The 1,153,433-nt window shown below is 43.6% G+C and overlaps 1 protein-coding gene across 1 annotated transcript; it reads right to left on the bottom strand.

Moving 5' to 3' along the window:
- Nucleotides 1-266,452: 266,452 nt before the first annotated feature.
- On the bottom strand, nucleotides 266,453-1,063,789 carry AGBL1 (AGBL carboxypeptidase 1). The gene is made up of 23 exons (XM_077262682.1): nucleotides 1,062,656-1,063,789; nucleotides 992,072-992,135; nucleotides 987,988-988,134; nucleotides 985,850-985,981; nucleotides 958,499-958,592; nucleotides 937,452-937,489; nucleotides 875,514-875,722; nucleotides 872,176-872,344; nucleotides 867,039-867,103; nucleotides 864,229-864,342; nucleotides 859,503-860,068; nucleotides 853,217-853,300; nucleotides 851,246-851,335; nucleotides 847,979-848,127; nucleotides 831,971-832,058; nucleotides 820,017-820,152; nucleotides 808,951-809,104; nucleotides 609,748-609,928; nucleotides 454,487-454,616; nucleotides 427,124-427,255; nucleotides 418,114-418,290; nucleotides 266,541-266,701; nucleotides 266,453-266,456 (listed from the first exon to the last, which is right to left on the bottom strand). Exons 1-23 carry the CDS (start codon nucleotides 1,063,787-1,063,789, stop codon nucleotides 266,453-266,455), a joined length of 4,218 nt encoding a protein of 1,405 aa, XP_077118797.1.
- Nucleotides 1,063,790-1,153,433: the final 89,644 nt, after the last annotated feature.

The following is a 1,153,433-nucleotide window of genomic DNA, read 5'->3' as shown; positions in this document are numbered from 1 at the left end:
TTCCAAAAGCCAAAAAGGGCGCTCCCAAGACTTGCAGTGCCTGGTCCTTTTTTGACACAGTTGCAGATGACATTTGCTATGTCAGATGCAAGGTGTGTCATCAAAAAGTCAAAAGAGGGAAAAATGTCAGCAACCTCAATACCTCCAACATGTGGAAACATGTGCGCAACAGGCACCCGGCGGAGTTAGAAAAACACACTGAAGAGCTAGGCCAACCAACAGCGGCAGCTACCACCTCTTCAGCTCGTGTTGCCTCTTCCTCTAGCTCACACGCAGCTGGTTCGGCTTCCTCCCAGGATCGCCGTGGAAGAACCTCTGGCCCTGTTGTCCAGAGACCCGCTGTAATTCCACCCGCAGCACCACTTTCCCAGTCATCCACACACTCCCAGCCCAGTCTACAGCCATCGGTAGTACAGGTATGGGAGAAAAGGTGGCCTTTCTCGTCAAACCACCCACGAGCACAGGCTCTGACTGCAGGCATTGCCAAACTTCTGTCACTGGAAATGCTGTCATTCAGGCTGGTGGAGACTGACAGCTTCCGTGACTTGATGTCATTGGCAGTCCCACAGTACAATGTGCCCAGCCGCTTTTACTTCAGCAGGCAAGCCGTCCCTGCCCTGCACAAGCATGTGGAGGGACACATAAAACACGCGCTACTGAACGCCGTCAGTAGCAAGGTCCACCTCACCACCGATGTGTGGACTAGTCAACATGGACAGGGGCGATACCTTTCCCTCACTGCCCATTGGGTTAATGTCGTTGAGCCGGGTACAGACCGTGCGAGTGGCGCAGGACGTGTCCTGCCCACTCCAAGGATTGCAGGAATCCATTCTGTACGCATTGACTCCTCCTCTTACACCAGTTCCTCAGAATCATCGCTGCAGGAGCCGTCACAGTCCACCTCCACATGGACCCGTGATGAACGTGTACCTGTTACGACCGACATGAGCACAGCCGTGGCCAAACGTCAACAGGCCGTCTTGAAATTAATTTTTTTGGGGAATCGTAGCCACACAACGCAGGAGCTCTGGAATGCCATCAAGCAGGAGAGCGATGTGTGGTTTGTGCCAGCGAATCTCCAGCCAGGCATGGTAGTGTGTGATAATGGCCGAAATCTGGTGGCAGCTCTGGGCCTCGGCAACCTCACTCACATCCCATGTCTGACACATGTGCTCAATTTGGTCGTGCAGAGCTTTTTGAGGGACTATCCGGATCTTGATGCACTGCTGCACAAGGTCCGCCTAGAGTGTGCTCACTTGCGGCGTTACAGCACGGCAAAAGCGCGCATTGCGGCTCTGAAGCGCCGACACCGCCTGCCGGAACATCGCATCATATGTGACCTACCTACCAGGTGGAATTCCACGTTACATATGTTGGAGCGGTTGTGTGAGCAGCAGCAAGCTGTAATGGAGTACCAGCTGCTTCAGGCGCAAAGAAGTCGCACTCAGCGCCGTACAGACTTCACAACCACAGAGTGGGCCACTATGAAGGACGTCTGCCAGGTTTTGCGTCCCTTCGATTATTCCACGCGGATGGCGAGTGCAGATGATGCACTAGTCAGCATGACTGTCCCCCTTATCTGCCTGCTTGAAAAATCACTGCAAGCGCTAAGGGATGATGTTGTGGAAGAGGTGGAGGATGAGGATTCACCATTTCCATCATCTTCTGGACAGTCAGCGCCACGTGGTTCCTCACAAACGCGTAGGCAGGGGACAGTTTGTGAGGAGGATGAGGAGTCAATGGAGGAGGAAGACATCGGTCCAGAGGAGGGAGTTACCGAATTGTCCAGTACTCAGTGTGTACAGCGAGGGTGGGGTGATGACGAGCGGGCAGAGATCACGCCTCCAGCAGGGGACAGCGTTTCTTGGGCAGTTGGCAGTCTGCAGCACATGGTGGATTACATGCTGCAGTGCCTGAGAAACGACCGCCGCATCGCCCACATTCTCAACATGTCTGATTATTGGGTGTTCACCCTCCTCGATCCTCGCTACCGGGACAACGTAGAAAGCCTCATCACACCGTTGAACCGGGAGCGAAAAATGCGGGAGTACCAAGACACACTGGTCAATTCCATCATCTTCTCCATTCCAACTGAGAGAAGTGCTGCTAGTGCATTCCAAAGCAGCTCAGTGCATCCAGGCAGTGGTGGAGGCTCTGCACAAAGAGGGAGCAGAAGCAGTGCCTCTGCCCAAGGCAAGACCAGTATGGCCCAACTGTGGCACAGTTTTCTGTGCCCCCCACAAAAGTCTACACCATCACAGACGGCTCCAGTCAGCAGGAGGCAACGGTTCCGTCAGATGGTGACAGACTACATGTCTTGCCCTCTTGCTGTACTCCCAGACCGCTCTTCCCCTTTCAAGTTTTGGGTCTCAAAGCTGGATACATGGCCAGAGCTAAGCCAGTATGCATTGGAGGTGCTGTCTTGCCCTGCGGCCAGTGTATTATCGGAACGTGTATTTAGTGCTGCAGGTGGTGTACTAACTGACCGTCGCATGCGACTATCCTCCGATAACGTTGACCGGCTTACTTTCCTGAAAATGAACAAGGCCTGGATCTCGCAGGAATTTGCCACTCCTCCTCCTGATTAAATAATTAGGTCACTGTATACATTATCCAGGTCTCCTGTTGTGTTCATCTTTCTACCACCTGAACTTAAATTCCTGGGCTCCAACACCACCAGTTGAGGCTCAGAAGTGTCGTCTGCACAGTCAAAACATACGACCCAGTGTTATTGGGTTTTAGTAACGTCAGCTGATCCCCAGCTGTGTAGCCGGCAATGTGTCATGCGACCGCCACGCTGACACAACAACTGAAATGTAAGGGAATCTGTCCCCCCCCCAAGGCGTTTGTTACTTAAAGAGCCTCCTTGTGCAGCAGTAATGCTGCACAAGGAAAAGGTAGCTATTTTGGTTTAGCTCCTTGCACACGCAGAACTTAACACTTATAAAATGTGTCCACTGATACCGTAAAACCGTCCTGGAGGTGGGACTTTCCTTCGTAATATGATGCAGCACAGCCGTCATTCCTCCCCCCCCCGGCGCCGCGCCCCGGCTCCTCAGCGTTGTTTGATTCCGTCCCGGAGCCTGCGCTGTTATGTTATCCCGTGGCCAGGCACACTTAGCGCTGCCCGTCTTCTGGCATCATTTGGTGTCAGGATGGCTGCGCCTGTGCGGCCGCGCTGGCCGAGGGCCCGCCTCGCAGTGTCTTCTGATTTAATCCCACTGGGGGCCTGGGATCCATGGACATGCGCAGTGCATATCTGAACCTCCACCTCTCACTCATCTCCCTACGGCTTCTTCAGACTGTTCGGTGTCAGCTGGTCCCTAATAGCATGCCACGGCCGTGACACCGCACAGTCTTAAGAAGCCGTAGGGAGGGGAGTGAGAGGCGAGGATATGCACTGCGCATGGCCATGGATCCCAGGCCCCCAGTGGGATAAAATCAGAAGACACTGCGAGGCGGGCTCTCGGCCAGCGCGGCCGCACAGGCGAAGCCAGCCTGACACCAAATGATGTCAGAAGATGGGCAGCGCTAAGTGTGCCTGGCCAAGGGATAACATAACAGCGCAGGCTCCGGGACGGAATCAAACTACGCTGAGGAGCCGGGGCGCGGCGCCCGGGGGGAGGAATGACGGCTGTGCTGCGTCATATTACGAAGGAAAGTCCCACCTCCGGGACGGTTTCACGGTTTCAGGGGACACATTTTATAAGTGTTTAGTTCTGTGTTTGCAAGGAGCATGATGAAAAGAGCCACCTTTTCCTTTTGCATCTTTTGTGCTGCACAAGCTGGCTCTTTCAGCTACAAACGCCTTGGGGGGGGTTAAAGGTTCCCTTTCGACTTTCTCAGGCTTTGGCCTACATTGTGTTCCTCTGCTTTTCCACCTGTCCCTGGGCTCCAACACCGCCAGTTGCCGTCCAGAAGTGCTGTACGCACAGTCAACAGTCCCTCCTCTGTTATTGGGGTTCAGTAACGTCAGCTGTTCCCCTGCTGTGTGTGTGGCAATCCCTCCTACCTCCTCCTACCTCCTCCTCCTCCACCTGTCCCTGGGCTCCAACACCGCCAGTTGCCGTCCAGAAGTGCTGTACGCACCGTCAACAGTCCCTCCTCTGTTATTGGGGTTCAGTAACGTCAGCTGTTCCCCTGCTGTGTGTGTGGCAATCCCTCCTACCTCCTCCTACCTCCTCCTCCTCCACCTGTCCCTGGGCTCCAACACCGCTAGTTGTTGCCTGGTAGTGCTGTACGCACAGTCCCGACAGTCCCTCCTCTGTTATTGGGGTACAGTAACGTCAGCTGTTCCCCTGCTGTGTGTGTGGCAATCCCTCCTATCTCCTCCACCTCCTCCTCCACCTGTCCCTGGGCTCCAACACCGCCAGTTGCCGTCCAGAAGTGCTGTACGCACAGTCAACAGTCCCTCCTCTGTTATTGGGGTTCAGTAACGTCAGCTGTTCCCCTGCTGTGTGTGTGGCAATCCCTCCTACCTCCTCCTACCTCCTCCTCCTCCACCTGTCCCTGGGCTCCAACACCGCTAGTTGTTGCCTGGTAGTGCTGTACGCACAGTCCCGACAGTCCCTCCTCTGTTATTGGGGTACAGTAACGTCAGCTGTTCCCCTGCTGTGTGTGTGGCAATCCCTCCTATCTCCTCCTCCTCCTCCTCCACCTGTCCCTGGGCTCCAACACCGCCAGTTGCCGTCCAGAAGTGCTGTACGCACAGTCAACAGTCCCTCCTCTGTTATTGGGGTTCAGTAACGTCAGCTGTTCCCCTGCTGTGTGTGTGGCAATCCCTCCTACCTCCTCCTACCTCCTCCTCCTCCACCTGTCCCTGGGCTCCAACACCGCCAGTTGCCGTCCAGAAGTGCTGTACGCACAGTCAACAGTCCCTCCTCTGTTATTGGGGTTCAGTAACGTCAGCTGTTCCCCTGCTGTGTGTGTGGCAATCCCTCCTACCTCCTCCTACCTCCTCCTCCTCCACCTGTCCCTGGGCTCCAACACCGCTAGTTGTTGCCTGGTAGTGCTGTACGCACAGTCCCGACAGTCCCTCCTCTGTTATTGGGGTACAGTAACGTCAGCTGTTCCCCTGCTGTGTGTGTGGCAATCCCTCCTATCTCCTCCTCCTCCTCCTCCACCTGTCCCTGGGCTCCAACACCGCCAGTTGCCGTCCAGAAGTGCTGTACGCACAGTCAACAGTCCCTCCTCTGTTATTGGGGTTCAGTAACGTCAGCTGTTCCCCTGCTGTGTGTGTGGCAATCCCTCCTACCTCCTCCTACCTCCTCCTCCTCCACCTGTCCCTGGGCTCCAACACCGCTAGTTGTTGCCTGGTAGTGCTGTACGCACAGTCCCGACAGTCCCTCCTCTGTTATTGGGGTACAGTAACGTCAGCTGTTCCCCTGCTGTGTGTGTGGCAATCCCTCCTATCTCCTCCTCCTCCACCTGTCCCTGGGCTCCAACACCGCCAGTTGCCATCCAGAAGTGCTGTACGCACAGTCAACAGTCCCTCCTCTGTTATTGGGGTTCAGTAACGTCAGCTGTTCCCCTGCTGTGTGTGTGGCAATCCCTCCTACCTCCTCCTACCTCCTCCTCCTCCACCTGTCCCTGGGCTCCAACACCGCCAGTTGCCGTCCAGAAGTGCTGTACGCACAGTCAACAGTCCCTCCTCTGTTATTGGGGTTCAGTAACATCAGCTGTTCCCCTGCTGTGTGTGTGGCAATCCCTCCTACCTCCTCCTACCTCCTCCTCCTCCACCTGTCCCTGGGCTCCAACACCGCTAGTTGTTGCCTGGTAGTGCTGTACGCACAGTCCCGACAGTCCCTCCTCTGTTATTGGGGTACAGTAACGTCAGCTGTTCCCCTGCTGTGTGTGTGGCAATCCCTCCTACCTCCTCCTACCTCCTCCTCCTCCACCTGTCCCTGGGCTCCAACACCGCCAGTTGCCGTCCAGAAGTGCTGTCCGCACAGAGCCAAACACCTCGCCAATGTGTTAGTGGGGTTCAGCACCGCCAGCTGTTCCCCTGCTGTGCAGCCGGCAACGTGTACTGCGACCGCCACGCAGGCACAACAAGTTAAATTTAAGGGAACCTGCCCCCCCCCCCAGGCGTTTGTTACTGAAGGAGCAACCTTGTGCAGCAGTAATGATGCAAAGGGAAAAAGTGCCTCTTTTCGTGGTGCTCCTTGCACATGCTGATCCTAACACTTATGGAAAGTGTCCCCTCCTACCGTGATACCGTACGGTTGGTGGAACTTTCCTTTGTGATGTGACGCAGCACAGCCGTCATTCTTACCCCCTTGGAGCCGTGCTCCGCCTCCTCAGCGTTGTTTGAATCAGTCCCGGAGCCTGCGCTGTTAGGTTAGCCCTTGGCCATGCACACATTTTGCGCTGCCCGTCTTCTGACATCATTTGGTGTCAGGCTGGCTGCGCCTGTGCGGCCGCGCTGGCCGAGAGCCCGCCTCGTACTGTCTTCTGATTTAATCCTACTGGGGGCCTGAGATCCATGGACATGCGCAGTGCATATCTGAACCTCCACCTCTCACTCATCTCCCTATGGCTTCTTCAGACTGTTCGGTGTCAGCTGGTCCCTAATAGCATGCCACGGCCGTGACACCGCACAGTCAGAAGAAGCCGTAGGGAGATGAGTGAGAGGTGGAGGTTCAGATATGCACTGCGCATGTCCATGGATCTCAGGCCCCCAGTGGGATTAAATCAGAAGACAGTACGAGGCGGGCTCTCGGCCAGCGCAGCCGCACAGGCGCAGCCAGCCTGACACCAAATGATGTCAGAAGACGGGCAGCGCAAAATGTGTGCATGGCCAAGGGCTAACCTAACAGCGCAGGCTCCGGGACTGATTCAAACAACGCTGAGGAGGCGGCGCACGGCGCCAAGGGGGTAAGAATGACGGCTGTGCTGCGTCACATCACAAAGGAAAGTTCCACCTACCGGACGGTATCACGGTAGGAGGGGACACTTTTTATAAGTGTTAGGTTCAGCATGTGCAAGGACCATAATTAAAAGAGCTAAGTTTACCTTTTCCAGCATTAGTGCTGTACACGATGGCTCTTTCAGCTACAAACGCCTGGGGGGGGGGTTAAAGTTTCCCTTTCAACTTGCTCCAGTGCAGGCTTCGGCCTACACTCTGCTCCCTCTCCTCCTCCTGCTGACCCTGGGCTCTAACACCGCCAGTTGGGGCCCAGATGTGCTAGCTGCACAGAGCCAAACACCAGCCAATGTGTCAGTGGGGTTCAGCACCGCCAGCTGTTCCCCTGCTGTGTAGCCGGCAACGTGTCCTGCAACAGCCACGCAGACACAAGAACTGAAATTGAAGGAAACCTGTCCCCCCTCCCCCAGGCGTTTTTACGTTTTACAGCCACCTTGTACGACAGTAATGCTGCATGTGTGCAAGGTGGCTCAGAAACTTAATCTCCTTGCCCATGTTGAAGTGAACACGTCTAAAAATGAGTCCTCTGCGACCATTAAAATGTCCCTCAGGTGTGATTTTCCTTAGTATTGACACGCAACAAGCTCCTTGGTAGCGCTGCCCGTATTCTGGCATCATTGTTTGGCTGCCTGCGCCTCTGCGGCCGCCCTGACCCACACAACGCCCCTCGGTGTCTTATTTATTGGGACTGTGAGGGTGTGATTGATGGGCATGAGCAGTGCATATCTTCGCCTGTTGTCACTCATCTCCTTCCGCCTTCTTCAGACTGTGCGGCTTCATGGCCGTGGCATGCGATAAGGGATCAGCTGACGCCGCACAGTCTGAAGCGGGTGTAAGGACCCGAGTGCGAGAGGCGAACATATGTGCTGCGCCAGGCCATGAATCCCAGCCCCGCAGTGTTTTAACAATGTTAAGACACTGCGGGGCTGGGATTGATGGTCATCGCCAACCGCACCGGCCGACATTACATGAGGTCAGAAGATGGGCAGCGCTAACAGCGCTAGGCCGGGGGATAACACGACAGCGCAGACTCCTGTACAGCAAATAACAACGCTCAGGAGGCTGCACCCAGCACCAAGGTGGGATTCTTGACATCTGTGCTGCGTCTCATTACGAAGGGAACTCGCGCCTCCAACACAGTTTGACTGTATAAAGGGCTAAATGTTATACGTGTTTCATTCGGCGTGTGCAAGGAGAAAAATTAAAAGAGCAACCTTTGACTTGTGCAGCACTACTGCTGCATAAGCTGTGGCTCTTCTAGTTTGTAACCCCTGAGGGGGGGTTAAAGGTTACCTTTGAAATCGGTTCAATTAGGCTTCGGCCTACACTCTGCTCCACTGGCAGAGCCCGGGCTCCAACAACGCTAGTTGCTGTCCGGAAGTGCTGGCTGCACAGAGCCAAACACCTCGCAATGTGTCAGTGGGGTTCAGCACCGCCAGCTGTTCCCCTGCTGTGTAGCCTGCAACGTGTCCTGCGACCGCCACGCAGGCACAACAGACCCAAAGCTGCCGCCAGTGCAGGCTTCGGCCTACACTCCCCTCCCCCTTGCTCCTCCTCCTGCTCCTCCTCCTGCTGACCCTGGGCTCTAACACCGCCAGTTGGGGCCCGGTACTGCTAGCTGCACAGAGAAAAACACCAGCCAATGTGTCAGTGGGGTCCAGCACCGCCAGCTGTTCCCCTGCTGTGTAGCCGGCAACGTGTCCTGCGACAGCCACGCAGACACAAGAACTGAAATTGAAGGGAACCTGTCCCCCCTCCCCCAGGTGTTTCTATGTTTTACAGCCACCTCGTACAGCGGTAATGCTGCATGTGTGCAAGGTGGCTCATAAACGTATTCTCCTCGCACATGTGGAACTGAAAACACGTCTAAAATGTGTCCTCTGTGTGACCATTTAACCGTCACGGTGGTGTGACTTTCCTTTGTAATGACACGCTGCAACCCCCTTGGTAGCGCTGCCCGTCTTCTGGCATCATTGTTTGGCTGCCTGCGCCTCTGCGGCCGCCCTGACCCACACAACGCCCCTCGGTGTCTTATTTATTGGGACTGTGAGGGTGTGATTGATGGGCATGAGCAGTGCATATCTTCGCCTGTTGTCACTCATCTCCTTCCGCCTTCTTCAGACTGTGCGGCTTCATGGCCGTGGCATGCGATAAGGGATCAGCTGACGCCGCACAGTCTGAAGCGGGTGTAAGGACCCGAGTGCGAGAGGCGAACATATGTGCTGCGCCAGGCCATGAATCCCAGCCCCGCAGTGTTTTAACAATGTTAAGACACTGCGGGGCTGGGATTGATGGTCATCGCCAACCGCACCGGCCGACATTACATGAGGTCAGAAGATGGGCAGCGCTAACAGCGCTAGGCCGGGGGATAACACGACAGCGCAGACTCCTGTACAGCAAATAACAACGCTCAGGAGGCTGCACCCAGCACCAAGGTGGGATTCTTGACATCTGTGCTGCGTCTCATTACGAAGGGAACTCGCGCCTCCAACACAGTTTGACTGTATAAAGGGCTAAATGTTATACGTGTTTCATTCGGCGTGTGCAAGGAGAAAAATTAAAAGAGCAACCTTTGACTTGTGCGGCACTACTGCTGCATAAGCTGTGGCTCTTCTAGTTTGTAACCCCTGAGGGGGGGTTAAAGGTTACCTTTGAAATTGGTTCAAGTAGGCTTCGGCCTACACTCTGCTCCCCCTGCAGAGCCCGGGCTCCAACACCGCCAGTTGGGGCCCGGTACTGCTAGCTGCACAGAGCCAAACACCAGCCAATGTGTCAGTGGGGTTCAGCACCGCCAGCTGTTCCCCTGCTGTGTAGCCGGCAACGTGTCCTGCGATCGCCACGCAGGCACAACAGACCCAAAGCTGCCGCCAGTGCAGGCTTCGGCCTACACTCCACTCCCCCTTGCTCCTCCTCCTGCTCCTCCTCCTGCTGACCCTGGGCTCTAACACCGCCAGTTGGGGCCTGGTACTGCTAGCTGCACAGAGAAAAACACCAGCCAATGTGTCAGTGGGGTCCAGCACCGCCAGCTGTTCCCCTGCTGTGTAGCCGGCAACGTGTCCTGCGACTGCCACGCAGGCACAACAGACCCAAAGCTGCCGCCAGTGCAGGCTTCGGCCTACACTCCCCTCCCCCTTGCTCCTCCTCCTGCTCCTCCTCCTGCTGACCCTGGGCTCTAACACAGCCAGTTGGGGCCCGGTACTGCTAGCTGCACAGAGAAAAACACCAGCCAATGTGTCAGTGGGGTCCAGCACCGCCAGCTGTTCCCCTGCTGTGTAGCCGGCAACGTGTCCTGCGACAGCCACGCAGACACAAGAACTGAAATTGAAGGGAACCTGTCCCCCCTCCCCCAGGTGTTTCTATGTTTTACAGCCACCTCGTACAGCGGTAATGCTGCATGTGTGCAAGGTGGCTCATAAACGTATTCTCCTCGCACATGTGGAACTGAAAACACGTCTAAAATGTGTCCTCTGTGTGACCATTTAACCGTCACGGTGGTGTGACTTTCCTTTGTAATGACACGCTGCAACCCCCTTGGTAGCGCTGCCCATCTTCTGGCATCATTGTTTGGCTGCCTGCGCCTCTGCGGCCGCCCTGACCCACACAACGCCCCTCGGTGTCTTATTTCTTGGGACTGCGAGGGTGTGATTGATGGGCATGAGCGGTGCATCACTTCGCCTGTCCCTCATCTCCTTCCGCCTTCTTCAGACTGTGCGGCTTCATGGCCGTGGCATGCGATAAGGGATCAGCTGACGCCGCACAGTCTGAAGCGGGTGTAAGGACCCGAGTGCGAGAGGCGAACATATGTGCTGCGCCAGGCCATGAATCCCAGCCCCGCAGTGTTTTAACAATGTTAAGACACTGCGGGGCTGGGATTGATGGTCATCGCCAACCGCACCGGCCGACATTACATGAGGTCAGAAGATGGGCAGCGCTAACAGTGCTAGGCCGGGGGATAACACGACAGCGCAGACTCCTGTACAGCAAATAACAACGCTCAGGAGGCTGCACCCAGCACCAAGGTGGGATTCTTGACATCTGTGCTGCGTCTCATTACGAAGGGAACTCGCGCCTCCAACACAGTTTGACTGTATAAAGGGCTAAATGTTATACGTGTTTCATTCGGCGTGTGCAAGGAGAAAAATTAAAAGAGCAACCTTTGACTTGTGCGGCACTACTGCTGCATAAGCTGTGGCTCTTCTAGTTTGTAACCCCTGAGGGGGGGTTAAAGGTTACCTTTGAAATTGGTTCAAGTAGGCTTCGGCCTACACTCTGCTCCCCCTGCAGAGCCCGGGCTCCAACACCGCCAGTTGGGGCCCGGTTCTGCTAGCTGCACAGAGCCAAACACCAGCCAATGTGTCAGTGGGGTTCAGCACTGCCAGCTGTTCCCCTGCTGTGCAGCCGGCAACGTGTCCTGCAACTGCCACGCAGGCACAACAGACCCAAAGCTGCCGCCAGTGCAGGCTTCGGCCTACACTCTGCTCCATCTCCTCCTCCTGCTGACCCCGGGCTCTAACACCGCCAGTTTGGGCCCGGTACTGCTAGCTGCACAGAGAAAAACACCAGCCAATGTGTCAGTGGGGTTTAGCACTGCCAGCTGTTCCCCTGCTGTGCAGCCGGCATCGTGTCCTGCAAAAGCCACGCAGACACTTGCTCTTGTACCTTCTGCTCCCCATCCTGGTTCCAGTACCGTCAGCTGGTTCTGGGCAGAGCCTTTGGCTTAGGTGCCTCCCTCTGGGTATCAGAGTTCCACCAACGTCAGGTGGTCCTTGGTAGTGCTTTCAGGCACGGGTACCTCCTGCTTAGTAACCGGGTTCCAGTAACGTCAGCTGGTCCTCGGTAGTTCCATTGGCTCTTGGACCTTCGGCTACCCATCCGGGTTCCAGCACCGTCAGCTGGTTCTCGGCAGTGTCTTTTGCTCTTGTACCTTCTGCTCCCCATCCTGGTTCCAGTACCGTCAGCTGGTTCCGGGCAGAGCCTTTGGCTTAGGTGCCTCCCTCTGGGTATCCGAGTTCCACCAACGTCAGGTGGTCCTTGGTAGTGCTTTCAGGCACGGGTACCTCCTGCTTAGTAACCGGGTTCCAGTAACGTCAGCTGGTCCTCGGTAGTTCCATTGGCTCTTGGACCTTCGGCTACCCATCCGGGTTCCAGCACCGTCAGCTGGTTCTCGGCAGTGTCTTTTGCTCTTGTACCTTCTGCTCCCCATCCTGGTTCCAGTACCGTCAGCTGGTTCCGGGCAGAGCCTTTGGCTTAGGTGCCTCCCTCTGGGTATCCGAGTTCCACCAACGTCAGGTGGTCCTTGGTAGTGCTTTCAGGCACGGGTACCTCCTGCTTAGTAACCGGGTTCCAGTAACGTCAGCTGGTCCTCGGCAGTTCCATTGGCTCTTGGACCTTCGGGTAGCCATCCGAGTTCCAGTTCCATCAGCTGGTTCTCGGCATTTTCTCAGCCTTTTTGTACCTTCTGCTACATTTCCAAGTTCAAGAGACTAAACACGATGACCCGGAAGACCACCCCTAAGATGACGACGACACCAGAGACGACAACCACCGTGATGACGACGACCCTGGAGACGATGACCCTGAAGACCACCCCGATGACGACGACCCCGGAGACGACGACCCTGGAGACGACGACGACCTGGAAGACCGAGAAGCAGAAGAACAAGAGGCTGCAGAACAAAGAGCAGAAGAACATTAAGCATAACACTAAATATCAGAGCAAAAAATATTATCTAAATTATAAGCAGAAGAAGACTAAGCAGTGTATGGGGGTGAGTCCGTTCCTCCTCGTGGTGCCCCTGGATAAAGCCTGATGCTGCAGGCCAAACTGAACGCGGACAAATGTAACTCTTTTGTGACAGGCAGAACGGAAGGTGAAATCTTCAAACTTTTATAGATAACAACTACGGGAATGCCTGTCACAAATAAGAATATGATGAAGAAGTAGAATATGATGAAGATAATAGTAAAATAAAAAGAATATGAACAATGTAACCAAAAAAATAATAGGTAGAAGATGAAGAAGAAGATGAATAAGGTGAAGAAGTTGATGTCAAAGAAGCTGATGATGAGGATAATGAAGAAGAAAGTGTGGGAGAAGTAAAAAAGAAGGTGAAGGGCGTGGAAGTAGTGAAACATCAATATCTGACAAAATAAAAAAAAAATTAACATAGTCAAAATCTTTCTACCGCCGAACGTCATAAAAAAAAACAAAATCCTGCTATTCTATTACATTGGGCTAAACCTCTGTGCCTTTAATGTCTCCGCCACGTCCCCCAATACATCCTACATTATTCTTAGTTGTTTTCCTTCATGTAGAATTAACCTACAAGGAAAGAAAGGGTTTATTTTAATTCCGATATTTTCGTCCCATTGACTTGCATTGGGATCGGGTATCGGTATCGGATTAGATCCGATATTTTGACGGTATCGGCCGATACTTTCCGATACCGATACTTTCCGATATCGGAAAGTATCGCTCAACACTAGTTACGACCTTTAAATTGGGACCAAAGTTGTGATTACACTCCTGTGCACAGAGATATAGTAATTGCCAACATTATAGACTAATTTTATATGTCCTTCTTAAACATATCTTTATGCCTAACATATCTTAAGTTGTGTGGTTAAGATATTAGAACAAACTTAAAAAGAAAGAAACACACATAGCTGATTAGTCTAACAGGGCAGATTCCTGATAAAACCATGTTGAATATGGGTTATGACTGAGTCTATTCTTGTTGGGATATTTCAGAATAGCATCTCTTAGAAAGCCTTAAGGATTTTACCCACAGTAGAGGTAAAATTTACCAGCCTATAATCTCAAATCTCAATCTCAAATGTCACCTTTTTGAATATTGGCATTACGTTTGCCAGACCCTGTTATTAAGGGAGGGGCAGCAGTGAGGAGCAGCTGCAGCATCACATGCAGTTTACCTGGTAGTGTGAGGGTGTAAAACAGCACTATTCATATTATCCTAGTAGTTTATGAAGGCATGGCCATTACAATAATCGTTTACATCCTCAAAATACCCCTTTCATAGACAATTATATGATGTAGACAAGAACATGTTTAGTAGATTAGTTTTTAAAACATCTTCTTCCACCATTTCTCCCAGATAATTTTGAGCCATCATCATAATTTTTCAATAATAAGCTTAGAGAAGCCCCTGGAGAAGTTGGTAGCAAAACGCACGTCGGGGTGAGGGTACGCCAGGAGCATTTCTGCATACAGGTATATAACTATATGTTGATATTCACTTGTACTTTGATTAGGGACTTTACTGTGTCCCCTCTTGAATCTGGGCTAGATTGGTCATTAAGCACCGTTTTTCTCTAGACTTATTATAACCTAGGGCATCGTATATAAGTCTATGTCATTACACTGTTTTCATGATTTTATAATAGATGGTATAGCCCAGTATGTGCTATCTATCCTGTTAAGGGATCATTTTGTTATTTTTCTAGGGCACTTTTGTCAGCATTGTATACAGCACTATTTATTAAGATACACTTTTGTCTAAATAGCTATTTTAGCCACATCCTCTGGTGTTTTCTCTATGCTGCTGTGTTTTAGCCCTCTCCATATTTTGTTTGGCGTCCCCTATTACGGTTTTTCTTGGTTATTTTTAACTGTGTCTATTTTTATTTATTGTTAATAAAATTCTTGTTTTTAATTTCAAGCTATTTGTGGGATCTCTTCTTTGTCACATATGGACATATATGGGACTGGTTTTGCATTTGATATTTAAAGTACCCTGCTGACATTTGGACATTTATTGATTTATCAGTATTTGTAAGTCAAAACCAGGAGTGGGTGATAAATGCAGAAGTGGTGATGTGTTTCTGTTATACTTTTCCTCTGATTGTTTCACTTCTGGTTTTGGCTTAAAAATACTAATGTAAAATACTGACCAAATACTGAACATATGAACATGGCCTTACGAGGATACTTTTTGCTGGCTGCTTCCCTTATAGTTGGGGACGGATCATAGTAGTAGTAGTTTGTCATACTTTCTCCCTCTCCTTACTTCATGGGTGAAAATATCTGAACTATGCCTTGATGCCATCTTGCTATAGAGAGAATATAAGCTTAAATTCTCCATGCACCAGCTTATTTCTATTTCTATTACCCCTTTCCTAGGCTATAAATATCTGCCCCCAGCAGTAGGCATTACCTCTTCTGGTTTAGAAAATTATGCGAGAGCCCAAGCTATTTTTTTTTCAGAAAAAAAAAATATTTTAATAATTTAATACATATACTGTAAGCTGCACACACACACTGTACTAATTGTATATGTGACTGACAGCTACATATATATTTATGTGTATATGCTGTATATAATCCATCTATTCTTTCCTGAGAGGTTCCGCTGTGATTTTACTGAACGCAGCTGCTGAATTGTTGCGTGAAAAAAATCAGAAAGTACTCGCATGGTCTGAGTGCATTGTGATTTTTTTCTCGCACCCATTAACTCTTATTGCAGAATGCGATCTGATTTCCGATTACAATGGCAGCATGCTGCAATTTTTTTCCAGTTCGTTATTGATCTGATTAGAGCTGGGAAAAAAAACGCAGATAAACAATGATAGAAGAACTTTAGTACGAATGCAATCTGATTAAAAATTAGCACAATTGAGAATGAGCCCTAAGAATGCTCTTACTGGAAGGATATAGCACAAGTAGGGCAGACAGGTATGATATTAATGCTATTTACCGGAAAATTCACCATACATCTGCAGGTAAGAGGCAGTTATGGACATGACAGTAATGACAGAGTCCCGCAAGGTTCAGTCCAAGGGCCTCTGCTCTTCTCCATTTACACCTTTGGCCTGGGACAGCTCATAGAATGTCAGTATCACCTCTATGCTGATGACACACAGATCTACCTATCTGGACCAAATATCACCACCCTACTAACCAGAATCCCACAATGTCTGTCCGCTATTTCATTCTTCTTCTCCACTAGATTTCTAAAATTAATATGGACAAAACAGAGTTCATCATCTTTCCCCCATCTCAATCAACCCACCAAAGAATGGACCTATCCAGTAAAGTAAATGGCTGCTCACACTCTCCAGTCCCACAAGCTTGCTGCCTTAGGGTAATCCTTGATTCTGAACTCTCCTTCAACCCACATATCAAAGCCCTTTCCACTTCCTGCAAATTTCAGCTCAAAAATATTTACCGGATCCGTACATTCCTCAACCAAGAACCTGCAAAACCCCTAGTCCATGCCCTCATCATCTTCCACCTTGCCTACTGCAACCTTCTGCTCTGTGGCCTCCCCTCTAACACTCTCGCACTCCTCCAATCTATCATAAACTCTGCTGCCTGACTAATCCACCTGTCCCCTCTCTATTCCCCGGCCTCTCCCCTCTGTCAATCCCTGCACTGGCTCCCCATTACCCATAGACTCCAGTTCAAAACCCTAACCATGGCATACAAAGCCATCCACAACCTGTCTCCTCCATACATCTGTGACCTCATCTCCCGGTACTTACCTGCACGCAACCTCCGATCCTCACAAGATCTTTTTCAATATTCCCCTCTTATCTCCTCTTCCCACAATTGCAAACAAGATTTCTCCCATGCATTCCCCCTACTCTGGAACTCTCTACCACAACATATCAGACCCTCGCCTGCCATGGAAACCTTCAAAAGGAACCTGAAGACCTACCTCTTCTGACAAGCCTACAACCTGCAGTAACGACCAAACCGCTGCACAACCGGCTCTACCCTCACCTACTGTATCCTCACCCATCCCTTGCAGATTGTGAGCCCTCGCGGGCAGGGTCCTCTCTCCTCCTGTACCAGTCTTGACTTGTATTGTTTAAGATTACTGTACTTGTTTTTTATTTTGTATACCCCTCCTCACATGTAGAGAGACATGGAATAAATGGTGCAATAACAATAAATAATAATAGTAATGACAGGTTGCTTTAAAGCGATACTGTCAGCACAAAATGACTGTTCAAACCAAGTACAGGCGTGTAGTGCATCATGACATGGACAAACATTTAAGTGCACCTTCCAACCCATTTCTTTTCCTCTGTCACCAACCCCCTCCTTTGACTGACAGCACTGGTTTCATAGATCAAGAGAAAGACATAGAACACAAAAAAGTAGACAAGTGTACTTAAATATATAAATGTTTGGCCATGTCCATAGTGCACTCAGCACCAGTACTTGGTTTTAACAGTAATTCTATGCTGACGGAGTCCCCTTAACCCCTTTACCTCCAAGGTGGTTTGCACATTAACGACCAGGCCAATTTTTACAAATCTTACAAGTGTTAATTTATGAGGTAATAACTCTGGAACGCTTCAGCGGATCCCACTGACTCTGAGATTGGTTTTTCGTGACATTGTACTTCATGATAGTGGTAAAATTTAGTCAATATGACTTTTGTTTTTTGTGAAAAAAATTGAAATTTGGCAAAAATTGGGAAAATTTAGCTATTTTAAAACTTTGAATTCTTATGCCCTTAAATCAAAGAAATATATCACACAAAATAGTTAAAAAATAGCATTTCCCACATGTTTACTTTACATTAGCACAAACGATGAAACTTTTTTTTTCTTAGTTATAAAGTTATAATGGTTATTTAACCATTGACTAGCGATTTCTAGTTTTTCCAACAAAATTTGCAAAACCTTTTTTTAGGGACCTCATTACATTTGAAATGACTTTGAGGTGTCTATATGACATAAAGAACCCAAAGGTGACACTATTTTAAAAACTGCAGCCCTAAAGTTGTTAAAAACCACATTCAAGAAGTTTATTAATCCTTCAGGTGCTTCACAGGAATTTTTGAAATGTGGAAGGAAAAGTGAACATTTAACTTTTTAAAAAAAAATAATTTAATTTAGACCAATTTTTTTTTTATTTTCACAAGGATAACTTGGCTTCCTGCTGCCATTATCTCTATTGTCTTAGGGTACTGTCACACAGTGGCACTTTTGTCGCTACGACGGTACGATCCGTGACGTTCCAGCGATATCCATACGATATCGCTGTGTCTGACACGCAGCAGCGATCAGGGACCCTGCTGAGAATCGTACGTCGTAGCAGATCGTTTGGAACTTTCTTTCGTCGCTGGATCTCCCGCTGTCATCGTTGGATCGGTGTGTGTGACAGCGATCCAACGATGCGTTCGCTTGTAACCAGGGTAAACATCGGGTTACTAAGCACAGGGCCGCTCATCAGGGAATGCTGGCCATCAAGATAGGCCCTATCCTATCTTGATGGCCAGCATTCACTGATGAACCCCCGCTATTCCCACGGGGGGGGGAGGACGCGTCAAATATAATCTGGGATGTCGTTCTTATGGTGGCTTACCGATGACTCAGTGTGACAGCGACCCTTTACATCATAGCACAGATGAATATATGGCTATTATGCATGATATGTGGCATAAGTTGATGAACGCTATCAGCCTCAACTGTGTACACTGTGATAATGTTTTAACCCTATTAAGGGGAGTATATGACTCATGAGGTGTCGCTTGATGGTGCTATTATGAACTATTATGTTTGAAGGTGGCCTTTTATTTTACTTATGTGGAGTCTGACCGGTGGCCCAATCTGGATAGCAAACTCCGTTTTTCGTACCATTAGATATTATTGACCAGCTGTAATAGACTCTATATAAACAAACATCATGGTATTTGCTGGTCATTTAGGATGAAAAAAGTGATATAGAATGCCGATTGCCGAGCGTTTGCTTCCTTTTAGCAATACTGCAGAACAAATGAGACAAGTATATAATCTCACACTGTATTTGCCTATAGAGTGATATGGACACTTTTCTATAAAGGGGATATTATTTCCCATTTTCCCATTTGGGGGTAAATCAGAGTGTTAATTATTAGGGTAAATACCCTCTCTATTTATTATTTCATTTTTTTCATTTTTTCTATTTTTCTTTTTAAGTTTTTTTGTGTTTTTTTCACATGGGCAATGGGTGTATTGGGACATATTTGTATTTGATCATAGGGATTTATAGGGACAGGAGGGCGAGCCGCCGCGGAGTGTTGGTGCCTACCACTGAAACTTAGCCAACCTCCACTGTTAGGTGGGGGTCATTCTAGTATATCTATAGGGCCCAATAGGACACATTATTGATATTTATATTATTCCCTATGATATCTATATATTTAAACTATTGTTACTTGTCTCCAATTTTGGAATACTCTTTTAAACTTTGTACATTAAAAGTTATATTTTAGGGATCCTTGTGTTTCTTTATTGGTTTTCCATGGTACGTGCACTCAGCAAACTATATTGACTTAATTGATTGTTATTTTATTATTTACGGCTGTATTGTTATGACCTTATGATAACTTTTTGGTGTTTACATTATTCATGCATATTGCACTTCCATTATGAGCGCCTATGTTGCTACGGTATCATGTCCTAGGGTCACATAGATGTATTATAGTACATGGATGGGGGTGTTACCATTGTTTTTTTAAATGTTTTTAATCAAGCTTGTGCTTTGGTGACAAAGTAGTTTTTGATATCTTCTGTACCTCAGATGTGCACTTTCTACATATGCATTAGTCTTTCCTCCAGTTATTGCTCCTGTTCCAAACTTGATGCCTCAAGGTGACTATTTTTATTTGATTAAAAACAATTTGATCAAATGTTAATTTTAAAGATTATTGCAGCAAACACCTTACCTATTTCTGGGGTAGTATCCTCCAATTAAAACCATGCAGTCCATGGTAATTTTGTTTGGACAGTCCTGCAAACCGGTCAGTAAAAACCCTAAAGTTTTTGCCAATTTTCACCACAGCCCCAGCTTGATGGGCTTAAAATGTTAGTAAGAAGATGATGGGTTTATAGACAGCTGTAGTGTAAAATACATCAGATATTTTATTTTTTTTATTTTAGTTTTTCATAAAATAAATCAGCCAAATTGCTTTTCCATGTTGTCCTTTCTTTCCTCTGTTTAATGCAGATTAACTGCTTTTTATTTTAGAGATAAATTAATTACTTTTGCTGAGTTTTCTGCTTCCTGCTTATTCTGGCACTTAAAGCAAATCCGTGGTTAGAATAAATATGCTGATGAATTAAATTATTCATTTACCAGGTCTGACTTTTCAAAGACTAGATAAAGATTGTCAATTATCACACAATAAAAGTAAAGCAGAGCTCAGTTTTATTATGTTTCTGGAGATGGCCTTTGTGAAAAGAATTATAGATACTCATGTTTCTCTTCCTGTCCGACTTCCAACAACAGACAAACGTTACACCCCCGCCACCAGATCACAGGTCTGCATACAACATGCTCCAAGCACTTTCAAAGATAAACTTTTCTTTTATAAAGCAGTCAACTTAATTTTACGTCTTGACTCGTCAATATCTCTTGCTAACAGTTAACATTTTATTGAGGTTCATTTGTATTTCACTTGGCTTTTCCTTATCCTTTTTAATAAAATTGTTTCAATAAGGGCTCATTTCCACATGCGAGTCACACGTCCGTATCTCGCATGTGGAAACCAAGCTGTGGAGCCGGCACTCAGGAGCGGAGCTGTGCGGCCGCATAGGAACACATGGAGCTGCACAGCTCTGCTCCTGAGTGCCGACTCCACAGCTTGGTTTCCACATGCGAGATACAGACGTGTGCCTCGCATGTGGAAATGAGCCCTAAATTTGATTTTTATACTTATATGAATTATTTTTCTGGTGCTAGAGTCCAACATCATCCTCTCTATTCCCCACTATTTTATTGATGCCACCCTGTAGAGTAGACACAATTCAGACTGACCTTCCTTATAATATTCTACCAAATGAGACCATCCTTTTCTGTTAATGGGAACATATTGTCAGAATATTACTGATTGTTTATACCTCTATGATAAATCACTTTTTTGTTTCATGCTAATGTCATGCTAAAAAATCTAGAAATTATTCAGTTTTTCAGAAGGACCACCAAGATTGTTCTGTAAATATCACTCCTCAGTACTCATCTCACTATAATTCCAGGGATGATTATAATGAAATGTATCATATGTGTATATATATAGTGAGACAGTGACCGGTGTTGTTGTGAATGAACGGTATGTGTCGCAGAGGTGGAGGTCCTCTGCGCTGTAAGCCTGGAATGTTGCTCTGGGACCTGTAGTTCCACAAGCCTTGTTTAGCTTATAAAGGGCTGGGCTTTCAGGGTTGGCCAGAGGGCTGGGCAGGTCTGGCTAATCACACACCTCCCATCAAGGGGTGGGTCTCATAGGATATAATGAGACTGTTTGGTCACATGGAGAGCACATGGTGAGGCCATGTACCTGGATGGTCTGTGTTGGAAGGTCCTGCAAGAGGACAGACTTCCTGAATAGCATGGGCGTGAGACCATGAACCTGCAGAGCCTGTTACTGCTAACTGCATTGGGGAAGCTATTGACCTTCTGAGGGTCTGGAAATGTTGGGTGGGACTTTGCTGAGCAAGTCATCATACAGGATAGTGATCCTAGTAAGGCTAGGATCACACATACGCGAGATACGGCCGAGTCTCGCAGGTGAAAACCCAGTTCTGGCGCCAGCACTCCAGAGCGAAGCGTGCAGCTCCATGTATTGCTGTGCAGCTGCACGCTCCACTCTGGAGTGCTGGCGGCAGAGCTGGGTTTTCACATGCGAGACTCGGCCGTATCTCGCGTATGTGTAATCCCGGCCTAAGACAGCTTCCCTGGAAGCCAGGACTGACAAGGAGTCAGCGTGTGGAGGAGAGCTCCAGGAAGGGAACCTTAGACAAGGTGGTAGTAAGAAACAGCAGAGAGTTTTATCTGCCCCAAGAACAGACTGGTGGTCATGATATGTTTGTGGATGTAATGAAATGGACTTTAAGTCATGCTGTTTATGCTGAGTAAATAAGCCAAATAGACTGTTTTTGTGAGAAACCGTTCCTGTGTGCCTCAATCTCGTTGCCAAGTGAGTGTCTCCCAACACACTCAGAGAGCGCTAGCTCACTATATATATATATATACACTCACCGGCCACTTTATTAGGTACACCATGCTAGTAACGGGTTGGACCCCTTTTGCCTTCAGAACTGCCTCAATTCTTCGTGGCATAGATTCAACAAGGTGCTGGAAGCATTCCTCAGAGATTTTGGTCCATATTGACATGATGGCATCACACAGTTGCCGCAGATTTGTCGGCTGCACATCCCAAAGATGCTCCATACAAGGCAGGATGGATCCATGCTTTCATGTTGTTTACGCCAAATTCTGACCCTACCATCCGAATGTCGCAGCAGAAATCGAGACTCATCAGACCAAGCAACGTTTTTCCAATCTTCTACTGTCCAATTTCGATGAGCTTGTACAAATTGTAGCCTCAGTTTCCTGTTCTTAGCTGAAAGGAGTGGTACCCAGTGTGGTCTTCTGCTGCTGTAGCCCATCTGCCTCAAAGTTCGACGCACTGTGCGTTCAGAGATGCTCTTAGGCCTACCTTGGTTGTAACGGGTGGCGATTTGAGTCACTGTTGCCTTTCTATCAGCTCGAACCAGTCTGCCCATTCTCCTCTGACCTCTGGCATCAACAAGGCATTTCCGCCCACAGAACTGCCGCTCACTGGATTTTTTTTCTTTTTCGGACCATTCTCTGTAAACCCTAGAGATGGTTGTGCGTGAAAATCCCAGTAGATCAGCAGTTTCTGAAATACTCAGACCAGCCCTTCTGGCACCAACAACCATGCCACGTTCAAAGGCACTTTTTCTAGGTTCTCCTGTAAACTACCCAGTAAAGGCTAAGCAAACAGCTGTGAGCTGATATTAATAGCCTGGGAACCTTTATGGCTATTGGTTCCATTCCAAAATATTAACATTAACCTTCAGCCGTCAGCTTTCCCTATGCTGGTTATGAAAATTACACAGGAGCCCATGTAATATTTTTTCATGTTTTTTTTTCTTTAAATTAAGAGTTGCTGTTTGGTTACAGCCTATGTAGGTTCATTCTGTTAACGCTCCTAGATAGGTTGGTGACAATGTGTGTGTGTTTATGTGTGTTTTTATGTTTGTGTTTACTTACCGATTTAGTAATGAGTGTGTCAGGCTGACAGCTTTTCATTCCTAAACCTAGGGCTTGGTGTCAATCACTGCTGCTGACATCAAGCCCTAATCCCATTACCCTCATGCTACTGCATCAGAATGAAAAGTGGGGTTGAACCAAGAAATTACATCAGAAAACTTTTTTTCAAATGTTTATTTAGCTCAAAAAAGCCTTCATTGCTGTGCAAAAATGGTTGCAAAAAATGCATTAGAAAATGCATACAAAGCCGCAAGAAAAATGTTTTTGCTGTCAAGAAAAGCAGAAGCTTTGCAGAAATTTCTGCAAGCAAATACTCTATTTCTGCCCCAGCAATGGACAAGAAGGTTTGGCTAAAGGATAAATATGAGCTGTTTGTAAGTTTTTACAGGAGACATTTTAACACTCATCCCCTTTATAAAGTGTGTAATGTATATATAGTAGCATCTAAAATGGCTTTATGTCTACAGCTGTCCTTTTTGAACGAGGCTGAAGATAGAAAAAAACTGTACATTATGCTCAGCTAGAACTCAAGGTTATCATTTCTAAGTTTCTTCTTATCATGTTATGTTTTAGTGTTATAGATACCATGTGCAAAACACTTCCCAATACTTCATAAAAAGGCTTTCCTGATCTATTTATAAGATTGCCTCACCATATATCGGAAAATGAAAACTGATACTAAGTGAATAAGAATCTTATTATATACAATATGTTTAATAGATAAAAGAACAGGGGTTAATAGAAACAAGGGGAAATTAGAAGAGCTGCATCTCAGAGGAACACTTTCAACATCTCCCTTTAAGGTCCTCTTCACACGTCTGTATAAAAGATATGTGAAAAAATGGTACCGGTGTCATCAGTGTTGTCCATTATCGTGTCACCATTGTGTCGTCAGAGTTTATGTTTTTACCATAATTGTGTCGACAGTATTATTTATCCATGTGTCATCCGTGTGCTGTCAGTATTGTCCATCCATGTGTCATCATAGTGTCATCAGTGTTGTCCTTCCATGTGTCATCCTTGTGCCATCAGTATTGTCCATCCATGTGTCAACATTATGTCATCAGTATTGTCCATCTATGTGTCATCATTGTGCTGTCAGTGTTGTCCATCCATGTGTCATCATTGTGCCGTCAGTATCGTCCATCCATGTGTCATCATTGTGCCGTCAGTGTTGTCCATCCAAGTGTCATCATTGTGCTGTCAGTATTATCCATCCATGTGTCATCATTGTGCCGTCAGTGTTTTCCATCCATGTGTCATCATTGTGCCGTCAGTATTATCCATCCATGTGTCATCATTGTGCCGTCAGTGTTGTCCATCCATGTGTCATCATTGTGCCTTCAGTATTTTCCATCCATGTGTCATCATTGTGCCGTCAGTATTGTCCATCCATGTGTCATCATTGTGTCATCAGTATTGTCCATCCACGTGTCATTATTATGCCGTCAGTATTGTCCATCTGTGTGTCATCATTGTGTCGTCAGTGTTGTCCATCCATGTGTCATCATTATGCCATCAGTATTGTCCATCTGTGTGTCATCATTATGCCGTCAGTATTATCCATCCATGTGTCATCATTATGCCATCAATATTGTCCATCCATGTGTCATCATTGTGCCGTCAGTATTATCCATCCATGTGTCATCATTATGCTATCAGTATTGTCCATCTGTGTGTCATCATTGTGTCGTCAGTGTTGTCCATCCATGTGTCATCATTGTGTCATCAGTATTGTCCATCTGTGTGTCATCATTGTGCCGTCAGTATTGTCCATCCATGTGTCATCATTGTGTCATCAGTGTTGTCCATCCATGTGTCATCATTGTGTCATCAGTGTTGTCCATCTATGTGTCATTCATGTGTCATCATTGTATCATCAGTGTTGTCCATCCATGTGTCATCCATGAGTCATCCATGAGTCATCCATGAGTCATCCATGAGTCATCCATGAGTCATCCATGTGTCATCCATGAGTCATCCATGTGTCTGTTTTTACCTTCACTGTGTCATCAGTGTTTTTCTTTTATGGATGAAGAAATAAATAAATGAGAAAGCTTCCCCTATACTTTGCAATGTTAAACACGGTCGGCACATGGACTGGACACTGATGCCATCCATGTGCTGTACATGTTTTTCGTGGATCCATAGGGTTGTACTGGCCATTGTCATCTGTGCTGGTGTAAAAAAAATGGACATGTCTCTGTGTGTGTTGCATGAACACACGGTCGATGTGAAAACAAAGACATGTAAAGAGCGCCATAGGCTATAATGGGTACGCATGGTATCCTTGAAAAAAAACGGATACCACACATCCTGGAAACATGGAAAGCTGATCTTTTTGCTAAGTAAATTAAATTGTTCATAAGAAAGCTTATTAATTATTAAACTATGCCTTGCACCTATCTGCTTCCATCAAAATGTCCCATAAAATTGTCCACCCAATATCATTATGCTATTAATTTACCAACTGAAAGGGATACTGAAACTAGCTCCACCTCACGAAAGCACAACAAAGTGAGGTTTGGGGCGCTAATTCATTACAGACTAGAGACTAGACCACCAAACCAATACATAATAAAGAACTGAACTACTGTTAAAGGGAATTTATCATCAGGTTTTTACCATCTAATCTGATGGCAGAATTATGTAGCAGTAAAGACCCTGATTTCAGTGATGTGTCACTGATTGGGCTGCGTGATGTAGTTTTGATAAAATCCCTTTTTTCAGTAGGAGATTATCACTTGAAGCCTAGTGAACCTGCTCTTATGTAGTTCTCTATATTCATCCATCACTAATTGGCAGCTTTTTGCCTATGCACAGTATACACAGAAAGCTGCCAATTAATGGTGTGGGCAGTCCAGTAAATGATCCATCCATCCATCCATCGTCCTTGAGGCCTCTATGGTTGTTGATGCCGGATTGCTATGAGCGCCACCCTGTGGTCAGCGCTCATAGCAATGCAGTAATTCTGCTACATATAGGTGATCTGAGCTTCGCTCCTATGTAGCAGAGCTGATCAAGTTGTGGCAGCTTCTAGCCTCCCATGGAGACTATTGAAGGATGGCAAAAATAAAAAAAAAATAGTTTTAAAAATATTAAAAAAATTAAAAAAATATAAAAGTTTAAATCACCCCAATTTCGCCCCATTCAAAATAAAACAATAAAAAAACAAACATACACATATTTGGTATTGCCGCATTCAGAATCGCCCGATCTATCAATAAAAAAAATGGATTAACCTGATTGCTAAATGGCGTAGAGAGAAAAAAAATCGAAACACCAGAATTATGTTTTTTGGTTGCCATGACATTGCTTTTAAATGCAATAGCAGGCGATCAAAAGAATGCATCAGCACAAAAGTGGTATCATGGAAAACAGCTCAGTATGCAAAAAATAAGCCCTCATCCAACTCCAGATCACGAAAAATGGAGATGCAACAGGTCGCGGAAAATGGCGCAATTTTTATTAGCAAACTTTCAAATTGTTTTCACCACTTAGATAAAAAAGAATCTAGACATGTTTGGTGTCTATGAACTCATAATGACCTGGAGAATCATAATGGCAGGTCAGTTTTAACCTATTTAGTGAACCTAGCAAAAAAGACAAACAAAAAACAAGTGTGAGATAGACTTTTTCTTGCAATTTCCCTGCACTTGGAATTATTTTCCCATTTTCGGGTACACGACATGGTACAACCAATAATGTCGTTCAACAGTACAACTCATCCCTCCAAAAAAAAGCCCTCACATGGCCATATTGACGAAAAAATAAAAAAGTTATGGCTCTGGGAAGGAAGGGAGCGAAAAACAAAAACGCAAAACAGAAAAAGCTCCAGTTATGAAGGGGTTAAACAATTAATTCCTGGACGTGAGATGCTTTGGCTTGAAATCACAAATACATCCCTGGAAAATGACTGTGCTCTTTAAAGTGCAGTAAAGGTGGCACATATTTATTATATATATATATATATATATATATATCTATCTCACCCTTCCAGTGCGCTGCTATGTAACACAAAGAGGAGTATATTCGATATATTTTGCTATAGATTTAAAATGAAGCAAACTCGGTAATTCATTTTCCATAATGTCACTGTTGTAAATAATGAAGGCATTTATTAAAACAGGCCACAAATCTCATTCCATAAATGCCTTTGTACTCTAGGAATAACTTTCCATAGGTTTTGTGTCCATTCTTCTGAAGGGCTATATAAGCAGCGACACAGCTGTATAGGAGCAAGAATGTGAGAAATTAACAACCCTCAGCCATTTTCTTCTTCCATTACAGCTCAACGGTCCTTGCACTTATCCTCAGGCATCACCAACTGTGCTTGTTTAGTGGCGTTCTTCCCAAATGAACACACTGGCTGGATCAGTGATTGACAGAACACCCGAACATGCTAATATTGGTGAGGCCTGAGGACAAAAATTGGGAACCAGCAGCATAATTAATTATATCCATTGATTAAAGTAAAGCTGCAAAACTCCAGACCTTGAGTGGACACAGCGGGTCAGATTTCATGGTTAGTAGAGATTAATTACAGCTGTCAAATAAAATAAAGAAGCTGACATATTAGCTACATTTTTCCTGTGTCAGAGCCTGCCAGCTGCAGGGAATGCTTACAAGGGATATCTGCAGTGTATCGTATGCTGCTATGGCGTTATACCACATCGTACCTGACAATGTACAAATATGTTATTTAATAAATGGTATAGAATAAAGCAATCTGGAATAAATGTATAAAATGTATACGGCAATCTGCTTAGAACTATTGCTAGCTGTGAATGGTTAGGCTCTGCACACATGGCAAAGCAATGCATTTGGGAGCCGTGATGGAATATCTGACATTTTTTACAGATTTTATATATATTTAAAAGAAAAAATGCCACAAAATACATAATAGGGAATAAGAACGCTATTGTAATACTCAGATTCATAATATAGATATATGAAAGTGATTAGAAAGGGTATCTGTCAGCAAGATTTCACCCCCCAAGTATATACATGCGCATGTAGCTCTTTCAAAAACCCGTCCAGCAATACCTTTTAATGCTCAGTCTGTTCCTCCATTGCTCAGAAATCAGTGAATTTGTATGCAATTGGAGCTGAAGAGCTATCACAGATCTGAAGCCTTTGTCACTCCAGCTCTATTCTCAACCCAGCGCCACCTCATCCAGTTTGACAGCTCCTTTCCCTGAAGTCATACAGTAAAGAAGCTGACAGTAAAGCAGGAGGATATAATGCTGGGCAAGGAATAGAGTTGGAGTGACAGAGGCTTCAGATCTTCCATAACCCTTCATTTGTGATTTCTAAGCAATGGGGAAATGGACTGATCATGCAAATCTATTGCTGAACTTATCTTTAAAAGAGCTGCATGTGCACATACTGTAAAAAGTTTGAGCTGTGAAATCCTGCTGACAGATTCCCTCTAAATAAAAGTTCTCCAATACAGAGATGATGAAAAATTAGTTAAGGATTTGCGTTTGCTAATACTATAATCTGTTTTAAAGGTTAGAAAACAAGATAAAGACAAATTAAATGCTCAAATGCCACATTTTGTTATTTTCACTCTAGTTTTTCTTAATTAATGTTTCTCTTAATATACTGCATGTTCATAACACAAACATAAGCTAAACCTTTTATTTTGTTTTATTATTAAATAAAATAAAAATATAAGACACTAAGATATTGTAGAATGTTTGAAAATAGGCTGCGTGATCTAAATGTAAAACTAAAGAAATAAAACATTTATTATTTTTAACTAAGGCTACTTTCACACTAGTGTCGTGCACTGCAAGTCGCTATGCGTCGTTTTGTAGAAAAAACGAATCCTGCAAAAGTGCTTACAGGATGCGTTTTTTCTCTATAGACTTGCATTAGCGACGGAGTGCGACGCATTGCCACACGTTGCAACCGTCATGCGACGGTTGCGTCGGTCCGTTGCCAACAAAAAATGTTGCATGTAACGTTTTTTGGTGCGTCGAGACCGTCTTTTTCGACCGCGCATGCTCGGCCGGAACTCCGCCCCCGCCTCCCCGCACCTCACAATGGGGCAGCGGATGCATTGAAAAACAGCATCCGCTGCCCCCGTTGTGCGGCGCTTTCACTGCTTGCGTCAGTACATCGCAACAACGCAATTCGTTGTGCGTCGTACGACGCTAGTGTGAAAGTAGCCTAAGGTCTCATGCATGTAACCTTTAGGTGCTCGAGTTGCCATCAACAATTAAGGGCACATTGAGAAAACTCAAGCAAATAAAAGAAAAACATACATTGTCTCTTTGGATGTCTTTAGTCTTGGCTCTGCCACCCATGGCTTCTTTTCCATTCTATATATACTGTAAAATAGTGGCAGCTTCCAAGTGGAAATCACCAGACTGAAACAGTCACTTCTTTAAGCTGCCTCATTGCTTTCAAAGCCAGAAGTGGTTAACAAAAGTGACAAAAGATGGAACATATGCCACAGCAAGTCATTTTTGACAATGCTGTGCATTTATTAATTCGTTTTTATTTTTTTTAGCACGTTTTCTGGTGGCTTCCATTTGGAATACATTGTATTTTTGGATTATAAGACGCACCTTTTCCCCAAAATTTTTTGGAGAAAAATAGGGGAGAGGGGGTCTTATAGTCCGAATGCAGGCTTATGGGGGGAATTGTGGCAGTGGTGGAGCAGGGTTCCTTTCTCATGTAGCTGGTGGCAGCAGAAGTGTGGCGATGCTGTGGCCCGGTGTCAGCTGTGAGCAGAGCAGAGTACATCATTGGTTTCCCGGCAGCCATTTTCCTGAAGACTTGGGACGCCAGAGGTGGTGCGTGCACAGATTGGGATTTCGGCCCAGCTGCGATCTCAATCTGAACACATATTGCCTCCAGTGGCCATTTTCCTGAGGCTGTGGGTTTCAGGGAAATGGCCCACGAAGGCGGTCCACAGCTTTAGGAAAATGGCCACCGAGAAAACAATGATGCACTCCGCTCTGTTCACTGCCGACATCGGGCCGCAGCATCACCATACTTCTGCCACCACTGGTTCCTTGAGGAAGGGTCCCTGCTCCATGCAATGCACTCTACTATGCCTCACTGCCGACACCGGACCCGCAGCATTGCACCGCTTTGATACTCCCTGCCCTCACACAGGGCCGGCAGCATTGCCCAGAGGACCATTCCTCCTGTAACCCCACTGCACCTCCACTTGCCCCCAGGTAAGGTACGATATATTTGGACTGTAAGTTGGACCCCCATCTTATAAAATTCGTATTGTTTCCTATTATCATCCCAAAATTTGGGGTGCGTCTTATGGTCCAGTGCTTCTTATTGTCTGAAAAAATATGGTACCTGAAAAAGACATTGTTTGCACATACCCAAACTCCATTTACAAGTTCCCCCTAGTTGGATTCAGATCCATGGCTCCAGTGCTATAAGTCAAAAGTAAGAACATGGAGCCAATATGTGCATTTTTCTATTAGTTTGGGTTTGTTTTTTGGAAAACCCATTCCTACTTCATCATCAAATGTTAGATGACAATAAGACAAAGGTCCAACAGTAGTGAAAAATTAGCCCTTTCTTTTCTTTAGTAATGCAGGCAACAAGTAATGATCAGTAACTAACTAAGCTAATTTCCATTCATGAAATATTAAGGAAACTTCAAATTTAAAAATAATAATTTTATTATATACAGTACTTTTTTGGATCTATTTTGGATAATATAGTACGTTTTCCAATCACTTGAAGATTATTATTATTATTATCATTATTTCATATATTAATTTGAATATGGTATTTATATTTTTTTTAATAAAATTGTTAGCCAGCCCAATTATTCAAACCAATTCTCCCACCTCAAGAAAAACACAGTCAATACGGTGGATTTGTTTTCATTTCATTTTCTTCCAATTGTTAATGCAGTTTCCATCATTTCATGATTTGGCTACATTGTCTACAATCACAAACATATTTATAACCCACACAGAGTCTTGTGTTTTTGTCTCTCTCCTCACTGTGGCTCTTTGACATTTTGTATCCTTTCTCCAGCTTGAGATGTCTTTTAGATGCTGTGAAAGAGTACAGTAATTAACTGCAAAGACTTTCTTCCACATACTATTCAGAGTCCCGGAGTTTATTTGCTGCTGTCCTCTGACCCCCTCTCACAAGTCTGGATTAAGTCCTAACATTTATGATTCTCTTGAGATCATTTACAAGCTTGTTTACAATATATTCCATTTTGTCTTTGAGATATTGGTAGCGATTATTGACTGTTTTTCACCTTAATAACCTAGGTAAGGACCATGTCAGTTATCTGCAAAAATTTTACTGTTCATAATAATGAGGTGACAACCCAGTAGGAGACCATGAATTTTCATGCTTAAGACCCCGAGTATTACTGACATTTTTAGCGATAACAAATCAAAATTTAATATATTGTGTAAAGTTGATGCAGCCTTCTAATGGATCACCATCAATTGAATTATGTCAAAGATAATCCATGGAGCCTTTGTCTACTTGCAATGACTTTAAATTAGAATGCAAAGGATTTTTCCATTGCTGAAATTTCTCAAATGCTAAAACATTTTTCACTTGCAGTTAATGACAGTAGTGTTTCCTTGCTACTTCAGTCCATAGCCTGTAGACAAATCTTGCTCAGAAGTATCATATAGTTTAATGCTGCTGTAAGGACCATGAAAAAATTGAATTTAATTTTCAAATAAAAATTATAATACTTAATAACTAACATTTCTAGAAATAGTATTTCATATTATCCCGCTAGGTATCAAGTAGCCATTTTAATTTGTTCGTACATAAAACCCTTCCGCTCTCCTTTTACAGAGTTTCTAGCTTTGGTCCACTGGATACAATGCCCCACAGCTTGACTTCTTCTAAAACTATTTTCCTTTTAAAAAGGTAAATGCTCCATTAATTTCACACAGGCGACAGAAGATAAATCAAGAACTCACCAAAAGCCAAGATTCCCAGTTACAAGAACAAATAGAGTGTGGTGATTAGGTGTGAGGTCACTTTACCCTTAGCTGGCTTTACCTGGAAAATCTCTACGTGGAACGCTGATCAGTCCAACTTTTCCATAGTACCCCCACAATCTTTTCCCATAGAATTGATGTAAATGGAAGGAAAAACGCAGAAGCCTAGGTATTCTGTCACATTTAAAGTTGTTGTTTTTTTAAGACAAGTCAATCAATTAAGAATTGTAGGTGCCCAGCTCTTGATTAATGTACTAATTCAGACTACAAAGACTTGTTCCCCTATGGAAGTTCAAGTTGTCCACTACTTGGACAACTCCTTGTTATACCCCACGCATGGCTCTGCTAAAATAAAAAAGCTCATAGTCACGTCACATGCCACCACTCATGCCCCCAGAGCTTCCAAATGGATGTTGTGACACGTGACCCTGATGCCCAATCAACGCTGTACAGTGTCCCCACCTTTGGACAAATAGAACACGAAGAGGATGTCCGAGCTGCAGATGATCTGACTTCTTGATCAAGTTGTCCGAAGGAAGGGAACAGTGATGCCCCAGCGCTGATTGGGCGCCGTAGTCACAACCACTGCATGAAAGCCCTGAGGAGAGGGAGTGCTGACATTGCGGGAACAGCGCCAGTATGAGAGGCGAGTATCGGGACCAAGCGTGGGGTATAAGAAAATACACAAGTATTGAGAGCCTTCCGAAGTTCTATAACTCGTAAAGATTTCAATATATAATGACCCGATCAATATGTCTTTAACGGTTATTGAGAGTTATGACATAAGAAAATAATTTTTGCTTATCTTAGTGGCTATCTTTAATTAATAACATTATAATCTACATGCAGAAGGACTTCACTACTGACTATAATGTAAAATAGTAAATAGTTATTCACTGGATATTGAATAGGGGGCTCTCAGAAGAGTAAAACATAACTTTTATTAATAGTTTAATTAAAACAACTTTGCAGGATGAAAATAGTAGCATGCATTAAATATTTAAATAAAAACAAATGGGACAGTAGTATGTAAGCTAGTTTGGCTATAGCTCCCTCTGATAACTGTAGATATAGGAGATACTGTTCCTGTTCCTATTGATAAGCTAACTAATGTAATTAGTAACAGCAGCTGCAGGAATTGATAAACTCTATAGCTAGATAGCAAAATAGAGAAAGGCTTGTAATAATCTTGCCACTGTCTGCAAATCACTGTACTTACATACTGTCATATTGCCTTTTTGCTTGTTCTTCCTTTATGATGAAATGCGCAGGGATATCTGTAAAGGTAGATAGTTGGATCTATTGTAGCTAGCTTAGTGTATTTACATATCTTTCTGTAGCTCTTTTCTATTAGTTTTTCCTCTCTTTTTACTATCTAGCTATTCCATTGGCTGCTAATGCTGACTAATTAGATTGTCAATAGATTTATATATCTGGAATTATGAGAAGGAGCTATATCTACACTAGCATACATACATACTCCTCTTCCATTTGTTTCCATTTAAACATTTAATGCATTTAAATATTGTCATACTAATAGGTTTTTTATTAGATTAATAATAAAGTATATATTTACTCTCTTGAGAGACCCCAACTCATTATATTGGGAATAGCAATGAATGTTCCTTTAAGAGTTTTCTTACTCCCTGTTTCGCAGTTTGCAGCCTTACCAAGTTTCAGATTTTTCTTTTGTCGGAATAATGCACCTAAGAAATACAGGCTGGGGGTGAAGTCTGTGTGTATCCAGGGTACTGCTGTCTTTATTATCTCATACATCAGCACAGTTTCTGTACTGCACTTATTTCCTGTTCATGCATTTTCCCTCTGATCTGCAGCTGCCTGTTTTTTCTATTATCCCTGAGACTGTAGATACTTTCTCCCCTCTCCACTGAAATCTGTGTACAACATTTCTGCACAGCATTCTTTTTTAGACAAATGATTTACAGATATTCTGCAGCAGCAAAGTGGTTGAAAAAGTTTAATAAATACTATTTGGAAAGTTGCTTAACTTTGCATCCAGAAAGCAAATGAGCAATAAAAAAAATTGGCGCAATATTATACATAGACTTTAATGTCTGGTTAATATAATGAAAAAAGTTAAAAAGGGAAAAAGTTTTTGAAGAAACACAAATATTTTGCTTTCAAATTAATTTTAGAACATGCGCATATAAAAAAATTAAAAGTTTCATATAGATTAGACATAGCTTGTTTGATCAACTGAATAAGTTTAATTAAAATGGTCTAAATTACTCATTAGTATTTACAAAATTACTAAAAGAACAGTTTTATAATTTTTATATCGATAGTCTTAAGACTAGTGTTGAGCGATACCGTCCGATATTTCAAAGTATCGGTATCGGATTGGATTGGCCGATATAAAAAAAATATCGGATATCGCCGATACCGATACCCGATGCCAATAGAAGTCAATGGGACACAAATATCGGAAGGTATCCTGGATGGTTCCCAGGGTCTGAAGGAGATGAAGCTCTCCTTCAGGCCCTGGGATCCATATTCATGTAAAAAATAAAGAATAAAAATAAAAAATATGGATATACTCACCCCTCCGGCGGACCCTGGACCTTAGCGGTGTAACCGGCAGCCTCCGTTCCTAAGAATGCAGTGAGTGAAGGATCTTCGATGACGTAGCAGTCACATGAGCGGTCACGCGACCAATCACAAGACCGCGACATCATCGCAGGTCCTGTACACTCACTGCATTCTTAGGAACGGAGGCTGCCGGTTACACCGCTAAGGTCCAGGGTCCGCCGGAGGGGTGAGTATATCCATATTTTTTTTTTTTATTCTTTATTTTTTAAATGAATATGGATCCCAGGGCCTGAAGGAGAGTTTCCTTTCCTCCAGACCCTGGGAACCACACACTGGGAACTTCCGATTCAGATTTCCGATATCACAAAAATATCGGAACTCGGTATCGGAATTCCGATACAGCGAATATCGGTCGATACCCGATATTTGCAGTATCGGAATGCTCAACACTACTTATGACTACACAGCATTGAATGCATTTAGAAAAAGGTGGGATGTTCATAAAAACAGTTCATAAAACCACAAAAATACATGGAGCATAATAGGTAAGCAACTTTATGAACCACCCAAGCAGTAATTTAATTGAAATAGTATAACCTCTAGTAAAACTGTATGTAAAATATATTGGGGAACTACTTAATGCTTAGAGGGATAGCAAAATGGATAGACTCAAAAAAGATTTATTCAGTTCGTAGTCAAAAAAGAAGAATATGAGGTAAAACAAACTGCTAGTACAATTGGAAGGATCAATTTCCTATCATTAAGAAAATTGTGGTTCGTGTCAAAGGTCATTCTTTAGCAGAAATTTTGCATAAAAATAATCTTACTTTGAAGAACCCGTGCCAACAAGTGCGCCTGTTACATCCTACAATTACTTTATAACTATTTTATTTTAAGCATCGCATACAATATCATATGGTATCTTCTGAAAGCAACTATAGTGCAATAAATTATATATACATATATATATACAGTATCAACACAAAGTTACAAAGTAGCAAATATTTGTGAAGTGTAAAGGAGATGGGAAATGAGCCATGTTTTTCTAAATATTTTAAAAATATAAATATGACAAAATTTCCAACTTCTATAAGTTTTTTTTTTCCTGGATTACCCTGTATTTATCTCGATCCATCTTCCCATCAGCTATGAAAAGCTTCTTGGTCCCTACTAAGGAACAGCATTCCCACATCATGATGCTGCCAACACCATGTTTAATGGTTAGGATGGTGTTTTCAGGGTGATGCACAGTGTGTTAGGGGCTGGCAGAATGCACCGAGTAAATGGTGAGATGATATTTGGTGTGTTCGCAGCCCGGGGTCCACCGTGCAGGAGAAAACCTGCTGCTGGTAAATGGCGGCACTCTATGGTGGTATAAATGAACTCTGTTACTTCACAGAGTCGCCTATAAAGAAAGCACTGTGTCCTGTTTAGCTGACAGGAGAACACAGCAACTGCCGAGCAGATAGCAGTCTGTGGTCATGCAGTCAAAGAGGCAATCATACAATCTCCTCACCGGAGGAGCCAGTATTCTAGTGGCTTATTTCAGCTGGGGCCCTGAATACACACATGTATGACCACATTGGCGCAAACTCATGCCATGAATTGATACTAGAGCATGGCCGTGCGGTCATGCGAAGCTTTTATAGCTGCAGCAACTTCAGGACCTTCCCAGAAGGACCAATGGAAAGCTGCCACAGAACTTGAACAGGTTCAGGACCTTCCTAGAGGACCAATGGGAGTTGCTGCAGTACCTGAGCATGTGACCCTTGATCTCCAATGAGAGATCTTACCCTGGGCATACTCAGAAGGGGAAAAGCAGGACTTAGTCGCAAAGATGTCTGCTCGCCGCTGACCAGTACTGGCTACAATGGCAGAACCTGGAAAGGCAGCAGTAACCCAAGCACAGTATCAGGCTGAGCGAGACGCTGGGACCGACGTCTCCGCTGAGCAGGCTTCACTGTGGCAGGAGAAGAATAGGAGACCGCAGTGGAGATCGTCCGAGATTCCCCCTGTGCAGAGGTGGGAACTCGACCCCTAACACAGTGTTTGTTTACCACCATACATAGAATTTTGCATTTAGCAATAGGAAAAGTTCTACTTTAGTCTCATCTGACCATAGCACTGCTTCCATATGCTAGCTGTGCCTCCTACATGGCTTTTTGCAAACAGGACTTCTTATGGCTTGCTTTAAAAATGGCTCTCTTCTTGTCACTCTTCCCTAAAGGCCAGATTTGTGGAGTATATGACTAATACTGTAGTTGTCCTGTGTAGAGATTCTTCCACCTGAGTTGTGGATCTCTGCAGCGCCTCCAGAGTGACCAAGAGCCTCTTAGCTGCTTCTATAAGTGCTATACTTGCTTGGCATGTCAGTTTAGGTGGACGGTCATGTCCTGTTAGGTTTGCAGTTGTGTCATACTCCTTCCATTTTCATATGATGGATTGAACAGTGCTATGTGAGATGTTCTGAGCTTGTGCTTTTTTTTTTTTTTTTGTGTATAACTTCACCCTGCTTTAATGTTGTCCACAACGTTATCCCTGACCTGTCTGGTGTGTTCCTTAGTTTCCATGATGCTATTTGATCTCTAATATTTTCAAACAATCCTCTGAGTCTTTCACAGAGCAACTGTATATATACTGAGGTTAAATTATGAACAGCAGGACTGAATTTACTAATTTGTGACTTCTTGGGGCAATTGGCCACTCAGGATTTTATTTTGAGGTATCACACTACAGATGGTTAAGTACATATACACATCACAATTTTCAGATTTATATTTATTAAATAATTTTAAAAAAGTGTATCATTTCCTTTACATTTTATAGAATCTTGCTACTTTGTGTTGGTATATCACATAAAATCTTTAAAAAAATACATCTACATTTGTGGGTGTAACGTGAAAAAACATGGAAAATTTAATGTGGTTTGAATACTTTTTCAAGGCACTGTATCATATAGGCACATACTGTAGTATCCAGCAGTTGCTCTTGTCCAATCTTTTCTCTCTCCCTGTACTTGTACACTATAAAAAACGCTGCTTCTTAATATCGAATAGGTTACAGTAGTGAATATTATAACGTTAGTAGTGGATTGGATCCCTGAGAAACATTGACTTATTTGTAAAGGATCATCTACAGAGATATGGAGTTGATATATTCTTGCTTCATTAGAACACTCTGTTGTCTCAATTGCCCAAAGTTAAAACCATACTCACAGACACAACGAAAAATATTCATAATGCCTATGATAGAAACTAGAAAAATATTTAGAATTGAGAGTCCTCAGTGGTTTAGACCTTTTAATGGCTAACTGAAAAGATGATAAATTGCAAACTTTTGAGACTACTCAGGTCATACGGTCGTAACTGTTAGGAAATGTATCTTTACTGCATAAGATCAAATATACTACAGCACAATGCCTGTGGTTCTGGATCATCTATATCAATTCCTCTCTCATTTCAACCTTTAATTATTTTGTATTATAAATAATTACAAGATTTTTCAATATCATCTATTAATTTGTTTGCTCATCTTGTTCTATGCTCCAGCTACATCATGTTCTATATCCTGTGGTTTGTTTATTTTCTATTCATTTGAATATCATATTACGGTACATAATCTAAGAAAAGTAATGCTTGCAAATGCTTTCTATTATTTTTGGTCTTTTTTTCTATGACTATGGCCCTAATTCATGTGTCTTTCCATGTGGCTGTGTAACTAACATGGGCAGTTCTAGCAGAGCGCACACAGAAGCATACGGTCTCCATCTGTACCAATCTGGAATGACCATTGCTCACTTGGCTGGGGAGAGCACAGCCTGCAGCTCAAAACAAATCAGACCTAAATTGTATCTGTATGATGCTGTTCTATGGATTAACATCCTCAGCCATGCAGAGCCATATTTCCCAATAAATGTGGACAGTGTCGGACTGGGGTGCCTAGGGCCCCACACTACAGCTGGACCATACAATACAAGCAACCGTCCACCATTCACGTCTCCCCTATTTCCTCATAGATTGTAAGCTTCCGAACAGGGCCCTCATTCCTCTTGGTATCTGTTGATTTATGTGATTATTGTTATTCTGTAATGTCTTTTATTGTCTGGACAAGTCCCTTCTAAAATGTAAAGCGCTACGGAATATGTTGGCGCTATAGAAATAAAATGATTAAAAAAATAATTCTAGGTGTTATCCCCATTAGACTGGAGTGTCGACTAAGATACAGCTGGCTCCTGCACATCTACTGGGCCCATGCCATACCTGTGATGTGCACTTATTGCAGTAAATGCATGAAAGTGGTGCTTCAGCGATAACTTATTGAATGGTGGTGGTTTGACTACTGCGATCTTCACTGAACTGAAGAACGGGGAACTTTTATCACCAATTAGACACTGTTATCCTGGGTTTCAAAATAGAATGGCAGGTGAGATGTCTGATCCCCAATCTATTTATCTTCTATGGGGCTGTCAGAAAAATCCAAATATAGCACTCAGCAGCAAATAAGAAATGAATGGAGAGATGGTCGAACATGCAGCTCTATTCGAACAGATATAAAAGTGCTGGTCCCAGCAGTGACAACCGCACTAATCAATAAGTTAGAACTTATTCTATGCATAGGTGATAACTTTATCTGATAATGTAACCAGGACGGACAGGATCCTCTACCTTCTGTACCTGTCTGTCACAATTAGATTGTTCGCTGTAATTTATATTTGTATCTTGTATGTAACCTCTCATATACAGCACCATAGAATCAACAATTATCTGAAAATAAATAATAACTTGTTTTCACTGGATTCTAGTGTATATCTGCCACTGTGTAAAAGTAGGTCGCAGAATAAAGAAGAGTTAAACTTTCAAGTATTTATTCCCTAATGGAACTAATGAATCTTCTTATTAATAGCAGAAAAAAAAACAAGTGAGCTCCATACATAGCAGTCTATTATACTGAGACCAATATATCAATAATTCTGCATACAAGACATAAATGCTGTCACCATGACCGGTCACATATTACCACCATGTAGTGACCGCATAATGTCACATACAACAGACAATTACCACCACACCATGACCGAACCACATATTACCACCACATAGTGACTAAAGAGTACCACACACAAAGGACAAATAGCATCACACTACAACCAGACCACATACGGTATTACCACCACATAGTGAGCGAATAATACCAACATACTGATCATTAACAAAAACCACAGAAGTAACAGTAATATTCTCACCAGAAACAGTTCCTTTTGTGTCCCAAAAATTAGTAATATATAAGGTCCCAATGGGTGCATTATTAATGAATGCGGCTGCAAGGGGGTCATTGTTAATATATGGGGTAACAATTAGGGCATCGTTAATGTAAGGTGGCCACAATGATGGCATTGATAATGTCCTTGATTGCGGTCTCATATGTTAATTAAGTCCCCCCATATAGTGTAATGTTTATAATATAAATAATAAGTTTAATTATGGTCTCCAATATAGAAAGAACATTCCAGTCTGTCACCTCTATACAGTATACTGTCTCCCTCTATGGTCCCTCTCCTTTGCCCACGTATAGTATACTGTCCCGCTCTTTGGCCCTCATATAGTACATTGTCCCATTGTTTTGCCCCTATACTGTATAATGTCCCCCCTCTATGAACCCCCTACTGGATAATGTTGAACCTTTGACCCCCATGCAGTATATTGTTCTCCTTTTTGTCCCCCATACTGAATCATGTCAATTCTCATTGGCTACCATATGTTATAATATCTCTCTTTGGCCTGCAAAAAATATGATACTATTTTCTACAGCCCCCATTTAGTAGAATGTCCCTCTCCCTTGCTTCCATCTAGTATAATGCCAGCTTATTTGGCCTATATTGTATATAATGTCTCCCTCTTTGGCCCCCATTTTATATAATATCTTACTTTTTTGCCCCTATTTAGCTTAATACTTCTCTTTTGGACTCCCCTTTAGTATAATGACCCTCTTTTATGCCCTGATTTAGTATAGTCAAGCAACAAAAATTAAAACAAAGAGCCTCACATTGTAATCTTATAAGAAACGTGTGTGAATCCAGAGACTGCTGACAAACAGTAAACGGCATTGCAAAAAGAGAAAAATGGATTGACACATTAAAATATAAAAATCTTTAAACTTTATTCCATTAGATTAAAAAAAGAGTATCCATTATTACAGTAAGTAAACCATACTTTAACGCGTTTCTGACTCTGCCGGCCTTAGGTCACAGTATACCTGAGAATCATGGGATATTGCAAATAAAAAATTGAACAACCAATCGTGTGAAACATACCTCTGAATAGTATAAATGTCATAGCAAACAATACAAAAAATAGCACATAACAATGGAATACATATAGAAGATAGAATATTAATAGATTAGAATAGTACCATTTCTATAGTTCATACCTTTTAGCTGTTTGGTATCTAACCTAAAGATAAAGAAAGCTTCTCTCAGACAGAGCATTTTCTGTCAATTCCCTCTTCTTACTGACTCAGATAGAGGAGGGGGAAACTAACAGAGGCACTGGCGGGACCCCCTCCGCCCTGGTTGCCGGTGCACCATCTGTGACCGCAACTGTTATTGCCCCTACTATTATCTGTAGCTTGCACCTTTTTGGGTGGATTTAACCCGTTCATTAAGTTCCAACATTGAGAAATTTGGTGCTTTTTTGATGCTATCATGTATTTTTGCTCCTCAAAAATGCAGCATATTACAGTTCCAACAAAATTGATGGGATCTTTGTAAATCTCATGCCCAATGTCCTTTTTTATGTTGTGGGAACTGAAATGCAGAGCTATTTTGATATCTGCAACATGTCATTTTCTTTTGTGTTAAATATGGTTTTTATTTGCAGATTTTTCCCATAGGCTTGAATGAGGTGAGGAAAATCCATAGATAAAAAGCACAAAAGCGATTTTATTGCATTTCCACAGACTAAACACACTATAGATGCATGTACTCCACACATGACCTGATCAATCAAGTTTTATGGGGAAAAAAAGGAAAGCTAAGTAACAGAAAGTATCCTAACAAAGCAGTTTATTTATAATATGACAAACCAGACAGAGGCAAAAACCTGAGTAGGAAAAAAGCATGTAAAAATGGACACAAAAAAGCAATTAAAATATGTAAGGATCCTAATTTATCTAATTGGTAAAGAAAATCAGTAATATCAAAAAGGCACCAAAAACTCATTGTGGGAACTCAGCATAAATCTGCAGGATAAAGCACTTGCCTATCAGTGGTATGTTCCTTTGGTTTGGGAGATGGATGAGGTCCGCAATAAATAACACTAAGAAAAATGCATAAATAAATGTGGAAAATGTACAGATATTGTGGAGTTAGGATGCAGAAACACTGCAGATTTCAGTTTACAAATCTGCACAATGCACATAAAACCTGTAACAAATATACACTGCTCAAAAAAATAAAGGGAACACTAAAACAATAGAATATAACTCCAAGTAAATCAAACTTCTGTGAAATCAAACTGTCCACTTAGGAAGCAACACTGTTTGACAATCAATTTCACATGCTGTTGTGCTAATGGAATAGACAACAGATGAAAATTATTGGCAATTATCAAGACACACTCAATAAAGGAGTGGTTCTGCAGGTGGGGACTACAGACCACATCTCAGTACCAATGCTTTCTGGCTGATGTTTTGGTCACTTTTGAATGTTGGTTGTGCTTTTACACTCGTGGTAGCAAGAGACTGACTCTACAATCCACACAAGTGGCTAGCTAGGTAGTGCAGCTCATCCAGGATGGCACATCAATGTGAGCTGTGGCAAGAAGGTTTGCTGTGTCTGTCAGTGTAGTGTCCAGAGGCTGGAGGCGCTACAAGGAGACAGGCCAGTATACCAGGAGACGTGGAGGGGGCCGTAGGAGGGTAGGAACCCAGCAGCAAGACCGCTACCTCAGCCTTTGTGCAAGGACGAAGAGGAGGAGCACTGCCAGTGCACTGCAAAATGACCTCCAGCAGGCCACAAATGTGCATGTGTCTGCACAAAGGGTTAGAAACCGACTCCATGAGGTTGGTCTGAGTGCCCGCCCTCCACAGATGGGGATTGTGCTCACAGCCCAACACCGTGCAGGATGCTTGGCATTTGCCACAGAACACCAGGACTGGCAAATTTGCCACTGACGCCCTGTGCTCTTCACAGATGAAAGCAGCTTCACACTGAGCACATGTGACAGACGTGACAGAGTCTGGAGACACCATGGAGAGCGATCTGCTGCCTGCAACATCCTTCAGCATGACCAGTTTGGCAGTGGGTCAGTAATGATGTGGGGTGGCATTTCTTTGAAGGGCCACACAGCCCTCCGTATGCTGGTGCGGTAGGCCCTGGGTTCCTCCTAATGCAGGACAATGCCAGACCTCGTGTGGCTGGAGTGTGTCAGCAGTTCCTGCAAGATGAAGGCATTGAAGCTATAGACTTGCCTGCCCGTTCCCCAGACCTGAATCCAAATGAACACATCTGGGACATCATGTCTCGCACCATCCACCAATGTCACGTTGCACTACAGACTGTCCAGGAGTTGGTGGATGCTTTAGTCCAGGTCTGGGAGGATATCCCTCAGGAGACAATCTGCTGCCTCATCAGGAGCATGCTCAGGTGTTGTATGGAGGTTATACAGGCACATGGAGGCCACACACACTACTGAGTATCATTTTCTTGTCTTCAGGCATTTCCACTGAAGTTGGATCAGCCTGGAACTTCATTTTCCACTTTGATTTAGAGCATCATTCCAACTCCAGACCTCCGTGGGATATTAGTTGTGATTTACGTTGATCATTTTTAGGGTTCATCGTTTTCAACACATTACACTATGTAAGGAATAAAGATTTACAACTGGAATATTTTATTCAGTGATATCTAGGATGTGGGATCTTAGTGTTCCCTTTATTTTTTTGAGCAGTGTATATTGTTTATTGCATGCAATGTTTTCTATGATTTTTTTTAATGCACTTGTTTCTCTTTTTTGGGGGGGTTTAGAAAAGCATAAAACACCAAACGTAGAGCATGCTTCATTTCGAATGAAAAATGTCAAAAAATCAAAAGTGTGAAAAAACAGCCTTGGTTTTCTTTATTTTTCAGTTGGCTCACAGTCAACATTTGGCCACAATACCACAAAAAAAGTCACAAAAAAGTAAATTTTCCCACAACATTTTGTACGTGAAAATATTCCAAAGAAAGGCATTGTGAAGAATGGAATATCTATTGCTTATATCAATGTATAGTTGTTAACATTTCTGGGGTATTTAGTTCCTTTCCCGGTACCTTCTTAAACCCGCGTTTTGGGGTACGTATGCAGCACCCATAGCCGGGCGCACAGAATTCTTGAACCCACGTTTTGAGGTATGTATGCAGCACCCATAGCCGGGCGCACAGAATTCTTGAACCCACGTTTTGAGGTACGTATGCAGCACCCATAGCCGGGTGCACGGAATTCTTGAACCCACGTTTTGGGGTATGTATGCAGCGCCCATAACCGGGAGCACGGAATTCTTGAACCCACGTTTTGGGGTACGTATGCAGCACCCATAGCCGGGTGCACAGAATTCTTGAACCCACGTTTTGGGGTACGTATGCAGCACCCATAGCCGGGTGCACAGAATTCTACAACCAGACAAGGTTGTTGGCCTTTCTAGGTTTATAATTCGGAGCCCAGACCACAATGTGGATAATTCTATTACAATTTGTTGTCCTAATCATCAGTTCAAATAAAATGAAATACAGAGGGTCTTATATTTTTTGCTGTTAAAACTACAAAGGAACATACTGTTTTCATTAGATGGTCAGTAAAATTAAATCACATTCATCAATAGGAAAGTTTTCCCGCTTTTGTAAGCGATATTGTTTGCTTCTCTGGATGGATCTTTTGCACTGGAGGAAATATACGTTTGTTACCTGTATAATTATACTCTGGGCTGCAGTTCAGTAGGAAATCATGAAGTTCCCAAGCGCAAAGTTATTATTATTCTTTCTGCCGCCGCATATTTAATAGTAATGTGTTGAGGAGGACCCACCATGTAGTAGCCGCCTTTTGCTATTTAAAATCAGATTTCATTCTGGAATGCCTCTGTGTACATGAACCTGGTCATCAAAATTTAGATATAGCATTGATGTAGTAAGGGATAAAAGTCTAGAATGTCTACCAGCCACAAAGTGTCACTGATCATGGGCAGGCTTTCACTGTATCTGGGGTTTACACCATCAAACCACAGACCGGTGAATCACTTTACAGGACTTTTACAGGTAATTTGTCACCAGGTTTTTGTTATCCCATCTGAGAGAAGCATAATGAAGGGAGGGGCAGAGACCCTGATTCCAGGCACGTGTCGCTTATCTGAATGCTGGTATTTTGATACAATCCTTATGTTATTTGCTGCAGATCTAGCAGCTCTTTGAACGTTGAGCTCTCTATAAATCCAACCACACCACTGATTGGCAGCTTCTGTCCAAGTACAGTGTACACAGTGGTGGGGGTTTGGTTTATACAGAGCCCATAAATATAGAGGACTATCTGGCAGCAGGTTTACTAGTCCTCCAATTATAATCTCCTGCTGATAAAACAGTGATGTCATCAAAACGACACTAAACAGCCCAGTAAGTGACACTGCTGGAATCTGGGTCTCTGCCCCTACATTATGCTGCTCTCAAAATAGATTGCAAAAACCTGGTGACAGATTCCCTATAATTTTGTAATTAGTTTTTTCTGATATTTTGGGGAAAATGTTGGAAACTGCTAATAAATAAAATTTGAATCTTCAAATATGATTTCTGCAAAATAATATGAAACTCGACAAAACATTTAAACTCAAGAATATCAATATAAAGAAATTGACTATTTTCAATAAGCATTTTTTATGAAAAAAATACATATTTCAGTTGAACACAAATATTTATACTTTACCCACGTTTATCAGCAGGGTGCAGAGCGTCTCAGTATAATGATTTATTGAGTATCTGGAATTCTCATTTATTGGGAACATGAAACTCGTTAATGAACATGCAAACTGATCTGACAGCAAAACCGAACAACGCAGAAACTGAACAGACTGATCCATATCCTTAGTAATTAAAATCCCTGCTGGGATTCTGGAATAAATAGACAAGTGGGCGGTCCTACTCAGTGGTTCACAGCTTTATCTACACTCACACTTATACAACAAGGACTGTGAGTCTATCCATTGCAGCTAATCTCAGAATCAGCAAGAATTTAATTTAATTATTATTATTATTATATAAATACTGAATCTTCTCCCACACACCTATTAGATTGCCCACAATTTCCAAGCTGTCAGGTTCCTTTTAATTTTCAATTACTCCGCTGCTTGAAGTATGGAAAAAAAAAATTCTGCGTCCTTTATGTTCTACCCAATTATGTAAAAATGTTTTTATATTGATTTGTGAGCTTTCTAATAATAATAATAATAATCTTTATTTGAATATAGCGCTAACATTCTGCAGTGCTTTATAGTTTGCACACATTCTGTGTTTAATCTGGATTTGTCCCTGATCCAGATTTGGCATAATTTTGGATTACAATAGCAGGTATTTTATCATTTGAATTCTTCTATTATTTCTATCTGGTAAAATGGAAACAATGTGCATGACATTGAAAAATGCTTCGGTGTCGATATCTTCATTTACTAACATAAACCCCATCATCTACCAATAGCGGAAAAAATACAGCCATGAAATACTGTATGCTTCTGTGCTATTATGAAGGCTAGGCGAGCAGCAGGATGAATTTCCAGGGTGGCTATAGGTAACATCTGGTCAAATGTCAAGAGCAAGAATGTTACTTGGGTCTTCTAATAGAGGGCGGCTTTAAGAGTGTGCGACCCTCCCAGATTATAGCGTTTATTATGAGGCAGTTAGAAATATTCATTCTCATAAATTTAAGTGTAACTTCGATTGCAAATACAGCTTGCTCTCCTCTAGTGAAATCGAGCCAGCGACCTAAGTCCCCATGCTATCATCTGAAAGTGTTTCCGGGATTTATTCCCACAAGCTATAGAGCTGTTTAATCTGCAAAGACGATAACACCGAATTCCTTCCCACGTTTAATAACCTCCGGGAGCTCCTGGCAGGTCTGTAGAGTTATTCATTTTCAACACATGGGTGACTAGGTTTGGACTTTTATCTACACTGGACACAAATCATGTACCGCTACAAATTGTACAATAAATCCAGAGGCCATGGGGAGTTTTCATCCCTTAGGTAGCCTTAAAATAGTACAAGAAAAAAAAAATAGAAGTAATCTTAATTGGATTTCTATATTGCAATGTGAATTGATCGAAGGCTCTAAGGGGGGGGGAATAGTAAAAAAGTGATTTTTTTTTTTTGTATATAGGTCTGTGGGTGAGCACGTCTTTGCACTTAGCAAATATACAAGTGTACAATATCAAAGACCTTAAGGGTAGGTTCACACGCAGCTTTTTTTTTGCAATGTGGGTTTTGATGTATTCAAAAAGAATTTGAAACATTTTTTTATGCATACTTTGAAGTGGGTTTGCTTCAAAAAACACATAGAAAACACATACAATTAGGGCACATGCATGTGATGTCTTATATTATATATAATGGCGTACCAGCAACCGTTATGAAGCAAAAGACGCTCCAGGAAAATGACGGAGTTGTTTCTCCTGAAGCCTCTTCTAAGTCATCTTTTTTTGTCATTTTTTCAGTGACTTTAATACTAGTATTAAAAAAATAAATTATACATAAAATTGTGGTGGCTTTAAAAGCCGCCTTAAGAATGGTGACTTTTTTTTAGATGCCTGTAGTGGTAAAAAAAAAGTTAAAAATGAAATTTTTAGTGCTCATTAAGCACTTTTTTAGGAGGATTCCATGTTCTATTGGCCTGAAAAAGGAGAGAGCACATACACTTACATTTCAGTATTGTTCTTGTAGTTTATGCAACTTTTTTGCTGCTTTTATCCGAGTTTTGTTGTAATGTTACTTTCATGACGATAGATTACAACAAGTTTATTTCTTCTGTTTATTTACATAAATATCTCTATAGGACTTGAAAAAAGTTACAAAAAAAATGCATCTCTGAAACGCAAAGAAAAAAATGTCACCAAAAACATTATAAAAGTGGTATAATTCATGGAACTTTTTTAGTCTCTTAGAAAAGCTGACAAAAATAATACCTTAAAGAGGTTTTAAGGCAATTGTTGAATGTCCCAAATGAGTGACTCTCTTCTTGCACAGTAGCTTCCAAATGCATTTTTGGATAACTATTATCCATTGATCTTAATAAGAATCCAAACACTTGTATCTACCTGCAGCCATTGAAACAATCTGCAGGTAAATACCATTGTAAACATGTTCGGCAGCCTAATTCTCCGGCTGCAGAGAGAAAACAAAGTTATATTCTCACTGACACCTCTCGCATCCAGTCATCGGGTCAACACTACATAGTGAGAGTGTAGTAATCACACTCATCGTTTCTTGATTGTCATCGTCCAGGACGTTAGTCAATGAATGGTGATTGTGGTTATAGCACTCATGCTGACTGATCACTGTTGTGGAATAGCCTTGAAAAAGCAGAAAGAAAGAGGCTGAAAGGAGAATATAACTTTTTTTTCTCCCTGCAGCCACACTTCCAATTAGACTGCCACATGTGTGGCATTTACCTGCAGATTACACTATGGTTACAGGAGCAGTATATACTGCTTTATGCTGACAGGTTCTTTTTAAATGAGCGCATTATAATGCTTTATTTCCATGGTTATGCTATAGAAAAATTTATCATTTTCACTACAAATAACTGATCACTGTGGACCTAGTACGGAGACTCTGTAATGAGCATAACATTAGCTGTCGCTTCTAACATTGAACGACCATTTTAAACTCATTAGCTGTTTTATGTCAATTTCAATGTAAGCAAATTCCAATTTGCATGCCATTTTCAATGCTTTTTATGAAAATAAGGAATTAATAAATGCTAAAAAGTTTTATGATTGAAAAAACATTTTCTTTTATCAAACTTATCAGTGCCTAAGCCTGATACCGCATTCTCGGAAAATATCAGACAGAGCCAATGAAGAGGAGTAGAACAAGACTCCAATACCAGGCATCAATGTCAGCTCTTGGCGCAAGTGTTTGCACCGACACTTTATTTGGAACATATATTGCACATCTTTAGTTAGATACAATATAGGTATAACCATCTACCATGTCACCAACCTAGAGCTTTTTTATCAATATTTATAAATACATATGTAAAGTCATTTTACGGGAATCTTATACTTTTCATACTTAAAGACCATCTTGTTTTCCAAGAACCACAGAATGTTTTACAGTGGGTTTTCCTTTAAGTTTTGCAAGAAGTTTATTAATCATTCACTGTGTAACTACAAAAGAGGCAAAAATGTAGTAATATGGAGCTTTCAGTCAGAACAACCTCTCATCTGAAGCGCCATATCATTAATACAAGTGCACTGGACTGTCAGCTGGCTGGGTCAGCATTCTTTAGAGTCATGTATCATTTTTTACATGAAATCGTTAGGCAGTAACTCATGAAGGAACCAGATATCTGGGTGCCGGGATGTAGCTTTTTAAATAACTGTTATCTTGTCAGTGTGCCTATGAACCATGACACTCTATGATACAGTAGCTTTAGTCATTACATTTAAGAGGGCCGTTTGCAGCAGCGTAGCAATTGATATTAATTAATAAAGTTACTGGAAGCCAATTTATTTCTTATTAGACCATTGGTATAATATTACGACGGAATGTTGTTTGGATATGGCAAACACAGTGTAATACATTGTATGTTCTGTTTACTGACAGGTTTCTTAGATGCCCATTTTAAAAATGTCTGGAATTTTAAAAAGTTCCCCAAAAGCAGTTTTCCTTCCTAGGCAACTTTTTTATTAACAAAGTTTATTTTCTCCTGGCAGCCAGGTTTTGAGGAAGTCGGATGAACAGCATTGAAATATTTGTTAGGCTCACCAGGTGAGATGGATCCTCTCAGCTTTAGGGCATTGATACAACAGACAGTAATGCACATGAACAGCGAGGACTAGCTAATTAACTCAAGTAATTTTGCCTGCTTTGATGAATATCTGAGATACGGTAGGATATGGTACTTTAAAATTGGCCAGAGCAGGTCTGCCACTAGGAGTTTTGGGGCCCCATACTGGTAAAATTTTTGGGCCCCCTTGAGACTCCACCCAGGCTCCACCCCAGCTCCACCTCCATCGCTCAAACCTTCCACAGTCCCATTGCCCGCTCTTGGAAAAACTTCACTTCTGCACCACGTCCTTACCAATCACTCATTAATAGTTCCCATAGAACACCAGATCATATACATAGCCAGCAGTTTTTGTTTTGGAAAAAATATTTTTTTAACCCTTCACCATGACAAAGTAGACACTTTTAGCCGGGCCCTACTCTACCCTATTAAACATTTCTTGAAATATATAATACTCTTGTTAGATACATTTTTCTTTATTTTTCTTTAAGGGAATGTGTCACATACATTTTTAGCACCATGGCCGAATCACATATTACCATCACATAGCATCTGAATAATACCATATACAAGGAACAAATACTGCCACACCATGGCCAGACCACATATTACCACCACATAGTAACCGAATACTACTACAATACTGATCATTAAAAAAACACACTAATATTACCATAATTGACATTATACACAGTATATAGTATATAGTGTCAGTGCACAGGTAATACAGGGATCACCAGTGATATTATACACAGGAGCTCTGTACATAGTGTATAGTGTACAGGTAATTCTGTGATCACCAGTGACATTATACACAGGAGCTCTGTATATAGTGTATAGTGTACAGGTAATACAGTGATCAAGGGTGACATTATACAAGGAAGCACCGTATATAGTGCCAGTGCACAGGTAAAACAGGGATCACCAGTGATATTATACACAGGAGCTCTGTACATAGTGTATAGTGTACAGATAGTACTGTGATGACCAGTGACATTATACACAGGAGGTCTGTATATAGTGTACAGGTAATACAGTAATCAATGGTGACATTATACACGGAAGCACCGTATATAGTGTTAGTGCACAGGTAAAACAGGGATCACCAGTGACATTATACACAGGAGCTCTGTATATAGTGTATAGTGTACAGGTAATACAGTGATCAAGGGTGACATTATGCAAGGAAGCACCGTATATAGTGCCAGTGCACAGGTAAAACAGGGATCACCAGTGATATTATACACAGGAGCTCTGTACATAGTGTATAGTGTACAGGTAGTACTGTGATGACCAGTGACATTATACACAGGAGGTCTGTATATAGTGTACAGGTAATACAGTAATCAATGGTGACATTATACACGGAAGCACTGTATATAGTGTTAGTGCACAGGTAAAACAGGGATCACCAGTGACATTATGCACAGGAGCTCTGTATACAGTGTATAATATGCAGGTAATACAGTGATCCCCAGAGACATAATACACAGGAGCTCTGTATATAATGTCAGTGTACAGATAATAAAGGGATCAGCAAAGACATTACACATAGGAGCTCTGTATATAGTGTCAGTGACAGGTAATACAGTGATGATCACCAGTGACATTTTACACGGGAACTTTGGCCCCATGTTTCCTCCCATCCTGCCTCCTCATAAATCTTCATTCTGCCCTCAATATGTCCTCCCATCCTGGCCCCATGTGTCTCCATTATGCTTCCATATATGTCCTCCCATCCTGGCCCCATGTGTCCTCCCATCATGGTCCCATATATGTCTCAATCCTGCCAATATATATGTCCTCTCATCCTGACCACCATATGTCTCCATCCTGCCCCCATATATGTCCTCTCATCCTGGCCCCATATGTCTTCATCTAGCCCCTATATATGTCCTCTTATCTTGGCCACATATGTTTTCATTCTGCCCTATATATGTCCTATCATCCTGCCCCGATATATGTCCTCTCTATCCTGCCCCCATGTCTCCATCCTGCCCCATATATGTCTCCATCCTGCCACCCATGTCGCCATCCTGCCCCATGCATGTCTCCATCCTGCCCCATATGTCTCCATCCAGCCCACCATATGTCTCCATCCTGTCCCCATATGTCTCCATCCTGCCCCCATATATGTCTCCATCCTGCCCCCATATGTCTCCATCCTGCCCACATATGTCTCCATCCTGCCCCCATATATGTCTTTATCCTGCCTCATTTATCTTCATCCCAAGACCAATATGTCTCCATCCTGCCCTATATATGTCCTCTCACCCTACCCCCCATGTCTTTGCATAATGCAGATTTCAGGGAGAAAAAAAGTTCTCCTTACCTGACCATGGTCCAGCGGTGTATTCTTCCTCAACCATTTGAGGCACTGGCACATGACAGTGGCACTATATGCCGGCGACATGAGCTGCCGGCCTCTAAGGGTACGTGATCAAGAATTGCTGCGGTTTTGATACTGCGTATTTATGCTGCTTCAAAACTGCAGTGGTCAGATGTTACAGCATAGTGGATGAAATTTCCAAAATCCCATGTCCACTATGTTTGCATGCGCGCTTGCAGATTACCTGCAGACACTGACATGCAGAGCTGATTTATGAGCTGCAGCATGCCTCCTCATCACTACCGGAGATACCGCCACACCAACACCGGAGCTCCTGCAACCCTCAACCTACTGTCTCCTTCCCCACCATCCTGTAGAATGTAAGCCCACAAGGGCAGGGTCCTCGCCCCTCTGTATCAGTAAGTAATTGTTAGTTTGTTTACTGTAAGTGATATCTGTAACTTGTATATAACCCATTCTCATGTACAGCACCATGGAATCAATGGTGCTATATAAATAAATAATAATGTCAATTTCTCTTGCGGTGATGCTAGAAATTTCAACAATAGAAATATATTTGGATTCAGTAAATCTGCACGGCTCAGTGAACATATACGGATTTACCTGCGTGATTAGAATGCAGCGCCTTAGATGCAGCAAAAATACACTGTGTGCAAAGTGCTGCTACTTCCTGATCGTGGGAACGTAGCCTAAATGGCTGGTGGCTCCTATTGCCGAGCAGGAAGGGATACTGCACAACAATAGATTTCAACTGAATGTGCTGAATCCTGTCACTGAGGCATGGTGAGTAAAGGAGACTTGAGCGGTGAGTTGGGCATGGACTGAGGATGCACATTCAGTTATTTGCAAATGGCAGAATGCCGCTTCTGGGGCCCAGAGAGGAGGGGGGCCTGGACTGGTGAGGAGAGGGGCCCGGACTGAGGAAGCACATTCAGTTAAAATAGCCGACACACAGAACCGGATTGGGGAGTCGGCTGTAATTTGAACAATTGGTGCCCCCGAACAGACGAATCCCACCCCTGGTTGTGTCCTTTTCTGACAGCCTATCCCATCATAGGCTACAGCCAATAGAAAAGGGACACAAAATAATGCATTGAATTTATCATAAATGACAAGCAGTACTGTCATGTGCTGCCAATATACTGCAGCCAGACAAGAGAGAGGACAGTGCAGGAAAAAGGGATAAGTCAGGGAGCCAGTGTCTTATATTCAAGCCCCCTCACCTGTCTCTCTTGTGTCTCATTCCTCTCTTGTCTTCTGCCTCTATCTTTGCTATCTCCTGACTCTCTCTCTCGACACTTCTTCCATCTTTTCTATACCCTGCTCTTTTCTTTCTCTAGTTCTGCCAGTGCCTCCTTTGCCTTGGTTGTCTGTGGCTCCACCATTTAGCCCTGCCACTCCAAGTTGTACCACTGCCACATAGCTGTGACACTGCTGAAGGGGAGGGATCTGCTGCCGGCTACTGGCTGTGCTGCTGCCTGCAGGCTGGGGTGATTGATTAGACTCTGTGTCAGAACTGCTCCTGACCAGCCTGCACTGCAACTCAGAGTGCTATCTCTCGGGGGCGACACAGAGCTGCTGCTGCAGGAGGATTGTGCCACCCCCTGAGAGACACCTCAAAACGCAGATGCCAACATTAGAACCGAACCAGAGCACTTTTTCTTGCCGGTTCTGCAACTGGTTCTGCAGAAGCATCTGAGTTCCACCCCTGATTACAAATAAAGTGTATTTTAAACTGCATGGTGAGCAGAAGCAAAAGAAGGGGGCAGCATGTCTCAGCCAGTACGGACCCCTCCTCTTTGCTTCTACTCAGTGGGTCCCGTACACAAGTAAGGATAGTAATGCCCTGATGGCGGCCCTGGGCTGGAGCTGGGAGCTAATAACTTCAGCTGGATGCACAAATACCCGTACTGCCAGACTGAATGGCACTACAGGTCCTAGCCACTCTAACCTTAGCGGCTGGACAGAGCCTTCCATCCTCAGCTTCTAGTTCTGACATTTCTATTACCAGCGCCACCCGCAGAGTGAATGCGGCAGCACCTCATGACAGAGGCAGAAGTCAAAAAGGCAGGTTTTGCTGGAGATGTGACAAATATTTATTTGCAGGTTAGCCCTATACCTGTAGGGACATTCCAGACTCCCTTTTATTCATGGATAACACTGTTATGTTTCCAAATGAAATTTTGCTCATTTAGTTCTATTTACTGCCACATTTGTTAGGTAGTACAATATATCTGACTTCCTGTTAGCCTACTTCTATAAGCAATCCTAGATCTGCATTTCTATTAGCAGATGTAGTCAGCTTATTTTCTTTTTTTACCAATGTGTAATATTATTGTGAAAAGGTGATAGCTTTCTGATTGCAAGGGTTCCACCACTGAGACCCCGCATATATCTCATAAACACTTTAGAGTCCTCACTGAATAAAGTGACGGTAACGTATTGTATGTACATCACTGCAACATTAATTAACTAAAGGTATGGGGTCTGCTGGAGATAGTCAAGCACGAATGAAGTAGTGAAGCACATGCTAATCCTCCTCCAATCATGCTGGGCTCCTCCAGTGATCAGCAAATTATCTTGTTGATAGGGGATCTTTTTTTTAACCTGGTTACTTTAATTGCTTGATTTGTTCCAAAATTCATTTGTTTGTTCTTCTTGCCATTCATGATATGGATACCATCACTCAAAGCAAGGAAAAGCAAGCTACATATTGCCTACTTTGGACACATCATATGGAGAGAACAATCACTGGAGAAGGACATCATAGCAGGAAGAATGAACAAAGCAAAGAGGAAGACCAGCAACCCGATGGCTTGCTACAAGCAAGAAAACAGTGGAGAAGACCCTGGTGGACCTACTGTATCTAGGCTTTCACAAATTTGATTTATCTACAGAACGTTCATCCATCAAAGCTCAAAAATTCGAGATTGGGCTGAAGGCTTTTAAATAAAAACAAAAACTCTTTAACTGCACTCTTTATTTACCGCAATGCACTGGTCCTGGAGGGTCCAGAAGACCAGGAAAACTCACAAATCAAAATGCATGATTGCTGTCAAAGTTCAAGAAGAGCGCACGACGCTATGCATCAGTCACATTTTTAGTTTTGACACGAGATTCGCTTTAAGTTTATGAAGTTTTGTTACCAATTTTGAAAAATAATTTTCAGCCATAAATAATTTATTTTATTGAAGTGTCTCCAGCTGTGAAAAACAAAACAGAACATGCTCTCTGCAGATCTTAGTTAATTTTACCCATCAAATGCTAATTGCTGTGTTGATTATTTTAATTAACAGGAATACATGTATGACCAAATTCACAATTCTTCTTATTTATTCATATTAGTTTTAGATATTAGAGATCTTGATGTATCAAATTATTTCCAAGCTAAGTAGTAAGTTTGGGTCACATGACAATGAAACAGAAAAACATCATTAGTAGGAGAACCATGATCAATGTTATATGTTAATTTATATGCAGAGATTCAGAAAATCTGACAAATCTGAGTTTAACAAGGCAGGAGAGAAAATAAATTATGTTACCATTTCACAGCTATTATACAGAATAAATTTTAAGCAGCAGGTCCTCTGTATTCAAAAGGTCAGCCTTGTGACAATTAAAACACGATTGTCCCCAAAGTACCAATAGATTTCTGAACATTTTCATCTTGCTTTGAAGATCATTATTAACAAGTGATCATAAGAAATGACAGCTTTATATATTTCATTTGTTTGGTTTGATATTAATTGTTTAATATTACAATTAATATATCTATGGCTGTTGTATGCCCCCTTAATAGCCATTTATTTGAATTGATCATTTTATTTGCTTAGCAAATATTGATAAATGATTTCAATTTAACAACACTGCTCTTTCACAAAAATTTAATAATAATAAAAAAAAGTCAAGAGATGCAGAAATGGTGCAGAAATGTTTGCACCAAATACTTAACAGTGCTTATATTCTACTAGATGGTGGCCCGATTCTAACGCATCGGGTATTCTAGAATATGCATGTCCACGTAGTATATTGCACAACCCACGTAGTATATTGCCCAGCCACGTAGTATATTGCCCAGCCACGTAGTATATTGCCCAGCCATGTAGTATATTGCCCAGCCACGTAGTATATTGCCCAGCCACGTAGTATATTGCCCAGTGATGTAGTATATTGCCCAGCCACGTAGTATATTGCCCAGTGACATAGTATATTGCCCAGCCATGTAGTATATTGCACAGCGACGTAGTATATTGCACAGCGACGTAGTATACAGCACAGAGCCACGTAGTATACAGCACAGACACGTAGTATACTGCCCAGTCACGTAGTATATTGCCCAGTCACGTAATATATTGCCCAGCCACGTAGTATGTAGTATATTGGTCAGCCACGTAGTATATAGCAGAGCCACGTAGTATATTGGACAGTCACGTTGTATATTGCACAGTCACGTTGGACTTAAAAAAAAAAATAAACATATATTCACCTTCCGAAGGCCCCTTGAAGTCCTGGCGCCTGTGTGCGGTGCACGTGGCAGCTTCTGGTCCCAGGGTTGGTATGAGCGCAGGACCTGTGATGACGTCACGGTCACATGACCATGACGTCATGGCAGGTCCTTCTCGCATAGCATCCTTGGCACCGGAACCTGCCGCTTGCACTGCCGACGGAGGGTGAGAATATCCTTTTTATTATTATTATTATTATTATTATTATTATTATTATTATTATTTGTAACATTAGATCTTTTTACTATTGATGATGCATACACAGCATCAATAGTAAAAAGTTGGTCACATAGGGTTAATAGCTGCGTTACCACGCTCCGGTAATGCTGGCATTAACCCCGTGTGAGGGCTGACTGGAGGGGAGTATGGAGCGGGCATTGACTGCGGGGAGGAAAGAGCGGCCATTTTGCCGCCGAACTGTGCCCATCGCTGATTGGTCGTGGCAATGGTCGTGGTCATTTTGCCACGACCAATCAGCGACTTGGATTTCCATGACAGACAGAGGTCGCGACCAATGAATATTCCTGATACACAGACAGATGGAAGTGACCCTTAGACAATTATATAGTAGATTTTTGATGGGGCAGTGCAGCCATGAGTAATTTGAATTCACTTATCCTACCTTACTCTGCCATGCAAATTTAATCTCTTTAAAATTATATAAGAAAATTGCTCATAGGATCATATTCTAATATAATTTTTAATGTGGATATAACATAAGACTAACTCTTTAACTGCTTAATACAAAAAATGCACAATTTCTAAATGAGTGAAATATGTGTAACCAAATGAATATACACCAGTGGTATTTTATGCAGTATGACATTGCTCTAGATGAGCAGCGTAGTTCTATTGCTAATAATATTAATAAGGGGCATGACCCTTAGCACCTCTGTCTTGCAGTATTGAATTCCTCTCTCTCCCCCTGTACAGTATAAGAGGTCAGGCTCCTGCTTATGAATAATTACAGCATTGCTTACATCTGACTGCCAGGCACCATCATTTTAATAGGATAATGCTTGTGCTAATGAGAGAGATCCCATTAAAGCCTATCAGGTCATTAATTCTCAGACTTGCCGGACATTATCCTGCAAAAGGTCTGCTTACAACTTAATCAAAAATGTAAAATGTTTCAATTTCCTGATGTTCATCTCCCCCCCACATTCCAGTTGAAATAATGTTGGTCTAAGCAATATATAGCAGATTTACTGTTTGTTCAGTGTATACTAAATAAATGCCGCTTGATGCTATTGATTTATCGTCCATTGAAGCCATTTCACTTGTTGCTAAGGAACGCCTCTGAGCGCAACAAAGGAACAGGTTACACGGCACAGCTATTCCCTTTGAATTCTTAATGCATGTACGATTTCATCACGAGAGGGTCACATGAGGGAGTTTATTGATGCGTAAAGTGATTATCTTTAGCATATTATAATTGTCATTTTGCATAGTAATCACCATACAATGAGATCATAATGGGAAATAAGAAAAGTCATTTCTTATGATGAACTGCACAATTTCACTAAGATGGAGACAATGGAGCTTATAGTGATGGTCTGAATAGGGATGGGAGAACCCGAGCGGTAAAGTTCGGGGTCTGTACCAAACACCTAGTGTCCGTGCAAGAGCCCTGAAAACAGACTTCTACGTGAAGTCCGTGTAACTGTTCAAACAGCCCGAACATCCGGGGTTTCCCATGCTGTCATCTGTGTGACAGCGCAAGAAACATAGGCTCTGATCGGCGGTAACCTTTCCAGTTAAAAGCGTTGCAGTTCCCATGCGGTCAAACAGATGACAGAGTGTAAGCCAGCAGCCGTGACCAGCGGTAAGAAGTTTCCTGCAAGTCACAGGCTGATAGCAGCGATAGCAGGCGTACGATAATGAGATTGTTCATCAGTGGGCACCTGTGCAATAAAGGAATTAACAAAATTAAGTGGTGTCCCCTCTATTTTTGCTAGCCAGCGCAGGCACAAGCAACAGCTGCGGGTAACTCTTCCCACTTGCCCTAGTGCGGCGGCAGTGGGGTAATATTTTTGGGGTTGATGTAAGCTTTATAATGTCAGCTGACATCAAGCGCACAGGTTAGTAGTGGAGAGGCGTCTATAAGACACCCCATTACTAACCACAGTCATATTGTAATAAAGAAGACACAGTCAGAATACAGTCTTTTGTTTGAAATAAAACTCCCCACCCTCTTTTACCCATTTATTTTCAAAAATTAAAATAAAAAAAAAACATGTTCCTCACCTGTCCGAGAATATTCCATATGCCCCATGAAGCGCTCTAATTCTGCTACATCTGGATTTCATGGCTGAGCAGTGGCATGATGCATCTTCTCAGCTATGAAATCAGGAGATCACTGAGCTAAACCACTAAGAGGAGGAAGTGCCTGGACCTCCACGAAAGAGTATAATCCTTTAATCCTTTAAAAATACAATTTTTGTTAAATATATCACTTAAAATAGACAAATGCTGGCGGGACATCTTGGTTACCGTGTTCAATCCAGTAAGTTAATTTACTTCACTCTGTACTTGTGTTATGATTGGCTTGTTCATAGCCATATCTTATCTATAGGATTATATGCTATATCTGGCTAGCACTTTGCACTTTTTTCTGTGCTGCTAACAGTATATATTATTGGCACTGTCATTGACACATATAGCTCTTGCAAAAATTAAGAGACCACTGCAAAATGTTCAGTTTGTCTGATTTTTCTATTTATAGGTATATTTTTGAGTAAAATGTAAATTGTTCTTTTATGCTATAAACTTCTGACATGTCTTTGAATTTCCAAGCAATACATTTTTTTTTCCGACAAAGAAAAATGGTCAAAATTGTAAAAAAACCCCCAGTGCTTTCAGACCTCAAACAATGCAAAAAAAACAAGTTCATAATCATTTAGAAACAACAATACTAATGTTTTAACTCAGCAAGAGTTCAGAAATCAATATTTTGTGGAATAACCATGATTTTTAATCACAGCTTTCATGCATCTTGGCATGCTTTCCACCGGTCTTTCACACTGCTTCTGGTGCAAAAATGTAAGCAGTTCTTCTTTGTTTGATGGCCTGGGACTATTCATCATCCTCTTGATTACATTCCAGAGGTTTTCAATGGGGTCAGGTCTGGAGATTGGGCTGCCCATCACAGGGTTTTGATTTGGTGGTCTCTTAATTTTTGCCAGAGCTGTATATTTATTTATTTTTTAGCAATTTTCTATATATTTTGCTACTTTGGTTTGCTCCATTAGCATTATGTGGTTAGACACCTGCTCTCTGCCATCCATGTTTATTTCCTGCCGGCATTTGCACATTGCACTCTTCACATTTTACTGCTAATTCATCTGATTTTTGTTTGCACTTCTATGTACTAACTTATCTGTCCATCCATTGAATGTGTTTATGCAATTTGCATTTTATTGGTAACCTCTTGCCCCTGCGTGTTGTTCAGCAGTTTTCATTCTTCATTTGTCCATTTTAATTGATATATTTAATAAAAATTGAATTATTAACGGATTATAATCTTTTGTGTTGATCCAGTCACTTCCTCATCGTAGTGGTTTAATGCATTTATGAGTTCTTTGTCCTTATTATGTAATCTGGGATCTATGTGCTAAATACTGATAACTGAGCTAAGCCTGAAAACTCAGCTATAGCCCAGAGTAGTGACATCAATAAAGTGAGCGAAGTTCATAGTCAACAAACTCAGGTGATCTCACTGGCGTCAGCGCTGGCTATATGAAAACTCTCTCATGAGTTCTGATGTCAGTGAGGTCACCGGAGTTCATCAACTATGAACTCTGCTCACATTTTAACTACATCGTTCAGTGCTGCAGCTGAATTGTCAGGCTCAGCTCACTGTTCTCCTGGATTCACAGCTGAGCTGTTACATTATGCCACTGCTCAGCCATGAAATCCAAATGTAGCAGAGTTGGAGCGCATCATGGGACATATGGACTATTGTCAGACAGGTGTGGAATATGGTGGTTTTTTGTTTTCAATTTTTAAAAATTAAATGGGTAAAAGAAGGTTAAGAGTTTTACTTCAAATAAAAGACTTTATTCTGGCTGTGTCTTTTGTACAATCTGAATATGTGTTTAGTAATAGGGGCATCTTATAAGACGCCTCATCATTACTAACTCATGGGCTTGATGTCAGCCGCCATAAAATAGCTGACATCAAACTCAAACCTATTATTTACTTGCCACCAAACCACAGCAAGTGGGAAGAGTGAACCCTAAGCACTACAATTTGTGCATTTTGTGGATATGACATTTATGGTGCAGCTGGGAGCTGATGTTATTAGTCTTGGAGGGGACCAATATCATTGTTCCTTCCTAGGCTATTAATATAAGCCGACAGCTGTCTGTTTAGCCTTTGCTGGTTATTGAACATAGGGAACCACATCATTTTTTTGGTAGTCTCTCCTATAATTACCAGTAAAACCTAAGCACATAGCTGTAAGCTGATATTAATAGCCTGGGAACCTTTATGGATGTTGGCCTGTTCTTAGAATATTAACATCAGCCCTGAGCCGGCGGCTTTCCCTCAGCTGGTTATTAAAAATAGTGGGGACCCCACTTATTTTTTTCCATTTTGTTTATATTCGTAATAAATAAATGAAAAAACATTGTTGGTTCCCCCTATTTTTAATAACCAGCTAAGGGAAAGCAGACAGCTGAGGGCTGCATCCCCAGCTGTCTTTCCCTTGGTTGGTTAACACCCCTCCCTTATCTATCCAACTATCATCTATTCCACTGATTGTTTAGGCAAATGACTTAAAATAACAAGGACAAAAAATAAAATAAACAAAATATAAAAAATTGAACCACGATGCAGAAGTTTAAGTCGAGGTTGATGTGGTGGTGTATGTGGAAAAAAATAATAAACATAAAAGTAACAAGTAACAACAATTAAAAATATAGAACTATGAGGCAGATGTTCAAGTGAAGGAGGGGTGGGGGTGACATGGTGGTGAATGATGAAGAGCAGTGCAACACTGTTTTTGTTTCGTTTAAATTTTGGAACTCAAAAAAATGAAGCAAATTCAAAATACAATTTAACAATGGCTGGGTGTCGTTGGTATAATTTTCTAGTCAGCCAAAGGCACAGTCATGTCCTTTGTGATCCATGCCTTGTTCATTTTTTGGAATATTTTTTTCCCCACATTGTCTGTGGAAAGGTAGATGCACCTGCCTGTGATGCAGGACAGACTAGCTCATCCAAGGCAAACAGGGAAAGCTCTGGCTATATGTCCAATTTTGACACCCAATAGTTAAATGGAGCATTTCCATCAGTTAATACATGGATATGTGTGGACACCTACTCTTCCACCATGTTTTGTAGTTGCTTCCTCCTGCTGTTATGGGCAGTATCGCATGGTGGTGCAGTATGTTGTGACGTGTTCATGAAATTTTGCCACATTGTGGAAATGCTAACCTTGCATTTCAAAGTGGAAGTGGTGACAGAGTTGTGTGGGCTACTTCCTCCTTCATCTCTGCCTTGTTGTTCCACTGAGCCATCGCTGTCATGTGGAAAAGCCAGCATTAGTGACTGTACCAGCGCCTGCTTGTATTAACGCATTTTTCAATCCCACTCCACTGATGGAAGCAATGATGGTACATTGTCCTTGTGGCAGGGATCCAGCAGAGTGGCCACCCAGTAATCTGTAGTTGTGACACTACAGGCAACTATGCTGTCATGGAGCAGGCATGGCAGCATGTATTAGCTCATGTGTGCCAGGCTGCCCAGAGGCAACAACAGGCTGTCCTTAATGGGAGCTGTATCTTCTGTGTCCTCATTATCCCCCCATCCATGCTCCAGTGATGACTATGAGCAGCTCTGAGAGCCACCGTGCTGTGAATATGGCTATTGTTCCTTCTCCTCATACACCTCATTCCTTAAAACTGTCCACTGGCTGTGTACTTGTGTTGACGACAGGTGTTATGACCCCAATGGCGAGGGTCTCAGAGGAACGTGGAAGTCTGCAGAATACAAAAATCCAGCTCATAGGGCAGTGGTAACTGGGTTGACCATATATCTACTCCTAACGCCAACACTAGAAGTAGCCGGGGATCATTCCTACGTTGATTCTAGATGACACGCGCCAGCCGGAGAATCTAGCTACCCCTAGTAGAGGAAAACAAAGACCTTTCTTGCCTCCAGAGAAGGGGACCCCAAAGCTGGATAGAAGCCCCCCACAAATAATGACGGTGAGGTAAGAGGAAATGACAAACACAGAAATGAACCAGGTTTAGCACAGAGAGGCCCGTTTACTGATAGCAGAATAAAGAAAGGTAACTTATATGGTCAACAAAAACCCTATCAAAATCCACACTGGAAATTCAAGAACCCCCGAACCGTCTAACGGTCCGGGGGGAGAACACCAGCCCCCTAGAGCTTCCAGCAAAGGTCAGGATATAGATTTGGAACAAGCTGGACAAAAATACAAAACCAAAACAAATAGCAAAAAGCAAAAGGCAGACTTAGCTGATATAACTGGAACCAGGATCAGTAGACAAGAGCACAGCAGACTAGCTCTGATAACTACGTTGCCAGGCATTGAACTGAAGGTCCAGGGAGCTTATATAGCAACACCCCTAACTAACGACCCAGGTGCGGATAAAAGGAATGACAGAAAAACCAGAGTCAAAAAACTAGTAACCACTAGAGGGAGCAAAAAGCAAATTCACAACAGTACCCCCCCCCTTAGTGAGGGGTCACCGAACCCTCACCACGACCACCAGGGCGATCAGGATGAGCGGCATGAAAGGCACGAACTAAATCGGCCGCATGAACATCAGAGGCGACCACCCAGGAATTATCCTCCTGACCATAGCCCTTCCACTTGACCAGGTACTGAAGCCTCCGCCTGGAGAGGCGAGAATCCAAGATCTTCTCCACCACGTACTCCAACTCGCCCTCAACCAACACCGGAGCAGGAGGCTCAGCAGAAGGAACTACAGGCACAATGTACCGCCGCAACAAGGACCTATGAAATACATTGTGAATAGCAAACGACACAGGAAGATCCAGACGAAAAGATACAGGATTAAGGATTTCCAATATCTTGTAAGGCCCAATAAAACGAGGTTTAAATTTGGGAGAGGAGACCTTCATAGGAACAAAGCGGGAAGAAAGCCACACCAAATCCCCAACGCGTAGTCGGGGACCCACACCGCGGCGGCGGTTGGCAAAGCGCTGAGCCTTCTCCTGTGACAACTTCAAGTTGTCCACCACATGATTCCAGATCTGCTGCAACCTATCCACCACAGAATCCACCCCAGGACAGTCAGAAGGCTCCACATGACCCGAAGAAAAGCGAGGATGGAAACCAGAGTTGCAGAAAAAAGGCGAAACCAAGGTGGCGGAACTAGCCCGATTATTAAGGGCAAACTCAGCCAACGGCAAGAATGTCACCCAATCGTCCTGATCAGCAGAGACAAAACACCTCAAATAAGCCTCCAAAGTCTGATTGGTTCGCTCCGTCTGTCCATTAGTCTGAGGATGGAAAGCAGACGAAAACGACAAATAAATGCCCATCCTACTACAAAAGGATCGCCAGAACCTGGAAACGAACTGGGATCCTCTGTCTGACACAATATTCTCAGGGATGCCGTGCAAACGAACCACGTTCTGGAAAAACACAGGAACCAGATCGGAAGAGGAAGGCAGCTTAGGCAAAGGAACCAAATGGACCATCTTGGAGAAGCGATCACATATCACCCAGATAACGGACATGCCCTGAGATAGCGGAAGATCAGAAATGAAATCCATGGAGATATGTGTCCAAGGTCTCTTCGGGACAGGCAAGGGCAAGAGCAAACCGCTGGCACGAGAACAGCAAGGCTTAGCTCGAGCACAAGTCCCACAGGACTGCACAAATGACCGCACATCCCTTGACAAGGAAGGCCACCAAAAGGACCTGGCCACCAGATCTCTGGTGCCAAAAATTCCCGGGTGACCTGCCAACACCGAGGAATGAACCTCGGAAATGACTCTGCTGGTCCACTTATCCGGGACAAACAGTCTGTCAGGTGGACAAGACTCAGGCCTATCAGCCTGAAATCTCTGCAACACACGTCGCAGATCCGGAGAAATAGCTGACAAGATAACTCCATCTTTAAGAATACCAACAGGATCAGCGACTCCAGGAGCATCAGGCACAAAGCTCCTAGAAAGAGCATCGGCCTTCACATTCTTTGAACCTGGTAAATACGAGACAACAAAATCAAAGCGGGAGAAAAACAATGACCAGCGGGCCTGTCTCGGATTAAGGCGTTTAGCAGACTCGAGATACATCAGATTTTTGTGATCAGTCAAGACCACCACACGATGCTTAGCACCCTCGAGCCAATGACGCCACTCCTCAAATGCCCATTTCATGGCCAACAACTCCCGATTGCCCACATCATAATTTCGCTCGGCAGGCGAAAATTTCCTAGAGAAAAAGGCACAAGGCTTCATAACAGAGCAACCAGGGCCTCTCTGCGACAAAACGGCCCCTGCCCCAATCTCCGAAGCATCCACCTCAACCTGAAAGGGAAGTGAGACGTCAGGCTGGCACAAAACAGGCGCCGAAGTAAACCGGCGTTTCAACTCCTGGAAAGCCTCCACGGCAGCAAGAGCCCAGTTAGCTACATCGGAGCCCTTCTTGGTCATATCCGTCAAAGGTTTCACAATGCTAGAAAAATTAGCGATAAAACGACGGTAGAAGTTAGCGAAGCCCAAGAACTTCTGAAGACTCTTAACTGACGAGGGCTGAGTCCAATCAAGAATAGCTCGGACCTTGACTGGGTCCATCTCCACAGCAGAAGGGGAAAAAATGAACCCCAAAAAGGGAACCTTCTGTACACCAAAGAGACACTTTGAGCCCTTGACAAACAAAGAATTTTCACGCAAAATTTTAAAGACCAACCTGACCTGCTCCACATGCGAATCCCAATTATCAGAAAAAACCAAAATATCATCCAGATAAACAATCAAAAATTTATCCAGATACTTCCGGAAAATGTCATGCATAAAGGACTGAAAAACTGAAGGCGCATTGGAGAGCCCAAAAGGCATCACCAAGTACTCAAAATGACCTTCGGGCGTATTGAATGCGGTTTTCCATTCATCACCTTGCTTAATGCGCACAAGGTTGTACGCACCACGAAGGTCTATCTTGGTGAACCACTTGGCACCCTTAATCCGGGCAAACAAGTCAGACAACAGCGGTAAAGGATACTGAAATTTGACAGTGATCTTATTTAAAAGCCGATAATCAATACAAGGTCTCAAAGATCCGTCCTTTTTTGCCACAAAAAAGAATCCCGCACCAAGAGGGGAAGAAGACGGACGAATATGTCCTTTTTCCAGAGACTCCTTGATATATGAACGCATAGCGGTATGTTCAGGTACCGACAGATTAAACAGTCTTCCCTTAGGAAATTTACTGCCTGGGATCAAATCTATAGCACAGTCACAGTCCCTATGAGGAGGCAGTGCACTGGACTCAGACTCACTGAAGACATCCTGATAATCAGACAAATACTCCGGAACTTCCGAAGGCGTAGAAGAAGCAATAGACACAGGCAGGGAATCCTCATGAATACCACGACAGCCCCAACTTGAGACTGACATAGCCTTCCATTCCAGGACTGGATTATGGGTCTGTAACCATGGCAGCCCTAAAACGACCAAATCATGCATTTTATGTAAAACCAGGAAACGTATCACCTCGCGGTGTTCAGGAGTCATGCACATGGTAACCTGAGTCCAATACTGCGGTTTATTTGCTGCCAATGGTGTAGCATCAATACCCCTAAGAGGAATAGGATTTTCTAATGGTTCAAGAGTAAATCCACAGCGCTTAGCAAATGAGAGATCCATGAGACTCAGGGCAGCACCTGAATCTACAAACGCCATGACAGGATAAGATGACAGTGAGCAAATCAAAGTTACAGACAGAATAAATTTAGGTTGCAAATTACCAACGGTGACAGGACTAACAACCTTAGCTATACGTTTAGAGCATGCTGAGATAACATGTGTAGAATCACCACAGTAGTAGCACAAGCCATTCCGGCGTCTATGAATTTTCCGCTCATTTCTAGTCAGGATTCTATCACATTGCATTAAATCAGGTGTCTGTTCAGACAACACCATGAGGGAATTTGCGGTTTTTCTATCACATTGCACCGAATTAGGTGTCTGTTCAGACAACACCATGAGGGAATTTGCGGTTTTGCGCTCCCGCAACCGCCGGTCAATTTGAATAGCCAGTGCCATAGTATCATTCAGACCTGTGGGAATGGGAAAACCCACCATAACATTCTTAATGGCTTCAGAAAGGCCATTTCTAAAATTAGCGGCCAGTGCACACTCGTTCCAATGTGTCAGCACGGACCATTTCCGAAATTTTTGGCAATACACTTCAGCCTCGTCCTGCCCCTGAGACATAGACAGCAAGGCCTTTTCTGCCTGAATCTCAAGATTGGGTTCCTCATAAAGTAAACCGAGCGCCAGAAAAAACGCATCAAGATCAGCCAATGCCGGATCTCCTGGCGCCAGCGAAAAAGCCCAATCCTGAGGGTCGCCCCGTAAGAACGAAATAACAATTTTTACTTGCTGAGCAGAATCTCCTGATGAACAGGGTCTCAGGGACAAAAACAATTTACAATTATTCACGAAATTCCTAAACTTAAACCTGTCTCCGGAAAACAGTTCAGGAATCGGTATTTTAGGTTCTGACCTAGGATTTCTGATAACATAGTCTTGTATGCCCTGCACACGAGTAGCCAGCTGGTCCACACTTGTAATCAAGGTCTGGACATTCATGTCTGCAGCAAGCATAGCCACTCTGAGGTAAAGGGGAAGGAGAAAAAAAAAACTCAGAATCTTCTTTCTTATAATCCCTCTTCTGCAATGCATTAAACATTTAATACTGGCCTGGCAAACTGTTATGACCCCAATGGCGAGGGTCTCAGAGGAACGTGGAAGTCTGCAGAATACAAAAATCCAGCTCATAGGGCAGTGGTAACTGGGTTGACCATATATCTACTCCTAACGCCAACACTAGAAGTAGCCGGGGATCATTCCTACGTTGATTCTAGATGACACGCGCCAGCCGGAGAATCTAGCTACCCCTAGTAGAGGAAAACAAAGACCTTTCTTGCCTCCAGAGAAGGGGACCCCAAAGCTGGATAGAAGCCCCCCACAAATAATGACGGTGAGGTAAGAGGAAATGACAAACACAGAAATGAACCAGGTTTAGCACAGAGAGGCCCGTTTACTGATAGCAGAATAAAGAAAGGTAACTTATATGGTCAACAAAAACCCTATCAAAATCCACACTGGAAATTCAAGAACCCCCGAACCGTCTAACGGTCCGGGGGGAGAACACCAGCCCCCTAGAGCTTCCAGCAAAGGTCAGGATATAGATTTGGAACAAGCTGGACAAAAATACAAAACCAAAACAAATAGCAAAAAGCAAAAGGCAGACTTAGCTGATATAACTGGAACCAGGATCAGTAGACAAGAGCACAGCAGACTAGCTCTGATAACTACGTTGCCAGGCATTGAACTGAAGGTCCAGGGAGCTTATATAGCAACACCCCTAACTAACGACCCAGGTGCGGATAAAAGGAATGACAGAAAAACCAGAGTCAAAAAACTAGTAACCACTAGAGGGAGCAAAAAGCAAATTCACAACAGACAGGCCTGATAACGTTGCAAATCGTCTTTGTTCCTCTGGCTCTTCTTCCTGCTCTTCCACTTGCTCATGCATCATTGCCTGTAGTGTTGTTTCCAGCAGACAAACAATTGGTATTGTTACACTGATGATCGTATCTTTAGTGCTTGCCATGTTTCTGGAATATTCAAAGCAGCACGACGCGGCACAATCGACTCGCATGGAGGCCCAGTCATTTTTTGGTGAAGTGTGGTTGTTCTGAAGAGTGAGTCATGTGTGCATGCTGCAGCTGAAATTCTACAAATGCATGCTGCTGCTCACATAACCTCTCCAGCATATGCAGGGTGGAGTTCATCGCATATGAGGAGGTGAGCAGAAAGAGAGAAATGACATTGCAAGACAGGCATCCAAGCAGCAGCAGGGTGAGAAAACTTTCACCAGCAGATCAGACATAATTGGGGAAATTTATGAGGAAACTCTGCACGATCAAATTAAAAACATGCACCAGGCAAGTGATGTGTGTAAACTTGGCTTGGACCAGAGCTGCTACCAGATTTCACCCGTTACTACACACCACCAGGCCAGGCTTGAAGTGCAGCAACACCAACCACTCATCTGTCTGCTTTTTTATCTCAGTCCACAGTTCCTCTGCGGTGTGAGATCTGTCCTCCAAACAGATCAATTTCAGAACCTGCTGCTGCAATTTCCCCTTGGCTGACTTAATTTGGTGGTGCATGTCTTACTGTGAGTGGGTGATAAGGTAGTGGAGGAAGTTGCAACCTGTCCAAAAGAACATACAACAATCTGCGGTCTTGGTAGGACATCCACTAGAATGCCTTCTACCTCTGGTCCAGCTATCACTACATTTATCCAGTGGGCAGTTAGGGGTAATGTAATGTCCCTGGCCATGCCAACTGGTCCACATATCAATCGTTATGTGGCTCTTGCCACTGATGGAGTTGCGCAGTAAACACCTGATTTTCTCTGCCACAAGCATGTGCAGTGCAGGGATGGCCTGCCTGGTGAAGTAGTAGCAGCTGGAAACATTGTACTGTGGGACAGCCACCACTATCAGATTTTTGAAACTGTCCATCTCAATGAAGCATGTGTCTGACTTTTATTTGTTCATTTTCATAGATTTTTTATTTATTATTACTTTTGTCCAATTCAAGATATTTCTGTGACCATTGTGAGTTTTTCTGCCATTAAACGAGGGGTAACAACAATTTTTACCATGTGTGTATGTGGTCCTGAGGTTTCCCATGGCAATTCATGGCCAAATAGCGGCCTTAGAGTCTCCTGGTTACAGTGGCCTATTCCGAAGTTCATTTCATTTCTGTCATGCCACTGTACATTAATTCCTGAAAATCACCTGAAGGGTTAATAATCTACCAGACAGCAGTTTTCAATATGTTGAGGGGTGCAGTTTTTAAAATGGTATCAATTTTGGGGGTTTTCCAATATATAGGATCCTCAAAGTCACTTCAAACCTGTATAGGTCCCTAAAAAAATACATTCTGTACATTTCCTTGAAAAAATTTAAATTACAGCTACGTTTTTAAACCTCCTAAAATGCAAACAAAATAAAATAACATTTTACATACTTTATGGTGCGGATGTAAAGCAGACATGTGGGAAATGTTATTTATTAATGTTTTTCTGTGGTATGACTATCTTGATTAACCCTTTAATGACCCGAGGTCTTTTTGTTTTTGCGTTTCGCTCCCCTCTTTCCCAGAGCCATAACTTTTTTATTTTTCCATCAATTTGGCCACGTGAGGGCTTATTTTTTGCGGGACAAGATGTTCTTTTGAACAACTCCATTAGTTTTACCATGTCGTGTACTAGAAAAGGGAAAAAAATTCCAAGTGCAGTGAAATTGCAAAAAAAAGTGCAATCACACACTTGTTTTTTGTTTGTCTTTTTTGCTAGGTTCATTAAATGCTAAAACTGACCTGCCACTATGATTCTCCAGGTCATTACGAGTTCATAGACACCAAATATGTCCAGGTTCTTTTTTAACCCCTTTACCCCCAAGGGTGGTTTGCACGTTAATGACCAGGCCAATTTTTACCATTCTGACCACTGTTCTTTATGAGGTTATAACTCTGGAACGCTTCAACGGATCCCAGTGATTCTGACAAAGTTTTCTCGCGACATATTGTTCTTCATGATAGTGGTAAAATTTCTTTGATATTACCTGCATTTATTTGTGAAAAAATTGAAATTTGGCAAAAATTTTGAAAATTTCGCAATTTTCCAACTTTTAATTTTTATGCCCTTAAATCACAGAGTTATGTCACACAAAATACTTAATAAGTAACATTTCCCACATGTCTACTTTACATTAGCACAATATTGGAACCAAATTTGTTTTTTTGAGGGAGTTATAAGGGTTAAAAGTTGACCAGCAATTTCTAATTTTTACAACACCATTTTTTTTAGGGACTACATCACATTTGAAGTCACTTTGAGGGGTCTATATGATAGAAAATACCAAAGTGTGACACCATTCTAAAAACTGCAACGGTGCTCAAAACCACATTCAAGAAGTTTATCAACCCTTCAGGTATTTCACAAGAATTTTTGGAATGTTTAAAAAAAAAATGAACATTTAACCTTTTTTCACCAAAAATGTATTTTAGCTCCAATTTGTTTTATTTTACCAAGGGTAACAGGAGAAATTGGACCCCTAAAGTTGTTGTACAATTTGTTCTGAGTATGCTGATACCCCATATGTGGGGGTGAACCACTATTTGGAGCATGGCAGAGCTCGGAAGGAAAGGAGCGCCATTTGACTTTTCAATGCAAAATTGACTGGAATTGAGATGGACGCCATGTCGCGTTTGGAGAACCCCTGATGTACCTAAACATTGAAACCCCCCACAAGTGACATTATTTTGGAAAGTAAACCCCCTAAGGAACTTATCTAAATGTGTGGTGACCACTTTGATCCCCAAAGTGTTTAACTACAGTTTATAACGCAGAGCCGTGAAAATAAAAATTATTTTTTTTCCACAAAAATTATGTTTTAGTCCCCCTGTTTTGTATTTTCCCAAGGGTAGCAGGAGAAATTGCACCCCAAAAGTTGTTGTCCCATTTGTCCTGAGTACGCTGATACCCCATATGTGGGAGAAAACTACTGTTTGGGCGCATGGCAGAGCTCGGAAGGGAAGGAGCGCTGTTTGGAATGCAGACTTAGATGGAATGGTCTGCAGGCATCACATTGCGTTTGCAGAGGCCCTGATGTACCTAACAGTAGAAACCCCCCACAAGTGACACTATTTTGGAAAGTAGACACCCTAACGAACTTATCTAGATGTGTTGTGAGAACTTTGAACCTCCAAGTGTTTCACTGCAGTTTATTACGTAGAGCCGTTAAATTAAAAATTATTTTTTTCCCACAAAAATTATTTTTTTATCCCCCAGTTTTGTATTTTTCCAAGGGTAACAGGAGAAATTAGACCACAAACGTTGTTGTCCAATTTTTCCTGAGTATGCTGATACCCCATATGTAGGGGGGAGCCACCATTTGGGCGCATGGCAGAGCTCGGAAGGGAAGGAGCGCTGTTTGGAATGCAGACTTAGATGGAATGGTCTGTAAGCGTCACATTGCATTTGCAGAGCCCCTGCTGTACCTAAACAGTATAAACCCCCACAAGTGACCCCATATTGGAAACTAGACCCCCCAAGGAACTTATCTAGATGTGTTGTGAGAACTTTGAACCCCCAAGTGTTTCACTACAGATTATAACGCAGAGCCATGAAAATAAAAAATCATTTTCCCAAAAAATTATTTTTTATCCCCCAAAATTTTTATTTTCCCAAGGGTAACAAGAGAAATTGGACCACAAAAGTTGTTGCCAAATTTGTCCTGAGTACGCTGATTCCCCATATGTTGGGGTAAACCTCTGTTTGGGCGCACGGGAGAGCTCGGAAGGGAAGGAGCACTGTTTTATTTTTTCAACACAGAATTGGCTGGAATTGAGATTTGACGTCATGTCGCGTTTGGAGAGCCTCTGATGTGCCTAAACAGTGGAAACCCCCCAATTCTAACTGAAACTCTAACCCAAACACACCCCTAACCCTAATCCCAACCCTAACCATAACCCTAACCACACCACTAACCCGAACATGCCCCAAACCCTAATCCCAACCACACCCCTAACTCCAACACACCCTTAACCCTAATCCCAACCCTAACCACACCCCTAACTCCAACACGCCCCTAACCCTAATCCCAACCATAACATTAACCACACCCCTAACCCTGACACACCCCAATCCCAACCCTAATCCCAATCGTAAATGTAATCCAAACCCTAACCCTAACTTTTTCCCAACCCTAACTTTAGCCCCAACCCTAACTTTAGCCCCAACCCTAACCCTAACTTTAACCCCAACCCTAACTTTAGCCCCAAGCCTAACCCTAACTTTAGCCCCAACCCTAACTTTAGCCTGAACCCTAACTGTATCCCTAACCCTAACTTTAGCCCCAACCCTAACCCCAACTTTAACCCCAATCCTAACCCTAACTTTAGCCCCAACCCTAACTCTTACTTTAGCCCCAACCCTAACCCTAACTTTAGTCCCAACACCAACCCTAAATGTAGCCATAACCCTAACTGTAGACCCAACCCTAACCCTAACTGTAGTCCCAACCCTAACTGTAGCCCCAACCCTAACTGTAGCCCTAACCCTAACTTTAGCCCCAACCCTAACCCTAACTGTAGCCCCAACCCTAACTGAAGATCTAACCCTAACATTAGCCCCAACCCTAACTGTAGCCCCAACTTTAACTGTAGCCCTAACCCTAACTTTAGCCCCAACCCTAACCCTAACTTTAGCGCCAACCCTAACCCTAATGGGAAAATGGAAATATGTACATGTTTTAAATTTTATTATATTTCCCTAACTAAGGGGGTGATGAAGAGGGTTTGATTTACTTTTATAGCAGGTTTTTTAGTGGATGTTTATGATTGGCAGCTGTCACACACTAAAAGACGCTTTTTATTGCAAAAAAATAGTTTTTGCGTCTCCACATTTTGAGGGCTATAATTTTTCCATATTTTGGTCCACAGAGTCATGTGAGATTTTGTTTTTTGCGGGACGAGTTGACGTTTTTATTGGTAACATTTTTGGGCACGTGACTAGTGTTGAGCGATACCGTCCGATACTTGAAAGTATCGGTATCGGAAAGTATCGGCCGATACCGGCAAAGTATCGGATCTAATCCGATACCGATACCCGATACCAATACAAGTCAATGGGACTCATGTATAGGACGGTATTCCTGATGGTTCCCAGGGTCTGAAGGAGAGGAAACTCTCCTTCAGGCCCTGGGAACCATATTAATGTGTAAAATAAAGAATTAAAATAAAAAATATTGCTATACTCACCTCTCCGACGCAGCCTGCACCTCCGCGAGGGAACCGGCAGCGTTGTTTGCTTAAAATTCGCGCGTTTACTTCCTTACTTGAAGTCCCGGCTTGTGATTGGTCGTGTGCCGCCCATGTGGCCGCGACGCGACCAATCACAGCAAGCCGTGACGTAATTTTAGGTCCTTCAGGATTTTAAAATTACGTTCTGGCTTGTGATTGGTCGCGTCGCGGTCACATGGGCGACGCGACCAATCACAAGCCGTGACATCACGGGAGGCTGGACACGCGCGCATTTTAAAATGCGCGCTTGTCCTGCCTCCCGTGACGTCACGGCTTGTGATTGGTCGCATCGCGTCGCGACCAATCACAAGCCAGAACGTAATTTTAAAATCCTGAAGGACCTAAAATTACGTCACGGCTTGCTGTGATTGGTCGCGTCGCGGCCACATGGGCGACGCGACCAATCACAAGCCGGGACGTCACGGGAGGCAGGACAAGCGCGCATTTTAAAATGCGCGCGTGTCCAGCCTCCCGTGACGTCACGGCTTGTGATTGGTCGCGTCGCCCATGTGACCGCGACGCGACCAATCACAAGCCAGAACGTAATTTTAAAATCCTGAAGGACCTAAAATTATGTCACGGCTTGCTGTGATTGGTCGCGTCGCGGCCACATGGGCGGCACGCGACCAATCACAAGCCGGGACTTCAAGTAAGGAAGTAAACGTGCGAATTTTAAGCAAACAACGCTGCCGGTTCCCTCGCGGAGGTGCAGGCTGCGTCGGAGAGGTGAGTATAGCAATATTTTTTATTTTAATTCTTAATTTTACACATTAATGTTGTTTCGATACCGATACCCGATACCACAAAAGTATCGGATCTCGGTATCGGAATTCCGATACCCGCAAGTATCGGCCGATACCCGATACTTGCGGTATCGGAATGCTCAACACTACACGTGACATTTTTTGATCGCTTTTTATTCTGAGTTTTGTAAGGCAGAATGAACAAAAATCAGCAATTCATAAATTTCTTTTGGGGGGCGTTTATACCGTTTCACGTTTGATAAAATTGATAAAGCAGTTTTATTCTTCGGGTCAGTACAATTACTGCGATAGCTCTTTTATATTTTTTTATGTTTTGGTGCTTTTATACGATAAAATCTATTTTATATAAAAATAATTATTTTTGCATCGCTTTATTCTGAGGACTATAACTTTTTTATTTTTTTTCCTGATGATGCTGTATGGTGGCTCATTTTTTGAGGGACAAGATGACGTTTTCAGCGGTACCATGTTTATTTATATCCATCTTTTTGATCGCATGTTATTCCACTTTTTGGTTGGCGGTATGATCATAAAGCGTTGTTTTTTGCCTCATTTTTTATTTACGGTGATCACTGAAGGAGTTAACTAGTGGGACAGTTTTATAGGTTGGGTCGTTACAGACGCGGCAATACTAAATATGTGTACTTTAATTGTTTTTTTTTTTATTTAGATAAAGAAATTAAATTTAGTGAAAATTTTTTTTTCTTTATTTAGGAATTTTTATTTTATTTTTTTTTTGCACATGTAAATATATATTTTTTAACTTTATAACATTGCCCCAGAAGGGGACATCATGTTATAGTGTCAGATTGGTGATCTGACACTTTGCACAGCACTGTGTCAGATCAGCGACAGGCACTACAGGATGCTTGCCGGCACCTGCTCTCAGCAGGCGCTTGCAAGCCACCTCCCTACAGGACACAGAAGGAGCCCTGCGGCCATTTTGGATCTGGGGTCTGCAGGGAGGAGCAGGTAGGAGACCCTCGGAGCAACATTATCACATCGCGTTGCTCCGAGGGTCTCAGGGAAGCACGCAGGGAGCCCCCTTCCTGGGCGATGGTTCCCTATGCTTCCAGAACACTGCGATCATGTTTGATCGCAGTGATCCGAGGGTTAACCCCTTCACCCCCAAGGGTGGTTTGCACGTTAATGACCGGGCCAATTTTTACAATTCTGACCACTGTCCTTTATGAGGTTATAACTCTGGAACGCTTCAACGGATCCCAGTGATTCTGACACTGTTATCTCATGACATATTGTACTTCATGATAGTGGTAAAAATTCTGTGATAGTACCTGCGTTTATTTGTGAAAAAAAATGGAAATTTGGCGAAAATTTCGCAATTTTCCAACTTTGAATTTTTATGCAATTAAATCACAGAGATATGTCACACAAAATACTTAATAAGTAACATTTCCACATGTCTACTTTACATCAGCACAATTTTGGAACCAAAATTTTTTTTTGTTAGGGAGTTATAAGAGTTAAAAGTTGACCAGCAATTTCTAATTTTTACAACACCATTTTTTTTAGGGACCACATCTCATTTGAAGTCATTTTGAGGGGTCTATATGATAGAAAATACCCAAGTGTGACACCATTCTAAAAACTGCACCCCTCAAGGTGCTCAAAACCATATTCAAGCAGTTTATTAACCCTTCTGGTGCTTCACAGGAATTTTTGGAATGTTTAAATAAAAATGAACATTTAACTTTTTTTCACAAAAAATTTACTTCAGCTCCAATTTGTTTTATTTTACCAAGGGTAACAGGAGAAAATGGACCCCAAAAGTTGTTGTACAATTTGTCCTGAGTACGCTGATACCCCATATGTGGGGGTAAACCACTGTTTGGGCGCATGGGAGACCTCGGAAGGGAAGGAGCGCCGTTTGACTTTTCAATGCAAAATTGACAGGAATTGAGATGGGACGCCATGTTGCGTTTGGAGAGCCACTGATGTGCCTAAACATTGAAACCCCCCACAAGTGACACCATTTTGGAAAGTAGACCCCCTAAGGAACTTATCTAGATGTGTTTTGAGCGCTTTGACCCACCAAGGGCTTCACAGAAGTTTATAATGCAGAGCCGTAAAAATAAAACAAAAATTTTTTCCCACAAAAATTATTTTTTAGCCCCCAGTTTTGTATTTTCCCGAAGGTAACAGGAGAAATTGGACCACAAAAGTTGTTGTCCAATTTGTCCTGAGTGCGCTGATACCCCATATGTGGGGGGGAACCACCGTTTGGACGCATGGAAGGGCTCGGAAGGGAAGGAGCGCCATTTGGAATGCAGACTTAGATGGAATGGTCTGCAGGCGTCACATTGCGTTTGCAGAGCCCCTAATGTACCTAAATAGTAGAAACCCCCCACAAGTGACACCATGTTGGAAAGTAGACCCCCTAAGGAACTTATCTAGATGTGTGGTGAGCGCTTTGACCCACCAAGGGCTTCACAGAAGTTTATAATGCAGAGCCGTAAAAATAAAACAAAAATTATTTTTTAGCCCCCAGTTTTGTATTTTCCCGAGGGTATCAGGAGAAATTGGACCCCAAAAGTTGTTGTCCAATTTGTACTGAGTGCGCTGATACCCCATATGTGGGGGGGAACCACCGTTTGGACGCATGGAAGGGCTCGGAAGGGAAGGAGCGCCATTTGGAATGCAGACTTAGATGGAATGGTCTGCAGGCGTCACATTGCGTTTGCAGAGCCCCTAATGTACCTAAACAGTAGAAGCCCCGCACAAGTGACCCCATTTTGGAAACTAGACCCCACAAGGAACTTATCTAGATGTGTTGTAAGAACTTTGAACCCCCAAGTGTTTCACTACAGTTTATAATGCAGAGCCGTGAAAATATAAAATCTTTTTTTTTTCCCACAAAAATTATTTTTTAGCCTCCAGTTTTGTATTTTCCCAGGGGTAACAGGAGAAATTGGACCCCAAAGGTTGTTGTCCTATTTGTCCTGAGTACGCTGATACCCCATATGTTGGGGTAAACCCCTGTTTGGGCACACGGGAGAGCTCGGAAGGGAAGGAGCACTGTTTTACTTTTTCAACGCAGAATTGGCTGGAATTGAGATCGGACGCCATGTCGCGTTTGGAGAGCCCCTGATGTGCCGAAACAGTGGAAAACCCCCAATTATAACTTAAACCCTAATCCAAACACACCCCTAACCCTAATCCCAACAGTAACCCTAACCACACCTCTAACCCTGACACACCCCTAACCCTAATCCCAACCGTATTCCCAACCGTAAATGTAATCTAAACCCTAACCGTAACTTTAGCCCCAACCCTAACCCTAACTTTAGCCCCAACCCTAACTGTAGCCTTAACCCTAGCCCCAACCCTTGCCCTAACCCTAGCCCTAACCCTAGCCCCAACCCTAGCCCCAACCCTAGCCCTAACCCTAGACCTAGCCCTAACCTTAGCCCTAACCCTAGCCCTAACCCTAGCCCTAACCCTAGACCTAACCCTAGACCTAACCCTAGCCCTAACCCTAGCCCCAACCCTAACCCTAACCCTAACCCTAGCCCTAATGGGAAAATGGAAATAAATACATTTTTTTTATTTTTCCCTAACTAAGGGGGTGATGAAGGGGGGTTTGATTTACTTTTATAGCGAGTTTTTTAGCGGATTTTTATGATTGGCAGCCGTCACACACTGAAAGACGCTTTTTATTGCAAAAAATATTTTTTGCATTACCACATTTTGAGAGCTACAAATTTTCCATATTTTGGTCCACAGAGTCATGTGAGGTCCTGTTTTTTGCGGGACGAGTTGACGTTTTTATTGGTAACATTTTTGGGCACGTCACATTTTTTGATCGCTTTTTATTCCGATTTTTGAGAGGCAGAATGACCAAAAACCAGCTATTCATGAATTTCTTTTGGGGGAGGCGTTTATACCATTCCGCGTTTGGTAAAATTGATAAAGCAGTTTTATTCTTCGGGTCAGTACGATTACAGCGATACCTCATTTATATTATTTTTTTATGTTTGGCGCTTTTATACGATAAAAACTATTTTATGGAAAAAATAATTATTTTTGCATCGCTTTATTCTCAGGACTATAACTTTTTTATTTTTTTGCTGATCATGCTGTATGGCAGCTCGTTATTTGCGGGACAAGATGACGCTTTCAGCGGTACCATGGTTATTTATATCTGTCTTTTTGATCGCGTGTTATTCCACTTTTTGTTCGGCGGTATGATAATAAAGCGTTGTTTTTTTGCCTCGTTTTTTTTTTTTTTTTCTTACAGTGTTTACTGAAGGGGTTAACTAGTGGGCCAGTTTTATAGGTCGGGTTGTTACGGACGCGGCGATACTAAATATGTGTACTTTTATTGTTTTTTTTTTATTATTTAGATAAAGAAATGTATTTATGGGAATAATATATATATCTTTTTTTTCATTATTTTGGAATATTTTTTTTTATTTTTTTTTACACTTTTGGAAATTTTTTTTTTTACTTTTTTACTTTGCCCCAGGGCGGGACAATACAGATCGGTGATCTGCCAGTTTGCATAGCACTCTGACAGATCACCGATGTGAGAGAAGTGCAGGCTGCTTCACAGTGCCTGCTCTGAGCAGGCTTCTGTGAAGCCACCTCCCTCCCTGCAGGACCCGGATCCGCGGCCATCTTGGATCCGGGTCTGGAGCAGGCAGGGAGGGAGGTAAGACCCTCGCAGCAACGCGATCACATCGCGTTGCTGCGGGGGGCTCAGGGAAGCCCGCAGGGAGCTCCCTCCCTGCGCGATGCTTCCCTGCACCGCCGGCACATCGCGATCATGTTTTATCGCGGTGTGCCGGGGGTTAATGTGCCGGGAGCGGTCCGTGACCGCTCCTGGCACATAGTGCCGGATGTCAGCTGCGATAGGCAGCTGACACCCGGCTGCGATCGGCCGCGCTCCCCCCGTGAGCGCCGCCGATTGCGCTGGACGTACTATCCCGTCCGTGGTCATGGGGGCCCACCCCACCTCGACGGGATAGTACGTCCGATGTCAGAAAGGGGTTAACTAAGTGATGAAAAAAAATGCCAATCTTTGCGAAAAAAAATGTGCAATTTTCCAATACCCGTAGCGCCTCTATTTTTCGTGATCTCTGGTTGGGTGAGGGCTTATTTTTTGCGTGCCGAGCTGATGTTTTTAATTATACCATCTTGGTGCAAATACGTTCTTTTGATCTCCCATTATTGCATTTTAATGCAATGTTGTGGCGACCAAAAAACTTAATTCTGGGGTTCTGAATGTTTTTTATCACTAATCCATTTAGTGATCAGGTTAATCCTTTTTTTATTAATAGATTGGGAGATTCTGAACACTGTGATACTAAATATGTGTATGTTTAATTTTTTTATTGTTTTATTTTGAATGAGGTGACGGGGGGTGATTTAAGCTTTTACATTTTTTTGTTTTTGTTTCATATTTTTAAAAACTTTTTTTAAATTATGGCATGATTCAATAGCCTCCATGGGAGGCTAGAAGCTGCTACAACTTGATCGGCTCTGCTACATAGAGGCAATGTTCAGATCCCCCTATGTAGCAGAATTACTGCATTGCTATGAGCGCCGACCACAGGGTGATCTGGCATCAACAACTATAGAGGTCTCAAGGAAGGAGACCTCTGGTTGTTATGCCGATGCACAGATGACTCTCAATCACGGCGACAGTGGACACCGATGCATGCATTTCTGGCCAGATGGCCGGAAGCACTTGTTAAATGCCGCTGTCAGAGTTTGACAGCGGAATTTAACTAGTTAATAGGCACGGGCGGATCGCGATTCCACCCGCACCTATTGCAGGCACATGTCAGCTGTTCAAAACAGTTGACATGTCCCGGCTTTGATGCGAGCTCACCACTGGAGCCCTCATCAATGTGAGGGTTCTGCCCTTGGATGCACTATTCCGTCTGGGAGCAGAAAGGGATTTAAAGGGATAATCAAAGTTTGAAAATTGCCAATTTTTTTTCATTTTTGTCAAATTTTTTATATTTTTTATGCATAAATGCAAAACTTATTGACCTAATTTTACAGTTACCATAAATTATAATGTGCCAAGAAAAAAACAATCTCAAAATCACTGGGATTTGAAGAATTCCAGAGTTATTACCTCATAAAGTGACACTGGTCAGATTTCAAAAAGTTGACCCAGTTACTAAGGGGATATACAACACTGGATCTTCACTATTTACTAGGCTGCTCCAGCATTATTAATCAGGCTATAAAGAGTAGATAGGACTGTATGCATTAGACTGTAAGTGCATTCTTTTTTCCTGTCCGACAGCGCTGAAAATGGCGTTGCAGCATGCAATCCAGCCTTCATACAGTTTTGGTGATTGGCTGTGATGGACGGGATAGTATGTCCAATGGCAGTACCCCGCTTTGATGTGGGCTCTGGGAGTGAGCCTGCATCAAAGCCGGGACATTTCAGCTGTTTTGAACAGCTGACATGTGGCTGCAAAAGGCGTGGGTGGAATTGTGATCCACCTGCACCTATTAACTTTAACAGCGGCATTTAACGTGCGCTTCTGGCCATCGGGCCGGAAATGCGTGCACCGCTGACCCCCTTCACATGATCGGGGGTTATCGGTTCATCTGCATAGCAACCAGAGGTCTCCTCGAGACCTCTATGGTTGTTGATGCCAGATTGCTATGAGTGCCACCCTGCGGTCGGCGATCATAGCAATGCTGTAATTCTGCTACATAGCGGTGATCTTAGCATCACCTCTATGTAGCAGAGCCGATCAAGATGTGGCAGCTTTTAGCCTCCCATGGAGGCTATTGAAGCATGCCAAAACTTAAAGAAAAATAGTTTTAAAAATATAAAAAAATAAAAAAATAATAATTTAAATCACCCCCCCTTTTGCCCCATTCAAAATAAAACAATATAAAAAAATCAAACATGCACATATTTGTTATCGCCGTGTTAAGAATCACCCGATCTATCAATAAAAAAAAAAACATTAACCTGATCGATAAATGGTGTAGCGAGAAAAAAATAGAAACGCATTACTTACTTTTTTTGGTGGCTGCGACATTGCATTAAAATGCAATAACGGGTGATCAAAAGAACGTGTCTGCATAAAAGTGGTATCATTAAAAAGGTCAGCTTGGCCCACAAAAAATAAGCCCTCACCCAGCCCGAGATCACGAAAAATGGAGACGCTATGGGTATTGGAAAATGGAGCAATTTTTTTTTAGCAAAGTTTGGAATTTTTTTCACCACTTAGATTGAAAAGAACCTACACATGTTTGGTGTCTATGAACTCATAATTACCTGTAGAATCTAATGGCCGGTCAGTTTTAGCATTTAGTGAGCCTAGCAAAAAAGCCAAACAAAAAACAAGTGTGGGTTTGCACTTTTTTTGCAATTTCACCACACTTGGAATTTTTTCCCGTTTTCGAGTACACGACATAACTAAAACCAAAGATGTCGTTCAAAAGTACAACTCGTCCCACAAAAAATAAGCCCCCACATGGCTATATTGACAGAAAAATAAAAAGTTATGGCTCTGGAAAAAAGGGGAGCGAAAAATGAAAAAGCAAAACCGAAGAAAGCTCCAGTCATGAAGGGGTTAAATAAAATCCAAAAAAGATAATGTTGTATATATAAGTCATATAAGTACTTTAATACCTCTGCTTGGCTTGCAACACATTAAGTATCTAAATTTAAATAATACACAAGGCATACTTAATAGAGATAAGGAGAAGATAAGGCAAAATGTGAATTTTCCTGTTTATGTGGATTTTTCCAGAAAATTCGACTTACAGAGAAGCTATATTCCACACATTAGAGAATAAAAAATGTAAGATGTAAAAAAATCCTTATACTAACAGCACCGCTCACCTCTACAGCCCTTTCACTCCTCACCATCACCCATCCTCCCCACATCTTCTGATCAACGCTCTAAAATTCTATGGCCTCTCGCACTAGACCACGATGAGGCCCAAAAGGGGTCTGTGCAAGTGTGCAGATGCTCATGACTTCATGACATGCACTGTGCCTTTATGCACGCATGCCCAGAACTGTCCTGGGCCTTATCAGAGCCGGATGTTCTGGCCTAGCGTTATGGGCCTGGGAATTTCAGTGAGAGCAGCGGCGATCAGAAGATGCGATGAAGACTTAATGGGTGACTGTGAGGAGTAGAAGGGTCGGAGAGGGGAGTGGTAAGGTGAATATAAGGATTTTTAAAAGTTTTAACAATTTAATGGACCTTTAGGGTATGTCTCCACGTTCAGGATTGCATCAGGATTTGGTCAGGATTTTCCATCAGTATTTGTAAGCCAAAACCAGGAGTGGATGATAAATGCAGAAGTGGTGCATATGTTTCTATGATACTTTTCCTCTAATTGTTCCACTCCTGGTTTTGGCTTACAAATACTGATAGAAAATCCTGACCAAATCCTGATGCAATCCTGAACGTGGACACATACCCTAAGGGTATGTGTCCATATTCAGGATTGCTTCAGGATTTGGTCAGGATTTTATGCAGGTAAGATCCTGACCAAATCTGCACCTGAGGTCACTGGAAGGTCACCTGCGTTGTCCTTGAGTTTTTTCTGCAATGTAAGGACATGCTGCGTTCTTAAAAGACGCGCTGCATGTGAGTTTTCTCGGGTGTGCTGCATGCGTCTTTTACTGCATAGTGGAGACAGGATTTCATGAAATCCCCTCCACTATGCTGTAACATCTGGACGCTGCGTTTTTATGCATGCTGCTAAACGCTGTGTCAAAAACGCAGCATTTCCTGAACGTGGACACATACCCTAAGGGTTCAGCCAGCAGCCACCAGTTTGCTTAATCCTTGCAGAAGTGAATTAAAAAAAATAAGCACTTTGGCGAATGCAGATTTTGTAAATTTCAAGTAGAATTCAATTCTACTCCAATAAATCAATGTCTTAGACAATAACTAAAATTCCATCCTACATTTACTCTAACTCAAAACTATTGCAATCTCAAACATGAAGAATTGATAAGCACAGGTTTAGATTTTTATATGTAAATTCTCCAAACATGTTAACTATACCATCACACAGAAAACTAACTTGTTGCTGAAACTTGTAATTGGACACTTAATACATCTAAAGTCAATCAACATGTCAAGTTAGGTGTCAAATAATGCATTTCTGCATCAGGGTACCTCGCTGCATAGTGATATGTGCCATGTGTTTGGAAATGCTTCATCTCTAGGAGAGAAAATTTGTAGCAGATAAAGGGAAACTCTTTCATTGTGGCATAAAATACTGTATGCTAAATTAAAAAGTTAATGGGAACCTGTCACTCCCAAAATGGAAGTTGAGCTAAGCCCACCGGCATCAGGGGCTTATCTACTGCATTCTGTAATGCTGTAGATAAGCCCCAGATGTAACCTGAAAGATGAGAAAAAGAGGTTAGATTACACTCACCCAGGGGCGGTCCCGCTGCGGTGGGCGTCGCGGTCCGGTCCGGGGCCTCCCATCTTCTTACGATCACGTCCTCTTCTTGTCTTCACGCCGCAGCTCCGGTGCAGGCGTACTTTGTCTGCCCTGTTGAGGGCAAAGCAAAGTACTGCAGTGCGCAGGCACCTGGAAAGGTCAGAGAGGCCCTTCGCCTGCAGTACTGACAAAGTACACCTGCGCCGGAGCCGCAGCGTGAAGACAAGAAGAGGACGTCATCCTATGAAGATGGGAGGCCCCGGACCGGACCGCGACACCCATTGGACCAGGCCGCAGACCGCAGCGGGAACGCCCCTGGGTGAGTATAATATAACTTATTTTTCTCATCTTTCAGGATGGATACATCAGGGGCTTATCTACAGCATTCCAGAATGCTGTAGATAAGCCTCTGATGACGATGGGCTTAGCTAAACTTCAATTTTGGGGGTGACAGGTTCCCATTAAAGAAATCAATCACAATACTTTGCATTTTTCAAACATGAGAGGTCATAACAATAAAATTTTATTGAAAATTAAAGCTACATTCCATTTTGTAGAGTTTTTTCTGAGCACCATTTTGAGTACTAACTTATCTAGAAGGGTTTCCTTGTGAATACTTCACTTTACATCTATGAGTTTTCAAAGGTTGCCCAGAACAGGAGGAGAGAATAAATTAATTTTTATAAGAAAATAAAGATAAAAAGTGAGACTGCCATTTCGTAGTTGAATGCCATAGCCCATGTAAGATCGATGAGAGATTTAATGAGGATTTTAGAACTTTGTCCTGAAAGCTAGCTTTAATGAAAAAAAGGAGAAAAAGTGAAACTGTTCAAAGTGCAATACGAGTAAATGGCACGGGTTACACCAAGGTAGAAAATAGAATCATTACATTTTTGAACAAAAGATATATATATAATATATATATATATTTTTTTTTTTAAGAAAAGAGATATTGTCATGATATGAAAAGAACATTTGTATTCTTAAACTGTGTAAAAATAAAACCCTTAATTACAGAGATCTGCTTACTCCAAGATTTTGCCTCTTTGGTGGTGAATTTGTATTTGAAAAATAAATTACTAAAAGTTTTGTGTTATATGGTAAAATGTATACAATCATTGTTCCTACTAAACAAAATAATAGGGTAAACAAAAATGATTTCTTCTTGGGCTTTGTATGCTATTCCATACAAATTCAAATCCACCTAACCTACAGATCATTGGAAAAAGAGGATGCCTTTTTCATGAGGCAGAACTTTATATTTGAATTATAAAACATGAAATCTCATGCACACAACCATGATATACTGTAGCTCCATACAAACACCAATTGTGCATCCATAGGGGCCTCATACACACAGATTTGCCATGTTCATAATCACTAATGGTCTTCTATTAAAGTTATTTACCCAAACATGTCATAATAATTGATCAGCAGCTAAAAGTCCAAGGAACCAATCTCGTATGCTTCAAAGTGAAGGAAAGATAACCTTCCCTGTAAGAAGCAAGTGTAGATTAAAGAAAAAGAAAACAATGTGGAGCTTTGCTTTAAGGTGGTACAATGAAGGCCACAGTTCCCTCACATGAAACAACAACTATACTCACCTCTGGTGTGATTAGCATTTCAGTGATGTCGGTGTCTCCTCTCCCGGGACTAGCATCACTGTTATGATCCGGTGACCTTGGAGCCGCATGAAACTTTCTCTGGAGTAGGTGGAAACTATACTGACCGCAGATCCTGAACTAACACCGCAACTAGAAGTAGCCGTGGGGTGTGCCTAACAAACCCTAGACACCTCGACACAGCCGGAGGACTAAATACCCCTATAGATGGAAATAGGAATACTACCTTGCCTCAGAGCAGAACCCCAAAGGAAAGGCAGCCCCCACGAATATTGACTGTGAGTAGGAGAAGAAAATACACACGCAGGCAGAAAACAAGATTTAGCAAAAGAGGCCACTCTAGCTAAATAGGAAAGGATAGGACTGAATACTAAGCGGTCAGTATTAAAACCCTTCCAAAAATATCCACAGCAGATAATACAAAAAGTTCCACAATCTAACTAAAGACATGGAATGTATATCTGCCACTCCAGAGAATCCAACAAGACTGAGAAAATACTGACACAATCTAAGCTGGACAAGAAAACACAAAAGAATAGCACTGAATCATGAAGCACATAGCATGTGTGCCACAGAAAAAAAACCCAGACACTTATCTTTGCTGATTTGGCAGAAAGGCAGGAGGAACCAGGCAGAGGTCCAACACCTCCCAACAACAATTGACAACTGGCAAGGACTAATGGATCCTGCACACCTAAATACCCCAGTCAGAACTGTAATCAGCAGAAACACCTGACCAGGACTGCAACTCAGGGACAACTGCATTACCACCTACCACCACCGGAGGGAACCCAAAAGCAGAATTCACAACACATCACATAACAATGGAGAAAGAATGGTTTCAATTTCGTGAGAAGGAAGTAGAGGAAAGTGGACACTGATAGGCTGCAGGGCTCGTGTGGCATAGCAATGCCATGTGCACCCCGGGAGAGCAGGTGCCAGCATCACTGCAACAGCAACCCCACCGAAGGGGAGCATAACTGCCATTATTTTACATGTAGGAACTATGGTGATTGAGAAAGGGTTTTCAGAGTAGCGGTTAATCCCTTTAAGACATGGCTGGAAAGGAGACTCATCCAGTTAATAAGAAACGTTTAGTGATATAGCATCGTGGACCCTCTTAACACCTTTGAATTTCTCATACGTGTCTTACCCATGTTTAGACACAGAGCATGTACCCTTTATAGTCTATGATAATGTTCACATGTGTTTTTTTGTATGTTTTTTTTTTTTGAAGATACATTTTTCGTAACAGGATAAAAAAATGGAGACATGTCTAGTTTTGATCAAATTCAAAGATCAAATGCACCCATTCAAGTCTATTACACAGTGTAAAAAGAAACACGCTCCGATGGCATCCTAGTTGCATCCTAGTTCTGTCTGTATTTTTAGACTCTTAGCCAAGAGAAGCTTGAGGAACTTCCATCTGCTTTTATTTTGGTATTTTTGCATGTGAGAAAAATTGATGACACACTTATGGTCAAACTGACACTGATCAAAAACTGATAAAAATATGATACAGAAAACTGGTGAAATAAATCCGTTTGTCAAGTCCTCAAAAAAGTGTGAAACGTATGGATCAGAGGAATATTAGTAACTGAGATTGGATTTTCATGTACTCAAGTATCCGTAAAAAAAATATAAAACTACAACTAAAAAAGTGCATTAGAAAACATCAATGTAAATTTAGCTTTAATGGGCAAACAGTGAGTTATAAAACAGTAAGATTCTATGAGACAAGACAAGAAAACAATTTGAAGTTTTAAAGAAGATTAAGAATATAAGAAGACTTTGATTAAGACACAGATTTAGAGCAAATGAACTAGCTGGCCTTTTTCAGATCATTACAATCTCTAGATAGTCTGAAAATACTATGTTCTTGCTCTTTAGGAACGTCACTGCCTGAATTTTCCATATTTTTAACATTTTTTACAATTCTAATCAATGCTGATTTTTAGGAAGTCTGTTTTACTGGCCACCTTTGTGTATTAGTAACTAATGTGGTAACATAAAATACATAAAAATCAAGCACCAGTTGATTTGTGTGATGACTGAAGAACCTGTAGGATAAATCTTTTACGTGTGTTTTGGGTTTATTTTAGAACAAATAATTATTTATATAAAAAAAAATAAACTTAAAAGCATTGAATTGCCATTACTCAGAAGATGAATATTTTCTGCAACAAAACTTGTAAATAAGAAAGAAGCCTTTGGTCACTAAAGGATGGACACTGATTACGTTTTAATGAGCTAGTGGTTGATTAAAGCATTCTTTTGCTGCCAGCCTGCAGACATTTTCAACTTGATTTGTGTAAAAGGTCCATGATGAATGGGCAGATTATTTCTTGTTTAATAACCACATTAACAATCCATTAGTTCAAAGACCCAAACAAAACACTATTTCTTACAACAAAGTGCGCATGTAATTTAACTGCTTACTGAGTGACACATATGGCACCAATGCAGATATCCCACATATTCAGAGATGTAGCTAAAGGTTCAATGGCCGTTGTGAAAAAGTTTCTCTCTGGCTCTAACTCTTGTCTGCATCATGTACTACCAAATTCTTATTCTGTAGACATTTTGTATCCAGTAAATGAGTAAGGGCTCACACACTGACTTATTATGGCTTATCCGTTTTTTTCAAGATATAATATTGAACTTTTGGGATCCATTTAATTCTGTGTGACTCCAATTTTATATGTAATCATAAAGGTTTTATTTATATATCTCATTCTAAACTAATCTTGAAAATCCTCTATAATATAATGATGTATGTGTATCAAAAATTCTAAGGCTGTTCTTGAAGTTCTACCATTCTGCAGTGTCTTTATTTCTCTGTGATTTTAACAAATTCTAACAATGGGCAGCATGGTGGCTCAGTGGTTAGCAATGTTGCTTTGCAGCACTGGTATAGGAAATTTAAATTGTAAGCCCCAATGTGGACAGTGATAATAATGTCTGTAAAGCACTGTGGATAGGAAGCGCTATATAGGCAATGTATACTAAATGAAAAATAATTAATATCTATATAATTCTAGAACCCTAAACCCTTCTCTTAACACCCCCAAAAAGATCAAGACTCCTACATTATCTTACTACTCCTGACTCGAGGTCAAGTCGTCTTCAAGTCCTTGGAACAAGACATCCTGTTCGGTCTTTTTTTGTTGTGACTCTCACAACTTTCAAATAATCCCACCGTGTTTCTATCATGTCCAAAAAGTGTATTATTTTTATTGGGGAGTTTGAAAGTGTTTCAGTTTGTAAGAGTTGTATTTCATGTGTAAAACATACCAATGATGATGATTTTGATGATTATAGGTTATAGGTTACATTGAGTCGACTTTATTGTGGTGGGACATTCAACTATTGGCAGCCATTATAATGTGCTATTTTTGTCCTAGAAACAACAATGCAAATTTATGCTGACTATAGCAGATGTCTGTGCCCCCTTCTAACCTTCATGCCCCCTCTCCCAAGCCAAAATCCACTGTGTCTCATCAAGTATGCACCTTTTTGTCAGTTCACCGTGCCCTCAATTACATCAATGGACCTAAAGCCACTAAACAAAGTTTTAGTTAATTTAAAACAGTGTAAATGCAGAGTTGTCATTATATAATGCATCAACACACGGCCAATTTATATCCATTAAATTACTAAGTCTTTTTACTTGATGCATTTTGTGCACAAAGTAGCAAAACTATTCAACAAATTATGGGTTTATATTTATCTAAATTGCTTCACTACATCAGACGTACTTTAACCCAAAAGATTTTAATTGCAAAGGAAGTTATGAGAAAAAAAGGAAATTGGATTTCAACAAATAATTTAAATGTAACAATTTTAGCTATTTAACTTTTTTACCTGCAATTTACCTGTGTTACGAAATTTAGAAATGTAAATTATGTCAATAAGAATATATTATACCGTATATACTCGAGTATAAGCCGAGATTTTCAGCCCACTTTTTTGGGCTGAAATTGCCCCTCTCGGCTTATACTCGAGTCATACCGGGGGTCGGCAGGGGAGGGGGAGCGGGGGCTGTCTAAAAATACTCACCTAGTCCAGGTGCGGTCCCTGCTTCCCCGGCGCCGGCAGCAGCAGCTTCAGCTTCTTCCTGTACTCAGCGGTCACATGGTCCCGCTCATTACAGTAAATGAATATTTGGCTCCACCTCCCATAAGGGTGGAGCCGCATATTCATTACTGTAATCAGCGGTACCATGTGACCGCTGAGTACAGGATGAAGCGCTGCTGCGTCGGGGAAGCAGGATCTACACAGCGGCAGGACCAAGTGAGTATAGGGGGAGGGGAGCGCAGCGCTGCGCGATAGTCACCTGCTCCTCGTTCCGGGCGCCGATCTGTCTCCAGCAGTGACGCTGAGGTCAGAGGGCGCGGTGACGTGGTCAGTGCGCGCCCTCTGCTGAACGTCAGTGCTGGAGACAGATCGGCGCCGGAACGAGGAGCAGGTGACTATTGAAAGTGCCGGGGGCCTGAGCGATGGAGAGGTGAGTATGTGATTTATTTATTTTTATCGCAGCAAATGGGGCAAGTGTCTGTATGGAGCATCTATGGGGCCATAACGTTCCTGCAGCACTATATGGGGCCATAATATTCCTGCAGCACTATATGGGGCCATAACATTCCTGGAGCAATATATGGGGCCATAATATTCCAGCAGCACTATATGGGGCCATAACATTCCTGCAGCACTATATGGGGCCATAACATTCCTGCAGCACTATATGGGGCCATAACATTCCTGCAGCACTATATGGGGCCATAACATTCCTGCAGCACTATATGGGACCATAACGTTTCTGCAGCACTATATGGGGCCATAACGTTTCTGCAGCACTATATGGGGCCATAACGTTTCTGCAGCACTATATAGGGGCATAATGTTTGTGCAGCACTATATGGGGCAAGTGTCTGTATGGGGCCATAATTAACGTTTGTAGGGCACTACGGCATATGGGGCAAGTGTCTGTATGGAACATCTTATGGGGCCATAATCAGCATTTGTGCAGCATTATATTGGGCAAATGTGTCTATGGAGCATCTTATGGGGCCTTTATTAACCTTTATGCAGGATTATATGGGGCATATTTTAATATGGAACATCTTATGGGGCCATAATGAACAGTATGGAGCATTATATGGGGCTCCTGATTCAATATGGATATTCAAAGACACTTAACCTACTGATGTCTCAATTAATTTTACTTTTATTGGTATCTATTATTACTTTGGACATTTACCGGTAGCTGCTGCATTTTCCCCCCTAGGCTTATACTCGAGTCAATAAGTTTTCCCAGTTTTTTGTGGCAAAATTAGGGGGGTCGGCTTATACTCGGGTCAGCTTATACTCGAGTATATACGGTATATGTTTTTTTATATATATATTTTGTCTTATCTTTCCTAAAACAAGTAAGGAAGACGGTGGAATTGAAACTTTAGGGTGCACATCACGTTCATGGCAATAGTGGCAAAAATATGAACAGACAGCAACCCATGAATATAATCTACAGTGTCAATATAAGTTAAAAAGATTTAAGGTAAAGATGAGTGGACTGATCAGTAGATGGTCAAGTTGGACTTGAAATTCCTAAATTTTGCGGTTTTATGGAAATTCAAATATTTTAAAGGGGGTTGTCCAGTCCAAATTGACAAGTTTGCAGTGACTCTGTGTTATTAATCACCCCAGCACATGCACTGTGTTGCAGGGTTCACTGATTTCTCATTGTTATGCACTATACTTATTTCTAGGGCAGCACGGTGGCTCAGTGGTTAGCACAGCAGCCCTGCAGCGCTGGGGTTCTGGGTTCTAATCCCACCTTGGACAACATCTGCAAGGAGTTTGTATGTTCTTCCCGTATTTGCATGGGTTTCCTCCAGGTTCTCCGGTTTCCTCCCACATTCCAAAGACATACTGATAGGGATTCTAGATTGTGAGCCCCATCGGGGACAGCGATGATAATGTGTGCAAACTGTAAAGTGCTGCAAAATATGTTAGTGCTATATAAAAATAAAGATTATTATTTCCAGCCAGGGCCTCTCTTCTGAATACACTAGTATCGAGCGAGGCCTCACCCTATCAAGTAGCCTCAAGTATGTACAACCTCCAGTCCCGGATCAGAAAACCGTAAATCCCCACAGTGCACATTGCGTGTTCTGGGGGAAAAAAAAGTCTGCAGTCACACAGAGTGTAAGTTTCAATTAAAAAAGAAAAGTTTTTGCAGAAGCATCAAAGGGCAGGCTAACATAATTTTGCACTGCCACGCAGGACTCACCATGATGCTCTAAAGCAATGACATTGTATGGATAATCATAATGTACAGTACCTAGGCCATCACAGATTACCAGTTCCCAGTGGAGCATATTTTGTTATGCACGTTTTTCATCTCTAGAGTCACAGGATAAGCCTTTCTCTTCTGTAAATATAAGATCTTATAATCAGCAGTATCTACTCTCTCCTATGGTATGTAAGCTTTTATGGTCAGTGGGATCCTCTCTATTTCTCTAGCCTGTTGTTCTCTTCTGTAATTTGTATGCCCTTTTTTTGCCTGTTGAGTTTAAGCTCTTATAGCCAGTGGGTCCTCTCTCTCACCTGTAAAGTGTAAGCTCTTCTAGTCAGCAGGGTTCTCTCTCTGCTCTTCCCTGTGTATATTTTCTGAGCAATTTAACCCCTTCATGACCCAGCCTATTCTGACCTTAATGACCTGGCCATTTTTTGCAATTCTGACCAATGTCCCTTTATGAGGTAATAACTCAGGAACGCTTCAACGGAGCCTCAAGATGCTCAAAACCACATTCAATAAGTTTATTAACCCTTCAGGTGCTTCACAGCAGTAGAAGCAACATGGAAGGAAAAAATGAACATTTAACTTTTTAGTCACAAAAATGATCTTTTAGCAACATTTTTTTTATTTTCTCAAGGGTAAAAAGAGAAACTGGACCACAAACATTATTGTACAATTTGTCCTGAGTACGCCAATACCCCATATGTGGGGGGAACCACTGTTTGGGCGCACGACAGGGCTCGGAAGGGCAGGAGCGCCATTTGACTTTTTCAATGAAAAATTGGCTCCAATCTTTAGCGGACACTATGTCGCGTTTGGAGAGCCCCTGTGTGCCTAAACATTGGAGCTCCCCCACAAGTGACCCCATTTTGGAAACTAGACCCCCAGGGAGATTATCTAGATGCATAATGAGCACTTTGAACCCCCAGGTGCTTCACAAATTGATCCGTAAAAATGAAAAAGTACTTTTTTTTCACAAAAAAATTCTTTTAGCCTCAATTTTTTCATTTTCACATGGGCAACAGAATAAAATGGATCCTAAAATTTATTGGGCAATTTCTCCTGAGTACACTGATATCTCACATGTGGGGGTAAACCACTGTTTGGGCACACGACAGAGCTCGGAAGGGAGCGCCATTTGACTTTTTGAATGAAAAATTAGCTCCAATCGTTAGAGGACACCATGTTGGGTTTGGAGAGCCCCTGTGTGCCTAAACATTGAAGCTCCCCCACATGTGACCCTATTTTGGAAACTAGACCTCCCGTGGAACTAATCTAGATGTGCGGTGACCACTTTAAACCCCCAAGTGCTTCACAGAAGTTTATAACGCAGAGCCGTGAAAATAAAAAATCATTTTTCTTTAATCAAAAATTATATTTTAGCCCACAATTTTTTATTTTCACAAGAGTAACAGGAGAAATTGGACCGCAAAAGTTGTTGTCAAGTTTGTCCTGAGTACGCTGATACCCCATATGTGGGGGGAACCACTGTTTGGGCACACGTCGGGGCTCAGAAGGGAAGTAGTGACGTTTTGGAATGCAGACTTTGATGGAATGGTCTGCGGGCATCACGTTGCATTTGCAGAGCCCCTGATGTGCCTAAACAGTAGAAACACCCCACAAGTGACCCCATTTTGGAAACTAGACCCCCCAAGGAACTTATCTTGATGTGTGGTGAGCACTTTGAACCCCCAAGTGCTTCACAGAAGTTTATAACGCAGAGCTGTTTAAATAAAAAATCATTTTTTCTTCCCTCAAAAATTATGTTTTAGCAAGCATTTTTTTAATTTTCACAAAGGTAACAGGAGAAATTGGACCCAAATAATTGCTGCCCAGTTTATCTTGAGTATGCTGGTACCCCATATGTGGGGGTAAACCACTGTTTGGGCGCACGTCAGGGCTCGGAAGGGAGTGAGCACCATTTGACTTTTTGAATGCCAGATTGTCTGGAATCAATGGCGGCGCCATGTTGCGCTTGGAGACCCCTGATGTGCCTAAACAGTGGAAACCCCTCAATTCTAACTCCAACACTAACCCCAACACACCCCTAACCCTAATCCCAACTCTAGCCATAACCCTAATCACAACCCTAACCCCAACACACCCCTAACCACAACTCTAACCCTGACACACCACTAACCCTAATCTCAACCCTAACCCTAATCCCAACTCTAATCCCAACCCTAACCACAACCCTAACCCCAACACACCCCTAACCCTAACCATAACCCTAACCACAAGCCACAGCCAAAACCACACCGTGAGTGAATATTATTGAGGAAAAACTGAGCTTTTTTGAATATACCAAATGGCTGCAATGAAACAAAGAGTGAAAAATGTAAAGCAGTCTGAATACTTTCCAAACCCACTGTAGGGCTTGTTTACATGGGCTATTTTTTACACAAACTTCATATCTGTTTAAAAAAATTCAGCTTTTACTAATTTGGTCTAAAGTACAATCGAGATTAGAACATGTAGATAGCTGGCCGTTCCTGTGCCCCTCTGCTTTGCAGATGGGTAATCAGGGTTACCCACAAAGCCAGTCATGTCCACAATTTGTGATGTGACAGGAAAAAGAAATGTTCCCCATATGAATTTTTTTTTCAGATCCACTCAACATCATAAATACCATACACTATAATAAACTTGTGTTCTGTCCATGAAAAACATGTGAAAGAATATATATATATATGGAAAATATAATATCTGAATAAAGCTTAATACAGAGATTTAAACTTTCTCCATTATTCATGAAAATGTATGAGATTGCTATGTACTGAGTTTAGGAAGTGGAGTCAAAGATTATACTACTTTTATATGACAATGTCTCTTCACATGACTTTGTATTTTCTGCTGGAAAGTCAGTACTGTGGAATTTTGAAGCTCCTGATCTACAGAGATCTATTATTAAAATGTTTAATTTACCCGTTTAACATGATTGCACACACAGGGTTTTAAACAAGCTCCTCCATGGACTATTTCTTGCCCTCTGCCATCTCCTCCAGGATCCAGTGCCATTCTGCTTCTTTTCTAGACTGTCTGGCTCACTCTACACCCTATGCGTAAGTATGAAGTCTCTTTTACAAAATAACTCTATTGAGTCTCATCTCGTACTAACATTGTAAAAGTCACTTATGGGTCACAAAGAGCAGAGTGTGACCTTGAGACTCTGAAGAGTGATGTCGTTACTTAGAAGAAAAGCAGAATGGTGCTTAATCCTGAAGAAGATGGCATTTGATGAGTATGTTAATATACTGCCACTACAATGCGTACACATACTCAACGGTTTACGAGGAAAAATGTTCATGGGAGGGCTTCTTTAAGGAAAAGCACTATATTATTTTGCAGCATTTTTTTGCCGGGAAAAAAAACACTGAAGACATATGTTTTATTTTTAAGCTAGTATAAAAATATGAAATACACTATATAGACCATGCTCTGAGTATTTTCTTTTATGTATTTTCATACAGGCTTCTTTATAGGCTTATAGGGGAAAAAAACCCATAAATGAATGTGATCAAAAGAGCCATAAAAATTCTTGTAAAAAAGCATGAATTTCACAGTGTTTATGTAAAAAACAAACAAACCTTGATGTGTTTGAAGGAAGCATAGCTCACTACTGATTTTTGGAACTCTATGGCTCTGCAGGTTCTTACAAGAAAAACTATAGGGAACTACAGTGAAATTAAAATAATCATATTTCTATCCTCTCTCAACATTTTGTATGCTTCCTTATTATAATTTTTAAACATAAGATTTGTGTGTTTAAACATAGAGACCCTTTTATTGAAGAGTCATAGAATCACTTAAGGTGCATTGAGTTGAATAGAAAATATATTTCAAGGATTTATTTAACATCATCAGCTATGTAATTATTATGTGCATACAGGTAATATGATAAATACATTTCAGAGATTGGAAAAACATTGCCTAAGAAGACCTCATACTCATCTGATAAACCTGCAGCAGCTCCAGAATAACCGCTCTGGTGCTCCCTGTTTCCTTTACTTTCTCTGCTGCAGTCTGAATGTGCTCTTTCTAACTACATGTCCACTGTAGCCAGTATATAGCTTTGGCAGAGTTTAGAAAAAAACTAATAAGGCCAGTGATTGGCTGCAGCGCTCACTTCATTGTAAAATGTAGTATTTACTCAGCCACCAATTGTGCAAGTTCTCCCACTTAAAAAGGGGAGAAAGGCCTGTAATTGACATCATAGATAGACCACAACTATGAGAGTCAAAATGAGAAAACAAATCCAGAAAATCACCTTGACTGATTTGGCAAGATTTATTTTGCAAATTATGGTGGAAAATAAGTATTTGGTCACCTAAAAACATGTAACTTCTTCTTTCAGAGGCTCCTCTGTCCTCTTCTCATTACCTGTAGCAATGTAGCATCTCTTTTAACTTGTTATCAGTATAAAAGACACCTGTCCACAACCTCAAACAGTCACACTCCAAACTCCACTATGGTGAAGACCAAAGAGCTGTCGAAGGACACCAGAAACAAAATTGTAGCCCTGCACCAGGCTGGGAAGACAATCTCCAATAGGCAAGCTTGGCATGATGAAATCAACTGTGGGAGCAATAATAAGAAAATGGAAGACATACAAGGCCACTGATAATCTCCCTCGATCTGGGGCTCCATACAAGATCTCACCCCGTGGGGTCAAAATTATCACAAGAACTATGAGCAGAAATCCCAGAACCACACTGGGAACCAAGTGAATAACCTGCAGAAAGCTGGGACCACAGTAACAAAGGCTACCATCAGTAAAACAACACACCACCAGAGACTCAGATCCTGCAGGACCAGATGTGTCCCCTTGATTAAGCCAGTACATGTCCAGGCCCATCTGAAGTTTGCTAGAGAGCATTTGGATTATTCAGAAGAGTATTAGGAGAATGTCATATTGGCTGATGAAACCAAAGTAAACTGTTTGGTAGAAACAAAACTCACCATGTTTGGAGGAGACAGAATGCTGAATTGCACTCAAAGAACACCATACCTACTGTGAAGCATGGGGGTGGCAATATCATTCTTTGGGGCTGTTTCTCTGCAAAGGTACCAGGACGGCTGATCCGTGTACATGAAAGAATGAATGGGGCAAACTTCTTTCCATCATCAAGGGCATTGAAGATGAAACGTGGATGGGTCTTTCAACATGATAACGATCACAAACACACCACCAGGGCGACGAAGGAGTGGCTTCGTAAGAAGTATATGAATGTCCTGAAGTTTCCTAGCCAGCCTCCAGATCTCAACCCCATAGAAAACCTTTGGAGGGAGTTGAAAGTCCATGTTGTCCAGCGACAAGCCCAAAACATCACTGCTCTAGAGGAGATCTGCATGGAGGAATGGGCCAACATACCACCAACAGTGTGTGCCAACCTTGTGAAGACTTACAGAAAACATTTGACCTCTGTCATTGCCAACAAAGGATATATAACAAAATATTGAGATGAACTTTTGATAATGACCAAATACTTATTTTCCATCATAATTTGCAAAATAAATCTTGTCAAACCAAACAAGGTGATTTTCTTTATTTGTTTTCTCATTTTGACTCTCATAGTTGTGGTCAACTCATGGTGTCAATTACAGGCCTCTCTCACCTTTTTAAGTGGGAGAGCTTGCACAATTGGTGGCTGACTAAATATGTTTTCCCCACTGTAGATAGCTTATTGTTTTGTTAAAAGATAACACATTTTTATCAACCATTGGTTGAGAGGGATAATAGATGGAATCAAAAGTCAGTTTTCATGATGTACGAGAAATATTGATGTAGAATCACAAGTATACTAAAGTTCAGATCTTTTGTTGGTTGATTATTCCATGCTCAAACCTCTATAGCACTGATGCCTTGTTAGAATCAAAGAATGTCAACTCTACTGGAACAATATTTTCAATCTTGTTTATTTGTTCTCTTCTACAATCGAGGCGCGGATGCTTGAGTACACTGGGCCTACAAAAGAATCTGATACAGATGGAGTGATTAGACTTCCTGAATATTAAACAATGGCTTGCTAAGTGGTATTGAAACAGGGGAAACAAAGTATGTCTTCTGCTGAATTGATTTCGCTAGCTCCACATGTCTTCAAAAATAAAAATAAACAATCTCCTCATTCTGTTCCAAAGTCATTATTCAGAGACTGGTAAACTAAGGACTGTAAGAATGAAAGGATATTGAAATTTGCTTTGGGAACAGTAGATTCCTCAGAGCTTTCAGCCTGAGTTTTATTGAAATTATATTTTATTTCCATGACTACTGTGCTATGTTTATTTCCCTTTAGTGCCTTTCGCGTTGTTGTTTCTTTGTAAAGCCAAAAACATCATGCTTATCACTGCAACACTGGATCCTAATTAAATGAATGCCCGGATTAGGAAAATCCCTATATACAATGCCAACAGAAGCCTTAAAGTAAGGAATAGAAACTGCTATTTAATAGTGTATCTACTTTCCATCTTTTCTTTTCAGATTTCGTTAGAAGATTGAGTAGACATATCCATCTTGGCAAATCATATACATTTCCTTGCTAATAGGTTATTATGATTGCTTTCATTTGGAATACCTTACAGGCTTGGATTTAGACACTGTTACTAAAGCTGAAAACATCTTGACTTATGTCCTGGGAAATGTGAAATGGACTGAAACATTGAGGGCTGTCTGGAAAGATGGGCACCTCCAGTAGAATGTCTATTTTATTTATACTATTAAGTTATTTTTTATATATTTATAAATTATTTATGTTTTTACGATATCCAAGTATTTTTTACTCTGTTTTTTGCAGATTCAGATTTAATTTTGTTCAAAATATGTACAAATAATCTATTATACAACTGTATGATTAAAGGGCCCAGCCACTTTGTCTTTTAAGAGGTTGTCTACTACAATGTGTAGAGGGTAGATTGATCTCAACCTTGGAAATAAGGCTTTGTTCAAACACCTTATGTTTCCAAATGTGCCTGTGTCCGACGCTATCACTGTCCGCTCATCCCCATTACGTGACCCCTGGCTGCAGCTGCCTCTGATGTCGGGTGATATGTCAACTTTCGGAATTGGAAGCTGACCTGGCATCACCAAGGCAGAACCCAGTCTTTATGAGTAACTGGGCTGTGGGCGGAGCTTCACTGCACGTCACGGCCCAGCATCGCGCTGGCTTGTGGCCCTCTGTTAATGAAAGCCGCACAGGAGACCACCTGCATGATGCTGGGCTGTGAAGGCATAAACTCATAGGAACCCTAGCATGGGAATTTTTCTAAATATTTTCCCATGCTAGAGTTCACATGAGTTTATGCCACCAGGGGGCGCATCACCGCAAGTCTACAAAGCTACCTTCCACTTCATTCCATTCATTCCCCAGTTTTTACAGCTGGGGCGACTGCATTAGCAGGCTCTTGGTTGTAAAATTATTTAACCCCTTCAGATGGATTTACATTGTGGGACATGACTGTACGGCAGACAGGTATGGGATATTGTTGCTTTTTATTTTCCCTTTTTTTCAGAAGGGTTCTCAGTTGGATTGAGCATACAATAAAGATGTTAAAACCCATGTGTATTTATTTCATTAAAACACTTTATTCATAATGTGTGTGTTTTTTTAACCCTTTATTACTATTGGATTAATAATGCATAGTTGTCTTATTGACATCTCTCCATTATTAACCAGGCTTAATGTCACTTTACATTAGCAAGGTGACATTAACCCTTTATTACCCCATATCCCACCGCTACAGGGGAGTGGGAAGAGAGAGGTTAAGTGCCGGAATAGGTGCATCTTACAGATGCACCTTTTCTGGGGTAGCTGGAGGCAGATGTTTTTAGCCAGGGGGGCAATAACCATGGTCCCTCTCTAGGCTATTAATATCTGCCCTCAGTCACTGGCTTTCCCACTCTAGCAGAGAAAATAGCACGGCAGCCCACGCCAGTTTTTTCCGTGATTTAACCCTTCATTTTAACAACTAGGGCTCCCAAATTTTGCACGCAGACACTTCTTACATTATTAGTGAGGAATATGTAAAACAATAAGGGATATGAAATGGTGTACTGTACTGTATGTAAACCATGTCTCATATCCTGTTGGGTTTGATAAGGAGATAGCAAAATCCGGCAATTGAATTACCGGCTTTTCTGCTATCTAGCTCTGTATTATATATATATATGTATATATATATATATATATATATATATATATATACATATAATGTGTGTCAATTATATATATATATATATATATATATATATATATATATATATATATATATATATATATATATATATATATATACCTATTGTATGTGTAGACATTTACAGTTGTGGCCAAAAGTATTGACACCCCTGCAATTCTGTCAGATAATAATCAGTTTCTTCCTGAAATTGATTGCAAACACAAATTCTTTGGTATTATTATCTTCATTTAATTTGTCTTAAATGAAAAAAAGCACAAAAAGAATTGTCCTAAAGCCAAATTGGATATAATTCCACACCAAACATAAAAAAGGGGGTGGACAAAAGTATTGGCAATGTTCGAAAAATCATGTGATGCTTCTCTAATTTGTGTAATTAACAGCACTTACCTGTGGCACCTAACAGGTGTTGGCAATAACTAAATCTCACTTGCAGCCAGTTGACATGGATTAAAGTTGATTCAGCCTCTGTCCTGTGTCCTTGTGTGTACCACATTGAGCACGGAGAAAAGAAATAAGACCAAAGAACTGTCTGAGGACTTGAGAAACCAAATTGTGAGGAAGCATGAGCAATCTCAAAGCTACAAGTCCATCTCCAAAGACCTTAATGTTCCTGTGTCTACCGTGCGCAGTGTAATCAAGAAGTTTAAAGCCCATGGCACTGTGGCTAACCTCCCTAGATGTGGATGGAAAAGAAAAATTGACAAGAGATTTCAATGCAAGATTGTGCAGATGTTGGATAAAGAACCTCGACTAGCATCCAAACAAGTTCAAGCTGACCTGCAGTCCGAGGGTACAACAATGTCAACCCGTACTATCCGTCGGCGTCTGAATGAAAAGGGACTGTATGGTAGGAGACCCAGGAAGACCCCACTTCTTACCCCGAGACATAAAAAAGCCAGGCTGGAGTTTGCCAAAACTTACCTGAAAAAGCCTAAAACGTTTTGGAAGAATGTTCTCTGGTCAGATGAGACAAAAGTAGAGCTTTGGGCAAAGGCATCAACATAGAGTTTACAGGAGAAATAAAAGAGGCATTCAAAGAAAAGAACACGTCCCTACAGTCAAACATGGCAGAGGTTCCCTGATTTTTTAGGGTTGCTTTGCTGCCTCTGGCACTGGACTGCTTGACCGTGTGCATGGCACTATGAAGTCTGAAGACTACCAACAAATTTTGCAGCATAATGTAGGGCCCAGTGTGAGAAAGCTGGGTCTCCCTCAGAGGTCATGGGTCTTCCAGCAGGACAATGACCCAAAACACACTTCAAAAAGCACTAGAAAATGGTTTGAGAGAAAGCACTGGAGACTTCTAAGGTGGCCAGCAATGAGTCCAGACCTGAATCCCACAGAACACCTGTGGAGAGATCTAAAAATGGCAGTTTGGAGAAGGCACCCTTCAAATATCAGGGACCTGGAGCAGTTTGCCAAAGAAGAATGGTCTAAAATTCCAGCAGAGCATTGTAAGAAACTCACTGATGGTTACCGGAAGCGGTTGGTCGCAGTTATTTTGGCTAAAGGTTGTGCAACCAAGTATTAGGCTGAGGGTGCCAATACTTTTGTCTGGCCCATTTTTAGAGTTTTGTGTGAAATGATCAATGTTTTGCTTTTTGCTTCATTCTCTTTTGTGTTTTTTCATTTAAGACAAATTAAATGAAGATAATAATACCAAAGAAATTGTGTTTGCAATCATTTTCAGGAAGAAACTGAGTATTATCTGAAACTTTTCTGTCCACATAACCATATGAGGGCTTGTTTTTTTAGGACAAGATGTCCTTTTGAATGACACCATTCATTTTATCATGTGATGCACTGTAAAGCGGGAAAAAAATTCTAACTGTGTTGAATTAGCAAAAAAAAGTTTTTCTTTTTACCATATTAAATAAAAACTGTAAAACTGACCCGGCAATATGATTCTCCAGATCAGGAGATCAGTTATGCAGACAACAAATATGTATTGTTTTTTTTATTATTATTTAAGAGAAAAAAATTGGAAAATTTGTAAAAAAAAAAATAAGTTTGCTTGTGTTTCCATTTTCTGAGACCTGTAATGTTTATAATTTTCATGATATGGGTCTGTGTAAGGGCTTCTTTTTTTGCGCCTTTAGCTGATAATTTTATTAACTCCTTAACGACCGCTGATGCCTCTTAACGGCAGCAGTTAAGGGTACTTAAACCACAGCGCCGTTTTTTAACATAAGTGTACAGCACCTCCCCAGAGTTGGAATTTCTCCGGGGTCTCAGCTACTAGGGGTAGCTGAGACCTCAGAGAACATGAATCTGGTCGGTTTTTACCGACCTCGGTGTTGTGATCACCATTATTAATGGTATCACGGCCACTGCAAAAAAAAAGTCAGATTTTCCTTTTAATTTCTCTCTCCTCTGATGTGATTGCACATCAAAGGAGAGAGAAATAGTCCTCCAATACTCCTCCTGGTACCTCCAGAGTCCCTGCATCCCCCGTGATGTCCCCTGGGCCGCCATCATCTTCTTCCGGGAGAAAATGGCAGGCACATGCGCAGAGCCATCCGGCACCCAGCAACAATAGAGATAGACCCTATCACAGTGATCAAAATTAAAAAAAAGTAAATCAAACCCCCCTTTATCATCCTCTTAGCTAAAAATAATAAAATAAAAAAATATGTATTTCCATTTTCCCATTAGGGTTAGAGTTGGGCTAAAGTGGGTTGGGCTAAAGTGAGGTGATCTAAAGTTAGGGTTAAGTTTGTCGTTAGGGTTATGGTTGGGATTATGGTTAAGGGTGTGCGGGGTTTAGGTTTGTGGTTAGGGTTGGGATTAGGGTTAGTTGTGTGATGGTGTTAGGTTTGTGGTTAGGGTTATGGTTAGGATTGGGATTAGGGTTAGGGGTGTGTTGGGGTTAGGGTTGGAGTTTGAACTGGGGGGTTTCAATTGTTTAAGTACATAAGGGGGTCTTCAAACGCGACATGGCGCCACCATTGATTCCATCCAATTTTGCATTCAAAAATTTGTACATTTCTGACCACTAATATCATTTTGTGGTTTGTAAACATATATTCCCTTAAAAATCACATTAGATAGCAAGATAGGGGTTACTAGGACTATTTTGATTTTGATTGGTAAAACTATGTTATCTGTATATTTTTTAGTGGTTTTACTCACCCTATATAAGGACACAATTGTTCTTTAGGTGAAGAACCTCTATTTGACTATTGTAGGTTACACTAAGAATAGGTGTTTTCAGTCTTTATTAAAAAATAAAAATTGATTTTTAAAGGAATATATGTTCACAAATGTTAATTTACTCTAGCTTATTTAACAAATTACACTAAATACCATTTTGGGGTAGATACAATGTTTTCATCGCTGCGGCGGCCAAAAAAAACTTAGTGATATTTAAGTTTTTCTTCTCATTACACGGTTTACGGATCAGATTAAATTATTTTAGAATTTGATAGATTGGACTTTTACAAATTCAGTGATACCAAATATGTGTATTTTTCATGTCTTTTTGAATTGTCTAATATTTATTAGGGCAAAAGGGTGGTCATTTGAATTTATGTTTTGGTTTTTTTCACACTTTTTTTTTAATGTAACTTTTTACAGTATTAAATAGACCCCTTAGGGTAGTTGAACCTGCAAGAACCTGCAACCTTGTACTATACATTAAAGTGCATTAGCATTTCTGTGTATATCGAAAATCACAGTCTACTTTGAACACCAGCTAAATATTGGCTTTTACAGGAGACCCTTCATGACAAGCATGGAAGCCTTCAGCAAACCACTGGATGTCATGGCAACTTATCTGCGCACTTTAATCACGTCACTGTTGTGTCAATGGGGACTTGAAATGCCTCCCCACAAGCGCATGTTAAATTTAGCTGTCAGAGGCTGACTGCCACATTAAACATATTAACAACCACAAGTGGAGCTCTGCTCCACCCACAGGATTTTGAGGCAGATGATGGATAAATAATTCAGCCATCATCTGTCAGGAAAGATGTGGGCTTGACTTGTCAGGGACCTGACTGTAGGTCGTATGTCAGGAAGAGGTAAATATCAGATTTATAAAACTGACCTTACAGGTTCTCGTTTTGCACTTGTTACTGCTGCTTTACTAACAGACTTTATGCCTGCTCTCAAAACAAATGCTGATGGAGGAGCATAAAGTAGACCTTTCCATCAGCCTCTATTCTATGACTAAGGGTTTGGAAGTCTGAAACACATTAGATAGTATGTGTAGTTTGCATTACAATATTAAAGTATCACAATTAACATTGAAATTTTAAGTACTATAAGTGTCTATTTTTGTTATTCATCAGCCTATTCCAATTGAAAGACATCAAAAGGGGAAGACGACTTTATAATTGGAGGATACTGATAGACAGGTATAGACTAGTGATAAGTAGTGTTGAGCGATACCTTCCGATATGCAAAGGTATCGGTATCGGATTGCATCGGCCAATACCCAAAAGGTATCGGATATCGCCGATACCGATACCCGATACCAATGCATATCAATAGGACACAAAACATCGGAATGGTTCCCAGGGTCTGAAGGAGAGGAAACTCTCCTTCAGGCCCCGGGATCCATATTCATGTATAAAATAAAGAATTAAAAAAAAAATATTGCTATACTCACCCCTCGGACGGCCCCTGGCTCTCACTGGTCCAAGCGTCTGCCTCCGTTCCTAAGAATGCTGAGTAAAGGACCTTCGATGACGTCGCGGCTTGTGATTGGTCGCGTGACCGCTCATGTGACCGCTCACGCGACCAATCACAAGCCGCGACGTCATCGCAGGTCCTAAACTCACTGCATTCTTAGGAACGGAGGCTGCCGGTTACATCGCTAAGGTCCAGGCTCCGCCGGAGGGGTGAGTATATCCATATTTTTTATTTTTATTCTTTATTTTTTACATGAATATGGATCCCAGGGCCTGAAGGAGAGTCTCCTCTCCTCCAGACCCTGGGAACCATACACTGGGAACTTCCGATTTCCGATATCACAAAAATATCGGAACTCGGTATCGGAATTCCGATACCGCAAATATCAGCCGATACCTGATACTTGCGGTATCGGAATGCTCAACACTAGTGATAAGTGAATGTGCTCAGATAAGGCGTTTCCTAGCATGCTCATGTGCTAACTGAGTCTCTTCATCGTGTTCAAAAAATATGTTCGAGTCCCGGCAGCTGTATATCTCGCAGCTGTTAGACAGACATAACACATGCATGGATTGCCTAACAGCCGCAAGACATGCAGCCGCGGTGACTAGAACATATTTTTCGAGCATGCCAAAGACACTCTGCTAGCACATGAGAATGTTTGCATAGCACCTTTTCCGAGCATGTTTGTTCATCTCTAGTCTATACACATGCTACTCAATCAGCAGCCATTTTGAGAAGAGGAGAGCTTTGTAGTATGTTGGGAAGGCTGCACTAAGAAACTGGCGATGCTTCACAAAGGAGGCGATGAGTGACACAAAACCATATCCCTAACACATGTATTTAAAAAAAAAGATAAAGTGGACAACCCCTTTGACAAGCTTTTAATGTGCTTTTATGCTAGATACTTCCAAATAATGCCTGCCTGGTCATAAGTCACAATTAGGCAATACAATAAACAAATGGTAAATGAGTTAAAGCACATTTATTATATATTTTATATATATTTTTATGGCCCTGTTTAAATAAAGACTGTCATTGGAGTGCAAGCTGATCATTAAATAAATCTGTGGTTATCTTCCTGAAGACCATTTCCTCCACTTCCCTCTTTTCACTTTAAAATTGTTTTGTCCTTATATTATTTTACAGTATGAAAGTTTATTTGTAAAAGTTTGATGTTGTTAAAAAAATGTGATATCTTGTAAAATTATTCATGTCTTTTCCCCCAAAATATGATGGGCTACAATTTTAACCCCTTAAGCCCCGAGGGTGGTTTGCACGTTAATGACCGGGCCAATTTTTACAATTCTGACCACTGTCCCTTTATGAGGTTATAACTCTGGAACGCTTCAACGGATCTTGGCGATTCTGACATTGTTTTCTCGAGACATATTGTACTTCATGTTAGTGGTAAAATTTCTTCGATATAACTTGCGTTTATTTGTGAAAAAAACGAATATTTGGCGAAAATTTTGAAAATTTTGCAATTTTCCAACTTTGAATTTTTATGCCCTTAAATCACAGACATATGTCACACAAAATACTTAATAAATAACATTTCTCACATGTCTACTTTACATCAGCACAATTTTGGAACCAAAATTTTTTTTTGTGACGGAGTTATAAGGGTTAAAAGTTGACCAGCAATTTCTCATTTTTACAACACCATTTTTTTTTAGGGACCACATCTCATTTGAAGTCATTTTGACGGGTCTATATGATAGAAAATACCCAAGTGTGACACCATTCTAAAAACTGCACCCCTCAAGGTACTCAAAACCACTTTCAAGAAGTTTATTAACCCTTCAGGTGTTTCACAGGAATTTTTGGAATGTTTAAATAAAAATGAACATTTAACTTTTTTTCACACAAAATTTATTTCAGCTCCAATTTGTTTTATTTTACCAAGGGTAACAGGAGAAAATAGACCCCAAAAGTTGTTGTACAATTTGTCCTGAGTACGCTGATACCCCATATGTGGGGGTAAACCACAGTTTGGGCGCATGGCAGAGCTTGGAAGCAAAGGAGCGCCATTTGACTTTTCAATGCAAAATTGACTGGAATTGAGATGGGACGCCATGTTGCATTTGGAGAGCCCCTGATGTGCCTAAACATTGAAACCCCCCACAAGTGACACCATTTTGGAAAGTAGACCCCCTAAGGAACTTATCTAGATGTGTGGTGAGCACTTTGACCCAACAAGTGCTTTACAGAAGTTTATAATGCAGAGCCGTAAAAATAAAAAATCATATTTTTTCACAAAAATTATCTTTTCACCCCCAATTTTTTATTTTCCCAAGGGTGAGTGAAGAAATTGGACCCCAAAAATTGTTGTGCAATTTGTCCTGAGTACGCTGATACCCCATATGGGGGTGTAAACCATTGTTTGGGCGCAGGGCAGAGCTCGGAAGGGAAGGAGCGCCATTTGACTTTTCAATGCAAAATTGACTGGAATTGAGATGGGACGCCATGTTGCATTTAGAGAGCCCTTGATGTGCCTAAACATTGAAACCCCTAACAAGTGACACCATTTTGGAAAGTAGACCCCCTAAGGAACTTATCTAGATGTGTGGTGAGCACTTTGACCCAACAAGTGCTTTACAGAAGTTTATAATGCAGAGCCGTAAAAATAAAAAATCATATTTTTTCACAAAGATGATCTTTTCACCCCCAATTTTTTATTTTCCCAAGGGTAAGAGAAGAAATTGGACCCCAAAAATTGTTGTGCAATTTGTCCTGAGTACACTGATACCCCATATGTGGGTGTAAACCATTGTTTGGGCGCAGGGCAGAGCTCAGAAGGGAAGGAGCGCCATTTGACTTTTCAATGCAAAATTGACTGGAATTGAGATGGGACGCCATGTTGCGTTTGGAGAGCCCCTAATGTGCCTAAACATTGAAACCCCCCACGAGTGACACCATTTTGGAAAGTAGACCCCTTAAGGAACTTATCTAGATGTGTGTTGAGCACTTTGACCCAACAAGTGCTTCACAGAAGTTTATAATGCAGAGCCGTAAAAATAAAAAATCATATTTTTTCACAAAAATGATCTTTTCACCCCCATTTTTTTATTTCCCCAAGGGTAAGAGAAGAAATTAGACCACAAAAGTTGTTGTGCAATTTGTCCTGAGTACGACGATACCCCATATGTGGGTGTAAACCATTGTTTGGGCGCATAGCAGAGCTCAGAAGGGAAGAAGCGCTATTTTACTTTTCAATGCAAAATTGACTGGAATTAAGATGGGATGCCATGTTGCGTTTGGAGAGCCCCTGATGTGCCTAACCATTAAACCCCCCCACAAGTGACACCATTTTGGAAAGTAGACCCCCTAAGGAACTTATCTAGATGTGTTTTGAGAGCTTTGAACCCCCAAGTGTTTCACTACAGTTTATAACGCAGAGCCGTGAAAATAAAAATTATTTTTCTTTTTCACAAAAATGATTTTTTAGCCCCCAGTTTTGTATTTTCACAAGGGTATCAGGATAAATTGGACCCTAAAAGTTGTTGTCCAATTTGTCCTGAGTACGCTGATACCCCCTATGTGGGGGGGAACCACTGTTTGGGCGCATGACAGAGCTCGGAAGGGAAGGAGCGCCATTTGGAATGCAGACTTAAATGGATTGGTCTGCAGGCGTCACGTTGCATTTGCAGAGCCCCTGATGTACCCAAACAGTACAAACCCCCCACAAGTGACCCCATATTGGAAACTAGACCTCCCAAGGAACTTATCTAGATGTGTTGTGAGAACTTTGAACCCCCAAGTGTTTCACTACAGTTTACAACGCAGAGCCGTGAAAATAAAACATATTTTTTTTCCCACAAAAATGATTTTTAGCCCCCCAAATTTTTATTTTCCCAAGGATAACAAGAGAACTTGGACCCCAGAAGTTGTTGTTCAATTTGTCCCTAGTACGCTGATACCCCATATGTTGGGGTAAACCCCTTTTTGGACGCACGGGAGAGCTCGGAAGGGAAGGAGCACTGTTTTACTTTTTCAACGCAGAATTGGCTGGAATTGAGATTGGACGCCATGTCGCGTTTGGAGAGCCCCTGATGTGCCTGAACAGTGGAAACTCCCCAATTCTACCTGAAACCCTACCCCTAACCGTTTACTGAACATTTTCTGACAGTCATAAGTGCCACGTATATAAGTGCCACGTATATAAGTGCCACGTATATAAGTGCCACGTATATAAGTGCCACGTATTTAAGTGCCACGTATTTAAGTGCCACGTATTTAAGTGCCACGTATTTAAGTGCCACTTATTTAAGTGCCACGTATTTAAGTGCCACGATATTTCAGTGCCACGTATTTCAGTGCCACGTATTTCAGTGCCACGTATTTCAGTGCCACGTATTTCAGTGCCACGTATTTCAGGCACTGAAAAATACGTGGCACGTAAATACGTGGCACGTAAATACGTGGCACTTAAATACGTGGCACTTAAATACGTGGCACTTAAATACGTGGCACTTAAATACGTGGCACTTAAATACGTGGCACTTATATACGTGGCCACTGAAATATCGTGGCACTTATATACGTATATACGTATATAAACGTATATTTCAGTGCCACGTATTTCAGTGCCACGTATTTCAGTGCCACGTATTTCAGGCACTGAAAAATACGTGGCACGTAAATACTTCAGTGCCACGATATTTCAGTGCCACGATATTTCAGTGCCACGATATTTCAGTGCCACGTATTTCAGGCACTGAAAAATACGTGGCACTGAAATACGTGGCACTGAAATACGTGGCACTGAAATACGTGGCACTGAAATACGTGGCACTTAAATACGTGGCACTTAAATACGTGGCACTTAAATACGTGGCACTTAAATACGTGGCACTTGTATACGTGGCCACTGAAATATCATGGCACTTATATACGTATATACGTATATAAACGTATATTTCGGTGCCACGTATTTCAGGCACTGAAAAATACGTGGCACGTAAATACGTGGCATGTAAATACGTGGCACGTAAATACGTGGCACTGAAATACGTGGCACTTAAATACGTGGCACTTAAATACGTGGCACTTAAATACGTGGCACTTATATACGTGGCCACTGAAATATCGTGGCACTTATATACGTATATACGTATATAAACGTATATTTCAGTGCCACGTATTTCAGTGCCACGTATTTCAGTGCCACGTATTTCAGGCACTGAAAAATACGTGGCACGTAAATACTTCAGTGCCACGATATTTCAGTGCCACGATATTTCAGTGCCACGATATTTCAGTGCCACGTATTTCAGGCACTGAAAAATACGTGGCACTGAAATACGTGGCACTGAAATACGTGGCACTTAAATACGTGGCACTTAAATACGTGGCACTTAAATACGTGGCACTTGTATACGTGGCCACTGAAATATCGTGGCACTTATATACGTATATACGTATATAAACGTATATTTCAGTGCCACGTATTTCAGGCACTGAAAAATACGTGGCACATAAATACGTGGCACGTAAATACGTGGCACTGAAATACGTGGCACTGAAATACGTGGCACTTAAATACGTGGCACTTAAATACGTGGCACTTAAATACGTGGCACTTAAATACGTGGCACTTAAATACGTGGCACTTGTATACGTGGCCACTGAAATATCGTGGCACTTATATACGTATATACGTATATAAACGTATATTTCAGTGCCACGTATTTCAGTGCCACGTATTTCAGGTTAGGGGTAGGGTTAGGGGTAGGGTTAGGGTTTTTTGTTTTTTTCTTGTTTTCTTGTGTTTTTCTATAAAAACGCATGCGTTTTACCGCGTTTACATGCATTTTTTCACACATGCGGTTTTTTTAAAAAACGCATGCAGATAAAAACGCAAGTGTGAAACCAGACTAAAAGACGCTTTTTATAGCAAAAAAGTTTTTGCGTCTCCACATTTTGAGACCTATAATTTTTCCACATTTTGGTCCACAGAGTCATGTGAGGTCTTGTTTTTTGCAGGACGAGTTGACGTTTTTATTGGTAACATTTTCGGATACGTGACCATTTTTTATCACTTTTTATTCCGATTTTTGTGAGGCAGAATAACCAAAAACCAGCTATTCATGAATTTCTTTTGGGAGAGGCGTTTATACCGTTCTGCGCTTGGTAAAATTGATAAAGCAGTTTTATTCTTCGGGTCAGTACGATTACAGCGATACCTCATTTATATCATTTTTTTATGTTTTGACGCTTTTATACGATAAAAACTATTTTATAGAAAAAATAATTATTTTGGCATCGCTTTATTCTGAGGACTATAACTTTTTTATTTTTTTGCTGATGATGCTGCATGGCGGCTCGTTTTTTGCGGGACAAGATGACGTTTTCAGCGGTAACATGGTTATTTATATCCGTCTTTTTGATCGCGTGTTATTCCACTTTTTGTTCGGCGGTATGGTAATAAAGCGTTGTTTTTTGCCTCGTTTTTTTTTTTTTTTTCTTACGGTGTTTACTGAAGGGGTTAACTAGTGGGCCAGTTTTATAGGTTGGGTCGTTACGGACGCGGCGATACTAAATATGTGTACTTTTATTGTTTTTGTTTGTTTTTTTTAGATAAAGAAATGTATTTATGGGAATAATATTTTTTTTTTTTATTATTATTTATTTAGGAATTATTATTTTTTTTTTTTACACATGTAGAAATTTTTTTTTTTACTTTTTTACTTTGTCCCAGGGGGGGACATCACAGATCGCAGATCTGATAGTGTGCACAGCACTCTATTAGATCCGCGATCATACTTTCATCGGAGCAGGCTGCAGCTTTCATCTGCAGCCTGCTCCGACCCGGAAGTGCTCCCTGCAGGACCCGGATACAGCCCCTCGGCCATTTTGGATCCGGGGCCTGCAGGGAGAAGACGTTCGGTACGAGGTGAGTACATCACCTTGTACCGATCGTCTCAGGGAAGCCCGCAGGGAGCCCGCTCCCTGCGCGATGCTTCCCTGTACCGCCGGTACACCGCGATCATGTTTGATCGCGGTGTGCCGGGGGTTAATGTGCCGGGGGCGGTCCGTGACCGCTCCTGGCACATAGTGCCGGATGTCAGCTGCGATATGCAGCCGACACCCGGCCGCGATCGGCCGCGCTCCCCCCGTGAGCGCGGCCGATCGCGTATGACGTACTATACCGTCACCGGGAATTAAGGCCCACCCCACCTCGACGGTATAGTACGTCATATGGGATTAAGGGGTTAATGAAAACGAAATGTATTCTAGCGTAAATTTGATACCGTACTGAGTGCTGAAATTTGATTCCCTAAAACTAATAGTAACAAGCAAAGTTGCAGGTAAAGCACAGTATGTCATCATGGTATTTGCCACTATGCACATGAGGGGGAAGCCTAGGACAGCAGAATTTCCCTGAAAGATATGTTTAACACTCTATGGTCTCCTAAACCCTTTCAATCATTTTATCTCATATACAGATTTGGTTATCTGATTGTGGCCTTGCCATAGGAAAAGATGGTAACTCGCCAGTAACCAAAGGGCCCCGTTTAATAACACAGTGCAATAACAGATTTGTCATGTTTTCTAAAGTTAAAAACCAGTCCAAAAATTATTTCTCTATCATTTTTAATCAAGCAGACCATTCTTGCAGAACACTGACTTAAACTGATCGTAACACTGCTAGAGGTCATATACTGCTGTGGTTGAGATGAGTAGTGTGTTATACAGAAGAATAAAAAAAGTTCTGTAAGTGATGACATGACTCTCACAGAGTTCTGATCTCACCATCGAGGCTGTCTGAGATGACATAATGAGTAGTGATGAGCGAATATACTCGTTACTCGAGATTATCCGAGCACGCTCAGGTGACCTCCGAGCATTTGTTAGGGTTCGGAGATTTACTTTTCATCACGGCAGCTGAATAATTTACAGCTATTAGCCAGACTGAGTACATGTGGGGGTTGCCTTGTTGCTAGGTAATCCCCACATGTAATCAAGCTGGCTAATAGCTGTAAATCATTCAGCTGCTGAGGTGATGAAAACTTAATCTCCGAGCACTAACAAATACTCGGAGACCACCCGAGCAACAAGTACACTTGCTTATCACTAATAATGAGATAAAAGACTTTGCACAAGCCTACATACACACATCAGGGATAAGTTCTTCAAGATGTTTGGAACAATCTTCTTGTCGAGTTCATGCCAAAACTTTGCGCAAGTGTAGCTAAAAGAATTGGTGATGTTTTGAAGGCAAAAGGCGGTCACACCAAAAATTGCTTTTGATCTCTTTTGTGAATTCACTTTGCATAGTTAATTGATAAAAATAAACTATTAACGCTTCAATTTTTTTAAATAATTTCTTCTTTGCAGCATTTTTTCCACATCTGTCTAAAGTTTTTGCATAATATTGTATTTACACACAACATAAAAAAATGGGATGTAGCAAAGAACAAACATTTTTAGAAATGATAAGCTAGATTAAATCTAAATTACGATTTATAACATCAGCTATCAACAAGTGAAAAGCAAAGTCCTGTAGCCTTGAGTAATTTGAGAAAATTACTAGGAGACATTTTTATTTTTTTATTGAAGATGAAATAATTTCACATTTAGTGGACAATGAGAGCTGCAGCAGAGCCGCTAATGTTTTTAGTTGTGAGAAGTTCTCTCCTTTGCAGGGATCAAAATGTCCATGGAGTGTGATATATGAGGATATAGCGAGCTTTGAAAATATAATAAAACCGTGGACTGAACTCTCTAAACATTCTTGTAAGGATGTTACGCTTTTGGCATCAAATAATTGCCGTTTTTATCTTTGTCTGACAGCAATGGACAAATTATTACAGTGGTCCCTCAAGTTACAATATTACATTTTTTTAGGATGACTGTTGAAAGTTGAAAAAATTGTAACTTGAAATCATACAGTAATTCTATGGAAACCTGGTAAGTAGCTTGGAAGCTCCGAAATCTCAACCTAAAATAACAAAACTAATAACATTTAAATCAAATTGATAGACAACTAAGGCTACTTTCACACTAGCATTTTTCGGCGGACGTCACAATGCGTCGTTTAGGAGACGGTTGCGTCATGTTTTAGCCGACCGCCAGCACAAAAAAAGTTACATGTAACTTTTTTTGTGTGTCTAGTCCGCCATTTTTGCGTGGCCGAAAGTCCGCCCCCTCCTCCACGGACCTCACAATGGGGCAGCGGAAGCATTGTAAGGCTGCTTCCGCTGCCCCCGTTGTGCATTTCTTTCACAGCATGCGTCGGTACGTCGGCCCGACACACTGCGCCGGGCCCATACCGATGCTAGTGTGAAAGCAGCCTAATGCAAAAATCGGAGGTACTGAAAGTTGTAAACTACTGTATTTTTTTACTATTAGATATACCGTATTTTATGGATTATAAGATGCTCCGGATTATAAGACGCACCACAAATTTTGAGGAGAAAAATAGGAAAACTATTTTTTTTAATAAAATGGTGGTGCTTCTTATAATCCATGTGTCTTTTTGCTTTCTGAGGTGGTGGATGCGGTGAAGCGGGGTGCCAGGGTTGCTGCTGGAGGAGGCAGGAGTGAGGTGATGCTGCAGGCTGGGATGAAGGGGTGTTCCGATGTGTGTCATGCTGCTGCGGGTGTTCGGTGCTGCTGCAGGTGTCTCAGCTGAGATCTCATTTCCTGAGAACTTGGTGCCGAGATTTCCATCTGCGCATCTGTGGCCATTTTTCCGGAGTCCACTGCACAGGAAGCCATGGAACTGCGGGGGCTCTCGCCTTTCAAAAAATGTCACCAGAGCCCCCACAGCATCGGAGACACCCGCAGCAGAATTCGAGACACCGTCATCCCTGCCAGAGACACCCGCTGCACTGCTGGACACCCCTGCAGCACCGCTGGGCACCCACAACACTGCCAGACAGCCCCTCATCCCTGCCTGTGGCCTGCAGCAATGGTACCTGCTAGGTATATCTGCATTATAAGATGCACCCAAATTTTCCCTTCAAATTTGGGGGAAAAAATGCACCTTATAATCCGAAAAATACGGTACTTGTTAGGAAAAAAAAATCTTGCTACAAAGGGTGTTTCTTATAGTCTGGAAGCAGCTTCCTATGATTGAAGAGCAGACTGACACAGCATTCTTCCTGATCACTGAGAGAAGTGTGCAGCAGCAGAGTATTCTCTTGTAATACCTTACACTGATCTGTCTGTTTGGTGCAGGGCAAGAAAGAATGCTACCAGCAGCTGCACATCAACTCCTGATTAGTTCAAAGACCTTTCAGTTCATGTGATGTATCACATGCTTGAAGGGAATTTCAAAATGTGGTACCATATACTCTTCACATAAAATCAATGTGCATGTGTTTCTGTAGGTGTTGCTGAACTGTGTGTGTTTAATTAGGAGAGGTGTGTTTATTGCACAACTTTGCATATATGGTCCAGAGCTGTGTGTGTATATGTATGTATGTATGTAGCAGTATGTGTATCAAGGAGTGCTGTGTGTATGTAGCAGAGTTGTGTATATAGAAGAATGGTGTGTGTATATGTGACAGTTGTGTATGTATACAGAGCAGAACTGATCCTGCATTTACAATGTGTGCAACAAGCTTGTGTATATGTTTGTGCTGCAGAAAATGTACCTACAGTGGAATGTGAAAGTTTGGGCTCCCTTGGTCAAAATTATGGTTAATGTAAACAGTTAAGCAAGTTGAAGATAAAATCGTCCCTGAAAGGCCAAAAGATAAAGATGATACTTTTTTTTGCCTAAAATACAAAGGAAATGCATGTTAGCATTTTTTATTAGGACCCAGTAGCATCCCTTTTGCAAAAATCACAGCTTGTAAACACTTTTTATAGCCAGCTAAGAGTCTTTCAATTCTTGTTTGAGGGATCTTCATCCATTCTTCCTTGGCAAAATTCTTCCAGCTCTGTGAGATTCCTGGGTCCTCGTGCATGCACTGCTATTTTGAGGTCTAGTCACAGATTTTCAATGATGTTCAGATCAGGAGACCATGAGGGCCATTGTAAAACCTTCAGATTGTGCCTTTTGAGGTAGTCTACTGTGGATTTTGACTTGTGTTTAGGATCATTATCCATTTGTAGAAGCCATCCTCTTTCAACTTCAGCTTTTTTTAACAGATGGTGTTATGTTTGCATCAAGAATTTGTTAAAATTTAGTTAATCCATTCTTCCCTCTACCCGTGAAATGTTCCTCATGCCATTGTCTTCAACATAACACTAAACCATGATTGATCTATCCCCATGCTTGGAGAGATTTCTTTTCTTGAAATTCTGTGTCGTTTTTTCTCCACACGTCTTCATTGTGGCCAAAGAGTTCTATTTTAATGTCATCAACCCACAGGACATGTTTAAAAAATGCATCAGGCTTGTTAAGTTGTTCTAATGCATACTTCTGACACTGAATTTTATGGTGAGTATGCAGGAGAGATTTTCTTCTGATGACTCTTCCATGAAGGCCATATTTGTGCAGCTGTCTCTGAACATTAGAACAATGTACCACAATTCCAGAGTCTGCTAAATCTTTCTGAAGGTTTTTTACAGTCAAGTGGGGGTACTGATATGCCTCTTTAGGAATCCTACGAGCAGCTCTCACTGAAATTTTGCTTGGTCTTCCAGACCTTATCTTGACCACAGAACATGCAGTACTGTACTGTAACCAGGTGCTCCTATACCACCAGTCAATGCAGGCACTTCAGTAATATAAGTGACTTACGAACGATATTCCTATTCCGATTGGCAAATGTGATTTGCAGGAACATCCACACAAACATCTGGCTCTGGCATTGCACATTATGTAGAATATTGGTTTAAGTTACAATTGCCCAGGAGAAAACAATCCATCCTAAAAGCACTACAACCAGTATGGATTATGAGTGGAGGGAGCACTTCACTAACATTACCATATGATAGAGCGTTACTACCACATCCAAGGATCTTAAGTATTTTAGTGTGTCTGAATTTTTCTAAAATTGTACTCAACCATTGCATTTACAATCCATAGACTGAAAGTCCTGTCAATGCCAAGAGAAGACTAAGCTTTAATTAGCTTTATTTTCTGGGCTGCTGTCAAATCATTAATGGATTGGATGCATTATTGCAATTTCCAGTAATAAATACGACTTGTTACGCTGTACGTCTCACATTAGGGTCACAATTTATGACCATGTATTACTGTAATGAAAATATTGGAGGAGTTGGGTAATGATTTGTAATTGGTGCATTTCTGTGTTCCCTTACTATTATGCCAGGTTTTACTTAATTGAAATAAATAGGAATTATACTAGCTGACTAATTTCCCTGTGTTATTGTGTGCCGGATGTTGTGCTTTTTCACTTGATTACTGTTTATGTGGCTTAGGTACAGAAGCTGTGGCCATTCAATTTCAATGGAGAACTAACCACTCAGTAGTGAAATAGAGGTCACGCCACTTTAGCTTTAGGTCATGCCTATATGCAGTCTATATATCTGAAGAAGGTCTAGTTTATAGATTGAAACATTATATATTACATTGAAAATAAACATAACCCCTATTTCACTACCTAGTGCCTAGTTCTTTATAGCTGCTATAACGGGAAGGATTCTACTAGTGCGCCACTGTCTTGAAGTCCCTTGCAATTCAATTTGGATGGGTGGCCCACTATGCCAATAGTTTTGTCGTGCCATGTGCTGACATTTGTATAAATTACAACTTACATAAAAAGTCACAAAAAAGTTCCATGGAAAATGATGTGCATCTCTATTCCACTGGACTAGAAAAAGTGCCACAATATTAGCCAAAGTGAAAATTAATGGCAGTGACTAGAGATGGACAAAGTAATGCAATTTGACTGAAACTGAACAGTACTCGAATTTTACAAGAATACACTATTATGTAGAGTTCAGAATTTTTTGTAATTGATTATGTAATTCACTCCACCCGAATTCAGCAAAGTGTCCAAAGGTTGCGGCCCCCTTCTTGCTAAATAGTAGAGAGCAGGCAAAAATTTAAAACAAAAAAAAAAAGGTACTCACCTTCTGGCTACCCCCGCTTCTCCTTGCCCACTTCTTGGTTATCCATGCCTCTGTCCCTCTGCATCTCCAGCCTGGTATTTACTGTAAGTTGTTGTTTAGGCCCTAACCAGGCCCCAGTATTCATGGCACATGAATAGTAATCTTCAGCAACTGTTTGAGGCCTGAATCCCAGACTCAGAGTGAAGCCCCGGGCAGCATGGTGGGTTAGTGGTTAGCACTGCAGCCTTGCAGCGCTGGAGTCCTGGGTTCAAACCTCACCAAGGACAACATCTGCAAGATGTTTGTATTTTCTGTCCATGTTTGCATGGGTTTCCTCCGGGTACTCCGGTTTCCTCCCACATTTCAAAGACATAATGATAGAGAATTTAGGTTGTGAGCCCCATCGGGGACAGCGATGATAATGTGTGCAAACTGTAAAGCGCTGTGGAATATGTTAGCGCTATATAAAAATAAAGATTATAAAAAATAAAGATTAATATAGGCCTTGAGATGCAGTGCTAAGGCAGAAAGCAGTGGTGAGGGAAGTATGATTTTAATTTATCTTTTTATATGTTACATTTATTAAGCTCCAGGACCAGGATCTGAAGAGAATCCAGAACATAACAGGGAACATTTTTAGCTGCAAATCAAGTTTCCTGGTAAAATCTGTGTAATTTGCCAACCTAAAATTTCCTCAGATCCACTCATCTTATAACAGTGATGAATGCTTAGACAGATTTTCACACTCTCAGTAAATATGGACTTTTTTCTTTAAATGATCATTAACATACAGTGATAACTGGATAACATTTTGTGTTGTTATACAATTGTGTTTCAGGTGGCAGTATATAGAGGCAGCAAGGATTATAAAAGATGAATTATCTGATCTGTATCAGATAAAGTATAAGTAGCAGGAAAAGGCCATGTGAGGAGTAATGCAGTGTCATAAACTAGTCCAGGATGCTCATGTCATCACTACACAAATAATCTCATCGTCCAGTCTTTTTAATGGAAAACTATGTAAAGAAAGAAACCACGAGTCAAGACACATAACATCTCTGTCAGATGGTAAAGTCTATGGTTCAGAAGACACCACCAGTCACAATCAACGTACTCCTCATCTGACGTTTTCTCCTGTTATTTTGAAAGAAAGAAATATTAATTATGCTTCATCTAACAGGCTTTGCTTCCATTAGCTGGGACCCTGAGCAGATTTGAATTCATGAATTGTGCTTTGGGCACATACTGTATACTATTTCTTGAACTCTTTTGGAATAACTCAATAACAGTATCAAAACCTGATTAAAAAAAACCTCTGGAGATATACAATAAATAAACAAACATTTACCGTATTTTCTGGTGTATAAGACGACCCCCAACTTTTCCATATAAAATATGGAATTTGGGATATGCCCGCTGTATAAGACTGGGGTCATCTTATACGCCCAGTCATCTTATACGGCATGTGGTTCCCAGGGTCTGAAGGAGAGGAGACTCTCCTTCAGGCCCTAGGATCCATATTCATGTTAAAAATAAAGAATAAAAATAAAAAATATGTACAGTGCCTACAAGTAGTATTCAACCCCCTGCAGATTTAGCAGGTTTACACATTTGGAATTAACTTGGCATTGTGACATTTGGCCTGTAGATCAGCCTGGAAGTGTGAAATGCACTGCAGCAAAAAAGAATGTTATTTCTTTGCTTATTTTTTTTTTAAATTGTGAAAAGTCTTTTCAGAGGGTCATTTATTATTCAACCCCTCAACCCACCAGAATTCTGTTTGGTTCCCCTAAAGTATTAAGAAGTAGTTCAGGCACAAAGAACAATGAGCTTCACATGTTTGGATTAATTATCTCTTTTTCTAGCCTTTTCTGACTATTTAAGACCCTCCCCAAACTTGTGAACAGCACTCATACATGGTCAACATGGGAAAGACAAAGGAGCATTCCAAGGCCATCAGAGACAAGATCGTGGAGGGTCACAAGGCTGGCAAGGGGTACAAAACCCTTTCCAAGGAGTTGGGCCTACCTGTCTCCACTGTTGGGAGCATCATCCGGAAGTGGAAGGCTTATGGAACTACTGTTAGCCTTCCACGGCCTGGACAGCCTTTGAAAGTTTCCTCCTGTGCCGAGGCCAGGCTTGTCCGAAGAGTCAAGGCTAACCCAAGGACAACAAGGAAGGAGCTCCGGGAAGATCTCATGGCAGTGGGGACATTGGTTTCAGTCAATACCATAAGTAACGTACTCCACCGCAATGGTCTCCGTTCCAGACGAGCCCGTAAGGTACCTTTACTTTCAAAGCGTCATGTCAAGGCTCGTCTACAGTTTGGTCATGATCACTTGGAGGACTCTGAGACTGACTGGTTCAAGGTTCTCTGGTCTGATGAGACCAAGATCGAGATCTTTGGTGCCAACCACACACGTGACGTTTGGAGACTGGATGGCACTGCATATGACCCCAAGAATACCATCCCTACTGTCAAGCATGGTGGTGGCAGCATCATGCTGTGGGGCTGTTTCTCAGCCAAGGGGCCTGGCCATCTGGTCCGCATCCATGGGAAGATGGATAGCACGGCCTACCTGGAGATTTTGGCCAAGAACCTCCGCTCCTCCATCAAGGATCTTAAGATGGGTCGTCATTTCATCTTCCAACAAGACAACGACCCAAAGCACACAGCCAAGAAAACCAAGGCCTGGTTCAAGAGGCAAAAAATCAAGGTGTTGCGGTGGCCTAGTCAGTTTCCTGACCTTAACCCAATTGAAAACTTGTGGAAGGAGCTCAAGATTAAAGTCCACATGAGACACCCAAAGAACCTAGATAACTTGGAGAAGATCTGCATGGAGGAGTGGGCCAAGATAACTCCAGAGACCTGTGCCGGCCTGATCAGGTCTTATAAAAGACGATTATTAGCTGTAATTGCAAACAAAGGTTATTCCACAAAATATTAAACCTAGGGGTTGAATAATAATTGACCCACACTTTTATGTTTAAAATTTATAAAAATTTAACTGAGCAACAAAACTTTTTGGTTTGTAAGATTTATGCATCTGTTAATAAATCCTGCTCTTGTTTGAAGTTTGAAGGCTCTAACTTATTTGCATCTTATTAAACCTGCTAAATCTGCAGGGGGTTGAATACTACTTGTAGGCACTGTATATACTCACCCTTCCGAGAAGCCTGGCTCTCACCGGTGTAAGCGTCTGCCTCCGTTCCTAAGAATTGCAGCATGAAGGACCCTCGATGATGTCACGGTCAGGTGACTGGCCTGTGATTGGTCCGTGACCGCTCATGTGACCAGTCACCTGACCGTGACGTCATCGAAGGTCCTTCACGCTCTGAAATTCTTAGGAACGGAGGCAGACGCTTACACCGGTGACAGCCAGGCTTCTCGGAGGGGTGAGTATATACATATTTTTTATTTTTATTCTTTATTTTTAACATGAATATGGATCCCAGGGCCTGAAGGAGAGTCTCCTCTCCTTCAGACCCTGGGAACATCCAGGATCGCTCCCTGCACACACCGTACCCGGCGTATAAGACGACCCCCGACTTTTGGGACAATTTTTAGGGGTTAAAAAGTCGTCTTATACGCCGGAAAATACGGTAATCCCCAGAAGTGAATCATAAATCTTAAAGGGAATCTGTCAGCAGGTTTTTGCTATTTAATCTGAGGACAGCATGAGGTAGGGGTTAAAACACTGAATTCAGCCATGTGTCACTTATCAGGCTGTGTAATGATGTTTACAGACAATGAAGGTTTACTTGGATGTTATCAGTGCTGTTGCTAGCTGCCACGTGCCAGGTTGTCTGACTCTGCCCTTTCCTGTGATAAGCAGCTCATCATCAATAGAAAATGGACTTTCACTTCCTGGTGTGGGTGGGGTTTGCTTCCTCAGCTCTGCTTCATTCCAGATCTAAAAGCTCTGATTGTGTCATAACTACTGCACCCAGTAAACCAAGTGATACCTCATTGGATTCAGGGTCTCTTTGCCTGCATCATGCTCCTTTTAGATGAGGTAGCAAAAAACTGCTGACAGATTCCCTTTAAAAGGGCTGTCCAGGAAAAATCTAAATTTCCCCAAGCACTTAGATCTCTCAAAAAATAACCAAAATTCAACTACTCTCACCCACCTGGATCCATTGTTATCCATTTTATGGTCTAAAGAAGCACGTGAACTGAATACATCAAAGTTCCACCAGCCACAGGATGACCATGGTCTGTGACTGGCTGCAGTGATCAGGTGATTTCAGCAGGATGTTTTTTCTGATGACATGCTGTTTAAACTCACCTGACAATTGCAGAAAACCATAGGCTGCAGCGTTTCTTCACCTGCTGGAAAGCAGACACTTTTTTTTGCTGACGCAGACCATGAAGTGGCCCACACTAGTTCCAGGTAGGTGCCAGTAGGTTGGCATTAGTGAACTTATTTTTTTTACAGATCTAAGCCCCTTGAAGAACTTTTACTGCATATTCAACAGCTTTATTGATTGGTCTATGCAGCGCCCCAGAGTCCTGGTCGTTGCAGTACTGTGGCTCCGCCACTAAGGGGAGCTATGGTACGTCTGATGGCACTGAAGGAGTTCATCTGATCAGGTATCACAGACACCAATACATTTCACAGTCGGGCCTCCGGGGGGAGCTAAGGGTTCTATTCACTAGGCCACTCCCCACCATAGTGGGTAAACTGGGGGTCAGGCAGGAAGTTAGATCAGAAAGCTGACTGGGTTGGAACCAGGCAACACCTTGTAGCAGAGGGTGTTGTAGGGGAAGATACAGTAGGGTCTCTGTCAGGGGTGGGATCCTGACAGAGGCTTGGCAACTTGAACAAACGTAACGGGACCGTGCCTGCTCCGGGTAGCGGCGGTGCCCAAGGAAGGATTAGAAGAGAGATAGATTATGCTGAGTGAGAAACGAGATCACGCAAAAGGAGAAGTACCAGTAGGAGTCGTGCTGTAAGACCGAAGCAACATCCTACTGAGGCGCACTACCGGTGGCCGGAACGCCGAGGGAGTATCATAACATTCAGCTTCAAGCAATACTCCAAACAGCGGCAGGACAGTCAGTTTAAGGCGGGCTGTCTAACTTAAATCACCTATGCAGTCTTGGGGGGCAACCTGTGGAGAGGGGCGACTCTAGGGTCCCGGAAGATCTCCGAGCCTACCCGTCAAACGGGTGCCGTTCCAACCAGAACATCAGGGAGGGACGGAGGATTAGCAGAACATCATCTAATCGAGTTGTGAGGGAACTTAAGAGACAGACACAACAGTTGTGGGGACTTTCTGTAAGCACAGCAGGGAAGGACCGCAACACATAGCGCAAGTAGGAAGGCACAGATTTCCACCTGTGAAGAGGACTCTGGAGGTGCCATTGGACCGGCCGGACTTGCGCAGCCTGGTGAACCGTGTTCTGGACTGAGGACCCAGAGATCTTCAGTAAAGAGGTAAAGAGACTGCAACCTGGTGTCCTCGTTATTTACTGCACTGCACTACTACAGCACCACCACCCCATCCGTCACAGCATCTATCCACCTCATTTACTGTGCGCCCCTCGGCAGGGTCACGGACCGGGGCCTAGCCACCGTGACAACCCCAGAGCAGAGACTCAGAGGCCCGGTACCGGGTACCCGTCGGCCCTGCGGCAGTGGGGGGCGCTACAATTTGGCATCACGAACAGGATCTACTTAAGCCTGAAGAATCAGGTCATGTGTGCCTTGGAACTGTGATTTGTTGTGCTTGGACTGTACTCTATTGCAAAAGACTGTGTGCTGCGCCATTTACCGCCAAAATCCGCCGCCATTACAGCGCTGAGGAGAGCGCAGGAGAAGAGGAGGGGCGTGGAGTAGGCGTAGGCAAGCTGGAGAGCGCGAACAACAATGGCCGCCCAGTCTAAATATTTCTGTGTCCTGAGGACGTGTCCGTCAACAGCCGAGGTCCGCCTCCTGATCCTGTTTGGAGGGTGGAGACCATGGAGACGGGGCCGCCCACGAAAGAGACCGTGGGAAGAAGACACTGGAGAGGAGATAAAGATGGCGACGCCGGGAGCACCGCGTGGGGATAACCTGACTCGGCATGGAGCCGCATCACCAGACACAGCCTCGGAGACGCCATCGTTGCGGGGACTGGCCCTTATGGAACCACCGATGGGTCGACCCAACTGGCAGATGTCCAAGGAGTGTGTGGCCGCAGCCGAGGCCCGACAAATAGCACACCGCTTGGAGGCTGATGCCCACGTGCTCGCTCGGCTGGGCCAGCCCACGGAGATCCGTCTATCTCCGGTGTCCCCGACTCCTCCCAACCCGGCCGCGGCTGAAGGTACGCTGCAAACACAGGGCATGAGGATCTTGCCAGAGGCCGAACACCTGCGGCACCTGATGACGGCGTGGCGGAGCCGGCCCCAGCCTGCAGCTCAGATTGATCTGACCAGCGTTGCAGAGGTCCCATCGTCCCACTGGGGTGTAGTGGTCTCCTTTAACCCCCGACATGGAAGAGGGGTTATACAGGAGATCGGGGGGCCGCTACAAGTCCACATGGACCGAGAGGAGGTGGAACCCTGCGGTGGAAGGTTCGCTCGCGACCTGGAGCCAGGTGATGCCGTAACCTACACCAGGTGGAGGAGAGCAACAGGCGAAGCTGGCTGGATGGCGCGGGGTGTCCAGCGGTGCGTCGCGCTCCAGGCCGCCGCTGCAACCTCCGAAGATGAACCTCCCGCCGAAAAGGCAATGGAACCTGACCCTGTGGAGCAGCGGGGAACCCGGACCCACCATGTACCTTGGGGGCATGCAGGATCCTCGGTGAAAAGAACATCCCGGCGAGGGATCCTGTCGTTGTTGGGGCGGGACCCGCTCCTTGAACCAGGAGGACGACCCGTTGGTCTGGTGAGGCCCGGGAGGAAACCACCTTCTTCCCCGAAAAATGAGTAAGCATGACTGCTTTAAATATGTAAATAGTTCTTTGACTGTTTGTTCGTTTCCTGTTTTGCTGCTAGACCCGTCCAGGGTTAACTCTTAAAGGGATCCTTTTGTTGACCTGGGATCCCTATTGTTTTGTTTATTTTTCTAAAGTTTTGCACAAAGTTTCCAGAACTGCCGCAATCATGAACAGTGCATGATACAAACTTTTTGTACATAGTTTGCACCTTATTAAAGGTGCTCCCTACTGGTTTTACTTAAAGAAGGACTCTTTGTGAAGATACCACACTGGAACCTTTGCTGAGTATGGACTGGTAGCTTGAGAAGACGTGCTACCTTATAGAGACTTGGTCCCCTCTTAAAGGGGATGTTCAACTGTCGCACTTAAACAGTGATATTGCTTTAAGACAGGTAGCAATAATGTTCTGACAAAAGAAAGTGATGATAATGTTTACATGGGAAAGTTATATGTATTCAACTAGTTAATTGTAAAGAAATGCTGATGATGTTCTCTGACAGAAAATGAAAGCTAGAAGAAGGATGCAGTGGGCCCGTAGGAGTAGACGTGGTGTCCAGCGTGCATATTAGTGAGGAAGAAAATGAGAAGAATTAATGTTCGATAAAAGAAACCGTTTTTGATAATGTTGATAGATAGTGGGGATAGAAGGTGAACCCTGAATCCTCAGTCCTCATAGGAGTCATGTAGAGATGGCTCAGTGCTCTTAAACTGAAAGTAATGTTATGTTCTATACTGTGTATAGTAGTTGAAAAGGCAGTAGGCCCGGGCTGAACGGGGCGGTCCTGCATAGAAGGGAGAGGCAGTAGGTCTGGTGCCGTTAGGACAGGCGGTCCTGCAGATTTAAAGTAGGAGAATGAAAAAGTTAAATTACCTTATAATGTGATTATAAGAAGGTCTTTAGTGGATTCAGAGTGTAGGTCCTTAAAGGCAATGTTAAATTATTGTTCAACAATTTTGCACTTAGTAGAATACCCGGTTGGGTAGAAGCAAGTTATTTATAGCATGTTGCTATGATATTTAACCATGTTTGTAACGTTCAAGTGTTCTCACCTCCCATAAAGGGAAGCCTGTTTAAATATGCTTATTGTTATTGCACTCAACAAAACTGTATGTCTTTTTGCTAACTTGTATTGTTGTTTTCTTCCCAGTCCCGGAGTACTGTGTTTAACCAGGGGGGAGTGCAGCGCCCCAGAGTCCTGGTTATTGCAGTACTGTGGCTCCGCCACTAAGGGGAGCTATGGTACGTCTGATGGCACTGAAGGAGTTCATCTGATCAGGTATCACAGACACCAATACATTTCACAGTCGGGCCTCCGGGGGGAGCTAAGGGTTCTATTCACTAGGCCACTCCCCACCATAGTGGGTAAACTGGGGGTCAGGCAGGAAGTTAGATCAGAAAGCTGACTGGGTTGGAACCAGGCAACACCTTGTTGCAGAGGGTGTTGTAGGGGAAGATACAGTAGGGTCTCTGTCAGGGGTGGGATCCTGACAGAGGCTTGGCAACTTGAACGAACGTAACGGGACCGTGCCTGCTCCGGGTAGCGGCGGTGCCCAAGGAAGGATTAGAAGAGAGATAGATTATGCTGAGTGAGAAACGAGATCACGCAAAAGGAGAAGTACCAGTAGGAGTCGTGCTGTAAGACCGAAGCAACATCCTACTGAGGCGCACTACCGGTGGCCGGAACGCCGAGGGAGTATCATAACATTCAGCTTCAAGCAATACTCCAAACAGCGGCAGGACAGTCAGTTTAAGGCGGGCTGTCTAAGTTAAATCACCTATGCAGTCTTGGGGGGCAATCTGTGGAGAGGGGCGACTCTAGGGTCCCGGAAGAGCTCCGAGCCTACCCGTCAAACGGGTGCCGTTCCAACCAGAACATCAGGGAGGGACGGAGGATTAGCAGAACATCATCTAATCGAGTTGTGAGGGAACTTAAGAGACAGACACAACAGTTGTGGGGACTTTCTGTAAGCACAGCAGGGAAGGACCGCAACACATAGCGCAAGTAGGAAGGCACAGATTTCCACCTGTGAAGAGGACTCTGGAGGTGCCATTGGACCGGCCGGACTTGCGCAGCCTGGTGAACCGTGTTCTGGACTGAGGACCCAGAGATCTTCAGTAAAGAGGTAAAGAGACTGCAACCTGGTGTCCTCGTTATTTACTGCACTGCACTACTACAGCACCACCACCCCATCCGTCACAGCATCTATCCACCTCATTTACTGTGCGCCCCTCGGCAGGGTCACGGACCGGGGCCTAGCCACCGTGACAACCCCAGAGCAGAGACTCAGAGGCCCGGTACCGGGTACCCCTCGGCCCTGCGGCAGTGGGGAGCGCTACATCTACATGTGGTGATATTTCTTCTGTACACCTGCAGCAAAATCCTTATGTCTTACTCATGGTTTTTTCTTTGTATACACTATAGATTTTACAGTAGATTTCAGCCTCCGGTGGGTAGAAATGGTGAAAATCTGCACCAGAATTTGACATATTGCAGATTTTAAATTCTCATTACTTTAATTTGTGCAAGGAAAAGTCTACATCATGTGTCTACTTAATCTGTTATGGCATTGTCAATAGCGACCATGACATAGCTGTGATTCACAAAGGGAGAGTATTACCAAAAATCTCACACTAGAAGAGAAATTGAAAAGCTTAAAAATGGCAAATTTTTCTAAACTTTTGATGAATTTTAGCATTATATGTATAATGCTACATACAAAGGTGCTGATTCATGAAGACTGGCATAGAGTAATCTCGCAATATATCAGTCATGACAGAGTGCATGGCCATGAACTCATTAAGAGGTGCACTGCGCCAGAAATGTTACTCCAGTATGGAGTAGCATTTTTTGTGTAGAAAATCCTGGCAGATTGAAAGAGTTTGATGGGAATCGTAGCCATTCCCCTGCCCCAGCTTTTACCCAGCTCCGCCTATTCCAGGAGAGCTGATCCAAAATGGCATTGCACAAAAATGTTTCAACTTGTCAAAGCTTTTAGTTAACGTTTGTGGTGTAAAAGCTTTGATGAATCGACCTCAAGATGTGTTTTAAGGTTACAGAAGTAATAATTGTGATTGCTGTGGGGACTGTTCCTGTTCATAGCCCCTTTCCACTACTACTTTCTTGATTTCAGTATGATCTTTTTATTGTGCCTAATAACACTGCTGATATACAGGGTGGGCCATGTATATGGATACACCTAAATAAAATGGGAATGGTTGGTGATATCAACTTACTGTTTGTGGCACATTAGTATATGGGAGGGGGAAAACTTTTCAAGATGGGTGGAGACCATGTCAGCCATTTTGAAGTTGGACATTTTGGATCCAACTTAATTTTTTCCAATAGGAAGAGTGTCATGTGACACATCAAATTTATTGAAAATTTCACAAGAAAAACAATGGTGTGCTTCGCTTTAACGCAACTTTATTCTTTCATGAGTTATTTGCAAGTTTCTCTTTGTTTACAGCTATTGACATGTCACAGAGGTTAATATGTGAGGAGCGGATAGAGATTGTGTTGATGTCTGGTGAACACAGTACCCAGGTCATTGCAGCAGATTTCAATGCAAGACACCCTACACAAGAAAACAGTCACAATTCCCATGTTATTTAGGTGTATCCATAAAAATGGCCTACCCAAAAAAGTTTGCCTCATCACTGAACATAATGTTCTGTGTAAACTGAGGGTCCTGTTCCAATTTTTGTTTTGCCCATTCTGCAAATTCAGCGCTCCAATCTGCATCAGTCGAACATCCCTTCGGCGGATATTAGCTACTCACAAATGGCACCCTTACAAAATCCAGCTGCTGCAGCATCTCATCGAGGATGACCCAGATCAGCATGCTGAATGTGCAGATTGGGCAAAACAAAAATTTGAACAGGACCCTCGGTTTACACAGAACATTATGTTCAATGACAAACATTTTTGGGTGGCCCATTTATACTGATACACCTAAATAACATGGGAATAATGACAGAAATCTGCTGCAATGACCCGGGTACTGCGTTCACCAGACATTAGCACAATTTCTATCTACTCCTCACGTGTTAACCTCTGCAACATGTCAATGGCTGTAAACAAAGAGAAACTTGTAAATAACTAATGAAAGAATAATGTTATGTTAAAATCAAGCACATCATTGTTTTTCTTGTGAAATTCTCGATAAGTTTGATGTGTCACATGACCCTCTTCCTATTGGAAAAAAAAGTTGAATCCAAAATGGCCGACTTCAAAATGGCCGCCATGGTCACCACCCATCTTAAAAAGTTTTCCCCCTCCCATATACTAATATACTAATGTGCCACAAACAGTAAGTTGATATCACCACCCATTCCCATTTTATTTAGGTGTATCCATATACATGGCCCATCCTGTATTTTTGGTTGGGGTTTGGCCTTGTTTACTGTAATTTATATTATTAGTGTGTGTGCTCACTCTTACTGGTCATATTTCATCACACTCCACATTGTCAGTGTTTTGGTGTCTATTCAATGCTTGTATGGCTCAATATGGGCTTCTTATTAAGATTTTCTCTTATGTGTGCTTTTAGATGATTTTAGGTAACTGATGTCTGTGTGTCTTTAACTTAATAACAAATAATTTTTAGTTATTCTTTCTACATCTTTGTGCACAGCCTTTTTGTCATAAAGTGCAATGTAATCAGTTGTCACGCACCCACTTCTCAGCACGTGACTTGGGGTTGCGCCTGCAAGGGTTAATCTATCTCCCTTCTCTCAGTCCAGCATTCAACCTCTGTCCTATGCTGTAATGGGAGCATAAATTACACACCGATCCAGGCCACACACCTGCTCATACACTCTGCCACCACTCACCGAACACACGGGAGATGAGTCCCAGAAATATTACTACTACTGTTCGCCAATCATAAGGCTCACACACCTTAAGGCTATGGATTCCTTACTGCCCTCACTAAAGACTCTAATGACCTACTAACAGCTAAATCTAATGGTCACTACTCAATGCTAATTCTCTTGGATCTCTCCGCAGCATTCGACACTGTGGATCATCAGCTCCTCCTCTCTATGTTCCGCTCCATCGGCCTCAAGGACACCGTTCTCTCCTGGTTCTCCTCCTCTCTCTGACCGCTCCTTCACTGTATCTTTTGCTGGTTCCTCCTCCTCTCACCTTACCCTTACTGTTGGGGTTCCTTAAGGATCAGTCCTAGGCCCCCTCCTCTTCTCTTTGTATACTGCCCCTATTGGACAAACAATCAGTAGATTTGGTTTTCAGTACCATCTCTATGCTGACGACACCCAATTATACACTTCTTCTCCTGTTATCACGCCAACCTTTTTAGAAAACACCAGTGATTGTCTTACCGCTGTCTCTAACATCATGTCCTCCCTCTATCTGAAACTGAACCTGTCAAAAACTGAACTCCTCGTGTTCTCTCCCTCTACTAACCTACCTTTGCCTGACATTGCCATCTCCGTGTGCGGTTCCACCATTACTACAAAGCAACATGCCCGCTACCTTGGGGTCATACTTGATTCTGAGCTTTCATTCACCCCCCACATCGGATCAATGGCTCCCTCTTCTTATCTGCATCTCAAAAACATTTCTAGAATTCGCCCTTTTCTTACTTTAGACTCTGCAAAAACTCTTACTGTTTCACTTATTCATTCTTGTCTGGACTATTGTAACTCTCTACTAATCGGCCTCCCTCTTACCAAACTCTCCCCTCTCCAATCTGTACTGAATGCTGCAGCCAGGATCATATTCCTCACCAGCCGTTACACCGATGCCTCTACCTTGTGCCAGTCATTACACTGGCTACCCATCCACTCCAGAATCCAGTACAAAACTACTACCCTCATCCACAAAGCACTCCATGGCTCAGCACCACCCTACACCTCCTCTCTGGTCTCAGTCTACCACCCTACCCGTGCCCTCCACTCTGCTAATGACCTCAGTTTAGCATCCTCAATAATCAGAACCTCCCACTCCCGTCTCCAAGACTTTACACGTGCTGCGCCGAGTCTTTGGAATGCACTACCCAGGTTAATACGATTAATCCTCAATCCCCACACTTTTAAGCGTGCCCTAAAAACTCATTTGTTCAGATTGGCCTACCGCCTCAACGCATTAACCTAACTATACCTGTGTGGCCCATTAAAAAAAACAAAAAAAAACAAAAAAATAAATAAGAAAAAAATAAATAAAGCAATTGTTACCATCCACCTCTTGTGTCTCCCCTTTTCCTCATAGTTTGTAAGCTTGCGAGCAGGGCTCTCACTCCTCTTGGTATCTATTTTGAACTGTGATTTCTGTTATGCTGTAAAGTCTATTTTCTGTACAAGTCCCCTCTATAATTTGTAAAGCGCTGCAGAATATGTTGGCGCTATATAAATAAAATTATTATTATTATTCCTTAGAACATGGAAGGTTCAACTTGTTAAAGTTTTATGCTTGAATATAAAAGGTACAGTGCTTACAATAAAAGGGTATAAAAATATGGTAATAAGACATACACATATGCAAAACAGTTATAAAAATAAACTGGAGAAAACTTACAGAAAATATCTAACTTTGTAGTCTGCTTTCTGCTCCCTGAGGGGAGGATGAATATGGACTGGAGCACATCAGCTTGGCTGCCCCTCAATCTGTGAACCACTTTGTATGCATACAGGCCTAATTTATAGAGTTAACTTGGAGGTCAAATTTCTAGACCAGCCTCTCATGTTAACATTTATAATTGCTCGTTTGTGATTGGACCGTGGCCACTCCGCCAATTAATATATTATTTCCTCTGAAATTCTCTGTGTAAGTTTCTCACAGATAGATAGTGTCAGGCTGTAATTGACATCTCCCTTCAAAAGAGTCGAAGATGTGAAATGTTTCCCCTTCCTGGTTCTTAGCAAGATCACCTGGCGAGATTGGAGACAGTAGACTGCTTTCTCAGGATAACTTATGGTATCACCTTGGTGAGACTTGCAGCCTTCAGGACAGTTAAATTACTGCTAGTCACACAATCATATCTATATATATATATATATATATATATATACAGTTAGGTCCATATATATTTGGACAGAGACAACATTTTTCTAATTTTGGTTATAGACATTACCACAATTAATTTTAAGCAAAACAATTTAGATGCAGTTGAAGTTCAGGCTTTCAGCTTTCATTTGAGGGTACCCACATTAAAATTGGATGAAGGGTTTAGAAGTTTCAGCTCCTTAACATGTGCCACCCTGTTTTTAAAAGGACCAAAAGTAATTGGACTGATTCAATAATTTTAAATAAAATATTCATTTTTAGTACTTGGTTGAAAACCCTTTGTTGGCAATGACTGCCTGAAGTCTTGAACTCATGGACATTGCCAGACGCTGTGTTTCTTCCTTTTTGATCCTCTGCCAGGCCTTCACTCCGGTGGTTTTCAGTTGCTGTTTGTTTGTGGGCCTTTTTGTCTGAAGTTTAGTCTTTAACAAGTGAAATGCTGCTCAATTTGGTTGAGATCAGGTGACTGACTTGGCCATTCAGGAATATTCCACTTCTTTGCTTTAATAAACTCCTGGGTTGCTTTGGGCTTATGTTTTGGGTCATTGTCCATCTGTAGAATGAACCGATGACCAATCAGTTTTGCTGCATTTGGCTGGATCTGAGCACACAGTATGTCTCTGAATACCTCAGAATTCATTCGGCTGCTTCTGTCCTGTGTCACATCATCAATAAACACTAGCGACCCAGTGCCACTGGCAGCCATGCATGCCCAAGCCATGACACTGCCTCCGCCGTGTTTTACACATGATGTGGTATTCTTTGGATCATGAGCTGTACCACGCCTTCGCCATACTTTTCTCTTTCCATCATTCTGGTAGAGGTTGATCTTGGTTTCATCTGTCCAAAGAATGTTCTTCCAGAACTGTGCTGGCTTTTTTAGATGTTTTTTAGCAAAGTCCAGTCTAGCCTTTTTCTTCTTGATGCTTAGGAGTGGCTTGCACCGTGCAGTGAACCCTCTGTAGTTACTTTCATGCAGTCTTCTCTTTATGGTAGGTTAGGATATTGATACGCCGACCTCCTGGAGAGTGTTGCTCACTTGGTTGGCTGTTGTGAAGGGGTTTCTCTTCACCATGGAGATTATTCTGTGATCATCCACCATTGTTGTCTTCCGTGGGCGCCCAGGTCTTTTTGCATTGATGAGTTCACCACTGCTTTCTTTCTCAGGATGTACCAAAACTGTAGATTTTGCCACTCCTAATATTGTAGCAATTTCTCGGATGGGTTTTTTTCTGTTTTCGCAGCTTAAGGATGGCTTGTTTCACCTGCATGGAGAGCTCCTTTGACCGCATGTTTACTTCACAGCAAAACCTTCCAAATGCAAGCACCGCACCTCAAATCAACTCCAGGCCTTTTATCTGCTTAATTGAGAATGACATAACGAAGGGATTGCCCACACCTGTCCATGAAATAGCCTTGGAGTCAACTGTCCAATTACTTTTGGTCCCTTTAAAAACAGGGTGGCACATGTTAAGGAGCTGAAACTCCTAAACCCTTCATCCAATTTTAATGTGGATACCCTCAAATGAAAGCTGAAAGTCTGAACTTCAACTGCATCTGAATTGTTTTGTTTAAAATTCATTGTGGTAATGTCTATAACCAAAATTAGAAAAATGTTGTCCCTGTCCAAATATATATGGACCTAACTGTATATATATATATATATATATATTTCACTACACCTCCCTCCTTATCAACGTGCATGGGGTTGACTTACAGGTCAGCTCCCGAGCGTGTATCTGGTTCTTACCCACCATGGCAAGATAGGTCATCAACATTGCCATGATCGATTCCTTTCTTATGGTGAATTGTAAAATCATATTGCTGTAGTATCAGACTCCATCTAAGCAATTTCCTGTTGTCCCCCACTACTCTGTTGAGCCAACTCAATGGGTAATGATCTGTTATCATGGTGAAGTTGCACCCATAGAGGTATGGTTGCAGCTTCTGCAGAGCCCACGCAATTGCCAAACATTCCTTCTTAATGGTGGCATAAGCCACTTCTCTGGGCAGGAGTTTCCTGCTTAGGTAAATAATTGGGTGCTCCTCACCTTGCTGGTTCAGCATCTCCTCTACCTGTTCTTTCATGTGCGCCTTCACCTCTGCCAATACCCGGTATGCAGACTGCCGTACCGGTGGATTAGTACCAGTGTCCACCTGGTGAGTTGCTAAGTGCATCCTCCCAGGCTCACCTGTGAAGACTTCAGAGAACTCGCTGAGCACCCCCATCAGCTCAGACCTCTGACTGTGGGATAGCTCAAGGTTAAACTCTGCTGACTCCAGGGACTCCATGTACTGACTCCCAGCCCCCACATCTAGTAACAGATCAGCCTCCCCCTCTTCAGGCAGGGTACAGACTGGTGAGACACAGGTCTCCCTGTCATGACGAGCCTTCAACATATTTACATGAAATACTTTCTGACATTTTTCATGCTCATCTAGGGTCACCACATAATTAACATCATTTAGCTGCTTGTGTACAGTGTATGGTCCCTCCCATGTGGCCTGTAATTTATTCTGTAACATAGGTACCAACACTCAAACCTTCTGCCCCTCCTCATAGGCCCACAGTCTGGCATTATGGATGTACCAGACCATCTGGTTGATTTGTGCCTGGGTTATGTTCTCATGGGCCAGGTTGCTCAGTTTTTGCATTCTTTCTCTGAGCCGCAGTACATATTCGACCACTGAGACTCCCGTAGTTTTGGGGTCATCCACCCAGCAGTCCTTAATCAAATCAAGTGGCCCCCTGACCCTCCTCTCATAAACCTGTTCAAAGGGGGAGAATCCTATAGATGCTTGGGGTACCTCTGTACGCAAACAACAGATGGGGGAGGTACTGCTCAACCTCTGCCTTCAGTCTCCACCAGCATTTTTTAGCATTTGCTTTAAAGGGAACCTGTCACCCCCAAAATCGAAGGTGAGCTAAGCCCACCAGCATCAGGGGCTTATCTACAGCATTCTGGAATGCTGTAGATAAGCCCCGATATATCCTGAAATATGAGAAAAAGAGGTTAGATTATACTCACCCAGGGGCTGTATATCAAAACCATTCTAACCTTATTAATATTACTTGCACTCCCTCATCTCTCTCTCTTTGAATTGTGCCCTTTGAAATCCACGGTCTGTATGTAACAAGCTTCCTGTCCTGCACAACTACTTTCTGAACAACTCTCTAAATCTGTTGGCCCTCACTGAAACCTGGATCCAAGACTCTGACACGGTCTCCTCTGCTGCCATTTCTCATGGTGGCTTACAATTCTCTCATTCCCCGAGACCCACAAACAGACCTGGTGGTGGAGTCGGCATACTCCTGTTCCTACAATGCACCTTCCAGGTCATCCCCCCAGTTCCATCACGCTCATTCCCTTCTTTTGAGGTCCACAATATCAGGCTCTTTTGTCCCCTCTCCCTCAGAGTAGCCGTCATATATCGGCCCCCAGGCTCACCAACTCACTTCCTGGACCACTTCGCAGCCTGGTTGCAGCACTTCATGTCCTCAGAACTCTCAACCCTTATCCTGGGAGACTTCAACATCCCCATTAACAGCCCCATTTCCACATCTGCATCCCAGCTTCTATCACTAACCACTTCTCTTGGCCTCTCACAGCCCTCAACCTCTGAGACACACAAGGACGGTAGCTGTTATGACCTGGTGGTAACGGAGAAGCACTGATATGACCTGGTGGGTAAAATGAATCATGGGACAAGCTCTGAGGAGGTGGTAGCTTTACTGACCGCAGTTCCTAATCCTAACACCAACACTAGAAATAGCCGTTCAGTGTTCCTGACTCTCCCTAGACACCTCGTCACAGCCTAAGAACTAACTACCCTTAAGATGGAAACAGAAAACTATCTTGCCTCAGAGAAATTCCCAAAAGGAAAGATAGCCCCCCACAAATATTAACTGTGAGTAGAGAGGGAAATGACATACACAGAAATGAAAACAGATTTTAGCAAAGGAGGCCAATTTGAATCTAGATAGACAGAAATAGAAAAGGATACTGTGCGGTCAGTATTAAAAACTAAAAATCCACGCAGAGTTTACAAAAATGATCTCCACACCGACTCACGGTGTGGAGGGGCAAATCTGCTTCCCCAGAGCTTCCAGCTAGCCTGAATATTTCATAATGACAAGCTGGACAAAAAGAAACATAATAAACTGAGCAGTAAAGTCCAAAGCAAATGGACAACCAAAGAACTAGCAAGAACTTATCTTATGCTGAAATGGACAGGCCATCAGAGAAATCCAAGGAGAGATCTGAATCCAACCCAGAGAACATTGACAGCTGGCATGAACTACAGACCAGAGCCAGGTTAAATAGCAAGGCCAGGGGAGCCGATTAGTGAAAGCAGCTGCTACGGCTAAACTCAAGGAGCAGCAGTTCCACTCGAAACCACCAGAGGGAGCCCAAGGGCAGAACTCACAAAAGTACCATTCATAACCACAGGAGGGAGCCCAAGAACGGAATTCACAACAGTAACCCCCCCTTGAGGAGGGGTCACCGAACCCTCACCAGAGCCCCCAGGCCGATCAGGACGAGCCAAATGAAAAGCACGAACCAAATCGGCAGCATGGACATCGGAGGCAAAAACCCAAGAATTATCCTCCTGGCCATAACCCTTCCACTTGACCAGATACTGAAGCTTCCGCCTCGAAAGACGAGAATCCAAAATCTTCTCCACCACATATTCCAACTCCCCCTCAACCAATACCGGAGCAGGAGGGTCAACGGAGGGGACCATGGGCACCACATATCTCCGCAACAAAGATCTATGGAACACATTGTGAATGGAAAAAGAAGCTGGAAGGGCCAAACGAAAAGACAACGGATTGATAATTTCAGAAATCTTATAAGGACCAATAAAGCGGGGCTTGAACTTAGGGGAAGAAACCATCATAGGAACATGACGAGAAGACAACCAGACCAAATCCCCAACACGAAGCCGGGGACCAACGCACCGACGACGGTTAGCAAAACATTGAGCCTTTTCCTGAGACAACGTTAAATTGTCCACCACATGAGTCCAAATCCACTGCAACCTGTCCACCACAGAATCCACACCAGGACAGTCCGAAGGCTCAACCTACCCCGAAGAAAAATGAGGATGAAAACCGAAGTTACAAAAGAAAGGCGAAACCAAGGTAGCCGAACTAGCCCGATTATTAAGGGCAAACTCGGCCAACGGCAAGAAGGTCACCCAATCATCCTGATCAGCAGACACAAAGCATCTCATATAGGTCTCCAAGGTCTGATTGGTTCGCTCCATTTGGCCATTTGTATGAGGATGAAATGCTGACGAAAAAGACAAATCAATGCCCATTCTAGCACAAAAGGACCGCCAAAACCTAGAAACAAACTGGGAACCTCTGTCAGACACAATATTCTCCGGAATGCCATGCAAACGAACCACATGCTGAAAGAATAATGGAACCAAATCAGAGGAGGAAGGCAACTTAGGCAAAGGTACCAAATGGACCATCTTAGAAAACCGGTCACAAACCACCCAGATGACAGACATCTTCTGAGAAACAGGAAGCTCAGAAATAAAATCCATGGAAATATGCGTCCAGGGCCTCCCAGGGACCGGCAAAGGCAAAAGCAACCCACTAGCACGGGAACAGCAGGGCTTGGCCCGGGCACAGGTCCCACAGGACTGCACGAAAGAACGCACATCCCGCGACAAGGAAGGCCACCAAAAGGACCTGGCAACCAAATCTCTGGTACCAAAAATCCCAGGATGACCAGCCAATACAGAGCAATGAATCTCAGAAATTACCTTATTAGTCCATCTATCAGGAACAAACAGTTTCCCCACTGGACAGCGGTCAGGTTTATCAGCCTGAAACTCCTGAAGCACCAGCCGCAATCAGGGGAGATGGCAGAAAGAATCACCTCCTCCTTGAGAATACCAGCCGGCTCAAGGACTCCCGGAGAATCAGGCAAAAAACTCCTAGAAAGGGCATCAGCCTTCACATTCTTAGATCCTGGAAGATACGAGACCACAAAATCAAAACGGGAGAAAAACAGAGACCATCGAGCTTGTCCAGGATTCAACCGCTTGGCAGACTCGAGGTAAATCAGATTCTTATGATCGGTCAAGACCACAACGCGATGCTTAGCTCCCTCAAGCCAATGTCGCCACTCCTCAAATGCCCACTTCATAGCCAACAATTCCCGATTCCCGACATCATAATTACGCTCAGTGTTATGACCCCAATGGCGAAGGTCTCAGAGATATCAGCAAGTCTGCGAAGTACAAAAATCCAGCTCATAGGGCAGTGGTAACTGGGTTGACCATATATCTACTCCTAACGCCAACACTAGAAGTAGCCGGGGAACATGCCTACGTTGGTCGCTAGATGTCTCGCGCCAGCCGGAGGACTAACTACCCCTAGAAGAGGAAAACAAAGACCTCTCTTGCCTCCAGAGAATAGACCCCAAAAGTTGGATACAAGCCCCCCACAAATAATAACGGTGAGGTAAGAGGAAATGACAAACACAGAGATGAACTAGGTTTAGCAAAGAGAAGCCCACTCACTAATAGCAGAATGTAGTAAGATAACTTATATGGTCAACAAAAACCCTAACAAAAATCCACACTGGAGATTCAAGAACCCCCGAACCGTCTAACGGCCCGGGGGGAGAACTCCAGCCTCCCTAGAGCTTCATGCAAGGATAGGATACAGATAATGTACAAGCTGGACAAAAATGCAAACAAAAACAATAGCAAAAAGCAAGAAAGCAGACTTAGCTTAATCAAGCAGGAACCAGGATCAGTAGACAAGAGCACTACAGATTAGCTCTGATATCAACGTTGCCAGGCATTGAACTGAAGGTCCAGGGAGCTAATATAGCAACACCCCTGACCTAACGACCCAGGTGAGCATACAAGGGATGATAGACATACCCAGAGTAAAAACACTAGTAGCCACTAGAGGGAGCCAAAAGGTAAATTCACAACAGTACCCCCCCCTTAGTGAGGGGTCACCGAACCCTCACCAAGACCACCAGGGCGATCAGGATGAGCGGCGTGAAAGGCGCGAACTAAATCGGCCGCATGCACATCAGAGGCGACCACCCAGGAATTATCCTCCTGACCATAGCCCTTCCACTTGACCAGGTACTGAAGCCTCCGCCTGGAGAGACGAGAATCTAAGATCTTCTCCACCACGTACTCCAACTCGCCCTCAACCAACACCGGAGCAGGAGGCTCAGCAGAAGGAACCACAGGCACAAATTACCGCCGCAACAAGGACCTATGAAATACGTTGTGAATGGCAAACGACACCGGAAGATCCAGGCGAAAGGATACAGGATTAAGGATCTCCAATATCTTGTAAGGACCAATGAATCGAGGCTTAAATTTGGGAGAGGAGACCTTCATAGGAACAAATCGAGAAGACAGCCATACCAAATCCCCAACACGAAGTCGGGGACCCACACCGCGGCGGCGATTGGCAAAACGCTGAGCCTTCTCCTGTGACAACTTCAAGTTGTCCACCACATGATTCCAGATCCGCTGCAACCTATCCACCACAGAATCCACTCCAGGACAGTCAGAAGGCTCCACATGTCCCGAGGAAAAACGAGGATGGAAACCGGAGTTGCAGAAAAATGGCGAAACCAAGGTGGCAGAACTAGCCCGATTATTAAGGGCAAATTCAGCCAACGGCAAGAAGGTCACCCAATCATCCTGATCAGAAGAGACAAAACACCTCAAATACGCCTCCAGAGTCTGATTAGTTTGTTCCGTTTGTCCGTTAGTCTGTGGATGAAAAGCGGACGAAAACGACAAATCAATGCCCATCCTACCACAAAAGGATCGCCAGAACCTGGAAACAAACTGGGATCCTCTGTCCGACACAATATTCTCAGGAATGCCGTGCAAACGAACCACGTTCTGGAAGAACACAGGAACCAGATCAGCAGAGGAAGGCAGCTTAGGCAAAGGAACCAGATGGACCATCTTGGAGAAACAATCACATATCACCCAGATGACAGACATGCCTTTAGACACCGGGAGATCCGAAATGAAATCCATAGAGATGTGTGTCCAAGGTCTCTTCGGGACAGGCAAGGGCAAGAGCAACCCGCTGGCACGAGAACAGCAAGGCTTAGCTCGAGCACAAGTACCGCAGGACTCCACAAATGACCGCACATCCCTTGACAAGGAAGGCCACCAAAAGGACCTGGCCACCAGATCTCTGGTGCCAAAAATTCCCGGGTGCCCTGCCAACACTGAGGAATGAACCTCGGAAATGACTCTGCTGGTCCATTTAGCAGGCACAAACAATCTGTCAGGTGGACAAGAGTCAGGCCTACCAGCCTGAAATCTCTGCAACACACGTCGCAGATCTGGAGAAATCGCTGACAAGATAACTCCTTCCTTAAGAATACCCTCAGGTTCAGCGACTCCAGGAGCATCAGGCACAAAGCTCCTAGACAGAGCATCGGCCTTCACATTCTTAGAACCTGGTAAATACGAGACCACAAAGTCAAAACGGGAGAAAAACAATGACCAGCGGGCCTGTCTAGGATTCAGGCGTTTAGCAGACTCGAGATACATCAAATTTTTGTGATCAGTCAAGACCACCACCCGATGCTTAGCACCCTCGAGCCAATGACGCCACTCCTCAAATGCCCACTTCATGGCCAACAACTCCCGATTGCCCACATCATAATTTCGCTCTGCCGGTGAAAACTTCCTAGAGAAAAAGGCACAAGGTCTCATAGTAGAGCAACAAGGGCCTCTCTGCGACAAAACGGCCCCTGCCCCAATCTCCGAAGCATCCACCTCAACCTGAAAGGGAAGTGAGACGTCAGGCTGGCACAAAACAGGCGCCGAAGTAAACCGGCGTTTCAGCTCCTGGAAAGCCTCCACGGCAGCAGGAGCCCAGTTAGCTACATCAGAGCCTTTCTTGGTCATATCCGTCAGCGGTTTAACAACGCTAGAGAAATTTGCGATAAAACGACGGTAGAAGTTAGCAAAACCCAAGAACTTCTGAAGACTCTTAACTGACGAGGGTTGAGTCCAATCATGAATAGCTCGGACCTTGACTGGATCCATCTCCACAGCAGAAGGGTAAAAAATGAACCCCAAAAAGGGAACCTTCTGTACACCAAAGAGACACTTTGAGCCTTTTACAAACAAAGAATTTTCACGCAAAATCTCAAAAACCCCTCAATATTAATAAATACCGCGCTCCAAGGGTTTAAAATTAGTTGGAAATAAACCAAAAGTTAGATGCTGATTCACTTTGGAACGGTAAATTTAGCAGCATATAGGGGGAGTGTACAGCACTATTGTCAAAACAGCCGTTGGCTACAACCAATATAACCAACAGTTTGAAGTAGCTTACAGTTAATACGTGCCTTAAATACAATTAGAATAATCGGCTGATAACCCACATACCATACTGGTTTCGCTGCTTGCTTAAGGTGAAAAATGGTCCCAGATGTGTAAGGTGCTCTACCGCGGTGGACCGAGGGAGGTGGTCCTTTGGGAGCGGTGGCGATAAGCAGGAAGCACGCCGATACCGCTTATCCAGCGAGAAGACCGGGTACCGCTGCACAGTACAGAGCCAGGAACCGTCCCGGCCGGAGACGATCACAGGCCTACGGAGTCTCGTTTGGGACACAAAGCAATCCAACGCGTTTCGGAGTGTACCGCACTCCTTCCCTGAGGAAGGAGTGCGGTACACTCCGAAACGCGTTGTTTTGCTTTGTGTCCCAAACGAGACTCCGTAGGCCTGTGACGTCACACGCTGCCTAGCAGCGCCGGCCATTATTCCAGTACAACCAGGATCGTCTCCGGCCGGGACGGTTCCTGGCTCTGTACTGTGCAGCGGTACCCGGTCTTCTCGCTGGATAAGCGGTATCGGCGTGCTTCCTGCTTATCGCCACCGCTCCCAAAGGACCACCTCCCTCGGTCCACCGCGGTAGAGCACCTTACACATCTGGGACCATTTTTCACCTTAAGCAAGCAGCGAAACCAGTATGGTATGTGGGTTATCAGCCGATTATTCTAATTGTATTTAAGGCACGTATTAACTGTAAGCTACTTCAAACTGTTGGTTATATTGGTTGTAGCCAACGGCTGTTTTGACAATAGTGCTGTACACTCCCCCTATATGCTGCTAAATTTACCGGTCCAAAGTGAATCAGCATCTAACTTTTGGTTTATTTCCAACTATTTTTAAACCCTTGGAGCGCGGTATTTATTAATATTGAGTGATTTATTTGCTGTGGCAGAGTGTGCACAGATCTGCCTTAATACCTGCAGCACTTGGGTTGGTCTTCTTAGTAGCGCCAGTGTGCTTTATTGTTGTAAATCTCAAAAACCATCCTGACCTGCTCCACATGCGAGTCCCAATCATCAGAAAAAAACAGAATATCATCCAGATAAACAATCAAAAATTTATCCAGATACTTCCGGAAAATGTCATGCATGAAGGACTGAAAAACTGAAGGTGCATTAGAGAGCCCAAATGGCAACACCAAGTACTCAAAATGACCTTCGGGCGTATTGAATGCGGTTTTCCATTCATCGCCCTGCCTAATGCGCACAAGGTTGTACGCACCACGAAGGTCTATCTTGGTGAACCACTTGGCACCTTTAATCCGGGCAAACAAATCTGACAACAACGGCAAAGGATACTGAAATTTGACAGTGATCTTATTTAAAAGCCGATAGTCAATACAAGGCCTCAAAGATCCGTCCTTTTTGGCCACAAAAAAGAATCCCGCACCAAGAGGGGAAGAAGAAGGACGGATATGCCCCTTCTCAAGAGACTCCTTGATATATGAACGCATCGCGGTATGTTCAGGTACCGACAGATTAAACAGTCTCCCCTTAGGAAACTTACTGCCAGGGATCAAATCTATTGCACAGTCACATTCCCTATGAGGAGGCAGTGCACTGGACTTAGACTCGCTGAAGACATCCTGATAATCAGACAAATACGCCGGAACTTCCGAAGGCGTAGAAGAAGCAATAGACAAGGGCAGGGAATCTCCATGAATTCCATGGCAGCCTCAACTTGACACTGACATAGCCTTCCAGTCCAAGACTGGATTATGGGTCTGTAACCATGGCAAACCCAAAACAACCAAATCATGCATTTTATGCAGAACAAGAAAACGTATTACCTCCCGATGTTCGGGAGTCATGCACATGGTAACCTGTGTCCAAAACTGCGGTTTATTTTTTGCCAATGGCGTAGAATCAATACCCCTAAGAGGGATAGGATTTTCCAATGGCTCAAGAACAAATCCGCAGCGCTTGGCAAATGACAGATCCATAAGGCTCAGGGCCGCACCTGAGTCCACAAACGCCATGACAGGATACGATGACAGTGAGCAAATCAAAGTTACAGATAGAATAAATTTAGGTTGCAAATTACCAATGACGACCGGACTAACAACCTTAGTAAGACGTTTAGAGCATGCTGAGATAACATGTGTAGAATCACCACAGTAGTAACACAAGCCATTCTGGCGTCTATGAATTTTCCGCTCATTTCTAGTCAGGATTCTATCACATTGCATTAATTCAGGTGCCTGTTCAGACAACACCATGAGGGAATTTGCGGTTTTGCGCTCCCGCAACCGCCGGTCGATTTGAATAGCAAGGTGCCATAGAATCATTCAGACCTGTGGGAATGGGAAAACCCACCATCACATTCTTAATGGCTTCAGAAAGACCATTTCTAAAATTTGCAGCCAATGCACACTCGTTCCACTGGGTCAGCACGGACCATTTCCAAAATTTTTGGCAATACACTTCAGCCTCGTCCTGGCCCTGAGACATAGCCAGCAAGGCTTTTTCTGCCTGAATCTCAAGATTGGGTTCCTCATAAAGCAAACCGAGCGCCAGAAAAAACGCATCAATATCAGCCAATGCCGGATCTCCTGGCGCCAGCGAGAAAGCCCAATCCTGAGGGTCGCCCCGTAAAAAAGAAATAACAATTTTCACTTGCTGAGCGGAGTCTCCAGAGGAACAGGGTCTCAGGGACAAAAACAATTTACAATTATTCCTGAAATTTCTAAACTTAAATCGGTCTCCGGAAAACAGTTCAGGAATCGGTATCTTAGGTTCTGACATAGGATTTCTGGTAACATAATCTTGTATGCCCTGCACACGAGCAGCAAGCTGGTCCACACTTGTAATCAAGGTCTGGACATTCATGTCTGCAGCAATCACAAGCCACTCAGAGGTAAAGGGGAAAAGAAAAAAAAATGAGAGAGAGAAAAAAAAACTCAGAACTTTCTTTCTTATAATCCCACTTCTGCAATGCATATAACATTTAATACTGGCCTGGCAAACTGTTATGACCCCAATGGCGAGGGTCTCAGAGATATCAGCAAGTCTGCGAAGTACAAAAATCCAGCTCATAGGGCAGTGGTAACTGGGTTGACCATATATCTACTCCTAACGCCAACACTAGAAGTAGCCGGGGAACATGCCTACGTTGGTCGCTAGATGTCTCGCGCCAGCCGGAGGACTAACTACCCCTAGAAGAGGAAAACAAAGACCTCTCTTGCCTCCAGAGAATAGACCCCAAAAGTTGGATACAAGCCCCCCACAAATAATAACGGTGAGGTAAGAGGAAATGACAAACACAGAGATGAACTAGGTTTAGCAAAGAGAGGCCCACTCACTAATAGCAGAATGTAGTAAGATAACTTATATGGTCAACAAAAACCCTAACAAAAATCCACACTGGAGATTCAAGAACCCCCGAACCGTCTAACGGCCCGGGGGGAGAACTCCAGCCTCCCTAGAGCTTCCAGCAAGGATAGGATACAGATAATGTACAAGCTGGACAAAAATGCAAACAAAAACAATAGCAAAAAGCAAGAAAGCAGACTTAGCTTAATCAAGCAGGAACCAGGATCAGTAGACAAGAGCACTACAGATTAGCTCTGATATCAACGTTGCCAGGCATTGAACTGAAGGTCCAGGGAGCTAATATAGCAACACCCCTGACCTAACGACCCAGGTGAGCATACAAGGGATGATAGACATACCCAGAGTAAAAAACACTAGTAGCCACTAGAGGGAGCCAAAAGGTAAGTTCACAACAGCTCAGCAGGCGAAAACTTTCTGGAGAAGAAAGCACACGGTTTCATCAAAGAGCCATCAGAACTTCTCTGAGACAAAACGGCCCCTGCCCCAATCTCAGAAGCGTCAACCTCAACCTGAAAAGGGAGAGAAACATCTGGCTGACGCAGCACAGGGGCAGAAGTAAAACGACGTTTAAGCTCCTGAAAGGCCTCCACAGCCGCAGAGGACCAATTCACCACATCAGCACCTTTCTTCGTCAAATCGGTCAGAAAAATTAGCAATGAAGCGGCGATAAAAATTAGCAAAGCCCAAAAATTTCTGAAGGCTCTTCACAGATGTGGGTTGAGTCCAATCATGAATGGCCTGGACCTTAACAGGGTCCATTTCAATAGCCGAGGGAGAAAAAATGAAACCCAAAAAAGAAACCTTCTGAACTCCAAAAAGGCACTTAGACCCCTTCACAAACAATGCATTAGCACGAAGGATCTGAAATACCATCCTGACCTGCTTCACATGAGACTCCCAATCATTGGAAAAAACCAAAATATCATCCAAATATACAATCATGAATTTATCCAGATAATCCCGGAAAATATCATGCATAAAGGACTGAAACACAGATGGAGCATTAGAGAGCCCGAAAGGCATCACAAGATATTCAAAATGGCCTTCGGGCGTATTAAATGCTGTTTTCCATTCATCACCCTGTTTAATACGAACAAGATTATACGCCCCTCGAAGGTCGATCTTGGTAAACCAGCTAGCCCCCTTAATCCGAGCAAACAAATCAGAAAGCAAAGGTAAAGGGTACTGGAATTTGACCGTGATCTTATTGAGAAGGCGATAATCTATACAGGGCCTCAAGGAGCCATCTTTCTTGGCAACAAAAAAAAACCCCGCTCCCAACGGTGACGAAGACGGGTGAATATGCCCCTTCTCTAAGGACTCCTTTACATAACTCCGCATAGCGGCATGCTCTGGCACAGACAGATTGAAGAGTCGACCCTTGGGGAACTTACAGCCAGGAATCAAGTTAATAGCACAATTACAGACCCTATGAGGAGGTAGGGAACTGGACTTGGGCTCATCAAAAATATCCTGGAAATCCGACAAAAACTCAGGAACTTCAGAAGAGGGGGAAGAGGAAATTGACACCAAAGGAATATCACAATGCATCCCTTGGCAACCCCAACTAGTCACAGACATAGATTTCCAATCCAGCACCGGATTATGTAGCTGTAACCATGGAAAACCCAGCACAACATCATGCAAATTATGCAACACCAAAAAGCGAATATTTTCCTGATGTGCTGGAGCCATGTACATGGTCAACTGTGTCCAGTACTGAGGTTTATTTTTGGCCAATGGCGTAGCATCTATCCCCCTCAAGGGAATAGGGCTCTGCAAAGGCTCCAAGGAAAAACCACAGCGTTTGGCAAATTCTAAGTCCATTAAGTTCAGGGCAGCACCAGAATCCACAAATGCCATTACAGAAAAGGATGACAATGAGCAAATCAGGGTAACAGACAAGAGAAATTTAGGCTGTACAGTACTAATGGTAACAGACCTAGCGACTCTCTTAGTATGCTTCGGGCAATCAGAAATAGCATGAGTAGAGTCACCACAGTAATAACACAGCCCATTCTGACGTCTGAATTCCTGCCGTTCTGCTCTAGTCAAAATCCTATCATATTGCATAGGCTCAGGACTCAGCCCAGAGGACACCGCCATATGGTGCACCACCTTACGCTCGCGCAGGCGCCGATCAATCTGAATGGCCAGAGACATTCATTCGTTCAAACCAGCAGGTGTGGGGAACCCCACCATAACATCTTTAAGGGCTTCAGAAAGACCCTTTCTGAAAATAGCTGCTAGGGCATCCTCATTCCATTTTGTGAGCACAGACCACTTTCTAAATTTCTGGCAGTATACTTCTGCTGCTTCCTGACCCTGACACAGAGCCAGCAAGATTTTTTCTGCCTGATCCACAGAATTAGGTTCGTCATACAGCAGTCCGAGTGCTTGAAAAAATGCGTCTACATTGAGCAATGCAGGATTCCCTGGCTCAAGGGAGAATGCCCAATCCTGCGGGTCCCCACGCAGCAGAGAAATGACAATCTTCACCTGCTGAATGGGGTCACCAGAGGAACGGGGTTTCAGAGCAAAAAACAATCTGCAATTATTTTTAAAGTTAAAAAATTTAGATCTATCCCCAGAAAACAAATCGGGAATAGGAATTCTAGGCTCAGAAACCGGAGTCTGAACAACATAATCTTGGATACTCTGTACCCTTGCAGCGAGATGATCGACACGCGAGGACAGACCCTGAACCTCCATATCAGCACCAGAATCCTGAACCACCCAAAGACTAAGGGGAAAAAAAAGACACAACAAGCTGCAAAGGAAAAAAAATGGCTCAGAACTTTCTTTTCCCTCTTTTGAGATGCATTTAACACATTGTGGGCCAGCTGTACTGTTATGACCTGGTGGTTATGGAGAAGCACTGATATGACCTGGTGGGTAAAATGAATCATGGGACAAGCTCTGAGGAGGTGGTAGCTTTACTGACCGCAGTTCCTAATCCTAACACCAACACTAGAAATAGCCGTGGAGTGTTCCTGACTCTCCCTAGACACCTCGTCACAGCCTAAGAACTAACTACCCCTAAAGATGGAAACAGAAAACTATCTTGCCTCAGAGAAATTCCCAAAAGGAAAGATAGCCCCCCACAAATATTAACTGTGAGTAGAGAGGGAAATGACATACACAGAAATGAAAACAGATTTTAGCAAAGGAGGCCAATTCGAATCTAGATAGACAGAAATAGAAAAGGATACTGTGCGGTCAGTATTAAAAACTAAAAATCCACGCAGAGTTTACAAAAATGATCTCCACACCGACTCACGGTGTGGAGGGGCAAATCTGCTTCCCCAGAGCTTCCAGCTAGCCTGAATATTTCATAATGACAAGCTGGACAAAAAGAAACATAACAAACTGAGCAGTAAAGTCCAAAGCAAATGGACAACCAAAGAACTAGCAAGAACTTATCTTATGCTGAAATGGACAGGCCATCAGAGAAATCCAAGGAGAGATCTGAATCCAACCCAGAGAACATTGACAGCTGGCATGAACTACAGACCAGAGCCAAGTTAAATAGCAAGGCCAGGGGAGCCGATTAGTGAAAGCAGCTGCTACGGCTAAACTCAAGGAGCAGCAGTTCCACTCGAAACCACCAGAGGGAGCCCAAGGGCAGAACTCACAAAAGTACCATTCATAACCACAGGAGGGAGCCCAAGAACGGAATTCACAACAGGTAGCACCCTTGACCTGGTCTTTGTCCGGCTCTGTTCAATCTCCTACCTAAACAACTCACTGCTTCCCCTCTCTGACCACAACATTCTCTCCTTCATGCTCACAAATACTTGCTCACCCCAGCACACTCCTACCTGCCATTCAGTCAGAAATCGACATGCTATTAACCCTCATACACTTTCAGACTCCTTACACTCATAACTGTCCCAAATCTCCTCTTTCCTGTGCTGATCTGGCTGTACATCTCTATAATGACACTCTTAGAAACACCCTGGACCAAGTAGCGTCTCTCACCCTCAGAACCTCCAAACACAGAGTAAAACAGCCCTGGCTCACATTGCAAACTTGGCTTCTCCAGCGATGCTCTAGAAGTGCTGAACGCTTATGGAGGAAAACTCGCACACCAGAAAACTTCATCCACTTCAAATTTATGTTAAAAACCTATAACTCTGCCCTTCGCCTCGCCAAACAGACCTGATCTCCTCACTATCCAACAACCCCAAGAAACTTTTTGACACCTTTCACTCTGTAATAATTATAGGTAATAACTCAGGAGACTCTTTGCGTGGAACAAGACAACTGCAGGACACAGTTTTATAAGTGGTAAAGTCTATGTTATCACACAGTGATTGAAACAGGTGCAGAGAGAAACTCAAGTCCACAACACTTGGTGCAAATAATAAACGCAGCTTAGCAGTCTATAGGAAACTTCAGAGGAAAATGCAATCAAGCAGAAAGTCTATGAAGCACAGTTATTCTTGAGGATACTTGACACGAATAAATCCTTGTCTTAGTCCAGGCACTGATAGATATGCTTATTAGGCAGTTCAAATCATATCTTAGCTCAACCAGGGAGGCCTGGTTAATAGTCTCAGGTTATTGCAAAGCAGAAACAGCTTACATGTCCAGCAAATGCAGATGGAAGTAAACACGAACAGCAGATGAAGGAGGATTACTGGAAACTTGTGTATGCAGCATGAACTCAGAGCTGAGTAGCAGGATCACCACACAGGTTCACAGGAGCAGGTGTATAGACAGGGAGTAATCAGAGGTCAGGAGCTGGATGCAAGGCAGAATACTCTAGCACAGACTGAAGGCTGGGGTGGAGTTTTATAGCAGTAAGACACAGTGCACATGAGACCAAAGATGCCATCTTGGAAAAGGGCAGTAATGCACAAAAGGTAAAAAAATGTTCAGAGTCCTGACATTACTCCCTCCTTAGAAGCGGCCTCAGGACAATCCTGGACCTGGTTTCTCAGGGAATCTCTGATGAAAACGAGAAATCTTCTTTTGGGCATTGATGTTTTCCACAGGTTCCCAAGAGTCTTCCTCAGGGGGATATCCCTGCCATCTTATCAGATATTGGAGCCGATTCCTGCGAATCCTGGAATCAATAATTTCCTCCACCATGAATTGTTCTTGCCCATCAATTACCACAGGCTGCGGAGGTGGCACAACACGTCCCTGGAAGTTATTAGGAGATATAGGCTTTAGTAAAGATACATGAAAAACTGGGTGTACCTTCATTGTCCTAGGCAGCTTCAGCCGGCAGGCCACAGAGCTCACAATACCGTTGATCTTAAAAGGGCCAATGAATTTCTGTCCAAGTTTTTGTGAAGGAACGTTTAACTGCAGATTCTTAGTTGCTAACCACACGGAATCTCCTACCTTGAACATGGGTGCAGGTTTACGGAATCTATCAGCCAATCTCTTATAACGTTCTTGAGCTGTGGTCAGGGATTCCATCAGAACCTCCAGATTCTGTCTCATCGCAGTCAGCCTTTCCTCTACTGCCGGAACCGGAGAATTAATTGGACACCTAGGTAAAATACACGGATGATAACCCAGATTGGCAAAGAAAGGTGTAAATTTAGTGGAGGCGCTCTGAGAATTATTATATGAAAATTCGGCTAATGGCAACAACTCCAACCAATCATCCTGGAGATGGCTGACATAACATCTTAGATATTGTTCCAGCATCTGGTTGGTACGCTCAGTCTGACCATTTGTCTGGGGATGGTAAGCAGAAGAGAGACAGACATTAATATTGAGTGCAGAGCAAAACCCCTTCCAGAATCTTGAAGTGAACTGTAGTCCACGGTCAGAGATGATCTCATCTGGAACCCCGTGCAACCAAAAGACATTCTGTATAACCAAGTTCACTGTATCTTTAGCTGAGGGGAGGCCGGTGCACGGAACAAAATGAGCAGCTTTAGTCAGGCGATCAACTACCACCATGATTGTATTCATGCCCCCCGATGTAGGCAGCTCCACAATAAAGTCCTTTGATATAGACCCCCAAGGGCGGGACGGAACAGGTAATGGTTGTAGAAGGCCCGTAGTTGCCACATGAGGAGTCTTGTAATGGGCACATACCTCGCAAGAGAGAACATAGTCCTTGGTATCCTTCAGGCAAGTTGGCCACCAGAAGAATCGGCTCAGGAACTCTTGTGTCTTCTGTACCCCCCTGTGACCAGCCAACTTGGCGTCATGTACCAACTTGAGGATCTGCAGACGGACGACCTCCAGGACATATATACGTCGATCTCTGAACCACATGCCACCCTTAAAGACAAGATTAATATCCACAGGTGGGTTGGCCAGAAATACATCACCTCCATAGGCCTCCCTGCACTACTTCCACAAGTCCTGATTGTGGATAACTCCGATGAAATTGGCATCAGATAGAATGGTCTTGGACGGGGCTTCAGGTACGGAATCCGCAGCATGGATTCGGGATAAAGCATCAGCCTTCCCATTACGAGAATCTGGACGATACGAGGTAACAAAGTTAAATTGATTTAAAAATAAGTTCCAATGAGCCTGACGAGGAGAAAGACATCTAGCGGATCTAAGGAACTCTAGATGCGATGGTCAGTTAGCACTATGATCTGTTGTGCAGCTCCTTGCAGATGATGCCTCCATTCTTTGAAAGCTGCAATAATAGCCAGCAATTCCTTGTCTCCCACGTCGTAATTCTTCTCTGCTGAGGTTAGTCTTAAGCCGATCAAAAGCTTCTTGAGCCTGTGATGATCACTTAAAGGGCTTTTCCTTCTTTGTCAAGGAAGTAATGGGATGGACAATATCAGAAACATTTTGAATGAAGCGTCTGTAGAAATTTGCAAAACCAATAAAATGTTGGACCTCCTTAATGTTCTTGGGTACCGGCCAGTCAAGGATAGCCTGAATCTTACCAGATTCCATGTTCAGCCCCTGGGGAGAGATGATATAACCTAAGAACTGTATCTCAGAATGATGGAACTCGCATTTCTCCGGCTTAATATACAGATGGTTCTCTTTCAGACGTCTTAAAACAGTTTTGACATGTTCTTCATGTTCCTGTAGAGAGTCAGAAAAAGATTAGTATATTGTCCAAATAGATCATTACAAACTGGTCCAACAAATCTCTGAAAATGTCATTAGCAAGGTGTTGAAATGTTGCAGGTGCGTTACAAAGCGCGAAGGGCATCACAAGAGATCCAAAATGTCCATACCGGCATCTGAATGCCGTCTTCCACTCATCTCCTGGACGAATACGCACCAAATTATAAGCCCCACGAAGATCCAGTTTAGAGAACACCTTAGCATGACAGACTCTTTCCAGTAATTTGGGAATCAGAGGCAAAGGGTAACGGTTTCGTACAGTTACCTTATTGAGTTCTCGATAGTCAACACAGGGTCTCAGGCACAGACTGAAGGCTGGGGTGGAGTTTTATAGCAGGAAGTCACGGTGCACATGAGACCAAAGACGCCATCTTGTAATGGTTGTAGAAGGCCCGTAGTTGCCACATGAGGAGTCTTGTAATGGGCAAATACCTCGCAAGAGAGAACATAGTCCTTGGTATCCTTCAGGCAAGTTGGCCACCAGAAGAATCGGCTCAGGAACTCTTGTGTCTTCTGTACCCCCCTGTGACCAGCCAACTTGGTGTCATGTACCAACTTGAGGATCTGCAGACGGACGACCTCTGGGACATAGATACGTCGATCTCTGAACCACATGCCACCCTTAAAGACAAGATTAATATCCACAGGTGGGTTGGCCAGAAATACATCACCTTCATAGGCCTCCCTGCACTACTTCCACAAGTCCTGATTGTGGATAACTCCGATGAAATTGGCATCAGATAGAATGGTCTTGGACGGGGCTTCAGGTACAGAATCCGCAGCATAGATTCGGGATAAAGCATCAGCCTTCCCATTACGAGAACCTGGACAGTACGAGATAACAAAGTTAAATTGATTTAAATATAAGTTCCAACGAGCCTGACGAGGAGAAAGACATCTAGTGGATCTAAGGAACTCTAGATGCGATGGTCAGTTAGCACTATGATCTGTTGTGCAGCTCCTTGCAGATGATGAGTCCATTCTTTGAAAGCTGCAATAATAGCCAGCAATTCCTTGTCTCCCACGTCGTAATTCTTCTCTGCTGAGGTTAGTCTTAAGCCGATCAAAAGCTTCTTGAGCCTGTGATGACCACTTAAAGGGCTTTTCCTTCTTTGTCAAGGAAGTAATGGGACGGACAATATCAGAAAAATTTTGAATGAAGCGTCTGTAGAAATTTGCAAAACCAATAAAACGTTGGACCTCCTTAATGTTCTTGGGTACCGGCCAGTCAAGAATAGCCTGAATCTTACCAGATTCCATGTTCAGCCCCTGGGGAGAGATGATATAACCTAAGAACTGTATCTCAGAATGATGGAGCTCGCATTTCTCCGGCTTAATATACATATGGTTCTCTTTCAGACATCTTAAAACAGTTTTGACATGTTCTTCATGTTCCTGTAGAGAGTCAGAAAAAGATTAGTATATTGTCCAAATAGATCATTACAAACTGGTCCAACAAATCTCTGAAAATGTCATTAGCAAGGTGTTGAAATGTTGCAGGGGCGTTACAAAGCGCGAAGGGCATTACAAGAGATCCAAAATGTCCATACCGGCATCTGAATGCTGTCTTCCACTCATCCCCTGGACGAATACGCACCAAATTATAAGCCCCACAAAGATCCAGTTTAGAGAACACCTTAGCATGACAGACTCTTTCCAGTAATTTGGGAATCAGAGGCAAAGGGTAACGGTTTCGTACGGTTACCTTATTGAGTTCTCGATAGTTAACACAGGGTCTCAGGCACAGACTGAAGGCTGGGGTGGAGTTCTATAGCAGGAAGACACGGTGCACATGAGACGCCATCTTGGAAAAGGGCAGTAATGCACAAAAGGTAAAAAATGTTCAGAGTCCTGACACACTCCCTCCTTAGACCCAAAGCACAAGCCCCTATCACAGACATTTGTGCTGATTACCTGGCCTCCCACTATATAGAGAAAATGGAAATCCGTCAGGAAATCTGCTCCCAGCCACCAAGTGCAGTGACTCCCATCCCTCCCTGTATTTCCCCTGGCTCACTCTCCACATTCGATCCCATCACAGAAGAAGTCTCCAAGCTCCTCTCCTTCTCGTCTGACTACATGCACTACTGACCCCATTCCCTCTCATCTCCTCCAGTCTCTCTCTCCAGTCATCACAACTCACCTAACTACAATCTTTAATCTCTCCATCTCCTCAGGCATTTTCCCATCCTCCTTCAAACACTATCATTACTCCACTATTAAAGAAACCAGCCCTTGACCCATCCTGCACAAATAACTACAGACCGGTCTCCAACCTCCCCTTCATCTCTAAACTCTTGGAGCGCCTGGTCTACTCCCGCCTTACCCATTACCTCTCCACTCACTCCCTCCTAGACCCTTCACAGTCCGGTTTCCGCCCCCTACATTCGACAGAAACTGCACTCATCAAAGTGACCAATGACCTTCTGACAGCAAAATGTAACTGTGACCACTCTCTGCTCATTCTTCTTGACCTTTCTGCAGCTTTCAACACTGTTGACCACCCTCTTCTACTCTCTAGACTCCAGTCACTAGGCATTAAGGACACTGCTCTCTCCTGGTTCTCTTCCTATCTTTCTGACCGCTTCTTCAGTGTTTTGTTTGCTGGCTCCACTTCGTCTCCTCTTCCTCTCACTGTCAGGGTACCTCAGGGCTCAGTCCTCAGCCCCTTCTCTTCTCTCTCTACATGGCTCCAATTGGACAGACCATCAGCAGATTTGGCTTTCAGTACCATCTTTATGCTGATGACACACATCTATACATGTCATGCCCTGACCTTACCCCCGCTGTACTACAGAACACCAGTGACTGTCTGTCTGCAGTCTCCAACATCATGTTCGCTCTCTATCTGAAACTCAACGTCTCCAAAACTGTTCTTCTTCTGCTCCTGCCATCTACTAACCTCCCTAAATCTGACATCTCCCTTTCCATGGGTGGCACCATAATACCCTGGCAGCAGGCGTGCTGTCTGGGTTGTTGTGAAATTGGATTTTGGGCTCCCCCGGTGGCCACTGGTGGAATTGAACTGGTGTGCATCATCCTCTCTGTTCACCTGTTTCCATCAGGATGTGGGAGTCGCTATTTAGCCTTGCTCCTCTGTCACTTCCATGCCGGTCATCATTGTAATCAGAAGCCTTTCTGTGCATGTTCCTGCTGCTAGACAACTCCCAGCTAAGTTGGACTTAGTCCTTGTTTGTTTTTGCATTTTGTTCCAGTTCACAGCTGTAGTTTCGTTTCTGTGTCTGGCAAGCTCTTGTGATCTGAAATTGCCACTCTGATGTTATGAGTTAATACTAGAGTCTTAAAGTAATTTCAGGATGGTATTTTGATAGGGTTTTCAGCTGACCATGAAAGTGCCCTTTCTGTCTTCCTGCTATCTAGTAAGCGGACCTCAATTTTGCTAAACCTATTTTCATACTACGTTTGTTATTTCATCTAAAATCACCGCCAATATTTGTGGGGGCCTCTGTCTGCCTTTCGGGGAAATTTCTCTAGAGGTGAGCCAGGACTATATTTTCCTCTGCCAGGATTAGTTAGTCCTCCGGCCGGTGCTGGGCGTCTAGGGATAAAACGCAGGCTACGCTACCCGGCTACTGTTAGTTGTGCGGCAGGTTTAGTTCATGGTCAGTTTAGTTTCCATCCTTCCAAGAGCTAGTTCGTATGTTTGCTGGGCTATGTTCTCTTGCCATTGAGAACCATAACAGTTTGACCGGCCAAAAGGGTTAAATTAATTGACAGAGAAAGGAGAGAAAAGAGAAGTCTGCTGAAGATTTTTTTTTTTTTTTTTTTTTTCTCAGTTCTGAGTGTGCTTTTAATTGAATCTCTTGCAAGTCTGCCTATATTGCAGCCTTTCTCTCTCTCTCTCCTTCTAATCCTGGAATGGCTCTGTGTTCACCTGTTTAAAATGGATATTCAGAGTTTAGCTGCAGGTTTGAATAATCTCACCACGAAAGTTCAAAACTTACAAGATTTTGTTGTTCATGTTCCTATATCTGAACCTAGAATTCCTTTGCCTGAATTTTTCTCGGGAAATAGATCTTGCTTTCAAAATTTCAAAAATAATTGCAAGTTGTTTTTGTCCCTGAAATCTCGCTCTGCTGGAGATCCTGCTCAGCAGGTCAGGATTGTGATTTCTTTGCTCCGGGGCGACCCTCAGGATTGGGCTTTTGCATTGGCTCCAGGGGATCCTGCGTTGCTCAATGTGGATGCGTTTTTTCTGGCCTTGGGGTTGCTTTATGAGGAACCTCAGTTAGAACTTCAGGCGGAAAAGGCCTTGATGTCCCTATCTCAGGGGCAAGACGAAGCTGAAATATACTGCCAGAAATTCCGTAAATGGGCTGTGCTTACTCAGTGGAATGAGTGCGCCCTGGCGGCGAATTTCAGAGAGGGTCTCTCTGATGCCATTAAGGATGTTATGGTGGGGTTCCCTGTGCCTGCGGGTCTGAATGAGTCCATGACAATGGCTATCCAGATCGATAGGCGTCTGCGGGAGCGCAAACCTGTGCACCATTTGGCGGTGTCTACTGAGAAGACGCCAGAGAATATGCAATGTGATAGAATTCTGTCCAGAAGTGAACGGCAGAATTTTAGACGAAAAAATGGGTTGTGCTTCTATTGCGGTGATTCAACTCATGTTATATCAGCATGCTCTAAGCGTACTAAGAAGCTTGATAAGTCTGTTTCAATTGGCACTTTACAGTCTAAGTTTATTCTATCTGTGACCCTGATTTGTTCTTTATCATCTATTACCGCGGATGCCTATGTCGACTCTGGCGCCGCTTTGAGTCTTATGGATTGGTCCTTTGCCAAACGCTGTGGGTATGATTTGGAGCCTCTTGAAACTCCTATACCCCTGAAGGGGATTGACTCCACCCCATTGGCTAGCAATAAACCACAATACTGGACACAAGTAACTATGCGGGTTAATCCGGATCACCAGGAGATTATTCGCTTTCTTGTGCTGTATAACCTACATGATGTGTTGGTGCTTGGATTGCCATGGCTGCAATCTCATAACCCAGTCCTTGACTGGAAAGCTATGTCTGTGCTGGGCTGGGGATGTAAGGGGACGCATGGGGACGTACCTGTGGTTTCCATTTCGTCATCTATTCCCTCTGAGATTCCTGAATTCTTGACTGAATATCGTGACGTTTTTGAAGAACCTAAGCTTGGTTCATTACCTCCGCACCGGGAGTGCGATTGTGCCATAGATTTGATTCCGGGTAGTAAATACCCTAAGGGTCGTTTATTTAATCTGTCTGTGCCTGAACATGCTGCTATGCGAGAATATATAAAGGAGTCCTTGGAAAAGGGACATATTCGTCCTTCGTCATCTCCCTTAGGAGCCGGTTTTTTCTTTGTGGCTAAGAAAGATGGCTCTTTGAGGCCGTGCATTGATTATCGGCTTTTGAATAAAATCACGGTTAAATATCAATATCCGTTGCCACTGCTGACTGATTTGTTTGCTCGCATAAAGGGGGCCAAGTGGTTCTCTAAGATAGATCTTCGTGGGGCGTATAATTTGGTGCGAATTAAGCAGGGGGATGAGTGGAAAACCGCATTTAATACGCCCGAGGGCCACTTTGAGTATTTGGTGATGCCTTTTGGTCTTTCAAATGCCCCTTCAGTCTTTCAGTCCTTTATGCATGACATTTTCCGTGATTATTTGGATAAATTTATGATTGTGTATCTGGATGATATTTTGATTTTTTCGGGTGACTGGGACTCTCATGTCCAGCAGGTCAGGAGGGTTTTTCAGGTTTTGCGGTCTAATTCCTTGTGTGTGAAGGGTTCTAAGTGCGTTTTTGGGGTTCAAAAGATTTCCTTTTTGGGATATATTTTTTCCCCCTCTTCCATCGAGATGGATCCTGTCAAGGTTCAGGCTATTTGTGATTGGACGCAACCCTCTTCTCTTAAGAGTCTTCAGAAATTTTTGGGCTTTGCTAACTTTTATCGTCGATTTATTGCTGGTTTTTCTGATGTTGTTAAACCATTGACTGATTTGACTAAGAAGGGTGCTGATGTTGCTGATTGGTCCCCTGCTGCTGTGGAGGCCTTTCGGGAGCTTAAGCGCCGCTTTTCTTCCGCCCCTGTGTTGCGTCAGCCTGATGTTGCTCTTCCTTTTCAGGTTGAGGTCGACGCTTCTGAAATCGGAGCTGGGGCGGTTTTGTCGCAGAGAAGTTCCGATTGCTCCGTGATGAGACCTTGTGCTTTTTTCTCGCGTAAATTTTCGCCCGCCGAGCGGAATTATGATGTTGGGAATCGGGAGCTTTTGGCCATGAAGTGGGCTTTTGAGGAGTGGCGTCATTGGCTTGAGGGGGCTAGACATCAGGTGGTGGTATTGACTGACCACAAAAATCTAATTTATCTTGAGTCCGCCAGACGCCTGAATCCTAGACAGGCGCGCTGGTTGTTGTTTTTCTCTCGGTTTAATTTTGTGGTATCCTACCTGCTGGGTTCTAAGAATGTTAAGGCGGATGCCCTTTCTAGGAGTTTTGAGCCTGACTCCCCTGGTAATTCTGAACCTACAGGTATCCTTAAGGATGGAGTGATATTGTCTGCCGTTTCTCCAGACCTGCGGCGGGCCTTGCAGGAGTTTCAGGCGGATAGACCTGATCGTTGCCCACCTGGTAGACTGTTTGTTCCTGATGATTGGACCAGTAAAGTCATTTCTGAGGTTCATTCTTCTGCGTTGGCAGGTCATCCTGGAATCTTTGGTACCAGGGATTTGGTGGCAAGGTCCTTCTGGTGGCCTTCCCTGTCTCGAGATGTGCGAGGCTTTGTGCAGTCTTGTGACGTTTGTGCTCGGGCCAAGCCTTGTTGTTCTCGGGCTAGTGGATTGTTGTTGCCCTTGCCTATCCCGAAGAGGCCCTGGACGCACATCTCGATGGATTTTATTTCGGATCTTCCTGTTTCTCAGAAGATGTCTGTCATCTGGGTGGTGTGTGATCGTTTCTCTAAGATGGTCCATTTGGTTCCCCTGCCTAAGTTGCCTTCTTCTTCCGAGTTGGTTCCTCTGTTTTTTCAAAATGTGGTCCGTTTGCATGGTATTCCGGAGAATATCGTTTCTGACAGAGGTACCCAATTCGTGTCTAGATTTTGGCGAGCATTCTGTGCTAGGATGGGCATAGATTTGTCTTTCTCGTCTGCTTTCCATCCTCAGACTAATGGCCAGACCAAGCGGACGAATCAGACCTTGGAGACATATTTGAGGTGTTTTGTGTCTGCAGATCAGGATGATTGGGTTGCTTTTTTGCCTTTAGCGGAGTTTGCCCTCAATAATCGGGCCAGTTCTGCCACCTTGGTGTCTCCCTTTTTCTGTAATTCGGGGTTTCATCCTCGATTTTCTTCTGGTCAGGTGGAATCTTCGGATTGTCCTGGAGTGGATGCTGTGGTGGAGAGGTTGCATCAGATTTGGGGGCAGGTAGTGGACAATTTGAAGTTGTCCCAGGAGAAGACTCAGCTTTTTGCCAACCGCCGGCGTCGGGTTGGTCCTCGGCTTTGTGTTGGGGACTTGGTGTGGTTGTCTTCTCGTTTTTTCCCTATGAGGGTTTCTTCTCCCAAGTTTAAGCCTCGGTTCATCGGCCCGTACAAGATATTGGAGATTCTTAACCCTGTGTCCTTCCGTTTGGACCTCCCTGCATCTTTTTCTATTCATAATGTTTTTCATCGGTCATTATTGCGCAGGTATGAGGTACCGGTTGTGCCTTCCGTTGAGCCTCCTGCTCCGGTGTTGGTTGAGGGCGAGTTGGAGTACGTTGTGGAAAAAATCTTGGACTCCCGTGTTTCCAGACGGAGACTCCAGTATCTGGTCAAATGGAAGGGATACGGTCAGGAGGATAATTCTTGGGTGACTGCCTCTGATGTTCATGCCTCCGATTTGGTCCGTGCCTTTCATAGGGCTCATCCTGATCGCCCTGGTGGTTCTGGTGAGGGTTCGGTGCCCCCTCCTTGAGGGGGGGGGTACTGTTGTGAAATTGGATTTTGGGCTCCCCCGGTGGCCACTGGTGGAATTGAACTGGTGTGCATCATCCTCTCTGTTCACCTGTTTCCATCAGGATGTGGGAGTCGCTATTTAGCCTTGCTCCTCTGTCACTTCCATGCCGGTCATCATTGTAATCAGAAGCCTTTCTGTGCATGTTCCTGCTGCTAGACAACTCCCAGCTAAGTTGGACTTAGTCCTTGTTTGTTTTTGCATTTTGTTCCAGTTCACAGCTGTAGTTTCGTTTCTGTGTCTGGCAAGCTCTTGTGATCTGAAATTGCCACTCTGATGTTATGAGTTAATACTAGAGTCTTAAAGTAATTTCAGGATGGTATTTTGATAGGGTTTTCAGCTGACCATGAAAGTGCCCTTTCTGTCTTCCTGCTATCTAGTAAGCGGACCTCAATTTTGCTAAACCTATTTTCATACTACGTTTGTTATTTCATCTAAAATCACTGCCAATATTTGTGGGGGCCTCTGTCTGCCTTTCGGGGAAATTTCTCTAGAGGTGAGCCAGGACTATATTTTCCTCTGCCAGGATTAGTTAGTCCTCCGGCCGGCGCTGGGCGTCTAGGGATAAAACGCAGGCTACGCTACCCGGCTACTGTTAGTTGTGCGGCAGGTTTAGTTCATGGTCAGTTTAGTTTCCATCCTTCCAAGAGCTAGTTCGTATGTTTGCTGGGCTATGTTCTCTTGCCATTGAGAACCATAACACTGGGTGTTATGTTTGACTCCGATCTCTCCTTCACATCCCATATACAATCTCTTGCCCACTCTTGCCGCTTACACCTAAAGAACATCTCTAGAATCCGCCCTTTTCTCACCATGGAAACAACAAGAACCCTCACTGTCGCCCTGATCCACTCCCACCTTGATTACTGCAATGCTCTACTAATTGGCCTCACTCTCACTCAACTATCCCCTCTCCAGGCGTAATGCAGAAGCTAGGGTTGTCCATCTAGCCAATCGGTACTTGGACGTGTCCGCTTTTCGCCAGTCATTACACTGGCTGTCCATTCATTACAGGATACAATTCAAAGTACTTTTTCTCACCCACCAAGCTCTCCATAGTGCGGCACCCCCTTACATCTCCTCCCTCATTTCGATCTATCGGCCTAACCGACCACTGCGCTCTGCAAACGACTTTTGACTAACCTCTGCACTAATCCATACCTCCCACTTCCGACTCCAAGACTTCTCCCATGCTGCGCCAATCCTCTGGAATGCTCTACCCCAAGATGTTAGGACCATCCACAATTTGCATAGTTTTAAGCGTTTCCTCAAAACACATTTGTTCAGAACGGCCTATCATGTTCCCTAATCAAAGTCATTTTATGTTTGTGTGTGTAGCCCATTCACTACTTCCATCTATCCCCCACCGCCTGAAGATGGCTGGACCATCATTGTAAATACATCATTGTAAATACACACCTGTACTTTGTATCTCCCCCACCTCATTGTAGATTGTAAGCTCTCACGAGCAGGGTCGTCTTATTTTGCTTTAATTGTATTGTTAACATTGTTACTTATGACTGTTGTGTTTGAAACTGTTAAACTGTAAAGCGCTGCGGAATATGTTGGTGCTATATAAATAAAGATTATTATTATTATTATTATTAAATGGCTAAAAGGCTTTTTAAAATATCCCATATAAAGTCTCACATGTCTTATTTGAAAAAAAAGGAACGGTGTCAATTTTAAAAGTGGCTTTCACAGTAAGCAGTGGATGATAAAATAGTCATGAGGGTTTTGGCCCTTTTTCAGAGTTTAACACATGCTTGCGGTTTTCTTGATGAAGAAGTGAGAACACTTACAAACTCATCGTTAATAAATTACAACTGCACTGCTACCTTTTACATCATATTGGATTCTTTTGTGGACATACTACCAGCAGCGTGGGTACTTGCCATTACCGAATACCTAAATTTCTTAAAAAGAGCCCAAAAAGACTCTAAAACAGAAGGAGACACCAACATGTGTTCATATTGTAAACGGACACTGAATACACCTCATAAGTGGCTGAAAGATATACTGTATTTTAACCTAAGCTCATCATGAAACTGAGTTATATCAATGAGTGCTATTGCATCATGACTAGTGTTGAGCATTCCGATGCTGCAAGTATCGGGTATCGGCCGATACTTGCTGTATCGGAATTCCGATACCGGGATTCCGATACTCTTGTGGTATCGGGTATCGGGTATCGCAACAACATTAATGTTAAAATGTGTAAAAGAGAGAATTAAAATAAAAAATATCGCTATACTCACCTCTCCGACGCAGCCGGGACTTCAGCGAGGGAACCGGCAGCGTTGTTTGTTTAAAATTCGCGCTATTACTTGGTTACGTGAATTCCCGGCTTGTGATTGGTCAGGTCGGCCACGTTGCCGGGACGCGGACCAATCACAGCAAGCCGTGACGAAATTACGTCACGGCTTGCTGTGATTGGTCCGCGTCCCGGCAATATGGCCGCCCTGACCAATCACAAGCCGTGACGTCACGGGAGGCTGGACACGCGCCCATTTTAAAATGAGCGCGTCCAGCCTCCCGGCTTGTGATTGGTTGACCGCGGCGCAACCAATCACAAGCCGTGACGTCACGGGAGGCTGGACACGCGCCCATTTTAAAATGAGCGCGTCCAGCCTCCCGGCTTGTGATTGGTTGACCGCGGCGCAACCAATCACAAGCCGTGACGTCACGGGAGGCTGGACACGCGCCCATTTTAAAATGAGCGCGTCCAGCCTCCCGGCTTGTGATTGGTTGCGCCGCGGTCAACCAATCACAAGCCGTGACGTCACGGGAGGCTGGACACGCGCCCATTTTAAAATGAGCGCGTCCAGCCTCCCGGCTTGTGATTGGTTGACCGCGGCGCAACCAATCACAAGCCGTGACGTCACGGGAGGCTGGACACGCGCCCATTTTAAAATGAGCGCGTGTCCAGCCTCCCGTGACGTCACGGCTTGTGATTGGTCAGGGCGGCCATATTGCCGGGACGCGGACCAATCACAGCAAGCCGTGACGTAATTTCGTCACGGCTTGCTGTGATTGGTCCGCGTCCCGGCAACATGGCCGACCTGACCAATCACAAGCCGGGAATTCACGTAACCAAGTAATAGCGCGAATTTTAAACAAACAACGCTGCCGGTTCCCTCGCTGAAGTCCCGGCTGCGTCGGACAGGTGAGTATAGCGATATTTTTTATTTTAATTCTTTCTTTTACACATTTATATGGTTCCCAGGGCCTGAAGGAGAGTTTCCTCTCCTTCAGACCCTGGGAACCATCAGGAATACCGTCCGATACATGAGTCCCATTGACTTGTATTGGTATCGGGTATCGGTATCGGATTGGATCCGATATTTTGCCGGTATCGGCCGATACTTTCCGATACCGATACTTTCAAGTATCGGACGGTATCGCTCAACACTAATCATGACCAAAGGTCTTTAATCAGCTACAGTTTTCCAGCCGGTAAGAACTGAAAGTATAAAGACTACGTAGAAATCTATGAAATCCTTCTGCAAGGAAATAATGATGCTCACTAGAACTATCAAATAAATATTCTTTCCAAATCGAATTGTTATGACTCCTCTTTATTCCCTATGTGAGTGGTTGATCACGAAGACCTTAATATGCAATTTGCATACTTCTGGTCATTTGTTGCCTAGACTCGCTTGGTTTCTCTTAATGAACGAGAAATGAGAGAAGTTGAATGAGACTAGTCAACAAGTGACCGCAAGCATGCAAATTGCATATTAATGGTCTCGTGATCAACCACCCACATCTATATATATAATTGTCTAAGGGTTTTTCCGTCTGTCTGTCTGTCTGTCTGTCTGTCTGTCCTGGAAATCCCGCGTCTCTGATTGGTCGAGGCCGCCAGGCCTCGACCAATCAGCGACGGGCACAGCATGGTGACGATGATGTCATAATGGAAATCCCGCGTCTCTGATTGGTCGAGGCCGCCAGGCCTCGACCAATCAGCGACAGGCACAGTATCGACGTAGATGTCATAAAGGTTGCCATGGCGACGATGATGTCATAAAGGTTTCCTCGACCAATCAGCGTCGGGCTCAGTCTGCCGCGAATTCTGGAATCATCATTGTCCATATACTACGGGGACATGCATATTCTAGAATACCCGATGCGTTAGAATCGGGCCACAATCTAGTAGGGAATAAAGGGCTATCATGAAAGTGCATCATAATCTTTCCCAATTGGGCAGTCTGCAGTCAGGGTAACTGCAGACTTTTCAATATAGCCCTGACAATCCCTTTAATAATAGCTATAGCTGAAGGTATAACATTTGTCTCTACATGCAACAAATACAAGACCACGCTCAATCTAAGCAAAATATTGATATTTTTTTCCACTTTTCAATTTCCATTAAATTGCAGTACTTTGTACTGTAGTTTAACAATTCCCTGATAATTCTTTGCTCAAAACAAATCTTTTAGTTGGATTAACGATAATTTAGTGATGTAATATAGTGAAAATCAGCCTAATTGTCTAAACTCAATATCATGTGAATGCAATTATATTACAGTGTTTCCCTTTCTAAAATCAATCTGCACAAATGGAAATGTACAAGAGAAAACAAATGCTCTTCCACATACAGGAGTACTGCTTATACATGGGACAATAAAGGGAATAGACACACTGCACATTATAGCATTGCACCACGTGCATCTTTAAAAGTGAAAACTGAACTGAATATTAAAGTAGCACTCCAGCAAAATATTGTGTCTGTTTAATAATAGCCAATGCTTTATTAAGGAATTCCCAAGCTTGTTTATACCTTTGCCTATCTTTAGTAGAGACATCTATCTGAGATGGTTTAATGAATCCTGCATTGAGCAGGGGGTTGGACACTGTGACTCAGGAGCTCCCTTCCAACTCTAACATTCTATGATTCCATTTTGATTTATTCTTCCCCTCTAATTTATTTTAACTAGTGCAGAATACATTTCCCAACATGCTTCTGAATGGCAGAAGCAGAGAGGACAGAGTTTCATTACTCTAAACGTACTCTTCCAAAGTGCTTCGTTATCTGTTAGGCCTTATTCAGGAGTCAGTTTTTCTCCTGCAAGTGGTATTCGTGTTTTCCACATATCGCAATCATACTTGGAATAGTGTATGGGGCCATTTAGTTGTCCAATATTTTCTGCCGTCCATGGAAAATCACGGAGACACGTTCAAGGGTCGGATCAAAATCAGCAATGCAAGTCTATGAGTCTGTGAAAAAAACGGATCACACTCTGATGACATCCGATGATGGTAAGATTTTTCTTGGACTGTTAGAAAGGAAGTGGGGGAGAAACTTTTTTTTTTCTTTAAAACTGACGACACCTGGACCAAACGCTGATCAAACTCTCAGGAGGGTCTGATCAAAATAGCTGGTCCATTTTTCTCATATGTGAGAAAAATGGATGCCTTAATTTAGCCTTACAATTATTTAAATAATTTAAACTTCATTTTCCCAATATTTTGTTATCCCCTTTTTTTTTCTTACTATGGCAACACTACCTCCAGAATTCCAGTAAAGACTGCTGCAGTGTATAAACTTGAAAGAAAAGCAATGTTTAATGGATGGAATACAGATACCAGTGAAAACACTGATGGAACATGGAGTTGTGAGCCCCTTCTTCCATCATTGAGCCTATACATGTGAGATCACAGCAGCAGGTGCAACAACATCACCACATTGAGCTCGCTATGCTTCAGCATACAGCACAGACCAGAGCTATAGGGGAATTGGGTTAGCGGATTTGCTTTAATTATTTTTTTTAATTGACAGTACATTGAGGGAAACTGAAGAGACATCATACCATGTAAGTGGGCTGTGTGGGGACATAATTCGGTGTGGGGGGCTGTCTGGGGACATCATACTGTACAGAAATAGGGGGACTTCGTGGGGACATTATACTAAGTATGGAGGTTGCTTGGGGATATCATACTGTTTAAGGGGGCAGTGTGGGGCCATCATAGTGTGCAGGGGCTCTGTGGTAACATACTGTGTGAGGGGACATCATATTGTGTGAGGCTCTTTGTGGGGACATTTTACTCTGGAGGTGGGCTATGTGGAGACATCATACTGTGTGGTGGGCTCTTTGGTGACAGTGTGTGAGGGGACATTATAATGTGTGAGGGGCTTTGTGGTGACATTATACTTTGGAGGTGGGCTATGTGGAGACATCATACTGTGTGGTGGACTCTGTGGTGACATACTGTGTGACGGGACATCATAGCAGTAAATTATATTATTTTGAGTATATGCCGTATATCACAAAGCAAGTATAATAGTGAAAATACAGGAAAATGTTATTGAAGACAATGGTATCTGCAAATATTCCTGATATTGTTACAGAACAGGATTAAAAAACAGTGATTTCACACTTATGGTTCATGATCCACAGATCTGTTACAACACAGGGGTATGCTGTGTGATCCAGGGTCCCAGAGGTCAGGCAGAGTCACAATAAAAGGTTTAGCATAGAGTTGTCTACTAATCTCCCAGTTTTTAAAACCTATTTAGTGAGTAATATCTCATATATTGGGTTCCCTTTCTTTACTGAATTCATGTATCTGGTCACACCTATCTGTGAATACCTATTTTGACCCTAAGTATTTATTATGCTTATACTGGTTATTTATCAGTGGTGCTTTTGATTATAGCATTTTCTTGCAGGTTCCATTGTAATGTTTTCAAGCTGTCAAGATGGCTGTAAAAGTGATGAAATGAAGGTATTGTTTTTACTAGAGTTTTCCTTTTTTTATACATTGAACCCCTCAGGTTACTTGATTCTTGTTGATGTTTTTTAGTAAATCAATTAAACAAGAACAATGTAACTAGCTCAACAAAATTATTATAATAAGGCGTTTCTCTAAATTAAACACAAAATGCTACTTTTCATGATTACCTCAGTCCTATAATTATTCACCCCTTTCATGATTAGTACTTAGAACACCTTTCGCTGCCATGAAAACCTAATGCATAGCCAGACACCAGCTTTGGCAGTGTCCCTGAGGAATCATAGCTAGTGATTAGCAAATGTACTCAATGTAAATTGAAATTGTCTTGAATTTTACAAAAAAAGTACCGTAAATTGTAATGTTAGATTTTCCTGCATATTCAATAAAATGGTGGCCACCACCATGCTTAACTTTATACAAGATTTTTTTCAGCATATGCTTCATTCTTCCTTTCAGATATACCACTGATCTATAGGCATGACATTTTTCAGTTTTGTCATATCACTTCACAAAATCAAACCTTGGGATTCTCTGGTTTATTATTATGTTCTTGTGCATTTGAGTCATCAGAGGTGAACACTTAGATTTTACCATTGAGATCTTTATCATTAAATCTTACTGTTCAAACTGAAATCAACGTACCAACTGCCATTGAATCTTGCTGCAGGCTATCTGCAGTTATCTGGTGGCAGCCAGTGACAGCTTATTTCAGCAATTAATGTAACCAATCAGGCACATATTTGCCACTGCAGGTCAGAGTGTCCCTGCATTCCTTAGTATTAGGGCTCATACTCACTTGCGAGCAACTCAGATCGGAGCATGTGGCCGAATAGGAATACAGAGTAATTAAAGGAGTAGCTCACTGTTATAATTACAGGTGCTCTGGAGAAATATAAACAGTCTCAAGAAAAAATCCGGCACATAATTCCAACGTTTCGGCTATTACATAAGCCTTTATCAAGTGATACCTAAATTTAGGTATCACTTGATAAAGGCTTATGTAATAGCCGAAACGTTGGAATTATGATACCCACATTATGCACCCTAATGGTCCTTTGTTGTGCGAAATTGATTTGAATATGAAATGAAGAAACAAATATTTCAGAAAGAATAAAATTTATTTCATTTTTGACTTGAAGTTCAGTGTGCCGCATAGGAATACATGCAGCCGCACGCTCCGCTCCTGAGTGCCGGGTGCAGTGCCGGGTATTGCCGTGCGAGACTCATCCGAGCTGCTCGCAAGTGAGTATGAGCACTTAGTGTCTTTATGTCACTAATACAGATCACCAAATCACACGTCAGAGTAGCGCAATGAGTTTACCTCATCATGCTGCCGACGTTAGCGCAGACTGCCACAGAGGAGGAGAAATCTCTGGAGGCAGGAGCAAGTAAACACTCATTTAGTTGAAGATCCAGGGGGCAGCCTTGAGTGGGTTGCTCAGTGTACAGAAGTGGTAGCCCAATATGGAAAAGGGAGCAGCATGTGTTGGGTTGCTTATGAAAAAGCGGGATGCATGGGGTGAGATGCCTATGGAATAAGGGACTTGTAAGGGGTGGGATCACAATGGAAAAGTGGGCAGGATAGGGAGGGATGTCTGTAAAAAAGGGGTCCACATGGGGTGTAATGCCTATGAAAAAGAGGGTCCTCATGGGGTGGGATCACTAAGGAAAAGGGTGCAGAATGGGGTGGGATGCCTAATAGGAACAGCAGCATAGGATGAGATGCTTATAAAAATGTGGGCCGCACGGGGTGGAATGCCTATAGAAAAATGGTCAGCGTGTGGTGGGATCACTATAAAAAAGGGGACAACCTAGCATGGGATCACTAGGAAGAAAGGGAAGTGTGGCATCACTATGGAGAAGGGGCAACGTGGGGGTGGGATGATTGAAAAAGGTACAGTGTGTGGTGGGATCACTATGGCAAATAGGCAGCATGTGATGGGATCTCTATGAAGAAGGGGAAGCATAGAGTAGGATCACTGTGCAAAGGGGGCAACATGGCGTGAGATCACTATGGAAAAGGGCAGCGTGGCATCACTATGGAGAAGGGACAGCGTGGGATGGAATGACTGAAAAAGGGACAGTGTGGACTGGGATCACTATGAAAAAGGGCAGCTTGGCATCACTATGGAGAAGGGGTAGTGTGGGGTGGGATGCCTGAAAAGGGGCAGCGTGTGGTGGGATCACTATGAAACAGGGACAGCGTGGGGGTGGGATCACTATGAAAAAAGGGGAGAGTAGTGTGGGATAACTATAAAAAAAGTCAGCGTGGTATGGAATCACTATGGAAAAGATGTGAGGTGGGAGAACTTTGGAAAAGGAGCAGTGTGTGGTCATTTTTTGCACACAGATAACGGCAAGGGGCAGTTATTTATTTGGGTTCACAGCGTTACGTATTTAAGACACAACATAGGTGGTTCTTTTTATTCGGGAACATAATGACACTGTTATTTTTAAGAGTGTCAGAATGTACTGAAGAAGTCTGGAGAAGATGGAGAAGATGGAGATCTGCAGAGATGAGCTGTGGATTAGAATAGTCATCATCGCAGCAGGACCGTACAAAGTCCAGGCCAAGGAGGAAAAAATAGGTGGCACTCCATGATGCAGTAAAACAATCCTTTCTTTATTCAATGCAAATAGTACATGGATGCAGAGGAGCATGAGTAGTGGAGGACGACGGCTGCTTCACGTCGATCAGATGCTTCAACGGGTCCCGGTATGATATGTTGCCAAAACTGGACCTGTGGAAGCATCTGATCAACACAAAATGAGAACGCGGGACACACAACCGCTGCTGGCCACAGCCAAAGTTGTGGTTGAGGATGCAGTGTACAACACAGTTCAGTCCGTTGGGCCTAGGGTATCTAAATCTCATCAGGATCACCTCCATCCCCAGGGGTTAACGTCTGGTGACGAAAGTCTGGATTCTGCTCGATCCCTACTTTGTCCAGCCCCGGAACCAACTGAAGAGCAGTCCTCTGATGCCCATGAAATAGAATTTGTGAATAGCTCTGCAGACTCGCCGATCTGTGGTTCCACACAGTAAGTTGAGTGGTTGGAGAGTTTTGACATGGGGGAAAAAAAGGTTAATTGGAGTGCCACCTCTGAAGACTGCACGGTGTACGATGTTAAATTGGAGGAAAAATAAAAGAGGTCACTTGATGCAACATTTGCCATCCAAAGGAGCAAATGCTCTTTCTGGCCCTCATCTACAAGGCATAGATGAGGGCATCCTGAAAGCTTGCTTCATCTGGGTAACCCTGAACTCTGATCTGTCCTTCAAAACACATATCTATGCAGTTTCCACTTCCTGCTGACTTCAACTCAAAAATTTTTCCCAGATTCGTTGCTTCCGTAATCAAGAATCTATGAAAACCCTAGTCCATGCACTCATCATCTCCCACCTCGACTACTGCAACCTCCTGCTTTGTGGCCTTTCTTCTAACAGTTATGCACCCCTCCAATCTATCCTAAATTCTGCTGCCTGACTAATCCACCTATTCCCCGCTATTCCCTGGTCTCTGCTTTCTGTCAATCCTTTCACTGGCTCCCCATTACCCAGAGACTCTAGTTCAAAAGCCTAACCATGGCATACAAAGCCATCCACAACTTGCACGCAACCTTCGATCCTCACAAGATCTCCTTCTCTACTCTCCTCTTATCTCCTTTTCCCAAAATCACATACAAGATTTCTCCCCTGCATCCTCTCTACTCAGGAACTATCTACACCAACATAATAGACTCTCAGCTACCATGGAAACCTTTAAAAGGCACCTGAAGAACCACCTCTTCCAACAAGCCTAACACCTACAGTAACCATCATTCCACCATAACGCTGCACGACCAGCTCAACCCTCACCTTTTGTGCCCTCACCCATCCCTTGTAGACTGTGAGCCCTCATGGACAGGGCCCTCTATCCTCCTGTACCAGTCGGTGACTTGTATTGTTAAAGATTATTGTACTCGTTTATATTATTTATACCCTTTTTCACATGTAAAGCACCATGGAATAAATGGTGCTATAACAATAAACAATAATAATACTGCTTTGCTGCTGCCAAAAAAGGGAGTCAACTAGCATGACCAGTAACAGAAGTTGTCAAAATGCTGCTCAATGATACTATTTCTACTCTTGGGAAATTGATGCACTTTAGTGGTGTGTGGCAATAATTTTTGAAAATGTTTGAACTCCAAGTTTGGTCTCCTTCATGTGTTTTGCCTTAATTTGGCAAATCTCTCAGAGCACCAGGCCTCCACCTGTCACTCATCCACCTGTTACTGATCAATGTTTAAACTAGAAATGCTTGTCCCAAGCCTTGTCCCATGCATCCATGATGCACAATTATACTATTTGTACTCTGGGCCAATTGATGCCACATTTCCTGGTGTCTGCCTCTAGTTTGAGCTGTTTTGGCAGAATTGTGACCCCCCTGAAGGTTTTGTCTATGCGTTTGCCTTTACCTCGCATTGAATTCAATGGAGTTTGAATATGTTCGTTGAACTGTTTGGCGGCATTTGCCAATCCAAACTTTTAAAGATTTTCTTATCTCTACTGGATGTATTCATGTGCGGATAGTGAATTTGTTAATGTACTGATGGTGGTTCTGGTGATGTATTTATGTGCTGAAAATGGTAGTGGTAATGTAGTTGTGTGTTGATGTTGGTTCTGGGAATTGTCAATGTAGATGTTGTAATATTTAATATATTAGACATGATACTTGATCATTATAGATTCATAGGAACAGACATCTCTGGATGTTTATCATGAGAACATAAGGATCTTTAGCCCTAAATCAGCCATGCTGGATCCTTATCTCCCTGGACATCATCAGTCAGGAGCACCCATACACATTAGACTGTCAGCAGAACCTGTCGATATGGGTAGATTTGGACAATTTTAATCTGTGTATGGGAGGGCTTAACTACTATCTAATCCATATCAGGTGCACAATGTTTTTTAGGCTTCTGCAAATGTATTATGTTTTTAAGGCAGAAGACGCTTCAAGATACGTCATTTGCTCTTAAGCTACTTTTTTTTTCTTCAGTCATCTTTTCCATCTTTTGGGAACATTTTTAAATTTAATTGTATTAAATAACTAGTGAGCAGCTTCCATGTTTAAGCCATCTGAGGAACGGTTGGGTCTATTCGTTCAAACACTTTGCAGCTTTGGAAACCTGAAGAGGTTAAAAGTAGCTTAAAAGACAACATATGATCAGTAAGTACTTTTTACATTGCAGTGAATATATTCAGTCTTTATAGTTTATTTTGTGCTTTTTCAGGTGGGTAATGAAGCGAAACCACCTGAAAAAGATGTTGTGTGCACATACCCTTTTGTCTGACTTACCAGAACTGGGCATGACGACTTAATATGTCTAGGGCAGCATGAACACCAAATACAGCTCTATCATCAGTGTTCCTTCAACTTTGAACTTGTGAACTATACATCCAACTGTATCTTTAGGAAATTCAAAACATGTGCTATCTTTTTGACTTTGTTTCCTTGTTTGTGAAACTCAATGATTTTTTTTTTACTTTTTAAACCATTCTTGATAACCGATGAATATTTGAAAACTAGAGGCCATTTTTGCCCTTGAGGAATATGATAAGATTAAATTAGATATGTCATTTGCAGCAGGTCACAATAGGCAAAGGTTGTTCTCCTAAATACTAGAGACACTTGTAGTGAAGGGTTTGAACGATTCTCAGACTGAAAGAATTATTAATAGTATTTTGTTGAATTTGGACAAATCACTTTTTTATATTAGTTATGTTGGGGTATTAACATTGTTCTTAAGTGATTGTTTTTTGCCAACTGACGATACTTTGTAAATTTTGATAATAGACTTAATTTTCAAAAGGGATTGAATAATTTTGATCATAACTGTATAAAGTTGTGACACTCATCACTGTTTGCAAAACTTTGTCCATATGCTGTACAGAGGAATCCATAGCATCATGAATAAACAATACCAGCATTAATGTTCTCAGACAGAAGTAAGACATTTGGCTTTATTTAGTTTTTTATTTCCCATGGTATCAAGCGCTTTTGAATTAGATGCTAGCTGGGACAGTGCCTTTGATGTAGCAACCTGTGACTTCTTATGATGACTTTGCTGTCAACTCTATGCAAAGAAAGTTACATTGCCAAGAACTGATAAAATATCATGGCACACACTGAAATATATTATCTCATTCCTTAGGAAAAAAGACAGTAAATGTAGCAATGCTCTTGCCTGAAATAATATAAATTATTATTATTATTATTATTATTTATTGTTATAGCGCCATTTATTCCATGGCGCTTTACAAGTGAGGAGGGGTATACATAATAAAAACAAGTACAATAATCTTGAACAATACAAGTCATAACTGGTACAGGAGGAGTGAGGACCCTGCCCGCGAGGGCTCACAATCTACAAATTAACATAATATTAACATTTCTTCACTGGTTGAATCATATTGATGAAAAGAACAGCCACAAAAACTATATTTTACGATATTTATGTTGGACTGGACTAAGAGAAACCAGTATACAAATCCACACAACTACACCACTGCATATATGGCCTCAGTTATTGTCTGTAGATGTCTGTTGGGAAATATTCATAGTGCTGTAGGAATGCAAGGAGGACAAACTAAAGTGACAGAGGGCAGTATATCATTGCAGAATCAAGTCAATTCTTCGGAATCTTTATAGGATTGTCTGGGACTTTTATATTGATAGCCTTTGCTTTGGATTGGTCATCAATATTTGATCATGGAGGTGTGACACCCATGACACCCGCCGATCAGCTGTTCGCAGTGCCGCTGCTGGTTGGAAGTGCTCAGTTACCAAGCTGCTGATCACAGCTTCGTCAATTATGTAGAGGCTGTGGCCGGGCACTACACATCCACCCCCTATTAATTAGACATGAACTGATTAAAAATAATAAACAGAGGCATGTTTACCTACCAGCATTTCTGTGGATCCGATATAGCCTATTCTGAAGGTTTCTGCCAGCTCCTGGAATAGTGCCTGTCCTGTGAATTATAGCACTGTTGAATCCTGTGATTGGCTGCAGTGGTTAATTTACTAGAAGAGTACACCATCAGTGAAACATCTGATACTGCACTGTTCAAGACACCTGACTGCTGAAACAGAGAATACAGTAGTGGGGCAGACACCTCTTCTAGATCTGGAAGAGACCTCTGAGGCAAGCTGCGCTGGATCTGTTGGTATGCTGGAAGGCGAGTATGCCTGTTTATTTTTTTTATCAATCCATGGTTGAAAAAAAATCTTGCCATAGGATAATCCTGTTAAGCATCTTCAGTAACTCAGCATAGGAACCTGACATGTATAATGTACAGTATATTCATTCTATCACTGTATGTTTTTATATGGAAGCATAATCTCAAAGACAATGAGTCTTGTGTACAAAACAGTTATAATTAATAAAGTGTCAGTGTTTTCTAAGACAATCAATAAAATAATTTGTATTTTCTTGATTGCTGTGAATAATTTTGATCTTATTGGAAAATCAGATGAGCGAAAAAATGAGTAGAAAATAATAAAAGTGACCTACATGCAGTAGATGCCACTCTGCTGGTCCTTACTTACTTTGTGTAGCAATGATGGACCATCCATGCACCATGAGTGCTGCCAGGGGTGGACATGTCAGTGGTGCACAGGGTCCAAGATGTAAGGAGGTCCATTTCTACCTCCAAAGCAAGTGGAATTGTTCATTATGAGCTATTGGATTGCAAAGGTCCCATGTATTGTTCTTGCACAGGGGCCCTCTTCTGTCTGTGTCCACCAGTGAGTGCTGTAATCAATCATTTTAAAAAGGGGTGAAACTGGCTTGTACAGGACATGATGGTTGAGGCCAATGATTGACTGCAGCAGTTATGTGTGCATAGATAAAGCGTTGTCACCTTGACACTGGGCATGTATACCATAGGATCCTTTTTTATTTACTACCAATTCTTTCTTGTAAAAACTATTTAATTAAAAATACATTTAAAAAAAAGAAGACATTTTTCTATATACCATATTTCCTCCATCCCACATGATACTTCCATTGAACATCATTTTTTAAGAGGAAAATATAATCTTGCATGCTTGATTTCTTTACTCACAAAAACATGGTTGCTTCCATACAAAGTCCAATATTATTTGCATGGAACTGTGTTATGCTCTTGTGTATGATGTATTACAAGGAAGTGACTTCAGTAATCGTTGCATGTAGAGTTGAGCAGATCTGGCAAAATTCCAATTTGCCAGATCACATGGATTTTAATAGGGAAATTTGATCCTCAGTTATTCAATGTAAACTGAATATCCATTATTATACTCTGGGGTCTCTTTATACTCTAGAGCATAATAAACCAAAGATGTGGAAAATAAAAATAAATACTTATACTCACACTACCTTTTGCCTCACCTCTACTCTTCATCATCCTCCGTCTGGTCCTCCGCACATCTTCTCATCATGGTAGACCTGGACCTCCAACTCGGATTAGTCTTCTTGAGACATTTCTGTTCAGGCACTTATAGATCATAATGTCATGACAACACAACATATGCCATGACCTTGCACATACATGGAAACATCTCTGGCCTCTCATGCTAGGCCGGGAATTCCAGGGGTTTTAGCGGTCAGTGGCAGTGATAAGAAGAATAATCGGGGACCGTATGGGTGACAGTGAAGAGCGGAGCGACCAAAGTGATGAATGGTAAAGGGAGGATGCTTTAAGTCATTTTGTACATTTCGGAACCTTTGAATGGCCTTCTACGGTTCAGGAAAATGGCAGCCAAGGGTTAAGTGAATTATAAAAATCAGCAATTTTGCGAACGTGGATTTTTCTAGTATTTGAGTAGAATTCAATTACACTTATATATTCCCTCATCTCCAATTGCATGACATTCATTTATTTGTACATGTAACATGTAACATTCAACCTCATTAAAATGACTGGTTTTGTACATCATACTGCCGCATTTGGTCAACCGGATACTCATTTATTGCCTCGCCAGACTGTTATGTTGACGTTCACTTAAATCATCCAAACCACTTTGCTTGTTTTTGTGGCATTTTGTTGATTATTCTTATTCTTGCAGGCTCTGTATGATGCTGCATACAAATGTCACAAGACAGATTAGAGTCGAGTAGACTGTGGTTTTCAGCATTGTCTTAATGCCTGCCTGGGCCACAGTCATTTATTTTTCTCTTGCTTCTGGGAGATCATTTAAAACATGTTAATAGTTTAGTAAGGAGCAAGTGATTTTCATGATGAATGAGTGGATTACAGAGTGACTAATAAGCAGTTAATAATTCCTTTCAAGCTGGAATTAAAGATTGCACAGCGCACCATTACAGAATATTTGATTGCTGTGCTGAGTTTTGATATAATTGCCAATCCAGTCCTTCCCTATCAGTAGCTACGGATAATAAATCCTGAATGTAACTCAGACACCCAGGAACATTTATCCATAAAAACTACTAGACGATACCTTTTTATATTCAAAGAAAACCAATGTGTTTTTTTAAATTGCAATCATTTAATCGAAATTTAATTTTAGGTTATTAAAAATTCCTTTTTTTCAAGATAAAACAAGAGCAACAGAAAAAGGGAATGGGGATGACCTATAATACAATACACCACCCATGACACTGCACCGATCCTGGAAAAAAAGCAAATACTATGACTTAGTTTTAGACAATCCCTTTAAGGACAGGCTTCCAAATCTGTGAAGTGGCTAAGAGAAATGAACAGTTCATTCTTATACCGGCTTGTGCTTATACAGTATATGGAATTGTTTTAAATAAATGCAGATGCCGCAAGAGCTATTCAGGAAAAACAACAGCATTGCTTTACTGAAGTGTCTTCTGCTTACAAAATAATGTAAGTACACCTGTATCTAAAAAGTGATGTGTACACATACCTTAATGCTGCATGCTTTTGGCGATTGCCACAATTATTTGTAGGATTTCACAGCGGTAAAATATGGATTTCTATTTGAGTCTATTCAGATGATTCCCAAATGTTGCCTAATGCATGTGGCTGCTGCAGCTGCTGCAGATGTGGTTCAGAACATCCATGATATACAAATATCAAAAGACTGACCGTCACCTCCAAACAGAAATCAGGTGTAAACAGGTGCTTACTAAGAGTAGCCATCTCCATATATAATCAGCAAATAAAGTAGGACTTTGTAGTATGCAAGCATGAAATATGAAATTTGAATTGCATTACTGCTCTAGAAAATATGAAAAATAGAGAACACACACACGTGGTCAAAATTGTTGGTACCCCTCGCTTAATGACTGAAAAACCCACAATGGTCACAGAAATAACTTGAATCTGCCAAAAGTAATAATAAATAAAAGATCTATGAAAATGAACAAATGAAAGTCAGACATTGCTTTTCAGCCATGCTTCCACAGAATTTTGTAAAAAATAAAACTCATGAAATAGGCCTGGACAGAAATGATGACACACTTAACTTAATATTTTGTTGCACAACCTTTTGAGGCAATCACTGCAATCAAACGATTCCTGTAACTGTCAATGAGACTTCTGCACCTCTCGACAGGTATTTTGGCCCACTCCTCCAGATAAAACTGCTCCAGTTGTCTCCTGTTTGAAGGTTGCCTTTTCCAGACGGCATGTTTCAGCTCTTACCAAAGATGCTCAATAGGATTTAGGTCAGGGCTCATAGAAGGCCACTTCAGAAGAGTCCAATGGTTTTCCTCTTAGCCATTCTTGGGTGTTTTTAACTGTGTGTTTTGGGTCATTACCTTGTTGTAAGACCCATGACCTAAGACTGAAACCAAGCTTTCTGACACCGGGCAGCACATTTCTCTCTAGAAACCCTTGAAAGTCTTGAAATTTCATTGTACCCTGCACAGATTCTAGACACCCTGTGCCAGACGCAGCAAAGCAGCCACAGAACATAACAGAGCCTCCTACAGAGCCTCACAGTAGGGACAGTGTTCTTTTCTTGATGTGCTTCATTTTTCCGTTTGTGAACATAGAGCTGATGTGCCTTGCCAAAAAGTTCCATTTTTGTCTCATCTGTCCATAGGACATTCTCCCAGAAGCTTTTGTGGCTTGTCAACATGTAGTTTGGCAAATTCCAGTCTGGCTTTTTTAGGATTTTTTTTCTAACAATGGTGTCCTCCTTGGTCATCTCCAATGAAGCCCACTTTGGCTCATACAATGACGGGTGGTACAATCTGACACTGATGTTCCTTGAGTTTGAAGTTCACCTTTAATCTGTTTAGAAGTTATTCTGGGCTCTTTTGTTACCATTCGTATTATCTTTCTCTTTGATTTGTCATCAATGTTCCTCCTGTGGCCACGTCCCGGGAGGTTGCCTACAGTCCCGTGGATCTTAAATTTCTGAATAATGTGTGCAACTGTAGTCACAGGAACATCAAGCTGCTTGGAGATGGTCTTATAACTTTTACCTTTAACATGTTTTTCAATAATTTTCTTTCTAATCTCTTGAGACAACTCTTTCATTCGCTTCCTCTGGTCAATGTTAAGTGTGATACACACCATGTCACCAAACAGCACAGTGAGTATATGTAGCCCTATATACAGGCCCACTCATTGATTCCAAGATTGTAGACACCTGTGATGCTAGTTAGCCAATTCATGTGTACCTGGCAGCCACGATAAGGCTACTTCATTTGTTGGGAACCTCCAAGATTCAAAACCACAAAAATTTGATAGCTCATTGGGAGGTGAAATGTGCATCTCCAATGGATGGTGTCCTGGTGTATTTGAATGAGCTACCTTTGGCCCCGATTCAGCAAAGCATTTATGCCAGAAAACTGGTGTAAAGCACTTTGCGTTGCGTACAAAATGTTGCTATATTGCAAAGTTTAAAAATGTTGTAATTCTTGCTGTTTTCACAACAGTTTTTGGCAGCACCACCAAAATGGGCAGAGCTGTGGAGGATCTGGAGTGAGTGAGGCATGCTACCACTGTCCTTCAAATTATTCGAAACTTGCTGCTTTTCTCACACCAGAAATTTTCTTCCAGTCTCTCTAGAGTAACGCTTCTACATCTATCAGTAGCGATAGGTCAGTTCTAGAGTTTTTGTGCATGACTGATTTTCTCGTATGAGTTTTATCTGTGGTTTTCACACATAGCACTGATACCTATGGTATTCTATGGAGCCTTTGTTGTTCCTCTGATATTCGAGAATTGGATCAAAATCAATAATGCAAATCTACAGGTCCAATAAAAATAAAAAGAAAATCAGACAAGCACTCGAATGCCATAGATGATATTCATGGACTGAAAGAAAAGAGAAGGTGGAGAAATGTTTTTTCTCTCCATGTCTGAGAAAAACTGATGCTACTCTGATCAAACTCTAATCAAAGTCTAATCAAGATCTGATCAATGTCTGATAAGAATAATCAGACTGGTTTTCTTGAATGTGGACAGATAGGTTGTGTGAACCTACCTATATAATGATCATTGTCACTGGACTCCTGTAATGCCACAATATTGATTATCCAGTTTCTCCTTGTGACTATACTATGTTTTGTTGGGTTTGCTGTAAACTTTATATATATGCCTGTAGGACCATCTGTATTTTTTCTTGCTGTGAGGACTCAGTGTGTATGTATTTTATACTATTTGCTTGATATGGGTTTACTGATAAATATGTGATACTTTCTGTTCAGCATTTGTAATTTTTTTGATGGTTGTAGTGATCTGATATAATGTGTGGACTTTCTTTACTGTATAGTTGAGGATTTGAAATCATTAATGTTTTTCTATTTTTTAAATTATTCAAATAAGCAAACATAAAAGCTTGTTTTTAGAAACTTTCACAGCACATTGACCTATTTTTCCCCCTTTGTACAGCACTGTGGTTTATATTTTATAAGACTGACATGATGTGTTCAGATCTGTATGCACATAATTCACATATATATTTACATGCTGATCTTCTGTATAGTTTATTATGAGGAGCTGTTGTTTTTTCCACTCTCAACGCCTATAATAGTGAATCATTGTAAGCCTGATCCGGCAATCCTTTATCTTCTTTTTCTATATAAGGCACTAGAGAAGGAACACTTCATTTTGTAGAAATATTTCCCTGTCTTGTATCTCCTCCCAAGACAGATATACGGATGATGCAATTTCCCCAGCCATCATTCTGGAGTGATGGGCTTTTGATAAATCTCTACAAACTACACAGAGAATCATGTTTCCCCAATCTGAGCTGATTTCGGTTCTTTTGCCTTCTCTTTTTGTATATTCTTGAAATGTGAACAAGCCAAAAAAAAACATGTTTCAAGAAATCATTTGTATTTTAGGAGAGATGAAATGGAAAATGTTACCTGAAAAGCGACATTGCAAGAATGAAACTGAAGCAATATAGTAACCAGACTGAAGATGTTTACAAGCCTGGAAACCTTACATTTGTGCAAGATGAAATGTATTTATAGCTAATGTTCCATGTGGGCTTTAGGAATCACAAAATTGTCATCACCTGAATTTTATTAGCTTGACTAAAGTTGTTTTCTGCAGTTTTTATAGTTTCCATTTCTGTGTGAAGTAAAAGCGACAGTTATCTCTTTTGTGTTGTGTCTAAGGGTACTGTCACACAGTGCCATTTTGATCGCTACGACGGCACGATCCGTGACGTCGCAGCGATCGTATGATTATCGCTCCAGCGTCGTAGACTGCGGTCACACGTTGCAATCACGGCGCTGGAGCGATGCCGAAGTCCCCGGGTAACCAGGGTAAACATCGGGTTACTAAGCGCAGGGCCGCGCTTAGTAACCCGATGTTTACCCTGGTTACCAGCGTAAACGTAAAAAAAACAAACAGTACATACTCACATTCCGGTGTCTGTCCCCCGGTGTCTCAGCTTCTCTGCACTGTGTAAGCACAGCGGCCGGAAAGCAGAGCGGTGACGTCACCGCTGTGCTCGCTTTCTGGCTGGCCGGCGCTCACAGTGCAGAGAAGCTGAGACGCCGGAGGACAGACACCGGAATGTGAGTATGTACTGTTTGTTTTTTTTACTTTTACGCTGGTAACCACGGTAAACATCGGGTTACTAAGCGCGGCCCTGCGCTTAGTTACCCGATGTTTACCCTGGTTACAAGCGAACACATCGCTGGATCGCTGTCACACACAACGATCCAGCGATGTCAGCGGGTGATCAAGCGACGAAAGAAAGTTCCAAACGATCTGCTACGACGTACGATTCTCAGCAGGGTCCCTGATCGCTGCTGCGTGTCAGACACTGCGATATCGTAACGATATCGCTAGAACGTCACGAATCGTACCGTCGTAGCGATCAAAATGGCACTGTGTGACAGTACCCTAAGGCCTAAATGTCAGCTCAGTGATTGACTGCATAGATGGCTGTCCCTATATAACAAGGAACCAACACCTTACAAGTGTCAGATGCGGACATTTCGGGATCAGATTACCGAGGTCAACAGGTAGTTTCTGACAGACCGTGGATAGTCATCCTTTCCCAGTAATGTCAGATAAGTTACAGTAAAGTTAAGTGATACATGACATGGCCAGAGCTATAATGAACCTCACCTTCTGATTTTTGGGTTTAACTTACTTTATAGTCAGTGCTTGCTACACCCCACAGTCGCACAAGTGGATTTGTGGACCCACTATGCCACAGGTCTAGGCCTGCCTACAAAGGGGCGTAGTTAGGCAGCAACCTGGTGTTTACTGAAGCTCCTGATGGTGGAGATAGACTGGGCTTCAGGTAGCCGCCAGGAAATACTCCTAGGCAGATCATGGTACTACAGCTGCTGACAACAGTGGTTGAATTTGCTGACAGAGACTAGGGCTACTTTCAGACATTCTGGACTGGGAGACAATATTCAGTCCTGGATCCAGGGACAGACTGCACATGAACCGAGGGACAATATTCAGGGCTGGCTGCACTAGGACCAGGGGACTTTGGAAACAAGACTGGCCACACAGGACCAGGGGATAACATTCATAACACTGGCCTCATTTGGACCAGGAATTCGGTTCAGGACACTGGCCATACCGAGATCAGGGGAACAGCTTCAGGCTCTGGCTGCACATGGACCAGGGGAGCAAGTTCAGGCTATGGCTGCCCAGGAACCAGAGGAGAACGTTCATGCTTTGTCTGCACATGGACTAGGGGAGCAGGTTCAGAAAGCTGTCCACACCAGGGGTTCGAGGTCAGGAACCAGGGATTCAAGTTCAGGACACTGGCCTTATCGGGGCCAGTGATTCGGGTTCAGGATGCTGGCCAGACTAGAACCAGAAGACCTAACAACTCATTAGTAGGAGAAACTAACTAATGAATATTATTTATTCTGTGTCTCACTAAGGGAGAGGGAATCTTTTATTCAAGATGCCTCCAAGTTATTGGCTGGAAGCCATCATGCAGGCGTACTCTGATACTAAATGCCTCTCAGCCATTTGCACGCACAGCCCATTTAAGAACGGGGGGCACTCACGTGCACACACTAAGCATGCTGATATTCACTGTGGCATGCACAAGCAAGAGGCATGCCACAAGAAGGGGACCACACCACTGGGCTGCTGCAGTGAATATGCCAGCCTTCCTGCCTGAAGTGGGAAGGGGAACCATGTAAGGGCACTGTCAATAGTATTAAAGTGCTTACAGGTTTATACAGTGAAAAATATGACCATTCATAATCCATAAATAATTATCAGCAGATGTAAGAAGATTAATCCCATAAAAAAACATTTATCACTAATCCACAGGATAGATGACATAGTAGGTCCACACTGATGTAAAGAATGGGAGTCACAAAGTCACTTGTGTCAATATAGCACTAGTGAGCATGTGCAACCATTGCTCTGATAAATTTACATACTGAAGAAGGAGCAGTGATCGCACGTGCTCAGAAACACTTCATTCACTCAGAGAAATAAGGGACTCCTGTTCTCGTAATCAGTGAGGTTCCTGCTGTAAGACCATAGTGATTATCTATCTTGTCTGGGTTTCTGAAATTAGCCATAAATGAATATTTATATTACTGGAGAATTTTCAATGTAAGAAGGAGCTTGCTTCATGACACTCTTTAAGAGCTCAGTGTATTTGACATGACACTGCCGTAGGAGATTGTATTTCCTAGAACGAACTGCTATGTAGATGGAAGAATAAATACACTGTGATAAAGGAAAACCGACAAAGGAAAGCATAAACGAAACAACCCAAAAATGGGGAATTCTAAACAATTTTGTGCACATAACATGAACCAAGTGGAAAGCAATAGCAAGAGGGATGAACATCTCCACTCATATTACCAATAGATGGCTTTCTCAGGCCAGGATGTTAAGAATATGGACAACATGCCATTAGAGCTTTTGTACATTTTTTTTTTTTTAACATGGACTAATATAGAAAGAAACTTTTTTCGCTATATTAATGAGTGCCATATATTTATCTCTCATCTGTATAGCTATAAGTATTTGACACACAATTTTCCAACCTACAAAGAATGGAGAGGTCTGTAATTTTTATTGTAGGTACACTTCAAATGTGAGACAGAATCTTTATAAAAAAAAAAAAATTCCAGGAAATCACATTGTATGAATTTTTCATACTTAATTTGCATTTTCTTGCATGAAATGAGTACCGTATTTTTCGGATTATGAGATGCACTTTTTTCCCCCTAAATGGGGGTGTGTCTTATAATGCGAACATACCTTACCGGTATCATTGCTGCAGGCCACAGACTGGGATGAGGGGGTGTTCGGCGCTGCTGCAGGGGTGTCCGGTGCTGCTGCGGGGGTGTCCTGTGCTGCTGCGGGGGTGTCCGCTGCTGCAGGGGGCTCTGCTGACATTTTGTGAAAGGCCAGAGCCCCCCCCCCAGTTCCATGGTTTCCTGTGTGGTGGACTCCGGGAAAATGGCCACCGGGGGGTAGGCACATTCGCAGATGGAGATCTCGACACCAAGATCTCATGAGAAGAGATCTCAGTGCTGGATTTGGATTTTTTTCTTCACCACTTAACTAAAAAGTAACCTTTACATGTTTGGTATCTACGAACTTGTAATGACCTGGAGAATCATAATGGCGGGTCAGTTTTAGCATTTGGTGAAAATGGTAAAAAATAAATTTAAAAAAACTGTTGTGGAATTGCACTTTTTTTGCAATTTCATCGCACTTGGAATTTTTTTCGAAGTTTTCCTGTACACAATTTGGTTAAACCGATGTACAACTCATCCTGCAAAAGAAAAGTCCTCACATGGCCATATTCACAGAAAAATGAAAAAAATTGGCTTTGGGAAGAAGGGGAGCGAAACCCCCCCCCCCCTCAAAAACGAAAAAGGGCTGTGGCTTGTCTTTATGGACATTTATATGTGTCTGGTATAGTGCAAACTTTTTCTATATATAAATATTTCCCATAAACCTGTTAGTCATATATGTTACTTGTTAAAATGTATATGGTGGTGCATTGATATGAAAATAGTTTGGACCAACACGAAAGCCATATAATATTCCTCATAATCTCTGGAAAAAGACTCCATTTGAGTTTGCAGCACGAGAAGTGTTTTGTAGTATTAAGTAATGAAGTCGAGACCTTGAAACTATTGCAACAAAACTTTGGCCAAGCGGTGACTTGCATTATGATCATAATGTGCAGAGCAAATAGATATTGGTCTTGGGAAGGGAATAGAGTTGGCTTCATAGGAATGATGTACCATGCTACACCGTTCTGTACATTTCTCCAATCAGAGCTGAACAAATGTAAGCTTAAAGGATTACAGATGTGTATAAAAGTTAACCTGTGCATTAAATTAATATAAAAAATTGATAGCACATGATCTGAAATAATGTGAGTTTTATTTATGTGTCCATAATTATACGAAAAATCTGGAGCAAAAAAGTGGAAGTACAACAGGTCCTTTTTGGCATACATTTATATTGTACTAAAATATACAGTCCTCCTTCTACATTTACCTGATGTGATTTTCATTTTGCATTTTCCCCAGTAATGGGAGATTAGAGTGTTATCTTCTCAGTATAGAGCATATTGGTTTCTGCAAATTTCCTATACTTTTTTTTTTTTTTAAACAGTTCTTATTCCCACTAGGGATGCATTTGCATACATTGCCTTTTTGGACCCTGGTCAATGCCGTGAGTCACTTAATGCACATGGAAATATTACTTAGGAAAAAACTTCAATTAATTATTTTCACTTTGCTTAAATATGTTAAGTCTCCTAGGGAATTAAGAATGAGCTGACTGCGACATCTGTTAAAGAGGAAAAACTACTCAATTTAAAGTCTTATCTATCCTTACCAGCCACACATTTGGATGATATCAGACCCCGGTAAACTTCCAGTGTTCAGGGATATCGTGCTGCAGCATTAAATTATTACATTGTCAAACTCCTATCTTATTGAACTCAACCAAATTATTTGTATTGAAATGCAGAGGGTTTCAATTTTAATTAAACAAGCAAATGTGCCATTTCTAGCTTCCATTGAGAGACCTGCACAGTTCTCCACTGTAACTCACATACAAAGCTTTCCCCTGTGCTTCAAAGTGCAGAGCAACCGGATAACATACTGGATGCCAAGGAAAGAAAGAAAGGAAGAGAAAGTTCAGGGTAACGCTGAGTAAAATGACTTTTTCAGCTTTAAAGATTGGCAGACATATCTAAATGCAAATGCAAGTTGGCGAACTGCAATTAAATAAATGGAGTGAACAAAGCTAACGGAATAAGTGGTCCTGCCCAGACAGGTCAAGGGGCCGTACTTTGCTGTCATAAAAGAGGTTTGCTACATTATGCCTTCAAGAAAGACATTTACAGTAAAATTACAGTTTTTTCCTATGCTTTGACCAGCTGTAGCACAGAGGGTTTTTATTCTTTGATAAAAATACCATTTTTAGAAATAATTCATCATCAATTTAGTTTGGCAAAGACCATGCTACCATAGATAGCGTTGAGGCGACGGGTGGAGAGATCTCACATCTACAAACACAACCTGTAAGTTGCATTGCTCATTATGAGCCAGCTATTGATTGCTTTAATATATTATATGCACTATTGCACTTTCATTCCGAATTTGGAACTATAGCTCGCATTACTCCCCTTATTGCTAGGACTGATTAAGCCTTGTATATAAACCCACATAGGGAATGTTGCCTGCAATACCACTTTCTACCTCTTGAATTTTACCAGTCACTTATACATACCTATAACCGGGTTGTGAGCACTAACCTGAATTATTGTGATGTATGAAGCAATTTTCTAGATTAGGATTCCTAATGGGACTAATAAATATAAAATAATTCTATATATAATGCAGCCTATGATGTAATAAGTATTATCTCCTTATTATCCCGCTATTAGTGTCATTTTTTGTATTTTATGTTATTATTCAATTTTTGATGTAATAAATTTTGTTAGACATTTAAGAAACTCTCCGACCCTTTCTTGATACTTTATTGATTCATAGCAAGGGTTATATGTGGTCATTGTATATTGAGAAGTTACCTGATAAATTCTTTATATTCCGGTAGTTGGGGATTATTGATTTAAATGTAGATTGTGAAGTTACATTGAGGCAAGTTGTTTCCTCTTTTTCTTGGGCAGATAGACCTACACTAGGCTCCTCTTCTTTAGGTCAGATTTACACATCCATACTTTGCAGTCTGAGCATAATCTCCTGATCCAAACTTGTCAGCCTCTTAGAAATATATACGAGGCTGTCCATTTCAAGGCAGAAGATTCATGGCCAGTCTGTGCAATCCAGTCCATTCCTAGCCCCAAAAACATAGATATTGGGTAGCATGATGGCTCATTGATTAAAGGGACTCTGTCACCCCAAAAATCTGAGATAAGCCCACCGGCATCAGGGGCTATCTACTCACCCAGGGGTGATCCCGCTGTGGTCCGGTCCAATGGGAGTAGCGATCCAAGTCCAGCGCCTCCTATCTACATTCAATGATGTCCTCTTCTTGTCTTCACGCTCTGGCGCAGGCGTACTTTGTCTTCCCTGTTGAGGGCAGAGCAAAGTACTGCAGTGCGCAGGCACCGGGAAAGGTCAGAGAGCCCCGGCGCCTGCGCACTGCAGTACTTTTCTCTGCCCTCAGCAGGGCAGACAAAGTACACGTGCACCGGTGACGCTGCAAGAAGACAAGAGGAGGACGTCATCGAATGAAGATAGGAGGCGCTGGACCCGGATCGCGACGCCCATCGGACTGGACCACATCGTGACCGCCCCTGGGTGAGTATAATCTAACCTTTATTTCTTATTTTTCAGGTTACATCGGGGGCTTATCTACAGCACTACAGAATGCTGTAGATAAGCCCCTGATGCTGGTGGGCTTAGCTCAGATAAGATTTTTGGGAGTGACAGGTTCCCTTTAACACTATTGCTTTGCAGCGCTCGAATCCTGGGTTCAACTTCAAGCAAGGACAACATCTGCAAAGAGTTTGTTTGTTCTCCTATGTGGGTGGGTTTCCTCCGGGTACCTCAGTATCCTAACACACAGCCCTAAAGGGTAAAGTGATGATGATGTCTATAAAGTGTTGTGAAATTTATGGTATTAAATAAGTGAGTAATTAAACATCTGAATTCAGCCCTAGAAGCACTGCCCCAAAATCTTACCAATGCACAATGGGGACTGAATCTCAAACCTTTTATCTAACAAAAATAAACTGAGTTTATATATAACTGGATATTAGGATGGGTCTGCACCAGAACAAGATGAAAGCTCACTTTTAAGCTCCTTCTGTTATTTTCATTGCTATATCCTAACAGCAAGTCTTGAAAAATCATTATTAGAGATGTTAGTGATGAGTGAGCATGATCGGATAAGGTGTTACCTGAGCACTAGCGTTGAGCATTCCGATACCGCAAGTATCGGGTATCGGCCGATACTTGCGGGTATCGGAATTCCGATACCGAGATCCGATACTTTTGTGGTATCAGGTATCGGTATCGAAACAACATTAATGTGTAAAATACAACTTTAATGTGTAAAATAAAGAATTAAAATAAAAAATATTGCTATACTCACCTCTCCGACGCAGCCTGGACCTCACCGAGGGAACCGGCAGCGTTCTTTGCTTAAAATGCGCGCTTTTCCTTCCTTCCGTGACATCACGGCTTGTGATTGGTCGCGTGCCGCCCATGTGGCCGCGACGCGACCAATCACAGCAAGCCGTGACGTAATTTTCAGGTCCTTCTAGGCATTCAGTATTTTAAAATTATGTTCCGGCTTTGTGATTGGTCGCGTCGCGGTCACATGGGCGACGCGACCAATCACAAGCCGTGACGTCACGGGAGGCAGGAGACGCGCGCATTTTTAAAATTACGTCACAGCTTGTGATTGGTTGCGTGCCGCCCATGTGACCGCGACGCGACCAATCACAGCAAGCCGTGACGTAATTTCAGGTCCTGAATGCAGAAATAGGCATCAGGACCTGAAATTACGTCACGGCTTGCTGTGATTGGTCGCGTCGCGGCCACATGGGCGGCACGCGACCAATCACAAGCCGTGACGTCACGGAAGGAAGGAAAAGCGCGCATTTTAAGCAAAGAACGCTGCCGGTTCCCTCGGTGAGGTCCAGGCTGCGTCGGAGAGGTGAGTATAGCAATATTTTTTATTTTAATTCTTTATTTTACACATTAATATGGTTCCCAGGGCCTGAAGGAGAGTTTCCTCTCCTTCAGACCCTGGGAACCATCAGGGATACCGTCCGATACTTGAGTCCCATTGACTTGTATTGGTATCGGGTATCGGTATCGGATTAGATCCGATACTTTGCCGGTATCGGCCGATACTTTCCGATACCGATACTTTCAAGTATCGGACGGTATCGCTCAACACTACTGAGCACGCTTGAGTGCTAATACAGTATCTTCGTCGTGCTCTATTACTATGTTCTAGTCCCCGGCTGCATATCTCGCAGCTGGTCAACAACACGCAACACATGCAGGGATTGTCTGTTTGCCTACGTATTAAATGAATCTTGAAAGTCTTTTGTCTGTTCTCTTTGTATTGCCACCACAAAATACTTTACAAAAAAACAAACAAAAAGAAATTACACAAATGAGACAAATTTACCAAAAATGCTCCTGTAAAATGAAAGTGATGAGCCCCTTTTCCACTTTTTTTTTACTTTACAAGATTGCTATAAAAGGTAATCTGTCAATAGGTTTATGCTGCCCTATGAGGGCAGTTTGAAGTAGGGACAAGGACACTGATACCAGTGGATGGTCACTTGTAATTATGGAGTAGCTTTCTTTAATTAAATCTGTCAGCAGGATTTTGCTGTGTAATGTATGAGCAGCTTGATTTAGGGGCAGAGCGCCTGATTCCAGCGATATGTCAGTTATTGGACTGAGGATGGGTTTATTTGTAATATCAGGGTAAAATGTGCAATAAATACTGTTAGACCTTAATAGGCTCTGTAGTGCTGTTCACCTGCCTGACTGCAGAGGTTGAAACCCTAGTCAGTCGTCAACGTCACCCTAAGGTCTATGCTTAAGAAACATAGATACAATGTCTCAGTACATTCAAGAGAATCTGGCAAGAGGGTTCATCAGGAAGTCAGTGTCACCTGCAGGGGCTGGGTTCTTCTTTGTACAGAAGAAGAACAGGGAACTACGTCCATGCATAGATTACAGGGGTCTTAACGCCATCACCGCTAAGAATAAGTATCCTCTGCCCCTGATATCGGAGCTCTTTGATAGGCTTCAGGGAGCAAGGATATTCACAAGGGGGACGAATGGAAGATGGCTTTTAACACCAGGGACGGCCACTATGAATATCTGGTGATGCCCTTCGGGCTCTGTAATGCCCCAGCCGTTTTCCAAGACTTTGTTGACGATATCTTCTGGGATATGCTCTCCACCTCGGTCGTAGTCTATCTGGATGATATTCTCATCTACTTTCCAGATATTGACTCCCACCGGAGAGATGTTGGCAGAGTCTTCAACCTCTTACGGGCAAATTCCTTCTATGCAAAGTTGGAGAAGTGTATGTTTGAGAAGCAGTCTTTACCTTTCCTGGGCTATATCATCTCTGCCCAGGAATTGGCTATGGATCCTGCCAAACTACAGGCTGTGATGGACTGGCAAGAACCCCATTCTCTTAAAGCGGTGCAGTGCTTTATGGGGTTCATTAATTACTATCGCCAGTTCATTCCCCACTTCTCCACTTTGGTAGCTCCCTTGGTAGCCCTCACCAAGAAGGTAGCAAATCCCAAATTGTGGTCTGAAGAGGTCTCCAAGGCCTTCTCTTCTACTAAGTCACATTTTGCTAGCGCTCCCATCCTACATAGCCCCGATGTAGATAAGCCATTTATCATGGAGGTGGATGCCTCATCCGTTGGTGCTGGAGCAGTCCTTTTCCAAAAGGATGCTCAAGGTCGGAAGCATTCTTGCTTCTTCTTCTCCAAGACCTTCACATCGGCAGAGAGGAATTATTCCATCAGGGACAGGGAGTTGCTAGCCATGAAGTTGGCTTTCTCTGAGTCGAGACACCTCTTGGAAGGGGCTCGCTTTCCCTTTCAAGTATTCACAGACCATAAGAATTTGGTTTATTTGCAGACCGCCCAGCGGCTAAATTCTCACCAGGCAGATGGTCCTTGTTCTTCTCTCAGTTTCATTTCACCCTCCATTTTCTTTCCAGGGAGAAGAACATTCATGCCGACGCTCTCTCTCGCTCCATGGTATCATATGAGGAGGAGGAAGAGGAGCCTCGGCTTATTGTCCCTTCCGAGAGCCTGAGAACTGTGGCCCCGGTTTTGCTAGAGTCTGTGCCTCCGGGCAAGACTTTTGTACCATCCAGTTTGCGTCCAGAGGTTCTCTCTTGGGCTCACTCGTCTAGGGTGGGTGGACATTTTGGGACCAAAAGGACATCTGAGTTACTGGCGAGGACATATTGGTGGCCTCATATGGTCCGTGACATCGCAGACTATGTTCGGGCATGTGTCTCCTGCGACAAGAACAAGTCTCCTCGTCAATGGCCAGCTGGGTTGCTTCACCCTCTGCTGGTGGCAGATAGGCCCTAGGAGATGGTCGGGATGGATTTTGTGGTGGGCTTACCAAAGTCTCGTAGCTGCACCATTATTTGGGTGATCATCGACCATTTTTCCAAGATGGTGCACTTGGTGCCTCTTCCACGGCTACCTTCTGCACGGGCTCTGGCGGCGTTGTTTATCAAACACATATTTCACCTACACGGTATGCCAGACAAAACAGTGTCAGTGACCGGGGTCCCCAGTTTGCATCTCGATTCTGGAGAGAGCTTTGTCGTCTACTCAGCATTGAGTTGAAACTCTCCTCAGCATATCATCCCGAGACAGATGGGTTGGTAGAGAGGGCCAACCAGACCCTGGTCACATATCTGCGACATTTTGTCTCAGCCAGGCAGGATGACTGGGCATCCTTGCTACTGTGGGCAGAGTTTGCACTTAACAACGCTGTAGCCGACTCCACCGGTCAAACTCCTTTCCTCCTTAATTATAGTCAGCATCCGCGGGTTCCTGTGCCTATGCCCGTGTCTTCTGCTGACTCCAGGGTGGCAGACTGGGCAGTGGAGGCACGCGACATTTGGTACTGCACTCAGGATGCCATCCGGGCCTCTAATAAGAGAATGAGGTCCTCAGCCGATGCACATCGGTGCCCTGCTCCGACCTTTGCTCCTGGCGACTTAGTGTGGCTCTCCGCCCGTAACATCAGGCTGCGTGTTGAGTCCACTAAGTTTGCACTTCACTACTTGGGTCCCTTCAAGGTCCTCAAACAGGTTAACCCTGTGGTCTACCGTCTGGCCCTTCCTCCATGCTTAGGTATCATCGACACCTTTTATGTGTCCCTACTTAAGCCCGTATACATGTCCCGGTTTTCTGAGTCATCTGCCGGGACATCGGGTTCATCTACGGATGATTACATGGTGAACGCTATTTTGGGGTGCAAGGTGGTACGTGGCAAAAAAAATTTATTTGGTGGACTGGAAGGGATATGGTCCTAAGAACAGGTCATGGGAGCCTGCTGAGCACATTCAGGCTCCGCAGCTCATTGCTGCCTTCAAGCGTAGCGAGGCCCAAGGAGGGGGGGTAATTTTAGGGGTCGAGTTCCCACCTCTGCACAGGGGGAATCTCGGGCCATCTCCGCTGCGGTCTCCCATTCTTCTCCTGCCGCAGTGGAGCCTGCTCAGCAGAGACGTCAGTCCCAGCGTCTCGCTCAGTCTGACTCTGTACAAAGGGTTACTGCTGCTTTTCCAGCTTCTGCCATTGAAGCCAGTGCTAGGCAGCGGCGAGCAGATGCTTCTGGGACTAAGTCCTGCTTTTCTCGTTCTGAGCATGCCCAGAGTAAGATCTGTCAGTGGAGATCGAGGGCCACATGTTCTGATACTGCAGCTAAATTCATTGGTCCTCCAGGAAGGTCCTGAAGGTGCTCAGGCTCTGTAGCAGCCTCTCATTGGTCCTTCTAGGAAGGTCCTGTACTTGCTGCAGCTATTTAAGGCTCTCATGACCGCACGGCCATGCGCTAGTATTGAATCAGTTATGTGCATGCGCCAGTGTGGTCACATTTATGTGTGTTCAGGGACTCAGCTGAAATAAGCCCCTAGAATACTGGCTCCTCCGGTGAGGAGATTGTATATTTGTGTTGCCACACACTGCCATCAGCTCGGCAGTTGCTGGATACTCCTGTGAAGTCAACAGGTTTTCGCGTTTCTTAGTTGCCAAGGTCACAGCTGCTGACTCGGGGCGTCCTCAGGCGCAGGCTCAAAAGCCACCGAAGGTCAGAGTGAGACCTGGCACAGCGTCTCTGTGAAGTAACAGAGTTCGCTTCTGCCGCCATAAAGGGCCGCCATTTGCCAGCAGCAGGTCCTCTCCTGCATGGTGGACCCCGGGCTGCGAACGCACCAAATAATATCTCTCAATTAACTCGGTGCGTTCCGCCAGCCCTAACACCTGTGGCTGGTAGATCCTAATAGGCAGTCATCCTAACTTATAACAATGCTTCCAAAAAATGAATGTGTCAAATTAATTTATGTCTTTCTACATCAATTAAGGAATGTGCTCCTTCGCCCTTTTGGGGGCATTCTAACCCCGGACCAGTAGAGATGTTTAGGATCTAGTTTGTGTTGTATTTTCCACACTGCGGAAGCATCAGAGAACAGGATAACATCATTTTGCGTTGCCGTGTGAATGTCCCCATAATGCTCTGTAGCTATGACATCTACAGATTATCATACCTTGTACAGTAGTGGTCAGTACCTGGGTTATCACAGATCAGCAATTTCCAGTGGAGCACAGTTTGTATGGCAGAGGCGTTTTGCATCTCCAGAGTCACTGAGTAGATTCTAAGCTTCTTCTGTAGAAGGTAAGCTCTTATAGTCAGCGGGGTCCTCTCTCTCTCTCTCTCTCTCTCTCCTCTTCCCCACGTGTATTTTCTGAGCTATTACACACTTTTCAGTATTGAAATTCACACAAATGTATGCACCCGCAAGTCAAATTTTGAGAGGCTAAGTCGGTGAATTTGAAGATTTGCTCATTTCTATGGACAATACCTCAGTCAAGGGACAATAGAACTTTCAAACTTCTTATCTATAAACTGCACCAATGTTTACCGCCACAACTGTTTATCCCCTTACCATATTGATAGTCCTACTGCACATCACTTGTCTTGTTTACTGCACTTTCATGTGTCCAGTTGTGTATAAAAATGTGACTCTTTAGATTTTGTGTTATACTATGCCTGATGAAGAGACCTGAGAAGTCTCAAAAGCTTGCTATCTGCTACCAACTTTTCAGTTAGCCATTTAAGGCCAGTCTCACACGTCCAGATAATTCCGGTACCAGAGAAAACGGTACCGGAGTTATCTGTATCCGTGTGCTCACGTGGCACATCAGTGTGGCACACCTGCGGCAGCTGTGTGCCGCCCGTGTGCCGCCTGAGGACCACACGGACCATGCAGGAGAGACAGCGCTACAGTTAAGTGCTGTCCCCTGCGTGTGGTGCTGAATGCGGCATTTATCTCTTGTCCCCTACTGCGCTCGCAGGAGAGAAGAGATGAAAAATCATTTTTTTTGCTAAAAATAAAGTTTGGGGGTCACCTCCCGCCTCCCACCCCCGTCTGCCCGCCAGCTTGCAGAGAAATACTCACCCAGCTCCCGCGATGCCTCCTCTCACCGCCGGCAGCCTGTCCTGTGTGAGCGGTCATGTGGTACCGCTCATTACAGTGATGGACAGGGGCTGGCTGGCACTATTCAGCCTGGGGGGCAATCACAAGGCTGTGGCCCTCCATTTCCCTGCTTATATCTGGCCACTGCATTAAAGTAGCAGAGATAACAGGCTTTAAAAACAGGCTGGTACACAGATATGGGAACAGAACAGAGCTTGCTGCATAGATATGGTAGCAGAATCAAGCTTACTCCAGAGATATGTGAGCAGAACCGAGCTTACTACAGAGATATGGCAGCAGAACCGAGCTTACTCCAGAGATATGGGAACAGAACAGAACTTACTCTGGCGATATGGGAGCAGAACCAAGCTTACTACAGAAATAAGGGAACTGAACAGAGCTTACTATAGAGATATGGGAGCAGAACCGAGCTTACTGCAGAGATATGGGAACAGAACCGAGCTTACTGCAGAGATATGGGAACAAAACCGAGCTTACTGCAGAGATATGGCAGCAGAACCGAGCTTACTACAGAGAAATGGGAGCAGAACAGAGCTTACTGCAGAGATAAGGGAGCAGAAAGGCGCTTATTGCAGAGATATGGGAACAGAACCGAGCTTACTACAGAGATATGGGAGCAGAACCGAGCTTACTACAGAGATATGGGAGCAGAACCGAGCATACTCCAGAGATATGGGAGCAGAACCGAGCTTACTACAGAGATATGGGAGCAGAACCGAGCATACTGCAGAGATATGGGAGCAGAACCGAGCATACTCCAGAGATATGGGAGCAGAACCGAGCTTACTACAGAGATATGGGAGCAGAACCGAGCTTACTACAGAGATATGTGAGCAGAACCGAGCTTACTACAGAGATATGTGAGCAGAACCGAGCTTACTACAGAGATATGTGAGCAGAACCGAGCTTACTACAGAAATATGTGAGCAGAACCGGGCTTGCTACAGAGATATGGAAGCAGAACCGAGCTTACTACAGAGATATGGGAGCAGAACAGAGCTTACTACAGAGATATGGGAGCAGAACAGAGCTTACTACAGAGATATGTGAGCAGAACAGAGCTTACTACAGAGATATGGGAGCAGAACCGAGCTTACTACAGAGATATGGGAGCAGAACCGAGCTTACTGCAGAGATATGGCAACAGAACCGAGCTTACTCCAGAGATATGGGAGCAGAACCGAGCTTACTACAGAGATATGGGAGCAGAACTGGGCTTACTACAGAGATATGGGAGCAGAACAGAGCTTACTACAGAAATAAGGGAACTGAACCGAGCTTACTCCAGAGATATGGGAGCAGAACCGAGATTACTACAGAGATATGGAAGCAGAACCGGGCTTACTACAGAGATATGTGAGCAGAACAGAGCTTACTACAGAGATATGGGAGCAGAACCGAGCTTACTACAGAGATATGGGAGCAGAATGGAGCTTACTGCAGAGATATGGCAGCAGAACCGAGCTTACTCCAGAGATATGGGAGCAGAACGGAGCTTAATAAGTCTACTACATGGAACCAAGCCTGCTACATAGAAACTGGAGCAGAACCGAGATTACGACATACATACAGTACCATAATCTAGATTACTACATTGATACAGTACCAGAACCAAGCTTACTTAGATATGGTGCTATAACTGAGCTTACTTACAAACATACATACAACAATACAGCTACACAGTGCCTACTAATACTATCACCACTACACAGCGAATACATAATATTATAATATCACCATTACCTCTACCTACATGAAACTACACTCTATACAAAGACCAATGATGCCACCATACACTCCCTGACAGAAGTTAAGTCGCTTATCCATGTTATGTAAATAAAAGCTTATAACCTGACGTTAAGTTCATCCATTGGTTGTATAAATTATTCTTTTGAAAGCTGAAACACTCCAAAATGCAGTTTAGGTTAAGAAAATAAATTGTCATTGTTAAATATGCTTATTTTGCACATTTATTTAATCAGGACTATTCACCAGGTGCTTACTCTTAAAGAAAAATGTCATGGTATTCTCATAAAAAGTATAGTGGTTTATTGAATTGTCCACAGAAAAACCACATTGCAGCAAAACATAAAAGTAGATGAAATAGTTACGAACAGATTGTCCATGTGTAAATATCAGCACTTGTCTTGTTACTCATCTTTCCCAAAGTCCTGAATGGTAAAACCCGTCTGTGTGAACTCTGAAGTCATCATGGTTACCGGCTATTCCTTCCTTGTGTCGTGTCTTGTCTGATGTCCATGGAGAATGATGGTGAAGGCAGGAGGTGGCAGCTCCCACGTGACAAAAGCCCCCCACCCTCCTAAGAGACGTTATTGATATGTCCCACAGACCACGTGTTCCCTGTATATGGCATTGACTTATACTCTGAGCTACATACACAGAAATAGCTGTTTGTAATGTCAGCAAGAAGCAATGTGCTCAGTACAGAATGAGAATAACTCAATTAGTAATTAATATTTAACAGTCATTAATGCAGAAATATTGATCAGTTAATGGACCCAGAATGGTCAGATTTTGGCAAGACAAAAGTTTTGACGCCCACAGAAAGTAATGTGATATTCAAACAATTAACTTAAAATACAAATATACGTTGCATAACATTGGTGAATGAAGTTGTGGTGCTATTAGAGTCATATTTAATATTTTGTGTGACTTCCTTGAGCTTGAAGGACTGCATCCATGCAGTTCAACAATGATTCATACAATTTATTAATGAAGTCATCAGGAATAGCAAAGAATGCAGTCTTACATGCCTCCCAGAGTTCACCTAGATTCTTTGGTTTTGTCTTCCAAGCTTCCTCTTTCATCTTACCCCAAACATGCTCAATGATGTTCATGTCTGGTGACTGGGCTGGCCAGTCCTTGTGCACATTGATCTTTTTTGCCTGGAGGAACTTTGTTGTAGAGATGGAGCACCATCCTGCTGCAGAATTTGACCCCTTTTATGATTTGGAATATAAGAGGTAGCTAATACTTCTTGATATTTTAGGCTACTGATATTGCCTTCCACCTTGCAAATGTTTCGCACACACCCATACTGAATGTAACCCCAGACCATGATCTTTCCACCACCAAATTTAACTGTTTTCTGGGTGTATTTTGGATCCATACGGGCTCCAGTAGGTCTCCTGCAGTATTTGCAGCGGCTGTGGTGTAATTCTACTGAAGATTCATCAGAGAAATCCACCTTCTGCCCCTTTTTCAGTGTCCATCTGTTTAGCAGGCTGTGGGACTTTGCAAATGTCACACGGTTTTTTATTTGCCTTTTGTTTAGTGCTGGTTCTGGCACTGATTCGACCATGGAGGCCATTTCGAGACAGAATCCTACAAACTGTTCTAGTTGACACAGGGACTTGAGGTGATCAGGCCTGTTGGAGCTCTGCTGCAGTGGAAGAGGGGCTTGCTTTGGATTTTCTAACCAAAAAACATTCCTCCTGAGCAGTTGTCTTGCGGGGTCTGCCGGACCTGGGCTTATCAAACACATCTCCAGTCTCTTCAAATCTTTTTCTAATTCTTTGTACTTGACGCTGAGACACATTAACCCCTTAATCCCATATGACGTACTATCCCGTCAAGGTGACCTGGGACTTAATTCCCAGTGACGGGATAGTACGTCATACGCGATCGGCCGCACTCACTGGGGGAGCGCGGCCGATCGCGGCTGGGTGGCAGCTGCCTATCGCAGCTGACATCCGGCACTATGTGCCAGGAGCGGTCACGGACCGCCCCCGGCACATTAACCCCCGGCACACCGCGATCAAACATGATCGCAGTGTACCGGCGGTATAGGGAAGCATCGCGCAGGGAGGGGGCTCCCTGCGGGCTTCCCTGAGACCCCCGGAGCAAAGCGATGTGATCGCGTTTCTGCGAGGGTCTCCTACCTCCTTCCTCGCTGCAGGTCCCGAATCCAAGATGGCCGCGGCATCCGGGTCCTGCAGGGAGGGAGGTGGCTTACCGAGTGCCTGCTCAGAGCAGACGCTGGTAAGCCTGCACCGATGTAAGTGAGATCGGTGATCTGACAGAGTGGTGTGCAGACTATCAGATCATCGATCTGTAATGTCCCCCCCTGGGACAAAGTAAAAAAAAAAATTTCCACGTGACATGTGTAAAAAAAATAAAAATAAAAACAATTCCTAAATAAATAATAAAAAAAATATATATATTATTCCCATAAATACATTTCTTTATCTAAATAAAAAAAAAAAAAAAAACAATAAAAGTACACATATTTAGTATCGCCGCGTCCGAAACGACCCAACCTATAAAACTGCCCCACTAGTTAACCCCTTCAGTAAACACCGTAAGAAAAATTAAAAAAAAAACGAGGCAAAAAACAACGCTTTATTACCATACCGCCGAACAAAAAGTTGAATAACACGCGATCAAAAAGACGGATATAAATAATCATGGTACCGCTGAAAACGTCATCTTGTCCCGCAAAAAACAAGCTGCCATACAGCATCATCAGCAAAAAAATAAAAAAGTTATAGTCCTGAGAATAAAGCGATACCAAAATTATTATTTTTTCTATAAAATAGTTTTTATCGTATAAAAGCGCCAAAACATAAAAAAAGATATAAATGAGGTATCGCTGTAATCGTACTGACCCGAAGAATAGAACTGCTTTATCAATTTTACCAAACGTGGAATGGTATAAACGCCTCTCCCAAAAGAAATTCATGAATAGCAGGTTTTTGGTCATTCTGCCTCACAAAAATCGGAATAGAAAGTGATCAAAAATGGTCACGTGTCCGAAAATGTTACCAATAAAAACGTCAACTCGTCCCGCAAAAAACAAGACCTCATATGACTCTGTGGAGCAAAATGTGGAAAAATGATAGGTCTCAAAATGTGGAGACGCAAAAACTTTTTTGCTATAAAAAGCGTCTTTTAGTGTGTGACAGCTGCCAATCATAAAAATCCGATATGAAAAACGCTATAAAAGTAAATCAAACCCCCCTTCATCACCCCCTTAGGGAAAAATAATAAAATAAAAAAAATGTATTTATTTCCATTTTCCCATTAGGGCTAGGGTTAGGGTTAGGGCTAGGGTTAGGGTTAGGGCTAGGGTTAGGGTTAGGGTTGGGGCTAAAGTTAGGGTTAGGGTTAGGGCTAGGGTTGGAGGTAAAGTTAGGGTTAGGGTCGGGGCTAAAGTTAGGGTTAGGGTTTGGATTACATTTACGGTTTGGATTAGGGTTGGGATTAGAATTATGGGTGTGTCAGGGCTAGGGGTGTGGTTAGGGTTACCGTTGGGATTAGGGTTAGGGGTGTGTTTGGATTAGGGTTTCAGGTAGAATTGGGGAGTTTCCACTGTCCAGGAACATCAGGGGCTCTCCAAACGCGACATGGCGTCCAATCTCAATTCCAGCCAATTCTGCGTTGAAAAAGTAAAACAGTGCTCCTTCCCTTCCGAGCTCTCCCGTGCGCCCAAAAAGGGGTTTACCCCAACATATGGGTTATCAGCGTACTCGGGACAAATTGAACAAAAAATTCTGGGGTCCAAGTTCTCTTGTTATCCTTGGGAAAATAAAAATTTGGGGGGCTAAAAATCATTTTTGTGGGAAAAAAAAGATGTTTTATTTTCACAGCTCTGCGTTATAAACTGTAGTGAAACACTTGGGGATTCAAAGTTCTCACAACACATCTAGATAAGTTCCTTGGGAGGTCTAGTTTCCAATATGGGGTCACTTGTGGGGGGTTTGTACTGTTTGGGTACATCAGGGGCTCTGCAAATGCAACGTGACGGCTGCTGACCAATCCATTTAAGTCTGCATTCCAAATGGCGCTCCTTCCCTTCCGAGCTCTGTCATGCGCCCAAACAGTGGTTCCCCCCCACATGTGGGGTATCAGCGTACTCAGGACAAATTGGACAACAAATTTTGGGGTCCAATTTATTCTGTTACCCTTGTAAAAATACAAAGCTGGGGGCTAAAAAAATCATTTTTGTGAAAAAAATATATATATATTTTCACGGCTCTGCGTTATAATCTGTAGTGAAACACTTGTGGGTTCAAAGCTCTCAAAACACATCTAGATAAGTTCCTTAGGGGGTCTACTTTCCAAAATGGTGTCACTTGTGGGGGGTTTCAATGTTTAGGCACATCAGGGGCTCTCCAAACGCAACATGGCGTCCCACTCAATTCCAGTCAATTTTGCATTGAAAAGTCAAATGGCGCTCCTTCCCTTCCAAGCTCTGCCATGCGCCCAAACAATGGTTTACACCCACATATGGGGTATCAGCGTACTCAGGACAAATTGCACAACATTTTAAGGGATCCAATTTCTTCTCTTACCCTTGGGAAAATAAAAAATTGGGGGCGAAAAGATAATTTTTGTGAAAAAATATGATTTTTTATTTTTACGGCTCTGCATTATAAACTTCTGTGATGCACTTGGTGGGTCAAAGTGCTCACCACACATCTAGATAAGTTCCTTAGGGGGTCTACTTTCCAAAATGGTGTCACTTGTAGGGGGTTTCAGTGTTTAGGCACATCAGGGGCTCTCCAAACACAACATGGCGTCCCATCTCAATTCCAGTCAATTTTGCATTAAAAAGTCAAATGGCGCTCCTTCCCTTCCAAGCTCTGCCATGCGCCCAAACAATGGTTTACACCCACATATGGGGTATCAGCGTACTCAGGCCAAATTGTACAACAACTTTGGGGGTCCATTTTCTCCTGTTACCCTTGGTAAAATAAAACAAATTGGAGCTGAAATAAATTTTGTGTGCAAAAAAAGTTAAATGTTCATTTTTGTTTAAACATTCCAAAAATTCCTGTGAAACACCTGAAGGGTTAATAAACTTCTTGAATGTGGTTTTGAGCACCTTGAGGGGTGCAGTTTTTAGAATGGTGTCACACTTGGGTATTTTCTATCATATAGACCCCTCAAAATGACTTCAAATGAGATGTGGTCCCTAAAAAAAAAATGGTGTTGTAAAAATGAGAAATTTCTGGTCAACTTTTAACCCTTATAACTCCCTAACAAAAAAAATTTTGGTTCCAAAATTGTGCTGATGTAAAGTAGACATGTGAAAAATGTTACTTATTAAGTATTTTGCGTGACATATGTCTGTGATTTAAGGGCATAAAAATTCAAAGTTGGAAAATTGCGAAAATTTCAAAATTTTCGCCAAATTTCCATTTTTTTCACAAATAAACGCAAGTTATATCAAATAAATGTTACCACTAACATGAAGTACAATATGTAACGAGAAAACAATGTCAGAATCGCCAAGATCCGTCAAAGCGTTCCAGAGTTATAGCCTCATAAAGGGACAGTGGTCAGAATTGTAAAAATTGGCCCGGTCATTAACGTGCAAACCACCCTCGGGGCTTAAGGGGTTAAAGGTGCCCGCCACCTCTGCAGTGGATCTGGTCTCTTGATAATCCAGGCTTTGGTCGCAGGGTGGATTTTTGGCATGTTGTCAGAGCCTAAGTTGCAGTTCAAGTGAAGGTCTGGGATGCTGGGTTTCTTTTTATACACACACACTAATTAATTGATCATTTTCTGAGCACAGGTGAGGATGTAAACTAGGATTGGGCGCATTATATGACCGACAATAAAACTTTTGTCTTGCTAGAATCTGACCATTCTGTGTCCATTAACTGATCAATATTTCTGCATTGATGACAATTTATTTTCTTAACCTAAACCACATTTTGGAGGGTTTCAGCTTTCAAAAGAATAATTTATACAACCAATGGATGAATTTAACATCAGGTTATAACCTTTTATTTACATAACATGGATAAGCGACATAACTTCTGTCAGGGAGTGTACACCTTTTACAACTTGTATACTACAATACTGATCATTAATTTGAAAAAAGCACAATACTAAGTGCCATTATATACAGGAACTCTGTATTTACTGTCAGTGTAAAGATAATACAGTGATCACTGGTGACATTATACACAGGAGATCTGTATAAGGTGTCGGTGTACAGGTAATAGAGTGATCACCACTGCCAGTGACATACACAGGAGCTTTGTATATAATATACAGTGTATAGTGTCAGTGTATAGGTAATACACTGACTCACTAGTGATGTCTCTAGCTGAAGTCCTTCATCTTTGCTTTTCATTTTCATCCAGCACAGACCGCCGTCACTTCTTCCAGCCAGGACTCGTCTCTGCACAAAATAACACAGTTACCTAAAGCATGGCTTCCAGAGCACATTCCCCACTTTTTCCCTTTCTTCTACACTACACATCTGAATACAGAGGTGCACCCACAATCAATATATAATTGGTTATTATGCAACCTCATAGATTGTAAGCTTGCAAGAGGGGCCCTCATTCCTTTTGGTATCTGTTGATCTATGTGTTTATTGTTATGCTTAATGTCCATTGTCTGTACAAGTTCCCTCTAAAATGTAAAGTGTTGCAGAATATGTTGGCACTATAGAAATAAATTATAATTATTATCCCATCATTCCAAACATAAATTATAATCCACCACTGTGCACCCACTAACTATAAATAGCCACTTTCCCCATTTAATATATAAATTAATTAGCACCTGTACTCTTTCGCCCAATTCATTACCAGTCACTTCATCCTCAACGCCCCCCACTATGTACCTACCACTCTAACCCTAACCCCGATTCATTATAGTTACAAGCCCCTCCCACCCCAATTCATTGTCATGTCTTTCTCTCCCACCCTCTATTCATTATCAACTGCTCTACCCCACATTCAATACAGCATTTACTCCCCCACCCTTAAAATTCATTATTTGTTCTTCCCCTAGATCATCATTTGCTCTCCCCACTCCCTCTTCAATTGATCATTTGCTTTCCCCGCCTTCAATTAAATTGCTGTCCCGTCCCTCACACTGAATTCATCATTTGCAGTCCCCCCACTTTAATTTGAAGTCCCCTTCATTCACTGCAGACCCCTATCACCCCCTCACTTCACCTGCAGTGCCCCTTCATCATTTGCAGCCCCCTATCCCCCTTCCATTTAATCATGAGCAGTCCCACCTCAGACACACATTCATCATGTGCAGTCTTGCAGTCCCCTTCCCCCCACTTCATCATGTGCAGTCCCCATTACCCACCCACTTCATCATGTGCAGTACCCTCACCCCCCACTTCATCATGTGCAGTCACCCTTACCCCCCACTTCCTGTGCAGTCCATCTTACCCCCCACTTTATCATGAGCAGTCCCCATTACCCCCACTTCATCATGTGCAGTCCCCTTTAACCTCCAATTCATCATGTGCAGTCTCCCTTACTCCCTCCCACTTCATCATGTGTAGTCCCCCTTACCCCCCACTTCATGTGCAGCCCCATTCTCCCTTCATCATGCGCAATCTCCCTTACTCCACATCATCATGTGCGGCTCCATTCCACAATGTACAGCCCCACTCTCCCCACTTCATCATGTGCAGTCCCCCTTAACCCCCAATTCATTATATGCAGTCCCCCTTACCCCCCACTTCATGTGCAGCCCCACTCCCCCATTTCATCATGTGCAGTCCCCCTTACTTGCCCCCACTTCATCATGTGCAGTCCCCCTTACTCCCCACTTCATGTGCAGCCCCACTCTCCCTTCATCATGCGCAATCCCCCTTACCCCCAAATCATCATGTGTGGCCCCATTCCACAATGTACAGCCCCACTCTCCCCACTTCATCATGTGCAGTCTCCTTTATCTACTAAACTCCATCATGTGCAGCCCCACTCCCCCTTCATCATGTGCAGCCCCACTTACCCCCCTCACTCCATCATGTGCAGTCTCCTTTAACCCCCAAATTCCATCATGTGCAGTCTCCTTACACCCCCCACTTAATCACTTGCAGTTACCCACCATTAAATTTATTTTATGAAGAAAACAAAAAAGTTTTCATACTTACCTCACCAGTCGCTCCCCTGCAGCACCTCTCTGCTTCTAGCATTCGGGACATGTCGGTGCGTGCGTGAGGATGCCATCGCGCATGCCCGACACCTAACCTGGAAGTATAGAGAACATGAAGGAAGCAGAAGCTGTGCAGCTGTCAAGGTGATAGCCAAGCATAGCTCCCGACCCCAGCGCAGACGTGTGCGCTAACTGTGATGCGTCTGTGTCTGCTGCCGGCCGCGTCACAGTACAGCGGACATGGCTGCGCACAATTTGCTGTGTGGCTGTAGCCACCACCAGGCAGCCGGCCCTGAACAGCTGCTGGGGGAATGGCCCGGGGGGCATTTGCCTCTTTGCCACCTGGGCCAGTCAGCCCCTGGTGATGGATATGTGGCTCCACCCCTATGGGCGGTACGTGCACACGGAGGAGAGTGCACACTGTTCTCCGTGTACATGTGTGCGGGATGCTTTGCGGACCATGCTGCCGGAGAAAAACGGACATGTCTCCTTGTTTTGCACATGGACACACGGTCCATGAAAACACGCAGGCATGTGCATAGACCCATTCATTTGAATGGGTCTATGTGTGTCAGTGTCTCCGGTACATGAGAAAACTCTCACTACATGTACCGGAGCCACTGACGTGTGAAACTGGCCTAAAAGGTATCAACCATTTCTATCTGCTGGCTAACACGGTACAAAGATATATTTTTCCCATGTCAAACACTGTGAAATAAATGACTTTAGGAATTTATTAGACTTGATAAATAACAAACGTCTTCAATGTCTCTTTTGCATAAAGAATCTGAGCCTCTCCAGTTATTTTCACTGAAACAAGCTGGTGATTTCTGCATTAGAGAATATATTGTATTTGCACAAATTCTATAAAATCTATGAATTTGCTGAGCCTGGTAAAATCAAAAACTTTGTGATTAACTTTATGCATATTGCCTTAGCTCTTCACCATCATTTTAAATATTTAGATATCTTTCTTACTTTAGCCGGGGTCTGGCGGGCAGCCAGACCCGCCAGACCTGCAGCTATCACAACTCAAGATAAAGCACAGCTAATCAGAAGGACCTAAAGAGCCTCTATAAATGCAGAAGCAGGGAAGGCAGCAGCCATGTTGAAGTGAATCTGGAGAATGAGAGAATGTCACAGGTCACAGCTTATTCACAGAAATAGTGAGAGACACCATAAAACACGGAACAAGCTGTAGACTCAGTATGTGATAGTACAGCAGTGAAGAAGATTAGTGTGTGAGTAACAGGCTACTTCCAGTTACCATTTATTTACCCATAGTCAGATATGTTGAGGTCATTTTGACATTATAAAGGCTGCGTTTGTACTAAACGACTTGAAAAGAGTTGCATATAGTCAGAGGAGACCTCAGAGTTCTATACATGTCTTTTCAGTGCAATTGAAGGCTTTGCAGTAATTTTAATTTTTGGAAAATCAATTTTTCGTCAGCAAATACGATTTAACAAAGATCGGCTCATCTCTAACCGGCAGGCATACAAATTAGCATTCCAGGAGTGTCAGACAACATAAAGGACATTTTAGGCAGTCAACATTAACCTATCACTTCAGAGAATACAGAATAGTATTTCTAGTTCTGTCTTTCCGTAACATTACAATCACATCAATTAATTGATATAATTATAATATAATGATCCACATTTTATTTCACAATTATATTCAAATGAGATATAACTTGGATTATGCCTATTAAAGCATATTTCTAGCCATAGGCTTATAACGTATGGATATAATGTTTCCTAATTTCAGAAACATAAATTAACCCATTTATTCCTTAGGTGTTTAACTATGTATTGTGATCTTTTTGGCGGCACGTTTTAACAATCACAATTCCTCTTTGGAGACTGATCACTAGACTTACAATTGTGATAGAGGATGTGTCATGAAGACCTTCCAGGGGGAATTTAATTGAAGTTACAAATCACTGAAAAACATAATTTTGTTTTCAGAAACTGGTGATCTATTTCATACTCTCCCTTCGTGGGAGCATGACACAGTTTATAGACGTATAAAAAGAGATCAACAGATGTCTGCGCTTAGTGTTGGAAACCATTATAGTCTGTAACAATGTAGATATAGCCACTAATTGTAATGTATTTTTTTATCATGGCAATATCTATTCCGAATGGAATATAAAGTGATACAAACAATTGATCAGAAAGTCTTTTCAGCAGGAAAGATGCATCAGGACACATTTGAGAAGACCTAGTACAATAAATATTCCCTAGACAGTTTTGCCTTCACTGCTATTTTCAAAATGAAAAGGTCAAAGTAACATTTCAGCCTTTAATCACTCAATTTTAGATCCAAAGAGCAAAAACTAACAGAGTGCTGAAATGAAATAACACTTGTGTAATAATGTAGAGGAAGTTTTTAGGTTTGAAATTCAGTTTAACACAGGTTTCAGTGTCATTCACCTTACAGTTACAACTCAACTACTCGACTCAACTGTGTATATACTGTGTATATACTGTATATATGTATATATATATATATATATATATATACACACACACACACACACACACACACACACACTTGAAACCAGAAGTTTACATACACTATAAAAAAGACTTTAAAATGTTGACTTTGCAGTAATAAAAATGCCTTAAAACATTCTCTCATTATTTTGGCATTTGGCAAATATTGATAATCCTGATTGACCTAAAACGGGAAAACTTTATTCTGATTTCATGTCAGATATTGAGAAAGATATACATATGTGTCTTTTTTACAGTGTATGTAAATTTCTAGTTTCAACTGTATATACACTGGGCACGGAAAGTATTCAGACCCCTTTACATTTTTCACTCTTTGTTTCATTGCAGCCATTTGGTAAATTCAAAAAAGTTCATTTTTCACATTAATGTACACTGTGCACCCCATTTTGACTTAAAAGAATCAGAAATGTAGAAATGTACGCAAATTTATTAAAAAATAAAAACTGAAATATCACATGGTCATAAGTAGTGTTGAGCGATACCGTCCGATACTTGAAAGTATCGGTATCGGAAAGTATCGGCCGATACCGGCAAAGTATCGGATCTAATCCGATACCGATACCCACCAATACAAGTCAATGGGACTCAAGTATCGGACGGTATTCCTGATGGTTCCCAGGGTCTGAAGGAGAGGAAACTCTCCTTCAGGCCCTGGGATCCATACTAATGTGTAAAATAAAGAATTAAAATAAAAAATATTGCTATACTCACCTCTCCGACGCAGCCTGGACCTCACCGAGGGAACCGGCAGCGTTGTTTGCTTAAAATGCGCACTTTTACTTCCTTCCGTGACGTCACGGCTTGTGATTGGTCGCGTGCCGCCCATGTGGCCACGACGCGACCAATCACAGCAAGCCGTGACGTAATTTTCAGGTCCTCAATGCCTAATTCTAGGCATTCATGATTTTAAAATTACGTTCCGGCTTGTGATTGGTCGCGTCGCGGTCACATGGGCGACGCGACCAATCACAAGCCGTGACGTCACGGGAGGCAGGAGACGCGCGCATTTTTAAAATTACGTCACGGCTTGTGATTGGTTGCGTGCCGCCCATGTGACCGCGACGCGACCAATCACAGCAAGCCGTGACGTAATTTCAGGTCCTGAATGCAGAAATAGGCATCAGGACCTGAAATTACGTCACGGCTTGCTGTGATTGGTCGCGTCGCGGTCACATGGGCGGCACGCAACCAATCACAAGCCGTGACGTAATTTTAAAAATGCGCGCGTCTCCTGCCTCCCGTGACGTCATGGCTTGTGATTGGTCGCGTCGCCCATGTGACCGCGACGCGACCAATCACAAGCCGGAACGTAATTTTAAAATCATGAATGCCTAGAATTAGGCATTGAGGACCTGAAAATTACGTCACGGCTTGCTGTGATTGGTCGCGTCTCGGCCACATGGGCGGCACGCGACCAATCACAAGCCGTGACGTCACGGAAGGAAGTAAAAGCGCGCATTTTAAGCAAAGAACGCTGCCGGTTCCCTCGGTGAGGTCCAGGCTGCGTCGGAGAGGTGAGTATAGCAATATTTTTTATTTTAATTTTTTCTTTTACACATTAATGTTGTTTCGATACCGATACCCGATACCACAAAAGTATCGGATCTCGGTATCGGAATTCCGATACCCGCAAGTATCGGCCGATACCCGATACTTGCGGTATCGGAATGCTCAACACTAGTCATAAGCATTCAGACCATTTGCTCAGACACTCATTTAAGTCACATGCTGTCCATTTCCTTGTGATCCTCCTTGAGATGATTCTACTCCTTCATTGGAGTCCAGCTGTGTTTAGTTAAACTGATAGGACTTGATTTGGAAAGGCGCACACCTGTCTATACAAGACCTAACAGCTCACAGTATATTTCAGACCAAATAAGAATCATGAGGTCAAAGGAACTGGCCAAGGTTACAACAGAATTTCTGCAGTATGTAAGGTTCCTAAGAGCACCGTGGCCTCCATAATCCTTAAACGGAAGCAGTTTGGGACCACCAAATGTCTTCCTAGACCTGGCCGTCCAGCCAAACTGAGCAATCGTGGGAGAGGAGTGTTAGTGAGAGAGGTAAAGAAGAACCCCAAGATCACTGTGGCTGAGCTCCAGAGATGCAGAAGGGAGATGGAAGAAAGTTCCACAAAGTCAACTATCACTGCAGCCCTCCACCAGTTGGGCCTTTATGGCAAAGTGGCCAGATGGAAGCCTCTCCTCAGTGCAAGACATATGAAAGCCCACATAGAGTTTGCTAAAAACACATGAAGGACTCCCAGACTATGAGAAATAAGATTCTCTGACTGATGATAAAAAATAGACCTTTTTGATGATAATTCTAAGCAGTGTGTGTGGAGAAAATCAGGCATTGCTCTTCACCTGCCCAATGCAATCCCAAAAGTGAAACATGGTGGTGGCAACATCATGCTGTGGGTGTGTTTTTCAGCTGCAGGGACAGGGCGACTGGTTGCCATTGAATTAAACATGAATGCGGCCATATACAGAGATATCCTGGATGAAAACCTCTTCCAAAGTGCTCTGGACCTCAGATGTGGCCGAAGGTTCACCTTCCAACAAAACAATGACCCTAAGCACACAGCTAAAATAACAAAGGAGTGGCTCTGTGACCATTCTTGACTGACCCAGCCAGAGCCCTGACCTAAACCCAACTGAGCATCTCTGGAGAGACCTGAAAATGGCTGTCCACCAACTTTCACCATCCAACCTGACGGAACTGAGAGGATCTACAAGGAAAAATGGCAGAAGATCCCCAAATCCTGGTGTGAAAAACTTGTTGCATTATTCCCAAGAAGACTCATGGCTGTATTAGCGCAAAAGGGTGCTTCTACTCAATACTGAGCAAAGCGTCTGAATACTTATGACAATGTGATATTTAAGTTTTTCTTTTTTAATAAATTTTCAAAAATTACTGCATTTCTGTTTTTTTTCCAGTCAACATGGGGTGTAAAGCGTACATTAATGAGAAAAAATGAACTTTTTTGAATTTACCAAACGGCTGCAATGAAACAAAGATTGAAAATACTTTCCGTACCCACTGTTTCACAGTCAAGTCAATATACTGTATATACAGTACATATCTCACATACAGGATGTGAAATATAAATAATACCTAAAAGATGCACTTCAGAACATTTTCCACATGCAACGTCAACCAAAAATCGATTGAAATCATTTTCAGGGGGAAAATATAAATAGCAAAACTAAAATAATGTGGGTGCTTATGCATGGACACCCTTTGAATTGTGGATGTGGTTGTGTTCAGAACAGAGGCGTAACTAGGGTTTTGGTTCAGGGGGGTGAAATTTCTCAGTGGTCACCTAACCAGGTAACCTTGATTATAACTGGGTGACGCACCATAATAGTGGAGGAGAACCTCAGCAGATGATTGCGCTGTTGATGAAAATAATCTCTATATAAAGACCAATATTGATATTACCGCCATATGGTCAGTGGTAGACACCAGTCCTACAGAACATATGAGAGATCACAGCACAGTTACAGATGCTGACGTTCTTTCTGATGGAGTTGTTCACCTTCCATGCCTTTTACATCTGGCCCAGACCAACATGACAACTCCTCCAGCCAGGACTCGGCTGCACAGAATACAACAAAGACACATTTCACATCTCACATTTTCAGCACGTCACCATCTATTTCCAACCTGCATAAACTCCTCATCCTTCTGGTACCCCAATGCTGCTGCAGTATGTGTCCCTATTACTGCACCTGCTGTGTGGTTCTCTGTAGCCTCTAAATTCTAAAGCAACCTCTAGAATATAGTAATGCCAGGTGCAAATGCCCTAGAAAACAGTGCCTACATTTCGTCCCCTAAAAAGTTATATTGCCCCATGAGCCCCTTTGACAGTCACAGTAACCTGAATTCCCCTATAACAATAAGTGCCCACTTTACATTTAATAATGTCCCGAGTCTCCCCCCTGTACAGCTCCTCTATACACAATATGATGCTCTCTTATACACAGTACAATGCCCCCTCACTGTATACATACTGACCCCTTAATATACCCCAAACTTTTTAATGGCTCCAACGCTGCATAATGCCCCCCCTCACTAATCTCCACACTGTATGATGTCCCTCTGCATAGCCTCCATATAGCATAATACACCAGATAATCCTCAATATAGTATAATGCACTCCCCATAGGTCTCCATAAAGTATAATGCATTGCTTTTAGGTCTCCATATAATATAATGCACTCCCCATAGGTCCACCATCTCCATATAGTATAATGCACTCCCCATAGGCAGATTCTATATAGCATAATACACTCCCCATAGTCCTCCATATAGTATAATGCATGCCCCATAGGCCTCCTTATAGTACAATGCATGCCCCATAGGCCTCCATATTGTATAATGCACTCCCCGTAGGCAGACTCTATATAGTATAATGCACCCCTATAGGCAGCCTCTGTTGTGTAATGCTCCCCCATAGACATCCTCTATAATGAAATGCACCCTCATAGGCATCCCCTATAATGTAATGCTCCCCCATAGGCAGTCTCTGTAGTGTAATGAAGCCACATAGGCATCCTCTATAATGTAATGCACCCCACAGGCAGCATCTGTAGTGCAATGCTCCCCCATAGGCAGCCTCTATAATGTAATGCACACCCATAGCCATCCTCTGTAGTAAAATGCACTCCCATAGCCACCCTCTGTAGTGTAATGCAGCCCCATAGCAACCCTCTGTAGTGTAATGCACCCCCATAGCCAAACTCTGTAGTGTAATGTAGCCCCATAAACAAACCTCTCTTCCTCCTGGTTCCTGCACTGCTCCCTGCTCCCGCTCATCTCCGACTGCAGGCGCCGAGTACTGACATCATTGCGCCCGCTGTCAGTGTTGACATCTGTGACGTCAGACGCTGACAGGGGATGATGGGAGAGGGAGCGTAAACTTCCCTCCCTCATCACGGCAGTTAGCTGTATCGGCATCTAGCCAATACAGCTGACCCTGCGATGATGGGCGGGGGGCCCACTGCTTGCACAGGCCCCCCGCCTGCTCAGGGGCCCCATAGCGGCCGAGTGGCAATGCAGGGAGATCGTGTTTCCCTGCTCTGCCACAGAGTGTAACTGCATATGTGCGCTGTCCATGCCAATAGAGTTACAGTAGTGTAGCTCCAGGTGGGCCCCTTCAGAGCACGGAGCCCTGGGCGACCTCCCCCTCTGCCCCCCCCCCCCGGTAGCGACGCTACTGGTTCAGAATTAGCCAATCACAATTAGACTCTTGTTAAGTAGTAGTCAGCGCACAGTGTCATCCTTTACAGTGTTTCGGATTACTGATTACATACTTTCTTATTCGGATTTTACAGAAAAAGACATGGAACAAACAGTTTACAACATCAAAGGAATCTCATTGTTGAAGGTCATCAGTTAGGAGAAAGGTACCGAAAAAAATGTCAAGGCATGAGATATACCATGGAACACTGAAAACAGTCATGAAGAAGTGACTTTAATTTGGCACAACAGTGACATTATCTAGAACTGCACATCCATCACAAGTTGAAAAGACTAAAATAAAATTGATTCAGGAGGCTGCCAAGAGGCCTAGATGAATATTAAAGGAGACACAGGAATTTCTGGGAAGTACTAGTTGTGTACTGCATGTGAAAACAATGTTGCATATTCTTTATATGTATGGCTTGTGGACTATGGTAGCAAGACAGAGTCAGTTTTGTGGCTACTTCCATGCCTACAGAGTCGTGAAATGTGGACCTAAAGATCTAGGCAGTAATGTAGATACGGAAGGAGATTCAGAAAAGCAGAGGCCATAGATTTAGTGACTGTACATTACAAATGCCAAGTCACATTTATTATGGAGGGTTAAGGGTCACTTTTAAAGCCCACATTTTTTCATTGGATATTAATGGGACAAATTGTATGTTTCTATTACACTTTTTAAAGTACATGTAATGCATTGATCAGTTTATTATCATTTTTGATGAAGAGGGAACGCAAACTGTGGCTAAAACAAGTTATATTTCTATCAAAGAATAAAATTACTTATAACATAAACACTTTTTTTTAAATTAGTACAGTACAAATATATTTTAAGATGAAAATAATAATTTATTCCAAAACCCGTAACTTGTTATTCTGTATTTACTAATGGCTTGTTTTTTGCAACTTTGGTTGCAGTTTTTACTAAGGCACATTTATCCATGTGGTTTTTTTTTTAGGGCAAAATAATTTTACAAATTACATTTTTCACCAAGACACAACAACACAATTGTCATCTTCTGACATCGAACCCCCAAGAATCACGCAAACTACATATGCAACTCCAGATGGTACATTTGAGCAGAAAGAGAGCTTACATCATCCTGTAGTTATAAATGTACTGTTACAGCCTATTCCACGGAGCATATTTCTTTAGGCGATTTTTGGACACAGACCAACATAAAAGCACCAACCTAAATAGACATTGTCTTGGGTTTGACAGTGGACCATTGAGATTTCTAGAGATGACCACTGGAAGGGACTCATTGTTTATAGAGAAGGTGGCCCTGCAAATAATCAACTATACAACCTGTCAATAGTATACTGGCATTTACATTGGGTCCTTTCCTCTACTGCATAGTGTATAACCTCTTAAACAGGGCCTTATTATTCTACATTCAGTATATAGGTACTCTTATATCGATAGCGCCTTGTCTTCTAATGGGGAGAAATTAAGATTATACAGTATATCCATCCAGTATCACGGACATTGAATCTTCTCATGAAGAATCTTCCAGTTCATTAACAGAGGTTATGGGGAAATGACAGCACAATCTATACTTTACTCAGAGCAACTTTACTGCTCTGATCTCTGGTTTTAAATGTTCAATGCATTTGCAGTAGGCCACTACCTACAAAACTGACACGTCCTTGATAGATCAGCTTCTTCTTCCAATTACAAGCTGACCCAATGAATTGTGAGATTCCGGAATCATACATCCAATAGGATCCCAGCCACACCACCGACTACTGTGATGATTACTGGTTTAAGGATATGAAATAAGGTTATTGTCTTTCCCACAAACTACCGTATATACTCGAGTATAAGCTGACCCGAGTATAAGCCGAAACCCCTAATTTTGCCACAAAAAACCTGGGAAAACTTAATGACTCGAGTATAAGCCTAGGGTGGAAAATGCTACCAGTAAATGTCAAAAATAAATATAGATACCAATAAAAGTAAAATTAACTGAGACATCAGTAGGTTAAGTGTTTTTGAATATCCATATTGAATAAGGAGCCCCATATAATGCTCTATACAGTTCATGATGGCCCCATAAGATGCTCCATACAAAATACGCCCCATATCATGCTCCATACAGTTTATGAAGGGGCCCCATAATATGATCATTATTAAAATATGCCCCATATAATGCTGCACAAATGTTGATTATGACCCCATAAGATGCTCCATAGACACATTTGCCCCATATGATGCTGCACAAATGCTGATTATGGCCCCATAAGATGCTCCATAGACACATTTGCCCCATATAATGCTGCACAAATGCTGATTATGGCCAGTAAGATGCTCCAGAGACACATTTGCCCTGTATAATGCTGCACAAATGCTGATTATGGCCCCATAAGATGCTCTGTAGAGATATTTGCCCCCATATAACGCTACACATGGCCCCATAAGATGCTCCATAGAAATATTTGCCCCATATAATGCTGCACATGGCCCCATAAGATGTGCCATAGAGATATTTGCCCCATATGCTGTTGCTACGATTTAAGAAAAAGAAATCACACACTCACCTCTCATTGCTCAGGCCCCCGGCACTTGCTATATTCACCTGTCCTCCGTTCCACCACCGAGCGCCGCTGTGTCTTCCCCCTCCTCCGCATTGACTTTTCAGGCAAAGGGCAGCACGCACAATAATCGCGTCATCGCGCCCTCTGACCTGAGCGCCACTGCAGAGGATGCAAAAGACACAGCTGCACCAACGATGGAATGAGGAACAGGTGAATATAGCGCACTGCCCCACCATACTCACCTGCTCCTGGCGCGGTCCCTGGACATCCCTGGTTCTCCGGGCGCCGGCAGCTTCCTCCTCTATTGAGCGGTCACATGGTACTGCTCATTACAGTATTGAATATGCGGCTCCACTCCTATATGAGTGGAGTCGGGTCCATATTCATTACTATAATGAGCGGTACCATGTGATCGCTCAATACAGGAAGAAGCCGTCAGCGCCCGGAGAACCAGGGACGTGCAGGGACTGCGCCAGGCGGAGGTGAGTATGATTAGAAAGCTGCCACTCCCCCTCCCCTGGGAATGACTTGAGTATAAGCCGAAAGGGGCCATTTCAGCCTAAAAAAATGGGCTGAAATTCTCGGCTTATACTGGAGTATATACAGTAATATTACTCATTAAAGTTGAAAAGATTTTGACCTCTATTCTGTCAAAGCATTCAAATTTATTATTACCTCTTATTTTTATATGTAAATTACTTAATATAGTTCATTGAGCATATGCACATATGTATTTAATGCTTCTGATTTTAGATATTGATAAAGCAGTTGAAAGAATTTTGAGGTCAGGTGAAATAAGGTGGAAGTTAAATAGTCATCAAGGGTTGGTTTTAATGGCTTTGGATTGGAGTTCTGTGTTAGGGCTTCAAGTCCCATCAAGAGCAACATCTGCAAGGAGTTTGTTTGATCTTTCCATATTTGCATGGGCTTCATCTTACACTCCAAAGACATACTGATAAGGAATTTAGATTGTGAGCCCTATTGGGGACTGTAATGTTAAGGTCTCCAGCTATATAATCTAGTTAAATAAATTCAATAAATAAATGACACTTACAGCCCACCTCATATTGAGGAATGAAGCATGGCTTCATCACAATCTGAAGAGAAAAAGAGCTAACACTTAATTGCAAAACCTATTCAGCTATGACCCCTGCTGTGAACAGGTAATTAAAGTGGTCTATCTGATGGAGAGCAGACACAAAGTCTGTACAAGATGATGACAGGTGAGACTTTTAGGGTATGTGCACACGTCAGGATTTCTTGCAGAAATTTCCTGAAGAAAACCGGAAATTTTCTGCAAGAAATCCGCATTTTTTTTTTGCGATTTTTTCCCGTTTTTTTCGCTTTTTTTTAACATTTTGCAAGCGAAATTAGTTTGCAGAATGCTAAAGTTTTCCAAGCGATCTGTAGCATCGCTTGGAAAACTGACTGACAGGTTGGTCACACTTGTCAAACATACTGTTTGACAAGTGTGACCAACTTTTTACTATAGATGCTGCTTATGCAGCATCAATAGTAAAAAGATATCATGTTAAAAATAATAAAAAAATAAAAAAAATGGTTATACTCACCCTCTGCAGACAGCTGATCTCCTCAGCGGCGTTCGTTCCTATAGACGGTGTGTGCAGGACCTTCTATGACGTCGCGGTCACGTGACCGCGACATCATCGCAGGTCCTTCACACACACCATCTATAGGAACGGAAGCGGCAGCATGCACCGCTGAGAGGCGGGAAGACTCCGGGGGCCATCGAAGGTGAGTATATCACTATTTTTTTTTTTTATTCTTTTTTTTTTACCAATTATATGGTGCCCAGTCTGTGGAGGAGAGTCTCCTCTCCTCCACCCTGGGTACCAACCGCACATGATCCGCTTACTTCCCACATGGTGGGCACAGCCCCGTGCGGGAAGTAAGTAGATCAATGCATTCCTAGGTGTGCGGAATCCCCGCAATTCCGCAAATTTAATGAACATGTTGCTTTTATTTCCGCGATGCGATTTTTTCGCGGAAAAAAATGCAACATTTGCACTAGAAATGAGGAATACACTTAAAATAATGGGAGGCATATGTAAGCGTTTTTTTCAAGTTTTTATCACGTTTTTATAGAAAAAAAAACGCGAAAAAAACGCGAAAAATACTGAACGTGTGCACATGGCCATAGAGTGTCTGGAGATAAGGCTTCCTATGTTCAAAAGAACTATAAGCAGACTCTTTGTAACCAAAGTCCAGTTATGAACATTGTTTTGTTGTGACCAGCGCAGATCTTATGTTTATGGGAGACATATTTTCGGCATTGTGACGAAGTGGCAAACATAATGCATTTTCTTACATCACTGGGCAGTTTTTGCATAAGACACAAATTAATAACCGCCTGATAGATAACACTGGTCTACAAAAAAAAATACAATTCTGGCATGGACTTTAAGAACAGTTTTAGACTAATTTAAGGGTGCTGAATTCAAATCTTATCTTATCTTATCTTATAATTTCTCTATCACATCACGTTTTTGCGCTACAGCTATATAGCCTGTTTTCAAGAATTCCATGATAAATATAAAAATAAGTAGTGTATGAAAAGTGCCGGTTTATGCGGTTCACTAAGGTAAATTTAGTTTTCATTTAGTCTCCCAATAAATGTGAGAATATCTTTGCTTTCTTTGAACATGCATAATTCCCATTTGTTATGATAACACCCTTGTTTTCTGTGCTACTGGACAGTAGAGCTACAGCAGAGCGTTGGGTGAAAACTGAATGGCCTCAGCGACAGAGTTTGGCATCTAGCAATAAGAATGTCATCCATGATCCTCTAGTGGATAGGAAGGACATTGTCTTCACTCCCTTACACATAAAACTTGGATTGATGAAGCAGTTCATCAAAGCTCTCAATCACAGTGGAGAATAACTTTAACTATATATGTTCAACTTTTCCTGGTCTTAGTGAAGAGAAGAAAAAGGCTGGAATATTTGATGGACCTCAAATAAGAACACTTATGAGAGACCCAAATGTTATCACATCAATGAATGAGACAGAAGAAAGAGCTTGGAATGCATTTTGTAATGTGGTGCAGAATTTTCTAGGGAATAAGAAAGCAGACAACAGACAACAGACAACTATGAAGAGATTGTGGAAGAGCTACTAATGAGTCTGCGAAATCTTGGATGTAGAATGAGTATCAAGATTCACTATTTACACAGCCATTTGGACTTTTTTCCAGAGAACCTTGGGGATGTGAGCGAGGAACATGGGGAGCGTTTTCATCAGGACATTAAAACAATGGAAGAACGGTATCAAGGCCGGTGGGACTCACATATGATGGCTGACTATTGCTGGAGCTTGATGAGAGACAACCCAGAAGCTGTACATCACAGATCAGCCAAGAAAAGAAAGTTCAAATAACTGCCATTTGCCATTCATCTGTGTGCCATATATATGTGTTTTTATATTTTGTAGTTTAATTCTGTAAGTATATTTGATTTGCTGTACGTAGACTTTGTAATCTTTGTTATTCCTTGTTTAAAAATATACAATGTAGTATCGAAAATCATGTGTTTTTATCGTAAAACATTAGATAGGAGTAATTTTCATAAAAAATTGAAAATCTCGAAATCCTGATGTGATAGCCAAAAACGGAGTTCATATTCGTAATCAGCAGCAAAAATTGACTTAAAATATGCTTTAAAACCTTTTGCCAGAAAAATTGCGTTGACCAGTGTAATATTATATATGCCATGTTTCCTATCTATAGAGAGCTAAAATTATGACAGGAAAGGTGTAAGTGAAGCAAGCTACAGGCATCCGAGACGTCCGAGGTATGGAAAAAAGAGAGAGCAGCACTGTGCCCAGAAAAACACACCTCTTTCACTCGTCTGGCTCACCCTTGTATCCTATTATCCCCTTCTCTCCTCTCAGAGAATTGATTGCAAAATTTCAACTGAAATTCTTCAACAAATGGAACAATATAAGTGTTGTAACAAACAGCTGACTCTTGGTCTGCAGCATTCTTTCAGCTATGATCAACTATACATGTGAACAAGCTGGACATGATACAGACATACTTCCAGCTTCCGGAAGGAAACAAGAATAGTTGCATTCATTTACTTCAAACTGATATTAAAACAGTTGGGAAATTTGAATATTAATAAAATGTATTACTTTTGGAACACAGCCAAGATAACTTCATGCAGAAGGTATTCACATGCTCACTTCCATCAAATACTGCGGGGATACCTATATTATACCGGGAATAATCTTTAGTCTATAAAATTGGAAAACTCTCCTGTTTTTGATGATCTGACATTAATCTGAACACACCACTTTGTTCTGCTTCATTCTCACCAGAGCATACATCACCAATATCCAACTGTCAGCCTAGGGGTTACATGTAACCTCTTAGTATCTTACCACCGACCCTTGACCTTATCAGGTCAAGAAAAAGACATGAAAGCCCCTCTGGCAATATCAATGATATGAGGTGAATTGTTTGGAGTGAGACTTCTAAAAGAAATATAGTATATACTGTAGTGTTCTGTTTTCTCTCAATGTATGTAATATCATACAGTTGTTATCTAAAAATAGACGTGTTCATCAAGTTCATTATCATACAATGAATTATTTATGTCCTAATTAATTTTTAATCACCTACAGTAAAATTCTCATGTAATATACACTGCTTAAAAAAGTATGGCAAAACATCACATTATAACTTGTGTGATATTAACCAGTCCACTAAGAAAACATAAGTGATTATGAATCAGTTTGACCTACTTTAGTGGAAATGAAAGTGACACTAGATGGCACTGGAGAGGTCACTGCATGTCAACTCCCAAAAAGGGAATGAAGGCCACTAATTACTGTCTACTTATCCCGATTCTTCTCTAGCTTTGTGTTTTTCTAGTGTCATTAATGCAATAAATTAATATATGCATACTATATTAATATAATATATACAATATAAAACTGGTAGCATGAGATGAGACCTGCAGTTTCCACAGGTAGCACAGCTCCTCCAGGATGGCACATGCTCCTCATTAATCTTGTGCAGTGAAGGGCAGTTCAGCTAGCTTCCTTTCAGCATAACGCTACTCTGAGTTCTGTCTAGATTGGAGTTGCTCCGTGGAAGATAATGTCATGGGAAGAGGCAGAGTCTCTTTATTACAGTGCAGAGCTCATACCAGGAAGCAGTGGTGGTGTGTGTGTGTCTGCTGGTAAGTATGAGCAGCAAAGTACTGCACAATGGGGCTATATTTAGAGGGGATGAGAGAAGTGGTATATTACATATATATTGTATATATTGTATGTGGAGAGGACAAGAGAACTGATATACAGCAAGATAGGGCTGTATATAAAGGAGTTGGGCTGTGCTTGTTGCCTGCTGCTAAGAGAACAGTTATGTAAAACACCAGTTGTTTCTCTGCTGATGCATATAGCAAAAGATAATCATTTTCCATCTGCATCAATAGAGTATTGTTGAGAGAGTTGACCTTTGAGAGACACTGGCTAATAATGATATAAAAACAGACAGGCAGCTAAACTGATGTAGATGGCAGAAGATAAAATCAGTCAGAAAGGGTACTGTACAAGAGCAAAGTGCACAGAAGCATAAGGCAATTTCTACACTTAATAGACTTAAACAATCTTTATAACTCAAAGAGGTAGGAGTAATCAGTAGCACAAAGGAGATGGAGGATTTTGCAGCACTAAGAAGCAACGCTGCTGGGAAATTTAGCTTTAACAGATAAAACTCCTACCGCCCATTCAGATATGTGAAGCTGAATACAAATAGGGATAGATGTAAGTGAAACAATACACATAGGAAAAAGAAAAAAAAATGTGTTGGGCTTAGTCTGTATACACAATAAGTATGCAATTACTGTGATTTGCAAAAAATAACGCCATTTGGGAATAATCTCTTACCTTTTGTATAATACAATCCAATACTTTTGATTTGAAAGAGGGAGCTCCATCAGTCTATCCAATTTCTTGAAAACAGAAAAAAGAAACCGCACTACCAGCTGGTTCTATCACCTGAGCTATCTGCGTGTGACTCTGATACCAAGAAGCAAAAATCGGATGGCCGGTGCTCACGCTTGAAATGAGTCCAAAACACCGCTGCAAATGAGTAGAAGAAAAAGCGGGCACTCACCATCCAGGTAAAATCCAAACTTTATTCTGACAACATGTCAAATGCAGGACAGGCAGGGAAAAACGGGCTTCCACAAGACGACGGCCGTTTTGCGCAAATGCGCTTCCACGGGTATTGAGCAATTCCTCCCAAATGTGGTGATGCCCTATATGTCATCTGAAATTACTGTTAGGCCACACATCAGAGCTGAAAAAGAAGCTATTTGACTTTTGGAGCACAGATTTCGCTAGCATAGTTTTAGGGTGACATTTGCAGAGCCCCGAAGGTGCCAGAACAGCAGAAAAACCCAGAAAGTAACAGCATTGCAGAGATTGCATGTCTCATTAAATTAACCTGTAGCTGCAGTGACTATTTTGTAATATTCATGCCATATATTATGCCTCGTTTGTGCTTCAGGAGTCAGGCATGCCATAAATTTTTAATTGAACTTTCCCCCCTACAATACTGCCAAAAATGTGATCGTCTACTGCAGTTTAGGTACAGTGGGGTGCAGAAGAAGGGGGGCATTTGGATTTGGGAGAGCAGATTTCATTGTATTTTATTAGATGGGGTGGGAGACATGTTCCCTTTTCCAGAGTCTTTATTCTACCATTAAAGTGGGAACCTCTATATTTCCAGTGACATGACGGACCTAAGTTGGGGCTGGTTTTGTGCAGCATAAGTTAGCGTTTATAGTGGTAACATTTTGGGGTATATAATGTATATTATCTCTTTCATTATGTCAGGGTCTTCGTGTATATTTAACAAAAATGCGATTCAGATGAATCCCCTGACCGAGAAACTAAATGTAATGAGGCAGATGAAGACACTTTGGACTCCGGGTTGGCATCTGTTTTGGTGGTAAAATGGTGGGACACCACTGGAACAGAGGCCTGACGGAGTCCAATATGACTCCATGTGCCTCACAAGTGAGTGGTTCCATCAGAGGATCTGAATCACATTTTTTTTAAATCTACACAGAAACCCACACATAAGCGTTAAATTTGTTTCTTCATTCCTTACTCATTTTTGTATTAATCACCATTGTTGGTGATGAATACAAAAATGAGTAAGGAATGCAGAAATTTTCTGGTTGTCTGACAACTGGACATAGAATATAATATGTAACTGGCCCACAACATAGATTACGTTTTCTGCCCATGTAAAGTGTTCACAGATACCTGCCAATCGCTGGTGGGGGCGGAGTTGTACAGAGCTCATGAATATTGGGGACTACATGGCAGAAAGTTTGATTGCCCTCTAATGATAAAGTTGATTTTATTAAAACTACAGTAAGTAGCTCGGTAAGAGATAGATCACTGGAATAAGGGTCTCTTTTCCAACACTATGCTTCTCTTAAATTAGGTGGCAAAACCTGATGACCCTGTGAGCAGGTTGCGGGATGCAGTAACAGACAGGAGGCAGAGCAAGGGTTAAAGGTAACTTTACTGTAACAGGGGTATACTTCACGCAGGGAGAGGGAAAAGTATACGCAGGTGATACTAGCACAATCGGTGTGCTGGGGGAAGTAATGAGGGCAAAAGATATAATGACTTATTAAGAGTAAACTTATCAGTCCGATGTCCTCCTGCGTGCAGAATCTTTGATTTACTTGGTGGTTCCGACACGGTCAGCATGTGGGGGTCCGACGTAGACCCACAGGTGTTGACGGTCTGGTTCCTGGTGGGGAAGAAGAGTCCTCAACGTCTTGCGCGGGGTCCTGAGTCACTTAGAGAAGAGCAGTCTCCCACACAAGGGGCTTGACAAAGCTCGGCAGTAGTATGCGGTGGGTAGGGGTTTAGTTCCCTGTAAGTCACCTGGTATCTCTTAGGCGGCACTCAAGGGTTATTCACTGACCCGTGGTATTGAGTACCTTGAGCAGAAGTGGCCAACGGGTGAAATACAGTTCTGTGGTCACAGTCTTTGTAGGTGGCAGCAGGGACCAAGTAGCGCGGACCTGTGCTGTCACGGTGCTCAGAGGACGGAGCACTAAACTTCCCCCTGCTGCGCACTGCGTGTTCCCGCCAAGTCTGCTTGCTGTTTCACGCTCTCTTCCCTTCTTATCCTAGCTACGCCCCTGCTGTCGAGTGCAAAGGTCGGTCTGGGTCTCTAAGCTTTCCCCCAGATAATAAAGGTGACAGTCCCGACAGATCCGGCCCCGGCACAACAAAGTTACCCCTGGTCCGGTCTCTCTTCTTACAACCCTTTAAAATGTAAAAGTGTTCTACACAAAAAATCCTTGCACAAATTTGCCATTTTGTTTTATTTAATGTTTAACTGAACCTGCATCTGATAAACTTTATTGCTTATTGTCTGCAGGACATTTTCTGTTCGTAATGAGATGAGAAGCTGTCTGGCTCCCCAAACTGCATGCACAACATAACACAATAATCCTTGCTCCGCCACCAATGTGATTCATTCGGGCTCGCGCATTTGAGCTCTGCATGGCATTAAACCTGCTACATTATCTTCGGGTCCCTGGTGTGACTTGTTTATTACCAAGTTCATATCATTGTGCCATAAAGAAGTGCAATATACAACAGGTGTACAGCTGAATCCTTAAACCCTTTCAATCCAGAAATGTTTCTCTTGTGTAACACAGATATTTGTTTTGCGTGGGTTTTTTACAAATGAGCCTCTTTGTTAGTGGAAGCCGCTATAAAAGCGTTCGCGCTCAGTGCGATCAGACCAGATTTTGCCCTTAAACGCTCAAACTGTGAAATAAAACAAATTAAAAGAAACCATCTCAGCTTGGGTTCTGTATGCTGTATATTTTTTAAAGCTCTGTCATAGGTGCATGTGTGATATAAAAGGGAACAGCAGTTCCAAGTTACAATCCAATTTGGAGTCGAGGACTAATCCAAGGTCAAAAAGAGCAAACCTGTCCTATATATATTGTATCTCCAAGATCACAATTCTGCTCTACAAACACAGGCTTCGCTCTTCCACTTCAGCCTTTGGAGTATTAGAAAGCTTGTCTTGTTCCTTTTTCTGACTTTTAAAGGTGACAGTGACATTAAAAATTTTCAGGAGATGAAACACACATCTTAACAATAGAAGTAATACTGAATATACAGAATTGTCTAAGCCAAGACATTTATATGCAAATGTTCTTTCTTTACAAACATTGCACAAGAGGAACATTAATTATACCTTGATGCATCCATAAATGACTGTTCTTCTGCCTCTGCACTTACTCATTTTATTTGTTAATAGAATTGCAAACCTTATGGAGTATGAAAAAACCCCACAGCTTTCTTGCATAGTCCGTAATCTTTAATTCTTTAAGATATAAGCAAAAATAATTAGAAAGAATGCATCTGACATAATGACCGTCTGCCTGTAAGCTAAAGATATTTTTTGTAGGACATGGGATTGCTGAGAGCCCTTTATCCACCCATTTTATATTTCCTGTCGCACCATGTTGGTGCTCATGCATACGACAAAGAAAACAGATTTGCAGGCACTCCAGGCATTACTATATTGTGCCGCTCTGAGGATTCATGCTCTCCAGTAGAAATGGATGCTAAAATTGGGCAAGTTCATTAATAAAAACTTGAATTCTACTTGAATCTTTCAAAAATCCATACTCTCCAAAGTATGGATTTTTTTGTAGTGTGCTCCACCTGAATTCAGCAAATGGCCGACCACCATTTTTGTGAACCGTAGACGGCTGAACAAATGTTTAAAAACCAAAAGAAACCTAATACTCAACTCACTAGTCACCTCTCTGGCCACCTCTGCTGCTCACTTTCCCTTGTACAGTCCTCAGCACCTCTTCTTCTTGCTGTCATGCATTGAAACACCGGGTGTTTTCAGGTCGAAAAAGAACTACGCCCATCAAGTTCAAACTTTCTCCACCAATTGTACATTTTGATACCAATTTAACTATTAAATAAAGAACTGAACTTTCACTTGTATAGGGACAAAGTGATGAAGTGAGGAGGTCACTGTGCATGTCATGACATCACACAGTCATCGCAACCTCACAATTCTACAGAGTGTATCAAAACTAGTCGCATTATGCCCCTCCAGGTCTAGAGTGCACAACTAGGCTTGGGATAGCTCTACATATGCATGTTGTAAGGTCACTCTAATGTCGTGATGTCACGATGTGTGCTGAGACCTTACGATCTTACGATGGCCATTCAAGACCAGATCATAAACGTGCCTGCAAGGAAAAGGTGCCATGGAAGCGCTGTAAGTAGCATTTTGCTTTTTCTATTCTATATATTAAATTTATTAAGTGCTGGGTTCTACTCAGCCTTGGTCAGGCCTCATCTAGAATACTGTGTCCAGTTCTGGGTGACATATTTAAAAAAAGACTTTGAAAAAGTGGAGCAAGTTCAGAGAGGAGCTAGCAGGAAGGTGAGCGGACTGCAACTATGTCCTTCAGGGAACAAATACAGGATCTGGGAATGTTTAGCTTGCAAAAAGAAGGCTAAGAGGAGTCTTAAAAGCTGTTTGCAAATATTTGAAGGGCTATCAAATATGTAGAGGGATCATCATTATTCTCATTGCACATGGAAACACAAGAAGAAATGGGATGAACTGAAAGGTTGAAGATCCAAACTAGAAGTAAGGAATAACATTTTGACAGTTATGGTGATCAATGAGTGGAATAGGCTGCAGGTTGTGAGTTCTCTTTCAATAGAAGTCTTCAAACAGTGGCTGGACAGACATCTGTCTGAGATGGTTTAGTGAAACAGTCAATTGTCAGAGAATAAATTTGATTGAAGTCACATTTCCAAATAAAATCTGTGCAATTTGACAAATCTAAATATAGTCATGTCTGCTCAATAGTGATGAGCGAATATACTCGGTACTCGAGATTTACCGAGCACGCTCGGGTGCCCTCCGAGTATTTGTAAGTACTCGGAGAATTAGTTTTCATCACCGCAGCTGAAAGATTTACATCTGTTAGCCAGCATAAGTACATGTGGGGGTTGCCTGGTTGCTAGGGAATCCCCACATGTACTTATGCTGGCTAACAGATGTAAATCATTCAGCTTCAGCTGAGGCACTGAAAACTAATTCTCCGAGTACTTACAAATACTCGGAGGACACCCGAGCGTGTTCGGGAAATCTCAAGTACCGAATATACTTGCTCATCACTGCTGCTCATCTCTAATGGATCCCAATCAATCCAGATAATTACATTTTGGTAATGATAATGAACTCTAAGTTTCAAATATAGCGATTGCAAAGGATGGACACATGGTATAGACAGTCAGAGCTCTTTTCACATTGAGACATCTGCTTGTAATTCAGCACTAAGTTTTATCATCTATCTAGTGCAACGCATGTAGATTATGATAATTAGAATTCATATGTGAAAGGTAATTTTTGATTACATGAAAAAAAAAACTTCTGCAAAAACTACTTTTCTTAGGCTTGAGGAGGGGGTGCAGTAGATAAAATGTCCTTTCTAAATATCTATCTTTACAACCTAACCACTGTTATAATTGGCTTTATTATAAAATTCCCAAAGTTTCTTGCATCACCACACTGTAAAGACATTGTGGATACATGGTGATAAAAGCTGTGGGAGAGGTGAGTGCAGCACATTTGTCATCAAACGACAGTAATAGAAGCAGTGAGCATCACCAGCGCTGGCCCTTGATGATGATTTGGTTTAGGGTGATGCTAGAAGCTGTGGGAGAGGTGAGTGCAGCACTTGCATTCTGTTTCTACCTCCATCGCCTCTAATGACTGTGAAAGAAGACGTAATCAAGAAGTGGAGATATAAGCAGTGAGTGACAATAGCGCTGTCACACAGCTTCTACCACCGTCCTCAAACGAATGGTAATCAGGCGGGCAGTGCTGGTGTCACTCTACAGGGTGGGCCATTTATATGGATACACCTAAATAAAATAAGAATTGTTGGTGATATCAACTTCCTGTTTGTGGCACATTAGTATATGGGAGGGGGAAAACTTTTCAAGATGAGTGATGACCATGGAGGCCATTTTGGACCCAACTTTATTTTTTCCAATGGGACGTTGGTAATGTGACACATCAAACTATTATTGAGAATTTAACAAGAAATGCAATGGTGTGCTTGGTTTTAAAGTATCTTTATTCTTTCATGAGTTATTTGCAAGTTTATGACCACTTATAAAATGTGTTCAAAGTGCTGCCCAATGTGTTGGATTGTCAATGCAACCCTCTTCTCCCACTCTTGACACACTGATATGTATGCTGCAGAAGAAATACTAGCACAGGCTTGCAGTCTCCCTATCTGACCCCCTTAGACTTTTATCTTTGGGGTCATCAGAAGGCAATTGTCTATGCTGTGAAGACACAAGATGTGTGAGAAGAGGGTTGCATTGACAATTCAACACAATGGGCAGTACTTTGAACACATTTTATAAGTTGTCAAACTTGTAAATAGCTCTTGAAAAAATAAAGTTTTGTTAAAACCAAGCACATCATTGTTTTTCTTGTAAATTCTCAATAAGTTTGATGTGTCACATTACCCTCTTCCCATTGGAAAAAATAAAGTTAGATCCACCCATCTCGAAAAGTTCCTCCCCTCCCACCAACCATTCCCATTTTATTTAGGTGTGTCCATATAAATGGTCCACCCTGTACTTCTATCATTGCTCTCTGATGACTTTTAGTTTCACAGTAAGAAGATGTGGTGTCAAAGATAAAAGCAAAGAGCGCTCACCTCTCTCACAGCTTCTATCACCATGGATCCAGGATATCTTCAGAGGGCGTAAGTAACTAAGGCACTTCTCCCTGAAGAGCTCATGCTCAAGGAGGTGTGATTGACACTGCAGGGAAGCGAGTGCAGCCCCAGCCTCCTGTGACATGCGGTTGGAGTCTACCCCCAAATGAAATGTCACCAGACGGGAAGTAAAAAAAAAAACACATTTATGGATTAGCAAGATAGGAAGAACTGTATGGCATTGTATAATAAATTCAACTGCAAAAGTGGTTAGAGTGAAGACATATATATTTAGAAGAGACAATTTAGCTAACTGACCACTCTTAATGTCACTTATTGAATTTTAAATATTCTGGAGCTACATGGCAAACTTTTGCCAAAGAATGCAGCATAATGCAAAATAAATTGGGACCTATTTCCAACTTGCAAGATACCGTGACCAAGCAGGATTGGCTATACAGCCAATATCTACATAGTCTCAATACCTATTACTGTGAAATGATGCAAGATAGAGAACACTGTGCCTCAGTCTGCATTGCTATAGTCAATGACCTCATCACGGCATATGCTTGCTCGAAACCCATTTGGGGGTTTGGACGAATGCCCCGATGGAGACACTGAACGTAGAGCCAAATGCCATGTGGACCAAACCTTCCAGTGTGTGTTACCAGTAACATTACATCGAATCCACCCAGGAATCAAAAATCGTGTTCAGGTGGCGTAATCCTCACTATGTATATTTTCTATTAAGTTCCGACATCTCCTTATGGAGATACAGATGATGAAGGGACAACTAAATACTGATCGGTTTCCAAATTAGATCTTGGGCATCATGACTACAAAAAGATTCACAGATGACTGTCTGAATTGTAATAGGGTTTATAAAAATTACATACACTACTGTAATCCTTTAATATTTATTTTTTATTATTTCTATTTTACTATAGAGGAACCTCAAATAAACCAGTGCAAAAAATACATGTGATATTTACCAAGAAGAAAAACAGCTGAATAACCTGTAATCAGTAAGTAAGCAGACTTCCAGCAGCGCCCATTATATAATTGAATACAATCACTATTCTCATGAACTATTAGATGCATGTACAATTCTTCCCTATCATTTTACACCAGACTGAATGAGATATTAAAGTAATTTCTAACAATGGACACACAGACAGGACGATGAATTCTTGAATCTGACAGGAACCTAAAGCTAACAAGCACTAATCATGTTTGTCAAAAAAAAAATGAAGTTTTCCACTAAATTGTTTCCATTCCATTTTACTTTTAGTACAGACAATTTGCTGCTCGGCAACATCGTAACACTGAGTAGGTCAAATACAATTTTTCTCCAAGCAGAACTATAGAATTGATAATGACATATAGATGGCAGAGACATGATAGCTCATAAATTTTTTTTATCTGAATAAGTCATGACAAAGGAAATGCTTTCTTTCAATATGAAACTTAAAGTGTAACTATCATTTTGAAAGGTTTTATATATTTTAAGTGCTGCATTGTGTGACTGATAGATGGGGATCCAAGTCCTCAGACCACCATCGATGGCACAAAACATCCCTCTGAAGTGAGTTGCTCCTGCATGTGCTGTGAGCTCAGAGAGGTGCATGGGCTTAATAGCAAGTCTGTGTGTCTGTACATCACTCTGTGAGACCGATAGACTCTTATCCAGCCGGTACACCAGAGTCTGAAGGAAAATTGGAGAGACAATCAAAGCTCCTTAAGGTCTAATGTGAAGTATCCACAATCAGTGATGGTTTCAGGAGCCATGTCATCTGCTGGTGTAGGTCCACTGTGTTTTATCAAGACCAAAGTCAAGTGCAGTTGTCTACCAGGAAATTTTTAGAGCACTTCATGCTTCCCTCTGCCAACAAGCTTATTGGAGATGGAAACTTAATTCTCCAGCAGGACTTGGCATCTGTCCACACTGCCAAAAGTACCAATACCTGGTTTAAAAACAACAGTATCACTGTGCTTGATGGGCCACCAAAATCATCTGACCTTAATCCCATAGAGAATCTATGGAGTATTGTCAAGAGGATGATGAGAGACACCAGACACAACAATGCAGATGAGCTGAAGGCTGCTATCAAAGCTACCTGGGCTTCCATAACACCTCAGCAGTGCCATAGGCTGATAGCCTCCATGCCACGCCACATTGATGCAGTAATTGATGCAAAAGGAGTCCCGACCAAGTACTGAGTGCATTTACTGAACATACATTTCAGTAGACCAACATTTCGGATGTTAAAATTATTTTTTCAAGCTGGTGTTATAAAATATTCTAATTTACTGAAATAATGACTTTTGGTGTTTTTTTGGGCTGTAAACCATAATCATCAACATTAACAGAAATTAACACTTGACATAGATCACTATTCGCAATGACTATCTAATATATGAGCTTCACTTTTTGTATTGAAGTACTGAAATAAAATAACTTTTTGATGATATTCTAATTTTGTGAGATGCACCTGTATCATTAGTCTGTGATGAGTGGCCAAATTTAAATTCACCTGTTCATACAAATTTTTATGGGAAATTTGATAACTTCTCTATAATTCTAATGTCTCTTATCTCTACAGAACTCAGAAAATAGTAAATATAAGTTGTAAAAAAAATTCTAAAAATCCATGCAACTCACCACTCTGGCCCATTTTCTCGCCTCATTAGTGTCATGCTGGGTGAAGGAGCAACTAGGTGCACAACAAGGGGAAGAGGGTGGGGAGGCCCAAACACTAGGAAAGGGGAAGTGGAGGCCCCTAGGCAGATCTGACAACACCGTGACTCCCTTGACGTCCCTAAATAGGTTCCGCACCTATCGCTGATCAGAAGACTAATCCCTGATTGCCCCAAGCAATAGGCCCTGGATAGGGTGAGCGAAGTCAGACCCCACTATAACTAAAGACAAAATGGGTAAGCAAACGAAGGGATACACTTTGCTTGCAAAGACACAAGAGAGATCAAGCCAACAATCCTCCAAGAGCTCCAAGATGACACCATTTGACTACTAGCACTTTCAACCGGAACAGAGGAAAATAGAACTATCACCAACACCTTACTGAAGAGACTAAAGGTATTTAAACATTCCGCAATGATGTGTTAATCAGCAGCAGGTTACTTTACCACTATATCCTAGGGGAAGAAAGCTATCACTCCACAACAGAGATGCAAAGATTAATCCCTTTACCCCAAGGGTGGTTTGCATGTTAATGACCGGGCCAATTTTTACAATTCTGACCACTGTCCCTTTATGAGGTTAAAACTCTGGAACACTTCAACGGATCCAGATGATTCTGATACTGTTTTCTCAGGACATATTGTACTTCATGATAGTGGTAAAAGTTCTTCGATATGACTTGCATTTATTTGTGAAAAAAAATGGAAATTTGGTGAAAATTTAGAAAATTTTGAATTTGTCCAAATTTAATTTTCATGCCCCTTAATCAAACAGATATGTCACACAAAATACTTAATAAGCAACATATTCCACATGTCTACGTTACATCAGCACAATTTTGGAACAATTTTTTTTGTTAGGGCGTTATAACTTATAAGTGTTAAAAGTTGACCAGCGATTTCTCATTTTTACAACACCATTTGTTTAGGGACCACATCAATTTGAAGTCACTTTGAGGGGTCTATATGATAGAAAGTATCCAAAAGTGACACCATTCTAAAAACTGCACCCCTCAAGGTGCTCAAAACCACATTCAAAAAGTTTATTAACCCTTATGGTGCTTCACAGGAATTTTTGGAATGTTTAAAAAAAATGAACACAACTTTTTTTCACAAAAAATTAACTTCAGATCCAATTTGTTTTATTTTACCAATGGTAACAGGAGAAATTGGACCCTAAAAGTTGTTGTACAATATGTCCTGAGTACGCTGATATCCCATATATGGGGGTAAACCACTGTTTAGGTGCATGGCAAAGCTTTCAAGGGATGGAGAGCCGTTTGATTTTTTAATGCAAAATTGGATAGAATTGAGATCAGACGCCATGTCGCGTTTGGAGAGCCCCTGATGTGCCTAAACAGTGGAAACCCCCCAATTCTAACTCCAACCCTAACTCTAACATACCCCTAACCCAAACCTAACCCTAACTTTAGCCCCAACCCTAACCTTAACCCTAACTTTAGCCTCAACCCTAACTTTAGCCCCAACCCTAACCTTAACCCTAACTTTAGCCTCAACCCTAACTTTAGCCTTAACCCCAGCCCCAACCCTAACCCAAGCCCTAACCTTAACCCCAACCCTAATGGGAAAATGGGAATACATTTTTTTATTTCATTATTTTTCCCTAAGGGGTGATAAAAAGGGGTTTGATTTACTATTTATAGCGAGTTTTTAGGTTTGGCAGCTGTCACACACTAAAAGATGCTTTTTATTGCAAAAAATAGTTTTGCATCACCATATTTTGAGAGCTATAATTTTTCCATATTTTTGCCCACAGATTCATGTGAGGTCTTGTTTTTTGCAAAGCGAGTTGATGTTTTTATTGGTACCATTTTCGGGCACATGACATTTTTTGATCGCTTTCTATTCTTATTTTTGGGAAGCAGAATGAACAAAAACCAGCAATTCATGAATTTCTTTTGGGGGGGCGTTTACACCGTTCTGCGTGTGGTAAAATTGATAAAGCAGTTTTATTATTCGGGTCAGTACGATTACAGCGATACCTCATTTATGTTTTTTATGTTTTGGCGCTTTTATACGATAAAAACTATTTTATGTAAAAAATAATAATTTTTGCATCCCTTTATTCTAATATCTATAACTTTTTTATTTTTCTGGTGATGAAGCTATTTGGTGGCTTGTTTTTTGCGGGACAAGATGATGTTTTCAGCGGCACCACGTTTATTTATATCCGTCTTTTTCTTCGTGTGTTACTCCACTTTTTGTTTCAGCAGTATGATGATAAAGCATTGCTTTTTTGGCTTGTTTTTTTTTTTTTTAATAGTGTTCACCAAAGGGGTTAACTAGTGGGACAGGTCAACAGGTCGGGTCGTTATGGACGCGACAATTCCAATTATGTGTACTTTTATTGTACTGCAGATCTGCATGCTATAGAAGCTGTCAGCGCTGTACATTTTGCACACTGACCTTAGAGACTTCCTGACATGCACTGCGCATGACTAGAGGTCTCTTAGCTCTGGAGACCCAGATATCATCATGATGACATTGGGTTCCCATGGCAGCAATCAGGACCCCACGTCATGCTGCGGGGTCTCTGATCCAAAGGCAGAGGGGCTGTCAGCCCCTCTGCCGGCTCCAGAACACTGCGATCATGTTTGATCGCAGTGTTCCAGGGGTTAAAGTGCCGGGAGCGGTCGGTGACAGTGAGGAGCGGAGGGGCCGAAGAGGTAAGTAATGAGTGTAACATTTTATTTTTTATCCTTTTAATTGTCCTTTATGGTTCTAAGGCAGTCACTTTGGCAAATCCACGCGCTAGTGAACTAAAAAATATCTGCATTTTGGCCAATGAAAAGGTTTTAAATAGTTGAGTAGAATTCAATTCTTTACCCATCTTTATTATTGGTCATTTATTAGGGACTATTTAGATGGTCATGTGACCCCCTTGAAGCACTCTGTTTGTATTCTACTTCCGCACCCCCTGTAGGGACATGCTGGGCTGGATTTAGTTTTAGAATTACAGAATAGATGTTTTGTACAATTCATATAATATGATGCACATGCCACAAACATAGCTTTCCTGTTGCCTAAGGTAAAAAAAGATAAATAACCATAAAAGATGTCCTCTGACAGCTCCACAATGTATGTAAATGGAAACAGAAAGAATAATGAAAAATACATAGGTATTTAGCAGCGTTATTAAGTCATTACTCCATTTGAATGTACTTTCTAGTGGCGCTTTCCGTGTTCTCATGATTGATATGGATGATTTCAACAGATGCCTTGTAATAAAAGCAATTTGCATCCAATATATTCATTAAAATAAGGCATTTGTGTTATACAGATGCAAAATTCCTCTTAGGAAAAATGTTGATGTGCCAGTTTTATCTGCAACATTAATGAGTGAATGTGAAGCCAATTAGTAAGACATTTTAATATCTAATCCTGGGGGTTCATTTACAAGCAATAGAAACATTTTGCTGCACACAAATATTCACTAAATAATTGGATAATTTGGTTTATTTATGTGTCAAACCGGTGTGTAATCGCTCAGCAATCTATGCTATGAAATAAATAATAAAGGTTAAAGTGCCATTAATTGTAGGGTGCTGTACATGTCAAAACAGGGTTTAAAGGGAATCTGACAGCAGGTTTTTGCCAGCAACAGAGAACTTGATTCCAGAGATCTGTAACTTACTGGGCTGCTTAGTGTAGTTTGGATATAATAACTGGTTTATCAGCAGGAGATCATCACTAGAGGACTAGTAAACCTGCTGCCATGTAGTCATGCGTATTCATGAGTTCTGTATAACCATCCCCTCATGACTGATTGGCAGCTTCCTGCCTATGCACAGTGTACACAGAAATCCGTCAATCGGTAGAGTGGGTGGGTTATACAGAGCTCAGCATTCAGAGAAATGCTACATCTGCAGGAGATAAAACAGTAATATCAAAACGTAACAAGCAGCCCAGTAAGTGACAAATTGCTGGAATCAGGGTCTCTGCCACTACATCATTCTGTTCCATATGCATTTAGTCAATGGGTTCATTTAGGGCATGAATTCCATTTGTTTGTTCCTATACTGAAACATAAAAATTGAGTATTGAGAAGAACAAGTGAAAAGAGCCTTAGGGTATGTGCACACGTCAGGATTTCTTGCAGAAATTTTCCTGACAAAATCCAGATATTTCTACCAGAAATTTTTTTGCGTTTTTTACCCGTTTTTTTCACATTTTTGTGCGTTTTTTTGCGGATTTTATGCGGATTTTTTGCGTTTTTTTTCCTGACACTCCAATTTAATGGAAAATCCGCAAAAAATTTGCAAAAATAATGAACATGTTGCTTCTTTTTCCGGAATGCGTTTTTTTTGCGGAAAAAAAAGCAACATGCGCACAAAAAAAGCGGAATGCATTCTAAATGATAGGATGCATAATGAATGCATTTTTTATGCGGTATTATAGCGTTTTTATCGGGGAAATCCGCAAAAAAAACCGCAAAAATTCCTGAAGAAATCCTGACGTGTGCACATACCCTCACTCTTAGAGCAAACTATCGGAGGGACTGACAATAAATTACACTTTTTATGTAATAAAGCTTCCTATGACTATGACGTCCATTATCGTATGTAATAGATACCATAGTCCCTATAAACTGCATTTTTTATTACTTAGCCTATTTTTTTTTAAATCTCATATGATTGTGAAAAATAGATATAATGTAAAGATAAATATTTAATGAAAACTATTTATAATGTATGTGCAGATGCAACAGATCCTTGATTATTTGTATATTATGCACATGTTTATAATTTAAATAGTACATAGCAGAGCAGGAGCCAAGATGGTGCGCGTGAGGTCTGGAAAGATCTAGACCAGAGGTGTCAAACTGCATTCCTCGAGGGCCGCCAACAGGTCATGTTTTCAGGATTTCCTTAGCATTCCACAAGGTGCTGGAATCATTCTGTGCAGGTGATTAAATTATCACCTGTGCAATACAAGGAAATCCTGAAAACATGACCTGTTGGCGGCCCTCGAGGAATGCAGTTTGACACCTCTGGTCTAGATGACTTAGCAGCAGGCATTCTATGTGCCAGTGTATCCTGCCTTCATTTACTACTAGATCAGAAAAGTAAAACCAGACGGCATTTTGCTAGGCTAAGTTCACATTGCATTCGGCAGCCTTGTGTAGGGCTGCGTACTTTTTCCCTTCCTATCCTCACAGCTGTCAATCAAAGAGCTGTGGGGGCATCACAGGGGCAGCTCTGAGTACAGAGAGGAATGACTATAACTGCTCCTTGCATGAGCCTATGGCTGGAAGCAAATGGTTCCTCAAGCTCATTTCCTCCCGTCAGCGATGCTTTCGGCCAGGCAGCATTTTAAACCTTAGTACCTGCTGATGAACCTTGTATCTGCAGGTAAATAGTATTTCTGAAAACAAACCAAGAACATTTTTTACTTGGGATCCTAGACACCAACAAGAACCAGTAAAACAAGGATCCCTAAAATATAACTTTTATTCCATAAAGTTAAAAACAATTATTCCAATTTTGAAGACATTAATACACATAGGTTACCATATGGAAAGTAAACAATTTAGATGTGAACTATCAGGCCCTGTTCATCCCCTAATGCTGGTCCCTGCCTGACTGTGGAGGTTGGCACCCTAAGTTTCAGCTGTAGGCGCCCCCACCCAGCGGCGGCTTGCCCTGCTAACCCTAATCAGTCCCTATGGTCATAAAAGATTGTGTCCCAATACACCCATTGCCCCCCCCCCCCAAAAAAAAGTAAAAAACGAAGCAAAATTGAAGAAAAAAAATATAAAAAATTAGAAAAACCAACAAAACAAAAAACCACAAAATCTGCTTTTTTGCCCTTGGAGATCCCTAATAGGGTCCAAATATATATAAATGCATACTAGCTGGGCAAAAAAATGTGTAAATGTCTCATTTATCCAAGATATTTAAATGCAAAAACTCTGCTTCAGATAGCTTATAAATCAATCCTACCCAACACAGACGTATATCTAATTCATGATGGCCATGAATAGGGGGCAATGGGTGTATTGGGACACAATCTTTTATGACCATAGGGACCGATTAGGGTTCTAAGGGCAAGCCGCAGCTGAGTGGGGGCGCCTACCGCTGAAACTTAGGGTGCCAACCTCCACAGTCAGGCAGGGACCAGCATTAGGGGACCGACAAGGCCTGATCGTTCACATCTAAATTGCTTACTTTCCCTATGGTAACCTATGTGTATTAATGCCTTCAAATTTGGAATAATTGTTTTTAACTTTATGGATTAAAAGTTATATTTTAGGGATCCTTGTTTTTCTGGTTCTTGTAAATAGTATTTCTGCACATGACAGGAGCCCTTTAAATTATGACGAAATGTACACAAAACAGGTAGATCATTTGTTAAATGGAATCTGTCAGCAGGTTTTTGCTATGTAAGCATGAGGTAGGGATAGAGACCAACGATATGTCACTTATTTTACTGGGTGCAGCAGTTATGATAGAGTCACAGTTTTCTCTGTTGCAGATCTAGCAGAGCTCCGTTAGTGATCTGTTCACACCAGAGCTTTCTGTGCTGGATGTGTGGCTGGACTAGGATGCACCAGGCAGCTTGTCCTGCAGTGATATTCTACTAATGATACAACACTGACTGCATTGAAACAGTAGAGCTCAACCCAGTAAGTGACACCTCACAGTAATCAGAGTCTCTATTCCTAGATTATGCTGCTCTCAGAGTACATAGCAAAAACCTGCTGACAGATTTCCTTTAAGGTGTTCTATGCTTTCAGATAATTTGCTAAATGATTGCAACAAAACTTTACTCCACAGTTATCTTTTTATGTGAGCTGTTCTTTGCCTCATCCACATTCAGACTCTTGAACAATAACTCACTGTAAAATATCAACAATGAATCAGAAGTCAGAGACTCCATACCATAGCAAGACAAAAAGGAAAGAAATCTGGAACTGTTCTCATATATTCTGTTTATACTCATCTGCAATTTCTCCTTAGGGCGGCAAAGAGTAACATTGGAAAAGTATTTAATGCAGGTAACGCTGTTTCTATGTGCAGTCAAGGTGAAACAGAACACAAAGTTCTCTCACTTGCATAAGTAGTTAGAGATAAATCCATAATTCACATTTTTCATAGCTGCGAATGGAGAGAGATGACTGCAGTGACACCTTTATTTTTATTATTTTTTATCCAGAAACTGTACATTGTGCATTTCAATGAAAAACACATTTTCTCCAAGCAATAATCTCAGCACTGGAGCTGGTGGACAGCTCTTCTCCTCCAGGTTTTCCAGATTAGGTTCTATTCTGCATTAAAGGGAATCTGTCATCAGGTTTTTGCGGTCTAATCTGAGAGCACCATAATGTAGAGACAGAGAACCTGATTCCAGCAATATCTCACTTAGTAGGCTGCTTAGTCTAGTTTTTATAACATCAGTGTTTAATCGGCAAGAGATTATTATTAGAGATCTCGTAAACCTGCTGTCAGATAGTCAAGCATATTCATTAGCTCTATATAACCCTGTTCACACCACTGAGTGGCAGGTTTCTGTGCAGATTGTATATGAGCACAGAGCTGACAATCAGTGGTGTGAAGGGGATTACATAGAGCTCACTATCCAGAGAAATGGTAGATCTGCGGACAGTACAGGCATTACGAGGAGCAGCAAACTGGGCACATGCCGAGGACGCCCACTCCCTCTAAGGCCACCCATATTTACTGCAGAAACAACTGATATTGGCAGTTCTGCATTATTAATGTAGTTTATGATGTTGAGATTGCTTCAGCACATGTGGTGACATCACTGTGTGACAATGGTTCTGTACGATGCAGGTTTCTGAAAGAACTGAAAAAGAGGAAACAAACTGGTGGTAAGTATTCTACATTGAGTGTGTAGGTATGCACTGTGTGTGCAGCATGTCTCTGGAGGTATGTGCTCTGTATATGCACTATGTCTCTATGCATTTACGTTTTTCTAATGTGCATGCAGCATGTCTCTGTATATATGTATATGCTCTCTGTATGCATGTGCTCTCTGTGAGCAGTGTTCCTCTGCATCTATGTGCTCTTTGTATGCATTTGACTATGTATGTGCTTTTATTAAACATGTCTGTATGTATATGCTATGTGCATGCACCAGTTTGCATGTGTTCTGTGCAAGCAACATGTCTACACATGCATATGGTCTCTGTATGTATGTGCTCTGTGCACATATGGGTCTGTATGCATGTGCTCTCTGCAGTTTTTCTCTGCATGTATGTGCTCTTTGTATGCATTTGACTTTATGTGCTGTTTATACATGTCTCTGTATGTATGTGCTCCGTCTATGCATGCACCCTGTGAGATAGCACTACCTGAGTGGATTGGAGGACACTCGCTTGGCAGTGGGATTAAAGCATTCAGACACTGTTTCTCACAAAAACAGTCTATTTGGTTTATTTAGGCATCACAAACCACATGGTAGGTCAGGTTGCACATCACAGGCCTACACAGACCATAGCACTTTAACTTGCCAAACAGTTCATTAATGTCCACGGAACACAACAAGCACCAACAGTTTGTTCCAATGGCAGATACTTCTCTGCCCGTAACCCCCTTTATCTGGAGTTACCTTACAGGAGCTTCTGCTCCACACACTGACTCCTGTCAGTCCTGGCTCCCAGGGAAGCTGCCAAACTGATCACCATCCTTGTGACCAGGGCACTTCAGATAGTCCAGACCTGCAGATGGAACTGTAGCTTCCCCAACACAGTAGCCATCACAGACTCTGCAGATACGGTCTCTTTGTGCGCTATTCAGGAAGACCAGTCCCAGGCACTTCCAACACACAGGCCCTCAGTCCATGGCCTCCCCATGTGCTTCCAGGAATCCAGTCCACTCCAGGAGATTCCAACACAGACCATCCAGGACTTTACACAATGACCATTCCGGTCCATACACTCTGAACATGTGACCCAAACCCTGGTCACAACATGTAACTGTAAGCACCCCCATAGGTGGGAGGTGTGTGTAGTTAGCCAGACCCACCCGACTCTCCAGCTAACCTTGCAAGCCTCCCTTTTAGTAAACAAACACAAATACTTGTGGGACTATAGGTCCCCGAACCACAATACTACAGGCTTACAGCGCACACTCCCTCTGCGACCCATACCGGCCATGTACAATCCTGATGGACACTGTTTCATTATCACAACTACAGATACGCCTCCATGCGTATCCTGAGGAGCACATAAGTGCCCCCTGGCTGTAACATGGGTTACTGCATCACAACACTTGAAATAGATCACTCTGTAATGATTCTACTGTATATACTATAGGAGTTTCACTTTTTGTATTGAAGAACTGAAATAAATTATTTTTAATCAACATTGTGATGATATTCTAATTTAGTGAGAAGCACTTGTATTTCTGTACTCGGTTTATAGATGTGTGTATGCAATGTGTATATACATATGGGTGTATAACATGCAGTATGTATACGTATGCATAACATACTGTGTTTGTGTCACATACAGTTCATGTATGTAGCATCCACATGTATAAATACCATCAGCGCACGTGAGAGTTCATTGGTGTAAACATGTCAGTGATCGCCCAATGAATGAGCAAAATTATGCTCATTCATCGGGTGATTGGATTGTTTATGCCAGAACAAAAATTATAATTCTCAACAGCACATCGCCCGGTGAAAATTGCAGATGTGTGGCTTATATGATACTGTATGGGGACAGATTGATCTACTAGTAATTGTTCCGTGCCCATAATTCTTTCTCAGACGGTGTAAAAAGACCGATATATAAGCGCTGAATGACTGTCAATTGCTCTTGTTTAACGGCATGAACTCAGCCCATGTAAATGCAACCTAAATGTTTGTGTGTGAGGCAGCAATATGCCCTGTCTGCAGCAGATAAAGCAGTGATTCTTTTCAAAATGACAGCAAGCAGCTCAGTAGTAATAAATCACTGGAATCAGGGTTAATGCCCTTACATCATGCTGCTCTCTGATGGTGTAGCAAAAACTTAGTGACAGAATCCCTTTAATGAATTACTGCATTGGGTAACTGGTGTCTTTGGTATTTAATCTATTTAAATATGATATAAATTGTGATCTCTGATAAGGGATGAGTCGTCTTTTATGTACAAAGACTTGGCATGAAAACAGTAAAAACACCCTACATATTGGCATTTGTCTGTCTTTTGATGTAAGGGAAGATTAATTTTGAAATAAGAAGACAAGATTGTAGTGTTTATTTACTGTAACATTTTATCCTGCTCATCCTGTAAATGTCTCTAGTATAATCAGAAGTGGCAAAGAATGATGAGGGGTTATGAGTCACTCCTTTGCCAAGACTTCTGACAGAATATAATACAGAGGAGATGTCAGCATAGGCTGATTCTGAATATTTTATAATACTCATGTGCTAGCTTCTTCCTCAGAGCGAATCACTTTGCAAACCATTGTATTGTTAACACTTTTTTCCTCTTCTCACCTCTCACTGTCAGCTTCATAGTTTGGAATCATTTGTGTTTTAAAGTTATTGCAGTTTATTAGTCGTTTAAAAGTTCTCCATGTTAAAAATAGGTAAAGTATGCCGTAGTGCTGTGTAAAGGCCTGGTTTATTACAGTTTAGAGATTTTATATATCATAAAGCAAGTAAAGCCATTGGAACATGCAATAATATACCAAATAATTTTATGTACTCATGTACAGTGCGAAGGTAGTCACTACTCATTGGACAAGTCGTGAAGCAGGGTAGTTGGTGTCCCGGGGTCACATACCAAGAGAGCACTTAATAAACTGAAGGGAAAAGAAAAAAGTGAAGTCAAGTCATGGTCCGAGGTCAGAATACCATAAAGAGAACAGATCAGATCAAAGGGGCTAGTCAAACTGATGGTCAGAACAAGGTCCAAGATCAGGCAGCAATAGATCAAAAAACAGAGCCCAGGAAAACAAGGCAAATCGTAGAGCAAATATTATGTCTCTCAGAAATCTGGGACTGACAGCTTAGCTAAGTAGCTAAGTTATAACTTGGAACAGGGAACACCTGAAGAAAGCTCAGCACCTTCTAGTCTCAGATTGGACGACTGAGCCATCAATCAAAATATTGGCAGCTCAGCAAGTCCCTGTAGTAGATTGGACAACTGAGCAGTCATTCTCTACATCCAAGATACACTGAGCGGAGGAATTGTGACATACAGTAATTTGTTACAATAAGTCTTGGGCTTTATGGTGCTTTTGGTCACGTAGCCAGAGACCACTATGTGCCTCTTCTAAATCCCTGCGTAATGCAGGTGAATGGAGTTGCTTTGCGACTATGGATCAGCAAATATATTAGAGTGGAATTTAATTCTACTCGATATTACCAAAATCTGCATTCACCAAAATATGGATTTAATGCAAATATCTTTTTGCAAGCATTCAGCTAAATGGCAGCCATGGATTTAGCAAAATACATATACTCAACTTATACCTCACATCTCCAGCCCCCCACTCCACAATGTCCCTTGTCCAGTCCTCATTACATCTTCATATCAAAGCTCTGAGTACAGAATCCCAGGACAGTTCTGCGCACGCGCGCTATGATGTCACGAGCTTTAGTGCACTTGGGCAGAACTGACAGGGTCCCCATCATAGTCAGAAGTCCTCGCCTAGCATGAGAGATTCAACACTTGTGACACTGATAAGAAGGTGCAGCAAGAACCAGACAGGTGATGGTGAGGAGTTGAGAGGCTCGAGAGGTGAGCGGTGAGGTGAATAAGTATTTTTCTATTTTTAAGGGACATTAAATGGATTTATTCTCCGTAAAATCTAATTTCCCAGGAAAATCCATGTGAACAGGATCTCATCTCTAATTTAACCTATAGAGTTCCACAACAAGCAAGTCACAAAAAGGCAGATCCAGTCAGATTTTTTGTTTGTCGCTGTACTCTAGGGCTAATAATGTGAACACAGTAGAATCCCATTAGCTACTTTTTAACATTCAGCTTTTCCATACCAAGTGAAACAATTGAATGCTACATTATATACTGTACTTTTTTATTGCATTAGATATTCTGTTCTGTGTTTATCCATCTGAATTTTTGATCATGCAAAATTAATGTTATAACATGGGAAATGGCAAGAATTCTGGCATGGTTAGAATTTCTGCACTTGTCATAGCTTTTGCCCCATTGGGAATCAACAAGAATAATACTGATGGTCATCAGGAGTGGTAAAGGAGTTCCTAGGCCAAATTGTTCTATTATCTTAACTTGCTTTCTATCAAAGTTGCTCCAGATACTACATGGAATTAATTATTGGGAATTGTCCTTTATATTATTGAGAATATAATTGTTCGAAGTACAAAATTACAAAAATATGATAATTGTTTAAAAGCTTAGAATAATTAAAACTACTGAAGTCCTGAAGATATTTTTTGAGCTGTCTTTGGTGTGCTTTTCTGAGTGGCACGGTGGGCAGTAGCAGATGACGTATTGGCTAGGGGCCGCCCACTGTGCCTTTGCACACTACACCCTCTTTTGCTGTGCTGCTGTGGCACTGTGGCCACCTCCTCTTCCTCCGAATTGTGCACCTCATTAGGATGGCCTCCACTCCAAGTGGCATCTAGGACCTCATCATCCTCCGCATCATCTTCCACCAACTCCTCAACCTTGCCATCCTTGCCTGTCTGCACTCTGCAGAAAGATGCTGCAGTTGGCAACTGTGTTTCATCATCATCTGACATGTTCTGCGGTGGTCCACTGACCGTGTGCACTAGCCCTCCCACGTACTCATCCTCCAACATAGCAATTTCTGTATTTACCAGACCTCTATGAAACACACACTAGTCCAGATTAATTCTTTTCTTTGCCTAGAAATGGCAACAAGATGGTTGATGCCAATTACAGTTAGGTCCATATATATTTGGACAGAGACAACATTATTCTAATTTTGGTTATAGACATTACCACAATGAATTTTAAACAAAACAATTCAGATGCAGTTGAAGTTCAGACTTTCAGCTTTCATTTGAGGGTATCCACATTAAAATTGGATGAAGGGTTTAGGAGTTTCAGCTCCCTAACATGTGCTACCCTGGTTTTAAAGGGACCAAAAGTAATTGGACAATTGACTCCAAGGCTATTTCATGGACAGGTGTGGGCAATTCCTTCGTTATGTCATTCTCAATTAAGCAGATAAAAAGCCTGGAGTTGATTTGAGGTGTGGTGCTTGCCTTTGGAAGGTTTTGCTGTGAAGTAAATATGCGGTGAAAGGAGCTCTCCATGCAGGTGAAACAAGCTATCCTTAAGCTGCGAAAACAGAAAAAAAACATCCGAGAAATTGCTACAATATTAGGAGTGGCAAAATCTACAGTTTGGTACATCCTGAGAAAGAAAGAAAGCACTGGTGAACTCATCAATGCAAAAAGACCTGGGCGCCCACGGAAGACAACAGTGGTGGATGATCGCAGAATAATCTCCATGGTGAAGAGAAACCCCTTCACAACAGCCAACCAAGTGACCAACACTCTCCAGGAGGTAGGCGTATCAATATCCAAATCTACTATAAAGAGAAGACTGCATGAAAGTAAATACAGAGGGTTCACTGCATGGTGCAAGCCACTCATAAGCATCAAGAATAAAAAGGCTAGACTGGACTTTGCTAAAAAAAACATTTTAAAAAGCCAGCACAGTTCTGGAAGAGCATTATTTGGACGATGAAACCAAGATCAACCTCTACCAGAATGATGGAAAGAGAAAAGTATGGCGAAGGCGTGGTACAGCTCATGATCCAAAGCATACCACATCATCTGTAAAACACGGCGGAGGCAGTGTGATGGCTTGGGCATGCATGGCTGCCAGTGGCACTGGGTCACTAGTGTTTATTGATGATGTGACACAGGACAGAAGCAGCCGAATGAATTCTGAGGTATTCAGAGCCATGCTGTGTGCTCAGATCCAGCCAAATGCAGCCAAACTGATTGGTCGTCATTTCATACTACAGATGGACAATGACCCAAAACATAAAGCCAAAGCAACCCAGGAGTTTACTAAAGCAAAGAAGTGGAATATTCTTGAATGGCCAAGTCAGTCACCTGATCTCAACCCAATTGAGCATGCATTTCACTTGTTAAAGACTAAACTTCAGACAGAAAGGCCCACAAACAAACATCAACTGAAAACCACTACAGTGAAGGCCTGGCAGAGCATCAAAAAGGAGGAAACACAGCGTCTGGTGATGTCCATGAATTCAAGACTTCAGGCAGTCATTGCCAACAAAGGGTTTTCAACCAAGTCCTAGAAATTAACATTTTATTTAAAATGATTTATTCTGTCCAATTACTTTGGTTCCCTTTAAAAGCAGGGTGGAACATGTTAAGGAGCTGAAACTCCTAAACCCTTCATCCAATTTTAATGTGGATACCCTCAAATGAAAGCTGAAAGTCTGAACTTCAACTGCATCTGAATTGTTTTGTTTAAAATTCATTGTGGCAATGTCTATAAACAAAGTTAGAAAAATGTTGTCTCTGTCCAAATATACACTCACCGGCCACTTTATTAGGTACACCTGTCCAACTTCTTGTTAACACTTAATTTCTAATCAGCCAATCACATGGCGGCAACTCACTGCATTTAGGCATGTAGACATGGTCAAGACAATCTCCTGCAGTTCAAACCGAGCATCAGTATGGGGAAGAAAGATGATTTGAGTGCCTTTGAACGTGGCATGGTTGTTGGTGCCAGAAGGGCTGGTCTGAGTATTTCAGAAACTGCTGATCTACTGGGATTTTCACGCACAACCATCTCTAGGGTTTACAGAGAATGGTCCGAAAAAGAAAAAAAATCCAGTGAGCGGCAGTTCTGTGGGCGGAAATGCCTTGTTGATGCCAGAGGTCAGAGGAGAATGGGCAGACTTGTTCGAGCTGATAGAAAGGCAACAGTGACTCAAATCGCCACCCGTTACAACCAAGGTAGGCCTAAGAGCATCTCTGAACGCACAGTGCGTCGAACTTTGAGGCAGATGGGCTACAGCAGCAGAAGACCACACCGGGTACCACTCCTTTCAGCTAAGAACAGGAAACTGAGGCTACAATTTGTACAAGCTCATCGAAATTGGACAGTAGAAGATTGGAAAAACGTTGCTTGGTCTGATGAGTCTCGATTTCTGCTGCGACATTCGGATGGTAGGGTCAGAATTTGGCGTAAACAACATGAAAGCATGGATCCATCCTGCCTTGTATGGAGCATCTTTGGGATGTGCAGCCGACAAATCTGCGGCAACTGTGTGATGCCATCATGTCAATATGGACCAAAATATCTGAGGAATGCTTCCAGCACCTTGTTGAATCTATGCCACGAAGAATTGAGGCAGTTCTGAAGGCAAAAGGGGGTCCAACCCGTTACTAGCATGGTGTACCTAATAAAGTGGCCGGTGAGTGTATATGGACCTAACTGTATATATTTCTCAGAATATTAGAAAACGTACAGCGGCTTAAAGGACATTACCCCCCACAGGTGAGCTTAACCCCTTCACCCTGAAGCCTATTTTCACCTTCCTGACCGGGCCAATTTTTTACAATTCTGACCACTTTCACTTTATTAAGTCATAACTGGAACACTTCAATGGATCCCACTGATTCTGAGATTGTTTTCCAATGAAATATTGTACTTTATGATAGTGATAAAATTTCTTTGATATGATTTGTGTTTATTTGTGAAAAAAATTGAAATTTGGTGAAAATTTTTCAGTTTTCAAACTCTTAATTTTTATGCCCTTAAAGCAGAGAGTCATATTGCACAAAATAGTTATTAAATAACATTTCCCACATTTTTACTTTACATCCGCACAATTTTTGAAACATTATTTTTTTGTTAGAAAGTTATAAGGGTCAGCTGACCAGCGATTTCTCATTTTTACAACAAAATTTGCAAAACCATTTTTTTAGGGATCATCTCACATTTGAAGTGACTTTGAGGGGCCTATGTGACAGAAAATACCCAAAAGTAACACCATTCTAAAAACTTCACCCCTGAAGGTGCTCAAAATCACATTCAAAAAGTTTATTAACCCTTCATGTACTTCACTGGAATTTTTGGAATGTGGAAGGAAAAAATAAACATTTACTTTTCTTTCATAAAAATTTTCCTTTTGACCTATTTTTTTTACTTTCGCAAGGGGAACAGGAGGAAATTGACCATACAATTTGTTGTGCAATTTCTCCTGAGCATGCCGATATGTGGAAATTTACTGTTTGGACACACGGCAGAGCTTGAAAGGGAAAACGGTAAAAATGACTCCAAAATTGGTCCCACAATTTCGGCTGAATGTAGAAAAACCCCATATGTGGCTGCATAGTACTGCTTTGTATGGAGAGACTCGGGACGGCCTGCACACCATTTGCCTCATAGTATGCTAGAAAAGCAGAATCCTCCCTCAATTGACCCCAATTTGGGAATTTATCTACAGGTAGTGACAATTTTGACTCCATGGATGTTTGTCAGAAACAGGCAGCAGTGGATGTTGCTGAGTAAAAATTGCAAACTGCCAATGTAGTGACCAGTGCGCAGTAGTGACCAGTACGTTATGCCAAGGTCATGGTTCTGGAGACACGCACCCTGTAAAGTAGGCTGGTTCTCATCACTACAGAAATGACAAACTTGTGGGCACTAAATGTGGTTTAGGTACACTGTGGAGCTCAGAAGGGAGGGGGCTTTGGATTTGGGAGCGCAGAATTTGCTGAATTTCTTTTGGAGGATGACTGGCCATTTTGCTTTTCCAGAGCCTTTTTGCTACCAGTAATGCCCCCTATATTTCCGTTAACATAGGACAGACCTGAGTGGTGACTTGCTTTTTTCATGGATTGAGTTGAAGCTTTTATTGGGAACATTTTACATAACATTTGGGATCACATTTATCCGGCGCTCTACACTGAGTACTTACTTTGAGGTTTCCATCTAAATCTCAGAGTGATGTGATTCAAATGAACCCCCCCCCCCCCCCCCGAGGGCTCCATTCACTATAATGAGGCAGAAGAGTTACTCTGGACCCCGTCTGGTCTCTTCAGCACTGTCCTTTTCCGAAGTGTACAAAATTGTGGCTTATGGTACTTTTATGCAATCCTAAAAAGCCGGACACTGCTGGATCACAGGTCCTATGGAATCCACAGTGCCTTATTATAGGGAATCTTCCATCGAGGGGTCTATATCACGTATTTCAGAGATTACGTGGAAATCCCGATGTAAGCGCTCAGCCAAGAGTGCAGGATAAATCTGCGCCTTTCTGCGATCTTTGGGAGGCAGAATGAAAAAATCTGCAGCAAGTGAAGAGTTGGTGTTATTTATTTCTTACACCATTGCTCGTGTGGTATAAGTGATTAGGTGACTTTATTCTTCAGGTCAGTGCGATTACAGCGATACCAGATTTATATCGGGATTTTATGTTTGGCTGCTGTCACACACTAAAAAACGCTTTTTAATGCGAAAACTAATTTTTCCATCGCAGCATTTTGAGAGCTATCATTTTTCCATATTTTGCCTGACAGAATCCTGTTATAGCTTGTTTTTTGCAGAACGAGCTAATGTTTTTATTAGTACCATTTTTGGTATTTCTATTTCAATTTTTGGAAGACAGAATGAACAAAAACCAGCAATTTAGGAATTGCTTTTTGTTTTTGTTTTTTTAATACTATTCCACTTGTGGTAAAATTGGTAAGGCAGCTTTATTCTGGTCAGTAAGATTACAGAAATGCCCAATTTATATAGCTCTTTTATGTTTTGGCGCTTTTCCACAATAAAAACTATTTTATAGAAAAAATAATTATTTTTGCATCACTTTATTCTGAGAGCTATAACTTTTAGTTTTTGCAGATGGAGCTGTATGACAGCTTTTTTTTGTGGGATAAGATTGTTTTCAGTAGTTCCCTTTTTATTTATATTCGTCTTTTTGATTGCGTTTTATTGCACTTTTTGTTTGGCGGTATGATGCTAAAGCATTTTTTTTTGCCTCGTTTTTTAATTTGTTTTTTTACGGTGTTCACTGAAGGGGTTAACTAGTGGGACAGTTTTAAAGAGAGGGTCGTTACAGAAGCAGAGATTCCAAATATATGTAGTTTTATTGTTTTTTTTTTCCAGAAATGTATTTATTGGAATAATATTTATTTATTTGGGGATTTTTAAAAAATATTTCTACACTTTTTAATAATGTTTTGCTTTATTTCTTACATTGTCCCATCCTGGGATACCACTGTATAGCATCAGATTGATGCTCTGATACTCTGCACTGCAGAGCATAAGAGCAGCATCTGACAGGCAGGGAAGGAGACATGTCAGCCCCTGCGATCTACAGGCACTCACAAGCCACCTTCCCTGCAGGTTCCCGAAGGACCCCACGGCCATTTTGCGGATGGGGGTCTCCAAGGAGACCATCAGAACAATGTGATTGCACCACATTGTTCTGATGGATGCACTCAGGGAGCCCCCTCCCTATGTGCGATCTACTCAATGTCGCTATCACTATTGAGAGAAGCATCAGAGGGATTAAAAGCCCGCAATCGGTGTTAGCACCAATCGTAGGTTTTGCTGCGGGGTGTCAGCTCTTACACAGAGCTGCCACCTGCACCCAATCACCACGGCGCTTTGCAAGAAGCCGCACGATTGATGGGCAGTACTTATACTGTGGTTTGCGGGAATGCAGATCGCACACAGCAGTTCTAGTGCGGCGCATGTTGGGAATGGGTTAAAGGTCAGTACGCCCATAGATTTGGTTGCAGAGTACACACAGTGGCTTAAATAATGTTACTCCCACAGGTGGTTGGTGCTCAGTGCACACAGCAGCTTAAAGGACAGTACTCTAACTGGCAGTGGAGGGCAGAGTACAAACAGCGGCTTAAGGGACAGTACTGCCACAGATATGGGTGCAGAGTACAAACAGTGTCTTAAAGGAGAAGTACTCCTACAGATATGGGTGCAGAATACACCCAGCAGCTTTTAACACAGTATTAACACTGTACTACCACAGATATGGGTTGCAGAGTACACACAGTGTTTATTTTGCAGAGTGCACAGTCACATTCTGTTCCTCACTCCAGCTGCATTCTAACCCACCATTAATGAGAGCATAAAGGCTGCAACACTTGTGATCCAGCTTGATGCAGACCAGTTCATGAGTTGCGCCAGCCAATCACAGCCATGCCAATACTTGTCATGGCTGAGATGGCTCAGGAAGTGCCCACAGTCTAAAATCATGTTGATTGCCTATTCTGCAGCCTTTCAACAAGCTTTTTAGAATGACGAACCCGAACAAGAAACAGAGCATACAATAAAACTTTCAAATTTGGGATTCGGTAACTGATACTAGGTGTTCGGTACGAATGCCAAGCTTTCCCGTTAGGGTTCGCTCATCCTTACTAGTCAGATATTTGTAATTATCATGCGGTTATTTACTTTCTTTCCAAATCTGATCCACCATTGGCCTTTAATGTCTTTAAAGTACAGACTCTTTCTTCAGTATGTTGTGTATAAAGTATGAAATGCTGTATTAAATATTTTATGCCCCGCAGAAGTCCACACCAGTTCTCTTGATGTTTTATTGTGAAGGAGGACATTTTTTATTTCAAAGAATGTTGACAATGGAACAGTTTTGAAATGCAGATATATGAATTTACCCTTTTATGACTTAAGAAGAATGGGTGAAATCTATGTATACTGCATTCTGTATGTAAATCAGGTTGCAAATAGAGAATACATCCAAATCTTAAAGTCCTCAGTGTAACAGTTTATTGCTAAAGAGGTTGTTTGGAATTAGACAAACAAGAAACGAGTGCTGCTAATCTGGTCCATAGGCTGGATCTGGTAATGCAACTCTATATTACATCAATAGTTACAAAAGGTGATTAATATTACAACTTTAGATGAGACATTAAGCTTGTCAGTAGTCAAGTCACTCAATGTCCACTTTTTTGCTGTGAACATAGCAATTACTCCTCTGCATGCATTTGTCATATTTGACCTCTGCCTCTGTCTTATGTCCTCAAAGCACAAAGAATGTTGAAATCCACAGCTTGATCCTTTTCTTTCCTGATATTATATAGTTGACTAGAATTGGCAAAAAATTATGGGACCGACTGACATTAAAGGGAAGCTGCCATCAGTTATTTCTACGCTAAACTAATTCCATCTTTGTATGGGCACCGTAATGCTGATTATATAGTACATAGCTTTACGTTAGAAATCTTTTTTTCAGTTTCAGAAAAATGAAGTTTGAGGGCACTGCACGTACAGCACTGCTGCTTCACTTCCTTATTCTCCACTGACCACCTGTCTCTTTTGAGTCATTAGCAGGTCACTTTTCTTTCAATAACCTCATTTTCTGCTCGTACACTAGTGCAAGCACAGTCATTCCCCATGATGGTGCATGCACAGAAAGCTCCTGATGAGAAAAATTGACCACGTTCTTCACTAGGATGACCAGCACAATAGTGAGCAGGAGTGAAGATGATTAGTCTGATGAGCTGTTGACTGCACAGTAGTAATTTCTTCTTGAAAAAAATCACCAAATAGAGCAAAAATAGAATGTCAGTAGAACACAATGTTGAGTTCCAAGATGGATCAATGGCCAAGGTCCTGGAGAGCATACAATAAGTGTCACAAAGGTATCACTTTCTCCCACTTTCTCTTGGGAGATCTGGAGTTAGAAGGTCATGCCAGGTAATGAATTGCAGGTTTTTTTAGAGATAGTGTGATTTGTGTCCCATAAATGGATTTACTTTCCTCTGATGCTGAAGAAGTTAAAGACCCTTTATGTGCTGGTCAGAAACATGCAGCTACCTTTCTGCTGCTTCTGATCTGATCATTGTCTCTTCCTATGAAAACTGGTCAGACCTTTTGGTCCCTGTTGGTGAATACGTAAGCTACTTACTGGTAGCGGTGTTTTTTCAGGAGCCCATGACAGCACCACGAGAGGGGATCCTCTCTTCAGGGACAGGAAACCTCAGACATAAAAGGGCGGCACCTCACTCCCCCGTCAGTTGGTTTACAGAGTATGAAAGGACCTTCTAGGCTAGTAGCATATAAACAATTTTAAAACATGGTACAAGTCACCCAGTGAATAAACTTAGGAATTAATTAAAGGAAGTGTTGACCCTTTCAAGCAGAGAGGGTAGGGAATATAAGGGTGCTGTCATGGGCTCCTGAAAAAACACTGCTACCAGTAAGTAGCTTACGTATTTATTCAGTCGCCATGACAGCATCACGAGAGACTTTCAGAGAAGTAAAATAGACTAGGGAGGGACAACTGCTTCAAGCACCCTTCTCCCAAATGTGAGGTCGGAGGAGCCACCTAGATCTAATCTATAGTGCCTAAGAAATGTAGATGGAGAAGACCATGTGGCCGCCTTACAAATGTCTTCAATCGACACCTCTGCTCTCTCCGCCCAGGATGTGGCCACAGCACGAGTGGAGTGAGCTTTTATACCCTCTGGAATTTCCATCCCGAAGAGGTTCCCCTGTCAGGGACAGGAAACCAACTGACAGGGGAGTGAGGTGCCGCCCTTTTATGTCTGAGGTTTCCTGTCCCTGAAGGGCGAATCCCCTCTCGTGGTGCTGTCATGGCGACTGAATAAAGATTTGTCTTCCTGTGCTGTGTGCTAAAGTGGTTGTAGTAAAGTTGTTGTAGTAGTGTTTTGTGATTTGCTGTAAAGCGTGTGTGTTTTTCTCCTTGTCCCTGTTCCCATTTAGTTTAGTCCTATCTCTATCTTCCTCCTTATTGTTGATTAGTGCTTTTGTATAATACAGGTTTTCTGTTATCCCTGTTTTGTCTTTGTGTCTTGGTTACCTTACATGTCTTTCCCATGCCTTATGAGGTGGGGGAGGGGACAGGTCAGGGTTTAACAGCAGCATAGTAAGGTTGGAAACTGAGGCCTCTCTACCTTCAAGAGTACCCGTGGGACAGGGATAGTTAGGGTCCCAGTTCCAGGGACAGTTTGAGGTCCTCCTTCCTTACTGAAGATTGTCACATTGTGACAATAAGTGGTGGGAGGCAGCAGGAGGTGGCTGTAAAACTTGATCCATTTGATTTAATCTAGCCTTATGCATAAAAAAAATCTACTGCAACAAACCTTTAGTGACTTTTCTTGAATATGCAATTGGATGCGGACATTGTGAACCAGAGGATAGTGTTGTCACATGATTTTGCAAAGATGTTTGATAGTGTGGAGTAGCTTTACATCTGGACCACATTGTGGTGGTTGGAATGTGGAGATATTTATATGTCCTGGGTCCAACTGTTATTTTCTGTGCCAAAGGCTTTGTCAGGAAAGTTCTGTTTACATAGGGGCACAAGTTGCAGCTGCTCTTTCTAAAATTTAAGGGTGGGTTCGACCTAGCATATGCTGATATTGCAAATAGGTGATAATGGGGGTCTATCGGTGCCATCATCCAGCATGCAAAAGGAGGGGGATAACTATTATCTGGTCAAAAAGCCATTAGGTTTCAAGTGTCACCTGTTCGCTTCCCTAATATACTGCTCAAAAAAATAAAGGGAGCACTTAAACAACAGAACATAACTCCAAGTGAATCAATCTTCTGTGAAATCAAACTGTCCACTTAGGAAGCAACACTGTTTGACAATCAATTTCACATGCTGTTGTGCAAATGGAATAGACAACAGATGGAAATTATTGGCAATTGTCAAGACACACTCAATAAAGGAGTGGTTCTGCAGGTGGGGACCACAGACCACATCAGTACCAATGCTTTCTGGCTGATATTTTGGTCACTTTTGAATGTTGGCTGTGCTTTCACACTCATGGTAGCATGAAGCGGACTCTACAACCCACACAAGTGGTTCAAGTAGTGCAGTTCATCCAAGATGGCACATCAATGCGAGCTGTAGCAAGAAGGTTTGCTGTATCTGTCAGCGTAGTGTTCAGAGGCTGGAGGTGCTAGCAGGAGACAGGCCAGTACACCAGGAGATGTGGAGGGGCCATAGGAGGGCAACAACCCAGCAGCAGGACCGTTACCTCAGCCTTTGTGCAAGGAGGAACAGGAGGAGCACTGCTAGAACCCTGCAAAATGACCTCCAGTAGACCACAAATGTGCATGTGTCTGCACAAATGGTTAGAAACAGACTCCATGAGGATGGTCTGAGTGCCCGACGTCCACAGATGGGGGTTGTGCTCACAGCCTAACACTGTGCAGGACACTTGGCATTTGCCACAGAACACCAGGATTGGCAAATTCACCACTGGTGCCCTGTGCTCTTCACAGATGAAACAGGTTCACACTGAGCACATGTGACAGATGTGACAGAGTCTGGAGACACCGTGGAAAGCAATCTGCTGCCTGCAACATCCTTCAGCATGACCGGTTTGGCAGTGGGTCAGTATTGGTGTGGGGTGGCATTTCTTTGGAGGGCCGCACAGCCCTCCTTCTGCCAGAGGTAGCCTGACTGCCATTAGGTACCGAGATGAGATCCTCAGATCAGCCTGTAACTTCATTTTCCACTTTGATTTTGAGCATCATTCCAACTCCAGACCTCCGTGGGATATTAGTTTTGATTTACTTTGAAAATTTTTAGGTTTTATTGTTCTCAACACATTCCACTATGTAATGAATAAAGATTTACAACTGGAATATTTAATTCAGTGATATCTAGGATGTGGGATTTTAGTGTTCCATTTATTTTTTTGAGCAGTGTATTTCGCTCATGGAAAAAGCATGGAGTTAAATTAAACAACTGAAGGGCATCTCAGCTTTTACAAAATATACACCTATACAGAACAAGTAAAAAGCTCCAGAGTTCCTGTCACTAATGGGTTTGATTCAACACTTAGTAAAGAATGGTATATACAATACATTTGAACAAATAGAAGCACATTATCCATTTCCATTCAAAGTTTTAAAAATATCTGAAAGTCAGAAAGGTTAACTCTTATAAATATTTAGATCGACAACATATTAGAAAAAAAAAACAAAAAAACAGCAGGACAGCATAGAGGGTGGCAGGACTTTATGTCCCTCTTCTTTAGCATACAGGCACCTCTTCCCTATATACAAGCATGTCCCCTGAAGATTATGCTTGAATGAAACGCGTTGGGACGAAAAAACTCTAGGGAGAGTGCAGGGCATTTCTATATACAGGGGTAGCTGTGGACTGCCCTTGTAAGGGCAGGAGCATTGGGGATAGTCTACCGATAGCCCCATAGGGAATGATATAGGGACTGTCTTCCCTTCGCCTTCTGGATATCTACCTAAACAAGGGAATATCCGGTGCTCCGTTGCCCCCTTTCTTCTATGGAACCGGTAAGACCGTTCCTTTTTTTTATGCTTAGAGGAATCAGTAGGCATTTCCTATAGTGTTTGCCATTACTGTTTTTCTGTATGTTCTGTTATGCGACTGAGGGTGTGGTGCTGTATTTGTTGTAATTGTGCAAACAGCCTTACAGCCTTCGTATTTATCACACCTCAGGGGCGTATTAGTCTCCAGGGATCATTACATCCTATGGTGGAGATTTTGCCCCAATTTGTGTGTTTGTTCACGTGGGTGACTTGCCTTTTACGGTCTTTTATAACATTAAAAGTTACGTTTTATATTTCATCCCATTTTTTGCTGTATTTTTGTTTATTGTTATTGGGATTATCTGTATGATTTATACCCAAACACAGATATTGCTTTGTTCGACAACATATTAGACCTCAAGTGTATACAATGATGCAAAAGGAGGGATATCTTCAATACATAGTGGTGTATTTTGATATGGGAAAAAACGTTGTGAAATAAAAAAAATTCTATATTTAGCACAAAAAACAGATTTAAACAATAGGTGATTTTCTGATGACACAATCCCTTGACCATAACAATGCTGACAGTGTGCTGTACATGTCTCCCTCATGCCATGTACTATATAATATATAAATGTAGGCTGTATGAGGAACGGGAGCTAGCAACCCATGAACTTTCTCATGACAGACTCATTTTCGTTGAGTATAGGATCTTTGGGCAGTTTTACATTTATTAGAGGGGAGCACAGTGCTGTTGTTTTACATTTGTGTCAATGACATATAGTATCTTCTTACTGACATTGTATTGGATAATATCAGGGATTACCCAAATCTGACATACAACCAATTGACGGGGTCACCTAACTTTTGCAAAAAGTAAACAGAAGCTGGAATATCAAAAATAATCATAGGTTAAAAAATTATAATAATAATTTCATATCTATAGCGCCAACACATTCTACAACACTTTACATTTTAGAAGGGAACTTGTACAGACAATATAGACATTACAGATTAAACACATTCAACAGAAACCAAAAGGAGTCCAATCTATGGGAAAATAGGGGAGACACGAAAGGTAAAATGTAAAAAGTGTTCTTCTTATATGGTCCAGCCATCAATATAATGAATATGGTCATTAGCCAGTATGTGTACAAGTGCAGATGCAGAGGGTTATTAAGTACATGGAGCTTGTGTAAGCAGATGGTATGAGGGATCTGTTTTGGAAGAAAAGTTTGTAAGAACAAAACACAAATAATTACGTAAGTGAGATTAAATGGGTTACCTATAAAGAACATATTACCTATCCACATCACAAGGTAGGTAATAAACCCCCACAAACACAAGACTGAACAAGCCAAAGTCTCATATGTAAATGGAGTGGAAATGAGCATGTGTGACCACTGCTACATTCACTGACTATAAGAGTAGTGGTCACACATGCTCACTACCATTCGGTTCACATTATGCCCCCCACCTCAAGATCAGTGGGGGTATTATCAGCTTTGCCCCCAGCTATCATACATTATCTATCTGGAGAATAGGTGATACATTTTATTTATGGGACCACCTCTGTTAACCGATTATGTAGTAATGGTGCACAGGCAGCAACTATAACAAGCCCTTGGTACTGGAACCCAAACGCCCCTCTGCCACCTAAGAACATTTAATATTCAAATGGCTCAATGTACTAAAGATGGAGATGGGACTGTAATAGATTTTGCACTGAAACATACAACCTACAACTTACTGTTTAGTAAAGTTAGTATGACATAATAGCATCTGATCAGAAATACAAACAGACTCCGCAACCATGAATCATCGAAGGCATTGATTTTCACATGACAGGAAAATATTCAACAATCCAGCATTGGCACAATCGTTACAATAAAATATAAACTTTGTTAGCCAAACAGTTCTACTCAACCCACAGAGCTGGAAGTCGATCTACAACTCTATGACCTGGAGCACAATGTCACTCAACCTTTGTTAGCTTTTCAGGCCAGTTTAACAATGATCCAAACATCAAAGGACTATTTCTACTTCTTTTTCATTATGCTTTCTCTACATTGGTCATGTTCAGGTGTTAATACAAGGGGTCTGCAGAGTCCTAGAACACAGTAGGTGTCTCACCCCTGAAGCGGGGTTTAAAGAACACTTTGGTTGCAAAGCTTCCAGAGTGCCATGTAGTGGTTCAGGTACCTGCTAAGCTACAGGCTGATAACACTGATCTATTCAACATCAAATAGCGCACTGTATCAAAGCTTGAACTCAGTTCTGATTCCTGGCATTCCAGCCAAATAATGAAGATTAGTATTATACAAAGGCAATGGAAAAATAACACAATTGTCCAAATATTTTATAATGCATTAATATGAGCTGTTTGCCTCTAATGCATTCTCTTCTGGCATCTCCACTGACAAACTTCCACAGGATGGCAGGCACATAAATGGAAAGACAATGTAGATTTAGATGAGTTATTAATGGATCATTGATGCCTATTAAAAATACATATGGTGTAAACTCAGCAGAGATAATGCATTCTTAATAAGGATCATTTATTCTCTAGTAAGCCTCTATTAATATTACATTTTCTTTCCAGTTAAGTAAGAATATGTACCAAGCCGTGGAAGAAACCCATAACAACTCTTGGGCACCAACTAGTGCTTTGCTTTAATAATTGCATAGTCCGTAATATAACGCCATATTCACACCCAAACATGCTATATGAATATTTTTAAAAAACAAATAAGTAATATTTATTTAAGGGGTTGTACATTCTAATGCTACTAGTCTGCGGTCACTCCATGACTTCAGACGTATGAATCCTCACATCACGTGCACTGCACACAGTGAGGAAACTCTAGTGTTGGTGCCAGGAGCGATATGCATACTCTTAGTTACATCCCGACTAGACGTGTCTGACCTCGCTCAATGCAAGTGTATTGAGCAAGGCTGGAAACAGTTTAGTTTGAATGTGGCCAGAAGTATGCACATGACCATCAGTGTCAGCATCAGAGAATCTTCACAGCGCGCAGTGTGCACGATGTGAGGATTCACAAGCCTGCAGTCCCAGAATGACTACAGATTTGTAGCTCTAGACCAGACAACCCTTTTAAGTAACTTGGGCACAGCAAAAGATGTTGCTCCATTTGCCTAGTTTACAGCATGTATCGATCTTTACTATATTTCATTGTTTTTTTTCATGAAAATATTGTAGTGCTAAAAAATTTGAATACCCTTGGTAATGAAACAGTAAATTATTGGAATAACTAGCTGTGTATATATTTTATGCTTTAGGTAACATTAGTTATCAAACATGGTAATGGTTGTCAGAAATAATGGGACCACTACAAACTATACAGTATATTTACCTGTTAAATACTGGAACAAATGAGTCCATCACTACCCTTTCATTAAGAACCCAGATTTCTTATTATGCAAATTGAATACATTTTCATGACATGGCAACAAAACCATTGATGGGCAGAAATTCATGTATACAAAAAAAGAGCATGGACCACACCTCCAAAAATCATACATTGATCTCTTGCTGCTAGGCAAAAATATATATAACTGAACGTGAGGTTCTTAGCTCTTAGTGTATGAAGCCCACTGCCACGTCACGGTGAAACGTTTACTGGGTCCCTATGGCCCTAATGGAGTGAAGCTGTGCATCTATCATCGCCGTTGTGACAATGCACCAGCAGGCGGATGGCCTGGTGCCTCACAGCGACCATGCCACAAGGCAAAGTCCCCATGACTCCAGACTGCACCACCCCACCAGCACAAAACCACAGCAACAATGGCTGCCACACAGCACCACACCAAATGAAAGGAGCATTGAAACTCACCTTCCTCCAGCTCTTCAGTGAGAGCGAGAATCGGCCAGTCTCCTGCTAATTTAAAATCACCTGTGCCAAATGGGAGGAGTGATGGTCCAAGAAAAGAGAAAGAACATGCTATAGGCCAAAAAAAAAGAGGTTTTGTGCTGGTGGGTCGGCGCAGTCTGGAGCCAGTGTAGAGTCATGGGGACTTTGCATTGCAGCATGGGTGCTATGAGGCACTAGGCCATCTGCCCTGCTGGTGAATTGTTTGTTATGACCTGGTGGTTACGGAGAAGCACTGATATGAGCTGGTGGGTAAAATGAATCATGGACAAGCTCTGAGGAGGTGGTAGCTTTACTGACCGCAGTTCCTAATCCTAACACCAACACTAGAAATAGCCGTGGAGTGTTCCTGACTCTCCCTAGACACCTCGTCACAGCCTAAGAACTAACTACCCCTAAAGATGGAAACAGAAAACTATCTTGCCTCAGAGAAATTCCCAAAAGGAAAGATAGCCCCCCACAAATATTAACTGTGAGTAGAGAGGGAAATGACATACACAGAGATGAAAATAGATTTTAGCAAAGGAGGCCAATTTCTAATCTAGATAGACAGAAATAGAAAAGGATACTGTGCGGTCAGTATTAAAAACTAAAAATCCACGCAGAGTTTACAAAAATGATCTCCACACCGACTCACGGTGTGGAGGGGCAAATCTGCTTCCCCAGAGCTTCCAGCTAGCCTGAATAATTCATAATGACAAGCTGGACAAAAAGAAACATAACTTAAACTGAGCAGTAAAGTCCAAAGCAAATGGACAACCAAAGAACTAGCAAGAACTTATCTTATGCTGAAATGGACAGGCCATCAGAGAAATCCAAGGAGAGATCTGAATCCAACCCAGAGAACATTGACAGCTGGCATGGACTACAGACCAGAGCCAAGTTAAATAGCAAGGCCAGGGGAGCCGATTAGTGAAAGCAGCTGCTGCGGCTAAACTCAAGGAGCAGCAGTTCCACTTGAAACCACCAGAGGGAGCCCAAGGGCAGAACTCACAAAAGTACCATTCATAACCACAGGAGGGAGCCCAAGAACGAAATTCACAACAATTGTTGTTGCGGAGGCGGTTGGGGCACAGCTTCACTCCGCTAGGGCGATAGGGACCCACTAAGAGGTTCGCCGTGAAGTGGCAGTGGGCTTCATATAGTCTGATCAGAATGTTAAACTAAGAACCTCATGTTCAGGTATATATATTTCTGCCTAGCGGCATTAGATCAATGTATGATTTTTGGAGATGTGCTCTATGCTCGTTTTTTTTTTTGTGAAATTCATGTATGACCACTGAATGGCCACATATTGACACATACAGTAGAAACAACTCCCAACCGAGTATCAATTATTTTTCTTCCCAAAGCCAGTCGTGTTGTACTATTTACATCATGGTTTAGAATTGTAAGGAAGGGTATCCTTATACTGTCAGCCGGAGTCTCTTGGATCATACTGTGTTAAGGCGCTTCATTTTGTCATAGAAATGTAATGCAGAATTTTGTGGATGTGCTCAACCCTGAAACCAAGTCATCATAACCACAGCTAAGAACTTATAAATATTGTATCTTCTCTTCACATTACATCTTATGTGCGGAATTCTTTATTTCATCTCTAAATCCATCACAATCCAGCGGGCTGCGTGTATCACTGAGCATGTGCCATTTCTTTCTTTTATGTATTCTTATGTTACAGTCCAGAAAAGAAAAGACATATACAGCTTTTTCATATTAAATAATGCAACATCATTTCAACATCTCCAGCTCAATATATAATTTATGTAGCAGCAGTACTGGTGAGGCTCAGTTCATAGTCCGCTCTGTACCACCACTCATGTTTTTCCCTGTCTGCCTATAATACAGAATAAAACAATAGTTTAGAAGTAAAAAAAATGAAAACAGGGCAGCTCCAGGAAATATTCAAAGGGACATTTTGGGCAAAGTTTATACGCTGCATTATGTCCAACATATGGGCTGGAAGGGAGGTAAGTAACATTGGAAATTCTAGATCACCAAAGAGAGAATCCCTGCATCCTACCTCCCACTCAAGCTCCGCACTAGACACAACATAGTTATTTGTTTTGCCCTATGAGTTTCTTTAATGTCACTTTATTGGATACTTTCAACAACAAAAAAATATTTTAAAATAAATGAAATTAATGAATTTGCTATATTCTATTTCCCAGATTACAATATATTTCACAGGGTGAATAAATTGCTGCTGGCATCCTCAGATTTCAGCAACCAGTGGGTAAATGGCTGCATCCGGAAAATATAAACGTAAGCAGTACACATTGTTCCCTGCAATCAAGGTTCTGTATAAGTGACGCATCACCTGGTGCTATAGAAGAAATACAAAGAAGACAAGAGTGCCCCATACTCTAATATGTTTTTAGCTAAGAACTGGCTAAAACCAGAAAGCTGGAGACATGACTCTTAAATTCATATAGAATTTTGTTGCAGCGGGGGTCCCAGTGAACAGGTCAGCAACTTGACCAAACAAATGGCTAAGTGTGGCCCTGAATAGGAAATACATATCAAATATTAAAAAAAGGGAAAAAAAAAACTATAGTGCCCCCCAAAATGTAATGACCCCTACTACAGATACATTGGCATGATTGATTATAAGGATTTTAGCACAAAGTACACTTTAATTAATACATCTTGGAATAATAATAAGTTCCACAATTGGATGTGTTTGAAAAAATATTCTTATGCTGAGATAGTCTCATAAATGTGCCCCTGCTGTGTACTGTGTAATGGCTGTGTCTTACTAACTTATTTTCATTATTTCAAGATCTGTTAATAAAAATACACACTTTGTTAATAGGACAAGCCCTTTATAATTTGAGTAGGGTATGCCAGTCTTAATGAGGGGCGTGCAAGAAAAAAAAAGGTATCAAATTCATTAAGAGGTGACTGGAGTAATATTTCTGCCATATAAAATGAAGGCACTTTTTCTGAATTTGACATGTGAGTGTTGCCATTTAGGGGGAGCTGTTTCAAACTGGCAAAAACACCAAACGTTTCAAAATTTGTTTGACTGTTCAAAATGCTTTTTTCCAATTTTCTGACATTGTGTCTGAAGAAGAGGTTGAACATTATAAAGATTTCAGAATTTTTTTTGGACACTACAGTCTTTAAAATATAGTAGAGTAGGATCACTGGATATGGACTGTTCATCCAACTATTTATTTTTAAAGGAGTTGTCCAGGACTATTTTTTCTTTTACTATGTGCCAGTAAACTAACAGGCAGGCAGTTGCTAACAGAGGCAACTACTTGCCTGTTCTACACCGCGCCGGCTCAGAGCAGCTACCCAGCATTCCTGCCAGCAATTCAGCTGCTCCACATCAACAGAGCAGCTCTTCTTCTTCCAGGCTAGTGTGTTGACGGTACATGACTGCCGATGTCTTGCTGATTGACAGCCCGCTCCCCACAGTTAGGCAGTGGGGAACTGGCTGTCAATCAGCATGGCGTCAACAGTCATGCCCCATCGACAGAGCAGAGTGTAAGGGAAGCCCCTGTTCTGTCATTGGGGCCCCTGCTCTCTGCGGGACACTGACCCGTAGAAGTGCTATTCAGCATGAAACAGCCAGTCGTCCTCACAATCCACTGTCCTCCCCAGCTGAAGATGTAATTTTACAAGTTTGTCTAATAAAGCATGGATTTTATTTGGTGAGTGCCACCTTTTCCACTTTTTTGGCTACTGTATCATTGTTTCTTCCATGGTGAGCACCAGATTAAGATTTGGGTAATTGAACCTAAGCGGTATTGTTTTCAGCATTGTTTATTTATTTCTGACAGCCAGTGGAGGTGCTCTGCTCTCTTGAACTTTGAGAGATTCTTTACCTTTTACTGATGCAGTTCAGGTACATGTTACAGGTGGTCTTTGGAATCCAGGCAGCCTGGAAGCGATTCAAAATCCTCCTAGCCAGGTGTGGTTTGAAGCCTTTCTTACTGCGCTGTGTTCTCAGTCCCTTGCTGCCTGAGGCTTCGTACAAGGTCCTCTCTTTCTCTCTGTCCTTTTAGGTGGACATTACCCCCATGGCAGGCAACTCAAGCCTTTTTACAGGGGTCCCTCTCTCATGATGACTCCACTCTGGGCTCTATCTGCTGCTGTGCCTTTGGATGTAGTGGTGGCCAGGAGACTTGGAATCTCCTGCCTGCCGGTTTCTGCTGTGGGGCATAGGTTACCCCCCACAACTTTGGAATTCCAGCCTCCGGTTTCTTGCGCTTGATCCTGGAGGGATCCTGGAGGGAGCCCACTCACAGCTCCCCTCTGTTTTTTTTCTCCTTTCTTCTTTGCTCCTTCTACCCTCACTGTCTCCTACAGACTGCCTGACTCTCCTGTCAGATGCTGCAGAACCTCGTGTCTGCACGGCTCCAGCCCTCCTCACAGATTCCTCTACTCCTCACTCAAACTGACTACTAACTATTCCTCCACCCAGAATATATAGGGAAGCTACCCTTAAACTGGGTCTAGAGCTCCCCCTTCTGGCCTGGAGTAAGAACACTGTTGTGTGTACATGTTACCTGTTAAGGGGATCTTCCTCGCTTCTAGGCATGGCATCACCCTCCCCATGAGGCAATACCACTGTAACAACTGAATTCCTGGGGTGTTACACATCACTTATAAACATAATGGTTTATCATGGTTTTTCAGTGTGTCTGTAAAAAATATTATCTGTCCGTGATTTGTTGATAAGCCGTCCAGAAAAAAAAAAAAGAAAGTCAAGTTGGCGACCCTGCTTTACTGGCTCCTGTAAAGCTAAAGATATCAATAAAGGATGACGAAGGCAGAGATGGATGAAAAGAAAGTAGGTGGGAAGATGCACTGAACAGCTTGTCTATGCCTAGAGTGTGCCGAGTGCCTGTGCTTGGTTTGAACAGTCTTTTTCTGCTGTCAGACTCCCTCTAACTCCTCTTTGTCTGCTGCTTAACTCACATAGAAATGTAAAACTTCAACAAAATATATACAATTTTTTTTTATTTGCAACTTAAAAAACAAACAAACTATAACTGTCATTATGAACAAAAATATGTGTAAAATAATAATGTCACAAGGAGTAGCATTTTATAGTAGAATGTGCTTCAGTCAAAAGAGGGAATTAGGGTCATGTCAAGGGCACTCTGTATATACAAATCACTGCAATGCTCTTATTTCCATTTGTGCGGCATTGCTGTTAGCCGTGTTCTCCTTAAGGGAAAGCTTGTGTCTTTTTCACAGTCCCATTCACATTATTCTTGACAGTTTTACCTGACTGAAGCAGGCAGAGCATTGAGTCTGATTCGTTTGGATCATACAACAGAAACAATCAATCGCACACAACTTGACCAGCCAGTCTTGCTCAATATTCTCTTCCCTGAGGCGAAGAGTGTAAGAAAAAAACAGAAAAGCATGGAGTAGGTCGAGGAGACCCATGAAATACCAGGAGGGTGGAAGACAAGTAAAGATATAACTCCTGACAAGCGGAAATGTCTGATGTCAAAGGCACAGGCTGAAAAGCCAATTCAATGCCAACATGAGACATCTTGGCTTTAACAGAACTGTGTCAGAGACAAACTGTGTACGCATGAAACAAGCATGAGCTGTGAGGAACTGTAATAGGAGATAAAGATATTACGCACTGACACCGCCGCTCTGTAAAATGACTACAGCTTAAAGGAAAATCAAGTTACAGTTGTGAAGTTGAAATTATGCTAACAGGAAAAACATTTTCTATCAGCAACTTAAGGAGAACCTGTCAGCTCAATTTTGTAATATAAAGACTTAAAGGCATTGTAAAACTGATTACATTGATACCTTTGGTGAAGACATCTACTTCGTGGTTCTTCTTTAATCACCATTTGAAGTTTTCTGGTAATGAGATTTTGGTGCATCGGAGCCGGACTGTGCACGGGGTCTTCTCCTCCTCTTCTGTGATCCCCCGGCCTCTCCACTTGCCTCCGGTCTGTGAATGACAGGTCACTGCTTTTTCAGTAACCTATCTCCTCTATTTTCAGAGTAGATTTCAAACACAGGAGGCTGGCAGAGGGGTCAGGAAATCACAGACAGGGAGGAGGAGACCCAATGCTCAATCCGTCCCCGGTGCACCGAAATCTCATTACCAGAAAACTGCAAATGCTGATTAAAGAAGGACAACAAAGAGGATTTCTTCACTAAAGGTATAAACTTCTTCTGTATAACAGCCCCATTACAGCCATATCTTTACGTTAGAAAGTCATGCTCACAGGTTGTCTTTAAAGAATTGTCCATCTAAAAAAATTGTAAAATGTGTTCATAATATAAATATACAAAACTTACTAACACACTAGTTTCATCATAGGTGCCCATATCTCTAGACATCAGCCCTGGTCCCAGGTCCTGGAATCTCCATTTCTGGCTTATGTGTAAAGTTGAAGAGAGTTTTCTCTAAAAAGGCACATGCTGATTGGTTCATTTTAGTAGTCAAGCCAGCACTTTTCTTTGTCACAGATGATGTAGGATTGGGGCATTTTTCATGGTATAAGTAAATTGTTAAACTCTATATATTTTAAAGGGAACATAACTTCAGGATTTACCCCTAGAAGGTTTTAAGATCACTTTATCAGCTTTCTAATACCCTCTTTAATGGTGTCTGCAATATCCCTAAATGCTAAAATTAAGTGTTTAAAAAATGTTTAAACAGTTTAATCGTCCCTGTTCCTTCTGCCTGCGGTCACCAAACTAGTTTTATGAGTCTTCGGGGGAATGTTTCTCCTTGTGGAGAGTGCCAAGCCAGTGTAAGGAGACTTATAGGCCATGCAATACTTCCCAGGGAATTTAAATATGCTAATAACCTCTTCAGAGGACTAAACCGCTAGTGACACCTGTTGGATGTAGCAATCTTAAAAGTTAATATTAACTCTCTACTGAACCTTGGCATGACTTACTGTAGTCAGAAGTGTCCTAAGTCATGAGGCAAGCACATTAAAGGGTTGATATTGACTTTTAGGATTGCTACATCCAGTAGGTGGCACTAGGAAGTCAAGTTCTCTTCCTTTCTAAAAGGCCATTTGCATGTGAAACTACTGTATTTCATTGCTTTTTGCATTTTGTGTGCTGCTATGTCAACACAATGCTAGTAGTAAAATGCAAACAAGCAGTCCATTGTGTGGACAAGATGTGTAGCATTTATTTAAGATTTAACAAGTAATCGCTCCTGGGGATACAGAGTGCATGAGATTTACTGAAGTCCAATGCTTAGCAAAACATTTCATGTTCACTATCTGAGAAATCATTATTTTAATTTCATTTCTTAGTGATTGTGTGTTGACTTGTTGCAGAACTCCTTGAAGGCAAAGTCATGACATTGGAACTTCAGCTACTGGCAAATAGTGTTCTTTTCCTCTCATTTTCACCTCTTATGTTTGCTGCACAAAATTGGTATTATCTCCTCAGGAAAGTAAGGCATTTCAATAATCAGGATATTGCTAGAGATGACAAATGCACACTTCAGGGCCTGAACACTGGGCCATACACTCTAAACAGCTGTCAGTCAAACCGTCTAATTATTCCATCCCCCCTCATTTCCCTCCCCCAGAAAACCCTTTTCCTTAGACATATGCTGTTGAGGGAGAGTCAGGAAACTATCATAAACATTCAATGTGAATCCTCTTGTGCCAGAATCATCATGCTAGTCTGACATTCACATTACTTCATTAAATTTAAGGGACTCTGTCAGCACAAAATGACTGCTCAAACTAAGCACAGGCGCTCTGTACACTCTAGTAGTGGTCGAGCTCCTCAGCGCTCTTTCCCTCCAAATTGTCTTAGGCCAGTCTCACACGTCCAGATAATTCCGGTACCAGAAAAAGAAGGTACCGGAGTAATCTGTGTCCGTGTGTTCACGTGGCACATCAGTGTGGCACACGTGCGGCAGCCATGTGCTGCCCGGGTGCCGACTGAGGACCACACGGACTATGCAGGAGACAGCGCCAGAGTTAAGCGCTGTCCCCTGCTTTTGGTGCTGAAGCCGGCATTCATCCCTTCTCCCCAGCAGCATTCGCTGGAGAGAAGGAATGAAAAATCAAGGTTTTTTTTATTTTTTTGTGTTCAAAATAAAGTTCCTGGTCACCTCCCGCCTCCCACCCCCTGTGCGCTCGCCCGCTTGCATTCAAATACTCACCCAGCTCCCACGATGCTTCCTCTCAGCGCGGCAGCTTGTCCTGTGTGAGCGGTCACTTGGTACCGCTCATTACAGTGATGAATATGCGGCTCCACCCCTATGGGAGGAGGGAGGAATGCTGCTGGGGAGAAGGAATGAATGACAGCTTCAGCACCACACGCAGGGGGGACAGCGCTTACTGTAGCGCTGTTTCTCCTGCGGCAGTACGTGCACACGGAGGAGAGTGCATACTGTTCTCCGTGTGCACATGTGCGGGACGCTTTGCGGACCGTGCTGCCAGAGAAACGTAGACATGTCTCCGTGTTTTGCACACGGATACACGGTCCGGGAAAAATCAGTGACATGTGCAGAGACACATTGATTTTAATGTGTCTACGTGTGTCAGTGTCTCCGGTACATGAGGAAACTGTCACCACACGTACCGGAGCCACTGATGTGTGAAACAGGCCTTACATGTATCTTCATCCTTCTCTTACTTCTATAAAGCCAGAGCTGTCACTCAAGGGAAATTAGGGCAAAGATAGGTGGAAAACTAGTAGGTAGCAAGGTGCACTGAACTGTTCGACCAAGGTAAGGATGCGCTGAGCTCCTGTGCTTTGTTTGAAAAGTCATTTTGTGCTGACAGACTATCTTTAACAATTACAGATATAGAACCTGCAAGAAACAAAATGAACAAAAACCCTGCTGTAAAAATAAGTAAAAAGCATAAGTGCATTCAAATAAGAGTTCTTAGCAATACTCTTTTTGATCAAAAATAGCATAAAAACCATTCCACCGTCGGCACGGTAACTCTGATCGGGACGGTCCTACGCTGTTTAATATTAAAAACCTTACTATGTGTCAAAGTTGACCTCAGTGTGTGAATAAGGGCAGACAAAAGGACCGAATCCCAACCAGTGGATGACAGTCTGGGGAAGCCTTTAAATGCAATTTCCAGCTCAGGAGAGGGAGGCAACACCTAGGCTTGCACAGCAAAAATACAATGAAAACACACAAACATTTAGTTTGGTTTGAGTTGATATACATAGTGTATATGTGAATAAGGTCATTTTGTCTGCCCTTATTCACGCACTGAGGTCAACTCTGACACATGGTAAGGCTTTTAATATTAGACAGCGTAGGACCATCCTGATCAGAGTCACCTTGTCGATGGTGGGATGGCTTTTACGCCATTTTTGATCAAAAACAGTATTACTGCGAACCCTGTGTTATTTAAATGCGCTTTTGCTTTTTACTTATTTAGTTACAGTAGGGTTTTTGCTCATTTTTTTTCTTGTAGGTTTTGTATGTTTTATGGCCAATGTGAACATGCATTTATGTGCTGCATGTTTACCAACTCAAACCAAGCTCAACTTTGTGTTTTTTCAATTACAGATGTAGGAAGAAATGAAAATTCCCCTTTGGTCCCCACATACAGATGTCAGAATATGATATGGACCCAGTTACCACTGATGCCCTAACTGAAGTGATCGCACTCACTGTCTTAGTACAAAAAACCTTAGATCTCAAAAAACTTAATTGTTCAAACCAATGTAAAGTGTTAACTGTAGGAAATATTTAAGATGTCCAGAAACCACAAGAATAGTAAAATACTAATTTTAATATGTAAGATTCCTATAATCCCTTACCTGGTTCTGTGATTGTCAGCACATTCTCTCTCCGCCTCGAGCAGCGCCTCCACCTGAGGATGCAGAGCTCCAGTATAAAAAGATTTGGATAGAAGAATTATCAGTCCAAGGCAAAACTTTGCCCCCATTTCTTCTAACTCCTTTGTTCCAACCTGTAAGCCCTGTGAAGGATGCAGATGAGATGGAAATGAGGAGCGCACAATCAATCTTGGAGATAAACAGCCAGCACTGAACGTGTGCACATTAATTGACCTGAATCCCATGAAATCATTAATAACTTCTACACTTGCATTTAAATGCTCCTACGACTGTTTGCAGATGATCGACCGCCACTGTTTATCTAATTGTAAAGTTCTCTGATGCCTTAAACTTTTTTTTACCTCTTGAAACAAAGTTAAGTGAAATGGACATTGGAAAAAGAATCACCTTTAGAGGTTTTCTAAATGTGTAAAAGTTATTGCTATACTGTACTTTTATTTCCAAAGGGTTCCCAGTCTCAAGTTATTTACCTCATTCCTGGCACCTGGCAGCAGGGGTTTTACAGATTAAAAATGAAATTGTGCTTTACTCACCCTCTTTGGGTCCAGTGTGGAGTCACCACCATTGCTCGGTTGTCTGGTAGTGTTTGCATCACTAATGTCGCATTGACAGTGGCCCAGAGTGCCCCATGCCATCAGGTCACTTATTGGCTTCAACGCTGTCACTGTGACTTAATTACTGCAAACAATACCAGACACCAAGCGCAGTTGTAGAAACTTAGCGTTGGACTGGTGGAGGGTGAGTAAAGTTTCATTTTGTTTTTGTTAAAGCAAACTGCACCATTAGAGAGGTGTTTCCAAACTCCTGAAAGGGAATTTACCAGCAGGTTTTTGCTATATAATGAAGACAGCGGGAGACAGAGGCTGAAACAGATTTCAGTCATGTGTCACTTGTTAGGCTGTGTGCTGTTGTTTACTTACGATGAAGGCTTTATTACCTGAGGATTATCACTGACAGGACTCGGGCTCACATGAGTAATGGTCCATCTCTGCTCCGTCCTCTGACTCTGCTCCCTCCTCTGATGAGCAGCTCATTGTCAATATACAAAGTACATAGAGAGCTTTTGTGTGGGCGGGGGCAGCTTTCTCAGCTGTGCTTCATGTAACATGTAAAAGGCTCTGATTGTATTACAACTGCGGCACCCAGTAAACTAAGTGACACATCATTGGAATCAGGTATACTTGCCCTATATTATTCTATTCTCAGTTATAATAGTAAAAACCTGCTGACAGATTCCCTTTAAATGCAATCCACCAGAGAGCTTCCTGTGGCAGTACATCAGTGTTGAAAGTAGCCAGGCAGCCAGCCCCCCCCACATAGAGCATTGGCAATATGCTGACACCTGAAGTTCTCTCCTATGACAAACCTGAAATGGAGCTGCTGAAGCTTGCACTGCTCCAGATAGAAGAGCTAGGGTCTATTAATTAAGTACACCTTGTTGTTGGTGGATGGATGAAGCATTTTCTGATCAAAAATAGTTAGCTAAGTTAGCATACATGTTTGTATATGGGCTATGGCAAACGTGCATCTGTACATTAATTTAATACTATATGAGTGTGGATCTTGTTCATATGCGTTTTGCAGTGAGGTTGATAGCTGAAAATCAGTTCACTTTGCAAATAAACGTCAATTAATAAATTCTATATTTTCAAATATAATTTTTTGAACTATACAGCCACTTTAAATCACATTTTCACTAAATATAGTCTTAAAGGGAATCTGTCAGCAGATTTTTGCTATTTAATCTGAGAGCAGCATGAAATAGGGGCTGAGACACAGATTTAAGCAATGTGTCACTTATTAGGCTATGCACTGTTGTTGCAAAACAATGAGTGTTTTATCAGCAGAAGATTAACAAAAAGGACTGCAGCTCATGTGCTTCCTGGTCCATTTCCATCCCCTGCACTGATTAGCAGGTTACGGTCAATAGATAATGTATACTGTAAGCTTCTAAGCAGGGATGTGGGCGGGTTTAGCTTTCTGAGCTGTGCTGAATGCAACATTTAAAAACTCAGATTGTATTATAACTGCTGCACCCAGTAAACTGACATCATTGGAATCAGGGTCTCTTTTTCTAAATTAGGCTGCTCTCAGATGAGATAGCAAAAACCTGATGACAGATTACTTTTAAAGGAATTCCAACCTATTAACGACCAAGACACCAACCTATGAATGATCTCACTTTAGGATAGGGCAAAAATATCAGATTGGTGAGGCTCTGACATATGGCACACCCCAATGATCAGCTGATACCTAGAGCGATGGCCGACAGAAGCTCATAGCGCACTGAGCCAGAACACCACGGCATTGTACTTTGTCTAGTGGCTGTTCTCAGGTATTGCAGCTCAGATTACATTCACTTCAGTAGGAGCAGAGGTACAGTATCCAAAAAAGCCCACAACAAATATGGAGCTGTGGTGCTCTGGTTCTGTACACTGAATTTTCAGTGGTTAATCCTCCAGATATTAGCTGAGCTTTTGGGGTGCCGGGTGTCAGATCTTCAGTGATCCGAAACTGATGAGCTCTTACAAGAATCGATCATCAGGTTCTTAGTCCTGGACAATCCTTTTAATAGATAAAGTAAGTACAGCAGCTCACGATCTATTACCTAATATTTGAAAATCTGTACAAGACAGACAAATACACACATGGTCAAAATTGTTGGTACCTCTCGTTTAATGACAGAAAAACCCATAATGGTCACAGAAATAACTTGAATCTGACAAAAGTAATAATACATAAAAGATCTATGAAAATGAACACATTAATGTATAGAGTTAAGTCCTCTTTTTCTCAGAAGAGGCGATTTGCATATTTAATTTCCCAGAGGAGCATTGTACGGCAAATAAGCCTCCTTACCTTGACAAGCCAGCTGGTATGTCACTCTCCATAAGGAGAAACATTACCCCTTAGACCCCAGTCCAGAGCCTCTCACCTAGCCAAATCAGTTCTCATGCTTCGCACTGACGAGGGCCAACAGCCCGAAACACCGTGTCTGCGAATTGAGATACTGATTTAGCTTTTATCCTAAGTCATATCGCACGACTCGTTAGATGGTTGATTGTGACTTGTATAAATCGCTACTTCCAACAGGTGGCGCTATAGAGTTAAGTCCTCTTTTTCTCAGAAGAGGCAATTTGCATAATTAATTTCGCAGAGGAGCATTGTACGGCAAATAAGCCTCCTTACCTTGACAAGCCAGCTGGTATGTCACTCTCCATAAGGAGAAACGTTACCCCTTAGACCCCAGTCCAGAGCCTCTCACCTAGCCAAATCAGTTCTCATGCTTTGCACTGACGAGGGCCAACAGCCCGTAACACCATGTCTGCAAATTGAAATACTGATTTGGCTTTTGTCCTAAGTCATATTGCACGACTCATTAGAGGGTTGATTGTGACTTGTAGGATCGCTACTTCCAACAGGTGGCGCTATAGAGTTAAGTCCTCTTTTTCTCAGAAGAGGCAATTTTCATATTAAATTTCCCAGAGGGGCATTGTACGGCAAATAAGCCTCCTTACCTTGACAAGCCAGCTGGTATGTCACTCTCTATAAGGAGAAACGTTACCCCTTAGACCCCAGTCCAGGGCCTCTCACCTAGCCAAATCAGTTCTCATGCTTTGCACTGACGAGGGCCAACAGCCCGAAACACCATGTCTGCAAATTGAGATACTGATTTGGCTTTTATCCCAAGTCATATTGCACGACTCGTTAAAGGGTTGGTTGTGACTTGTAGGATCGCTACTTCCAACAGGTGGCCCTATAGAGTTAAGTCCTCTTTTTCTCAGAAGAGGCAATTTGCATACAAATGAATGTCAGACATTGCTTGTCAACCATTCTTCCACAGAATTTAAAGAAAAATTAAACTCATAAAGTAGGCCTGGACAGAAATGATGGCGTACTTTTCTGTTCTTTGAGGGTAGAGCAAATCCTGCAGTGCGCAGGCACTGGGCCTCTCTGACCTTTCCTTGGCGCCTGCGCACTGCAGTACTTTGCTCTGCCCTCAACAGGGCAGATAAGTATACCTGCGCAGGAGCGCGATGCCGAGGAGCCTGGGTGGATGTCGCAGTGACATGTCATCCACATGAAGCAAGCAGAGGGTGGCATCACAAGAAGATGGGAGGAGACGGACCAAGACCAGTGACACCCATCAAACCAGACCGCCCCACAGGTGAGCAGAATAAAACTTAGTTTTCTTCTCTTGCAGGTCAGATCGGGGTCTTATTATTATTATTTATTTCTATAGCACCATTGATTCCATGGTGCTGTACATGAGAATGGGATACATACAAATTACAAATATAACTTACAGTAACAAACTAACAATGACAGACTGATACAGAGGGGCAAGGACCCTGCCCTTGCGGGCTTACATTCTACAGGATTATGGGGAAAGAGACAGTAGGTTGAGGGTTGCAGGAGCTCCGGTGTTGGTGAGACGGTAGCTTCGGTAATGATGAGGAGGCAGCAGGGTCAGTGCAGGTTGTAGGCTTTCCTGAAGAGGTGGGTTTTCAGGTTCCGTCTGATGGATACGAATGTGGTTGATAGTCGGACGTGTTGCGGCAGAGAATTCCAGAGGATGGGGGATATTGTTATGATCCCAATGGCAGGGGACCTCAGAGATTACAGCAAAGTCTGCAAACATAAATACCAGCTCATAGGAAAGTGGTAACTAGGCTGACCATATACCTGATCCTAGCACAAACAATAACAATAGCCGGGGAACGTGCCTACGTTGATCCTAGACGTCTCGCGCCAGACGGAGAACTAACTAACCCTATCAGGGAAAATAAGACCTCTCTTGCCTCCAGAGAAAAGACCCCAAAGTAATACAAGCCCCCAACAAATAATAACGGTGAGGTAAGAAGAAAAGACAAACGTAAGAATGAACTAGATTTTAGCAAAGAGAGGCCCACTGACTAATAGCAGAATATAGTAAGATGACTTATATGGTCAGCAAAAAACCCTGCAAAATATCCACGCTGAATATCCAAGAACCCCCAAACCGACTAACGGTGTGGGGGGAGAATATCAGCCCCCTAGAGCTTCCAGCGATATCAGGAATCACATTTTGTACAAGCTGGACAAAAATATAAACAATGCAAATGATCAAAAATAAGAAAGCAGGACTTAGCTTATCTAGCAAAGAACCAGGACCTGAAGACAGGAGCAAAGCTTATCTTGCAAAGAACCAGGACCTGAAGACAGGAGCAAACAGAAATGAACTGATTACAACGATGCCAGGCACTGGACTGAGAATCCAGGAAGTTTAAATAGCAACACCCCAGGCCTAACGAAGCAGGTGAGTACCAACCTGGGAAAGGACAATCCAAGTGCCAAACCACTAGTGACCACAAGAGGGAGCCAAGAAGAATAGTTCACAACAGGATATTAAGCATTATAGAAGGCAGTCGATAATCCCTAAAAGGTGGTGGTCGTAACTTGTATTGGCCAAACCTGGTGACAGGTTCCCTTTAAGGGATCTGCATAATGTAAGGGTCTCTTAGTTGTAAAGCTTAATATCAGAAGGTGTTACCCAAGCATAGCGCTGGCAATTTTTACCTCGGCTGGAGAACCACTCTGTGAGTCATTTCTAAACAAGCACAATAAATACTGAGTTATCTCGGCTATAAGACGCAGACATGCAGGTGTCTTGCGGGAAGGCGATATTACAATGAGATGAAAGCAAGTCTAATTGAAGGGCTCATCACACTGTCGGTTGCTCTCTTGTACAATTCCATGTGCTGACACGAGTGTAGAGCGCAGAATACCTTAACCACTGACATATCAGGAGTACAGACTATAGCCATTTTTTATGGTAATGACATTCTTTCAGTAATAACTTCTGCTTGTACACAGAAAGCCGTAGCTGTGATAAGCCCATTGAGGTACTTTGCGAGAGGATTTAACATCTGCTTAGCAGTGTAATGCATAGGAAACATGTTTTCTAATGGTGACAGGTAGCCATCACAATGCTACGCTCAGTTCACATGGACAGACAAGAAGCAGAGCAAGGATTGCACGCGTGAATACAAAACAATGCCGTAAAAACATCTATGATTAAGAAAGCGAGTTAGACTCATCCCACGTAGGACAAAAATGAGTTATCCTTAATCATGGTGATTATACTAGTGGGCTGCTGTGTTTTCACTCAGAATACCTTAGCTTTAATGAGACTTCACATAAATGTAAAAGGAAACTGCACTTAAGAACAACCTATTTTTATTTTATAGACAATTGTAATTTTTCAAAGCAATTTATTTCAAAATGTTGATGGTTTATCAGTTGAAAAACTCTAAAGTGCTTGACCACCATGGTTGTTCTTCCTAAAAGGGAAAAATTGCAAAAACTCTTAATAAAAAGCATTCTCTCTCAAGAAAGGAGGGATTTTTCATGTTATAGTGCACAGCTCATTGACGAGTTTAATGGCCACCCTGCTGTCTCAAAGTGGCCAGTTACCTACGCAAGAAGCACGTGCCACTTGTAGACACTATGCTTAGCGCCTGCTCTCACTGCTCTGAGGCTGGTCAGATTGTTGGATCCAGCCAGCTTCAGTCTCCATTGCGCTTTTCCAATTCAACAAAGCAGCCTTTGCTAGCAACATGAGAGAGAGCTCAATGCAGATCGGTGATGCAACCAGGTCACTGGTCCGAACTGTCAATCTTCAGATGCACATCATCTCCAGCAATCAGACAGCCGGAAACAGAAGCGGTGCACTCCTGAGGATCAATCATTAAACAATCCCATTAATTTGCTACCTAAAAAAGAAAAAAATATCTGTGAGCTAATGTTTATTTCAACATTCCTGTACAATAATCTCTTAAACTGCGTCTTTTTGGCCCTATTTTGTGTCTTTACACTGATTTAGTTTTTGATGCAATATTTGCAAAATTGAGGCCCCAAAAAGACGCAGTACCAGAGCTAATTGTAATACTGGAAGATGCAGGGGAATAAAAGAGTATTCCTGAGGATGCCACAACATAGGGAGTGTAGGAAAGGCAGTGCTGCCAGTGAAGCACTGGCAGGCTTCTAGAAAGCATCCAAGCCACCTGCAGTTTGGAGAGCCTTGCAGGTTCACTGGGAAGCAACGCAGTGTAAGTAAGCATACGGCTTCAGAAAAAAACTTTAATCTTGGACAGAACATGAGGTCAAGTGAGTCTGCAGTATTTCTTCACCTTTTTTTGAAAGGTCAGTTGCCATTTAAAGTTAGTTCTATTCGTAATTCAGCAGCTGATTCTAGACTAAACAATGAAATCTGATGCTTGATTGTTACTCACATTAGCAAACTTTTCCTGATCTTGTAATTATTATTACTATGCTGGGATATCATATTCTTTAGTTAACACAGGATTCGTCATAAAAGAATGATTCCAGTTCTCAACTTTGGACTCCACAGGAGATACACACTTGGGCTCAAAGATTTGAGCTAGACTTGTTACATGGTAACATTTGAATTCACAAAGTTCGTTACATTTTTTCCCAAATCCCAATAATGTAAAGCCTCTAATTACCCTGAATATACACTCTGAAGTCTTTTAACACTGTAGTCATTCCCTTTCAAGCTCTTTAACACAAACCTACTGTAGTAATGACAAACATACCTTACTGTAGAAAGAGATTGTAGCGAGGTAGTAACCAATGGCTTATATAATGACAGTGCACTGACAGACTTTCATGTTTTTTTAATTTAGAAAAGGTCTAAAAATTATCCCTCAATCATTTCTGAGAAGACAAACCAATTTCTACAGAAATGAACCATATGGCGCTGCTTGGTTGCTCTACAGAAAACTGCCAGTATTCTTGTCAGAGGTAACATGGTGATTTGTGATATATTCCTTAATGCCATCCATTTTCTCCCCACTAATACACTTGCAAGAAACTATGATAGTCCCATCTAATTGGCTTCACTGTAACATGTGATGTGACAGCTCCAAAGCATAACAAGAAACCCTTTACTAGAGTAAGATATCTGGCATAGGGAATGCCACAGCTCATCATGAATTAGTCAAGCTTTGGTGTCCCGTCCCCACCACAAGCTGTCCCACCTTGGCTCAGTCCGTTTAGGGAGAACGGAGAAAAACTGGCATGAAAACACCAAACACCAAACGTCGCAAAATTTTAGAGTAACTCCAAGTTGGATAAAATTTTGGGTATTTTCAAGGTAGTTTATACCAGCCTTGACAAAAGATGGCATTTGTCTTCAAATTCCAGCACCAATTCTAGAAATTATGCTAATGTCCCATAGTTGCTTCACTATATAAATTATTGGCTTCAGCAATGAAATTTATATAGATGGCACGTGCCTGCTGAGGCAAGCAATTAACAGTAGAAAACATATAGAGTAACATAGTTAGGAAGGCTGAAAAAAGACATTTGTTCATCCAATTCAGCCTATATTCCGTCAGAATAAATCCCCAGATCTACGTCCTTCTAAAGAACCTAATAACTGTAAGATACAATATTGTTACGCTTCAAGAAGACAACTAGGCCTCTCTTGAACCCCTCGACTGAGTTCGCCATCACCACCTCCTCAGGCAAGGAATTCCAGATTATCACTGCTCTAACAGTAAAGAATCCTCTTCTATGTTGGTGGAAAATCTTTCTCTCCTCCAGATGCAGAGAATGCCCCCTTGTGACCGTCACCTTCCTTGGTATAAACAGAACCTCGGAGAGATATTTATATTGTCCCCTTATGTACTCATACATTGTTATAAGATCGCCCCTCAGTTGTCTCAGGTGACTCCTGTATGGGACATCATGACTAAGTATAGGAAGGAAAAATGGCAGCTGAGATGGTGAAGCAGTGGGTGTTTTAAAGGATAAAGAATGTCTCTTTATTCCACAACATTTTCTATTGCTATGTACATTTTTTTTTTTTAAATTTCAGAACACTTTTTTAAAATGTAGCTATTTGGTCTTCTAATGTACAGTTGTGCTCAAAAGTTGACACACCCCTGCTGAATTTTTATTTTCTAGGCCTTTTTTCAGAGAATATGAGTGATAGTGCAGCGCCCCAGAGTCCCGGTCGTTGCAGTACAGTGGCTCCGCCACTATGGGGAGCTATGGTGCGTCCGATGGCACTGAAGGAGTTCATCTGATCAGGTATCACAGACACCAATACATTTCACAGCCGGGCCTCCGGGGGGAGCTAAGGGTGCTATTCATTAGGCCACTCCCCACCATAGTGGGTAAACTGGGGGTCAGGCAGGAAGTTAGATCAGAAAGCTGACTGGGTTGGAACCAGGCAACACCTTGTGGCAGAGGGTGTTGTAGGGGAAGATACAGTAGGGTCTCTGTCAGGGGTGGGATCCTGACAGAGGCTTGGCAACGAGAACGAACGTAACGGGACCGTGCCTGCTCCGGGTAGCGCGGTGCCCAAGAAAGGATTAGAAGAGAGATAGATTGTGCTGAGTGAGAAACGGGATCACGCAAAGGAGAAATACCAGTAGGAGTCGTGCTGTAAGACCGAAGCAACATCCTACTGAGGCGCAATACCGGTGGCCGGAACGCCGAGGGAGTAGAACAACATTCAGCTTCAAGCAATACTCCAAACAGCGGCAGGACAGTCAGTCTCAGGCGGGCTGTCTAACTCAAATCACCTATGAAGTCTTGGGAGGCAATTGTGGGAGAGGGGCGTCTCTAGGGTCCCGGAAGAACTCCAGGCCTACCCGTCAAACGGGTGCCGTTCTTACCCGAACCTCAGGGAGGGACAGAGGATTAGCAGAACATCATCTAGTCGAGTTGTGAGGGAACATCAGAAACAGACACAACAGTTGTGGGGTACTTTCCGTAAGCACAGCAGGGAAGGACTACAACACATAGCGCTAGGGGGAAGGCACAGATTTCCTCCTGTGAAGAGAACTCTGGAAGTGTCATTGGACCGGCCGGACTTGCGCAGCCTGGTGAGCCGTATTCTGGATTGAGGACCCAGAGATCTTCAGTAAAGAGGTAAAGAGACTGCAACCTGGTGTCCTCATTATTTATCGCGACCTGCACCCCACAACTGCACCGTTACAACACCACTTATTGCACCGGACGTCCCCCACTGACAGACAGGGCCACGGACCGGGTCTAGCCACCGTGACAACCCCAGGACTGAGATCCCAGAGGCCCGGCTCCGGGTACCCCTCGGCCCTGCGGCAGTGTGGGGGCGCTCCAACTTGGCGTCACGAACAGGATCTACTTAAGCCTGAAGAATCAGGTCATGTGTGCCTTGGAACTGTGATTTGTTGTGCTTGGACTGTACTTTATTGCAAAGACTGTGCTGCGCCATTTACCGCCAAACGTTCCCGCCAAAAACCGCCGCCATTGCTATGCCAGAGAAGCAGGAGGGCGTGCCATGGGAGGGGACTACCAAAGTGGCGCCAGAAGCGGTGATCGCCCCCTGCGCCTCTTGTTGCAAAGCGATGACCTGCCTCAAAGCAGAGAACCGCCCCCTGACTTGCGATGGCGGGAACGAGGTGAAGGAGGACCTCGACCTTGGAGAAATGGCAGAGTCAGATGCATGCATTGCCGCCGAATGCCGGATAGCGACGATGAACAGCAGGTGCCCGAACAACGGCGAGGTGATCCCGGTTTGTCCTCACCCATCGGAAGAGGACTCGCGTCCACCGCCGGTGAGGGACCTGGACTCCTTGGAGACACCAGTGGAGGAGCCGAGCCTGCCTATCCTAGTCACGAAATCATGGAGGGCGGGGTTATGTCCAGAGATGACTCCGGAGGAGCCGCGGTCCGGGCTGCAGCCGATTCCAGTGTCCTTGTCAACGGACCTGAGCGACATCGGTGGAATCACATCAGGCGCAGGTATGGACGACATCCCTACTCCCCTGGCTGATTCTGCTCTCCCGACCGATCCAGCTCCCCTGATCGATCCCACTCCCGTGACCGCTCCCCACCCCGGCAATGATCGTTCCTTCTTGGTGGAGCGGGTTATCCTCACCTCCAACGCGATGGGGAAGCTAGTGCCGCCGCTACCAACCAAGATGGGAGAACCCATAGGTGTGGGCCTAGACGGGGTGATCCTTCGGTGGGACGCCCCCTGGACAGGGCCGGATGGGACCCGGGAAGATGGCCTCACCCTTGCGGTACTTACCTGGGAGCAGTATAAACAATGTCTGATCCAACACTGGAAAGATCGGGACGAGACCGAACCACCTGACACGCAACGTAAGAAGTCTGCTCCCGGCAGGAAAGACGTGGTAAAGCGGGGAACTGTACTGGCCTACCACCCGAAGAGGGGATGGGGCTCCATACAGGAACCGGGGCTACCAACTGATGTCTTTGTCACTAGCTATAATGTGAAGACCCCCTGCTGCAGTCGAAATGGTGATCCGTTACAAAGGGGGGATCAGGTGACTTACAACCGCCATCGGAGTGCACAAGGATGGTGTGCCTGGAACGTTCGACGGTGTGAGCCTGAGAGAGCGCCCCCTGTTGTCCCGATCATGACTGATCCCGATTTGCCGGACCTCGTTCCCATCACCACGGTACGTCTTGTAGCGGCTACCGAACTCGCAAGCAGGATTAGCCTTCAAATCCAGGCACCGGCTGATCTGATGGCATCTGAGAGACCAACTACCAGTACGGGTGCCACGTTGGCTGGGGGACCAAGATTACCCCCAGACTTATAAGAATAAACCTCGATACCATGAGTATGTATATAGTTACTGTTTACTGTTGCTGCTAAACCCGTTCAGGGTTAATTCCTTATGGATCCCTATTGTTTTTGGTTATTTTCTATTTTTTCTATGTTATTTAAAAACTGCTGAAATCATGAACAGTGCATGATCCGAACTTCTTGTACATAGTTTGCACCTTATTAAAGGCGCTCCCTACTGGTTTTACTTAAAGAAGGACTCTTTGCGAAGATACCGCACTGGAACCTTTGCTGAGTATGGACTGGTAGCTTGAGAAAATACGCTACCTCACAGAGACTTGGTCCTCTCTTAAAGGGGATGTTCATTTGCCGCATTTCGATAGAAATATTGCTTAAGACAAGTAGCAATAATGTTGATGAGAGAAAAGTGATGATAATGTTGTACGAGAAAGTTATATGTGTTTAATTAGTTAAATGTGAAGAAATACTGATGATGTGCTCTGAGAAGTAAAAATGTGAAAGGTAGAAGAAGGATGCAGTGGACCCGTAGGGATAGACGTGGAGTCCAGCATGCATGATAGAAAGAAAGATAATGAGAAGGCTTAATGTTCAGAAGAAAATGCTTGATAATGTTGATAGATAGTTAGGATAGAAGGTAAACCCTGAGTCCTCATAGGAGTCATGTAGAGATGGCTCAGTGCTCTTAAACTGAAAGTAATGTTATGTTCTATACTGTGTATAGTAGTTGAAAAGGCAGTAGGCCCTGGCTGAACGGGGCGGTCCTGTAACAGAAAGGAGAGGCAGTAGGTCTGGTGCCGATAGGACAGGCGGTCCTGCAGATTTAAAGAAGGAGAATGAAAAAGTTAAAATACCTTATAATGTGATTATAGGAAGGTCTTTAGTGGACTAAGAGTGTATGTCCTTAAAGGCAAGGTTAAATTATTGTTCAACAATTTTTGCACTTAGTAGAATACCCGGTTGGGTAAGGAAAGTTAATTATAGCATGTTGCTATGATATTTAACCATGTTTTGTAACGTTCAAGTGTCCTCACCTCCCATAAAGGGAAGCTTGTTCAAGTATACTTATTGTTATTGCACTCAACCAAACTGTATGTCTTTTTGCTAAACTTGTATTGTTGTTTTCTTCCCAGTCCCGGAGTACTGTATTTAACCAGGGGGGAGTGCAGCGCCCCAGAGTCCTGGTCGTTGCAGTACTGTGGCTCCGCCACTATGGGGAGCTATGGTGCATCCGATGGCACTGAAGGAGTTCATCTGATCAGGTATCACAGACACCAATACATTTCACAGCCGGGCCTCCGGGGGGAGCTAAGGGTGCTATTCATTAGGCCACTCCCCACCATAGTGGGTAAACTGGGGGTCAGGCAGGAAGTTAGATCAGAAAGCTGACTGGGTTGGAACCAGGCAACACCTTGTGGCAGAGGGTGTTGTAGGGGAAGATACAGTAGGGTCTCTGTCAGGGGTGGGATCCTGAGAGAGGCTTGGCAACGAGAACGAACGTAACGGGACCGTGCCTGCTCCGGGTAGCGGCGGTGCCCAAGAAAGGATTAGAAGAGAGATAGATTGTGCTGAGTGAGAAACGGGATCACGCAAAGGAGAAATACCAGTAGGAGTCGTGCTGTAAGACCGAAGCAACATCCTACTGAGGCGCAATACCGGTGGCCGGAACGCCGAGGGAGTAGAACAACATTCAGCTTCAAGCAATACTCCAAACAGCGGCAGGACAGTCAGTCTCAGGCGGGCTGTCTAACTCAAATCACCTATGAAGTCTTGGGAGGCAATTGTGGGAGAGGGGCGTCTCTAGGGTCCCGGAAGAACTCCAGGCCTACCCGTCAAACGGGTGATGTTCCTACCCGAACCTCAGGGAGGGACGGAGGATTAGCAGAACATCATCTAGTCGAGTTGTGAGGGAACATCAGAAACAGACACAACAGTTGTGGGGTACTTTCCGTAAGCACAGCAGGGAAGGACTACAACACATAGCGCTAGGGGGAAGGCACAGATTTCCTCCTGTGAAGAGAACTCTGGAAGTGTCATTGGACCGGCCGGACTTGCGCAGCCTGGTGAGCCGTATTCTGGATTGAGGACCCAGAGATCTTCAGTAAAGAGGTAAAGAGACTGCAACCTGGTGTCCTCATTATTTATCGCGACCTGCACCCCACAACTGCACCGTTACAACACCACTTATTGCACCGGACATCCCCCACTGACAGACAGGGCCACGGACCGGGTCTAGCCACCGTGACAACCCCAGGACTGAGATCCCAGAGGCCCGGCTCCGGGTACCCCTCGGCCCTGCGGCGGTGTGGGGGCGCTCCAATAACACCAAAACTTTTCTCCATTCATAATTAGTGGTTGGGTGAAGCCATTTATTGTCAAATTACTGTGTTTTTACTGTGTTTAAATCATAATGACAACCTGAAACATCCAAATCACCCTGTTCAAAAGATCACATACCCCATATCTTGATACCACTTTAACACACGGGCTGATGACCAGATCATGCAGCTATATGAAAATCCCTATTTATTATAATTGCCAGACCTGAAATAACAAGCACTTTTCACCTATTGTGTCCCCCCCATTTCCTTGTAGATTGTAAGCTTGCGAGCAAGGACCTCACTCCTAATGTCACTGTTTAAATTGTCTTAACTTATATTGAATTTATTGTCTGTACATGTCCCCGCTTAATTATAAAGTGCTGCGGAATATGTTGGCGGTATATAAATACAAATTATTATTATTATTATTATTATTATTATTATTATTATTATTACTACCATGTATTGCCCCCTCTAACATCAATGACAGCTTGAAGTCTTTTGTGATAGTTGTGGATGAGGTTCTTTATTTTGTCAGATGGTAAAGCTGCCCACTCTTCTTGGCAAAAAGCCTCCAGTTCCTGTAAATTTCTGGGCTGTCTAGCATGAACTGTGCTCCTGAGTCTCCCCAGAGTGGCTCAATGATATAACTTTGTTCTGCTGTAGCCAATGATAGGTTGACTTGGCCTTGTGTTTTGGATCGTTGTCATGTTTGAACGTCCAATTATGTCCCATACACAGCTTCTGGGCTGATGAGTGCAAATTTGCCTCCAGTATTTGCTGATAACTTGCTGCATTCATCTTTCCTTCAACTTTGACCAAGTCTCATATGCCTTTGTAGCTTACACATCCCCAAAACATCAGCGATCCACCTCCATGCTTTACAGTAGGAATGGTGTTCATTTCATCATAGGCCTTGTTGACCTCTCTTCAAATGTAATGTTTATGGTTGTGGCCAAAAAGTTCAATTTTCCTCTCATTACTCCAAATTACCTTGTTCCAGAAGTTTTAAGGCTTGTCCCTGTGCTGTTTTGCGTATTGTAGGTGAGATATTTGTGGCATTTACACATTAATGGCTTTCTTCTGGTGACTCAACCATGCATCCCATGTTTATTCCAAGTGCCTCCTTATTATGCATCTTGAAACAGCCACATCGCTAGTTTTCAGAGAGTCCTGTATTTCAGCTGATGTTATTTGTGGGTTTTTCTTTGCATTTCGAACAATTTTCCTGGCAGTTGTGGATGACATTTTTGTTGGTCTACATGACTGTGGTTTTGTTATTAGAGTTTCACAGAGTACCTGATTTTCCATTTGTTAATCACAGTTTGAACACTGCTGACTGGCATTATCAATTCCTTGGATATCTTTTGTATTCCTTTCCTGTTTTAAACAGTTGAACTACCATTTCCCTAGATCCATTGACAATTCTTTTGCTTTTCCCATGACTCACAATCCAGAAACGACAGTGGCTGGATGAAAGATGCAAGAGTCTGTCTGGATCCCAGAAACTCACTCAGCTTTTATGCACACATGCTGATTACAGGCAAACAGGTCACAGGTGAGGATGTTAGCTTTATTAGTCATTCAACCCATTTGTGTCAACTTCTGTGCATGTTATCAGGTCAAAATCACCTGGATATGTGAAATTTGATCAGGAACATTTGAATGTTTTGTGTTGTCATTATGATTTATAAAAGAGAAAACACAGTAGTTTGACAATAAATGGCTTCACCCAACCACTAACCTTGAATGTAGAAAAGTTTTGGTGTTATCATTCATATTCTCTGAAAAAAAGGCCAAGAAAGCAAAACTTCTGCTGGGGTATGTAAACTTTTGAGCACAACTGTTACTGTTTTAATTAGCTCTGGAATCCCTAAAATAAACTTTTCTTTTACACATAAGATAACGGTTGGTCAAACATTTATTTGGCAAACAGTTTTTTTTCTGACTCCCCCATACACAAGTGTTCAGCGCAACAGAGTACTCGTGTTTTTTATGAAGAGAGATGAGAAAAGCTACTGCCAGACTTTTTACATGGTATTTGTGTAACGTGGCATCGGACACTAGTCATGGGTGAGGTGCTAGTCTTCGATGCCCCAGCACGCTACATAAAATGGATGTCCTGGCTATGTGTGTGTTCTTCCTGTTACCTAGGTAGTACTCCTCTGCAGAGTATTTAGTAAAATAGTCATGCTAGTAATTCTATGAGTTGATAAAATTACATAGGATTATAGTAATTTTAAATGGCTACAGATATTTTTTCCTTGTAGAATTCATGCATCCATAGGTGGATTAAACTTAAGGCAATATAGGCTATCGCTCATGGCCCATGGATTTGCAATTGCAATTGAGGGACAGAGTATAGCTTGAGGAAGTCTTCTTTTTTACTTAGCCAGTGCGATGACGTTATTGCGCCGAGTCACAAGTATGGGCCCGGATGCATCACACGTCAGTGAACGAGACCTAGTTGACGATGGTTGGTTAAGACATGACAGCCAGACTATGTCTGTCAAGACCTGAGGCCTAGCCCTATGCCGGTCAAGACCCACAAGCCAGACTACACCTGTCAAGATCCAAGACCCAACCATCATCTGTCCTTGCCGCCAGATGACCTTTTCAGGTGAAGCACTGAAGACCAAGTGCAGACTCCAATCCAGAAGCAGATGTCCACTGTGGTGATCGAGATGAGTGAGCTGATCTGTTACTTTCATACCGACGTATGGTACTGGGGGTCAGTCGGGAGTGGTGCAACAGATAGGGTGGTGACCATCCAGAGAGCGAGAGGCACAAAGAGCATTTGTTAACTTAGTCAAAAGGACTTGAGACCTTGCGGGAAGATCCAGAGACCCCCTTAGGGCCTATTACATAAAAAGGTTTGTTATATTGATACCCAAGGACTGTGGAAATTGATTTTATAAGAAATGGGATATATGTTAAGTAGCGAAAGCCCTCTGCAGAAGTTATTGTGCGTTGATAACAGCTGTGATAGTATTGTATATAGAATATTGTACTTTGTAATTACCCTGTTATCCCTGAACTATTTTTGTCTGAATCGCCCTTTTCTTATATCCACACCTGGAGAATAAATAGTTACGTTGGTTACTTCCAGCTGGTCCTCTTCTAGGTTGCATAATAGTAACTTGCTTATAACCACATCATAACTTTAGGATGTCAAAGGTTTGACAAAATGGTGAAAAAACAAAGAATAAGGATTTAACCAGATGAGATGTCCTCCGTAAGTTACTAGATGCAAATATTTACCCTGCACTCTGCACCATACAAGGGTCCGTTTACACAGATGACCGCCTGCAATTAACTACAGCTAAACGGTAAACCATTAGCGATTTGCGGTCATTTAATAGCCTGTTAACACAGACAGACCAAAGGAAATGAAGAGATATGAAGTAGATTGTTCATGCACATAGTCTGCCATTGTTCTCGGCAGGGCGAGTCTTGTTTACACAGGACTATGCACCACTGAGAACGATTGTGCAGTACAATCATTTCACCCAAGCATTTTGCTCATTCATTGGATGATCAGCAGCTTGTTTTCACTAAAATGTTATATCTTATGAACATGTGCTCAACAATTACCTTTCAATGTAAGGGCAGCTTTATTTTCATAGAGATGAAAGAAATACTCTTTTGTAAATCAAAAAACAAAACCCTTCCTTATTATATAAAACCCCTTCCTTTAGCATATAGGGTTTTTTCTTGTAATGTTTAGCGCTGTCCTTTACTTTATTGCATCCCCTCTTGCTATGTACAGCGCCATCCCTTACTACACAGTATCCTGCATTGTTATGTATAGTGCTGCACAAAATGGAAAAAATGTGTCACGGCATGCTACACGTGCCGCTGTCTCTATCTCCTTACAACTACAGATGAGCACCGGGGCATCTGTATGTCCATCATGTGACCGCTAACATGTCCTTTCAAAAACATCATGTCACACAATACATCGGCTGCTGGGGGCCACACACCCTAAACTGCCTGGGACCCCCTCAACCCTTAATCCTTCCCTGCATACAACACCATGTGCTACATTATTCCAAATCACTATATATACCATTAATGTGAACATCCTACCCATGACCTGCAGACATCCAATATATATCATCCAATTAGTACATGCCTTGTTAAACACTACAAATAATGGAATCCAGCAAACCGGGAGCTGTAAACTGTGCACATCAAAACTGTTAATTATTAAACCAGCAGTAGATAATACTTGGGGAGAGATAAACAGCAGAAATGTAAATGTTAGCTGCATTTACTGGCATACAGTAGACTAAATGATTCCCTTGGTCCTCAAGAGATAAATCCCTCGGTGGGCATTCATGCATTAATAAACTGTCTGTCTCCTGCAATTAGGCCAACTGATTTCAAGCCATTGTTCACACACTGTATATTTATCACTTGAATCTGAATTGTTGAATTGCAAAAAATAACAACACTCATGATGCCTGGCACGGCTGCCTGAATTATATATGATCGCCTGCAGAAAGCATTAACAACTCCTTGGTTCTCTCAAAGCTCGTACATCAAAGCTGTTCTGTGCACCTGTTGCTCCCAAGAGTAGCGCGCGGATCAGAGACCTGTAGAAACCGCACACTAATTTATCAACAGCACACAACCGAGGAGAAATACTGCAGTAAATGAATGGTGCTCATTAAAATATCAGGCCAGTATCATTTTCTGACCTGTAAGGTTACAAGCATTTCTCCTGCTGTCTGCTGCCATACAGGCTGGATTTTGCTCAAGGAGAGAGAGGTTTTTCATTATAAACAAGGATTAGCATCAAGGCTGTTCTATTCCCACGTGTATACACGCTAGATGTACTGATATAAGGCCACAAGGACCAGTTGTGAAAGAACAATACCAGGTGTGAAGGTAAAAAGACTATGATCCCAAGTCATCTTTTACCTTTTTTTGTAAGTCACGTTCCTTGTTTGCCTTGTGGTATTAAGTGCCATTTATTGGCGTCAAATTCATCAAAATGGTTTCATAAATTTTGCATAAAGTCAAAAAAGGACTTTTTTCCCTATCTGAAACTGCTATAGGTCACTAAAACTGTGTGAAAATCATGGCAAACTAGAAAATACTTCGGAGAAGGAAAAATGGCTGGAGTAGAATTGTGCCAAATCAATAAACTCTGCCCATAAAGAATAAAAGAAGCAAAAAAAAAACAACAGGTGGACACATAAAATAGACTACAAAAATAAGTGCAAATAGAATAATGAATTGGGTGCATACAAAATAAAAAACCCATAAACACAAAACTACAAAAAACAGCTACAAAGGCAATGATCAGTGCCCAAGTGTAATTTCACATGGACCAGATAGTAGATAGAAAGGGCGACTGCAAGGACCCACACTATGGCCCTGATTCATCATTGCCTTTTGCACCTGTTTTATTGCTTGGTTTTGTATATTTTGTGTCTTTTTTTGTTCACTCCCAATTCGTTATTCTGTATATACCTTTTTTGAAGTTTATTTTATAAGTTCTCGCCTGTTTTTTTTTCTACTTTGTAATTTCACTCTGGTTCCCCTCTGGTGTGCTTTTCAGTACACCTTCAACTTGGAGCAATTTGGTGCACTATTTTTTTGTGCCAAAGGTCATAGAAGCCGTTCAAGTCGGAAAATGCCAATTATTTACTTTGCTCCAAATTTATGTGTCACATGTACCATTGAGATGAATTGCCCCCAAAAACGACCACTAATACCACCAGACAAAAAAGTTAAGTGACTAAAAATGCAGATGATGAATCAGGGCATAAATATAAGAACATATTGATCAGATGTGAGTAAAAAGGCCAAATGTAAGGATGCAGGGTACAGACGGACATTATTAAATGTAATGGCACAAAGATCAGGTGAGGAAATCAAAAGTCCAAAGCTAAGAACACAGACCAAATGTAAGAGTAAAGAGAACATAAATAAGGACACAAAGATCAGATGTGACAGTAAAAAGACCAAATCAAAGGATTCAAGGATCAGATGTGACAGTAAAAAGACCAAATCAAAGGATTCAAGGATCAAATGAGAGAAAAAAAATAAAAAAATATGAGGGTACACGGACCTAGATGAGGGGGTAATAAGATCAAATGTAAGGACATAAATATAAGATGTGAGAGTAAGAAGAAAGTAGAAAAACAATATGTAAAGATTCAAAACAAATGTAAGGACACAGGGATCAGATGTGAGGGGAAAAATAACAAATGTGGAAGAAAATGGACCAAGCAGAAGGACACAAGGGACAAATCTGATGAAAAGTTAATTAGGGCCAAAAATAAGAACACAAGATGTGACTGCAGAAATTCAGTATGATCCCAAACTGCAGAAATCTCTAAATTCAGATGTCTGTGAAATTCAGTTTAGCATAATATCTTTCCCTCTTGTGTCAGTGATTAGCCGGACGGAGAGGGACAGAAGACACAATCACTTGGCATTTTTTCAGGAATGACCTTAGAGATCCATTTATTTTAGTAGAAATTGACATAGATGACCAATGGAAATATGAGAAGTGAGAAAAGTACATACTGGAATTGTCAACCCCATCAAAGTAGTTAACGTGTCCATGTACTTATTTGGCTGTTTGGTACCTTATTGCTTATATATGAACTATAGCATGTGATCTCAGTAATACCAAGAAACATCTTTCCTAAAATGTATTTTCTGTTTGTCTCTACGGGACTTCTATTTGCAGTTCCTGCAGTTTTGACAAATTCTGTAACTTCATTAATTAGGCCAAAGGTTATAATGTGAAATAGCAGAAGCAGACAAGAATAAAGGACAAAACTAGGTATGCCGAGAACAATATGCTCCCAAAATGGAAAAGGAGAAAACATCGGGTCAGGGTTGCCAACAGTCCAGAAATCCCAGGGCATTCCATAAAAGAAGGGCACTTTGAGGCATCCGAGATTTTTTGGAAGGTGAAGAAATGTATTCAGATTATTTTGTCAGTAATTATCAGCATTTTACAATTTACAGTGGATGCAGCTGATGTCTAATATCAGCATTATGGGCAGTAGACATGTATCATTTATAATCATAATGATTAATTATGGTTTTCCAATGTGTTCATTAAAAATAACTATAACAATTATGTTCAGATGTGTGCAGGGTGGGCCTTGTATATGGATGCACCTAAATAAAATGGGAATGGTTGGTAAAATCAACTTCCTGCTTGTGGCACATTAGTATATGGGAGGGGGAAAACGTTTCAACATGGGTGGTGACCATGGCGGTCATTTTGAAGTAGGCCATTTTGGATCCAACTTTATTTTTTCCGAAGGGAAGAGGGTCACGTGACACATCAAACTTACTGAGAATTTCACAAGAAAAACAATGATGTGCTTGGTTTTAATGTAACTTTATTCTTTCATGAGTTATTTACAAATTTCTCTTTGTTTACAGCCATTGGGATGTTTCAGAGGTTAACATGTGAGGAGCGGATAGAAATTGTGTTGATGTCTGGTGAGCGCAGTACTCGGGTCATTGCAGCAGAATTCAATGCAAGACACCCTACGCAAAAAAAAACGGTCACCATTCCCATGTTATTTAGGTGTATCCATATAAATGGCCCACCCAAAAAGTTTTGTACTGAATTTGCAGAATGGGCAAAACAAAAATTGGACCCTTAGTTTACACAGAACATTATGTTCACTGATGAGGCAAACTTTTTTGGGTGGGTCATTTATATGGATACACCTAAATAACATGGGAATGGTGACCTAAATAACACGTGTTAACCTCTGAGACATGTCAATTTATTAAACTCACCTGCAGGGCGGTCTGGTCCGATGGGTGTCGCAGGTCCAGGTCCGGCGCCTCCCATCTTCTTATGATCACCACCTTCCTGCTTGCTTCATGGCTCCCCGGCATCGTGCTCCTGTGCAGGCGTACTTATCTGCCTTGTTGAGGGCAGAGGAAAGTACTGCAGTGTGCAGGTGCCGGGAAACGTCAGAGGCCCAGCGCACTGCAGATAAGTACACCTGCACAGGAGCGCGATGCTGGGGAGCCATGAAGCAAGCAGGAGGGCAGCGATCATAAGAAGATGGGAGGCGCAAGACCAGGACCTGCGACACCCATCGGACCGGACCAAATCCGGGTGAGTATAATAAAACTTATTTTTCTTATTTTTCAGGTCAGATCGGGGGTTAGGCTACATTATAGAATGTTGTATATAAGCCCTGAAAGGCGGTGGCCGTATCTTATATTGACTGGTGACAGATTCCCTTTGAGCATTGAAAATATGTTAGCACTGTGTAAATATCTAGAAATATCAATGAATAAAGACCAATGATTAATAATGTTTTAGATATTTTTATATAATATAATATGATAAAGGGGTCATCCACTACTAGGACAACCCCTTCTCGATCTGAATGCTTGCCCCCTATAAAATGGAAACTTCTATACTCACTTCCCGTGTTGGCACTCGAGGTCTCGCGGCTCAAACGAGGTTGTTATGCCATGTGAGCCCAGCTCTCACTCAGCATTGCCGTCACTGTCCACACCTTTAAACGTATAAGTAGTCAAGCAAAGTGGATGCGATTTCATAATAATAATAATTTATATTTATATAGCGCCAACATATTCTGCAGCGCTTTTCAATTAAGCGGTGAAATGTACAGACAATAAAACCAATACAAGATAAAACAGTTTAAGCAGTTACAGTACCCTGTATGGCAAGCTTCCAATCTACAAAGGCTTCATGAGAACACATTCCCATTGTGCGTCTAAATACGCTGTTGTACGGTAAATGCATGTAAAAAAGAAAGGTAAAAAAGCCTTTAAAAACAAAGCACATTTGTGTTTTAAAGGGAACCTGTCACCTGAATTTGGCGGGACCAGTTTTGGGTCATATGGGCGGGGTTTTCAGGTGTTTGATTCACCCTTTCCTTACCTGCTGGCTGCATGCTGGCCGCAATATTGGATTGAAGTTCATTCTCTGTCCTCCGGAGTACACGCCTGTGCAAGGCAATATTGCGGCCAGCATGCAGCCAGCAGGTAAGGAAAGGGTGAATCAAACACCTGAAAACCCCGCCCATATGACCCAAAACTGGTCCCGCCAAATTCAGGTGACAGGTTCCCTTTAAGTGCAAAATCAAAGCATCAAATAAATAGTAAGAAATGCACAAATCACTGCTTCAAATTTGCACCAAAAAGTTTCAGATAAAGGAGAAAATTCACCAAAAAGAATAGGCAAAAAAGTAATGATAAGAGGAGAATATAATCGCTTACTACTATGGTGCACACACCTGCAGAAAACATTCAGATTAAAAGGAGAGAAATTTAGCTTTTAAGCTACGGTCACACGTTCAGTACTTGGTCAGTATTTCACATAAGTGTTTGTAAGCCAAAACCAGGAGTGGGTGATAAATACAGAAGAGATGACGTGTCTCTGTTATACTTTTCCACTCCTGGTTTTGGCTTATAAATACTGAGGTAAAATACTGACCGAATATTGATAGTGTGAATGTGGCATTAAATTTTAACACGGCCTTAAAGGGAATCTGTCAGCAGGTATTTGCTATATAATTTGACAGCAGTATAACATATGGCAAGAAAGCCTGATTCCAGGGATGTATCACTTAGTGTACTACTTGGTGTAGTATTCATAGAATCTTTGTTTGTCTGAGGTAGATGTAGCAGATCTAAGTCTTCTGCTCCGTGTATAACCCCGCCCACATCCCTGACTGACAGCTTCCTGTGTACACTGTGAACTGTCGCAAGCTGCTAATCAGTGGTGGGGGCGGGGTTACACAGGTTTGCCTGACTGTTTTGCACAGGAGATGTAGTCCTGTAGTTTTAATATCCTGCTCATAAAATGCTGACTATATTGACTACAGCACACAGCCTAATAAGTGACACATCACTGTAATCAGGCTCTTGTGCCCTATATTGTACTGCTCTCAGATTAAATAGCAAAAGCCTACTGATATATTCTCTTTAAATAGTATCTGTCAGCAGTTTTTTTGTACCCAATCTGAGAGCAGCACAATGTAGGGGCAGAGACACTTGATTACACCATACAGAACATTGGATTAACCAAAGAAATCAATATTGTTTCTTTTGACATGCCAAGACAACTCCACATATGCAGTGAGTGAAAGGAAAGAACTGCACACCAAAAGGCACGAGATAAATGCTCTCAAAATTAGATACACGCAGCACTCACTCTACATAACATTCGGTGCTGGTTTTCCTTTTTCTCTGGTGAAGCCCACCCCAAATCTTAGACCTTTCTAATTTTGGGAGCTTATACTACAACAGACATTTGATGAAAGGTATATGCCAGAAACATTTCATTGTTGCTATAGTGATGGCGTTGTAATCTATGGATATCAGATATGCTGAATAAATCCCAATTAGGCCTGTCCAAGTGCCTTTTGGTGTGCAGCTCCTTCCTTCCATCCACTACGGATCTACGGGAGCTCAGAAGTTGATTCCAAAGGAATTAGCACCTCACACAAATTCAATCCGTCCATTAAGTGTTTGCCTCCTACCCTATTGATTATATGCTGCATATGCCTCTGCTTTGCCAATGTTTGCCTCTGTCTGCAACATATGAAGTCCCTGTGGTTCCACACTTCTGAGCCATAAGAGCTCCGAGTGTCATCATACTAACTGTATGTTCTCCCTGTGTTTGTGTGGGCTGTTGTGAATTCTGCTCTTGGGCTCCCTCCGGTGGTTGTTAGTGGTAGTGCAGTAGTCTCTGGATTATAGGCCAGGGCAGGTGTTTCTGCTTATTGCAGCTCTATTAGGTATTTAGGTTTGCAGGATCCATCAATCCCTGCCAGTTGTCCATTGTATCTTGGAGGGATTGCATCTCTGTCTGGCTCCACTGCCCTGCTGACATGTCAGCTAAGATAAGTGCCTTGTTTTGGTTCTCTGTAGCACGCATGCAGTGTGCTTTTATGTGCAGTGCAATCTATTGTGTTTTTGTCCAGCTTTGACTTGTTTGGATTTTTCTGTCATGCTGGTTTCTCTGGAGATGCAGATATACATCCTATGTCTTTAGTTAGATGTAGTATATAGTATTTTCTGCTGTGGAATTTTCTAGTGTTTTAATACTGACCGCTTAGAACTCTGTCCTATCCTTTCTATCTAGCTAGAAGGGCCTCTTTTGGTAAACTCAGTTTTTTCTGCCTGTGTACGTATTTCCTCTTAAACTCACAGTCAATATTTGTGGGGGGCTGCCTATCCTTTGGGGCTCTGCTCTGAGGCAAGATAGGATTTCCCATTTCCATCTTTAGGGGTATTTAGTCCTCCGGCTGTGTCGAGGTGTCTAGGCCTGGTTAGGTACATCCCACGGCTTCTTCTAGTTGCGGTGTCAGTATTAGGATTTCGGTCAGTACAGGTACCACCTACTCCAGAGATAGTCTCATGCGGCTCCAGGGTCACCGGATCATAACAGTGGGCTTCCTCCACGTACTCCGGTTTCCTCCCACACTCCAAAGACATACTGATCGGAAACTCAGATTGTGAGCCCCATTGGGGACAGAGATGATAATGTCTGTAAAGTGCTGCGGAATAAGATAGCGCTTTATAAGCAAAGCATAAGAAATAAATAATTAATTCTTGGGGCTTAGGAAAAAAATTCAGAATAAGCAATAAAGAGATTGCACTGCTCAAAGGGATATAAACAGACTGACTGTAGACGTGGACTGCTGAGAATGATGCAGTTGCTTCTATATTTTTAAGCCTTGTGAATGACCCATAATGACGTAGATTTTGATTTTGTAACAAATTTGCATTTAATATTCAGTAAAACCATCTGCAGCCGAGGCATTCAATACAGCTGTCTCTTCCGCATGCCTTTCTACCGCGGCTTGAGCTGCTTAAATATGCCGAGCCACTTTAACTGTGGGAATACAGATCAACAACAATGCAAAATGCTACTATTCACTGTAAGAATATGACTTGGAATTCACTCTGTGATTTAAATAATGGACATATACATGTCTAAACGAAGCTCAGGGCGGCTTATATCATAATGTGCAAGGCAAAATGATAATATGGCATGATTACTTCGGCAGCCATTTGCATATGATTACATATAATGCCTTTTACTATGGTAATCAGCATCGTTAACTCCTTTGAGAGGTATACATCACGCTAAGTATGTGTACCAGTGACTTACGTTAACAGCCTCCTGCTTCACCACCAGAAACCATTTTCAAAGACAAACACAGGTCAAGAACATCATATATTCTATTGGTCTCCCAGCAGATGTAAAATATTATTGGAAAGGATAGAGAAGGCATTTTAAGGTGTTAAATATGAAGCCGTAGCAAAATACCGACAGCGGTAATCGAAAGTGTTTTATTAGGTTGCATCTGGTAGAACTAACAGCTCATCATTACAATAATGTTATGTTATGGGTGAATTGTGAATTTATTTAATTGCTTAGAGCTAATTTGGTCTTTATTGAGGATAATAGGAGACCATTAAACTGCAGGGGGTATAATTGGCCAATTCTTGTGATATCCCGAAACTACTGCTTTGCAGCTGAGGTATTCAGTTCATTATGTTTTACCTGGAGGGGTTAAGGAGAAAAAAGGAAGCCGTGCGGTATACTTAACTTTCACGGCAGTTAGAATCCTAAACCACAGCAAAGTCATTGAACCTCAGATTGCCTAATTGTCTGAAATACATAACAAAACAAATTTAATATGAAACTACCACACTGGGAGAGGTCCAGCTCAGAGTAATTCTGCAGATGCACAAAATGGCTCATGTCCTCCATTGACTAGAGAGGACCGTCATGACTACGCTGATAACACAGCGTCTCCCAGTTCCAGCAAAGAGTATCTGCAAATAGTATTTTCATAGAGGATGAGGACTTGAACTCTAATGCCACCTATTGGATTCAGGAATCCTAAAAGTCACTATTAACCCTTTAAGGAGCCTTGCCACATGACTTAGAATAATAATAAGCCAAACCAGAAACTGCATTAAGAAGATCAGCTTCGGAGAGTTTCTGGTTTGGCTTCTTGCCCTCAACTTTAGCGACCAATTCGAAGCAGCTTCTGCCAAGGCACACAAAACAAAATGATGTTTAGTAGAGGCATAGTATTAGTATTTGTAGCACATTTAATGTGGATTTTTTATTAGACTCACACAACTTTTACATATTGAGCAATAAAATCAATAGCCTTCCATTGATTTCAACGTATAACCATGATTCTTCATTTGACAAGCCTACGAAGCTGTTGAGTTTAGGAAAGGATTGAAAAAGAGAAAAAGACCAATTCATACCAACCCAAGCTTGGTTGTTTACTTGCTACTATATGTATTTCCCTGGAGCTCCCTCTCTTTCCGTGATTGCCAATGTCGGATGTAGTGCTTATTTATAGCTGGGTAAATCTATAATTGGCTAACCAATTTGAGTTGACTTTGTACTACTAGCCATACGGACTGTTACGGTACCTTTAGTGTTGTATTATCGTCCTCCGTTTTTAATGGTGTTTTATCTCTTTTGTGTGTTTTTTGGTCGTTCCATAAAAGCACTTGTATTTTTCTTCATACTTAGGTGTGCGCAATTTTTATGCATTGGTCTTTTTCTCTTTTTTTTCCCATTTATGCACTTTACAATTCATTATGCAGCACCCTTACCTATAATATCATTACTGATTTTGTAGTGCACCTTACCCCTTGTCTGAGTTTAGGACAGGAGACTCATGGCTGGCCCGAACATTGCAGTCTTTACTCAGACCGTGAAACTGATGTATGAATGCAGCCGTGATTGGGCAAGGACATAATTGGTTGATGACATTTCTAGTCACTCTACATGTCATAAAAAAGGTGTGACCGAGAAAGATAAATATTTTAATGCCTGTTTTTTTATACTGTGCACAACATGACATTTTTTTAAGAATATTATTTTATAATGTTGATTCTTTCAATATTATGAACCTAGCAAAATACTTCTAGTTGATTTCTGAATGGTCCTTAATTGTAAGCTTCTACATATATGGGTCAAAAAAGTAACTTTTCTATTCTGATAGCATAATAAGAATCTCTTTCGCTGTAATTAAAAGTCAGTAGAAAATTTTTGGCATTGCTGCACTTGGGTGAACTTGAAAAATACATTTGATGTTAATTTTCTTTGACTGTCTTGAATATATAATGGTAATCATAGGAAAATTATGGATTCTTTTCTGTCAAATTGTTCTCAACAGGTGACATGCAATAAAAGCTTTCTATGTTAGTTTAATATGTATACACATTTCTTACTTGGCTTTAATGAGAACTTAAGAAATTGTGCGTGCTAGAAAATGATGTAGCAAAAACCATAAAAGCATAAAATAGAGCTTATTAATTCAAGTTTGAAAGAGAAAACTTCTGTTGATTCCTTCAGGACATTATTAAGCTCTTCACCACCGAGCCTGTTTTCTCTTTTATGACCAGGCCAAATTTTACAATTCTGACCAGCGTCACTTTGTGGTAATAACTATGGAACTCTTCAATGGTGTTACGCCGGGGGCGGACTGTTATGCCAGAAGCGGTGGTAGACAAGAGTGGACCCACTGGACTATGATACCGAAACCTCCTCTGAGCGAGTGAACCAGTGTAGACAACCCCTATACAGGGACAGTTAGGAAGCAAACTTGGTGGCCTCAAGTACCATGGATGCCAGGACCAGGGATCGGCTCAGGAAAGGAGGGAACGGGACGGACAGGGAGAACAAGACAGGAACGGAGCGAAAAATGTATGGGAGAGGTGAGCAAAGAAGCGGTAAACAGAGAAACCAGAAGATGCAAAGAAAAAGGTGTGTAAGGGACTAAGGAGCTTGGGAAAAAGGTAAAGGGATTGCGATCAGAGGTCTGACTAGAGACAGAAGGACGGGCCTGGAAAGAAGAGAGAAACTAGAGCAGGAACTCAGAGCTGAACTCAACAGTCAGGCACCTCCACAAGGAGAGGGTGGCCTGAAATACTAGATACTAACCCTAATTGGCCCACACAATACTGCCAGGTCAGGTCGCAGCGCAGGATAAGGAGGAGGAGTGTGTGCGCGCCCGATCTCTAAGGAGAAGATGGAAGGAGACAGAACCCATGACAGACTGCAGAGGGGATGCATGTAGAAAAGCCACGGAGACCCCATCGCGTGTTTCTCAATGCAAGCAATGAATAGCCAGGTCTTTCACCGGGAAGGAACAACCATGGGATTGCAGCATCCAATAAGGAAAACCACCTATGCCAAAACATGGTATCCATCCACAGACAGCTGTTTCGGGGTATTTGCCCGTCATCAGTGTGGAGTAGGATGCTGTCCTTCCCGTGGTTGTTCCTTCCCGGTGAAAGACCTGGCTATTCATTGCTTGCGTTGAGAAACACGTGATGGGGTCTCCGCGGCTTTTCTACATGCAGTTGCATATTTCCCTTTAGGGATGAGGGCAGTGTTCTGGATCACTGCGTTGAGAAACACGTGATGGTGTCTCTGCGGTGTTGGATGTTTTGATCTCCCCGAGGTCATTCATCCTTATGTTTATAGACTGCAGAGGGGAGGCGCCCCGACGCTCCCGAAGAGACATGCGCTGGGAAATAGACCAGGAAGAAGCGAGCAGCGGTGCAGGAGTGACGACCGAGGAGGAAGGAGGAGCAGCGAGACAGCCCCGGGACCGGCGGAGGTGAGTATAGTGGTAACAAATGGATCCCACTAATTCTGACTTTAACCAATACATTTTTATTGAGTTTTAAACCAATACAAGTCATGCAGTCAGCACAGAGATAGTAGAATCAGTAATAGGTACATTACATATGACTTGGTTCCTAGAAAAAAAGGAAGAACCAAGGAGAACAGTAGTGCAAAAAATAGTGATCATATGAACTGAGGGGGAGGGGGTGGGGAGAGAGGGAAAGGTATACATTAGTCCATGAAACTAACTGATTTTGATCATGCGGTAATTATTCAGTTTCAAATGCATCATAATATCATAAGGAGGGATATTGTGTTTAAGGTTGCGTGTGTAACTGTCATGATCTCTAAACATTAGATTAGTGTTTAGGTCAGGTGGCTGATGGTTAGATGTGGTTTAAGTAATAATGTCTGTCTGATAGCTTGCCAAGGATCCAACCTTTGTCGGGTTTTATCGGCACGTTGGCAGTGTGGAGCTAGCAAACTTTTGTATGAAATATATGAGTCTACTCTTGCCCAGATTTCCTCCATTGATGGCAGTGACGTGGATTTCCATTTTGAGGATAAACCCTGTCTGACTGCCATCAGTATTAGTGAGCAAACCCATCTTGTGCTGTAGGGGAGGTACATGACTCCGATGTTTACCAAAGCTAGAGCCGGTTTGGGGGGAGTATGAGCTTCAGTGCCGCATGAAACGGCATCAAAGATTTTTTCCCAATATTGCAATGCTAATGGACAGGACCACCACATGTGTAAAAGTGATCCCACCTCTCCGCAGCTCCTCCAGCAAAGTTGAGAACATGTGGGGAACATGTGAGCAATGTGCTTGGGAGCCAAGTACCATCTGAGATGGATTTTTTTTGATAATCTCTAAATAGTTTATGCAGGCTGAAGATTTAGTAGACCATGTTATTGCTAATTGCCATTACTCATGTGAGAATGACAAACCCAAGTCTTTCTCCCATCTAGACATGTATTGAAGTTTGATCTGGTCCGGCAAGGAGCATGTGTTGTAGGCGTTTGTGATACCTTTCTGGCATCCTTTTATCTTTAAAATGAAGGATAGGATATGAGAAGGCAGGCTTTGCGTCAAGATCTCAGGGCAGGAGGCTAGAAGACTTCGTAATTATATATACTGGAAATAGAAATGATGAGGCAGATTAAATGATTCTGATAGGTCCTCAAAGGTTCTGAGTTCTCTTCCCATAATAACTGATTGCAAATTGTGAATGCCATGATCATCCCAACATGAGAAGTAAGAGAACGGAATGATCAAGTCAATACATTTAAAAGATAATCTGGATAAGGGTATATGCACTACATTTTGGGATACAAGATCCTTCCAGACCTTCAATGTGTTGTTTATGCTTGGTAGGATATACTGTATGTGCAAGAGCTCCTACGTATATATTCTGCCTCCAATAGCAACCTAGTTGACTGCCCCTTAACTAGTGACTTTTCCATATGGACCCACCGAAGGGTAGAGTTAGGATCCCACCACTCTCTCAAAGAATCGATTATGCATGCTTTGTAGTAAAAATGCACATTCGGAAATCCCAGGCCTCCTCCCTCATTTTATAATATAACATAGAACTCTGGCCTTCTTACCTGCCCAAATTTAGTTTAACAACAGTGACTGAATTTCATCAAGGAGTTTCCTTGGTATGGAGAGTGGTATTCAGCGTAGGACATATAGAATTTTGGATAGGAAAGTAATTTTAATAGTTTGCAGGTGTGTCATCCAAGAGATGTCCAGCTTACCTACTCTACTTAGTTCTGGTCTAAGGGTGTTTAACAGGGAAGTTATATTTCTAGAGACTAGGTTTTGGGATGGGGGATGTAAGCTCTATGCCCAAATATGGAATGCTATCTTTAACCCACGTAAATTAGAATAACTTTTTGAGTTTATCGATTAAAGTTGTGGGCAAAAGATGGGAGTATCATTGATTTTGTCATGTTCAATTTATATAGTGAGATCTTAGAAAAGTTGGATAGGATGTTCATCAGGGCTTGGAGGGAATTAACAGGATCTGAGCATGAGATTATGACATTGTCAGCATATAGGCCTATGGGATGTTCGGATCCTCCTATATTTATTCCTTTTATTGCCACGCATGTATGAATTTTCTCTGCCAGTGGCTTCTGACGTTTTTTTCATGACATATTGTACTTCCTGATAGTGGTAAAATTTCTTTGATATGACTTGTGTTTATTTGTAAAAAAAACAAAAAAAAAAATGAAATTTGGTAAAAATGTTGAAAATGTTGCAATTTTCAAACTTTTAATTGTTATGCTTTTAAACTAGAGAGTTATGTCACAAAAAAAATAGATTATGAGTATCATTTCCCACATGTCTATTTTACATCAGCTCAATTTTTGAAACATTTTTTTGTGAGGAATTTAGAAGGGTTAAAAATGTTTCAGCAATTTCTCATTTATCCAACAAAATTTACAAAACCATTTTTTTAGGGACCACATCACATTTGAAGTGACTTTGAGGAGCCTATATGACAGAAAATATCCATCAAAAACGACACCATTCTAAAACCTGCACCACTCAAGGTACTATTAACCCTTCAGGTGCGTCACAGGTATTAGTGGAATGTGGAAGGAAAAAATGAGCATTTAACTTTTTTTTTCACAAAAAATGTATTTGTGCACTGCAAGGCTCGGAAGGACTTTTTGAATGCAACATTTGCTGGAGTCATTTACTGATGCTGTGTCGTGTTTAGAGAGCCCTTGATGTGTCTAAACAGTGTAAACAGCCAACAAGTGACCCCATTTTGGAAACTAGACCCATCAAGGAACTTCTCTAGATATGTGGTGATCACATTGAACCCCAGGTGCTTTACAGAAGTTTATAATGTTGAGCTGTGAAAATAAAAAATCTAATTTTCCCACACAAATGTTCATTTAGCTCCAAATTTGGCATTTTCACAAGGATAACAGGTAAAATTGCACCATAATAAAGTATTTCCTGTGCAATTTTTCCTGAGTATGCTGATACCCACATGTGAGGGAAAAAAAACTGCTTGGGCGCATGGCAGGGCTCTGAAGGGAAGGAGCGCTTTTTGACTTTTGGAGGTCAAATTGGCTGGAATCATTAGCGGATGCCATGTCGCATTTGGAGAGACCCTGATATAAGTGACCCCATTTTGGAAATTATACTCCTTTGTGATTTTATCTGCAGATGTAGTGACGATTTAGACTCAATGGGTGTTTTCGAGAAACAAGCAGCAGTGGATGTTGCTGAGTGAAAATTGGAAAGTGGTATTATTGTCCCCAGTACTTTGTAGTCACCAGTACATTATAGTGCCCAGCTCATGCTTCTGGAGACACTCACCCATAAATTAGGTGGGCTCTAGTAACTATAAAAATGCCAAACATGTGGACGCTAAATGTGGTTTAGGCACAAAGGGGCTCAGAAGGGAGGGGGCCATTTGGACTTGGGAGATCAGAATTTGCTGAATTTCTTTTGGGGGCTAGAATCCATTTCACTTTTCCAAAATCTTTGTGCACCCTGTAATGTGGAAGCCTCCTATATTTCTGCTAACAGATGATGGACCTAAGAGGGGACTTTTTTTTGGATTGATTTGAGGCTTTTGTTAGGAACATTTTACATAACATTTAGGATCACATTTAGGCCGGGGTCACACTTGCGTGTGCAATGCTAGAAACTTGCGCGAGTCTCTCGCATCAATACCCGGCACTGCCGGGTATACATGCAGCTGAATGCTCTGGTCCTGAGTGCTGGTGACAGTGCTCGGTATTAATGCATGAGTTTCTCGCATTGCACACGCAAGTGTGACCCCAGCCTTATACAGTGCTATATGCGGAGCAATTTGGGGTTTCCATTTTAATCTCCAAATTACATGATTCAGATGAAACCATCGAGCAATCAATTCACTACAATGAGGCAGCAGAGTTACTCTGGACTCAGTTTGGCCTTTGCTCAGCGTTGTCCTTTTTTTTTGAAAGGGGTACAAAACTGTGTCCGACTGTGCTTTTATGCGCATCTAAAAAGACGGAAACTTCTGGATCAAAGTCGTTCTGTATGCTACAATGCCAAATGTGTGATTTTTTTTCATAAAAATATTTACTTATGGGTATATATATATAATTATCTTCAGTATAAGCCGAGAGGGTTACTTTCAGCCCAAAAAAGTGGGCTGAAAATCTCGGCTTATACTCGAGTATATACGGTAAATCAATTATTTTGCAAATGACAGAGTGTGGCTGTTTTAACTTTAATATTTATACCTTATCTGTCGGGAACTATTTCCCAACGATGACATATATACAGAAATGTCGAGAAGGGTTTCCATAGGTTTTCTGCTGTAAAACTACAAGTATCAAGTCACTATGTGACTGCAGACTTGTGAATCCTTAAACCACGAGCACTGCGACCTGGGAGTATTCTCCGTTGTCAATGCGGAGAACAGTTGTCATGTGACCGCAAGTACTCGATAGGAATAATCTGACAACAATTTAATTGTATTGAGCGAGGCCAGGAAATTTATTATTTTGCATTTTTTTCTATATTTCACAATATTTTGAAAACTTTTTACATTTTTTATTTAGTCACTTTATGGGACTTTCACTTTCAGCAGTCTGATCGCAGTTATATAGCATAGTAATGCACGAGCATTGCTAAGCTTTATAACTGTCAGTGCTGCACTGACACAAGTTAGTTAGATTATGCCCTGCACAAGATCAAACAAGTTTGCTTTTGCCTGGAGTCCCGGATGCCATTATGACAACATCGGGTCACCATGGCAATGATCGGACCCTTGGGATGACGTCTGGGGGGCGCTGATCAAAGGGCAGAGGGGGCTCCCTCCTTCTGCCTTCCTTCTAAATGCTGTAATTGATATTTATTGCAGCATTTAATGGGATAAACTAACTGGAGTGGTGCAGACACCACTGAAGGCAGCAAGTGCTGAGTGTCAGCTGTCATATTAGCTTAAAACCCGATGGCGATTGCCCGCACACAGTCTCCTCTAAGTGGATGATTGCCATGAAGTGTATATACATCACCACCACTGCTTTAGCACACAATGGTGCTGCTACACTGGGATCCCTGGACACTATTTCCAAGCAATACCCCAGCACTCTACGCTGAATAAAACTGATGTACAGACCAGGTGGTTAACAAAGTTAAGTATAGCAATGTCTGAAAAAGACCCATACAGGGTTAAAACGTCACTCGCTACTTACTCTTTTTGCCAGTCACACAAAAAAATGTTTCTTCTTGATTGTGGTGTTAAATTCAAATAAATTACCGTATATGCCTGAGTATAAGCCGACCCGAGTATAAGCCAACCCCCCTAATTTTGCCACAAAAAAACTGGGAAAACTTAATGACTCGAGTATAAGCCTAGGGTGGAAAATGCAGCAGCTAATGGTAAATTTCAAAAATAAAAATAGATACCAATAAGGTAAAATTAATTGAGACATCAGTAGTTAAAGTGTTTTTGAATATCCATATGGAATCAGGAGCCCCATATAATGCTCCATACAGTTCATAATGGCCCCATAAGATGCTCCATAGACACCTTTGCCCCGTATAATGCTCCACAAATGTGGATTATGGCCCCATAAGATGCTCCATAGAGATATTTGTCCCATATAATGCTGCACATGGCCCCATAAGATGCCCCATAGAGATATTTGCCCCAAATAATGCTGCACATGGCCCCATACAGATATTTGCCCCATATAATGCTGCACATAGCCCCATAAGATGCTCCATACAGATATTTGCCCCATATAATGCTGCACATGGCCCTATACAGATATTTGTCCCATATAATGCTGCACATGGCCCCATAAGATGCTCCATACAGATAATTGCCCCATATAATGCTGCACATGGCCCAATAAGATGCTCCATACAGATAATTGCCCCATATAATGCTGCACATGGCCCCCATAAGATGCTCCATACAGATATTTGCCACATATAATGTTGCACATGGCCCCATACAGATATTTGCCCCATATAACGCTGCACATGGCCCCATAAGATGCTCCATACATATATTTGCCCCATATGCTGTTGCTGCGATTAAAAAAATAAAACATCACATACCCACCTCTCAGGCCCCTGGCTGTCATGATTCTCAATGGCGAGAGAACATAGCCCAGCATATATGAGAACTAGCTCTTGGAAGATGGAAACTATACTGACCATGAACTAAACCTGCCGCACAACTAGAAGTGGCCGGGTAGCATGCCTACGTTTTTTTATCCCTAGATGCCCAGCGCCAGCCGGAGAACTACCTAATCCTAGCAGAGGAAAAGACAGTCCTGGCTCACCTCTAGAGAAATTTTCCCAAAAGGCAGACAGAGGCCCCCACATATATTGGCGGTGATTTTAGATGAAATGACAAACGTAGTATGAAAATAGGTTTAGCAAAATCGAGGTCCGCTTACTAGATAGCATGAAGACAGAAAGGGCACTTTCATGGTCAGCAGAAAACCCTATCAAAACACCATCCAGAAATTACTTTAAGACTCTAGCATTAACTCATAACACCAGAGTGGCAATTTCCGCTCACAAGAGCTTTCCAGACACAGTAACGAAACAGCAGCTGTGAACAGGAACAAAATGCAAAAACACACAAGGACAAAAGTCCAACTTAGCTGGGAGTTGTCTAGTAGCAGGAACATGCACAGAAAGGCTACTGATTACATTGTTGACCGGCATGAAACTGACAGAGGAGCAAGGTTATATAGCGACTCCCACATCCTGATAGGAGCAGGTGAACAGAGGGGATGATGCACACAAGTTAAATTCCACAAGTGGCCACCGGGGGAGCCCAGAATCCAATTTCACAACAGTACCCCCCCCTCAAGGAGGGGGCACCGAACCCTCACCAGAACCACCAGGGCGATCAGGATGAGCCCTATGAAAGGCACGGACAAGATCGGAGGCATGAACATCAGAGGCAGTGACCCAAGAATTATCCTCCTGACCGTATCCCTTCCATTTGACCAGATACTGGAGTTTCCGTCTGGAAACACGAGAGTCCAAGATCTTTTCCACAACGTACTCCAACTCACCCTCAACCAACACCGGAGCAGGAGGCTCAACGGAAGGCACAGCTGGTACGTCATACCTGCGCAACAATGACCGATGAAAAACATTATGAATCGAAAAGGATGCAGGGAGGTCCAAACGGAAGGACACAGGGTTAAGAATCTCCAATATCTTGTACGGGCCGATGAACCGAGGCTTAAACTTAGGAGAAGAAACCCTCATAGGGACAAAACGAGAAGACAACCACACCAAGTCCCCAACACAAAGCCGAGGACCAACACGACGACGGCGGTTGGCAAAAAGCTGAGTCTTCTCCTGGGACAACTTCAAATTGTCCACCACCTGCCCCAAATCTGATGCAACCTCTCCACCACAGCATCCACTCCAGGACAATCCGAAGATTCCACTTGACCGGAGGAAAATCGAGGATGAAACCCCGAATTACAGAAAAACGGGGACACCAAGGTGGCAGAGCTGGCCCGATTATTGAGGGCGAACTCCGCCAAAGGCAAAAAAGCAACCCAATCATCCTGATCCGCAGACACAAAACACCTCAAATATGTCTCCAAGGTCTGATTAGTCCGCTCGGTCTGGCCATTAGTCTGAGGATGGAAAGCAGACGAAAAGGACAAATCTATGCCCATCCTAGCACAGAATGCCCGCCAAAATCTAGACACGAATTGGGTCCCTCTGTCAGAAACGATATTCTCCGGAATACCATGCAAACGAACAACATTTTGAAAAAACAGAGGAACCAACTCGGAAGAAGAAGGCAACTTAGGCAAGGGAACCAGATGGACCATCTTAGAGAAACGGTCACACACCACCCAGATGACAGACATCTTCTGAGAAACAGGCAGATCCGAAATAAAATCCATCGAGATGTGCGTCCAAGGCCTCTTCGGGATAGGCAAGGGTAACAACAATCCACTAGCCCGAGAACAACAAGGCTTGGCCCGAGCACAAACGTCACAAGACTGCACAAAGCCTCGCACATCTCGTGACAGGGAAGGCCACCAGAAGGACCTTGCCACCAAATCCCTGGTACCAAAGATTCCAGGATGACCTGCCAACGCAGAAGAATGAACCTCAGAGATGACTCTACTGGTCCAATCATCAGGAACAAACAGTCTACCAGGTGGGCAACGATCAGGTCTATCCGCCTGAAACTCCTGCAAGGCCCACCGCAGGTCTGGAGAAACGGCAGACAATATCACTCCATCTTTAAGGATACCTGTGGGCTCAGAATTACCAGGGGAGTCAGGCTCAAAACTCCTAGAAAGGGCATCCGCCTTAACATTCTTAGAACCCGGTAGGTAAGACACCACAAAATTAAACCGAGAGAAAAACAACGACCAGCGCGCTTGTCTAGGATTCAGGCGCCTGGCAGACTCAAGGTAAATTAAATTTTTGTGGTCAGTCAATACCACCACCTGATGTCTGGCCCCCTCAAGCCAGTGACGCCACTCCTCAAAAGCCCACTTCATGGCCAAAAGCTCCCGATTCCCAATATCATAATTCCGCTCGGCGGACGAAAATTTACGGGAAAAAAAAGCACAAGGTCTCATCACGGAGCAGTCGGAACTTCTCTGCGACAACACCGCCCCAGCTCCGATTTCAGAAGCGTCGACCTCAACCTGAAAAGGAAGAGCAACATCAGGCTGACGCAACACTGGGGCGGAAGAAAAGCGGCGCTTGAGCTCCCGAAAGGCCTCCACAGCATCAGGGGACCAATCAGCAACATCAGCACCCTTCTTAGTCAAATCAGTCAATGGTTTTACAACATCAGAAAAACCAGCAATAAATCGACGATAAAAGTTAGCAAAGCCCAAAAATTTCTGAAGACTCTTAAGAGAAGAGGGTTGCGTCCAATCACCAATAGCCTGAACCTTGACAGGATCCATCTCGATGGAAGAGGGGGAAAAAATGTATCCCAAGAAGGAAATCTTCTGAACCCCAAAAACACACTTAGAACCCTTCACACACAAGGAATTAGACCGCAAAACCTGAAAAACCCTCCTGACCTGCTGGACATGAGAGTCCCAGTCATCCGAAAAAATCAGAATATCATCCAGATACACAATCATAAATTTATCCAAATAATCGCGGAAAATGTCATGCATAAAGGACTGGAAGACTGAAGGGGCATTTGAAAGACCAAAAGGCATCACCAAATACTCAAAATGGCCCTCGGGCGTATTAAATGCGGTTTTCCACTCATCCCCCTGCTTGATTCGCACCAAATTATACGCCCCACGGAGATCAATCTTAGAGAACCACTTGGCCCCCTTTATACGAGCAAACAAATCAGTAAGCAGTGGTAACGGATATTGATATTTAACCGTGATTTTATTCAAAAGTCGATAATCAATACACGGCCTCAAAGAGCCGTCTTTCTTAGACACAAAGAAAAAACCGGCTCCTAAGGGAGATGACGAAGGACGAATATGTCCCTTTTCCAAGGACTCCTTTATATATTCTCGCATAGCAGCGTGTTCAGGCACAGACAGATTAAATAAACGACCCTTAGGGTATTTACTACCCGGGATCAAGTCTATGGCACAATCGCACTCCCGGTGCGGAGGTAGTGAACCAACCTTGGGTTCTTCAAAAACGTCACGAAAGTCAGACAAGAATTCAGGAATCTCAGAGGGAATAGATGATGAAATGGAAACCAAAGGTACGTCCCCATGAGTTCCTTTACATCCCCAGCTTAACACAGACATAGCTCTCCAGTCGAGGACTGGGTTATGAGATTGCAGCCATGGCAATCCCAGCACCAAAACATCATGTAGATTATACAGCACCAGAAAGCGAATAACCTCCTGGTGATCCGGATTAACACGCATAGTCACTTGTGTCCAGTATTGTGGTTTATTACTAGCCAATGGGGTGGAGTCAATCCCTTTCAGAGGTATCGGAGCCTCCAATGGCTCCAAATCATACCCACAGCGTTTGGCAAAGGACCAATCCATAAGACTCAAAGCAGCGCCAGAGTCGACATAGGCGTCCGCGGTAATAGATGACAAAGAACAAATCAGGGTCACAGATAGAATAAACTTAGACTGTAAAGTGCTAATTGAAACAGACTTGTCAGGCTTCTTAGTACGCTTAAAGCATGCTGATATAACATGAGTTGAATCACCACAATAGAAGCACAACCCATTTTTTCGTCTAAAATTCTGCCGCTCGCTTCTGGACAGAATTCTATCACATTGCATATTTTCTGGCGTTTTCTCAGTAGACACCGCCAAATGGTGCACAGGTTTGCGCTCCCGCAGACGCCTATCGATCTGAATAGCCATCGTCATGGACTCATTCAGACTCGCAGGCACAGGGAACCCCACCATAACATCCTTAATGGCATCAGAGAGACCTTCTCTGAAAATCGCCGCCAGGGCGCACTCATTCCACTGAGTAAGCACAGACCATTTGCGGAATTTTTGGCAGTATATTTCAGCTTCATCTTGCCCCTGAGACAAGGACATCAAGGCCTTTTCCGCCTGAAGCTCTAAATGAGGTTCCTCATAAAGCAACCCCAAGGCCAGAAAAAACGCATCCACATTGAGCAACGCAGGATCCCCTGGTGCCAATGCAAAAGCCCAGTCTTGAGGGTCGCCCCGGAGCAAGGAAATTACAATCCTGACCTGCTGTGCAGGGTCTCCGGCAGAGCGAGACTTCAGGGACAAAAACAATTTGCAATTATTTTTAAAATTTTGAAAGTGAGATCTATTTCCCGAGAAGAATTCAGGCAAAGGAATTCTAGGCTCAGACATAGGTGCATGAACAACAAAATCTTGCAAATTTTGTACCTTTGTGGCGAGATTATTCAAACCTGTAGCTACACTCTGAAGATCCATTTGAAACAGGTGAACACAGAGCCATTCAAGGATTAGAAGGAGAGGAAGAGAGGAAGGCTGCAGTATAGGCAGACTAGCAAGTGATTCAATTAAGAGCACACTCAGAACTAGAGGGAAAAAAAAAAAAAAAAAATTGTAACAGACTTCTTTTTTCTCTCCTTTCTCAGCCAGTAATTTAACCCTTTTTTGGGCCGGTCAAATTGTCATGATTCTCAATGGCGAGAGAACATAGCCCAGCATATATGAGAACTAGCTCTTGGAAGATGGAAACTATACTGACCATGAACTAAACCTGCCGCACAACTAGAAGTGGCCGGGTAGCATGCCTACGTTTTTTTATCCCTAGATGCCCAGCGCCAGCCGGAGAACTACCTAATCCTAGCAGAGGAAAAGACAGTCCTGGCTCACCTCTAGAGAAATTTTCCCAAAAGGCAGACAGAGGCCCCCACATATATTGGCGGTGATTTTAGATGAAATGACAAACGTAGTATGAAAATAGGTTTAGCAAAATCGAGGTCCGCTTACTAGATAGCATGAAGACAGAAAGGGCACTTTCATGGTCAGCAGAAAACCCTATCAAAACACCATCCAGAAATTACTTTAAGACTCTAGCATTAACTCATAACACCAGAGTGGCAATTTCCGCTCACAAGAGCTTTCCAGACACAGTAACGAAACAGCAGCTGTGAACAGGAACAAAATGCAAAAACACACAAGGACAAAAGTCCAACTTAGCTGGGAGTTGTCTAGTAGCAGGAACATGCACAGAAGGCTTCTGATTACATTGTTGACCGGCAAGAAACTGACAGAGGAGCAAGGTTATATAGCGACTCCCACATCCTGATAGGAGCAGGTGAACAGAGGGGATGATGCACACAAGTTAAATTCCACAAGTGGCCACCGGGGGAGCCCAGAATCCAATTTCACAACACCTGGCACTTGCTATATTCACCTGCTCCCCGTTCCACCGTCAGCGCCGCTGTGTCTTCCCCGTCCTCTGCACTGACTGTTCAGGCAGAGGACGGCGCTCACTAATCGCGTCATCGCGCCCTCTGACCTTAGCATCACTGAAGAGGATGCGGAAGACGCAGTGGCGGCAATGGTGGAACAGGGAGCAGGTGAATATAGCGTACTGCCCCGTCATACTCCCCTGCTCCTGGCGCGGTCCCTGCACGCCTTTTCCCTGGCGCCGGCAGCTTCTTCCTGTAGTGAGCGGTCACATGGTACCGCTCATTACAGTAATGAATATGCAGCTCCACCCCTATGGGAGTGGAGTCAGGTCCATATTCATTACTGTAATGAGCGGTACCATGTGACCGCTCACTACAGGAAGAAGCTGCCAGCGCCAGGGAAAAAAACGTGCAGGGACCGCGCCAGGAGCAGGTGAGTATTATTACACAGCTCCGCTCCCCCTCCCCTGCGACCCCTGGGTATGACTCGAGTATAAGCTGAGAGGGTTACTTTCAGCCCAAAAAAGTGGGCTGAAAATCTCGGCTTATACTCGAGTATATACGGTAAATCAATTATTTTGCAAATGACAGAGTGTGGCTGTTTTAACTTTAATATTTATACCTTATCTGTCGGGAACTACTTCCCAACGATGACGTATATACTGTAAATGTCGAGAAGGGTTTCCTTGGGTTGTCTGGTCTAAATCTACAAGTATCAAGTCACTATGTGACTGCAGACTTGTGAATCCTTAAACCATGAGCACTGCGACCTGGGAGTATTCTCCGTTGTCAATGCGGAGAACAGTTGTCATGTGACCGCAAGTACGCGATAGGAATAATCTGACAACAATTTAATTGTATTGAGCGAGGCCAGGAACACATTTGGCAAATCAGGATTCATTTTGTCTCCTCAGTCCCCACTTTATACTCTAAATCAATTATGCAGCAATTTTACACAGAAACTCCCCCTACACATTTCAAGTCCCTGAGATTCTGGATCAATCCAGACACTTAGACACAATTATCTCTGAATCTCACAAAACAGTAGCTTGCTTGCTTGCTTGCATAAAGCCCTTTTTTGCCAGGGTTGTAACTCCACCTGCATTTAATTAATGCAGAATCTTTGTTGGACGCTACATGTGTGCTTGTACTTTATTGATTTTCTGAGCTCATTTATCAGAACACCTCTTTCAACTCTGGCGAGCCATTGGGCCCACAAGCACAATGTAAGGATTCACAAGTGTGCAGTCACAAAAAATCGGACAACTCCTTTAACTTTATATACCCAGACACTAAAATACTCTGAACTTCATTTATTACATACTTGAATTGTGGCATAGGCACCGCTTTGTCGAATAGTGAAGTGAACATTTTCATGTGGACTTCACTTTGGAATTGCTGGGATTTACTAAAAATTTCATGCCATTTCCATGGCGAAGGGAGAAATCCTCAGCATAAAATATCAGACTGTGGATATCAAATTTACAGTGCTTCCCAATTAATGTTGCAATCTATTTCTACAACTGGGATTAGAGATGAGTTGTTCGATCTGAGGAGCATGAAATTCAGTTTGAATTTCCTGAAATACATAGTTTCACACAAATTTTGACACATTGAGATTCAACAGGATCGAAAAAAAACAAAAAAAGCCCTTGTCCAGCACCATTTCCCACACTGCTGATTAATCAGAGGGCAGGTTATTGACTTTTATATGGCCCCGCGGCCTTCCCATAATGCGCCACAGTTATAACATCATGTGGACTATCTCAGTTTGAGCTGTGTCCTTTAGGCACACACTACTTCTGTTTGCTTCCAGTAAGTCTCAAGTTAAATTGTTCAAATTGGTGTTAAGTTTGGTTAGAAATATTTGAGGTTTTGGCAGGATTGTGTCTGTCATGAAGAACTATAGCATTAAACCTCCCAATGTTATAGTATTATATTTGTGCATCCTGTATGTGAGATGATGCACAGAATATTTCCAGGTATTTAATGAATGTTCACTCAGTATTAGGGCAGGTGCAGACAACCATATAACTCAAGTGTTGTTTTGATAGCACTTGTCCCCAATGTTATTCTGTGGAGCTGTGCACAAGTCTGATTTGCCTCTGAAAACAGGATGGCACTCACCTATTCAACTCTGTGGATCAGTGGAAAAAAAATCAGATTTTTCGCTGACTGAGATTATAGAGAAGGTGGAGAAACTTATTTTTATTTCCATCTCCAAGACAATCGGATTAAACTCTGATCGGAGTTCAAAGTAATAAGAAGCGTCCCACTATTGGAGTAATATTTTTTGGGGAAGCGAATTTCAAACATTTTGCTCTCATGTATCTGGAATGCATTCTATGTCCTTCAGTTGTGTAATCTCTTTAAATCCTCTGTCAAGATTTGAATAGTTATGGATGTAAACGGAGACCTTAAAAAGTGAAAATAAAACAGGACAAGAAAACCTTTACGTTAACTTCAAATGTAATGGTAGCCCCCCCCCCCCCCCCCCGTGAAATAAAGAAATAAAAGGGGGGTCTCATGGCTGCACAGACTGCGAATAACCCTCATGGTCTTTTATTCAGCTTTTCTGTCAATTGGAGGTCAAATATGGGTCAAGTTAATACCTCTGGTTATTCCTTGAGCAGTTAAAACTGTTTTTTTTCCAGTTTTAATTGGCGCCTTTTTAACGGTTTTTCATTGGTGGTTAGTGTGTTGGTGGGCTTTTTTGAAGTTATTTAAAGCCCTGTTTTGGCTTATTTGAACCATTCTGAGGTACTTTTGAAGAAAAGAAGATCCCGCCCTCCCTCCCTTTATTTATTATTCCTTGTCGTGATGTTTTTATTTGTGGGAAAATTGGATTGGTTTATTGGTGTTTGGAGTATTTGGACATTTATCTGAATATTTTATTAGGTATTATGCTGTTTGGTTTTAAGCTACCCAAAATAAACATGGCCAATTTTCTTCCAACAAAATGTATTGTGTTTTTCTTTATTTACTGTATGAATGGGTCTTGTGTGGCCATGTATTGTAGATACTGTAATGTCCAGCGTGTTAGATGTAATTCTCTATATTTTATTACACTGCAGTTATTCTAGGCTGTGAATAAGGAAGATCTTAAGAGGATCTTAATAAGCTATAAAGAAAAGACTATCAAAAATGTAATTGAGTTGACACCAAGCCTCTCAGCACCTGTCATTAGTTAAGGTAAGGCTGCTAAATGCTTTTAATTTGACACAGCTCATGTCAGTGTAAAGCAAAGTAATGTCACTGAAAAAAATGTAATTAGATAAATGAAATGCTGGACTTCAGGAACTATAAAATTATGGATATGCCATTGAGACTCCATATTTCCATTTCTGTTGTCATGCTTTAATGTCATGTTTTAATTTTCCTTAGTAAACTTCTTTAACAGCTGCTAAATGCCAGACACTTGACATGATTCTTATGCTACGTTCACATTTGCATTGTGCGCCGCAGCGTCGGGCGCTGCAGCGGCGACGCATGCGTCATGCGCCCCTATATTTAACATGGGGGCGCATGGACATGCTTTGTCTTGCGTTTTGTGACGCATGCGTCATTTTTGGAGCAAGCGTCAGGGCGCAGAGGACGCAGCATGATGCATTTTTTGGGGGTCCAAAAATTGAACGCATGCGTCACAAAACGCAGCGTTATGCATGCGTTGTGCATGCGTTGTTCCAGCATTGTGCGTTGCATCCCCGACGCTGCGGCGCACAACGCAAATGTGAATGTAGCATTAGAAGGGCACATGTGCCATAGAGGCAGCCTACAGAATGTCTACAGGCCCGTAAGGAACTAGCTTGGTCTAGTCCCATCCTCAATTTTAATGGACTGTGTGAAGCTTTCTCAGACTTTCCATATATCCATTCACAGGAAAACATGCAAATATCTGAGCTATATAGCAAAAAAGATTATGCTCCTATAAGAGGAGAAACCTACATGGAATATGTTCAAGGCAACAGTATGCTGCATAAAATATAACTTTTATTAAATATGAAAGTTTAAAACAGTAGGAAACAAGATAATCAAAGCTGATGAGCAGAACTGCATGTGGACAACATGATACAAAAATAGAAGCTATCCAAATATGGATAATAGGCACCATATGTACTCATACAATAGTATAGACTTGATGCTTAGTAGTATGCGTAGTATCAGACGTATGTATGATGGTAAAGGGCTTAATAACAAGAATGTGAACTTTCAGCAATTAATGTAAAGGTATAAGCTTCAAGCTTAATTGTAAGATGGTAAAGGTAAGTATAATGGTGTAACAAAATATTCAAAAGTAATCCAAATATTTCAGACTGTTGGCAGTTAGCGTGAGACAAGACAAATGATAAGCGAATACAATTTAACAAGGTAAAATATCATGGAGTACAACAGTATAAATCCCACAAGTGGGAAAGGTAAGTGAGCAAAGTGGAATGATAGAGACCCACCAGTCAGTGAAAGAACTGCATTGGCGAAGCTAGGTGCGAAGCGCACGCCCGGTGCGGTTATTTCATTAACTTCGATTTTTATATCATGTTGTACACAAAGGCCTACTGTTTTAAACTTTCCTAATAATATTTAATACAAGTTATATTTTATTGAGTATACTGTTGCCTTGCACTTATCCTCTATGGGTTTCTCCTCTATTGGTTTCTCCTCTATTTCTATGTGCTAATTGTCTTGCTTACTTTGTGCTTATGATACTTATATAGGTTTATATCATCTCTCCTATAAGCAAAAGGATGAGCATTAAACTTCATGTTCACTTGCACCAGGCTGAAGGAATGTGGTGGCATGAAGTAGAATGTTTTGATCTCTTGCTACTAAAACTAGACCAGCATGGTGGCTCAGTGCTTATCACTGGGTTCAAATCCCACCAAAGGACAACATCCGTAAGCAGTTTGTAATATGTAAATTGGTATTTTTAGGGCTGACAATTTGTAATATTGTTTTGTGGTATTTGTATTTCATTCAAAGCATATGGCTACGCGTATCTCCTGAACCACTGGATGGGTTGAAAAAAAACAACCCTCATTGGTTTACAGTAAAATACTGCTAAGGGGTTAAAGACTTATACTTTCTTTAAAAATTGAATAATTATAGTAATACCAAGTTTTTTTCTGAAAGACTTTCCACCACTCTAAGTTAATTTAAAGTTACCGTCCATTTTATTCTCTCCAAATTCCAATCTTCTTGGTGTAAGGTCACTAAATCACAAATAAAAGCTCATTTTGATGGATATAATTTTAACTTCAAAATGATATGTAATTCTTTTTATGCTTTTTATGATCATTTCACTGCCATGGGCACATAAAATTGGTATATATTAATAGCTAGGGACTGAGCAAAAATGTTCATTTCTCATAACATAGAAAATTACACTATCCTTTTCTTTGGTGATATAGCGGTGAAAAATGGTGTCCAATAAGACAAGATTTAGCATTTAAGGATAAAAAATGTAGTAATTTCCCTAACAGCCAAACAGCAAAATATTCCAATCATTTATTATAGAGAGAAAAAAAAATTATATATATATATATATATACATATATATATAGACAGAGAGATAGAGAGAGAGAGAGAGAGAGAGTCCAAAAAGTCGGAGGCAGCACACCATTGCAAATGAGTTCAAAAAGTGTTCACGTTTAATAACCCATCATTGCTGCTCTCACTTTTTGCTATATATATATATACTAGATGGCAGCCCGATTCTAAAGAATCGGGAGTCTAGAATCCATATATACTTTATTTATTCAAATGTAAGAATAATACAATTAATAAATAATAGTAAGAAAGAACAAAAAATGGCTGCACTCACCAGCTCTTGACAATTCTTGTTATTTAAGGTACAGTTACACAGGATCCATGAACATGCTTATGAGGGGAGTGATGAAAGACATCAGACAACAACTTTGCGTGTTGTGGCAAATGCCACAACAACGGTTCTTTGCTTAAGAACAATAATGTAAATAATAAATAATATGTATCAATAACTATGTATATTGGTATGTTCTATGACATTTTAAAATATTTCATTATTATGTGGAAAAGCTCTTAGTACCCATACTGGCGCATACTTGTGTGCCCATCAGGTATTTTCACAGTAATTTTACATCTGATGGGTTGGTATGAAACGTTTTTAATCATCTCTTGGGCTTAGCTAAGCCTTCATTTTAAATAATTCTAATAAGTACAACAGAAATAAAAGCCTTTTTGTGTATCCAAATTTTTTGTGTTTATTTTTACAGAAGTGTAAAATTTAAGAAATCAACGTTCATAGTACACCGATGGGCTAATATAAGCATGCCCATCAACCACGTCACGGTAGCCTTTGAACTGATGGGTCCTAACTAACTGATTCCTATTTCTTAATACTCAAACCTCTTTCACATCTGCATGTTTCTGATATTTGCAGAAGTAATGTTAAAAACAATACAACTTCCACACTTGGCACCAAAGAACTGACCTACAACACACTTTCAGCAAGTGCCATGCAATGTAGATGAAGCTTGGAGTTAACTTGCAGTAAATGCGGCAAACGCGGCTTCGACAATTGCATTAAATGCAGCCACAACAAAAACACTGGTAAGTGGAGATTTTGTGGCGAAAACTGCAGAAACCACATGTGCCGCACCTGCCGCAAGTGAAGTACAAATTCCGTATACATTGCATGCAACTTACAGCAAGAGTGGCGTGGGTCAGCCCTTAGGCAGGAAGTGCAGAAATAGCCTTTTTTCCACCATAAATTCTCCAAATAGCAGAAAAATGTTGATGTCAAAATCTCTATTCTTTCCCTATCTATCTAAATATGTACCTATCTATATATCTATTTCTATGTACAGAACACACCTGGAGATAGAGATGTGTGTGAACAGCCATCCCACCCGTCTCTTACCTGTTCACAAAAACCTCACCCTTTTTAAAAACAAAATGAAATCTCTCAGCAGCTATACTGCTGGAGCTTCAAATACAGGTTCCTATCACCAAATACAGGCATTTGGATGATACACATCTTACATCTTGTACTTAATATGTGTTCTACTTACCTATAAAAATATGTATTGATATATCATATTTCTAAATTTATGTAGATATGATATAGAGTTATTAACCCTATATGCTAATGAGTACGTATGTTATATACGTATTTCCTACTTAAGTACTTAAAATCTATATGTCTATGGCTACACTAATTTTTTTTTGTTTTTGTTTTTTTTCCTTATCTCTATACATAGAATTTGCCTATTGCTGTCTATGTTATTAGAAAAACTGAATAATGAAAAAAAAGAAAAGTAACTTTAAACTAAAATATTTTTGTAGATAATATTACGTGTGAAGACTTTAGTACTATCAGCCAATAATTGTCCTTGAAGTGGTGTATTAACCACTTTAACCCTCACATTGCAACATTGCTTCACCCTGGAAAAAGCAACATACAATTGACCATGGGCAAAAGCAGGTTCTGGTAGATAAATGCCAACTCGATGGAGGGTCTGGCCTTGAGATTTATTTATGGTCATTGCAAATGCGGGCTTGATGGGAAATTGTCTCCGTCTTAATTTAAAAGGTAATCCAGTCTCTGATGGACACAAATCAATTCGTGGAATGAATACCACATTTCCTGCTGCTGACCCACTAATTACTTTAGCCAGTATGATATTGGCATGTAAGGCAGTGACAATGAGCCGCGTACCATTGCAGAGACCTTTGTTCGTGTTCAGATTACGTAATAACATGACAATGGTGCCAATTTTAAGTTTCAGCCGATGTGAAGGCATTCCAGTTGGTGTTAGTGAATTCAAAAACTCAAGTGGGTATTGATCGAGGTCATCAGCTTCATCAGGATCGATGGAATCATCACTGATATATTCAGTATAGTCACCTATCAATAAATCCATGACTTGGGAATTGACTTTCTCAACGTCCTCATTTTTTGGACATAAAATTGCATGAGATGCAGCTGTATTTATGCTTTCGGTGTCATTCACATCAATACAAAGATTATCTCCAAAAATTTCAATTATTAAAGAGCCAGTGCATACCATGTCTGGAGGAATTTCAATTACATCATCTCCAAGGTTATGTTCATTAGATAGTTCACCATTTCCCAGTTGAAGCAACCAACTGCTGTAGTGAGGATCAATGGAGCGCATGTTGTTAATAAGTGGCAGGCGAGTAAAATGTTGCCAGTGTTGTGAATATTTTATACAGCTCTCTACAACATCAGTTCTTGTCCCATGAGGGATGACAGGAAGACATTGTCTAAAGTCGCCTCCAAAAACAATCACTTTACCTCCAAACGGTGTTTTTTCTTTGTGAGCTACATTTGTTGTCATGACATCACGTAAAACTCTATCAATGACATGCAATGCATATTTGGATAGCATTGTGCACTCATCAATAATAAAAAGTTTAGTGCTGTGCAAATCTTTTGCTGCATCAGTATCATTCTTAATCCTGGAAACAGATGTTTCATTCACAGGAATTGGAATCCCATAAAGAGAATGAATGGTTCGTCCACCTTGTAGCAAGTTGGCGGCAATTCCAGTAGTGGCAGCAGGTGACACAATGTCTCCTTGTCCTCTTAGCTGATGTAGGAGTAGATGATATAGGTACGTTTTTCCGCTGCCACCAGGACCATCAAGGAAAAAACACTTTGCTGTAGAATTAGTGTCTTCTAAAGCTTGAGTGATAGCATCAAAAGCAAAAAGTTGGTCCTCATTTAGAGTAGCTTTCATTTCAGCAGCTGCTGATAACTCATAATCTTTATCATACTGTGGGAGGAGGTGTTGTTTCTTGACTGGACGTGGCAAATTAAAAATCAGTATAAGTTTTGCCATGAGCTTTAAGAACATGTTGGACATCTGTCATAGCATAGCCTTCACAATTGACACACTCCAGAGTGTCGGAGTGGTATGCATAGCAGTAGTCTTCTACAAAGTGTTCCTTAAATTCATCCCATAAGTCCCGAGGTTTAGCTGGAGGACCAAAAATACAAATGTAGGCAAACATGTCACGTAGCTGTGCTGGCATGTTGAGAATACTGGCATCAAGTAATGTATTTCTCCACAGACTATCATCAAATAGTAAGCCAAGAGCTAATGCCGCATCTTTGAAGGTTTCATGTGTGACTCCGTGTACAGTTTTTATGCTGTCAAAACTGGTTGCACCTTTGACATGTAACAATAACAATCTTAAAATAGTAGCGTTCTTGGTCTTTCACACTGACAGTATACATTCGTCCAATCACAGAACCACCTGCTCGCTTTCTAACTTCCCAAGAACCTTCTTTCCAAACATAGTTTTCGGGAATTTCACGGTATAAATAAATATGAGCATGATGGTCGTTCTGATTAAGCTTGAAGTAGGCCATAAGTGTAGAATTTTGATGGAGCTTTTGTTTGATGTTTCCAATAGAGTCATCCTCATGAAAATAGAGTGGCTGAGAATGCGGTAGATGTACAGCAAGGCGAATGATGCTATGAGATTGTTTATGCATTGGATATGAGAATATTCGCCAAGCTGCCTCTGGTGCACTGACATATCTTGAATCCATGAATTGGTGTGTTTCATCATGTTGGATGTTAGTCTGGCAGATTTCAAGATTGGCTTTATCATGTCCTTTGTAGACGTATTTAAATAAATATTTCACAGCCTGAATGGAACCACAAACTTCGACATTTATATGGCACTTGTATTTTAATAGCAGGAACGGATTATATGGAACCACCCACGAATTGTCAATCATGTTAGAATGGTGTTGAAAAGATGGGCCAAAGTGTCTGCGATAAGTAGGATAGGCGTCCTTAGCTATGATGGTTCTTCGTTGCAAATCTTTAGGGAAACCTTTTGTACACTTTCCCAGATCCATACAGGGAGAATTTGGGTTGTGTTCTCCACACGGACCATGAATCATATGTTGGAGAACAATTTTATGGAGCTGACGGTAGTGGGTAGGATTGGGAATTTCAGCCCACACTGTATTGTCTATGTCCTCCTCAGTCCTTAATTTGGAGTTGCTGTCCAGAATAATCAAAATGTGAGCGTGTGGAAGGCCACGTTTTTGAAATTCAATTACATGAACCATAGCGCAAACTTTCCCAAATAATCCGTTGTTAATGTCTTTTAAGAGTGCTTCCAGTTTTATTTTGAAAACACGTGCCACCAAATCAGGTCTATGTTCCACACGCTGCCAAGGTTCCAAATTCTCAGTAATCTCATTCCATTTCGGATTACAGGTCATGGTGATGAATAGATCAGGACGACCATATTTAGTCACAATAGCCATGGCATCCTGGTACCGCTGCTGCATATTCCTGGGACTGCCTTCAAACGAAGATGGTAAAATGACCGTTTTTCCAATGGGGATGCCCTTCTCAATGGATTTTTTCTGGAGATGTTCCTGGAGTACACAATAATCCTCTACTTTCAAATCCTTTTGGTGTTGACGGATATAATTTAGGCGATTTGCCTCGATTTTCACATAAGCATCCACTAAGTACTGCTGAGTGAGTTTGCCACCATTCAGGAGTGGATTAAACTGATTACGGACAGACAGCACATAGCAGTAATATTGCAGTTGTGTAACTCTGCGTGGACTTTTCCCTTGTTGCTTGAGGCCATCATGCCAGCCCTGGTCTCCGTAAGGGAAAAATAAAGGATAGAGTAAAGCATCTAAATTACTGTGTAGAATGCTGACCTGTTGTGTTCTTGGCGCCAAAGGATTTTTGGGGTCCGGTTGTAAATGTATTAAAATATCACGATTAAATGGTGGCTCTCCATTGTCATTTTCAAATACGACAGCAACTTCATTGACAGTTGGATTATTATATCGGCGAGGGTCTTGATTCCGATCTTGTTTAAGGGCCATGATGATATTTGGCATGAGAGTGCCATTAGCTCAGCTTTAAGATGTTCTTCATGTTCCACATCTCGTAACATTTTGTAGGCAGCAACAAAGGGATTCACATTGTCTAACTGAAGAGCAATTATACTCATCAAAGTGGGATGACATTTTTGATTTTGTTCACAGTTTAAACGTTGTTCATTCGCGGTAGCGGTATCCAAAATATACAGTTGGGCATAAGCTGGAACTTGATCATCACTGGGATGTAGGGTTCCAGTACGATGATATATTTGTCCATGTATACGGAAACAGTAAGGGCCATGTCCAGGTGGAGGGGATATATTGGCACCCATGGAGGCGAAAGCAAATGAGCTGTTAATACTACGAATATTTTCCATGAGATTCTTACTGAACTCACTCTCCCCTGTCAGCAATCGTTTAAAGACCTCGGGATATTGGGGTATAGGTATATGCACTTTACTCTTGTGACAACACAGAGTAAAATTTTTATCTGCTGGTATCTCAGCATTAAAATGTAATGCTTGACAATGTTCACATAAATAGTTCATAGGACCACAGGAGTGTTCTACTATGGTACTGTCATCATTAGTAAAACCTATAGGATGTTGAGGTACAGGTTGTGGTAACGGAGCATTGGAATGTTTCTTTAAGCCAACATATATAAAGCGTGGACCTGGTAGAGGATCTTCACTGTCCACAGATTCAATCACTGAGGAGTTGGAAGGTGTATCGTGGTCAGGGTTTATTAATATGGAGGTGCAAGCGGTTTTTTTGCGACGTTCACGGCGTGCACCAGCTGCATTTGGTAATGGTTTGTTTGTTGCCTTAGAAGAGTCAGGTGTGAAGCATGTCTTATAAGCAGACTTAACGGTGTACAGGCGACGGCGTTTATCATTTGGAGTGTAAGTAGGACAGTGTTTGCGCTTACGTGCAGATTTACCAATGGTTAAAGGAGCTTCAGGCTGCACACATTCTATGAATGGAGACAAAGAAGCTGTATTGTGGGCAGAATCTATGACTGAGGACGTGGAAATATTATGTTTGCAACGTTGAGAGCGTGCAGCAGCAGCTTTATTACTTAATCGATTAGTTTTGTCCTCAAAAGACTCATTAGTAATGCGTTTATTGCAAGTAGCATTAACAGTGTCCAAGCGCTTCTGTCTGTCCTCTGTAGTCTCGTTAGCACGCTGTTTGCGCTTACGTGCGGCATCGGCGGCTTTTCGCTCTGCGTCATTGGTATACTTATTATCAGACCTGATGTTACGTGCGCCATCAGCAGCTTTGGGCTCTGTGTCATTAGTATACTTAACAGTGTCCAGGCGCTTGCATCTATCCTCTGTACTCTTGTTAGCACGCTGTTTACGCTTACGTGCAGCAGCGGTGGCTTTTCGCTCTGCGTCATTGGTATACTTATTATCAGACCTGATGTTACGTGCGCCATCAGCAGCTTTGGGCTCTGTGTCATTAGTATACTTAACAGTGTCCAGGCGCTTGCATCTCTCCTCTGTACTCTTGTTAGCACGCTGTTTGCGCTTACGTGCAGCATCGGCGGCTTTTCGCTCTGCATCATTACCATACTTTATATCAGACCTGATCTTATGTGCGCCATCAGCAGCTTTGGACTCTGTGTCATTAGTATACTTAACAGTATCCAGGCGCTTGCATCTATCCTCTGTACTCTTGTTAACACGCTGTTTGCGCTTACGTGTGGCATCGGCGGCTTTTCGCTCTGCATCATTACCATACTTTATATCAGACCTGATCTTACGTGCGCCATCAGCAGCTTTACACTCTGTGTCATTAGTATACTTAACAGTATCCAGGTGCTTGCATCTATCCTCTGTACTCTTGTTAACACGCTGTTTGCGCTTACGTGCGGCATCGGCGGCTTTTCGCTCTGCATCATTACCATACTTTATATCACACCTGATCTTACGTGCGCCATCAGCAGCTTTGGGCTCTGTGTCATTACTATACTTAACAGTATCCAGGCACTTGCATCTATCCTCTGTACTCTTGTTAACACGCTGTTTACGCTTACGTGCGGCATCGGCGGCTTTTCGCTCTGCATCATTACCATACTTTATATCAGACCTGATCTTACGTGCGCCATCAGCAGCTTTGGACTCTGTGTCATTACTATACTTAACAGTGTCCAGGCGCTTGCATCTATCCTCTGTACTCTTGTTAGCACGCTGTTTACGCTTACGTGCGGCATCGGCGTCTTTTTGCTCTGCATTATTAGTATACTTTATATCAGACCTAATCCTACGTGCGCCATCAGCAGCTTTGGGCTCTGTGTCATTAGTATCCTTACTATTAGAGCTCATATTGGCTAAGCTAAACAGCTTTAAGCGTGGTGGTGGCAAACAACAGGTTAATAAGAGGCAGTGTCAGGTAGTAGGAAAATAGCCAGTTAATAATAGGCAATAGTTCTTTGCAGGAATACAGATATTAATAAATAGGCAGTTTATATTGCAGAGAAATTGCTGGGCAATAATGGACAATGTCTGTCATGTTCTCAATGGCAAGAGAACATAGCTTCAGCATATATAGGAACTAGCTCTTGGAAGATGGGAACTGAGCTGACCATGAACTAATCCTATCACACAACTAGCAGTGGCCGGGTAGCATGCCTACGTTGATTCTAGATGCCCAGCACCAGCCGGAGGACTAAATAATGCTAGCAGAGGAAAATATTAGTCCTAGCTCACCTCTAGAGAAATACCCCGAAAGGAGACAGAGGCCCCCCACATGTATTGGCGGTGAATTAAGATGAAATAACAAACGTAGTATGAAAATAGGTTTAGCAAATTTGAGGTCCACTTACTACATAGCAGAAGACAGAAAGGACACTTTCATGGTCAGCTGAAAACCCTATCAAAACACCATCCAGAAATTACTTTAAAACTCTGGCATTAACTCATAACACCAGAGTGGCAATTCCTGTTCACAAGAGCTTTCCAGACACAGTAACGAAACTTCAGCTGTGAACTGGAACAAAAATGCAAAAACAAACATGGACAAGAGTCCAACTTATCTAGTAGTTGTCTAGGAGCAGGAACAAGCACAGAGAGGCTTCTGATAACATTGTTGACCGGCAAGCAACTAACAGAGCAGCAAGGTTATATAGCGACTCCCACATCTTGATGGGAACAGGTGAACAGAGAAGATGAAGACACCAGTTCAATTCCACCAGTAGCCACCGGGGGAGCCAGAATCCAAATTCACAACAAATGTCCTTATGTGGCAAATAATAGAGCAATATACCCAGTGTGGCAAAGAAGAGGTTAATAAACGGCAGTCTCTCAGTATAACAGTCAGTGAATAATAGGCAGTATATGGAGAAAACACCAAACAAAAGTTCAAAATTGGTGTGAAAATGTCACTGAACCACTTCACAACTAAATATATATAGTTTTGGTAAATGGTATTATCATTTTTTTGACGAAATTCGGCAGGAGCTTGAAGAGCGACGTCACTGGGACCGCCTCCACGCAGTAAAAACTTGCTGTGAGGTAAAAATTCAAAAATCACACCAAAATGGCGGGCGGAGTGTGTCACAGTACGGCACATTTCTGATTGGTTGCTCGCGGCAGGCGGCAACCAATCAGAAAAGTGCCGCGCACCACGAAGGCATATATCTTTGTCCACCCTGAGCGGGTGTAGGACGCTGGTGACGTCACTTATCTCCGGACATTATCTCCGGACAAAGCCACGGAAGTTGGCACAAATTGCCGGAAGTAGTATTCTAGGCAATTATATATTAGATTTTAATGTTATCAGTGTTTACCTTTGAACGTTTATATTGTATTGTCCTGTCACCAGCCATGTGTACGATTATCGTCCGAAAGCCTCTCTGGAACCAATAATCACCCCATGTAAAGGTATCTTTATAAGTTAAAGATTCAGAATACTATGACTTTTATCATATCCTGAACAGTCAAGTTTTTTATGAACCGTTAAGGTTTTCTGGTTGAAGTAAAAAAAACTCTGAGTGTTTACAGTTTGAAACCATAAAATGTTGAAAAATTATGTCATTCTTGAGTATATCACTCCAATGGTGCTCATAAACGTGTCAAATTTGATCTATAATATACTTTAATATACGTTACTTTAATCTTTAATATACTTAAGAACAGGGCCCCAGACATCACACAGGGGGTCTGAAACACCGCACAGTGGTCCAAAATATCGCTGTGCTCTGCCTGGGGCCCCATATGCTGCCTGGGGCCCCTGTGCTCTGCCTGGGGCCCCATATGCTGCCTGGGGCCCCTGTGCTCTGCCTGGGGCCCCTGTGCTCTGCCTGGGGCCCCATGTTCTGCCTGGGGCCCCTGTGCTCTGCCTGGGGCCACTGTGCCCTGCCTGGGGCCCCATATGCTGCCTGGGGCCCCTGTGCTCTGCCTTGGGCCCCATATGCTGCCTGGGGCCCCTGTGCTCTGCCTGGGGCCCCATAGGCTGCCTGGGGCCCCTGTGCTCTACCTGGAGCCCCATATGCTGCCTGGGGCCCCTGTGCTCTGCCTGGGGCCACTGTGCTCTGCCTGGGGCCCCATATGCTGTCTGGGGCCCCTGTGCTCTGCCTGGGGCCCCATATGCTGCCTGGGGCCCCTGTGCTCTGCCTGGGGCCCCTGTGCTCTGCCTGGGGCCCCATGTTCTGCCTGGGGCCCCTGTGCTCTGCCTGGGGCCACTGTGCTCTGTCTGGGGCCCCATATGCTGCCTGGGGCCCCTGTGCTCTGCCTGGGGCCCCATATGCTGCCTGGGGCCCCTGTGCTTTGCCTGGGGCCCCTGTGCTCTGCCTGGGGCCCCATGTTCTGCCTGGGGCCACTGTGCTCTGCCTGGGGCCCCATAGGCTGCCTGGGGCCCCTGTGCTCTGCCTGGGACCACTGTGCTCTGCCTGGGGCCCCATATGCTGCCTGGGGCCCCTGTGCTCTGCCTGGGGCCACTGTGCTCTTCCTGGGGCCCCATATGCTGCCTGGGGCCCCTGTGCTCTGCCTGGGACCACTGTGCTCTGCCTGGGGCCCCATATGCTGCCTGGGGCCCCTGTGCACTGCCTGGGGCCCCTGTGCTCTGCCTGGGGCCCCATATGCTGCCTGCGGCCCCTGTGCTCTGCCTGGGGCCCCATATGCTGCCTGGGGCCCCTGTGCTCTGCCTGGGGCCCCTGTGCTCTGCCTGGGGCCCCATGTTCTGCCTGGGGCCCTGTGCTCTGCCTGGGGCCACTGTGCTCTGCCTGGGGCCCCATATGCTGCCTGGGGCCCCTGTGCTCTGCCTGGGGCCCCATATGCTGCCTGGGGCCCCTGTGCTCTGCCTGGGGCCCCTGTGCTCTGCCTGGGGCCCCATGTTCTGCCTGGGGCCACTGTGCTCTGCCTGGGGCCCCATAGGCTGCCTGGGGCCCCTGTGCTCTGCCTGGGGCCCCATATGCTGCCTGGGGCCCCTGTGCTCTGCCTGGGTGTAGGACACTGGTGACGTCACTTATCTCCGGACATTAGCTCCGGACATTAGCTCCGGACATTAGCTCCGGACAAAGCCACGGAAGTTGGCACAAATTGCAGGAAGTAGTATTCTAGGCAATTAATCTCCGGACATTAGCTCCGGACATTAGCTCCGGACATTAGCTCCGAACATTAGCTCCGGACATTAGCTCCGGACAAAGCCACGGAAGTTGGCACAAATTGCAGGAAGTAGTATTCTAGGCAATTATATATTACTAGATGGCAGCCCGATTCTAAAGAATCGGGAGTCTAGAATCCATATATACTTTATTTATTCAAATGTAAGAATAATACAATTAATAAATAATAGTAAGAAAGAACAAAAATTGGCTGCACTCACCAGCTCTTGACAATTCTTGACAGTATGGCACATTTCTGATTGGTCGCTCGCGGCAGGCGGCAACCAATCAGAAAAGTGCCGCGCACCACGAAGGCATATATCTTTGTCCACCCTGAGCGGGTGTAGGACGCTGGTGACGTCACTTATCTCCGGACATTATCTCCGGACAAAGCCACGGAAGTTGGCACAAATTGCCGGAAGTAGTATTCTAGGCAATTATATATTAGATTTTAATGTTATCAGTGTTTACCTTTGAACGTTTATATTGTATTGTCCTGTCACCAGCCATGTGTACGATTATCGTCCGAAAGCCTCTCTGGAACCAATAATCACCCCATGTAAAGGTATCTTTATAAGTTAAAGATTCAGAATACTATGACTTTTATCATATCCTGAACAGTCAAGTTTTTTATGAACCGTTAAGGTTTTCTGGTTGAAGTAAAAAAAACTCTGAGTGTTTACAGTTTGAAACCATAAAATGTTGAAAAATTATGTCATTCTTGAGTATATCACTCAATGGTGCTCATAAACGTGTCAAATTTGATCTATAATATACTTTAATATACGTTACTTTAATCTTTAATATACTTAAGAACAGGGCCCCAGACATCACACAGGGGGTCTGAAACACCGCACAGTGGTCCAAAATATCGCTGTGCTCTGCCTGGGGCCCCATATGCTGCCTGGGGCCCCTGTGCTCTGCCTGGGGCCCCATATGCTGCCTGGGGCCCCTGTGCTCTGCCTGGGGCCCCTGTGCTCTGCCTGGGGCCCCATGTTCTGCCTGGGGCCCCTGTGCTCTGCCTGGGGCCACTGTGCTCTGCCTAGGGCCCCATATGCTGCCTGGGGCCCCTGTGCTCTGCCTGGGGCCCCATATGCTGCCTGGGGCCCCTGTGCTCTGCCTGGGGCCCCATAGGCTGCCTGGGGCCCCTGTGCTCTACCTGGGACCACTGTGCTCTGCCTGGGGCCCCATATGCTGCCTGGGGCCCCTGTGCTCTGCCTGGGGCCCCTGTGCTCTGCCTGGGGCCACTGTGCTCTGCCTGGGGCCCCATAGGCTGCATGGGGCCCCTGTGCTCTGCCTGGGACCACTGTGCTCTGCCTGGGGCCCCATATGCTGCCTGGGGCCCCTGTGCTCTGCCTGGGGCCACTGTTCTCTGCCTGGGGCCCAATATGCTGCCTGGGGCCCCTGTGTTCTGCCTGGGACCCCTGTGCTCTGCCTGGGGCCCCATGTTCTGCCTGGGGCCCCTGTGCTCTGCCTGGGGCCACTGTGCTCTGCCTGGGGCCCCATGTTCTGCCTGGGGCCACTGTGCTCTGCCTGGGGCCCCATAAGCTGCCTGGGACCACTGTGCTCTGCCTGGGGCCCCATATGCTGCTTGGGGCCCCTGTGCTCTGCCTGGGGCCACTGTGCTCTGCCTGGGGCCCCATATGCTGCCTGGGGCCCCTGTGCTCTGCCTGGGGCCCCTGTGCTCTGCCTGGGGCCCCATGTTCTGCCTGGGGCCACTGTGCTCTGACTGGGGCCCCATAGGCTGCCTGGGGCCCCTGTGCTCTGCCTGGGACCACTGTGCTCTGCCTGGGGCCCCATATGCTGCCTGGGGCCCCTGTGCTCTGCCTGGGGCCACTGTGCTCTGCCTGGGGCCCAATATGCTGCCTGGGGCCCCTGTGCTCTGCCTGGGGCCCCTGTGCTCTGCCTGGGGCCCCATGTTCTGCCTGGGGCCACTGTGCTCTGCCTGGGGCCCCATAAGCTGCCTGGGACCACTGTGCTCTGCCTGGGGCCCCATATGCTGCCTGGGGCCACTGTGCTCTGCCTGGGGCCCCATATGCTGCCTGGGGCCACTGTGCTCTGCCTGGGGCCCCATATGCTGCCTGGGGCCACTGTGCTCTGCCTGGGGCCCCATATGCTGCCTGGGGCCCCTGTGCTCTGCCTGGGGCCCCATATGCTGCCTGGGGCCCCTGTGCTCTGCCTGGGGCCCCTGTGCTCTGCCTGGGGCCCCATGTTCTGCCTAGGGCCCCTGTGCTCTGCCTGGGGCCACTGTGCTCTGCCTGGGGCCCCATATGCTGCCTGGGGCCCCTGTGCTCTGCCTGGGGCCCCATGTTCTGCCTGGGGCCCCTGTGCTCTGCCTGGGGCCCCTGAGCTCTGCCTGGGGCCCCATGTGCTGCCTGGGGCCCCTGTGCTCTGCCTGGGGCCCCTGTGCTCTGCCTGGGGCCCCATGTTCTGCCTGTGGCCCCTGTGCTCTGCCTTGGGCCACTGTGCTCTGCCTGGGGCCCCATATGCTGCCTGGGGCCCCTGTGCTCTGCCTGGGGCCCCATATGCTGCCTGGGGCCCCTGTGCTCTGCCTGGGGCCACTGTGCTCTGCCTGGGGCCCCATAGGCTGCCTGGGGCCCCTGTGCTCTGCCTGGGACCACTGTGCTCTGCCTGGGGCCCCATATGCTGCCTGGGGCCCCTGTGCTCTGCCTGGGGCCACTGTGCTCTGCCTGGGGCCCCATATGCTGCCTGGGGCCCCTGTGCTCTTGCCTGGGTGTAGGACACTGGTGACGTCACTTATCTCCGGACATTAGCTCTGGACATTAGCTCCGGACATTAGCTCCGGACATTAGCTCCGGACAAAGCCACGGAAGTTGGCACAAATTGCAGGAAGTAGTATTCTAGGCAATTATATATTAGATATATATATATATATATATATACATATATATATATACATACATAAGTACATAGTTGTCTATTTAAGCATTTTTTATTTTAAAAGCTCCCACAAAATAAGTTGATTACAGAGAGTCTTGCTTCTCTGATCCCCAGAGGTCAGAGGTAATATGTAGAGGAACTTTTTTAGCAAGCATTCAGTTCTCTTGCCGTGCCACCACATGGAACATGAAATATTACATGATGTTCATCGAAGTCAGTGAGTTATATATGTAATGCATGAACAGGCTGAGTCCTCTAGAGAATAATTATGTTATTGCTATGTTCCAACTTATTGATAATGGTCCACTTTTCTATGAACTCAGAAATGTCATAATGATTTTTGAAAGTGGAATTTAAAAACTAGGAACTCAGAAGAATACAAGTAGCGCCCCCCCAATACAGCAGTCTGATGATTAAAGCATTACTTATTTTTGCTTTTATGTCAAATAGTAGTATATGTTGAACCACTGTCCTTTTTAAGAATGAGAAAGAAGACATTTAAGATGAGACCCACCATAGTAACTGAAAGACAGTGCATGTATTGTTACAGTTAGTCAGTGATACAATGTAATTCTAATTTTGTTGCTCTTCTTCAGGTGTAGGGAGGTTGTAGTCATTATAATACCATATACTAGAGGCAGCCAGTGTATAGGAAATTTGACAATTTAACAAGCCTTGCTACATGCCTAAGGATATTAGCCAAACTTGAGTCATGATGCAAGACTTATTAAAGGGTCAAATATATTGATTTATATGGTTGCTCCATTCAACCATGACACTAGTAAGATAGCTTTCTTAGTTTCTTAGGGATAATTTGCATACTTTTTTTTTCTAGGAATTATTGCCTGACCTGTATGACTTTGTATGCTAGTTCATGGTCTTCACAAAGAGAAACAGCATCCACCAAAAGTACTGTACAATGTGTGGTGTTTAAGTTGGTAGTTAGCACCATGGTGGACAGCACAGTGGTTCAGTGATTAGCACTATAGTGTCACAGCATGTAGGACCAGGGTTCAACTCCCACCAAGGGCAACATCTGCACTTTGTATGTTCTTCCCTTATTTGTGCCTGGGTTTCCTCCCACTGTCCAAAGACATTCCAATAGGAAGTTTAAAATAAAAGTTAAAGAATTATTTTGAAAGCAAATGTTTGTTTTCACTATGCTTAACCCGTTAAGCCCCGAGGGTGGTTTGCACGTTAATGACCGGGCCAATTTTTACAATTCTGACCACTGTCCCTTTATGAGGTTATAACTCTGGAACGCTTCAACGGATCTTGGCGATTCTGACATTGTTTTCTCGTAAGATATTGTACTTCATGTTAGTGGGAAAATTTATTCGATATAACTTGTGTTTATTTGTGAAAAAAACAGAAATTTGGCAAAAATTTTGAAAATTTCACAATTTTCCAACTTTGAATTTTTATGCCCTTAAATCACAGAGATACGTCACGCAAAATACTTAATAAGTAACATTTCCCACATGTCTACTTTACATCAGCACAATTTTGGAACCAACATTTTTTTTGTTAGGGAGTTATAAGGGTTAAAATTTGACCAGCAATTTCTCATTTTTACAACACCATTTTTTTTAGGGACCACATCTCATTTGAAGTCATTTTGAGGGGTCTATATGATAGAGAATACCCAAGTGTGACACCATTCTAAAAACTGCACCCCTCAAGGTGCTCAAAACCACATTCAAAAAGTTTATTAACCCTTCAGGTGTTTCACAGGAATTTTAGGAATGTTTAAATAAAAATGAACATTTAACTTTTTTTCACACAAAATTTATTTCAGCTCCAATTTGTTTTATTTTACCAAGGGTAACAGGAGAAAATGGACCGCAAAAGATGTTGTACAATTTATCCTGAGTACGCCGATACCCCATATGTGGGGGTAAACCACTTTTTGGGCACATGACAGAGCTCGGAAGTGAAGGAGCGCCATTTGACTTTTCAATGCAAAATTGACTGGAATTGAGATGGGATGCCATGTTGCATTTGGAGAGCCCCTGATGTGCCTAAACATTGAAACCCCCCACAAGTGACACCATTTTGGAAAGTAGACCCCTTAAGGAACTTATCTAGATGTGTGGTGAGCACTTTGACCCAACAAGTGCTACACAGAAGTTTATAATGCAGAGCCGTAAAAATACAAAATCATATTTTTTCACAAAAATGATTTTTCGCCCCCAATTTTTTATTTTCCCAAGGGTAAGAGAAGAAATTAGACCACAAAAGTTGTTGTGCAATTTGTCCTGAGTACAACGATACCCCATATGTGGGGGTAAACCACTGTTTGGGCGCATAGCAGAGCTCGGAAGGGAAGGAGCGCCATTTGACTTTTCAATGCATAATTGACTGGAATTGAGATGGGACACCATGTCGCGTTTGGAGAGCCCCTGATGTGCCTAAACATTAAAACCCCCCACAAGTGACACCATATTGGAAAGTAGACCCCCTAAGGAACTTATCTTGATGTGTTTTGAGAGCTTTGAACCCCCAAGTGTTTCACTACAGTTTATAACGCAGAGCCCTGAAAATAAAAATTCCTCTTTTTTTTTTCAGAAAAATGATTTTTTAGCCCCCAGTTTTGTATTTTCACAAGGGTTACAGGATAAATTGGACTCCAAAAGTTGTTGTCCAATTTGTCCTGAGTACGCTGATACCCCATATGTGGGGGGAACCACTGTTTGGGCGCATGGCAGACCTCGGAAGGGAAGGAGCGCCATTTGGAATGCAGACTTAGATGGATTGGTCTGCAGGCGTCACGTTGCATTTGCAGAGCCCCTGATGTACCCAAACAGTACAACCCCCCACAAGTGACCCCATATTGGAAACTAGACCTCCAGAGGAACTTATCTAGATGTGTTTTGAGAGCTTTGAACCCCCAAGTGTTTCACTACAGTTTACAATGCAGAGCCGTGAAACTAAAAATTCTTTTTTTTTTCAGAAAAATGATTTTTTAGCCCCCAGTTTTGTATTTTCACAAGGGTAACAGGATAAATTGGATCCCAAAAGTTGTTGTCCAATTTGTCCTGAGTACGCTGATACACTATATGTGGGGGGGAACCACTGTTTGGGCGCATGGCAGAGCTCGGAAGGGAAGGAGCGCCATTTGGAATGCAGACTTAGATGGATTGGTCTGCAGGCGTCATGTTGCATTTGCAGAGCCCCTGATGTACCCAAACAGTATAACTCCCCCCATAAGTGGCCCCATATTGGAAACTAGACCTCCCAAGGAACTTATCTAGATGTGTTGTGAGAACTTTGAACCCCCAACTGTTTCACTACAGTTTACAACGCAGTGCCATGAAAATAAAAAATCCTTTTTTTCCCACAAAAATGATTTTTAGCCCCCCAAATTTTTATTTTCCCAGAGATAACAAGAGAACTTGGACCCCAAAAGTTGTTGTCCAATTTGTTCTGAGTACGCTGATGCCCCATATGTTGGGGTAAACCCCTGTTTGGGCGCACGGGAGAGCTCAGAAGGGAAGGAGCACTGTTTTACTTTTTCAACGCAGAATTGTCTGGAATTGAGATTGGACGCCATGTCGCGTTTGGAGAGCCCCTGATGTGCCTGAACAGTGGAAACTCCCCAATTCTACCTGAAACTAATCCAAACACACCCCTAACCCTAATCCCAACTGTAACCCTAACAACACCCCTAACCCTGACACACCCAATTCTAATCCCAACCCTAATCCCAACCGTAAATGTAATCCAAACCCTAACCCTAACTTTAGCCCCAACCCTAACCCTAACTTTATCCCCAACCCTAACTTTAGCCCCAACCCTATCCCTAACTTTAGCCCCAACCCTAACTTTAGCTCCAACCTTAGCCCCAACCCTAGCCCTAACCCTAGCCCTAACCCTAGCCCTAACCCTAGCCCTAACCCTAGCACTAACCCTAGCCCTAACCCTAGCCCTAATGGGAAAATGGAAATAAATTTTTTTAATTTTATTATTTTTCCCTAACTAAGGGGGTGATGAAGGGGGAGTTTGATTTACTTTTATAGCATTTTTTATATCGGATTTTTATGATTGGCAGCTGTCACACACTAAAAGATGCTTTTTATAGCAAAAAAGTTTTTGCGTCTCCACATTTTGAGACCTATAATTTTTCCGTATTTTGGTCCACAGAGTCATGTGAGGTCTTGTTTTTTGCGGAACGAGTTGACATTTTTATTGGTAACATTTTCGGACATGTGACTGTTTTTGATCACTTTTTATTCTGATTTTTGTGAGGCAGAATGACCAAAAACCAGCTATTCATTAATTTCTTTTGGGGGAGGCGTTTATACCATTCCACGTTTGGTAAAATTGATAAAGCAGTTTTATTTGTTGGGTCAGTACGATTACAGCGTTATCTCATTTATATAATTTTTTTATGTTTTGGCGCTTTCATACGATAAAAGCTATTTTATAGAAAAAAATAATTATTTTGGCATCGCTTTATTCTGAGGACTATAACTTTTTTATTTTTTTGGTTATGATGCTATATTGCGGATGGTTTTTTTCGGGACAAGATGACGTTTTCAGCGGTACCATGGTTATTTATATCCGTCTTTTTGATTGCGTGTTATTTCACTTTTTGTTCGGCGGTATGATAATAAAGCGTTGTTTTTTGGCTCTTTTTTTTTTTTCTTACGGTGTTCACTGAAGGGGTTAACTAGTGGGACAGTTTTATAGGTTGCAGCAGAAGTAAAGAGGAATGTGGCAACACTCACCGGATCTGTGATGAAGACTTTTCCTTTTATTAAAGCAAACGTGAACACATCTTCACGGCACGGGGGAGACAAAAGACGAAAGAGGTGAGCGGGGAGAGGACAACGGCCGTTTCACGCCAAAACAGGCGCTTCTACGGGTCCACGATCAAACATGATCACGGTGTACCGGCGGTACAGGGAAGCATCGCGCAGGGAGGGGGCTCCCTGTGGGCTTCCCTGAGACGATCGGTACAAGGGAATGTACTCACCTTGTACCGAGCATCTCCTCCCTGCAGGCCCCGGATCCAAAATGGCCGCGGGGCTGCATACGGGTCCTGCAGGGAGTACTTCCGGGTGCCGTGCAGATGCTGGTAAGCCTGCGGCGATGTGAGTGACATCGCCGATCTGATAGAGTGCTATGCAAACAATCAGATTGGCGATCTGTGATGTCCCCCCTGGGACAAAGTAAAAAAAAAAATTTCCACGTGTGTAAAAAAAAAAAAAAAAAAAAAATTCCTAAATAAAGAAAAAAAAAAAATTCTTCCCATAAATACATTTCTTTATCTAAAAAAACAAAAAAAAAACAATAAAAGTACACATATTTATTATCGCCGCGTCCGTAACGACCCAACCTATAAAATTACGTGCTTTCCGGAAAACTAAACTAGCCAGAAGTGCAAAATGTGTAAGTCCCTGCATTTATCATAACAGAAGTTTGTGTCATCTCAGAATAAGGCCGGGGTCACACTAGGCCGTAATACAGACGAGTGCTATGCGATAAAAAATCGCATAGCACTCGGCCCAATGTTAATCTATAGTGCAGCTCCCATCATCCGATATTTTCTCCATCGTATTCAGGATCCGAGTGAAATCGCAGCAAAAGCGCCAATGCAAGTCTATGGGTGCGAAAAAAAATCGGATTACACACGGACCATGCGTGTGCATTGCGAGAAATATGCAGCGGTGTTAGAGAAAAGCCGGTAATTCAATTGCCGGCTTTTCATTTCTCCTGCCTAAACCCGACATGATATGAAACATGGTTTACATACAGTAAACCATCTCATATCCCCCTTTTTTTTGCATATTCCACACTACTAATGTTAGTAGTGTGTATGTGCAAAATTTCGGCGCTGTAGCTATTAAATTTAAGGGTTAAATGGCGGAAAAAATTGGCGTGGGCTCCCGCGCAATTTTCTCCGCCAGAGCGGTAAAGCCAGTGACTGACGGCAGATATTAATAGCCAGGAGAGGGTCCATGGTTATTGGCCCCCCCGGGCTACAAACATCTGCCCCCAGCCACCCCAGAAAAGGCACATCTGGAAGATGCGCCTATTCTGGCACTTGGCCACTCTCTTCCCACTCCCGTGTAGCGGTGGGATATGGGGTAATGAAGGGTTAATGCCACCTTGCTATTGTAAGGTGACATTAAGCCAGATTAATAATGGAGAGGCGTCAATTATGTCACCTATCCATTATTAATCCAATTGTCTGAAAGGGTTAAAAAACACACACACACATGATTAAAAAGTATTTTAATGAAATAAACACACAGGTTGTTTTAGTATTTTATTGCTCTCTCAATCCATCCGGAAGACCCTCGCTTGGCAAAATATTAAACCCACAATATACATACCATCCGAGGATCTGTCACGTCCCACGAGGTAATCCATCTGAAGGGGTTAAAATATTTTACAGGCAGGAGCCCTGCTAATGCAGCTGTGCTCGTGTCTGTAAGCCCCGGCGAATGAAGGAAATGTAGGTCAATGACCTATAGTTACCTTCAGTCGCGGTGATGCGCCCCCTGGTGGATGTCCTCATATGACCTGGAGCGTGGGAAAAAGTTCCCAGGCTGCAGTTCATGAGGACATCCACCAGGGGGCGCATCACCGCGACTGAAGGTAACTATAGGTCATTGACCTACATTTCCTTCATTCGCCAGGGCTGGGAAGAGAGTGGCCAAGTGCCAGAATAGGCGCGGGTGGGGTGGCTGGGGGAAGATGTTTGTAGCCAGGGGGGGGGGCAATAACCATGGACCCTCTCCTGGCTATTAATATCTGCCGTCAGTCACTGGCTTTACCGCTCTGGCGGAGAAAATTGCGCGGGAACCCACGCCAATTTTTTCCGCCATTTAACCCTTAAATTTAATAGCTACAGCGCCGAAATTTTGCACATACACACTACTAACATTAGTAGTGTGGAATATGCAAAAAAAGGGATATGAGATGGTTTACTGTATGTAAACCATGTCTCATATCATGTCGGGTTTGGGAAGGAGAAATGAAAAGCCGGCAATTGAATTAACGGCTTTTCACAGATATCGCGCTGAATTAAATATAAATACAGAATATATATATATGTGTCTCAATGACATATATATATATATATATATATATATATATATATATATATATATATATATATACACTGTATATATGTTTTAACGAACATTTGAGCACATAAAGCCTTTAGATGTCGGTTTTGCAAGCCTGCGAGAAAGTCTCGGCATACGGATGCCATATGGATGTCACACGGATGTCAAAAGGATCATTTGATGCGAGGAAATCGCATCCTCACACTGCACACGGATCACTGTTTGGGAAACATTTGTGCGATTCTCGTCCGTGAAAAACGGACCTTTTTTTATACGTTGTGTGTGTCCCCGGCCTAATATTCATATACAGATCACAGATTTTATTACGTGCACCACACAGGGGGTTATATATGCGATCGAGTGCCCCTGTAGAAAATTATATGTAGGGCGCACTAAACGCCCCCTTTGCAGAAGAATTAATGAGCATTTGCGCAATATAAAAAATAAATATGACGAACACCCCCTGTCCAAACACTTTGCAGCCTGCCATGGGGGATCCTTGCAAGGGGTTAAAGTAACTGGCATTAAGGTGGTGAAAAAGGATTGGCGGAATGGGGACTATCTAAAACAGATGTCTAGAGAGGAAACAAGATTGATTTTTGAACTGGACACTCTCAAACCCAAGGGGTTAAATAATGAAGTGGAACTATTTGCTTTTGATTAACAACTTACGATCTTGATACACTGAGGGTATTTAAAGCCCCATGATGCAGAGGAAGCCAACCCTGATGAAGGAATCCGTTGGCATTCCGAAACGTGTTGGTTATTGGCTCTTCTCACACGCCGTACTGCATACAGGGGCACCACGTGACCGGGCTAGTCACGCGACCCGAACGTCACGCAGGTCCTGCAATCTGCTGCTTAGTACTAGCGAAGCACCTCGAGCGCCTGTCACCGGCCGGGACAGCGCGCTCAGAAACTCTCCTGCAAGCCGACCACTCAGGACTAAGGAGATAAGTAATATTCAATTGCCTTACATTAAAAGGACATTTGCTCTCGGAAACAACGGGTACCTTAATTACAGGTACCTTGACCCAATAAGTCCTGCCGTTTTTATAGCACTAATTTAGTAGGTAAATCCTCCACTGAGGCTCCACTTATTGTGCTTGTTATTTCTTGTGCGCATCTGCAAACAGTAGAATTTTATATTAATTAAAATTATCGCATACATCCTGCTGAATAAGGGAATATACTAAATACCTTGTTTTTTACTTTAGTTGAATTCATATACTGTACATTCCCCTGAAATTGCCTTTCTGAATATACAGCATCAGTCAGCCTACTGCATACCAGCAAAAAAGGTAATTATTCATAATAACCTTTTGCATTTTGTGGTATCTTACAAGTGCATATATTTAAGCGCAGGTATTACATTATATATCTGTCTCTAGTTCATCAAAATATATAAACCTTTACATGAGTATCTAACTGTATTTAAATAAATCATTGGACGAAAGAGGTACATCAACACTATAATATATTTGTTAAAAATATCAACCCAAAATATTTTTGTACACCACATTGACTGACTGAACGTGTTCAGTAAACGTGAGTGAACTGAGCGCAGAATTATTAGGCAAGTTGTATTTTGATCACATGATACTTTTTATACATGTTGTTCTACTCCAAGCTGTTCAGGCTTGAGAGCCAACTACCAATTAAGTAAATCAGGTGATTTACATCTCTATAATGAGGAGGGGTGTTGTCTAATGACATCAAAACCCTATACAAGGTGTGCTTAATTATTAGGCAACTTCCTTGCCTTTGGCAAAATGGGTCAGAAGAGAGATTTGACGGGCTCTGAAAAGTCCAAAATTGTGAGCTGTCTTGCAGAGGGATGCAGCAGTCTTGAAGCTGCCAAACTTTTGAAGTGTGATCACTGAATAATCAAGCATTTCATGGCAAATAGCCAACAGGGTCACAAGAAGCGTGTTGGGTAAAAAAGGCACAAAATAACTGCCCAGGAATTGAGGAAAATCAAGCGTAAAGCTGCCAAGATGCCATTTTGCCACCAGTTTTGCCATATTTCAGAGCTGCAAAGTTACTGGAGGAACAAAAAGCACAGGGTGTGTGTCACGCTCGCGCCCTGACTGGTAGGCGTGAGCTCGGGGGGTTTGTGGCCCCACTGTGCCACAAACCAGACTATCCTGGAAGGGGCGTGACTATGACAGCTGCCTGGGTTTTCACTGGAGCCCCTGATGGTGAGGTCAGGCTTGTGCAGCAGGCAGCTGCCAGGTGCTACTCCAGGGCGGTGTCTGGCTGTGGCTGCTGATCCCACTTGGGAGACAGGAATACCAGGATTGGTGCGGGCATCAGGCAGGACTGGCAGAAGAGCACGGCTGAAACTCAGATGAGTAGGCTGGCACGGCTGAGACAGGGCAGGCAGAGACACAGCAGAGATCACAGGGCTGGCAGAGACACGGCAGAGAACATAGGGCTGGCAGAGATACGGCAGAGAACACAGGGCTGGCAGGAACACAGGACTGGCAGGGACACTGGATTGGCAGGAACACTGGATTGGCAGGCACGGCAGAGAACACAGGACTGGTTGATGTGGTGTAAGAAGGAACAGGTAGGGACCTGTTCACACTAGAGGTGCAGGTACGGATATGTAGTTAGGAGGAACAGGTAGGGACCTGTTCACACAGGTGGTGCGGGAACGGATATGAAATATGAAGGAACAGGAAGGACCTGTTCACACAGGAGATGTAGGTATGGAAATAAACCAGAAGGAAGGGAGAATGAAGGAACAGGTTGGGACCTGTTCACACAGGAAGAGCACCACAAGGCTGCGGATAGGAAAGGTAGAGCACCAAGAGATAGCGCAGCAATAAAAGCAAAGCAGAGCAGAACCACAAGGAATGTGGAGAAGAGCTGCAGCAAGAGATTCTTACAGCAACGGGAGCGGAGCAGAGATGAATGGAGCAGAACCGCAAGGAATGCGGAGAGGAGCTGCAGAAAGATTCTTACAGCAATGGGAGCGGAGCAGAGATGAATGGAGCAGAACCGCAAGGAATGCGGAGAGGAGCTGCAGAAAGAGATTCTTACAGCAACGGGAGCAGAGCAGAGATGAACGGAGCAGAACCGCAAGGAATGCGGAGGGGAGCTGCAGAAAGAGATTCTTACACCAACGAGAGCGGAGCAGAGAAGAACGGAGCAGAACCGCAGGAGTGCGGAGAGGAGCTGCAGAAAGAGATTCTTACAGCAATGGGAGCGGAGCAGAGATGAACGGAGCAGAACCGCAAGGAATGCGGAGGGGAGCTGCAGAAAGAGATTCTTACAGCAATGAGAGCGGAGCAGAGAAGAACGGAGCAGAACCGCAGGAGTGCGGAGGGGAGCTGCAGAAAGAGATTCTTACAGCAACGGGAGCGGAGCAGAGAAGAACGGAGCAGAACCGCAGGAGTGCGGAGGGGAGCTGCAGAAAGAGATTCTTACAGCAACGGGAGCGGAGCAGAGAAGAACGGAGCAGAACCGCAGGAGAGCGGACCAGAGGTAAAAGCCACAAAGGTACAGAGCAGGCAGAGCTGCAAGAGTGCAGAGTGTAAGCAGACTGCGAACACAAGGAAAGACACAGCAGGGAAGGAAGCCACAGACAAGGAGACAGAGATAAGACTAAGTACAGACAAGGCAATGGAACAAGATGCAAGGACAAAGACACAGGAACCAGGATATTCTGCCTCCTGGAGGGCGGACAACAAGACCAAGGCAAAAATACAGAGTAGAGCCTCCAGCGAGGGAGTAACATAGAGCAAGGCCTGGCAAACTCAGCAGCTAGACACTAAATGAGCAAACACATTGCACAGGCCCAGAACACTGGGTGGAGCTGCACTATATACGGGAGGCCTCTTGGTAATTGGTCAGGAACAGGTTAGACAGATGCACCTGATTGCTATAAGAACCAGAGAGTTCAGGCGCCGCCCCCCTATACACAAAGCCATGAAGTATGCAGAGAGCAGAGACACAGAACATGGAGCTGGCATAAAACAGAAACCACATCATGGCCTGGAGCAGTGGGTAAGATAGTGTGAGAGATGTGAGGCCATGCCGTGATGCCAGCAGCGTTGTTACAGTGTGCAATACTCAGGGTCATGGCCAAGGTAAGGAAGGCTGAAAAACGACCACCTTTGAACAAGAAACATAAGATAAAACATCAAGACTGGGCCAAGAAATATTTTAAGACTGACTTTTCAAAGGTTTTATGGACTGATGAAATGAGAGTGACTCTTGATGGGCCAGATGGATGGGCCAGAGGCTGGATCAGTAAAGGGCAGAGAGCTCCACTCCGACTCAGACACCAGCAAGGTAGAGGTGGGGTACTGGTATAGGCTGGTATCAAAGATGAACTTGTGGGACCTTTTCGGGTTGAGGATGGAGTGAAGCTCAACTCCCAGACCTACTGCCAGTTTCTGGAAGACAACTTCTTCAAGCAGTGGTACAGGAATAAATCGGTATAATTCAAGAAAAACATGATTTTCATGCAGGACAATGCTCCATCCCATGCCTCCATCTACCCCATAGCGTGGCTGGCCAGTAAAGGTCTCAAAGAAGAAAAAATAATGACATAGCCCCCTTGTTCACCTGATCAGAACCCCATAGAAAACCTGTGGTCCCTCATAAAATGTGAGATCTACAGGGAGGGAAAACAGTACACCTCTCGGAACAGTGTCTGGGAGGCTGTGGTGGCTGCTGCACGCAATGTTGATCGCAAACAGATCAAGCAACTGACAGAATCTATGGATGGAAGGCTGTTGAGTGTCATCATAAAGAAAGGTGGCTAATTTTGGGGGGTTTTGTTTTTGCATGTCAGAAATGTTTATTTTTAAATTTTGTGCAGTTATATTGGTTTACCTGGTGAAAATAAACAAGTGAGATGGGAATATATTTGGTTTTTATTAAGTTGCCTAATAATTCTGCACAGTAAGTTACCTGCACAACAGATATCCTCCTGAGATAGCCAAATCTAAAAAAAACCCACTCCAACTTCCAAAAATATTAAGCTTTGATATTTATGAGTCTTTTGGGTTGATTGAGAATGTAGTTGTTGATCAATAATAAAAATAATCCTCTAAAATACTATTTGCCTATTAATTCTGCACACAGTGTATGTCGCACTATGTCTGACAGAACTTGTTCATTAAACGTGACTGAACTACGTGGCACTGTGACTGACAGAATTTGATTAGTAAACGTGACTGAACTATGTGGCGACCAATCAGCGATGTGGGATTTCCGCTACAGACAAACAGACAGAATTAGACAATTAAATAGTAGATAACGATTACCGTATATACTTGAGTATAAGCTGACCCGAGTATAAGCCGAGGCACCTAATTTTGCACCCAAAAATTTGGTAAGCTTATTGACTCAAGTATAAACCGCGTATGCATTATCCCCTCCTCCCTATCGTGGTATGAATGGCTAGCCCATCCCTGTCATTGTATGCGTGGCTCCCCAGTCCCTGTTACTATATGCGTGGCTCCCCAGTCCCTGTCATTGTATGTGTGTCTCCCCAGTCCCTGTCATTGCATGTGTGGCTCCCCAGTCCCTGTCATTGTACGCGTGGCTCTCCAGTCCCTGTCCTGGTATGCGTGGCTCCCTAGTCCCTGTCCTGATGTGCATGGCTCCCCAGTCCATGTCCTGGTGTGCATGACTCCCCAGTCCCTGTGCTGGTGTGCATGGCTTGCCAGTCCCTGTCTGGTGTGCATGGCTCCCCAGTCCCTGTGCTGGTGTGCATGGCTCCCCAGTCCCTGTCCTGGTGTGCATGGCTCCACAGTCCTTGTCCTAATGTACATGGCTCCCCAGGCCCTTCTGGTGTGCATGGTTCCCCAGTCCCTGTCCTGGTGTACATGGCTCCCAAGTCCCTGTCCAGGTGTGCATGGCTCCCCAGTCCCTGTCCTGGTGTACATGGTTCCCCAGTCCCTGTCCTGGTGTGCATGGCTCTCCAGTCCCTGTCCTGGTATGCATGGTGCCTTATCCTCTTATCCCTATGTATGATTCCTGAACAAAAAAAGAAACATCCTATTTACCTGCGCTCTCTCGGTGGCACTGCATCTTGTTCCAGCTTCCAGCAGCTCTTCCTGCTGAGCGATCCCGTGGCCCCACTCAATAAGATAATGAATATGAGAGCCTCACCTATTGGAGTGGAGAGGTGTGCATATTCATTAACTTAATTAGCAATGCCACGTGATCACTCGGCTGGTATAGCTGCAGGCGCCGGCAGCTGGAACGAGAAGCAGTGCCAGCACTGAGGGCGCGCTGGTAGGCGAGTATGATTAGTGCTGGAAGCCGGCGGCTGCAGCTGGCACTGTGCGCTATTAGGCCATGTTCACACAATGCGTTTTTTACCGCGGAACCGCAGCGATTTTGCCGCTGCGGGTCCGCAGCTGTTTTCCATGCAGGGTACAGTACAATGTAACCCTATGGAAAACAGGAAACGCTGTGCACATGATGCAGAAATTCACTAAAAAAGCTGCGCTGAATAGCTGCGGTAAAAAAGAAGGACCATGTCACTTCTTTGTGCGGAACTGCAGCGGTTCTGCACCCATAGACCTCCATTGTGAGGTCAAACCCGCAGTAAAACCCGCAGATCAAAAATATATCTGCGGGTTTTATTGCGGTTATGGGTGGAGAAACCGCTGCAGCAGGAAGTGCGGGGAAGCGGGAGGAAGTGCGTGGGCGGAAGTGCTTGGGCGGAGTGTGTTCCTGTATCCCGAAGAGACATGGAGGCATACCGTTGCATGGGGATCGCTGTCGGCTGTTTGATAGATGTGGTATGTGTGTGTGTGTATGTGTGTGTGTGTGTTTGTGTGTGTGTATGTATGTGTGTGTGTCCCCATGCGACGCTAGTGCCACCATTGTGCTAAGTCGCCGTATGGGACTACTACTCCCATCCGGTATTAGGATGGGAGAGTTGTCCCTGTGTCCGGCGACTTAGCACAGTTGTAAAGTTACACAAAACACACACAATACACATACATGACACACAGTACATACAACATATAAGGCTACGTTCACATTTGCGTTGTGTGCCGCAGCGTCGGCGCCGCAACGCACAACGCAAACAAAAACGCGGCAAAACGCATGCACAACGCTGCGTTTTGCGCCGCATACGTCCTTTTTTCTATTGATTTTGGACGCAGCAAAAATGCGACTTGCTGCGTCCTCTGCGCCCGGACGTGTGCGCCGCAGTGACGCATGCGGCGCAAAACGCAAGTGCACCGCATGTCCATGTGCCCCCATGTTAAATATAGGGGCGCATGACGCTGCGGCGCGGACCGCAAATGTGAACGTAGCCTAATACAGTATATACTCACCAACAGCACACTGGTAGGCGAAGCCCTCGATCCCCTAGAAAAAATCCCAAAATAAAAAATCAAATTCATACTCCCTGTCCGCAGAATCCATAAAACGAGTGTCCCACGCCGATCGGCTGCTCTCCGGCGATACACTGCCAGGAGCGAAGCGTCTTATTGATGCCTCTCCATTATTAACTGGGCTTAATGCCACCTTACAATAGCAAGGTGGCATTAACCCCTCATTACCCCATATCCCACGGAATTGGCACATCATTTTGATGCGCCTTTTCTGGGGTGGCTGCGGGCTTATATTTGTAGCCAGGGGGGGCAAATATCCATGGCCCCTTTCCTAGGCTATGAATATAAGCCCACAGCTGTCTGCCTAGCCTTTCTGGCCTAAAAATATAGGGGGACCCCAACACTTTTTTGGGGGGGCTCTCCCTTTATTTCTGAGCCAGAAAGGCTACGCAGACAGCTGTGGGCTTCATATTCATGGCCTGGGAACAGCCATGGGTATTTTAACCCCTTCCCAGGCCACAAATATTGGCCCGCAGCAGTCTGCCTAGCCTTTCTGGCCTAAAAATATAGGGGGACCCTATGTAATTTTTTTTTTTGGGGGGGTCCCCCTATATTTTTTTAATCATTTTAATAGTATTAATAATGGATAGGCGTCTTATTGACGCCTCTCCGTTATTAACCGGGATTAATGCCACCTTACAATAGCAAAAATACGTGCAACTGAAATACGTGGCACTTAAATATGTGATACGTGGCACTGAAATACGTGATACGTGGCACTTAAATATGTGGCACTGAAATACGTGGCACTGAAATACGTGGCACTGAAATATGTGGCACTGAAATACGTGATACGTGGCACTTAAATACGTGGCACTGAAATACGTGATACGTGGCACTTAAATACGTGATACATGGCACTTAAATACGTGATACGTGACACTTAAATATGTGGCACTGAAATACGTGATACGTGGCACTTAAATACGTGGCACTGAAATACGTGGCACTGAAATACGTGATACGTGGCACTGAAATACGTGATACGTGACACTTAAATACGTGATACGTGGCACTTAAATACGTGATACGTGGCACTTAAATATGTGGCACTGAAATACGTGGCACTGAAATACGTGGCACTGAAATACGTGATACGTGGCACTTAAATACATGATACGTGGCACTTAAATACGTGGCACTTAAATACGTGGCACTGAAATACGTGATACGTGGCACTTAAATACGTGATACGTGGCACTTAAATACGTGATACGTGGCACTTAAATACGTGGCACTGAAATACGTGATACATGGCACTGAAATACGTGGCACTGAAATACGTGGCACTGAAATACGTGATACATGGCACTTAAATACGTGGCACTGAAATACGTGGCACTGAAGTACGTGATACGTGGCACTTAAATACGTGATACGTGGCACTTAAATACGTGATACATGGCACTTAAATACGTGATACATGGCACTTAAATACGTGATACGTGACACTTAAATATGTGGCACTGAAATACGTGATACGTGGCACTTAAATACGTGGCACTTAAATACGTGGCACTGAAATACGTGATACGTGGCACTTAAATACGTGATACGTGGCACTTAAATACGTGATACGTGGCACTTAAATACGTGATACGTGGCACTTAAATATGTGGCACTGAAATACGTGGCACTGAAATACGTGGCACTGAAATACGTGATACGTGGCACTGAAATACGTGGCACTGAAATACGTGGCACTGAAATACGTGATACGTGGCACTTAAATACATGATACGTGGCACTTAAATACGTGGCACTGAAATACGTGATACGTGGCACTTAAATACGTGATACGTGGCACTTAAATACGTGGCACTGAAATACGTGATACGTGGCACTGAAATACGTGGCACTGAAATACGTGATACGTGGCACTTAAATACGTGGCACTGAAATACGTGGCACTGAAATACGTGATACGTGGCACTTAAATACGTGATACGTGGCACCTAAATACGTGATACATGGCACTTAAATACGTGATACGTGACACTTAAATATGTGGCACTGAAATACGTGATACGTGGCACTTAAATACGTGATACGTGGCACTTAAATACGTGATACGTGACACTTAAATATGTGGCACTGAAATACGTGGCACTGAAATACGTGATACGTGGCACTTAAATACGTGGCACTGAAATACGTGGCACTGAAATACGTGATACGTGGCACTTAAATACGTGATACGTGGCACTTAAATACGTGATACGTGGCACTGAAATACGTGGCACTGAAATACGTGATACGTGGCACTGAAATACGTGGCACTGAAATACGTGGCACTGAAATACGTGATATGTGGCACTTAAATACGTGATACATGGCACTTAAATACGTGATACGTGACACTTAAATATGTGGCACTGAAATACGTGATACGTGGCACTTAAATACGTGGCACTGAAATACGTGGCACTGAAATACGTGATATGTGGCACTTAAATACGTGATACGTGGCACTTAAATACGTGATACGTGACACTTAAATATGTGGCACTGAAATACGTGGCACTGAAATACGTGATACGTGGCACTTAAATACATGATACGTGGCACTTAAATACGTGGCACTGAAATACGTGATACGTGGCACTTAAATACGTGATACGTGGCACTTAAATACGTGGCACTGAAATACGTGATACGTGGCACTGAAATACGTGGCACTGAAATACGTGGCACTGAAATACGTGATACGTGGCACTTAAATACATGGCACTGAAATACGTGGCACTGAAATACGTGATACGTGGCACTTAAATACGTGATACGTGGCACCTAAATACGTGATACATGGCACTTAAATACGTGATACGTGACACTTAAATATGTGGCACTGAAATACGTGATACGTGGCACTTAAATACGTTGCACTGAAATACGTGGCACTGAAATACGTGATACGTGGCACTTAAATACGTGATACGTGGCACTTAAATACGTGATACGTGGCACTTAAATACGTGATATGTGACACTTAAATATGTGGCACTGAAATACGTGGCACTGAAATACGTGATACGTGGCACTTAAATACGTGGCACTGAAATACGTGGCACTGAAATACGTGATACGTGGCACTTAAATACGTGATACGTGGCACTTAAATACGTGATACGTGGCACTGAAATACGTGGCACTGAAATACGTGATACGTGGCACTGAAATACGTGGCACTGAAATACGTGGCACTGAAATACGTGATATGTGGCACTTAAATACGTGATACATGGCACTTAAATACGTGATACGTGGCACTTAAATACATGATACGTGGCACTTAAATACGTGATACGTGACACTTAAATATGTGGCACTGAAATACGTGGCACTGAAATAAGTGATACGTGGCACTTAAATACGTGGCACTTAAAAACGTGGCACTGAAATACGTGGCACTGAAATACGTGGCACTGAAATACGTGATACGTGGCACTTAAAAACGTGGCACTGAAATACGTGGCACTGAAATACGTGATATGTGGCACTTAAATACGTGATACGTGGCACTTAAATACGTGATACGTGGCACTTAAATACGTGATACGTGACACTTAAATACGTGATACGTGGCACTGAAATATGTGGCACTGAAATACGTGGCACTGAAATACGTGGCACTGAAATACGTGGCACTTAAATACGTGATACGTGACACTTAAATATGTGGCACTTAAATACGTGGCACTGAAATACGTGGCACTGAAATACGTGGCACTGAAATACGTGGCACTGAAATACGTGATACATGGCACTGAAATACGTGATACGTGGCACTTAAATTCGTGATACGTGGCACTTAAATACGTGATACGTGGCACTTAAATACGTGATACGTGGCACCTAAATACATGGCACTGAAATACATGATACGTGGCACTTAAATACGTTGCACTTAGTCTACGTTGACATTTGTATTCTGCGCCGCAGAGTCGGGCGCCGCAGCGTCGCCGCATACGTCATGCGCCCCTATATTTAACATGGGGGCGCATGGACATGCGTCGCACTTGCGTTTTGCGCCGCATGCGTCACTGCGGCGCACGCGACCGGGCGCAGAGGACGCAGCAAGTTGCATTTTTGCTGCGTCCAAAATCAATCAAAAAAAGGACGCATGTGGCGCAAAACGCAGCGTTGTGCATGCGTTTTGCTGCGTTTTTGTTTGCGTTGTGCGTTGCGGCGCTGACGCTGCGGCACACAACGCAAATGTGAACGTAGCCTTAAATACGTGTCACTGAAATACGTGATACGTGGCACTTAAATACGTGGCACTTAAATAGCTGGATAGAGCTGGATCCGCAGGCTGTGATCTGGCCTACGCTCAGCACTCTGCGGAGCGCTGTCATTCAAAACACGTCCACTCATTTTGGTGTTTAGTCCCAAAATGGAGGATGGAAGAAGAAAAGGGTTGGACAAGGAAATGACATCATTTCTTTTTTTTTTTTTCCCCACTGCAGTTAAAGCTTTATTTGTGTCAAACACAGACAATCTGCAGAGAAAACTGCATAAAAAAACCGCACTAAAAACCGCATCAAAAACGCACCAAAAAACGCACCAAAAACGCACCAAAACGCACCAAAAACCGCACCTGCGTTTTCTGCCAAGAGCTGCGGTTTTTAGTGCAGAAAAAACAGCAGGGAAATCAGGAACGTGTGAACATGGCCTTACAGCAGCGGCACAGGCTTTAGCCACAGCTGCTGGCTCCAGCCCACTGCTCCACCGTTCCTCCTTCCCCACCTGCTTTCTGGGACCATGACTCATGTATAAGCCAGGGGGGCGTTTTCAGCAAAAAATAGTGCTGAAAAACTCGGCTTATACACGAGTATATACGGTAATAATAATCACTATTATAATGTTTTAATAACTGATATATTTCTATATAATTAGCAAGCTTACTGCCAAAATATGTATTGTACAGAGCCCTTTTTCAAACAAATTTGTAAAATGTACATTATTCATGAAAAGGTTCTGCGTTGTCTAAAAGACAAAGCAACACACGCAGTGTAAATATGAAATAATTTTCCTTGTACAATGTGTCAAACAAAGCTGGAAACAATCTGATTCCTGACGTATTTTTAATTTTCCGCATGCTTTCCTAGGAATTAATTTCACACACTACTACATTTTTATTAGGTGGCTACATTGTTTATTAGTGCATTTGTTGTTTAAACCATTCACATCAATTTCTATATAATTCATATACTTTATGGCATTTAAAATATCTTCTTCCACAGAGCTGGATTACCAAACCACCTTCAAAAACCTGTCTGTCTATGGTTATGTATCTGAAAATCATCATAGAGAGCCTTACAATAATATTATTATTATTATTATTATTATTATTATTATTATATGTTTCAAAGGCAAAACTGTAAAAATGCCTAATCTGTCATAATCATGATTTAGTGATTCAAATTAAAAAGTAGTTCTGTCCTGTGACCTAATTAAATTTCTTACAATAATTTACAGGGCAATGAGCAATTATATCAAATAGTAACATGAGATATTAAAGACATATAAATCCCAAGTGTAGTTTCTGTAAGTTAAGTTAAAACATTGCAGATAATTTGTTTCATGAACATTCAATTAGATCTTGTGATGTACCAACTAGTGGTATACTGAGAAAGCAGTATATATCGCACAGACAGAGGTCTGCTGCGATCTGAATTCAGGACAGGTTGCTGGGTCTTGTTGTCCCACAAACTTGAATATTAGTAAAGGGCTAGATTTAAGGGTTAACCAGAAAGTGATGGGTGGGACTGGTTAACCACATACCTCCCAGGGGGTTTGCGCCTATATGCTTCCTGGTTGCACCACATGGAGAGAAGATGGCCATGTGTGAGACTGGAGCTCGCTGGAGCTCTTGAAAGTCCAAAAAGCTGCTGAGAGTATGGACTACTGACAGGACCTATATGAAGCCAGGCTGGGTTGGGTTATCTTACTTAGTTATTTTTTCTCTAGCAGACAGTTCTTTGTAGAACATCGACAAAGTATTAACCCCTTCCTGACATGCCTGTACATACTGTATATGGCACCACGGGAGCTGCATTCCCACAAACGGCCATATAGGTACGTGATTGCTCAGGTTCCAAGATGAGAGCTATCAAGATCAGTTGCAATTGCCAGCTCTATGTTAGAGCTGACACCCTGCAACAATGCCCATGATTGGTGCTTGCACTGATCGCAGATATTTAACCCCTCTGATACCTCTGTTCATAGTAACTGTGTCATCGAGGAGCATCGCAGAGGAAGTGAGCTCCCTGTCTGCTTCTATCGGTGGCCTGTGAGTACTTGTTATAAGCAGGAGCTGACACGCCTCCTCCCGTGCCTGTCAGAAGCTGCTCTGATGGCCTGCAGTGCAGAAGCATTGCAGATTATCAGATCAGTAGTCTATTACTATATAGTAAAATCCCATCCTGGGACGATTTAATAACTTTTTAAAACTTTTTTAAAAAAAGTTTAAAAATGAAAAAAAAAAGTCCTCAATGAACAAAAAAAAGGAAAAATATTATTAAAATAAATATATTTATGTAAAAAGGACACACACACTATTTGGTATCACAGCCTCTGGAATAACCCACCCCATTCTATAAAATAGCCCCACTAGTTAAACCCTTCAGAGAACACCATAAAAAAGGTAAAAAATATGCTTTATCATCATAAAAAAGTGCAATGTAAAGCTATTAATAAGATAATTGTAAATAAAAATTGTACAGCTGAAAACATTATCCTGTCTGCAGAAAGCAAGCCAATATAAAGCTTCGCTAGCAGAAAAATAAAACTATAGTTCTCAGAATAAAGCAATGCAAAAATAATTATTTTTTCTATAAAATAGTTTTTATTCTGTATAAGCGCTAAAACATAAAAAAGATAAATGGGGTTTCACTGTAATCGTACTGACCCATAGAATAAAGCTGACATATCAATAGTTATCAATTTTACCACACGCAGAATGGTATAAAGAACAACAACAAAAACAAATTCCTGAATTTCTGGTTTTTGTTCATTCTACCTCCCAAAAATCGGAATAGGAAGCGATCAAATAATGTCATGTGCCCAAAAATGGTATCAATAAAAATGGCAAAAAAGAACCTGTCACATGAGTCTGTTGGCTAAAGTATGGAAAAATTATATCTGTCTTAATATGGTGATGTAAAAACTAGTTTTTTTATTGTGTGACAGCTGCAAAACATAAAACCCAATATAAATCTAATATCGCTGTAATCGCACCAACCCAAAGAGTAAAGTCACTGATACCGCACGAAGAACGGCGTAAAAATAAATAAAACCAATTATTCACATGATGTTGATTTGTTCACTCTGCCTCCCAAAGATCACAGTAAGGCTCGGCTCATATTAATCCTGTGCTCTGTGCTGAATGCTTACATTGGGGTTTTCATATCTCTGAAATATGTGATTCAGATGGAACCCCAAGCAGAGGATATCATGAGGCAGATGGAGGCACTGTAGATGTCATGGGACCTGTGATCTGATGGTGTCCTGGTACTTGGTATGCGGTCACCACTATTTGTGTTGCATTTCACTTTGTACCAGCACGTGTCCAAGAACATCACCCATGTCATTATCAATGCCGTTACTGTCTACTTAGCAACCGACACATGGACAAGTGATCGTGGTCAGTGACACTACATTTCATTAAAGGCATACTGGGTGAACTTTGTAAAGGCCAGGGCTGAGTTCCACCCTGGCACCGCACACGATGCCTAGGATAGATGGCCCTACTTCTGTCAGGGTTTAATCCACCTCCTACACCAGTTCCTGGTGAAACAGTTAGAAAAGAAATGTAGCTTCAGGTAGTTTACTCTAGATTTATATACCTTTGTATGTTTTTGATATCTTTAGTTGAAATTTGGAAAAAAAAATGTTTTTTGGTGTTTTCTCCAAAAACTTATAATTAAAATGTTGTGCATTATTCATATCTTATTTTGCAATTTTGAAAAAAAACTTGTAAAAAGTTATTTATGTGAGTTTCTCCATATAATTTGCACAGGGGTCTAAAAGACCCCCGTTACGTAAAAGTGTAGATTTTTTACATCACGCCTTCTAGGGTTAATAAATAGTGTATCTTTATCTAACAGTTGTGTGACTGGCGCAATTAGGGCAGAGATAAGCAAACGTCACAATTTACCAGTGGCAATAATTTTCATTTGTCCGCTGTTACAGTGTGTCAGCAAGGCGATATAAAAAAATACAAATTTTCCATTAGTTTAATAAATAGCGTATCTTTATCTTGCAGTTGTGCGACTGGCACAAAGCCTGCTGAGATATGTAAACATCACTATTTACCTGTAATTTTCATGACTTTGCTGTTGCCGTGTGAAATAAAGCTTATATCTTTAAAAAAATAGCCACAAATTCCTAGGTACAGTGAATTTGTACATAACACCTCTTTGAGGGTAGTTGTGAAAAATAAAGCCAGGATTTTTTTTTTATAAGCATAATGCATTCAATATGAGAAAGGTTGAGGTTAAGTGATATGAATGTGGTAGTGCCCGCCAAGGCCGTGTGACATATTAGAAGGTGACTATCTTGCTCTAGCTTCCTGTTAAAATTTGGTCAGTGTGCTACACTACTAACGAACCCAGACAAGTGCAAGGTTGTTGTGGGTTGGATGGCAGACAAAGACTACAGTGTGTTTACAAGCAGCACCACAAAATCTTCCACATAATCTGGTCTCAGTAACCAAGAGGCTGGGCCTCTGAATCCTCCTTCCTCCCCCCATCAAGAGTTCCAGGAGACATATGACCCCAACACTGACCACTCTGAGGAACTGTTTACGTTCCCCTGTAATTTTTCAGGCTTCTCACCATTAAAGAGGGTCATGAGGGGGTGGAGTGCAATGATGCCCAAACATTTGAGCACCCACAGCAAGGAGAAAACCCAGTTGGGGAATGTCAATTCATATCTGAAGAGGTGGAGGATAATCATGATGCACAGCTGCCATCAGGTCAGCCTAAAATCGTAATTCAAAAGGAGGATCTGATCGATGAATTGGTAGGCGATGTGGTCAATGATAAGGCCACTGATCCAACCTGGCACAGTGGCACACCCAGCGAGCACAGCAGTGCAGAAAGGGATGCATCTGTAGCATGAAAACAGTTAAGCAGAGGTACTGGTTTGACCAGAGGGAGAGCTTGGTCAACTGTTCCACAAAGCCCCCCCCCCCATTTAACTAGATAACAGGCCAAGGGTGCATTGTTCCCCTGTATGGCATTTTTTTCTGAAATTCCTTCAGATAAAACAACTGTAAATTGCAGCATCTGCCAAACCAACCTAAGAAGAGGCAAGAACACTGCCAACCTAAGCACCACCAGCATACAAAAGCACATGGCAGCCAAGCACCCCAGTAGGTGGGTGAAACACTGGGTACAAAATCTGTGTCTGAGGGTGAAACCACTGTCCTTTCCCCTGTGTTATGGCCTTCTCAATCTGTTGTCCAGGAAGTAGGTGCTGATGTCTCCGGCTCACAACGTGCAATTGTCCAGACACAAGAGTTAACAACCACGTCCAGTTCATTGTCCCAGCACAGTGTTCAGTTGTCCCTGCTTCACATGTTTAACCCCTTAACGACCGCCGATACGCCTTTTAACGGCGGCCGCTAAGGGTACTTAAACCACAGCGCCGTTAATTAACGGCGCTGTGGAAAAAGTGAATAGCGCCCCCCAGAGTCGGATTTTCTCTGGGGTCTCGGTTGCCGAGGGTAGCCGAGACCCCAGAGAACATGATTCGGGGTTTTTTTACCGACCCCCGAGTTGCGATCGCCGGTAATTAACCGTTTACCGGCGGTCGCAACAAAAAAAAAAAAAACGCGATTTGCCGTTTAATTTCTCTGTCCTCCGATGTGATCGCACATCGGAGGACAGAGAAATGTGGTCCCCGATGGCCCCCAATAGCCCCCCAATACTTACCTACCTCCCCCGGTGCTCCTCGTGTCTCCCCATGGGCGCCGCCATCTTTTTTCCGGGAAAAAATGGCGGGCGCACGCGCAGTGCGCCCGCCGCCCGGCACCCGGATGTTCTTTGGGGTCTCGGCTGCCGGGGGTAGCCGAGACCCCAAAGAACATGATCGGGGTCGATTTGCACCGACCCCTGCTTTGCGATCGCCGGTAATTAACAGTTTACCGGCGACCGCAAATAAAAAAAAAAGCGATCAGGTATTTCTCTGTCCTCTGATGTGATCGCACATCAGAGGACAGAGAAATAGGGGGATTCGGGGACCCTATCATACTCACCCGGGGTCCCTGGGTCCTCTTCTGTCTTCTCCTGCCAGCCGGCTTTTTCATCATGGCGGGCGCATGCGCAGTGCGCCCGCCATCTGCTGCCATCTGCCGGCCGGCAGGAGAAGACAAGTTGGGGCTAAAATTAGGGTTAGGGTTAGGGTTAGGGTTAGAGTTAGGGTTAGGGTTAGAGTTAGGGTTAGGGTTGGGGCTAAATTTAGGGTTAGGGCTAGGGTTAGGGTTAGGCTACTTTCACACTAGCGTTTTTTGGCTTCCGTCGCAATGCGTCGTTGGAGAAAAAACGCATCCTGCAAAAGTGCTTGCAGGATGCGTTTTTTCTCCATTGGCTTGCATTAGCGACGCATTGCGACGGATTGCCACATGTCGCATCCGTCGTGCGACGGATGCGTCGTGCTTCGGCGGACCGTCGACACAAAAAAACTACATGTAACTTTTTTGTGCGACGTGTCCCACATATTTCAGTGCCACGTATTTAAGTGACACGTGCCACGTATCAAAGTGCCACGTGCCACATATTTCAGTGCCACGTATCAAAGTGCCACGTGCCACGTATCAAAGTGCCACGTGCCACGTATCAAAGTGCCACGTGCCACGTATCAAAGTGCCACGTGCCACATATTTCAGTGCCACGTGCCACGTATCAAAGTGCCACGTGCCACGTATCAAAGTGCCACGTGCCACATCTTTCAGTGCCACGTGCCACGTATTTAAGAGACACGTGCCACGTATCAAAGTGCCACGTGCCACATATTTCAGTGCCACGTGCCACGTATTTAAGTGACACGTGCCACGTATCAAAGTGCCACGTGCCACATATTTCAGTGCCACGTATCAAAGTGCCACGTGCCACGTATCAAAGTGCCACGTGCCACGTATCAAAGTGCCACGTATCAAAGTGCCACGTGCCACATATTTCAGTGCCACGTATCAAAGTGCCACGTGCCACGTATCAAAGTGCCACGTGCCACATCTTTCAGTGCCACGTGCCACGTATTTAAGTGACACGTGCCACGTATCAAAGTGCCACGTATCACGTATTTCAGTGCCACGTATTTAAGTGACACGTATCACGTATAAGTGCCACGTGTCACGTATTTAATTGCCACATATTTAAGTGCCACGTATCAAGATTTTCCATGGAGAACAGACACATCCAGAGATATGTCTGCTCTCCACGGCTGCAGCAACACACTGACAGGAGCCATAGTTCCTGTCGGTGTGTCACTGCGCATGCGCGAGCGAGTTTACCGGCGGTCATTGACCCCGGCACTCTCGCTTAGCGGCAGTGCTGCGTGGGAAAGTTCAACGCAGCTGTACTGCTGTTAACCGAGACGCCGGAGTCATTGAACTCCGGAACAGTACGCGATACACTGCTAGGAGCTTCGCTCCTGGCAGTGTATCGCCGGAGAGCAGCCGATCGGCGTGGGACACTCGTTTTATGGATTCTGCGGACAGGGAGTATGAATTTGGTTTATTATTTTTGGATTTTTTCCTGGAGGATCGAGGGCTTCGCCTACAAGTGTTCTGTTGGTGAGTATATACTCTGTGTTATATGTTGTATGTACTGTGTGTCATGTATGTGTATTGTGTGTAGGTGTTTTGTGTAACTTTACAATTGTGCTAAGTCGCCGGACACAGTAGCCTAAGGCTTCTTTCACACTTGCGTCGGTACGGGGCGGTCGCAATGCGTCGGCCCGATGTACCGACGCACGTTGTGAAAATTGTGCACAACGTGGGCAGCGGATGCAGTTTTTCAACGCATCCGCTGCCCAGTCTATGTCCTGGGGAGGAGGGGGCAGAGTTACGGCCACGCATCCGCGGAAATGGCGGACGCGACGTACAAAAAAAAGGTTACATTGAACTTTTTTTGTGACGACGGGGGCTAAAGTTATGGTTAGGGTTGGGGCTAAAGTTAGGGTTGGGGCTAAAGTTAGGGTTAGAGTTGGGATTAGGGTTAGGGTTTGGATTAGGGTTGGGATTAGTGTTACGTTTGGGATTAGGGTTGGGATTAGGGTTAGGGTTGGGATTAGGGTTAGGGGTGTGTTGGATTTAGGGTTTTGATTAGGGTTATGGTTAGGGTTGAGATTAGGGCTGTTTTGGGGTTAGGGTTGTGATTATCGTTAGGGTTGTGATTAGGATTATGGATCGGGTTGAGATTAGGGTTAGGGCTGTGTTGGGGTTAGGGTTGGAGTTAGAATTGGGGGGTTTCCACTGTTTAGGTACATCAGGGGGTCTCCAAACACGACAGCCAATTTTGCGCTAAAAAAGTCAAATGGTACTCCCTCCCTTCTGAGCTCTGCCGTGCGCCCAAACAGTGGTTTACCCCCACATATGGGGCATCAGCGTACTCGGGATAAATTGGACAACAACTTTTGGGGTCCAATTTCTCCTGTTACCCTTGTGAAAATAAAAACTTGGGGGCTAAAAATCTTTTTTGTTGGAAAAAAATATATTTTTTTATTTTCACTACTCTGCATTATAAATTTCTGTGAAGCACTTGAGCTTTCAAAGTTCTCACCACATATCTAGATAAGTTCCTTAGGGGGTCTAGTTTCCAAAATTTGGTCACTTGTGGGGGTTTCTACTGTTTAGGTACATTAGGGGTCTGCAAACGCAACATAACGCCCGCAGACAATTCTATCAAAGTCTGCATTGCAAAATGGCGCTCCTTCCCTTCCGAGCTCTGCCGTGCGCCCAAACAGTGGTTTACCCCCACATATGGGGTACCAGCATACTCAGGACAAATTGGACAACAACTTTTGGGGTCCAATTTCTCTTGTTACCCTTGTGAAAATAAAAATTTGGGGGCTAAAAAAATCTTTTTTGTGGGAAAAAAAAATATTTTTTATTTTCACTACTCTGCATTATAAACTTCTGTGAAGCACTTGGGCATTCAAAGTTCTCACCACATATCTAGATAAGTTCCTTGGGGGGTCTATTTTCCAAAATGGGGTCACTTGTTGGGGGTTTCTACTGTTTAGGTACATTAGGGGTCTGCAAAGGCAACATAACGCCCGCAGACAATTCTATCAAAGTCTGCATTCCAAAATGGCACTCCTTCCCTTCCGAGCTCTGCCATGCGCCCAAACAGTGGTTTACCCCCACATATGGGGTACCAGCATACTCAGGACAAATTGGACAACAACTTTTGGGGTCCAATTTCTCTTGTTACCCTTGTGAAAATAAAAACTTGGGGGCTAAAAAATCTTTATTGTTAAAAAATATATATTTTTTATTTTCACGACTCTGCATTATAAACTTCTGTGATGCACTTGGGCATTCAAAGTTCTCACTACACATCTAGATAAGTTCCATGGGGGGTCTAGTTTCCAAAATGGGGTCACTTTTGGGGGGTTTCTGCTGTTTAGGCACATCAGGGGCTCTCCAAACGCGACATGGCGTCCGATCTCAATTCCAGTCAATTTTGCATTGAAAAGTCAAATGGCGCTCCTTTGCTTCCGAGCTCAGCCATGCGCCCAAACAGTGGTTTACCCCCACATATGGGGTGTCGGCGTACTCAAGACAAATTGTACAACAGCTTCTGGGGTCCATTTTCTCCGGTTACCCTTGGTAAAATAAAAATTTGGAGGCAAAAAGATCATTTTTGTAGAAAAAATGCGATTTTTTTATTTTCACGGCTCTACGTTATAAACTTCTGTGAAGCACCTGGGGGTTTAAAGTGCTCACCACACATCTAGATAAGTTCCTTAAGGGGTCTAGTTTCCAAAATGGTGTCATATGTGGGGGGTCTCTACTGTTTAGGCACATCAGCGGCTCTCCAAACGTGACATGGCGTCCGATCTCAATTCCAGCCAATTCTACATTGAAAAAGTAAAACGACACTCCTTCTCTTCCAAGCTCTGCGGTGCGCCCAAACAGTGGTTTACCCCCATATATGGGGTATCGACGTACTCAGGAGAAATTGCACAACAACTTTTGTGGTCTAATTTCTCCTGTTACCCTTGTGAAAATAAAAATTTGGGGGCAAAAAGATCATTTTTGTAGAAAAAATGAGATTTTTTATTTTCACGGCTCTACGTTATAAACTTCTGTGAAGCACTTGGGGGTTCAAAGTGCTCACCACACATCTAGATAAGTTCCTTGGGGGGTCTAGTTTCCAAAATGGTATCACTTGTGGGGGGTTTCCACTGTTTAGGCACATCAGGGACTCTCCAAACGCGACATGGCATCCGATCTCAATTCCAGCCAATTCTGCATTGAAAAAGTCAAACGGTGCTCCTTCACTTCCAAGCTCTGCGGTGCGCCCAAACAGTGGTTTACCTCCACATATGGGGTATCGACGTACTCAGGAGAAATTGCACAACAACTTTTGTGGTCTAATTTCTCCTGTTACCCTTGTGAAAATAAGAATTTGTGGGCGAAAAAATCATTTTTGTGAAAACAAATGCGATTTTTTATTTTCACGGCTCTACGTTATAAACTTCTGTGAAGCACTTGGGGGTTCAAAGTGCTCACCACACATCTAGATAAGTTCCTTGGGGGGTCTAGTTTCCAAAATGGTGTCACTTGTGGGGGGTTTCCACTGTTTAGGCACATTAGGGGCTCTCCAAACGCGACATGGCGTCCGATCTCAATTCCAGCCAATTCTGCATTGAAACAGTCAAACGGTGCTCCTTCACTTCCAAGCTCTGCGGTGAGCCCAAACAGTGGTTTACCTCCACATATGGGGTATCGGCGTACTCAGGAAAAATTGCACAACAAAATTTGTGGTTAAATTTCTGTTTTTACACTTGTGAAAATTAAAAAAAATGGTTCTGAAGTAAAATGTTTGCAAAAAAAAGTAAAATGTTCATTTTTTTCTTCCACATTGTTTTAGTTCCTGTGAAGTACGTAAAGGGTTAATAAACTTCTTGAATGTGGTTTTGAGCAGCTTGAGGGGTGCAGTTTTTAGAATGGTGTCACACTTGGTTATTTTCTATCATATAGACCCCTCAAAATCACTTCAAAGGTGATGTGGTCCCTAAAAAAAACATGGTGTTGTAAAAATGAGAAATTGCTGGTCAACTTTTAACCCTTATAACTCCCTAACAAAAAAAAAAATTGTTTCCAAAATTGTGCTGATGTAAAGTAGACATGTGAGAAATGTTATTTATTAACTATTTTTTGTGACATATCTCTCTGATTTGAGGGCATAAAAATACAAAGTTTGAAAATTGCAAAATTTTAAAAATTTTCGCCATATTTCCATTTTTTTCATAAATAATCGCAAGTAATATCGAAGAAATGTTACCACTAACTTGAAGTACAACATGTCACGAAAAAAGAATCTCAGAATCAGCGGGATCCGATAAAGCGTTCCAGAGTTATAACCTCATAAAGTGACACTGGTCAGAATTGTAAAAATTGGCTCGGTCATTAAGTACCAAATTGGCTCTGTCACTAAGGGGTTAACAGAAAGTAGAAATAGCCACCTACCCAAGTCTAAATGCTAAACACCCACAATGCCAGATTACTATGCCTGGAAATGTTGCCGTTGAATCTTTCCGCAACCTCTTGGTAGTGGCAACCCCATGGTACTCAATTACCAGCCACCAATATTTTTCCCAGCGTGCTGTCCCCGCGTTACATAAGCATATGTTACACAATATCATCCATGCTCTGGCCAACAGAGTCACAGTGAAGGTCCACATAACTACTAACACGTGGACAAGTTCTTGTGGACAAGGATGCTAAATTTTCCTTATGGCACACTGGGTTAACCGGGTGGAGTCTGGGACAGAGTCAGAAGGTTGGACATCACACATCTTACTCATACCAAGAATAGCAGGCCCAACTTCCATCAGAGTTTCAGTCTCCTCATATTCTAGTTACTGTCTCTCCTTCTCATCCTCAGCGGAACTAGCCTCCCCATCATTCCCCAGCTGGGAAGTCTGCAGCACTGCCTTGGGGAAGTAGCAGCACACTCTGTTGAAGCTCATCTGTTTAGGTGATAAAGCTCACAACCCAGACAACCTGTTGAAAGGGATAAAAGAACAGATTGATCAGTGGCTCTCCCCTCTGAATCCCCAACCAGGTCTGTTTCTGTGTGATAATGGGCGTAACTTGGTGGCGGTTTTAAAGCTTGGCAAGCTGGTCCATGTTCCATGCATGGCCCATGTGCCTAACATGGTTTACAGAAGTTTTTAAAAGCATATTCTGGCTTGCCGGACATACTTGCCAAGGTACACCGTGTCAGCGCACATTTCCGAAAGTCATCTCAGGCTTTGACCGGTCTAGCTTCGCTGCAGCAGCCCTTTAATTTGCATCACAACCGACTGATTTGTGACCTACCCACACGCTGGAATTTGAGCTTTCATACATTGTCAAGGCTTAGTGAGCAGAAGGCAGTGTCTGAATTACAGCTTTTCAATGCCTGTCACAGTAACTCTCAGCCTCCACACATAACAAACGCTGAGTGGGTGTGGATATCTGACATATGTGAGGTTCTTCAAAACTTTGAGTACTGCACCAAGATGGTGAACGCTGATGACGCTATTATCTTGCGGTCATACTTGATTCCAAGCTTCCATTCACCCCCACATCCGATCACTGGCTCGCTCTTGTTATCTGCACCTCAAAAACTTTTCTAGAATTCAACCCTTTCTTACTTTAAACTCTGCAAAAACTCTCACTGTTTCTCTTATTCATTCTAGTCTGGACTATTGGAACGCTATATAAATCGGTCTCCTTCTTACCAAATTCTCCCCTCTCCAATCTGTCTTGAATGCTACAGCAAGGATCATATTTCTCACCAATCGTTATACTGATGCCTCTACTTTGTGCCAGTCATTACACCCGATTCTTATACTATGGCTGGTCCAAACAACGAAAGCAATTGTTACCATCCATCTTTCGTGTCTCCTTTTTCCTCAGATTGTAAGCTTGCAAGCAGGGCCCTCATTTCTCTTGGGATCTGTTTTGATCTATGTGTTTGTTATGCTGTAATGTCTATTGTCTGTACAAGTCCCCTCTAAAATGTAAAGTGCTGCGGAATATGTTGGCGCTGTAAAAATAAAATTATTATTATTATTATTATTATTAGCGTAACCACCCTGTGCTCTGTTTATTAAATTGTTTGCTCCTAAATCTGAAAGAGGAAGCTTTGAATTCTGAGAAGGTGGCTATGGAGCAAGATTTTACAGTGGCTTATAGACAATGTGCTCAGGCCACATTGGCGAAGACAAGGAACAGAAGGAAGAGAAGAAGCAGGTGGAGGAACAGGATTTTTTGGTCTGCGCTTCAAAGGGGACTCCCAATCCCAGCTTCTTGCCTATCCAGCATGGATTACCTGAAAAGGAGAAAGAGGAAAAGGAGGAGGAGACGATGTGTCTTGTGGAGGAGAGGATGGTTACTGTTCTTCCTGGCAAGGACACTGAACGTTTGACTCTTTGTAGTCTGCCTCACATGGCACAGTTCATGTACATATGCCTTTCCCTAGACCCTTGCATGAAACACATTTTGTACTAATTGAAATACTGGCTGTGGACCTTTCTTGACCAACAGCACAAGGAGAATATCCACCAACTGGGCCATTTTCATGAAACTGTCACATCAGCAAGGGCTATCTGCTGGTGTAACTATGACGAGGAGGGAGAAGTTGACCAAGATGGAGAAGGACTAAAGTGACCATACCAGCGTCCTTCCTGATTCTTCAGTGCCCTTTAACTATTGGTTGTCCAAGCTGCATACCTGGCCCAACCTTTCTTTGTATGTATGCCTTAGAGGTGCTGCCATGCCCTGGCACAAGTGTGTTAACTGAGCGGGTTTTTAGTTTGGCCAGTGCAGTTATAGTGGATAGGCGCACACGGCTGTCAATGGAAAATGCAGATAGACTGACTCTTCTAAAATTGAACAAGAGCTGGATTTAGTATGACTTTGTAAGTCCTATGGATGACAACAATGTAATATAAATGCAGCCCAAATGTTTTTTTTTGCAAGTTGTCTTAACATACAACCCTTACCATACAAACCCATTTTGTTCAGGAAATCACCTATTCTTCCTCCTCCTGCAACAAATACTTAGTGGTCATCTATGTATACTCCACGTGGGGAATGTTTTTTACTTTTTCAAAACGTTGCACATTGTGCAATGGGGGAATTCGCTAACTCTTGCAATAACTGCAAAATGTATTGTGAGGTCACCATCACAGTCTCTTTCAGCCTGTATGATACAGACTACTTTGGTAATTTTTTGAAAACTTTACACATTGTGCAATGGTGAAACTTGGACTCCCTATCTGTACCTTTTGTAATAATTGTAAAATGCATTGTGAGGTCCCCAACATGGTCTATTTCAGCATGTATCTGGTAACCCAATTTTGATTTTTGTGTCTAAACTCGGATTACCCACACATTCCTTTCTAAAGGGAAATTCTACTTAATACCTCGGTTATGTTACGTTCACATTTGCGTTGTGCGCCTCAGCGGCGACGCATGCGTCATGCGCCCCTATATTTAACGTTGGGGCGCATGGACATGCATTGCGTTGCGTTTTGTGACGCCTGCGTCCTTTTTGGAGCAAGCGTCAGGGCGCAGAGGACGCAGCATGTTGCTTTTTTTGCGTTCAAAAAAAGAACGCATGCGTCACTAAACGCAGTGTTAGGCATGCGTTGTGCATGCGTTGTTCAAGTGTTGTGCGTTGCGTCGCCGACGCTGTGGCGCAAAACGCAAATGTGAACGTAGCATTAGCATACGCCATATACTGCTCATATATGCAGCATCCCACTAGGTGGGAGGGATAACTGTGTACCAAATCTGTATCTGGGGGTCAAACCACTGGTCCTTTCCCTGTGTTACGGCCTTCCCAATCTGCTGTCCAGGAAGCAGGAGCTTCCCTTGTTAGTTAGATAGGAAATACATATTTGTTAGCACTTTACATTGTCCGGTGCCAGACAAATACCACTGCTGGCTTTTCCAGACTCCTAAATGAGACTTGTGTTTCTTTATTCACCTCAGCTTTTTTCGGTTTTGCGTTTTTGTTTTTCGCTCCCCTCCTTCCCAGAGCTAAAACTTTTTTATTTTTCCGTCAATATGGCAATGTGAGGGCATGTTTTTTGCAGTATAAGTTGTACTTTTGAACGACATAATTGGTTTTAGCATGTCATGTACTAGAAAATGGGAAAAAAATTCCAAATGAAGTGAAATTGCAAAAAAGTGCAATCCCACACTAAAACTGACCTGCCATTTTGATTATCCATGCCATCATGAGTTCATAGACACCAAACATGTCTAGGTTATTTTTTATCTAAGTGGTAAAAAAATTTCAAAACTTTGCTAAAAAAAAAAAAAAGTACAATTTTCCGATACCCTTAGCATCTCCATTTTTCGTGATCTGGGGACGGGTGAGGACTTTTTGCATGCTGAGCTGATGTTTTTAATGATCCATTTTGGTGCAGATAGAGTCTTTTGATCACCTGTTAGTGCATTTTAATGCAATGTTGCAGTGACCAAAAAAACGTAATTGTGGCATTTCTAATTTTTTTCTCGCTATCTCGCTACGCCATTTAACGATCAGGTTAATCCTTTTTTATCAGGTTAATCCTTTTTTTATTGATAGATCGGGCGATTCTGAACACGGCCATACCAAATGTGCGTAGGTTTGATTTTTTTTTATTGGTTTATTTTGAATGGGGCAAAAGAGGGGTGATTTAAATTTGTATTTATTTTTTTTTATTTTTTTCATATTTTTTAAAACATTTTTTTTTTACTTTTTCAATGCTTCAATAGCCTCCATAGGAGGCTAGAAGCTGGCATAGCCTGATCGGCTCTGCTACATAGGAACGATGCTCAGATTGCTCCTATGTAGTAGAATTGCTGCACTGCTATGAGTGCCGACCACAGGGTGGCGCTCACAGCAATCTGGCATCAACAACCATAGAGGTCTTCAATAGACCTCCGGTTGTCATGCCGATGCATCGCTGACCCCTGATCACGTGACGGAGGTCAGCTATGCGCATATTTCCAGCCTGATGGCTGGAAGCGCTAGTTACATGCCACTGTCAGCGTTTGACAGCTGCATTTAACTAGTTAATAGCGGCGGGTGGATTGTGATTCCACCCGCCGCTATTGTGGGCACATGTCAGCTGTACAAAACAGCTGACATGCCCCTGGCTTTGATGCGGGCTCATCACCAGAGCCCGCATCAAAGACGAGAGTCCTGGGAGCAGGCGGCACTGACGAGTGTCCTGGGAGCAGGGGGCACCTTTACTGGCCCAAACACTAGGCAGCACGCCCTAGCTCTCCCTTTTCCCCGGGACACCAGATGGCGAAGATGCCAGGGCCTCCGCCCTTGCCTTATCTCCTAGAACAGCCCTATGTCTGTCCCCTTTCCCCACCCGGGGAAGAGAGATGCTACTGTGTACCGCAGTACACCAACCTGACCGACAGGGTGACGAAGACAGGTGTAATCTGAAAACTCCACACTCACAAAATATATACTCACATATAATAGAGGTATTCACCAGGGTGTGTAGGGAGAGGGAAGAAAGTAAGACAGGGAAGGATAATGGATTTCCAAGTGTACAAACCAGTCAACAGTCGCTAGTAAACTCCTCCAGCTCTCCTTGACAACACCAACTTCTCCCACTACAAGATCATGCAGCAAATTGCTAACACTGACGATAACTAGGTAGTCAAGCCCAGATTATATAGGGAAAAGGAGTGGCTAACCGAGCCACTAGTCCCTAGTGCATCGATAGTGATGCATTGTGCATCACTAACACATTTTTTTCATTAAAAACTGTGCTGTAATGATGTCCATAAAACACTTTATATACTTAAATAGTACCTGCTTATTTAGTCATAGGGGTGTGCTTCATTTTCTGTTCAGTTACAGGCGTCACTGCATCTTCAATTTGATTGATTTCCCTGGTTGCGCCAACATCACTGGAATTTTATGTGTCGGGCTGGCAGCCGCGCTTGCGCAGTGTGTAACATGGAGCTTGCCATGCTTGCGCAGTTTCGAGGCTCCCCATGTAAATCAACCAAATTGACTGGGTGGCGATGACCGTGACGGAACAGAAAATGAATCACACCCATATGATTAAACGAGCAGAATATAAAGTGTTTTTAGGACATCATTACAGCACCATTTTTAATGAAAAAAATGTATTAATGATGCACATTGCATCAGTAGCAACGCACTGACAGTTTAGATGCTTGAAATGACGTGACAGGTTCCCTTTAACATGTTTCCGGTATGATATCTTTCTTGACCTGACTCACATTTAATATAACTTGTCCAAAATATAGTCAAAACAGAACATTAGAATGGAAGATCGCAGATCAATGCGGCGTTTAAACAGCTGACAATTTTATGCATCTCATATTGATTTATGGGAATTTGAAATGAGTGTTTTGATGATAAATTCCTTTTGCAAGCCTTACATCATACTTGACTGTCATGATCTGAGGAATTCATTAAATTATTTTTTATTTCAAGGCAATTTTTTAAATTTTTAATTCTACCACGATTCACAATCAATCAGAAATAATGTCACTATGTAAATTAAGAGCAATCAAAATATTCACTCAAATCAGAATTTTGTAAAAGACCCAAGACTATTTATTCCACTCACTATTGTTTCCTTCTGCATTAGGTTAGAGGCTATAGGGGTTTACACTTTGTGGAAAACCTGTGTCGTAGTTTTTTTAAAATACAAACTTCTTTACTCACTGTCCCCAGGTCCAGCATTGAGTTTCCAGTGGTGCTCCCGGTGTACATTATTTTCTGCAGCGCTAATGTCATGTCACCAATGCTGCAGACAATCTCGGAGCTCAGTGAGCCTGTTTAAGTTGACGGCATGAGTCGCTCAGAGCTCACCGATCGTATGCAGCACTAGACATAATAGCCGACATAGAGCATTGATAGAGACTCCGTGCCGGACCCAGGAAGTATGAGTAAAGAACAGTTTGTTTTAAAAAGGCCATGTTCACACGTTCAGTATTCGGTCAGCATTTCACATCAGTATTTGTGAGCCAATACCAGGAGTGGGTGATAAATCCAGAAGTGGGGACGTGTTTCTATTATACTTTCCCTCTCATTTTAAGCCAAAATCAGGAGAGGAACAAATACTGATACAAAACACTCACCCAATACTGAGCGTGTGAACGTGGCCTAAAAGTTACAAGTCTGGTTTATCCTTTCCTGCACAGAATAAAGTTATAAAGAATTTATTAGAGATAAAGGTTTGCTCCCTGATTGTGCCTTCTAAAAATATACAATTCCCAACACACTCATTGAAAAAATAGATATAGTCTTCAGCCTCAATAACTCATAAAATACAACAGCCTAGATCAATAAACACTTACAGACCTTCAGTACAGCTATGCGGCCAACCACATGTTCTATTTATTTGCACTGACAACAGATTTCGCTAAATTTGGTCCTATATGCAAGGAGCATACCAGCTAAGGATAGACAAATTGATCAAAGAAACTCATGGGATCACCTTTTCTGGATTAGATGATTACAATTTACACGGTTTATCATCGAAAATTATTCTCTACCAGCTGAAATTTATCATCAAAGTCAATATCATAGCATGAAAAAAAAAAAAACCTGGGCCGTGTGGCCACTAACTAGGCATCAGCAGGTTACCTCTCCTACAGTGTACAAACTTCAGAGCCTAATACATAGCTTTTTAAAAGGAAAATGTAATACCATTTCTTATGTACATTTATCTCACCTTTTATACAAGAGCCTCCTAACGTGTACAATATAAAGCCAAATCAAGCACCGCATTAACATAGCACAATTCTAAATTATAGACGATCATCTGAAAGGATCAGATTGTTCTTTTTAATTAAACATTCCCTTTTGATTACTGCTTTGCAACAGTAAACTTCCACCAATTCCATTCCTAAGGTGGATTACATCTGGTAATTGAGTGAAAAACAAACAGCAATAGATGTCACAGTGCCATACTATGGAAGTCACCGTCAGTGTGAAATGTGAAAACAGCAATTAAGCTGTGCACTGATGACCTTACTAATTGCCCAATGAAGAAGAAAATAACTCTTTATGTACTTTTAACCCATTAAATATCACTGACTTTATTAAGGCAGGAAGCCAAAGAAATCATTGAGTTACAGTATATGTTGATCTTATCTCTATTACTTCCCTATATGGCAAAAAATATTAATATCAAAGCAAAAATTTTGAACCTTAAGTAGGATCTCCATAAGGAGAGTAAATTTTCAAAGGGGACTACATATATCATCCCACAAAGCTAAGCAGGGCCGTAGAAAGAAATCATATGGCTCTCCTTTTTTCATACTGTAATCAATAAAGGAATTTTTGAGGAGAACATCTGGTGCCTTGGACATGTTTAAAAACCGCTTGGCCTGCTGATGTTGACCAAATATTTTGGTTCCAAAAATTGACTATTGTCATCCATACAATTTAACAAGCTTTGTGTCAAATTTTGTTGGTTTTACATTTTTAAAAAAATGCTTGGCCTGCTACAGTTGTCCACATTTCTTTGCTCATTAAATTTTGTTTGTTTCAATTAATATAGGAAACTCGGTTTCTAAAGACCTAGCAATTAGAAAATGTGTAAGAAGTGTGGTAAGGGACAGGGAAGTGGAAGTCATGATGAATTTTCCAGTAAAATTTATATGACAGCATGATTCTTCAGGTCAGTACTATTATAGAGAATTAAACTTGTCCAGATTTTGGGGGGGGTTTTAGTGGTGAAAAAAAAAAAATTCTGAGATTTGTAAAACAAATATTTTTTGCTTCTTTCATTCTCTCAAATGATTTTTTTCTGTCAACATGGCTGTACAAGAGCTTATATTTTGCATGCTCAGCTTGCGTTATTTTATTGGTACCATATTGGGGTAAATACAACATTTTAGTCACTTTTTATTTATTGGTTTTATAAGTGCAATAACTGAAACAATGCAATTCTTGTGTTTAGATTATGTTTCTTTTTGGCATTAAACATATGGTCTCATTAATTTTAGATTTTGATAGACTAGACTTTTTGGGAGATGACAGTACCAAGCAAGTTTCTTTTTTTTCTTTTTCATTTTCTTTTATTTTATTAGGAAAAAAAAGTGGGCTTATCCAATACTTATGTTTTTTTTATTTTTCTTTACCTTAGGAGACTTTACATTGCAATTGCCTGATTGTTTATACTGCAATTCCACAGTATTACGCTGAAAACCTATATATGGCCAATCAAAAGTACAAGGCACTTTCAAAAACCAAGAAATACCAAATAAATGGAAAGCCACAACAGCCCACGTAAGAATAAGAAAACAAACTTTATTGAGCTAAACAACTGTAACAAAATAAGTTAAAGGGAACCGGTCAGCAAATTTTACCGTAATAAGATGCGGCCAATGCCTTTCAGGGCTTATCTACAGCATTGTATAATGTTGTAGATAAGCCTCCAATCCAACTTGCAAGAGAAGAAAAATAAGCTATATTATACTCACCCGAGGGGGCAGTCCGGTCCGATGGGTTTTGCAGGTGCGGGAACGACGCCGCCCTCCTGCTTTTTCATCGCTCCATGGCATCGACGCTCCGGCGTAGGCATACTTATTGGCCCTGTTCAGGGAAGAGTAAAGTACTGCAGTGTGCAGGTGCTGGGAAAGGTCAGAGGGGCCTTGGACAATTTTTCATACTTTCGTCCTTAGGCCTTAGGCCATGTGCACACGTTCAGTATTTTTCGTGTTTTTTTCGCATTTTTTCGCTTTAAAAATGTGATAAAAACGCGAAAAAAATGCTTACATATGCCTCCCATTATTTTCAGTGTATTCCGCATTTCTTGTGCAAATGTTGCATTTTTTTCTGCGAAACAAATCGCATCGCGGAAAAAAAAGCAACATGTTCATTAAATTTGCGGAATTGCGGGGATTCTGCACACCTAGGAATGCATTGTTCTGCTTACTTCCCGCACGGGGCTGTGCCCACAATGCGGGAAGTAAGCAGATCATGTGAGGTGAGACTCTCCTCCACGGACTGGGCACCATATAATTGGTAAAAAAAAGAATTAAAATAAAAAATAGTCATATACTCACCTTCGATGGCCCCCGGAGTCTTCCCGCCTCTCAGCGGTGCATGCTGCCGCTTCCGTTCCTACAGATGGTGTGTGTGAAGGACCTGCGATGACGTCGCGGTCACATGACCGAGATGACGTCATCGAAGGTCCTGCACACACCATCTATAGGAACGGAAGCTGCTGAGGAGATCGGCTGTCTGCAGAGGGTGAGTATAACCATTTTTTTATTTTTTTTTATTATTTTTAACATGATATCTTTTTACTATTGATGCTGCATAAGCAGCATCTATAGTAAAAGGTTGGTCACACTTGTCAAACACTATGTTTGACAAGTGTGACCAACCTGTCAGTCAGTTTTCCAAGCGATGCTACAGATCGCTTGGAAAACTTTAGCATTCTGCAAACTAATTACGCTTGCAGAATGCTAAAAAAAACGCGAAAAAAACGGAAAAAAAACGCAAAAAAAATGCGGATTACTTGCAGAATATTTCCGGTTTTCTTCAGGAAATTTCTGCAAGAAATCCTGACGTGTGCACATACCCTTAGACCCAAAAATTGTTTCAGACTTCTTATCACAGGATAAGTTGAGCACACTTTTTGTGTTGTGCATGTAATGTATCAGAACAAGCAAGGTACAAAAAATGGCATTTATTTACTTGACTAGGAAGCAGAAAAACTACACTTTTTTGTAGCCTGCTAATTTTGGCAGCTCAGATGTGGGATGTCAATATATATAGCATAAGGCCAGATACTTAGAATTACATCCAGCACAAAAGACAAGATACAGTGAAGGCCCATTTTGAGGAGTCGATATTCACCACACGAGTATTAGAACTCTTGTTTCTGACTATCGACCCTTAAAAATAAGCCACGTATCATCTGATGAATGAGCTGGCATAAAAATCATTGGTATTTGCAGCCCTTCACCCCATATAAACAGATGATGCGCTGTCATTAATATGATACTATGTAATGATAGCACTATTAACAGTCTTTCAGCTGCCATAGTTTGTTGGCCTGTATAAACAGTCCGGTAAACATGCAGTGATTGTATATAGCTGATCAGACTGTTTATAAGGGTATTAAGTGGTACAGTGCAGTATTAGATTTACACCCAGAATACACAATAAGAGACATGGTACACTGCAGTATAAATACATGCATAAGGTATTAGAACAGAACCTAAAAAATTACACCCAGTACAAAGGATAGTGGACAGGTACTGCGCAGTGAGTACTGTATATCATATAATAATATATATATATATTTACACACACAAACACACAATGAGAGCTGATATTGAGAAACAGACTTCACCCAGTATACAGGATAGGAAACGTTGTACTGTGCAGTTTACACTGTCAATTTTGCAAGTTTTCCCACCAACATACAATGGATTGGTCTGTAATTTTTATCATAGGTGCACTTCAACTGTAAGAGAAATTATCTAAAAAGAAAAAACAGAAAATCACGCTATGATTTCTTAATAATTAAATTGCATTTGATTGCATGAAATAAGTATTTGATCACCATCAGCCAGCAAGACATTTGGCTCTCACAGACCTGTTTTTCTGAAGACCTGCACATGACTGGGATGGGCTACATGACAATAGGCAAGCAGCTTGGTGAGAAGTAGTGATGGGCGAACCCCTTTTAAAAAAAAAAGCCCGATAACCCTCAGCTATCAGATTTACAGAGGATACCCACGCCGTTTTTTAAAAATCATTTAAATAAATAACTTAAAAAACGTTGGATATTGCCCCCTAGCCTAATAATAGCATGCTGCATCCACCCCAGAAAATTAGATGTGACTATTCAGGTGCTTTGCCCGGCTCTTCCCACTTGCCCTGTGGTGGCAAGTGGGGTAATATTTATGGGGTTGAAGTCAGCTGTCTTATGACTGCTGACATTAAACCCACAAGTTAGCAATGTAGAAGCCTCTATAAGACGCCTCTCCATTTCTAACCCCATTGTCAAATTGTAAATAAACACACAGCCAGAATAAAGTTCTCTATTTGAAAAAAAAACACAGTTTTACTTTTTTATTTAAAAATAAAAACAAAGTTATACTCACCTTACACCCATTCCATTGAAGCCTATCCTATCCCCATAGTAAGTTTTGAAATAAACATGCAGCCAGAGAAAGTCCTTTAATTGAAATAAATCACACAGACACCATTATTTGAAATAAAAACAAATTTATACTCACCTTATGCCCAATCCATTAAAGCCATTGTCAACTGTAAAAAAACAGAAAATAATAAACAAAAATACTTACCTTATACCTAATCCATCAATGCCTATGTCCCCTGTAAAAAAAAGAAAAAAATAATAAACCACCATAACTTCACTCTCCTGAAGTGCAGCTTATCCATACCTTTCCACAATGATTTGGATGATTTGGAGAGCAGTTTGCCATGCTGGTTATCAAAAACAGAACAGACCCCACATCATATTTTTCATTATTTTATTTCTTTAAGCATATGGGCCCAGCTGATGAATACCTCATCAGATTCACCTGCTCTCGAAGTTATCAGTGACAGCAGGCATTGGCTGATGGGAGTAGTACTCACAATTAGGCCGGCGTCACACATGCGAGTTTTACGGACGTAAGAGCGCAGAAACTACATCCGTAAAACTCGCATAACATACGGCACAATTATTCTCAATGGGGCTGCTCCTATCAGCCGTATATTACGGATCCGTAATATACGGCTTTCTACGGCCGTACAAAATCGCAGCATGCTGCGTTTGTCAGCGTATTGCGCAAAAAAATCGCCAATGAAAGTCTATGGGGGCGAGAAAAATACGGATTCCACACGGACCAGCAGTGTGACTTGCGAGAAATACGCAGCGGTGTTAGTGAAAAGTCGATAATTCAATTGCCGGCTTTTCATTTCTCCTGCACAAACCCGACAGGATATGAGACATGGTTTACATATAGTAAACCATCTCATATCCCCATTTTTTTTGCATATTCCACACTACTAATGTTAGTAGTGTGTATGTGCAAAATTTCAGCGCTGTAGCTGCTAAAATAAAGGGTTAAATGGCAGAAAAAATTGGCTTGGGCTCCCGCGCAATTTTCTCCGCCAGAGTCGTAAAGCCAGTGACTGAGGGCAGATATTAATAGCCAGGAGAGAGTCCATGGTTATTGGCCACCCCGTGGCTAAAAACATCTGCCCCCAGCCACCCCAGAAAAGGCACATCTGGAAGATGCGCCTATTCTGGCACTTGGCCACTCTCTTCCCACTCCCTGTAGCGGTGGGATATGGGGTAATGAAGGGTTAATGCCACCTTGCTATTGTAAGGTGACATTAAGCCAGATTAATAATGGAGAGGCGTCAATTATGACACCTATCCATTATTAATCCAATTGTTTGAAAGGGTTAAAAAACACACACACACATGATTTAAAAGTATTTTAATGAAATAAACACAGCGGTTGTTTTAATAATTTATTGCTCTCTCAATCCATTTGCAGGCCCTCGCTTGGCAAAATAATAAACGCACAAGATACATACCCTCAGCTGAACCGTCACGTCCCACGAGGTAATTACGGTGTTTCTCACGCTATCATGCAGGAGAGTGTGTGAAATACCAGATGTTCAGGGTGCCAAACTCAAACAGTGCCCTAACCGTAGGTGTTCGATACAGACCCCAAATTTTACTGTTCAGTTTCACCCATCACTATTGAGAAGGCAACAACTGTTGGCACAGTTATTAGAAAATGGAAGAAACACAAGATGACTCAATATTCCTTGGTCTGGGGCACCATGCAAGATCTCGCCTAGTGGGGTAATGATGACTCTGAGAAAGGTCAGAAATCAGCCCAGAATTACACGGGAGGACCTGGTCAACAACTTGAAGAGAGCTGAGACCACAGTCTCAAACATTACTGTTAGTAACATACTAAGCCATCATGGATTAAAATCCTGCAAGGCACATAAGGTCCCTCTGCTCATGCAAGCACATGTCCATGCCCATTTGAAGTTCATCAATGGTCATCTGGATGATCCGGAGGAGACTGTTGTGAATTCTGTTCTTGGGCTCCCTCCGGTGGTTATAAGTGGTAGCGCTGCTGTCTGTCCTTCACAGCAGTTATCAGGTGTGTCCACTCTGGACTGGGCTATTTAGTCTGGCTTCACCCTTTAGTCAGTGCCAGTTGTCCATTGTTTCTGGAGGATTCACATCCCTTCATGGTTTCTCCTGCTTCCTGGTCTTTTCACCAAGATAAGTTCTGCTCGTTTTGCAGCCCACATTTTGTGGGCCTCATTGTTCAGTGCATTTCATGTTTTTTCTTGTCCAGCTTAATCTGTGTAAGGATCTATGCAGTCAAGCTGGAATCTCTGGAGAGGCAGATATACCCTCCATGTCTTTAGTTAGATGTGGAGTTTTTTGTATTTTCTGTGGTGGATATTTCCTAGTATTTTAATACTGACCGCATAGTTCTCTGTCCTATCTTTCCTATTTAGCTAGATTGGCCTCCTTTGCTAAATCCTGTTTTCTGCCTGTGTATGTTTTTTCCTCTCCTCTCACAGTCAATATTTGTGGGGGGCTGCCTGTCCTTTGGGAATTTTCTCTGAGGCTAGATAGTTTTCCCTTTTCTATCTATAGGGTTAATTAGTCCTCCGGCTGTGTCGAGGTGTCTAGGATCAGTAGGTACATCCCACGGCTACTTCTAGTTGCGGTGTTAAGTTCAGGGTCCGCGGTCAGTACAGATACCACCTTCTCCAGAGTATGTCCAATGCTACTCCTAGGCCACCAGGTCATAACAGTACAACTGGCCAACAATGAGTTAACCGCATCTCAGAAGAAAGGAAAGAAAGTGCTGAGCCATTTTTTTTTTTTGTACTCTGTTGTGTTTTTTTTTCCCTCTTTACCTATGGGTGTTTAAGGAGTTTGGCGCTGACATGGATGTTCAGGGACTTGCTTCTCGTGTGGATCAACTTGCTGCTAGAGTACAGGGTATTTCTGATTATATCGTTCAGACTCCGGTTTTAGAGCCTAGAATTCCAACTCCTGATCTGTTTTTTGGGGACAGGTCTAAATTTCTGAGCTTTAAAAATAACTGTAAACTGTTTTTTGCTCTGAAGCCCCGTTCCTTTGGTGATCCCATCCAGCAGGTTAAAATTGTCATATCTCTGTTGCGTGGCGACCCCCAGGATTGGGCATTTGCCCTGGAACCTGGGAATCCGGCGTTGCTTAATGTAGACACCTTTTTTCAGGCGCTTGGGTTATTGTATGATGAACCTAACTCTGTAGAGCATGCTGAGAAAACCTTGTTGGTCCTGTGTCAGGGTCAAGAAGCGGCAGAATCATATTGCCAGAAATTTAGAAAATGGTCTGTGTTGACTAAATGGAATGAGGATGCTTTGGTGGCAATTTTCAGAAAGGGTCTTTCTGAATCCGTTAAAGATGTTATGGTGGGGTTCCCCATGCCTGCTGGTTTGAGTGATTAGGGCAATCACATGGCAGTGACGTCATCGCAGGTCCTACAGCTATTTGCTGTGCAGCAGATCCATCCTGGTGTTCTGTGGATGTCTTTTGTTCTCTGGTATCAGCCATTATATCAGACGGCCAGAGCTTACTGCGTCTGGGCAGGACACCAGTACACAGCGCAGGCGCCGGATTTGAAACGATAACAGCGCTGAGGGGGCGGCACCGAAAGCGCAGGAAGATGTGAGTGACGGCAGAGGAGCTGGCCAAGCTGGGGTGTGAGGACCCGCCTACCTGGCTAGAGACAGGAATTGTGGCTAAGTATAAAAACGTTTTATTTGGGGTATGCTTGAACCTAAAACTAAAAGAGTCACCTTGTTAGAATGCAGCATTACTGCTGCACAAGGTGGCTCTTTTAGTTTATAACGGCTGGAGGGGGGTGACAGTGGCCCTTTAAGGAGTCTTTGGAGAAGGGGCATATTCGGCCATCTTCTTCTCCATTGGGAGCAGGTTTCTTTTTTGTTGCCAAGAAGGATGGCTCCTTGAGACCCTTTATTGATTATCGCTAGGGTTGAGCGAAACGGGTCGGCAATTTTCAGAAGTCGCCGACTTTTGGCAAAGTCGGGTTTCATGAAACCCGACCCCTGTGTGGGGTCGGCCATGAAGTCGGCGATCTTCTGAATCTGGAATCGGAATTCCGATACCGATTCCCGATATGTTTAAGATATCGGGAATAGGTATCAGAATTCAGATTTAAGTGTAAAATAAAGAATTAAAATAAAAAATATCGCTATACTTACCATCTGATGCACCCTGGTACTAAGCGGGAACCTTCCTTCCTTAGAATCAGCCTTCCAGGACCTTGCGGTGACGTCGTGGTGACGTCGCGGCTTGTGATTGGTCGCGCGGCCGCCCATGTGACCGCTCGCGCGACCAATCACAAGCCGCGGCATCACCGTGACGTCACCGAGGGTCCTGGAAGGGCTGATTCTTAGGAAGGAAGGCTGTCGGAAAGAAGCAGGGCATGTCCGAGGGTGAGTATATACCTAATAGGAATATACTCACCCTCGGCTTCTTTCCGGCAGCCTTCCTTCCTAAGAATCAGCCCTTCCAGGACCCTCGGTGATGTCACGGTGACGTCGCGGCTTGTGATTGGTCGCTCGAGCGGTCACATGGGCGGCCGCGCGACCAATCACAAGCCGCGACGTCACCGCGACGTCACCGCAAGGTCCTGGAAGGCTGATTCTAAGGAAGGAAGGTTCCCGCTTAGTACCAGGGCGCATCAGATGGTAAGTATGGCGATATTTTTTATTTTAATTCTTTATTTTACACTTAAATATGGATCCCAGGGCCTGAAGGAGAGTTTCCGCTCCTTCAGACCCTGGGAACCATTGGAAACCCAATGCACTGCATTGGGTTTCGAGTTTCGGCCGACCCCGACTTTTTTATAGGATCGGCCGATTTCACTCGACTCGACTTTTGAAAAAGTCGGGTTTCGTGAAACCTGACACGATCCTATAAATGTAAAGGTCGCTCAACCCTAATTATCGCCTCTTGAATAAGATCACGGTCAAATTCCAATACCCTTTGCCTTTGCTCTCTGATTTGTTTGCCAGGATTAAGGGTGCTAGTTGGTTTACTAAGATTGACCTTCGAGGGGCATATAATCTTGTTCGTATTAAGCAGGGCGACGAATGGAAAACTGCTTTCAATACGCCCGAGGGCCATTTTGAATATCTTGTGATGCCATTCGGACTCTCTAATGCTCCATCTGTGTTTCAGTCCTTCATGCATGATATATTTCGGAATTATCTTGATAAATTCATGACTGTATATTTGGATGATATTTTGATTTTTTCGGATGATTGGGAGTCTCATGTGAAACAAGTCAGGATGGTATTTCAGATCCTTCGTGATAATGCCTTGTTTGTGAAGGGGTCTAAGTGCCTCTTTGGAGTACAGAAGGTTTCTTTTTTGGGCTTCATTTTTTCTCCCTCATCTATAGAAATGGATCCGGTTAAGGTTCAGGCCATTCATGATTGGATCCAGCCCACATCCGTGAAGAGCCTTCAGAAATTTTTGGGCTTTGATAATTTTTATCGCCGTTTCATTGCCAACTTCTCCAGTGGGGTTAAACACCTGACCGATTTGACGAAGAAAGGCGCTGATGTGACGAATTGGTCCTCTGCGGCCGTTTCTGCCTTTCAGGAGCTTAAACGCCGATTTAATTCTGCCCCTGTGTTGCGTCAGCCAGTTGTTTCTCTTCCTTTTCAGGTTGAGGTTGACGCTTCTGAGATTGGGGCAGGGGCCGTTTTGTCTCAGAGGAATTCTGATGGTTCCTTGATGAAACCGTGTGCCTTCTTCTCACGAAAGTTTTCGCCCGCGGAACGCAATTATGATGTCAGTAATCGTGAGTTGTTGGCTATGAAGTGGGCATTTGAGGAGTGGCGACATTGGCTTGAGGGGGCTAAGCACCGTATTGTGGTCTTGACCGATCATAAGAATCTGATTTACCTCGAGTCTGCCAAACGGCTGAATCCTAGACAGGCCCGATGGTCCCTGTTTTTCTCCCATTTTGATTTTGTTGTCTCGTATCTTCCGGGTTCTAAGAATATTAAGGCTGATGCCCTCTCTAGGAGTTTTTTGCCTGATTCCCCTGGGGTCCTTGAGCCGGTCGGCATTCTGAAGGAGGGGGTGAGTCTTTCTGCCATCTTCCCTGATTTACGACGGGTTCTTCAGAAACTTCAGGCTGATAAACCTGACCGCTGTCCAGTGGGCAAACTGTTTGTTCCTGATAGATGGACTAGCAAAGTGATTTCTGAAGTTAACTGTTCTGTGTTGGCTGGCCATCCTGGGATTTTTGGTACCAGAGATTTGGTTAGTAGGTCATTTTGGTGGCCTTCTTTGTCACGGGATGTGCGTTCCGTTGTGCAGTCCTGTGGGACTTGTGCGCGGGCCAAACCTTGCTGCTCACGCGCCAGTGGGTTGCTTTTACCTTTGCCGGTCCCTGAGAGGCCTTAGACGCATATTTCTATGGATTTTATTTTGGATCTTCTGGTTTCCCAGAGGATGTCGGTTATCTGGGTGGTTTGTGACCGGTTTTCTAAGATGGTTCATTTGGTACCTTTGCCTAAATTACCATCCTCTTCTGAGTTGGTTCCGTTGTTTTTTCAGCATGTGGTTCGTTTGCATGGCATTCCGGAGAATATTGTGTCCGATAGAGGTTCCCAGTTTGTTTCCAGGTTTTGGCGGGCCTTTTGTGCTAGGCTGGGCATTGATTTGTCTTTTTCTTCCGCATTTCATCCTCAGACAAATGGCCAACTGAGCGAACTAACCAGACTTTGGAAACTTATTTGAGATGCTTTGTGTCTGCCGATCAGGATGATTGGGCGGATTTCTTGCCATTGGCCGAGTTTGCCCTTAATAATCGGGCTAGTTCTGCTACCTTGGTTTCACCTTTTTTTTTTATAATTCTGGGTTTCATCCTCGTTTTTCTTCAGGGCAGGTTGAACCTTCTGATTGTCCTGGGGTGAACTCTGTGGTTGCAGCAAATTTGGGCTCATGTTGTGGACAATTTGGTCTTGTCTCAGGAGGAGGCTCAGCGTTTTGCTAACCGTCGGCGGCGTGTGGGTTCCCGGCTTCGGGTTGGGGATTTGGTCTGGTTGTCTTCCCGTCATGTTCCTATGAAGGTTTCTTCCCCTAAGTTCAAGCCTCGGTTTATTGGTCCTTATAGGATTTCTGAGATTATCAATCCAGTGTCTTTTCGTTTGGCCCTTCCAGCCTCTTTTTCCATCCACAATGTTTTTCATAGATCTTTGTTGCGGAAATATGTGGTACCCGTCGTTCCCTCTGTTGATCCTCCTGCCCCGGTGTTAATTGATGGGGAGTTGGAGTATGTTGTTGAGAAGATCTTGGATTCTCGTTTTTCAAGGCGGAGGCTTCAGTATCTTGTCAAGTGGAAGGGTTATGGCCAGGAGGATAATTCTTGGGTTGTTGCCTCTGATGTTCATGCTGACGATTTGGTTCGTGCCTTCCATTTGGCTCGTCCTGATCGGACTGGGGGCCCTGGTGAGGGTTCGGTGACCCCTCCTCAAGGGGGGGTACTGTTGTGAATTCTGTTCTTGGGCTCCCTCCGGTGGTTATAAGTGGTAGCGCTGCTGTCTGTCCTTCACAGCAGTTATCAGGTGTGTCCACTCTGGACTGGGCTATTTAGTCTGGCTTCACCCTTTAGTCAGTGCCAGTTGTCCATTGTTTCTGGAGGATTCACATCCCTTCATGGTTTCTCCTGCTTCCTGGTCTTTTCACCAAGATAAGTTCTGCTCGTTTTGCAGCCCACATTTTGTGGGCCTCATTGTTCAGTGCATTTCATGTTTTTTCTTGTCCAGCTTAATCTGTGTAAGGATTTATGCAGTCAAGCTGGAATCTCTGGAGAGGCAGATATACCCTCCATGTCTTTAGTTAGATGTGGAGTTTTTTGTATTTTCTGTGGTGGATATTTCCTAGTATTTTAATACTGACCGCATAGTTCTCTGTCCTATCTTTCCTATTTAGCTAGATTGGCCTCCTTTGCTAAATCCTGTTTTCTGCCTGTGTATGTTTTTTCCTCTCCTCTCACAGTCAATATTTGTGGGGGGCTGCCTATCCTTTGGGAATTTTCTCTGAGGCTAGATAGTTTTCCCTTTTCTATCTATAGGGTTAATTAGTCCTCCGGCTGTGTCGAGGTGTCTAGGATCAGTAGGTACATCCCATGGCTACTTCTAGTTGCGGTGTTAAGTTCAGGGTCCGCGGTCAGTACAGATACCACCTTCTCCAGAGTACATCCAATGCTACTCCTAGGCCACCAGGTCATAACAGGAGACATGGGAGAAGGTCTTGTTGTCAGATGAGACCAAAATAAAACTTTTTGGTATCAACTCCACTTGCTGTGTTTGGAGGAAGAAGAAGGATGAGTATAACCCAAAGAACACTGTCCCAGCCGTAAAGCATGGTGGGGGAAATAACTCACTTTGGGGGTGCTTTTCTGCAAAGGGTACAGGACGACTGCACCATATTTTGGGAAGGATGGATGGGGTCATGTATCTCAAGATTTTGGCCAACAACCTACTTTCCTCAGCAAGAGCATTGAAGATGGGTCGTGGCTCGGTCTTCTATCATGACAGTGACCCAAAGCACAGTCAGAGCAACTAAGAAGTGGATCCAAAAGAAGCATTTCAAGGTCCCGGAGTGACTAGCCAATCTCCAGACCTGAGACCAATAAAAATAAAAATCTGTGGAGGGAGCGGAAACTCAATGTTGCCCAGTGACAGCCTCAAAACATGAAATCTAGAAAAGATCTGTATGTAAGAGTGGGTCAAAATTCCTGCTGTAGTATGTGCAAACATGGTCAATAACTGAAGGAAACGTCTGACCTCTGTAATTGCAAACAATGGTTTCTGTACCAAATATTAAGGTGTGTTTTTCTATTGTATCAAATACTTATTCCATGCAATAAAATGCAAATTATTTATGTAAAAATCATGCAATGTGATTTTCTGTCTCTCACAGTTGAAGTGTACCTATGAGAAAAATTACAGACCTCTCTATTCTTTTAGGTAGGTAAAGTTGCAAAATCAGCAGTGTATCAAAATCTTATTTTCCCCACTGTACTGAGAATTACACCCAGGATACAGGAAAGAAGTGTTACAGTGTGCAGTGTATATATACAGAATAATAAAGATACTGAGAATTATATCCAACGTACAGGACAGGAAACATGGTACTGTGCAGTGTGTATATACAGTCATCGGTGACCACAGTCATCATGGTTGAAATATTTATTTCCTTTGTGTGTATTGGAGCAAAGAAAAGTGATAAAAAAGGCAAATTGGACATAATTTCACATATTTAAATAATTAAAAAATACAGTATGGGACCCCTCTATTCTTGATAAGCAGCCTTTTTGAAGCTGACAGCTGAGGGTTGCAGCCCCCAGCTGTGAGTGTTGCCTGGCTAGTTAGCAAAAATACAGGGGAACCCAAGCCGGGTTTTTTATTAATTATTTAAATACAGCACAGGACCGGCTGATGACTACTCCCATCCGCCGATCCTGCTCTCACTAGTATTAAGCGGTAGCAGAGGTCAGATGATGGGAGCAGTAGTTCCATCTGCTGACACCAGTGACTGGAGGTAAACTTTACACCTCCGATCACAGATGAGTGCTCACTCTGTCCTGACAGCATGGGAACAGTAGGTGTTCGGTACGGACGCTGAGCTTTACTGTTCGGGTGCACCCGTCTCTATGGACCACGGCATCATTACATTTTTGGCTTATGACCATCTTTGATTAGACCCTAGGTAGACACTAGCTGGCAAAAGACCTCTTCAATTAAAAACAGCATATCTAAAACAAGATAAGTTACACAATAATATAATATGTATAATTTCTCCTTGCGGAGATCGACATGCTAAGCATGCCAAGATGAGGAGACTTAAAACCGCAATGCTCCTCAGGGAAATATGCTAATTATGCAAATTGTCTCTTCAGAGAGGAAGACAACTAGAACTCTAGTGCCACCTATTGGAAGTAGCAATCCTACAAGTCAATGTTGACCCTTTAACGAGCCTTGTCACATGACTTAGGGTACTGTCACACAGTGCAATTTTGATCGCTACGACGGCACGATCCGTGACGTCGCAGCGTCGTATGATTATCGCTCCAGCGTCGTAGACTGCGGTCACACTTTGCAATCACGGCGCTGGAGCGATGCCGAAGTCCCCGGGTAACCAGGGTAAACATCGGGTTACTAAGCGCAGGGCCGCGCTTAGTAACCCGATGTTTACCCTGGTTACCAGCGTAAATGTAAAAAAAACAAACAGTGCATACTTACATTCCGGTGTCTGTCCCCCGGCGTTCTGCTTCTCTCCACTGTGTAAGCACCATAGCCGGAAAGCAGAGCGGTGACGTCACCGCGTCACCGCTGTGCTCGCTTTCCGGCCAGCAGGCGCTCACAGTGCAGAGAAGCTGAGACGCCGGAGGACAGACACCGGAATGTGAGTATGTACTGTTTGTTTTTTTTACGTTTACGCTGGTAACCAGGGTAAACATCGGGTTACTAAGCGCGGCCCTGCGCTTAGTTACCCGATGTTTACCCTGGTTACAAGCGAACACATCGCTGGATCGATGTCACACACAACGATCCAGCGATGTCAGCGGGTGATCAAGCGACGAAAGAAAGTTCCAAACGATCTGCTACGACGTACGATTCTCAGCAGGGTCCCTGATCGCTGCTGCGTGTCAGACACTGCGATATCGTAACGATATCGCTAGAACGTCACGAATCGTACCGTTGTAGCGATCAAAATTGCACTGTGCGACAGTACCCTTAGGATAATAGCCAAACCAGAATCTTATTTTGCAGACACTGTTTCGGGGTACTGCCCCTCGTCAGTGCAAAGTGGAGATCTGGTTTGGCTGTGTGGAGAAATGATACTTCTTGGATAACGGTCGGAAGCCTCTCACACAGCCAAACCAGATCTCCTCTTTGCAATGACGAGGAGTAGTGCCCCGAAACAGTGTCTGCAAATTGAGATTCTGGTTTGGCTATTATCCTAAGTCATGTGACAAGGCTCGTTAAAGGGACAACATTGACTTGTAGGATTGCTACCGTCCAATAGGTGGCACTAGAGTTCTAGTTCTTTTCCTCTCTGAAGAGACAATTTGCATAATTACAATAATATAATAACATACATTATACAAGTGTACAAATTCTAAACATTTTTACACCTGATGTGTGCCACTATGTTACACAGCAGTAGAAAATAACTTAATAAAAAGCTATAACACTCACAGTGCAATAATCAGAATGAAAACTGAGTAATAAATAAAGTGCAAGACTCCAAGGACAATTTTTCAGCTGTCAAATAGATTTGGATAAACAACTTCCATCCTTAGTGTGAAACATGATCAAAAGCTTATTAATACATGCCTTGTTCATACTGGAAATCTCCTGGTGTGTTATACTTATTTGGATTAGAAAAATTCCATATTGAAATGCATTTTTCCAAATCAGGTATAACAACAGCACATCTTATATTTCTTATAACGATATTTTCCACTTTAGAAAACACATTTTAACTCCTTTCTGCCATTGATAATTTTCATTGTTGTTTTTTTTGTTTTTTTTTTCTCCTTGTCCTCTAGTAGTTATAACAAATATCTTTCCTTTACAAAGCAGTATAAGGGCTTGTTTTTTGTGGAGTGAGTTGTAGTTTTGATTGATCCATTCATTTTACCCTATGTACTATACATTTACAGAAGTACAGGAAAACATTTAAGTGCAGTAAAATGGTGTTTTGGGAGAGGTGCAGCAACTAAAAAACAGCAATTCTGTGATTTTGAGGTTTTTCTTTTTGCTTTACATCTTTCTAATACAACTGACTTTTATAAATGCATATACACCAAATATGTATATTTATATACACATTTGCTTTCTTTTTAATGGATCAATAGGTTTTCATTTTATCTTTATATTTGCACCTCTATAGTTGTCATCTTTACTTGAGCCCGCTGCACCATAATAGTGCATTTGACTTGAGGACTAGACAGGTAAGCATCTTTGCCTTTTTTTGTGTGGTGTTTTCTCTATTTATGTGTAGCTTTTTTAAAAACAAGATCAGAATTTGCTTTACCTAGACAAATGTTCCTCTGTTACTGAGAAAACAGTGTTTGAGTTGATAGCAAGTGAGCTTGTAGCTTCAGTCACTCCAGCTCTATTACCTGCCCATTGTTGCATTCTCTTGCTTAACCCCTTTCTGCCATTGGACGTACTATTCCGTCCATGTGGGGTGGGCCCTAATTCCCAAGGATGGAATAGTACGTCCAGCACGATCGGCCACGCTCACGGGGGGAACGCGGCCGATCGCGGCCGGGTGTCAGCTGCCTATCGCAGCTGACATCCGGCACTATGTGCCAGGAGCGGTCACGGACCGCCCACGGCACATTAACCCCCCGGCACACCGCGATCAAACATGATCGCGGTGTGCCGGCGGTACAGGAAAGCATCGCGCAGGGAGGGGGCTCCCTGCGGGCTTCCCTGAGACCCCCGGAGCAACGCGATGTGATCGCGTTGCTGCGAGGGTCTCCTACCTCCTATCCCTGCAGGCCCCGGATCCAAAATGGCTGCGGGGCTGCATCCGGGTCCTGCAGGGATTACTTCTGGGTGCCGTGCAGGCTGCAGATGAAAGCTGCAGCCTGCACGGCTGTAAGTGAGATCGGTGATCTGACAGAGTGCTGTGCACACTGTCAGATCAATGATCTGTAATGTCCCCCCCTGGGACAAAGTAAAAAAGTTTAAAAAAAAATTCCCACATGTGTAAAAAAAAAAAGAAAAAAAAAAAATATTATTCCCATAAATACATTCCTTTATCTAAATAAAAAAAATAAAACAATAAAAGTACACATATTTAGTATTGCCGCGTCCGTAACGACCCCACCTATAAAACTATATCACTAGTTAACCCCTTCAGTGAACACCGTTAAAAAAAAAAAACGAAGCAAAAAACAACGCTTTATTCTCATACCGCCAAACAAAAAGTAGAATAACACGCGATCAAAAAGAGGATATAAATAACCATGGTACTGCTGCAAACGTCATCTTGTCCCGCAAAAAACGAGCCGCCATACAGCATCATCAGCAAAAAAATAAAAAAGTTATAGTCCTCAGAATAAAGCGATGCCAAAATAATTATTTTTTCTATAAAATAGTTTTTATCGTATAAAAGCACCAAAACATTAAAAAAATGATAGAAATGAGGTATCGCTGTAATCGTACTGACCCGAAGAATAAAACTGCTTTATCAATTTTACCAAACGCGGAACGGTATAAACGCCTCCCCCAAAAGAAATTCATGAATAGCTGGTTTTTGGTCATTCTGCCTCACAAAAATCGGAATAAAAAGCGATCAAAAAATCTCCCGTGCCCGAGCATGTTACCAATAAAAACGTCAACTCGTTCCGCAAAAAACAAGACCTCACATGACTCTGTGGACTCAAATATGGAGAAATTATAGCTCTCAAAATGTGGTAACGCAAAAAATATTTTTTGCAATAAAAAGCTTCTTTCAGTGTGTAACGGCTGCCAATCATAAAAATCAGCTAAAAAACCCGCTATAAAAGTAAATCAAACCCCCCTTCATCACCCCCTTAGTTAGGGAAAAATAAAAAAATTTAAAAAATGTATTTATTTCCATTTTACCATTAGGGTTAGGGCTAGGGTTAGGGCTAGGGTTAGGGCTAGGGTTAGGGTTGGGGCTAGGGTTAGGGCTAGGGTTAGGGCTAGGGTTGGGGCTAGGGTTAGGGTTGGGGCTAGGGTTAGGGTTGGGGCTAGGGTTAGGGTTGGGGCTAGGGTTAGGGCTAGGGTTAGGGTTAAGGCTACAGTTAGGGTTGGGGCTAAAGTTAGGGTTAGGGTTGGGGCTAATGTTAGGGTTAGGGTTTGGAATACATCTAGGGTTGGGATTAGGGTTAGGGATGTGTCTGGGTTAGAGGTGTGGTTAGGGTTACCGTTGGGATTAGGGTTAGGGGTGTGTTTGGATTAGGGTTTCAGTTATAATTGGGGGGTTTCCACTGTTTAGGCACATCAGGGGCTCTCCAAATGCGACATGGCGTCCGATCTCAATTTCAGCCAATTCTGCGTTGAAAAAGTAAAACAGTGCTCCTTCCCTTCTCGGAACACATTGGAGAACAACTTTTGGGGTCCAATTTCTCCGGTTACCCTTGGGAAAATACAAAACTGGGGGCTAAAAAATAATTTTGGGGGGACATTTTTTATTTTTTATTTTCACGGCTATGCGTTATAAACTGTAGTGAAACAGTTGAGGGTTCAAAACTCTCACAACACATCTAGATGAGTTGCTTAGGGGGTCTACTTTCCAAAATGGTGTCACTTGTGTTTTTTTTTACTGTTTAGGTACATTAGGGCTCTGCAAACGCAATGTGACGCCTGCAGACCATTCCATCTAAGTCTGCATTCAAAATGGCGCTCCATCCCTTCCGAGCCCTCCCATGCGCCTAAACAGTGGTTCCCCCCCACACATTGGGTATCAGCGTACTCATGACAAATTGGACAACAACTTTTGGGGTCCAATTTCTCCTGTTACCCTCGGGAAAATACAAAACTGGGGGCTAAAAAATAATTTTTGTGGAAAAAAATATTTTTTATTTGCATGGCTCTGCGTTATAAACTGTAGTGAAACAATTGGGGTTCAAAGCTCTCACAACACATCTAGATGAGTTCCTTAGGGGGTCTACTTTCCAAAATGGTGTCACTTGTGGGGGGTTTCTACTGTTTAGGTACATTAGGGCCTCTGCAAACGCAATGTGACGCCTGCAGACCATTCCATCTAAGTCTGCATTCCAAATGGTGCTCCTTCCCTTCCGAGCCCTCTCATGCTCCCAAACAGTAGTTCCCCCCCACATATGGGGTATCAGCGCACTCAGGACAAATTGCACAACAACTTTTGGGGTCCAATTTCTCATGTTACCCTCGGGAAAATACAAAACTGGGGGGCTAAAAAATAATTTTTGTGGGAAAAAAATGTTTGTTTTATTTTTACGGCTCTGCATTATAAACGTCTGTGAAGCAGTTAGTGGGTCAAAGTGCTCACTACACCTCTAGATAAGCTCCTTGGGGGGTCTACTTTCCAAAATGGTGTCACTTGTGGGGGGGTTTCAATGTTTAGGCACATCAGTGGCTCTCCAAACGCAACATGGCGTCCCATCTCAATTCCTGTCAATTTTGCAGTGAAAAGTCAAACGGCGCTCCTTCCCTTCCGACCTCTCCCATGCGCCCAAACAGTGGTTTACCCCCACATATGGGGTATCAGCGTACTCAGGACAAATTTTACAACAACGTTTGGGGTCCATTTTCTTCTCTTACCCTTGGGAAAATAAAAAATTGGGGGTGAAAAGATGATTTTTGTGAAAAAATATGATTTTTTATTTTTACAGTTCTGTATTATAAACTTCTGTGAAGCACTTGGTGGGTCAAAGTGCTCACCACACCTCTAGATAAGTTCCTTAGGGGGTCTACTTTCCAAAATGGTGTCACTTGTGGGAGGTTTCAATGTTTAGGCACATTAGTGGCTCTCCAAACGCAACATGGCGTCCCACCTCAATTCCTGTCAATTTTGCATTGAAAAGTCAAACGGCGCTCCTTCCCTTCGGAGCTCTCCTATGTGCCCAAACAGTGCTTTACCCCCACATATGGGGTATCGGCGTACTCAGGACAAATTGTACAACAACTTTTGGGGTCCAATTTCTTCTCTTACCCTTGGGAAAATAAAAAATTGGGGGCGAAAAGATCATTTTTGTGAAAAAATATGATTTTTTATTTTTATGGTTCTGCATTATAAACGTCTGTGAAGGTATCAGCGTACTCAGGACAAATTGTACAACAACTTTTGGGGTCCAATTTCTTCTCTTACCCTTGGGAAAATAAAAAATTGGGGGCGAAAAGATCATTTTTGTGAAAAAATATGATTTTTTATTTTTACGGTTCTGCATTATAAACTTCTGTGAAGCACTTGGTGAGTCAAAGTGCTCACCACACCTCTAGATAAGCTCCTTAGGGGGTCTACTTTCCAAAATGGTGTCACTTGTGGGGGGTTTCAATGTTTAGGCATATCAAGGGCTCTCCAAACGCAACATGGCGTCCCATCTCAATTCCAGTCAATTTTGCTTTGAAAAGTAAAATGGCGCTCCTTCGCTTCTGAGCTCTGTCATGCGCCCAAACAGTGGTTTACCCCCACATATGGGGTATCGGCGTACTCAGGACAAATTGTACAACATCTTTTGGGGTCCATTTTCTCCTGTTACACTTGGTAAAATAAAACAAATTGGAGCTGAAATAAATTTTGTGTGAAAAAAAAGTTATATGCTAATTTTTATTTAAACATTCCAAAAATTCCTGTGAACCACCTGAAGGGTTAATAAACTTCTTGAATGTGGTTTTGAGCACCTTGAAGGGTGCAGTTTTTAGAATGGTGTCATACTTGGGCATTTTCTATCATATAGACCCCTCAAAATGACTTCAAATGAGATGTGGTCCCTAAAAAAAAAATGGTGTTGTGAAAATGAGAAATTGCTGGTCAAATTTTAACCCTTATAACTCCCTAACAAAAAAAAATTTTGGTTCCAAAATTGTGCTGATGTAAAGTAGACATGTGGGAAATGTTACTTATTAAGTATTTTGCGTGACATATCACTGTGATTTAATTGCATAAAAATTCAAAGTTGGAAAATTTTCGCCAAATTTCCCTTTTTTTCACAAATAAACGCAGGTAATATCAAAGAAATTTTACCACTATCTTGAAGTACAATATGTCACGAGAAAACAATGTCAGAATCACCGGGATCCGTTGAAGCGTTCCAGAGTTATAACCTCATAAATGGACAGTGGTCAGAATTGTAAAAATTGGCCCGGTCCATAACGTGCAAACCACCCTTGGGGGTGAAGGGGTTAATGGACAGGCTGTATGCTGTGTGACGTTAGGCAAGCGAGTCGCTGGTTAAGCAGGAAAAGGCAGCACTATCCAGGGAATAGAGCTGGAGTGACAAGCTACAGGCTCACTTGCTTCAGATCTACCACAGTCATTTCCATATCAATTCAAATGCTGCTTTCTCATTAGAGGAGTAATGGACTGGACGCATGAAGGAACATGTGTATTTGAAACAGTTATATGTTTAGGGAAGAAATCCTGTAGTCAGATTACCTTTAACAGTTTAGATACACTAACAAAAAAAAATGAATAACCTTGAATCCAAGTAGAGTAGACAAAAATAATGTTGAAGGAAAAATACAGGAGGAAGAATAAAGAAGGAAGGTGTAATTAAAAAAAAACATAACAAGTAAGGTAATATAAGGGTTCTGTTATGGATTCTGGAAAATGCAATTAACGTTGAGTGTAATTAACATTTTTTCTCTTTCACCCTTTACAGCACCAGAGAAAGAATACAATAGGGACTTTAAATTCCTAAGGAGGGACCACCATTTGTAAAATTGCTGTCTCAAAATGATGATCAGCCGGAGAAGAAGCCAAGTCCAATCCATAGGCCTAGAGCAACAGTAAGAGTTTTTGAAGAGTCGAAAATAAGAAAAGGTGGAATTCTAGAAATGTTTTTGAGGTGTAGGTGACATGAGCGAATGAGTGATCGGAAGAAGGGAGTGAATGAAAGATCTGGATCAAGTATGACACTTAAGACAGTGGGCATGTTGCTGGGGAGTAATGGTAGAACCACACACCGACTGTTAGGGTTAGCAGAACGCACCAAATAATTAGAGAAAAGGAATAAGGTGCGTTCGGAGCCCGGGGTCCACCGTGCAGAGATGGAACCTGCTGCTAAGCAATGACGGACTATATGGCGGTACAATGAGGATACACACACGAGTTAGCTTCACCCTGTGTGAAAGAAGCGAACCCTGTTGCGCCACAGGGTCGCAGTACCGCACGTAATTAAACTAATAATAAAGTAGCACAAGAGCGCATGCGGTGCCGCACTGACAGATGCCACTAACCACCCTGACTTGGGTTTGGAAAGCACGGTGATAGCGCACAGCGCCGCACTGGTGGTCACAGCAATAGACGCTGTTTGTGTATTATGTTGGTAAAGTCGGGAGCTAGATTACAATCATTCTCCTTACGCGAGCATTCAAACACAAGGGAGGGGATGATTAAAGAGCGACTTTCACTCACAACACACACATAAACAAGTGTATACTAGCGCATGGCCGTGCGGCCATGAAACCTTTTATAGCTGCAGCAAGTTCAGGACCTTCCTAGAGGACCAATGAGAACTGCTACAGTAACTGAGCAACTTCAGGACCTTCTTGGAGGACCAATAGGAGCTACTGCAGTACCTGAGCATGTGATCCCAGACCTCCACTGAGAGGTCTTCCTTTGGGCATGCTCAGAAGGGGAAAAGCAGGACGCTGATCAGTACAGGCTACAATGGCAGAGCCTGGAAAGGCAGCAGTGACCCTTTGCACAGAACCAGACTGGGACCGACGTCTCTGCTGAGCAGGCTCCACTGCGGCTGATGCAGAATGAGTGCATTAAAATATTAAAATAAAAAATATTGATATACTCACCTCTCCGGAGGCCCCTGGACATCACCGCTGGTAACCGGCAGCCTTCTTTGCTTAAAATGAGCGTGTTTAGGGCCTTCCATGACGTCACGGCTTCTGATTGGTCGTGTGCCGCTCATGTAACCGCCACGCGACCAATCACAAGCCGCGACGTCATTCTCAGGTCCTAAATTCCTAGAATGAGGAGTTTAGGGCCTGAGAATGACGTCACGGCTTGTGATTGGTCGCGTGGCGGTCACATGAGCGGCACGCGACCAATCAGAAGCCGTGACATCATGGAAGGCCCTAAACGCGCTCATTTTAAGCAAAGAAGGCTGCCAGTTACCAGCGGTGATGTCCAGGGGCCTCCGGAGAGGTGAGTATATCAATATTTCTTATTTTAATTCTTTATTTTACACAGTAATATGGATCTGATGCCGATTCCTGATACCACAAAAGTATCGGATCTCGGTATCGGAATTCCGATACCACAAGTATCGGCCGATACCCGATACTTGCGGTATCGGAATGCTCAACACTAGTGACCAGGCTAATTTTGACTTTAATGGCTAAATTTTAGAAATCTGACCAGTGTCTCTTTACGTAGTAATAACTCTGGAATATTTCAAGGGATATAAGTGAATCTATGACAGTTTTTTCATGATATATTGTACTTTATGACAGTTTTAAAATTTGTTCAATAGGACTTGCTTTTAGCTGTGAAATTATTGCACTTTTGGCAAAAGTGTTGAAAAAATTACAGTTTTCAAACTTTCAATCTATATATTCTTTCCGACACGTGCCGTAATAATATGCACATGTCGGAATCTCCTTGTTTGTTGTGGGCTTCAGCACTGAATCCGCACCTTTACAAGCACATGACAGTTGATCTATACAGCTAATATGTGCCCACAACAGCCACGGGTGGAATCACAATCCAGCTGTGGCTGTTAACTAGTTAAATGCTTCTGTCAGTTTCTGACAGCAGCATTTAACTTGCGCTTACGGGAAGCAGGTTACTGGCTCCGCCCAACGATGACCCTGATGATCATGGGTTATCGATGGGTCTATCAAGAACAAAAAGGTAGGGAGCACTACTATAGGGCATATCTAAATAAAGACTACCATAAATGGTGCTGCTGCCTCATGCATGGAAAAGCTAAACATGTGAAAAAAGGGAGAAAAAAGATCCGTGCATACAAGGCACACACCAAAGATAACAAAAAAATAAATATATTGAAATTGTGTACAATATTTATTAGTAGACATAAAGAACAACAATAAAACCATTAAAAGACAAAACACATCACCAAGAGTCCCATTTGACTATGACATATAACAATACAATATCAAGGCAAAGTGCAGTGTCATGATCTCCATGGCCAGAGAACTAGCATAAGCCTCAATAGGAACAAGCTCTTGGAAGATGTAACTGTGCTGACCATGAACTAAACCTACCGCATCATCTAGAAGTAGCCAGGTAGCATGTCCTACTTTTTATCCCTATATGCCCAGCGCCGGCCGGAGAACTAAATAATGCTAGCAGAGGGAAATATAAGACCTGACTCACCTCTAGAGAAATGCCCAAAAAGGAGACAGAAGCCCCCCACATATATTGGCGGTGATATGAGATGAAACAACAAACGCAGCAGGAAAATAGTTTTAGCAAATTTGAGGTCCGCTTTCTAGATAGCAGAAGACAGAAAGCATACTTTCATGGTCAGTAGAAAACCCTAACAAAACACATCCAGAAATTACTTTAGGACTCTGGCATTAACTCATAATACCAGAGTGGCAATTCCTGATCAACAAGAGCTTTCCAGACACAGTAACGAAACTGCAGCTGTGAACTGGAACCAAAATACAAAAACAAAACATGGACGAATGTCCAACTTATCTAGTAGATGTCTGGGAGCAGGAACAAGCACAGAGAGGCTTCTGATAACATTGTTGACCGGCAAGCATCTAACAGAGAAGCCAGGTTATATAGCGACACCCAGATCTAATCAGAACAGGTGAACAGGGAAGATGATGTCACAAGTTCAATTCCACCAGTAGCCACCGGGGGAGCCCAGAATCCAAATTCACAACAGTACCCCCCCCTCAAGGAGGGGGCACCGAACCCTCACCAGAACCACCAGGGCGATCAGGATGGGCCCTATGAAAGGCACGAACCAGATCAGAGGCATGAACATCAGATGCAGTGACCCAAGAATTATCCTCCTGGCCGTATCCCTTCCACTTGACCAGATACTGGAGTCTCCGTCTGGAAACACGGGAGTCTAGGATTTTTTCCACAACGTACTCCAACTCACCCTCAACCAACACCGGAGCAGGAGGCTCAACGGAAGGCACAACCGGTGCCTCATACCTGCGCAATAACGACCGATGAAAAACGTTATGAATAGAAAAGGATGCAGGGAGGTCCAAACGGAAGGAAACAGGGTTAAGAATCTCCAATATTTTATACGGACCGATGAACCGAGGCTTAAACTTAGGAGATGAGACCTTCATAGGGACAAAACGAGAAGACAACCACACCAAATCTCCAACACAAAGCCGAGGACCAACACGACGGTGACGGTTGGCAAAAAGCTGAGTCTTCTCCTGGGACAACTTTAAATTGTCCATCACCTGCCCCCAGATATGATGCAATCTCTCCACCACCGCATCCACTCCAGGACAATCCGAGGATTCCATCTGACCGGAGGAAAATCGAGGGTGGAACCCCGAATTACAGAAAAACGGGGACACCAAAGTGGCAGAGCTGGCCCGATTATTGAGGGCGAACTCCGCCAATGGCAAAAAAGCAACCCAATCATCCTGGTCAGCAGACACAAAACACCTCAGATATGTCTCCAGGGTCTGATTAGTCCGCTCGGTCTGGCCATTAGTCTGAGGGTGAAAAGCAGACGAAAAAGACAAATCTATGCCCATCCTAGCACAGAATGCCCGCCAAAATCTAGACACAAACTGGGTTCCTCTGTCAGAAACGATATTCTCAGGAATACCATGCAAACGAACAACATTTTGAAAAAACAGGGGCACCAACTCGGAAGAAGAAGGCAATTTGGGCAGGGGAACCAAATGGACCATCTTAGAAAAACGGTCACACACCACCCAGATGACAGACATCTTCTGAGAAACAGGCAGATCTGAAATAAAATCCATCGAGATGTGTGTCCAAGGCCTCTTAGGAATAGGCAAGGGCAACAATAATCCACTAGCCCGAGAACAACAAGGCTTGGCCCGAGCACAAACGTCACAAGACTGCACAAAGCCTCGCACATCTCGTGACAGGGAAGGCCACCAGAAGGATCTTGCCACCAAATCCCTGGTACCAAAAATTCCAGGATGACCTGCCAATGCAGAAGAATGTACCTCAGAGATGACTCTACTGGTCCAATCATCAGGAACAAACAACCTATCAGGCGGACAACGATCCGGTCTATCCGCCTGAAACTCCTGCAAGGCCCGCCGCAGGTCTGGAGAAACGGCTGACAAGATAACTCCCTCCTTAAGAATACCTGTGGGGTCAGAGTTGCCGGGTGAATCAGGCTCAAAACTCCTAGAAAGGGCATCCGCCTTAACATTCTTAGAACCCGGTAGGTACGATACCACAAAATTAAACCGAGAGAAAAATAATGACCAGCGCGCCTGTCTAGGATTCAGGCGCCTGGCGGTCTCAAGATAGATCAAATTTTTGTGGTCAGTCAATACCACCACCTGATGTCTGGCCCCCTCGAGCCAATGGCGCCACTCCTCAAACGCCCACTTCATGGCCAAAAGCTCCCGATTCCCAACATCATAATTCCGCTCAGCGGGCGAAAATTTACGGGAAAAGAAGGCACAAGGCCTCATCACGGCGCAGTCAGAACTTTTCTGCGACAACACTGCCCCAGCCCCGATCTCAGAAGCGTCGACCTCAACCTGAAAAGGAAGAGTCACATCAGGCTGACGCAACACAGGGGCAGAAGAAAAACGGCGCTTAAGCTCCTGAAAGGCCTCCACAGCATCAGGGGACCAATTAGCAACATCAGCACCCTGTCTAGTCAAATCGGTCAATGGCTTAACGACATCCGAAAAACCAGAAATAAATCGACGATAAAAGTTGGCAAAGCCCAAAAATTTCTGAAGACTTTTAAGAGAAGAGGGCTGCGTCCAATCACAAATAGCTTGAACCTTGACAGGATCCATCTCAATGGAAGAGGGAGAAAAAATATATCCCAAAAAGGAAATTCTCTGAACCCCAAAAACGCACTTAGAACCCTTGACACACAGAGAATTAGACCGCAAAACCTGAAAAACCCTCTTAACTAGCCGGACATGAGAGTCCCAATCATCCGAAAAAATCAGAATATCATCCAGATACACTATCATAAATTTATCCAAAAAATCGCGGAAAATATCATGCATAAAGGACTGGGTTGTGAGACTGCAGCCATGGCAATCCTAGCACCAAATCATCATGTAGATTATACAGCACCAGAAAGCGAATAATCTCCTGGTGATCCGGATTAATACGCATAGTTACTTGTGTCCAGTATTGTGGTTTATTATTAGCCAATGGGGTGGAGTCAATCCCCTTCAGAGGAATAAGAGTCTCCAAAGGCTCTAAATCATACCCACAACGATTGGCAAAGGACCAATCCATAAGACTCAAAGCGGCGCCAGAGTCGATATAGGCGTCCGTAGTAATAGATGACAAAGAGCAAATCAGGGTGACAGACAAAATAAATTTAGACTGTAAAGTGCCAATGGGAACGGATTTATCAAGCTTTTTAGTACGCTTAGAGCATGCTGATATAACATGAGTAGAATCCCCACAATAGAAACACAACCCATTTTTCCGTCTAAAATTCTGCCGCTCGCTTCTGGACAGAATTCTATCACACTGCATGTTTTCTGGCGTCTTCTCAGTGGACACCGCCAGATGGTGCACTGGTTTGCGCTCCCGCAGACGCCTATCGATCTGAATGGCCATTGTCATGGACTCATTCAGACTTGCAGGCACAGGGAACCCCACCATAACATCCTTAATGGCATCAGAAAGACCCTCTCTGAAAGTAGCCGCCAAGGCACACTCATTCCACTGAGTAAGCACAGACCATTTACGGAATCTTTGGCAGTAAATTTCAGCTTCATCTTGCCCCTGCGATAGGGACATCAAAGTTTTTTCTGCCTGAAGTTCCAAATGAGGTTCCTCATAAAGCAAGCCCAAGGCCAGAAAAAATGCATCCACATTGCGCAACGCAGGATCCCCTGGTGCCAATGCAAAAGCCCAATCTTGAGGGTCGCCGCGGAGCAAGGAAATCACAATCCCAACCTGCTGTGCAGGGTCTCCAGCAGAACGAGATTTCAGGGACAAAAATAACTTACAATTATTTCTAAAATTCTGAAAGCTAGATCTATTCCCTGAGAAGAATTCCGGCAAAGGAATTCTCGGCTCTGATACCGGAGCATGAACAACAAAATCTTGCAAACTTTGTACTTTCGTGGCGAGATTATTCAAACCTGCAGTTACACTCTGTAGATCCATTATAGACAGGTGAACATAGAGCCATTCAAAGATTAGAAGGAGAGAGAAAAAAAAGAAAGACTGCAGCATAGACAGACTGGCAAGTGATCCAATTAAGAGCACACTAACTACTAGAGAAAAAAAAAAAAAAAAAAAAAAAATTTTCAGCAGACTTCTTATTTCTCTCCTTTCTCAGCCAAGGATTTTAACCCTTTAGTGGGCCGGTCAAACTGTCATGATCTCCATGGCCAGAGAACTAGCATAAGCCTCAATAGGAACAAGCTCTTGGAAGATGTAACTGTGCTGACCATGAACTAAACCTACCGCATCATCTAGAAGTAGCCAGGTAGCATGTCCTACTTTTTATCCCTATATGCCCAGCGCCGGCCGGAGAACTAAATAATGCTAGCAGAGGGAAATATAAGACCTGACTCACCTCTAGAGAAATGCCCAAAAAGGAGACAGAAGCCCCCCACATATATTGGCGGTGATATGAGATGAAACAACAAACGCAGCAGGAAAATAGTTTTAGCAAATTTGAGGTCCGCTTTCTAGATAGCAGAAGACAGAAAGCATACTTTCATGGTCAGTAGAAAACCCTAACAAAACACATCCAGAAATTACTTTAGGACTCTGGCATTAACTCATAATACCAGAGTGGCAATTCCTGATCAACAAGAGCTTTCCAGACACAGTAACGAAACTGCAGCTGTGAACTGGAACCAAAATACAAAAACAAAACATGGACGAATGTCCAACTTATCTAGTAGATGTCTGGGAGCAGGAACAAGCACAGAGAGGCTTCTGATAACATTGTTGACCGGCAAGCATCTAACAGAGAAGCCAGGTTATATAGCGACACCCAGATCTAATCAGAACAGGTGAACAGGGAAGATGATGTCACAAGTTCAATTCCACCAGTAGCCACCGGGGGAGCCCAGAATCCAAATTCACAACAGTGCAGCATATATATCTGTGCATCCCCAGGGAGACAAAAGAGGAAGGACCTAGTACGGGATCACAATAAATCTTGAAATAGAAGAAAAAGACCCCTCCTAACAAACAGAAAGATGAGCAGTTCTCTAATAGTGTAGAAAATGAAGGGAAGTTTGTAAACAGACAATTGCAAATAGAGAGGGGAAGAAAGAAAAGAAGGACGTCCAGGATGAAACAACCATACGATTTACCGGATGAATAGGTAAAATGGGCGTCAAGGCATGTGATCCACGGGTCAATAGCCAAGGGTCCGAGGTAGTGTTGGGAGCCCCACGCGTATCACTGCAAACAGCAGCTTCATCAGGAGAAGTGTGCTGGGGAGGGGATCAACTAACCTTAAATAGTGAGGCAATCAGGCATAACATGCGGCCGATGTGTAGAGAGCAGAGCGGTGCATAACCAGGGATGTTGCTTTAGCCCCAATTGTTTTCACTTTTGCAAAAGGTCACACTACAAATTGGACCCCACAATTTACCACTTTTTTAAGAATACAGCAATACCCCACATGTAGTCAAAAAGTTCTGTTTGGAAAAGCAGCAGGGCTCGGAAGGGATAAAGCAATATTTGAATTTTGGAAGATAAATTTGGCTAAAATAAATTGCCAGGCACAATGTCGCATGTGCAGGGCCACTTAGGTGCCCGAACAGCAGAAACCCCCCCACAACAGACCCCATTCTGGAAAATACACCCTTTGAGCATTTTATCCAGGAGTATAGTGAGCATTTTGAACCCACAGGACATACACAGAAATTAAGAACAGTGGTTTGTCATATTGAATGTTTTGTTATATCGTCATTTTTTTATTTAGCTTTTTTTTTTAAAAAAAACTAACATTCTAACCCTAAGCCTATCCCTAACCCTAAAGGCAAAGAATGAAAGAAATAAAAATTATAAAATAAACAAATATGTAAGCTCAATATTGGGATGATGTGGGGGGGATAATCAAGGAGGTGTACAAGAGAAGCATAGTCCAAGTGCTGCCATATCTACTAACTATTGGGCTTTTGATCATTGTGATAGGGTGTATCACAGTGACCAAAAGTCAGGAACCAATAGAAAAAATTCCTGCTGTTGCCGACAGATCTCAGCAAGGGCTCCGCTCATGCGCCCACTATTTTGCTTCGGGAATAGGAGGAGGAGGGCAGGGGGATTGCAGTTCCTACACTAAAGTACCGTGGTAGGCCTGGGGACACCATTTCTCTCTCCTTTCAAATGTTAGATCTTGTTAGAATATTATACAGGATCTCACTTTTTCTTTTTAGGTGATCACCGTTATTGGCGATCACATGACTGGTGACCTAAAGATCCAGCACTGGTCATGTTCTCCAGAGTCTCACTACCCCCGGTAGCTGAAACCTTTGAGATTTTATGGCTCTGGGGGACAGTATTCTCTTATTCCTATCGTCATTTTAAAATGGTGATGAGGGAATAAGGCCCTTAAGCAGCCAACATTTTTATGCATATCGGAGGTCGTTAAGGAATTAAGGACCTGGCTGTGCAGGTTGTAGCAATAACTGGTTTAAAAGTTCCAACTGAAGCCTCCCAATTTTTTTTTTTCAAAAACACATGTACAGTATTTCTAGGGATCTTTAAGCAAACCCTTTTATTCAAATGAAGCAAAGACTTCAAAGAAACTGGAGTGAATGCTATATCAATTATAGACAGTGTATCCCCAATTTGCTGAAAAAATATATTTTTATTAACTGAAATTGTTCTGAACTTGCAATGCGCCAAACAAACCAATATTATATTTTGAATGGATAAATAATCTTTTTGCTCTTCAATATTCATCATTGTCCTAACGGCTTTAATTAATTCATCTGTTTACTTCATTCCTGTTTAATAAGACAAAATTAAAATGTATGAATTGGAAATGTTCTGGGGTTACGATGCTTAAAACCACTAAACATTATAGCCTGAATGGAAATAAGACATTTTGCTCTACAATATACATGGTTGTCCTAACAGCTTTAATTAATTTATTTATATTTTCTCCAGACTTGCAAACCCTATCTCCCTCACCATCATCTGAAGTTGATGAAGGAAGCTAAATAAATTCACCATCACAAAAATCTACTTTGTCCTCTGATTCTGAAGGACAGATATAGATTGCTTGCTCAATTGAGCAGCATAGAAATCCTTGAAACAATCTACCTTTTTGAATAGAATTTTTGATTTCCATTTTAATCATAGATCTAATACCTGTTAAGGGCGGGGATTTTTTTCAAATATTTTTTTCAGCGCAAGATTGAGAACATATTTTATCATATGTTCTAACTAGTTTAATCTGACTAAGAACCCACAAGAAACAATACAAGAAAAAATATAAAAGAAGCAATTAGAAATGATGACACTTACTATGAGGTCACATATAATTTTCTATTTGTGGATAACTAGAGCACTAGGAGATTCTGGTCTTCTGATTAGTCCCTTCTGAAGGCTGTCACATCATCCAGTTTAGATGCAGATGAGAAAAAAAGAGATTGAACTTTATGGGCCTTTGATCATTTGCTAGGGCAAAAAACCCTAAAAAAAGAAAAACTGGGCAGCTTTTTAAGATGTCACAAGGATCATCCAGTATCATCGTCAAGGAATTGTAGAAATCTTCAACTTCCTAACAAGGAAGTTTAATCAAATGCGCACATACTTCCGGATGCCACTTGGAGTGATATCATCTATGCATGCCTAAACGCATATGTGGCTATGCCCATGTCAGCAGATCCAGACACAGTGGGGCTCAGGTAAGAAAGACTTAAGGCCCCGTCTCACATAGCGAGATCGCTAGCGAGATCGCTGCTGAGTCACAAGTTTTGTGACACAACAGCGACCTCAGTAGCGATCTCGCTATGTGTGACACGTACCAGCGATCAGGCCCCTGCTGTGAGATCGCTGGTCGTGTCGGAATGGCCTGGGCCGTTTTTTGCCGTTGAGGTCCCGCTGACATCGCTGAATCGGTGTGTGTGACACCGATCCAGCGATGTCTTCACTGGTAACCAGGGTAAACATCGGGTTACTAAGCGCAGGGCCGCGCTTAGTAACCCGATGTTTACCCTGGTTACCAAAAAAAACAAACAGTACATACTCACCATCTGATGTCCATCAGGTCCCTTGCCGTCTGCTTCCTGCTCTGACTGAGATCCGGCCGTACAGTGAGAGCACAGCACAGCAGTGACGTCACCGCTGCGCTCTGCTCTCACTGTACGGCGGCACTCAGTCAGAGCAGGAAGTAGACAGCAAGGGACCTGACGGACATCAGATGGTGAGTATGTACTGTTTGGTTTTTTTTACATTTACGCTGGTAACCAGGGTAAACATCGGGTTACTAAGCGCGGCCCTGCGCTTAGTAACCCGATGTTTACCCTGGTTACCCGGGTGCTGCAGGGGGACTTCGGCATCGTTGAAGACAGTTTCAACGATGCCGAAGTCGTTCCCCTGATCGTTGGTCGCTGGAGAGAGCGGTCTGTGTGACAGCTCCCCAGCGACCACACAACAACTTATCAACGAACACGGCCAGGTCGTATCGCTGGTCGTGATCGTTGGTAAATCGCTATGTGTGACGGGGCCTTTAGTTAACCTACTGCTTAAAAAGAAAATAAACAAATCTTCCCCCTTTACAACACCAGGGTACAGGGACCCTCTCTAAAAAAGGAGATCACTATTGTAAATGGAGATGCTTCATCTTTTTATTCCGAGGTTTGCTGTCCGAGGAGGTGGAACCTCTTCTCTTTCAAGTGCGGTCATTGATGAAAAAAAAAAAAATCATTGCAGTTACCTTTAGTTACTAAAATTCTGCTAAGTTTCAGCTTAAATTCCTCATTCCTCAATTTATTTTTAGACACCCTATTAAGTGGTTTAGGTTGATCAAAGTTTCAGATTTCGATCTGAAAATTTGTGATGTGATTTTGATCTTTTATAGCCTGTGTTCTCTTAGATTGAAGATACTTACTTCCCTCTCCAAGTTGGGGGAATCTTAGTGCAACCCCCTTTCAACTCTCTGAAAGGGAAAAGAGCTTAAAGGGAGAGAGAAAGAAGTGCTCAAATGTGTTAAATTATTGCAGTCCACTCAGATAGAAAAATGGTAGAAAAATGGTAGAACATATTTAATAAATACTATTTAGAAAGTATCTTAACCTTGTACTTTGGAAGAAAATGATCAACTAAAAAAGTAAATACGTGCAATGTGTTTTATAAATCTAGGGTTAACGGATCGATACATGATTATATAGTTAACAGCTCATTCTTCATGTCTGCATTGGTATATAGAATTTAATTTAAAACACCACAAGATTTTAGGTTTGTAGTAGAAGTAATCACACGTACCCTGCAAGAAATTAAATATATCTATTTTAAAGTAGAAGCTTCGTTTATTCCAGCTAGGGTAAATCTGCCTCTATCATAATTCTTTAGATTTTGATTTAGATGTTGTGCAGGCTTTACAAATTCCGACTTCTTAGGGTTCAGAGCATAACAGAATAAAATACAGACACATCCCAAAATCTCTCTTCAAACAAAAGGATCTCAGACAGATTCAAGGCCAACAAAGTAAATTTGAGCCCTGATTTGTTTTGACAGCTTGGATTTTCCATTCTGCCTTTCTGCTATTAGGTTTGATCTTTTCAAAATTGACTCCATCTAAGACACAGATAAATCAAGAGACATGAGATGCAAAGTGGCAGCAAATTCTATTGTTTCAGCCCATTGTAAAAGCATTGGTGTATTATAGACTGTTGTGCATCATATAGCTGGAATGATCGGACACTGGAAGTTAGCCTAAAATGCTTACTTGACATAGACATTTCCTCCTTGAACTAGATATTATTTAATATTTCCACAAAACCTTCCACTTGCTATATTCATTTCTTTTACAAATGGCTACTATAAAAGCCCAGCTGTTTGCCTTAAATCATACACTAAATCTCATTCTGAGTGGCTATAAAGATAGAAGTATTACTGTATGTCCTCAGTAGACATCAGCCGGGTAAGAATTTATCAAATATTGTGTGTATTCTCTAAAAAGACACAAGTGGGTGGAATAATACCAACCCAGCAGAATGTCCAGATCTTGGAGGCTTGAAGTATTGTACCATAAATTCACCTAAACTTTTTATTTTTTTGTGTTTTATTTATTTCTTTTTTAAGATGGAAATATCATTTGGAAACATTAAACCCTTTCTGACATTTGTCGTTAACAACAGGTCCCTGTGTCCTGAGCCTATCTGACCAGGGACGAAATATTACGTTATTTCGATGACGTGTGCGCGGGCAATTGCCACTGGGTGTCAGCTGATTCGGACAGCTGACACCTGACATTATGTGCCAAGAGCGGTCATGTACTGCTCCGGGCACTTTAACCCCCTAAATGCTGCTATCAAAAAAGATCACAGCATTCCTGGAGTGGGCAGAGGGTTGACAGTCCCTCTGCCTTTGGATAGGAGGCCCTGCGGCATGATGTGCAGTCTCGATCGTTATCATGGTGACCCGATGTTGTCATGATGACATCCGGGTCACCAGAGCTAGGAACCTTACAATGCATGATCAGCAAGTTTCTCTGTCAGTGCAGAACTGACCGTTTGCACAGCATGGGGATGCAGCAGCATCCTCATGCTGTTTAAACCATCAGCCTGCAAAAAATGGTAGTCCCATAGTGGGACAAAGTAAGAAAGTAAAAAAAAAATAATTAAAAAAATGTTTAAATAATTGTAAAAATATTTCAAAAAATAAAAAAAATCTAAAGATATTGTATCTATAAATATTTGAATGAATAAAATATATAAACAATAAAAGTACACATATTTGGTATTGCCACGTCCGCAACTATTTGACCTCTAAAACTGTCCCACTAGTTAACTCCTTTAGTGAATACCATAAAAAACAACGCTTCATCATCATACCACTGAACAAAAAGTGGAATAAAATGTAAAAAAAGACTTATATAAATAAACATGGTACTGCTGAAAACATCATCTTGTCCGCACAAAAACAAGCCACTGCTTAATGTTATAAGCTTCTGTGAAGCACTTGGGGGTTCAAGTTGCTCACCATGCATCTAAATAAATTCCTTGAGGGGCCTAGTTTCAAACATGGTGTCACTTGTGGGGGGGTTTCCACTGTTTAGGCACATCAGAGGCTCTCCAAATGGGACATGACTTCAGCTAATGATTCCAGGAAATTTTACATTCAAAAAGTGAAATAACGCTGCTTCCCTTCCAAACCCTACCATGAAACTAACAGTAATTTTCTCCCTCATATTGGGTATCAATGTACTCAGGAGAAATTGCGCAACAAATTGTATGGTGCAATTTCTCCTGTTACCCTTATGAAAATGCAATATTTTGTGCTAAAAACATATTTGTGGGGAAAATTAGATTTTTTTTATTTTTATGGCTCAATGTTACAAACTTTTGTGAAGCACCTGAGGGTTCAATGTGCTCACAGCACATCTAAACCAGTTCCCTGAGGGGTCTAGCTTCCAAAATTGTGGGATTTTCACTGTTTAGGCCCATCAGAGGCTCTCCAAATATGACATGGTGTCCGCCAATTGTTCCAGCAAATTTTGCATTCAAAAAGTCAAATGGCGCTCCTTCCCTTCTGAGCTCTGCCATGCGCCCAAACAGTGTTTTTTTCCCTTGTATGGGTTATCAGCATGCTCAGGAGAGATTACACAAATTTTGGGGTCCATTTTTTTCTGTTACCCTTGTTAAAATAAAAAAAATTGGATCTGAAGTAAATTTTTGGTGAAAAAAGTTAAATGGTAGTTTTTTTTATTTTTTTCATATTCCAAACATTTCTGTGAAGCATCTGAAGGGTTAATAAACTTCTCAAATGAGGTTTTGAGCACCTTGGGGGGTAGAGTTTTTAGAATGGTGTCATTTTTGGGTATATTTTATCATATAGACCCTCAAATGTTGTGTAGTCCCTAAAAAAATGTTTTTGTAAATTTTGTTGCAAAAATGAGAAATCAGTGGTCAACTTTTAACTCTTACAACTTCCTAACAAAAAAAAGTTGGTTCTAAAATTGTGTTGATGTAAAGTAGACATGTGGGAAATGTTATTTACTAACTAATATGTGTGACATATTTCTGTGATTTAAGGGCATGAAAAGTCCAAATTTGGAAAATTGTGAAATTTTCAAAATTTTCACAAAATTTAAGTTTTTTTCACAAATATTCCAAAGTCATATCAAATATATTTTACCACTATCATGAAGTACATTATGTTATGAAAAGATATTCTCATAATCAGCGGGATTCATAGAAGCATTCCAGAGTTATTAACTCATAAATTGACAGTAGTCAGAATTGTAAAAATTGGCCTGGTCATTAACATGCAAACCACCTTTGGGGGTAAAGGGGTTAAATGTAATTTTGAAGCATCATGCTACACTGGGTGTACAAATATATATGACCAGATCTTCATTTTTATTAATTTTTCCAACTTCAAGCTGTATAATCTTGTATGCTTATTGAATGAAGCAGATCAGGTGATTTGTATTTGTGTAATGAGTGACGGTGTGGCCTAATCTTGTCAAGAGAAAAACACAGTTCATCAGCTCATTGACGTAGAAGATATAGTGAAGCAGGGAGAGGTGCACGGAGGGACCAGGCTGGCTCCTGAGATGAAGCTATGTAAGAAATAGTGGAAAAATCCAGCAACTGAAAAAATATATATTTTTCATATATAAAACATCACTTTTATTTGGGTAAAGCTACAAATGAAGAATAAGTGAAGATGGTATAAAACATCATAGTGGACACCGGGTCTACGCATTTTGAGCCTTACAGGCTCTGGTCTTGACTAATATATATGTTATTAGTTTAATAACTACACAACATGACCCCCTTCCTCACTTGACCTAAACCTATTAGGAATAGTGATTAGCGAATGAACTAGTTGCTTGAGTTTTCCCGAGCCCGCTCGGGTGACCTCCGAGTATTTATGACTGTTAGGAGATTTAGTTTTCATCCCGGCGGCTGAATGATTTACAGCTACTAGCCTGCTTAATTACATGTGGGGATTCCCTAGCAACCAGGCAACCCCCACATGTACTCAGCCTGGCTACTAGCTGTAAATCATTCAGCTGCTGGGATGAAAACTAAATCTCCGAGCAGTCATAAATACTCAGAGGTCACCCGAGCATGCTCTGGAAAACCCGAGCAATAAGTACACATGCACATCACTAATTAGGAACGTATGCTTAATTAAATAGTGCAATCATATTCCACAGTGCTTTCCCACTGGGGCTCACTATCTAAGTTACCTCTCAGTATGTCTTTGGAGTGTTGGGAGAACCTGGAGAACCCAGAGGAACCCCCCCCCCCACACACACACACACACGGGAAAAACATAAAAACTCCTTTGCAGATGGGTTTTGAACCAAAGACCCCAGTGCTGCAAAGCAAAAGTGCTAACCACTTAGCCACCATGCTGCCCACTTGTGAACCCTTCTAAAAAGGAAATCCATCAATAGGAACAGAGATCCTGATTCTAGCGATGTATCACTTAGTTTACTGGGTGCTGCAGATTACATAGCAAGAAATTGGTGACAGATTCCCTTTAAATGAGAGATTTGCATCTCTCTCAATATTGTCTCTTTGGCGGTAGTTGGTGCTGACCAAAAAGTTGATCATCAACTGATTAAGAAATTGACAGATTCTATGGAAGGAAAACTTATGACTGTCACTGAAAAGAAGAGAGGCTATGTTGGTCACTGATACATTCTTTTTTAAATGCCAGAATTGTATTTAGTCAGAGAAAAGAGGGAGACACAAAAGCGCAAATAGGGTCTTCTCAAACGTTACACAAAGTTGCCCACCAAGAGAACTACTCACCTGGTGAGATTGAAGGAAGGACATATATTAATGGTGGCTGCTGCAGATCCACAGGTCAGTGCAGGACCTTATTGAAAACACACACTTAGGTAAGAAAAAAAGATCATCCCCGTGCTGCCACAAAAAGAATTCCAAAAATTTTAGAGGTTTCAACGTGGTTTATTCTACGCATTTCAGGGTTCAGGTGACCCCTTCATCAGGACATACCACAAATATCGTGGATATTTGTGGTATGTCCTGATGAAGGGGTCACCTGAACCCTGAAACGCGTAGAATAAACCATGTTGAAACCTCTACAATTTTTGAAATTCTTCTTGCGGCAGCGCGGGGATGATCCCTTTTTCCTACCTAAGTGTGAGAATTGTATTTAGTACATTTTGGATTCTTTAGTTATTATTCTCACTTTACAGATGGAAGTAAACAAATGAGATGTGAAACTTTAGATTTTTAATTTATTTGCATGATAATTCTGCACACTAATAGATTCTCAATAATTCTGAACACAGATATTCTTCTAAAAAGACAAAACCTCACTTTTACTTTCTTAAATATTCAGGATTACTAGTCTTTTGGATTGACTGACAGCCCTGCAGTTGCTCAATAATACAATGAATTATCAAATGTTCAAATTGACTCATACCTGTCACACTGTGTATGTGCATACTGTCAATCTTCTTTTAGTGTGTCAACCCCTTATAAGTAGTGTTGAGCGATACCGATACCGATACTGATACCCAATACCAATACAAGTCAATGGGACACCAAGTATCGGAAGGTATCCTATATGGTTCCCAGGGTCTGAAGGAGAGAAAACTCTCCTTCAGGCCCTGGGATCCATATTAATGTGTAAAATAAAGAATAAAAATAAAAAGTATTGATATACTCACCTCTCTGACGCAGCCTGGACCTTACCGATGTGACCGCTCACGCGACCAATCACAAACCGCGACGTCATCTAAGGTCTTTCAAGCGCTCATTCTTAGGAACGGAAGCTGCCGGTTACATCGGTAAGGTCCAGGCTGCATCGGAGAGGTGAGTATATCAATATTTTTTATTTTTATTCTTTATTTTACACATTAATATCGATCCCGATACGATTCCCGATATCACAAAAGTATCGGATCTCGGTATCGGAATTCTGATACTGCAAATATCGGCCGATACCCGATACTTGCGGTATCGGAATGCTCAACACTACTTATAAGACCATTATCCAATATAATTTCTCTCTCTAATCGTCTAGGTAATCTGTTTTGTTTGGCCAGAGAGCTCTTAGTTAGGTATATTGAATGTAATAATACAGCAATATAGACAACTCTGATGGGTTTGAGTTTATTGTGGACCATACACCAATTTCAGGATGTTAGTTTGGAAACATAATATTGTCTGCAGAGCTGAATACAATGTAGCTCTTAATTTTTACATTTCTCATATTTGTGGATATATTCGCTTGTAAAATTGTGACTTCCTGTGTAATTATATAAAATGTCGAAGTGTCTGTGATTTTCCCCCACCAATGAGTGTAACAATTCTGACCTGAGCTTGCATGGTGTCCAGCATTTTCCAGCTGAATTCATGTTCATTGCCTGTAACCACCAAGCCTCTGCGCCAATGAATTGCAACTGCCAAGGATCTGTGCTAAAAGGCTAAGCATCAAGTCTCTGTACTATTTATGTAACAATCAAATTGTTTGTAATTGCTTGGCAGTTTTGAAGCTCTTCAGGGTGGGTTCCTTGGGAGTTAGTGGTGTGGAAGTCTGTTTTTAGCCATAAAGGTGTCTCCTAGCCTGTGGTTGCAGCTGGGAATGCTGGATACTGGTTATTACGGTATATTTGTTTTGGCCTGGTTTTGGAGCTCCAAGAACCTTCTACCCTAAAGTTATTTATATCTGTTACGTTTGTTATTATGAAGGCAGATTTAGCCAATGTAATCAAAACTGGTAGTACATCTATCTATTTGGAGAAAACTGGAAATGCTGTAGATAAGCCCCCGATGTATCCTGAAAGATGAAAAAAAAGAGGTTAGATTATACTCACCTGGGTGGGCGGTCCGATCCGATGGGCGTTGCAGTCCAGTCCGGAGCCTCTCATCTTCATAGGATGACGTCCTCTTCTTGTCTTCACGCTGTGGCTCCGGCGCAGGCGTACTTTGTCTGCCCTATTGATGGCAGAGCAAAGTACTGCAGTGCGCAGGTGCCGGGAAAGGTCAGAGAGGCCTGGCGCCTGTGCATTGCAGTACTTTGCTGCCATTGGACTGGACCGGGACCGCCCCCGGGTGAGTATAATATAACCTCTTTTTCTCATCTTTCAGGATACATCGGGGGCTTATCTACAGCATTACAGAATGCTGTAGATAAGCCCCTGATGCTGGTGGGCTTAGTTCACTGTCGATTTTGGGGGTGACAGGTTCCCTTTAAAGGGGGATGCCTCTACAGTACTGCAGCCAAGTTGTTTGCTAGTTCAGTAAAGTTGTTGTGCACCAAAACTGAATGTGTGTGTATTATTGCACATAATGCATAGTACAGTGACTGGATCCAGATGTCCATAATTCAGCCCTCATCTATCGTTTCTTGTTTATTATTCTTCCACAGTCTCAGTATGTGTCAACACAAACTGAATACAGCAATATCTATATATTATAAAGTAAAGTAACAGTCAATATTATTATTATAGTTATTATTTATTTATATAGTACCATTAATTCCATGGTGCTGTACATGAGAAAGGGGTTACGTACAGGGTTATAGATAACGTTTACAGTAAACAAATTTACAATGACAGACTGGTACAGAGGGGAGAGGACCCTGTCCTTGCTTGTACGGGATAATGGGAAAGAGAGAAAAGGTCGGGGGTGTGGCAGCTTTTTTTATTTTTATGGTGAATGATACATAGGTGCTCTGTGCATGAATGATAGACCATTCGAAAATTAAAAGAAACCGAACAAGAAAACCTCGAACTTATGGTCTAAAAGGAGATACCAGGACTATCAAATATTTGAATAAAATTACCTTTATTAAACAGAAATGGTAACAGTAGTACTACATCAAAAAAATGTGCCCGTACTCAGGATATAAAATAAATAATACTAAAATATATATAGAATTAAAAAAACATACAAAAAAGGAAGAACGGCGGACCAAAAAGTATAAAAAGATAAATGATTACATATCATTTATGGCCACATGAATGAGGCCTCAAAGAAGTTAAAAGAGAGATTTTGTATAGCATTAAAAGGAGGGGCACATCCCTAAGAAAACAGATAATAATCAAGTAAATGTGCCCCAAAAGTAGCCCTGCAGTGGTGCTTAAACAAGAGAGCAATACTGAATGCAAAATATGGTGCTAATGCAACAAAAGTGTAGTTGTGGATAAAGTGCCTGTGTGCAAAAACAATGGTCCGCAGGTCCAAGTACAGCACACACCCTGACGCACGTTTCGGAATGAGTTGCTTCCTCAGGAATCGCGTTTTACATCTTTTCATTTCTTGTTTTTGTGTGATCAGAAAATAATCACCTAAGGCAAACAAATAACATTCTCGAGTCAGTACACGGTTGGTTATTGACTCACTTTCCTATTAATGGTTTGTGCTCCAAAGGGAAAAGTAGAAATAGTTTTATTGCTCTAGTGCCCTTGATGGGATTGCAGGCATTGCATAAATCCAGTCAGGGTGAACCACAAATGTCACATTAGGGCATGTGTTTCAATCTGAAAATGTGTAGTTACTCATTTTGTTAAATAATACATTTTATGCATTATCTTGTATAATGTTATTAAGCATATTTGGAAGGTCACCAATGTGCCCTGTATTGTAAAATGATCTGCAGAATATTATCGATATGCAGGGTTCAGTGGTTTAGAAGTTATTGATTGAAGCATAATATGTTTTTTCTACCTATGTACCCTGTAATTTTGAAATTAAAGAAGTTATTGAAGTAAGTTTATTACATGACCTAGCTTATATGGTAAAGATCCTTGATGTCCACCATGAACAATATCTACAAAACCGTTACCGATTATTTTCAGTGATTATATTCACTTTATACGTATTTCTAAAACTGAACATTGCCCCAAAAGTACTTTATAGAATAAATTAATCACATTTAGGATAGTTTTCCAGAACAGTTTCAAATTTTAAATTGTATGTATGAAACTTTTCTCTTAACACATACAGTGATGATCCCATAGTCTTAAATAGTTAAATATATATATATCAGAAAGTGCCCTTTTTAATTGCACTAAATGGTTTAGTTGTTAATCTTGTTAATACAGGAGGATCCTAGAAAATAATGTGTTCTCCATTATATGCAATATTTGATTTTGTACAATAAGACTTTATTGAAGATGTAACCCACTACATTCATAAGTGCTGTTTCCACATGTATGCAAAATCAATACTGGATCTATAGACTAAGACCTTGTGAGCAGAAATTTTATAACAGCATAATGTTTTGGGACCCCTATTTTTCTTTTTATCTTTTAGTCTGTTTGATGTGACATTATTAAATCACTGAAGTATAAACCAGGGGCGGAAATATCATTTGTGCAACCTGTTCCGGGGGTCAAAAGGACAGGGGGCTCATTTCTACCTCCAAAGCAGGTGTAATTATGCATTATGAGAAGCTATAGAACTGCAAAAGGCCCATATATTTTTCTTGCACAGGGGCCCTTTTCTGTCTGTGTCCGTTAGTGGTGTAAACCTTGTTTATGATCTTGAACACTTATGTTTCTGCAACAATGAATCTACATTCTGGGAAATATATTTTATGGATATGAAAATACACATTGCTGCACTGTGGTCAGCACTCATAGCAAGTGAGGTATTCTGCTACATGCAGGTAATATGCAGGGCTGTATTTAGAGTTTGTGCTGCCCTAGGCACTTTTAGTGCTGCCTCCCCCATTGGTATGACTAAGGGCTCATACTCACATACGAGAAACTCGGATTAGTGTCGCACGTCAATACCCAGCACTGAGATTGGAGCCTGTGGCGCATAGCAGTACACGCTCCGCTCCTTAGTGCCGGGTATTGATGAGCCCTAATGCAGACACTGTCGGCAGTGACTTAGGCTACTTTCACATCAGCAGCACACATACATACAGCTCCTCACACACACATACAACTCCGCACACACACACATACAGCCCCACACAAACCGCTCCACACACACATACTGCCCCGCACACACACACATACAGCCCCGCACACATACAGCTCCGCACACATACAGCTCCGCACACACACACAGCTCAGCACGCACTCAGCATGCACACAGCTCCACACACACACACATACAGCTCCACGCACACAGATCCGCCCACACACACAGCTCCGCGCACACACATACATACAGCTCCACGCACACACACACATACACAGCCCCCCATGCACATTCAGCTCCACACACACACACATACAGCTCAGAACACACACACATACAGCTCAGCGCACACACACACATATACAGCTACACACTGCTCCACACACACATATGTACAGCTCCGCACACACATATACAGCTACACACACGCAGCTCTGCACACACACACAGCTCTGCACACACAGCTCCGCACACACACAGCTCTGCACACACACACGTTCCCAGGACCCACCCCACTCACTCTATCTGGGTCCAACTCCTGGGAGAGAACAAACAAACATCAAACATTCCAGTGCACGGCTCCAGCCTCAGGCACTGTCTGCAGGCAGAAATGACACCGAGGCATCTGAGCGAAGGGGTGAGGAGAGTAAACAATGCTGTATATATATTCCGGATTTATAAATTCTATGACTGAATCTGTTGATTTTAAAGTTATGGGAATAGATTGCATATTTGACCATTTCCAAAATAGCGATTTGAGCATCACAGGTGCCAGTGCGCATGTGCAGGCACATGGAATTATGGGAAGACTTCTGACATCACAGACATGCCCAGTGGAATCATATGGACACTGTGGACATAGCATGCAGCAATATTTGGAACATGTGAGTGCTGTTCCCATTAGGATGCGACACCTGGAACCATTTAATTATTTATGTATTTTCACTTATATTGTGCACAATATTTAAAATGTATTATTGTTATTTTGATGTTTTATAAAAAAAATCACGGGTGTATGCACTAGGCACTAATTATATACTTTGTATATATTGTATACTTTTTAATAATTTGTGAATAATTGATATATCAAATTGATGAATGGAGCACCTATATATGTCTGCACTTGTAGTATATTCATTGCTTGAGAAAGGATTGCATCCGAAATGTTGCCACTCCATTTGCGCAATAAACATCACCTTTTTTTTTTCTGGAAGTCTGCTGTGCCGTTTCCCCTTTTTTTTTTTCTACTATTGCAAGGAGCCTTCTGAGATAGCTGGCTGGGGATGCGTGCACTTTGTTAAGGTACTGTATTTGGTGCTGTTCCAATTTTTTAACATTATATATATATATATATATATATATATATATATATACACTCACCGGCCACTTTATTAGGTACACCTGTCCAACTTCTTGTTAACACTTAATTTCTAATCAGCCAATCACATGGCGGCAACTCAGTGCATTTAGGCATGTAGACATGGTCAAGACAATCTCCTGCAGTTCAAACCGAGCATCAGTATGGGGAAGAAAGGTGATTTGAGTGCCTTTGAACGTGGCATGGTTGTTGGTGCCAGAAGGGCTGGTCTGAGTATTTCAGAAACTGCTGATCTACTGGGATTTTCACGCACAACCATCTCTAGGGTTTACAGAGAATGGTCCGAAAAAGAAAAAAAATCCAGTGAGCGGCAGTTCTGTGGGCGGAAATGCCTTGTTGATGCCAGAGGTCAGAGGAGAATGGGCAGACTGGTTCGAGCTGATAGAAAGGCAACAGTGACTCAAATCGCCACCCGTTACAACCAAGGTAGGCCTAAGAGCATCTCTGAACGCACAGTGCGTCGAACTTTGAGGCAGATGGGCTACAGCAGCAGAAGACCACACCGGGTACCACTCCTTTCAGCTAAGAACAGGAAACTGAGGCTACAATTTGTACAAGCTCATCGAAATTGGACAGTAGAAGATTGGAAAAACGTTGCTTGGTCTGATGAGTCTCGATTTCTGCTGCGACATTCGGATGGTAGGGTCAGAATTTGGCGTAAACAACATGAAAGCATGGATCCATCCTGCCTTGTATGGAGCATCTTTGGGATGTGCAGCCGACAAATCTGCGGCAACTGTGTGATGCCATCATGTCAATATGGACCAAAATCTCTGAGGAATGCTTCCAGCACCTTGTTGAAACTATGCCACGAAGAATTGAGGCAGTTCTGAAGGCAAAAGGGGGTCCAACCCGTTACTAGCATGGTGTACCTAATAAAGTGGCCGGTGAGTGTATATATATATATATATATATATATATATATATATATATATATATATATGTTCAAATCACCCCCCTTTCCCTCCATTCAAATAAAACAATAAAAAAATAAAATCTACACGTTTGGTATTGCCACGTTCAGAATTGTCCGTTTAATCAATATATAAAAAAATTAATCTGATTGGTAAACAGCGTAGTGAGAAAAAAATCAAAATGCCAGAATTACTGTTTTTTTTGGTTGCTGCAACATTGCAATAAAATGCAATAACAGGCGAACAAAAGATCATATACAAACCAAAATGGAATCAATGAAAATGTCAGATCGGTGCACAAAAAATAAGCCCACACCCGGCCCCTGATGCTAAGGAGATGCTACGGGTCTCAGAAAATTGCAACATTTTTTATTTATTTTTTTTACAAACTTTGCAATTTTTCTTCACCACCTAAATAAAAAAAAAACCTAGACATGTTTGGTGTCTGTGAACTCGTAATGACCTGGAGAATCACAATGGCAGGTCAGTTTTAGCACTTAGTGAACATGGTAAAAAAATCCCAAAAACAAATTGTGGAATTGCACTTTTTTTTTTGCAATTTCACCGCATTTGGATTTTTTTTCCCATTTTCCAGTACATGATATGGTAAAATCAATTGTGCCATTCAAAAGTACATCTCATCCCACAAAAACAAGCTATCACATGGCCATATTGAAGGAAAACAAAAGTTATGGCTGTGGGATGAAAGGGAGCAAAAAATGTAAACTCAAAAATGAAAATATCCCTGGTCCTTAAGGGGTTAAGTCTCTTAGCCTTCTTTTTAGCTAAACATTCCCGGATCCATTAACTGTTCCTCTTAGGACATACTTTGCAGTCCGCTCACCATCCTGGCAGGTCTTCTCTGAACTTGCTGCAGTTTTTCAATGTCTTTTTTAAAATGTGGTGCCCAAAACTTAACTCATCTTTTAACACTTCATATAAATGACTTCTCCCAGGCTCTGGGTAGGATGCTGCCTGGAAGATAACTTCAGAGATTATTATAGATGAAGGGGGAGTTACCAGTGTGAGGCAAGTAACTAACACAAAACAGATTAAATGAAATTTGTGTTCTTGCTAACATATTCTTTGCTTCTCTCTCAGCTCTGTATTGCAACAATATTACAGCCCTGTCAGCCTTTGCGCTGAAAGCTGAAGCTGTAAGGAACTTGCAGAAGTGTCCGGTTCTGCAGTAAGATCAGGAGAGCAGAAAGTGTCCATTATATGTCACACTGGTAACTCCTCCTTATATTTAAAACAAGCTCTGGAGGCAGAATGGTCTTCCAGGCAGTGCCCGCCCCAGAGCCTGGAAGACGTCATTTATATTAAGTGATAAAAGATGATTTATCAGCAACAAGGCTTTAATCCATACAATGACTCTGTTTAAAAACAGGCTTTACATTCTTTAGCACAAAAAATCTGGAGAGACCAGCTAAGACCCATTTTATGTTCCTAGTTTGGAGTCAGATTGCTCATCTAAACAAAGAGTAATTGACCTGTCTTTGGCAACTTCGGTGAATTTTCCTTTTCTCTTTCAAAGATAAATACTTAATAGACAGTTTTAGAGGAAACAAATTAACTCATATTAAAGGGTAAAGACTGTGCTCCTCCTGATTGATTACCCACATTCAAATCCAGTTATCCTTCAAAATTCAGGAGCTGAGAAAACCATTGGACTTGGAGGCTTAAGGTCAGAGGCCAAGTCAAGAGGAATGAGGTGGCAGAAAAACTTAAAAGGCATGAGGCTGTAGGCCAAGTCAAGAAGAGCAACATCAAACAACAGACCAGGCTAGGCATTAAGCTTGAGATGATAAGCATAAAGAGGATGGATATTCAGTCTGATGTACTTCTACTATTGGAAATATACATCCCGAAGGCAAACCAGATTGACATATTCTCTGCATTTCATGCTGCAGGCAGCTCAGTCTAACAAGATGTTCCATGAGAACAGCTCCCAATGCTCTTCTGTCCAATGGAGAGGAAATCCCTGAAGTAATTTTTTAAATAAATTTTGACCAATACAATGTATTTTTATGGATTTTATGTAACAAAAACATTCAAATGTCTATTTTTTCAAAATAGGTATATTTATAAAAAAATTGTCCAAATCACAAAAGCAAAATTTTGAGGAATTAATTGGAGATAATCTTATCTATTGAATTTCAAATTAACTGACTTTGTGAAAAAAATCATTTGCGACAAATACATTTGTGGTAATCTCAGCAGCACTGTAAAGCTTGTAACTGCTCGGAAAAAAACATAAGGAGACAGGAAAGAGAAAGAACCCTCTGACTGTAAGAGGTAAAACTCTACAGGAGAGATAGAGAGTACCATGTTGATCATAATAGCCTACATACTACAGAGCAGAGAAAAAAAATAGAGAAACTGCTAGTGATGGACGAACCCCCGTATGTCGGGCTCGGCGGATTCGCCCGAGTTTTTTTTTGTAAAGTTCGTGTTTGGGGCCGGAGATGACACGAACTTGCATCCGAACCCTGAACTTGGACTGTACATATATGGGATGGGACAGGGGGAGCAAGATGCTGAAGTATAAGAGCACGGACAGTGCTCAAAACGCGTCCAGCAATCTAATGGCAGTTACCATCTAAATGATGTGATTGATTGTCTGTAAGCAGTTTTCCAATTTTAATATGTTACAATAAAATTTTGATACTTTTATTCCGGAGCTGGATCTTTTTTCCTTTTTTCTGCATACAAGCTACAGCGTTGGACAGAGACGTCTTTCGTGCTCGGACTTTATTTGGACTATGAGAAATTCTTCTATATGGGTGAGCTGAAATAATCTTTTTTAGTGTTCATTTGGTGACGTCACCGCACAAACACTGCCGTTAAAAGCCGAAGACTGCCGAGTGCAGTGAATACCGGCTGAAATAAATGAGCAGCCGTGGAAGCAGATGCGGCCGGGACAGAGCAGGACGGGAGGACGCATCGCTGGACAGGTAAGTATAATTATAATGTTTATTATTAATTTTCTGCTTTTTTTTTTTTTACAGCCCAAACTGGACCTGAACTGTAACACGGATTTCCCATGGAAACCAGTGTTCAGGACCGTGTGACCGAACACTATGTGTTTGGTGCGGTTCCGAACCTTACAGTTTGGGTTCACCCCTCCCTAGAGACAACCCCCTGCCTAGAAGAGCTTATACTCTACAGGAGAGTGAGACTTACACAGTGACATTGGAGATGTAAAAGGTCTCTGCTATAGAAACTGAGTTCCAATGGGAACCACTCATCTGTGATAGCTCAGGTACTCGCCACCACTGTACGTGGTATGACAATCCATAGGATGTCATAGCTGCAGGGAATTATGGGGAGGCCCATGCTGCAATGCAAAATGATATCAGTTAATGCTTCAGAAGTGTAAGGGTACTTTCACATATCACATCATGGGTCCTGTTGAGGCATATGTCCGAACCTCGCTCTAGCAAAACGAGTTTTGGACTTAAGCGCCGGCAGGGCCAAAGACTGCAATAGTGATGACTGTGTGAATGTGCATAATTTTCAGGAGTGTACGCTTATAGGAGGCAGACACTCAGACAAAAGTCTACTACGTCTGAGTGTCCACCTCCTGTAGGCATACATTCTCAAAAATGATGTACATTACAACACATGTTCACTCTGTCTGCAACATTATAGTCTGTGGCCCTGTCGGAGCATATATCTCAACCCCATTTTGCAGGGGGATTCAGATGTATGCCCTGACAGGACCCTTGAATGCAATGTGAAAACACCCTAAGAATTTTTTTGCAATGTGAACCACAAATCAAATTTTCAAATTTGCATGAAACCATGATTTTCATGAAATTCAGCTCAAACGCAATCATCAATAGATTGATCCACCCATCGTTAGTATTAATTCCAATTTTCGAAGTATTTATATGTATTTATGACAAAGAAACACCACATACATACACTTTATGTAGCAGATTCTTTATTAAAGACTAATAAAGTGTATCTATTTCCCAAGATGTTCAGATTTCTTAATGAAAGCAGCTCCAAAAGCAATCTGGTGCACCAAGACCCCTCTGTGGTTTTTTGACATAATGGTGCAGATTTATTATTGTCAAATTTTGTACAGGTTTTGCAAGCTTGGCTTAACCAAAAATGAGATGTCGTTTAAAATGTTATATGAGGCTACAAAATGTTGCAATGTAAACCAAACAGACCATGTAAAGTAAAACAAAATTGCCAAAAGTTTCTCTAAACTTAACATCATGCGCCACTTTGATAATTGTGAAGTATTTCCAGAATACCAAGTCTCTGTTTGCATTGTCTGAATATAGAAAGATTAGTAAATATTCCCCAATGTCTGTGTACCATTATTTTATATTCCAGCCATATGCAACTAATACACAAGTATTGTAAAAGATGAAATTGTTTCCCCGATTCTTACAATCTTTTTTTTTTTTTTTTTTATAGAGGCTTGGAAGGTAAATCTCAGTAACATATTCACAGATACATTTCTTCAAAGTGCAATTAATCAAAATTCGATGTAACAATTCTGTAAGTTGAAAGTAGTGTGTTTACTAGAATATGAAGCACATCCACTCTAGGAAAACACAGTGGGAAGTGGTACTCATCTCAGAAGAGATACATATCATTGATGAAAACTATATACCACCTGCTATCAAGATGGAGATCAGGAACATTTCTAATACAAAAATATTACTTCGAGAAAGCTAAACTCTGCTGTTTAATAATGAAAGCATTGGTTGCATATCTAGGATTAAAGGACAACTATGGGCTCATCATAACAACACATTTGTTTGCATGTATGAAGAACTTACAGTAGCGCAATGTATAATAAGGCAGCACTCCAACAGATTCCATTTAAGAAAGGTGAACTTAAGTCATCTATTCATGGGTAAGTACAGTAGACTTTCCTTCACTTGAAACTGTTTGAGTGCTGCCACATTCTGCATCAGGATATATTACAATAAGACTTTTAGATATTGTCCTGAAAGGATATTTAGCACCATATATCATAAGACTGTGCTGCTATCTTCTGTGGATTGGATTACAGATGGGAGAATTGATTTGTAAGGCTATGGTCAATCAGCCAGATGATTTATCTGTGACCTCTGGACAGGATGCTGCAAATCTCCTTACTTTACGGTATTCCCTGATCTTCTTTTGAATAGTCAAGCTGATCAACCGCATACTAAGTTGTGCCAGCCCAGCTAATCAAAAGAAGAACCCAGCATTTTAGGAGATAAGGAGATTTGCAGACATCTCGTACAATAGTCACAGATTACTGACCTGGCCCATAAACTGTGGGCCTGCGAATCGATTATCCTATGCTTGGATAGCATTTATACATACATTATATTGAACCTCCTAAATTGACTGCATTGCCTCAGATAAACATTTAACAATATTTGTATTATATCTATTGTCATTAATGTACAGCAAGATAAATTACTCAATCCAATTAGTATTTCAATTGTTGTCTGTGATCATTTTTTCATCTCCCAAGTATCTCCAAATTCGAGACAAAGCTCCTCTAGAATAAAATGGTAGTGTCACTCCACTGAATTCCATACAATTTCTTCCTCACTCTACTTTGTGTTCTAGTAGGAACAGACAAAGCATGTTTTATATGGGCTACTGTAGGAGAACTCTCCTTTTTTAAGGCTTTGGTAGACCTAAACCTATATTACCTTTTTTGCAAACACCTAAGATGCAACATTTTGCTTTATCTGTTTCAGAATTACCAGACTAGTTCATAAGGACCATATTCATGAGTCTCTTGATATGTGCTACCTAATGTTAAGCACTATTTACCGTTGCTAATTTTCTAAACCCACCAGTCCTATGGCCAGTCCTTGAACACTAAGATCGCTAGTTTAGTTTGTTACTACAGTGACTTTACACAAGGCATTGGATCAGGCAAAGCATATTGCTCATGCTATAATTGTTGAAATTCCTTGGTACAATCCACTTTTTCTCCAATTATTGACGGACATCAATATTCACTATCCAGTATATCTCATTAGTTAACTCTATAAAAAAATACATAAAGTAAATGTCAAGTACAATAGCAGGTCTTCTTTAAATGCCTTCAGCTTATCATGATCTCAATGAGGAATGATCTCAATAGCATCATAGAATGTTAGAGTTGGAAGAGACCTCAAGGGTCATCGTGTCCAACCCTCTGCTCAATGCAGGATTCACTAAACCATCTCAGACAGTTGTTGGCCTTCCGTTGAAGAAGAGATGACCATCTCTCATGACAACCTGTTCCACTCATTGATCACCCTCACTGTCAAAACATTTTTTCTAATATCTAATCTGCATCGTCTCCCTGTCAGTTTAATTCCATTGATTCTCATGTTTCCATGTACAAATGAGAATAATGATGATCCCTCTACACTGACATCCCTTCAGATATTTGTAGACCGCTATTAAGTCTCCTCTTAGCTTTCTTTTTTGCAAGCAAGCTAAACATTCCCAGATCCTTTAACAAATTCTCGCAAGACATAGTTTACAGTCCGGTCACCATCCTGGTAACATGACCTCAATCATGCCTCAGCGAAACGTGATGGGTAGGTTCTCATTAAGGATGGGCATTTGTAATATTCCTTAGGTTTATCATTTAATATTACTTTATGAATATGATTATGCTTTCACTTTGTTGCTGCTGAGTTACCTAGCACTCAACTGGATATATCTTATTAGCTCTTAGCTAATACATCCTTATTCTTATTATTACTCCACTACTTTTATGAATTGATATTTATATCATTTTTTGGCTTTCCTCTGGAGGAAATATTACGGCTATCTTTATTATTACATACTATTATTCATATTATCTATTCTTGGAATATTTATCCTTGTGCACTGTGTCAGTTTGTTTGCCCTTGTTTTGACTATGTGCCTTTTTTGCCTATATTGGTACATTTAATAACAGATATGTTTTTACATGAATTTTGTGTCCGGCATCCATCCTCTTAGTTTTTTCCTTAATTATATTTGCCTTTAGAATTAGCACTTGACTATGTCCTGTAGGTTTAATATTCTTTTTGCGCAAAAGTATGGTATGCAGAAAAGATGGCTGTCTTGTTATCGTTCAACATGTGTATGGAATGTGACACCCATTCATTTTTTAATACTCGTGGGTTGAATGTCATTGCAGCTAATAAAGACAGTAATGTATTTTATGTCTACAAAAAAAAAATAGTTCAGTGTCTCTAGATAGAAAGACAAGCAAATATCACCTTCGACTGATGAAGGAATATTAGCTTAGGTCTTATTATCAGAGTTGTACAGAAAGAATGTTTATCTGCTGAAACCGCTAACAATCAACTGATATTGACGAAGGAAACTGTTGAAACTTGTGGATTTTCTAGCTAGCAGAAAGGTATCATAATGCATATTAAAATAAATAGCAATCGTGTATTTTATTCTCCCAGAGAAATAACTTTTTACATCAATTCTCTGTTCTGGCTGACAAAGGCAATCCCAAGCAGATGACCACTTCATGAAATATGCATACCTTATTAGTACGGAATTTGGATATTGGTTGTCCTTAGTGGAGTGTAAAGAAAACTAATGCTACATAGTGCAGATAAGATCTAGTGTTCAATAATACTGGAAAATACATGACAAAACAGTAACACATTTGCTAAAGGGTGCAGAAAGAGTCTAACATCTTCATCTGCACCTACTGTGTATACCAAGTGTAAAAGATCAAGCTAATAAGTATTGAATACCTTGTATGGCCCTTGATTGAATCCACAATAGGTACTCTCCATGGTGTAGCTTCTTAAGACTCGAATGTCATGCCAAACCACAACGCGGGCTGTTGATGCTCTTGCCTTTTCCACTAAAAAGCTGCTGTGTGACATTGAGAATGCAGGAGCGATTTTATCAAGAATTTTGGGTAAAGTCTAAAAGAGTAATTGACAAGGAAAAAAAAATCTTATTTGGAATTGTGAAATTCTTAATCTAGTTGTAATTTTTGCCACAGCTAAAAAACATAAAAAATATATTTACAAAACTATTGGGAGACTTACACATTACAACTAAAGCTGTAGTTTTTATGACCTCCTATTTTAAATACAAATGCATTAATACAGAGCCGTAACAGCTTCTTCCACTCTTCAGGAAAACTTTTCTACAAGATTTTTGCTTGCGTCTATTGGATTTTTTTGCCTACATACCCATGAAAGCATATTGTAAAGTCAGACACTAATATTGGATAATTTAAAAAGAGGTGTATTGTTGCCACTTACTTAAGTGGTTGCCTCAGCTGAGATTGAAATTTACCTGGGTGTAGGCTGGACACCCGACAACTGAGGGAACAGGGTGCACAACAAAAAAAATAAATCACTAATAGTCCAAAAACAGAAAAAAAAGTGACCCTCACATCCGGTAAGCCATTCCTTTATTTAGTCCATAACACGGGTACCGTGGGAGAGGAGCAGATGCCTTCTGTGAACAGCCGTTTTGCGCTAGCTGCGCTTCAACGGGTCCTATGCAGCATAGGACCCGTTGAAGGGCGGTAGTCGTCCACAAAAGGTATCCGCTCCTCTCCCACAGTACCCGTATTATAGACTAAATAAAGGAATGTTTTACCGGATGGTGAGTGCCACCTTTTTTTCTGTTTTTGGACTAATATTGGATAAGATGGCCAGGCTCTCAATGGACATTCCAGTTCATCATAAATGCCCTTTTATAGGACTTGCTTTATGTCACTGGGGCACATCCATGTTTGAACAGAAAAAGGGCCTTCCCCAAACTGTTCTTATAAAGGTGGAAGCATACAGTTTGCCAATTTAGTATGCTGAAGCATTAACATTTCCCTTCACTGAAACTAGGGCCTTTTAAGCTCTTCGTGCCTCAACACTTGGTGATTCCATTCTGTAACTTTACATGGATGACACTATATGGCTGGGTTGCTGTGGCTCGTAAATGCTTCCATTTTTCAGTAATAATTTTTTTCCTGTGGCAACTGAGTGACAAACCTAACTCAGTGACAAATGCCCCAAGACTACATTTAAAAATAAACAAATATTGGCTGATCAGAGAACATTTTATGCTAAAGAAATATATTTTCTATGTTTACAAACCACTGGCTTATAACATTTCATAAAGGCAATTCGTTTGTATGTTTGTTTATTTCTTATTATGAGATACTCTAGTGCGCCACAGGATGACTGAAGAATAACAATTCCCACTTAACTCATCGTTTATGTTTTGAATGGACATGCCCACTACTTTACATAAATTATAGAGAAATAATCTGTAAATTTGCTCATTATTCTGCCCTAGGGCTCATGCAAACAAGAGCTTTATTGATTCCAATGCAATCCAACAAAACATTGGATCGTACTTAGACCAATGTTATGTTATAGGGCCCTGTAAATGGCCAATTTTTACTTTGGACAAACCTACAGCAAGCCCAAGTTTAATCCAATTATTAGATGGCACTTGACCATGTAAGTCAATGAGTTGGTGGAAAACATCTGACCACACTCCGATGACTTTGGAGTGCAGTCCGATTTCCATGAACTAACAGAAAGGAGAAGATGGAGATTTTTCTTCATCTTCTCAGCATCTGAGAGAATTGGATCACACTGTGATGAAACTTAGATCGGCGTGTGATCAGAGTGTGATTAGTGCAGTGCCCCAGGGTCCTGGTCATTGCAGTAATATCATTCTCTAGGGGGGAGTGATGATACGTTTGGAGGCAATAAAGGAGATCTCTTTACCAGGTAACACAAGCATACAACACAATTCATACTCCAGTCCACCAGGGGGAGCTATGCTCCTATTTATTAGAGCACTCTTCACAATTAGGTAAAACTGGTGGTCTGGATAGGAAGTTAGGCAGGTACTAGCTGGGATTCGGCTCAGGCAGTTGCTGGCTGAGCTTCGGCTCAGGTAGTTGGTCCATGACAGGGGTGGGATCCTGTGAGAGGCCTAGACAGAAGGACACGGAGCTGCACCTGCCCCACGTGCAGCAGTTCCTAAGAGAGGACACGAACAGAGAACTGTATTGTAGAGAGTGAGAAGAAGTCATAGCAAAAGGAATGGAAACCAGAAGGAGTTCTGCCCTGCACAGGCTGCCTCCTTCTGAGGCGCAGGATCCGGTAGCCGGAACACTGAGGGAGCAACAGTCCTTTATGCCTTGCTCCAGAGATCGGCAGGACAGCTAATTGCAAGTTACTGATCCGCCCTATACCCAGGAGGCACGGTGGCAACTCTCGGAGGCCGGGGCGTGCTAGAATCCCTGTAAAAAACCTCAAGCCACTAGTCATACAGGTTTGTCCTATCCATCTGAGGGACAGAGAGAGACATAACATCTAGAACATCTGCAACAGTTGTGAGGACCTTATGAGAGGCTCAGCAATAAGGTACTACAACCCCTTAATACCTGGATTTGCCTCCAAACCGGCTGGATTCTGCCTGCTCTGTGATCTGGTGCTCTGGACTGTGGATGCTGAAGCCTTCCTTAAAGGTAAAGAGACTGCAACCTTGTGTCCTCGTTCTTCACTGCGCCTCACATCATCCACCATCTACACACTGGGAAGCCCTGGGGACACACTTCACCTGTGGGAAGGTATACCATATAGCTGCCATAACATCACCCCAGCGGACCCCTAAGCAGTGTCGGTCACCCTGACCGAATACCACAGGTGGCGACACGAACATTATCCCTTTAAAGACCTTTCTCTTTTACACCGGACCTCCCGAGGGCCACGGACCGGGTCAGCAACCGTGACATCCCCCTTGAGAACCGAAGGACCCGGTACCGAGTACCCCACTGCCCTTGGGGGTGTTCTATTAGCATAATCAGACCGATTCTCTCGGATGAGACAATATATGCTGCTTTGACTTTAAAAAGATGGTCCTATAGAATAAGTATATTTTTCTATGAACATAGAAATCACCAAACAGTTAATGGAGTAAGGTTTAAAAAAAAAAAAAAAAAACCTCCTTAGGGTACGTTCACACAGGACTTTTTTGCTGCTTTTTTTTATGCTAATTTTGGTGCGTTTTTTTGGTGCATTTTTGGTGCGTTTTTTGGGTACGTTCAGGGTACGTTCACACAGGACTTTTTTGCTGCAGATTTTTGCTGCAGATTTTTGCTGCTTTTTTTATGCCAATTTTCAGCTGCTAGGACACCTCACAATGGCTCTTCACACCTCACAATGGCTCTTCACACCTTACTACCAGGAACTCCCTCACAATAGATCACAATCAGGACACCTCACAATGGCTCTTCACACCTCACAATGGCTCACAATGGCTCTTCACACCTCACTAACCACACCCCTAAGCTCTTGGCTGTGAGATCCCTTCCTGCTGGCCATGATTTTCTGCACAAAAAACGCAGCAAATAATGCTACATGCGTTTTTTCGGCGTTTTTGCAGCGTTTTTTTCATCACCCATTCAAGTCAATGGGTGAAAAAACGCAGCAAAAACGCTGAAAGAAGTGACATGCCCTATGTCCAAAAAAAGCAGCAAAGCAGAAAATACTGATCAAACAAAAAACCAACGTGTGTGCATGAGATTTCTGAAATCTCATAGGCTTTACTGGTACTGTAAAAAGCAGCTGAAAATTAGCATAAAAAAAGCAGCAAAAAAAAGCAGCAAAAAAGTCCTGTGTGAACGTACCCTTAATCTATACATTACAGTTACACTTTGGCCTGTTTAAATGTGACTTATGCAAATAGACTAAGATCAATACAAACTAATTATATGAGTAACAGTTCTCACTTTGTAATGATATAAACATAATAATCTCCTTAATTAAAGAGAGTCTGTCACCAGGCTTTTTCTATCCCACCTGACAGCAGCATGATGTAGGGGCAGGGGCCGATACCAGCGATGTGTCATTTACTGGGCTGCTTGATATAGTATTCACAATAATCTGAGGAGTTTTTTTTAACTTCAAGATTTTATAATTTTTTGGAAAAGAAAAAAAACAAGCAATCGACCAATGTGGTCGACAGGTAAACAGAAATGCACAACGACTTCAATGCATATGAAATTACAGGAAATAAAATGATGAGTACTATGTAAAGGTTGCTAATTAATATAGTCTATAAATAGGTAGATTACTAGGGGAGTAGAAAAGAGTAAGAGGGTAAGAAGGAGCCAAGGTGGACCTTAAGCCAATGCCTGATAAGACCAAGATGACAATGAGAAAACACAGGACATCAATTGGCAAATGGAAAAAAATGACAATATATTGCTCTGTTAAGATGCAAAATATTAAAGAAAAAGCAATTAGTGGACGGTTTCGGCGCTGCTGAGGCGCTGAGACGTATAAGCCGGTAAAAGTTGAGAAGGTGGTGGTTTATTCGACGCGTTTTGAAGTACAGAGTTACTTCTTCCTCTGGAATGACCACATCTATAAACCTTTTTGAACTTTTACTGGGATATATGACTCAATACTTTGAGCAGTGCGGAAACTGTCCACTAATTCCTTTTTCTTTGATGTCTAATGGTCACTTACTGACCTGTGGAATCTGCTGCAGCTGACATCTAACATGACATGCCTTCCTAACGGTTTATCCAGGTTAGTTTAATCCGAGCAAAAGCTTATTGTGTCTCTCGGATAAGATCCTTTTTTTGTGTTCATTTCTGCTACAGCTCTTTTGAAGATGCAAAATAGGGACTAGTAAGGGATTATCTCAGAGTATGCTGATAGGCCAGGGAGGTGAGGAAAGCTTCCCAATGAAACTATTTGGTAGTGGTTGTAGAAATCTCTTCTCACTTTTGAGCTATCAGTTTCTCCATACTTTGAACCTCAGCAATTTCCATAAACCATTCATCTAAAGGAGGTGGGGTCCAATGATTTCTAGTGGAGGTGGATTATTGTTCTAGCTGCTTGGAGGAGATGCCTTAATAAGGATTTTTTGCAAGCCAATTTGGGCATAGAGAACATATACTATGAAACTAAACAGCTTCTGGGGATCTTGATATTGTTACCCCAGTCATCTCATGTGCAATTTTGAGAACTCCATCTCAGAAAGCGCTAAGAACTGGGCAGACCCACCATATACATGGCATCGCCCTCTCGTGTGTCCCACAATGTCCACATATATTAAAAACTTCAGGAAACCACTTATGCAGCAAAGAGGGAATGCTATCATCTTTCTTGAAACAATTTTATAACTTGTCTCCTGTGATTTAGTGACTATTACAGACATCTGAGACAAAAAGAAACATTTATCCCACTAATCTTTTGTAAATGTTAGATGAAGTTCAGACATCCAAGCTCAGCAAAATGGAGGTAGAGTGGTCAGGTCTGAATCTATCAACAATCTGTAAATACCTGAGATGGCAGGCGGGGGGCCCAAAGGGGCAACACATCACTTTTTTAAGGAGGACATAGGATGAGCAGATTCCATATGCTTATTTAGCGAAGAGCTGTGCTGTGATTGAAAATATTCAAAGTCATGTTTTGTCTTACAAGGAAGGTCACCCAAGATAGCGGAGAGGGGTAGGAGCGTACCCTGTTGGGTCACTTGGTAGCTGCATAGAGGTTTCTTTTTTTAACTAATGAGGAAGGGATTTGTGGAAAGATATGGTGGAAACAACAGGTTATTGGTTATAGGCATTAGCGGGTCATGCTGGTCAATCAGATTGCCTCTTATACAGTACTTGATGTATAAATTATTTTTAGTGTCTGCCTGATGCTACATGAAATCAGATTGTTACTTTGGGCTATAGAGGGGCAAGTCCATGGTATAGAGGCTACTAACACAGAGCAAATATTCTGTGCAATACGAATCCAAAGTTTTGACTTGGAGGAATGAATCAAGTCTAGTGTCCTCACATATGCAGCAGCTAAATAATATCGGCGTCAGTCATGTAGTTTGACACCACCAGCGTCTTTAGGGCAAGTTAGAATATTATTTTGAATCCTTGGCTGACCTGTTGACCCAACAAACTGACCAAAGATATGTTGAATTTTGACCTAGTAAGAGGAAGATGTATTGGAAAGGTTTGCAGCAAATATTACAGCCTGGGTAAGACCGTCATTTTTAGGATATTAATCCTGCCAAACCAGGAAGATTCTCTTTAATTCTAGGAACAGATATCTTCCTCTAACTTGGATAAAATTGAATGAAAGTTTAGAGAGAGCAACTTCAAAAAGTCTGAAGAGATTTGGATGCCCAAACAGCTAATATTGTTGTGTGGGGGCCACTTAAAGGGAAATTGGCTTCTAAAAAATGTGTTAATTGTTGAGAGATGGAGATATTTAACGCTTAAGATTTGTCCATGTTTATCTTGAAATTGGACTGTTTCCCAAAGAGCACCAATTCAGATCTCAAAGAAGAGATAGGTATGTGAGAGTATGTAATATATATTTGTAGTTTGTTGTCAAATGTGGAACATTTATATTCCTGACCTGCGATTTTAAGACTGCATAGGTTGGGATTGGAGAATATAGCCCCCAGAAGATGTTCCATGATTAGTATTTATAACAGGGGGAAATGGGGCAGCCCTGTTGGGTGCCATTATTTATAGAAAAAGGTTCTTATAGCGTACCATTGATTTTTTTATTTTGCCATTGGGGTTTGGTAGAAAGCATGTATTTTGGATTTGAATATTGGACCATCACCAATATGGTACAAAGTTTGAGAAAGAGAAGACCAAAAAATGTGGTCAAAAGTATATCTATGGGAAAGCAAGGTCTATTCATTTTGAGCCAAAAGTAGCCTGGCTGGGGTCATAAATATTAACAATAGTGTATAATTGGCCTTTGATGGAAAGTGAAATAATATATCTTGCCCCAGTATCAATGGTACAATCAACAGTTTGACGTGGAAATGATATATGGATTGCTATCTCCACCATTTTGAATTTGGGTTATTGGTGAAATGCAGGTTGTAAAGTGCTTGTGTTTGATATTTGGTGAGTGGAGAGATTTAAAGTATGTTTCTTGGAAACAGACTATCCTACGCTGATGGAAGTGATAGAGAATCTGTGTGTGTTTATCGGGGGTATTGAGTCTCTTTGCATTTAAAGAAGCAATATTCAGGTCTAAAGATAAAATATAGACTGACTGCATGGGAGCTGAAGGGACATTAACGTGGTCAGTTCATCAGCTTTCTGAGAATGTTGTGGATGATGTAGAGGGAAGTGGGGGTGAGTCATTCCAGGAAAAGCCTGTTGACCATCTCGCTGGAGAGTGGGCAGTTAAAGTGATGCCCCCTTGTTCCATAGAATGAGACCAATTGGGTGGATTATTTCCCCTGATAAGGGATATTTGGAACTGTGCAGTAGGTGGCCTTGTTGAAAGCCTGGATTGTGGGGACAGTACCAGGTAAGGGCAGTGAGACCCAGTAGTGTGGCCACCTAATAACAGTGCCATTTCAATGCACTACAAGGGGGATTGTTTACTCCCTTGGCAATAATGGGGATCAGTATGAGGGGGATCTCTTACCTCTATGGGGATTGTGACCTTTCCACGTGGTGATGTTTGCTTCAAGTGGCAGAAGGTAGATGTGTGCAGCTTGGAAACATGTGGCTGATGCTCTTGAACCACTTCAAATATGTGAGGAACACCATCTCGAGATGATCTGATATCCCACCTTGTTGGTGTCATTGTGGAGAGCAGAGAGCCTCTACCACAGGTCTCCTTATGCTTTCTTTCAGCAAGGGGGCCTGCTGGGGCTATTTCCCCAATTGCTTATATCGCAGAAGGATCAGAGCAGGGAGCGGTGGCCAACTAGCAGTGGAATGAGGAGCCTCTCTCACAGAGGCGACATTTATCTCTGAGGACTCTGTCCCCATGCATGACCCAGTGGGACCACCTGAGGAGATTGCCAGGAAAAGAATTCCGACCCACACAATTGGTGGTCTTGTATTTATTTCTATGTAGCTACATAGTGGGCCCCAAGAATGATTTTTTCTGATGGGCCCAAGATGCTACAGGCCGACGCTCTATACAGGGGTCCTCATTTACTAGTGAGATCCGGGTGGGATCTACATCCTGATTTATGAGTGGCAAGACCTTTGGAACCAACTCAACGGTGTCCTGTATCATAGCCAGAACAGGAGTGACATTGATGGTTTGTTCCAGTGGCATCTGGGGTGAGTGTCCCTGGTACTGCTGTTGAGGGCATGTGAAAAACTCCTCAAAATCCCTTTGAGGGATTGGAGCTCTTGATGTAGATCGAGTCCTGATCTTTTTGGTAGTGTTTTTCCCCATATTAAGTGATGGATGTCAGTGATTGTGAAAAGAAAGGCTGAGGAGCCAAAAGACATTCAGCTTTCTGTGTACACTGTACATAGGCAGAAAGCTGCCAACTAGTGATGGGGCTGCGTTATTCAGAACTCAAAAAATGAGGATTAATGGCAGAAGGTTTACTAGCCCTCTATTGATAATTACCTGTTGATAAGGCTGTGGCTCTTAAAACTACTGCAAGCACCCAATAAATGACACATTGCTGGATTTATGGTTTTTGTCTATTCATTATTCTGATTTTAGATTAGGTGGCAAAAAGCTGGCATCAGATTACCTTTAACAAAGTGAAATTCCTGATATATAAATGCATTTATAAGGAAATCTGGAATGGTATATTGCGGAGATTCTAGTATATGAAAGAAAACAAATTTTCTACTGAAAATTTTAAATTCTACAGTATATGTAAGTTATACAGTAAAAAGTTGTTGTGTGGTATGCACTCTGTAAACTACCAGCCATTGTGTTTCTCGGCACAAATACCATCCTAAAGTAATTACTTAAGCATACATACCCTGTATCCAACATCCTCCAAAAGAACAGACGAATCCACTACACATCCAGCTTGCCATAAGGTCTCCTTTATGCTGCATCCATATAAAAACACATTCTTTCTTTGCGAATGGCCATGATAATCACAGAAAACCTGCAGACAAAGATAACATTTAAATACTAAACGCACCAGCTTTTATGTGCTTTCCTAATGTTTATCATGCTTTTTTTTATTGAGAACAATTGTGCAATGGAATATTTCAGTTTTTCTTTCCTTTCAAGAAATTCATTTTTTACTCTTTTATTCAATTATAAGCTGCCTGTTTTCACGCCCGCCAGCCATAATTTAATTCGCTGTTGCTAAAGGGTAAAGGGTTCCTTTGCTGAAGGCAATAGCTGCAGGGGTGACCTGACAGGTAAGTGATGGGAGAGATCTCCCTTTTCATTAAAAGTATCAAAAACTAACAAACTATGCATAATACATAACAGAGTCATTAAAGAAGACCCATGAAGTGAATGGCGATTGCCACTAGATTAATATTTCAATTACAATCTGTGCTGTAACCGTTTCGATGAATTTCTTCAGAAAACAAAATCTGACAAACGAAAAGAAAGAAGTAATTCTCTAGAGAAAGCTGATTGCAAGTCAGTCTGTTCAACGTTCTGTTTGGCAATTCTCCATAAATCACAGTACGGAGAGGTGTTTTGTTTCTTAAAAATGATAGCCCAAAATAACGAAAAAACAAATGTTCTTATAACATTATAAATATGTTGTATGAATAATACCAGAATATTGCCATGTAATTATCTTTGTAAACGGTATATCTCATGCACCGCTCCGTAACCTGTGCTGCAAACTTTGTGCAGCCCCTCCACTGGGTTGTGAAAACGGCATGAAATCCAAAAATTCAATGCATCGGGTAATCTTTTCCAAAAACCTTTTATTGAAATCAGTGTACACAGGAAAAATATGTTTTGGCCACCCATGGCCTCTGTCAAGCCAAGAAAGAAATGCATAATCAAATACACAGAACAGGAACTATTTAAAGTAAATCAGACCACTGCTTTTAATTCATCCTATTAGTCCAACCTCAGTTACCATAGAGACACTACATACAGTCATGGCGGAAAGTGGTGGCACCCTTGAAATTGCTGTTAAAAAAAAAGGAATTTTTCCCAGAAAATGATTGCAATTAACACACGTTTTGCTATATACATGTTTATTTCCTTTTGCGTATACTGAAACAACATGAAAAAAAGAAGAAAAAGCAAATTGTACAGAATTTCCACACTAAACCCCAAAAATGGACTGAACAAAATTGTTGGCAATTAACTGCAATCAAACGCTTCCTGTAACCATCAACAAGCTTCTTGCACCTCTCAGAAGGATTTTTGGACCACTCATCTTTTGCAAACTACTCTACGTCTCTCATATTTGATGGGTGCCTTTTCCCAACAGCAATATTAAAATCTCTTCACAGGTGTTTAATGGGATTTAGATTCTGACTCATTGTTGGCCACTTCAGAACTCTCCAGCACTTTGTTTCTTTCCATTTCTGTGTGCTTCTTGCAGTAGGTTTGTGGTCACAGTCCTGCTCGGAGACCCATGACCTTGGATGCAAACCCAGCTTTCTGACTCTGGACACTACATTGCGACCCAAAATCCTTTGCTAATCATCAGATTTCATTAAGCTTTGTGCGGAGTCAAGGCACCCAGTGAAAGAGGCTACAAAACATCTTTGAACCTCCTCTATATTCGACTGTAGGTACTGTGTTCTTTTCTTTTAAGCCTCATTCCAATTTCTGTAAACAGTAGAATGATGTGCTTTTCAAAAAGCTCTATCTTATTCTCATCTGTCCACAAGACACTTTCCCAGAATAATTTAGGCTTATGTACATTTTGGAAAACTGCAGTCTGGCTTTTTATGCCACTGTGTCAGCAGTGGGGTCCTCCAGGGTCTCCTGCGACAGCGTTTCATTTCATTCAAATGCCAACAGATAGTTTGAGCTGACACTGATGTACTCTGGGCCGGAAAGAAAACTTGAATTTATGTTGAATTTGATTGGTGCTGCTTCTTCCACTGTCCACACTATCCTACGTTGCAACCTTTCATCAATTTTTCCCTGCCATCCACGTCCAAGGAGATTATCTACAATGTTATTTTCTATAAACTTCTTGATTATGTTGCGCACCGTGGACAAAGGAACATCAAGATCTCTAGAGATGGACTTGTAACCTTAAGATTGTTGAAAATCAAAATTGTTGAACAATATCAAGTATTCAGACAGTTGTCTTTTCTTTCTGTTCCCCTTGATTAATGTGGCATACAAAGACACAATGCAAAGATTAAGTCAACTTCTCCCTTTTGTGATTTTCATATTTCCCACACCTGTTACTTTCCACAGGTGAGTTTGTATGAGCATCACATGCTTGAAACAAAGTTGTGAACCCACAATTTGGGAAAGATGCCAACAATTGTGTCCCATCCATTTTGGGGGTTTTGTTTGAAATTATGTCCAATTTGACTTTTTTACCATTTTTTTTGTGTTGATCCAATACACACAAAGGAAATAAACATATGTATACAAAACATGTGTATTTGCAATAATTTTTCAGGAACAATTTCAAGGGTGCTAACACTTTCAGCCATGACTGTAAATATAACAAGAATTAATAAAAAATATAAAAAGAAGTTGTCAAGCATCGCTGATGGAATAGTTATTGATAAATATTACCACAATTGAGCATAAGAGCATTTTGTTGTTCTGTCACATATTGTTTAACATAAGTATGCAACCAGTGCCATCCTGCCCAACCTAGATGTCAGTTCAAACCTATCTATTTGCTGGGAGCACTGTCGAAAACCATTGGTTCAGACACAGAAATGTAAGTACGCCAGGGGAGGGTACATCCTGTTTACTGGAGCGTGCCAAAAATCCCTTTAGGATGTTGCATAGTAAGTGTTGCATATTGCATCTCGCCCTTTCCATACATCAAAATAGATTATACAGCTCCTTTAGACGTTTCAGTATGTCAAACCAATCATAGTGTGGTGGATCGTGATGTCATATTTACATATCATGTGATCACCAGGGTTACATGTGTGTAGACTGGCGGTCACCAGCATGTCAAAGAGATACTTACCATATTATTCCAATGCTCCAGTCACATGCTGATGGGGCAGCAGGGAAACAGAGGATGTGCCCTAGCAACCAGGTCTCTGCCAATTAGACCAATCACATTGAGGTGGATTTAAACACCATCTGTTACCAACAGTGCGTTTTATTATTATATGTAGGGTGTGTAGACAGTGAGGGCCTTTTGTGAGAGTTTACTACCTGGTACTTGCCTTTTCCTAATGGTCCAATTTTTCTCTCTTTTTTTTCTTATTTATCTTCAATTCCTCTTTTGGCTTATCTCTCCCAGCTTTCTTGTTTTTTGCCTTTTTTCCTTTTTTTGTTCTTTTAATTTTCTTTTTTTTCCTATCTCTTTTTTTGTATTTCTTCTTTCCATTCTTCTTTTCTTATTTTTCTCTTCTATTTTGTCTTTGTTTTTCTCTTTTCTTATTTTTTCCTCCCTTTTCTTCCCTGAGGTTTTTTCTTTTGTTTTTTCCTTTTTCTTTCTTCGTTTCACCCTTTTTTTCCTCCTTTTTTTACAATTCACCCTATTAATATTGAAATGTTATGAAGATTATGTAGATTGCTTCTTTTCTTATTTTTTTCTCCCTGCATTTTCTATCTTATGTAAAACAGATGACGTCTATTGCTAGGGTGTGTCCTCTGTCTTGAGCCAACACAATGCATGTGATTTGTTGACAAACCGAGACGTCTATAGGCCTGTCTCATCTATTGCAATGTATAGAAGGGGGAAGATTCTGTGAAACATCCTAAAGGCATTTTTGGCACGCTCCTGTAAACAGGATGTACCCTCACCTGGTATCCTTACATCTTTGTGCCTCAACCAATGATTTTTGACAGTACTTCCCAGCAAATAGTTATGTTTGAACCGATATATACTATAGGCTGGGCTGTGTTGCACTGGGTGTATACTTATGTTAAAGAATATGTGATAGAATAAAAACTGCACTTATGCTGAATTATACATGTGGTAATGCAAGATTGTCCCTATATCTTTCTTTAACTGGGATGTATATTTATCAATAACTATTTCATCACGACATTTGTTTTTATATCGGTTTTTAATTATTGCTTTATTTATGTAGTGTCTCTATGGTAACGGAGGTAGGACCAGAAGGAGGAATTAAGGCAAGTGGTCTAACAATGACTTACCATATTTGATTACTGTGCTGTTATGTGAATATGCACTGTTTTCTTGGCTTGAAAAAGGCCCTGCATAGCCGAAATGGCGCTACTTTTCCTGTTCCTTTTACAGTACAGACCAAAAGTTTGGACACACCTACTCATTTAAAGATTTTTCTGTATTTTCATGACTATGAAAATTGTACATTCACACTGAAGGCATCAAAACTATGAATTAACACATGTGGAATTATATACTTAAAAAAGTGTGAAACAACTGAAATTATGTCTTATATTCTAGGTTCTTCAAAGTAGCCACCTTTTGCTTTGATGACTGCTTTGCACACTCTTGGCATTCTCTTGATGAGCTTCAAGAGGTAGTCACCGGGAATGGTCTTCCAGCAATCTTGAAGGAGTTCCCAGAGTTGCTTAGCACTTGTTGGCCCTTTTGCCTTCACTCTGCAGTCCAGCTCACCCCAAACCATCTCGATTGGGTTCAGGTCTGGTGACTGTGGTGGCCAGGTCATCTGGCGTAGCACCCCATCACTCTCCTTCTTGGTCAAATAGCCCTTACACAGCCTGGAGGTGTGTTTGGGGTAATTGTTCTGTTGAAAAATAAATGATGGTCCAACTAAACGCAAACCGGATGTAGTAGCATGCCGCTGCAAGATGCTGTGGTAGCCATGCTGGTTCAGTATGCCTTCAATTTTGAATACATCCCCAACAGTGTCACCAGCAAAGCACCCCCACATCATCACACCTCCTCCTCCATGCTTCATGGTGGGAACCAGGCATGTAGAGTCTATCCGTTCACCTTTTTCTGCGTAGCACAAAGACACGGTGGTTGGAACCAAAGATCTCAAATTTGGACTCATTAGACCAGTGGAAATCTGTGCTTTAGTCTGATGTCCATTCCTTGTGTTCTTTGGCCCTAACAAGTCTCTTCTGCTTGTTGCCTGTCCTTAGCAGTGGTTTCCTAGCAGCTATTTTACCATGAAGTCCTGATGCACAAAGTCTCCTCTTAACAGTTGTTGTAGAGACGTGTCTGCTGCTAGAACTGTGTGCAGCATTGACCTGGTCTCTAATCTGAGCTGCTGTTAACCTGCGATTTCTGAGGCTGGTGACTCGGATAAATGTATCCTCAGAAGCAGAAGTGACTCTTGGTCTTCCTTTCCTGGGGCGGTCCTCATATGAGCTAGTTTCTTTGTAGCGCTTGATGTTTTTTGCCACTGCACTTGGGGACACTTTCAAAGTTTGCCTAATTTTTCGGACTGACTGACCTTCATTTCTTAAAGTATTGATGGCCACTCGTTTTTCTTTACTTAGCTGCTTTTTTCTTGCCATAATACAAATTCTAACAGTCTATTCAGTAGGACTATCAGCTGTGTATCCACAAGACTTCTGCACAACACAACTGGTGGTCCCAACCCCATTTATAAGGCAAGAAATCCCACTTATTAAACCCGACAGGGCACACCTGTGAAGTGAAAACCATTTCCGGTGACTACCTCTTGAAACTCATCAAGAGAATGCCAAGAGTGTGCAAAGCAGTCATCAAAGCAAAAGGTGGCTACTTTGAAAAACCTAGAATATAAGAAAAAGTATATAATTCCACATGTGTTAATTCATAGTATTTATGCCTTCAGTGTGAATGTACAATTTTCATAGTCATGAAAATACAGAAAAATCTTTAAATGAGGTGTGTCCAAACTTTTGGTCTGTACTGTAGGTGTCAATAAAACTTTTTTGGAAGGAGATTGCCTGGTAACTTGGGGTCTTAGACTGCGGCCAAGTAATTATCTGGCAAAATTTTAAAAAATGATGTTGAAAAAGTACTAAAAAATACGATTTAGTGTTTAGAAAGTGAGCAATTAATGCACACCTTTCTAAAACAGATATTTTATCTTTATGCTAACCATCAACAGTTGCCATGAAAAACTTCCATATATAAAAATTGTGAAACCAATTGAAGCCCAAATTGGTATAGGAAAAAAATATATCTTTGTACCGTGTTAACGAGTAGACAGAAAAAGATTAAAGTCTGAGAGTCCTCAGTGGTTGATACCTTTAATGGCTAATTGAAAAGATGGTATCAAACTTTTGAGACTATTCAGGTCTCTATTAGTGTTGAGCGATACCTTCCGATACTTGAAAGTATCGGTATCGGATAGTATCGGCCGATACCCGAAATATATCGGATATCGCCGATACCCGATACCAATACAAGTGAATGGGACACAAGTATCGGAATGTAAATCAGCCCTTTCTGTCCTTCTATATGGGGTTCTGGAGGGGGGAAGAGTGTGGGCGGTGCGTGGGCGGTGCGTGGGCGGACACTGAGTGTCTGTGTGTGCGGGCGGGGTCTGTGCGGGCCTGCCAGGGATCTCATTCTATGCGGCTGGCGCTGTATCCGGGCTGCCCAGGCTCTACGCAGCGTGCCGGGGCTTGATGCGGCGTGGGGGGTATCTCTGCGGCATGCTGAGGGGTCTCTGTGGCATGCTGGGGGGTCTCTGCGGCGTGCTGGGGGGGTCTCTGCGGCGTGGGGGGGTCTCTGCGGCGTGGGGGGGTCTCAGTGCGGGCATCGTCCGATGGGACTACAAGTCCCATCGGGCTATGCCTGCTACACTAACAGTGATTGACACATTAGCCAATGATGGGACAGTAGTAGTCCCATCATCCGGCTAATGTGTTGAATGAAAAAAAAAATACTCCATACATGCTACGTACATGCATGCTACATACATACATTCTACATACATACATACATACATACATACATGCTACATACATACATGCTACATACATACATACATGCTACATACATACATGCTACATACTACTGATAGGGAAATCAGGGACCACCTTACTTCAATCTCATAATTCATATACTTGACTCTTAGGAATATGTCCTGACATGTTTGAGAGTTTGCTAAATCATACCTGCTGACAAAGTGATTATTAATTAGACCTGCTGACTGCTGATTAATGTTATTGATGAGAGTTATGCCTAATAAAGATTAGGTCTAGGACCTTAGCCCCTTGCGTGGCTAAACTCGAGTTACCCCTTATGTAAGACTCACCTGACCAGCAAGATGACCTTATTGGGAATTAGACCTGATATCTTAAGAATGATTTCATATGTAATAAACAGCTGATTGGCGCTCGGACATAATGTATATGCCTACTGAAAAGTGTATATAACTTCATGTCTGAATAAACGGCTTATGGCAATGATCAGATACCACATCTGTCTGTGTCCATCACTCCGGAGAATCCACTCATTTGGCAGCCATCCAATATCCCTGAAGGGTCTGACTTGCAGACCACCCCAACATATTTGGCTTCCCTGGGTGGGCGGCCATAACGGCAGATCATCAATATCTGGAAGTCCGGCAAGTCGCAGAATCTGAGACCAGGACACACAGACAATCTGCGGAACACGGTAAGAACCTTTAGCTTCTTACAAAATCTCTCTCTCTGTGTCTCCATCTGTCTCATAAGCTGCAAGCCGGCCTCCGAGGTATGTTATAGCCAGAATCTGCATACACGGCCGTCCATTTTTTTTTGGCAAAGAACCATAGAATATCCACGTGATATTTAAAAGGCATATTGGATTGGTTAATTTTATGTGCTGCAATATTTGTTGTCTGTCTTGTTATATGTTTAGCATATGACTGAAGAGTGACTGAGTGCGTGCATTTGCCCGTGAGGAGACGTCCTCTCGGGACAGGTGTAATAGAGATACGGTGTAAAAGCCGGTTGAATCGCGTAAGGGTCTTTGCAGTTCCCAACAGCGACCCCAAGGGGCACTCTGGGTCAGAGACCACTGTCACGTCCGTCTGTCTGTCTTATGTGCGCATAGACACTGCCCCCCTCCCTAGATGGTGCTAGTAGATCGAGAGATAGTTTTCATCGTGTTACTCTGCCTGGTGTTAGCTAGTTATGTTCTCTGGTTAGTATTCAGGGTCTCTGTGTACGTCAAATTAAGTCAGAGACAGGTGCCCTAAGGTAGACTAGAAGGCCTGAGTTGGATTAGTGAGTGACGCTGCGGCGGTCACATAGGGCCAAATCACTAATTATTAATCCCTGCACGCCGGCATACGTTGCCAAGTAACGGAGAAGGGGGATTACGTTCTAGCACGCCAACACTGTGTGTGTAGGTTGGCTGCCAATACTGTGTGTATAGGTTAGCACGTGCTACGTGTTAGAGGCCATTAGGAGTGGGCACGTTAAGAGACTACACATGAGTAGAGTAGTTAGTTGTTAGCGTAACCAGAGAACGTAGAGTCTTCGGCTGATAACAGAGAGCAGAGGACAGGTGTAGGCAGATAACAGAGAAGCACTAGCTTATGCTGAGGTGATATCAGGCAGCAAGGAAGGGCAGGTCAGAGTACACAGATAAGGAAAGACAGTGACAGCCACTTAGCAGCTGAGTGAATAAATGTGTATGTCAGAGAGTGATTGATATATGAGACTCCTTGCTTTTTCTTGTGTATGATGAGTGTATCAATAAGGATTTACAAATAAAAATCCTGCGTGTATAAGGGAGTCCAAATTAGGTGCGGTCTTTTGGTCAATTGGTACCGGGACAAAAACATAGGAACGCTAGTAGTTAAAACACATAGTCACATGTGTATGATGAGCTGAAACCAAATATTTGTTACCTGGCTAACTGATATTTGGGGAGGCTGTAAGTGAACAATTGTGCTGAATGATCTGCAGAGTGTGTTAGAGTCTAGAGGGTCAAGTTTTTCAGACCAAGTGTGTATATGTGTTAGAGACAGAGCTCATTTCTAAACACATAGGTCCGTATATTGGTTTTGATGTTTTTTGTTGTATGGACAATAGTACCCAAGATTGTGAACATCCTTTGAGATACATTAATCTGTATTGTCCTGAAGGTTTTGCTTTTGTTTTTCTGGGACTTTTTGCATTTGTATGGTGTATAGGAATTAGGATTACTTGTAATCTTGAAAAGAACCGACCCCCAGCACAAATTTTGTGAATGTCTTGCCCTGATTGCAAAGTTGGGTTGATGCTGGCTATCTCGCCAGAAGGATGGAGAATTGTAAAAATAGTGGAACCCGGCTATAGCCAGGAGAACACTGGGTTTGGACCTCTGTCACTTAGATTCCCTGAATTTAAGTGTTTCCGTCTTAACGGCCACGGGGGAATTTTGTTTAGTCCAGGAACCTTGCAGAGTCAAATAGAGGACAATAATCTCTGGTACCCCATGCTACATGCTACATACATACATTCTACATACATACATGCTACATACATGCTACATACATACATTCTACATACATACATACATACATACATGCTATATACTACATACATACATACATACATACATGCTACATACATACATGCTACATACATACATGCTACATACATACATGCTACATACATACATTCTACATACATACATACATGCTACATACATACATGCTACATACATACATACATGCTACATACATACATGCTATATACTACATACATACATACATACATGCTACATACATACATTCTACATACATACATGCTATATACTGCATACATACATGCTACATACATACATACATGCTACATACATACATACATGCTACATACATGCTACATACATACATTCTACATACATACATACATACATGCTATATACTACATACATACATACATACTACATACATACATTCTACATACATACAGTGGGGCAAAAAAGTATTTAGTCAGTCAGCAATAGTGCAAGTTCCACCACTTAAAAAGATGAGAGGCGTCTGCAATTTACATCATAGGTAGACCTCAACTATAGGAGACAAACTGAGAAAAAAAAATCCAGAAAATCACATTGTCTTTTTTTATCATTTTATTTGCATATTATGGTGGAAAATAAGTATTTGGTCAGAAACAAAATTTCATCTCAATACTTTGTAATATATCCTTTGTTGGCAATGACAGAGGTCAAACGTTTTCTGTAAGTCTTCACAAGGTTGCCACACACTGTTGTTGGTATGTTGGCCCATTCCTCCATGCAGATCTCCTCTAGAGCTGATGTTTTTGGCTTTTTGCTTGGCAACACGGACTTTCAACTCCCTCCAAAGGTTTTCTATAGGGTTGAGATCTGGAGACTGGCTAGGCCACTCCAGGACCTTGAAATGCTTCTTACGAAGCCACTCCTTCGTTGCCCTGGCGGTGTGCTTTGGATCATTGTCATGTTGAAAGACCCAGCCACGTTTCATCTTCAATGCCCTTGCTGATGGAAGGAGGTTTGCACTCAAAATCTCACGATACATGGCCCCATTCATTCTTTCATGTACCCGGATCAGTCGTCCTGGCCCCTTTGCAGAGAAACAGCCCCAAAGCATGATGTTTCCACCACCATGCTTTACAGTAGGTATGGTGTTTGATGGATGCAACTCAGTATTCTTTTTCCTCCAAACACGACAAGTTGTGTTTCTACCAAACAGTTCCAGTTTGGTTTCATCAGACCATAGGACATTCTCCCAAAACTCCTCTGGATCTTCCAAATGCTCTCTAGCAAACTTCAGACGGGCCCGGACATGTACTGGCTTAAGCAGTGGGACACGCCTGGCACTGCAGGATCTGAGTCCATGGTGGCGTAGTGTGTTACTTATGGTAGGCCTTGTTACATTGGTCCCAGCTCTCTGCAGTTCATTCACTAGGTCCCCCCGCGTGGTTCTGGGATTTTTGCTCACCGTTCTTGTGATCATTCTGACGCCACGGGGTGGGATTTTGCTTGGAGCCCCAGATCGAGGGAGATTATCAGTGGTCTTGTATGTCTTCCATTTTCTAATTATTGCTCCCACTGTTGATTTCTTCACTCCAAGCTGGTTGGCTATTGCAGATTCAGTCTTCCCAGCCTGGTGCAGGGCTACAATTTTGTTTCTGGTGTCCTTTGACAGCTCTTTGGTCTTCACCATAGTGGAGTTTGGAGTCAGACTGTTTGAGGGTGTGCACAGGTGTCTTTTTATACTGATAACAAGTTTAAACAGGTGCCATTACTACAGGTAATGAGTGGAGGAAAGAGGAGACTCTTAAAGAAGAAGTTACAGGTCTGTGAGAGCCAGAAATCTTGATTGTTTGTTTCTGACCAAATACTTATTTTCCACCATAATATGCAAATAAAATGATAAAAAAACAGACAATGTGATTTTCTGGATTTTTTTTTCTCAGTTTGTCTCCCATAGTTGAGGTCTACCTATGATGTAAATTACAGACGCCTCTCATCTTTTTAAGTGGTGGAACTTGCACTATTGCTGACTGACTAAATACTTTTTTGCCCCACTGTACATACATGCTATATACTACATACATACATGCTACATACATGCTACATACATGCATACATACATACATGCTACCTGCTACATACATACATGCTACATACATACATTCTACATACATACATACATGCTATATACTACATACATACATGCTACATAAATGCATACATACATACATGCTACCTGCTACATACATACATGCTACATACATACATACATGCTACATACATACATGCTACATACATACATACTACATACATACATGCTACATACTACATACATGCTACATACAAACATCCATACATACTACATACATGCATACTACATACATGCTACATACATACTACATACATACATACTACATACATGCTGCATACATACTACATGCATAAATACATACATACTACATACATGCATACATACATACATACATGCTACATACATACTACATGCATACATACTGCATACATACATACAATACATACATATAGACAAACAGTACATATAACATAGAGTTCATACTCACCATTACTTGTCACTTTGCTCCCCGAAGCCAGTGTCATCTGTAAAAAATGTGAAAAAAACAAACAACCAATATACTCACTGTCCACAGAAATCCACGAGTGTCCCACGACGATCTCCTGTGGAGAGCAGCAGCATCAGATAATGTGACTGCTCTCTAGGGGCTCCAGAAACACAATGACGGGAGGAAGGTATCCTTCCGTCACTGTATTCCTCTGCCGCTGTAAAAAAAAAATCCCTAGTCTCACTTTATGGCATTGCTGTATGAGACATTTTCCCATGCAGCAATTGGCATAAAGTGACACTTTGAACTCAGGTAACCTCAGTGATACACTGCAGGAGCCATTGTCTCCTGTCAGTGTGTCACTGAGGGTCCTATAGAGCAGTGACATCACCCGATGTCACTGTTCTATAGGGGAGATCGTCGTGGGACACTCGTTATTAATTGGACTACGGCGGACAGGTAGTATGCGGTTTATTATTTTACGTTCTTTGCAGGCGCTGAAGTATGGTAAGTATGGTGAAATGAAGAATATTAAAATACTTTTCCCTAATGTGTGCGTGTTTTATTAACCCTTTTCTTACTATTGGATTAATAACGGATAGGCATCTTATTGACGCCTCTCCGTTATTAACCCGTCTTAATGTCACCTTACAATAGCAAGGTGACATTAACCCCTTATTACCCCATATCCCACCGCTACATGGGAGTGGGAAGAGAGGGGCTAAGTGCCGGAATTGGCGCATCTTATAGATGTGCCATTTCCGGGGCGGCTGCGGACTGGTATTTGTAGCCGGGGGGGGCAATATCCATGGCCCCTCTCTAGGCTATGAATATCAGCCCGCAGCTGTCTGCGTAGCCTTTCTGGCTATAAAATATAGGGGGACCCCACGTCATTTTTTGGGGGGGTCCCCCTATTTTAATAGCCAGTAAAGGCTACGCAGACAGCTGTGGGCTGATATTCATTGCAGGCTACAAATATTGGCCCCCGGCCATTGGCTTTCCCCCTCTGGCGCAGAAAATTGTGCGGGAGCCCACGCCGTTTTTTTCCGTTTTTTTTTTTTTTTAAACAACGCTCATAAAGGCCTCTTTCACTCTTGCGTCGGTACGGGCCCGTCGCTATGCGTCGGGCCGACGTACCGACGCACGTTGTGAAATTTGTACACGACGTGGGCAGCGGATGCAGTTTTTCAACGCATCCGCTGCCCATTCTGAAGTGCGGGGAGGAGGGGGCAGAGTTTCTGCTGCGCATGCGTGGTAGAAAATGGCAGACGCGACGGACAAAAAAACGTTCACTTGAATGTTTTTTGTGCCGACGGTCCGCCAAAGCACGACAGATCCATTGCAGGACGAACGCGACATATGGCCATTCGTCGCAATCCGTCGCTAATACAAGTCTATGGGGAAAAAAACGCATCCTGCGAGCACATTTGCGGGATCAGTTTTTTTCCGCCAGGTCCGTTTTTTCAGTCGGATCCGTTTTTTTCCCGCCAGATCTGTTTTTTTCCACCGGATCCGGTTTTTTCCACCAGATCCGGTTTTTTTCCACCGGATCTGTTTTTCCCTGCCGGATCCGTTTTTTTCCGCCAGATCCGTTTTTTTCTCATAGAGTTGTATTAGCGCCGGATTGCGCCTGATGGCCACACGTTTCATCCGTTTTTTGCAGGATCCGTCAAAAAAGCTGTTTCCGCCGGATGGAAAACACATAGGAACGGTTTTTGTCTGGTTTTTTCATGCATGTTTCCATTCAAATCATGCACATTTTCTGTTTATTTTCCAAAAACCTCATCAAAACCTGCATCAAAACTGCACCAAAAACTGCATGAAAAACCGCACCAAAAACCTGCAGCAAAAAAAGCACCAAAAACTGCATCAAAAACAGCATCAAAAACCTGCAGCAAAAAAAGCACCAAAAACTGCATCAAAAACAGCATCAAAAACCGCATCAAAAACAGCATCAAAACTGCACCAGTTTTTTATGCAGGTTTTGATGCAGTTTTTGGTGCGGTTTTTGATGCGGTTTTCGATGCAGTTTTTTGTGCAGGTTTTTTGTGCAGTTTTTGAGGCAGTTTTTGGTGCAGGTTTGTGGTGTAGTTTTTGATGCAGTTTTTGGCTATGTTCATACGCTGCGGTTTTTGCTGCGGATCCGCAGCGGATTTGCAGCTGCGGATCCGCAGACGTTTTCCATGCAGGGTACAGTACAATGTTACCCTATGGAAAACCAAATCCGCTGTGCCCACTTTCCTTTTTTTCGCCTGAAAATCCGCGCTGATTTTCTGCTGAAAAAAAGAAGTAGCATGTCACTTCCTTCTGCGGATTCTGCAACTGTTTTCCACCTGCACCAATAGGAAAGTGCAGTTGGAAACCCGCAGTGGAATCCGCAGGAGAAACCGCACAGAAAACCACTGGGAAATCCACCGCGGTTTTGCACTGCGGGTTTTCTCAAATCAGGACCTGAAAAATCCGCAGAAAAAAAAGGATGGTGTGAACAAGGCCTAAGGTGCTGTTTTTGATGTAGCTTTTTGGTGCGGTTTTTGATGCTGTATTTGATGCAGTTTTTGGTGCAGGTTTTTGGTGCAGTTTTTGATGCTGTTTTTGATGTAGCTTTTTGATGCGGTTTTTGATGCTGTTTTTGATGCAGTTTTTGGTGCTTTTTTTGCTGCAGGTTTTTGGTGCAGTTTTTGATGCAGTTTTTGGTGCAGGTTTTTGGTGCGGTTTTTGATGCTGTTTTTGATGCAGTTCTTGGTGCTTTTTTGCTGCAGGTTTTTGGTGCGGTTTTTGATACAGTTTTTGGTGTTTTTTGATGTAGCTTTTTGATGCGGTTTTTTATGCTGTTTTTTATGCAGGTTTTGGTGCTTTTTTGCTGCAGGTTTCTGGTGCGGTTTTGATGCAGTTTTTGGTGCGGTTTTTTATGTAGCTTTTTGATGCAGTTTTTTATGCTGTTTTTGATGCAGTTTTTGGTGCTTTTTTTGCTGCAGGTTTTTCGTGCGGTTTTTGATGCAGTTTTTGGTGTTTTTTGATGTAGCTTTTTGAGACCATGTTCACACTTTGCAGTTTTTACTGCGGAACTGCAGCGATTTTGATGCTGCGGGTCCGCAGCAGTTTCCATAGCGTTTCCACTTACATGTAAACCCTATGGAAACCGCAAACCGCTGTGCACATGCTGCGGGAAAAACCGCACAGAAACACAGCGGTTTAAAACCCACAGCATGTCACTTCTTTGGGCAGAATTGCTGTGATTCTGCACCCATAGGAATGCATTGAACCGCTTACTTCCCGCATGGGGATGTGCCCACGTTGCGGGAAGTAAGCGGTTAATGTGCGGGTGGTACCCGGGGTGGAGGAGGAGACTCTCCTCCAGGCCCTGGGAACCATATTTGGGGTAAAAAAAGAATAAAAATAAAAAATCATGTTATACTCACCTCTCAGCGCTGCACGCGGCCGGCCGGTCAGAGTTGCTGTGCGAACAGGACCTGCGGTGACATCGCGGTCACATGACCGTGATGACGCCCGGGTCACATGACCGTGACGTCACGAAGGTCCTTCTCGGCACAGCATCTTTGGAACCGGAGCGCCGCGTGCAGCGCTGAGGAGATCCGGACATCGGAGGGTGAGTATAACCAATTTTTATTATTTTTAACATTACTATTGATGCTGCATATTGCTGCATATGCAGCATCAATAGTATAGGAGTAATCCTGCAGTGGAAAATGCAAAACAAGCCGCGATAAATCTGCAGGGATAACCGCAACGGTTTTGCCCTGCAGATTTATCAATTCCGCTACGGGAGAACCCGCAGAGGGATGCCGCAAAGTGTGAACGTGGCCTGATGCTGTTTTTGATGCAGTTTTTGGTGCTTTTTTTGCTGCAGGTTTTTGATGCTGTTTTTGATGCAGTTTTTGGTGCTGTTTTTGATGTAGCTTTTTGAAGCGGTTTTTGATGCAGTTTTTGGTGCTGTTTTTGATGTAGCTTTTTGAAGCGGTTTTTGATGCTGTTTTTGGTGCTTTTTTTGCTGCAGGTTTTTGGTACGGTTTTTGATGCAGTTTTTGGTGCTGTTTTTGATGTAGCTTTTTGATGCGGTTTTTGATGCTGTTTTTGATGCAGTTTTTGGTGCTTTTTTTGCTGCAGGTTTTTGGTGCGGTTTTTCATGCAGTTTTTGGTGCAGTTTTGATGCAGGTTTTGATGAGGTTTTTGGAAAATAAATAAACGGAAAATGTGCATGATTTGAATGGAAACATGCATGAAAAAACCAGACAACAACCGTTCCTATGTGTTTTCCGTCCGGCGGAATCAGCTTTTTTGACGGATCCTGCAAAAAATGGATGAAACGTGTGGCCATCAGGCGCAATCCGGCGCTAATACAACTCTATGAGAAAAAAAACGGATCTGGCGGGAAAAAAATGGATCCGGCAGGAAAAAACGGATCCGGCGGAAAAAAACAGATCTGGCGGAAAAAAAATGGATCCAATGGAAAAAATCGGATCCTGCAAATGTGCTCGCAGGATGCATTTTTTTTCCCATAGACTTGTATTAGCGACGGATCGCGACGAATGGCCACATATCGCGTCCGTCCTGCAACAGATCCGTCGTGCTTTGGCGGACCGTCGGCACGAAAAAAATGTTCAAGTGAACGTTTTTTTGTCCGTCGCGTCCGCCATTTTCTACCGCGCATGCGCGGCAGAAACTCTGCCCCCTCCTCCCCGCACTTCAGAATGGGCAGCGGATGCGTTGAAAAACTGCATCCGCTGCCCACGTCGTGTACAAATTTCACAACATGCGTCGGTACGTCGGCCCGACGCATAGCCACGGACCCGTACCGACGCAAGGGTGAAAGAGGCCTTTATGAGCGTTGAATTTAAAAAAAAAAAACGGAAAAAAACGGTGTGGGCTCCCGCGCAATTTTCTGCGCCAGAGGGGGAAAGCCAATGGCTGGGGGCCAATATTTGTAGCCTGCTATGATTATCAGCCCGCAGCTGTCTGCGTAGCCTTTACTGGCTATTAAAATAGGGGGACCCCCAAAAAATGATGTGGGGTCCCCCTATATTTTATAGCCAGAAAGGCTACGCAGACAGCTGCGGGCTGATATTCATAGCCTAGAGAGGGGCCATGGATATTGCCCCCCCCGGCTACAAATACCAGTCCGCAGCCGCCCCGGAAATGGCGCATCTGTAAAATGCGCCAATTCCGGCACTTAGCCCCTCTCTTCCCACTCCCATGTAGCGGTGGGATATTGGGTAATAAGGGGTTAATGTCACCTTGCTATTGTAAGGTGACATTAAGCCGGGTTAATAACGGAGAGGCGTCAATAAGACGCCTATCCGTTATTGATCCAATAGTAAGAAAAGGTTTAATAAAACACGCACACATTAGGAAAAAGTATTTTAATATTCTGCATTTCACCATACTTACCATACTTCAGCGCCTGCAAAAAACGTAAAATAAACCGCATACTACCTGTCCGCCGTAGTCCAATTAATAATGAGTGTCCCACGATGATCTCCCCTATAGAACAGTGACATCGGGTGATGTCACTGCTCTATAGGACCCTCAGTGACACACTGACAGGAGACAATGGTTCCTGCAGTGCATCACTGAGGTTAGTTGAGTTCAAAGTGTCACTTTATGGCAATTGCTGCATGGGAAAATGTCTCATACAGCAATGCCATAAAGTGAGACTAGGGACTTTTTTTTTACAGCGGCGGAGGAATACAGTGGCGGAAGGATACCTTCCTCCCGTCATTGTGTTCCTGGAGCCCCTGGGGAGCAGTTGCATTATCTGATGCTGCTGCTCTCCACAGGAGATTGTCGTGGGACACTCGTGGATTTCTGCGGACAGGGAGTATATTGGTTGTTTGTTTTTTTCACATTTTTTACAGATGACACTGGCTTCGGGGAACAAAGTGACAAGTAATGGTGAGTATGTAATCTATGTTTAATGTACTGTAGGTCTATATGTATCTATTGTATGTATGTATGTAGCATGTATGCATGTAGTATGTATGCAGCATGCAGCATGCATGTAGCATGTATGTAGTATGTAGCATGTATGTAGCATGTAGTATGTATGTAGCATGTACAGTATGTATGTAGTATGTATGTAGCATGTATGTAGCATGTATTGTTGTATGTAGCATGTATGTAGCATGTATGTATGTATGGAGTATGTATGTAGCATGTATGTATGTATGTATGTATGTAGCATGTATGGAGTATTTTTTTTTTACATTCAACACATTAGCCGGATGATGGGACTACTACTGTCCCATCATTGGCTAATGTGTCAATCACTGTCAGTGTAGCAGGCATCGTCCGATGGGACTTTTAGTCCCATCGGACGATGCCTGCACAGACATAAAGACCCCCAGCAGGCCGCACAGTTCCCCCGGCAGGTCGTACAGACCCCGGAGAGGCCGCACAGACCCCCCGGCAGGTCGTACAGACCCCGGAGAGGCCGCACAGACCCCGGAGAGGCCGCACAGACCCCCTGGCAGGCACGCACACTCGCACAGACCCCGCCCGCACAGAGACACGCAGTCTCCGCCCACGCACCGCCCACTTTCCATTATAGTGATTTTTGCACTGTGGGGACTTCCGATTCTGATTTCCGATATCGCAGAAATATCGGAACTCGGTATCGGATTTCCGATACCGCAAGTATCGGCCGATACCCGATACTTGCGGTATCGGAATGCTCAACACTAGTCTCTATGCCTGAAGAGACCTCAGTAGTCTCAAAAGCTTTCTACTTGTTACCATCTTTTCAGATAGCCATTGAAGGTATCAACCACTGAGAAAGTTTAGTCTTCTGTGTTTCCCTATGCAGTAAAAAAAGGATATACTCACAGATGGCATCCCAATGGAGACCAAAAATTATTTTGGCCTCCAATAATTGAATGAAGACATTTGAATATTCTTCAGGGACAGACATACTATTGGTCCAAGCCTGTACTCCAAAGCAGGTGGAGGTGTGCATTATGATGAGATATTAAACTGCAAGGGGCTGATATATTCTTCTGTCTGTATCCATTCCTGGTATTCTGAGGAGCTTTTCCTGGCATATACCCTGTTGTAGGGGCTTAATACCTGCTGTAATTCAGTTTAACCACTTAACGCAAAATTATATATAGGTACATCATTGTTGGGATATCCCTGGTTTTGGGAGCAAAGCTCTCTCCCTATGTGGTAAATGCTGGCATCTGTGTCTAAAAATTTTGTTTCAAACTTATAAATTGTTTTTCACTACTTAAATAATGAAAAAAACATTTGCACGTTTGCCGGTATTGTAATCGTATTGACATTTTAACCACTGAATGAATGCTGTAGGAACAAATCCACAGAAAAAAACATAATGGAATAAAAAAATTTTCACCATTTCATCCCATTTACAATTTTTTTTCTTGATTCCAGAACGTTGGTAAAATGAAAAGGGTGATGAAAAACTAAAACTTGTCTCACAAAAAACCCAAACCCTGTACGGCTATGAAGACATAAAAATATAATCGTTGTAGCTATTGGAAGAATGGAAGGGATTATTTCAAGTGCAAAAATAAAAATGGACTGTGGAGGGAAGGTCTTATTAGTACACTACTCAAAATAAAAGAGAATATTTAACCAGCACCATGTAAGCCAAGTCAATTAGACTGCAGAGCTGTGTATCTGGCAAGTAAAGAAACATTAATGATTGTGAAAAGTAATGCTAGATACTTGAGTATTACAAGCATGCTCGGGTGATCTCCGAGTACTTTGGGCATGCTCCTAGATTATGTTTGTGTCCCCGCAGCTGCATGATTTGCGGCTGCTAGACAGCATGAATACATGTGGAGATTCCCTAACAAACAGGCATTGGAGGTATTAGTATAATGATGGCCCCAACAGCAGTCCTCACATAATCTGTTTATAGAGAGCATTGGGGCAGTACACTGTATATAGAGGGGCTTTGCTAGCATCAAACGGTGCATAGATAGCTGTGGGGATATAAAACTGTATATAAAGACCCGTTGGGACATTATACTGTGTCTAAGGTAGCAGTGGAGACATTATACTGTGTTTAGAGAGCTTTGGGCTTATTTTGTATATAAGGAAGCTGTGGGCCCATCATACTCTGTATAAGAGAGCTGTGTGCCCATTAAACTGTGCATAGTGAATCTGTGGGTCAATCATACCGTCTATAGGGAATCTGAGGGGATATACTGTGTACAGGAACTGTTGGCTCATCATGCTATGTATAGAGGAGCTGTGGGTAATTCATAATGTGTATTGCGGAACTGTGCATTAGGGAACTCAGGGACCAATATTAAATGTTTACTGGGCACTTAAACATTATTGTTGTTGGAGCACACTGGGTATTATGACTGTCAAAGGGGCACACAGGGGGCATTGTTACTTTATAGAGGGCAAAATGTGGACACTGTTTTCTAAGGCACTTGCACAGGGCATTGCGCAGGACAATGCACAAGGTTATGTGGTCATTGTTCTCCACAGCCCACTCCATACATCTGCTACCCACTTGCACCATTTGTTAGGAAAGAGTTTAAAAATTAAATACTAAACATCTTAAGACTTCATTCTAATTGTTAAATGTTTAAACAAAAGAACAAAAAGGTTAATTCTATTTTCATGTATTCTTTCACTGGCTTGACTAGGTACAGAACTATAATAGGTTATGTATTTCTTCTGCCCACCAGAAATAACCTTTCCAACACAGTGGAAGCTAATTAACAACAATTACAAACAGTTTAATATCATCCCATTGAAACATACAGTGGGGAAAATAAGTATTTGATACACTGCCGATTTTGCAAGTTTTCCCACCAACAAGGAATGGAAAGGTCTGTAATTTTTATCGTATGTACACCAACTGTAAAAGGCAGAATCTTAAAGAAAAAAAATCCAGAAAATCACATTGTATAATTTTTACATAATTAGTTTGCATTTTATTGCATCTAATAAGTATTTGATACATACTGTATATCCTACTCCAAAACAGTGAATAAACCAGATAACATATAAAAAATATAATAATAATAATAATAATAATCTTAATTTATATAGCACCAACATATTCCACAGCGCTTTACAGTTTAACAGTTTCAAACACAACAGTCATAAGTAACAACGTTAACAATACAATAATTAAAGCACAATAAGATGACCCTGCTCGTGAGAGCTTACAATCTACAATGAGGTGGGGGAGATACAAAGTACAGGTGTGTATTTACAATTATGTATATACAATGATGGTCCAGCCATCTTCAGGGGGTGGGGGATAGATGGTGATAGTGAATGGGCTACACACACACAAACATAAAATTACTTTGATTAGTGAACGTGGTAGGCCGCTCTGAACAAATGTGCTTTGAGCGAGCGCCTAAAACTATGCAAATTGTGGATGGTCCTAATAACTTGGGGTAGAGCATTCCAAAGGATTGGCGCAGCACGGGAGAAGTCTTGGAGTCGGGAGTGGGAGGTACGGATTAGTGCAGAGGTTAGTCGAAAGTCATGTGCAGAGCGCAGTGGTCTGTTAGGCCGATAGAAATGAGGGAGGAGATGTAAGGGGGTGCCGCACTGTGGAGAGCTTTGTGGGTGAGAACAAGTACTTTGAATTGTATCCTGTATTGAATGGGCAGCCAGTGTAACGACTAGCGAAGAGCGGACGAGTCCGAGTAACGATTAGCCAGATGAACGACCCTGGCTGCTGTATTAAGGATAGACTGGAGAGGGGAAAGTCGCGTGAGGGGGAGGCCAATTAATAGAGCATTGCAGTAGTCCAGGCGGGAGTGGATCAGGGCGACAGTGAGGGTTTTTGTTGTTTCCATGTTGAGAAAAGGGCGGATTCTAGAGATGTTCTTTAGGTGTAAGTGGCACGAGCGGGCAAGAGATTGTATATGGGAGGTGAAGGAGAGATCAGAGTTAAACATAACACCCAGACAGGGCACCTGCTGCTGGGGTGTTATTATGGTGCCACCCACGGAGAGGGAAATGTCAGATTTAGGGAGGTTAGTAGATGGCGGGAGCAGAAGAAGTTCAGTTTTGGAGAGGTTGAGTTTCAGATAGAGAGTGGACATGATGTTGGAGACTGCAGTCAGACAGTCAGTGGTGTTCTGTAGTACAGCGGTGGTAAGGTCAGGGGTTGACGTGCATAGTTGTGTGTCGTCGACATAAAGATGGTACTGAAGGCCAAATCATCTGATGGTCTGTCCAATTGGGGCTGTGTAGAGGGAGAAGAGAAGGGGGCCAAGGAGCAATGTCCTTAATGCCTAGTGACTGGAGCCTAGAGAGTAGGAGAGGGTGGTCAACAGTGTCGAAAGCTGCAGAAAGGTCGAGAAGAATGAGCAGAGAGTGGTCACTGTTATGTTTTGCTGTCAGAAGGTCATTGGTCACTTTAATGAGTGCAGTTTCTGTTGAATGTAGGGGGCGGAAACTGGACTGTGAAGGGTCTAGGAGGGAGTGAGTGGAGAGGTAACGGGTAAGGCGGGAGTAGACCAGACGCTCCAAGAGTTTAGAGATGAAGGGGAGATTGGAGACTGATCTGTAGTTGTTTGTGCAGGATGGATTAATAACTTTATTAAGTAATAATGTTAAAATATAAGAAACAATTAAAACCTCATTAGGATGGAGGTAAATCAAATGACAAAATATAAGGAGACCACTTGCACAAAAATATTAATGAAGGGCATAGTGACTAAGTAACATAGTGTTAAGGAAAACACTTCCATACAGATAGCCAATTATATGCGAAAAATGTTAAAAACATCATAAACATTAACATAATAAAGTAGACATAATGAAAAAGGAAGTGAAAATAAAATTATATATACTAATAGTCAGTACCCTGTGGCTCCTTTGACTCCAACATATGTTTCGCCTAGTGGCTTTCTCAATTAGTATGAAGGGGAAGTGAAAAGGTGGGGTTATTTATATGTTCTGCAAAACAATGAGAAAACAAGGTTCCTAGGACAAATGGTGTGATGTTAATGATTGCAACATTGCTATAAAGAACAAAAAATAATGAAAGCATGGCAAGAGTTTCTCCAAAGGAAAGTTCATAAAATGACATAAGCAAGCAATAATATTGAACAAAATGCAGAAAAAGTAGTTTGAAAGCGGTATGGCTTCCATGGTGGAGCGCACGCCACCGCGATCACCACCAGAAGCGGAAGTTTAGACACGGCCAATGCGTTCCAGCGTGGAACACATAGGAGGAGAGGATGCGGCTGAAAACCGGAAAAACCTGTCACTACACATCGCCACCAGGTGCCTTTGAGAAGGAGTTTCTCTTGCTATGACTCATGTCACATATGAGCAGTGGTTCACCACTGCGTTCCACAATAGAGCGCACGGTGCCGCGGCCACCACCGGAAGTGGAAGTCTCAGACTCGGGTGATGCATTCCAGGGTGGAATGCACAGAAAAAGGAGAAGTGGCTCAGAACAAAGGTGACGTATCGTTACACATAGCCAAAATGTAGCGCTAGAAGTAGTGTCACATATAAGCAGAGATGCGCTCCACAATGGAATGCAAGCTAAGAATATGCCGATGTTCTGGACCATGAATGGGCTGCTTCGTTAGTCCAGAGCCCCGGTACTTGCCTGGGTGCTCCAGGCAGTGACACCAGCGCAGACTCCAGGACATTGAAATGCTTTTTACAGAGCCACTGTTTATTTGTCCTGGCTGTGTGTTTCAGGTCCTTGTCATGCTGGAAGACCCAGCTACGACACATCTTCAATGCTATTACTGAAGAAAGAAGGTTGTTGGCTAAAATAGAGAGATATATAATCTCATCCATCCTCTCTCGAATATGGTGCAGTCGTTCTGTCCCCTTTTCAGAAAAGTACCATCAAAATATGAGGTTTCTCACAGCATGTTTCACAGTTGGGACATTGTTCTTGGGGTTATACTCATCCTTCTTCCTCCAATCAAGGCGAATGGAAATGATACCAAGAAGTTCTATTTTGGTCTTATTCTATTTTGCTCTCATCTGACCACATGACCTTTTCCATGCATCCTCTGGACCAACCAGATGGTCATTGGTGAACTTCAAATGGACATGTACCGGTGTGAGCAGGGGGACCTTATAAGTGCTGCAAGATTTTAATCCTTGATGGTGTAGTGTGTTACTAATGGTAATGTTTGAGAATGTGGTCCCAGCTTTTTGGGTCATTGACCAGGTCCTCCCATGTAGATCTAGGCTGATTCCTGAATTTTCTCAGAATCATCCTTACCTCACCAGGCGAGATCTTGTAGGCGCCTCAGAACAAAGAAGATTGACAGTCATCTTGTGTTTCTTCCATTTTCTAATAATTCTGCCAAAAGCTGTAGCCTTCTCTCCAAGCTGCTTGCCTACTGTCCTGTAACCTTGCGCAGGTCTCCAATTTTGCCCCTGATGTCCTTAGACAGCTCTTTGATCTTGGTTATGGTGGAGAGGTTGGAGTTTGATTCATTATGTGGACAGGTTGTCTTCTATACAGGTAATGAGTTCAAACAGCTGCAACTAATACAGGCAATGAGCACAGAGTAGGAGGGCTTCAGAAAGAAAATCTAACAGGTCTGTGAGAGACAGAATTTTTGCTGAGTGGTATGTGATCAAATACTTAGTTCATGCAATAACATGCAATTAAATTACTTAAAAATCCTACAATGTTATTTTCGGGGGTTTTTTAGATTCTGTTTCTCACAGTTGAAATGTACCTACGATAAAAATTACAGACCTCTCCATTCGGTGTAGATCGGAAAACTTGCAAAATCAGCAATGTATCAAATACTTATTTTCCAAACTGTATATGGTTTTTCATGAGATTACACACATCCAGGATGTTGGTTATCAGCAATTTACAGTAGTATTATATTTTCATGTTTAGTTGTAAAAAAAGTGGAGGTATTTTTGTACAGTTTCTATTGTAGCTACAGTTGATTGTTTTACCATTATTGCAGAACTTTTATAGAAATCGTACCATTATCACTACCAACAGCTATCTTAGCAGAATTTATAAGATATATTCTTCCATTCAGTGGATACAAAATGTGCTTGTATTCCTGATGAGCTAAAATCAATGAGTTTTTAGAGATGTAAGAAATCAGCGTTACATCGTCTTGTCATACAATGGCGGACCTAAGTCAGGAAGAACAGAGATCCATACTTTTCATACTAATTTACAAATATTGACAATTTAGCATGGATTCAGGCCAGGCGCTGCAGGTGCCTAAGAACAGAAATGCCCAGAGAAGAGGTAGCGCTGGGCTCATATCACTTGAATATTTTCCTGGCACTTACTACCTACCAGGCGTTTGCAATTGCTCTCAGCTCACATATAGGGTCCATGTGATTGCTAAAATTATACTAAGTCTAATTCAATGAATGTGTTAGAGCATGCCAGGCAGCACAGCATGGAAGACTGGAGGAAAGTGCAAAACAATCGCTGAAACATGCAGGCAATCAGAACGGCAGTGTTCCTGGCATAACCATGTTTTTTAAAGATGCAAAAGAAATAAATAAAACTATTCTTCGCTGTGAAGTTTTTGTGGTTGAAAGTAATTTCAGTGTTAGGTATATAGTATAAAGCTACAGTGTGTACCCTTGTTATCTGCTAACTTTACAGTTACTTCTTCTTAACACTAGCTAGCTGATCGCATTTACCCTCAAGAATAATGATAGTCCTATAACAATTTCTGTTACTTCGGAATGCAATAATAACCCCTACTAGCAATATGACTTTACAGTGGTGGTCACTAATCGGAACCCATCGCTTGGTTCATACTACTGAAACCATGGGCAGCATCAATTGTATCGTATGACTCCAGTAAGGCACATTTTTCTCTGTAATACTTTTGCGTTTCAAAGAAAATATCGGTAGAAATCTGGCCAGGAACCATTACCAGAAAACTAAACATTTTTGGCAGTGCCCAATTTTTTTCGGCACTGCTCCAGTGGATTGGCAGGACTCTATGTTTTCTCTGAAACACTCCTGCTGTAATCTAATCTTACAGCAAGGTCTTGATCCCTGCTGCCCATTGTTTGGCTAGTATGAAACAAGTGACAGATTCCCATTAAGAAGCCTTATTCTACTGTGCAACTTTTTTATGCTGTAAAGTAAAAGCTGCACAGAAATTTGCCAACAGAGGCAGCAAAACACCTACAAGTGAAAGTAGAAGCTAGATTTTACTTTTCTTGCACCCTGGTAAGTGTCCCTACTATTGGGAGCAACTAGAACCAGCAAAGTCTCAGTATGACTCGTTAAAGGGTTGATTGTGACTTGTAGGATCGCTACTTCCAACAGGTGGTGCTATAGAGTTAAGTCCTCCTTTTCTCAGAAGAGGCAATTTGCATAGTAAATAATCCTGTCAGTTTCTTCAAGCAATTTTGTTTTCTTCCAAAGGAACTCCTCTCTCTTGAGAAATCAGTTGTTAAAAAGAAAGGGGCCTATATACTTCTCCTCGCCATAGGGGCTGCAAAAATGTTGTTCAAAAATTTAGCAATTTTTCAAAGCATTTTACTTCATGTTTTGAATCACCTCCTAAATGTGTAGGTAATGACCAGGTGGCCAATGATTTTCTTTTGGATTGTTTGCAATACATTTTATGAACTGCATGAGAAACAAATAAAACTGGTCTGGAGTGGACTGTGCTCATGGAGTGAGCACCCTCTCTCATCAATGCAGTCAGCTGTATCGGCATGCAGCCGATAAATTTGTACTTGCGATGACATGCGGGGGGACCACTGCTCGCATCGGGCCATCCCCCCGCCTGCTCGGGGGTTACATAGCCGCCATGCAGGGAGATCAACTTTTCACTTTTTGAATTGAAGAACTGAAATAAATTAACTTTTTGATGATATTCTAATTTTGTGAGAAGCACCTGTATATTTAACTACATACTGTATACTGTATTAAATACTCTATTTAAAGACATACAATTTACACTTGATATCTACATAATAATGACACCATTAGTTGCGAGTATTTTCTTTATGTGCTGGTTTTCCAATGATTGTAGTTTATAGCTATATGAGATTATATGAGATTATATCGTACAAACACACTATATTATACATTCACTGACTCTTTACAGTTTTTATTACATTTCAATGCAGAATTCCTAGGCCATCGGTACACATTGTGTATCTGGGGAGTTGTTTACCTCAGTACTTGTAAGCCAAAGCCAGAAGAAAAAAATAACTGAAACACATCACCATTTCTGTATTTTTCTCACTCCTGTTTTTGACTTACATAATACTGATGTAAAAAAACATTTAACCTGTGAACGTGGCCTAAGTAACGATATTGCTTTTATTGTGGACCCACCAGTGGTGTTCGACCAATGCTCTTCAGGTAGTATAACAGACCCTTCACGTGGTAGATGGTTGGTTGTAGGTTGCAGTTGGGGGTTAACCATTGTCTGTTTAAATCTTCACCATTCAGGGAACACCTGTGGCTAAAACAAAAAAAGAGGAAGATGTATTGTGTTCTAGGGTAATTTAAGGATTAAGACATTTAGTGACAGAGCAAATTTGCAGCATAATGACCAGGCCAATTTTTACAATTCTGACCACTGTCAATTTCTAAGGCTATAACTCTGGAACGCTTTAATGGATCCCGCTGATTCTGAGAATGTTTTTTTGTGACATATTGTATTTTATGTTAGTGGTACAATTTCTTTGATAACACTTGCTTTTATTTATGAAAAAAATGGAAATATGGCAAAAAAAATTAAAATGTTGCAATTTTCAAGCATTGAATTTTTATGCCCTTAAAATCAGAGAGATATGTCACAAAAAATCATAATAAATAACATTTCCCATATGTCTACTTTACATCAGCAAAATTTTGGAGACAATTTTTTTTTGTTAGGAAGCTATATATATATATATATATATATATATACACAACATCATTTTTTTAGGGACCACATCACATTTTAAGTCACTTTGAGGGGTATACATGACAGAAAATACCCAAATGTGATACCATTCTAAAAACTGTACCCTGAGGGGGCTCAAAACCACATTCAAGAAGTTATTTAACCGTTTAAGTGCTTCACAGGAACTGAAGCAATGTGGAAGAAAAAATGAACATTTAACTTTTTTTCGCAAACATATTATATCAGAACCAGTTTTTTTTTATTTTCACAATTGTAAAAAGAGAAAATGAACCACAAAATTTGTTGCGCATTTTCTCCTGAATACGCAGATACTCCATATGTGGGGGCAAATCACTGTTTTGGCTCCCAGCAGAGCTCGGAAAGGAAGGAGCATCGGTTGACTTTTTCAATGCAGAACTGGCTGGAATTGAGAACGGATGCTATGTCGTGTTTGTAGAGCCCCTGATGTGCCTAAACAGTAGAAAGCTTCCACCACTGACACCATTTTGGAATCTATCCTTGGTTCCCCCGAAGGAACTTATATAGATGTGTGGTGAGCACTTTGAACCCCAAAGTGCTTCACACAAGTTTATAACGTAGAGCCATGAAAATAAAAAATAATTTTTCCCACAAAAATGATATTTTCACCTCCCATTTTTTATTTTCCCAAGGGTAACAGGAGAAATCAGACCCTCAAACTTGTTGTGCAATTTGCCCTGAATACGTCGATACCCCATATGTGGGGTAATCCACTGTTTGGGCACACGGCAGAGCTCAGAAGGGAAGAAGCACCGTTTGACTTTTTCAACGCAGAATTGAGATCGGATGCCATGTAGCGTTTGGAGAGACCATGATGTGCCTAAACACTGGAAACCCCCCACAAGTGACCCCATTTTGGAAACTAGACCACCAAGAAACTTATCTAGATGTGTGGTGATCGCTTTGAACCCCAATTGTTTCCCTAAAGTTTATAATGTAGATCCGTGAAAATAAAAAATATTTTTTTCCCACAAAAATGATCATTTAGCCCGCAATTTCTTATTTTTCCAAGGATAGAAGGAGAAATTGGACCCAAAAAGTTGTTGTCCAGAGTATGCTGATACCCCATATGTGGGAGAAAACTTCTGTTTGGGCACAAGTCGTGGCTCAGAATAGAAGTAGTGACGTTTTGGAATGCAGACTTTGATGGAATGGTCTGCGAACGTCATGTTGCTTTTGCAGAGCCCCTGATGTGCTTAAACACTAGAAATCTCCCTCAAGTGACCCCAGTTTGGAAACTAGACCCCCAAGAAACTTATCTAGATGTGTTGTGAGAACTTTGAACACCCAAGTGTTTCACTAAAGTTTATAACGCAGAGCCGTGTAAATAAAAAATATTTATTCCACAAAAATGATTTTTTAGCCCCATTTTTTAATTTTCACTAGGGTCATAGGAGACATTGGACAACAAAAGTTGTTATCCAATTTGTCCTGAGTACGCAGATACTCCATATGTGGGGGTAAACTACTGTTTTTGGGCACACGGCAGAGTTTGGAAGGGAAGGAGCACCGTTTGACTTATTCAACGCAGAATTGAGATGGGATGCCATGTCACATTTGGAGAGCCGCTGATGTGCCTAAACAGTGGAAACCCCCCAATTATAACTCCAACCCTAACCCAAGCACGCCCCTAACCCTAATCCCAACCCTAAACATAACCCTAACCACACCCCTAACTCCAACACATCCCTAACCCCAACACACCCCTAATGCTAATCCCAACCCTAACCACAACCCTAACCCCAACACACCCCTAACCATAACCCTAATCCCAACCCTAACACTAATCCCAACCTGAATCCCAAGCCTAACCCTAATCCCAATTGCAAACGTAATCCAAACCCTAAACCCAACTCTAGCCCCAACCATAACCCTAGCTTTAGCCCAATCCTAACCCTAACTTTAGCCCCAACCCTAACCCTAACTTTAGACCCAATCCTAACCCTAACTTTAGCCCAACTCACTTTAGCCCAGCTCTAACCCTAATGGAAAAATGGAAATAAATATATATTTTTATTTAATTATTTTTTCCTATCTAAGGCGGTGATAAAGGGAGGGTTCATTTACTATTTTTTTTTATTTTTATCACTGTGATAGACCCTATCACAGTGATCAAAATTAACCAATAGGAAAAAATCCATTGTTGCTGGGTGCAGGCCTGCAGATCTTGGCGGGCGCACTGCGCATGTGCCCGCCATTTTCTTACCAGAAGAAGATGCCAGCGACTGTGGGGGGAAGCAGGAGGACCCAGGGACACCGGTAAGTAGGAGGGGCATCAGAGGAACCTATTTCTCTCTCCTCTGATGTGCAATCACATCGGATGAGAGAGAAATTAAATCGCAAATCGGATTTTGCGGTTGCCGTTATACGGTTAATAACGGCGATCGCTGTGGTTTAAGTACCCTTAACTACCACCGTTAAAAGGTATCAGCGGTCATTAAGGGGTTAATAAGACTATACTGTACAACATCGAGTACAAATTGGTCAATTTCGCATTCAGCATAAGCATCTGCTGTAAGTCACAAGGTTTCAAATGGAAGTATTTTTATTACCCTGCTGATTACATAAGGGGGTAACCTTCCTAGTCATACTGATATAAAGTTTTTTTTACCATTATGTGCTTGGCGTCTCCTCTTTGTGTATAATACCAGTGACTACGCAGCTGGTGACAGCAGAGAACAACCTTGTGGAAAAGCCTTCACGGAGTGTGCTGGAGGGCTAGAAGTGGTAGTCTGTGAACACAGGGTGATGCAGGCAAAGACTGTTAGAATCTTGGACTTTTCTGGTCAGTGGTCAGTACTAGTGCGTAGGGAGAGGCCTCTTATTTCAAGTTCAGCAAAGTGTTCTTTATGCAGAAAACAAGCTGCATTTTACAGTACCAGCAAAAGCTGTGAGATTACAGAAAACTCACACACACAGGTTTTTTTCTTGTCTGGATTTGAGAACAGTAGTGCTTTTTAAATTGGCAGCATGTCACCTTCACCGCACGAACACTGCCGGAAAAAGCAGAAGACTACCAAGTGCAATGAATACCGCCAGAAGGTAATGAGTGGCTTTGGAAGCAGATGTGGCCGGGAGACAGCCGGAAGGGAGGACGCATCACTGGACAGGTAAGTATAATATTTATATTGTTTATTATTAATTGTGTGCTTTCTTTTACAGGCCAGAACTGTATCCGAACTGTAACATGGGTTTCCCATGGAAACCAGTGTTTGGGACCTTGTGACTGAACACTATGTGTTCGGTATGGGTCCTGAACTTTACAGTTCGGGTTCGCCCATCTCTATTCAAGATATTAGTAAAACACAACAAAAAGAGCTCAGGCCTATTTATATGGCACTTCCATACATAAATACAATCCTACAAATAACGGGAAGTAAATGCCAAGTAATGAAAAATATATATGTACATCTTTATTAAGTAACTAAGTAATTAAGTAATTACAGTAAATTTATTTTAAAAAGATAGTCAACAGAGGTAGAGATGCAAAATATACTGCACATTCAGGCTTGTATCTATCCTGTTAAAAAGAGTTTTGACCAAGGACAAGTCACTTTTATGTTGATTAATGCACTAAGCACTTATGTAGTACTATGTATTATATCATATATTAGCTAAAATTATCGCATTTATAGGCACTATTTGGGGAGATATATCTGTTATGTGGTCCTTCTAATTATCAGTCTATAAATAGCTTGTACTTGGTCAAAACTTAGCCCATGTGACATGTACCTGGCATTTTAAAAACACCTTGATCCACATAAGATAAAAAGTGATTGATATAAGCACTCTTTGTAACAGGATAGAAGCCGGAAGTGTGCAGTTTATTTTGCATCTGTACCTCCTTTAACTATCTTTTTAAAATAATTTTACTGTGACTACTTAATAAAGATGTACATATACTTGTCTCATTTCTTGGCATTCTCATTATTTGTAGGATTGGATTAGTAAAACACATTGTAAAGTATTGGGAGCTGTCATATTAATTTGGTAGTCTGCACTTGCAGATTCCAATAAGAAAGAGACTTATTGATTAAAATGTAACAGCCATAAAGCTCTCAGAAAAATAGCACTCATCAGATAAGTTACATGATAGGCATAATTGCACCAGTCTTTTTTAAGAAAAATAAAAAGACACTAAACAGCCCCTTCGTACGTCACATAAAACAATATTAAAAACAAAAAAACAAAAAACACAATAATAAAATTACTCACATATATATATCATATTAAAGTGCAAATCAAAATAAGACTAAGGCAAGACTAACTTTTAAGAGTTTCCTTTAAAAGTACCGTATATACTCGAGTATAAGCCGAGATTTTCAGCCCAAATTTTTGGGCTGAAAGTGCCCCCTCGGCTTATACTCGAGTCATGATCGGTGGTGGGGTCGGCGGGTGAGCACTGTCATATACTCACCTGCTTCCGGGGCTCCTGTTGCCCCCCCTGCACGTCCCACGGTCTCCGGGTGCCGCAGCCTCTTCCCCTGAGCGGTCACGTGGGACCGCTCATTAGAGAAATGAATAGGCTGCTCCACCTCCCATAGGGGCGGAGCCGCCTATTCATTTCTCTAATGAAGCGGTGCCGGTGACCGCTGATAGAGAAAGAGGCTGCGGCACCGAAGACAGGCAGGGGGAAGGAGCGGGACGCCGGGAGCAGGTAAGTATGTCATATTCGCCTGTCCTCGTTCCACACGCCGGGCGTCGCGCCATCTTCCCGGCGTCTCTCTGCACTGACTGTTCAGGCAGAGGGCGCGATGATGCATATAGTGTGCGCGCCGCCCTCTGCCTGATCAGTCAGTGCAGAGAGACGCCGGGAAGATGGCGCCGAGGAGCTGCAAGCAAGAGAGGTGAGTACGTGTTTTTTTTTTTTTTTTTTATTGCAGCAGCAGCACAGATTTATGTGGAGCATCTATGGGGCAATGGTGCAGAGCACTATATGGCAGAGCTATGGGGCAACGGTGCAGAGCACTATATGGCACAGCTATGGGGCAACGGTGCAGAGCACTATATGGCACAGCTATGGGGCAACGGTGCAGAGCACTATATGGCACAGCTATGGGGCAACGGTGCAGAGCACTATATGGCACAGCTATGGGGCAACGGTGCAGAGCACTATATGGCACAGCTATGGGGCAACGGTGCAGAGCACTATATGGCACAGCTATGGGGCAACGGTGCAGAGCACTATATGGCAGAGCTATGGGGCAACGGTGCAGAGCACTATATGGCACAGCTATGGGGCAATGGTGCAGAGCACTATATGGCACAGCTATGGGGCAACGGTGCAGAGCATTATATATATGGCACAGCATTATGTGGAGCATCTATGGGGCCATAATGAACGGTGCAGAGCATTATATATGGCACAGCTTTATGTGGAGCATCTATGGGGCCATAATGAATGGTATGGAGTATCTATTTCTAATTTTGAAATTCACCAGTAGCTGCTGCATTTTCCACCCTAGGCTTATACTCGAGTCAATAAGTTTTCCCAGTTTTTTGTGGCAAAATTAGGGGGGTCGGCTTATACTCGGGTCGGCTTATACTCGAGTATATACGGTATTTAAAACTGAAAATGTCTGTTTGGTTGGTAACGTGTGTATGATTGACAGGTTACTTTAGGTGTGTATATTCATGCATTACTGTATTAATGATGAAATAAGATGTACTTGATTATGTTGTTTTTCAAACATAAACTAATAGTTTCAATTTTTGCTTGTACACACTGGCGAGTAGCCAGCCTATATACTGTGGAGCAGTGTCGACTAGTGTTTATTTAATAATTGCTGCATGCTGTGATTGGTAGCGTATATTGGACGGAGAGCACCCTCACAAATCTATGGCCGTGTGCAAAATATCAGACTGCACTTGATGACATCCAAATGCAGTCCAATATACGCCAACTCACAGAACGGAGGTAATGAAGAAATTAAGCTTTCCATCTTCTCTGCACATATGAACCGATTCTCGCATTCAAGAGGATAGGATCACAGCTAAAGGGAGTCTGCCAGGTAATTTTTGTGTAGTATACTACTAATAGTATGTTGAAAAAGGGCTTGGGCAGCCCTTTCAAGATATGTAACTTTTATTTCTGTACATGGCCCCAATGAGTTGCTGTAACCCCTGGACAAATTTATGGTCACGTACCGACAAGTTAAGCATATGTTAATGCCATATGAATATTCATCCCTTTCCTGCCCATATTTCTGCCCACCTCTCTGCCAATGTCAGTGATTTAGTTAGACTGATCCTCGGTCTGGCTGTTTGCTCTCCTGACCTGAGAGAAAAAAAGGGAGCCAAATGTGGTTCAGGCTTGTCACGGTTGTGTGTCACATAACCTTATCAGGTTAGCATAATTTTAATTGTCATAATTATTATTCTCAGATAAGACCCTATTTGCCTTTTATTTGCTCCTAGCTTCCACTCCTGACCTGAGAGTGACAGGTACATAATATGGGATCCAGGGAGGTTATGTCAGGTGACTGGTTTGGGAGACGATCTGTACAACTCTCTTCCATGCCATCTCTAAAAGTGGGAGGTGTCATAGATGTATTTGTAAATTCATTTCTTAAGAGGGGATGTGTCACCATCATATTGAAAATATTGGATTATTACATGGGAAGTGAAGAAAAGCTTGTACTTCATTCCAATCCCTATTGAACTAGGAGCTCCTACAGTGAATAGGTAATTAAAGTAGGATATCTGTTGGAGGCCAGTCATCAAGTTTGGGATCAGTATATTCAAGGGGCTGAGAAGTGAAAAATGTATCACCTCCAGAGGTAACCCTTCCTCTCTTCAAAGTAACATTGGACAATTACAGCAGACACACTGGCTCCGGTGTCTTGTTATAAATATTGTTTTTTTTTTTTTAAAGGCATAGGTCCAATAGCTATGGAGACATTTTTTGGCACTGAGACAAAGTGGCAAATGTAACACAGCTACTAACACCACTGTCTGACCTCCTGAGCAGTCCCAAATTATTATTGGACAGAAAGTTAACATTATATATCTCATATTTCCTTTCTATCGAAAGCTAACATCATGATAGGAAATATGGCATTACTATCCCTTGCCTGAGACCTCCAAGGGCAAAAAAATCCTGAAAGTTCGGGATCCTAAAGTTTTTAACTCCATAACCCCCGGAGGTATTTTTTTTGCGTTTTATCTTTTTGCTCGTCTTCTTCCCACAAACATAACTTTTTTATTTTTTGGTCAATATGGCCATGTGAAGGGCTTGCTTTTGCAGGGCGAGTTGTACTTTTGAACAACACCATTGGTTTTAACATATCATGTAATTGAAAATAGGTATAAAATTCCAATTGCAAAAATGTTTAATCCCAAAGTTTTTTAAAAAAAATTTTAACCATGTTCACTAAATGTTAAAATTGACCTGCCATTATGATTCTCCAGGTAATTAGGAGTTCATAGACACCAAAAATGTCTAGGTTCTTTTTTATCCAAATGGTGAAAAAAATTCCAAAATTTGTTTAAAAAAATGCGCCATTTTCCGATATCCACACAGTCTCCATTTTTCGTGATCTCGGGTTAGGTGAGTGCTTATTTTTGTGTGCTGAGCTATAATTTTTAATTATACCATTTTGGTGCAGATATGATCTTTTGATCACCCGTTATTGCATTTTAATGCAATGTTGCAGCAACCAAAAAAAAGCAATTCTGGCGTTTTGACTTTTTCCCGATATGCCATTTAGTGATTGGGTTAATTTTTTTTTTAAATTGATAGATCCGGCAATTCTGAACGTGGCGATACCAAATATGTGTTTGATTTTTTTTTATTGTTTTATTTTGAATGCGCCAAAAGGGGGTGATTTGAACTTTTAGATTCCGACGCGCGTTTCGCAATGAAATGCTTCTTTTGTTATAACTTTTTATTTTATGTAATTTTATGTTATATTGTTTTGTTCCCATTTTGTAACATCTTTTGTTTATGTTTATAAACATTGCCTACTTTTGGATTAAGTATATAAAATGTGATAGCTTATTTCCTTTTGCTCTATACATCGCATCCCTGATGAATGAGTTGTGAATCAGTAAACTGGAGTCCCAGGAAGAAGTGATATATTTTGAAGTGATATTTACTGAATTAATATATGTGGAGTTTTTTTTTTAATTCATGGATTTATTCTGATTATCATGTTTGAAATTCTTTACATATCTCCACCTTTTTTTAGTATGGAATCTTTTTTGAAAGCTGCGTTGACCTAATGGACTTTATGACAGTGGGCATTGATTGCCCTCGTCATCACCAATTTAATGACAAATAAAGAATGGTAAACCAGGGAACAGCCAGTACAGTATATCTAATATATAAAGCTGAATGTGTGTATGTGTGTATGTGTGTGTGTATGTCCGGGATTGGCATCTGAACCGTCGCAGCTACAGCCACAAAATTTTGCACAGTCACACGTCTGGACCCCGAGGGCATCATAGGCTATGTTGTGAGGTGAAATTTTAACCCCGCGCTTTCCAATTCACCAAACAATTTTGCCCCTATCTACATAATGGGGAAAAAGTGAAAGGAAAAGTGTTGGAGGCAAATTAACAGCTGCCAGATGTGAACAAGGGGGACTTAAAGAATGAGAGCGATGGCGCCAAAGAGTATATACTGTACAGTTGCTAAGGTGGGGCCCCGACATGGGATAATCACACCACCACGGGGATATGAACACACACAAAATGCGCCAAACGTTACCACGTGCTCGAACACATATACCACCCTCAGCGCACATTTCACCACACATACACCAACCTCGCCACATAAAAGTCGAAACACAAAAGTCGCCGCTCAAAACTCGCCACGCGCAAAACTCTCCACATGCAAAACTCGCCACACGTGCAAAACTCACCTCATGGAAAACTCGCCACACGCAAAACTTGCACACGCGGAAAAATTGCCACATGCACAAAAGTTGCAACACATGCAAAAGTTGCCTCACACAAAACCTGCACATACTCAAAAGGCACCACACATAAAACTCGCCACGCGCAAAACTCGCCATGCGCAAAACTTGCTGCACACAACTTGCTACACTAACCTGTCACATGCAACTCGACACACAAAAAGTTGCTACACGCATGTCGCCACACAAAAATCATCTCACAAAAGTCGCTACATGCATGTCAACACACACAACTTGACACACGAAACTCGCCCTAAAACACACACAAGTCTGGTATTATCCTTCAAAAATAAAAATCTGATTAATAAGCAGACAAACTACAAGAGCAACAAATGTAACATATAGGAATCCGGCAGCTGTCAGTCACATGACCTGTCTATTATGTGTATGTGTGAGCTAATATATACTGCCAGAGGGTGGGCTTACTGTTGGCTGGGGATTTATCAGGCTGCCAATTTAGCTTACAAATACTGAGGTAAAAATACTGACCAAATAACGTGTGAACGAGGTCTAATACAGGAGGAGATGACACACAGATATATACTATATACAGGAGGAGATGACACACAGATATATACTATATACAGGAGAGATGACACACAAATATATACTATATACAGGGGAGATGACACACTGGTATATACTATATACAGGAGGAGATGACACACAGGTATATACTATATACAGGAGCAGATTACCTACAGGTATATAGTATATACAGGAGGAGATGACATACAGGTATATACTATTTACAGGGGAGATGGCACACAGGTATATACTATATACAGGAGAGATGACACACAGGTATATACTATATACAGGAGGAGATGACACACACATATATACTATATACAGGGGAGATGACACACTGGTATATACTACATACAGGGGAGATGACATACAGGTATATACTATATACAGGAGGAGATGACACACAGGTATATACTATATACAGGAGCAGATTACCTACAGGTATATAGTATATACAGGAGGAGATGACATACAGGTATATACTATTTACAGGGGAGATGGCACATAGGTATATACTATATACAGGAGAGATGACACACAGGTATATACTATATACAGGAGGAGATGACACACACATATATACTATATACAGGGGAGATGACACACTGGTATATACTACATACAGGGGAGATGACATACAGGTATATACTATATACAGGAGATGACACACAGGTATATACTATATACAGGAGCAGATTACCTACAGGTATATAGTATATACAGGAGGAGATGACATACAGGTATATACTATTTACAGGGGAGATGGCACACAGGTATATACTATATACAGGAGAGATGACACACAGGTATATACTATATACAGGAGGAGATGACACACACATATATACTATATACAGGGGAGATGACACACTGGTATATACTACATACAGGGGAGATGACATACAGGTATATACTATATACAGGAGGAGATGACACACAGGTATATACTATATACAGGAGCAGGTTACCTACAGGTATATAGTATATACAGGAGGAGATGACATACAGGTATATGCTATGTATGGGAGGAGATGACATACAGGTATATACTATATACAGGAGGAGATGACACACAGATATATACTATATATAGGTGAGATGACACACAGGTATATACTATATACAGGAGGAGATTACATACAGGTATATACTATATATAGGAGGAGATGACATACAGGTACATACTATATACAGGGGAGATGACACACAGCAGTTATATACTATATACAGGGGAGATGACATACAGGTATATACTATATGCAGGAGATGACATACAGGTGTATACTATATATAAGGGAGATGACAAACATGTATATACTGAGGTGAAAATGAGAGGTGTGAGGTGAAAATGAAAAGGTGTGAGTGCAAAATGAGAGGAGTGAGGGAAAATAGTGGAGTGATCGGAAAATGACAGATGTGAGGTCGAAATGACAAGTGTTAGGGGGGAATGAGAGGAGTGAGGGGGAAATAAGAGGAGTGAGGGGGAAAATGAGAGGTGTGAGGGAGAAAATGAGAGATGTGAGGGAGAAAATGAAAGATGTGATGGGGAAAATGAGAGGCGTGATGGGAAAATAAGAGAAGTGAGGTGCTATAACTAACCACAGATATTTACTATGCCCAGGCAACGCCGGGCTCTTCAGCTAGTAGATTATAAAGTGGATCTACAAAATACTTTTTTTTGTTATTTTAACATAGATACTCTTTATTTCTACAGGGATGGAAAAGCCCTTTAACAGCACTTGTCTTAATAACAATAAAGTGCTGGTGAGTGACTACTCTTATTTACTGTTCCTCTTATCACAGCAGATACAAACAAACACAGTTCAAGCCATTGTGAACTGCAGTCAAGGGTGAAGAAAAGAAAGATCTATTACTGATAATAAATATGAAGCAACAGGCTAGAAATGGCTTTGTCTGCAACAATTTAATGAAACTTTTTTTTTTATTTGCCCAAGAATTCTTTAGGTTGAAGTCACCAGTGTTGCTTTAATTAAAACTGGTATTAAGCAATAAAAAGCAGAAAGTGTTAACAATTTCTTTACATGAAGCACAAACCGCAGTAAGAAAAGTAATAAAAAAAATGGGCAGATTTTAAATTGTTTTTGGATAATGAGTTCAATTATTTTCTTCAGCTCACCCATGTTTTATTACTACTTTACCCATAAACATTTTAGTAACAATCTCCAGTGTACAGTAACTAGTTCATGCAAAGACTTGCATACTATAATGTATATTTTATTATTATTAAGAAAAATCCATGCATCACACAAGATATTTATATAATCTAGTAGGGAAGCAGGATAGGATACCCATGCTTATTCCAGTCTAGAACAAAAATGGAAATAATTGTACTTGAAGTATATAATTGCCATAAATAAATAAATATATATTATATATACATATATATATATATATATATATATATATATATATATATATACTGTATATATATATATATATATATATATATATATATATATATATATATATATATATATACAGTATATATATATATATATATATATACAGTGATGCAGCGATGTCCTTGCTGTCCAGTGAGTAGGCAGTGACATATAAAGTTCAAAATAAGTCTTGTTTATTTCATAGCATACTCACAAACCGAAAAATAAGCAAACAAGTCCTTCGGAATGCAGCCGGGAAAAGTAAAGACAGGCCACAATCTGTTGCCATGAACGTATTACACCACCGTGTACGCTGGGGTGTCAGGCTTTTTTGGCTCTGCCTGGCCCATGATGCTCCACACGGAAAGAGCTCCTCATAAGCCTCCTGCTAGGTCTGACTGCCAGACCAATACTGACACACCCAAACTCTCTTGCAGGGTTTTTTTTTTCTTTCCTCCAGATTCTATGGCGATGGGCCACTTTAATATCCGGGCTGGAGGAAACGGACCGGCCCCACTACCTTCCTGCAGTCCGTTTCAAAAATAAAAGCCCATACCGGGTTTTCCTGAATAATTTCTGGGTCAAATAACTTGACCCTGTTCACACTCACTTTTATTCTTCCCTGTGTCTCACAGGCAAACCTGCTGTGAGCACAGGGCACTCCAGCGGATCTAATATGCTTCTAAGCACATCCTGGGGGATACATAGCGACCCTCGCATATGACACCAGTCACTGCCTTACAAACCCCCCTCTCTGTTCAGACTTGTGGGGTTGAACATTTGTCAGCATACATGGTGCCCGTGACAGGGCATCCGCATTTCCCTGTGATTTCCCAGCCCGATGTTCCACAGAGAAGCTGAAGTTTTGTAGGGACAAGAACCATCTGGTGACTCGGGCATTCCTCTCTTTTGCATTTCTCATCCAGACGAGGGGTGAATGGTCCGTTACCAACCGAAACTGACGCCCGAGCAAATAGTAGCGTAGGGACTCCAAGGCCCATTTAATCGCCAAGCACTCCTTCTTCACTACGCTATAATTTTTCTCTGCCGGGGTCAGTTTCCTGCTTAAATAGGTGACTGGATGCTCATCCCCGTTCACCTCTTGCGACAGCACCGCTCCTAAGCCTACCTCTGAGGCATCGGTTTGCACAATAAAGGTTTTCTTGAAGTCGGGGCTGATGAGGACCGGCTGTCCACACAACGCTGACTTCAGAGACTGGAAAGCTTCCTCTGCTTGAGGATTCCACTTGACCATCACCGTTTTCTTCCCTTTTAACAGGTCCGTTAGGGAAGCCAATTTAGCAAAATTGGGTATAAATCGACGGTAATACCCAATGATGCCAAGGAATGCCCTCACTTGTTTGGTACTTAAGGGCTTGGGCCAGTTTTGAATGGCCTCAATTTTGTTCACTTGAGGTTTGATAACCCCCCGGCCGATCACGTATCCTAAGTACCGGGCTTCCGTGAGACCTATCGCGCATTTCTTTGGGTTTGCTGTTAACCCTGCGACTCTAAGAGACTCCAGCACTGCTTGTACCTGGGACAGATGGGTATCCCAGTCGGTACTAAAGATGACTATGTCATCCAAATAGGCCGATGCATTATCTCTATGTGGTGCTAACACAATGTCCATCAGCCTCTGGAATGTGTCCGGAGCCCCATGTAACCCAAAAGGTAAGACAACGTATTGATAGAGACCCTCTGGGGTTATAAAAGCAGTCTTTTCTTTTGCTGACTCTGTTAAAGGAACCTGCCAGTGACCTTTCATGAGATCCAGAATGGTGAAGTACTGGGCCTCCCCCAGTCTCTCAATTAGCTCGTCCACCCATGGCATGGGATACAGGTCAAATTTTGACACTACATTTAACTTCCTAAAGTCATTACCGAAGCATAATGACCCATCAGGTTTTGGTATTAGTACAATGGGGCTAGCCCACTCACTTCGGGACTCCCAACTGAAGCATTTGCTTTACCTCGGCCATGATGGCTTGCCTTCGGGCTTCTGGCACTCGGTACGGTTTCATCTGCACCTTTATCCGGGGCTCAGTGACAATGTCATGCTGAATCACTGAGGTTCGCCCCAGCAGTTCTGAGAATACATCCATATTCTGCTGTACCAAAGCTCGAGCCTCCCGCTGCTGCTGTTTTGTGAGGGCATCAATGACTTTCACCTCACACCCGGCTGTATCCTTGGCCAGTGCCAGAGGGACCTCCGATTGTATGACCGTAGTTGCTTCTGTGACCAAACATTCTTGGTCCTTCCAGGCCTTTAGCAGGTTTATATGGTACAGCTGCTCGGGTTTTCTTTTCCCGGGTTGGTACACTTTGTAATTCACTTCCCCCACCTTCCCCCATATCTCATAAGGCCCTTGCCACTTGGCCATGAGTTTACTCTCTGGGGTGGGTACTAGTACCAACACCCGGTCTCCTTCTTTAAAGGTCCTGACCGTGGCCCTTTTATTATATGTACGGCTCTGAGCGGCCTGGGCATCCAACAGATGCTCCTTTACTATGGGTTGCACGACCGCAATCTGATCCTGCATACTTGCCACATACTCGATAACACTCTTATGTGGAGTGGGCTCCTGTTCCCACGTCTCTTTGGCTACATCCAGCAGTCCCCTCGGGTGCCTGCCATACAATAGCTCAAATGGGGAGAACCCCGTGGACGCCTGCCTGAAACTCATATTCAGTGGCCAGTGTCAGGCAGCTGCTACAAAGGCAAATAAAATAATGGGATGTATTAAAAGAGGCATAGATGCTCATGAGGAGAACATAATTTTACCTCTATACAAGTCACTAGGTCGACCACACTTAGAATACTGTGCACAGTTCTGGTCTCCGGTGTATAAGAAAGACACAGCTGAACTGGAGCGGTTGCAGAGAAGAGCGACCAAGGTTATTAGAGGACTGGGGGGTCTGCAATACCAAGATAGGTTATTACACTTGGGGCTATTTAGTTTGGAAAAACGAAGACTAAGGGGTGATCTTATTTTAATGTATAAATATATGAGGGGACAGTACAAAGACCTTTCTGATGATCTTTTTAATCATAGACCTGAGACAGGGACAAGGGGGCATCCTCTACGTCTGGAGGAAAGAAGGTTTAAGCATAATAACAGACGCGGATTCTTTACTGTAAGAGCAGTGAGACTATGGAACTCTCTGCCGTATGATGTTGTAATGAGTGATTCATTAATTAAATTTAAGAGGGGACTGGATACCTTTCTGGAAAAGTATAATGTTACAGGGTATATACACTAGATTCCTTGATAAGGCGTTGGATCCAGGGAACTAGTCTGATTGCCGTATGTGGAGTCGGGAAGGAATTTTTTTCCCCATGGTGGAGTTACTCTTTGCCACATGGGTTTTTTTTGCCTTCCTCTGGATCAACATGTTAGGGCATGTTAGGTTAGGCTATGGGTTGAACTAGATGGACTTACAGTCTTCCTTCAACCTTAATAACTATTACTATTACTATTACCTCGCGTATGGCGAACATTAAATATGGCAATAACATATCCCAATCCTTCCCATACTTGGCGACCACCTTTTTGAGCATGGCCTTGAGGGTCTTATTAAACCTCTCGACCAACCCATCGGTTTGTGGATGGTACACTGACGTACGTAACTGTTTAATTTGGAGCAATTTACATAGCTCCCTAGTCACTTTAGACATAAAAGGGGTTCCCTGATCTGTAAGGATCTCCTTGGGTAGCCCAAGGTGACAAAACATGGCAAACAGTTCACGGGCTATTAGTTTAGCCGAAGTGTGCCGCAGCGTTATCGCCTCTGGATACCGGGTGGCGTAGTCTACGACTAATATGTGCTGGTGGCCCCGGGCGGATTTTACTATTGGTCCTACCAGATCCATCGCTATCCGCTCAAAAGGTACTTCTATGATGGGCAGAGGCACTAATGGACTCCGGTAGTTCGTGGTGGGTGAGGTTAGTTGACACTCAGGACATGTGTCACAGTACTTTGTAACCTCAGCGTAGACACCAGGCCAAAAAAATAATATGTGCTCTAATGTCTTTTTGGCCCCCAAGTGCCCCCCCCCCCCCCAACATGTGAGTGTGACCCATGTCGAGCACCGCCCGACGATAGGGTTGGGGCACTACCAGTTGTTCCACCACCTCATCCCAGATTTTATCAACCCTGTATAGTAACTCCTGGTTGATCATCATCCAGGGAAACTCCTTTTCTGCACCAGGTTGTTGTGCCACCCCATTCACCTCGATTACTCTTTCCCTTGCCCGGGTCAGAGTGGGATCCTGGAGCTGGGCAGTCCCTTACCAGGTGACACCTCCAGCTCAGGAATTGGTGGATTCTTCTCCACTTCTCCTGCCAATACCTCTAGGGGAAACCTATCAGGGATTACACACTGTCCCTATCGTGGCGACCCCTACGACAGGTGTCCCTGACTCGGGATCTTCGGGTTCTGCACCCGGAATGCTTTTTACCCTGAGAGGGTTAACTCTGGTCTCCCAGAGGGACCAGAACAAGGGCAAGTCTCTACACATCACAGTCCCATACGGAAGAGTCTTTACCCCTCCCACCACATGTTTTATCTCTCCACATGGAGTGGAGAACGTGACCTCCGCAGTCGGGTACTCTCGGAGGTCCCCATGTATGCACACTACCTCCACCTTTCATCCATTAGGACTGCCCCCTGCAACCAGGGAAATGTGTACCAGGGTCACCAAGCTCCCCGAGTCCAAGAGAGCATCCGTCTGGTACCCGTTAATGAGTACTCTGCACAGCTGAGGTTCGGTACCGGCAGGGTCTGTAGTGGCAATGCAGACTGGCTGGGCATACATAGACACCCGGCGGGTATACCCGCAGTCCATGGGTTCTGTTGTTAGGGGGCAATTAGCAACCACATGTCCAGGTTCTTGGCATCACCAACACATAATGACTGCGGCACGAGGTAACCTTGGGGCCAGTTTAGGGGACACAGGTCTGTGGTCACTCTCTTTCCGAGACAACCCCTCAGCACGAACTCGGTCTGGTTTTGTCCCAGTGGAGGGTCATGGACTTTTCTCAGACTCATGAGCTGGCGGAGTCTTACGTGACAGCCGAAGCGGAGCAGTGTCCCATATAAAGTCCTGGGTGGCCTTATATTGCTCTATCAGACCTACAACCTGGTCTAGAGTACCTGGGTCCCCTTGACCCACCCAATGCTGTATGGCTGCTGGCAGAGCCCTCACCAGTCGGTCGACCACCACCCTCTCCACTATCTGACTTGCGGTTAAAGTCTCAGGTTGGAACCACCGTTTCACAAGCTGCAGTAAGTCAAAAATCTGAGACCGGGCAGGCTGGGCTTCTAAAAAAGTCCAAGAAAACACCCGTTGAGCTCTCACATAAGTATTAACCCCCAGTTGGGCAAGGATCTCACCTTTTAGCTTGGAATAGTCCTGGGCATCCTCCCGACTGAGGTCAAAGTAGGCCTTTAGCGCATCACCCCTCACGAACGGAGCCACAACTTCAGCCCACTGTGCTGCTGGCAGATTCTCCCGCTCTGCCGTGTGCTCATAGATGGTGAGGAAAGCTTCCACATCATCTTCCGGACTCAATTTCCTCAAAGCGGAGCGGACTTTGTCTCGGGCATTGTGACGTTCCGGGGTCGGTGCTGGAGGTGCCTCACGCAGGCCTGTAATTTGCTGCAGCAACAGGTTATTAGTTTGTTGCTGTTGTTGCTGTGTGAGGACCAGCTGCCTCAGGATCTCCTCCATTTTGTCTGTAGGCCTGAATTGCAATGTAGCAGGCTTAATAATAGACATGCAAATGGTGTTGGGTATGCCTTAATTCACACTGCTCCACATTCTCCAACCATATGTGATGCAGCGATGTCCTTGCTGTGCAGTGAGTAGGCAGTGACCCATATAAAGTTCAAAATAAGTCTTGTTTATTTCATAGCATACTCACAAACCGAAAAATAAGCAAACAAGTCCTTCGGTATGCAGCCGGGAAAAGTAAAGACAGGCCACAATCTGTTGCCGTGAACGTATTACACCACCGTGTATGCTGGGGTGTCAGGCTTTTTTGGTTCTGCCTGGCCCGTGTTGCTCCACACGGAAAGAGCTCCTCATAAGCCTCCTGCTAGGTCTGACTCCCAGACCAATACTGACACACCCAAACTCTCTTGCAGGGTTTTTTTTTTCTTTCCTCCAGATTCTATGGCCATGGGCCACTATAAGATCTGGGCTGGAGAAAACGGACCGGCCCCACTACCTTCCTGCAGTCCGTTTCAAAAATAAAAGCCCATACCGGGTTTTCCTGAATAATTTCTGGGTCAAATAACTTGACCCTGTTCACACTCACTTTTATTCTTCCCTGTGTCTCACAGGCAAACCTGCTGTGAGCACAGGGCACTCCAGCGGATCTAATATGCTTCTAAGCACATCCTGGGGGATACATAGGGACCCTCGCATATGACACAGGTCACTGATATATATATATATATATATATATATATATATATATATATACATATCTGGCAAAAATTAAGAGACCGCTGCACACTTTTATAAAAATTAGCTTCTCTACATGTCTGACAGCCATTCCATTCCAGTGGCAGTTGAATTCCAACCAGAGTTGTCATTCTATTTAATGTTCTTATGATTAGGTGATCACCTGAACCAAATCTTATTTAATGAAGGAAAGTATAAAAAACACTGCTGTGGTGTTCACAATCCTCTTGCAATAGGACAAGCTGGATGGCAAAACGAGTGCTATTAATATCCCAAAAGTAATAGGAATGAGAAAATAACTTTTAACCATGCCAAAGGAGTTGAAAAGAAAAGTCTTGAGTGAGGAAAAGAAGGGCTCAATTCTGGCTTTACTAGCAGAGGAACACAGTGAGAATCATGTTGCCTCCATCCTTAAAATTTCTAAGATAGCAGTCCATTGCAACAAGGTCTGGCAGCAGACATTGGGGACAACAAAGCTACAGACCGGCAGAGGGTGAAAATGACTCTCCACTGACTGGGACGACCATCATCTTATTGGAATGTCACTCAGCAACCGCAGGATGACATCAAGTGACCTACAACAGGAATGGCACATGGCAGCTGGGGTGAAGTGCATGGCAAGAACAGTTCATAACAGGCTCCTAGAGGCAGGACTCATGTCATGTAAAGCTAGAAAAAAAAAGCCTTTCTTTAATGACAAGCAAAGGAGAGCCAGTGTTAAGTTTGCCAAAGACCATAAGGATTGGACCATAGAGGATTGAAGTAAGGAAATCTTCTCTGATGAGTCTAATTTAAGCTTTGCCCAACACCTGGTCATCTAATGGTTAGACAGACACCTGGAGAGGTGTATAAACCACAGTGTCTTGCACCCACTGTGAAATTTGGTGGAAGATCGATGATGATCTGGGGATGCGTCAGCAATGCTGGAATTGAGCAGGTTCATCTTTGTGAAGGACGTATGAATGAAGTCGCATACAAGGTTATCTTGGAAAAACAGTTGATTCCTTCTGCGCAGGCAATGTTCCCCAACTCTGAGGACTGATATTTTCTTCACCATGACAGCACCCACTGTGAGGGGATCCGCCCTAGGAACAGGAAACCTACAGAGAGATAAACGGGGCGGTCCCCCTCGCTCCCGCAGTTGGCTTTCTGTTCCTAGGGAACCTGTGGAGAGAAGAGGATACCTGGGCTGTGATGCCGCCTGTGTGGCTTCTGCAGGAACGGCAGGGGCTCCAGCACCAGAAGCAGCATTGGGGATTCCTGTGCCTGCTACCCCCTCAGCTGACAGGACACTGTGAGGCTGGGATCCGGGGAGTCACCCTGGCTCACAGAGAGAGCGCAGCGCGGCAGCATGGGTTGGCGCCTGTCCGGGGCTGCACATGAAGCTCAGGTAGAGGAAGGTAAATGGACCCCAGAGTCCCTAGATGCGTTCTCCCTCAGAAATCCTCAACTTCTGGGAGTTACCGAGGAGGCGAGAGGATGCACCTGTACAGAGCGGTGAATCTGCAGAGGCGTGAACAGTGCAGCCGTGACCCGGAAGTGGTACTTCCGGAAGGGAAAAAAATTGAAATGGAGATGAATTTCCAGCACTTAAGGGGAAAAGCCCCATAAGAACACCGGCTAGAGAGCCACCCGGGTGCAATATGGCATCCCCTGAACAGACCGCTGTACTTCCTTTGGAGAATACAGCAGCATCAGCACACAGCAGCGCAGAAGTGGCAGTGGATGCTCTAAACAGAGTGGATCCTTGACCAAGAGTGGGAAAAATAAAAAATCTGGCTGGTCCACATCGCAGCCTATGCCTTCACCACTGCAATCGGTGCCAGGTTGTGAAAACTTAACTGGGTGAGTGTTATTGTCCCACCTATTAAGTTGATAGTCCCCTTTCTTTCTGTATACCTAGGCAAAAAGCTGAAAAGTCGAAACAAACAATGCACCCTGTGTTCCCAGCCCCTTCCGGACAGCTACCCCAAAAGGATGTGCCAAATATGCATCGAACATAACCTGCAGGAAGAGTCCTCTATAAAGACAGAGGATATCAGACTGGTTATCAGGGAAGAATTGCAGGCCTTGAGGGGTTCAGGTAGTGTTACGGAAATAAGGTCCAATAAGAAATATGACTCCCCGAGATCAGAGTGTTCCTTAGATGTCGATGATAGAGGCTCCAATTCCTCCCGAGAATCTCTTTCTTCGGAAGGAGAACAAGATACATGTTTTCCAACCGAGAGTATCGACAATCTTGTCAGGTCAGTTCGAAAAACTATGGGTCTTACGGACACTAAAGATCCCAAAACCCCTCAAGACATTAGGTTTGCAGAACTTTCTAAGAGAAAGAGACGAGCATTCCCTGTGATTCCAGCAATAAAGGAGTTAATTAAAACGGAATGGGACAGGACAAAAAGGCCTTCCGTCAACTTCCAAAAGACACTATCCCTTTGATGATGAAGATCTGTCTACATGGGCAAAGCTATGAAAGTGGATGCAGCCATAGCCTCCACATCAAGATGATCCTCGTTACCAGTAGAAGACTCAGGAACCCTACAGGACCCTCTAGAACATAAAGTAGATTTGCTTCTAAAAAAATATTGGGAATCATGTACAGGAGCATTCAAGCCAGCCATCTCGACTACATGTATGGCAAGATCCATGCTAGTCTGGTTAAACGATCTAAAAAAAGACATAAAAGGCGGTCTATCCAGAGATAAATGAATGTCCTCCATCCCTCTGATCAGAGGCACGACAGACTCCTTGGTGGACACCTCAGCCGATTCTATACGGTTAGCGGCCAAGTCAGCAGGTCTGACCAATGCAGCATGTTGGGCCTTATGATTAAAAGGATGGAAGGATGATGCGCAGACCAAATCCAAGCTCTGCAGCCTACCTTGCCAGGGTGAGTATGTGTTTGGTACAGAATTGGATGAGATTCTCACCAAAGAGGGCGAAAAGAAGAAGGGGTTTCCTAATATTTATATTCCATCCTATAGGAGAGCCTTCCGAAAACCCACATTTAACAGGAGGAAGGACTATAGAAACCAGGATCACTGGCGCCACAAAGAAACCAAACAAAAGGGTACCCTGTTCGGCAGACGTCCCTTCAGAATTGAAGATAAGCCACGTTAATTCTGACCTTCCGGTGGGTGGCAGACTATCATTTTTCTGCCAACAATGGAGGGGGATAGCGTCCAACTCATGGGCCTTTAGCCTTGTAACATCTGGCTTCAAGTTAAAATTTGCCCGGGTTCCCCCAGACACCTTCCTATTAACTTCTCTAAGCTCCCAATCACTGCAGGGGGTTTTGGAGCTAGAAATAAGAAGTTTATTATCCAAACGGGTTCTAGTAGAAGTTCTGGTACACCAAAAGGGGAAAGGGTTCTACTCCCCTCTATTTCTGGTATCTAAACCAGATGGTTCATATAGGACCATAATAAACCTGAGAAAACTGATTGTCTTTTTAGAAAACCAAACTTTCAAGATGGAGTCTATCCGATCAACCATGAATCTTTTATTTCCCAGGTTGGTCCTTGACCTCAAAGATGCGTATTACCATCTACCAATATGTATCAAATATCAACAATATCTCCGCGTGGCGGTCTTGTTGGATGGTCAACTCTGTCACCTTCAATACACAGCAATGCCCTTCAGGCTGTCTGTGGCTCCCAGAGTCTTCAACAAATTGATGTCAGAGGTGATGTTGTATTTGAGATTGAAGGACACTCTTTTAATCCCATACCTAGACGACCTACTGGTAGTAGGAAATTCAGCTTCACAGTGTCAGCAATGTCTAGTTAACGTAATCTCATCTTTACAGGATTTGGGATGGTTAATCAAATGGGAAAAGTCCAGACTGTGCCCAGTAACCTGCCAAATATTCCTGGGTCTTCTTCTAGACTCCGTAAGTCAAAAATAATTTTCACAGATGCCAGTCCTACGGGATGGGGAGCGCACCTGGGAGAACAGATAGTTCAGGGGCGATGGTCTATTAGTGAAGCAAGCGACTCATCAAATGTAAAGGAGTTAAAGGCCATTTACCATGCCTTACATAAAATTTATTCCACAGTTGCGAGGGACCCACACAAGGGTACTATCAGACAACATGACATCTGTGGCGTATATAAATCATCAAGGAGGAACAAGATCAGGAGCTCTCATGTCTATTGCGGACAAAATCCTAACAATAGCCGAAAAACATCTCCTATCCTTGTCAGCCCTGCACGTCAGGGGAGTAGACCACTTCAGAAGGGATTTTCTCAGCCGCCAGACCATGCACCAAGGAGAATGGGTACTCAACAGTCGCATTTTCAAAATGATAATGGAAACGTGGGGCATTCCAGAAATAGACCTTTTTGCGACAAGAAACAGACAAGTCAAAAAGTTCGCTTCGTTATATATGACAGACAACCCAGATATTCTAGACTCCCTTCAATCCCCATGGACCTTTCATCAGGCGTATGTATTTCCTCCAATGATAATGTTGCCAGTAGTAGTGTTGAGCATTCCGATACCGCAAGTATCGGGTATCGGCCGATATTTGCGGTATCGATACTTGCCGCATATCGGATAACGGAATCGGAAGTTCTCAATTCAAACAGCACGAATTTAGCCAATGAGGACTGATTACAAGTGTGGGCACATCCTGTTCAGCATGGTGGGCATGAAACTACTGGCAAGGCTGTAATTGGCTGCTGAAATGATGTCATGCTGCAGTTTAAAAGTCGCTGGCGCCATTTTGGGCTCACTCTGCTGTGAATTCAGTTAGGCATAGGACGCTGTGTTCTGACTGAGGGCCAGTTGAGATAGCGATTTGCTTCTTTGTGCTTTTCCCAGGCTAATTTAGCAACCGCTGTGTGTTCACCTTGCTTTTGCCTTGCAGCGCTGTTTTCACAGCGATCTGCAAGGTCTCTGTGTGTGTGTGTGTGTGAGTGAGGGCAGCCCACTCTGTAGTCTGTGTGCAGCCATAGCTGGTTGTATCCAGCTCAGGGTTGTTCACTGACTCATACAGTTCTATCCATTCCATTGCCCTTTTTTGCAAATAGTGCAGGCTGCTGCACATTTTTTCAAATAATTCCTATTAGTGGCTTTCCACCCGTATCCAGCTAAATTGTGGAAAAACACTACATAGGATAACGTAGAGGAGGTTTTTGGGGCCGTACAGCGCCGTTTACGGCTGTCTGCACGGTCTCCGTGTGAGTGCAGCTCGCCCTGTAGTCTGTGTGCAGCCACAGCCGGTTGTATCCAGTTCAGGGTGGTTCACTGACTCATACAGTTCTATCCATTCCATTGTCCTTTTTTGCAAATAGTGCAGCCCGCTGCACATTTTTTCAAATAATTCCTATTAGTGGCTTTCCACCCGTATCCAGCTAAATTGTGGAAAAACACTACATAGGATAACATAGAGGAGGTTTTTGGGGCCTTGCAGCGCCGTTTACGGCTGTCTGCACGGTCTCCGTGTGAGTGCAGCTCGCCCTGTTGTCAGTTCAGCCCCCCAAAAATAAATAAATAATAAAGTTCACCAAACACACCACTTTACAGTTGTGTAGGCCACATAAGCTCATATTAAAGTCTAGTCCACACTTTAGAAAATTAGTGTTTCTTATACCTGTTAGGAGCTGTTCAGGAATAAGCACACTAAGCCGTTAGTACTTTTCTGCTTATCTTTATCAGTCAACCAAGATGAAGAAGGCAGGGAGTAAGGCACGTGGGCGTGGGCGCGGAGCAGGGCGAGGACGTGGGGATTCTGTGCCTGCTGCGGGCACCGGTGACTCATCATCACCCAGTTTCATCAGGGAACAGTCCTTCATGTGCAGCTTTGTCGGAGAGCGCCGTACACCGCTGCTGCGTGAAGACCAAATTGAAGCCGTTGTCGGATGGATGGCAGCTAACGCATCGACTTCAATTAGTGCCACATCCTCTCAGACACAGAGCACTGGAGAGCACCCATCTGTCTCTTTGCCACCTGCCAAATTGCCCAGGCAGACAGAGAGCCCAGGACAGGAGCCGTCTCTACTTCTGTTCTCTGAATCTCTTGGCTTGGAAACAGGGGGCCAGCCAAGCAGCATTGGAGAAATGGAAGAAGAGGCAGTGTGCAGTGATGCCCAACAGCTTTTTCTCTCTGAGTCTGAAGAGGCGGGTGGGCCAGTGCCTCCGGTCACCACACCACAGAACGCATCTGCTGATGACACTCAGGTGCCACTTTCTGGTGCGGGCTGTGGTGCTGAGACTACCCAGGAGGAGCAGTTGGTGGCAGAGTGTAGTGTAGATGATGAGGTCCTTGACCCATCGTGGCATGAGGGACAGGAAGGTGGTGGGAGCAGCTCTGAGGAAGAGATTCCCCGAACGGGCCAAAGAGGGAGAGGGAGGGGGAAGACTGCGGATCCTGTAGCCTCCACTTTGGCACCCGTTAGGAGCATGTCTCTTCCAAAAGCCAAAAAGGGCGCTCCCAAGACTTGCAGTGCCTGGTCCTTTTTTGACACAGTTGCAGATGACATTTGCTATGTCAAATGCAAGGTGTGTCATCATAAAATCAAAAGAGGGAAAAATGTCAGCAACCTCAATACCTCCAACATGTGGAAACATGTGCGGACCAGGCACGCGGCGGAGTTACAAAAACACACTGAAGACCTAGGCCAACCAACAGCGGCAGCTACCACCTCTTCAGCTCGTGTTGCCTCTTCCTCCAGCTCACACACAGCTGGTTCGGCTTCCTCCCAGGATCGCCATGGAAGAACCTCTGGCACTGTTGTCCAGAGACTCACTGTAATTCCACCCGCAGCACCATGTTCCCAGTCATCCTCACACTCCCAGCCCAGTCTACAGCCATCGGTAGTACAGGCATGGGAGAAAAGGCGGCCTTTTTCGGCAAACCACTCATGAGCACAGGCTCTGACTGCAGGCATTGCCAAACTTCTGTCACTTCCGTGACTTGATGTCATTGGCAGTCCCACAGAACAATGTGCCAGCCGCTTTTATTTCAGCAGGCAAGCCATCCCTGCCCTGCACAAGCATGTGGAGGGACACATAAAACACACGCTACTGAACGCCGTCAGTAGCAAGGTCCACCTCACCACCGATGCGTGGACCAGTCACCATGGACAGGGGTGATACCTTTCCCTCACTGCCCATTGGGTTAATGTTGTTGAGTCGGGTACAGATCGTGCGAGTGGCGCAGGACATGTCCTGCCCACTCCAAGGATTGCAGGAATCCAGTCTGTACGCATTGACTCCTCCTCTTACACAAGTTCCTCAGAATCATCGCTGCAGGAGCCGTCACAGTCCACCTCCACATGGACCCGTGAATGTTTACCTGTTACGACCGACATGAGCACAGCCGTGGCCAAATGTCAACAGGCCGTCTTGAAATTAATTTCTTTGGGGAATCGAAGCCACACAGCGCAGGAGCTCTGGAATGCCATCAAGCAGGAGAGCGATGTGTGGTTTGTGGCAGCGAATCTCCAGCCAGGCATGGTAGTGTGTGATAATGGCCGAAATCTGGTGGCAGCTCTGGGCCTCGGCAACCTCACTCACATCCCATGTCTGGCACATGTGCTCAACTTGGTCGTGCAGAGTTTTTTGAGGGACTATCCGGATCTTGATGCACTGCTGCACAAGGTCCGCCTAGAGTGTGCTCACTTGCGGCGTTCCAGCACGGCAAAATCGCGCATTGCGGCTCTGCAGCGCCGATTCCGCCTTCCGGAACATCACATCATATGTGACCTACCTACCAGGTGGAATTCCACGTTACATATGTTGGAGCGGTTGTGTGAGCAGCAGCAAGCAGTAATGGAGTACCAGCTGCATCAGGCGCAAAGAAGTCGCACTCCGCGCCGTTCAGACTTCACAACCACAGAGTGGGCCACTATGAAGGATGTCTGCCAGGTTTTGCGTCCCTTCGATTATTCCACGTGGATGGCGAGTGCAGATGATGCACTAGTCAGCATGACTGTCCCCCTTATCTGCCTGCTTGAAAAATCACTGCAAGCGCTAAGGGATGATGTTGTGGAAGAGGTGGAGGATGAGGATTTACCATTTCCATCATCTTCTGGACAGTCAGCGCCACGTGGTTCCTCACAAACGCGTAGGCAGGGGACACTTTGTGAGGAGGATGAGGAGGAGTCAATGGAGGAGGAAGACATCGTTCCAGAGGAGGGAGTTACACAATTGTCCAGTAGTCAGTGTGTACAGCGAGGGTGGGGTGATGACGAGCGGGCAGAGAACACGCCTCAAGCAGGGGACAGCATTTCTTGGCCAGTTGGCAGTCTGCAGCACATGGGTGATTACATGTTGCAGTGCCTGAGAAACGACCACTGCATCGCCCACATTCTCAACATGTCTGATTATTGGGTGTTCACCCTCCTCGATCCTCGCTACCGGGACAACGTAGAAAGCCTCATCAGTCATCACACCGTTGAACCGGGAGCGAAAAATGCGGGAGTACCAAGAGACACTGGTGAATTCCATCATCTTCTCCAGTCCAACTGAGAGAAGTGCTGCTAGTGCTTTACAAAGCAGCTCAGTGCGTCCAGGCAGTGGAGGAGGCTCTGCACAAAGAGGGAGCAGAAGCAGTGCCTCAAGGCAAGACCAGTATGGCCCAACTGTGGCACAGTTTTGTGTGCCCGCCACAAATGTCTACACCATCACAGACGGCTCCAGTCAGCAGGAGGCAACGGTTCCGTCAGATGGTGACAGACTACATGTCTTGCCTTCTTGCTGTACTCCCAGACAGCTCTTCCCCTTTCAAGTTTTGGGTCTCTAAGCTGGATACATGGCCAGAGCTAAGCCAATATGCATTGGAGGTGCTGGCTTGCCCTGCGGCTAGTGTATTATCGGAACGCGTCTTTAGTGCTGCAGGTGGTGTACTAACAGACCGTCACATGCGACTATCCTCCGATAACGTTGACCGGCTTACTTTCCTGAAAATGAACCAGGCCTGGATCTCGCAGGAATTTGCCACTCCTCTTCCTGATTAAATAATTGGGTGACTGTCTACAGTATCCAGGTCTCCTGTTGTGTTCATCTTTCTACCACCGGAACTGTAATTCCTGGGATCCAGCACCGCCAGTTGAGGCTCAGAAGTGCCGTCTGCACAGTCAAAACATACGACCCAGTGTTATTGGGTGTCAGTAACGTCAGCTGATCCCCAGCTGTGTAGCCGGCAATGTGTCCTGCGACCGCCACGCTGACACAACAAATGAAATTAAGGGAACCTGTCCCCCCCCAGGCGTTTGTTACTGAAATAGCCACCTTGTGCAGCAGTAATGCTGCACAAGGAAAAGGTAACTATTTTTGTTTTGCTCCTTGCACACGCAGAACTTAGCACTTTTAAAGTGTGTCCACTGATACCGTAAAACCATCCCGGAGGTGGGAACTAGGCCAGCACGGCCGCACAGGCGCAGCTAGCCTGACACCAAATGATGTCAGAAGATGGGCAGCGCTAAGTGTGCCTGGCCAAGGGATAACATAACAGCACAGGCTCCGGGACAGAATCAAACAACGCTGAGGAGGCGGCGCATGGCGCCAAGGGGGTAGGAATGACGGCTGTGCTGCGTCACATTACAAAGGAAAGTCCCACCTCCGGGACGGTTTAACGGTGTGAGGGGACACATTTCATAAGTGTGTAGTTCAGCCTTTGAAAGGAGCATAATTAAAAGAGCCACCTTTTCCTTTTGCATCATTAGTGCTGTACAAGATGGTTTTTTCAGCAACAAACGCCTGGGGTGGGGGTTAAAGGTTCCCTTTCAACTTGCTCCAGTGCAGGCTTCGGCCTACACTCTGCTTCTCCTGTTGACCCCGGGCTCTAACACCGCCAGTTGGCGCCCGGAAGTGCTGGCTGCACAGAGCCAAACACCTCGCCAATGTGTCAGTGGGGTTCAGCAACACCAGCTGTTCCCCTGCTGTGTAGCCGGCATCGTGTCCTGCAAACGCCACGCAGACACAACAGACCTATAACTGCCTCCAGTGCAGGCTTCGGCCTACACTCTGCTCCCTCTGCTCCTCCTGCTGACCCTGGGCTCTAACACTGCCAGTTGGCGCCCGGAAGTGCTAGCTGCACAGAGAAAAACACCATCCAATGTGTCAGTGGGGTTCAGCAACGCCAGATGTTCCCCTGCTGTGTAGCCGGCATCGTGTCCTGCAAACGCCACGCAGACACAAGAACTGAAATTGAAGGGAACCTGTCCCCCCCCAGGCATTGGCATGTATAACAGCCACCTTGTACTGCAGTAATGCTGCATTTGTACAAGGTGGCTCATTAAGTTACTCTCCTTGCACACGCCGACACGTCTAAAATGTGTCTCCTGAGACCATTAAACCGTCCCTGAGGTGTGACTTTCCTTTGTAATGACACGCTGCAACCCCCTTGGCAGTGCTGCCCATCTTCTGACATCATTGTTTGGCTGGCTGCGCCTCTGCGGCCGCCCTGCCCGACACAACGCCCCTCGGTGTCTTATTTTTTTTGACTGCGAGGGTGTGATTGACGGGCATGAGCAGTGCATATCTTCGCCTGTCACTCATCTCCTTCCACCTTCTTCAGACTGTGCGGCTTCATGGCCGTGGCATGCGATAAGGGATCAGCTGACGCCGCACAGTCTGTAGCTGGTGTAAGGACACGAGTGAGAGGCGAACATATTTACTGCGCAAGGCCATGAATCCCAGCCCCACAGTGTGAATTAAGGAAAAGACACTGCAGGGCTGGGATTCATGGTCAACACGAACCGCACCGGCCGACATGAAATTATGTCAGAAGACGGGCAGCGCTAACAGCGCATGGCCAAGGGATAACACGACAGCGCAGACTCCTGTACAGCTAATAACGACGCTCAGGAGGCTGCGCCCAGCACCAAGGTGGGATTTTTGACAGCTGTGCTGCGTCTCATTAAGAAGGAAAGTCACGCCTCCAAGACAGTTTGACTGTATAAGGGGCTAAATGTTATACGTGTTTCATTCAGCATCTGCAAGATTCAAAACTTAAAGAGCAACCTTTGACTTGTGCAGCATTACAGCTGCACAAGGTGTGGCTCTTCTAGTTTGTAACACCTGAGGGGGGTTAAAGGTTACCTTTAAAATTGGTTCAATTAGGCTTCGGCCTACACTCTGCTCCTTCTCCTCCTGCTGTCCCTGGGCTCTAACACCGTCAGTTGGTGCCCGGAAGTGCTGGCTGCACAGAGAAAAACACCAGCCAATGTGTCAGTGGGGTTCAGCAATGCCAGCTGTTCCCCTGCTGTGTAGCCGGCAATGTGTCCTGCAAATGCCACGCAGACACAACAGACCTCCAAATGCCTCCAGTGCAGGCTTTGGCCTACACTCTGCTCCCCCTGCTGACCCTTTGCTCCAACCCCACTAGTTGGGGCTCTAAGAAGACAAGCTTGAATAGGTCCCCATCCTGGTTCCAGTACCGTCAGCTGGTTCCGGGCAGAGCCGTTGGCTTAGGTGCCTCCCTCTGGGTATCCGAGTTCCACCAACGTCAGGTGGTCCTTGGTAGTGCTTTCAGTCACGGGCACCTCCTGCTTAGTAACCGGGTTCCAGTAACGTCAGCTGGTCCTCGGTAGTTCTATTGGCTCTTGGACCTTCGGCTACCCATCCGGGTTCCAGTACCGTCAGCTGGTTCTCGGCAGTGTCTTTTGCTCTTGTACCTTCTGCTCCCCATCCTGGTTCCAGTACCGTCAGTTGGTTCCGGGCAGAGCCTTTGGCTTATGTGCCTCCCTTTGGGTATCCGAGTTCCACCAACGTCAGGTGGTCCTTGGTAGTGCTTTCAGGCACGGGTACCTCCTGCTTAGTAACCGGGTTTCAGTAACGTCAGCTGGTCCTCGGTAGTTCCATTGGCTCTTGTACCTTCTGCTCCCCATCCTGGTTCCAGTACCATCAGCTGGTTCCGGGCAGAGCCTTTGGCTTAGGTGCCTCCCTCTGGGTATCCGAGTTCCACCAACGTCAGGTGGTCCTTGGTAGTGCTTTCAGGCATGGGTACCTCCTGCTTAGTAACCGGGTTCCAGTAACGTCAGCTGGTCCTCGGTAGTTCCATTGGCTCTTGGACCTTCGGGTAGCCATCCGAATTCCAGTTCCATCAGCTGTTTCTCGGCATTTTCTCAGCCTTCTTGTACTTTCTGCTACATTTCCAAGTTCAATACCCTAAAGATGATGACCCGGAAGACCACCCCTAAGATGACGATGACACCAGAGACGACAACCACTGAGATGACGACGACCCTGGAGATGACGACGACATGGGAGACCGAGAAGCAGAAGAACAAGAGGCTGCAGAACAAAGAGCAGAAGAACATTAAGCATAACACTAAATATCAGAGCAAAAGATATTATCTAAATTCTAAGCAGAAGAAGACTAAGCAGTGTATGGGGGTGAGTCCGTTCCTCCTCGTGGTGCCCCTGGATAAAGCCTGATGCTGCAGGCCAAACTGAACGCGGACAAATGTAACTCTTTTGTGACAGGCAGAATGGAAGGTGTAATCTTCAAACTTTTATATATAACAACTACGGGAATGCCTGTCACAAATAAGAATATGATGAAGAACTTGAATATGAAGAAGAATAATAGTTAAATAAAAAGAATATGAACAATGTAACAAAAAAAAATTATAGGTAGAAGATGAAGAAGATGAATAAGGTGAAGAAGAACTTGATGTCAAAGATGCTGATGATGATGAAGAAAGTGTGGGAGAAGTAAAAAAGGGTGAAGGGCGTGGAAGTAGTGAAACATCAATATCTGACAAAATAAAAAAAATCTTAACATAGTCAATATCTTTGTAACTCCGAACGTCTTAAAAAAAAAATTAAAATTCCTGCTATTCTATTTGATTGGGCTAAACCTCTATGCCTTTAATGTCTCCGCCACCTCCCCCAATACATCCTACATTATTCTTAGTTGTTTTCCTTCATGTAGAATGAACCTACAAGGAAAGAAAGGGTTTATTTTAATTCCAATATTTTCGTCCCATTGACTTGCATTGGTATCTGGTATCGGTATCGGCGAGATCCGATATTTTGCCTTTATCGGCCGATACTTTCCGATACCGATACTTTCCGATATCGGAAGTTATCGCTCAACACTAGCCAGTAGTCATCAGGAAGATAAGGGAGGAAGGGGCGAATGTGATTCTAATAGCCCCGTTTTGGCCCAAGAGACCATGGTTCTCCTTGCTCAGAGCCATGTCAATCTCAGACCCGTGGATTCTACCTGGGGATCGAGATCTGCTGTCCCAGGGGCCCCTCTACCACCCTTACTTGAAGGGCTTGCAGCTGATAGTCTTAGCTTGGAATTTGAGAGGCAATTACTAAGAGGTTTCTCAGAGAAACTAATTGATACCCTTTTGCAAAGCAGGAAAGCGGCCACCACAAAAATGTACGTAAGGGCATGGAGAAAATTTTCTTAGATTCCATTCAGTAGCCTTTTCCAAAGAAGTACCCATTCATGCTATTTTAGAGTTCCTGCAGAAGGAGCGTGAGTTAGGTCTTTCGGTCAACACCTTGAAAGTACAAATAACTGCTCTAGGAGCCTTATACAGTTACAATGTTGCTAAGGACAAATGGGTAGCTTGCTTCATTTCAGCGTGTCAAAGGGCAGAACTGGTGCATGTTCCCCAAATACCGCCGTGGGATCTCAACTTAGTATTAGATGCTTTGACAGTTGTCCCATTTGAACCATTACACTCAGACCCGATGAAATATGTTTCCTTTAAAAACAGCCTTATTGGTGGCTCTAGTGTCAGCAAAAAGTGTAAATGACATTCAGGCCTTGTTAATAGATCCCCCCTTTCTATCAATATTTCAAGATAGAATAGTCCTGAAAACAGACCCTTTTTACCTGCCTAAAGTATCCACTAGATTCCATAGGTCGCAAGTAGTGTTGAGCATTCCGATACCGCAAGTATCGGGTATCGGCCGATATTTGCTGTATCGGAATTCCGATACCGAGATCCGATACTTTTGTGGTATCGGGAATCGGTATCGGGATCGATATTAATGTGTAAAATAAAGAATAAAAATAAAAAATATTGATATACTCACCCTCTGACGCGCCCTGGTTGTAACCGCCAGCCTCCGTTCATAAGAATGAGCGCTTAAAAGTCCTTAGATGACGTCGCGGCCTGTGATTGGTCGCGGAGCGGTCACGTGACCGCAACGCGACCAATCACAAGCCGTGACGTCATCTAAGGTCTTTCAAGCGCTTGAAAGACCTTAGATGATGACGCGGCTTGTGATTGGTCGCGTGGCGGTCACGTGACCGCTCCGCGACCAATCACAGGCCGCAACGTCATCTAAGGACTTTCAAGCGCTCATTCTTATGAACGGAGGCTGGTGGTTACAACCAGGGCACGTCAGAGGGTGAGTATATCAATATTTTTTATTTTTATTCTTTATTTTACACATTAATATGGATGCCAGGGCCTGAAGGGGAGTTTCCTCTCCTTCAGACCCTGGGAACCATCAGGATACCTTCCGATACTTGGTGTCCCATTGACTTGCATTGGTATCGGGTATCGGTATCGGCGATATCCGATACTTTTCGGGTATCGGCCGATACTATCTGATACCGATACTTTCAAGTATCGGACGGTATCGCTAAACACTAGTCGCAAGAGATTTTTCTTCCCTCCTTTTATAATAACCCAACAAATCAGGAGGAAGAAAGATTTCATACACTCGATGTGAGAAGGACCATAACAACATATCTAGATAGGACTAGACCCTGGAGGAAGAGCAGGGCTCTCTGTCTCTTTCCAGAGCCACAAGAAGGGATCTGGAATCACAAAATGTATGCTATTCCAGTGGATTAGAGATGCAATTAGCCTGGCATACTCAACAAAAGGGGAGAATCCACCTCAAGGTGTGAAAGCACATTCTGCTCGAGCTGTAGCATCATCCTAGGCTGAAAGAGCGGATGTCCCCATCGAACTCATATGTAAGGCCGCAACTTGGTCTTCACCTTCCACCTTTTACAGTCATTACGGGCTGGACTTATCTTCCTCTACCGACTTAGTTTTTGGTAGATCAATTCTTGACATGGTGGTTCCCCCAGATGATTGTCTCTGGAAATCTCTCAGTGGGTGCTGTCGTGGCGAAGAGAAAAAAACAGATTACTTACCGGTAATACTCTTTTATAGAGTCCATGACAGCACCCACTCACTTCCTCCCTAATGGTGGTAACACATAGTTCACTTGCAGTGGTGAATGGTTATTTTACTTAGTTTGTATAAATTTCATTAAATTCAGAAAGAAATGTTTGGATCACCTATAGTGTTGAGCGATACCGTCCGATACTTGAAAGTATCGGTATCGGAAAGTATCGGCCGATACCGGCAAAGTATCGGATCTAATCCGATACCGATACCCGATACCAATACAAGTCAATGGGACTCATGTATCGGACGGTATTCCTGATGGTTCCCAGGGTCTGAAGGAGAGGAAACTCTCCTTCAGGCCTTGGGAACCATATTAATGTGTAAAATAAAGAATTAAAATAAAAAATATTGCTATACTCACCTCTCCGACGCAGCCTGGACCTCACCGAGGGAACCGGCAGCGTTCTTTGCTTAAAATGCGCGCTTTTCCTTCCTTCCGTGACGTCACGGCTTCTGATTGGTCGCATGCCGCCCATGTGGCCGCGACGCGACCAATCACAGCAAGCCGTGACGTAATTTTCAGGTCCTTCTAGGCATTCAGTATTTTAAAATTACGTTCCGGCTTTGTGATTGGTCGCGTCGCGGTCACATGGGCGACGCGACCAATCACAAGCCGTGACGTCACGGGAGGCAGGAGACGCGCGCATTTTAAAATGCGCGCGTGTCCAGCCTCCTGTGACGTCACGGCTTGTGATTGGTTGCGTCGCCCATGTGGCCGCGACGCAACCAATCACAGCAAGCCGTGACGTAATTTCAGGTCCTTCAGGATTTTAAAATTACGTTCTGGCTTGTGATTGGTCGCGTCGCGGTCACATGGGCGACGCGACCAATCACAAGCCGTGACGTCACGGGAGGCTGGACACGCGCGCATTTTAAAATGCGCGCGTCTCCTGCCTCCCGTGACGTCACGGCTTGTGATTGGTCGCGTCGCCCATGTGACCGCGACGCGACCAATCACAAAGCCGGAACGTAATTTTAAAATACTGAATGCCTAGAAGGACCTGAAAATTACGTCACGGCTTGCTGTGATTGGTCGCGTCGTGGCCACATGGGCGGCACGCGACCAATCAGAAGCCGTGATGTCACGGAAGGAAAGAAAAGCGCGCATTTTAAGCAAAGAACGCTGCCGGTGCCCTCGGTGAGGTCCAGGCTGCGTCGGAGAGGTGAGTATAGCAATATTTTTTATTTTAATTCTTTCTTTTACACATTAATGTTGTTTCGATACCGATACCCGATACCACGAAAGTATCGGATCTCGGTATCGGAATTCCGATACAGCAAATATCGGCCGATACCCGATACTTGCGGTATCGGAATGCTCAACACTAATCACCTACTAAAATTGGTGGGCAGCTCCTCTCATGCTCTGTAATCCAACTGTGGGAGTGAGGGGTTTCCACCTGTTCCTAGGGGCGGATCCCCTCTCTCAGTGGATGCTGTCGTGGACTCTTAAAAAAAGAGTATTACTGGTAACTAATCCTTTTTTTTTTTCCAGCAGGACAATGTGTCATGCCACACAGCTAGGTCAGTCAAGGTGTGGATGAAGGACCACCACATCAAATCCCTGTCATGGCAAGCCCAATCTCCAGACCTGAACCCCATTGAAAGCCTCTGGAATGTAATCAAGAGGAAGAACTGCTTAAATTTTTGTACCAGGAGTGGCATAAGGTCACAAAAAGCAGTGTGAAATACTGGTGGAAAGTATGCCAAGACGCATGAAAGTTGTGATTAAAAATCATGGTTATTCCACAAAATATTGATTTCTTTACTCTTACAGAGTTATAACATTAGTATTGTTGTTTCTAAAGGATTATGAACTTGGTTTTTTTTGCACTATTTGAGGTCTGCAAGCAATGCATTTTTTTGTCATTTTGACCATTTCTCATTTTCAGAAAATAAATGCAAAATTTATTGCTTGGAACTTCGGAGACATGTTGTCAATAGTTTATAGAATGAAAACAATTTACATTTTACTTAAAAATAAACCTATAAAATGTGACATCAGACAAACTGAAAATTTTGCAGTGGTCTCCTAATTCTTGCCAGAGCTGTGTGTGTGTGTGTGTGTGTATATATATATATATATATATATATATATATATATATATATATATATATAAACACACACATACATATATACCCACATATATAGTACAGACCAAAAGTTTGGACACACCTTCTCATTTAAAGATTTTTCTGTATATTCATGACTATGAAATTTGTATATTCACACTGAAGGCATCAAAACTATGAATTAACACGTGTGGAATTATATACTTAACAAAAAAGTGTGAAACAACTGAAATTATGTCTTATATTCTAGGTTCTTCAAAGTAGCCACCTTTTGCTTTGATGGCTGCTTTGCACACTCTTGGCATTCTCTTTATGAGATTCAAGAGGTAGTCACCGGGAATGGTTTTCACTTCCCAGGTGTGCCATCAGGTTTAATAAGTGGGATTTCTTGCCTTATAAATAGGGTTGGGACCATCAGTTGTGTTGTGCCGAAGTCTGGTGGATACACAGCTGATAGTCCTACTGAATAGACTGTTAGAATTTGTATTATGGCAAAAAAAAGCAGCTAAGTACTGAAAAACGAGTGGCCATCATTACTTTAAGAAATGAAGGTCAGTCAGTGCGAAAAATCGGGAAAACTTTGAAAGTGTCCCCAAGTGCAGTGGCAAAAACCATCAAGCACTACAAAGAAACTGCCTCATATGCAGACTGCCCCAGGAAAGGAAGACCAAGAGTCACCTCTGCTTCTAAGGATAAGTTTATCCGAGTCACCAGCCTCAGAAATCGCAGGTTAACAGCAGCTCAGATTAGAGACCAGGTCCATGCCACACAGTTCTAGCAGCAGACACATCTCTACAATAACTGTTAAGAGGAGACTTTGTGCAGCAGGCATTCATGGTAAAATAGCTGCTAGGAAACTACTGCTAAGGACAGGCAACAAGCAGAAGAGACTTGTTTGGGCTAAAGAACACAAGGAATGGACATTAGACCAGTGGAAATCTGTGCTTTGGTCTGATGAGTCCAAATTTGTGATTTTTGGTTCCAATCACTGTGTCTTGGTGCGATGCAGAAAAGGTGAACAGATGGACTCTACATGCCTGGTTCCCACAGTGAAGCATGGAAGAGGAGGTGTGATGGTGTGGGGGTGCTTTGCTGGTGACAATTTGGGGATTTATTCAAAATTGAAGGCATACTGAACCAGCAAGGCTACCACAGCATCTTGCAGTGGCATGCTATTCCATCTGGTTTGCGTTTAGTTGGACCATCTTTTATTTTTTAATTGGACAATGACCCCAAACACACCTCCAGGAGGTGTAAGGGCTGTTTGACCAAGAAGGAGAGTGATGGGTTGCTATGCCAGATGACCTGGCCTCCACAGTCACCAGACCTGAACCAAATCGAGATGGTTTGGGGTGAGCTGGATCGCAGAGTGAAGGCAAAAGGGCCAACAAGTGCTAAGCATCTCTGGGAACTCCTTCAAGATTGTTGGAAGACCATTCCCGGTGACTACCTCTTAAAGCTCATCAAGAGAATGTCAAGAGTGTGCAAAGCAGTCAAAGCAAAAGGTGGCTACTTTGAAGAACCTAGTATATAAGACATAATTTCAGTTGTTTCACACTTTTTTGTTAAGTATATGATTCCACTTGTGTTAATTCATAGTTTTGATGCCTCCAGTGTGAATGTACAATTTTCAGAGTCATGAAAACACAGAAAAATCTTTAAATGAGAGGGTGTGTCCAAACTTTTGGTCTGTACTGTATATATATATATATATATATATATATATATATATATATATATATATATACATACACACACACACAGTACAGACCAAAAGTTTGGACACACCTTCTAATTTAAAGGTTTTTCTGTATTTTTATGACTATGGATCCAAGAAGTTTCGTTTCGCCTTGCGGAGAATGACATGATAAGCATGTCGAGGTGAGGAGACTTAAAGCCGCAATGCTCCTCTGGGAAATATGCAAATTGTCTCTTCAGAGAGGAAGAGGGAGCATTGCAGCTTTAGGGTATGTGCACACGTCCGGATTTCTTGCAGTAATTTCCTGAAGAAAACCGGAAATTTTCTGTAAGAAAGCCGCATTTTTTTTTGCGTTTTTTTTTCCGTTTTTTTCACGGTTTTTTTAGCATTCTGCAAGCGTAATTAGCTTGCAGAATGCTAAAGTTTTCCAAGCGATCTGTAGCATCGCTTGGAAAACTGACTGACAGGTTGGTCACACTTGTCAAACATAGTGTTTGACAAGTGTGACCAACTTTTTACTATAGATGCTGCTTATGCAGCATCTATAGTAAAAGATAGAATGTTTAAAAATAATAAAAAAAATGGTTATACTCACCCTCTGCAGACAGCCAATCTCCTCAGTGGTGTCCGTTCCTATAGATGCCGGTGTGGTTCAGGACCTTTGATGACGTCGCGGCTTGTGATTGGTCGCGTGAGTCACATGAGCGGTCACGCGACCAATCACAAGACAGCGACGTTATCACAGGTCCTGAACCACACCATCTATAGGAACGGAAGAGAGAGCATGCACCAGAGAGGCGGGAACACTTCGGGGGCCATCAGAGGGTGAGTACGGTATATCACTATTTTTTATTTTAAATCTTTTTTTTTTACCAATTATATGGTGCCCAGTCCATGGAGGAGAGTCTCCTCTCCTCCACCCTGGGTACCAACTGCACATAATCTGCTTACTTCCCGCATGGTGGGCATAGCCCCGTGCGGGAAGTAAGCAGATCAATGCACTCCTAGGTGTGCGGAATCCCCGCAATTCTGCATTTTTAATGAACATGTTGCTTTTTTTTCCGCGATGCGATTTTTTCACGGAAAAAAATGCAACATTTGCACAAAAAATGCGGAATACCCTGTAAATAATAGGAGGCATATTTAAGCGGTTTTTTTCGCGTTTTTATCACGTTTTTATAGCAAAAAAAAACGCAAAAAATCCTGAACGTGTGCACATGGCCTTAAGTCTCCTCACCTCGACATGCTTATCATGTCACTCTCCGCAAGGAGAAATGATACTTCTTGGATCCTGGTCAGACGCCTCTCAATCAGCCAAACCAGATCTTCACTTTGCACTGATGAGGGGCAGTACCCCGTAACACAGTGTCTGCAAATTGAGATTCTGGTTTGGCTATTATCCTAAGTCATGTGACAAGGCTCATTAAAGGGTCGACATTGACTGTTAGGATTGCTACCTCCAATAGGTGGCACTAGAGTTCTAGTCCTCTTCCTCTCTGAAGAGACAATGTTCATGACTATGAAAATTGTAAATTCACACTGAAGGCTTCAAAACTATGAATTAACACATGTGGAATTATATACTTAGCAAAAAAGTGTGAAACAACTGAAAATATTTCTTACATTCTAGGTTCTTCCAAGTAGCCACCTTTCACTTTGATGAATGCTTTGCACACTCTTGGCATTCTCTTGATGAGCTTCAAGAGGTAGTCACTAGTGTTGAGCATTCCGATACCGCAAGTATCGGGTATCGGCCGATACTTGCGGGTATCGGAATTCCGATACCGAGATCCGATACTTTTGTGGTATCGGGTATCGGTATCGAAACAACATTAATGTAAAAATGTGTAAAAGAGAGAATTAAAATAAAAAATATTGCTATACTCACCTCTCCGACGCAGCCTGCACCTTACCGAGGGAAGCGGCAGCGTTCTTTGTTTAAAATTTGCGCTTTTCTTTCCTTTACGTGAAGTCCCGGCTTGTGATTGGTTGCGTCGCAGTCACATGGGCGACGCAACCAATCACAGCAAGCCGTGACGTAATTTCAGGTCCTTAAGGATTTTAAAATTACGTCCCGGCTTTGTGATTGGTTGCGTCGCAGTCACATGGGCGACGCAACCAATCACAAGCCGTGACGTCACGGGAGGCTAAACACGCGCGCATTTTATTAAAATGCGCGCTTGTCCAGCCTCCCGTGACGTCCCGGCTTGTGATTGGTTGCATCGCGGTCAACCAATCACAAGCCGGGAGGCTGGACACGCGCGCATTTTAAAATTTTAAAATGTGCGCGTGTCCAGCCTCCCGGCTTGTGATTGGTTGACCGCGACGCAACCAATCACAAGCCGGGACGTCACGGGAGGCTGGACAAGCGCGCATTTTAAAATGCGCGCGTGTCCAGCCTCCCGGCTTGTGATTGGTTGACCGCGACGCAACCAATCACAAGCCGGGACGTCACGGGAGGCTGGACAAGCGCGCATTTTAAAATGCGCGCGTGTCCAGCCTCCCGGCTTGTGATTGGTTGACCGCGACGCAACCAATCACAAGCCGGGACGTCACGGGAGGCTGGACAAGCGCGCATTTTAAAATGCGCGCGTGTCCAGCCTCCCGGCTTGTGATTGGTTGACCGCGACGCAACCAATCACAAGCCGGGACGTCACGGGAGGCTGGACAAGCGCGCATTTTAAAATGCACGCGTGTCCAGCCTCCCGTGACGTCACGGCTTGTGATTGGTTGCGTCGCCCATGTGACTGCGACGCAACCAATCACAAAGCCGGGACGTAATTTTAAAATCCTTAAGGGCCTGAAATTACGTCACGGCTTGCTGTGATTGGTTGCGTCGCCCATGTGACTGCGACGCAACCAATCACAAAGCCGGGACGTAATTTTAAAATCCTTAAGGACCTGAAATTACGTCACGGCTTGCTGTGATTGGTTGCGTCGCCCATGTGACTGCGACGCAACCAATCACAAAGCCGGGACTTCACGTAAGGAAAGAAAAGCGCGAATTTTAAGCAAACAACGCTGCCTGTTCCCTCGGAGAGGTGAGTATAGCAATATTTTTTATTTTAATTCTTTCTTTTACACATTAATATGGTTCCCAGGGCCTGAAGGAGAGTTTCCTCTCCTTCAGACCCTGGGAACCATCAGGAATACCGTCCGATACTTGAGTCCCATTGACTTGTATTGGTATCGGGTATCGGTATCGGATTGGATCCGATACTTTGCCGGTATCGGCCGATACTTTCCGATACCGATACTTTCAAGTATCGGACGGTATCGCTCAACACTAGTAGTCACCAGGAATGGTTTTCAGTTCACTTCACAGGTGTGCCCTGTCAGGTTTAATAAGTGGGATTTCTTGCCTTATAAATGGGGTTGAGACCATTAGTTGTGTTGAGCAGAAGCCTGGTGGATACACAGATGATAGTCCTACTGAATAGACTGTTAGAATTTGTATTATGGCAAGAAAAAAGCAGCTAAGTAAAGAAAAATGAGTGGCCATCATTACTTTAACCCCTTCACCCCCAAGGGTGGTTTGCACGTTAATGACCGGGCCAATTTTTACAATTCTGACCACTGTCCCTTTATGAGGTTATAACTCTGGAACGCTTCAACGGATCTTGGCGATTCTGACACTGTTTTCTCGTGACATATTGTACTTCATGATAGTGGTAAAATTTCTTTGATATTACCTGCATTTATTTGCAAAGAAAATGGAAATTTGGCGAAAATTTTGAAAATTTTGCAATTTTCCAACTTTGAATTTTTATGCCCTTAAATCACAGAGATATGTCACACAAAATACTTAATAAGTAACATTTCCCACATGTCTACTTTACATCAGCACAATTTTGGAACCAAATTTTTTTTTTGTTAGGGAGTTATAAGGGTTAAAAGTTGACCAGCAATTTCTCATTTTTACAACACCATTTTTTTTTAGGGACCACATCTCATTTGAAGTCATTTTGAGGGGTCTATATGATAGAAAATACCCAAGTGTGACACCATTCTAAAAACTGCACCCCTCAAGGTGCTCAAAACCATATTCAAGAAGTTTATTAACCCTTCTGGTGCTTCACAGGAATTTTTGGAATGTTTAAATAAAAATGAACATTTAACTTTTTTTCACAAAAAATTTACTTCAGCTCCAATTTGTTTTATTTTACCAAGGGTAACAGGAGAAAATGGACCCCAAAAGTTGTTGTACAATTTGTCTTGAGTACGCCGATACCCCATATGTGGAGGTAAACCACTGTTTGTGCGCATGACCGAGCTCGGAAGCGAAGGAGCGCCATTTGACTTTTCAATGCAAAATTGACTGGAATTGAGATGGGACGCCATGTTGCGTTTGGGGAGCCCCTGATGTGCCTAAACATTGAAACCCCCCACAAGTGACACCATTTTGGAAAGTAGACCCCCTAAGGAACTTATCTAGAGGTGTGGTGAGCACTTTGACCCACCAAGTGCTTCACAGAAGTTTATAATGCAGAACCGTAAAAATAAAAAATCACATTTTTTCACAAAAATTATTTTTCGCCCCCAATTTTTTATTTTCCCAAGGGTAAGAGAAGAAATTGGACCCCAAACGTTGTTGTACAATTCGTCCTGAGTACGCTGATACCCCATATGTGGGGATAAACCACTGTTTGGGCGCATGGGAGACCTCGGAAGGGAAGGAGCGCCGTTTGACTTTTCAATGCAAAATTGACAGGAATTGAGATGGGACGTCATGTTGCGTTTGGAGAGCCACTGATGTGCCTAAACATTGAAACCCCCCACAAGTGACACCATTTTGGAAAGTAGACCCCCTAAGGAACTTATCTAGAGGTGTGTTGAGCACTTTGACCCACCAAGTACTTCACAGAAGTTTATAATGCAGAACCGTAAAAATAAAAAATCACATTTTTTCACAAAAATAATTTTTCGCCCCCAATTTTTTATTTCCCCAAGGGTAAGAGAAGAAATTGGACCCCAAAAGTTGTTGTACAATTCGTCCTGAGTACGCTGATACCCCATAGGTAGGGATAAACCACTGTTTGGGCGCATGGGAGACCTCGGAAGGGAAGGAGCGCCGTTTGACTTTTCAATGCAAAATTGACAGGAATTGAGATGGGACATCATGTTGAGTTTGGAGAGCCACTGATGTGCCTAAACATTGAAACCCCCCACAAGTGACACCATTTTGGAAAGTAGACCCCCTAAGGAACTTATCTAGAGGTGTGGTGAGCACTTTGACCCACCAAGTGCTTCACAGAAGTTTATAATGCAGAACCGTAAAAATAAAAAATCATATTTTTTCACAAAAATTATCTTTTCACCCCCAATTTTTTATTTTCCCAAGGGTAAGAGAAGAAATTGGACCCCAAAAGTTGTTGTACAATTTGTCCTGAGTACGCTGATACCCCATATGTGGGGGTAAACCACTGTTTGGGCGCATGGGAGAGCTCAGAAGGGAAGTAGCACCGTTTGACTTTTCAATGCAAAATTGACAGGAATTGAGATGGGACGCCATGTTGCGTTTGGAGAGCCACTGATGTGCCTAAACATTGAAACCCCCCACAAGTGACACCATTTTGTAAAGTAGACCCCCTAAGGAACTTATCTAGATGTGTTTTGAGCGCTTTGACCCACCAAGGGCTTCACAGAAGTTAATAATGCAGAGCCGTAAAAATAAAACAAAAATTTTTTCCCACAAAAATTATTTTTTTAGCCCCCAGTTTTGTATTTTCCCGAGGGTAGCAGGAGAAATTGGACCCCAAAATTTGTTGTCCAAGTTGTCCTGAGTGCAATGATACCCCTTATGTGGGGGGAACCACCGTTTGGATGCATGGGAGGGCTCAGAAGGGAAGGAGCGCCATTTGGAATGCAGACTTAGATGGAATGGTCTGCAGGCGTCACATTGCGTTTGCAGAGCCCCTAATGTACCTAAACAGTAGAAACCCCCCACAAGTGACACCATGTTGGAAAGTAGACCCCCTAAGGAACTTATCTAGATGTGTGGTGAGTGCTTTGACCCACCAAGGGCTTCACAGAAGTTTATAATGCAGAGCCGTAAAAATAAAACTAAAATTTTTTCCCACAAAAATTATTTTTCAGCCCCCAGTTTTGTATTTTCCCGAGGGTAACAGGAGAAATTGGACCCCAAAAGTTGTTGTCCAATTTGTCCTGAGTGCGCTGATACCCCATATGTGGGGGGAACCACCGTTTGGATGCATGGGAGGGCTCAGAAGGGAAGGAGCGCCATTTGGAATGCAGACTTAGATGGAATGGTCTGCAGGCGTCACATTGCGTTTGCAGAGCCCCTAATGTACCTAAACAGTAGAAACCCCCCACAAGTGACACCATGTTGGAAAGTAGACCCCCTAAGGAACTTATCTTGATGTGTGGTGAGCGCTTTGACCCACCAAGGGCTTCACAGAAGTTTATAATGCAGAGCCGTAAAAATAAAACTAAAATTTTTTCCCACAAAAATTATTTTTCAGCCCCCAGTTTTGTATTTTCCCGAGGGTAACAGGAGAAATTGGACCCCAAAAGTTGTTGTCCAATTTGTCCTGAGTGCGCTGATACCCCATATGTGGGGGGAACCACCGTTTGGATGCATGGGAGGGCTCAGAAGGGAAGGAGCGCCATTTGGAATGCAGACTTAGATGGAATGGTCTGCAGGCGTCACATTGCGTTTGCAGAGCCCCTAATGTGCCTAAACAGTAGAAACCCCCCACAAGTGACACCATGTTGGAAAGTAGACCCCCTAAGGAACTTATCTAGATGTGTGGTGAGCGCTTTGACCCACCAAGGGCTTCACAGAAGTTTATAATGCAGAGCCGTAAAAATAAAACTAAAATTTTTTCCCACAAAAATTATTTTTCAGCCCCCAGTTTTGTATTTTCCCGAGGGTAACAGGAGAAATTGGACCCCAAAAGTTGTTGTCCAATTTGTCCTGAGTGCGCTGATACCCCATATGTGGGGGGAACCACCGTTTGGATGCATGGGAGGGCTCGGAAGGGAAGGAGCGCCATTTGGAATGCAGACTTAGATGGAATGGTCTGCAGGCGTCACATTGCGTTTGCAGAGCCCCTAATGTACCTAAACAGTAGAAGCCCCGCACAAGTGACCCCATTTTGGAAACTAGACCCCCCAAGGAACTTATCTAGATGTGTTGTAAGAACTTTGAACCCCCAAGTGTTTCACTACAGTTTATAACGCAGAGCCGTGAAAATAAAAAATATTTTTTTTTTCCCACAAAAATTATTTTTTAGCCCCCAGTTTTGTATTTTCCCAGGGGTAACAGGAGAAATTGGACCCCAAAGGTTGTTGTCCTATTTGTCCCGAGTACGCTGCTACCCCATATGTTGGGGTAAACCCCTGTTTGGGCACACGGGAAAGCTCGGAAGGGAAGGAGCCCTGTTTTACTTTTTCAAAGCAGAATTGGCTGGAATTGAGATCGGACGCCATGTCGCGTTTGGAGAGCCCCTGATGTGCCGAAACAGTGGAAACCCCCCAATTATAACTGAAACCCTAATCCAAACACACCCCTAACCCTAATCCCAACAGTAACCCTAACCACACCTCTAACCCTGACACACCCCTAACCCTAATCCCAACCCTATTCCCAACCGTAAATGTATTCTAAACCCTAACCCTAACTTTAGCCCCAACCCTAACTGTAGCCTTAACCCTAGCTCCAACCCTAGCCCTAATGGGAAAATGGAAATAAATACATTTTTTTTCCCTAACTAAGGGGGTGATTAAGGGGGGTTTGATTTACTTTTATAGCGAGTTTTTTAGCGGATTTTTATGATTGGCAGCCGTCACACACTGAAAGACGCTTTTCATTGCAAAAAATATTTTTTGCGTTACCACATTTTGAGAGCTATAAATTTTCCATATTTTGGTCCACAGAGTCATGTGAGGTCTTCTTTTTTGCGGGACGAGTTGACGTTTTTATTGGTAACATTTTCGGACATGTGACCGTTTTTGATCGCTTTTTATTCCAATTTTTGTGAGGCAGAATGACCAAAAACCAGCTATTCATGAATTTCTTTTGGGGGAGGCGTTTATACCGTTCCGCGTTTGGTAAAATTGATAAAGCAGTTTTATTCTTCGGGTCAGTACGATTACAGTGATACCTCATTTATATTTTTTTTTATGTTTTGGCGCTTTTATATGATAAAAACTATTTTATGGAAAAAATAATTATTTTTGCATCGCTTTATTCTCAGGACTATAACTTTTTTATTTTTTTGCTAATCATGCTGTATGGCGGCTCGTTATTTGCGGGACAAGATGACGCTTTCAGCGGTACCATGGTTATTTATATCTGTCTTTTTGATCGCGTGTTATTCCACTTTTTGTTCGGCGGTATGATAATAAAGCGTTGTTTTTTTGCCTCGTTTTTTTTTTTTTTTCTTACGGTGTTTACTGAAGGGGTTAACTAGTGGGCCAGTTTTATAGGTCGGGTCGTTACGGACGCGGCGATACTAAATACGTGTACTTTTATTGTTTTTTTTATTTTATTTAGATAAAGAAATGTATTTATGGGAATTTTTTTTTTTTTTTTTCATTATTTTGGAATTTTTTTTTTTTTTTACACATTTGGAAATTTTTTTTTTAACTTTTTTACTTTGCCCCAGTGGGGGACATCACAGATCGGTGATCTGTCAGTTTGCATAGCACTCTGACAGATCACTGATCTGAGAGAAGTGCAGGCTGCTTCACAGTGCCTGCTCTGAGCAGGCTTCTGTGAAGCCACCTCCCTCCCTGCAGGACCCGGATCCGCGGCCGTCTTGGATCCGGGTCTGGAGCAGGCAGGGAGGGAGGTAAGACCCTCGCAGCAACGCGATCACATCGCGTTGCTGCGGGGGCTCAGGGAAGCCCGCAGGGAGCCCCCTCCCTGCGCGATGCTTCCCTGCACCGCCGGCACATCGCGATCATGTTTGATCGCGGTGTGCCGGGGGTTAATGTGCCGGGAGCGGTCCGTGACCGCTCCTGGCACATAGTGCCGGATGTCAGCTGCGATAGGCAGCTGACACCCGGCCGCGATCGGCCGCGCTCCCCCCGTGAGCGCCGCCGATCGCGCTGGACGTACTATCCCGTCCGTGGTCATGGGGGCCCACCCCACCTCGACGGGATAGTACGTCCGATGTCAGGAAGGGGTTAAGTAATGAAGGTCAGTCAGTCCGAAAAATTGGGAAAACTTTGAAAGTGTCCCTAAGTGCAGTGGCAAAAACCATCAAGCGCTACAAAGAAACTGACTCACATGAGAACCGCCCCAGGAAAGGAAGACCGAGAGTCAGCTCTGCTTCGGAGGATAAATTTATCCGAGTCACCAGCCTCAGAAATTGCAGATTAACAGCCGCTCAGATTAGAGACCAGATCAATGCCACACAGGGTTCTTTCAGCAGACACATCTCTACAACAACTGTTAAAAGGAGACTTTGTGCAGCAGGTCTTCATGGTAAAATAGCTGCTAGGAAACCACTGCTAAGGACAGGCAACAAGCAGAAGAGACTTGTTTGGGCTAAAGAACATAAAGAATGGACATTAGGCCAATGGAAATCTGTGCTTTGGTCTGATGAGTCCAAATTTGAGATCTTTGGTTCCAACCACCGTGTCTTTGTGCGACACAGAAAAGGTGAACGGATGGACTCTACCTGCCTGGTTCCCACCGTGAAGCATGGAGGAGGAGGTGTGATGATGTGGGGGTGCTTTGCTGGTGACACTGTTGGGGATTTATTAAAAATTGAAGGCATACTGAACCAGCATGGCTACCACAGCATCTTGCAGCGGCATTCTATTCCATCCGGTTTGCATTTAGTTGGACCATCATTTATTTTTCAACAGGACAATTACCCCAAACACACCTCCAGGCTGTGTAAAGGCTATTTGACCAAGAAGGAGAGTGATGGGGTGCTACGCCAGATGACCTGGCCTCCACAGTCACCAGACCTGAACCCAATCCCGATGGTTTGGGGTGAGCTGGACCGCATAGTGAAGGCAAAAGGGCCAACAAGTGCCAAGCATCTCTGGGAACTCCTTCAAGATTGTTGGAAGACCATTCCCGGTGATTACCTCTTGAAGCTCATCAAGGGAATGCCAAGAGTGTGCAAAGCAGTCAAAGCAAAAGGTGGCTACTTTGAAGAACCTAGAATATAAGACATGATTTCAGTTGTTTCACACTTTTTTGTTAAGTATATAATTCCACATGTGTGTGTATATATATATATATATGAGTATGTGTGTGTATATATGTGAGTATAATCTAACCTCTTTTTCTCCTCTTTCAGGTAACATCGGGGGCTTATCTACAGCATTACATAATGCTGTAGATAAGCCCCTGATGACGGTGAGCTTACCTCATCATCGATTTTGGGGGTGACAGGTTCCCTTTAAAATAAATAATTTATTTTTGAGTTGCCATATTTTGAGAGCCATAAATTTCACAATTTTCCATCAGCAAAAACTTCATTTTTGTGTGACAAGCTTTAATTTTCATCTGTGACATTTTGTGGTACATGATTTTTTATCACTTATTAGAAAAAAAACACAGCAATGCTATATTTTGTTTATTTAAAAAAAAAAAACATTCACTTTTGGGTATAATGGTCACATTGTCTTTGTTCTGTGGGTTGATATGATCATGAAAATAAAAAATTTGTGTAGGTTTATTAGGTTTTGCGACTTCTGCTTAAGGAAGTACCATACTTTTTTTTGTTTTGTTCATAATATTCAGACACCCACAACTTTTTTTTTATTTTTATGTGGATGGAGAAAGACAATTTTTGGGGGGTTAAGTTGTAGTTTTATTTGATATGACTTTTTGGTGCATATAATTTTTTGATTACCACTTGGTTCATTTTTCTTTGTTAGTAGGCATGGACAAACACATTTAATCTGGAATAATTTTAAGGTTTTATTCTTCTGAGTTCACTGTAGGTATACATGACATGTTTACTTTAAAAAGGGTGGTCCAAAGGCCAAAGAAATGTTCATCAAAATCCCTACTTCGTGTCATAATCTAAACTAATTTCTAATATGCTTACATTAAAAATTCCCTATCGTTCCCCAACTACACTATCTAACTGTTATTGTAGTTATTTTCCTTTCCCTACTTTCTCTGTGATGACGGTTCATTTGAGAATGCCATTGCCTGCTGGGATACTCAATCGATGTGCCATTAGAGGGCAGAGGCAGCGGTCACTGTTGCAATTCCGGTCCCCTCACTGAAAAAAGCGTCATCAGTGACGCTCGTTTAATGGTCTGGGCTAGTTCCTGATTGTGCACCGTGCACTGGGTCAGGACAGGGACCAACTCCGCCCCTGAAATGAGTGTCACTGGTAATGCTTCATTTCAGACAGCGGGCAAAGGCTGTGGCAGTGAAGACACTTTGTTTGAGTATCGCAACATGTAGTGGGATTTTCAAAGTGCCATCAAACAGGAAATAGGCAAGAAATACAACAGTAGATAGATACATTGGGGTTTTTAAATTATTAGAAAAAAGTTTAGATTACAGCAATAAATAGATAGGGATTTATATGAAGATTTCTTTGTCCTTCGAACCACCTGTTTTATCACATTGATACAATTAAGGTCTATCACTATCACGATTCAACTGATGAGTGACCTGGGACAGGGGCCATCTTTCCTGGCCATAAAGCTAGGGGGTGCCCTAGCTCACCCTGTTCCCCAGGATGCTTCAGATGACAAAGATGCCGGGGCCTCTGCCCTTGTCTTATCTCCTAGAACAGCCCTACATCTGTCAACTCCCTCCACCCGGGGAAGAGAGGCCCTACTGTGTACCACAGTACACCAACCTGACAGACAGGGTGACGAGGACAAGGGTAAACTGAAAACTCCACACACAAAAAATATATACTCACATATAACAGAGGTATTCACCAGGGTGTGAAGGGAGGGAGAAGAAACTAAAACAGGGAAGGATAAGGGATTTCCAAGAGTACAAACCAGCCAACAGTCGCTAATAAACTCCTCCAGCACTCTTTCACCTCACCAGCTTCTCCCACTCCAAGATCAAGCAGCAAATTGCTAACACTGACAACGACTAGGTTATCAAGCCCAGATTTTATACGGAAAAGGGATGGCTAACCAAGCACAGCTGAATGTAGGAGATTTCCAATATGGTCGATTAACCCCTGTTCTGTTGGAAGAAATAAACACGTTTAATACACTGGAGATGTGCTTCTCTTAGGAGCGACTAGACACTGTGGTATTCTGGCTCCGCTCTGTTGAGGTAACCCCGTGACACCTTTTTTGATGTTTTATTACTTTTTAACAAGAAAAATTACTTTTTTTAAATCACATTTTGGTCACCATATTAGAAGATCCCCATCTTTTTCATTTCTCTGTTTGCAAAACTGTGAGAAAGGTTTTTTTGTTCTTTAAGATTTGCCGTTTTTATTGGCACTATTTTGGAATACATACGACTTTTTGATCTTTTTGTTTTAACCAAGATCAACAAAAAAAAAACATTTTTTTTTTATTTTAAAATGTTTACTATTCCCACAAATTGACTTGAATTTCTGCAATCTATATTATAACAGTTTATTGTCTAACCAGTCAGTGTGTGACTGACAGTTGGCATTTCAGGCCTCGCCCCCAGTTGGATCTGATTGGCTAAGATATATAGCAAATAGAGGCCATTGTCAGCCTTCCAGTTGCCACAACAACCCATCAGCACTCCATTATCGCGTTATCGCACTGCTGGGGAGACAATGGGAGGACACAGGGAACAATTTCTTTTTCTCAAACTCCTTACATGCTGCTGCCACTATTGATAGTGGCACCTGAAGAGTTGAAGTGCTGATATTGTGCTATGTCCAATCTCAGCACATGTACTGTATATAACAGCCAGCTCTTGCTTCATATGTCATGGCACAACTCCTGTGACTCTGCCATACATCAGATGTAACTCTGTTCCCAATTGCAGAAGTTTTACTGCGATCTGGGCATAAAGTTATATCTGCTTGTTTGAGGAGGTTAAGGATTTTATGAGGAATATTCTGAATGCACTTTGGAATACATATTCTCAAGATTAGTTGCTGTCTGCACCTTTTTCAACTGCCAGCCAATGAATTCCCAGATGTGCTCCATGGGGGACGAGTCTGGATATGATGCAGGCCATGGTAGAACATTCTTTTCAGGCTGTTCACAATAGTATCAGATGCATGTGGCGTGGTGTTTTTTTTGTTTTTTTAAAGACGGCTTCTGGAATACTTTAGAGAGAAGGCCGTACTTCTGGTTCCATGACTGATCTATTCTTTACTGCAAAGCAAATCAGATATCACGTACAAAGCCTAAAACACTAAACAGTGTTTAAACAGACCATCAGAAGGCATTCGCATGACATTGTGCTAAGAGTCAGACGTCCATGGACCTCACTTCACTACTTTGAAAAGGCTCTCATGATTATAATGAAAACTGGAAATATAACAAGCACAAAAGGGTCTTATCTAGGTTAAAACTAGAAAGAAAAGCAGAGATAATGTTCACCTTCAAAGGTTGTGAAAGTTACAACCCCTATAGTAGCTGAAGAAATTAGGTGCTGCAGATCCACAGAACGAAATTCCATGTTAAACAGGAGAAAAGTGGAGTTAAATCCGCAATGCCAGTAGGATAAGAAGTAGTAGGAGACTGAGGAGGTTTATGCCCTGCTTTTGTCAATGCAACACAATTATGGTTTGTCCTGAAGAAGAAGCATGTGTGCTTCGAAACACGTTGACAAATAAAAGCTGCATTTAAACCTCCTTGGTCTCCTACTGTGTCATATAATACTAGCAGCGATAATTTAACTACAGTTTTCTCCAGTTTCACGTTACACCTCAAAGGGTATCATGGTGAAGAGCAAGACAGCAATGGAGGCTGAAATGTAGGTGTATCCTCTTCAATAATGAGTCGCACGTTTCTTTTGGATGCAATGATAGCCAGATATTGGCCTTGAGAACTCTTCGACAACTCCATGAAGAGGTGGCCTTCATGAAGGAGCGTTGCATCGGTCATACTCAAGGGAGTATTATTTGGTGTAGCATAATGTACAGTAGCCAGACTCCTCTAGCCTTCATTACAGGTCATTTTTACAATGTATTTCTGGAGCCATTTTTCAACACGATAATGCCATGTCTCACGTGGCTTATACTACTGGGAAAAGACTAAACGTGCTACCATGGCTTGTAGCTTCTTTGCCTATAAGTGACTTTGCCTATAACTGTATACCATGGAATGCCTACATTTATGTAGCATGGAAAGCCTATACCTATGTAGCACAGAATGCCCATGACTCTTTAACAGGAAACGCTTACGTGTGTGTACCATGAACTGCCAACACCTATGTAGCACAGAATACCTACGCTTGTGTAGAATGTAGTACCTATTCCTGTGTAGCTGGGAATGAATGACTATAGTATGTATTTTATATGACTGTGCTGTGTGCATAAAGACCTATGAATTGCTTTACATTAAAGTCATAATTTGTCCAGATATTAATATGTTTAGAATCCTCTGTAATGATATCTATTCCAGAGATATTTTTATCTAATACAAACCACAGAAATATTTCATATAAATTGCCCATCTTACAGCCTTTCTCAAGACACATCTATAGGGGAATAAATAACACTAGACACAGGAAAGGCATAAAGTAAACAGTTATAAAGAAAATTTAAGGCCGTAGCTGGAAGGATAAACTTATTTTAAAATCTCCTGTCCATTACAGTTAAATGTCGAAACAGGACCCATCATAACTTGTGACTGATGGCTGATGTGATAATGGCGCCTTGGGCACTGTAAGTCATAAACTCTAAAGGGATGCAGAGAGCTTGATGTTTCTAGAACATCACCGCTCACTGTGCATTGTAACAGTCACAGCAAAGATGAATATTGAGGGATATTTATATATAAAAACTAGATAGAAAATATCTCAATTTTCTTATGACATTATGAATAAGCAGCAATACACCATGATGCATTCAGAATTTTTTAAGCTGCAAAATATTTTCATGCTTCTTGTTTTTTAGCCAATTCTTAGAATTCACAATACTAAAATAAAACTAGTTACTGCATACATTTAGTATAGTGAATAATTTTAGTACATGAAGTAAGAGCAGATATTCATATTGCTACTTTGTTTATTAAAAAGAATCTGAAAATGAAGAGAGTTCTACAGAAAGTGTAATAAATGCATGAGGTTTTTTCTGGAACATATTAAGGGTACCGTCACACAATGCAATTTTGATCGCTACGACGGTACGATTCGTGATGTTCTAGCGATATCGTTACGATCTCGCAGTGTCTGACACGCTACTGCGATCAGGGACCCTGCTGAGAATCGTACGTCGTAGCAGATCGTTTGAAACTTTCTTTCGTCGCTGGATCTCCCGCTGTCATCGCTGGATCGTTGTGTGTGACAGCGATCCAGCGATGCGTACGCTGGTAACCAGGGTAAACATCGGGTTACTAAGCGCAGGGCCGCGCTTAGTAACCCGATGTTTACCGTGGTTACCAGCGTAAACGTAAAAAAAAACAAACCGTACATACTCACCATCTGATGTCCGTCAGGTCCCTTGCCGTCCGCTTCCCGCTCTGACTGCCAGCCGGAAAGTGAGAGCAGATCACAGCGGTGACGTCACTGCTGTGCTGCGCTCTCACTGTACGGCGGCACTCAGTCAGAGCAGGAAGCAGACGGCAAGGGACCTGATGGACATCAGATGGTGAGTATGTACGGTTTGTTTTTTTTAACTTTTACGCTGGTAACCACGGTAAACATCGGGTTACTAAGCGCGGCCCTGCGCTTAGTAACCCGATGTTTACCCTGGTTACCTGGGGACTTCGGCATCGCTCCAGCGCCGTGATTGCACAGTGTGACCGCAGTCTACGACGCTGGAGCGATAATCATACGACGCTGCAACATCACGAATCGTGCCGTCGTAGCGATCAAAATTGCACTGTGTGACGGTACCCTAACAATTGTAGCTTTAAGTTTTCACTATTACATGTGGCAGCAGAATGGTATACCTATTCTTTTTGAAAGCAGTTATTTTCTAATTGCTTTTTTTTTCATCACATCAGCTACAAAGAGGGTTAAGTTTAAAGGGGTTTTCTGATCGAAATTCAGATAAGTCTGAAGTCACTCTGTGTGACTTCATACTTATGAATCCCCCAAGTGCACTCACTGTGTGCTGCAAAGATTCTCCGGCTTCAGAGCAGGGACTGGTGAGTACTTATGCATTATGCATACTCCCAGCCAGAGCCCTTCTAGTGGGTTTGGCATCTCTCCATACACTTGCATTGAGCAAAGCCATGACCATTAGATGGACATGTCCACTAGATGGGCTCTACCCGTGAGTTTGCATAATGCATACATCACCACCGTTCCTGGCTCAGAAACTGGTGAACCCTTGCAGTGCACAGTGCATATGAAGGGGAGATTCAGAAGTCTGCAGTTACAGAGGCTAACTGTAGACTTATGAATTTAGACTGGACAACCAATTTAAGCTCTTCGAACACATGCACGCTTTGGCGAAGGAGCATGTGTACAGGGGAGGATGGGTTGGGAGAAATTTTGGCCAAGCATCCATTTTGAAACAGCTGTCTCTAATAAATGGCCTTTCTTAGATTGACAATTTGTATGAATTGACATGTTAATGATATTTCATTTTGGGGAATAAAAACATATCTTACATGAAAACTGATTTTATATATTTCTGTTTTCCCCCAAAAGAAGACAATTAGGGATTGTGAATGTCATAACATTACAGATTCTGCACAGTCTGCCCTATGCCAGACTATGGACCATAGATGAGACACTTGAGTATTTAATACCCCAAAGATGGTGATTTACGTTAATCTTTCAATTGAGTTATATGTCCAAGAAATGTGCCTTGCTATCAGAACAGATGAACTAATTTATTGTGTCATACACTATAGGGTTAACCTCACCCAGGGCCAGCATCACCAACAGCACATCTGGGCGAGTTTCGGGGCCCTAGAAAAATGGGGGGATTCCGATACAGTTGAAAACAATGATGGGAAAACAATGATGTGCTTTGCTGTTTGTAGGCTTACAAGTTTCAGATACTGAGCGGTGCGGAGGCTGCATTTTATATGCAGGGGCTGCAGATAAGCGCATAGTTAAGCACAATATCATAGTTTGTGATAACTGTAATAGTTGTATTTGTTTGGCGAATTATCTATGTTTGTTTGTGGGTGGGTTAGAGTGGTTGGAGAAAAAAAAAATGTTCTAGTGATTGATCCATGTGATCGAGTTTCTGTGATTTAAGTGTTATGGAAGCTTCCAGCAGCTAAACCTGTGCTTTGCTGTTTGGAGGACTATAAGTTCCAGATACTTTATGCAAGGCTGCTGAGCGGTGCGAAGGGTGCGGGGGGCTTTAGATAAGTGCATAGTTAAACACAATACCATAGTTTAACATACAGTAAGATTACAGTTTGGTGTTTTACTTACTAATTTTCCATTGTTTTTCTGCTTTTGTCTGAATGGTTTATCCCCATTTACCAATTACTATCTGCTCCATGGACAATGCTACTAGGTGTGCATCTTGTGAGATGTATGCATGCCTTTAACAACTGTTTGAGGGTGAATATATATTCGACCAATGTCTGCATGGTACATGTTTAGAAGCCCAGATAATGGATCTATGTGTTCAGCTTGCAACACTCAGGAGTGTTGCAAACCTGGAGAGGAGTTTAGAGCTCACTGAGCATGTGCTGGCTGGAGTCAGTGATATGGAGGAGGGAGGAGGTGGGGAAAATCAGGACCCAGAAGTAGGCAGCTGGGTAACAGTTACAAGACATGTTAAGGGAAAAATTGCCAGGGAGCCTAGTCCTGATATGGCACAGCCTAGTAAATATGCCCATTTAGCTGATATTAGGAGTGCAAACTCAGGACTACGATCACTACAACAGGACATTGCTCCTAGCAACCAGGAAAACAATTGCTTTAGGAAGGAGGGAAATAGGAGTGCAGCAAATACCAGACAAATGTTCGGGGTAGGCGACTCTATAATTTGGAGGTTAGGAAGACAGGCACTCATCTGCTGCCAAGACTGTGAACAACAAACAGTATGTTGTCTACCTGGTTCTCAGGTTTGGCATACTGTGGATCAGATAGACAGATTGCTGGATAGGCCAGAGCAAAACCTAGAGGTCCTGGTACACATGAGCACTAATGACAAAGTTATAAATTATTACAGGGAAATAGGAGAGAAGCTGAAAGCCAGGACTTCCAACTTGGTGCTTTCAGAAATACTGTCAGTGCCACAAGCATCACTAGAAAGACAACAGGAGCATAGGGAGATACATAAGTGACTTGGAGAACTGGGCCAGCTTCACTGTCGGCTATAGGCTCTACTGTAGAGATGGGCTGCATCTCAATGGGGAGGGGTGCTGCTGTGCTTGGGGAAAAAATGGTCAGATGGATGTAGGACTCCTTCCCTGTCCCTAACACTAGGGGGCACTCTAGCTCGGCCTGCTCCCAGGGATACTTCAGATGGCAAAGATACCAGGGCCTCCGTCCTTGCCTTATCTCCTAAGTTAGCCCTTCATCTGTTCTATTCCCCATACAAAGAAGAGGGAGTGCTACTGTGCACCATAGTACACCAACCCAACAAACAGGGCAACACAGACAAGGGTTAACAGAAAACCAAGCATACAAAGGAAGCAACAGTCACTAATAACTCCTTCCACTCTCCTCAAACCAACTTCTTTCCCTCCATTAGCCATGCAGCAATAAAGCTAGCTCTGACAAGGATTAGTAACAAAGCCCAGATTATAAAGGAAAAAGGAGGGGCTAACCGAGCACAGTTGTGAGCACAGGGATTTCCAACATGGCCGATTAACCCCTGTTTTGACAGAAGAAATAAACACATTTAAAAGGATGGAGAAGTGCTTCTTCTCAGCGCCGGAGTAGGAGCAATCAGACCCTGTGGTCTTCTGGTTCCACACTGTCTTATGTTAGCCATGACTGGGTGACAAGTGTAAAGGTTTACACTACTTTTAGAAAGGACAGGAAAGGCAGAAAAAGAGTAGAGGTGTGTATTTTCATTGATTCCTACTTAAAGGGAACCTGTCACCATGTTTTTGGAAGATGGGATAAAAATAGCGTTAAATAGGGGCAGAGGTGGGCGTTACATTAGTGTGTTTGTTATGCGTTTATTACCCACCTAAGTTGCCGAAATACCTTTGCAAAGTCTCCGTTTTCGCCTGTCAATCAGGCTAGTCTGGTCAGATGGGCGTTGTCTTCCCCCAGATTTTGCGTAGTTTTCCATTGGTGGCGTAGTGGTGTGCGCATGCCCAAGGTCCCGAATCCTCTGCCAGGGGATTTCAAAGAGCGCGGTGTCCGTTATTGCATTGGTGATCGGTGGGCGCGGCCATCTTCCTTTGGCCGCGCGTGCGCAGAAGCGGCGCTCTGCTGGCCGCGGCATCAGGAAAATGGCCGCGGGATGCCGCGCGTGCGCAGATGGATATTGCGGCGGCCATTTTCCTGAAGCCGCGGCCAGCAGAGCGCCGCGGCAAGCAGAGCGCCGCTTCTGCGCACGCGCGGCCAAAGGAAGATGGCCGCGCCCACCGATCACCAATGCAATAACGGACACCGTGCTCTTTGAAATCCCCTGGCAGAGGATTCGGGACCTTGGGCATGCGCACACCACTACGCCACCAACGGAAAACTACGCAAAATCTGGGGGAAGACAACGCCCATCTGACCAGACTAGCCTGATTGACAGGTGAAAACGGAGACTTTGCAAAGGTATTTCGGCAACTTAGGTTGGTAATAAACGCATAACAAACACACTAATGTAACGCCCACCTCTGCCCCTATTTAACGCTATTTTTATCCCATCTTCCAAAAACATGGTGACAGGTTCCCTTTAAGGCCTGTCCTCTTTGGGAGCACCTGTGACAATGTAGAGTCAGTGTGGTAAATGTACATGGGGATGGCAATAATGGAAAGATTCTAACTGGAGTTTGCTACAAGCCTCCTAATATAACAAAACAGGTAGCTGAGGAAATGCTGCAACAAATTAAAATGGCAACAAATAACAATAATAGGGTCCTTATTATGGGGATTTTACCTATCCAGATATCCAATGAGACATAGAATCTTATGGTTGTGCTAAAAGCTACAAGTTGTTATCTGCAATGCAAGATAATTACCGTATATACTCAAATATAAGCCGAGATTTTCAGCCCAAAAAAATGAGCTGAAAGTGCCCCTCTCGGCTTATACTCGAGTCATGGAAGGAGGGAGGGTCGGCGGGTAAGGGGGAGCAACGCCTGTCAAATACTCACCTGCTCCCAGCACTCCTGATGTGGTCCCTGCATGTCCCACGGTCTTCAGGCACGGCAGCTTCTTCCCCTGTTCAGCGGTCACTGGTACCGCTCATTAAAGTTATGAATATGGACTCCACTCCCATAGAGGTGGAGCCGCATATTCATTACTGTAATGAGCGGTGCCACGTGACCGCTCACTACAGGAAGAAGCTGCCGCTCCTGGAAACGTGGGACATGCAGGGACCACGTCAGGAGCGCTGGGAGCAGGTGAGTATGTCATATTCACCTTTCTGCGTTCCACCGCCACCTCGTCTTCCGCGTCCTCTGCAGTGACTGTTCAAGTCAGAGGGCGCAATGACGTAATAGTGTGCGCGCCGCCCTCTGTCTGAACAGTCAGTGTGGAGAGACGGGACGCTGAGGAGCAGCGGGCAGCGACGAGAGGTGAGTATGTGATTTTTTTTAGTGCAGCAGCAGCAACATTACATGTGGCACAATGCTATATGGAGCATCTATGGGGCCATACGGAACTGCATGGAGCATTATATGGGGCATCTATAGGGCCATAACTGCATGGAACATTATGTGGGGCATCTATGGGGCCATAACTGCATGGAGCATTATATGGGGCATCTATGGGGCCATAACTGCATGGAGCATTATGTGGGGCATCTATGGGGCCATAACTGCATGGAGCATTATATGGGGCATCTATGGGGCCATAACTGCATGGAGCATTATATGGGGCATCTATGGGGCCATAAAGAACTGCATGGAGCATTATATGGGGCATCTATGGGGCCATAAAGAACTGCATGGAGCATTATAAGGGGCATCTATGGGGCCATAACTGCATGGAGCATCATATGGGGCATCTATGGGGCCATAAAGAACTGCATGGAGCATTATATGGGGCATCTATGGGGCCATAAAGATTTGCATGGAGCATTATATGGGGCATCTATGGGGCCATAAAGAACTGCATGGAGCATTATATGGAGCATCTATGGGGCCATAAAGAACTGCATGGAGTATTATATGGGGCATCTATGGGGCCATAAAGAACTGCATGGAGCATTATATGGGACGTCTATGGGGCCATAAAGAACTGCATGGAGCATTATATGGGGCATCTATGGGGCCATAACTGCATGGAGCATTATATGGGGCATCTATGGGAACATAACTGCATGGAGCATTATATGGGGCATCTATGGGGCCATAAAGAACTGCATGGAGCATTATATGGGGCATCTATGGGGCCATAACTGCATGGAGCATTATATGGGGCATCTATGGGAACATAACTGCATGGAGCATTATATGGGGCATCTATGGGGCCATAAAGAACTGCATGGAGCATTATATGGGGCATCTATGGGGCCATAACTGCATGGAGCATTATATGGGGCATCTATGGGAACATAACTGCATGGAGCATTATATGGGGCATCAATGGGGCCATAAAGAACTGCATGGAGCATTATATGGGGCATCTATGGGGCCATAAAGAACTGCATGGAGCATCTATGGGGCCATAAAGAACTGCATGGAGCATTATATGGGGCATCTATGGGGCCATAAAGAACTGCATGGAGCATTATATGGGGCATCTATGGGGCCATAAAGAACTGCATGGAGCATTATATGGGGCATCTATGGGGCCATAAAGAACTGCATGGAGCATTATATGGGGCATTTATGGGGCCATAAGGAACTACATGGAGCATTATATGGGGCACCTATGGGGCCATAAAGAACTGCATGGAGCATTATATGGGGCATCTATGGGGCCATAAAGAACTGCATGGAGCATTATATGGGGCATATTTGTATATGGAGCATCTTATGGGGCCATAATGAACTGTATGGAGCATTATATGGGGCCTGTTTTGCATGGAGCATCTTATGGGGCCCATAATGAACAGTATGGAGCATTATATGGGGCTCCTGATTCAATATGGATATTCAAAAACACTTAACCTACTGATGTCTCAATTAATTTTACTTTTATTGGTATCTATTTTTATTTTTGACATTTACCGGTAGCTGCTGCATTTTCCACCCTAAGCTCATACTCGAGTCAATAAGTTTTCCCAGTTTTTTGTTGCAAAATTAGGGGGGTCAGCTTATACTCGGGTCGGTTTATACTTGAGTATATATGGTACCTCTCAGCTGGTAAATGAACTGGCCAGGGGAGGTAATCTGCTGGATCTGGTCCTGTCAAACAGACCGGATACAATTTCAGATCTACAGGTCAGGGAGCATTTCCGATACCGTTACCATAATATGGTAAGTTTCAATGTAATTTTCAATCAAACATTCATAAGGGGAAATGCAAAAACCTGGAACTTTTGGGAAAGCCAATTTCAACAAATTAAGGGAAGAGCTTAATCTTGTAGACTGGGACCAAATCATCGTAACTGGGGATTCTGAACATAAATGAGGCATGTTCAAAGATATACTACTAGAATCCTGTAGAAAGTTTATAAACTCTGGAAATAAAGTGTCCAGGATTAAAAAGAAACCATTATGGATAAATAAGACAGTACAGGAACTAGGGGAAACTATGCAGATAGGTAAGGAATTGGCTAAAAGACAAGAAACAAAGTCATCATAAATGGTACATTCTCTAAATGGGATATAGCCAGCAGTGGGGTACCACAAGGATCAGTGCTGCTACCGATACTTTTTAACCTCTTTATTAATGACCTTGTGGATTTGATTAAGAGTCAAGTGTCAGTCTTTGTTGATGACACCAAACTGTAGGATATTAAAATCTGACCTTGACTTTACAATATTGCAAAATGATCTGGATAAGATGTCTGAATGAACTAACACATGGAAAATGAGGTTTAATGTTGATAAATGTAGAGTAATGCACCTAGGATGGAGTAATACTATTGCTCCATATACATTAAAAATGTGAGAATACTTTTGATTACAGAGCAGAAGGATTTGGGTATTCTGGTTTCAAGTAAGCTGAGCAGTAGTACTCAATATCAAGCAGCAGTCGCAAAATCAAACAAGATTTTAGGGTATACAAAAAGAGATAAAATCCTGTGATCCCAACTTATTGTATCTCTTTATAAATCACAGGTGAGGCCACATGTAGAATATGGGATCCAGTTTTGGGCTCCACAAGGATAATCATAAGTTAGAGTCAGTTCAAAGGTGGGCAACTAGATTATTGCAAGGGATGGAAGGTCTCTCATATGAGGAGAGGTTGAAAATGTTGGGCTTGTTTAGCTAACAAAAAAGACGCCTCAGAGGGGATCTCATTTACATGTATAAATATATTTGTGGTTCATACAAAGGACTGGACTATGACTTTCCTTCCAAAGACCATACCCATAACAAGTGGGCACTGGTTACGGGTGGAGGAAATGCGATTCCTGCAGCTAAATACGAAAGGGTTCTTTACAGTTGGAGCAGTCAGGCTGTGGAATACCCTACCACAAAACGTAGTAATGGCAGACACTATAACAGCATTATAAAGAGCTGGATAATTTCCTCACTATATATAACATTGCGGGTTATTGTTAATTTTGTGACAAAATGTACATTTGGTGGAGAAAGTTTGAATTTGATGAACCTAGGTCTTTTTTCAACCCATGTAACTATGGTCACTGATGCTCCATCTCCCATTATGTCCCCTCTGCATCTGATCTCTGTGACATCTCAGCACAGAAGATGCAATGACGTCACTACAATATGTCCTCTGTGCTGAGCAGTGCAGAGAGTTAGAATACAATGAGCAGACCAAAGTACCTGTGAAATGGGGAGATATGAGTATTTGATTTTAAAGGGGCACACTGAGTCTCTTTCTCCGGGGCTCACGAAAACCTGGAGCCGACCCAGACCTCATCACTTAGATGGCTGTTAGGAAATAGTATAAAGGGTTGTGCAGCCTTTGGCTATAAGTCTGCAGTCACTTAATGTTACTGCTGACTTGTGAATCCTCCAATTGTATGCACTGCACACTGAGGGCTCCAGGTGGCAGTGCAGGGAGCGGACAGTAAAGTGACTCCAAGTATGTGATATGCATTCTCCTAGCCACATTCTGACTAGATATGCCTGGCCTCACTCAATACACTTGTAATGAGCAAGGCCATAACCATCTAGTTGGTATGTGACTGCGTGTATGCAAATCATGTGCTTGTGGTCATGTGCCTGCCTCTCTCGGCGCGCCAACACTGTAGAATTCTAACAGCGCACATGATGTGAGGATTCCCAAGTCTGCTGTCACATAGCCTACAGCTGGAAAACTCAGTTAAGTGGAAACAGCTTAGTTTACAAAGAGATGCAATCATAGCTGCTAGTTTAGAGAGATTAGCAAGAGCAGCCATTGCAAGGATAGAGGGTAGTAACTTTCACACAGCAGACCAGAGATAAAGAAGAGAGAAGAGTAAGATTTCCTGACCAAATCCCCAGATGCCTCCATGGGCCATGGATGTAGATAAAACTCAAAAGGAAGCTGCCCATGGAAAACATAGGAGCCACATTATACTATATGTTCCACCCAACAAGGTAACTGGGATCTGGAGGCCCACTGGAGAAGAGAAGAGATCGATAGAGTCATTATAGGACTCCAGTATGTAATATAGAGACTAAGACCTGAATTCGAGGAACTTACTGCCTAGCAGTCCCCGCTTATTCTCAGTATGGCTGTCGCTGCTGCTGTTAACTGTCCATAAGAGATGTGCATCTGTGATAATGAGAAGTGGAACTGACAAGATTATGTGCCGCCATCTCTTGATATGAATCTGCTGCTTTAACTAAAGTTTTGACTACACTACTACTGCCTGTCTTGATCCTCTCTACATTTTCATCATGGGGTACTCCGAACATCCAACCTCATAGAAACAGTAATTGATAGTGTTATCCCTGCAAATTTATAACTTTTTGCCTAACACTGCATCAGTGTGCCCGCACTGGACATGGCCACCACCAGTGACACAAGGGATCACACCAATGTCTGATGTCTGGGTTCCGGCCCAATGCATGCATACACTTATTATTTTGACTGTAGTATGATAAGCATCCTGTATTTTTAGCAGTACAGTTTGTTACTTGAATAGAAATGGGTACTACACAAACGTTTGGTCATTGATGAAATTTGTATGGTTTGCATGCATCACTGGTAATTGCAAGAAAAAAGAAGTCACAACAAGACGTCTTATTTTTCATATGTGAGTCTGCAGGGAACAACTTTTGAGTATGGGGTTTAGGTAGTGATTAAGAGAACTGTAAATTGAAATAAGAATGAGATCAGCTGGGTATCATTTTGCCACATACTGCAAAGAAAAGGTCATTTCATCTGTCCCGGCGCTCTTCTCTATATTCTTACAGATGGGAGTTTGAGAACCATCTAGTCACATGAAAAAAAATGTGAATTTGAAGAAAGCAGAATAAATATTCTATCAATATTAAAATGAGGTAGCTGCATGAAATAATATTCACACATATATTGTAAAATGGCTTTGTGTTTAAAGTGACCCTAACAGCCAACTCAAGTCACCCGAACTTCGGGAAGCATTAATCAGGCACAGGCTAGTTCAGGCAGCATTAATCAGTTGTCAGCTTTCCCTTAAACAGAAAATAGGTTTCTGGCAAAATAAACTAAACAGTTGAAGATACAGAATACAAAATGCAGTACTTTACTAAAGTGTAAGGCCTCTTTCACACTTCCGTCTTTTCTCTCCCGTCGAAATCCGTCGAGTTTTGAAAAAACAGGATCCTGTAAATTTTTCTGCAGGATCCTGTTTTTTTCCATAGACTTGTATTAGGGAAGGATTGTAACGGATGGCTCTCTCTCTCTCTCTCCTTCCAGAATCTTATACCTGAAAATCCAGGCAGGAACTCCTTTAACGCATCCGTCATAATCATAACACTGGATGCGTTCCACACGTTTTCAGCTACTTTCAAAACATCCATCGATACGTTGCTTTACTGCAATGAGATGCACCTGCGGCGACACAAGTGTGAAAGAGGCCTTAACCAGAACGAAGTCTGCTAGCTACAGCAATAAACTAGACAGAGAGCCTAACTCCAAAAACACATCTTGTACAGAAATGTAGTCATCTTCCAACTCCCCCTCAAAAAAGGAGAACATGAATGCAGTAAAAAAATAATGAAACTGATCTAAATTACAATGCTGAAAGAGAATGGCTATGCGCGCTGTGTAAAGGATTCATCTGTGGGTGCTCAGCCAGACTAAGGATTAAACCTCTGCCTTCCAACCCCTGTAACATAAGTGGAGGCATGCAGAGTGCACAGCTGTCCTACCCAGAGTTGCTATTTTGTTTCTGGGAGAGGATTGCAGGTTGCAGCATAGGCCTAACCTAGTTCTCATGCATAAAGGGATCCCCCACATTATTATACTTTACCCCTCAATGTATGCAACCTTATTGGATGCTTAACCCCTTTCCGACATTGGGTGTAACAGTACGCCGATGCCTTGACTCCCCTCAGTGCTGGGGGTGCATCTTTCCAGGCACATGACAACTGATCCATACACCTGACAACAGCCGCAGGTGGAATATCGATCCACCTGCGACTGTTAACTAGTTAAATGCCGCTGTCAATCTCTGATAATGGCATTTAACTCATGCTTACTGGAAGCGCATTGCTAAAGCAGCACATCAGGACCCAGTCACGTGATTGCGGGTCACCAATGGGTCAGCATGACAACCAGAGGTCTCCAGCAGACCTCTATGGTTGTCATTGCAAGATCGCTATGAGCATCACCTTGTAGTTGGCACACATAGCAAGTGAATATTTCTGCTACACACAGGTGATCTGATCATCGCCTGTGTGTAGTACAGGAGATCAAAGAACTGCAGCTCCTAGTCTCCTATTGTTGCATGCAAAGAGTAAAAAAAGTTTTAAAAAAAAATTAATATAAACATTCAAATCACTCCCCTTCGCCCCATTCAAAATAAAACAATTAAAAAAAAAAACAAATATACAGTGGGGAAAAAAAAAGTATTTAGTCAGCCACCAATTGTGCAAGTTCTCCCACCTAAAAAGATGAGAGAGGCCTGTAATTGACATCATAGGTAGACCTCAACTATGAGCGTTAAAATGAGAAAACAAATCCAGAAAATCACCTTGTCTGATTTGCCAAGATTTATTTTGCAAATTATGGTGGAAAATAAGTATTTGGTCATTAACAAAAGTTCAGCTCAATATTTTGTTATATATCCTTTGCTGGCAATGACAGAGATCAAACGTTTTCTGTAAGTCTTCACAAGGTTGGCACACACTGTTAGTGGAATGTTGGCCCTTTCCTCCATGCAGATCTCCTCTAGAGCAGTGATGTTTTGGGCCTGTCGCTGGGCAAAACGGACTTTCAACTCCCTCCAAAGGTTTTCTATGGGGTTGAGATCTGGAGACTGGCTAGGCCACTCCAATGGTGTCGTTCAAAAGTACAGCCTGTCCCTCAAAAAACAAGCCCTCTCATGGCCATTTTGACCAAAAAATTAAAACTGAAATACTTCTGTTCATTTAGGGGTTAACCTCTTTCTGACCTCGGATGGGATAGTACATCCAAGGTCAGAACCCCCGCTTTGATGTGGGCTGCGGCGGTGAGCCCACATCAAAGCCGGGACATGTCAGCTGTTTTGAACAGCTGACATGTGCCCGCAATAGCGACGGGTGGAATCGCGATCCACCCGCCGCTATTAACTAGTTGAATGCTGCTGTCAAACGCTGACAGCAGCATTTAACCGGCGCTTCCGGGCCATCGGGCCGGAAATGAGCGCATCGCTGACCCTGGTCACATGATCAGGGGTCAGCGATGCATCTGTATAGTAACCATAGAGGTCCTTGAGACCTCTATGGTTGCTGATGCCGGATTGCTATGAGCGCCACACTGTGGTCAGCGCTCATAGCAATGCAGGAATTCAGCTACATAGGAGCGATCTGATGATCGCTCCCATGTAGCTGAGCCGATCGAGTTGTGCCAGCTTCTAGCCTCCCATGGAGGCTATTGAAGCATAGCAAAAGTTAAAAAAAAGTTAAAAAAATGTGAAAAAAAAAAATATATATATATATATAAAAAGTTTAATTCACCCCCCTTTTGCCCCATTCAAAATAAAACAAACAAAAAAAAATCAAACCTACACATATTTAGTATCGCCGCGTTCAGAATTGCCCGATCTATCAATTAAAAAAAAAATTAACCTGATCGCTTAATGCGTAGGGAGAAAAAATTCAAAACACCAGAATTACATATTTTTGGTCGCCGCGACATTGCATTAAAATGCAATAACGGGCGATCAAAAGAACGTATCTGCACAAAAGTGATACCATTAAAAACATCATCTTGGAACGCAAAAAATAATCCCTCAACCAACCCCAGATCATGAAAAATTGAGACGCTACGGGTATCTGAAAATGGCACAATTTTTTTTTTTTAAGCAAAGTTGGGAATTTTTTTTCACCACTTAGAGAAAAGAGAACCTAGACATGTTAGGGGTCTATGAACTCGCAATGATCTGGAGAATCATAATGACAGCTCAGTTTTAGCATTTAGTGAACCTAGTGAAAAAGCCAAACAAAAAACAAGTGTGGGATTGCACTCTTTTTGCAATTTCACCGCACTTGGAATTTTTTTCCCGTTTTCTAGCACACGACATGGTAAAATCAATGATGTTGTTCAAGAGTACAACTCGTTTTGCAAAAAATAAGCCCTCACATGGCCATATTGATGGAAAAATAAAGTTATGGCTCTGGGAAGGAGGGGAGCGAAAAACGAACACAGAAAAACGGAAAATCCCAAGGTCATGAAAGGGTTAAGTACTGTTGCAGCTGCAGGGTCACATGCTGCTCTCTAAGATAGTGGTGTTGCATATATTATTTGACCTACATTGTGCCATGGGTGTGTCAGAGTCTGCAGACAGTCGCACTGCAGAGGGTCTCATCGGTTGGCGTTGCAGACTCCTTCCTAGTATTTCTGACTTTAGAACCCAGTGGCAACCTCCCTCGGCTCTAGTTGACACATCTGGACCGGGGTGTTTATAAATCTCAGCTAGCTGCTGGGAGATGCCGGTAATATTTTAATTTCCATTTCCTTGTTGAGGCTTGGAGCTACTGTATAGAAGTCGGCTATCTTCTTCCTTGGTGCTTGGAGGACGTCTGTGTTTCTCTCTGAGTCTAATCAAGCCAAGCCCCTTTTTTGTGCATCCCATCTGTCTTTTGTGGGGATTCATAGGTGCTCATCCTGTCCTTCCCTATGCAGGGCTTATCGCCAGGTTCAGGCAGGGGTTAGGAATCCTGCTTAGTGATAGGTGCAGAACCTTTATAGGGACGCTTCATGCAGAAAGGGTGACGTTATATCTGCCTAGTGGTCTCCACTCCCCCCTTTCCTAGAGTTGGGATTCTTCCCATTATCCCTTTGTGTTGCACTTAGTCTTTCCTACTCTCTACGTGACACATTGACAATAATGAAATTGGGATTCACTTTCCCATGAAATTATGACGTTGAGACCTGTGGTACATATTCCCTGCCCTTTGTTTAAACCAATCTGAACAACTGAACATCTCTCTATCCCTGTACCTCGGATGAGATGCAAAACTCAAATGCCGCCTCCTGCTCCCGCTCAGTCAGGAGACTGTACAAGTATAGAACTTATTTCATCTCCCAGTCCTCTAAAGGGGCATGTACAACTGACATGTCTGTCCTTCCTGTATCTTAAGGGTAGGTGCACAAAGTCAGTAAAGTCTGCGGGTTGGATGCTGCGTACTTGTGCATCGTCCAACCCACAGCATCCAGATGTTACAGTGTAGTGGATGGGATTTCAAGAAATTCCATGCCCACTCTGCTTCCAGAGACGCCCTCGACTCACCCGCAGAGACAGATATGAAGTGCGTCTTTCCAGACCACAGCATGTCTATTTATCTTGCCGAGATGCTCAGTCTCCGCAAGATAAAATTTCATCCGTACAATGTATTGGAGACGTTGATTCCACGTGGTTCAATCAACACATGTAGTTTCACCTGCATTCAATACCCGGCAGTGTGTTGGGCACAGTGGACAGGTGCTGCATGCAAAGCGCTGCCAATTACTGAACATCTGCACATACGCTTAGTCTCAGCCATGAGTTTCCACTCTGCCTGTTACTCCCCAGACCCTAGTGCATAATCTAACGATCAATGAGACCTGCGAGAGCATCTGCATTTCCTGCCTGCAAAATTAGACATGAAACAATATATGACTAATTTGAAACACACCAATCATGAGGAACTGATGTTTAAAGAGAATCTGTCACTTTAATTTTTATTTCAGAAATCAATATTACACATGAAAGTAAGCAACTTTTTAAAATGTTATCAGAGACATCTGCTTCTTACTCCTCCTGAACTGATTTTTCACTGTTTATGGGAAAATCTGAATACTGATTTTACCCATCATTGAGGGGATGATAGAACATCCAAAAGATAGGTCATCAATATATTTTTACAAAACAATCCTTTTAAAAAGGGATAATCCCTAATTTGCCAGTTATCTTCTTATCTATTGAATAAAGGACAACCCCAGTGGGATCCCCAGAAATCCAGAAATTAGGGCCTACAGAGAAGAGTAGGATATCTCACCTAACACCCTGTCCTGTTACAAGTACATGAACCAGCAATGCTGCTGTTAAAGTAGCAATACATACCACAATCCTAACCATGATGCTGAACAAGCCATAACCCTAACAGGCTAATTAAGATCTGAAACCTTGGTCAAAGTTATCTGAGCACATAAATCTCTAAAGGTGCTGTGACAAAACACTCCGGGATCGCCTTTGCTGGGGTCAAAGGTCACGTGGTTTGTGCATTAAACTCTGAGGCGGACAGCAGGATTCTGAGCAGACTGACCGTAGGTCAGATTTATTAACGTGAAAGCAATCATAAAACAAAACATAAACTTAAATCCTTGCCTATCCGGCACTAACTAAACAAACACGTTCCTAACCAACAACTGGGGGGCTTCTCCCACCCAGCTAACATTACATAGATCATGAGCATAGCTCTCACTCACGTTTGTCTCACACAGACAGGCATTCTGTGTGCCCCAGGCTGACACCTGATTCCTCCAGCTGGTCATCTTTTAAACCTGCACTTATTAACCCATGAGTATGCTGAAGACACAGAGCAGCCTAACTCACATAGGACAGGTATCTAGGCGAGATATACCTGCCCCCAACTACCAGACCGACATGACTCTTACATATCCCCCCCCCTGCTCAGACCACTCCGGTCGAGCAAGGACACCCCCGAAACAGTGCACTCGGGATAGGGCATCGGCGTTTCCCATCTGCGCCCCTGGGCGATGCTCTACTGTGAAAGAGTAGGCCTGCAGGGCAAGGAACCAGCGAGTTACCCTACTATTACGGTCCTTGTGGAGGTGCATCCACTTGAGAGGGGCATGGTCCGTGACCAGCTTAAACTTCCTACCTGCCAGGTAATACTTGAGGGAGTCGAGAGCCCATTTAATGGCTAGGCACTCTTTTTCAACCACGGCATACCTCTGCTCATGTACATTTAATTTCCGGCTGAGGTAGAGGACCGGGTGTTCCACTCCGTCCTTCACCTGGGAAAGTACAGCTCCGATACCAGTATCAGAGGCATCAGTTTGCACCACAAACTCGCTGCTGAAATCGGGCATCACTAGTACGGGCTGAGAGCACAAAGCCCGTTTCAGGCTGTGGAAGGCCTCTTCGGCCGCTGAAGTCCACTTTACCATGACGGAATCCTTCCCTTTGGTAAGATCCGTCAAGGGGGTGGCAATGGCTGCAAAGTTGGGTATGAACCGGCGATAATAGCCGGCAATCCCCAGGAACGCTTGAACTTGTTTCTTGTTCACTGGCTGCGGCCAGCTCTGAATAGCCTGTATTTTGTCGATCTGGGGCTTAATCACTCCTCTGCCTATCACGTAGCCCAAATATCGGGCTTCTTCAAGCCCGATGTGACATTTCTTGGGGTTCGCAGTTAAGCCTGCTTCTCGCAGGTCATCAATCACCGCCTGTACTTTCTGGAGGTGAGTCCCCCAGTCCATGCTGTAAATTACGATGTCATCGAGGTAGGCAGAAGCGTACTGCCTGTGGGGCCTCAAGACTCGATCCATCAGTCTCTGGAACGTTGCTGGTGCTCCATGAAGTCCAAATGGCATGTAGATATACTGGAACAGACCTTCTGGTGTAGCAAATGCCGTCTTTTCTCTGGCCGCCTCGGCCAGAGGAATCTGCCAGTACCCCTTTGTTAGATCCAGGGTCGTAATGTATCGGGCTTTACCAAGCCGGTCGATCAACTCATCGACCCGGGGCATAGGATACGCATCAAATTTAGAAGCCGCATTCAGTTTCCTAAAGTCATTACAAAATCTTATGGAGCCATCCGGCTTGGGTATCAACACGATTGGACTGGACCAAGCGCTGTGCGACTCCTCAATGACTCCTAAGTCCAACATTGCCCTCACTTCCCGGGAGACGGGTTCACGGTGGGCTTCCGGAATCCGGTAAGGCTTCACATGGACTGTGACCCCGGGTTCTGTGACGATCTCATGTTTCACCAGCTTAGTCTGGCCAGGTTTTTCCGAGAAAAACTGTCGGTTCTGTAACAAAAACTGCTTCACCTCAGATTTTTGTCGTTCCGAGAGAGTCTCGGCAATCTGCACCTCCGGTACGGTAGGTGCGCAAACCAGGCGGGGTATATCCACGGCTAGGGCAGAGCGGTCTTTCCAGGGTTTTATCAGATTCACATGGTAAATCTGTTCTGGCTTTCTTTTACCAGGCTGGTATACTTTATAGTTCACTTCACCAACCCTCTCCATGACCTCAAAGGGGCCCTGCCATTTCGCCAGAAATTTACTATCCACCGTAGGGATTAGGATCAACACCCTATCCCCGGGCGCAAATGTACGGACCTTAGCACCTCTATCATAACTTTGCCTCTGGGCTCCCTGGGCCTGTAACATATGGTCCCTAACAATGGGCATGACCGCGGCAATACGGTCTTGCATTTGTGTTACATGGTCGATCACCGTTTTAAAGGGAGTGACTTGACCTTCCCAGGTTTCTTTTGCGACGTCCAACAGTCCACGGGGACGACGTGCGTATAATAGTTCAAAAGGCGAGAACCCGGTGGAAGACTGGGGAACTTCCCTAATGGCAAACAGCAAATAGGGTAACAAGTAATCCCAGTTCTTCCCGTCTTTGTCTATCGCCTTCCGTAGCATTTGTTTTAAGGTTTTATTGAACCGCTCAACCAACCCATCTGTTTGAGGGTGATAGACAGATGTACGCAATGGGTCTATTTGTAGGAGCCTACAGAGCTCCTTCATTACCCTTGACATAAAGGGAGTCCCCTGGTCGGTGAGTATCTGTTTAGGAATTCCCACCCGACTAAACACTTGTACCAACTCTTTAGCAATCGTTTTGGTAGCCGTGTTTCGTAAAGGGATGGCTTCCGGGTAGCGAGTGGCATAGTCCACGATGACGAGAATATGTTGGTGCCCACGTGCGGACCGGGGAAGGGGCCCAACCAAATCCATCCCAATTCTCTCAAATGGGACTCCAATGACAGGGAGAGGTACCAAAGGGCTACGGAACCGAGGTTTAGGCGCGGAGATCTGGCACTCTGGACAGGACTCACAATAGTTACGCACATCACTATGTAAGCCGGGCCACACAAAACAATGGGATATCCTTTCTGTGGTTTTCTGCACCCCCAGATGTCCCCCCATTATGTGTCCGTGGGCCAGGTCCAGTACCTTCCGCCGATAAGGTTTGGGTACCACTAACCGTTGCACAGTGTCCTCCCCTTTTTTCTCTACCTGGTAGAGCAAATCATTTTCAAGAACCATATACGGGTATGCTAGCCTGGTGTCAGGTTCTACGGGTACCCCATCTATTATTTTTACGTTTTTTCTAGCCGGAGCCAGAGTAGGATCTTTCATTTGCTCGCTGTGAAAGTCATCCACCTGGACTTCCAAATCTGGCAGGCAGGGGGCTGGATGGCTACCTGCCCCCGCCTGTCGCTGAGTTTCCTCAGTTTCCCCCGCCATAACTGAGAAGGGGTACTGAAGGTTAGATTCACTAATCTCCCCAGCAGCATCTTCCTGTGGGGTCTCCTCCAGGAGCTCGGGACCTCCAGATAGCATGGGAGAAGATTCACGGTTACAGCTACCGTGAAGGAGCAACTGATTCTCCCACAACTGCCAGAAATGAGGAAAATCCCTGCCCAGGATTATATCATGTAACAATGCGGGAATGAGTCCCACTTTGTGTTGCACAGACCCATAGGGAGTGGAGATACATATGACCGCTGTAGGATATGAGCAGGTGTCACCATGCACACACGTTACAGAAAATTTATCAGACGGACCAGATGGAAGTGCCACCAGACTGGCTTTCACCAGAGTCACCACACTTCCAGAGTCTAGCAATGCCACAACATTTTTCCCATCTACAGACAATTCACGCAGGTGTTTCGCTGTATCATTTTGACCCGCATTCACACTTACTAGCCGTGTAACCAAAGACATGCGTTTCTTAGAGTCCGTAACGTCGCACTGCATGGGTTCAGTGGTAACAGGACAGTTTGCAGAAACATGGCCCTTCTCATGGCAACGGAAACACCTAACAGGCCCCCTATTGAAACCAGAGTCCGACACCCTTGATCTCGGGGTGCGAGCAGTTCCGTGTTCCTCCCCCACAGTTTTTGGCAAGTTTCCTTCCCCCGCAGTCCCTGGAACAGTCTTACCGGTTCCACGAGGAGGAGGTACAGTTCGGGTAGTAGCGGTATCATCAGGAAGTCCTTCCGCTACGGAATAACGCTCCACCAAGTCCACCAATTGATCCGCTGTCGCGGGATTTCCTTGGCTCACCCACTTTTTCAGCGCCGGTGGTAGTACTCTCAGGTACTTGTCCAGAACGATCCGCTGGATTATCTCCGGAGTTGTCAGTACCTCGGGTTGCAGCCATTTCTTTATCAAGTAGATCAGGTCGAACATCTGCGATCGCGGCGGTTTATCTGGCTGATAGGTCCACTGATGTACCCTCTGTGCACGAACAGCCGTCGTCACACCCAGCCGGGCCAGGACCTCAGTTTTCAGCCTCTCAAAGTCCTGAGCGACTTCCGGGTCCAAGTCATGGTAAGCTTTTTGGGCCTCACCGGAGAGAAACGGAGCAATTAGATCGGCCCATCGTTCCTTCGGCCACTTCTCTCTCAACGCTGTCCGCTCAAACGTTGTCAGGTACGCCTCGACGTCATCTTCTGCGGTCAGCTTTTGCCAGTACCGACTCACATGGATTCTCCTGGACTCTGCTTCCGGGTTAGCCTCAGGCATGCTCACCAAGCGCTGCGCCACCTGTTGGAGAAGCTGGCGGTCTGCAGTCGTCACGTCCACCAACTCCTTCAGCTGTGCGGCCATCAAGCGGTTAGCTTCCTGCTGTACGGCAGCGGACTGTACTAAGGCTTTCACCACGTCTTCCATACTGTCGCCTGTGCCACGGAGTGCCCGCATTCTCCACCACAATGTGACAAAACACTCCGGGATCGCCTTTGCTGGGGTCAAAGGTCACGTGGTTTGTGCATTAAACTCTGAGGCGGACAGCAGGATTCTGAGCAGACTGACCGTAGGTCAGATTTATTAACGTGAAAGCAATCATAAAACAAAACATAAACTTAAATCCTTGCCTGTCCGGCACTAACTAAACAAACACGTTCCTAACCAACAACTGGGGGGCTTCTCCCACCCAGCTAACATTACATAGATCATGAGCATAGCTCTCACTCACGTTTGTCTCACACAGACAGGCATTCTGTGTGCCCCAGGCTGACACCTGATTCCTCCAGCTGGTCATCTTTTAAACCTGCACTTATTAACCCATGAGTATGCTGAAGACACAGAGCAGCCTAACTCACATAGGACAGGTATCTAGGCGAGATATACCTGCCCCCAACTACCAGACCGACATGACTCTTACAGTGCCCAAACTTTTGCATCGGCCCATTTTCCTTTTAGTAATTTTTAAAATCTAAAAAAATACTTTTTTTTGCCTAAACTGCAAAGAAAATGTGTCATCTTTAACTCTTTTAGAGATGATTTAATCTTTAACTAACATAACTGTTCACAATAAGAGTAAAATGCTGTATATAGCAAAAATCATAGTCTCCTATGAGCGCCAGGCACTGGCTGACTTTCATATAAGTACCATCATGACAGCACAGAGGTCTTCAGGAGTCACCTGGCCATCATGGCAACCCATATTTACGTCATGGGCTCACAGATGGGCACACAGAACTGTGAGAACCCCTGCCGGCACCTAGTCAATGCCGCAGTCATAGATTTCCAGCTGGATTTGACAGGCTAACAGCTGCAGACGGAGCTGTGGTGTTAGAGAAGACATCAGTGAGATTAATGGTGCATGCGCGCAACCTGGTAAAGTTCCAAAAATGACGAGCACGCACGCGGCCTACAACAGGCAGAGAAACCACAAATTGCGCCTGTGCACATTGCTGCCAAAGACAAGACAACGTTCCTGATTGAGTATCACCATTTTATCATATCTTCTGTGATTGCACGATTGAGATTTTTTTTATGTTGCATTTCATTTTTCTTTGATTACTGTATCTGTTTGGGCATTTTTTAGAGTAGAATGAGCTTCACATATACTTACCTACTTTTGTGGTTTTGAATTATTATGTGGTTTTTCAACCTTGTAATGCCGTAATATACTTAGGACACACAATGGCTTCCATTTTATACATTGTAATATTTATATTTATTAGTAATTTGCACACAAAATGTGTTTTATTTTTTAATACCATCACTTGTATTATTGCTTAATTCACCTTTTTTGCATGTATGTTCACTTTTTTATACTTACCTGTTCGGCGATTATAATCAGATATATTTTAGTATTGATACAGGTTGCTGACTTAGTAATATGTGATTCAAACCATAGTTCTATTTAGTCGGTTGATATACTGTATGTATTAGTTTAGTTGCTGTCATAATGGTCTGAATGGTCCACTTACTCACAGAGATGAACCTATTTCAGCCGCTGTTCTGTTTATTTCCATTCACTCCCAGTTGTTGTAATTCCTGAGCTTGCTACAAGCCTACCTGTATACCAACCAAGTATTTCTTTAATGTGGTTTACCATTATATATGTAGTGCTGTACACAACATCTGTATATAACTTTTGTACCAATTCCACGAGATTATAAAGCTTTACATCTCGTTTTGCCAAAACAAAATTGTTAATTAACTAAGGCACATTTGTGCACTATTCTTTTTACAAGTTTATCTATATTTTTATGGATAGACTGAAGTGCACAAGTGAGCTGCATCAGAGTCAGGGGCATATGAGGTACACAAGCGGTTAAAACCAGGCTAAATACAGGGAGAAAAGTCATCTGATTGGCTTATCCATGCTCAGCTCAGCTGACAGGGTCTGACTAGATGACTATTCCCACCATTCTGGGTGCATTTTAAAACTACAGTATGTTTTCACTGAAATAGTACAGCATTTCAAAGTAAAATATACAATAGAAGGTTGCAGTAAGGGAACCTTTCATAGTTCAGGAAGCATGAAATAACTGATATCTTCCATTTAATGTGTGCAAAGATTATTTGGACTCTTGCACAAAAAAAAGGCTATGGGAACTCCAAAAATTGTGTACACTGAGTGCACTATTATTAGGGAAGTGAGTATTTTGACCATATCATCATTATTCTGCAGATTTTCTAACTCCGAGCTGTATAAACTTGAATGCTCATTGGATGAAGCAGATCAGGTGATGTGTATTTGTGAAATGAGAGAGGGTGCGGACTAAGGATATCAACACTCTTTATCAAGATACGTAGATAGGTAGAATTATTAGGCAGCATACTCTATCAGACAAAATGGGACAAAAAAAAGACATTTAACTGATTGAAAAGTAAAAAAAAATGTTAAAAGTCTTACAGATGGACACAGCGCCCTTGAAAGTGCTAAGATACTGGGGTGTGATCACAGAACCATCAAAAGTTTTGTCGTCAACAGGATCGCAAAAACATGTTGAGAAAAAGAATACGAACAAATGTGAAGTGACCAGGAACCCATTATTATCCAGTGCTGTCATGTTCCAGAACTTCAACCTCCCTGGAATGTCCGAAGTACAAGATGTTCAGTGCTTAGAAACCCAACCACCACTGAACAAGACATAAGTTGAACTGTCAAGACTGGGCCAAGAAATATCTGAAGACAGATGTTACAATGGTTCTATGGAAAGATGAGATGTGAGTGACTATTGACGGACCAGATGGGTGAGCTCCTGGCTGGATCAGTAACAGGACTAGATCTTCACTTCAACTCAGACACTAGTAAAGTGGAGGTGGAGTACTGCTAAGGGCTGGTATAAAAGATGAATTAGTTAGTCTTTCTGGGGTTGAAGATGGACTCAAAATTAACTCCCAAGCCTACCAGTTTTTAGAAGACACTTTCTTCAAGTAGTGAAACAGGAAAAGTCTGAATCTATCAAGAAAACTATGATTTTTATGCAGTACAATGCTCTATTACATGCATCAAAGTTCTCTACTGTGTAGCTAGCCAGTAAAAGTTTAAAAGATAAAAGAATAAAGACATAGCACCTTCCCCATCAGACCTAAACCCTATTGTGTTCCCTTGTTAAACTGGAGATTTACGGTAAATCAAAACAATCACCTGTCTGAATAGTGTCTGGAAGGCTGTGGTTGGTGCTGAACGATACGATCAGACTGCATGGATGGAAGGCTTATGACTGTGCTTGAAAACAAGAGTGACTACATTGGTAACTGCTAGTTTTCTTGAAAATACTCATGCTACTTACCAGGTAGCAGTGTTTTTCAGGAGCCCATGACAGCACTAATGAGAGAGGGGATCTGCCCTTCAGGGACAGGAAACCTACAGAGATAAAAGGGCACCTCTCTCCCTCATCAGTTGGATTACAGAGCATGAGAGGACCACCTTAGTTAGTAACACAAAAATAATTAACACATTTCACCCTGTGACTAAACTTTGAAAATTTATATCAATAAGTGGTGAAAAGCCCTGCCAGCATAAAAAGGGAGGGAATATAGGAGTGCTGTCATGGGCTCCTGAAAAACACCGCTACCTGGTAAGTAGCTTGAGTATTTATTCAGTCGCCATGACAGCACTAACGAGAGAATTACAGAGAAAAGAGTTTCAGGGAGGGACTACTGCTTCCAGCACCCTTCTACCAAACGTGAGATCGTTGGAGCCACCCAGATCTAATCTGTAATGTTTAAAGAAAGTAGATGGAGATGACCATGTGGCCACCTTACATATATCCTCAATGGACACCTCCGACCTTTCTGCCCAGGAAGTCGCCATGGCCCAAGTGGAATGAGCTCTTATGCCTTCTGGGACTTCTAGGCCACCTGCTGAATAAGACAAAGATATTGCTTCCCTAATCCATCTACCTAAGGTGTTTTTGGACACCCTAAAGCCTTTCCTGACTCCCTGAAAGGATATGAATAAAGAACTATCTTTTTTCCAGGGGTCTGTTAAAGATATATAAGTAAGTAGACATCTTTTGACATCTAACGTATGGAGTTTGAGTTCTTTTTGATTTTTAGGATTGGGACAAAAAGTGGGGAGATTTATTTCCTGAAGTCTGTGGAACTTTGACGCTACCTTCGGAAGATAGAGGGGATCAGTTCTTAATACTACCCTATCTTCTCTAAACTGAATGTATGGAGGCTGTCTAGAGAGGGCCTGCAAGTCACTAACTCTCCTCGCAGATGTGAGAGCAACCAAAAGAGCTGTTTTTAAGGACAGGACCTTTATAGGAGCCAATTCTAAAGGTTCGAAGGGGGCTTCAGTCAAAGCTGTAAGAACCAAGTTTAAGTCCCATGGGGACAGTGTTTTCTTAATAATTGGTCTTGATCTAGCCGCTGCTTTGATAAATCTAGCAATCCAATAATTGTTAGCTAAATTACAATTATACAAAGCCCCTAAAGCCGATACATGAACTGTAAGGGTGCTTGTAGCTAGACCCATCTCTAGACCTCTCTGCAGGAATTCCAGAATCTTAGCAATACTGACTTTTTGCCCCATCTCTGATCCTGAAACAGTCATGAATTTTTTCCTGACTCTAACATAAATATTTGTCGTAGAAACCTTCCTGCTTTTTAATAGAATATTAATAAGACCTTGTGAAAAACCCCTTTTTCTTAGTAATGACCCTTCAAATCCCACGCCGTCAGATGTAAATTGGACACTCGTGGATGGAAAATTGGACCCTGTGAGAGGAGGTCTGGGAGTTCTGGGAGAATCCAAGGCTGAGAAATGGACATTTTCCTCAGCCATGGAAACCACGGCCTCCTGGGCCAGAACGGTGCTATCAGGATTACTTGAGCCCTGTCCTCCCGAATCTTCCTCAAAACAATCGGGATCAAGTTCAATGGGGGAAAGGCATAGGCCATATTGAAATGCCATGGGATTAGGAGGGCATCCACCGTGTACGGATTGTCTCTGGGGTTTAGGGAGCAAAACCGGTGACACTTTTTATCCTCTTTGCTGGCGAAGAGGTCTATCTCTGGACACCCCCAAAAGAAGGGTGATCTGGTCGAAGATGGTCTGATTGAGAACCCAATCTCCTTGTCCGAGTTTTCTGCGACTTAGGTAGTCAGCCATGATGTTGTGTTTTCCTTTTATATGAAGCGACGTGAGTGACAGTAGATGAGTTTTGGCTATCTGTAAGATACAACCCGCCACTTCCATTAAAGATCTGGACTGGGTTCCCCCCTGATGGTTAATGTAAGCTACAGTTACCTGTTTGTCTCAGAATAGCCTGACGTGATGGCCCTTTAAGGACATAAGGAAATGGCTAAGAGCTCATTCTACTGCCAATAACTCTTTAAGGTTAGAGGACAAACTTTGTTCGGAACGTGACCAAACCCCCTGGACCCACATATCACCCATATGTGCTCCCCATCCCCTGGGGCTAGCATCTGTGGTCACCACTCGAGATATATGGTTTATCCAGGGAACACCTGTACGCAGGTTTGGAGTGTGTAACCACCAACGTAAGGACTGAATAGAGGCAACAGACAAGGAAAAGGTACTATCCAGGTGGCCCTCTAACAGATGAGTATTGTACAATACATCCCACTGTAGGACTCTGGTGTGGTACTGGGCCCAAAGAACCACCGGGATACATGACGTGAGTGAGCCTAACAGTGACATCGCTCCTCTTAATGTTACCAATGGGTTATCAACAACGCTGAGTATTTGTCGTTGAATTTTTTTCTACCTTTGTATCTGGTAGACGGCATTCCTGCTACCTTGAGTCCAATATGAGACCCAAGAATTCTTGAACCTTTAGAGGCTCTAATCGTGATTTTTTAAAATTAATTATCCAACCCAACCTCTGTAAGGCTGCAATTACTTTATCTAGTTGGGCCGAGCAGTGTGATTTTGAGTTCCCTGAAGTGAACTTTCTCGGCGATCACTTACCCCTATAGTGACCAAGCGGTACCGTAGATTGTGGGGGGATCCTCTCAACCGTTGTAACATCCTTACGGCCTGAGGATTTTCCAGCTCTATCACCTCCAGGACGACTACTGCCACTAGATCGCCGCTGGGTGCTTACTGTTTGGGGCTTCTCCAGGGATTGACACTGTTGCTCAGACTGCAATGGTTCCTGCTCCTGAGACTCCATTGTAAAACGGATAGGAAGCGTGTGGCAGCCCAAATGAAATCCTTAAATAGCCGGCCCCTCTAGGTACCTCCCCCGGATGGGGTCAGCAGATTAATCCAGGTGAACTGCCTGGTACATCGCATATGGGAGGCCCCTCCCCCAGAAGCCTGCCTGCTTATCGGAACTTTCACAGCTGTGCCGCATACCTTTAACCCCGCATTCCTCCGCTATGTGTTGCAGGGCGCCGCCATGTTTAACCGCGCCTGTGTCGTGCGTCATTAGCCATCGCCAGTCCCAATATTCAGACGCCGCCATTATCACTGCCGCGGCCCTACTGCGCATGCGCCGCGCGTCATCACCACCGGACACCCAATCGCGCATGCGCCGCACGTCATCATCACAGGATGCCACTGCATCCCCATCGCGTGTGCGCCGCCATCGCTCTACAGCGCACACATGGCGCTGACACTCTCCAGGCTCCTGCTATGCCCGCCGATCACGCCGCCATCACTCTACAGCGCACACATGGCACTGACACTCTCCAGGCTCCTGCTATGCCCGCCGATCGCACCACCATCGCTACCGCTGCCAGCCCCACTTCTGCACAGAACCTCTGAGACAGGGCCTCCCACAGCATACATACCTGTACCCGTGGCGATGGGACACTCCAAAGTCAGCACTCCCCCTGAAGGCTGCTTCTATCTGCTGCTGCCTACCCCCACAGCCCTCTGTGGTGTGGCACCTCCAATGCACCGGACCCGACCATGGAAGGGGAACCCCTGCTTCCAGAACCGGCCTGCCGAGCCTGGGTACTGTCTTCAGTCTTCACCTTCTTCATAAGGCAAGTCTGTAGTAGGGTCCCCTGTCAGGGACAGGAAACCAACTGATGCAGGAGAGAGGTGCCGCCCTTTTATCTCTGTAGGTTTCCTGTCCCTGAAGGGCGGATCCCCTCTCTCGTTGTGCTGTCATGGCAACTGAATAAAGACAAATGTATTTTTATTCATTTTTAAGTGTTTGGGTATTATTCTAACTTTAACAGAGTGAAACAAACAACTGACATATTCTCCTAAAAAGACAAAACCTCATTTTTTACTTTCTTATTCAGCTTTCAGGTTAATTAACAGTTTAAATTGACCAACAGCACTGCAGTTGTTCAAAATTGATGTCTATAAAGCACTGTGGAATTAAGGAGCATATACCATATTTTTCGGATTACAAGATGCATTTTTTATCCTGAAATTTGGGGGGAAAGTGGGGGTGCGTCTTATGCTGATATACCTTACCGGCCACGGTGGAGCAGGGTCCCAGGGTCGCTGCTGGAGGAGGCAAGAGTGGAGTGTTGCTGCAGGCCGCAGGCTGGTTTTAGGGGGTGCTTGGATGTGTTGTGTGCCGCTGCAGGTGTTCTGTGCTGCGGGGGCTCTGGGCTTTCACAAAATGTTGGCAGAGCCCCCGCAGCATCGTACACCCGCAGCCGTGTGCCACACATCCGAAAACCCCCTTGACCCCGCTTCACTGCAGCCACCCCCCCGGTAAGCAATAAGACGCATGGATAATAAGAAGCACCACCATTTTATTAAAAAAAAAGTTTTTTTTCCTATTTTTCTCTGAAAATTTGGGGTGCGTCTTATAATCCGCAAAGTACGGTGAGTAAAATAATAATAATCATCAAAAACTAAAATTGTCTAATAAACGTGCACATAATTTTTGCAGTAGGGGGAGTGTTTCACATGAAGAACCAACTAAACAGTTCACATAGTTTATTATTTATGTTACTACTATACATAGAAAAGATATTTCTAAGTTATGTTTTCCTTTAAAATTCACAGTCTCAATATACTATATGGAAATATAGCTTCGTGAAATGAGGTCTATAACTCTATTTGGTGAGCAAAAGGCTTTCTTGACAAATTTCCATTATAAATTAGGTCAGTGGCAGCTAGGGAGATTTCTACCACCATAGTATTTAGTTATGCTAAAATTTAACTTCCTCTGAAGCTTAAATGTGATGCATTTCCTAAAGCAGTTTGTGGATTACGGAGACTCTCCCAAATGCTCCTAGTACAGCCAAGACATCCCAAGTCATTAAGTCAGTTACTGTGAACTCAACATATCTACAGCTTCAGAAAAAGTTCATTTTTTTGTTTGAAAAGACTAAACAAAAAGTCTAGACTGTTTGTGAAGTACGTGTGGAATAATAAAGATAATTGGCTTATCAAATAAAATGGTCATGGCTTTCAGAATACAGTATCCCCTCGGGTATTTTATGTACAGTTCATTGCAAGGCCGCATAATGTAACTTATAATTGAAAAAACATTTAAAGTACTTTATTTATGTACATTAAGTGAAGTATAAATTTCGAGGAGAGGTTTTAGCTTCATCTTTTATTGAATTTGGCAAATCTCATCAACAGTACAGTAATTTATCAACGGATCTTTTCATCTCTCGCTATACATATTTTTCTAGGTTTGTCATTTCCATATTATAATTTTACGCCCTAGGAAAGTTCGTTCTACCTCTATAAAGTAAATTAAATGTCCAATTTTGACATCATGTAATTTTAACTTAAACTTTGATGGAAATGTAACTAAATTAACTTGCATGAAGTAAAAAAAAGAAAGCTGTATGTTTCCATAAAAAATCTGAGATATACAGAGGTCCGATAAAATTTAAGTAGAATTCATTTCACCTGAATATATTCACTTATCTCTTTTTCTGGACTATGTGCATGATGCTAAATAATACTTTTATTTGCAGACAGCCAGGTGCAAGTGAGATGACGTGTCATGTGAGGTTAATGGAGAAAAATAATTTGATATACTGGTAATAATCTTTGGACAGTATTTTCTCCTTGAGTCCTTCTATTATAAATGATTCACATTGCTAAACAGTCACATGTAATAGGAGCTCGAACCTCTCAACAAAAGTTCAAAGTTCATATAGTGCCACTGCAGTGAAACAATGCACAATTCTGTTAGAAGTCAATGGCTGTTGTGGAATACATGGGCATGCCAGATTCTTCAGGGTAAGGCCGGGGTCAGACTTACCGAATGGAAAATCCATCCGAGTCTCCCTGCTGAGAGGCGCACAAGTGTTCTCCATATGGTCATCCGTCTATAATGCGTTTGCAATGCGATGATGCGATTTTCTCACAGTTAGGCCGGAGACACACTGGTGCGAGAGACGGCCGAGTCTCGCTGGTTAAAAGCAAGCTGTGGCACCTGCACTCCGGAGCGGAGCGTGCGGCTCCATAGCAATACATGGAGCTGCACGCTCAGCTCCGGAATGCAGGTGCCACAGCTTGCTTTTAACCAGCGAGACTCGGCCGTCTCTCGCACCAGTGTGTCTCCGGCCTTAGGCACACGCATGACATCCGTATGACTTTACATTTCTCATTGATTTTCTTCCTTGAATTTAATAGCTCAATAGGCTGAAATGAGGAAAATGTGTGCGTATTTGTCACAAGTCACATGGATGGTCCATGTGGTGTCCGATTTTTTCTCGCACCCACAGACTTGCATTGGCGAGACTCGGACGATATACGCGTACAATCGGAGCATGCTGCAATTTTACACGCACGTAGAATGTGCCTGAGAAAAAATATACGATGATGTGAGCTGCCCCATAGCTTGACACTGGGCCAAGTGCTATGCAATTTTTTTCTCGCATAACACTCGTCCGCATTCTATGCTAGTGTGACCCCGGCCTAAAAGTAATTATTTCTATCTGCTCAGGATCCCTAATACGGTATTTAAAAATGTATATTCCGAAACATCTTAACATGGTTATATGGGTTTTCTAATAAACACAATATAGTAGTCTGCAGCATGGTGGCTCAGTAGTTAGCACTGTATCTTTGCAGGGCTGGAAATCCCAGCAAGAACAACATCTTCAAGAAGTTGGTATATTCTCCCCATGTTTGCATGGCTTTCCAATGAGTACCCCATTTTCCTCCTTCAGAGTTTAGATTGTGAGTCTCAATGTTGTTAGCAATGGTAATATCAGTAAAGCGCTGTGGAACATGACGGTGCTATACAAGCAGGTTAAATAAATAAAATACCATTTACCCACAGAATAAATCATATACAGATGATTGCTGAGGGGTTCGCCGACTGGGACCCCACTGATCATGAGAAAGGAGGTCTCAAAGTTCCCTGTATGAATGAGTGGCAAACAACATGTACAACCATGACTCCTTGCAATGTCTGTGGGAACGATGCTTCAAAGTCCACATTACTGCTCCATTCACAAGGACTTTGGTCACCCTATTCTCAGGATCGTTGGTATTCCCAGTGAACGAATCTCCAACGATTATTCTTTATTTATGATGTGGACAGTTGATAAATGTTTTGGAAGGGATGACATTTCCATTTTGAAAATACTACTTACAAATATTAGAAACTGCAATATAATTAAATATACATTTACAGTCTATGTGTTCCCAACTTCAAGCAGATCTAAATGTAACACACGATCTGTCTTGTCCTAAACATATAAAGATGTTCTTGTGTTATTGGGATTTTAACTGTTCCTCTTGCAATGGATGATCTAGAACAGATTAACGTGGAAGCGATTTAAGGGTTACATTTTTGGAAGTGAAAGTATAAAATATACGAAAAAGACTATTTCATCCAAGCGTCTTTTCTCCACTACCTTATGTCTTTTGGGAATGTATGCGACATGTGACCAGATCATTTTAAAATCCCACTGAAGACTTTGAATGTATTTTTTGTGAAGGTCAAATTATGTAGCATAATAGGATTCATGTCCCTGCTCCAAGTGTGTGGGGTCTATGCTAAATGTCAAGTCACAGAGGCAATTTTTTCTGTACTTTGTGTAAGGCTCGCATCTAATTACTCTCTGTTTTCATGTGGGAAGCCACGTCTAATTACGATGATTGTAAAACTGAAAAGAGGGTGCAAAAGGTCTGTGCAGAAAGTCTTTTTCATTAGAAATTAGCAAAGCCTCTCCAAAATGCAAGCCAATTTATCGCTCTCTGCAGCTTAAGGCCAACAGGTCATCTCTGTATTTGTCTTCTGACTGTGCAGTTCTTGTAGATTTTTTCTCCTCTTCCGATGTATTAAAAGGCAGCCAAGATGATAGATAACAGATGTTCTATGACAGATTGTGTCATTTATCACAGAACAGCCTCAATCCTACTAACTGGACCGTCTCCATATGTCACTGTCGCTTTCTGGACCGCCCCAATGCATCAATTTTTTTTTTTAATGCAGCAAGCTATAATTTCTAAGTTACAGCTCGTTTGAGTTTTATTAAATGCTGAGTCTTCTTTTTTTTTTTTTTTCAATCGGTTTAAATATGTCTCACATTATGTTAACCCAGCTAGGTTAGGGGAGGATATCAGGAAGGAATTACAAGATGTTTCAGCACAGTTTTAATAGATTTAGGAATGAAATGTGACATTCTAGACACATGATTGTAGTCAATGGAAATAAATGGTGGATCAGTTAAAATAAATTGAAACTAGAACGTTGGTCCTGGACCACAATACCTATAAAGCCCAAGCACTTGTCACATGAAGGATATATTACAGTAATGACAGCTGCATTAAAGTGCATACTAGTGTGTGGCTTGTGTTCGTATCTTTGCCTACATCTATTTACACGCAGTAGATATTTGTACTCCACTTGAGACAATTGTGTACAGTGATATAATGTTACTTACATCAATTGAAAGAGTAAAAACAGTAAAAGATCATAAAATTAAAGTGGATGTAATTTGATGAAAACTCATTCCCTCTGTTGAACTGTGCATTTGTGATGTATTTTTTCCCTATAGACCTACACAGAGCCTGAATTAATGCATTTAAAAGGGAAAAAAAAAGCAATTACATTTTTAAATTACATTTTAAAAAATAAGTAAGTGCAGAAAAAAATTGCAATCAAAACAGATTGCTGTTGTACATTCTGGTGCACTGCGCTTTTGCATGTGGAAGCATGGATCTTAAGTGATCTATGTACAAGCTGCAGATCTTACTCTGGTGGTATTTTGTGTTAGAATTGATATATTATTTAAAATGATCTTTCACCAAAATGTTTCACATTGAACTGGACACAATGTAACATTGGCTGCATAGAGGAATAAAACTTTTTGTTGTTTTTTTGTTTTTATCTTGCCGGTCTGTTTCGGATATTCACAAGCAAATATTTATCATGTAATCAGTTAATTTAAGTTACATGCAAGAGGGTGTTTTCTGATATTTTTTCACTGGGGGAGTGTACTTCTGTCTCCTATATGTCACTAGCCAATCATAGAACATAGAAGTGCAGAAAGACCTGTAATGATGTTACCATGGTCACATGATCTGAGTCCATAAGTCCTGCCAGCTGATGTGTGCAGCCTAAATAAAAACTGAACAAATATTCCACAGCACAGACTTGTTGAGCTATTATCTCCAGATAATATTTCCAGAACTTCTGTGCTTATTTAGGCTGCACATACCAGCTGTCAATAGCTATGGACTCAGGTCATCTGATCCTGATTACATCTTCACAGGTCCTTATGCACTTCTATGCTTTTACCTTCCTCATGATTGGTCAGTGTCATAAAAGAGGTAGAAGTCCACACCCCCAGTGAAAAATCTCTAATAACACCCACTTAAACTTAACTAAAGTTAACTCATTAGTTACCAAATATTTGACTGCCAATATCTCCGTAATACTGAGGCAAAATTAAAAAGAAAAAGTTTATTCCACTCTGCAGCTAGTATTATATTTTGTGTCCAGTTTCACATAAAACAATAAGAATAACTTGATAACAATATCAAGTGCAATATGATATCATTATCTGCACATTTTTATTTCAAATACTTGTACATATAGTCTAATTCTCCAATTCAGGATGTAATTAAAGCATGTAATAAATAGCAATAAGTAAAGAAGTTTCTTAGGCTATGTTCACACTTGCGTATCGGGGCTTTGGGGAGGGCTGCGTATTTCCTCCATTAAGCTCTGCCCACTTCCTTACTTCCGTTTAGGTCTGCCTCTTCTGCATGTGTCCTGCATCATTAAGATTGGATACGCAGGACATGCGGATGTATGCAGATGTATGCGGATGCGTTGTTTTGACGCACCCACCGACCACACAGGAACGCAACTTGTTGCATTTTGTGCGGATGGCAGGCACATCAAAATGGCACATCTGCATGCATCCGCATGTCCTGCATACCCAATGTCAAAGATAGGCATGCAGGATGCATACAGAATTAGGCGGGCCTAAATGGAAGAAGTGTGGAAGTGGGTGGAGCTTAACAGAGGAAGTACGCAGCCCTCCGCAAAGCCCCAGTATGCAAGAGTGAACCCGGCCTTAGTGGTCAAAAATATATTTTGACAGTATTTTTCTTACAGTTCTAAGTAAAGCCAATATTAGTAGCCAAAAAGAGCACGTACTTAACTACTTTGCAAAAGTTGAAAATTGTACACCTTGCCTATATCAGCCACAAGCAGTTTGCAAGAAATATAATTGAACTGTGCTGTGTTGTTCTAGCAACCTAAATTATGCTATACAATGTTCATACTTCCCTCAAACAGGGTCATGTTGCAATTGGTTCTTTAAACAACCAGGTTTTTTTTTTAAGAAATCCTTAAAGGGAACCTGTCACCTGAATTTAGCGGGACCGGTTTTGGGTCATATGGGCGGGGTTTTTGGGTGTTTGATTCACCCTTTCCTTACCCGCTGGTTGCATGCTGGCCGCAATATTGGATTGAAGTTCATGCTGTGTCCTCCGTAGTACACGCCTGCACAAGGCAAGATTGATGCATTGATGCATTGCGAAATTACCCAGATGACGTACACTCAACAGTCCCTTATACATAAGTACGTACACTCTGTACTAACAGTCCCTTAGTGTATAATGTACTCACTTATATATAGCACAGTCCCTTAGTATTTAGTGTACTTACTAATTCTGTATAACACCATCCTTAGTTACATAGTTTCCTCTTTTATTATGTATAACATCGTCCCTTATTACAGACCACTCTCTCTAGTTATATATGGTGCAGTCCCTTATTATATAGCTTCCTCTGCTGTTATGTACTGTCTCTTTCATAGTGTATTCTTGTTATTCAAAGCGCACTCTTATTTCATAGTCCCCTCTCTTTTTAGATATAAAATTACTTATGATGGAGGAGCCGGTGACCAGACGACCAGTCCATCAGCTCCTCCTTCAAAAGAAGTTTCCCCATGCTCCATCAGCCATCATTGCATTATATGTCTAACGAGAGGACAATATGTAAAAAAAACAGGGCTCGATATAATCCAATATGTAAGGGACGGTACTGTACATAACAAGAGAGGGCACTGTATAATAATCTTTTTTGCCATAAAAGGAGGGGGGGTCCAGACACATTTCTTGCACAAGGGCCCCAAGCTGTCAAAGTCTGCCCCTGCTCAGTGATCAATTGTACTCGCATCTTACAGAAGCAAATACAATTGAGGCTCTGACTGCTGGGTCAGAGCGACACGAACAGCGTGATCAGATCATGTAATCATGCTGTTGACATCACTCACTCGTGAACACCAGAACACTGGTGGTAAGTGCTCCAGTGGAACTGAAGACACCAAAGATTAAGAGCACGGGGGGACAATTTGAGTGAGGATGAGGGGGTTTATTATGTGTGGGGAGAATTGGAGTGAGGATGGGGGGAATTATTGTGTGCGGGGTGATTTGGAGTGGAGATGGGGTTATTTATTGTGTGTGGGGAGATTTGTAGTGGGGATGGGGGATTTAATGTGTGGGGGAGATTTGATGACACAAAATGAAGAGCAAATGGGAGATGGGGGCATATATAAGGAAACAGTACAGGGGAATAGGGGCATGTATGAGGAAACAGTACGAGGGAATGGGAGGCATGTAGGGATGTGTGAGGAAATAGTATGGGGGAATGAGGGTATGTATGAGGAAACAGAACTGGGTAATGGGGGCATATACGAGGAAACAGTATGGGGCAGACAGTATAGGGAGCGAACGGGGGAATATATGCAGACAGTATGAGTAGCGATGTGAAAAATGTATGTGGACAGAGTACGGGGAGTGAGGGTGATGGGATGTGTACAGACAGTATGGGAAGTCAGGTGAGCAGGCAGTAAAGAAAGTGAGGGGGTAAATATATGAGGCGACAGTATGGTGAACAAGGGGGGGGATGTGAGGAGCAGAATGAGGATAGAGGGGAATAGTGTGAGGAGACAGTATGGCGGGGAGAAAAGTGAGTGGGCACAGAATAGAAACTGAGTAGTGGGGGCATAGCATGGAGGAACAGTGTAAGGGCACAGCCAGGAGGGGACAGTAGGTTATGAGAGAGGGCAGTATAAATACTGGGCCCTATAGGGTGGACACAGTATGAGAGGACATAGTGTCGAGGGGGGTTGGTATGGAAAGGAGAGGTCAGTGTGAAGAGCATGTACCATAAGAGGGACAGTGTGGGGGTCATATTTTGTGCAGACAATATAGTGAGAGGCAATTTTTTATTCAGGAGCATTATAATGACACTTCTATCTTTAAGGGCATCATGTGGAGATATTTCGCGGAGAAGTTGGAAGTCTGCAGAGACGAGCTGTGGATGAGAAAACTTATCATGGGGTTTGGACAAGATGAAGAAAAGAAGAACGGCTCCAGAGACGATTATATCTATAAGGTACCTGGATGTAAATGTTATTTGTGATACTAACTAATTCTCATGCTTTTATTTATATTAGGAGCATTAAAGGGGATGTCCAGGTTTGTAATGAGTCTGCAGTCATTCTTTGTGACTGCAGACTTCTGAATTCTCACAGTGCGCCCTGCACGCTGTCAGGATTCTCTCGTGCTGGCGATTTACATACATGCGGTCATGTGCTGACTAGACATGTGTGGCCTCAATGAAAATGACCTGAGTGAGGCCGGGCACGTCTAGTCGGAAAGTGGCCAGAAGTATACAAATCACATGCTTGTGCTGACATGACTGTCCACCAGCAAGGGAGAATCCTAAAAGTGTGCAGTGCATTAGTTGTGAGAATTCAGAAGCTGCAATGTCAGGATTCAGCTCTGCAGGTTTCAGTAGTCATCACATGGACACTTCACTCATATGTGATTTTCATACTTGTGGTCCTTAACGATGAGCTTCTCTTCTGCTTCTCTCAGTTTTTCACTGAACATTGAGAGCATTAGAGAGAGGAGGTTGTCGGTACATGACTAAGTGTGCAAATCGCATATGTCCTTTGGGAGGGCGGGGCACCAAAATGAATTCTTGCCCCAGGTGACAGAAAACCTAGATACACCTCTGATGTTAAAGGTCCCCCGCTGGTGGCTGCACCATCTGACATCTTTAGATGCCATTATATACAACTAAGGCAGTTAAGCAAAAGTTATTTCAACTTTGAGGAATCATATGCACCACCAGTGGATTTCTGTACTTGCTACAATTCAGCTTCTCTCCAAGCCAATGAGAGAATTGTATTCCAAGACTGAGGCACCAAAATCTTATTTGTTTAGGAAAAACTGAATTTCTATTTTAATGCAAAAGAATACACCAGCGCTGCCTACCAAAGTCACTGAGCAGCAGGAACCAAGACAGAACAGAGGCTAAAACTGTCAGAGAAAAGGGTACAATATAAAGAAAAACTGGATCCGCGCTACAGTGCTGTAAAAACAACTCAAAATGTGCACCAAATAATAGGCTTAGACAATGCACAGTAAATAAAACAACAAAGGGATGATTGCTGTAGTGCCCAGTGTTACACACAACACCAAATATGTACAAATACCATGACCAGCATTAGAGAAGGGCCTGGAGAGCCGGTGAAAATTGCCACACTAACCGTTATTCCAGTACCCAGTAGATGATGGTGTATACGGGTCCAATAGAAGGTGGTGTCCGTTGGGCTGGTGTGCGGGCAGATTGGGCGAACGAGCAGGCTGCCGTGTGGAAGAGCTACGCAGAGCCAGGGACCACTCCGGCCGGTAGCGTCCCTGGATGCGAGCGGGAAACAACCGAGGGAGGAGCTCGCTGGCGCAAGGCTCATCAGGGTTGATGAAGAAGGACGCCGCTCCTTCGAAACGCGTCGGTTTGGTTCCTGTGGCACCCCGTACTCTCTCCTAGCTCAGTGACGTCACACGCTGAGCCTTGCGCCAGCGAGCTCCTCCCTCGGTTGTTTCCCGCTCGTATCCAGGGACGCTACCGGCCGGAGTGGTCCCTGGCTCTGCGTAGCTCTTCCACACGGCAGCCTGCTCGTTCGCCCAATCTGCCCGCACACCAGCCCAACGGACACCACCTTCTATTGGACCCGTATACACCATCATCTACTGGGTACTGGAATAACGGTTAGTGTGGCAATTTTCACCGGCTCTCCAGGCCCTTCTCTAATGCTGGTCATGGTATTTGTACATATTTGGTGTTGTGTGTAACACTGGGCACTACAGCAATCATCCCTTTGTTGTTTTATTTACTGTGCATTGTCTAAGCCTATTATTTGGTGCACATTTTGAGTTGTTTTTACAGCACTGTAGCGCGGATCCAGTTTTTCTTTGAATTTCTATTTTATTCTTAAAAATGCTTAAAATACAGCTGTATTTGATATCTTCTTTCATATTGGTTTGAAAAAGGCTGGATACTCCCAAAACGTTACTATGCATTTTTAAAGATGAAAACAAATCTATTTTTTCCTAAAGAAATAAGATTCTGGTGCTTGAGATTTTTGGAATATAATTATCTTTTCTGAATACTGAATGAGATAGGAGTAGGTGAAGGATAGGTGAAAAGCTGCCTGTATCATCTTTAAACCCCGTTTCAAGCATGGACTATGTTGAATTTTTTGCATTAGACCAGAGTGAAGTAGATTTTCTGGTGATTTAATACTATACTGCATAAACATAAGGGTTTCTGCAAATAAAAGATATCAGAGTCTCACTGTAATCAGATGCTCGGTATGACATTCCATTGCTAAATCTACAATTCATCTGCAACGGAATCAGAAAACGACTTCCAGAAAATTAGTCAATAAACTTTTATGATACCATATCTTTACACTATTATTAATATGGAACATCTTAAACCATTTTTTACTAAGTAAAGATTTCCTGACAAAAGTTAAGAGTTATATGTCTAGAAAAATGAAGTACTGAGATAGATAAACTCAACAAATATTCTTAGCATTGATTTTGCAATGATATGCATTTTATCTGTTGTTCTACCTAGATAGGAGCAAAGCCGTTTTAAATTACAACATTCCCAATTCATCTCTCATTGGTATAATTTCATTTACTTTATACAATATCAGAAAATAGTCTTGCGTAATGCAATATCCTATTCCCATGCTGTATAAATGCACATTGATGGGTCTTGTACAGAGGAAAAAAAAAATTCTACCCCAGTGAAAAACAGCTATAAAATACAATAGAAGATAAATTATAAAACATGTCTAGTCTGAAATTGCTCAGACTCTAAATATAAAATATACAGTTGAAGAGGGAGAGAGAGTGAGAGAGAGACTGTTGGCATGCATTTTGCTACATCATGTTTAAATTATTAATGAATTTAAATAAAGATTATTTATGGCTAATACAGTCCTTGGGTTTTTTACCCCTTTTATTTAGTCCAATATAATTATTTTATAGTTTGCCAAATTTTAATTTTTCTTATCGATGGATGTTTAGTGTATATATCGTATTATATAGTGTATGTAAACTTCTGGTTTCAACCATATCTAGGACTGAAAAACAGCAGCAGCGCAGCCAATTTGTCAATGTATTTTTATCCTGTTTTGATAATTTCCACCTGGCAGAATGTTTCCCCATCCATAGGTCAGAGGCAGCTGACTATTTAAACCCTTTTAGTAGTTGTGTCTTCATACAACTACTTAAGTGAGAAAAACTATTGTTAATACCACCTTATACCCTTTTTTACCCTATTGTGCACTATTCTCTTCACAGTCACTCTTTCCTTAACCTCACGTTAGACTCCGTTTTGTTATACTAAACACATATTAATAATTGGCACCACTTATTCAGTAGGCATATGGTGTCATGAATTTATGGGTCCAAATAGAGGATGATGGGGTGCCTCCTTTACTCGACCACCAAAAGCAACATTTAAAAAGTTGCTGTTAGCCTAGTTTCTAAGATTTGCTTGTCTTCAGACTTTCCATAATCTCAAAAGTAAGTGTAATGAAACCAGCAATATAAACATAAAAAAAATAATTCCATATTTTCAAAATAAGTAGCTTAATGCATTCTCATTTACATTGACTTTAAAAATATATCCTCAGGACCCCTTTTTCAGTTTATCAGCAGCATTATTGAGAGTCAGATTCTCATCGATCAAACACAGATGGCATATTCTAAGGATAGGACATTGATGTTTTATCCTAAGAAGCCTTATAATTCTCATTACATTTTCACTTGCTTGTTCATAATATCAGTTTCTCCTGGTAATGTTTGTGAGTTGTGATTCTTGAAAGCTCTTTAAAAAAAAAGGTTTCTGAAAAATTTTTGCAAATATTTTCTAGGCAATTTACACCAAATTTGTTGCAGTTTCTATGGTACTTTGTGGCAGAATATACTGTCCTTTTGTCTTTTTATCCAACACCACAATTTATGTTGATATCTATATGTCTTTCCTGAACCGTTACAGTATAGCATGACGATGAATGGTATATAGTTCCAGGTGGAAACATCCTTTTACCCACTGTATCAGCCTTCGGTCATTTGAACACCTGCATAGAATTAACTACCCATATTTCAAAATGTCAGATTGAAACCTTTAAAAGTGGTTAACCTTGATGGATATAATTGCTATGAAGAATAAAATAAAATGTCCTGCTCATCTTATGAAGGCGTGACGTTGCAGATATGCCTTTTCTGTGTATTTGTTTTTACACTGTAGCTATAAATTTGCAGATATGTTCCCTAGAAGAAGAGCATTTTAATTCTTATGAGAGGCTGAATAGCAGCATAAAACTTGAAATGTCACTAAGAACTCCAGGGATACCCAGCTTCTAAAGTGATAGCAGAGTTCTCCGGTTTATGATATGCAGTAACATATTGATATATGACCCAAGACAATAGCCTTCGTTCTAATGCCATTTCAATTTTATGAATAGTGAATATTGTTATAAACTACTTCTGAAAATGCTTTGCGATTGCGAGCAAATGGAATAGAATGGGCTTTTTATTTTCTTTGATATCTGAAAGGTTTTCAGCTCAGTAGGTTGTAGTGTAAGACTTTTATTCCTTCCTTTTTTCTTTCAAAATGGATTTATAGCTTACCTGATTGAGCACTATTAGTCAAAGGTGAGCTGTGAAAATTTGACATTATGATGAAATATTCAATTGATAGATTTTCAATCATTATATAAAACTTGTCTGTAATGCTCAACCATTTTTACAAGTTAACCTCGGCTACTATTTATTTTTGTTTTACACAATTACATAACTTTATACTTAAGGTCTATGCATGCTCTAGCAGCACACATAGTACTTTTTGATGCCTTTTATGGAATGATTGACACTTTACCAGCATTTCAAATGGAATATCCTTATTTTACAGTATAGTATTGGCAGAACCATCCTAAAAAATATATGTGACCAGAAGGAGCCCAATATGCAGTATGGACCAATCAATTTCATTGAGTGTTAAACTATAGATCCGTACAGGTGGCCGTATCCTTGCCCTCAAAGAGGACCTGTCTCCAGATAAAAAAATGGACAGATTTTGCTTATTTTAATCCCACTGATTCTGAGTATGCCTTTTTTTGTTTGTTTGTTTTGTTTTTTTCCAATCAGTCATACAGCTGTAGAAATAAGTAACTTTTTAATTTGGAATTTTGGACCACTATTCTTCTGCAAACTTCCCCAGGTCTCATATTTGAACGGCGCATCTCCCAACAGCAAATTTAAGATATATCCACAGGTGTTTCATACAATTTAGATCCGTACACATTGCTGACCACTTTAGAACTCTCCATCCATTTCTGGGTGCTTCTTAAAGTATGTTTGGAGTCATTCTCTTGCTGGAAGACCCCGGACCTAGAATGCAACCCAGCTTTCTGACACTGGTCACTAGATTGTGACCCAAAATCCTTTTGTAATAGTGAGATTTCATGATGCTTTGCACAGTGAAGGCACCCAGTGCCAGAGGCAGGAAAACAACCCCAAAACATCTTTCAACCTCCACCATATTTGACTGTAGGTACTGTGTGCTTTTCTTTCTAAACCTCATTTCTTTTTTTGGTTAACACAGCTATTATGATAAAGCACATCATTCTACCATCATGAACTCATCTGTCATCAAGACACTTTCCTAGAAGGATTTTTCCTTACTCATGTACATTTTGGCAAACTGCAGTCTAGCTTTTTGATGTAGTAATGCTGATGATCAGCACTGACAATGTTTGTATAGTGCTTGTAGCAGTGCAACATGGCACACATATCCTGCATGGAGGCCCACTCAGAGAGAAAAAATGGCTAGGGGCCCACCAGTGCGCAGTAGCAGCCAACTTAATGTCTAGGGGCTGGCCTTGATGCTTTTGCACCCTGCTCCTTCGTCTACTGTGAAACTATGGCAGCATGACCACCTCATCTTCCTACGAACTGCACACATCACTCGGGTGGTATTGTGTTATGGTTACCCCAATGACCAGGGGAATAAAAATACAAAACGGACTAGCTCTCGGGTGATGGAAACTAAGGTCGACCGTGACCTGAACCTGACCCAACACTTACAATAGCCGGGGGATGTACCTACGATGCCCTAGACACCACGCGCCAGCCGGAGATCTAACTACCCCTATAAGAGGAATATACAGGCCTGCCTTACCTCCAGTGAGGAACCCCAAAAGATGATAGTAGGCCCCCACAGATATTGACGGTGAGTTCAGAGGAAATGACATACGTAGGATGAACAGCAGATTTAGCACAGTGAGGTCCGCTTACTAGATAGCAGAAGGACAGGAAAGTGTTACTTCACGGTCAACCTAAAAACACTATTCAAAAACACCATCCAGAAACTACTTTAAACTCCAGTGACAACTCATGCCACTGGAGTAGTAATTTTCTGTCCACAAGAGCTTCCAGCACTGAAAGGTCACATTGCAGATAGCTGGACAAAAATAGCAAAACAAGAAACAAAAATTCAACTTAGCTGAACTGGGACTTGAAGCAGGTGAATGCAACAGAATGCTACTAGCACATTGTTGGCCGGCATATGACTAACAGCCAAGCAGCCTTAAATAGGAAACTCCCCTAGAGGGTGGCGACAGGTAATCAGAGATGGAGGAAGGCACATAAGAGACACTACCATAACAAACCACCGGGGGAGCCCACAAACCGAATTCACAACAGTACCCCCCCCTTAAGGAGGGGGCACCGAACCCTCACCAGAACCACCAGGGCGATCTGGACGAGCACTATGAAATGCACGAACCAAATCGGGAGCATGAACATCGGATGCTGTCACCCAAGAATTATCCTCCTGGCCATAACCTTTCCACTTAACCAGATACTGAAGTCTCCGTCTGGAAACACGGGAGTCCAAGATCTTTTCCACCACATACTCCAATTCACCCTCAACCAACACAGGAGCAGGTGGATCAGCAGAAGGAACAACCGGTACCTCATACCTCCGCAATAATGACCGATGGAAAACATTATGGATATTAAAAGATGCTGGGAGGTCCAAACGAAAGGACACAGGATTAAGAACCTCCAGGATCCTATAAGGGCCGATAAACCGAGGCTTAAACTTAGGAGACGAGACCTTCATAGGAACAAATCGAGAAGACAGCCACACCAGGTCCCCAACACAAAGACGAGGACCAATACGCCGATGACGATTAGTGAACTGTTGAGTCTTCTCCTGGGACAACTTCAGATTGTCCACAACCTGTCCCCAAATCCGATGCATCCTATCAACCAGAGCATCCACTCCAGGACAATCCGAAGACTCCAATTGACCGGACGAAAACCGAGGGTGAAACCCTGAATTACAAAAAAATGGAGAAACCAAAGTGGCAGAACTGGCTCGATTGTTAAGGGCAAACTCTGCCAACGGCAAAAAGTCAAGCCAATCATCCTGATCAGCGGACACAAAACACCTCAAGTAAGTCTCCAAGGTCTGATTAGTACGCTCAGTCTGGCCATTAGTCTGAGGATGGAATGCAGACGAAAAAGACAAATCGATACCCATCCTGGCACAGAACGTCCGCCAAAATCTAGACACAAACTGAGTACCCCTGTCAGACACTATATTCTCAGGAATACCATGCAAACGCACCACATTCTGAAAAAATAGAGGAACCAACTCAGAGGAGGAGGGCAATTTGGGTAAAGGTACCAAATGAACCATCTTAGAAAAACGGTCACAAATCACCCAGATGACAGACATCCTACGAGAAACCGGAAGGTCAGAAATAAAGTCCATAGAGATGTGCGTCCAAGGCCTCTTAGGAATAGGCAAGGGCAACAACAACCCACTGGCCCTAGAACAGCAGGGCTTGGCCCGAGCACAAACATCACAAGACTGCACAAACATGCGCACATCTCGAGACAAAGAAGGCCACCAGAAGGACCTAGACACCAAATCCCTGGTGCCAAAAATTCCAGGATGACCTGTCAACGCGGAAGAATGAACCTCCGAGATAACTCTACTGGTCCAATCATCAGGGACAAACAGTCTACCAGGCGGACAGCGATCAGGCCTATCCACCTGAAACTCCTGCAAAGAACGCCGCAGGTCTGGGGAGACAGCTGACAATATCACCCCATCCTTCAGGATGCCGGTAGGTTCGGAATCACCAGGCGAGTCAGGCTCAAAACTCCTAGAGAGGGCATCCGCCTTCACATTCTTGGACCCAGGCAGATATGACACCACAAAGTTAAATCGGGAGAAAAACAACGACCAGCGCGCCTGTCTAGGATTCAGACGCCTGGCCGACTCAAGATAAATTAGATTCTTGTGGTCAGTGAGGACCACCACCTGGTGTCTAGCACCCTCAAGCCAATGACGCCACTCCTCAAACGCCCACTTCATGGCCAGAAGTTCCCGATTTCCCACATCATAATTTCGCTCAGCGGGCGAAAACTTTCGGGAGAAAAACGCACATGGTCTCATTACTGAGCAGTCAGGATCTTTCTGCGACAAAACTGCACCTGCTCCGATCTCTGAAGCATCCACCTCAACCTGGAACGGAAGTAACACATCAGGTTGGCGCAACACAGGAGCGGAAGAAAAGCGGCGCTTAAGCTCTTGAAAGGCCTCCACAGCCGCAGAGGACCAATTAGCAACATCAGCACCCTTTTTGGTCAAATCAGTCAAAGGTTTAGCAATGGCAGAAAAACCCGCTATAAATCGGCGATAGAAATTAGCAAAACCCAAGAACTTTTGCAGACTCTTCAAAGAAGTAGGTTGCATCCAATCACAAATAGCCTGGACCTTGACAGGGTCCATCTCCATAGATGAAGGGGAAAAAATATATCCCAAAAAGGAAATTCTCTGAACTCCAAAACTACACTTTGAGCCCTTTACAAAAAGAGAATTAGCTCGCAAAACCTGAAAAACTCTCCTGACCTGTTGAACGTGAGATTCCCAGTCCTCCGAAAAAACAAGAATATCATCCAAATACACAATCATAAACTTATCCAGATATTCACGGAAAATATCGTGCATAAAGGACTGAAAAACGGAAGGGGCATTTGCGAGACCGAAAGGCATTACCAAATACTCAAAATGGCCTTCAGGCGTATTAAATGCGGTCTTCCACTCATCCCCCTGCTTAATCCGCACCAAATTATACGCACCACGTAGATCGATCTTAGTGAACCACTTAGCCCCCTTTATGCGAGCAAACAGATCAGTCAGTAAAGGTAACGGGTACTGGTATTTAACTGTAATCTTATTCAAAAGTCGATAGTCGATACAAGGTCTCAATGAACCATCCTTTTTACCTACAAAGAAAAATCCTGCCCCTAGTGGAGACAACGAGGGGCGAATATGACCCTTTTCCAAGGATTCTCTGATATACTCCCGCATAGCAGTATGTTCGGGCACAGACAAATTAAACAAGCGACCCTTAGGAAACTTACTACCGGGGATCAATTCAATAGCGCAGTCACACTCTCTGTGGGGAGGGAGAGAATCAACTTTAGGCTCTTGAAAGACATCATAAAAATCTGACAGAAATGCTGGGATCTCAGAGGGAGTAGATGAAGAAATAGGAACCAAAGGTGCATCCCCATGAATACCCCGACATCCCCAGCTCAACACAGACATAGATTTCCAGTCCAAGACGGGATTATGAATCTGTAACCATGGTAATCCAAGCACCAAGACATCATGTAGGTTATATAATACAAGGAAACGAATAATCTCCTGATGGTCTGGGGTAAGACGCATAGTCACTTGTGTCCAATATTGTGGTTTATTACTAGCCAAAGGTGTAGAATCAATACCCTTCAGGGGAATAGAAACTTCCAACGGCTCCAAATCAAACCCACAACGCTTGGCAAAGGACCAATCCATGAGACTCAGAGCGGCGCCAGAATCCACATAAGCATTCACAGTAACAGATGATAAGGTACAAATCAATGTCACGGACAAAAGAAATTTTGACTGCAAGGTACCTGTAGAAAAAGATTTATCAACCTTTTTATCAAGCTTATTTATACGTTTAGAGCATGCTGATATAACATGAGCTGGATCTCCACAGTAGAAGCACAATCCATTTTTGCGCCTGTAATTTTGACGTTCGCCTCTAGACAAAACACGATCGCATTGCATATGCTCTAATGCCTTTTCAGAGGTCACCGCCAAATGGTGCACAGGTCTTTGCTCAGAAGACACCGCCATATGGTGCACAGGTTTTTGCTCAGAAGATACCGCCATATGGTGCACAGATTTTTCCTCAGAAGACCCCGCCATATGGTGCACAGATTTGCGCTCCCGCAAACGCCGATCAATCTGGATAGCCAATTTCATGGCATCATTCAGACCTGTAGGCACAGGGAACCCCACCATGACATCCTTCACGGCATCAGAGAGACCTTCTCTGAAATTAGCTGCTAAAGCGCACTCATTCCATCTAGTAAGCACCGACCATTTACGGAATTTCTGGCAGTATATCTCAGCTTCATCTTGCCCTTGGGAAAGAGCTATCAAGGCTTTCTCAGCCAAAATCTCCAAATTAGGCTCTTCATAAAGCAACCCCAAAGCCTGAAAAAACGCATCTACATTTAACAACGCAGGATCCCCTGGCGATAATGCAAATGCCCAACTTTGTGGGTCGCCGCGCAGTAGAGAGATAACAATTTTAACTTGTTGAGTATGATCACCAGCAGAGTGAGATCTCAGAGACAAAAACAATTTGCAATTTTCCCTGAAACTCAAAAACCGGGATCTGTCTCCGGTAAAGTATTCAGGCAGAGGAATCTTAGGTTCAGACATTGGAGCACGTATAACAAAATCTTGTAGGTTCTGTACTTTTGTCGCAAGGTTATTCAAACCTGCAACTAAACTCTGTGAATCCATGATTCAAATGGGTGTAACCCAAGCATTCAGAGGTTAAGAGGAGAGGAGAAAAAAAAAGGCTGAAGACTGCAGTTTAAGCAAGGAATACAAATGAGCAAACTAAGGTGCACTTTCAAACACAGAAAAAAAAAAAACCTTTTCTCCTCCTTCCTGCTTTAGTGCATATTTTAACACATAGATTTTTTATTGGCCGGCCAAACTGTTATGGTTACCCCAATGACCAGGGGAATAAAAATACAAAACGGACTAGCTCTCGGGTGATGGAAACTAAGGTCGACCGTGACCTGAACCTGACCCAACACTTACAGTAGCCGGGGGATGTACCTACGATGCCCTAGACACCACGCGCCAGCCGGAGATCTAACTACCCCTATAAGAGGAATATACAGGCCTGCCTTACCTCCAGTGAGGAACCCCAAAAGATGATAGTAGGCCCCCACAGATATTGACGGTGAGTTCAGAGGAAATGACATACGTAGGATGAACAGCAGATTTAGCACAGTGAGGTCCGCTTACTAGATAGCAGAAGGACAGGAAAGTGTTACTTCACGGTCAACCTAAAAACACTATTCAAAAACACCATCCAGAAACTACTTTAAACTCCAGTGACAACTCATGCCACTGGAGTAGTAATTTTCTGTCCACAAGAGCTTCCAGCACTGAAAGGTCACATTGCAGATAGCTGGACAAAAATAGCAAAACAAGAAACAAAAATTCAACTTAGCTGAACTGGGACTTGAAGCAGGTGAATGCAACAGAATGCTACTAGCACATTGTTGGCCGGCATATGACTAACAGCCAAGCAGCCTTAAATAGGAAACTCCCCTAGAGGGTGGCGACAGGTAATCAGAGATGGAGGAAGGCACATAAGAGACACTACCATAACAAACCACCGGGGGAGCCCACAAACCGAATTCACAACAGTATTGACTCCATGTGAGGTCTAGGACCTCACCAACTCTTATTGCATCATGACACCTCTCCAGCCTGTCCATTACTCTGCTGTCCTACTAATCCACATATGTCCTCGCTACTCTTCTGCTTCTCCCTTTATTTTCTCCCAATTCCACAATGAATTGGTTAGGAATACTTTTCATGGACACAATTGTCCTTCTCCCATTTTCAGGCTGCTCTGCGGATCAGTCCATGCTGGGGTGGAGCTAGTATGCAATTGGATGCTGCAACTACACAAGTTGATGCCTCTTGTGTGGAAGTGGTGAGTGATGTGGGAATATGGGATGCTGCGCTTCCCACTAGTTTGGTGGCCCGGGAGACAGATGATGCTGTGTCTCCCAGTTGCCAGGTAACTCAGGACACTGCCTTGCCTGGTTTTAGTCAATGGTGTGCACCTTCTGTTCAGGTGAGTAGGAAGTGGCTCCCTGGACATGGCTGGGAGGAATGCATCACTTGATTATTACCCTTGTATTAGAGCTGGCTTTATAAGGTCTGTTTCTAATCCAGCTCAGTAATCTTTATTCAGTTCCTCTGTGTATGTGTATGATGATCGCTTCCTGGTTAGGCTCTGCTGGCTTCTCAGTAGTTGCTAATAGTCATTGGTTTTTCATTATTAGCAATTGTCCCAGGATTTCCCTTTGTTTTTTTTTAGCTTTGAATTTAGTCTTGTACCTGACTCAACTTTGGGTGCATCACCAGATGCCAGCAACCCTATGACAGCAGTCTGGGAAGGGCTCTGTAAAGCACCCCGCCCCTTTGGGAATGAGTGAAAAATATTCTGGCCCTTAAGGACTTGCTTAGCAGGGGTGACTTGTGCAAAGCGCATCTGTGACTGCTTTTGTTAGCCCAATGCAAATCTCTACAAAGTAGCTATTCCTGCGCATAACCCTGTCCATTTCAAGCTCCTAACACTGACCTACAATGCTGTCTATAATCTGTCTCCTCTGTATATCTCCCACCACCTCTCTTGTCCACAATCGCACGTTCCTCATCCTATCACCTGCAAGACTTCTCCCGAGTATCTTCCTTCCTGCAGAATTCTGTAGCCCAACACATTGATTGTCCCCAACATTCGAAAATTGCAAGCAGATCTTGAAAACCTATGTCTTCAGAACAGCTTACACCCTGCAATGACCCCGCTGCCACCTCACCAACACCAGAGCTGCTGCAGCAACCAAACCTTCTGTCTCATTCCCCATTATCCTGTAGAATGTAAGCCAGCAAGGGTAAGGTCCTCTGTGTGTCACTATTAGTTCATTGAAATTTTTATTTGCGGTTTGTACGTATCCTCTCATGTACAGCACCATAGAATCAGTGGTGCTCTAAAATAAAATAATAATCCTCTGTATTGTGTTCCACCAAGTCCTCACCCCTGCCCTCATTGCTGAAAGTTGCATCAGTTAGCACGTGTTTCTTCATCATCATCAGAGATGTGCTGTGGTGGTCCTCTGACTGTTTGCACCACCCCTCCCATGTACTCATACTCCAACAGAACAAGTGGTTGGGCATAATTGCACTCAATTTCTTCCAATTGCTGGCAGGGCCAGTTCCACAGAATGACAGCTGGAAGAGTCATCAAAAAACAGGAGTGACTGCTACATGATTTGGGGCTCAGACTGCTTGCATGATTTGCAAGGGGATGAGGTGGAAGTCCGATGCCCATTGGCCGCAGGTGCAAAATCTGCGCTTTCAGCAGGGGACTGGGTAGAAGACAAAGCAAAGAAACTAAAGACACTCTCAGCCAACAATCAAAAACTACCTCTTCTTGTTCTTGTCTCACCAATCATCCAGCGGCACTCGTGCCTATGAAATTACACAATGTCTTGTCGCCTGCGTGCACCAGAGGAAAGTGTTTCAATTTATTGCATAGCAGGCACAAATCAAGCACATGCTCTCTCTACCTCCATCAGCAGCAACACGGCCACATCACCCATTTGATGCTCTTCTCATTATTTTCGACACCAAAAAGTGCAGAATATCACACAGCCTGTATACAGAGAGGCAGTGGCCAACAGCTTACTACACTGCCTGTTTTCAGAGTACTCCCCACCAAAAAAAAAAAAAAAGTAAAGAAAAAAGAACAAATACAAAAAAAAAAAAAAAAAAAAAAAAGGTGTTGGCTACTTTTTCCTCCCACAACTACACCTCTTTTTTACCTGAGGAAAACAAACGGTCTAATAATTATGCACAACATGATAAATGGGGTTGTATCTTTAGTTCGCACCCTCCCACATAAATACATGTCACCTGATCTGCTTCTTCCAATAAGCATTCAAGTTTATACAGCTCGGAGTTAGAAAATCTGCATAGAAATGATAAAATGGTTAAAATACTTACTTGACGAATAATAGTGTCACACAGCGACTTTGGGACTATGGGCGCTATCCAGGTCCTTAAAACTAGGGGCGCCCTTAGTCTATCCGTGTCTCCTGGATTACTCCTGAAGGTTGATACACCGGGTGCCACATGCCTTGCTATGCTCTTATATCAACCCTTATCTGTCCTTTCCCCTACCCAAGGTAGTGGGAGGCAACAGTGTATAGGAACACACTAACCAGACTATCAAGGGAAGATAGAAATGGATGAATGAAAACACAAATCATACAAAATGGACTAATCAAAGAACAGAGTGGGGCACAGGGAAATTAAAGGAAGGAAAAACTACAAAGGAGAGGATGTGCACAGAAACAACCTCCAAGCAACAATCTCTTGAACAACTCTCCAAATCACAACTCCAACCCTGAACTACACCTCCAATGCCTGAAACCTCCAGACAAGAAGAACTAATAACACTGACAATCCCCAAATGCCAGAGATGAACATATACAGTGGGTACGGAAAGTTTACAGACCCCTTTAAATTTTTCACTCTGTTTCATAGCAGCTATTTGGTAAATTCAAAAAATAGTTCATTTTTTCTCATTAATGTACACTCTGCACTCTATCTTGACTGAAAAAACTGAAATTTAGTCATTTTGGCAAATGTATTAAAAAAGAAAAACTGAAATATCACATGGTCATAAGTACTTATACCTTTGCTCAGTATTGAGTAGAAGCACCCTTTTGAGCTAGTACAGCCATGAGCCTTCTTGGGAATGATGCAACACGTTTTTCACACCTAGATTTGTGGATCATCTGCCATTCTTCCTGACAGATCCAGTTCTGTCAGGTTGGATGGTGAACGTTGGTGGACAGCCATTTTCAGGTCTCTCAAGATGCTCAATTGGGTTTAGGTCAGGTCTCTGTCTGGGCCAGTCAAGAATGGTCACAGAGTTGTGCATAGGGACATTGTCTTGTTGGAAGGTGAACCTTCGGCCAACTCTGGGGTCCAGAGCCCTCTGGAAGAGGTTTCTATCCAGGATATCTCTGTACCTGGCCGCATTCATGTTTCCTTCAACGACAACCAGTTGTCCTGTCCCTGCAGCTGAAAAACAGTCCATAGAATGATGCTGCCACCACCTTGTTTCACTGTTGCAATTGTATTGGGTAGGTGATGAGCAGTGCCTGGTTTTCTCCAAACATGTCGCTTAGAATTATCCCCAAAAAGGTCTCTTTGACCAGGGAATCACTTCTCAGTCTGGGAGTCCTTCATGTGTTTTTAGCACACTATGCAGGCTTTCATATGTCTTGGGCTGAGGAGAGGCTTCCGTTGGGCCACTCTGCCATGAAGGCCCGACTGGTGGAGGGCTGCAGTGGTAGTTGACTTTGTGGAACTTTCTCCCATCTCCCTACTGCATCTCTGGAGCTCAGCTACAGTGATCTTTGGGTTCTTCTTTACCTCTCTCACCAAGTCTCTCCCACGATTGCTCAGTTTGCCTGGACGGCCAGGTCTAGGAAGACTTCTGATTGTCCCAAACTTCTTCCATTTAAGGATTATGGAGACCAATGTGCTCTTATGAACCTTGAGTACTGCAGAAATTCTTTTGTAACCTTGGCCAGATTTGTACCTTGCCACAATTCTGTCTCTGAGCTCCTTAGCCAGTTCCTTTGACCTCGGGATTCTCAATTGGTCTGAAATGCACTGTGAACTGTGCGGTCATATATAGACAGGTGTGTGCCTTTCCAAATCAAGTCCTATCAGTTTAACTAAACACAGCTGGACTCCAATGAAGGAGTAGAGCCATCTCAAGGAGGATCACAAGGAAATAGACAGCACGTGACTTAACCACTTAAATATGAGTGTATGAGCAAAAGGTCTGAATACTTATGACCATGTGATATTTCAGTTTTTCTTTTTTAATAAATTTGAAAAAAACAGAAATATAGAAATTTTTGCAGTCAAGATGGGGTGCAGAGTGAACATTAATGAGAAAAAAAATGAACTTTTTTGAATTTACCAAATTGCTGCAATGAAAGAGTGAAAAATTTAAAGGGGTCTGAATACTTTCTGTAACCACTGTATGATCACAGCTTCAAGTCCCTAAGGGGCCTAACAAGTACAGTAAATAGTGGGGCTGGAGATGATCGGTAATCGGTTCCACAAGAATTGAGACACAGTCCTGTTCAAATGCAACATGAGAATCTTTACTTAAACAGGTTGGCAGCACATTCTCTTCGGTAATAACATCAGCAAGTTCCATTCAGTTCCCATCCTGCTCTTGCCCTCCCCTCAGTTCCGCGTCCTAAAATACTTACCAGGGTAGTAGTGCCTTAGGCGATACCGCAGTGCCCTCCCTGTTCAGACTCACTGTGCTTGGGGATTATTTTGTCCTTTTTGCCCTGGTCCTAAGAGCATCTGCCCACGCAATGATCCGCCACATGCTGAACAATCTGCGCCCCGTTCTATTCCGGACTGCGACCTTTCTCCAGCTGTGAACTGATGAAATCCTGCTGCTTGACACCATACTTCTGTCCTATAGACCAGAGGTGTCAAACTGCATTCCTCGAGGGCCACCAACAGGTCATGTTTTCAGGATTTCCTTAGCATTCCACAAGGTGCTGGAATCATTCTGTGCAGGTGATTAAATTATCACCTGTGCAATACAAGGAAATCCTGAAAACATGACCTGTTGGCGGCCCTCGAGGAATGCAGTTTGACACCTCTGCTATAGACTCTGAATGGCTAGGCTTCTTCTTCTTTAATGTTACATGGCTACTATGGTGTCCAGGGCCTATAGCCCATGTGGACGCTTAGGCACCCTGGCCCCATCTGACTAACTCTCACTGTCTCTTACCTTACCACACAGCAGCCCCCCCTATGTTAAGTGATTCCTATACTTTACACTAGGCGAAAGCTCTTCCCACTATAATGCCCCCACCTAGTGGCCAATCAAATAACCGCGCTTACCCTATACATAGCAACACATAGTTAACCATTATCATATACATATGTACAGCAATGTGGTAATACACATGACAGTGTAGTCGTACCAATATATTTCACAGAGTAGTAATACACATAATAGTGTAGCAGTACCAGGTTAACATCATACACAAAATCATATCAATATATATATATATATATATATATATATATATATATTTTATACACACACACACACACACACATACACACACACACACACACTACAGACGGACACACCTTCTCATTTAAAGATTCTTCTGCATTTTCATGACTATGAAAATTGTACATTCACACTGAAGGCATCAAAACTATGAATTAACACATGTGGAATTATATACTTAGCAAAAAAGTGTGAAACAACAGAAATTATGTCTTATATTCTAGGTTCTTAAAAGTAGCCACCTTTTGCTTTAATGACTGCTTTGCACACTCTTGGCATTCTCTTGATGAGCTTCAAGAGGTAGTCACTGGGAATGGTCTTCCAACAATCTTGAAGGAGTTCCCAGAGATGCTTAGCACTTTTTGGCCCTTTTGCCTTCTCTCTGAGGTCCAGCTCACCCCAAATCATCTCGATTTTGTTCAGGTCTGGTGACTGTGGAGGCCAGGTCATCTGGCGTAGCACCCCATCACTCTCCTTCTTGGTCTAATAGCCCTTACACAGCCTGGAGGTGTGTATGGGGTCATTGTCCTGTTGAAAAATGAATGATGGTCCAACTGAACGCAAACCGCATGGAATAGCATGCCGATGCAAGATGCTGTGGTAGCCATGCTGGTTCAATATGCCTTCAATTTTGAATAAATTCCCTATAGTGTCACCAGCAAAGCACTCCCACACCATCACACCTCCTCTTCCATGCTTCATGGTGGGAACCTGGCATGTAGAGTCCAGCCGTTCACCTTTTCTGCATCACACAAAGACACTGTGTTTAAAACCAAAGATCTAAAATTTGGACTCATCAGACCAAAGCACAAATTTCCACTGATCTAATGTCCATTCCATGTGTTCTTTAGCCCAACCAAGTCTCTTCTGCTTGTTGCCTGTCCTTAGCAGTGGTTTTCTAGCAGCTATTTTACCATGAAGGCCTGCTGCACAAAGTCTCCTCTTAACAGTTGTAGAGATGTGTCTGCTGCTAGAACTCTGTGTGGCATTGACCTGGTCTCTAATCTGAGCTGCTGTTAATTTGCGGTTTCTGAGGCTGGTGACTCGGATAAACTTATACTCAGAAGCAGAGGTGACTCTTGGTCTTCCTTTCCTGGGGCAGTCCTGATGTGAGCCAGTTTCTTTGTAGCGCTTGATGTTTTTTGCAACAGCACTTGGGGACACTTTCAAAGTTTTCCCAATTTTTCAGACTGACTGACCTTCATTTGTTAAAGTAATGATGGCCACTCATTTTTCTTTACTTAGAATTTGTATTACTGTATGGCAAGAAAAAAACAGCTAACAGTCTTTTCAGTGCGACTATCAGCTGTGTATCCACCAGACTTCTGCACAACACAACTGATGGTCCCAACCCCATTTATAAGGCAAGAAATCCTGCTTATTAAACCCGACAGGGCACACCTGTGAAGTGAAAACCATTCTAAGCTAAGATAAGATAAGCTTCAAGAGGTAGTCACCAGGACTGAACAGCAGTTTCGCTACACAAAAATCTTGTAGCTGACGTATGAAATAAGGCCAGATCCGGTTTTAACTTTTTTTTTTAAAGACATACCTATATTAGCACTCCATCTAAGAGAATGCATTGGAATGTTGGTAAAACAAACATTTAGGAGTGTTGACTAAGGCTACTTTCACACTAGCATCGTGCACTGCACGTCGCTATGCGTCGTTTTGTAGAAAAAACGCATCCTGCAAAAGTGCTTGCAGGATGCGTTTTTTCTCCATTGACTTGCATTAGTGACGCAGTGTTGCGTCGGACCGTCGCCACCAAAAAACGTTGCATGTAACATTTTTTGGTGCGTCGTGTCCAGCATTTCCGACCACGCATGCGCTGCCGGAACTCCACCCCCTCCTCCCCGCACCTCACAATGGGGCAGCGGATGCGTTGAAAAACAGCATCCGCTGCCCCCGTTGTGCGGCGCTTCCACAGTATGCATCGGTGCGCCGCAATGACGCATTGTGACGTGCAGTGCACGACGCTAATGTGAAAGTAGCCTAAGACTATTCTTAGTAATCACCGAAAAAGCAGTGCATGTTTACAAATGTGTTTGCATATGTGACTCACTATTTGTGTGTGTGGGGCGAAGTAATCAATGCATGTTTACAAATGTGTTTGCATATGTGACTCACCTGCAGTGAAGTGTGCAATCCTGGAATTTGCCTGAAATATGCTAGGCAAGCTGGAAGGACCCTAAGCCAAATGCCACCTGCAGGTAATTTGACCTTTGAAATGGTGTATCATTTGTGTGTGTCGGTGAAGTATAAACAGAGCAGTGTGCAATTGCATAGGCAGTGAATGCTTACAAATGTGTTTACATATGTGACTCATCTGCAGTGAAGTGTGCAATCCTCCTATGTGCCTGAAATCGGCTGGGCAAGGAGTTAGGCAAGCTGGAAAGCCCCCAAGGCAAATGTTAGGATTTGTTTGTGATGTCTGTAAGCAGCTTTGTGTTAGTGTACTTTGGGGTAGTGTGGTGCCACCTGCAGGTCATGTTTCCTTACTGCAGGTTTATGAAAAGTAATGTTTAAACTGTATTTTGTGATCACATGGTGGATGTGTAGTTTGTTTGGCTATTTTCTTGCTGAAGGGGGAAGTTTACCTTTCAAATGGTGTATCATTTGTGTGTGGGTGCAGAATGAACGGAGAAACAAAGTAATCACCGAAAAAGAGTGTTTAGAAATAATATAGAAGGATTGAAGGTTGTAGATTGGTTGGGTCCCTCCTTATTGTCTCATTGTGCCACATCAGATTGCTCGTATTCTTTATGATCCTGAAACAAAAACCTTTGTCCTAAGCTCAGACACAAGGCATGAAGCCAAACCAAAAAACATGAAGCATCGTTCCAGAGATGTAAGGCAGTTGGCCCAGCCCAGAGGAATTAGCTGAGGCAAGAGACATGAGATACACATGTGGTCAAAATTGTTAGTACCCCTCGTTTAATGACAGAAAAACCCACAAGGGTCACAGAAATAACTTTAATCTGACAAAAGTAATAACTAAAAAAAAACTATGATAATGAAAAATTAAAGTCAGACATTGCTTGTGAACCATGCTTCCACAGAATGTTTAACCCCTTCACCCCCAAGGGTGGTTTGCACGTTAATGACCAGGCCAATTTTTACAATTCTGACCACTGTCCCTTTATGAGGTTATAACTCTGGAACGCTTCAACGGATCCTGGTGATTCTGACACAGTTTTCTCGGGACATATTGTACCTCATGATAGTGGTAAAATTTCTTTGATATTAGCTGCGTTTATTTGTGAAAAAAAAGGAAATTTGGCGAAAATTTTGAAAATTTCGCAATTTTCCAACTTTGAATTTGTATGCAATTAAATCACAGTGATATGTCACACAAAATACTTAATAAGTAACATTTCCCACATGTCTACTTTACATCAGCACCATTTTGGAACCAACATTTTTTTTGTTAGGGAGTTATAAGGGTTAAAAGTTGACCAGCAATTTCTCATTTTTACAACACCATTTTTTTTTTAGGGACCACATCTCATTTGAAGTCATTTTGAGGGGTCTATATTATAGAAAATACCCAAGTGTGACACCAATCTAAAAACTGCACCCCTCAAGGTGCTCAAAACCACATTCAAAAAGTTTATTAACCCTTCAGGTGTTTCACAGGAATTTTTGGAATGTTTAAATAAAAATGAACATTTAACTTTTTTTCACACAAAATTTACTTCAGCTCCAAATTTGTTTTATTTTACCAAGGGTAACAGGAGAAAATGGACCCCAAAAGATGTTGTACAATTTGTCCTGAGTACGCCGATACCCCATAAGTGGGGGTAAACCACTGTTTGGGCGCATGACAGAGCTCGGAAGCGAAGGAGCGCCATTTGACTTTTCAATGCAAAATTGACTGGATTTGAGATGGGACGCCATGTTGCGTTTGGAGAGCCACTGATGTGCCTAAACATTGAAACCCCCCACAAGTGACACCATTTTGGAAAGTAGACCCCTTAAGGAACTTATCTAGAGGTGTGGTGAGCACTTTGACCCACCAAGTGCTTCACAGAAGTTTATAATGCAGAACCGTAAAAATAAAAAATCATATTTTTTCACAAAAATGATCTTTTCACCCCCAATTTTTTATTTTCCCAAGGGTAGGAGAAGAAATTGGAACCCAAAAGTTGTTTTACCATTTGTCCTGAGTATGCTGATACCCCATATGTGGGGGTAAACCACTGTTTGGGCACATGGGAGAGCTCGGAAGGGAAGGAGCGCCGTTTGACTTTTCACTGCAAAATTGACAGGAATTGAGATGGGACGCCATGTTGCGTTTGGAGAGCCACTGATGTGCCTAAACATTGAAACCCCCCCCAAGTGACACCATTTTGTAAAGTAGACCCCCTAAGGAACTTATCTAGATGTGTGGTGAGCACTTTAACCCACCAAGTGCTTCACAGAAGTTTATAATGCAGAACCGTAAAAATAAAAAATCATTTTTTCACAAAAATGATTTTTTCGCCCCAATTTTTTATTTTCCCAAGGGTAAGAGAAGAAATTGGACCCCAATAGTTGTTGTCCAATTTGTCCTGAATATGTTGATACCCCACATGTGGGGGGGAACCACCGTTTGGGCACATGGGAGGGCTCGGAAGGGATGGAGCGCCATTTGGAATGCAGACTTAGATGGAATTGTCTGCAGGCGTCACATTGCGTTTGCAGAGCCCCTAATGTACCTAAACAGTAAAAAAAAAAAACACAAGTGACACCATTTTGGAAAGTATACCCCCTAAGGAACTCATCTAGATGTGTTGTGAGAGCTTTAAACCCCCAAGTGTTTCACTACAGTTTATAACGCAGAGCAAATAAAAAATATTTTTTTTTTCCACAAAAATTATTTTTTAGCCCCCAGTTTTGTATTTTTCCAAGGGTAACAGGAGAAATTGGACCCTATATATTGTTGTCCAATTTGTCCTGAGTACGCTGATACCTGATATCTGGGGGGGAAGCACCGTTTGAGCACATGGCAGTCCTCGGAAGGGAAGGAGCATAATTTGCAATGCAGACTTAGATGGATTGGTCTGCAGGCGTCACATTGCGTTTGCAGAGCCCCTAATGTACCTAAACAGTAGAAACCCCCCACAAGTGACCCAATATTGGAAACTAGACCCCCCAAGGAACTTATCTAGTTGTGTTGTGAGAACTTTGAACCCCAAGTGTTTTACTACAGTTTATAACGCAGAGCCATGCAAATAAAAAATATTTTTTTTTCCACAAAAATTATTTTTTAGCCCCAAGTTTTGTATTTTCCCAAGGGTAACAGGATAAATTGGACCGCGAAAGTTGTTCTCCAATGTGTTCCGAGTACGATGATACCCCATATGTTGGGGTAAACCCCTGTTTGGGCGCACGGGAGAGCTTGGAAGGGAAGGAGCACTGTTTTACTTTTTCAACGCAGAATTGGCTGGAATTGAGATCGGATGCCATGTCGCGTTTGGAGAGCCCCTGATGTGCCTAAACAGTGGAAACCCCCCAATTCTAACTGAAACCCTAATCCAAACACACCCCTAACCCTAATCCCAACGATAACCCTAACCACACCTCTAACCCAGACACACCCCTAACCCTAATCCCAACCCTATTCCCAACCGTAAATGTAATCCAAACCCTAACCCTAACTTTAGCCCCAACCCTAACTTTAGCCCCAACCCTACATGTAGCCTTAACCCTAGCCCCAACCCTAGCCCCAACCCTAACCCTAGCCCTAACCCTAACCCTAACCATAGCCCTAACCCTAACCATAGCCCTAACCATAGCCCTAACCCTAACCCTAACCCTAGCCCCAACCCTAGCCCCAACCCTAGCCCTAATGGGAAAATGGAAATAAATACATTTTTTAAATTTTTTTAATTTTTCCCTAACTAAGCGGGTGATGAAGGGGGGTTTGATTTACTTTTAGAGCGGGTTTTTTAGCGGATTTTTATGATTGGCAGCCGTCACACACTGAAAGACGCTTTTTATTGCAAAAAATATTTTTTGCGTTACCACATTTTGAGAGCTATAATTTTTCCATATTTGAGTCCACAGAGTCATGTGAGGTCTTGTTTTTTGCAGGACGAGTTGACGTTTTTATTGGTAACATGATCGGGCACGGGAGATTTTTTGATCGCTTTTTATTCCGATTTTTGTGAGGCAGAATGACCAAAAACCAGCTCTTCATTAATTTCTTTTGGGGGAGGCGTTTATACCGTTCCGCGTTTGGTAAAATTGATAAGGCAGTTTTATTCTTCGGGTCAGTACGATTACAGCGATACCTCATTTATATCATTTTTTTATGTTTTGGCGCTTTTATACGATAAATGCTATTTTATAGAAAAAATAATTATTTTGGCATCGCTTTATTCTGAGGACTATAACTTTTTTATATTTTCGCTGATGATGGTGTATGGTGGCTCTTTTTTTGCGGGACAAGATGACGTTTTCAGCGGTACCATGGTTATTTATATCCGTCTTTTTGATCGCGTGTTATTCCACTTTTTGTTTGGCGGTATGAGAATAAAGCGTTGTTTTTTGCCTCGTTTTTTTTTTTTTTTTTACGGTGTTCACTGAAGGGGTTAACTAGTTATACAGTTTTATAGGTGGGGTCGTTGCGGACGCGGCGATACTAAATATGTGTACTTTTATTGTTTGAATTTTTTTTTTATTTAGATAAAGAAATGTATTTATGGGAATAATTTTTTTTTTTAATTTATTTATTTAGGAATTTTTTTTTTATTTTTTTTTTTACACATGTGGACATTTTTTTTCTACTTTTTTACTTTGTCCCAGGGGGGGACATCACAGATCGGTGATCTGACAGTTTGCATAGCACTCTGTCAGATCACCGATCTGACTTAGAGCAAAGCAGGCTTACCAGCGCCTGCACTGAGCAGGCACTCAGTAAGCCACCTCCCTCCCTGCAGGACCCGGATGCCGCGGCCATCTTGGATCCGGGACCTGCAGCGAGGAAGGAGGTAGGAGACCCTCGGAGCAACGCGATCACATCGCGTTGCTGCGGGGGTCTCAGGGAAGCCCGCAGGGGGCCCCCTCCCTTCGCGATGCTTCCCTGTACCGCCGGCACACCGCGATCATGTTTGATCGCGGTGTGCCGGGGGTTAATGTTCCGGGGGCGGTCCGTGACCGCTCCTGGCACATAGTGCCGGATGTCAGCTGCGATAGGCAGCTGACACCCGGCCGCGATCGGCCTCGCTCCCCCCGTGAGCGCCGCCGATCTTGCTGGATGTACTATTCCGTCCTTGGGAAGTAGGGCCCACCCCACATGGACGGAATAGTACGTCCATTGGCAGAAAGGGGTTAAAAAAAACCTCATGACTTTCATTTGTTCATTATCATAGATTGTTTAGTTATTATTACTTTGTCAGATTCAAGTTATTTCTGTGACCATTGTGGGTTTTTATGTCATTAAATGAGGGGTACCAACAATTTTGACTACGTGTGTTTGAGAAAACAGGTAAAACCAAGCCATCAGACATGAATAGGAAACCATTGTAGAAAAAAAGTAGGTGGTTTTTTTTTTACTTGTTCTAGGTTCTCTGCATCTGTGGCATGGGAACCTCTTTCACTATTGCTTTCATGGGTGAAGGAAAAAATACTACACAATTGAAATGTTTGCATAAAGGAAGGTCAGCCATAACATCTGAAAAGTTACCTGTAACATATATGTCTATGGCTTCAACCTAATCATGGAAGCAGGTGCTGAAAGAAAATCCTTAAAGAACAAAAAAATAAAACATGAACTATCACTATTCCTATGACAAACAGCGGATATCAAGCAAGGTATTAATCAAGCATCTCATGTCTGCAGAAATGTAATCAGAACAAAATGTTTAATTAGTATAAGTGTCTTCAAGCAGCTACAGAATTAAAAAATCTACATTTGCTTTTAGTATTTATGAAAAAACTTACAGTATGTTACCAAGAAACTTGAATATTTTCTTAGTACATTGGAGCACCCCCACGTTAAGGGCAGTGGGGTACTCGGTACTGGGTCCCTCTCAGTTCTGGGGATGTCACGGTGGCCAGACCCGGCCCATGGCCCTTTAGAGGGGTGTCCAATTAAAGGTGAAGTTTGTCTTGTGTTCATGACGCCACCTGTGGTACTCGGTCAGGGTGACCGGCGCTGCTTAGGGGTCCGCTGGGTGATGGAATGGCAGCTAGATGGCATAACTTCCCACAGGTGAAGTGTATCCCCAGGGCTTCCCAGAGGTGTAGATGGTGATGGTGTAAGGCGCAGGGAATAACGAGGACACAAATGGTGCAGTCTCTTTACCTTTTACTGAAGACTTCAGCATCCACAGTCCAGAGTACCGTTCACAGGGCAGGCAGAGTCCGGCCGGTACGAAGGCAAATCCAGAGTTCTCTTATCCAGGTGGAAATCAGTAGCCTTCCTACTAGCGCCTGTGTGTTGTAGTACCCTCCCTGCTGAGCACCACGGGATAGTCCTCACAACCTTCGTAGATGTTCTAGTTGTTATCTCTTCCTCTCTGTCCCCCAGATGGTATGGATAGGACATACCCGTATGACTGATGGCCTGAGGCTTGTTTATAGGGACCCTAGAGACGCCCCGACCCCACAATGTGCCACTGTGTCTTCTTAGGTTTTAAGGTCGGGCAGCCAACTTGGAATTGACTGTCCTGCCGGTCTTTGAAGTAATGCATAGAGTCTATTACTCCCTCGGTATTCCGGCCACCGGCTACGCGCCTCAGAAGGAGGCAGCCTCTTATAGGACAGAACTCCTTCTGGTGTTGTCTCCTTGTGCTGTGACTTCGTTTCTCACTCCCTGCAACACAATTCCTTTCTTGTCCTTCCTTAGGATGCTGGCGCACGTGGGGCAGGCGCAGCTCCGTGTCTTTCTGTCTCGTGCTAGGCCTCTGTCAGGATCCCACCCCTGACAGGGACCCTCTGTCTGCAGCTGTCTGCAGCTCCGATGTTCCTCCTTTTCCCCTGTCTGCCTGACAGGTGTTGCCTGGGCAAAGCCCAGTCAGCTTCTGCCTAACTTTCTATCCAGCCCACCAGTTTTACCCTTCTGTGAGGAGTGCCGTACTAGATAGGAGCATGGCTCCCCCTGGTGGTCTGGAGTGTGAAGTGTGGTGTCTGTTTTGTGATACCTGGAAAGATGAACTCCTTTAGTACCATCAGACGTAATATCACTCCCCCTGGTGGAAGAATTACATTACTGCAGCAACCAGGACTTAATTTAGAGAAGAAATCTTTTCCTGAAATGTAATGATAGGATAAGTCTGGAATTAATCTTACACTTTGATAGAAAAAAACCACAAAATATTCAATCACCTATTGCATCATTAGGAGGAGTCTGCAGGGAGTGGAACTGAACTAGGCTCATCTTTGGCTATAGTGTTTGGATCTTCTAACTTAAGTTTGTCTGATGTACACATTTAAACATATTCATGGCTGGAATCATGAGAGAAGCTGCACCCAAATCCTACTGGTTCCTGTATATACTAAACAATCCCAAGCCACACAACTAAACAACACCTTGGTCCTGGCTTCCTAAAAGACAGTTGAGGGTTTTTTGTACCTCCTGAGGAACCAGAGGGGAGACTATTGAGCACAGCTAACCAGGAGAGGGAAAGTGTGCAGAGGAATCCAAGGACCCAGGGTGAAGAACTTTCAAGCACATACATGAATGAAATAATGAGAACTATGGAGAATAATAAATGAAAAAAAGAAAAATCTTCCACACTAACTGAGGAGAAAGGAAAGGTGTGAAGGCAGACAAATAAAACACACAGCAGAAATAAATATGGTGTTTGCCTAGCTGGGAAAATCCCTTCGTTGAAGACCTGGAACTCCTTAAAACTAATCCACTTAAAAGTATAGCCAGCAAGGAAGTGTAATGAGTGTAATGAAGGGAGAATGTATATCACCAAATCCACAATGTGATAGGGCATCCAAATGGGACAATGGCAAACACTTGTAGAGAAGCAAACTCAAGAAGGAAAATATAAAAGCCATAGGAATCATCAGAATAAGGACAGAAAAGAAAAGAGCAATAGCTCAGCAGACAGTAGAATAGATCACGGAGCCAGAGGTTACTGGATCGAATCCCAAAACCAAGCAATGACAGCATCAATCAGCTGAATGGTTTCCTTTAAAATTGCTAGAACTGGCTACATGTAGTGTTACATAGAAGCATGCTTTATGTGCTAATGCAAATTATATTAAAGGGCCTCTACGTACCAAATGGCATTTATAATAATGCCACTATGTCAAAGAAGGGCTTACTTCTACACTCCATAGTGCTATGATAAAGGGTTACAATTAGAGATGACTAAACTTAATAGTAAAACATTTGCCAATCTCAAATTCGGCATGAACGTAGCTCATTCGGATTCTCAAGCATTTTACCTCAAAGTTGACAAAATTGGGGGCAGTTCGGTAAATGATCACCCTTCCACTAATGCTTTTGTTAGGACTTTGGCAAGGATAGAGATAGAGATGCTGTATGATGAGTGGTAGGGGCGTGTTTGATGAGGGTAGGGGGTGGCTGTTATTCTTTTAATTTTATTTTTTTAACTGTGGAGATTCCGGCAACTAATCAGGGCGCAGAAACCATCCACAAAATCCTGACACAAGGGCTTCCATCATTGGCTGCTGAAGTCACATGTCCCTATCCATATAGAAGAGGACATGTTTTTATGCCATTTTGTCAGTGTAATAAGTTGCTCCTGCAAGTAGTCATACATAGAATAGGATCCTGTGAGAAATTGACCTTCTGGTATCTAACGGTTTGTGCGTACAGTGTAGTGCAGGCAGGAGGTCACATTTCATAATTAAAATCATTTGGGCTAATACTGTGGTGCAGGCCCTAGGCCACATTTCATAGTCAAAATTGTTTGTGCTAATATCATGGTCCAGCCAGGAGTCCACATTTCAGCATCTAAATATTTTGTGCTAATTCTGTGGTCCAGCCATACTATCTCAGGAAATAAATGCAGATTGTTAATTTACTGACACGTGTGGGTCTAGGGTTGTGAAATAGTGGGATAAAAGAGGGGAAGGGTACATACAACATGAGTGTAAAAAAGCGAGGTCATGGACAACAAAGAAGGGATCACTATCCTCTTCATCTTCTTACTGTTGCACGCCCATCACATTTTCCTCCTCCATTTGTTGTTCTGCTGCACCTTCACTAACAATTTATCTGGAACTATGACCCCAACTTGTTCACTGTAATCCACCCTCCAATGGCATCCACTTGTGTGACACCAGTCGAGAGCTTTGAGATATTGGTATTTCTTCCGCATCCTCCTCTGCGGAAACCTTTCACTTTGGGACCACCACATCTTCCCGCAGACTATTCAAAGCGTGCTCCAGCATGAAAATGACCAGAATAGTGATGCTAATGAAGGCATCATCAGCGATAACCATCTTAGTAGTCATTTCAAAACTGTGCAGAAGGGTGCAGAGGTCCTTTATCTGTGCCCACTCTGCAAGCATGATTTGCACCACGTCCGTACTGTATCGACCCAGGCTATGAAAAAGGACATACTGCATTAGGGCTCATTATTGCTGCCTCAATTGCTGCAACTTGTGCAGAGTGGATTTCCAATGTGTCCACACATTGCATATCAACTGGATAACCGGTAGCCTGAAAGAACTCTGTGGTGATGCAAGTGCTAATGACGTAAGTGAGCACAGAGTGATCATGCTTTCTGAAGCAGCACACTCAGGATGTGATAGTGGTAGAGAAATTGATGTACCAACAGGTTGAGTACGTGAAGCATGCAAGGCACGTGTGTGAGGTTGCCCTAGCGTAGCACCACCACCAGCTTCCCACAGTTATTGCACATGGCTTTCCCTGCTTCCTGGTGCAGAGGAGGCAGCCATTGCACAAACTGTGCCTGAGCAGCTGCCCACAACTCTTGAACTTTGAAATCATATATGAAAAAGCACCAAATAGAACCAAATCATATAAAATATCAAAACTTTATTATTGACAAATATATAAAACCATAGGACCAAGAGTAAATAGGGATTTGACAGAGGTGAGCCAGATTGGGTGGAATTTCAGTCAGACAGATCCCACCAGGTACATAAAGAGTAAGTAGATTGCTCAAAGAGGTGCAAGTGCAAAACATGCAATAAAGCATGTCCAATTGTAGAATCTGGGAAATAAGCAGATCAAAAAATCTCCAAGAGGGCTGTGTGCAACATCCAGAAAAGAGAGCAAAGAGCAAAAAAAAAAGTCAAAACTAAGGTGTAACAACTACCTGGAAGGTACCTGAAGCTCTGTGGTGCCACCATCCCCAAGGCGTGTTTCGGCGCTGTGCCTTCTTCCAGGGAAACTTTGCGACTGCGATCGCCAAAGTCATATTAGTTTAAACACTGTCTGAGTGTGGAGAGCCCTGGTTGTGTAGTATGGAGGTGGGGGATTCTCTCTGCACTTTTGGAATATGTCTCATTAAGGGATAGGTTGAGGGTGCAGGTGGAGGCCCTAGACAATGTGGAGGAGGCAGAAGCAGTGGAGGAAATGCTAGATACAGGAGGTTTTTCCCACAAATTTTGGAGATTCCAAGACTTGGTGTCAAGTGGTTTAGTTCACCATCCCTTGGTGTGTAGTGGTTTAGTTGTCAAATCAAGTGAAACCAACGCCGTTTAATGTTTATTTAGTGAGCAGATGCTGGCAAATGTATACTCCCATCAGCCACCGCTTGCTGTCTGACCAGCTGTAATGATTTTACCGCCGATCAGAAGCAGTGTTTGCCATGCTGTCAGGCATGCAGCTGTTCTCCAGTGCACCCACAAGTGTCAAGTTCTAAAAGACAAGTGTTACGTGTTCCTCAGTCTGGTGCATTTTTAAAGAAAGTGCAGATGATAAAAACTGTCATTTGCATACCATACCATTGCATGTCATCTTTCCATACCAAGATGAGCAGAGGCCAGATGACTACCAGCCAGACAACCACCAGCATGCTCAGGTACATGTCATCAAAGCACCTGACTATATGGGTCAAGCAATCAGTGTCTGAATGACACCACTGCCTTTTCCCCAGTGCTAAGTACTTGCCAATACCCTGTCCAGGATGCTGGAGCAGACACCTCCCGCCATACACCTGCTGTTGCACATTCGCAAGCACCATCAGCAACCACATCCAATTCCTTGGCCCAGCACAGCCTTCAGCTGTCCCTACCCGAGACCTTGGAAAGCAAGAGAAAATACACAGGCACCCACCCACAGGCGCAAACACTAAACAGGCACATTGCCAGACTGCTTGACCTAGAAATGTTACTATTTAGGCTTGTGGACACTGAGGTTTTCTGCAAACTCATGGTGGCAGCTGTCCCCCAGTACTTGAACACCAGCCACTTATTCTCCTGCTGCGCCATCCCCGCATTACAACAGCATGTGTCCCATAACTTCACCTGCATCCTGACCAAAGCAGTTACTGGAAAGGGCTCCTTAACCCCTTTACCCCCAAGGGTGGTTTGCACGTTATGGACCGGGCCAATTTTTACAATTCTGACCACTGTCCCTTTATGAGGTTATAACTCTGGAACACTTCAACGGATCCCAGTGATTCTGACAATGTTTTCTCGTGACATATTGTACTTAATGATAGTGGTAAAATTTATTTGATATTACCTGCGTTTATTTGTGAAAAAAATGGAAATTTGGCAAAAATTTTGAAAATTTCGCAATTTTCCAACTCTGAATTTTTATGCAATTAAATCACAGAGATATGTCACACAAAATACTTAATAAGTAACATTTCTCACATGTCTACTTTACATCAGCACAATTTTGGAACCAAAATTTTATTGTTAGGGAGTTATAAGGGTTAAAAGTTGACCAGCAATTTCTCATTTTTACAACACCCTTTTTTTTTTTTTAGGGACCGCATCTCATTTGAAGTCATTTTGAGGGGTCTATATGATAGAAAATACCCAAATATGACACCAATCTAAAAACTGCACCCCTCAAGGTGCTCAAAACCACATTTAAGAAGTTTATTAACCCTTCAGGTGTTTCACAGGAATTTTTGGAATATTTAAATAAAAATGAACATTTAACTTTTTTTCACAAAAAATTTAATTCAGCTCCAATTTGTTTTATTTTACCAAGGGTAACAGGAGAAAATGGACCCCAAACATTGTTGCACACTTTGTCCTGAGTACGCCGATACCCCATATGTGGGGGTAAACCACTGTTTGGGTGCATGGCAGAGCTTGGAAGGGAAGGAGCGCCGTTTGACTTTTCAATGCAAAATTGACAGGAATTGAGATGGGACGCCATGTTGCGTTTGGAGAGCCACTGATGTGCCTAAACATTGAAACCCCCCACAAGTGACACCATTTTGGAAAGTAGACGCCCTAAGGAACTTATCTAGATGTGTGGTGAGCACTTTGACCCACCCAGGGCTTCACAGAAGTTTATAATGCAGAGCCGTAAAAATAAAACAAAAATTTTTTCCCACAAAAATTATTTTTTACCCCCAGTTTTGTATTTTTCCGAGGGTAACAGGAGAACTTGGACCCCAAAAGTTGTTGTCCAATTCGTCCTGAGTGCGCTGATACCCCACATGTTGGGGTAAACCCCTGTGTGGGCACACGGGAGAGCTCGGAAGGGAAGGAGCACTGTTTAACTTTTTCAACGCAGAATTGGCTGGAATTGAGATCGGATGCCATGTCACGTTTGGAGAGCCCCTGATGTGCCTAAACAGTGGAAACCCCCCAATTCTAACTGAAACCCTAATCCAAACACACCCCTAACCCTAATCCCAACGGTAACCCTAACCACACCTCTAACCCAGACACACCCCTAACCCTAATCCCAACCCTATTCCCAACCGTAAATGTAATCCAAACCCTAACCCTAACTTTAGCCTCAACCCTGACTTTAGCCCCAACCCTAACTGTAGCCTTAACCCTAGCCCCAACCCTAACCATAACCCTAGCCCTAACCCTAACCCTAGCCCTAATCCTAACCCCCTAACCCTAGCCCTAACCCTAATGGGAAAATGGAAATAAATGCGTTTTTTCAATTTTTTTATTTTTCCCTAACTAAGGGGGTGATGAAGATGGGTTTGATTAACTTTTATAGCGAGTTTTTTAGTGGATTTTTATGATTGGCAGCCGTCACACACTGAAAGACACTTTTTTTTTGCAAAAAATATTTTTTATGAGTTACCACATTTTGAGAGCTATAATTTTTCCATATTTGAGACCACAGAGTCATGTGAGGTCTTGTTTTTTGCATGACGAGTTGACGTTTTTATTGGTAACATTTTCGGGCATGTGACATTTTTTGATCGCTATTTATTCCGATTTATGTGAGGCAGAATGACCAAAAACCAGCTATTCATGAATTTCTTTTGGGGGAGGCGTTTATACCGTTCCACGTTTGGTAAAATTGATGAAGCAGTTTTATTCTTCGGGTCAGTACGATTACAGCGATATCTCACTTATATCATTTTTTAATGTTTTGGCGCTTTCATACGATAAAAACTATTTTATAGAAAAAATAATTATTTTGGCATCGCTTTATTCTGAGGACTATAACTTTTTAATTTTTTTGCTGATGATGCTGTATTGCAGCTCTTTTTTTGCGGGACAAAATGACGCTTTCAGCGGTACCATGGTTATTTATATCTGTCTTTTTGATCGCGTTTTATTCCACTTTTTATTCGGCGGTATGATAATAAAGCGTTGTTTTTTGCCTCGTTTTTTTTTTTTTTCTTACGGTGTTTACTGAAGGGGTTAACTAGTGGGACAGTTTTATAGGTTGGGTCGTTACGGACGCGGCGATACTAAATATGTGTACTTTTATTGTTTGTTTTTTTATTTAGATAAAGAAACGTATTTATGGGAATAATATATATATTTTTTCTTTATTTAGGATTTTTTTTTTTTTTTTTTTTTTTTTTACACATGTGGAAATTTTTTTTAAAACTTTTTTACTTTGTCCCAGGGGGGGACATCACAGATCGGTGATCTGACAGTTTACATAGCACTCTGTCAGATCACCGATCTGACTTACAGCACTGCAGGCTTACCAGCACCTGCACTGAGCAGGCACTCGGTAAGCCACCTCCCTCCCTGCAAGACCTGGATGCCATGCCCATTTTGGATCCGGGACCTGCAGCGAGGAAGGAGGTAGGAGACCCTCGGAGCAACGCGATCACATCGCGTTGCTGCGGGGGTCTCAGGGAAGCCCGCAGGGAGCCCCCTCCCTGCGCGATGCTTCCCTATACCGCCGGCACACCACGATCATGTTTGATCGCGGTGTGACGGGGGTTACTGTGCCGGGGCGGTCTGTGACTGCTCCTGGCACATAGCGCCGGATGTCAGCTGCGATAGGCAGCTGACACCCAGCCGCGATCGGCCGCACTCCCCCCGTGAGCGCGGCCGATCGCGCTGGATGTACTATTCCATCCTTGGGAAGTAGGGCCCACCCCACATGGACGGAATAGTACGTCCAATGACAGAAAGGGGTTAACCACCGACATGTGGACAGGTGCTTGTGGCCAAGGACACTATATTTCCCTGATGGCACACTGGGTGAACCTCTTGGAGTCCAGGACAGAGATGGATCCTAGGACAGCACACGTGCTACAAACGACTAGAATTGCGGGCGCTAATTACGTTAGGGTTTCCTCCACCAGTTCCTGCAGCCCCTCCTCTTCCTCCTTCTCCCTATTGTCATCTCAGAGCACGTTGTCAACATCAGTAGCAAGCTGGAAGCACTGCAGCATTGCTTTGGTGAAGTGGCAACAGCTTGTGCTGAAACTGGTTTGTCTAGGTGACAAAACACACACCACCACAAAGTTGTGGAAAGGTATAACAGACCAGCCTGATCTGCAGCTCTCACCTCTGAGCCTATAACCAGGCATGGTAGTGTGTGATAATGGCCATAACCTGGTGGAGGCTCTGAAGATTGGCACCCTCGCACACGTACCATGGCTTTCCCACTGGCTTAACTTAGTGGATCGGCAGATTTCTGAAAACTTACCCAGATTTGCCTTAGCTACTTGTGAACATTTGCCTAGTGTGTGCCCATTTACTGAAGTCGGCTACAGCTGCCACCAGTCTGACAGTGCTGTAGCAGCACTTGAAAGTACCAGCTCATAGATTAGTGTGCAATGTGATCACACAGTACATATGCTGGCAAGGGTTTGTGAGCAGCAGAGGGCAATAGTTGAAAACCTGCTACAACATGTATATCGATATTCCAGTTAGCCTACGCATATAACAACTGATGATTTGGTATGGATGTCTGACATTTGTGAGGTTCTACAAAACTTGGAGAATCAACCAAGATGGTGAACCATGATGACACCATAACCATCCTGCTTTTATTTCTACTTAAACGCTCGCTGCTCACAATTAAAGAGGAAGCTTTGCATGTGGAGATGGAAGAAGAAAGTACAGATTGTACACATTAAGGGGAGAAGGAAAGCAGAGGGATATCAGTCCTCTTCTTCATTGACATCCGGTCTGTCCATGATGTTATAGTCTCTGAGCAGGCTGTGGATCCCTCCTGTGGCAGTCCTGGATGGACATTTCTCCCAGTTCATGGCCAGGCATGTTCTGGCTAGCCACAAAGAGTCCTTAACACAGTTCAGAAGGGGCTAAGCCTCCTGAATAGCCCGTATAGTATGATTCTGGGGAAATAGTCCGTAAGGCACCAAAGTTTGCTTAACATTAGGGTTGAGCGAAACGGGTCGATCATTTTCAAAAGTCGCCGACTTTTGGCTAAGTCGGCGTCTCATGAAACCCGATCCGACCCCTGTGCTTGTCGGCCATGCGGTACGCGACTTTCGCGCCAAAGTCGCGTTTCAATGACGCGAAAAGCGCCATTTCTCAGCCAATGAAGGTGAACGCAGAGTGTGGGCAGCGTGATGACATAGATCCTGGTCCCCACCATCTTAGAGAAGGGCATTGCAGTGATTGGCTTGCTGTCTGCGGCGTCACAGGGGCTATAAAGGGGCGTTCCCGCCGACCGCCATCTTACTGCTGCTGATCTGAGCTTAGGGAGAGGTTGCTGCCGCTTCGTCAGAAGCAGGGATAGCGTTAGGCAGGGTCCACTAACCACCAAACCGCTTGTGCTGTAGCGATTTCCACTGTCCAACACCACCTTCGGTGTGCAGGAACAGTGGAAGCTATTTTTTTTTTTTTTTCCTCAGCGCTGTAGCTCATTGGGCTGCCCTAGAAGGCTCCGTGATAGCTGTATTGCTGTGTGTACGCCACTGTGGAAACCAACTGCTTTTTTCAAAGCACATATCCTCTTGTTCCTTTCTGCACAGCTATCTTTTTTGTTTGTCCACACTTTTTATTTAATTTGTGCATCAGTCCACTCCTATTGCTGCCTGCCATACCTGGCTTAGATTACTGCAGGGAGATAGTAATTGTAGGACAGTCCCAGTTTTTTTTTTTTTTTTTTTTTTTTTTTGTGGGAGATTAAGATTGGCATTTCTGCTACAGTGCCATCCCTGTGTGTGCCATCTCTCACTGAGTGGGCCATAGAAAGCCTATTTATTTTTTCCGTGATTTGTGTTCTAAATTCTACCTCAACACAAAAACACTACATCAATCAGTGGTAGAAAAATATTGGCCTCAGTCAGGGCTTGTGTGCCACTGCTGTGTGTGCTATCTCTCATTCAGTGGGCTATAGAAAGCCTATTTATTTATTTATTTTTTTTCTTATTATCTGGTTTCTAAAGTCTCCCTGAAAAAAAAATAAATAAATAAAAAAACAGTGGGAGAGTAATATTGCCCTTTCAGCTTGTGTGCCAGTCTTGACTCCTGGGTGTGCCACCTCTCTCTCTAATTGTGGGCCATAGAAAGCCTTTTTTTTTTTTTTTTTTAATATTATTGGGTTTCTAAAGTCTCCCTTAAAAACAAAAAATACATAAAAAAACAGTGGGAGAGTAATATTGCCCTTTCAGCTTGTGTGCCAGTCTTGACTCCTGGGTGTGCCACCTCTCTCTCTAATTGTGGGCCATAGAAAGCCTTTTTTTTTTTTTTTTTTTTAAATATTATTTGGTTTCTAAAGTCTCCCTTAAAAAACAAAAAATACATAAAAAAACAGTGGGAGAGTAATATTGCCCTTTCAGCTTGTGTGCCAGTCTTGACTCCTGGGTGTGCCACCTCTCTCTCTCATTCAGTGGGCCATAGAAAGGCTATTTATTTTTTTGGTTTTTTTAATATTATTTGGTTTCTAAAGTCTCCCTGAAAAAAAAAAAAAACATAAAAAAACAGTGGGAGAGTAATATTGCCCTTTCAGCTTGTGTGCCAGTCTTGACTCCTGGGTGTGCCACCTCTCTCTCTCATTCAGTGGGCCATAGAAAGGCTATTTATTTTTTTTGTTTTTTTAATATTATTTGGTTTCTAAAGTCTCCCTGAAAATAAAAAAAAAAAAACTTAAAAAAACAGTGGGAGAGTAATATTGCCCTTTCAGCTTGTGCGCCAGTCTTGACTCCTGGGTGTGCCACCTCTCTCTCTCTAATTGTGGGCCATAGAAAGCCTTTTTTTTGTTGTTTTTTTTTAATATTATTTGGTTTCTAAAGTCTCCCTTAAAAAACAAAAAATACATAAAAAAACAGTGGGAGAGTAATATTGCCCTTTCAGCTTGTGTGCCAGTCTTGACTCCTGGGTGTGCCACCTCTCTCTCTCATTCAGTGGGCCATAGAAAGGCTATTTATTTTTTTGGTTTTTTTAATATTATTTGGTTTCTAAAGTCTCCCTGAAAATAATAAAAAAAAAACTTAAAAAAACAGTGGGAGAGTAATATTGCCCTTTCAGCTTGTGTGCCAGTCTTGACTCCTGGGTGTGCTACCTCTCTCTCTCTAATTGTGGGCCATAGAAAGCCTTTTTTTTTTGTTTTTTTTTTTAATATTATTTGGTTTCTAAAGTCTCCCTTAAAAAACAAAAAATACATAAAAAAACAGTGGGAGAGTAATATTGCCCTTTCAGCTTGTGTGCCAGTCTTGACTCCTGGGTGTGCCACCTCTCTCTCTCATTCAGTGGGCCATAGAAAGGCTTTTTATTTTTTTGGTTTTTTTAATATTATTTGGTTTCTAAAGTCTCCCTGAAAATAAAAAAAAAAAACTTAAAAAAACAGTGGGAGAGTAATATTGCCCTTTCAGCTTGTGCGCCAGTCTTGACTCCTGGGTGTGCCACCTCTCTCTCTCTAATTGTGGGCCATAGAAAGCCTTTTTTTTTTGTTTTTATTTTAATATTATTTGGTTTCTAAAGTCTCCCTTAAAAAACAAAAAATACATAAAAAAACAGTGGGAGAGTAATATTGCCCTTTCAGCTTGTGTGCCAGTCTTGACTCCTGGGTGTGCCACCTCTCTCTCTCATTCAGTGGGCCATAGAAAGGCTTTTTATTTTTTTGGTTTTTTTAATATTATTTGGTTTCTAAAGTCTCCCTGAAAATAAAAAAAAAAAACCTTAAAAAAACAGTGGGAGAGTGATATTGCCCTTTCAGCTTGTGCGCCAGTCTTGACTCCTGGGTGTGCCACCTCTCTCTCTCTAATTGTGGGCCATAGAAAGCCTTTTTTTTGTTGTTGTTTTTTTAATATTATTTGGTTTCTAAAGTCTCCCTTAAAAAACAAAAAATACATAAAAAAACAGTGGGAGAGTAATATTGCCCTTTCAGCTTGTGTGCCAGTCTTGACTCCTGGGTGTGCCACCTCTCTCTCTCATTCAGTGGGCCATAGAAAGGCTATTTATTTTTTTGGTTTTTTTAATATTATTTGGTTTCTAAAGTCTCCCTGAAAATAATAAAAAAAAAACTTAAAAAAACAGTGGGAGAGTAATATTGCCCTTTCAGCTTGTGCGCCAGTCTTGACTCCTGGGTGTGCCACCTCTCTCTCTCTAATTGTGGGCCATAGAAAGCCTTTTTTTTTTTCTTTTTTTTTAAATATTATTTGGTTTCTAAAGTCTCCCTTAAAAAACAAAAAATACATTAAAAAACAGTGGGAGAGTAATATTGCCCTTTCAGCTTGTGTGCCAGTCTTGACTCCTGGGTGTGCCACCTCTCTCTCTCATTCAGGGGGCCATAGAAAGGCTATTTATTTTTTTGGTTTTTTTAATATTATTTGGTTTCTAAAGTCTCCCTGAAAATAATAAAAAAAAAACTTAAAAAAACAGTGGGAGAGTAATATTGCCCTTTCAGCTTGTGCGCCAGTCTTGACTCCTGGGTGTGCCACCTCTCTCTCTCTAATTGTGGGCCATAGAAAGCCTTTTTTTTTTTGTTTTTTTTTTAATATTATTTGGTTTCTAAAGTCTCCCTTAAAAAACAAAAAATACATAAAAAAACAGTGGGAGAGTAATATTGCCCTTTCAGCTTGCGTGCCAATCTTGACTCCTGGGTGTGCCACCTCTCTCTCTCATTCAGTGGGCCATAGAAAGGCTTTTTATTTGTTTGGTTTTTTTAATATTATTTGGTTTCTAAAGTCTCCCTGAAAATAAAAAAAAAAAACTTAAAAAAACAGTGGGAGAGTAATATTGCCCTTTCAGCTTGTGCGCCAGTCTTGACTCCTGGGTGTGCCACCTCTCTCTCTCTAATTGTGGGCCATAGAAAACCTTTTTTTTTTTGTTTTTTTTTAATATTATTTGGTTTCTAAAGTCTCCCTTAAAAAACAAAAAATACATAAAAAAACAGTGGGAGAGTAATATTGCCCTTTCAGCTTGTGTGCCAGTCTTGACTCCTGGGTGTGCCACCTCTCTCTCTCATTCAGTGGGCCATAGAAAGGCTATTTATTTTTTTGGTTTTTTTAATATTATTTGGTTTCTAAAGTCTCCCTGAAAATAAAAAAAAAAAAACATGAAAAAACAGTGGGAGAGTAATATTGCCCTTTCAGCTTGTGTGCCAGTCTTGACTCCTGGGTGTGCCACCTCTCTCTCTCTAATTGTGGGCCATAGAAAGCCTTTTTTTTTGTTTTTTTTTTAATATTATTTGGTTTCTAAAGTCTCCCTTAAAAAACAAAAAATACATAAAAAAACAGTGGGAGAGTAATATTGCCCTTTCAGCTTGTGTGCCAGTCTTGACTCCTGGGTGTGCCACCTCTCTCTCTCATTCAGTGGGCCATAGAAAGGCTTTTTATTTTTTTGGTTTTTTTAATATTATTTGGTTTCTAAAGTCTCCCTGAGAAAAAAAAAAAAATAAATTAGGTGGGAGATTAATATTGACATTAGTGCTTGAGTGACAGTCCTGCGTGTGTGTCATCTCTGTGATTTTGTGCCACAGAAAACAGAGTGTGTAACATTGTGCCTGATTTTCCTTGTGGTCTCACCAACCTGTTAAGGGATATTGAAATCATACTGAAGTTATAGCTCACCGTGTAAGTTGTTTGACAGCAACAAATAAAGTTACTTTGGTTAAGATTTTAAAACAATGAGGAAGTCTGGTGCAAGAGGTCGTCGTGGGCGTTCATTGTCAGCTGGTAATGATGGTAGTGGTAGTGGAGCATCAGGTGGTCGTGGGGATAAAAATATTCCACCTAAGTCTGGAGCTGTGGAGCCAGTTTCGTCGTCAGGCTACACAAGGCCTCGAACGCTCTCTTTTCTGGGAGTAGGAAAACCGCTTTTAAAGGCGGAGCAGCAACAGCAAGTTTTGGCTTACATTGCAGACTCAGCCTCTAGCTCTTTTGCCTCCTCTTCCGAAACTGGTAAATGTAAAAGCAGCGCGTCGCTTGTGGATGTTCACGGTCAGGGACAAGTCGCTTCCTTGTCCTCCTCAGCAAAAAATACAACAAGAGAGAAGGATGCAGCAGGCAACACAACGGGTCACTCCATGGAGCTCTTTACACATACCGTCCCTGGCTTAGAAAGTGAAACATTTAACAGGCCATGCCCATTACAAGTAGATTCTGACATGGAGTGCACTGATGCACAGCCACAGCCAGGGTACTATGCTGCTCCTTTGACTCAGACCACCACATTGCCCTCTCAGGGTACAGATCCACAATCAGACCCTGATGAGACTATGTTGCCCCGCCACGAACGCTATACCACCGACCGACACAGTGACACAGACGAAGTTGCACACGAGCTCGAAGAGGAGGTAATAGATGACCCAGTTATTGACCCCGATTGGCAGCCATTGGGGGAACAGGGTGCAGGCGGCAGTAGTTCAGAAGCGGAGGTGGAGGAGGGGCCGCAGCAGGCATCAACATCGCAACAGGTTCCATCTGCCGGGCCCGTATCTGGCCCAAAACGCGTGTCAAAGCCAAAACCTGTTGGAGGACAGCGTGGCCATCCGGTTAAAGCTCAGTCTGCAATCCCTGAAAAGGGATCCGAGTCTAGGAAGAGTGCAGTCTGGCATTTTTTTAAACAACATCCAACTGATCAGCGCAAAGTCATCTGTCAAAAATGTTCAACTAGCTTAAGCAGAGGTCAGAATCTGAAAAGTCTAAATACTAGTTGCATGCATAGACACTTAACCACCATGCATTTTCAAGCCTGGACTAACTACCAAACGTCCCTTAAGGTTGTAGCACCCTCGGCCAATGAAGCTAGTCAGCAACGCAACATCCCTTCCGTCACTGTAAGGCCACCATTTTCCGCACCACCGGCAGTATTTGTGCAGGTTTCTTTGCCAGCCAAAAGCAGTCAGGGTCAGGGAACCACCAGTTTTGTAGGAGGAAATATTGCATCTAGGGCACCGGCGGAAACAATACCGTCTCCAACCGTCTCTCAGTCTGCCATGTACACCGGCACACCCGAAAGTTCCACGATCTCCAGCTCTCCAGTCCAGCTCACCCTACATGAGACTCTGGTTAGAAAAAGGAAGTACTTATCCTCGCATCCGCGTACACAGGGTTTTAACGCCCACATAGCTAGACTAATCTCGTTAGAGATGATGCCCTACCGGTTAGTTGAAAGCGAAGCTTTCAAAGCCCTGATGGAGTACGCTGAACCACGATACGAGCTACCCAGTCGACACTTTTTTTCCAGAAAAGCCATCCCAGCCCTACACCAGCATGTTAAACAGCGCATCGTCCATGCACTCAGGCAATCTGTGAGTACAAAGGTGCACCTGACTACAGATGCATGGACCAGTAGGCATGGCCAGGGACGTTATGTGTCCATCACGGCACACTGGGTGAATGTGGTGGATGCAGGGTCCACAGGCGACATCAATTTAGGGACAGTTGTGCCTAGCCCACGGTCTAGGAAACAGTTGGCTGTAGGCGTTCGCACCCCCTCCTCCTCCTCCTCCTCGTCCTCCTGCAGAAGCTACAGCTCTTCCACAGAACGCAGTCTGCCAACCACTCCATCGGCAGATGACACTGTTGCACACCAGTTGTCCCATTATGGGCCAGCTACTGCCAAGCATCAGCAGGCTGTATTGGCTATGAAGTGTTTGGGCGACAACAGACACACCGCGGAAGTTCTGTCCGAGTTCTTGCAACAAGAAACGCAGTCGTGGCTGGGCACAGTAGATCTTGAGGCAGGCAAGGTAGTGAGTGATAACGGAAGGAATTTCATGGCTGCCATCTCCCTTTCCCAACTGAAACACATTCCTTGCCTGGCTCACACCTTAAACCTGGTGGTGCAGTGCTTATTGAAAACTTATCCTGGGTTCTCCGACCTGCTCCTCAAAGTGCGTGCACTTTGCTCACATATCCGACGTTCGCCTGTACACGCCAGCCGTATGCAGACCTATCAGCGGTCTTTGAACCTTCCCCAGCATCGCCTAATCATAGACGTTGCAACAAGGTGGAACTCAACACTGCACATGCTTCAGAGACTGTGCGAACAGAGGCGTGCTGTTATTTATTTGTGGGAGGATACACGGGCAGGCAGTAGGATGGCAGACATGGAGTTGTCAGGTGTGCAGTGGTCTAAGATACAAGACATGTGTCAAGTCCTTCAGTGTTTTGAGGAATGCACATGGCTGGTTAGTGCAGACAACGCCGTAATAAGCATGAGCATCCCCCTAATGCGTCTGCTGATGCAAAGTTTGACGCACATAAAGGAGCAGGCGTCTGCACCAGAGGAAGAGGAAAGCCTTGATGACAGTCAGCCATTGTCTGGTCAGGGCAGTGTACAGGACGAGGTAGCGGGCGAAGAGGAGGTGGAGGACGAGGAGGATGATGGGGATGAGTATATTTTTAATGCCGAACCTTTCCCGGGGGCACAGGAAATTGGTTGCGTGTCACGGCCGGGTTCTGGTTTTTTGAGGGACACAAGTGACGTAGATTTGCCTGCAACTGCCCCTCAACCAATCACAACCGGAGATTTGACAACTGGAACTTTGGCCCACATGGCGGATTATGCCTTACGTATCCTAAAAAGGGACACACGCATTACGAAAATGATGAACGATGACGATTACTGGTTGGCCTGCCTCCTTGATCCACGCTATAAAGGCAAATTGCAAAATATTATGCCACATGAGAACTTGGAACTAATATTAGCAACCAAACAATCAACTCTTGTTGACCGTTTGCTTCAGGCATTCCCAGCACACAGCGCACGTGATCGTTCTCACACGAGCTCCAGGGGGCAGCAGACTAGGAGTGTTAGGGGTGCACACATCAGAAGTGGCGTTGGACAGAGGGGTTTTCTGACCAGGTTGTGGAGTGATTTTGCTATGACCGCAGACAGGACAGGTACTGCTGCATCAATTGAAAGTGACAGGAGACAACATTTGTCCAGTATGGTTACTAACTATTTTTCATCCCTTATTGATGTTCTCCCTCAACCGTCATTCCCATTTGATTACTGGGCCTCCAAATTAGACACCTGGCCAGAATTGGCAGAATATGCATTGCAGGAGCTTGCTTGCCCGGCAGCAAGTGTCCTATCAGAAAGAGTATTCAGTGCTGCAGGTTCAATATTAACCGAAAAAAGGACTCGTCTGGCTACCCAAAATGTTGACGATCTAACATTCATTAAAATGAACCACAACTGGATTTCGAAATCTTTTGCCCCACCTTGCCCGGCCGACACCTAGCTTTCCTATGAAAAGCTCTTGCCTGTGAATTACTTTTCTAATGTCTAATTTGCTGCAGCTGATTGTACAGCATACGACATGTTTACACCTCCCTAAATGGCAAAACTCCCCACACGGGGCCGTGGTATCGCGACTTGGCGCAAGCACCCGTGAGACTGCTGTTTGTCTGAAGAGGTGGGTGTGCTCGCTTTTGGTTGACGGCATTGCTACTGGGTCCCTCATAGTACAATGTAGTGTCTCTGGCGGTGGTGGTGCGCACCCAACGTCAGACACACCGTTGTAACATGAGGGGCCCTGGGGCGGTCCCGCCGGCCTCAAGAGAGTTCCCCCCTACCCCAGCTCAAAATGTGCTCTACCACGTGCAAAATTATGTCGCACAGCTCCACCAATCTTTAGTCTATTCGCTGACATCATTCAATGTCTGGCACTGACAATACAAATTTGTAGACATCTATGATGCAACTTAAAGTAGTCTGTGTCTGTGTCCTATATTGGCACCATTAAATAGTTACTGCCAAATTACTATGTCAGAAACTCAGTAGATGAGCCCACCCCTGTACCTAAGTATGCCACCTTTTTTTTTGTTTTGGTTGTTTTGCGAGACATTAACATCTATTTATATTTTGGGAGTACTGGGACAGACACTCCTTGCACTACTCCTCCACTCACCACCAAGCTGCCTGTGTATCCATGTAACCGCTGTAAAGCTGCCATGAGCCTATTGTTTGTTATTTTAGGCCTTTGATAGCCTGTCTGCGGTCCCTACTTTAAATACTCCTCCACTCATCACCAGCTGCCTGCCCGTGTATCCATGTAACCGCTGTAAAACTGCCATGAGCCTATTGTTTGTTATTTTAGGCCTTTGATAGCCTGTCTGCGGTCCCTACTTTAAATACTCCTCCACTCACCACCAAGCTGCCTGTGTATCCATGTAACCGCTGTAAAACTGCCATGAGCCTATTGTTTGTTATTTTAGGCCTTTGATAGCCTGTCTGCGGTCCCTACTTTAAATACTCCTCCACTCATCACCAGCTGCCTGCCCGTGTATCCATGTAACCGCTGTAAAACTGCCATGAGCCTATTGTTTGTTATTTTAGGCCTTTGATAGCCTGTCTGCGGTCCCTACTTTAAATACTCCTCCACTCACCACCAAGCTGCCTGTGTATCCATGTAACCGCTGTAAAACTGCCATGAGCCTATTGTTTGTTATTTTAGGCCTTTGATAGCCAGTCTGCGGTCCCTACTTTAAATACTCCTCCACTCATCACCAGCTGCCTGCCCGTGTATCCATGTAACCGCTGTAAAACTGCCATGAGCCTATTGTTTGTTATTTTAGGCCTTTGATAGCCTGTCTGCGGTCCCTACTTTAAATACTCCTCCACTCACCACCAAGCTGCCTGTGTATCCATGTAACCGCTGTAAAACTGCCATGAGCCTATTGTTTGTTATTTTAGGCCTTTGATAGCCTGTCTGCGGTCCCTACTTTAAATACTCCTCCACTCATCACCAGCTGCCTGCCCGTGTATCCATGTAACCGCTGTAAAACTGCCATGAGCCTATTGTTTGTTATTTTAGGCCTTTGATAGCCTGTCTGCGGTCCCTACTTTAAATACTCCTCCACTCATCACCAGCTGCCTGCCCGTGTATCCATGTAACCGCTGTAAAACTGCCATGAGCCTATTGTTTGTTATTTTAGGCCTTTGATAGCCTGTCTGCGGTCCCTACTTTAAATACTCCTCCACTCACCACCAAGCTGCCTGTGTATCCATGTAACCGCTGTAAAGCTGCCATGAGCCTATTGTTTGTTATTTTAGGCCTTTGATAGCCTGTCTGCGGTCCCTACTTTAAATACTCCTCCACTCATCACCAGCTGCCTGCCCGTGTATCCATGTAACCGCTGTAAAACTGCCATGAGCCTATTGTTTGTTATTTTAGGCCTTTGATAGCCTGTCTGCGGTCCCTACTTTAAATACTCCTCCACTCACCACCAAGCTGCCTGTGTATCCATGTAACCGCTGTAAAACTGCCATGAGCCTATTGTTTGTTATTTTAGGCCTTTGATAGCCTGTCTGCGGTCCCTACTTTAAATACCCCTCCACTCATCACCAGCTGCCTGCCCGTGTATCCATGTAACCGCTGTAAAACTGCCATGAGCCTATTGTTTGTTATTTTAGGCCTTTGATAGCCTGTCTGCGGTCCCTACTTTAAATACTCCTCCACTCACCACCAAGCTGCCTGTGTATCCATGTAACCGCTGTAAAACTGCCATGAGCCTATTGTTTGTTATTTTAGGCCTTTGATAGCCTGTCTGCGGTCCCTACTTTAAATACTCCTCCACTCACCACCAAGCTGCCTGTGTATCCATGTAACCGCTGTAAAACTGCCATGAGCCTATTGTTTGTTATTTTAGGCCTTTGATAGCCTGTCTGCGGTCCCTACTTTAAATACTCCTCCACTCACCACCAGCTGCCTGCCCGTGTATCCATGTAACCGCTGTAAAACTGCCATGAGCCTATTGTTTGTTATTTTAGGCCTTTGATAGCCTGTCTGCGGTCCCTACTTTAAATACTCCTCCACTCACCACCAAGCTGCCTGTGTATCCATGTAACCGCTGTAAAACTGCCATGAGCCTATTGTTTGTTATTTTAGGCCTTTGATAGCCTGTCTGCGGTCCCTACTTTAAATACTCCTCCACTCATCACCAGCTGCCTGCCCGTGTATCCATGTAACCGCTGTAAAACTGCCATGAGCCTATTGTTTGTTATTTTAGGCCTTTGATAGCCTGTCTGCGGTCCCTACTTTAAATACTCCTCCACTCACCACCAAGCTGCCCGTGTATCCATGTAACCGCTGTAAAACTGCCATGAGCCTATTGTTTGTTATTTTAGGCCTTTGATAGCCTGTCTGCGGTCCCTACTTTAAATACTCCTCCACTCACCACCAAGCTGCCTGTGTATCCATGTAACCGCTGTAAAACTGCCATGAGCCTATTGTTTGTTATTTTAGGCCTTCGAAGCCTGTCTGCGGTCCCTCCTTCCACTAGGCCTCCACTGACCAGACCACTGCTGCCCGTGTACCCCTGGAACCAATTTTAAAGTGCCTACAGCCAGCCAATTTTATTGTGTTAGGCCTTCGAAGCCTGTCTGCGGTCCCTCCTTCCAATAGGCCTACACTGACAAAGGTACACCTGACAACAGACACATGGACCTGTAGGCATGGCCACGGAAGGTTACGTGTCCTTTGTGGCTCAATGGGTTAATGTATTGGATGCATGGTCCACACAGGGGACAGCCTGCTAAGTCTGTATGCAGTCCCTAATTCAAGTTGTCCTCAACTGAATAAAGCTGAGCTTCTACCTTCTGGCTCTCATTAAGTGTTTTTTAAAAAACAAAATGGTGGTTAGGGCCTACTAACGGCTTCTGCCCCTCCCTGGTGTTGCCCTCAACTGAATAAAGCTGAGCTTCAACCTTCTGGCTCTCATTAAGTGTTTTTTAAAAAACAAAATGGTGGTTAGGGCCTACTAACGGCTTCTGCCCCTCCCTGGTGTTGCCCTCAACTGAATAAAGCTGAGCTTCTACCTTCCGGCTCTGATTAACTGCTGTTTTTAAACACATTGCTGGTTCCGGCCTACTAACGGTGTCTGCCCCTCCCTGGTGTTGCCCTCAACTGAATAAAGCTGAGCTTCTACCTTCCGGCTCTGATTAACTGCTGTTTTTAAACACATTGCTGGTTCCGGCCTACTAACGGTGTCTGCCCCTGCCTGGTGTTGCCCTCAACTGAATAAAGCTGAGCTTCAACCTTCTGGCTCTCATTAAGTGTTTTTTAAAAAACAAAATGGTGGTTCCGGCCTACTAACGGTGTCTGCCCCTCCCTGGTGTTGCCCTCAACTGAATAAAGCTGAGCTTCAACCTTCTGGCTCTGATTAACTGCTGTTTTTAAACACATTGCTGGTTCCGGCCTACTAACGGTGTCTGCCCCTCCCTGGTGTTGCCCTCAACTGAATAAAGCTGAGCTTCAACCTTCTGGCTCTGATTAACTGCTGTTTTTAAACACATTGCTGGTTCCGGCCTACTAACGGTGTCTGCCCCTCCCTGGTGTTGCCCTCAACTGAATAAAGCTGAGCTTCTACCTTCCGGCTCTGATTAACTGCTGTTTTTAAACACATTGTTGGTTCCGGCCTACTAACGGTGTCTGCCCCTGCCTGGTGTTGCCCTCAACTGAATAAAGCTGAGCTTCAACCTTCTGGCTCTCATTAAGTGTTTTTTAAAAAACAAAATGGTGGTTAGGGCCTACTAACGGCTTCTGCCCCTCCCTGGTGTTGCCCTCAACTGAATAAAGCTGAGCTTCTACCTTCCGGCTCTGATTAACTGCTGTTTTTAAACACATTGCTGGTTCCGGCCTACTAACGGTGTCTGCCCCTGCCTGGTGTTGCCCTCAACTGAATAAAGCTGAGCTTCAACCTTCTGGCTCTCATTAAGTGTTTTTTAAAAAACAAAATGGTGGTTAGGGCCTACTAACGGCTTCTGCCCCTCCCTGGTGTTGCCCTCAACTGAATAAAGCTGAGCTTCTACCTTCCGGCTCTGATTAACTGCTGTTTTTAAACACATTGCTGGTTCCGGCCTACTAACGGTGTCTGCCCCTCCCTGGTGTTGCCCTCAACTGAATAAAGCTGAGCTTCTACCTTCCGGCTCTGATTAACTGCTGTTTTTAAACACATTGCTGGTTCCGGCCTACTAACGGTGTCTGCCCCTCCCTGGTGTTGCCCTCAACTGAATAAAGCTGAGCTTCTACCTTCCGGCTCTGATTAACTGCTGTTTTTAAACACATTGCTGGTTCCGGCCTACTAACGGTGTCTGCCCCTGCCTGGTGTTGCCCTCAACTGAATAAAGCTGAGCTTCAACCTTCTGGCTCTCATTAAGTGTTTTTTTAAAAACAAAATGGTGGTTCCGGCCTACTAACGGTGTCTGCCCCTCCCTGGTGTTGCCCTCAACTGAATAAAGCTGAGCTTCAACCTTCTGTCTCTGATTAACTGCTGTTTTTAAACACATTGCTGGTTCCGGCCTACTAACGGTGTCTGCCCCTCCCTGGTGTTGCCCTCAACTGAATAAAGCTGAGCTTCTACCTTCCGGCTCTGATTAACTGCTGTTTTTAAACACATTGCTGGTTCCGGCCTACTAACGGTGTCTGCCCCTCCCTGGTGTTGCCCTCAACTGAATAAAGCTGAGCTTCTACCTTCCGGCTCTGATTAACTGCTGTTTTTAAACACATTGCTGGTTCCGGCCTACTAACGGTGTCTGCCCCTCCCTGGTGTTGCCCTCAACTGAATAAAGCTGAGCTTCTACCTTCCGGCTCTGATTAACTGCTGTTTTTAAACACATTGCTGGTTCCGGCCTACTAACGGTGTCTGCCCCTCCCTGGTGTTGCCCTCAACTGAATAAAGCTGAGCTTCTACCTTCCGGCTCTGATTAACTGCTGTTTTTAAACACATTGCTGGTTCCGGCCTACTAACGGTGTCTGCCCCTGCCTGGTGTTGCCCTCAACTGAATAAAGCTGAGCTTCAACCTTCTGGCTCTCATTAAGTGTTTTTTAAAAAACAAAATGGTGGTTCCGGCCTACTAACGGTGTCTGCCCCTGCCTGGTGTTGCCCTCAACTGAATAAAGCTGAGCTTCAACCTTCTGGCTCTGACTAACTGCTGTTTTTAAACACATTGCTGGTTCCGGCCTACTAACGGTGTCTGCCCCTCCCTGGTGTTGCCCTCAACTGAATAAAGCTGAGCTTCTACCTTCCGGCTCTGATTAACTGCTGTTTTTAAACACATTGCTGGTTCCGGCCTACTAACGGTGTCTGCCCCTGCCTGGTGTTGCCCTCAACTGAATAAAGCTGAGCTTCAACCTTCTGGCTCTGATTAACTGCTGTTTTTAAACACATTGCTGGTTCCGGCCTACTAACGGTGTCTGCCCCTCCCTGGTGTTGCCCTCAACTGAATAAAGCTGAGCTTCAACCTTCTGGCTCTGATTAACTGCTGTTTTTAAACACATTGCTGGTTCCGGCCTACTAACGGTGTCTGCCCCTGCCTGGTGTTGCCCTCAACTGAATAAAGCTGAGCTTCAACCTTCTGGCTCTCATTAAGTGTTTTTTAAAAAACAAAATGGTGGTTCCGGCCTACTAACGGTGTCTGCCCCTGCCTGGTGTTGCCCTCAACTGAATAAAGCTGAGCTTCAACCTTCTGGCTCTGATTAACTGCTGTTTTTAAACACATTGCTGGTTCCGGCCTACTAACGGTGTCTGCCCCTCCCTGGTGTTGCCCTCAACTGAATAAAGCTGAGCTTCAACCTTCTGGCTCTCATTAAGTGTTTTTTAAAAAACAAAATGGTGGTTAGGGCCTACTAACGGTGTCTGCCCCTCCCTGGTGTTGCCCTCAACTGAATAAAGCTGAGCTTCAACCTTCTGGCTCTCATTAAGTGTTTTTTAAAAAACAAAATGGTGGTTAGGGCCTACTAACGGTGTCTGCCCCTCCCTGGTGTTGTCCTCAACTGAACAAAGCTGAGCTTCCACATTCTGGCTTTCGGCCTATACTATCAGATATTAAACTGCATTTGGCCTACTAGTGTGGTTAGGCCCTTGAAACAGTGTCTGCTGCTCTTGGGTTTGCTACTCCACTGAACAAAGCAATGCCGCCTGTTTAGTCCTGTTACCAATTTTGATCTGCATTTAGCCTACTTTATTCTTTGGCCCTATATCTGTTTCCTCATCATCCTGCCCATTGCCCAGCCACTGCTAGATGAGTCTGCTGGTACATTGACCTAGACCACTACATTCCCCTTGTACTCTACACAGCCAGAATCTGACCCTGCTGAAAGTAAGGTTCCCCTTCCCGCATATTATACCACCTTACACAGGGACAAAGAGGAAGGTGCAGATGAAAGTGCAGGTTCCTTCATCAGGTGGGGGGGCATACTCGTTGGCGACGTCACTGGCACAGGGCCACTCAGAGTACGCAAAAGTGTCGCTGCTGGTGGGAGGCGCCCCCGCCATGCAAACACACCGCCGTACTTTGAGGGGCCCTGTGCCAGTGCCAATGCGAACGAGTGGGCCCCCCCTGCTTGCTCAGGATCACAGCACTTGCAACGTTGAAATACTTACCTCTCCCTGCTCCACCGCCATGACGTAGTCCATGTTTCCTGGGCCCACTAAAACCTTGAACCAGCCCTACCCCCACAACTTTTGCCAAATGACCCCAATTTCCAGTGCCCAACTATTATTATAAAGTTAATTAAGATTGACAAGCTTCAGAAAACAAGAATGGATGTTTTTGGCAGTAAAATGTGCACTGTAGGTGTTTTCCTGGCCTCCACTCACTGCCGGCTATGCTTCCCCATTGACTTGCATTGGGTTTCGTGTTTCGGTCGATCCCCGACTTTTAGCGATAATCGGCCGACTTCACTCGACTCGACTCTGGACTAAATCGGGTTTCACAAAACCAGACTCGATCTTAAAAAAATGAAAGTCGCTCAACCCTACTTAACATTGCTCCTGGTGACAGACTGAGGACATTTTCCAAGGCATCCAACAGAGCTTGCATGAACAGCACTGCCAGAAGAGATGCAAGGGTGTTTCTTCAGCAGAAAGGCATCTCGGGCAGATCCTAGTATTACACAGTCCATGGTTGCAAATACTAGGATTTCATCAGCTCACCCAACCAGACGTATAAGGATCCAATTCTCATCAGACATGTGCAGAGCACGGACCACCACCAAGTTCCTGCCGGCCGACTCCCAGGTGAAAATGCAAATCACTCACTTGTCCAGCTCTTGCAAATATTGAATGCAGGAGATGAAAATAGAATACAAATCTAGTCCTTTATCAGTGCATGAAAAACAAGCTGATGTGTTTCAGGCAGTACTGCCCTTAGTCATAGCATAATAAGGGCAGTATTGCCTGAAACGCGTCAGCTTGGCTATGGCATTATCATGAATGTCAGGCAATCCCCACATGATTAGTAGCTGAAAATCAGCCACTAAACATGCGGGGCGATTAATCGAGCATAGGGCCTGAGTATCCGGATACTCGATCAAGTGCCAAGCATCTGGAATACCAGGATGCTCAATCGAGTACAGACAGTGCTGAACATGCTTGCCCATCACTAGTTACAGCCCTTTGTGGTTTAAAGTCCAAAATTCGGTGTGCTTTATTTCATAGTAAAGCATTATAGAAAGATATTTAACTATACAACTAGTACAGGTGCTTCTCACAAAATTAGAATATCATCAAAAAGTTAGTTTATATTAGTTCTTCAATACAAAAAGTAAAACTCATTATATAAAGTCACTACAAACAGAGTGATCTATTTCAAGTGTTTATTTCTGTTAATGATTATGGCTTACAGCTAACAAAAACCTGAGAGTTTTTCTCTCAGTAAATTAGAATAATTAACAAAAACACCTGCAAAGGCTTCCTAAGCATTTAAAAAGGTCCCTTAGTCTACTTCAGTAGATTCCACAATCATGGGGAAGACTGCTGACTTGACAGATGTCCTAAGGCAGTCACTGACACTCTCCACAAGGAGGGGGAACCACAAAAGGTCATTGCTAAAGAAGCTGGCTGTTCACAGACTGCTGTATCCAAGTATATTAATGGAAAGTTGAGTGGAAGTGTAACGGAAAAGATAAGAGATTGAGCAACTTTAAGTGAACACCGCCATCTGCTAGACCAAACTGAAAGTGAAAGTTAAAAAGAAAGAATTGCGGTTGCAGGAACCAAATTGTGCCTGGAGATTTACAGGGGGGGTAAATTAACCTGCTGTTTTTGATCAGGTGACACACAGGAAGGACTTCTAAAATATAAAGAATGCCTTGCCAGGCTGAAAAGGGGAGTTGGCGCCAGAACATGCACCAGGGCAGGTTGTATGCCTCCAAGGTGGGCTTGCAGCCACTGTCAGCACAGAAGAGTCCGAGAGTGGTCAGATGCTGTAGAAGGCATAAGTTGTGAAGAAGATCCGTGCCCTGCTCCAGTGGAAGACTGTGATCAGAGCTAGGCCAGGCCCAAGAGACGAGTTACTGGGACATGCTTGGAGAGCGAGACAGGCAGTACATTTTGAGTCAGTGAGCAAGATTCGGACGACTCCAGTCGAGACATGGGTTCCAGACTACACTTGTCAAGTACTGAAGACCAGAGCAAAGCCAGTCAAGACCCGGAACCCAGATGATGTCATTTAAGAGTCGAGGACCAGCTCACCCTCTATATCAGACCGAGGAGACGCCTGTCGGCGGACAGACACCGAAGAATACATGACCAGAGACTCTCACCTCAGTTGGTGATCAGAGGACGAGAGTGAGCAGGGCCGTTGCTTTCAGCACAGACTCGAAGACAAAGGTATCGTGTGTGGGCAGGGGGAAGCTGCAGATAAGGTGAGGCCTGGCTGATGATAAAGAGCCCCAGAAAGTGTTATTAGACTTTATCAAGGCCTGGAAAGCTGCAAGGGTGCACTAGAGACTGTTCCTGCTTAATACAAAGTTTGCCTCCTTTCCGGTTAGACCAAGGTTGGACTGTAGACCCTGAGCCTATCTCAAAGTTATATCTCTCGTAATGTACTACTAACCAATATATCTCTATGCATGTAATTGCCTGTTTCTTGCAAATGATACTGTGAATATTGTTCTTGTGCATTTATCTGTGATAATAATCTTTATTGCATTTAACCCTGTTAAGTGAATAAAGTAGAAGTAGATTGAATAAAGTAGAAGTAGATTGTTGATCCCGCCTGTTGTCTCCGCTGCCTATGCAACATCAATAGTAAAAACATATAATGTTAAAAACAAAAACAAAAAATCATTATATACTCACCCTCCGACGGCCCCCGGATCCAGCCCAGGCCTTTCCCGCTCTGGTCCCCAGAATGCATTGCAGCAATGACCAGAGATGACTTAGCGGTGTCGCGAGACCGCTACATCATCACGTGTTATTGCCGCTTGGGACCGGAGCAGCGCGCGAGGAGCAGGAAAGGCCTGGGCTGGATCCGGGGGCCGTTGGAGGGTGAGTATATAACTTTTTTTATTTTAATTCTTTTTTTTTTTTTTTTTTTTAACAGGGATATGGTGCCCACATTGCTATATACTGCGTGGGCTGTGTTATATACTGCGTGGGCTGTTTTATATACTACATCAGCTGTGCAATATAATACGTGGCTGTGCAATATACTATGTGGGCTGTGTAATATGCTACGCGGCTGTGTAATATGCTACGCGGCTGTGCTATATACTGCGTGGCTCTACTATATAATACATGGCTGTGCAATATACTTCGTGGCTGTGCAATATACTTCGTGGCTGTGCAATATACTACTTGGCTGTGCTATATACTACATGGGCTGTGCTATATATTACGTTGCTGTGCTATATACTACGTGGGCTGTGCAATATAGTACGTGGGCTGTGCAATATAGTACGTGGGCTGTGCTTCATACTACGTGGGCTGTGCTACATACTACGTGGGCTGTGCTATACACTATGTGGGCTGTGTTATATGCTATGTGGGCTGTTATATACTACGTTTGATCGCAGTGTTCCGGGGTTAATGTGCTGGGAGCAGTCCGTGACCGCTCCTGGCACATAGTGCCGGATGTCAGCTGTAATAATAAGCTGACACCCGGCGGCAATCGGCCGCGCTCCCCCCGTGAACGCGGCTGATCGCCCATGACGTATTATCCCGTCCCTGGGAATTAAGTTTCAGGTCACCTCGACGGGATAGTACATCATATGGCAGAAAGGGGTTAAAGTGTCGGGAGCAGTCTGTGACTGCTCCTCGCACTTAGTGTCGGGTGTCAGCTGTCAGAATCAGCTGACACCCGGCAACGATCACCCGCACACCACTCGTGTGCATGGGCGATCTCGTAGATGTAATAATCCATCCCTGGTTAGATAGTCATGTCACCTGGATGGATTACTTCATCTAATGTCAGAAAGTAGTTGGAGGAAAACCAGCAGCTTATTTTTTGCTATGTAATCTGATAATATTGTAATAATATAGGAGCAGAAAGCTGTTTCAATACAATCAGCACTTTCTCAGCAGCTGATTTTCATTACATGACAACTTGGTCCGTGCAGGATAGTCCAAACCCACCCATGGCACTGATTAGCAGCTCTGTCAATACACAGAAAGCTGTGCTGTGTATAACCCAACTACACATCACCAACTGAACTCTGCAGCATAGAAAACTGGAACTCTATCATAACTGCTGCACCCACTAAACTTAGTGATTAATCACAGGAATCGGGATCTCTGTCCCTGAGTCATGATACTATCAGATTACACAGCAAAACCTGCTGACAGATTCCCTTTAAATTCTGGTTATATTCAGTAACCACTAGGGGGAGCTAGCTGCATGAGGATTTCTAGAGTTACTGTTGAAGCTGTATAAATCTACTAGCTGTTTCCAGCCAGCTAACGCTCGGCACACTCATTGCTATCTAATTAACGTTGCTGGTGATTAAACTAAAGTAAATAATGACAACATTCAATAGCGCTTATGCAGGTGGTAAATTAACTTAAAATGAAGTCAATAACAATAATTGTGGTAATGTGGTGGGGGCGGGATTATGTGTGGTAATGTGGTGAGGGGCGGGATTATCTGTGGTGATGTGGTGGGGGCGGGATTATGTTTGGTAATGTGGTGGGGGGGTGTATTATCTGTGGTGATGTGGTGGGGGCGGGATTATGTGGGGTAATGTGGTGGAGGGCGGGATTATGTGTGGTAATGTGGTGGGGGGGCGGGATTATGTGTGGTAATGTGTTGGGGGGTGGGATTATGTGTAGTGATGTGTTGGGGGGTGGGATTGTGTGTGGTATTGTGGTGGGGAGTGGGATTATGTGTGGTAATGTGGTGGGGAGCGGGATTATGTGTGGCAATGTGGGGGGCAGGATTATCTGTGGTGATGTGGTGGGGGGTGGGATTATGTGTGGTAATGTGGTGGGGGGCGGGATTATAAGTGGTTATGTGGTGGGGGTGGGATTGTGTGTGGTGATGTGGTGGGGGGCGGGATTATATGTGGTTATGTGGTGGGGCAGGATTATGTGTGGTAATGTGGTGAGGGGGCGGGATCATCTGTGGTAATGAGATGGGAGGGCGGGATTATCTGTGGTAATGTGGTGGAGGGCGGGATTATGTGTGGTGATGTGGTGGGGGCAGAATTATGTGTGGTGATGTGGTGGGGGGCGGGATTATGTATGGTGATGTGGTGGGACGGATTATGTGTGGTAATGTGATGAGGGGCAGGATTATGTGTGGTAATGTGATTGGGGTGGGATTATCTGTGGTAATGCGGGGGGGTGGGATTATGTGTAGTAATGTGGTGGGGGCGAGATGGTGTGGTGATGTGGTTGAGTGGCAGGATGATGTGTGGTAATGTGATTGGGGTGGGATTATCTGTGGTAATGTGGGGGGGCAGGATGATGTGTGGTGATGTGGTTGAGTGGCAGGATTGTGTATGCTAATGTGGTGGGGGGCGGGATTGTGTGTGGTAATGTGGTGGAGGCGGGATTATGTGTGGTAATGTGGTGGGGGGGCGGGATTATGTGTGGTAATGTGGTGGAGGGCGGGATTGTGTGGTGATGTGGTGGGGGCGGAGCTACTGTGCAGGGGGCGGGATTAGCGAGTAATCACTATGCTATATATATATTTATATATTTAAGCTCTCTAGTGGCAACTCAAGGAAGTGTTGATAATAGTAACCAAGTAGCTAAGTTCTCAGTGCCATCTCACCACAAACCCATGGTAGTGGCCCACGACTCGTCATGCGCACCTCGTTTTAAACATGTTGCTCATATGTATGCTTACCCTAAGGCACCAATCATATTTGGAATATTGAAAGCATCAAAAATCATAGTCGATTAGAGAAATGTCTCCTGGGTTTTTTGTCACCACTGGCCTGCGGGGCAGAGATGTAACCTGAAGTTTCAGAGCGCCAGAATACACAGATGATGTTCTGCAGAAGTAGGATAAATGCTATTTTTTATTGCCAACAAGGAAATATTGACAGTGGAAATATGAAACTAATAACTCATATAAGAGACTGTTTTGAAGTATAGCTAATAAATAATGAAGGGATATCATTCAGCGGGCTGCATTTATGTTCCTCGCACACTAGGTGGGGAGCGCCTGGTTATTAACATCTGTGGATATAGCGCTAGCCGAGATTCAGTAAAGATAGAAGAATGGGCAGCAGGAGAGAAAATATTTGCCATCTAGACACAGAAATAGACTTCCACTCCGTAACATTGAAATTACAACATCAAGAAGGAAAAGATGTGGATTTATGGAAAATCACACCAAGAATAGTCATATTAATGAGGCAAATGATAAAAAAAATGGAAACACCTTTCTCTTCCATGAGCTGTTGTCCTGGATGCAGTGATACCTAGAGATTGGTCTGGAGACACGATGATATATCAATACTGGAGTCACTGTGGTCATACTATAAAGTTCTCAAATAGAAGATTGTTTTCTACTATTGTCTTCTGACCCCCTGCATTCAAAAAATTTAATTACTAATGTCACCCATCTGCCCTGCCGCTCGACTGAACCAGGCAAAGATAGCAAAGCTCTGTTCTTGGCGATCTTCAGCGTCATAGGCTTGAAATGAATACCAAGTGAGAACCAGGGAAAAAAAACAATGGACGCAAGTTCCTGATTGTGTGATTGGTGGGAGTCTTAGGGCCCCTTTTCACTTGCGAGAAATACGTCCGAGTCTCACAGGTTAAAACCCTGCTCTGGTGCCGACACTCCAGAGCGGAGCGTGCAGCTCCATGTATTGCTGTGCGGCCGCACGCTCCGCTCTGGAGTGCCGGCGACAGAGCAGGGTTTTAACCTGTGAGACTCGGACGTATTTCTCGCAATTGAGAAGGAGCCCTAACACTGATTATACAGATATCACCCATAGGTAATATTGTACTTAGGCTGGAAAATTCCTTCAAGTTTTAACACTTTGTAGTATCTAAATAGGATCGGTATTGTGCAGAGAAAATATTAAAGGGACCTCAACCCCTTTGCTTGTGATTGATGGGAATCCTGTAGTTGTAAACCCAAGAGCAGTCATTGAATAGGGTTAAGATTGGAAGGCAGTCCATGCACTGGCCGGAAGCTCTGCTGACCCAAGACAGCAGCATAGAAATACATGAAGCAGTCACACTTGGATTTGGTGAGACCTGCCGGCCAGTCTGTGCACGGTGTTCTGATCTCTGTCCGATTTACACAGCCTTCTGACTGCACCCTAAATAGATTTGTAAAAAATGGCTGGATTAATGCCACTTGGAGGACTATTCCAAAATGACAGTCTCCTGCTCTCCTTGACTGATGGGTTTCTCCAGACACACGTACAGGAAAAGAAGGGTCAGTCTAGGAGTGCAGGAAGAGGAGAAGTCACCAGGACGTTGGCCCTTGGACTAGTCATTCTACAGACATCACCAACCAGATATTAAAAGTATGTTTTCTCACAGACAGCACAGGCCTTCAGAGTAAGACCTGTCTGTCTGCACTAATGGAGCTGGTCTCCGATTCAGGCTGCCTCTGGTTGTAGCAGCAGGAATCAGCTGTCAGGTTCCCTTTAAAAATTCTTTTTTTTTACCATTCTACCACCCAGTTTGGCAATCCTGTCATTCAATTACCAGCGTGATTTTCTATCTGACTTTTTTGTATGGGTAAGTAATGAATGACCTTTAAAAGACCTCATCTGAAACTCACAGCACTACTCAAATGCCACCTTCTCATCTGTTTCAATTTGTCACATAATTACAGCCATGCATAAAATGAATGCACGACCACTTCAGATAAAATCATTTATTTTCTAAAAAAAAAAAAAAGCGTTGAAGTGGGGAACATTTCAAGCACTGCCCTGAGTACAATCACAGGATTTAACATTGCCGAATATTTTTTTAATGTGATGCATCTGGGAAAGGAACACTTAAAATATGTCTTCCTCTGGCAGAAGATTCATATCGTTACAGAGCATCAATTATTGATGTTTATAGGAAGAGAAATCCAGGTTTATACGTGTTTAATTAATAGCCCAAATTCAAGACATAGAAATTGATGCAAGGCTGCTTGTGTTTCCAGAAGGTAATGCTGAAAGATCAAACTGTCTCTTACACAGGGATCAATTAAAGAGAGGAGCTGAATTTCTAATGTCTTCTCCACAGGAGAAACTATCATTGTTCAACTGGTGTCAGCCCAAAAGTAAATTCCCTTTGTAATTTATACCGCGCTTCCTGCTGTATATTACACAAGGCTGGGAGGAAGCAAAGTGACGGTACGTTGTGTTCTTCTCGCCATGTTCACGGTGATAATTCTGCTTAAAATGTAGATAAATAAAGGTAAGGTAATAATATTTTATACAGCTAGAAAATTACTACTATCTTTTATGTTACAGGAACTTTTTGTTTCTTAAAAGGGTCTATTCACAAACTTTTCTTGATGAAAGGGTATGCCGGAGTCCGAGGCTCCTTAACCATCAAGAGATGTACGGCTGTTCATGAATCTGGAGCATCTGACGAGTGGTGTGTGGCTCCAAGCACCACAGTAGAAATCTTACTCTAGTCTACGACTGGAGTAAAAATTTTGGTGTAAGGAATGACACAGCTCGGCATGAATTAGACGAGATTTCATAAATCTCATACACACTCTTGGTTTTTTTCCTGAATGAATTTGAGATGAGAACGGCAGTGTTTTCTTTTTTAAAAAAAAAAACATCTGCAGCATTTTGCTTGTTTGAACTTTTTTCATCCATAGAAAATATTGATAATGTACAAAAACACTGCAAAAATGCAGCAAACAGGTTTTCATGAGTAAAACTAACTTTATTAAACATGTAATGTAGACAGATAACACAGGTAGTCCGCACCCCCCCAACCCCCCAAAAAAAAAGCTAAAAAAAAAAAGATGGTTTTGCCCCGGCTTTGGCCTACAAATAGTGATGTAAAATACTGACCAAATACTGCTAGTGTGACCGTGGCTTTAGAAGACATCAAAAAAGATATTTCAGGAAATACAGACATTTTACTGAAGAATCTTCTGCTTCAAAATTAATGCTGATATGTCGATGTCTAAAAGACACCGTGTGTAAAAACTTTTAGGCTATGCGCCCATGATCAGGAATAGTAGCGTTTTGGAAGCAGCATATTTTTGCTAAGTTCACAACGCTGCTTTCTAATTTACTGCACTTGTGTTTATGTACATGCGGATTTACCGCACGTAATGACATGCTATTGCTGAAAATGCGCAGAAATTCACATGCTGCGGCTCGTAAACTTGCATCGTGGATGATTTTACGCAGCGTTAAAGAGGAGCACAGTGGGAATGGGATTTCTATAAAGCTCATCCACTGTGCTTGCAATGTAAAAAGCAGCAAAAATACACTGTGTCTAAAACGCTGCTATTTCTGCTCATGTAACACGTCCAGAGATCTTGGATCTCTGTACATGACGGTCGATAGTCAATTGTTCTTTTAAAATAGTCAAAATGTATTTACTAGCAACAACAATATAAAAGGGTTAAAAAAATAATAATAAGCAATATAGGTTTCTCTGCAAGCAGCCCAGAGAATAGGAAGCAAAAATGTATATATCATACTTAGTAGTCCAAAAGCATATAGTAAGGCAATAATTAATATTTAAAATCCCCATGATTATTTAATATAGAAAAGTGCAAGTAGTGCTGAGAAATTTTCAGATTTTAGTATATATAGGATTGTAGTAAATGAAAATGCCAGGTGCAATTTGGTGATTGCAGATCAGGATGGGGTCCTGCGTTCTGTAGTGGTAAGTAAGTACCTTGAAGTGCAGGGAGCAACATATAAGGATCACTCTCATGTAGTTGGTATATGGCTATGACAAGTACAGAAATGGGAAATAATATGGTGTATAATTGATATTCATTATAGCTTACTGCCAAAGTAAAGGACTCCTGTATGCTTGAGCTGCCACCCCAATGACGCCATTTCACCTTAGCTTCTTCCAGAGGGGGTGTTGGATAAATGGTGTGAGGGATGCTTCTTAGGCCTGTCCCACACGTCCAGATAATTCCAGTACCGGAAAAATCGGTACCGGAATTATCCGTGTCCGTGTGCCCGTGCGTTTCTGTGGCACACGTGCTGCACACGTTTGCTGCCCGTGTGCCGACTGGGTACCACATGCACCGTGCAGGAGACAGCGCTAGAGATGAGCGCTGTCCCCTCACGTGGTTCTGAAGCCGCCATTCATATCTTAACATAAAGATCCCTGTCCCCACCCCTCTCCCACCCCCTGTGCGCCCGCCCGCTGTTATTAAAATACTCACCCGGCTCCCTCGCAGTGTCCTGTCCTGGCCGCACCTTCTACTGTATGAGCGGTCACGTGGGGCCGCCGATTACAGTCATGAATATGCGGCTCCACCTCCCATAGGGGTGGAGCTGCATATTCATTTCTGTAATGGGCGGCCCCACGTGACCGCATACAGGAGAAGCTGCGGCCAGGACAGGACACTGTGAGGTAGGCGGGTGAGTATTTTAATAACAGCGGGCGGGTGCACAGGGAGTGGGAGGGGGGTGGGGACAGGGATCTTTATGTTAAACACAAGAAACAAACAAAAAAAAGGATTATTCATATCTTCTCTACAGCATACGCTGCTGCAGAGAAGATATGAATGGCGGCTTCAGCACCATGTGGGGGGGACAGCGCTTACTGTAGCGCTGTCTCCTGCACGGCACACGGACTGCACACGGACAACGTCCGTGTAGGGTGTTATGATCCCTAGTGGCTGAGGATCACAAATAGATCAGCAAGTGATTAAACTAAGGACGAGCTCTAGGGAGATGGTAACTGGACTGATCGCAAATCTGAACCTATCCAAAACAACTAGAGGTAGCCGGTGAACGTGCCTAAAAAATTCCTAGACATCTCGAACCAGCCTGAGGAACTAGCTACCCCTAAAGAGAAAGAAAGACCTCGCTTGCCTCCAGAGAAATAATCCCCAAAGATATAGAAGCCCCCAACAAATATTAACGGTGAACTAAGAAGATGGCACATACATAGGGATGAAATCAGATTCAGCAAAAGAGGCCCACTAGTACTAGAAAGCAGAAAATAGAGCAGGGGTCTATGCGATCAATAAAAAACCCTTACAAAATATCCATCCTGAGATTTCAAGAACCCACACACCAACTAACGGTGTGTGGGGAGAAACTCAGCCCACTAGAGCAACCAGCAAGCGAGGGAATTACATTTTAGCAAGCTGGAACAGAAAACATGATAAACACTGCTGATCAAAAAATGAGCAAACAAAACTTAGCTTATCCTGGATGGACTGGGAGCAAGGTAGTCAGAAGGAATCTGAGTAGCACTGATTACATCGACAGCCGGCAACAAGTGGAAGTAAAACAGAGCTCTATAGGAACCTCCCAGAGGATAACGAACCAGCTGATAGCCAGAGACCAGCAGGATAACAGGCCAAGCCACCAGGGGGAGCCCAAAGCAAAAGTCACACCATACCACCAGTGACCACAAGAGGGAGCCTGAACACAGAGTTCACAACAGTAGGGTACGTGTTTTACACGGACCCATTGACTTTAATGGGTCCGTGTAATCCGTGCGCTCCCACGAACACTGATATGTCTCCGTGTTTGGCACACGGAGACACGGTCCGCAAAAAATCAATGACATCTGCACAGATGCGTTGATTTCAATGTGTCTACGTGTGTCAGTGGCTCCGGTACGTGAGGAAACTGACACCTCATGTACCGGAATCACTGACGTGTGAAACCGGCCTTAAATATAGCACTATTTGGGGCTGATTGGCTGGTGAAAGTGGTGGCCATTGTGTGTCGACTCATGTGGTCATTATGTTACCTCCTGCAAGAAATTTGACTTCCTGTTCCCGAGCTAAAACGCATAGCGTTGGTAATGTGTTGGACAGGAAGTCGCAGAGGTTACTGAATTGCGCATGCGCGCTGCCTGGAAGCCAGTACCGATGGCTGAAGCCATATCGCTCTTGTCAGCGGAATCCAGAAGCGGCAGAGTCCAGGATGAACAATGAAGTGAGGAGAGTCTCAGGTCATATCACCCAAGTGGAGCGAGGTACAAAGGGGCACTGTGCAAGGTGCGTGTGGGAGTGGGAAGTGAGGGGGCCGATACCAGTGTCAAGGCTAGAAGGAAGGATAAATTTGTGGTATGAATGGATGTCATCAGCTAATCAGCCCCAAATTGTGCTATATTTAAGACGAATCCCTCACACCATTTATCCAACACCCCTATGGAAAAAGCTATTATATCTTGAGTTGGAAGTTTTAGGCTATGTTCACACTTTGCGGTTTTTGCTGCGGATCCGCAGCAGTTTTCCATGCAGGGTACAGTACAATGTTACCCTATGGAAAACAAAAACCGCTGTGCCCACATTGCGGAAAATCACAGAAAAAAACGCGCGGAATTGCTGCGGAAAAAAAGAAGGAGCATGTCACTTCTTTCTGCGGATTCCGCAGCGGTTTTCAACATGCACCAATAGGAAAGTGCTGTTGAAAACCCGCAGAGGAATCCGCAGAAGAAACCGCAAGAAAATCCGCAGTGAAAACCGCAGCGGTTTTGCACTGCGGTTTTTCCAAATGCGCTGCGGAAAAATCCGCAGCAAAATCTGCAAAGTGTGAACAAGCCCATAATCACCTATTTTTGACAGAGTGCATTAATATTTCTGATCATGGCCACGATTCCTTAGGCTCCGTTCCCACTAATAGCTTTTAGTGATTTTTGGTGCTACAGAATTTCTGCACCTATTATGTAAATTAGGTTACTTGCGTTTTTTCATTTATTTTTCATCGCATTTTTGACGCTGCTTTTTTTGTTTCTGTTTGGTGTGTCAGTTTTTAAATAAAGCTGCTTTGTTTTTGATGCTTCCTGGTATTTGGTTTTGATAAAACTTTATTGACATACTTAGATGTGGATTACATGCGTTTTTGAAGAATTTCCACTGTGGAAACGCACTGCGTGTCCTTTTGTTGTTGAGTATTTACGTTTTTTACCTCAATATTTGTAAGCCAAAACCAGGAGTGGAACAGTAAGGGTATGTGTCCACGGTCAGTTAACGCTGCGTATTTGACGCTGCGTGGGGCCGCAGCGTCAAACACGCAGTGTCCAGATGTTCCAGCATAGTGGAGGGGATTTTTTGAAATCCCGTGTCCACTATGCGTGGAAACACGCACGCGGTGGACCTGCGACTCCGGACATGCTGCACGTCTTTTCAGATCGCAGCATGTCCGTGTTCCTTGCGGTGACGCTGCGTCGTCGCAAGGAATAACACAGGGCCCTATGCGTGGGGTGCGATGATCCCGGATGTGTACAGTGAACACATCCGGCATCATCGCGTCCCAGAAGGGGGCGGGGCTTAGCGCCGAGCGGCTTAGCCGCTCCGACGATACCGCCGGCCATCCTGAACGTGGACACGCACCCTAAGGGTATGTGTCCACGTTCAGGTTTGCTTCAAGCTGTGGTCAGGATTTTTTGCAGGTAAAATCCTGACCAAAAATGCACCTGAGGTCACTGGCAGGTCACCTGCGGTGTTCCTGCGTGTTTTGCTCATTGTAGCAACATGCTGCGTTCTGGAAAAACGCACCGCATGTGCGTTTTCATGGGAAAAACGCATGCGTTTTTTACTGCACAGTGGAGACGGGATTTCATTAAATCCCCTCCACTATGCTGTAACATCTGGACGCTGCGTTTCCTGAACGTGGACACATACCCTAATAGAAACTCGTCCCCACTTCTGTATTTATCACCCGCTCCTGGTTTTGTCTTACAAATGCTGAGGTAAAAAACTGAGCAAATCCTGAACATGTGACCGTGGTCTACCATGCTGCAGATATGAAACACGCACCACAGGACACTTTACGCTGAGTAAAAAAGCATAGAAGGCATGAGATTTCTATAAATCCCATCCACATTGCTGGAACTGTAACACACCACAAAAATATGCAGCATCAAAAATGCATCAAAAATGCACCAAAAGTTCATTTTGGGAGTGTAGTCTAAGGATATGCTCACACTGTCTTTTTCCTGCAGTAAAAAATGTTCATTTTTCAAGTGGAAGAAGCTTTAGGGCTGTCCCACACGTCCAGATAATTCCGGTACCGGAATAAATCGGTACCGGAGTTATCCGTGTCCGTGTGCCTGGGAACTCACGTAGGCCGCCCGTATGGCGAGTGGGTACCACACGGAGCGTGTGGTACCCACGCGTGTGGTACCCTGCATCGTGCTGAAGCCACGATTCATATGTTCCCTGCAGCAGCGTTTGCTGCAGAGAAAATATGAATAATAGTGTTTAAAATAAAGATCTATGTGTTTTTTTTATCTAAGTCATCATTATTTTTCAGCTTCTTTGGGGGGGAAGGGGGATTTTTTTTTTACATATATTTATAAAAAATCCGTTTAGCAATTATAATCTTTGTAGGGGAAGCATGGTGTGCAGACACTGAGGCAACTGGGAAGGGCCTTACCGGCCAACTTTTTTTTTTATCTTTGGGCACCTCCTTTTATGTATCTGATCTTACTTCATTATGATGTTGCTTGTCCTAAATTCTGTCTTTTTGTATATAAATAAAATTGAGATTTTTGTGTAGCCTTCACTCATCTTCTCCTGCATTTTATACTTAGTTTTTTGAGTCTACGCTACTCCATTTTTTCTTGGGCCCTATTGGCATACAAATGCATTACTTTGAGTCATGTTTAGTTGGAGACGTTTTGCATGTTTGGTGTCTATGAACTAGTAGTGACCTGAAGAATCATAATGGCAGGTCAGTTTTAGCATTTGTCGAACATGGTGAAAAAAACAAATGATGGAATTGCACTTTTTTGCAATTTCACCATACTTGGAATTTTTTTCCCGTGTTCCCGTTTTCCAGCACACGAAATGTCAAAACCAATGGTGTCGTTCAAAAGTACAACTTGTCCTGCAAAAAACAAGCCCTCACATGGCTATTTTGACCAAAAAATAAAAAAAGTTATGGCTCTGGGAAAATGGGGAGCAAAAAACGAAAACGCAAAAACGGAAAATGGCCCGAGGGTTAAGGGGTCATAGGGGTGTTACACAATGAATAAAACATTTGTGTTTTTTGAGGCCATAACATTTACAAAATGCTCAAAAAGATGCCACTGGGTGTTTTGGCTTCTTTTTAGCCTTCATATTAGCTTCTATTGTATAATATTAATTGACTTCAGTTCCTACCAGAAATCCTGCATGTTCTTGTTATGCAAATGGTCTCTTCAGAGATAGAGGACTTGACCCCTCTTGCACAGGAGTGACCATACCTCTCAGGTTCTATAGTCACTCCTAAATCTCAGATGAGGGTGCGTGTAACTGTCCACCAACTGTCTACCTGCCGGCAGCTTACAAATGAATACAATAAAATACATTTTTCAGTGGAAGGTGATCATTTTCTGCTCTCACTACTTGATGTTAATAGATAGCAATATAGTAGATCTAATTGAGTTGTTTCATTAGAGGATGAATTCAGAGATGTAATGCATAAAGGATAACACACAGATCATATACAAGAACATATCAGCACTTTCTCCTTACTTTCCATTGATGACGCCATCTGGGTTCAGCATTGGAACAATCTTGAAAATGAACATTTCTCTGAGGATCTGTGCAATAGGGTCACTGCTGGTAAGAAACTCCAATGTTCCCTTCATCACCCAGCTGGCATTGCTCTCACCTGGGTGCACCCGAGCAGTAAGCACCATGCACTGCCGACTACCTGCAACAAGCACAATACACACGAGTCATACATACAATCACAGTCTGCAATATGACGTTATATAGCTTGACTGAGACACTCAGACGAAAGCTCATGAAATAAATGCCACACACACCATGAGCAGGCTTCATTCTGAAGAAAATAAAAACCTCAAAAAATAAAATGAGTAAAAGTGCCTGACAGATTATCACTATCTGTAGTGCATTTGATATATCCATTTCAGCTAATATATGGCTGCAGTCTTTTTTGCAAACACCAGGAAGAACCAAACAAAAAAAACCTGCGACAAATAATACCACCCTAATGTAAGGGCACATATGGTTACTGCCACAATATGCACATGTTTTTCTGCAAGTCCTTATCAAACAAATTATATAATCGCTGAAATATCTACACCTGTATAAGATGTATAAGAACGCCTTTAGTTTTTCAAAGGGTTTTTTTGTCTATAAATACACTTTTTTTAAACAATCACAAAAACAACAACACCAAAAGAAAACCCAAGTGCACAAAAATTGTGATGGACTAACTAACAATATAAAGAATGTATTTAATATATGACTGCTCAGATATGTCGAATACTTTATACAGTCAAACATATGTTCCAAAAGAGAGGCACTGTTTTGTCTCCTCCTCCCTACCGCAGGCCTGTGAAAGGCAGGGGGACATAAAGGCCTAGATAAACTCTATTAGAAAAAATCCCAGGTACAACCACACATGGCCCAGGAAACATAATTAATTTGATTTTATTTGATAATTGATTTTATTACACAAAATAAGTATCCGTGTCCAATGTCATCTCTACCTGCCAGCAGAGCTTGGTACCCTAATAAGCGATGTTTGGCACTCCCACTCCACGATGGCTGTCCCTCACTTACGCTGCAGGCCCTGTGCTTAATTAGATGCAGGGAACCTAGGCCAGACAATGAACAACTAGGATAAAGGTGGGGACTGGAAGCTGGGTTACACAAGGTAAACAAAGATAAAGGTTACTTGTCATGCTGATGTGGATAGATATCAGATGCTTCTATGCCTCTGCCTCGACGTGTTTCTCTTTGGATGGTTTATCAGGAGGCTGGTATATTCATGAGAGGTATATATGCTCATAAGGTGATTAGAGGCCAGTGATATCCACATCTATCCACATCAGCATTGGAGCATCAGTAGAGGAGCACTGAAGATGGGTCGTGGCTGGGTCTTCCAGTATTAAGGCCCCGTCTCACACAGCGACGCTGCAGCGATACAGACAACGATGCTGATCGCTGCAGCGTCGCTGTGTGGTCGCTGTGTGGTCGCTGGGGAGCTGTCACACAGACAGCTCTCTCCAGCGACCAACGATTAGGGGAACGACTTCGGCATCGTTGAAACTGTCTTCAACGATGCCGAAGTCCCCCTGCAGCACCCGGGTAACCAGGGTAAACATCGGGTTACTAAGTGCAGGGCCGCGCTTAGTAACCCAATGTTTACCCTGGTTACCAGCGTAAATGTAAAAAAAAACAAACAGTACATACTCACCATCTGTTGCCCGTCAGGTCCCTTGCCGTCCGCTTCCCGCTCTGACTGTGTGCCGCCGTACAGTGAGAGCAGAGCGCAGCGGTGACGTCACTGCTGCGCTCTCACTTTACGGCGGCAGTCAGAGCAGGAAGCAGACGCCAAGGGACCTGACGGGCAACAGATGGTGAGTATGTACTGTTTGTTTTTTTTTACATTTACGCTGGTAACCAGGGTAAACATCGGGTTACTAAGCGCGGCCCTGCGCTTAGTAACCCGATGTTTACCCTGGTTACCAGTGAAGACATCGCTGGATCGGTGTCACACACACCGATTCAGCGATGTCAGCGGGACCTCAACGACCAAAAAAAGGTCCAGGCCATTCTGACACGACCAGCGATCTCGCAGCAGGGGCCTGATCGCTGGTACGTGTCACACATAGCGAGATCGCTACTGAGGTCGCTGTTGCGTCACAAAACTTGTGACTCAGCAGCGATCTCGCTAGCGATCTCGCTATGTGAGACGGGGCCTTTACAATGATCTGAGACACAAAGCCAGGGCAACTAAGGAGTGGCCTAGCCAGTCTTCAGACCTGAACCCAATACAAAATCATTGAGTTTCATCTCCCTCCAAAGTTGACCAGCGACAGCCCCAAAACCTCAAAGATCTGGAGAAGGTCTGTATGGAAGAGTGGGACAAAATCCCTGCTGCAGTTTGTGCAAACTGTTGAATCAAATACTTATTTTGTGTAATAAAATCAATTATCAAATAAAATCAAATTAATTATGTAAAAATCATACAATGTGGTTTTCTGGGTTTTTTTTTGTTTTTTTTAGATTTTGTCACGCAGTTGATGTATACCTATGATAAAAATTACAGACCGCTCCATTCTTTATAGGTGGGAAAACTTAGAAAATCGACAGTGTATCAAATACTTATTTTCCCCACTGTAAAGATGGGGGCTGGAATGGGCAAAGCTAAATGGAAGCCCCCATGACTGCTGTTGGCTATGGGAGGGTTTCAAAAAAGGCTTTTTACAGATTTAAAAGTGATTGGTGGAGGTGAAGAGGGAGCATTTGTAGGGGCGGGTTTAAGGGGGTAGTTGTAAAAAAGTGCCGGAAAATCGCCACCTTCATTTAGAAAACCTGAGAGGAAGCAACCACCCACCCTCCCTTATGTGTTGGACAATGGCGGGGTGGAGGTATGTTTGCGTGTCTTTTAGTTCGGGACAATTTTTTCATGATATGGGGTCTTTAAAGGTGGGAATGGAACTGTACCTCGTCACATTGGCTAAGTGGGTGGGGGGTGGGGTTCTTGGAGCTGATACGTCGGGGAAGGAATTGTGAGTACATTCCGGACAGTTTAATTGAGGTGGGGTTGATCTGGCATTTGGCTATGGGCTCTGGACGGGGTATTACCCTGGGAGCTTTGGTGGCTAGTCTTCCCTGAATGGGTTGTTTGGTACCCTCGAGCTGGTGGTTTACGGCTGAGGGTAACATGGTGGTTGAAGTCCGTTGGTTATTGCCAAAATGTAAGCCAGATTTTTTAGCTCCAAGAACCCTCCCCTCATGTTAGAGTTTATATCAAATTATTGATATGCATTTGGTATATGTTATTGTTTGTTAATAAAACTGGCCGCTGTGGCCAATATTATCCAAAGAATCGATGAGTAATGTTTTTATTTCATAAGGGGGTATGATGTTTTATAGGTGTTGGTTGCAGAATGGGTGTATGTGACAAGGGAAGAAACCCGTATTTGCCATACGCGGTCATGCATTACCAGCTAAGTACCGTAGATAAGCTCTCAATAGGCTGATTCAGGCAAGCATACAGTAGTATATGGATGTGTGCCGTCCATGTGCACAAAGGACTGCCCGTGCATCCACTATAGCCAGTATTCCAAGACACACAACCAATTTTCAACATGTACTAATGATCTGTGTGGGAAAAAAATGCAGCAGGTGCTTCTTTGGTCTTTATGAACCAAATTAGTATATATACATTGCAGGCAGCCACTGCACACATCCAATATTGGGACAAGCATGTGGTGCCAATCACGTCCACTATTTGCTAATTATGCAACATTATAATGAAGCAAGCAACTTTTTGGAAGCTGAAAAAAGTTTAAAGACAAAAACAAAGAACATTTATTATTTTGCGCACAATTCATGAACTGCGTGCACTGCTTTCAAGAATCATCATCTGCAAAAAACACCAACAAATACCATAAGATAAAAAAAGAAAAGCGACTTATAAAAAAAATTTAAAAAATGATGAAATGGGTCCACTATGTTTTTTGCTGCCAAAAAGCGTTCATGAAGGGAATGCACTGAACGAGTCTATTTCATGATGTATTCACAATAAGGCCGGGGTCACACTTGCGAGTGCAATGTGAGAAACTCGTGCCTCAATACCCGGCACTGCCGCCAGCACTCGGGACCGGAGCATGCGGCAGCATGTACTTCTATGGAGGCGGTCCAGAGTGCCGGGTATTGAGGTGTGGGTTTCTCGCATTGCACTCGCGAGTGTGACCCCGGCCTAAGTTTGCTTATAGTCTCTTCTGAAAGAAGATGACTTTATCTGTGGCACCTAGGGTTGAGCGAAACGGGTCGATCATTTTCAAAAGTCGCCGACTTTTGGCTAAGTCGGCGTCTCATGAAACCCGATCCGACCCCTGTGCTTGTCGGCCATGCGGTACGCGACTTTCGCGCCAAAGTCGCGTTTCAATGACGCGAAAAGCGCCATTTCTCAGCCAATGAAGGTGAACGCAGAGTGTGGGCAGCGTGATGACATAGATCCTGGTCCCCACCATCTTAGAGAAGGGCATTGCAGTGATTGGCTTGCTGTCTGCGGCGTCACAGGGGCTATAAAGGGGCGTTCCCGCCGACCGCCATCTTACTGCTGCTGATCTGAGCTTAGGGACAGGTTGCTGCCGCTTCATCAGAAGCAGGGAGAGCGTTAGGCAGGGTCCACTAACCACCAAACCGCTTGTGCTGCAGCGATTTCCACTGTCCAACACCACCTTCGGTGTGCAGGAACAGTGGAAGCTATTTTTTTTTTTTTTTCCCCTCAGCGCTGTAGCTCATTGGGCTGCCCTAGAAGGCTCCGTGATAGCTGTATTGCTGTGTGTACGCCACTGTGGAAACCAACTGCTTTTTTCAAAGCACATATCCTCTTGTTCCTTCCTTTCTGCACAGCTATCTTTTTTGTTTGTCCACACTTTTTATTTAATTTGTGCATCAGTCCACTCCTATTGCTGCCTGCCATACCTGGCTTACATTACTGCAGGGAGATAGTAATTGTAGGACAGTTTTTTTTTTTTTTTTGTTTTTTTTTTGTGGGAGATTAAGATTGGCATTTCTGCTACAGTGCCATCCCTGTGTGTGCCATCTCTCACTGAGTGGGCCATAGAAAGCCTATTTATTTTTTCCGTGATTTGTGTTCTAAAATCTACCTCAACACAGAAACACTACATCAATCAGTGGGAGAAAAATATTGGCCTCAGTCAGGGCTTGTGTGCCACTGCTGTGTGTGCGCTATCTCTCATTCAGTGGGCTATAGCAAGCCTATATTTTTTTTTTTTTTTTTTTTTTAATATTATTTGGTTTCAAAAGTCTCCCTGAAAAAAAAAAAAAACCTAAAAAAACAGTGGGAGAGTAATATTGCCCTTTCAGCTTGTGTGCCAGTCTTGACTCCTGGGTGTGCCACCTCTCTCCCTCTCATTCAGTGGGCCATAGAAAGCCTATTTATTTTTTTTTTAAAATATTATTGGGTTTCTAAAGTCTCCCTGAAAAAAACAAAAAATACATAAAAAAACAGTGGGAGAGTAATATTGCCCTTTCAGCTTGTGTGCCAGTCTTGACTCCTGGGTGTGCCACCTCTCTCCCTTTCATTCAGTGGGCCATAGAAAGCCTATTTTTTTTTTTTTAATATTATTTGGTTTCTAATTCTCCCTGAAAAAAAAAAAAAAACCTAAAAAAACAGTGGGAGAGTAATATTGCCCTTTCAGCTTGTGTGCCAGTCTTGACTCCTGGGTGTGCCACCTCTCTCCCTCTCATTCAGTGGGCCATAGAAAGCCTATTTATTTTTTTTTTTAAATATTATTGGGTTTCTAAAGTCTCCCTGAAAAAACAAAAAATACATAAAAAAACAGTGGGAGAGTAATATTGCCCTTTCAGCTTGTGTGCCAGTCTTGACTCCTGGGTGTGCCACCTCTCTCCCTTTCATTCAGTGGGCCATAGAAAGCCTATTTATTTTTTCCGTGATTTGTGTTCTAAATTCTACCTCAACACAAAAACACTACATCAATCAGTGGGAGAAAAATATTGGCCTCAGTAAGGGCTTGTGTGCCACTGCTGTGTGTGCTATCTCTCATTCAGTGGGCTATAGCAAGCCTATTTTTTTTTTTTTTTTTTTTTTTTTAATATTATTTGGTTTCTAAAGTCTCCCTGAAAAAAAAAAAAAACCTAAAAAAACAGTGGGAGAGTAATATTGCCCTTTCAGCTTGTGTGCCAGTCTTGACTCCTGGGTGTGCCACCTCTCTCCCTCTCATTCAGTGGGCCATAGAAAGCCTATTTATTTTTTTTTTTAAATATTATTGGGTTTCTAAAGTCTCCCTGAAAAAACAAAAAATACATAAAAAAACAGTGGGAGAGTAATATTGCCCTTTCAGCTTGTGTGCCAGTCTTGACTCCTGGGTGTGCCACCTCTCTCCCTTTCATTCAGTGGGCCATAGAAAGCCTATTTTTTTTTTTTTTAATATTATTTGGTTTCTAATTCTCCCTGAAAAAAAAAAAAAAACCTAAAAAAACAGTGGGAGAGTAATATTGCCCTTTCAGCTTGTGTGCCAGTCTTGACTCCTGGGTGTGCCACCTCTCTCCCTCTCATTCAGTGGGCCATAGAAAGCCTATTTATTTTTTTTTTAAAATATTATTGGGTTTCTAAAGTCTCCCTGAAAAAACAAAAAATACATAAAAAAACAGTGGGAGAGTAATATTGCCCTTTCAGCTTGTGTGCCAGTCTTGACTCCTGGGTGTGCCACCTCTCTCCCTTTCATTCAGTGGGCCATAGAAAGCCTATTTATTTTTTCCGTGATTTGTGTTCTAAATTCTACCTCAACACAAAAACACTACATCAATCAGTGGGAGAAAAATATTGGCCTCAGTAAGGGCTTGTGTGCCACTGCTGTGTGTGCTATCTCTCATTCAGTGGGCTATAGCAAGCCTATTTTTTTTTTTTTTTTTTTTTTTTTAATATTATTTGGTTTCTAAAGTCTCCCTGAAAAAAAAAAAAAACCTAAAAAAACAGTGGGAGAGTAATATTGCCCTTTCAGCTTGTGTGCCAGTCTTGACTCCTGGGTGTGCCACCTCTCTCCCTCTCATTCAGTGGGCCATAGAAAGCCTATTTATTTATTTTTTTAAATATTATTGGGTTTCTAAAGTCTCCCTGAAAAAACAAAAAATACATAAAAAAACAGTGGGAGAGTAATATTGCCCTTTCAGCTTGTGTGCCAGTCTTGACTCCTGGGTGTGCCACCTCTCTCCCTCTCATTCAGTGGGCCATAGAAAGCCTATTTATTTTTTTTTTTAAATATTATTGGGTTTCTAAAGTCTCCCTGAAAAAACAAAAAATACATAAAAAAACAGTGGGAGAGTAATATTGCCCTTTCAGCTTGTGTGCCAGTCTTGACTCCTGGGTGTGCCACCTCTCTCCCTCTCATTCAGTGGGCCATAGAAAGCCTTTTTTTTTTTTGGTTTTTTTAATATTATTTGGTTTCTAAAGTCTCCCTGAAAAAAACAAAAAAAACATAAAAAACAGTGGGAGAGTAATATTGCCCTTTCAGCTTGTGCGCCAGTCTTGACTCCTGGTTGTGCCACCTCTCTCTCTCTAATTGTGGGCCATAGAAAGCCTTTTTTTTTTTTTTTTTTAATATTATTTGGTTTCTAAAGTCTCCCTGAGAAAAAAAAATAAATAAATTAGGTGGGAGATTAATATTGACATTAGTGCTTGAGTGACAGTCCTGCGTGTGTGTCATCTCTGTGATTTTGTGCCACAGAAAACAGAGTGTGTAACATTGTGCCTGATTTTCCTTGTGGTCTCACCAACCTGTTAAGGGATATTGAAATCATACTGAAGTTATAGCTCACCGTGTAAGTTGTTTGATAGCAACAAATAAAGTTACTTTGGTTAAGATTTTAAAACAATGAGGAAGTCTGGTGCAAGAGGTCGTCGTGGGCGTTCATTGTCAGCTGGTAATGATGGTAGTGGTAGTGGAGCATCAGGTGGTCGTGGGGATAAAAATATTCCACCTAAGTCTGGAGCTGTGGAGCCAGTTTCGTCGTCAGGCTACACAAGGCCTCGAACGCTCTCTTTTCTGGGAGTAGGAAAACCGCTTTTAAAGGCGGAGCAGCAACAGCAAGTTTTGGCTTACATTGCAGACTCAGCCTCTAGCTCTTTTGCCTCCTCTTCCGAAACTGGTAAATGTAAAAGCAGCGCGTCGCTTGTGGATGTTCACGGTCAGGGACAAGTCGCTTCCTTGTCCTCCTCAGCAAAAACTACAACAAGAGAGAAGGATGCAGCAGGCGACACAACGGGTCACTCCATGGAGCTCTTTACACATACCGTCCCTGGCTTAGAAAGTGAAACATTTAACAGGCCATGCCCATTACAAGTATATTCTGACATGGAGTGCACTGATGCACAGCCACAGCCAGAGTACTATGCTGCTCCTTTGACTCAGACCACCACATTGCCCTCTCAGGGTACAGATCCACAATCAGACCCTGATGAGACTATGTTGCCCCGCCACGAACGCTATACCACCGACCGACACAGTGACACAGACGAAGTTGCACACGAGCTCGAAGAGGAGGTAATAGATGACCCAGTTATTGACCCCGATTGGCAGCCATTGGGGGAACAGGGTGCAGGCGGCAGTAGTTCAGAAGCGGAGGTGGAGGAGGGGCCGCAGCAGGCATCAACATCGCAACAGGTTCCATCTGCCGGGCCCGTATCTGGACCAAAACGCGTGTCAAAGCCAAAACCTGTTGGAGCACAGCGTTGCCATCCGGTTAAAGCTCAGTCTGCAATCCCTGAAAAGGGATCAGAGTCTAGGAAGAGTGCAGTCTGGCATTTTTTTAAACAACATCCAACTGATCAGCGCAAAGTCATCTGTCAAAAATGTTCAACTAGCTTAAGCAGAGGTCAGAATCTGAAAAGTCTAAATACTAGTTGCATGCATAGACACTTAACCACCATGCATTCTCAAGCCTGGACTAACTACCAAACGTCCCTCAAGGTTGTAGCACCCTCGGCCAATGAAGCTAGTCAGCAACGCAACATCCCTTCCGTCACTGTAAGGCCACCATTTTCCGCACCACCGGCAGTATCTGTGCAGGTTTCTTTGCCAGCCAAAAGCAGTCAGGGTCAGGGAATCACCAGTTTTGTAGGAGGAAATATTGCATGTAGGGCACCGGCGGAAACAATACCGTCTCCAACCGTCTCTCAGTCTGCCATGTCCACCGGCACACCCGAAAGTTCCACGATCTACAGCTCTCCAGTCCAGCTCACCCTACATGAGACTCTGGTTAGAAAAAGGAAGTACTTATCCTCGCATCCGCGTACACAGGGTTTTAACGCCCACATAGCTAGACTAATCTCGTTAGAGATGATGCCCTACCGGTTAGTTGAAAGCGAAGCTTTCAAAGCCCTGATGGAGTACGCTGAACCACGATACGAGCTACCCAGTCGACACTTTTTTTCCAGAAAAGCCATCCCAGCCCTGCACCAGCATGTTAAACAGCGCATCGTCCATGCACTCAGGCAATCTGTGAGTACAAAGGTGCACCTGACTACAGATGCATGGACCAGTAGGCATGGCCAGGGACGTTATGTGTCCATCACGGCACACTGGGTGAATGTGGTGGATGCAGGGTCCACAGGCGACATCAATTTAGGGACAGTTGTGCCTAGCCCACGGTCTAGGAAACAGTTGGCTGTAGGCGTTCGCACCCCCTCCTCCTCCTCCTCGTCCTCCTGCAGAAGCTACAGCTCTTCCACAGAACGCAGTCGGCCAACCACTCCATCGGCAGATGACACTGTTGCACACCAGTTGTCCCATTATGGGCCAGCTACTGCCAAGCGTCAGCAGGCTGTATTGGCTATGAAGTGTTTGGGCGACAACAGACACACCGCGGAAGTTCTGTCCGAGTTCTTGCAACAAGAAACGCAGTCGTGGCTGGGCACAGTAGATCTTGAGGCAGGCAAGGTAGTGAGTGATAACGGAAGGAATTTCATGGCTGCCATCTCCCTTTCCCAACTGAAACACATTCCTTGCCTGGCTCACACCTTAAACCTGGTGGTGCAGTGCTTATTGAAAACTTATCCTGGGTTCTCCGACCTGCTCCTCAAAGTGCGTGCACTTTGCTCACATATCCGACGTTCGCCTGTACACGCCAGCCGTATGCAGACCTATCAGCGGTCTTTGAACCTTCCCCAGCATCGCCTAATCATAGACGTTGCAACAAGGTGGAACTCAACACTGCACATGCTTCAGAGACTGTGCGAACAGAGGCGTGCTGTTATTTATTTGTGGGAGGATACACGGGCAGGCAGTAGGATGGCAGACATGGAGTTGTCAGGTGTGCAGTGGTCGAAGATACAAGACATGTGTCAAGTCCTTCAGTGTTTTGAGGAATGCACACGGCTGGTTAGTGCAGACAACGCCGTAATAAGCATGAGCATCCCCCTAATGCGTCTGCTGATGCAAAGTTTGACGCACATAAAGGAGCAGGCGTCTGCACCAGAGGAAGAGGGAAGCCTTGATGACAGTCAGCCATTGTCTGGTCAGGGCAGTGTACAGGACGAGGTAGCGGGCGAAGAGGAGGTGGAGGACGAGGAGGATGATGGGGATGAGTATATTTTTAATGCGGAAACTTTCACGGGGGCACAGGAAATTGGTTGCGTGTCACGGCCGGGTTCTGGTTTTTTGAGGGACACAAGTGACGTAGATTTGCCTGCAACTGCCCCTCAACCAATCACAACCGGAGATTTGACAAGTGGAACTTTGGCCCACATGGCGGATTATGCCTTACGTATCCTACAAAGGGACACACGCATTACGAAAATGATGAACGATGACGATTACTGGTTGGCCTGCCTCCTTGATCCACGCTATAAAGGCAAATTGCAAAATATTATGCCACATGAGAACTTGGAACTAATATTAGCAACCAAACAATCAACTCTTGTTGACCGTTTGCTTCAGGCATTCCCAGCACACAGCGCACGTGATCGTTCTCACACGAGCTCCAGGGGGCAGCAGACTAGGAGTGTTAGGGGTGCACACATCAGAAGTGGCGTTGGACAGAGGGGTTTTCTGACCAGGTTGTGGAGTGATTTTGCTATGACCGCAGACAGGACAGGTACTGCTGCATCAATTGAAAGTGACAGGAGACAACATTTGTCCAGTATGGTTACTAACTATTTTTCATCCCTTATCGATGTTCTCCCTCAACCGTCATTCCCATTTGATTACTGGGCCTCCAAATTAGACACCTGGCCAGAATTGGCAGAATATGCATTGCAGGAGCTTGCTTGCCCGGCAGCAAGTGTCCTATCAGAAAGAGTATTCAGTGCTGCAGGGTCAATATTAACCGAAAAAAGGACTCGTCTGGCTACCCAAAATGTTGACGATCTAACATTCATTAAAATGAACCACAACTGGATTTCAAAATCTTTTGCCCCACCTTGCCCGGCCGACACCTAGCTTTCCTATGAAAAGCTCTTGCCTGTGAATTACTTTTCTAATGTCTAATTTGCTGCTGCAGATTGTACAGCATACGACATGTTTACACCTCCCTAAATGGCCAAACTCCCCACACGGGGCCGTGGTATCGCGACTTGGCGCAAGCACCCGTGAGACTGCTGTTTGTCTGAAGAGGTGGGTGTGCTCGCTTTTGGTTGACGGCATTGCTACTGGGTCCCTCATAGTACAATGTAGTGTCTCTGGCGGTGGTGGTGCGCACCCAACGTCAGACACACCGTTGTAACATGAGTGGCCCTGGGGCGGTCCCGCCGGCCTCAAGAGAGTTCCCCCCTACCCCAGCTCAAACTGGGCTCTACTACGTGCAAAATTATGTCGCACAGCTCCACCAATCTTTAGTCTATTCGCTGACATCATTCAATGTCTGGCACTGACAATACAAATTTGTAGACATCTATGATGCAACTTAAAGTAGTCTGTGTCTGTGTCCTATATTGGCACCATTAAATAGTTACTGCCAAATTACTATGTCAGAAACACAGCAGATGAGCCCACCCCTGTACCTAAGTATGCCATCTTTTTTTTTGTTTTGGTTGTTTTGCGAGACATTAACATCTATTTATATTTTGGGAGTACTGGGACAGACACTCCTTGCACTACTCCTCCACTCAGCACCAAGCTGCCTGCCCGTGTATCCATGTAACCGCTGTAAAACTGCCATGAGCCTATTGTTTGTTATTTTAGGCCTTTGATAGCCTGTCTGCGGTCCCTACTCCTCCACTGACCACCAAGCTGCCTGCCCGTGTATCCATGTAACCGCTGTAAAACTGCCATGAGCCTATTGTTTGTTATTTTAGGCCTTTGAAGCCTTTCTGCGCTCCCTCCTTCCACTAGTCCTCCACTGACCAGACCACTGCTGCCCGTGTACCCCTGGAACCAATTTTAAAGTGCCTACAGCCAGCCCATTTTATTGTGTTAGGCCTTCGAAGCCTGTCTGCGGTCCCTCCTTCCACTAGGCCTCCACTGACCAGACCACTGCTGCCCGTGTACCCCTGGAACCAATTTTAAAGTGCCTACAGCCAGCCCATTTTATTGTGTTAGGCCTTCGAAGCCTGTCTGCGGTCCATACTTCCACTAGTCCTCCACTGACCAGACCACTGCTGCCCGTGTACCCCTGGAACCAATTTTAAAGTGCCTACAGCCAGCCCATTTTATTGTGTTAGGCCTTCGAAGCCTGTCTGCGGTCCCTCCTTCCACTAGGCCTCCACTGACCAGACCACTGCTGCCCGTGTACCCCTGGAACCAATTTTAAAGTGCCTACAGCCAGCCCATTTTATTGTGTTAGGCCTTCGAAGCCTGTCTGCGGTCCATACTTCCACTAGGCCTCCACTGACCAGACCACTGCTGCCCGTGTACCCCTGGAACCAATTTTAAAGTGCCTACAGCCAGCCCATTTTATTGTGTTAGGCCTTCGAAGCCTGTCTGCGGTCCATACTTCCACTAGTCCTCCACTGACCAGACCACTGCTGCCCGTGTACCCCTGGAACCAATTTTAAAGTGCCTACAGTCAGCCCATTTTATTGTGTTAGGCCTTCGAAGCCTGTCTGCGGTCCATACTTCCACTAGGCCTCCACTGACCAGACCACTGCTGCCCGTGTACCCCTGGAACCAATTTTAAAGTGCCTACAGCCAGCCCATTTTATTGTGTTAGGCCTTCGAAGCCTGTCTGCGGTCCATACTTCCACTAGGCCTCCACTGACCAGACCACTGCTGCCCGTGTACCCCTGGAACCAATTTTAAAGTGCCTACAGCCAGCCCATTTTATTGTGTTAGGCCTTCGAAGCCTGTCTGCGGTCCATACTTCCACTAGTCCTCCACTGACCAGACCACTGCTGCCCGTGTACCCCTGGAACCAATTTTAAAGTGCCTACAGTCAGCCCATTTTATTGTGTTAGGCCTTCGAAGCCTGTCTGCGGTCCATACTTCCACTAGGCCTCCACTGACCAGACCACTGCTGCCCGTGTACCCCTGGAACCAATTTTAAAGTGCCTACAGCCAGCCCATTTTATTGTGTTAGGCCTTCGAAGCCTGTCTGCGGTCCATACTTCCACTAGGCCTCCACTGACCAGACCACTGCTGCCCGTGTACCCCTGGAACCAATTTTAAAGTGCCTACAGCCAGCCCATTTTATTGTGTTAGGCCTTCGAAGCCTGTCTGCGGTCCATACTTCCACTAGTCCTCCACTGACCAGACCACTGCTGCCCGTGTACCCCTGGAACCAATTTTAAAGTGCCTACAGTCAGCCCATTTTATTGTGTTAGGCCTTCGAAGCCTGTCTGCGGTCCATACTTCCACTAGGCCTCCACTGACCAGACCACTGCTGCCCGTGTACCCCTGGAACCAATTTTAAAGTGCCTACAGCCAGCCCATTTTATTGTGTTAGGCCTTCGAAGCCTGTCTGCGGTCCATACTTCCACTAGGCCTCCACTGACCAGACCACTGCTGCCCGTGTACCCCTGGAACCAATTTTAAAGTGCCTACAGCCAGCCCATTTTATTGTGTTAGGCCTTCGAAGCCTGTCTGCGGTCCATACTTCCACTAGTCCTCCACTGACCAGACCACTGCTGCCCGTGTACCCCTGGAACCAATTTTAAAGTGCCTACAGTCAGCCCATTTTATTGTGTTAGGCCTTCGAAGCCTGTCTGCGGTCCATACTTCCACTAGGCCTCCACTGACCAGACCACTGCTGCCCGTGTACCCCTGGAACCAATTTTAAAGTGCCTACAGCCAGCCCATTTTATTGTGTTAGGCCTTCGAAGCCTGTCTGCGGTCCATACTTCCACTAGGCCTCCACTGACCAGACCACTGCTGCCCGTGTACCCCTGGAACCAATTTTAAAGTGCCTACAGCCAGCCCATTTTATTGTGTTAGGCCTTCGAAGCCTGTCTGCGGTCCATACTTCCACTAGTCCTCCACTGACCAGACCACTGCTGCCCGTGTACCCCTGGAACCAATTTTAAAGTGCCTACAGTCAGCCCATTTTATTGTGTTAGGCCTTCGAAGCCTGTCTGCGGTCCATACTTCCACTAGGCCTCCACTGACCAGACCACTGCTGCCCGTGTACCCCTGGAACCAATTTTAAAGTGCCTACAGCCAGCCCATTTTATTGTGTTAGGCCTTCGAAGCCTGTCTGCGGTCCATACTTCCACTAGTCCTCCACTGACCAGACCACTGCTGCCCGTGTACCCCTGGAACCAATTTTAAAGTGCCTACAGCCAGCCCATTTTATTGTGTTAGGCCTTCGAAGCCTGTCTGCGGTCCATACTTCCACTAGTCCTCCACTGACCAGACCACTGCTGCCCGTGTACCCCTGGAACCAATTTTAAAGTGCCTACAGCCAGCCCATTTTATTGTGTTAGGCCTTCGAAGCCTGTCTGCGGTCCATACTTTAAATACTCCTCCACTCAGCACCAAGCTGCCTGCCCGTGTATCCATGTAACCGCTGTAAAACTGCCATGAGCCTATTGTTTGTTATTTTAGGCCTTTGATAGCCTGTCTGCGGTCCCTACTCCTCCACTGACCACCAAGCTGCCTGCCCGTGTATCCATGTAACCGCTGTAAAACTGCCATGAGCCTATTGTTTGTTATTTTAGGCCTTTGAAGCCTTTCTGCGCTCCCTCCTTCCACTAGTCCTCCACTGACCAGACCACTGCTGCCCGTGTACCCCTGGAACCAATTTTAAAGTGCCTACAGCCAGCCCATTTTATTGTGTTAGGCCTTCGAAGCCTGTCTGCGGTCCATACTTTAAATACTCCTCCACTCACCACCAAGCTGCCTGCCCGTGTATCCATGTAACCGCTGTAAAACTGCCATGAGCCTATTGTTTGTTATGTTAGGCCTTTGATAGCCTGTCTGCGGTCCTTACTTTAAATACTCCTCCACTCACCACCTAGCTGCCTGTGTATCCATGTAACCGATGTAAAACTGCCATGACTGCCTACTGTTTGTTATTTTAGGCCTTTGATAGCCTGTCTGCGGCCCCTACTTGCAATACTCCTCCACTGACCACAATGCTGCCTGGAGTGCCTGCCTGTGTATCCATGTAACCGATGTAAAACTGCCATGACTGCCTACTGTTTGTTATTTTAGGCCTTTGATAGCCTGTCTGCGGCCCCTACTTGCAATACTCCTCCACTGAGCACAATGCTGCCTGGAGTGCCTGCCTGTGTATCCATGTAACCGATGTAAAACTGCCATGACTGCCTACTGTTTGTTATTTTAGGCCTTTGATAGCCTGTCTGCAGCCCCTACTTGCAATACTCCTCCACTGACCACACCAATGCTGCCCGTGTACCCCTGGAACCTATTTAAAAGTTCATAGAGCCTAGTTATATATTTTATTTACTATTAATAAGGCCATGATGGACTACGCTGTACCACGCTACAAGCTAACCAGTCGACACTTCTTTTGCGAGAAAAGCCATCCCAACCCTCCACCAGCATGTAGAAGACCGCATTGTCCATGCACTCTGGCAATCTGTGAGTACAAAGGTGCACCTGACAACAGACGCATGGACCTGTAGGCATGGCCACGGAAGATTACGTGTCCATTACGGCGCAATGGGTTAATGTGGTGGATGCATGGTCCACAGGGGACAGCCTACTAAGTCTGTCTGCAGTCCCTAATTCAAATTGTCCTCCACTGTCTAAATCGGAACTTCCACCTTCTGGCTTTCGGCCTATAGTATCAGAAATTAAACTGCATTTGGCCTTCAACTTTGGTTAGGGCCTACTAACGGCTTCTGCCCCTCCCTGGTGTTGCCCTCAACTAAATAAAGCTGAGCTTCAACCTTCCGGCTCTCATTAAGTGGTTTTAAAAAAAAAAAAAATGGTGGTTAGGGCCTACTAACGGCTTCTGCCCCTCCCTGGTGTTGTCCTCAACTAAATAAAGCTGAGCTTCAACCTTCCGGCTCTCATTATGTGGTTTTAAAAAAAAAAATGGTGGTTAGGGCCTACTAACGGCTTCTGCCCCTCCCTGGTGTTGTCCTCAACTAAATAAAGCTGAGCTTCAACCTTCCGGCTCTCATTAAGTGGTTTTAAAAAAAAAATGGTGGTTAGGGCCTACTAACGGCTTCTGCCCCTCCCTGGTGTTGTCCTCAACTAAATAAAGCTGAGCTTCAACCTTCCGGCTCTCATTAAGTGGTTTTAAAAAAAAAAAAAATGGTGGTTAGGGCCTACTAACGGCTTCTGCCCCTCCCTGGTGTTGTCCTCAACTAAATAAAGCTGAGCTTCAACCTTCCGGCTCTCATTATGTGGTTTAAAAAAAAAAAATGGTGGTTAGGGCCTACTAACGGCTTCTGCCCCTCCCTGGTGTTGTCCTCAACTAAATAAAGCTGAGCTTCAACCTTCCGGCTCTCATTAAGTGGTTTTAAAAAAAAAATGGTGGTTAGGGCCTACTAACGGCTTCTGCCCCTCCCTGGTGTTGTCCTCAACTAAATAAAGCTGAGCTTCAACCTTCCGGCTCTCATTAAGTGGTTTTAAAAAAAAAAAAAATGGTGGTTAGGGCCTACTAACGGCTTCTGCCCCTCCCTGGTGTTGTCCTCAACTAAATAAAGCTGAGCTTCAACCTTCCGGCTCTCATTATGTGGTTTTAAAAAAAAAAATGGTGGTTAGGGCCTACTAACGGCTTCTGCCCCTCCCTGGTGTTGTCCTCAACTAAATAAAGCTGAGCTTCAACCTTCCGGCTCTCATTAAGTGGTTTTAAAAAAAAAATGGTGGTTAGGGCCTACTAACGGCTTCTGCCCCTCCCTGGTGTTGTCCTCAACTAAATAAAGCTGAGCTTCAACCTTCCGGCTCTCATTAAGTGGTTTTAAAAAAAAAAAAAATGGTGGTTAGGGCCTACTAACGGCTTCTGCCCCTCCCTGGTGTTGTCCTCAACTAAATAAAGCTGAGCTTCAACCTTCCGGCTCTCATTATGTGGTTTAAAAAAAAAAAATGGTGGTTAGGGCCTACTAACGGCTTCTGCCCCTCCCTGGTGTTGTCCTCAACTAAATAAAGCTGAGCTTCAACCTTCCGGCTCTCATTAAGTGGTTTTAAAAAAAAAATGGTGGTTAGGGCCTACTAACGGCTTCTGCCCCTCCCTGGTGTTGTCCTCAACTAAATAAAGCTGAGCTTCAACCTTCCGGCTCTCATTAAGTGGTTTTAAAAAAAAAAAAAATGGTGGTTAGGGCCTACTAACGGCTTCTGCCCCTCCCTGGTGTTGTCCTCAACTAAATAAAGCTGAGCTTCAACCTTCCGGCTCTCATTATGTGGTTTTAAAAAAAAAAAAAATGGTGGTTAGGGCCTACTAACGGCTTCTGCCCCTCCCTGGTGTTGTCCTCAACTAAATAAAGCTGAGCTTCAACCTTCCGGCTCTCATTAAGTGGTTTTAAAAAAAAAATGGTGGTTAGGGCCTACTAACGGCTTCTGCCCCTCCCTGGTGTTGTCCTCAACTAAATAAAGCTGAGCTTCAACCTTCCGGCTCTCATTATGTGGTTTTAAAAAAAAAATGGTGGTTAGGGCCTACTAACGGCTTCTGCCCCTCCCTGGTGTTGTCCTCAACTAAATAAAGCTGAGCTTCAACCTTCCGGCTCTCATTAAGTGGTTTTAAAAAAAAAATGGTGGTTAGGGCCTACTAACGGCTTCTGCCCCTCCCTGGTGTTGTCCTCAACTAAATAAAGCTGAGCTTCAACCTTCCGGCTCTCATTAAGTGGTTTTAAAAAAAAAAAAAATGGTGGTTAGGGCCTACTAACGGCTTCTGCCCCTCCCTGGTGTTGCCCTCAACTAAATAAAGCTGAGCTTCAACCTTCTGCTCCAAATTACCATTTTAAAAAATGCAATAGGCTTTTCCGGCCTACTAAAGGTGTCTGCCCCTCCCTGGTGTTGTCCTCAACTGAACAAAGCTGAGCTTCCACATTCTGGCTTTCGCCCTATACTATCAGATATTAAACTGCATTTGGCCTACTAGTGTGGTTAGGCCCTTGAAACAGTGTCTGCTGCTCTTGGGTTTGCTACTCCACTGAACAAAGCAATGCCGCCTGTTTAGTCCTGTTACCAATTTTGAACTGCATGTAGCCTACTTTATTCTTTGGCCCTATATCTGTTTCCTCCTCATCCTGCCCATTGCCCAGCCACTGCTAAATGAGTCTGCTGGTACATTGACCTAGACCACTACATTCCCCTTGTACTCTACACAGCCAGAATCTGTCCCTGCTGAAAGTAAGGTTCCCCTTCCCGCATGTTATACCACCTTACACAGGGACAAAGAGGAAGGTGCAGATGAAAGTGCAGGTTCCTTCATCAGGTGGGGGGGCATACTCGTTGGCGACGTCACTGGCACAGGGCCCCTCAGAGTACGCAAAAGTGTCGCTGCTGGTGGGAGGCGCCCCCGCCATGCAAACACACCGCCGTACTTTGAGGGGCCCTGTGCCAGTGGCAATGCGAACGAGTGGGCCCCCCCTGCTTGCTCAGGATCACAGCACTTGCAACTTTTAAATACTTACCTTTCCCTGCAACACCGCCGTGACGTAGTCCGCATTTCCTGGGCCCACGAAAAACTTGAGCCAGCCCTACTCCCCCCACAACTTTCCCCCAATTCCCTATGCCCAACTATTATTATACAGTTAATTAAGATTGGCAAGCTTCAGAAACAAGAATGGATGTTTTTGGCATTAAAATGGGCACTGTAGGTGTTTTCCTGGCCTCCACTCACTGCCGACTATGCTTCCCCATTGACTTGCATTGGGTTTCGTGTTTCGGTCGATCCCCGACTTTTAGCGATAATCGGCCGACTGCACTCGACTCGACTCTGGACAAAATCGGGTTTCCCAAAACCCTACTCGATCTTAAAAAAATGAAAGTCGCTCAACCCTAGTGGCACCACCTATTCAATGTAGAAATCCTAAAAGTCACTATAGACACTTTAATGAGCTCTGCTTTCTGACGTAGGCCATGTTCATGGTCATGTGGAGTATTTGGTCAGTATTTTACCTCAGTATTTGTAAGCCAAAACCAGGAGTGGAACAATTAGAGGAAAAGTATAATAGAGACACGTCCCCACTTCTGTATTTATCACCCACTCCTGGTTTTGGCTTACAGATACTGAGGTAAAATACTGACCAGATACTGACCGTGTGAACATGGCCTTAGTATGAGAGTCCAAATCAGAAACTCCTTTTTGCATACATGAGCTTTGATAACTTGGCATCAAGTGTGACCCAGGAAGCATTTGACCTCTTGTGCTGGTTGTTGACCCGGCAGCACAGTTTGGAGTATAGCACAAAGTGAGTGAATGGAGCAGGTGTATGTGCTTTGGCTATGAATATCTCATAGGGAATGTAAATTGAATATTGCTCAAGAGGGCCAGACACTTAGTTGCATGTATAGCAAGCTAATAGCAGAATGTGTACAAAGCTGATTGTGCTTATTATGGAACAGTTCTGCGACATTAGATGTATAGAGATCATTAATTACCATGCAATTAGCTACTTAGCTGTTTTATCATCTACTTAGTCCACATACGGAAACTGGATAATGCCTGAACCTCTTTGTGAGGCTGACATGTTGAAGATGAACTGTGTCTTGTTTACATATCACTTTTTCTTTTATGTGTTCAAAGAGTAAATGTTGTAATAAATGTCAGGGTTTGTGTAGAAACTGGAGATGGAAAAACATTTATCCACTTTCATAACTGCTTGTGATAAAAGCATATTCATATTTAGAAAATTTCTCATGCACATAACTAGGACATGTAGAGCAATTAATTATTACACACCAGAAAAATACTGACATGCGTAACATCCATGTCATTACCCATCCCCTCTGTTTCTGTTTTGATCGCTAGGTGGTGCTGCTCGATTGTTGTAGGCAACAAAGGGTATGTGCACACGTTGCAGATTCCATTAAAGATTTTTTCTTGCGGATTCTGCAGAATCCACAGGTAAAATGACCTGGGTTTTCTGCCGATTTTGTACAGATTTTGTGCGGAGCTAGCCTGCATTTTTACATCTGCAGATTCCTATAATGGAAGAAGTGTAAAAACGCTGCTGATTCCGCACAAATAATTGACATGCTGCAGAAAATAAACCGTTGCATTTCTGCGCTGATATTTCCGCAGCATGTGCACAGCGGATTTGGTTTTCCATAGGTTTACATGGTACTGTACACTGCATGGAAAACTGCTGCGGATCCGCAGCCAAATCTGCAACGTGTGCACATACCCTGACAGTTCTGTTTAGTTCTCTTTGGCAGGACTGTTCACTATATCAACCCGTCTTCTACTGCCAGTTATAAGCTCGGCATTATCTGGTCCACACACCTACATGTGGCATCTGGTGTTCTAGTGATTATTTGTGATTTAGACTGTCGCTCATTTTCTGATTTTTCTTCTGGCTTACAATTTTGTCCTTATCCGTACTGACCCAGCTATCTGACCACTCCTGCCAGCTTGCTCCACAGGCCAGCTGTAACTCCTTGTACTCAACTCAGGCCTCCTGCATAAATCAACTTCCCTGAACAACGATTAAAGGGTAAAAGCTATGGTTTCCACTGGAACTAGCTAGACAGAGTAAGGGCTGTCCCACACGTCCAGATAATTCCGGTACCGGAATAAATCGGTACCGGAGTTATCCGTGTCCGTGTGCCTGGGAACTCACGTAGGCCATACGTGCGGCACACGTGTGCTGCCCGTATGGCGAGTGGGTACCACACGGAGCGTGTGGTACCCACGCGTGTGGTACCCTGCATCGCGTTTGCTGCAGAGAAAATATGAAGAATAGTGTTTAAAATAAAGATCTATCTGTCCGCAGGCCCCCCACCCCCTGTGCGCCCCCCCGCTGTTCAGAAAATACTTACCCGCCTCCCTCGCTGCTTCCTGGTCTGGCCGCGGCTTCTAGTGTATGCGGTCACGTGGGGCCGATCATTTACAGTCATGAATATGTGGCTCCACCTCCCATAGGGGCGGAGCCGACTATTCATGATTGTAAGTGATCGGCCCCACGTGACCGCATACAGTAGGAGGCGCGGGGCAGAGAGGAAGGAGTGACAGCCAACGTGGGAGCGGGTGAGTATTTTCTGAACAGCGAGGGGCGCACAGGGGGTGGGAGGGCGGCAGACAGATACATCTTTATTTTTAACACTATTATTCATATTTTCTCTGCAGCAAACGCTGCTACAGGGAACATATGAATCGCGGCTTCAGCACCATGTGGGGGGGACAGCGCTTACTGTAGCGCTGTCTCCTGCACGCACACGGACCCCAAACAGAGAATGTCCGTGTGTGGTCCGTGTTTTACACGGACCCATTGACTCTATTGGGTCCGTGTAATCCGTGCGCTCCCACGAACACTGACATGTCTCCGTGTTTGGCACACGGAGACACGGTCCGCAAAAAATCAATGACATCTGCACAGATGCATTGATTTTTATGGGTCTATGTGAGTCAGTGTCTCCGGTACGGGAGGAAACTGTCACCTCACGTACCGGAGCCACTGACGTGTGAAACCGGCCTAAGGCGGTTTTCTCACGTACTGGAGATACTGACACATGTAGACCCATTCAAGAGAATGGGTCTGTGCACATGTCAGCGTGTTTTCACAGATCGTGTGTTCATGTGCAAAACACGTAGACATGTCCGCTTTTTACCAGCAGCACGTACCGCAATACGTCCCGCACACGGAGAACAGTGTACACTGTATTCAGAAACTTTCCCACGCTTAAAAGTTAATTTGAGTTCATGCCGCCAGGGGGCGCAGCTTCGGTGACGTCACCGCTAGTTACCGAAGCTCCGCCCCTGCATTTCATTCATTCCCCAGTCGTTTACAGCCGAGAGTGGTCGCATTAACAGCACTCCTGGCTGTAAAATGTAAATGCCCCCAGATATGGATTACTGCATGGGACTTGACAGGTATGGGATACTGTTGCTTTTTTATTTTGGAATTTTTTACAGGAGAACGAGGGCTTCACTTGGATTGAGCGTGCAATAAAGATATTAAAAACCTGTGTTTCATTATTTCATTAAAATACTTTTTTCTTACTGTATGTGTTTGATTAACTCTTTAACAACTGTGGGATTGACACCTCTCCATTACTAAGCTGGCTTAATGTCACCTTACAACAGCAGTGTACAATATTACCCCATATGCCAATGCTACAGGGCAGTGGGAAGAACCGGGCAAATCTCCAGAATTGGTGCATCTAATAGATGCGCTTATTTTGGGCAGCTGCAGGCTGCTTTTTTAAGGCTGGGTGGGGCCGTATTCATGGCCCCTTACCAGCCTGAGAAAAGCAGCCCGCACCTGTGACTTCTGCCGGGTTGGTTGGAAAATATAGGGGGACCCCACGTCAGGTTTTCTTTCATTCATTGTCCCCTGCTCGTGCTGCTGCCGGCAGAGCAGGGGATAATGGATGAAAGCCGCGTTCAGCACCACACGCAGGGGACAGCTGCTTCCCGGCTGCCGTCTGTGTTGTCCTGATGCAGCACACAGCTGGTACCGGAAATATCTGGACGTGTGAAACCGCCCTAACTAGAGCAAAGCCTGCCCATGGAAATCCTAGCTAAGGCTAAACGACAACAACAGAGTCACTTTACACATGTCTATTAGAGATTTGCAGCATTTTACTGAAGGGTTAGGCCAGCGTCACACTAGCGAGTTTTATGGACGTATGAGCGCAGAAAATACGTCCAGAAAATACGCATTGCACATGGCCCAATGATTCTCTATGGGGCAGCTCCTATCTGCCGTATATTACGCATCCTTAATATACGGTATGTTACGGGCGTAGAAAATCGCAGCATGCTGCGTTTGTCAGCGTATTGCGCAAAAAATACGCCAATAAAAGTCTATGGGGATGAGAAAATTACAGATTACACACGGACCATGCGTGTGACTTGCAAGAAATACGGACCGGTGTTCTATAGAAAAGCTGGCAATTCAGTGCGGTGTACAGTAAAATCACACTGACAGAATAGAAGAGAATAGAATAGGTAGAATAAATGTGTACACATAGAATAGGTATATATATATATATATATATATATATATATATGTGTGTGTCAGTGAGACACATATATATATATATTTATATATATTTAATTCAGCGCTAGATAGCAGAAAAGCCGGTAATCCAATTGCCGGCTTTTCCAATCTCCTTCACAAACCCGACAGGATATGTGACATGGTTTACATACAGTAAACCATCTCATATCCATTCTTTTATTACATATTCCTCTTTACTAATGTAAGAAGTGTCTTTGTGTCCAATTTGGGGTCTCTAGCTATTAAATTAAAGGGTTAAATCCCGGAAAAAATTGGCGTGGGCACCCGCGCAATTTTCTCCGCCAGAGTGGGAAAGTCAGTAACTGAGGGCAGATGTTAATAGCCTAGAGAGGGACCATGGTTATTGCCCCCCCGGCTAGAAAAATCTGCCCCCAGCCACCCCAGAAATGGCACATCTGTAAGATGCGTCTAATCTGGCACTTAGCCTCTCTCTTCCCACTCCCCTGTAGCGGTGAGATATGGGGTAATGAAGGGTTAATGTCACCTTGCTATTGTAAGGTGACATTAAGCCAGGTTAATAATGGAGAGGCGTCAATTATGACACCTATCCATTATTAATCCAATAGTACGAAATGGTTAATAAAACACACACATTAATAAAAAGTATTTTAATGAAATAAAGACACATGGTGTTGTAATATTTTATTATACTCTTAATCCACCTGAAGACCCTTGTCACCTGAAATAAAGTTAAAAAAACAAACTAATATTCCATACCTTCCATCATTACAGTCTTGTCCCACGCTGTAAATCCATCTGAAGCAGTTAAATCATTTTACACCAAGGAGCTCTGCTAATGCAGTTGTGCTCCTGCCTGTTAGGGTATGTTTCTACGTTCAGGAAACGCTGCGTGTTTGACGCTGTGCAGAGCTGCAGCTTCAAACATGCAGCGTCCAGATGTTACAGCATAGTGGAGGGGATTTTATCAAATCCCATCTCCACTATGCTGTTATGGACCTGGTGGTTAGGAGCACCCGGAATGACCTGAAGAGTAAACTCAAAATCGGGACTAGCTCTGGGTAAGTGGGAACTCTGCTGACCGCAAACCCTACTCCTATCACACACACTAGAAATAGCCGTGGAGCGTACCTAACTCTCCCTAGACGCCTCTTCACAGCCTAAGAGCTAACTACACCTAAAGATAGAAATAGAAGCCTTTCCTTGCCTCAGAGAAATTCCCCAAAGGTAAAGGCAGACCCCCACATATATTGACTGTGAGTTAAGAGGAAAGTCACAAACACAGGAATGAAACAGGTTTTAGCAAAGGAGGCCAGATTTCACTAAATAGTCAGAGGATAGAAAAGGGAACTATGCGGTCAGCACAAAAGACTACAAAAAAACACGCAGAGTAAGAAAAAGACTCCCCACACCGACTCACGGTGTGGAGGTGCCACTCTGCACCCCAGAGCTTCCAGCTAGCAAGGGAATATCATGATAGCAAGCTGGACTAGAAATTAGCAGTACTAAGAAATATATTCAGGAAGCAGTAACAACAAATGAACTAGCAAAGACTTAGCTTCCGCTGGAGTAGACAGGTCCTCAGAGAAGTCCAAGAGAGATCTGAACCAATACTGAAACATTGACAGCTGGCATGAAGTAACGATCTCAGTGGAGTTAAATAGGGAAGCAGCATAACAATAAACGAGAGCAGCTGATAAAGCCAACCTCAGTGACCAGCAGTTCCGCTCGAAGCCACCAGAGGGAGTCCAAGAGCAGAACCAACAAAGGACCATTCATGACCACAGGAGGGAGTCCGAGAACGGAATTCACAACAGTACCCCCCCTTGAGGAGGGGTCACCGAACCCTCACCCGGGCCCCCAGGCCGATCAGGACGAGCCAAATGAAAGGCACGAACTAAATCGGCAGCATGGACATCGGAGGCAACAACCCAGGAATTATCCTCCTGACCATAGCCCTTCCACTTAACCAGGTACTGAAGCTTCCATCTCGAAATACGAGAATCCAAAATTTTTTCCACCACATACTCCAACTCCCCCTCAACCAACACCGGAGCAGGAGGATCAACGGAGGGAACCATAGGCGCCACGTACCTCCGCAACAACGACCTATGGAACACATTATGGATGGCAAAAGAAGCTGAAAGGACCAAACGAAATGACACATGGTTGAGAATTTCAGAAATCTTATAAGGACCAATGAAACGAGGCTTAAACTTAGGAGAAGAAACTTTCATAGGAACATAACGAGAAGACAACCAAACCAAATCCCCAACACGAAGTCGGGGACCAACACAACGACGGCGGTTAGCGAAACGTTGAGCCATCTCCTGGGACAACGTCAGATTGTCCACGACGTGAGTCCAAATCTGCTGCAACCTGTCCACCACAGAATCCACACCAGGACAGTCAGAAGGCTCAACCTGCCCCGAAGAAAAACGAGGATGAAAACCAGAATTGCAAAAAAAGGCGAAACCAAAGTAGCCGAACTAGCCCGATTATTAAGGGCGAACTCAGCCAATGGTAAGAAGGTCACCCAATCATCCTGATCAGCAGAAACAAAGCATCTCAGATAGGTTTCCAAAGTCTGGTTGGTTCGTTCGGTTTGACCATTTGTTTGAGGATGGAAAGCAGAAGAAAAAGACAAATCAATAACCATCTTAGCACAAAAGGACCGCCAAAACCTGGAGACAAACTGGGAACCTCTGTCCGACACAATGTTCTCCGGAATGCCATGCAAACGAACCACATGTTGAAAAAATAATGGCACCAAATCAGAGGAAGAAGGTAACTTAGGCAAGGGTACCAAATGGACCATCTTAGAAAAGCGATCACAAACCACCCAGATGACAGACATCCTTTGAGAGACAGGAAGATCTGAAATAAAATCCATGGAAACATGCGTCCAAGGCCTTTTCGGGACTGGCAAGGGCAAAAGCAACCCACTGGCACGAGAACAGCAGGGCTTAGCCCGAGCACAAGTCCCACAGGACTGCACAAAAGAACGCACATCCCGTGACAAGGAAGGCCACCAAAAGGACCTAGCCACCAAATCTCTGGTACCAAAAATCCCAGGGTGACCAGCCAACACCGAGCAATGAACCTCAGAAATAACTCTGCTAGTCCATCTATCAGGGACAAACAATTTCTCCGCTGGACAACGGTCAGGTCTATCAGCCTGAAACTCCTGCAGCACCCGCCGCAAATCAGGGGAGATGGCAGACAGAATTACCCCCTCTTTGAGAATAACAGCCGGCTCAGGGACTCCTGGAGAATCAGGCACAAAACTCCTAGAAAGGGCATCCGCCTTCACATTCTTAGAACCTGGAAGGTATGAGACCACAAAATCAAAACGGGAGAAAAACAGCGACCATCGAGCCTGTCTAGGATTCAACCGCTTGGCAGACTCGAGATAAGTCAGATTTTTGTGATCCGTCAAGACCACCACGCGGTGCTTGGCTCCCTCAAGCCAATGTCGCCACTCCTCGAATGCCCACTTCATAGCTAGCAGCTCCCGATTGCCAACATAATAATTACACTCAGCAGGCGAAAACTTTCTAGAAAAGAAGGCACATGGCTTCATCACAGAGCCATCAGAACTTCTTTGAGACAAAACAGCCCCTGCTCCAATCTCAGAAGCATCAACCTCGACCTGAAAAGGGAGCGAAACATCTGGCTGACGCAACACAGGGGCCGAAGAAAAACGACGTTTCAGCTCCTGAAAAGCCTCAACGGCCGCAGAGGACCAATTCACCACATCAGCACCTTTCTTTGTCAAATCAGTCAAAGGTTTAACCACACTAGAAAAATTAGCGATGAAGCGACGGTAAAAATTAGCAAAGCCCAGGAATTTCTGGAGGCTCTTCACAGATGTAGGTTGAGTCCAATCATAAATGGCCTGAACTTTAACAGGATCCATCTCGATAGTAGAAGGGGAAAAAATGAAGCCCAAAAAGGAAACCTTCTGAACTCCGAAGAGACATTTAGACCCCTTCACAAACAAGGAATTAGCACGAAGGACCTGGAATACCATTCTGACCTGTTTCACATGAGACTCCCAATCATCCGAAAAGACCAAAATATCATCCAAATATACAATCATGAATCTATCCAGATACTTTCGGAAGATGTCATGCATAAAAGACTGAAACACAGATGGAGCATTTAAAAGCCCGAATGGCATTACCAGGTACTCAAAATGGCCCTCGGGCGTATTAAATGCTGTTTTCTGTTGTGAACTCTGTTTTCAGGCTCCCTCTTGTGGTCACTGGTGGTATGGTGTGACTTTTGCTTTGGGCTCCCCCTGGTGGCTTTGTTTGTCATCCTGCTGGTCTCTGGCTATCAGCTGGTTCGTTATCCTCTGGGAGGTTCCTATATAGCTCTGTTTCACTTCCACTTGTTGCCGGCTGTCCATGTAATCAGTGCTACTCAGATTCCTTCTGACTACCTCGCTCCCAGTCCATCCAGGACAAGCTAAGTTTTGTTTGCTCATTTTTTGATCTGCAGTGTTTATCATGTTTTCTTGTCCAGCTTGCTAAAATGTTATTCCCTCGCTTGCTGGATGCTCTAGTGGACTGAGTTTCTCCCCACACACCATTAGTTGGTGCGTGGGTTCTTGAAATCTCAGGATGGATATTTTGTAAGGGTTTTTTATTGATCGCATAGACCCCTGCTCTATTTTCTGCTTTCTAGTACTAGTGGGCCTCTTTTGCTGAATCTGATTTCATCCCTACGTATGTGCCTTCTTCTTACTTCACCGTTAATATTTGTTGGGAACTTCTATATCTTTGGGGATTATTTCTCTGGAGGCAAGCGAGGTCTTTCTTTCTCTTTAGGGGTAGCTAGTTCCTCAGGCTGGCTCGAGACGTCTAGGAATTTTTTAGGCACATTCACCGGCTACCTCTAGTTGTGTTGATAGGTTCAGATTTGCGATCAGTCCAGTTACCATCTCCCTAGAGCTTGTCCTTAGTTTATTCACTTGCTGGTCTATTCGTGATCCTCAGCCACTAAGGATCATAACAGTTTTCCATTCATCGCCCTGTTTAATACGCACAAGGTTATACGCCCCTCGAAGATCTATCTTGGTGAACCAACTAGCCCCCTTAATCCGAGCAAACAAATCAGACAGCAGAAGCAAAGGGTACTGAAATTTGACCGTGATTTTATTGAGAAGGCGGTAATCTATACAGGGTCTCAGAGAACCATCCTTCTTGGCCACAAAAAAGAACCCTGCTCCCAACGGTGATGAAGACGGGCGAATATGCCCTTTCTCCAAGGACTCCTTTATATAACTCCGCATAGCGGCGTGCTCTGGCACAGATAAATTAAAAAGTCGGCCCTTAGGAGACTTACTACCAGGAATCAAATTTATAGCACAATCACAATCCCTATGAGGGGGTAGGACACTGGATTTGGGCTCATCAAATACATCCTGGTAATCCGACAGAAACTCAGGGATTTCAGAAGGAGTGGAAGCAGAAATTGACACCAACGGAACATCGCCATGTACCCTGTCATGGTTCCCAATGGCAAGGGAACATCAGAGAACATAAATAACAGAACAGCTCTTGGGTGATGGAATCTCGAGCTGACCGTGAGCTAAACCTACCACACAACTAACAGTGGCCGGGTGGCGTACCTACGTTTTATCCCTAGACGCCTAGCGCCAGCCGGAGGACTAACTAACCCTAATAGAGGAAAAGACAGACCTGGCTTACCTCTAGGGAAATTCCCCCAAAAAGGAGACAGAAGCCCCCCACATATATTGACGGTGAGTTCAGAGGAAAAGACATACGCAGTATGAAGGTAGGTTCAGCAAAGCGAGGTCCGCTTACTAGATAGCAAGAAGATACAATAGGGAACTTCACGGTCAGCTGAAAACCCTATTAAAGTACCATCCCGAAATTACTTTAAGACTCATGTGTCAACTCATGACACCGGAGTGGCAATTTCGGCCCACAAGAGCTTCCAGCTACAGAAAAATAAAATAACTGTGAACTGGAACAAAAATGCAAAACAAACTTAGGACTAAGAGTCCAACTTAGCTGATATTAGTCTAGAAGCAGGAACATGCAACAGAAAGGCTCTGGTTACATTGATGGCCGGCACTAGAATAACTTAGCAGCAAGGCTAAATAGGATACACCCATATCCTGATGGAAACAGGTGAACAGAGAAAGTGAAGCACACAAGTCCAGTACCACCAGTGACCACCGGGGGAGCCCAAAAACCAAACTCACAACAGTACCCCCCCCTCAAGGAGGGGGCACCGAACCCTCACAAGAACCACCAGGGCGATCAGGACGAGCCCTATGAAAGGCACGGACCAAATCAGAGGCATGAACATCAGAGGCTGTCACCCAAGAATTATCCTCTTGACCGTAGCCCTTCCACTTGACCAGATACTGAAGTTTCCGTCTGGAAACACGGGAGTCCAAGATCTTCTCCACAACGTACTCCAATTCACCCTCAACCAACACCGGAGCGGGAGGCTCAACGGAAGGCACAACCGGTACCTCATACCTGCGCAATAATGAGCGATGGAAGACATTATGTATAGAAAAAGATGCTGGGAGGTCCAATCGAAAGGACACGGGGTTAAGAATCTCCAAAATCTTATACGGGCCGATGAACCGAGGCTTAAACTTAGGAGAAGAAACCCTCATAGGGACAAAACGAGAAGACAACCACACCAAGTCCCCAACACGAAGACGAGGACCAACACGACGACGGCGGTTAGCAAAATGCCGAGTCTTCTCCTGGGACAACTCCAAATTGTCCACCACCTGTCCCCAAATCCGATGCAACCTATCCACCACAGTATCCACTCCAGGACAATCCGAAGACTCCACCTGACCGGAAGAAAAACGAGGATGAAACCCCGAATTGCAAAAGAAAGGAGAAACCAAAGTGGCAGAACTAGCCCGATTATTGAGGGCAAACTCCGCCAACGGCAAAAAGGCAACCCAGTCATCCTGATCCGCAGACACAAAACACCTCAAATAAGTCTCCAAGGTCTGATTAGTTCGCTCAGTCTGGCCATTAGTCTGAGGATGGAACGCAGACGAAAAAGACAAATCAATGCCCATCCTAGCACAGAACGCCCGCCAAAATCTAGACACGAACTGGGTCCCCCTGTCAGAAACGATATTCTCCGGAATACCATGCAAGCGAACCACATTTTGAAAAAACAGAGGAACCAACTCGGATGAGGAAGGCAACTTAGGCAAGGGCACCAAATGAACCATCTTTGAAAAACGGTCACACACCACCCAGATGACAGACATTTTCTGAGAAACAGGGAGATCAGAAATAAAATCCATAGAGATGTGAGTCCAAGGCCTCTTCGGAATAGGCAAAGATAACAACAATCCGCTAGCCCGAGAACAACAAGGTTTGGCCCGAGCACAAACATCACAAGACTGCACAAAAACTCGTACATCTCGAGACAGGGAAGGCCACCAGAAGGACCTAGCCACCAAATCCCTGGTACCAAAGATCCCGGGATGACCTGCCAACACAGAAGAATGAACCTCCGAGATGACTCTACTGGTCCAATCATCAGGAACAAACAGTCTACCAAGCGGGCAACGATCAGGTCTATCCGCCTGAAACTCCTGCAAAGCCCGTCGCAGGTCTGGGGAAACAGCAGATAATATCACCCCATCCTTAAGGATACCTGTAGGTTCAGAATCACCAGGGGAATCAGGCTCAAAACTCCTAGAAAGGGCATCCACCTTCACATTTTTAGAACCTGGTAAGTATGAGACCACAAAATTAAACCGAGAGAAAAACAACGACCAGCGCGCCTGAATCCTAGACAGACTCAAGATAAATCAAATTCTTGTGATCGGTCAATACCACCACCTGATGTCTAGCCCCCTCAAGCCAATGACGCCACTCCTCAAAAGCCCACTTCATAGCCAAAAGCTCCCGATTACCAATATCATAATTTCGCTCGGCGGGCAAAAATTTTCGAGAAAAGAACGCACAAGGTCTCATCACGGAGCAGTCGGAACTTTTCTGCGATAAGACCGCCCCAGCTCCGATCTCGGAAGCATCGACCTCAACCTGAAAAGGAAGAGTAACATCAGGCTGACGCAACACAGGGGCGGAAGAAAAGCGGCGCTTAAGCTCCCGAAAGGCCTCCACAGCAGCAGGGGACCAATCAGCAACATCAGCACCCTTTTTGGTCAAATCAGTCAAAGGTTTAGCAACATCAGAAAAACCAGTTATAAATCGACGATAAAAATTAGCAAAGCCCAAAAATTTCTGAAGGCTCTTAAGAGAAGAAGGTTGCGTCCAATCACAAATAGCCCGAACCTTGACAGGATCCATCTCAATGGAAGAGGGGGAAAAAATGTACCCCAAAAAAGAAATCTTTTGAACCCCAAAAATACACTTAGAACCCTTCACACACAAGGAATTAGCCCGCAAAACCTGAAAAACCCTCCTGACCTGTTGGACATGAGAATCCCAGTCATCCGAAAAAATCAAAATATCATCCAGATACACGATCATAAATTTATCCAAATATTCACGGAAAATGTCATGCATAAAGGACTGAAAGACTGAAGGGGCATTTGAAAGACCAAAAGGCATTACTAAATACTCAAAATGGCCCTCGGGCGTATTAAATGCGGTTTTCCACTCATCCCCCTGCTTAATTCGCACCAAATTATACGCCCCACGGAGATCAATCTTAGAGAACCACTTAGCCCCTTTTATTCGAGCAAACAAATCAGTCAGCAGTGGCAGAGGATACTGATATTTGACTGTAATTTTATTCAAGAGTCGATAATCAATACACGGCCTCAAAGAGCCATCTTTTTTAGATACAAAGAAAAAAACGGCTCCTAAGGGAGATGAAGAAGGACGAATATGTCCCTTTTCCAGGGACTCCTTAATATATTCTCGCATAGCAGCATGTTCAGGTACAGATAGATTAAATAAACGACCCTTTGGAAATTTACTGCCCGGAATCAGATCTATGGTACAATCGCAATCTCTGTGAGGAGGTAGTGAACCAAGCTTAGGCTCCTCAAAAACATCACGATAATCAGATAAAAATTCCGGAATCTCAGAGGGAATAGATGACGAAATGGAAACCAAAGGTACGTCCCCATGAGCCCCCTGACATCCCCAGCTTAACACAGACATTGCTTTCCAGTCAAGGACTGGATTATGAGATTGTAACCATGGTAATCCGAGCACCAAAACGTCATGTAGATTGTACAACACAAGGAAGCGAATCATCTCCTGATGGTCTGGATTCATACGCATAGTCACTTGTGTCCAGTATTGTGGTTTATTACTAGCCAATGGTGTAGAGTCAATACCCTTCAGAGGTATAGGAACTTCCAGAGGCTCTAGATCAAACCCACAGCGCCTGGCAAAGGACCAATCCATTAGACTCAAAGCGGCGCCAGAGTCGACATAGGGATCCGCGGTAATTGACGATAATGAACAAATCAAGGTCACAGACAGAATAAACTTAGACTGTAAAGTGCCAATTGAAATAGACTTATCAACCTTTTTTGTACGTTTAGAGCATGCTGATATAACATGAGTTGAATCACCACAATAGAAGCACAACCCATTTTTTCGCATAAAATTCTGCCGTTCGCTTCTGGACAGAATTCTATCACATTGCATATTTTCTGGAGCCTTCTCAGAAGACACCGCCAAATGGTGCACAGGTTTGCGCTCCCGCAAACGCCGATCAATCTGAATAGCCATTGTCATGGACTCATTCAGACCTGTAGGTGCAGGGAACCCCACCATAACATCTTTAATGGCATCAGAGAGACCCTCTCTGAAATTCGCCGCCAGGGCGCACTCATTCCACTGAGTAAGCACAGACCATTTACAAAATTTTTGGCAGTATATTTCAGCTTCATCTTGCCCTTGAGATAGGGCCATCAAGGCTTTTTCAGCCTGAATCTCTAAGTTAGGTTCCTCATAAAGCAACCCCAAAGCCAGAAAAAACGCATCCACATTGAGCAACGCAGGATTCCCGGGTGCCAATGCAAATGCCCAGTCTTGAGGGTCACCCCGCAGCAAGGAAATTACTATCCTAACCTGCTGTGCGGGATCTCCAGCGGAGCGAGATCTCAGGGAAAGAAATAATTTACAATTATTTTTGAAATTCAGGAAACGAGATCTATCCCCGGAGAAAAATTCTGGTATAGGAATTCTAGGTTCAGATATAGGAGCATGAATAACAAAATCCTGTAAATTTTGAACCTTCGTAGCAAGATTATTCAAACCTGTAGCCAAACTCTGAGGATCCATTTTAATCAGGTGAGATCAGAGCCATTCAAGGATTAGAAGGAGAGAGAGAGACAAAGGCTGCAATTAGAGCAGAAATGCAACTAAGTCAACTATAGAGCAAGCTCAGAGGGAAAAAAAAAAAATCTGCAGACTTCTTTTTCTCTCCTTTCTTCTGCCAACGGTTTTAACACTGGGCCGGCCATACTGTCATGGTTCCCAATGGCAAGGGAACGTCAGAGAACATAAATAACAGAACAGCTCTTGGGTGATGGAATCTCGAGCTGACCGTGAGCTAAACCTACCACACAACTAACAGTGGCCGGGTGGCGTACCTACGTTTTATCCCTAGACGCCTAGCGCCAGCCGGAGGACTAACTAACCCTAATAGAGGAAAAGACAGACCTGGCTTACCTCTAGGGAAATTCCCCCAAAAAGGAGACAGAAGCCCCCCACATATATTGACGGTGAGTTCAGAGGAAAAGACATACGCAGTATGAAGGTAGGTTCAGCAAAGCGAGGTCCGCTTACTAGATAGCAAGAAGATACAATAGGGAACTTCACGGTCAGCTGAAAACCCTATTAAAGTACCATCCCGAAATTACTTTAAGACTCATGTGTCAACTCATGACACCGGAGTGGCAATTTCGGCCCACAAGAGCTTCCAGCTACAGAAAAATAAAATAACTGTGAACTGGAACAAAAATGCAAAACAAACTTAGGACTAAGAGTCCAACTTAGCTGATATTAGTCTAGAAGCAGGAACATGCAACAGAAAGGCTCTGGTTACATTGATGGCCGGCACTAGAATAACTGAGCAGCAAGGCTAAATAGGATACACCCATATCCTGATGGAAACAGGTGAACAGAGAAAGTGAAGCACACAAGTCCAGTACCACCAGTGACCACCGGGGGAGCCCAAAAACCAAACTCACAACAGTACCCCTTGACAACCCCAACTAGACACAGACATTGATTTCCAATCCAATACTGGATTATGAACCTGTAGCCATGGCAAACCCAACACGACCACATCATGCAAATTATGCAACACCAAAAAGCAAATATCTTCCTGATGTGCAGGAGCCATGCACATGGTCAACTGAGTCCAGTACTAAGGTTTATTCTTGGCCAACGGCGTGGCATCAATTCCCCTTAATGGAATAGGATACTGCAAAGTCTCCAAGAAAAAACCACAGCGCCTGACAAACTCCAAGTCCATCGAATTCAGGGCAGCGCCTGAATCCACAAATGCCATAACCATGTAGGATGACAAAGAGTAACAGACAAAAGAAATTTAGGCTGTACAGTACCAATGGCGATAGACCTAGCGAACCGCTTGGTGCGCTTAGGACAATCAGAGATAGCATGAGTGGGGTCACCACAGTAAAAACACAGCCTATTCTGATGCCTGTGTTCTTGCCGTTCAGTTCTGGTCAAAGTTCTATCACATTGCATAAGCTCAGGCCTCTGCTCAGAGGACACCGCCAAATGGTGCACAATTTTGCGCTCGCGCAAATGCCGATCGATTTGGATGGCCAAGGACATTGATTCATTCAGACCAGCAGGCGTGGGGAATCCCACCATAACATCCTTAAGGGCTTCAGAAAGACCCTTTCTAAAAATTGCTGCCAGGGCACACTCATTCCACTGAGTAAGCACAGACCATTTTCTAAACTTCTGACAATATATCTCCGCTTCATCCTGACCCTGACACAAAGCTAGCAAGATTTTCTCTGCCTGATCCACTGAATTTGGTTCGTCATAAAGCAATCCAAGCGCCATAAAAAACGCATCTACATTAAGCAATGCAGGATCTCCTGGCGCAAGGGAGAATGCCCAGTCTTGAGGGTCACCACACAACAAAGAAATAATAATTTTTACTTGCTGAATGGGGTCACCAGAGGAGCGGGGTTTCAAAGCAAGAAACAGTTTACAATTATTTTTGAAATTCAGAAACTTAGATCTATCCCCAGAAAACAAATCAGGAATTGGAATTCTAGGCTCTAACATCGAATTCTGAACTACATAATTTTGAATGCTTTGTACCCTTGCAGTGAGATGATCCACACAAGAGGACAGACTTTGATTATCCATATCTACACCTGAGTCCTGAACCACCCAGAGGTTAAGGGGAAAAGAGAGACAAAACACACTGCAAAGAAAAAAAATTGGGTTCAGAACTTCTCTTATCCCTCTTTTGAGATGCATTAACACTTTATGGCCAGCTGTACTGTTATGGACCTGGTGGTTAGGAGCACCCGGAATGATCTGAAGAGTAAACTCAAAATCGGGACTAGCACTGGGTAAGTGGGAACTCTGCTGACCGCAAACCCTACTCCTATCACACACACTAGAAATAGCCGTGGAGCGTACCTAACTCTCCCTAGACGCCTCTTCACAGCCTAAGAGCTAACTACACCTAAAGATAGAAATAGAAGCCTTTCCTTGCCTCAGAGAAATTCCCCAAAGGTAAAGGCAGACCCCCACATATATTGACTGTGAGTTAAGAGGAAAGTCACAAACACAGGAATGAAACAGGTTTTAGCAAAGGAGGCCAGATTTCACTAAATAGTCAGAGGATAGAAAAGGGAACTATGCGGTCAGCACAAAAGACTACAAAAAACCACGCAGAGTAAGCAAAAAGACTTCCCACACCGACTCACGGTGTGGAGGTGCCACTCTGCACCCCAGAGCTTCCAGCTAGCAAGGGAATATCATGATAGCAAGTTGGACTAGAAATTAGCAGTACTAAGAAATATATTCAGGAAGCAGTAACAACAAATGAACTGGCAAAGACTTAGCTTCTGCTGGAGTAGACAGGTCCTCAGAGAAGTCCAAGAGAGATCTGAACCAATACTGAAACATTGACAGCTGGCATGAAGTAACGATCTGAGTGGAGTTAAATAGGGAAGCAGCATAACAATAAACGAGAGCAGCTGACAAAGCCAACCTCAGTGACCAGCAGTTCCGCTCGAAGCCACCAGAGGGAGTCCAAGAGCAGAACCAACCAAAGTACCATTCATGACCACAGGAGGGAGTCCGAGAACGGAATTCACAACACTATGCGTGGTAACACGCACCCGACGGCCCTGCGATTCGGGACATGCTGCTCGTCTTTTTAGATCGCAGCATGTCCGTATACCTTGCGGCGACACTGCGCCGCCGCAAGGTAAATCACAGGGCCCTATGTGTGGGGTGCGATGATGCCGGATGTGTGCAATGAACACATCCGGCATCCTCGCGTCACAGAATGGGGCGGGACTTAGGGCGGAGCGGGTTTGCCGCTCCGTCCAAACCGCTGGCCATCCTGAAGGTGGACACATACCCTAAAACTTGGTGAATGAATGGAATGCAGGGGAATGTACTGTAGTTACCTCGAAACGCAGTGATGCGCCCTCTGCTGGATGAACTCATATGAACTCGCGCCTGGGAACTTTTCTGAATATTTTCCCATGCTGAAACAGTGTTTTGGGACAATTACTGCGTATTACGGCCGTAAAAAATGGACCGTATTTTCATACGCCTAGTGTGACACCAGCCTTAGTCCTACAGGGAGAGGTCTTATAGACTGTACTTGAGAGATTGGGTGCATGTTATGTAACCCCATTCCGTGATTCCCGCAAGTGTTTTTCAATCCAGTGTCCACAAAGAAAAAAAAAGCGGAGACCTGTTCAACTTGTTTCGATTTATGTACAAAAACTATCCATTCAAGTGAACGTGGCCACGAAAAAAACTAATGCCGCATGACTATTATCCATATGTGATACAATTTTCATTTTTTTTTCTTTAATATTTATACATTACATACAGGTTCTATATTGATAGTTAAAAAACAGACACACAGGTTAAAAACTGAATGAAAGCTGGATTAGAACCAACAATTGAAATCAATTCATTTTTCTTGCATGCAAAAATTAAAAAAAAAACTGGTCTAAGGTCTAAATGAAACCTCACTTTTCTCCAGATAAATGGAACCTGAACCTGTAAGACCTTTTTATGAAGAATACGACAAACTTGCTAAAATTGTCTGAGGTTATAAAAGACTTAGAAGTACCAACATCTTTGAGGGTATAAAAAAAAAATACATGTTGCCAAAAATGCATCACTCAACCACACTGGTTAGCTAAATGTCCTTACACTGCAAATTACAAAGCTAGTATCTTTCATCTGATTGTACTAATAAAAGAACCCAACTGTGTCTACATCTGTGATACAAATCCTGCACTTTTCCTCTTACCACAGACTGTATTATCAGGCTACATTTATATTGCATGATCCTTCCGAACACTTGACATAAGCGCTAGATGTTTTCTGGGCCCCAGACTGATAAACTTGTACATTCTGCACATTTTATGCTGTGTTCACATCAGACTCAGAGCCTGCATTGCAGATTCTGTCATTTATGGTGGTAAAAAGATCGCTAAGTATTTGTCAAGATAAAATTACAGACGCTTCTGCTTCACAATCTCAAATATTTCTGGAGAGGAGTCATCGGAGAGATGGCGGTGAACTTCATGGCTTACTCTAGTCACCTGTAGAGGAGTTTGGAAAGTCAGAAAGCTTGGCAACATTAACAATGCTCTAAACTCCCATGGAAATGAATGGAGAGAACCATGCACAGTATGTACGGCCAACTTTCCGTTCCAGTGTGGCCCATTCTCAAAAATAGAAGTGGATCTCCGTGGTCTATCACAGATTTATAACAAACTTTGGATGTGCTAAAAATGTGCAAAAAGGGGGCAACTCCTTTTTTAAAGGGATTCTAACTAGTGATGAGCGAATATACTCGTTACTCGAGATTTCTCGTGCATGCTCGGGGGTCCTCTGAGTATTTTTTAGTGCTCGGAGATTTAGTTTTTTTTTTGCAGCAGCTGAATGATTTACATCTGTTAGCCAGCATGAATACATGTGGGGATTCCCTTGCAACCAGGCAACCCCCACATGTACTTATGCTGGCTAACAGATGTAAATCATTCAGCTGCGGCAAAAAAACTAAATCTCCAAGCACTAAAAAATACTTGGAGGATCCCCGAGCATGCACGAGAAATCTCGAGTAATGAGTATATTCGCTCATCACTAATTCTAACACAAAAATAGCTCTACAGTAGGGAATGTTACAAAAATAAAAATAATACATTTTGTTACCCCTTGAATTATTTCATTGTCACAGCTCCGGTGGTCCATGATTGTACTACATTGATGATATTCCATCCATCATTCATGTAACCAGTGCAGCCAATCACTGGCCTTGGCAGTCGAGTTCTGTACAGGCAAACATCACAGGTAAAGCCATTGATTGGCAGCAGTGGTCCTGTGACTAATAACAGGATGCCGTCACTGCAGGTATCCAGATAGGTAGCATTGGAGCAGCGGGAGATTCAATAGGTAAGTTCTATTATTTTTTTTACCTTTCCTAGATAATGACCAATTTTATAAAGTCCCTTTAAGTCAATGTGGTACAATAAGTGCCAATGATGTGAGCGTTGCAAACTATCAAAAGAAAGATTTGTAATGTGGCTGCACATAATGAACTACTAACGATAAAATAGTCCAAAAATCCAAGAAATCTGATAATCCAGCACATTTAGCCCAGAAGTTGCTAAATTATTGAAACTGTTCCGTATCTAATTTCTTGGAACTTCCATTGTCTTCTATAAATTGTTCATGTCTTGGGATTGTGAGCTTTCCAGTTCCATGAGATTTTACGAGTTTTGTGTGTTGTTGGCTGGTGCAAATTCATTCCATTTCCTTCCGCACCAATAATGGTGATTTAACGCTGTTTAGCTGCCACACACCAGGCTAAATGCATCAGACCGTACAGCTGCAGCCCTGAATGGGGCTCAGGAGGACCCCTAATTGACAACAGCTGCACATGGTACAAAGCAAAGTTGATGCATTTTATATTTTGTAATCGATTTTCACATCTTTAACCGGCTTTATCTATACTGAGAAAAGGAGAGCTGGGTGTATTGATTACGAGGTTACATTACAGATGGATTTTATGTGTTTTTTCTCATTGAAAACCTGAGAAATCCATAGCAGCAAGAGAGAACAATAGAAAAGGTAAAGCAAGATGTTCGACTTGGATACTTTTTTCATTATCTAGAAACATGGCACTGACAACCTTCTAATGCTCATAGTGCTATCTATGGTGCTTACGTAGTGTGACGCGGTGGCCTCTTCATATAAGGCCGGTTTCACACGTCAGTGGCTCCGGTACGTGAGGTGACAGTTTCCTCACGTACCGGAGACACTGACACACGTAGACCCATTAAAATCAATGCATCTGTGCAGATGTCATTGATTTTTTGTGGACCGTGTCTCCGTGTGCCAAACACGGAGACATGTCAGTGTTCGTGGGAGCGCACGTATTACACGGACCCATTAAAGTCAATGGGTCCGTGTAAAACACGGACCACACACGGACCTTCTCCGTGTGCAGTCCGTGTGGCGTGCAGGAGACAGCGCTACAGTAAGCGCTGTCCCCCCCACATGGTGCTGAAGCCGCCATTCATATCTTCTCTGCAGCAGCGTTTTCTGCATAGAAGATATGAATAATAGTGTTTAAAAGAAAGATCTATGTGTCCGCCACCCTCCCACCCCCTGTGCGCCCCCCCGCTGTTCTGAAAATACTCACCTGCGTCCCTCGCAGTGTCCTGTGCTGGCCGCGCCTTCTACTGTATGCGGTCACGTGGGGCCGCCGATTAGAGTCATGAATAGGTGGCTCCACCTCCCGTAGGGGTGGAGCCGCCTATTCATGACTGTAAATGAGCGGCCCCACGTGACCGCATACAGTAGAAGGCGTGGTCAGACCAGGAAGCATCGACAGCCAACGAGGGAAGCGGGTGAGTATTTTCAGAACAGTGGGGGGCGCACAGGGGGTGGGGGGGGGCCGACACATAGATCTTTCTTTTAAACACTATTATTCATATCTTCTATGCAGCAAATGCTGCTGCACAGAAGATATGAATCGTGGCTTCAGCACGATGCAGTGTACCACACGCATGGGTACCACACGCTCCGTGTGGTACCCACTCGGCACACGGGCGGCACACGTGTGCCGCACGTATGGCCTACGTGATCTCATGGGCACACGGACACGGATAACTCCGGTACTGATTTTTTCCGGTACCGGAATTATCTGGACGTGTGGGACAGCCCTAAGACACACAGTCACTTTGTGCAGCCGACCAGTGTCCAGCGGCCGAAACTGCCAGGAGTAACTGGGAAAACCTCTTATCCTATGTGCAGGCTGCCAAAGAGCAGATATGAAAGTACATTGAAAATACTATACAGTAAATTAAAATTACCCAGTATGTATAACACACACATTATAAGGGCTCACTCGCACTGCACTCACATTCGCCATGAGAGAAGAATGCTGCAAGTGCAATTGATAATTGGCTCATACGCACCCATACAAGTCTACGGCTGAGTGTGAAAACATTAGGGCTCCTTTTCACTTGCGTGAAATACGGCCGAGACTAGCAGGTTAAAACCCGGCTCTGCTGCCGGCACTCCAGAGCGGAGCATGCGGCTGCATAGCAATACATGGAGCTGCATGCTCCGCTCTGGAGTACCGACGGCAGAGCAGGGTTTTAACCTGCGAGACTCGGCCGTATTTCACGCAAGTGAAAAGAAGACCTAAGGGTATGTGCACACGTAGAAAGGAGCTCTGCAGATTTACCGCGGTTATTATGCAGATTTTGTGCGGATTCCACCCGCGGTTTTACACCTGCGGATTCCTATTGAGGAGCAGGTGTAAACCGCAGCGGAATCCTCACAAAGAATTGACATGCTGTGGAATGTAACCAGCAGCGTTTCTGCGCAGTATTTTCCGCAGCATGGGCACAGCGGATTACGTTTTCCATAGGTATACATTGTACTGTAAAAGCATGGAAAGCTGCTGCGGATCCGCAGCAAAATCAGCAACGTGGGCACATAGCCTTAGACTGCACTCAGATATCATCCAAGTGCAGTCTGATTACCACAGATGCCAGCAATGGAGGAGGAGGACAAACTTAACAAACGTGTCGCACAATCAGACAGTGCAAACTTTAAAAAGTTGCCAACAGTCTAGTTTACATTGTGTTGCCATGTAGTACCCATAGTTGAATTTTAATGCGCTCACGATTAGTACATCTGCCCCGCTGGAAAAGGGCTAGCACAAAGCCTAATACATGAAGCGACTCTCTTTAAGGCCTGTTTCACACGTCAGTGGCTCCGGTACGTGTGGTGACAGTTTCCTCACGTCCTGGAGACACTGACACACGTAGACACATTAAAATCAATGTGTCTCTGCACATGTCAGTGATTTTTCGCGGACCGTGTGTCCGTGTGCAAAACACGGAGACATGTCTACGTTTCTCCGGCAGCACGGTCCTCAAAGCGTCCCGCACTCGTGCACACGGAGAACAGTGTGCACTCTCCTCTGTGTGCACGTACCGCCGCAGGATAAACAGCGCTAGAGTTAAGCGCTGTCCCCTGCTTTTGGTGCTGAAACCGGCATTCATTCCTTCTCCCCAGCAGCGTTCGCTGGAGAGAAGGAATGAAAAATCAAGGTTTTTTTATTTTTTTGTGTTTAAAATAAAGTTCGTGGTCACCTTCCGCCTCCCACCCCCTGTGTGCCCGCCTGCTTGCATTAAAATACTCACCCAGCTCCCGCGATGCCTCCTCTCAGCGCCGGCAGCTTGTCCTGTGTGAGCGGTCACGTGGTACCGCTCATTACAGTGATGAATATGCGGCTCCACCTCCCATGACTGATCAATAAAGTATTGTCAAAACCAAATATCATGAAGAATCAAAAAGAAAGGAGCTTAATTTAAAACATTACTTTCCAAAAAGAGACAAAACCCGCAGTGTCACAAATGTGGTAAAAAACATAAGTCAAAAAGCAGAATTCAAATACCACAAGTAACCTAATTTAAATAGGTGCGGAAAATCTGCAACATCAAAAACTGACCAAATTCCCACTGTGAGAACTTAGCCTAGGAGTAAATTCACACACTTCAATTTTTCCGCATTTTTTTGCTTTGTTTCTTTTATGACCAGAGACTGATCATAATGGCCCCCAGACTCTGCCAGACCCTCCTGCATCCAACTCTAGCCTCCCTGTGCAGCAAACCGTGGGAGGCAGCAGGGGAATGACTCAGCTGATTGGGTGAACCAGGAAGGAAAAGGCTTCTACATAGGTGACTATAATGTGCTGTATGCATCTATCTTTCCGTCCCTCATCCATACACACACAAATCCACACATCCACACATCCACACACACACACACACACACATCCATCCATCCACACATCCACACATCCATCCATCCACACACCCATTCATCCATCCGTACACACATCCATCCACACACCCATTCATACACACATCCATCCACACACCCATTCATCCATCCACACACATCCATCCACATCCATCCACGCACCCATTCATCCATCCATACACACATCCATCCACACACCCATTCATCCATCCATGCACAGATCCATCCACACACACACACCCATCCACACACATATCTGTCACGCTCACGCCCTGACTGGTGGGCGTGAGCCAGGGGGTTTGTGGCCCCACTGTGTCACGAACCAGACTATCCTGGAAGGAGCATGACTGACAGCTGCCTTGGTCTTCTTTGGAGCCTCTGATGGTGAGGTCAGGCTTGTGCAGCAGGCAGCTGCTAATCCAGGGTGGTGTCTGGTTGTGGCTGCTGATCCCACTTGGAGAACAGGAACACTAGGAGAGGTGCGGGCATCAGGCAGGACTAGCAGAAGAGCACGGCTGAAACTCAGATGGGCTGGCAGGAACGGCAGAGACACAGGGCTGGCAGGAAAGGCAGAGACACAGAGCAGGTTGGTGTGGTGTATGAAGGAACAGGTTGGGACCTGGTCACCCAGGAGATGCAGGTACGGAAACAAGCCGTAAGGAAAGGAGCACAAAGGAACAGGTTGGAACCTGTTCACACAGGAAGAGAACCGCAAGGCTGCAGATAGGAGCGGTAGAGCAGCAAGAGATAGCGCAGCAACAAAAGCTAAGCAGAGCAGAACCACAAGGAATGTGGAGAGGAGCTGCAGTAAGAGATTTCTGCAGAAGCTATGCAGAGTGGAACCACAAGGAATGCAGAGAGGAGCTGCATCAAGAGATTCCTGCAGCAACAGGAGCGGAGCAGAGTAGAACGGAGTAGAACCGCAGGAGTGCGGAGCAGAGGTGAAGCTGCCAGAGAGCGGAGCACAGGCAAAGTCACAAGAGCCGCAAGAGTGCAGAGCATAAGCAAACAGAAAGGATGCAAGGAAAGACACAGCAGGGAAAGAAGCCACAGACAAGGAGTCAGAGGTAGGACAAAGTTCAGACAAAGTAATGGAACAAGACAAGGTACAAGAACAAGGACACAGGGACCAGGATATTCTGCCTCCTGGAGGGCGGCAACAAGATCAAGGCAAGGCTAGAACAGAAACACTGAGACCAGGATATACAGCCTCCTGGAGGGCAGACAGACAAGATCAAAGCAAAGCTAGGAGTAGAACCTCCAGAGAAGGAGGCACACAGAGCAAGGCCTGGCAGCTCAGAAGCAAAACACTAACTGAGCTCCGTAGGGTGGAGCTGCCCTAAATACTGGAGGCCTCTTGGTAATTGGTCAGGAACACATTAGACAGGTGCACCCTGATTCTATAAGAACCAGAGAGTTCTGGCGCCGCCCCCCTATGCACACAGCCAGGAAGCATGCAGAGAGCAGGCAGAAAGCAAGAGACACAGAGCATGGAGCCGGTAGCAGACAGAGACCACAACATGACCTAGAGCAGTGGGTAAGATGGTGTGTGAGAGATGAGAGGCCATGCCGTGATGCCAGCAGAGTTGTTACAATATCCATCCATGTATCCACACACTTATCCATCCATCCATCCACACACATTTATCCATCCATACACACACACACTCATTCCATCCACACACATTCATCCATCCACACACACAGATATCCATCCTTCCATGTATCCACACACATTCATCCATCCATCCATACACATCCATCCATCCATCCTTCCACACACACATCCATCCATACACACCCATCCATTCGCACAGATATCCATCCATCCACACACAGATATCCATCCATCCATGTATCCACACACATCCATCCATCCATCCATCCATCCACACACATCCATCCATCCACACACACATCCATCCATCCATACACATCCATCCATTCACACCGATATCCATCCATCCACACACACAGATATCCATCCATGTATCCACACACATTCATCTATCCATCCACATCCATCCATCCATACACATCCATCCATTCACACAGATATCCATTCATCCATTCACACAGATATCCATCCATCCACGCACACAGATATCCATCCATCCACACACACAGATATCCATCCATCCACGCACACAGATATCCATCCATCCACACACACAGATATCCATCCATCCATCCACACACACACACACACATCTATCCATCCACACACACATCTGTTGTGGATTCTGTTTTTGGGCTCCCTCTGGTGGTTACAACTGGTACTGGGTGACTTTGGTGGGTTGCGGTCTCTGGTTTCCACCTGTCCATCTGAGGCTGGGTGTTTCCTATTTAACTTGGCTTTCCTGTCATTCCCTTGCCGGCTATCAATGTACTCAGATGTGCTCAGTTTGGTTCTGACTACCTGCTTCCAGATCTCTCAGGATAAGCTAAGTTATGCTTTTCAGTTGTTTTGTTTTTTGTCCAGCTTGCTAAATATTACTCTATGCTAGTTGGAAGCTCTAGTGGGCTGAGGTGCTCCCCATGTGCCATGAGTTGGCACATGGGTGCTTGTAATCTCAGGATGGTTTTTGATTAGGGTTTTTTGCTGACCGCTCAGACCCCTTTTGTATCCTTCTGCTTTCTAGTTATAGCGGGCCTCGTTTTGCTAACTCTATTTTCATATCTATGTGCGTGCCTTCCTCTCATTTTCACCGTCAATACATGTGGGGGGCAACTATACCTTTGGGGTTTATTTTTCTGGAGGCAAGTTAGGTCTTTATTTTCTCTGCAGTGCTAGTTAGCTCTTAGGCTTGCGCGAGGCGTCTAGAATCAACGTAGGCACGCTCCCTGGCTATTTCTAGTTGTGTTTGTCAGGAGTAGGGCAGCGGTCAGCCCAGGTTCCATCACCCTAGAGCTCGTCCGTTATTTGAGTTATTTTTTGCTTGTCCAGTGCGATCCCCTAGCCATTGGGATCCATAACAGCATAGCCGGCCCACAAAGTGTTAATTGTTTGGGCTGAAGCAGGAGAAAAAGAAGTGTTGAAGGGAAATTTTTTTTCCCTCAGAGTTTTGCTGCCTAGCCCTTAATTGCTGTCTAGCTGCTTCTTACCTCCTCTTAACCCTTGAATGGCTCTGACCTTAGCTGTTTAATATGGATGTCCAGAGTTTGGCTTCCAGCCTGAATAATCTCGCTGCAAAAGTTCAAAACATACAGGATTTTGTTGTTCACACTCCTATGTCTGAACCTAGAATTCCTATTCCAGAGTTTTTTTCTGGAGATAGATCTACCTTCCTGAATTTCAGGAACAATTGCAAATTGTTTCTTTCTTTGAAATCTCGCTCCTCTGGAGACCCTGCTCAGCAGGTCAAGATTGTAATATCTTTCCTGCGGGGCGACCCTCAGAATTGGGCATTTGCATTGGCACCAGGGGATCCTGCATTGCTCAGTGTGGATGCGTTTTTTCTGGCACTGGGATTGCTCTATGAGGAACCTAACCTGGAGATTCAGGCTGAAAAGGCTTTATTAGCCCTCTCTCAGGGGCATGATGAAGCGGAAGTATATTGTCAAAAATTTCGGAAATGGTCGGTACTTACTCAGTGGAATGAGTGCGCCCTGGCTGCAAACTTCAGAGATGGTCTTTCTGAGGCCATTAAGGATATTATGGTGGGGTTCCCTGCGCCTACAGGTCTGAATGAGTCTATGACTATGGCCATTCAGATTGATCGGCGTTTGCGGGAGCGCAAACCTGTGCACCAGTTGGCGGTGTCTTCTGAACAGGCTCCTGAGACTATGCAATGTGATAGAATTCAGTCCAGAAGTGAACGGCAAAATTATAGGCGGAAAAACGGATTGTGTTTTTATTGTGGTGATTCAGCTCATGTTATATCAGCATGCTCTAAACGCACAAAAAAGGTTGATAAATCTTTTGCCATTAGTACTCTGCAGTCTAAGTTCATTTTGTCTGTAACTCTGATTTGTTCACTGTCATCCATTTCCGTCGATGCTTATGTGGATTCGGGCGCTGCCCTGAGTCTTATGGATTGGTCATTTGCCAAACGCTGCGGTTTTAGTCTGGAGCCTCTGGAAGTTCCTATTCCTTTGAAGGGAATTGACTCTACACCACTGGCTTTGAATAAACCGCAGTACTGGACACAAGTGACCATGCGCATGACTCCCATTCATCAGGAGGTGATTCGCTTCCTTGTACTGTATAATTTACATGATGTACTAGTGCTTGGTCTGCCATGGTTACAAACTCATAATCCAGTCCTGGATTGGAAAACAATGTCTGTGTTAAGCTGGGGATGTCAGGGGGTTCATGATGATGCACCTCTGATTTCAATCGCTTCATCTACTCCTTCTGAGGTCCCTGCGTTTTTGTCTGACTATCAGGATGTTTTTGAGGAGCCTAAGCTCAATTCGCTCCCTCCTAATAGGGATTGTGACTGTGCTATAGAATTAATTCCTAGCAGTAAGTTCCCTAAGGGTCGTTTATTTAATCTGTCAGTGCCAGAGCATACTGCTATGCGGAATTATATTAAGGAGTCCTTGGAAAAGGGACATATTCGTCCATCTTTGTCCCCTCTGGGAGCAGGTTTTTTTTTCGTGGCTAAAAAAGATGGTTCCCTGAGGCCTTGTATAGATTATCGCCTTCTGAATAAGATTACAGTCAAATATCAGTATCCATTGCCATTATTGACTGATTTGTTTGCTCGCATTAAGGGGGCTAGGTGGTTCACTAAGATAGATCTTCGCGGTGCGTATAATCTTGTGCGGATAAAGCAGGGTGATGAGTGGAAAACCGCATTTAATACGCCTGAGGGCCATTTTGAGTATTTGGTAATGCCTTTTGGACTTTCTAATGCTCCTTCAGTCTTTCAGTCCTTTATGCACAATATTTTCCGTGAATATCTGGATAAGTTTATGATTGTGTATTTGGATGATATTTTGGTGTTTTCTGATGACTGGGAGTCTCATGTTCTACAGGTCAGGAAGGTGTTTCAAGTCCTGCGGGCCAATTCTCTGTTTGTGAAGGGCTCGAAATGTCTCTTCGGAGTCCAGAAGATTTCTTTTTTGGGGTACATTTTTTCTCCTTCTACTATTGAGATGGATCCCGTCAAGGTTCAGGCGATTTGTGACTGGACACAACCTACATCTGTTAAGAGTCTTCAGAGGCTCTTGGGTTTTGCTAATTTTTATCGTCGGTTCATTGCTAATTTTTCCAGTGTTGTTAAACCTTTGACTGATTTGACAAAAAAGGGTGCTGATGTTGCTAATTGGTCTCCTACGGCTGTGGAGGCCTTTCAGGGACTTAAGCGCTGGTTTTCTTCTGCTCCTGTGTTATGTCAACCAGATGTTTCACTTCCTTTTCAGGTTGAGGTTGATGCTTCCGAGATTGGAGCGGGGGCGGTTTTGTCACAGAGAAGTTCCGATGGCTCGGTGATGAAGCCATGTGCGTTCTTTTCTAGAAAATTCTCGCCCGCCGAGCGCAATTATGATGTGGGTAATCGGAAGCTTTTGGCCATGAAGTGGGCATTTGAGGAGTGGCGTCATTGGCTTGAGGGTGCTAGACATCGTGTGGTGGTCTTGACTGATCACAAAAATCTGATTTACCTTGAGTCTGCCAGGCGTCTGAATCCTAGACAGGCTCGTTGGTCGTTGTTTTTTTCTCGTTTCAATTTTGTGGTTTCATACCTGCCAGGTTCAAAGAATGTGAAGGCAGATGCTCTTTCCAGGAGTTTTGTGCCTGACTCTCCTGGAGACTCTGGGCCTACTGGTATCCTTAGGGATGGGGTAATATTGTCCGCCGTCTCCCCAGACTTGCGTCGTGCATTGCAGGAGTATCAGGCGGATAAACCTGATCGTTGTCCACCAGAAAGACTGTTTGTTCCGGATGATTGGACCAGTAGAGTCATCTCCGAGGTCCATTCTTCTGTGTTGGCTGGTCATCCGGGAATATTTGGTACTAGAGACTTGGTGGCCAGGTCTTTTTGGTGGCCTTCCTTGTCAAGGGATGTGCGCACCTTTGTGCAGTCTTGTGGAGTGTGTGCTCGGGCTAAGCCTTGCTGTTCTCGGGCCAGTGGGTTGTTGTTATCCTTGCCTATCCCAAAGAGGCCTTGGACGCACATTTCCATGGATTTTATTTCAGATCTCCCTGTCTCACAGAAAATGTCCGTTATCTGGGTTGTGTGTGACCGCTTTTCTAAGATGGTTCATTTGGTACCCTTGCCTAAGTTGCCTTCCTCCTCTGAGTTGGTCCCTTTATTTTTTCAGAACGTGGTTCGTTTGCATGGGATTCCGGAGAATATCGTTTCTGACAGGGGATCCCAGTTTGTGTCTAGATTTTGGCGGACGTTTTGTGCTAAGATGGGCATTAATTTGTCTTTCTCGTCTGCATTCCATCCTCAGATGAATGGCCAGACGGAGCGAAGCAATCAGACCTTGGAAACTTATTTAAGGTGTTTTGTTTCTGCTGATCAAGATGACTGGGTTGCCTTTTTGCCACTGGCTGAATTTGCCCTTAATAATCGGGCTAGTTCTGCTACTTTGGTTTCTCCTTTCTTTTGTAATTCGGGGTTTCATCCTCGTTTTTCCTCTGGTCAGGTGGAGCCTTCGGATTGTCCTGGAGTGGACGTGGTGGTGGACAGGCTACATCAGATTTGGAATCAGGTGGTGGACAATTTGAAGTTGTCTCAGGAGAAGGCTCAGCAGTTTGCTAATCGCCGTCGCCGCGTGGGTCCCCGACTTCGTGTTGGGGACTTGGTGTGGTTGTCTTCTCGTTTTGTCCCTATGAAGGTCTCTTCTCCCAAGTTCAAGCCTCGGTTCATCGGTCCTTATAAGATCTTGGAGATTCTTAACCCTGTATCTTTTCGTTTGGATCTCCCAGCATCGTTTGCTATTCATAACGTGTTCCATCGGTCGTTATTGCGGAGGTATGAGGTGCCCGTTGTTCCTTCGGTTGAGCCTCCTGCTCCGGTGCTGGTGGAGGGAGAATTGGAGTATGTTGTTGAGAAGATCTTGGATTCTTGTGTTTCCAGACGTAAACTCCAGTATTTGGTTAAGTGGAAGGGTTATGGTCAGGAGGATAATTCCTGGGTGGTCGCCTCTGATGTTCATGCGACTGATTTGGTCCGCGCCTTCCATAGAGCTCATCCTGATCGCCCTGGGGGTTCTCGTGAGGGTTCGGTGACCCCTCCTCAAGGGGGGGGTACTGTTGTGGATTCTGTTTTTGGGCTCCCTCTGGTGGTTACAACTGGTACTGGGTGACTTTGGTGGGTTGCGGTCTCTGGTTTCCACCTGTCCATCTGAGGCTGGGTGTTTCCTATTTAACTTGGCTTTCCTGTCATTCCCTTGCCGGCTATCAATGTACTCAGATGTGCTCAGTTTGGTTCTGACTACCTGCTTCCAGATCTCTCAGGATAAGCTAAGTTATGCTTTTCAGTTGTTTTGTTTTTTGTCCAGCTTGCTAAATATTACTCTATGCTAGTTGGAAGCTCTAGTGGGCTGAGGTGCTCCCCATGTGCCATGAGATGGCACATGGGTGCTTGTAATCTCAGGATGGTTTTTGATTAGGGTTTTTTGCTGACCGCTCAGACCCCTTTTGTATCCTTCTGCTTTCTAGTTATAGCGGGCCTCGTTTTGCTAACTCTATTTTCATATCTATGTGCGTGCCTTCCTCTCATTTTCACCGTCAATACATGTGGGGGGCAACTATACCTTTGGGGTTTATTTCTCTGGAGGCAAGTTAGGTCTTTATTTTCTCTGCAGTGCTAGTTAGCTCTTAGGCTGGCGCGAGGCGTCTAGAATCAACGTAGGCACGCTCCCTGGCTATTTCTAGTTGTGTTTGTCAGGAGTAGGGCAGCGGTCAGCCCAGGTTCCATCACCCTAGAGCTCGTCCGTTATTTGAGTTATTTTTTGCTTGTCCAGTGCGATCCCCTAGCCATTGGGATCCATAACACACATCCATCCATCCAGACATGCATCCATCCATCCATTCATCCAGACACGCATCCATTCATCCATCCATTGTCCACACACACATCCATCCATTTATTCAGACACACATCCATTCATCCAACCATCCATCCATTCGTCCACACACACATCCATCTATCCTTTTATCCACACACACATCCATTTATCCATTCATCCACACACATCCATCCGTCCATTATGTGGTATATATGTAGATATGCATCACTATAGACTGAGGTTTTGCAGCAGCTAAAGTTTATTATGTGGTATATCTGTAGATATACACACATCACTTCAGACCCTTCACCTCACAGTAGTCATATGTCAGGGGTAATGTGGAAACATGTGGAGCTCTGTCACCACTGTGGATGTGATGTGGGGATGTGAAGCTTTGTCACCACTGTGGATGTGATATGGAATATAGTGATTGTGCTGCTTTCCACAGACACAGGACACTGATCTGTTATTTCGGATACTGCAGTGATGACAGAGGTCAGCTAAGGCCTCTTTCACACTTCCGTCTGCTGTCGAGCGTCGTAATGCATTGTTGTGACGTATCAACGGACGTAGTGAAAAACGATGCACAACACATCCAGTGTTTTGACGGAGAGAGAGAATGTTCCCAGACTACAAAATCCTTCCAGGCATGCTCAGAATGGAAAAACGGCATACGTCGCTGGATTCCAGTGTTTGACGGTCAGCGACGGATCCTGCGCCCATAGGCTTCCATTATAGCCGACGGGCAGCACAGGACCCGTCACAGGGCGATTTTCCGATGTGCAGAAAAAAAGTTCCTCTGAACGTTTTCTCCGCCCGAAGGACAGTTATTATCCAATGGATCCAGTGCACGACGGATGAAACGGATGGCCATCTGTCACAATCCGTCGCTAATACAAGTCTATGGGAAAAAACAGGATCCTGCAGAAAAATTTGCAGGATCCTGTTTTCTCAAAACTCGACGGATTGTGACGGGGTGTGAAAGACAGAAGTGTGAAAGAGGCCTTAGGGGCAGATTACTGACAGCCAGTGAGTGTGCAGAGGGCGGTGCTGGGCACAGACCAGGTGGTGCCAGCTCTGGTTGTGAGGTTAGGTAGTAAAGCAAAGGGGGCTGTCATTTTTGGTAGAGCCGCAGGTAAACAAAGTGGTGCAGGGAATGAAGTTAAATTCAGGAGGAAGGAAAAGCGAAAGCAAAAAAACAAAATGTACACAAATTAGCTTAAAATATTTGGATTTTGAGGTTTTACAACCTCTTTAATGAATTCAGCACATCTTATCAGTGGTTTGCACCTCCATGCACCTTGCCAAAAATGTTACTATAGTTGGGGACGGGAGTAAAATTTTTAGAGTAATAAACACCATTACTTTTGAAGAATTTGACAGATGGATGTTGCCACTTCTCAGACCGCACTGGCTCTACCAACTTTGGCAGAGCTGTTCAACAGTGGCATAAAAAAGCCAAAAGTCGCAACATTTTTGCTCGACTTTGGGTAAATTCTGGTGTAAACACTTTTAATCAAGGAATAAGTCTTTGCTCATATAACAGGCTTTACAAATTTATGTAAAAAATAGGACATTTACATTTTGTATGTTTTTTCTTTAGCATCACTATGTAATAATTTTTCTGTTTTTGTGTCATTTAACATGTGAACAAATGCCTAACATTAAATCCTAGATGTGATGCAGTTATACTTTCAACTTTTAAAAGGTCCTGTACGGCAGAGTTTCTATTATTTTGATATTTTGATAGATACTTGCTGCACAAAGCTATTCTTTCATCCTCTACATCCCTTTTAAGTTATGCACAGAATCAACAGGTAATTTCCAGGCAGAAGCTCAGCACAGCTTTTACAGCATTTTATTATTCCCTATGTATCCTCTTTTGATGCTGCGGAGATGATAATAGGAGTGTATGGTACCCTGCACCACATTCCGTTGGCTTTTTCCAGACCTATGGTTGCTCAGCAACTACTTTTTAAGTGTATAATTGGAAATCATTCCCTTTCAAATGATAGATGTTCATAGACTGAACAGACTAATACTAGGCAGAAAATCCATCAACTCTGCATAGTAGGCTGTATCCTAAATTTGGTAAACGCTCAGTAATCTACAGATTACAGTTTCTATGTTTTATAAACATTAAATGCATTATATCTTCAGTGACAAATCAATGTAACTTGACAACAATGGTAAATGACAAAGATGCTTGTCAGTGGCCTCTTTTGACATTGCTCTAGTCTACTATTGGAACACAGCATTGCTGATGCAATGGATTTATTAGCAGTCACTAGCATGTCCATCACATGGGAAAGCTATATCATACTAGACTCAGCAAACCTGATAGACTCTCCCATCTGTTTCACTCATATGAGTAATACAGTAAGTCTGCATAGAGTTGTCTGCTCAATGCATCCCCTAACTGCAGCATTTAAGTGTACTGCAACGAATTAGACCAGAATTGAACCAGAAGGGAACTGATGTTAACTGGATACACAGTCCCAGTAAAGAAGGTTCCTATTTGATTTCCCTCTCACCGCATAGTCTTTTACTTCATACTAAACTCCCTAATCTTAACATCTAGTAATAAACTGATCGTCTCTCCCTCCATCCTCCCCATAAATCTCACTATCTCCTCGGAACTGTTCCCTAACAAACAATCCTGTGTCTCCAAACACAAACAGCCGCCTCATGCCCTCTCCTGCTCCCACATACTCACACAACACTTTCTCTGCTCCTCCTCACTGCTGGTGATATCTCTGCAAATCCTGGTCCTCCTCACCACATTGCCACACTCACTTCTTTCTTCCATATATGATCTATCACAAATTTCTGCAATCTTTCCAACCTTATACCCATTAAACCAGCCCTGCACCCCCAGTCCCTATAACAGGAGGTTTGTGTAATGCTCACTCTGTAACAAACTTTCATACATTAATGATCTTTTCATTACTAACAATCTCTCCTTCCTTGACATCACTGTAACTTGGATAACCCCCTCTGACACATTCTCTCCAGCTGCACTTTCTTATCGCAGATTGCATCTCTCATACCTCCCACCCCAGCAACAAGCATGGTGGAGGAGTTGGGTTTTCTCCTGGCAGATAAATGCTCCTTCACCCTAATTCCACTACCACCCTTCATTGCTCTCTCTTCTTTTGAGATGCACTCTGTGCGCATCTACTCCTTCTCCAACTGGCTGTCACATACCACACTCCAAGGTCATCCACCACTTTTTGTTTACCACTTCACCACCTGGCTACTTCATTTCCTTTTCGCTGACATCCTCATTATCATCTTGGGTAACTGCAAAATCCCCATTGACACTTCCCACTCAACTTTTTCTCTAAGCATTTATCCCTCACTTCCTCCTTTGGCCTTGCTCAATGGTCTTCCACAGTCACTCACAAAGATGGCCAAACACTGGACTTCACCCTCCTCTGTTTCCTGTCTAACCTCAACCAGCTCACCACTCCCTCTCTGACCAAAACCTGCTTACATTTTCTTCCCTCTACTCTCCAGGTGAACAATCACCACACAACAAAACTTGCACACCCTCACAGAAATCTCTAACACCTTGATATACACTCACTTTCTGAATCCCTTCTCCTTCTTGCAGATATAAGTTCATTACACAATGCAGATGCTGCTGCCATTTTATATAACACCACAACAGCTGTAGCTGTCAAATCGGTCACCCCCCTCCCACACACAAAAGTATGCACAATTAACAGGCAAACCTGGCACATCAGCCTGACTAAAGATCTGAGGGGCTTCCAGACTTGCTAAGCTGTTGATGTTAAAGATCGTACTTCATCACATTCATACAGTCCTTCACTACTTTCAAGTCAACCCTCAATGCAGCAAAAAAAAATACTTCTCATCTCTCATATTCCGCCTGTCTCACAACCCTAAACAGCTAATTAACACTTTCCAGCAACCTCCTCCCTCTCATCTTATGCTGATTCTTCATGCAGAAGATTGATCACATCAGAGAAAACTTTAGCCTACATTCCCCACAGCCCCTTCTCATAACTACTCATCCCTCCTCCTTGAAAACCAGCTTTTTTGCCATTATAGAAGATCAACTTTCCTCTCTACCTGTTCACTAGATCCGATCTTGTCCCGCCTCATCTCAAACCTCACCACAGTCTTCATCCAAACCCTAATCCATCTCTTCCACCTATCACTAACAACTGGTGTCTTCCCCTCTTGTTTCAAACATGCCTCAATCACACCTACCCTCAAAAAGCCCTCTATCTTCTGTGTCTAGCTAATGCTCCATATAGCATCTCCCCTATGCCTCAAAACTGCTGGAACAACACATCCATCTTGAACAGTTCTCCCATCTGTCTTTCTGCTCCCTCTTTCACTGCTTATAATCTGGTTTCCGACCTCATCATTCCACTTAAACTGACCTGACTAAAGTCTACAATGACCTACTAACCATCAATTCCAAGTGTCATTACTCTGTCCTCCTCCTCCGGGACCTGTCCTCTGCCTTCGACATAGTGGACCATTTCTTCTTGCTACAGACTCTCTCATCTCTTGACATCATAGACTTGGCCCTATCTTGGATCTCCTCATACTTGAGACAGGACATTACAAGTCTCCCACTCATACACCACCTCCTCATTTCACCCTCTATCTGTCAGTGTCCCCCATTGTTCAGTTTTAGAACCCCTGCTCTTCTCCATCTAAATATTTAGCCTAAAACAGCTCATGGAGTCCCACAGCTTTCAGTATCCACTTTATGCTGATGACAAACAGCTCTACTTCTTTCGACCCAATATAACCAGAATCCCACTATGTCTGATCACTATCTCATCCTTCTTTGCTAGATTTCTAAAACTTATCATGGACAAAACAGAATTTGTCATTTTTTACCCCCATTTCACTCAACTCGCCCCTCCAATAGACCTATCGAGCAAAGTCAATGATTGCTCACTCTCTCCAGTCCTGCAAGCTCGCTGCCTTGGAGTAATCCTTAACTCTGATCTCTCCTTCAAACCATATATCCAAGCCCTCTCCACGTCCTACCCACTCCAACTCAAAAACATTTCCCGGATCTGCACATTTCTTAACCAAGAATCTGCAAAACACTAGTGCATATCTTCATAATCTCCCTCCTTGACTACTGCAACCTCCTGCTCTGTGGCCTCCCTTCGAGCACTCTCGCACCCCTCCAATCTACCCTAAACTCTGCTGCAAAACTAATCCACCTTTCCCCCAGCTCTTCTCCAGCCTCTCCTCTGTCAACCCCTTCACTGGCTTCCCATTGCCAAGAGGCTCTAGTTCAAAACCCTAACCATTGCATACCAAGCCATCCACAACCTGTCTCCTCGATACATCTTTGACCTAGTCTCCCAGTACTTGCCTGCACGTAACCTCCGATCCTCACAAAATCTCCTTCTCTACTCCTCTCTTATCTCCTCTTCTCACAATCACATAAAATATTTTTCCTGTGCATCCCCCCTATTCTGGAACTCTCTCTACCCCAACATATCAGACTTTTGCCTACCTTAGAAATGTTTAAAAGGAACCTGAAGACCCACCTTTTCCGACAAGCCTACAACCTGCAGTAACTCTCATTTGACCATACTGCTGCATGACCAGTTCTACCTTCACCTACTGTATCCTCACCTATCCCTTGTAGACTGTGAGCCCTCGTGGGCAGCGTCCTCTTTCCTCCTGTACCAGTCAATGACTTGTTTTGTTCAAGATTATTATACTTGCTTTTTATTATGTATACCCCTTTTTCACATGTAAATTGTCATAGAATAAATTGCGCTATAATAATAATAGATAATAATAATAGACAGGAGATCTGTAAATTAGACAGGTAACATCATACTTCCTAATGACTTGCTATCATGCAACCTTTTCTCACCTTTGAAACTGCAAAAATTCTCAGGTTAGGTTCACACATTGCTGCTTTTTTATGCAAATTTTAAGCTGTGTTTTACAGTACCAGCAAATGCTATGAGATTTCAGAAATCTCATGTACACTGTTTTTTTCCTGACTGAATTAGAAAACTGCTGAGTTTTTGAGAGAAACAGCATGTCCCTTTTTTCAGTGTTTTTGCAGCATTTTTTCACCCATAGAAAGCAATGGGTAAGAGCAAAAACGCAGCAAGAAACACAGGTATCAGGTTTTGCTGCAGTTTTGGTTCAAAAACCTAAGGAAGTTGCATCATGTTTTTTGAAGGGGCACTAAACTTTATCACCATGCACAAGAGACCACACAAACTCAATAAACCCTGCTTTTTGTAAGCAGCAGCTTTACTGCCAAGAGAGCAGGTTTTGCCTGCAGAAAAATGCAGCAAAAATGCAACGTGTGAACATAGACTTACTGACTCTCTTTTTTATTCATCCTCATCTAGACTACTGCAACTCCCTGATGTTTGGTGTCCCTCATACCAAATTTTCTTCTCTCCAATTCATCCTGAATGTGGTAGCCAGGGTTCTATTTCTGTCTAGCTGCTACACCGATAACTGATGCCTCCAGTCATTGCACTGTAGCTTACCCAGATGCTACATATAGACTCATTGTTTTCACCCACAAAGCTCTCCACACTTCTGCATCACCACACAACTCCTCCCTCATGTCTGTATATGACCCTACTGGTGATCTCCATTTTCCAACTGATATAAAACTAACATTCTCCATAGTCCAAACCTCCCAATTCTGTCTCCAAGACTCCTCTCTTGCTGTGCCAGTTTTCTGGAATGTACTACCCCTGAAGATCTGATTAATTCCTAGCCGCCTCCTTTTTAGGTATGTTTTAAAGGGAACCTGTCACCCCCAAAATCGAAGATGAGCTAAGCCCATCAGGATCAGGGGCTTATCTACAGCATTCTGTAGATAAGCCCCCAATGTATCCTGAAAGATGAGAAAAAGAGGTTAGATTATGCTCACCCGGGGGCGGTCCGATCCGATGGGCGTCATGGTCCGGGGCCTCCCATCTTCATACGATGACATCCTCTTCTTGTCTTCACGCTGCTGCTCCAGCGCAGGCGTCCTCTGTCTGCCCTGCTGAGGGCAGAGCAAAGTACTGCAGTGCAAAGGCGCCGGGGCTCTCTGACCTTTCCCTGCACCTGCGCACTGCAGTACTTTGCTCTGCCCTCAACAGGGCAGACAAAGTAAGCCTGCGCTGGAGCCGCAGTGTGAATTTAAGAAGAGGACATCATCGAAAGAAGATGGGAGGCACCGGACCCAGATCACGATGCCCATCGGACCACAGCGGGACCGCCCCTGGGTGAGTATAATCTAACCTCTTTCTCATCTTTCAGGATACATCGGGGGCTTATCTACAGCATTACAAAATGCTGTAGATAAGCCCCTGATGCTGGTGGGCTTAGCTCATCTTCGATTTTGGGGGTGACAGGTTCCCTTTAAATACACATTTCTTTAGACAGGCCTATCACCTCCCTTCACTAATCTAACACTGCCCTGTTCCACCTTTTTGTCTTTCCTAGAAATCTGCTCCTTCTTATTCATCTGTCGCCACATTCTCGATGCATCGAATAGCACTTAGCAACTGTACTTAGACAAATACTGGCTTGTGACCGGATCATGCAGCTTTTTATCTAAAGTCTTCTTTATTCTAATAATTGCTGGACCATACATGACAAGCAGGTTCTACCTATTTTATCCTTACCCCCCCACGTCTTTTATAGATGGTAAGCTTGAGAGCAGGGCCCTCACTCCTTTGTGTTACTCGGTAACGTCTTTATTGTCTGTACATGTCTCCATTCAATTGTAAAGTGCTGCCATATTTGTTGATCCTATATAAAATGATTTATTAAATCAGCCACTTAAGTCACTTGCCAGTTGCATAACACATGCTATGGTAAGTGTCGCAGCAGGACGCAACACCATAGGAAATCATTGCATCCAATGTTGCAGTGTGTCACTCGGATTTCAGTGTTGCACGACACGTCAGTCACCATTTTCACTTGGCCCAATTAAAAATCCAGCAGTGACATCCTTTTGGCAGTAAATTTATGAGACTTTTCTTTTTTTTTTTTTTTTAATCGGTCATTTCTTGAGCTCCTGACTTATGACCCCAAACCATATCAAAATTAAGTTGAACTTTCATGTCGTCATAAAACAGTTGAAAGGAGCTAAAAAAACCCAGACAAATAGAAGTACCCACTCCCTAGTCAGGAGCTGACTAAAATGAATTCTCAATTAACCCCTTAACATCCAATGATGGGCATAGTCGGTCACTGGACGTCTCCCTGTTTGGTGCGGGCTCCAGCGATCAGCCCACACCTTTTCAGGCCCATGTCAGCTGATCTGATCAGCTGACATGTGCCCCTAACAGCTGTGGGTAGAATTGCGATCTGCCGGCGACTGTTGACCTGTTAAATGCCGCTGTCAAACTCTGACAGCGGCATTTAACATACACATGCAGGAAACGCGTCATTACCTCTTCCCAGCGGCGCCTGTGTCACATGAACGTGGGTCACCGATGGGTCGGCATGACAACCCGACGTCTCCTGGAGACCTCTATGGTTGTCACTGCCAGATTGCTATCAGCGCCGCCTGGTGGTCAGCGCTCATAGCAATTGAGTAATTCTGCTACAAACAGGTGATCTGATCATCGCTTGTATGTAGCAGAGCCGATTGAGTTATGGCAGCTTCTAGTCTCCCATGTAGACTATTGAAGCATGCCAAAAGTAAAAAATGTTTTAAAAAAACCTAAAAAAATAAAAGTTCAAATGACCCCCCTTTTGCCCCATTCAAAATAAAACAATTACAAAAAAAAATCAAATATACACATATTTGGTATCGTCATGTTCAGAATCGCCAGATCTATCAATTAAAAAAAAGATTAACCTGATCGTTAAACGGCGTAGCAACAAAAAATGTCAAAATTCCAGAATTACGTTTTTTGGTTGCCGTGACATTGCATTAAAATGCAATAACGGGCGATCAAAAGATCGTATATGCACCACAATGGTATTAAAAACGTCAGCTCGGCACACAAAAAATAAGCCCTCAACCAACCCAGGATCACGAAAAATGGAGATGCTACGATTACCAGAAAATGGCGCAAGTTTTTTTTTTTAAACAAAGGTTGGAATTTTTTTTCACCACTAAGATTAAAAAGAACCTAGACATATTTGGTGTCTATTAACTCAAAATTACCTGTAAAATCATAATCATCATAATGGCAGGTCAGTTTTAGCATTTAGTGAACAGAGTAAAAAAGCCAAACAAAAAACAAGTGTGGGAATTGCACTTTTTTTGCAATTTCACCGCACTTGGAATTTTTTTCCCTTTTTTGAGTACAAGACATGGTAAAATCAATGGTGTCGTTCAAAAGAACAACTCATCTTGCAAAAAACAAGCCCTCACATGGCCATATTGACCAAAAAATAGAAAAGTTATGACAGTGGGAAGAAAGGGAGCAAAAAATGGAAACGCAAAAACGGAAATACCCCTGATCCTTAGGGTAACGTGTCCACGTTCAGGATTGCTTCAGGATTTGGTCAGGATTTTATGCAGGTAAAATCCTGACCAAATCTGCACCTGAGGTCACTGGCAGGTCACCTGCTTTGTCCTTGAGTTTTTTCTGTATGTAAGGACATGCTGCGTTCTTAAAAGACGCGCCGCATGTGAGTTTTCTCGGGTGTGCCGCGTGCGTCTTTTACTGCATAGTGGAGACAGGATTTCATGAAATCCCCTCCACTATGCTGTAACATCTGGATGCTGCGTTTTTTATGCATGCTGCTCAACGCTGCGTCAAAAACTCAGCGTTTCCTGAACGTGGACACATACCCTAAAGGGGGTTAAAGGGGTTGTCCATTGAAAACAAATGATCAAATATCTGCAGAATACATAACTTGCTGATCAGAGGGGTGGGTCCACAGCTGGGACCTGCACTGATCAGAAGAACAGGGAATTGTCTCTCATGGGGAAGTTTTATCCTCATTACAAAATGGAGCAGCATGTCAATCATCTCACTGGTGCTCCAATTGTCCTATATGGGGCTATTGGAAAAAGTGGAGCGCAGCGAATGGCAGTCCCATACAGACTGAATGGAGCAGTGGTCTAGTATGTTCAAAGCTGCTCCATTCCATTGGGGATAGAACTTTCCCTTTCTTCTGATCCAGGCCTAGAGGACTGACCCATCATGGATAAGTTAGCTTGTTTTCACTAGACGGCTCAACTTAACTCATTCTGCAGCTAGTTTAAAGCAACAGAGACACCAAATGCAGCATATATAAAAAAAAATATAAAAAATAATAAAAGACCCTACATATAAGGTGCATAATAAACCTCAAGTACAAAGAAATATTTGAGTGTAAAAAAAGTGCGTGAAAAATAGACAATTGGTCAAAATTCATTTATGAAAAAAATAAAAAAATAAATAAAACCATTGAAATAAATCACACAAAAAGTGCAAGTGCCATATATGTGCAAAAATCAACTATTGTGCCAGATGACTAATAGTGCTAAATAGGATGGCCAAGTAACCCTGTATAAAGTGCCAAAGTGCACTGAGGAAAAACAAGGGTAATATACCTTTAAGAATATTAGCAATGAGGAACAATAAGGGTAAAATACTTTTAAGAATAGTGTGCCTTTAAGAGTCGCCAAGTCCTGTAGCCACGCGCACCCCGAGGCAGGTTTCGGAAAAACTTTCTTAGTCAAAGACATGAACAGTCTATAATTTCAGGGTAGGTTAATTTTAATATTGAGAGCTAGAACATGAAAAATAAAATCCAGAAAATCACATTGTATGAATTTTATTGTCACAGGGTTACCGCAATGGAGTGGAGCCAGAAGACCGCAGCATCTGGTCGCTCCTACTACGCTGAAAAGAAGCACTTCTCTGGTGTATTAAACGTGCTTATTTCTTTCAGCAGAACAGGGGTTAATCGACCATACTGGAAAACTTCTACATTCAGTTGTGCTCGGTTGTGCCAGCAGGAAGCACAGCACCGCAAGTCTACGATGTGACGTTCCCCTGCATTCCATTCATCCCCAGTTTTTACAACCAGGAGCAACAGCTGCATTAGCAGGCTCCTGGTTGTAAAATTATTAAAATACGGCTGCGAAATATACGGCAGAGAGGAGCTGCCCCATAGAGAATCATTGGTCCGTGTGCAATGCGTTGTTTTTGCGCCTCTCATACGTCCGTAAAACTCTAGTGTGACCCCGGCCTAAGAATTCTGGCTCCTACAGACCAGTTAGTCGCTCCTAATCAACTCATTACCTGCATTAAAGACAGCTGTCTTACATAGTCAACTTTGTTAAAGACTCCTGTCCACAGACTCAATTAATCAACGTCGATCTGAGGTACCATGCAAATTCTCACCTCATGGGGTATCTTTGATAATGAGGAACGTGAGAGATCAGCCTAAAACTACACATGGGGAACTTGTTAATGATCTCAAGCAGCTGGGACCACAGTCACCAAGAAAACCGTTGGTAACACATTACACTGTAAAGGTTTTAAATCCTCCAGTTCCCACAAGGAACTCAAGAAGGCACATGTGCAGGCCCATCTGAAGTTCATCAATGAACATCTGGATGATTCTGTGAGTGATTGGGAGAAGGTTCTGTGGTCAGATGAGACAAAAATTGAGGTCTTTGGCATTATTGAAGCTCACCGTGTTTGGAGGAAGAGAAATGCTGCCTATGACCCAAAGAACACTGTCCCCACTGTCAAGCATGGAGGTGGAAACATTATGTTTTGGGGGTGTTTCTCTGCTTAGGGAACAGGACTACTTCACCACATCAGTGGGTGAATGGATGGAGCCATGTATCATAAAATCCTTAGTGACAACCTCCTTCCCTCTGCCAGGACATTAAAAATGGGTCATGGCTGGGTCTTCCAGCAAGACAATGACCCAAAACATACAGCCAAGGCAACAAAGAAGTGGCTCAAAAAGAAATACATTAAGGTCATGGAGTGGCCAAGCCAGTCTCCAGACCTAAATTGCAAAGAAAATTTATGGCGGGAGTTGAAGCTCTGAGTTGCCAAGCGACCGCCTCAAAATCTTAATGATTTTTTTTTTTAAATACATTTATTTATATACGATAAATGCATATGACACATGTACTACACTCTGGTCAAATTCTGACCAGAGTCAGTTAAGATTTAAATGGTCCGATTTTCTGGTACACTAAAAAAAAATCAGATGTCTGAATCAGGTCTAACTATACAAGTAGATGTCTTTACAAGTGATGGGCGAAACCGAATGGTAAAGTTTGGAGTCCATACCAAACATGTGAATGGACCCCGAACACTGACTTCTCCAGGAAATCCATTTTACTGTTCAGGTTTGGCAGCCCGAACATCGGGTCTTTCCCATGCTGTCATCTGTGTGACAGCGCGAGAAACACCTGCTCTGAACGGTGGTAATTTCGATACCACAGGTCAGAGCGCTGTGGTTTTCATGCTGTAATACAGATAACAGCATGTAAGTCAGCAGTTCTGACCGGCAGTAAAAAGGTTTCCGCCGATCACAGGTGTTGGCTGATGAGAGTACTACTCTCATCATCGTATGCCTACTATCGCTGATAGCAGCAAGAGCAGGTGTACGATGATGAAAGTACTCACCAGCTGGCGTCTGTGTGATAAATAAAAAATGATGTGCGGTCCCCTCTAGTTTTGACAGAGCAGATCAAACCCGACAGCTATCAGCATGATCTTGGCTGGTTCTCAAAAATAGAGGGGACTCCATGCTGTTTTTTTAAAATAATTTAAAAAGGCATAGGTTCACCCACCTTTCTGACAACAAGCCAAGCTAAAGCAGACAACTAGGGACTGATATTCTCAGACTGGTAAGGGGCCATGGATATTGGCCCCCCCAGCCTAAAAATTGAAGCCCGCAGCAGCCCCCCCAAAAGGCACATCTATTAGATGCACCAATTCTGGCACTTTGCCTTGCTCTTTCCAGGGTAAGTGGGTAATATTTCTGAGGTTGATGTCCACTAAAATCAAGCCCACAGGTTAGTAATGGAGTGGTGTCTATAAGATGATGAATACTCCCATCATCGTACAGCTCTTGCTGCTATGAGTGAGACCAGGTGTAGGGTGATGAGAGTAGCCTGTGACCAGCAGTAAACTTTTTACCACTGGTCACAGCTGCTGGCTCACATGCTGTCATCTGCATGACAGCTTCGGAACTGCAGCGCTCTGACCCACGGTAACAAACTCACTACTGATCAGAGCCAGTGTTTCTCATGCTGTCACACAGATGACAGCATTGGAAACGCCTAATGTTCAGGCCCCCCATGCAGGTTTGAGTTTGGCTACAGTTCTGGTACCTGAACTGAACCTTTTAAACTGTTCAGCCAAACCCGCCAGAATAAAACATCCACAGGTCTGACCACCTTGCAGGACACAGAAGAAGCAGGCAGCTAGATGAGCTGTAAGAATATCCTTGTGTGACGCCCCAGGGTCCTGGTTGTCACAGTGGCATTGCTTTCCTCACCGAGAGAGTGATGTCACGCTTGGAAGCGATGGAAGATTCCTCTTAACAGGTAATTAGCACATATAACACCATTCTGACTCCAGGCTAGAAGGGGGAGCTCTACACCCGACTTCAGGGGAGCTGCTCTCTGGTCGGGAGGAGTTAGTTACTAGGCAGTTAGGAAGATTTAGACAGTTGGTGCCAGACAGCAGACTGGAGCAGTCTGAGGCAGAAGGATGGGTGAGGGGACGTACAGTCTGAGGTGCTGAAGCTCCTAGATAGCGAGATACAGAAGGAAGAACAGCCTTTAGCTAACGTGCCGGAGAGCAAAGCACAGGAGAGTTACAACTAGGGAAAATAGCTGCGACTGTGCTACCTCCCTGATAGAGTGCAGATACCGGTAACCGGAAGACCGAGGCTGTGTCATACTCTAGAAGGCACAGCAGAAGCCGGTTGGACAGCTAGACTACACGTAACCTGTCCGCCCTAAGGGTATGTGCACACATTGGGATTGGTGTGCGGATTTTTCTGCACTGTTTTTGCGAAATCCGCAGGTAAACCGCACTGTGGATTACTCGCGGATTTACAGCGGTTTTTGTGTGGATTCCACCTGAGGCTTTACACCTGCAGATTCCTACTGAGGAGCAGGTGTAAACCGCTGTGGAATCTGCACAAAGGATTGACATGCTGCGGAGAAAACACTGCTGCGTTTCCGCTCATTTTTTTCTGCAGCATGTGCACTGCGGATTTTGTTTTCCATATGTTTACATGGTACTGTACAACGCATGGAAAACAGGTGCAGAGCTGCAGTGTCAAATCCGCTGGGGATCCACAGCAAAATCCGCAAAGTGTGCACATAGCCTAATACTTAGGAGACACAGTAACATATAGAGCCCGGGTAATAATAGAGACCCTGTAAAAAGGCTCAAGTCACCTGTCATACGGGTTTGTGTCCCACTTCAATAAAGGACAGAGATAACTGAGAGGACCTTGCTAAGAAGACATAGGCAGTAAGGGACAATAATACCACAGCTAAGAGGAAGGCTTTTAACTCCACCTGGTAAAGCTGGACTCTGAACTCGCTGCGAAGCCGGCTGGACCCTGCCTGTACCTGTGATCTGGTGCCCTGGACTGTGGCTGCCTGGTACCATCAGTAAACCAGGTAAAAAGACTGCACAACTGCGTCCTTCGTTCTTTACTGCACCATTCACCATCTTCCATCTAATCACCGGGAGCCCTGAGCACTTACTTCACCTGTGGGAAGTTATACCATCTGGCTGCCATAACATCACCCCAGAGGACCCATTTAAGCAGCATTGGTCATCCCTGACCAAATACCACAGGTGGCGTCACAAACTTTCTTTATTTCAAAAAACCCTTTAAAGATCATCGCTTTTACTTGGGCGCCCCCAGGGCCATGGAACGTGTCACTGCCACCGTGACCATGCGACCTACCCTGTACAGAGTACCCCACTGCCCTTACAGGTGACTCATTTTGGCATCACGAACAGGATGGACCAACCCAGAAAACGGGTGTTGTGCGCCTAAGACTGTGCTTAAGGCCGGAGACACACTGGTGCGAGATACGGCCGAGTCTCGCTGGTTAAAAGCAAGCTGTGGCACCTGCATTCCGGAGCGGAGCGTGCAGCTGCATAGTAATACATGGAGCTGCACGCTCCGCTCCGGAGTGCAGGTGCCACAGCTTGCTTTTAACCAGCGAGACTCGGCCGTATCTCGCACCAGTGTGTCTCCGGCCTAAAAGAGAGACTTTATTCAATTGTATGCCAGAGACTTCAATGGGTTTCTAAAACATCATCATCAAAACATTGCCATAACTGCGTCACACCATAACTGCCGTCATAATTGCGTCACACGGTCTGCACACTGTTTTCAAAATAACCCCCAAAAACAGCTGCCAGAAAGAGTGCCGCGATGAGCGCAAGAAAAGAGTGGTGTGCTATTGTGGGTGGAGCCTGAAGTGAGAGCCACAAGTGAGGACACCGTTCAGGAGAACTGCAAGTGAAGACGCTGCAAATCCCTGGACTACAGTGCTCTACAGAATGACATTTTGTATGGAGGTCATTTTATGGAGTGCGCAGGACGCAGCTGTCACTTCACCTTCCCTATTATTCTAGTGTATGTAGTGCAGGTATCCGAATTCAGCTCCTCAGGTGTTATGAAACAACCTCCAACATGCCCTGACATGTACCTGGCCACCCAAGGCTGTCAGGAAGTGTTGGGGGTTGTCACATGCTGACGGTTGCTGACCCCTGATGTGGTAGATTAGTTAGGTCAGCGCACGATCCATCAATGTCTCTATATAAGAACATTTTCATACATGTATGTATACAAAAATAATGTTTACTGCAGGTTTTAAAATTCTTGTATTAAAATGCATTAATTTTCCTGTAATGACTCCCACATTTTTTTCATATATTCCATATAAATAGCTGTTGTATTTTATCTGCTTCTTCAAGGTCACGTGAGAAATTCAGGTAAAGGTATCCAATCGCCATGTTTGAGGTGGTCTTCTAACCCTTCTATTTAAAACTTCAATGGAAATTGCCATGTGACTAATAAAGAGGTTTTCCAACTTCCATCTTTTCTGATTTGTATAATTAAGCATGTAGCATTAACGGGGAAAACTACTGCCTCTTAACTACCGTTTATAAAAAAAAAAAAAAAAACAACCTGCGCCTTACTTACCCTCCCTGGGTCCAGGGCTGAGTCTTCATGGGCTCTCAGTGTCTGTTATTGGCCGGGGTCACACTTGCGAGTTTCTCGCATCAATACCCGGCACTGCCGCAGGCACTCGGGACCAGAGCGGCTGCATGTATTTCTATGCAGCTGAATGCTCCAGTCCCGAGTGACGGCGGCAGTGCCGGGTATTGATGCGAGAGTTTCTCGCAAGTGTGACCCCGGCCATTATCTGCACCAGTGATGTCATATTGACAGCACTGCAGCCAAACGGTGAGCTCAGCGGCTCGGCCAGAGTTGCCGTCCAGGCCCCTGAGCTCACTGATTGCCTGCAGCGCTGACGACAATAACTGAGACTCAGTGCTGAACCTGGAGAGGGGGAGAAAATCACCACTTGGTTTTTAAACCAAACTTCAGTTGAGGTCAGGGGTCTTCTGAAACCAGCAAACCCCTTCAGTGCTACATGCAACAAAATGCAGTGCAGAGAAGGAGAAAACCCATTTTTTGCTCCTTGCATATTTCATTACCTGTTTTGCTTTACTTAATTTATAAGCATAATTATATGATCTTGTTACCATGGAAACACAATTCTGCAATGTATGAAAATTAGACCCATTACTTTCATATGATTTGTGTAATAATCCCCAAAAAAGCAAATGTTGTTTTCTATTTAGTGTCAGTGAACTTTTAATAACCCCAGTAAGTCAGAATGATGTCTCTAGCTATCTTTCAGCATCTGGTCAAGCTCCTGGGGAAGCAGAATCTGGAAGCATGGAGTGATCTTATATTAGCTCCTCTTCTGCTGTTCCAATGCTTTTTTTTTCTCTCTCTTTTTTCGCATAGCCCTCTAGTGGACTGTTCTGGTACTGCAGTTACTAGGGAGCTAAACCACTACCGGCATCTGCTATTTATGAAGCATTATGATGAAACAATGTGATGCGAGCAGGGTCACATCTACAGCAATATTAATACATCTTCATTATCCTCATAGAAGTGCTATAATGTAGCCTCAGTTAATATTCGATTAGGGCAGAGTTTTTCATACCCTATAACAAAGTTTTTTTTCCCACATCTGCCTAGATTTTCCATTTTCTGCTGATAAAGGGCTAATAAGAGAGGACAACAAAGCAAGTCCAAGTAGACATAGGCCATAGAATCACATACATTATGTAAAGTGCTGATATATAACTTCATACAGAATGAACACCTTAGTTATTTAATCACTGGTACAGTATGACAAATATTAAATAAGCATAAAACAAAAGGTGTCATAATGTTCTCATCAGAGCTGATCTGTCTGACTCTAAGGCACAAGAGAATTTTCCTTCTACTCGCCATTTGAAAACTCTGACGTTTTTGCCAACATTAATGAGAAGAAAATCTTGGAATGTTGTGCATGAAATGTTAATAAAATTGCACATTTGAAACTGTCTGAAAATCAGAAAACAAAATCTATACGTGCTATAAACTGATTTGTGCCACAATTAGATTTTTTTTTATTTAATTTATCTTGAGCAGAGACCACACCCACCCTGTACAGCCCACACCCACTGCATAGATAACACGTCCACGTTTTGCAGACCACACCCATTCCATGGGGAACACCCACTTCTTGCAGACCACACCCACTTTCCCCATAATATTTGTAACTTGGTGGGTGAGTCAAAAGCACAAAAGCCCCAATTCATCAAAAGCGGAGATTTTCTAGTCACTCTTGATAAGAAGGCATGCTGGAGTCAGACGCTACTGATTCATCAAGAGAAGCACGCCTGTCCTGGAATCAGGAGATTCTGACGAGGGCGTGCGCCTCCATGTTCTTTCACCCCAGAAATCTTACTCCAGTCCCTGAGTGGAGTAAGACTTCTGGTGTACAGAACGCCACAGTTCGAAAATAGCTCACGACATCTAAATAATGAGGAGCCGTGGCATTGTGCTCCTGCCACATCCCAGTCCTACCCCAGCTACGCCCATTTTGGTAGGGCTGGCAGAAACTGGCTTGAAAACACTTAAAGCCGCAAACCTTTAGTGCAATTCTGAGTTGTGTCAACATTTTAGGACTTTCCAAGCAATTTATTCCAGAATTCTGACAATCTTTGATGAATTCGGAGCCAATAAATGTTTTTGTGCAATAAATGTGCACTTTTTCAATTGCACCATTTTTTTGTGCTGCTTTTGGTGGAAATTGGTAAAAACTACTTAAATTTGAAACCTCATTTTTCAAGCAGGATTCTAACAGTTTTGTTTATTACTACACCAAAGTGGTGTCACTAATGCAAGTTCCCTGCCCCTAGTACTATAGTCACAAACCGCCATCTTCATCTGCTATCGGGGTTGTTCCGGTCGTCTTCTAAGGCTGTCACCTGCCAGATGGCTCCAGAGTTTGCTGGGCGAACTGGAGGTCATTGCTTCGTGTAAGTCTATGAGACTCAAAACGAGGCCAGGCTGAGGCTCTCCTAGACTTAGGCCGGCGTCACACTGGCGTGTTTTACGGACGTATAAGAGGCGCAGCAAAAACGGATTGCATACGGTACAATGATTCTCTATGGCCCAGCTCCTATCTGCTGTATTTGACGGATCCGTATTATATGGTCTTGTACGGCCATAGAAAATCGCAGCATGCTGCGTTTGTCAGCGTATTGCGCAAAAAATATGCCAATGAAAGTCTATGGGGCGAGAAAATTACGGATTACACACGGACGATGCGTGTGACTTGCGAGATCTCTAGAAAAGCCGGCAATTCAGTGCGGTGTACAGTAAAATCACACTGACAGAATAGAATAGAATAGGTAGAATAAATGTGTACACATAGAATAGGTATACATATATATATGTCAGTGAGACACATATATATATATATATATATATATATATATATATATATATTTAATTCAGCCCTAGATAGCAGAAAAGCCGGTAATTCAATTGGCCGGCTTTTCCTCTCTCCTTCACAAACCCGACAGGATATGAGACATGGTTTACATACAGTAAACCATTTCATATCCCTTCTTTTATTACATATTCCTCTTTACTAATGTAAGAAGTATCTCTGTGTAAAATTTGGGGTCTCTAGCTATTAAATTAAAGGGTTAAATCCCGGAAAAAATTGGCGTGGGCTCCCGCTCAATTTTCTCTGCCAGAGTGGGAAAGCCAGTGACTGAGGGCAGATATTAATAGCCTAGAGAGGGACCATGGTTATTGGCCCCCCCTGGCTAAAAACATCTGCCCCCAGCCACCCCAGAAAAGGCACATCTGAAAGATGCGCCTATTCTGGCACTTAGCCTCTCTCTTCCCACTCCCGTGTAGTGGTGGGATATGGGGTAATGAAGGGTTAATGTCACCTTGCTATTGTAAGGTGACATTAAGCCAGGTTAATAATGGAGAGGCGTCAATTATGACACCTATCCATTATTAATCCAATAGTACGAAATGGTTAATAAAACATACACACACATTATTAAAAAGTATTTTAATGAAATAAATACACATGGTGTTGTAATATCTTTATTATACGCTCAATCCAATCCAAGACACATGTTGTTTTAATATTTTATTATACTCTTAATCCACCTGAAGACCCTTGTCACCTGAAATAAAGTTAAACAAAACAAACAACAATATTCCATACCTTCCGTCATTCAGTCTTGTCCCACGCTGTAAATCCATCTGAAGGGGTTAAATCATTTTACACCCAGGAGCTCTGCTAATGCAGCTGTGCTCCTGTCTGTAAAACTTGGTGAATGAATGGAATGCAGGGGAATGTACTGTAGTTACCTCGAGTTGCGGTGATGCGCCCTCTGCTGGATGAACTCATATGAACTTGAGCCTGGGAACTTTTCAGAATATTTTCCCAGGCTCGAGTTAATATGTGTTCATCCAGCAGAGGGCGCATCACCGCAACAAAAGGGGAAGTAACAAATTACAGTCCAATGCTAAAGACCTCAGCAGGTGCTCGTTCACACATCAGTTTTTCTTGCAGGCGTGCTGTCATTGATTTTCTGACAGCACATTGACATCCATATTATGTATTACATTTTTTCTGTTTTTGCTGACCAATGGTCCACAAAAAGAGACAGAGACTCATTTAAGTGAATGTTTCAATAAAAAAAAAAAAACTGCACACAGGCGCTATTCAAATCATATCCAGGTGATGCTCATATTTCACTCGCTGTTTGCTAAGTAAAGATTTGAGAACATCTCATTCCAAAGACATACTGATAGGGGATTTAGATTGTGAGCCCCATCGGGGAAAGCGATGATAATGTGTGCAAACTGTAAAGCGCTGTGGAATATGTAAGCGCTATATAAAAATAAAGATTATTATTTTTATCCCATCAGATTTTTTTTTTTTTCCATATGTAAAAAATTGGATGACACACAGGTGGTAAACATGGACACATAGAACAAAAATGGAGGAAAATTGAATTCGGAGCAATGATGAGAAATGATGCGTTTGTCTTGCTTGTAAAATAAAAATGGTGTCAATTTGGTCTAACAAGAAGTGACAAAAATGAACTTTGTAACAAACAAAATGGTAGTGCCATATACAACAGGTTGTCGGTGATTCCAGTTGTAGACAAATAATGTATGTAACCATTTATGCCAACAAGTTTGATATACGATCTGCTCTGACAATAATATACCGTAATTCAAGACTTGTTGTTTTTCTTGATAAAACTACATATTTAGTGTATATATTCCATGGGCTGTGATACTACTTAGAGATGTCATAACTGTTTTAATTTGGCACTATCCAGCACTTGTGGTGAGGCACTGTTCCGCTGGATCTTGGACGGTTGGCAGTTTTGGTCATAGGAATCACAGGGAGTTGAAATAAGCATTAAAATCATTGTGTGGAAAGTAGCACCTTCCTGAAGACCTTGCAGTGCTGATTGTGACAGCTCGGCATCATTCTGGTCACCTTACACTAGGGATCTCAACCATGTGATCCGCTGGCCGCATGCAGCCCCTGAGGCTGCTTCATGCAGACCGCGGGCACCGGAGCTCCTGTGATAATTGTGACCCAGTCATGAGGGCCGCCAAAGTCAGTGATTCTTTTCAGTTGAATGTGCATCCTTGGACACACATTCAATTGCAATGTATCACAACACTATCACTCTGAGCAACAATACCAATACCAGCCACTGGCTAATCAGAAACCGGCAGCTGACATAGGCAGGCCGGCGCGGGCAGCATGTGATGTCACTGCCATGTGCCGCCCAGGCTGTGGAGGAGAAGAGGACAGGACTATATTAGCTGAGGTAGTGGGGTCAGGTGAGAAGGATTTTTTTTTTAATGTGTACAGTATGTGAAGCATGGCAAAATTACGGAAATTACTATGTGATGGGGAACAAGATGGGCACATTACTAAAAGATGGGGACAAGGATGGGACATTAATACAAAATGAGGACCAGCATGGGCACATTACTATAGATGGGGACCAGGATTGGCACATTACTATAGATGGGGACCAGGATGGGCACATTACTATAGATGGGGACCAGGATTGGCACATTACTATAGATAGGCACATTATTATAGATGGGGACCAGGATGGGCACATTACTATGGATGGGGACCAGGATGGGCACATTACTATAGATGGGGACCAGGATGGGCACATTACTATAGATAGGCACATTATTATAGATGGGGACCAGGATGGGCACATTACTATGGATGGGGACCAGGATGGGCACATTACTATAGATGGGGACCAGGATGGGCACATTACTATAGATAGGCACATTATTATAGATGGGGACCAGGATGGGCACATTACTATGGATGGGCACATTACTATAGATGGGGACCAGGATGGGCACATTACTATGGATGGGCACATTACTATAGATGGGGACCAGCATGGGCACATTACTATAGATGGGGACCAGGATGGGGACATTACTATGGATGGGCACATTACTATAGATGGGGACCAGGATGGGCACATTACTATGGATGGGCACATTACTATAGATGGGGACCAGGATGAGCACATTAATACAAGATGGAGACCAGGATGGGACATTAATACAAGATGGGGACCAGGATGGTGACATTACTTCAAGATGGGGAAACTACTACAAGATGGGGACATTAATAAAAGATGTTGGTCAGTATTACTATATGACGCGAATTGTAAGACAATTACTGGATGTGGCCAATTAGGGGACACAAATATTACAAAATATTTTAAACATGCAAAAAAAAAGGGTGAAAATTTTTTCGGACATTAAAAATCCTGTCTTATGTATAAACTAAAGTGAACAAAAAATGTCATTTAAAAGAATGAAAAAAAAAACTAGCTAAAAGTGTTCAAAAAAAATTATCAAATGGTGTAAAGAAAAAAAATATGGTATCACTAAAATTGAAATCTCGTCTTTCCAAGAATTCTGCCCTTCAAATTCACATTTTTTTCTATGCAGCTAAAATACCCAGTAGAATTTGAGACCTCTGCTTTAAGTCGATGAGAAAATAGTGGTGGCTGTGTGTATGCTGATTTTTTTTCTATTTGTTTTGCTCTCCTTGGCAACCTGCCCAAAGTTACATTAGTATTATGACAAAAATAAGGCTGGCCAAAGCTCCCCCTTGTCTTCAAGAAACAATTTTGTTATTGTTATCGGTCTCGATTCTGTCTTTCTAGATTTTGTACTGAAAACACCTTCCGATTTAAACTTTGATAAGATGGAAAACCTTTTTGCTTTTGTTTAACTCTAACAGGTCCCAGGTTCTCATTATTAATCTATCAATTTGCTCTGTGATCACTCAGATGGATGTATTTAATATCCAATGAATGGCATAATCAGCAAAAATTTTCTACCATCAAATCCATTAAAATAAAATAGTAGACGCCATTGAGTAATAACAGAATGCAGACGAGAGTGCTGATGGAGTAAATAAAAGCTCAGCTATTAACATCCTTTTCATTTTTCAACATAATGTCGAGAATTTACTAAAGAAAAATATATTAGCATCTGCATATTAAAAATGTAACTATGGAAATATTACAGTGAAGCACGCACTGACGCATATTAATTGCAGCTATCATTCTTGGTGCTGGATTGAAAGTGTAATTATACTGCAGATTTTATCAACTAAATTAGTGAATGCCATGTACAGAAATCCACGGTTACATCTGCTTGATTTATTAAACAATACCAGGGAAATTGGTATTAGAATACTGTCACTCTAAAAATAGGAATACTTTGTCAGTCAAATTAAAGTGGATCTGTCACAAGATTTAATACAAGCTGTATACATTATTACGGTACATTGATCTCTTAGACCTGAGGAGGCTGCTGTACATACTTTGAAAATCCTGGTATTAAAATTAGCATTTTATCTAGCTGGACTCCTAAAAATGCTCATTTTCATTTCAGAGGAACCGAAAACCTAGTGCACATTTCTTTAACAAGTGTTTTACCACTCATCAGAGCTTGACTCAGCACAGATCAGCTCAGCTCTGCTGTATAATGCCCTTCATACTGCTTTAGGTTATTTCTTTGAGCTAAAGAGTGAAGAAAGAGCAGATAATCCCCAAGCTGTGCTGTCTATGGAGGAAATCACTTCTCCTCCACAGCTCCAAATTGATTGGAAATTATAAACAGCACATACAGAGGGAAAAACGGGTGAGAATATAATATGTCACATAATGGCCCAAAGAGGTGATTTTACTCACGGATAATGATGGACGAACCCCTGGATGGTATGTTCCAGTACGTCGGGTTCGGCCGAACAGTTAACAAAAAAAAAAAAAAAAGTTCAGTTTGAGTACCAGAACAGTACTCAAACCCAGACCCCATTCGAATGAATGAAGGGCCCGAACATCCATTGTTTGCTATGCTATCATCTGCATGACAGTGCGGCAAACGCTGCCTCTGATCGGAGGTAAGATTATTACTGCTGGTCAGAGAGCTGCGGTTCCTATGCTGTCAGATGACGGTGTGAGCCAGCGGCTGTTACCCGACTACTCTTGATAATATTCCCCTTATTTTTAGTTGTTGTTTTTAATTTTTTATGTTGTACCTTACCTTCATAAATTTGCATTAGCTCTCTGTTTTTTCCAGCTGATATTACCTTTTCTAGTTTATTTCCAAGGATGCTTCAGTAACCAAGATGCCACACAAGGCTTTTGGTATCATTTACCTCCTTCAAAATTCCCCCCTTCCTTTTTTCTCTTATCTGTTCTCCTTTTGTTAACATTTTCTTCCTAAATTCCCCATCACAATTTCTCCCTTCTGCATAATCACTGGCTGCCTTGTCATTCCATTCCTAACACAGCAGCTTTTCCCACATCGAGGCATCACACCTCTATCTTCCCTTCACTCTTAGTGCACTTGGAGTTCAACATCCATTGTTCCTCAGCGGCACTGCACAAGATCCAAATCACCTTGTGCCCCATGTCCGTGTTCCAGACCTCACTCTGACATCTGCACACAAGTCACTTCCATCTTCCCAACTTTTGCTCCTTTATACCGCAGCTATTTATGTGATTTCTTTCCCACAGCCCTCCTCTTGGTTAGTACCGCTACACTACTCTTATCAGTCTCTCATCAGTCAGCCTTTCTCTGAGGTGAATAACGTTTGTATACGGATATATCAATGCATAGGATCAGCTCTAGTCCTTTCGGGATTACAAACTCATGTAAACATGCCTGTTTGTTGGGCTCTCCATGCATGTGCTGTGACTGTGACAAAGCCATGACACAAGCAGCTGCAGCGCTGATCAGCTGGCATGATCTAGGAAGCCAGGTTCCCTCTGCAGCTTATTCGGTAAGCGCCATAGTTTGCCGAATAAGAGGGAACCTGAACATATTCGCTCAACTCTCCTAAAAATCACTGCCCTCTGTTATAGTGCAACTACTATTGATTACATATCCCAGCACCATACTATCTACCTTATTTTGTTTTGATTTGTTTATATTAATGTGTTTGTTCTTGGTTGTTTTGCTTGTTTTTATTTACTTTATTTTATTAATTTTTTTGTAATTATTATTATTTATTCCAATGGCGAAGAACAAAAAGGCAGCACTCACCGATCCTCCGAGTCAGGTAACTTTATTAGCTCACAGTAAAATCTTCACGGCCGGGGGTGTTTAAAATATAGAGTGCGCAAGTCTGGCTTTGCACACTCTGTATTTTAAACACCCCCGGCCGTGGAGATTTTACTGTGAGCTAATAAAGTTACCTGACTCGGAGGATCGGTGAGTGCTGCCTTTTTGTTCTTCGCCCTTGGAATGTTCAGCATGTGTCTTCGGCTACAGCACCCGTGATCCGGCGGCTAGCTTCTACTGCAGGTGAGCAGGCTTGGCTATTATAAGAAGCGGTGGTGCGGTCAGCTGTGTCTCTATGAGATTGATTATTATTTATTTATATAGAACCACTGATTCCATGGTGTTGTATGTTATTTTAATTTTGTGTGCCTTGATCTTGCATCCTTTATATTGACTACAGACCCATTTAAAGTTTGCCAATGACCATCTGGATGATCCAGAGGAGTCATGGGAGAAGGTCATGTGGTCAGAGGGACCACAATGTAACTTTTTGCTATCCACTCCACTCGATATGTTTGGAAGAAGAAGGATGAGTACAACTCAAAAAAACACCATCCCAACCTTAAAACATGGAGGGTGAAACATCATACCTTGGGTGTGTTTTTTTGCAAAGGGGACAGGACGACAGAAGCATGAATGGGGTCATGTATTGCGAGATCTTGGCCAAAAACCATTGAACATGGGTCGTGGCTGAGTCTTCCAGCAGGACAATGACCTGAAACACACAGCCAGGGCAACTAAGGAGTGACTCTGTAAGAAGCATTTCAAGGTCCTGGAGTGTATGACGGAGCTGAAACTCAAAAATGCCCCAACACTTAAAGATCTGGAGAAGATCTGTATAGAGGAGTGGGCCAAAATCCCTGCTGCTGTGCATACTTGGTAACGAACAGCAGGAACCATCTGTCCTTTGTAATTGCAAACAAAGGTTTCTGTACCAAATATTAAGTTCTGATTTTCAATTGTATCAAATACTTATTTCATGCAATAAAATGCAATGTAATTATGTAATTATTAGAGATGAGTGAGCAATAAAATATTGGGCTGCTCATTGCACAAACAGAGCAATTCCTAAATGCTCACTTCAGTTAAAGAGTATAATAGGAGTCCATGGGAAAGCCGAGATATTTTTCTTGCATGTGCTACAAAGAAGTCTGGGGGGGCAGTGAAAATAATCAAATGGATAGGAAAAGTGCTGTCTGTATGGAAGAACCGCATGGGGAAGACTCTTGAAAGCATCTGTAGCTCCTAGATCGCTGCTCAGAACAATGGTGTCACACTTTTATTCAACTTTAAGGAGTGACAGTAAAACATTCCAAACCGATGAGAAATTTCATTTTACAGGGGAAAAAAAATGTTAAACATTTTTTCCTGTATAATGACTTTGTATATAAGGCAAAATTTAAAAAGGATTTAAAATATATATAATTTGTTAACCAAATTTTTTTTTTTATTAAAAAATATGAAATTTCAGTTTAATTTATGAATAAAGAAAGAACTGCGAAAAATAAGGGACTCAGATACACCCTGTATTAGACACAAAGGAGGGCATACACATTCTGTTCAAATTGTCATGTATTGGTACTCCTAGACTCATAAAGGATATGCACTTTCGAGGGTTATATACCAACAAAATGGACCTCAAACCATGGAATAATCTATGGGTGAGCCATATATTACATATAAGCGTATGTACACACGTTCAGTAAAGTTTCTACACCAGTTCTGCATCTCTTGGCAGGAAAAACGCAGCTGCAAAAATGCACGTTTTTAATTAATTTTTGATGCGTGCTTGCCTGTGTTTTGAAATGCAAGGCAAACACGCACAGAAACTTGACATATCTGCACCAAATCTGCAAGTCAAAAATACTCAACATGTGCATGGCACTTAAGGTTTATCAATCACTTTGCTGGCATCATGTTTTGCTTGAAGTCGCAAATCCGCTCAGAAAAAATGCAAAACAAAAATGCACCAAATATGAAACGTGGACACAGTCTACATTATGTTTTTTTAAGGGTTACATACCAATGAAATGTACCCAAGAAAACGTAATTCTGTATAGCTGAGAAATGTAACCCAGCAACATTTTTAAACTTTGCTTTGAATGCTATATATATATAAAAAAAAAAAGTACCCCAGAACACAAAATGGTGTATGGGTAAGAAATGTGAACAAAATAAAAATGCTTCTTTTTCTGTTATATTCCACCAAAATATGACCGAAAGCACATAAAACTATATGGATGAATAATCTAATCTTGAAAATTTTTCTACACTTTTTGTAAGTTTTACATACCACCATAATGCAACAATAACCATGCTAAACTGTATGGATGAGTCATTGAATCCATAAAAAATGTTTGAACGAAAATGTTTTGAAAGTGTAGTTTACATACAGTCATAAAGACTTTGCAGAAAGTGCAAAGTCAGACAAATTATGAGCTGGGTCATCCATAGACCCATGAAACTCAACAACTGGCAAGCCTCATTAAAGTATTGAATATTGCAAACACTTTATATGCTGCTGTCATCTGGTGGTATGGAAAAGTGTGGACTGATCCAGACTTTGTTCATTTTTATGAAGTTGAGCCCGTCTGCATTCTTTGTTGACAGGCAAAAACACCTGTCTGTTATGCACCCCCCCGGCATCACTAAAAACATGCACAGACAAGATGCTAGTGGAAGGACAGCATAACAAATCCTAGGCATAGAGGGACAACTCCTGCAAGGTGTCCAAGTTTGAGACGCAATAGTTGAGAGTCACGGGAAAGGCAGTGGTACATAAAGTCGGCCAAATGTGCCAAGCTCCATACAGTCAATAATTCCCTTTCTCCATCATGATAATGACTCTCGATCTCCTACTCCACCTCCCTCTCTTCCTTCTGATTCCCATCCTCAGCATATGCATTTAGAAAAGATGAAGATTGTGTGGCTGCTAGCCTCTGTTGTGCTAGCCACCAGCTCCTGTTCCTCCTCTTCAGCTTCCACCTCCTCGTTGATACCTCTCTGTGTTATGCCTTTGTCCATCCCCAGATGCTTCACATGCAAAGCTTCATGTTTAATTATTAGTGACTGTTTAAGTAGACACAGAAGCGGGATAATTGTGCTGACTATCGTGTCATCACCACCCACCACCTTTGTGAAGTCCTCAAACTCTTGGAAAGCGCACAAATAACATACATCCATGCCCTCTCTTCAGTTGTTATATTTGGAGGTTTACCAGAATGCCGACGAGCATGTTGGAGCTGGCATTCAACCACAGGCCTCTTCTGTTCACAAAGTCTTGCCAGCATGTGCAGTGTGTAGATCCAGCACATGGTGATGCTACACACCAGTCAGTGAACTAGCACTTGCATGTACAGCTGCAGCACTGCCAGAGCAGTGGCAGCTGTAGCTGATTTGTGGAAATGGGCACTGACACAGCATACCTTGACCAGAATTTATGGAAAATCTGGGTATGTTTTCAGAAATTGCTGAACTACCAAGTTGAGCACATGTGCCAAGCATGGTACGTGTGAGTTTGCGAAGCTTTACAGCCAGCCACCACCAGGTTATACCCATTATCACAAGACCAAGCCTGGTTGGAGGTTTAGCAGAAAAAAAACCCAGATCTGACTGCCCTGTTATTCCTTTGTTCAACTCTGCCGCTGTGTGCGGTTTGTCTCCTAGACAAATTACCTTAGGCAGAGCCTGTTGCCACTTGACTGAGGCAGAGCTTCCAGCTGATGTGGACGACGTGCTCTAAGGTGGCACCATCAAAGATGGGAGGATGAGGAGCAGGAGGGGGTGCAGGAACTGCTGTAGGAGGTGGAGGAAGCCCTGATAGAGGTAGGGCCATCAATCCTTGATGTCGGGAGCACATGCACTGTGCCAGGGTGTGGCTCGTCCACAGCCTCCACAATGTTCACCCAGTGTGCCATCAGGGTAACAAGCGCTTATCCACATGTTGATTGTTAAGTAGACATTCAATAGCAGTAAATGCATTGGTAATGGCATGGATGAGGTTCCTGGACACATGCTGTATAAGCCACATTGGGAGAAAACGTGGCAGACAGGGGCATAGTACTGAGGGACGGCTGCCTCCAAGAGTCGCCGAAAATCTACGTCTTCCAGCCTAAATGGCAACATTTCCACGCCAGCAGCCTGGAAATGTGCCCATTTAGCCTTTGGACCTGTGGGTGGTTGGCTGGTAACTTTCTTTTTCATTCCAAGACCTGGGGTAGAGACTAGGGTTGAGCGAAACGGGTCGATCATTTTCAAAAGTCGCCGACTTTTGGCTAAGTCGGCGTCTCATGAAACCCGATCCGACCCCTGTGCTTGTCGGCCATGCGGTACGCGACTTTCGCGCCAAAGTCGCGTTTCAATGACGCGAAAAGCGCCATTTCTCAGCCAATGAAAGTGAACGCAGAGTGTGGGCAGCGTGATGACATAGATCCTGGTCCCCACCATCTTAGAGAAGAGCATTGCAGTGATTGGCTTGCTGTCTGCGGCGTCACAGGGGCTATAAAGGGGCGTTCCCGCCGACCGCCATCTTACTGCTGCTGATCTGAGCTTAGGGACAGGTTGCTGCCGCTTCGTCAGAAGCAGGGAGAGCGTTAGGCAGGGTCCACTAACCACCAAACCGCTTGTGCTGCAGCGATTTCCACTGTCCAACACCACCTTCGGTGTGCAGGGACTGTGGAAGCTATTTTTTTTTTTTTTTTCCCCTCAGCGCTGTAGCTCATTGGGCTGCCCTAGAAGGCTCCGTGATAGCTGTATTGCTGTGTGTATGCCACTGTGGAAACCAACTGCTTTTTTCAAAGCACATATCCTCTTGTTCCTTCCTTTCTGCACAGCTATCTTTTTTGTTTGTCCACACTTTTTATTTAATTTGTGCATCAGTCCACTCCTATTGCTGCCTGCCATACCTGGCTTAGATTACTGCAGGGAGATAGTAATTGTAGGACAGTCCCTGTTTTTTTTTTGTTTTTTTTGTGGGAGATTAAGATTGGCATTTCTGCTACAGTGCCATCCCTGTGTGTGCCATCTCTCACTGAGTGGGCCATAGAAAGCCTATTTATTTTTTCCGTGATTTGTGTTCTAAATTCTACCTCAACACAAAAACACTACATCAATCAGTGGGAGAAAAATATTGGCCTCAGTCAGGGCTTGTGTGCCACTGCTGTGTGTGCTATCTCTCATTCAGTGGGCTATAGAAAGCCTATTTATTTATTTATTTTTTTTAATATTATTTGGTTTCTAAAGTCTCCCTGAAAAAAAAAAAAAAACCTAAAAAAACAGTGGGAGAGTAATATTGCCCTTTCAGCTTGTGTGCCAGTCTTGACTCCTGGGTGTGCCACCTCTCTCTCTCATTCAGTGGGCCATAGAAAGGCTATTTATTTTTTTGTTTTTTTTAATATTATTTGGTTTCTAAAGTCTCCCTGAAAAAAAAAAAAATACATAAAAAAACAGTGGGAGAGTAATATTGCCCTTTCAGCTTGTGTGCCAGTCTTGACTCCTGGGTGTGCCACCTCTCTCTCTCATTCAGTGGGCCATAGAAAGGCTATTTATTTTTTTGGTTTTTTTAATATTATTTGGTTTCTAAAGTCTCCCTGAAAAAAAAAAAAAAACATAAAAAAACAGTGGGAGAGTAATATTGCCCTTTCAGCTTGTGTGCCAGTCTTGACTCCTGGGTGTGCCACCTCTCTCTCTCATTCAGTGGGCCATAGAAAGGCTATTTTTTTTTTGGTTTTTTTAATATTATTGGGTTTCTAAAGTCTCCCTTAAAAAAAAAAAAATACATAAAAAAACAGTGGGAGAGTAATATTGCCCTTTCAGCTTGTGTGCCAGTCTTGACTCCTGGGTGTGCCACCTCTCTCTCATTCAGTGGGCAATAGAAAGCATTTTTTTTTTTTTCCTTGATTTGTGTTCTAAAATCTACCTCAACACAAAAACACTACATCAATCAGTGGGAGAAAAATATTGGCCTCAGTCAGGGCTTGTGTGCCACTGCTGTGTGTGCTATCTCTCATTCAGTGGGCTATAGAAAGCCTATTTATTTATTTATTTTTTTTCTTATTATTTGGTTTCTAAAGTCTCCCTGAAAAAAAAAAAAAATAAATAAATAAACAGTGGGAGAGTAATATTGCCCTTTCAGCTTGTGTGCCAGTCTTGACTCCTGGGTGTGCCACCTCTCTCCCTCTCATTCAGTGGGCCATAGAAAGCCTTTTTTTTTTTTTTTTTTTAAATATTATTGGGTTTCTAAAGTCTCCCTTAAAAAACAAAAAATACATAAAAAAACAGTGGGAGAGTAATATTGCCCTTTCAGCTTGTGTGCCAGTCTTGACTCCTGGGTGTGCCACCTCTCTCTCTAAGGCCGGCGTCACACTCGGCGTAAGACAATACGGTCCGTATTTTACGGCCGTAATACGGCCGAAATACGGTGAAATGTTCCCAAAATAGTGATCCGTAGTCAGGGTGTGTCAGCGTATTTTGCGCATGGCATCCTCCGTATGTAATCCGTATGGCATCCGTACTGCGAGATTTTCGCGCAGGCTTGCAAAACCGACATCTAATGGATTTATGTGCTCAAATGTTCGGGAAAACATATATACAGTATATATATATATATATATATATATATGTCATTGAGACACATATATATATATTCTGTATTTAGATTTCATTCAGCGCGATATGTGTTAAAAGCCGGTAATTCAATTGCCGGCTTCTCATTTCTCCTGCACAAACCCGACAGGATATGAGACATGGTTTACATACAGTAAACCATCTCATATCCCCATTTTTTTTGCATATTCCACACTACTAATGTTAGTAGTGTGTATGTGCAAAATTTCAGCGCTGTAGCTGCTGAAATAAAGGGTTAAATGGCGGAAAAAATTGGCGTGGGCTCCCGCACAATTTTCTCCGCCAGAATGGTAAAGCCAGTGACTGAGGGCAGATATTAATAGCCAGGAGAGGGTCCATGGTTATTGGCCCCCCGTGGCTAAAAACATCTGCCCCCAGCCACCCCAGAAAAGGCACATCTGGAAGATGCGCCTATTCTGGCACTTGGCCACTCTCTTCCCACTCCCTGTAGCGGTGGGATATGGGGTAATGAAGGGTTAATGCCACCTTGCTATTGGAAGGTGACATTAAGCCAGATTAATAATGGAGAGGCGTCAATTATGACACCTATCCATTATTAATCCAATTGTAGGAAAGGGTTAAAAAAACACACACACACATGATTTAAAAGTATTTTAATGAAAAAAACACAGCGGTTGTTGTAATAATTTATTGTACTCTCAGTCCATCAGGAACACCCTCGCTTGGAAAAATAATAAACGCACAAGATACATACCTTCTGCTGTCAGATCAGGTCCCACGAAGTAATCCATCTGAAGGGGTTAACTAATATTACAGGCAGAGCTGCGATAATCCACTCGCTCGTGCCTGTAATCCCCGGGTGCTGAAAGGAAAGCAGTGATCTATACTTACATTCAGTTGCGGTGATGCGCCCCTGCTGGATGTTCTCATGAACTGCAGCCTGGGAACTTTTTCCCACGCTACAGGTCATATGAGGACATCCACCAGGGGGCGCATCACCGCGAATGAATGAAATGTAGGTCAATGACCTATAGTTACCTTCAGTCGCGGTGATGCGCCCCCTGGTGGATGTCCTCATATGACCTGTAGCGTGGGAAAAAGTTCCCAGGCTGCAGTTCATGAGAACATCCAGCAGGGGCGCATCACCGCAACTGAATGTAAGTATAGATCACTGCTTTCCTTTCAGCACCCGGGGATTACAGGCACGAGCGAGTGGATTATCGCAGCTCTGCCTGTAATATTAGTTAACCCCTTCAGATGGATTACTTCGTGGGACCTGATCTGACAGCAGAAGGTATGTATCTTGTGCGTTTATTATTTTTCCAAGCGAGGGTGTTCCTGATGGACTGAGAGTACAATAAATTATTACAACAACCGCTGTGTTTTTTTCATTAAAATACTTTTAAATCATGTGTGTGTGTGTTTTTTAACCCTTTCCTACAATTGGATTAATAATGGATAGGTGTCATAATTGACGCCTCTCCATTATTAATCTGGCTTAATGTCACCTTCCAATAGCAAGGTGGCATTAACCCTTCATTACCCCATATCCCACCGCTACAGGGAGTGGGAAGAGAGTGGCCAAGTGCCAGAATTGGCGCATCTTCCAGATGTGCCTTTTCTGGGGTGGCTGGGGGCAGATGTTTTTAGCCACGGGGGGGGCCAATAACCATGGACCCTCTCCTGGCTATTAATATCTGCCCTCAGTCACTGGCTTTACCATTCTGGCGGAGAAAATTGCGCGGGAGCCCACGCCAATTTTTTCCGCCATTTAACCCTTTATTTCAGCAGCTACAGCGCTGAAATTTTGCACATACACACTACTAACATTAGTAATGTGGAATATGCAAAAAAAAAGGGGATATGAGATGGTTTACTGTATGTAAACCATGTCTCATATCCTGTCGGGTTTGTGCAGGAGAAATTAAAAGCCGGCAATTGAATTACCGACTTTTCACTAACAGCGCTGCGTATTTCTCGCAAGTCACACTGCTGGTCAGTGTGGAATCCGTATTTTTCACGCCCCCATAGACTTTCATTGGCGATTTTTTTGCGCAGTACGCTGACAAACGCAGCATGCTGCGATTTTGTACGGCCGTAGAAAGCCGTATAATACTGAACCGTAATATACGGCTAATAGGAGCAGCCCCATTGAGAAGCATTGTGCCGTATGTAATGCGAGTTTTACGGACGTAGTTTCTGCGCTCTTACGTCCGTAAAACTCGCCAGTGTGACGCCGGCCTAATTGTGGGCCATACAAAGCCTTTTTTTTTTTTTTTTTTAATATTATTGGGTTTCTAAAGTCTCCCTTAAAAAACAAAAAATACATAAAAAAACAGTGGGAGAGTAATATTGCCCTTTCAGCTTGTGTGCCAGTCTTGACTCCTGGGTGTGCCACCTCTCTCTCTCATTCAGTGGGCCATAGAAAGGCTATTTTTTTTTTTGGTTTTTTTAATATTATTTGGTTTCTAAAGTCTCCCTGAAAAAAAAAAAAAAAACATAAAAAAACAGTGGGAGAGTAATATTGCCCTTTCAGCTTGTGTGCCAGTCTTGACTCCTGGGTGTGCCACCTCTCTCCCTCTCATTCAGTGGGCCATAGAAAGCCTATTTATTTTTTTTTTAAAATATTATTGGGTTTCTAAAGTCTCCCTTAAAAAACAAAAAATACATAAAAAAAACAGTGGGAGAGTAATATTGCCCTTTCAGCTTGTGTGCCAGTCTTGACTCCTGGGTGTGCCACCTCTCTCTCATTCAGTGGGCCATAGAAAGCATTTTTTTTTTTTTTCCTTGATTTGTGTTCTAAAATCTACCTCAACACAAAAACACTACATCAATCAGTGGGAGAAAAATATTGGCCTCAGTCAGGGCTTGTGTGCCACTGCTGTGTGTGCTATCTCTCATTCAGTGGGCTATGGAAAGCCTATTTATTTATTTATTTTTTTTCTTATTATTTGGTTTCTAAAGTCTCCCTGAAAAAAAAAAAAAAAAAATAAAAAAACAGTGGGAGAGTAATATTGCCCTTTCAGCTTGTGCGCCAGTCTTGACTCCTGGGTGTGCCACCTCTCTCTCTCTAATTGTGGGCCATAGAAAGCCTTTTTTTTTTTTTTTTTTTTAATATTATTTGGTTTCTAAAGTCTCCCTGAGAAAAAAAAATAAATAAATTAGGTGGGAGATTAATATTGACATTAGTGCTTGAGTGACAGTCCTGCGTGTGTGTCATCTCTGTGATTTTGTGCCACAGAAAACAGAGTGTGTAACATTGTGCCTGATTTTCCTTGTGGTCTCACCAACCTGTTAAGGGATATTGAAATCATACTGAAGTTATAGCTCACCGTGTAAGTTGTTTGACAGCAACAAATAAAGTTACTTTGGTTAAGATTTTAAAACAATGAGGAAGTCTGGTGCAAGAGGTCGTCGTGGGCGTTCATTGTCAGCTGGTAATGATGGTAGTGGTAGTGGAGCATCAGGTGGTCGTGGGGATAAAAATATTCCACCTAAGTCTGGAGCTGTGGAGCCAGTTTCGTCGTCAGGCTACACAAGGCCTCGAACGCTCTCTTTTCTGGGAGTAGGAAAACCGCTTTTAAAGGCGGAGCAGCAACAGCAAGTTTTGGCTTACATTGCAGACTCAGCCTCTAGCTCTTTTGCCTCCTCTTCAGAAACTGGTAAATGTAAAAGCAGCGCGTCGCTTGTGGATGTTCACGGTCAGGGACAAGTCGCTTCCTTGTCCTCCTCAGCAAAAACTACAACAAGAGAGAAGGATGCAGCAGGCGACACAACGGGTCACTCCATGGAGCTCTTTACACATACCGTCCCTGGCTTAGAAAGTGAAACATTTAACAGGCCATGCCCATTACAAGTAGATTCTGACATGGAGTGCACTGATGCACAGCCACAGCCAGAGTACTATGCTGCTCCTTTGACTCAGACCACCACATTGCCCTCTCAGGGTACAGATCCACAATCAGACCCTGATGAGACTATGTTGCCCCGCCACGAACGCTATACCACCGACCGACACAGTGACACAGACGAAGTTGCACACGAGCTCGAAGAGGAGGTAATAGATGACCCAGTTATTGACCCCGATTGGCAGCCATTGGGGGAACAGGGTGCAGGCGGCAGTAGTTCAGAAGCGGAGGTGGAGGAGGGGCCGCAGCAGGCATCAACATCGCAACAGGTTCCATCTGCCGGGCCCGTATCTGGCCCAAAACGCGTGTCAAAGCCAAAACCTGTTGGAGCACAGCGTTGCCATCCGGTTAAAGCTCAGTCTGCAATCCCTGAAAAGGGATCCGAGTCTAGGAAGAGTGCAGTCTGGCATTTTTTTAAACAACATCCAACTGATCAGCGCAAAGTCATCTGTCAAAAATGTTCAACTAGCTTAAGCAGAGGTCAGAATCTGAAAAGTCTAAATACTAGTTGCATGCATAGACACTTAACCACCATGCATTTTCAAGCCTGGACTAGCTACCAAACGTCCCTCAAGGTTGTAGCACCCTCGGCCAATGAAGCTAGTCAGCAACGCAACATCCCTTCCGTCACTGTAAGGCCACCATTTTCCGCACCACCGGCAGTATCTGTGCAGGTTTCTTTGCCAGCCAAAAGCAGTCAGGGTCAGGGAATCACCAGTTTTGTAGGAGGAAATATTGCATCTAGGGCACCGGCGGAAACAATACCGTCTCCAACCGTCTCTCAGTCTGCCATGTACACCGGCACACCCGAAAGTTCCACGATCTCCAGCTCTCCAGTCCAGCTCACCCTACATGAGACTCTGGTTAGAAAAAGGAAGTACTTATCCTCGCATCCGCGTACACAGTGTTTTAACGCCCACATAGCTAGACTAATCTCGTTAGAGATGATGCCCTACCGGTTAGTTGAAAGCGAAGCTTTCAAAGCCCTGATGGAGTACGCTGAACCACGATACGAGCTACCCAGTCGACACTTTTTTTCCAGAAAAGCCATCCCAGCCCTGCACCAGCATGTTAAACAGCGCATCGTCCATGCACTCAGGCAATCTGTGAGTACAAAGGTGCACCTGACTACAGATGCATGGACCAGTAGGCATGGCCAGGGACGTTATGTGTCCATCACGGCACACTGGGTGAATGTGGTGGATGCAGGGTCCACAGGCGACATCAATTTAGGGACAGTTGTGCCTAGCCCACGGTCTAGGAAACAGTTGGCTGTAGGCGTTCGCACCCCCTCCTCCTCCTCCTCCTCGTCCTCCTGCAGAAGCTACAGCTCTTCCACAGAACGCAGTCTGCCAACCACTCCATCGGCAGATGACACTGTTGCACACCAGTTGTCCCATTATGGGCCAGCTACTGCCAAGCGTCAGCAGGCTGTATTGGCTATGAAGTGTTTGGGCGACAACAGACACACCGCGGAAGTTCTGTCCGAGTTCTTGCAACAAGAAACGCAGTCGTGGCTGGGCACAGTAGATCTTGAGGCAGGCAAGGTAGTGAGTGATAGCGGAAGGAATTTCATGGCTGCCATCTCCCTTTCCCAACTGAAACACATTCCTTGCCTGGCTCACACCTTAAACCTGGTGGTGCAGTGCTTATTGAAAACTTATCCTGGGTTCTCCGACCTGCTCCTCAAAGTGCGTGCACTTTGCTCACATATCCGACGTTCGCCTGTACACGCCAGCCGTATGCAGACCTATCAGCGGTCTTTGAACCTTCCCCAGCATCGCCTAATCATAGACGTTGCAACAAGGTGGAACTCAACACTGCACATGCTTCAGAGACTGTGCGAACAGAGGCGTGCTGTTATTTATTTGTGGGAGGATACACGGGCAGGCAGTAGGATGGCAGACATGGAGTTGTCAGGTGTGCAGTGGTCTAAGATACAAGATATGTGTCAAGTCCTTCAGTGTTTTGAGGAATGCACACGGCTGGTTAGTGCAGACAACGCCGTAATAAGCATGAGCATCCCCCTAATGCGTCTGCTGATGCAAAGTTTGACGCACATAAAGGAGCAGGCGTCTGCACCAGAGGAAGAGGAAAGCCTTGATGACAGTCAGCCATTGTCTGGTCAGGGCAGTGTACAGGACGAGGTAGCGGGCGAAGAGGAGGGGGAGGACGAGGAGGATGATGGGGATGAGTATATTTTTAATGCCGAACCTTTCCCGGGGGCACAGGAAATTGGTTGCGTGTCACGGCCGGGTTCTGGTTTTTTGAGGGACACAAGTGACGTAGATTTGCCTGCAACTGCCCCTCAACCAATCACAACCGGAGATTTGACAACTGGAACTTTGGCCCACATGGCGGATTATGCCTTACGTATCCTAAAAAGGGACACACGCATTACGAAAATGATGAACGATGACGATTACTGGTTGGCCTGCCTCCTTGATCCACGCTATAAAGGCAAATTGCAAAATATTATGCCACATGAGAACTTGGAACTAATATTAGCAACCAAACAATCAACTCTTGTTGACCGTTTGCTTCAGGCATTCCCAGCACACAGCGCACGTGATCGTTCTCACACGAGCTCCAGGGGGCAGCAGACTAGGAGTGTTAGGGGTGCACACATCAGAAGTGGCGTTGGACAGAGGGGTTTTCTGACCAGGTTGTGGAGTGATTTTGCTATGACCGCAGACAGGACAGGTACTGCTGCATCAATTGAAAGTGACAGGAGACAACATTTGTCCAGTATGGTTACTAACTATTTTTCATCCCTTATCGATGTTCTCCCTCAACCGTCATTCCCATTTGATTACTGGGCCTCCAAATTAGACACCTGGCCAGAATTGGCAGAATATGCATTGCAGGAGCTTGCTTGCCCGGCAGCAAGTGTCCTATCAGAAAGAGTATTCAGTGCTGCAGGTTCAATATTAACCGAAAAAAGGACTCGTCTGGCTACCCAAAATGTTGACGATCTAACATTCATTAAAATAAACCACAACTGGATTTCGAAATCTTTTGCCCCACCTTGCCCGGCCGACACCTAGCTTTCCTATGAAAGGCTCTTGCCTGTGAATTACTTTTCTAATGTCTAATTTGCTGCAGCTGATTGTACAGCATACGACATGTTTACACCTCCCTAAATGGCCAAACTCCCCACACGGGGCCGTGGTATCGCGACTTGGCGCAAGCACCCGTGAGACTGCTGTTTGTCTGAAGAGGTGGGTGTGCTCGCTTTTGGTTGACGGCATTGCTACTGGGTCCCTCATAGTACAATGTAGTGTCTCTGGCGGTGGTGGTGCGCACCCAACGTCAGACACACCGTTGTAACATGAGGGGCCCTGGGGCGGTCCCGCCGGCCTCTAGAGAGTTCCCCCCTATCCCAGCTCAAAATGTGCTCTACCACATGCAAAATTATGTCGAACAGCTCCACCAATCTTTAGTCTATTCGCTGACATCATTCAATGTCTGGCACTGACAATACAAATTTGTAGACATCTATGATGCAACTTAAAGTAGTCTGTGTCTGTGTCCTATATTGGCACCATTAAATAGTTACTGCCAAATTACTATGTCAGAAACTCAGCAGATGAGCCCACCCCTGTACCTAAGTATGCCACCTTTTTTTTTGTTTTGGTTGTTTTGCGAGACATTAACATCTATTTATATTTTGGGAGTACTGGGACAGACACTCCTTGCACTACTCCTCCACTCACCACCAAGCTGCCCGTGTATCCATGTAACCGCTGTAAAACTGCCATGAGCCTATTGTTTGTTATTTTAGGCCTTTGATAGCCTGTCTGCGGTCCCTACTTTAAATACTCCTCCACTCACCACCAAGCTGCCTGCCCGTGTATCCATGTAACCGCTGTAAAACTGCCATGAGCCTATTGTTTGTTATTTTAGGCCTTTGAAGCCTGTCTGCGGTCCCTCCTTCCACTAGTCCTCCACTGACCAGACCACTGCTGCCCGTGTACCCCTGGAACCAATTATAAAGTGCCTACAGCCAGCCCATTTTTTTATGTTAGGCCTTTGAAGCCTGTCTGCGGTCCCTCCTTCCACTAGTCCTCCACTGACCAGACCACTGCTGCCCGTGTACCCCTGGAACCAATTATAAAGTGCCTACAGCCAGCCCATTTTTTTATGTTAGGCCTTTGAAGCCTGTCTGCGGTCCCTCCTTCCACTAGTCCTCCACTGACCAGACCACTGCTGCCCTTGTACCCCTGGAACCAATTATAAAGTGCCTACAGCCAGCCCATTTTTTTATGTTAGGCCTTTGAAGCCTGTCTGCGGTCCCTCCTTCCACTAGTCCTCCACTGGCCAGACCACTGCTGCCCGTGTACCCCTGGAACCAATTATAAAGTGCCTACAGCCAGCCCATTTTTTTATGTTAGGCCTTTGAAGCCTGTCTGCGGTCCCTCCTTCCACTAGTCCTCCACTGGCCAGACCACTGCTGCCCGTGTACCCCTGGAACCAATTATAAAGTGCCTACAGCCAGCCCATTTTTTTATGTTAGGCCTTTGAAGCCTGTCTGCGGTCCCTCCTTCCACTAGTCCTCCACTCACCAGACCACTGCTGCCCGTGTACCCCTGGAACCAATTATAAAGTGCCTACAGCCAGCCCATTTTTTTATGTTAGGCCTTTGAAGCCTGTCTGCGGTCCCTCCTTCCACTAGTCCTCCACTGACCAGACCACTGCTGCCCGTGTACCCCTGGAACCAATTATAAAGTGCCTACAGCCAGCCCATTTTTTTATGTTAGGCCTTTGAAGCCTGTCTGCGGTCCCTCCTTCCACTAGTCCTCCACTGGCCAGACCACTGCTGCCCGTGTACTCCTGGAACCAATTATAAAGTGCCTACAGCCAGCCCATTTTTTTATGTTAGGCCTTTGAAGCCTGTCTGCGGTCCCTCCTTCCACTAGTCCTCCACTGGCCAGACCACTGCTGCCCGTGTACCCCTGGAACCAATTATAAAGTGCCTACAGCCAGCCCATTTTTTTATGTTAGGCCTTTGAAGCCTGTCTGCGGTCCCTCCTTCCACTAGTCCTCCACTGACCAGACCACTGCTGCCCGTGTACCCCTGGAACCAATTATAAAGTGCCTACAGCCAGCCCATTTTTTTATGTTAGGCCTTTGAAGCCTGTCTGCGGTCCCTCCTTCCACTAGTCCTCCACTGACCAGACCACTGCTGCCCGTGTACCCCTGGAACCAATTATAAAGTGCCTACAGCCAGCCCATTTTTTTATGTTAGGCCTTTGAAGCCTGTCTGCGGTCCCTCCTTCCACTAGTCCTCCACTGGCCAGACCACTGCTGCCCGTGTACCCCTGGAACCAATTATAAAGTGCCTACAGCCAGCCCATTTTTTTATGTTAGGCCTTTGAAGCCTGTCTGCGGTCCCTCCTTCCACTAGTCCTCCACTGGCCAGACCACTGCTGCCCGTGTACCCCTGGAACCAATTATAAAGTGCCTACAGCCAGCCCATTTTTTTATGTTAGGCCTTTGAAGCCTGTCTGCGGTCCCTCCTTCCACTAGTCCTCCACTGGCCAGACCACTGCTGCCCGTGTACCCCTGGAACCAATTATAAAGTGCCTACAGCCAGCCCATTTTCTTATGTTAGGCCTTTGAAGCCTGTCTGCGGTCCCTACTTTAAATACTCCTCCACTCACCACCAAGCTGCCTGCCCGTGTATCCATGTAACCGCTGTAAAACTGCCATGAGCCTATTGTTTGTTATGTTAGGCCTTTGATAGCCTGTCTGCGGTCCCTACTTTAAATACTCCTCCACTCACCACCAAGCTGCCTGCCCGTCTATCCATGTAACCGCTGTAAAACTGCCATGAGCCTATTGTTTGTTATGTTAGGCCTTTGATAGCCTGTCTGCGGTCCTTACTTTAAATACTCCTCCACTCACCACCTAGCTGCCTGTGTATCCATGTAACCGCTGTAAAACTGCAATGAGCCTATTGTTTGTTATTTTAGGCCTTTGATAGCCTGTCTGCGGCCCCTACTTGCAATACTCCTCCACTGACCACAATGCTGCCTGGAGTGCCTGCCTGTGTATCCATGTAACCGATGTAAAACTGCCATGACTGCCTACTGTTTGTTATTTTAGGCCTTTGATAGCCTGTCTGCAGCCCCTACTTGCAATACTCCTCCACTGACCACAATGCTGCCTGGAGTGCCTGCCTGTGTATCCATGTAACCGATGTAAAACTGCCATGACTGCCTACTGTTTGTTATTTTAGGCCTTTGATAGCCTGTCTGCGGCCCCTACTTGCAATACTCCTCCACTGACCACAATGCTGCCTGGAGTGCCTGCCTGTGTATCCATGTAACCGATGTAAAACTGCCATGAGTGCCTACTGTTTGTTATTTTAGGCCTTTGATAGCCTGTCTGCAGCCCCTACTTGCAATACTCCTCCACTGACCACACCAATGCTGCCCGTGTACCCCTGGAACCTATTTAAAAGTTCATAGAGCCTAGTTATATATTTTATTTACTATTAATAAGGCCATGATGGACTACGCTGTACCACGCTACAAGCTAACCAGTCGACACTTCTTTTGCGAGAAAAGCCATCCCAACCCTCCACCAGCATGTAGAAGACCGCATTGTCCATGCACTCTGGCAATCTGTGAGTACAAAGGTGCACCTGACAACAGACGCATGGACCTGTAGGCATGGCCACGGAAGATTACGTGTCCATTACGGCGCAATGGGTTAATGTGTTGGATGCATGGTCCACAGGGGACAGCCTACTAAGTCTGTCTGCAGTCCCTAATTCAAATTGTCCTCCACTGTCTAAATCGGAGCTTCCACCTTCTGGCTTTCGGCCTATAGTATCAGAAATTAAACTGCATTTGGCCTTCAACTTTGGTTAGGGCCTACTAACGGCTTCTGCCCCTCCCTGGTGTTGCCCTCAACTAAATAAAGCTGAGCTTCAACCTTCTGCTCCAAATTACTATTTTAAAAAATGCAATAGGCTTTTCCGGCCTACTAAAGCTGTCTGTCTGTGTGCCCCTGCCTGGTGTTGTCCTCAACTGAATAAAGCTGAGCTTCAACCTTCCGGCTCTCATTAAGTGGTTTTTAAAAAAAAAAAATGGTGGTTAGGGCCTACTAACGGCTTCTGCCCCTCCCTGGTGTTGCCCTCAACTAAATAAAGCTGAGCTTCAACCTTCTGCTCCAAATTACCATTTTAAAAAATGCAATAGGCTTTTCCGGCCTACTAAAGGTGTCTGTCTGTGTGCCCCTGCCTGGTGTTGTCCTCAACTAAATAAAGCTGAGCTTCAACCTTCTGCTCCAAATTACCATTTTAAAAAATGCAATAGGCTTTTCCGGCCTACTAAAGGTGTCTGTCTGTGTGCCCCTGCCTGGTGTTGTCCTCAACTAAATAAAGCTGAGCTTCAACCTTCTGCTCCAAATTACCATTTTAAAAAATGCAATAGGCTTTTCCTGCCTACTAAAGGTGTTTGTCTGTGTGCCCCTGCCTGGTGTTGTCCTCAACTGAATAAAGCTGAGCTTCAACCTTCCGGCTCTCATTAAGTGGTTTTTAAAAAACAAAATGGTGGTTAGGGCCTACTAACGGCTTCTGCCCCTCCCTGGTGTTGCCCTCAACTAAATAAAGCTGAGCTTCAACCTTCTGCTCCAAATTACCATTTTAAAAAATGCAATAGGCTTTTCCGGCCTACTAAAGGTGTCTGTCTGTGTGCCCCTGCCTGGTGTTGTCCTCAACTGAATAAAGCTGAGCTTCAACCTTCCGGCTCTCATTAAGTGGTTTTTAAAAAACAAAATGGTGGTTAGGGCCTACTAACGGCTTCTGCCCCTCCCTGGTGTTGCCCTCAACTAAATAAAGCTGAGCTTCAACCTTCTGCTCCAAATTACCATTTTAAAAAATGCAATAGGCTTTTCCGGCCTACTAAAGGTGTCTGTCTGTGTGCCCCTGCCTGGTGTTGTCCTCAACTGAATAAAGCTGAGCTTCAACCTTCCGGCTCTCATTAAGTGGTTTTTAAAAAACAAAATGGTGGTTAGGGCCTACTAACGGCTTCTGCCCCTCCCTGGTGTTGCCCTCAACTAAATAAAGCTGAGCTTCAACCTTCTGCTCCAAATTACCATTTTAAAAAATGCAATAGGCTTTTCCGGCCTACTAAAGGTGTCTGTCTGTGTGCCCCTGCCTGGTGTTGTCCTCAACTGAATAAAGCTGAGCTTCAACCTTCCGGCTCTCATTAAGTGGTTTTTAAAAAAAAAAATGGTGGTTAGGGCCTACTAACGGCTTCTGCCCCTCCCTGGTGTTGCCCTCAACTAAATAAAGCTGAGCTTCAACCTTCTGCTCCAAATTACCATTTTAAAATATGCAATAGGCTTTTCCGGCCTACTAAAAGTGTCTGTCTGTGTGCCCCTGCCTGGTGTTGTCCTCAACTGAATAAAGCTGAGCTTCAACCTTCTGCTCCAAATTACCATTTTAAAAAATGCAATAGGCTTTTCCGGCCTACTAAAGGTGTCTGTCTGTGTGCCCCTGCCTGGTGTTGTCCTCAACTGAATAAAGCTGAGCTTCAACCTTCTGCTCCAAATTACCATTTTAAAAAATGCAATAGGCTTTTCCGGCCTACTAAAGGTGTCTGTCTGTGTGCCCCTGCCTGGTGTTGTCCTCAACTGAATAAAGCTGAGCTTCAACCTTCCGGCTCTCATTAAGTGGTTTTTAAAAAACAAAATGGTGGTTAGGGCCTACTAACGGCTTCTGCCCCTCCCTGGTGTTGCCCTCAACTAAATAAATCTGAGCTTCAACCTTCTGCTCCAAATTACCATTTTAAAAAATGCAATAGGCTTTTCCGGCCTACTAAAGGTGTCTGTCTGTGTGCCCCTGCCTGGTGTTGTCCTCAACTGAATAAAGCTGAGCTTCAACCTTCCGGCTCTCATTAAGTGGTTTTTAAAAAAAAAAATGGTGGTTAGGGCCTACTAACGGCTTCTGCCCTTCCCTGGTGTTGCCCTCAACTAAATAAAGCTGAGCTTCAACCTTCTGCTCCAAATTACCATTTTAAAAAATGCAATAGGCTTTTCCGGCCTACTAAAGGTGTCTGCCCCTCCCTGGTGTTGTCCTCAACTGAACAAAGCTGAGCTTCCACATTCTGGCTTTCGCCCTATACTATCAGATATTAAACTGCATTTGGCCTACTAGTGTGGTTAGGCCCTTGAAACAGTGTCTGCTGCTCTTGGGTTTGCTACTCCACTGAACAAAGCAATGCCGCCTGTTTAGTCCTGTTACCAATTTTGAACTGCATTTAGCCTACTTTATTCTTTGGCCCTATATCTGTTTCCTCCTCATCCTGCCCATTGCCCAGCCACTGCTAAATGAGTCTGCTGGTACATTGACCTAGACCACTACATTCCCCTTGTACTCTACACAGCCAGAATCTGACCCTGCTGAAAGTAAGGTTCCCCTTCCCGCATGTTATACCACCTTACACAGGGACAAAGAGGAAGGTGCAGATGAAAGTGCAGGTTCCTTCATCAGGTGGGGGGGCATACTCGTTGGCGACGTCACTGGCACAGGGCCCCTCAGAGTACGCAAAAGTGTCGCTGCTGGTGGGAGGCGCCCCCGCCATGCAAACACACCGCCGTACTTTGAGGGGCCCTGTGCCAGTGCCAATGCGAACGAGTGGGCCCCCCCCTGCTTGCTCAGGATCACAGCACTTGCAACGTTTAAATACTTACCTTTCCCTGCAACACCGCCGTGACGTAGTCCGCATTTCCTGGGCCCACGAAAAACTTGAGCCAGCCCTACTCCCCCCACAACTTTCCCCCAATTCCCTATGCCCAACTATTATTATACAGTTAATTAAGATTGGCAAGCTTCAGAAACAAGAATGGATGTTTTTGGCATTAAAATGGGCACTGTAGGTGTTTTCCTGGCCTCCACTCACTGCCGACTATGCTTCCCCATTGACTTGCATTGGGTTTCGTGTTTCGGTCGATCCCCGACTTTTAGCGATAATCGGCCGACTGCACTCGACTCGACTCTGGACAAAATCGGGTTTCCCAAAACCCTACTCGATCTTAAAAAAATGAAAGTCGCTCAACCCTAGTAGAGACAGCTGAACGCAGTGCCAGGACAAGGATTTAGAAGTGCGTGATGATGGTAAGTCAGAATGTGCAAGAATAGGTGCAGGGCTGGAGACATCTGTGCCAGTGTTTTGCTCAGGGGATTGGGAAGCACCTAACACACAGGTAGAGGCAGTGGTGTCATCCAGTGGCACCAATCATGGACCCATGTGTTTGGCCCACCATGTCGGGTGCTTAGATGACAAGTGCCTGATCATGTTGGTGGTGGTTAGGTTGCTAGTGGTCATGTATTAGTAAAACAGAACTGCTTTTTTTATTTTCTATATAAAGAGTTAATTAAAAGTCTGATAATTAGATATATGTATCCCAAAATCCTGCCATTGAAGAATGTCTTATCCTGAAAAAAATCAGGCTCTGCTGTAGCTATGTAGGTGGAAAATAAAAAATACTATGGCTCCTGGAATGTGACAATGAAAAAAAAAAGAACAAAATATTATTTTTGTTGCCTTAAAAGACCAAAACAAGCAAGTAAGCAAGTTAACAAGGGGTTACTGTTGCTATCAATAAACTGAGAAATGGAAACATATTCTATTTGCTGTGTGTATTGAAATGATCAATTTAAACCCTAGAAAAGCCTTTTGTCAGTAGTATTGAACTTTTGGCACCTTTGTACCAAAACAGTTGTCAGCTCTACTTCTTCAATTGCATCTTCGTTTTTTGCAAGTGCAAGGATACCTTTGTTAAAACCTAATTTGTACTCCACTCATACATGGCTAGAGAAAAGGCAATATAACAACAGGAAACATTGAGCTGTGCTCAGTAACATTTTATGCTGGTGTTTGTCACTGATATCTCAGAAAAGAAATGTATCTTTACATATGAAGACTAAGTTGAACAATGCAGAAATAAACCATCCTAATCACTTAAAATGAATTTCATTATCTTTATAGTTGTGCTCAAAAGTTTACATACCCTGGCATAATTTTTGCTTTCCTTGCCTTTTTTCAGAGAATATGAATGATAACACCAAAACTATTTCTCCACTCATGGTTATTGGTTGGGTGAAGCCATTTATTGTCAAACTACTGTGTTTTCTCTTTTAAAATCAGAATGACAACCCAAAACATCCAAATGATTGTGATCAAAACATCACATACCCTGGTGATTTTGGCCTCATAACATGCACAGAAGTGGGCACAAATGGGTTTGAATGGCTACTAAAGGTAACATTCTCACCTGTGACCAGTTTGCTTGCAATCAGTGTGTGTGCACAAAAGCTGAATGAGTTTCTGGGATCCAGACAGACTCTAGCATCTTTCATCCAGCCACTGATATTTCATGAGGAAAGCAAAATAATTCAATGGATCTACAGGAAAGGTAGTTGAACTGTATAAAACAGGAAAGGAATACAAAAAGATAACCAATGAATTAATAATGCCCGTCAGCATCTTTCAAACTGTTATTACCAAATGGAAAATCAGGGGCTCTGTAAAAACAAAACCACGGTCAGGTAGACCAACAAAAATGTCGTCCACAACTACCAGGAAAATTGTTCAGGATGCAAAGAAAAAAACACAAATGACATCAGCTGAAATACTGGACTCTCTGAAAACTAGCGGTGTGGCAGATTCAAAATGCACGATATGGTGGCTCTTGAAGAAAAATGGGCTGCATTGTCGAGTTGCCAGAAGAAAGCCATTACTGCACTAATGCCACAAAGTATCTAGCCTACAATACGGAAAACATCACAGAGAAAAGCCTCAAAACTTCTGGAACAAGGTAATTTGGAGTGATGAGACCAAAATTGAACTTTTTGGCCACAACCATAAACATTACATTTGGAGAGAGGTCAACAAGGCGTATGATGAAAGGACCACCATTCCTACTGTAAAGCACGGAGGTGGATCGTTGATGTTTTGGGGATGTGGGAGCTGCAAAGGCACAGGAAACTTGGTCAAAGTTGATGGAAAGATTAATGCAGCACGTTGTCAGCAAATACTGGAGGCAAATATGCAATCATCAGCCCAGAAGCTGCACATGAGACGTACTTGTACGTTCCAACATGACAGCGATCCAAAACACAAGGCCAAGTTGACCTGTCATTGGCTGCAGCAGAACAAAGTGAAAGTTCTGGAGTGGCCATCTCAGTCTCCTCACCTTATTATCATTGAGCCACTCTGGGGAGATCTTAAGCACGAAGTTCCTGCTAGACATCCCAGGAAATTAGAGTGGGCAGCTTTACATCTGAGAAAATAAAGAACCTCATCCACAACTACCACAAAAGACTTCAATCTGTCATTGATGTTAGAGGGGGCAATGCACGGTATTAAGAAATGGGGTATGTGAACATTTCATCAGGGTCATTTGGATGCTTTGGGTTGTCATTATTATTTAAAAAGAGAAAACACAGTAGTTTGACAATAAATGGCTTCAGCCAACCACTAACCATGAGTGGAGAAAAAGTTTTGGTGTTATCATTCATATTCTCTGAAAAAAAAGGACAAAAAAGCAAAAATTCTATCAGCGTATGTAAACTTTTGAGCACAACTGTATCTATAATTATATTAAACATACTGCAACACAAATTACATACCTTTCTTTGCAGTGGCATTGTGACAAATGGCAAAATCACCATAGAGGAAGCACAGATACCAAACATGTACAATGCAGAGTGAGCGGGTGCCTCATAAAACAATATAACATCTTTCAGATACTCTGCGAAGCTAAAGACCATCACATTTAAAATTTACCTGCAATTTGATTACTTGGGAAAATTTTGGCTAATCTCTGCTCTACCAACCCAAATTGAGTTTTTGCTTAGCCATGAAACTTGGCTCAAATGCTTTCTGGATAGTGGATTCATTCATCTTGTAGGCTCACTCACAATTTTGTCTAAGAACATTGCCATGAATAAAGAATGGTATCTAATGATCCTCCAAGAGCTAATTCACCCAATTATCCAGGAATAATTTGGCGATGAACAATGCTATTTCCAACATGATGGCGCACAATGTCACAAGTCAAAAGTGATAATTAAGTGGCTTTGTGAACAAAACATTGAGACCAAGGCCAGACCATTCCCAGATCTCAATGCCATTGAGAATCTTTGGTCAATCCACAAGAAACAAGTGGACAAGCAAAAACATAAAAATTGTGAAAAACTATCAGTGGGTTACTATCAGCCAGGATATGGCCCAGAAGCTGATATCTAGTTACAAGGGCAAATTTCAAAAGTATTGAAAAATAAGGCTCAAAAATGTAAAGATTGAATCTTTTCATAACCTTGATGCATTTGTCAAAGCAGCAAATTTTGTGAAAAACAAAATTGGTGTCATTCTTAAAATTTTGGGCTAAGACTAGTGTTGAGCATTCCGATACCGCAAGTATCGGGTATCGGCCGATACTTGCGGGTATCGGAATTCCGATACCGAGATCCGATACTTTTGTGGTATCGGGAATCGGTATCGGGATTAATATCAATGTGTAAAATATAGAATTAAAATAAAAAATAGGGATATACTCACCTCTCCGGCGGCTCCTGGACTTTACCGCTGTAACCGGGAGCCATTGTACCTAAGAATGCGCGCTTTAAGGGCCTTAGATGAGGTCACTGCGCTCTGATTGGTCCGTAGCGGTCGCGTGACCGCTACGCGACCAATCACAAAGCAGTGACGTCACCTAAGGTCTTTCAAGCGCTTGAAATACCTTAGAAGACGTCACTGCTTTGTGATTGGTCGCGTAGCGGTCACGCGACCGCTACGGACCAATCAGAGTGCAGTGACCTCATCTAAGGCCCTTCAAGCGCGCATTCTTAGGTACAACGGCTCCCGGTTACGGCGGTAAAGTCCAGGCTGCGTCGGAGGGAGAGTATATCCCTATTTTTTATTTTAATTCTTTCTTTTACACATTGATATGGATCCCAGGGCCTGAAGGAGAGTTTCCTCTCCTTTAGACCCTGGGAACCATACAGGATACGGTCCGATACTTGGTGTCCCATTGACTTGTATTGGTATCGGGTATCGGTATCGGATTAGATCCGATACTTTGCCGGTATCGGCCGATACTTTCTGATACCGATACTTTCAAGTATCGGATGGTATCGCTCAACACTAGCTAAGACTGAATATATACAGTTTTTAAGAATATTTAAGAAAAAAAGATTATTAATTGTTTAGCTTTTTTAATCAAATAACAAAATTCAAAGTAAATCAAATCTAAATCAAATTAATATGTGGGTTGACAATCCTTTTGCACTCAAAAAAGCTTGAAAAAAATCATTTAGAATTGAGAGTCCTCAGTGGTTGATACCTTTTAATGGCTAACTGAAAAGATGGTAACAAATTGCAAGCTTTCGAGACTGCATACGTCTCTTCATCAGGCAAAGACTAAAACAAATTCTGAAGAATCACATATTTATGCACAACATAGTATAGAGAAAAAAAAAAGAGAGGGGAAAGAAACCATGGATAAGCCAGGTGACATGAAGCAGAATTACCATGGGTGATAAACAGTTACGTCCATAAATGTCCTGTGATTAGGGTCTCTGTTGTGATGACCCCATATGGTCTGATGGGCAAGTTCCTTAGTTAATGTAAAAAGACATAAATCCATGTGACACATTCATTCCTGCAGTTAGTGTCAAGAGCTCCCTGTCCTCTCCAACAGCTGCAGGCACCTTTCCCTGCAATCAGAAAAAATGTAAAACCTGTCCATTTATAATGACCACGGACAAGATAAAGATCCCCAATTCACATCAGGACTACAAGATACCAGGTACTTTCAGCTGCATCACATCTAATGTGGTGTACTTAATATTATGTACTAAATGTCCAACTGGGGGTCTGTATGTGGGGGAGACAGGGCAGAAACTGAGAACAAGGATGAACTCTCACCGCCATACAATAAGAGAAAAAAGAATGGATCTACCTGTGGCAATACATTTCTGTCTCCCAAATCATAACATTATGGACATGAAATTACTTGTATTGAAAGGTAACTTCAAATCGCAGAAAGACAGAACAGTCAGGGAGTATAAACTGATGACGACCTTTGACACTCTAACTGCAGGAATGAATGTGTCACATGGATTTTATGTCTTTTTACATTAACTAAGGAACTTGCCCATCAGACCATGTGGGGTCATCACAACAGAGACCCTAATCACAGGACAATAAAACAATCCTCATCTAAGAATTGGCCCAATATTTATGGACGTAACTGTTTATCACCCATGGTAATTCTGCTTCAAGTCACCTGGCTTATCCATGGTTTCTTTCCCCTCTCTTTTTTTTTTTTCCTCTATACTATGTTGTGCATAAATATGTGATTCTTCAGAATTTGTTTTAGTCTTTGCCTGATGAAGAGACGTATGTAGTCTTGAAAGCTTGCAATTTGTTACCATCTTTTCAGTTAGCCATTAAAAGGTATCAACCACTGAGGACTCTCAATTCTAAATATTTTTCTATCTACTGGCTAACCAAGTACTGGTACCAAGATATATTTCTTTCCTGAAAAAAAATCAATAATTCTAGGTACACTTGTGGATAGCTTTTGAAGGAACTCGGGAGTAGAGATGAGCAAACTTGTTCGGAAAACGTTTGCCAATCTCAAATTCAGCACGAACATTGCACATTCGGATTTGCTTGGATTCCTGAGCATTTTTCCTAAAAATCAGCAAAGTTTGGCCAAAGCTCATTATATGATTAAAATTCCACTAAGGGCTCTTTAAGACATCAGTGTTTCCGGTAGCAGCAAGGGCCTCAAAACGTCCCACACATTTGTACACTGATGACACACGGGTAACATCAATGTGTCAGTGTGACACGTGCCAGCGCCTGGGAATCAGCATTACTATTCGCACTGTTCCACGGCGCTTGGTGCTGTAGACAGCTTAGATCACTGTCCGCTGCTCATGCTGCTATCAGCGCTAGCAGGGGACAAGGTTGATAGTTGTATTCTACTGTTAACAGCTAGGGCAAAACTGACAGCTGTAAAACTGACAGTTGCAACCCTCAGCTGTCAGCATTAGCAACGCTGGTTATCAAGAATAGAAGGGTCCCCATGCTGTATTTTTTAATTATTTAAACAAATAATTTTAAAAAACAGCTTGGGTTCCCCCCACATTTTTGAAAACCAGCCAAGCTAAAGCAGATAGCTGGGGGTTGGTATTCTAAGTTTGGTAAGGGGCCATGGATTTTGCCCCCAGCAAAAAGTAGAAGCCTGCAGCCACCCCAGAAAAGGCGCATCTATTAGATGCACCAATTCTGGCACTTTGCCCAGCTCTTCCCATTTGCCCTGATGTGGTGGCAAGTGGGATTCATATTTATTGGGTTAATGTTACCTTTGTATTCTCTGGTAACATCAAGCCCATGGGTTAGTAATGGAGAGGCGTCTATAAGATGGAACATGATTTTTTGTTCTGCGCTACTCCCAATCCCAGCTTCATGCCTGTCCAGCATGGATGGCCTGGAGGGGAGAAGGGGGAGGGGGCTAAGCATTGTGAGGAGGAGAGGATGGTTAATGTCGTTCCTCATGAGGACACAACGTTTGACTCTTTATAGTCTGCCACATGTGGCAGAGTTCATGTCCCGATGCCTTTCCCAGACCCTCAGGTGAAATACATTTTGTCCACCATTAAATACTGGTGGTGCACCTTTCTTTACCCACGGTATAAGGAGAAATTTGCTTCTCTAATGTTGGAGGCAGACGTGCCATTTTCAGTGCATGCATGCCAGACAGCCGTAGTGGGAGACTTGCTCAAAAGATTACCCTCAGACAATGCTGGTGGCAGTGGTACCAGCTCTTTTTGCCCATAAGGATTACAGGGGAGGGCCACAAACACCAGGTGCAACTCGAGGGGGGGTGTCCACCAACTGGGCCATTTTCATGAGACCGTCCCATCAGCAAGGGCTAGCTGTGGGTGTACCTGTGACACAGAGGCAGAAGTTAACCAAGATGGTGAATGACTACTTATGTGACCATACCAGTGTTCTTCCTGATTCTTCCGTGCCCTTTAACTATTGGTTGTCCAAGCTGCACACTTGGCCCGACCTCTCCTTTTACGCCTTGGAGGAGCTGCCATGCCCTGCCGTGAGTGTGTTGTCTGAGCGGGTTTTTGGTTCAACAGATGCAATCATAACAGATAGGCGCACACAGCTGTCAACAGAAAACGCAGACAGGCTGACTCTTCTAAAATTGGGCTGTATTTCCTCCATCTTTGTAAGCCCTATGGATGGCCGCAATGTTATGTAAATGCAGGCCAAATTTGTTTGTTTTTTTGTAAGTTGACTTAACGTCCATCCCTTACCATCTAAAACCATTTTGTTAGGAAATCAACTCCTCCTCCTGCACAAGTACTTAGTGGTCATCTATGTATACTCCACGTCGGTATTGTTTGGTACTTTTTGAAACCTTTGCACATCGTGCAATGGTGAAACTTGTACTCTCTATCTCTACCTCTTGTAATAACTACTAAATGTATTGTGATGTCCCGATCATGGCGTCTTTCAGCATGTATGATACAGACACCTTGGGTAATTCTTGTAATACTTTGGTTTTTGAAACCTTTGCACATCGTGCAATGGTGAAAATTTTACTCCATATCTCTACCTATTCTAATAACTAGCAAAAGCAGAGATTCAATCCCTAGCAAATTATGCTAGTAATAATCAATAATTATATGGTCCAGTGGGACAAAACATTTTCTAGCGTCAAAATAGGACTGTATAAAAAGCTGTTCTACGCTACAACAGAGAGAGCATATAAGGAGAGACGTAAGATTTACAATACTTTATTAGAAATAATTTACAACTAGTGTTGAGCATTCCGATACCGCAAGTATCGGGTATCGGCCGATACTTGCGGGTATCGGAATTCCGATATCGAGATCCGATACTTTTGTGGTATCGGGTATCGGTATCGAAACAACATTAATGTGTAAAAGAAATAATTAAAATAAAAAATATTGCTATACTCACCTCTCCGACGCAGCCTGCACCTTACCGAGGGAACCGGCAGCGTTCTTTGCTTAAAATGCGCGCTTTTCCTTCCTTCCGTGACGTCACGGCTTCTGATTGGTCACGTGCCGCCAATGGGGCCGCGACGCAACCAATCACAGCAAGCCGTGACGTAATTTTAGGTCCTTCAGTATTTTAAAATTACGTTCCGGCGTTGTGATTGGTCGCGTTGCGGTCACATGGGCGACGCGACCAATCACAAGCCGTGACGTCACGGGAGGCAGGAGACGCGCGCATTTTAAAATGCGCGCGTGTCCAGCCTCCCGTGACGTCACGGCTTGTGATTGGTCGCGTCGCCCATGTGACCGCGACGCGACCAATCACAACGCCGGAACGTAATTTTAAAATCCTGAAGGACCTGAAATTACGTCACGGCTTGCTGTGATTGGTTGCGTCGCGGCCACATGGGCGACGCGACCAATCACAAGCCGTGACGTCACGGGAGGCTGGACACGCGCGCATTTTAAAATGCGCGCGTCTCCTGCCTCCCGTGACGTCACGGCTTCTGATTGGTCGCGTCGCCCATGTGACCGCGACACGACCAATCACAACGCCGGAACGTAATTTTAAAATACTGAAGGACCTAAAATTACATCACGGCTTGCTGTGATTGGTCGCGTCGCAGCCATATGGGCGGCGCGCGACCAATCACAAGCCGGGACTTCACGTAAGGAAGTTAAAGCGCAAATTTTAAGCAAACAACGCTGCCAGTTCCCTCGGTAAGGTGCAGGCTGCGTCGGAGAGGTGAGTATAGCAATATTTTTTATTTTAATTCTTTATTTTACACATTAATATGGTTCCCAGGGCCTGAAGGAGAGTTTCTTCTCCTTCAGACCCTGGGAACCATCAGGAATACCGTCCGATACATGAGTCCCATTGACTTGTATTGGTATCGGGTATCGGTATCGGATTAGATCCGATACTTTGCCGGTATCGGCCGATACTTTCCGATACCGATACTTTCAAGTATCGGACGGTATCGCTCAACACTATTTACAACACAAACAATGTTAAAAAAAGTGCCAATATAGTGCAGGGTGATGAGCCAAAGAAAGTAAGTGGCACCACCAGATGGCAGGCAAGAGCCAGCTGTAATGCTAATAAACAATGTAGTAAAAAATTTAAAATACACAAATAAGTACCAACCTAAATAAAACTTGCATTCAGAGACTAGAAAAAAATCATATAGTGTATTAACTATATTCCCATAACCCTCAAAGTTACGGCTAAAGTGCCTGAAATACACATTGGATAGAACGCTGGACGATAGATGTGAAGAACATAGTATTCTGCATTGATGTAATGAATGTAATAAACATATCTTAATTCACCTTGCAATGATGCCATTTCCCCTACGCACGTTTCGGCGGTGTGCCGAATAGGATACTATGGTCTTCACATCTATGCTCCAGCGTTAAATCCAATGTGTATTGCAGGCACTTTAGCCATAATTTTAATATTAGCATTACATCTTGCTTTTGCTTGCCATCTGGTGGTGCCACTTACTTTCTTTGGCTCATCACCTTGCACTATATTGGCACTTTTTTTAACATGGTTTGTTTTTTTAAATTATTTCTAATAAAGTATTGTACTTTTATTGTTCATCTAACATTTCTCCTTATATGCTCTCTCCATTCTAATAACTGCAAAATGTATTGTGAGGTCCTCATCATGGTCTCTTTCAGCATGTATGATACAGACCCCTTGGAGTAATTTTTGTAAACCATTGAACATTGCGCAATGGTCATATTTCTACTCTCAATCTCTATATATTCTATTCTATTTTTTTTTATTGTGTTGCCCTTCTCACGGTCTCTTTAAGCATGTATCTGGTACGCTGGTGCTGTTTTGGGGTCTGCACTTGGACATTTTTGAACATAAATGCATTAATATGCTCACACACTTCATGTTTCGGCCTTACACAGAATAATATGTGTAATAATAAATTATTCAATATAATTCACTTTACCTAATCAGTGTATATAAAGGTGTACATGCAATGAAATTATTGAACTTCTTAGTGGAAAGTTTGTGCTACATCACATTTACAGTCACACTCCTTGTTCCAGTAAGTGGCATCAGTTTATAAATAAAAAAGTTACAGAAAAACAGAAATCTATGCAACAAATTTCCACAGAATGCAGCCTTGCTATATAATTCTGCTTAAAGTGAACTTTTACCTAGACTATTTTATTTTTTTTATTTAAACTGAGTACCTCCCTCAACTGGCACTAATCCACTTACTCTGGAACAGTTTTTATTTTCCTTCTTCCTGCAAAGTTATGTTCCCCAATAATAATGGTGCAAATATTTCCTTCTACCAACTGGGCGTATACTACAGAACTTTTCTGTTGGTATTTGCTTTCTTTTCTGATGCTGACCAATGAAAATGCAGCCATCCCCAAAGAGAGGTTCTGTGGTATACGCCCATTTGGTTGAAGGGAAAATTTGCACCATTGTTATTTGGGGCATATCTTTGGAATGGAAGGGCACAAAAGAAAGAAAAACAGTTCCAAAATTGCTGAAACAGCAAGATATGGAGGAGCCATTTATCTTAAGTCAAAAAAATACAGTGAAAGATCCTCTTTAACTGATGTCATTAGAGGAGAATCATTCTTACAGAAAGGGATCAGCAGAAATGATGAGGTGGCATTTTTGTACTGTTTCTTACAAGTGACTTTTAGAATGACCTTTTAAAATACCTAATCATGCCATCTCAGCAGCTGTCAATAGAAAGGTACTTAACTTGGGATATGATACTGTCTTGCAAAGTTACACTGATATAAAGCTTGGGCAAATAGAAAATTATTTGATTCTACAAACTTGTGTCTACATAAAACTTTAAATATGATGTGAGTCAGTGAGGGGAATCATAAATGTGGGTCATTATTAGTGATGGGCGAGCACTAAAATGCTCGGGTGCTCGTTGCTCGGGTCGAGCAGATTGGAATACTCGGGTACTCGGCCAGAAGAGCGAGCCCAATGTAAGTCTAATGGAGACCCGAGTATTTTTACCTCGATACCCCCGGGGGTCCTTTTAAGGTCAGAAAATGATGGAAACACTGCTCAAATGACACAGGGACATCATGGGGATCACCCCGGAAGCATTCCTGACTCCTAGTTCACAGATGTAAACATTTTTTCCGAGATTCATGCCATTTTTCCCGGTGCAACAAAAAACACACTAAAACTAAGCCAAAACGGATTTTGCTGGGAAATATGTCAAGGTACATCCTTTGCAGGTTAATTAGTCCATGAGCCGGGCCAGATATCGGTACCACCCGGAGTGACTAATTTTCTTTGGTATTTTTAGGTAGATGCATGTCTGTAGTTTATTTTTTGATATGATAGCCCTTACATATACGTAGCTTATTAACCCCTTCAGCCCTAGGCCTATTTGTACCCAAGTGCCTAAGCCAATCTGACCTGTGCCACTTCATGGGCTAATAACTTTGGAACGCTTTCACCTATCCAAGCCATTCTGAGATTGTTTTCTCGTGACATATTGTACTTCACGTCAGTGCTAAATGGGAGTCAATATATTTTACCTTTCTATATAAAAAAATGCTAAATATTCGGAAATTTTGGAAAAATCGGCAATTTTTTAACTTTGAAATTCTCTGCTTTTTACAAAAATACTGATACCCCCCATAATAGTTATTAATTTACACTCCCCACATGTTTACTTCATATTGGCATCATTTTGAAAATGAAACCTTATTGTTTTACGACGTAATAGGGCTTATAGTTTTATGCGCAATTTTTCACATTTACAGCAAAACCCACTTTTCAAAGGACCAAGTCACTTCTGAAGTCACTTTAAGGGGCTTACATAACAGAAACCACCCATAAATTACCCCATTTTGCAAACTACACCCCTCAAGCTGTTCAAAACTCATTTTTAAAAACTGTTAACCCTTTAGGTGTTCCACAGGAATTTTAGCAGAATGAAGGCGAAATTTCAAAATTTCATTTTTTTTCCAGATATTACATTGTAATCCAATTTTACCTGCAACCTAGCAAGGGTTAACGGCAAACCCAAACTTGGTTACCCTAATTCTGCAGTTTATAGAAAAACTTCCTTCCATGGCTAGAAGAAAACCATGCAAGGGACCTTCACCATCTGGATGAAACACTGAAGAACATCACAAACTTTCGCATCAGTGTGTCGCAGGGATCCTTCGAAAAGCTCTTGGATAATGAATCTTGCACACTTACCCTGAAGCTCTTTCAAGTTTATCTTGAGACCCTCAGAAATGAACAACTCTCAGCATTCTGGATGTCATACTTGGACATGGTCGAGACCATGCTGGCCCTGGTTCGAGCTTCAAGAGAAGGCAACTGGATGCTTCACCTAGGAGCAATCCGACAGATGATACCATGGTGTTTTGCCTATGACAAGGTCAACTATGCCCGATACCTAACCTATTACTATGCCACAATGTCTCGGCTGCCCATAGAACACCCAGAGGTCCATGAATACTTCATGCAAGGTGGCTTTTCGGTCCAGATCGGTAGCAAGAATCCTTTTGGACGAATTCCTGTGGACCAGACCATTGAAGAGACAATCAACAAAGACACCCAGACACCAGGGGGCACAAAAGGCTTCAGCCTCAAAGTTGGAGCTGTTTCCAGGTTCTACCTGACATCAGAGTACCGCAGTATGTACTTGAGGCAGCTGAGGGCCCTGGTAGGCCAACAATATACTGACTTCAGCCATTCAGACCTACAGGTGTCTAGGATTAGAAGAGATGAAGCCGATGTCCAATCTTTCGTTCAACTGCTGGAGACAGGTTGGGTGAACCCCTTCAACAAAGAGCATAATGGTGAACTTATCAGTTTGTCAACAGCGACTGTAGCACCACCAGATGTAGCCAAAGACCTTCAAGGGGCATACAGTATAGGAGAGGATGCATATCAAACATTCAAGGATGAGCGTTTGGGTACCGATAAGCCAACTACATTGTTTCATGACAAGATGACGAAGAACAAACTTAAAACGTTCTCTAACATCCAAATGAAGACACGCAGACAAGGTCTTGGCAAGGAGGTAATTTTGAAGGCTGACAGAAACCTATTTGGCCAGATGATACTTGTAGCTGAGAACAGAAAGCTACAAATGAGTGATGTCTTGACTCATCCCCTGGGTCCATTGCCATGGGCACTTGCCAATGGTGATGGGTCTATCCGCAAGACCAACAAGGCTGCCCTCGCAAGGGAGTTGGAGAGGAATGCTCGTCCTGCAGAAGTGATCCCCGAGCCCTCTGCAACCATCATTGATGGGATGAGCCTGGTTCAGAAACTGAAGGGAAACAATGCAACATTTGGCCAGCTAGCAGGCACAGCAATGAGTCGCGCTATCCATGAGGGTGCTAAGAGCAAGCGCATTGATATTGTCTTTGACGTCTACAAGGAGACATCCATCAAAGATACAGAAAGAGTCAACAGATATGAAGGCACAGGGATCCATTTCAAGAACATTCAACATGGGCACAACATCCAGCAGTGGAAAAAGCTTCTAAGTAGTTCCTCCAACAAGGCAAGTCTCATAAAGTTTCTGGTAGAAGAATGGAAGGCGAAACACCACAGGGAGAAGCTTGAGGAGAAGGAGCTGTATGTCACATGTGAGCAGCTCTGCTTTAAGATCACCAAAGAACAGTGGGAAGAGGCTGCTGACCTTAAGTCAAATCAAGAAGAAGCAGACACACGCCTCCTTCTCCATGCTCTTCATGCAGCAGAATCTGGTTACAAGTCGGTCATCATCACTTCGGAGGATACTGATGTCATGGTCCTGTGTCTGGGCATGTGCCACAAAATCCCATCCCACCTGTTCCAGAAATGCGGTACACAGAACCGGACAAGATTCCTGGATATCACCACTCTGAGCCGAACATTGGGAGGCAGCGTATGTGATTCATTGATTGGTATGCATGCATTTACAGGCTGTGACACCGTCAGTGCATTCGCTGGCCGTGGGAAGATGACGACACTCAAGCAGTTGAAGATGAACAAGACATACCAGGATGCCTTTCAGGAAGTTGGTCGTTCATGGGAAGTGTCTACCGAACTTTTTGAGAAGTTACAGGAAATCACCTGCCACATGTACCTGCCAACTACCCAAACAACTGAGGTAAACAGGCTCCGTTATCAGCTGTTCTGTGCCAGACGTGGAGTGGTAGAGTCAAGTCAACTCCCTCCTTGCCAGGACTGCCTTTTCATGCATGCACTGCGTGCAAACTACCAGGCTGCGATCTGGAGGAGAAGTCTGCAGAGCCAGCCATGGGTTGCAAACCCAACAGACTGCGGTTGGATGATAGATAACGACGGAAAGCTTGTTGTCAAGTGGATGCAAGGGGCACCAGCACCAGAAGCTATTATACAGCTACTGTCCTGCAAGTGTGTGCGGTCATGTGAACTTCCTCAGTGTACTTGCCTCAGCAATGGCCTGAAGTGCACAGACATGTGCAGATTACAGACATGCCAGAACAAGGGTACTGAAGACGAGCCAGTAGAACAACAGTCAGATTCAGAGTCCGATGTTGAAGATATTATGGAGTAACATATATATATATATATATATATATATATATATATATATATATATATATATATATATATATATATGCACATGACATGTTCAGTGTGTATTTACATAACTTGGATTAAATTTTGTTACAAATACTACATCTAGTCACTCCGGGTGGTACCGATATCGTCATATTTGGTTCTTGGCTCATGCTAAAATTCCTGTGGAACACCTAAAGGGTTAACAGTTTTTAAAAATGAGTTTTGAACAGCTTGAGGGGTGTAGTTTGCAAAATGGGGTAATTTATGGGTGGTTTCTGTTATGTAAGCCCCTTAAAGTGACTTCAGAAGTGACTTGGTCCTTTGAAAAGTGGGTTTTGCTGTAAATGTGAAAAATTGCGCATAAAACTATAAGCCCTATTACGTCGTAAAACAATAAGGTTTCATTTTCAAAATGATGCCAATATGAAGTAAACATGTGGGGAGTGTAAATTAATAACTATTATGGGGGGTATCAGTATTTTTGTAAAAAGCAGAGAATTTCAAAGTTAAAAAATTGCCGATTTTTCCAAAATTTCCGAATATTTAGCATTTTTTTATATAGAAAGGTAAAATATATTGACTCCCATTTAGCACTGACGTGAAGTACAATATGTCACGAGAAAACAATCTCAGAATGGCTTGGATAGGTGAAAGCGTTCCAAAGTTATTAGCCCATGAAGTGGCACAGGTCAGATTGGCTTAGGCACTTGGGTACAAATAGGCCTAGGGCTGAAGGGGTTAATAAGCTACGTATATGTAAGGGCTATCATATCAAAAAATAAACTACAGACATGCATCTACCTAAAAATACCAAAGAGAATTAGTCACTCCGCTTGGTACCGATATCGTCAAATTTGGTTCTTGGCTCATGGACTAAATGACTTGCCTTTAAGGCCAAATATTTAACCCCAGACCAAAAATTTCCTTCCCCACTTAGGCTTAGTTCAGAGGCAGCGTTTTTGAAGCCTTTTTCAACTTTAACATTGCTTTCAACCACTATAAATGCATTCACTGGGAAATGTCATTGTAACATTTAACAACCCTAGCTGGCCATGTGGTGTGTGACACATACGCAGACCCATCTGGTTTCTTTTATGAAGGAGGGACTCTTAAAGTCACAGAGCCTATTTTTACTGGTGCACCAGGTGGCATTAATCTTCTTAAAGGGCCATTATTAAACAGTGGGTCTCCTAAGCTGTTGTAGCCTATGCTGTGAGTGGATGGGCTGCCAAGAATTACGACGCACCACAATACCCCTTTTATAAGATGTCCAGGAGGGACTCCTGAAAAAGTGTTGCATTGAATTCAAGGCCAGCCCTGCTACCAATTCATATGCACACCAATAAACCTTTGAACCCACATACTGTACGGGCCCAGGAAAATCCACTTCACAATATGCATTTTGTGCTCCGTACTCCTTTGTTTTACACATTACACATCTGTAAATGTTTTACAAGAAATGCAGCTATGTGATTGTCTGAATGCATTCGGTATACAATATTTTAATCTGGATTCCAAATCTTCATTTGTATATTTGCCATTTGTACATTTGAGGCAGCCAAAGTTATCGCTCTCAGGGAGAGAAACTAATATAGTCGACAAAGAAATATTTGTAATGAACTACTGAGCCAAACTAACAGCATTCCTTTATCAAATTTATATGAAGTGTATTGTGTCCAATGTGAGCAACCAGTTAACAGAAAAATAAGCTTTTCAAGTGAGCTCTTTAAGGTACCCAAATGTTATGAAGTGTTTGCCAACACCAATGGGGGGTACCTTTTTTAAAAATATTTAAAAAATAAATAAATTTTCCTTTCTATTTTATTGTAAATCCAACATGAAGATAAAAAACAAATCCTTACAAAAGGTAGCCCAAACAGGTGATTGTGAAGATATGGCTACGCGTTTCGACCAAAATAGGTCTTACTCATGCCTAAGACCTATTTTGGTCGAAACGCGTTGCCATATCTTCACAATCACCTGTTTGGTCTACCTTTTGTAAGGATTTGTTTTTTATCTTCATGTTGGATTTACAATAAAATAGAAAGGAAACATTTTTTTTTTTTTTTTCACCCATCTTGCTGGAGCTGGAGTATACATGTTCTTTTGAGATTGCTATTGCAGGACGTCTTGGTCTTGACGAACTTCCGTGCACCGCATCTGATGGTCTGGTTGGTGAGCTGGCTACGGCTTTTTACAGTCGTCTCTTTTCTTTTTGTTTAAAAATATACTATTGCCATCACAGCCCCTCTTGCTCAAAATTCTATGGCCTATAAAAGTACAGAACACGTTCACCCAGGTCATGTCATAGGAGATAAGGAAGAGACATTGCAGGAAACAGAGTTAAGAAGTAGGCCCAATGTAGGGGTGTGGGTCTCTGAGACTTGTAATGGAGGGCATGAGCTGACAAACAATTCCCCAATGTGGAGTCATTTTTTTAATAAATAAAATAGTGCCATCATTACCCCCTTGCCCAAAATTCACCGTACAGAGCACGTTCGCCTTGGTGATCAAGTGGCAGGTCAAAGACACATTGCAGGAGATAGAGTTAAAAAGTAGGCCCAATGTAATGTAATGCCCAGTTCCCAATATGGGGTCCTTTTTTTACTAAATAAAATAGTGCGATCACAGCCCCTTTGCCCAAAATTCATCGTACAGAGCACGTTCACCCTGGTGATCTAGTGGCAGGTCAAAGACACATTGCAGGAGACAGAGTTAAGAAGTAGGCCGAATGTAATGTAATGCTCAATTTCCCTATGTGGGGTCCTTTTTGGACTGAGTAACATTCACAGCCCCCTTGCCCAAAATTCACTGGCCTATAACAGTACAGAGCACGTTAACCCTGGTGATCTAGTGGTTCTGGATGATGAGGATGAGGAAAAGGAGGAGGATAACAACAAACAGACCAAATATTGTAGCCTATACCCATGCGTAGTTGTGAAGAGGTGCATGAGAATATACCTCCCAAAAGAGAGACTGCATTAGAGGTTATGTTTTGCTGTTTTCATTTGGTGGTGTACAGAAGTCTTTCCCAATCTAGTCCTTGTTCATTTTTATAAGAGTAAGCCTGTCATCATTTTCAGTTGACAGGCGGATGCGCTTATCTGTTATAATTCCACCAGCGGCACTAAAAACCCGCTCTGAAAGAACGACTAGCAGCAGGGCAGGCCAGGACCCCCAAGGCGTAGAGAGCCAGTTCATGCCATGTGTCCAGCTTGCATACACAATAATTAAAAGGCACAGAGGAATCCCGGAGGAAGTTTGTACTATCTGCAAGGTACTCCCTCAGCATCTTCCCAAACATTGCACTTCTTATGACAGCACCCCTTGCCTCTGTGCCAGCACAATCGGAGGGTCTGAGAAAACTGTACCAGAACTTTGCCATTGTTCCCCTGCCTGAGCTGGATTGCACTTCTGTCTCTCTCGCTTGGACTCCTTGGTTTTACAACAAACTCTGACATCTGCTGCCAGCGTTCTCACATGGGAATTTTCTAAGTAATTCCGCTACAACGGTCCTCTGGCACTACAACATTTTAGTACACCTCTATGCCTCTGGTAGAAGAGATTGAAAGTTTTCCTTTTAGCGTGGGTCTAGAAGTGTCACCAACCAGTAATGAGTGTCACCCAAAATTTTTATAATGCGAGGGTCACGTGAAATGCACTGCAACATAAAGTCAGCCATGCGTGCCAGACTGCTAACAGGCAAGACTTCCGTGTCCTCACCAACAGGACGACTGACCATGCTGTCCTCCTCCTCATCCTCATCCTCCTCCTCCCTGTCCTCAGGCCATCCCCGCTGAACAGATGGTATGACAGTTTTGTTTGTAGTATCATCTATAGCTCATGAAAGTAGCTCCTGTTCTTCCTCCTCCTCCTTCTCATTGACTACCAATCCACGTTGAGAAGACATGAGGCTGGGCTAAGTGTAATTCCCCTGTATGGTTCCTTGCTCCATGTCCTCGTGCTCTGCCTGCAATGCATCCTCTTTAATTGTGAGCAGAGAGGTTTTCAGAATGCTGAGAAGCGGGATAGTGATGCTAGTTATGGCGTCATCGCTGCTCACCATCTTGGTGCAGTCCTCAAAGTTTTGGAGGATGGTACATATGTCTGACATCCATGTCCATTCCTGAGGTCTTATGTGTGGAGTCTGAACTGAATATCGACGGCCTTGTTGATGTTGGTAGTCAACAACTGCCCTCTTCTGCTCACAAAATTCTTTCCAGCATATGCAACGTAGAGTTCCAGTGCATGGGGACATCACACACCAGCTGGTGAGCTGGAAGCTGCAAACGCTGCTGAAGCACGGCAAGGGCAGCTGAATCTGTAGCTGACTTTCTAAAATGGGCAGACAGATGGCGTACTTTCACTAGAAGATCCGGCAGTTCTGGGTAGCTTTTCAGAAAGAGTTCAACCAGGAGGTTAAGCACATGGGCCAAGCAAGGTACATGCGTGAGCCCACCTTGCCTCAGAGCCGCCACCAGGTTACGGCCATTGTCACACACGACCATGCCTGGCTGTAGGTTCAGCAGTGTCATCACAACGTCATCTGACTGCTCTTTCAGCGCTGTCCACAACTCTTCTGCATTGTGCAGTTTGTCACCTATCCAGATTAGCTTCAGCACAGCCTGTTGCCGCTTGGCTTAGGCAGTGCTGCAGTGCTTCCAGCTTCTGACTGATGTGTTGATTTCAGAGATGGAGGATGAAGAGGAGGAGGATGAGGTGCAGGAGCTGTAGACTGTGGGGGCAACCCTGATTGATGTAGGGCCAGCAATCCTTTGCGTGGGGAGGATGTGTTTCATCCCAAGGTCCGACTGGGTCCTGGCTTCCACTATGTTAACCCAGTGCTTCCGTCAGTGAGATGTACCGTCCCTGCCCACAAGCACTTGTCCATGTGTCCGTGGTTAGGTGGACTTTCCCTGTAACAGCATTGTTGAATGCACGGGTAATGTTGTGGGACACATGCTGGTGTAATGCCAGTACGGCTCACCGGGAGAAATAGTGGCGACTGGGGACGAGTACCTTGGGACGGCCGCCGCCATCAGGTTGTGGAAAGCTTCCGTCTCAATGAGCCTAAAAGGCAGCATTTCTAGCACAAGCAGAAGAGAAATATTAGAATTTAGGACTGTGGCCTGCGGGGCGTTGGCTGGGTATTTCAGCTTGCGCTCCAAAGACTGGGTTATAGACAACTAAAGGCTGTGCTGGGACAAGGATGTGGGCGAGCTTGATGATGGTGCTGCTTGACTGTGGGCCACAACAGGTGCAGGGCTAGAGGCATCTTCACATGCACGGTGTACTGGGGATTGGCTTCTATGCAAAACAGTGGAAGAAGCAGTGGTGTCACCTGCAGACAGTGGTCCTGGAGCCTGGGGTTCGGCCCACAAAGTTGGTGCTTTACTGCCATGTGCCAGATCATGCTGGTTGTGGTCAGGCTGGTTGTTTTGTTACCCCTGCTGATGCGGGCATGGCAGGTGCTGCAAATGGCCTGTTTGGGGTTATCGGCAGAGTCTTTAAAAAATAACCAGACTTTGGAAGATCTAACAGTTGGGATGGCAACTTCCCTCATGTTGGTGTTGCTGGAAACGGATGCACATTTGTCTGTGGCCACCACACTGCTTCTTCCTGCCTGTTGGGATGATATTCCTCCTTCCCCATGTGTGCTGCAGCCCTCGCTTTGCATGTCCTCCTGCCAGGTTGGGTCAGTCACTATGTCATCCACCACCTCATCTTCCACATCTGCACCCTGCTCTTCCTCCTGACTTTCTGGCAATTTTTCACCATCGTCCACCTCTTCTGACACTTTTCCACCATCGCCTTCACGTGACTGAGGCTGGTGAAAGCTTTGGGCATCTGTACATGTGATCTCATCTGTCCCCACTTCAAGTTGACCAGCCGAGAGTTTTGAATCTTGAAATGGAAAACTGAACAGCTCTTCAGAGTGTCCAAGTGTGGGATCAGTTGTCTCAGGGCACTCAGCATGGTGGGAGGAAGGAGGTACAGGGTGAGGAATATCCGGGCCACACTCATGGCTACTCAGACTTGACCATGTGGAAGACATGGTGGTGGTAATGATGGCTAAGTGACTGGAAGCATTATCCGCTATCCAACAAACAACCATTTCACACTGCTCTGGCTTCAATAGTGGTGTGTTGCACTCTCCTAGAAACTGGGACAGGAAGGTCGAGCGAAAAGATGTGGGCCTTTGTCGTTGCCCACTTTCACCTTGGCCACGGCCTCATCGTCTGCATGCACCATCATCATCACGTCCACTTCCCCGTCCCTGGCCTTGCCCATTTTAAATGGACTACTGCACTATTTCAAATGCTCTACACAAATATATTTATTAGTAGCAAAATAATATCTGATCAGTATGCCTGCAAATCTACGATTTTTCAAACCCAAACACCAGGCAGGCCTCAGTCTGACATAACAGGCTGTATTCAATTTTGGGGGGCTTTTTTGTGAAGTTAATTTATGCAAAATAGTGCTGTATATAAGTAGAGTAACAGACACCAAAAAAAGCGGTCCACCGGCCTACAATGCCCAAACTTGGAGCACGCAGATATATGAGGGCTGTCACGGAAATACCACACTGGCAAATATGTGGCCTGATTTTTTTACTAAATGCCAATTAGTGCTGTATATAATTAGAGTAGCAGACAGCAATAAAAGTGGTACACCGGCCTACAATGCCCAAACTTGGAGCACGCAGATACAGTCATATGAAAAAGATTGGGCACCCCTATTAATCTTAAGCTTAATGTTTTATAAAAATTGTTTTTTTGCAACAGCTATTTCAGTTTCATATATCTAATAACTGTTGGACACAGTAATGTTTCTGCCTTGAAATGAGGTTTATTGTACTAACAGAAAATGTGCAATTTGAATTCAAACAAAATTTGACAGGTGCATAAGTATGGGCACCCTTATCATTTTCTTGTTTTAAATACTCCTACCTACTTTTTACTGACTTACTAAAGCACTTTTTTTGGTTTTGTAACCTCATTGAGCTTTGAACTTCATAGCTAGGTGTATGCAATCTTGAGAAAAGCTACTTAAAGTGGCCACTTGCAAGTTGTTCTCCTGTTTGAATCTCCTCTGAAGAGTGGCATCATGGGCTCCTCAAAACAACTGTCAAATGATCTGAAAACAAAGATTATTCAACATAGTTGTTCAGGGGAAGGATACAAAAAGCTGTCTCAGAGGTTTAACCTGTCAATTTCCACTGTGAGGAACATAGTAAGGAAATGGAAGAACACAGGTACAGTTCTTGTTAAGGCCAGAAGTGGCAGGCCAAGAAAAATATCAGAAAGTCAGAGAGGAAGAATGGTGAGATCAGTCAAAGACAATCCTCAGGCCACCTCCAGAGATCTGCAGCATCAACTTGCTGCAGATGGTGTCACTGTGCATCGGTCAACTATACAACGCACTTTGCACAAGGAGAAGCTGTATGGGAGAGTGATGCGAAAGAAGCCATTTCTGCAAGCACGCCACAAACAGAGTCGGCTGAGGTATGCAAAAGCACATTTGGAGAAGCCAATTTCTTTTTGGAAGAAGGTCCTGTGGACTCATGAAACCAAGATTGTTTGGTAATACAAAATGGCGTTATGCATGGCGGCAAAAAAACACAGTGTGTTGTATAGTTGACCGATGCACAGTGACACCATCTGCAGCAAGTTGATGCTGCAGCTCTCTGGAGATGGTCTGAGGATTGTCCTTGACTGATCTCACCATTCTTCTTCTCTGCCTTTCTGATGTTTTTCTTGGCCTGCCACTTCTGGCCTTAACAAGAACTGTACGTGTGTTCTTCCATTTCCTTACTATGTTCCTCACAGTGGAAATTGACAGGTTACATTTCTGAGACAGCTTTTTGTATCCTTCCCCTGAACAACTATGTTGAATAATCTTTGTTTTCAGATCATTTGACAGTTGTTTTGAGGAGCCCATGATGACACTCTTCAGAGGAGATTCAAACAGGAGAACAACTTGCAAGTGGCCACTTTAAGTAGCTTTTCTCATGATTGCATACACCTAGCTATGAAGTTCAAAACTCAATGAGGTTACAAAACCAAAAAAAGTGCTTTAGTAAGTCAGTAAAAAGTAGGTAGGAGTATCTAAAACAAGAAAATAATAAGGGTGCCCATACTTACGCACCTGTCAACTTTTGTTTGAATGCAGATTGCACATTTTCTGTTAGTACAATAAACCTCATTTCAGGGCAGAAACATTACTGTGTCCAACAGTTATTAGATATATGAAACTGAAATAGCTGTTGCAAAATAAACCATTTTTATAAAACATTAAGCTTAAGATTAATAGGGGTGCCCAAACTTTTTCATATGACTGTATATGAGGGCTGTCACGGAAATCCCACACTGGCAAATGTGGCCTTTTTATATTTTTTATGCTAAATGATGCTCTATATAAATAAAGTAGCAAACAGCAAAAACAGTGGCAAAACGACCTAAAATGCCCCAACTTGGAGCACGCAGATATATGAGGCCTTTTTTGGTGAATTTAAAACACACAAAAAAAATAGTAGAACAAGGCTAGCACACACAACTATGTCTGAAAAACTATGATTTTTAAACAGGCCTCTGTCTGACAGAACAGACTGGTTTTTGAGGGATTAATTTTTTGGGAAAAAAAAAATTGCAACTAGGAATGCAGTGGAAGCTATGTACGCACATACAGTGCCTGCAAGCCTTGCAGTGATGTGGATATGCTGTGTCCTGCCTACCTAGTACTGCGGTGTTGCTATCAGTGTGTCAGGAGTGGGATTAGAGGGTTGCATTGACAATCCAACACAATGGGCAGCTCTTTGAACACATTTTATAAGTGGCCATAAACTAGTTAATAACTCATGAAAGAATAAAGTTATGTTAAAACCAAGCACACCATTGTTTTTCTCGTGAAATTCTCAATAAGTTTAATGTGTCATATGACCCTGTTCCCATTGAAAAAAAAAAGATGGATCCAAAATGGCCAACTTCAAAATGGCCGCCATGGTCACCACCCATCTGGAAAAGTTTCCCCCTGCCATATAATAATGTACCACAAGCAGGAAGTTGATATTACCAACCATTCCCATTTTATTTAGGTGTATCCATATAAATGGCCCACCCTGTATGTTCTCTTCACACTTATCACATACTGTGACAGTAGTGACTAAAAGGAAGCATCTTTCGGAATAACTATTTTCAAGTTTGTATTTTACATAGTGAACTTAAAAGGATTTTCTAGTTCCTGGAAATTAAAGATTATGCATCATATAATGAACCATATAATGAACATTTATAGAATTAAAAAAAAATCTAAATTGACTTTTCAAGGCTTTCACATTCTGTATATTTTGGCAAGTTATCAATTATATAATTGATGGGTAATACCTTCGAGATCGTTGGGGGTCTAAATTGTAAAACACCCACTGATGTAGCAGTTATCTCTCTTTTGGGTAAGTGATAATTTTTAATTATCAGAACAATATTGTAAACAAAGTTTCCCAAGAACAAAGTGCATTTAAATCAATAGATCTTGGAATAAAAATAAGTTCCACAGTTGAATGAGCAAAAATATACTCCCGTGTTGAGATAATCTTATTAATGTGCCCCTGCTGTGTACTTTGTAATGGTTGTATCACGACCCCTGACGCAGGCTTACAGCAGAGGTCTGCGCACAGATACAAAGAGAACAGGGGGGCAAGAAAGGAGAGCTGCCATGAGCTTACCGAACTGAGCAAAGGACCTGAAACACGTGATCCCTAAGGGGTGTGGCCAGAGGCGGGGCCAGATGATGGATAGCGGCGGAAACCTGCGATGCCGGAGAGCAGTCAGAACGTGCCAAAGTCAAGCCAGGAGGTCAATGAGGTGCCGAAGAGTGAGACGAAAAGGGAAGTCAGGACGTAGCCAAAGGTCAGGGAGCCGGAGATAGCAGTACAGTACAAGCGGGACAGGCAGGTGCGGAGTAAGAGTAATGAAGCAAAAAGGTGAGAGCTGAAAGATAGTAATAACAGAATCACAGAGCAAAGCACAAAATGACAAAACGGAATAGGTCATACATGAAAGACAATCAGACAAAACAGTATGCAAGCACACCAGGGGGTCAGACACACAGCCAGAACGAATGTATAACTGACAAGGAACCCCAGACCTGGAGCTGGTATATATAGCCCTCCCAAATCCAAAAGGAGGCCACGAAAAGTTAACACTGAGAGGACAGGGAAAGGAACCCTGTCCTAAACCATGACAGGTTGTGTCGGATGGTTCAGGCACAGGGTCTGATCATACCACATCTCCTGGGCAGGGGAGGATACAGTATCTCACAACTCTCCAGATGGAGTCAGATGACACAAATATCAGTCAGGAATTCTAACTTTAAATTCCCTATATTTTTTTTGTTCTTCCTGTTGGCTTACTCTCCTCTGCCAATACAGCACATATGAATGCTCAGTTTGTCTGTAAAATTCCCTAACAGCCACAAACACAAAAAAAAATGCTGGGGACATAGGATAACAGATGAAAGCTCATTAGCTATTGCAATCACAAAGCTGGGGTTGATGGGAAGACGGAGAGTGCCTCATTGTCAGCCCATGATCATTACTGTTAATGTTCTTTAATGGTACTCAGTCAGCCCAGAATGACTGTTCAAACCAAGTATAGGCGCTTGGTGCATCATGGCAAGGGCAAACATTGAATTACACCTTTCCACCTGCCTGTCTTCCCTCTATCTCCACCCTCCACACACCCCTCTTCTTTGATTGACAGCTCAGGCTTCATAGAGCCAGAGAAGGGTGGAGATAGATGGAAAACAAGAAGGTGGGAAGGTGTACTTAAATGTTTAGTCATAGAGTGATACACCAAGGGCCTGTACTTGGTTTACACAGTCATTCTGTGTGCTGTTTACTTACAATGAAGGTTTTATCATTAGGACATTTTCATTGCTGTGATTAGTTGGCCACGAGAGCACTGGACCGCCTCTACCCCCTCCTTTGATATGCAGCTCTCTGCAGATAGCAAAGGCATGAGAAATGCACTGTACACTCTAATTTCTGGTGATTCAAAACTTTTATTTCCACTGGAAACAGATATGTGCAAAATGTCATAAGGTGCTGGGATCTTTGTGACAATGATTGACAGCTGAAGATACAAGGAATATGCGGCATTTACCAATTCGATAAAGCAAAATAGCTAGTGATGAGCGAATATACGCAGCACTCGAGATTTCCCGAGCACGCTCGGGTGTCCTCCGAGTATTTGTAAGTACTCGGAGATTTAGTTTTCAGCGCCGCAGCTGAATGATTTACATCTGTTAGCCAGCTTGATTACATGTGGGGATTCCCTTGCAACCAGGCAACCCCCACATGTACTTATGCTGGCTAACAGATGTAAATCATTCAGCTGCGGCGCTGAAAACTAAATCTCCGAGTACTTTCAAATACTCGGAGGACACCTGAGCGTGCTTGGGAAATCTCGTGTACCGAGTATATTTGCTCATCACTAAAAATAGCCTTTTATTCCGTATTGTGGGACATGGACGAAGACAAGGTATGCAGGTTACAGAGGCATGCGGAGAGAGACAGGAAGGATGACGTAACAATGCTTCCATGGGTCCAGGTTTGCGACAATGATACCTGGACGTTTCAACCCCTCCAAGGTCTTTATCACTATGCCGCTGGAGAACTTGCGGTTCAGGAGGCACTTCTACGTCTAATTTTGCTGCGGATGATGTTGCACATGTCTGTTTTTACTGGAAATAAAAGTTTTGCATTGCTTGAAATAAGAGTGTATGGTGAATTTCTCCTATCTTTGACAAGAGGTCACGCACCACGTTCCACCAACACCTCAAACTATGACCAAGTACAAACCAAACTTCTGATATCTAGCTCTCTGTAAATAGAAAATGTGCACAGAGAGCCTGGTGTGGGCTGGGGCAGCTTTCTCAGCTCTGCTTCATGTAAGAACTCTGATTGCGCCATAACTGCTGCTCCCTGTAAACTTGAGGGTCTCTTTGCCTACATCATGCTGCTCTCAGAAAATTTAGCAAAAATAGGCTGACTGATTGTCTTTTACTCGTATAGTAAACGCCATATAGAAAGAAAGAAATCAAAACTCTAAAATTAATATTTTTTGTTCTTAAAAATTGGAATCAAAATGTTGGGTGCAACTTGAAATTGTATCAATAATAAGCCAGCTCGCCATGCCAAAAAAGCTCTCACAGAGCTCTATCAATAGAAAAATAAAAAATAAGAAATAACTTTTTTTTATAAAACTGATTTTTTTACCACTAAAAACCTACACAGGTTTGATATAATTTTTATATCACAATGAATGTTGTAAAAACGGAACCCAAAAAATGACAAAATTGAATTTTTCACCATTCCACTTGGAATTTTTTTTCCACACTTTTCTACATTACATGATTTAAGTAAATTGTGTCATTCAAAACTGCCACAAAAAGCAAGCCCTCATATGACTGTGAATTCAAAGATAAAAAAAGTAATAGCTCTTAGAAAAAAGGGGGAGAAAGCAAAAAAGCACAAACATGAAAAATATCAAAGGCGAGAAGAAGTTATTGTGCGAAGATTGTGCTCCCCTGCTCTGTAGCAGCATAGTGAGTTATATCTAGTTATGACAAGATTGAAGTCGGATCTTCTTATTGCACTGGACAAGTCTCCGCTGCCACTTGTTTCTGTATTTGATGTAATCTGATTGTAGATGTCAAATGTCATTTTCTAGGTCACAATGTAAATATTTCGCTTGTCAGATACATCTTCCTATTTGTCAATTTGATGAGTCCTAGTTCCCCTGATAAACTAGTACAGTGTGTGGCCGGAATTCTCTCCAGCACAAAGACACTTGTTCCCCTATGAACTTCTCAGAGAAGACACTGGGATGTGGCAGTGATAAAACGCTGATATTATTTCAGATAGTGCTTTTAAGATGACTTTTTGTAGAATCTATTGACTTCAAGCTCTCAAGGATCATAAGATACAAACAGTAAAGTCTTGAGAGTCAAGCCATTGTCTGTCCGATGCTGTTGCCATGCTCTGTATAAACAGAGCTATTCTTTTTTCCCCTATGCATTGATTTTAGGAGGAAAATGTCTGTACTATGGCAGCAAATGGCACCTTCCTACATTTAAACGCTGTACCACTATTACACTATGAAAATCATGGCCAAAACTGCATGTTGGTGCATATCTGGAATTGGAAAAGCATTAAATATAGGTGCATACAAGGTGTGGCGATACTAAATATGTGTAAATTTATTGTTTTGTTTTTTTTTTATTTAGATAAAGAAATGTATTTATGGGAACAATATCTTTTTTTTCTTAATTTAGTATTTTTTTTTATTTTTTACAAATTTAAAAAAAAAAAAAATTCTACTTTTTTACTTTTCAGAGTACTGTGTCAGATCAGCGATCTGACTTACAGCGCTCCTGGCTTACCAGCGCCTGCTCTGAGCAGGCACTTGGTAAGCCACCTCCCTGCAGGACCCGGAAGTAGCCCCGCGACCATTTTGGATCCGGGGCCTACAGAGAGGAGATGCTCAGTACAAGGTGAGCATATCGCCTTGTACCGATCGTCTCAGGGAAGCAACCAGGGAGCCCCCTGCTTCCCTGTACCGCCGGAACACTGCGATCATGTTTGATCTCAGTGTGCCGGGGGTTAATGTGCCGGGGGTGGTCCGTGACCACTCCTGGCACATAGTGCCGGATGTCAGCTGCGATAGTCAGCTGACACCCAGCCGCGATCGGCCGCGCTCCCCCCGTGAGCGCCGCCGATCGCATATGACGTACTATCCCGTCACTGGGAATTAAGTCCCAGGTCACCTTGACGGGATAGTACGTCATATGGGATTAAGGGGTTAAGTACCAAATTGGCTCTGTCACTAAGGGGTTAATAGATTTTTGAATAATAATAATAATTAAAACATACTTTGCTCAAGCGAAAACCCCTTTAATGCGACACAAAAATAAATTGACATGTTCTATCAGATGACATGTATGAAGGTATTTTAAGTAGTATTAAAATCTTATACATAAAACTATAGGTGTCTCTTATCCATCGGGGAAAGTCAAGTACAACATTTGAAGATTTCTGGCAGTCCATAGACAAAGGAGGAAGCAGATATCTAGCCTCCTCATTTGAATCCCCATCAGCATTGAGATAGTAGTTGAACTACAGTGATTAATCAATTATCTCCTGCCTTATGGATAAGGAGTAACTTACATTTTGTTTTTGGACCAACCCTTTTCAAAGGTTTTTTTTCCAAAATTGAATTAGTTGATAAAGGTATAATTACGGAGAAATCACAGGAACAGCTTTCCTGAGTCACCCCATTTGTGTTGAGCAATGCACAGGTTCACCACTTGTAGAATTGACCGGGACAGTCAGGTGGCTTTTTTGGCTTCTTCCATCAGTCCCATAAATAGTAAATGGAGCATTCGTGCACAACCAATGCTTGATTTAAATGATAAATGTTGTTTACGGGCCAAACCATTAACGCATAAGTAAATAATGGATAGAGCTAATACCATAAAAAAGTAAATTTTAACAAAACAAATTAATCATGAAATATTTTTTTAAAAAGGGACAACAACACTGATACCTTCACTCTATTTTTACATTTTCCGTATCATGTATGGTTATTTATAAGGTTCACTACTCAATAGCCTCACACAATATGCATAAGAGGACGGACACAACAACTACTGTATATAGAGTGGTGAGGTCTTAACATTAAAAAGAAAAAATCAGACTAAGGATTAAAAAGCAATAACATTACAGCAGCAAAATACATGTCAGCTTTCTCATACCCCAGCCTGAGCCTAAGTGTATGCCCCAAGCACATTATGCCTCTGACACCTGGCCTTTCTGATATGGACATGTTTTATCAGAGGAATATAGCATACGTTTCTAAAGCTCCACTCCTTACTATTCTCATCATTCAGCCACTGCATCTTCCTTCCGCTCCTCTTTTTATTTCCCCATCTATATATCTGATTCTACCAAGGAAATGAAAAGCAGAGGTAATATGCTACACTTGTCTTAATCTCCTGAACCATCCAGCACATCAGGAATTGCCTGGTCGTGCTAATAGCTCACTGAGGTTTGCAGTTCAACCTGAGTGGAGAGGTGACAGAACGAGGAATAAAGATTAACTGTTTGGTTTTCCCTTCACGCTGATCTCTCACATCCTTCTCTCAACACGGGCACAATCAATGCCAAGCGACAAGATATCTTGCATGGTCAAACTTCATTCCTCCCTCGTTTAATTCTTGACTTGTCATTCTGCTTATTATTCATGTATTTAATCTAGCAATAAAACTCTGGATAGAAATCTATTTTACCATCCCAGCTGCCTTGTGTTGCATGTCCTTTAACAATTCATAGAGTTAAAGTTTTAAAGTAGCGTGCTATAGTTGGCCGTGACCATTCGACATACGAGAAGTGTCTGTTACTGTTTTCATTGTATAAGCTTTACATACCGTTGGTCATTTTCACCAAATCATCGTGACATCACAAGGTGTTAGCAGTGATTTTCATGGCATTATAGGTAATTAACTGAGTTGAGTGAATAGATTCTATGCAAATTGCTGTTGTGTTGAATTTTTAAGAATCTGCTTAACTTGGAGAATTTGAATAATTTACGATTTGAGTAGAGTGAATTGTCAAAAATGCCCACCGTAATTATACATATTGCAGACGGTTGCATAGGCCAGAGAAAGCTACCAGCAATATAAAAATCACATTTTATTAATATCCCTTAAAAACATAAATAATATTGGAAAAAAGAGCCACCAAAAATATACTGGAATATACAGATGATTCTCTCAAATTAGAATATCATCAAAAGTTTAATTGAAAACTCATATATTAACCCCTTCACCCCCAAGGGTGGTTTGCACGTTAATGACCGGGCCAATTTTTACAATTCTGACCACTGTCACTTTATGAGGTTATAACTCTGGAACGCTTCAACGGATCTTGGCGATTCTGACTTTGTTTTCTCGTGACATATTGTACTTCATGATAGTGGTAAAAGTTCTTCGATATAACTTGCGTTTATTTGTGAAAAAAATGAATATTTGGCGAAAATTTTGAAAATTTCGCAATTTTCCAACTTTGAATTTTTATGCCCTTAAATCACAGACATATGTCACGCAAAATACTTAATAAGTAACATTTCCCACATGTCTACTTTACATCAGCACAATTTTGGAACCAAAATTTTTTTTTGTGACGGAGTTATAAGGGTTAAAAGTTGACCAGCAATTTCTCATTTTTACAACACCATTTTTTTTTAGGGACCACATCTCATTTGAAGTCATTTTGAGGGGTCTATATGATAGAAAATACCCAAGTGTGACATTATTCTAAAAACTGCACCCCTCAAGGTACTCAAAACCACTTTCAAGAAGTTTATTAACCCTTCAGGTGTTTCACAGGAATTTTTAGAATGTTTAAATAAAAATAAACATTTAACTTTTTTTCACACAAAATTTGTTTCAGCTCCAATTTGTTTTATTTTACCAAGGGTAACAGGAGAAAATAGACCCCAAAATTTGTTGTACAATTCATCCTGAGTACGCTGATACCCCACATGTGGGTGTAAACCATTGTTTGGGCGCAGGGCAGAGCTCGGAAGGAAAGGAGCACCATTTGACTTTTCAATGCAAAATTGACTGGAATTGAGATGGGACGCCATGTTGCATTTGGAGAGCCCCTGATGTGCCTAAACATTGAAACCCCCCACAAGTGACACCATTTTGGAAAGTAGACCCCCTAAGGATCTTATCTAGATGTGTGGTGAGCACTTTGACCCAACAAGTGCTTCACAGAAGTTTATAATGCAGAGCCGTAAAAATAAAAAATCATATTTTTTCACAAAAATGATCTTTTCGCCCCCAATTTTTTATTTTCCCAAGGGTAAGAGAAGAAATTGGACCCCAAAAATTGTTGTGCAATTTGTCCTGAGTACGCTGATACCCCATATGTGGGTGTAAACCATTGTTTGGGCGCAGGGCAGAGCTCGGAAGGGAAGGAGCGCCATTTGACTTTTCAATGCAAAATTGACTGGAATTGAGATGGGACGCCATGTTGCGTTTGGAGAGCCCCTGATGTGCCTAAACATTGAAACCCCCCACAAGTGACACCATTTTGGAAAGTAGACCCCCTAAGGAACTTATCTAGATGTGTGTTGAGCACTTTGACCCAACAAGTGCTTCACAGAAGTTTATAATGCAGAGCCGTAAAAATAAAAATCATATTTTTTCACAAAAATGATCTTTTCGCCCCCATTTTTTTATTTCCCCACGGGTAAGAGAAGAAATTAGACCACAAAAGTTGTTGTGCAATTTGTCCTGAGTACGACGATACCCCATATGTGGGGGTAAACCACTGTTTGGGCGCATAGCAGAGCTCGGAAGGGAAGAAGCGCCATTTTACTTTTCAATGCAAAATTGACTGGAATTAAGATGGGATGCCATGTTGCGTTTGGAGAGCCCCTGATGTGCCTAAACATTAAAAACCCCCACAAGTGACACCATTTTGGAAAGTAGACCCCCTAAGGAACTTATCTAGATGTGTTTTGATAGCTTTGAACCCCCAAGTGTTTCACTACAGTTTATAACGCAGAGCCGTGAAAATAAAAATTCTTTTTTTTTTTCACAAAAATGATTTTTAGCCCCCAGTTTTGTATTTTCACAAGGGTATCAGGATAAATTGGACCCCAAACTTTGTTGTCCAATTTGTCCTGAGTACGCTGATACCCCATATGTGGGGGGGAACCACTGTTTGGGTGCATGACAGAGCTCGGAAGGGAAGGAGCGTCATTTGGAATGCAGACTAAAATGGATTGGTCTGCAGGCGTCACATTGAATTTGCAGAGCCCCTGATGTACCCAAACAGTACAAACCCCCCACAAGTGACCCCATATTGGAAACTAGACCCCCCAAGGAACTTATCTAGATGTGTTGTGAGAACTTTAAACCCCCAAGTGTTTCACTACAGTTTATAACGCAGAGCCGTGAAAATAAAAATTATTTTTTTTTTTCACAAAAATGATTTTTTAGCCCCCAGTTTTGTATTTTCACAAGGGTATCAGGATAAATTGGACCCCAAAAGTTGTTGATCAATTTGTCCTGAGTACGCTGATACTCCATATGTGGGGGAGAACCACTGTTTGGGCGCATGACAGAGCTCGGAAGGGAAGGAGCGCCATTTGGAATGCAGACTTAAATGGATTGGTCTGCAGGCGTCACGTTGCATTTGCAGAGCCCCTGATGTACCCAAACAGTACAAACCCCCCACAAGTGACACCATATCGGAAACTAGACCCCCCAAGGAACTTATCTAGATGTGTTGTGAGAACTTTGAATCTCCAAGTGTTTCACTACAGTTTATAACGCAGAGCCGTGAAAATAAAAATTCTTTTTTTTTTTTTTCACAAAAATGATTTTTTAGCCCCCAGTTTTGTATTTTCACAAGGGTATCAGGATAAATTGGGCTCCAAAAGTTGTTGTCCAATTTGTCCTGAGTACGTTGATACCCCATATGTGGGGGGGAACCACTGTTTGGGTGCATGACAGAGCTCGGAAGGGAAGGAGCATCATTTGGAATGCAGACTTAAATGGATTGGTCTGCAGGCGTCACGTTGCATTTGCAGAGCCCCTGATGTACCCAAACAGTACAAACCCCCCACAAGTGACCACATATTGGAAACTAGACCCCCCAAGGAACTTATCTAGATGTGTTGTGAGAACTTTGAACCCCCAAGTGTTTCACTACAGTTTACAACGCAGAGCCGTGAAAATAAAAAATCCTTTTTTTCCCACAAAACTTATTTTTTGGCCCCCAGTTTTGTATTTTCCCAAGGGTAGCAGGAGAAATTGGACACCAAAAGATGATGTCCAATTTGTCCTGAGTACGCTGATACCCCATATGTTGGGGTAAACCCCTGTTTGGGCACACGGGAGAGCTCTGAAGGGAAGGAGCACTGTTTTCCTTTTTCAACGCAGAATTGGCTGGAATTCAGATCGGATGCCATGTCCCGTTTGGAGAGCCCCTGATGTGCCTAAACAGTGGAAACCCCCCAATTATAACTGAAACCCTAATCCAAACACATCCCTAACCCTAATCCCAATGGTAACCCTAACCACTCCTCTAACCCAGACACACCCAACCCTATTCCCAACCGTAAATGTAATCCAAACCCTAACCCTATCTTTAGCCCCAACCCTAACTGTAGCTCCAACCCTAACCCTAGCCCTAACCCTAGCAATAACCCTAGCCCTATCACTAGCCCTAACACTAGCCGTAACACTAGCCCTAACCCTAGCCCTAACCCTAGCCCTAACCCTATCCCCAACCCTAGCCCTAACCCTAGCCCTAACCCTAGCCCCAACCCTAGCCCTAACCCTAGTCCTAACCCTTGCCCTAACCCTAACCCTAGCCCTAACTCTAGTCCTAACTCTAGCCCTAACCCTAGCCCCAACCCTAGCCCTAACCCTAACCCTAGCCCTAACTCTAGTCCTAACTCTAGCCCTAACCCTAGCCCCAACCCTAGCCCTAACCCTAACCCTAGCCCTAACCCTTACCCTAACCCTAGCCCTAACTCTAGTCCTAACTCTAGCCCTAACCCTAACCCTAATGGGAAAATGGAAATAAATACATTTTTTATTTTTTTTTATTTTTCCCTAACTAAGGGGGTGATGAAGGGGGGTTTGATTTACTTTTATAGCGGATTTTTATGATTGGCAGCCGTCACACACTGAAAGACGCTTTTCATTGCAAAAAATATTTTTTGCGTTACCACATTTTGAGAGCTGTCATTTTTCCATATTTGAGTCCACAGAGTTATGTGAGATCTTGTTTTTTGCGGGAAGCGTTGACGTTTTTATTGGTAACATTTTCGGACACGTGACATTTTTTGATCGCTTTTTATTCCGATTTTTGTGAGGCAGAGTGATCAAAAACCAGCTATTCATGAATTTCTTTTGGGGGAGGCGTTTATACCGTTCCGCGTTTGGTAAAATTGATAAAGCAGTTTTATTCGTCGGGTCAGTACGATTACAGCAATATCTCATTTATATCATTTTTTTATGTTTTGGCGCTTTTATACGATAAAAACTATTTTATAGAAAAAATAATTATTTTGGTATCGCTTTATTCTCAGGACTATAACTTTTTTATTTTTTTGCTGATGATGCTGTGTCGCGGCTCGTTTTTTGCAGGACAAGATGACGTTTTCAGCGGTACCATGGTTATTTATATCAGTCTTTTTGATCGCGTGTTATTCTACTTTTTGTTCGGCGGTATGGTAATAAAGCGTTGTTTTTTGCCTCGTTTTTTTTTTTCTTCTTCTTACGGTGTTTACTGAAGGGGTTAACTAGTGGGGCAGTTTTATAGGTTGGGTCGTTACGGACGCGGCGATACTAAATATGTGTACTTTTATTGTTTTTTTTATTTTATTTAGCTAAAGAAATGTATTTATGGGAATAATTTTTTTTTTTTTTCTTTATTTAGGATATTTTTTTTATTTTTTTTTTACACACATGTGGGGAATTTTTTTTTTACTTTTTTACTTTGTCCCAGGGGGGGACATCACAGATCATTGATCTGGCAGTGTGCACAGCACTCTGCCAGATCTGCGATCTGCTGTGCAGGGCTGCAGGCTTACCAAGTGTCTGCTCTGAGCAGGCACTCGGTAAGCCACCTCCCTCCCTGCAGGACCCGGATGCCGCGGCCATCTTGGATCCGGGACCTGCGGCGAGGAGGGAGGTAGGAGACCCTCAGAGCAACGCGATCACATCGCGTTGCTCCGGGGGTCTCAGGGAAGCCCGCAGGGAGCCCCCTCCCTACGCGATGCTTCCCTATACCGCCGGTACACCGCGATCATGTTTGATCGCGGTGTGCCGGGGGTTAATGTGCCGGGGGCGGTCCGTGACCGCTCCTGGCACATAGTGCCGGATGTCAGCTGCGATAGTCAGCTGACACCCGGCCGAGATCGGCCGCGCTCCCCCCGTGAGCGCGGCCGATCGGCTATGACGTACTATCCCGTCGAGGGTCAGATAGGCCCAGGTCACCTCGACGGGATAGTACGTCTAAGGTCACAGAGGGGTTAAATAGAGTCATTACAAGCAAAGTGATGTATTTCAAGCATTTATTTCTGTTAATGTTGATGATTATGGCTACAGCCAATGAAAACCCAAAAGTCATTATTTCAGTAAATTAGTAAGAAAAAAATCCTCCAGATAAGCATAATCAGTCGTAACACAATTGCATGCACATAAGACCCAAAACAAATATAATGTAGAGCAGACTCACTGACTGAGCAATTGGAAAAAGGAGAACCTGAGTCAAAAAGTCAAAACTACCAAAAAATATTTTACATTTTTATTCGAATACAAAAAGACATAAATGCGACAGAACACATTAAAATGGTAAAGTGAATGAGTAAATGGCATATGCAGTAACCAGAATACCCAAAGAAAAAAATGCTGGCCAACATTGCTCCATTCAGAGGGACAAGGTGTCCAAGTAAAGTAGCAACAGAGGTAGATAGCAAATACATTGATACAAAAACTTTCCCCAGAGGCAAACCACACGAAGTATCATAAGGGGTATTGTGGGAATGACTATGAGGAAAGTTAATGCAACTACAAACATCAGAAAATCCAGGTTCAAACGAATGAGTATAATCAAAGAAAAACTTACCTCTTGTGCTTTGTCTCTGGGGAAAGTTTTTGTATCAATGTATTTGCTATCCACCTCTGGACACTTTGTCCCTCTGAACGGAGCTATGCTTATCATATATTTTGAAGCAGGCTACTAACATGAGTCTTTAGATGAGTGTCTTTTTACCCTGCATTTATTAATCATCTTAGTGCAACATGGCCAGCGTTTTTTTCTTTGGGTATTTGGTTACTGCATATGCCATTTACTCATTCACTTTACCATTTTAATGTGTTTTGTAGCATTTATGTGTCTTTGTACTCGAATAAAAATGTTAAATATTTCAGTAAATTAGAATACTTTATAACACCAGCTTGAAAAATGATTTTAAAATCTGAAATGTTGGCCTACTGAAATGTATGTTCAGTAAATGCACTCAATACTTGGTCAGGGCTCTTTTATCATCAATTACTGCATCAATTTGGCATGGCATGGAGGCGATAAGCCTGTGGCACTACTGAGATGTTATGGAAGTCCAGGTTGCTTTGATAGCAGCCTTCAGCTCATCTGCATTGTTGGGTCTGGTGTCTCTCATCTTCCTCTTGACAATACTCTATGGGGTTAAGGTCAAGCGAGTTTGCTGGCCATTGACATTGTTGTTTTTAAACCAGGTATTGGTACTTCTGGCAGTGTGGACAGGTACCAAATTCTGCTGGAGAATGAAATTTCCATCTCCAAAAAGCTTGTTGGCAAAGGGAAGCATTAAGTGCTCTAAAATTTCTTGGTAGATGGCTGTGCTGACTTTGGTCTTGATAAAACACAGTGTACCTACACTAGCAGATGACATAGCTCCCCAAACCATCACTGACTGTGGAAACTTCACACTAGACCTCAAGCAGCTTGGATTGTGTGCCCGTCCACTCTTCCTCCAGACTCTGGGACCTTGATTTCTAAATGAAATGTAAAATTTACTTTCATCTGAAAACAACACCATGGACCACTGAGCAACCAGTTCTTTTTCTCCTTGGCCCAGGTAAGATGTTTATGGCATTGTCTATTAGTTAGGAGTGGCTTGACACTAGGAATGTGACACTTGTAGCCTATGTCCTGGATACGTCTGTGTGTGGTTGATCTTGAAGCAGTGACTCCTGCAGCAGCAGTCCTAACAATACTTTCAAGTTTGCGGTTATCCCGGTTGCTTGTACACCTTTTTATACCAAACGTTTTCCTTCTACTCAACTTTCTATTAATATGCTTGGAAACAACACTCTGAACAGCCAGCTTCTTTAGCAGTGACCTATTGTTGAGTGTGTCAATGACTGCCTTCTGGACATTTGTCAAGTCAGCAGTCTTCCCCAAGATTGTGGAGCCTACTGAAACAGACTAAGGGACCTTTCTGAATGCAGTGACAACCTTAGGCCAGCGTCATACACAACGTATAAAAATATGGTCTGTTTTTTACGGCTGAGATTCACAGAAATGTTCCCAAACAGTGATCCGTATGTCATCTGTGTGCAAGGCGAGGATGCAATTTTTTTCTCATTAAAGTATCCGTGTGACATCCATATGTCATCCGTATGGCATCCATATGGCGAGATTTTCTTGCCGGCTTGCAAATTGGACATATAATGGATCCATGGCCTCAAATATTCATGAAAACATATATACAGTCTATATACACTGCTCAAAAAAATAAAGGGAACACTTAAACAACAGAATCTAACTCCAAGTAAATCAAACTTCTGTGAAATCAAATTATCCACTTAGAAGGCAACACTATTTGACAATCAATTTCACATGCTGTTGTGTAAATGGAATAGACAACATATGGAAATTATTGGCAATCTTCAAGACACACTCAATAAAGGAGTGGTTCTGCAGGTGGGGATCACAGACCACATCTCAGTACCAATGCTTTCTGGCTGATGTTTTGGTCACTTTTGAATGTCGGTTGTGCTTTCACACTTGTGGTAGCATGAGACGGACTCTACAACCCACACAAGTGGCTCAGGTAGTGCAGCTCATCCAGGATGGCACATCAATGCGAGCTGTGGCAAGAAGGTTTGCTGTGTCTGTCAGCGTAGTGTCCAGAGGTTGGAGGCGCTACCAGGAGACAGGTCAGTGCACCAGGAGACATGGAAGGGGCCATAGGAGGGCAACAACCCAGCAGCAGGACCGCTACCTCAGCCTTTGTGCAAGGAGGAACAGGAGGAGCACTGCCAGAGCCCTGCAAAATGACCTCCAGCAGACCACAAATGTGCATGTGTCTGCACAAATGGTTAGAAACCCACTTCATGAGGATGGACTGAGTGCCTGACTTCCACAGATGGGGTTGTGCTCACAGCCCAACAACATGAAGGACGCTTGGCATTTGCCACAGAACACCAGGATTGGCAAATTTGCCACTGGCGCCCTATGCTCTTCACAAATGAAAGCAGGTTCACACTGAACACATGTGACAGACGTGACAGAGTCTGAAGACGCCGTGGAGAGTGATCTGCTGCCTGCAACATCCTTCAGCATGACCGGTTTGGCAGTGTGTTAGTAATGGTGTGGGGTGACATTTCTTTGGAGGGCCGCACAGCCCTCCATGTGCTCGACAGAGGTATCCTGACTGCCATTAGGTACCGAGATGAGAGGAGGTGACCATCAAGGTTGGCTGAGTAGAATTGCAGTCACAAGGTTTAATTATAGTTGATATTGATAGATGAGAATGCCATCCAATGATTACTCTAGGCACCAATATAATAGAGAAATGTCTTGGATACATTATTGTTTTGTTGCAATAGGTAGCCAAGACCACCAGTTCCAGTCAGCAGCGTGTCCTGCAAAAGGAAATCAGAGCCCTGATGCAGAGACAACAGGTAGAGCTGTCTGGTGGAGAAGTCGGCAGTGTCAGAGTGAGTGATCCATTCCCCATTGCAATACCCCCTAGAGGTGAAATGTTGATTTGGTGTCAAACAGCAATAGGCCTCAGGGGTCAAGATTAGCAGGCTCTTGTAGAACCCGTGTACTCTGATAGTAGACCCACCATCCTGACAGCCAGAGGGGAAGTCGAAGTCTGCAAGGGAAGGGTACCAATACTCATCCTGAATTGTGGGTGTGAAAGAGGTCCATTTACCCCAGTATGCCACTCTTGCTAAGCTGTTCACTGTCAGTAATAATGCAATAAAGGCCGTGGAACCCTTGCTTCCGTCTGACCAGGGAAGAACAATGGCTCTGAGGGGCATCTGGAGGATTGGTGTCAGAAGCTACACATAGGTACTGACTACCCCTTTCCACCAAAAGCATGGGGATTACCGGGTAATTCGAGAATATGAGTGGGTCTTTAGCAAACACCCTCTAGACTTTGGGCAGGTAAAAGGGGTCCAACACCATATCCTCACCGGAGATCATCTGCCCATTAAAGAGAGGTACTGGCCTGTACTCCAAGCTCACTATCAATGTACCAAGGGTATGTTATGGGAGCTGAAGGAGGCTGGGGTAATCAGAGATAGTTGTAGCCCCTGGGCCGCTCCATTAGTACTCGTTAAAAAGAAAGATGGTACAATGAAGAAGTGTGTAGATTACCGGCAGATTAACTGCATCACACATAAAGATGCCTACCCGTTACCATGAATTGAGGAATCATTAGCTGCATAGAGATCCGCTATTTCTCCACTTTAGATCTCACCAGTGGATATTGGCAGGTTCCCATGGCAGAAACAGACAGACAGAAGACAGCGTTTATGACACCAATGGGCCTCTGCGAGTTCAACTGCATGCCATTCAAGCTCTGCAATGCACTGGGAACATTCCAGTGGTTAATGGTATGCTGCCTAGGACATAAAAACTTCAAAACCGTTTTGTTGTATCTGGACGATGTCATTGTCTATTCAAAGACGTAAAAAGACCACCTGGAGCACCTGGCCAAGGTGTTTGAGACCTTACCCGGTTTGGCCTGAAAGTAAAGCCGTCCAAGTGCCACCTGTTGAAGCCCAAGGTGCAGTACCTAGATCACATGGTAAGCACGAAGGTGTGGCACCAGACCCTGAAAAAGTCACCTTGATCAATGACTGGCCAATATCCTCCACTATCAAGGAAGTGCGGCAGTTCCTCGGGCTGGTAGGTTACTACAGGAGATTCATAAAGGGCTTCACCAAGATAGCGGCACCCATGCAGGACCTCTTAATAGGCCAGTCCAAGAAGACCAAGAACCTGAGTCCTTCGTTCGAGTGGAGTAAAAGAGAAGAAGAATCCTTCACTCACTTGAAGATGGCTCTTACGGGAGACAAAGTCCTGGCCTACCCCGCTACCCCAACTATGGTCAATCCTGTATACTATATACAGACGCCAGCAACATGGGATTGGGAGCAGTGCTGTCCCAGGTACAGAAAGGCAGAAAGAGTGATTGCCTATGCCAGCAGGAAGCTTCGTCCCACAGAAAGGAACCCAGACAACTATAGTTCCTTTAAACTGGAGTTTCTTGCCATAGTCTGGGCGGTAACGGAGCGTTTCAAGCACTACCTGGCTTCAGCGAAGTTTACCATTTATACGGATAATAGTCTACTGACCCACCTTGAAACAGTGAAGCTGGGTTGGAGCAGCGATGGATGGCTCGTCTGTCCAACTCCGAGTTTACCATCAAATACCGTGTGAGGCATAAAAATGCTAATGCAGATACGGTGTTCAGGATGCGCAACTTGCCGGATGGGGGAGAAGACCCAGTGGAACTCAAAGAAATCGAGTTACCAGCCTTCCACCGCCCCATGCTCCCACTGTACGAGGGACCAGCGCTATGCAACAATTAACCCATTGCCCCACCATGGATGGGCAGAAATGCAGGACAGCGAACTGACAGTCCGCCTAGTAAAGGAATTGCTTACACAAGCTGATTCGCACCCTGGTCCAGATGCTCCACAAGAGACCCAACAGTTGTGGAAGGAGAAGGGCAAGCTATTCATCTATGAGGGAAAGCTGTGTCAGAGAACCGTCAACTCCCGAACCTACGAACTGGTATGGCAGGTAGTAGTTCCGAAGCGGGATACGCCAATGGTCTTAGAAGCATACCACAATAGAGCAGGACACTTTGGGTGGAAGAAGTTGGAAGTCCTGCTACATGAGCGATTCTACTGGCATGAGGAAAGCAATCGAAAAATGGTGTCAAGAATGTGGTCCATGCAACCTTAGACGGAAAGACTGATAGCCCGAGGGCTCCCCTACAGCCCATAGTCACCAAACAACCGTGAGAGCTGGTAGCCTTGGACCACGTGAAGCTAGCTCCAAGCTGATCAGGCTATGTCTACGCCTTAACCATAGTAGACCACTACTCCCGGTTCCTGGTAATAGTGACAATGAAAGATCAGACAGCGAAGACGGCAGCCAAGGCATTTCAACAACACTTTTGTCGCCCGCACGGTTACCCTGAATGAGTGCTTACTGACCAAGGCCCAGCCTTTGAATCAGGAGTCTTCCAGGAGTTCTGTAACCTGTACGGCTGCAAGAAAATAAGAACCACGCTGTATCATCCCCAGACCAAAGGGTTAAGTGAGAAAATGTACCAGGTAGTAATAGACCTGTTGAAGTCTCTGTCCCTGCAAGAGCATAGCCTGTGGCCAGAGAAGTTACCGGTTTTGGTAGACTTATATAACCACATCCCGGTGAACTCCACCAACTGTACACCCGCCTACCTGATGAGGGCAAGACCTGGCAAGTTACCCATTGATTTGGATATGGGAGTTTTAACACCTGAGACGACATCACCAGATGCAGACTGGGATACGGAGTGGCAGCAGCAGTATCACAAGGTGCAAGAATCTGTAGAGAAAAGTTTGTCCCAGGCAAGACAGAGGCAGGAAAGAAATTATAATCAGCACGCCCCTGCAGTTCCCTTGTCACCCAGAGAACAGGTACTCAAAAGGAAGATACGAGTTCACAAACTAGACGACCAGTGGGAGGCTGAGCCATACACTGTTTTACCTTCAGACTTTGATAACACCAAGGTGTGCCTCATCAGTAAAGATGGAGGAGAAACCTCAGTGGCAGTGTCGAGGGATCATCTAAAACCATGCCCTGACCAATGAAAGGAAAGGATTGAAGACAAGACATTCCTCAGCCAATGGAAGAGGTGGAGGAAAAAATCAGCACAGTACTCGGCGAGTTCCCTCCAAATTGGACAAGGGTGATCCAGGCCATAGTGGTGCCCATTTTGACCTTTCCCCATCTAATAATGCCAGAAAGAGATGTGACTCAAGACCAGCGGGCTCAAGCAGCAGATGCCACACCAGCAGTGGAGCAAGATAATCCAACCCCTGCCAGCGGCGAATCTGTCATGCCCATGGTGAGCATCAGTGGTCGTAGAACATCAGGTATACCCATGCTACGTAGAGTCACCCATAGCGCAGCCAATAGAGAGTGCACTACACCAGTACCAGTGCTACGAAGGTCTAGCTGTAGTACCCTAGGTCAAATCCCAGTAAGGTTCCGTATGTAAGTAGATAGTGTAAATAAGACATGTAAATATGTAATGTAACCATCAAGCATATGAGCCTTCAGAGACTCTGTAAGAACTCTTGATCAATCCTATTTTACATGATTTAATGAACGATTGGGTCACTGGACTCATTGTGACCAGGACAATACTTGTATATAGTTACCAACCTGGCTCAGGAATGAACAATAGACAATGACGCATGGACTAGTCCTCACCAGGACTATTTTTGAGCTTTGTTTTTTGTAATTTTTAGTTTGGAAATCTTGTAAATAGTTATGATTGTTCACTTGTTAATTTGTTTATTATTTGTTTCCTCAGTCCGGGAGTACTGAATTTCACTAGGGGGGAATGTAGCATCCCAGGAGTCCGGTTGCCACAGTGGCAATGCCTCCCTCACAGGGAGTAATGTCATGCCTGGAAGCAAGAGGGGTCCCCTTACCAGGTGTCAGTAGGAGAGAATTAGAGCAGAACCTGAGGAGCGGAGCTGTGATTAAACTCGCCCCAGAGCTGAGTGCTAGGAACTGGATACCACAGGCCGTGGTTGCGTGGCTACTGAAGTCACAGCAGCTAAATCCGAAGGGCAGGGGACTGCAGGTCTCCTGGATCGATCTAATACCTGGAGGCACAGCAGCATACCAGAGCCTGGAGCCGACACAAAGCACGGGCACCTGTGATAGGCTCGAGCTGCCTGCCATGCGGGCAACGGTTAGTTTTTAACAACAGAGAGAGACAGTTAGCAGTAGGAGGGTGAGCTGTTAGGCAACAAGGAAAAAGGGAGGACAGCGCAGAAGGAAGGCCTCCGTACCTACCTGGCCAGGTGTATCCAAAAATTGCTTCCAGGCTGCCTGGCTCTCCATTACGATCTGTTACCAGTACCCTGGTCTGTACTATCAACCATCAAGTAAAGGAAAAGAAAACTACAGCCCTTGTGTCATTCAGTGATCTCTTGCGCCCCGAGTCCTGCACAATAAGGTACACGAAGCCTGACTTAAATGGGACCAGTAGCCCTGGGGCTCCGCTCCACCTGTGGGGAGCAGAACCATCCCAGCTGCATCACCATCAGCCCCAGCGGTCTCCTTTAGCAGGGTCGGCCATCCGTTGCCGAACACCACAGGTGGAGTCACGTTAAATCCCATATACATATTTCCCATTTTAGAGCATAGCCAGGGCCACAGAGTCGGGTCACAGCCCCGTGACTTCCCCAAAGAACTGTCCAACCCGATTCCGAGTACCCCACGGCCCTGGTGGGCGTGTCATTTGCAAAGGAACAATCAATCTATGGATAAATATTAATTTAATCAATTATTGCGACTTTTTGACTCAATTCTCACTTTATCATATGTCAAGTGATAGAAATCACACATTAGTCACAATTGCCTGCATGCCTTCCCCATGGAATGTAATGTCAATATCATAATTTTGTTAGTGATCTAGAAGAGGCTGCAGGGTCCGTACCCTGAACTGTATGGGGCTAGAAACTATTTATGTTTCTAGCCCCATACCAGCAGATTGTAGTTATAAACATCGAACATGCCACACACTTTGCATTGCCACAAGCCCTGCTTTCACCTCCAAAAATGTTATTTTCCTTTCCAATATCCTAATTAACTGCAAAGACAAATTGAAGGTATCATCGTCTCACCTAGACGAAGCATTGGCCTTCAGGGAGAAATTCAACAGAAACAAAGGAAGACAAACCTAGGTCACCCCTGTCTCTGAGCATTCAGATTTATTGGTGTGATGAGACACAGCAGAAAACAAGGAAATATACAACTCTGCTTGGTTCACATGGATAATGGATATTTTCCAGCCTGAAATTAAAGTTTATTTTATTCTCCTTAACTCTTTACTTAACTTGGCAAATTTATAGCTTTGTTTACAGTTTGCCATTTTTCAGGGTATGCTATGCTAATGTTGCTGTAGAGAGACATGCTTATGTCCAACATATTTTTCAAATGATATTTCTAGGTTTAGAAATATTTTTTAAATGTCCCATTAAAATATTATGTATTAACCAGTTCAGGGAGCAGCCACAAAGAGCATTTCTCACTTCAGATGATCCACATTGTGCTTTACACTGACAATCCATTGATTTAGATAATTACATGCTTAAAAAAAATAAAAAAATCTCAGTCAACTTTAACCAGAGAAGGAAAAAGTAGAAGGGATATTTTAAAGGGAATCTAATCTAACTTTTGTTGCACTCTGTATAACCCCCACCTCTACCACTGATTGGCAGCTTTATGCCTATGCACAGTGTATACAGAAAGCTGCCAATCAGTGCTGTGTGCCTTGTGACAGATTTCCTTTATTGGAAATTGTGTAATTAATTTGCCCTGCAGGAAAATTGCAGGAACTTTTGCTACAGGATTCCTGGTTCTGATACCAAGAAACTGTGTGATGAGTTTATCATCAGAATTAAATATTATTGCATAGGTCAGGGCTTACATTTAATGTGCATACAGTGGGTACGGAAAGTATTCAAACCCCTTTAAATTTTTCATTCTGTTTCATTGCATCTGTCCCATTATCCTTCCCCATCTGTCCCATGAACCTACACCATCTGTCTCCATCCTGCCTGATCTGTCTCCATCCTGCTGCATGTCTCCAATTATGTCCCGTGTCTCCAATCCTGCCCCCTGTGGCTCCAATCCTGCCCCCTGTGTATCCAAATCTGCCCCCATATCTTTCATCCTGCCACCATGTCTCCAATCCTGCCCCCATAGCTTTCATCCTGCCACCACATCTCCAATCCTGCCCCCATATCTTTCATCCTGCCACCATGCCTCTCATCCTGCCCCCATATCTTTCACTCTGCCCCTGTGTCTCTAAACATGTCCCCCTTGTCTCCAATCATGCCCTCTGTGTCTCCATTCTGCCCCGTGTCTCCAATCCAGCCCCCTGTGTCTCCAATCATGCCCCCTGTGTCTCCAATCCTGCCCCGTGTCTCCAATCCTGCCCCGTGTCTCCATTCTGCCCCTGTGTCTCCATTATGCCCCGTGTCTCCAATCATGCCCCCTGTGTCGCCATTATTCCCCCAGTGTCTCCAATCATTCCACCTGTGTCTCCAATCATGCCTCGTGTCTCCATTATTCCCCGTGTCTCCAATCATGCCCCGTGTCTCTAATCATGCCCTCTGTGCCTCCAATCATGCCCCCTGTGTCTCCAATCATGCCTCTTGTGTCTCCAATCATGCCCCCCTGTGTCTCCAATCATGCCTCTTGTGTCTCCAATCATGCCCCCCTGTGTCTCCAATCATGCCTCCATATCTTTCACGCTGCCCCTGTCTCCATTCTGTCCCCGTCTCTATTCTGCCCCTGGCAGGATGGACACTTGTCTCCATCCTGCTGGCTCGCTGCTTTCAATAAAAAAAAAGCCTTTTCTCTTACCTTGCCGCACTCCTGCGACGAGCGATCTTCCTTCCAGGCTGAAAGAGCGCACTCGCCAGGGAATGACAATGATGTCAGACGCCGGCGACGTGCGTGCTGACGTCAGCTGCCAGCCTCCTATTGGCTGGCGGCTTTAACTATGGCCATGTGGACACGGGCCCGCACGGGAATAGAGTGTAACTGAACCCTGCATCTCTGATGCAGGGTTCAGTTACTGCATCAGCAAAATCCTGCCGCTGGGGCCCAATCAGCAGAAGAGATGGGGCCCGGTGCGGGCCCCCCTCTGCTGACTGGGTCCCATATGCCAGTCAGGGCAGTAAAGCCCTGATGGCGGCCCTGTCTGAGATTGCCAGCCCTGTTGTGAACTGCATCTTCTGATCAGCATACTCCAGTGTGTGCCTCGCGCCTGAGACTTTGCTTGCAGCAGCACTGTATGGACTTCTTCTAATATCATCCTGTTTGCTGTGGTTACCTAAACTGTTGCTCAGACTCTACACCTACGTTTGTTTGTTTAATACAGACTTTACACCGAACTCTGGTTCTGCTGCCTTATTAGTCTCAAGCCAAGAGATTTCTGAGTGTACCACTATAACTGTTACATCCAGCTGTGTTTAATTAAACTGATAAGACTTGATTTGGAAAGCCACACACCTGTCTATATAACAGCTCACTGCTCAGAGTGCATGTCAGACCAAATGAAAATCATGAGGTCAAAGGAACTGGCCAAAGAGTTTAGAGACAAGGCACAGATCTGGCCAAAGTTACAACAGAATTTCTGCAGTACTCAAGGTTCCTAAGAGCACAGTACCCTCCATAATCCTTAAATGGAAGAAGTTTGGGACCACCAGAAGTGTTCCTAGACCTGGCCGTCCAGCCAAACTGAGCAATCATGGGAGAAGAGCCTTGGTGAGAGAGGTAAAGAAGAACCCCAAGATCACTGTAACTGAGCTCCAAAGATGTATTAAGGAGATGCAAAAAAGTTCCACAAAGTCAACTATCACTGCAACCCTCCACCAGTCGGGCCTTTATGGCAGATTGGACAAATGTAAGCCTCTCCTCAGTGCAAGACATATGAAAGCCCATATAGAGTTTGCTAAAAAACACATGAAGGACTCCCAGACTATGAGAAATAAGATTCTCTGGTCTGAAGAGATGAAGAAAGATGTTTTTGGTGATAATTCTAAGTAGTATGTGTAGAGAAAAATCAGGCACTGCTTATTACCTGCCCAAAACAATCCCAACAGTGAAACATGGTGGTGGCAGCATCATGCTATATGGGTGTTTTTCAGCTGCAGGGACAGGATGACTGGTTGTTATTGAAGGAAACATGAATGCGGCTAAGTACAGAGATATTCTTGTGGACCTCAGACCTAGCCGAAGGTTCACCTTCCAACAAGACAATGACCCTAAGCACACAGCTAAAATAACAAAGGAGTGGCTTCAGAACAACTATGTGACCATTCTTGACTGGCCCAGCCAGAGCCCTGACATAAACCCAATTGAGCATCTCTGGAGAGACTTGAAAATAGCTGTCCAACAATGTTCACCATCCAACCTGCCGAGTCTGTAGAGGATCTGCAAGGAAAATTGCAGGGGATCCCCAAACCAAGGTGTGAAAAACTTGTTGCATCATTCCCAAGAAGACTCATGGCTGTACTAGCTCAAAAGGGTGCTTCTACGCAATACTGAGCAAAGGGTCTGAATACTTATATAAACCATGTGATATTTCAGTTTTTCTTTTTTAATAAATTTGCAAAAATTACTACATTTCTGTTTTTCTGTCAAGATGGGGTGCAGAGTGTACATTAACCCCTCTGTGACCTTTGACGTACTATCCCGTCGAGGTGACCTGGGCCTATCTGACCCTTGACGGGATAGTACGTCATAGCCGATCGGCCGCGCTCACGGGGGGAGCGCGGCCGATCGCGGCCGGGTGTCAGCTGCATATCGCAGCTGACATCCGGCACTATGTGCCAGGAGCGGTCACGGACCGCCCCCGGCACATTAACCCCCGGCACACCGCGATCAAACATGATCGCGATGTGCCGGCGATGCAGGGAAGCATCGCGCAGGGAGAGGGCTCCCTGCGGGCTTCCCTGAGCCCCCCGCAGCAACGCGATGTGATCGCGTTGCTGCGAGGGTCTTACCTCCCTCCCTGCCTGCTCCAGACCCGGATCCAAGATGGCCGCGGATCCGGGTCCTGCAGGGAGGGAGGTGGCTTCACAGAAGCCTGCTCAGAGCAGGCACTGTGAAGCAGCCTGCACTTCAATCAGATCGGTGATCTGTCAGAGTGCTATGCAAACTGGCAGATCACCGATCTGTATTGTCCCCCCCTGGGGCAAAGTAAAAAAGTAAAAAAAAAAATTTCCAAATGTGTAAAAAAAAATAAAAAAAAATATTCCAAAATAATGAAAAAAAAAAAATATATTATTCCCATAAATACATTTCTTTACCTAAATATAAAAAAACCAAAACAATAAAAGTACACATATTTAGTATCGCCGCGTCCGTAACGACCCGACCTATAAAACTGGCCCACTAGTTAACCCCTTCAGTAAACACCGTAAGAAAAAAAAAAAAAAAAACGAGGCAAAAAACAACGCTTTATTATCATACCGCCGAACAAAAAGTGGAATAACACGCGATCAAAAAGACAGATATAAATAACCATGGTACCGCTGAAAGCGTCATCTTGTCCCGCAAATAACGAGCCACCATACAGCATCATCAGCAGAAAAATAAAAAAGTTATAGTCCTGAGAATAAAGCGATGCAAAAATAATTATTTTTTCCATAAAATAGTTTTTATCGTATAAAAGCGCCAAAACATAAAAAAAATAATATAAATGAGATATCGCTGTAATCGTACTGACCCGAAGAATAAAACTGCTTTATCAATTTTACCAAACGCGGAACGGTATAAACGCCTCCCCCAAAAGAAATTCATGAATAGCTGGTTTTTGGTCATTCTGCCTCACAAAAATCGGAATAAAAAGCGATCAAAAAATGTGACGTGCCCAAAAATGTTACCAATAAAAACGTCAACTCGTCCCGCAAAAAACAAGACCTCACATGACTCTGTGGACCAAAATATGGAAAATTTATAGCTCTCAAAATGTGGTAACGCAAAAAATATTTTTTGCAATAAAAAGCGTCTTTCAGTGTGTGACGGCTGCCAATCATAAAAATCCGCTAAAAAACCCGCTATAAAAGTAAATCAAACCCCCCTTCATCACCCCCTTAGTTAGGGAAAAATAAAAAAAAAGTATTTATTTCCATTTTCCCATTAGGGCTAGGGTTAGGGCTAGGGTTGGGGCTAGGGTTAAGGCTACAGTTAGGGTTGGGGCTAAAGTTAGGGTTAGGGTTGGGGCTAAAGTTACGGTTAGGGTTTAGATTACATTTACGGTTGGGAATAGGGTTGGGATTAGGGGTGTGTCAGGGTTAGAGGTGTGGTTAGGGTTACTGTTGGGATTAGGGTTAGGGGTGTGTTTGGATTAGGGTTTCAGTTATAATTGGGGGGTTTCCACTGTTTCGGCACATCAGGGGCTCTCCAAACGCGACATGGCGTCCGATCTCAATTCCAGCCAATTCTGCGTTGAAAAAGTAAAACAGTGCTCCTTCCCTTCCGAGCTCTCCCGTGTGCCCAAACAGGGGTTTACCCCAACATATGGGGTATCAGCGTACTCAGGACAAATAGAACAACAACCTTTGGGGTCCAATTTCTCCTGTTACCCCTAGGAAAATACAAAACTGGGGGCTAAAATATAATTTTTGTGGGAAAAAAAAGGATTTTTTATTTTCACGGCTCTGCGTTATAAACTGTAGTGAAACACTTGGGGGTTCAAAGTTCTTACAACACATCTAGATAAGTTCCTTGGGGGGTCTAGTTTCCAAAATGGGGTCACTTGTGCGGGGCTTCTACTGTTTAGGTACATTAGGGGCTCTGCAAACGCAATGTGACGCCTGCAGACCATTCCATCTAAGTCTGCATTCCAAATGGCGCTCCTTCCCTTCCGAGCCCTCCCATGCATCCAAACGGTGGTTCCCCCCACATATGGGGTATCAGCGCACTCAGGACAAATTGGACAACAACTTTTAGGGTCCAATTTCTCCTGTTACCCTCGGGAAAATACAAAACTGGGGGCTGAAAAATAATTTTTGTGGGAAAAAAATTTTGTTTTATTTTTACGGCTCTGCATTATAAACTTCTGTGAAGCCCTTGGTGGGTCAAAGCGCTCACCACACATCTAGATAAGTTCCTTAGGGGGTCTACTTTCCAACATGGTGTCACTTGTGGGGGATTTCTACTGTTTAGGCACATCAGTGGCTCTCCAAACGCAACATGGCGTCCCATCTCAATTCCTGTCAATTTTGCATTGAAAAGTCAAACGGTGCTACTTCCCTTCCGAGCTCTCCCATGCGCCCAAACAGTGGTTTATCGCCACATATGGGGTATCAGCGTACTCAGGACAAATTGTGCAACAACTGTTGGGGTCCAATTTCTTCTCTTACCCTTGGGAAAATAAAAAATTGGGGGCGAAAAATAATTTTTGTGAAAAAATATGATTTTTTATTTTTACAGTTCTGCATTATAAACTTCTGTGAAGTACTTGGTGGGTCAAAGTGCTCACCACACCTCTAGATAAGTTCCTTAGGGGGTCTACTTTCCAAAATGGTGTCACTTGTGGGGGGTTTCAATGTTTAGGCACATCAGGGGCTCCCCAAACGCAACATGGCGTCCCATCTCAATTCCAGTCAATTTTGCATTGAAAAGTCAAACGGTGCTACTTCCCTTCCGAGCTCTCCCATGCGCCCAAACAGTGGTTTATCGCCACATATGGGGTATCAGCGTACTCAGGACAAATTGTACAACAACTTTTGGGGTCCAATTTCTTCTCTTACCCTTGGGAAAATAAAAAATTGGGGGCGAAAAATAATTTTTGTGAAAAATATGATTTTTTATTTTTACGGTTCTGCATTATAAACTTCTGTGAAGTACTTGGTGGGTCAAAGTGCTCACCACACCTCTAGATAAGTTCCTTATGGGGTCTACTTTCCAAAATGGTATCACTTGTGGGGGGTTTCAATGTTTAGGCACATCAGGGGCTCCCCAAACGCAACATGGCGTCCCATCTCAATTCCAGTCAATTTTGCATTGAAAAGTCAAATGGCGCTCCTTCGCTTCCGAGCTCTGTCATGCGCCCAAACAGTGGTTTACCCCCACATATGGGGTATCGGCGTACTCAGGACAAATTGTACAACAAATTTTGGGGTCCATTTTCTCCTGTTACCCTTGGTAAAATAAAACAAATTGGAGCTGAAGTAAATTTTTTGTGAAAAAAAGTTAAATGTTCATTTTTATTTAAACATTCCAAAAATTCCTGTGAAGCACCAGAAGGGTTAATAAACTTCTTGAATATGGTTTTGAGCACCTTGGGGGGTGCAGTTTTTAGAATGGTGTCACACATGGGTATTTTCTATCATATAGACCCCTCAAAATGACTTCAAATGAGATGTGGTCCCTAAAAAAAAATGGTGTTGTAAAAATGAGAAATTGCTGGTCAACTTTTAACCCTTATAACTCCCTAACAAAAAAAAATTTTGGTTCCAAAATTGTGCTGATGTAAAGTAGGCATATGGGAAATGTTACTTATTAAGTATTTTGCATGACATATCTCTGTGATTTAAGGGCATAAAAATTCAAAGTTGGAAAATTGCAAAATTTTCAAAATTTTCGCCAAATTTCCATTTTTTCTGCAAATAAACGCAGGTAATATCAAAGAAATTTTACCACTATCATGAAGTACAATATGTCACGAGAAAACAATGTCAGAATCACCAAGATCCGTTGAAGCGTTCCAGAGTTATAACCTCATAAAGGGACAGTGGTCAGAATTGTAAAAATTGGCCCGGTCATTAACGTGCAAACCACCCTTGGGGGTGAAGGGGTTAATGTGAAAAAAATGAACTTTTTTTAATTTAACAAATGGCTGCAAAGAAACAAAGAGTGAAAAATGTAAAGGGGTATGAATACTTTCCGTACACACTGTAGTAATAAAATGTGCATGACATAGACACTTATCAGCACACCTGTACCTATATTTGACCCAATATGTAAATGGATCTCCGGAATACTATAATAAGCCTGCAATAACCAGAGTAACCAAACCCATATAAAATTTATACAATCTTTTTCAGTACACAAAAATACATAGACATACGCAAATAAAAATCAATAAAAATACAGAACGTCAGAGTCAGAAGCTACACAGGATACCCTAAGATGGGTTACAAAAATTAATGTATGCCTGTAAATACTATGTAGTATAAATGTACTAAAATGCCTCTTTTATCATCATACTGCCAAACAAATAGTGGAGTGAAACATGATCAAAAAGACGAACATAAATTAACATGATACCGCTGAAAATTTCATCTTGTCCCCCCAAAAACCAAGGTGTCATACAGCTCCTTCGGCAGAAAAATAAAACGGTTATAGCTCTCAGAATAGAGCGATACAAAAATATTTTTTTCTATATATTAGTTTTTGTAAAAGCGACAAAACATAAAAAGACAGTGTGTGACGTGCCACAAGGTAAAACAAAAGTGTAAACAGTAGGATGCAGAGAAGGTAAGAGGGAGAGAGAGTAAGACTTACCTAAATAGCTGGTGTTGTGGCCCTTTCATCACCCCTCAGAAACAGCCATACGCGAAACATGAGTCAGGGATGCTCTCTTCAGGGGTCACACAGGTTTCCATATATGCCTTTGACTGCTTTTGAATGCTTTGCAGCTTATTTATTTATATGTGGGACGATTGATTTGTTACTTTGCTATTATATACAGTATTAAGTTTTGTCTGGATTTCAGCATTAATGTACATGTTAATGACCAATGCTATAGATACTAGGACTATTTTCCCTGTGATGTAGGTGCATTGGTTTAACTTATTAATGTGCCACTTGCCATGAACCCTTCTACTGGGTAATTGAGTCATAAGTGCTCTGAATAATGATATATGCACATGTGAATATTTTAATTTAGGTATTCTTGGTGTCACCATATTTATTTATATTTATTCTGGTTAGATCTAAAACAGACGAAGAAGGTGTGTAACCTTCGAAACGCGTTGGATTGGTTGTCCTGTCCTAAGCCCGCCCTCCTACCCTGTGACATCACATCAGGTCCACGCCCCCAGCTAACACCGCTACAGCTCCGACGTTGCTTCCGGCCGGGGCACGCCAGGAGTTCGCGGTCTCCGCACACATCGCCCAGTGAGCGGACATAGCCTCAGCCTAGTCGGCCCTGACATTACCCCGCAGCCCTACGGTGCAGCCTGGACCCATCAAGTCCAACACAACACCGCTCTCAAGCAGGACGATCGTCACTCTCTACGCTGTATCCACTCCTGCCTCCACACTCAGTTGTAAGTACATGTCTTCATAGCGGTGAGCACGTCTGCATACGGGCTTTTACTGGGTGAACTATTTTGGGGAAGTTTTGTTCATATCCATTTGTGTATAGTCCCTTAAACATCCAGGCCTATTGTTTAAACACAGTGACTGCCTACCTCAGCACTCCCTTATGGTGGAAGGCAGTATGTAAGGTACCTTCCAGCACGACCACTCCACAAGCGCAGGTGATTAGTATTTTTGCACTGTAGATCTAAAACAGGCTTTTAACCCATTATCTACCAATGTCCTTTTTTTGGGAAGCCTAATCTTTAGCTTCTAGCAACTAAGATTTTATAATTTTTATAATTAGGTCCAATTTTTTTGTGTTGTGTTTGTAAAATGAATGTTTTCAAAATAGGAAATCATGTCATTGTCATTTTTAATGACGCCCTTTTCTGAAAAATCCGTACTTGTAAAAATTTTGCAAATTATGTTTCTGATTCTTTAGGACCCAAATCATTTAAAATCTGTCATAAAAAAAAAAAAAGAAAGAAAATTGCTAATTTGGCAAGTAATGGGTTAAGTGCATTTGTACAAATATATATTTATTCATAGTATTTCTAGACATACATTAATTTTTGTAACCTGTTTTAGGGTATCTAATAAGGATTGTATAATTTAATATGGGTTTGGTTACTCCAGGTTTTGTAGATTTATTACAGTAAATTCATATCCGTAGGAATCATTTCCAAATACAGCTGAACAATAGCTTGGTTCTGTGCCCCAATAAAAGTGTCCTGCCTTTAGGCTTTCACTGAATCAGTAGTTGTTAAATCTGGCTCTACACATTAGCTATACTATATATCATCTGATCCCACCAATTTCAATGGGGCTAGACAACTATTTAATATGTATGGAAGTGCTTTGCTACAACAGGCTTACCTACTCTTCCCCAAGGACAGATACCGAGGGAAATAACTTGGGATTTAGCAGTTGGGTTTTAACTGCTCAATTATTGAGCGAGTTCTCCGATAGTTGAGAGGCAACCAGATGCAGCTGATTCCTCTCTTCTTCGTACTGAGAACATGGGAGAGAGGGCAGGTCTGACAGCTAATTAATTTGTTTGGCCTGTCTTAAAGCCAAAAACTTTATACTTCCCATTTAACTTTCAGTAGCAATGAAAAAAATGCAACCTGTACAAGAAATTCATTAAAATTCACGGGTGTCTACTAGGGTTGAGCGAAACGGGTCGGCAATTTTCAGAAGTCGCCGACTTTTGGCAAAGTCGGGTTTCATGAAACCCGACCCGACCCCTGTGTGGGGTCGGCCATGAAGTTGGCGATCTTCTGAATCTGGAATCGGAATTCCGATACCGATTCCCGATATGTTTAAGATATCGGGAATTGGTATCGGAATTCAGATTTAAGTGTAAAATAAAGAATTAAAATAAAAAATATCGCTATACTTACCATCTGACGGGCCCTGGTACTAACCGGGAACCTTCCTTCCTTAGAATCAGCCTTCCAGGACCTCGCGGTGACGTCACGGTGACGTCTTAGGAAGGAAGGCTGCCGGAACGAAGCAGGGCGTGTCCGAGGGTGAGTATATACCGAATAGGAATATACTCACCCTCGGCTTCGTTCCGGCAGCCTTCCTTCCTAAGAATCAGCCCTTCCAGGACCTACGGTGACGTCGCGGCTTGTGATTGGTCGCGCGAGCGGTCACATGGGCGGCCGCGCGACCAATCACAAGCCGCGACGTCACCGTGACGTCACCGCGAGGTCCTGGAAGGCTGATTCTAAGGAAGGAAGGTTCCCGGTTAGTACCAGGGCCCGTCAGATGGTAAGTATAGCGATATTTTTTATTTTAATTCTTTATTTTACACTTAAATATGGATCCCAGGGCCTGAAGGAGAGTTTCCGCTCCTTCAGACCCTGGGAACCATTGGAAACCCAATGCACTGCATTGGGTTTCGAGTTTCGGCCAACCCCAACCCCGACTTTTTTATAGGATCGGCCGATTTCACTCGACCCGACTTTTGAAAAAGTCGGGTTTCGTGAAATCCGACCCGATCCTATAAAAGTAAAGGTCGCTCAACCCTAGTGTCTACTATTTTCAATAGAACTCAGTGGTTGATCACAAAGAGCTATGCCAGAAGCAGCTCTAATTAATAAAGACTGTTTCCAAGCAAAAGGTGTACAGTATGTAAAAATAAGTATTGATAAATTCACATGAATGCATGAAAATCCTACTTCTTGCCTCTGTACTTCTAAGCTTGCATGAGAAAAAGGATTCTTGAAAGTATGACTCTGAGCATGGGGCAATATGGTGGCTCAGTAGTTAGCACTTTTGCCTTGCATCAATGGGATCCTGGGTTCAAATCCCACCAAGGACAACATCTGCAAGGAGTTTGCATGTTCTCCTCGAGATTGTGTGGGTTTCTTCCAGGTTCTCTGGTTTCCTCCCACACTACAAAGACATTCTGATAGGGAATATAGATTGTGAGCCAAAATGGGAAAAGTGATCATAACATTTCTAAATCGCAGTTTAAACTAACGGCGATATATAGGTGATAAAAAATAAAATTGTCTGAGTAATGTTTATGTGTATGTAATGTGTCAGTAAATATGACTCAGCCCTCTTGAAAAGTGATAAAAGTAAAAAAGTAATAAAGCAACTGTAGGTCTTATTCAGGCATGTTTTTATCCCATACATGAAAAAAATACTAATTTTTATTAGCATTTTGGTTCAGATTGTCATCATTGTTTCATCATTATGTTTATTTTTCAAACAGTGATTTTCTTGCATACAAAAAAAATAAACATTACAAAGCTTCTCCTACCCTTTACAATTAGCAATGAGCGAGTATACTCGTTGCTTGGGTTTTCCTGAGCATGCTCTGGTGGTCTCCGAGTATTTGTTAGTGTTCGGACATTTAGTTTTCATCACCACAGCTGAATGATTTACAACTAATAGCCTGCTTGATTACATGTGGGGATTCCCTAGCAACAAGGCAACCCCCACATGTTCTCAGCCTGGCTAATAGCTGTAAATCATTCAGCTGAGGCAATGAAAACTATATCTCCGAGCACTAACAAATACTCGGAGATCACCCGAGCGTGCTCAGGAAAACCCGAGCAATATACTCGCTCATCACTAATTACAATGTCAAAAATGGACAGCACAGGCATTACACACAGATGGTGTACTGACTATGATTTTCATGGATTCATAAACTTGTATGTGTGATATTGACCCTGGTCAAAAATCGACATTTCTTTGTGACTCTTAAGTGGATACATGGTGTCACGAGTTTGTCACGTCCTCCTGGGAGATCTGGGGTTAGAAGATCACTATTTATTGTGAATCGTAGATCTCCCAATTAGCCTGTGTATTTGTGTCCCATATTAAATGGATTTGGTTTCCTTTGGTACTGGAGAGGTTAACAACCCTTTCTATGCTGGTCAGCAACTTGCAGCTCCATTTTCAGCTGCTTCTGATCTGGACATCACCTCTCCCTATAAAACCTGGCCAGATCTTCTCTGTCTTGCCAGTAAAAGCTTTGCTTCCTAGTTATATGGCGATGCTGTGCTGAATAGGAGATTGTTGTTGCTACTGGAGATTGTTCTGTTTTTGGGTGTATACTTTCCTCATTGTCCTATTCCCATTTGGTTGGTACATTCCCAGCCTTTCCCAATATACCTCTTCACTTTGGTGAGTGTCTGTATATTTGTTGCTTTCTGTTATGTCCATTTTGTGTCTTGTTTACCTTATATTTCTGTCCTGATGGGGTGGGGAGAAGACAGATCAGGGTTTAACAGGAGAATAATAAGGTTGGAGACTCAGGCTTCTCTGCCTTCAAGAGTACCCCCATGACAGGGATAGTTAGGGTCCCAGGACACGTATGTGAAAGAACAGAATCCTGAGTGGGGCCTCAGTAAATGTTTCAGGATGCCACACAGAAACCAACAAAAAGTAATTGTTTCAAGCAATAGACATGAAACCAATTAAATTCAAATGTCCAATTACTAATTAAAATAGTGAAGCACTTGTTAATCTACATAAAAATACAATACTACGGGGGATCAGAGTACTTTACAGAAAAGAATATTATCCTAAAATAGAGGCTTGCCCTTGCCTAGTTATCTCCAAAAACAAAAAAAATCTGTTTTTCTCACAATTAGAATTTCTCTGAAAGTCGGAACACATCTTGAGCTGAAAGCCACGGAACACATTAACGTGTTATTAAGATAGCTTTGAAAGGCCTTGTTATCTGAAGTCAAGTCTCTTGGATCAATATTCACACAAGTGCATCTTCCTTCCAAATCAATTAGTACAATTAGAGTATTAAGATGCTTGTACTATCCCTCTCATCAAAAAAAGCATAAAGCAATGAAAATGCTTTGAAATGTTCAGATAAAGCGGTTACAAAATCCGAGTTGTCCTTCACTGAAAAAAAAATATGTCATGTTTTCCTTTGAAAAGTTACTCAAACACAAGTTCCGGCCCGCGTAATTAACATTCAGCATTAGCTTGCATGCAGATAGAGGCACAATTATAATAACTTGAAGTCAATAATTCATAAACTATAATGCATTATTAATCAATTATTGAGGCCTGAATTACTTTTAATGAGATTAAGATGATTTGAGCACTAAGCAGTTGAATCATATTGATTTAATCAATGTGCTTAATTAAACTGTGTACATTCTCTTCAGGATCATTATTTCCAATATCCAACACAAGTGCCTCCTTTGATATTTTCTCTCTCGAGTTCTTTCACAGTTTTAGCCTTTTTTTTATGCAAGCATATTTAGAAGTCAGAATCTTCATTAAACAAATTGCTAATTGAGTGCAAAAGCCATTATGGGTGAACGAGCCCATTAAATTTCTAAGCATGCGGTGACACAGGTTTATCAAACAGCAACATTCTCACGTTACATTTATTATTATTATGGCTATCAGGAGTATATCTAGTCATCCTGCTGTCAGAGGAAATAACTAGAGCAATAACATCCTCGGCTACTGCAATCATCAGCATTTACTAAGAACACGAGAAAAGAGATGTAATACTAAGAATAGGGAAGAGATGGGAGCCAATTCTAAGAACATCAGAGATCTTACTAAGAATATGGAAATTGTTCCTTAGAACATAGGACATAGAAATGGGATTATGAGAAATCTTACATAGATTACAGTGGATAAAACTAAGAATATCAGAGAAATGACTAAGAAAGCACACAAAGATATATAAAAAAGTATGAGAAAAAATGATAAGCAAATGGAAGACAGTAATAAGAATATAGAAAATATTGCTAAAACCATTGGAGAAAATATAATATGGGATAAAAGGGAAAAACATTAAACATTTTATTAAGAATATGAAAAAGAAAAAAAATGGAAGAAATTATTGAGAATATTTGCCATGCCAGTTAATATTGCACTATCATAATTCAACTCGCATTACAAACATTAATATTGCTGTTCCCTTAGGACTCAGAATCTAAACTTTTTTATGTTTGGAGTGTGGGAGGAAATGGGAGTGTGGAAAGGAAACCCATGCAAACACAAGAGATGTTACTAAGAACATGGACACAGAAATATGATGTGACGCTAGTCACTTCTCACGGCCAAGCCGTGAGTCAGAGTGGTCAGGGAGTCCAAGGGCAGAAGCCAGGAGGGTATGTCAAAAACAGAAGGAAGAGACAAAAGCATAGTCGGGTAACGTTCCAAGGTCAGAAGCCAGGAAGGTACATCGTAAATAAAAGGAAGAGTCAAAAGCGTAGTCAGGTAACGTTCCAAGGTCAGAGTACCTGGAGGATAACAGATCAGAGCTGAAGGGGTTAAACAGGTAGTTGGTCAGAACAAAGTCCAAGGTCAGGCAACAGATCAAACATAGAACTCGAGGCACAGGAGAGCACAAAGCACAAACCTCACAAGATGAATGTACGTCTGGCAGTGGTCTGAGAGAAGCTGCTAAGTTAAGTAGGCATGTCCATTACCCGGGATAGAGAACACCTGAGACAGCCGACGACTCCCAGTCACAGATTGGATAGTTGAGTTGTCAATAAACACAACGACAGCTCAGTACGCCCCTGCACCAGACTGGGTGGTCGTGCTGTCAATCAAAGTACTTGACCAGGACAAATTTTACAATTCTGACCAGTGTCAATTTATGTGATAATAACTCTTGAACTCTTCAACGGATCCCACTGATTCTGAAAATGTTCTTTCATGACATATTGTACTTCATGATAGGGGTGACATTTCTTCGATATGAATTGCATTTGTTTGTGAAAAATCTGAATTTGGCAAAAATTTTGAAATTTTTTGCAGTTTTCGATATTTTAATTTTTATTTCCTTAAATTAGAGAGATGTCACACAAAATAATTCATAAAAACAGTACCCACATGTCTACTTTACATAAGCACACATTTTGAATCCTATTTATTTATTTTTCTTAGGAAGTTAGAAGTGTTAAAACTTGTCCAGTTATTTCTCGTTTTTACAACAAAATTTACAAAACCATTTTTTAGGGACCACATCACATTTGAAGTGACTTTGAGGGGTCTATATGACAGAAAATAACCAATAGTGACACGATTCTAAAAACTGCACCAATCAAGGTGCTTAAAATCACATTCAAGAAGTTGATTAACTCTTCAGGTTCTACACAGGAACTGAAGCAATGTGGAGGGAAAAAATGAACATTTTATTTTTTTTCGCAAAAAAAAAAAAGTACATAATGAAGCCCAACATTTATTGTGCAATTTCTCCTGAGTCTGCTGAGACCCCATATATGGCACGGCAGGGCTCAGAAGGGAAGGAGTACCATTTGACTTTTTGAATGCAAAATTTGCTGGAATAATTAGCGGGCGCCATGTCGCATTTTGAGAGCCCCTGCTGTGCCTTAACAGGGGAAACATGCCACAAGTGACTCTATTTTGGAAACTAGACTCCTCAAGATATGCATCTAGATGTGTGATGAGCACCTTGAACCCACAGGTGCTTCAAAGAATTTTACAACGTTGATCTGTGAAAATTAAGAAAAAATATTTTTTCCACAAAAATGTTTTAGCCCCAAATGTTTTAATTTTTACAAAAGTAGCAGGAGAAATGGATGCCAAAATGTGTTTTGTAATTTCTCCTGAGTTCACCAATAACCCATATGTGGTCAAAAACTACTTTTGAGGCACTTTTGAGCTGAGAAGGGAAGAAGTGCCAGATTTTATTGAACTGGTTTGAGGGTGCCATATCACATTGGCAGAGCCCCTAAAGTGCCAGAACAGCAGAACCCTCATAAGTGACCTCATTTTGCAAACTAGCTTCTCAGTGAATAAATCTAGGGGTGCAGTGATCATATTGACACCAAAGATGTGTCACAGAATTTTATACCATTAGGCAGTGAAGAAATAATTACATTTTTACCACCAAAAGTTTATTTTATGTTTTAAACCCAGATTTTACATTTTCACAAGGCCAAATGGATAAAAATGGCAACAAAATGTGTCCCACAATTTCTGCTGAATGTGGAAATACCCCAAAGGTGGCTGTACAGTACTGCTTAGGAGCACAGCGAGACACTGCAGGGATGGAGCACTATTTGCTTCCTGAAGCGCAGATATTCCCAGAACAGTTTGTGTACTCCTTATACAAAGCCCTTAAGTGCTAGAAGAGCAGAATCCCCCTCAAGTGATGCCATTTTGGAAATTAAATTCCAAAAGAGGTATATCTTCAAGTGTATTGATGACTTTGATTCCATGGATGTTTTCCAGAAGCAAGCAGTATCGAATGTTGTTGCTGAGTGAAAATTGGAAACTATCATTGTAGTGCCCCTTTCGCTGTAGTCATCAGTACATTGTAGTGCCCAGTACATTGTAGTGCCCAGCTCATGCTTCTGGAGACATGCACCTATAAATTAGGCAGGCTGTCATCACTGCAGAAATGTCAAACTTGTGGACGCTAGACGTGGTTTAGGCACACTGTGGGGCTTAGAAGGAAGGGGGAGAGCAGAATTTGCTGAATTTCTTTTGGGGAGCAAGGAGTCATAGCGTTTGTCCAAAGTCTTTTGTACTACCAGTAATGTGGAAGCCCCCTATATTTCCGTTAACAGATGACAGACCCGAGTCTGGCTATGTTTTTTTGTGGATTTAGTTGAAGCTTTTATTAAGGACATTTTACATAATATTTGGGATCACATTTATGCGGCGCTCTACACTGAGCATTTATATCAAGGGTTTCCATCTAAATCACTGAGTGACGTGATTCAGATGAAACCCATGAGGGAGCCATTCACTATAATCAGGCAGCAGGTTTACTCAGGACTCCGTCTGGCCTCTGTTCAGCGATGTCCTTCTGTTCAGAGGTGCACAAAACAGTGGCGGACCACGCTTTTAGTTGGAGCGCCCCCAGACGCAGGGCCGCAGGGTATTCGGTACCGGGCTTCTCTCTCTCAGTTCTGGGGTTGTCACGGTGGCTAGACCCGGTCTGTGACCCTGCTAAGGGGCGTCCAATGAAAGGTGAGATGATGGTGCATGGTGCAGGTCGCGATGAATAACGAGGACACAGGGTTGCAGTCTCTTTAACTCTTTACTGAAGGCTTCAGGATCCTCAATCCAGAGTACTGCTAACAGGGCTGGCTGAGACCGGCCGGTCCGAAGGCACATCCAGAGCTCCCTTTGCAGGTGGAAATCAGTGCCTACCTTCTAGTGCCTGTGTGTTGTAGTACCTCCCTGCTGAGCACCACAGGATAGTCCTCACTAGGGTTGAGCGACTTTCATTTTTTTAAGATCGAGTAGGGTTTTGGGAAACCCGATTTTGTCCAGAGTCGAGTCGAGTGCAGTCGGCCGATTATCGCTAAAAGTCGGGGATCGACCGAAACACGAAACCCAATGCAAGTCAATGGGGAAGCATAGTCGGCAGTGAGTGGAGGCCAGGAAAACACCTACAGTGCCCATTTTAATGCCAAAAACATCCATTCTTGTTTCTGAAGCTTGCCAATCTTAATTAACTGTATAATAATAGTTGGGCATAGGGAATTGGGGGAAAGTTGTGGGGGGAGTAGGGCTGGCTCAAGTTTTTCGTGGGCCCAGGAAATGCGGACTACGTCACGGCGGTGTTGCAGGGAAAGGTAAGTATTTAAAAGTTGCAAGTGCTGTGATCCTGAGCAAGCAGGGGGGGCCCACTCGTTCGCATTGCCACTGGCACAGGGCCCCTCAAAGTACGGCGGTGTGTTTGCATGGCGGGGGCGCCTCCCACCAGCAGCGACACTTTTGCGTACTCTGAGGGGCCCTGTGCCAGTGACGTCGCCAACGAGTATGCCCCCCCACCTGATGAAGGAACCTGCACTTTCATCTGCACCTTCCTCTTTGTCCCTGTGTAAGGTGGTATAACATGCGGGAAGGGGAACCTTACTTTCAGCAGGGACAGATTCTGGCTGTGTAGAGTACAAGGGGAATGTAGTGGTCTAGGTCAATGTACCAGCAGACTCATTTAGCAGTGGCTGGGCAATGGGCAGGATGAGGAGGAAACAGATATAGGGCCAAAGAATAAAGTAGGCTACATGCAGTTCAAAATTGGTAACAGGACTAAACAGGCGGCATTGCTTTGTTCAGTGGAGTAGCAAACCCAAGAGCAGCAGACACTGTTTCAAGGGCCTAACCACACTAGTAGGCCAAATGCAGTTTAATATCTGATAGTATAGGGCGAAAGCCAGAATGTGGAAGCTCAGCTTTGTTCAGTTGAGGACAACACCAGGGAGGGGCAGACACCTTTAGTAGGCCGGAAAAGCCTATTGCATTTTTTAAAATGGTAATTTGGAGCAGAAGGTTGAAGCTCAGCTTTATTTAGTTGAGGGCAACACCAGGGAGGGGCAGAAGCCGTTAGTAGGCCCTAACCACCATTTTTTTTTTTTTTAAAACCACTTAATGAGAGCCGGAAGGTTGAAGCTCAGCTTTATTTAGTTGAGGACAACACCAGGGAGGGGCAGAAGCCGTTAGTAGGCCCTAACCACCATTTTTTTTTTAAAACCACTTAATGAGAGCCGGAAGGTTGAAGCTCAGCTTTATTTAGTTGAGGACAACACCAGGGAGGGGCAGAAGCCGTTAGTAGGCCCTAACCACCATTTTTTTTTTAAAACCACTTAATGAGAGCCGGAAGGTTGAAGCTCAGCTTTATTTAGTTGAGGACAACACCAGGGAGGGGCAGAAGCCGTTAGTAGGCCCAAACCACCATTTTTTTTTTTTTTAAAACCACTTAATGAGAGCCGGAAGGTTGAAGCTCAGCTTTATTTAGTTGAGGACAACACCAGGGAGGGGCAGAAGCCGTTAGTAGGCCCTAACCACCATTTTTTTTTTTAAAACCACATAATGAGAGCCGGAAGGTTGAAGCTCAGCTTTATTTAGTTGAGGACAACACCAGGGAGGGGCAGAAGCCGTTAGTAGGCCCTAACCACCATTTTTTTTTTAAAACCACTTAATGAGAGCCGGAAGGTTGAAGCTCAGCTTTATTTAGTTGAGGACAACACCAGGGAGGGGCAGAAGCCGTTAGTAGGCCCTAACCACCATTTTTTTTTTTTTTAAAACCACTTAATGAGAGCCGGAAGGTTGAAGCTCAGCTTTATTTAGTTGAGGACAACACCAGGGAGGGGCAGAAGCCGTTAGTAGGCCCTAACCACCATTTTTTTTTTAAAACCACTTAATGAGAGCCGGAAGGTTGAAGCTCAGCTTTATTTAGTTGAGGACAACACCAGGGAGGGGCAGAAGCCGTTAGTAGGCCCTAACCACCATTTTTTTTTTTAAAACCACATAATGAGAGCCGGAAGGTTGAAGCTCAGCTTTATTTAGTTGAGGACAACACCAGGGAGGGGCAGAAGCCGTTAGTAGGCCCTAACCACCATTTTTTTTTTAAAACCACTTAATGAGAGCCGGAAGGTTGAAGCTCAGCTTTATTTAGTTGAGGACAACACCAGGGAGGGGCAGAAGCCGTTAGTAGGCCCTAACCACCATTTTTTTTTTTTTTAAAACCACTTAATGAGAGCCGGAAGGTTGAAGCTCAGCTTTATTTAGTTGAGGACAACACCAGGGAGGGGCAGAAGCCGTTAGTAGGCCCTAACCACCATTTTTTTTTTAAAACCACTTAATGAGAGCCGGAAGGTTGAAGCTCAGCTTTATTTAGTTGAGGACAACACCAGGGAGGGGCAGAAGCCGTTAGTAGGCCCTAACCACCATTTTTTTTTTTAAAACCACATAATGAGAGCCGGAAGGTTGAAGCTCAGCTTTATTTAGTTGAGGACAACACCAGGGAGGGGCAGAAGCCGTTAGTAGGCCCTAACCACCATTTTTTTTTTAAAACCACTTAATGAGAGCCGGAAGGTTGAAGCTCAGCTTTATTTAGTTGAGGACAACACCAGGGAGGGGCAGAAGCCGTTAGTAGGCCCTAACCACCATTTTTTTTTTTTTTAAAACCACTTAATGAGAGCCGGAAGGTTGAAGCTCAGCTTTATTTAGTTGAGGACAACACCAGGGAGGGGCAGAAGCCGTTAGTAGGCCCTAACCACCATTTTTTTTTTAAAACCACTTAATGAGAGCCGGAAGGTTGAAGCTCAGCTTTATTTAGTTGAGGACAACACCAGGGAGGGGCAGAAGCCGTTAGTAGGCCCTAACCACCATTTTTTTTTTTAAAACCACATAATGAGAGCCGGAAGGTTGAAGCTCAGCTTTATTTAGTTGAGGACAACACCAGGGAGGGGCAGAAGCCGTTAGTAGGCCCTAACCACCATTTTTTTTTTAAAACCACTTAATGAGAGCCGGAAGGTTGAAGCTCAGCTTTATTTAGTTGAGGACAACACCAGGGAGGGGCAGAAGCCGTTAGTAGGCCCTAACCACCATTTTTTTTTTTTTTAAAACCACTTAATGAGAGCCGGAAGGTTGAAGCTCAGCTTTATTTAGTTGAGGACAACACCAGGGAGGGGCAGAAGCCGTTAGTAGGCCCTAACCACCATTTTTTTTTTAAAACCACTTAATGAGAGCCGGAAGGTTGAAGCTCAGCTTTATTTAGTTGAGGACAACACCAGGGAGGGGCAGAAGCCGTTAGTAGGCCCTAACCACCATTTTTTTTTTTAAAACCACATAATGAGAGCCGGAAGGTTGAAGCTCAGCTTTATTTAGTTGAGGACAACACCAGGGAGGGGCAGAAGCCGTTAGTAGGCCCTAACCACCATTTTTTTTTTAAAACCACTTAATGAGAGCCGGAAGGTTGAAGCTCAGCTTTATTTAGTTGAGGACAACACCAGGGAGGGGCAGAAGCCGTTAGTAGGCCCTAACCACCATTTTTTTTTTTTAAACCACATAATGAGAGCCGGAAGGTTGAAGCTCAGCTTTATTTAGTTGAGGACAACACCAGGGAGGGGCAGAAGCCGTTAGTAGGCCCTAACCACCATTTTTTTTTTAAAACCACTTAATGAGAGCCGGAAGGTTGAAGCTCAGCTTTATTTAGTTGAGGACAACACCAGGGAGGGGCAGAAGCCGTTAGTAGGCCCTAACCACCATTTTTTTTTTTTAAACCATATAATGAGAGCCGGAAGGTTGAAGCTCAGCTTTATTTAGTTGAGGACAACACCAGGGAGGGGCAGAAGCCGTTAGTAGGCCCTAACCACCATTTTTTTTTTTAAAACCACATAATGAGAGCCGGAAGGTTGAAGCTCAGCTTTATTTAGTTGAGGGCAACACCAGGGAGGGGCAGAAGCCGTTAGTAGGCCCTAACCAAAGTTGAAGGCCAAATGCAGTTTAATTTCTGATACTATAGGCCGAAAGCCAGAAGGTGGAAGTTCCGATTTAGACAGTGGAGGACAATTTGAATTAGGGACTGCAGACAGACTTAGTAGGCTGTCCCCTGTGGACCATGCATCCACCACATTAACCCATTGCGCCGTAATGGACACGTAATCTTCCGTGGCCATGCCTACAGGTCCATGCGTCTGTTGTCAGGTGCACCTTTGTACTCACAGATTGCCAGAGTGCATGGACAATGCGGTCTTCTACATGCTGGTGGAGGGTTGGGATGGCTTTTCTCGCAAAAGAAGTGTCGACTGGTTAGCTTGTAGCGTGGTACAGCGTAGTCCATCATGGCCTTATTAATAGTAAATAAAATATATAACTAGGCTCTATGAACTTTTAAATAGGTTCCAGGGGTACACGGGCAGCATTGGTGTGGTCAGTGGAGGAGTATTGCAAGTAGGGGCTGCAGACAGGCTATCAAAGGCCTAAAATAACAAACAGTAGGCAGTCATGGCAGTTTTACATCGGTTACATGGATACACAGGCAGGCACTCCAGGCAGCATTGTGCTCAGTGGAGGAGTATTGCAAGTAGGGGCCGCAGACAGGCTATCAAAGGCCTAAAATAACAAACAGTAGGCAGTCATGGCAGTTTTACATCGGTTACATGGATACACAGGCAGGCACTCCAGGCAGCATTGTGGTCAGTGGAGGAGTATTGCAAGTAGGGGCCGCAGACAGGCTATCAAAGGCCTAAAATAACAAACAGTAGGCAGTCATGGCAGTTTTACATCGGTTACATGGATACACAGGCAGCTAGGTGGTGAGTGGAGGAGTATTTAAAGTAAGGACCGCAGACAGGCTATCAAAGGCCTAACATAACAAACAATAGGCTCATGGCAGTTTTACAGCGGTTACATGGATACACGGGCAGGCAGCTTGGTGGTGAGTGGAGGAGTATTTAAAGTATGGACCGCAGACAGGCTTCGAAGGCCTAACACAATAAAATGGGCTGGCTGTAGGCACTTTAAAATTGGTTCCAGGGGTACACGGGCAGCAGTGGTCTGGTCAGTGGAGGCCTAGTGGAAGTATGGACCGCAGACAGGCTTCGAAGGCCTAACACAATAAAATGGGCTGGCTGTAGGCACTTTAAAATTGGTTCCAGGGGTACACGGGCAGCAGTGGTCTGGTCAGTGGAGGCCTAGTGGAAGTATGGACCGCAGACAGGCTTCGAAGGCCTAACACAATAAAATGGGCTGGCTGTAGGCACTTTAAAATTGGTTCCAGGGGTACACGGGCAGCAGTGGTCTGGTCAGTGGAGGACTAGTGGAAGTATGGACCGCAGACAGGCTTCGAAGGCCTAACACAATAAAATGGGCTGGCTGTAGGCACTTTAAAATTGGTTCCAGGGGTACACGGGCAGCAGTGGTCTGGTCAGTGGAGGCCTAGTGGAAGTATGGACCGCAGACAGGCTTCGAAGGCCTAACACAATAAAATGGGCTGACTGTAGGCACTTTAAAATTGGTTCCAGGGGTACACGGGCAGCAGTGGTCTGGTCAGTGGAGGACTAGTGGAAGTATGGACCGCAGACAGGCTTCGAAGGCCTAACACAATAAAATGGGCTGGCTGTAGGCACTTTAAAATTGGTTCCAGGGGTACACGGGCAGCAGTGGTCTGGTCAGTGGAGGACTAGTGGAAGGAGGGAGCGCAGAAAGGCTTCAAAGGCCTAACATAACAAACAATAGGCTCATGGCAGTTTTACAGCGGTTACATGGATACACGGGCAGGCAGCTTGGTGGTGGTGAGTGGAGGAGTATTTAAAGTAGGGACCGCAGACAGGCTATCAAAGGCCTAACATAAAAAAACAATAGGCTCATGGCAGTTTCACAGCGGTTACATGGATACACGGGCAGGCAGCTTGGTGGTGGTGAGTGGAGGAGTATTTAAAGTAGGGACCGCAGACAGGCTATCAAAGGCCTAACATAACAAACAATAGGCTCATGGCAGTTTTACAGCGGTTACATGGATACACGGGCAGGCAGCTTGGTGCTGAGTGGAGGAGTATTTAAAGTATGGACCGCAGACAGGCTTCGAAGGCCTAACACAATAAAATGGGCTGGCTGTAGGCACTTTAAAATTGGTTCCAGGGGTACACGGGCAGCAGTGGTCTGGTCAGTGGAGGCCTAGTGGAAGGAGGGACCGCAGACAGGCTTCGAAGGCCTAACACAATAAAATGGGCTGGCTGTAGGCACTTTAAAATTGGTTCCAGGGGTACACGGGCAGCAGTGGTCTGGTCAGTGGAGGCCTAGTGGAAGTATGGACCGCAGACAGGCTTCGAAGGCCTAACACAATAAAATGGGCTGGCTGTAGGCACTTTAAAATTGGTTCCAGGGGTACACGGGCAGCAGTGGTCTGGTCAGTGGAGGACTAGTGGAAGTATGGACCGCAGACAGGCTTCGAAGGCCTAACACAATAAAATGGGCTGGCTGTAGGCACTTTAAAATTGGTTCCAGGGGTACACGGGCAGCAGTGGTCTGGTCAGTGGAGGCCTAGTGGAAGGAGGGACCGCAGACAGGCTTCGAAGGCCTAACACAATAAAATGGGCTGGCTGTAGGCACTTTAAAATTGGTTCCAGGGGTACACGGGCAGCAGTGGTCTGGTCAGTGGAGGACTAGTGGAAGGAGGGAGCGCAGAAAGGCTTCAAAGGCCTAAAATAACAAACAATAGGCTCATGGCAGTTTTACAGCGGTTACATGGATACACGGGCAGGCAGCTTGGTGGTCAGTGGAGGAGTAGGGACCGCAGACAGGCTATCAAAGGCCTAAAATAACAAACAATAGGCTCATGGCAGTTTTACAGCGGTTACATGGATACACGGGCAGGCAGCTTGGTGCTGAGTGGAGGAGTAGTGCAAGGAGTGTCTGTCCCAGTACTCCCAAAATATAAATAGATGTTAATGTCTCGCAAAACAACCAAAACAAAAAAAAAGATGGCATACTTAGGTACAGGGGTGGGCTCATCTGCTGTGTTTCTGACATAGTAATTTGGCAGTAACTATTTAATGGTGCCAATATAGGACACAGACACAGACTACTTTAAGTTGCATCATAGATGTCTACAAATTTGTATTGTCAGTGCCAGACATTGAATGATGTCAGCGAATAGACTAAAGATTGGTGGAGCTGTGCGACATAATTTTGCACGTAGTAGAGCCCAGTTTGAGCTGGGGTAGGGGGGAACTCTCTTGAGGCCGGCGGGACCGCCCCAGGGCCACTCATGTTACAACGGTGTGTCTGACGTTGGGTGCGCACCACCACCGCCAGAGACACTACATTGTACTATGAGGGACCCAGTAGCAATGCCGTCAACCAAAAGCGAGCACACCCACCTCTTCAGACAAACAGCAGTCTCACGGGTGCTTGCGCCAAGTCGCAATACCACGGCCCCGTGTGGGGAGTTTGGCCATTTAGGGAGGTGTAAACATGTCGTATGCTGTACAATCTGCAGCAGCAAATTAGACATTAGAAAAGTAATTCACAGGCAAGAGCTTTTCATAGGAAAGCTAGGTGTCGGCCGGGCAAGGTGGGGCAAAAGATTTTGAAATCCAGTTGTGGTTCATTTTAATGAATGTTAGATCGTCAACATTTTGGGTAGCCAGACGAGTCCTTTTTTCGGTTAATATTGACCCTGCAGCACTGAATACTCTTTCTGATAGGACACTTGCTGCCGGGCAAGCAAGCTCCTGCAATGCATATTCTGCCAATTCTGGCCAGGTGTCTAATTTGGAGGCCCAGTAATCAAATGGGAATGACGGTTGAGGGAGAACATCGATAAGGGATGAAAAATAGTTAGTAACCATACTGGACAAATGTTGTCTCCTGTCACTTTCAATTGATGCAGCAGTACCTGTCCTGTCTGCGGTCATAGCAAAATCACTCCACAACCTGGTCAGAAAACCCCTCTGTCCAACGCCACTTCTGATGTGTGCACCCCTAACACTCCTAGTCTGCTGCCCCCTGGAGCTCGTGTGAGAACGATCACGTGCGCTGTGTGCTGGGAATGCCTGAAGCAAACGGTCAACAAGAGTTGATTGTTTGGTTGCTAATATTAGTTCCAAGTTCTCATGTGGCATAATATTTTGCAATTTGCCTTTATAGCGTGGATCAAGGAGGCAGGCCAACCAGTAATCGTCATCGTTCATCATTTTCGTAATGCGTGTGTCCCTTTGTAGGATACGTAAGGCATAATCCGCCATGTGGGCCAAAGTTCCACTTGTCAAATCTCCGGTTGTGATTGGTTGAGGGGCAGTTGCAGGCAAATCTACGTCACTTGTGTCCCTCAAAAAACCAGAACCCGGCCGTGACACGCAACCAATTTCCTGTGCCCCCGTGAAAGTTTCCGCATTAAAAATATACTCATCCCCATCATCCTCCTCGTCCTCCACCTCCTCTTCGCCCGCTACCTCGTCCTGTACACTGCCCTGACCAGACAATGGCTGACTGTCATCAAGGCTTCCCTCTTCCTCTGGTGCAGACGCCTGCTCCTTTATGTGCGTCAAACTTTGCATCAGCAGACGCATTAGGGGGATGCTCATGCTTATTACGGCGTTGTCTGCACTAACCAGCCGTGTGCATTCCTCAAAACACTGAAGGACTTGACACATGTCTTGTATCTTCGACCACTGCACACCTGACAACTCCATGTCTGCCATCCTACTGCCTGCCCGTGTATCCTCCCACAAATAAATAACAGCACGCCTCTGTTCGCACAGTCTCTGAAGCATGTGCAGTGTTGAGTTCCACCTTGTTGCAACGTCTATGATTAGGCGATGCTGGGGAAGGTTCAAAGACCGCTGATAGGTCTGCATACGGCTGGCGTGTACAGGCGAACGTCGGATATGTGAGCAAAGTGCACGCACTTTGAGGAGCAGGTCGGAGAACCCAGGATAAGTTTTCAATAAGCACTGCACCACCAGGTTTAAGGTGTGAGCCAGGCAAGGAATGTGTTTCAGTTGGGAAAGGGAGATGGCAGCCATGAAATTCCTTCCGTTATCACTCACTACCTTGCCTGCCTCAAGATCTACTGTGCCCAGCCACGACTGCGTTTCTTGTTGCAAGAACTCGGACAGAACTTCCGCGGTGTGTCTGTTGTCGCCCAAACACTTCATAGCCAATACAGCCTGCTGACGCTTGGCAGTAGCTGGCCCATAATGGGACAACTGGTGTGCAACAGTGTCATCTGCCGATGGAGTGGTTGGCCGACTGCGTTCTGTGGAAGAGCTGTAGCTTCTGCAGGAGGACGAGGAGGAGGAGGAGGGGGTGCGAACGCCTACAGCCAACTGTTTCCTAGACCGTGGGCTAGGCACAACTGTCCCTAAATTGATGTCGCCTGTGGACCCTGCATCCACCACATTCACCCAGTGTGCCGTGATGGACACATAACGTCCCTGGCCATGCCTACTGGTCCATGCATCTGTAGTCAGGTGCACCTTTGTACTCACAGATTGCCTGAGTGCATGGACGATGCGCTGTTTAACATGCTGGTGCAGGGCTGGGATGGCTTTTCTGGAAAAAAAGTGTCGACTGGGTAGCTCGTATCGTGGTTCAGCGTACTCCATCAGGGCTTTGAAAGCTTCGCTTTCAACTAACCGGTAGGGCATCATCTCTAACGAGATTAGTCTAGCTATGTGGGCGTTAAAACCCTGTGTACGCGGATGCGAGGATAAGTACTTCCTTTTTCTAACCAGAGTCTCATGTAGGGTGAGCTGGACTGGAGAGCTGTAGATCGTGGAACTTTCGGGTGTGCCGGTGGACATGGCAGACTGAGAGACGGTTGGAGACGGTATTGTTTCCGCCGGTGCCCTACATGCAATATTTCCTCCTACAAAACTGGTGATTCCCTGACCCTGACTGCTTTTGGCTGGCAAAGAAACCTGCACAGATACTGCCGGTGGTGCGGAAAATGGTGGCCTTACAGTGACGGAAGGGATGTTGCGTTGCTGACTAGCTTCATTGGCCGAGGGTGCTACAACCTTGAGGGACGTTTGGTAGTTAGTCCAGGCTTGAGAATGCATGGTGGTTAAGTGTCTATGCATGCAACTAGTATTTAGACTTTTCAGATTCTGACCTCTGCTTAAGCTAGTTGAACATTTTTGACAGATGACTTTGCGCTGATCAGTTGGATGTTGTTTAAAAAAATGCCAGACTGCACTCTTCCTAGACTCTGATCCCTTTTCAGGGATTGCAGACTGAGCTTTAACCGGATGGCAACGCTGTGCTCCAACAGGTTTTGGCTTTGACACGCGTTTTGGTCCAGATACGGGCCCGGCAGATGGAACCTGTTGCGATGTTGATGCCTGCTGCGGCCCCTCCTCCACCTCCGCTTCTGAACTACTGCCGCCTGCACCCTGTTCCCCCAATGGCTGCCAATCGGGGTCAATAACTGGGTCATCTATTACCTCCTCTTCGAGCTCGTGTGCAACTTCGTCTGTGTCACTGTGTCGGTCGGTGGTATAGCGTTCGTGGCGGGGCAACATAGTCTCATCAGGGTCTGATTGTGGATCTGTACCCTGAGAGGGCAATGTGGTGGTCTGAGTCAAAGGAGCAGCATAGTACTCTGGCTGTGGCTGTGCATCAGTGCACTCCATGTCAGAATATACTTGTAATGGGCATGGCCTGTTAAATGTTTCACTTTCTAAGCCAGGGACGGTATGTGTAAAGAGCTCCATGGAGTGACCCGTTGTGTCGCCTGCTGCATCCTTCTCTCTTGTTGTAGTTTTTGCTGAGGAGGACAAGGAAGCGACTTGTCCCTGACCGTGAACATCCACAAGCGACGCGCTGCTTTTACATTTACCAGTTTCGGAAGAGGAGGCAAAAGAGCTAGAGGCTGAGTCTGCAATGTAAGCCAAAACTTGCTGTTGCTGCTCCGCCTTTAAAAGCGGTTTTCCTACTCCCAGAAAAGAGAGCGTTCGAGGCCTTGTGTAGCCTGACGACGAAACTGGCTCCACAGCTCCAGACTTAGGTGGAATATTTTTATCCCCACGACCACCTGATGCTCCACTACCACTACCATCATTACCAGCTGACAATGAACGCCCACGACGACCTCTTGCACCAGACTTCCTCATTGTTTTAAAATCTTAACCAAAGTAACTTTATTTGTTGCTATCAAACAACTTACACGGTGAGCTATAACTTCAGTATGATTTCAATATCCCTTAACAGGTTGGTGAGACCACAAGGAAAATCAGGCACAATGTTACACACTCTGTTTTCTGTGGCACAAAATCACAGAGATGACACACACGCAGGACTGTCACTCAAGCACTAATGTCAATATTAATCTCCCACCTAATTTATTTATTTTTTTTTCTCAGGGAGACTTTAGAAACCAAATAATATTAAAAAAAAAAAAAAAAAAGGCTTTCTATGGCCCACAATTAGAGAGAGAGAGGTGGCACAACCAGGAGTCAAGACTGGCGCACAAGCTGAAAGGGCAATATTACTCTCCCACTGTTTTTTATGTTTTTTTTGTTTTTTTCAGGGAGACTTTAGAAACCAAATAATATTAAAAAAACCAAAAAAAAAAAAGGCTTTCTATGGCCCACTGAATGAGAGGGAGAGAGGTGGCACACCCAGGAGTCAAGACTGGCACACAAGCTGAAAGGGCAATATTACTCTCCCACTGTTTTTTTATGTATTTTTTGTTTTTTCAGGGAGACTTTAGAAACCCAATAATATTTTTAAAAAAAAAAAAGGCTTTCTATGGCCCACAATTAGAGAGAGAGAGGTGGCACAACCAGGAGTCAAGACTGGCGCACAAGCTGAAAGGGCAATATTACTCTCCCACTGTTTTTTATGTTTTTTTTGTTTTTTTCAGGGAGACTTTAGAAACCAAATAATATTAAAAAAACCAAAAAAAAAAAAGGCTTTCTATGGCCCACTGAATGAGAGGGAGAGAGGTGGCACACCCAGGAGTCAAGACTGGCACACAAGCTGAAAGGGCAATATTACTCTCCCACTGTTTTTTTATGTATTTTTTGTTTTTTTCAGGGAGACTTTAGAAACCCAATAATATTTAAAAAAAAAAATAAATAGGCTTTCTATGGCCCACTGAATGAGAGGGAGAGAGGTGGCACACCCAGGAGTCAAGACTGGCACACAAGCTGAAAGGGCAATATTACTCTCCCACTGTTTTTTTAGGTTTTTTTTGTTTTTTCAGGGAGACTTTAGAAACCCAATAATATTTAAAAAAAAAAATAAATAGGCTTTCTATGGCCCACTGAATGAAAGGGAGAGAGGTGGCACACCCAGGAGTCAAGACTGGCACACAAGCTGAAAGGGCAATATTACTCTCCCACTGTTTTTTTATGTATTTTTTGTTTTTTTCAGGGAGACTTTAGAAACCCAATAATATTTTAAAAAAAAAATAAATAGGCTTTCTATGGCCCACTGAATGAGAGGGAGAGAGGTGGCACACCCAGGAGTCAAGACTGGCACACAAGCTGAAAGGGCAATATTACTCTCCCACTGTTTTTTTAGGTTTTTTTTTTTTTTTCAGGGAGACTTTAGAAACCCAATAATATTTTAAAAAAAAAATAAATAGGCTTTCTATGGCCCACTGAATGAGAGGGAGAGAGGTGGCACACCCAGGAGTCAAGACTGGCACACAAGCTGAAAGGGCAATATTACTCTCCCACTGTTTTTTTAGGTTTTTTTTGTTTTTTCAGGGAGACTTTAGAAACCCAATAATATTTAAAAAAAAAAATAAATAGGCTTTCTATGGCCCACTGAATGAGAGGGAGAGAGGTGGCACACCCAGGAGTCAAGACTGGCACACAAGCTGAAAGGGCAATATTACTCTCCCACTGTTTTTTTATGTATTTTTTGTTTTTTCAGGGAGACTTTAGAAACCCAATAATATTTAAAAAAAAAAATAAATAGGCTTTCTATGGCCCACTGAATGAGAGGGAGAGAGGTGGCACACCCAGGAGTCAAGACTGGCACACAAGCTGAAAGGGCAATATTACTCTCCCACTGTTTTTTTAGGTTTTTTTTGTTTTTTCAGGGAGACTTTAGAAACCCAATAATATTTAAAAAAAAAAATAAATAGGCTTTCTATGGCCCACTGAATGAAAGGGAGAGAGGTGGCACACCCAGGAGTCAAGACTGGCACACAAGCTGAAAGGGCAATATTACTCTCCCACTGTTTTTTTATGTATTTTTTGTTTTTTTCAGGGAGACTTTAGAAACCCAATAATATTTTAAAAAAAAAATAAATAGGCTTTCTATGGCCCACTGAATGAGAGGGAGAGAGGTGGCACACCCAGGAGTCAAGACTGGCACACAAGCTGAAAGGGCAATATTACTCTCCCACTGTTTTTTTAGGTTTTTTTTTTTTTTTCAGGGAGAATTAGAAACCAAATAATATTAAAAAAAAAAAAAATAGGCTTTCTATGGCCCACTGAATGAAAGGGAGAGAGGTGGCACACCCAGGAGTCAAGACTGGCACACAAGCTGAAAGGGCAATATTACTCTCCCACTGTTTTTTTATGTATTTTTTGTTTTTTCAGGGAGACTTTAGAAACCCAATAATATTTAAAAAAAAAAATAAATAGGCTTTCTATGGCCCACTGAATGAGAGGGAGAGAGGTGGCACACCCAGGAGTCAAGACTGGCACACAAGCTGAAAGGGCAATATTACTCTCCCACTGTTTTTTTAGGTTTTTTTTTTTTTTCAGGGAGACTTTTGAAACCAAATAATATTAAAAAAAAAAAAAAAAAAAAAATATAGGCTTGCTATAGCCCACTGAATGAGAGATAGCGCACACACAGCAGTGGCACACAAGCCCTGACTGAGGCCAATATTTTTCTCCCACTGATTGATGTAGTGTTTCTGTGTTGAGGTAGATTTTAGAACACAAATCACGGAAAAAATAAATAGGCTTTCTATGGCCCACTCAGTGAGAGATGGCACACACAGGGATGGCACTGTAGCAGAAATGCCAATCTTAATCTCCCACAAAAAAAAAACAAAAAAAAAAAAAAAACTGTCCTACAATTACTATCTCCCTGCAGTAATGTAAGCCAGGTATGGCAGGCAGCAATAGGAGTGGACTGATGCACAAATTAAATAAAAAGTGTGGACAAACAAAAAAGATAGCTGTGCAGAAAGGAAGGAACAAGAGGATATGTGCTTTGAAAAAAGCAGTTGGTTTCCACAGTGGCGTACACACAGCAATACAGCTATCACGGAGCCTTCTAGGGCAGCCCAATGAGCTACAGCGCTGAGGGGAAAAAAAAAAAAAAATAGCTTCCACTGTTCCTGCACACCGAAGGTGGTGTTGGACAGTGGAAATCGCTGCAGCACAAGCGGTTTGGTGGTTAGTGGACCCTGCCTAACGCTCTCCCTGCTTCTGATGAAGCGGCAGCAACCTGTCCCTAAGCTCAGATCAGCAGCAGTAAGATGGCGGTCGGCGGGAACGCCCCTTTATAGCCCCTGTGACGCCGCAGACAGCAAGCCAATCACTGCAATGCCCTTCTCTAAGATGGTGGGGACCAGGATCTATGTCATCACGCTGCCCACACTCTGCGTTCACCTTCATTGGCTGAGAAATGGCGCTTTTCGCGTCATTGAAACGCGACTTTGGCGCGAAAGTCGCGTACCGCATGGCCGACAAGCACAGGGGTCGGATCGGGTTTCATGAGACGCCGACTTAGCCAAAAGTCGGCGACTTTTGAAAATGATCGACCCGTTTCGCTCAACCCTAGTCCTCACAACTGTTGTGTCTGTTTCTAAAGTTCTTCTCTCACAACTCGTATCTGTTCTGATGTTCTTCTCCATCCCCCAGATGATATGGATAGGACGCACCCGTATGACGGGTAGGCCTGGAGTTCTTCCGGGACCCTAGCGTCGCCCCTCTCCCACAATTGCCCCCTATGTCTGCTTAGGTGATTTAGGTGAGACAGCCAACCTAAAATTAACTGTCCTGCCGCTGTTTGAAGTATTGCTTGGAGCCTAATACTTCCTCGGCGTTCCGGCCACCGGCTACGCGCCTCAGTAGGATGTTGCCTCGATCTTACGGCACGACTCCTACTGGCTTTATCTCCTTTTTGCTGCGATCTCGTTTCTCACTTCTCCACAGTAAACCTCGCTTCTTTTCCTTTCTTAGGATGCCACCACATTCGAGTGCAGGCGCGACTCCGTAACATTCTGTTCGCTAGGCCACTGTCAGGATCCCACCCCTGACAGAGACCCCCCTGAATCTTCCCCCGCAACACCCTCTGCCACAGGATGTTGCCTGGATCCAACCCAGTCAGCTTCTGACTAAATTCATATCCAGCCCCCAGTTTTACCAGATTGTGAGGAGTGGCCTAATACATAGAACCCTTTGCTCCCCCTGGTGGCCAGAATGTGAAGTGTAAAGTGTGACTGTGATACCTGGTCAGGTGAACTCCTTAAGTGCCCCCAGACGTACCATCACTCCCCTTAGCGGCAGAGCGTCAGTACTGCAACGACCAGGACTCTGGGGCGCCGCACTCCCCCCCGGCTAAATCCAGTACTCCCGGACTGGGAAGAAAACAACAATACATGTCAGCAAAAGACATAAAAATTTTGAAATGCAATGAACAAGTAATAATAACAGTGCTTCCCTTTATGGGAGGTGAGGACTCTTGAACGTTACAAACAAAACATGGTTAAATATTTTAAACAACATACTATAAATAACTTCTATTACCCAGCCGGGTATTCTACTAAGTGCAAATTCTGAACAATAATTTAACTTTTCCTTTAAGGGCGTATAAGCTGAACCTACTAAAGGCTTACTATAAAACTCTAAAATATAAATTAACTTTTTCTTTATTTTTCTCTTCTAAGTGCAACATTTTCTTTTTACTCTCTGATTTTTCATATGCAGGACCGCCTGTCTATCTGCCAAGGCCTACTGCCTCTTTTCGTAGTACAGGATCAATTAACCATCTCTCTATGGCTCTCAGGAGGACTCACTATCTAACCCCTATGGGGTTACTTTCCTGTCCTCATTCTCTAGTAACATTATTAAACCATTCTCTATAACTATCTAGCTAACTACATATTACTTCTAAGCAAAACATTATTACCATCTACCTTCCATCTACCTTCTTTAAGGCAACATTATACTTTAAGTGCAACTAGTGAACGTTCCCTTTGAGAGGGAACCAAGTCTCTTTGAGGTAATGCAGACTCTCTCTATCTGCAAGTCCAGTTAAGGCAAGAGCTTCCATGCTGTACTCAGGAACAGTCTCTTCACAAAGCTCTCCTTCTTGTAAAACCAGTAAGGGGCACCTTTAAGAAGGTGCGAACTATTTACAATACAGTTTGTGAACCATTCACCGTCCATGATTCGGCAGTCTTTGTAACAATGTGGAACAAAAGCAAAAATAAAAACAAGAGCGAAAATAAAAAGCAATAGGGATCCCGGGTAAACAAAGGGATCCCTTTAAGAATAACCCTGGTCGCGTATTAGCAGCAAAAAGCAGGGAAACAAACAGTTAACTATTTACAGTTGCAGAGCATTAGGATCTTACTCTGGTTCTGGCGGCCGCAGCTCCGCAGGAAGCAATGGGCGGGGCCATCCACCCGGGTACCTGCGGCTACCAAGTGTTGTGCCAGAAGCCCCCTCGCTCCAGTCAGGGGTCTGGGTACCCACAGTTTTAGATCCTGTAACGACCTGGGTACTGGTCATCACTGCAGCCAAGCTTCCGGCTACCACGGTGGTAGCAACAGTGCAGGTGGTGGTCTTGACAACGGTGCAGGTTGGAGTAACCACCGTGGTCTTTGTGGTAATGGTAGACCGGTGACAAGAGGGCGCCTTCGCCACAGGGGACAGCTTCACCGGCACCGTGGTCGGGGGCATCACGGGACCTCACCTCTTGTGGACATTCAGGGTGAACCACCCCTTTTCCCCAAAGTGCCGGGTGTAGGTGACTTCATCCCCTGGGTAGAGATCCCGATCCGGGTGGCCCTCTCTTAGGTGGGACTCGACATCCCTCCGGTTCACGAACACTTTGGCGTACAGGCCCGGCTCCTTGATAAAGCCCCCACGGAGTTTAAAGGCGATGACAATGCCCTGCCGATGCGGGGCCTGGTGAGTGGTGCGGTCCTTGCGGGCCCAGTCTTTCACTGCTAGGTCCCACTGGTGATGGGCCTCCCACCCAGCCTGGTACTCTCTCTCCTTCTTCTCCCACTGTTGGTTTAGCTGGACCTGGTACTCTACCCAGCTGAGGGCCTCCACCATCTCTCCTTCCTGGGTCATCACCCCGGGGAACCCCATAAAGTTAGACCCTGGGTTCACCCAGCGGCACACCGTGCACTCTGCATATACCGCGCCCGGCAGGGTGATTGGCGAGATCAGGGCCTTTAGGAGCTGCTCCATGCCCGTGGCCTGGTCCCAGGGAAGGAGGCACTGGAGTCGATAGGTCCCAGGGGGAGGTGGCTCTGCAACTGGGCCTATCAGCAGGTCCTCCGCTAGCGGGGAAGGGTCGGCGGGCTTACCGGCCGATGCAACGTCCTCCCTCGCGGCTGGCTCCGCTGGTGGTGACATCGGTGGAGACGTCGGCAGCAACTCGAGCAGCGGTACAGGAACCGAGGTCGGGGAATCCTCCGCTGGCGTCTCCTGGGGTGCCGCCTTGGTCTCCACCCACAGCTGGAGGAGTTGTCCAATTAAGTCTTCTATCTCGGGCTGCAGGAGACCCGCATCGGCCGTGGAGACTGGGCCTCTAGGCTCCTCCGGGTAGCTGGGGGAGTTCTCTACTTCAACCCCACACTCTGGGTCTGAGCAGTCAGCCATCGCGTCCTCCACGTGGGTCACTTCCTGGTCTTTTTCCCGCTCTCTCCTTCGTGGGCGGTTTCTATTTCGTTGTCTCCGCCCTCCATTGAGGATTAGGAGGCGGATCTCGGCTGCTGACGGACACGTCCTCACGGTACAGAAATATTTAGACTGGGCGGCCATTGTCTTTCGCGCTCTTCAGCTTGTCTACGCCCACTTCCACGCCCTTCTTCTCCTGCGCTCCTCTTAGCGCTGTAATGGCGGCGGTTTTGGCGGGAAGGGGCAATACACAGTCTTTGCAATAAGTCACAGTTCAAGCACAATTCAGACACAGTTCCAAGGCACACATGACCTGATCTTCAGGCTTAAGTAGATCCTGTTCGTGATGCCAAGTTGGAGCACCCCCAGACGCAGGGCCGCGGGGTACTCAGTACCGGGCCTCTCTGTCTTAGTTCTGGGGTTGTCACGGTGGCTAGACCCGGTCCGTGACCCTGCTAAGGGGCGTCCAATGAAAGGTGAGATGATGGTGCGTGGTGCAGGTCGCGATGAATAACGAGGACACAGGGTTGCAGTCTCTTTACCTCTTTACTGAAGGCTTCAGGATCCTCAATCCAGAGTACTGCTAACAGGGCTGGCTGACACCGGCCGGTCTGAAGGCACATCCAGAGTTCCCTTTGCAGGTGGAAATCAGTGCCTACCTTCTAGCGCCTGTGTGTTGTAGTACCTCCCTGCTGAGCACCAAGGGATAGTCCTCACAACTGTTGTGTCTGTTTCTGATGTTCTTCTCTCACAACTCGTATCTGTTCTGATGTTCTTCTCCATCCCCCAGATGATATGGATAGGACGCACCCGTATGACGGGTAGGCCTGGAGTTCTTCCGGGACCCTAGCGTCGCCCCTCTCCCACAATTGCCCGCTATGTCTGCTTAGGTGATTTAGGTGAGACAGCCAACCTAAAATTAACTGTCCTGCCGCTGTTTGAAGTATTGCTTCGAGCCTAATACTTCCTCGGCAGTTCCGGCCACCGGCTACACGCCTCAGTAGGATGTTGCCTCGATCTTACGGCACGACTCCTACTGGCTTTATCTCCTTTTTGCTGCGATCTCGTTTCTCACTTCTCCACAGTAAACCTCGCTTCTTTTCCTTTCTTAGGATGCCACCGCATTCGAGTGCAGGCGCGGCTCCGTAACGTTCTGTTCTGTTCGCTAGGCCACTGTCAGGATCCCACCCCTGACAGAGACCCCCCTGAATCTTCCCCCGCAACACCCTCTGCCACAGGATGTTGCCTGGATCCAACCTAGTCAGCTTCTGACTAACTTCCTATCCAGCCCCCAGTTTTACCAGATTGTGAGGAGTGGCCTAATACATAGAACCCTTTGCTCCCCCTGGTGGCCAGAATGTGACGTGTAAAGTGTGACTGTGATACCTGGTCAGGTGAACTCCTTAAGTGCCATCAGACGTACCATCACTCCCCTTAGCGGTGGAGCGTCAGTACTGCAACGACCAGGACTCTGGGGCGCCGCACTTACATGCCTTAAAAGACAGACACCGCCTGATCACAGGTCAGATGACATCTGACAGATGATCACAGGTCAGATGACATGGTGCAAGCGTTCAGCGTAGAGCGCAGGATAAATGTAAGCGGAGCCATATTGCGATCTTTGGGAGTTAAAATGAAAAAAATCAACACACAGCAGGTGAAGAACTGGTTTGATATATTTTTATGCCATTCCTCGTGCTGTTTAACTGATTTTTTCTTCAGGCTGGTGCTATTACAGTGATACCAGATTTATATAGGTTTTTATGTTTGGCCGATGTCACACGCTAAAAGATACATTTTATTGCAAAAACTAGTGCATCCTCATATTTAGATAGATCTAATTTTTCCATATTTCTGCCGACAGAGTCAGGTGAGGGCTTGTTTTTTGCTGGACGATTTGAAATTTTTATCGGTACCAATTTCAGGCACTTGACACTTTTTGATCATTTTCAATTTGATTTTTACAAGTCAGAGTGAACAAAAACCAGCAAGTCAGGAAATGTTTTTTTAGTTGTTTTTTTTTTATACCATTATGCATGTAGTAAAATTGATAACACAGTTTTATTCTTTGGGTTAGCACAATTACAGTAATACCACATTTTATATCTTTTTTATGTTTTGTCCCTTTTACATAATTAAAACTATTTTATAGAAAATATAAATATTTTTGAATCGCTTTGTTTGGCAGTGTGATGATAAAGCATTGTTTTTTGCCTCATTTTTAATTTATTTTTTGTGTTCACTCAAGGTGTTAACTATTGGGGCAGTTTTATAGGTTTGGTTTGTTCCTGATACTGCGATACCAAATATGTGTACTTATATGTTTATTTTTGTTGTTACGTAAATATATTCATTGGATTAATATTTTTTCTTTTTTTTTGCTCTTTATATTGTGATTTTTTTAAATACTTTTTTTTTTTTTTTACTTTTTGTACGTTGTCCCAGGAAGGGACATCATCTTTCCCTGCACTGTTCACAGCTCTAATACTCTGCAATGCCTTTGCTTTGCATGGTGATAGATCTGTGCATTTCAGGTAGGGAGGAGGCATATCAGCTCCAGCTCTGAGCAGGAGCTTACAGGCTATCGTCCCTGGGTGACCCCACGGCCATCTTTCGGCTTGGGGTCACAATGGTGGCCATAAGCACAATGCATTGTTCCGATGGAAGCAAAGAGGGTGCTCCCCCGTGGGACCGCATGATCGTGAAGAAGTATAATGTGAGGCGGTTTGCGGGAAAGCAGCTCCCGCAGCACTGTACATGTCTGTGCCTGTGCTGTCAAAGACTCCAACCAAGTGTACACAGGCTGAAAAGTGTTGAGTGCAATAGAAGAAAAAAGTTTCAGCTCACTAACTGTGAAGTGTATAGTCCATCTGACCAAAAAAGTGCAAACAAGTGCATCCAGACCAAATATGATATCCAGACAGGGACGTGGTTGATGGATGTATTGTCAAAGACAATGGCAATGGAAGGGGATTTATAATTCATGATTTAGTTTACAGTTGGATCTATCAACAGAATTACACCCTGAAGAAAAAAAAATGTTTTTATTATGTTAGGGTTCATTTTGATTTACAATACAAAGCGCTGTGAGTATAACTAGAACCTAGAGGCTTTACGAAGGGCTTACAGAGAAGACATGGGAACCATTGCAAGATCTAAATGATGTTGGCTTCAGGTGCTGATGTGTGCTAGCATGACAGATCATTGCCAAAGAAGCCTGGGGTGGATTGACTTTAATGTGTTGCTCAATGTGATGTATCATTCTCCGAATATAAGGAAAAAAATGCCATTTACTGTTAAGGGCTGTTTTGCATTCCTACATGGATATCTTTATTATCCTAATATTTTTTAACTGGATTGCCCGGGATAAATAATTTTTGAAACGACAAAGAATGCATTAAAATGGGGGTGGGCAATTAATTTTTCAAAGGGACCACATGAAGGACTGTGACTGCTGTGAAGGGCCGGACCAATGAGCTAAACTTATTTCTGCTTCTTTTTATTATTGTTTTATATTAAGTTTTATCTTTTAACATTGAGCAGAATTAAGTATTCTGACTAGCCGCTCCTGTTAATATATGTTACAATAGGACTTATGATAACGTGTAATAATTTTTTAATATAATAATAATTTTTATTTCTATAGCGCCAACATATTCCGCAGCGCTTTACAAATTGTAGAGGGGACTTGTACAGACAATAGACATTACAGCATAACAATAAACACAGATCAGATCAAAACAGATACCAGTAGGAGTGAGGGCCCTGCTCGCAAGCTTACAATCTATGAGGAAAAAGGGGAGACACGAGAGGTGGATGGTAACAATTGCATTAGTTATTTGGACCAGCCATAGTGTAAGGCTCGGGTGTTCATGTAAAGCTGCATGAACCATGTATTCTTACTTGTAGCAGCTAATTAAAACCATATAATTTACTGTTTTTTATAACGTTTATACTGTATAACCTTTTTCAACAGCTCCCAACACATTATGATGCCTCCACAGTCCCCACACACAGTATTATACCATACTGAACACCTATTGTTGGGGCATGGACCCCAAACATAGACTTCTCCAGGAAGTCTGTATTACTGTTCGGGTTCGGCACCCCGAACATCGGATATTTCCCATGATGTAATCTGCATGACAGTGCAAGAAACACAGGTGGTTTTGATCGGCATTACAGTCAGTCAGAGCACCAGCAGCTGTGACCAGCGGTAAAAAGTTTACCTCCGGTCACAGAGGGGTCGGCCGTTGAGAGAGTACTACTCTCATCATCCTATGCCTGCTGCCGCTAATAATAGCAAGAGCAGGTGCATCTGATGGGAGTATTCATCAGCTATCGCCTGCGCTATGCATCAATAAGTTTTTTTTTTAAAAAATGGTGTGGGGTCTTGCTATTTTTGATAACCAGCATGGCAAAACTGACAGCTCCTGGCTGCAACCTTATTAATCTATACCAGTCTCTGATACTTAGTTGGGGATACTCACTGATCTTACTGGTTTTGCACTGTACATACAAGCATCACCACTGAAGTCAGTGATAGTCTGCAGAAGCTATGCTGGAAGACGACACATGACCAACTGCAGAGGAATAAACACTGACATGGAAAGACCACCAAAACAGGACCTTTTGAGTAACAGGGGAATAAGCAGTTCAGTAAACAGCATAAACACACACATATATATATATATATATATATATATATATATATATATATACACTCACCGGCCACTTTATTAGGTACACCTGTCCAACTTCTTGTTAACACTTAATTTCTAATCAGCCAATCACATGGCGGCAACTCAGTGCATTTAGGCATGTAGACATGGTCAAGACAATCTCCTGCAGTTCAAACCGAGCATCAGTATGGGGAAGAAAGGTGATTTGAGTGCCTTTGAACGTGGCATGGTTGTTGGTGCCAGAAGGGCTGGTCTGAGTATTTCAGAAACTGCTGATCTACTGGGATTTTCACGCACAACCATCTCTAGGGTTTACAGAGAATGGTCCGAAAAAGAAAAAAAATCCAGTGAGCGGCAGTTCTGTGGGCAGAAATGCCTTGTTGATGCCAGAGGTCAGAGGAGAATGGGCAGACTGGTTCGAGCTGATAGAAAGGCAACAGTGACTCAAATCGCCACCCGTTACAACCAAGGTAGGCCTAAGAGCATCTCTGAACGCACAGTGCGTCGAACTTTGAGGCAGATGGGCTACAGCAGCAGAAGACCACACCGGGTACCACTCCTTTCAGCTAAGAACAGGAAACTGAGGCTACAATTTGTACAAGCTCATCGAAATTGGACAGTAGAAGATTGGAAAAACGTTGCTTGGTCTGATGAGTCTCGATTTCTGCTGCGACATTCAGATGGTAGGGTCAGAATTTGGCGTAAACAACATGAAAGCATGGATCCATCCTGCCTTGTATGGAGCATCTTTGGGATGTGCAGCCGACAAATCTGCGGCAACTGTGTGATGCCATCATGTCAATATGGACCAAAATCTCTGAGGAATGCTTCCAGCACCTTGTTGAATCTATGCCACGAAGAATTGAGGCAGTTCTGAAGGCAAAAGGGGGTCCAACCCGTTACTAGCATGGTGTACCTAATAAAGTGGGCGGTGAGTGTATATATATATATATATATATATATATATATATATATATATAATTGTCTAAGGGTTTTTCCGTCTGTCTGTCTGTCTTTCTGTCTGTCTGTCTGTCCAGGAAATCCCGCGTCTGATTGGTCGAGGCCGCCAGGCCTCGACCAATCAGCGACGGGCACAGCATGGCGACGATGATGTCATAATGGAAATCCCGCGTCTCTGATTGGTCGAGGCCTGGCGGCCCCGACCAATCAGCAACGGGCACAGTATCAACGTAGATGTCATAATGGTTGCCATGGCGACGATGATGTCATAAAGGTTGCCTTGATCAATCAGCGACGGGCACAGTCTGCCGCGAATTCTGGAATCATCATTGTCCATATACTACGGGGACATGCATATTCTAGAATACCTGATGCGTTAGAATCGGGCCACAATCTAGTATACATATATATATGTATATATATACAGTACAGAGCAAAAGTTTGGACATACCTTATTTAAAGATTTTTCTGTATTTTCATGACTATGAAAATTGTACATTCACGCTGAAGGCATCAAAACTATGATTTAACACATGTGGAATTATATACTTAACAAAAAAGTGTGAAACAACTGAAATTATGCCTTATATTCTAGGTTCTTCAAAGCAGCCACCTTTTGCTTTGATGACTGCTTTGCACACTCTTGGCATTATCTTGATGAGCTTTAAGAGGTAGTCACCAGGAATGGTTTTCACTTCACAGGTGTGCCCTGTCAGGTTTAATAAGTGGGATTTATTGCCTATTAAATGGTGTTGGGACCATCAGTTGTGTTGTGCAGAAGTCTGGTGGATACACAGCTAATAGTCCTACTGAATAGACTGTTAGAATTTGTATTATGGCAAGAATAAAGCAGCTAAGTAAAGAAAAACGAGTGGCCATCATTACTTTAAGAAAAGAAGGTCAGTCAGTCCGAAAAATTGGGAAAACTTTGAAAGTGTCCCCAAGTGCAGTGGCAAAAACCATCAAGCTCTACAAAGAAACTGGCTCACATGAGGACCGCCCCAGGAAAGGAAGACCAAGAGTCACCTCTGCTTCTGAGGATAAGTTTATCCGAGTCACCAGCCTCAGAAATCGCAGGTTAACAGCAGCTCAGATTAGAGACCAGGTCAATGTCACACAGAGTTCTAGCAGCAGACACATCTCTACAACAACTGTTAAGAGGAGACATTGTGCAGCAGGCCTTCATGGTAAAAAAGCTGTTAGGAAACCACTGCTAAGGACAGGCAACAAGCAGAAGAGACTTGTTTGGGCTAAAGAACACAAGGAATGGACATTAGACCAGTGGAAATCTGTGCTTTGGTCTGATGAGTCCAAATTTGAGATCTTTGGTTCCAACCACCGTGTCTTTGTGCGATGCAGAAAAGGTGAATGGATGGACTCTTCATGCCTGGTTCCCACCGTGAAGCATGGAGGAGGAGGTGTGATGGTGTGGGGGTGCTTTGCTGGTGACACTGTTGGGGATTTATTAAAATTGAAGGCATGGAGGAGGAGGTGTGATGGTGTGGGGGTGCTTTGCTGGTGACACTGTTGGGGATTTATTCAAATTGAAGGCATACTGAACCAGCATGACTACCACAGCATCTTGCAGCGGCATGCTATTCCATCCGGTTTGCGTTTAGTTGGACCATCATTTATTTTTCAACAGGACAATGACCCCAAATACACCTCCAGGCTGTGTAAGGGTTATTTGTCCCAGAAGGAGAGTGATGGGGTGCTACGCCAGATGACCTGGCCTCCACAGTCACCAGACCTGAACCCAATCAAGATGGTTTGGGGTGAGCTAGACCGTCGAGTGAAGGAAAAAGGGCCAACAAGTGCTAAGCATCTCTGAAAACTCCTTCAAGATTGTTGGAAGACCATGCCCGGTGACAACCTCTTGAAGCTCATCAAGAGAATGCAAAGAGTGTGCAAAGCAGTCATCAAAGCAAAAGGTGGCTACTTTGAAGAACCTAAAATATAAGACATAATTTCAGTTGTTTCACGCTTTTTTTTAAGTATACAATATGTGTTAATTCATAGTTTTGATGCCTTCAGTGTGAATGTACAATTTTCCTAGTCATGAAAATACAGAAAAATGTTTAAATGAGAAGGAATGTCCAAACTTTTGGTCTGTACTGTATGTATACATATATACACATATAAATATATATATATATTTATATATGTGTATATATATATATATATATATATATATATATATATATGTATATACATTAATTGGGAATTGTACTTTACTTTCAAAACACTTTGTTTAAATAGTATGGAAGAATATAAGAAACTTTTTATAAGAAGCTTTTACCATTCATGATCCACTTATTCCCCTCCCTCTGCTTCCTGAGCTCATTATCCGCTGGCTTATCTCTGTCTTAGTCAAAACAAGATGGACTGCCAACACAGTGATGTGTCAGGTTACACTTTTATTATACTCTATGGAAAAATGGGAAGGAGAGATGAGGAGGAGATTAAGAAAACAAAGAATGGGAGAAACAGAAAAATGGTACTGAGCTTTCTAACTTACTCCAGAGCTGGATTTACATTTACACTGCTCAGTACAGCTCTGGCTGCCTCTGTTTGCTAAGCAATAAAGAACAGGAATACTTCTATGTGTATCAGAGATATCATAGCAGCTTGAAAACTCCCAACAGCTCAGACTCATTTCAAATTAATATAGTTAGCTGGCAGAGAGGCAAACAGGTGAAATGTGAGATACAAGTCATAATGGCCTGAAATAAAGTTATTCCTCATGTACACACTCATGACAGGCTACTTAAAAGTACAGTTATTTTTAAATCTTATAGCCTTTAAAACTGTGATATACACCACTTTCTCCATGTTAGAAAGAGAAATTCTTCCTTATTGATAATGAACACAACACAATAGTGCCCCTTTCTGGCCCCTTTCCCAACCAGCGCACAATCTAACATATGTATGAATATCCTAAATCTGAAACTAGATAAACATATTTGCAGATACCATTACATTTGTTTCCATTTCCCATAATCCAAAAGGAACATCTGTGACTGAAGGTAAATATGATTATAGAACAAAGTGTTCCTTTTCATTGATCAGTTAATTTTACATTTCAGGCTTTGCAGCTCAGAAAATCATTACCCCTGTGATGAAAACAAGAGATCTTTAATAAACACAGCTTGCTAAAAACGTAACATGTCCCATTATTGTGTTATCTAATTTTCTGTGGTAAGATACAGTATGGTGTCACAGACATCATTCTTAGGAAAAAAATCTGCAGTTTTATGGCATTTTTTCTATAGTTTATTGGCAAATTTGAAATGCATTTCAAACAATACCTGTTTTTGCAGTGGGGGGTTGTGTTTTTTTTTACATTTTTCCATTACATTTTTGTTCTGTGACATGCTCTAGGCATGGCAGCGCATGCGCCACAAAAGGCAGCTTGTGGTCCGGCTATTGAATGTGAGTGAGGTGCTCCTAGTCTGTCCAGAAAATGCCTCGTTAGGTCGTTTTTTACATTTTTTTTCAATACACTAGATCCATTTTTGGTTCTTGTGTCAGTTTTTTATAATCCTTGTTCCATCTTGGCTTCTACCCATTAAGCAGTAAAACATGGATAGCACCCAAATAACATTCATGTGCTATCTGGTTTGTTTGTTTGTTTTTGCCACAAAACCATTGATTTGCAGCATGAATCAAAGTAGAACATTTCTTTGGTTTGGTTTCTTTTTGTGGACAATTGGTCAGCAAAAAAAGGACATGTGAAAAGGCACATTTAGGGTATATGCACACGTCCGGATTTCTTGCAGAAATTTCCTGAAGAAAACCGGACATTTTCTGCAAGAAATCCGCTTTTTTTTTTTTGCGTTTTTTTCCCGTTTTTTTCGCGGGTTTTTTTAGCATTTTGCAAGCGAAATTAGCTTGCAGAATGCTAAAGTTTTCCAAGCGATCTGTAACATCACTTGGAAAACTGACTGACAGGTTGGTCACACTTGTCAAACATAGTGTTTGACAAGTGTGACCAACTTTTTACTATAGATGCTGCCTATGCAGCATCAGTAGTAAAAGATAGAATGTTTAAAAGTAATAAAAAAAATAACAATAAATGGTTATACTCACCTGCAGACAGCCGATCTCCTCAGCGGCGTCCGTTCCTATAGATGATGTGTGTGTGCAGGACCTTCGATGACGTCGCGGTCACGTGAGCGGTCACATGACCGGTCTCGCGACCAATCACAAGACCGCGATGTCATCGCAGGTCCTTCACCACACACCAGCTATAGGAACCGAAGCGGCAGCATGCACCTGAGAGGCGGGAAGACTGGAGGGGGCAATCGAAGGTGAGTATATGACTATTTTTTATTTTAATTCTTTTTTTTTACCAATTATACGGTGCCCAGTCCGTGGAGGAGAGTCTCCTCTCCTCCACCCTGGGTACCAACCGCACATAATCTGCTTACTTCCCGCATGGTGTGCACAGCCCCGTGCGGGAAGTAAGCAGATCAATGCATTCCTAGGTGTGCGGAACCCCGCAATTCCGCAAATTTAATGAACATGTTGCTTTTTTTTCCGCTATGCGATTTTTTCGCGGAAAAAAATGAAACATTTGCACAAAAAATGCAGAATACCCTGAAAATATTGGGAGGCATATGTTAGCGTTTTTTTTTTCGTTTCTTTCACGTTTTTATCACGTTTTTATAGCGAAAAAACCGCAAAAAATACTGAACATGTGCACATGGCCTTACAGTAAACGGTCCATGATCTAACCGCAAGAAAAAAAATAGCACTTATACCAGAAAACTGATATGTGAAAGAGCCCTTGTTGTCGCAGTATTTATGGGCCGTAATATAAAATAAAGTAGATATTTTATTGGCCCCTCCTACAGAGCCCCATGTAATTGTACTTCATAAACTGCAGGACAGATGTCGGATACACTATATCACTGATCAAGCACACTGTTTCTGACTCTCCTGCCATTTCTCTCTCTCCATCTATTAATTGATTCTCTGTATTATTTGCAGACTATGGTCGGGGTCACACTTGCGAGTTCAATGTGAGAAACTCGCATGAGTCTCTCGCATCAAGTCCCGGCATTCAGGACAGGAGTGTGCGGCTGTATGTATTTCTATTCAGCTGAACGCTCCGGTCCCGAGTGTCGGCAGCATTGCCGGGACTTGATGTGAGAGACTCATGCGAGTTTCTCGCATTGAACTCTCAAGTGTGACCCCGGCCTATTACTCATTTTCTTCACTGCTGCAGATATTCAGATATTATGTCCTTGAGTACCTGTTCAATATTCTAAGGCTTTCTCTTCCTGTCTCTATTACTGGGCTGTGAGCTATTACAGACTATAGTTATCTTAAAATAATGAACCAATACCACTGAATTCCCTACTTAAACTTTTATGCAGGCTGGTCCCTACTAATTGGCTGCACAAAACCATGTTATGTGACAGCTGCAACTCGTTAAGAGCAAGCTCGGGCAATCTTCTGCAATGAGTAAAAAGGTGACACGCATTTTTTGCGCAAATTAGTTTGCGTTTTGTTTGAATTCACTAGAAATTGTGAATTTCATAAAATTCTACTTGAAATTGACGTGCATCAAATCGATTCAATCGTACATATTACCATATTTTTTAATCATAAATAAACACTGACAGTAATCAAAACCATATGAACAACTCTAGTGTGGAAATATATTAGGCAAAAATTACTTAATATTACCAAAACCAGCTTACATGTTGAGCGCCAAATTTATTACACATTTGACATGTACCCAAAAAGTATATAAAAAGGGACAAGGCTGAGGCGAGTTTTATGATTTGTAAAATCTGTTACAAAATGTTGGTGTAAACTAGGGGTGGGGAACCTGTGGCCCGAGGGCCACATGCAGCCTGCGGTGGCTTTTCATGTGGCCCACTGGCAGGTCCCCGGAGTCCGCAATGCTCAGACAGCAGCCTTATCCTGCCAGCTGCTAGCCCTTTAACCGCCAAGTGCACGCAGCATTCATTACAGAACACTGCCTGCACATGAATGATGACTTTATTGGGGTAGGCAGGTTAACACCAGAATGGGCGGTGTAAGCGCCAGGGTGTTTGGGGTTAGCGCCAGGGTGGGCAAGGTTAGCACCCAATGCTCTCCCGTCCTCCTGTCTCAGAAGAGGAGCTGCTGCCAGGGAGTCCAGAGCGATCTGTGTGCTGGCAGCTCGGTGCCTGTCTGCTGGTGATTTCTGTGCATGGTGATTTCTGGGACTTTCTGCTGGTTATCTGTGCCCCTCAGCTATGTGCCCCCCCTGTGATCTCTGTGCCCCAATACAATCTCTGTGCCTCCCAACTATATGCCCCCATGTGACCTCTGTTCCCCCTGTAATCTCTGTGGCCCCAGCTTTGTGCCCCCCTGTGATCTCTGTGCCGCCCAAGCTATGTGCCCCTTGTGATTTCTGTGCCCCCAGCTATGTGACCCCCAGTGATATATGTTCCTCATGTGGTCTCCCTGCCCCCACAGCTATATGCTGCCCTGTGATTTCTGTGCCCACCAGCTATATGCCCCCATGTGATCTCTGTGCCCTCCAGCTATGTGCACCCCTGTGATCTCTGTGGCTCCCAGCTTTCTGCCTCCCCTGTGATCTATGAACCAGCTGTGATCCCTGTGCCCCCCTGCTATATGCCCCCTGTGATATTTGTGCTCCCATGTGATCTGTGTCCCCTGTGATCTCTGTCCCCTCCAGCTATGTGCCCCTCAGTGATCTCAGTGCCCTCCAGCTATGTGTCTTCCTGTGATTTCTGTGCCCCCCTGTGATCTTCGTGCCACCCCCTGGTGATCTATGCCCCCCAACTATTTGCCCCCCTGTGATCTTTGGCCCCCTGTGATCTTTGTGTCCCCCCAGATGATCTCTGTGTCCCCCAGGTGATCTATGAGCCCCACCCGGTGATCTATGCGCTTCCCCGGTGATGCTTGTCCCCCCAAGGCTATATATCCCCCTCCACAAGTGCTCTGTATCCCCCCAGGGTTGGGGGGTATCTACATCACAGGTGGGGGGGATACTCGTACAGTACTCAGTGGGATATAGAGCACTTCTGTGGAAAATGCAGCACTGAGGAATATACATATCACTTGGGGCACATACATACGCAGGCCATACGGATGTATGCGGATGCCTCCGCATGCGTTGTCTTGACACTGCGCTGACCTGCGTCAAACGCAACATGTTGGATTTTGTTGCAGTCGGTGCAGCTTCAAAACGATGCATGCGGAGGCATCCGCATACATCTGCATACATCCATATGGCCTGCGTACACAATGTTAAAGATAGGGTATGCAGGACGCATGCAGACATATGCAGAGCTGAGGGAAGAGGCGTGGCAGTGGGCGGGGCTTCACAGAGGAAAAAGGCTTTTGTCCGCAGCCCTGCTGAATGCTAGTGTGCAACTACCCTTAGATGGAAACCCCAAAGTAAGTTGTCAATGTAGAGCAACGGATAAATGTGATCCCAAACTTTATGTAAAATTTTCTCATTAAAAGCTTCAACTCAATCCACAAAAAAAGCAAGTTCCCACTCAGGTCTGTCATCTGTTAATGGGAATAGAGGGGGCTTACACATTACTGGAAAAGTGAAATGGCTCCTACCCGCCCAAAGAAATTCAGCAAATTCTCTACTCCCAAATCCAAATGCCCCGCTCCCTTCTGAGCTCCACAGTACCTAAACCACATATATATGGCATCCACGTTTGGCATATCTGAAGCAATGAGAGCCTGCCTATCTTACGGGCGCATGCCTACAGAAGCACGGACTGGGCACAACTTACTGGTGACTGCAATGTACTGGTCACTACAATGGCAGCTTGCAATTTTCATTCTGCAACATTCACTGCTGCTTGTTTCTGGAAAATACTCATGGAGTCAAAATTGTCAGTACACCTGTAGATAAATAGCAAGGGGTATAGTTTCCAAAATGGGGTCACTTGAGGGGGGATTCTGCTCTTCTAGCAATTAAGGGCTCTGTATATGGAGTCCACAAATTGTTCTAGGAAAATCTGCACTCCAGGAGGCAAATAGAGCACTGTTCCTCCTGAGTTTCTCCGTATGGCTAAATAGTACTGTACAGCCACATATGGGGTATTGCCATGTTCAGTTGAAATTGTGGGACAAATATAGGTGGCATTTTTACCCACTTCTTGTGTGAAAATGTAAAATCTTGTCGGTAAAAATGTAGTGTTTTTTTTCACTGCCCAATGGTATAAACGTCTATGACACACCCATGGTGTCGATATGATCACTGCACCCCTAGATGAAGTCATTGAGAGATATAGTTTGTAAAATAAGGTCACTTATGGGGAGTTCTGCTGTTCTGGCACCTCAGGGGCTGGAAAATATTTCCCGATTACATGTAGACTATTATCACACTCAGGAAAAAATGGACCTCAGTTTGCTGTAAAGAGATGTCCTATTAGCCCTTTGAAAAATCCAAAACTTTGGGCTAAAAAAAATTTTAGTGGTTAACCCCTTTACCCCAAGGGTGGATTGCACATTAATGACCAGGCCAATTTTTACAATTCTGACCACTGTCCCTTTATGAGGTTATAAATCTGGAACGCTTCAATGGATCCTGGTGATTCTGACATTGTTTTCTCAAGACATATTGTACTTCATGACAGTGGTAAAATGTCTTTGATGTTACCTGCGTTTATTTGTGAAAAAAATGGAAATTTGGTGAAAATTTTGAAAATATCGCAATTTCCCAACTTTGAATTTTTATGCCCTTAAATCACAGAGATATGTCACACAAAATACTTAATAAGTAACATTTCCCACATGTCTACTTTACATCAGCACAATTTTGGAAACAACATTTTTTTGTTAGGGAGTTATAAGGGTTAAAAGTTGACCAGCAATTTCTCATTTTTACAACACCATTTTTTTTTAGGGACCACATCACATTTGAAGTCAAGTTGAGGGGTCTATATGATAGAAAATACCCAAGTGTGACACCATTCTAAAAACTGCACCCCTCAAGGTGCTCAAAACCACATTCAAGAATTTTATTAACCCTTCTGGTGCTTCACAGGGATTTTTGGAATGTTTTAAAAAAAAGGAACATTTAATTTTTTTTCACAAAAAATTTACTTCAGCTCCATTTGTTTTATTTTACCAAGGGTAACAGGAGAAAATGGACCCCAAAAGTTGTTGTACAATTTGTCCTGAGAACCCCGATACCCCATATGTGGGGGTAAACCACTGTTTGGACGCATGGCAGAGCTCGGAAGGGAAGGAGTGCCATTTGACTTTTCAATGCAAAATTGGCTGGAATTGAGATGTGTGGTGAGCACTTTGACGCACCAAATGCTTCACAGAAGTTTATAATGTAGAGCCGTAAAAATTAAAAATAATATTTTTTCACAAAAATGAACTTTTCGCCCCCAATTTTTTATTTTCCCAAGGTTACCAGAAGAAATTGTATCCCAAACGTTGTTGTGCAATTTGTCCTGAGTACGCTGATACCCCATATGTGTGGGGTAAACCACTGTTTTGGTGCATGGCAGAGCTCAGAAGGGAAGGAGCGCCGTTTGACTTTTCAATGCAAAATTGGCTGGAATTGAGATGGGACGCCATGTTGCATTGGGGAGCCCCTGATGTGCCTAAACATTGAAACCCCCCACAAGTGACACCATTTTGGAAAGTAAACCCCCTAAGGATCTTATCTAGATGTGTTGTGAGAGCTTTGAACCCCCAAGTGTTTCACTACAGTTTGACGCAGAGCTGTGAAAATATTTTTTTTTTCCACAAAAATTATTTTTTAGACCCCAATTTTGTATTTTCCCAAGGGTAGAAGGAGAAATTGGACCCCAAAAGTTGTTGTGCAATTTGTCCTGAGTACGCTGATACTCCATATATGGGGTAACCTCTGTTTGGGAGCATGGCAGAGCTCGGAAGGGAAAGAGTGCCATTTGGAATGCAGACTTAGATGGATTGGTCTACAGGCATCACGTTGCATTTGCAGAGCCCCTGATGTACCTAAACAGTAGTGACCCCATATTGGAACCTAGACCCCCCAAGGAACTTATCTAGATGTGTTGTGAGAACTTTAAACCCCCAAGTATTTCACTACAGTTCATAACGCAGAGCCGTGAAAATAAAAAATCATTTTTTCCAACAAAAATTGTTTTTTAGCCCCCAAATTTTTATTTTCCCAAGGGTAACAAGAGAAATAGGACCACAGAAGTTGTTGTCCAATTTGTCCTGAGTACGCTGATAAACCCCTGTTTGGGCGCACGGGAGAGCTCGGAAGGGAAGGAGCACTGTTTTACTTTTTCAACTCAGAATTGGCTGGAATTGAGATTAGACGCCATGTCGCGTTTGGGAGAGCCCTGATGTGCCTAAACACTGGAAACCCCCAATTCTAACTGATACCCTAACCCAAACACACCCCTAACCCTAATCCCAACAGAACCCCGAACCCCAACTCCAACACACCCCTAACCCTAATCCCAACCATAACCCTAACCACACCCCTAACCCTGACACACCCCTAACCCTAATCCCAACCGTAAATGTAATCCTAACCCTAGCCCCAACCCTAGCCCTAACCCTAGCCCTAACCCTAGCCCTAACCCAAGCCCTAACCCTAACCCTAGCCCTAACCCTAGCCCCAACCCTAGCCCCAACCCTAGCCCTAACCCTAATCCTAATGGGAAAATGGAAATAAATACATTTTTTTAATTTTTTTATTTTTCCCTAACTAAGGGGGTGATGAAAGGGGGTTTGATTTACTTTTATAGCGAGTTTTTTAGCCGATTTTTATGACTGGCAGCCGTCACACACTAAAAGACGCTTTTTATTGCAAAAAAATATTTTTTTGCGTTACCACATTTTGAGAGCTATAATTTTTCCATATTTTGGTCCACAGAGTCATGTGAGGTCTTGTTTTTGCGGGACAAGTAGACGTTTTTATTGGTGACATTTTCGGGCACGACATTTTTTGGTCTCTTTTTATTCCGATTTTTGGAAGGCAGTATGACCAAAAACCAGCTATTCATGAATTTCTTTGGGGGGGCGTTTATACCATTCCGCATTTGGTAAAATGGATAATGCAGTTTTATTCTTCGGGTCAGTACGATTACAGCGATACCTCATTTATATCATTTTTTATGTTTTGGCGCTTTTATATGATAAAAACTATGTTATGGAAAAAATAATTATTTTTGCATCGCTTTATTCTGGGGACTATAACTTTTTTATTTTTTCGCTGATGACGCTGTATGTGGCTCGTTTTTTGAGGTACAAGATGACGTTTTCAGCGGTACCATGGTTATTTATATCCATCTTTTTGATTGCGCGCTATTCCACTTTTTGTTCGGCGGTATGATAAAGCGTTGTTTTTTGCCTCGTTAACTAGTGGGAGAGTTTTATAGGTCGGGTCGTTACGGACGCGGCGATACTAAATATGTGTACTTTTATTGTTTTTTTTTTGTTTTTTTAGATAAAGAAATGTATTTATGGGAATAATATATTTTTTTTTCTTTATTTAGGATTTTTTTGTTTGTTTTACACAACTAAATATTTCTTTTTTTACTTTTTAACATTGCCCCAGGGGTGGACATCACTATATAGTGACAGATCGCTGATCTGACACTTTGCAGAGCACTGTGTCAGATCAGCGATCTGATGTGCAGGGCTCCTGGCTTACCAGCGCATGCTCTGAGCAGGCGCTTGGTAAGCCACCTCCCTACAGGACCCGGATGCAGCCCCGCGGCCATTTTGGATCCGGGGCCTGCAGGGAGAAGAAGGTAGGAGACCCTCGGAGCAACGCGATCACATCGCGTTGCTCTGAGGGTCTCAGGGAAGCCCGCAGGGAGCCCCCTCCCTGCACAATGCTTCCCTATACTGCTGGAACACTGCGATCATGTTTGTTCGCAGTGTGCGGGGGGTTAATGTACCGGGGCAGTCCGTGACCACTCCTGGCACATAGTGCCAGATGTCAGCTGTGGAGGGAGTGCGGCTGATCGCGCTGGACGTACTATTCCGTCCTTGGGAAGTAGGGCCCACCCCACATGGACGGAATAGTACATCCAATGGTAGAAAGGGGTTAAAATGTAATTTATTCTCTCTCACCGCTCAGTGGTAATAATTTCTTTAAGGCACATGTGGTGTCAATATGATTGTTACACCACTAGATTAATTCACTGAGGAGTGTAGTTCATAAAATGAGTTTACATGTAGGGGGTTTCTGTTGTTCTGGCACCTCAGGGGCTCTGCCAATGTGACACGGCATCCTCAAACCATTCCAGCTAAATCTGAACTCCAATAGGGCGCCTGTTCACTCCTGAGCTTTGCACTGTGCCTCAAAAGTAGTATTCCCCCACATATGGGGTATAGGCGTACTCGGGAAAAATTGCACAACAAATTGTATGGTGAAATTTTTATTGTTACCCTTATGAAAATTAAACATGTAGTTCCAAAATAACATTTTTGTGTGGAAAATGTAATTTTTTTATTTTCACAGCTCAACATTATAAACTTCAGTGAACACCTAGGGGTTCAAGGTGCTCATCACACATCTAAATACATTCCTTGAGGGTCTAGTTTCCATAATAGGGTCACTTGTGGGGGGATTCCACTGTTTAGGCACATCAGGGGCTCTCCAAATGGGAAATGACGCCTGCTAATGATTTCAGGAAATTTTACATTCAAAAAATCAAATGATGCTCCTTCTCTTCCGAGCACTGCCGTGCACCCAAACAGTAGCTTTCTCCCTCATGATGGGTATCGGTGTACTAAGGAAAAATTTGCACGACAAATTGTATTGTGCAATCTCTCCTGTTACCCTTATGGAAATTCAATATTTTGTGCTAAAAACATATTTGTGAGGAAAATGTGATTTTATTTATTTTTTTATTTCACGGCTCATTGTTATAAACATCTGTGAAACACCTGAGGGTTCAATGTGCTCACCACACATCTAGATCAGTTCCCTGAGGGGTTTAGTTTCCAAAATGTAGTTTCCAAATGTCACTTGTGGGGGATTTCCACTGTTTAGGCACATCAGAGGCTCTCCAAATGGAACATGGCATCTGCCAATTGTTCCAGCAAATTTTGCATTCAAAAAGTCAAATGGCGCTCTTTCTCTTCCGAGCGCTGCTGTGCACTCCCAAACAGTGGTTTTCACCCTCATATGGGGTATTGGCATGCTCAGGAAAATTATGCAACAAATTTCAGGGTCCATTTTTTCATGTTCCTGTTGGATCTGAAGTAAATTTATTAATAGTAATAGTAATATTTTTTTTTTCACATTTCAAAAATTCCTGTGAAGCACCTGAAGGGTTAATAAACTTCTTGAATGTAGTTTTGAGTACCTTAAAGGGTGCAGTTTTAGAATGGTGTCACTTTTGGGTATCTTCAATCATATTGACTTCAAATGTAATGTGGCCCCTAAAAAAAATGGTTTTGTAAATTTTGTTGTAAAAAAGAGATATCGCTGGGCAACTTTTAAATCTTATAACTTCCTATCAAAAAAAATTTTGGATCCAAAATTGTGCTGATGTAAAGTAGACATGTGGGAAATGTTACTTATTAAATATTTTGTATGACATATCTATGTGATTTAAGGGCATTTAAATTCAAAGTTGAAATATTGTGAAATATTCACAATTTTTGCAAATTTCAATTTTTCTTGACAAATAAACACTAGTCATATCAAAGAAATTTTACCACTATCATGAAGTACGATATGTCTCGAAAAAACAGTCTCAGAATTACCAGAACCCGTTAAAGCTTTCCAGAGTTATTAACTCGTAAAGTGACAGTGGTCAGAATTGTAAAAATTTGCCTGGTCATTAACGTGAAAACCACCTTCAGAAGTAAAAGTTTTTATAACTTCTGATGTATTTAAATAGATGCCATACGGATTTGCATACAGATGACAACAAAGATGAAAAAAAGGCCAATTTTACTAGATGAAAATTAGAATATTTTTATATGCTCATGTAAACTTTACCTTACACACAAACCAGTGGTCTGTGTGTAAAAAGGCTCACGTAAACTGCAACATTTTTCTTGTATTGGTCAGAATTTTACCCATCTTGTATTCTTGTATAAAGACAGCACACGGACCCATTATGTTTGCCTGAATGAGCCTTAAAATGAGAAAAAGTGACAAGTTGCATATATGGCAAATATGCTGCAAATTTATAAGACTGCATGTGCCACTATTCGGGCTCCTTCAGACGTCCGTGATCACCGGTCCCATCTCACATCCCAATGCACGAACTGGCCATTTTTCTGTGAGGTGGTCACTCTTTGGGTCAGAAGAAGATGTCCGACCAGTTCATGCATTGTGAAACGAGATCGGACCGATGATCACAGATGTCTGAAGGAGCCCTTATAGATTTGGCAAAATTTCTGGCTATTCTGCATGGAGGAACGTAATAAAAAAAAAAAGTCTCCTCCCCATGTGAACTTTAGTCTATCCTACAATAACAGCTGAAAAATTGGAGTCTATATGTCATATTAATAAAAAAATGGAATAGATGATCCGATTACATAGTTAAACTTTACAAAAATGAATAGATAGCACTGTAACAAATATTGAGGTGTAATTGTACAGTAAAATAAAAAAGAAAAGGAACAGCAATTATTATTCTGCCATAATGATGGATAAAGAGCCAAGTCTTCATTCTACAGCATGGACATTACCCACAAAGATTTGCCAGAGTATGCATCACTCAGTCATAGGAACTCCATAAACTGCGTCAAACCTCACCTCGCTCTCTATTTGTCTTTGCCAGAAGCATATTTGTACTGACTACTCAGTATCAACTTGGTCTGAAGAGCCACAGACCCACACTGTGTTTGCATGACTCTGAACAAAGCTTTACAAATCTGTGGCGCACGTATGGGGTATATAAACAACGCCAAATGCACCCAAGGGTTCACAAAATGAATGCAAGGAAACCGTAACACGTACATGCAGAAAACTAATAAAAACTTCAGGCCAGTATGAATGAAAGCTAGCGCTGCATTTATCAAGCACATTTGTGATTTACTAACCAATGCTAACAACTTTTATTGTTTTTTTTCTACTGGAAAAGATTAAGAGCCGTATTTACAGCTAATAGCTATTTAAAGCCTTTTAGAGGTAAATAATCCGAGCTTCTCGACAGTACGGTTAATGTTTTTTACTGCTCTAATAGCTGGCATAATAAATTACAATATGAAAAGTATGCACAATAAAGGATATGGACACTTTTGCAACCTTTTTTCTTATTTCGCCAGTGCATTCAAATTTAAAAAAGAAAACAACTTTACAAATAATCTAGTTTAAAAATGTCCTACAGTTTTGTGTACGCAACTATAGTGCAGACCTATGTGTCTTCCACGTTATAGACACCACGCACAGGCATCATTCACACCTGTGTGTTTTGGTTTTTTGTTTTTTTTTTTACACAAAAAAAGAGAAGGTCCAAAATATGTGTCCACAGTCCATTATACTGTTCTCTGTGATTTACTCCTTATTTTGGTTTGTAAATTCTTATGCAATGTTTTTAACATGACCTAGTCTGAATCTACAATCTTGACTCTATGTATCAGTCTAACTGTTGTAGCACATTAAAAAAAAAAAAAGAAAAGTTCCGTATGTATATGATCAGATTTTTTTTTCCATTGCACAGTGTGGGGTGTACTATGGACAGCAGGCAAATCCACAGATGCAGTGTGAGGCTTTGAGCAATGTTCTCCTGGGAAACCTGTTATTTACCATGGACCCCAATCGGATCAGACCTCTATGGGAAGTGCTGGGAAAACAAGTCCAATCTATCAAGGTCCAACTTTGCTAAACTATAAAGGACCTGATGCTTATACATCGATGCCTTTTTCCCCAAAACATCTTGTGGAGCCCATGCCATGGGTCTGAGCTGTTTGGTAGCATGAGAGGGAATTATTCAATATTGGTATTACTGTTGGTATTGATTGGTGTATGAACACAGTATTCAATACGGTGAAAAAAAGGGAAACCAAATTATGCCAATTGCAGTTCAGAAAGTAATGAAGTCTTGATGTTGCTGCAAATCAGTATCTTGTATCATTCAAACATTTTAGAAATAGATTAATAAAAGTAAAACCCGCATGCCATATGAATTGTTCTTAATTGAATATATCTCTGTATTCACTTACAAGGTGGGTCACATTCCTGTTTTATTGTTTTATGTTATACTATATATATTTCCTTTATAGTACAGTATCAATACTGTGTCCTCAATTGTGGTTCACCGGTAACAAGGACTGAAGCACTGCTCCACAGATTTAGAGCACAATTCATCATTTGCATCACTTTTTTTTTTTAATCCTGTTTGACGTTTTTAGCATCAAGTTATTCAAAATGGCATGCACAGTTCATGAATTTTGTGGAAAGTCAAAATGTTCTTTTTTGTTCTGTCTTTAACTATTTTTGCAACTATTTAGAGCAGAAAGTCAAATGTTTGGGAAAATTCCACAAAAATTGCTCAAAAACTTCTAGACTTTTTGATTAATTGCAAATGCTGAAACAGGCAAAAATATCTAGAGACCCTAAATTATGCATACAGTGCCCGATTTAAAAAAAACAGGCAAACACAAATAAAATAGACTTCAAAAAAGGCGCAAACGTAAGGATCCAACAGACCAAAGTGTTTTAGTCAATGAAATGAAAAACAGAAACTAGGTATAACAAATATAATTATATAAATAGCTGATACTTACATAACTCCTCCCTGTGTCTCTGAGAGCTTGATTTTGGCATGGCTGTTATAGTGACAATTGGACATGGATTCCCTCCCAATGTGTGGCACAATGTCTGTTGCTTGAAATAAACTCGATGTTGTTTGCTTCTGCGCTCCAAAATCTGTAAGTGGGACTAAGAAGGACAAACATGTCACTGCAGAGACTTTATGGAAACATCAGCTCAGGTCATCATGCAATTGTAAAGCAATTTTCCCGATTCTCTCTAACCTCGTTCTCAATAACAGCTCTTAAACATTGCCATGTCCTCTATGCACTTTTAGAACCTAGCTCTTCCACACTGCTATACTAGCCCTGCTATACTGATATCCTTGAAACATTGACTCTTGGCTCCCCCTGTCCTGTCCTGATATGTGGCTCTCCTTGTCCTGTCCTGGTATGTGGCTCCCCCTGTCCTGTCCTAGCATGTGGCTTCCCCTGTCCTGTCCTGGTATGTGGCTCCCCGTCCTGTCCTGGTTTGTGGCTCCCCTTGTCCTGTCCAGATATGTGGCTCTCCCTGTCCTGTCCTGGTATGTGGCTCCCGCATCCTGTCCTGGTATGTGGCTCCCCCTGTCCTGTCCTGGTATGTGTGGCTCCCCCCATCCCCCGTGGCTCAGCTCCCCCCTTCCCTTGGTTGTATGCATGGCTCACATTGCCCCCCTCCCCGTCATATTCACCCTCCTCCCACATGCATCTCCATCCCTGCAACTCCGTGTTCCCGGCACCGGCAGCTCTCCTCACCTTTGCTCAGCGGTCACATGGTACTGCTCATTAAGGTAATGAATGTGTGCTCCACGCTTATGGGAGTGGACATGTGTTTATATTCATTACCTTAATGAGCGGTACAACGTGACTGCTCAGCACAGGAGAGGAGAGCCACCGGCGCCGGGACAATGGAGATGCCGGGATGGAGATGCAGCGATGGAGGGTGAGTAGGATGTCTTCTGTTAGCCGGCGGCTGCAGCTGCAGAGGTCACTGTGCCACAGCCACCGGCTCCTGCCGGTGCTATGCCGCACCCCCTCCCCTGCCAGTGTTCTGGACAATTGACTCGTGTATAAGTCTAGGGGGGGGGGGCGTTTTCAGCCCAAAAAATTGTGCTGAAAATCTCGGCTTATACATGAGTGTATACGGTAGATGAAAAAAAAAAGACCTCCCTATTTTTATTAACCAGCCAAAGGAAAGCAGACAGCTGTAAGCTTGGGTTATTATGCTGGGAAGAAGCCAATATCCATTGACCTTCCCAGCCTATTAATATCAGAACCCATTGTGACAATGCGACATGTGCGTCAACCTTATGACTCTTACTCTAGACCATGACTTCAGGCTGTGACTAGGTCCTGCACGTCCAGAAACATTCCAGGCCTACTGGTAGCTGAAAGACCCTGACTAGCGAGAAGATGCAGTGGTGGTAAGTAGAGGTGCTAAGGAACATTCTAGGGGGAACAAGCAGGAGAGATTGGCTGGGGTTCTGAATGATGAAGCTTTACTTTTTTATTATTTTTTAACCTTTTGCTAGTTCTCTACAGAGCCGCAAAATGGCAGCCCGTAGGAGAATACACATTTTTGTGATATTCGAGTATAATTCAATTTCACTTGAATAAATTCACCCAACTCTATACAACAGGTTTATTTTTAAATTCACTATCGGTGTGCATTTTTAATAAGTAATGATGACAACATGTGAATGTAATTAGAACAGTGGACACGGGACATTAGGTAAATATATTTGATTTGTTTCATGTTTGAGTGTCATCAGATATTCTAAACATGTTTTACAACTTTTAAACACTGAAGTTTCTTCTATCATTTGCTTTTGACAAATTTAAACCTTAGAATAAATCTGCAAGAAACTTTAAATGTAGTACCATCTGGAGCATAAAATCATTATAACCTCAAGGTAGAATAAATGTATTGTGAACACATTTACAGGAATGACAAATATACTATTCTGAGCTACACCTAAAATGTAGGCAAATGAAATTGGTATTATAGACACGGTGAAAAATTCTGACAAATTGATTTGAACTTTGCGTTGAATTTCCTGGGAAACTCAATTTGCAGTGAAATCATTTGCAGTGAATTGAATGTCCCTTATTATGCGCTGAAGTCTCTGCTTATTGAGGGTCTGATAATCCTTACACATCAGCTTTTTGAAGGGGCCGCAATAATGATATAGCTGTAGCCCTTTCAGTAAGCCCACTTTTGCCAATACGCAACATGAGTATGTCGCTTCAGGCGACAGCTCTTAGCCACCCCTAGAGGAGCAGGGCTGGTCCAACAGCCTGCAAAATGTTTAATTGTATTGGTGTCCTCCTGATGTCAATACTTTTGAAACCTTTGGTGGCGCATAGGGCTATCACTCCCTGCTCTGCCAGTTACTCCAGAAGGCCGCAGGCTACTTCTGGGCTGTGGCCTGTTGAAGGCTGGCACAATGCAAGGGACTTCAAGCAGAGTGATGACGTCACTATTGCACTGCCAGCACCTATTGTGAGACAAGCTTCAAGATAATATGAAGGCTGCGATGGACGGGGAGCCTGGATTAGGTGAGTACAATGATTTTTTTATTATTATTATTTAAATCATGTGACACAGAAGTTGTGGGAAGATGGCTGTTGTGGCATCATACTGTACATAGAATTCCAAAGCAATCATACTGTATACAGGGAAGCTTTGGTAGCATCATACAGTATATAGGTGCTCTGGGTGACATTGTATTGTATATAGGGGAGATCCGGGGCCATCTTGTTGATAGGTGGCTTTGAGCCTTTATACTGTATACAGCATGCTGTCATGCCCTGATCCATCTGCTTTCATTCACAGGTACATCTGAACTATTTCCTACTCTGGAATAGCCACTGCACCCCTGAATCCCATGTACTTCTCTCCCTCTGTTCTAAGTGGTACGTTACTTCTTTTTCCCTGACTTTAATTCCTGTATCATTCTGAAAATTCTTCTAACTGCATATTGACATGTCTGTGCTCCTCACACCTAGCCCCATCTTTTGATGTTATCCTGCCTCTGCCTTCATCTTTGGTAGTCAAATGTTGTATTAACTGCAATCTGCTAATTGTCCCCTGCTGTGGACTGTCCTCCACCTCCTTCCTCCCCTCCCTCTCTCACCTGGCTTCATTTCTTGGGCATTTGAATGGTATAAGTTGCATGGAGCAGGTCAGATTTGACTTTAGTCAGAGGTGACATAATTTCAAGTGACATATTTTAAGTGTATCATCTGAAATATACCAGAAATCGGCCATAAATCGGCCAGACGGTAAGACTAATCACTGTATTCTAACTTTACTTGCCTTTCCTTTCTTCCCTGCTCTTTAACCATGCTCACATTTCCCCCACCGTTTTTTGCTCCACTAATCCTCACTCTCCTCCACTAACCCCATATACCCTCGCACCCTCAAACTACATAACTATCTCCCCTCTCTCTTACCCCCCGCCTCATTCATCACTAATCCTCCCCCTATCCTTCTCACACTATGAGAAACTATCGCAACCCCTCACACTTAAAATCTGTGCCACTGACCCCCACCCCCCTGCTTCCTCTCTCTGGGGCGCTTTGGAATGCCCGCTCTATATGCAACAAGCTCCATATGATCCATGATCTCTTTACTTCCCGCAACCTTTCCTTCCTGGCCCTCACTTAGACCTAGCTAATGCCCCCTGACACGGCCTTGCCTGCAGCACTGAGTTACGGTGGCCTCCAATTTACCCACACTCCTCGCTCTGGCAACAGACATGGTGGAGGAGTGGGTATCCTTCTTTCTAAAAACTGTTTTTTGAACCCTATCCAACCCCCACCTTCCCTTATCCTCCCTTCTTTCGATGTTCACTCTGTCCGTATCTATGCTCCCTCCAGTCTCCAAATGGCTGTCATATACCGACCACCGGGCTCAGCCACTGCCTTCATCGACCAATTCTCCACCTGGCTCCTTTACTTTCTCCACTGACATCCCCACCATCATTATGGGTGATTTAATATCCCTATTGACACCCACCAGCCAGCAGCCTCCAAGCTACTGGCCCTTACTTCATCCTTTTGACTCACCCAGTGGTCCTCCACAGCCACCCACACAGATGCACATACACTAGACCTCATCTTCACCCGCCTCTGTTCCTTATCTAATCTTGCAACCTCTCCCTTCCCCCTATCTGACCACCATCTACTCACCTTCTCATCCTTGTCCTCCTCACCTGCCACCCATGTCCAGCCATTACCACATCCACGCAGAAACCTCACACATCTAGACATTCACAGACTCTCAGACTCTCTCCTACCCCTGTCCTCCATATCTTCACTCCACGACACGGACAGCGCTACCGCGTTCTATAACTCCACTCTCACATCAGCCATAGACTCAGTCGCCCCTCTCATGCATGGCAAAGTGCGACGAACCATTAGGCAACCTTGGCATAACAATCTCACAAAAAACTTCGACAAGCATCCAGGGTTGCAGAGCAACGTTGGAAGAAAACACGCCTGCCAGACGACTTCATTGCTTTCAAACAAGCTACATTTGACTTCAAATTTGCCCTCACCTCCGCTAAACAAACCTATTTCACTAACCTTGCATCTTCACTATCCTACAACCCAAAACAACTGTTCAGCACATTTAACTCCCTCCTCCGCCCACCACTGCCATCTCCAACTCCTCTCATCTCCTCCGAGGACTTTGCCACCTACTTCAAAAACAAGATCAACCAAACAAGGCAAACCCTAACTGTTCCACCACCCCAACCACTCCTTATACCAGACCTCTGTCCATCCCTAGTAACCTTCCTCTCCAACATCACTGAAGGAGAGCTTACTCGCCTCTTTTCCAAATCACACCTCACCACCTGTGCACTTGACCCCCATCCCCTCCCACTTGCTCCCCAACCTCACTAACATGGTCATTCCAGCCCTAACCCATCTCTTCAACCTATTGCTATCTTCTGGTACCTTCCCCTCTGCCTTCAAACATGCCACCATCACACCCATCCTCAAAAAAACTAACCTTGACCCAACTGCTATGCCCAGCTACCGCCCCATATCACTGCTCCCGTTTGCTTCAAAACTCCTTGAGCAGCATGTCCATGCTCGACTTTACCCCCAACTCTCATCTAACTCTCTCTCCTTGACAACCTCCAATCTGGCTTCCGCCCCACCACTCCACCGAAACTGCCCTGACAAAAATTACTAATGACTTACTCACAGCCAAAGCTAACAGACATTTCTCAATCCTCCTCCTTCTTGACCTGTCCTCTGCTTTTGACACAGTCGATCACTGCTTACTGCTACAGATTCTTTCTTCCCTTGGCATCAAAGGCCTTGCCCTGTCCTGGATTGCCTCATACCTTTCCGACCGCACATTTAGTGTTTCCCACTCCCACACTACCTCCTCATCCCGCCCTCTCTCTGTTGGAGTCCCTCAAGGCTCTGTCCTAGGACCCCTACTTTTTTCTATCTATACCCATGGCCTAGGGAAACTCATAAAGTCCCATGGCTTCCAGTACCACCTGTATGCGGACGACACTCAGATCTACCTCTCTGGCTCAGATGTCGCCTCTCTTATGTTCAGAATCCCGGAGTGTCTGTCAGCCATATCCTCCTTCTTCACCTCTCGCTTCCTAAAACTCAATGTAGACAAAACTGAACTCATCATCTTTCCCCCATCTCAGGTATCCCCTCTACCTGATCTATCTATTATGGTAAACGGCATCACGCTCTCTCCCGCACCAGAAATCCGCTGCCTCGGGGTAACTCTCGACTCTGCCTTGTCCTTCAAACCACACATTCAAACTCTTGCCACCTCCTGTCTCTTCCAACTCAAAAATATTGCCAGAATCCGTCCCTTCCTCACCCCACAATCTACTAAGACTCTTGTGCATGCCCTTATCATCTCCCGCCTCGACTACTGCAACACCCTCCTCTGTGGCCTCCCCGCTAACTCTCTTGCACCACTCCAGTCTGTCCTCAACTCTGCTTCCCGGCTAATCCACCTCTCTCCTCGCTACTCCCCTGCTTCACCCCTTTGCAAATCCCTCCACTGGCTCCCAATTCCCCAACGAATGCAGTTCAAACTACTAACACTGATCTACAAAGCCATCCACAACCTGTCCCCTCCCTATATCTCTGAACTAATCTCCCAATACCTTCCCTCACGTAATCTCTGATCCTCCCAAGACCTCGTACTCTCCTCCACACTTATTCGTTCCTCACACAACTGCCTCCAAGATTTCTCCCAAATATCCCCCATCCTCTGGAATTCCATGCCTCAACTTGTCCGACTATCCAGCACCCTCGGATCCTTCAGACGGAACCTGAAAACGCATCTCTTCAAGAAAGCCTACAGCCTGCAATAACCATTCTGCCGCTCCGCCATCGCCAGAGCCGCCGCCTCGCCACCGCCAGAGCTGCTGCACCTCCAACCTTCTGTCTCTTCCCCATTATCCCATAGAATGTAAGTCCGCAAGGACAGGGTCCTCTCCCCTCTGTACCAGTCTGTCACTGTAAACTTGTTTACTGTAAACGATATTTATAACTCTGTATGTAACCCCTTACTCATGTACAGCACCATGGAATTAATGGTGCTATATAAATAAATAAATAATAATAATAATAATAATAATAATAATAATAATACAGCTCTGGCAAAAATTAAGAGGCCACTGCAAAACGTTTAGTTTGTCTGATTTTTCTCTTTATAGGTATATTTTTGAGTAAAATGTAAATTGTTCTTTTAGTCTATAGACTTCTAAAAACGTGTCTCCAAATTTCCAAGCAATACAGTTTGTATTTTTTCTGACAAAGAAAAATGGTCAAAATAAAAAAAAATAACCAGTGCTTTCAGACCTAAAATAATGCAAAGAAAACAAGCTTATAATCATTTAGAAACATCAATACTAATGTTTTAACTCAGGAGGAGTTCAGAAATCAATATTTTGTGGAATAACCATGATTTTTAATCACAGCTTTCATGAGTCTTGGCATGCTTTCCACCAGTCTTTCACACTGCTCCTGGCGCAAAAATGTAAGCAGTTCTTCTTTGTTTGATGGCTTGAGACTATCGATCATCCTCTTCATTACATTCCAGAGGTTTTCAATGGGGTTCAGGTCTGGAGATTGGGCTGCCCATGACAGGGTTTTGATGTGGTGGTCTCTTAATTTTTGCCAGAGCTGTATATGGGAGCTATGGTGGCATCATACTGAATATAGTAGGTTATGGGGAATCATACTAGTTATAGGGGGGCTGTGGAGCATCATATTGTTCATAGAAGGCTATGGGGCATTATACTGTTTATATGGAGCTATGAGCAATAATAGTATGTGAAGGAATATACCGTCCATCATACTGTCTATAAAGGGCTGTGGGAGAAATTATGTTGTGTGGGCAATCCTACTGTGTATGGGTGGTTATAGCAAGGAGGTATAGTGTAGATTGAGGGTATTATAGAGAGAAGGTTCAGTGTTAACAGAGCTAGTATAAAGAAGGAGTAGTATGTATAGGGGCACAGTATAGAGAGGGGAACATGCTGAAGTTGGAGATAAACATGGGAAAACGATGAAGAGAGGACAACATGAAGTAGGAAAATTGTGGTGGTTCTAATTCATAAGGGTGGATGGTGTGAAGGTTATATCTCATAAGGGTGAACATTGTGGTGGTTATAGATCATTAAGGGTGATGTGTGTTATAGTTCATAAGCGTGGATGGTGTGGAGGCTGTGTATCATAAGGGGGGTTGTGTGTGAGCCATGTTTTATGCTGGAAGCACAGTCAGGGCAACTAGTCAAGGGCACTGCATAGTGAAGGTATTTTTATTCAGGAGCAATATGATACTGTTGGGATGTAGTGTAAAAGGCAGAAGAGGTTTGTAGAAACAAGTGGTGGATGTCTAAAGTTATTATGGTGTCAGGACCAGATTGAGATGAAAGGGATAATAATGACTCCAATCAGAGAAGATGTCACATGTAAGGTACCTGGGTGAAAATGTTAATTTGTGATAATGCTTGTTTCTAATCAGTACTGTGGTTCCTGTATGGTCTGTAGTCTGATGATAGCTGATGACACAAATTCTCAAAATCTCCTTACCGTTTTCAAAGAAGCATGCCTATCAAAGCTTTACTCCTCTTAATTTATTGCAGTCATCATATTATATAGCACTGTGTACTTACAATTGCTCAATTTGCCCTTCAACCCAGCTAATTCTTCTGTTGTCTATGCTCTATGTAGAAACAACAAGTCTCTCATCTCTGCATTTATCATTCACCTCTTCATCTTCAAACGCAGCAGCTCTTCTCCACCCCTGCCAAGGTTTTTTGCAGTGACTTATGGCTCATACAGGGAAATTTACTTTCTGTTCCTATATAGTGTTGAGCATTCCGATACCGCAAGTATCGGGTATCGGCCGATATTTGCTGTATCGGAATTCCGATACCGAGATCCGATACTTTTGTGGTATCGGGAATCGGAAGTTCCCAGTGTATGGTTCCCAGGGTCTGAAGGAGAGGAAACTCTCCTTCAGGCCCTGGAATCCATATCCATGTAAAAAATAAAGAATTAAAATAAAAAATAGGGATATACTCACCCTCTGACGTGCCCTGGTAGTAACCGGCAGCCTTCTTTGCTTAAAATGCGCGCGTTTACTGCCTTCCGTGACGTCACGGCTTCTGATTGGTCGCGTGCCGCCCATGTGACCGCGACGCGACCTATCACAACAAGCCGTGACGTAATTTTCAGGTCCTGAATGCCGAATTCTAGGCATTCAGGACCTGAAAATTACGTCACGGCTTCTGATTGGTCGCGTGCCGCCCATGTGACCGCGACGCGACCAATCACAACAAGCCGTGACGTAATTTTTAGGTCCTGAATGCCTAATTAGGCATTCAGGACCTGAAAATTACGTCACGGCTTGTTGTGATTGGTCGCGTCGCGGTCACATGGGCGGCACGCGACCAATCAGAAGCCGTGACATCACGGAAGGCAGTAAATGCGCGCATTTTAAGCAAAGAAGGCTGCCGGTTCCCTCGATAAGGTGCAGGCTGCGTCGGAGAGGTGAGTATATCAATATTTTTTATTTTAATTCTTTATTTTACACATTAATATGGATCCCAGGGCCAGAAGGAGAGTTTCCTCTCCTTCAGACCCTGGGAACCATCAGGGATACCGTCCGATACTTGAGTCCCATTGACTTGTATTGGTATCGGGTATCGGATTAGATCTGATACTTTGCTGGTATCGGCCGATACTTTCCGATACCGATACTTTCAAGTATCGGACGGTATCGCTCAACACTATTCCTATATCAAGTTTCAAAGGATTCAGCTAGTCAGTTTGTAATCATGTGATGTCATAGCGCTTATGGAAAAGAGAAGAATTAGCTGGGAAGAAGGCAAAAATGAGCAATTGTAAGACACAGTGCAATATAATGTGATGATTGCAGTATATTAAGAAGATAAAGATGTTGATTGGAGTGCGTCTTTAAGGACATACAGTACTGAGCTCATATTGAAATTGATAGCTGTATTAATCCTGGAGTTGTATTCATGTACTGATGTAAGTGTTGGTGATGTAGTCATGTACTGATAATAGTTCAGGTGATTCATCCACATACTGTTGGTGTTCCTGGTGCTGTATTCCTGTACAGATTGTTGTTCGGATGCTGTATTTCTGTACTGATGGTGGTTTCAGTTGTGTATTTTTTCATAGGACAGTTACTTGTTCTATAAACTGCAATACTGGAGCACTGCAGTATTTTAATATATACTTACTTTGTAATGTCTTCACAACCTGTTCCGTCCAGATGTTTCCGGATCCCAGAATTCCAAGCGGCGGAAGTTGACCGACCTCCATATCGGGACACCCAAGTAATGGGTGTCTCAATATGGAAACTGCTTGTGGTAACCAGCCTCTTGGGTGGTACCACCAGCGGAACACCATCGCACCACACACACACACACACACACTGTATATGCCGTATGCACCACACACACACACACTGTATACACAGTGCGCAGCCTCTTGCACGGTACCACCAGCGGAACACTGTCGCGAATGCGCCACCACCGGGATCAGCCGAATGATTCACTGACCGCCGCCAACTTTGTACAGGAGGAGCGCATGCGCAGTTTTAATGTGACCGCCGCTATCTGTCTGCACAAAGATGGCGGCAGTCTGATTTACCTTTACCTACTTTGCTTTCATTTTAACACAGGGGGAGAGGTGCATGCACATAGGAAAGAGAACACACAGGGGGAGACAGATCAAATGAGAGAACACATGAGGGAACAAGACAGCACAGTTGTGGAGAGAGAGAGAGAGCAGACAAGGGGGAGAGCACATGGGGTACACAGGTCAAAGAAGAGATGACATGAGAGGAGAAGACAGCAGATGGGGAGAGAGAAAGCGCACAGGGGTGAGAGAGACAGAGCCCAGGGGGAGACAGCTCAAACGGGACAGCACATGAGGGAAGTACACAGCACAGGAAGGAGAGAGACAGCAGACAAGGGGGATAGCGCATGGGATAAACAGGCCAAAGCAGAGAGCACAGACGGGAGAAGTCAGCACATGGGGAAAGAGAGAGTGGATAGGTGGGTGAGCACATGGGGAGGAGATTCTCAAGGCTGCAAAGCCTGCACCCATCGTGACATTAATACCCTCCTGATGCAATAGCATCGGGCCTCCATCTATTATAGTATAAGCAAGTAGACGATCACATGTTGAAGTTCCCTAAGATGACTAAACAATAATGAGTACTGTAATAGCAAAACCCCAAAACAATGACTGAATTGCGTTTGTTCTGGTTTAAATTGCATTGCAGGGAGGGGAACCATTCACATTTTTGCCTCAAGCAACAAAGCAACAGAAAAGCTAGTATTGGCCCTGCTCTTCACATACTATCCACTAAGTATCAGCAGGGAAGAGTTTTGCAACTATCCCCCACACATCAATATTACAACACTGTCCAATCCTGCATCGGAAACTAGAATATCTGAGCGTGCTAAGAACACTGGTAAGATATCAAGATAATAAATTCCATGGCTTAAGAAAGTTAATCTTACCAAGAGAGCAGAGTATGTGTAAGGATAATGATACGCCAAGTAACAGACATCATCGTAATGTGGGAACTTCACAGTGAAAGTCAAGGTGTAATATTTTCTCCTCTTTCCATCAGATGCTCGGTAACAAAACAAGTTTCTAGTGAAGAATATAAGAAAAAAAGAGATGTTTAAGTATTTTATAGTCATAATAGCAGAAAGATGTGGCACATTTAGTTCATGCATCTGCTTCTGGATCACCTGATTACACAGGATTTACTGAACCCAAAGTTGATATTTGCTTACTCATTACAGTTGAGTGTTCACCACTTTGTCTTTTAACATGTAAATTAGATTTAGGATTTCTAGTGTCAACCCAGTAAGGGTACCTTTACACAGTGCAATTTTGATCGCTACGACGGCACGCTCCAGCGTCGTATACTGCGGTCACACGTTGCAATACACAGCGCTGGAGCGATAATTTCATGACGTATTTGCGATGTAGAAGCCGTTGGTTACTGTGCGCACATCGTATACAACCTGTGTCACACGATGCAATCATGCCGCCACAGCGGGACACTAGACGACGAAAGAAAGTTTCAAACGATCTGCTACGACGTACGATTCTCAGCGGGGATCCGGATCGCAGTAGCGTGTCAGACACAACGATATCGTAAATGCATCGCTGGAACGTCACAAATCGTGCCGTCGTAGCGATCAAAATTGCACTGTGTAAAGGTACCCTAAGTGGAGGACCCTGGGTTGGCCATTTGTTCAGGTGTGCATAAAGTTTTCTACATAATGGGATTGAAGTTTTCAAAAACACCATTCTATGAATGAATCAGTTATTGGAACACTTCCAGCACTTAAATGCTGCAGTATATTTCCTCTGACCTTTTGTGTGCACAGACTCTGTGTACTACCATATTATCCCTTCTTATTGCACATTATTATGGTGTTATAATCTCCCAAATAAACTTTTATTCAATAATACAATGTACTATATACAGTTATACCAAAAAGTTTACATACTCCGGCAGAATTTTAGCTTTCTTGGCCTTTTTTCAGAGAATATGAATGATAACACCAAAACTTTTTCTCCACACATGGTTAGTGGTTGGGTGAAGCCATTTATCGTCAAACTACTGTGTTTTCTCTTTTTAAATCATAATGACAACCCAAAGCATCCAAATGACCCTGCCGGGGTATGTAAACTTTTGAGCACAACTGTACACTGTATAAGAGCATGGTAAATACTGTATGGTCAGACTGCTGGGGTATCATATTACGCTTTGTTTCCAATAATTTTGCAAGTTAGTGTTTTGACCATATCAAAATTTTTATGCAGATTTTTCAGCTCCAAGCTATAGAAAACTTGATTATTGGATAGAAACAGATCAGGTGATGTGTGTTTGTGTAATGAGGGAGAGTGAGGCCTATGGATATCAATGCCCTTTTTCAAGATGTGCAAAATGATTAGTCTGCTTGATATCCTCAGGCAAAATGGAACAAAAAGGGGTTTCTGGTCCAAAATGTTAAGTTTGCAGTCACTCTGCAGTCACTCTGTGCTGCTGGGATTTGCCACTTTCTGAGCCGGGACCAGCGAGTATGTATGTGTTATGCATACTCCAGTGTAGTAATGCAGCAGACTCAGTAGTGTAGCTACTCGGGTGGCAGAGGGTGCGGGCGCCCCGGGCCCGGTGCTCAGAGGGGGCCCACCCAGAGCTACGCTATTCAAACTGTATCGGCGCGCACAGCTCTGCTCTGCTGCCGGCCGCTATGAGGCCCCTGAGCAGGCGGGGGCCCCCGGTACCAGCAGTGGGCCCCCCTCCTGTCATCGCAAGGTCAGCTGTACCGGCATTTAGCCAATACAACTGACCGCAATGATGAGGGAAGGAGAGCTGCGCTCCTTCCCCCATCATCGCCCTGCCAGCGTCTGACATCGGCGACGCTGACAGCGAATGCGATGAGTCACTGCCCGGCGCCGAGACAAACGGGAGCTCAGAGCAGCGCAGGAACCAGGAAGAAGAGAGGTGAGTATTTATTTATTATTTTAAGGGGTGCTGCATTATACTACAGAATCTGCCTATAGGGGCGGGGGGGGGGGGGTGCTGTCTTATACTACAGGGTCTGCCTATGGGGATTCTGCCTAATACTACAGGGTCTGCCTATGGGGGGTCTGCCTAATACTACAGGGTCTGCCTATGGGGGGTCTGCCTAATACTACAGGGTCTGCCTATGGGGTTCTGCCTAATACTACAGGGTCTGCCTATGCGTGGGGTCTGCCTAATACTACAGGGTCTGCCTATGAGGGGGTCTGCCTAATACTACAGGCTCTGCCTGTGGGGGGTCTGTCTTTTACTACAGGGTCTGCCTATGGGGGGTCTGCCTAATACTACAGGGTCTGCCTATGGGTGGGGTCTGCCTAATACTATAGGGTCTGCCTATGTGGGGGTCTGCCTAATTCTACAGGGTCTGCCTTATACTACAGGGTCTGCTTATGAAGGGTCTGCCTATGTGGGGGGTCTGCCTAATACTACAGGGTCTGCCTATGGGGGGGTCTGCCTAATACTACAGGGTCTGCCTGTGGGGGGTCTGTCTTTTACTACAGGGTCTGCCTATGGGGGGGTCTGACTAATACTACAGGGTCTGCCTATGCGGGGGTCTGCCTATGGGAGTCTGCCTAATACTACAGGGTCTGCCTGTGGGGGGGTCTGTCTTTTACTACAGGGTCTGCCTATGCGTGGGGTCTGCCTAATACTACAGGGTCTGCCTATGAGGGGGTCTGCCTAATACTACAGGCTCTGCCTGTGGGGGGTCTGTCTTTTACTACAGGGTCTGCCTATGGGGGGTCTGCCTAATACTACAGGGTCTGCCTATGGGTGGGGTCTGCCTAATACTATAGGGTCTGCCTATGTGGGGGTCTGCCTAATTCTACAGGGTCTGCCTGTGGGGGGTCTGCCTTATACTACAGGGTCTGCTTATGAAGGGTCTGCCTATGTGGGGGGTCTGCCTAATACTACAGGGTCTGCCTATGGGGGGTCTGCCTAATACTACAGGGTCTGCCTGTGGGGGGTCTGTCTTTTACTACAGGGTCTGCCTATGGGGGGTCTGACTAATACTACAGGGTCTGCCTATGCGGGGGTCTGCCTATGGGAGTCTGCCTAATACTACAGGGTCTGCCTGTGGGGGGGTCTGTCTTTTACTACAGGGTCTGCCTATGGAGGGGTCTGACTAATACTACAGGGTCTGCCTATGCGGGGGTTGGCCTAATACTACAGGGTCTGTCTATGAGGGGGTCTGCCTAATGCTACAGGGTCTGCCTGTGGAGGGCTCTGCCTTATACTACAGGGTCTGCCTATGGGGGGTCTGCCTTATGCTACAGGGTCTGCCTATAGGGGGGTCTGCCAAATACTACAGGGTCTGCCTATGAGGGGGTCTGCCTAATTCTACAGGGTCTGTCTGTGGGGGGTCTGCCTTATACTACAGGGTCTGACTATGGGGGGTCTGCCTAATGCTACAGGGTCTGCTTATAGGGGGTCTGCCTAATACTACAGGGTCTGACTATGGGGGGTCTGCCTAATGCTACAGGGTTTGCTTATAGGGGGTCTGCCTAATACTACAGGGTCTGCCTATGGGGGGTCTGCCTAATACTACAGGGTCTGCCTGTGGGGGGTCTGTCTTTTACTACAGGGTCTGCCTATGGGGGGTCTGACTAATACTACAGGGTCTGCCTATGTGGGGGTCTGCCTAATACTACAGGGTCTGCCTATGGGGGGGTCTGCCTAATGCTACAGGTTCTGCCTGGGGGGTCTGCCTAATACTACAGGGTCTGCCTATGGGGGGTCTGACTAATACTACAGGGTCTGCCTATGTGGGGGTCTGCCTAATACTACAAGGTCTGCCTATGTGGGGTTCTGCCTAATACTACAGGGTCTGCCTATGGGGGGTTCTGCCTAATACTACAGGGTCTGCCTGTGTGGGGTCTGCCTAATACTACAGGGTCTGCCTGTGGGGGGTCTGCCTTATACTACAGGGTCTGCATATGGGGGGTCTGCCTAATGCTACAGGGTCTGCCTATGGGGGTCTGCCTAATACTACAGGGTCTGCCTATGTGGGTGTCTGCCTAATACTACAGTGTCTGCCTATGGGGGTCTGCCTAATGCTACAGGGTCTGCCTGTGGGGGGTCTTCCTAATACTAAAGGGTTTGCCTATGTAGAGGTCTGCCTAATACTACAGGGTCTAGCTATGGGGGGTCTGCCTAATACCACTGGATCTGCCTATAGGGAGTGCTGCCTTATACTACAGGGTCTGCGTATGGGGGGTCTGCCTAATACTACAGGGTCTGCCTATGGCGGATCTGCCTAATACTACAGGGTCTGCCTATGCGGGGGTCTGCCTAATACTACAGGGTCTGCCTATGAGGGGGTCTGCCTAATACTACAGGGTCTGCCTGTGGGGGGCTCTGCCTTATTCTACAGGGTCTGCCTATGGGGGGTCTGCCTAATGCTACAGGGTCTGCCTATAGGGGGGTCTGCCTAATACTACAGGGTCTGCCTATGAGGGGTCTGCCTAATTCTACAGGGTCTGCCTCTAGGGGGTCTGCCTAACACTACAGGGTCTGCCTATGTGGGGGGTCTGCCTAATACTACAGGGTCTGCCTGTGGGGGGTATGTCTTTTACTACAGGGTGTGCCTATAGGGGTCTGACTAATACTACAGGGTCTGCCCATGGGGGTCTGCCTAATACTACAGGGTCTGTCTGTGGGGGGTCTGCATAATACTATAGGGTCTGCCTGTGGGGGTCTGCCTTATACTACAGGGTCTGCCTATGGGGGGTCTGCCTAATGCTACAGGGTCTGCCTATGTGGGGTCTGCCTAATACTACAGGGTCTGCCTATGTGGGGGTCTGCCTAATACTACAGTGTCTCCCTATGGGGGGTCTGCCTAATGCTACAGTGTCTGCCTGTGGGGGGTCTGCCTATGTGGAGGTCTGCCTAATACTACAGGGTCTGCCTGTGGGGGGTCTGTCTTATACTACAGGGTTTGCCTATGGGGGTATGCCTAATACTACTGGGTCTGCCTATGCAGTGTCTGCCTTATAATGCAGGGTCTGCCTATGGGGGGTCTGCCTTATAATAATGATAATAATAATAATTTTTATTTATATAGCGCCAACATATTCCGCAGCGCTTTACAAAATATAGAGGGGACTTGTACAGACAATAGACATTACAGCATAACAGAAATCACAGTTCACAATAGATACCAGGAGGAATGAGGGCTCTGCCCGCAAGCTTACAAACTATGAGGAAAAGGGGAGACACGAGAGGTGGATGGTAACAATTGCTTTAATTATTTGGACCAGCCATAGTGTAAGGCTTGGGTGTTCATGTAAAGCTGCATGAACCAGTTAACTGCCTAGGTGTGTAGCAGTACAGACACAGAGTGCTATTAACTGCATAAAGTGTATGAGAACATGATGCGAGGAACCTGATTATGTTTTTTTTTTTTTTTTTTTTTTTTAATAGGCCACACAGGGATAGCTAGGTTAATGAGTTGAGGCAGTAGGCCAATCTGAACAAATGAGTTTTTAGGGCACGCTTAAAACTGTGGGGATTGGGGATTAATCGTATTAACCTGGGTAGTGCTGCCTTACACTACAGGGTCTGCCTATGGGGGATCTGCCTTATACTACAGGGTCTGCCTATGGGGGGTGCTGTCTTATACTATAGGATCTGCCTATGGGGGTACTATCATACTATAGGGTCTGCCTATAGGGGTACTGCCTTATAGTATAGGGTCTGCCTATGGGGGTGCTGCCATATAGTTCAGGGTCTGCCTATGGGGGTGCTGCCTTATAATACAGGGTCTGCCTATGGGGTGCTGCCTTACAGTACAGAGTCTGCCTATGGTGGTGCTGCCCTACAGTACAGGGTCTGCCTATGGGGGTGCTGCCATATAGTTCAGGGTCTGCCTATGGGGGTGCTGCCTTATAATACAGGGTCTGCCTATGGGGTGCTGCCTTACAGTACAGAGTCTACCTATGGTGGTGCTGCCCTACAGTACAGGGTCTGCCTATGGGGCTTCTGCCCTATAGTACAGAGTCTATCTATGTGGGTGCTGCCTTATTGTACAGGGTCTGCATATGGGGGTGCTGCCTTATAGTACAGGGTCTGCCTATAGGGGTGCTACCTTATACTACAGGGTCTTGCCTATATGGGTGCTGTCTTATACTACAGGGTCTGCCTACAGGGGTGCTGCTTTATAATACAGGGTCTGCCTGCAGGGTGCTACCTTATACTACAGGGTCTGCCTATGGGGGGTCTGCCTTATACTACAGGGTCTGCCTATGGGGGGTCTGCCTTATACTACAGGGTCTGCCTATTTGGGAGATCTGCCTTATACTACAGGGTCTGCCTATGGGGGGGTGCTGTCTTGTACTACAGGATCTGCCTATGGGGGTACTGTCTTATACTACAGGGTCTGCCTATAGGGGTGCTGCCTTATAGTACAGGGTCTGCCTATGTGGGTGCTGCCTTATAGTACAGGGTCTGCCTATGGGGGTGCTGCCTTATAGTACAGGGTCTGCATATGGGGGTGCTGCCTTATAGTACAGGGTCTGCCTATAGGGGCGCTACCTTATACTACAGGGTCTTGCCTATATGGGTGCTGTCTTATACTACAGGGTCTGCCTATAGGGGTGCTGCTTTATACTACAGGGTCTGCCTGCAGGGTGCTACCTTATACTACAGGGTCTGCCTATGGGGTGCTGCCTTGTGCTTTAGAGTCTGCCTATGGGGGGTGCATTTTACAATATAGAGTAGGCCTATGGGAAGTGCATTATACTATATTGAGGACTATCTGGTACACTATACTATATTGAGGACTATCTGGTGCATTATACTATTATACTATATGGAGGCTATCTAGAGGGGCATCATACAGTGTGGGGATTACAGTCATCAAACAGTTTGGAGGCTACTAAGGGGTCAGTATACTGTGTATAACAGAGTATTATACTTTATAGGGGAGCTGTACAGGGGGACAGATTCGAGACATTATTAAATGTAAAGTGGGCACTTATTGTTATAGGGAACTCGGGTTACTGTGACTATCAAAGGGGCAAACAGGGCAATATTACTTTCTAGGGGGCAAAATATGGGCAGTGTTTTCTAGGGCACTTGCATCTGGCATTGTTATAGAGGGGTGCTTTAGAATTTAGAGGGTACAGAGAATCACACAGCAGGAGCAGTAATAGAGTCACATACGGCAGCAGCAGCTCAGTATTGGGGTATCAGGGGCAGTAACAGGGACACATACGGCAGCAGCTGCTTAGTATTGGGGTATCAGGTGCAGTAATAGGGACACATACGGCAGCAGTGGCTCAGTATTGGAATATCAGGTAGAGTGACAAGGACACATATGGCAGCAGCGGCTCAGTATTGGGGTATCAGTAGGATGGGGAGTTTGTGCAGGTTGGGAATAGATGGTGATGGGGCTGGAATATGAGGAGTGAAATGTGTCTTTGTTGTATTCTCTGCAGACGAGTCGTTGCTGGAAGAAGTTGTCATGTCGGTCTGGGCCAGATGGAAAAGACGGGAAAAGTTAACGATTCCATCAGAAAGAACGTCAGTGGTAAGTGATTATCTGTAACTGTGCAGTGATCTCTTATATGTTCTGTAGGGCTGGTATCTACCACTGACCATATGGCGGTAATATTCATATTGGTCGTTATATAGAGATTATCTTCAGTAATAGCACGGTCATCTGCTGAGGTTCTCCTCCACTATTAGGGCACGTCACCGAGTTGTAATCAAGGTTACCTGGTTAGGGGCCCACTCAGAAGCTTCGCCCCCCCTGAACCTAGCTACGCCTCTGAGCAGACTACTGGATCAGTAACAGAAACAGACTTCCAATTCTACACCAGCATCGTGAAGGTGGGGTACTGCTATGGACTGTATTATTAAAGATAAGCTAGCTGGACCTTTAGGGGTTGCAGATGGAATCAAAATCAACTCCCAAATTTATTTCCAAGTTTTAAAAGACACTTTCTTCAAGTAATGGCACATAAAAAAGACTGCATCTTACCAGAAAACCATGGTTTTTATGCCTGACAATGCTCCATCACATGTATTAAAGAACTCCACTGTGGAGACTGTGGTTGATGCCCAAAAAGTTGACCTGAACTAAACTTGTGGGCCCTTCTTAAAAAGATTTATGGTGAAGAAAAACTGAACACTAACAACTGATGCTGTTCAGGTAGACAGCGTAGGGTAATCATACATCTATTAACAAATTGCCAAAGACAAATAAACCCTATATAAAGACCATAAAAATTAACTTTTAGTTAGACTTTTTAACCCCTTCATGACCCCAGCTTTTTTTGGTTTTACGTTTTCGTTTTTCGCTCCCCTCCTTCCCAGAACCATAACTTTTTTTTATTTTTCCATCAATATGGCCATATGACAGCTTATTTTTTGCGGGAAAAGTTGTACTTTTGAACAACCTTATTGGTTTTTGCATGTCATGTACTAGAAAACAGGAAAAAAATTCCTGTAAATTGTAAAAAAAGTGCAATCCCACACTTGTTTTTTGTTTGGCTTTTTTGCTAGGTTCACTAAGGCTAAGTTCACATTTGCGTTGTGCGCCGCAGCGTCGGCGACGCAACGCACAATGCAAATGTAAACGCATGCACAATGCAGCGTTTTGTGACCCATGCGTCCATTTTTGCATGGTTTTGGGCGCAGAAAAAACTGCAACTTGCTGCGTCCTCTGCGCCCTGATGCATGCACCACAGTGACGCATGCGTCACAAAACGCAAGTGCAACGCATGTCCATGCACCCCCATGTTAAATATAGGGGCGCATGACGCATGCGGCAACGCTGCAGCGCCCGACGCTGCGGCGCAGAACGCTAATGTGAATGTAGCCTAAGTGATATAACTGACCTGCCATTATGATTCTCCAGGTCATTACGAGTTCAGAGACACCAAACATGTCTAGGTTATTTTTTATCTAAGTAGTAAAAAAAAATTCTAAACTTTGCTAAAAAAAAAAAAAAATTGCGCCTTTTTCCGATACCAGTGGCGTCTCCATTTTTTGTGATCTGGGGATGGGTGAGGGCTTATTTTTTGTGTGCCGAGCTGATGTTTTTAATTATACCATTTTGGTGCAGATACGTTCTTTTGATTGCCCGTTATTGCATTTTAAAGCAATATCGCAGTGACCAAAAAAAGTTTCAAATTTTTTACTCACTGCGCCGTTTGGCGATCAGGTTAATACTTTTTTTATTGCTAGATCGGGCGATTCTGAACACGGCGATACCAAATATGTGTATGTTTGATTTTTTTTATTGTTTTATTTTGAATGGGGCGAAAGGGGGGTGATTTAAACTTTGATATATTTTTTTATTTTTTTCATATTTTTTAAAACATTTTTTTTAAACTTTTGCCATGCTTCAATAGTCTTCATGGGAGGCTAGAAGCTGGCACAACTCGATCGGCTCAGCTACATAGGAGTGAAGCTCAGATCGCTCCTATGTAGCTGAATTCTTGCATTGCTATGAGCGCCGTCCACAGGGTGGCACTCATAGCATTCCAGCATCAACAACTATAGAGGTCTCAAGGAGACCTCTGTTTGTTATGCCGACGCATCGCAGACCACCGATCACGTGACGGGGGTCAGCGATGCACGCATTTCCGGCCCCATGGCCGGAAGTGGTAGTTAAATGCCACTGTCAGAGTTTGACAGTGGCATTTAACTAGCTAATAGCGGCGGGTGAATCGCAATTCCACCCGCCGCTATTGCTGGCACATGTCAGCTGTTCAAAACAGCTGACATGTCCCGGCTTTGATGCGGGCTCACCGCCGGAGCCCACATCAAAGCAGGGGATCTGACCTCGGATGTAGTATCCCGTCCGATGTCAGAAAGGCGTTAAAGTGTCGGGAGCAGTCTATGACCACTCCTGGTACTTAGTACCGTGTGTCAGCTCACTCCCTGTGACTGCGGGCGAAAGCTCAAAAGTAATATTCCATCCATGGTCAAATAGGCCCAGGGCACATGGACTGAATATTAAGTCCGATGTCAGAAAGGGGTTAATGAGTTAGGTGTACCTTACAGCAATGGTCCCTCCATTAAGCCTGGTGTGTAGGATGCCAATCTTAATTAATTGGCCTATAGATGTTTTATAATCAGATTTTATAATTGCATTTATTTAGTTAATGCTCAGTTTAGAGATGTAATTGAGTGACGTGGAACTCTAAACTGACTCCACATGTGAGGACCCCTTCTTAGAATGTGAATACAATGTCATTTTGTGGGAAGGAGTTAATCAAGTGTCCACATTCTAACAACCTTGAATGTAGGGCAAATAGATGAGGACACTAATTTAAACTAATACCTGACATACCAAAGCATTTTTTCCAGCCAACATAAGTAGTAGAGTTAAAAAGTGCATGTTTTATAACACATAAAAACAACAGCACAGTTTTGGATAAAATCTTTGGTCATTACTAAGTCGCATTTGAACGTCAAGAAGCCTTTATTGAAATCACAGCTCTTAAAAGGTGGTGAATGCTAACACTTGATAAGGAGTACTCCTCTGTCAGGAGGCACAATTTTCTTTGAATATGAGACCAGCCATTATATTCTCTTTTGAAATAACCATTAAACTATATTGTACCCACTAGTGCATTTCAAAACAATTTCCTCACTCAGCACCAATTATGCTTCGGTCTAACCTTCCTAGTTTAAGAGTAGAAGTTTTCAGAGAAATTGTATGATCTCTGTTATACCTGAGCACAAAATGAACTGTGGTGGACTGTGGAGGCTGTAATCTTACCTTACAGTATTCTTTAGTGCATTCTTAAAAGAGTATTCTCAATATATTAAATTGCTTTAGATAGACAACATAAAATTAAGCAAGTTTGCAACTGACTTGCTTTTTCTATTTGCTGTATTTGTCTTGCAATGAGAGCAATTAATCTTATATAGTGTACAGCTAATTTTCATGGAGCTCAGTCATCAATGCTGGCCCAGACTTTGCCTAAGTGTGCCCAGTTGTTACATTCCTTGAGAGGGGAAAAGTCCTAAAATACCAGTCACTTCTATCCAGCCCATCGATTTCTGTGCAGAAGCTATCTGCTGACATCCCTCCTTCTCCCTCTAAGCTCCTGATTAGCTGCTGATACAAATCTTGTAAAATCACCAGCCCCCATCATTGCCTGCTTATTACCAATCACAGCTCTCAGGGAGCCATGTGCTTGTCAAAATTCCCTTGTTATCTCTATATATCAGCGCCACTGATAGTAAAACTATAACTCAGCACATGTCCTGCAGTAACACATTCAACTTATACTACAGCTCTACTACTCAATAGAACTGTCACTTAAGGAGGAGAGCTCTCCTTGCCAGAAACCAGGAAGTAAGGAGACTGCAAAGCAGTGAGCTTCTCAAGAGACAATGAAGAATAACCCTTTAAGAGTTCATCCAGCAAATGCAACTGTTAGACCAATAAATGATTACAAATCTTAAAAAATACAACATAGATGCTAATAGCTACAGCAAGCCTTACGACATAATTTGGTGTGCTTCAAGAAACCTGCATTTATAAAGTGCTGATCATTAGAACACTTCAACAAGGATTAAAAGGCCTTAAAAAACACACAAGTAAAATATTTTTCTTGTCTAGCATGTGCTCAACATTTAAAGGGAAACTTCATGTATTAGCATACCCTATTTAATATTACAGTATGGCTGAATTTAATCTGTTCCTGGCTGCAAGCAGAAACAGATGGAAAGCTGAGCTGTGTACAAATGACAAACTGTGCTGCAAAGTGTCAACCAAGACATATTCAGTATAATGCCCCCATAGGAGAGCAACAGTTTCACATCTTTTATAAAGAGTAGTCCTGTTTCTGCTGTTCTATATGTGACACTGGCTATGTGAATAGGAGAGTGAGATTGGTTGAGACTTACTTATAGTAGGAGATGTTGGAGCCGGTTCTCATCCAATATGTCTTTCCCTGAAGAGCTTCTTTCACTGAATATAGAACAGGTTGCATACCTGTGTGAACAAAAGCAAAATTATTATCATACTTCAGAGTCTTACAGAAGTGGAGGAATACGAGAGCATTGAAGTTGGCTCATACAAGGGGCCTTTTGTAAAGAAGAAAGAATTGTAGAGTTAAGCTAGTGGTGAGCCAACGTGCTGGGATAAGGTGGTACCCAAGCACGCTCGTGTGCTAATAGAGTGTCTTCATCATGCTTGAATGCTATGTTTGGGTCCCCGAGGCTGCATGTCCTTTGGTTGTTCAACGGCAGCAATCCCTGCATGTGTTGTGGCTGTAATATGTATAAAAAAAATGCCAAAAATGCTGCAAAAACACAATGTGTAAACATAGCCTGATTCTTGGACAATGTAAGTGACACATCCCTGGAATCAGGGTCTCGGCCTCTACATTATGCTGCTCTCAGATTAAATAGGAAAAACCCAATGACCGATTCAGTTTGATACCAACACCATTGTGTGCTATGGATACCGAGGAGTGTTTGGGGGGAATTTTTAATAGATGCTTAGAGAATACCTATTTTAGGTATACGTTATCAATTCACATTCTGTGAGGGTTTGACATCATGTACCATCAGGATCCGTAAAAATGCCAACCCCACAGCCCCATTTGGTCTTCTTCTTGGTGTGGTTGTGGTTGGTTTTGCCATTCAGCTCCTTCACTTGAATGGACCACATTGCAGTACTAGGCACAGCTATAGTACCATGCGCTCACTGGCTGGACCCTTCAGTTCACCGACAAACGGACCCCAGGGTCTGGACACCCACTGCTCATAGAATTGCTATTTTTATCCATGTAAAGTAGTAATTGTTTAGATTGTTGCCAATACATGTACGGTATGAAACACAATATCTCTCCATAGTTCCTTTTTGCATGAACTTTCCTTTATATAGTTCTCTTGCTTATTAGCTTCGACGTTAATTCTCTCGGGAATATTACATTTTCCCTCATACTCACAAGTCACTCCTAATTATAAATAATTAGACCTGATCATAATTCTACAAATTTTTTGTAAACACGGAATGTGCTTTGATAATTTGTCTTATTAATGAGAGGAGGAACATTGTTTTTTGCATTACAAATAGGCAGGACGGTGACTTGTTGTTTTCCTTTTGAGTTTCATCAAGAAATATTGTCTCATATGTATTTATTCTGTATGATCTCATCTCGCTCTGTTGTTGCTTTTAATTAGTTTGCTCGTTGTTATTTGAAAGTGTTTCTTCTTATTTGGGAGAGATAAAGAATGAGCAGATAAGAAAGTATATTCCCTGAAAAACTGGAATCATTTTCAAATCAGCCTTTTCCTTCATTATATTAATTGACTTTTCTTTGTACGATAACTCCTGGGGTGGGCTCTCACAAAGACTTTTGAAGGTTTTACCTGTGGATTTTTGCAATTAAAATCTGCAATAGATTACAATATCAGGCAAGTGTAAGATATTTTAACAAATCAACATGCTGTGGATTTCCTTTACATGGAAATCTATAAGATTCTGCAGCAGAATCCACAAGACACATGCGAAGTTTGCTGCAGATGTAAGTGTGCACTAGAAAAATCTGCCGTGTGTGGACCTCATCTAAGACTAGTGTTACACAAGCAGTTTCTTAAAACTTAAAAAAAAGGAAAAACTGATGCCTCTCTCATATAGGCCGGGATCACACATGTGAGAAACATGGCCGAAACGCAAATGTGAACGTAGCCAAACATGGCCGAGTCTCGCATGTTAATACCCGGCACTGCCGCCGGCTTTCGGGAGCGTAGCATGCGGCTGCATGTATTGCTATGCGGCCGAACGCTCCGCTCCTGAGTGCTGGCGGCAGTGACTGGTATTAACATGCGAGACTCGGCCATGTTTGGCTACGTTCACATTTGCGTTGTTGGGCGCAGCGTTGTAGACGCATGCGTCATGCGCCCCTATCTTTAACATGGGGGGCGCATGGACATGCACCGGTATGCGTTGTACTGCGTTTTACGACGCATGCGTCATATAGATGCACAAGACAGGGCGCAGGGGACGCTACTTGTAGCGTTTTCCCTGCGCCGAAAGTCCCGATCTGTAGGATCTTATGACAACGCATGCGTCACAAAATGCTGCGTTGTGTACATGCGTTGTTGGTTGCATCGTGTCGTGTCGCCGACGCTGCGCCCAACAACGCAAATGTGAACGTAGCCTTTCTCGCATGTGTGCATCCACTAATGCAAGAGTAATTTCAGCCTACAGTGTTAATTGGAAAAATGTACCATGAAAAATATTTGATTTTTTTTGCCATTGTTTTGTAATTTTTGTCCCTTTTTCAGCCCATGGCCTCTCCATAATGTTATGAGTATGAAGTTTTTAACTTGAAAAAAATCTAAACACAAATTTTCCAAATAAGATACCACCCATAGAATTTGTGGCATGAATTATACCACCCAAAAAAAAACTATGGAATTAATTTGCTTCATTAAAAAGTTACATATTCACACTAGCCATACTTGTTCAAAACTGTGCCTATCTCTTTGTGTTGGTATAGTGAGGTCAGACCCCAAACAGGCAGCCTCATTTTATATATAGCATATAATGCAATGCAACTTAGTACAGAATAACGTGATGTAATTCCAATCACTCGGCCATGGTCAAGTGTCTCCCTCCGAACATAATGAAGAAAAACATGTTATATAAGCACACATCATTACCTATTTATAGTCACGGATGTAGCTAATAAGCTTGCAATACAATTGGAACATAGCCTAGATATTTATGAAACATAGAGAAAACTTAAATTCTTAACGCAAAAACAACAGATGGCTAAAGCCTAGAAGATTCTCAGAGATAGTAGATTGGAAACCAAGGTCATAAGGTACTAAATGAAACAAATTAAGCTTTGAGATTTAACAGCAGAACAGGTAACGCCGTTATAATATGATATATTGAGATTATGGGTATAAAATTATTATGTGCGAAGCGATGAGTGCAGTATATTAAATTTCAGTCAATATGACAAAAACTATAGCATACACAGAACACATATTTGCTATCAGAGAAACAGTCCTCCCATTAAAGTTTTCATCTTAAAATTTTGCAATCAACATATTGTATAGCACTGGGTACTTACAATTTCTGATTATGCCTTTCTATCCAGTTAATGCTTCTCTTTTTCATTAGGCCTATGACATGACATGATTAAAAACTGACTAGCTGAATCCTTCTAAGCTCTTTGTAGAAACAGGAGGTTAACCCCTTCCTGACATCCGACGTACTATCCCGTCGAGGTGGGGTGGGCCCGTATGACCGCCGATGGGATAGTACGTCCAGCGCGATCGGTGGCGCTCACGGGGGGAGCGCGGCCGATCGCGGCCGGGTGTCAGCTGCCTATCGCAGCTGACATCCGGCACTATGTGCCAGGAGCGGTCACGGACCGCTCCCGGCACATTAACCCCCGGCACACCGCGATCAAACATGATCGCGATGTGCCGGCGGTGCAGGGAAGCATCGCGCAGGGAGGGGGCTCCCTGCGGGCTTCCCTGAGCCCCCCGCAGCAACGCGATGTGATCGCGTTGCTGCGAGGGTCTTACCTCCCTCCCTGCCTGCTCCAGACCCGGATCCAAGATGGCCGCGGATCCGGGTCCTGCAGGGAGGGAGGTGGCTTCACAGAAGCCTGCTCAGAGCAGGCACTGTGAAGCAGCCTGCACTTCTCGCAGATCGGTGATCTGTCAGACTGCTATGCAAACTGGCAGATCACCGATCTGTATTGTCCCCCCCTGGGGCAAAGTAAAAAAGTAAAAAAAAAAAATTCCAAATGTGTAAAAAAAAAAAATATATTCCAAAATAATGAAAAAAAAAAATATATATTCCCATAAATACATTTCTTTATCTAAATAATAAAAAAAAAACAATAAAAGTACACATATTTAATATCGCCGCGTCCGTAACGACCCGACCTATAAAACTGGCCCACTAGTTAACCCCTTCAGTAAACACCGTAAGAAAAAAAAAAAAAAAACGAGGCAAAAAACAAAGCTTTATTATCATACCGCCGAACAAAAAGTGGAATAACACGCGATCAAAAAGACAGATATAAATAATCATGGAACCGCTGAAAGCGTCATCTTGTCCCGCAAATAACGAGCCGCCATACAGCATGATCAGCAAAAAAATAAAAAAGTTATAGTCCTGAGAATAAAGTGATGCAAAAATAATTATTTTTTCCATAAAATAGTTTTTATCGTATAAAAGCGCCAAAACATAAAAAAATAAAATAAATGAGGTATCGCTGTAATCGTACTGACCCGAAGAATAAAACTGCTTTATCAATTTTACCAAACGCGGAACAGTATAAACGCCTCTCCCAAAAGAAATTCATGAATAGCTGGTTTTTGGTCATTCTGCCTCACAAAAATCGGAATAAAAAGCGATCAAAAAATGTGACGTGCCCAAAAAGTTACCAATAAAAACGTCAACTCGTCCCACAAAAAACAAGACCTCACATGACTCTGTGGACCAAAATATGGAAAATTTATAGCTCTCAAAATGTGGTAACGCAAAAAATATTTTTTGCAATAAAAAGCGTCTTCCAGTGTGTGACGGCTGCCAATCATAAAAATCCGCTAAAAACTCGCTATAAAAGTAAATCAAACCCCCCTTCATCACCCCCTTAGTTAGGGAAAAATAAAAAAAATGTATTTATTTCCATTTTCCCATTAGGGTTAGGGTTAGGGCTAGGGTTGGGGCTAGGGTTAAGGCTACAGTTAGGGTTGGGGCTAAAGTTAGGGTTAGGGTTGGGGCTAAAGTTACGGTTAGGGTTTAGATTACATTTACGGTTGGGAATAGGGTTGGGATTAGGGTTAGGGGTGTGTCAGGGTTAGAGGTGTGGTTAGGGTTACTGTTGGGATTAGGGTTAGGGGTGTGCTTGGATTAGGGTTTCAGTTATAATTGGGGGGTTTCCACTGTTTCGGCACATCAGGGGCTCTCCAAACGCGACATGGCGTCCGATCTCAATTCCAGCCAATTCTGCGTTGAAAAAGTAAAACAGTGCTCCTTCCCTTCCGAGCTCTCCCGTGTGCCCAAACAGGGGTTTACCCCAACATATGGTGTATCAGCGTACTCAGGACAAATAGGACAACAACCTTTGGGGTCCAATTTCTCCTCTTACCCCTGGGAAAATACAAAACTGGGGGCTAAAAAATAATTTTTGTGGGAAAAAAAAAGATTTTTTATTTTCACGGCTCTGCGTTATAAACTGTAGTGAAACACTTGGGGGTTCAAAGTTCTTACAACACATCTAGATAAGATCCTTGGGGGGTCTAGTTTCCAAAATGGGGTCACTTGTGCGGGGCTTCTACTGTTTAGGTACATTAGGGGCTCTGCAAACGCAATGTGATGCCTGCAGACCATTCCATCTAAGTCTGCATTCCAAATGGCGCTCCTTCCCTTCCGAGCCCTCCCATGCATCCAAATGGTGGTTCCCCCCACATATGGGGTATCAGCGCACTCAGGACAAATTGGACAACAACTTTTGGGGTCCAATTTCTCCTGTTACCCTCGGGAAAATACAAAACTGGGGGTTGAAAAATAATTTTTGTGGGAAAAAAGTTTTGTTTTATTTTTACGGCTCTGCATTATAAACTTCTGTGAAGCCCTTGGTGGGTCAAAGCGCTCAAAACACATCTAGATAAGTTCCTTAGGGGGTCTACTTTCCAACATGGTGTCACTTGTGGGGGGTTTCTACTGTTTAGGTACATTAGGGGCTCTGCAAACGCAATGTGACGCCTGCAGACCATTCCATCTAAGTCTGCATTCCAAATGGCGCTCCTTCACTTCCGAGCCCTTCCATGCATCCAAACGGTGGTTCCCCCCCACATATGGGGTATCAGCGCACTCAGGACAAATTGGACAACAAAGTTTGGGGTCCAATTTCTCCTGTTACCCTCGGGAAAATACAAAACTGGGGGCTGAAAAATAATTTTTGTGGGAAAAAATTTTTGTTTTATTTTTACGGCTCTGCATTATTAACTTCTGTGAAGCCCTTGGTGGGTCAAAGTGCTCAAAACACATCTAGATAAGTTCCTTAGGGGGTCTACTTTCCAAAATGGTGTCACTTGTTGGGGGTTTCAATGTTTAGGCACATCAGTGGCTCTCCAAACGCAACATGGCGTCCCATCTCAATTCCTGTCAATTTTGCATTGAAAAGTCAAACGGTGCTACTTCCCTTCCGAGCTCTCCCATGCGCCCAAACAGTGGTTTACCCCCACATATGGGGTATCAGCGTACTCAGGACAAATTGTACAACAACTTTTGGGGTCCAATTTCTTCTCTTACCCTTGGGAAAATATAAAATTGGGGGTGAAAAGATAATTTTTGTGAAAAAATGATTTTTTATTTTTACGGTTCTGCATTATAAACTTCTGTGAAGCACTTGGTGGGTCAAAGTGCTCACCACACCTCTAGATAAGTTCCTTAGGGGGTCTACTTTCCAAAATGGTGTCACTTGTGGGGGGTTTCAATGTTTACGCACATCAGGGGCTCTACAAACGCAACATGACGTCCCATCTCAATTCCTGTCAATTTTGCATTGAAAAGTCAAACGGCGCTCCTTCCCTTCCGAGGTCTCCCATGCGCCCAAACAGTGGTTTATCCCCACATATGGGGTATCAGCGTACTCAGGACAAATTGTACAACAACTTTTGGGGTCCAATTTCTTCTCTTACCCTTGGAAAAATAAAAAATTGGGGGCGAAAAATAATTTTTGTGAAAAAATATGATTTTTTATTTTTTACGGTTCTGCATTATAAACTTCTGTGAAGCACTTGGTGGGTCAAAGTGCTCACCACACCTCTAGATAAGTTCCTTAGGGGGTCTACTTTCCAAAATGGTGTCACTTGTGGGGGGTTTCAATGTTTAGGCACATCAGGGGCTCCCCAAACGCAACATGGCGTCCCATCTCAATTCCAGTCAATTTTGCATTGAAAAGTCAAATGGCGCTCCTTCGCTTCCGAGCTCTGTCATGCGCCCAAACAGTGGTTTACCCCCACATATGGGGTATCGGCGTACTCAGGACAAATTGTACAACAACTTTTGGGGTCCATTTTCTCCTGTTACCCTTGGTAAAATAAAACAAATTGGAGCTGAAGTAAATTTTTTGTGAAAAAAAGTTAAATGTTCATTTTTATTTAAACATTCCAAAAATTCCTGTGAAGCACCAGAAGGGTTAATAAACTTCTTGAATGTGGTTTTGAGCACCTTGAGGGGTGCAGTTTTTAGAATGGTGTCACACTTGGGTATTTTCTATCATATAGACCCCTCAAAATGACTTCAAATGAGATGTGGTCCCTAAAAAAAAATGGTGTTGTAAAAATGAGAAATTGCTGGTCAATTTTTAACCCTTATAACTCCCTAACAAAAAAAAATTTTGGTTCCAAAATTGTGCTGATGTAAAGTAGACATGTGGGAAATGTTACTTATTAAGTATTTTGTGTGACATATCTCTGTGATTTAAGGGCATAAAAATTCAAAGTTGGAAAATTGCAAAATTTTCTAAATTTTCGCCAAATTTCCATTTTTTTTGCAAATAAACGCAGGTAATATCAAAGAAATTTTACCACTATCATGAAGTACAATATGTCACGAGAAAACAATTTCAGAATCGCCAAGATCCGTTGAAGCGTTCCAGAGTTATAACCTCATAAAGGGACAGTGGTCAGAATTGTAAAAATTGGCCCGGTCATTAACGTGCAAACCACCCTTGGGGGTGAAGGGGTTAATATTCCCTGGATGAGTCATCTGACTTTTCAACTCCTGACTCAGCTTCTCCTCCCCTCAGTCAGGCACTTTAGCAATGATTACTCATACATGAAAAATTGACCTCCTGTTTCTACATAGAGCTTAGAAGGATTCAGCTAGTCAATTTTTAATCACATGATGTCATAGAACTAATGGAAAAGAGAACAATTATCTGGGTAGAAAGGCAAAATGATCAACTGTAAGTACACAGTGCTGTATAATATGATGACTGCAATATATTAAGAGGATAAAAACCTTGATGGGAGGAGGAGGGCTTCTCTAATTGCCATCCTGTCTAATTTTGTGGACTGAACAGGGTAGTCTAATGTGTTATGTTCTATGTCTACAGGATCCTTTATGTATACATCAGAAACATTGATGACAGGTGAATACAGCTTGGTTCTGTATTCATAGATATATCTGAAAATGTGGACAAATATGTGAAACTGTTTCATCACATGTAACTAAAAGAGCCTATATCCTGTATATGCAGATAAAAGTTGTCATGAAATCTTAACCACTATGACAGATATTGTAGCCCCTAAGAGGGCATCTCATCCACTGTAATGTGTGTATATATATATATCTATAATATAACGCTGGGAGCGTCACTCTGTCCGAAGCCTCTATAGACTGCGCAAGCGCCGGCGCAGTCTGGACCGCACAGAGCGACGCTCCCAGGAGATCGCAGTATGCGTAAGCGCTGAACGCACACCGCGATCTCCACCGGACAAGCAGGAACGAGCCAGGAGGCGGAGGGTGAGTATACTTACCTGACCCGTTCCACCGACGCGCTTCCGGGCCGTGACTGTCCCCCTGCTTCCGGAATCGGCGCCTGCGCAGTCCGCGCTTTCCGGCGCCATTTTCTTGAAGACACATTGCAGTGTCTTCAAGAAAATGGCGCCGGAAAGCGCGGACTGCGCAGGTGCCGACTCCGGGAGCAGGACCAAGAAAATGGCCGCACCCAGCACAGCCGCCGCGCCCAGCACAGCCACGCACAGCCACGCACAGCCGCCGCACCCAGCACAGCCGACCATAGCCGCCCACAGCCACGCACAGCCACCGCACCCAGCACAGCTGCCCACAGCCACCCATAGCCACGCACAGCCGCCGCACCCAGCACAGCCGACCACAGCCACGCACAGCCGCCGCACCCAGCACAGCCGCCCACAGCCACGCACAGCCGCCCACAGCCACGCACAGCCGCCGCACCCAGCACAGCCGACCACAGCCGCCGCACCCAGCACAGCCGCCCACAGCTACGCACAGCCGCACCCAGCACAGCCGACCACAGCCACGCACAGCCGCCGCACCCAGCACAGCCGCCCACAGCCACGTACAGCCACCCATAGCCACGCACAGCCGCCGCACCCAGCACAGCCGACCACAGCCGCCGCACCCAGCACAGCCGCCCACAGCCACGCACAGCCCACAGCCACGCACAGCCGCCGCACCCAGCACAGCCGCCGCACCCAGCACAGCCATGCACAGCCGCCACAGCCACGCACAGCCGCCGCACCCAGCACAGCCTCCCACAGCCGCCCACAGCCACGGACAGCCGCCGCACCCAGCACAGCCGCCGCACCCAGCACAGCCGCCCACAGCCACGCACAGCCACGCACAGCCGCCGCACCCAGCACAGCCACGCACAGCCGCCGCACCCAGCACAGCCGCCCACAGCCACGCACAACTGCCGCACCCAGCACAGCCACCCACAGCCGCCGCACCCAGCACATCCGCCGCACCCATCACAGCCGCCGCACCCAGCACAGCCGCCACAGCCACGCACAGCCTCCGCACCCAGCACAGCCACGCACAGCCGCCCACAGCCACGCACAGCCGCCTACAGCCACAGAGAGCCGCCGCACCCAGCACAGCCACCGCACCCAGCACAGCCGCCGCACCCAGCACAGCCGCCCACAGCCACGCACAGCCGCCGCACCCAGCACAGCCTCCCACAGCCACGCACAGCCGCCTACAGCCACGCACAGCCGCCACACCCAGCACAGCCGCTGCACCCAGCACAGCCACCGCACCCAGCACAGCCGTCCACAGCTGCCGCACCCAGCACAGCCGCCCGCACCCAGCACAGCCACGTCACATACAGCCGCCCGCACTCAGCACAGCCACATACAGCCGCCCGCACTCAGCACAGCCGCCCGCACTCAGCACAGCCGCCCGCACCCAGCACAGCCGCCACAGCCACGCACAGCCTCCGCACCCAGCACAGCCACGCACAGCCGCCCACAGCCACGCACAGCCGCCTACAGCCACGGACAGCCGCCGCACCCAGCACAGCCACCGCACCCAGCACAGCCGCCGCACCCAGCACAGCCGCCCACAGCCACGCACAGCCGCCGCACCCAGCACAGCCTCCCACAGCCACGCACAGCCGCCTACAGCCACGCACAGCCGCCGCACCCAGCACAGCCGCTGCACCCAGCACAGCCGCCCGCACCCAGCACAGCCACGTCACATACAGCCGCCCGCACTCAGCACAGCCACATACAGCCGCCCGCACTCAGCACAGCCGCCCGCACTCAGCACAGCCGCCCGCACTCAGCACAGCCGCCCGCACTCAGCACAGCCGCCCGCACTCAGCACAGCCGCCCGCACTCAGCACAGCCGCCCGCACTCAGCACAGCCGCCCGCACTGATGGGGGCGCAGGATGGAGCAGCACGTGATAGGATGGGGGCGCAGGATGGGAGCACATGACAGGATGGGGATGAGGATGGAGCAGCACATGACACGGTGGAGTGGCACATGACAGGATGGGGGCGCAGGATGGAGCAGCACATGACACGGTGGAGCAGCACATGACAGGATGGGGGCGCAGGATGGAGCAGCACATGACACGGTGGAGCAGCACATGACAGGATGGGGATGCAGGATGGAGCAGCACATGACACGGTGGAGCAGCACATGACAGGATGGGGGCGCAGGATGGAGCAGCACATGACACGGTGGAGCAGCACATGACAGGATGGGGGCGCAGGATGGAGCAGCATATGACAGGATGGGAGCAGCACATACCAGGATGGAGACCATATTCCAATATAAATGCTCGCCACCCGGGCGTAGAACGGGTTCAATAGCTAGTATATATATATATAGAGAGAGAGAGAAACAGGAATATGAAGCACCATGGCAAGACAAGCCGCTGCGTGGCATGTACCATCGGCAGATAATGGAGGTGGCTGACATCAAGAAATCCTACCAACAGCTGGAGAAAGCTGGACTCAAATACAGCACGTGGGTTCAAACCATAGCGGCACAAGAGCAAGCGCTAAGTACCAGATCTATAGAAGCAGGAATCTACCACACAAACCTCAGAAACGGTCCAACACATAGTGGCAGGATGTAAAATGCAAGCAGGAACAGCTTATTCCGAACGCCACAACCAAGTAGCGAGAATTGTATACCGGAGCATCTGCAGAACATATGGACTAAGTCCCCCTAAGTCCATGTGGAAGTGAGTCGCCCCACGGGCAAGGGGTACTCGGTACCGGGTCCTGCGGTTCACAGGAGGATGTCACGGTGGCTGCGACCCAGTCTGTGGCCCAGGGCGCCCATGTAAAAGGAGAAGGTCTTTAAAGGGATAAGGTTTATGTTCGTGATGCCACCTGTGGCATTCGGTCAGGGTGACTGACGCTGCTTTAAGGCGTCCATTGGGGTGAAGTTATGGCAGCTAGATGGTACACTTTCCCACAGGTGAAGTATATCCCCAGGGCTTCCTGGTATTTAGATAGTGAATGGTGAGTTTCGCGGAAAAGAGCGAGAACACAGGGTTGCAGTCTCTTTACCATTACTGAAGACTTCAGCATCCGCAGTCCAGAGCACCAGACCACAGGGCAGGCAGGGTCCGGCCGGTTTGGAGGCAAGTCCAGAGTCCCCTTGTCCAGGTGGAGAATAAAAGCCTTCCTTTACGCTGTAGTGGTGCAGTCCCTTACTGCTTATGGCTTCACATAGGGTCCTCACAGATGTTATCTCTCTCTCTGTCCCCCAGATAGGATAGGACAAAACCCGTATGACTGGTGACTTGAGCCTGTTTATAGGATCTCTTAGATGACCCAGCTCTATGGGTGTCACCGTGTCTCCTGGGTGTAGGTGCGGACAGGTAACGTGTAATTAGCTGTCCTGCCGGTCTTTGATGTAAGGCGTAGACGTCCTCACAACCTCGGTGTTCCGGCTACCGGCGTTTCTGCGCCTCAGAAGGAGGCAGCCTGCTTGGGGCTGGTCCCCTTCTGGTATCCTCTCCTGTGCTTCCTTGCTGCAAACAATTCAGCCTTCAATGTCTCTTTCTGGGAGCTGCAGCTCTGTGGGCATGCACAGCTCCATGAACCTTCTATCCTCCTCAGACGGCTGTCTGGAACTAACTGATCTGAGCTCAGCCAGCAACTAACTTCTGTCTGGAACTGACTAACTTTCCCTACAGACCACCAGTTATATATATCTGGGGAGTGACCTAATAAATAGGAGCAAAAGCTCCCCCTAGTGGCCTGGAGTGTGAAGTGTTGCATGTTTGTGGTACCTGGATGCAGTTATCCTTCCTTGCCTCCAAACGTAGCATCCAGGGGTGAACCTAGCCACACTGCTGCCTGAGGCGAACTTCAAAACGGCGCCCCCCCAAACACATATACAGTACAGCCCCCCTATAGGGCTCCCATCTCATATACAGTCCCCCCATACATTACATGAGTGATAACTATTGTACATTCTACAATAGGTCATAAATCAGACAGTATAGTCCTCCATACAGTAGTCTGGGCACCACAGTGCTCCTTACAGAATGTTGAGCCCCATATATTGCTCCATACAGTATAATGAGCCCCATATATTACTCCATACAGTATTGTGGGCACCGCACAGCGCCACATACAGAATAACATGCCCCATATATTACTCCATACAGTATAATGAGCCCCATATATTGCTCCATTCAGTATAATGAGCCCCACATGATGCTCTATACTGTATAATGGCCACACAGAGCTCCATACTGTATAATGGCCACACATGATGCTCCATATTGTATAATGGTCACACAGTGCTCCATACTGTACAATAGCCACACATGATGCTCCATACAGTATAATGGCCACACAGTGCTCCATACTGTACAATGGCCACACATGATGCTCCATACTGTATAATGGCCACACAGTGCTCCATACTGTATAATGGCCACACATGATGCTCTATACTGTATAATGGTCACACATGATGCTCCATACTGTATAATGGCCACACATAGAGCTCCATACTGTATAATGGCCACACAGTGCTCCATACTGTATAATGGCCACACATGATGCTCCATACTGTATAATGGCCACACATGATGCTCCATACGGTATAATGGCCACACATGATGTTCCATACTGTATAATGGCCACACATGATGCTCCATACTGTATAATAGCCACACAGTGCTCCATACTGTATAATAGCCACACATGATGCTCCATACTGTATAATGGCCAGACATGATGCTCAGTACTGTATAATGTCCACACATGATAATCCATACTGTATAATGGCCACACAGTGCTCCATACTGTATAATGGTCACACATGATGCTCCATACTGTATAATGGCCAAACAGTTACTCCTACACATGCAGCTGCGCTCCGCACACCTTGCACGCATGGCTCCACTCCGTACTCATGCGGCTCCACTCCATACACCTCATACACACCCGGCTCCGCTTCATACACCTCATAAACATGCAGCTCCGCTCCATACACTGAATACACACCCGGCTCCGCTCCGTACACCTCATAAACATGCAGGTCCACTCCATACACTGAATACACACCCGGCTTCACTCCATACACCTCGTACACATTCATCTCCGCTCCATACACCTCATACACACACGGCTCTGCTCCATACACCTCGTACACATTCAGCTCCGCTCCATACACCTCATACACACACGGCTCTGCTCCATGCACCTCATAAACACACGGCTCCGCTCCATGCACCTCATACACACATGGCTCCACTCCATACACCTCATACACACACGGCTCCGCTCCATACACCCCATACACACACGGCTCTGCTCCATACACCTCATACACACACGGCTCCGCTCCATAGACCTCATACACACACGGCTCCGCTCCATAGACCTCATACACACACTTACCATGGCAACCAGCACAGCAGAGTCCTGCAATCCATGGAGGTCCCGATCATGTGACCCCGACTCCTCCCCTCCTGTGACCTCATTACAGGTCCTGTTTGCACAGAGCAGCCAATATGTGGTGTGCTGCTCTGCGGGTGCAGGGAGGACCAGCTGATATTGCACACCGTGGGTTGTGAGCAGGTGCGCGCAAATGTCAGGGATTATGGAGAGTCGGCACCAGGTGTTCTGACCGCCGCTCTGCCGCCCCCTGTCTTTCAGTGATGACTGCCACCTGAAGCAAAGGGCTCAACTTGCCCCATGATAGCAGCGTCCCTGATAGCATCACTCTCCCCTGGAGGAAAGCAATATCACTGTGATGACCAGGACCCTGGGGCGCCACAGAAGACCCCAGAAAATGTGGTGGAGAATGAAAGGGCTAAAATCCTGTGGGACTTCAAGATCCAGACAGATAAACAGATTTTGGCTAACCAACCAGACATTGTGATAGTAGACAAGGATCAGAAGACAGCAATGATAATAGATGTGGCAGTGCCAAGTGACAGCAACATCAGAAAGAAGAAATATGAGAAGCTGGAGGAATACCAGGGCCTCAAAGGAGAACTGGAGAAGATGTGGAAGGTGAAGGCAACAGTGATTCCAGTGGTGATAGGAGCACTTGGAGCAGTGACCCCTAAGGGTATGTGTCTACGTTCAGGAAACGCTGCGTGTTTGACGCTGCGTGGGGCCGCAGCGTCAAACACGCAGCGTCCAGATGTTCCAGCATACTGGAGGGGATTTTATGAAATCCCGTCTCCACTATGCGTGGTAACACGCATCCGTCGGCCCTGCGACTCCGGACATGCTGTGCGCAGCATGTCCGTGTTCCTTGTGGCGACGCTGCGCAGCCGCAAGGAATAACACAGGGCCCTATGCGTGGGGTGTGATGATCCCGGATGTGTGCAATGAACACATCTGGCATCATCGCGTCCCAGAAGGGGGCGGGGCTTAGTGCCGAGCGGGTTTGCCGCTCCGACAAAACCGCCAGCCATCCTGATCGTGGACACGTACCCTGAGTTGGTTAAATGGCTACAACAGATCCTAGGAGCAACATCTGAGCTCTCTGTCCAGAAAAGCACAATGCTGGGAACAATTAAGATCCTGCTCAGAACCCTCAAACTCCCAGGCCTCTGGTAGAGGACGTGAGAATGAGAAAGGACAAAAAAGTCCACCCCCATTGAAGGAAGTTTTTTAGTGTATATGTATATATATATATATATATATATATATATATATATATATATATATATATTCTCATACAATTTATTTTGCACACCCATAGACTTGAATTGAGGTGTCTCATCTGACACACGTAAGAAACAAGGGCATGCTGCAATTTTTTTTTTCATGTGCTGATTTGCTCCATGAAAAAAAATCTACATTGTTTTGATTGCTGTCGCTTGCTTTCCATTTTTTCCCATACAGCAATCGAACTAAAAATATGCTAATGTGAACCCACCCTGAAATAAGCTATGCAGTTTATTTGCATTCATTGACTTTATACAGACTTTATGTAATATGTTTGTTGTTTTTGCACTAGGAATAGATGTGTATTGGACATATTATTTCTGCAGTGAATTAATAATTACTGTACACGTATTTTAGCAATTTAAGATGGAAGCCATTATACTGCAAACAAAGATTTGGCCTCTAAGTACAAACCTTGTATGTGCTACAACGATACAATATATGAACTATTTAGTCTTAGAAACAATGACATACATTTTCGCTCATGAGGCATCCTACTGTCAAGGTTTTTCCAATTGCTGATGAATACTTGGTCTAGTGGGAAATGCCGTTTTGTCCTGCTGTGTACCACTTATAGCTATGATGGCCTGCTGTGTTCAACTTAGAGCATAAATGACAGCAAAACATTAATCTTTTCAATTGCCCTATAAACCTTCAATATATGACTTTACACACGGAGCCTGTATAGGAATTCTTCCATTCCCATTGGTGCTTACCATAATTAAATTGGCTGTTCACCTTTTCGCAGTTAATGACATTGAAGCAGTAAGGAACATTAGCTCTCATTGCACTAACTTCATAGTAGAACCACTGGTGATGTTGGTCCGTGTTAACATCTGCATTCATGATCAGGTCATATTCAAACCTGAAGTGGGAAAAGATTTAAGCAAAATAATCTATATTTACAACTGCTGGTCATATGAAGTATATTTATTAGTATAGATATAATCACATAATAAATCTCAAACATATTTTTAAATGAGATGATCAAAAATAGTCCTTACATCCTACTGCTATTTTTTCTGATTGGATATTCTATACCCATTATTTCTATCCATTTTTTGAGAAACTGCTGACTTATTCTTCATACAAAGTCTTTTCTGTGACTAGGTTTTGATGTTACGTCCCACTAATTTTTTCTAATTCCTTTGGTGTCATTCTTATCTGTGCTCTAATAGATCTGATACAGACAACTACTGTATTTGTAAAATGAAATTTTCTCAGAAAATCCCTTAAAATACTCTCATAATCCAGCTATATTTCCATCTAATGAATTGTCATAGTATAAATGCATAGAACTAGTTACGCTTTGCTGACAGAAATCTCTTAGATAAAGGTGACAGAGTAATTTCCTGACCGGTTTCTAATAATCTTACATTAATTTATATGTAGGGTAACTCTTCTGCGCTCCTTTAAAACCACCTGCAGTAGTCCCAATACCTCAATCTGTCAGCATTAGGGTTCGCTCATACTGGTTTATATTCTCTCAAAAGGGCCGATTATAATAATGTCACTAGGATCTGAGTGTGAGCCAATTTTCTCGCATGAGAACATCAAATCACAGGTGCGGAGAAGATGGACAACAAAATATCTCCACTTTCTCCATTGTCTTTGTGAGCATACATCAGACTGCATTCCAATATTTCACACGCACCCATAGATGAGTATGGGCGAGTGTCATCCGAATATCGGAGCCACTCGCAGATCTGCAATGCCACATGGTATAACACTGGGCCTAGCGCTATCCAACAAAACATCGGATAACTCAACTGTGTTATGCGTAGTGTGAGTGAGCCCTTAGACTCATTCCAGTTTTCTATGTACCTTAAGAACTCTTGCGAACGAGAGTATTTTATAAACGAGTGTGATCTAACAAAACATCACATCACACTCGGACCAATGTTATTCTAGGGGTTCCTGCACACGTCCGATTTTTTTCCTCGGACAAAGGAGACATGTAATTTCAAAGACTATTTTTACAGGTGTCACCAGGACTTTGATATCAATAGCCTGTTCATAAAGTAAGCCATCACATTCAGATCGATGGGGTGGGATGGGGGCAGACTCTCACCAATCTACTTTGTTTGCCAGGCACAGTGCCATACATTTGGCAGTGACTGTACTTATTGCAGCTCAACCCAATTCACTTGAATGCGACTGAGCTATAGAGAGCTGCAGTATCAGTCACTGCTCATGGTATAGCACTGTTCCTCAAGGGAATTACCATAGCACTTTGGCTGGGTTCACATTGCGTTCAGTGACTCCGTTAAACAGACTACTTTACACCGCGGCATAACGTGGTGTAACGTAGTCCGTTAACGCCGCCATTGAATGCAATGTCGGACGCATCGCTAGCGCACGCCCACAATGGGTGTGCGCTAGCGATGTGCCGTCATAGAGTGACGGATCCGAGACGCGGGCTGCAGCGTTTCCGGGTCCGTCACTGCTAGCGCAGATGGAGCTAGCAGATACTCCATCTGCACTAGCGCAATGGAACGTCGGCACTTGCGTTAACAGCAGCCCGCTAGCGTATGTGCTGAACGGGCTGCTATTAACACAATGTGAACCCAGCCTTATTCAGCCAGCTGGGTGCCAAGAGTGGTACCCCTAACAATCTGATATTGATGCCATGTTGAAGAAGGCCAAAATAAAATCATTTTAATCTATATTGTTGACTTTTGCAAGTTCCATAAATTTGTTTTAAGGGAATTACTATCATAGACTATTATAATTTATCCATGGGATTTTGTCATAAATCTGGTCACTGTCTTATCCTAGGAACCCTAATCTATCTCCAGAATAGGACTTCCCTGAATGCTGTCCCATAAAACAGTAGACAAATACAGCATCCAGGCAGGAACTGTATGGACAGGTGGCTTTGTGGGACATACTGAAAAATCAAAGCACCCACAGAGAGAGAAGGACGCCATTCTATCAGGCACTAATGTCATATTCTGTAACTAAGCTATTACTGTGTATGATGTGTGAGGCAGTGACTCGTGTCACAGGTAGGGGTCACTGTGTGTTCTCCCCAGGTTGTGCATGGAGACGGATGAAGTCCATAGTTGTGCGTGGCAGTCACAGATTTCCTGTTCATGTTTTCCATGTGGCTGAAAGCCACATGTTTGTTTGTTAAAAACCCTGCAGTAAGGAGTATGGGTGTGTCAGGTGTCAGTCTGGTGTGTGCTGTTGTGCAGAGCGGAGGCCTGCAGACAGAGTACTGGCTGTGTGTGAAGCAGCACAGGCTAGCGGAGCCAGAAGCTATGGCAGCTGAATAGCCTGGCACCCGCAGCATATACAGCGATGCAAGTCGTCCATGGTAACTGGTCTCGGATGTGGACAGTCCTGAGCCTGAAGGTTTACCGGAGGTGGATATCCTGTGCCCAAAAGAGGACTGGCATGTGTAATGATTGCAAACATGTGGATATGGTGCCCTGCTGTTCTCCGGAGGATATTATGGGCTGTGTGAGTAAAGAGTCTGTGATACAGTGGTGCAGGACACCCATGGGAACTAGTCAGAGGAGGACTGGTGTGTGTAGTGTCTGCAACATGTGAAGCTGTGTTTGGAGATTGTAATATGGTGTGCGGTCACCCCAAGGATACTGGACAAGGAGAAGTCCGGAGTGTTTAGGGACTGCAATCTAAAAGCCATATGATCTGTAGTGCTATGAAACGGGCACTGAGACGAGATGCAAGTGTGTGTATTGAACTTTGATGATGTGTACTATAAAATGCTATGCACCTTTATGTGTGAAGTAGTGAAGTAACAAATTAAAGAGACTTTTTCGTTTGAACTTTGTGGGTCACTACCTCTTCACTGCGTACGGTGCTACCGCAGCATTACAGATGGTAATAAGTTTCTCAATCATAGCGGATATCTGAAAGTCTAATCATTTCTCTCATAGTGTCATACTTGTTGGATAATAAACAGATTATTTAACTTGTCCAAATCTTTTTATTTTCCTCCATGTTTGGTTACTTACTCACGCACTTGTATTACTTTTCTAAGGTTTCCAGATTCAAACTTAGAAAAGAATTTAAGACAATTCACCTCTTCTGAACTTTCTGCAACACTGAAAAGTAAGGACAATCTTGATAAGCATCATATCAAAAACAATGAAAAAGATGAGCAAATATGTGTGAATGGAATTTATTCTACAGTATTTGAATATTACAAAAATCTGCACATGCAAGAATGCAGATTTCTTTATAGTTCGATTCCATGCAGAATCAGCAAAATAGCAACTGCTAGCTGCAATTTTTCTGAACCGCAATGGGCCATAAAAAGGTTAAAGAAAATACTTATAGTCACTTTACTTTATACTTCTCCAGCCCCTCAACTCCTCAATATCACCCGTCCATTCTCATAACATGTTCTTATCACCAACGTGAACACTAAAGCTCTGCTTCAACGGAGCCAAAAGGCCCGAGAACTTCCTGTGCATGCACATGCAAGGTCACAGCACATGTCATAATGTTGTGACCTTACACACACTTGCACAGAACGAGGAATGATAAGAAGTTGCTGCATGGTGACGTTGAGGAGCAGTTGGAGAGGTGAGCGGAGGGTGAGTATAAGTATTTTCTTTATTTTAGATATATTACGTTTATTATCCTCTGGGGCCTAGAGAGACCCCAGAATATAATAAAAGACATTAAATTTGCAGAGAATAAATGTAATCTTAGAATTTTGCCTTCTCTGTTTTAGGAACGAATGAAGGAAATTAATAAATATTTGCTGATCACCACTGTTTCAGTAAGTGACCCCAATATATAATATTGCACAACAGGAAGATGTGGAAATTTTTTGTGACATTTTGCGTTTTCACACCAGTTTCAGTTAACTCTGTCAAAATGGGTGTGGCAGGTGAGGATCCACAACAGAAAAAGGGCAAGGCCTCCAGAGATGCTACTTGTGCACCAGAAATGCTACTCCAGGTCCTTGACTGAAGTAACCATTCAGAGGTGCACACCACTCAGAAGAAATGTCAAGTTTATTAAGTGATGTGTGCTGCTAGTCTTGATAAATTGGTCCCAATAAGTATCTTAGATTCACCATACACAGTGTGCCATTTGTTAGAATTAGTTTGTCACGATAGATTTATACTGGGTTACATATGAAGACTGTCATTCTGGTCAAGCAGTACTTAAGTCTAATTAAATAAATACCTGAATGTATTTCTCATCTTTATGTTTAACCCATATAGAAGTACCGTATTTTGCAGATTATAAGACGCACCCCAAATTTTGAGGAGAAAAATAGGAAAACAATTTTTTTTAATAAAATTGTGCTGCTTCTTATAATCCATGCATCTTATTGTTTACTGGGGGTGGTGGCTGCAGTGAAGTGGGATCCCAGGGTCGCAGCTGGAGGAGGCAAGAGTGGAGCGTTGTGCAGGCTGAGATCTCTCAAAATCTTGGTTCGGAGATCTCAATCTGTGCATGCGCCTACCCTGGCAGCCATTTTCCCGGAGTCCACCGCATAGTAAACCATGCAACTGCGGGGACGCTGGGCTTTCGCAAAATGTCGACAGAGCCCCCGCACCACAGAAGACTCACAGCAGCACACATCCGAACACCCCCCTCAGCCCAGCCTGCAGCAACGCTCCACTTTTGCCTCCTCCAGCAGCAACCCTGGGACCTGGGTATATCCGCATTATAAGATGCACCCCCATTTCGCCCCCAAATTTGGGGGGGGAAAGTGCGTCTCATAATCAGAAAAATGCAGTAACAACTTCTGATAGGATGTCTGAGGTATTAAGTCACATTGCATAATAATTCCTGTATGCTCTTGCAATTGTACATTCATTCTTTGATATATAATACATAAGACTATATTTGTACAATTTTTATTTGACAATTCAAGCGTTTCCATTAGGGTAATCATTAATCAATTACTGGTCAACAACATATCAAGCAAAAGTAACACAGTGTATTAAAAGTATGTAAATTACCTTGGGTTATCCAAGTCAAACACAACCCGATTAAGGAGATCACTTGGCCGTAAATACCTCCGAATGTCTTCAAATATTTTGTCCCTAGAAATGCAATATGGAGAATATGTGCACAGATTTTCATAATTTATAACATAATACCATTGCATGTGATCTTGTTTGTTAATCACAAATACAGGCCTCATATACTCAGGTGACAAAAACTGAAATAGAAGGGATAATAACTATGATTTACCTGATACCTTCAGGGCGCCATCTGTAACTGGATCTCTTCTTTTAAAACCAAATTTTAAGGCTGAATCTACACATTTAGAGAACACACAGAAGACACCCGTGTGTTCATATCATAGATCCAGATCTAACTCAGACATTTTTCCACTTTTTTTCTGCATCTTAAAAGACAAATGAAAACTCCTAAATTCCAGTTAAAAAAATGATCTGGAGTCTTCGTAAAAATAATTTCTTACTTTTATTAGAATTCCATTAAAAGATTGTCAAAACAGAATAGTTTTCAGATATTGAAACGCTTCGACTTTAGCGGTCTTAATCGTATTGATTTACAACGAAGGTTGCTAAAGACGAAACGCATCAACATAGGAATCCTATTCTGGTTTTTTTTAATGGTATTCTAAAAAAGTAATAAATTATTTTACCGGATGTGCCAACTCATTTTTTTTATTTGTCTTTGTTTGTCTGCCCTGGCTAACAGGCTTGCTGGATCTCTGGACTAATATGCGGTGGTGGACATACTATGGTGGTGAGCTAAAAAAAAAAATGGCTGCTATATGAAAACAGCCATAGGCTATAATGTATCCGTGTGCCATCCGTTCAAGAAATGGATGGCACACATACAAGAAAACTGAACACGTTAATGAAGCCTTAGAGCATGTTAAAGAAAAAGAGTTATTGTCAATAATTTTCAAAAAATAACCATTATTTTCCTATTTTTCTTTCATTCATATCTTACATATGGCCCAACAATGACTTCTTTAATGGTAGATGTTAGGCGGCTAAACCCCCTGCAATCAGAAAATCATGAGGGGATTAATCATCAAAAGCATCAGCAGCAATAAAAGTTGAGAAATAATAGGGTTGACTGAAGAATTTGGATGCCAAAGGCCCGACAGAATTTTCCATTATTCATAAAATGAAAAAAAATTGTCATTTATAATTTGGTTCATTTGATACTTCCCTACGGAGGACTTGTATATATTTTTTCCTGATACCGTATTAAGATGGAAAATACAGTTCATATAAATTTTACAGACATTTACGTAAGATATGGATTGGCGCTTCCTTAGGATAACCATCTTGGATTTATGTTCTTCTCAAGCAGGTTTAACAGCTTAGGCATCCTGCTTTGTGACAACATAATGCACTTTTCATTACAGCCTCTGCTAAACCAAATATGATGAATTAAAGTGTAGAGAAGAGAGCAGTGAACCCTTCTCCGTTGATATGCAGACGCGGCATGTACAGATGTTACGGGGAGTTTGATGTGATAGAGAAAGACAAATTCTAAGGAGAAGCTGTGATGCACAAATGAAATGGAAAAAAAGACTTATTTGAAATATAAAATTGCTTTTCTCTATTCTATTCTTCTTCACCAGCAGCTGGTAAAGTGTCATATAGCAGGGGAACACACTGGTCTAAGGCCAAGAGTATGCGTGTTACTTTAAACACCGAGTAACAAGCATTTTAGCACTTCCCACTCGCTAAGCACTTCACATTTATATTACTGTAATGATAGACATGTGGAAAACTGATCTGCTTCACTGCACAGTAATGGCTCGATGAGACAACAATGCAAGCTTCCTAACATAGTCTGTTACCTTTGGGGCTAATTTACAATCCTCTAGGATTAGCATTAAACCAAATTACATATTGGTTTTGACGTTAGTTAACACTTCATTGGAGAGATTTGGAAAAGCATGTGGCAGAATGTGACCTATTTGCCCAATCTACGTAATTAAATTAGATTTTTTTCCTACAACACTCGTTATTTTAAAAGTGCTTTTATTTTTTAAATCATTTATAGTATATTGTTAAGGTGTATTAACAGTGGGGTCCAAGTGATGGGCACTCTCACCCTAAAAATTGGGTGACCTGTGTACAGAAGAGCCCACACCATTGTTATACCAAAACTGACAATCTTTATTTCTACCATCTGTGGGGGTCGTAATAGTTTGATTCCCAATGGTCAAAGACGTGTAGCACTTGTTTTTACCCTACCATATATATATATGGAATAGAAGACAGTGTGCATCTCTTGCTCCAAAGGACTTGCCAAATTTATGTTAATAAAAACTGTAATGGCTGTTCATTGGGGAAGTGTTAGATAGTTGTGTAACTCGGGCAAGGATTGCAACTCCTCGAGCATAGGAATACATGCTGTCGCGCTTGGGAGAGCCGATGGCCAGTCCAAGCACTACATTGGGATTCTCATCTTAGTTATACAGCCGTCTGACTCTTCCCTTATGGTGATGCTTAAGGGAATGAAACATTGTTGTAAGGTTCCACCACTATCCCAGAATGGACACCCTGTGATTAATTAGGCATTGTAGCAAAATAAGACATGACGTTTTAATAAGGGGATTTCTTCATAATTTTGAATGTATATTTCTGACTGTAGAATAAATGATTATACTGACAAAACATAGGACAAGTTACACAAACTAAAGAAAATCAGCAATTTTTGTAGCATAACACTGAGGAACAGTTGATTCTGAATCTTCAAAAATATTGTATTTGCCTTCAGTATTTCAAAGAGAGAGATTAGCCAAGCTTAATATGCTAGAATTTGGGCATCATTTGAAGTTTGTCATGACTCGTTCTATATTTAGTGTGTGCTGTAGACTTTTTTTGACTTCACTTAAATGGGAAAGGTTTGTTTAGCAAGGAGTGTGTCGAGGTTCGATGCCAATAAATGTGCCATTACAGTGCACATTTGTGGTGCAAAGTAAGGCTAGGTTTACACTTGCGTTTGGGTAGAGGACGTAGGGCTGCGTACTTCCTCCCTTAAGCTCCACCTACTTCTGCACTTCTTCCCGTAAGCTTCGTCTACTTCCACATGCATCCTGCTTACCTATTTTTAACATTGGGTATGTAGGGACATGCGTTGTATGCGGATGCTTGCAGATGCATCCGCATGCGTTGTTTTGATGTGCCTGCCGACCGCATGGGATGAGCATCATGTTGCATTCCCGTGCAGTTGGTGGGCACGTCAAAATGATGCATGCAGAGGCATCCGCATACAATGGATGTCCCTGCATACCCAATGTTAAAGATAGGTACGCAGGACGCCTGCAGAAGTAGGGAGGAAGGGAGGAAGTACGCCGTCCTACGTACTCTACCCAAATGTAAGTGTGAACCCGGCTTAAGGGTGCTTTCACACTAGCATCGTACGACACACGTCGCAATGCGTCGTTTTGGAGAAAAAACGCATCCTGCAAAATTGCCTGCAGGATGCATTTTTTCTCCATACACTTGCATTAGCAACGCATTGCGATGGATTGCCACACGTTGCATCCGTCATGCGACGGATGCATCGTGTTGTGGCGGACCGTCGGCACAAAAAAAGTTACATGTAACTTTTTTGTGCGCCGTGTCACCATCCACCCCCGCCTCCCCGGACATCACAATGCGGCAGCGGATGCATTGAAAAACTGCATCCGCTGCCCCCGTTGTGTTTTTTTTTCACTGCATGCGTCGGTACGTCGCATTGTGACGTGCGTCGTACGACGCTAGTGTGAAAGTAGCCTAAGCCAACTCAAAGTTGGTTTGAACTTGGACAACACCATCTTAAAACGCATTAGATTTTTAAGGTTGTATGTATACGTTGTGTTTTTACTGCATTTTTTCAGTGCAGATTTGGCACAAAACCTGAAGGGTTTCCTGATGCCAGCAAAGTGAATGAGAATCCTGAAGTCTTATGCAAGCATTGCTTATTGGGGACTTGCAGATTTAAATCTGCCGCATGTCAATTCTTTGAGCATTTTTGCTGCAGATTTCACCTATACAAATGAGTGGAGAACATTTGCACCGAAAACGGCAGTAAAAAAAAAACGCAGCAGAAACATGTTTTTGACACTGCATTTTTCTTGCCAAGAGATACAGAAAGGAGGCAGAAATTTCTGTACCAAATACATGTGTGCACATACGTACCTTAAAACAGCAAGGATAGCTATATTTGATGCATTTTAAGACTTTCTAATTGAGGTTTTCCCTGTCTAAGAATTAGATAGTATTGACAAATCTGCCCCATGAGGTTTATTACTAAAGCTTGTAAAGAAAAAATGTGGCATGTAGTCAATTGCGAAAGAATACATTTTTGCCAGCGTTTTTCTCACACGTTTTTGTCACGAAAAACACATCATTTTACTTTTCCAGCAAAGTGAATGAGATTTATGAATTTTTATGCATTTAGAATTTCTTACTGCAGATTTGAAGCAGCTTATAATATATAAACCTAAAAACAAGAAATGCCAGGACTAGTCATCATTATAGAGTTTAAAAAATATTAAGCTTTAGTAAATGTAAATTCTAAAATTCTGTAAAAAAACCAAACAACAAAATAGTTAATTTGCAAAATGCAAATCAGGTCCATGGTGGGTGTGTTAGTGACTGACAATACTATTCATATGATTATTAATTGTATGTCTTCTAACTGTGGGATACATGTTACCTTCTGAGTAACTGTTTATATCGGTTTATGCTAATTGAGTGTGTATTAATATTATTTATTTATCGATTCTCATTTGATCACTCGGCGTATGTATATCATATATTGATACCATTGTATTCCTTGGATATTTTACCTTGGGGTCCCTTCAGTTACTCACCTACTCATGTATGTGTTTTTGTGCCTGTATCTTGGTTTTTACTGAATTTTTAGAATTAATATTTAATAAAGTTTCATATTTTTTAAACTGTATAATGATGACTTTAGTCCTTGCATTTCTTGTTTTTGCGTTTATGTATGCTTTTTAGTGATGAGCGAGTATACTCGTTGCTCGGTTTTTCCTGAGCACTCTCGGGTGGTCTCCGAGTATTTGTAACTGCTCGGAGATTTAGTTTTCATTGCCTCAGCTGCATGATTTACAGGTGATAGACAGCTTGAATACATGTGGGGATTCCCTAGCAATCAGGCAACCCCCACATGTACTCAGGCTGGCTAGCAGTCGTAAATCATGCAGCTGCGTCAACAAAAACAAAATCTCCGAGCAGTTACAAATACTCGGAGACCACCCGAGCGTGCTCGGGAAAACCTGAGCAACGAGTACACTCGCTCATCACTAATGCCTATTAATGCCATTTTTGGGGACATGGTGAGGGGCTGCTTTACTGTTTTTTGATGATTAGCAGTTTATAATCTGCAGCATGTCAATTATTTCAGCATTCTTGCAGCATTTTTCATCCATTCTAATGACCTGCTTCATAAATGCACACAATGCTGCCAAATTGTGGCAAAAATGCATATATTTATTCAGCATATTTCCTGTCTTGAGACAGGTGTAGAAATATCTGCAGCCAAATACTCAACATGCGCACATACCCTTAAGGCCAGGGTCACACTTGCGAGTACAATGCGAGAAACTCACACGAGTCTCTCGCCTCAATACCCGGCACTGCTGCCAGCACTCGGGACCGGAGCATTCAGCTGCATAGAAATACATTGCATTGCACTCGCAAGTGTAACCACGGCCTAAGGCTTGTTCATGTGGTGAGTTTTTGCTGCATTTTTGCAACGGAAAAAATGCAGCATTTTACAGAAACAGAAAAGTGAATTAGACTTCTAAAATCTGAAGCACATGCAGCTTATTTTTTATCCTTGCATATTTAGGTCTGCAGCATGTCAATTCTTTTAGTGTTTTTGAAGTGTTTTTCACATATTTAAATGAATAGGGAAAAACTTATAAAAAAAAAAAAACAAAGGAAAAAATGCATAAAAAATGCTTGCATTTTACCCAGCAGTTTTAGTGTTAGTGCTCTAGTTTTGGCAGCAGAAAAACTTAGTAATTTCAAAACATTTCAGACATGTCAGTGACACGTTAGAACTTTTGATTTGGTCTAAGTGTTAAGTCCCCTACTGGCTGCTGACGTCAAGGGGCAGGAGTGTTCAGCTAAGCATTACGCCTGTTTCATTTCTGATCTGCTCTGTTTAGCTGGGACAAAACTAAATGTCCTTTCTCCATCACAGAACTTATTTAATTCTACGTCTTTTGTAAAAAGGTTACTTGAAGAGAAGTGAAAATAACGAATTATAAAATTAATTTAAAAGAATCACCTTTGTGATCCAAGCTTCTTCTCTGCGAGTTTTTGGGAAAATTGGGGTGAGCAGTGGCCCCAAAACTCAGGAAATGCCAAAACTTTAAAATCAGGAACAGATTTAGTGTTTCCAGCTATAGACATGTAAACATGAGGGTCGTGAAAAGGTATATTTCCTTTGTGCTGTTCCAGAAGCTGTTTTACAACCTTGTGGCTTTCAGATTCATCAGCACCGTCACTGTGTTGTAGTTTGAAGGTCTTAATGCATTTAGTTGGGAAGGAGCTTGGTTTCCCACAAACCGTATTTGGAGAACATAAACTTGATGGACTTCTCAGATGCTTTTCCATGTTCATTTGCTCTTGTTTGTTCATTGATGCGTCAAAGAGTGGTGATCTTTTGGAAATGGTGTTCAATATATTTTGTTCCATTAGTGTCTTAGGAAAGAATGTGTCTCCAGAAGTGGGTCTGTCCACTGTGGTAAAGGAATCATCCATACATCTCCCACTGGATGGAATGTTATGTGTGAAAACACTGGAGATACTCTCTTTGGCATTCATCACTTCCTCCATATTGGATGCATTGTCCTTTAAGAAGTCAACAAGGTGAAATTGTAGGAAATTTAGTTTGAGAAAATGGCCACTAATTAAATCATATTACATACCCCAGACTTTTTATCTAACAGTCATCATTTTAAAAGATTTTGAAGACATACTAAAGCATCACATAAAGACAAACGCCATAAATATAATATACACAGCATCCCATTATGTGAATCGTAATTGCACTTTTCAGAAAATACAATACTTAAGGAAGTTTGCTACTGAATAAAATTCCACAAACAGAACAGGCAAGTGATCAAGACATGTCTCAAAGGGAACTTGCGTGTATGTTCTACAGATGAAGAGGCTGAAGATAAATTGGCTAATAGATATGATATAATTAATGAACCAAAGACAGTCCGATCAATAGACAAAAACATACATCAACGAGCGGCTGACAAGAGGATCCATCCTGTATTTCATCAATCAAAACAGCAAAGATGAGTACTTAAAATATTCATCACAATCATATTAATTTATGAAGCAATCAAGAATCGAAGCAAAACAATACACTTTAGCCCGATGGAATACATGCTGATATAAGCCATATCTCTAGAAGTTTTGTTTTGGTCTGTAAGGATAGAGTAGCGTGCCTTGCCTGATAATTTAGATTTGTTCTACTAGTCTGAAGGAGAGTAGGAATATTTCACTAGAAGTGTTGTGGAAGGTAAGGATCGCAATAATAAATGATTTGTACAGGCACATTATTCAATGCCAAAAGAATAATCTACTAAGAAAAACATCTTTTAAATTAAAGATATAGTGCAATACATCATACCTGAGCAGCTCATTTAATGAGTCACTGAATGAAGAACTGATGCAGAATAAAATTAGAGGTACATTTAAGATGTAAAATCCTGTATCAATACTTTGTGATCTGTAGCATTCATTGAAGAAAAAGACTAAATCACCTAAAGTATAACTGTCATTATGCTAATAATGAGATATGTAAAAAAAAGATTTGTATTACAATGAAAGTTAATGCATGAAGCTGCACCTTCCAGCAGCATGCAGTGCACGTTCCCTCCTGTAGGCTCTACATAAATATTCAAAAACCTCCTAAAAGGAGTTTGTTGGCAGTTTTGACCATACAAGATTGGTGACAGTGACACTAACTGAAAAAGGGTTTCAGCATGCCATTGTGCACTACTTTTTTGTACAGTACCTAACACTGAACTACTCTTTGCTGTCTGCAGAAAGAACTCCACAACCCACCTTACCCGTCCCATGCTCTCAGATGTCTGCTGTAGGAGGCATCATTCAAAGTAGCCATCGATCAAGAGAGGGGGCAGTTGTAGAGATTTTAATACAGAGAGCCAAGAGCACTTCAGTCTTAGGGACACCTTTTGGAGCACTTAAACTTCTCCTTATGTGCCACTACTTGCCAGCTTAGCACTATGCGCTAGTGCAGTGGCACGTAGAGAGAAGATCACAGATCAGCAGAACTGGACCCATCTCTTGCATCTCTGATCTCATAGCAATTGTGCTGCGCTATTGTGTATAGTGCTGAGCCAGCAACTACTGACACATAGGCAGAAGTTAATTGACATGCCACTACCTCTCAGCTCACCATTGTAATAGATTTCAAAGGGATCACTTAGCTGGTCAGACCTCACGTCTACACAGAGTGACACCAGGGCAGTGGCACATAGGCAGATCGCTGTACACACCAGTAGTCTCAACGACCGCCAGACATTTATGTGATTTAGGAAACATGCAGAGGGGCACTACAGAGACTATAACCATGCATCTATGGGCATTATATTGTCTGGTTGGGCTGCATTATTCAGCACAAAGTGCACTCCATTCCAGCTAGTCAAGCTTATTAGCATATGCAGGAACAAATGATTAAAATACTGATATTATGTTTATGCTAGAAAGTTTCTCTTACTGTTGGGGTTGCTAGAAATCAATCTTTAATGACAAATGCACTGCTGTAATTAGTTAACTGGGGAATATCCTATTGTCAAGTTCCCTTTAAATCCCACCAGAAAAGAGCCCATACAACCCGAAACCAAAAAAATATACACTCACAAAACCGGCAAAGGAGAAGGCAAAAAAGACCCAAAAAATGCAGGTTACACATATTATTTCAATCTGTACTAATCTGCATGTACATCTGCTTGAGCAATGACTGTGATATTTTGGAACGCTATATTATATGTAGGGTTAAAGGGTTATCCAGCCTAAAATAAAAAGTCTGCAGTCACTCTGTGGGATTGCATACTTTTGAGTCCCCCCAGTCCACCCATCGCTGTTCATGGCTCAGAAACCATTGAATCCTCGGAACTCACAGTGTGTGTGCCAGGGATATTCAAAAGCCTGCAGTCAGTCACATAGTGTCATGATTGTGTTTCGTCCACCTGGAAGACTTAGAGTAAGACTGTCACATCTGGTAATGAATTGTAGGGCTTCTTTAGAAAAGGTGAGAAAGGACACGTATATGTGATTTCCCCTTAAAGAGGACCTGACACTTTTCATAAACATGTACATTTATTACCTGGTATTAATGCTGCTATTATCCTGAATCTGGCAGTATTATATTTTTTTCCTGAGCCTATTCGCTCCTGAGATACAACCCTTCTTCCCTTTTAGTCCTTTGTACATAGTGGGCATGATCCTCAATAAGGGAAAAGTTGAGGAGCATGCGCATTTACATAAAATAACTAGATTTACATACAAAGAAGAGAGATTCATATCTCCGGAATAGAGGGGAGCACGATCAACTTTAAAGGGAATATGGCAGCAAGTTTATGCTACCTAATCTTACAGCAGCATAATGTAGGCAAAGAGACCCTGAATCCAATGATGTATCACTTAGTTTACTGGGTGCAGCCCTTCTGACATAATCAGAGTTTTTAGATTTAGCATGAAGCAGAGCTGAGAAAGCTAACCCCACCCGCACCAGGCTCTCTGTGTATGTTGTCTGTAGACAGTGAGGTGCTTATCACAGAAGTGGGCATGTCTTACTATCAGGCACGCTCTTCTGTGTATGAGCTATAATAAGCTCCTGGTGCTAAAACAGTCATTACAAATAAACAGCAGCACGGACCTTGATAAGAGAGGGATCACTAAACACCTAGAGCTTTGTATTCAGATTACATAGCAAAAACCTGCTGACAGATTCCCTTTAAGTTTGGCTTTCTGTATAATATTTCAAGATATACTGTTATACTAATTAAGTATGCCTAACACAGGTTTCGGAGTCATAAAGTTTATAAATTATGTGTAATCACATATCATCTGATGCAGATATAGAAGATCTAATCCTTTTATGTATATCATCCCATTACATACCCTTAACTACTGCATCACCAGATATCAGAAGGTTGCCCTCTTGCCCTTGAAATATTCCCTATATCTTGTAGTAAATATTTGGCAGAGAAATCTCATCAATTTGGGTAAAGAAAGCCGCAATTAAATTATAATATGTGAAAGTGAGTCTAGTCCTGCAAGACAAAAATTGTCTATTTGGTTAGTGGAATGAATTTACTGTGAAAGTGGAAAAAAATCATTTAGAACATTAATTGATAGTGAGTTATTCATCATGGAAATACAGAAATTTTGTTTTTGTTGAAATAAAATTTGTTACAACAATCTAACTTTTATGACTAGAAAATAATGCTAATTCATGTCATGGTTATATTGATCACATTACATCCTCCTGAACTGGGCATAAATAAACCAAAGTCAAAGTGATTGGCTGGAAGGACTTCCGAACCTAGGTTGCCCGGAATTGAATGTTATGCGAGACTGTTTGTAGAATTCTTGTCTATGTGTTTTAACGAGCCTGTATAATTGTATTTTTTTTAAATACTGAAATAATATGGAGATGTGTCCTTGCCTTTTTCATTGAATACAAAAAAACAAACCACATAATTATGACTGTCTTCAAAACATACATTACTGAAGGCCCCTCTTGTCATATATTACAGTCAAGCATCGTTGGCTTCCTCATACAAGACTGGACATAATGTATGAGCTACAAATGGCACTTATTATAATTGGAGCTCTATAAACTAGTAAAGTGAATGACTTTTTTCTTAGGATGTTTTCTAGTAACGACCATTGAAAGATGTGCTTGTACTAAACATAATAATAACAGTTATCATGCTATTTCCAGGCACACCAATTATGTACCTTACCTTGAAGTCAAAAAGTTCTGCACAGAATGCTTTATATTGCTTAAAGTCTTCGACAGGTCGATCGGGTTGTGGCTGTGATCTCAATTTTTTCAAGTCTGTCTCTAAATCATCATCCTGTAAATGCAACACAATACTGTTACATTTATAAAAGAACTGTGGTCAGCAGCTCTCGAGACAGAAACCAGAAACTTTATGGAATTCTACAAAGATGGAGGCCTTGTACATACAAGGTAATGCTTGCAATATCAGTAGGGTCTATCAACGTAGAAGAAGCATTGTGTAAAAAATGATTGACTAGAGCGTGCACACCTCATGTACCTCAACCATGCGGTCAAATAGTTTAAAAATTAAAGATGGGCAATCCTCCAAATTTGAAATAAAAACCATCCCTTTATTTACAGTACTCATCACGGTCCAACTCCAACTAAAGACTTTCTTTAATAAGACCTACTTTGGAAAACTGATGTTACTCAATTTTAGATATAAAGCATTTTTTTTTTTTTTTTTTAATTCTGACATAGAAAAATTTGACCTACATACAGGTGGTATTCTCAAGTAAGTGTTCATTTCAAGACAGCACTTATTTGAGAACGCCCCAGTATATAAATCAGATTTTTCACTAACCGTAGTTGTTCTTTACTATCCTTTACTACTTTTTTTGTCTTGAGTTTAGCAAAAATATAAGGACTTATTCATTAAGACAGGTGATCGCTGAGTGCGATGCCTCTAATTCATTAAGAGGTGCATGCCATTTAATGAATTAGGTGTATCCGTTAACTTGCGTGTGTCACATCCAGAAATGTACTACAAGAATGGCGTGGCTTTTCATGACTTTGTCTGGAGGGCATAACCACATTCTGTCTCACCTTTACTATGACCATATTGGCACAGTTGGCCAAGATTGGCATGAAAACGCCAATAGGCACAATATTCTTTGCTAAGCTTCTGACCTTAATGTGTTTTGTGGCAGAATTCTGGCATAAATAGCCCCATGGATTTTATCGCATACTGCTGATTCAGAAAAGTAGGATTTCCAGTTGACTAACGTTTGCCTTTGTAGAAGGTTGCCCTATTGATCTTTGCTCATTTTTATTTTTTTACAGAAAACTGTAATATAAATAATGATTGTTCTTTCCAAAGAGGTTTGTCACAGTTCCTCCTATCAGTGTCTCTAGATGCAGTGAATGACAGTTCTGCTGTCCAATCTAGGACAGGTGCATGCTGAGCTGTCATTATAGTGATGGACAGCTCAGCCATCCAATCGGATGCTGGGGCATGCTGAGCTGTCAGTGTCTTGAGTGACTGTTTAGCTGTCCAATCAGGAACAGGGTGTGTCAGGGCTTCATCCATGTCTCTCCTGTTTGGAGTTATTACCTGCCTTAGATTATTGCCAATTGTAGCTTTGCTCAAGAGGTGTGTGTGTGCTCCTAAGTTGTATTAAGATCTTTGTTGCTCCACCATGGATTTTCCTTTAACCTTGTGTTTGCCTAGCCCTTTTATCATGATCCACTACATTCTTGGAATTCTGACCCCAGACTGTGACATGACTACACTTTTGTTTCACCCCCTATCTATGAAGTACCTGGCTTTTGACATTGGATCTCCTGACTACACAGCCTAGTGGCTTGTCCATGAGTAGTGACTAGCATCACAAGTTTGTCTTGGAGAGGTCTTCCTGCACTCTTTTCCTCTTACCCTATCAAGCCACATTCAAATAACATCCACAGTTCAAATCAATGACACCAATTGACACCAGTTGTCACATCAATTTTTAGACCTATTTTTTCCTGTGTTTTAACCCCTTTCCATCATATGACATACTATTACATCATATGACAGTTCCCTGCCCTTCATACAGGTTCAGGAGCTGAGATTGCATAATTGCTGGCAGACAACAGCAGTGTCACACAGGCAACATCTGCGTCTAACAGCATAATAGCATTAGGATAATTGCAGGTTTAAATCCGCTAAGTGGAATAAAAAAAGTTAAAAAATGTAGACAAAAAAATCAAATTACCTAAGTTTTAAAGTTATGGCTCTTAGAAGAAGATGGTGAGGAAAAATATGAAAATTCAATGATGAATTCCTTGATGTGCACCATGCAAATTGCCTCTTCAGAGAAAAAGAGGACTTAAACTCTATAGCGCCACCTGTTGGAAGTAGCGATCCTACAACTCACAATCAACCCTTTAACGAGTCGTGCAATATGACTTACGATAAAAGCCAAATCAGTATCTCAATTCGCAGACACGGTGTTTCAGGCTGTTGGCCCTTGTCAGTGCGAAGCATGAGAACTAATTTGGCTAGGTGAGAGGCTCTGGACTGAGGTCTAAGGGGTAAGGTTTCTACTTATGGAGAATGACATAACAGCTCTGGATTGTCAAGGTAATGAGGTATATTTGCCATGCAATGCTCCTCTGGGAAATTTAATATACATTGCATGGCGAATAATGAGCATTGCACGGCGTATAAGCCTCCTTACCTTGACACGCCAGAGCTGGTATGTCACTCTCCATAAAGAGAAACCTTACCCCTTGATGTGCACCACAATTTTGCCCCAAAAATAGTCTAAAATAAGCCAACCACGAGGAGGCCAAAATGTCCAAAGCTTAATAATCCTGCATGAGCCACTGTGATAAATTGATCACAGTTTTATACTATTTCATGTAAGTTTAAGCTGTCTACTGTATGTGTTGGAGAGGATTGGTAAATATGCCTCTAAGCTTTCACGCTGAATCTCCAATTATAATTTAGCTATATTAGAATTTAGCGCTAAGTCTGAAATTTGTGGAATAATGAAAAATACAAACTTCATCCTTGTTTTCATCATTTGTGAGATTTTTATCCATGTCTTCATCTTCATCCTCAGATTCATCTATCAGATAAAATTATAGAAACTGATAAGAATAAGACAATACCTCTAAATGCTCTGTTTTGTAATTGCTACCACATAATCTGCAAATGTGTCCGATATATTTCAGAGATAATTCAGAAGAGATAAGATGATGCAGGTTATGTTGGTAAAAGTATTTTTGACTTTCTTAAATTACATACAAATTACATAACAATGTGGCCCAATTTTTATGTTCATATCTCTAAGCTATAAAAAGTACAAAAGATCACTTAAAGGGCCACTGTCACCCCCTCCAGCCGTTATAAACTAAAAGAGCCACCTTGTGCAGCAGTAATGCTGCATTCTAACAAGGTGGCTCTTTTAGTTTTAGGTTCAAGTATACCCAAAATAAAGCGTTTTGATATGTAGCCACAATAACGGTCTCTAGCCAGGGAGGCGGGTCCTCACTCCCCAGCTTGAACCGCTACTCTGCCATCACTCCAATCTTCAGGGGCTTTCGTTGCCACCCCCTCAGCGCTGTTTACACTTCAAAACCGGCGCCTGCACTGTGTACTACTGTGCTGCGCAGGGGCAGTGAGCTCTGGCCATCTGACGTCACAGCCAGGCTTGCAGACTGCGCCTGTGCGGCCGCCCTGCTTGTGAATCCCAGCCCCGCACTCTGCATAATGCATAACACAGTGCGGGGCTGGGATTCCAAAGGTGGGTGGCCGCACTGCCCGCACAGGCGCAGTCTGCAAGCCTGCCTGGGACATCAGACGGACAGAGCTTAATGTGCCTGTGCAGCACAGTAGTACACAGCGCAGGCGCCGGTTTTGAAACGTAAACAGTGCTGAGGGGGCAGCGCCGAAAGCCCATGAAGATTGGAGTGACGGCAGAGGAGCTGGTCAAGCTGGGGAGTGAGGACCCGCCTCCCTGGCTAGAGACCGGTATTGTGGCTAAGTATCAAAACGCTTTATTTTGGGTATAATTGAACCAAAAACTAAAAGAGCCACCTTGTTAGAATGCAGCATTACTACTGCACAAGGTGGCTCTTTTAGTTTAGAACGGCTGGAGGGGGGTGACAGTGGCCCTTTAAGTGAAAGTTTTTTATGACCCTAAATTAAGAGGGTATGCTTAGCAAATGAACCTCATACATTACCAGTGCAGGTAATGAGATAGTGAAACTATCTACAGCAAAAACTTTTTTTAGATGTATGCAAATGTAATGACTTGCAAAAATGTGTGTTTTTTTTTTTAACTAAGATGAAAAAAAGAAAAGAAACAAGACACATTTCTTTTGCTTCATTAGTATAGAGTTGTACAGAAAATATACAAATCCAAAGAAGTCACCATCACTTTTAGGTTAGGGTCACACAATCGTATATATGCTCTCATCCAAGAGAATCAGGCCAATTATGCTAATCACACTCTGATTAGAATTTGGTCAGACTGTGACCATAGTGTGATCCAATTCTCTTGAATGAGGAAAAATGTAGAAAAAAATTCTCCATCTTCTCTGCTGTGTCAGTCTGTGAAAATCAGACTGGACTCTCACCTCATCCCACTGCAGTTCCATGGTTTCCATGAACTCAATCTGATCAGATCTCTAACTCATGCATGCTGTGATTTTTTCCTCGGACCAACTCGGTCCAAGGCAAAATATCAGACTTGTGTCCAGCTCTCCAAACACAACCTCAATGTAAGTATAGAGGCATGACGATAAATTGCAACAAATATTATATGATAAAAAATGGAATTTTTATTATAAACATAGAATAAAATAAATATAAATACAATGAATTAAAGCTAAAGAACATACGAGTAGTGTGGGAGCATCGGGACATGAAAAATATGTATGTATATTCGAAATTGTACCGCCTATAATGAAAGGAAAAAATCCCCCAAACAAAGGGAATTTGGCATAAATTGAAGAAGCATAACGTGAAACGGCGCTGTCGGGTGAGAGTGCGAGGTAGCAGGGACTCTTTGCACTTAGCACTTTACAGGTATTGTACGGCTTATTAATTTTATGAGATGCACAATAGCCCTTCACTGGCATTTACCACATCTATTATGATTGATGTAAAACCCATGCACAATTCATGGTAAATCATCACATTATGCACTATGCACTTTATTTGTAAATCGTGAATCAGAATTGACTTTATGCCAAATTCTCTTTGTTTGGGGTTTTTTTCCTTTCATTATAGGAGGTACAATTTCCAATATACATACATGTTTTTCATGTACTGATGCTCCTGCACTACTCGTATGCTCTTTAGCTTGAATTCATTGTATTTTTATTTATTTTATTCTATGTTTATAATAAAAATTAAATTTTTTATCATATAATATTTGTTGCAATTTATCATCATGCCTCTATACTTACATTGAGGTTGTGTTTGGAGACACTTACAATAGACGTTTTGCCTATTATTTTCTTTTTTTTGGACTGTGTTAATTTATGTGTCCAGCTCTATAGCATCATATTGTTCTGAGTGTGATCCGATGCTTTGTCGAATCACACTTGGACCGAAAATACGGTAATATGCACGAGCCCTTAGAGTAATTATGATGCAAAGTCACTCTAAGAACTTTGTATAAAATGTCTGAAGATGAGTGCAAAAAAAAAGCCCAAGGTACCCTCCAAGATTCTTTTGGCCTCTTTTTCCTTAGTACTTAAGCGCACTTATGGACAAAATATAGCTTGAAGATTGTTCTATAGATAAATGATCCAATAATGCAACTTTTTGGCTTACATGAGAAAAAGTTAGACTTGATGATAAACTAACATAAGCGCTATTACCATACCTTGCTGAACAGAACCATGACCAATTTCCATCAGTGATGGTACTTTGAGTTGTACCATCTATTTCTATAAGTAAATGTCAAGTGTACAAACACAAAACGTTTTACTGGAAAACAATAACACAATTCTAAAAAATGTACCAATAATGGTTTGACTCATTCCACATGTGAAATATAAGTGGCTTGATGTGATAAATGGCACCTGTGGCTCTACACTAACAATATTTGCTCTGTACATTGCCCCATTGAGAGGGGTCCCAACACGTCATGTGGACACGTGCGAACTACATAAGATGACTTTAATTCAATCATTTACTCTATATCAATAAATAAAAGAGGTTCAAGTGATATCCTTTCGTTTCTTATTTGCTATTTTGGATGGCCTTTATTAATTATCATGATTAAGATAAATATACAGTACACAAAAAAAGTTATTTCCTTTAGTTATCTCTCTAGACTATTGCCCTGAGAGAATGGGAGGAAATGCTGTTATAAATTAAACCTGGAAACTATGTACTGCTTGTTTTTAGATTAATATACTTTGACCATCACTATACTAAAGGTCTATATCTGCAGAATCACTCATTAATTGGTGACTTTTATTAATTTGCAAGTAGAAGACAGAATGAGAAATATCTCTAAATTCCATTTTTTTCATGACATTTATGAAGAAATTCAGAAAATGCTAAAGGATCTTAAAACTTTCAAATACATAGTTTATTTAAAAGGGCTTTCTCTTTTTAGCATTCTGCACATCATCAGAGTCCATGTGTTAAAAATAATAAAAACCGTGCCAGTCATTCAGACCGAGTTTGCCCCCTTTCTTTAGAAGCTCTGTGTGTAGCTCCCACTAACCTTGCACATGCCATCTCAGATATTTACAGGTTTCAATTAAATACTGATCTGGATACACTGCCTCCTTTTTGCAAGGCATGGGACAGGGAGCTTCATCAGACATTCACAAGAGAGCAATGGAACAAATGTTTTCGTCTCTCCCATAAATCTACTATAGCCACGAAAGCTCAGGAAACAAGCTACAAATAAGTATCTAGGTGGTATTGTGTACCTTCAGTCCTACATAAATGGTCCCCGTGGGTTTTCATTTTGTGCTGGTGATGTGGAGCTGACTCGGGCACAATGGCACAAGTAAGATGGTCATGCACAACCTTAGGGGCCTTCTGGGAGGGTGTTCTTAAAGCGGTTAAGGAGATGACGGGGGTGTCACTCCCTAAGAGGCTGGAAGCAATTTTACTTTACGTGTTATCTATGCTTAAGGATGTCTTTAAAAAATTGTTGCTGAGACATCTTCAGGCAGCTATGGTGGTAACTCCACGCCACTGGAAATTGGCAGACCCACCTTCACTTGAAGAATGGTTTGTAGAGATACTTAGAGTTCACCGGATGGAATCATTGATAGCCCAAATGCAAGAAGAAGTTAATAAAACCGCTATAAAATGGTTTCATAGGGAGTCCTTTTTATCCTCCTCGATGTACCTAAATATGCTAAATTAGTTTCTAGCTTGTCCTTTTGCTGCATTTAATTTCGCCGACATATTTCTTATATTGTTCAGAATTCTATAGTTTCCCGGACGATGAGTTATACCTCACACAATCTTACATAATCCATCTGCCTTATGGATGAGTCCTTGTGGTCATTGTAAATATTTTTTCCTCCCTTTCTCTGCCTTCTCTCTTTGTTACTTATTCCAACTAACAGACTACAAGTTATTTATTTTGGATTACTATAGGAACCATATAATGTTGCTTATTTTCCTAAAACCAATCATTTTTTTAAACGATTATTGTACTATGTGATATGTTTCTCATAAATGTGTTGTTTTGTTTTTGTTTCTGTTGCATAATATAAATTCATCAAAATTTGCTGTGTATTCGCAACTGCTCTAAGTATTGCTCAACGGCTGCTGATCAGATCAATAGCACTGCAGCCAATTACTGAGCTCAGTGACTGATGTCCTCTAAATCAGGAGATCCGCTAAGCTCAGTGATTGGCTACAGTGCTGTTGATGTGACAGTACAGTCGCAGCCAATAAGCAGTCACTGAAACAGCATCAGAGTGACTGTGCTGGACCCGAGAGAGTGGAAACTGTCTGCTTCTATTGTTTTAAATACAGGCATGCCGATAGCATACAGAATACTAAAAAGTGAAAACCCTATTTACCCTGACTGAACTGGAGGAACAGGTTAATGCTGAAAAAATTATTTCCAAATTCATCACTAAGGAGATAAAGGATCATTTTACTTTCCCCCAAAAAATATATTTTAATATTAAATGGTACTCTACATACCTTCTTGGGAGCAGATTTTCGCAGACACTGGTTTATCCATTCCAGGGACAAGATACGTGTAGGAGCTAGATATACTGGACAGCGGCAGGATGCATTTTGGAAAACACTTTCTCAAAACCTGGATTGCTGCAGTGACTAAGTAGTCTAGGTTTTTGCAATGTAGACTTTCCTATAATGTGAAGAATAATATAGTAACTTATTCAGTAATTCCAAAGATAGCCCTATCCATCACATCCAGCAAATAAGTGTCATTTATATCCCCTGGCTCTTCATATATGCTGTCATTTGATTACAATATAGCAGTACAATCAATTGAAAAATATCTTTACTAAGGATTAAAAATGGGTGAAAGCGAACAGTAAAGTTCAGGGTCTGCAATGAACACAGACCTCGAACACAGATTTCTCCAGGAAGTCCATGTTACTGTTTGGGTTCAGCACCTTGAACATTGGCTGTTTCCCAATCTCTCATGTGCATGACAGTGTGAGAAACACCGGCAGCTCTGACCTGCAGTAAGATCCTTACCTTATCCTTACCACCAGTTAAAAAACTGTGGCTTCCACACTGTCAGATGACAGCGTGATAGAGCAGCGGTGACCCACAGTAAAAAGGTTACCTCAGGTCACATGCATCGGCTGATGAGGGAGTGATACTCTCATCAGCCTATGTGTGCTGCTGCTGATAATGGGGTGAACCCCACACTGTTTTTTAAATTGTTAATTTAAAGGAAAAAAATGGTGTGGGACCCCTCTATTCTTGATAAACTGCCATGATAAAGCTGACAGCTGAGGGTTGCAGACTGCAGCTGTCAGTTTTGCCTGCACTGGTTATCAAAAATAGAACAGACCCCACTTCATTTAAAAAAAAAAAAAAATGATAGCACAGGCATCGAATGATGAATACACCCATCAGTGGCACCTGCTCTCGCTGTTATCGGCGACCAACAGGTGTAGGCTGATGGGAGTAGTACTCTCTTATCAGCCGATGCCTGTGACCACAGGTAACCTTTTTACTGCTGATCCCAGCTGCTGGTTCGCTCTGTTATCTGACAGCGTGGAAAGCGCAGCTTTGTGATCGGTGGTAATGATCTTACCTCAAATCAGAGCCTGTGTTTGTCGGGCTGTCAAGACAGCGTGAAAAACAATGGTTGTTTGGTCCCCCCCATTCATCTGAATGGGGTCTGGGTTTGGGTTCGCATACCATTTTTGGTATTGGAACCAAACTTTTTTTTAGATGTTTGGTGAACCCATAGGACTCGAACATCCACGAGCTCTCCCATCGTAGGATAAAAATTACCTATTAAGAAAGGATCGATTTATTATTATTATTAGGTTAAATGTTTCAATAAGCCAGTGAAGATGGTGGTTAGACAAAGCGGATTCATATATTATATGAATTTACAGCAAATTTCATCAAACTTTCAAACATTTATTTTTTTAGTCATCGCTTAAAGGGAATGGGACAGCTTGCCCTGGTCCCCAAAGCCACCATCATGTATTTATTTCACTGTTAACCTCTTTACGACCTATGACCTATAGGTATGGCATAAGTCACCTCCCCCTTTTTTATGCAGGCTCCGGTGCTGAACCCGCATCTTCTCAGCATATGACAGCTGATTTCTTCAGCTGTCATATGCTCCTAACAGTCGCGGGTGGAATCATGATCCACCCGTGGCTGTTAACAGGTTAAATGGTGCTGTCAATTTCTGACAACAGCATTTAACATGGGCGCCTGAAGCGCTTCGCTAATCCAGCCTATCGGCACCACTGTTACATGATTGCTGCTCAAACTAACAGATGTTGAGCTGAGTGTTATTTGCAAAATTGGCCACATGACCATATTACTCTCACACCAATGTTATACAATGAGGCAGTGCAGATCTGCGTATATTTTTTCTCAGCTGTATTCAGCATGCTACGATTTCACTCCAAAATCAGACAGTGCAAGAAAATAAATGGCACGTGGACCATCAGTATGGCATCAGATTTTTATGGATACATCACAATTATGTAGCATAGGAAAATGTAATCCTTGTTTTTACTCAGCGGCTATTAATCTTTTACAGGACCATTTACAAAGGGACAGCACACAGATGGCAAGTGAGAAAAAATTGTCCCACTCTCCTGGATGAGAATGGACTTATCCGCAAGTGTGAGACAACCCTTATACTGGGCACTGTAAATCAATCTGATCTACTATAAGGAAAACAATCCCACTGAGCTATAGGAGTTCATGTGTCCTATTCCAAAGTTGATGACAGCTAATGGAATTGGGAAATCAACTTCTGACTTCTGCTCGATAATATTATAGCAACAAAAATCTTTTTTAGTTAGAGGTACATAGCTAAGTAGAAATTAAATATGTGTGTTTACTCATGCACATGAACCCATTGGACTTGTGTTCTGCCCAATAAGAGTATTGGGGGCTAAGCAGAACCATGTGCATGGGCCCTCATTTTAATATACATTTTATAATAGATCGAATGGTGGACAAATAGCCTACTGACAGGACTCGCTGTTAAGTTCAGACACTGTAAAATAGCTAGCATATATGACAATATAAAAAAACCTTACATCCACCTTTTCTCTGCTTTTTCTGTGGCAAAGATTTAAATACATTGTCCAAGGCAATGTGGCTGGTTGGTGCTTCCCATGGCACCTAGCATCATGGTCCAAATACCCTTTTTTTTCTTTTTTTTTTCTTTTTTGGACCCCAACTCTTCATTTTATCATGCTATCACTTTCTTGATTGAAACTCGTTTTTTTTAAATAAGTGATAGAAATTAGAATATTTTTTATTGTAACTAGACATTTCCCAGGAAAAACAAAATCTAAATTCCTTTTTTTCTTCAGAAATATTTTCGTCTCTAACTTAACGCTGTAAAATGTAATATATACCAGGAATCATAAAGGCCCCATCAGTTTTATCTTCAATATATTGCACCACACCACAACAGATTGTAATCTACTGTAATAGATACCAAACTCTGCAGGACATTGCTGCACAGTAATGAAATCTATATTACAAAGAACACATCATTTACTGGATTTCTAGGTTGGTCTTCTCTCTAATGTACACATTTTTCTTTGCTACATATAAAAACCTGCAAATGTAAGAATCAAAATTAGAAATAATTTTAGGGCTACAACAGTACAGTTTCAGTCACTATTTTAGAAAGCTGCAAATGCAGTAAAACTTCGGTAATATGGGTCATTTTGGATTACAATTGGCAAAAATGGCTGCAAACATTGGAGAGGGCATTGCGGGAAATGATTCCACAGTAAAACAATACAACCGACACCCAATGCTGCTTTACATTATCAACAGCATCAATCTACCTGTGCCGTAGTGTACAGTATTTCCATTCCATTGGCTTGATGAAATGCTTCCCGTCCAGAACGAACATTGGTGATATGTTTAAGACACCTCAGTAAGCCTCTACGAATAGGGACATAGTGGTTGGCAAAGTCACTGCTGTGCCAGTCTTGATAAAACTGCAACAATGCACAAACATAGCCTCGGTTCACAGCTCTTCTGATATTTGATTCTGGAAAAGATAGAATTCAGTTTATTGTAGAATATTTTCAAGGTTCAACAATAGAGATGAGCAGATACATTCGCGAGAATCTGGTCCAACGTCCAGGTCAGTGGTACTTGGCAGCTACGTGGGACGCCCACAAATCGACTTACCTTCCAGGGTGCCTGATGCCCGACTTAATTTGTCAGGGCTGACATGATGTTATCTATGTATCATATCACACAGATGGTGTCGCACCAGTCCTGGCTGATGAAATGTTGCGCGAAGAAAGCCAGAAGATAACACATTTGCGAGCCTCCCGTGTATCTACCAGGTACCACTGACCTGGACGTTGGACCAAAGTCCCGCAAATCAATCCTCTCTTCTTTTGTCAACAAATTTTGTATAAATCAATAGTGCAAATTAATATGAGACCTTGTAGTATATATTATCAGAGAATTATGCTTCTGTCTCCCCTTATGAATGTCCTCTGCCTTATGGGCTTATAATTCAGCAATACAACTTACATATGTCTTGCTCAAGAGTGCCAGTTCAGTGAGGTATCAGGTTAAAGCAGGTTATTAACGTTTATGAGGAGAGAAGAGCAAAGTGAAAGACATAGTCAAAGCCGTGGTGCTGCCACAAAAAGACAGGCGAGCAGGAATCCCTTATGTCTCTGTGTACTGAGATATAATAGAAGCTAGTCTCTAACCAGTAGCTCAGAGACAACTGAATATTAGAGATGAAAGATGCAGAAGGGAAACATTGATGAAAAATGCAGGTTATATAATGGCGAGAAATAGTGGTATTTCTTGTGTACACACATGAAAGCATATTCCGAAAAGTCATCTAAACTACATGTTCTCTGTAAAATATATTTTTTTGTTTATTTAAGGAATTTATTGTATTTATTTTTTGCACGTAGTTAAGGAATAAATTGCATTTTAAATCCTCAACTATTATTATAAACTGTATGGGTAATTTATAGACACGTAGGATCCTCAACTCTTGGTTAAGCCGACATCACACTGCCGTAGAATACGGCCGAGTGCTATGTGAGAAACAACCGCATAGCACTCAGCCCAATGTTTAATCTATGGGACAGCTCACATCACCGTTTATTTTCCCGGGCATATTCAGCGTGCGTGTAAAATCACAGCATGCGGCGATTGTCACCTAGACTCACCAATGAAAGCCTATGGGTGCGAGAAAAAAAAAAATCACACAGCACTCGGACCATGCGAGTGTTGTCTGATTTTTACGCACTGGTTTTCTTTGAAAAGCCGGCAATTCATGTGCCGCTTAAAGTAAAATCACACTGACAGGTTAGAATAGAATAGACTGAATAGATATACACATAGAATACATACAGTATATATAGATGTCAGTGGCACATGCACATATATATGTACAGCTCTGGCAAAAATTAAGGGACCACTGCAAAATTTTCTGTTTGTTTGATTTTTCTCTTTATAGATATATTTTTGAGTAAAATGTAAATTGTTCTTCTATTCTATAAATTACTGACATGTCTCCGAAGTTCCAAGCAATAAATTTTGTATTTATTTTCTGAAAATGAGAAATGGTCAAAATAACAAAAATATGCATTGCTTGCAGACCTCAAATAATGCAAAACAAAAGTTCATAATCATTTAGAAACAACAATACTAATGTTTTAACTCAGGAAGAGTTCAGCAATCAATATTTTGTGGACTAACCATGATTTTTAACCCCTTAATCCCATTGGACGTACTATCCCGTCAAGGTGACCTGGTACTTAATTCCCAGTGATGGGATAGTACGTCCAGCGCGATCAGCTGCACTCACAGGGGGAACGCAGCCGATCGCGGCCGGGTTTCAGCTGACTATCGCAGCTGATATCCGGCACTATTTGCCAGGAGCGGTCACGGACCGTCCCGGAACATTAACCCCCAGCACACTGCGATCAAACATGATCGCAGTGTTCCGGTGGTATAGGGAAGCATCGCGCAGGGAGGGGGCTCCCTGCATGCTTCCCTAAGACCCTCGGAGCAACGCGATGTGATCGCGTTGCTCAGAGGGTCTCCTACCATCTTCTCCCTGCAGGCCACAGATCCAAAATGGCCACGGGGCAGCATCCGGGTCCTGCAGGGAAGTGGCTTACCAAGCGCCTGCTCAGAGCAAGCGCTGGTAAGCCAGAAGCCCTGCACGTCAGATCGCTGATCTGACACAGTGCTCTGCAAAGTGTCAGATCAGCGATCTGACCTTATAACATGATGCCCCCTCTGGGGCAATGTTATAAAGTAAAAAAAAAATATTTAGTTGTGTAAAAAAAAAAAAATTCCTAAATAAAGAAAAATATATATATATTATTCCCATAAATACATTTCTTTATCTAAACAAAAAAAACATTAAAAGTACACATATTTAGTATCGCCGCGTCCGTAACGACCCGACCTATAAAACTGTCCCACTAGTTAACCTCTTCAGTGAACACCGCAAAAAAAAAAACGAAGCAAAAAACAACGCTTTATTATCATACTGTCGAACAAAAAGTGGAATAGCGCGCGATCAAAAAGATGGATATAAATAACCATAGTACCGCTGAAAACATCATCTTGTCCCACAAAAACGAGCCACCATACAGCATCATCAGCGAAAATATAAAAAAGTTATAGTCCTCAGAATAAAGCGATGCAAAAATAATTATTTTTTCTATAAAATAGTTTTTATCGTATAAAAGCGCCAAAACATAAAAAAAGATATAAATGAGCTATTGCTGTAATCGTACTGACCCGAAGAATAAAACTGCTTTATCCATTTTACCAAACGCGGAATGGTATAAGTGCCCCCCCTCAAAAGAAATTCATGAATAGCTGTTATTTGGTCATACTGCTTCACAAAAATCGGAATAAAAAGTGATCAAAAAAGCCGCGTGCCTGAAAATGTTAACAATAAAAATGTCAACTCCTCCCGTAAAAAACAAGACCTCACATGACTATGTGGACCAAAATATGGAAAAATTATAGCTCTCAAAATGTGGTAACGGAGAAAAATATTTTTTGCAATAAAAAGCGTCTTTAAGTGTGTGACGGCTGCCAATTATAAAAATCCAAACCCCCTTCATCACCCCCTTAGTTAGTGAAAAAAAAAAAAAAAAAAAAAATGTATTTATTTCCATTTTCCCAATAGGGTTAGGGCTAGGGTTAGTACTAGGGCTAGGATTAGGGTTAGGGCTAGGGTTAGGGTTAGGGTTAGGGCTAGGGTTAGGGTTAGGGATAGGGATAGGGATAGGGTTAGGGTTTAGATTACATTTATGGTTGGGATTAGGTTTAGGGGTGTGTCAGGGTTAGGGGTGTGGTTAGGGTTATTGTTGGGATTAGGTTTAGGGGTGTGTTGGAGTTGGGGTTAGGGGTGTGGTTGGGATTAGGGTTAGGGGTGTGTTTGGGTTAGGGTTTCAGTTAGAATTGGGGGTTTCCACTGTTTAGGTACATCAGGGCTCTCCAAATGCGACATGGCGTCCAATCTCAATTCCAGCCAATTCTGCGTTGAAAAAGTAAAACAGTGCTCCTTCCCTTCCGAGCTCTCCCATGCGCCCAAACAGGGGTTTACCCCAACATATGGGGTATCAGTATACTCAGGACAAATTGGACAACAACTTCTGGGGTCCAATTTCTCCTGTTAGCCTTGGGAAAATACAAATTTGGGGGGCTAAAAAACCATTTTTGTAGGAAAAAATGATTTTTTATTTTCAAGGCTCTGCGTTATAAACTGTAGTGAAATACTTGGGGGTTCAAAGTTCTCACAACACATCTAAATAAGTTCCTTGGGGGTCTAGGTTCCAATATGGGGTCACTTTTGGGGGGTTTCTACTGTTTAGGTACATCAGGGGCTCTCCAAATGCAACGTGACCCCTGCAGACCAATCCATCTAAGTCTGCATTCCAAATGGCGCTCCTTCCCTTCCAAGCTCTGCTATGCACCCAAAAGGTGGTTCCCCCCCCCACATATGGGGTACCAGCGTACTCAGGACAAATTGGACAACAACTTCTGGGGTCCAATTTCTCATTACCCTTGGGAAAATAAAAATTTGGGGGGCTAAAAAACCATTTTTGTAGGAAAAAATGATTTTTCATTTTCACGGCTCTGCGTTGTAAACTGTAGTGAAATACTTGGGGGTACAAAGTTCTCACAACACATCTAGATAAGGTCCTTGGGGGTCAAGGCTCCAATATGGGGTCACTTGTGAGGGTTTCTACTGTTTAGGTAGATTAGGGGCTCTGCAAACGCAATGTGATGCCTGCAGACCATTCCATCTAAGTCTGCATTCCAAATGGAGCTCCTTCCCTTCCGAGCTCTGCCATGCGCCCAAACGGTGGTTAGCCCCCACATATGGGGTATCAGCGTACTCAGCACAAATTGCATAACAACTTTTGGGGTCCAATTTCTCCTGTTACCTTTGGGAAAATACAAAACTAGGTGCTAAAAAATAATTTTTGTGGAAATTTTTGTTCTATTTTCACGGCTCTGCGTCATAAACTGTAGTGGAAAAACTTGGGGGTTCAAAGCTCTCACAACACATCTAGATAAGATCCTTAGGGGGTCTACTTTCCAAAATGGTGTCACTTGTCTGGGGATTCAATGTTTAGGCACATCAGGGGCTCCCCAACGCAACAACGTCAATTCCAGTCAATTTTACATTGAAAAGTCAAATGGCGCTCCTTCACTTCCGAGCTCTGCCATGCGCCCAAACAGTGATTTAACCCCACATATGGGGTATCAGCATCAAATTGCACAACAACTTTTGGGGTACAATTTCTTCTGGTAAACTTGGGAAAATAAAAAATTGGGGGCGAAAATTCATTTTTGTGAAAAAATGTTATTTTTTATTTTTACGGCTCTACATTATAAACTTCTGTGAAACACTTGGTGGATCAAAGTGCTCACCACACATCTAGATAAGTTCCTTAGGGGGTCTACTTTCCAAAATGGTGTCACTTGTGGGGGTTTTCAATGTTTAGGCACATTAGTGGCTCTCCAATCGCAACATGGCATCCCATCTCAATTCCAGCCAATTTTGCATTGAAAAGTCAAATGGCGCTCCTTCCCTTCCGAGCTCTGCCATGCGCCCAAACAGTGGTTTACCCACACATATGGGGTATCCGGGTACTCAGGACAAATTGTACAACTTTTGCTGTCCATTTTCTCCTGTTACCCTTGGTAAAATAAAACAAATTGGAGCTGAAGTAAATTTTTTGTGAAAAAAATTAAATGTTCTTTTTTTTCAAACATTCCAAAAATTCCTGTGAAACACCTGTAGGGTTAATAAACTTCTTGAATGTGGTTTTGAGCACTTTGAGGGGTGCAGTTTTTTTAGAATGGTTTCACACTTGGGTATTTTCTATCATATAGACCCCTCAAAATGACTTCAAACTTGACGTGGTCCCTAAAAAAAAATGGTGTTGTAAAAATGAGAAATTGCTGGTCAACGTTTAACCCTTATAACTCCCTAACAAAAAAAAAATTTGTTTCCAAAATTGTGCTGATGTAAAGTAGACATGTGGGAAATGTTACTTATTAAGTATTTTGTGTGACATATCTCTGTGATTTAAGGGCATAAAAATTCAAAGCTGGAAAATTGCAAAATTTTCAAAATTTTCGCCAAATTTCCATTTTTTTCACAAATAAACGCAGGTAATATCAAAGAAATGTTAACACTATCATGAAGTACAATATGTCTCGAGAAAACAATGTCAGAATCACTGGGATCCTTTGAAGCGTTCCAGAGTTATAACCTCATAAAGGGACAGTGGTCAGAATTGTAAAAATTGGCCCGCTCATTAACGTGCAAACCACCCTCGGGGCTTAAGTGGTTAATCACAGCTTTTATGCATCTTGGCATGCTTTCAGCCTTTCACACTGCTTTTGGGTGACCTTTTGCCACTCCTGGTACAAAAATGTAAGCAGTTCTTCTTTGTTTGATGGCTTGTGACTATCTATCTTCCTCTTGATTACATTCTAGAGGTTTTCAAAGGGGTTCAGGTCTGGAGATTGGGCTGGCCATGACAGGCATTTGATGTGGTGGTCCTTCATCTACACCTTGATTGACCTAGCTGTGTGGCATGGCGTATTGTCCTGCTCAAATAAAACAGTCCTCGTATTGTCCTGCTCAAAAAAAACAGTCCTCAGAGTTGGGGAACATTGCCTGAGCAGAAGGAATCACCTGTTTTTCCAGGATAACCTTGTATGGGGCTTGATTCATACGTCCTTTGCAAAGAACATCCTGCCCAATTCCAGCCTTGCTGAAGCAACTTGTTCCATTCCTGTGCAGTTGGCGGGTGCATCAAAACAACGCATCCGCATACATCCGCATGTCCTGGGTATCCAATGTTAAAGATAGGTACGCAGGACGCATGCAGAAGTATGCAGAAGTAGGTGGGGCTTAGCGAGGACGTACGCAGCCCTCTACAACGCCCCCGAACGCTAATGTGAACTTAGCCTTAAACATTGCTGAACACATTTTTTTTCACTGGCATAGAAACATTAATTGGCCCTTAGTTTAACAGAATTTTGTACGACAGTGCGTGACACTATATTTTGGTTCAGAGTCAAACAAATTTTGCACTGTAAGTTAAGTCACATCTGACACATGAATTTAAAAAAACATGTATGTAAAAAAAATATAAAAACAATCTTTTTTGAAAAATCTTAATTGTTTTACTTAATAATACACATCAGTGTACAACTCTTGGTGCTTGACCCTGATATAATCAAACCAGAAATCATATAGCTAATGTTGATTTTATGAAGACCTGCTAAATCGCACTAATGTTACCACCTCTTAAAACACTGTGTGCTTGCATAGCTTCCAACCAACCCAGATTCAGTGGGACTGTCCCGATTTGAGGGCTTTGTCCTGACATCCACTCACTTCTCTTCTATGCCTTCTTCGCTCTGCAGCTCCTCCTTGAGGGCAGGGGTGGAATCTTGCTTTGCACAAGTACATTGATTAAAAAACTCAATTCTTTTTTTTTTCTTTGGTCTCACCCAGGACTTAAACCCACAAACTCTGACATTGCAGACCACAGCTAAATCTATGAGCCATGGGCTGCACTGTTCAGCATAGGAGAATTTGGTCATCTTGAGCTGAATTGCAGAAGCTGACAGCACAGCCAAATTATTCTAGTGCATAGAGATACATCTGTACATAACAGTGTATTTCTATTTACCTGTGTTCTAGAGGTTAAAAAAAAACTCAGAATTTTTTGTTCCTATGAAACTACTAAAAATAATGAAAAACAATTGCAAAAATATTAATTTTCTAATTTTTGTGAGTCTCCCAAGAATGAAATCCACTACCTACATCATTGTAAGTATGAGTTAAAGCTATGAGCCACAGACTCCAGTGACATCTCTGGGAGAATTTTGTATACTTAAAGTTGCAGTGCAGGCTCCTACCTCACAGGCAGATGATACTGGTACATAGAGATACATTGTATATAGCAGTGTATTTCCATGTCCCTGTATTCTACAGGTGAAGAAAAATTCAGATTTTTTTCTTCTTATAAAATTACTATACAATAATAAAAAAAAACAATAATGTCATGTTTTTTGTACTTTAAATAAATAAAATAAATATCACAAGCCAGCAAAGAAAAGAGACATATTTTGTGTCTCTGTAATCATATTGACCCGTACAACATAGCAATTAGGCTATTTATGGTGATCATCATTGAATAGTATATAAAAAATGTCATGATTGTTTTTTTTTCTCAATTAAACCCATAAAAAATGTGACACTGAGGCCGTCATCACGCAAAAGCATAAATGTTGCGTTTTTCTACTGCTTGTTTTCTGCAGGTGTCGGCACCACACAACGCCATAACAATCTCCATTGATTATTGCATATTTGCTGCATTCTTTATGCCTTTCCCCCTTATTTGATGCTTATTTGGAGCAGATGTGAAGCCTAATTTATTAATGTAGTCTTTATAGTATAGAAAAGCTTTGATTCTGCCTTTAAAAATGCAACGCCATTTTTATTTTTATTTATTTTTTTTTTTTTAAAGCTCCACTCCAAGGTTATAGATTAAAAATGCACCAAAACTGCACAGTAAAACAGCGTCTCCAGATGCAGGGAGGGTGGCACTATCATGAAACCATATCCACTTGGACATTTAGACCGTGTTCACATGTAACATAAATACTGCTTTTTTCTGCATTGAAATTCTGCTGTTTAACTACCTAAGCAAAGTGGATGTGATTTCAAGAAAACTGTGCACAATGCTGGTTTGTGCAGTTTTGGTGGTTTTTTCCCTAGAGACTTCTATGTGGAGCCTAAAAAAAAATATTAAAAACATTGATGAACTTAATTATTAAGCACAGAATCAAAGCTTTTTTATGCTATAAAAACCACATTAAATATGTGGCTTCACATCTTCACCAAAATTCATCAAATAAGGGGCAAAGGAATAAAAAATGCAGCAAAAATGCAATAATCACTGCCCCTCTGACATCTCCTCTCAGTAGAAAGATATGGTAAATGTGTATGGCTAGGGGCGTGGTCAAAATTTGTCACAGTTCACATTGTGCACCCCATGGCTTGTCCCTTTTTTCTGTACTGTGAAAGTTGGGAGGTATGCATTTGCATGGAGTTCTAACTGAATGCTTGTATATAGCGGGTAACAATCTATGATATATGTGCCAACGCGTGCAAGTTGTTTCAGCTGTGCACTGTTAGGCTCTCTACAATAATATAGATAAGTGGAGTGTTGGATGGTACACTGTCAATTCCCAAAAAATTGGGTCGCTGTGTTAAGGGATATTCCTAGAAATCAGATGAAATATGCTGCTGTGATTAATTTCTATATGAGTTAATTTTTACAAATAAAATGAAAAAATGTTTAACAATTGCCTTCTGTGTTCTATGTTCTATTATTCACCTGATGTTGCATCATTTTTTTACACGTATACCATTACTCTTTAACCCCTTCATGACCCAGCCTATTTTGGCCTTAATGACCTTGCCGTTTTTTGCAATTCTGACCAGTGTCCCTTTATGAGGTAATAACTCAGGAACGCTTCAACGGATCCTAGCGATTCTGAGATTGTTTTTTCGTGACATATTGGGCTTCATGTTAGTGGTAAATTTAGGTCGATAATTTCTGAGTTTATTTGTGAAAAAAACGGAAATTTGGCAAAAATTTTGAAAAGTTTGCAATTTTCACATTTTGAATTTTTATTCTGTTAAACCAGAGAGTTATGTGACACAAAATAGTTAATAAATAACATTTCCCACATGTCTACTTTACATCAGCACAATTTTGGAAACAATTTTTTTTTTTGCTAGGAAGTTAAAAGGGTTAAAATTTGACCAGTGATTTCTCATTTTTACAACAAAATTTACAAAACCATTTTTTTTAGGGACCACCTCACATTTGAAGTCAGTTTGAGGGTTCTATATGGCTGAAAATACCCAAAAGTGACACCATTCTAAAAACTGCACCCCTCAAGGTGCTCAAAACCACATTCAAGAAGTTTATTAACCCTTCGGGTGTTTCACAGCAGCAGAAGCAACATGGAAGTAAAAAATGAACATTTAACTTTTTAGTCACAAAAATGATCTTTTAGCGAAATTTTTTTTATTTTCCCCAGGGTAAAAGGAGAAACTGGACCACGAACTTTGTTGTCCAATTTATCCTGAGTACGCTGATACCTCATATATGGGGGTAAACCACTGTTTGGGCGCACGGCAGGGCTCGGAAGGGAAGGAGCGCCATTTGACTTTTTCAATGAAAAATTGGCTCCAATCTTTAGCGGACACCATGTCGCGTTTGGAGAGCCCCCGTGTGCCTAAACATTGGAGCTCCCCCACAAGTGACCCCATTTTGGAAATTAGACCCCCCAAGGAACTTATCTAGAAGCATAGTGAGCACTTTAAACCCCCAGGTGCTTCACAAATTGATCCGTAAAAATGAAACAGTACTTTTTTTTCACAAAAAAATTATTTTAGCCTCAATTTTTTCATTTTCACATGGGCAACAGGATAAAATGGATCCTAAAATTTGTTGGACAATTTCTCCTGAGTACACCGATACCTCACATGTGGGGGTAAACCACTGTTTGGGCACATGGTAAGGCTCGGAAGGGAAGGAGCGCCATTTGACTTTTTGAATGAAAAATTATCTCCATCGCTAGCAGACACCATGTCACGTTTGGAGAGCCCCTGTGTGCCTAAACATTGGAGCGCTCCCACAAGTGACCCCATTTTGGAAACTAGACCCCCCAAGGAACTTATCTAGAAGCATAGTGAGCACTTTAAACTCTCAGGTGCTTCACAAATTGATCCGTAAAAATGAAAAAGTACTTTTTTTTCACACAAAATTTCTTTTAGCCTCAATTTTTTCATTTTCACATGGGCAACAGGATAAAATGGATCCTAAAATTTGTTGGGCAATTTCTGCTGAGTACGTTGATACCTCATATGTGGGGGTAAACCACTGTTTGGGTGCACGGCAAGGCTCGGAAGGGGAGGCGTGCCATTTGACTTTTTGAATGGAAAATTAGCTCCAATCGTTAGCGGACACCATGTCGCGTTTGGAGAGCCCCTGTGTGCCTAAACATTGGAGCTCCCCTACAAGTGACACCATTTTGGAAACTAGACCCCCCAAGGAACTTATCTAGATGCATAGTGAGCACTTATAACCCCCAGGTGCTTCACAGAAGTTTATAACGCAGAGCCGTGAAAATAAAAAATAATTTTTCTTTCCTCAAAAATGATTTTTAGCCCAGAATTTTTTATTTTCCCAAGGGTAATAGGAGAAATTGGACCCCAAATGTTGTTGTCCAGTTTGTCCTGAGTACGATGATACCCCATATGTGGGGGTAAACCACTGTTTGGGCACATGCCGGGGCTCGGAAGGGAAGTAGTGACGTTTTGGAATGCAGACTTTGATGGAATGGTCTGCGGGCATCACGTTGCATTTGCAGAGCCCCTGATGTGCCTAAACAGTAGAAACACCCCACAAGTGACCCCATTTTGGAAACTAGACCCCCGAAGGAACTTATCTAGATGTGTGATGAGCACGTTCAACCCCCAAGTGCTTCACAGAAGTTAATAACGCAGAGCCGTGAAAATAATAAATGTGTTTCCTTTCCTCAAAAATATTTTTAGCCCAGAATTTTTTATTTTTGCAAGGGTAACAGGAGAAATTGGACCCCAAAAGTTGTTTTCCCGTTTCTCCTGAGTACGCTGATACCCCATATGTGGGGGTAAACCACTGTTTTGGCACATGCCGGGGCTCGGAAGGGAAGTAGTGACGTTTTGGAATGCAGACTTTGATGGAATGGTCTGCGGGCATCACGTTGCATTTGCAGAGCCCCTGATGTGCCTAAACAGTAGAAACACCCCACAAGTGATCCCATTTTGGAAACTAGACCCCCCAAGGAACTTATCTAGATGTGTGGTGAGCACGTTCAACCCCCAAGTGCTTCACAGAAGTTTACAACGCAGAGCCGTGAAAATAAAAAATCATTTTTCTTTCCTCAAAAAAGATGTTTTAGCAAGCAATTTTTTATTTTCACAAGGGTAACAGGAGAAATTGGGCCCCAATGTTTGTTGCCCAGTTTGTTGTGAGTACAGTGATACCTCATATGTGGGGGTAAACCACTGTTTGGGCGCACGTCAGGGCTCGGAAGGGAAGTAGTGACATTTGAAATGCAGACTTTGATGGAATGGTCTGCGGGCGTCACGTTGCATTTGCAGAGCCCCTGATGTGCCTAAACAGTAGAAACACCCCACAAGTGATCCCATTTTGGAAACTAGACCCCCGAAGGAACTTATCTAGATGTGTGGTGAGCACTTTCAACCCCCAAGTGCTTCACAGAAGTTTATAACGCAGAGCCGTGAAAATAAAAAATAATTGTTCTTTCCTCAAAAATTATGTCTTAGCAAGTATTTTTTTATTTTTGCAAGGGTAACAGGAGAAATTGGACCCCAACAGTTGTTGCCCAGTTTGTCCTGAGTACGCTGGTACCCCAAATGTGGGGGTAAACCACTGTTTGGGAGCACGTCGGGGCTTGGAAGGGAGGGAGCACCATTTGACTTTTAGAATGCAAGATTGGCTGGAATCAATGGTGGCGCCATGTTGCATTTGGAGACCCCTGATGTGCCTAAACAGTGGAAACCCCTCAATTCTAACTTCAACACTAACCCCAACACACCCCTAATCCTAATCCCAACTGTAGCCATAACCCTAATCCCAACCCTAACCCCAACACACCCCTAACCACAACCCTAACCCCAACACACCCGTAACCCTAATTCCAACCCTAACCCTAATCCTAACCCTAATCCCAACCCTAACCCTAATCCCAACCCTAACCACAACTGTAACCCCAACACACCCCTAACCCTATCCGTAAGCCTAACCACAAGCCTAATCTTAACCCTATTTCCAACCCTAACTCTAATTCCAACCCTAACCCTAAGGGTATGTGCCCACGTTGCGGATTCGTGTGAGATTTTTCCGCACCATTTTTGAAAAATCTGCAGGTAAAAGGCACTGCGTTTTACCTGCGGATTTACAGCAGATTTCCAGTGTTTTTTTGTGAGGATTTCACCTGCGGATTCCTATTGAGGAACAGGTGTAAAACGCTGCGGAATCCGCACAAAGAATTGACATGCTGCGGAAAATACAACGCAGCGTTTCTGCACGGAATTTTCCGCACCATGGGCACAGCGGATTTGGTTTTCCATAGGTGTACACGGTACTGTAAACCTGATGGAAAACTGCTACGAATTCGCAGCGGCCAATCCGCTGCGGATCCACGGCCAATCCGCTGCGGATCCGCAGCCAAATCCGCACATGCCATAACCCTAACCCTACCTGTAACCCTAACCATACCCCTAACCCTAACCCTACCCGTAACCCTAACCCTAGTTCTAACCCTAACCCTAGTTCTAACCCTAACCCTAGTGGAAAAAGAAAAAAAAAATATTTTCTTTATTTTATTATTGTCCCAACCTATGGGGGTGATAAAGGGGGGGGTTTATTTATAAATTTTTTTATTTTGATCGCTGTGATAGAACCTACCACAGCGATCAAAATGCACTTGTAATGAATCTGCCGGCCGGCAGATTCGGCGGGCGCACTGAGCATGCGCCCGCCATTTTGGAAGATGGCGGCACCCAGCGAGGAGACGGACCGACACCGGGAGCCTCGGTAAGTATAAGGGGGGGAGATCGGGGCACGGGGGGGGCATCGGAGCACCGGGGGGTGACATAGGAGCAGGGGGGGAGCGGGCAGGAGGACGGGGGAGCGGAGCACAGGACGGAGGGGACCGGACCCCATAACGGAGGACTGGGGGGGCGATCGGTGGGGTGGGGGGGGTCACTTCAGGTTTTCCAGCCATGGCCGATGATATTGCAGCATCGGCCATGGCTGGATTGTAATATTTCACCAGTTTTTTAGGTGAAATATTACAAATCGCTCTGATTGGCAGTTTCACTTTCAACAGCCAATCAGAGCGATCGTAGCCACGGGGGGGTGAAGCCACCCCCCCTGGGCTGAAGTACCACTCCCCCTGTCTCTGCAGATCGGGTAAAATAGGAGTTAACCCTTTCACCCGATCTGCAGCGACGCGATCATTCCATGACGCCACATAGGCGTCATGGGTCGGATTGGCACGGGTTTTCATGATGCCTACGTGGCATCATGGGTCGGGAAGGGGTTAAAGGGTCTTGTCAGCATAGGTGGGCTGGGCCGGAGGGCAGGGAGGCAAATGCCCTCATGGCTGCTCCCCCAGCAGCTCTGCAGAGCGAGCCACCTGATGGCCACACACAGCATTGTCTGCAGACATGGCCGCATGCATCACAGTGTGTCTCATAAGCCACAGACCGCAGCTTATAAGAGACATCAGCTTGCTCATGCAGGTGTCTTGTGCCACTCTGTAGGCCGGAAAAGAAGACAGAGGCTGCAGTGTCGGGAATCAGGATGAGGTGAGCATAAACTTCAGTATTTTTTATATGAACTGGCTGTGGGGCCATCCTACTACATATATGGGAAGGATTGGAGCCACCATACTATATATATGGGTGGGGAGACTGGGGCCATCATACTATATATATGGGGGAGCTGGGGCAGACAGCTTAATTTCACCGATACAAAATTACAATGTAGGATATGGCAGCTGTATCACATTTAGCAACAGAAAAAAAAATTGTTTTTTGATCTACATGAGCTATGCAGACAGTTGAATTTCACCAACAATAAATGACAATGTGATATATGGCCTGCTGAATCACATTAGCAACTGCCAAAAAATTTTTTTTTACTGTGCAACAGCTCTACATACAGAACTATTTAACTGTCACAAAATTACAAAGTTGGATATGGTGGGCTGCCACGTTTAGCAGCAGATTTTTTTTTAAAATCTGCATGAGCTATGCAGACTGTTCAATTTCACTGACACTAAATGACAAGGTGATATATGGTGTGCTGAATCACGTTGGCCATTTCCCCCCCTCCATTTTTTTTTTTACTGTGCAACAGCTCTAGTCTGCACACAGAATAATTTCACCATCACAAAATTACAACGTGGGATATGGCAGGAGGTATCACGTTTAGCAACATAAAAAATATATATTTTTTAATGTGCTTGAGCTCTGCAGACAGCTTAATTTCACCACCACAAAATTACAACATGGGATATGGGATGCTGAATTATGGTAGCAACTGCCCAAAAAATATTTTTTTCCTGGCCAACAGCACAAATCCCAAAATAATGTCACCACACCACTAAATGACAAGGTGATACAACCCCTGGCAAAAATTATGGAATCACCGGCCTTGGAGGATGTTCATTCAGTTGTTTAATTTTGTAGAAAAAAAAGCAGATCACAGACATAGCACAAAACTAAAGTAATTTCAAATGGCAACTTTCTGGTTTTAAGAAACACTAAAAGAAATCAAGAACAAAAATGTTGTAGTCAGTAATGGTTACTTTTTTTAACCAAGCATAGGGGAAAAATTATGGAATCACTTAATTCTGAGGAAAAAATTATGGAATCACCCTGTAAATTTTCATACCCAAAAATAACACCTGCATCAAATTAGTTCTGCTCATTAGTCTGCATCTAAAAAGGAGTGATCACACCTTGGAGAGCTGTTGCACCAAGTCATCTGACATGAATCATGGCTTCAACATGAGAGATGTCAATTGAAACAAAGGAGAGGATTATCAAACTCTTAAAAGACAGTAAATGATCACGCAATGTTGAAAAGATGTTGGTTTTTCACAGTCAGCTGTGTCTAAAATCTGGACCAAATGCAAACAACATTTGAAGGTTATTAAAGGCAAACATACTGGAAGACCAAAGAAGACATCAAAGTGTCAAGACCGGAAACTTAAAGCAATATGTCTCCAAAACAGGAAATGAACAACAAAACAAATGAGGAATGAATGGGTGGAAACGTCTATGACCGAACTGTAAGAAACCGCCTAAACGAAATGGGATTTACATACAGAAAAGCTAAATGAATGCCATAATTAACACCTAAACAGAAAAAAACAAGGTTATAATGGGCTAAGGAAAAGCAATCGTGGACTGTGGATGACTGGATGAAAGTCATATTCAGTGATGAATCGCAAATATGCACTGGGCAAGGTGATGATGCTGGAACTTTTGTTTGGTGCCGTTCCAATGAGATTTATAAAGATGACTGCCTGAAGAGAACATGCAAATTTCCACAGTCATTGATAATGTGGGGCTGCATGTCAGGTAAAGGCACTGGGGAGATGGCTGTCATTACATCTTCAATAAATGCACAAGTTTATGTTGATATTTTGGACACTTTTCTTATCCCATCAATTGAAAGGATGTTTGGGGATGATGAAATCATATTTCAAGATGATAAAGCATCCTGCCATAGAGCAAAAACTGTGAAAACATTCCTTAAAAAAAGACACACAAGGTCAATGTCATGGCCTGCAAATAGTCCGGATCTCAATCCAATTGAAAATCTTTGGTGGAAGTTGAAGAAAATGGTCCATGACAAGGCTCCAACCTGCAAAGCTGATCTGGCAACAGCAATCAGAGAAAGTTGGAGCCAGATTGATGAAGAGTACTGTTTGACACTCATTAAGTCCATGCCTCAGAGACTGCAAGCTGTTATAAAAGCTAGAGGTGGTGCAACAAAATACTAGCGATGTTTTGGAGTGTTTATTTTTTTTTTTGTTTTTCATGATTCCATAATTTTTTCCTCAGAATTGAGTGATTCCATAATTTTTTCCCTATCCTTGGTTAAAAAGTAACCATTACTGACTACCACATTTTTTGTTCTTGATTTCTTTTAACGTTTCTTAAAGCCAGAAAGTTGCCATTTGAAATGACTTTAGTTTTGTGCCATGTCTGTGATCTGCTTTTTTTCTACAAAGTTAAACAACTGAATGAACATCCTCCAAGGCCGGTGATTCCATAATTTTTGACAGGGGTTGTATATACCTTGCTGTATCAGATTTAGCAAGTGAAAAGTCTTCGTTACTTATCAGTAATGGTATTTTTCGGAGCCCATGACAGCACCACGAGAAAGGGGATCCACCCTTCAGGGATAGGAAACCTACAGATACAAAAGGGCGGCACCTCTCCCATGCATCAGTTGGATTACAGTGCCCGAGAGGACCACCATGGTTACTGGCAAAAATTTCTACAATACTCTAACACCGAACAATTTAACACCCATGAAAACTTATAAGTAGAAGAAGTGCACACCCACACGTGAAGGGAGGGAATCTAAGGGTGCTGTCATGGGCTCCGAAAAATGCCATTACTGGTAAGTAACTAAGACTTTATTCAGACTCCCATGACAGCACCACAAGAGAATTACAGAGAGGTAATAACTGCCTTAGGGAGGGACCACAGCCTGCAGCACCCTTACACCAAAGGGGAGATCTGAGGAAGCACCCATATCCAACCTATAATGATTACAAAAGGTGGAAGGAGGAGACCATGTAGCTGCATTATGTATCTGGTCGATGGAGACCTCCGAACTCTCCATCCATGAGGTTGCTATGGCTCTAGTGGAATGCGCCCTTAGCCCCTCCGGTACTGGCCTTCCACTCAATGTATATGCTAAAGAAATAGCCTCCCTAATCCACCTAGCTAAAGTACTCTGACACCCTAAGGTCCTTCCTGGTGCCCTGGAAGGATACAAACCAGGCATTATCCTTCTTCAAAAGATTAGTGACCGATAGATACTCTGGTAGGCATCTCCTAACGTCTAAAGTATGGAGCTTCCTTTCTTTTTGGTTAGTAGGATTGGGGAGGAAAGAAGGGAGAACTATCTCCTGCGGCTTCTGGAATCTGGAGGCTACCTTGGGCAAGTAAGCTGGATTTGACCTAAGCACCACCCTGTCATCCAGGAACTGTGTATATGAAGGGAGTCTAGAAAGAGCCTGGATATCATTAACCCACCGCACCGATGTTAATTCGACCAAGAAGGTTACCTTGAGGGAGAGCACTGTCACTGAAGCGGAGATGATGGGCTTAAACGGAGGCTCTGTCATGGCTGTGAGAACCAAGTTCAAGTCCCACAGCATAATCCTTTCTTTATGAATGGGCGTAGATCTGCTCAACGCTTTAATAAATCTGGCCACCCAAAAATAACTCGCAATGTCACAGCTAAATAAGGCCACCAGAGCTGACACTTGCACCTTAAGGGTACTTATAGAAAGACCCATCTCTAGAATCTTTTGAAGGAGCTCCAGAATTTGACCAATTGGCACCCTCTCCCCGGCTCTAAATTCTGAGGTAGCTAGAAATTTCCTCCAGGTCCTGGCATAGATCCTGGTCATAATTACCTTCCTACTCTTTAGGAGAGTGGCTATTAAATTGGGGGAAAATGCTTTATCCCTCAGTAACTACCTTTCAAATTCCACACTGTCAGATGATGCTCCGCCACTTGTGAATGGTAGACTGGACCTTGTGAGAGGAGATCTGGATGTTCCGGTAGCACCCATGGATCGGAGACTGACATGGTCCTTAGCCATGAGAAACACACCCTCCTGGGCCAAAAAGAGGCAATTACTATAACTCTTGCCTTGTCTTCCCTGATCTTCCTCCCCACTAGAGGCAATAGGGCTAAGGGGGAAAGTCCCACTATATCAAGAAAGCATCTACCACCAGAGGTTTCTCTCTTGGTCGAGAGAACAGAACCGTTTCACTTTTCTGTTCTTCTTGGTGGCAAAGAGGTCTACGTCTAGCCGACCTCACATCCGCACAAAGATGGAACTTTTCAGCATCCATTCTCCCTGCCTTAGTAGGTTGCAGCTCAAAAAATCTGCCCTGATGTTGTCCTTTCCTTTTATGTGCAGCGCTGTCAAAGATAGAAAATGCTCCTCTGCTATTTGAAAAAACGACTATTTCACTTCTATTAGGGGTCTGGATCGAGTTCCACCTTGGTAGTTGATGTAGGCCACCGCAACCTGATTGTCAGAGAGGATCCTTAGGTGATGACCCTTCATAAAACAGTTTTCAAAAATTATTTTTATTGCGGAACCAATTGATTCCATCTTGAAGGGGCACACTGCCAAAAACCCATTTAGAGTTCTAAGATTAATGATAATCCTGAAGGAGCCATCCGCTTTCTGAACCAGAAAGAGGGGGGAGTAGAATCCTCTACCCCTCTTTGACCCTGGAACCTCTACCAGGACCTCCTTATGACATAGCTCCAGATCCTCAGCCACTAGGGCTGCCTGTTCTGAGGGGGATGACCAGGAAGGGGTTACCATGAATTTGCCCTGCTGAATAACAGAAAATTGCAATCTCAGCCCTGATGATATTAGGCTATGCACCCAGTCACTACTGGTAATCCATATCCAGGCTGCATAGAAGGCAGACATTCTACCCCCAACAGGGGTTGCCAGTCATTGGTACGGTTTCTTATGCTCTCATGATGAGCCTCCAAACATGGACCCCGCACCTCTTTTCTACCTCTCATCCCACTTGGCTTGGTCCCTAGAAGGCTTCCTATGACTGAACCTTCTTCTACTAAAGGGACGCAGGTAGGAAGGGGTCAACAAGCTGGGAAATGTCTTTTTATCAACCCCTGCCTTCTCCAGAAGCTCATCCAGGACCAATCCAAAGAGGTACTCCCCTTCACATGGAATGGAACAAAGTCTGGACCTGGCCTGAATATCCCCCCACCAACACTTTACCCATAACGCTCTCTGAGCTGCGTTAGAGAAACCCGCTGCTCTAGCTGCCATCCTGACTGAATCCACCGAGGCATCAGACAAAAACTTTGTGGCGCCCTGAATCATCGGTAAGGTACTTAGAATAGTCTCATGAAAGGCTCCCCCTTTCAACTGAGTCTCTAGTTGGTCCAGCCAGACCATAATTGACCTGGCTGTGCAAGTGGATGCCCTTCTGGTCTCAGGGATCCTGTTGACATCTCCCATGTCCCCTTAAGGAACATTTAGAAAAAGGGTTCCCGTCAGGGACCAGAAACCAACTGATGTGTGGGAGAGGTGCCGCCTTTTGGTATCTGTAGGTTTCCAGACCCTGAAGGGGGGATCCCCTCTCTCGTGGTGCTATTGTAAGGAAACTAGCAGGTGCATAGGACGCAGTGACACACAGGAGACAGAGCAAGGGTTAACAGGTTCTTTATATCAAACAGTGATAGTACAAGCAGGGGGGTAAAGGATGTGAACTCGCGGATGGGGAAAGTCAAATGCAGAAGATAACAGGTTAACTTATTAGTCTCTGTGCAGAGGTGGAAGGTGGCTGGAAGATCCCTCAGCGGTACCACGAGATGTCTCCGATAAGGTCCCGCAGAAGGGTGATGCACTTTCTCCTTGCAATGATGAATCCTCCAGGTCCTTCGGCATGTGATCACCTGATCTGTGCACATGGTGGGGTAGAGATGAAGGTCGGCAGCACAGTGGAAGAAGCAGAAAGTTCAGTAGACCAGGCCGCAGTAGAATCACACAGTCCAGAGGACACAGCCACAGGCATGGGCAGGTCCTTAGCAGGCATAGCAAGGATGGGACTAAGCGGTGCCTCCGTGGTGGTGAGCAGAGTGAAGGTATGCACTCTCTCCTGGTCACTACCCAATATGAATGTCTCTCTGGGCTGAGGGTAGCATGTGTCAGCAGTTTTGCTAGCTGGAAATACAGGCACAGCTAGCTGGTGTGGGTCCATCGAGAGGGAGTCAACCATTTCACTGCTCACAATCTCGTTCACCGCCAAGTGTGTCATCTTCTCGCTCACACCGCTATTTATGTCGGACCCGCCCCCACCAGTCAGGTGTTCAGAACTGAGGCAGTCAGGAACCTCTTCCCCCTGGAATATTGGTGACAGTCCCGACAGTTCCGGCCCAAACACGCAAGAGGGACTGTTGACTCGGTACACCTCCCTACACTGTCATGGGAGACTGAATAAAAATAAGATTTAGAAAGGTCTACTTGTGCATGGAGCACAATAGATGCAGTGCACAACACAAATGTGAGCTGCTCTCTTTGACTGTGGACCTCAGTAATGGCACAAAAAAAAATTTACTAGAAGGTCGATTTCACAGCTGCACAGGACACTGGCTATCACAACTAAATGACTAAGAAACAACCGCCTGGCTAACTAGCTAAAATCTATCAGCAAACAGTCCCAGCGTCAGGAACAGTCTCTCTGTTACATTGTCAAAATGGCACTAAAACAAAATGTCCGCTCTTTATATGGAGAGGGACATGTGATTTCAGCAGCCAATGACACAGGCCGTTGTGTCAGGACATTGTGGATGTTTCTTTCCTGTGCCCTGAATGGCTAGCCGCAATGTGCACACATAAAGTTAGAAAGAAAAAAGTATACAAGCACACCGCTCCTCTGAGCTTTGACAACACCCTATCCTCATCAAACATGTGCCCTATTCTCATCATACACCACAACTATCATAACTAAAGTGCTTAAAATACTTTAGTGGCAGCGCAAATGTTTTCTCTCACTTTTTACCAAATTAAATTTTGCTTGTCTTTCTGATCACAAATCTGAATGTGCCATATTCGTGGCGATTTTATGTTTGTTGATCGTTTTTTGAACAAATTCGCTCATCACTTTTTAAGATGAAAATGTTACAGGTCTCGGAAAAAGGAGACAAAAGCAAAAAATTGTTTTTCTTACAAATTTCCTAATTTGTTTTCACCACTTAAATAAAAAAAACTATACATAGCCGGTATCTGTGTACTTTTACTGAACAGGAGAATAATATTGCTAGGTCAGTTTTATCATATAGTGAACATAGATAATAATAATAATAATAATAAAAACTATAGAGAAATTGCACTTATTTTGCAATTTCAAGGTACCTCAAATTTTTTTCCCATTTTCTAGTACACTGTGTGGTAAAATTATAAGTTTCATTCAATAGTACAACTTATTTTGCAAAAAACAAGCCCTCATATGGCTATATTGATGAAACAATAAAAAAGTTATGGCTCCTGAAAGAGAGGAAAAAACGAATGTGAAAAAAAGAAAATGGCCATGGCATGAAGAGGTTAAAGCACCATTCCAGTGTTTTTTTTATATTACAGCGCTGAAGTGTTGCTACTAATATAAGCTTCCTGCCCCTAAATTTATACTTACCAGCTGCCATCTTTATTGGAGCCGCTCAGGTAAGCTTTCTGCAGTTTGTGACCTGCCGGTTCGCTGCGGTGTTTGCTGGTTGATTCAGAAGTCACAAATAAATGAAAGTCTAGGAGAGCCTGAACAAGGCCAGAACGAGGCTCTCATAGACTTACATTGAGAGACTGTGACCGCTATGTCAGACTTCTGGTCAGTCTGAAGTTGGGGTCACAAGATGATGCCATGGGACCGGAGTGGCACTGGGAAGAGCTGAAGACAGTAGCTGGTAAGTACAGTATATTATTAGAGGCAGGGAATTTACATTAGTAGCATCACTCCAGCGCAGAAATAAAAAAAAAAAAAAAACGCTGAGGTGCTATTCATTCGTTGTCAGATTACTGTTACTTATTGCTATTAATACTAACATGACTTGTTTTATTGCTAAATTTATTTAAACATCTCTACTATAAGTTAACGATGGGAGGAATTTAACATTACTGATATTTCATATGCTATGGCTTGTACAAAAGCCTGCTGGAGCAATATGGGCAAATACGTTTGGAAACTTTCCTTGATTCCTATGTAATTTAGGACTGTTTTCCAGTAAAGCAATATTAAATTTATCCCACAGCTATTGGCCAGATGCCTTTTCTTTAGCTTTGGATAAAAAAGGTCAAAAATTCACAAAATTTCATGTGATCACATTGGCATCTACATTTATGTCTTCATTGCCGGTTCTTTCAGATTTTAGGAATAGCTGGTTATGCCTCAATATTCTTCACAACAAAATGGCAAGGACCACTACTGACTCCAAATGAGGTCAATGAGGTATTCACCATGAGATAGGTTCGAGAAGGAAAGGAAACCACAACATAAGTATGGGCAGCCTTAGATCCCTCACAACAATTACATTTGAATTGAATCTTCTTACAAGTCGAAGTGCTTATATAAGCTGATCTATTTTATTTTTCACATTAAAAAGTTGTGATTTTTATCCTAACACTAAAGATGTTTCTATTACAGCTTGTAAAACACATTTTTTTCATTAGCAACCGAAGATTATAGTTTGTCTGTTTTAAAATTTATGTAGGTTTTCCTTTGAACTTTGCATCAGGGCATTGAATACTTTATACTAAAATGAGAAGTTTTCTTGCTGTGAGGAAACTTTTGGGTAAGTTGTGGTGTTGCTATAAAGACACTGATTTTGCGGGATGGAAAAGTGACAATTTGAGGTCATTTCATTTAAAATGTATGAAACTCATTTGCAATTCCTGAGTTATTGCAGCAGCCTCCAATCTTATCACTTATTGCTGTTACTTATTTATAAGTTGACAGCATATGCTGACATGTGGCTCTGTGTCGTGTGTGGGAAATGAGATATGCATCTCCACACATTTTCTTGTTAAAATATCCCAAAATAAATTATTGATGGCCATAGAAAGAGAAGGTGGCTGTAATCAAATAAACAGCCGTTTTGTCCATAAGGAAACTGTACCAACTAGAATTGGGGTGTTCTGAAAAATGAAAAAAAAAATGGCTAATAAAAATAATAATGATCGTTAATCCATGCATTTCACTTTTCTCAGGATCCACTAAATGGCTAACCTCATGATGCCACGATTTACCATATGTAGAGATGAGTGAACATGAACCTAAACCGGACAGTTACTGTTTGGTGTTAAGCACCGAACACTGACTCCTGGAAGTCTGTTGCAATGTTCGGAGTTCTAGGGTAAGTGACAGACAAATTTTTGTTTTCCAGCTCTAAAGTTCAGGTCCCCATTATTTTCAATGGGGTTTTAGTTCTGGTTCAAGTTTGGATACAGTTCTGGCACCCGAACTAAACTTTGAAATAAAGTTTGAATCCAGTATCAGACCCCAAACTTCCACGGAGGAGGCTCATCCCTAACCATAGCCATACAGGGCATGATGTCTTCATTGTGGCCAAGTTGTTCAAATGTTAACAGAGGTCAATCCACAATGGAATATCTGAACACTTATAACGTACTGTATTCAGACAAATAATTATGAATCTGATTGTCACTATTAATTAGTTATCTCACTCTATTTGGTATGTTTCCATGACAAACAATTTTTGCATTTTTGTGTACAATTTAGAGAAAATACAATATTTTAAGTGAAATTTGTGCAAATTAATATTTCAAAATTCCATACCACAAATGCAACAACAAAAATCTACATATATACAGTATATGTACATGTGAAATCTTTTAGATCTAATGATCAGACAGGTTGGATAACTAGTTGGTTGGTCCTGTAGAAGTATTCCGTATGCATACTCTGACTTACAAAATTACAACATTTTTAGTTGAAAGGATAAACTGTATTAAACAGAAACCAAACAGTAAGCATTTTTTCTTATTCATTGTAGGCACCTTGCCTACTGATCTGCGAGGGTCCAAATCCTAAGACCTTCACCAATTTCTCAAAAGTCCATTGAGAAGTGCACAACTCAGGAGTCAAGAGCATACAGCTCCTGCCTGAGCGCACACATAGAGCAGAGTACATATTCAAGAGAAAGCATGGACTATAATTTACAGTATTTCTCACTGCTTGTGAGATCAAGTAAGATCATTCACTGAAGGTTTTTACTTGATGGCACAGTGGATTTATTGTGGTCATTTCCTAGGTCCCATGGTGGTTAAAATATTCCTTCCAGGAGACAATGTCCCAGATTTATCAAGACCAATTGATGGAGGAGGTAGTGCAGAGGGCAAGGTGCTTAATTACTTCAGACACAAAGTGATATGAGTAAGAAGCAGGATTTGTGGCACAAGCCACTTGACATGAGTTTGATGAGCAGAGGTTGCCACTTCCCATCCCACGCTAATTCTGCCCACTTTGTAAGAGCGTTGTGCAAAGGTTTTGTGACTTCTCCAAGCTTTTTATGCCAGGATTCTGACAAAAGCTTTGATGAATCAGATTAAAAACTGAACGACAGGATGAAACTATACACTTTCAGCATTGATACCAGAGTTTTGAAAACTACTAAGGGTATGGGTACACAACACAACATTGTTTTTAGAGAGATTTAAAACGGTCTAAAGAATGAACATATACAGAGCAATGTAATAACAACTTGCTGTGCATTTGCTCAGGCTTTGGAACATCTCTTAGGCTATGTGCACATGTAGAATGGTCCTCTGCGGATTTTTCCGCAGCGGATTTGATAAATCTGCAGGGCAAAAACACTGCGTTTTTCCTGTGGATTTATAGCTGATTTACCAGGCATTTACCGTGGTTTTTGTGCGGATTCCACTGCGGTTTTACACCTGTGGTATTCTATTATGGAGCAGGTGTAAAACCGCTGCGGAATCCGCACAAAGAATTGACATGCTGCAGAATATAAACCGCTGCGTTTTCGCACAGTTTTTTCCGCAGCATGGGCACAGTGTTTTCGTTTTACCATAGGTTTACATTGTACTGTAAGCTCATGGGAAACTGCAGCGGACCCGCAGCTGCAGATCCGCTGCGGATCCGCAGCAAAATCCACATCGTGTGCACATAGCCTAAACAGGTTTCTAAAAATGCCAAGTGATTAAAAAAAAAATAACATGCCAATTCTTTTTCCATTTTCAGCTCAGAAAATGATCTGTACTTTACAATAACAGTCAATATATAAGATGTCTGGAAAGTGGCCGGATATGTTTTCAAGTGTTTTGCTATCATTTTTGCTTAAAATAAGGTGTCACAATCCATTTTTGGATTCGTGGCAGCTCTGGCTCCACTATGTTTTAAATGTATCTTTTTTCCTTTGAGGACCTGCAGGGGTTAATTGTTGTGAATTATGTTGTGGGTTCTGCTCTTGGGCTCCCTCTGGTGGTTATAAGTGGTAGTGCTGCTTTTTGTCCTTCACAGCAGTCATCAGGTGCGTCCACTTCGGACGGGGCTATTTAGTCTGGCTTCACCCTTTAGTGAGTGCCAGTTGTTCATTGTTTCTGGAGGATTCACATCCCTTCCTGGTCGCTCCTGCTTGCAGTTTATTTCTACAAGACAAGTTCTGCTTGTTTTTCTGCCCACATGTTGTGGGCCTCATTGTTCAGTGCTTTGCATGTTTTTTCTTGTCAAGATTTATCTGTGTAAGGATTTATGCAGCCAAGCTGGAAACTCTGGAGAGGCAGATTTACCCTCCATATCTTAGTTAGATGTGGAGTTTTTTTTGTATTATTTGTGGTGGACATTTCATAGTATTTTAATACTGACTGCATAGTTCTCTGTCCTATCTTTTCTATCTAGCTAGATTGGCCTCCTTTGCTAAATTCTGTTTTCAGCCTGTGTATGTTTTTTCCTCTCCTCTCACAATCAATATTTGTGGGGGGCTGCCTATCCTTTGGGAATTTTCTCTGAGGCAAGATAATTTTCCCTTTTCTATCTATAGGGGTAATTAGTCCTCCGGCTGTGTCGAGGTGTCTAGGATTGGTAGGTACATCCCACGGCTACTTCTAGTTGCGGTGTTAAGTCCAGGGTCTGCGGTCAGTACAGTTACCACATTCTCCAGAGTACGTCTCATGCCACTCCTAGGCCACCAGATCATAACAGTACAACTGGCCAACAATGAGTTAACCGCATCTCAAAAGAAGGGAAAGAAAGTGCTGAGCCATTTTTTTTTCTGTACTCTGTTGTGTTTTTTTTTCCCTCTTCACCTCTGGGTGGCTCAGGAGTTAGGCGCTGACATGGATGTTCAGGGACTTGCTTCTCGTGTGGATCAACTTGCTGCTAGAGTACAGGGTATTTCTGATTATATTGTGCAGACTCCTGTTTTAGAGCCTAGAATTCCTACCCCCGATCTGTTTTTTGGGGACAGGTCCAAATTTTTGAGCTTTAAAAATAACTGTAAACTGTTTTTTGCTCTGAAGCCCCATTCCTCTGGTGATCCCATCCAGCAGGTAAAAATTGTCATATCTCTGTTGCGTGGCGACCCTCAGGATTGGGCATTTTCCCTGGAATCTGGGAATCCGGCCTTGCTTAATGTAGACACCTTTATTCAGGCGCTTGGGTTATTGTATGATGAACCTAATTCTGTGGATCATGCTGAGAAAACCTTGTTGGCCCTGTGTCAGGGTCAAGAAGCGGCAGAATCATATTGCCAGAAATTTAGAAAATGGTCTGTGCTTACTAAGTGGAATGAGGATGCTTTGGCGGCAATTTTCAGAAAGGGTCTTTCTGAATCTGTTAAAGATTTTATGGTGGGGTTCCCCACGCCTGCAGGTCTGAGTGATTCTATGTCTCTGGCCATTCAAATTGATCGGCGCTTGCATGAGCGCAGAGTTGTGCACACTATGGCGTTGTCTTCCGAGCGGAGTCCTGAGCCTATGCAGTGTGATAGGATTGTGTCTAGAGCTGAACGCCAAGGATTCAGACGTCAGAATAGGTTGTGCTTTTACTGCGGCGATTCTGCTCATGTTATTTCTGATTGCCTTAAGCGTGCCGAGAGAATCGCTAATTCCGTTACCATCAGTACTGTACAAACTAAATTTCTGTTATCTGTGACCCTGATCTGCTCATTATCGTCATTCTCTGTCATGGCATTTGTGGATTCAGGCGCCTCTTTGAATTTGATGGACTTAGAATTTGCCAGACGTTGTGGTTTTCCCTTACAGCCTTTGCGGAGTCCTATCCCTTTGAGGGGTATTGATGCTACACCATTGGCTAAAAATAAACCTCAGTTTTGGACACAGTTAACCATGTGCATGGCGCCAGCCCATCAGGAAGATTGTCGTTTCCTGGTGTTGCATAATTTGCATGATGCTATTGTGCTGGGGTTTCCATGGTTACAGGTACATAATCCGGTGTTGGATTGGAAATCTATGTCTGTGACTAGTTGGGGTTGTCAGGGGGTTCATGATGACGTTCCTCTGATGTCAATTTCCTCCTCCCCCTCTTCTGAAATTCCTGAGTTTCTTTCAGACTTCCAGGATGTTTTCGATGAGCCCAAGTCCAGTTCCCTTCCACCGCATAGGAACTGTGATTGTGCTATTGACTTGATTCCAGGCTGTAAGTTCCCTAAGGGCCGACTTTTCAACCTGTCTGTGCCTGAACATGCTGCCATGCGGAGTTATGTTAAGGAATCTTTGGAGAAGGGGCATATTCGGCCATCTTCTGCTCCATTGGGAGCAGGTTTTTTTTTTGTTGCCAAGAAGGATGGCTCCTTGAGACCCTGTATTGATTATTGCCTCTTTAATAAGATCACGGTCAAATTCCAATACCCTTTGCCTTTGCTTTCTGATTTGTTTGCCAGGATTAAGGGGGCTAGTTGGTTTACTAAGATTGACCTTCGAGGGGCATATAATCTTGTTCGTATTAAGCAGCGTGACGAATGGAAAACTGCGTTTAATATGCCCGAGGGCCATTTTGAATATCTTGTGATGCCATTCGGACTCTCTAATGCCCCATCTGTGTTTCAGTCCTTCATGCATGATATTTTTCGGAATTATCTTGATAAATTCATGATTGTATATTTGGATGATATTTTGATTTTTTCAGATGATTGGGAGTCTCATGTGAAACAAGTTAGGATGGTATTTCAGGTCCTTCGTGATAATGCCTTGTTTGTGAAGGGGTCTAAGCGCCTCTTTGGAGTACAGAAGGTTTCTTTTTTGGGCTTCATTTTTTCTCCATCATCTATAGAAATGGATCCGGTTAAGGTTCAGGCCATTCATGATTGGATCCAGCCCACATCCATGAAGAGCCTTCAGAAATTTTTGGGCTTTGCTAATTTTTATCGCCGTTTCATTGCCAACTTCTCCAGTGTGGTTAAACCCCTGACCGATTTGACGAGGAAGGGCGCTGATGTAACGAATTGGTCCTCTGAGGCTGTTTCTGCCTTTCAGGAGCTTAAGCGCCGATTTACTTCTGCCCCTGTGTTGCATCAGCCGGATGTTTCTCTTCCTTTTCAGGCTGAGGTTGACGCTTCTGAGATTGGGGCAGGGGCCGTTTTGTCTCAGAGGAATTCTGATGGTTCCTTGATGAAACCGTGTGCCTTCTTTTCTCGAAAGTTTTCGCCTGCGGAACGCAATTATGATGTCGGCAATCGTGAGTTGTTGGCTATGAAGTGGGCATTTGAGGAGTGGCGACATTGGCTTGAGGGGGCCAAGCACCGTATTGTGGTCTTGACCGATCATAAGAATCTGATTTACCTCGAGTCTGCCAAACGGCTGAATCCTAGACAGGCCCGATGGTCCCTGTTTTTCTCCCGTTTTGATTTTGTTGTCTCGTATCTTCCGGGTTCTAAGAATGTTAAGGCTGATACCCTCTCTAGGAGTTTTTTGCCTGATTCCCCTGGGATTCTTGAGCCGGTTGGTATTCTGAAGGAGGGGGTGATTCTTTCTGCCATCTCCCCTGATTTGCAACGGGTTCTTCAGGAGTTTCAGGCTGATAAACCTGATCGCTGTCCAGCGGGGAAACTGTTTGTTCCTGACAGATGGACTAGTAAAGTGATTTCTGAGGTTCACTGTTCGGTGTTGGCTGGTCATCCTGGGATTTTTGGTACCAGAGATTTGGTTAGTAGGTCCTTTTGGTGGCCTTCTTTGTCACGGGATGTGCATTCTTTTGTGCAGTCCTGTGGGACTTGTGCGCGGGCCAAACCTTGCTGCTCCCGCGCCAGTTGGTTGCTTTTGCCTTTGCCGGTCCCTGAGAGGCCTTGGACGCATATTTCTATGGATTTTATTTCAGATCTTCCTGTTTCCTAGAGGATGTCTGTTATCTGGGTGGTCTGTGACTGGTTTTCTAAGATGGTTCATTTGGTACCTTTGCCTAAATTGCCTTCCTCTTCTGAGTTGGTTCCGTTGTTTTTTCAGCATGTGGTTCGTTTGCATGGCATTCCGGAGAATATTGTGTCCGATAGAGGTTCCCAGTTTGTTTCTAGGTTTTGGTGGTCCTTTTGTGCTAAGCTGGGAATTGATTTGTCTTTTTCATCCGCATTTCATACTCAGACAAACGGCCAAACCGAGCGAACTAACCAGACTTTGGAAACTTATTTGAGATGCTTTGTGTCTGCCGATCAGGATGATTGGGTGGCTTTCTTGCCATTGGCCGAGTTTGCCCTTAATAATCGGGCTAGTTCTGCTACCTTGGTTTCACCATTCTTTTGTAATTCTGGGTTTCATCCTCGTTTTTCTTCAGGGCATGTTGAGTCTTCTGATTGTCCTGGGGTGGACTCTGTGGTTGACAGGTTGCAGCAGATTTGGGCTCATGTTGTGGACAATTTGGTGTTGTCTCAGGAGGAGGCTCAGCGTTTTGCCAACCGTCGTCGGCGTGTGGGTTCCCGGCTTCGGGTTGGGGATTTGGTCTGGTTGTCTTCCCGTCATGTCCCTATGAAGGTTTCTTCCCTGAAGTTCAAGCCTCGGTTTATTGGTCCTTATAGGATTTCTGAGATTATCAATCCAGTGTCTTTTCGTTTGGCCCTTCCAGCCTCTTTTTCCATCCATAATGTTTTTCATAGATCTTTGTTGCAGAAATATGTGGTGCCCGTGGTTCCCTCTGTTAATACTCCTGCCCCGGTGTTGATTTATGGGGAGTTGGAGTATGTTGTGGAGAAGATCTTGGATTCTCGTTTTTCAAGACGGAGGCTTCAGTATCTTGTCAAGTGGAAGGGTTATGGCCAGGAGGATAATTCTTGGGTTGTTGCCTCCGATGTTCATGCTGATGATTTGGTTCGTGCCTTCCATTTGGCTCGTCCGGATCGGCCTGGGGGCTCTGGTGAGGGTTCGGGGGCCCCTCCTCAAGGGGGGGTACTGTTGTGAATTCTGTTGTGGGTTCTGCTCTTGGGCTCCCTCTGGTGGTTATAAGTGGTAGTGCTGCTGTTTGTCCTCCCACAGCAGTCATCAGGTGCGTCCACTTCGGACGGGGCTATTTAGTCTGGCTTCACCCTTTAGTGAGTGCCAGTTGTTCATTCTTTCTGGAGGATTCACATCCCTTCCTGGTCGCTCCTGCTTGCAGTTTATTTCTACAAGATAAGTTCTGCTTGTTTTTCTGCCCACATGTTGTGGGCCTCATTGTTCAGTGCTTTGCATGTTTTTTCTTGTCCAGCTTTATCTGTGTAAGGATTTATGCAGCCAAGCTGGAAACTCTGGAGAGGCAGATTTACCCTCCATATCTTAGTTAGATGTGGAGTTTTTTTTGTATTATCTGTGGTGGACATTTCATAGTATTTTAATACTGACCGCATAGTTCTCTGTCCTATCTTTTCTATCTAGCTAGATTGGCCTCCTTTGCTAAATTCTGTTTTCAGCCTGTGTATGTTTTTTCCTCTCCTCTCACAGTCAATATTTGTGGGGGGCTGCCTATCCTTTGGGAATTTTCTCTGAGGCAAGATAGTTTTCCCTTTTCTATCTATAGGGGTAATTAGTCCTCCGGCTGTGTCGAGGTGTCTAGGATTGGTAGCTACATCCCACGGCTACTTCTAGTTGCGGTGTTAAGTCCAGGGTCTGCGGTCAGTACAGTTACCACATTCTCCAGAGTACGTCTCATGCCGCTCCTAGGCCACCAGATCATAACAGTTAATGTCAGTTTCCCTTGCTGGAAGTCTGCTAGTGGCTCGGTCAGCTGATCTGGGTGGTGACTAGTCACTACCACCATCCTTTAAATGGTCACCTAATGCATCAGCTGACTGTTGGTGATAGAGTTATTCTATGGAGACCAGCTGTGCAGTTGAAGCTCTCTGGTGTCAGCTATTTCTGGAGTTTGGAGTCCTGTTTCTGTGTTATCTGCGGTGTGGAGCTTGGCAGCAGAGTCTGGAAGCTAAGTGTGGTGTTTTTCTACTGCGAGCAGGAGCCGAGTGTCACTGCGAGCAGGAGCCGAGTGTCATTAGCATATCGCATCCGATGCTCTCGCATCGGATGCAATACGCTAGTGTGACGCCGGCCTAATTCATGAAGATGTTTTGTCAGTTTTCTGGTGTGATGTACCTTCCAATATTTTCCTATAATTTTTATTTTGTTTTTTTTTACAGCAGTCCCAGACAGTTTTCCCAATGTAGGTAGAACTGGGGCTGGATGGGGAGTGGTGATGACTGCCCCTCTAGTTCATTAAAATGTAAGCTACTTTAGTGACATAAATCTCAAAACAAATGTAAGCTGCACCTAACTGACTAAGTACCATGCACCTCTTAATTAATTAGGTGCATGTTATTCCAGCAATCCCCTAAATTACGAATGTAGTTCAAAATGCCAGTCTTAATTAAGCAGGTCTTTAATGAATTGGGCCCTATGATCAGTCTAGGCTAGATTGACTAGACTAGACTGTGCAAGCATAGGCAGAAACCTGTCAGTCAACTGGAGCAGGGTAGGGAGAAGCTTGGAAAGGACCTACCTAGGACTAGTCAGATGAAACATAAAGACCCTATGGCTGCCGTCACACTAGCAGTATTTGGTCAGTATTTTACATCAGTATTTGTAAGCCAAAACCAGGAGTGGGTGATTAATGCAGAAGTGGTGCATATGTTTCTATTATACTTTTCCTCTAATTGTTCCACTCCTGGTTTTGGCTTACAAATACTGATGTAAAATACTGACCAAATACTGCTAGTGTGACGGCAGCCTAATTCTTCAAACTGACATAAATCTGGTGAAAAGCACTTTGATAAGTGGCAATTTTTTGTGCAGCTCAGGGTTGCACAAAATTTTTGCAACTTTTGTCAGGAGTGACAGGAGTGAAATGGTGGCCCAACATCACAGCTCGTCTAATTGATGACAAGCTGTTGCATTCCTTATGCCAGAACTCTTACCCCAGTACCAGAGTGCAGTTAGATTTATGGCAAGGCACATGAAAGTTTCCACCACTTCAGGAGCATGTAACTGTAAGGGGGTCAAAAAGCACTGCGGATACTTGCATTCCGGGTCCAGAACTACATATGCTGCATCCCCTGTTCCCGGGGGGGGGAAGCCTGAGTGAGCTGGACCTTCCCCTATTGCCTGGGGGAAGCACTAGTGTGGTGGACTTTCCTGCTGTCCCAGGAGGGCGGGGCGTGAGAGAAAAGCGCGTGCAACAGCGGGGACTGCTGCGCTGAGGGGAGCTGTGTGTCTAGCAACAGCAGCAGCCAGAGAGGAGTGCTCCCTCCGGGGAGTACCAGCATTGTGCAGACCAGCATCCACCATCTCCTGTCATCAGCAGTGGGGATTAGAGAGGGAGAGTGATGTGCAGTGTGTGACTGGCGACTACAGAGAGAGGTGCCGTGTACCGGTGACTACCAGACAGCAAGGCGCCAAATTCACCACGTCTGTGAGTATATCACACGTGCCACATAAGAGTGAATGGGGACAGGACAGACCCTTGCACCCTGACTGTGTTATTATAGATTTGTCGAGCCATGTTGGGCTAGTACAGGCGTGTGGCCTGTACCCTTGTCAGACCCAGTGAGTACTTCGGTCCCAGAGCATCTGTAACGCGTAGGCCCGTGCCCAAGCACCACCACCGCTGACAGTGACTGTGAGGAGAGTCGTGCAGGGGCCACGTCGGGCTCAGACAGTGCCGTGGCCCACGTTCTTCCGGCCACATCAGTATATGGACTAGGGCTTAGTGGAAGGTACCAGAGACCAACCGCTGCTGCCAGAAGACGGGGCATTGATGCCCACAGGACCTTCAGGGAAAAGATACCGCGCCAGCTGTTGTCTGCGCTAACCTTTTTATAGACTTAGGAATCATTGACTCTCATCAAAACTGCCGTTACTAGTACTGTTATTCTTCACCTCACCATATCTTTTGCCATTGAACCGTTTTATCCCATGTTTAACCCTTTACCTCACTGCGTGGAGTATTCCCCTGTTAATAAACTTGTTAACCCTTACTTTGCCTCCTGTCTGTCACTTCATCCGGCAGCCTGCTTACATAACTATTAATAACTAAATGGCCCATCATCAAGTCCAACGTTGTGACTTGGGGTCTTCTCTAACTATCTGTGCTCTGAAACACTGCATCATTTCAATTTGCCTGCTATCCTGCAGCCAGTCTTTAAATCATGTTGTCCGTACTTGTGATGAATGAAACTAGTCACAAATTATAGGATTTCTGTATAGGAGTTCTGTATCAATTCTTGTTAATAGTTTTTTTTTTAAATGTATGCTTTATAATACAAGCATCATGGCTTCCATTCTTAATGGAGTCACAATACCTATAACTGTTCTGATGCCAACAAGTCCTGAAAAATCCCAATCAATAATAATGGGGTTCACCAATTATTTGTGTGGTGTTTTTGATAGTCAGAATACCCCTGTGTACTATGTTAATATTCTTGCCCTCTAAAACAATGGAACACGTGGATTTTAGCTACGTCTGTTGTAAAATAATGATATAATATACGGTAGATCTATTATGTATTTAAAGCAGATATGCCACCAGATCACATATTACAAACTCATACATTAACAAACAGATCTTTTAGATCTGATGAGACTGATGTGCTTACTTTTTAAATCCATGTCATAATGGCATTATAGTCCTTTTTGAATCTCCACCCATCTAACCTGATTGATAAGCTCTTCAGTGCCCCTCCTGCTGCTGAGATCTCACACTGCTCAGTAAAAGCTGCAGCTGTGAGTCAGGCTGGTTAGGTGGAGACTGAATACACTCGGACTCATGAACTCTTATTCTAAACCTTTTACTGCAATTTATTTTTACATATACTCTAAAGTAAGAGATATAGCACTAACACATTTAAAAATTTGAATGTATGCAGTTTATGGAAAAATATGTTATTATTTATATCATTAAATTATTTTTATTAATGATTTCAATTAGTATCTAAAAATAGTGGATTGTATACAGATATATGCAAGTTACTGCTGTTCCTTTCTAGATGTTGCCACAGGCACACACAATAATCTACGCCTCTTGAATATTTCACAAGCAGCAGTAAATGTGTAGGTTCTGTGTATTTATGTATGTATTAGCAATAATGACGTTTTCAAGCACTGCCTGATTCTAGATAAGTGTCTTCTTTGCCATACATCAGGACCTTAAGTGCCATTTACATTTAATTAATGTGGCTCTTTGTTCAATTTCCAACAAGAGTGCTCATCTGTAGTCCTGGAGTTCTCATCACCCTTACCGAGCCGCGCAAAAAGCAGACACCTCCCGATCATGTCTAAGCAGCATCTGGCCTGGTAGGCAAGCTCAGCCATCCATTGTTACTCCATGACCTGTCATTTTTCCTATGACTATAACACAGATATTGATTTTCCTTCTACAAAATTTATACAGGTCTCTCTGCAAGAGTCAATAACTAGTGTGTATAAATTAAGACAACACAGGAGACACACGGTGATGAGAAACCAGTGACTGATGGTGTATCCTGCTGTACGTTCACATCACACCTGCAGGGCTTTGGGATTTGTGTTCTCTGTTCCATTCCCTTTGTTCCTTTCTGTGTCCTTTTAACCCTTCCAATTGTTTTCACACATTAGGTTTCCATAGAGATACAATATTGCCAGTGACACTGTAGGGTTTGATCTAATTTAAATATTTTGTATCTAATATAATTTGGATAAAGTGATGTAAAATATAACTTCTGCAAGTCAATAAACTTATATTTTTTCAGAAGATTGATAGATTGATTGACTTTTCCCTTCACTGAAAACTGTATCTATTGTTAGGGCTTGTTCACATGTTGCATTTTTTACACATGTTTTTCAAGTGCAAAAAAAAAATAGTTGCAGTTTACAGCACCAGCAAATTGAAGGAGATTTTTGAAATCCCATGCACACGCTGCTTATTTTTTCCTTGCAGATTTTAATCATAAATTGCGTTTTGTTTTTTTTTTTCAATTCTGCAGTATGTTAAATCTTTCAGCGTTTTTGCAGTGTTTTTCACCCATTGAAATGAATGAGAGGAGAAAAATTAAGTAAAAACACAGCAAAAACTAATGTTAAAAAGCATCAATAACGCACATACAGTGAGCAGTGTTTTTCCTTTTTATGGGGGGGTTTCTCCAATTCATTTGTAAAAATGTTGCAAAACTACTGCAGACAGGAAAATGCTTCAAATCTGCAATGAAAAATAAACAGCAAGTGCATGAGATTTCAGAAGTCTTATTTATTTTGTTAGTACGCTAAACTGCAATGTTTTTGTGTGGCAGTTTTGGTGCAGAAGTTTCTCCTGCAAATACTTGACATGTGCACATACCTGAAGTGTATCTTAGGCTACTTTCACACTAGCTTTTTTAGCAATCCGTTGCAATTCTTCATTTTAGGAAAAAAACAGATCCTGCAAATGTGCCCGCAGGATGCGTTTTTTTCCCATAGACTTGTATTAGCGACGGATCGTGACGGATGGGCACACATCGCGTCCATCGTGCAACGGATCCTTCATGTTTTGGCGAAACGTCAGCACGAAAAAACGTTCAAGTGAACTTTTTTTGTCCGTCGCGTCCGCCATTTTCTACCGCGCATGCGCGGCCAAAACTCCGCCACCTCCTCCCCGACTTCAGAATGGGCAGCGGATGCGTTGAAAAACTGCATCCTCTGCCCACATCGTGCATAAATTTCACAACGTGCGTCGGTACGTCGGCCCGACGCATAGCGACGGACCCGTACCGACGCTAGTGTGAAAGTAGCCTTAGGAACTATCCATTTCCCCATACAGGTGGTGACGTGGACCTGAAGGTCCTATGACTTTTCACCAGACAGTGGTGGGCACAGATTGAATGCAATAGAGCACAATATGACATGATAGCGCTCACTCTGGCGGTAAAATAATATTCAATTAAGTGAGAATGAATAGCCTCAACGTGGCCCTGCTATTATGACAAAGGGGCACAGACTTTTTTCTAGCTTTATAGAACCTCTTAAACATGTAAATCACCATTTATGCTATTTAGGTTCTTGCAAATTAAGGTTATTATAGATAATATCCAAGATGAAGAAATTCACACTAGCGTCATGTATCTACACTGCAGACATCTTCACCTTCTAATGATTTCATCAAATCCATTATTTTTATTTTGTCAGCAAGGGCTAATTCAGTGTAGACTAGATGCATAGAAGCATAAAAGGTCGTGCAGCCAGCCATGCAACTAATTGGTTCTGCCTATAATTATTAGCTATAAATGAGTTTACATTCACACTATGTAACTCCTGCAACTGTTTCACTGAAGCTTCACTTTCTCACATTTTGAGTTGGAAGGTCACCCACTAAGGCCACGTTCACACGTTGAGTGTTTGGTGAGTTTTTTTTACCTCAGTATTTGTTATCCAAAACCAAGAGAGAAACAATCAGAGGAAAACTATAATAGGGACACGTCACCACTTCTGCATTTATCACCCAAACCTGGTTTTGGCTCATAAATACTGACGAAATACCGAATGTCTGAACGTGGCCTAAATCTAAGGCCGGCCTCACACTAGCGAGTTTTACGGACGTATGAGCGCATAAACTACATCCGTAAAATACGCATTACACACGGCCCAATGATTCTCTATGGCCCAGCTCCTATCTGCCGTATATTACGCATCCGTAATATACGGTCTTGTACGGCTGTAGAAAATCGCAGCATGCTGCGTTTGTCAGCGTATTGCGCAAAAAAATCGCCAATAAAAGTCTATGGGGGCGAGAAAAATACGGATTCCACACGGACCAGCAGTGTGACTTGCGAGAAATACACAGTGGTGTTAGTGAAAAGCCGGTAATTCAATTGCCGGCTTTTCATTTCTCCTTCCCAAACCCGACATGATAGGAGACATGGTTTACATACAGTAAACCATCTCATATCCCTTTTTTTTTGCATATTCCACACTACTAATGTTAGTAGTGTGTATGTGCAAAATTTGGGTGCTGTAGCTGCTAAAATAAAGGGTTAAATGGCAGAAAAAATTGGCGTGGGCTCCCGCGCAATTTTCTCCGCCAGAGTGGTAAAGCCAGTGACTGAGAGCAGATATTAATAGCCTAGAGAGGGTCCATGGTTATTGGCCCCCCCTGGCTACAAACATCTGCCCCCAGCCACCCCAGAAAAGGCACATCTGTAAGATGCGCCTATTCTGGCACTTAGCCCCTCTCTTCCCACTCCCGTGTAGCGGTGGGATATGGGGTAATGAAGGGTTAATGTCACCTTGCTATTGCAAGGTGACATTAAGCCAGATTAATAATGGAGAGGCGTCAATTATGACACCTATCCATTATTAATCCAATTGTCTGAAAGGGTTAAAATACACACACACACACACACACACACACACACACATGAATAAAAAGTATTTTAATGAAATAAACACAGCAGTTGTTTTAATAATTTATTGCTCTCTCAATCCATTTGCAGGCCCTCGCTTGTCAAAATAATAAACACACAAGATACATACCCTCAGCTGAACCGTCACGTCCCACGAAGTAATCCATCTGAAGGGGTTAAAATATTTTACAGGCAGGAGCCCTGCTAATGCAGCTGTGCTCCGTGCCTGTAATCCCCGGCGAATGAATGAAATGTAGGTCATTGACCTACATTTCCTTCAGTCGCGGTGATGCGCCCCCTGGTGGATGTCCTCATATGACCTGGAGCGTGGGAAAAAGTTCCCAGGCTGCAGTTCATGAGAACATCCAGCAGGGGCGCATCACCGCGACTCAATGTAAGTATAGATCACTGCTTTCCTTTCAGCACCCGGGGATTACAGGCACGAGCGAGTGGTTTATCGCAGCTCGTGCCTGTAATATTAGTTAACCCCTTCAGATGGATTACCGCGTGGGACGTGATCGGACATCAGAAGGTATGTATATTGTGTGTTTATTATTTTGCCAAGCGAGCGTGTTGCTGATGGATTGAGAGAGCAATAAATTATTAAAACAACCAGTTTGTTTCTTTCATTAAAATACTTTTTAATCATGTGTGTGTGTGTTTTTTAACCCTTTCAGACAATTGGATTAATAATGGATAGGTGTCATAATTGACGCCTCTCCATTATTAATCCGGCTTAATGTCACCTTACAATAGCAAGGTGGCATTAACCCTTCATTACCCCATATCCCACCGCTACAGGGAGTGGGAAGAGAGTGGCCAAGTGCCAGAATAGGCGCATCTTCCAGATGTGCCTTTTCTGGGGTGGCTGGGGGCAGATGTTTGTAGCCAGGGGGGCCAATAACCATGGACCCTCTCCTGGCTATTAATATCTGCCCTCAGTCACTGGCTTTACCACTCTGGCGGAGAAAATTGCGCGGGAGCCCACGCCAATTTTTTCCGCCATTTAACCCTTTATTTGAGCAGCTACAGCGGCCAAATTTTGCACATACACACTACTAACATTAGTAGTGTGGAATATGCAAAAAAAAGGGGATATGAGATGGTTTAATGTATGTAAACCATGTCTCATATCATGTCGGGTTTGTGAAGGAGAAATGAAAAGCCGGCAATTGAATTAGCGGCTTTTATGCTATCTAGCGCTGCATTAAATATAAATATACATATATAGGTGTCTCACTGACATATATATATATGTATATATACACATTCTATGTGTATATATCTAGTCTATTCTCACCTGTCAGTGTGATTTTACTGTACACCGCGCTGAATTGCCGGCTTTTCAAAGGACACCGGTGCGTAAAAATCGGACAGAACTCGCATGGTGCGAGTGCTGTGCGATTTTTTTCTCTCACCCATTGATTTGCATTGGCGAGTCTCGTCCGAGACTCGCAGCAAATCACAGCATGCTGCGATTTTTTTCTCAGTCCGATTTCGGCAGAGAAAAAAATCGCAAATGAAAAGACACCTATTGAATAACATTGGTCCGAGTGCAATCCGATTTTTTATCGGATTGCACTCGTCCGTTTTCCTCGCCAGTGGAAATGTACCCTAAAACATACACTAATTACTATTTTCAGCAAGCCAGGAAGAATAGACTGTTATCTATATGTTGACTTTTGAATTTGTGTTTTTTCTTCAGTTGGTCAAGAGTCGAAAATGTTGACTCTTTTTTCATACAGAGTCATGGAACAATGATGTTTGCTGTTATGCTGATTACACATTGTAACAGATGCGCCTTTCCTGGGCAGCTGCAGGCTGCTGTTTGTAGTCTGAGGGGGCCAATATCAAAGACCCCATATCAGCCTAAGAATACTAGCCCCCAGGTGTCTGCTATAGCAAGACTGGTTGCCAAAAATGGGGGGGACCCCATGTCATTTTTTAAAATGATATATTTAAATGAGGCATCATTCACACAGACAATGCAAAGCATCTGGTTTAAAGCCTATTAAGGCTACGTTCACACTAGCGTTGTGCGCCGTTGCGTCGGCGACGCAACGCACAACGCACGCAAAAACGCGTCAAAACGCACGCAAAAACGCTGCGTTTTGCGACGCATGCGTCGGTTTTTGCCGAAAATCGGACGCAAGAAAAATGCAACTTGTTGCGTTTTCTTGGTCCGACGCTTGCGGCAAAAAAGACGCATGTGTCGCACAACGCAACAAAAAAAACGCATGCGTCCCCCATGTTAAGTATAGGGGCGCATGACGCATGCGTCGCCGCTGCGTCGCCGACGCAAACCCGACGCACATTAGCTTAACGCTAATGTGAACGTAGCCTAATAACGCACATACAGGCGGGCCGCCCAGTGCTACAAAATGCATGCTGTGTGAATAGAGGCCTACAGTTTACAGAGCCATCTTGGTCCGACTGCGCCCTGCAAGATAAAGTGCAAAAAAACCGCATATCAATGTATGTAAGGTATTAGTTTATATTGGGGCGTTTCTCTGTGATTTTTTTGTCAATTTTCTGTAGGATTTTTAGTCCTTTTTGTGTCTGTGAGCTTTTACTCAATGTTTAGCGTTAGGACTGGCAAAATGTAAGGACCCTTGACGTGGGTTGCCGGCCTCATTAATATCGTTGCGTGCCACGGCGCTCTATGCTGCAACACGTCTCATTCACTTTCAATAAGCTGCATGTTACGTTAATGCCATAGAGTGCTGCTGCTGTCAGGTCGGTGCACAATAAGGCTATGTTCACACGCTGCGGGTTTTGCTGCGGACCCGCAGCTGTTTTGCAGCTGCGGGTCCGCATCCTTTTTCCATGCAGGTTACAGTACAATGTAACCTAATGGAAAACAAAACCCGCTGTGCCGACGATCCTTTTTTTCTGTGGAAAATCCGCGCGGATTTTCTGCAGAAAAAAAGAAGGAGCATGTCACTTCTTGGTGCAGAATCGCATTGATTCTGCACCCATAGAAATGCATTGAACCGCTAACTTCCCGCATGGGGCTGTGCCCACGTTGCGGGAAGTTAAGCGGATAATGTGCCGATGGTACCCGGGGTGGAGGAGAGGAGACTCTCCTCCAGGCCCTGGGATCCATATTTGGGTGTAAAAAAAAGAATTAAAATAAAAAATGATGCTATACTCACCTCTCAGCGCTGCCCGCGGCGTCCGGTCTCAGTTGCTGTGCCGAACAGGACCTGTGGTGACGTCGCGGTCACATGACCGTGATGACGCCGCGGTCACATGACCGTGACGTCACGAAGGTCCTTGTCGGCACAGCCGCTTGCAGCGCCGGGGAGATCGCGACGTCAGAGGGTGAGTATAGCCAATTTTTATTATTTTTTACATTACTATTGATGCTGCATATTGCTGCATATGCAGCATCAATAGTACAGCAGTAATCCCGCAGCGGAAACCGCGGAACAAACCGCGATAAATCTGCAGGGATAACAGCAGCGGGTTTGCCCTGTAGATTTATCAATTCCGCTGCGGGATTAACCCGCAGAGGAACCCGCAGCGTGTGAACGTGGCCTAAGGGTATGTGCACACATTCAGGAATTTTCGTGTTTTTTGCGCGATAAAAACACCTAAAAAACGCATAGATATGCATCTTATCATTTAGAATGCATTCCGCATTTTTTGTGCACATGATGCGCTTTTTTTCGCAAAAAAAAACGCATTGCAGGAAAAGAAGCATCTTGTTCATTATTTTTGCAGATTTTTTGCGGATTTCCCATTGTTTTCAAGTGTCCGGAAAAAAATTCAAAAAATCCGCATAAAATCCGCACTAAAAACGCGAAAAAAACGCATGCAGAATTCCTGCGGAAAACCTCAGGTTTATCTCAGGAAAATTCTGCATGCATTCCGGACATGTGCACATACCCTAAATAATTCCTCCAGCTTGTAATCTTGGTTTGTTTTTTTCTCCGACAACTTAGGCCTCTTTCACACTAGCGTAGTTTGGGATACGTCGCAATGCGTCGTTTAGGAGAAAAAACGCATCCTGCAAAGTTGTCTGCAGGATGCGTTTTTTCCCCATAGACTTACATTAGCGACGCATTGCGACGTATGGCCACACGTCGCATCCATCGTGCGACGGATGCATCGTGTTTTGGCGGACCGTCGTCACAAGAAAAGTTACATGTAACTTTTTGTGCGTCATGTCCGTCATTTCCGACCGCGCATGCGCGGCCGGAACTCCGCCCCCTCCTCCCCGGACATCACAATGGGCAGCGGATGCATTGAAAAACTGCATCCGCTGCCCCGTTGTGCTACTTAACATACTGTCCGTCGGTACGTCGGGCCGACGGTTTGCGACGGCCCGTACCGACGGACAAGTGTGAAAGTAGCCTTAGGGTATGTGTCCACGTTCAGTTTTGCTTCAGGCTTTGGTCAGGATTTTATGCAGGTAAAATCCTGACCAAAAATGCACCTGAGGTCACTGGCAGGTCACCTGCGGTGTTCCTGCGTGTTTTGCTCATTGTAGCAACATGCTGCGTTCTGAAAAAACGCAACGCATGTGCGTTTTTGCGGGAAAAACGCATGTGTTTTTTAATGCACAGTGGAGACGGGATTTCATTAAATCCCCTCCACTATGCTGTAACATCTGGACGCTGCGTTTTTGATGATGCGGCTCAGCGCTGTGTCAAAAACGCAGCGTTTCCTGAACGTGGACACATACCCTTATAGTACAGTCGTAAAGCAATTTAGACATAATACACAGTCAGTAATAATGATCTGTTTGCTGACATTCTGTGATACTTCATTATATAAGTACACAATTATAGTCATAGGTTATGAAGGGCTGGTAACCATTTAAGCAGGAGAGGAAAATTAGTGTACCTGAGTCTGTATGTTCTTATGACTATTCTTTTTCTTTAAAAAAAAAAAAATATTAAGAGGAAAAGCCTTAAACAATTTAGACTAATTTCTGAGAGCCATGCAAGCTGTTAGGACTGAAAAGCATGAAAAATATGGGGTAACAAAAAAAATAATTTAATCAGATTAAAATAACACACCGATAAACAAATTATCCTGCAGAAACAGCGTTGGAGGAAAGAATAGTGCAAATCTGAAATAACAGCATCACCATGTGGTCAATGAGGGAATAAACCATGACTTCAGCGTGCAACTGTTAATCTAGTTACAAATATATGCACACAGTAAAAGGATTGCTATCGTCACATGACGGTATAAAAAATCATTCAGCATTACATCCAGATAAGTGGGACGATTTGTTTTCTCACTTTTCATCCATGTGCTGTCCGTATACAATCCATTTTTTTTACTCAGCAGCTATTAATCATTTACAGTTTCCCATATTATAACATCCGATTTTTTTTTCTCACACCCACAGACTTAAATGAGACTCATCCGATTTATAGAGGAAAATCGTGCATTGCTGCAATTTTATTTCACACACAGATTTGATCAGTGAAAAAAATCGTTCATCTGCCCTGCCCGATTGATTCATTGGTCTCAGTGCAATCAGTTTGGTTAATGGATAGCATTCAGATCTAATATACGGTCGTCTGTACAAGGCTTAATAGAAATACATTTCAGTGGCATATCTTGATGGTGACCGAACCTGATCACAGCTGAAAATAAAAAAAAAATAAAAAATTGGAAAGTCACTTAATGAGGAGTCATTGTAAGGGTATGTGTCCATGGTCAGGATGGCAGGCGGTATCGCCGCAGCGGCGAAGCCGCTCGGCGCTAAGCCCCGCCCCCTTTCTGGGACGCGATGATGCCGGATGTGTTAACTGTACACATCCGGGATCATCGCTCTCTCCCATAGCGCCCTGTGATATGCCTTGCGGGGATGCTGCGTCCCCGCAAGGTGTACGGACATGCTGCGATCTGAAAAGACGCGCAGCATGTCCGGAGTCGCAGGGAAGACGGATGCGGGTTTCCACGCATAGTGGACACGGGATTTCCAAAAATCCCCTCCACTATGCTGGAACATCTGGACGCTGCGTGTTTGACGCTGCAGCTCTGCGCAGCGTCAAACAAGCAGCGTTTCCTGACCGTGGAAACTCACCCTAAGGCCTCATGCAGGCATCAGTTTTCCATGTATAGGACATATATCCATTATTGTCAATGAGGCTATTTACATGTCTGTTTTAAGGGGGGCTGAGTGAGAACAGCGAGACATCTCCATTTTTTATCTGAGTCAAATTCAAAAATGCAATTCAACGAGTCCATGAAAAATCACTGACAGCACGCATTGCGATCTAAGCGCCTTTTTTATGGCCAATTTAACATTGTAATGGACTGGTGAAGTTTTGCAAGTTTATTTTTTTTTCAATGATAGAAGTCTGATGTAAAAAAATGATACATTGAATGATTAAACACTATTAAAAATTGCTTTTTGAAAAATTATTGAAGTCCGATTGAGGCCTTAGGCCGGCCTCACACTAGCGAGTTTTACGGACGTAAGAGCGCAGAAATTACGTCCGTAAAACTCGCAAAATAAATGGCACAATTATTCTCAATGGGGCTGCTCCTATTAGCCGTATATTACGGTTCAGTATTATACGGCTTCCTACGGCCGTACAAAATCGCAGCATGCTGCGTTTGTCAGCGTATTGCGCAAAAAATTCGCCAATGAAAGTCTATGGGGGCAAGAAAAATACGGATTCCACACGGACCAGCAGTGTGACTTGCGAGAAATACGCAGCGGTGTTAGTGAAAAGTCGGTAATTCAATTGCCGGCTTTTCATTTCTCCTGCACAAACCCGACAGGATATGAGACATGGTTTACATACAGTAAACCATCTCATATCCCCTTTTTTTTTGCATATTCCACACTACTAATGTTAGTAGTGTGTATGTGCAAAATTTCAGCGCTGTAGCTGCTAAAATAAAGGGTTAAATGGCGGAAAAAAATTGGCGTGGGCTCCCGCGCAATTTTCTCCGCCAGAATGGTAAAGCCAGTGACTGAGGGCAGATATTAATAGCCAGGAGAGGGTCCATGGTTATTGCCCCCCCCCCCCGTGGCTACAAACATCTGCCCCCAGCCACCCCAGAAAAGGCACATCTGGAAGATGCGCCTATTCTGGCACTTGGCCACTCTCTTCCCACTCCCTGTAGCGGTGGGATATGGGGTAATGAAGGGTTAATGCCACCTTGCTATTGTAAGGTGACATTAAGCCAGATTAATAATGGAGAGGCGTCAATTATGACACCTATCCATTATTAATCCAATAGTACGAAATGGTTAATAAAACACACACACATTATTACAAAGTCCTTTAATGAAATAAAGACACAGCGGTTGTTTTAATAATTTATTGCTCTCTCAATCCATTTCCAGGCCCTCGCTTGGCAAAATAATAAACGCACAAGATACATACCCTCAGCTGAACCGTCACGTCCCACGATGTAATCCATCTGAAGGGGTTAAAATAATTTACAAGCAGGAGCCCTGCTAATGCAGCGGTGTGCTCGTGCTTGTAATTCCCCGGCGAATGAATGAAATGTAGGTCATTGACCTACATTTCCTTCAGTCGCGGTGATGCGCCCCCTGGTGGATGTCCTCATATGACCTGGAGCGTGGGAAAAAGTTCCCAGGCTGCAGTTCATGAGAACATCCAGCAGGGGCGCATCACCGCGACTGAATGTAAGTATAGATCACTGCTTTCCTTTCAGCACCCGGGGATTACAGGCACGAGCGAGTGCTTTATCGCAGCTCGTGCCTGTAATATTAGTTAACCCCTTCAGATGGATTACCTCGTTGGACGTGATCGGACATCAGAAGGTATGTATATTGTGTGTTTATTATTTTGCCAAGCGAGGGCCTGGAAATGGATTGAGAGAGAAATAAATTATTAAAACAACCGCTGTGTTTATTTCATTAAAATACTTTTAAATCATGTGTGTGTGTTTTTTAACCCTTTCAAACAATTGGATTAATAATGGATAGGTGTCATAATTGACGCCTCTCCATTATTAATCTGGCTTAATGTCACCTTACAATAGCAAGGTGGCATTAACCCTTCATTACCCCATATCCCACTGCTACAGGGAGTGGGAAGAGAGTGGCCAAGTGCCAGAATTGGTGCATCTTCCAGATGTGCCTTTTCTGGGGTGGCTGGGGGCAGATGTTTGTAGCCACGGGGGGGCCAATAACCATGGACCCTCTCCTGGCTATTAATATCTGCCCTCAGTCACTGGCTTTACCATTCTGGCGGAGAAAATTGCGCGGGAGCCCATGCCAATTTTTTCCGCCATTTAACCCTTTATTTTAGCAGCTACAGCGCTGAAATTTTGCACATACACACTACTAACATTAGTAGTGTGGAATATGCAAAAAAAAGGGGATATGAGATGGTTTACTGTATGTAAACCATGTCTCATATCCTGTTGGGTTTGTGCAGGAGAAATGAAAAGCCGGCAATTGAATTACCGGCTTTTCACAGATATCGCACTGAATGAAATCTAAATACAGAATATATATATATGTGTCTCAATGACATATATATATATATATATATATATATATATATATATATATATATATACTGTATATATGTTTTCCTGAACATTTGAGCACATAAATCCATTAGATGTCGGTTTTGCAAGCCTGCGCGAAAATCTCGCAGTACGGATGCCATACGGATTACATACGGAGGATGCCATGCGCAAAATACGCTGACACACCCTGACTACGGATCAATATTTTGGGAATATTTCTCCGTATTACGGCCGTATAATACGTGGCGTATTGTCTTACGCCCAGTGTGAGGCCGGCCTTAATCTCTCAGCAAAATGCAGCGCTGCATAGAAATGTTATTCTTGATCTTGTAGGCTATGTGCACAAAGAGGTTTTCGAGACAGTCAAAACTAACGGGTTTTCTAGCGCAAACTACTTCAGGAAATGCTCCTTCATTGATGAATTTTTGAAGGTGTTTTTTGTTGCCTGAAGGGTTTCCTTAAATTATTTTGAAAGTTTTTGAAGCATTTTGGAAGGGTTTTTTTCTTAACCCATTTACCCCCCAAGGCTGCTTGCACCTTCATGACCAGGCCAAATTTTACAATTCAGACCAGTGTAAGTTAATGAGTTAATAACTCTAACGCTTCAACCAATTCCACTGATTCAGAGATTTTTTTTTGTGACACTGTACTTCATGATATTGGTAAAATTTATTTGATATGTCTTGAGTTTAGTTGTGAAAAAAACTGAAATTTTGAGAAAATGTAGAAAATTTTGCAATTTTCAAACTGATTTTTTATACCCTTAAATCAGAGAGTTATGTCACACAAAATAGGTAATAAATAACATTTCCCACATGTTGACTTTAGAACAGCACAATTTTTGAAACATAATGTTTTTCAGTAGGAAGTTATAAGGGTTAAAAGTTCACCAGCGATTTCTATTTTTTTTCAACATAAACCATTTTTTTTTAGGGACCGCATTACATTTGAAGTGACTATATGACAGAAAATACACTATTCTAAAAACTGCACCACTTAAGGTGCTCAAAACCACATTCAAGAAGATTATTAACCTTCAGGTGCTTCATACGAATTTTTGAAATGTTCAAGGAAAAAATAAACATTTCACTTTTTTTCACAAAACTTTTACTTTAGACCCATTTTTTTCACAAGTGTAACAGGAAAAAATGATCCCAAATTTTGTTGAAAAATCTAATTTTTCCCACAAAAATGTTTTTTAGCTCCAAATTTGGTATTTTTATAAGAGTAACATGAGAAATTGCACTATGCAATTTCTCAATACACCGTTATCAAATATGTGGAGGAAAACTACTGTTTGGACGCACAGCAGGGCTTGGAAGAGAAGGAGCGCTATTTGATTTTATGAAAGCAATATTTGCTGGAATAATTAGTGACACCATTTTTGAAATTAGACCCCTCAGGGAACTTATCTAGATGTGTGCTGGGCACCTTGAACCCCCAGGTGTTTTCTTTCAGTCCAAAATTTTTTATTTTCTCAAGGTAACAGGAGAAAATGGACCTCAAAATTTGTTGTGCAATTTATTCTGAGTATGCATATACCCCATCTGTGGTGATTGTGTCTGATGGGGCACATGGCAGGGCTCAGAAAGGAAGGAGTGACATTTTGGAATGCAGATTTTGGTGGAATGGTCAGCAGTAGTGTTGAACCACCTCCCTAGTGTTCAAATTTGGTTCGGTTCGTGGAACTGGGACACGTTCGACGAATGTTCGTCAAAAGTTTGACGAACACCGCCGAACCCCATTGAAACCAAAGTGCGGGCCTGCCGGGGCTCTGTGCGGGCCTGCCGGGGCTCTGTGCGGGCCTGCCGGGGCTCTGTGTGGCCTACCGGGGCTCTGTGCCGGGGCTCTGTGCGTGCCTGCCGGGGCCTCTGTGCGTGCCTGCCAGGGGCTCTGTGCGAGCCTGCTGGGGGCTCTGTGCCGGGGCTCTGTACGGGCTGCCGGGGCTCTGTGCGGGCTGCCGGGGCTCTGTATGGGCCTGCCGGGGCTCTGCGTGGCCTACCGGGGCTCTGTGTGGGCTGCCAGGGCTCTGTGCGTGCCTGCCGGGGGCTCTATGTGGGCTGCCGGGGGCTCTGTGTGGGCTGCTGGGGGTCTGTGCGTGCCTGCCGGGGGCTCTGTGCGGGTTGCCGGGGGCTCTGAGCGCGCCTGCCGGGGGCTCTGTGCGTGCCTGCTGGGGGCTCTGTGCGTGCCTGCCGGGGGCTCTGTGCGTGCCTGCCGGGGGCTCTGTTCGTGCCTGCCGGGGGCTCTGTGCGTGCGTGCCGGGGCTCTGTATGAGCCTGCCGGGGCTCTGTGTGGCCTACCGGGGCTCTGTGGCGGGGCTCTGTGCGTGCCTGCTGGGGGCTCTGTGTGTGCCTGCCGGGGGCACTGTGCGTGCCTGCCGGGGGCTCTGTGCGTGCCTGCCGGGGGCTCTGTGCGTGCCTGCCGGGGGCTCTGTGCGAGCCTGCCGGGGCTCTGTGTGAGCCTGCTGGGGGCTCTGTGTGGGCTGCCGGGGCTCTGTGTGGGCTGCCAGGGGTCTGTGCGTGCCTGCCGGGTGCTCTGTGCGGGTTGCTGGGGGCTCTGTGTGGGCTGCAGGGGCTCTGTGCGTGCCTGCCGGGTGCTCTGTGTGGGTTGCTGGGGGCTCTGTGCGGGCTGCCGGGGCTCTGTGTGGCCTGCCGGGGGTCTGTGCGTGACTGCCTGGGGCTCTGTGCGGGCAGCCGGGGCTCTGTGCGGGCAGCCGGGGCTCTGTGCGGGCTATACATACAAACATACAGTACATTAAGCATAGAGTACATACTCACCATTACTTGTCATTTTGATCCCCGAAGCCAGTGTCATCTGTAAAAATGATTAAAATAACAAACAACCAATATACTCCCTGATCCGCAGAAATCCATGAGTGTCCCACGACGATCTCCCGTGGAGAACGGCAGCACCAGCTGATGCGACCGCTCTCCAGGGGCTCCAGGAACACAATGAAGGGAGGAAGGTATCCCTCCGCACTGTATTCCTCCGCCGCTGTTAAAAAATAGTCCCTCTTCTCACTTTTGGCATTGCTGTGTGAGAAATTTTCCCACGCAGCAATTGCCATAAAGTGAGACTTTGAACTATAGTAACCTCAGTGATGCACTGCAGGAGCCATTGTCTCCTGTCAGTGTGTCACTGAGGGTCCTATAGAGCAGTGACATCACCCGATGTCACTGTTCTATAGGGGAGATCGTCGTGGGACTACGGCGAACAGGTAGTATACGGTATATTATTTTACGTTTTTTGCAGGCGCTGAAGTATGGTAAGTATGGTTAAATGAAGAATATTAAAATACTTTTTTCCTAATGTGTGTGTGTGTGTGTTTTATTAACCCTTTATTACTATTGAATTAAAAATGGATAGGCGTCTTATTGACGCCTGTCCGTTATTAACCCGGCTTAATGTCACCTTACAATAGCAAGGTGACATTAACCCCTTATTACCCCATATCCCACCGCTACATGGGAGTGGGAAGAGAGGGGCTAAGTGCCGGAATTGGCGCATCCTACAGATGTGCCATTTCTGGGGAGGCTGCGGACTGGTATTTGTAGCCGGGGGTGCCAATATCCATGGCCCCTTTCTAGGCTATGAATATCAGCCCGCAGCTGTCTGCGTAGCCTTTCTGGCTATAAAATATAGGGGGACCCCATGTCATTTTTTTGGGGGTCCCCCTATTTTAATAGCCAGTAAAGGCTACGCAGACAGCTGCGGGCTGATATTCATAGCAGGCTACAAATATTGGCCCCCAGCTTTCCCCCTCTGGGGCAGAAAATTGGGCGGGAGCCCACGCCGATTTTTTTCCGTTTTTTTTTAATTAAACGCTCATTAAGGCCTCTGATACACTGATGGTTAAAATGGACACACTGACCAAATACTGATGATACACTGATGGTAAAAATGGACACACTGACCAAATACTTGTGATACACTGATGGTTAAAATGGACACACTGACCCAATACTGATGATACACTGATGGTTAACCCCTTTCTGACATTGGACGTACTATCCCATCGAGGTGGGGTGGGCCCGTATGACCACCGATGGGATAGTACGTCCAGCGCGATCGGCCACGTTCACGGGGGGAGCGCGGCCGATTGCAGCCGGGTGTCAGCTGACTATTGCAGCTGACATCCGGCACTATGTGCCAGGAGTGGTCACGGACCGCCCCTGGCACATTCACCCCCGGCACACTTCGATCAAACATGATCGCAGTGTTCTGGCGGTATAGGGAAGCATCGTGCAGGGAGGGGGCTCCCTGCGGGCTTCCCTGAGACCCCCGGAGCAACGCGATGTAATCGCGTTGTTCTGAGGGCCTCTTACCTCCTCCCTGTAGCAGGCCCGGATCAAAGATGGCCGCGGCATCCGGGTCCTGCAGGGAGGTGGCTTCACTGCGCCTGCTCAGAACAGGCGCCGGGAAGCCCCCAGGAGCTGTGCATGTCAGATCGCCGATCTGACACAGTGCACAGCAAAGTGTCAGATCAGCGATCTTACACTATAACATCATGCGCCCCCCCCGGGGCAATGTTATAGTGTAAAAAAAAAAAATTCCCCCAAAAAATGCAAAAATATATATATATATATATTGTTCCTATAAATACATTTCTTTATCTAAATAAAAAAAAACAAAAGTACACATATTTAGTATCGCCGCGTCCGTAGCGACCCAACCTATAAAACTGTCCCACTAGTTAACCCCTTCAGTGAACACCGTAAAAAAAAAAAAGAGGCAAAAAACAACGCTTTATTATACCACCAAATAAAAAGTGGAATAACACGCGATCAAAAAGACAGATATAAATAATCATGGTACCGCTGAAAACGTCATCTTGTCCCACAAAAAACGAGCCACCATACAGCATCATCAAAGAAAAAATAAAAAAGTTATAGTCCTCAGAATAAAGCGATGCAAAAATAATTATTTTTTCTATAAAATAGTTTTTATCGTATAAAAGCACCAAAACATAAAAAAATAATATAAATGAGGTATTGCTGTAATCGTACTGACCCACAGAATAAAACTGCTTTATCCATTTTACCAAACGCGGAATGGTATAAACACCTCCCCCAAAAGAAATTCATGAATAGCTGGTTTTTGGTCATTCTGCCTCACAAAAATCGGAATAAAAAGCGATCAAAAAATGTCACGTGCCCGAAAATGTTACAAATAAAAACGACAACTCGTCCCGCAAAAAACAAGACCTCACATGACTCTGTGGACCAAAATATGGAAAAATTATAGTTCTCAAAATGTGGTAACGCAAAAAATATTTTTTGCAATAAAAAGCGTCTTTCAGTGTGTGACGGTTGCCAATCATAAAAATCCGCTAAAAAACCCGCTATAAAAGTAAATCAAACCCCGCTTCATCACCCCCTTAGTTAGCAAAAATTTAAAAAATGTATTTATTTCCATTTTCCCGTTAGGGCTAGGGTTAGGGCTAGGGTTAGGGCTAGGGTTAGGGCTAGGGTTAGGGTTAGGGCTAGGGTTAGGGTTAAGCTTAGGGCTAGGGTTAGGGTTAGGGCTAGGGTTAAGGCTACAGTTAGAGTTGGGGCTAAATTTAGGGTTAGGGTTAGGGCTAAAGTTAGGGTTAGGGTTTGAATTACATTTATAGTTGGGATTAGGGTTGGGATTAGAGTTAGGGGTGTGTCAGGGTTAGGGGTGTGGTTAGGGTTACCTTTGGGATTAGGGTTAGGGATGTGTTTGGATTAGGGTTTCAGTTATAATTGGGGGGTTTTCACTGTTTAGGCACATCAGGGGCTCTCCAAACGCGACATGGTGTCCGATCTCAATTGCAGCCAATTCTGCGTTGAAAAAGTAAAACAGTGCTCCTTCCCTTCTGAGCTCTCCTGTGCGCCCAAACTGGTTTTTACCCCAACATATGGGGTATCAGCGTACTCGGGACACATTGGACAACAACTTTTCGGGTCCAATTTCTCCTGTTACCCTTGGGAAAATGCAAAACTGGGGGCTAAAAAATGATTTTTGTGGAAAAAAAAAGGATTTTTTATTTTCATGGCTCTGCGTTATAAACTGTAGTGAAACACTTGGGGGTTCAAAGTTCTCACAACACATCTAGATAAGTTCCTTGGGGGATCTAGTTTCCAATATGGAGTCACTTGTGGGGGTTTCTACATTAGGGGCTCTGCAAACGCAATGTGACGCCTGCAGACCAATCCATCTAAGTCTGCATTCCAAATGACGATCCTTCCCTTCCGAGCTCTGCCATGCGCTCAAACGGTGGTTCCCCCCACATATGGGGTATCAGCGTACTCAGGACAAATTGGACAACAACTTTTGGGGTCTAATTTCAACTGTTACCCTTGGAAAAATACAAAACTGCGGGCTAAAAAATAATTTTTATGGAAAAAAAAATTATTTTTATTTTCACGGCTCTGCGTTATGAACTGTAGTGAAACACTTGAGGGTTCAAAGCTCTCACAACACATCTAGATGAGTTCCTTAGGGGGTCTACTTTCCAAAATGGTGTCACTTGTGGGGGGTTTCAATGTTGAGGCACATCAGTTGCTCTCCAAACGCAACATGGTGTCCCATCTCAATTCCTGTCAATTTTGCATTGAAACATCAAACGGCGCTCCTTCCCTTCCGAGCTCTCCCATGCGCCCAAACAGTGGTTTACCCCCACATGTGGGGTATCAGCGTACTCAGGACAAATTGTACAACATCTTTTGGGGCCCAATTTCTTCTCTTACCCTTAGGAAAATAAAAAATTGGGGGCGAAAAGATCATTTTTGTGAAAAAATATGATTTTATATTTTTACGGCTCTGCATTATAAACTTCTGTGAATCACTTAATGGGTCAAAGTGCTCACCACACATCTAGATAAGTTCCTTAGGTGGTCTACTTTCCAAAATGGTGTCACTTGTGGGGGGTTTCAATGTTTAGGCACATCAGGGGCTCTTCAAATGCAGCATGGCGTCCCATCTCAATTCCAGTCAATTTTGTATTGAAAAGTCAAATGGCGCTCCTTCGCTTCCGAGCTCTACCATGCGCCCAAACAGTTGTTTACCCCCACATATGGGGTATCGGCGTACTCAATACAAATTGTACAATAACTTTTGTGGTCCATTTTCTCCTGTTACCCTTGGTAAAATAAAACAAATTGGAGCTGAAGTAAATTTTTTGTGAAAAAAAGTTAAATGTTCATTTTTATTTAAACATTCCAAAAATTCCTGTGAAACACCTGAAGGGTTAATAAACTTCTTGAATGTGGTTTTGAGCACCTTGAGGGGTGCAGTTTTTGGAATGATGTCACACTTGGTTATTTTCTATCACATAGACCCCTCAAAATGACTTCAAATGAGATGTGGTCCCTAAAAAAAATGGTGTTGTAAAAATGAGAAATTGCTGGTCAACTTTTAACCCTTATAACTCCCTAACAAAAAAAATTTTGGTTCCAAAATTGTGCTGATGTAAAGTAGACATGTGGGAAATGTTACTTATTAAGTATTTTGTGTGACATATCTCTGTGATTTTATTGCATAACAATTCAAAGTTGGAAAATTGTGAAATTTTCAAAATTTTCGCCGAATTTCTGTTTTTTTCACAAATAAACCCAAGTAATATCAAAGAAATTTTATCACTATCATGAAGTACAATATGTCACGAGAAAACAATGTCAGAATCACCGGGATCCATTGAAGCGTTCCAGAGTTATAACCTCATAAAAGGACAGTGGTCAGAATTGTAAAAAGTGGCCCGGTCATTAACGTGCAAACCACCCTTGGGGGTTAAGGGGTTAAAATGGACAAACTGACCCAACACTGATGACACACTGATGGTTAAAATGAACACACTGACCCAATACTGATGGTTACAATGGACACACTGACCCAATAGTGTTGATACACTGATGATAAAAATGGACACACTGATACAAAATACAGATGACACTGGTATCATTTTTTCAAGCTGGTGTTTAAACATGGACAGGTGAATGAGGCCTACAAAGGTAGGTTTGTTGTATATGAGTAAGTGAGGAATAGTTGAAGGCTCTTGAAAAATGTAAAACAGTACTGTGATTGGTTGTTATTTGACATAAGGACAGTTTTGCTTTCAGAGAATTCTTAAATGTACCCTCATTTTAATTTATTTTCTTTGCAGAAGCCATTCTTAGAAAAGTAAGAACAAGAAGTGCAGCCATTTTAATTGTCAGCATTGAATCCAATTCTAAACAACTGTTGATAAACGGTCCTCCTACCATTACTTTCCATCCATAATAAAGTGACAAGTCTACCATAGGTTGCTGAGAAGCTCATTAAAATATATTACATTTCAAATTAAACTATAGTAATAATTTCATATCTTCTAATATCAATTTTATGAAGGAAAGTTGCATAAATAGACGTTTCCATCATATGATTACAGTGTACCTCCAGCTTCACAAGAAACTTGTTATAGTGAGGGACTCAGCAGTATAATCGTGTCTCTAAACCCCTTTATGGGCTCGTGTACTCGACTGTTGAAATCGGATGAGTTCTATTCGTGGTTTTAACAGAACTTGCACCCATGTTATTCTCTGGGGCTCTGCACATGTCCGATTTTTACCTCAAAATTGATGAATGCAAGTCTATGGGTCCATGGAAAACATCGGACCGCACTCGGAGGGCAGTGCGTGACTGAGTGTAGCCCGCAGCATACATTTCAGGTGGTCTTTACTGCAGGTTCTCATCAAAAATCGCTAATAGAGTTATCTAGAAAAATGATTACACAGCACAGTCCAAAATCAAGTAATCTGGTTGTACGCTTTAACTTTTAACTATTTCCTCCAGTTTCCTCAGCTCAGAGGGACATGCGTAAAGGTTAAGTGACCTTAGCTTAGAGTTTATCTTCCGATAAATGTTCAGAAAACCATTTAGGTTCCGGTTATTGTAAAAGTCTCCTGTATAGATTTTCTGTCAGGCAAATATGTCCTTTCAGAAGCCAAATCAAGAATCCATTTGAGTAGTAACGTTCATCATTTCTAGGCTCGGAAGAAAGGCGCTTACTCTTCTGCAACAACGGTATTTCTAAATGGCGTCTCACTATAAAAAATGAAATTATGACGAGCTCCTGATATCAGCTAAACAGAGGTAATTAGATAAAGGCAACATGTGAATGAATGATGACCGAACTTCTATTTTAATGGCGGGCCCAAGATAATAATGGTGCACACTGAGCTATGGGCTGCATTTATTCTCATGACATGAAATTTATGAATTGGGGATATTTTCATTACAAAGTAATTTGCAAATTAGTACATTCACAATAAATGGTGCAGATGTTTGCATTAACCTTTTCTCCTCAGGCCTGTTTTCTATCATTTGCATGGATTTACGCTAATAATAGACCTGGGAAAATGATGATATGGCCTTGCGTGCTATAATTTTTTATATATATTTTTTTTACTACCAGAATTTATGGTATAAAGTGGAAATTTGCGATTATGAATGATGTTTTATGCCTGCGGTACCTTGAATACGTATAAAAAATTATGCAAAATTTCATCCAAAAGGATAAAAAATATCTCTCGAGTTCCACGCATAGGTAACTGACCTGTAAGTCAAAGTTTAATCCAAAAAACATAAATATAGGGCAAACCAGCCGCCAATCTCAATGCACTCTAAGGGTATGTTTCCACATTCAGGAAACGCATGTTTGACGCTGCGTATAGCCGCAGCATCAAACACGCAGCGTCCAGATGTTACAGCATAGTGGAGGGATTTTATGAAATCCCGTCTCCACTATGCATGGTAACACGCATCCGGCGGCCCTGCAATTCCAGACATGCGGCGCTTCTTTTAAGATTGCAGCAGGTCCGTTTACCTTGCGACGACGCTGCGCCGTCGCAAGGTAAAACACAGGGCCCTATGTGAGGGGTGCGATGATGCCGGATGTGTGCAATGAACAGATCCGGCATCATCGTGTCTACAGAAGGGGGCGGAGCTTTGGGCGGAGCGGGTTTGCCGCTCTGTCCAAACCGCCGGCCATCCTGAACGTGGACACGTACCCCAAGGCTGTGTGCACACGATGCAGAATTTGTGCGGATCCGCAGCAGATTTTTCGATGCAGAAACGCTGCAGTTCCGCACAGTGATTTACAGTACAATGTAAATCAATAGGGAAAAAAAAAAGCTGTGCTAATGGTGCGGAAAAATCCGCACTGAATCCGCTGCAGATTGAAAAGAAGAGCATGTCACTTCTTTTGTGCGGATCTGCAGCGTTTCTGCACTGCATTATAGAAATCCGCAGTGGTAAAAACCGCACAAAATCCGCACAAAATCTGCATCAATTCCGCATCAAAACCGCAAAAAATCTGCGGCAAATCCACACCTGCGGTTTCTGCCAGGAGATGCGGATTTTGTGCCGAAAATTCTGCACCCCAATCCGCAACGTGTGCACATAGCCTAAAGGGTCAAAGACTGCTGATATCATGTGGTGTTTTCCTAAGGGCTCTTTCCCCTCCCAATAAAGTTTTACTTATTTTTCTATGTTCATCTAATAATCTAAATCATTTATTAATTGTAATTGTATCCTCGCTTCATGTAAAATCCCAAGCTTTCAGGTTTGTCATAATGTGGCAGTAATGTTCTGCAGGTTTATTATCTCATACTGCGTACTAACTATGAATATAAACATGCCATGTTCTACTGGATGAGCGATGCAAAATGTCCCACTGTTGTCAACGAATAGTAAAAAGAATCCTTTCGATGTCTTGTAATTTCTATTATGTCCAACACCTTGTGGGGAAAGATAACTTGCTTTAAAGCAACAAATATATTGGCACGGATCCGATTCCTCAGAGGCATAGGCAGAATTTTTAAAGTTAGTACTTCACATCCATTAACATTGACATGTACACACGTGTATAGTGCATCGATATGTACACAAGAATAAGCATACAAATACTTAGAAATTGTGAAACAAACACATATATACTCAGGGACTGCAACACACAAATACCAATACATAATGTATTATACAAATACATACAGATTATAGGTACAGTCATACACACTCTGTGACACACTTACAGTCTATGCTCTTTCACACATGTACACACTAGCAAACATTTATGCACACACCAATGTACATACATTCATAAATGATATAACACACAGATTCTGTGATTGGTCTGGGTAATCAGAGAGCAAAGGCTGGATTTTCCATGAATGCTGCCAATGTAATTCTTGTCAACTTTTAGTCTTTAAAGGGAATCTGTCAGCAGGTTTTTGCTACCTCATCTGAGAGCAGCAACAAATAGGGAAAGAGACCCTGATTGCAGCAATGTATCTGTTCACTGGATGCAGCAGTTGTGATACAACCAGAGATTTCTCTGCTGTAGATGTAGCAGAGCTCAGAAACCTAAAGGTACCTTCACACTAAACGATATCGCTAGCGATCCGTGACGTTGCAGCGTCCTGGCTAGCGATATCGTTTAGTTTGACACGCAGCAGCGATCAGGATCCTGCTGTGATGTCGCTGGTCGCTGAATAAAGTTCAGAACTTTATTTGGTCGTCAGACCGGCGTGTATCGTCAGGTTTGACACCAAAAGCAACGATACCAGCGATGTTTTACGCTGGTAACCAGGGTAAATATCGGGTTACTAAGCGCAGGGCCGCGCTTAGTAACCCGATGTTTACCCTGGTTACCAGTGTAAAATGTAAAAAAAACAAACACTACATACTCACCTGCGCGTCCCCCGCCGTCCGCTTCCTGCTCTGACTGAGCGCCGGCCCTGAAGTGAAAGTAAAAGCACAGCGGTGACATCACCGCTCTGCTGTTAGGGCCGGCACTCAGTCAGTGCAGGAAGCGGACGCCGGGGGACGCGCAGGTGAGTATGTAGTGTTTGTTTTTTTTACTTTTACGCTGGTAACCAGGGTAAACATCGGGTTACTAAGCGCGGCCCTGCGCTTAGCAACCCGATGTTTACCCTGGTTACCCGGGGACCTCGGCATCGTTGGTCGCTGGAGAGCGGTCTATGTGACAGCTCTCCAGCGATCAAACAGTGACGCTGCAGCGATCGGCATCGTTGTCGCTATCGCTGCAGCGTCGCTTAATGTGAAGGTACCTTAACACCACCCAAGCCACAGATTTCTGTGTATAATGAATAATGACAATGAGCTGCTTATCAGTGTTGAGGGTCCGGTCACACCAGGAGTCATATTTGCACTGTAGTCCAGCAGTGGTAATCTCCTGTTGATAAAACACTTATTGTATTCAAAAAACAGCACACAGCCTAATATATGACATATCCCTGAAATCCATGTCTCATACGTTACAACATGCTGCCCCCAGATTACAGAGCAAAAACATGCTGACATATTTCCTTTAACATTATTGGCAAATTGGTGAAATGCCATCATGTTCACTAGTTGAAAGACACTTTAAGTCTTAAAGGATATTAAAGTATTTAGGTAATTAAGATTGTTCATTTTATGTGTGCTGATGTCTTTAGATGTAAATGAACTTAACATTAAAGTTTAAAAAAAAAAAAAAAAAAGTATTCTCATTAATAAACAGGAAAATGTGTTTTCATTCATCCATCATGTGCAGTGGTAGACGGTAGAAATCAATAAGTCCTAGATGAAAAGGGAGACTAAATAGAGACATTAAAGGAATGATTGCACTTCTGGGAAAAGGTCGGTACATTCACAGGCTGAAAAAATAAAATCATTATAATGGTCACTACAGGAAAAGTAGTCAATTACGAATAGAAGTGAGACTGCTTTAAAAATCCTGCTAGAAGAGAGTCATAGATGTCATACTTAAAGGGAAGAGACACTAGCTATATATAGTAAGTCTTTAATACCCAGTATTTGGTGAGCAGTATATTAGTGCTGCTTTTTCCTTCTCTAATTGAGGCAGAAGTTCTTACCTTTGTTATAGGAGGAACTGAATGCATAAAATGCGATAATCTGTTGTTAAAATGTGCTCTTAAAGGGAGCAAGTCACATGATTCATGGTGCCCAAACCATGAGCAGCACAAATCAGAGCCTGGCTACATGATTGCAGCCAGGAATATATTTTACGGAAGCGCCCCGGCATTTTAGAGAAAATATAATTTGAAGGTCAGAGATCAATGGCAGGGTAAAGGACTTTACATGTTAACATAATTATTTATGTCATATTCCTCTAAAAAGCGTTAAAGCCTTTTTTTTTTTAAACCATCGCTGGTTCCCGCTGTGACCTTTGATTCTTGCTGTCAGCAGTTTGTGCAGCATAATAATCTTTATTTTTATATAGCGCTAACATATTCCGCAGCGCTTTACATTTTGCACACATTATCATTGCTGACCCCAATGGGGCTCACAATCTAAATTCCCTATCAGTATGTCTTTGGAATGAGGGAGGAAACTGGAGAACCCAGAGGAAACCCACACAAACATGGGGAGAACATACACACTCTTAGCAGATGTTGTCCTTGGTGGGGTTTGAACCCAGGACTTCAGAGCTGCAAGGCTGCAATGCTAACCACTGAGCCACCGTGCTGCCCAAATGAACCAGGTGACAGGTTCCCTTTAAATATGGTTCTAAAATAGAGTGGTAGTATATGCAGTGTTGGACTTGTTTTTTGCACCAACGCTCCATCTCTAAAAATCATTTAATACTTTTGAATGCAATACAAAACTTTAACACGATAATTACACACAGAACATATTATCATTTGGATCTATCAGGTCATTTGTGATTCAGCTCCAAATTGGATTGTCTTCTACTAGACCTTTGGGGCTCATTATTGTGTCAAAGCCTTATTAGAGAATCTAATCTCTGGTGGATAAATTCTGAACACGAGTACATCTGTTCTCTAATGTTAGAATAATAGGGTCAGCTTAAAAGGGTTTGTAACCTGTGTCCTCATGGAAGAAACATCATTCATCTTTATTGAAGAGAGCACCACATGGCCAGTTGGCCTGGACCCCAAGAGCTTGCCCACTTCCAATCCGTACTTGGTGCATATACATATTGAAACTTGGCTGATGGCACACTTCCCAGTTTATTAGCACTATTAAGGTATGTTTGTTCACTGTAAAAATAAATTATTTGCACATTACATGGCACAACATAAATGAGATGTAAATAAAATGGACGGTACAGGGGACCAACCAACTAAAGGCCCGTTCTGTAAAATATCACACAATCTTTTACGCACCGGTGTCCTTTGAAAAGCCTTTATGTGCAGTGTACACTAAAATCTGACAGGTTAGGATAGAATAGATAGAACAGAAATATACACTTAGAATATATATATATATATACATATATATATACATGTCAGTGACACACACATATAAATATATATGTATTTATATTGCACAGAAAGATAGAAGAAAAGCCGGTAATTAGTCTGCCAGCTTCTGGAAAAACACTGCAGGAGCCGACAGGATAGAAGAGATGGATCACATACAGTAAATAGATGCAGAATAGATAGATATATACAGTAGATGTCAGTGACCAATCCAATTAGTACAGTGTGTGTACAAACTATGGGACATGTATGAAATTAAGAAAAGATTATTTTTTGGGGAAAAAAAAATGGCGTGGCTCCTGCGCTATTTTTGGAACCAGCAGAGGGAAATCCAGCGTTGGACCGATTTTTAATACGTTAAGTGTGACGCCGGCCTAATGCTACAAATACGGCCGCTTCAGTGGAAATATCTGCTTGGCTCTCAGTGGTGAAATCGACCATTTACTGGGTGTGCAAGGAGCAAAACCCAATGTGATTAGGTAATTGCCCTTACGTTTTCATTTTCAGAAGGGTTTTCATATAGTAGAAAGCAGTAGGACATGACGTTAACTGGCGGCCATGCATACTGGACGGTGGTTTGCTGCTGCACTTGATGATACAGGGCAGTTTTCATTCACAGTGTCGTTCTAATTTAAGGGGTAGACATTACATGTGATACACAGCATTATCTGATAGGAAAATCTTATTACTGTACTAGCCAAAGAACAAACATAATATCGATCAAGCTGAGATCTTACAGCAAATGAGAAATTCTTTCTTTGTTCTAGAGAGTTTAAAATAAGGAAGGACATAAGAAAATTGCATGTAGAATTTATTTTATTTTATGTAAATATATGGATCTGATTCATTTATTTATATGAATTCTGGCATAAAACACTTTGAAATGACGCTCTTTCTGCCGTAAGAGTTTAGGCGAATGTGCGCAGAGCAGACGTTATAAGATGCTCCTATTTCATTAAGAGATGTGCACTTTTGAAAGAATTAGGGGCATCATACCCCAGTAATGCCATCATTAAGACTGGTGGTCAAAATCTCAGTCCTAGTTCTTTTTGTTTTAGCTTCATAGAAACTGATTATTCATAAAAAGCTGCGAAGAATCCCACCTTCTTCTACCCAGTCTGCTAATCCTGAGAGGTCTACACAGACAAATACACAAAATCCTACACTTTCTAGGTCTCAGAGCCTGATAATTGCTTTGAACATTTGGAACCGGCTTATACTGAAGTAGTGCAAACATTTCCAGGACACAGAAAAATAAACTTACTTGATTTGAGGAGAGCTGTGAGTGCTCCAACAGCCGCCCTAAAGATAATAAAAGGAGAAAAGAAAGTCAGTTTTGTCAATACTTCCCATTAGTGTCTGAAACCTCTTCACCTGTCTCAGCACTTCTAAACTGGTGATGTGTGTGACCTCAAACACGCATTTAACACATTTTCCTTCCCCGTAAACATGTCAGAGTAAAAGTAGAGCAACATCAGGTTGGGTGGTAACAACATTAGAGGTTCCTTCTTTTCAGGAAAGCAGATCAGACATATTGATTTGTGGTACGTGGGCCGCTATACAGGCTCCACTGGGTGCTGTGTGTAATTAGATATTGTCCGCCTGGTACATATTTCATCAGAAGGAACATGGCACATTTTTTTCCTAAGAAATTTGTACAAAAACCAAACACAGCCTATGGATTAAAGTAGCACTGTGTTTGGGAGGACATAAAATCCATACAAGGTTATGTCTGCACTACATTCCTTAAACTTAGGCGAACTCGTTGAAATTTGTAAGTATTTTTAAATCTTTCATAGTGCCAGGCCATTTTTACCAGACAGTAAAACAATTGTGGAATTGCATTTTTTTTACAATTTCACAGCACTTGTAAGTTTTTCCCTACTTTCCAGAACATCACATGATAAAATGAATGGAGTTACTCTAAAGCACATCTCGTCCTGCAAAAAAGAAGCCCTTATACGGCTATCTCACCAGGAAAACGAAACAATTATGGCTCTCGGAAGAAGAGGAAAAAACTAAAATACAAAAGAAAAGGTTAAAACCATGTCATACCAAAAAGAGACAAAAGCCGCAGTTGAAAAAAAGGAGTTAAAAATGTACTAAAAAAAACCAATGAAAAAAACTTCAGCTAGGCTACGTTACCACAATGAGTTTTGGGTATTTTTTTAAATATGCAAGTGTAACGGGGTCTTCCGTGCTAGAGTACCTCTTTAATACCACCCCGTGTTTCAAGAGGTCCACTCTGTTTTAGCTGGAGTCTGAATGAAGGACGCTGGCTGGAATTCCTTGATTACATGGGCGCATATAAAATATCACTGCTTCTCCACGTATTTCCAGTATGACAACACTTTACTCACAGGACACAGAATATATATCACACAGGTACAGAGGGCAGGCCTATTGAAAAGCGGCAGGCCAGACATACATTACAATAGCCGCAGGGGGCCGGAGCCTGCTGATATTTACTGTGGGAATTACAAAGGTGGGACAGGTCAGGAGGGGGATGTCTTGTCCCCTCTGCCCTGGGGTGCAGCCTGTGGGCTGATGCATTAGGGACATGCCTCTCACATGGAAACTATTATACATACGGTACATATAACTGCACAACATAATCTGGGTGCTGAGGGGTTCTGTTACACAGCTCCCCCTTTTCAGCGACGCGATCGGCATACACAGTCTGATCCTTAACGGATCGGTTTGGGGATGACCGAAGTTTATGGGGTTGGTACCAGTTCCGTTTGTCGACTTAGTCCATCGGTGTTACCGGTTTTTTTTGCCGGGTCTGTAGTGGATGGTGAAGTCCAGAGGTTGTAGGGCTAAACTCCACCGCAGTAATCTGGCGTTGTCTCCGGAGATCCGATTAAGCCAGACTAGGGGATTATGGTCCGTTAGGAGGGAAAACTGTCATCCATACAAATATGGTTGCAACTTTTTGAGTGCACATACTACCGCCAGGCACTCCTTCTCGATGGCCGCATAGCTTACTTCACGGGGCAGTAGTTTCCGACTCAGGTAAGCTACCGAGTGTTCTTGGCCATCCGGCCTGACTTGGCTCAGTACTGCCCCAATCCAAACATAGAAGCGTCTGTCTGAACCAGGAAACGCTTAGTTGGATCAGGTGCAGCAAATACAGGGGTATTGGTGAGGGCGTCCTTTAGCTGGCGGAAGGCTTCCTCACACTCTGGGGTCCAGGTTGCCTGGCGGGGTTGGTTCTTATGGGTCAGATCAGTGAGGGGCTTGGCTACACTGCTGTAATTAGGAACGAATTTCCTGTAATACCCCGCTGTCCCTAGAAAGCGCCATGACCTAGGTTTTAGTGCGTGGGGTGGGCCATTTGGCTATGGCCTCAATCTTGGCTGGTTCTGGTTGCTGTTTCCCACTTCCCACCCAATGCCCTAAATACTGAACCTCTGCTTTGCCCACGTGACACTTGTTTGGGTTCAGGGTGATTCCAGCCTTGTGGATCCTATCTAATACTGTCTCTAGGTGATTTAGATGCTCTTCCTATGTCGCGCTGTAGATGGCAATATCATCCAGGTAGGCACAAGCATAGTCTTGGAGACCATCCAGAAGCCGGTCAGCCAGCCTCTGGAAGGTCGCCGGGGCAGTCTTCATCCCGAATGGCATAACTCGAAACTGGAATAAGCCGAACGGGGTGACAAATGCCGACTTGGGAATAGCGTCGGGAATAAGGGAAATCTGCCAGCAGCCTTTGCATAGATCGATGGTGGTCAAATACTTTGCCTCCACCAGCCGGTCTAACAACTCATCCACACGTGGCATGGGATACGCATCCGTCACCATTTTCTCATTGAGCTTACGATAGTCTACACAAAACCGTGCAGTCCCATCCTTCTTGGGCACTAACACTACGGGGGATGCCCAGGGACTATCTGACTCTTCAATGACCCCTAACGACCAAAGATGGTCATCTTTGATCCGGACAACTGAGGCCTCCTGGCATCATGATGTTCATCGGCCAGACGAGCGGCCTCTTCAAGAGTCATTGGCCCCCTGTCCCGAAGCCATCCCTGTGTCTCGGGGGTTAGTCCATTAAAGAATCATTCTAACAAGAAGAGCTGGAGGACATCCTCTTTAGTGGTTGCTTGGCTCCCTTGTACCCACTGTAGCAGTGACCGCCGTAATTTACAGGCCCATTCAGCGTGGGTATCGGTTACGCATTTTATAAGTCCACGGAACTATTGGCGGTATGCCTCTGGTGTCAGCGCATACTGGGCCAAGATCACTTCTTTGATCCGCTCATAGTCCATACAGTCCTCATCAGGTACCGTGCGATAGGCGTCCGCTGCCCGGCCGGTCAGCTTGCTGGCCAGAATCTGAACTCGTTTCTCCAGCTTCACTTGATGAAGGGCACACTGCCGCTCAAAGTCCTGCAAAAAGCCATCAATGTCTTCCTCTGCCTCCCCCAACTGTCGGAAGGCATTATACTGGATATTTTTGTGGCTTACTGTTGAAGGTACCTGGTCGGAGGCCAGAGCTCCCCCTGCTCGCTGACTCTCCTCTCTCCGCTCTGCCATCTCCATCTTGGCCAGCTCCACTTTGGTCTGCTCTGCCATCTCCATCTTGGCTAGCTCTATCCTGGTCCCCTCGGCCATCTTTTCCTTCAGATCAGTATGCACATCAGCCATCACCTCTTGTATGATCTCTATTGCAGGGTTTGGGCCATAGAACGCCAGTCTGTTCTTTACCTCCCTCTGGAATTCAGTCTCCTCCACGTTAACATTGGAGGGCGCTGCACTGTCGTCTTCCATGATGGCTGCTATCAAATCCGCTTTTGTTTTGTTGCTGGCGATTAACCCTCGGGTTTCCACCAGATCTTTTAATGTAGTCCTCTTTAACTTCTGGTAGCTGTTTTCCATTCATTCCTTTCCTCCTGTAGACAGGGTATCACATCCCGCTGTCTGCCACCAGTGTAACGGGGTCTTCCGTGCTAGAGTACCTCTTTAGTACCATTCCGTGTTTCAGGAGGTCCACTCTGTTTTAGCTGGAGTCTGAATGAAGGACGCTGCCTGGAATTCCTTGATTACATGGGCGCATATAAAATATCACTGCTTCTCCACGTATTTCCATTATGACAACACTTTACTCACAGGACACAGAATTTATATCACACAGGTATAGAGGGCAGGCCTATTGAAAAGCGGCAGGCCAGACATACATTACAATAGCCGCAGGGGGCCGGAGCCTGCCGATATTTACTGTGGGAATTACAAAGGTGGGACAGGTCAGGAGGGGGATGTCTTGTCCCCTCTGCCCAGGGGTGCAGCCTGTGGGCTGATGCATTAGGGACATGCCTCTCACATGGAAACTATTATACATACGGTACATATAACTGCACAACATAATCTGGGTGCTGAGGGGTTCCGTAACAGCAAGTATTTTATATTTTATTTATTGAGTGAAGAAATGTTGCAGAAAATCTGCAACATAAAAACGCACCAAAAGCTCATGGTGGGAACGAAGCCTCTGGGGTGCATTTGTATATTCTCACCTCTTTTACGGTTGGTTTCACTGGCCAGGAGAGAGGTCTGTGTTACATGGGACATAGTGATCACACAACACAGATGCTCAATGTTAGTACATCTTGCCGGCTTTACAATTCTCTGAGATGTCAGGAACAGATGTGAAAACATATCAATTTTTTATAGCTGATCTAATAAACAATGAGCTAGATAAAATAAAATGTCTGAGAAAACTGAATTATAGCAGATGAGTGATAAGCACCATGATATCGGCATGGGATAATAAAAAGCGCTCGGCCTGATCTCATTTATTTGTACAATTCCGCATCTTCGTTCTGGAGGTCATGTTACCATGGTTACTCCATAAACACAGACTTCAGGCCCGACAGAGACAAGGTCTGGCGTTAACTGTTCACATGATAGCGTCACCTGCATACAGGAGGGCTGCTGGCGCCCATCCCAATTAAGGCATTCACAGAGAATGAGACACTCAGGCTCGATGCCAGAGTGGGCAGCACTTGAGGTTATACTGAGCCTTATTCATGAAATGACCCCTGGAATTAGGCAAGCTCTGCTACTCCATGCAAAGCACTTAATTTAATTAAACTTCAATCTCTCAGAGAGCAGGTCTAGATGTGTGACTCTGACGGGCTGCCAGCTGCTGCATCTGATGAGGGCTGGCACTACTGGCAGACATATCTATATTATGCCATACTAAACACACTTCTGCATGTTCAGTTCTTTCAGAGATAAGATCTGTACAGTTATAGAGTAGGTACATAGGTGTGAGAGACGAGAGTGCGTTGTATAATGACACATGGAGACCCACACAGTGTATATGCCGATGTGAGAGGGGTTTGTATAGTAGTGACACACGGAGACCCACACAGTGTATGTGCCGATGTGAGAGGGGTTTGTATAGTGACACACGGAGACCCACATAGTGTATGGGCCGATGTGAGAGGGGTTTGTATAGTGACACATGGAGACCCACACAGTGTATGTGCCGATGTGAGAGGGGTTTGTATAGTGACACATGGAGACCCACACAGTGTATGTGCCGATGTGAGAGGGGTTTGTATAGTGACACATGGAGACCCACACACTGTATGTGCCGATGTGAGAGGGTGTTGTATAGTGACACATGTAGACCCACACAGTATATGTGCCGATGTGAGAGGGTGTTGTATAATGACACTTAGAGACCCACACAGTGTATGTGCCGATGTGAGAGGGGTTTGTATAGTGACACACGGAGACCCACATAGTGTATGTGCCGATGTGAGAGGGGTTTGTATAGCGACACATGGAGACCCACACAGTGTATGTGCCGATGTGAGAGGGGTTTGTATAGTGACACACGGAGACCCACATAGTGTATATGCCAATGTGAGAGGGGTTTGTATAGTGACACATGGAGACCCACACAGTCTAGGTGCCGATGTGAGAGGGGTTTGTATAGTGTGAAGAGCGGAACAAAAATGGTTACCTCAATGAACCAAAAAGGAATTTGTGATCAATATTGACCTGTCCATTCAAGGACATTTTAGCTATAGTGTGAAATCCTATTTTTTGTTTGTGAAACTGCCACTTAGGCGAAACTGTACTGTTTTGTTTGTTGTGAAACTATCACATAGCCGAAACTGTTTTTTTTTGTCTTCTCTTTTCTCTCTTTGTTTAAACAAGCAAAACTTGTATAACCACTGAAACTACCTGTACAACTATATAAAGAGGGGATAGCACCTTGAAGGCAGGCGTGACTCAGAGGCTTCCCAGTGATATACTATACGAGACGTGTCTTGTGTATTATTTCTGGTGATTCCCCACTTCCAAAGGCTGCTCCGACTGAGTGTGGTCCCGACATTTCCTGGCGCCTGAACAGGGACCCGAGGTCTGTGTACTCCTTCAAGAACACCGGCAGAATACGAACGAAAAGAGAATCTGGGATAATGGACGGCAGATGAATAAAAACCTGGCCAGGTAAGAGACACTGTTAGATCTCTTATATCTGCCCTGCACTGTCCGTAAGATTTTCTGTGTCGTGTCCTTTAGCGGGAAGTTCTAGTAGAGGAGGATACCTATAGCTCGGGTTCTTGAACTACTTAGGAATTGACCACCTCACAGAGTACGGCATTGAATGAGAGTGAATGTGAATAGAAGGTGTGTGGAAGTTGGGAATAGCCCTATAAGCCGCCCAGGGTGTTGAAACAGAAGAAGTGACTGTCCCACTGGGCAACGTGGTTGCGTCCTTTCGGGGAGACCTCCGCGCCTATGTTCAATCTCTGATCCTGTCTTTGACGAAAACCTGGTGACAGATAAGTGTATGATAGTATGAGCCCAGGACAGATAAATTAGCCTGGGACAAGATACGTTGTATTTTGATCCTCTGTCTGGTTGCATTTGTGTTGTTTGCTATAGGTGTAGGAATCAGGATTTTCTTACATCAACACGGTACGCAGAAGCCGTTAAACATCCTAGCTCCTTAGGAAGAAGGTAACGAGGTATTCTCATACCCAAACGCCACCTAGGGCAAGAAAAGAAAAAAGCTCAGGATAAGAAAATGGGGAATAAGCAAACAAAGTCGGAACCAGAAGAATTAGATATCTATACTATCATAAAGGAGAGAAGTGGTGAAGATGCCACTAAGGGGCTGAGAAAGATTTTTAGTAAGTTTGGAGTTACTAAGGCAGAAGCCTTTAGTAGAAAAAAATGGGAAGGAATTCAGGAAAAAAAAAAAGGGATAATCAGAGACAAGAAATGGATAGATCAGATCCAAGCGTTGATTGATGTCTCTAGGGTAGCAGAAAAAGAGGGATGGACATATAATCAACAGAATAAAAAGTGGTGTATTAGACCCGCAGGCTACGGAGAAAAACAAAATGTGGAATATAAGAACACCCCACCCCCATACCTTAACCCACATGCCCCATCTTTTCTCCAAACACCACCTCAAAGTTTAGCCGGACCAGGAGGATGGGTATGTCCGCACTGTGGACAACAAAATCCAGACTGGAGAAATGATTGCCTAGCCTGTGGTACACCTAGACATGGCGCTGTACTTGCCCCTGTTAGGGTAGTACCAAGACCCTTTAGGGAACCTGGTGCTGACGGAGTAATGGGAACTAGATATCACCAAACTCGACAATATTTCCCTTGGTCCCCCGCTGAAGGCATGTCTCTCTTGCATAACGCACCAGATCCCACCCAGTGTCCAGTTAGATTTGCACAATATATACAGCAAATTATGCAGACTCACGCTGGAGTTTGGGCAGATGGAGAAGAATTATGTAGAAATGACTCCTGGACTCTTCCAGGAGCTATTAGCAAATCTACAGGTACATAGGCCCCAGGCAGGAGATGGTGCCTTACAAACGATAGAATCAGGTACGCAATTTGTAGATCACTTAATGGTTTTTATGAGGGAAAAACAGAGGCAGAGAGGAACAACGGGAGTGGTGGCTCAGAAATCTGGACAATCAGTAGACGAATATTATCTAAGTGTAGAAAATAATTTCAGAGATGAAGGCATGGATCTAACCGCTTCAGGAATGATGAGGTTAGTTACAAAAACCTTTATAGATGAATTGTCTCCAAAAGTGAAGGAAAAGCTTAAGGCCGCAACCCCTGATTGGAGAACCTTGGAAGACCCACACCTGGCTAGACAGAAAGCTGTAGGGATAGAAATGGACGTAAGAGAAAATTCTAAGCCAGTAAGAATTGCACAGGCTAATACTGGCTCTGCTAATCAAAAGTTTACTTGTCATTACTGTAAGAAGCCAGGACATTTCCAAAGGGAATGTAGGAAGAGAAAAGCAGATATAGATTCAGGAACCTTTGTACCCAAAAATAGGATAAATAACCCAGCGCCTGATCAAACAGACAGCTCAGAATGACTGAAGGTTATGCAGGTCTCTCTTCCTTCTAGAAGACCAATAATACAAGTTGAGGTTGAGGGTAAAAATGTACCTTTTCTGATAGATACGGGAGCAACATCCTCCATTTTAAATCAGGACTTTTTACCATATCCTGACAATATATCCTCAAAGGTAACATATGCAGAAGGGTATGATGGTAAAATTCAGGCGTTGCCCTTTACAAAACCTTTAAATGTGAGCTTTGGCCCTAAAACCTTTGTATCCAAATTTTTATTTGCTAAAGGTGCACCTACCTGCTTGCTGGGTACTGATGTCTTAAGTAAAATGCACGCAAACATCCATTTTAGAGAAAATGGCACAGTTATGCTGACCATCCCTGAAGATGCAGAAACTCTGGAACAATATGTTAGAATACAGGCAATGGAGGATTTTCCCGAAATTTACACTCAACAAGCAAAAATTGACTTGTCTCGGGTTCCTGACAGCCTATGGGCAAAAGGAGACACTGATGTAGGATTCTTATCAGTAGCTCCTATACTGTTAGAAACTGCCCCGGGAACCATTTTACCTCAGCTTAGGCAATACCCCATCAGCGCCCAGCAAGAACTGGCGATTTCTCAACAAATTCAGGATTATGTGTTACAAGGTGTTTTGGTAGAACTCAGGTCACCCGCCAATACACCCTTATATCCTGTTAAAAAGAAAGTTTCCTCCAAAGAAACTATGGTGAAATATCGCATGGTGCACGACCTACGGGAAATCAATAAGGTTTTGGCACCGGTCACCCCTGTGGTACCGAATCCTCATACCTTACTGTCTCAAATTCCCAGCACTGCTGCATATTTTACGGTAATTGACTTATCAAACGCATTTTTTTCTGTGCCACTACATAAGAACTGTTGGCATTTGTTTGCCTTTACATTCAAGGGTAAACAATTAGCATGGACAAGATTGCCACAAGGTATGGTACACTCACCAACTTTGTACTCTGAAGCAATGCAGACCGTGCTGAAAAATTTCACCCCAGAACCAGGAGTAGTCATTCTACAGTATGTAGATGACTTACTTATTTGTTGCCCTGATGAGCAGACGGCAGTTACCTCAACTGTTAATTTCTTAATTTTCCTAGCGCAAGAAGGCTGTAAAGTAAATAGACAGAAACTCCAGGCTTGTCAACAAACAGTCGTGTTCTTAGGTCACTGCATATCACAGGGCATTAGACACCTCACACCTCAACGTACGGAAGCTATACGTAGCATGCTTGAACCCAGGAATCACAAACAGCTGCGTGCTTTCCTGGGTATTGTTTCACACTGTAGACAGTGGATCATACATGCAAGTCAACTCATGCAGTCTTTATATGACTGTATTGCCAACACGCCATATTCACTCAGTGAAGAGGCTAAACAGTCATTTTCCTCTTTGAAAACAGCACTGGTATCAGCTCCGGCTTTGGGACTCCCAGACTACACTAAACCTTTTCAATTGATGGCAGCTGAGATATCCTCACATGCTACAGGGGTGCTCACACAAAAACATGGAAACAAACAGAGACCTGTGGCATACATATCAGCTCATCTGGACCTTGTAGCTAGAGCCGCACCTTCTTGTGTAAGAGTAGTAGCCGCAATTTCACTGTTATTAGATAAAGCTTCTGAGATTGTTCTTGATCACCCACTTCTAGTTCAGACCACTCATGATGTACATGGCATTCTTAACCAGGTCCAACCTAAACATATTTCAATGGCCAGACACCTCCGTCTCCAATGTTCCCTACTACTGCCGCCCAACATTTCCTTTGCCAGGGTTCAGACTCTTAATCTCGCGTCTTTGCTCCCTTTAGAGTCTGAGGGGGGTACCATACCTGAGGAAACTGCACTCTCCAACTCCTTTGACCCATCAGAGTCAATGCATGATTGTGTACAATTAATGGAACAAGAGACTCAGGGCTTACGTAATGTACGTGACAAGCCACTCTGTAATGCTACATTTGAACTTTTCATAGATGGCAGTAGATATGCAGATATGAATGGACAATTTCATACAGGTTATGCGGTAGTAACTCAGCATGAAGTGCTGAAAGCAGAACCTCTCCCTGCTAATCAGTCTGCACAAGAAGCAGAACTTACAGCATTAGTTGAAGCTCTAAAAATAGCCAAAGATCAGACAGCAAACATATACACTGATTCTAGATATGCACATGGCATTATTTTCGATTTTGGCGTAATATGGAGAGCCAGAGGTTATATGACTGCATCAGGCCAACCTGTTAAACATGCCTCCCTCATTAGACAGATTCTGGAGGCAGCACAAGAAACTAAAGAAATAGCGGTGATAAAGGTAGCTGCACATGTGAGACTCGACACCGAGGAAGCCAGGGGTAACGATAAAGCCGACAAAGCAGCAAAACAGGCAGCACGTAAACCCTTACATCATGCCCACACACTAGATAGCTCTGAAGATGATGAGGAGAGATTGAAGGAAGCTCAGAAACAGGTAGACGACGAAGAACGAGGGCAGTGGCAGAAAAAAAGGGGCAGAAGATCAGCAAGGATTATGGAAAAAAGGAACTTTGTTGTGTTTACCCAGAGCCTGGTACCCCGCAGTGGCGAGTGACCTCCACCTACCTACGCATGTATCGGCAAACGGTATGACGCTCAAGGTAAAAGAAAGGTGGTTGGCTCCAGGCTTTGGTAATTTCGCTCGGAACATGTGTGCTGCATGCGCTATATGCCTGGCACACAATCCAGGTCAGACCATTAAAACCCCAACCAAGCATCATGTAAGACCACTGTATCCCTTTCAAAGACTCCAGATCGACTACATCCAGCTTCCTAGGTACAATGGATACGAATATGTGCTTGTGTGTGTGGACATGTTCTCAGGGTGGCCAGAGGCTTATCCAGTTCGTAAAGCCTCAGCAAAAACTACTGCCATTAAAATAGCACATGAACTGATACCCCGTTACGGCATGCCTGAGATGATCGAGTCAGATAGGGATACCCATTTTACTGGAGAAATATTCCAGAATGTTATGAAAATGTTGGGAGTAGAAAACCAGTTTCACACTCCGTATCACCCACAGAGTTCAGGTAAAGTGGAAAGATTAAATGGAACAATAAAATTAAAAATCCAGAAGGCCATGGCAGAAACAGGAAAGCCTTGGACCGAGTGTCTACCACTTGCCCTGTATTCCATCCGAAACGCCCCAAGGGGGAAGGCTAAGCTGTCACCACATGAGATTCTTTTTGGTAGAGCAGCAAATTTGGGTTGTTATTTTCCACAACAACTGATGTTGAATACTGAGACTTTAACTGCTTATGTACAAGAATTACAAAAACGTTTAACTAAAGTGCATTCGCAAGTTTTTGCTTCCCTTCCAGATCCAGAAAATCTCGAAGGAGGCCACAAGTTGGAACCTGGTGATCAAATCTACGTGAAAAGACACACCAGAAAGACTCTGGAACCGAGATTTGACGGACCTTTCCAAGTCCTGTTAACAACTCCAACAGCAGTCAAGCTTGAAGGAAAGGCATCATGGATACATGCAAGCCATTGCAAAAAAGCAGTATAAGACTCATGATATTGATGTTAATAATGTTAACACAGATGTGGGATAAATTAGTTAGAGCCACGGATTATCTAGATGACCAGATTTGGGATATATTGGACATATTAAATACTAGTATAGCTGTACAGAATCAGCTTATAATAGTCACTAACCAACATACCCTGGTATTGGATTACCTAACTGCCTCACAAGGGGGTATGTGTCAAATCATCGGACCCACCTGCTGTCATTATATAGACCCGAATAGTACTATGAGTATGAGATTTAAATTAGAAGACGTACAACGACTCAGGGATCAGTATGACAAAGACAATGACCAAAATAAGGATAGCTGGTGGTCAGATACCTTTTCTTTTCTTAACCCGGCCAATTGGTTCAGGGGGATCGGTGGGTGGGTTACCGGGATTATGCAAAGCCTAATACATACAATTATAGTTATTGTAATTATATATGTATTATTCAAGGTTGTACTCAAGGGTATCTCGGTATGCACAAATAAATTTTGTGTAATGGATGCGAGAATATAAAGGTTTTTTTTTTGTAATATCACAAAAAGAATGACTAAAATAATCGTCTATATGACAAGGTTTTGAATGGAATATGTCAAAGGGGGGATTGTGAAGAGTGGAACAAAAATGGTTACCTCAATGAACCAAAAAGGAATTTGTGATCAATATTGACCTGTCCATTCAAGGACATTTTAGCTATAGTGTGAAATCCTATTTTTTGTTTGTGAAACTGCCACTTAGGCGAAACTGTACTGTTTTGTTTGTTGTGAAACTATCACATAGCCGAAACTGTTTTTTTTTGTCTTCTCTTTTCTCTCTTTGTTTAAACAAGCAAAACTTGTATAACCACTGAAACTACCTGTACAACTATATAAAGAGGGGATAGCACCTTGAAGGCAGGCGTGACTCAGAGGCTTCCCAGTGATATACTATACGAGACGTGTCTTGTGTATTATTTCTGGTGATTCCCCACTTCCAAAGGCTGCTCCGACTGAGTGTGGTCCCGACAATAGTGACACATGGAGACCCACACAGTGTATGTGCCGATGTGAGAGGGGTTTGTATAGTGACACACGGAGACCCACACAGTCTATGTGCCGATGTGAGAGGTGTTTGTATAGTGACACATGGAGACCCACACAGTGTATGTGCCGATGTGAGAGGGGTTTGTATAGTGACACATGGAGACCCACACAGTCTATGTGCCGATGTGAGAGGGGTTTGTGTAGTGACACACGGAGACCCACACAGTGAATGTGCCGATGTGAGAGGGGTTTGTATAGTGACACACGGAGACCCACATAGTGTATGTGCCGATGTGAGAGGGGTTTGTATAGTGACACACGGAGACCCACATAGTGTATGGGCTGATGTGAGAGGGGTTTGTATAGTGACACATGGAGACCCACACAGTGTATGTGCCGATGTGAGAGGGGTTTGTATAGTGACACATGGAGACCCACACAGTGTATGTGCCGATGTGAGAGGGGTTTGTATAGTGACACACGGAGACCCACACAGTGTATGTGCCGATGTGAGAGGGGTTTGTATAGTGACACACGGAGACCCACACAGTGTATGTGCCGATGTGAGAGGGGTTTGTATAGTGACACATGGAGACCCACACAGTGTATGTGCCAATGTGAGAGGGGTTTGTATAGTAACACACGGAGACCCACACAGTCTAGGTGCCGATGTGAGAGGGGTTTGTATAGTGACACATGGAGACCCACACAGTGTATGTGCCAATGTGAGAGGGTGTTGTATAGTGACACATGGAGACCCACACAGTGTATGTGCCAATGTGAGAGGGGTTTGTATAGTAACACACGAGACCCACACAGTCTAGGTGTCGATGTGAGAGGGGTTTGTATAGTGACACATGGAGACCCACACAGTGTATGTGCCAATGTGAGAGGGTGTTGTATAGTGACACACGGAGACCCACACAGTGTATGTGCCGATGTGAGAGGGGTTTGTATAGTGACACATGGAGACCCACACAGTGTATGTGCCGATGTGAGAGGGTGTTGTATAGGGACACATGGAGACCCACACAGTGTATGTGCCGATGTGAGAGGGCGTTGTATAGTGACACAAGGAGACTCACACAGTGTATGTGCCGATGTGAGAGGGCGTTGTATAGGGACACATGGAGACCCACACAGTGTATGTGCCGATGTGAGAGGGTGTTGTATAGGGACACATGGAGACCCACACAGTGTATGTGCCGATGTGAGAGGGTGTTGTATAGGGACACATGGAGACCCACACAGTGTATGTGCTGATGTGAGAGGGCGTTGTATAGTGACACAAGGAGACTCACACAGTGTATGTGCCGATGTGAGAGGGCGTTGTATAGTGACCCACGGAGATCCATATAGTCTATAAGCTGATAAAAGAGGGTGTTGTATAGTGGCACATGGAGACCCACAGAGTGTATGTGCTGATAAGAGAGGACTAGTGATGAGCAAGTATAATTGTTGCTCGGGTTTTCCCGAGAATGCTCAGGTCATCTCCGAGTATTTGTGAGTGCTCGGAGATTTGGTTTTTGTCGATGCAGCTGCATGAATTACGGTTGCTAGACAGCCTGAGTACATGTGGGGGTTGCCTGGTTGCTAGGGAATCCCCACATGTATTCAAGCTGTCTAGTAGCCGCAAATAATGCAGCTGCGTCAACAAAAACTAAATCTCCGAGCACTCACAAATATTCGGAGACCACCTGAGCATTCTCGGGAAAACCCGAGCAACGAGTATACTTGCTCATCACTAGAGCGGACATTGTATAGTGACCTAAGGAGACCCATACAGTCCATAAGTTGATAAAAGAGTGCATTGTATAGTGACACACGGCGACCTACTGTATACAGTCCATGTGCTTATGTGATAGGCTAGAAAAAGAACAAGTCAGTGGCACATATCTACGACTACTCTTCATGTGGTGCTCTGCTTAGCTATTCATTACTATGGCTTCTGGCAGGTTGTTGATCCCTCAGTGACCTGCCCCTTATTTTACATAATGAATATTATAAATATTGTAAAAACAAATCCCCTGTGGTGGCGCCTGTGCTGCAGCATGATTGCATGTGTAATGTGTATTAAATTGCTTTATTTGGTGATATATGTAAATTTAATTTTAAAAAGTGCCTCCCCCAAGATGGCGCCACCGGTGCCTGCGCAGAAGCAGCTGTCGCCGATCGCCAATAAATGCTACTGCACAGGTGCTGGTGGCACCATCTTGCTAGAGTAAAAAAAATGATTGTCTCCACTAAGAAGGCGCTGGCGTGCCTGCACTGCAGCATCCATCAGCGATCCGATAGATGCTACTATGCAGGCAGCGCTATTTTTGAGAAGGCAATTTTTTTTAATGAATTTATTTACCGGTATATCATCAAATAAAACAGTTTAAAACACATCATACATGCGATCATGCTGCAGGTGATTTTTTTTATTTCTACTATATACAATATATATAATAATCATTTATAAAATAGGGAGCAGGTCACTGAGTCTGCACTATGAATACCTAAGCAGAACACCACATGAAGATTCCTCCACAAACCACCCCGTAGCACGAGCATATCATTAACTGAAAACTTAAAATAAAGATTAAACAACAACCACAAGACGATTTCATCAACCAAGGTATCATTTTAATCAGTAAAACGGCGCCGACCTGACACTGTGTGTAGATTACTGAGCACAAGCCTGCTGACAGGTTCCCTTTAATCTCCATACATTTTGAAGTACTCTGACTTCTTCAGCAGCAGAATCTTTGTGATGAAGAGTACTTCAAAATGTATGGAGATTAAACCTCTCTTCCTCACATGCCATGGATTGGATTTTCTTGATTTTACAACCAGCAGTGCAGGATACCTGCATCTCTTATTACCTCAATATTATGTTGGATCCTCCAACCTGCGGAGCAGCAGCAGCTGGATATCATATCCCCAAACTCCACCAGTGTTGTGTCTTAATACAATGGCATCAGGTGAGCAATACCATTTTATTCACTACACTGTTGTCTGGATAACGCCCTATTGCGCTGATTCCTCCCCATAACTTTTTCTCATTATACAATTTGTGCAGAGCGCTGTCAATCAGTAATGAGTAGTAAGGACTGGGTTAAATAGGGCACAGCATTCCGAGCTCTGCTAAATCTGCAACAGAGAAAACTGTGCTTCTGTCATAACTGGAAGGCACTGAAGGGCTTAAAGGGAACCTGTCACCCCCAAAATTGAAGATGAGCTAAGCCCACCAGCATCAGGGGCTTATCTACAGCATTCTGTAATGCTGTAGATAAGCCACCGATGTATCCTGAAAGATGAGAAAAAGAGGTTAGATTATACTCACCTGGGGGGCGGTACTGCAAAGTACTGCAGTGCGCAGGCGCTGGGCCTCTCTGACCTTTCCCGGTGCCTGTGCACTTCAGTACTTTGCTCTGCCCTCAACAGGGCAGATAAAGTACGCCTGCGCCAGAGCCGCAGCTTTAATACAAGAAGAGGACGTCATCGTAAGAAGAAGGGAGGCCCAGGACCGCGACACCCAACGGATCAGACCGCCCGCCCAGGTGAGTATAATCTAACCTCTTTTTCTCCTCTTTCAGGATACATCGGGGGCTTATCTACAGCATTACAGAACTCTGTAGATAAGCCCCTGATGCCGGTGGGCTTAGCTCATCTTCGATTTTGGGGGTGACAGGTTCCCTTTAATGAGTGTGCCACAGACTGTGATGCCTATTCTTCACTCAATTATTAAGCCATTTCCTGATTTTAATGAAACCTTCACCTAATATTGGCTTAGTATCCTGGCCAATAGCTTTGGTTCTGTCCTCTGGGTTTATAGTCTCATGATATCTGGGATCCACCCTCTTCCACCAGTATGTTGGGATCTGGTAGAATTTCTCTCTCTCCCAGCTTTGCTTATTAATAGTATTTTTTTCTTTTTTTATTAACAGTTTCTATGACATTCTCTTTGTAACAAGTCACAGCAGTGGGCTTTGGCGGAAATCCGCACCTGGAGGGTTGTCTGCATATCCCTTATGGCCACTTGTGTTGTTTTAGAACGAGTCTCACATACGTTTCATAATAACCTGTGACCAATACCTACCCAACACAGTGGTCTGTGTATATTCTCTGGTTATTGTGGGTAGGGCTGATATTTTGCTTTCATGTCTTCACAGCCTGCTGCATCCAGGAAATTAATTAGGTGATACATCACTTGAATCAGGCTCTTTGTTTCATTCATCATGCTGCTGTGAGATTACATAGCAAAAACTGTTGGCGGATTCCCTTCAAAGTCCAACATTTGAATACATTTGACCCTTGCATGCTTTGAAGCAATTGACCCGGCCTGCAGGCCCATAAAGTGAGACTTGCAGCTGTCTGCCACAAGGTCTAGCAAGTAGCTATGAAGGGAACGTCTCCAGATGGTGACTTTTATGAGTTGCCCTACACAAAAGGACAGTTCTGGATGTGCATATAATGGGGGTGGGGGATAAATATGATAAACTGGAGATAGGATGATAGTGTTAGAGGAGTGTTGAGGCTGCATGCAATAGTGTGGTTGGCGCACTTCATGCAAGAATTCAGAATGGGTGTAAAGTGGGACCCTCTGGATGGGAGGGGGCATGCTGGATGTAGCTTGTGCCTATCTCTCAGGACTGAAAGTGGCTCTCAAGGTAATAAAGGTTGGGGACCACTGATCTAAAGAATCTATAGCCTTTCTGAGAGTGTTTGGCCGTCTGACTATTGGACAGCAGTGTCCAATTGTTTGGTGACTGGTGGCAGTGTGTCGCGTACCCAGCATGTGGTAATTTTTTTGGGGTGTGATTCATGCTCAGTTTGCGGCATGAGTGGAAGATGAATACAAGATTGAGTGAGTAGCAATAGGCTAATCTCTTGCAGTAATATCCACTTCATGTGCTAAGACGGGCATACAGTACTGAGAATGTTGCTTATTTTGTTATTTTATAGCATTTTCTGAGTTTTTATCATTTTTTTCAGTAGATAGAAAACTCCCTTAAACAAATGCAGGCCAGTAATTCAATCTAATAATGCTTAAAAGACACAGATCATCCTTCATTGCCTATTTAGATATTATTACCACTTTGCATTGCTACACTGTTCGTAGAAGGATGTTATACTGAAGGGAGGCTTTGAGAGCCGCACTTTCCTCTCCAACAAAAATCCTATTAAATAATTGAATTATGTAGTAAACTAGACCAGATAATGGCAGCAATGAGACTGGAGATATCTTATTATTCCTTGTTTTCTGCTTTTTCTCATTTATTCCCCTGTCCTGGACACGTGGGCCATCCCCAGATTTGTTTACAGCATTCTTATTGACATGTCTATCATTCCAAACATTGCGATGCCGAACGGTGACTGAGAAACATCGGAATGCTTATCAGGCCCTGGACAATGTTTTATATTAATAGAAATAGTTTGTGCAGCCAACCAAAAATGTATTTAACTCTTGTGTGTTTGCGATCTTCTCATTTGTCAAGAAGAGTCACAGCAGACCTCGTATACTGTCAGCCACAGCAGAACGGTGCAGCATCTTTGGCTTATCTGGAAATAACCCGCCGTATAAAAATGCTATCTGCCGGAAAAAAACTCGGCATGCGAAAAACGTTCATGTTATTAAAATTTAAGGCTCTTTTCCTATTCTATTTATAATTCGGCGTATGTGGAAAATATCCAGAAAAGATACAAACTTCAACTGCCTGTATTATCCACTCCACACACAGGGATTTCCAGAAGAGCTGCCTTTTGACACATCCATAAGTGTGCTTAGCTTATCAGCTCACTTCCTCCTTATCGTGCCATTTGTCAGTGCACAAGTCAACACCGCGCGCCTTTGTCAGCATAGTTGCCAATAAGAGGGAAGGAGAAAGTACCAGTCCTCATCATGGCAGAGACAAGGCTATCACATAAACACACTATATCAACACAGAGGTGAAACGTTGTGTCCCATGAGGAAGATTCATAGGACATTACCGTGCCGGGTTCATAATAATAAAGGCCCAAAGATTTATTCATCCCGATGTCATGTCTGTCCCAAGATTCTTCCGCCATCTTCCTTCCTTGAGGCTATCATAACACATTCACGCAGTGGAAATTCTTCAAGGATGTTTTAAACAATCATTTTTATTAAATAAAATCTTATTATAATTAGTAAATCTTTACTTTTGAGATTAAATTTACCTACATTGCTCATAAAGGGGAAAAAAATCACAGATCTTTACAATTTATTTATTTTACTCACTTATATACCACAGCAGTTTACAGACATAATCATCACTGTCCCCGATGAGGCTCACAATCTAAATTCCCTATCAGTATGTTTTTGGAATGTGGGAGGAAACCCAAAGGAAAACAAAACAAACACGGGGAGAACATACAAACTCCTTACAGATGTTGTCCTTGGTGGGGTTTGAACCCAGGACTCCAGCGCTGTGAGGTTGCAATGCTAACCACTGAGCCACCATGTAATGGCTCAGTGGTTAGCACTGCAGCCTAGCAGCACTGGAGCTTGTATGTTCTACAATAAAATATAAACTTAATATGATTTAAAATGCAAACATATTTTCTACCTTTCAAAAGCCCCTCTCCCAGTCCCAAAATAATGATTTCCCGATTCATCTCAGGTCTTTGTTTGCTCCTCTGTAGCCATGACATGTCATCTTGACTTATGAACATGAAGTCAACCAATGGTTACATTAATAATGCATCCCCCATCATTGTCAAAATAATTGATAAGTTATTTACAATATACTTTATCAATTTCTCAGCGTTTATTTTGAGATCTTTGTCTACTGTCTCTATGGGAATGCCCAGCACTGTACTCCATCTGACAGTCCCATAGACAATGAATGAAGCAGGAGTGCACATGCAGAGTTTCAACTCCTTTCCAATGGGACATTTCTGAGTCACCTCAGAATCTGTAGGGGGATGGCAGACGCCCCACACATCCACAGATGCACAAGTTTTCATCTATCCTGTGGATAGGTGATAACGTTACATTCTGGGAATAACCCTTTCTAGTTTTTCTAATAATGGTGCAGCGAAATGCCAGTATCTTTACACCATTCAGGATTTGCCATATTTATCAATAGGGCATATAGTGATTATATCACTATATCACACTATCCCTGTGTGGCCTATTAAAAAAAACAAAAACATAATCAGGTTCCTTGCATCATGTTCTCATACACTTTATGCAGTTAATAGCCCTCTGTGTCTGTACTGCTACATACTTAGGCAGATAACTGGTTCATGCAGCTTTACATGAACACCCGAGCCTTACACTATGGCTGGTCCAAATAACTAAAGCAATTGTTACCATCCACCTCTCGGGTCTCCCCTTTTCCTCATAGGTTGTAAGCTTGCGAGCAGGGCCCTCATTCCTCCTGGTATCTGTTTTGAACTGTGATTTCTGTTATGCTGTAATGTCTATTGTCTGTACAAGTCCCCTCTATAAGTTGTAAAGCGCTGCGGAATATGTTGGCGCTATATAAATAAAAATGATTATTATTATTATTATAATTACCAATTCATTAAAGGGTTATTCTTACATATGTTTTCAAGAGTGTACTGCTCTTCAGCCTCCTGGAGGACAAGGTATTCTTGATCTGACCACCTTCAGAGCAGAGTGTAGGAACTCCATAGATTGGGCACTGTTTATAGGTTATAGGTCACAGATGAAGTCTAAGGCAAAAGGCAGTAAACCCCAAAATTAAAAATCCCTCCATTCTTTATTATGGAAAGGATTTGTAATAACAAGTTAATTGCAAAGCTGCTGGTTTTTACAAGCAACTTGCCAATTTTACCCCTTTTAACATTATGAGAATATTTATTTCATATATGATTTGGACTGCTTGGGTCTTAAATGCCTTATTTTTGGCTTCATACACTGTCAGATACTATTGGAAAGGGCTACATAAATGGCAAATAACCCAAACACCCCATTTACAGTGTATTTACATCGCAAATTTGTCATAAATACATTGATTGAGGGCAAAATGCTGGAGCTCTGGATTCAAATCCCACCACTGACAACATCTGCAAGGAGTTTGTATGTTCTCCCGTGTTTGCGTGGGTTTCCTCCAGGTTCTCCGGTTCCTCCCACATTCCACAGACATACCTATAGGGAATCTAGATTGTGAGCCCCAATGGGAACAGTGATGAAGACTTCTGTAGAGCGCTATAAATGACGATGGCGCTATAGAAGCAAAGCACATAAAATAACTAATAAAATAATTGATATGTCTACTGTATTTTAAACCAAACCTCACTTCCTTCCTGAATTGGAATAAACGTGCCTATACTCGCCCTAGACAAACTCTTTACACAAGGTAAGATACCTACTTGATTGTCTGTGTGTGCCTTCTGGTATATGGGGTGATCACTTTAAAAAGCAGCTCCATGGCACCATTTATGCCCAACATCTCTCCAACCGAAACTGCGAAATACAACAATAGAATAAATACATACAAATAAAAATGCATCACAATCTGCTGATATTTACAAAGCCTGACCTTTGTCTTGAAAGCTGCTATATCTGACAAAAAGTACATTACATTCCCAAAGGTAACAAGTATCAGTGAATAAGGAATGTCTATAAATCTCTTTTTTTTCTTTCGCAAAGTAAAAATTTTGAACACTAATCAAAAGAGGAAAGGATTTATATGTGCGGCCAGCTTGTTGCAAAAAGTCATTCATCACAGATGCATCTCGAGTATGCTTGTCTCCTAGCATTTGACTTATAAACATCACTTTTTTCTAGATTGCTGGATTATTAGGAGACATGATGTTCTGAGAGAAGGTTTTTTTCATAGAAATGAACAGTTCTCTTGTTCTTAACAATGCACGATAGCCTGAATGTACCTTCAAGAGAAAATTTCAATTACTTGATTAAGATCATTTAAAAAAAGGAGCATGGTGGAACTAGTAATTCATCCTTCCGTTTTCTTCCATTACAATTTCTTCTCTTTTGTTTGCTATACTGTGCTCTATTTCTATACAGAACAGTTGATTTTGAAGCTAAAATGAAAACCTTAATTCCTGGGCCATGTTGTTTCCTAAGTAGAGGCTTTAAATATATTTAAGCTCCAGGTTGGTACCAATGGATGCATCAGGAGATTGACAAAAGCAGTGAGATACAACAACGTGACTCTTACCAATTACAGATGGCCATAGACCTTTAATACCTGTCAGTCAAACATTCGATCAGTGAACAGTTGTTCCCGCAAACGCATGTATACTCGGACAGCTGAGCATGCACATGTATGCAATGTGGAGATAAGTAAACTGCTACCAGACACTTGTTACAGCAGCTTACCTGTCATGAAAAGAGGTCATGAAATTAAACATGCCTTATCCTTGTTTGTGAAAGGAGAGTTGGTTGGTCTCAAAATTGGCACATCTGGCCAACGTTGGTCTATTGTGTATGGGAGGGCTTACCCATTGGAATGAATAAGCATGCATGCCAACGGCAGGTCCATTCCATCCAATTCTACATCAAATACCATATGCTGGATTGTAGATTACATGATGAGGAATAGAGAAGGCCTGAAGTGGACTTTGTGTTCCTTTTGAGAGTCTCTAAAAAGGATTTTAGGATATGTAATGATTTCTTGACTGCCAGGACCCCTACATCAGGATTAAAGGTACCGTCACACTCAGCGACGCTGCGGCGATATAGACAACGAGCCGACCTAAACTAGATCGCTGGAGCGTCGCTGTTTAGGTCGCTTTAGAGACGTCAAACACAGCAACTCCAGAACGATGCAGGAGCGATCCAGTGACGTAACGGCGACTCACTTCTTGTTCTCGCTGGTTGTTAGCTCCATTACATCCATTGTTATCGTCGTTGCTTTTGATGTCAAACATGACGATACACGTCGAACTGGCGACAAAATAAAGTTCTGGACTTCTAGCTCCGACCAGCGATGGCACAGCGGGATCCAGATCGCTGCTGCGTGTCAAACACGAGATCGCTAACCAGGACGCTGCAACGTCACAGATTGTTGTCATTCTCGTTGCAAAGTTGCTGAGTGTGAAGGTACCTTAAGGGGCCATTGTGTTTGAAAAGTGTTGTTTAGAGAGTTTCTCTGCACAGTTATGTACATCCAAACACCATGAAAGGAACTGCAACACAGCCCCGGTCACATGAATGGAACTTTATAGTACCTCCCTGACAAGCAATTGGACAAGAGAATCCCTTTACAGAAAAAAAGTCAAATGGGCGTCTGCCTCTTTGTTCACAGAAAGCAAGAAACAGAAGAAAGCCTATTACAGGGCACTTCTGATCTTCACAGCTACTGCATAAACTAGTTCACAAATCTTCATGATTTCCTTAGTTGAGTGATGACTCCCACTCACATTCTTCTATACCCCTTATTATAATGTACAATATAAAATGTTATTGTGGTTCCGTGTTAGCAAGAAAAATCAATGTAAATACTTTTATGTCTGAAAATGACAAAAGTGTTCTAGGAACGATACCTTTATTGGTTAACCGGTAAAATTATATCTGCAAGTTCTCAGAGGATCCTGAAGAAGAAGCCCCTGTGCTCTGAAAGCTTGCAGATATAATGGTACTGGTTAGCCAATAAAGGTATCATTCTTAGAATACTTTTGCCATTTTGAGGCACAAAAGTATTAACTTCTATCACCCTGAAACACACTAATGTATACTTGTCCCTCCACTTCAATCTGTATCTGGTCATCTCTTAAGTCAGATTCAAAACACCATGGAAAAAAATACTGAAAAAGAAAAAGAGTAACCAGAATCTCTAGTGCATTATTAAATGCAATACACTTAGCAAGGAATATCTGAAAGCACTCACTTTTTCTGGGGTGAGCCAAAAAAAATAAAAAAATCGAGTCAGTGGTGGACACAGACAGAAAAGGGCCACTGAGCAAAAACTGTATTTGTGCCCTTTGCAATCCAATAGTTCTATGAGAGAAACTGCTTGCTGATTTGGTGGTGGAAGTGGGCCACCTTACCTCTTGGACCCCTGCTCGGCTCCACAGGTTGCAACATTTATATGTCCATCCTTACATCAAGCCCTGGTTGTAGGACAAATACCAGGAGCCTTTGCATTACTAACCCTGAGTGTCTTTTCTGGCAAACTTACCTGGAGATGTGGAGATATGTGATCAGTTCCCCCCCAGAAAGTAAGTTATTTCCTGCTATGATCTCATACTTTGCACTGACGAGGGGCAAAACCCCGAAACATCATGTCTACAAATTGAGATTCTTTTTTTTTTATCCTAAGTCATGTGGCAAGGCTGGTTAAAGGGTCAACAGTGACATTTAGGTTTGCTACTTCCAATATGTAGAACTAGAGTTCAAGTCTACTTCCTCTCTGAAGAGTGAAATCGCATACAGTATTTAAAACAAAACTTGCTCTCTTTTTATATACTTCTCTATGGTGACTTTTACTGGAGATGACCAGATAAAGTGTGCAGCGGAGGTACCAGGATATATTAGTGTGTTTTCAAGAGACAGAAGAATGCATAAGCATAAAAAAGTATAAGTAAGCAAGGCAAGTCAATTTGTGAGTTGTTTTGTGAAGATAAGAAGCTGTGTAAGGGTACCGTTACACTAAACGATTTACCAACAATCACGACCAGCGATACGACACCGATGTGTGACACCGATCCAGCGATGCGTTCGCTTGTAACCAGGGTAAACATCGGGTTACTAAGCGCAGGGCCACGCTTAGTAACCCGATGTTTACCCTGGTTACCATTGTAAATGTAAAAAAAACCCCACTACATACTCACATTCCGGTGCCTGTCACGTCCCTCGCCGGCGGCTTCCCGCACTGACTGTGAGCGCCGGCCGTAAAGTAAAAGCAGAGCACAGCGGTGATGTCACCGCTGTGCTGTGCTTTACGGCCGGCACTGACACAGTCAGTGCGGGAAGCAGACGGCGCTGGACGTGATGGACATCAGAAGGTGAGTATGTAGTGTTTTTTTTTTTTACATTTACGATGGTAACCAGGGTAAACATCGGGTTACTAAGCGCGGCCCTGTGCCTAGTAACCCGATGTTTACCCTGGTTACAAGCGAACGCATCGCTGGATCGGTGTCACACACACCGATCCAGCGATGACAGCGGGAGATCCAGCGACGAAAGAAAGTTTCAAACGATCTGCTACGACGTACGATTCTCAGCGGGGTCCCTGATCGCTGCTGCGTGTCAGACACAGCGATATCATATGTATATCGCTGGAACGTCACGGATCGTGCCGTCGTAGCGATCAAAGTGCCACTGTGAGACGGTACCCTAAGAGTTTTCCTGCTTCTCTGTAGTAAATATAGAGGCCTTCACTAATTTGGCTTTTTTTCCCTGCTAAGGGTTTCTCTTATCCAACTGGTTGTCAGGTAGATACTGTACAGTGCCAATTGCCCATTTGTGTATATTTTTGTATGGACTTTTTATTCAGGTCATTAGGTCAACAGGTTAAAATAGTTATGTTTAATTAATGTAATGGATTTATAATTAGAGTATTGTTCATTATTTAAGGGAGTATTAACAACAGGGCGCATTGACAGTCACTGTCATATTTTGAACACATGTTCCCAGGCCCTTTTTGCATACTTTCAGATATTACAGCCATTAATTAAGATGTCAAATGTGATCACAGAAGATCAAGCTTTCCAGATTTGCACAGAGCTGGTAGAAGATGACTAAGGATGCTACTGAAAGCTGCCTCAATAATAGTTCCTATGCCATGACGTGGAAACATGTTACAATTAAAGGTGTTGTCCATCTAGAATGACGAGTTTGCAGTCACTCTGTGAGACTGCAGACTTGTGAATCCTCCCAGTGCGTGCACCATGTGCTGTGTGCATATGCATACTCCAGGGCAAAATCGGTCTAATGGGTGTGACGTCGCTCAATACATTAATTTTGAGTGAGGCTGCAACCCCGTGAAGTGTATTGAGCGAGACTGCACCCACTAGACGCCTATCCATTACTAATCATTTAGTTATCTACTATATAATTGTCTAAGGGTCACTTCCGTCTGTCCTTCTGTCTGTCTTTCTGTCTGTCTGTCATGGATATTCATTGATCTCGGCCTCTGTCTGTCATGTAATCCAAGTCGCTGATTGATCATGGGCTCCTCAAAACAACTGCCAAATGATCTGAAAACAAAGATTATTCAACATAGTTGTTCAGGGGAAGGATACAAAAAGCTGTCTCAGAGATTTAACCTGTCAATTTCCACTGTGAGGAACATAGTAAGGAAATGGAAGAACACAGGTACAGTTCTTGTTAAGGCCAGAAGTGGCAGGCCAAGAAAAACATCAGAAAGGCAGAGAAGAAGAATGGTGAGATCAGTCAAGGACAATCCTCAGACCACCTCCAGAGAGCTGCAGCATCAACTTGCTGCAGATGGTGTCACTGTGCATCGGTCAACTATACAACGCACTGTGTTTTTTTCCGCCATGCATAACGCCTTTTTGTATGACCAAACAACTCAATCTTGGTTTCATCAGTCCACAGGACCTTCTTCCAAAAAGAAATTGGCTTCTCCAAATGTGCTTTTGCATACCTCAGCCGAGCTTCTTTCGCATCACTCTCCCATACAGCTTCTCCTTGTGCAAAGTGCATTGTATAGTTGACCGATGCACAGTGACACCATCTGCAGCAAGTTGATGCTGCAGCTCTCTGGAGGTGGTCTGAGGATTGTCCTTGACTGATCTCACCATTCTTCTTCTCTGCCTTTCTGATGTTTTTCTTGGCCTGCCACTTCTGGCCTTAACAAGAACTGTACCTGTGTTCTTCCATTTCCTTACTATGTTCCTCACAGTGGAAATTGACAGTTTAACTCTCTGAGACAGCTTTTTGTATCCTTCCCCTGAACAACTATGTTGAATAATCTTTGTTTTCAGATCATTTGACAGTTGTTTTGAGGAACCCATGATGCCACTCTTCAGAGGAGATTCAAACAAGAGAACAACTTGCAAGTGGCCACTTTAAGTAGCTTTTCTCATGATTGCATACACCTGGCTATGAAGTTCAAAGCTCAATGAGGATGCAAAACCAAAAAAAGTGCTTTAGTAAGTCAGTAAAAAGTAGGTAGGAGTATTTTAAAAAAGAAAATGATAATGGTGCCCATACTTATGCACCTGAGTAAAGAAAATTGGCGCGCACTCAGAGCAATATGGGAGCGAGGTGCAGGTGTAGTGAGCTGTATGAGCCCCACGTACATAGAGAATATAGTACACCGCACACTCTGTATGTATGTTTGCAACAATAGTGAAAAGTTTATTTTACATGAAAAGCGACCAGAGGTAATTATAATGACGTTTCGGCCCTACCAGGGCCTTAATCATACAATCGCTTTAATGTGCACATAGAAGAGGGAAGAGTCCTTGTAGTTAGAGGCATACACTTAAATGCCGAGTGACGATGCGTGGAGGCGGGAGCGCCGCACAGTTACTACAAGCACCAGGTTTACCAAACCCACTTCAGGGCTACTATTGCGTAATTACACGCATCGTCACTCGGCATTTAAGTGTATGCCTCTAACTACAAGGACTCTTCCCTCTTCTATGTGCACATTAAAGCGATTGTATGATTAAGGCCCTGGTAGGGCCGAAACGTCATTATAATTACCTCTGGTCGCTTTTCATGTAAAATAAACTTTTCACTATTGTTGCAAACATACATACAGAGTGTGCGGTGTACTATATTCTCTACATACTTATGCACCTGTCAAATTTTGTTTGAATGCAGATTGCACATTTTCTGTTAGTACAATAAACCTCATTTCAAGGCAGAAACATTACTGTGTCCAACAGTTATTAGATATATGAAACTGAAATAGCTGTTGCAAAAAAAACAATTTTTATAAAACATTAAGCTTAAGATTAATAGGGGTGCCCAAACTTTTTCATATAACTGTACTATGTGGCTGGGCAATATACTACGTCGCTGGGCAATATACTACGTGACTGGACAATATACTACGTGGCTGGGCAATAGCATATTCTAGAATACCCGATGCGTTAGAATCGGGCCACCATCTAGTAATGTAAATAAACACACAGCCAGAATAAAGTTCTTAATTTGAAATAAAAATCCACACTTTTCCTTTTTTATTTAAAAATAACAAACACAGTTATACTCACCTAATGTCCATTCCATTGATGCCTCGTCTCCTGTAATAAAGCAAAAATAAAAAAACAGCCATATCCCTCACCTGTTTGTCGTTCATTACCACACAGTAATCCACCTGGATGGTGTCGAGATGCGACCATCTAGGCTGAGAACCACTGAGGTATGAGCTACTGCGAGCATAGCATCAGTGAGAAGCGGTGACCTCATTGAGATTATGGCCGGTCGTTGAGGCTGAGTTCCCAGCCAGGCCCATGAACTGTGGTGACCTCGGTGAGATCACCTCTAATACAGTGAGAAAAAGTCTCATGGTGCAGCGCTGATCTCATCCGAGGTCCCCAAAGTTCAGGGGCCCAGCTGTGAACACAGCCTTAAAGATGGGCAGAAACCTTGTTGATGTCATCAGTACTGTCCAGGTTAAAAACTGTTTATCCCCAGACATGGATTACGGCGTGGGACAGAATATCGGACAAGTGAGAGATATGGTTGTTTTTTTGGTTGTTTTATGAGATGAGACCATGGCTTCAGTGGAATGGACGATAACGTGGGTATGGTTTAATTTAGATTCATAAAAGGAGTTTGTGTCATTCTCTCAACTAAAGGACTTTATTCAGGTGGTGTTTGTTTTTTTTATACAATATGACTGTGGGGTTATAGATGTCTTATAGATGCCTCTCCATTACTAACCTCTGGGCTTGATGTTATCTGACAATACAATGGTGATATCGACCCCCCAGCTATTACCCTTAGTTTCCACTGCACTATGGCAAGTTGGAAAAACTGGGTTAAGAGACAGAATTGCCGCATTTAATAGATGCACTTTTTCTGGAGTGGCTGCGGGCTGCTATTTTTAGGCTGTGGGGGCCAATATCCATTGCCTCTTCCAAGCCTGAGAATACCAGCCCCCAGCTGTCTGCTTTAGCTTGGCTGGTTGTCAAAAATTGAGGGACCCCACACCTTTTTCTAATTCTTTATTTAAATCATTAAAAAAAGTGAGGGACCCCTCTATCATTAAAATAACAGCCTTGCTAGCGCTGACAGCTGAGGGTTGCAGCCTGCAGCTGCCAGTTCTGCCTGGCTGGTTACCAAAATTACAGGGAAACTCAGGTCATTTTGTTTTCATTTATTTATAGTGCATGTGCTGGCTGATGAATACTCCCATCAGTGGTGCCTACTCTACCTGTTATTAGCAGCAGCAGGCATATGCTGATGGGAGCAGTAGTCCCATCAGCCGATGCTTGTAACCGGACATAGCGAGCTCACGCTGTCATCTGACAGATCGCCAGTGACAACCACAGTGGTCACAGGCAGATCCTGGGTTGTCATTTCAACCCATTGGCACCCCGCAGTCATGTGAAAGGGGCACCAAAGGGCTTGGTTTGTGACACGCTTCCAGGGCATGCACGGTATATGCCACTGTCAGAATTCAACAGTGGTATTTAACATGTTAACAGCTGCAGGTTGATCGAGATTCCACCCACAGCTGTTAGGGGCACATGACAGCTGATCAGATCAGTGATGTGCCTGACAAAGGTGAGGGAGGGGAGGAATGGCTTTTGACGTTCGGTTACGTTCGTCGATCCGTTTGTCGAACAAGTCGGTGAACAATTAAATATTCGCAGAACAGAACGTCAAAATGTTTGCTCATCTCTACTCTAAGTGCAAGCTCAACCTCTTACGGTTTCATTAGTTAACAGATGTGAAATAATGAACTACTTATTAAGAGCTATAAATTGCAGGCTGGACCTGCTTGATTCCCCAGTATCTATTCTTTTCTCCTTACATGATATTTTTATAGTTCATCTTGGAAGGATTTCTCAGTCCTCATTAGATGCTCTCAACCCGTCACAGTGCATTAAGACAAAGATACCAATATCTCATCAACTCCTCTGACGTGTCAGGTGCCTGTCAAACTTTTTTACTGATGGTAACATTTGGAAATCAAGTAAGAGTTTATTTTAAAATGAGATAGTTGAAAACAATTAATTAAGGAAGTTAGGATCAACTTGTTCCTTTTTTAAGTGCCGTAAGACATCATCATGGGCCAGACAGTGTGACACAAACAGCTGACAGACATTATTGGCCATTCTTGAAATATTCCTCCTGGCCTTTTCTGATTGTGCTCACAGCGTTTGGCTCTTTATATCATTCAACACTTTTCTGAAACTGTTACATAGGAAGCATCATTAGGTAACTTTAGTAAAGATAATGACAGCTTAATATTTAAAGTTCAAGATCACAAATAGTATTTTAGTATCACAAATGCTAACTTAATCCAGGCTTTGAAAGGGCTGCCCACTTTGGATATTTATTAAAAGGTTTCATCTTGTTAAAAGGGTAAAATTACAAAGAGCTTGTACAAACAATCAACTTTGCAATTTACTTCTTATTAACAATATTCTCTGCTCTCAAAAACAGATTTTAATTTTGGAGTGTACTACTTGTTACCTAGGTTATGGGTCACCTCTGCAGTCTGTCCACAGTGACCAATTTCCTCTGCAAGGAGAGTGTGTTTACAAGCACTTTGCTTTATGGCTTATTCATATATCAGTAGTATTTGGTCAGTATTTTGCATCAGTTTTTGTAATCCAAACCCAGGATTGGAACTTACAGAGAAAAACTATAATCTAAAGATTGACACCTGTTCTGTGTTTTGGAGACACTCCTGTTTTTGGCATACAAATACTGATGAAATACTGATCAAAAATACTGATGTCACTGTGTGAATAAAGCCCTAGAGCTTCCAAATGCTGCTCTGAAGCTGGCAGGGTCACTGAAAGTGGACAGCTTCAGAGGCCCTGCACTCCTTAAATACAGCAAAGGTAAAATTGTCTCTTCTAGAAGCAGAGGACAGTGCACAGTTTGGGCCAGCAGAAAAACCATACTACAGGTCCAAAATGACAGAACCACCCCATAGCAAGCAGGATGTCAGGAGGCGGGGGCAGATGTGCTTCTCAAGTTAGAAGATGAGAAAAAACATACAAATTATCAGAATCGTACAGAAAAAAAAGAAGTGACACACACTTCATAGGTCCTCCTCTACTCCTGTTCCAAAGCTTCTCAGGTCCCTCACTGGTCCCTACATCCTGGTGACTCTCAAAACAAAGGAAATGTCTGCTCAGCTCGAGCTATAGGGGATCATGATGATCACGAGGAGAGTACAGCATGTTTCTTTACTACAGTATTTTTTTCATGCGTTTCTTTTTTTCCATAAAAAAGCACACGGAAAATCTAAGAAAAAAAAACATTCCAACTAGAGCAATCTATATATACACAATCCTCAATTCAGAAAACATAATTTAATTTAATATAATTAAACCCTCGATGTTGTAGAGAGGGAGGCAAAAGTAGCCAAGGACACTCTCCAAGACATAATCAATAACAACAGAGCGAAAAAAGAGTATAGAACAACCCAGAAATATAAATAATTAAGATTTTTATTCAAAACACATATATCATAAAACCAACATACAGTATATAGTACATGTAATGATAGAGAAAGCAAATTAATGAGTAACAGGTGCAAGAGCATATATATCCCAAATATTAGTAAGGGTAGGACAGATTCTAACATCTATATTATAGCGCCGTATAAATGCGACCCACTTAAGGTTGCTCCCTCAGTCTCAATCAGAGATTCCAATCAATCAACTATAAGTCATAGGAAAACCACTAATGTGGATAAGGTATGTACCACTTTAAGGGAACATGAGTATGTACTAAAGGTCATACACTGTCCTTACCCATAGTTCTTGCCACCTTGGGATCATATGCGGCATCGCGTGGGCTTCCTGGGGGGGCTGTGTACTGTCTACTATCGTCTTTATGAAGTAATCTTGATTCTATTACATTAAGGATGTAGTAAGCTTGGAATTTTTATCAAATCTATGTAGTAAATGTGGTTCTTTTATTGTATCTATGCGGTAAGCTTGATTCTGTTAGGCTACGTTACTGTAAGATGGTGAGCAGGGCTCAGAAAGTCCTTGTGGTAAGTGGTTTAAATTTGATGAAAAATGTTTTGTTTGCATACAGTGGGTACGGAAAGTATTCAGACCCCTTTACATTTTTTTCACTCTTTGTTTAATTGCAGCCAATCTTTTCTCAATAATGTACATTCTGCACACCTTCTTGACTGAAAAAAAAACAGAAATATAGATTTTTTTTGGCATATTTATTAAAAAAGAAAAAGTGAAATATCACATGCTCATAAGTATTCAGACTGTTGAGCGATACCTTCCGATATCGGAAAGTATCGGTATCGGAAAGTATCGGTATCGGAAAGTATCGGATCTAATCCGATACCGATACCCGATCCCAATGCAAGTCAATGGGACGAAAATATCGGAATTAAAATAAACCCTTTCTTTCCTTGTAGGTTCATTCTACATGAAGGAAAACAACTAAGAATAATGTAGGATGTATTGGTGGAGGTGGCGGAGACATTAAAGGCACAGAGGTTTAGCCCAATCAAATAGAATAGCAGGAATTTTATTTTTTTTTATGACGTTCGGCGTTAGAAAGATTTTGACTATGTTAATTTTTTTTTTATTTTGTCAGACATTGATGTTTCACTACTTCCACGCCCTTCACCTTCTTTTTTACTTCTCCCACACTTTCTTCTTCATTATCCTCATCATCAGCTTCTTTGACATCAACTTCTTCACCTTATTAATCTTCTTCTTCATCTTCTACCTATTATTTTTTTTGTTACATTGTTCATATTCTTTTTATTTTACTATTATCTTCTTCATATTCAACTTCTTCATCATATTCTTATTTGTGACAGGCATTCCCGTAGTTGTTATCTATAAAAGTTTGAAGATTACACCTTCCGTTCTGCCTGTCACAAAAGAGTTACATTTGTCCCCGTTCAGTTTGGCCTGCAGCATCAGGCTTTATCCAGGGGCACCACGAGGAGGAACGGACTCACCCCCATACACTGCTTAGTCTTCTTCTGCTTATAATTTAGATAATATCTTTTGCTCTGATATTTAGTCTTATGCTTAATGTTCTTCTGCTCTTTGTTCTGCAGCCTCTTGTTCTTCTGCTTCTCGGTCTTCCAGGTTGGCGTCGTCTCCAGGGTCGTCATCTCCGGGGTCATCGTCATCGGGGTGGTCTTCAGGGTCATCGTCTCCAGGGTCGTCGTCATCTCAGTGGTTGTCGTCTCTGGTGTCGTCGTCATCTTAGGGGTGGTCTTCCGGGTCATCGTCTTTAGTCTCTTGAACTTGGAAATGTAGCAGAAGGTACAAGAAGGCTGAGAAAATGCCGAGAAACAGCTGATGGAACTGGAACTCGGATGGCTACCCGAAGGTCCAAGAGCCAATGGAACTACCAAGGACCAGCTGACGTTACTGGAACCCGGTTACTATGCAGGAGGTACCAGTGCCTGAAAGCACTACCAAGGACCACCTGACGTTGGTGGAACTCGGATACCCAGAGGGAGGCACCTAAGCCAAAGGCTCTGCCTGGAACCAGCTGACGGTACTGGAACCAGGATGGGGAGCAGAAGGTACAAGAGCAAAAGACACTGCCGAGAACCAGCTGTCGGTACTGGAACCCGGATGGGTAGCCGAATGTCCAAGAGCCAATGGAACTACCGAGGACCAGCTGACGTTACTGGAACCCGGTTACTAAGCAGGAGGTACCCGTGCCTGAAAGCACTACCAAGGACCACCTGACGTTGGTGGAACTCGGATACCCAGAGGGAGGCACCTAAGCCAAAGGCTCTGCCCGGAACCAGCTGACGGTACTGGAACCAGGATGGGGAGCAGAAGGTACAAGAGCAAAAGACACTGCCGAGAACCAGCTGACGGTACTGGAACCCGGATGAGTAGCCGAAGGTCCAAGAGCCAATGGAACTACCGAGGACCAGCTGACGTTACTGGAACCCAGTTACTAAGCAGGAGGTACCCGTGCCTGAAAGCACTACCAAGGACCACCTGACGTTGGTGGAACTCGGATACCCAGAAGGAGGCACCTAAGCCAAAGGCTCTGCCCGGAACCAGCTGACGGTGCTGGAACCAGGATGGGGACCTATTCAAGCTTGTCTTCCTAGAGCCCCAACTAGCAGTGTTGGAGCAAAGGGTCAGCAGGGGGAGCAGAGTGTAGGCCGAAGCCTGCACTGGCGTCAGCTTTGGGTTTGTTGTGTCTGCGTGGCTGTTGCAGGACACGATGCCGGCTACACAGCAGGGGAACAGCTGGCGGTGCTGAACCCCACTGACACATTGGCGAAGTGTTTGGCTCTGTGCAGCCAGCACCTCTGGGTCCCAACTGGCGTTGTTAGAGCCCAGGGCCAGCAGGAGGAGTAGAGGGAGCGGAGTGTAGGCCGAAGCCTGCACTGGTGGCAGCTTTGTGTCTGCGTGGCTGTTGCAGGACACGTTGCCGGCTACACAGCAGGGGAACAGCTGGCGGTGCTGAACCCCACTGACAGAGTGGCGGGTGTTTTGCTCTGTGCAGCCAGCACTTCCGGACAGCAACTAGCGGTGTTGGAGCCCAGGGTCAGCAGGAGGAGGAGAGGGAGCGGAGTGTAGGCCAAAGCCTGCACTGGTGGCAGCTTTGTGTCTGCGTGGCAGTTGCAGGACACGTTGCTGGCTACACAGCAGGGGAACAGCTGGAGGTGCTGAACCCCACTGACAGAGTGGCGGGTGTTTTGCTCTGTGCAGCCAGCACTTCCGGACAGCAAATAGCGGTGTTGGAGCCCAGGGTCAGAAGGAGAAGGAGAGGGAGCAGAGTGTAGGCCGAAGCCTAATTGAACCAATTTCAAAGGTAACCTTTAACCCCCCTCAGGTGTTACAAACTAGAAGACCCACACCTTATGCAGCAGTAGTGCTGCACAAGTCAAAGGTTGCTCTTTTAATTTTTCTCCATGCACACGCTGAATGAAACACGTATAACATTTAGCCCTTTATACAGTAAAACTGTGTTGGAGGCGAGAGTTCCCTTCGTAATGAGACGCAGCACAGCTGTCAAAAATCCCACCTTGGTGCTGGGCGCGGCCTCCTGAGCGTCGTTATTTGCTGCACAGGAGTCTGCGCTGTCGTGTTATCCCTTGGCCTTGCGCTGTTAGCGCTGCCCGTCCTCTGACATCATTTGATGTCGGCCGGTGCGGTTCGCGATGCCCATGAATCCCAGCCCCGCAGTGTCTTTACATTGTTAAAACACTGCGGGGCTGGGATTCATGGCCTGGCGCAGTACATATGTTCGCCTCTCACACTCGGGTCCTTACACCTGCTTCAGACTGTGCGGCGTTAGCTGATCCCTTATCGCATGCCACGGCCATGAAGCCGCACAGTCTGAAGAAGGCGGAAGGAGATGAGGGACAGGCAAACATATGCACTGCTCATGCCCATCAATCACACCCTCGCAGTCAAAATAAATAAGACACCGAGGGTCGTTGTGTGGGCCAGGGCGGCCGCAGAGGCGCAGCCAGCCAAACAATGATGCCAGAAGATGGGCAGCGCTACCAAGGGGGTTGCAGCGTGTCATTACAAAGGAAAGTCACACCTCAGGGACGGTTTAATGGTCACAGAGGACACATTTTAGACGTGTTCAGTTCCACATGTGCAAGGGGAATAAGTTTATGAGCCACCTTGCACACATGCAGCATTACTGCTGTACAATTTGGCTGTAAAACATACAAACGCCTGGGGGAGGGGGGACAGGTTCCCTTCAGTTTCAGTTCTTGTGTCTGCGTGGCTGTTGCAGGACACGATGCCAGCTACATAGCAGGGGAACAGCTGGCGGTGCTGAACCCCACTGACAGAGTGGCGGGTGTTTGGCTCTGTGCAGCCAGCACTTCTGGACAGCAACTAGCGGTGTTGGAGCCCAGGGTCAGCAGGAGGAGGAGAGGGAGCGGAGTGTAGGCCGAAGCCTGCACTGGTGGCAGCTTTGTGTCTGCGTGGCAGTTGCAGGACACGTTGCCGACTACACAGCAGGGGAACAGCTGGCGGTGCTGAACCCCACTGACACATTGGTGAGGTGTTTGGCTCTGTGCAGCCAGCACTTCTGGGCCCCAACTGGCGTTGTTAGAGCCCAGGGTCAGCAGCAGGAACAGAGTGTAGGCCGAAGCCTGCACTGGAGCAAGTTGAAAGGGAACCTTTAACCCCCCCCCAGGCGTTTGTAGCTGAAAGAGCCATCTTGTACAGCACTAATGCTGGAAAAGGTAAACTTAGCTCTTTTAATTATGGTCCTTGCACATGCTGAACCTAACACTTATGAAATGTGTCCCCTCACACCGTTAAACAGTCCGGTCGGTGGAACTTTCCTTTGTCAGCGCAAAATGTGTGCATGGCCAAGGGGTAACCTAACAGCGCAGGCTCTGGGACAGATTCAAACAACGCTGAGGAGGCGGCGCACGGCGCCAAGGGGGTAAGAATGATGGCTGTGCTGCGTCACATGACAAATGAAAGTTCTACCTACCGGACGGTTTAACGGTGTGAGGGGACACATTTCATAAGTGTTAGGTTCAGCATGTGCAAGGAGCACCACGAAAAGAGGCACTTCTTCCTTTTGCATCATTACTGCTGCACAAGGTGGCTCTTTCAGTAACAAACGCCTTGGGGGGGGGGACAGGTTCCCTTACATTTCAGTTGTTGTGCCTGCGTGGCGGTCGCATGACACGTTGCCGTATACACAGCAGGGGAGCAGCAGGCATTACTGAACCCCACTAACACATTGGCGAGGTGTTTGGCTCTGTGCGGACAGCACTTCTGGACAACAACTAGCGGCGTTGGAGCCCAGGGACAGCAGGAGGAGGGGGTGGAGGAGATAGGAGGGATTGCCACACACACAGCTGGGGAACAGCTGACGTTACTGAACCCCAATAACAGAGGAGCGACTGTTGACTGTGCGGACAGCACTACCAGGCAATAACTAGCGGTGTTGGAGCCCAGGGACAGGAGGAGGAGGAGGTGGAGGAGATAGGAGGGATTGCCACACACACAGCTGGGGAACAGCTGACGTTACTGAACCCCAATAACAGAGGAGCGACTGTTGACTGTGTGGACAGCACTACCAGGCAACAACTAGCGGTGTTGGAGCCCAGGGACAGCAGGAGGAGGAGGTGGAGGAGATAGGAGGGATTGCCACACACACAGCTGGGGAACAGCTGACGTTACTGAACCCCAATAACAGAGGAGCGACTATTGACTGTGCGGACAGCACTACCAGGCAACAACTAGCGGTGTTGGAGCCCAGGGACAGGAGGAGGAGGAGGTGGAGGAGATAGGAGGGATTGCCACACACACAGCTGGGGAACAGCTGACGTTACTGAACCCCAATAACAGAGGAGCGACTGCTGACTGTGCGGACAGCACTACCAGGCAACAACTAGTGGTGTTGGAGCCCAGGGACAGGAGGAGGAGGAGGTGGAGGAGATAGGAGGGATTTCCACACACACAGCTGGGGAACAGCTGACGTTACTGAACCCCAATAACAGAGGAGCGACTGTTGACTGTGCGGACAGCACTACCAGGCAACAACTAGCGGTGTTGGAGCCCAGGGACAGCAGGAGGAGCAGAGGAACACAGTGTAGGCTGAAGCCTGATTGGAGAAAGTCGAAAGGGAACCTTTAACCCCCCCCCAAGGCGTTTGTAGCTGAAAGAGCCAGCTTGTGCAACACAAAGGATGCAAAAGGAAAAGGTGGCTCTTTTCATTATGCTCCTTGCAAACACAGAACTAAACACTTATAAAATGTGTCCCCTGATACTGTGAGACCGTCCCGGACGTGTGACTTTCCTTCGTAATATGACGCAGCACAGCTGTCATTCCTACCCCCTTGGCGCCGTGCCCCGGCTCCTCAGCGTTGTTTGATTCCGTCCCGGAGCCTGCGCTGTTATGTTATCCCTTGGCCAGGCACACTTAGCGCTGCCCATCTTCTGACATCATTTGGTGTCAGGCTGGCTGCGCCTGTGCGGCCGCACTGGCCGAGAGCCCGCCTCGCAGTGTCATCTAATGTAATCCCACCGCGGGCCTGGGATCCGTGGCCATGCGCAGTGCATATCCTCGCCTCTCACTCCCCTCCCTACGGCTTCTTCAGACTGTGCGGCGTCACGGCCGTGGCATGCTATTAGGGATCAGCTGACGGCACACAGTCTGAAGAAGGCGTAGGGAGATGAGTGAGAGGCGGAGGTTCAGATATGCACTGCGCATGTCCATGGACCTCAGGCCCCCAGTGGGATTAAATCAGAAGACACTGCGAGGCGGGCTCTCGGCCAGCGCGGCCGCACAGGCGCAGTCAGCCTGACTGATCCTGCGAGATCCAGGCCTTGTTCATTTTCAGGAAAGTAAGCCGGTCAACGTTATCGGAGGATAGTCGCATGCGACGGTCAGTTAGTACACCACCTGCAGCACTAAAGACGCGTTCCGATAATACACTAGCCGCAGGGCAAGCCAGCACCTCCAATGCATACTGGCTTAGCTCTGGCCATGTATCCAGCTTTGAGACTCAAAACTTGAAAGGTGAAGAGCCGTCTGCGAGTACAGCAAGAGGGCAAGACATGTAGTCTGTCACCATCTGACGGAACCGTTGCCTCCTGCTGACTGGAGCCGTCTGTGATGGTGTAGACTTTTGTGGCGGGCACACAAAACTGTGCCACAGTTGGGCCATACTGGTCTTGCCTTGGGCAGAGGCACTGCTTCTGCTCCCTCTTTGTGCAGAGCCTCCTCCACTGCCTGGACGCACTGAGCTGCTTTGTAATGCACTAGCAGCACTTCTCTCAGTTGGAATGGAGAAGATGATGGAATTCACCAGTGTGTCTTGGTACTCCCGCATTTTTCGCTCCCGGTTCAACGGTGTGATGAGGCTTTCTACGTTGTCCCGGTAGCGAGGATCGAGGAGGGTGAACACCCAATAATCAGACATGTTGAGAATGTGGGCGATGCGGCGGTCATTTCTCAGGCACTGCAGCATGTAATCCACCATGTGCTGCAGACTGCCAACTGGCCAAGAAACGCTGTCCCCTGCTGGAGGCGTGATCTCTGCCCGCTCGTCATCACCCCACCCTCGCTGTACACACTGAGTACTGGACAATTGTGTAACTCCCTCCTCTGGACGGATGTCTTCCTCCTCCATTGACTCCTCCTCATCCTCCTCACAAAGTGTCCCCTGCCTACGCATTTGTGAGGAACCACGTGACGCTGACTGTCCCGAAGATGATGGAAATGGTGAATCCTCATCCTCCACCTCTTCCACAACATCATCCCTTAGCGCTTGCAGTGATTTTTCAAGCAGGCAGATAAGGGGGACAGTCATGCTGACTAGTGCATCATCTGCACTCGCCATCCGCGTGGAATAATCGAAGGGACGCAAAACCTGGCAGACGTCCTTCATAGTGGCTCACTCTGTGGTTGTGAAGTCTGAACGGCGCGGAGTGCGACTTCTTTGCGCCTGATGCAGCTGGTACTCCATTACAGCTTGCTGTTGCTCACACAACTGCTCCAACATATGTAACGTGGAATTCCACCTGGTAGGTAGGTCACATATGATGCGATGTTCCGGCAGGCGTTGTCGGCGCTGCAGAGCCGCAATGTGCGATTTTGCTGTGCTGGAACGCCGCAAGTGAGCACACTCTAGGCGGACCTTGTGCAGCAGTGCATCAAGATCCGGATAGTCCCTCAAAAAACTCTGCACGACCAAATTGAGCACATGTGCCAGACATGGGATGTGAGTGAGGTTGCCGAGGCCCAGAGCTGCCACCAGATTTCGGCCATTATCACACACTACCATGCCTGGCTGGAGATTCGCTGGCACAAACCACACATCGCTCTCCTGCTTGATGGCATTCCAGAGCTCCTGCGCTGTGTGGCTTCGATTCCCCAAAGAAATGAATTTCAAGACGGCCTGTTGATGTTTGGCCACGGCTGTGCTCATGTCGGTCGTAACAGGTAAACGTTCATCACAGGTCCATGTGGAGGTGGACTGTGACGGCTCCTGCAGTGATGATTCTGAGGAACTGGTGTAAGAGGAGGAGTCAATGCGTACAGAATGGATTCCTGCAATCCTTGGAGTGGGCAGGACACGTCCTGCGCCACTCGCACGATCTGTACCCGGCTCAACAACATTAACCCAATGGGCAGTGAGGGAAAGGTATCGCCCCTGTCCATGTTGACTGGTACACGCATCGGTGGTGAGGTGGACCTTGCTACTGACGGTGTTCAGTAGCACGTGTTTTATGTGTCCCTCCACATGCTTGTGCAGGGCAGGGACAGCTTGCCTGCTGAAGTAAAAGCGGCTGGGCACATTGTACTGTGGGACTGCCAATGACATCAAGTCACGGAAGCTGTCAGTCTCCACCAGCCTGAATGACAGCATTTCCAGTGACAGAAGTTTGGCAATGCCTGCAGTCAGAGCCTGTGCTCGTGGGTGGTTTGACGAGAAAGGCCGCCTTTTCTCCCATGCCTGTACTACCGATGGCTGTAGACTGGGCTGGGAGTGTGTGGATGACTGGGAACGTGGTGCTGCGGGTGGAATTACAGTGGGTCTCTGGACAACAGGGCCAGAGGTTCTTCCACGGCGATCCTGGGAGGAAGCCGAACCAGCTGCGTGTGAGCTGGAGGAAGAGGCAACACAAGCTGAAGAGGTGGTAGCTGCCGCTGTTGGTTGGCCTAGCTCTTCAGTGTGTTTTTCTAACTCCGCCGCGTGCCTGGTGCGCACATGTTTCCACATGTTTTGACTTTGTGATGACACACCTTGCATTTGACATAGCAAATGTCATCTGCAACTGTGTCAAAAAAGGACCAGGCACTGCAAGTCTTGGGAGCGCCCTTTTTGGCTTTTGGAAGAGACATGCTCCTAACGGGTGCCAAAGTGGAGGCTGCAGGATCCGCAGTCTTCCCCCTCCCTCTCCCTCTTTCGCCCGTTCGGGGAATCTCTTCCTCAGAGCTGCTCCCACCACCTTCCTGTCCCTCACGCCAAGATGGATCAAGGACCTCATCATCTACACTACCCTCTGCCATCAACTGCTCCTCCTGGGTAGTCTCAGCAGCAGAGCACGCACCAGAAAGTGGCACCTGAGTGTCATCAGCGGATGCGTCCTGCGATGTGGTGACCAAAGGCACTGGCCCACCCGCCTCTTCAGAGGAAGAGAGAAAAAGCTGTTGGGCATCACTGCACCCTGCCTCTTCTTCCATTTCTCCAATGCTGCTTGGCTGGCCCCCTGTTTCCAAGCCAAGAGATTCAGAGAACAGAAGTAGAGACTAGGGTCGAGCGACCTTTACTTTTATAGGATCGGGTCAGGTTTCACGAAACCCGACTTTTTCAAAAGTCGGGTCGAGTGAAATCGGCCGATCCTATAAAAAAGTCGGGGTCGGGGTCGGCCGAAACTCGAAACCCAATGCAGTGCATTGGGTTTCCAATGGTTCCCAGGGTCTGAAGGAGCGGAAACTCTCCTTCAGGCCCTGGGATCCATATTTAAGTGTAAAATAAAGAATTAAAATAAAAAATATCGCTATACTTACACTCTGATGCGCCCTGGTACTAAGCGGGAACCTTCCTTCCTTAGAATCAGCCTTCCAGGACCTTGCGGGGACGTCGCGGCTTGTGATTGGTCGCGCGGCCGCCCATGTGACCGCTCGCGCGACCAATCACAAGCCGCGACGTCACCGTGACGTCACCGAAGGTCCTGGAAGGGCTGATTCTTAGGAAGGAAGGCTGCCGGAAAGAAGCCGAGGGTGAGTATATTCCTATTAGGTATATACTCACCCTCGGACATGCCCTGCTTCTTTCCGGCAGCCTTCCTTCCTAAGAATCAGCCCTTCCAGGACCTACGGTGACGTCACGGTGACGTCGCGGCTTGTGATTGGTCGCGCGGCCGCCCATGTGACCGCTCGCGCGACCAATCACAAGCCGCGACGTCCCCGCGACATCACCGCAAGGTCCTGGAAGGCTGATTCTAAGGAAGGAAGGTTCCCGCTTAGTACCAGGGCGCATCAGAGTGTAAGTATAGCGATATTTTTTATTTTCATTCTTTATTTTACACTTAAATCTGAATTCCGATACCAATTCCCGATATCTTAAACATATCGGGAATCGGTATCGGAATTCCGATTCCAGATTCAGAAGATCGCCGACTTCATGGCCGACCCCACACAGGGGTCGGGTCGGGTTTCATGAATCCCGACTTTGCCAAAAGTCGGCGACTTCTGAAAATTGCCGACCCGTTTCGCTCAACCCTAGTAGAGACGGCTCCTGTCCTGGGCTCTCTGTCTGCCTGGGCAATTTGGCAGGTGGTGAAGAGACAGATGGGTGCTCTCCAGTGCTCTCTGTCTGAGAGGATGTGGCACTAATTGAAGTCGATGCATTAGCTGCCATCCATCCGACAACGGCTTCAATTTGTTCTTCACGCAGCAGCGGTGTATGGCGCTCCACGACAAAGCTGCGCATGAAGGACTGTTCCCTGGTGAAACTGGGTGCTGATGAGTCACCGGTGCCCACAGCAGGCACAGAATCCCCACGTCCTCTCCCTGCTCCATGCCCAAGCCCACGTGCCTTACTCCCTGCCTTCTTCATCTTGGTTGACTGATAAAGATAAGCAGAAAAGTACTAACAGCTTTGTGTGCTTATTCCTGAACAGCTCCGAGTCCTAACAGGTATAAGAAACACTAATTTTCTAAAGTGTGGACTAGACTTTAATATGAGCTAATGTGGCCTACAGAAATGTAAAGTGGTGTGTTTGGTGAACTTTATTATTTATTTATTTTTGGGGGGCTGAACTGACAACAGAGAGAGCTGCACTCACACGGAGACCGTGCAGACAGCCGTAAACGGCGCTGCAAGGCCCAAAAACCCTCCTCTACGTTATCCTATGTAGTGTTTTTCCACAAGTTAGCTGGATACGGGTGGAAAGACACTAAAAGGAATTTTTTGGAAAAATGTGCAGCAGCCTGCACTACTTAAAACAAAAGGAAAATTGATTTTACGGTATGACGCAGTGAAGAACCCTGAGCTGGATACAACCAGGCTATGGCTGCTCACAGACTACAGGGCGAGCTGCAGTCACACGGAGACCGTGCAGACAGCCGTAAACGGCGCTGCAAGGCCCAAAAAACCTCCTCTACGTTATCCTATGTAGTGTTTTTCCACAAGTTAGCTGGATACGGGTGGAAAGACACTAGTAGGAATTTTTTGAAAAAATGTGCAGCAGCCTGCACTACTTAAAACAAAAGGAAAATTGATTTTACGGTATGACGCAGTGAAGAGCCCTGAGCTGGATACAACCAGGCTATGGCTGCTCACAGACTACAGGGCGACCTGCAGTCACACGGAGACCGTGCAGACAGCCGTAAACGGCGCTGCAAGGCCCCAAAAACCTCCTCTACTTTATCCTATGTAGTGTTTTTCCACAAGTTAGCTGGATACGGGTGGAAAGACACTAATAGGAATTTTTTGAAAAAATGTGCAGCAGCCTGCACTACTTAAAACAAAAGGAAATTGGATTTTACGGTATGACGCAGTTAAGAACCCTGAGCTGGATACAACCAGGATATGGCTGCTCACAGACTACAGGGCGAGCTGCAGTCACACGGAGACCGTGCAGACAGCCGTAAACGGCCCTGCAAGGCCCAAAAACCTCCTCTACTTTATCCTATGTAGTGTTTTTCCACAAGTTAGCTGGATACGGGTGGAAAGTCACTAATAGGAATTATTAGAAAAAATGAGCAGCAGACTACACTATTTGCAAAAAAAAAAAAAATTAGAACAGTATGAGGCAATGAACCACCCTCCCTGAACTGAATACAACCAGCTATGGCTGCACACAGACTAGAGAGTGGGCTGCACTCACACACACACACACACACACACACAGACCTTGCAGATCACTGTTAAAACAGCGCTGCAAGGCAAAAGCAAGGTGATTAGTAGGTGAACACAGCGGTTGCTAAATTAGCCTTGAAAAAGAACAATGAAGCAAATCGCTATCTCTAAACTGGCCCTCGGTCAGCAAACAGCGTCCTGTCACTAACTGAATTCACAGCAGAGTGAGCGCAAAATGTCGCCAGCGACTTTTAAACTGCAGCATGACATCATTTCAGCAGCCAATCACAGCCTTGCCAGTAGTTTCATGCCCTCCATGCTGAACAGGATGTGCCCACACTTGGAATCATTCTCATTGGCTGAATTCGTGCAAATTTGTGCAGTTTGAATCCTGGGAACTTCCGATTCCGGTATCCGATACGCGGCAAGTATCGGATCTCGGTATCGGAATTCCGATACCGCTAAGTATCGGCCGATACCCGATACTTGCGGTATTGGAATGCTCAACACTAATTCAGACCCTTTGCGCAGAAACTCATATTTAAGTCACATGCTGTTCATTTCCTTGAGATCCTCCTTGAGATTGTTCTACTCTTTCAATGGAGTCCAGCTGTGTTTAATTAAACTGATAAGACTTGATTTGGAAAGGCACACACCTCTCTATATAAGACCTCACAGCTCACAGTGCATGCCAGACCAAATTAGAATCATGAGGTCAAGGAATGGGCCAAGGAGCTGAGAGACAGAATTGTGGCAAGGCATAGATCTGGCCAAGGTTACAACAGAATTTCTGCAGTACTCAAGGTTCCTAAGAGCACAGTGGCCTCCATAATCCTTAAATGGAAGAAGTTTAAGACCACCAGAAGTCTTCCTAGACCTGGCTATCCAGCCAAACTGAAGAATCGCGGGAGAAGAGCCTTGGTGAGAGAGGTAACAAAGAACCTTAAGATCACTGTGGCTGAGCTTCAGAGATGAAGTAAGGAGATGGGAGAAAGTTCCACAAAGTCAACTATCACTGCAGTCCTCCACCAGTCGGGCCTTTAAGGCGGAGTGGCCTGACGGAAGCCTCTCCTCAGTGCAAGACATATGAAAACCTGCATAGAGTTTACTTAAAAACACAGAAAGGACTTCCAGGCTATGAGAAATAAGATTCTCTGGTCTGGTGAGATGAAGATAGACATTTTTGGGGAGAATTCTAAGCGGTATGTGTGGAGAAAATCAGGCACTGCTCATCACCTGCCCAATACAATCCCAACAGTGAAACATAATGGTGGCAGCATCATGCTATGTGGAAGCTTTTCAGCTGCAGGGACAGGATGACTGGTTTCCATTGAAGGAAACATAAATGTGGCCAAGTACAGGGATAGCCTGGATGAAAACCTCTTCCAGAGTGCTCTGGATCTCAGACTTGGCTGAAGGTACACCTTCCAACAAGACAATGACCCTAAGCACACAGCTAAAATAGCAAAGGAGTGGCTTCAGAACAACTCTGTGATCATTTTTGACAGGCCCAGCCAGATCCCTGAACTAAACCCAATTGAGCATCTCTGGAGAGAACTGAAAATGGCTGTCCACCAACGTTCACCATCCAACCTGATGGAACTGGAAAGGATCTGCAAGGAAGAATGATAGAGGATCCCTGTTATGATCCTAGTGGCAAGGATCGCAGGTCGGTCTAGCTAAGTAACTGAACAGACTACTAGGTCTGGGGAAGTGGTAACTAGATTGACTGCAACCTGATCCTATCCGCAAACAACTATAGGCAGCCGTGGAACGTTACCTAAAAATCCTGGACGTCTCGTCACGGCCTGAGAAACTGACTATTCCTGGAGGGAAAGTAAGTCCTCACTTGCCTCAGTGGAATGACCCCAAAGATATAGAATAGCCCCCCACAAATATTAACGGTGAGTTAAGGGGAAAGCACAAACGCAGAGATGAAATCAGATTTAGCAAATGAGGCCCGCTAATACTAGATAGCAGAAAATAGGAAGGAAACTGTGCGGTCAATAAAAAACCCTATTCAAAATATCCATGCAGAGATTGCTCGAGCCCCCGCACCAACTAACGGGGCGGGGGAAGCAACTCCGTACCCCAGAGCTTACCAGCAAAAAGAAATCACATGTTAGCAAGCTGGACTAGACTCATCATACACAGAAATCATATTGCAGGCAGATGAGCAAAAAATATTCAAACAGAACTTAGCTTATCCTGAAGAGGCAGAAAACGAGATAATCAGGAGTAATCAGAATAGCACTGAATACATTGACAGCCGGCAACAAGTGGAAGTGAAGCAGAGCTAAATAGGAGCCTCCCTGGTGAATAACGAGGCAGCTGATCCAGCAGACCCACAGGATAATAAACCAAACCACCAGGGGGAGCCAAAAAACCAAAGTCACGCAATACCATCTGTGACCACAAGAGGGAGCCTGAAAACGGAGTTCACAACAGATCCCCAAATCCAGGTGTGAAAAACTTGTTGCATTCTTCCCAAAAAGACTCGTGGCTGCACTAGCTCGAAAGGGTGCTTCTATTCAATACTGAGCAAAGGGTCTGAATACTTGTGACCATGTAATATTTCAGTTTTTCTGTTTTAATTAATTTGCAAAAATTTCTACATTTCTATTTTTTTTCAGTCAAGATGGGGTGCAGAGTGTACATTAATGAGAGAAAAAAATAACTTTTTGGAATTTACAAAATGGCTGCAATGAAACAAAGAGTGAAAAATGTAAAGGTGTCTGAATACTTTCCATACCCACTGTATGTTGTTTATATATAAAGAGTTGATTTTATCCTTACGGCCGGTTTGTGTTTGGTTTCCTGGAGGTTTAACCTCAAGGCTGTCCCTGATGGTTGGGGAGGACTATCCAATAAGGAAACCAGTGGAAGGTTGTAGGGATATATTTAGCACATACTGGGGAGCAAACAGTTAAATGATTTGGGAATAGCCTACATACTGGGAAGGGTTATGGCAAATAAACAGGGGAAGCACTTTCTGTAGTGTAGTGAGTCTGAGACAGTGTTATTGAAAGTTCATGTACAAGCTGCGATAGACCCTAACAGTACAAAGCTTCCAGACAGTAGGGAGGCGCAAAGAGAGTCTAGCATATAGTCCCTGGACTGTCTGGGGCCTATAATCCGGAAGAGGCATTGGAGTCCATATCTCATTCTCTCCCAAGAAAAATATTTAGAATTGAGAGTCCTCAGTAGCTGATACCTTTTAATGGCTAACTGAAAAGATGGTAACAAATTGCAAGCTTTCGAGACTACGCAGGTCTCTTCATCAGGCATCTTCATCAATTCTAAATATTTTTCTATCCACTGGCTAACACGGTACCAAGATATATATCTCTCTTAAGAGGAAGAGGCTGCTCAGGGAAGAGCAAGAGAAAATTGTGGTGGGCCTCAGGAAAGTTGGGTTGCTGGATGGGGAGTCCCTAGTGCCAACAGGAGAAGTTGAGGTGGGTACAGTTCAAGCAGACCGGAGGCTGGACCTTGAAGTGTACTGTTTAATGGGAACATCAGCCGGATAGAGCTCTGCCCCAATCTGCATGCCGCAGCCAAATGTATCTGAACTGTACAGTAAAACCAAACCGAACTCAAGGTCTCCTGGTGTGTATGTTACCATTCCCGGTCCCAAGGACAAAGATGTAGCAGTCTCCCAGCCCACAAGAATCTGCTGAGTTGGCACAAAAGAACAGCACACATGGGAATAATATCTACTTATAAGAGGGGTTTCAGGGTGAACAGAAGTCAGTGCCGACTTTGAGCCCCCTTCATTCCCACAATGAGGTTTTGGTGCATTTGTAACTGCAAATTTTTGCCATGTCAAAAACACAGCGTCTTACATTTCCAGCAAAGTGGATGGGATTTATAGAAGTCTCATGCCCACTGTTCTTTTTTACTCAGCATCAACTGATCTGTGATGTGTGTTTCAAATCCTGTACATCCCAATTTCTCTTGTGGGGACACTGAGTTTTCTGTGCGTAATTTCCCCAACGATTTCCATTAGGTGCTGAAATTCCATAGATAAAAAAACATAATTGCATTTTTAGTGTGTTTTCGTGGTGGAAACTAATAAAAAACACATGCAGTCAACACATAATTAAAGCAATAAAGTTTTGTCAGAGCAAAAAAACAGAAAGTATCAAAACCAAGGCAGCTTTATTTAAAACATGACCCACAAATAAGGGCAAAAAATGCAACAAAAAAACTAATGAAAATTATTGTATGTAAAAATGAAATGTATGTAAGCTTCTGATTTTGCAATAAGTAATAAAAATGTCTTAAAACATTCTCTCATTATTGTGGCATTTGGCAAATATTAATAATTATGGTAATCCTAATTGACCTAAAACGGGAAAGGGTTATTCTGATTTCATGTCAGATATTGAGAAAAACATGGATATGTGTCTTTTTATATAGTGTACGTAAACTTCTAGTTTCAACTATATATATATATATATATATATATATATATATATATATATATATATATATATATATATATATATATATATATATACAGTATATATATATATATCTCTGACTGGTGCTATAGGTTTGATTTAAATTTTTATATTTTTGTTTTATTTTAAGAACTACCGGTATTATTTTTTTTACTTTATATGTTTCTCCCTTTAGGATACTTGAACCTGCAATCGTTTCATCAATTGTACTTTATGCATAGCAAAATACACAGTAAATATGAAAGTCTCCTATGATGCCCAAGGACAGGTTACAGGAGCATTGGAGCTACGTATTATAACATCTAATCAGCTCTATTCAATGTTTAAAGTCACAAATTTAGGACCGATATAGACATACATACCATTGGAGGCATAGATCTGAATAGCATGGATACAGAGGGTAATATTATCAGACTTTGTCAGATTTCTTCTTATTAAACTCAGGGTAACATCAGTGGCTTCTAGTTTCTGTGCTTTTTCTCCAAAGTTTGCATCTACAATAGACAGGAAACATACATAATCTGCATTTTATCATTATATCTCTGCTATTAGCCTTGGCTTGGCTTACTGCTCTCATATACTTGTCCTTTTGCTATAAACATGGGACCAACGTTGTTGTCAAATGCAAAGGGCAACAATAACATTTCCAGAATGTCAAGATTTGCTGTATTTATATTCATTGACGCCCCCATGTAAGCAGAGAACTTGCATAAATCACTATTTACATAATGTATAGATAAGATGTACCGTAAGTAAAATCGTCATTCATGGAGTGAATATTAACTCTAATCATATTTGCAAATCAGAATACACCACCAATATTTACATGTGGGAGATCATAGGACTGTCTCTCATTCTGCAACTCAGGCCTAGTCAAGTGAACTCTGCCTTGTCCCTCTCTGCTCTATGCTGGCATGTTTGTCAGGCTTGTCAATCTTAAAGGGAACCTGTCTCCTCAAATTGGCGGGATATTAAAATGATTTGTTACCGGTCCGATGGGCGGCGCATCCTCTTCATTTCTCCACCATGTCCGTTCCGGTTTTCCGCAATATTTTAGGGAATAAGAGTATGCGTGCGCCATAGTTGGCGCGTGAGCAGTAATTCGCTGTGTTCCGGGACATAGTGCGTGGGCGCATGCACAGTAATGCTTTTCGGCTTTGCCCACAGTAGGGCAAAGCATACTGCGCGTGCGCCACCGAAGACTGCATGGCGCACGCGCCAACTATGGACGCATACTCTTATTCCCTAAAATATTGCGGAAAACAGGGAAGGACGGGGTGGAGAAATGAAGAGGATACGCCGCCCATCGGACCAGTAACAAATCATTTTCATATACCGCCAATTTGAGGTGACAGGTTCCCTTTAAGCACTTAAAATAAGCTATTAAAAAATGTTCTTGATTTGGAACTTTTTTACAAGTGCTTTGGCATTTGGAATTTTTGGGAATTTTTAACATTTATTTTGCAAGTGCTTCCTCTAGTTTTATTGTCTGTGTCATACATCTGAAGTATAAAGCATACATGGTAGACATTGGTGAGGATTTTTGGTAGGTTACTCGAAAACTTCATCACCCTGGAGGTCCTACAATGAACAACTCACAGGATAATTCATATTTACTCAGGTACTAGCCTAACCTTTCTTTCTGGTGCTCATTTGACCCTATTTAACAGGTCTCCAGCCGTCTCCAGAGGCCTTGCAGTTAACAATAGGTGTAAGATGGGCCTTACACCTACACTCCAGCATCTATAACAACACCCTGCCTGTTTTATTTGACTAGTTTAAGGCTTAGAGGGTAATTTTCACTTTGATTTTTTTTTCATAAATCAATAGTATATATGAAAAAAAGCAACTTTGTAATACGCCTTTATTAGAAAAATCTGTTTCTGTCCTCCTAGATTGACCTTTCACTCTCAATTCTTGGTTAAAATTCAGTGAAGACAGATGTTCCCATTACTGAGATAGAAGATGATAGTTGGTGCTCATAAAGTTCTATGGAGAGGAGATGGTGGGGAGTAAGGAGAATTTAGAGGCAGGCAGACATTCTGCTGCAAGCGATCAAGAAACAAGCATGACACTTTAATAAATAAATAGTCGCCACCCCTATCCAGGAAAATATGAACATAATACAGTAAACATATCTATAACATTTCTAGCCTATCATACATAAAAATATGTTATCCCACACACTTCTACACTATGACCACGGCCAATCTTCCACAGAAAACAAACTTAAAATGGTATTATTCTGACTATTACTGTACAGTGAAGTAAACTGTTCTAATGTCAAATATTGGGAAAGGGATCACTATACTATTTGCAGATCTTTCCTGCCTCTATGAATTGATCATTTCAGCTAATGAGATTATATCTATCCATGAAAAAATGCATTTTATAACTGAAAGTTCGATGTACTGTAAAGTTGATTTGATTAAATATAAGGTAATAGGAAAATTATTGAAAGGGAATAAAATATGAAAGTAAGAAATCTGACATACAGTACCTCTCTGGCCTACCTTGACCATCAGGCGAAGGAGGGGTAATAATAGACTATAATCAAGGGAATCTGATCTTGCCAAATTTACCAGGGTTTGAAGAAGGGCTTCACTGCCACCCTTGGATATCATGTAGTGAATCCTGCGGTGAGTTCCTGTAGGAATAAAATATGTAGAACAAATGTATATTTAACCCCTTAATGACAGCCAATACGTCTTTTAACTGACCTGAGATATAAGAGAATAGCATCCCCATTCAGGTGACAATCCAGCAGCTGTCGGCTGTACACTATAGCTGACAACTTGCTGCATCAGCCACGATCAGTGTTTGCACCATCTATATCTGTTTAACCCCTTAGATGCTGCTGTCAATAGTGACTACATCATTATAAATGGTTAACAGAGTGTGAGGGCTTCCTCTTTATCCAAATTGGTGCCATCAGATCATGATTGTGTAGTCCAGATGTTTGCGATGACAATTCATGACCAAATAGCGGCCTTAGAGTCTGACAGCTCTAGTAACCTGTTCAGAAGTTAGCGACATTTAGGTGGTAAAAATACACATTTTCATTTCTGTCATGCCACTTTGCATTAATTCCTGTAAAGCACCTGAAGAGTTAATAAACTACCTGACAGCAGTTTTCAATATGTCAGGGGGTGTTGTTTTTAAAATGGTATCACTTTTGAGGGTTTTCCAATATATGGGACCCCTAAAGGTACTTCAAACATGGATAGGTCCCTAAAAAAATAAATTTTGTAAATTTCCTTGAACAAATGAAAAATTACTGCTACATTTTTAAACCTCCTAAAATGCTAACAAAATAAAATAACATTTTACAAATGGTGCTAGTGTAAAGCAGACATGTGGGAATTGTTATTTAATAATGGTTTGCTGTGGTATGACTATCTGGATTAAAGGGATAATCATTCAAATTTTGAAAATTGCTAATTTTTTAACATTCTCAAATTTTTGATATTTTTTATAAATAAACACTAAACATATTGACCTAAATTTACCATTATAATAAAGTATAATATGTCACGAAAAAACAATCTCAAAATCACTGGGATTTGTTGAAGCGTTTCAGAGTTATTACCACATAAAGTGACACTGGTCAGATTTCAAAAATTTGGCTCCGTCACTAAGGGGTTAAGGTCCTGTTCAGATGAGAACTAAACATTTCCGTGTACAGAAAGTAGTGTTGGCAGAGAGTTCCTGCACCCTCAACATTTTTCACCTTTTATCTCATGGCAGTCAGTGTGTGGGGAGGATTTATGCAGCAAAGCTGAGGTTTATCTCATTACAAACAACTGTTCAGCTGCTGCTCTAATGTATCTCCCTCCCATATCACTGACTGCCATGAGATAAAAGCTGAAAGGTGTTTGTAATGACATTCATCTTTGCTCTGCTCCCTCCACTTTGCATTCACATACAGTTCTGCAGTGAGACCAGTGAGAAGCGCATACTGCCTGTCATTATATATCTCATACTGAGAAATCTGTTCTAAGCTATTGTGGTGGTAGGGGTATGTTTTCCCCTTGTATGCTGCTGCCTTATGATTGGTCAACTTCATTAAGGGGAAGAAGTACACACCCCCAGTGGGAACTCTCTGTTGAACTATAATAAACTGTAAATTATAACCTAAATTTTGTGAGCTAATATCTCCACAATGGAGAGGAGAAATTAAAAAATAAAAACTATTGTATACAGCTTTGTAACTATTATTCCATGATGTCTGCAGTTTGACATACTAAAACTGCTTAAAGATACTCTTTAAGGCTATGTGCTATTTGACACACTCCAGCCACATGAGGTCTGGCATTGTCCTGCATTAGGAGGAACCCAGGGCCAACCACACCAGCATATGGTCTCACAAAGATTCTGAGGATCTCATCTCGGTACCTAATGGCAGTCAGACTACCTCTTGCAAGCACATAGAGGGCTGTGTGGCCCTCCAAAGAAATGCCACCCTATATCATTACTGACCCACTGCCAAACCGGTCATGCTGAAGGATGTTGCAGAAAGCAGATCGCTCTCCATGGCATCTGCAGACTCTGTCACGTCTGTCACATGTGCTCAGTGTGAACCTGCTTTCATCTGTGAAGAGCACAGGGCACCAGTGGCGAATTTGACAATCCTGGTGTTCTGTGGCAAATGCCAAGCATCCTGCACGGTGTTGGGCTGTGAGCACAACCCCATCTGTGGACGTCAGGCACTCAGACCACCCTCTTGGAGTCTTTTTCTAACCATTTATGCAGACACATGCACATCTGTGGCCTGCTGGAGGTCATTTTGCAGGGCTCTGGCAGTGCTCCTCCTGTTCCTGCTAGCACAAAGGCTGAGATAGCGGTCCGGCTGCTGGTTTGTTGCCCTCCTATGGCCCCCTTCATGTCACCTTCTGTACTGGCCTGTCTCCTGGTAGCACCTCCAGCCTCTGGATGCTATGGTGACAGACACAGCAAACCTTCTTGCCACAGCTCGCATTGATGTGCCATCCTGGATGAGCTGCACTACCTGAGCCACTTGTGTGTGTTGTAGAGTCCGTCTCATGCTACCATGATTGTGAAAGCACAACCAACATTTAAAAGTGACCAAAACATCAGCCAGAAAGCATTGGTACTGAGATGTGGTATGTGGTCCCCACCTGCAGAACCACTCCTTTATTGAGTGTGTCTTGATAATTGCCAATAATTTCCATCTGTTGTCTATTCCATTTGCACAACAGCATGTGAAGTTGATTGTCAAACAGTATTGCTTCCTAAGTGGACAGTTTGATTTCACAGACATTTGATTTATTTGGAGTTATATTCTGTTGTTTAAGTGTTCCCTTTATTTTTTTTTGAGCAGTGTATATATATATATATATATATATATATATATATATATATATATATATATATATATATATATATATACACCTATGCTATGTGTATATATCTATCTTATTGTAAGCTGTGAGTATGATTTTACTGTACACCGCACCTGAATTGCTGGCTTTTCAAAGGACACCTGTGCGTGTTTCTTGCAAGTCACACTGATGGTCCATGTGGTGTGCGAGTTTTTCTCACCCCCATAGACTTGTATTGGCGAGTCTCGGCCAATATACTGTGCAAATCGCAGCATGCTGTGATTTTACTCGCACGTATAATGTGGCCGAGAAAAAAAACGGTGAAGGGAGCTGCCCCATAGATGATCATTGGTCCGAGAGCTATGAGATTTTTCTCTCGCATAGTACTTGTCCATATTCCTCTGTCATGTGACTCCAGCCTTACTCTGAGCCTATAAACCACATCATGTGAGAGTCAGGCTTCCTCTGAAGTCTCAGAGGAAGCATGACTTTCTCTCGAATCGGCTGTCAGACACTTTTGTCTCCGCAATCTCTGTATAGAAATGCAATAAAGCTACATTTAAACATGCAGTGCTTTATCTTCCTTCTACATTGCCAACATTATTTAAATGACTGAATATAAACTATTTCTACAATCAAAATCATTTTCTACAATTAGAACAGTTTTCTACTTGATAAAATAATTGCAATTGTTACAAGTATCTTGCAGTGTACACCTCCTGATCTCCTGATGTCTGTTAAATTGAGTCAAGTTGCCATACAGTATGTGTGGAAAGATTTCCTAATGTATTTACAGCTATTTCCTACATTGATACTTCTGAGAAGGAGGGAAAACATCTAAATATGATATAATATATACAAATAAACAAACTAATTAATAAAGTAATGGGGAGAACTAGAAAGAACTCAGTTATATGCCCTCTAAAGTTTTACATAGCAATGTTTTTAGCTATATCCAGGGAAAACAATCAATATTTTCAATGCTGGAAACATATTCCACGCTTGAAAATGATGAAGTAATTAAAAGGTTAATAACCCTTTGTAAAACAACTCTATGAGTTCGGCTCAGACATTATGGGAACCTATTTTTGTTTAGTTTTAAAGAAAGCACAGTCTATTGGAATCATTATCTTTAGTATAGGGAGTGCAGTTGCTTCATATGGCAAGTAATGTGTTTTTACAGCCCTATCATTTCTAAAGACATCAGTTGCAATAAGATACTAATGCGGTGCAGTCACTTACCAGCAGACAGCAATTCACTTAATACACTCAGGATATTCAGGGTTACATCTTTTTCGCATGAGTTCTGTTATAAGAAGAAAATAGACATAACATTTACCTTCTGGGACATAGGAAATGCCAAGCAAGAAAAGCCTCAGGAAAGAAATGGCTTATGTTTTTTTCAATAACTTCTAGTAATCAATTTCTTATTCAATATTCTCTTTGCTTTTTGTGTATTCAGGTTTTACTATTGTATGCTGCTAGTTTAACCCTTTAGGCTTTTGATCATTCAGCCCATTCCTTCAAGAAAAGAAGCAGGGACATAAAACCAGAAAAAAAGACCACAGCACTCCAAAGTATCTCAAGGAAATGTGGTTTTCTTAACCAAAACATGTCAATAAAATCATACATTTCTTAAAAGGGAACCTGTCACCCCCAAAATCCATGGTGAGGTAAGCTCACCGTCATCAGGGGCTTATCTACAGCTTTCTGTAATGCTGTAGATAAGCCCCCGATGTTATCTGAAAGAGGAGAAAAAGAGGTTAGATTATACTCACCCAGGGGCGGTCCCACTGCGGTCCGGTCAAATGGGTGTCTCAGGTCCGCTCTGGCGCCTCCCATCTTCATTCCATGACGTCCTCTTCTGGTCTTCATGCCGCTGCTCTGGCGCACGCATACTTTGTCTGCCCTGTTGAGGACAGAGCAAAGTACTGCAGTGCTCAGGCGCCGGGCCTCTCTGACCTTTCCGGCACCTGCGCACTGCAGTACTTTGCTTTGCCCTCAACAGGGCAGACAAAGTACGCGTGCGCCAGAGCAGCGGCATGAAGACCAGAAGAGGACGTCATGGAATGAAGATGGGAGGTGCTGTACCGGACCTGAGACGCCCATCGGAGCGGGACCGCCCCTGGGTGAGTATAATCTAATGTCTTTTTCTCCTCTTTCAGGTAACATCGGGGCTTATCTACAGCATTACAGAATGCTGTAGATAAGCCCCTGATGATGGTGAGCTTACCTCACCATCGATTTTGGGGGTGATAGGTTCCCTTTAAGATTCAAGTTTTGCAGCAACTTAGAGAGTTTGACAGCATGGACATTGACTGCTATGATTCCCTCTGTAGAGAGGTAGAGGTTTCTTAACTCTAGTGCCACCAATGGGAAGTATCAATCTTAAAAGTCAATAGCAACCTTTTAAGGAGCCTTGGCATATGACTTAACATAAAACATAAAAACCAAACCAGAATCTCAATTTTCAGACATGGTGTTTTGGGATATTCCCTCTCATCAGTGCAAATCAAGAGATCTGATTTTGCAATATTAGAGGCTTCTGATGGGCATCTACAGTAAGGGGTAACGTTTCTCCATGTGAAGTGTGACATGCTTGGTATACCAATGTAAGAAGGCTTATAAGCTATGCAATGTTTCTCTGGGAAAATAAATATGCATATTACCTCTTTAGAGAGGAAGAGGACTTTTTGTGTTAAGTGAGGACGCACCTTCGGGTCTATAGAACATTGTGCTCTAGTCACGTTATATTGATTACATTTTCATCATATGGATGACATCTCAGAATTGTCCACTTTTTTGCAGAATCTGAACAAAAATAACGAAGGTCTACATTTCCCATTTGAGACGCACAAGGATATGATTCCATTTCTAGATGTTCTAATTGAGAGAGTGTCGGAGTAGCACTTGTGACCCAGACATACAGCAAACCCACATCTATTAATTTGTTTTTAATACCTAAGGATTGGCAGAAACTGCACTGTTGACACCACTTTCAGAAGACAAGCTGGAGATCTTAAATCTAGATTTCTGAAGAGAGGGTATCTAAAAAAGGATCCTAAATTAGGCATTTACTTAAGCTAATCAGCAGGATAGATGGATATGAAATAGAATAAGCACAACTGTTAGATGGTGCACAAGTAGGTTCCCAAACCATGCTGACTAGTAAAGTAAACTTGACAGACACCAAATAATGAAGTGAAGATTGAATGTGATCCACGTAAAGTAGTAGGGTTTATACATACAAACATTTCGGTCACTAAGACCTTCTTCAATGTAGATAGGGGCTAGAAGGTGGTGAGCTTTGCCTGTGACTTAGATCAAGGTCTGAAGGTTAGAGCTACCTCTTGTGATATAGGGTGCAGTACAACACGGTATACATGACAAGCGGTGTATACTGACACAGACGGTGTTGACACACCTTATACTGCACACAACCATGGAAAAGCCCCAGGGGGGACTTCTAGACTTCTATTTCTACTAGAATCTTCCTCTACTCTTAAGTGAGGTTTGACAAAGACCCGGGCAGGGTCGAAATGTTACCCTATGTCACTTATTGCTTTCTTTTCTGTGGTTATCATTTCCTGTACATGAAATGAACACAAATTCCTTTTTTTGGCAACTTCACAATATTCATTGAGTGCAGCTGATTTCTTTTCTGGCTATTGTATTGGACTTTGTCTACATTCAGCCTGCACCTCCATTACAGTAAAGTGTGTGCATCATTTACCCTCAACACCTCACAAAATTGGCGTAGTCTTCAGGATCTAGATTTCTCACACTCAGAAAGTAGAGAAACCCCTAAAACTACAAAGGTGGCGCCATTAGAGACTTTGAAATGGTTGCAGTTAGAAACTTTAAAATGGCGAATGATGGCCCAAAGGCTTGCAAAAACTCTGCCCATTGTGAGCATTCTACAAGTAAAATGGCATGAAAATCTGCCTGGCAGAGACAATGGCCTGAACCTAGGTCACATCCCCCTATGAGTGGTGCCCCCCCGAAATGAACACAGCGAAAGAAAAAGAAACCCCATTCCCTGCAGCAGATCCCTGAAGAACGGGAGGGGTCCAAGGCTGAATGGGCAGAACCACAGGAAGCAGCTCCACCCAAGAAAACCTTGTGTCAAGCAGCGCAGCGCCATTGCAGGACACAGCACCAGAAGTAATGGAACACTCCAGCGTGAGGTACTGAGGTGGAGTAGGCCTCGTGGAGTGGAAGTGGTGGCTGGCAGAAGAGAAGGCTCATTCTGGAGGACTGCTGGAGTTCCTTGCTGCAGGAGAGGAGCATCAGTTCGGCAGTGTCACTCTGCTTGGCGGAGAACAGCATCAGCCATTACCGGAACCTGCAAACGGCCTCAAAGTGGACGCTGCCAAAAGTAACAAGAAGATGGAAACCATTGCACTAGTGGAGCCATGCGACCTGAAGAAGGAGAGTACGTCGCTCAGCAGTAAGGGCCCAAGTCAGTGGATGCAGCAGCTGCAGAAGTTGAACTACGCGGTTGGGGAGTGATTGCAGTGATGGTCCCGAATCAACGGGCATGATGTTCCAGAGTTCCCCTGGGGTTTTATGAGCAGCACACATGTTTTAAAGGGCTGTACTCTGTGAAAAGGAGGGAGGGGGAACCTAAACAGGAAGACCCGAGGAGTGATCCGGGTCAAGATCACATGGACTGTGAATGCTCCTGGACTGTCGGATCTGTGGTGGGTTGGCCACTGTGCCATTATGTTTGTGTGGACACCTGGAGACAGAAAGAGGACTGGCCAAGAGGCCTGGTGTGTCCTAAAGTGAACTGGTTGTGTGTCTGGGTCCCAGGAGCAAGGAGACCTGGGTCAAATGGACCCATAGTACTAATTGGACAACCTGAGGGTCGTGCCAGGTTATAAAGGACTGTGCCCATGCGTCTGTCGGCAAATGTTTTTTTTGGCCAAAGGGCCAGGTTATTAAAAAGACTTGAACTGTATGTTCCAGGGTCCCAACCAAGTGGTACTAGTAGTACTAGTTCTGACCAGGAATAGGGTCAGAGTCAGAGGTGGACGAGAGAGAATAATAACAGACTCTTATGTAGAGCATAATAATTTTTGTGGTTAAACATGTTTTAAAAGAATGTTTTAAATTTGTGTTATATCCTACCGGTACCGTATGATCAGGGCGAGCATGTTTTAGGAGGGAGGTGTCTAAGGGGTATGTTGGGGGGCTAAGTTATGCCCTGCATCCCTTCACGTTCCTTCCTAATAAAGCAGGTGCGTTTTAAGTGTAAAATGGTGTGTTATGTGGTACGGTTTGATTGTGTATTAATATGTTAAACAATGTAATGATGTTGATGTACTGTGTAAGTTATATATCTCTATGGGCTAGGGTTAGAGATAGGGAGATACAGTGTTAGATTAAGGTTTAGCAATGGTAATGGGTAATATATGGTTTAGTACAGTGGGGGCACTGTAGAGTAGACAATAAGGTAAGGTTAGGATAAGAACTGGTTTCAGCCGGAGTAGTGACAGTTGAGACATTGGGTGGGGCCAGAGTAGAGCGAGTTAGAGATACTCCCTGTTTCAGTCAGTCTAGTGTGGGACTAGGTGTAGTGAGGTTGCTGAGGTAAATTGTTGTGAATTTGCTTTTTGCTCCCTCTAGTGGTTACTAGTTTTTTGACTCTGGTTTTTCTGTCATTCCTTTTATCCGCACCTGGGTCGTTAGTTAGGGGTGTTGCTATATAAGCTCCCTGGACCTTCAGTTCTATGCCTGGCAACGTAGTTATCAGAGCTAGTCTGCTGTGCTCTTGTCTACTGATCCTGGTTCCAGTTATATCAGCTAAGTCTGCCTTTTGCTTTTTGCTATTTGTTTTGGTTTAGTATTTTTGTCCAGCTTGTTCCAAATCTATATCCTGACCTTTGCTGGAAGCTCTAGGGGACTGGTGTTCTCCCCCCGGACCGTTAGACGGTTCGGGGGTTCTTGAATTTCCAGTGTGGATTTTGATAGGGTTTTTGTTGACCATATAAGTTACCTTTCTTTATTCTGCTATCAGTAAGCGGGCCTCTCTGTGCTAAACCTGGTTCATTTCTGTGTTTGTCATTTCCTCTTACCTCACCGTCATTATTTGTGGGGGGCTTCTATCCAGCTTTGGGGTCCCCTTCTCTGGAGGCAAGAAAGGTCTTTGTTTTCCTCTACTAGGGGTAGCTAGATTCTCCGGCTGGCGCGTGTCATCTAGAATCAACGTAGGAATGATCCCCGGCTACTTCTAGTGTTGGCGTTAGGAGTAGATATATGGTCAACCCAGTTACCACTGCCCTATGAGCTGGATTTTTGTATTCTGCAGACTTCCACGTTCCTCTGAGACCCTCGCCATTGTGGTCATAACATAAATAGTGCAATTGAAGTCCAGTGGTCCAGGGCCTTGAGGGCTGGAAGATATTTGGACACAAAGGGAAAATTGCAGTGAAGAAGAAATAGCAACTAGGTTCAGCGGAAAATACCAAAATGTCCAAGATCTATGGTCTGAAAGGTTGGAAAACTCCATCCTTGGTTTCGCCCTCAGAGGGCAAAATGGGCGGGGAACCCCGGGCATGAACTAGTGTGGCTATACGGAACGCTTTGGTACCAAAGGATACGATACGGAAATAAAGAATGAGAGGAGAGCAAGCAACAAGAAAGGAAAAGAAATAGGATGGTTGAGGATCACTGTGCAATGCCTGTCACTGGACTGAATGTGTTAAGTAAAGTTATTTTGTTAAAAAAGAACTTGGACTCTGTCAATCACTGTGTGATGTCTGGAAATGAGACCCAGCAACAGTTGGGACTTTTTAGTTTATTTGCAGGGTGCCAGGGTGTGTCAGAACAACAGCCCCTCACCATAACTATCCCCCTGACCACCTGAAATAAGCAAAACGTTTGTTAGTTCGGTCAGTAGCAATACTTTTATAATCAGATCATTCATCAGTTGCAACATAAGAGGAGTAATCTATAGGCCTGTATGTCCATGTAGTTTGGAATATATAGGCAAAACTAACCGGGAACCCTGGAATAGAGTTCAGACATGGCAGCTCTACATGTTTCATAAAATTCATAGGATTAACAAAATGAATATAACAATGAGGAGGGGTGACTGGGATCGATCTATTTTGCATTAGAGACTACATGGATTTGCCACCTAAAAACGGTCTATCCACAAGGGCTAAATGTAAAACTCCCTTAAGCTGTTTTCTCTAGATGCTTAATACAGAATAGGATTGATTAGTGAGGGTCAGCTATTGAGGACTGGGGGCGCCATTATGCTATTTCTAGGGTGCCAACCCCTGCGGTGAGGTAAAGAATTTATCAATATCCTTCTTCAGTGTTACGCTGCTGCTATGCAGGTAAAAGCAGTTCCACTATATGGCAATAGAGCGGAGGGAAGACTGCACACAGCAGGAGCAGACCTGCAGCAGAATAGTAAAACAAGCCACGTCAATATATAGTCTGTAGCACAGTGCAAAAGGAATAACCAAGCACAAAGTCAGAAACAAGCCAAATGGGTCAATACTGGTCAGGAGCAGATATGCCAAAGACAAGAAATGAAACAGCAGGTCAGAGTCCAAGCCGAAGTCAGGTACCAGAGAATCCAAACAAGAAAGGGAAACACAGAGCCGGGACGGGAAGAGGGGAATAAACAGACATAGGTACAGTCAGCAAGCAGCAGGATGAATCAGGGTATGCCAAGTCAGCTACACATGAAACTATAACTGACACCGCCTGCAGGACACAGCGGAGCTAAATAGCAAACCTGAACCCAGAATGAGGCAGAACAAAGTTAACCCTTGACATGATCAGCCCAGGAAAAGGCAGATAGGACTCAAAACCCGAACTGGATTATGATATTTAGGACATTTTAAGGTCCCCCATTGTCTAAGTCTACATTATATCTATCTATTTTTTACATCTCGGTGTCTCTTTTTTATGTGGGTTTCTTGTATCCTACCAGTGCTCTCTCTTGTAATCAGCTCTTTTATCTGTTTGAGTACACCCCTTTTTAATAATTTTGCCATTTGTTAATAGTATTAACTTTTGGTCCTTGTATGTTCAATTGTTATTTCCAACCCAAATTATGCCAAACCAATTCAGTTCTTAATGAATGAATTGGGCAAGTATTAGTCCATCCCTCCCATCTTTATGAGTCACAGAGCTCATCACATGACCGGCCGGTCTTATCTGTATAACAGACATATTACGGTAAAAGATTAAACATTCTAAATAGTTACCCATACATCGCATTGATTAACGTTACTTTGGGTGCTATTTGTGATGACCACAGGTATTGCTATTTTTGGACACCATCTCACAGAATGCCTAATCCTTGCCTTCTGAAGGTGTTTCAGGTTCATGTGAGTGTTCTAGGGCTACCCAGTGCGTAGCAGTGATGTCAGTTCCAGTTTGCATTCCACTTGTGTGTTCCAACGCTACCTGGTGCCCTGAAGTTACATCTTGAGTCTCACAATTACGTGTCCTGAAGAGAGCATTTCTGGTTCCATATAATAGTGCACCTTATTTATAGGAGAGCAAGCAGATGGGCAAGTTATAGAGATTTTTTCTTTGGTCACTTTTAGAGCTGCCAAATACCAGGCAGCTATTCTTACTCACCTGATGACTCTATGTGTTAGAAGAAATGTGTCAGAAGCTTATTCAGGCCTTGGGTACTTAGCATAAGGCTGTTTTCAGAAAAGGGGGTCTCCTTCAGCCTTTACCCTATTTCTTTTTCTGTATGGAAGGGTCCTTCAAGAAACATTTATGGACAGTCCTGCACTAGCCTGGTGAGATTGTGACTATTTTCATTATATGTATCTCCATGGAGTGTATTAATCCTGTAGTTATTGACTAGATTGTGATAGTTGCACGATAGGTGAAATACATTATGTTAGAGCACCCCCTGCTATATAGTGCAGTTGGTGTTGAGGTGCCTATGTGCAGCGCCCCAGAGTCCTGGTCGTTGCAGTAATGTTATTCTCCTCTAGGGGGGAGTGATGTTACGTTTGAAGGCAATAAAGAAGATCTTTGTCAGGTAACACAATGCATGCAACCTGTTCACACTCCAGATCAGAAGGGGGAGCTCTAAGCCTGTTTTAGGTGAGCTCCCCTATAAAACATCCTGATCTGGAGGGAAAAGGGGTTCAGAGTTCAGTTCCTGTCAGGAAGACAGAGGGAGAGGAAGGAGTCCTGGAGCCTGAAGTGCTGCAGCTCCTGGGAGAAGACACTAAAGTGAACATATTGCAGAGAGTGTGCAGGAAAGCAGAGCACAGGAGAGGAATATCAGAGGGAGATCAGCCAGGAGCAAGCTGCTTCCTTCTGAGGCGCAGGAATCCTGTAGCCAGAATACCGAGGGAGTAAGGCTCTGTACGCTTTACTTCAGAGACTGGCAGGACAGATAATTCCACGTTACCTGCCCCACCTATACCCAGGAGGCACGGAGGCAACTTGTGGGGGCTGGGACGTGCTAGAGTCCCTGTAAAAAAAAGCCTCAGGCCATCAGTCATACAGGTTGTTCCTATCCATCTGGGGGACAGAGAGAAAAACATAACATCTAGAACATCTACAGCAGTTGTGAGGACCTTATGAGAGGCTCAGCAGTAAGGTACTACAACATCCAGGTGCTAGAGGAAGGCTACTGATTTCCACCTGGATTAGGGGACTCTGAATTTGCCTTCAGACCGGCCGGACTCTGCCTGCCCTGTGATCTGGTGCTCTGGACTGTGGATGCTGAAGCCATCAGTAAAAAGGTAAAGAGACTGCAACCTTGTGTCCTCGTTCTTCTCTGCGCCTCACACCATCCACCATCTATACTCTGGGAAGCCCTGGGGATACACTTCACCTGTGGGAAGGTATACCATCTAGCTGCCATCACATCACCCCAGCGGACCCCTAAGCAGTGTCAGTCACCCTGACCGAATACCACAGGTGGCGTCACGAACATTATCTCTTTAAAGACCTTTCCCCCATTTACAACGGATGTCCCTAGGGCCACGGACCGGGTCAGCCACCGTGACATCCCCCTTGAGAACCGAAGGACCCGGTACCGAGTACCCCATAGCCCTATGGGGGCGCTCCATATGCATCATATTTGGTCAATATTTATGCTTAATGTATGGATTTCTGTTGGTAATTTAGACTTTCATGACTGGCTTAATAAAGGTTTAATAGCCATTTAGTGCTACTTATTCAACCAATTTGTTATCCTGATTATGAAGTTGACACTTTAGACACTACAAGTCTGTCATTATGAGCAGGAATGGTTGTAAAACGGTATCACTATGAAACTGGCACTATAGGGTATGTCAATTGAATGGAAAATGCACAGTCATGTTGTCAGTGGCAAAATGTGCACATAATTATGTGCTTTTTGTTGTGGATTTAATTTAATAATTTCCGCCAACAAATTTTAAATCTTTTATTACAGAGGGGAGGTTTGCAGCGTAAATTGACATACTGCAGAATGGAAAACAGGTGAATTTATGCTGCAGTCAATGATATTTTGAAAAGTGATCCACTTTGTTGGCACTGTAATATGTAAAAAATTTTAGACCAGGAATTCGCTACGTGTGAACAAATCCTGAGCGTTCTCTGAAGCTGACATCCATATGTTACTATGTTAGCGATGCTGCAAGTTCTCCTGTGAACATCATGAGCATTGTCTTGAAGGTATCACCAGGAGTAGTTTAGACAGTGCAACCTGAGTATTAGGCTGCCGTCACACTATCAGTATATGGTCAGTATTTTACCTCAGTATTTGTAAGCCAAAACCAGGAGTGGAACAATTAGAGGAGAAGTCTAATAGAAACATATGCACCACTTCTGTATTTATCACCCACTCCTGGTTTTGGCTTGGAAATACTGATGTAAGATACTGACCAAATGCTGCTAGTGTGATGGCAGCCTTAAAAGGTGAAGCTTACATCAGAAACAGCATGGTGGCTCAGTGGCAGGGGCGGATTATAAGAGGGTCAATCTGGGCGGTAGCCCAGGGCCCAGTGGTGTGGGGGGGGCCCTGGGCTACTGCACAGATTGCCCGCCGCCATCAGGGCATTACTGCCCGTGCCCTGACTGGCATATCATTTATGGGCCCGGTGGGCAGAGTATCGGGCCCCGTCTCATCTGCTCATCGGGCCCATACCGGTGCTGCGGCAGTTTCCTATTGACGCGCGGGCGCGCGCCCGCACGTCAATAGCTAATAACAGCCGCCAGCCAATTGGAGGCTGGCAGCTGAAGTCGGCCGCAGGTGTAGCTCACACGTTGCCAGCGTCTGACGTCATTGTCAGTCGCCGGCAAGTGTGTGCTGCTGGAGGGAGCTCGCCGCTGGAGCGCACAGGTCAGGTGAGGAGAACTCATTCTTTTTTGTTTTTTTTGCGAACGGCAATCCGGGGGGCCCGGAGCAATATGCTGGACACACTGGGGCAGATTGCTGGAGACACTGGGGCAGATGATTGCTGGAGACACTGGGGGCAATGCTGGAGACACTGGGGGCAATGCTGGAGGACACACTGGGGGCAATGCTGGAGGACACACTGGGGCAGATTGCTGGAGACACTGGGGGCAATGCTGGAGACACTGGGGGCAGATTGCTGGAGACACTGGGGGCAGATTGCTGGAGACACTGGGGGCAGATTGCTGGAGACACTCGGGGCAGATTGCTGGAGACACTGGGGCAATGCTGGAGACACTGGGGCAATGCTGGAGACACTGGGGCAATGCTGGAGACACTGGGGAAGATGATTGCTGGAGACACTGGGGGCAATGCTGGAGACACTGGGGGCAATGCTGGAGGACACACTGGGGGCAATGCTGGAGGACACACTGGGGCAATGCTGGAGGACACACTGGGGGCAATGCTGGAAGACACACTGGGGCAGATTGCTGGAGACACTGGGGGCAGATTGCTGGAGACACTGGGGGCAGATTGCTGGAGACACTGGGGGCAGATTGCTGGAGACACTGGTGCAGATTGCTGGAGACACTGGAGCAGATTGCTGGACACACTGGGGGCAATGCTGGAGGACACACTGGGGCAGGTGATTGCTGGACACACTGGGGGCAGATTGCTGGAGACACTGGGGGCAGATTGCTGGAGACACTGGGGCAATGCTGGAGACACTGGGGCAATGCTGGAGACACTGGGGCAATGCTGGAGACACTGGGGCAGATGATTGCTGGAGACAATGGGGGCAATGCTGGAGACACTGGGGGCAATGCTGGAGGACACACTGGGGGCAATGCTGGAGGACACACTGGGGGCAATGCTGGAGGACACACTGGGGCAATGCTGGAAGACACACTGGGGCAGATTGCTGGAGACACTGGGGGCAGATTGCTGGAGACACTGGGGGCAGATTGCTGGAGACACTGGGGGCAGATTGCTGGAGACACTGGGGGCAGATTGCTGGAGACACTGGGGCAGATTGCTGGAGACACTGGGGCAGATTGCTGGAGACACTGGGGCAATGCTGGAGACACTGGGGCAATGCTGGAGACACTGGGGCAGATTGCTGGACACACTGGGGGCAATGCTGGAGGACACACTGGGGCAGGTGATTGCTGGACACACTGGGGGCAATGCTGGAGGACACACTGGGGCAGATGATTGCTGGAAACACTGGGGCAATGCTGGAGACACTGGGGCAATGCTGGAGACACTGGGGCAGATTGCTGGACACTGGGGGCAATGCTGGAGACACTGGGGCAGATTGCTGGACACTGGGGGCAATGCTGGAGACACTGGGGGCAATGCTGGAGACACTGGGGGCAATGCTGGAGGACACACTGGGGTAGATGATTGCTGGAGACACTGGGGCAATGCTGGAGACACTGGGGCAGTGCTAGACCTACTGGGGCAGATTGCTGGACATACTGGGGCAAATTGCTGGACATACTGGGGCAGATTGCTGGACACACTGGGGGTAATATGCTGGACACACTGGGGGTAATATGCTGGACACACTGGGGGTAATATGCTGGACACACTGGGGGTAATATGCTGGACACACTGTCTGGGGGCAATGCAGGACACTCTGGGGCAATATGCTGGACATACTGGGGCAGATTGTTGAACACACTGGGGGCAATGCTGGACATAGGGGCTAATTAAGGGATATTATTACTGCAATGATGTATTTATTTTATTTTTTGAGGACATTGTTTTAAATGGGGGGCGGTCCGGTTAATGTGTAGAGTGACACTATGTCGCCTCTTTTTCTTCATGTGGTGTAATGTAGAAGTTGGGAAAAATTAAGTAATGTGTTCTGCAAGCGGAGCTTGAGATAACTGTGTTATTTCCTGCAGAGAAAAGTCCTGGCTGAAAGAAGTGATGGCGGTCTGTGCTGGATGAAAGATGAAGGACTTCACCTAGAGACGTCACTGGTGAGTCAGTGTTACTTATACACTGACACTATACACTGTATACTATATACAGAGCTCCTGTATATAATGTCACCAGTGATCACTGTATTACTTATACACTATATACAGAGGTCCTGTGTACAATGTCACCAGTGATCGCTGTATTACCTCTACACAGACACTGCATAATAAGTACAGATCTCCTGTGAATACTGGCACTTATGGTGATAGTATTGTGGGGGGTTTTTTATTACTGATCAGTATTGTAGTATTCAGTCACTATGTGGTGGTAATATGTGGTCTGGAAATGGTGTTGTGGTATTTGTCCCTTGTATGTGCTATTTGGTCACCAAGTGGTGGTAATATGTGGTCGTGACATGGTGCGGTGGTATTTGTTCTTTGTATGTGATATTATTCGATCACTGTGGTTGTAATTTGTGGTCTGGTCATGGTGCGGTGGTATTTGTTCCTTGTATGTGATATTGGTCAAAATATACCTAAATTGTATTGCATATTTTAACAAATATTTCATAGGTTACAGAAGAGTAGGGCCCGGCCATTTTTCTGGAATAATCTGGTTCAGGTATCACATGACCCCCATCACATGACCCCCGTCACATGACCGGGGGGGGCCCCACAGTGTCTGAACAGTCCGGGGCCCTGGCTACCCTTAATCCACCCCTGCTCAGTGGTAGCACTGTCACTTTGCAATGCTGGGGCCTTAACCAATGACAATATCTACATAAAGTACTCTGGTTCTCTGCCACATTCCAAAGACAAACATAATTTAGATTGTGAGCACCTCTGGGGACAATGTGTATTGATAATATTTATAAAGCGCAGTGGAATATGTTTGTGCTATATAAACCACCAAAATAAAAAACAAATATATGCATTCATAGTCATGGCATGCTGTATATCCACAGGTGCTTTCCCCTTTTTCCTTTTCACACTCCTAGTTATTAAGTTCAGGTCAACCTGGTCCATATATTTGCTCTCTGCTCCTCTGGTACTATTTTGATTATGATGTTTTCTGACCTTGACTCATTTTCTGACTTCCCTCTTGCTTTTCAATTCTGCCACTGACTTAAACATTGGTGATGACCCCATTTGATGACCCCTCTTTCTGTCAGCCACAGGCCTGCAGAATACCGTGAAAATAAGGCTACTTTCACACTAGCCTTACCAGGCGTACGTCGCAATGCATCGATTTGCACTTGCATTAGCAACGCATTGTGACGGATTGCCACACATCGCATCCGTCGTGCGACGGATGCGTCGTGTTTTGGCGGACCATCGGCGCAAAAAAAGTTACATGTAACTTTTTTTGTGCGTCGCGTCCGCCATTTTCGACCGTGCATGCGCGGCCCAAACTCCACCCCCTCCTCCCCGGACATTACAAGGGGGCAGCAGATGCGTTGAAAAACTGCATCCGCTGCCCCCGTTGTGCATTTATTTCACAGCATGTGTCGGTACGTCGGGCCGACGCATGGCGACGGCCCCGTACCAACGCTAGTGTGAAAGTAGCCTAAGAGTAGTCCAACTCACCTTGGTGAAGGCTTTCAATGATTCTCAGCAAGGACATGTCACTCCTGCCCCTTGTGGCCAAATCTTGCAAAAACAAATAGGAGATTTTCCAGCCAATTCTTGATTAAAACACTTCAAAAACTTTTATTCTATATGGTAAAAATGTAATCATTTATGATTAAGGACTTTTTTTTAGTCTGAAAAGCGTAGAAACTACATCATGCTTGGATTTATTGTGAGTACCAATTTTTTACGATATGGAATAAAAGTTTTTGACATTTTTTAATCTAGAGTTGGTTGGAAAATCATCCATTCTTTCTGCAACCTACTATTCTGCCCCATCCCAGGGTCCCCAATATAAGTCTTGTTCAAGCTCTGTCCAAGAGTTAAAGAGTGAAGGCCAGTGCAACCTCTGGGATCTGATAGAAACAAAGCCTGCAGTGGAAGCCTGATTACAAGATTCCAGGCTACCCTGAAAATCCTCTCATGAAAGGAGGACACTATTTGAAATATATTTAAGTTATCCAATTTTTGTCCGTAATTCCACTGTTTTTCAGAAACCCTACATTATATCAGCTGGGTATCACAATTTCCTGCCTATTTGTTGTAGGCATTGACAACTGTTGAGCATGGCTCCCAGTTGGCTTCTGACTCTCAGATGGCTGCTCATACGTTGCGTATGAACTTTATATCCGATGTAACAGATGAGGTAGTTTTCTTTCAAGTATCACAGTAATGTCAGTGGTGTTATGACAACCACTCTTCATATTAAAAATTACTGTGTGCTTATCATGCAAAAGAGGAAAATAGCCATTAATGGACAGCATTCAGCAGGTGAGCCTTGTTAATCCAGAGAATAGGACTTCAATAAGAAACTGGAAATTACAAGTGAAAAGAATGTGTTCTTTCTTACATGATGAAAATAAATGAGGTGTATGTTGGACTTTTATCAATTATTTTCATAAAAGGACTAAGGGTGAGATCACAGACAATAAAGCTTACATTTATCTTTTTTTGTCAAAGTCTTGGTCTAATATAACATATTTCTAGTGTGGCCAAAATGGTCACTACAGGAATGGACAGTTACATTTCAACAGTTGCTGAGAGGTGTCACTGCCTAAATCTGCACAGATTAGCGGAGTTTCATCATTCAATAGAAGCTATCATCGGACATTGACTTATGGATTAACTTTTTTTTATTTTAAATTCATATTTTTTTAAATTTTGGAATGTTTTTTTACATATCACAATCTTTGCTAACAAAAATGTTGACACTGGTCGCTACAGCTTTTTAAGGCTCATACATGTGTTGTTTCCTGAAACTTTAGAAAGTATATAGACACAATGAGCAGACTATGACCATATTTTTAATGAAGTGTTCACTATCCTTTATAAACGTTGTTTTGAAGGGAAGGGGGGCAGGTCAGCTGTGATTGTGATTAGTTGTTCTTTTTATATCAACTATGTATATATGAGATACCTGTCATTGTACTCCTTCTACTAAAAGGAAAACTCCTGTAAAATCGTCCTGAAATGACAGGAAGTAAGAGTCTAAAAAAAAAACATGGGCACGATTCATCAAGACCGATGATTTTCTCACTGGTCATGATAAGGGGTCGTTTTATTGCAAATGCTCATGATTCATTAAGCGGCTCTTGCCTCTTAGTAAATCATGTGAGGCGCATAGTGGCATGCATCACTTTGTGCACCTCACCATAAAGATTTGTGTAGTAGCTAACACTGTTGCTCATCATAAATTTGACAAACAGGGTTCGCCACACCTTCTCCCGTACCTTATCAGCTCTGCCCACTTTGTTGGAGTTGTGGCAAAAACTGACTTTAACTTCAAAAGTTGCATTGTTTTGAACAGCCTTGTGACTTTTTGATGAATCGCCCCCTATGTGTCTAATGTAAAAATCACACGTTTTGCTTAGGGTTTTGTTCTGTTTATTTCTTGTTTTGTTTTTAATATTAATTGTGATATGTATAAAGTTACAAAAATAATGAAAAACATAATAACATAGTAACATAGTTATTAAGGTTGAAGGAAGACTTTAAGTCCATCTAGTTCAACCCATAGCCTAATCTAACATGCCCTAACATGTTGATCCAGAGGAAGGCAAAAAAAAACCCATATGTGGCAAAGAGTAAGCTCCACACTGGGGAAAAAAAATCCTTCCTGACTCCACATACGGCAGTCAGACTAGTTCCCTGGATCAACGCCCTATCAAGGAAACTAGTCCCCTCTTAAATTTTAGCAATGAATCACTCATTACAACATCATACGGCAGAGCATTCCAAAAAACATTCAATAAGAAAACATTATTTAATAAACAGGTCATTTTCTAATGATAACTTCCCTTTCAGCTCCAATTGTATAAAAGGTGCTAGATATGGTTCTACTCCTTGAAGGCAGATGATATGGAGATCAAGGGGGATAGGATATTGCTGAAGCTAAATTGAGGCTAGAAAAAGGAAAGAGACGTAGAAGAGTCTATTTAGAGGATGCAAGGTAGCAACCTTCAGCTTGGTGGCCAAGTAACATCTAATCCATTGAGAGAAGTATACACAGCTGATGAGGATCATATATCAACTGGGATCTTACTATACTAAGTTCTGTATCATTGAGCTGTCAAGAGTAGGGTTGAGCGACTTTCATTTTTTTAAGATCGAGTAGGGTTTTGGGAAACCCGATTTTGTCCAGAGTCGAGTCGAGTGCAGTCGGCCGATTATCGCTAAAAGTCGGGGATCGACCGAAACACGAAACCCAATGCAAGTCAATGGGGAAGCATAGTCGGCAGTGAGTGGAGGCCAGGAAAACACCTACAGTGCCCATTTTAATGCCAAAAACATCCATTCTTGTTTCTGAAGCTTGCCAATCTTAATTAACTGTATAATAATAGTTGGGCATAGGGAATTGGGTGAAAGTTGTGGGGGGAGTAGGGCTGGCTCAAGTTTTTCGTGGGCCCAGGAAATGCGGACTACGTCACGGCGGTGTTGCAGGGAAAGGTAAGTATTTAAAAGTTGCAAGTGCTGTGATCCTGAGCAAGCAGGGGGGGGGCCCACTCGTTCGCATTGCCACTGGCACAGGGCCCCTCAAAGTACGGCGGTGTGTTTGCATGGCGGGGGCGCCTCCCACCAGCAGCGACACTTTTGCGTACTCTGAGGGGCCCTGTGCCAGTGACGTCGCCAACGAGTATGCCCCCCCACCTGATGAAGGAACCTGCACTTTCATCTGCACCTTCCTCTTTGTCCCTGTGTAAGGTGGTATAACATGCGGGAAGGGGAACCTTACTTTCAGCAGGGACAGATTCTGGCTGTGTAGAGTACAAGGGGAATGTAGTGGTCTAGGTCAATGTACCAGCAGACTCATTTAGCAGTGGCTGGGCAATGGGCAGGATGAGGAGGAAACAGATATAGGGCCAAAGAATAAAGTAGGCTACATGCAGTTCAAAATTGGTAACAGGACTAAACAGGCGGCATTGCTTTGTTCAGTGGAGTAGCAAACCCAAGAGCAGCAGACACTGTTTCAAGGGCCTAACCACACTAGTAGGCCAAATGCAGTTTAATATCTGATAGTATAGGGCGAAAGCCAGAATGTGGAAGCTCAGCTTTGTTCAGTTGAGGACAACACCAGGGAGGGGCAGACACCTTTAGTAGGCCGGAAAAGCCTATTGCATTTTTTAAAATGGTAATTTGGAGCAGAAGGTTGAAGCTCAGCTTTATTTACTTGAGGGCAACACCAGGGAGGGGCAGAAGCCGTTAGTAGGCCCTAACCACCATTTTTTTTTTTTAAACCACATAATGAGAGCCGGAAGGTTGAAGCTCAGCTTTATTTAGTTGAGGACAACACCAGGGAGGGGCACACAGACAGACACCTTTAGTAGGCCTGAAAAGCCTATTGCATTTTTCAAAATGGTAATTTGGAGCAGAAGGTTGAAGCTCAGCTTTATTTAGTTGAGGGCAACACCAGGGAGGGGCAGAAGCCGTTAGTAGGCCCTAACCACCATTTTTTTTTTAAAACCACATAATGAGAGCCGGAAGGTTGAAGCTCAGCTTTATTTAGTTGAGGACAACACCAGGGAGGGGCACACAGACAGACACCTTTAGTAGGCCTGAAAAGCCTATTGCATTTTTCAAAATGGTAATTTGGAGCAGAAGGTTGAAGCTCAGCTTTATTTAGTTGAGGGCAACACCAGGGAGGGGCAGAAGCCGTTAGTAGGCCCTAACCACCATTTTTTTTTTAAAACCACATAATGAGAGCCGGAAGGTTGAAGCTCAGCTTTATTTAGTTGAGGACAACACCAGGGAGGGGCAGAAGCCGTTAGTAGGCCCTAACCACCATTTTTTTTTTTAAAACCACATAATGAGAGCCGGAAGGTTGAAGCTCAGCTTTATTTAGTTGAGGACAACACCAGGGAGGGGCAGAAGCCGTTAGTAGGCCCTAACCACCATTTTTTTTTTTAAAACCACATAATGAGAGCCGGAAGGTTGAAGCTCAGCTTTATTTAGTTGAGGACAACACCAGGGAGGGGCAGAAGCCGTTAGTAGGCCCTAACCACCATTTTTTTTTTTAAAACCACATAATGAGAGCCGGAAGGTTGAAGCTCAGCTTTATTTAGTTGAGGACAACACCAGGGAGGGGCAGAAGCCGTTAGTAGGCCCTAACCACCATTTTTTTTTTAAAACCACATAATGAGAGCCGGAAGGTTGAAGCTCAGCTTTATTTAGTTGAGGACAACACCAGGGAGGGGCAGAAGCCGTTAGTAGGCCCTAACCACCATTTTTTTTTTTAAAACCACATAATGAGAGCCGGAAGGTTGAAGCTCAGCTTTATTTAGTTGAGGACAACACCAGGGAGGGGCAGAAGCCGTTAGTAGGCCCTAACCACCATTTTTTTTTTTAAAACCACATAATGAGAGCCGGAAGGTTGAAGCTCAGCTTTATTTAGTTGAGGACAACACCAGGGAGGGGCACACAGACAGACACCTTTTGTAGGCCTGAAAAGCCTATTGCATTTTTCAAAATGGTAATTTGGAGCAGAAGGTTGAAGCTCAGCTTTATTTAGTTGAGGGCAACACCAGGGAGGGGCAGAAGCCGTTAGTAGGCCCTAACCACCATTTTTTTTTTAAAACCACATAATGAGAGCCGGAAGGTTGAAGCTCAGCTTTATTTAGTTGAGGACAACACCAGGGAGGGGCAGAAGCCGTTAGTAGGCCCTAACCACCATTTTTTTTTTTTAAACCACATAATGAGAGCCGGAAGGTTGAAGCTCAGCTTTATTTAGTTGAGGGCAACACCAGGGAGGGGCAGAAGCCGTTAGTAGGCCCTAACCAAAGTTGAAGGCCAAATGCAGTTTAATTTCTGATACTATAGGCCGAAAGCCAGAAGGTGGAAGTTCCGATTTAGACAGTGGAGGACAATTTGAATTAGGGACTGCAGACAGACTTAGTAGGCTGTCCCCTGTGGACCATGCATCCACCACATTAACCCATTGCGCCGTAATGGACACGTAATCTTCCGTGGCCATGCCTACAGGTCCATGCGTCTGTTGTCAGGTGCACCTTTGTACTCACAGATTGCCAGAGTGCATGGACAATGCGGTCTTCTACATGCTGGTGGAGGGTTGGGATGGCTTTTCTCGCAAAAGAAGTGTCGACTGGTTAGCTTGTAGCGTGGTACAGCGTAGTCCATCATGGCCTTATTAATAGTAAATAAAATATATAACTAGGCTCTATGAACTTTTAAATAGGTTCCAGGGGTACACGGGCAGCATTGGTGTGGTCAGTGGAGGAGTATTGCAAGTAGGGGCTGCAGACAGGCTATCAAAGGCCTAAAATAACAAACAGTAGGCAGTCATGGCAGTTTTACATCGGTTACATGGATACACAGGCAGGCACTCCAGGCAGCATTGTGGTCAGTGGAGGAGTATTGCAAGTAGGGGCCGCAGACAGGCTATCAAAGGCCTAAAATAACAAACAATAGGCTCATGGCAGTTTTACAGCGGTTACATGGATACACGGGCAGGCAGCTTGGTGGTCAGTGGAGGAGTATTTAAAGTAGGGACCGCAGACAGGCTTCAAAGGCCTAACATAAGAAAATGGGCTGGCTGTAGGCACTTTATAATTGGTTCCAGGGGTACACGGGCAGCAGTGGTCTGGTCAGTGGAGGAGTATTTAAAGTAGGGACCGCAGACAGGCTATCAAAGGCCTAACATAACAAACAATAGGCTCATGGCAGTTTCACAGCGGTTACATGGATACACGGGCAGGCAGCTTGGTGGTCAGTGGAGGAGTATTGCAAGTAGGGGCTGCAGACAGGCTATCAAAGGCCTAAAATAACAAACAGTAGGCAGTCATGGCAGTTTTACATCGGTTACATGGATACACAGGCAGGCACTCCAGGCAGCATTGTGGTCAGTGGAGGAGTATTGCAAGTAGGGACCGCAGACAGGCTTCAAAGGCCTAACATAAAAAAATGGGCTGGCTGTAGGCACTTTATAATTGGTTCCAGGGGTACACGGGCAGCAGTGGTCTGGTCAGTGGAGGAGTATTTAAAGTAGGGACCGCAGACAGGCTATCAAAGGCCTAAAATAACAAACAATAGGCTCATGGCAGTTTCACAGCGGTTACATGGATACACGGGCAGGCAGCTTGGTGGTCAGTGGAGGAGTATTGCAAGTAGGGGCCGCAGACAGGCTATCAAAGGCCTAAAATAACAAACAATAGGCTCATGGCAGTTTTACAGCGGTTACATGGATACACAGGCAGCTTGGTGGTGAGTGGAGGAGTAGTGCAAGGAGTGTCTGTCCCAGTACTCCCAAAATATAAATAGATGTTAATGTCTCGCAAAACAACCAAAACAAAAAAAAAAGGTGGCATACTTAGGTACAGGGGTGGGCTCATCTACTGAGTTTCTGACATAGTAATTTGGCAGTAACTATTTAATGGTGCCAATATAGGACACAGACACAGACTACTTTAAGTTGCATCATAGATGTCTACAAATTTGTATTGTCAGTGCCAGACATTGAATGATGTCAGCGAATAGACTAAAGATTGGTGGAGCTGTGCGACATAATTTTGCACGTGGTAGAGCACATTTTGAGCTGGGGTAGGGGGGAACTCTCTTGAGGCCGGCGGGACCGCCCCAGGGCCCCTCATGTTACAACGGTGTGTCTGACGTTGGGTGCGCACCACCACCGCCAGAGACACTACATTGTACTATGAGGGACCCAGTAGCAATGCCGTCAACCAAAAGCGAGCACACCCACCTCTTCAGACAAACAGCAGTCTCACGGGTGCTTGCGCCAAGTCGCGATACCACGGCCCCGTGTGGGGAGTTTTGCCATTTAGGGAGGTGTAAACATGTCGTATGCTGTACAATCAGCTGCAGCAAATTAGACATTAGAAAAGTAATTCACAGGCAAGAGCTTTTCATAGGAAAGCTAGGTGTCGGCCGGGCAAGGTGGGGCAAAAGATTTCGAAATCCAGTTGTGGTTCATTTTAATGAATGTTAGATCGTCAACATTTTGGGTAGCCAGACGAGTCCTTTTTTCGGTTAATATTGAACCTGCAGCACTGAATACTCTTTCTGATAGGACACTTGCTGCCGGGCAAGCAAGCTCCTGCAATGCATATTCTGCCAATTCTGGCCAGGTGTCTAATTTGGAGGCCCAGTAATCAAATGGGAATGACGGTTGAGGGAGAACATCGATAAGGGATGAAAAATAGTTAGTAACCATACTGGACAAATGTTGTCTCCTGTCACTTTCAATTGATGCAGCAGTACCTGTCCTGTCTGCGGTCATAGCAAAATCACTCCACAACCTGGTCAGAAAACCCCTCTGTCCAATGCCACTTCTGATGTGTGCACCCCTAACACTCCTAGTCTGCTGCCCCCTGGAGCTCGTGTGAGAACGATCACGTGCGCTGTGTGCTGGGAATGCCTGAAGCAAACGGTCAACAAGAGTTGATTGTTTGGTTGCTAATATTAGTTCCAAGTTCTCATGTGGCATAATATTTTGCAATTTGCCTTTATAGCGTGGATCAAGGAGGCAGGCCAACCAGTAATCGTCATCGTTCATCATTTTCGTAATGCGTGTGTCCCTTTTTAGGATACGTAAGGCATAATCCGCCATGTGGGCCAAAGTTCCAGTTGTCAAATCTCCGGTTGTGATTGGTTGAGGGGCAGTTGCAGGCAAATCTACGTCACTTGTGTCCCTCAAAAAACCAGAACCCGGCCGTGACACGCAACCAAATTCCTGTGCCCCCGGGAAAGGTTCGGCATTAAAAATATACTCATCCCCATCATCCTCCTCGTCCTCCACCTCCTCTTCGCCCGCTACCTCGTCCTGTACACTGCCCTGACCAGACAATGGCTGACTGTCATCAAGGCTTTCCTCTTCCTCTGGTGCAGACGCCTGCTCCTTTATGTGCGTCAAACTTTGCATCAGCAGACGCATTAGGGGGATGCTCATGCTTATTACGGCGTTGTCTGCACTAACCAGCCGTGTGCATTCCTCAAAGCACTGAAGGACTTGACACATGTCTTGTATCTTAGACCACTGCACACCTGACAACTCCATGTCTGCCATCCTACTGCCTGCCCGTGTATCCTCCCACAAATAAATAACAGCACGCCTCTGTTCGCACAGTCTCTGAAGCATGTGCAGTGTTGAGTTCCACCTTGTTGCAACGTCTATGATTAGGCGATGCTGGGGAAGGTTCAAAGACCGCTGATAGGTCTGCATACGGCTGGCGTGTACAGGCGAACGTCGGATATGTGAGCAAAGTGCACGCACTTTGAGGAGCAGGTCGGAGAACCCAGGATAAGTTTTCAATAAGCACTGCACCACCAGGTTTAAGGTGTGAGCCAGGCAAGGAATGTGTTTCAGTTGGGAAAGGGAGATGGCAGCCATGAAATTCCTTCCGTTATCACTCACTACCTTGCCTGCCTCAAGATCTACTGTGCCCAGCCACGACTGCGTTTCTTGTTGCAAGAACTCGGACAGAACTTCCGCGGTGTGTCTATTGTCGCCCAAGCACTTCATAGCCAATACAGCCTGCTGACGCTTGGCAGTAGCTGGCCCATAATGGGACAACTGGTGTGCAACAGTGTCATCTGCCGATGGAGTGGTTGGCAGACTGCGTTCTGTGGAAGAGCTGTAGCTTCTGCAGGAGGACGAGGAGGAGGAGGAGGAGGGGGTGCGAACGCCTACAGCCAACTGTTTCCTAGACCGTGGGCTAGGCACAACTGTCCCTAAATTGATGTCGCCTGTGGACCCTGCATCCACCACATTCACCCAGTGTGCCGTGATGGACACATAACGTCCCTGGCCATGCCTACTGGTCCATGCATCTGTAGTCAGGTGCACCTTTGTACTCACAGATTGCCTGAGTGCATGGACGATGCGCTGTTTAACATGCTGGTGCAGGGCTGGGATGGCTTTTCTGGAAAAAAAGTGTCGACTGGGTAGCTCGTATCGTGGTTCAGCGTACTCCATCAGGGCTTTGAAAGCTTCGCTTTCAACTAACCGGTAGGGCATCATCTCTAACGAGATTAGTCTAGCTATGTGGGCGTTAAAACCCTGTGTACGCGGATGCGAGGATAAGTACTTCCTTTTTCTAACCAGAGTCTCATGTAGGGTGAGCTGGACTGGAGAGCTGGAGATCGTGGAACTTTCGGGTGTGCCGGTGTACATGGCAGACTGAGAGACGGTTGGAGACGGTATTGTTTCCGCCGGTGCCCTAGATGCAATATTTCCTCCTACAAAACTGGTGATTCCCTGACCCTGACTGCTTTTGGCTGGCAAAGAAACCTGCACAGATACTGCCTGTGGTGCGGAAAATGGTGGCCTTACAGTGACGGAAGGGATGTTGCGTTGCTGACTAGCTTCATTGGCCGAGGGTGCTACAACCTTGAGGGACGTTTGGTAGTTAGTCCAGGCTTGAAAATGCATGGTGGTTAAGTGTCTATGCATGCAACTAGTATTTAGACTTTTCAGATTCTGACCTCTGCTTAAGCTAGTTGAACATTTTTGACAGATGACTTTGCGCTGATCAGTTGGATGTTGTTTAAAAAAATGCCAGACTGCACTCTTCCTAGACTCGGATCCCTTTTCAGGGATTGCAGACTGAGCTTTAACCGGATGGCAACGCTGTGCTCCAACAGGTTTTGGCTTTGACACGCGTTTTGGGCCAGATACGGGCCCGGCAGATGTAACCTGTTGCGATGTTGATGCCTGCTGCGGCCCCTCCTCCACCTCCGCTTCTGAACTACTGCCGCCTGCACCCTGTTCCCCCAATGGCTGCCAATCGGGGTCAATAACTGGGTCATCTATTACCTCCTCTTCGAGCTCGTGTGCAACTTCGTCTGTGTCACTGTGTCGGTCGGTGGTATAGCGTTCGTGGCGGGGCAACATAGTCTCATCAGGGTCTGATTGTGGATCTGTACCCTGAGAGGGCAATGTGGTGGTCTGAGTCAAAGGAGCAGCATAGTACTCTGGCTGTGGCTGTGCATCAGTGCACTCCATGTCAGAATATACTTGTAATGGGCATGGCCTGTTAAATGTTTCACTTTCTAAGCCAGGGACGGTATGTGTAAAGAGCTCCATGGAGTGACCCGTTGTGTCGCCTGCTGCATCCTTCTCTCTTGTTGTAGTTTTTGCTGAGGAGGACAAGGAAGCGACTTGTCCCTGACCGTGAACATCCACAAGCGACGCGCTGCTTTTACATTTACCAGTTTCGGAAGAGGAGGCAAAAGAGCTAGAGGCTGAGTCTGCAATGTAAGCCAAAACTTGCTGTTGCTGCTCCGCCTTTAAAAGCGGTTTTCCTACTCCCAGAAAAGAGAGCGTTCGAGGCCTTGTGTAGCCTGACGACGAAACTGGCTCCACAGCTCCAGACTTAGGTGGAATATTTTTATCCCCACGACCACCTGATGCTCCTCTACCACTACCATCATTACCAGCTGACAATGAACGCCCACGACGACCTCTTGCACCAGACTTCCTCATTGTTTTAAAATCTTAACCAAAGTAACTTTATTTGTTGCTGTCAAACAACTTACACGGTGAGCTATAACTTCAGTATGATTTCAATATCCCTTAACAGGTTGGTGAGACCACAAGGAAAATCAGGCACAATGTTACACACTCTGTTTTCTGTGGCACAAAATCACAGAGATGACACACACGCAGGACTGTCACTCAAGCACTAATGTCAATATTAATCTCCCACCTAATTTATTTTTTTTTTTTTCTCAGGGAGACTTTAGAAACCAAATAATATTAAAAAAAAAAAAAAAAAGGCTTTCTATGGCCCACAATTAGAGAGAGAGAGGTGGCACACCCAGGAGTCAAGACTGGCACACAAGCTGAGAGGGCAATATTACTCTCCCACTGTTTTTTTATGTATTTTTTGTTTTTTCAGGGAGACTTTAGAAACCCAATAATATTTTAAAAAAAAAATAAATAGGCTTTCTATGGCCCACTGAATGAGAGGGAGAGAGGTGGCACACCCAGGAGTCAAGACTGGCACACAAGCTGAAAGGGCAATATTACTCTCCCACTGTTTTTTTAGGTTTTTTTTTTTTTTTCAGGGAGACTTTAGAAACCCAATAATATTTTAAAAAAAAAATAAATAGGCTTTCTATGGCCCACTGAATGAAAGGGAGAGAGGTGGCACACCCAGGAGTCAAGACTGGCACACAAGCTGAAAGGGCAATATTACTCTCCCACTGTTTTTTTATGTATTTTTTGTTTTTTCAGGGAGACTTTAGAAACCCAATAATATTTTAAAAAAAAAATAAATAGGCTTTCTATGGCCCACTGAATGAGAGGGAGAGAGGTGGCACACCCAGGAGTCAAGACTGGCACACAAGCTGAAAGGGCAATATTACTCTCCCACTGTTTTTTTAGGTTTTTTTTTTTTTTTCAGGGAGACTTTAGAAACCAAATAATATAAAAAAAAAAAAAAAAAAAAAATAGGCTTGCTATAGCCCACTGAATGAGAGATAGCACACACAGCAGTGGCACACAAGCCCTGACTGAGGCCAATATTTTTCTCCCACTGATTGATGTAGTGTTTTTGTGTTGAGGTAGAATTTAGAACACAAATCACGGAAAAAATAAATAGGCTTTCTATGGCCCACTGAATGAAAGGGAGAGAGGTGGCACACCCAGGAGTCAAGACTGGCACACAAGCTGAAAGGGCAATATTACTCTCCCACTGTTTTTTTATGTATTTTTTGTTTTTTCAGGGAGACTTTAGAAACCCAATAATATTTAAAAAAAAAAATAAATAGGCTTTCTATGGCCCACTGAATGAGAGGGAGAGAGGTGGCACACCCAGGAGTCAAGACTGGCACACAAGCTGAAAGGGCAATATTACTCTCCCACTGTTTTTTTAGGTTTTTTTTTTTTTTTTCAGGGAGACTTTAGAAACCCAATAATATTTTAAAAAAAAAATAAATAGGCTTTCTATGGCCCACTGAATGAGAGGGAGAGAGGTGGCACACCCAGGAGTCAAGACTGGCACACAAGCTGAAAGGGCAATATTACTCTCCCACTGTTTTTTTAGGTTTTTTTTTTTTTTTCAGGGAGACTTTAGAAACCCAATAATATTTAAAAAAATAAATAAATAGGCTTTCTATGGCCCACTGAATGAAAGGGAGAGAGGTGGCACACCCAGGAGTCAAGACTGGCACACAAGCTGAAAGGGCAATATTACTCTCCCACTGTTTTTTTATGTATTTTTTGTTTTTTCAGGGAGACTTTAGAAACCCAATAATATTTTTAAAAAAAAATAAATAGGCTTTCTATGGCCCGCTGAATGAGAGGGAGAGAGGTGGCACACCCAGGAGTCAAGACTGGCACACAAGCTGAAAGGGCAATATTATTCTCCCACTGTTTTTTTAGGTTTTTTTTTTTTTTTCAGGGAGAATTAGAAACCAAATAATATTAAAAAAAAAAAATAAATAGGCTTTCTATGGCCCACTGAATGAGAGGGAGAGAGGTGGCACACCCAGGAGTCAAGACTGGCACACAAGCTGAAAGGGCAATATTACTCTCCCACTGTTTTTTTAGGTTTTTTTTTTTTTTTCAGGGAGACTTTAGAAACCAAATAATATTAAAAAAAAAAAAAAAAAAATAGGCTTGCTATAGCCCACTGAATGAGAGATAGCACACACAGCAGTGGCACACAAGCCCTGACTGAGGCCAATATTTTTCTCCCACTGATTGATGTAGTGTTTTTGTGTTGAGGTAGAATTTAGAACACAAATCACGGAAAAAATAAATAGGCTTTCTATGGCCCACTGAATGAAAGGGAGAGAGGTGGCACACCCAGGAGTCAAGACTGGCACACAAGCTGAAAGGGCAATATTACTCTCCCACTGTTTTTTTATGTATTTTTTGTTTTTTCAGGGAGACTTTAGAAACCCAATAATATTTTTTAAAAAAAATAAATAGGCTTTCTATGGCCCACTGAATGAGAGGGAGAGAGGTGGCACACCCAGGAGTCAAGACTGGCACACAAGCTGAAAGGGCAATATTACTCTCCCACTGTTTTTTTAGGTTTTTTTTTTTTTTCAGGGAGACTTTAGAAACCAAATAATATTAAAAAAAAAAAAAAAAAATAGGCTTGCTATAGCCCACTGAATGAGAGATAGCACACACAGCAGTGGCACACAAGCCCTGACTGAGGCCAATATTTTTCTCCCACTGATTGATGTAGTGTTTTTGTGTTGAGGTAGATTTTAGAACACAAATCACGGAAAAAATAAATAGGCTTTCTATGGCCCACTCAGTGAGAGATGGCACACACAGGGATGGCACTGTAGCAGAAATGCCAATCTTAATCTCCCACAAAAAAAAAAAAAAAAAAAAACTGTCCTACAATTACTATCTCCCTGCAGTAATGTAAGCCAGGTATGGCAGGCAGCAATAGGAGTGGACTGATGCACAAATTAAATAAAAAGTGTGGACAAACAAAAAAGATAGCTGTGCAGAAAGGAAGGAACAAGAGGATATGTGCTTTGAAAAAAGCAGTTGGTTTCCACAGTGGCGTACACACAGCAATACAGCTATCACGGAGCCTTCTAGGGCAGCCCAATGAGCTACAGCGCTGAGGGGAAAAAAAAAAAAAAATAGCTTCCACAGTCCCTGCACACCGAAGGTGGTGTTGGACAGTGGAAATCGCTGCAGCACAAGCGGTTTGGTGGTTAGTGGACCCTGCCTAACGCTCTCCCTGCTTCTGACGAAGCGGCAGCAACCTCTCCCTAAGCTCAGATCAGCAGCAGTAAGATGGCGGTCGGCGGGAACGCCCCTTTATAGCCCCTGTGACGCCGCAGACAGCAAGCCAATCACTGCAATGCCCTTCTCTAAGATGGTGGGGACCAGGATCTATGTCATCACGCTGCCCACACTCTGCGTTCACCTTCATTGGCTGAGAAATGGCGCTTTTCGCGTCATTGAAACGCGACTTTGGCGCGAAAGTCGCGTACCGCATGGCCGACAAGCACAGGGGTCGGATCGGGTTTCATGAGACGCCGACTTAGCCAAAAGTCGGCGACTTTTGAAAATGATCGACCCGTTTCGCTCAACCCTAGTCAAGAGTTCTGCTCAGTCAGCAAAAGCTGCTCAGATTCCCACAAATTTAACCAGACAGACAAATCTCTGCTCTCAGGTAGGTAAAAGGATGTCATCTGTTGAACAATATGAATTGTAAACTGAAAAATGATTCTGGTTAGCCGTACTTAGTACTAAACATTTTTATGTGTAAGTAATGTATAATAACAAAACATATGTAAATATGCTAAGTGTCTAACATTTGGGGGATCTACCCTTTTTAGTCAGGATCCTGAATGCATTTTGAGGGTGTTTATCTCACAAATGCTACAAGAATGCAAAAAAGAAGGAGCAAATGGGTTGTTCTGCACTGCTGTGAAAGAATGGAGGATGACAATCCAATAGTAAGTGATTTATTAGTCAATACATTTCAAAGCATACAGGACAAGCAAATGGATTGGGCAAAAACTGTGTTCTTCCAACTTAACATCACACACATTACAATCTTCAGAGGTGGCACCCCAATCACCCTTGTTTCCCGTGTCACAAAGTTTGAAATGCCCAACTGACAGTGGGGAACCACAGGTGGGCCATTCTGCAGAGCTGTTCACAGATTCTATTCCATGGGCATCAGAGGTCTACGCCAAAGATTCATAGAGACCAGAGAAGGAAAGCATCTGCACCGATGCCCGAAATGCTATCATGTTGGATCTGCTGCCAGGTGAAGTAGGGTCCAAGCAAAATCCAGACCCTGATCACCAGGCGTTAACCATCAAGGGTGGAAGTGATCCTGATGAAATTCAGATACCAGAGACACCCACAGACTGCGGTATCAAGATGAGGAGGAGTGTGACTCTCGGGGTGAGAAGTGGGAGAACAGAGAGGATGACAATAAGGTTTTAGATCCCACTTGATGTGAATAAAGAGGTATGCAGCTGAGTAGCTCAGCAGAGGAAGTGGAGGAAGAAGAGGAGGTTAGATTGCGATTTCCTGCACAGACACAGAGTGATGCAACAATGACAAGCACTGCATCCTCAGCCATAACTCTGGCTAGGGCCAGCATCGGTTGTGGGTCTTCAGTTCGCAGGGGAAGCAAGGTTTGCCTGGACATTTTTTGAGACCAAAAAGGATGACCCAACTCACGTTTTGTGCTAAATTTGCCCAAAAAAATCAGTAGAGGCAAAAATTGCAATAATTTGACAACTGCATGCATGAACTGGCACATGCACAGTCATCATACCTTAGTCTGGGAATCTCACTGCGCTAATATGCTTAACTAGCGGGCCTCGACAACCACCTGCCATCCTGTCAACCACATCTGCTGGTTCTTCCTCCTCTGTCACAATGCCATGTCTTCTCACACAGGTCTCCAGCCACAGAAACTCCACTTGTTTACCCCTTACAGTCAGGGAGACTGAAAGCTACCTGTTACGAAAGTGGACATGCCTGCTGTTTTTGTGTCACCTAGCGCAACACATCTTTCTCAATCCACCATAACTTCTCCGCCTGCACCTCACTCTTAGTCCAGCAGTTCTTCCTGTTCACCCTACTCCATCCTCTCTCAGCACAGCAGCCAGCCCTTGGTGCTACAATTGGGGTCACGTGAAAGAATGTTTCCTACTACACATACCAAAGCCTGAACTCCACCATCTCCAATCTGTTAGCAAAGGAAATGCTACCTGTCTGGTGGATAGACACGATTTACGAAAGTTGATAGACAACGCAGTCCCTCAGTACCAGTTGCCCAGTCGCCATTACTTCTCTAAGAAGGCTGTGCCTGCAGTACACCAGCATGTCACAGACAACATCACCCATTCCCTGAAAAATCTATGTCTGCTAGGTTACATTTCACCACTGACACCTGGTCTAGCAAACATGAGCAGGGGCATTACATCTCGCTGACCGGGCACAGCATTACTCTGGTGGCTGTATGGACAGACGGTAAAGGGTCTGCTACACATGTCATGGAATCTCCAAGGCTTGCAAAATAAACCTCTGTATATCACTTTCTCCACTGCTTCTGGGTCCTCCACCTCCTCTAAGGCCTTCACCTGTGCTCTCAACCGCTCAGTTAATGAGACACTCATTCAAACAGTGCAAAGAGAATCCCAACACTTACATTCTGCACAGCCAGGGCTCACTGCAATCAGGCAGTGTTAAAATAAATATGCCATGTATTTTGCTGTCAAAAAGCTCAAGAGTTGTGGACAGTTAGACAGGGCGAATTAGAGCAATGGCTGTCTCCACTGAACCTGGAGCCAGGGAAGGCTGAGTGCGATAACGGTGCAAACTTGGTGGCTGCCCCATGCCTGGGAACCTTACACACGTACCTTGCATGGGTCACGTCCTCAACCTGGTAGTACAGCAATTTCTCCACCACTTTGCCAGCCTGGATGCGTTACTGCAGAAAGCATAGTGGATGTGTGATCACTTCCGACGTTTTCACCCCGCATGTCATCGACTTGCATCACTAGAGGGGTCTTACGGCCTACTGGTTATCGATTTTGTTTGTGATGTTCTGACATGATGGAATTCCACTGTGCATATGTTGCAGCGACTGTGTCAGCAGCGATGAGCCCTGGTGCAGTATGTACTTTGGCATAGAGTACGGCGTGGTGCAAATCATGCTGGCGGAGTGGGCACAGATGAAGGAACTCTCCACCCTTCTGACACATCTTCGAGATGGCTACTAAGATGGTTAGCGCTGATGATGCCATTTTCAGCATCACTATTCTGGTCATCTACATTCTGGAGCACACTTTTAATAGTCTGCGTGAGGAGGTAGTAGTCCCACAGGAAGAGGTGGAAGCAGAGGAGGATGCAGAAAGGATAGCAATATCTCTAAGTTCCGGACTGTAGTCCCAAAGATGAGATGCCACTGGAAGGTGGATTACAGCGATCGAGCGGAGTTCATGGTATCAGCCAAAGAACAAATTGAGGAGGATGAGGAGATTAAGAGGATAATGATACCCTCTCTATTGTATGTGGTTAATGGGAGAAGATGGAGGAAGCAAATTTGATGTTACCCTGCCTCCAACAACACCATGGACTTGGACCTCATGGAAGCACCCGACACACGAGTGCCTTCTTCCTGCACTATCTTCAACATGATACCCATATTTTTAGGGTTAGCAATAGCGCTGACTACTGGGTTGCCACTCTGTTATATCCATGGTACAAGAGCAAATTTTGCCAGATGCTTCTCCCCTGGAAAGGAACACACATGCTGGAGTATCAAAACATGCTTGCAGACAGTCTTCAGAGTGGTTTTCCCGAAGACAGCAGTGATGCACACAGTCTGTGTAAGCAGGTTGTGTGATGCAGTGACAGACAGGAGGCAGAGCAAGGGTTAACAGTTTAATAATAGGGAAATACTCCACGCAGGGAGGTAAAGGGTTATGCAGGGGATTAAACAGTTAAAATGGCAAAGGATATGCAGAGTTGAGGGACAATGAATCAGGTAACGGCACTTCCTGTGAATCACTTAACGTGGCAGTAATTCATCAGACTGTGATTTCTGTAAGGAAGTCAATATTGCCAACAATGGCTGGTGCGGTGCTGGTACAAGAAGCTTCAACTGGTAACGGTGGTCCCTCTTTTGGCAGCAGCGGTCGGTCTCCGGTACCTTCTGCTGAGCCCCTTGACCATGAACATATGCGGCCAGAGCAGACAAGGCCACAGCACAGTCAGGGTCTTCCGTAGGTGGGAAAATATATGCTGGCAAAGTGGATTACAAAAGTCTATACAGTACACAGTTCTCTTCTTGCGGCACGTGCGCTGTACTTATGGTCACAAAGCACATGGCACCTCGATCTCTGTCAGCTACTGGGCATGCTGCAGTTTTCTCCCTATGCTGCATGCTGCCTGTTCCTGCCAAGACTGAAGCGCCGACTACCACTGGTGCGCTTCTTCTCCCACGGGGTACTGAAGATCAAGGTCTGACAACGAGGGCAGCAGCGAACATTCCTGAACTCTTCCCTGGCTCATAGGCTGGCATGCGGCACTTAGCTGAACAGGGCTCTTGGCTCTTTCCCTGTTACTGCTGTGGGATCCGGCAGCGTCCCCGAATTGGATCGACCACGTGTCATTGCGGCCTGGTAGCGCACCCCTCGGAGCCTGCTGCACAAGCACCTTGCCTCTATCACTACCAGCGGGAAACTGCACAAAGCGGAGAGCGCTTTCACTTATAACCGCGCCCCCAGCTTCCGGGTCAGAGCCCCGGTCCAGGTCTTTTTGCCGTCCCCCGTGAAACAAAGGATGCAGCCTCAGCAGTTCCAGACCCGGCTCAATATAGGTATTTGCAGTCTGGTCTACCTCCTTATATCTGTATCACAGTTCTAGACTTCCAACCCCAGGAATGTCAAAGCGTCACCGTAAAACCATTAGCAGCAGCAACAGCAGTATAGGTGGCATAATCAATTTCTGTGAGTCATTTCACACATTTTTTTGATGAGCCCGTGCATCAGCAGCCTGAGCAGCCTATGCAAGTGCAGCGCCCCAAAGTCCTGGTCATTGCAGTACTGATGCTCCACCGCTAAGGGGGGCTATGGTACGTCTGATGGCACTGAAGGAGTTCACCTGACCAGGTATCACAGACACCAATACACTTCACAGTCTGGCCTCCAGGGGGAGCTAAGGGTACTATGTATTAGGCCACTCCTCACAATCTGGGAAAACTGGGGGTTAGATAGGAAGTTAGTCAGAAGCTGACTGGGTTGGAACCAGGCAACATCCTGTGGCAGAGGGTGTTGCAGGGGAAGATTCAGGGGGGTCCCTGTCAGGGGTGGGATCCTGACAGAGGCCTAGCGAACAGAAAGAACGTTATGGGACCGCGCCTGCACTTCATCACGGCAGTACCCCAAGAAAGGACAAGAAGCGAGGTTTATTGTGCTGAGTGAGAAACGAGATCAACGCAATCAGGAGAATTACCAGTAGGAGTCATGCTGTAAGACGAGGCAACATCCTACTGAGGCACATAGCCGGTGGCCGGAAACGCCGAGGAAGTATTGAGCTCCAGGCCTTACTTCAAACCTACGGCAGGACAGTCAGTTATAGGCGGGCTGTCTCACTCAAATCACCTAAGAAGACATAGGGGGCAACATTTGGAGAGGGGCGACACTAGGGTCCCAGAAGAGCTCCGAGCCTACCCGTCATACGGGTGCGTCCTAGCCATATCATCTGGGGGGACGAAGAAGAACATCATAATCGAGTTGTGAGGGAACTTCAGAAACAGACACAACAGTTGTGGGGACTATCCCATAAGCACAGCAGGGGAGGACCACAACACAAAAGCGCTAGAAGGTAGGCACAGATTTCCACCTGCAAAGGGAACTCTGGAGGTGCCATCGGACCGGCCGGACTCAGGTAGCCTGGTTGACCGTATTCCAGATTGAGGATCCTGAAGCCTTCAGTAAAGAGGTAAAGAGACTGCAACCTGGTGTCCTCGTTATTCACCGCGACTTGCACCGCACCACAACATCATCACATTCTCAACTTTCACTGGACGCCCCTCAGCAGGGTCACGGACCGGGCCTAGCCACCGTGACAACCCCAGGACTGAGACGTAGAGGCCCGGTACCGGGTACCCCTAGGCCCTGCGGCAGTGGGGGCGCTCCACAAAGGTGTCATTTTTAGTGTCATTCATTGATCTCGCATTGTTGCAGCCTGTGATACCTTTGTAGTGGCTTCTGTAGCAGTTGTTGCTACTGCTACTGATGTAACAAACTTTTTTTGAACTGTGGAGACTCAAAGTTGGGTCTCCATCAGGTCAGTTGTCTGCAGTGGAAGGTGTGTCAGAGACCTGTTATAAATTGATGCCACTTTAGTGGTGTGTGCTGGGCCACATTTAGAGTTTATGCTGCCCTAGGCAGTTTTAGTGCTGCCTCCCCCATTGGTGAGTATGACACTATCGGCAGTGACTTTGGCAAAAATCGTTGATGTGAAAGTAGCCTTCTGCAGCAGATCCATCAGTTTTTCCGCATTTTCTGCTTAACGGATCACTTACAGCAACACTGCTTTCGGCCTCATTCATTCCCTATGGGACTTACGGACATGTGCAGCACTTGCGATTTTACCCACAAGCTCCTCTCCCTAATGCTCTCAATGTTCAGTGAAAAACAGAGAAGCAGGAAGAGAAGTTCATTGTCACAGGACCACAAGTATGAAAATCGCATATGAGAGAAGTGTCCATGTGATGACTACTGGAACCTGCAGAGCTGAATCCTGACAGCGCAGGCTTATGAATTCTCATAACTAATGCACTGCACACTTTTAGGGTTCTTCCTTTGCCAGTGGACAGTCATGTTAGCACAAGCATGTGATTTGTATTCCTCTGACCACATTCCGACTAGACGTGCCCGGCCTCGCTCAGTTCATTTTCATTGAGTAAGGCCACACATGTCTAGTCAGCACATGACTGCATGTATATCAATCGCTAGCACGAGAGAATCCTGACAGCATGCAGTGCGCACTGTGACAATTCAGAAGTCTGCAGTCACAAAGAATGACTGCAGACTTATTACAAACCTGGACATTCCCTTTAATGCTCCTAAAATAAATAAAAACAGAATTACCATATATACTTGAGTATAAGGCGACCCGAATATAAGCTGAGACCCCTAATTTTGCCACAAAAAACTGGGAAAACTTATTGACTCGAGAATTAGCCTAGGGTGGGAAATGTAGCAGCTACTGGTAAATTTAAAAAATAAAAATAGATACCAATAAAAGTAAAATTAATTGAGACATCAGTAGGTTAAATGTTTTTAAGTATCAATATTGAATCAGGAGCCCCATAAGATGCTCCATACAAAATACGCCCCATATAATGCTCCATAAAGTTCATGATGTGCCCCATAAGATACTCCATATTAAAATATGCCCCATATAACGCAGCATAAAAGGTTAACGATGGTCCCATAAGATGCTCCATAGAATAATATGCCCCATATGCTGCTCCATAAAGGTTGATGGCCCCATAAGATGCTCCATAGAATAATATTTCCCTCATGCTGCTGCTGCTGCAATAAAAAAAAATGACATACTCACCTGGCCAGGTGCCAGTGTCCTAAGCAGGTGGGGACACTGACGCGCTATGGGGGCCAGGTGCTGGAGTCACTGGTGGCTCAGGCCTTGACACTTGCGATATTCATCTGTCCCCGTTCCACCGCCGTGCACCGCTATGTCTTCCGGCTCTCTGCAGTGACTGTTCAGGCAGAGGGCGCGAACTAACACGTCATCGAACCCTTTGACCTGAACGTCACAGCCAGAGGACGTGAAAGACACAGCCCGGTGGTGGAACGGGGACAGGTGAATATGGCTCAGCCTCTCCCGTTACACTCACCCTCCTGGTGCAGTCTCTGCACTTCCCTGCTTCGTCCCGGGGCAGCTCCTTCCAGTGTTAAGTGGTCACATGGTACCGCACATTAAAGTAATGCATGTGCGCTCCACACCTATGGAAGTGGAGTCGAGTCCATATTCTTCACCTTAATGAGCGGTACCACGTGACCGCTGAGCACAGGAAGAGCTTCCGGCACTGAGACCATCGGAGTTGCAGGCATCGCTGCAGGAGGGTGAGTATGATGTCTTCAAGAAGGTGGGCGGGTGGCCAACCCGGCCTTTAAAAAGAAAAACCTTGCTCAGGTGCCGCCCCCCGAATCCTGGCATCCTAGGCACATGCCCTCAAGTGCCTAGTGGCAAATACAGCCCTGGGTGTGTGATCATAATTTTTGAAATATGAAGAATCCAAGTTGGGTCACCTTCTTGTATGTTGACTGTTGAAGTCCGGCTCCCAAACAGACAGGCCTGCACTTACTTTCACTCAGCTACCTGTGTTACTATCCATACATTTTTCTACCAACAGTACTCTATGAAACTTATGTGTGTGCCATCAGAGTATGGCTGGAATAAAAAAAGCTGAGGAAAAGAGAAGGATTTACCTCGGCACTCATTTTATGCTTTTTTATCTGAATCAATAAACATTACCATTTTATCAGGATGAAAGTGCCAAGTTAAATCCTTCTCTTTTCCTCATTGTGTCTGCCTTTACCAGCTGGATCGGCTCCCTCCACTGATTATCAAACTACCCTGCATACCTTCAGTCTACTTCTGCAACTCCCGGGACTCTCCCTCCTTCATAAAAAAAATCTGTTGCATGAGGTATCAGGGCTCACAGCAAAGAAGGCTTACACCACTCCCTTAACCACCAGGTCTTAATTGAAACCAATTTAAAGCTCTAAAAGCAGCTCCAGACCCTGATACCTCATGCATGGACCATGGCTGATTGCTGCTGTGCCATTAGCAAATTTCTACTGTGGGTCAATTGATGCCACTTTTCATTATGTCTGCCCCAAATTTTAGCTGTTTGGGAAGCTTTTTTTCACCCCTTAAGGTGTTTTGTATACTTTTGGTTAGACCTTCCATTAATTTTATGGGGTTCTGGACGTTCGGCAAACCGAATCAAACCTTGAAAGGTTCTCTCATCTCTGTTCAAAACCACATCAAAAAATGAAAAGCTCCTCAAAAATCTCTCCAAAGAAGGAGAGGTTCTTGAATCAATTACCATTAGAAAACTTGTAGTGTTTGACCTCTTCAAAAAACGAAATGAACATATTATAAAGTTATGTGCAAACTGAGTTTGTTTTTCTGAGTTTTTGAAGTGGAAGTTCCAGTTTTTTATGGAGTTTTGCAATTTTTAGGAGGATTTCTAGGATTTGCTCTAAATTGACAGTTGATTGACAGGTCTTTCCCTATCTACACACTTGGAAGAGACCTGTGAATCACCTAGAGCCACAGCCGCTGACCCCACAGGGGCAGGGAAGCAAAGCCAGCCAGGAACTGGTTAACAGGAGGACATTCGGCTGGTACACAGAACAGATTATGGATCAGGACTGCATGACTGGTAAACAGGACAGGTACTAGATTAGAAACGGACAAGTTAAGTTAAGGAACCCACAATAGACTCGGGTACAGGATCACAGATGTAGGTTCAGACTGGACAGGACTGGTGAGGAGTGGTATAAATGCGGACAAGACAAATCAGATTCTAGACTTGAGAGCCATGGCTGGCTCAGGAGGATGGACGGGATCAGGTTCAGACATGGAAGGCAGGATGGACAGGAGCGGGTTCAGACAGGGCAGGCACGACAGACAGGAGCAGGCTTAGACAAGACAGGCAGGACAGACAGGATAAAGTTCAGGAAGCACAAGTACAGGGACCTTACAATTAGGTAGCAGGAAACACACTTTTTACTAAAGTTGCTAAGGCACTTCCCAGGGGAGGGTGCCTCAACTATCATACAGTGGGTGCGGAAAGTATTCAGACCCCTTTAAATATTTCAATCTTTGTTTCATTGCAGCCATTTGGTAAGTTCAAAAAAGCTCATTGTTTCTCACTAATGTACACTCTGCATGCCATGTTGACTGAAGAAAAAGGAATGTAGAAATTTTTGCATATTTATTAAAAAAGAAAAACTGAAATATCACATGGTTATAAGTTTTCAGACCCTTTGCTCAGACACTCATATTTAAGTCACATGCTGCTCATTTCCTTGTGATCCACCTACTCCATCTACTCCTTCATTGGAGTGCAACTGTATTTAATTAAACTGATAGGACTTGATTTGGAAAGGCACACACCTGTCCATATAAGACCTCACAGCTCACAGTGTATGTCAGACCAAATAAGAATTATGAGGTCAAAGGAACTGGCCAAGGAGCTCATAGACAGAATTGTGGCAAGGCACAGATCTGGCCAAGGTTTCCTAAAAGCACAGTGGCCGCCATAATACTTAAATGGAAGAAGTTTGGAACCACCAGAAGTCTTCCTAGACCTGGCCCCCCAGCCAAACTGAGCAATTGTGAGAGAAGAGCCTTGGTGAGAGAGGTAAAGAAGAACCCCAAGATCACTGTGGCTGAGCTCCAGAGATGCAGTAAGGAGATGGAAGAAAGTTACACAAAGTCAACTCCCACTGCAGCCCTCCATCAGTCTGGCCTTTATGGCAGAGTGGCCTGACGGAAGCCTCTTCTCAGTGCAAGACATATGAAAACCTTCAAAGAGTTTGCTAAAAAACACATAAAGGACTTCCAGACTATGATAAATAAGATTCTCTGGTCTGATGAGAAGAAGACAGACCTTTTTGGTGATAATTCTAAGTGGTATGTGGAGAAAAAGAGGCACTGCTCATCACCTGCCCAATACAATCATAACAGTGAAACATGATGGTGGCAGCATCATGCTATGTTTTTTTTTTACAGCTGCAGGGAGAGGGCGACTGGTTTCCATTGAAAGAAACATGAATGCGGCCAAGTATAGAGATATCCTGAATGAAAACCTCTTCCAGAGTGCTCAGGACCTCAGACTTGGCCGAAGGTTCACCTTCCAAAAAGACAATGACCCTAAGCACACAGCTAAAATAGCAAAGGAGTGCCTTCAGAACAAATCTGTGACCATTCTTGACTGGCCCAGCCAGAGCTCTGACCTAAACCCAATTGAGTATTTCTGGAGAGACCTGGAAATGGCTGTCCACCAACGTTCACCATCCAACCTGATGAAACTGGAAAGTATCTGCAATGAAGAATAGCAGAGGATCCCCAAGTCCAGGTGTGAAAAACTTGTTGCATCATTCCCAAGAAGACTCATGGATGTACTAGCTCAAAAGTGTGATTCTACTCAATACTGAGCAAAGGGTCTGAATTAGTGTTGAGCGATACCGTCCGATACTTGACAGTATCGGTATCGGAAAGTATCGGCCGATACCGGCAAAGTATCGGATCTAATCCGATACCGATACCCGATACCAATACAAGTCAATGGGACTCAAGTATCGGACGGTATCCCTGATGGTTCCCAGGGTCTGAAGGAGAGGAAACTCTCCTTCAGGCCCTGGGATCCATATTAATGTGTAAAATAAAGAATTAAAATAAAAAATATTGCTATACTCACCTCTCCGACGCAGCCTGGACCTCACCGAGGGAACCGGGAGCGTTCTTTGCTTAAAATGCGCGCTTTTACTTCCTTCCGTGACGTCACGGCTTGTGATTGGTCGCGTGCCGCCCATGTGGCCGTGACACGACCAATCACAGCAAGCCGTGACGTAATTTTTAGGTCCTCAATGCCTAATTCTAGGCATTCAGGAATTTAAAATTACGTTCCGGCTTGTGATTGGTCGCGTCGCGGTCACATGGGCGACGCGACCAATCACAAGCCGTGACGTCACAGGAGGCAGGAGACGCGCGCATTTTTAAAATTACGTTACGGCTTGTGATTGGTTGCGTGCCGCCCATGTGACCGCGACGCGACCAATCACAGCAAGCCGTGACGTAATGTCAGGTCCTGATGCCTATTTCTGCATTGAGGACCTGAAATTACGTCACGGCTTGCTGTGATTGGTCGCGTCGTGGTCACATGGGCGGCATGCGACCAATCACAAGCCGTGATGTAATTTTAAAAAAATGTGCGCGTCTCCTGCCTCCCGTGACGTCACGGCTTGTGATTGGTCGCGTCGCCCATGTGACCGCGACGCGACCAATCACAAGCCGGAACGTAATTTTAAATTCCTGAATGCCTAGAATTAGGCATTGAGGACCTGAAAATTACGTCACGGCTTGCTGTGATTGGTCGCGTCGCGGCCACATGGGCGGCACGCGACCAATCCCAAGCCGTGACGTCACGGAAGGAAGTAAAAGCGCGCATTTTAAGCAAAGAACGCTCCCGGTTCCCTCGGTGAGGTCCAGGCTGCGTCGGAGAGGTGAGTATAGCAATATTTTTTATTTTAATTCTTAATTTTACACATTAATGTTGTTTCGATACCGATACCCGATACCACAAAAGTATCGGATCTCGGTATCGGAATTCCGATACCCGCAAGTATCGGCCGATACCCGATACTTACGGTATCGGAATGCTCAACACTAGTCTGAATACTTTTGACCATGTGATATTTCAGTTTTTCTTTTGTAATAAATTTGCAAAAATTTCTACATTTCTGTTTTTATCAGTCAAGAAGGGGTGCAGAGTGTACATTAATGAAAAATAAATGTTTTTGAATTTACCAAATGGCTGCAATGAAACAAAGATATAAAAATTTAAAGGGGTTTAAATACTTTCCACACATCCACTGTATATCTCCCAGTTATTGGCTGGAGACATTTTCAGGTCCCTAACCACACTCCCAGTAGACCTGTGTGCCGTGTGCAGGTCCTGGAAGGAAACAGGCACCAAGGAAGTGCTGGCGGGTAAGTGAATACGCCAGTGTCCCTGCTGGGAGGAGGAAGAAGACTTGTCCAGGAGAGACGACGCTGTTTTAACACAAATTAACCATATGAGCAGGCCTTTCCATCAGTAGATTTTTAGTTCCACAAACCATATCATAAGCTGAAAAGTCAACTTAAAGAAGCGAGCCTAGTGCTTGCTCAGATATCTTCTTCTATTTAAACATAGTTTGAACGTAGAATTCTCTGACTAGATTGCCATTTTTCATTTCCAAAGTCATCTGTTGTTGGTGCGATTACGGTAATAGGTGCATGATGTCCAGTATGTAAAGATTTGTCTGGAATGGTATGTTACAGAATACATGCATTCTCTAGAGTATAAAATTGTAAAGAACGATCCATATTACAACCTGTTATGTGTCAGTCAAAGCGGCTAAGAAATAGATTTAAGTCCAATCAAATTATACATTAAGGGTACCGTCACACAGTACCATTTTAATCGCTACGACGGCACGATCCGTGACGTCGCAGCGATCGTATGAATATCGCTCCAGCATCGTAGACTGCGGTCACACGTTGCAATCACGGCGCTGGAGCGATGCCGAAGTCCCCGGTAACCAGGGTAAACATCGGGTAACTAAGCGCAGGGCCGCGCTTAGTAACCCGATGTTTACCCTGGTTACCAGCGTAAACGTAAAAAAAACAAACAGTACATACTTACATTCCGGTGTCTGTCCCCGGCGTTCTGCTTCTCTGCACTGTGTAAGCACCATAGCCGGAAAGCACAGCGGTGACGTCAGACGCCACCGCTGTGCTCGCTTTCCGGCCGGCGCTCACACTGCAGAGAAGCTGAGACGCTGGAGGACAGACACCGGAATGTAAGTATGTGCTGTTTGTTTTTTTTACGTTTACGCTGGTAACCACGGTAAACATCGGGTTACTAAGCGCGGCCCTGCGCTTAGTTACCCGATGTTTACCCTGGTTACAAGCGAACACATCGCTGGATCGCTGTCACACACAACGATCCAGCGATGTCAGCGGGTGATCAAGCGACGAAAGAAAGTTCCAAACGATCTGCTACGACGTACGATTCTCAGCAGGATCCCTGATCGCTGCTGCGTGTCAGACACTGCGATATCGTAACGATATCGCTAGAACGTCACGAATCGTACCGTCGTAGCGATCAAAATGGTACTGTGTGACGGTACCCTTAGGGCCCCTTCACACTGGTCGATTCTGCTACGATTACGACGCATTTGCGTCATATTCGACATCGCAGTACGAGCTCGTAGCCAGCGGTCACACTCTACGATGTTAACGCTTTTTCTGACGTAGTTGCGATGTGAACGTCACGCGTCGCAATCGTACGCTACCCTTCACACCGCCATAGTCCTACGACTCCGAGCGTGACGTATTACCAGCATGGGCGTGCTAAAACGTCACGCCCAATCAGGAGACAGGTATGCGGAAGCCCAACCCACGTAGTCGCATTACGAGCTCGTATGACCGCCGTCACATACTACGATTTCGACCGCCACAGCGGGACATTTACGACGAAAGAAAGTTCTGCTCTTTCTTTCACATCGTACGATGCTGGGCTGCGTCGCAAATCGTAACGCCATGTCACACTTTGCAACCTCGGAACGAGGACGGATAAACGTCACAAATCGAACGCTCGTTCAGACTTTGATTGCACAGTGTGAAGGGGCCCTAAGTGTTAGCTACATGCTGAAAACTATTGTTGACCTTTTTCTGTAAAAGGCACATTGCATACAATACAATTCCAAGTGTCTTGTACACATATTGGATACTGCACACAATTTGCAATAAACATTTTCTGTACATCTCAAAATGATTTTAATATGCCAGTCTAAGAAAACTGCAAAAAAGAGAAAATAAAAATTCAGTTCAATTAAAAAATGCATGGAATTTCTGAAGTTGTTAAACTTCAATGTTCCAGCTCGTCTCTATAACCTTTACATTTTCATTATCTATTACCATTAATTTCCATGCATTATCCAGTTAGTACCAACACCAGTACCAATATTACCATCATTAAGGGCTCACACACAGGAGCGATGATTCTCAATTTCGAGAGAATTGGATTGATTATAATGACCCTTTGCTCAATCTCTGTTCAGAGTTTGAGCCGAGTGTCAAATTAGTGTGATCCGATTCTCTTGAATGAAAGAATTGTATCAAATATGCAGAGAAAACGGAGAACTTAATTTCTCCGCTTGTCCGATGTATATGCTCATGTGAGCGACCCCAAATATTTACATGGATAAAGCCAAGGAGGCTGGAATATCGACGTTGCAAAAGATGTTAAGGACAGCCCCGGCCCACCCATCTGATCAAATATTGATGGATGTAAAAATGGTGAGGTATCAGAATAAATTAAATTTTTACAGATATGCCAGGCAGCCGAGGTAAAAATAAAAATTCATTTTTAAAGCTGATTACAATTAGAACACAGTGGTGGAAGCCATTTTCAAAATAGAAATGCGGTTACCTTTAAGAACATGAGCCCTAGATAAGCCAAAGTATATAACCTCCGCCCCTACCTTGCCCAAGCCCAGCTGGAAGAAAAACTTTCACTCAGTTGGGACAAACTGTATGATTGGCTGCAGCGCTCACACTGGATGTTGATCCCAGAAGATCGGCACCAGCACAACTCCTTACAACAGAAGGTAGCGCTTGTCAGGAGATGAGCATTAGGTGTTTTTCTCACCCACCTGGCCCATTAATATGGAATTGTCCAGCAATTTACACACAATAGGAAAAACGTTCTACTTTCACACATTTGGTAATTTCAGTCAGGCACTTTATATAAGCTCGGGCCATTTAAACCCATTCCTGACCAGCCATATTTTCGTTTTTTTTACCTACATACAAATTTTACAGACCTATTCAATTTTGTCTCAATCAGATATTTAAGTGACTTTTGAATCTTACCTTGTTTTGTGATATATGGGACTTCTTTTTATGTTGCTGTCCTATTCACTTTTTTTGCAGATATTGGACGACATTGATGGAAAAATAAAATGACATTTTTTTTTCATATCACAATAAATTACTAAAATACATGTAAAAAATGATTTACCATTCCAAAACAAATATTTGTATATATCAGACACAGTTTTTTTTCTTTATAGGGGGGAACATGTAACAGCAATTTTGATTGACAGTGGCATTTTTACTTATACTTTTAATTTATTTTTACCTGTTTTTTATTTATTTATTTTAGAAATTGTGCCACCCCCCAACAGGTCATAAAAGACCCTTTAAGGGGGGGGCATGTAAACTGAATCTAACACCAGTCACATGCTCCCAATCCATGAGCAGCATGTAGGAGGCACTGGCTTCATGAACTCAGCCATTTATGATAGACTAGAGAAAAACATATTTTAAAAGCTGCGGGGAACCAAGACCACGGACAAATTGGACAGGCGGATTCCAGGCGGCTACCCCCCACGCACTTAATAAAGGCTCAATGGTCAATGGTCATGCTGGGTGGAAGTTGCAGTGAAAATCATTGGGTGACATAAGTGGCTTAATCCTGCCAGCTAAGGGTCATGGATGAATGATGAAAAGCTTTGCACAGAATTATTAAAACATTGTGGCTTTCATCCAAAATCACACTTGTCGACACATTTTGTATTGTATTGTAGTACAATTTATAACAATGGAGCTGAACTGCAGTACCTGACAAAGCCATAGGCAAGTGTGGCGTTATTTCAATAATAATACTGCCATGTTTCCATCTTTAATCAGTTGAAGGAATTGTGCAAGTGTAGTTGTATGGTGCTTAGTTACAAAACCATACAGGGCCTATGGACATGAGTTGCTCTATTTCAGGAAATAATACAGAAACTTACCTTTAATTGTTAAAAACAGTCAGTCAGTGTTCAGTATAATATTAATGTAAATGTACAGTTCAATTTAAAAGTTTGGGCACCTATGGTCAAAATTACTTTCTGTGAACAATTAAGCAAGTTAAAGATGAAATGATCTCTAAAAGGCCTAAAAATTACCAAAAGGAAAATGGGCCAATGCAGTAGTTTGGGCACCCTGCATGGATAGTATATAGTAGCACCCCTTTAGAAAGTATCACAGGTTGTTAATACTTTTTGCAGCCAGACAAGAATCTTTCTTTCAGCCATTTTTCCTTGGAAAATTCTTCCAGTTCTGTGAATTTCCTGGGTTGTCTTGCATGCACTGCTATTTTGAGGTCTAGCCACAGATTTTCAATGATGTTCAGATCAGGGGACTGTGAGGGCCATTGTGGATTTTGAAGCGTGTTTAGGATCATTATCCATTTGTAGAAGCAATCCTATTTTCAACTTCAGCTATTTAACAGATGGTGTTATATTTGTATCAAGAATTTGTTGGAATTTCACTGAATCCATTTTTCCCTCTACCCATGAAATGTCCTCCATGCCATTGGCTGCCAAACAACCCCAAAGCATGATTGATCCAGCCCCAAAGCATGATTGATCCAACCCCAGGCATAATGGTTGGCGTGATATTCTTTTCCTATCATTCTGTGACCTTTTCTCTCCACATATACCTTTCATAATTGTGGCCAAGGAGTTCTATTTTAAACTCATCGGCCCACAGGCAGGACTTGTTTAAAAAATGCAATAGGCGTGTTTACATGTTCTTTTGCATACTTTTGAACCCTGAGGTTTCTTCTGATGACTCTTCAATGAAGGGCATATTTGTGCAGGTGTCTCTGAACAGTAGAACAATGTACAACAACTCCAGAGTCTGATAAATCTTTCGTAAGGTTTTTTGTAGTCAAGCTGGGGGTGCTGATTTTTCTGTCGAGCCATTTTACAAGCAGCTCTCACAGAAATTTAGCTTGGTCTTCCAGACTTTATCTTGATCTCCACCGTTCCTGTTAACTGCCATTTCTTAATTACATTTCAAAACTGAGGGAAGGGCCACTTGTAAAAGCTTTACTTTCTTCCTATATCCTTCTCCTTTGTTGGCCTTCATCATTTTCAGAGTGCTAAGCAGCTGCTTAGAAGAACCCATGGTTACTGTTTTTTGGCACAAGGTTAGAGGAGGCTGGGCTTTTATAAAGCTGGGAAGCTTGAATTACCTGGCCTTTCCTACCAATGATAGTGAAAAAGCCATAACCCTAACAGGGTTATCTGAGTACACAAATCGCCAAAGGTACCCAAACTTTTGAATCTGCCGATTTTCCTTTTTGTAATTTTAAAAATGAGAAAAATGACAATATTTTTTTTTCTGCTTAAAATACAAAGGAAATGTGTGATCTTTATCTTTAGGCCTTTTAGATATCATTTAATCTTCAACTTGCTTAACTGATCACAATAACAGTATTTTTGCCAGGGATGCCCAAACTTTTACATGCCACTGTACTTACGGTATTTTAACAATTCCATATTTTGTTCACAGTAGATACTAAAAATTTCACTACGGCCCAAAATATATTATTTTCCCTTTAGTGCTCTGGCTAAATTTAATGCGAGTATGTGTATCACTTTCAGCTAAATACATACTGCAGTTGATGTTCTCACAATGAAAATCTTCTCCGCTCTCTAGGGATTCTTAGGCAATGCTATCACTTCCCTACCTCATGTGTTCAGAGGCATGGTACTCCATGTACTCAAACTGCAATTAAAATAAATGAAATAACGCTGGCTAATGCTCAAATACAAAGACGGCACATTTCAAAGCATCTTACAAGGAATCGTCTCCTCCTTCTCACACTGCTAAGAAAGGAAAACACATTCTAAAATAAATCTACCATGTTATATGTAAGGATAAGATGGAAAGAAGTTGAGACAGGAGGTCACATTTCATCAAGCAAAGCCGACTAGCCACACATTATGCCATACTGGTGAGACCTAATGCTGGGCTTCTACTAGACAAATTAACAGCCTCAATTTTCCAACCTTCCAGTTTTCTCTTCTCCCTTTGATATATTAAAGTCCCTGATCTTTTCCTCTGTGAATAGCCTATGTGAATATGATACACACCACAAATCTCCGAGCAAGTATAAGGCTTGAAGGTTCTGCAGAATGATCTGTGATGGTTTATCAAACAGTGGCGGTCAACCGGATATATTGTGGAGGCCTCCAATGTGACCCTTGATTCTATCAAAAGGTACAACAGCATATTCAGCAAATGGCAAGTTAAAAAGCACATACACACATGGCTTCCACAGTTCTATCTGGACATCGTTTTTTTTCATATTTCCATTTACTTTAAAGCACATTTTGACTGTCTATTTCCAAAAATGTTTTGAAGATTCTTAGCAAATACAGGAAAATCAGATCAAAAATATATAAAAGTATGTATATATAGATACATACACATAAACAAAAATATACTAGACTAGTAGGAGACAAAGGAGGAAGAGGGTGTAAAGAAGGAACAAGTTAACATGTAATATTACAAACAGCCTGAATAATGAAAAGTATGAAATATGTTATTGTAATGACCAGAGGTCCGAATAAGATCCAGTGAGTCACAAACCAAGACTAAGGCAGAAATCTCCAACAGTTGTTTACTCAAAGGCAAAATAACTAAGGTGATATGGAGAATACCAAGGCAGATATACCCCCAAAGATACACTAATTCAGCAGCAGCTGAAATCACTGTGCGACTCCAAGGTCTCCTGAGAACTGTAAGCTCCAACAGGCTAATAATCAATTTACCTAACAGAACAACTCAATACAAGAACAAGTGTAAATTGAATGTAGTGTTATCAATGGAGCCCCTGGAATGGCACACTGAGTATAACTTACACACATCTAATATTCAATACACCTCTAAAGTAACGATTAAACACTCTGAACAGGAATACCCCCGTATCTATGACTATGGTACCGTATCCTGAGATAGATCTCCTCTCAGGCAGGAATCTGCACAGGCTGCAGCCAGTCCATATCTTCAGCGCCAATAAGTTACAGCAAGCTCCTCTTGTCTTGTCGGCCGATGCCGAGCCCAAACGCCGGGGACTTAGTTTAGTGGCCTCACGATGTTGTCTCTGCTTCTGTAGCTCCTAGAAATGCTCTCACAACAACCCGTCTGTCTCTATATAAGCAGTCTGTCCAAACTTGTTTCTTCACTCAATGCACAGGGATTCCACAGACTCTCAAATACGTAGTGGGTTTGCAGTAAAGTTTCAGTCTTTCAAAATAAAAGGTTAGCTCTTCTCCAGAAAACGTTAGCAACAAAAAGTCTCTCACAGAGTTGAACAAAAGGTTAGCTTTTCTCCAGGAAAACGTTAGCAACGAAAAGTCTCTCATAAGCTTCTTTTTCTCCAACACACTCGCAGTAAAATCCACACACAGTCTCTTTTCTATATCACTGCAGCTTCTGCTTTTCTTCCCGCCTTTCTCTTCTCAGCTCTCACTTCCTTGTCTCTCACTTTACACACACGACACCAGACCCCACCCACCAGCACACATTGTCTCCGGGAGTCTGGTAGCGTCTGTCCTCTGCTGCAGCAGGAAAAACCCACAGGGTCCTAGTGCTCTCTCAGTGGGACTACAGTTCACCCTCTTACATGCCACCCCACTAGAGGTTGGCGTCCTCGACATACCTTCCCACTCAAATTCATCCTGAGCATATCGCTGAGGCGGTATTCCTGCCGTAGATCGTGTAGTTCTCCTGAGTCCTACATCAACAGGTGCAACCCTAGAGGGAGCTAAAGTCTCTTCCGTGGTCGTGTTAGTGGGCGCAAGTGGAGCTGCCTCCTCCTGCGGCTCGATGTCCCGTGATACAACGTCAGGACCAAGCAGTTGACCTGATGCGCCCTCCTCAACAGCATCCCCCACATTCTCATCACCCAAGGTCAGATTGGTCACAGGGGGCAAATAAGTAGGTGCAGGAGTAAGCACACCATCAAACTCAAGATCATTCAGAGTTCCCGCCCCTTGGGACAGGGCCTCTGGCTCTAGGGGAATAGGCGCCGAATCTTCAAACCAGCACCGTTGTAGCATGTTACTGTGCAAATTACGGGTTGGCCCCCCTGTCCCCACCGGTTCGACCTCGTACACTGGAATCTCAGGATTCACCTGTTTCTTTATCAGATACGGTATCGCCTCCCATCGGTCACTCAGCTTTCCTGACCGTTGTTTTGTCCTCACCAACACTCTGTCTCCCGGAGAGAACAACTCTGTTTGTATGGGTCGCGTGTCCCTATGGACCACCTGGCGAAGGCGGTCGCCCACCACCTGATGCACCACCCTCAACCGCCGCCGATGCTCTCGTACCCACTTGGATGCAGTCCGAAGGGGGGCGGAGGAGGGATCTGGCATGTTCAAATCCTCAATGTCTCGGCCAGGTCTACCAAACATCAACATGTGTGGTGAGTAACCAGTAGTACTGTGCACCCTGTTATTGTAAGCCCACATCAATTCGGGGAGATACTCAGGCCAGCATGTCTGTTGCTGACTTTCTAAGGACCTCAACATTTGCAACAAGGTCCGATTAAAACGCTCACACGCCCCGTTACCCTGAGGGTGGTAAGACGTTGTTTTCGACTGCTCGATATCATAGAGCTGTTGCAACTCCTTCATCAGTGTCCCCTGAAAGCAGGCCCCTTGATCTGAATGTATTCTCTGCGGACACCCGAACACTTGGAAGAAATGTCGGCACACGGCCTCAGCCGCCGACTTGGCCGTCTGATCTCTTGTCGGCACCGCTACAGCATACTTGGTAAAGTGATCTGTCATCACCAGGCAATAGGAGTACCCTGACGTAGAGTACCCTATCAACACGTAGTCAATCATGAGTAGCTCCAGTGGAGCTGAAGTCTTAATAGACTGTGTGGGAGCCCGCTGCTCAGGGCTTTTGTTGAGCCCACAAATTCGGCACTGCCGACACGCGTCGGCCACCATCCCTCCCAACTCAGGGCAGTAGAGGACTCGCTGCAACCACTGAAGTGTCTTTTCACTTCCAAAATGGGCCCCTTCTCATGCGCCTCACGAGCGACCACTGGACCCATCCCTACAGGAATTATCAGTTGGTACCGATGCTGCAGCTCCGATGGCAGGTACACCTTACGATACAAAAGACCTTGTTCCACACACAATTTATTATCCCATTGTCGAAGGAGTTTCATTCCTTCCATGGACAACTGAGCCTTGTCCTCTGCACTGGGCCAGGCCTTGTTTTGTACCCAACGGCGCACAAGTGCAATGTCTGGGCACTCATCCTGGACTCTTGTCCAATCTGAGGGTGTTTTACCCAGGACACAGGGCATCCCGGTGGCCACCCCACTTGAGTGTACCACACTTTGGAAGATAGGTATTTGCCCCAAAGCTGGAGTTTCAGTATCCTCAAGTTGTTCGTCAACATCTTCCCCTGATGACCCAAGGGGCACTCTTGACAATGCATCTGCATTGCCGTTTTCTCGACCAGAGCGAAATTTAATGCGGTAATTGAACTTGGCCAGTCTGGCGACCCACCACTGCTCCAACGCCCCCAGTTTTGCATTATCTAAGTGAGCTAGCGGGTAGTTATCTGTCATGACTAGCACCTCAGCTCCTGTTAGATACTCGGCGAAGCGTTCTGTCATTGCCCACACCAGGGCCAGCAATTCCAGCTGGAATGAGCTGTAGTTAGCCGGATTTCGCTCGGAGTCTCTTAAAGATCTGCTGCCATAAGAAATCACTCGCTCTCGGCCGTCTTGCACCTGTGCTAGTACTGCCCCCAACCCATGAAGACTACCATCGGTATACAACAAAAAAGGAGTGTCAAACCGGGCATATGCCAGCAATGGGGCACTCGTTAGGGCGGTTTTCACTTCATCAAATGCCTTTTTCTGTAGGGGCCCCCATGGAATGGGGCGATTTTGAGGACCCAGCGCTGTCCCTCTCAAAAGTTCGTTCAAGGGACTCACCACTTGTGAGAATTTAGGCACGAACCGCCGATAGTATCCTGCTAGGCCCAGGAAGGCCCGCACTTCTCGCAGGTCACAAGGAGGTGGCCACTCTTGTACCGCCTTAATCTTACTGGCTATAGGTAGTACCCCGTCCGGGGTCACCAGATGCCCCAAATATTCAATCTGGTCTCGTAACAGTTGACATTTTGTTGGCTTTATTTTCAGGCCGTAGCTCTTGAGCCGCCGGAGAACTTGACGCAGCTTCTCCAGATGATCTTCAAATGAGGTTCCGAACACCACAATGTCGTCTAGATATATCAGGACTGATTCAAAATTTAGATCGCCTAAGCAATGTTCCATCAGGCGTTGGAAGGTTCCCAGGGCGGTAGCGAGGCCAAAGGGCATCAGGTTGAACTCAAAGAGCCCCATTGGCAAGACAAACGCCGTCTTGGCCCAATCTTTTTCAGCCATTGGGACCTGCCAGTACCCGCTTGCCAAATCCAACGTTGAGAAATACTTGGCCCGACCCAGGGCCGACAGGGATTCTTCAATACAGGGTAAAGGATATGCGTCCCGTACGGTGTGGGCATTCAATTTCCGATAGTCCACACAAAATCAGAGTGTCCCATCCTTCTTGCGGACCAAGACTACAGGGGCCGCCCAGGGACTCCAGCTCTCTCGGATCACTTGGTTGTCCAACATACTGGCCACCATGCTCTTCACCTCTTGATAGAGCGCCGGAGGAATTTGACGATATCTTTCTCTAATGGGTGGAGTATCCCCCGTTGGAATCTCATGCTCAATCGTCTGGGTACACCTGAAGTCCTCTCCATGTCGGGAAAAGGTCTCTTGATGTTCCCACAAAACTCTCTCCAACTGCTCCAACTGCACGAGGGTCAGCTTCTCCCGATCCACTCCCATCTGCTCCATGATCACATGACCATTCCATTCCTCCGTAGGAGGCTCAGTCCGGCCTACCTCGACCGCAAATGTCCAGGATGACTGTTGGTCTGGTCGCAGTTCGAATCCTGCATTTTCCGGCACCTTTTCTGCCGGCACGAACAGTTCAGCCAGTATGGTTCCAGAGGGAATTGCAACAGCTTCATCTAAAACATTGATGCATCGGACCGGTACTTGTCCATTCTTCACAATCGCCAAAGACCGGGCCACATGTACCTTGGCAAATGAGGAACCCTCTTGGGTGGGCTCAAGTAGCACTTGAAGCCCATTCAATCTCTGTGCAGCTCCCACAGGCAGCATTAAGAGTTCCTCTTGTCTGGGTGCCAGCAGGATCGGGGCCCTCGATGGCACTCGGACCCGGCCCACCCGGCCACCTGGGACCGCACTTTTCAGCAAGTCGCAACTCAGCACTAAACGGTGTAGAATTCTCCGTGTGGGTCGGTGTCTTGTCGCACGGGCCCAGTATCGGGGTCCTTCACTGACATACATCTGGTGATTCAAGTCTCGCAGCACGTTCATTCCGAGCGTCACTTCCATCCCTCTTCTAGGGGGGTGATCCACCAGTACTACCCCTTTCTGCCCCAGCTCTCGACCAAACATTTTTAGTTGCATCCACACGATTCCCTTGACTGACAGTTGACTATTATTTGCGGCGGTCAGTCGTATCACTCGGCCATCCTCTGGAATCACTAGTCGACTGAAGTATCTCTCATATACTTCTAGAGGCATTATAGTACATTTGGATCCCGTGTCAACCAAGCACCTCATCTTCCGCCCTTCAAACTCTGCTTCTATCACTGGACTACATGCAAACAAATCTTGCTCATTCCGTCGAGGGCTTTGTGTGGGTGGGGCCGCTGCTGCTTGCCCTCTCATGGCAGCGGCCGGAAGTTTAAAGCCGGCGACGGGGTTTCTGGGGCTGCAAGCGTCCGGCAGTAATGAGAGATGTGTCCCTGGCACCCACACTTCCAGCAGGTGATTGCTCCTCGTGGACGAGGGCTTGACTCATTCTGATAGGACGACCTGGCCATCTGTGGGGTCACCGTTCCAGGGGGTGGGGCAGGAGGCCCCCCGTGAGGGGGTAGAGGCGGGATCCACGGTCAGTTGAGACAATTTCTGCTTCAACTCCTTCACCTCAGCACGCAAAGCTTGAACCACGCTTACCAGCCCCTCTCCCCCTGACCCTGATGACCCACCTTCCTCCAGCTGGGCACTGTTCACTGACCCCTTGGGCACATGGGCAGATTTCTCTTCCCTTTCCACTGCAGCTCGGTAAATCTGCCAGAAGGATAATTCTTGTGCAACCCGGGCCATTTCCAACAGTTTGTCCCGGAGAAGTCTATTGGCTAAACCGGTGATGAATTGATCCCGGAGCAAGCGGTCTACCTCCCGGAACGCTCCCATGGCCCCCTGGTCTAGTCGCTGCATCTCATTCAGCGTCTCTTGCAAGATATTAGAGTACTGCATCAGGGACTCACACTCTCTCTGGGGACGATTAAAGAATAGGGACCGAAGCTGGGCCACGCGCGCTCGGCCCCCCAAACTCCCTTTTAACAGTTCCAAAATCTTTTCTAACGTATCCCTCTCTGATTCTGGGCGCACCATCACCATACGTCTAATATCGCCCTCCAGTGCATTTAATGCCAGCTCAGCGCGTAACGCGGGGGTCAAATTACACATGCGCAGAATACTCCGGATTCTCTCAGCCCAATCTTCCAACGCCATATTGCGCCCGTCGTATTTCGGTATGTGCTGAAGTAAAGCTCCTACAGGCACATACCCTCCCGAAGTCTCCGCGGCTGCCAGGGGAACCCCAACCACCGAGGAGGATGCGGATACAGCGGGGTCATTTCTACCCTCGCCCTCGTCCATGACAAACACTGGATCCTGCCGACTACACCAAAAATGTAATGACCAGAGGTCCGAATAAGATCCAGTGAGTCACAAACCAAGACTAAGGCAGAAATCTCCAACAGTTGTTTACTCAAAGGCAAAATAACTAAGGTGATATGGAGAATACCAAGGCAGATATACCCCCAAAGATACACTAATTCAGCAGCAGCTGAAATCACTGTGCCACTCCAAGGTCTCCTGAGAACTGTAAGCTCCAACAGGCTAATAATCAATTTACCTAACAGAACAACTCAATACAAGAACAAGTGTAAATTGAATGTAGTGTTATCAATGGAGCCCCTGGAATGGCACACTGAGTATAACTTACACACATCTAATATTCAATACACCTCTAAAGTAACGATTAAACACTCTGAACAGGAATACCCCCGTATCTATGACTATGGTACCGTATCCTGAGATAGATCTCCTCTCAGGCAGGAATCTGCACAGGCTGCAGCCAGTCCATATCTTCAGCGCCAATAAGTTACAGCAAGCTCCTCTTGTCTTGTCGGCCGATGCCGAGCCCAAACGCCGGGGACTTAGTTTAGTGGCCTCACGATGTTGTCTCTGCTTCTGTAGCTCCTAGAAATGCTCTCACAACAACCCGTCTGTCTCTATATAAGCAGTCTGTCCAAACTTGTTTCTTCACTCAATGCACAGGGATTCCACAGACTCTCAAATACGTAGTGGGTTTGCAGTAAAGTTTCAGTCTTTCAAAATAAAAGGTTAGCTCTTCTCCAGAAAACGTTAGCAACAAAAAGTCTCTCACAGAGTTGAACAAAAGGTTAGCTTTTCTCCAGGAAAACGTTAGCAACGAAAAGTCTCTCATAAGCTTCTTTTTCTCCAACACACTCGCAGTAAAATCCACACACAGTCTCTTTTCTATATCACTGCAGCTTCTGCTTTTCTTCCCGCCTTTCTCTTCTCAGCTCTCACTTCCTTGTCTCTCACTTTACACAAACGACACCAGACCCCACCCACCAGCACACATTGTCTCCGGGAGTCTGGTAGCGTCTGTCCTCTGCTGCAGCAGGCAAAACCCACAGGGTCCTAGTGCTCTCTCAGTGGGACTACAGTTCACCCTCTTACATTATTGTAATCAAAGTGAACAGATAAGTAGAATATAAAAACATTTCAAAGAGCTAAGACCTACCATATTTAGTCTCCACAAGGAATATACTGTAGGTGGAGATACAGCCCTTATCCCTTGTAGTCCAATAGAGAGCAAACAATTTAAAAGTAGATGGTAAGGATAGTAGATAGCCAGAATATGTCAACTAAATAGCAGAAAAGCTATATAAAAGCTATAATGAACCAAAAGATTACACCAATAAGGAATAAACAACCAATAAGGAATAAACAGATGAAAGGTAATACTAGTACCAGATCCTAGAAGGTATTTGACCTAATCATGCTACCCTGAAAAAGTATTGGGAGGATAGGGAATAGCCCCATGAGTTACGCCAACAAGTGTGGCTTCATCAGGTGTGACATCTTTCCTTATTTGTCTCCTACCTATGTTTTGGGGTGTATGGCACATTTCCTTGCTTATTAAGTGGTGTTAGTCTGTTTCCCTTTCAAAAATACTACACTAGACCCATAAAGGACAAATACAAATGAATGCCCCATTCAGACCCCCTTGTTGGCATAAGTGATCAATCCATATTTTTTACAGATAGAACATCTACCCAATTTTATTATATACACCTATTCATGTGCACGTTCTTTTGTGGCCCATCAGAGAAATATCCAGTTTTGATTACAGGAAGTCAAAGGGCCAGAGGCAAAAAAAGAATGCTCACGAATGTCATCATATTGCATTATAGTTCTGTCTGTTTTGGGATGGAAGAAGCCTGAAAACCTGCCTTTATTTATTTTTAAATTTAGAAAAATAGATCCAATAGATGCTACTGCACATCTTCGTGGAGACAATTTTTTTCCTCTAACAAAATGACGCTATCAGTGCCTATGCAGTATGTTATATATATATATATATATATATATATATATATATATATATATATATATATATATTATTTATAGATAGATAGATAGATACACACATATGAGATAAAAACTACATTGCTATCTTGTTACTGCATATTTCAAATATATCCGGATTTAATATACAGAAATGTATTCAAACTGTTGTTAACACATCTTCTAGCGTGTGCAGAACAATACTTCAACTTATAATTCACACTAACACAATACATCAAAATATCAAATGAATGGATCATACAATACTACAGTAAAAATGTTCAAGTAATATTGTAGCTAAACCTGTCCAAATTGCAGTAAAATTCAGTACTGAGTGATTGTCATCGAAAGATTCATCTTAAATATTGGCATACGTTTAATATATGAGTTTTTACACCACACAAAAAGAAATATGCCTGAGGAAGAAAACTATACAGTCTATACTGTATATATTTCATAGGAAAAGAGAGGCCATATAAGAAATGTCAGTGCCAGTAAAGAAGCATAGTTCTTGCACCTAATAGTTGGACATTTACAAAGAATTCTAGATACATTGTTTAATTTAAGGCTAAGGGTACTGTCACACAGTACCATTTTGATCGCTACGACGGTACGATTCGTGACGTTCTAGCGATATCGTTACGATATCGCAGTGTCTGACACGCAGCAGCGATCAGGGATCCTGCTGAGAATCGTACGTCGTAGCAGATCGTGTGGAACTTTCTTTCGTCGCTTGATCACCCGCTGACATCGCTGGATCGTTGTGTGTGACAGCGATCCAGCGATGTGTTCGCTTGTAACCAGGGTAAACATCGGGTAACTAAGCGCAGGGCCGCGCTTAGTAACCCGATGTTTACCGTGGTTACCAGCGTAAACGTAAAAAAACAAACAGTACATACTTACATTCCGGTGTCTGTCCTCCAGCGTCTCAGCTTCTCTCCACTGTGTGAGCGTCTGCCAGCCGGAAAGCGAGCACAGCGGTGACGTCTGACGTCACCGCTCTGCTTTCCGGCTATGGCGCTTACACAGTGGAGAGAAGCAGAACGCCGGGGACAGACACCGGAATGTAAGTATGTACTGTTTGTTTTTTTTACGTTTACGCTGGTAACCACGGTAAACATCGGGTTACTAAGCGCGGCCCTGCGCTTAGTTACCCGATGTTTACCCTGGTTACCGGGGACTTCGGCATCGCTCCAGCGCCGTGATTGCAAAGTGTGACCGCAGTCTACGACGCTGGAGCGATATTCATACGATCGCTGCGACGTCACGGATCGTGCCGTCGTAGCGATCAAAATGGTACTGTGTGACAGTACCCTAAGTTCACACGTTGCAGAATTGCCGCGGAAATTTCCGCGGCAATTCTGCCGCGGGTATGTCGCATGCAGAATTGGCATGCATATACCCGCAGAAAACTAGCATTTTGCAAGCATAATTAGCTTGCAGAATGCTAGAGTTTTCCAAGCGATCTGTAGCATCGCTTGGAAAACTGACTGACAGGTTGGTCACACTTATCAAACATAGTGTTTGACAGGTGTGACCAACTTTTTACTATAGATGCAGCCTATGCAGCATCTATAGTAAAAGGTAGAATGTTTAAAAATAATAAAAAAAAATGGTTATACTCACCTGCAGACCTCAGCGGCGTCCGTTCCTATAGCTGGAGTGCGGTGAAGGGCCTGCGATGACGTTGCGGCTTGTGATTGGTAGCGAGCGGTCACATGCGGTCTCGCGACCAATCACAAGACAGTGACGTCATCGCAGGTCCTTCACCGCACAGCAGCTATAGGAACCGAAGCGGCAGCATGCAACGGAGAGGCCGGAAGACTGCGGGGGACATCGAAGGTGAGTATATGACTATTTTTTATTTTAATTCTTTTATTTTTTACCAATTATATGGTGCCCAGTCCGTGGAGGAGAGTCTCCTCTCCTCCACCCTGGGTACCAACCGCACATGATCTGCTTGCTTCCCGCATGGTGTGCACAGCCCCGTGTGGGAAGTAAGCAGATCAATGCACTCCTATGGGTGCAGAATCGCCGCGATTCCGCAATTTTAATGAACATGCTGCGTTTATTTCTGGAATGCGATTCCGCTCAGGAAAAAAACGCAGCATGTGCACAAAAAATGCGGAATGCATTCTATTACATAGGATGCTTAATGTTAGCGGTTTTTTCGCGGTTTTATAGCGTGTTTATAGCGAAAAACCACGAAAAAAACGCGAAAAATATGCTACGTGTGCACACAGCCTTAATGTAGAATCAGAGGGGCTCTTTAATTCCTTTAATCAACCAGCTTTGTTACTGTCACAAAGATTAAAGGGCAATAGCAAAAGATGTACAGTACAGACCAAAAGTTTGGACACACCTTCTCATTTAAAGATTTTTCTGTATTTTCATGACTATGAAAATTGTACATTCATACTGAAGGCATCAAAACTATAAATTAACACATGTGGAATTATATACTTAACGAAAAAGTGTGAAACAACTGAAATTATGTCTTATATTCTAGGTTCTTCAAAGTAGCCACCTTTTGCTTTGATGACTGCATAGCACACTCTTGGCATTCTCTTGATAAGCTTCAAGAGGTAGTCACCGGGAATGGTTTTCACTTCACAGGTGTGCCCTGTCAGGTTTAATAAGTGGGATTTCTTGCCTTATAAATGGGGTTGGGACCATCAGTTATGTTGTGCAGAAGTCTGGTGGATACACAGCTGATAGTCCTACTGAATAGACTGTTAGAATTTGTATTATGGCAAGAAAAAAGCAGCCAAGTAAAGAAAAATGAGTGGCCATCATTACTTTAAGAAATGAAGATCAGTCAGTCCGAAACATTGAGAAAACTTTGAAAGTGTTCTCAAGTGCAGTTGCAAAAACCATCAAGCGCTACAAAGAAACTAGCTCACATGAGGACCGCCCCAGGAAAGGAAGACCAAGAGTCACCTCTGCTTCTGAGGATAAGTTTATCTGAGTCACCAGCCTCAGAAATCGCAGGTTAACAGCAGCTCAGATTAGAGACCAGGTCAATGCCACACAGAGTTCTATGTTGTCAACTCTGTTTTCGGGCTCCCTCTTGTGGTCACAGGTGGTATTGCGTGAGTTTTATTTTTGGGCTCCCCCTGGTGGCTTTGTTTGTTATCTTGCGGGTCTGTGGTAGGATCAGCTGCCTCGTTATCCTCTAGGGAGGTTCCTATTTAGCTCTGCTTTACCTCCACTTGTTGCCGGCTGTCGATGTATTCAGTGCTATTCTGATTACTCCTGACTAGGGTTGAGCGATCTTGACTTTTTTAGGGTTGAGTCATGTTTCGCGAAACCCGACTGTTGGAAAAGTCGAGTCGGGCGAAATCGGCCGATTACTGCGCAAAGTCGAGGATCGGCCGGAACACGAAACCCTATCCACGTCAATGGGTATTTTTTTTTTTTTTCCCTCTCTCTCTCTCTCTCTCTCTCTCTCCCCTCCGTCCCAGCACAGAGAATTTCGTTTTACACATTCCAAATCGCTACTGCGCACAAGCGATAAAATGATGATAGGTGTGCACGCCCTAACCCCTATGTCATCACTCTGCCCACGCTCCTTCATTGGCTGAAAAAATGGCGCTAAACGCGTCATACGAAACGCGACTTTGGCGCCAAGATCGCGTACCGCATGGCCGACCCCACACAGGGATCGGGTCGGGTTTCATGAGACGCCGACTTTACCAAAAGTCGGCGACTTATGAAAATGCACGACCCGTTTCGCTCAACCCTACTCCTGACTATCTTGGTTTTCTGTCTCTTCATGAGAAGCTAAGTTCTGTTTGATTATTTTTTGCTCATCTGTCTGCAATATGATTTCTGTTTATGATGAGTTTAGTCCAGCTTGCTAATATGTGATTTCTTGCTGCTGGTAAGCTCTGGGGTTCGGAGTTGCTTCCCCCGCACCGTTAGTTGGTGCAGGGGCTCGAGCAATCTCTGCGTGGATATTTTGAATAGGGTTTTTCATTGACCGCACAGTTCTCTTCCTATTTTCTGCTATCTAGTGTTAGTGGGCCTCATTTGCTAAATCTATTTCATATCTGCGTATGTGCTTTCCCCTTAACTCACCGTTAATATTTGTGGGGGGCTTTTCTATATCTTTGGGGGTAATTTCTCTGAGGCAAGTGAGGACTTACTTTCTCTCTAGGAATAGTCAGTTTCTCAGGCCGTGATGAGACGTCTAGGATTTCCAGGTAACGTTCCACGGCTACTTATAGTTGTTTGCGGATAGGATCAGGTTGCGGTCAATTCAGTTACCACTTCCCCAGAGCTAGTCGTCGGTTCAGTTTCTTAGCTAGTCAGATTTGCGATCCTTGCCACTAGGATCATAACAGTACAGCCGGCCTATAAAGTGTTAATTGCATGGCAGAAGCAGGAGAAGAGAAGCCTTGAGTTTTTTTTTGTTTGTTTCTGTGTGTCTAGCTGCTGTGTGTCTAGCCTCTCTCCTCCTCTTAATCTTGGTGTGGCTCTGAGTTCAGCTGCTGACATGGATATCCAGAGTTTGGCCTCCAGTGTAGATCATCTTGCTGCAAGGGTACAAAGTATTCAGGATTTTGTTGTTCACAGTCCTATGTCAGAGCCTAGAATACCTATTCCGGAGTTGTTTTCTGGAGATAGATCTAGGTTCCTGAATTTTAAGAACAATTGCAAGTTGTTTCTTTCTTTGAAACTTCGTTCCTCTGGTGATTCCGTTCAGCAAGTTAGGATTATTATTTCTTTCTTGCGCGGCAACCCTCAAGATTGGGCCTTCGCATTGGCGCCAGGGGATCCTGCATTGCTCAGTGTGGATGCGTTTTTTCTGGCCCTTGGATTGCTCTATGAGGAACCTAATCTTGAGAACCAGGCTGAAAAAGCTTTGTTGGCCCTCTCTCAGGGGCAAGATGAAGCAGAGGTGTATTGCCAGAAATTTCGGAAATGGTCGGTGCTTACTCAATGGAATGAGTGTGCCCTGGCTGCAAATTTCAGAAAAGGTCTTTCTGAAGCCATTAAGAATGTCATGGTGGGGTTCCCTACGCCTGCAGGTCTGAATGAGTCAATGACTCTGGCCATTCAGATTGATCGGTGTTTGCGGGAGCGCAAACCTGCGCACCATTTGGCGGTGTCTTCTGAACAGACACCTGAGTCTATGCAATGTGATAGAATTCTGACCAGAAGTGAACGGCAAAATTATAGACGGCAAAATGGGTTGTGCTTTTACTGTGGTGACTCAGCTCATGTTATCTCAGCATGCTCTAAGCGCACAAAAAAGATTGATAAGTCTGTCACCATCGGTACTTTACAGCCTAAGTTCATTTTGTCTGTTACCCTGATTTGTTCCCTGTCATCTTACCCGGTTATGGCTTTTGTGGATTCAGGTGCTGCCCTGAGTCTGATGGATTTGTCATTTGCTAGGCGCTGTGGTTTTGTTTTGGAGCCTTTAAAATTCCCTATTCCACTAAGGGGAATTGATGCTACACCATTGGCTATGAATAAACCTCAGTACTGGACGCAAGTGACCATGTGCATGACTCCTGTTCATCAGGAGGTGATTCGCTTTCGTGTACTGCATAATTTGCATGATGTCGTCGTGTTGGGTCTGCCATGGTTGCAGACTCATAATCCAGTCCTGGATTGGAAAGCAATGTCTGTGTCAAGTTGGGGTTGCCAGTGGTTTGTTGTTACCTTTGCCTGTCCCGAAGAGGCCTTGGACGCACATTTCCATGGATTTTATTTCAGATCTCCCTGTCTCTCAGAGAATGTCTGTCATCTGGGTGGTGTGTGATCGTTTTTCTAAGATGGTCCATTTGGTGCCCTTGCCTAAGTTGCCTTCCTCCTCCGAGTTGGTTCCACTGTTTTTTCAAAATGTGGTTCGTTTGCACGGGATCCCTGAAAATATTGTTTCCGACAGAGGATCCCAGTTTGTGTCTAGATTTTGGTGGACCTTTTGTGCTAAGATGGGCATTGATTTGTCTTTTTCATCGGCCTTCCATCCTCAGACGAATGGCCAAACCGAGCGAACTAATCAGACCTTGGAAACTTATTTAAGATGTTTTGTTTCTGCTGATCAGGACGACTGGGTCACTTTTTTGCCATTGGCCGAGTTTGCCCTTAATAATCGGGCTAGTTCTGCTACTTTGGTTTCTCCTTTTTTTTGTAATTCGGGGTTTCATCCTCGTTTTTCCTAGGGTCAGGTGGAGCCTTCTGACTGTCCTGGAGTGGATATTGTGGTGGATAGGTTGCATCAGATTTGGGATCATGTGGTGGACAATTTGAAGCTGTCACAAGAGAAGGCTCAGCGCTTTGCCAACCGCCGTCGCTGTGTGGGTCCCCGACTTCGCGTTGGGGACTTGGTGTGGTTGTCTTCTCGCTTTGTTCCTATGAAGGTCTCCTCTCCTAAGTTCAAGCCTCGGTTTATCGGTCCTTATAAGATTTTGGAAGTCCTTAACCCTGTGTCATTTCGTCTGGACCTCCCAGCATCGTTTGCTATTCATAATGTGTTCCATCGGTCGTTGTTGCGGAGGTATGTGGTGCCTGTGGTTCCTTCGGTTGAGCCTTCTGCCCCTGTGCTGGTTGAGGGTGAATTGGAATACGTGGTGGAGAAGATCTTGGATTCTCGTGTTTCTAGACGGAGGCTTCAGTATTTGGTTAAGTGGAAGGGCTATGGTCAGGAGGATAATTCCTGGGTTGTCGCCTCTGATGTTCATGCGGCCGATATTTCTCGTGCCTTCCATGTGGCTCACCCTAATCGCCCTGGGGGTTTTGATGAGGGTTCGGTGACCCCTCCTCAAGGGAGGGTACTGTTGTGAACTCTGTTTTCGGGCTCCCTCTTGTGGTCACAGGTGGTATTGCGTGAGTTTTATTTTTGGGCTCCCCTGGTGGCTTTGTTTGTTATCTTGCGGGTCTGTGGTAGGATAAGCTGCCTCGTTATCCTCTAGGGAGGTTCCTATTTAGCTCTGCTTTACCTCCACTTGTTGCCGGCTGTCGATGTATTCAGTGCTATTCTGATTACTCCTGACTATCTTGGTTTTCTGTCTCTTCATGAGAAGCTAAGTTCTGTTTGATTATTTTTTGCTCATCTGTCTGCAATATGATTTCTGTTTATGATGAGTTTAGTCCAGCTTGCTAATATGTGATTTCTTGCTGCTGGTAAGCTCTTGGGTTCGGAGTTGCTTCCCCCGCACCGTTAGTTGGTGCGGGGGCTCGAGCAATCTCTGCGTGGATATTTTGAATAGGGTTTTTCATTGACCGCACAGTTCTCTTCCTATTTTCTGCTATCTAGTGTTAGTGGGCCTCATTTGCTAAATCTATTTCATATCTGCGTATGTGCTTTCCCCTTAACTCACCGTTAATATTTGTGGGGGGCTTTTCTATATCTTTGGGGGTAATTTCTCTGAGGCAAGTGAGGACTTACTTTCTCTCTAGGAATAGTCAGTTTCTCAGGCCGTGACTAGTGTTGAGCATTCCGATACCGCAAGTATCAGGTATCGGCCGATACTTGCGGGTATCGGAATTCCGATACCGAGATCCGATACTTTTGTGGTATCGGGTATCGGTATCGAAACAACATTAATGTAATAATGTGTAAAAGAAAGAATTAAAATAAAAAATATTGCTATACTCACCTCTCCGACGCAGCCTGGACCTCACAGAGGGAACCGGGAGCGTTCTTTGCTTAAAATTTGCGCGTTTTCTTCCTTCCGTGAAGTCCCGGCTTGTGATTGGTCGCGTGCCGCCCATGTGGCCGCGACGCGACCAATCACAGCAAGCCGTGATGTAATTTTAGGTCCTTCAGTGATTTTAAAATTACGTTCTGGCTTGTGATTGGTCGCGTCGTGGCCACATGGGCGACGCGACCAATCACAAGCCGTGACGTCACGGGAGGCAGGACACGCGCTCATTTTAAAATGCGCGCGTGTCCTGCCTCCCGTGAAGTCACGGCTTGTGATTGGTCGCATCGCCCATGTGGCCACGACGCGACCAATCGCAGCAAGCCGTGACGTAATTTCAGGTCCTTCAGTGATTTAAAAATTACGTTCTGGCTTGTGATTGGTCGCGTCGCGGTCACATGGGCGACGTGACCAATCACAAGCCATGACGTCATGGGAGGCAGGACACGTGCGCATTTTAAAATGAGCGCGTGTCCTGCCTCCCGTGACGTCACGGCTTGTGATTGGTCGCGTCGCCCATGTGGCCGCGACGCGACCAATCACAAGCCAGAACGTAATTTTAAAATCACTGAAGGACCTAAAATTACGTCACGGCTTGCTGTGATTGGTCGCGTCGCGGCCACATGGGCGGCACGCGACCAATCACAAGCCGGGACTTCACGGAAGGAAGAAAACGCGCGAATTTTAAGCAAAGAACGCTCCCGGTTCCCTCCGTGAGGTCCAGGCTGCGTCGGAGAGGTGAGTATAGCAATATTTTTTTATTTTAATTCTTTCTTTTACACATTTATATGGATCCCAGGGCCTGAAGGAGAGTTTCCTCTCCTTCAGACCCTGGGAACCATCAGGGATACCGTCCGATACTTGAGTCCCATTGACTTGTATTGGTATCGGGTATCGGTATCGGATTGGATCCGATACTTTGCCGGTATCGGCCGATACTTTCCGATACCGATACTTTCAAGTATCGGACGGTATCGCTCAACACTAGCCATGACGAGACGTCTAGGATTTCCAGGTAACGTTCCACGGCTACTTATAGTTGTTTGCGGATAGGATCAGGTTGCGGTCAATTCAGTTACCACTTCCCCAGAGCTAGTCGTCGGTTCAGTTTCTTAGCTAGTCAGATTTGCGATCCTTGCCACTAGGATCATAACAGTTCTAGCAGCAGACACATCTTTACAACAACTGTTAAGAGGAGACTGTGCAGCAGGCCTTCATGGTAAAATAGCTGCTAGGAAACCACTGCTAAGGACAGGCAACACACAGAAGAGACTTGTTTGGGCTAAAGAACACAAGGAATGGACATTAGACCAGTGGAAATCTGTGATTTGGTCTGATGAGTCCAAATTTGAGATCTTTGGTTCCAACCACCGTGTCTTTGTGCGACGCAGAAAAGGTGAACGGATGGACTCTACATGCTTGGTTCCCACTGTGAAGCATGGAGGAGGAGGTGTGATGATGTGGGGGTGCTTTGCTGGTGACACTGTTGGGGATTTAATCAAAATTGAAGGCATACTGAACCAGCATGCCTATCACGACATCTTTCAGCGGCATACTATTCCATCCAGTTTGCGTTTAGTTCGTCCATCATTTATTTTTCAACAGGACAATGACCCCAAACACACCTTCAGGTTGTGTAAGGGCTATTTGACCAAGAAGGAGAGTGATGGGGTGCTACGCCAGATGACCTGGCCTCCAAAGTCACCACACCTGAACCCAATGAAGATGGTTTGGGGTGAGCTGGACCGTAGAGTGAAGGCAAAAGGGCCAACAAGTGCTAAGCATCTCTGGGAACTCCTTCAAGATTGCTGGAAGACCATTCCCAGTGACTACCTCTTGAAGCTCATCAAGAGAATGCCAAGAGTGTGCAAAGCAGTCATCAAAGCAAAAGGCAGCTACTTTGAAGAACCTAGAATATAAGACATATTTTCAGTTGTTTCACACTTTTTTGTTAAGTATATAATTCCACATGTGTTAATTCATAGTTTTGATGCCCTCAGAATGAATGTACAATTTTCATAGTCATGAAAATACAGAAAAATCTTTAAAGGGAACCTGTCACCCCGTTTTTTGAAGATGAGCTAAAAATAGCGTTAAATAGGGGCAGAGCTGGGCGTTACATTAGTGTCTTTGTGTGCCTTTATTACCTACCTATGCTGCCGAAATATCACGCTGGTCTGGTCCTATGGGCATGGTGACAGCGCTGTTTCTCCCGCAGAATCCTGCTCATCATTACGTTGGTGGCGTAGTGGTGTGCGCATGTCCAAAGAGAATATCCACTGCCCAGGAGATGAAAAACAGCGCAATCTGCGCTATTCAGCCGTTTACCGGTGGGCGTGGCCATCTTTCCTGTGGCCGCGCGTGCGCAGATGGAGCGCTCTGCTGCCCGGGGCTTCAGGAAAATGGACGCGGGATTCCGCGCGTGCGCAGATGGAGATCGCGGCGGCAAATTCTCTCTCTCTCTCTCTCCTCCGTCCCTGCAAAGTTTGTGTTTCACTGTGCAAATCGCTATATCCCAAACGTTAAGATGGCGGTTTTACCCCCTGCGACGCCGCACAATGCAACCCGGAACCCATGTCATCACGCTTCACACACTCCTTCATTGGCTGAAAAAATGGCGGGGAAAGCGTCATACGAAACACGACTTTGGCGGGAAGGTCGCCGACCGTGTGGCCGATCCCACGCTGGGGTCGGGTCGGGTTTCACGAAACCCGACTTTGCCAAAAGTCGGCGACTTTTGAAAATGACCGATCCGTTTCGCTCAACCCTAAATAGTACATATCTTCCTTCCATAAACATTAGATAACAGTTGGCTTACTGATTTTGATGTGACCGGACAACTTTTTTGGGGCCTTCTCATCCTGCTTTGTTGATTTTCAGTGCCTGACTCAATTGTTGTTTATTTTATTATTTATGATGCTTTGCTTATATAGCGCTATCATATTCTGCAGCACTATACAAACATTATCATCGCAGTTCCCTGATGGGGCTTACAATCTAAATTCCCTTTCAATATGTCTTTGGAATATGGGAGGATATCAGAGTATCCAGAGAACTCCCACACAAACACAGGAAGAACATACATACAAACTCCTTGCAGATGTTGTCCTTGGTGGGATTTGAACCCAGGACTCCAGCGCTCCAAGACTTCAATGCTAACCACCGAAGCACCATGCTGTCCTATTCTACTAAGCAGAAGCCACGACCAAAGGTGTCTGCACGGAGCTTCCACTACTGTCCCCATAGAAAACACATCCACACTCAGCTAAGTGTGTTTAAGTATGAGGTTGAGGCGAGACGTCTGTTATATGAATTTGGCTGATAATTATTTAAGGCATCATAAGTGATTGGGACTAAGAAGTTTTTTTTTATTCACATTTTTTCTATTTTGCTCCTTCTTCTTCCCTTGGATGGAATCCAGGAAGGATGGAATCATTTTGTTTTTAGGACAGGTTATCCAAGAAGAAAAGGTGTAGCTAGGGATATATAGGGAAACTATAGAGTATAAAAATTTACTTTTGTGTTTTTTTTACTTTAGACACTGTTGTTAATCTAATATATAAAGCTGAATGTGTGTGTGGATGTGTGTGTGTATGTATGTGTGTGTGTATGTCCGGGATTGGCATCTGCACCGTCGCAGCTACAGGCACAACATTTTGCAGTCACATGTCTGGACCCCGAGAGCGTCATAGGCTATGTTGTGAGGAGAAATTTTAACCCCGCACGTTCCAATTCACCAAACAATTTTGCCCCTATCTACATAATAGGGAAAAAGTGAAAGGAAAAGTGCTTGGAGGCAAATTGACAGCTGCCAGATGTGAACAAGGGGGACTTAAAGAATGAGAGCGATGGTGCCAAAGAGTATATGCCGTACAGTTGCTAAGGTGGGGCCCCAACATGGGATACTCACCACACACGGGGATATGAACACACACACAAAATGCGCCATACACTACCACGTGCTTGAACACATATACCACCCTCAGCACACATTTCACCACACATACACCAACCTCGCCACATAAAAGTCAAAGCACAAAATACGCCACTCAAAACTCGCCACGTGCCAAATTCGCCACATGCAAAACTCGCCACATGCAAGACTAGGCTCACAAAAAACTCGCCACACGTGCAAAACTCACCTCATGGAAAACTCACCACAGGCAAAACGGAAAAATTGCCACATGCACAAAAGGTGCAACACATGTAAAAGTTGCCTCACACAAAACTTGCACATACTCAAAAAGCACCACACAAAACTCACCACGCTCATAACTCGCCATGCGCAACACTTGCTGCACACAACTTGCTACATTAACCTGCCACTTGCAACTTGACACACAAAAAGTTGCTACACGCATGTCGTCACACGCAACTCAACACACACAACTTGACACATGAAACTCGCCCTAAAACACACACAAGTCTGGTATTATCCTTCAAAAATAAAAATCTGATTAATAAGCAGACAAACTACAAGAGCAACAAATGTACCATATAGGAAATATGACAGCTGTCAGTCACATGACCTGTCTATTATGTGTAGGCGTGAGCTAATATATACTGCCTGGGGGGGAGGGCTTCTTGTTGGCTGGGGATTTATCAGGCTGCCAATTTAGCTTACAAATACTGAGGTAAAAATACTGACCAACTAACGTGTGAACGAGGTCTAATACTGGAGGAGATGACACACAGATATATACTATATACAGGAGGAGATGACATACAGGTACATACTATATACAGGGAGATGGCACACAGGTATATACTATATACAGGAGGAGATGACACAGGTATATACTATATAAAAGAGGAGATGACACATAAATACAAATAATAGGATTAAAATATAACTTTTACTGGATTCACATAAAATACTATATTTAATAAAAGTGCAAAAAAGATCAAACAAACAAACAAACACAGCGTGGGTGGCGCTCTTGGACAAAGGCTATAGTATTGCCTCAAAAAGTCATAGCATTCCATCCACCAAAGTACTACTACTGTAGCCAGGTATATGTATGTTCGCCACTTAAATCACAGCCTGGCATATGTAATGTATGGTACTTAAATGCGCCAATATGCGCTACCAGGTTCATTTACACCTCTATAGGGGTATCGATCCTAAATCCTTCATAGGGCCCCTTAATGTGAAACAGAACACTGGGATTTAATACAATAAATACTCTCCTGCCATATCACATAGGGTCTAGCCCACAGGAATTAAATACTGTATAGCGTCATCGTATACCCATAAACAAGGCTTGGACATATACAAGGAACGGTCTCACCCGGAGCTGTATCAGTCACTTTCTTTCAGCTCTCCTCATAGCGGTGGACCTCCTCCCCTCCTCTTCCCGACGCGTTTCGATATTTCTCATCAGGGGATAGCGTTGGGGTTAGCTCATATCTAGCGTCCAATCGACGCTGCCATACCTGTGCGCGGTAAGTTTGCTCTTTTTTGAAGTCGCGCCTGGTGTGCCTACATCCGGTCCGGGTGACGCGCTCTGTCGTCCACGTGACCGGAAGTGAGCTAATGGTAACACACCAGCTGACCGAAGCCTCAGCCTGCCGTATGCTAAACCTCCACTGGAGCGCCATGGCTTGCACTGCGCCTGCGCTCCACAGTGGACTAGTAAGAAGGGATTCAGAGACACATTATCAGTTATCCAGAATTCTGACCTATAGTTTAGTGCATCTCTCCCCACATTGGGCGCATGGCTTTATTGCTACTAAATCAAAAGCAAATATCTCCATATGTCCCCACTTTTTACCACTATTATTATGTGCAGGTTCACAATCTTTTGGTAAGACAACTCAATAAACTCAAAAACGGAGACCAAAACTGACAGTGTTGGAAAATACAGAAAAAATATACCCTCACAGAACGCTAGATTTTTAGCCAGATTATATTGAATTTTTACATAGATGTTGTGTATATTACGGACAACGATGAGGACAACCTCAGGAGATCGACGGCTGGAAATTAAAGAAAAGAGTAAGAAAAAGGGGTGACCATAGAGGAAAGCCTATTAACGATCTAGGGTGCCCTATTCTTGCTGTCCCCTGCCTAACGCGGAGGTTGGCACCCTAAGACCTACGCAGCGGCGCCCCCACTCGTCGGCGGCTGCCCCTAACTACACACCCTGGCTCACCCTACATCAGAGGAAGGAAGCAAAGGAGAGCTGGTCATTAAGACCGAATGGATGAACCGTATTTAACCAGAAAATCCATTTACATTCTCTCTGCAAGATGATTTGATCCCAATTGCCTCCTCTCGTAGGGGGTTTGACTCTGTCAATGCCAATAAATTTGATCTTCTTTTCATTACCCTCATGCTGCCTATTGATGTGGTTAGATATAGCTGTATCCCTCTTATTCTTGATGTCACGTATATGTTCTCCTATTCTTTTACAGAAATTTCTCTTCGTCTTTCCCACATATTCAATGCCGCACTCACATGTAGCTTTGTATACTATGCCCTTTGTTTGGCAGTTGATAAAATGCCTTATCTGATATATCCTGCCTGTATTGTTACTGACAAATGTCTTACTTGTCTGTAAAGAGGCAAATGCTTTACATTTGCCGCATTTATAGCAGCCTACTGGTTGCGTACCAAGCCACATGTGACTCTTCGGACCTTGGTAGTGGCTATGGACAAGTCTGTCTTTTATGGATTTTCCTTTTCGGAATGTAATTTGGGGTGTAGAGCTGACACTATCTTTTATGTCTGGGTCCATACACAAAATTTGCCAGTGCTTCTGAAGAATTTTTCTAACCTCTTTTGCTCCATTTGAAAAGCGTTTTATGAAGCGTGTAGTACCCTCCTCCAATTTGGGGGGTTGTTGTACCAGGAGATCTGTGCGTTCCTTACCAAGTGACGATTTATAGGCTTCATTCAATATATGGTCAGGATACCCTCTTTCACGGAACCTCTCCCTAAGGTCATCCGCTTGCTCCTTAAAGTTGTTAAGGTCGGAGCAATTGCGGCGCAATCTTAGATATTGACCTTTTGGTATACCCCGTTTCAGAGGTCTGGGATGATTGCTCTCCCATCTTAGGAGAGAGTTCGTTGCAGTGGGTTTACGGTAGTTTTTCGTCACAATCTCTCCATTCGTACTTTTTTGGACCAGTACATCGAGAAAGGACAAGCTGTTCTTATCCATCTCACATGTAAAGTGTAGGCCCATACAGTTGATATTCAAATTATCAACGAATCCCTGAAATTCGGATTCGTCACCCCTCCATATTACAAAGATGTCATCTAAGTATCTTAGCCATAGCGCCACCTTGTCTTCCAAGTCACTTGGCATATCGTTAAAGACGATTTTTTCCTCCCACTAGCCTAGGAGCAAATTTGCATAAGTTGGTGCACAGGGGCTCCCCATTGCAGTGCCCCTGAGCTGGTGGAAGTACTTCCCGTCAAACAGAAAAACATTATTCGTCAGGCAGAACTGTAGAGCTCTGAGTATAAATTCGCTGTGTCTCCTGTACTGTACACCCCTTGTCTGTAGGTAATGATCTACAGCTCTGAGACCAACATCATGGGGGATAGAAGAATACAGCGATTCAACGTCAATACTACAGAGAATCATGCCTGTCTCCATACAAATGCCGTCCAATCTCCTGAGGAAGTCCGTCGTGTCACGCACGTATGAATTAAGTGATAAAACAAATGGTCTGAGTACTTTGTTGATATATAGACCCAGATTTTGTGTAATACTATTAATACCAGCCACTATGGGTCTCCCTTTAAGGGCATTAACCCCTTTGTGGACTTTTGGTAAGCAGTAAAATGTAGCCATTACCGGATAAAGTGTCAAAAAATCTTTCTCATTCTTGTCTATCACCCCTAACTCAAATCCTTCATTCACCATACTGGTGAGATTACTCATAATGGTTCTACTCGGATCATGAGATAAGATTTCATACCCATCAGAGTCCCCGAGCAAATTCATACATAGTGATCTATACTCAGATGTATCTAGGACAACTACGTTGCCCCCCTTATCAGAGGGCTTGATTGTTATATTCTGATCACTCTCGAGGTTCTTAAGACTAGTCATTTCTTCTCTGGATAAATTACAGTCCCATTTATTAACTGATTTTGGTATCCTCAATAGTTCTTCTGACACTAGGTTGACAAATACATCAATAGAACTGACGTCAGCAGTTGGTGGAGGCATCTTTTTACTCTTTTTCTTAAAATCTGTGAATGGACCATCCCCCCTTAGATTAGGATCGATATCATCTAGGTGAAACAATAAGCGTACATCGGCAAGCATATCATCAGTGATCCCCAATTCATTAGAGACCCTTTTATCCTCCCTAGAAAAGTGTTTTCTCCACTTCAACTTGCGTGCAAAGAGGTGAATGTCCTTAATCGTTTCAAAACAATCATAGTCCGTAGATGGGACAAATGAAAGTCCCTTACTCAAGACACACATCTCAGAATTTGTTAGAGTTCGTGAGGATAGGTTTAAGACTTGGGGCTTTATGGGGCGTTGTATTGATTTTGTCGATTTCTTAGCGGGTAACTTGACTCTAAAAAATCCCTTTGTGGAGACTTTTTCCCCACCACCCCTCGTACCTCCTCGTCCTCCTCTACCCATTCCTCTCCCTCTCTGGCGCTTAGATATTGTATCAGAGTCAGAAAACTCTGCTTCCGAAGAGGAGATATCTGTTTCTTGACCCTTGGGATTTCGATTAATAGCTACCGAGTATGCCTTGTTCTCTTTGAACTCCAAGAGATCTCTGTTAAACAATTTATGTTTACGTTCTTTTAGATGAAACTGGAATCTCTCCAGACTATTCTGTAAACTAGTCTCTTTAACCGAGAAATCTTGTTCACTTGAGAATTTTTTTGTGATATCAATCTGCTCTTTCAATGTGTCATTCAATTTACTCAAGGTGTCCCTTTCCTCCTCCAGTAATAATTTCATTAATCTGATGGAGCTATCAGTCGCCTCTTTTTCCCATTTGGCTATCAAGCCAGGGCTCTTATATCTAAATCCCGGAGTAAGGGATATTCTCAGATGTCGAGGGACTATTCCTGCTTTAATATAGCTGTCCAAGCTTTGGACTTCCCACCATGATGTTATCTGACTTTTATAGGTTTTTTCCAGTTCTCTGAATGCTGCGTTCTCTGAATGCTGTATCTCTTCTGTACAAACGTTCTGTCTGAAAAAACGTCCCTAGCTTCTGATAACCAATTGTTGGTGTCTATTCCTGTTGAGAGGAAACCTGCCATACTATATAGACAATTGACTTAGCTGTGGTATAATCCTCAAATTCCAATAGATACAAATAATAGGATTAAAATATAACTTTTACTGGATTCACATAAAATACTATATTTAATAAAAGTGCAAAAAAGATCAAACAAACAAACACAGCGTGGGTGGCGCTCTTGGAAAAAGGCTATAGTATTGCCTCAAAAAGTCATAGCATTCCATCCACCAAAGTACTACTACTGTAGCCAGGTATATGTATGTTCGCCACTTAAATCACAGCCTGGCATATGTAATGTATGGTACTTAAATGCGCCAATATGCGCTACCAGGTTAATTTACACCTCTATAGGGGTATCGATCCTAAATCCTTCATAGGGCCCCTTAATGTGAAACAGAACACTGGGATTTAATACAATAAATACTCTCCTGCCATATCACATAGGGTCTAGCCCACAGGAATTAAATACTGTATAGCGTCATCGTATACCCATAAACAAGGCTTGGACATATACAAGGAACGGTCTCACCCGGAGCTGTATCAGTCACTTTCTTTCAGCTCTCCTCATAGCGGTGGACCTCCTCCCCTCCTCTTCCCGACGCGTTTCGATATTTCTCATCAGGGGATAGCGTTGGGGTTAGCTCATATCTAGCGTCCAATTGACGCTGCCATACCTGTGCGCGGTAAGTTTGCTCTTTTTTGAAGTCGCGCCTGGTGTGCCTACATCCGGTCCGGGTGACGCGCTCTGTCGTCCACGTGACCGGAAGTGAGCTAATGGTAACACACCAGCTGACCGAAGCCTCAGCCTGCCGTATGCTAAACCTCCACTGGAGCGCCATGGCTTGCACTGCGCCTGCGCTCCACAGTGGACTAGTAAGAAGGGATTCAGAGACACATTATCAGTTATCCAGAATTCTGACCTATAGTTTAGTGCATCTCTCCCCACATTGGGCGCATGGCTTTATTGCTACTAAATCAAAAGCAAATATCTCCATATGTCCCCACTTTTTACCACTATTATTATGTGCAGGTTCACAATCTTTTGGTAAGACAACTCAATAAACTCAAAAACGGAGACCAAAACTGACAGTGTTGGAAAATACAGAAAAAATATACCCTCACAGAACGCTAGATTTTTAGCCAGATTATATTGAATTTTTACATAGATGTTGTGTATATTACGGACAACGATGAGGACAACCTCAGGAGATCGACGGCTGGAAATTAAAGAAAAGAGTAAGAAAAAGGGGTGACCATAGAGGAAAGCCTATTAACGATCTAGGGTGCCCTATTCTTGCTGTCCCCTGCCTAACGCGGAGGTTGGCACCCTAAGACCTACGCAGCGGCGCCCCCACTCGTCGGCGGCTGCCCCTAACTACACACCCTGGCTCACCCTACATCAGAGGAAGGAAGCAAAGGAGAGCTGGTCATTAAGACCGAATGGATGAACCGTATTTAACCAGAAAATCCATTTACATTCTCTCTGCAAGATGATTTGATCCCAATTGCCTCCTCTCGTAGGGGGTTTGACTCTGTCAATGCCAATAAATTTGATCTTCTTTTCATTACCCTCATGCTGCCTATTGATGTGGTTAGATATAGCTGTATCCCTCTTATTCTTGATGTCACGTATATGTTCTCCTATTCTTTTACAGAAATTTCTCTTCGTCTTTCCCACATATTCAAGAATTCTGGATAACTGATAATGTGTCTCTGAATCCCTTCTTACTAGTCCACTGTGGAGCGCAGGCGCAGTGCAAGCCATGGCGCTCCAGTGGAGGTTTAGCATACGGTAGGCTGAGGCTTTGGTCAGCTGGTGTTTTACCATTAGCTCACTTCCGGTCACGTGGACGACGGAGCGCGTCACCAGGACCGGATGTAGGCACACCAGGCGCGACTTCAAAAAAGAGCAAACTTACCGCGCACAGGTATGGCAGCGTCGATTGGACGTTAGATATGAGGTAACCCCAACGCTATCCCCTGATGAGAAATATCGAAACGCGTCGGGAAGAGGAGGGGAGGAGGTCCACCGCTATGAGGAGAGCTGAAAGAAAGTGCTCCGGGTGAGACCGTTTCTTGTATATGTCCAAGCCTTGTTTATGGGTATACGATGACGCTATACAGTATTTAATTCCTGTGGGCTAGACGCTATGTGATATGGCAGGAGAGTATTTATTGTGTTAAATCCCAGTGTTCTGTTTCACATTAAGGGGCCCTATGAAGGATTTAGGATCGATACCCCTATAGAGGTATAAATGAACCTGGTAGCGCATATTGGCGCATTTAAGTACCATACATTACATATGCCAGGCTGTGATTTAAGTGACGAACATACATATACCTGGCTACAGTAGTAGTACTTTGGTGGATGGAATGCTATGACTTTTTGAGGCAATACTATAGCCTTTGTCCAAGAGCGCCACCCACGCTGTGTTTGTTTGTTTGTTTGATCTTTTTTGCACTTTTATTAAATATAGTATTTTATGTGAATCCAGTAAAAGTTATATTTTAATCCTATTATTTGTATCTATTGGAATTTGAGGATTATACCACAGCTAAGTCAAGTGAGATTACACATAAGTATATACAGCAGGAGATGACATACAGCATGTATATACTATATACAGGGGAGATGACATACTGTACAGGCATATACTATATACAGGAGATGACATACAGGTATATTCTATATATAGGATGGGATGACATACAGGTATATACTATATACAGAAGAGATGACATACAGGTATATACTATATACAGGAGGAGATGACACATAGGTATATACAATATACAGGAGGAGATGACATACAGCAGGTATATACTATTTACAGGGGAGATGACATACAGGTATATACTATATACAGGGGAGATGACATACAGGTATATACTATATACAGGAGATGACATGCAGGTGTATACTATATATAAGTGAGATGACAAAAAAGTATATACTTAGGGGAAAATGAGAGGCGTGAGGTGAAAATGAGAGGTGTGAGTTGAAAATGAGAGGTGTGAGATGAAAATGAAAAGGTGTGAGTGCAAAATGAGAGGAGTGAGTGAAAATAGTGAAGTGATTGGAAAATGACAGATGGGAGGTCGAAATGACAAGTGTTGGGGGGAATGAGAGGAGTGAGGGGGAATGAGAGGAGTGAGGGGGAAAAGAAGAGGAGTGCAGGGGAAAATGAGAGGTGTGAGGGAGAAAATGAGAGATGTGAGGGGGAAAATGAAAGATGTGAGGGGGAAAATGAGAGGCGTGATGGGAAAATGAGAGAAGTGAGGTGCTATAACTAACCACAGATATTTACTATGCTCAGGCAATGCCGGGCTCTTCAGCTAGTAACCAATAAAAATTATTTTTTCATATTCTATTTGTACTGATGGTTTTGCACTCTGTGAAGTCTTCTCGTTAATATACTGTAGCTTAGCTTGGTATTTCAGAATTACCAATGCCTGAAATTGTTGGCTCGGTAAGTTTACATCTCAGGAAGGATCAAACACAGGCTAGTAAATGGATTTAGTAGGAGACAGGATTCCCAAATGGAAATTTACTACTTGTAAAGATTGAGAAAAGTTTTCTGTAGACTGTAGCATTACGCACAAAATAGATGTGAGGACATAGGACAAGCAACCCAGTCACTTCTGCCGTCGTGAGCCAATCTACTCCAAAAATGAATGTCTGCGTGCTGGACTCCAGCCAACAACAACAAATTGATTCTGCTGTTGGGGATTCGCACAGGCTCTGTGTTAACAGGTGCACATTGAGAATCTATGAGTCAAACAATGTTTTAAGGACTCGGGCTAAAGACTTTCAAGGTTTGTCTGCACACAGATAATCCTTGGAGAGTCTGATGACTCTGTCATTCATCCTATCTAAATGACCAAGAAAATAATGCAAGGTATAAAACTGCAATTCAAACGTAGTGACATGACTTCATGATATAGCATGGCGACAGGAGACTCTGGCAAAGGAAATCAAAGCAGTCTCAGTGCTCATAGAAATCCCTTTTATAATTCTAAAACTGCTTTATTGCCCTGCCATTGAAAGACATTCAATTTTTTTATGCTGGTAATACATCACATAGAATGTTACCTGCATGTGTAAATATCTTCGCAAAGTCATGTAATCTACAGCCATTAACTGTTAAACTGCACCATTAAATTGTAGTAACAGTAAGGCCAAAGTGCAGCCGAAAACCAAACTAACACACTGATTGCTGCCGTTTACCTGTAAAACTGTGTAGATATTATCAATCAGTTTGAAAATCACATCAATTTGTGGAAATGCTGCAAATACTATTTTATTCTCACATTGCAACCACAAATTAGTCTGCAGCTGCCATGTGAATGGTCGCCCTAAAAGTCACCAATATTTATAACAATATTTATAACTTTTCCTATGTGAGTGTATTCTGTAAGCTGATTTACAAGCAATATGGCTGCCAATTTTTACTCAGCTTCTCTATGGTTTTGGACAGAAGAAAATTATTTCTAGAGACTTTCCATTTTAATCATTTATGATACATCCATGGGATAAGGATTAAAGTCATTCAAATAGAAGAATAGCAAAAAACAGTAAATATGACCTGAAATATGAAAGAAGCACATCCATCAAAGTTTTTATTGTCTTAATACATTGCAGCTATCATATTATATGGCACTGTGTACTTACAATTGCTCGTTTTACTTTTTGACCCAGTTAATTCTCCTTTTTTGCATTAGGTCTATGACATCACGTGGTGAAAAACAGACTAGCTGAATCCTTCTAACATCAATGTAGAAACAGGAGGTCAATTTTCATTGCATAAATAAAATAGAGAAACTGGAGAGACAAGAAGCACAAAATAGGGTCTTATCTAGTGACAAAGGAGTATTAAAAGTTAATGTATGTGTTGTCATTGTAGACATTTTATACAAGAGCATGGGCTAGTATGTAACAGCACATGCTCCAGTTTTCTCTTGTCGGTCCAGTCTGAAAATTTGTCTCCAGAAAGGGAGACACATGTTGTAGTGCAACATAGGGTGCAATCCAGTTACTATTACACCACAGCACACGTATTGGATATGCAATTTGGAAGGTGGTCTGTTGGCCACATCTGTTTCTTTTAGTACACACTGAGGCCTCATTTACATCAGATCAGAGTTTGATCAGAGTGTGGTCTGAGTGTCATCTGATTTCCATTTCTCCACTTTCTCCTATGTAACAGTGGGTGAAAACAAGACCACAATCGGATGGCATCCTAGTGTCATCCAATTTTTTCACAGACACATATACTTGTATTGCCAATTTTGATACAACACTCGGATTAAATACGGACAGGTCTCCAGGATTTTCCTTGCACTCTTTGTAAATCAAGCAACGAGGGTGTTGTTCAAGATACAGCGGAGTCAGAGACAAGAAAACAAATAATTTCCACACAGTCTACTGTCAGTAAGTATTTTACTTAGGACCGAAGATATTCCTACTTGGTTTTGATAAACGCACAAAGAAAGTACATCAAACAAACATTTTGCCAGAAGGCTATATCCACTGTGCTGGACAGCTCAGCACTCAAGATAACTGTTTCTGCTATTTTCTCTATAGGAATTTACCTGTTGGCATGCCCGTCTGAACCAACACACATCTCACATTCCACTCCATTAGAGGTTGACGCCCTCGGCAACCCTCCCCATACAAATTTGTCTTGTGCATAACACTGTGGATGTACACCAGCATTAGATCTAGTTGTCGTACGCAGAGGATCAGATGCAGTGGGTTTAACCGGTGAAGAAGGAGCTGCTGGATGCACACCTTACTCTCTGGTAGAGAGTCCAGCAATGCCCGGAGGCCCTGCTGGTACCAGAACTGGAACCACCCACAATACATCATCTACGGGAGGTTCTGCTACTTTCAAAGTAAAAGTAGGTGTCTCCCTCACGGCCATAGGCACTTCGAAGGTACAGCGCCTCTGCATGTTACAGTGAAGGTTTCGCGAGAGACTTCCAGTTCCCACTGGCTCAACCTCATAGACTGGTATGTTTGGGTCTACCCATCTTTTCACCACAAACGGGATTGCTTCCCACCACCCATCCAACTTTCCAGATGGCCTCTTGACCTTAACAATCACCCGATCACCTGGAACATACTCGTCTTTCTGCACAGGTCTCGAGTTGGGGTGTACCATTTGTCTCAGATGCTCCCACACAACCTTGTGCAAAGCCCCCAGCCATGCTCTTGGACCCACATGGTGGTAATTCGCAGTGGTGGGCTCATTGCATCAGGCATGTGAAGATCCTCGATTTCCTGACCTGCCTTTCCAAACATGAGCATATGTGGGGAATAGCAGGTGGTGCCGTGTACCCACATTAACTCGGGTAGATATTCCGGCCAGTGGGCCTTTTGACTGCCCTCCAGAGTCCTCAGCATCTGGAGGGAAGTGTGGTTAAACCTTTCACACACCTCATTTCCTTGGTGGTGGTATGGGGTCATGCGGGAATGCTCAATAACATAAAGCTGATACAGCTCATTCATCAGGGTTCCCTGAAAACATACTTCTTGATATGAGTGAATTCTCTGCAGACACCCGAATCCTTTTATAAAGTAATGGCAGACCACCTCATCGGCTGACTGTTATCTGATCCCTGGTGCGTACAGCCACTGCATATTTTGTGAAATGGTCGGTCATGACCAGACAGTAAGAGTGTCCCGAGACAGACTACCCAATCTGTTCATAGTCATTCACTAGGATCTCTAGGGGTGCAGACATTCGATTGGTCTGAACTGGAGCCCATTGTTCAGGGCTCTTAGACTGCAGGAAAGAAGAAATGTTCCAGCTTCTGGTAAAATTTTCAGAGTAATCTTTATTCCATCAAACAACAATAAAAAAATAAAGTGAACAGGGGCAAGCCCCTCCTGAGCGATGGGCTCTATCAGGACCTCCAGTCCACTCAGTTGGCACCCTGCCCCCACTGACAACATCAACATCTGCTCCTGTTGGGGTAGGATTTTCACTGAGGTCATAGGCGGCACTCTCACCCGCCCGACGGCCTGGTCATACATGGTGCTCTTTTGCAGGCTGCAGCTTCTCACTATCTGCTGCAGAATCTTGTGTGTCGGCCTGTGTGAGGTGACCTGTTGCCAATATTTAGGCCCTTCTTTGGCATAGAGATGGTGGTCCAGATCCATGAGCACGTTCATCCCCTTCTTGCCAAGTTCCTGCTCGAATAGCCATACTTACATCCAGACTATTCCCTGTACGTCCATCTCACGGTTATTGGCAGCCATCATGACACTTCCATCTTCCGGCTCCATCATGTGGCCAAAATGCCTTTCGAAGAACTTCAGGGGCATGATAGTGTCAACTAGACAGCGTGCCTTTTGACCTTCTAACTCAGCTTCCATAACAGGACTAGTGGCATATAACTCATGTTCATTTTGAACAGGACTTGGCTTTCGGTGGACCACCGCAGGGCACTTGACTACTGCGGCAGCTGGAAGTTTAACACCAGCTCAATCTCCATTTGTATCGAGCAGTCCCTAGCAATATGTCCGTATTGTCAACAGCGCCAGCACTGGGGTCTTTAGAGGGATAGTGCCCCCAATGTGCCATAGCCCACGGGATCCCGGCTGGTCTTGTCATTTGGCATTGGAGCCAGAGTACCACTGTCAGTGCAAGGGGTGGCCAAGTCCTTATCTGAGCACTGTATTTGTTCTTGCTGTCATCAGAGTTTGGACTGCCTTTCCTAGGGCTACTACCTCCTCTGACCCGTTCCTACCTTTTGGGATTCGGGCACTGCTCACAGATTTCTTAATCACAGGATTTGGCTCCTCTTCCCACTCTAGGGCAGCTAGGTAAATATCAAACTTCAGAGCAACGTTACCTTGAGTCAACTCTTGGAGTTTGTCCTGTAAGGACTTATTAGCTATCACAGCAATTAACTGGTCTTGCAGGAGCCAATCCAGCTCTTGAAAGGCACCCATGCCTGTTGGGTCACGTCTCTGGATCTCCTGTATTTCTTCCTGAAGGGTGTTCGTACAACGCAATGCCCATATTCCAAGAAAAGGGGAAAGCACCTCCATTTTCCAAGAACATTTACTTAACTCATACTGGGTTCCTTTATTACGTTTACAGTTTTTATGTATTATGTTTACATATTAAAGTTTGCAATGATTGAGGACAACCATGTTAATAGAAAGGGTGAATGTAAGGGAAGTGGTATTATGATTGTTCCTTTTTCTCCCCTACCCCTGTTTGAAAATCGCCTTTTATTAATGTGTTCATGTATCATTTGATAATGCTACATTATGTAAATGTATTATCATTATTTATATTGAGTACTGCTACGCATAAAGCTTATTACTCATGTATATATGTCACATGTGCACCACTGTTGTTAGGGAAAGTAAGCGCCCCGGACCAGTTTAGTGTTAGGGGAGTAGTATCGCTGGTTGGTCACTAGATGGGGGCATTATAGTAGATAGTTAGAATAGGTGGGGCATGGTGGGAATAAGTTAGTAAGAGATTCCTGGTTTAGGCTACTTTCACACTTCCGTCAGTACGGGGCCGTCGCAAACCGTCGGCCCGACGTACCGATGGACGTTGTGCTAAATTTAGCACAACGTGGTCAGCGGATGCAGTTTTACAATGCATCCACTGCCCATTGTGATGAGCGGGGAGGAGGGGGCGGAGTTCCGGCCGCGCATGCACGGTCGGAAATGGCCGACACGTCGCACAAAAAACGTTACATTGAACGTTTTCTTGTGCGTCGCGTCCACCAAAACACGACGCCCATCCGTCGCGATCCGTCGCTAATACAAGTCTATGGGTAAAAAAATGCATCCTGCAAGCACATTTGCAGGATCCGTTTTTTGCCCATAACGATGGATTGCGACGGAGGACAAAAGACGGAAGTGTGAAAGTAGCCTTAGGCTACTTTCACACTAGCGTCGGGCTCGGCCCGTCGCAGTGCGTCGGGCCGAGGTCACCGACGCTAGCGTTGTCTTCGCCGCACAACGGGGGCAGCGGATGCATTTTTCCAGCGTATCCGCTGCCCCATTGTGGGGTGCGGGGAAGTGCGGGGAGGTGGGGGCAGAGTTCCGGCCGCGCATGCACGGTCGGAGAAAGCGGACCCTCGGGAGCAAAAAACGTTACATGTAACGTTTTTTGCTCCTGACGGTCTGCCACAACACGGCACAACCGTCTCACGACGGTTGCGACGTGTGGCGATCCGTTGCAATGCGTCGCTAAAGTTAGTCAATGGAGAAAAAACGCATCCTGCAAGCACTTTTGCAGAATGCGTTTTTTCTGCAAAACGACGCATTGTGACGGATTGCAGTTAACGCTAGTGTGAAAGTAGCCTTAGTTAGTTGGGGCCTGGGCGCCCATACAGCTCACAAAGCGCTATCTGGCCCAGGGCACATTGTGCCCCACAGAATTCTTCTAGGAAAAGTGGGCCCAGCAGTAATATCCAAGGGGCCAGAACAAAGAACAGAGAGTACAGGATCAGCAGTGCAGTATAAGTGGGACTGCAGCTGCTGAACAGAAGAAGGCTGAGCAAAGTGGGAGAAAGTGCACCAAGATGTGGCAGGGTTTCGCGTGGTTCGCTACTCTCAGGACCGGGGTGAAGGGGAGGGGAATGCCCCTATGGAAGGCAGAAATATTGGACATTGAGGACACTGAGGGACCATATAGTACGGACTGTCCCGAATGCAGGCTTAGCGACAGGCAAGGGTCAGAGACAATGGTGCCTGATACTGTAACAGTGTGTGCCCTGGATGACAAGTTGCTGAGTAAACATGTTGAAGTTGAAGCAAAATCAGACTGACTCTTTATTCTTGGAATCAGCTGCAGAGATAACTGTCCCATGCCAGGAAGACCCTGATTCTGCAGAGGAAAGCACCTAGGTACTCAGAGAGGTACACATGTTTGTATAGAGGGGGAAGGCCGGAGGGTGATAAAGGGATTGCAATTGGCGATGACTACTGCCCTGGCTTCCCCTTCCTACAACTGCATCTGCAGATCACTGCTTGCCTGCATCTGCAATTCCTTGTCTGTTCAGTCTGAAATGGGTCTTACCTGTTCCTGTTTTCCAGTCTTACTTGCCAGTGATCCGGTCCTTCCTGAAATTGTTCCTTTCCCTCCAGATTAAACTGCGTCCTACCTGTGCCTGTATATCAGCCATTCCCACCTGCACTTGCCTGTATATCAGCGTGCCCTCCTGCTTTCCAGTGTGTCAGCCGTGCCTGTCTGCCTGTCAGTGTATCAGTTGTGCCCACTTGCCTGTCAGTATATAAGGCATGCCTGCCTTACCTGCCTGCCTGTATATCACCCATATCCGCCAGCACCTGCTTGCATACCAGATGTGGCTGTCAGTACCTGCCTGTCTATGAATCAGCTGAGCCAGACAGCATACATACATTACCTACCTACACCTGTCATTACAATGTCCTGTCCGATTGGGGGTCAGTCTGCTACTGCCGAACGCAGTTCTGGAGTGGTACCTGGCGGTTACCTGTCGCATAAGCCTGACCTCACTACTAGATGCTCCAGTCTCCAGTGAACACAAAAGTAGCTGCTTAGTCACCCCCCCCAGGGTAAATCTGGTATGTGGCACATTGGTGCCATGATCTCTGCTCATGCTAAACAGTCTGGGTGTGAGCATAACATAATGGTATGTGCACACAGCGTCATGTATAAGTTGGCGCAGGCACTGAGCTTTCCAAGGGAAATCGGCTTTAAAAAAAAACAATGGTAATTGTGCTCCCGAGATGGCTTCGCCGTTATTCTTGTAATGTCTCTGGTGCCAACGGCTCTCACCTAAACTGTTGGTAGCTTAATAGCAGAAGCAGTCCAAACAATGCACATATCAATTTTTTAACCGCTTCAGGATTTATGAACCCTGATGCGGTTAAAAGAAGTAATATAAGATGGAACATGCACGGCAATGCCGTTTTTACTTTGCTCTATATTATGTTCATTTCATTGGGTGTTGGCAGAATCCTTCTAAAAAAGACATGTGCACATACCTTTAGGCTATGTTCATTTGAGCAATTTGTGATTTGATGCACATGAATATAAAAGAAAAAAGGAAGATATTTCACAAGAACAAGTTCATCCAGTTGATTTATTGTATGAGATGGGCAATCAGCCTTTGTACTCAGATTTAGAGTTGAGCGACTTTTACTTTTTTAGGATCGAGTCGGGTTTCGCGAAACCCGACTTTCTCAAAGTCGGGTCGGGTGAAATCGGTCGATTATTGCGAAAAGTCAGGGAGCCGACTGAAACACAAAAACCAATGCAAGCCAATGGGGAAGCAAAGTCGGCAGTGAGTGGAGGACAGGAAAACACCTACAGTGCCCATTTTAATGCCAAAAACATCAATTCTTGTTACTTAAGCTTGTCAATCTTAATTTACCTTATAATAATAGTTATTCATTGAAAACAGGGGGTCATTTGGCTAAAGTTGTGGGGGGGTAGGGCGGAATACGTCACGGCGGGTGAGCAGGGAGAAATAAGTATTTCAACTTTGCAAGTGCTGTGATCCTGAGCAAGCAGGGGTGGCCCACTCGTTCGCATTGGCACTGGCACAGGGCCCCTCAAAGTACGGCGGTGTGTTTGACGGCGGGGGCGCCTCCCACCGGCAGAGACACTTTTGCGTACTATGAGGGACCCTGTGCCAGTGATGTCGCCAACAAGTATGCCCCCCACCTTATGAAGGAAACTGCACTTTCATCTGCACCTTCCTCTTTGTCCCCGTGTAAGGCGGTATAGTATGCGGGAAGGGGAACTTGACTTTCAACAGGGTCAGATTCTGGCTGTGTAGAGTGCAAGGGGAATGTAGTGGTCTGGGTCAATGTACCAGCAGACTCATCTAGCAGTGGCTGGGCAATGGGCAGGATGAGGAGGAAACACAGATATAGGCCCAAACAATAAAGTAGGCTACATGCAGTTCAAAATTGGTAACAGGACTAAACAGGCGGCATTGCTTTGTTCAGTGGAGGAAAACTGTAATGAGTGGCAAACACAGTTAGTAGGCCCAAGTAATAAAGTGGGCCAAATGCAGTTCAAAATTGGTAACAGGAGTAAACAGGCGGCACTGCTTTGTTCAGTGGAGTAGAATATCAAGGAGCGGCAGACACCGTTAGTAGGCCCAACCAAACAAGTAGGCCAAATGCATTTTCATCTTTTCTGCAGGCCGAAAGCCTGAAAATTGAAGCTCAGCTTTGTTGAGTGGAGGAGAAAAGCAAGGAGCGGCAGACACCGTTAGTAGGCCCAACCAAACAAGTAGGCCAAATGCAGTTTCATAGTTCATATAGGCTGAAAGCCTGAAAATTGAAGCTCAGCTTTGTTCAGTGGAGGAGAAAAGCAAGGAGCGGCAGACACCATTAGTAGGACCCAACCAAACAAGTAGGCCAAATGCAGTTTCATATTTTCTGCAGGCCGAAAGCCTGAAAATTGAAGCTCAGCTTTGTTCAGTGGAGGAGAACAACAAGCAGCGGCAGACACCATTAGTAGGCCCAAACAAACAAGTAGGCCAAATACAGTTTAATAACTGATATAGGCCGAAAGCCTGAAAATTGAAGCTCAGCTTTGTTCAGTGGAGGACAGCTGTCTTGAGTGGTAGAGACAGACACAGGTAGTAGGCATAAAATAAAAAAGTAGGCTCTATGCAGTTTAAAATAGTTTACAGGGGTACACAGGCAGCATTGGTTTGTTTAGCGGAGGACGATTGTAAGGAGTGGCGCAGACAGACTTAGTAGGCCTAAAATAAAAAAGTAGTCTCTCTGCAGTTTAAAGTAGGTTACAGGGGTACAGAGGCAGCATTGGTTTGTTCAGCGGAGGAAGATTGTAAGGAGTGGTGCAGACAGACTTACTAGGCATAAAATAAAAAAGTAGGCTCTATGCAGTTCAAAACTGGCAACAGAAGTAAACTGGCGGCATAGGTTTGTTCAGTGGAGGACAACTGTAAGGAGTGGATTACACAGTTAGTAGGCCAAAACAATAAAGTGAGGTAAATGTCTGCCAAACAAATTTTCATAAAAAAACAGGTGGCATAGCTACATACAGGGGTGGGCTCCTCTGCTGAGTAGCAGACAGTGGTAGTAGGTGCAAAGTATTAACTGGTCTAAATGGACGCCAGGGCCACTGTATATTTTAACTATCATCTATCATTTCAACAAATTTGTATTGGCAGTGCCATTGAAGGATTTAACAGCACAGACTACACAGTGGTGGAGCCGGGAGAGGTAAGTTTTGCAAGTGGTAGAGCGCTGTTTGAGCTGGGGTGGGACACTCTCTCATGGGCGGCCCAGGGCCCCTCATATAACGACGGTGTGTCTGACGTTGGTTGTGCACCACCACCGTCAGAGACACTTCATTGTACTATGAGGGACCCTGTGCCAGTGCCGTCGCCCAAGAGTGGGCGCACCCACCTGTCCAGGCAAACGGCACTCGCACGGGTGCTTGCGCTAGGTAGTGACAACGGCCCTGTGGGGGGAGTCAGCCCATTTATGGAGGTAAAAAAATGGCCTATGGTGGACATTCAGCAGCTGCAAATGGAGCAATTGGAGCAGTCAGTAAGAGGAGTCCAAAAGCAAAATATTTTTCAGGCAAACTACGTGTCAGCAGGGGAAGGTGGGGCAAAATAATTAGAAATCCATGATTGGTTCATTTTAAAGAAGGTTAGATCATCAACATTTTGGCTAGCCAGACGAGTCCTTTTTTCGGTCAGTATTGAACCAGCACCACTGAAGACTCTATCTGATAGCACACTAGCAGCTGGGCAAGCGAGCTCCTGTAATGCATATTCTGCCAATTCAGGACAGGTGTCTATTTTAGATGCCCAGTAATCAAAGGGGAATGACGTGTGAGGGAGAACATCGATAAGGGAGGAAAAATAGTTCGTAACCAAACTGGACAAATGTTGTCTCCTGTCACTTTGAATTGATGCAGCAGTACCTGTCGTTTCAGCGGGCATTGCGAAATCACTCCACAACCTGGTCATAAAACCCCTCTTTCCAACGCCACTTCTGATTTGTGCACGTCTAACACCTCTGCCATGTTGCCCCCTGCAGCTCGTGTGAGAACCATCACTGCTGCTGTGTGCTGGGAATGCCTGAACCAAATGGTCTATAAGAGTTGCTTGTTTGGTTGCCAATATTTACTCAAGGTTCTCATGCGCTATGATATTTTGCAATTTCCCTTTATAGCATGGATCCAGGAGGCATGCCAACCAGTAATCGTCATCGGTCATCATTTTGATAATGCAGGGGTCCCTTTTTAGGATACGCAAGGCATAACCAGCCATGTGGGCCAATGTTCCAGGTGTCAATTCACTGCTTGTGCTGGGTTGAGGAGCACTTTCTGGCAAATCAGCATCACTTGACTCCCGCAAAAAACCCTGTACCTGACCTTGCAATACCACCAGTTTCTATTGCCCCCTGAGAAGCTTCCTCCTCCCATAAATATTCATCCCCATCATCCTCCTCCTCCTCCTCTTCATCCGCCACCTCATCCAGGAGAGTTCCCTGAGCAGACAATGGCTGACTGTCATCAAGGCTTCCCTCATCCTCGGCTGCAGACGCCTGCTCCTTAATGTGCGTCAAACTTTGCATCAGCAGATGCATTAGTGGGATGCTCATGCTTATGATGGTGTCGTCTGCACTTACCAGCCATGTGCATTCCTCAAAACACTGAAGGACTTGACAGAGGTCTTGTAGCTTCGACCACTGCACACCTGACAACTCCATGTCTGCCATCCAACTGCCTGCCCGTGTATGTGTATCCTCCCACAAATACATTACAGCACACCTTTGTTTGCACAGCCTCTGAAGCATGTGCAGTGTGGAGTTCCACCTTGTTGCAACGTCGATTATTAGGTGGTGCTGGGGAAGCTTCAACGATCGCTGATGGTTCTGCATACGGCTGGAGTGTACAAGCGACCGGCGGATGTGCGAGCAAAGTCTTCGCACCTTCAGGAGCAGGGCTGGTAACCCCGGATAACTTTTCAGGAAGCACTGCACCACCAGGTTCAAGGTGTGAGCCAGACAAGGTATGTGTTTCAGTTCTGAAAGGGCTATGGCAGCCATAAAATTCTTTCCGTTATCACTGACTACCTTGCCTGCCTCAAGATGTACACTGCCCAGCCAGGACTGAGTTTCTTGCTGCAAGAACTCGGCCAGAACTTCCGCGGTGTGTCTGTTGTTGCCCAAACACTTCATTTCCGACACAGCCTGCTGACGCTTACCACTAGCTGTTCCATAATGGGGCACCTCGTGTGCAACACTGGCAGCTGCGGATGGAGTGGTCATGCGACTGTGCTCTGTGGATGAGCTTTCGCTTCTGCTGGAGGAGGAGGAGGAGGAGGAGGGGTGGCGAATGCCTACAGCCAACTGTTTCCTAGACCGTGGGCTAGGCAGAACTGTCCCACTATGGCTGTCCCCTGTGGACCCTGCATCCACCACATTAACCAAGTGTGCCGTGATGGACACGTAACGTCCCTGGCCATGCCTACTGGTCCATGTATCTGTTGTGAGGTGCACCTTTCTACTGACTGATTGCCTGAGTGCATGGACAATGCAGTCTTTGACATGCTGGTGGAGGGCTGGGATGGCTTTTCTCGCAAAGAAGTGTCGACTGGGTAGGTCATAGCGTGGTACTGCATAGGTCATCAGGGCCTTGAAAGCTTTGCTTTCAACCAACCGGTAGGGCATCATCTCTAACGAGATTAGTCTAGCAATGTGGGCGTTCATACCCTGTGTACGCGGATGTGAGGATGAGTACTTCCTTTTCCTCACAAGAGTCTCTTGTAGGGTGAGCTGGACTGGAGAGCTGCATATGGTGGAACTAGCAGGGGTGGTGGAGGACATGGCAGATTGAGAGAGGGTTGGTGATGGTATTCTTGATGTTGGCCTACATACAGTGTTTCCTACCAAGAACCTGGTGATTCCCTGACCGCTTTGGCCTTGCGACGATACCTCCGCAATTGCTGCAGGTGGTGTCCTAAACGGTGGGCTTACAGTGAGGGAAGCAATGTAGCGTTGCTGACTACCTTCATTCTGAGCAGGTGCACCAACGTTACGGGATGTTTGGTAGTTAGTCCAGGCTTGCAAGTGCATGCTAGTTAAATGTCTACACATGCACGTTGTATTTAAAGTTTTGACATTCTGCCCTCTGCTAAAGGTCTTTGAGCATTTCTTACAGATAACCAAGATCTGAATGATCAGTGCAAAGTAAAAAAAATTGCCACACTGCACTCCTCCTACTATCGAATACCTTTTCAGGCATTGCACGCTGTGCTACTTTCACCGGATGGCCACGCTGTCCTAAAACTGTTTTTGTTTTTGACACATGTTTTTGGCCTGATACGGGCCTGCCAGATGAAAGCTGTTGCGTTGTTGATGCTTGCTGCGGCTCATCCTCCTCCGCTTCTGAGCTACTGCCAGCGGCACCCTGTTCCTTCATTGGATGCCAATCTGGGTCAAAAACTGGGTCATTTATCACCTCCTCTTCAATGTCCTGTGCACCTTCCCCTGTGTCACCGTGTAAGGTGCTATAGCGTTCGGGACGGGGTACCATAGTCTCATCAGGGTCAGGTTCTGGCTCAGTACACTGCGAGGTCAATGTTGTGATCTGAGTCAATGGAATAGCATAATAATCTAGCTGTGGCTGTGCATCTGTTCACTCCATGTCTGATTCATCTTGTAAAGGGCTGTGAACTATTTCGCTTTCTAACCCTGGCACGGTACGTGTAAAGAGCTCCATGGAGTAAACTGTAGTGTCGCCTGCCGCATCCTTCACTTTTGGTTTGGGTGAAGGACACAAGAAAGCTACTTGTTCCTGACCGTGAGCATCCACTGATGACTCGCTGCTTTTAAATTTGGAACTTTCGGAAGAGGAGGCGAAAGAGCTAGAGGCTGAGTCAGCAAGTAAAGCCAAAACTTTTTCCTGCTGCTCCGGCTTTAAAAGCGGTTTTCCTACTCCCAGAAAAGGGAGCCTTCGAGGCCTTGTGTAGCCAGAAGATGACGCTGGCTCAAGAACTCGAGCCTTAGGTGCTATTTTGCTTTTCCCACTACCACCAGATGCTCCACCACCACCACCATCATTAACAGCTGGCAATGACCTCCCATGGCCTCTTCCACCAGACTTCCTCATTCTTGGGAAAATGTCCAAACTAACAACCGTTATATGGTACTGTAAAACAAGGTAGAAGGTGTATGTAAACTTGTTGAGAATTTAAATCTCCCTTTTTATGTGTGGGAGACTACTGCAAAAATCAGGCCCACTGTATTAAACTACACAGTGTACATGGCAGAAAGGGGCTGGCAGATATAAGACAAACAGAACTGACGCAGATGCACTTAGCGGCAATTTAAATCTCCCTTTTTATGTGTGGGAGACTACTGCAAAAATCAGGCCCACTGTATTACACTACACAGTGTACGTGGGAGAAAGGGGCTGGAAGATATATATAAAAAAGGGACTGTACTACAATAACAATCTCCCTACAATGATCTCAGGACAAGTATGGCAGCCAACAATAAAAAGGACTGCTGCACACAAAAGTGTGGACAAATAAACAATAAACTGTGCAGAAAGGAGCAACAGGATTTTTGCTTTTAAAAAAGCAGTTGGTTTGCACAGCGGCATACAAACAGCAATGCAGCTATCAGGGAGCCTTATAAGCTACAGAGCTGATGCACAAAAATCTAGCCTCCACTGTCCCTGCAAAGAAAAGGTGGTGTTGGACAGTGGAAATCACTACAGCACAAGCGGTTTGGGGGTTAATCTTCCCTCCCTAAGTATATCCCTGCTTCTGACGAAGCTGCAGCAACCTCTCCCTATGCTCAGATCGGCAGAAGTAAGATGGCGATCGGCGTGCATGCCCCTTTATAGCCCCTGTGATGCCGCAGAAAGCAAGCCAATCACTGTCATGCCCTTCTCTAAGATGGTGGGGACCGAGACCTATGTCATCACGCTGCTCACACTCTGCGTCCTCCTTCATTGGCTGACAAATGGCACTGAAAGCGTCATACGAAACGCGACTTTGGCGCGAAGATCGCTGACAGCTTGGCCGATTCCACACTGGGATCGGGTCGGGTTTCACGAAACCCGACTTTGCTAAAAGTCGGCGATTTTTGAAATTGTCCGATCCGTTTCGCTCAACCCTCATCAGATTACTTGAGGCAGGAGGAGATCAAAAACAATTACCTAGCTGTTTTTCTGGCTCTGCAAGCCGTGATCTTAGGGGCACTGGCATCGGTGGCATTCTAAGCCTGGTCAAATAAGACATGTGTATAGGAGAAGTTGGATATTTCCCACACTGAGACAATTGTGAGATTAGAGAAGGATAATGATAATTATGATTTTGAACCAGTTTGGGACTAGAGATGAGCGAACTTGTTTGAAAAACGTTCAGCAATCTCAAATTTGGCAAGGAACATTGCTCATTCGGATTCCTTGTTGGATTCCCAAGCATTTTTCTTTAATGTCAGTTAAATTCTGAAGCATTTCAGAAAATTATTGCATTTCCACTAATCCTTTTGTTAGGACCTTGGCTAGGATAATGGTGTTCTTTGATTAGCGGGGAGGACGTGTTTAATTAGGGGGTGGGTTGGGTATATTTCTTAGGAGCAACGGACTGTAATTTAAAAAAAAAAAAAAAAACTTAATGTGTGTACAATCAGGGCACAGAAACCATCCACAATGTCTAGACACAAGGGCTTCTGTCATTAGCTGCCAAAGTCATCTGTTCCTCTCAATATAAAAAGCAAACATGTTTAGCTGGCACCATTTTGTCAGTGTAACAGCACAGAGAGTCTGCTCCTCTTGCTGCTGTTGTTACAAGTTGTCATATAGTTTTATAGGATTCTGTGTGGAATCGACCTTCTAGGATCTAACAAGTCGGTACTAATAGTGTTGTTTAGGCAGGAGTCCAGATTTTCTAATCAAAATCATTTTGGTTAATACTGTGTTGCAGTCAGGAGGTCACATTTTCATATCAAAATCGTTAGGGCTAATATTGGGTTGCAGACACCAGACGCCATTTCCTACTTAAAATCATTTGGGCTAATATTGGGGTGCAGGCACCAGGCCCCATTTCCTAATTAAAATAGTTTGGGCTAATTTTTTTGTGCAAGCACACTATCTCAGAAATTAATACTGACAGATCTGGGCCTAGGTGATTGACAGGTCTGGGCCTAGGGTTGTGAAACAGCTGGATAAAAGAGGGGAAGAGTACATCAAACATGTGTGGGAAAAAGTGAGGTTGTGGTGGAATGGGGAATAGGCTTGTGTTCGACATGTACGTGGGTTAGCTGGTAGTGCTACTAAAAGCTTTAGTGAACAACCACTCTCTCATCCTATCCAAAGACCACAGAAAACTTATGTTACTGGTGGGGCAACTAGAATCTCTTTCTATGGCAGCTGCACAGTGGTACGCCTAGTAAATGAGGTCCAAAAAGAACATGTGCTCCAGTGGATGGCGAGAGCTGCATCAAGTGGCCTCTGCTCCTCTTCCTCCACCATAACATCACGCACAGGACAGTCTTCAGAAGTGGCTCCCCAATTACCCAAAATCTTTTACTGTTGGATCCATGGCTGAACGAAGTTCGAGCAGAATCCAGACTCTCGTAACCAGATGTTATGCCATGGGATGGAGGTGATCCTGATGAGACTCAGATATCTGAGGAGCACGCGGACTGTAATGTGGTGTCAGGGCAGGAAGACGAGGAGGGTGACTTTCAGAATGAGGAGAGAGAGAACAGAGATGATGACTATGAGCAGGGTCGGACTGGCCCATCGGAGAACCGGGGGATTCTCCGATGGGTCCAGACACTGACACCTGCTGGCATACTGGCCAGCAGCTGCCTAGGGCCCCACTGCTCCTGGGGTCCCCAGCCAGTGGTGTTTTTCTTATAAAGGCACACTCAGCAGCTATGGGGCCCCTGAGTTAAAGGGACCCGCTTGGTGTCAGCTGATCAGCAGCTGGATACAGGAGCCTGTCCCCGTTGCGAAATAGAAATGAATATTCATGCTTCTCCACGCCCTATGGGCATGTAGAGGAGTGAGATTTCCCACAGCGGGCAGTGTTAGCCGCAGGCTGAGGCTAACACTGCCTGCATGTAAATCTGAAGCAGCTGCTTTGGGGCCATGGAGGTGGCCCCTGCAGGGCGGCTAATCCCTGCAGCTTGGCAGTGAAGTGGAGCTGCAGGGATCCAATGCCTTCCTGCTTCCTGCCTGCTGCCCAGCGCTTCCTGTATGACACAGCGCGGCTGGATGACCTTATTATTCAGCGCAGCTGTTTCAGAGATAAAGCTGCCGACACCGAAGATGCTTCTTCCTGGATGTGCTGCGGCTGTGGGGAACGTCCAGATAGGTGAGTGTTGCTGTGTCTCTGTCTGCCTGCGTGAGTGTATGTGGTACGATGCTGTGTGTGTGTGTGTGTGTGTGTGTGTGTGTGTGGTGCTGTGTGTATTGGAGATTGGCAATGATGTGGGTGATTAAGAGAGCAGTGATGGGAATGGTGGGGGAGAATGCAAAATTGGTGGTGGTGAAAAGGATGATGGGGTGGTGGGGGAGGAGACAACGATGGAGGTGGTGGAATGGGTAATAATTTGGTGGTGGGGAGAAGGCAATGATGGTTGTGGTGGAAAGGACAAAGATGGTGGTGATATGGAGGGAGGCAATGATGGAAGTTATTGGAATGGGCAATGATGGGTTGGTGGGGGAGAAAGCAACGATGGGGTGGTGGAAAGGACAATGAAGGTGGTGGTGGTGGGGAGGAGGCAATGATGGAGTTGTTGGAATGGGCAATGATGGGGGTGGTGGGGGAGAAAGCAATGATAGGGGTGGCAGAAAGGACAATGATAGTAGTGGTGGAAAGGACAATGGTGGTTGTGGGGGACGAGGCAATGATGGAGGTGGTGGAATTGGCAATGATGGGTTGGTGGGGGAGAAAGCAACGATGGGGTGGTGGAAAAGACAATGAAGGTGGTGGTGGTGGGGAGGAGGCAATGATGGAGTTGTTGGAATGGGCAATAATGGGGGTGGTGGGGGAGAAAGCAATGATAGGGGTGGTGGAAAGGACAATGATAGTAGTGGTGGAAAGGACAATGGTGGTTGTGGGGGAGGAGGCAATGATGGAGGTGGTGGAATGGGCAATGATGGGGTGGTGGGGAAGGAAGCAATGATGGAGGTGGTGGAAAGGAAAATGATGGTAGTAGTGGAAAGGATAATGGTGGTGAGGGAGGAGGCAATGATGGAGGTGGTGGAATGGGCAATGATAGAGGTTGTGGGTGAGAAGGCAATAATGAAGGTGGAGGGGGGCTGCATTATACCCTATGAGTGGAGCTGTGTTATACTTTGAGGAGGTTACATTATATTCTGTGTGGGGGCTGCATTATTCTCTCAGGGGGCTAAATTATATTCTGGGGGCTACATTATACTATATGAGGGGGCAGCATTATGCCCTATGAGGGGGCTATAGTATATTCTATGGGGGGCTGCATTATACTCTGAGGGGGCTACATTATATTCTGTGTGGAAGGGCTGCATTATACTGTATGAGGGGAGGTGCATTATGCCCTATGAGGGTGCTACATTATATTCTATGGGAGGGCTGCTTTATGCCTTATAATGGGGTTGCATTATATTTTGTGGGGTGCTGCATTATTCTCTATGAGGGGCTGCATTATATTTTGTGAGGGGGCTGCATTACATTCCGTGATGGGGCTACATTATATTCCATGAGGGGGGCAGCATTATATTCCATGAGGGAGGCTACATTATATTTTATGAGGTTACCCCAACCCCTGCTACATAATTAAGACGTGCACTTAGTGTTGAGCATTCCGATACCGCAAGTATCGGGTATCGGCTGATATTTGCGGTATCGGAATTCTGATACCGAGATCCGATACTTTTGTGGTATCGGGAATCGGTATCGGATCCATATTACTGTGTAAAATAAAGAATTAAAATAAAAAATATTGATATACTCACCTCTCCGGAGGCCCCTGGACATCACCGCTGGTAACCGGCAGCCTTCTTTGCTTAAAATGAGCGCGTTTAGGGCCTTCCATGACGCCACGGCTTCTGATTGGTCGCGTGCCACTCATGTGACTGCCACGCAACCAATCACAAGCCGTGATGTCATTCTCAGGCCCTAAACTCCTCATTCTAGGAATTTAGGACCTGAGAATGACGTCACGGCTTGTGATTGGTCGCGTGGCGGTCACATGAGCGGCACGCGACCAATCAGAAGCCGTGACATCATGGAAGGCCCTAAACGCGCTCATTTTAAGCAAAGAAAGCTGCCGGTTACCAGTGGTGATGTCCAGGGGCCTCCGGAGAGGTGAGTATATCAATATTTTTTATTTTAATTCTTTATTTTGCACATTAATATGGATCCCAGGGCCTGAAGGAGAGTTTCCTCTCCTTCAGACCCTGGGAACCATCAGGATACCTTCCGATACTTGGTGTCCCATTGACTTGTATTGGTATCGGGTATCGGTATCGGCGATATCCGATACTTTTCGGGTATCGGCCGATACTATCCGATACCGATACTTTCAAGTATCGGACGGTATCGCTCAACACTACGTGCACTACCTTATATTTACCACACAATTGGTGGTCTTGTATTTATTTCTATGTAGCTACATAGTGGGCCCCAAGAATGATTTTCTCTGGTGGGCCCAAGGTGCTATGAGGTTGTAGATCCCACATGGTGTGAACCCACAGGCATGCAGCTGAGGTGCTCAGCAGAGGAGGTAGAAGAGGAAGACAAGGAGGTTATGTTACAACATCCAACACCGACACGGAGTGATGCAACCACAACAAGACTGCATCTTCAGAGACAACTCTGACTGTGGCCAGCAGCAATTGAGAGTCTGCAGTTCGCAGGAGTGGCAAAAGTTTCCTAGCCTGGGCCTTTTTTGAGACTGCAAAGGATGACCCAAATCATGTTCTCTGCCACTTTGCAAAAAACGACTCAGTAGAGGCAAAAAAATTTAAAAATTGGACTATTACATGCATGAACTGACACATGTATGATCAACATGCATTTGTCTGGGAATATCATTATGCAAAAATACAGACTAGCGAGCCTCGTCAACCACCAGCCATCCCATCAACTGCATCAGCTGGTTCTTCCTCCTCCATCACCATGGCAAGTGTTCTCACACAGGTCTATGGCCACACAACCTTCACTTGCTTACCTCCAACAGTTGGGTTGAGTAAGAGCCTGTCAGCTGCTGTGAAAATGGAGATATCTGCTGTTCTTGTTTCTGCTTCCTCCATCTCCTCTAGGGCCTCCACCTGCGCCCTCAACCTATCCCTTAATGAGACACGCATTCCAGCAGTGCAGAGAATCCCTTTGCCTCTGTACTGTGCAACAAGGGCTTTCGGCAATCAGGCAGTCTTTAAATTAATATTCCTTGGAGTTCGCAGTCACACAGCTCAAGAGATGTGAACAGCTATCTAGGACAAGTTTAAGCAATGACTGCTTCCACTGAATCTGGAGCTACGAAAGTATGTGTGTGATAACAGTGTGAAATTAGTGTCGGCCCGACGCTGGGGCAATTTCACACACGTGCCTTGCATGGCTTACATCCTCAACCTGGTGGTACAGCAATTTCTCTGACACTATCTCAGCCTGGATGTGCTCCTGAGTAAAGCATAGTCGTTGTGTGCTCCCTCCCACTGTTAGCATCCCACAGGCCATCAACTTGCATCATTACAGAAGTCTTTTGTCGTACCAGGTAGCCATTTGATTTGCAACATGCCAACACGGTGGTATTTCACTCTGCACACATTGCAGCGACTGTGGCAACAGAGACTAGCCCTGGTGCAGTATGTTATTTTGCATAGCCTGGGCCAATGTTGTCCGGACAAGGTGTAAGACACGCTTGCAGAGTGGGCACAAATGAAGAACCTCTGCACCCTTCTGCACAGTTTTAAAATGGCTACTAGATGGTTAGCGCTAACAATCATCAGCATCACTATTCTGACCATCTACGTGCTAGAGCACACTTTGAATAGTCTGCGGAAGATAGTGGCAGTCCCAAAGGAAGAGGTGGAAGCAGAGGAGAATTCAAAAGTGATTACAATATCTGTAATTTTCGAACTGTCGACGTGCAGGTGGGTGCCATTGGAGAGAGGATTACAGCGATCGATGGGAGCTCATGGTACCAGACAAACCTTTACTGAATGTGCAGGAGCCAAGGAACAAATGGTCGATGACAAAGAGGAAGAGGTGATAGGCGAGTAACAGTCAGGAGATGAAGAGGATAATTACCCCCTATCTATTGTCTGTGGCAGGATGGAATGGAGTAAGCAAGCTTGAGTGTTACTCCGCCACAATACAGCATAGACTTGGACCTCATGGAAGCACCCAACACAGTGCCTTCTTGCTGCACTATCTGCAAAATCATACCCATATTTTTAGGATTAGGAATAATTCTGACTACTAGGTTGCCACTCTGTTAGATCCACACTACAAGAGTACATTTTGCGAGATGCTTCCCCTCTGGAAAGGGACACACACATGCTGGAGTATCAAAATACACTTGTAGACAATTTTAAGAGTTTTCCAAGACAGCAGTGAGGCACACAGTTTACATAGCAGTTATAGACATCTAACCCTGGGAACGTGGAGTTGTCAATGCAAAAACATTAATATCAGCACTGTAAGTGGCATATGCAATTTCTGTGAGTCGATTCACACAATTTTTAGACCAGTCTATGCATCAGCAAAACAGAGTACAAGCCTGACGTGTTGTGAACGACTGGAGAGGATGGTGCAGGAGTATCTTAAGCTCAATAACAATGCTTTCAAGAAGAATTTGGACCCTTTTACATTTGGTCTTCAAAAATAGAAGAGTGGCCTGAGATCATTTGTCACGCCTTGGAGGTTTTTTCATGCTCGATGGCAAACTTTCTCTCAGAACGTGTCTGGCTCTTCAGGACAACTGAAATGTGAAGACTCTATGTTGGGTCTCCATCTGGTGGCTTGCCTGTAGTGGAAGGAGTGTCAGAGGACCATTATACTATTTCTACTCTGAGGTCATTTATGCTATTTTAGTGGTGTGTGACAATTTTTTGAAATGTGAAGACTCCAAGTTCGGTATTCATTTGGTCAGTTCCTTGTAGTGGAAGGGGTGTCAGAGGCCCATTATAATATCTCTTCTTAGTGGAAATTGATGCCATTTTAGTGATGTGTGACAATCATTTTTTGAAATGTGGAGACTCCAAGTTGGATCTTCATCTGGTGGTTTGTTTGTGGTGGAAGTGGTGTCAGAAGCCCATTATACTATTTCTACACTGGGGAAATTGATGCTACTTTACTGGTGTGTGCCAATAATTTTTGAAATGTGAAGACTCCAAGTTGGGTCTCTTCCGTGTGTGTTGCCTGAAGCAGTAGGGCTCCTAGAGTGGCAGGACTGTACTTACTTTCAGTCAACTACCTGTGTTTCTATCCTTAAATGTTTATAACAATAGTTGTCTACGTATACGGGTATTTGTGCCAGCTGGGTGTGGCTAAGAAGAAAAGCAGTTTGAGCTGTTGCATGAGGCATCTGGGCTCCAAGCACAGCAGGTTTACATTGGTCCCTCACAAACCTCAGCTTAATTTAAAATTAAATTAAAAGCTCTGAATGCTGGTCCAGACCCTGATACCTCATTCATGGCCCATGACTGACTGCTGCTGTGCCATTATCAAATTTATACTGTGAGTGAATTGATCAGTCATCTACCTGTATAACTATCCTTAAATACATTTTTCTACCAATAGTAGTCTACAAAACTGATTTTTGTGGCACCTGAGTGTGGCTAAGCAAAAAAACAGTTTGAGTTGTTGTATGAGGTATCAGGTCTCTCAGCAAACTAGGCTTAAAATGGTTCCTCACGCATCTCATCTTAATTTGAACTTAAATTCAAATCTGTATATGCTGGCCCAGTCCCTGATACCTCAGGCATGGTCATGGCTGACTGCTGCTGTGCCATTATCAAATTTATACTGTGGGTCAATTGATACCACTTTTCCTGGTGTCTGCCCCTGTCATGAATCCCAATGGCTAGGGATAGCACAGGACAAGCAAAGTACAAATATATTACGGACGAGCTCTAGGGTGATGGAACCTGGGCTGACCGCTGCCCTACGCCTGACAAACGCAACTAGAGATAGCCAGGGAGCGTGCCTACGTTGGTTCTAGACGCCACGCACCAGCCTAAGAGCTAACTAGCACTGCAGAGAAAATAAAGACCTCACTTGCCTCCAGAGGAATGAACCCCAAAAGATATAGTTGCCCCCCACATGTATTGACGGTGAAATGAGAGGAAGGCACACACATAGAGATGATATATATAGTTTTAGCAAATTGAGGCCCGCTGTAAACTAGAAAGCAGAACGATACAAAAGGGGACTGAGCGGTCAGCAAAAAACCCTAATCAAAAAAAACCATCCTGAGATTACAAGAACCCATGTGCCAACTCATGGCACATGGGGAGAACCTCAGTCCACTAGAGCTACCAGCTAGCATAGAGACATAATAAGCAAGCTGGACAAAAAACCAAACAACTGAAAATCAGCACTTAGCTTATCCTGAAAGATCTGGGAGCAGGTAGGCAGGAACCAAACAGAGCACATCTGAATACATTGATAGCCGGCAAGGGAATGACAGAAAGGCCAGGTAAAATAGGAAACACCCAGCCACTGATGGACAGGTGGAAACCAAAGGCCGCAACCCACCAAAGTCACCCAGTACCAGCAGTAACCACCAGAGGGAGCCCACAAACAGAATCCACAACAGTACCCCCCCCCTTGAGGAGGGGTCACCGAACCCTCACGAGAACCCCCAGGGCGATCAGGGTGAGCTCTATGGAAGGCGCGGACCAAATCAGTCGCATGAACATCGGAGGCGACCACCCAGGAATTATCCTCCTGACCATAACCCTTCCACTTAACCAAATACTGGAGTTTGTGTCTGGAAACACGAGAATCCAAGATCTTCTCAACAACATACTCCAATTCTCCCTCCACCAGCACCGGAGCAGGAGGCTCAACCGAAGGAACAACGGGCACCTCATACCTCCGCAACAACGACCGATGGAACACATTATGAATAGCAAACGATGCTGGGAAATCCAAACGAAAAGATACAGGGTTAAGAATCTCCGAGATCCTATAAGGACCGATGAACCGAGGCTTGAACTTAGGAGAAGAGACCTTCATAGGGACAAAACGAGAAGACAACCACACCAAATCCCCAACAAGAAGTCGGGGACCCACGCGGCGACGGTGATTAGCAAACTGCTGAGTCTTCTCCTGAGATAACTTCAAATTGTCCACCACCTGATTCCAAATCTGATGTAGCCTGTCCACTACCACGTCCACTCCAGGACAATCCGAAGGCTCCACCTGACCAGAGGAAAAACGAGGATGAAACCCCGAATTACAAAAAAAAGGAGAGACCAACGTGGCAGAACTAGCCCGATTATTAAGAGCAAATTCGGCCAGTGGCAAAAAAGCAACCCAGTCATCTTGATCAGCAGAAACAAAACACCTCAAATAAGTTTCCAAGGTCTGATTAGTTCGCTCCGTCTGGCCATTCGTCTGAGGATGGAATGCAGACGAGAAAGACAAATCAATGCCCATCTTGGCACAAAACGTCCGCCAAAATCTAGACACAAACTGGGATCCCCTGTCAGAAACGATATTCTCCGGAATCCCATGCAAACGAACCACGTTCTGAAAAAATAAAGGGACCAACTCAGAGGAGGAAGGCAACTTAGGCAAGGGCACCAAATGAACCATCTTAGAAAAGCGGTCACACACAACCCAGATAACGGACATTTTCTGTGAAACCGGGAGATCAGAAATAAAATCCATGGAAATGTGCGTCCAAGGCCTCTTCGGGATGGGCAAGGATAACAACAACCCACTGGCCCGAGAACAGCAAGGCTTAGCTCGAGCACACACTTCACAAGACTGCACAAAGGTACGCACATCCCTAGACAAGGAAGGCCACCAAAAAGACCTGGCCACCAAGTCTCTAGTACCAAATATTCCAGGATGACCAGCCAACACAGAAGAATGGACCTCGGAGATGACTCTACTGGTCCAATCATCCGGAACAAACAGTCTTTCTGGTGGACAACGATCCGGTTTATCCACCTGAAACTCCTGCAATGCACGTCGCAAGTCTGGGGATACGGCGGACAATATTACCCCATCCCTAAGGATACCAGTAGGCCCAGAGTCTCCAGGAGAGTCAGGCACAAAACTCCTGGAAAGAGCATCTGCCTTCACATTCTTTGAACCTGGCAGGTATGAAACCACGAAATTGAAACGAGAAAAAAACAACGACCAACGAGCCTGTCTAGGATTCAAACGCCTGGCAGACTCAAGGTAAATGAGATTCTTGTGATCAGTCAAGACCACCACACGATGTTTAGCACCCTCAAGCCAATGACGCCACTCCTCAAATGCCCACTTCATGGCCAAAAGCTCCCGATTACCCACATCATAATTGCGCTCGGCGGGCGAGAATTTTCTAGAGAAGAATGCACATGGCTTCATCACCGAGCCATTAGAACTTCTCTGTGACAAAACCGCCCCCGCTCCAATCTCGGAAGCATCAACCTCAACCTGAAAAGGAAGTGAAACATCTGGTTGACACAACACAGGAGCAGAAGAAAACCGGCGCTTAAGTTCCTGAAAGGCCTCCACGGCCGCAGGAGACCAATCAGCAACATCAGCACCCTTTTTAGTCAAATCAGTCAAAGGTTTAACAATACTGGAAAAATTAGCAATGAACCGACGATAAAAATTAGCAAACCCCAAGAACTTCTGAAGGCTCTTAACAGATGTAGGTTGTGTCCAGTCACAAATCGCCTGAACCTTGACGGGATCCATCTCAATAGTAGAAGGAGAAAAAATGTACCCCAAAAAAGAAATCTTCTGGACTCCGAAGAGACACTTTGAGCCCTTCACAAACAGAGAATTGGCCCGCAGAACCTGAAACACCTTCCTGACCTGTAGAACATGAGACTCCCAGTCATCAGAAAACACCAAAATATCATCCAAATACACAATCATAAACTTATCCAGATATTCACGGAAAATATTGTGCATAAAGGACTGAAAGACTGACGGAGCATTGGAGAGTCCAAAAGGCATTACCAAATACTCAAAATGGCCCTCAGGCGTATTAAATGCGGTTTTCCACTCATCACCCTGTTTTATCCACACCAGATTATACGCACCGCGAAGATCTATCTTAGTGAACCACCTAGCCCCCTTAATGCGAGCAAACAAATCAGTCAATAATGGCAATGGATACTGATACTTGACTGTAATCTTATTCAGAAGGCGATAATCTATACAAGGCCTCAGGGAACCATCTTTTTTTGCCACGAAAAAAAAACCTGCTCCCAGAGGGGACGAAGATGGACGAATATGTCCCTTTTCCAAGGACTCCTTAATATAATTCCGCATAGCAGTATGCTCTGGCAGTGACAGATTAAATAAACGACCCTTAGGGAACTTACTGCCAGGAATCAATTCTATAGCACAGTCACAATCTCTATGCGGAGGGAGCGAATTGAGCTTAGGCTCCTCAAAAACATCCCTATAGTCAGACAAAAACGCAGGGATCTCAGAAGGAGTAGATGAAGCGATTGAAATCGGAGGTGCATCATCATGAACCCCCTGACATCCCCAGCTTAACACAGACATTGTTTTCCAGTCCAGGACAGGATTATGAGTTTGTAACCATGGCAGACCAAGCACTAGTACATCATGTAAATTATACAGTACAAGGAAGCGAATCACCTCCTGATGAACGGGAGTCATGCGCATGGTCACTTGTGTCCAATACTGTGGTTTATTCATAGCCAATGGTGTAGAGTCAATTCCCTTCAGAGGAATAGGAACTTCCAGAGGCTCCAGACTAAAACCGCAGCGTTTAGCAAATGACCAATCCATAAGACTCAGGGCAGCGCCCGAATCCACATAGGCATCGACGGAAATGGAAGACAGTGAAAAAATCAGAGTCACAGACAAAATGAACTTAGGCTGCAGAGTACCAATGGCAAAAGATTTATCAACCCTTTTTGTGCGTTTAGAGCATGCTGATATAACATGAGCTGAATCACCACAATAGAAACACAATCCATTTTTCCGCCTATAATTTTGCCGTTCACTTCTGGACTGAATTCTATCACATTGCATAATCTCAGGTGCCTGTTCAGAAGACACCGCCAACTGGTGCACGGGTTTGCGCTCCCGTAAACGCCGATCAATCTGAATGGCCATAGCCATAGACTCATTCAGACCTGTAGGCGTAGGGAACCCCACCATAATATCCTTAATGGCCTCAGAAAGACCATTTCTGAAGTTTGCAGCCAGGGCGCACTCATTCCACTGAGTAAGAACCGACCATTTCCGAAACTTCTGACAATATATTTCCGCTTCATCATGCCCCTGAGAGAGGGCTAATAAAGCCTTTTCAGCCTGAATCTCCAGGTTAGGTTCCTCATAGAGCAATCCCAATGCCAGAAAAAACGCATCCACACTGAGCAATGCAGGATCCCCTGGTGCCAATGCAAATGCCCAATTCTGAGGGTCGCCCCGCAGGAAAGATATTACAATCTTGACCTGTTGAGCAGGGTCTCCAGAGGAGCGAGATTTTAAAGAAAGAAACAATTTACAATTGTTCCTGAAATTCAGGAAGGTAGATCTATCTCCAGAAAAGAACTCTGGAATAGGAATTCTAGGTTCAGACATGGGAGTGTGAACAACAAAATCCTGTATGTTTTGAACTTTTGCCACGAGATTACTCAGGCTGGAAGCCAAACTCTGGACATCCATGTTAAACAGCTAAGATCAGAGCCATTCAAGGGTTAAGAGGAGGTAAGAAGCAGCTAGACAGCAATTAAGGGCTAGGCAGCAAAACTCTGAAGGGAAAAAAAAAAAAAAAAAAATTTCCCTTAAACACTTCTCTTTCTCCTGCTTCAGCCCAAACAATTAACACTTCGTGGGCCGGCTATACTGTCATGAATCCCAATGGCTAGGGATAGCACAGGACAAGCAAAGTACAAATATATTACGGACGAGCTCTAGGGTGATGGAACCTGGGCTGACCGCTGCCCTACGCCTGACAAACGCAACTAGAGATAGCCAGGGAGCGTGCCTACGTTGGTTCTAGACGCCACGCACCAGCCTAAGAGCTAACTAGCACTGCAGAGAAAATAAAGACCTCACTTGCCTCCAGAGGAATGAACCCCAAAAGATATAGTTGCCCCCCACATGTATTGACGGTGAAATGAGAGGAAGGCACACACATAGAGATGATATATATAGTTTTAGCAAATTGAGGCCCGCTGTAAACTAGAAAGCAGAACGATACAAAAGGGGACTGAGCGGTCAGCAAAAAACACTAATCAAAAAAAACCATCCTGAGATTACAAGAACCCATGTGCCAACTCATGGCACATGGGGAGAACCTCAGTCCACTAGAGCTACCAGCTAGCATAGAGACATAATAAGCAAGCTGGACAAAAAACCAAACAACTGAAAATCAGCACTTAGCTTATCCTGAAAGATCTGGGAGCAGGTAGGCAGGAACCAAACAGAGCACATCTGAATACATTGATAGCCGGCAAGGGAATGACAGAAAGGCCAGGTAAAATAGGAAACACCCAGCCACTGATGGACAGGTGGAAACCAAAGGCCGCAACCCACCAAAGTCACCCAGTACCAGCAGTAACCACCAGAGGGAGCCCACAAACAGAATCCACAACATGCCCCCCAATGTTTGGAAAAACTTGAACTCCAAGTTGGGTCTCCTTCATGTGTGTTGTCTGAATTTGGCAGGCCTCTAAGAGCACCAGGCCTACACCTGTCACTCATCCACCTGTTACTGATGAATGTTTTAGCTAGAAATGCTGGTCCAAACCCTGTCCCTTGCATCCATACTGCACAATTATACTATTTGTACTCGGAGTCAATTGACTCCACTTTTCCTGATGTTTGCCCCTAATTTGAGCTCTTTTAGGCAGCTTTTTGTCCCTCCTGAAGGTGTTGTGTATGTGTTTGGTTTTGCCTCCAATTGAATTCAATGGGCTTTGGATGAGTTTGACAAACCATTCGTCGAACATGTCCGGCGAACATCGGGGCGTTCGCCGAACCAAACCGAACCTTGAAAGGTTCGCTCATCTCTAATTGGGACACCAAGATGTTATTATTGGAGGTGGAGAGTGTTATAGCTGGCATTAAAGAACAGAGCTGATGTTGAAGAAAAAGTTCCTTTTCTGTGTTCAGAAGGTGATATCACAAACTATGTTGTTGTAAGAGGCTCAATAGTTCCTGAAAACACTAGTATAGATGGTCACGGTTGAGTCATGTGTGTGAGCATTAAAATTATTTTGCACATTGCCAGAGAACCAATCTATTTCAGAGTCTAGGCTGTGCTGTTGAAAAATAAGCTGTGATCTTCCTGGCACACATCAACTAGGAACTATGTCTCTGTCAGCACATGGAATGGCAATGTCACGATTCGACTGGTGAGTGACTGAGGACCAGGGGCACCTTTCCTGGCCCTAAGACTAGGGGGCGCCGTAGCTCGCCCTGTTCCCTCAGACACTTCAGATGATGAAGATGCCGGAGCCTCTGCCCTTGCCCTATCTCCTAGATTAACCCTTTGTCTGTCCGTTTCCCCCAACCATGGAAGATGGGGCACATCTGTGCACTGTAGTACACCAACCCGACAGACAGGGTAACAAAGACAAGGGTAAACCGAAAACTACACACACAAAATATACACTCACATATAACAGAGGTATTCACTAGGGTGTGTAGGGACGGGGAAATAGGCAAAACAGGGAATGGTAAGCAATTACCAATCCAGGCAACCATCACTAATAAACTCCCCCAGCACTCCTTCACAAAACCAACTTCTCCCACTCCTTTGTCTTGCAGCAATTGCTAACTCAGACAAAGACTTGGTAATTGAGCCCAGATTTTATAGGGGAAAAGAGTGGCTAACTGCCAACAGCTGAATGCACTAATTTCCAACATGACCGATTAACCCCGTTCTTCTGAAAGAAATAAACACGTTTAATACACTAGAGAAGTATTTCTTCTCAGCGGCAGAGTAGGAGCCACCAGACAATGCGGTCTTCTGGCTCTGCTCTGTTGCGGGAACCCCGTGACAGGGATCACTTGCTCATGTGGAGAAAGCAAACTGACCATCAAGATGACAAAGACACACTGACGCCATTGCACAGCTCTTTGACAGTTCATATTGGAGTAAGAGCGTGCTTGTCCAGGTGTGTGTGTGCACAGGTCAATGAATCAGAGTCCTGTAAGGCTGATACTGGTGCTGAATCTGAACCATCATACTAAAAGCCCTTCTAAGGGCTAATCGTTTGCTTTGCTGTTTGTATCACATACATTCTGCATTTAGTCTAGGGAGGGAGAAAGAGTTGCAGAAGCAGGTATAGTGGCATAATACAGTGATTATGGATTAGGACTGTGCAGTCCCTTGCAAAATATATAGCTGCAGCACTTTTTTTGTTTGTGTGAAAAAATCGAATATATTTGTGATCCATTGAGTATTACATTATTTGTGGTACTTTTTCGTGTTATATAACACTCCAAAAAAGTGTTCAATTTTTTTCTGAATTAAATTACTCAAATTACTCACCTACAGAGTACTCCATGCTCTGGGGTACATTTTTGTGATATCTAACACTCCAAATAACATTTAAACATTTTGCTGCATTAAATTTTTCATCCATAAATTGTTCTGTGGTCTGGGGTACATTAATGTGATATCTTTTACTCAAAAATAGCATTTAAAAGTTTGCTGGGTTAAATTACTCACCTATACAGTGTTCTCTGGTCTTTGGTACATTTGCAAATAAAGTGCAAAAAAAATTAGCTCGGTTAAATTTCTTACCCATACAGTATTCCGTGAGGTGGGGAACATTTATATGATATCTAACACTATAAAATGCATTTAATTTTTTTTTCTGGGTTCAATTACTCACCTATACAGTATTCCATTGTGTTGGGTACATTTCTGTGATACCTAACACTTCCAAAAAGTATTTACATTTTTTTCTGTGTTAAATTATTCACCCATACAGTATTTTGTGGTCTGGTATACATTAATGAGATACCTACAATTCCAAAAAAGGTTAAAAAATGTTACTTGGTTAAATTACTCACCCATACAGTATTCTGTGGGCTGGGGTATATTTATGTTATATCTAACACTAGAAAAAAGCATTTTAAAAAATGTTATGGCTTCAATTACTCAACCATGCAGTATTTTGTGGCATGTTGCACATTTATGTGATGTTTAACATTTTCAAAAAGTGTTTAAAATATTTTCTGGGTTAAAATACTCACCCCTGAAGGACCAAGCCAAATTGTAGCTTAATGAACAGGCCTCACTTTTTAAATCTGATCACTGGACTTTATGAGGAAAAACTCTAGAACACTTCAACAGACCCCGCTGATTCCAAGATTCTTTTTTCATGGTAATGGTAAAAATTTCTTTGTTATGACTTGTGTTAATTTGTTAAAAAAAAGTCAGAAATTTGGCAAAAAATTTTATGCCCTTAAATCGGAGAGGTACATCACACAAAATAGTTAATAACTAACATTTCCCACATGTTTACTTTACATCAGCACAATTTTTAGAACATACTTTTCTTTTGTTAGGAAGTTATAAAGGTTAAAATTAAATTTTTGTTTTGCCCATTCGGCAAATTCAGTGCACCGATCTGGATCATCCTCTTTGAGATGCTGCAGTAGCTGGATTTTGTAAGGGTGCCATTTGTGAGTAGCTAATATCCGCCGAAGGGATGTTTGACTGATGCCAGATTGGCGCGCTGAATTTGCAGAATGGGCAAAACAAAAATTGGAACAGGACCATCAGTTTGCACAGAACATTGCGTTCAGTGATGAGGCAAACTTTTTTGGGTGGGCCATTTATATGGATACACCTAAATAGCATTGGAATGCTGACAGTTTTCTTGCGTAGGGTGTCTTGCATTGACATCTGCTACAATGACCCGGCTAATGCGCTCACCAGACATCAACACAATTTCTATCCGCCCCTCACATGTTTACAGCCATTGACATGACGCAGAGGTTAACAAATAGAAACTTGTAAATAACTCATGAAAGAATAAAGTTACATTAAAACCAAGCACACCATTGTTTTTCTTGTGAAATTCTCAGTAAGTTTGATGTGTCACATGACCCTCTTGCCACTGAAAAAAATAAAGTTGGATCCAAAATATCCGACTTCAAAATGGCCACCATGGTCACCACCCATCTTGAAAGGTTTTCCCCCTCCCATATACTAATGTGCCACAAACAGGAAGTTGATATCACCAACCATTCCCATTTTATTTAGGTGTATCCATATACATGGCACACCCTGTATTTCTAAATTATTTTTTTTTTACTTTTTTCTACCTTTCTACTACTTAGTCCCTCTATAGGAATTTTTTTTTTTTACTTTGATTACAGGTATAATGCATTGCAATTAACTAGCATTGCAGTGCATTATACCTATACTGAAACATTCTGAGACCATGCTGTGAGCATGGTTTCAGAAGCTTTCCATAGCTTTGTGACCTGTGAGTTACCATGACAACCCCAGGTCACCACGGCAATGTTTGTGACCCCGCAATGGTGTTGTGGGGTGCCCATCTGAAGGCAGGAAGCTACTGTCCCTCTGCCTACCTCTTGAATGCTGCAATCGTGCTAAATCAAAGCATTTAGGAGGTTAACAGCCAGGAGCAGTGCTGTCACTGCTCCTGGTTGTTAATGCAGAAGCTCAGCCACTGGCAGTGCTCAGCTCCTGCACTGCACAGACTGACTGACCAATCACAGTGATCTGTGTGTAGTGGCTGATGGCATGGGTCCCTGCACCTCTTCCCGTTTCTCTTAGCTGTCACTGATCACTGTCAGCATTGAACTGTCACTGTGTGTTTACATGCAGTGACAGTTCAAAGTTATGACAGACATAGCACATCATGGTGCAGGAACTGACACCTGCCCTTGTTAAATTAATCACCCATAAATTATTCTGTGATCTAGGGTGCATTACTGTGATATCTATCACTCAAAAAAATCATTAAAAACTTGAACGGCTTTAAATTTCTCGGCCACACAGTTTTCCATGGGGTGTAATACATTTATGTGATATCTAACACTACAAAATGCATTTTCATTTTTTTCTGGGTTAAATTACTCACCCATACAGTATTCTGTGGTCTTGGGGAATATTAAGGTGATATCTTTCATTTCAAAAAAGCAAAAAAGCGTTCAAAAATTTTTCTGGGATAAATTTTTCAGTTATACAATATTCTGTTGTCTGGTGTACATTTTTCTGACATGTAACACTCCAAAAAAGCATGTAAAAATTGTGTTTGGTTAAATTTCTCACCTTCACAGTATTCCGTGGTCTGTGGTACATTTTGCGATATATAATACTCAAAAAAAGCGTAACTTTTTGGGGGGTTAAATTACTCACTGATACAGTATTCTGTTGTTTGGGGTACATTTCTGTGGTATATAACACTCCAAAAAATCATGTGTTATAAACTTGGTGTTAACCACTAGTGATGGGCGAACCCGAACAGTACAAGTGCATGGACTCCAAACACGGATTTTTCCAGGAAGTCCGTGTTACTGTTTGCGTTCGACCCCCTGAACATAATAATAATAATAATTTTATTTATATAGCGCCAACATATTCCGCAGCGCTTTACAAATTATAGAGGGGACTTGTACAGACAATAGACATTACAGCATAACAGAAATCACAGTTCAAAACAGATACCAGTAGGAATGAGGGCCCTGCTCGCAAGCTTACAAACTATGAGGAAGAGGGGAGACACGAGAGGTGGATGGTAACAATTGCTTTAGTTATTTGGACCAACCATAGTGTAAGGCTCGGGTGTTCATGTAAAGCTGCATGAACCAGTTATCAGCCTAAGTATGTAGCAGTACAGACACAGAGGGCTATTAAGGCTGGTTTCACACTTGCGTTTTTGTCTGCAGCGTTTTTTGCACAAAAAACGCACGCGGTTTTTTTTTCCCTATATTTAACATTGAAAACACATGCTTTTTTTTGTATGCGTTTGGTTGCGTTTTCAAACGCATGCGTTTTTTTTCTGCATGCGTTCATTTTCAAAAATGCTACCTGTAGTATTTTTTTGCGCGTTTTTTTTGCCGTGAAAAAACGCATGCGTTTTTTCGCGGCAAAAAATGCATTGCTGTCTATGTAAACGCATGCGTTTTTAAGCACATGCGTTTGTTTGCGTTAAAAACGCATGCGTTTTTAATGCAAAAAAACAGAAAACACACTGAAAAGCCACCCACCACCATCAAGGTGATAAAGGGATCCAAACCCTAACCCTAACTCTATCCCTAACCTCACCCCTAACCGTTTAATGAACATTTTCTGACAGTCATAGTGCCACGTATTTCAGTGCCACGTATTTCAGTGCCACGTATTTCAGTGCCACGTATCACGTATTTCAGTGCCACGTATTTAAGTGCCACGTATTTAAGTGCCACGTATCACGTATTTAAGTGCCACGTGTTTCAGTGCCACGTATTTCAGTGCCACGTATCACGTATTTCAGTGCCACGTATTTAAGTGCCACGTATTTAAGTGCCACGTATTACGTATTTCAGTGCCACGTATTTAAGTGCCACGTATTTAAGTGCCACGTATCACGTATTTAAGTGCCACGTGTTTCAGTGCCACGTATTTAAGTGCCAGGTATCACGTATTTAAGTGCCACGTGTTTCAGTGCCACATATTTAAGTGCCACGTATTTAAGTACCACGTATTTCAGTTGCACGTATTTCAGTGCCACATATTTCAGTGCCACATATTTTAGTAACGTTTAGGGTTAGGGGTAGGGGTAGGGTTAGGGTTAGGGTTTTCTTGTGTTTTCTTGTGTTTTCTTGTGTTTTTCTATAAAAACGCATGCGTTTTACCGCGTTTACATGCGTTTTTTCACACATGCGTTTTTTTAAAAAACGCATGAAGATAAAAACGCAAGTGTGAAACCAGCCTTACTGCATAAAGTGTATGAGAACATAATGCGAGGAACCTGATTATGTTTTTTTTTATTGTTTTGTTTCGAACGGACCACACAGGGATGGTTAGGTAAATGCATTGAGGCGGTAGGCCAGTCTGAACAAATGAGTTTTTAGGGCACGCTTAAAACTGTGGGGATTGGGGATTAATCGTATTAACCTGGGTAGTGCATTCCAAAGAATCGGCGCAGCACGTGTAAAGTCTTGGAGACGGGAGTGGGAGGTTCTGATTATTGAGGATGCTAACCTGAGGTCATTAGCGGAGCGGAGGGCACGGGTAGGGTGGTAGACTGAGACCAGAGAGGAGATGTAGGGTGGTGCTGAGCCATGGAGTGCTTTGTGGATGAGGGTAGTAGTTTTGTACTGGATTCTGGAGTGGATGGGTAGCCAGTGTAATGACTGGCACAAGGTAGAGGCATCGGTGTAACGGTTGGTGAGGAATATGATCCTGGCAGCAGCATTCAGGACAGATTGGAGCGGAGAGAGTTTGGTAAGAGGGAGGCCGATTAGTAGAGAGTTACAATAGTCCAGACGGGAATGAATAAGTGAGACAGTAAGAGTTTTTGCAGAGTCAAAAGTAAGAAAAGGGCGAATTCTAGAAATGTTTTTGAGATGCAGATAAGAAGAGCGAGCCAGTGATCGGATGTGGGGGGTGAATGAAAGCTCGGAATCAAGGATGACCCCAAGACAGCGGGCATGTTGCTTTGGAGTAATGATGGAACCGCACATGGAACCAGCAAAAGATACAGTGAAGGATCGGTCAGAGAGATAGGAGGAGAACCAAGAGAGAACGGTGTCCTTGAGGCTGATGGAGCGGAGCATAGTGAGAAGGAGCTGATGATACACAGTATCAAATGCTGCAGAGAGATCCATCAACATCGGCTGTTTCCCACGCTGTCATCTCTGTGACAGCATGAGCAACACCAGCAGCTGTGATCGGCGGCAAGATCATTACTGCCGGTTAGAGCATTGTAGGTCCCGTATTGTCATACAGATGACAGCATGTAAGCCAGCAGGTGTGACCAGCGGTAAAGCAATTACTGCTGGTCACACGTGTTGGCTGATGAGAGTACTACTCTAGTCAGCGTATGCCTGTGGTCACTGATAGCAGCGAGAGCAGGCGAGGCTGATGAGAGTATTGATCAGATAACACCTGTGCATTAAATAAATAAATAAATGAAAAAAGTGATGTGGGGTCTCTTCTATTTCTGATAACCAGCGCAGGCAAAACCCACAGTTGCGGGCTGCAACCCCCAGCTGTCAGCTTTATGGTTATCAAGAATAGAGGGGTCCTACGCAATTTTTTTAAATTATTTAAATAAATATTTTAAAAATCTGGGATGGGTCCCCCATTTTTGAAAACTATCCAAGCTAAAGCAGGAAGCTGGGGCTGGTATTCTCAGACTGTTAAGGGGTCATGGATATTGGCCATCCACTGCTCTAAAATAGCAGCCCGCAGCCGCCCCAGAAAAGGTGCTTTTATTAGATGCGCCAGTTCTGGAGCTTTGCCTGATTCTTCCCACTTGCCCAGGTTAAACCCTTTGAAGGAAGTTATTCTGAACAAACTGCTCTTTCAAATCCCAGGCCAGGTAGAATGTTAGAGGTCCAGTTTTATTTTCTATAAGTTCCTAGTAGAAAAAGAGCTCTGAGGGATGCGGAGTACCACAATATTAAATTTAAATACTGGTTCAGGGCACATTTGTGCTAAAATATAAAAGTACAAGTATAAACGTGAAAGCGTTTTGGTATATCTTTATTATATGAAACTTCCTCTTTCGATGTTCCCAGTCACCCTTGGTTCTGGTACCTTAAAAAATTACAATAACATGATAAATATCAGTGCTGAGTCCCTACTGCTGAATCATTGGCTGAGCAGAGCAGGACATTATGGAACTTGTATCTAATGTCACTGGTGTGGGATAACAGAGCTGGTGACATGAAATATGTTAAAGGGCCACTGTTACCCCCTCCAGCCGTTATAAACTAAAAGAGCCACCTTGTGCAGCAGTAATGCTGCATTCTAACAAGGTGGCTCTTTTAGTTTTTGCTTCTGTTATTCCCTCAATAAAGCGTTTTATAATTTTCCCTAAATACCTGTCTTTGTACCTGGAGGCGGGTCTGAAGCCTCCTCTGTGAAGCGCCCAACTGCCGTCACTCAGCTCTTCTGGGGCGATGGTCACCGCCCCCTGCGCGCTGTTCTTCTTAAATCCGGCACCTACGCTGTGCGTGCCTGCCTGGGGCAGGCGCAGTGTTCATTGGCCGTCATAGCTCAGATGCCGGGTGCCTGACTGCGCCTGTGCGGGCAGTGCGGCCACCCTGTTACTGAATCCCCGCCCCGCACTGTGTTATGCATTATGTACAGTGCGGGGCTGGGATTCCTGGGCATGCGCACTGCGCTTGTCAGACGCTCCCCTAGGTTCCCCGCCTTCCAGCGTCGGTCTGTGCAGGAATCTGCCCAGGAATCCCAGCCCGCACTGTGCATAATGCATAACACAGTGCGGGGCGGGGATTCAGTAACAGGGTGGCCGCACTGCCCGCACAGGCGCAGTCAGGCACCCAGCATCTGAGCTATGACGGCCAATGAACACTGCGCCTGCCCCAGGCAGGCACGCATAGCGCAGGCGCCGGATTTAAGAAGAACAGCGCGCAGGGGGCGGCGACCATCGCCCCAGAAGAGATGAGTGACGGCAGTTGGGCGCTTCACAGAGGAGGTTTCAGACCCGCCTCCAGGTACAAAGACAGGTATTTAGGGAAAATTATAAAACGCTATATTGAGGGAATAACAGAAGCAAAAACTAAGAGAGCCACCTTGTTAGACTGCAGCATTACTACTGCACAAGGTGGCTCTTTTAGTTTATAACGGCTGGAGGGGGTGACAGTGGCCCTTTAAGTTGAAAAATAGTCTAACTACATGTTGAACACATTATTTATACGTGGCATGAAGCTCCAATGAGAAAGGAGATTCTCTTTAAACAGGCTAGCATTTTTACTTAAGACAAGTGTCTGGCACCTACTGCCCAGGCAGAGGTGTAACATCTCTTGAATTATTCATCACCTCTTATCCATTAACAGGGCTGTCTCTGTGATAGAAATTTTATAGTTTTTTCACTGTATTAGCTTTTTATACTCCTAACCACAAGAAAACTTGAATGTATCCAAGTCCAGAAAAAAGGTGATAAAGTTTCCGTCAGTTGATTTAACTTTTGCACTGCTCTTAAAATGTCCCTTTGGTCTCGTAAAATATTTGAAATGCTGTAGGTCTAGTGAAATTTGATATGTGCACATGCTGTTAACAGCTTGGACATTTACCTACAACTTTAGTATTCTGAGCCTGAATACTTGGCATCCTCTATAGTTTAATTTGCTGTATTGATATTGTGCTGTTTCACCCAGCCATGAATAACTAAGTGATACACTGAATTATATAATTTTTACAGCTTTAACATTAATATGTTATAGAAAGAAAACAGAAAGTAAAGAGTCAAAGTCTCAATAACAACTTCCATCAACCCCTTTGCTAAACAGTGACTCAATGGGCCGTAAAAGTTATGTACAGTCTCTGGCAGAAATCACTGCTGTGGACAGGGGATTGCAACTTGTAGCATAATGTATATTCTAAGAAATGGACCATGGTCTCTGTCATGTAAAATTATAAAGTAGAGATGGCTGTATTCAACAAATAATGGTGGGTAGTTGAAATAAGCGAGAACTAAAATTCTCAGATGTTCCTTACTCGAACCGAGCAATTCCAAATGCTGGAATGTTCGTTTCGGGGAAAGAGAATAATTTGAGTCAATGGGAAATCAGAGAATTTTTCTGGTAAACCCTACAAAGAGGTCTGGGGTAAAAACAAAGACAGAAACATAATAAATATATATCCTGCAGTAAAATAAATAACATAGTGCATGAAAATAATATACGGGGCTTAGTTAACATGCTTTTTTGTATATAAAAAAATGCAAAAGCCATCCCACCACTTCATGGTGACTGTAATTGGGACAGTCCTAACTGTAACATTAAACAGAGGAAAAAGGGCTGATTGGAAGCAGAACAGGATGGGGAATACCCCTGGATGCATCTCTTACTCCAAGATCGCTGCTGAGAACAATGGTGTAACACTTTTACTCCACTTTAAGGAATGACAAAAAAAATTGAAAGTCAACAAGAAATTGGAATTTGCATGAAAAAAAATGTTAAGAAACATTTTCTCCTGTATAATTTTTTTATAAGGCAAAATTTGAAATGTTTTATTTAATTATTTAAGCAAACCAAAATTTCAATTTTTAGTTTAAAAAAATGGAAATTTCAGTGTAATGTATGAATGAAGTAATATCTGCCCAAAATGTGATGTAAGAGGGACTCAGATACTCACTGCATTAATAATAATAATAATTTTTATTTATATAGCGCCAACATATTCTGAAGCGCTTTACAAATTATAGAGGGGACTTGTACAGACAATAGACATTACAGCATAACAGAAATCACAGTTCAAAACAGATACCAGTAGGAATGAGGGCCCTGCTCGCAAGCTTACAACCTATGAGGAAAAGGGGAGACACGAGAGGTGGATGGTAACAATTGCTTTAGTTATTTGGACCAGCCATAGTATAAGGCTCGGGTGTTCATATAAAGCTGCATGAACCAGTTAACTGCCTAAGTATGTAGCAGTACAGACACAGTGTGCTATTAACTGCACAAATTGTATGAGAACATGATGAGAGGAAGATGTACATGTTTTTTTTTGTTTGTTTGTTTGTTTTTTTTTGAATGGGCCACACAGGGATGGTTAGGTTAATGCATTGAGGCGGTAGGCCAGTGTGAACAAATGAGTTTTTAGGGCACGCTTAAAACTGTGGGAATTGGGGATTAATCGTATTAACCTGGGTAGTGCATTCCAAAGAATCGGCGCAGCACGTGTAAAGTCTTGGAGACGGGAGTGGGAGGTTCTGATTATTGAGGATGCTAACCTGAGGTCATTAGCGGAGCGGAGGGCACGGGTAGGGTGGTAGACTGAGACCAGAGAGGAGATGTAGGGTGGAGCTGAGCCATGGAGTGCTTTGTGGATGAGGGTAGTAGTTTTGTACTGGATTCTGGAGTGGATGGGTAGCCAATGTAATGACTGGCACAAGGTAGAGGCATCGGTGTAACGGTTGGTGAGGAATATGATTCTGGCAGCAGCATTCAGGACAGATTGGAGCGGGGAGAGTTTGGTAAGAGGGAGGCCGATTAGTAGAGAGTTACAATAGTCCAGACGAGAATGAATAAATGAGACAGTAAGAGTTTTTGCAGAGTCGAAAGTAAGAAAAGGGCGAATTCTAGAAATGTTTTTGAGATGCAGATAAGAAGAGCGAGCCAGTGATCGGATGTGGGGGGTGAATGAAAGCTCGGAATCAAGGATGACCCCAAGGCAGCGGGCATGTTGCTTTGGAGTAATGGTGGAACCACACACAGAGATGGCAATGTCAGGCAAAGGTAGGTTAGTAGAGGGAGAGAACACGAGGAGTTCAGTTTTTGACAGGTTCAGTTTCAGATAGAGGGAGGACATGATGTTAGTGACAGCGGTAAGACAATCACTGGTGTTTTCTAAAAAGGTCGGCGTGATAACAGGAGAAGAGGTGTATAATTGGGTGTCATCAGCATAGAGATGGTACTGGAAACCAAATCTACTGATTGTTTGTCCAATAGGGGCAGTATACAAAGAGAAGAGGAGGGGGCCTAGGACTGATCCTTGAGGAACCCCAACAGTAAGGGGAAGGTGAGAGGAGGAGGAACCAGCAAAACATACAGTGAAGGATCGGTCAGAGAGATAGGAGGAGAACCAAGAGAGAACGGTGTCCTTGAGGCCGATGGAGCGGAGCATAGTGAGGAGGAGCTGATGATCCACAGTGTCGAATGCTGCGGAGAGATCCAAGAGAATTAGCATGGAGTAGTGACCATTAGATTTAGCTGTTAGTAGGTCATTAGAGACTTTGGTGAGGGCAGTTTCAGTAGAGTGTAAAGAGCGGAAGCCAGATTGAAGAGGGTGGAGAAGAGAGTTATCTGAGAGATAGCGGGTAAGACGGGAGTGGACCAGGCATTCAAGGAGTTTAGAGATGAAGGGAAGATCAGAGACAGGTCTATAATTTGCGGCACAATTTTGGTCAAGGGAGGGTTTTTTAAGTAATGGATGAATTATGGCATGCTTAAATGAGGGAAAAATACCGGAAGTGAGGGAAAGGTTGAATATTTTTGTTAGGTGAGAGGTGACAGCTGGGGAAAGGGACTGGAGGAGATGTGACAGAATGGGGTCACAAGTGGTCGGGCGAGAAGATGCAAGGAGCCTGCTTACTTCTTCTTCTGTAACTGGTTCAAAGTCAGAGAGTGAACTAGATGCAGTGGGGGAGGGAGGACAGTGCATGGTATGCATTAGACATAAAGGAGGGCCTCATACACATTCTGTTCAAATTTTCATGTATTGGTACTCCTAGACTCATAACATCTATGCACTTGTTCAAAGCCTTCCAAAAATTACCAGCAGGGTCATCCATATACCCTTGAAGGCACCATCTGTAGTGGCTCACTGAAAAATTGTGCACAAAGTATACTTTTGGCACTCCTACACTCATAAAGAATCTGCCCAGTGCAAAGCCTGCCAAAAATTAGACACACTAATTGTAGTATCTCATTCAAAAATTGCGAGCAAAGTATAGGTGTGGTACTCTTACACTCCTAAAAGTTATGCAGAGTACAAAGCCTCCTAAAAATTACAAGCAGGATCATCTATACACCCTTGAAGGAAACAACTAGATGGCCTCATTAAAATAATAAGAAAGTATACACATGAAGCAGGCCGATTATGGTTTTAATTCAAACCAACAAAATTTCACACCAAGCAGGTTCTACAGTATATATGATAATAGTCTGTTTTTGACCAAAAATATTTTGTGAATTGTACCAGGCCAAGCAGTTTTAAACATTTTTTAGCCCACCATAGTTTCACACAAGGCATCTTAAACTGTATGCATGAGTCAATGAAACAATACAATTTTTTAGAAGCTTTCTTTAGAGATTAATCCCTTGACACCCCAAGGTGTTATGCACATTAATGACCAGGCCAATTTTACAGTTCTGACCACATTATGAAGCAATAACTCTGGAACACTTCAACGGATTCCACTGATTCTAATATTTTTTTTGTGTGAAATATTGTTTTTATGCCCTAAAATCAGACAGATATGTCACACAAAAGAGTTATTAAATAACATTTATCACATGTCTATTTTATATCAGCACAAATTTTGAAACACAGTGTTTTTTGTTAGAAAGTTATAAGGGTTAAAAGTTGACCATTGATTTCTGATTTTTCCAACAAAATTTACAAAACCATTTTTTTAGGCACCACCTCACATTTGAGGTGACTTTGAGGGGCCTATATGATAGAAAATACCCAGAATGACATCATTCTAAAAACTGCAGCCCTCAAGGTGTTCAAAACCACATTCAAGAAGTTTATTACCATTTTAAGTGTTTCTAAGGAATTTTTGGAATGTGGAAAAAAATGAACATTTAACTTTTTTTCACAAAAAAATTTAATTTACACCCAAATGTTTTTATTTTAACGAGGGTAGCAGGAAAAAATGGACCCCAAACTTTGTTGTGAAATTTCTCCGGAGCATGCCAATACCCCATATGTTGAGGAAAATCACTGTTAAGGTGCATGGCAGGGCCCAGAAAGGATGGAGTGCCATATGACTTTTTGAATTCAAAATTTGCGGAATCAATTAGTGGATGCCATGTCGTGTTTGGAGAGCCTCTGATGTGTCAAAACTGTTAAAATCCCCCATTTTGGAAACTAGACCCCTCAGGGAACTTATCTAGATGCATGGTGAGAACATTGAACCCCTAGGTGCTTCACAGAAGTTTATAACATTGAGCTGTGAAAACTAAAAAACAAAAAAAAAATCACATTTTCCCCACAAAAATGTTTTTTAGCCCCAAAGTTTGCATTTTCATAAGGAAACAGGAGAAATTGCACCATATAATTTGTAGTAAAATTTCTCCTGAGTACGCCTATACCCCATGTGAGGGAGAAAACTATTGTTTGGGTGCACGGCAAGGCTCGGAAAGGAAGGAGCATCATTTCACTTTTTTAATGCAAAATTTGCTGGACTCATTAGCAGACACCATGTTCCGATTGGAGAACCCCTGATGTGCCTAAACAGAGGAAACCCCCCACAAGTGACCCCATTTTGGAAACTATACCCCTCAAGGAAACAATATAGATGTGTGGTGAGCAACTTGAGCCCCAGGTGCTTCACATAAGTTTATAATGTTGAGCTGTGAAAATAAAAAAAATAACATTTTCCCCACATAAATGTTTTTGCCCAAAATTTTACATTTTCATCAAAGTAACAGGAGAAACTGCACCATACAATTTATTGTGCCATTTCTCCTGAGTATGCTAATACCTCATATGTGGGGGAATACTACTTTTGAGGTACAGTGCAAGGCTCAGAAGGGAAGAAGCACCATATTGGAGTTCAGATTTTGCTGGAATGGTTTCAGGGTGCCAAGTCACATTGGCAGAGCCCCTAAGGTGCCATAACAACAGAAACCCCCTATATATAAACTAATTTTACAAACTACACTCTCCAATGAATCATCTAGGGGTGCAGTGATCACACTGAAACCACATGTGCCTCACAGAATCTTATACCATTGAGCAGTGAAGAAAGAATAAATTAAATTTTTACCACTAAAATGTTGTTTTTGCCCCAAGTTTTTCATTTTTCTAAGAGTTAATAGGAAAATGTTTTACAACAAATTGAGGCCAATTTTTTTCTGAGTGTGCCAATTCCCTACATGTAATTGGGAATATTTTTCAGGCACAGTGCAAAGCTCAGAAGGGAAGGAGCTCCATACTATAGTGCAGATTTTACTGTTAAGGTTTGCAGGTACCATGACCCACTGGGAGAGCCCCTGAGTTGCCAGAACAGCAGAAACCCCCATAAGTGACCACATTTTACAAACTACCCCTCTCAACGAATTCATCTTTACCACTAAAATTTTGTTTTAGCCCCAGATTTTACATTTCCACATAAAAAGTGGGTAAAAATTTCACCATAATATGTCCCACAAGTTGTTCTGAACATGGCAATAATCCATATGTGACCCTGCAGTACTGCTTAGCCATATGGGGAGACTTAGGAAGGGACAGAGCGCTATTTGCCTGCTGGAGTGCAGATTTTCCTAGAATAGTTTGCGGACTCCATATACAGAGCCCCTAAGTGCTAGAAGAGCAGAATCCCTCCAAGTGACCACATTTTAGAAATTATACCCCTTTGGAAATTTATCTACAAGTGTAGTGATCATTTTGACTCCATGGGTGTTTTCCAGAAATAAGCAGCAATGAATGTTGCCAAGTGAAAATTGCAAACTGCCATTGTAGTGACCAGTATGTGCAGTTACCAGTACTGTATAGTGACTAGTACCTTATTGTAACCAGTACGTTATGCCCAGCTCATGCTTCTGGAGACATGCGCCCGTAAATTAGGCATGCTCTCATTGCTTCAGAAGTGCCAAACATGTAGATGCTATATGTGATTTAGGCACATTGTGGGGCTTAGAAGAGAGGGGGGACATTTGGATTTGGGAGCGCAGAATATGCTGAATTTCTTTTGAGAGGCGAGGAGACATTTCGATTTTCCAGAGCCTTTGTGCTACCACTAATGTGGATGCCCCGCTCCTGGCACTGTCTGCTGGGTGTCGGGCAAAGCGCTGGAATTGGCGCATCTAATAGACAGGCTGTTAACTTTGTTATTTTTAAATAAGTTTGAAAAACAGGGTATGGATTTTTATTTCAAATAAAGGACTTCATTCTGGGTGTTTTATATACATATGACTATGGGAAGTCCGTGTTCGGGGTCCATGCCCGAACAGTAGGTGTTTGGTACGAACCCCAAACTTTACCATTTGGAATCACCCCTCTCTACTAGACAGTGACAGAAAGAATGCAGAAACTGGCCCAATAGAGACAGTGATGTACCTCAAATTAAGGTATTAGGACCAAGACGTCACTGACAATATTATTTTGATTATTTGTAATAATAGAACAATAGTATCTGATTAAAATTGTGTTGATATTCTGATTAGCTGAATTGCTATATTCTAAAAAAAACAGCGTGGGCACCCCTCTATTCTTGATAGCCAGCCTTGCTAAAGCTGACAACAGTGGGTTGCAGACTGCAGCAGTCAGTTTTGCTTGGCTGGTTATCAAAAATACAGGGGAATCCATGCCATTTGTGTTTTAAAATGATTTATTTATAGAGTAGGTGTCAGATGATGTCCCATCAGCCGCCGCTTAGTCTCACTGTTATAAGTGGGAGCAGGTGTAGGCTGATGGAATTTGTGGTCCCAACAGCCAACGCTAGTGACTGGATCCAAACGTTTTTGCTGACAGCGTGAGAACTGCAGCGCTCTGACCGGTGATAATGATCTTACCTGTTGTGAATTCTGCTCTTGGGCTCCCTCCGGTGGTTGTTGGTGGTAGTGCAGTTGTCTTGGGGTTGTAATCCGGGCAGGTGTTTCTGCTGATTGCAGCTCTATTAGGTATTTAGGTGTGCAGGATCCATGAGTCCATGCCAGTTGTCCATTGTACTTGGAGGGATTGCATCTCTCTCTGGCTCCTCATGCTCTGCTGCCAATTCAGCTAAGATAAGTGTCTGGTTTTTTGTCTCTGTGCACACATGCAGTGTGCTTTGCAATTCAGTGCAATTCATTGTGTTTTTGTCCAGCTTAGACTTTGTTTGGATTTTTCAGTCATGCTGGACTCTCAGGAGATGCAGATATACTTTCTATGTCTTTAGCTAGTTGTAGAATATTTGTATTATCTGCTGTGGATATTTTTAGGATTTTAATACTGACCGCTTAGAATTCTGTCCTATCCATTTCTGTTTAGCTAGAAGTGCCTCTTTTGCTAAATCCTGTTTTACTGCCTGCATGTGTTTTTCCTCTTATACTCACAGTCAATATTTGTGGGGGGCTGCCTATCCTCTTGGGTTCTGCTCTGAGGCAAGATAGAATTCCCATTTCCATCTATAGGGGTATTTAGTCCACCAGCTGTGTCAAGGTGTCTAGGACGTGCTAGGTACATCCCATGGCTACTTCTAGTTGTGGTGTTAGTTTAGGGTTTGCGGTCAGTACAGGTACCACCTACTCCTGAGAAAGTCTCTCATGCGACTCCAAGGTCACCGGATCATAACAGTACAACTGGCCTACAATGAGTTAAATGCATCTCAGAAGAAGGGAAGAAAGAGCCTTTTTTTTCTATAGCCTGCTTTGTCTTTTCTTCCCTCTTTTCCTCTGGGTGACTGAGGAGTCTTGTGCTAGAATGGATGTTCAGGGATTAGTTTCTCGTATAGACCAGCTTGCTGCTAGGGTACAGGGTATTTCTGATTATATTGTTCAGACTCCGCTTTTAGAGCCTAGGATTCCTACTCCTGATTTGTTTTTTGGGGACAGGTCCAAATTTTTGAATTTTAAAAACAATTGTAAACTGTTTTTTGCTCGGAAGCCTCGTTCCTCTGGTGATCCCATTCAGCAGGTTAAAATTGTCATCTCCCTGCTGCGTGGCGACCCTCAGGATTGGGCATTTTCCCTGGAATCTGGGAATCCGGCCTTGCATAATGTAGATGCCTTTTTTCAGGCTCTAGGATTATTATATGATGAACCAAATTCTGTGGATCAAGCGGAGAAGACCTTGTTGGCCCTGTCTCAGGGTCAAGAAGCGGCAGAATTGTATTGTCAGAAATTTAGAAAATGGTCTGTGCTGACTAAATGGAACGATGATGCTTTGGCGGCAATTTTCAGAAAGGGTCTTTCTGAATCTGTTAAAGATGTTATGGTGGGGTTTCCCACGCCTGTTGGTCTGAGTGATTCTATGTCTCTGGCCATTCAGATTGATCGGCGCTTGCGGGAGTGCAGAACTGTGCGCGCTGTGGCGTTGTCCTCAGAGCAGATGCCTGAGCCTATGCAGCGCCCCAGAGTCCTGATCGTTGCAGTACTGATGCTCCGGCGCTAAGGGGGGCTATGGTACGTCTGATGGCACTGAAGGAGTTCACCTGACCAGGTATCACAGACATCAATACACTTCACAGTCTGGCCTCCAGGGGGAGCTAAGGTTGCTATGTATTAGGCCACTCCTCACAATCTGGTAAAACTGGGGGTTGGATAGGAAGTTAGAAAGAAGCTGACTGGGAATCGAACAGGCAACATCCTGTGGCAGAGGGTGTTGCGGGGAGAGACTCAGGGGGGGTCCTTGTCAGGGGTGGGATCCTGACAGAGGCCTAGCGAACTGAGAGAACGTTACGGGACCGCGCCTGCACCTGATCGCGGCGGTGCCCTAAGAAAGGACAAGAAGCGAGGTTTATTGTGCTGAGTGAGAAACGAGATCAACGCAACAAGGAGAAACACCAGTAGGAGTCGTGCTGTAAGACGAGGCAACATCCTACTGAGGCGCGCAACCGGTGGCCGGAACGCCGAGGAAGTATAGAGCTCCAGGCCTAACTTCAAACCTACGGCAGGACAGTCAGTTATAGGCGGGCTGTCTCACTCAATTCACCTAAGAAGACATAGGGGGCAACAACAGGAGAAGGGCGACACTAGGGTCCAGGAAGAGCTCCGAGCCTACCCGTCATACGGGTGCGTCCTAGCCATATCATCTGGGGGATGAAGAAGAACATCAGAATCGAGTTGTGAGGGAACACAAGAAACAGACACAACAGTTGTGGGGACTATCCCGTAAGCACAACAGGGGAGGACCACAACACACAAGCGCTAGAAGGTAGGCACAGATTTCCACCTGCAAAGGGAACTCTGGAGGTGCCATCGGACCGGCCGGACTTGCGCAGCCCGGTTAACCGTATTTCGGACTGAGGATCCTGAAGCCTTCAGTAAAGAGGTAAAGAGACTGCAACCTGGTGTCCTCGTTATTTACTGCGGCCTGCACCACATCGTAACATCGTCACCATACCTCCACCTTCATTGTACGCCCCTCAGCAGGGTCACGGACCAGGTCTAGCAGGTGAGCAGAGACTCAGAGGCCCGGTACCGGGTACCCCTCGGCCCTGCGGCAGTGGGGGTGTTGCACCTATGCAGTGTGATAGGATTCTGTCTAGAACGGAACAACAAGGATTCAGACATCAGAATAGGTTGTGTTTTTATTGTGGCAATGCTTCTCATGTCATTTCAGTCTGCCCAAAGCGTACAAAGAGAATCGCTAGTTCTGTTACCATCGGAACTGTACAACCTAAATTTCTGTTATCTGAGACCTTGATCTGCTCATTGTCGTCATTTTCTGTCATGGCGTTTGTGGACTCGGGCGCTGCTTTGAATTTAATGGACTTTAAATTTGCCAGGCGTTGTGGTTTCCCCTTGCAGTCTTTGCAGAACCCTATTCCTTTAAGGGGCATTGATGCTACACCTTTGGCTAAAAATAAACCCCAGTTTTGGACACAGGTGACCATGTGCATGGCGCCAGCCCATCAGGAAGATTGTCGTTTTCTGGTGTTGCATAATTTGCATGATGCTATTGTGCTGGGTTTTCCATGGTTGCAGATACATAATCCTGTGTTGGATTGGAAGTCTATGTCTGTGACTAGTTGGGGTTGTCAGGGGGTTCATAATGACATTCCTGTGATGTCAATCTCCTCTTCCTCCTCTTCTGAAGTTCCAGAGTTTTTGTCTGATTTTCAGGATGTATTCGATGAGCCCAAGTCCAGTTCCCTTCCACCGCATAGGGACTGTGATTGTGCTATTGACTTGATTCCAGGCTGTAAGTTTCCTAAGGGCCGACTTTTCAACCTGTCTGTGCCGGAACATACCGCCATGTGGAGTTATGTTAAGGAGTCTTTGGAGAAAGGGCATATTCGGCCATCTTCTTCACCGTTGGGAGCGGGATTTTTTTTGTTGCTAAGAAGGATGGCTCCTTGAGACCCTGTATTGATTATCGCCTTTTGAATAAGATCACGGTCAAGTTTCAATACCCTTTACCTTTGCTTTCCGATTTGTTTTGCTAGGATTAAGGGGGCTAGTGTTGTGAACTCCGTTTTCAGGCTCCCTCTTGTGGTCACAGATGGTATTGTGTGACTTTGGTTTTTTGGCTCCCCCTGGTGGTTTGGTTTATTATCCTGCGGGTCTGCTGGATCAGCTGCCTCGTTATTCACCAGGGAGGCTCCTATTTAGCTCTGCTTCACTTCCACTTGTTGCCGGCTGTCAATGTATTCAGTGCTATTCTGATTACTCCTGATTATCTCATTTTCTGCCTCTTCAGGATAAGCTAAGTTCTGTTTGAATATTTTTTGCTCATCTGCCTGCAATATGATTTCTGTGTATGATGAGTCTAGTCCAGCTTGCTAACATGTGATTTCTTTTTGCTGGTAAGCTCTGGGGTACGGAGTTGCTTCCCCCGCACCGTTAGTTGGTGCGGGGGCTCGAGCAATCTCTGCGTGGATATTTTGAATAGGGTTTTTTATTGACCGCACAGTTTCCTTCCTATTTTTCTGCTATCTAGTATTAGCGGGCCTCATTTGCTAAATCTGATTTCATCTCTGCGTTTGTGCTTTCCCCTTAACTCACCGTTAATATTTGTGGGGGGCTATTCTATATCTTTGGGGTCTTCCACTGAGGCAAGTGAGGACTTACTTTCCCTCCAGGAATAGTCAGTTTCTCAGGCCGTGACTAGTGTTGAGCATTCCGATACCGCAAGTATCGGGTATCGGCCGATACTTAGCGGTATCGGAATTCAGATACCGAGATCCGATACTTGCCGCATATCGGATACCGGAATCGGAAGTTCCCAGATTCAAACTGCACAAATTCAGCCAATGAGAATGATTCCAAGTGTGGGAACATCCTGTTCAACATGGAGGGCATGAAACTACTGGCATGGCTGTGATTGGCTGCTGAAATTATGTCATGATGCAGTTTAAAAGTCGCTGGCGCCATTTTGCGCTCACTCTGCTGTGAATTCAGTTAGTGACAGGACGCTGTTTGCTGACTGAGGGCCAGTTTAGAGATAGCGATTTGCTTCTTTGTGCTTTTCAAAGGCTAATTTAGCAACCGCTGTGTTCACCTACTATTCACCTTGCTTTTGCCTTGTAGCGCTGTTTTCACAGCGATCTGCAAGGTGTGTGTGTGTGTGTGTGTGAGTGCAGCCCACTCTCTAGTCTGAGTGCAGCCACATAGGCCATCCATAGCTGGTTGTATTCAGTTCAGGGAGGGTGGTTCATTGCCTCATACTGTTCTTTTTTTTTTTTTTTTTTCAAGTAGTGTAGTCTGCTGCTCATTTTTTCAAAAAAATCCTATTAGTGTCTTTCCACCCGTCTCCAGCTAACTTGTGGAAAAACACTACATAGGATAAAGTAGAGGAGGGTTTTTGGGCCTTGCAGCACCGTTTACGGCTGTCTGCACGGTCTCCATGTGACTGCAGCTCGCCCTGTAGTCTGTGAGCAGCCATAGCCTGGTTGTCTCCAGCTCAGAGTTCTTCACTGCGTCATACCATAAAATCAATTTTCCTTTTGTTTTAAGTAGTGCAGGCTGCTGCACATTTTTTCAAAAAATTCCTATTAGTGTCTTTCCACCCGTCTCCAGCTAACTTGTGGAAAAACACTACATAGGATAACGTAGAGGAGGGTTTTTGGGCCTTGCAGCGCCGTTTACGGCTGTCTGCACGGTCTCCGTGTGACTGCAGCTCTCTCTGTTGTCAGTTCAGTCCCCAAAAATAAATAAATAATAAAGTTCACCAAACACACCAGTGACACCACTTAACATTTGTGTAGGCCACATTAGCTCATATTAAAGTCTAGTCCACACTTTATAAAATTAGTGTTTCTTATACCTGTTAGGAGTTGTTCAGGAATAAGCACACAAAGCCGTTAGTACTTTTCTGCTTATCTTTATCAGTCAACCAAGATGAAGAAGGCAGTGAGTAAGGCACGTGGGCGTGGGCGCGGAGCAGGGAGAGGACGTGGGGATTCTGTGCCTGCTGCGGGCACCGGTGACTCATCAGCACCCACTTTCACCAGGGAACAGTCCTTCATGCGCAGCTTTGTCGCAGAGCGCCGTACACCGCTGCTGCGTGAAGAACAAATTGAAGCCGTTGTCGGATGGATGGCAGCTAATGCATCAACTTCAATTAGTGCCACATCCTCTCAGACACAGAGCACTGGAGAGCAGCCATCTGTCTCTTCACCACCTGCCAAATTGCCCAGGCAGACAGAGAGCCCAGGACAGGAGCCGTCTCTACTTCTGTTCTCTGAATCTCTTGGCTTGGAAACAGGGGGCCAGCCAAGCAGCATTGGAGAAATGGAAGAAGAGGCAGGGTGCAGTGATGCCCAACAGCTTTTTCTCTCTTCCTCTGAAGAGGCGGGTGGGCCAGTGCTTCCGGTCACCACATCGCAGGCCGCATCCGCTGATGATGACACTCAGGTGCCACTTTCTGGTGCGTGCTCTGCTGCTGAGACTACCCAGGAGGAGCAGTTGGGGGCAGAGGGTAGTGTAGATGATGAGGTCCTTGACCCATCTTGGCGTGAGGGACAGGAAGGTGGTGGGAGCAGCTCTGAGGAAGAGATTCCCCGTACGGCCCAAAGAGGGAGAGGGAGGGGGAAGACTGCGGATCCTGCAGCCTCCGCTTTGGCACCCGTTAGGAGCATGTCTCTTCTAAAAGCCAAAAAGTGCGCTCCCAAGACTTGCAGTGCCTGGTCCTTTTTTGACACAGTTGCAGATGACATTTGCTATGTCAAATGCAAGGTGTGTCATCACAAAGTCAAAAGAGGTCGAAATGTCAGCAACCTCAATACCTCCAACATGTGGAAACATGTGCGCACCAGGCATGCGGCGGAGTTAGAAAGACACACTGAAGAGCTAGGCCAACCAACAGCGGCAGCTACCACCTCTTCAGCTCGTGTTGCCTCTTCCTCCAGCTCACACGCAGCTGGTTCGGCTTCCTCCCAGGATCGCTGTGGAAGAACCTCTGGCCCTGTTGTCCAGAGACCCGCTGTAATTCCACCCACAGCACCACTTTCCCAGTCATCCACACACTCCCAGCCCAGTCTACAGCCATCGGTAGTACAGGCATGGGAGAAAAGGCGGCCTTTCTCGTCAAACCACCCACGAGCACAGGCTCTGACTGCAGGCATTGCCAAACTTCTGTCACTGGAAATGCTGTCATTCAGGCTGGTGGAGACTGACAGCTTCCGTGACTTGATGTCATTGGCAGTCCCACAGTACAATGTGCCCAGCCGCTTTTACTTCATCAGGCAAGCCGTCCCTGCCCTGCACAAGCATGTGGAGGGACACATAAAACACGCGCTACTGAATGCCGTCAGTAGCAAGGTCCGCCTCACCACCGATGCGTGGACCAGTCAACATGGACAGGGGCGATACCTTTCCCTCACTGCCCATTGGGTTAATGTCGTTGAGCCGGGTACAGATCGTGCGAGTGGCGCAGGACGTGTCCTGCCCACTCCAAGGATTGCAGGAATCCATTATGTACGCATTGACTCCTCCTCTTACACCAGTTCCTCAGAATCATCGCTGCAGGAGCCGTCACAGTCCACCTCCACATGGACCCGTGATGAACGTTTACCTGTTACGACCGACATGAGCACAGCCGTGGCCAAACGTCAACAGGCCGTCTTGAAATTAATTTCTTTGGGGAATCGAAGCCACACAGCGCAGGAGCTCTGGAATGCCATCAAGCAGGAGAGCGATGTGTGGTTTGTGCCAGCGAATCTCCAGCCAGGCATGATAGTGTGTGATAATGGCCGAAATCTGGTGGCAGCTCTGGGCCTCGGCAACCTCACTCACATCCCATGTCTGGCACATGTGCTCAATTTGGTTGTGCAGAGTTTTTTGAGGGACTATCCGGATCTTATGCACTGCTGCACAAGGTCCGCCTAGAGTGTGCTCACTTGCGGCGTTCCAGCACGGCAAAAGCGCGCATTGCGGCTCTGCAGCGCCGACACCACCTGCCGGAACATCGCATCATATGTGACCTACCTACCAGGTGGAATTCCACGTTACATATGTTGGAGCGGTTGTGTGAGCAGCAGCAAGCTGTAATGGAGTACCAGCTGCATCAGGCGCAAAGAAGTCGCACTCCGCGCCGTTCAGACTTCACAACCACAGAGTGGGCCACTATGAATGACGTCTGCCAGGTTTTGCGTTCCTTCGATTATTCCACGCGGATGGCGAGCGCAGATGATGCATTAGTCAGCATGACTGTCCCCCTTATCTGCCTGCTTGAAAAATCACTGCAAGCGCTAAGGGATGATGTTGTGGAAGAGGTGGAGGATGAGGATTCAACATTTCCATCATCTTCTGGACAGTCAGCGCCACGTGGTTCCTCACAAACGCGTAGGCAGGGGACAGTTTGTGAGGAGGATGAGGAGGAGTCAATGGAGGAGGAAGACATCCGTCCAGAGGAGGGAGTTACACAATTGTCCAGTACTCAGTGTGTACAGCGAGGGTGGGGTGATGACGAGCGGGCAGAGATCACGCCTCCAGCAGGGGACAGCGTTTCTTGGGCAGTTGGCAGTCTGCAGCACATGGTGGATTACATGCTGCAGTGCCTGAGAAACGACTGCCGCATCGCCCACATTCTCAACATGTCTGAATATTGGGTGTTCACCCTCCTCGATCCTCGCTACCGGGACAACGTAGAAAGCCTCATCACACCGTTGAACCGGGAGCGAAAAATGCGGGAGTACCAAGACACACTGGTGAATTCCATCATCTTCTCCATTCCAAGTGAGAGAAGTGCTGCTAGTGCATTACAAAGCAGCTCAGTGCGTCCAGGCAGTGGTGGAGGCTCTGCACAAAGAGGGAGCAGAAGCAGTGCCTCTGCCCAAGGCAAGAGCAGTATGGCCCAACTGTGGCACAGTTTTCTGTGCCCGCCACAAAAGTCAACACCATCACAGACGTTTCCAGTCAGCAGGAGGCAACGGTTCCGTCAGATGGTGACAGACTACATGTCTTGCCCTCTTGCTGTACTCCCAGACGGCTCTTCACCTTTCAAGTTTTGGGTCTCAAAGCTGGATACATGGCCAGAGCTAAGCCAGTATGCATTGGAGCTGCTGGCTTGCCCTGCGGCTAGTGTATTATCGGAACGCGTCTTTAGTGCTGCAGGTGGTGTACTAACTGACCGTCGCATGCGACTATCCTCCGATAACGTTGACCGGCTTACTTTCCTGAAAATGAACAAGGCCTGGATCTCGCAGGAATTTGCCACTCCTCTTCCTGATTAAATAATTAGGTGACTGTCTACGTTATCCAGGTCTCCTGTTGTGTTCATCTTTCTACCACCTGAACTTAAATTCCTGGGCTCCAACACCGCCAGTTGAGGCTCAGAAGTGCCGTCTGCACAGTCAAAACATACGACCCAGTGTTATTGGGTTTCAGTAACGTCAGCTGATCCCCAGCTGTGCAGCCGGCAATGTGTCCTGCGACCGCCACGCTGACACAACAACTGAAATGTAAGGGAACCTGTCCCCCCCCCAAGGCGTTTGTTACTGAAAGAGCCACCTTTTGCAGCAGTAATGCTGCACAAGGAAAAGGTAGCTATTTTTGTTTAGCTCCTTGCACACGCAGAACTTAACACTTATAAAATGTGTCCACTGATACCGTAAAACCGTCCCGGAGGTGGAACTTTCCTTCGTAATATGACGCAGCACAGCTGTCATTCCTACCCCCTTGGCGCCGTGCCCCGGCTCCTCAGCATTGTTTAAATCTGTCCCGGAGCCTGCGCTGTTATGTTATCCCTTGGCCAGGCACACTTAGCGCTGCCCATCTTCTGACATCATTTGGTGTCAGGCTGGCTGCGCCTGTGCGGCCGCGCTGGCCGAGAGCCCGCCTCGCATTGTCTTCTGATTTCATCCCACTGGGGGCCTGAGATCCATGGACATGCGCAGTGCATATCTGAACCTCCGCCTCTCACTCATCTCCCTACGCCTTCTTCAGACTGTGCACCGTCAGTTGATCCCTAATAGCATGCCATGGCCGTGACGCCGCACAGTCTGAAGAAGCCGTAGGGAGGGGAGTGAGAGGCGAGGATATGCACTGCGCATGGCTACGGATCCCAGGCCCGCGGTGGGATTACATTAGACGACACTGCGAGGCGGGATCTCGTCCAGCGCGGCCGCACAGGCGCAGCCAGCCTGACACCAAATGATGTCAGAAGATGGGCAGCGCTAAGTGTGCCTGGCCAAGGGATAACATAACAGCGCAGGCTCCGTGACAGATTCAAACAACGCTGAGGAGCCGGGGCACGGCGCCAAGGGTGTAGGAATGACAGCTGTGCTGCGTCATATTACGAAGGAAAGTCCCACCTCCGGGACGGTCTCACGGTTTCAGGGGACACATTTTATAAGTGTTTAGTTCTGTGTTTGCAAGGAGCATAATGAAAAGAGCCACCTTTTCCTTTTGCATCTTTTGTGCTGCACAAGCTGGCTCTTTCAGCTACAAACGCCTTGGGAGGGGGTTAAAGGTTCCCTTTCGACTTTCTCCAATCAGGCTTCGGCCTACATTGTGTTCCTCTGCTTCTCCTGCTGTCCCTGGGCTCCAACACTGCTAGTTGTTGCCTGGTAGTGCTGTACGCACAGTCCCAACAGTCCCTCCTCTGTTATTGGGGTTCAGTAACGTCAGCTGCTCCCCAGCTGTGTATGTGGCAATCCCTCCTATCTCCCCCACCTCCTCCTCCTCCTGTCCCTGGGCTCCAACACTACTAGTTGCTGTCCAGAAGTGCTGTACGCACAGTCAACAGTCCCTCCTCTGTTATTGGGGTTCAGTAACGTCAGCTGTTCCCCTGCTGTGTGTGTGGCAATCCCTCCTATCTCCTCCACCTCCTCCTCCTGTCCCTGGGCTCCAACACCGCTAGTTGCTGTCCAGAAGTGCTGTACGCACAGTCAACAGTCACTCCGCTGTTATTGGGGTTCAGTAATGTCAGCTGTTCCCCAGCTGTGTGTGTGGCAATCCCTCCTATCTCCTCCACCACCTCCTCCTCCTCCTCCTGTCCCTGGGCTCCAACACCGCTAGTTGTTGCCTGGTAGTGCTGTACGCACAGTCAACAGTCCCTCCTCTGTTATTGGGGTTCAGTAACGTCAGCTGTTCCCCTGCTGTGTGTGTGGCAATCCCTCCTATCTCCCCCACCTCCTCCTCCTCCTCCTGTCCCTGGGCTCCAACACCGCTAGTTGCTGTCCAGAAGTGCTGTACGCACAGTCAACAGTCCCTCCTCTTTTATTGGGGTTCAGTAACGTCAGCTCTTCCCCTGCTGTGTGTGTGGCAATCCCTCCTATCTCCTCCTCCTCCTCCTGTCCCTGGGCTCCAACACCGCTAGTTGCTGTCCAGAAGTGCTGTACGCACAGTCAACAGTCCCTCCTCTTTTATTGGGGTTCAGTAACGTCAGCTGTTCCCCTGCTGTGTGTGTGGCAATCCCTCCTATCTCCTCCACCTCCTCCTCCTCCTCCTGTCCCTGGGCTCCAACACCGCTAGTTGCTGTCCAGAAGTGCTGTACGCACAGTCAACAGTCACTCCTCTGTTATTGGGGTTCAGTAATGTCAGCTGTTCCCCAGCTGTGTGTGTGGAAATCCCTCCTATCTCCTCCACCTCCTCCTCCTCCTGTCCCTGGGCTCCAACACCGCTAGTTGCTGTCCAGAAGTGCTGTCCGCACAGAGCCAAACACCTCGCCAATGTGTTAGTGGGGTTCAGCACCGCCAGCTGTTCCCCTGCTGTGTATACGGCAACGTGTACTGCGACCGCCACGCAGGCACAACAAGTTAAATTTAAGGGAACCTGTCCCCCCCCAGGCGTTTGTTACTGAAGGAGCCACCTTGTGCAGCAGTAATGATGCAAAGGGAAAAAGTGCCTCTTTTCGTGGTGCTCCTTGCACATGCTGAACCTAACACTTATGAAATGTGTCCCCTCCTACCGTGATACCGTCCGGTAGGTGGAACTTTCCTTTGTGATGTGACGCAGCACAGCCGTCATTCTTACCCCCTTGGCGCCATGCGCCGCCTCCTCAGCGTTGTTTGAATCAGTCCCGGAGCCTGCGCTGTTAGGTTAGCCCTTGGCCATGCACACATTTTGCGCTGCCCGTCTTCTGACATCATTTGGTGTCAGGCTGGCTGAGCCTGTGCGGCCGCGCTGGACGAGATCCTGCCTCGTAGTGTCTTCTGATTTAATCCCACTGGGGGCCTGAGATCCATGGACATGCGCAGTGCATATCTGAACCTCCACCTCTCACTCATCTCCCTACGGCTTCTTCAGACTGTGCGGTGTCAGCTGATCCCTAATAGCATGCCACGGCCGTGACACCGCACAGTCTGAATAAGCCGTAGGGAGGGGAGTGAGAGGTGAGGATATGCACTGCGCATGGCCACGGATCCCAGGCCCGCGGTGGGATTACATTAGACGACACTGCGAGGCGGGATCTCGGCCAGCGCAGCCGCACAGGCGCAGCCAGTCTGACACCAAATGATGTCAGAAGACGGGCAGCGCAAAATGTGTGCATGGCCAAGGGCTAACCTAACAGCGCAGGCTCCGGGACTGATTCAAAGAACGCTGAGGAGGCGGCGCACGGCGCCAAGGGGGTAAGAATGACGGCTGTGCTGCGTCACATCACAAAGGAAAGTTCCACCTACCGGACGGTATCACGGTAGGAGGGGACACATTTCATAAGTGTTAGGTTCAGCATGTGCAAGGCCCATAATTAAAAGAGCTAAGTTTACCTTTTCCAGCATTAGTGCTGTACACGATGGCTCTTTCAGCTACAAACGCCTGGGGGGGGGGTTAAAGGTTCCCTTTCAACTTGCTCCAGTGCAGGCTTTGGCCTACACTCTGCTCCCTCTCCTCCTCCTGCTGACCCTGGGCTCTAACACCACCAGTTGGTGCCCGGTACTGCTAGCTGCACAGAGAAAAACACCAGCCAATGTGTCAGTGGGGTTCAGCACCGCCAGCTGTTCCCCTGCTGTGTAGCCGGCATCGTGTCCTGCAAAAGCCACGCAGACACAAGAACTGAAATTGAAGGGATCCTGTCGCCCCACCCCCAGGTGTTTGTATGTTTTACTGCCACCTTGTACAGCAGTAATGCTGCATGTGTGCAAGGTGGCTCATAAACTTATTCTCCTTGCACACGTGGAACAGAACACGTCTACAATGTGTCCCCTGAGACCATTAAAACGTCCCTGAGGTGTGACTTTCCTTTGTAATGACACGCAACGACCCCCTTGGTAGCACAGCCCTTCTTCTGACATCATTGTTTGGCTGGCTGCGCCTCTGCGGCCGCCCTGCCCGACACAACGCCCCTCGGTGTCTTATTTATTTTGACTGCGAGGGTGTGATTGACGGGCATGAGCAGTGCATATCTTCGCCAGGCTGTCACTCATCTCCTTCCGCCTTCTTCAGACTGTGCGGCTTCATGGCCGTGGCATGCGATAAGGGATCAGCTGACGCCGCACAGTCTGTAGCAGGTGTAAGGACACGAGCGAGAGGCGAACATATGTATTGCGCCAGGCCATGAATCCCAGCCCCGCAGTGTGAAACACTGTAAAGACACTGCGGGGCTGGGATTCATGGGCATCGCGAACCGCACCAGCCGACATGAAATGATGTCAGAAGACGGGCAGCGCATGGCCAAGGGATAACGCAACAACGCAGACTCCTGTACATCAAAATGCGATGCTCAGGAGGCCGCACCAAGGTGGTATTTTTGCCAGCTGTGCTGCGTCTCATTACGAAGGGAACTCCCGCCTCCAAGACAGATTGACTGTATAAGGGCCAAAATGTTGTAGGTGTTTCATTCAGCTTGTGCAAGGAACAAAATTAAAAGAGCAACCTTTGACTTGTGCAGCACTACTGCTGCATAAGGCGTGGCTCTTCTAGTTTGTAACACCTGAGGGGGGTTAAAGGTTACCTTTAAAATTGGTTCAATTAGGCTTCGGCCTACACTCTGCTCCCCCTGCAGAGCCTGGGCTCCAACACCGCCAGTTGGTGCCCCGAAGTGCTGGCTGCACAGAGAAAAACACCTCGCCAATGTGTCAGTGGGGTTCAGCACCGCCAGCTGTTCCCCTGCTGTGTAGCCGGCAACGTGTCCTGCAACAGCCACGCAGACACAAAGCTGCCGCCAGTGCAGGCTTCGGCCTACACTCTGCTCCCCCTGCTGACCCTTTGCTCCAACACCGCTAGTTGGGGCTCTAGGAAGATAAGCTTGAATAGGTCCCCATCCTGGTTCCAGCACCGTCAGCTGGTTCCGGGCAGAGCCTTTGGCTTAGGTGCCTCCTTCTGGGTATTCGAGTTCCACCAACGTCAGGTGGTCCTTGGTAGTGCTTTCAGGCACGGGTACCTCCTGCTTAGTAACCGGGTTCCAGTAACGTCAGCTGGTCCTCGGTAGTTCCATTGGCTCTTGGACCTTCGGCTACCCATCCGGGTTCCAGTACCGTCAGCTGGTTCTCGGCAGTGTCTTTTGCTCTTGTACCTTCTGCTCCCCATCCTGGTTCCAGTACCGTCAGCTGGTTCCGGGCAGAGCCTTTGGCTTAGGTGCCTCCTTCTGGGTATCCGAGTTCCACCAATGTCAGGTGGTCCTTGGTAGTGCTTTCAGGCACGGGTACCTCCTGCTTAGTAACCGGGTTCCAGTAACGTCAGCTGGTTCTCGGTAGTTCCATTGGCTCTTGGACCTTCGGGTAGCCATCCGAGTTCCAGTTCCATCAGCTGTTTTTCGGCATTTTCTCAGCCTTCTTGTACCTTCTGCTACATTTCCAAGTTCAAGACCCTAAAGACGACGACCCGGAAGACCACCCCTAAGATGACGACGACACCAGAGACGACGACCACTGAGATGACGACGACCCTGGAGACGATGACCCGGAAGACCACCCCTAAGATGACGACGACACCAGAGACGACGACCACTGAGATGACGACGACCCCGGAGACGACGACCCTGGAGACGACGACCCTGGAGACGACGACGACATGGGAGACCGAGAAGCAGAAGAACAAGAGGCTGCAGAACAAAGAGCAGAAGAACATTAAGCATAACACTAAATATCAGAGCAAAAGATATTATCTAAATTATAAGCAGAAGAAGACTAAGCAGTGTATGGGGGTGAGTCCGTTCCTCCTCGTGGTGCCCCTGGATAAAGCCTGATGCTGCAGGCCAAACTGAACGCGGACAAATGTAACTCTTTTGTGACAGGCAGAACGGAAGGTGTAATCTTCAAACTTTTATAGATAACAACTACGGGAATGCCTGTCACAAATAAGAATATGATGAAGAAGTTGAATATGAAGAAGATAATAGTTAAATAAAAAGAATATGAACAATGTAAAAAAAAAAATTAGAGGTAGAAGAAGAAGAAGATGAATAAGGTGAAGATAGTTGATGTCAAAGAAGCTGATGATGAGGATAATGAAGAAGAAAGTGTGGGAGAAGTAAAAAAGAAGGTGAAGGGCGTGGAAGTAGTGAAACATCAATATCTGACAAAATAAAAAAAAAATAACAGTCAAAATCTTTCTAACGCCGAACGTCATAAAAAAAAACAAAAAAACCTGCTATTCTATTTGTTTGGGCTAAACCTCTGTGCCTTTAATGTCTCCGCCACCTCCCCCAATACATCCTACATTATTCTTAGTTGTTTTCCTTCATGTAGAATTAACCTACAAGGAAAGAAAGGGTTTATTTTAATTCTGATATTTTCGTCCCATTGACTTGCATTGGGATCGGGTATCGGTATCGGATTAGATCCGATACTTTGACGGTATCGGCCGATACTTTCCGATACCAATACTTTCCGATATCGGAAGGTATCGCTCAACACTAGCCGTGACGAGACGTCTAGGATTTTTTAGGTAACGTTCCACGGCTGCCTATAGTTGTTTGCGGATAGGATCAGGTTGCGGTCAATCTAGTTACCACTTCCCCAGAGCTAGTAGTCTGTTCAGTTACTTAGCTAGTCCGACCTGCGATCCTTGCCACTAGGATCATAACAGGCTAGTTGGTTTACTAAAATTGACCTTCGGGGGGCATATAATCTTGTTCGTATTAAGCAGGATGACGAATGGAAAACTGCGTTTAATACGCCCGAAGGCCATTTTGAATATCTTGTGATGCCATTCGGGCTCTCTAATGCTCCAACTGTTTTTCAGTCCTTCATGCATGATATCTTCTGGAATTATCTTGATAAATTCATGATTGTATATTTGGATCACATGTTAATTTTTTCCGATGATTGGGAGTCTCATGTGAAACAGGTCAGGATGGTATTTCAGATCCTTCGTGATAATGCTTTGTTTGTGAAGGGGTCTAAGTGTCTCTTTGGAGTGCAGAAGGTTTCTTTTTTGGGCTTCATTTTTTCTCCCTCATCTATAGAGATGGATCCGGTTAAGGTTCAGGCCATTCATGATTGGATTCAGCCCACATTTGTGAAGAGCCTTCAGAAATTTTTGGGCTTTGCTAATTTTTATCGCCGTTTCATTGCTAACTTCTCCAGTGTGGTTAAACCCCTGACCGATTTGACGAAGAAAGGCACTGCCACTGATGTAACGAATTGGTCCCCTGTGGCTGTCTCTGCCTTTCAGGAGCTTAAACGCCGATTTACTTCTGCCCCGGTGTTGCGTCAGCCAGATGTTTCTCTTCCGTTTCAGGTTGAGGTTGACGCTTCTGAGATTGGGGCAGGGGCCGTTTTGTCTCAGAGGAATTCTTATGGTTCCTTGATGAAACCGTGTGCCTTCTTTTCCCGTAAGTTTTCGCCTGCTGAATGCAATTATGATGTCGGCAATCGGGGGTTGTTGGCTATGAAGTGGGCGTTTGAGGAATGGCGACATTGGCTTGAGGGAGCCAAGCACCGTATTGTGGTCTTGACCGATCATAAAAATCTGATTTACCTTGAATCTGCCAAACGGCTGAATCCTAGACAGGCTCGATGGTCCCTGTTTTTCTCCCGTTTTGATTTCGTGGTCTCGTATCTTCCGGGTTCTAAGAATGCTAAGGCTGATGCCCTCTCTAGGAGTTTTTTGCCTGATTCTCCTGAGGTATTGGAGCCGGTCGGCATTCTGAAGGAAGGGGTGGTCCTTTCTGCCATTTCCCCTGATTTGCGATGGGTTCTGCAGGAATTTCAGGCTGACAAACCTGACCGCTGTCCAGTGGGGAAACTCTTTGTTCCTGATAGATGGACTAGTAGAGTGATTTCTGAGGTTCATTGTTCTGTGTTGGCTGGCCATCCTGGTATTTTTGGTACCAGAGATTTGGTTAGTAGGTCCTTTTGGTGGCCTTCTTTGTCGCGTGATGTGCGTTCTTTTGTGCAGTCCTTTGGGACTAGTGCGCGGGCCAAGCCTTGTTGTTCCCGTGCTAGTGGGTTGCTTTTGCCTTTGCCGGTCCTTGAGAGGCCCTGGACGCATATTTCTATGGATTTTATTTCAGATCTTCCGGTTTCCCAGAGGATGTCGGTTATCTGGGTGGTTTGTGACCGGTTTTCTAAGATGGTTCATTTGGTGCCTTTGCCTAAATTGCCTTCCTCTTCTGATTTGGTTCCATTGTTTTTTCAGCATGCGGTTCGTTTGCACGGTATTCCGGAGAATATTTTGTCCGACAGAGGTTCCCAGTTTGTTTCTAGGTTTTGGCGGGCCTTTTGTGCTAGGCTGGGCATTGATTTGTCTTTTTCTTCTGCATTTCATCCTCAGACAAATGGCCAGACCGAGCGAACTAATCAGACTTTGGAAACTTATTTGAGATGCTTTGTGTCTGCTGATCAGGATGATTGGGTGGCTTTCTTGCCATTGGCCGAGTTTGCCCTTAATAATCGGGCTAGTTCGGCTACCTTGGTTTCACCCTTCTTTTGTAATTTTGGTTTTCATCCTCGTTTTTCTTCGGGGCAAGTTGAACCTTCTGATTGTCCTGGGGTGGATTCTGTGGTTGACAGGTTGCAGCAGATTTGGGCTCATGTACTGGACAATTTGGTGTTGTCTCAGGAGGAGGCTCAGCGTTTTGCTAACCATCGTCGGTGTGTTGGTTCCCGGCTTCGGGTTGGGGATTTGGTCTGGTTGTCTTCCCGTCATGTTCCTATGAAGGTTTCTTCCCCTAAGTTTAAGCCTTGGTTTATTGGTCCTTATAGGATTTCTGAGATTATCAATCCTGTGTCCTTTCGTTTGGCCCTTCTGGCCTCTTTTGCCATCCATAATGTTTTCCATAGATCTTTATTACGGAAATATGTGGTGCCCGTTGTTCCCTCGGTTGATCCTCCTGCTCCTGTGTTGGTTGATGGGGAGTTGGAGTATGTGGTTGAGAAGATTTTGGATTCTCGCTTTTCGAGGCGGAGGCTTCAGTACCTTGTCAAATGGAAGGGTTATGGCCAGGAGGATAATTCTTGGGTTTTTGCCTCTGAAGTCCATGCTGCTGATTTGGTCCGTGCCTTTCATCTGGCTCGTCCTGATCGGCCTGGGGGCTCTGGTGAGGGTTCAGTGACTCCTCTTCAAGGGGGGGTACTGTTGTGAATTCTGCTCTTGGGCTCCCTCCGGTGGTTGTTGGTGGTAGTGCAGTTGTCTTGGGGTTGTAATCCGGGCAGGTGTTTCTGCTGATTTCAGCTCTATTAGGTATTTAGGTGTGCAGGATCCATGAGTCCATGCCAGTTGTCCATTGTACTTGGAGGGATTGCATCTCTTTCTGGCTCCTCATGCCCTGCTGCCAATTCAGCTAATATAAGTGTCTGTTTTTTTGTCTCTGTGCACACATGCAGTGTGCTTTGCAATTCAGTGCAATTCATTGTGTTTTTGTCCAGCTTAGACTTTGTTTGGATTTTTCAGTCATGCTGGATTCTCAGGAGATGCAGATATACTTTCTATGTCTTTAGTTAGTTGTAGAATATTTGTATTATCTGCTGTGGATATTTTTAGGATTTTAATACTGACCGCTTAGAATTCTGTCCTATCCTTTTCTGTTTAGCTAGAAGTGCCTCTTTTGCTAAATCCTGTTTTCTGCCTGCGTGTGTTTTTCCTCTTATACTCACAGTCAATATTTGTGGGGGGCTGCCTATCCTCTGGGGTTCTGCTCTGAGGCAAGATAGAATTCCCATTTCCATCTATAGGGGTATTTAGTCCTCCGGCTGTGTCGAGGTGTCTAGGACGTGTTAGGTACATCCCACGGCTACTTCTAGTTGCAGTCTTAGTTTAGGGTTTGCGGTCAGTACAGGTACCACCTACTCCTGAGAAAGTCTCTCATGCGGCTCAAAGGTCACCGGATCATAACACTTACCGCCAATCAGAGCCATTGGTGTTTCTCGAGCTTTCATGTAGATAACAGCATGAGAAACAGCTCTTGCTCAGGGTGCCGAACCCAAACAGTAAAACAGACTTGCTGCTTAAGTCTGTGTTTGGGTCTGTGCCCGAACAGTATGTGTTTGGTATGAACCAAGAACTTTACTGCTCGGGATTGCCCATCTCTATTCAGTACATTGTGGAGACTCCTTTTACGACAATTACAACTGAAAATTGCTTTGGGTAAGTCTCTATGAGCTGGGATTTTTTTCCATTCCTCAAGTGAAAGCAGCTCCAGCTCCTTCAATTTAGATGGCTTCCTCTGGTGAACAGGAATCTTCAAGTCTGACCACAGATTCTCAATTGAATTAAAGTGTGGGATTTGACTAGGCCACTCCAAAACATTTAGACATTTCCCCGTAAACTACTCGTGTGTTACTTTAGCAGTATGCTTTGGGTCATTGTCTTGTTGGAAGATGAACCTCAATACCAGTCTCAAATCACTGACAAACTGAAATAGGTTTTGCTCAAGAATATACCTGTATTTCACACCATCCATCTTACCCTCGATTTGGACCAATTTCCCAGTCGAAAAACATCTGCACAGCATAATGCTGCCACCACCATATTTCACTGTGGGGATGGTGTCCTTGAGTTGATGAGTTGTGTTGATTTAGTGCCAGACTTATCATTTACCTTGGTAGTAGTGATGGGCAAGCACTAAAATGCTCGGGTGCTCATTGCACAGTTCGAGCAAATTGAAATACTCGGGTACTCGACCCGATCAACGAGCCCAATGCAAGTCTATGGGAAACTCAAGTATTTGTACTGCGATCCCTCCTAGGGGTCCTTTTAAGGTCTAAAAACATCTGAAAATGATGGAAACACTGATCATGGGGATCGCCCCTGGATTTCTGACTTCTAGGTCACAGCTGTGAGCAATGTTGTTAGAGTTTCACGCCCTTTTTACAGGTGCACCAAAAAACATACAAAAACTAAACGAAAATGGATTTTTCTGGGAAATATGCTAAGGTACATCCTTTCCAGGGTAATAACTTGTATATAAGGCAAAATAATTAACCCCAGACCAAAATGTTCCTCCACCACTTGGACTATGTTCACACGCAGCGTTTTTGATGCGTTTTTCAACATTAACATTGCTTTCAACCAATACAGATGCATTCACTGGGAATTGTCATTGTAACATTTAACAATCCTAGATGGCCCTGTGGCGTGTGACACATAAGGGGACACATCTTGTTTCATTTATGAAGGAGGGACTCTAAAAGTCACAAAGCCTATTTTTAGAGGGGCATCAGGTGGCATTAATATTCTTAAAGGACCATTATTAAACAGTGGGTCTCCTATGCTGTTATTGCCTATGCAGTGAGTGGCTGGCCTGACAAGAATTACAATGCACCCCAATACCCCTTTCATGAGAGGTACATGAGGGCTTCCTGAAAAAATGTTGCAGTGAATGCAAGGCCTGCCCTGCTATCAAGTCATATGCACCTCAAGAATCCTTTGAACCCAGGTACTGGATGGCCACAGGAAAATACGCTTCATATTAGTCATTTTGTAATCCCATACTGTTTTCTTATGTATTGACTGCAAGGTCTGCCGTGCTACCAAGTCATATGCACCCCAATAGGTTTTTGAACCCAGGTACTGGATGGCCACAGGAAAATGAACTTCAAATTATTCAGTTGGTCCTGCCATACTGTTTTCTTATGTATTAACAGCAAGGCCTGCCCTGCTACCAAATAATATACACCCCAATAAGCCTTTGAACCCAGGTACTGGATGGCCATAGGAAAACCCACTTCACATTCTTCAGATGGTCCTGCCATACAGATTCCATATGCATTGAAAGCAAGGGCCGCCTTGACCCAATTTTGCACGCAACACAATCCCCCTTGGAAGAAACATGGAGGAGGGCCTACTAAAAAAACTGTCCCATTACAAAGGAGCGTGTCTCTTAGACTCATAATGCCTATACACTAAGTGCATGGGCTGACAAACATTTCTACATGGGGGTACATTTTAAAAAAAAACATTTTATGGGGATCATAGACACCCTTGCCGCAAAATTGGATTGGCTGTAGCAGAAAGAAACACATTAACTTTGGTGATCTGATGGCGGAGAATGATGAGACGTTGATGAAGGCCTCATTAAAAACTAGGTCTCCTAGACTTGTAATGCCCATACACTAAGTGCATGTGCTGACAAACATTTCCCCCTGGGCGAGTAAAACATTTTTTGGCTTAAAATTATTAACGGGTATCATAAAAACACCCTTGCACAAAAAAGAGTGACCTTTGCATCACGGAATACATTCACCCTGGTGTTCATATGGTTCTGGATGATGAGGATGAGGATAAGGAGGAGGATAACACCAAACAGACCAAAGCAGGAAGTGTATACCCATGTGTGGTTGTGAAGAGGTGCATGAGAATAAGCCTCTACAAAAAAGACAATGTATTTGAAGTTATGTTTCGCTGTTTTCATTCGGTGGTGTACAGAAGTCTTGTCCAATCCAGCCAATCCCATTTTTTTTAAATTGTTAGATTTTCACGCTCTTGTATTGCAATGACCTGGCTGTAGTCTGCAGTGTGACCAAGCAAATTAGTGTAGGAAAAAGGGGGCTATGGATTGCTTTCTAATAAAATTAGTAGGTATAAGGTGCAAAGAAAATTGCCACGGATACCTGCAGCTACGTATATATAAAATAAGCAGCAGCAGACAGTAATGGAGCTTTATGAGGTACGCAGTGAGATCAATATACTCACATACAGTGCCTGCATGCCTTGCACTGATGTGGATATGGGCACATAGACTCCCCTGGTTACCTAGCGCTGCAATCTATGTACCCCCGAATTAGCCCTAAAAAGGACTTTTGGTTTATCAGGATTTGTGGATTGAACACTAGTAGACCCACACTAATAAAAGTAAGAATCTGACCCTATCTCAGCAGCAGCTCTCCCTACACTAGCTGAGTCCAGAGCAGAATGCGGCGAGCAGGGCGACGCCAGGTCTCTTATAGACCTGATGACGCTGTGAGGCCAGCCAATCACTGTAATACCACAACAAAGATGGCTGCAGTATTACAGTGCATGGCAGACAATCCCTGCATGCTGATTGGCGCTCTAAAAAGCGCCAAAATTAACAGGAGGAGACCCGAGCTCCCGCAAATAATCCCAGGAATATTCGGTGCTCGCCGAGTACCCCGAGCATAGTAATACTCGGGCAAGTACCGTGTAGTGGCGAGCACGTTCGCTCATCACTACTTGGCAGTTAAAATATTAAATTTTTTTGTTAAATCTGACCACATCACTTCCTCCATACATTTGTGGAGTCTCCCACATGTCTTGTGGTAAACTCAAAACGAGCCTTACAATTTTTGTGTGTAAGTAAAGGCTTTTTTCCTGCCCACTTTTTCATAAAGGCCACCTCTGTGGAGTGTTCGGCTTGTTGTGGTTGTATGGACAGATGCTCCAGTTCCAGCTTGGGAACTCTGCAGGTCTTTCAGGGTTATCTTTAGTCTCTGTGCTGCCTCTCTGATTAATGCCATCCTTGCCCAGGCTGAGAGATTTTATGGGCGGCCCCTTCCTGTAAGGTATTTTGTCATATCATGTTCTTTAAATTTGTTGATAATGGATTTGATGCTGCTCTGAGGGATCATCAGAGATTGGGATTTTTTTTTTTATAACCTAACCCTTGTAGTTCTCAACTTTTGAAGGTAAATGCTTACACTAGACATTTTTAGCTGCATAGCAAAAGGGTTGAATATATACATACACATGCCAATTTAATTTCTGCCTATATTTTTCTAACTTTACTTCACCAACTTAGACTATGTAGAGCTGATGCATCACACAGAAATTGAATTACAAAAATATTTAAACAAAGGTTGTAATGTTACATGAAAGATAAAAAGCTAAGGGGGTGGAAACTTTTGCAAGCCACTGTATTTGTTTTCACATTCCATTTTTTTTTTTAGAATAGCTCGAGAATGGTAGGTCTTTGAGAGCTGAAACCAAGTCTAAAATCTTAGAAAGAGCCTGAATTACCTATGTGCTAAATTTGATGCAGAATGGTCTAGTAGTATGGAATTAATGAAAATAATGGGCTCCCCTCGCCTCCCCCCAAAAAAATTGAATTACTTTTATCATATATAAAAGGGGTTGTTGGGACAAAAGCCTGCAGGCATTCTATGTTACTGCAGACTACTGTGTCTTGACAGTGTGCATGCTTTCACAATTCCCCAATATTGCACACTATCATGATTTATCAGCCCTGCTGCCATATAGTGTCTGAAGACTTTTGCCATTACCCTGAACAACTCCTTCAACTTCTTGCCTCTTGAGAAAGGCAGGTGTGACAGAGATGAAAATTGAACTAAAACCTTCCAAAGTGCTTGACTTATCCATGTGGCAAATTTGGGGCAGATTGGTTCAGTTTTTTGGCCATAAATTAATATTTGTGTTTCATTTTGCTTTGGTGAATATTTTCAGACCGGTAGACACAAGAGAGCTGAAAACCAGTCTAAAATCTCCAGAAATGCCTATATGACAAATTTGAACATTGAACTAGCTGTAAAGGCCCTAAGTTAATATTTGCTTTGGTGTTACATATTATTATATGGTGTTATATATGAATATCACTAGAATGGCAGGTCATCATAAAACTGACAACGTTATATATATTGTAAGATTGCACTTACTTACGGGTTGGGGAATACTCGCTTGGCAGCGATATAACACACAGTAAGACGTTTTCTTCAAAAGCACAACTGGGTTTATTACTCCATAAACCCCAGTGGCAGAAAACACAAAACAACAATCTTCATATCACGGCAAAACAAAGTAACAATGTTCACAGCGTGACTCTGTTCCATCAGGGCTGTGACCATACACTCTTGGTCGAGTCCAATATTCAGGCTCACTCTGGAGCCAAACATACAGTCTGGTATTACCTGGTTGTCAGGGACCTGTTTCTGGCTCTGCAGATCCCTGTCCTCACCTCATGCTGTTCAGGGATCCAGTCCTCCTCCCAGGACCTCCCAACACCCAGGTTACTCGGGATCACACAGATGGCCTGTCCAGGTACTATTCAGGACGTCCATCCCCGGATGGGACTGTCCAATACCCAGGCCAACAGTAGCAAAGTCCCTCCACGTGCTCTTCAGGGCTAGCACACCCAACACCGAGGTTTCTCTCAGGACCTTGCACCTGTACCATTCTGGTCTACACACTCAGACCTACAGGAACCAAACAGGAACATACACAGGGACATGTGACCCACTCCCTGGTCACATTATGTAGCTTGTAACCACACCCCATAGGTGAGGTATATCACATGGGCTGGTCACGTGATCATGACATCACTGCAGGTCCTCATACTCCTGCAGGAAAAAAGGTACAGTGAGTGCCCTCACCCAGTGGTGAGGTATATGTGTAGCCAGACCCTCCCATCTCTCATAGCTACCCGTAACCCGGACCCAAATATACTAAGCAATTCCTTATTGCTTTCTGTGCATTAAAGAAACACTCCGGGTTACATCACCGCGACAAGCCTTCTCTGTGATACATACCGTCCATCAATCACATGACCAGTCGTTGTTTCAATACAATTATGTCTCGAAGTGCATCTTGAAGTACACACACCGCGCCCCCTGTCAGTAACATTGGTCACTGCACCACAATATATATATATATATATACTCACTGGCCACTTTATTAGGTACACCTGTCCAACTTCTTGTTAACACTTAATTTCTAATCAGCCAATCACATGGCGGCAACTCAGTGCATTTAGGCATGTAGACATGGTCAAGACAATCTCCTGCAGTTCAAACCGAGCATCAGTATGGGGAAGAAAGGTGATTTGAGTGCCTTTGAACGTGGCATGGTTGTTGGTGCCAGAAGGGCTGGTCTGAGTATTTCAGAAACTGCTGATCTACTGGGATTTTCACGCACAACCATCTCTAGGGTTTACAGAGAATGGTCCGAAAAAGAAAAAAAATCCAGTGAGCGGCAGTTCTGTGGGCGGAAATGCCTTGTTGATGCCAGAGGTCAGAGGAGAATGGGCAGACTGGTTCGAGCTGATAGAAAGGCAACAGTGACTCAAATCGCCACCCGTTACAACCAAGGTAGGCCTAAGAGCATCTCTGAACGCACAGTGCGTCGAACTTTGAGGCAGATGGGCTACAGCAGCAGAAGACCACACCGGGTACCACTCCTTTCAGCTAAGAACAGGAAACTGAGGCTACAATTTGTACAAGCTCATCGAAATTGGACAGTAGAAGATTGGAAAAATGTTGCTTGGTCTGATGAGTCTCGATTTCTGCTGCGACATTCGGATGGTAGGGTCAGAATTTGGCGTAAACAACATGAAAGCATGGATCCATCCTGCCTTGTATGGAGCATCTTTGGGATGTGCAGCCGACAAATCTGCGGCAACTGTGTGATGCCATCATGTCAATATGGACCAAAATCTCTGAGGAATGCTTCCAGCACCTTGTTGAATCTATGCCACGAAGAATTGAGGCAGTTCTGAAGGCAAAAGGGGGTCCAAGCCATTACTAGCATGGTGTACCTAATAAAGTGGCCGGTGAGTGTATATATATATATATATATATATATATATATATATATATATATATATATATATATTGGGTACGGAAAGTATTCAGAGCCTTCTAAATTTCTCTTTTTGTTTCATTTTTTCATTGCAGCCATTTGGTCAATTCAAAAAAGTTCATTTTTTCACATAAGTGTACATTCTGCACCCTATCTTGACTGAAAAAAAAAACATGAATGTAGTAATTTTTGCAAATGTTGGTGTTTCATTAAACTGATAGGACTTGATTTGGAAAGGCACTCACCTGTCTATATAAGACCTCACAGCTCAAAGCGCATGTCAGACCAAATGAGAATCGTGAGGACAAAGGAACTGGCCAAGGAGCTCAAAGACAATTGTGGCCATGCACAGATCTGGCCAAGTTTACAAAAGAATTTCTGCAGTACTCGAGGTTCCTAAGAGCACAGTGGCCTCCATAATCCTTAAATGGAAGAAGTTTGGGACCACCAGAAGTCTTCCTAGACCTGGCCATTCAGCCAAACTGAGCAATCGAGGGAGAAAAGCCTTGGTGAGAGAGGTAAAGAAGAACCCCAAGATCACTGTGTCTGGGCTCCAGAGATGCAGTAGGGAGATGGGTGAAAAATAAAATAAAATAAAAATGTAAATGTTTAATCATAAAACTCTTGATCTAGGTCTGCCAGTTTTATACAGAGCGGACCTCAGACAACAGAAATGAATATTTATACTGATGTCCACTCTTTATGCACTGCCAGATTTAGATTTATATGAATATCTACTATATAATTGTCTAAGGGTCACTTCCGTCTGCTTGTCTGTCACGGAAATCCAGCCGCGACCAATCAGTGACAGGCACAGTCCGGCCATGAATTGGCCCCTCCCTCCTCCCCTGCAGTCAGTGCCCCCTCCCTACTCCCCCCAATCAGTGCCCACATAGCGTTAACCGGACTGCTTTACACCGTGGCATAACGCAGTGTAAGGCAGTCCGTTAACGCTGCCATTAACCCTCTGTGTGACCAACTTTTTACTATTGATGCTGCCTATGCAGCATCAATAGTAAAAACATATAATGTTAAAAAAAATAAAATAAATAAAAAAATCATTATATACTCACCCTCCTACGGCCCCCTGGATCCAGCCCAGGCCTTTCCCGCTCCTCGCGCACCGCTCTGGTCCCCAAAATGCATTGCAGCAATGACCGGAGATGACGTAGCTGTCTCACGAGACCGCTACATCATCACGTGTTATTGCTGCTTGGGACCGGAGCTGCGCGCGAGAAGCGGGAAAGGCCTGGGTTGGATCCGGGGGCCGTCGAAGGGTGAGTATATAACTATTTTTTATTCTAATTCTTTTTTTAACAGGGATATGGTGCCCACATTGCTATATACTGCGTGGGCAGTGTTATATACTGCGTGGGCTGTGTTATATACTACGTCGGCTGTGCAATATAATACAAGGCTGTGCTATATACTATGTGGGCTGTGTAATATAGTATGTGGCTGTGCAATATACTGCATGGGCTGTGCTATATACTGCATGGGCTGTGCTATATACTGCATGGGCTGTGTAATATAGTACGTGGCTCTGTAATATACTGTGTGGACTGTGTTATATACTGTGTTGGCTGTGTTATATACTACGTCAGCTGTGTAATATACTACGTGGGCTGTGTAATATATTACATCGCTGTAATATACTGCATGGGCTGTGCTATAAACTGCATGGGCTGTGCTATATACTGCGTTAGCTGTGCAATATACTACGTGGCTGTGCTATATACTATGTGGGCTGTGTAATATACTATGTTGCTGTGTTATATACTACATGGGCTGTGCTATATACTATGTGGGACTACATGGGCTGTGTTATATACTGCATGGACTGTGTTATATACTACGTCGCTGTGCTATATACTATGTCGGCTGTGCAATATACTATGTGGGCTGTGTATATTACGTGGCTGTAATATACTGCGTGGGCTGTGCTATAAACTGCATGGGCTGTGTTATATACTGTGTTGGCTGTGCAATATACTACATGGCTGTGCTGTATACTACGTGGGCTGTGTAATATACTATGTGGCTGTGTTATATACTACATGGGCTGTGCTATATACTACATTGACTGTGCTATATACTACGTGGCTGTGCAATATACTACTTGGCTGTGCTATATACTATGTGGGACTACGTGGCTGTGTTAGATACTGCATGGGCTGTGTTATGTACTACATTGCTGTGCTATATACTATGTGGGCTGTGTAATATACTACGTGGCTGTGTAATATACTGTGTGGGCTGTGCAATATACTACGTGGTTGTGCTATATGCTATGTGGCTGTGCTATATACTACGTGGCTGTGCAATATACTATGTGGACTGTGCAATATACTATGTGGGCTGTGCAATATACTACGTGGCTGTCCAATATACTACGTGGCTGTGTAATATACTACGTGAGCTGTGCAATATACTACGTGTACTGTGGAATATACTATGTGGCTGTGTTATACACTATGTGGGCTGTGTTATACACTATGTGGGCTGTGTTATATACTGTGTGGGCTGTTATATACTATGTTGCTGTGCTATACACTACGTAGGCTGTGTAATATACTACGTGGCTGTGTAATATACTGCATGGGCTGTGCAATATACTACGTGGCTGTGCTATATACTACGTGGTTATGCTATATACTACGTGGCTGTGCTATATACTACGTGGGCTGTGCAATATACTATGTGGGCTGTGCAATATACTACGTGGCTGTGCAGTATACTACTTGGCTGTGCTACATACTACGTGGCTGTGCAATATACTACGTGGGCTGTGTTATATGCTATGTGGCTGTGTTATATACTACGTGGCTGTGTTATACACTACATGGGCTGTGTTATACACTACATGGGCTGTGTTATATACTGTGTGGGCTGTTATATACTATGTGAGCTGTGTTATATACTGTGTGGCTGTGTTATATGCTATGTGGGCTGCTATATACTACGTGGCTGTGCTATATACTACTTAGCTGTGCTATATACTATGTGGCCGGCTGCGAACAATCAGTGACAGGCGCACTCCGGCCACGAATTGGCGTGGGATTTGAACCACGCTTCGCTAATTGATCGCGCCCGACCAGCCGAATTCTGTGTATTAATTGTATTATTCTAAAATCTTCATAAATAAACTACATACATATTCTAGAATACCCGATGTGTTAGAATCATGCCACCATCTAGTACTGTATATTTGCATTATATTTATATATTACAACTTTATAGTTATATTTTTTATAATATATTTATTAAATTAGGTAATGCACACAGGTATACAGAGCTGTCCATTACAATATACCTATAAAGAAGAACATCATGTAGATATATAGCTAGATAAAATTCTCTTATCCATGGCAGTACAGCTAGAACTAAGGCTCCTGCCTAACATGTTAGCGAATGTGAGCTCAAATCATGGTATATGTACAGCCATGGCTGATATTACATAGATGAAGTGAGTTAATTGGCTGTGAACTTGCAGGACACTGTGAGCAGGAGAACCTTCTCACGTTGCTTAGTGTCTCTGCTGGCTGGCAAGCTGTATGGTCGCATCATGCAACCATGCAGCCTGCCATCTAGATGTACCAGAGCTAGAGCATCGTGGGACAAATGGATTATCACCATCTCTGCAGAAAGGTGAGGAATATTGTTGTTTGTTTTTTTAAATCTTGCAGATGGCAACGGCATCATTTTTATTTAAGGTCGCCTATTTTAATGGTCAGTAAAGGCTAAGTATACAGTTGTGAGCTGATATTAATAACCTGAGGAGCTCACTTCCCAGGCTATAAACATCGGCCAAGCCCCCGGCCATCGACTTTCCCTCTGCTGGTTAAGAAAATTATGCTGGAACCCAGGCCATTTTTATCAGAAAAATAATCTTTTATTAATTAAATACATGTACAGTAAGCTGTACACACACTGCACTAATTGTATATGTTACTGACATCTATATGTTTACCTATTCTGTGTGTATTTACTGTATGTAATCAATCTATTCTATGCTGTCGGCTCCTGCTGTGATTTTACACTACGCGGCTGCTGAATACCCAGCATATCTTCAGTCTATCTATCTATCTATCTATCTATCTATCTATCTATCTATATATCTATCTATCTATCTACGTAATATATACACATACAGTGGGGAAAAAAAGTAGTCAGCCACAAATTGTGTAAGTTCTCCCACTGAAAAAGATGAGAGAGGCCTGTAATTGACAACGTAAGAACCCACGCCACATTTCAGATTTTAGAATCATTTTTCAAGCTGGTGTTATAAAGTATTCTAATTTACTGAGATAATGACTTTTGGGTTTTCATTGGCTGTAAGCCATAATCATCAACATTAACAGAAATAAACACTTGAAATAGATCACTCTGTTTGTAATGACTCTATACAATATATAAGTTTCACTTGTTGTATTGAACAACTTAAATACATTAACTTTTTGATGATATTCTAATTTTGTGAGAAGCACCTGTATGTGCAGATGAGGCCTAAATGTGTGTGACTACCGATATGTCATTTTATAAGCTATATTATTGCATTTGATCAATTTCTTATGATGTAGAGCTATTTGAAAAGTGCGTCACCAGTAGATTATTTATTGCAAACAGGGTGTAACTCTGTATCAAGGGACTGTGTGCACCTACCTGATCAATTGAACTAGGAGCGATCTAGTCTATCCCTGTTCCTCGGATTACTCCTGAAGGTGGAGATGCCGGGTACTCGTACCTATCTATGCTTTTAACCCTTATCTGATCCCTCCCCCATCCAGGAAGGTGAGGAGCTGAAGCGTGTATGAAAACACTAACCAGACAGAATTAAAAGACAGAAAGAAAACTATGATCAGACAAATACACTCACAAAACAACAGAGTGAGAAACAGAAGAGGGATAGAAAGGGGAAACCAAATTTGAGAGGATAAGTAAAAACATGCAAACCAACTGCAAGCAGCAATCTCCAGAAAAACTCTCCAACCGTCAACTCCAAACACTGAGTTGGAGTTTTTCTTTCACCACCAAACCAGGAAGCATAACTATCACTATCAACTCCCAAGTGCCAGTGGGGAACATATATACCAGAGGGGACTGGCCAACACAGAACAGCTGAGGCAATTCAAGATAGAGATCTCCAGGAGATCAACTGAACTGATTAACCCTTGCCATGGCAACAAGGAAAACCTGTACTGTTTATTAGGATGGTAAAGTAGTTATAATAAGTGCAGGAATTTGTGTAACCAGACACTGTGATCTTCTGGTCCTTCTCTGTCACAGTATACCGGTGTACCTGTGACACAAAGATATCTGGAAGTCAAGCCTTCCTAATTTATTTATTTAATAGAACTGATATTATATAAGGGAAATCCACCCTACCAAGTTCATTGCAAAGCCATAATATTGGTCAGCACATTGGCTCAGTGACTAGCACTGCATCCATTCTACACTGCAAAAATATAGGTTTGCTGCCCTTGTATGTTGCTTTTAAATACAGATTCTGAATACGATGGGCTGAGGATCTGAAGTGAATATATGTTATATAATGGCACCATATAATTCCTGGCAATAATCACATCACAGGTTTTTGTCATAACCATTTGGGAAATCAAAACCAAGCAATACACTAAAGAAGGTTGTCACTATAATTTACTTAATTTAGAATATATTGGGACTCTTAAAGTTACCACCCACCTTTGATAGCAGCAATGAAGGAGGGAAATATGCAGCTGTCAAATACCTCTGAAGGACACTTATCTCCCATGAGACCAAAGGTCTGAGAATATTGAAAAAAATTGTTGGGAAGCCTCTAAACAAATAGTCGAAAGTTCATCTAATGTCTATTAGTGTCTTGAAAGACAAGTAATGCCTGCAGCAGATCTAATACTAATGATACAGGCAAGCTAAATGGCAGCAGCAGCTGATATCAAATTTTTACTGGAGGTGTGTCTATGTAAGGAGGAAGACCGGGTCGGGTACCTGTACTGCGCCAGGGCCAGAACTTCTGAGGCCCGTGTTGTCCAAGGGAAAGAATAGAGAACCAGACAGACTTCATCACCCGGAAGCAGGGGATGTGACAGACAGAAAAGCATGTGCAACAACGAGTTTCCTGCTGGCAGCGTCAGAGCAGGTGTGCGTGCAGCGTGCTCCACTTGGGGTGCAGCAGCACCGCAACGTACCAGGGTAGGCTACCTATGAGCACGCCACTGAGCCCAGTAGCAGAGGAACAGCCGTGAGTTCTGTTAAGCTGAGTGCCACAAGCTGGCAAAGGGAAAGGGGGTTGTGTTCAGGACTATTCATTATGGCCCTCTTTGCCAGACAGCACACCGCAAATCTCCTTCTACAAAAGACTGTACGCAACTCCCTTGACTTTGGCTGCACAAGTTTATGGACTTATTGGCTCAACGGGTAAAAACCAGAGACCGCCCGTTGCCGCCAGAAGATATACCATGAGCTGTGGAATCTCCTCTGAAGACTTTGCAGCAGCTGTTGCCAAGAATACAACCCTCATTGGACCATCCATGGCTGAGGAAGCCACAAACACGATAAGTTGATTCCATGGACTGTTGTCACATTGTTGTTGTCTATTTCTCTATCATTTGCCCTATAACTGTTCATCTCCCTGCGAGGAATATCTTTACTGTTAAATTAAATTGTTAAGCCTTGCTCTGACTTTTTTGTGTTACTGCATCCCGCAACCTGCTTAGGCTAGGTTCACATGGCGTTAGACGGATGCACTAACGCGGATGCACAAAATCTTTTTTTCTTCAATCGTGCTAATGCATGGTACCATTGCATTGGCATGCGTTAGCAATAGAGGTCTATGCACAGCGAACACATCCGTTCACTGTGCGTTAGACCTAACGTACTCAAAAATGCCTTACGATAATGGAAGTCTATGGGAGCGTTAATGGGTCTGTTACATAGCATTAATGCCGCTAAGTAACGGATCCGTTAAACTGATCTCCCAAGCGCAATGGGAACCTAGCCTTACACCTACACATCCCACTCAGGTGAGCCTATCCCTTCATCTATATTATCATGTTAATAGAGTATCACCCTATAGTCTCATGCGCTGTATTTCTCCACAGTTTTTGCTCAACCTGAAAACTATATTATACTAGTAAACACCTTATCGACATCTGCCATACATGTACGGTGCAAGTCTATAATGGGTGTATGGATTTAGCTCACGGGGTGAGCTTGCCCCATACTCTGAAGTAATGCTTTTCTGTTACAACCAGGACCTGTGTCTAACAACTGTGGACAGGACTTCGATTGTTAACCTTTTAAATGCCAATGTCAAACTCTGACAGCGACATTAACAGCATGCTGGCATGAGCATGCATAATTCTATGGCATGCCTGTGACATGATCATTGCTATGGCAGCCAGGGATATGAAACCAAGCCTGTGACCAGGCTTCAAAGGAGACCATGATTTTACTGTATATAGCGCATGCTCTCAGATGATCACAGCTTCAAGTCCCCTAAGGGGACTAAGAAGTAAAGTGAAAAGTAAAAAAAAGTTTTAATAAATACAAAGAAAAAAAAATATGAAAGTTAAAATCATCCACCTTTTCCGCATTAAAAATAAAGATAATTAATTTGCGCATTCAGAAAAGTCCGATCTATCAAAATCTAAAAATAATTAAGCCAAATGGTAAACACCGTATATAGAAGAATTTGAAGAATACCAAAATTATGCTTCTTTGGTCACTGCAGTACCACAGAAAATGCTGTAACAAGTGGTCAAAATGTCATATCTATCCCAAAATGGTATCAATATAAACATTTCTCTCCACAAAAAAAAGCCATCACACAGCTCCATCGACCAAAAAATGAAAACGTTACAGGTCTCGTAAAATACACAAGCCAAACTTCAGATTTTTTTCACCACTAAAATAATAAAAAAATGGACATATTTGATATTGCTGTAGTCGTACTCATGATCAGAACCATATTGCAAGGTCATTTTTACCACAAAATGTAAGCCGTAAAAACAATTCACAAAAAACAACGTCAGAATTGCTGTTTTGTCACAATTTCACTGTACTTTAATTTTCTTCCAGTTTTCCAGTACATTATGAGATAAAATGACTGTTGTCATTCAAGAGTACAAGTCGTTGTGCAAAAGAGCAAGCCCTCATATGTCAAGGGGGCAGAAAAATAAAAGTTATAGCTCTGGGAAAAGAAAAACAGACATTGGCTGCATCATGAAGTGGTTAATATGCCTTTACTGTACAAAAAGTATCATACTGACAGAAAGAATAAAAGTATAATGTTATTACTACCTCATGGGACAGTGACAGAATTGCATTTTTTTAAAATTTCTCCTTAAAAGTGTGACTATCAATTTTGATTAAAAAAAAGTTAATAAAAGTTCATCGCTAAATGGTGCCATTAATAAAGCCAACTCATCTAACAAAAAACTGCTGTGTCTACAGAAAAATGCAAAAAGTTATATTTACTGGAATAATAAGTCGTGTCACAAAGAGGTTGAAAAATGAATGGAAATAACAGCATGAATGAATGGACTTGAATGGGTTGTAAAGTTTTACAAGCTTAAGCTCATAAATCTGAACACCTAGACTGCTAACCCTGTAGTAAATCCCAAGAGGTCTCAGAAACCATGCAGGGATAAGGGCACACACACACACACACACACACACACACACACACACACACACACACACACACACACACACACACACACGTGTATGCTCACCTGGAACGCACACGTAGCAGAAATTTATGTTATAGCAGGGAAAATTAGCATTTTACTTCTGCATGTGAATTCAAGCTGCAGATTTTCATTGACATCTGTGGTACTTCTATAGCAGAATCCACACCAATTGGTGCAGATTTTGTTGCTGTGAATTTGCCGCTAATATACTTCTATGGAAACCTTGCAGCACATGCGACTCGTGTGGCCTTTTGTTTCTTCAAGCATACTGTATTTGTGAAAATTACTGACAGTTCATGAGGGATAGTAAGGGATAAGCTTGCAAAATGGTATATTACTGTAATATATTATTAAGAGAGATGAGCGGATTGTTTCGCATAATCCAATTCTACCCCCCATATGAGTGCTTTCTGGATGCGGAAAAGAGCTGCGTGAATTTCCTGATGGGATCACAGGCTCATCTTTTGATTCGCTGTGCTGCTGCATCATTATCTGTGCAGGCCTATGAATCAAACACCGCCCCGCGAAACCTGGAAGTTCATGTAGCACTGACCTGGACTGTGGTCCAACATTATGCAATGCAATCTGTTCATCTCTTACTACATTGTGACTGGGGGTCCTAATGCTGTAATCTCTATGATCCCTGTAAGGGTATGTTTCCACATTCAGTTTTGCTTCAGGCTTTGGTCAGGATTTGATGCAGGTAAAATCCTGACCAAAACTGCACCTGAGGTCACTGGCAGGTCACCTGCGGTGTGCCTGCGTGTTTTGCTCATAGTAGCAACATGCTGCGTTTCGAAAAAACGCACCACGCATGCGTTTTTGCGGCAAAAACGCATGCGTTTTTTAACGCATAGTGGAGTCTGGATTTCATGAAATCCCATCCACTATGCTGTAACATCTGGACGCTGCGTTTTTGACGCTGCGGAAAAACGCAGCGTCAAAAACGCAGCGTTTCCTGAACGTGGAAACATACCCTAAGGGTGTTCACACTTCTAGAGTGTAAAATGCAGAAAAAAGCTGGTCCAAAAAAAGCTCAACAAAGTGGTCCTTTTTGGCTCAATCAAAAAACAATTTGTTGTTCATGTTTTCAGGCTTTTGAATGTCTTTTAAACACTCAGGGTATGTGCACACGTATTCCTGGCCACTGCGGATTTTTCTGCAGCAGTTTTGATAAATCTGAAGGGCAAAAACGCTGCGTTTTTGCTGCAGATTTATCGCGGATTTACCGCGGATTTACCAAGGTTTTTCTGCGGTTTTCACTGCGGTTTTACAACTGCGGTTTTCCATAGGGGCAGCTGTAAAACCGCTGCGGAATCCGCAGAAAGAAGTGATATGCTGCGGAATGTAAACAGCTGCGTTTCCGCGCGTTTTTTTACGCAGCATGTGCACAGCGTTTTTGGTTTCCCATAGGTTTACATTGAACTGTAAACTCATGGGAAACTGCTGCGGACCCGCAGCTGCAGAAACGCTGTGGATCCGCAGCAAAATCCGCATCGTGTGCACATACCCTCAAGGCTTTCAAAGACGACAAGTGTTTAAAAGAAGTATCATGGCTGATCTTCTGGTGTTTTCCACATATTACAATACAAATTAATGAGAAAGCTAAAAAGATGTCTGAAAGATGCTCTATCTCTTTGAGAATTATGTCAGTGGCTTTGCTTAAAAAATCGTCTTCATTATTTAATGGAATTAAAAAAAAATGTATTTAAAACAATTGTAAAAACTACACCAAAAAACATGGAATAAAAAAGCCAGTGGAAAAAAACTACAAAATAGCACTCAGAAAATAAACTAAAAAATGATTTTAGGTTTTCATAGAAATCCAGAGAAATAAATGATTCCTGAAGCAACTTCTGCTTGTAAAAGTTTGTTTTTGACAACCAGAAAAATACTCAGTGTGAACGTACCCTAAGGCTACGCTTTCATGATGAGTTTTTGATGTTGCAGATTTTCTGCAGCATTTTTGCTCCTAATAAATAAAATAGGTTAATCATATTTTTTCAAAAATACAGAGTGAAAAACCTCACCAAAATTTCATCTTGGGAACATAGCCAAAAGAAGCTACAATACTAATAACGTGCAGCTTTATTTTTGTGAATCACTTTAAACCTGGCACCGTGCCCCTATTTACTTAATTGGGCTTGTGGTTCCTGCTGCAATGGAAATAAACTCCAAATAGGAAGTTGTACTTCAGCAGCTCTGTGGCTCTTTTCTTTCTAGGGATCGGTATGGGAGTTTGATACTAATCCTTGAACGTTCAGTGATATGCCATCATATATCGGTGTAGGAAAAACTCACTAGTGTCTCTGTTTTTTATTTGCTGAAGGTGTTCACCTGGATACAAGCAGAGAACTGAGGTTCTAGTCATGGCTCACATATATGGCCGGCAGTCATATAAAAGCAGAAGAAGTGGATCTGAGAGTTAAACAGAGGCACCATAGTATGCTCAGATATTATAGAAAAATGGCAGACGGTGGTTATCAGTGCTATTTATGTGTTCTATTTACGGTAATAATATCAGTAGAAAACAGTTTAGGCTCCTACAGACAGAGCTCGCAATCATTGCCATACACATCATGGGTTAACTAGGTACTACTCCACTTACACTTCATGCCAAACGCTTCTTACCTGTAAAGTAGAAAGCAGAACTTGCAAACCACTAGAGCCTTCACTTGCCATGTCTGTGCCAATGACAACTACGCCTTGCTCACACTGTGGTCAAGCAGACAACCAGCAGACACAATGCAGCTTAACCCGTCTCTGCCAAGTCCCTGATGCTCTCTGTCCTAAGGGCAGATCAAGTCACACATAAACTGGCATGTTACTATTCAAAGCAGTGCAACTCTAGACATCAGCTGTGGGAACTAAATGCCAGCTTGCCACTCTGACGATTACATTAATTTCCTATGTAAAGAATCCCAGAGATTAAGCATGGTCTCATAACTGGAGATATGTCAGTGAGGTTTGGGATAGAAGTCCTTGTTGGGAAAAGGGGAGGTAGCCAGGAACTTCAAGTCAGCAAACAAAACAGGCTGAAGAGAGCTGAAGAAAATGATAGACACTGGCAGGCTGTGGGAAGTGTCCAAATGTCCCCGGGAAGACAAGAGTGGTGGTCTTGCTTTCAAACCGGTCTCCTTGTCCACATGAAATTGGATACTGGATTTCACATACTGCTCACCAAAAGGGAGCCTCATGGGGTCAACAAAATAGAAACCCTAATCCGAAATAGAAGCAGACTGCATTCTTTACCCTAAAAACCTGCAAACTGGTGAAAAGAGCTTTCAGGGAATTTTCTGTACTTTTGCCCTAAAAAAATAGAACATTGATTTTAATCAGCTCAATAAAGAATCGATGATGTAATTGCAGCAAGTTCATACATTTATAATGAACCCATCATTGAGTTTTAATAAATTGAAAATGACTTTTTTCATAACGATAAACAATGGAATAAAAGTGTTTTTGTATAATAATCAGCGGCAATATGAGCATTATAAATAGCAGAATTGAGCAAATCTGTAGTGCTTTGTGTTGGCATTCACGCAGCAGGTAGACATTATAAAGACTTAATTTTATAAGGGAAAGAAAAAAATGCCAAATTCAGCAACTAAAATTTGTTTTGAAGTAACCCATTATTTAAGCTTTTTGCAGACGCTGAGATAACAAGCAACAGTATTATCACATTGAAATAACGCACTCTTTTATATGAGGGTAGCTATGAAAACCATAATTAAATCGCTATTTGCTTAGATACAAAATGGATGGATTCTTTTGACTTTTCTCAATACAAAAGATTTTATTTTTCAGTTGAATGGAAACTGGTGCATTCAGCTGGCAGACTTTCAGTAAAAGTATATCTTGTCATTTAGACAATACCAGCCAAACCAGGCTTTAAGGTTTACTTAGTATTATCCAACATTGAATACAAAGGAACACAACCATAATGGGATTTGGATCCAGCAAACTCAGAATTTATATGGCAACAATTATAGATTCAGCATATTTACAGATGTCAGATCAGTGCCAATGTGTCCTGCTTATCCTTGAAATAAAAAAGAGAATTTCCTTTATATAACACAGAAAACACCATGAAAGCATCCACTATGTAATAAATTGCACACTGTATATATGCAGCCCGGTATGTCGTAGATTCAGGACATTAAAGGGAACTTGTCACCCCCCCCAGGGCATTTTTAAGTAAAAGAGCCACCTTCAGCAGCACTAAGGCTGCATTCTGTGAAGGTGGCTCTTATGTTTCAGATCCCTAGTAACACTGAAATATTGACTTTTATAAATTGCACCCCATACCTGTATGAGTCCCAGAGGTATGGTGTCTTCCCCTCTTTCTGCCGCCTCCCAGCCGTCCATCATCCCCCTCTTGCGTCGGTACGCCGCCTCCTGTGTTGCTGTTATATGCCCGGTACCTGCGCTGTGCCAACAGTTCTTGAGCATGCGCAGTGTGCGCTGCCCGGGAACTGACATCAGGCTATCGCGCCTGCATGTTGCGGAGACCCCAGATCCCGCCCCGCAGTGTGTTATGATGTATTCACACTGCAGAGCTGGGAATCTGGCGCCTGCGCATTGGAGTGGGTCAACATGTTCCATTGAAGATAGTGCTGAAGTCTCACGAGATTTGTGAAGTCTCGTGAGACTTCGGCACTATCTTCAATGGAGCACGGTAACCCGCTCCACTGCGGGGCAGGATCTGGGGACTCCGTAACACGCAGTTGTGATAGCCTGATGTTAGTTCCCGGGCAGCGCACACTGCGCATGCCTGAGAACTGTTGGCCCATAGGAGAACAGGTAAATCACTCGGTAGGCCCCCTATATAAGAATGAACTGTCCCAAACAAATATTTGGGCAGTAGTTGGCACAATATATGGATCCCCGCCCCAAGGGCCGTGGGGTACTCAGTACCGGGTCCTTCGGTTCACAGGGGGATGTCAGGGTGGCTGACCTGGTCCATGGTCCTGGGACATCCGTCTAAAAGGGAAAGGTCTTTAAAGGGATAAAGTTTATGTTCATGATGCCATCTGTGGTATTCAGTCAGGGTGACCAATGCTGCTTTAAGGGGTCCGCTGGGGTGATGTTATGGCAGCTAGATGGTATACCTTCCCACAGGTGAAGTATGTCCCCAGGGCTTCCTGGTGTGTAGATGGTAAAATGGTGAGAGGCGCAGAGAAGAACGAGGACACAAGGTTGCAGTCTCTTTACCTTTACTGAAGAGTTCAGCATCCACAGTCCAGAGCACCAGATCACAGGGCAGGCAGAGTCCGGCTGGTTTGGAGGCAAGTCCAGAGTTCCCTTGTCCAGATGGAAATCAGTAGCCTTCCCTTGCGCTGCAGTGGTGTAGTCCCTTACTGCCTATGGATTCACATAAGGGTCTCACAGATGCGATGTTTCGCTCTCTCAATCCCCCATATAGGATAGGACAAAACCCGTATGACTGGTGACTTGAGCCTGTTTATAGGGCCTCTTAGATAACCCGGCTCTGTAGGTGTCACCAGGCCTCCTGGGTGTAGGTGCGGACAGGTAACCTGCAATTAGCTGTCCTGCCGGTCTCTGAAATAAGGCGTAGAGGTCCTTACTCCTTCAGTGTTCCGGCTACCGGGATGTTGCACCTCAAAAGGAGACAGCTTAAGCGGGGCTGATCCCCTTCTGGTATCCTCTCCTTTGCTTCGACTTCCTTCATGCTCGCTGCAATACAATTCTGCCTTTCAATGTCTCTTTCTGGGAGCTGCAGCTCTGAGGGCATGCACAGCTCCTTTAACCTTCTGTACTCCTCAGACTACTGTCTGGAACTGACTAAAATTCCCTACAGACTACCAGTTATATATATATGGGGAGTGTCCTAATAAATAGGAGCAGGGGCTCCCCCTGGTGGCCTGGAATGTGAGCTGTGTTGCATGTTTGTAATACCTGGATGCAGTTATCCTTCTTTGCCTCCAAATGTAGCATCACTGTCCCCGAGAGGAAAGCAATACGACTGCGACGACCAGGACCCTGGGCCGCCGGACTCCCCCCCCATTAAATTCAGTACTCCCGGACTGGGAAAAGAAAAACAACAGTTACAGGTTAGCAAAAGACACACAAATTTTTGATATGTTATAAAACAAGTTAATACTATATCTAAACTTCCCTTTATGGGAGGTGAGGACACTTGAACGTTGCATTAACTATTTACATTGTATGCGCACTTTCACGGATAGAAAACTTTAATAAAACAATATGATTATTAACTAACTATTAAGTGCCACGACACTCACGGGTATGCTATCTCAAAGTTTTTCGTCCAACCCCCGCGGGTTACTTTTATTTCTCTTCATTTTATCAAAAGTGCATCAGGATATCAGTACTCACTATCGGCAATATTGAAACACCATTCTAACTAAATTCAAATTTCAGCTTTCAGTACTATTAACTATATTACCTCTTTAATATATTCTAGCAAAGTGCAATGATTAAACATTCCCTTTAAGGGTTCCAACAATATTCAAGTGTCTTTTAATGAGGTAGTGCAAAGTATCAATCACACTAATATTCAAGTCAATTAAAACTTTAGAACAGCAGCAACGATGCTAGGGACCCGTCACTAACCCTCAACGTTGGTTTGGGCGGGCTACAAGGC

The sequence above is a fragment of the Ranitomeya variabilis genome, chromosome 5, assembly GCF_051348905.1.
Source record: "Ranitomeya variabilis isolate aRanVar5 chromosome 5, aRanVar5.hap1, whole genome shotgun sequence".
Lineage (NCBI taxonomy): Eukaryota > Metazoa > Chordata > Amphibia > Anura > Dendrobatidae > Ranitomeya > Ranitomeya variabilis.
Note: the sequence above shows the minus strand (reverse complement) of the source record. Positions and strands in the feature narration are given on the sequence as shown.

What these genes read in the sequence shown, in the direction of transcription:
- AGBL1 (XM_077262682.1), bottom strand. Translation starts at nt 1,063,789, where the DNA reads ATGAAATTATTACTGGAGGAGGAAAGGGACACCTTGAGTAAATTGAAT. An exon ending in CACAGCTCTCCTCAAATCAA is followed by an intron (nt 875,723 to 937,451) that starts GTAAGTTTATTT and finishes TATCTTTTCCAG; the next exon opens with AATCAAATATCAGAAGAGCT. An exon ending in GCATTGGTCGAACACCACTG is followed by an intron (nt 427,256 to 454,486) that starts GTGGGTCCACAA and finishes CTTTGTCTGCAG; the next exon opens with GTTTTCTGTGATTATCATGG.